Raw genomic sequence first — 1,153,433 nt, 5'->3', positions numbered from 1 at the left:
TTACTCTGGAAGCTCCACTAAAACTTGTTCAGCATCGTAGCAACACGCAAGCCTCCAATGACGGATGGGTGGTGTCTGAAGGTGAGGTTCATTGGCCAGGAATCAAACCTGGTCTCCCACATGGAAGGCGGGAATTCTACCACTGAACCACTACTTCCCCTTTTCGATCACACTAAAAGCACTTTGTTTTCAATGAAACTACCTTTTTTCAGGGCCATTAAATATTTCATAAAACATTATGTAATTGATAAATATTTTTTATTTAACGCAAGTTATCACGTCCCAGTTTTTGAATACTCTCCTGAGTCTCAAAATGAGACAAAGCCACTCTGGCAATGTGACTGTCTGGTAATGTTCAAGTGGCTAAGGTCGAGTGAATGAACACATGTTTCTGTGATTGGCACTGACCAAAGCAGTGCAGGGAGGGGTGCCCAAACAAGAAGAAAACAGTGGCACACTTTTGAGGTTCGTGAAGCTGAGGAGACCTTAATGGAAACGCCAGAGATTAGAAGAGATTGACTAAGAAATGCACCAGAATTCTCATGATGTTTTGATTCTTGGAGTGCCTGCTTTAGCCACTTTGAACTGTTTATTAAGCTTTTTTTGGTTTCCTTTAAGCTTTTACTCAGTATTTCATCATGAATCTGAAAGCTAAGAACGTGTCACACTTTTTAATACACAAATTTCTTAAAATTGTCTTTCATTATGAGGGTATTAATGATATGAGCATTTAATAAAACTAAATATGTTTTCTGTTTGGGATTTTTTTATTTTAATTTTATTATCATAAAGCATACACAACAACAAGTTTGCCATTGCAACCATTTTTACGTGTACAATTCAGTGACATTTACTGCTTTCACCATGCTCTGCTACCATCACCACTCTCCATTTCCAAAAGCTTTACCTCGCGCAAACAGAAACTCAGTGCCCCTTCAGCAATAACTTCCATCGCCACCCACCCCATTCCCTGGTAACCACTAATAAACTTTTGTCTCTCTGCATTTGCCTATTCTAGATATTTCATGCAAGTGGGATCATACAATATTTGTCCTTTTGTGTCTGACTTATTTCACTCAGCATATTTTCAAGGTTTATGTATGTCCTACCATATATCAGGATTTCATTTCTCTTTGTAATTGATTAATATTCCATTGTATGGGTATACCACATTTTGTTTATTCATTCATGTGTTGACGAACCCTTAGATTATTTCCACCTTTTGGCTATTTTGAATAACTTGTTTTTATGCAAATAGTGTTTTCCTTCTAAGTTTGTTTGCCAACCATGCCCTCCCCTGGTGAGGTATTTTCATAAGCATGCTGTGCTAATTTTTTTTTGTTTGGGATTGTATAGTAGTTTTATTTCTTGCTTTTTTTTTAAAAATTTTTATTGAGTTTCAAGTGAACGTTTACAAATCAAGTCAGTCTGTCACATATAAGTTTATATACACCTTACTCCATTTTATTCCCACTTGCTCTCCCCCAATGAGTCAGCCCTTCCAGTCTCTCCTTTCGTGACAATTTTGCCAGCTTCCAACCCTCTCTACCCTCCCATCCCCCCTCCAGACAGGAGATGCCAACACAGTCTCAAGTGTCCACCTGATACAAATAGCTCACTCTTCATCAGCATCTCTCTCCTACCCACTGTCCAGTCCCTTCCATGTCTGATGAGTTGTCTTCGGGAATGGTTCCTGTCCTGGGCCAACAGAAGGTTTGGGGACCATGACCGCTGGGATTCCTCTAGTCTTAGTCAGACCATTAAGTCTGGTCTTTTTATGAGAATTTGGGGTCTGCATCCCACTGATCTCCTGCTCCCTCAGGGGTTCTCTGTTGTGCTCCCTGTCAGGGGAGTCATCGATTGTGGCCGGGCACCATCTAGTGCTTCTGGTCTCAGAATGATGTAAGTCTCTGGTTCATGTGGCCCTTTCTGTTTCTTGGGCTCATAGTTATCATGTGACCGTGGTGTTCTTCATTCTCCTTTGATCCAGGTGGGTTGAGACCAATTGATGCATTTCAGATGGCTGCTTGTTAGCATTTAAGACTCCAGACGCCACATTTCAAAGAGGGATGCAGAATGTTTTCATAAGAGAATTATTTTGCCAATTGACTTAGAAGTCCCCTTAAACCATGGTCCCCAAACCCCCGCCCTTGCTCTGCTGACCTTTGAAGCATTCAGTTTATCCCATAAACTTCTTTGCTTTTGGTCCAGTCCAGTTGAGCTGACCTTCCATGTATTGAGTATTGTCCTTCGCTTCACCTAAAGTAGTTCTTATCTACTAACTAATCAGTAAAAAACCCTCTCTCACCCTCCCTCCCCCCCCTCGTAACCACAAAAATATGTGTTCTTCTCAGTTTATACTATTTCTCAAGATCTCATAATAGTGGTTTTATACAACATTTGTCCTTTTGCTTCTAATTTCGCTCAGCATAATGCCTTCCAGGTACCTCCATGTTATGAAATGTTTCACAGATTCGTCACTGTTCTTTATCGATGCGTAGTATTCCATTGTGTGAATATACCACAATTTATTTAACCATTCATCTATTGACGGACACCTTGGTTGTTCTGGGTTGTATGGTAGTTCTATTTCTAACTGTTTAAGATAACGCCAGATAGATTTCCAAAGTGGTTGTACCATTTTACATTCCCACCAGCAGTGTATAAGAGTTCCAGTCTCTCCGCAGCCTCTCCAACATTTATCATTTTGTGTGTTTTGGATTCATGTCAGCCTTGTTGGAGTGAGATGGAATCTTATCGTAGTTTTAATTTGCATTTCTCTAATGGCTAATGATCGAGAGCATTTTCTCATGTATCTGTTAGCTGCCTGAATATCTTCTTTAGGGAAGTGTGTGTTCATATCCTTTGCCCACTTCTTGATTGGGTTGTTTGTCTTTTTGTGGTTGAGTTTTGACAGAATCATATAGATTTTAGAGATCAAGTGCTGGTTGGAGATGTCATAGCTGAAAATTCCTTCCCAGTCTGTAGGTGGTCTTTTTACTCTTTTGGAGAAGTCTTTAGATGAGCATAGGTGTTTGATTTTTAGGAGCTCCCAGTTATCTGGTTTCTCTTTGACATTTTTGGTAATGTTTTGTAATCTGTTTATGCCTTGTATTAGGGCTCCTAACATTGTCCCTATTTTTTTTTCCATGATCTTTTTCATTTTAGTCTTTATGTTTAGGTCTTTGATCCACTTGGAGTTAGTTTTTGTGCATGGTGAGAGGTATGGGTCCTGTTTCATTTTTTTGCAAATGGATATCCAGTTATGCCAGCACCGTTTGTTAAAAAGACTATCTTTTCCCCAATTAACTAACACTGGGCTTTTGTCAAATATCAGCTGCTCATATGTGGATGGATTTATATCTGGGTTCTCAATTCTGTTCCATTTGTCTATGTGCCTGTTGTTGTACCAGTACCAGGCTGTTTTGACTACTGTGGCTGTATAATAGGTTCTGAAATCAGGTAGAGTGAGGCCTCCCACTTTCTTCTTCTTTTTCAGTAATGCTTTACTTATCCGAGGCTTCTTTCCCTTCCATATGAAGTTGGTGATTTGTTTCTCCATGACATTTAAAAATGACATTGGAATTTGGATCGAAAGTGCATTGTATGTATAGATGGCTTTTGGTAGAATAGACATTTTTACTATGTTAAGTCTTCCTATGCATGAGCAGGGTATGTTTTTCCACTTAAGTATGTCCTTTTTAGTTTCTTGTAGTAATACTTTGTAGTTTTCTTTGTATAGGTCTTTTACATCTTTGGTAAGATTTATTCCTAAGTATTTTATCTTCTTGGGGGCTACTGTGAATGGTATTGATCTGGTGATTCCCTCTTCGATGTTTTTTTTGTTGATATTGAGTTATCCAAGTGATTTTTGTATGTTTATCTTATAACCTGAGACTCTGCCAAACTCTTCAATTAGTCTCAGTAGTTTTCTGGAGGATTCCTTAGGGTTTTCTGTGTATAAGATCATGTCTTCTGCAAATAGAGATAATTTTACTTCCTCCTTGCCAATCCAGATGCCCTTTGTTTCCTTGTGTAGCCTAATTGCTCTGGCTAGGACCTCTAGCACAATGTTGAATAAGAGCGATGATAAAGGGCATCCTTGTCTGGTTCCCATTCTCAAGGGAAATGCTTTCAGGCTCTCTCCCTTTGGAGTGATGTTGGCTGTTGGGTTTGTGTAGATGCCCTTTATTATGTTGAGTAATTTTCCTTCAATTCCTATTTTGGTGAGAGTTTTTATCATGAATGGGTGTTGGAGTTTGTCACATGCCTTTTCTGCATCAATTGATAAGATCATGTGGTTTTTGTCTTTTGTTTTATTTATGTCGTGGAGTACATTAACGGTTTTTCTAATATGAAACCAGCCTTGCATACCTGGTATAAATCCCACTTGGTCATGGTGGATTATTTTTTTGGTATGTTGTTGAATTCTTTTGGCTAGAATTTTGTTGAGGATTTTTGCATCTATGTTCCTGAGGGATATAGGTCTGTAATTTTCTTTTTTTGTGATGTCTTTACCTGGTTTTGGTATCAGGGAAATGGTGGCTTCATAGAATGAGTTAGGTAGTATTCTGTCATTTTCCATGCTTTGAAATACCTTCAGTAGTAGTGGAGTTAACTCTTCTCTGAAAGTTTGGTAGAACTCTGCAGTAAAGCCATCCGGGCCAGGGCTTTTTTTTGTTGGGAGTTTTTTGATTACCGTTTCAATCTCTTTTTTTGTTATGGGTCTATTTAGTTGTTCTAGTTCCGATTGTGTTAGTTTAGGTAGGTAGTGTTTTTCCAGGAATTCATCCATTTCTTCTAGGTTTGCAAATTTGTTAGAGTACAATTTTTCGTAATAATCTGATATGATTCTTTTAATTTCAGTTGGGTCTGTTGTGATGTGGCCCATCTCGTTTCTTATTCGGGTTATTTGTTTCCTTTCCTGTATTTTTTTAGTCAGTCTGGCCAATGGTTTATCAATTTTGTTAATTTTTTCAAAGAACCAGCTTTTGGCTTTGTTAATTCTTTCAATTGTTTTTGTGTTCTCTAATTCATTTAGTTCAGCTCTAATTTTTATTATTTGTTTTCTTCTGGTGCCTGATGGATTCTTTCGTTGCTCACTTTCTATTTGTTCAAGTTGTAGGGACAGTTCTCTGATTTTGGCTCTTTCTTCTTTTTGTATGTGGCATTTATCGATATAAAATTGGCTTCTGAGCACTGCTTTTGCTGTGTCCCAGAGGTTCTGATAGGAAGTATTTTCATTCTTATTGCATTCTGTGAATTTCTTTATCCCTCCTTAATGTCTTCTATAACCCAGTGTTTTTTCAGTAGGGTATTGTTCAGTTTCCAAGTATTTGATTTCTTTTCCCTAAATTTTCTGTTATTGATTTCCATTTTTATGGCCTTGTGGTCTGAGAAGATGCTTTGTAATATTTCGATGTTTTGGATTCTGCAAAGGTTTGTTTTATGACCTAATATGTGGTCTATTCTAGAGAATATTCCATGTGCGCTAGACAAAAAAGTATACATTGCAGCTGTTGGGTGGAGGGTTCTGTATAAGTCAATGAGGTCAAGTTGGTTGATTGTAGTAATTAGGTTTTCTGTGTCTCTATTGAGGTTCTTACTGGATGTCCTGTCCTTCTCCGAAAGTGGTGTGTTGAATTCTCCTAGTATAATTGTGGAGGTATCTATCTCAGTTTTCAGTTCTCTTAAAATTTGTTTTATGTATCTTGCGGCCCTGTCATCTGGTGCATAAATATTTAATATGGTTTTATCTTGCTGTTCAATTGTCCCTTTAATCATTATGTAGTGTCCTTCTTTATCCTTTGTGGTGGATTTAACTTTAAAGTCTATTTTTTCAGAAATTAATATTGCTACTCCTGCTCTTTTTTGCTTATTGTTTGCTTGATATATTTTTGTCCATCCTTTGAGTTTTAGTTTGTGTCTCTAAGTCTAAGGTGTGTCTCTTGTAGACATCATATAGACCGATTGTGTTTCTTTATCCAGTCGGAGACTCTCTGTCTCTTTATTGGTGCGTTTAGTCCATTTACATTCAGTGTAATTATAGATAAGTATGTGTTTAGTGCTGTCATTTTGATGCCTTTTTGTGTGTGTTGTTGACAATTTCATTTTTCCACTTATTTTTTTGTGCTGAGACGTTTTTCTTTGTAAATTGTGTGTTCCTCATTTTCATACTATTTAACTTTATGTTTGCTGAGTTGTTACGTTTTTGTTGGTTTTTATTTTGAGTTATGGAGTTGTTATACCTCTTTGTGGTTACCTTAATATTTACCCCTATTTTTCTAAGTAAAAACCTAGCTCGTATTGTCCTATATCGCCTTGTATCCCTCTCCATACGGCAGTTCTGTGCCACGTGTATTTAGTCCCTCTTTTTGATTATTGTGATCTTTTACATATTGACTTCAATGATTCCCTGTTTTGAGCATTTTTTTTGAATTAATCTTAGTTCGTTTTTGTGATTTCCCTATTTGAGTTGATATCAGGATGTTGTGTTCTGTGACCTTGTGTTGTGCTGGTATCTGATATTATTGGTTTTCTGACCAAACAATTTCCTTTAGTATTTCTTGTAGCTTTGGTTTGGTTTTTGCAAATTCTCTAAGCTTTTGTTTATCTGTAAATATCTTAATTTCGCCTTCATATTTGAGAGAGAGTTTTGCTGGATATATGATCCTTGGCTGGTAGTTTTTCTCCTTCAGTGCTCTGTATATGTCATCCCATTGCCTTCTTGCCTGCATGGTTTCTGCTGAGTAGTCTGAACTTACTCTTATTGATTCTTCTTTGTAGGAGACCTTTCTTTTCTCCCTGGCTGCTTTTAAAATTTTCTGTTTATCTTTGGTTTTAGCAAATTTGATGATAATATGTCTTGGTGTTTTTCGTTTTGGATCAATCTTAAATGGGGTTCGATGAGCATCTTGGATAGATATCCTTTCGTCTTTCATGATGTCAGGGAAGTTTTCTGCCAGCAGATCTTCAACTATTCCCTCTGTGTTTTCTGTTATCCTTTCTTGTTCTGGGACTCCAATCACACGCAAGTTATCCTTCCTGATAGAGTCCTACATGATTCTTAGGGTTTGTTGATTTTTTTTTGATTGTTTTATCTGATTTTTTTTCAGCTATATTGGTGTTAATACCCTGGTCCTCCAGATTTCCCACTCTGCATTCTAATTGGTTGAGTCTCCTCCTCTGTCTTCCTATTGCATTGTCTAATTCTGTAATTTTATTTTTAATCTTTTGGATTTCTGAATGCTGTCTCTCTATGGATTCTTGAAACTTATTAATTTTTCTACTATGTTCTTGAATAATCATTTTGAGTTCTTCAGCTGCTTTATCAGTGTGTTCCTTGGCTTTTTCTGTTATTTCATTTCTGAGGTCATCCCTGATGTCTTGAAGCATTCTGTAAATTAGGTTTTTATGTTCTGTGTCTGGAATTCCAGGATTGTATCTTCATTTGGGAAAGATTTTGATTTTTTAATTTGGGGAGTTGCAGAAGAAGTCATGGTCTGCCTCTTTATGTGACTTGGTATCGACTGCTGTCTCTGAGCCATCACTAAGATATTATAGTGATTTATTCTATATTTGCTTGCTGAGTCTTGTTTTGTTTTCTTTCAGTATACATAGATGGGCTACTAGATTGTGCTGTCTTGATTGTTGTAGCCGTTGACTCACTTATGACCTATTACCAGCTGGTTTGTGCTGTTACCAGATATATATGCCTGAGTCCATTCACTATTCTTGAGTAGAATCTGATTTTGGGTCATCAAGTGTGTGATGCACACTGTCACCTATCCACCTTGAGAAGTAGTGGTGATAGTTGTGTGCACCAGATTCTAGTAGCAGCTGGGGTTCACACTCCAGGGGGAGCAGGATGCTGACAGGCTTCCCCCAAGTATCAGTGAGGTAGGTGTGTCTCTATTCCTAAAGCACCTTGGTGGGTGGGCTCTGCAGCTGTACCTTAGGCACCCAATGCAAGTACCTCTACAGATTGGTAGGTGTCACCCTCCTTAGACCCCTACGGCAGGAGCCTAGGTGGTCCTGGGGGAGCTTCAGCCCTCAGTTCCCTGTTGTGGGCCAGTGAGGTGTCTGTTGAATATGCAGAGATGTCAGTCCTGGGAAACTTGTCTTTCCAGTAAATCATCTAAAACAAATGCAGTCAGATCCCTATCAGAAATGCTTTTGCATTACAATAGCCACCTTGTTCACTGTAGGGATGAAAGCCCGAGACTGTGGATCACATATGCCTGGCTGGCGCTGGTTCTGTGTTGTTAGTCCAATTAGGGAAGGATTTTTGGTCCCTGGGTTTTTTGTGGTTGCTTCTCTCAGGCCAGAAGAATGGGTTAGGAGAAGACAAAAAAAAAAAAAAAAAGGAAAAGGAAAACAGCAGAGCAGTTCTCCCTCAGGCTCAGGAAATTCCAATGTTCATGAAGCTGCCTTGGAAGGAGAGGGGAGGGTTCAGAAAAACAGGAGAGAGTAGCACCCCGGAATATAGACAAAGTTACTTATCTTGGTTCGGATGACTGTTTTATCTGAGATTCCCGAGTGGCACATCGCCAGTGTGCACTGGCTGGGTAGAGATTGTCCCCGAGGGTCAGGCCCATGTCCCGTGCTTGTGCTGTCTCAGAAGCCGCGGTCAGTTCCTCCGCTGCCAGTCCAAAGCCCAGTATCAAGGTTCCCCAGCTGGGATGCTGCACTCCTGGCTCCAAAAACAGTTGCTGCCTCCCGGTGACTTCTCCTTCTTCCAGCCGCCTCGCCAGCTGCCTGCGGGGACCGGCTCGCCCCCAGCCCCGGTCAGTTCAGGGGGCTGGGGCTGCGCCCTGTGTTTGCACTGTCACAGGATGTCGTGCTCAGCTCCCCTTCGCTCAGTCCAAAGCCCCGCGCCAAGGTTCCCCGGCTGGGACGCTGCAGTCCCGGCTCCAAAGCCAGTCGCTGCCTCCCGGCGACTTCTCCCGCCGGCCACGTCGCTGTGCCACCCGCACTTACCATCTGGGCCCCCTCCCGAGGTCAGTTCAGCTGGTTAGGGCTGCGCCCCGTGTTTGCATCATCACAGGATGCTGTGCTCAGCTCCCGTGCACCCAGTCCAAAGCCTGGCGCCAAGGTTTCCTGACTGGGACGCTGGCTCCAGGCTCCGAAAACAGTCACTGCTTCCCTGTGGTTGTTCGTTTTCGGTCTCTGTCACTCAGATCAACTCTTTAAATCTGTGTTTGTTGGTCAGGGTTCGTAGATTGTCATGTATGTGATCGATTCACTTGGTTTTCCAAGTCTTTGTTGGAAGAGGGATCCGAGGTAGCGTCTACCTAGTCAGCCATCTTGGCCCCCTCCTCTATTTCCTGTGCTAATTTTTGATACTGATGTTATTCTGTTGAGAAGACAGGATTAATTAAAACCTGTTGAAGTACATCGTTAAAAGCAGGTCAAAAGCAACTAATCACTTTTTCATAACTTTGCATTTTGTAGATTAAAAAAAAAATACTACTCTTTTTTTAGTGAAACTAAGCTTTATGCCATAGGAAGAAAAGGTCGCTTTGTGACCAGCTGAAAAAATGGCATCCTCAGACTTACCAGACTAACGTGAATGGAGGCCCTTCAGCAATGACTTGTTTGGGTCTTCTCTCTCTGCCAGAGCTGACTGTAACTTAAGCATATCTAGTTTATGGAATCAATCCATTTCCCTGGCATTTCCTAGAAAAACATGTAACTAGGTTTTAATTTTCATTCTGTATTTACAGCGTTGACATTAGAGCATTGACAAAAAAAAAATAATTAAGGGGTACTCAGGAAACCCTGGTGGTGTAGTGGTTAAGTGCTACGGCTGCTAACCAAAGGGTTGGCAGTTCAAATCCACCAGGCACTCGTTGGAAACTCTATGGGGCAGTTCTCTGTCCTATAGGGTCGCTATGAGTTAGAATCGACTTGACGGCACTGGGTTTGGTGTTTTGGTTTCAGGACTGTTAATTTTCTTGAATATTAAGTAGAAAAATCAGTTGTTAAAATATGTTGCTGTTCATTAAATCTGAGGACATTATTAAAGACTCTTTCGTATGAGAAGTCTCATTTTTATACTTATGACCATAATCAAAAATAAAAAAATAAATCTTTGCTCTCAAGTCCATTCCGACTTATAGCTATCCTATAGGACAGAGTAGAACTGCCCCACTGGGTTTCCAATGCTGTAAATTTTTACAGAAGTAGACTGCCATGTCTTTCCCCTTAGACCAGCTGGTGGGTTCACACTGCCAACCTTTCAGTTGGCAGCCTGAGCTTTTAACCACTATGCCATCAGGGCTCATAAAGTGACATAATAAGGCAACTTCATTATAGTTTTCATCTCTATTTTCCATTCTATGTCCAATGAGAGCACTCACTCTTGCTCCTGTAACCAAATTGGAATTTCTTAAAGATCCCATTTCTTTGGTTATTTCTGATGTCAAGCATCATGGCTTGAATTATGTCCCCCAAAAATGTGTGTATCAATTTGCCTGGGCCATGATTTCCAATATTGTGTGGTTGTCCTCCATTTTGTGATTGTAATTTTATGTTAAAGAGGATTAGAGTGAGATTATAACACCCTTACCAGGTCACATTACTGATCCAATGGAAAGGGAGTTTCCCTGGGATATGGCCTTGCACCACCTTTTATCTCTCAAGAGATAAAAAGGAAAGGGAAGTGAGCAGAGATTTGGGGACCTTATGCCACGAAGAAAGCAGCACCAGGAGCAGAGCGCGTCCTTTGGACCTGGGGTCCCTGTGCCTGAGAAGCTCTTCGACCAGGGGAAGACTGATGACAAGGAATCTTCCTCCAGCTTTCCCCTGGAGCTGATGCCCTCAATTTGGACTTTTAGCCTACTTTACTGTGAGAAATAAACTTGTCTTTGTTGAAGCCATCCACTTGTGGTTTTTCTTTTATAGCAGCACTATATGACTAAGACAGAATATGGTACCAGGAGTGGGGTTCTGCTCTAACAGATACCTAAAATGTGGAAGTGGTTTTGAAACTGTGAATGGATAGAAGACTCAGAAGGAAGTGGGGGGAACTGTTAACACTGGAGAAAGCGCACATGGTGAGAAACAGCAGCAGAGGACCAGCAGCAGCAGCAGTGGCCAACCAGCAGCAGCAGAATCAAGACACCAGTGTCAAGACAGTGCTGGAGATGACCAGTGGAGCGTGAGAGCTGAGTGCCTGTGTGTAGGAGGCTTCCTGGTAGAGTGGGGTGCCTCTGGGCATTTATCAGTGGAGCTACTGAGCTTTGGAACACTTGCCACAGCAGGGCAGATGCTAGCTTGAGGCCGAAGGGCCAGGAGGCCAAGAAGCCAAGAAACCGGGAAGCAGAAGCTGAAGAGACAAGAAAGGCAGGAAACCGAGCAGCCTCAGTCTCAAAACACATGGCCTTGACCTCTGGGGTTTCAAAGGGTGGAGCCATGGCCTCCGGTATTTCTAAGGGTGGAGTTGCCACTCAGATGGACTAGGCGAATGGTGTACCTAAAGCTGAGGGAGCAGAGTTGCTGTCCCAGTGGGCCTAGAAGGCGGAGCTGAAGCCCAGGGCTGAGGAGCCTCCACTCAGAATCTGGAAAGTGGGGCCAATACCTAGATTCGGGATGGCAGGGGCATTGTGTAAATTGTCTCAGAGAACAGAGGATTATTTTCAAAGCCTTGAGGGCTAATGTACTATGTTCTGCTGACTTGCTTGGTTCCTGTTATCCTTTCTTTTTCTCCAGTTTCTCCCATTTGTGATGGAAGTGTCTAGCTTGTGCCTATTCAGCTCTTGTAGCTTTGAAAGCAGATAACTTGTATTCTCGATTTCATAGATGAAGGAGAATTTTTGGATTTTGGATTTGGAGTTTAAACTTCTGCTATGGATTGGGTGAATATGCTTTGCATCTTGAGAGGATGTGATTTTTGGGGGGCCAAAGGGTGGAATGTCATGGATTGAATTATGTCCCCCCCAAAAATGTGTTTATCAGTTTGGCTGGGCCATGATTTCCGGTATTGTGTGGCTGTCCTCCATTTTGTGACTGTAATTTTATGTTAAAGAGGATTGTGGCAGGATTGTAACAGCCTTACCAAGGTCACATTCCTGATCCAATGGAAAGGGAGTTTCCCTGGTATGTGGCTGGTACCACCTTTTATCTCTCAAGAGATAAAAAGAAAAGGGAAGCAAGCAAAGAGTTGGGAAACTCATAGCACCAAGAAAGCAGCACCGGGAGCAGATCGCGTCCTTTGGATCTGGGGTCCCTGTGCCTGAGAAACTCCTCGACCTGGGGAAAATTGAAGGAATCTTCTTTCAGAGCTGACAGAGAGAGAATGCCCTCCGCTGGAGCTGACATCCCGAATTTGGACTTTTATCCCACTTTACTGTGAGGAAATAAATTTCTTTGTTAAAGTCATCCACTTGTGGTATTTTTAGCACTAGATGACTAAGACATCAAGCTTTCAGCATCGCTTTCTTTTCTGATGCTGGAATACAGAAATTAAAAAACATAAACATAGGGGAAAAAAACCTAAATAAGGATGTACAAATGGTTCGTTGCAGTAAATCTTAACATAAGACTATTTAAGAAGTCCTAAAAAGTAATTTACCACCAACAGAAGAGTAAAACCTAGAGATACTTACAAATGTATTAAAAAAAAAAAGAGTTTCTATTGAGTCAACCCTTACTCATGCAGACCCTATCTGTATCGGAATAGGACTGTGCTCCATAGGGTTTTTAATGGCTGATTTTTCAGAAGCACATCACCAGGCCTTTCTTCCCAGGTGCTTCTGGGTGGACTGAAACCTCTAACCTTCTGATTAACAACCAAGTGCGTTAACCATTTGCACCACCCAGTTACTCATCAAAATGTACAGACCTGGATTTTTACAAAGGTCTTAGAAAATGTGAAGTGTCTGGCTAGATTTAAGACACATTGAGCCAGAGTAGACAAATTCCTAGATTTGGGACATATAGTTGGAGAAATCATTACTTCTTTAAAGGGCAAAGGAAGTTTTATTGACTTGACTAAGAAAAGTCACTGTTCAAAACTTTTACTTTTAATTATAAATTAAATATTGAAGCAGGCATTGAAATTCTACTGTATGCCCATTTTTGAAATTATTTACTTGTAAGCATTATGTACAATGTACATCATTTGTCAGTGTAACAGCACTAAGCCCCCATTACTAGAAGGATCCTCTAGTCACTGGGGTGGTTAATCCCGTCACTTCCTAGCAAGTTCTGAAGCTGACAAATGAGAATTCAGATGACAAAGCAAATGAAAGACACTTGTGAACATGCAAAGAAATAGAAAGTTATTGCACACAGACCTTTCTGAAAGAATTCCTTCAGGATGCTCTTTAGAACAAGGCAACAACTGAATTAAAAAAAAGAAGGAAATGTGAGACATGGAAAAGTGGCAACATAACTAATAACTTATGATTAAGTGTAAAATATTGTCAATAAATCATAACAATCTTGACCTAAAGCCCCAGATGATAGCAACATTATGACTTGGGTGGAACTATCAGAGTTCTTGATTAAATGCAGGTAGAAGGCAATTAGAACACTCCAACAACCATGTGATCTTCGTGACAGTAGTAATACTCAGTGACTGTTCTATATGAAAACCAACTTCTAGAAAATAAGCAAGCTTTTTCCTCACCTTAGAAAAGATCTGCTAAATAGAGATTGAATACACAATTTAGAAAATTTTTATTGCCAGAATGAAAACTTACAGCATCTGTGTCTTTAGCATAGGAGGAAAGAGCAGAGAGATTGTCGTACAACTGAACTTTGTGTATTTGGAAAATACATTTCTTTGAATTTGATCTACTGAGTTTTTTCAGGGCTGAATTATGGTGCTTTTATATTACATGTAATTATATATATAAAAAAAAATTATTGTGGGACTTGTTGAAACTAAGACAACATCTCAAGTATATGTGATACATGATATGACAGGCTTTTAGGAGAAAAAATACTTTCTAGTATGGAATTTTCAGTATGTTAATAGTCAAAGAAGCAAACTGGGTTCCAATGCTTTGAACAAATCCTTAGGGGATTGAAAAGGAAATAACTGATGGTCCCAAAACTATGATGAACCTAATTAATATTACTGAATTGTTCATGTGAAAAATGTTGCAATGCAAATGTATAGTTATATATGTGCATATATATTGTTATGTTATATATGTACAAATATAGGGTTATATATGTACATTTATGTACCATATATATACATTTATATGTACCATTCAGTAACATTAATTATAATATACATATATCTTTGTACCACAATCAAATAACAAAAGAGCTTAGACAAGACAAACAGAAACCAAGATATGTACGGGAAAGAACCATCAATCCTGTTGCTGTCAAGCCAATTCTAAAGTATAACCACAGCAGAGCGAAAATAGCACAGGCATTGAGGTTATTTAGTCCTGGGATCACCATTGCATCTGTCAGTTAGTCCTACTGAACTAGCTTGCTTGTTGCTGTGATGCTGGAAGCTATGCCACCGGTATTGCAGATATCAGTAGAGTCACCCATAGTGGACAGTTTCAGCGGAGCTTCCAGACTAAGACCAGGAAGAGGGACCTGGAGATCTGCTTCTAAAAGAATTGGCCAGTGAAAACATTATGAAAAGCAGCAGAATATTGTCTTGTATAGTGCTGAAAGATGAGTCCCTCAGGTTGGAAGGCACTCAAAATACCACTGGGGAAAAGCCGCCTCCTCAAAGTGTTCTTGTTAGGTGCCATTGAGTTGGTTCCGACTCACAGTGACCCTATGCACAACAGAATGAAACACTGCCTGGTCCTGCACCATCCTTACAATCGTCATTATGCTTGAGCTCATTGTTGCAGCCACTGTGTCAATCCACCTCATTGAGGGTCTTCCTGTTTTCCAAGCATGATGTCCTTCTCCAGGGACTGATCCCTCCTGACAACATGTCCAAAGTATGTAAGACGCAGTCTCGCCATCCTTGCTTCCAAGGAGCATTCTGGTTGTACTTCTTCTAAGACAGATTTCTTCGTTCTTTTGGCAGTCCATGGTATATTCAATATTCTTCACCAACACCACAATTCAAAGGCATTAATTCTTCTTCGGTCTTCCTTATTCATTATCCAGCTTTCACATGCATATGATGCGATTGAAAATACCATGGCTTGGGTCAGGCACACCTTAGTCTTCAGGGTGACATCTTTGCTCTTGAACACTTTGAAGAGGTCCTTTGCAGCAGATTTACCCAATGCAATGCGTCTTTTGATTTCTTGTTGGCAGCTTCCATAGCTGTTGGTTGTGGATCCAAGAAAAATGAAAATCTTGACAACTTCAACCTTTTCTTCATTTATGATGATGTTGCTCATTGATCCAGTTGTGAGGATTTTTGTGCTCTTTGTGTTGAGGTGCAGTCCATACTGAAGGCTGTGGTCTTTGATCTTCATTAGTAAGTGCTTCAGATCCTCTTCACTTTCAGCAAGCAAGGTTGTGTCATCTGCATAATACAGGATGTTAATGAGTCTTCCTCCAATCCTGATGCCCTGTTCTTCATATAGTCCAGCTTCTCGTATTATTTGTTCAGCATACAGATTTAATAGGTATGGTGAAAGAATACAACCCTGATGCACACCTTTCCTGACTTTAAACCAATCAGTATCCCCTTGTTCTATCCGAACAACTGGCTCTTGATCCATGTAAAGTTCCTCATGAGCACAATTAAGTGTTCTGGAATTCCCGTTCTTCACAATGTTATCCATAATGTGTTATGATCCACACAGTCAAATGGCTTTGCATAGTCAGTAAAACACAGATAAACATCCTTCTGGTATTCTCTGCTTTCAGCCAGGATCCATCTGACATCAGCAATGATATCCCTGGTTCCACGTCCTCTTCTGAAACCTGCCTGAATTTCTGGCAGTTCCCTGTCGATGTACTGCTGTAGCCATTTTTGAATGATCTTCAGCAAAATTTTGCTTGTGTGTGATATTAATGATATTGTTCTATAATTTCCACATTCGGTTGGATCACTTTTCTTGGGACTAGGCATAAATATGGTTCTTTTCCAGTCAGTTGGCCAGGAAGCTGTCTTCCATATTTCTTGGCATAGGCGAGTGAGCACCTCCAGCACTGCATCTGTTTGTTGAAACATCTCAATTGATATTCCATCAGTTCCTGGAGCCTTGTTTTTCACCAATGTCTTCAGAGCAGCTTGGACTTCTTCCTTCAGTACCATCGGTTCCTGATCATATGCCACCTCTTGAAATGGTTGAACATCAACTAATCTTTTTGGTATAATGACTCTGTGTATTCCTTCCATCTTCTTTTGATGCTTCCTGCGTCGTTTAATATTTTCCCCATAGAATCTTTCACTATTGCAACTCGAGGCTTGAATTTTTTCTTCAGTTCTTTCAGCTTGAGAAACGCTGAGCATGTTCTTCCCTTTGGGTTTTCCATCTCTAGCTCTTTGCACATGTCATTATAATACTTGACTTTGTCTTCTTGAGCCGCCTTTTGAAATCTTCTTTTCAGTTCTTTTACTTCATCAATTCTTCCTTTTGCTTTAGCTGCTTGACACTCAAGAGCAAGTTTCAGAGTCCTTAGACATCCATCTTGGTCTTTTCTTTCTTACCTGTCTTTTCAATGACTTCTTGCTTTCTTCATGTATGATGTGCTTTATGTCATTCCACAACTTGTCTGGTCTTCAGTCACTAGTGTTCAGTGTGTCAAATCTGTTCTTCAGATGGTCTCTAAATTCAGGTGGGATATACTCAATGTCATATTTTGGCTCTCATGGACTTGGTCTGATTTTCTTCAGTTTCAGCTTGAAGTTGCATATGAGCAATTGATGGTCAGTTCCACAGTTGGCCCCTAGCCTTGTTCTGACTGATGATATTGAGCTTTTCCATCGTCTCTTTCCACAGATGTAGTCAATTTGATTTCTGTGTGTTCCATCTGGTGAGGTCTTTGTGTATAGTCACCATTTATGTTGGTGAAAGACGGTATTTGCAATGAAGAAGTCGTTGGTCTTACAAAATTCTGTCATTCAATCTCTGGCATTGTTTCTATCACCAAGGCCAGAGTTTCCAACTACTGATCCTTCTTTGTTTCCAACTTTCACATAAGGACATAGAGGACTTAAATAATACCATTAGCTAACTAGACCAACTAGACCAATTAGACTAATGGACATATATAGAACACCCCGCCCATCTTCACAGAAAACACATTTTTATCCTGTGTGCCTGGATCATTTTCCAGAATAGACCATATGCTAGACCATAAAACAAGTTTCAACAAATTTTGAAAGACTGAAATTATACAAAGTATCTTCTCTGACCACAAAGGAATAATATTAGAAATTAACAGAAGCAAAACTAGAAAACACAAAAATTTGTGGAAATTAAACAACATACCATTAAATAACTCTTGAGTCAAGGGAAGAAATCAAGAGTGAAATTAAAATACCTGGATATAAATGAAAATATAAACAGATCATACCAAAGCTTATGGGATGCAGTGAAGACAGTCCTCAGAAGAAAATTTATAGCAATAAACACCTACATTAAAAAAAGAAGATATCAAATAGTATACCTCTACTGCTTGAGACATTAGAAAAAGAAGAGCAAACTAAGCAAAAAGCAACTAGAAGCAAATAAATAATAAAGATCAGAGCAGAAATAAATGAAATAGAGAACAGGAAAACAGTAGAGAGAATGAACAAATTCAGAAGATGGTTCTTTGAAAAGATCAATAAAATTAACAAATACTTGCTGGGGTGACAACAAAACAAAGAGAAGAAGCAAACAACCAAAATAAGAAAGGTGAAAGTGGAGGCATTACAACTGATTCAACAGAAGTGAAAAGGATTATAACAGAACACTATGAACAACTGTACTCCAACAAAATTGATAACTTTGATGCAATGAGCAAATTCCTAGAAGCACATGACCTAGCTAAACTGACTCAAAAGAAAGCAGTTACTCTCAGCAAACCCATAACGAGCGAAGAAACTGACTCAGTAATTCAAAGCTTCCCAACTGGCTTCACTGGGGAATTCTTTTTTTTAACATTAAAACACCTTATTTATTTATTTTTATTGTACTTTAGATGAAGGTTTGCAGGACAAAGTAGTTTCTAATTCAACAGTACACGCATTGTTTTATGACATTGGTTAACAACCCTATGACATGTCAACACTCTACCTTCTTGATCTTGGGTTCCCTATTACCAGCTTTCTTGTTCCCCCTCCCCCCGACTTCTACTCCTTGCCGCTGGGCTGATGTGCCCCTTTAGTCTCATTTTGTTTTATGGGCCTGCCTAATCTTTGGCTGAAGGGTGAACCTCGGGAGTGCTTTCATTACTGAGCTAAAAGGGTGTCCGAGGGCCATACTCTCAGGGTTTCTCCAGTCTCTGTCAGGCCAGTAATTCTGGTCTTCTTTTGTGAGTTAGAATTTTGTTCTACATTTTCCTCCGGGTCTTTCCAGGACCCTTTACTGTGATCCCTGTCAGAACAGTCAATGGTGGTAGCTGGGAACCATCTAGCTGTACTGAACTCAGTCTGGTGGAGGCTGTGGTCGATGTGGTCCATTAGTCCTTTGGACTAATCTTTCCCTCGTATCTTTAGTTTTCTTCATTCTTCCTTGCTCCTGAAGGGGTGAAACCAGTGGAGTATCTTAGATGGCTGTTCACAGGCTTTTAAGACCCGAGATGCTACTCACCAAAGTAGAATGTAGAACATTTTCTTTATAAACTATGTTACGCCAACTGAGCTAGATGTTCCCCAAGACCATGGTCCCCATAGCCCTCAGCCCAGCAATTTGGTCCCTCAGGGAGTTTGAGTGTGTCTATGGAGCTTCCACGACTTTGCCTTGTACAGTTTTGCTAGCTTCTTCATGGGGGAATTCTACCAAACATTTAGAGAACTGGCACCAATCCCATTCAAACTCCACCAAAAAGTGGAGGAAGAAGGAATACTTCCTAACTCTTTGTATAAGCCAGCATACTCTGGTACCAATGTCAGACAAAGAAACCACAAGAAAACTACAGACCAACATCCCTTATGAATATAGATGCCAAAATCCTCAACAAAATACTAGCATACAGAATCCAACAGCATATTAAAAGAATTATACATCATGATCTAATGGGATTTATTCCAGGAATGTAAGGTTTGCTCAACGTTAGAAAATCACTCAATGTTATAATACAGCACATTAATAGAACAAAGGAAAAGAACCACATGATCAGCTCTATCAACAGAGAAGGTATTCCATAAAATACAGCACCATTTTATGATAAAAAATCTTAATAAGATTGAAATAAAGTGGAAGTTCCTCTACATGATTAAAGGCATTTGTGAAAACAAACAGCCAACATTATAATCAATGGAGAAAGATTGAGAATTTCCCCTTAAAAACGAGAACTAGACAAGGATGCCTACTCTCACCACTCCTATTCAGTATTGTACTGGAAGCTCTAGCCAGAGCAGTAAGGCAAAAAAAGAAATAAAATGTGTCCAAATTGGAAAGGAAAAGTAAAACTATCTGTATTCACAGATAACATGGTCCTATATAGAGAAAATCCCAAATAATCTACTAAAAAGCTTCTAGAACTAACAGAGGAATATAGCAAAGTTACAGGATACAAGGTTAACACACAAAAATCAATTGGGTTTCTATATACCAGCAAAGAGAAACCTGAAAAGGAGATTAAGTAAACAACTCCATTTACAATAGCATATAAGAAAATGAAATATCTAGGAATAAATTTACCCAGCAATGTGAAAAACTTATACAATGAAAATTATAAAACACTGCTGAAAGGGAAAAAATCAAACCCATTGCCATTGAGTTGATTCATACTCATAGTGACCCTAAAGGACAGAATACAACTGCCCCATAGGGTTTCCAAGGAGCGCCTGGTAGATTCAAACTACGGACCTTTTTGGTTAGCAGCTGTAGCTCTTAACCGCTACGCCACCAGGGTTTCTGAAAGAGACTACAGAAGACCTAAACAGATGGAAAGGTGTTCCATGCTAAATACTATCCAAAGTGATTTACAGATAAATTGAGGATTAGTTTTTCTATTTCTATAAAGAATGTTGTTAGAATTTTTATTGGAATTGGGTTGTATCTGTAGATTACTTTGGGCAGTACAGACATCTTGACCATATTGAGTCTTCCAGTCAGCACGGAACATCTTCTTCTGTGATCTTGTATGCCTTATAATTTTTTTTTTAATGTGGGCCATTTTAATATTTTACAATGATAATCTAGAATTCAGAATTTTTTTGTATTTCCAAGAATTATTTTCAGGATTTCATTTTACCTGGATCCACAATCAATGCCCATGGAAGCAGCAGTCAAGAAATATGATGACATATTGCATTAGGCAAATCTGCTGGAAAAGAGCTCTTTAAAGTGTTGAAAAGCAAGGATGTCACTTTGAGGACTAAGGTGTGCCTGATGCAAGCCATGATATTTTCAGTTGCCTCATATGCATGCAAAAGCTAGACAATGAATAAGGAAGATGAAAGAAGAATTGATGCCTTTGAATTACGGTGTTGGCGAAGAATACTGAATATACATACTGTGGAAGAATGAACAAATCCGTCTTGGAAGAAGCATAGCCAGAATGCTCCTTGGAAGCAAGGATGGCTAGACTTCATCTCATATACTTTGGACATGTTATCAGGAGGGACCAATCCCAGGAGAAAGACATCATGCTTGGTAAAGTGGAGGGTCAGTGAATAAGGAAGACACTCAATGAGATGGATCAACACAGTGGCTGCAACAATGGGCTCAAGCATAGCAGACCCTGAGGATGACCCAGGACTGGGCAGTGTTTTGTTCTGTTGTATGGAGGGCCACTATGAGTTGGAACTGACTGGAGAGCACACAGCAATAACATTTTTATACTTTAATTCTACTTTCTTCCCCTAAGTTCCATTAGGGACACTCTGGCCCTTCTAGCACTGATTCAGCCTTTCTGTGGTGGGGTCTGAGGTTTCTTTTGTTGTTGTTATTAATACAGGCTCTCCAGGTTTTAGGTGTTTTGTAAAATTCTCAGTTTCTGGATGAAGACGCTGGGTGGTTTTCCCCAAGGTAGCTGATGTTACTGTGAAGTTTCCCTCTGAGGTCTATAGGTGGGGCATATCCATCTGAAGGAGACTGCAACACTGGGAAAAGCATTTCCTCACATCTATCTGTCTGTGGGGCTGGGGCATGGATTTCCCTATGTAGCTGGATGCACAGGTGCAGCACTTTTCCACTGGCTAAGGGTGGAAGGGGTGGGACATGGCTTTCCTGAAGTGGGGAGGCGGTGGGGTTAGTGCTTTAATGCTTTGGGTCCTTTCTGCTTGGGCAATTCTGAGCAGGCTCTCCCTCTGTGCCTGGTTGTTAGGTTGTTAGGTAGGAATCCAATTGGTTCCTGCTGGTTTGCCTGTTTGATGTGCTTTTCTTGTCCTGGCAGGTGGATGGGTCCCATGGCTCTTCTGTGGGTCCTGGGTCTCAGTGCCCTTCCACCTCTGATCTCAGTGAGACTCAATAGCACTCACCCACAGCATTTCAACTTCCCTGTGAGATTCCCAACTGTTGCACTTGTGCTTCCTTGCTCCCGCCTTTTGAGTTCCCACAGCCAATCTGCACCACTCTAATGGGACTGCACTTTCCTTAGTTTCTCAGATTTCAGATCCACGTTGTACTGATACGCTACTAACTCTCAGTTCTACTCCAACAGAGAAGGTACCCCAACCCTATTGCTGGACCTTTCCAAGGCTATTTACTTTGTATCTCTGAGCCAGTCAGTGTCCTCAGTGTAGATCGTGTCCTGGGTTCTTTGTTCAAAGGTGTTGCCTGTCCATGTCCAAATTGGCTGCAGTGAGCTGAACTGGCAGGTAGGGTAGGCAAATCTCAGCCTTTCTGCTGTTCCTGCTCTTTCTCTGTCTTGATTTGAGACTGCCTTGGTTCTCTAACACTTCAACTGCTATCTAGAGCTCTGAAATCTCTGTGCTAATTTTTACTTGTTGTTCACTGGCTTAGTTGTAGGGGGATGTAGGGGGGTGACTGCTTATGCTGCCATCTTCCCCCTCCCTTCCATACTCATACCTTTTAATTCAGTAAATTCTACTCATAGATTTCTGTGAAAGAGGAGTAGATTCATTTATGTCCCAAAGACATGTACAAAAATGTTCATAGCACTGCTGCTCATAATACCTCCAACCTGGAAATGACCCAAATACCCAGAATTCAATTCACACAATACAGTAGTGTACAGCAATGAGAATAAACAAACTATAACTAGGTGTACAACAGTATGGATGAATCTCACAAATACCATGTGAAGAGAGATCAGACATGAAAGACTGCCAATTGTAAATTCTATTTATAGAAATTCAGAATCTAATCAAATCTGGTAAAAATGAAGGCAGTGGTTTTCCTTGGGCATTAGGGACAGGAAGTAGACACGAGGGTGGCTTCTGGGCTGGTGGTAAGGCAGTATGTGAAAATTCACCTACACAGTTATGAATTACATACTCTTGTATTTATGTTATCTTTCAATACAAAGTTTTAAAATATACAACAAAAATAGATACGGTTTGAGGGTCCTGCCAGCTGATGCTCTAATGCTTGGAAGGGCTTGGAAAACAGCTTGTGTGGGGAAAACTACTGAGGGATGGAGTCTTGGGAAGACAAACAGAGCAATCCCAGGAAGTCCCAGTTTCTTCTACAAGGAACAGAGGCAACATAAGCTTCTCCTGGGGAAACTGAGGGCCTGATAACAGGCAGAGGAAGAAAAGTGATCTCACTCACTGAACAAATGGCCTTTCCTGTCGAGAAGTCCCCAGCACACAACATCTCTTCATGCACAGAGTAGATCTTGCTTCCAGCAGTCCTTTGTGCGTATAAAAGATTAGAGAACTTGTTCTCAGTGAGGTCCACCTTGCCATCCTGGAGATGGAAAGGTAGAACCAGCTGCACTGTGAGGATGACGTAGAGATCAGTGAAGTGGAATGTAGCCTAGCAAAGGAATCCCGGCTATTCTGAACCCCCACTCTGCCTTCCTGCTCACTAGTCTCCTCCTAGTACGTCCTCCCAAACCTGGGGTTTTCTCAGCACAGCTCACATTTCAACACTGCTTACCATGTCTTCTACTCATTCTGATAAGCGCCTTTCCTGTTACCCAAACTTTTCCACAGACTTATTGTAATCCCTTCATCTCTCTGATAGCAATAGCCCACACCTTCACTATTCCACACACACACACACACACACAAAGAGACAAGTCCCACCAACACACAATCCATTCACTGGGGCCTAGCAACCATTCACCAGTCCACCTTCCGTTTCATGAACTGTACAATCCATTATCTATTCATCTATCACTAACCATTCTCCCATTCCTCTATCTCTCATCCACGCTTACCTCTTCCTCCATCTATCTACTCACTTCCCTCACAACCCTATTCATTCACTCATTCTTCCATTTGCCCTTTCACCCTTTCATTCATGTCTCCATCCATTCCTTTATCATCCATCCATCCCACTTCCCCTCCATCTATTATTAACACATCCACCAACTTCATCTGCCTTCCCACCATCTATCCACCCACCCATCCATCCACTCACCTATCCTTCTATCCACACACTCATCAATATCCACCCATCCTCTAACATCCACCCGCTCATTCACTCACTCATCTATTCATCTATCCTCTTTTACGTATCTTCTAGACAATAGTGATATAGTGGGAAACATTTTTAGTTGGCAGAAACAGTAAATGAAAAATAAAATTATTTTAAATCTAGTAAGTGGCACGAGGGAAATAAAACAGGGAGATATAGTTGGGGTTGCATATTTTAGCTCACATAATCAAGTAAAACTTCTCAGAGGAGCTATCTAAGCTACGTTGTGTCAAGAAGAACTAGTCAGGCAACTATTCAGGGAGAAAGCTTGCTAGGCAGGAAGAGCAGAAGTAAAGTCCCTAAGGCAGGAATAGCCTTAGCATATTCAAGGAACAGGAAGGAAATGCTTGTGGCTAGGATGGAGTATATAAGGGATGCAGTAGGAGAAGGCAGAGAGGAAGAAGTAAGCCAATATGCAGGGCTGTATGGCTAAAGTAGGGAGTTTGGATTTTACACTAAGCACAAATAAGAAGAACCTGGAGGGTACTGAATAGAGAAGTGGCATGGCTCGTATTTTAAAATTAACGCTCTGACAACTGTGTGAAGACTAAAGTGGAGGCGCACAACGGTGGAAGCTGGGAAACTAGTTAGGAGGCTACATGCAAGAAATGATAATCTATAGAACAGGGAGGTAGAAGTGGAGTATCTACAAGGGGCCAGGCCCTGTGGTGGAGGTTGGGATATTAAAACAACTAAGACACGGTCCATGCCCTCAAGGAGTAACCAGTCTCTGTATGTGTCTGTGTATTCATGTGGGCAAACAAATACTCAAAAAGAGAGCCAAAATGAGAAGTAAGGGTACATGGAACAGATGGGTGGCTGTTTCTCTTCCCAACTCTGAGCCTTGATATATATATATATATGTGTATATATATATATGTGTGTGTGTGTATATATATATATACTTTTCCTTCCTGCTTCCTTCCTCAGTGCGCACTAGAGTGTCCTCCTTACTCAGTGAGGAGCAGTGCCTTCGTGGAGGCATGTTTGGAAATGCTGGGATGCTGGTTGTCATAATGACTAGGGAGTGTCCCTGGCATCTAGTGGGCAAAGGCCAAGGATGCTAACAGTTCCACCCGATAAAGACACGTTATGGCCAAAATGCTGGTAGCACATCTGTTGAGAAATACTGTAGCAAATTGTGACTCTACAAATAATTCCAAACATATATATTTTTCCTTAATATTATACCTTAAGCATTTCCTCAAACTATAAACATACCTTTTTTTAAATAAAACATCTTATGCGTAAGCCTTTGTGTACATTTCCTATCTTTAAATTAAAAAATTGTACTTTCTCAACTGTTATTCTGTTGACCATAGTAAGTCTATGAAGTATACAGTTGACCTGGGCTAAGAGAAGAGCAAAAAAAGTTTTAGAGAGGTAAACACTATTAAGTCATAGTCATTCTATCTTGACCATGAAAAGGCTTTATAGCCAAGGTAGGGAGTTTGGAGTCAGAAGCCATAAATGCGTTTTCTTTCTACACCTCTCAAGCACCTTCTATGACAGTGAAAAGTTAAGATGTTTGGTGGTGGCCTAGAATGGGCCAGGTCCCAAGCTTGACTTTTAGAGTTGAATCAAGTGATCTCAGATTCACGGCTGATTAAAATCTTAAAATAAAGAACCATGAAGACTCAACCCCAAATTCTTCATTCCAAAAGCAAAATATTCCCAGACATTTAGAATCTTGGGCTCCAGTTCTATTTTTAGAACTAGAAGGGCCCCAATGTGGTCTTCTCAGTTTACAAGTTATGGAAATGATGCACAGCCCTGGGCCTCTTTGCCTGAGGACCTCTCAGGCCGAGCCATACCTTCCTTTTCCCCTCGTCTGTCTTTCTTCCCTCATCCTCCCTCTTCTGTCCCCTTCTCCCCCATGCGCCCTCACTGTTCTCGGTGAGCATTCCCCAGCCACTTGTCTAACAGGGTGTGCAACTGGGAAGCAGCATATCAGGGCTTGGGAGGCAGGCAGGGATGACGTGTGAAGTGAAGTTCACAGGCAGGTACAATTGCAACATGACAGTGTCACTCCTGAAGGGGTGAAACTTCTCAAAGTCTGGGTGGGTGATAATCCTAGTCACAGGAATCTTCCAGGTTTGTTGAGTTTCTTCATACAGTTGTGTATTTCCCAAAAGAACCTGGTAGTCCTCCGGGGCATGGGATTTGCTGGAGGAGAAAGGGCCCATTATTATCCATCATCTCTGAGTAGGGGACAAGCACTCTCTCCTTGCATCCTCATTTAACTGTCCACACCCCTCTGGGTCCCCCCACCCCACCATGATTACAGGCAGCTTTTGTCCCCCCCCTTTCTAATAGTCAGTAGCCCTTCTCCCTTGAAACTGATTGATAGTCTGCTCACAACTTCAGGACATATGGCTTCCCCATCATGTCCTAGAATCTGAAGAGCAGAGAATCTAGTGCTGTGCTTGGTGGGGTCACCAAATTAAGCCCTTTTATTTTACACAGGAGAAGATGTGGCTCAATGCTAACTCTAACTGAACCTTCTGAAGGTTCCACATGACCCACCTCCTGGCCTGACCACCTTTCCTGCCTTTCTCCTTTTTTTACACATCCTACTTCCCAAGAGTTGCTTCTCCAAATGGTTGCAAGCACTTGTTAAATAAACAAATGAATGCATGAAACCAAACATTTTCTTGTTCCATGAACATGCATGATGAATCTTCCAAATTTCATGCCTTTGTTCACATGGCTTATCAAACTGAAGGCCTTCCCCAACTCCACATGTCTAAATCCTTCCCTTCTGACAAGTCCCTCCAGCTCCAAACCCTCTTCTGGAAGCTCCCTTCAGCCCCCAGACGGAAGCATAGCATCTTCTGACTTCTCTCCCCTGGGGCATTCACCTTCTTCCAAGGAGTGGGATTACTGGATTGTATGGTAGTTCTATTTCTAGTTTTTTAAGGAAAGGCCAAATCAATTTCCAAAGTGATTGTACTATTTTACATTTCCAGAGCAGTGTAGAAGTGTTCCAGTCTCTCCACAATCTCTCCAACATTTATTATTATGTGTTTTTTTGGATTAATGCCAGCCTTGTTGGAGCGAGACGGAATCTCATTGTAGTTTTGATTTGCATTTCTCTTAATGGCTAATGATCCTAAACATTTCCTCATGTGTCTGTTAGCAGCCTGAATGTCTCCTTTAGTGAAGTGCCTGTTTATATCCTTTGCCCATTTTTAATTGGGTTTTTGTCTTTTTGTTGTTAAGTTTTTGCAGAATCATGTAGATTTTAGGGATCTGGCGCTGATTGCAAATGTCATAGCTAAAAACCTTTTCCCAGTCTGTAGGTAGTCTTTTTACTCTTTTGGTGAAGTCTTTGGATGAGCATAGGTGTTTGATTTTTAGGAGCTCCCGGTTATCTAGTTTGTGTTCTGCATTCTTAATAATGTTTTGTATACTGTTTATGCCATGTATTAGCACTCCTAATGTTGTCCTTTTTTTTTCTTCCATGATCTTTATCGTTTTAGGTTTTATGTTTATGTCTTTGATGCATTTTGAGTCAGTTTTTTGTGCATGGTGTGAGGTATGGGTCTTGTTTCATTTTTTGCAGATGGATATCCAGTAATGCCAGCACCATTTGTTAAAAGACTGTCCTTTCCCCAGTTAACTGACTTTGGGCCTTTGTCAAATATCAGCTGCTCATGTGTGGATGGATTTATGCCTGGATTCTCAATTCTGTTCCTTTGGTCTATTTATCTGTTGTTGTCCCAGTACAAGGCTCTTTTAACTACTGTGGAGGTATAATGGGTTCTAAAATCAGGTAGAGAGAGGCCTCCCTTTGTTCTTCTTTTTCAGTAATGCTTTACTTATCCGGGGTCTCTTGCCCTCTTCTGTATGAAGTAGGTGATTTGTTTCTCCATCTCATTAAAAAATGTCGTTTGAATTTGGATCAGAATTGCATTGTATCTATAGGTGCTTTTGGTAGAATAGACATTTTTATAATGTTAAGTCTTCCTATCCATGAGCAAGCTATGTTCTTCCACTTACATACGCCTCTTTTGGTTTCTTGCAGTAGTGGCTTATAATTTCCTTTGTAAAGGTCTTTTACATCTCTGATAAGATTTATTCCTAAGTATTTTATCTTCTTGGGGGCTACTGTAAATGGTATTGATTTGGTGATTTCCTCTTCTAGGTTCTTTTTGTTGGTGTAGAGGAATCCAGCTGATTTTTGTATGTTTATCTTGTATCCCGATACTCTGCTGAACTCTTAGTTTCAGTAGTTTTCTGGAGGATTCCTTAGGGTTTTTTGTGTATAAGATCATGTCATCTGCAAATAGAGATACTTTTACTTCTTCCTTACCAATCTGGATGCCCTTTATTTTTCTATCTTGCCTAATTGCTCTGGCTGGGACCTCCAGCATAATGTTGAGTAAGAGCAGTGATAAAGGGCATCCTTGTCTGGTTCCCGTTCTCAAGGGAAATGCTTTCAGACTCTGTCCATTTAGGATGATGTTGGCTGTTAGCTTTGTATAAATGCCCTTTATTATGCTGAGGAATTTTCCTTCAATTCCTATTTTGATGAGAGTTTTTATCATGAATGGGTGTTGGACTTTGTCAAATGCCTTTTCTGCATCAATTTTTAAAATCATGTGGTTCTTGTCTTTTGTTTTATTTATGTGGTGGATTACATTAATTGTTTTCCTAATGTTGAACCATCCCTGCATACCTGGTATGAATCCCACTTGGTCATGGTGAATTATTTTCTTTGATATGTTGTTGAATTCTATTGGCTAGAATTTTGTTGAGGATTTTTGCATCTATGTTCATGAGGGATATAGGTCTATAATTTTCTTTTTTGTGGTGTCTTTACCTGGTTTTGGTATCAGAGATATGGTGGCTTCATAGAATGAGTTTGGGAGTATTCTGCCCTTTTCTGTGCTCTGAAATACCTTTAGTAGTAGTGGTGTTAACTCTTCTCTGAAAGTTTGGTAGAACTCTCTTTGCCCGTTTTTTAATTGAGTTATTTGTCTTGTTGTTAAAGTGTTGCAGTGTTTTGTAGATTTTAGAAATTAGTCCCTTATCTGATATGTTGTAGCCAAAATTTTTTTCCTACTCTGTAGGTTCTCTTTTCATTCTTTTGATGAACATAAGTGCTTGAGCTTAAGTGTTAGGAGCTCCTAGTTATCTAGTTTCTCTTCTGGTATTTGTGCATTGTTTGTTATAGTTTCTATAGTATTTATGCAATGTATTAGTGTTTCCATTGTTGTCCCTATTTTTTCTTCCATGATCTTTATTATTTTAGATAAAATCTGATCCACTTTGAGTTAGTTTTTTTACATGGTGTGAGGTATGGGCCTTGTTTCACTTTTTTGCAGATGGCTATCCAGTTATGCCAGCACCATTTGTTAAAGAGACTGTCTTTTCCTCATTTCATGGACTTTGTACTCTGCTTGTCGAATATCAGCTGCTCATGGGTGGATGAATTCATGTTGGGGTTCTCAATTCTGTTCCTTCTGTGTATCTGCTGTTGTACGCATACCAGTCTGTTTTGAGTACATAGTACAGTGGCAGTATAATAGGTTCTAAAATCAGGTAGTGCGAGGTCTTCCACTTTGTTGTTCTTCTTCAGTAATGATTTACTTTTCTGGGGCCTCTTTCCCTTCCATATCAACCTGGTGATTTGTTTCTCCATCTTATTAAAAAAATGCCTTTGGAATTTAGATCAGGATTGCGTTGTGTTTTTAGACCGCTTTGGGTAGAGCTGACATTTTCACAGTGTTGAGTCTTCCTAGACATGCGCATGGTATGTTTTTCCCCTTAGGTAGGTCTCTTTTGGTTTCTTGCAGTAGTGTCTTGTACTTTTCTTTGTATAGGTCTTTTTTTGTCTCTGGTTAGGTTTATTCCTAAGTATTTTATCTTCTTGGGGGTTATTGTAAGTGGTACTGATTTGGTGATTTCCTTTCCAAAGTACTCTTTCTTGGTGCAGAGGAATCCAGCTGATTTTTGTGTTTATCTTGTATCCTGATACTTTGCTGAAATCTTCTGTTAGTTCCACTAATTTTCTTGTGCATTCTTTGGGTTTTCTGTGTATAAGATCATATCATCTGCGAATGGGGCTATTTATACATCTTCCTTACCAATCTGGATGCCCTTTATTTCTTTTTCTTGCCTTGTTGTATTGGCTGGGACCTCCAGCGCAATGTTGAATAATAGTGGTTAAGGGCATACTTGTCTGGTTCCCACTCTCAAGGGGCATGCTTTCAGACTGTCTCCATTTAGAATGATGTTGGCTGATGGCTTTGTATAAATGCCCATTATTATATCCAGAGATTTCCCTTATATTCTTATTTTGCAGAGAGTGTTTATCAGGAATGTGTGTTGGACTTGGTCAAATGCCTTTTCTGCATGAATTGATAATATGGTGTCATTCTTATCTTTTGTTTTATTTATGTGATGGATTACATTGATTGTTTTTCTAATGTTGAGCCATTTTGCATCTATGTCCATGAGGAATACTGGTCTGTAAGTTCCTTTTTTTGTGGCATCTTTACCTGGCTTTGGTATCAGGGTTATGCTGGATTTATAGAATGAGATCAGGAGCATTCTTTCCTTTTCTATGCTCTGAAATACCTTTAGTTGTATTGGTATTAACTCTTCTCTGAAAGTTTGGTAGAATTCTCCAGTGAAGCCGTCCCAGCCAGGTCTTTTTTTTGTTGGGAGTTTTTTTTTTTTTTGGCGGGGGGGGAGGGGTGTCTGTTTGTTTATTTTTATTTGTTGTTTATTTTTTAATAATTTTTATTGCGCTTTAAGTGAAAGTTTACAAATCAAGTCAGCCTCTCACATATTAACTTATATACACCTTACTACGTACTCCCATTTACTCTCTCCCTAATGAGTCAGCCCGCTCCCTCCTTCCAGTCTCTCCTTTTGTGACCATTTTGCCAGTTTCTAACCCCCTCTACCCTCCCATCTCCCCTCCAGACAGGAGACACCAACATAGTCTCAAGTGTCCACCTGGTGCAAGTAGCTCACCCCTCACCAGCATCTCTCTCCAACCCATTGTCCAGTCGAATCCATGTCTAACGAGTTGGCTTTGGGAATGGTTCCTGTCCTGGGCCAACAGAAGGTTTGGGGACCATGATCACTGGGGTCCTTCTAGTCTCAGTCAGACCATTAAGTCTGGTCTTTTTATGAGAATTTGGGGTCTGCATCCCACTGTTCTTCTGCTCCCTTGTCGGGAGTTTCTTGTTACCTCTTCAATCACTTTTTTTGTTATGGGTTTATTTAGTTTTTTTTTTTTTTTAACCTCAGTTTGTGTTAGTTTAGGTAGATAGTGTGCTTCTAGAAATTTTTCGATTTCCTCTAGGTTTTCAAATTTATTGGAGTAGAGTTTTTCATAGTATTTTGTTATGATCCTTTATATTTCAGTTGAGTCTGTTGTGATATTACCCATCTCATTTCTTGTTTGGGTTATTTGCTTCCTCTCCTATTTTTCTTTTGTCTGGCCAATGGTTTGTCGATTTTGTTGATTTCAAAGAATCAACTTTTGGTCTTGTTGACTCTTTCAGTTGTTTTTCTATTCTCTATTTCTGTTCTAATTTTTATTATTTCCTTTCTCTGGGGCCCAAGGGCTCTTTTTGCTGCCCTCTTTCTATTTCTTCAAGTTGTAGGGTTAATATTTTTATTTGGCCCTTTCTTATTTTTTGGATGTGTGCATTTATTGCTATAAATTGACCTCTAAGCACTGCTTTTGCTGTGTCCTAAAGCTTCTGGTAAGAGGTGTATTCATTCTTATTTGAGTCTATAAACTTTTTTATTCCGTCCTTGATTTCTTCTATAACCCAGTAGGTTTTGAGCAAAGTGTGGTTCAGTTTCCATGTATTTCTTTCTTTTCTTTTTTTTTTTTCTTTTCCCCTTGCTGTTTCTGCTATTGACTTCTACTTTTATGGCTTTATGGTCAGAAAAGATCCCTTGAAATATTTTGATGTTTTGAATTCTGTTAAGGCTTGCTTTATGGCCTAAAATGTGGTCTATTCCATGTGCACTAGAAAAGAAATGTATACTTGGCTGCTGTTGGGTGGAGTGTTCTGTATATGTCTAAGAGGTCAAGTTGGTTGATTTTGGCATTTAGATCTTCCACATTTTACTGAATTTCTTTCTAGGTCTTCTGTCCTTCACTGAAAGTGGTGTGTTGAAGTCTCCTGCTATTGTAGTGGAGCTGTCTATTTCTCTTTTCAGTGCTGTTAGGTTTGGTTTTATGTATTCTGGAGCCCTGTCATTGGGTGTGAATATATTTATTATGGTTACATCCTCCTGGTGAATTGATCCTTTAATCATTATATAGTGTCCTTCCTTATCCTTTGTGATAGATTTTGCTTTAAAGTCTATTTTGTCAGAGATTAGTATTACCATTGCTGCCCTATTTTGGTTTTTGTTTGCTTAATATATTTTTTTCCATCCTTTTAATTTTATGTTGTTTGTGTCTTTGAGTCTCAGGTGTGTCTCTTGTAGGCAGCATATAGACAGATCCTGTTTTTTTATCCGTTCTGCCACTCTCTGTCTCTTTATTGGTGCATTTAGTCCATTTACATTCAGTGTAATTATTGATAGGTATGAGTTTAGTGCTGTCATTTTGAAGTTTTCATTAGTTTGTTTTGTGTGATGTTGATAGTTTCTTTGTTCCACTTAATTCTCTGTGCTGAGTCATTTTTCTTTTATGTGTTTTCTTTTAATCTTTTTCATTATTGTTGATTTTGTGTTTGCTGAGTCTATATGTTTTTCTTCTTTTTTATTTTGTTGGGCAGATTTGTAGCTTCCTTTGTGGTTACCTTAAAATTTACCTTCATCTTTCTAAGTTTAAACCAATCTTTTATTTCTTGATATCACCTTAACACCCTCTTCTTGACTACACTATTTATTCACTCTTTTTTGTTTTAATGTTGTCATCATTTACATATTGACATCTCTGTTTCCCTATTTCAGTCTTTTAGCCTTGACTTATTTTTGTGACTTCCCTATCTAGGTTGGTATCTGGATGTTCTCTCCTTTATTCTACTGTTGAGTTGTTGACTGAGATTGTTGGTTCTGTAACCACAGGACTCCATTTAATATTTCTTGTAATTTTGGTTTGGTTTTTAAAATTCCATTAACTTCTCTTTATCTGAGAATGCCCTAATTTTACCATCATTCTTGAGAGATAGTTTTGCTGGATATATAATTCTTGGTGGGCAATTTTTTTCCTTTAAGGCTTCATATATTTCACCCCATTGCCTTCTTGCCTGCATGGTTCCTGCTGAGTAGTCAGAATTTAGTCTTACTGATTCTCCTGTGTAGGTGGCTTTTTGTTTATTTTTAGCTGCTCTCAAGATTCTATCTTTATCCTTGGTTTTGGCAAGTTTGATCATAATATGTCTTTATAACTTTTGGGGGGGTCTACCCTGTGTGGGATTCATTGAGCTTCTTCAGTAGACATCTTCTAGTCTTTCAGGATATCAGGGAAGTTTTCTGAGAGCAAATCTTCAACAGTTCTTTCTGTATTTTCTGTTATCCCTGCCCCCCCGCCACCTGTTCTGGTGCTCCAATCACTAATAGGTTTTTCCTCTTAATAGTGTCCCACATAATTCTTACAGTTTCTTCATTTAAATTTTTTTTTTTTTTAACAGATTTTTCCTCAAATAAATTGGTGTCAAAGGATTTATCTTCGGTCTCACTAATTCTGATTTTCATTGCCTCAGTGCTGCTCCTGACTTTCTACTAAGTTGTCTAATCTTGACATTTTATTGTTAATCTTTTGGGTTTCTAGTTACCGTCTCTCTATGGCTTTTAGCAGCCTGTTAAATTTCTTGTTCTGTTCTTGTATTGTTTTCCTGAATTCCTCAACTGCTTTGTCTGTGTGTTCCTTGGCTTAGTCTGAGTTTTGCCTGATCTCCTTCCTGATCTCTTGAAGAGCTCTGTATATTAATCTTTTAAATTCTAACTCTGGTAATTCCAAGACCTTATCTTCCTCCGGAAAATTTCCTGGTTCTTTATTTTGGTCACTTTCTGGAGCCATTTTGACCTACTTCATTATCTGATTAGATGTTTACTGTTGTCTCCAAGCCACCAATAAGTTCTTATATTATTTATTGTATGTTTGTTTACTGCATCCTAGCTTTTTGGTTTGTTTTGTTAGATATGCCCAAGTAGGCTGGGTGTGTGAGCTACTTCGGTTATTGGTGTCTTTGAAGCTCTCATGTCCTGTCTCCAGGTCGTTAGAGTAGCTACTAGGTGTGTGAGTCCAGGAATCTGTTCACTTGTGCAGATGCAGCTCAGGTATCCAGGCCATCAGTCACCCAGTGTGTGGTGAAGACTCTCACCTACAATCCTAGATGGGCATGGCTGTGCAGGAGTGTTTGGAGCAGGCACAGGTATCTGGCTGCAGCAGGGCACTATGTGCTGAGCAAAGCAGGGGGCCGACAGCTGCTCCCGAGTGCCTGTGTGAAGGGCGTGTCCCTGTCCCCTAAAGTGCATAGGGGAGTGGGGTTTGCACCCAGTCCTTGTGTACCCAGTACTGTTGACTGTAGGGACTGGGAGACACCACACATTCTCAGAGCCCTGTCACAGGTGCCTAGATGAAGTGGTGATACCACCAGACCTAAGGCTCCTGATATGGGTGGGTGAGGTCCCTGCTTAATGGGCAGGGTGTTGTCAGATGTCACAGATCTGCAGCTCCGCCTCAGCGGCTGCACCTAAAAATAAGCTTCAGGTGTATGCCCTGTTGTTTTACGCTAATGAGGGCATGCGGTGCTGAATCAGCCCACAGAGGTATAGGCAGGAGTGAAGGGCACTACAAGTCCATGGAAACCTTATGCCAGAGCCCAGACAAAGGGGCAGTGCCTGCCCTGATTTCCCACATTAGGGAGTGTGGCTATTTTTCAAGGCCAAGAGAGTGGATTGGGTGCAGATAGCCCTGAGTTCTGGCTTAGTGGGTGTGGCAGTTGTTGACTACTACAGGACTGGTGTCAGAGCAGAGCAGGGTGCGGGGTAGGTGAGAGGAAAGAGGCATGTGTCCGCTGTGAAAGTCTCAGAAGGGGAGGGGTTATTTTGACCCCTCACAGTAGGTTAGATGCTTGCACTTAACTTTTCCAGATCCAGTACCGTTTCCACCCTGCTCTAGAGGCTCGGGCAGACTCTTCACCACCCAGCCTCTACCGACGTGGTGAAACCTGTCCTGAATGCTACTGCTTGCCTCAGCCTGCATGCACCAGGCAACGTAGCCAACAGGGTGCTGGCAACCTCACAACTGGCACTTCTTTGCTGCTTCTGAACTGTCTCCCCTTCATCCTGCCACTCAGTTCAACTCCTCAGCTTTGTCTTTGATGATCAGGGCTCCTAGATTGTCATATATAATCAATTCACTTGTGTTTTCTGGTCTTTGTTGTTAAGAGGGACTACAGGAAACATCTGATTATTCTACCATCTTGGCCCCACCTCCTCCTTTTTTCTCTTTATACAGTTAAGGTGTGTTCTAATATATTTTTTCCATTAAAATAATAAATTAAAATAATGTAAATCCTTCCCCCCTCCGTGATCAATGATCCTATTTGTATTTCTTTAATATAGATTCTACAGTGAGAACTTTAACATACTCCTAAACTTCAAAGTCACCCCAAGAATAGGCTTGCCAGGTTTAGCAAATAAAGTACAGGACTCCAAGGATTCCTCATGTAATAATGGGGACACATTTACAGTAATATTAGTCCTTGTTTATCAGAAATTGAAGTTAACGAGCGGCTTGTATTTTATCTGGCAAAACTACCAAGAGATATAAAACATTAAATAGTTATGACTTACCCTCTTAACAACAGAATTGAATTTGCAGTCGAAAGGCCTGAATTCGAATCTTGGTTCCATACACATAAAACACAGCACCCAAACCAAACCAACACGCCAATTTCATAAAACTATTGCAGGTCATTTTGATTATCTGAAATATTGAATAGCCATCAAACACTCTTAAGCACCTAGGCTCAGTGGGCATGGAGGCAGATGTAAGGGCAAGGAAGGCAGAAAATCTTTTTCTCTGATGGAAAGGGCTTAATATGCTACAGTCCTAGGCTCTTCAGGTGTTAGATAGGGCTCCAGTGGCCCTGAAATGGGTTGGTATCTTGAGACCAAGGCAGGATTCTACTCACGAAAGTCAAATCCCCATCCATACGTGCTTGCTCCCATCTAACTCCTAGCTGGCCATTCTGAGCCGTGAAGCCCTACTTCTCAGTTTCAGCGTCACCTGTCTCCATCACACACCCTTGCTCTTTTAAATTCAGGTCCATCAAGGTATATGCTCCTATCTTTGTGGGAATCATGGTAGTATCCTCTTTAAAGAAAGTATATTTGACTTCTTTTTCATCATGGTCATAATTCTCAATGTATTAAGGTCAAAATGAGTTGAAAGAGCATTCATTTTGTTGTTATCTCAAGAAGAGAGGCCTGGTAGAAAAATCGTTCATGGGAGATGAAGGTGCTGACCCCAAGTGGTTGCAATAAGAAAAGTAATGTGAAACCAACTTTAACCCTGCTCTCACAGCAAAAAAAAATTTTTTTTTTTTTTTTTTTCTCACAGCAGTAGCGGTTTTTGGATGAGAGAGTGTAGGGAAAAGAGAGAGAGGGTCAGGAGGAGTGTTCCACACTGACAGCCTTCATTCAGAAAATGTCCCTGCTGGCACTAAAAACCCCGGCGGTGTAGTGGTTAAGAGCTCAAGTGGTTAAAAGGTTGGCAGTTTGAATCCAACAGGAGCTCTTTGGAAACCCTATGGGGCAGTTCTGCTCTGTCCTGTAGGGTCGCTATGAGTCAGAATTGCCTTGACAGCAATGGGTTTTGACGCTAACATAGTTTCTTGCCACTGCAGGAAGATATTTTGCCTCAAGAGAGTAATGTTATAGAAAAATGCAACAGCAGTCATATTGTAGTGGAAAAGCAGAGAATTCGTCCAGAGGAGGCAAGGATTCTTCTCCCATGTTTGCTGCAATTATGTACAAAATCATTTCATAATGTGGCCCTCATGAATTGCCTCATGATTTCTGAGTTTTATCTGAACGATAAACCTGATAGAACCCAGTGAATATTTCTATTTACAGCATCCACAGTGTTTGCTCGACCTCTGTGAAAACAGCGCCGCTATGCAGCTTCTGCTCTGGAAATTGCCCACCCCTTAATTCTTTGCCACCAGAAAGTAGCTTCTTGCATGCGCCTTTCTTGGTATTCTCTCTGGCAGGTACAATGTACAACAACTCTACTCACATATCAGCTTAGATGATGAAGTTAGTCTAGAGATTCAAGGAAATCACCCTAATATTTTTTAAATCTACTAGTTGTGATTGATAAAAGCAAAATCTTGGCAGCTTTTCTTAGGATTTGATCTTCTGTCATGAGACAACCTTAAATGGTTTCCAATCCAGACCTTCTTCTTATGTGAATGGTGAGGAAAATCACTGCATCTATGCACTCAAGAAAAGCAGGCTTACTCCTTGATTCTTCTGCTTGTCAGTTAGTCCATCGATTTTTTTCCCACGATATACACTAAGGATTGGGTTTGAATGAGTGAGCTCAGGGCCCATGATTTAAACATTGCATTGTGGAGAAACAGTTGTGTCCAAATTCTGCAATATCTTTTTCTACTGCATGAAAATCTTCGACCCTGGAAGCATATGTGTTTGAATTAGGCTTACTAAGATTGGCCATGAAAGGGTGAGGCCAAAAGTCCTTTGAACCCAGCTTTCCGACCATCCCTGTGGAGAAGTCTAAGGCATGTGTTGTTCAACTGTAAAAATCGTCTCTGTTCTTGGGTCACAGGATGCAGAAGACAGATGATCTTGTAAGCAATCTCAGAGCGTTGGAGGAAATGACAGGGTATGAGGATTGAGCCTTATTCAGCTACCCTGCTTTCTCAGCCTGTTCACTTGGAGGCTCTGTGTATTGGCTCTGCAGGGTTTTACAGAGTCATCCAAGGGAGAGAGAAATAATGCAAATTTTGCAATTTTCAGAAAAAGAGTATGTGATTATTGAAATTTTTGAAAAAATAAACAACAACAAAAAATTAAGAACCAGTACAGTGATGCAATACTGGTACTGATTATTTCAGGGCTGACTGAAATTATGAATCCAGATTACAAAATAAAAAAGAAATAATTTTGTTCCCACAGTACCTGCTATGTAGGCAGGAAGTAACACTGGCTGAGATGTATTCCTAATCACAACGCAGGAGAAAAAGTAAACTGAAGCACAAGTATTGAGGACTTTTCCTTAAGAGATCTCTTAGCATGAATTCCTAGAAGATTTGTAGAGCCAGGGGACAGTGAGAGTATGATGTAGTACATGTAAAAATGCAAAAACAACGTAGGAAGTGCAGAGGCAGGTGATGTGAAAATCAAGTGTTTCTTATTGCAAGGCAGCCTGGGAGGTTTGAATGAGCAGCAGGGCTGCTTGAGGCAAAAATGACCCTTGGGTGATGGAGTTCTTGCTTTCTAAGACAGCACCGCTGTGTGCCTTGTCTAGTAGGAAAGCCAGGAGGTTGAACTGGAATCCCTGGCTTTAAAAAGAGCAAGCTTCACAGGGTTCACATTTCAATTGAGTTTATTTCTCATTTTGTTAACTGACTCTTCTTGAGCAATAATCTTTGGATTTTGGACTAAGTATGGATTTCTTAAAGTAAATGTATTTGCTTAGGTGTTATATATCAGCAAGTATAACAAATTCCAGAGTTTTATTTGATTCCGTATTTTTTTATTTTCTTTTTATTGTGGTAAATATGTAACAAGAGTTGTCATTTCCACCTTCTTCACATGTACAGTTCAGTGACATTGTGTTCATCACATTGTGCAAGCTCCATCACTATCTGTTTCTAAGCATATTTCTTTTGTAAAAATCATATTTTATTGTGTTTTAGGTTCCCATTCAACAATTTCTGCACAAACTGTTCAGTGACATTGTTTTTCTTCACAATGCGTGAACATTCTCGGTATTTCCATGTTGGCTGTGATGTTTTCAATAACCTAGTTTCCCTGACTCATACATTCTCATCTTTGTTTTCAGGTAATTGTTAACCACTTGGTCTCATATAGGTGATTTTTAAAGGAGCACAGCACTTATGGGTGATAGTCGTTAATTTGGAAGCCAATCTGTTATTTAGCTACAAGGTAACCTTGGGTTAGTTTTAGTTAAAAAATTGAAGAATATTTCAGGACAGTGCTTCTGGGGAGTCCTTAAGTCTGAACCCGTCCAGCAAGCCTGGTTTTTTTTTTTTTTTTTTTTTCTATGAATTTGAGATTCTGCTCCACATTTTTCTCCCATTCTCTCTGAATCCAGCTATTGTGGCCCTGATCACAAGGGATGGTATTGGTAGCTGGGCACCATCTCATTCTTCTGGTCTCAGGGCAGATGAGGCCGTGGTTTATGTAGACCATTTATCTTGTAAACAAGTTTCTTCTCTGAGTCTTTGGTTTCCTACATTCTCTTTGGCTGCAGATGAGTAGAGACCAATACTTGCATCTTAGAAGGCCACTATAAAGCTTTTAAAACCCCGGACACTACTCAGCAAACTAGGGTGTAAAATAAAACTTTATGAACTATATTATGCCAGTAGACCTAGATGTTTCACCAGACTCTGGTCCTAATACTTCAAATCCAGAAAACCAATCCTGTGAGATGTTTGTTTATGTCTAAGAAATATTCATAACTACTCCTTCTATGTGATTTATTATATATATTAATGTGCATACAGTTCCATAGATGTATATACTTATACACTTACATGTACATGTATATATACTCATATAAACATACTTTTTTTTTATATACATATATGCCTACATGTAACACCTGCATATGTATTTTGGGGGATTTTTTTGCTCATGTTTCAAAATTATGTATTACATGCTACTACCAACAAGTTCTTTTTCCTTGTGTACATTTTGCTGACACGGTTTGCCTTCATCAAGCTGTGTATACTTCACTCTCATTCGGTGCTACCTCCCATTGCCAAAAACAACAAGTGTCAACTATCTAGAGAGTGAATTCCTGTTTCCTCCCACCCCATCTTTGGTAAACACTAATGAACATTATTTTCTGTATATTTTTATTTGTTCATGTGATTTCATAAATGTGATAACATACAATATTTGTTTTTTTGTGACTGACTTAATTCACTCAAGGTAATGTCCTCTAGGTTCTTCCATGTTCCAGGGTGTTTAGGGAACTCATTTTTCTTTGTTGCTGAGTAGTAGTCTGTTGTACGTACGTACCGTATTTTACTTTTCCATTCATCCCTTGATGGGCACTAGTTTGCTTCTATCTTTTTGCTATTTCTAATAGTGCTGTGATGAAAATAAGTGTGCATATGTCTATTCGTGTCACTTCTCTCAGATCTCTAGGGTATATTCCTGGAGTGGAATTGCTGGGTCACGTGGCAGCTCTACCTCCAGTTTTGTGAGGAACCACCACACTGTTTTGCAAAATGGCTGTATCATTCTGCATTTTCACCAGCAATGAATGCAGGTTCCAGTTTTTCCATATTCCCTCCAACGCTTATTTTCCCTTTTTTTTCCTTAACCATCATACCAAAAAAAAAAAGAAACCAAACTTGTTGTTGAGTTGATTCTGAGTCATAGTGACTCTATAAGACAGAGTAGAACTGCTCCACATGGGTTTCCAAGGAACGCCTGATGGATTCCAACTGTCGACCTGTTGGCTAGCAGCCGAACTCTTAACCACTGTGCAACCAGGGCCATCATAGTGGGAGTGAAATTGTATCTCATTACGGTTTTGATTTGCATTTCCCTGATGCCTAATGATATTGAGCATCTTTTCATATGTCTGTTGGCTGTTTGAATATTCTGTCTGGCGAAATGTCTGTTCGTGTTCTTTGCCCTGTTTTTGATAAGGTTATTTGCTTTTGGTTATTAAGTTGTAGAAGTTTGCTATATATTTTAGATATTAGACTCTAATCACTTATATCATTCCCAGAGAATTTTTCTCTGTCTGTAGGCTGTCCTCCCCTATTTTTATTGAATCTTTTGATGAGCATAAGTATTTAATTTTTATGAGTTCACAGTTATCTATTTTGTTTTCTGATGCCTGTGCATTCATTATTATGTTTAATAATCTATTATTCAAAACCAATTAGGTCCAAAAGGTTTGCGCCTATATGTTCTTCCAAGAGCTGTATGGTTTTAGACTTAAATTTAGATCCTTAATCCACATTGATTTTGTTTTTGTGTATGGTGTGAGGTATGGATCTTTTTTCATTTTTCTGTTTGTGGAATCCAGTATAGCCAGCACTATTTTTTGAAAAGACTATTCTTTCCCCATTGAATGGATTTGACTCCCTTGTTGAAAATCAATTGACCATAGAGGTTTGCATTTATTTCCAGATTTTCAATTCTGTTTCATTGGTCTGTGTGTCTGTCATTAAGCCAGTACTGTAGCTGTTTTGATTTACTGTAGCTGTGTAATGTTTCGAAGTGAGGAGGTGTGAGGCTTGCTACTTTGTTCTTGTTTTTCAAAATTGCTTTGGCTATTCAGGGTGTCTTGTTTTCCCATAGAAAAATGAGGATTATTTTTCCGTTTCTGTAAAGAATGCTGTAGGAATTTTGATTAGGATTGTGTTCTATCTGTATATCACTTGTGTAGTATTGACATCTTGACTATATTAAGTCTTCCAATCCATGACCATATAATGTCTTCCCATCTATTTAGGTCTTCTTTAATATCTTTCAGCAGCGTTTTATAATTTTCATTGTATAAGCCTTTTACATCATTGGGTACTTTTATTCCTGTATGTTTTATTTTCTTCAATGCTGTTGTTAATGGAGTTGTTTTCATTCCATAAACACTTATTTTGGAATAAATTTTTATTTAATTTCATAAATCCTAAGAATGCAGCTTAAGCCATTCTGCTTGTGAGGAGCAAGGACCCAGGGAAAGCCAGGAGCTACTTTCTGGGACTGGCCTCTCAACTGTCTTGTCAAGGTAACAAGTGAGTTTCAGACAAAACATTGGTGCCTCAACATTTGTTGTGAAATGTCTATGTAATAAATAAATGCACCAAGAAAAATACTGTATGGCAGTAAATATAGTAGGAAGAACCTTCGGAATGGCATCAGGAGAAAATATGTCTTACGTTTCCCAGGTCTAGAATTCTCTGGCCGGCAGTTCTGTATTGGAAATTCCAAAGTGAATAGGAAAAAGGAACAGTATTTTTTGAAAGTCCATTCAGAAGAAGAAATGAATGTGGTCCAAAGTGTATCTAAATGTGGAAGAGCATTCTTCCCAATTCCAGGATACTGTATTTCAAGTGGAGCCCTGGTTTCGAAGTGGTTAAGAGCCTGGCTGCTAACCAAAAGGTGGCAGTTCAAATCCACTATCCACTTCTTGGAAACCCTATGGGTCAATTCTGCTCAGTCCTGTAGGGTCACTGTGAGTCCAGATCCACTCCAGAGCAAAGAGTATGCTTTAGGTAAGGAGCCCTGATGGTGCAGGGTTAAGCGCTGGGCTGCTAACCAAATACCCGGCAACTGAGGGTCTGGCTCCAGAGGAAAAAAAACAGAGAATCTGCTCCCATAAAGATTAAAAAAAAAAAACCAAAAAACCCAAACCTGTGCCCTCGAGTCAATTTTGACTCATAGCGACCCTATAGGACAGAGTAGAACTGCCCCATAGAGTGTCCAAGGAGCACCCGGTGGATTTAAACTGCCAGCCCTTTGGTTAGCAGCCTTAGCACTTAACCACTACACCATCAGGGTTTCCCCATAAAGATTACAGCCTAGGAAACCCTATGGGGCAGTTCTACTCTGTCATATAGTGTCTCTAAGAGGGGGGATCGACTCCATGGCACAAAAGAACAATGATCACAGTTTTTTACAAATCATGAGCGGTGGCTTCAGACACGCTCCTTTGGCAGAAGAGTTGATGTGGAGGTTCTGGGTGAGGAGGTGCCGCCTGCTTTCCCAGAAGCCTCAGAATTCACCCCAGATGCTTTGTTTTCTGCTCCTGCAGTGCTCTTCATAAACCCGTTGTTGTCTAATCGTTTCCATCTCATAGCGACCCTGTAGAGTAGAACTGCCCCATAGGGTTTCCAAGAGCGCATGGTAGATTCGAACTACCAGCCTTTTGGTTAACAGCCAGTAGCTCTTAACCACGGTACCACCAGACTCAGGGGACCCCATTCCCGCCCTGCTTTAGAAGCTCACGCATGCGCACGCCCTCCTGTGACAGGGCTCTGGGGCGCGCGAACTGTCGCCCTCTAACGGCCTCAGGCGTCAGTTGCAGAAGGTCCCCTTCAGAGAGGCGCGCGGCAGGAGCAGGGAAGGCAGGGTCCCTGAGGGTAGGTCTCACGGCTGGGCTGGGCTGTGCCAGGGGAAGCCTCAGACCCTGCACACAGGAGCGCACCGCTCTTCCGCTGTCTCTTAGGTCAGTTCTATTACAAGGGAAGGTAAGGGGCACGCAAACATCCTTAGTAATGTTGCTGCTATGCTTTACCCTCCTGTAGGCTCTTGGGTTATTTGCAGGCGTGGGGTTTGTATTGGGCGATCCCCTTTCCTGGTGTAGAATTCAGTGCCCTCAGGTTGCTAGCTTGTCCTGTGCTGGCAGTATTTATACCATGGGAAATGGCAAAGGCTGCATCTCCGGACTGCAGTGATTGTTTTCCTAATTGGTGGACAGACAATGAGGGGGGAAATTTCAAGAATGCCAGTTTAAACTGACAAGTGTGTCAAGTCATTTTCTGTTACATACTGAAGAATACCTAATTTTGAACAGTCTTTAAGGATTTGAAAAGCACTCTCTGTTTAAGCACAGAAAGCGCTCGTGTCAAGTTCCAGCCTAGGACCTCATGTCTCTTAGGTCTTCCTTGTTAACATAAGAAACCTATCAACCAATATTCATGTTCAAATGACACTGATTTGCTCAGGAAGTGAGTGACTTTGCTGAATTGACTAAAAACCAAGCATTTATTTATACTGTCGTGCATGGAATCATGATTGACTTGCAAGCATGGTGGGTAAAGGATGCAAGAGGTTTGCCAAGATCTACAACAGCCTCCTGCTAATGATGTGTGTATAAAAGATTTCCAGTCACGAGTACTGCATGTTGGATTGAAATCAGTAAATTATGTGCCACTCCTCCATGTATATCCGGAACATTTTGTAGGTGTGTATAATTCTGCAGAAAGCCATTGTGGGTGTGTAATCCTTTGCCAGCACACAGCTGTGTGTGCATTTGAGGCTGTAGGGTGCTGTTTTTGTGTTTCTATCCTGGAGCAGTGGAGGGAGTGTCTGTGGAGAAGCTGTCGGGGGTCAGTGTGTGTACTTGAGGAGATGAGAAAGTTTTGTGTTTGATTTTTGAGGGTAAAGTGCTTGTGTAGTGTTGTGTATTCTGGAAGTAGGGCGGAGATATAGTCGCAGGCCTCATATGGATTGTGGGAACTGAGGGGTGTGAGTGCTTTTGTCCCTACTATTTGGGAGTCTGTTGGAAATGTGTTTCTATGAATTCACAGTTTGGGGGTTGTGTATGTGTTGAATGGGTTCTTGGGAAGTTGATATTTGTATTGTATTCGGTGGTGTCTGCATGAATATGTGTGGTTCAGTACGAGTGTGTTTTTGTAGGGTTTGGAATGTGTTTCCCTGCTTTACAATTGGCATCTGAGGGAGTGTGCCAGTGTGTATTAGTTTGGGTGTAGGGCCTGTTCTTTATGTTTATTTGGGGAACGAGGGATGATTACTGGTGTGTATTCAGGGCATGCTGTGTGAATGTGTTGCTTTGGGTGCTTTTCTGGAGTTGCACATGCATTCTTCCATGTTTGGTCTGGGTTGGCATGATAATGTATCATGGAAAATTGGGGATTGTTTTCTGTTGGAGTATTTTGGATTGTTGGACTATGTGTAGGCAGGCAGTGTGAGGTTATATTGGTATTGGAACCTGTAGTGTTGCCGGGTGAAAAACCCAGGTTTTGCTCAGCATGACTTGTTACAGCCAATAAACAAGAGGCTGAGGTGGGAGATCAGGAAGATGCCTTAATTTCCCTGTAAACAGAAAGGAACAATCCGGAGTGTTGCCTCCAAGACTGCTCACAGGCAGCTTGGGGAGGTAAGCTTTTACAGAGAGGAGACAAGGAAATGCAAATTCCTCATGAATATTCAGGACTGACCTTCAGGCAGGAGCTCAGAGCTTGGTGACGACTATGCCTTTTCTTTAGACAAGGGTTCCATCCCCAGGATGGCAGAAGAGGTTGATTCTCTTTCATTAGGATGTTAAGTCTCTACCCAGAGGCAGGTGGAGGCCATCTATGGCCCTTTCTGTAGTCACCTTGTCGAGGACAAGTTTAAAAGAGTGTGCAGCTTATTCTGCTCAGTGTGGGAGGATAAGCCAAAGCAGGTGTCTCTCAGAAGGGTTAGGCTCTGAGGCTGCCTGCCTCAATAGGGCCATATTTTTGCCAACTTTTAGTATCCTGGACAGTTTAGGTTATGTTTGGCGTATGAGGACAGTTGGATGTGTAATGAGTTTGTGTGTTTCATGAAGGGGCATGGCTGTTTGGATGAATGTTATCTAGAGCTAGGTGTAATATTTTTCAGTAGGGAGTATGGTATGTAATGGGAAATGAGGAGGAGTGTATCTGATGAAAAGATGGGGCTGTGTATTTGCACAGGTAGTGGGAGAATTGTATTTATATGTACTAGAGGCATGTTGATATCGTTACGTGTGAGATATTGAGAATGTGGCAGTTTTGGGACGTGAGATACGGACCTGGAATGGGGTTCCAGTGTATTTATTCAGGATGTGCAAGAGATATTTCATTGTGAGTGGGGAGTGTATACTGGTGTGTGTAAGTCATGAGTGGGTGGGTGAATTATTCTTGGAGTATTCTACACGTGTTTCTTTGGAGAATATTAGGGTGTTTCTAGGTGTGTTTGGGCATGTTCGGAGGTTGGGGAAGTGAGGGTGTATTCTAGAGACATGTGATAATCTATAGTGTTTTGGGTGATGTATACTTTGAGGAACTGGGGATATTTGTGTGTGTCTGTGTGTGCTTTGTCTGGCATGTGTGAACACATGGGTGCATAAGGGTATGGGTTGCGTGTTATGTTAGCTAGAGTGCAAGGATTGTTGATGTTTTGAAGTTTTACCTGCATCTCTGAATGTGTGAGGTGTATACCCGTGGTTGGGTTTTGAGTGAGTGTGTGGAGCGTTTGTATCTGTATGAAAGCAGTTAGGGTTCTTCTTTGTGCCAATTCTGGTCTAATTCTTGCAGAATTTGGTGGTATAGCTCATATGTACGTTTTCAGTGTTCATGGGATGTACTTATATGTTAATACAGTTTGTATGTGGTTATGTGTGTATTTGGTGTCATTGGTTTTCTGGGGTGTTTATTCTGGAAGATGTGGGAGGTTCAGGATGTACATTGGGAAACTGAGAGGGTTTATATAAATTGTGCATGCATTTGGGAATTGTGTGTTATGTATGTTTTAGAGATGTAGAATTTCGTGTGGGTCTGTTTTAGAATGAGGTGAGATTTTGAACTTGGTGGTGTTAGAGAGCTTGATTATATGTACAATATTCAGTGAGTATATCAGGGTCCTCTTGGTTGTACATGTGTGTGTTCAGGCACATGTGGAGAGTATATACATAGTTGTAGGAATGGCTGAGAGTATTCACAGTCCATAGGGTTTTTGTCGTAAGACTGTAGGCAGTGTGAGGTGGTATGTTTGTGTATTTAGGGTGTGGGTAGTAGTTGTATGTGTGTGTTCAAGAGTTGTGAGGAGCTGTGTCTCCTAGAAATACACAGTCATACTTGGTTTACATATTAGGGATGGGAGTTAAGGGTCCTTCTCATTGTGCAGGTGGAATGTATGTATGTACTAATAGGAAAGTGGATCAGTTATGCTGGAATCAGCTCCTGTTAACTTGGAATAGTAGACGGTACTTATCTCTGCCCAAGTGTGGGTCAGTGACATCAGGCTGGTACCTTCAGATTGGCCATGGGGGGATGATTTCTATCAGGAAAATTGTCAATCTCTACAAATCAAGATTTACCACACTCCCCCCTGCAGAGTGGATTGATAAGTTTTTACCAACACGACACTGGTCAGTGCATGTCTGTTGTATGTGTGTGTGTAAGTGTGTATAAGTGTGTGTGTCTGTGCATGTCCCTGTGTGTCATTAAAACGTGCTAAGTAAGAACATTTAGGCATCATTGGGGTACTCTACTGGAGGTTGTGAGTGGAGCATCTGGGGGACTTGGGCCCTTCTGTGTGTCCATGGAAAAGGGATGTGGCAATATTGTATTCTTTCATTTCCCTTTTTCAAGCTCTATGCTTAATAAACAATCTGAGAAGCTGGACTATATGAAAAAGAATGGGGCATGAGGTCTGGAGGAAAGTCATTGACAATCTGGGATATGCAGCTGACACACCTTGCATGCTGAAAATGAAGACTTGAAGCACTCCCTGATAAAGGTCAAAGACTATAGCCTTCAGTGTGGATTATACCGAACATAAAGAAAATGTAGACAAATCTGAAGTTGTCAAGGATTTCATGCTCCTTGAATCAACAATGAAGACCCATGGAAGCAGCAGTCAGGACGCCAAAGGACGTTTTGTGTTGTCAAATCTGCTGCAAAAGACTCCCTTAAATTTCTAAAAACAAAAGGTGTCACTTTGACATTTTGTATTGGGCAAATCTGCTGCAAAAGACACCCTTAAATTTCTAAAAATGAAAGCATACCTGATCCAAAACTGGCTGCCTTTCTATATAGTCAAACAGCACTGGTAACCAGGAGGTAGGGAAAACACATCTGGGCCTGGGAAGAGAAGGCCCCAAGAACCCTAAGTTGACGGGACCTCAGTTGGCTGAGTAACAGCCAGATACAAGGTTAAACAGCCAGAATCCCTCCAACCTTGGCTGTGGGTAGGGTGAACCTTCTGATGTGCCCCTGTGCTGAGATGTGTGAGATACAGGTAAAGGTCTCAGTCACACCTGAGCAGATATATGGGGCCGGGCCTAGATCTGGTGAGTCAGAGCAGCTGACAGGTGAGGGGGTTGAGGAACTGGGTCTGTGTTTCTTAAACAATCTGGAAGAAGATAACAGATGCCCTATTTATAGTAGTGCTTCCCAACCACACCCCTTGGCTTTTCTGTCACAGGAGTCCTCAGGAACCCAAGAGAGAATGGATTGGATTTCCCCTGGTTTGTCTCATCTCTTAGTTCTGATCCCTACCTTCCCAGGCAGGGTTGGTGCCAGTTCCTTGGAAGTGGGAGAAGCAGGGTAGGGGTTGGGGTGGGATAAGGACAGGGGAGGGCATGGGGAAGCCATGTCCCTGAGGGAGGACAGGGAAGTTGGATCTAGAGAGCTTGGGGAGGCCCACCTGTGAATAGACATGGCTCTTAACTTCCCTGAGTCCTTTGTTTTCTGAAGCCTCAGGGTGCTGCTAGCACTGGGAGTCTCATCGCAGCATCCTGTTTTTCTGATAGGGTGACCTGACCTTCTTTATTTTCCCCATATCATGTTTAGCTTCAAACACAACAGAGGGTGTCAAGTGACCATGGTGGACCCCAGTTGACTCCACACATGCCTCCTACCTCACTTGGACCCATCCAAGGACTTTTGTACCTTATGGTGAGTCTCCTTCATTGTGGTAGATTCTACTGCCCCAAAGTGTACCGACACCTCCTTCTGGAATAATCCAGTAACTGCTTCTTTGTAGTACCAATGGATTACTTGCAGCTTGCCCAGCCTGCTTCATATGCTATTCCCAACATGATGACCTACTTTGTAGTAGTTATATACTCTTGTTGGCAGAATGGTGATTGGCCTGGTTTTATATTGTAAAATATCACGTATTTTTAAATACAGTATTTAATCAATTCCACATGGTAGGATTTCATAGGTTTCTTTTCATTTGGTTTTGAATATTCTTTTTGTCATTGCTTGGTTTTTAGCAATCACTCCTCATGCTCTCTGCCTCCATCCCTCCTAGCCATTAATCTGCTCTATATCTTTGCATATTGTAGATTTTCAGGTAAAGCGGGATCCTTCTTGGGATTTCAGTTACTTCACTCAGAACAGTGTTTTCAGGGTCCATGCATCTATTGAATGTTTCAGAACTTCATTGCTTTTTGTGGTTGAATAATATTGTATGTAACTATTTTTTTATAGGTCACATTTCGCGTTTCCAATCATTGTTTTTTTTTTTTTCGCACAGCAGGGGAACACATTTACTTTTCAGTTCATGGCTTCATCCCCCAACCCCATGTTGCTTTATACGGTGAAGATGATGGTGGTGCCCGTGGTGCCTCACTCCTGGGGTGGGCGGGGAGAGGGACATTTAGGAGGACAGGGCTTGGTACAGGGCTTCGGGGGGTATGGAGGGGAGCATAGCGGGGGGTACAGAGGGGCACTTTGGGGTGCACGGTGATGGACACTTGTCACTAGGCACTTGTCAGAGCACAGTTGAAACAGCTTCCTTGAACAGCTGGGCTGACATTTGGACTCACACTCTTGTTCACACTTGGGCTCACAGTGTTGTTCACCCTTGGACTCAGTCTTTTGTTCACTAGATTTACTTTTATCATCACTCGACATTGCTTCTTGATTTTTTTGCCCCCCCGCCCCGCCCACTGCCCCCCCGCCCGCCACCCCCCCCCCGCCTACCGCCCCCGTCTTGGTAGAGAACTTGACAAGTAGTCGAGGGAAGTGGATGTTATGGCTATGCTCAGGAAGGTGGGCTTTCCCTCTGGTTCCTCTATCCAGCTCTGAAGAATCCAGGGAAGGGGGGAGGGGGACCCCTCATCTGTGAGATCATGCCCGGCATCATCAAGGAGGTATCGTTGTGTGGCTGCAGAGCTCCAGCTCAACACCAGAGCTTGTTGTGAGAATAGACCTATGAGTAATCACCCTCTTTGCTGTCCCAACTCTTCCCTCAGAATTCATGCTGGTGAAACCAGACTGCAGTGAAGGCTACTGAGCTCTAAGTGTAGTCAGGCTCACTGCTACCAGGAACAGAAAAGCTTCTCACTAGGGCTACCCATGGTCTCTGTTGTCTCCCCCAGCCTCTCCAAACACTGTTATTTTGTGTGGTGTTGAGTCGATTCTGACTCATGGTGACGCTATAGAACAGAGTAGAAATTCCCCATAGGGTTTCCAAGGCTGCAAGTTTTTTTTTTTATTGTGCTTTAAGTGAAAGTTTACAAACCAAGTCAGTCTCTCATATAAAAACTTATATACACCTGGCTACATCGCCCTAGTTGCTCTTCCTCTAATGAGACAGCACACTCCTTCCCTCCACTCTCTAATTTCATGTCCATTTGGCCACCTTCTGACCCCCTCTGCCCTCTCCTCTCCAGGTAGGGGCTGCCCACATAGTCTCATGTGTCTACTTGATCCAAGAAGCTCACTATTCAGCAGTATCATTTTCTATCCCATAGCCCAGTCCAATCCCTGTCTGAAAAGTTGGCTTTGGGAATGATTCCTTTCTAGGGCTAATCAGAGGTCTGGGGACCATGACCTCTGGGGTCCTTCTAGACTCAGTCAGACCATTAAGTCTGGTCTTTTTAGGAGAATTTGAGGTCTGCATCCCACTGCTCTCCTGCTCCCTCAGGGGTTCTCTGTTATGTTCTTGTCAGGGGCAGTCATAGGTTGTAGCTGGGCACCATCTATTTCTTCTGGTCTCAGGCCAATGTGGTCTCTGGTTTATGTGGCCCTTTCTGTCTCTTGGGCTCATAATTATCTTGTCTCCTTGGTGTTCTTCATCCTCCTTTGTTGCAGGTGGGTTGAGACCAATTGATGCATCTTAGATGGCCACTTGCTAGCATTTAAGACCCCAAACACCACTCTCCAAAGTGGGATGCAGAATGTTTTCTTAGGAGATTTTATTATGCCAATTGACTTAGAAGTCCCCTGAAACCATGGTCCCCAAATCTCCGCCCCTCGTACACTGGCCTTCGAAGCATTCAGTTTATTCAGGAGACTTCTTTGCTTTTGGTTTAGTCCCATTGTGCCGACCTCTCCTGTATTGTGTGTTGTGTTTCCCTTCACCTAAAATAATTCTTATATACTCTCTAATTAGTGAAAACCCCTCTCCTTCCTCCCTCCCCACTCTCCTAGCAATTAAAGAATATTTTCTTCTCTGTTTAAACTATTTTTCGAGTTCTTATAATAGTGGGCTCATACAGTATTTGTCCGTTTGCAACTAATTTCACTTAGCATAATGCCTTCCAGATTCGTCTATGTTGTGAAGTATTTCACAGATTCATCATTGTTCTTTATCAATGCGTACTATTCCATTGTGTGAATATACCATAATTTATTTCTGCATTCATCTGTTCATGGGTACCTCAATTGCTTCCAGCTTTTTCCTATTCTAAACAGTGCTGCAGTAAACATGGGTGTGCATGTATCTGTCCGTGTCAAGGCTCTTATTTCTCTAGGATACATTCCAAGGAGTGGGATTGCTGGATCGTGTGGGAATTCTATTTCTAGCTTTTAAAAAGCCAAATCGATTCCCAAAGTGATTGTACCATTTTACATTCCCACTAGCAGTGTATAAGTGTTCCAGTCTCTTCACAACCTCTCCAACATTTAATATTTTGTGTTTTTTGGATTCATGCCAGCTTTGTTGAAGTGAGATGGAATCTCATTGTAGTTTTCATTTGTGTTTCTCTAATGGGTAATGATCGGGAGCATTTCCTCATGTATCTCTTAGCTACCTGAATGTATTCTTTAGAGAAGTCTCTGTTCATATCCTTTGCCCATTTTTTACTTGGCTCATTTGTCTTTTTGTAGTTGACTTTTTGCAGTATCATGTAGATTTTAGTGATCAGATGCTGATCATAAATGTCACAGCTAAAAAAACTTTTTCCCAGTCTTTGGATGAGCATAGGTGTTTGATTTTTAGGAGCTCCCAGTTATCTAGTTTTTCTCCTGCATTCTTTTTTTTTTTTTTAAACTTTTATTGTGCTTTAAGTGAAAGTTTACAAATCAAGTCAGTCTCTCACACAAAAACTTATATATACCTTGCTACATACTCCCAATTGCTCTCCCCCTAATGAGACAGCCTGTTCCCTCCCTCCGCTTTCTCTTTTCGTGTCCATTTCACCAGCTTCTAACCTCCTCTACCCTCTCATCTCCCCTCCAGGGAGGAGATGCCAACGTAGTCTCAAGTGTCCACCTGATCCAAGAAGCTTACTCCTCACCAGCATCCCTCTCCAACCCACTGTCCAGTCCAATCCCTGTCTGAAGAGTTGGCTTTGGGAATGGTTCCTGTCCTGGGCCAACAGAAGGTCTGGGGGCCATGACCACTGGGGTCCTAGTTTCAGTCAGACCATTAAGTCTGGTCTTTTTATAAGAATTTGGAGTCTGCATCCCACCGCTCTCCTGATCCCTCAGCGGTTCTCTGTTGTGTTCCCTATCAAAGCAGTCATCGGTTATAGCCAGGCACCATCTATCTCTTCTGGTCTGAGGCTGATGTAGTCTCTGGTTTATGTGGCCCTTTCTGTCTCTTGGGCTCGTAATTACCTAGGGTCCTTGGTGTTCTTCATTCTCCTTTGATCCAGGTGGGTTGAGACCAATTGATGCATCTTAGATGGCCACTTGCTAGCGTTTAAGACCCCAGATGCCTCTCTCCAAGGTGGGATTCAGAATGTTTTCTTAATAGATTTTATTATGTGAATTGACTTAGATGTCCCCTGAAACCATGGTCCCCAAACCCCTGCCCCTGCTTCGCTGGCCTTCGAAGCATTCAGTTTATTTGGGAAACTTCTTTGCTTTTGGTTTAGTCCAGTTGTGCTGACCTCTCCTGTATTGTGTGTTGTCTTTCCTGTCACGTAAAGTAGTTCTTATCTACTGTATAGTTAGTAAATACTCTTCCCTCCCTCCCCTCTCTCATAACCATCAAAGAATATTTTCTTCTCTTTTTAAACTATTTCTTGAGTTCTTATAATGGTGGTGTCATATAATATTTGTCCTTTTGCAGCTGACTAAATTTCACTCAGCATGATGCCTTCCAGATTCTTCCATGTTATGAAATGTTTCATGGATTCATCATTGTTCTTCATCGATGAGTAGTATTCCATTGTATGAATGTACCATAATTTATCCATTCATCCGCTGATGGGCACTTTCGTTGCTTCCATCTTTTTGCTGTCGTAAACAGTGCTGCAGTGAACATGGGTGTGCATATATCTGTTCGTGTAAAGGCTCTTATATCTCTAGGATATATTCCAGGGAGTGGGATTGCTGGATCGTATGGTAGTTCTATTTCTAGCTTTTTAAGGAAGTGCCAAATCGAGTTCCAAAATGGTTGTACCGTATTACATTCCCACCAGCAGTGTGTGTTGCAGTCTCTCCGCAACCTCTCCAACATTAATTGTTTTGTGTTTTTTGGATTAATGCCAGCCTTGTTGGAGTGAGATGGAATCTCATTGTAGTTTTGATCTGCGTTTCTCTAATGGCTGATGATCATGAGCATTTCCTCATGTATCTGTTAGCTACCTGAATGTCTTCTTTGGTGAAGTGTCTGTTCATATCTTTTGCCTGGTTTTTAATTGGGTTATTTGTCTTTTTGCAGTTGAATTTTTGCAGTATCATGTAGATTTTAGAGATCAGGTGCTGATGGGAAATGTCATAGCTAAAAACTTTTTCCCAGTCTGTTGGTAATCTTTTTACTCTTTTGGTGAAGTCTTTGGATGAGCATAGGTGTTTGATTTTTAGGAGCTCCCAGTTACCTAGTTTTCCTTCTGTGTTGTTAGTAATGTTTTGTATACTGTTCATGCCATGTATTAGGGCTCCTAATGTTATCCCTATTTTTTCTTCCATTATCTTTATCGTTTTAGATTTTATATTTAGGTCTTTGATCCATTTTGAGCTCGTTTTGGTGCATGTAGTGAGGTTTGGGTCTTGTTTCTTTTTTTTTTTTTTTTTTTAATTTTATTGAGCTTCAAGTGAACGTTTACAAATCAAGTCAGTCTGTCACATATAAGTTTACATACATCATACTCCGTACTCCCACTTCCTCTCCCCCTAATGAGTCAGCCCTTCCAGTCTCTCCTTTCGTGACAATTTTGCCAGCTTCCCACTCTCTCTATCCTCCCATCCCCCCTCCAGACAGGAGATGCCAACACAGTCTCAAGTGTCCACCTGATATAATTAGCTCACTCTTCATCAGCATCTCTCTCCCACCCACTGTCCAGTCCCTTTCATGTCTGATGAGTTGTCTTCGGGCATGGTTCCTGTCCTGTGCCAAGAGAAGGTCTGAGGTCCATGGCCGCCGGGATTCCTCTAGTCTCAGTCAGACCATTAAGTATGGTCTTTTTATGAGAATTTGGGGTCTGCATCCCACTGATGTCCTGCTCCCTCAGGGGCTCTCTGTTGTGCTCCCTGTCAGGGCAGTCATCGATTGTGGCCGGGCACCAACTAGTTCTTCTGGTCTCAGGATGATGGAAGTCTCTAGTTCATGTGGCCCTTTCTGTCTCTTGGGCTCTTAGTTGTCGTGTGACCTTGGTGTTCCTCACTCTCCTTTGATCCAGGTGAGTTGAGACCAATTGATGCATCTTAGATGGCCGCTTGTTAGCATTTAAGACCCCAGATGCCACATATCAAAGTGGGATGCAGAATGTTTTCATAATAGAATTATTTTGCCAATTGACTTAGAAGTCCCCTTAAACCATGGTCCCCAAACCCCCGCCCTTGCTCTGCTGACCTTTGAAGCATTCAGTTTATCCCATAAACTTCTTTGCTTTTGGTCCAGTCCAATTGAGCTGACCTTCCATGTATTGAGTGTTGTCTTTCCCTTCACCTAAAGCAGTTCTTATCTAGTAATTCATCAATAAAAAACCCTCTCCCTCCCTCCCTCCCCTCCTCGTAACCACAAAAGTATGTGTTCTTCTCAGTTTATACTATTTCTCAAGATCTTATAATAGTGGTCTTATACAATATTTGTCCTTTTGCCTCTGACTCATTTCGCTCACCATAATGCCTTCCAGGTTCCTCCATGTTATGAAATGTTTCAGAGATTCGTCACTGTTCTTTATCGATGCGTAGTATTCCATTGTGTGAATATACCACAATTTATTTACCCATTCATCCGTTGATGGACACGTTGGTTGCTTCCAGCTTTTTGCTGTTGTAAACAGAGCTGCAATAAACATGGGTGTGCATATATCTGTTTGTGTGAAGGCTCTTGTTTCTCTAGGGTATATTCCGAGGAGTGGGATTTCTGGGTTGTATGGTAGTTCTATTTCTAACTGTTTAAGATAACACCAGATAGATTTCCAAAGTGGTTGTACCATTTTCCATTCCCACCAGCAGTGTATAAGAGTTCCAGTCTATCCGCAGCCTCTCTAACATTTATTGTTGTGTTTTTTTGGATTAATGCCAGCCTTGTTGGAGTGAGATGGAATCTCATTGTTGTTTTAATTTGCATTTCTCTAATGGCTAATGATCGAGAGCATTTTCTCATGTATGTGTTAGCTGCCTGAATATCTTCTTTAGTGAAATGTGTGTTCATATCCTTTGCCCACTTCTTGATTGGGTTGTTTGTCTTTTTGTGGCTGAGTTTTGACAGAATCATATAGATTTTAGAGATCAGGTGCTGGTCGGAGATGTCATAGCTGAAAATTCTTTCCCAGTCTGTAGGTGGTCTTTTTACTCCTTTGGTGAAGTCTTTAGATGAGCATAGGTGTTTGATTTTTAGGAGCTCCCAGTTATCGGGTTTCTCTTTGTCATTTTTGGTAATGTTTTGTATTCTGTTTATGCCTTGTATTAGGGCTCCTAGAGTTGTCCCTATTTTTTCTTCCATGATCTTTATCGTTTTAGTCTTTACGTTTAGGTCTTTGATCCACTTGGAGTTAGTTTTTGTGCATGGTGAGAGGTATGGGTCCTGTTTCATTTTTTTGCAGATGGATATCCAGTTATGCCAGCACCGTTTGTTAAAAAGACTATCTTTTCCCCAATTAACTGACACTGGTCCTTTGTCAAATATCAGCTGCTCATACATGGATGGATTTATATCTGGGTTCTCAATTCTGTTCCATTGGTCTATGTGCCTGTTGTTGTACCAGTACCAGGCTGTTTTGACTACTATGGCTGTATAGTAGCTTCTGAAATCAGGTAGAGTGAGGCCTCCCACTTTCTTCTTCTTTTTCAGTAATGCTTTGCTTATCCGAGGCTTCTTTCCCTTCCATATGAAACTGGTGATTTGTTTCTCTATCACCTTAAAAAATGACATTGGAATTTGGATCGGAAGTGCGTTATATGTATAGATGGCTTTTGGAAGAATAGACATTTTTACTATGTTAAGTCTTCCTATCCATTAGCAAGGTATGTTTTTCCACTTAAGTATGTCCTTTTTAATTTCTTGTTGTAGAGCTTTGTAGTTTTCTTTGTATAGGTCTTTTACATCCTTGGTAAGATTTATTCCTAAGTATTTTATCTTCTTGGTGGCTACTGTGAATGGTATTGATTTGGTTATTTCCTCTTCGGTGTTCTTTTTGTTGATGTAGGGGAATCCAAGTGATTTTTGTATGTTTATTTTATAACCTGAGACTCTGCCAAACTCTTCTATTAGTTTCAGTAGTTTTCTGGAGGATTCCTTAGGGTTTTCTGAGTATAAGATCATGCCATCTGCAAATAGAGATAATTTTACTTCCTCCTTGCCAATCCGGATGCCTTTTATTTCTTTGTCTAGCCTAATTGCCCTGGCTAGGACTTCTAGCACGATGTTGAATAAGAGCGGTGATAAAGGGCTTCCTTGTCTAGTTCCATTCTCAAGGGAAATGCTTTCAGGTTCTCTCCATTTAGAGTGATATTGGCTGTTGGCTTTGCATAGATGCCCTTTATTATGTTGAGGAATTTTCCTTCAATTCTTATTTTGGTGAGAGTTTTTATCATAAATGGGTGTTGGACTTTGTCAAATGCCTTTTCTGCATCAATTGATAAGATCATGTGGTTTTTGTCTTTTGTTTTATTTATGTGATGGATTACATTAATGGTTTTTCTGATATTAAACTCACCTTGCATACCTGGTATAAATCCCACTTGATTGTGGTGAATTATTTTTTTGATATGTTGTTGTATTCTATTGGCTAGAATTTTGTTGAGGATTTTTGCATCTATGTTCATGAGGGATATAGGTGTGTAATTTTCTTTTTTTGTAATGTCTTTACCTGGTTTTGGTATCAGGGAGATGGTGGCTTCATAGAATGAGTTGGGTAGTATTCCGTCATTTTCTATGCTTGGAAATACCTTCAGTAGTAGTGGTGTTAACTCTTCTCTGAAAGTTTGGTAGAATTCTGCAGTGAAGCCGTCCGGGCCAGGGCTTTTTTTTGTTGGGAGTTTTTTGATTACCGTTTCAATCTCTTTTTTTGTTATGGGTCTATTTAGTTGTTCTACTTCTGAATGTGTTAGTTTAGGTAGTGTTTTTCCAAGAATTCATCCATTTCTTCTAGGTTTGCAAATTTGTTAGAGTAGAATTTTTCGTAATAATATGATTCTTTTAATTTCATTTGGTTCTGTTGTGATGTGGTCCTTCTCGTTTCTTATTCGGGTTATTTGTTTCCTGTCCTGTTTTTCTTTAGTCAGTCTAGCCAATGGTTTATCAATTTTGTTAATTTTTTCAAAGAACCAGCTTTTGGCTTTGGTAATTCTTTCAATTGTTTTTCTGTTCTCTAATTCATTTAGTTCAGCTCTAATTTTTATTATTTGTTTTCTTCTGGTGCCTGATGGATTCTTTTGTTGCTCACTTTCTATTTGTTCAAGGTGTAGGGACAGTTCTCTGATTTTGGCTCTTTCTTCTTTTTGTATGTGTGCATTTATCGATATAAATTGGCCTCTGAGCACTGCTTTTGCTGTGTCCCAGAGGTTTTGATAGGAAGCATTTTCATTCTCCTTGCATTCTATCAATTTCCTTATTCTCTCCTTGATGTCTTCTATCCTGCATTCTTAATAATGTTTTGTATACTGTTTATGCCATGTATTAGGGCTCCTAGCATTGTCCCTATTTTTTCTTTCATGATCTTTATCATTTTAGATTTTATATTTAGGCCCTTGATCCATTTTGAGTTATTTTTTATGCATGGCGTGAGTTATGGGTCTTGTTTCATTTTTTTGCAGATGGATATCCAGTTATGCCAGCACCATTTGTTAAAGAAACTGTCTTTTCCCCATTTAACTGACTTTGAGCCTTTATCAAATATCAGCTGCTCATATGTGGATGGATTTATGCCTGGATTGTCAATTCTGTTCCATTGGTCTACGTATCTGTTGTTATACCAGTAGCAGGCTGTTTTGACTACTATGGAGCTATAATAGGTTCTAAAATCATGGATAGTGAGACCTCCCACACTGTTCTTCTTTTTCTGTAATGCTTTACTTATCCGGGGACTCTTTCCCTTGCATATGAAGTTGGTGATTTCTTTCTCCATCTCATTAAAAAATGTCGTTGGAATTTGGATCAGAATCGCATTGTATCTATAGATGGCTTTTGGTAGAATAGGCATTTTTACAATGTTAAGTCTTTCTATCTGTGAGCAAGGTATGTTTTTCCACTTACGCGGGTTTCTTTTGCTTTCCTGCGGCAGTGTCTCGTAGTTTTCTTTCTATAGGTCTTTTACATCTCTGGTAAGATTTATTCCTAAGTATTTTATCTTCTTTGGGGCTACTTTAAATGGTATTGATTTGGTGTTTTCTCTTGAACGTTCTTTCTGTTGGTGTGGAGGAATCCAACTGATATTTGTATGTTTATCTTGTATGCTGATGCTGTGCTGAACTCTTCTATTAGTTTCAGTAGTTTTCCTGAGAATTCTTTAGGGTTTTCTGTGTATAAGATTATGTTATCTGCAAATAGAGATACTTTGACTTCTTCCTTACCAATCTGGATGCTTTGATTTCTTTATCTAGCCTAATTGCTCTGGTTAGGACCTCCAGCAGAATGTTGAATAAGAATGGTGATAAAGGGCATCCTTGTCTGGTTCCTGATCTCAAGGGGAATGCTTTCAGACTCTTTCCATTTAGGATCATGTTGGCTGTTGGCTATGTTTAAATGCCCGTTATTATGCTGAGGAAATTTCCTTTTATTCCTATTTTGCTGAGAGTTTTTATCATGAATCGGTGTTGAACTTTGTCAAATGCCTTTTCTGTATCAATTGATAAGATCATGTGGTTCTTGTCTTTTGTTTTATTTATATGATGGGTTACATTAATTGTTATTCTAATGTTGAACCATCCCTGCATACCTGGTATGACTCCCACTTAGTCATGGTGAATTATTTTTTTGATAGGATGATGAATTCTATTGTCTAGAACTTTGTTAAGGATTTTTGCATCTATGTTTATGAGGGATATAGGTCTATAATTTTCTTTTCTTGTGGTGTCTTTACCTGGTTTTGGTATCAGAGATATGCTGGCTTCACAGAATGAGTTTGGAAGTATTCCATCCTTTTCTATGCTCCGAAATACCTTTAGTAGTGGTGTTAACTCTTCTCTGAAAGTTCCGTAGAAGTCTGCAGTGAATTGGTCCACGCCAGGCCTTTTTTTTTTGGGAGTTTTTTTTATTACCTTTTGAATCTCTTCTTTTGTTGTGGGTTCATTTAGTTGTTCTACCTGTGTTTGGGAAACCCTGGTGGCATAGTGGTTAAGTGCTACGGCTGCTAACCAAAAGGTCAGCAGTTCGAATCCACCAGGTGCTCCTTGGAAACTCAAGGGGCAGTTCTACTCTGTCCTATAGGGTCTCTATGTGTCAAAATCGACTCGACAGCAGTGGGTTTGTTTTTTTTTTTGGTTTACCTCTGTTTGTGTTAGTTCAGGTAGGTAGTGTGTTTCTGGAAATTCATCCATTTCTTCTACGTTTTCAAATTCGTTAGAGTACAATTTTTCATAATAACCTGATATGTCTCTTTTAATTTCAGTTGGGTCTCTTGTGATATTGCCCATCTCATTTCTTATTCAGGTTATTTGCTTCCTTTCCTGTTTTTCTTTTGTTAGTTTGGCCATTGGTTTATCAATTTTGTTATTTTTTTCAAAGAAGCAGCTTTTAGTCTTGTTAACTCTTTCAGTTGTTTTTCTGTTGTCTATTTCATTTAATTCTGCTGTGACTTTTATTTTTGCTTTCTTCTGGTGCCTGAGGTTTTCCTTTGTTGCTCTCTTACTATTTGTTCAAGTTGTAGGGATAATTCTTTGATTTTGGCCCTTTCTTCTTTTTGTAGGTGTGCATTTATTGACATAAATCGAAGTCTGAGCACTGTTTTCACTGTGTCCCAAGGGTTCTGATAGGAAGTGTTTTCATTCTCATTGAATTTTATGAATTTCTTTATTGTAACCTTGATGTCTTCTTTAACTCAGTCATTTTTTAGCTGGGTATTGCTTAGTTTCCAAGTGTTTGATTTCTTTTCCCTGATTTACTATTATTGACTTCTACTTTTATGTCCTTATGGACAGAGAATATGTTTTGTAATATTTCAATGTTTTGGATTCAGCTAAGGCTTGCTTCATGACCTAATATGTGGTCTGTTCTAAGAAATGTTACATGTGCATTGGAAAAAAAAGTATACTTCACTGCTGTGGGGTGGAGTGTTCTGTATATGTGTATAAGGTTGAGTTGGTTGATTGTGGCATTTAAATCTTCCGTGTCTTTATTGAGCTTCTTTTTGGATGTTCTGTCCTTCACCGAAAGAGGTGTGTTGAAGTCTTCTACTATTATTGTGAAGCTGTCTATCTCACTGTTCAATGCTGTTAGAGTTTGTTTCAGGTATCTTGCAGCCCTGTCATTGGGTGCATAAATATTTAATATTTTTTTATCCTTCTGGTATATTGTCCCTTTATTCATTACATAGTGTCCTTCCTTATCCTTTGTGGTGGATTTAACTTTAAAGTCTCTTTAGTCAGAAATTAATATTGCCACTCCTGCCCTTTATTGATTTTTTCTTAGCTTGATTTATTTTTTTCCATCCTTTGAGTTTTAGTTTGTTTGTGTCTCTAAGTCTAAGGTGTGTCTCTTGTAGGCAGCATATAGACGGATCGTGTTTTTCATGCATTCTGTCACTCTGTGTCTCTTATTGGTGCATTTAGTCCATTTACTTTCAGCGTGATGAAGGATAGGTGCGAGTTCAGTGCTGTCATTTTGATGCCTTTTTGTGTGTGTTATTGACAGTTTCTTTTTCCCACTTAATTTTTTGTGCTGAGTAGTTTATGTTTTTATATTTCCTTTCCTCTTATTGGTTATAGTTGATTTTGTTTCTGCTGAGTCTCTATTTTTTCTTGTATTTTATTTTGATGAGTAGGATTGTTAGTCTCCTTTGTGGTTACCTTAATATTTACCCCCATTTTTCTAAGTTTAAACCTAACTTTTATTTTTTTATATCGACTTGTCTTCCTCTCCATATGAAAGATCTATGACTACATTTCTTAGTCCATCTTAATTGTTTTAATGTTGTCTTCTTTTACATTATGACATCACTGTTTCCCTGTTTGGAGGTTTTTTTTATCTTGATTTATTTTTATGATTTCCCTATTTGGGTTGACATCTGATTTCTCTGCCCAGTGTTCGAGTCTTGGGTTGACATCTGATATTATTGATCTTCTAACCAGAGAGCTCCCTTTAGTATTTTTTGTATTTTTGGTTCGGTTTATGTGAATTCCCTGAATTTTATTGGGAAACGTCCTAATTTTGCCTTTATATTTGAGAGACAGTTTTGTTGGATATACGATTCTTGGCTGGAAATTTTTTTTTCCTTCACTGCTTTATATAAGTCATCCCACTGCCTTCTTACCTGCATGGTTGCTGCTGAGTAGTCGGAGCTTATTCTTATTGACTGTCTTTTGTAGGTGACTTTTCGTTTATCCCTAGCTGCTCTTAAAATTCTCTCTTTATCTTTGGTTTTGGCAAGTTTGATTGTAATATGTCTCGGTGACTTTCTTTTAAGATCTACCTCATGTGGAGTTCAATAAGCACCTTGGGTAGATATCTTCTCATCTTTCATGATATCAGGGAAGTTTTCTGCTAACAAATCATCAACAATTCTCTCTGTATTTTCTGTTATCCCTTTCTGTTCTTGTACTCCAATCACGTTATTTCTCTTGATAGAGTTCCACATGATTCTTAGGGTTTCTTCATTTTTTAAATTCTTTTATCTGATTTTTCTTCAAATATATTGGTGTCAAGTGCTTTATCTTCAATCTCACCAATTCTGCCTTCCCCTTGCTCAATTCTGTTTCTCTGATTTTCTATTGAGTTGTCTAATTCTGTACTTTTATTGTTAATCTTCTGAATTTCTGATTGTTGTCTCTCTATGGATTCTTGCAGCTTATTAAATTTTTCATTATGTTCTTAAATAACCTTTTTAATTCCTTCAACTGTTTTATCTGTGTGTTCCTTGGGTTGTTCTGCATATTGCCTGATCTCCTTCCTGATCTCGTTCCTGATGTCTTGAAGAGTTCTGTATTTTAATCTTTTGTATTCTGCATCCGGTAATTCCAGAAAGGCAGGAAGATCCCTTGATTCTTTTTGTTCATAGCTTGTTGAAGTGATCATGGTCTCCTTCTTTAAGTGATTTGATATTGACTGTTGTGTCCAAGCCATCTATATGTTATTATATTTGTTTCATTTATGTTTGCTTAGTATATCCTAGCTTCTTGCTTTGTTTTGTTTTGATATGTCCAAGTAGGTTGCTTGATTGAGCTATCTTGATTATTTTACCTTTGAAGCTCTAATGTCCTGTCGCCAGATTGCTAGAGCTGTTACCAGGTGTATGATCCTAGGAGTCCATTCACTTTTCTTGTATGGATTCAGCTCAGGTGTCCAGGTAGTTGGTCATCATGTGTGTGGTACAGGCTCTGTCCTACAGTCTTAGAGGGGCAGGGGTTATTGGTGTAGGTACCAGTGTCTGGTCGCAGCAGGGGGCCATGCTCTAACAAGGCAGGGGGCTGACAACTATCTCCTAAGTGTCTGTGAGGAAAATATGTCCCTGTTCCCTGGAGCACATTGGTGGGTGGGTCCTGCAGACAGACCTTGGGCACCCACTGCTTTTGGTTGTAAGGACTGGCAGGTACCAGTTAACCTTGCATCTCTGTGGTGGGTGGCTGGGTGACCCGATTGGAGTCCCCAGTCCTTAGGCCCCTGATGTCTGTGAGGACCCTTTTTATTAGGCAAAGCAGTGTCAAACATCAAAAACCCACCTCTCCACTGCACAGCTGAAACAGTTGTGGTCTGCCAACAAGGGCCTATTCTCCTGGAATAGGTCCACACAGGTCCATGCAGGGTGGAAAATGTATTCAAAGTCTATGGATCATTTATGCTTAGACAGGAGCCTCTTCTGTATTGAGCTCCCTAGGTTAGTGGAGCTAGCAGATTGTCTTTTCCCCAGTTGTGAATTTATTCCTTCTCCAAGGCCAGGAGAATGGCTGAGGACACACAGCAGGACCTATCTCAGGCCCAGGGAAATCAACAGCCACTGAAGCTGGCTTGGGGCCTGGGGGCACGATATAATACATGCAAGTACTAAGCTTTTGCCGAGAGCACTGTTCTTCTCTGTTTCTGGAGGTGTGAGTAGGCTGTGTGGCTGGCTATTTCTCCCTGAGGAAACTGTAGCTGAACACTACCACCAGCCCGCTGCAGCCTGAGGGTTCCCAGCAATTCAAGTCCAGGAACTCCTCTCCACTTCTGAACTGTCTCTACCTCCCCCTGATGCTCAGTCCATTTTCTAACTTTGCCTTTGATGTTCAGAGCTTCTACATTGTCATAAATGTAATTGTTTCACTTGTTTTTTGGGTTTTTGTTGTAAGAGGGTTCACCGGAAGCGTCTGACTTCTCTGCCATCTCGGTCCCGCTCTCCATTCATCTTTTGATGGACACTTGCGTTTTTTCCACACTTTTGATTCAGTGACTAATTCTGCAGTGAATGTCAGTGCCTAATTATCTGTTTCCTTACTTTCAATTCTTTAGTGTTTGTGCCTAGGAGAGGAATTACAGATTCATATGGTAATTCTATGCCAAATTATTTGAGGAATCACCAAATTGTTTTCTGCCGTGGCTGTAGCATTTCATATTCCCAGCACCAATGCATAACGGTCCGAATTTCTTGACATCCTCACCAGGTCCTTATTTGTTTTGTTTTATTGTTTTTTTCTGGTAACAGCCATTGGTGTGGTGTGGAGTGACATCTCATCATGATTTTGATTTGCATTTCCCTAATGACTGATGATATTGAGCATCTTTTCACTTGCTTACTGACCATTTGTACATTTTCTTTGGAATAATGTCTATTTATGTCTTTTGTCCATTTTTTAAGTTGGGTCATTTGTATTTTTATGTTTAGTTCCAGGCACTCTTTATATTTCTGGATATGAAACCCTTAAGCACTGTAGAGATTCCAAGTATGTCTTCACTTTCTTGATAGTGCTCATTGATGCAGAAAAGATTTCAATTTTCACCAAGAGAAGTTTATCTGTTTCTCTTTTTTTCTTGTGTCATATCTGTGAAGTTGTGGGGGGGAAATCCTGAAACATAAACCTGATGTTTACTTCTAAGGGTTTTATGGTTTCAGCTCCCCTGTTTAGGTCATCAATCCATTTAATTTTTGTGTATGGTATGGAGTATATGTCCAGCTTCATGCTTTTTCATATGGAGATCCAGAAGCCCCAGGATCCGTTGTTGAAGAGACTGTTCTTTCCTGTATTGAATGGATCTGGCATCATTGTTGAAACAAATTGGACAAAGATATATGAATTTATTTCTGGATTCTCAATTCTATACCTTTGTATCTATGTCTGTCCTTATGCTAGTACCATACTGTTTACTGTATGTTTGTAGTGCTATTTTAAATCTTGAACTGTGAGTCACATACTTTGTTCTTCTTTTCCAAGATCATTTTGTATGTTCAGAGCCCTTTGTGATTGTAATATATAAATTATGCATACATGGGCGATTTTCTTGTGTGTTTGATTTTGTCTGCTTTATTTAATTTGTAAGTGGTAAGACATGGATCCTGAGATTTAGGAGAGAGTAATAGGAGAGTCTCAGCACCTTGACCCAGGAATGAAAATCCCACACCAAGACTGCATGAAGGAAATTGCTAGAAGGGCTGATGATGAACAGAGCTGGGAGATCTAGGGCCAGTTTTTTTTCAGGTGTATGTCATGGGATGGAGAGAGAATTTACCCTGAGGGATCAAGTCCTCTTGTGATGAAGAAAAGTGAAGCAGACTTGACTGTGCCCTGGCTGCCATTAAGGGCACAAGGAAAGTCAAGGAAGCAGAGTCCAGAGCATCACAGTTTTGGGAGTCAGGCAAGGCAGTTGTGTTCTTTGGATGAAGCCACTTTTCCCAGCATCACAGTGCTCATCGATAGTATGTAGATTTCTTTTTATAATGAGCACCTCACACACACTTTTAATGAGATCGTGGGTACAGAGGTCTCACCACAGAGACAGATGCTGGTCCCCTTCTTGTTCACAAATAAAAGAAGTCCTCAGGGGCTTCTCACCGGCTCTACCCTGTGGGACTGCCAAAATCAGCAGAGTCTGAATCTGTTCCTGACTAAATACCTGAAAGACAGCCATGGGGTGATGGAGGATCTGAATCTATGGTCTAGGTGTTGATTGAGATGGTGGTTACACCACAGTATTTAAAATTGCCGAAACTCATTAAAGTCACGAAACTATAAATTGAAGTGGGTGAGTTTCATTGCATGGAAATTGTACTTCAGGGAAACTAAGTTGCAGAGGAAATAGTTCTCTTTTTTTTTTTTTTTTTTGTTAACCGTATCTGTGCGTGATTTGTAACAGTGGAAGATTGTAGGATTTAAAGCCATGTGGAGTCCCTGGGTTGCACAAAGTTTTAATGAGCTGGCTGCTAACTGAAAAAGTGGTGGTTTGAGTCCATCTAGTAGATCCTGAGAACAAACACCTGGTGATCTTCTTTAGAAATTCACCAAATACCCTATGCAGCACGGCCCTACTGTGAAACAGTATCACCATGTGTTGGAACTGACACCGGCAACTGATCTCGTTTTCGTTTTGGAACCATCCTGGCTTCCTCTTACTGACTGTGTGAACTTGCAATAATTGTGCCCATGTGTAAAATGGGAATGACTTCTAAATCATTAGACGGCTCTGACTTTGAACTATATCTGTGACAAGCACTGAACAAAATCTCACATGAAACATATTCAGCGAATGACAGTGGATATGAATATTACTATTGTTTTATGTTAATGTCCTAGTCCAAAGGAAGACAAGGACACTCATCCTGCCTTTAGAAAAGCACGGTCTCCAGGGGTTAAGAACACTAAACAGTGACATGCAGTGCATGGTGAGGGGGCTGTGACAAGGCAAAGAGAAAATGAAGCCAGGCACAGTCTCAGGAACAGAAATAAATAACCCCAGGTACCTTGACTCTCTACTCATCCAGGCCTGAGCCTAGTGCAACATCCTTACAGAACCTCCACCAGACCACTCCAGCCTTCCCCTGTTAACACTCTCACAGAAGAAATAGCATAAACCTTCATTTAGGCCATTTTCATTTAGGCCATATTCCATACACTATCTCTTCTCTTGCAAGAGCTATCCAAATGAAATGTGATTATGCATATTTTACTGATAAGACAGCTGAGGCTCAGACAATGTAGGTCCTACAGCCAGCAAGTGACGGAGCTGAGATTAAAACTCGGCTCTGGCTGACCCTAAATCTAACCTTTCTGAGGCCACTTTCCTTTCTTCCTCCCAGCACATTGTTCAGTTGCACCTTGTGAGGACAAAATTCACTTTCAGGTGTGTGGAAGGGAAGGCTTTCTGCAAGTGGTGAAGGAGTGTTAAGAGGTGAAGAGGAATTCAGAGAAAGTTGATGCAAGGCCACACCAACCACGCGAAAGGAACTGGACCGTTAGCCTAGGGTCCACGATGTGTCCCGACGGGCCATCCTGAAGGCCTGCTTAGTCATTGCCACCAACTTTGGAACCAAGCTCCATTGACTCACACCCTACATTCTTTCTTGGTACCAGAAAAGTGACCACTTCTCTTTTCCCAGTGCCCACATAACATGGCATCAACACAAATTGTGAACAAGAGACAGCAGAGGTCTATTGATGGCCAGGGGGAAAGATCCTTAGAACAGCCTCCAAGCCTGGCATACATCTCAATCCATCTTTGTACCTCTTGAGCTTTCTTACTGTATAAGGTGGTATTATCTTTATGAGAAACTATTTTCCATGTAAATATAAACGTAAATCTACAGTTGTGAAATCCAAAAATTTCAGTCATTGGTTGGGAAGGAAAGAGGATAATGCTTGTGTGATGCTCCTTGGAAGACCCCTAAGGCTCCTGAGATAGACCCCTTGGTAATGGCAGGGTGGACCTCATCAATCCAGTTGGACAAGGCTCTTTCCTGCCCAGATACACGGCAAAGAGATTTCATATCCTCCCCACCTAATGTCATATCTCACGTACACATGAGCTAAAGACCTCCTCTCAAACATTAGTTCAGCCCATTCCCTTTTATTTTGTGCTCACTTTGTTTTTTTTTTTTTTTTTAGGGTTATAAAGTGGGTTAGGATTATAAAGTAGTCGACTATCATATCCCATATTTAATACTCCCAGTGAGGACTTTTGGTGCCATCTTCTTGTTTTCCTAATGTCAATCTAACATCAACCCTTCCTCACCAGGTGAGCAGGAAGATTATGTGAGTTACTAGGGGAGGTAAACCACCTGGAACAGCATAGAGCACAGATTAAGTATCTGAAATTCCGTGATTTCTAGAGTAACGACATTTCCTGCGTTACACTGTCAATTTTCATGTATTCTCTTTTGGTGTTTTGAACAATTTATAATTCATATATTAAATTAAATGTTGTTGCATAATTAATTGTTCTATGTCTGAGGTGTTTTGGCACCAGAGAAATTTTGATATATTTTTTCCCTACATTGGCCCTACGCTTCTCCTTTCCTGAGACGTACACAAATCCTCTGCAAGTAAATTTACAGCTCACTGAATAGCATCCTCCTCTGGTTTGTTGCTATGTCAACTGCTGTCAGAGATGGCAAGGCAAAGGATATTGAAAGCCAAAAAAGAAAAATAGTTCTTCAAAGAGGTGAACGTAAACCATTGCCCACTGAGCCCTGAGAACAAAGCTCTTTGGATTTAAGTATAAACTTCAGGGAGACAACATGAGCATTCACTGAAGTATGTGTGTATGCCTATGTGTGTGTGTTAGAGAGGGAAAGACAGAGATTGCAAACCCCTATCAAAATCATTTCAGGGAAAAGAAGTCTCCAGCTACAAAAACTTCCTCTGTTGCAGCCATCTTTGGGGAACACTCAACTCTTCAAATCGTAAATCCAAATCTTGTTGCTTTCCCAGAAAAGAGCTCTGAAAACTGACCAAGAGGAAGTTCCTCCTTGGAGAGCACATATTTGTGACAGAACACATCAAACCCAAAGCAGCTTAGCACTTTTGGTGTCATAGACATATGGTTGCTAGGTTCCTATGAGGAATAATGTTTGCAAGTAGGTGGACCTTCAGTCAGATCCTACTGTGCACGCTGATGGGTACATTTTAGGATTCCACAGATTATCCCCATGGGACAGCACCAGGTTCTTTCTGTTTCTGGGAAGATGCCAATGGCAAATAACAGGCAGGTGATGAAGATATGAGAGGTAACACCTGAACCTCCAAACTGTAGATGTGATTATTCCCTTCGTTGACTGCGGGTCCAGTGCATGGTAGGAGCTGGAGCAAATTCCATTCAAGCATGACTCATTTAATATGCCAAACACCCTGAGAGGTGGACAGTGTTATGGCTATTTTCCCAATGAAGACCCTGAAATATGGAGGAGTTGAGGGACTTCGCTAAAGTCAGACACCAGTGAATGGAGGAGCCAGGGATCTGTCCTTCACTCACCACGTTGCCTTTTGATATTTGATGTGTACACTCCCCTAAACATGAGGGATACACCCAGATTGGGGGTTATGCTAAGGAGGACACTCTATGAGGTGCCTGCATGGTGTTGGCCAGGAACCTTCTGGGACACTACATTGCTGAAAACTGACAGGCACTTGGGATAAAATAAAAACTTGGAATGTGGAGAAGAAAGCATTGGGCTGTCAGGGGACAGTGATGAGTTCCAGGGAGTTTCCAAGTTGGGAATCAGAACTACTGAAAGGAATAGGGTAGAGAGGTCAGGCCACAGACACCTGGATTTGAGGAGTTAAGCAGATTTTAGAAACTATTATACAACCATGGTAGTCAAACAGCCTGGTACTGGTACAACAAGAGATACATAGACCGATGGAACAGAATTGAGAAACCAGACGTCAATCCATCCACCTGTGAGCCGTTGATATTTGACAAAGGCCCAAAGTGTGTTTAGTGGAGGAAAGATAGTTTCTTTAACAAATGGTGCTGGCATAACTGGATATTCATCTGCAAAAAAAAAAAAAAATGAGACAGGACTCATTCTTAACACCATACACAAAAGCTAAGTCAAAATGGATCAAAGACCTAAATATAAAATCTAAAACGATAAAGATTGCAGAAGAAAAAATAGGGATAATGCTAGGAGCCCTAAAACATAGCATAAATAGTACACAAAGCTTAACTAAAAATGCACAAATACCAGAACAGAAACTAAATAACTGGGAGCTCCAAAAAAACAAACACTTATGTTCATCTGAGGACTTCACCAAAACAGTAAAAAGAGAACGTACAGAATGGGAAAAAAATTTTGGCTATGACATATCTGATAATGGTCTAATCTTTAAAATCTATGAGACACTACAACACCTCAACAACAAGAAAACAAATAATCCATTTAAAAAATTGGCCAAGGACATGAATAGACACTTCACCAAAGAAGACATTCAGGCATCAAACAGACACATGAGGAAATACACACAATCATTAGCCATTAATGAGATGCAAATCAAAACTACAATGAAATACCATCTCACCCTAACAGGGATGGCGCTAATTCAAAAAATACAAAATAATGAATATTGGAGAGGTTGTGGAGAGATTGGAAATCTTACACAATGCTGGTGGGAATGTAAAATGTTACAAACACTTTGGAAAATGATTTGTTGTTTCCTTAAAATGCTAGGAATAGAAATACCATACAATCCAGCAATTCCATTCCTAGGAATCCTAGAGAAGAGCCATCACACGAATAGACATGCACACGCATGTTCATTGCAGCATTATTTACAATAGCAAAAAAGATGGAAACAACCTAGTACCCATCAGCGGACAAATGGACAAAAAAATTATGGTACATAACACACAATGGAATACTAGGCCACAAAAGAACAATGATGAATTCTTGAAAAATCTCACGACATGGACAGGTCTGGAGGGCATTGTGTTGAGTAAAACTAGTCAGTCACAAAAGGACAAATATTAGATGAGACCATTATTTTAAGAACTCAAGAAAAGATTTATACACAGAAAGAAAGCATTTTTTGATGGTTATGAGGGTGGGGAGGGAGAAGGAGGCAATTTCACTAACTGGATACTAGACAAAAATCAAATTCGGTGAAGGCAAGGACAGCACACAATACTGGGGAAGTCAGCACAACTGGACCAAAGCAAAAGCTAAGGAGTTTCCCGGACACCTCGAAACACTTTGAAGGAAAGAGTAGCTGGGGCTGGGCCCTGGGGACCATAGTTTCAGGGGACATCTAGATCAATTGGCATAACAAAATTTATTAAGAAAACTATTCTTTCGAGTGGCATCTGGGGTCTTAAAAGCTTGCAAGCGGCCATCTAGTATGTATCAATTAGTCCCAACCCACTTGGAATGAAGGAGAATGAAAAAAACCAAAGACATAGGAAAGTATCAGCCCAAGAGACTAAAGGACCACATGAACCAGACTCTACCAGCCTGAGACCAGAAGAACTACAAAGCCCACTCTTCAGGTATAGATTGGACAGGACTATAACACAAAAAAATAATATATGTGAGGAGTGTGCTTCTTTATTCAGTCACATACATGAAACCAAATGGGTGGCTTCTGCCCGGAGGCAGAATGAGAAGGCAGGAAGGCACAGGAACTGGTTGAATGGTCACAGGGAAGCTGTGGTGGAGAGGGGCATTGTGCTATCATATCGTGGGGCTTGCAACTAATGTCACAAAACAATATGTGTATAAATTTTTGTATGAGAAATTAAAAAAAAAAAGTAGAATCTCAAGTTAGACTCCACATGTACAGAATGAAAGTCTGCATTTTAACAAGATCCCCCCGCATAGTAAAGGTTGACAAGCACAGGTTAACCCCATAGTTTTTTGAAATACACTGTAAACGTTTCCTCATATCATTAAATCTTCTACAACATGATTTCTAATTATATATATTTCCGGCGCTAATGAAAAAAAAAAAGAGAGAGATGATGATAGGATACTCACAGGAAGCTCCCCAAAACCCAGCCAGGGTTTGTGAAAAATGGATGATGAAAATGATCACTGGGGATTTAATAGTTTGTGAGAGGCCAAAGCCAGACTGTCCCCAAAAGCATTTTGAGAACATGACTTAAAGCTGGAGGAAAAAACTAGGTCAGTCACATGTGGACCTAGAAAATGGGGGACACCTGTATCTTTTCCTTTTCACAGCACCACAATCCATCCAACAGCAGAGGAGAACCAGAAGACAGAAGCAATGAGAGTTTTTTCCAACATAAGTGTCTTTAATCCCATTTTACAGAGGACTACATTTCCAACCATGGAAGTACATGTGCACCCTGCCCAGTTTTGGGCCTCCCTCTTTGCTCTCACTGTATCTATACAACAGCCCAGAAACAGCACTGCGATAGCGGAGGAGCATTAGCCTGAGAGTGGGGGAGCTGAAAAATCAACATCTATTTTGGGGTTCCCAATTTAAGGGCCTGACACATGGAAGAGGAGAGATTGCCACTGGCTAACATTTTCCTTTTCCGATGTGTGGAAGAGTCACTCTTTTTAGAGGCATTGAGGGTTGGACCTCACCCATAGGGAAGGATTGCCTCCCAGAGACTCCAAGGTCAGCCCCTGAGTAGGGCCTCTTGGCAGCAAGTGATGGGGCTCTAACTTGAGCTGGGATCTTAGACTTGGCTGTGTCCAGGATGGCTGACTCACTGTCTCAGGAGATAGGCACTGAGATGCTCTCCAGGAGCCCTGAACTCCATAGCGTAGAATACCAGAGGCAGGCAGAGGACTCTTAGAAAGACCCCAGGGCAGTAGGCTTTGTTGAGATGGCAAAAGGAAGGCAAGGCTGGGGAGTTCCTCCTCTTCCTCCTCCTCTTCACTGGACCCTTCCTGGGTGTTTCACTAATAGGAGAGGTTTCTATGAACATTAAGGCTTCTCTGGCCCCCAATCTAGGTGAAAAGCGACTAGCACCCTGGTGAGAAGAGGTTGAATGTTCAGACTTAAGTTTCTGTAACTTTTGACTCCATGTAAAGAGAGCAAGTTCTTTTGACTTAGGCAGGTTACTCTTTCCTCTGCTATCTTTTGGCAGGTCATCTGCATTCAACTTTTTTGTGCCAATTCCTCGCTGATTCCCAGGTGGAGGCTGTGGTTACCTGTGCTCTCTGCATCTTCACTGGCCTCAGGCTCTGGAAAAAAAGTGAATCCATAGGGGGAAAACCGTAAGTTGGGGTTGCCTACACACCCTTCCCTGCTTCCAACTCTAGCAGTTTCTTCTCTACCAGCTGCAAGGAAGGAAAATGGACAGTTAATTGCTCTGTACAGGTTGTGAGAAGATGTGGCTGAGCAGGTGGTGGAGACCATGGTATTGGAAGGAAAAAGGGAAGTCAGTCACATGACTCTGGTTCAGTAACCAGTACTGTAGCTCTAGCTGCTCATTTTCTTGTGCAGTATTCCCAGTCTTTCATTCCTTACGATGCCTCCTCTCTGCCTCTCCACTGTATCCTACTTCCTTGTTCTGCACCTGCTCCCACACTAGGAGCTGTCCTTGCCCAGAAGCCATGGCAGCCAAGGCACTGTAAGGTTAGATGAAATCCTTTGGGTTTGATATTATGATTCTCCCTTTTTCCTCTGGTTTACCTGAGTGGGAGTAGGTCCTTCCTGTTTCTCCAGCTCCTAAATTAAGGACTAGGGATCCCCCTGTGATTCTGGCAATAGCAACATTTCAGGAATTGAGGGTGAATAATTGCTTCCATCTGATAACGGAAGGAGGTGGTGTGTGAACATACTTTACAAGGAGTAATCAGTGATTTGGAGGATCTAGAAGATGATCTATAATCCTCCTTTAGAGTTTGCATCCGGTGTTGGATTAAAACATCACACCCCACCTTGCACATACACAGACACACACACACACATTGATCAGGTTGTAAGGAATCGAGGCTAATTACAATATCCTGGGGCCAAATGCCAGATATTTGTTTGCTGGAATGACAAAACTGTGGAACGTACAGACACCAAACCTCCACTCCAGCCCACCTTCGTAATAAATGCTTCCTGTAACACAGCTTGTCAGTGTAGCTCAGGAGTCCCAGATCTGGGTATATCCCAATCTCTTCCTGCCGTTGCTCATTTTCTTCTTCTTCATGTTTTCCATCTGGCTCCACAGTGGCTGAATGGGCAGGTCCAAACAGGCTTTCCATGATTTCAACATGCTCTTTCATGACTTTGGGAGGGATCTCATTGAGTCACATGGGCTCCCAAGGGTGGTGGGGTTTGTGTTGATGCTGGTTGGGGGGCTGCTCCTTGGGACCTCCCTTTGTTAGAATGAACAGTGTAGGAGTGGTTGGAAAGGAGGAGGTAAGTGTCACAGCAAATTCCATCTCTTCCCAGCTGTTACGAATTGACTTGTGTCCCACCCAAAATGTGTATCAACTTGGCTAGGCCATGATTCCCAGTATTGTGTGGTTGTTCACCATTTTGTGATCTGATGTGATTATCCTATGTGTTGTAAATCCTAACCTCTATGATGTTAATGAGGCAGATTTAGAGGCAGTTATTTTAATGAGGCAGGACTCAATCTACAGGATCAGGTTGTATCTTGAGTCAGTCTCTTTTGAGATATAAAAGAGAAAAGCCAGCAGGGAGGAGTGGAACTTCATGCTACCAAGAAAAAAGCTCCCAGAGCTCAGTGTGTCCCTTGGACCTGGGGTCCTTGTGCTGAGAAACTCCTAGACCAGGGGAAGATTGATGACAAGGACCTTCCCCCAGAATCAGCAGAGAGAAAAAGTCTTCCCTGGGAGCTGGTACCCTGAATTCAGACTTCTAGCATCCTAGACTGTGAGAGAATAAACTTCTGTTTGTTCAACCCATCCACTTGTGGTACTTCTATTATACCAACACTAGATAACTAAGGGAAATCCTGTTGGTGTAGTGGTTAAGTGCTACAGCTGCTAAACAAAACGTGAGCAGTTCGAATCTACCAGACACTCCTCGAAACTCTATGAGGCAGTTCTACTCTGTCCTATTGGGTCGCTATAAGTCGGAATCGACTTGATGGCAGTGGATTGACGGAGATAACTAAGACACCACCCAACCACAAGTTGTAAGGGCAAAATTTTGGAGACACTGGAATGGTTCCTGGTGGGGCAGGCACACCTGAAGCCACAAGAACTGTGAGAGGAGAAGATATAAAAGGTCGAAGGTCCAAAAGAGTTATCCTGTGAGGAAGCTTGGCGCTATTGCTTTTCCAAGAAGTCCTGTTATTGAGACCCGTGTTTTAGGCTGATTAGATATTTGATTCCACTATTGATAATTCATGTGAGACAGTCGTTATGAAACTTGATGAACTCACTACCTAGTGTGTAATAAAGTATAGCTGAAACCCTAGGCTTCTGTAGGCTTTGCTGATAGAAATAGTCATTGCCACCTCTTGGACGGAAAGTACCACATGTAAAGACAATGGGCATCTCTAAACATAGCCAGTCTCTACATACCTTCTTTGACTCCTGGCCCTCAGCTCCTGTGGAACTTGGATAGCCATACCTGTGCACTGGCTAACCACAGTGGATGAAGGCCTGTGAGGATCAAGCTTGTCCAGAGCTAGAGGAGGCAGGCATGCAGACCCATTCCTCTGCTGCAACTTCTGAATCTGCAACTTTTCCTCTGCCTCAGACTCCGTGAACCTAACAAGGGTGAGGGAGGCACAGGCCATGCTGAGAAGAAGGCAGGGAACATCAGGAGTTCCAGCACCAGGCTGCAGTGGATTGTGGGAAAGTAGAGAAAGATGTGCCTTCGATGAGGTGCCAAGGTCCTGAATAAGTCCATTTTCTAGGAGGGAGTTGCTCTCTGTGGCACGAACAAGGTTTGGGGGTCCCTTACACGTTCACCACATCATCCCTTCAGTGCAGCACAAGTTATGATAACTTAGGTAGGTTGTAAAAGAAATGAGCCATGCCTTCTTGGAAGCTCCTCCTGGCAGAGCCACAGTGCTCACTTCCTTTCCATACCATTAGCGCCTGATGGCACACCACAGCACTGACACTGGCTTCTTTGATTTCAATCAAATCTACGTGACACACAGCAGGACCCCACTCATGGACACCCTATTCCAGGTCTGTCTGTCCTGCCTCAGCCTGAAAACGCATACAGTAGAGCTGACAGACTGAAGCTGGGAGATGGGATGAAGTTGATTGGAGATAACACCAAGGACCAGTTCCTAGATCCCTGGTCCTAGTCTCAGTGTTTGAGCCCTTGAGCTATAAACCAGGGAGATAATTGGGTCAAAAGGATGCTGGGAAGAAGGTAGAAAGTAACATTTCAGGAATGTTTCAGATTCCTCTGATGATTTTTTTTAAGCCAAGGGAGGAAAAACAATAAGGGTCAGAGACACGCCCACAGGGTGATTGAGATGCTGCCTTCCCCTGAGCAAAGCTTTTCAGACTTGGCTATTCTTGGATGGTTTTAGAACAGTTTTGTGCCAGTTGTCATGTGGAGGAGTGGTCCCAAATTTCCTGTCAGCTGTACGGACACTGAGGAAAGGTGGAACCCAGCTGTTACAGCATGTCCCCTCATGGCGAGTGCCAACAGCTTGGAGTTTATCTCAATGGGATCCACATTGTTTATCCCCAACCCCATCTTAACATCCTCAATTTCGAGGCATCCACAAATCCAAAATGCAGAAGGGGTGAATTTCTTAAGGAATGTGCAACAGAGAAATTCAAGCAGTGAATGCTGTGGTAGAAATTGTCTGAGGTTGCAGAGGGATCATCAGGGAACTAGGAGCCCTATCCAAGTGCACACCTCCTCCTCACAACATCCCCTCTGATTTATACCGACACAGCCAGACAGCAGCCACTCTCACCCAACCCTCTTCATGCCTCATCACTGAGCCCCAACAGGGTCAGGATGCCATGAACTCACTTTCCTGCCGTCTGGTAGAAGATCATCTGGCCAGAGTTGCTTTTGGACTATCATACCTGCAGGGATTACCACAGTCTCTCCTCCAGGGCCATGGTGGGCTTCAGTCCAGCCAGGCATTGGAGGAGTTGGCTAAAACCCCATGCATGTCTGTGATTTTCTACAAGTAAATGTTCCACTCCCATCTTGTCCCCACCCCTATACACCTCCCTTACCTATCATCACATCCATGTTGATATTTGTCCATGTCAAGTGTTTATTCTTGGGTTTCCAGTGCTTTTTCTTCCTGGATACCAGTCACAGAGCCTCAGAACTATACTAAGACACATTCCTGGGAGGGACAGCCAAAGGAAGAGGAGGTACTTTTGAGTCCTCAATCTGATTGTGGACTGAATGACCTGCCAGAGAACATTAAAATATAGATTTTAAAATGAATGAACATTTTCACCAGCTTCTCATATGACTCTGGAGTGGGGAGTGCGGGGCTACACTTTGGTGAACACAGCCCTAGAGTGCCACAGTGTGGAGAGCAAGAGTTCTGCCCAGAAGCAAAAGTGAAGGAACCCATGCTGAGAGACCCCTGTGGTGTCTCAACATTCGAAAATCATGCTGCCCAACTGATTTGAGACCACAGTAGAACAGGGAATACGGAGCTATTCAAGAATCATGGAATCTCTAAGATTGCTTGAAAGTAGGATTTGGCAGACTTCCTTTATTCTTGGGAATGGATGGAAGACAGATTCCTTCAGTCATTTAGCCATTTGGTGAGCAACATGTATACAGAAAAAATCCTGTAGAATGTGATAACTATCTGATACTGGTTCACCATAATTACCAAGGGGCAGTGCAGGGTTGAGAGAGATGTAGGGTCTGCTGTGAAAAGACAAAGCTTCCCACAAGATTGATCTCTCTGCCTTCCATTCACAGAAGCCCATAACCCTGGACTTCATGGCCAAATTCTACTCACACATACTGTAGCTAGGACCTATTGGCTTTTGTGAGTACTTTTCTTGTACTATGTTGCCTTTCCTTCATAACAGTGACTTATAATAATGGACGTCTTTTAAGGAGGCTCAACATGTGTCAGTCACTCCGTGAGCACTTCATACATTAGCTCATGTCATCTTAGCTGTTGTGCTAGGCTAGGTCCTCTAGAGGAGCAAACCTGGTGATATATATATATATATATATCTTTAGAGAGATTTAACTCAAGGAAATGGCTCGTGTGGTTGTGGAGGCTGCCAAGTCCTAAATCAGTGGGCCTTTCCTTCATAACAGGGACAATAATGGACATCTTTTAATGAGGCTCAACATGTGTCAGTCACTCTGTGAGCACTTCATACATTAGCTCATGTCATCTTAGCTGTTGTGTTAGGCTAGGTCCTCTAGAGGAACAAACCTGGTGATACATATATATATATATATATCTTTAGAGAGATTTAACTCAAGGAAATGGCTCATGCAGTTGTGGAGGCTGCCAAGTCCTAAATCAGTGGGTCAGGCTGGAGGCTTCTTCTAACTCCTGTGTCTGTAGGGCATGACAAATCCAAAATCAGCAGGTTAGATGGCAGGCTGCTGGTTCATGGGGCTGCTAGAGGTGGCGAATCCCAAAATCTGCAGGTCAGGCGGTGGGTTGCTGGCTCATGTCCCAAGACCTGAAGGTCAGATGATGGCGAGTGGGATATAGGATCCGGACTGAGAGAGAGCGTTGCTGGAACCTCTATTTATGTATGGGAGGCAGGCCACCACTGCCAAGGAAACTCACCTTTCAACTGATTGACTACTTATAACAGATTTCATCTTGGAGATGATTACATCATATTAGATTTCATCATGGGGTGAGTATATTATATCACATTTCATCATGGAGGCAACTACATTATACTATATTATGGTAGAGAAATCAGTTCAATGTCTGTCAAACCACAGAGAATCATAGCCTACCCAAAATGAGAAATAACAAGCATCACAGCAATCTTCTGAATTAATTATAATTGTTCTGTTATTTGATGAGATATTCGAGGGTGAAGATGTACAATGTCCTGCTCAGGATTACAGATTGAGTAAGGGCAGAGCCCAAGCCCTTCACCACTATGCATACTCTACTACCTCCGTGTTCTAACAGAAATTCTAAAGAGGAATGAGGGTGAGAGTATACTTAAAATGATTGTCCTAGGCCCTACCCTAAGAAGAAGAACCTGGCAGTCTACTTCTGAAAAGAATTAGCCATTGAAAACCTTATGAATAGAAGCAGAACATTGTCTGACATAGTGCTGGAAGATGAGCCCATCGGGTTGGAAGGCACTCAAAAGACAACTGGGGAAGAGCAGCACTAGATGACTAAAACAAGCTGCTGCCTCTAAGTAGAGTAGACCTTAATGATGTGGATGGAATGAAGCTTTTAGGACTTTCATTTGCTGATACGGTGTGACTCAAAATGAGAAGAAACAACTCCAAATGTTCATTAATAATCAGAACGTGTAATGTCCGAAGTACGATCCTAGGAAATTGGAAATAGTCAAAAATGAAATGGAACACAGAAACATCAATATCCTTGGCCTTGAAATTCTGAAATGGACTAGTATTGGCCATTTTGAATGGAAAAATCATAAGGTCTGCTATGCCAGCAATGACAACTTGAAAAGGAATGGTTCCTTTTTTTTTTTTCATGAAAAAGAACATTTCAAGATCTATCCTGAAGTACAGTGCTGTCAATGGTAGGATAATATCCATACGCGTACAAGGAAGACCAGTTAGTATGAATATTATTCTAATTTACACACCAACCACTAAGGCCAAAGATGAAAAAATTGAAGATTTTTATCAACTTCTGCAGTCTGAAATTGATCAAACATGCATCAGTATGCACTGATAATTATTGGTGATTGGAATGCAAAAGTTGTAAACAAAGAAGAAAGATAGGTGGTTGGAAAATATGGCCTTGGTGATAGAAATGATGTTGAAAGTCAAACGATAGAATTTTGCAAGACCAATGATTTCTTCATTGAAAATGCCTTTTTTCAACAAAAGAAATGATGGCTATATTCGTGGACCTCCCCAGGCAGAATACACAGGAGTCAGATTGACTGTATCTGTGGAAAACCATGGAAAAGCTCCATATCATCAGCCAGAACAAGGCCAGGGGTGACTGTGGAACAGACCATCAGTTGCTCATATACAAGTTGAAGTTGAAGGTGAAATAAATTTGAACAAGTCCACGAGAGCCAAAATTCAACCTTGAGCGTATACCACCCAAATTTAGAGATCATCTCAAGAATAGATTTGACTCATTGAATGCTAATGGCTGAACACCAGACACGTTGTGTAACGACATCAAAGCCATCATGCATGAAGAAAGCAAGAGGTCATTAAAAAGACAAGAAAGAAAAAAAAGGGGAAAATGCATGTCAGAAGAGACTCTGAAACTTGCTCTTGAATGTTGAATACCTAAAGCGAAAGGAAGAAATGATGAAGTAAAAGAGCTGAACAGAAGATTTCAAAGGGTGGCTCCAGAAGACAAAGGAAAGTATTATCATGACATGTGCAAAGACCTGGCGTTAGAAAACCAAAAGGGAGGAACACGCTCAGCATTTCTCAAGCTGAAAGAACTAAAGAAAAAATTCAAGACCGAGTTGCAATAGAGAAAGAGTCTATGGGCAAAATACTGAACAACACAGGAAGCATCAAAAGAAGGTGGAAGGAATATGCAGAGTCACTATACCAAAAAGAATTCATCGACATTCAACCATTTCAGGAGGCAGCCTATGATCAGGAACCGATAGTACTGAAGGAAGAAGTACAAGCTGCGCTGAAGGCGTTGGCAAAACACAAAGCCCCAAGAATTGTCAGAATACCAATTGAGATGTTTCAACAAGTGGATGTAGCGTTGTAAGTGCTCATTCGTCTATGACAAGAAATTTGGAACACAGCTACCTGGCCAACCAACAGGAAGAGATCTATATTTATGCCTATTCCAAAGAAAGGTGATCCAACAGAATATGGAAATTATCTATCAGTATCGTTAATATATCACACAAGTAAAATTTTGCAGAAGATAGTTCAAAAGTGGTTGCAGCAGTACATTGACAGGGAACTGCCAGAAATTCAAGCCGGATTCAGAAGAGGATGTGGAACTAGGGGTATCATTGCTGATGTCAAATGAATCCTGGCTAAGAGCAGAGAATACCAGAAAGATGTTTACCTGTGTTTTATTGACTATGTGAAAGTATTAGACTGTGTGGATCATAACAAATTATGGATAACATTGCAAAGAATAGGAATTCCAGAACACGTAACTGTACTCATGAGGAACCTGTACGTAGATCAAGAGGCAGTCATTAGACTAGAACAAGGGGATACTGTGTGGTTTAAACCCAGGATAGATGTGGGCCAGGCTTGTATTCTTTCACCATACTTACTCAGTCTGTATGCTTAGCAAATAATCTGAGAAGCTGGACTATATGAAGAACAGGGCATCAGGATTGGAGGAAGACTCATTAACAAGCTGCCTTATGCAGATGACACAACCTTGCTTGCTGAAAGTGAAGGGCACTTGAAGCATTCACTGGCTATCAAAGACTACAGCCTTCAGTATGGATTATACCTCAACATAAAAAAAAAAAAAGAAAACAAAAATCCTCACAACTGGACCAATAAGGAACATCATGATAAATTGAAAAAAGATTGAAGTTTCAAGGATTTCATTTTACTAGGATCCACAATCGACACCTATGGAAGCAGCACTCAAGAAATCAAATGACGCATTGTATTGGGCGAATTTTCTACAAAAGAGCTCTTTAACGTTTTAAAAAGCAAAGATGTCACCTTGAAGACTAAGGTGCACCTGACCCAAGCCATGGTGTTTTAATCGCCTCATATGCATGCTAAAGCTGGACAATGAACAAGGAAGATCGAAGAAGAGTTGATTCCTTTCAATTATGGTGTTGGCAAAGAATATTGAATATACCATGGACTGTCAAAAGAACGAACAAGTCTGTCTTGGAGAAAGTACAGCCAGAATGCTCCTTAGAAGCAAGGACGGTGAGACTATGTCTCACATGTCTTGGACATGGTATCAGAAGGAAGCAGTCCCTGGAGAAGGACATCATACTTGGCAAAAAAGAGGAAGACCCCCAACAAGATGAAGTGACACAGTGGCTGCAACAGTGAGCTCAAGCATAGTAAGGATTGTGAGGATCGCGTAGGACCTGGCAGTGTTTCATTCTGTTGTACATAGGGTTGCTATGAGTCAGAACTGACTCGACAGCATCTAACAACAACAACGACAGGTCCTGCCCATCTCTGCCTCCTCTGGATTTGATACGGCAATGACCAACATATGCTGAAATCCTATGTTGCAAAGTAGAGAACAATTGGAGGAGCATAGTGTTTGTAGTCTGAAACCTAAATTCGCATCATGGCTCCTCATTTTACAGTGTGAATCCTCTCTGGTCTTTAAAAAAAGAAATGTTGGCCTCGAGTTGATTACGACTCAAGCGCCCAGGGAGTAGCTGCTGGATTCCAACTGCCAGCCTTTTGGTTAGCAGCCAAGCTCTTAACCTCCGTGCCTGGTTTCAGATATAAGAGTGGCTTCATGTACAAGGTGGTGAGGATCAATTGAGATAAGGTACCTGAAAGTGTGTTATACACAGGGAGATGTGGTTCGTATTACTGGGAATGTACCTTCTCATAAAATGTCCCAGCCTTCATGACCTTCCTTTAAGTGTATCTAAAAAGCCTAACCTCCATCGTGCCTTCCCAAGATCTCTTTGTCTGAAAGCTGCAGGATAATCTCAGGTGTCCCTGATGACTAGGTCACTCACATGAGAAAGCAGGAAAGAACCTCTGTATCAGATCTTCAGGGATGGTGCCTCCAGGCCAGGGACCTGAAGCACTGCCAACGTTGGTAGTCCTCATAAACACTCTTGGGCTTACAGGAGGAGCCATCCAGCGAAGGCCTGGATTGTGTGGTGGCCAGGCTTTCCTCCCCAGAAGAAGCATGTTGGCCAGGCCAAGCCTTCACTTGGGGGAGAATGGAGGCCAGCTGGGCAGCTGATGGTAGAGCTTGAAGAGAAAGAGCTGGGGACCAACCTCCCCTACAAGCCTGAGTACCCACAAAAGAAGTGTCAGGGATCATTTGCTACAGCTCAGAGGCTGCCTCAAATGGGGGTGGAGCATGTGCAACAGCCCCACGGGGAACCCCCGGGCACTCCAGTTGGGTCCTGCACCAAGACAAAGGTCTGAGTTTCAGGGAGCTCTGCTGATCTCCCTTCTGTCCTGACTTGGACAATAACCTTGCCAGGCCCAGCCCCACGGGGGCCAGAATCCCCAACACATGGCACCAGCAGTGTCCTAGGGAAAGCAGAGAGCCCCAGAGGAGTGCCAGGAGGGCGTGATGAAGTCATGAGGGGCAGCGGGTGCCGCTCCCAATGTGTTTGGTGTGGGTGTCCGGGATTGGGTAGGGGAAAGGGCAGTGCAGTGGAAGGAGACATGGAGGCCCCAGGATTCATGGTCCCAGCACTGGAGTTACTGTTGAGACAAAGAAAAAGGGTAAATGGAGGAGAAGGAAAGGCAACTAGGTGTTAAAAAAAAAAAATTTTTTTTTTTTTTTTGGTGTTAGGTCATCCAAATTCCCTCCATGGTCACTGGGAATCAGTGCAATGAATCTCAACTGAATGAGCAGCTATATGGAACAGGGAACTGGTGAAGGTGGCAAAAGTCCCTGGAGTGAATTAGATGTTCCTTCCTTCCAGTTGAGAAGTCTCCCTCTAGAGAACTTGAATGCTGCAGTAACTGCTTCTCTGTAGTACAAATGGATTCTTTGTGGCCCTCACCGCCCCTTCATATTTTATCCCAAACACAGTAACATGTTGTACTAAGTATATATTGTTTTGTTGGCAAAATGGTACTCTACCTGCTTTTATGTTTAAAAGATTCTTGAGTTTGTGTGCTTCGCTTTGTTTTGTTTTTAAATGATAAGGCTTGGATACTGAGATTTCGGGGAGAGGAACAGGAATGTCTCAGCATCTAGACCCAGGACTGAAAATTCCCCACCCAGGTTTCATGAAGGAAATTGTTGGAGGGGCTGATGTTGGACTGAGGCGGTTGTTCTAGGGCCAATATTTCATGACATGTATGTCATGGGATGGGAAGAGAATGTCCCTGGAGAATTGAGTTCTCCTGATACGGAGCCAAGTGAAGCATGCCCAGTTGTGCCCTGGATCATCCAGGGAGGTGGGTCAAGGAGGCAGAGTCCAGAGCACCACAGCATAGTGAGTCTAGCAGAGCATGTGTGTTCTCTGGGCGAGGCCACTGTTGTCAGCATCTAACTGCCCACCAGTAGTGGCTAACTTTCTTTTTATAGTGAGAAGCCCCCCCCGCTCCGATTTAATGTGAGCAGAGAGAAGGCAGCCCTCCAAAGGGCAGAAGCCAGTCCTCTTCAAAATGACGGATAAAAGAAATTCTCCCAGGCTTCTCACCAGCTGTGCCCTCAGGTGCCAGAATGGGGACTGTCAAAATCAGTGGGTTCTGAAGCTGTTCATGATTCAGGAACTGAAAGACAGCAGTGGAAAAATAGAGATATGAACGCACAACCCAGAGAGATGAATCATATCATTCATTTCAGTACAATTTACTGAGTTTCAGTTAAGTCCAAAGAAGAACAATAATATATATATGGAAACCCTGGTGGCGTAGTGGTTAAGTGCTACAGCTGCTAACCAAAGGGTTGGCAGTTCTTATCCACTAGGCGCTCCTTGGTAACTTTATGGGGCAGTTCTACTCTGTCCTGTAGGGTCGCTATAAGTTGGAATTAACTCAACAACAATGGGTTTTCTTAATGGGTATATATATAAAACACATGTATACATATAAAATACGTGCATATATATATATATGACAGCATACTTGTAGTCAAAATATATTTTTACAACTCAGTGATAAGAAGATAAGTACAAAAAATGGTCAAAACATTTGTATGCACACTTAACCAAAAAAAAGAAATATAAATGAATAATAGGCAGCTAGAAATATACTTAATCTCACTAATTATCAGGAGCATACAAATTGAAAGTAAATCAACATACCAGTAGAAATCTGATACAGTGGTTAAAATAAAAAAGACAGACAATACGAAATGTTGGGTAGGATGTGAAGCAACTGGAGTGTCTGTACATTTCTTGGAGAATCATGAAAGGGTTCAGATTCTTTGGAAAATGGTTTCACTGTGTCATAAATTTAAACATACACTTACCATACACCCAACAGTCCCACTTCTAGATATTTCATTAAGAGAAATGATAAAGGATATTAATAGCAACCTATTCATGGTACTCAAAACAGGTAAACAACCAAATTTCCATCAGCTGGTAGACCAATAAGCAAATCGTGGTGTCCCCATATGTCATGGATTGAATTGTGTCCTCCCAAAATATGTGTGTCCATTTGGCTGGGTCATGATTCCCAGTATTGTATGATTGTCCATTTTGTCATCTGATGTGATTTTCCCATGTGTTGTAAATCTACCTCTGTGATGTTAATGAGGAAGGATAGGCAGCAGTTATGTTAATGAGGCAGAACTCAATCTACAAGATTGGATTGCATCTTGAGCTAATCTCTTCTAAGATATAAAAGAGACAAGTGAGCAGAGAGACGGGAGGACCTCATACCACCAAGAAAGCCGTGCTGGGAGCAGAGCGAGTCCTTTGATTCCAGGGTTCCTGTGCAGAGAAGCTCCTAATCCAGGGGAAGATTGATGACAAGGACCTTCCTCCAGAGCCAACAGAGAGTGAAAGCCTTCCTCTGGAGCTGGCTCCCTGAATTTTACAACTCCGTCTAGCCTACTGACTGTGACAGAATAAACTTCTGTTGGTTAAAGCCATCCACTTGTGGTATTTCTGTTACATCAGCACTAGATGACTAAGACACCATACAATGGAATACTACTGAGCAATTAAAGAGACAAACTATTAATTCAAGGAAAAACCTGGAAGAATCTCAAATATGTTATGCTCATGGAAAGAAGCCATAGGCAAAAGGACACATACTGTAAAATTTGATTTATATTATCTTCTGTAACTGGCAAGACTATATTTATAGAAAGCTGATGGGGATTGACTCAGGTCAGGGGAGATTAACTACAAAAGGGCATGAAGGAACTTTGGGTTGTTGGAAATGCTTATTTCTTGATTGTGGTGATGCTGCTTCGGCTGTTTTAGGCCGGGTTCTCTAGAGAAGCAAAACCAGCGAAGCATATAAATATATATACAGAGAGATTTATATCAAGGAAATGGCTCCTGCAGTTTTCAGAGGCTGTAACATCCCAAGTCCTCGGGGCGGGAAAGAGGCTTCTCCTGACCCAAGTAGCCATAGGGGTTGATGAACCCAAAATCAGCAGACCAGAGAGCAGGGTTTTGCTTACAGGCTGTGAAGATCAATGAATCTCAATATTGGCAGCAAGACCGCAGGTAAGCTGCTAGCTCAAGTCCCAAGAACCAGGGTTCAGACAAACAGGAGCCGGCTGCAGGATCCAGAACAGGCAAAAAGCCCTGGCAAGGAGAGCAGGAAGGACTAGGCAGGGGAGGGCAGAGAGATAAAGGCTGAGGGGGTGCCACAGGCCCTGCCCCACCAGTACCACTAACAGCAAAATCCCATCGTGGGGGTGATCAGGTATCAAACCTCAACAGAGAAGTGATTACAACATTGTATGACTGCCAAAACACTGAGAATCATGGCCCCGCCAAGTTGCCATACAATCTTAACCATCACAAGCTGTATACAATTATCCAAACTGATCAAAGTGTGTACTTAAAATGGGTGCCATTTTATTATATGTGAATTATACATCAATAAATCTGGGGTGATAAAGCCAGAAATTTATCTTTATTGTGCTGCAGAGACAACTTGTCAAAGAGTGAGAGAACACAGGATTTGTAATTATGTAGATCTTTTTTATTGTACTTTAAGTGAAAGTTTATAGTTCACATCAGTTTCTTATACAAAAACTTACGCACACATGGTTATGTGGCCCTAGTTGCACTCTCTATAATGTGACAGCACAGCCCTCCTCTCGACCTTGTATTTCCGGTGTCTATTATTCAACCAGCTTCTGTCCCCTCTGCCTTCTCACCTCGCCTCTGGACAGGAACTGCCCACTTAGTCTCATATGTCTACTTGAGCTAAAAAGCACTGTCCTCACCAGTATCATTTTATGTTTTGTAGTCCAGACTGATCTTTGTGTGAAGAGTTGGCTTCAGGAATGGTTTCAGTTTAGGGCTAACAGAGAGTCCAGGGGCCATATCCTCAGGGGTCCCTTCAGTCTCAGACTATTAAATCTGGCCTTTTTACTAGAATTTGAGTTCTGTGCCCCACTTTTCTCCTGCTCCATCAGGGACTCTCTGTTGTGTTCCCTGTCGGGGTGTTCATTGGTGGTACCTGGGCACCATCTAGTTCTGGTCTCATGCTGATGGAGTCCCTGGTTTATGTGGTCCTTTCTGTCTGTTGGTCTCATATTTTCCTTGTGTCCTTAGTGTTCTTCCTTCTCCTTTGTTCCAGGTGGGTTGAGACCAATTGATGCATCTTAGATGGCTGCTTGCTAGCTTTTAAGACCCCAGACGCCACTCACCAAAGTGAAATGCAGAATGTTTTCTTATTATACTCTGTTACGCCAAGTGACCTAAATGTACCCTGAAACCATGGTCCCCAGACACCTGTCCCTGCTACACTGTCTCTTGAAATGTCTTGTTGTGTTCAGGGAACTTCTTAGCTTTTGGATTAGTCCAGTTGTGCGACTTCCCCTGTATTGTGTGTTGTCCTTCCCTTCACCTAAAATTCTTGTCTACTATCTAATATTTTTTAACTATCTAATTACTGAATACCCCTCCCCACTCTCGTAACCATCAAATAATGTTTTTTTCTGTGTTTAACCTTTTCTTGAGTTCTTATAATAGTGGTTCTTTTTTACAAAAATTGTCCTTTTGGGCCTGACTTATTTCACTGAGCATAATGCCTCCCAGATTCCTCCATGTTATGAGATGTTTCATGGATTCATTGTCGTTCTTTACCTTTGTGTAGTATTCCACTGTGTGAGCATACCATAATTTGTTTATCCATTCATCCGTTGTTAGGCACCTTGGTTTTTTCCATGTTTTTGCTATTGTGAAGTGTGCTGCAGTGAACATGGGTATGCATATATCTATTTGTGTGAAGGCTCTTATTTCTCTAGGATATATTCCAAGGAGTGGGATTGCTGGATCATATGGCAGTTCTATTTCCAACTTTTTAAGAAAGCACCAAATCAATTTCCAAAGTGGTTGTAGCATTTTACATTCCCACCAGCAATGTGTAAGTGTTCCAGTCTCTCCACAACTTCTTGAACATTGATTATTTTGCGCTTTTTGGATTAAAGCCACCCTTCTTGGAGTGAGATGGAATCTCATTGCAGTTTTGATTTGCATTTCTCTAATGATCGTGAGCATTTCTTCATGCATCTGTTAGCTGCCTGAATGTCTTCTTTGGTGAAGTGCCTGTTCATATCCTTTGCCCCTTTTTTAATTGGGTTATTTGTCTTTTTGTTGTTGAGGTTTTGCAGTATCTTGTAAATTTTTAGAGATTAGAGGCTGATTGGATTAGTCATACCTAATATTTTTCCTAGTCTGCAGGGTTTGTCATAGCCTAAATTTTTTTCCTAGTCTTTTTACTCTTTTGGTGAAGTCTTTGGACGGGCATAGGTGTTTGATTTTTAGGAGCTCCCAGTTATCTAGTTTCTCTTTTGGTGTTTATGCATTGTTAGTAATGTTTTGTATTTTATTTATGCCATGTATTAGGGCTCCTAGCCTTGTCCCTATTTTTTCTCCCATGATCTTTATCGTTTTAGATTTTATGTTTAGGTGTTTGATCCATTTTAAGTTATTTTTTATGCATGCTGTGAGGTATGGGTCTTGTTTCCTTTTTTTGCAGGTGGATATCCAGTTAGGCCAGTACCATTTGTTAAAGAGACTGTCTTTTCCCCATTTAATGGACTTTGGGCCTTTGTGAATTTTCAGCTGCATGTGTGTGGATTTATGTCTGGGTTCTCAATTCTGTTCCACTGGTCTATGTATCTGTTCTTGTACCAGTACCAGGCTGTTTGACTACTGTGGTGGTATAATGTGTTCTAAAATCGGGTAGTATAAGGCCTCCCACTTTGTTCTTTTTCAGTAATGCTTTACTTATCAGGGCCTCTTCCGTTTCCATATGAAGTTGGTGTTTTTTTCCTCCATCTCTTTAAAAAATGACATTGAAATTTGCATTTGGCTTGCATTGTATCTATAGATCACTTTGGGTACAATAGACATTTTCACAATGTTGAGTCTTCCTATCCATGAGCAAGGTATGATTTTCTACTTATGTAGGTCTCTTTTGGTTTACTGCAGTAGTGCCTTGTAGTTTTCTTTGTATAGGTCTTTTACATCTCTACTTAGATTTATGCCTAAATATTTCATCTTCTTGGGGACTACTTTAAATGGTATTGATTTGGTGACTTCCTCTTCGAAGTTCTCTTTGATGGTGTAGAGGAATCCAACTGAATTTTGTATGTTTATCTTGTATCCTGATGCTTTTCTGAACTCTTCTATTAGCTCCGGTAGTTTTCTTGTGGATTCTTCAGGGTTTTCTGTGTATAAGATCATATCATCTGCAAATAGAGATACTTTTACTTCTTCCTTACCAATTTGGATGCCCTTTATTTCTTTTTATAGTCTAATTGCTCTGGCTAGGACCTCTAGCACAATGCTGAATAAGAGTGGTGATAAAGGGCATCCTTGTCTGGTTCCGGTTCTGAAGGGGAATGCCCTTTATCATGTTGAGGAATATCCCTTCTATTCCTATTTTGCTGAGAGTTTTCATCATGAATGTGTGTTGGACTTCCTCTGATGCCTTTTCTGCATAAGATCATGTGGTTCTTGTCTTTTTTTTTTAATTATGGGGTTGGATTACACTGATTGTTTTTCTAAAGTCAAGCCATCCCTGCATACCTGGTATGAATCCCACTTGGTTATGGTGAATTATTTTTTTGATATGTTGTTGTATTCTATTGGCTAGAATTTTGTTGACAATTTTTGCATCTGTGATCATGAGGGGTATTGGTCTGTAATTTTCTTTTTTTGTGGTGTCTTTACCTGGTTTTAGTATCAGGGTTATGCAGGCTTCATAGAATGATTTTGACAGTATTCCATCCTTTTCTGTGCTCCGAAATACCTTTAACAGTATTGGTGTTAACTCTTCTCTGAAAGTTTGGTAGAATTCTCCAGTGAAGCTGTCAGCCCCAGGGCATTTTTGTAGTTGGAGTTTTTAAATTACCTTTTCTGTCTCTTCTTTTTTTATAGGTTTATATAATCGTTCTATGTCTGTTTGTGTTAGTTTAGGTAGGTAGCGTGTTTCTAGAAATTTGTCTACTTCCTCTAGCTTTTCAAATTTCTTAGACTGCAATTTTTCATAGTATTCTGTTCTGGTTCTTTTCATTTTAGTTGGGTCTGTTGCAATATCGCCCATCTCATTTCTTATTCGTCTTATTTGCTTCCTCACCTGTTTTTCTTTTGTTAGTTGGGCCAATGGTTTATTGGCTTTATTGATCTTTTCAAAGAACCAGGTTTTGGTTTTGTTAACTCTTTCAATTGCTTTTCTATTCTCTATTTCATTTAGCTCTGTGCTAATTTTAATTATTTGCTTTTTTCTGCGGCCTGAGGACTTGTTTTACTGTTCTCTTTCTATTTGGTCTAGTTTCAGGGTTAATTCTTTAAGTTTGGTCCTTTCTTCTGTTTGGATATGTGCATTTATTGCTATGAAATGACCTCTGAGCACTGCTTTTGCTGTGTCCCAAAGGTTCTGGTAGGATGTTTTCATTCTCATTTGCGTCTATGAATTTCTTTATTCCATCCTTAATTTCTTGTATAACCCAGTGGTTGTTTTAGCAAGGTGTTGTTCAGTCTCCATGTGTTTGATTTTTTTTTCCTCTCTTTTTCTTGTGTTGATTTCTACTTTTATGGCTTTATGGTCAGAAAAGGTGCTTTATTATATTTTAATGCTTTGGAATCTGTTAAGTCTTGCTTTATGGCCTAATATGTGGTCTATTCTGGAAGATGTTCCATGTGCATTGGAAAAGAAAGTATACTTGGCTGCTGTTGGGTGCAATGTGCTGTATATCTCTACGAGGTCAAGTTGGTTGATTGTGTCCTTTAGGTCTTCCATTTCTTTATTGAGTTTCTTTCTGGATATTCTGTCCTTCACTAAAAGTGGTGTGTTGAAGTCTCCTACTATTATTGCGGAGCTGTCTATCTCTTTTTTCAATGCTGTTAGATTTGTCTTATGTATTTTGGAGCCCAGTCGTTGGGTACATAAATATTTATTATGATCATGTCCTCCTGGTGTATTAACCTTTTAATCATTATATGGTGTCCTTCCTTATCCTTTGTGGTGGATTTCAATTTAAAGTCTATTTTGTCAAAGATTAATATTGCCACTTCTGCTCTTTTTTTATTGTCATTTGCATGATATGTTTTTTTCTATCCTCTGAGTTTTAATTTGTTTTTAACTTTAAGTCTAAGGTGTGTCTCTTGTAGACAGCACATAGACATATAGTGTTTTTTTTATCCATTCTGCAACTCTCTGTGTCTTTATTGGTGCATTTCGTCCATTACATTCAGCGTAATTGTTGATAGGTATGAGTTTGGTCCTGTCATTTTGATGTCTTTTTGTGTGTGTTGTTGACAGTTTCTTTACTTAATTTTCTGTGGTCGTTTTTCTTTATATATTTTCTTTTCTTTTTCATTGTTGATTTCGTATATGCTGAGTTTTTATGTTTTCTTGTTTCTTATTTTTATATGTAGGATTGTTAGTTTTCTTTGTGGTTACCTTAATATTTACCCCTGTATTTCTAAGTTTAAACCAAACTTATTTCTTTATACACCTTAACCTCCTCTCCTTATGAAAGATCTATGACTACATTTTTTAGTCCCTCTTTTTTTGTTTTAATGTTGTCATCTTTTACATAATTACATCTCTGTTTCCCTGTTTTGACTATTTTAGCTTTGATTTATTTTTGTGATTTCTCTATCTGGGTTGTTATCTGGTTGCTGTGTCCTGTGTTCTAGTTTTGGGTTGTTATGTGATATTATTGATTTCCTAACTGGAGGACTCCCTTTAGTATTTCTTGTCATTTTGATTTGGCTTTTGTAAATTCCCTGAACTTCTCTTTGTCTGGGAATGTCCTAATTTTGCCATCATATATAACTATGTAGATTGTGAAGCCAACCCTGAGACATCCTGTTACTGTCTTACTGGATATGTGACCCCAGATGAGTTGCGCCTTCTGTATACAGTGGGGATGACCCCTACGTCATGGGGTGGTTATAACATTTATTTATATATATCTGTAACATACCTTGCAGAAGGACTCTGGGTAAAGAGATTAAACAAATAGTTATTAACATTCCTATTATTGTTATTATTTATGTTATTTCCCTAGCCCCAGTGAAAACTAGGATGCTGTTCCTGCCCTATGAAATGCACAGCCCAGAGGGGAAACAGACACAGAAACCCTGTAGAACAGAGTGACATGGTTGGGACAGGATAAAGAAAAAATGAAGCTGGACGTGACCTCAGAAATAGTGATGGTCAGCCCTAGGAACCTTCTTGAGACCCAGGAACACGTTGCTGGGGAAGCCTCTTTCTCAGCCCAGTCTACATTCCCACAGAACCTTGTCCCAAACACTCCAGCCTTCCCTGGGTTCTCTTCTTAACACTTTCACAGGTAAAATAACGGACATCCCTTGGTGAGGCCCTATTCTGGGTTGTATTTTCCATACACAGTCTCTGCCACTTGAAAGAGCTATCCAAATAAAATATGATTATTTTCATCTTACTGATAAGAAAGCTCAGGCTCAGACACTGTAGTTCACAAAGGCAGCAAATAACAGAGCTTAGACTGAAATTCCGCTATGGCTAACCCTGAATCTAGACTTCTGCTGCATCTTTCTTCTTCCATACTCTACATGATACACTTGCACCTCCTGGGGCCAGCACTCACTCCCAGGTGTGTGGATGGGAAGGCATTCTGCAGAAGACAGAGAGTTAGATGTTAACAGGAATTCAGAGAAGCTTGGTGCAAAAGCCACATCTACCACACAAATGGAAGTGGACAATCATCTTAGGGACCAGCTGTATAGGAATCTGTTCTTGCAAGTGGTCAGGGCACCCTTGTTTCTTGTTCTCCCTAAATGTGGCCAACTATGGATCCTAGACTCATTGACGCTCACTCTAGATTGTTTCTATGTTTCCTGGATGCTGATCCCACTCTCCTCTTCCCAGTCCATGGCACCAACAGAAGATGTCAGCGAGTCACAGAGAATGTCTCTTGATGATGTGGAAAGGCTGGAGAGTGGTCTCAGGGCTGCAGACTACACACTGGGATTACTTTTCCTGAGGTCAGATGCATTGATCGAGGGCTGGGCAGGGAGGATTGCCTAGAATTTGTTGGCAATACTACCATCTCTCAATGGAAAAAAAAGTAATCCTTAGCTCTGTACTTAGGGCCCCTCTGGTCAGGCCTTTAGGAGCCACTAACTGGTCTGCCCCACAAGAATCGATGGGGAAAAAAAAGTTTCGTGCCCTGATCAGTTCCTACTATGGTTTGGGGCCACAAAGGCCCTACAGTGACACAGTGGCATGGTCTGAGGAAACCCAGAAGGCCACTGTGCCAGCACTGAGGAATAATTCATACAAAAGAAAGCTGTTCTGATGTCTGCTGTAGAAGCCTGGGATGGAAGGGAATGGTGGTTATATTCAGAGGGCCACTCCCCGTCTCCGTTGCTCAGACTTACCTCCTGTGACTGCTTTTGGATGTAGCAGGACACACTAAGAGAATGTCAGTACAGAGTCAGTAGTCTATGTCCTTCCTGCAGTCCGCAGTCTCTACTTACCCATTTTTTGAGCAACAAATATGTCTATGGTGGACCCAGATTAGAATTTGTGTGTTAAAGGAAGCCCAAGGACCCTTTTATGGAAATCCAGGAGCCAGAAAACCCCAGAAACCTACTAAGAATGCTTGATAGTTGTAGCTGGAGTCTGGCCCGGGGATAGATAAGCCAGGGTCAACATGGGAAGCAGGCAGTGGGAGAAGTGGTTGTCCTCCATGGGAGGAAAGTGCTGCTCATGCTGAGAGTAGACAGCTTAAGAATGGGACTTATTGGGATGATCCTCCTCCTTGGAGGCCCACCAGTGTTGGGGAAGCTTCATTCCCAGAAGTAACTGAGGTGATAGTCTGGGACATTTGTGACTCTGAGCAAGTGATCGAACTTCTCTGAGTCTCATTTTACTTACCTGTAAAATGGAATAATAATGCTATTAATAGGTTATGAAAATTAGAGTTAATACATGCTTGAAGAAGTGAGTGTCATAAGCACCCATAAACATTATTCCTAGTATTATTACATGTAGAACATGCCTGTCTATTTCTCTAATACATCTCCCCGTCCACACACACATACAGCCATGGTCAAGGTAGCAACACCCCTCTTGGTCCAGGGTGAGTCATGAGCTCTCTGCTCTTGCTCCCTAAAAGCACAGCCTCAGCCTGTGTTTTATATCAGTATTAGTTGTGTAACCCTCTGTCTCCCTGTAGTATTTAGACCTCAAGGCCAGGAACCACACCTAATCATCTTCAAATTCTCCGCAGCATCCATCACAGTGCCTACACCAAGAAGGCCATGAAGAAACATTTGCCACATGAAGGAACAGATATAGTGAGAACGGGTTTTTAACTTTCCTCAGTATAAAAATGAAATAACCTGCTATTGGATAAAATTCTCCCCTCAATGTTTACACCTAGTTGAGAGGAGAAGACATAACTACTTGTGGCAGATTGCAAAGTGACCCCGATTCTTCACCCTCATTATATCCCTGCTTTTCTCCAACTGACTCAGAGCTTTCCATGTCACACTCATTCTGGGATCAGCCATAGGACTTGCTTGCAGTCCTTCTTCTTGCACCTCAGCCATCGAGAAGAGGAAAAGCTCAGGCTAGCCTGCTGCAAGATGAGAGATGTGGAACAGAGCTGAGTCTTCCCAGTCATCCCTGACATGTGAGTGAGCCCCGACTAGAGCAGAAGAGCTGTCTGGCAGAGTCATGCCTAAATTGCTGACCCTTGAATGCCTGACGTAAATGCTAATTATTTTAATCCATTGAATTTTGCAGTAGTTTGTTTATCTGCACTATTTTGGCAATAGATAACTGATACACCTGAAAACAAACATACCCTTCAGTGCCAAGATCACAAATATCCCATGAGGAGGAAATCACAAAAATAGAAATAATTTTATGTGAGGGAATTTATTCTCTATGGAACTTTTTCTGAAATCTGAATTTGCAGCCCCTCACTTCACTCTGTAGGGCCCTAGTCCCATAATCTAATTGGTGAATGTTCATCTCAGAAACGGTGTGTGTGTGTGCATGTGTATCCATAATTTATTTTTTGTTTCCTCCAGTGGAATGTAACCTCCATGGGGCGGGGGGTGGTAAGAATTATGTCCACTGGTGATTGATAAATTGCTGTTTAAATAAAGAAAAAATGAAGGTTGTCACAGGTTGGGTTACACTGAATTCGAACTCTGAGACAGTTTAATGAACATGGTGTTTCCTTTGAAAAGAAAAGTGAAAACATACACCGTTATCAAGTGGGATTTATTCCAGGAATGCAGGGATGCTTTAACATAAGAAAACCAATCAATGTAATACACTATATCAATACAACAAAGGAAAAGAACCACATAATCATCTCTGTAGATGCAGAAAGAGCATTTGATAAAATCCAACACCCTTTCCTGATGAAAACCCTAAAGAAGACTGGAATAGAAGGGAAATTGCTCAGTGTGATTCAGGGCATATATAAAAAGCCAACAGCCAACATTATACTTAATGGAGAAAGACTGAGAGCTGTCACCTTGAAATCAGGAACAAGACAAGAGTGCCCACTCTCACCACCTCTATTCCATATGTATTTGAAGTCCCAGCCAGGGCAATAAGACAAGAGAAAGTAAATAAATAAAAGGTATCCAGGTTGTGAAAGCAAGTAAAATTATCTCTATTCAAAGATGATATGAAGGTATATATAGAAAATCTCAAAGAGTCTGCAAGAAAACTTTTAGAGCTAATAATCCATGCCTTACACCATACACAAAAACAAATTCAAAATGGATTAAGGACCTAAATGTGCAAACTAAAACCATGAAATTCTTAGAAGAACAAGCAGGAGCAATGCTGTCAGGCCTAGCTTTCAACAATGGATTATCTAATAACAAAAGCACAAACAGCAAAAGACAAAAGAAATAAATGGGACCTCATAAAAATTAAAAACTTTGTTCATCGAAAGACTACCAAAAAAGTGAGAAGCTAAGCTACCAACTGGGAAGAATACCTGCAGAAACCATATATTTGAAAAGAATCTAATAACCAAAATATATATGAAACCTCAACAACTTAACAACAAAAAGATAAATAACCCAATCATAAAAATGGGCAAAGGATATGAATAAACATTTCACCAAAGAGGACATTGAAATGGCCACCAAAGACATGAAAAGATGCTCAGTGTCATTAGCCGGCCATGGTATGCAAATGAAAACCACAATGAGATGGCCTTTCACTTCCACTGGGATGGCTAAGATTAAACAGAAAATATCTGTTGGCGAGAATGTGGGGAAAATGGAACCCTTATCCATTGCTAGTGGGAATGCAAAATGGTACAGCTGTTGTGGAAAACAGTGTGGTGATTTCTCAAAAAACTAAAAATAGAATTCCCACAAACCAAAACAAACACCCATTGTTGTCAATTGGATTCCAACTCATAGCGACCCTATTGGACAGAGTAGATCTGTCCCATAGCATTTCCAAGGAGCACCTGGTATATTCGAACTGAAGACCTTTTGGTTAGCAGCCATAGCTCTTAACCACTATGCCACCAGGGTCTCCAGAATTACCCAGCAATTCCACTCCTAGGTGTATACCCAAAAGACTTAAAAGCAGAGATTCAGAGACTTGTATACCAATGTTCATTGCAGCACTATTCACAATAGCCAAAACGTGGAGACAACCTAAATTCCCATCAACAGATAAATGAATGAACAAAATGTGGTACATACATACAATGTAATACCACTCAGCCAGTAAGAGAAATGAAGTCTTGGTTTATGCTACACTATGGAGCATACAGTATGACCATGTTGTTTTCCCTTTGGCCAAGACTCCAGCCAGTTCTATTTCCACCAGACAATGGGATTGAAATGAGGCCAAAAAGATCTTGGACCCTTCTTGTCTTAACGATATTTAAAGCATTGTTTTCAATTTGATTTCCCTGATTTAAATGTAATCTGTATAACATCTGGAATATCTCTGTCCTTTGAGAACTAGAAAATACTGAATTGAACACCCAGATACATGCCCTGTGGAAATCCAAAGCCATCCTCAAATGTTTTTTTAAAATAATTTTTATTGTGCTTTAAGTGAAAGTTTACAAGGCAAGTCAGTCTGTCACATATAAACTTATGTGCACCTTACGTCATACTCCCACTTACTCTCCCCCTAATGAGTCAGCCCGCCCCCTCCTTCCAGTCTCTCCTTTCGTGACCGTTTTGCCAGTTTCTAACCCTCTCTACCCTCCCATCTCCCCTCCAGACAGGAGACGCCAACACAGTCTCAAGTGTCCACCTTGAAGTAGCTCTCTCTTCATCAGCATCTCTCTCCAACCCATTGTCCACTCCCTTCCATGTCTGATGAGTTGTCTTCAGGAATGGTTCCTGTCCTGGGCCAACAGAAGGTTTGGGGAACATGACCACCAGGATTCTTCTAGTCTCAGTCAGACCATTAAGTCTGGTCTTTTTATGAGAATTTGGGGTCTGCATCCCACTGTTCTCCTGCTCCCTCGGGGGTTCTCTGTTGTGCTCCCTGTCGGAGGAGTCATCGGTTGTGGCTGGGCACCATCTAGTTCTTCTGGTCTCAGGATGATGGAAGTCTCTGGTTCATGTGGCCCTTTCTGTCTCTTGGGCTCAAAGTTATCATGTGACCTTGGTGTTCTTCATTTTCCTTTGATCCAGGTAGGTTGAGACCAAATGATGCATCTTAGATGGCTACTTGTTAGCATTTAAGACCCCAGACGCCACACTTCAAAGTGGGATGCAGAATGTTTTCTTAATAGAATTATTTTGCCAATTGACTTAGAAGTCCCCTTAAGCCACAGTCCCCAAACCCCCGCTGACCTTTGAAGCATTCAGTTTATCCCATAAACTTCTTTTCTTTTGGTCCAGCCCGGTTGAGCTGACCTTCCATGTATTGAGTATTATCCTTCCCTTCACCAAAAGTAGTTCTTATCTACTAACTAATCACTAAATAACCCTCTCCCACCCTCAATCCCCCCCCCCCTCGTAACCACAAAAGAATGTGTTCTTCTCAGTTTATAGTATTTCTCAAGATGTTATAATAGTGGTCTTATACAATATTTGTCCTTTTGCATCTGACTAATTTCACTCAGCATAATGCCTTCCAGGTTCCTCCATGTTATGAAATGTTTCACAGATTCGTCCCTGTTCTTTATCAATGCGTAGTATTCCATTGTGTGAATGTTCCATAATTTATTTAACCATTCATCCGTTGATGGACACCTTGGTTGCTTCCAGCTTTTTGCTATTGTAAACAGAGCTGCAATAAACATGGGTGTGCATATATCTGTTCGTCTAAAGGCTCTTATTTCTCTAGGGTATATTTCGAGGAGTGGGATTTCTGGGTTGTATGGTAGTTCTATTTCTAACTTTTTAAGAAAACGCCAGATAGGTTTCCAAAGTGGTTGTACCATTAACATTCCCACCAGCAGTGTATAAGAGTTCCAGTCCCTCCCAAGCCGCTTGAACGTTTATTGTTTTGTGTTTTTTGGATTAATGCCAGCCTTGTTGGAGTGAGATGGAATCTCATCGTAGTTTTGATTTGCATTTCTCTAATGGCTAATGATCAAGAGCATTTTCTCATGTATATGTTAGCTGCCTGAATATCTTCTTTAGTGAAGTGTGTGTTCATATCCTTTGCCCACTTCTTGATTGGGTTGTTTGTCTGTTTGTGGTTGAGGTTTAACAGAATCATAGATTTTAGAGATCAGGCGCTGGTTGGAGATGTCATAGCAGAAAATTTTTCCCCAATCTGTACGTGGTCCTGTTACTCTTTTGGTGAAGTCTTTAGATGAGCATAGGTGTTTGATTTTTAGGAGCTCCCAGTTATCTAGTTTCTCTTTTGGTGTTTATGCATTGTTAGTAATGTTTTGTATTTTATTTATGCCATGTATTAGGGCTCCTAGCCTTGTCCCTATTTTTTCTCCCATGATCTTTATCGTTTTAGATTTTATGTTTAGGTGTTTGATCCATTTTAAGTTATTTTTTATGCATGCTGTGAGGTATGGGTCTTGTTTCCTTTTTTTGCAGGTGGATATCCAGTTAGGCCAGTACCATTTGTTAAAGAGACTGTCTTTTCCCCATTTAATGGACTTTGGGCCTTTGTGAATTTTCAGCTGCATGTGTGTGGATTTATGTCTGGGTTCTCAATTCTGTTCCACTGGTCTATGTATCTGTTCTTGTACCAGTACCAGGCTGTTTGACTACTGTGGTGGTATAATGTGTTCTAAAATCGGGTAGTATAAGGCCTCCCACTTTGTTCTTTTTCAGTAATGCTTTACTTATCAGGGCCTCTTCCGTTTCCATATGAAGTTGGTGTTTTTTTCCTCCATCTCTTTAAAAAATGACATTGAAATTTGCATTTGGCTTGCATTGTATCTATAGATCACTTTGGGTACAATAGACATTTTCACAATGTTGAGTCTTCCTATCCATGAGCAAGGTATGATTTTCTACTTATGTAGGTCTCTTTTGGTTTACTGCAGTAGTGCCTTGTAGTTTTCTTTGTATAGGTCTTTTACATCTCTACTTAGATTTATGCCTAAATATTTCATCTTCTTGGGGACTACTTTAAATGGTATTGATTTGGTGACTTCCTCTTCGAAGTTCTCTTTGATGGTGTAGAGGAATCCAACTGAATTTTGTATGTTTATCTTGTATCCTGATGCTTTTCTGAACTCTTCTATTAGCTCCGGTAGTTTTCTTGTGGATTCTTCAGGGTTTTCTGTGTATAAGATCATATCATCTGCAAATAGAGATACTTTTACTTCTTCCTTACCAATTTGGATGCCCTTTATTTCTTTTTATAGTCTAATTGCTCTGGCTAGGACCTCTAGCACAATGCTGAATAAGAGTGGTGATAAAGGGCATCCTTGTCTGGTTCCGGTTCTGAAGGGGAATGCCCTTTATCATGTTGAGGAATATCCCTTCTATTCCTATTTTGCTGAGAGTTTTCATCATGAATGTGTGTTGGACTTCCTCTGATGCCTTTTCTGCATAAGATCATGTGGTTCTTGTCTTTTTTTTTTAATTATGGGGTTGGATTACACTGATTGTTTTTCTAAAGTCAAGCCATCCCTGCATACCTGGTATGAATCCCACTTGGTTATGGTGAATTATTTTTTTGATATGTTGTTGTATTCTATTGGCTAGAATTTTGTTGACAATTTTTGCATCTGTGATCATGAGGGGTATTGGTCTGTAATTTTCTTTTTTTGTGGTGTCTTTACCTGGTTTTAGTATCAGGGTTATGCAGGCTTCATAGAATGATTTTGACAGTATTCCATCCTTTTCTGTGCTCCGAAATACCTTTAACAGTATTGGTGTTAACTCTTCTCTGAAAGTTTGGTAGAATTCTCCAGTGAAGCTGTCAGCCCCAGGGCATTTTTGTAGTTGGAGTTTTTAAATTACCTTTTCTGTCTCTTCTTTTTTTATAGGTTTATATAATCGTTCTATGTCTGTTTGTGTTAGTTTAGGTAGGTAGCGTGTTTCTAGAAATTTGTCTACTTCCTCTAGCTTTTCAAATTTCTTAGACTGCAATTTTTCATAGTATTCTGTTCTGGTTCTTTTCATTTTAGTTGGGTCTGTTGCAATATCGCCCATCTCATTTCTTATTCGTCTTATTTGCTTCCTCACCTGTTTTTCTTTTGTTAGTTGGGCCAATGGTTTATTGGCTTTATTGATCTTTTCAAAGAACCAGGTTTTGGTTTTGTTAACTCTTTCAATTGCTTTTCTATTCTCTATTTCATTTAGCTCTGTGCTAATTTTAATTATTTGCTTTTTTCTGCGGCCTGAGGACTTGTTTTACTGTTCTCTTTCTATTTGGTCTAGTTTCAGGGTTAATTCTTTAAGTTTGGTCCTTTCTTCTGTTTGGATATGTGCATTTATTGCTATGAAATGACCTCTGAGCACTGCTTTTGCTGTGTCCCAAAGGTTCTGGTAGGATGTTTTCATTCTCATTTGCGTCTATGAATTTCTTTATTCCATCCTTAATTTCTTGTATAACCCAGTGGTTGTTTTAGCAAGGTGTTGTTCAGTCTCCATGTGTTTGATTTTTTTTTCCTCTCTTTTTCTTGTGTTGATTTCTACTTTTATGGCTTTATGGTCAGAAAAGGTGCTTTATTATATTTTAATGCTTTGGAATCTGTTAAGTCTTGCTTTATGGCCTAATATGTGGTCTATTCTGGAAGATGTTCCATGTGCATTGGAAAAGAAAGTATACTTGGCTGCTGTTGGGTGCAATGTGCTGTATATCTCTACGAGGTCAAGTTGGTTGATTGTGTCCTTTAGGTCTTCCATTTCTTTATTGAGTTTCTTTCTGGATATTCTGTCCTTCACTAAAAGTGGTGTGTTGAAGTCTCCTACTATTATTGCGGAGCTGTCTATCTCTTTTTTCAATGCTGTTAGATTTGTCTTATGTATTTTGGAGCCCAGTCGTTGGGTACATAAATATTTATTATGATCATGTCCTCCTGGTGTATTAACCTTTTAATCATTATATGGTGTCCTTCCTTATCCTTTGTGGTGGATTTCAATTTAAAGTCTATTTTGTCAAAGATTAATATTGCCACTTCTGCTCTTTTTTTATTGTCATTTGCATGATATGTTTTTTTCTATCCTCTGAGTTTTAATTTGTTTTTAACTTTAAGTCTAAGGTGTGTCTCTTGTAGACAGCACATAGACATATAGTGTTTTTTTTATCCATTCTGCAACTCTCTGTGTCTTTATTGGTGCATTTCGTCCATTACATTCAGCGTAATTGTTGATAGGTATGAGTTTGGTCCTGTCATTTTGATGTCTTTTTGTGTGTGTTGTTGACAGTTTCTTTACTTAATTTTCTGTGGTCGTTTTTCTTTATATATTTTCTTTTCTTTTTCATTGTTGATTTCGTATATGCTGAGTTTTTATGTTTTCTTGTTTCTTATTTTTATATGTAGGATTGTTAGTTTTCTTTGTGGTTACCTTAATATTTACCCCTGTATTTCTAAGTTTAAACCAAACTTATTTCTTTATACACCTTAACCTCCTCTCCTTATGAAAGATCTATGACTACATTTTTTAGTCCCTCTTTTTTTGTTTTAATGTTGTCATCTTTTACATAATTACATCTCTGTTTCCCTGTTTTGACTATTTTAGCTTTGATTTATTTTTGTGATTTCTCTATCTGGGTTGTTATCTGGTTGCTGTGTCCTGTGTTCTAGTTTTGGGTTGTTATGTGATATTATTGATTTCCTAACTGGAGGACTCCCTTTAGTATTTCTTGTCATTTTGATTTGGCTTTTGTAAATTCCCTGAACTTCTCTTTGTCTGGGAATGTCCTAATTTTGCCATCATATATAACTATGTAGATTGTGAAGCCAACCCTGAGACATCCTGTTACTGTCTTACTGGATATGTGACCCCAGATGAGTTGCGCCTTCTGTATACAGTGGGGATGACCCCTACGTCATGGGGTGGTTATAACATTTATTTATATATATCTGTAACATACCTTGCAGAAGGACTCTGGGTAAAGAGATTAAACAAATAGTTATTAACATTCCTATTATTGTTATTATTTATGTTATTTCCCTAGCCCCAGTGAAAACTAGGATGCTGTTCCTGCCCTATGAAATGCACAGCCCAGAGGGGAAACAGACACAGAAACCCTGTAGAACAGAGTGACATGGTTGGGACAGGATAAAGAAAAAATGAAGCTGGACGTGACCTCAGAAATAGTGATGGTCAGCCCTAGGAACCTTCTTGAGACCCAGGAACACGTTGCTGGGGAAGCCTCTTTCTCAGCCCAGTCTACATTCCCACAGAACCTTGTCCCAAACACTCCAGCCTTCCCTGGGTTCTCTTCTTAACACTTTCACAGGTAAAATAACGGACATCCCTTGGTGAGGCCCTATTCTGGGTTGTATTTTCCATACACAGTCTCTGCCACTTGAAAGAGCTATCCAAATAAAATATGATTATTTTCATCTTACTGATAAGAAAGCTCAGGCTCAGACACTGTAGTTCACAAAGGCAGCAAATAACAGAGCTTAGACTGAAATTCCGCTATGGCTAACCCTGAATCTAGACTTCTGCTGCATCTTTCTTCTTCCATACTCTACATGATACACTTGCACCTCCTGGGGCCAGCACTCACTCCCAGGTGTGTGGATGGGAAGGCATTCTGCAGAAGACAGAGAGTTAGATGTTAACAGGAATTCAGAGAAGCTTGGTGCAAAAGCCACATCTACCACACAAATGGAAGTGGACAATCATCTTAGGGACCAGCTGTATAGGAATCTGTTCTTGCAAGTGGTCAGGGCACCCTTGTTTCTTGTTCTCCCTAAATGTGGCCAACTATGGATCCTAGACTCATTGACGCTCACTCTAGATTGTTTCTATGTTTCCTGGATGCTGATCCCACTCTCCTCTTCCCAGTCCATGGCACCAACAGAAGATGTCAGCGAGTCACAGAGAATGTCTCTTGATGATGTGGAAAGGCTGGAGAGTGGTCTCAGGGCTGCAGACTACACACTGGGATTACTTTTCCTGAGGTCAGATGCATTGATCGAGGGCTGGGCAGGGAGGATTGCCTAGAATTTGTTGGCAATACTACCATCTCTCAATGGAAAAAAAAGTAATCCTTAGCTCTGTACTTAGGGCCCCTCTGGTCAGGCCTTTAGGAGCCACTAACTGGTCTGCCCCACAAGAATCGATGGGGAAAAAAAAGTTTCGTGCCCTGATCAGTTCCTACTATGGTTTGGGGCCACAAAGGCCCTACAGTGACACAGTGGCATGGTCTGAGGAAACCCAGAAGGCCACTGTGCCAGCACTGAGGAATAATTCATACAAAAGAAAGCTGTTCTGATGTCTGCTGTAGAAGCCTGGGATGGAAGGGAATGGTGGTTATATTCAGAGGGCCACTCCCCGTCTCCGTTGCTCAGACTTACCTCCTGTGACTGCTTTTGGATGTAGCAGGACACACTAAGAGAATGTCAGTACAGAGTCAGTAGTCTATGTCCTTCCTGCAGTCCGCAGTCTCTACTTACCCATTTTTTGAGCAACAAATATGTCTATGGTGGACCCAGATTAGAATTTGTGTGTTAAAGGAAGCCCAAGGACCCTTTTATGGAAATCCAGGAGCCAGAAAACCCCAGAAACCTACTAAGAATGCTTGATAGTTGTAGCTGGAGTCTGGCCCGGGGATAGATAAGCCAGGGTCAACATGGGAAGCAGGCAGTGGGAGAAGTGGTTGTCCTCCATGGGAGGAAAGTGCTGCTCATGCTGAGAGTAGACAGCTTAAGAATGGGACTTATTGGGATGATCCTCCTCCTTGGAGGCCCACCAGTGTTGGGGAAGCTTCATTCCCAGAAGTAACTGAGGTGATAGTCTGGGACATTTGTGACTCTGAGCAAGTGATCGAACTTCTCTGAGTCTCATTTTACTTACCTGTAAAATGGAATAATAATGCTATTAATAGGTTATGAAAATTAGAGTTAATACATGCTTGAAGAAGTGAGTGTCATAAGCACCCATAAACATTATTCCTAGTATTATTACATGTAGAACATGCCTGTCTATTTCTCTAATACATCTCCCCGTCCACACACACATACAGCCATGGTCAAGGTAGCAACACCCCTCTTGGTCCAGGGTGAGTCATGAGCTCTCTGCTCTTGCTCCCTAAAAGCACAGCCTCAGCCTGTGTTTTATATCAGTATTAGTTGTGTAACCCTCTGTCTCCCTGTAGTATTTAGACCTCAAGGCCAGGAACCACACCTAATCATCTTCAAATTCTCCGCAGCATCCATCACAGTGCCTACACCAAGAAGGCCATGAAGAAACATTTGCCACATGAAGGAACAGATATAGTGAGAACGGGTTTTTAACTTTCCTCAGTATAAAAATGAAATAACCTGCTATTGGATAAAATTCTCCCCTCAATGTTTACACCTAGTTGAGAGGAGAAGACATAACTACTTGTGGCAGATTGCAAAGTGACCCCGATTCTTCACCCTCATTATATCCCTGCTTTTCTCCAACTGACTCAGAGCTTTCCATGTCACACTCATTCTGGGATCAGCCATAGGACTTGCTTGCAGTCCTTCTTCTTGCACCTCAGCCATCGAGAAGAGGAAAAGCTCAGGCTAGCCTGCTGCAAGATGAGAGATGTGGAACAGAGCTGAGTCTTCCCAGTCATCCCTGACATGTGAGTGAGCCCCGACTAGAGCAGAAGAGCTGTCTGGCAGAGTCATGCCTAAATTGCTGACCCTTGAATGCCTGACGTAAATGCTAATTATTTTAATCCATTGAATTTTGCAGTAGTTTGTTTATCTGCACTATTTTGGCAATAGATAACTGATACACCTGAAAACAAACATACCCTTCAGTGCCAAGATCACAAATATCCCATGAGGAGGAAATCACAAAAATAGAAATAATTTTATGTGAGGGAATTTATTCTCTATGGAACTTTTTCTGAAATCTGAATTTGCAGCCCCTCACTTCACTCTGTAGGGCCCTAGTCCCATAATCTAATTGGTGAATGTTCATCTCAGAAACGGTGTGTGTGTGTGCATGTGTATCCATAATTTATTTTTTGTTTCCTCCAGTGGAATGTAACCTCCATGGGGCGGGGGGTGGTAAGAATTATGTCCACTGGTGATTGATAAATTGCTGTTTAAATAAAGAAAAAATGAAGGTTGTCACAGGTTGGGTTACACTGAATTCGAACTCTGAGACAGTTTAATGAACATGGTGTTTCCTTTGAAAAGAAAAGTGAAAACATACACCGTTATCAAGTGGGATTTATTCCAGGAATGCAGGGATGCTTTAACATAAGAAAACCAATCAATGTAATACACTATATCAATACAACAAAGGAAAAGAACCACATAATCATCTCTGTAGATGCAGAAAGAGCATTTGATAAAATCCAACACCCTTTCCTGATGAAAACCCTAAAGAAGACTGGAATAGAAGGGAAATTGCTCAGTGTGATTCAGGGCATATATAAAAAGCCAACAGCCAACATTATACTTAATGGAGAAAGACTGAGAGCTGTCACCTTGAAATCAGGAACAAGACAAGAGTGCCCACTCTCACCACCTCTATTCCATATGTATTTGAAGTCCCAGCCAGGGCAATAAGACAAGAGAAAGTAAATAAATAAAAGGTATCCAGGTTGTGAAAGCAAGTAAAATTATCTCTATTCAAAGATGATATGAAGGTATATATAGAAAATCTCAAAGAGTCTGCAAGAAAACTTTTAGAGCTAATAATCCATGCCTTACACCATACACAAAAACAAATTCAAAATGGATTAAGGACCTAAATGTGCAAACTAAAACCATGAAATTCTTAGAAGAACAAGCAGGAGCAATGCTGTCAGGCCTAGCTTTCAACAATGGATTATCTAATAACAAAAGCACAAACAGCAAAAGACAAAAGAAATAAATGGGACCTCATAAAAATTAAAAACTTTGTTCATCGAAAGACTACCAAAAAAGTGAGAAGCTAAGCTACCAACTGGGAAGAATACCTGCAGAAACCATATATTTGAAAAGAATCTAATAACCAAAATATATATGAAACCTCAACAACTTAACAACAAAAAGATAAATAACCCAATCATAAAAATGGGCAAAGGATATGAATAAACATTTCACCAAAGAGGACATTGAAATGGCCACCAAAGACATGAAAAGATGCTCAGTGTCATTAGCCGGCCATGGTATGCAAATGAAAACCACAATGAGATGGCCTTTCACTTCCACTGGGATGGCTAAGATTAAACAGAAAATATCTGTTGGCGAGAATGTGGGGAAAATGGAACCCTTATCCATTGCTAGTGGGAATGCAAAATGGTACAGCTGTTGTGGAAAACAGTGTGGTGATTTCTCAAAAAACTAAAAATAGAATTCCCACAAACCAAAACAAACACCCATTGTTGTCAATTGGATTCCAACTCATAGCGACCCTATTGGACAGAGTAGATCTGTCCCATAGCATTTCCAAGGAGCACCTGGTATATTCGAACTGAAGACCTTTTGGTTAGCAGCCATAGCTCTTAACCACTATGCCACCAGGGTCTCCAGAATTACCCAGCAATTCCACTCCTAGGTGTATACCCAAAAGACTTAAAAGCAGAGATTCAGAGACTTGTATACCAATGTCATTGCAGCACTATTCACAATAGCCAAAACGTGGAGACAACCTAAATTCCCATCAACAGATAAATGAATGAACAAAATGTGGTACATACATACAATGTAATACCACTCAGCCAGTAAGAGAAATGAAGTCTTGGTTTATGCTACACTATGGAGCATACAGTATGACCATGTTGTTTTCCCTTTGGCCAAGACTCCAGCCAGTTCTATTTCCACCAGACAATGGGATTGAAATGAGGCCAAAAAGATCTTGGACCCTTCTTGTCTTAACGATATTTAAAGCATTGTTTTCAATTTGATTTCCCTGATTTAAATGTAATCTGTATAACATCTGGAATATCTCTGTCCTTTGAGAACTAGAAAATACTGAATTGAACACCCAGATACATGCCCTGTGGAAATCCAAAGCCATCCTCAAATGTTTTTTTAAAATAATTTTTATTGTGCTTTAAGTGAAAGTTTACAAGGCAAGTCAGTCTGTCACATATAAACTTATGTGCACCTTACGTCATACTCCCACTTACTCTCCCCCTAATGAGTCAGCCCGCCCCCTCCTTCCAGTCTCTCCTTTCGTGACCGTTTTGCCAGTTTCTAACCCTCTCTACCCTCCCATCTCCCCTCCAGACAGGAGACGCCAACACAGTCTCAAGTGTCCACCTTGAAGTAGCTCTCTCTTCATCAGCATCTCTCTCCAACCCATTGTCCACTCCCTTCCATGTCTGATGAGTTGTCTTCAGGAATGGTTCCTGTCCTGGGCCAACAGAAGGTTTGGGGAACATGACCACCAGGATTCTTCTAGTCTCAGTCAGACCATTAAGTCTGGTCTTTTTATGAGAATTTGGGGTCTGCATCCCACTGTTCTCCTGCTCCCTCGGGGGTTCTCTGTTGTGCTCCCTGTCGGAGGAGTCATCGGTTGTGGCTGGGCACCATCTAGTTCTTCTGGTCTCAGGATGATGGAAGTCTCTGGTTCATGTGGCCCTTTCTGTCTCTTGGGCTCAAAGTTATCATGTGACCTTGGTGTTCTTCATTTTCCTTTGATCCAGGTAGGTTGAGACCAAATGATGCATCTTAGATGGCTACTTGTTAGCATTTAAGACCCCAGACGCCACACTTCAAAGTGGGATGCAGAATGTTTTCTTAATAGAATTATTTTGCCAATTGACTTAGAAGTCCCCTTAAGCCACAGTCCCCAAACCCCCGCTGACCTTTGAAGCATTCAGTTTATCCCATAAACTTCTTTTCTTTTGGTCCAGCCCGGTTGAGCTGACCTTCCATGTATTGAGTATTATCCTTCCCTTCACCAAAAGTAGTTCTTATCTACTAACTAATCACTAAATAACCCTCTCCCACCCTCAATCCCCCCCCCCTCGTAACCACAAAAGAATGTGTTCTTCTCAGTTTATAGTATTTCTCAAGATGTTATAATAGTGGTCTTATACAATATTTGTCCTTTTGCATCTGACTAATTTCACTCAGCATAATGCCTTCCAGGTTCCTCCATGTTATGAAATGTTTCACAGATTCGTCCCTGTTCTTTATCAATGCGTAGTATTCCATTGTGTGAATGTTCCATAATTTATTTAACCATTCATCCGTTGATGGACACCTTGGTTGCTTCCAGCTTTTTGCTATTGTAAACAGAGCTGCAATAAACATGGGTGTGCATATATCTGTTCGTCTAAAGGCTCTTATTTCTCTAGGGTATATTTCGAGGAGTGGGATTTCTGGGTTGTATGGTAGTTCTATTTCTAACTTTTTAAGAAAACGCCAGATAGGTTTCCAAAGTGGTTGTACCATTAACATTCCCACCAGCAGTGTATGAGAGTTCCAGTCCCTCCCAAGCCGCTTGAACGTTTATTGTTTTGTGTTTTTTGGATTAATGCCAGCCTTGTTGGAGTGAGATGGAATCTCATCGTAGTTTTGATTTGCATTTCTCTAATGGCTAATGATCAAGAGCATTTTCTCATGTATATGTTAGCTGCCTGAATATCTTCTTTAGTGAAGTGTGTGTTCATATCCTTTGCCCACTTCTTGATTGGGTTGTTTGTCTGTTTGTGGTTGAGGTTTAACAGAATCATAGATTTTAGAGATCAGGCGCTGGTTGGAGATGTCATAGCAGAAAATTTTTCCCCAATCTGTACGTGGTCCTGTTACTCTTTTGGTGAAGTCTTTAGATGAGCATAGGTGTTTGATTTTTAGGAGCTCCCAGTTATCTAGTTTCTCTTTTGGTGTTTATGCATTGTTAGTAATGTTTTGTATTTTATTTATGCCATGTATTAGGGCTCCTAGCCTTGTCCCTATTTTTTCTCCCATGATCTTTATCGTTTTAGATTTTATGTTTAGGTGTTTGATCCATTTTAAGTTATTTTTTATGCATGCTGTGAGGTATGGGTCTTGTTTCCTTTTTTTGCAGGTGGATATCCAGTTAGGCCAGTACCATTTGTTAAAGAGACTGTCTTTTCCCCATTTAATGGACTTTGGGCCTTTGTGAATTTTCAGCTGCATGTGTGTGGATTTATGTCTGGGTTCTCAATTCTGTTCCACTGGTCTATGTATCTGTTCTTGTACCAGTACCAGGCTGTTTGACTACTGTGGTGGTATAATGTGTTCTAAAATCGGGTAGTATAAGGCCTCCCACTTTGTTCTTTTTCAGTAATGCTTTACTTATCAGGGCCTCTTCCGTTTCCATATGAAGTTGGTGTTTTTTTCCTCCATCTCTTTAAAAAATGACATTGAAATTTGCATTTGGCTTGCATTGTATCTACAGATCACTTTGGGTACAATAGACATTTTCACAATGTTGAGTCTTCCTATCCATGAGCAAGGTATGATTTTCTACTTATGTAGGTCTCTTTTGGTTTACTGCAGTAGTGCCTTGTAGTTTTCTTTGTATAGGTCTTTTACATCTCTACTTAGATTTATGCCTAAATATTTCATCTTCTTGGGGACTACTTTAAATGGTATTGATTTGGTGACTTCCTCTTCGAAGTTCTCTTTGATGGTGTAGAGGAATCCAACTGAATTTTGTATGTTTATCTTGTATCCTGATGCTTTTCTGAACTCTTCTATTAGCTCCGGTAGTTTTCTTGTGGATTCTTCAGGGTTTTCTGTGTATAAGATCATATCATCTGCAAATAGAGATACTTTTACTTCTTCCTTACCAATTTGGATGCCCTTTATTTCTTTTTATAGTCTAATTGCTCTGGCTAGGACCTCTAGCACAATGCTGAATAAGAGTGGTGATAAAGGGCATCCTTGTCTGGTTCCGGTTCTGAAGGGGAATGCCCTTTATCATGTTGAGGAATATCCCTTCTATTCCTATTTTGCTGAGAGTTTTCATCATGAATGTGTGTTGGACTTCCTCTGATGCCTTTTCTGCATAAGATCATGTGGTTCTTGTCTTTTTTTTTTAATTATGGGGTTGGATTACACTGATTGTTTTTCTAAAGTCAAGCCATCCCTGCATACCTGGTATGAATCCCACTTGGTTATGGTGAATTATTTTTTTGATATGTTGTTGTATTCTATTGGCTAGAATTTTGTTGACAATTTTTGCATCTGTGATCATGAGGGGTATTGGTCTGTAATTTTCTTTTTTTGTGGTGTCTTTACCTGGTTTTAGTATCAGGGTTATGCAGGCTTCATAGAATGATTTTGACAGTATTCCATCCTTTTCTGTGCTCCGAAATACCTTTAACAGTATTGGTGTTAACTCTTCTCTGAAAGTTTGGTAGAATTCTCCAGTGAAGCTGTCAGCCCCAGGGCATTTTTGTAGTTGGAGTTTTTAAATTACCTTTTCTGTCTCTTCTTTTTTTATAGGTTTATATAATCGTTCTATGTCTGTTTGTGTTAGTTTAGGTAGGTAGCGTGTTTCTAGAAATTTGTCTACTTCCTCTAGCTTTTCAAATTTCTTAGACTGCAATTTTTCATAGTATTCTGTTCTGGTTCTTTTCATTTTAGTTGGGTCTGTTGCAATATCGCCCATCTCATTTCTTATTCGTCTTATTTGCTTCCTCACCTGTTTTTCTTTTGTTAGTTGGGCCAATGGTTTATTGGCTTTATTGATCTTTTCAAAGAACCAGGTTTTGGTTTTGTTAACTCTTTCAATTGCTTTTCTATTCTCTATTTCATTTAGCTCTGTGCTAATTTTAATTATTTGCTTTTTTTCTGCGGCCTGAGGACTTGTTTTACTGTTCTCTTTCTATTTGGTCTAGTTTCAGGGTTAATTCTTTAAGTTTGGTCCTTTCTTCTGTTTGGATATGTGCATTTATTGCTATGAAATGACCTCTGAGCACTGCTTTTGCTGTGTCCCAAAGGTTCTGGTAGGATGTTTTCATTCTCATTTGCGTCTATGAATTTCTTTATTCCATCCTTAATTTCTTGTATAACCCAGTGGTTGTTTTAGCAAGGTGTTGTTCAGTCTCCATGTGTTTGATTTTTTTTTCCTCTCTTTTTCTTGTGTTGATTTCTACTTTTATGGCTTTATGGTCAGAAAAGGTGCTTTATTATATTTTAATGCTTTGGAATCTGTTAAGTCTTGCTTTATGGCCTAATATGTGGTCTATTCTGGAAGATGTTCCATGTGCATTGGAAAAGAAAGTATACTTGGCTGCTGTTGGGTGCAATGTGCTGTATATCTCTACGAGGTCAAGTTGGTTGATTGTGTCCTTTAGGTCTTCCATTTCTTTATTGAGTTTCTTTCTGGATATTCTGTCCTTCACTAAAAGTGGTGTGTTGAAGTCTCCTACTATTATTGCGGAGCTGTCTATCTCTTTTTTCAATGCTGTTAGATTTGTCTTATGTATTTTGGAGCCCAGTCGTTGGGTACATAAATATTTATTATGATCATGTCCTCCTGGTGTATTAACCTTTTAATCATTATATGGTGTCCTTCCTTATCCTTTGTGGTGGATTTCAATTTAAAGTCTATTTTGTCAAAGATTAATATTGCCACTTCTGCTCTTTTTTTATTGTCATTTGCATGATATGTTTTTTTCTATCCTCTGAGTTTTAATTTGTTTTTAACTTTAAGTCTAAGGTGTGTCTCTTGTAGACAGCACATAGACATATAGTGTTTTTTTTATCCATTCTGCAACTCTCTGTGTCTTTATTGGTGCATTTCGTCCATTACATTCAGCGTAATTGTTGATAGGTATGAGTTTGGTCCTGTCATTTTGATGTCTTTTTGTGTGTGTTGTTGACAGTTTCTTTACTTAATTTTCTGTGGTCGTTTTTCTTTATATATTTTCTTTTCTTTTTCATTGTTGATTTCGTATATGCTGAGTTTTTATGTTTTCTTGTTTCTTATTTTTATATGTAGGATTGTTAGTTTTCTTTGTGGTTACCTTAATATTTACCCCTGTATTTCTAAGTTTAAACCAAACTTATTTCTTTATACACCTTAACCTCCTCTCCTTATGAAAGATCTATGACTACATTTTTTAGTCCCTCTTTTTTTGTTTTAATGTTGTCATCTTTTACATAATTACATCTCTGTTTCCCTGTTTTGACTATTTTAGCTTTGATTTATTTTTGTGATTTCTCTATCTGGGTTGTTATCTGGTTGCTGTGTCCTGTGTTCTAGTTTTGGGTTGTTATGTGATATTATTGATTTCCTAACTGGAGGACTCCCTTTAGTATTTCTTGTCATTTTGATTTGGCTTTTGTAAATTCCCTGAACTTCTCTTTGTCTGGGAATGTCCTAATTTTGCCATCATATATAACTATGTAGATTGTGAAGCCAACCCTGAGACATCCTGTTACTGTCTTACTGGATATGTGACCCCAGATGAGTTGCGCCTTCTGTATACAGTGGGGATGACCCCTACGTCATGGGGTGGTTATAACATTTATTTATATATATCTGTAACATACCTTGCAGAAGGACTCTGGGTAAAGAGATTAAACAAATAGTTATTAACATTCCTATTATTGTTATTATTTATGTTATTTCCCTAGCCCCAGTGAAAACTAGGATGCTGTTCCTGCCCTATGAAATGCACAGCCCAGAGGGGAAACAGACACAGAAACCCTGTAGAACAGAGTGACATGGTTGGGACAGGATAAAGAAAAAATGAAGCTGGACGTGACCTCAGAAATAGTGATGGTCAGCCCTAGGAACCTTCTTGAGACCCAGGAACACGTTGCTGGGGAAGCCTCTTTCTCAGCCCAGTCTACATTCCCACAGAACCTTGTCCCAAACACTCCAGCCTTCCCTGGGTTCTCTTCTTAACACTTTCACAGGTAAAATAACGGACATCCCTTGGTGAGGCCCTATTCTGGGTTGTATTTTCCATACACAGTCTCTGCCACTTGAAAGAGCTATCCAAATAAAATATGATTATTTTCATCTTACTGATAAGAAAGCTCAGGCTCAGACACTGTAGTTCACAAAGGCAGCAAATAACAGAGCTTAGACTGAAATTCCGCTATGGCTAACCCTGAATCTAGACTTCTGCTGCATCTTTCTTCTTCCATACTCTACATGATACACTTGCACCTCCTGGGGCCAGCACTCACTCCCAGGTGTGTGGATGGGAAGGCATTCTGCAGAAGACAGAGAGTTAGATGTTAACAGGAATTCAGAGAAGCTTGGTGCAAAAGCCACATCTACCACACAAATGGAAGTGGACAATCATCTTAGGGACCAGCTGTATAGGAATCTGTTCTTGCAAGTGGTCAGGGCACCCTTGTTTCTTGTTCTCCCTAAATGTGGCCAACTATGGATCCTAGACTCATTGACGCTCACTCTAGATTGTTTCTATGTTTCCTGGATGCTGATCCCACTCTCCTCTTCCCAGTCCATGGCACCAACAGAAGATGTCAGCGAGTCACAGAGAATGTCTCTTGATGATGTGGAAAGGCTGGAGAGTGGTCTCAGGGCTGCAGACTACACACTGGGATTACTTTTCCTGAGGTCAGATGCATTGATCGAGGGCTGGGCAGGGAGGATTGCCTAGAATTTGTTGGCAATACTACCATCTCTCAATGGAAAAAAAAGTAATCCTTAGCTCTGTACTTAGGGCCCCTCTGGTCAGGCCTTTAGGAGCCACTAACTGGTCTGCCCCACAAGAATCGATGGGGAAAAAAAAGTTTCGTGCCCTGATCAGTTCCTACTATGGTTTGGGGCCACAAAGGCCCTACAGTGACACAGTGGCATGGTCTGAGGAAACCCAGAAGGCCACTGTGCCAGCACTGAGGAATAATTCATACAAAAGAAAGCTGTTCTGATGTCTGCTGTAGAAGCCTGGGATGGAAGGGAATGGTGGTTATATTCAGAGGGCCACTCCCCGTCTCCGTTGCTCAGACTTACCTCCTGTGACTGCTTTTGGATGTAGCAGGACACACTAAGAGAATGTCAGTACAGAGTCAGTAGTCTATGTCCTTCCTGCAGTCCGCAGTCTCTACTTACCCATTTTTTGAGCAACAAATATGTCTATGGTGGACCCAGATTAGAATTTGTGTGTTAAAGGAAGCCCAAGGACCCTTTTATGGAAATCCAGGAGCCAGAAAACCCCAGAAACCTACTAAGAATGCTTGATAGTTGTAGCTGGAGTCTGGCCCGGGGATAGATAAGCCAGGGTCAACATGGGAAGCAGGCAGTGGGAGAAGTGGTTGTCCTCCATGGGAGGAAAGTGCTGCTCATGCTGAGAGTAGACAGCTTAAGAATGGGACTTATTGGGATGATCCTCCTCCTTGGAGGCCCACCAGTGTTGGGGAAGCTTCATTCCCAGAAGTAACTGAGGTGATAGTCTGGGACATTTGTGACTCTGAGCAAGTGATCGAACTTCTCTGAGTCTCATTTTACTTACCTGTAAAATGGAATAATAATGCTATTAATAGGTTATGAAAATTAGAGTTAATACATGCTTGAAGAAGTGAGTGTCATAAGCACCCATAAACATTATTCCTAGTATTATTACATGTAGAACATGCCTGTCTATTTCTCTAATACATCTCCCCGTCCACACACACATACAGCCATGGTCAAGGTAGCAACACCCCTCTTGGTCCAGGGTGAGTCATGAGCTCTCTGCTCTTGCTCCCTAAAAGCACAGCCTCAGCCTGTGTTTTATATCAGTATTAGTTGTGTAACCCTCTGTCTCCCTGTAGTATTTAGACCTCAAGGCCAGGAACCACACCTAATCATCTTCAAATTCTCCGCAGCATCCATCACAGTGCCTACACCAAGAAGGCCATGAAGAAACATTTGCCACATGAAGGAACAGATATAGTGAGAACGGGTTTTTAACTTTCCTCAGTATAAAAATGAAATAACCTGCTATTGGATAAAATTCTCCCCTCAATGTTTACACCTAGTTGAGAGGAGAAGACATAACTACTTGTGGCAGATTGCAAAGTGACCCCGATTCTTCACCCTCATTATATCCCTGCTTTTCTCCAACTGACTCAGAGCTTTCCATGTCACACTCATTCTGGGATCAGCCATAGGACTTGCTTGCAGTCCTTCTTCTTGCACCTCAGCCATCGAGAAGAGGAAAAGCTCAGGCTAGCCTGCTGCAAGATGAGAGATGTGGAACAGAGCTGAGTCTTCCCAGTCATCCCTGACATGTGAGTGAGCCCCGACTAGAGCAGAAGAGCTGTCTGGCAGAGTCATGCCTAAATTGCTGACCCTTGAATGCCTGACGTAAATGCTAATTATTTTAATCCATTGAATTTTGCAGTAGTTTGTTTATCTGCACTATTTTGGCAATAGATAACTGATACACCTGAAAACAAACATACCCTTCAGTGCCAAGATCACAAATATCCCATGAGGAGGAAATCACAAAAATAGAAATAATTTTATGTGAGGGAATTTATTCTCTATGGAACTTTTTCTGAAATCTGAATTTGCAGCCCCTCACTTCACTCTGTAGGGCCCTAGTCCCATAATCTAATTGGTGAATGTTCATCTCAGAAACGGTGTGTGTGTGTGCATGTGTATCCATAATTTATTTTTTGTTTCCTCCAGTGGAATGTAACCTCCATGGGGCGGGGGGTGGTAAGAATTATGTCCACTGGTGATTGATAAATTGCTGTTTAAATAAAGAAAAAATGAAGGTTGTCACAGGTTGGGTTACACTGAATTCGAACTCTGAGACAGTTTAATGAACATGGTGTTTCCTTTGAAAAGAAAAGTGAAAACATACACCGTTATCAAGTGGGATTTATTCCAGGAATGCAGGGATGCTTTAACATAAGAAAACCAATCAATGTAATACACTATATCAATACAACAAAGGAAAAGAACCACATAATCATCTCTGTAGATGCAGAAAGAGCATTTGATAAAATCCAACACCCTTTCCTGATGAAAACCCTAAAGAAGACTGGAATAGAAGGGAAATTGCTCAGTGTGATTCAGGGCATATATAAAAAGCCAACAGCCAACATTATACTTAATGGAGAAAGACTGAGAGCTGTCACCTTGAAATCAGGAACAAGACAAGAGTGCCCACTCTCACCACCTCTATTCCATATGTATTTGAAGTCCCAGCCAGGGCAATAAGACAAGAGAAAGTAAATAAATAAAAGGTATCCAGGTTGTGAAAGCAAGTAAAATTATCTCTATTCAAAGATGATATGAAGGTATATATAGAAAATCTCAAAGAGTCTGCAAGAAAACTTTTAGAGCTAATAATCCATGCCTTACACCATACACAAAAACAAATTCAAAATGGATTAAGGACCTAAATGTGCAAACTAAAACCATGAAATTCTTAGAAGAACAAGCAGGAGCAATGCTGTCAGGCCTAGCTTTCAACAATGGATTATCTAATAACAAAAGCACAAACAGCAAAAGACAAAAGAAATAAATGGGACCTCATAAAAATTAAAAACTTTGTTCATCGAAAGACTACCAAAAAAGTGAGAAGCTAAGCTACCAACTGGGAAGAATACCTGCAGAAACCATATATTTGAAAAGAATCTAATAACCAAAATATATATGAAACCTCAACAACTTAACAACAAAAAGATAAATAACCCAATCATAAAAATGGGCAAAGGATATGAATAAACATTTCACCAAAGAGGACATTGAAATGGCCACCAAAGACATGAAAAGATGCTCAGTGTCATTAGCCGGCCATGGTATGCAAATGAAAACCACAATGAGATGGCCTTTCACTTCCACTGGGATGGCTAAGATTAAACAGAAAATATCTGTTGGCGAGAATGTGGGGAAAATGGAACCCTTATCCATTGCTAGTGGGAATGCAAAATGGTACAGCTGTTGTGGAAAACAGTGTGGTGATTTCTCAAAAAACTAAAAATAGAATTCCCACAAACCAAAACAAACACCCATTGTTGTCAATTGGATTCCAACTCATAGCGACCCTATTGGACAGAGTAGATCTGTCCCATAGCATTTCCAAGGAGCACCTGGTATATTCGAACTGAAGACCTTTTGGTTAGCAGCCATAGCTCTTAACCACTATGCCACCAGGGTCTCCAGAATTACCCAGCAATTCCACTCCTAGGTGTATACCCAAAAGACTTAAAAGCAGAGATTCAGAGACTTGTATACCAATGTTCATTGCAGCACTATTCACAATAGCCAAAACGTGGAGACAACCTAAATTCCCATCAACAGATAAATGAATGAACAAAATGTGGTACATACATACAATGTAATACCACTCAGCCAGTAAGAGAAATGAAGTCTTGGTTTATGCTACACTATGGAGCATACAGTATGACCATGTTGTTTTCCCTTTGGCCAAGACTCCAGCCAGTTCTATTTCCACCAGACAATGGGATTGAAATGAGGCCAAAAAGATCTTGGACCCTTCTTGTCTTAACGATATTTAAAGCATTGTTTTCAATTTGATTTCCCTGATTTAAATGTAATCTGTATAACATCTGGAATATCTCTGTCCTTTGAGAACTAGAAAATACTGAATTGAACACCCAGATACATGCCCTGTGGAAATCCAAAGCCATCCTCAAATGTTTTTTTAAAATAATTTTTATTGTGCTTTAAGTGAAAGTTTACAAGGCAAGTCAGTCTGTCACATATAAACTTATGTGCACCTTACGTCATACTCCCACTTACTCTCCCCCTAATGAGTCAGCCCGCCCCCTCCTTCCAGTCTCTCCTTTCGTGACCGTTTTGCCAGTTTCTAACCCTCTCTACCCTCCCATCTCCCCTCCAGACAGGAGACGCCAACACAGTCTCAAGTGTCCACCTTGAAGTAGCTCTCTCTTCATCAGCATCTCTCTCCAACCCATTGTCCACTCCCTTCCATGTCTGATGAGTTGTCTTCAGGAATGGTTCCTGTCCTGGGCCAACAGAAGGTTTGGGGAACATGACCACCAGGATTCTTCTAGTCTCAGTCAGACCATTAAGTCTGGTCTTTTTATGAGAATTTGGGGTCTGCATCCCACTGTTCTCCTGCTCCCTCGGGGGTTCTCTGTTGTGCTCCCTGTCGGAGGAGTCATCGGTTGTGGCTGGGCACCATCTAGTTCTTCTGGTCTCAGGATGATGGAAGTCTCTGGTTCATGTGGCCCTTTCTGTCTCTTGGGCTCAAAGTTATCATGTGACCTTGGTGTTCTTCATTTTCCTTTGATCCAGGTAGGTTGAGACCAAATGATGCATCTTAGATGGCTACTTGTTAGCATTTAAGACCCCAGACGCCACACTTCAAAGTGGGATGCAGAATGTTTTCTTAATAGAATTATTTTGCCAATTGACTTAGAAGTCCCCTTAAGCCACAGTCCCCAAACCCCCGCTGACCTTTGAAGCATTCAGTTTATCCCATAAACTTCTTTTCTTTTGGTCCAGCCCGGTTGAGCTGACCTTCCATGTATTGAGTATTATCCTTCCCTTCACCAAAAGTAGTTCTTATCTACTAACTAATCACTAAATAACCCTCTCCCACCCTCAATCCCCCCCCCTCGTAACCACAAAAGAATGTGTTCTTCTCAGTTTATAGTATTTCTCAAGATGTTATAATAGTGGTCTTATACAATATTTGTCCTTTTGCATCTGACTAATTTCACTCAGCATAATGCCTTCCAGGTTCCTCCATGTTATGAAATGTTTCACAGATTCGTCCCTGTTCTTTATCAATGCGTAGTATTCCATTGTGTGAATGTTCCATAATTTATTTAACCATTCATCCGTTGATGGACACCTTGGTTGCTTCCAGCTTTTTGCTATTGTAAACAGAGCTGCAATAAACATGGGTGTGCATATATCTGTTCGTCTAAAGGCTCTTATTTCTCTAGGGTATATTTCGAGGAGTGGGATTTCTGGGTTGTATGGTAGTTCTATTTCTAACTTTTTAAGAAAACGCCAGATAGGTTTCCAAAGTGGTTGTACCATTAACATTCCCACCAGCAGTGTATAAGAGTTCCAGTCCCTCCCAAGCCGCTTGAACGTTTATTGTTTTGTGTTTTTTGGATTAATGCCAGCCTTGTTGGAGTGAGATGGAATCTCATCGTAGTTTTGATTTGCATTTCTCTAATGGCTAATGATCAAGAGCATTTTCTCATGTATATGTTAGCTGCCTGAATATCTTCTTTAGTGAAGTGTGTGTTCATATCCTTTGCCCACTTCTTGATTGGGTTGTTTGTCTGTTTGTGGTTGAGGTTTAACAGAATCATAGATTTTAGAGATCAGGCGCTGGTTGGAGATGTCATAGCAGAAAATTTTTCCCCAATCTGTACGTGGTCCTGTTACTCTTTTGGTGAAGTCTTTAGATGAGCATAGGTGTTTGATTTTTAGGAGCTCCCAGTTATCTGGTCTCTCTTCGTCAATTTTGGTAATGTTTTGTATTCTGTTTCTGCCTTGTATTAGGGCTCCTAACGTTGTCCCTATTTTTTCTTCCATGATCTTTATCGTTTTATTCTTTATGTGTAGGTCTTTGATCCACTTGGAGTTAGTTTTTGTGCATGGTGTGAGGTATGGGTCCTGTTTCATTTTTTTGCAAATGGATATCCAGTTATGCCAGCACCGTTTGTTAAGAAGACTATCTTTTCCCCAATTAACTGGCACCTGGCCTTTGTCAAATATCAGCTGCTCATATGTGGATGGATGTACATCTGGGTTCTCAATTCTCTTCCGTTGGTCTATGTGCCTGTTGTTGTACCAGTACCAGGCTATTTTGACTACTGTGGCTGTATAATACGTTTTAAAATCAGGTAGAGTGAGGCCTCCCACTTTCTTCTTCTTTTTCAGTAATGCTTTACTTATCCGGGGCTTCTTTCCCTTCCATATGAAGTTGGTGATTTGTTTCTCCATCACATTAAAAAATGTCATTGGAATTTGGCTCCAAAGTGCATTGTATGTATAGATGGCTTTTGGTAGAATAGACATTTTTACCATGTTAAGTCTTTCTATCCATGAGCAAGGTATGTTTTTCCACTTATGCAGGTCCTTTTTAGTTTCTTGCACTAGTACTTTGTAGTTTTCTTTGTATAGGTCTTTTACATCCTTGGTAAGATTTATTCCTAAGTATTTTTTCTTCTTGGGAGCTACTGTTCATGGTATTGATTTGGTGATTTCCTCTTTGATGTTCTTTTTGTTGATGTAGAGGAATCCAAGTGATTTTTGTATGTTTATCTTATAACCTGAGACTCTGCCAAACTCTTCTATTAATTTCAGTAGTTTTCTGGAGGATTCCTTAGGGTTTTCTGTGTATAAGATCTTGTCATCTGCAAATAGAGATAATTTTACTTCTTCCTTGCCAATCTGGATGCCCTTTATTTCTTTGTCTAGCCTAATTGCTCTGGCTAGGACCTCGAGCACAATGTTGAATAAGAGCAGTGATAAAGGGCATCCTTGTCTGGTCCCCATTCTCAAGGGAAATGCTTTCAGGCTCTCTCCATTTAGAGTGATGTCAGCTGTTGACTTTGTATAAAAAAAAAAAAAATTTTTTTTCTTGTATAGATGCACTTTATTATGTTGAAGAATTTTCCTTCAATTCCTATTTTGTTTAGAGTTTTTATCATGAATGGGTGTTGGACTTTGTCAAATGCCTTTTCTGCATCTATTGATAAGATCATATGTTTTTTGACTTATTTATATGGTGTATTACATTAATGGTTTTTCTAATATTAAACCAGCTTTGCAAACCTGGTATAAATCCCACTTGGTTGTGGTGGATTATTTTTTTGATATGTTGTTGAATTCTATTGGCTAGAATTTTGTTGAGGATTTTTGCATCTATGTTCATGAGGGATATAGGTCTATAATTTTTTTTTGTGGTGTCTTTACCTGGTTTTGGTTTGAGGGATATGGTGGCTTCATAGAATGAGTTAGGTAGTATTCCGTCATTTTCTATTCTTTGAAATAGCTTTAATACTAGTGGTGTTCACTCTTCTCTGAAAGTTTGGTAGAACTCTGCAGTGAAGCCGTCCAGGCCAGGGCTTTTTTTCATTGGGAGTTTTTTGATCACCTTTTCAATCTCTTTTTTTGTTATGGGTCTATTTAGTTGTTCTAGTTCCGATTGTGTTAGTTTAGGTAGGTGGTGTTTTTCTAGGAATTCATCCATTTCTTCTAGGTTTGCAAATTTGTTAGAGTACAATTTTTTGTAATAATCTGATATGATTCTTTTAATTTCAGTTGGGTTTGTTGTGATAAGGCCCATCTTGTTTCTTATTCGGGTTATTTGTTTCCTTTCTTGTATTTCTTTAGTCAGTCTGGCCAATGGTTTATCAATTTTGTTAATTTTTTCAAAGAACCAGCTTTTGGCTTTGTTAATTCTTTCAATTGTTTTTCTGTTCTCTAATTCATTTTACTTCATTTAGTTCAGCTCTAATTTTTATTATTTGTTTTCTTCTGGTGCCTGATGGATTCTTTTGTTGCTCACTTTCTGTTTGTTCAAGTTGTCGGGACAGTTCTCTGATTTTGGCTCTTTCTTCTTTTTGTATGTGTGCATTTATCGATATAAATTGGCCTCTGAGCACTGCTTTTGCTGTGTCCCAGAGGTTTGGATAGGAAGTCTTTTCATTCTTGTTGCCTTGTATGAATTTCTTTATTCCCTCCTTAATGTCTTCTATACCCCAGTCTTTTTTGAGCAGGGTATTGTTCAGTTTCGAAGTATTTGATTTCTTTTCCCTAATTTTTGTGTTATTGATTTCCACTTTTATGGCCTTGTGGTCTGAGAAGATGCTTTGTAATATTTCGATGTTTTGGATTCTGCAGAGGTTTGTTTTATGACCTAATATGTGGTCTAGTAGAGAATGTTCCATGTGAGCTAGAAAAAAAAATTACAGTTTGCAGCTGTTGGGTGGAGTGTTCTGTATAAGTCAATGAGGTCCAGTTGGTTGATTGTGGCAGTTAGGTCTTCGTGTCTCTATTGAGCTTCTTACTGGATGTCCTGTCCTTCTCCGAAAGTGGTGTATTGAAGTCTCCTACTATAATTGTGGAGGTGTCTATCTCACTTTTCAGTTTTGTTAAAGTTTGTTTTATGTATCTTGCTGCCCTGTCATTGGGTGCATAAATATTTAATATGGATATATCTTCCTGGTGAATTATCCCTTTAATCATTGTGTAGTGTTCTTCTTTATACTTTGTGGTGGATTTAATTTTAAGTCTATTTTGTCAGAAATTAATATTGCTACTCCTGTTCTTTTTTGCTTGTTGGTTGCTTGATATATTTTTTTCCATCCTTTGAGTTTTAGTTTGTGTCTCTAAGTCTAAGGTGTGTCTCTTGTAGGCAGCATATAGACGGATTGTGTTTCTTTATCCAGTCTGAGACTCTCAATATCTTTATTGATGCATTTAGTCCATTTACATTCAGTGTAATTATAGATATGTGTTTAGTGGTGTCATTTTGATGCCTTTTTGTTTGTGTTGTTGACAATTTCATTTTTCCGGTTACTTTTTTGTGCTGAGACTTTTTCTTTGTATATTGTGTGTTCCTCATTTTCACAGTAGTCGAATTTATGTTTGCTGAGTCGTTGTGTTTTTCTTGGTTTTTATTTTGAGTTATGGAATTGTTAGGCCTCTTTGTGGTTACCTTAATTTTTACCCCTGTTTTTCTAAGTAAAAACCTAAGTTGTATTGTCCTGTGTTGCCTTGTTTTCCTGTCCATATGGCAGTTCTATGCCTCCTGTATTTAGTCCCTGTTTTTGATTATTGTGATTTTTTACATAATGACTTCAATGATTCCCTGTTCTGAGCATTTTTTTCACTTTCAAATTAATCTTAACTTGTTGTTGTGATTTCCTTATTTGAGATATCAGGATTTTCTGTTCTGTGACTTTGTGTTGTATTGTTATCTGATGTTATTGATTTTCTGACCAAACAATTTCCTTTTGTATTTCCTATAGCTTTGGTTTGGTTTTTGCAAATTCTCTAAGCTTGTGCTTATCTGTAAATGTTTTAATTTCGCCTTCATATATGAGAGAGGGTTTTGCTGGATATATGATCCTTGGCTGGCAGTTTTTCTCCTTCAGTGCTCTGTGTATGTCATCCCATTGCCTTCTTGACTGCATGGTTTCTGCTGAGTAGTCTGAACTTATTCTTATTGATTCTCCTTTGTAGGAGACCTTTGTTTTATCCCTGGCTGCTTTTAAAATTTTCTCTTTATCTTTGGTTTTGGCAAGTTTGATGATAATATGTCTTGGTGATTTTCTTTTTGGATCAATCTTATATGGGGTTGGATGAGCATCTTGGATAGATATCCTTTCATCTTTCATGATGTCAGGGAAGTTTTCTGTCAACAGATCTTCAACTATTCTCTCTGTATTTTTTCTTATCTCTCCTTGTTCTGGAACTCCAATCACATGCAAGTTATTCTTCTTGATAGAGTCCCACATGATTCTTAGGTTTCTTCATTTTTTTAAATTCTTTTATGTGATTTTTGTTCTACTCTATTGGTGTCAATTGCCTTATCCACCAACTCCCCCACTCTGCATTCCAATTGCTCAATTCTGCTCCTCTGACTTCCTATTGAGTTGTATAATTCCATAATTTTGCTGTTAATCTTTTGGATTTCTGAATGCTGTCTCTCTATGGATTCTTGCAGCTTATTAATTTTTCCACTATGTTCTTCAATAATCTTTTTGATTTCTTCAACTACTTTATCAGTGTGTTCCTTGGCTTTTTCTGTAGATTGCCTTATTTCATTTTTGAGGTCATCCCTGATGTCTTGAAGCATTCTGTAAATTAGATTTTTATATTCTGCATCTGGCAATTCCAGGATTGTATCTTCATTTTGAAAAGATTTTGATTCTTTAATTTGGGGAGTTGTAGAAGCATTCATGGTCTGCTTCTTTACGTGGTTTGATATCGACTGCTGTCTCTGAGCCATCTATAAGATATTGTAATGATTTATTTTATATTTGCTCACTGAGTCTTATCTTGTTTTGTTTTCTTTCAATATACTTAGATGGGCTACTAGATTGTGCTGTCTTGATTGTTGTAGCTTTTGAATCACTTATGTGCTATTACCAGTTGGTTTGGGCTGTCACCAGATGTATAAGCCTAAGAGTCCATTCACTATTCTGGAGTAGATTCTGATTTTGGGTCACCAAGTGCGTGGGGTAGACTGTCATCTATTCGCTTAGAGGAGTAGTGGTGATAGTTGTGTGTACCAGATTCTAGTAGCAGTAGGGGGTCACATTCCAGGGGGGCAGGATGTTGACAGGCTTCCCCCAAGTGCCAGTGAGGTAAGTGTGTCTCCATTCCTAAAGCACTTTGGTGGGTGGGCTCTGTAGCTGTACCTTAGGCATGTGCCTCTACAGATTGGTAGGTATCACTATCCTCAGACCCATATGGCAGGAGGTTAGGTGGTTAGGGTCGAGCTTCAGCCCTCAGTTCCCTTTTTGGGTCAGTGAGGGCTCTGTTTAATAGGTAGAGATGTCAGACCTGGGAAACTTGCCTTTTCAGTAATCCGCTAAAATAATTACAGTCAGATCCCTATCAGAATTCCCTTCGCATTATAATAGCCACCTTGTTCCCTGTAGGGATGAAAGCCCAAGACTGTGGATCTCATATGCTTGGCTGGAGCTGGTTCTGCATTTTTAGTCCAATTTTGGGAAGTCAGGGAACGATTCTTGGTCCCTGGGCTTTTTGTAGCTGCTTCTCTCAGGCCAGAAGAATGGGTTAGGAAAAGACATAACAGACAAAAAAACAAACAAACAAAAAACGCAGAGCACTTCATTCTCTGGCCCAGGAAATTCCAGTGTTAATGAAGCTCCCTGGGAGGGGGAGGGGAGGGATCAGATAGATAGGAGAGAGTAGCACCCAGGAATGTAGACAAAGTTACTTTTCTTACTTGGTGAGGACTATTTTATCTGAGATTCCTGAGGGGTGTGTAGCTTGTGTGCATTGGCTGGGTCAAGACTGCCACCGAGGGTCAGGCCTGCATCCAGCTCATGTGCTGTCTCAGAAGCCGTGGTCAGTTCTTCTGCTCCCAGTCCAAAGCCCAGCCCCAAGGTTCCCCGGCTGGGACGCAGCACTCCAGGCTCCAAAAGCAGTCGCTGCCTCCTGGTGACTTCTCCTCCTGTCAGCTGCGTCCCTGAGCTGCCTGCATGCACTGTCGGGGCTCCCCCCGAGGTCGCTTCTGGGTGCTAGTGCTGCATTCCATGTTTGTGCCCTCTTTGGATGCCGTGCTCAGCTCCCCTGCATCTACTTCAAAGCCCAGCACCAAGGTTTTCTGACTGGGACACTGGCTTCAGGCTCCAAAAACAGTCGCTGCTTCCCCATGGTTGCTCATTCTCTCGTTAGCCGTGTCAGTGTGCAGCCTGCTTGCGCTGGCTGAGTGTCTATGGAGGTTACCCCAGGAGGCTAGGGATTAGGGCTGTGTCCCGTGCCTACCCTGCCTCAGCAAGCTGCTATCAGCCCCGCCACTTCGCACCAGGGAATCGCAAGGGCTCAAGGCTATAGAGTGGGTCGTGGGTTCCAGAAGCAGTCGCTGGCTCTGGGCACAGCTTTTCGCTCACCTGTCACTCAGGTCAACTCTTTCGATCTGTGTTTGATGGTCAGGGTTTGTAGATTGTCATGTATGTGATTGATTCACTTGTTTTTCCGAGTCTTTGTTGCAAGAGGGATCCGAGGCAGCGTCTACCTAGTTAGCCATCTTCCTGCTAAATCTTTTGATGGCTTCCAAAGTCCACAGTTTAAAGTTGAAAATTATTAAAATTTTCCTGTAGAAAGGAAAATGTGCTTTCCTAAATATTAGGAACGTTTCACATTGCTCAGGCTTTCTGCTTCTGGTTTAAGAAGCCTGGAAGGATCAGATACGTGGGTGTCGTCGTGATTGCTTTGACCAGTTACCAGTTGCTGAATAGTCGACTCTGAGTCATGGTGACCCCGTGTGTGTCAGGGTGGAACTGTGCTCCACAGAGTTTTCAGTGGCTGAGTTTTCAAAAGTAGATGGCCAGGTCTTTTTTCTGAGGCATCTCTGGGTGGACTTTAACCTCCAGCTTTTCAGTGGGCAGCTCAGCGCATTTACCATTCACACCACCCAGGGACCCTGTGATGACTTTAAAGAGGAATAAAGTAATGGAATCAAGTCTTTGAAAATCAGAGCTTAAACCCAAAAAGGGTGATATGAAACCTGTCTTCTCAGAAAGACAGTTTTTGATACCAGGAATAAAGGGACCTCAAACCTTGTTAGGGAGAGCCACAAAGTCCCAAGTCTTTAATGGATCTTTGAAGATGAGAGTTTCTAGTGGACCATTCTTCACAAGAATTCATGCTGATTCACATAACCATGAATTAATATTGGTATCTCCAAATCCAATCCAGCACCACAGGGTATATTACAGCCTTCTTCTTTTCCTTATCTATAGCATCCTTCTCCAACAAAAGAACCCTGGGTTTCGTTATTCAGAATGTATTTGCTTACTGCCATAATACACACAAAGTAGTTTGGGCTACTGCCCTTCAATCCTTGTTGATTATTTTTTGAGCACATGAAACTTTAACATATTTCTAAATGTAAGAACACTCGAAGGAGTACTACTCTTCCCACACCTTTTATCTTTTCCGCATCTTTTCATTTCCATTTCCCCATCTTTTCTACTTTGTCCTTTCCCATCTCTATAATCTCATTAGTTTTTAGCTTATCTTACCCATATATTTTTTACAAGTAAGTAGATACATGTATTTTTTCTGTTTCCCCTTCTTGTGTGAAAATAGCTATTTGTGAATACAGATATTTCATGAAGAAGTTTTTATCTTTAAGTACAACGACACAATCTCAGTTATATAGCAGCTTCAAAGGATTACACAGGGGAATGAGGAACGGCTTCTAAAACTAAACCGTAATATTGAATCATCTGTCTATTTTTTCTGTATCCATAAACACTCTGATCCTGACTGTGAACACCTAAAGGCACTTAACCATTCAACATAAGTATAAGCACAAAATGTAAGCAGATATTCTGATTGCTATTTTTGTCTATCAGTACACTGCTCTATATTTCTAAACTGAGAATATCTTCAAGCTTAGAGCTCCTTCTGATCATTAAATTTAAGGTTTGTACTAAATAGATTTCCGGTGCCACTCAGCTCTAAGATTCTGTTTGCTCTGTTCCCATGGTGCTATTGTTCTAATATCCCAAACCCCAGGAGAATCATTCGCTGAGGCACTTAAAGGCAGCTTCACTCTCCTGTCTTGAACTTCCTCTACTGAAGTGTGAACATGGCAGGAAAGAGCTACACAGTATATAAGAACATCACCTTAAAAGCAGCAGACTCCACAAAACTGCGGAGGGCCCATGTGAACAACCTGGCAGAGGAAAAGAAGACCAAGATGCATATTCTCAAACTCCAGAAGGCTTTAAATACCCGGTGCAGGGAGATTGATAAGGAAAAAGAGGCCCTGAAGACATTTATGAGAAAGCTTCACCAGACAACTGGTTATTTTCCTCGAGCGCCCTTCTGGTGAGCAATGGTACTATGGATAAGGCAGTTCATCTAACAGTTTGAATATGGAAACATCTGGAGTCTCCTGTTAACTGTATGTGATCCATGAAAGCAGTGTAAGAAACCACTGATACAAGTCAAAAAAAAAAAAAAGACTATAGAATTGAAGACACAAATGGAACCCCTACAAAAGAATCAACAGATATATCCTACAAAAGGGATACTAAGGCATTGTTATTTTCCAGAAGATTCTATTTTATTTAGAACAGGAAGCGGAAATAAGCACTGCATGCATTATTACTCTTTCAAACTTCCCTTGAGACAAAAATAAACCTTATCTATTTTATAGAGATCTTCCTGGTTTTGATCATGGAATGCATATTTACCTTAATTCTGTTTTTTTCTCACTGATACCATTTTTAGTTATTATCTATAGTTTTAACAGCATGGATAAATATAAATTTATGCTAAAATTAAGATGAAAGTATACTAGTAAGAAAAACATTGACTCTTGGGTCTACGAGAGAATCTGATTCAAATTTAGGTTTTTTCATGTGTTACCTGTGTTATCCTGGACTTAGAAACTCTTCATCAAGGGATAATGGTACCTATATCAAAGGTCGTTTTAAGGATTAAGTAAGATAACATACACACAGGGCACATTGCAGACATCTCCACAATGGTAAGAGCTATCATTGCAATCGCTGTTGCTTTTAACTTCATTTTTATTACTGTGTAATATGTAATAGAACTCAGGTAGTTTGAGTTCTGTTCCCATATCTCCCACTGACATTCAACGGTATCTGGGAAAGTTACTTTCCATTCATAAGCCTTAATTTTTGCGACGCTATAGAATGTGAGAATTGAACTAGATAATCTCCACAGGCCCTTCTGCCTTTAAGTTCTTTGCTATTAACACTGCATTGTTCTACTCTGAAATGTGTTTGTGGCATCCTAGAGAAAGGATTCAGCAATCAGAATGCACGCAAAGGTGACTTGGTTGTTATTGTTGTTAGGTGCCTGCCATGGAGTCTGTTCCGACTCACAGTGACCGCATGTACAACAGAATGAAACACTGCCGGGTCCTGGGCCATCCTCACAAATTGTTATGCTTGAGTTCGTTGTTGCAGCCACTGTGTCAGTCTATCTTGTTGAGGGTCTTCCTCTTTTTCGCTGACCCTCTACTTTACCAAGCATGATGTCCTTCTCCAGGGACTGGTCCCTCCTGATAACATATGCATAGTATGTGAAATGACTTAGATATCTATTCCTATTTAGCCATGACTTACCTACCAACTTCATGTTTAAAGATACGAATTATTCATATATTGTATATTATATAATGATCTTATATCCCGCAACTGGGCTGAACTTGTTTATTAACCCTAATGGTTTTGTTTTTGCTTTTACTTTGCTTTTGGGGATTCGTTAGGGCCTGTTATATACAAGATCATGTTATCTGCAAACAGAGATAGTTGTACTTCTTCCTTTTTAATCTGGATGCCTTGTATTTCTTTTACCCCCCTTGTTTCCCTGGATAGAACTTCCAGTGACATGACGTGGCTCTCTTTTTCCAAGAGAGCTCTGTCACTATGCTTAGACTAGACTGTAAGAAGGCAAAGGGAATAGCATGGAGACTGTTAAGAAGCTGTTGCAGTAATACAGAATATTCTAAGTTTAAGGATCTTTTTACCTTCCTGGGTTATTTCAATACCTTCTAGCTACTTTCTCTACTTCCATCCTTTTCCCTAGCACCTATGCACCTTGCTGCCTCCTAACCTTGCAATAATAGAATTACGACCATTCATCTCCCCCATACGCTGTGTGGTGGCCAGGCCAGAGCAGCCCAGCCAGCTAGACACACACACACACACACACACACACACACACACACCCCAAAACCAGGTAATGCCTTCACACTTGGGGCCACACCCTCTGGGGAAGTCCCAAATGAGCCAACTTATTTATTAGGTATAGCAGGCACAGTGCCAAAGACCCCCCATGCTTTTAAGGGCCCAAGAAAACGTTTTACATTCTTTTACCATAAGAAGAAATAGGGTGGACTTTTAGGTAGAACAAAATGTTTTAATATGTAATATAAATATAGTCATCTTTATGCCAACGCAGTAATAAAAGTATGAGTTTAATATGCTTTTTGGAAGAAGGGGCCCGCCCATGAAAGCAAAAGTACCTAGGGCCCACAAATCTCATAAGGTGGCCCTGTGGTCTAGCTCTTTTACAGATTACCTTCCATTAGCTGGCCTGCTTGGGCCAAGCCCCTGACTCAAATTCTTTGTAACCTGCTACAAGTTTTCCTTTTTCCTTTTCTTTAAAATAAAACTAACTTTTCCTTTGTTGGTTTAGTTGATTCTCACATAAAACACAGTAATTGCTCCAATGTAGAAAATCATGGGGGAAAAAGCATAGATAAAAATCATAAAATACAAGTAATCCCTCCTACCTTGGAATAGAGAGATGGATGGGTGGGTGGGTGGGTGGACGGATGGACGGATGGAGTTGAATTGAGTTGAGTTGACGCTGAGTCTTGGCGACCTTATGTGCAACATAACAAAACATTTCCTGGTCCGGCCTCATCCTCACAATCTCCTGCATATTCAAGTCCATTGCTATGGCTCTTGTGCCAGTCCATCTCACCCCTCACTGGCCCTCTACTTCACCAAACACAATGTTCTCCTCTAGAATTGATCCCTCCTGATCATGTGTCCAAAGCAAGTGAGTCAGAAAATGCTCTATTGTGATCCAAAAGGTTTTCATTGGCTAATTTTCAGAAGTAGACCTCCAGGCCTTTTTCCTTGCCTTAGTTTGGAAGCTGTGCTGAAACTTGTGCACCGTGGATGACCCTGCTGGTATTTGAAATACTGGTGGCATAGAGTCCAGCACTACAGCAACACGTAAGCCATTATAGCACAACAAACCAGTAGAAGGGTGGTGGACCTTGGGATAAACACTGTTAATAAAAGGTATAAATCCTTTTTATACTTAAAAAATACGGACATTTGTATATAATCTTGTCGGAAAATTAAGAAATAAGTCTGCTGACTCAGAAAATCACCTCCATGAATGTAGAAAAGAAAGGAATTAGTTTTTTATGGAATAGGAATTAAACTAGGCTGTGATGCATACCACACCACAAAACGGATTGCAAAAAAGAAAGAAATTTCACCATTTGATGTAGCCAGGAAGATACAATCCATTACTTACATGTTCTCGAGATAAACGATCACAGATTTTCATGTGAGAGGACTCTTTGCCATACATTCCTTATCCTAAGTTCACTTGGTAATTGGAGTGCCACCGTGTTTGTTAAGTGCCTTTATTTAAAGGAGAAATAAAACTTCATGTACCTATTTGACAAGCAAGTGTGACAGCTTAGAACAGGCTGCCTGGACTAAATTCCCATGCTGACAGGGAAAGTAGGGGCTCTATCTCCCTTGATGATTACCTTCCTAAGGGATAGCTCTCAGCCCCGGAAAAACAGCTGGTTAATTTTTACCAGTATGGTAATTTTACTGGTGTTATAGAGGGAACACTTGTTTAATTTCCCTCCATAATTCCAATAACATTGTGATACTCAGAGAATTTAACAATGTTATGATACTGTGATCTAAAATACAGTCCACCAATCTTTAGGACAGTTTTTCCTCTATCTTCCTCACTCTGTTTCTCTTCAGAGTCCAATCAAGGACCACACATTATATTTACTTGTCATGCACTTGATCAGCTTCTAAAGTTCAGTTTATGTCTGTTACATCTCCAGTTACTCCATCAGGATATATAAAAAAGATAAACTCTAAGCTTTTAAATCTCTTTCTTTAAAAAGTGATTCAAGCCTTGTCCTGTTAAATTTTTCTAAGGTGATAAGAATTTGAGCCACTGTAATCTTTGGCTTCCTTTTCAGAGTTGCCTGCCGCTCTGGGTCCTCCGAAGAATGAGACCCATAGTCTGTACTCAGGCCCTCCCTCACAGGAGGATTGCCACACTTGGCTTAAAAAAAGAATAAAACTATATATTTTTAGTATAAATATGCCCCAAAAACCACATGGACATACTCAAGCTAAAAATTATTCATGTTCATTCAAATTCACATCTAACTGGCATTTTGAATTTTATCCCAGAAACTGCTGAGCAGGACACTTCAGGTTATATGATAGAACGAGCAGGGCTGAGCAAGGTGTTGCTGGGCTGAGAGGAGCAGCAAAGGGTCTTATGTTAGAAACAGATGATATGCCCCTCACACAAACAACCCCAGCTCCTTCTGTGAGTCCACCTCTTCAGGTTGTCATGATAAATTCAGAACTGTTTGTTTTTTTGTCATGTGGGTTCACATCAGGGGTGGGTTAATCAGCAAGGTACACAAGGGCTTAATTGTATTTACTTGCTAATCTGTGGTGAACAATTTCACATGGGTTTAGCCACATCGTTGACGTGGTGAAATTGTGCACTGCAAATTGGTGGGAAGGCACAATTGAGCCCATGTACACCTTGCTTATTGGGTAATCCGGCCCTGGTTCACATTCTTTGAGTCTTAGATTCTTTTCCCTTCAGGTATGAACATCGACTCCCTCAGGAAAAATAAACTTAAGTGTCTGCTAGCCTTTGTAGACATATCGTGAGAGACGTGACTGACCCACAGCTGTATAATGTGCAGTCTTTCCAAGGTTTAAGTTAAGGAGAGCCAGCGTGAGCCCTTTGTCACACAAGGTCGCTGTCAGTATGTGGACACAGTATTGATGCTGTTCAGGAGGATGGCAGCAAGTCCACTTGTGTCCTGTATCAGTGTTCATAATCAAAACCTGCTACACCTGCAACTCACTATCAACAAGGCTTTCCAGAAAGATTCTGACTTAGCGGGGGCCCCAGAAATCTGCAGTTTCCATAAACAACTCCAAGCACTTCCTATGATCAGCCAAGTATGGTGAAAATTGCCCTGCTAGGGTCAGGTGCAGTTTTTCTTTAATGTCAGCACTTGGCGGGTCAAAGGACCCCTAACTCTAAGCGCAGCAGTGATTCAAGATATCTTCCTGATTGTTCTAGTGAAAACTCTTGACCCCTCTCGATGGTTTGAAAGATAACTTGCTCTCCAGTGGAACTTTTTATCTGTTCCTGCCATCTTTTGAAAATGTGAACTTGCCTTGTTCATTGGTATAGCAAGTGCAGCTGCGACATTTGCACCAGCAGCCCACAGGGTATGCATTTTCCCTGTTGCTCTAGTAGCTTTAACAAGGTTTGATGAGCTTATTCAATTTTAACTGAGAGAAAATCTGAATATGATTTCAGGCTTCAATCAACTTCCCAGCCAGCAGCACCTTCCCTGGGATCATTTTCTCAAGCAGCAGTTGCCATCAAAATGTTTTGAATTGTGGTGAATAAGTATGAAACCTATAGACGAACACAAGGTAAATTTATCCATAGTCAACATTTCCACTTTAGTTCTTTCTTGAAGAACCATGAAACATATATGTAATTAGGAGTACAGGTTCTTGAGAAACAAAAACATTAAATCATAAGCAATGTGTTCTTTTCTCCAGTATAAATTTCTGATAGGCCATGGAAGTCAGAGGAGTTTACTGCATCTCAAAACAAATGGATCTTTTCCATTCTTTATAACAGAATAGTGTCAGAAACCCCCATGTACACATCATGCGTGTATCAGTTGTCAACAGTTACCAATGTATACCTAATCTTGTTTCATATATCTACTCGGGATATCCTAGACATTCTATCATTTCATGGCCTGTGATGGTCACTCCTGAATTCTTATCTCCAGCTCCAGTCTCCCCCTTGAGCTCCAGGCTGCCCACTTGTCATCTCTCCTTTGTCTAAAAGACATCTCAAAACAGCATGGTGAAACCAATCTTCTCCTGCTTTCTCTATCCACCCATGTCTGCCTCACCCAAAAACTTCTACATACATTAAATGGAAACTCCATCCTTCCAGTTGTAAAGGCCAAGAACACTGAAATCTTCACTTCTTTAGGATCCAGTAGGTTCTGGGTGAGGCTGGAATCTGAAGTTTGACCCCATGCAGTTGGGTCATTGACTGCATTTTGAAAACACTTCATTAGGCCATAAGTTCCCACATGATCTAGAGTCAGTGCCTCTTCTATTTAGCTTTTCCTCCACCCACCTCCCCACCCTCCCACCCACATCAACATGCCCTTGCCCCACCTTCCAAGCTTTAAGGCACCTTGTTACCTCTGAGCCATTCAGGTCCCCAGGGCCCAATCTGCATAGTCAAGGCCTTTGCTCAATGTCACATCTCTTAAAGTGTCCCCTTTCCCTCATCTCTGACCCTTCAATGCTAAGCTCATTGTGAAGGCCTTCTGTGTATCATGTTCATTGAGAGCATAGACTCTGAAAACAAACCACCTAAATTCAAATACCTCCTTCCCCCTCTTAGTTGTCTTGTACTGCTGTAACAGAAACACCACACGTGGGTGGCTTTAACAAACAAATTTATTTTCTCACAGTTTAGGATGCTAGAATTCCAACTTGAGGGTGCTAGCTCTAGGGGAAGGCTTTCTTTCTGTTGGTTCTGGAGGAAGGTCCTTATCTCTTTTAGCTTCTGTTCCTGGGCAATCAAGTTTTTGGCATCTCTCTCCCCGTGTCTGCTTCTCTCACTTGCTTGTTTAATCTCTTTTATATCTCAAAAGATTCTGACTCAAGATACAGTCTACACTCATCCAGCCTCATTACCATAACAAAGATAACCCATTCCCAAATGGTCTTATAACTACAGGCAGAGAGGTTAGGATTTATGACACATATTTTGGGGGTCCACAATTCAATCCATAACACTCCCTTCCTAGCTTTGCGTCCCTGGTCAAGTTACTTGGCTTTTCTGTGCTAATTTCCTTGTGCAAATGTGGGGATAATAATACTGATTTCATGGGGTGGTTACGAGGATGGAATAAAATGTACTCAGGACTTTGCCCAGTACATTGGTGCCTAACTGGCCTCAGTCACTGTTACCACTGTATATCAGAGAACAGCAGGTATCAAAACAGAGGGAGTGCAGAGCTCTGGACATATTGATCTGACAGTCAGCTGAGTCATTTGTCCAACTTCTAAACACCATATGTATTATTTATTTTTGTGTAAGTGCTTAAAACATAAAATTTGACATCTTAACCATTTTAAGTGTACAACCCAGTACCATTCCTTACATTCACAATGTTGTGCTACCACCAAAACATTTTATCACCCTAAACAGAAATTCTGTACCCCAAAACTCCCTACTCTCCCCTCCCCCAGCCCAGTAACCTCTAGTCTACTGTCTGTCTCTGTGAATTTGCCTATTCTAGGCATTTCATGTAAGTGAAATCATATAATATTTCTCCTTTTGTCTCTGACTTATTTCACTTAGCAAGTTTTCAAAATTCATCTGTGTCATAGCACATAATTTCATTTCTTTATGGCAGAGTAATATTCCATGGTACTTTACAACCACACTTTATTTACCCATTCATTTTTTGGTGGACACCAGGGCTGTTTCCACCGTTTGGCTATTGTGAATGATGCAGTGAACACTGGTGTACACCTATCTGTTATGTCTCTGCTTTCAGTTCTTTTGGGTATATACCTAGGAGTGGCGTTGCTGGGTCAGATGGTAACTCTGTGTTTAACTTTTTGAGGAACCACAAAACTCTTTTCCAGAGGGGCTTCTCAAATCCTCAACAATGCATGAGGGTTCCAATTTTTCTACATCCTCACCAACACTTCCTATTTTCCTTTTGTTTGCTAATAGCCACCCTAGTGTGTGTGTGAAGTAGTACATTATGGTTTGGTTTTGGTTTTTTTTTTTTTTTTTGCTCATATCTAAGGTTCTTTTTTTTTTTAAAATTGTACTTTAGGTGAGTGTTTACGCCTGAAATTAATCTCTCACACAAAATTTTATATACATATTGTAATGTGACACTAGATCCAATCCTACAATCTGACAGCACACTCCCCCTTCCTAGCCCAGGTTTTCCATGTGCATCCAACCAGCTCCTGTCCCTTCCTGCCCTCTCATTCTGCCTGCAGACAGGAGCCCCCATTTGGTCTCATGTATCTGCTTAAATTAAGAAGCACACTCTTCACAAGTATTTTATGTTTTATAGTTTAGTCTAATCTTTGTCTGAAGAGTGGTGTTTGGGAATGGTTTTAGTTCTGGGTTAAGAGTGTGTCTGGGGATAATCGTTTCGGGGTTCCTCCAGTTTCAGTGAGACCATTACCTCTGGTTTTTTACGTGAATTTGAGTACTGTTCCACACTTGGCTCCTGCTCCGTTAGGGACTCTCTCTTGTGTTCCCTGTCAGGTGGTCATTGGTTGTAGCAGGCACCATCCCATTCCTCAGTCTCAGGCTGATGGAGTCTCTGGTTTATGTGGCCCTTTTGTCTCTTGGGCTAGTATTTTCCTTGTATCTCTGTTGTTCGTCATTCTCCTTTGCTCAGAGGAGATGGCTGCTCGTAAACTTTTAAGACCACGGATGCCACTGACCAAAATGAGATGCAGAACATTTTCTTAATCATCTTTGTTATGCCAGTACCTAGATGTTCCCTGAAACCGCAGTGCCCAGACCCCAGCCCCAGCTGCTCTGTCTCTCAGACTGGTTGTGTTCAAGAAATGTCTTAGCTTTTGGTTTAGTCCAGTTGTGCTGACTTCCCCTGTATTGTGTGTTGTCCTTCCCTTTACACAAGACGATTCTTACCTACCATCTTGTTAGTGAAGTCCCCTCTCCCTCCCTCCCTCCCCTTGGAACCATCAAAGAATGCTTTCCTCTGTGTTTAAACCTTTTCTTGAGTTCTAATAATAGTGGTCTCGTACAATATTTGTCCTTTTGCAACTCATTTCACTCAGTATCATGCCCTCCAGATTCATCCATATTGTGAGATGTTTCCCTGATTCTTCATTGTTCTTTATCATTGTATAGTATTCCATTGTGTGTATGGACCATTGTTTTTTTATCCATTCATCAGCTGACGGGCACCTAGGTTGTTTCCATCTCTTTGCTATTGTGAACAATGCTGCAGTGAACATAGGTGTACATACACCTACTCTTGTGACAGCTTTTATTTCTCCAGGATATATTCCAAGGAGTGGGATTACTGGATCTTATGGCACTTCTATTTCTAGCTTTTTAAGGAAACGCCAAACTGATTTCCAAAGCAGTTGTACCATTTGACATTCCCACCAGCAGTGCATAAGTGTTCCAGTCTCTCCACAACCTCTCCAACATTGATTATTTTGTGTGTTTTGGATTAGTGCCAGTTTTGTTGGGGGGAGATGGTATCTCATTGTGGTTTTGATTTACATTTCTCTGATGGCAAATGATCCTGAGCATTTTCACATGTGTCTGTTAGCCACCTGAATGTCTTCTTTGGCAAAGTGTCTATTCATATCCTTTGCCCATTTTTTAATTAGGGTTATTTTGTCTTTTTGTTTTTGAGGTCTTGCAGTATCTTGTACATTTTATAGATTAGACCCTTATCAAATATGTCATCGGCAAAATTTTTTTTCCCAATCTTTAGGTTGTCTTTTTACTCTTTTGGTGAAGTCTTTTGATGAGCTTAAGTATTTGATTTTTAGAAGCTTCCAGTCATCTAGTTTCTCTTCTGGTGTCTGTGCATTGTTAGTTATGGTTTGTATTCTGTTTCTGCTGTATATTAGAGCTCCTAGCATTGTCCCTATTTTTTTCTCCCATGATCTTTATTGCTTTAGATTTTATATTTTGGTCATTGATCCATTTTGAGTTAGTTTTTGTACATGATGTGAGGTATGGTTCTTTTTTCATTTTTTTGCAGATGGATATCCAGTTATACCAGCACCATTTGGTAAAGAGACTATCTTTTCCCAATTTAACAGTGTAGAGTAATGCTATTCAGCTGTATGCATCCCCTCCTAACGGAATCAGCTTTGCTCTTCCCTGAAGCATGCTGGAGATGAATTTGGGATGGACTCGGGCTAAGGTACAAGGCCGAGAGTGGCATGACTGGGTCAGTGGCCAAGGCCGAGGAATTCGTTAGCAACAGGAAGGAAAACATCTGGGCCTGGACATGAAGTCCCTGGGAACACTGCCTGCCCAAGGACGTGGGAGAAAAACAATGAACACTGGTCCAAGCCGTAATGGTGTATAAGCATGTGTGCCTTGGTAGGTGGTTGCGGAGCCCTAAACTGGTCCAGCCGCCACCCTGGGCCACGGTCCTGTAAGTAAGCTTCCCAAATAAACCATACATGTGTCATGATCGCTGGTTCTGGAGTCTTTCTTCTGTCTCTTGGAGATGCGGCTGACCTTGGGTTCAGGTGCCGCTGCGTTGTTACCGAACAAACAGACTTTGGGCCTTTGTCAAAAACCAGCTGCTCATAGGTGGATGAATTTACATCTGAATTCTTAATTCTGTTCTGTTGGTCTTGTGTATCTGTTGTATCAGTACCAGGCTGTTCTGACTTCCTTCTTCTTCAGTAATGCTTTACTTACTCTGGGCCTCTTCTCTTTCTGTGTGAAGTTGGTGATTTGTTTCTCCATCTTGATAAAAAATGTCATTGGAATTTGGGTTGGGATTGCACTGTATCTATAGAACGCTTTGGGTGGAACTGACACTTTCACAATGTTGAGTCTTCTGATCTATGAACGTGGTATGTTCTCCCACTTATGTAAGTCTCTATTGGTCTCTTGCAGTAGTGTTTTGTAGGCTTTCTTTATATAGGTCTTTTACATCTCTGCTTAGATTTATTCCTAAGTATTTTATCTTCTTGGGGGCTATTCTAACTGGTATTGATATGGTGGTTTCCTTTTTGAAATTCTCTTTGTTGGTGTAGTGGAATCCACCTGATTTTTGTATGTTTGTCTTGTATCCTGATGCTTTGCTGAAATCTTCTATTAGTTCCAGTAGTTTTTCCTTAGGGTTTTCTGTGTATACGATCGTACCATCTGCAAAGGGATACTTTTACTTCTTTCTTACCATTTTGGATGACTTTATTTCTTTTTCATGTCTCAGTGCTCTGGCTCAGACCTCCAGGACAATGTTGAATAAGCATGGTGATAAAGGGCATCCTTGTCTGCTTTCTGATCTCAAGGGGAATGCTTTCAGTCTCTCTCTCTTTAGAATGATGTTGGCTGTTGGCTTTGCATAAATGCCCTTTATTTTTGAGGAACTTCCCTTCTATTCCTATTTTGCTGAGTGTTTTTATCAGTAACAGTTGTTGGACTTTGTCAAATGAGTTTTCTGAATTGATTGATAAGAACACATGGTTCTTATCCTTTGTTTTATTTGTGTGGTGGATTACATTGATTGTTTTTCTAATGTTGAACCATCCCTGCATTCCTGGTATGAATCCCGCTTGATCATGATGAATTCTATGTTTGATGTACTGTTGATTTCCATTAGCTAAAATTTTGTTAAGGATTTTTGCATCTATGTTCATGAGGTATATTGGTCTGTAATATTTTGTAGTGCCTTTACCTGGTTTCGGCATCAGGGTTATGCTGGCTTCATAGAATGAGTTTGGCAGTATTCCATCCTTTTCTATGCTCTGAAATACCTTTAGTAGTACTGGTGTTAACTCTTCTCTGAAAGTGTGGTAGAATTCACCAGTGAAGCTGTCAGGGCCAGGACTTTATTTTTTTGGTTTTTTTTTTTAATTACCTCTACAATCTTTTTGTTGTTGTTGTTGTTATGGGTTTATTTAGTTTTTCTACCTCAGTTTGTGTTAGTTTACATAGGTTGTATTTTTCTAGAAATTTGTCCATTTCCTCTAGGTTTTCAAATTTGCTGGAGTACAATTTTTTATAACATTCTGTTATGATTCTTTTAATTTCAGTTGGGTCTGTTGTGATATGGCCTGTCTCATTTCTTATTTGAGTTATTTGCTTCCTCTTGTGTTTTTCTTTTGTCATTCTGGCCAATGGTTTATTGATTTTGTCGATCTTTTCAGAGAACCAGCTTTTGGTCTTGTTGACCCTTCAAATCGTTTGTTTGTTCTCTATTTCTGCTCTAATTTTTATTTCCTTTCCAAGGGCTTCTTTTGCTGCTTGCTTTCTTTCTATTTTTTCAAGTTATAGGGTTAATGTTTTGATTTTTTTCCCTTTCTTCTTTTTTGGATGTGTGCATTTAGTGTTATAAATTGACCTCTGAGCACTGTTTTTGCTGTGTTCCAAAGGTTCCAGTAGAATATGTTTTCATTTTCATTCGACTCTATGAATTTCTTTATTCTGTCTTTGACTTCTTCTATAACTCAGCAGTTTTTGAGCAAGGCGTTGTTTAGTTTTCATGTACGTGATTTTTTTTTGTCCTAGCCTTTTCTGTTATTGATTTCTACTTCTATGGCATTATGGTCAGAAAAGATGCTTTGTAATATTTCTATGCTTTGGATTCTGTTAAGGCTTGCTTTGCCTAGTATGTGGTCAATTCTGGAGAATGTTCCATGTGTGTTGGAAAACAAAGTATACTTGGCTGCTGTTGGGTGGAGTGCTGTGTATATGTCTATGAGATCAAGTTGGTTGATTGTGGCATTTAGATCTTCCATGTCTTTACTGAACTTCTTTCTAAATGTTCTGTCCTTTAACTGAAAGTGGTCTGTTGAAGTCTCCTGCTTGTGGAGCTGTCTGTATCTCTTTTCAATGCTGGTAAAGTTTGCTTTATGTATTTTAGAGCTCTGTCATTGGGTACGTAAATATTTAGTATGGTTATGTCGTCCCGGGGTATTGACCATTTAATCATTACACAGCGATCTTTCTTATCCTTTGTGGTGGATTTTGCTTTAAAGTCTAATGTGTCAGAGCTGAATATTGCCATCCTGCTCTTACCAACAAGTTCTTTTTCCTTGTGTACATTTTACTGACATGGTTTGCCTTCGTCAAGCTGTGTGCACTTCACTCTCATTTGGCGTTACCTTTGCCGTCACCAAAAGTAACCAGTGTCTACTCTCTAGAAAGTGAATTTCTGTTTCACTCCACCCTGAGTTTGGTAAACACATTATTTTCTTCATATTTTTATTAGTTCATATCATTTCATCAATGTGATAACATAGAATATTTATTTTATTGTGACAGACTTATTTCGCTCGAGATAATGTCCTCCAGGTTCTTCCATTTCCAAGGAGTTTAGGGAACTCATTTCTGTATTGCTAAGTAGTATTTCATTGTATGTATGTACCACATTTTACTTATCCATTCATCGGTTGATGGGCAGTTAGGTTGTTCCCATGTTTTTGCTCTTGTGAATTGTGCTGCGATGAAAATAGGTGTGCATATGTCAGTTCCTGTCACTTGTATCAGATCCCTAGGGCAAATACCTGGAGTGGAATTCCTGGGGTATATGGCAGCTCTACCAGCAGTTTTTTGAGGAACTGGTAGAGTGTTTTGAAAATGGCTATATCATTTTGAGTTTTCACCAGCAGCGGATGAGGCTTCCAATTTATCCAAATCCTCCCCAGTGCTTCTTACTTTCCCTTTTTTTAGTTTTTGATTTTTTTATTGTAGCCATCACAGTGGGAGTGAAATTGTTTATCACGTTGGTATTGATTTGCATTTCCCTGGTGCATAATGACGTTGAGCAACTCTTCACGTGTCTGTTGGCCGTGTGAATGTGCTCATTGGTGAAATGTCTGTTTATGTTCTTTGCCCACTTCTTGATATGATTGTTTTTTGGTTATTAAGCTGTAGAAGATTTATAGATTTTAGATATTAGACTCTAATCACTTATATAATTGCCAAAGGATTTTTCCCAGTCTGTAGGCTGTCTCTTCCCTATTTTTACTAAGTATTTAAATCTTATAAGGTCTGAGTTCTCTATTTTGCTTTCTGATGCTTGTGCATTCATTATTGTGTTTGATAATCTATCATTTGAAAACCAGTTAGGTCCAAAAGGTTTGCTCCTCTATTTTTTTCATAGAACTGCATGATTCTAAATTTAAATTTAGCTCCTTGATCCATATTGATTTAGTTTTTGTGTATGGTGTGAGGTAGGGATCTTGTCTCATCTTTCTGTTCGTGGAAATCCAATTTAGCCTGCACCATTTGTTGAAGAGATTGTTCTTTTGCCAATGAATGGATTTGGCTCTCTTATCAAAAACCAATTGACCATAGATGTTTGGGTTTATTGCTGGATTTTCAATTCTGTTCCATTGGCCTGTGTGTCTATGTTTAAACAAGTACTAGGTTGTTTTGATTTACTGTAGCTGTGTAATCTGTTTTGAAGTGAGGAACTATGAGGCCTGCTACTTTGTTATTTTTCAAATTCCTTAGACTACTTCAGGCGTCTCTTCTTCCCATAGAAAAAGGAGGATTCTTTTTCCATTTTTGTAATGAATACTATAGGAATTTTGATTAGGACTGTGTTCTATCTGTAGGTTACTTTGTGTATTATTGACATCTTGACTATATTAAGTCTTCCAATCCATGAGCACAAAATTTCTTTCCATCTATCTAGATCTTCTTTAAGATCCTTTAGGAGTGTTTTATACTTTTCATTGTATAAGGATTTCGTATCAATGGGTACATTTATTCCTATATGTTTTATTTTCTTAAACGGTATTGTAAAAGGACTTGTTTTCCTTCCATAAATATTAATTTTGGAATAAAAATTTCATAAATTTTTATTCCATTTCATAAATTCTAAGGGTGCTGCTTAAGGCATTCCGCCTGTGTGGAGCAAGAACCTAGGGAAAGCAAGGAGCTACTTTCTGTGACCTGGTTCTCAACTGTCCTGTTCAAGGGAACAAGTAAATTTCAGACAAAACATTGGTGCCTCAACATTTCTTGTGAAATGTCTATATATTAAATAAATGCATCAAGAATAACTGTATGACAGTAAATATAGTAGGTAAAACTTTTGGAATGGCATCAGGAGAAAGTATGTCTTGTAGCACTTCCACATCTAAAATTCTTCAGTTGTGCAGTTCTGTAATGGAACGTTCAAAGCGAATAGGAAAAAGAAACAGTATTTTTTGAAAGCCTATTCATAAGAAGAAATGAATGTGGTCCACAGTGTATATAAATGTGGAAGAGCACTCTTCCCAATTCCAGGATACCGTGTTTTAAGTGGAGCCATGGTTGCAAAGTGTTTAAGAGCCTCGCTGCCAACTAAAAGGTGGCAGTTCAAATCCACCATCTACTCCTTGGAAACCCTGTGGGTAAGTTCTACTGTGACTGATAGGGTCGCTGTGAGTCAGAATCCACTCATTAGCAAAGGGTAAGCTTAGAGAAGGAGCCCTGACTGTGTGAGGTTAAGCGCTGGGTTGCTAAGCAAATACCCAGAGAATAAGGCTCTGGCTGCAGAGGAGAAACAGCAGGGAATCTGCCACCACAAAGAGTACAGCCTAGGAAAAGCTATGAGGCAGTTCTCCTGTGTCATATAGAGTCTCCATGAGGGGAGATTGACTCCATGGTACAAAAGAACAATGACCACAATTTTTACAAATCATGAGTGGTGGCTTCAGACACACTCTTTTGGCAGAAGGGCTGATGTGGAGGTTCTGGGTGAGGAGGTGTCACCTGCTTTCCAAGAAGCTTCAGAATTCACCCCAGATGCTTTGTTCTCTGCTCCTGCAGTGCTCTTCATAAACCCATTACAGTAGAGTAAATTCTGACCCCTAATGATCCTGTAGGACAGAGTAGAACTGCCCCATAGGACTTGCAAGGAGCACATGGTAGATTCAAACAACTGGCCTTTTGCTTAGCAGTTAGTAGCTCTTAACCACTCTGCAACCATGGCTCAGAGAACCCCATTTCCACCCTGCTTTAGGAGCTCACGAATGTGCACAACCTCCTGGGACAGGGCTCTGGGGCGCACAAACTGAGGTCATCCAATGGCTTCAGGAGTCAGTTGCGGAAGGTCCCTTCAGGCAGGCGCGGGAAGGAGCAGGGAAGGCAGGGTCCCTAAGGGTAAGTCTCATGGCTGGGCTGGGCTGGGCTGTGCCAGGGCGAGGCCTCAGACCCTGAGGACAGAGAGCAGTGCTTTTCTTTCTCATAGATCAGTTCTATTACAAAGGAAGGTAATGGACACGGAAACTCATTCTTAGTAATGTTGCTGCTATGCTTTACCCTCCTATAGGCTCTTGGGTTATTTGCAGGCGTGGATTTTGTTTTGGGAGATCCCCTTTCATGGTGTAGAATTTAGTGCCCTCTTGTTGCTAGTTTGTCCTGTGCTGACAGTATGTATACCACGGGAAATGGCAAACGCTGCATGGCAGGACTGCATTGATTGTTTTCCTAATTGGTGGACTTAAAATGAGGGGGGAATTTTCAATAATGCCACCTTAAACTGACAAGTGTGACAAGTCATTATCTGTTACATCCTGAATAATACCTAATTTTGAGCAATTCTTCAGGATTTGAAAAGCACTTTCTGTTTAAGCACCGAAAGATCTCCTGTGAAGGAAAATTCAGTCAAGTTCCATCCTCCGAGCTCGCATCTCTTAGGTCTTCCTTGTTAACGTAAGAAATATGTCAACCAACATTCATGTTTCAATGGCACTCATTAGTCCAGGAAGTGAGTGACTTTGCTGAATTGACTAAAAACCAACCGTTTATTTGTAGTGTCGTGTCATGAAATCATGACTGACTTGCAAGCATAATAGGTTGAGGATGCAAGAGATTTGCCAAGATCAACAAAACCATCCTGCTAATGATGTGTGTATATACAATTTCCAATCACGAGTATTACATGTTTGAACGAGATCATTAACTTGTGTGCCACTCCTCCAGTTGTATCTGGGACATTTTACATGTGTTTCTAATTCTGCAGAAAGCCAGTGTGGGTGTGTAATCCCTTGCCAGCACACAACTGCGTGTGCATTTGAGGCTGAAGGTGCCGTATGTGTGTTTCCATCCTGGAAGAATGGAGGGAGTGTCAGTGCGTGCATTTGGAATGTGAGGTACATGTGTATATTAATACGCCATTGGGGTCAGTGTGTGTACTTGAGGAAATGAGAAAATTTTGTTTTTTTAACTATGACTTAAAACATATTTTATTATGACTTAAAACATATTTTATTACAAAATAACCCTTCAGAATATATTTGTTCCCATGCAGATATAAACATGTAGGCACTCTGTTTATTCCAGAGCATGCGAAACATCATTCTATAACCAATTTTCTGGATTAACAACAGACACTGCCAATCTTTTCCATGTCAGCAAATGCAAGTGTACTCACATAGGTTTTCAGCGCAATTTCTTTTTGGCTTAAATCAACAAAAACTTACTTTGCTTTTTATTTGAAAAAAGAATTAGTGTGGTTTAAGTGAATGTTTACAGTTCAAGTCAGTTTCCCGTACAAAAACTTACACACATTGCTGTGCTACCCTAGTTGACCTCCCTATAATGTGGCAGCACACTTCTCCTCTCCACCGTGTTTTTCCCGTGTTCATTCAACCACCTCCTGTCCCTCTCTGCCCTCTCATCTCACCTCCAAACAGGAGCCAGCCAGTTAGTCTCAAGTATCTACTTGAGCTAAGAAGCACACTCCTCACCAGTACCATCTTATGTCTTATACAGCAGTCTAACCTTTGGCTGAAGAGTTGGCTTAGGGAATGGTTTTAGTTTTAGGCTAACAGAGTGTCTGGGGGCCATGTCTTCTGGGGTCCCTCCAGTCTCAATCAGACCATTAAGTCTGATCTATTTACTAGAATTTGAGTTCTACACCCCACTTTTCTACTACTCCATTAGGGACTTCTGTTATGTTCCCTGTCAGGGTGGTCATTGGTGGTAACCTGGCACCTTTTAATTCTTCTGGTCTCAGGCTGATGAAGTCTCTGGTTTATGTGGCCCTTTCTGTCTCTTCGGCTCATACTTTCCTTGTACTTTAGTGTTCTTCATTCTTCTTTGCTCCAAGTGGGTTGGGACCAATTGATGCGTATTAGGTGGCCTATTGCTAGCTTTAAGGACTCCAGACGGTATTCACCAAAGTGGAATGAAGAACATTTTCTTAATAAATTTATTATGCCAAATGACTTAGATGTCCCCTGAAACCATTGTTCCCAGACCCCTGCTTCTGATTCTCTGTCCCTCGAAGTGTTTGGCTGTATTCAGGAAACTTCTTAGTTTTTGGTTTAGTCCAGTTGTGTTGACTTCCCCTGTATTGTGTGTTGTCTTTCCCTTCGCCTAAAATAATTCTTACTATCTAGTTAGTAAATACCCCTCTTCCTCCCTCTGCCCTCATAACCAGCAAAGAATGGTTTCTTTTGTGTGTAAACCTTTACTTCAGTTCTTATAATAGTAGTCTCATAGAATATTTGTCCTTTTGTTACTAATTTCACTCAGCATAATGCCTTCCAGATTCATCCATGTTATGAGATGTTTCAGGGATTTATTGTTGTTCTTCATTATTGTGTACTATTCTATTGTGTGAATATAACATAATTCATTTATTCATTCATCCGTTGATGGACACCTAGGTTGTTGCCATCTTCTTTTTCTTTTCTTAACAGATTTTATTATGCCAATTGACTTAGATATCCCCTGAAACCATGATACCCCAACCCTCGCCCCTGCTATGCTGGCCTTCAAAACGTTCTGTTTTTTCAGGAAACTTCTTTGCTTTTGGTTTAGTCCAGTTGTGCTGACCTCTGCTGTATTGTCTGTTGTCCTTCCCTTCACCTAAAATAGTGCTTATCTACTATCTAATTATTGAAAACCTCTCTCCCTCCTTCCCCCATCTAGTAGCCATCAAAGAATATTCTCTTCTCTATTTAAATTATTTCTCCAGTTCTAATAATACTGGTCTTATATAATAATTGTCATTTTGCAGCTGACTAATTTCACTCAGCATAAATCCTTTCAGATTCCTCCATGTTATGAAATGTTTCACAGATTCATCATTGTTCTTTATTCATGTGTAATATTCCATCGTGTAACTATACCATAATATATTTATCCATTCATCCATTGATGGACACTTTGGTTGCTTCCAACTTTTTGCTATTGTAAACAGTGTTGCAGTGAACATGGGTATGCATATATCTGTTCGTGTAAAGGCTCTTATTTCTCTAGGATATATTCCAAGGAGTGGGATTGCTGGATCGTATGGTAATTCTATTTCTAGTTTTTTATGGAAGCACCAAATAAATTTCCAAAGTGGTTGTGCCATTTTACATTCCCACCAGCAGTGTAGAAGTGTTTTTCAGTCTCTCCACAACCTCTCCAACATTTATTCTTTTGTGTTTTTTGGATTAATGCCAGCCTTGTTGGAGTGAGATGGAATCTCATCATAGATTTGATTTCCATTTCTCTAATGGCTAATGATGGTGAGCATTTCCTCATGCATCTGTTAGCCACCTGAATGTCTTCTTTAGTGAAGTGTCTGTTCATTTTTTAATTGGGCTATTGGTCTTTTTGTAGTTGAGTTTTTGCAGTATCATAAAGATTTTAGAGTTCTGGTGCTCATGTGAAATGTCATAGCTAAAAACTTTTTCCCAGTCTGTAGGTAATCTTTTTACTCTCTTGGCGAAGTCTTTGGATGAGCGTAGGTGTTTGATTTTTAGGAGCCCCCAGTTATCTAGTTTCTCTTCTGCATTTTTTGTAATTTTTTTTTGTACTGTTTATGGCATGTATTATGGCTCCTAGCACTGTCCCTATTTTTATTTCCATGATCTTTATCATTTAGATTTTATATTTAGGTTGTCTTTGATGCACTTTGAGTTACTTTTGTGCATGGTGTGAGGTATGGGTTTTGTTTAATTTTTTTACAAGTGGATATCCAGCATCATTTGTTAAAAAGACTGCCTTTTCCCCATTTAACTGACTTTGGGCCTTTGTCAAATATCAGCTCCTCATATGTGGATGGAGTTATGCCTAGACTCTCAGTTCTGTTCCATTGGTCTATGTATGTGTTGTTGTACCAGTATCAGGCTGTCTTACCTACTGTGGCGGTATAAAAGGTTCTAAAATCAGTAGAGTGAGGCCCCCCACTTTGTTCTTTTTTTTCAGTAATGCTTTACTTATCCAGGGACTCTTTCCCTCCATATGAAGTTGGTGATTTGTTTCTTCATCTCATCAAAAAATGTCAATGGAATTTCGATGGGTATTGCATTGAATCTATAGATGGCTTTTGGTAGAATAGTGTTTTTTCCAATGTTAAGCCTTCCTATCCATGAGCAAGGTATGTTTTTCCACCTATGTAGGTCTCTTTTGGTTTCTTGAGGTAGTGGCTTGCAGTTTTTCTTGTATAAGTCTTTTACATCTCCGGTAAGATTTACTCCTAAGTATTTTATCTTCTTGGAGGCTACTGCAAATGGTATTGATTTGGTGATTTCTTCTTGATGTTCCTTTTGTTGGTGTAAAGGAATCCAGCTGATTTTTGTATGTTTATCTTGTATCCTGATCCTCTGCTGAACTCTTCTATTAGTTTCAGTAGTTTTCTTGAGGATTCTTTAGGTTTTTCTGGGTATAAGATCATGTCATTTGCAAATAGAGATACTTTTACTTCTTCCTTATCAATCTGGATGCCATTTATTTCCTTATCTAGCCTAATTGCTCTGGCTAGGACCTCCAGCAGAATGTTGAATAAGAGTGGTGATAAAGGGTATCCTTGTCAGGTTCCCAATCTCAAGGGGAATGCTTTCATACTCTCTCCATTTGGGATGATGTTGCTGTTGGCTTTGCATAAATGCCCTTTATTATGTTGAGGGATTTTTCCTTGTATTCCTATTTTGCTGAGAGTTTTTTTTATCATGAATGGGTGTTGAGCTTTGTCAAATGCCTTTTCTGCATCAATTGATAAAATCATGTGGTTCTTTTCTCTTGTTTTAGTTATTTGTTGGATTACATTGATCCTTTTTCTGATGTTGAACCATCCTGCATATCTGGTATGAATCCCACTTGCTGATGGTGAATTATTTGTTTGATATGTTGTTGAATTGTATTGGCTAGAATTTTGCTGAGGATTTTGGCGTCTAAGTTCATGAGGGATATAGGTCTGTAATTTTCTTTCTTTTTTTTTTTGGAGTGTCTTCACCGAGTTTTGGCATCAGGGATATGTTGGCTTCATAAAATGAGTTTAGGAATTTTTCATCCTTTTCTGTGCTCTGAAATACCTTAAGTGGTAGTGGTGTAAATTCTTCTCTGAAAGTTTTTTAGAGCTCTGCAGTAAAGCCATCGGAGCCAGGGTTTTTTTTTGTTGTTGTTATTGTTGGGAGTTTTTTGAATACCTTTTCAGTCTCTTCTTTTCTTATGGGTCTATTTAGTTGTTCTACCTCTGTTTGCGTTAGTTTAGGTAAGTAGTGTGTTTCTAGGAATTCATCCATTTCTTCTAGGTTTTCAAATTTGTTGGAATACAATTTTTCATAGTAATCGGATAAGATTCTTTTAGTATCAGTTGGGTCTGTTGTAATATGGCCCATGTCATTTCTTATTTGGGTTATTTACTTCCTCTCCTGTTTTTCCTTTGTTAGTTTGGCCAATGGCTTATCAATTTTGTCAGTGAACCAGATTTTGGTCTTGTTAATTCTTTCAATTGTTTTTCTGTTTTCTGTTTTATTTAGTTCTACTCTAATTTGTATTATTTCCTTTCTTCTATTGCGTGGAGGTTTCTTTTGTTGCTCTCTTTCTATTTGTTCAAGTTTTAGGGATAATTCTTTGAACTTGGCCTTTTCTTCTTTTTGAATGTGTGCATTTATTGATATCAGTTGATGTCTGAGCACTGCTTTCGCTGTATTCCAAAGAATCTGATAGGAAGCATTTTCATTTTCATTGTATTCTATGAATTTCTTTATTCCATCCTTAATTTCTTCTTCTATAATCCAGTCTTTTTTGAGCAGATTATTGTTCCGTTTCCAAGTGTTTGATTTCTTTTGCCTTCTTTTTCTGTTGTTGATTTCTGCTTTTATGGCCTTATGATCAGAAAATATGCTTTGTAAAATTTTGATGTTTTGCATTCTGCTAAGGCTTGCTTTATGACCTAGTATGTGGTCTATTCTAGAGAATATTCCATGTGCACTAGAAAAGAAAGTATACTTGGCTGCTGTTGGGTAAAGTGTTCTGTATACGTCTACAAGGTCGAGTTGGTTGATTGTGGCATTTAGATCTTCTGTGTCTTTATTGAGCTTCTTTCTGGATGTTCTGTCCTTCACCGAAAGTGGCGTGTTGAAATTTCTTACTATAATTGTGGAGGTGTCTGTCTCATTTTTCACTGCTTTTAGAGTTTATTTCATGTATCTTGCAGCCCTGTCATTGGGTGCATAAATATTTAACATGGTTCTATCTTCCTGGTATATTTTTTATCCTCCTGGTATATTGCCCCTTTAATCACTGTGTAGTGCCTTTCCTTATCCTTTGTGCTATATTTAACTTCGAAGCCTATTTTGTCAAAAATTACTATTGCCACTCCCACTCTTTTTTGATTGTTGTTTGCTTGATGTATTTTTGTTCCGTCCTTTGAGTTTTAGTTTGTTTCTGTCTCTAAGTCTAAGTTGTGTCTCTTGTCAGCAGCATATAGATGAATTGTGTTTTTTTTTTTAATCCATTCTGCCACTGTTTGTCTCTTTATTGGTATATTTAGTCCATTAACATTCAGCATAATTATGGATAGGTATGAGTGTAGTGCTGTCATTTTGATGTCTTTTCTCGTGTGTTGTTGACAGTTTCTTTTTCCTACTTAATTTTTTGTGCTGAGAAGTTTATCTTTATATATTCTCTTTTCTTCTTATTCGTTGTTGTTGATTTTGTTTCTGCTGAGTCTCTATTTTTTTCTTGTATTTAGTTTGATGAGTAGGATAGTTAGTCTCCTTGTGGTTGCCTTAATATTTACCCCTATTTTTCAAACTTTAAACATATCTTTTATTTCTTTATATCGCCTTGTCGTCCTCTTCCTTTGAAAGAGCCGTGACTACATTTCTTTGTCCCTCTTTATTATTTTAATGTTGTCTTCTTTTACATAATGACATCCCTGTTTCCCCATTTTGAGCGTTTTTTTATCTTGATTTATTTTTGTGATTTCCCTGTCTGGGTTAACATCTGATTGCTCTGTCCAGTGTTCTAGGCTTGGGTGGATCCCCAATAGTATTGATTTTCTAACCAAAGATCTCCGTTTAGTGTTTCTTGTAATTTTATTTTTCTGTTTATCTGGAAATGTCCTAATTTCCCCTTCATATCTGAGAGACAGTTTTGCTGGATGTATGATTCTTGGCTGGCCATTTTTTTTCTTCCAAACTTTATATAAGTCACCTCATTGCCTTCTTGCCTGCATGCTTTCTGTAGAGTAGTCCAAGCTTATTCTCATTGACTCTCCTTTGTACGTGACTTTTCGTTTATCCTTAGCTGCTCTTAAAATTCTCTTTTTATGTTTGGTTCTGGCGAGTGTGATTATAATATGTCTTGGTGACTTTCTTTTAAAATCTGCCATGTGGAGTTTGATGAGCATCTTGGATTGATATCTTCTCATCTGTCATGATATCAGGGAAGTTTTCTGCCCACAAATCTTCAACAATTCTCTCTGTAATTTCTGTTATCCCTCCCTGTTCTGGTACTCTGACCACTCATAGGTTATTTCTCCTGATAAAGTCCCACATGATTCTTAAAGTTTCTTCATTTTGTAAAATTCTTTTATCTGATTTTTCTTCAAATGTATTGGTGCCAAGTGCTTTATTTTCAAGGTCCCCAATTCTGCCTTCCACTTGCTTGATTCTACCCCCTGACTTTCTATTGTATTATCTAACCTTGTAATTTTATTTGTAATCTTCTGAATTTCTGATTGTCGTCTCTCTGTGGATTAATGCAGCTTATTAAATTTTTCATTATGTTCTTGAAGAACCTTTTCAGTTTCTTCACCTGTTTTATCTGTGTGTTCCTTGGCTTGTTCTGTGTATTGCCTGATCTCCTTCTTATGTCTTGAAGAGTTCTGTGTATAAATCTTTTGAATTCTGCATCCGGTAATTTCAGGAAGGCACTTTCATCCAGAAGATCCTTTGATTCTTTGTTTTTAGAGCTTGTTGAGGTTATGATGGTCTGTTTCTTTATGTGGTTTGATATTGACTGTTTTCTCTAAGCCGTCTCTATGTTATTATATTAGTTTGTTTTATGTTTGCTTACCATATCCTAGTTTCTGGCTTTGTTTTGTTTTGATATGCCCAAATGGGTTGTTTGAGTGAGCTAGCTTGATTATTTTCACCTTTGGGTCTCTGACGTCCTGTCACCAGATGGGTAGAGCTGTTATGATGTATATGAATTTATGAGTCCATTCATTTTTCTTGTGTTGTTTTCTCAGGTGTCTAGGTAGTTGATCATCAAGTGTGTCATACAGGCTCTGTCCTACAGTCTTAGAGGGGCAGGGGTGTTTGGTGTAGGTACCAGTATCTGGTTGCAGCAAGGGGTCACAGTTTGAACAAGGCAGGGGCTGAGAATCATCCCCTAAGTGTATCTGAGGAAAGTGTGACCCTCTTCCCTAGACCGTGCACATGGGTGGGTTCTGCGGATGGACCATGGGCTCCGAATGCTTTCGATTGTAAGGACTGGGAGGTACCAGTTATCCTTGGACCCCTGTTGCAAGGGTTATGTGTCCTGAGAGGAGCCACCAGTCCCTAGGCCCATGATGTGGGTAGGTGAGGACTCTGTTTAATAGGCAAAAACAAAAAAAAAACGCAAACCCCTGCCGTCGAGTCAATTTTGATTCATAGCGACCCACAGGACAGAGTAGAACTGCCCCATAGAGTTTCCAAGGAGCGCCTGGCAGATTCGAACTGCTGACCCTTTGGTTAGCAGCCATAGCACTTAAGCACTACCACCAGGGTTTCTTTAACAGGCAAAGCTGTGTCAAATATCAAACACCCACCCCTCCACTGCACAGTTTAAACAGTCACACTCTGCCAACAAGGGCCTATTCTTCTGGACTAGGCTGAGACTGGTCCATGCAGCGGGGAAAGGTATTCAAAGTCTACAGACTGTGTATGCTCGGACAGGAGCTGCTTCTGTTCTGAGCTCCCCACGTTAGTGGAGCTGGCAAATATCATTTCCCCCTGTTGTGAATTTATACCTTCTCCAAGTCCAGGAGTATGGCTCAGAGCACTCAAATTGGCTTATCTCAGGCACAGGGAAATCAACAGCCCCTGAAGCCAGGTTGAGGGTGGAGGGCGAGGTAAAACATATGCAAGTATTTAGCCTTTGCTGAGAGCGCTGTTCTTCTCTGGTTCTGGAGGTGTGAGTAGTCTGCGTGGCTGGCTGCTTCTCCCTGAGAAAACTGCGGCCAGACGCTACCACCAGCCCACTGCAGCTGCTTCAGGAAATGCTGCCTGAGGGGTCTCAGCAATTCAGGTCCCACAACTCCTCTCCACTTCTAAACAGTCTCACTCTCCCCATGCCACTTAGTCCATTTTCTAAGTTTGCCTTTGATGTTCAGGGCACCTCGCTTGTCATCAATATACTCATTATCACTTGATTTTTTGGGTCTTTGTTGTAAGAGGGATCACCAGAAGAATCTGGGTATTTTGCCATCTTGACCCCGCCTCTGTGCTATTTCCATCTTTTTGCTGTTGTGAACAGTGCTGCAGTGAACATGGGTGTGCATGTATCTATTTGTGTGAGAGCTCTTCTTTCTCTAGGATATATTCCAAAGAGTGGAATTGGTGGATCATGTGGCAGTTCTATTTCTACCTTTTTTTTTTTTAATTAACTTTTTTTTTTATTGAGCTTCAAGTGAATGTTTACAAATCAAGTCAGTCTGTCACATATAAGTTTATATACACCTTACTCCGTACTCCCACTTGCTCTCCCCCTAATGAGTCAGCCCTTCCAGTCTCTCGTGACAATTTCACCAGTTTCCAACTCTCTCTATCCTCCCATCCCCCCTCCAGACAGGAGATGCCAACACAGTCTCAAGTGTCCACCTGATATAATTAGCTCACTCTTCATCAGCATCTCTCTCCTACCCACTGTCCAGTCCCTTCCATGTCTGATGAGTTGTCTTCGGGGATGGTTCCTGTCCTGTGCCAACAGAAGGTTTCGGGACCATGACCGCCGGGATTCCTCTAGTCTCAGTCAGACCATTAAGTATGGTCTTTTTATGAGAATTTGGGGTCTGCATCCCACTGATCTCCTGCTCCCTCAGGAGTTCTCTGTTGTGCTCCCTGTCAGGGCAGGCATCGGTTGTGGCTGGGCACCAACTAGTTCTTCTGGTCTCAGGATGATGTAGGTCTCTGGTTCATGTGGCCCTTTCTGTTTCTTGGGTTCTTAGTTATCGTGTGACCTTGGTGTTCTTCATTCTCCTTTGATCCAGGTGGGTTGAGACCAATTGATGCATCTTAGATGGCCGCTTATTAGCATTTAAGAGCCCAGATGCCACATTTCAAAGTGGGATGCAGAATGTTTTCATAATAGAATTATTTTGCCAATTCACTTAGAAGTCCCCTTAAACCATGGTCCCCAAACCCCCATCCTTGCTCTACTGACCTTTGAAGCATTCATTTTATCCCGGAAACTTCTTTGCTTTTGGTCCAGTCCAGTTGAGCTGACCTTCCATGTATTGAGTATTGTCCTTCCCTTCACCTAAAGCAGTTCTTATCTACTAACTAATCAGTAAAAAAACCTCTCCCACCTTTCCTCCCTCCCCGCCTCGTAACCACAAAAGTATGTGTTCTTCTCAGTTTATACTGTTTCTCAAGATCTTATAATAGTGGTCTTATACAATATTTGTCCTTTTGCCTCTGACTCATTTCGCTCAGCATAATGCCTTCCAGGTTCCTCCATGTTATGAAATGTTTCACAGATTCGTCACTGTTCTTTATCAATGTGTAGTATTCCATTGTGTGACTATACCACAATTTATTTAACCATTCATCCGTTGATGGACACCTTGGTTGCTTCCAGCTTTTTGCTATTGTAAACAGAGCTGCAATAAACATGGGTGTGCATATATCTGTTTGTGTAAATGTTCTTATTTCTCTAGGGTATATTCCGAGGAGTGGGATTTCTAGGTTGTATGGTAGTTCTATTTCTAACTGTTTAAGATAACGCCAGATAGATTTCCAAAGTGGTTGTACCATTTTACATTCCCACCAGCAGTGTATAAGAGTTCCAATCTCTCCGCAGCGTCTCCAACATTTATTATTTTGTGTTTTTTGGATTAATGCCAGCCTTGTTGGAGTGAGATGAAATCTCATCATAGTTTTAATTTACATTTTTGTAATGCTATTTCTACTTTTGAAGGAAGTTCCAAATCGATATTCGAACTGTTTGTACCATTTTACATTCCCACCAGCAGTGTATAAGTATTCCACTCTCTCCACAACCTCTCATATATTTATTGTTTTGTGTTGTTTGGATAACTGCTATCCTTTTTGGGGTGAGGTGGTATCTAATTGTTGTTTGATTTTCATTTTTCTAAAGGCTAATGATTGTGAGCATTTCCTCAGGTATCTATTAACTTCCTGAATGTCTTCTTTAGTGAAGTGACTGTTCATGTCCCTTGCCCACTTTTTAATTGGGTTGTTTGTCTTTTTGTTGTTAAGGTTATGCAGTATCTTGCAGATTTTAGAGATGAGGTGCTGATCAGATTTCTTGTAGCCAAAATTATTTTTTCCACTCTGTAGGTAGTCTTATTACTGTTTTGGTGAAGTGTTTGGATGAGCATAAGTGTTTGACTTTTAGGAGCGCTGAGTTATCTAGTTTCTCTTCTGGTGTTTGTGTGTTGTTAGTAATTTTTTGTATACTGTTTATGCCACGTATTAGGGCTCCTAGTGTTTTCTCTATTTTCTCTTCCATTATCTTTGTCGTTTTAGGTTTTATATTTAGGTCTTTGATCCATTTTGAGTTAGTTTTTGTGCATGGTGTGAAGTATGGTTCTTGCTTCATTTTTTTGCAGATGAGTACCCAGTTATGCCACCACCATTTATTAAAGAGACTGTCTTTTCCCTAATGAATGGACTTTGGGTCTTTGTCAAATACCAGCTGCTCATATGTGTATAGATTTATTTCTGGATTCTCAGTTCTGTTCCATTGGTCTATGTATCTGTTGTCATACCAGTACCAGGGTGTTTTGACTACAATGGTGGTACAATAGATTCTAAAACCAGGTGATATGAGGTCTCCCACTTTGTTCTTTTTCTTCAGTAATGCTTTACCTATCCGAGGCCTCTGCCCTTTCCATGTGAAATTAGTGATTTGTTTCTCCGTCTCATTAAAAAATGCCATTGAAATTGGGATCATGAATCCCTGTATCTATAGATCACTTTGGTAGAATAGACAGGTTCACAATGTTGAGTCTTCCTATTCCTGAGTAAGGTATGTTTTTCCACTTATATAGGTCTCTTTTGGTTTCTAGTAGTAGTGTCTTGTAGTTTTCTTTGTATAGATCTTTTACGTCTCTGGTTCATTTATTCCTACATAGTTTATCTTCTTGGGGGCTATAGTGAATGGTATTGATTTGGTGATTTCCTCTTCGATGTTCTCTTTTTTCGTGTAGAATACAACTGATTTTCCTATGTTTATCTTGTATCCTGATACTTTGCTGAGCTATAAGTTCCAGTAGTTTTCTCGTTTATTCTTTAGGGTTTTCTGTGTATAAGATCATATTATCTGCAAATAGAGATACTTTTACTTCTTCCTTATGAATTTGAATGCCCTTTATTTCTTTTTCTAGGGTTTTTTTTTTTTTTTTTTCTTTTTCTAGCCTAATTGCTCTGGCTAGGACTTCCAGCACAAAGTTGAATGAGAGTGGTGATAAAGGGCATCCTTTTCTGGTTCCAGTTTTCAAGGGGAATGCTTTCAGACTGTCTCCATTTAGGATGATGTTGGCTGTTGGGTTTGTATAAATGCCCTTTATTATGTTGAGGAATTTACCTTCTATTCCTATACTGCTGAGTGTTTTTATCATGAATGGGTGTTGGAGTTTGTCAAATGCCTTTTCTGCAAGAAGTGATAAAATTATGTGTTTTTTTTTGTTTGTTTGTTTTATTTATGTGATTGATTACATTGGTTTTTTTTTTGTTTGTCTGTGTGTTTTTAATGTAGAATCACCCGAACGTACCTGATGTGAATCCCACTGGGCATGGTGAAATTTTTTTAATATATTTTTAATTTTTTTTTTGGTTAGAATTTTGTTGAGGATTATTGCATCTAATTTCATGACTTCTATTGGTCTATCCTTTTCTTTTTTGTGGTGTTTTTACCTGGTTTTGGTGTCAGGGTTATGGTGGCTTCAAAGAATAAGTTTGGCAGTGTTCCATTCTTTTCTATGCTCTGAAATACCTTTAGTAGTCTATGGCCTGAAATACCTTTAGTAGTAGTGGTGTTAACTCTTCTCTGAAGGTTGGTAGATTTCTCCAGTGAAGCCATCAGGGCCAGGATTTTTGTTGTTGTTGTTGGGTATTTTTAAATTACGTTTTTAATCTCTTCTTTTGTTATGGCTTATTTGGTTGTTCTACTCTGTTTGTGTTATTTCAGATAGGTAGTGCGTTTCTGGAAATTTTTGCATTTCCTCTAGGTTTTCAAATTTGTTAGAGTACAATTTTTCATAATACTATGCTATGATTATTTAATTTCCGTTGGGGCTGTTGTCATATTGCCCATCAGATTTCTAATTCGCATTTTTTGCTTCCTCTCCTGTTTGTCTGATTAGGAAGTGGTTTATTGATTCTGTTAGTCTTTTCAAAGAAGCAGCTTTTGTTCTCCTTAGCTCTTTCAATTGTTTTTCTATTGTCTGTTTCATTTAATCCTGCTCTGATTTCTATTATTTGCTTTCTTCTGGTGTCTAAGGGCTTCTTTTGCTCCTCTCTTTCTATTTGTTCAAGTTGTAGGGTTAGTGCTTTGATTTTTGGCCCTTTTTTTCCTTTTGGATTTGTGCATTTTTTGCTATAAATTGACCTCTGAGCACTGCTTCTCCTGTGTCCCAAAAGTTCTGGGAGGTTTTTTCATTTTCTTTTGATTCTGTGAATTTCTTTCTTCTGTCCTTAATTTCTCCTATAACCCAGTAGCTTTTGAGCAAGATGTTTCCATATGTTTGATTTTTTTCTTTACTTTTTCTGTTATTGGTTTCTTCTTTTATGGCTTTATGGTCAAAAAAGTGGTTTGAAATATTTCAATGCTCCGGATTCAATTAAGGCTTGCTTTATGGCCTACTGTGTGGTCTATTCTGGACAATGTTCCAGGTGGATTGGAAAAGAAATTATACCTGGCTGCTTTTGGGTTCAGTGTTCTGTATATGTCCATGAGGTCAAGTTGATTGATTGTGGCATTTAGATCTTCTATTTCTTTATTGAGCTTCTTTCTGGATGTTCTGTCCTTCACTGAAAGTGGTTTGTTGAAGTCTCCTACTGTTATTGTGGAGTTGTCTCTCTCTCTTTTCAATGCTGTTAGAGTTTGTTTTATATATTTTGGAGCCCTATCATTGGGCGAGTACTATTTATTATGGTTACGTCCTCCTGGTGTATTGACCCATTAATCATTATACAGTGTCATTCCTTATCCTTTGTGATAGATTTTACTTTAAAGTTGATTTTGTCAGAAATTAACATTTGCACTCCTGCTCTGGTTTGATTGTTGTTTGCTTGAGACATATATGTATATATATATTTCCATCCTTTAACTTTTAATTTGTTCATGTCTTTGAGTCTAATGCATGTCCCGTGTAGGCAGCAAAGAGATGGATCATGTTTTTTTTTATCCATTCTGCCTCTGTCTGTCTCTTTATTGGCACATTTACTCCATTTACATTCAGTGTAATTACTCTTTTATGAGTTTTTTTTTTTTTTTTTTAATAAGCTTAGTGTGCCATTCTTATGTCTTTTTTTTGTGCGTTGTTGACAGTTTCTTTATTCTACTTAATTTTCTGTGCTGGGTGGTTTTTTTTTTAATATATTTTCATCTTTTGCATTGTTGTTGATTTTGTGATTGTGGAGCCTTTGTGTTTTTCTTGTTTTTTATTTTGATATGTAGGATTGTTAGTTTTCTTTTTGGTTACCTTACTCTTTACGCCAATTTTTCTACATTTAAAACAATCTTTTATTTCTTTCTATCTCCTTGACTTCCTCTCCATATGAAAGATCTATGGCTACATTATTTAGTCCCTCTTTTTTGTTTTAATGTTGTCATCTTTTAACTAATGATGACACGTTTCCCGTATTTTGAACATTTTAGCTCTGATTTATTTTTGTGATTGCCTTATCTGGGTTGATATCTGGTTGCTCTATCTTGTGTTCCAGTCTTGGGTTATTGTCCTGAAGTCACCCTTTAGTATTTCTTGTAATTTTGGCTCGGGTTTTTGCAAATTCCTTAAACTTTTTTTTTTTTTATTGGAAATGTCCTAACTTCGTCATCATATTCGTGAGACAGTTTTGTTGGATATATAAATATTGGCTGGAGTTTTGACCTTCAAGACTTTATATAAAGCCCATTGTCTTCTTGCCTGCCTGGTTTCTGCTCAGTAGTATGAGCTTAGTCTTATTGACTCTCATTTGTAGGTAACTTTTCGTTTATCCCTACCCACTCTTAAAATTTTTTCTTTATCTTTGGTTTTGGCAAGTTAGATTATGATATGCCATGGTGACTTTCTTTTTGCATCTACCTTGTATGAGGCTCAATGAGCATCTTTGGAGGATGTCTTCTCATTTTTCATGGAATTAGGGAATTTTTTTTCAAAAAAATATTCAACCATTCTCTGTATTTTGATCCCTCCCCCGCCATCTGAATTATGAGCACCCAGTTCTATTGGTTGTAAGGAGTGGTAGCCAACATTTATTCTTCGAGCCCTGTCATGGGTGGCTAGGTGGCATGGGTAGAGACACCAGTCCTCAGGCCCCTGATGTGGGTAGGTGACGATCCTGCTTAATAGACAGAGTTGTGTCAAATGTCATGAACCTTCCTCTCCACCATATAGTTGAAAGAGTTGAAGTGAGGGTTCAGGTATGTAACCTGTTATACTGTGCTAATGAGGGCCTACACTGTTGAAATGGGCCCATACAGGTCTATGGAGAGGTGAAAGACGTTCAAAGTCTGTAGACCTCTAATGCATGTGCCTAGGCAAAGGAGCTGTTCCTGCCCTGAGTTCTTGCTTTAAAGGATCCAGCGTATAATTTTTCCCCGTTTTTGAAATCGTTCCCTCTCCAATGCTGGGAAAATGGATCAGCGAGCCTGGTGGATCTTTTTTTCAGCTCAGGGGATGTGGCAGTCTGTGAAACCGGCTTGAACCCAGTGTAGAGCAGGAAGGAGGCAGGTAAATGGGAGAGAGATTTTTCCCAAAGGGGTGTTTTTTGATCTGTGGGGTAGGTTAGACGCATGTACATATCTTTTGCCAATTGAGCACCACTTTTCAATGATTCTGGACTTGGGAGTGGAATCTCCATCTCTCGGTCTCTCCTGATTTGGAAAACATGTCCCAAATGCCATTGCTTGCCTCACCGCCGGCACCACCCGATCCTGGCCTGCAGGGTGATGGTTCCCGCTGTGTCAGGTCTGGCAACTCCTTCCTGCTTCTTAACTGTCTCTCCCTCCGCCTGCCACTCAGTCCAGTTCCTCACCTTTGCCTTAGATGTTCAGGGCTCCTAAATTGTCATATATATTCGATTCACATATTCTTTCAGGTCTTTTTAATAAAAGGGACCACAGGAAGCATCTGACTACTCCAGCACCTTGGCCCCACCACCTCTGTGTTTGATTTCTGAGGGTGGAGTACTTGTGAGGTGTTGCTTATATCTGGAAATAGTATGGAGATTCAGTTGTGAGCCTTGTACGGATTGGGAGAATTGAGAGGTGTGGGTGCTTTTGTGCCTGTTATTTGGGACTGTGTTGGAAATGTGTTTACGTGAATTCACAGTGTGGGCATTGTGTATGTGTTGAATTGTTTCCTGGAAGTTGATATGTGTATTGAAATGTGTGCGTTCGTGGTGTTTCCATGAACCTTAACAATTCAATATAAGTGAGTTTTTGTGGGAGTGTACAGGTAGGCATGTACACTCAAGGACTTGGATGTGAGCTGTATGCAATGTGTGCCTCAGAGGAATACTTTGGGTGTGGGTCTTCTGCCATGAATTTTGGGTCTTCCTGTGTATTAATGGCAGGTTTGGATTGAGTTTCTCTGCTTGACATTTGGGCATATGAGGGAGTGTGCCTGTGTGGATTAGCTTGCATGTAAGGCCTTTTGGTTTTGTACATTTTGGGAATGAGGAAGGATCGATCACTGGTATGTACTCAGGGCATGTTGTATGGTTGCGTTGCCTGGATGCTTTCCTGGAGTTGCACATGCATTCTTCCATGTTTGGTCTGGGGTTTGTATGATTCTGCGTTCAAGAAAATTCGGGATGGATTTCTGTTTGAGTATTATGGATTGTTTGATTATATATAGGCAGGCATTGTGAGTTATATTAGTATTTGAAGATATAGGGTCATATTTTGCATATCTTTAGTGTCCTGAATTATTTCGGTTGTATACAGGGTACGAGGGGCAGTTGTATTCGTAATGAGTTTGTTTCATGAAGGGGCATGGCAGTTTGGATGAATATTTTCTAGGGTTATGTGTAATAAGTTTCAGTAGGGAGTATGGTATATTCTGGGAAATGAAGAGGTGGGTATCTGATGAAAAAATGAGATTGTGCATTTGCACAGGAAATGGGAGAAATGAATTTGTGTATGTACTGGAAGCATGTTGATATGTTTATGTATGAGATTTTGAGAATGTGGCAGTTTTGGGATGTAGAATAGAGGGCCTGAAACAGGGTTTCCATGTATTTATATAGGATGTGCAAGAGATATTTCATTGACTTCTGAGAGGATATACTGGTGTGTGTAATCGTGAGTCATTGGTTGAATTATTCTTGGAGTGTTCTACATGTGTTTCTTTGGAGAACGATAGGATATTTGTAATTGTCTCTGGGCATGTTTGGAGGTTGGGGAAGGGAGGCCAATTTCTAGAGCTATGTGACAACCTATGGTGTTCTGGGTGCTGTATACATTAAGTAAGTGGGAATCTGTGTGTGTGTGTGTGTGTTGTGCCTGGCATGTGTGGGCAAGTAGGGGGGTCCTGTGTGTGTGTCTATTAGCTAGAGTTCTAGAAATGTTGATGTTTTGGAGTTTTAGCTACATCCCTGAGTATGTGGTGGTTGGTATGACTCGGAATCAAATCGACAGCAGCGAGTCTGATTTTGTTTTTTTGTATCCATGGTCGTGTTTTGGGTGAGTGTATAGGGTGTTTGTGTCTGTATGAAAACAGTCAGGGATCCACTTTGTGCCTATTCTGGTCTAATTCTTGGAGAATTTGGTGGGCTAGTTATATGTGCGTTTTCAGTGTTCATTTGGTGTACTTACATATATTAATAATACAGGTTGTATATGGTTGTGTGTGTATTTGGTTTCACTGGCTCTCTGGGGTGTTTATTCTGGAGGATGTTGGGGGTTCAGTATGTATATTTGGAAACTGAGGTCTTCTATAAATCATGCATTCATTTGGGAATTGTATATTGTATGTGTTCTAGAGATGTGTGATTTCTCATGGGCCTGTCTTAGGGTGGCGTTTCAGGTTAGATTTTGAACTTGGTGGTGTTAGAGGGCTTGGTTTTTTGTACGGTGTTCAGTGAGTATATGTGGGTACTATTGGCTGTCCATGTATGTCTTCAGGCACGTGTTGAGAGTATACATAGTTGTAGGAAATACTGTGCGTATTTGCGGTCCGTAGAGTTTTGTTATAACAGTATAGGCAGTTAGAGGTGGTATGTTTGTGTATTTAGAGTGTGGGTAGTAGTTGTATGTGTGTGTTCAAGAGTTGTGTTTTCTGGTAATGTACAGTGATGTTTGGTTTATATATTGGGGTGAGAGTTAAGGGTCCTTCTCGTGGTACAGTTGGAATGTGTGTACATACTCATAGGAAAGAGGATCAGTTATGCTTGGATCAGCTCCAGTTAATAAGGGATAGTAGATGGTGCATATCTCTGCCCAAATGTGGGTCAATGACATCAGGTTGGTAGCTTGAAATTAGCAATGGCAGGATTATGTATATCAGGTAAATTGTCAATGTTTGCAAATCAAGGCTTGCAACGCTTGCAATGGAAAGTGAATTGATGACATTGGTTAAGTGTGTGTGTGTGTGCGTGCATATCTGTCTGTGTATGTGCCTGTGTGCCATTAGAATGTGCTAAGCAGGAACATTTAGGCATCACTTGGGTACTTATTGGATAGTGTGAGTTGGGCATTTGGGGTCTTATGCCCTTCTATCTCTCTATGGAAAAGACGTGTGACAATATGGTATCCTTTCATCTCACTTTTCAATGTCTGTGCTTAACAAATAATCTGAGAAGCCAGAATATATGAAGAAGAATGGGCATCAGCATTGGAGGAATGTCACTGACAACCTGGGATATGCACATGACAACCTTCCATGCTGCCACTGAAGGAAACTTGAAGAAATACCTGATGAAGGCCAAAGACCACAGTCTTCACCATGGATTACACCTGAACATAAAGAAAATGAAATCCTCACACTGGACAACCAAAGTAAATAGAGACATATTTGAAGTTGTCAAGGATTTCATGCCTCTTTAATCAACAATCAAAAACAATGGAAGCAGCAGTCAGGACTTCAAAGGATGTTTTGCTATGGGAAAATCTGCTACAGAAGACTCCCTTAAAGTTATAAAAATGGAAGATGTCATTTTGATTAAAAAAAAAAAAGTTGCACCTGTCCCAAGCCTGGCATGGCAGTCCCACCAAAAGGCTGCCCCTCAGAGCTGGGTAGCCCTTTAGACTCAAAGACCACCAGTCACCAGGAAATAGAGAAAACACAGTCTTAGCACCTGGGCCTGGGAAGAGAGAGTCCCAAGAACCCTGAGTTGATGGGACCTCCGTTAGCTGGAAAACTGCCAGATACAGGCTTGCACAGCTGGAATCTCTCCAACCTTGGCTGTGGGTATGCTGAACCTTCTGATGTGTCCCTGTGTTGAGATGTGTAAGGATGCAGGTGAAGGTCTCGCTCAATCCCGAGCAAGTGTGTGGGGCTTTTGAGTTGATTCTTACTCATAGTGACCCTATAGGACAGAGTAGAGATGCCCCATAAGGTTTCTAAGGATGCCCGGTTGATTTAAATGGCCAAGCTCTTTATTAGCAGCCATAGCTCTTAACCACTACACCACTAGCATTATTAGTACCAGTAGGGACTTTTTTTTATGTGAAGGGTGTCGGTGTGCAATACTTCTCCTCTGCCTCTCTCTCCTTCCCCTACACGCTCCCATCCAAAAACCACTGCTGCTGTGAGAGCAGGATTAAAGTTTTCTCACATGACTGTTCTTGTTGCAATGACTTGGGGTCAGCACCCACATCTCACATGACCAATTTTTCTACCAAGCCTCTGGAAACAACAACAAAATGAATGCTTTTTCAAATCATTTTCACTATAATACCCTGAAAATTGTGTTCGTGATGAATAAGAAGACAAACATTCTTTCTTGAAAGATGATAATACCACGGTTCCCCCAAGGATTGAGGACGTAAATTGATGAGCCCAGATGCCAGAAAAGCAAGGGTGTGTGATGGAGACAGGTGAAGCTGAAGCTGAGAAGTAGAGCTTCATGAACCAGAATGCCCAGCTAGGAGATACATGGGAGCAAGTGTGTGTGTGGATGGGGATTTGACTTGCGTGAGTAGAATCTTGCATTGGTCTCACGATACCCACCCATTTCAGGGCCATGGGGATCCTAGGCCTGTAGCATTGTAAGCACTTTTCCTTCAGAGAAAAGGATTTTCTGCCTTCCTCACCCTTACGTCTGCTCTCTGCCCAGTAAACCTAGGTGCTCAAGAGTGTTTGATGACTATTCGATATCCCAGATAATAAATATGACCTGCAGAGATTTTGTGAAATTGGTGTGCTGGTTTGGTTTGGGTGCTGTGTTTTATGTGTATGGAACCAAGATTGAAACTCAGGCCTTTTGACTGCAAATTCAGTTCTGTTCTTCTGAGGGTAAGTCATAACAGCTTAATGTTTTCTGCCTCTTGGTAGTTTTTCCAGATAACATACAAGCCACTTATTGACTTCAAATTTCTGTTAAGCAATGACTAATATTGTTGTAAATGTATCCCCAGTATTACGTGAGGAATCCTTGGAGGCCTGTATTTTCTTTGCTAAACCCGGCAAGTCTATTCTTGGGGCGACTTTGAAGTTTAAGGGAATGTTAAAGTTATCATTGTAGACTCTAGACTAAAGACATACAAATAGGATCGCTGATGCTGGGCGTAGAACATTGACTTTATTGTAATGGAACTATTGACTTTATTCTAATGGATCAAATATATATATATTGGACTACACCTCAATTTTGTAAGGAAGAAGGAGGAGCCAGGGCCAAGATGGCAAAGTAATCAGATACTTCCTGTTGTTCTTCTTACATCCAAGACATGAAAAAGAAGTGGATCGATTCTATATGACAGTGTAGAGGCCCAGATCATCAAAGACAAAGCTGAAGAGTTGGACTACCAGCAGGATGCAGGAGAGACAGTTCAAAAGCAGCAAAGAAGTGCCAGTTGTGAGGTTGCCAGCACCCTGCTGGCTGGGTCAGCTGGTGCATGGCAGGCTGAGGAGAGCAGTAGCATTCAGGACAGGTTTCACCATGTCAGGAGAGGCTGGGCAGCGGAAAGTCTGCAGATGCCTCCAGGTCAGGATGGAAATAGTACTGGACCTGTGAAAGTTAAGTGTGAGTTTCTAACCTACTGCCTACCGTGTGGGAATCAAAATAAGCCCTCCCCATCCAAGACTCTAACAGGGGAGAAGAGCCTGTTTTCCCTCTCCGCACCTGCCCCCCGCTCCCTGCGGTCCACTCTGACACCAGTCAGGCAGTATGCAAGAACTGCCAGTCCTCTAACCCAGAGATCAGGGCTTTCTGCACACAAACTAGTCCTTTGGCTCTAAAAATTCACCAAGCCCCCTCAGCTAGGAAGTCAGGCCAAGGCTGCTGCTTTGCCTGGACACTGGCATAAAGGGTCTGAAGACATGTAGCAGCATTAATGCCTTCCTGTACCTGTATGGGCCATTTCAACACCAAGAGGGCATATACTTCAAGCCTATTTTCAACTGCAACAGCCAAGGGGCTGTTGCAGATTCGTGACATTTGATGTCGCCCTGCCCATTAAACAGGCACCTCATCCACACACATCAGGGACCTGAGGGCTGGAGGTATCACCCAACTCCATCTAGCCACACAAGACGGGTAGGAGAATATACAGTGCCTCCGAGTCCCTACAGACAACAGCACGGGGTGCCAAGGACCAGCTGTATCACTCCTTTAATATCCCAAACACCCTGAGAGGTGTACAGCGTTATGCTATTTTCCCAGTGAAGATCCTGAAATGTAGAGGACTTAACGGGAATTTTCTAAAGTCAAACAGTGGGGAATGGAGGAGCCAGGGCTCTGTCCTTCACTTACCACATTGTCTTTCAATGTTGGATGTGTTACACCCCCGTAAATACCTGGGATACACCAGGATTGTTGGTTATGCTGAGGAGGACACTCTATGAGGTGCCTGCGTGTTGTTGGTCGGGAAGCTTCTAGGACATGGCATTCCTGAAAATTCACAGGCACTTGGAATAAAATTAGAATTTGGAACTTGGAGAAAAAAAAGCATGAGGCTGGAAGGAAGCTTTGGTAAATTCCAGGGAGCTTCCAGGTTGAGAAATAGAGCTACTGAGGAGAATGTGCTGATGAAGTCAGGACATGGACACCTGGATTTGAGGAGTTAAGTGCAGATTGGAGGGCAAGGACTTGACAATTCTGAGGAAAGACCAGAGGTGTCCTCTCCCCTCATTCTCGTCTCTTCGTCTTGATTTTTTTCCCCAACAGAACCTTACTTGCGGAGGTCTCCATCCAGATCCCAATTAGGAACCTCCCAACACAGGAAGCAGCTCACAGGCGCCAAATGCCACACCACTAGAACACCCACTGCTCTGAACATGGGGTCTATGCAGATGCCCAGGCAGTCGGACAACTGATTCCTCAGCACTCCTCAGCCCTTCCTACCATCCCTGCTGACATCTAGCCTTGCACACTCCAGGCATCCAGGTCTGCCATGAACCTCATGACATCTCTGATTCTCCTGGACTTTATCATTATTGTGTAAGGTAAGTTTCCTCTTGTTTGTAAGGAACTATTTTAGATGTAAGTATAAGACCAAATCGACATCAATTTAACCCTAGAATTTCAGTCATCGTTTGGGAAAGAAAGGGAAGAGTGCTTATAGGATGTTCCTTGGAAGATTCCAAAGGCACCTGAGGTCAGTCCCCTTGAGCACAGCAGGATGGACCTTCCCAATTCGGTTGAATGAGATTCTTTCCTGTCCACAAATAAGGTAAAGGGACTTCCTAACTTCCCTGTCTACTTTCATAGTTCATATGCACACTATCAAAAGAAGGCTTCATAAATGTATTTCTAACAGATTCCATCTCGTTCTCTCCTCACTGAAAGTAGCATACTACCATTGCTTATTTAGAGGTCCTCTTGAGAATTCATGATAGCATTTCTTAGAGTAAATGCAGAGAAACAGAAAGCCATGACCCCAAGAAGCCAAGTGTTGATCCTGTCAAGTCAAATAAACCACACAGGAAAATCCCTGGGTATGCTGAGGATTGTTTTAGATCTGTTGTCTGGCATCTTTCTAGGAAAAACAAAAAAAGCCCCTTCAAGAAAAGTGCAGCCTCAAGGCTCAATTATAGAGACATCAGTTAATGACCAAGAAGGCTGAAAGGTTGAAATGCAAGTTCCATTAATAGATTGTTAAGAGACAGTATACCCACAGAAAGCTCCCCAAACCAAGCCACAGCTAGTGAAAAATGGATGATGACAGTGATCACTGGCGATTTATCAGTGAGCCGTGAGCGGCCAAAGCCAGACTGTCCCCAGGAGCATCCTGAGGACATCAGTTAAAGCTGGAGGAGAGAACTAGGTCAGTCACATGTGGATCAGGAACACGAGGGACACCTATATCTTTTCCTTTTCACAGCACCACAGTCCATCCAGCATCAGAGGAAGGCCAGAAGAAAGAGTCAATGAGAATTTCTTCCAACAAAACTATCTTTAATCCCAATTTACAGAGGACTATTCTTTAAAGGAAATCTACTGTTCTTCATCTGCCACTGTGGAAGTAGATGTGCACCCTACCCAGGCTTTGGCCTCCCTCTCTGCCATCATCGTATCTGTAAAATAGCCAAAAGTACCACTGGGATAGGGGAGGAGCATTAGCCTAATAAGTATGGGGGAGGAGCTGACAACCCTAACCTATCTAAGGGACCCTAACTTGATGGTCTGACATATAGGAGAGCTCACTAATGGCTAAGAAGATGCTTCTTCCTTTTTCCATGAGTGGAAGGGTCACATCTTCTTTTTAGAGGCAGCAAGGGTTGGATCTCACCCACAGTCAAGGGTTGCCTCCCAGAGACTCCAAGGTCAGCCCCTGAGTGGGGCCACTTTGCGGCAAGTGATGGAGCTCTGACTTGAGCTGGGATCTTCCACTTCACAGCTGTATGTCCAGGACGGCTAAGACTCACTGTCTCCGGAGATCGGGGCTGGGATTCTCCCCAGGTACCCCGAACTCCATGGTGCAGAATGCTGGAGGCAGGCAGAGAACTCTTGGAAAGACTCCAGGGCAGTAGGCTTTCTCGAGATGCCAAGAGGAAGTCAAGGCTGGGGAGTTCCTCCTCTTCCTCTTCTTCACCGGACCCTTCTCCTTTCCCAGGTGTTTCACTAATAGGAGAGGCTTGTAAGGACGTTAAGGTTTCTCTGTTTCCCAATCTAGTGGAGGTGCAACCCGGACCCCGTTGAGGAGAAGTTGATTCTTCAGACTTAAGTTCTGTGACAGGGGACGCCACATAAATGGAGCAAGTTCTTTTGACCTAGACAAATTACTGTAGCTGCTGCCATCTTTTGGCAGGTCATCTGCATCCAACTTTTTTGTGCTCATTTTCTCGCTCAACTGTAGTTGGATGTTGTGGTTATCTGTGCTCCCTGCATCTTGACTGGTCTCAGACTCTGTACAAGGTGACTCCATGGTTGGCACACCATAAGTTGGGGATGTCTCCACACCCACTTTTCCTTTCAATTCTAGCAGTCGCTTCTCCACCACCTGCAAGGAAGGAAAATGGATAATTACTGATTCTGTACAGACTGTGAGAACAAGTGGCTGAGCGGGTGGTGGAGACCATAGTGTTGGGGCAGGATTTAGGGAAGTCAGTCACATGAGTGTCCTTCATAACTAGTATTGCATCTCTGCCTGTCTATCCTCTTGTGTGGTTTTCCCAACCGCAATGCCTTACCACTCCACTGCTCTTCTTGGCCGCTCCATTATCTCTTACCTCCTCATTCTGCATCTGCTCCCACTCCTGGAGCTGGCCTTCCGCAGAAGCCATGACAGCCAAGGCACTGTCGGGTTAGATGAAATCCTGTGGGTTTCATGTTATGATTCTCCCTTCCTCCTCTGGTTTACCTGAGTGAGAGTGAGTCCTTCCTCTTCCTCCAGCTCCTGCCTTAATGACATGGGATCTACCTGAGAATCTGGTGATAGTAACATTTCCAGGAATTGAGGGTGAATAACTGCTTCCACCTGAAAACGGAAGGAGGGAGCATGTGAACATCCTTGACAAGGAGTAACCAGTGATTTAGAGGTTCTAGAAGAGAATCAATAATCTCCCTCTTGAACTTGCATCCAGTATTGTATTAAAATAATCACCACCCCAACCTACACCTACGCAGACACTCACACACACACATATAAAAAAAAAATACACACAATTAAAGGACATACACATCGATTATGGAGGAAGGAACTGAGCTTAATTACAATGTCTCGGGTAAAACTCCAGGTGTTTGGTGGATGGAGCACCAAAGTACAGAACCCACACACACTAGTCCTCAGGTCCCGGCCCACCTTGGTGATAAATGCTTCCTGTGCACACAGCTTGTCAATGTAGCTCAGGAGTCCTGGGTCTGGGTACAGCTCATTCTCTTCCTGTTGTTCCTCATTTGCTTCTTCTTCATGTTTCCCATCTGCCTCCACAGTGGCTGAATGGGCAGTTCCAAGGAGATCTTCCATGATTTCAACATAATCTTTGACGGGTTCAGGAGGGATTTCATGGGACCACTTGGGCTCCCAAGGGTGCTGGGGTCTGTGTTGATATTGCTTAGGGGGCTGTGCCATGGAACCTCCCTTCTTTGGAATGAACATGATAGAAGGGTTGGAAAGGGGATGTTTATGTGGCAGCAAATTCTGGCCGTTTCCACCTGTTACTGATTGAATTGTGTCCCCAAAATGTGTGTCAACTTGGCTAGTCCATGACTCCCAGTATTGTGTGGTTGTGCACCATTTTGGGATCTGATGTGATTATCCTATGTGTTGTAAATCCTAACCTCTATGATGTTAATGAAGCAGGATTATAGGCAGTGGTGTTAATGAGGGTGGCCTCACTCTACAGGATTCGATTGTATCTTAAGTCAATCTCTTTTGAAATGGAAAAGAGAGAAACAAGCAGAGAGGAGAGGAACTTCATGCCACCAAGAATGAAGTTCCCAGAGTGAAGCCCGTCCTCTGGACTCGAGGTCCCTGTGCTGAGAAGCTCCTTGACCAGGGGAAGATTGATCACAAGGACCTTCCCCCAGAACCAACAGAGAGTAAAACCATTCCCTGAGAACTGGTACCCTTAATTCAGACTTTTAGCCTCCTAGACTGTGAGAGAATAAATTTCTGTTTGGTAAATCCATCCACTTCTGGTATGTCTGTTATAGCAACACTAGATAACTAAGTCGCCACCCAACCCCATGTTGTAAAGGCAGAATTATGGAGACACTGACATGGTTCCTGATAGGGCTGGCACACCTGAAGCCACAAACAGTGTGAGAGGAGAAGATGTAAGAGGCAGTTGGTCCAAGAGAGTCAACTTATGGGGAAACTTGAAACTACTTCTTTTTCAAGAAGTCTCACTGAGACCCACATTTAAAGCTGATCAGATATTGGAGCCCACATTTGATAATCCATGTGAGACAATAGTTAAAAAACTTGACCACCTCACTACTAGTGTGTAAAAAAGAGCAACGGAGACCCCAGGCATCTGGCAGTCTCTGCTGACAGAAATAGCCATTGTCCCCTCTTGAAAGAAAAGTACCACATGTGAAGACAATGCCTTCTCCCAACATAAATAGTCCCTAAATACCTCCTTCGACCCCTGGCCCGTGGCTCCTGTTGAACTTGCTTAGCCATACCTGGATGCTGGCCAACCACAGTGGATGAAGGCCCATGAGGATCAAGATTGCCTGGAGCTGGAGGAAGCAGGCAGACAGACGGATTCCTCTGCTGCAACATCTGAATCTCTAACTCCTCCTCTACCTCAAACTCCATGAACCTGACAAGGGTGAGGGAGGCACAGGGTGTGCTGAGGAGAAGGCAAGATGTACCAGGAGCCCCAGGACCAGGCAAGAGCCAATTATGGGGCAGTGGAGAAAGATGTGCCTTCAATGACCTGTCCAGGTGCCCAGTAAGTCCATTTCCCAGGAGGCACAAACAAGGTTTGGGTCCTTTACATGTTCACCACATCATCCCTTCACCTGCAGCACAACTCATCATAACATAGGAAGGTTGTGAAGGAAATGAGCCATGCCTTCTTGGAAGCTCCTCCTGACAGAGCCATAGTGCTCACTACCTTTCCATACCCTTAGCACCTGATGGCACACCACAACGCTGACACTGGTTGGTTGAATTGAATCAGACCTACATGAAACATAGCAGGACCCAGTCATGCACACCGTTCTCCAAGCCTCTCCTGCCCTTGCCTAAAACACACACAGTAGAGGTGACAGCCTTAACCTGGAATGGGATGAAGTTGATTGCAGATAACACCAAGGAGTAGTTCCTAGTGTCCCAGTCCTAGTCTCAAGCTTTGTGGCCTTGGGATATAAACCGGGTGGGCAAGTGGTCCAAGAGACATTTGGAAAAAAGGTGGAATATGAGGTTTCACAAAAGCCTCAGGCTCCTCTCATGATTTTTTTTTTTTTAAACCAAGGGAGGAAAGGCAATGAGGGACAGAAGCTCGTCCAACAGGGTGACTGAGATGCTGTCTTCTCATGAATACAGCTTTCCAGCCTGGACCATTCTTGGACGGTTGTAGAACAATTTTGTAAGAGTTGTCATGAGGAAGAGTGGCCCCAAATTCCCTGTTAGCTATATGGACATTGAGACAAGCAGGAACTTGGCTGGTACAGCATATCGCCTCATTTCAGAGTGTCTAGAGCTTGGACTATATCTCCTTGGGTAGCCACAGTGTTTCTCCCCATTCTGTCTTAACACTCCAGTATGGGGGCATCTACAAATCCAGCATGTAGAAGGGGTGAATTTCTTGATGAATGCAGAACAGAAAACTCCAAGCAGTGAATGTGGTGGTAGAAGTTGTCTGAGGGTAGAGCGGGATCATCAGGGAACCAGGAGCCCTCTCCAAGTGCACACCTCACACAGCCCCTCTGATTTGTACCAGCCCTCCTACTACATTCACACCTCATTGCTCAGTCCCAACAAGGCCAGGATGCCATGGACTCACTTTTGTGCCATCTCATAGAAGATCATCCGGTCAAAATTGCTCTTGAGCTGCCATTCCTGTACAGACCGCCAGAATCCCTCCTCCAGGGTCATGGTGGGCTTCAGTCTAGCCAGGGATCGCAGGACTGGGCTAAATACCCATGCATGTCAGTAACTTTTGACAAATACATATTCCATCCCCATCTTAACACCACCCCTACACACATCCTCTGCCCATCATCACATCTATCTTGCTATTTGTCCGTGTCAATCCCTCTTCCAGTGTTTTAGATTTCAAGTGCTTTTGCCTCCAGGATTCCACTTGCTGTTTTGGAACCCGGGAATCCCTAAGACTGCTTGAAATTTGGATTTAGTGGACTGTGTCTTTATTGCTGGGCGAGTGGTGGGCAGTGGGAGAGGGAGGAAGATGCCTTCAGTCTTTCAGCCAATGAGAGCAACGTGTATGTGGAAAAACATCCTGTGGAATGTGATAAGAGTTCCATATTGATTGACCTGTTGGGAAGCTCAGGGTTGAGAGAGATGTAGGGTCTGCTCTGAAAAGATAAAGCTTCCCACGTGACTAATCACTCTGCCTTTCATTCACAGAAGTTCGTGACCATGCACTTCATCGCCAATTTCCACTCACACATACTGTAGCTTGGAAAATTTCGCTCTCGTACATGCTTTTTTGGACTACACTTCATATATTAGGTCATATCATATTCTCAGCTATCCTCTTAACTGTAGTTGTCTCCTTTTTTGATGAGATACTCTAGGGTGAAGATGTATAATGCCCTGTTCAGGATTACAAATCTAAGGAGGACAGAGCCCAAACCCTTCACAACTATGCGTACTCTACCACCTCCCTGTTGTAACTGAAATTCTCTAGAGGAATGAGGGTGGGAGTAAACTTCAAGTGGTTGTCCTAGGCCTTGCCCATTTCCTCTCTCCTCTGGACATGATATGGCACTGGCCAACATATGATCAACTCCTATTTGGAAAGTAAAGACCAGTGGAGGAACGTAGTGTTTGCGGTCTAAGACCAAAATTCATATCATGGGTCCTCACTTTACCACAGAGTTTAAAAAAAACAGAACCAAAGCCTTTGCCATTGAGTTGATTCCTACTCATAGCGACACTATAGAACAGAGTAGAACTGCCCTATTGAGTTTCCGAAGAGGGCTTGTGGATTCGAACTGCTGACCTTTTGGTTAGCAGCCATAAAACTTAACCAGTATGGTACCAGGTTTTCCACCATACTGTTTTGTTTAGTCTCTTGTAAATAATTATTAGGATAATGATTCCAATATAAAGACTGGCTTCATGTACAAGGTGGTCAGCATCAGTTGAGATAAGCCATCTGAATGTGTTGTTCACAGGGAGGTACGGTTAATATGATCAGGAATGTATCTTCTCATAACATATCCCATCGCCCTCATGACCTTTACTCAAGTGTTCGTAAAGAGCCTAACCTCCATTGTGTCTCCCCAAGACCTCTTTATTTGAAAGCTGCACAATAATCTCAGCTGTCCCCACTGATTAGGGCACTCACATGAGAAAGCAGGAAAGAGCTTCTGTATCAGGGCTTTGGGGATGGTGCCTCCGGACCAGCGTCTTGAAGCATTGCCAACGTCGGTAGTTCTGGTAAACACTCTGGGGATTACAGGAGGAGTCATCCAGCGAAGGCCTGGATTGTGTGGCGGCCAGGCTTCCCTCCCCAGAAGAAGCGTGTTGGCCTGAGCAAGCTTTCACTTGGGGGAAAATGGAGGCCAGCTGGACAGCTGGTGGTGGAGCTTGAAGAGAAAGAGTTGGGGTCCAATCTCCCCTATAAGCCTGAGTACCCACAACAGAAGTGTCAGGGATCACAGCAGAGGCTTCCCCAAAAGGGGGTGGAGCATACTCAAGTGCCCCACTGGGAGCCCCTGGGGCACTCCAATTAAGTGGGATCTTCACCATGGCAAAGGTCTGAATTCCAGGCAGCTCTGCTGATGTCCCTTCTGTCCTCACTTGAACAATGACCTTGCCAGCTCTGGCCCCACCGTGGCCAGAATCCCCAATGCTTGGCACCAGAAGTGTCCTGGGGAGAGCAGTGAGCCCCAGAGGGGTGCCTGCAGGGCATGATGAAGTCATGGGGGGAAGTGGGTGCTGCTCCCTGGGTTCTCGGTGTGGGTGTCTGGGAGTGTGTGGGGGGAAGGGCAGTGCAGGAAAAGGAGACATGGAGGCACCAGGATTCATGGTCATATCCGGACCCAGCACTGGAGTTGCTGTTGAGACAAAGGAAAAGGGTAAATGGAGGAGTAGGAAAGGCAACCAGGTGTTAGGTCATCTGAATTCCCTGCCTGGTTACTAGGAATCGGCACAATGAATCTCAGCTTATGGGCGTCAGTATGGAAGGGCAAACTTGTGAAGACTGCAAGAAGTCCCAAGAGTGAATTAGATGTTCTTTGCCTGTAGTTGAGAAATTTTCCAGTAGAGAACTTGTGAGCACTTCAACTAGACTCCCAGGCCTCTGTCTACCAAGAAGTAAGAGGCCCAAGCTATCAATGACTCACAGAACCTCTCTCAGGAATCCCAGGCAGACAGGCTGCCACCCTCATAAGCTGTTTCCAACCCATGGAACAGGGTTGACATCCACTCTGTCTGAAATGCCCCCAACAGGCTCACTAGCAGGGAAGGGTCTTTCTAAAGTAGAAAGTATACTCCAGACTTTCTTGAAGGAGTGAGTCTTCAAAAGAGTGGTTTCCCCATCTCCTCCTGAGCGTTTCTTTTCATGATGCGCACTATAAAACCCCTTTCTCTTTCCCCAACCTCCTGTCTCATTTTTCCAATCTTCCTCTTCAGGCTCCCTAGGTGGGATATTCCAGGTGCTGCTAAGGGTCCACTGTTACTCCTGCTCAGACAACTTGTCCCCAGGGAAAGTGTCAAATTTGAATTCCCAAGGGTTGGAGGGGTGGCAGGGATCTGATAACACACCCCCTCCCCTCCAGGCCTACCTCCTTCTGAAGAGATCTCCACAGGCTTGGGCACTGACCACAGCTCTCTGGCAGCCTTCAGCACGTGAAATCGCCACGTCCTGGACTCAGAGCATTATCTGGCTCCAACAGATGCTCATGGATCCAAGAAAAGGAGGGAAAAGTTTGAATCTAAACAGGAGTAGAATGTAGGACTGCAGACATTCTACAGTGGGGGAGGGGTGGAGGGCAGGTGGGGATGAGGAGACATTCCATGAAAGGGATCTGAGGGGTAGGCAAAAGCTACTTGTTTCCTTCAAATTATGGTTGACAACACAAATCATGTGGACCTCTTAGGGCCATTTGTGGGTTCTTTCTCAGATCCACAGCACAAAGGCTCTACTCTAGACTTCAGTTTTTATCGACATACCTAGTTTTTTGCCTCTACACCCACCCTGTTCCTCAACTCTAGGTGGCAGATTCTTGAATTATTACAAGGTCACCAGTACTTCATGAACAAAATTCAGGACACCTTGTCTAATGGAAGGTGGGGTACATATGGAGACAAGGAATCTGAGTGTTTGAAATCAGGGTTTTCAGAGAAGTTCCGTTGTGTTTGGTGTGTGTGCATACAGTATTGTATACATTATTGTTTAGGAGGCAGTCCTTGTGTCCCTGAACTCCCGTTCATTACTTAAAACTCTGGGGGCTGCAGCATGGCCAGCCTTACTTATGATCCTTTCTCCTGGAAAGCCCCAGTGTATTAAAGGAAGGGCGACAGCCTCTAATTCCATGACCAGAAGTAGATTCCTGTTGTTTCCCAGATTGTTATATTGTACATTCATATTTAAGTATCTTATTACTAACAATGACTGTAATTCAGTAGTTAAAGAAAGATACCTCTGTATAGTTGAAAAGTCCAATAGTTCAGATAGATTGTACAGTGACAACTCCTCCCCGCACCCCCACACCTTTTCTTGGCAACCAAATTCTCCGTCTCAGTGGAAATCGATGATATTTTCTATTTCTTTTTCCTCTTTCCAAAAATATTGTATGTGACTGGGGCTAACTAACACAAGCTGTGCTCATTTGTCAGGAGTGCTTTCAGTTTCCTTGTTTTCATTTTACAAGTATGGTGTGTTCCTATATATATATATATATATATATTTTTTCCTTTAAAATTAATGCTATCTTGTATGTCTATATTTCTTTTTTCCCCTTTCTGGATCAATGATCCTATTTGTATTCTTACATATACCCTAGATTCTACAATGAGAACTGCAACATTTTCGTAAACATCAAATTAGCCCAAGAATAGGCTTGCTGGATTTAGCAAGTAAAATACAGGACTCCAAGGAATCCCTGTGTAATATGAAGACATAGTTTCAAGAACACCGCACCAATAGGATTCCACAAAAACATTAGTTGTTCTTTCTGAAAAATTTGAAGTTGACAAGTGGCCTGTATTTTATGTGGCAAACCTACCAGAGGGAAAATAAAAAAAACCTTAGCTATTATGACTTACTCACCCTCATAAGAGCAGAACTGAATTTGCAGTCAGAAGGTCAGAGTTGGAATCTCAGTTCCATAAACATAAAACACAGTGCCCAAACCAAACCAGCACACCAATTATACATAATCTTACAGGTCATTTTGATCATCTGGGATACTGAATGGTTATCAAACCCTCTGGAGCTCTTGAGCTTAGTGGGCATGGGAGCAGCTATAAGGATGAGGGAGAAGAAAATCTATTTCTCTGAAACTAAACTAAATGAGCTTAGGAATCAAATCGAAGGCAATGGGTAATAAGTGTTTTTTTTTTTTTTTTTTTTTCCAACAGCCCTGGGTTCTTCAGGTGCTAGATAGAGCCCCATGGCCGTAAAATGGGTGGGTATCTTGAGACCAAAACAGGATTCTACTCACCAACGTCAAGTCACACACACTTGCTCCCATCTAACCCCTACCTGGCCATTCTGAGCCATGAAGTCCTACACACACCCTCGCTCTTTGGAATCCAGGCTCATCAAAGTATGTGCTCATATCTTTGTGTGAGTAATGGTAGAATGTTCACTAAGTAAAATATGTTTGACTTTTTTTCATCATGAGCATAATTTTCAGTGTATTAAAATGAGTTGAAAGAGCACTTATTTTGTTGTTTCAGGAAGAGACACTTCATGCAAAATTAGTCATGGGTGATGAAGGGTGCTGACCCCTAGTAGTTGCAATGAGAAAAGTAATGTGAGACCAACTTTAATCCTGCTCTCACAGCAGTAAGGCCCTTTAGATGGGAGGGTGTAAGGGAAGGAGAGAGGCATGAAGGAGTGTTCCACACTGATAGCTTTCACTGAGAAAATTTCCCTGCTGGCACTAACTTAGATTCTTGTCACTGGGGAAGATATTTTGACTTGAGAGTAATGTGGAAAAAGGCAACAGCAGCCATATTGTAGTGGAGAACAGAGAATTGGAAGCTCAGAGGAGACAAGGGTTCTTCTCCCCTCTTTACTACAGTTATGTGACAAAGCCATTTCATAATGTGGTCCTCATGAATTGCCTCGTGGTGTCTGAGTTTTACCTGGAATATAAACCTGATAAGACCCAATGAATCTTTCTATCTTCAGCATCCACAGCGTTTGCCCAACCACTGTGAAAAGAGCGCCTCCACGCAGCTTCTGACTTTCTGGAAATTGCCCACCCCTTTTTTAATTCTCTGCAACCAGGAAGTAGCTTCTTGCGTGCATCTATCTTTGTATTTTCTCTGGCACCTACACTGAAGAACTCTACTCACGTCTTAGCTTAGATGGTGAAGTTAGATTCAAGAAAATCCGCCCTGATATTTTTAAAAGCTAGTCATGGTGATCGATAAAAGTAAAACCTTGGTGACTTTTCTTAGGACTTGAGCTTCTACCGTGGAGCAACCTTAAAATGCTTTTCAATCTAGGCCAGTGGTGGGGCATATCAGTGCATCTAGGCCTTCAAGAAAAGCAGACTTCTTCTTTGATTCTTGTGCTTGCCAGTTAGTCCATGAATTTTTTCCCATTGTACATACTTATTTAGATTTAGGACCATTGGATTTGAACGAGTAAGCCCAGAGCCAATGATTTAAACATTGCATTGTGGAGGAACATTAATGTCCACATTCTGCAATTTCTGTTTCTACTGCCTGAAAATATTCAGCCATGGAAGCATATGTGATTAAATTAGCCCCTATGAAATTTACTACTATTGGCTGTGAAAGCACAAAGCCAAAAGTCCTTTGGAACTGGCTCTCTGACCATCCGTGTAGAAAAACTCTAAGGCCTGCACTGACCACTGAAAAAAATCATCTCTGTTCTTGGGTCATAGAACACAGACGACAGATGATCTTCCGCCCAACCTCAGAGCATTAGAGGAAATGATAAAATGTGATGACTGAGACTTATTCAGCTGCTATGATTTCTCTCTCAGCCTGTGCACTTGGAGGCTCCATGTGTTGGCTCTGTACGGTCATGCAGAGAGTCATCCAAGGAGTGAAAAATGATACAAATCTTGCAATTTCCAGAAAAAGGCTGTCAGATTATTGAAATTTTTCTTAAAAAAAAAAAAAAAAAAACCTTAAAAGCAATACAATGATGCAATTCTGGTGCGTATTTTTTTAAAGGCTAACAGGAATAATTAATCTATATTATGAAAAAAAGGAATAATTTTTTTTTTTTCCCCACAATACCTGCTATGTGGATAGGAAGAAAGTAACACTGGCTGAGATCTTTTCCTACTCACTAAACAGGAGAAAAGTAAACTGAGGTACACATATTGAGGACTTTTCCCTTAAGAGATCTCTTAGCATGCATTCCTCAATTTGTAGAGCCAGGGATAGTGAGAGTATGGTATAACCAAAAACCAAACCCAGTGCCATCGAGTCGATCCCGACTCATAGCGACCATCAGGACAGAGTAGAACTGCCCCACAGAGTTTCCAAGGAGCGCCTAGACGGATTCGAACTGCCGACCCTTTGGTTAGCAGCTGTAGCACTTAACCACTACGCCACCAGGGTTTCCGAGAGAGTATGGTATGAAAGAGTGCATGTAAAAACGCAAATACAACTTAGTAGGATCTGTAGAGGTAGGGGATGTGAAAATCAAGCATTTCTTATTGCAAGGCAGTCTGGGAGGTTTGAATTATCAGCAGGGCTGCCTGAGGAAAAATGGCCCTTAGATGATAGAGTTCTGTCTTATGGGGTCCCTGTGAGTCAGAATGCACTCACAACAAAGGGTATGCTTTAGGTACGAAGCCTTTAGGGTGCAAGGCTAAGCCCGCCCTGCATTAGGAGCTCACGCAGGCGCACAACCTCCTGGGACAAGGCTCTGGGGCGCCCGAACTGCCACCTCTAACGGCCTCAGGCGTCAGTTGCAGAAGGTCCCCTTCAGGGAGGCGCGGGGCAGGAGCAGGGAAGGCAGGGTCCCTAAGGGTAGGGCTCGCGGCTGGGCTGGGCTGTGCCAGGGCGAGGCCTCAGACCCTGCACACAGGAGAGCACGGCTCTTCCGCTTTCTCTTAGGTAAGTTCTATTACACAGGAAGGTAAGGGACAGGAAAACATCCTTAGTAATGTTGCTGCTATGCTTTATTTACCCTCCAATAGGCTCTTGGGTTATTTGCAGGTGGGCTTTACATTGGGAGACCCCCTTTCACTGTGTAGAATTTAGTGCCCTCAGGTTGCCAGCTTGTCCTGTGCCGGCAGTATTTATACCACGGGAAATGGCAAAGGCTGCACGTCAGGACTGCAGTGATTGTTTTCCTAACCTGTGGACTGAAAATGAGGGGGGAACTTTCAATAATGACTCTTTAAACTGACAAGTGTGTCATTATCTGTTGCATTCTGAATAGTACCTAATTTTGAAAAACCTTTAAGGATTTGAAAAGCACTCTCTGTTTAAGCACAGGAAGAGCTCGTGTCAAGGAAAATTCTGTCACGTTCCAGCCTGGGACCTCATGTCTCTTAGGTCTTCCTTGTTAACATAAGAAACATATCAACCAACATTCACGTTCAAATGACACTGATTTGCTGAGGAAGTGAGTGACTTTGCTGAATTGACTAAAAACCAAGCATTTATTTGTAGTGTCGCGCATGGAATCATGATTGACTTGCAAGCATGGTGGGTTAAGGATGCAAGAGGTTTGCCAAGATCTATAAAAGCCTCCTGCTAATGATGTGTGTATAAAAGATTTCCAGTCATGAGTACTGCATGTTTGATTGAAATCAGTAAATTCTGTGTCACTCCTCCATGTGTATCTGGGAGATTTTATATGTATGATTCTGCAGAAAGCCAGTGTGAGTGTGTAATCCTTTGCCAGCACACAACTGTGTGTGCATTTGAGGCTGTAAGTTGCTGCATTTGTGTTTCTATCCTGGAGTGAGTGTCTGTGGGTGTATTTGGAATGTGAGGCACGTGTGTATATTAGGCTGTCGGGGGTCAGTGTTTGTACTTGAGGAGATGCGAAAGTTTTGCGTTTGTTTTTTGAGGGTGGATACTTGCGTGGTGTTGTCTATAATTTGAAATAGGACAGAGATGTAGTTGTGAGCTTCGTAGGGATTGTGAGAATTGAGGAGTGTGGGTACTTCTGTGCCCGTTATTTGGGACTCTGTTGGCCATGTGTTTCTGTGAATTCACACTTTGGGGGTTGTGTATGTGTGAATGGGTTCGTGGGATGTTGGTATTTGTATGTGTGGGTTGGCGGTGGCTGTATGAATATTTGTGGTTCAGTATGAGTGTGTTTTGTGGGAATGTGCAGGGCATGAGATACAGGCGTGTGCACTCAAAGACTGGAAGGTGAGCTCTTCACAATTTGTGGCTCGAGGGAATACTTAGGGCGTGGCTCTCCTGCCATAGATTTTGGGTCATCTTGTTTACCTAATAGCAGGTTTGGAATGGGTTTCTCAGCTTTACATTTGGGCATCTGGGGGAGTGTGCCTGTGTGTATTAGTTTGGGTGTAGGGCCTGTTCTTTTTTATTTTTGGGGACTGAGAAAGGATCACTGGTGTGTAGTCAGGGCATGTTGTACATTTGTGTTGCTTTGGGTGCTTTTCTGGAGTTGCACATGAATTCTTCCATGTTCGGTCTGGGATTTGTGTGAATTCTGTACAGTAGAAAATTTGAAGTTGATTTCTGTTTGAGTATTTTGGATTGTTGGATTATGTGTAGGCAGGCATTGTGGGGGTCTATTGGCATTGGAAGATACAGGGTCATTGTTGCATACTTTCAGTTCCCTGGATAATTTAGGTTAGATTTAGGGTATAAGGCCAGTTGTATGGGTAAAGAACTTGTGTGTTTCATGAAGGGGCATGGCCGTTTGGATGACTATTTTCCAGGGCTGTGTGTAATATTTTTCAGTAGAGAGTATGGTATATTCTGGAAAATGAGGAGGTGTGTATCTGATGAAAATATGGGCTGTGTATTTGCACAGGGTGTGGGAGAATTGTTTTTACATGTAGTAGGGGCATGTTGATATGGTTATGTGTGAGATATTGAGAATGTGGCTGTTTCGGAACGTGAGATATGGACCTGGAACGGGGTTCCAGTGTATTTATTCCGGATGTGCAAGAGATATCTCATTGTAAGCGGGGAGTGTATACTGGTGTGTGTAAGTCACAAGTGGGTGGGTGAATTATTCTTGGACTATTCTACAAGTGTTTCTTTGGAGAATGTTAGGGCGTTTCTAGATGTGTGTGTTTGGGCATGTTCGGAGGTTGGGAAGTGAGGCTGTATTCTAGAGACGTGTGATAATCTATAGTGTTTTGGGTGATGTATACTTTGAGAAGTTGAGGCTGTTTACATGTGTGTATATGTCTGTGTTCTGTCTGGCATGTGTGAACACGTAGCCACTTAGGGGTGTGGGTTGTGTGTGTATATTAGCTAGAGTGCAAGGATTGTTGGTGTTTTGGAGTTTTATCTGCATCTATACATGTGTGGGGTATATATACATGGTTTGGCTATGGGTGAGTGTGTGGGGGGTTTTTGTCTCTATGAAAGCACCCGGCATTTCTCTTTGTGCCTATTCTGGTCTAATTCTTGCAGAATTTGGTGATATAGCTTGTATGTACATTTTCAATGTTCATGTGATGTACTTACATATATTAATACTAAGGGTTGTTTGTGGTTGTGTGTTTATTTGGTTTCACTAGTTTTCAGAGGGGTTTGTTCTGGAGGATGTGGGAGATTCAGGATGTATATTTGGAAACTGAGAGGGTTTATGTAAATTGTGCATGCATTTTGGAATTGTGTATTATAAGTGTTTTAGAGATGTGGGTTTTAGTGTGTGTCTGTATTAGCGTGGCTTATGAAGTGAGATTTTGAACATGGTGGTGTCAGAGAGCTAGAGTGTGTGTAGTGTTTGTTGTACATGTGTGTGTTCAGGCACGTGTGGAGAGTATATACATCGTTGTAGTAACGACTGTGAGTGTTCACGGCCCTTAGGGTTTTTGTCGTAAAACTATTAGCAGTAAGATGTGGTATGTTTGTATATTCAGGTTGTGGGTCGAGGTTGTATGTATGTGTTCGGGAGTTGTGAGCTGTGTGTTCTGGAGATGTATAGTGAGATTTGGTTTACATATTATGGGTGGGAGTTAAAGGTCCTTCTCATGGTGCAGGTGGAATGTGTGTACATGTTAATTGGAAAGTGGATCAGGTATGCTGGCATCGGCTCCTATTAACTTGGGATAGTAGGTGGTGCTTATCTCTGCCCACTGGGGGTCAGTGACATCAGGCTGGTGCCTTGAAATTAGCTGTGGCAGGATTACTTCTATCAGGTGAGTTGTCAGTCTTTACAAAGCAGACCTGCAGCACTCCCAATGGAGAGTGAATTGATAAAAATTTACCAACACATCATTGGTCAGTGTGTGTGTGTGTGTCTTTTTGTCTCTGTATGTGCCTGTGTGTCAATCGAATGTGTTAAGCAAGAACATATAGATCGTTGGTGGACTCTGTTGGAGATTGCAAGTGGAGCATTTGGGGGACTTAGGCCCTTCTATGTGTCCATGGCAAAGAGGTGTGGCAATATTGTATCCTTTAATCTCACTTTTTCAATCTCTATGGGGTTTTGGATGCCTAAGAAATAACCTGAGAAGCCAGGATATATGAAGAAGAATGGGGCATCAGCATTGGAGGAATGTCATTGACAACCTGGGATACGCAGATGACACTTGCATGCTGAAAATGAAGAACTACTTGATGAAGTTCAGAGACCACAGCCTTCAGTGTGGATTACACTTCACCATAATGAAAATGAAAATCTTCACACTGGACAGTCAAAGTAAGTAGAGATATATTTGAAGTTGTCAAGGATTGCATGCCCCTTGAATGAACAGTCAACAACCATGAAAACAGTAGTGAGGACATAAAAGGACTTTTGTCTTGATCAAATCTGCTGCAAAAGATGTCCTTACAGTTGTAAAAATGCAAGATGTCACTTTGATAAGAAAGGTTCACCTGATGAAGCCTGGCTTGCCAGTCCCACCAAAAGTCTGCCCCTCAGAGCTTAGGAGCCTTTCTAGAGTCAAAGAGCACCAGTAACCAGGAGGGCGGGAAAACATAGTGTTAGCACCTGGGCCTGGGAAGAGAGGACTGCAAGAACCCTGAGATGACAGGACCTCAGTTAGCTGAAAAACAGCCAGCTAGAGACTTGCACAGGCAGAATCCCTCGAGCCTTGGTTGTGGGTAGGGTGAACCTTCTGATGTGACCCTGTGCTGAGAGGCGTGAGATGCAGGTGAAGGTCTCAGTCACACCTGTGCAGGTGTGTGTGGCCTATTCTAGCTTTGTTGGCTCAGGCGAGCTGACAGGTAAGGGAGATGAGGAACTGGGTCTGTGTTCCTTGAACAATCTGGAGGAAGATGACAGTTCAACTCTTATAGTAGGGCTTCCCAGCCACACCCCTTGTCTCTTCTGTCACAGGTGGCCTCAGGATCCAAAAGATAGAATGAAATGGTTTCCTCTGGTGTGTCTGATCAGTTGGTTCAGATCCCCACCTTCCCAGGAAGGCGTGGTGCCAGTTCAGTGGTAGTGGCAGAAGCAACGCAGGGGTTTGGGTCAGGGAAGTGACAGGGGAGGCCGTGGGGAAGCCCTGTCCCTGAGGGAGGGTGGGGAGGGTGGATCTAGAGAGCATGGGGAAGCCCACCTGGGAGTAGACATGGCTCTTACTTCCGAGTCCTTTCTTTTCTGAAGCCTCAGGTTGCTGCTAGCACTGGGAGCCTCATCTCAGCGTCCTATTTTTCTAATAGGGTGACCTGACCTTCTTTATTTTCCCCCATGTCATGTGTAGCTTCAGACACACCACATGATGTCAAATGACCATGGCGGTCCCAAGGTGACTGCACACACGCCTCCTACCACACTTGGACCCAGCAAAGGACTTCTGCACCTTCTGATGAGTGTCCTTCATGATGGTGGATTCTCCTGCCCAAAAGTATACTGATACCTCCTTGTGGAATGATCCAGTAACTGCTTCTCTGTAGTACAAATGGATTCCCTGCAGCCTGGCCAGCCTGCTTCATAGGTTATTCCCAACATGATGACCATAGTTGGTTCTTTATGTACTCTTTTGTTGGCAGAATGGTGGTTGGCCTTCTTTTATATTGTAAAACATCACATATTTTAAATATACTATTTGATCAGTAATACATGCTAGGATTTCATAGGTTACTTTTCATTTGATTTTGAATATTCTTTTTGTTGACTTTGTTCCTTTGTTTTTAGAAATCACCCCCGTGCTTTCTGCCTCCAGCCCTCCCAGCCATTAAACTGCTCTATGTCTTTGCATGTTGTAGACTTTCATGTAAGTGGGATCATGCGATAATTGTTCTTGGGATTTCAGTTATTTCATTCAGAACAGTGTTTTCAAGGTTCATCCACTTATTGAAAATAACAGAATCTTCTTGCTCTTTATGGCTGCATAATATTGCATGTATCTATATGTCACGTTCTGTGTATCCAATCATCTTTAATGGACACTGGGGTTGTTTCCACCATTTTGGTTCAGTAAATAATGTTGCAGTAAATGTCAGTGTCCATGTATGTGTTTTCGTACTTTCAGTTCTTTTGTGTATAGGCCTAGGAGTGCAATGACAGGGTCGTATGGCAATTCTTTGTTAGATTATTTGAGGAACCACCAAACTGTGTAATACAGTGGCTGCTGTACCTCAGATGCGCAGTAGCAATGCACATGGCCCTGTTTCTTCCATTCTCACTAACTTTCTTCTGTTTGTGTTTTTTTTTTTTTTCTGGCAAAAGCCATCAGTGGGATGTGGAGTGATACCTCATTGTGATTTTCATTTGCATTTCCCTAATGACTGCTGATGCCTCTTTTCATGTGCATACTGGCCATTTGTATTTTCTTTGGAATAATGCCTATTTATGCCTTTTGCCACTTTTTTAAATTGGGTAGCTTGTGTTTCTGTATTTAGTTCTAGGCACTCCTTATATTTCTGAATATGAAACCCTTAGGGAATGTGGAGATTCCAAGTATGATCTCGCAACCTGTAGTGGTCTTCACTTTCTTGATAGTGCTCACTGATACACAAAAGATTTAAATTGCACCAAGAGAAATTTGTCTGTTTGTTTGTTATGTCCTATCTGCGAAAGTGAGGGGGAAAAAAACATGAAATATAACTCTGATGCTTACTTTTAAGGGTTTTATGGTTTTAGTTCTCATATTTAGGTCATCTATCCATTTAGAGTAAACTTTTGTATATGGTGTGGAGTACGTGTCCACCTTCATGCTTTTCTGTGTGGAAATCCAGTTGTCCCAGCGTCATATGTTAAAGAGACCATTATTTGCACATTGAATGGACATAGCATCATTGTTGAAACAAATTGAGCAAAGACGTACAAATTCATTTCTGAACCCCCAATTCTATTCCTTTGGTCTCTATGTCTATTCTTATGCCATAACCGGAATGTTTAGTGCACTGCATGTGCGTAGTGGTATTTTAAATCTTGAAGTGTGTGTCCTACAGCTTCTTCTTTTTTCAAGATGGTTTTGCATATTAAGAACACTTTGGGGATTGCAATATATAAATTATAAATAGGTGGTATATTTTCTTGGTTTTTGTGTGGTTTATTTTCTCTGCTTTATTTAATTTGTAAGTGGTTTTTTTTTTTTTTTTTTTAAGACACAGATACTGAGATTTAGGAGAGAAGAATAGGAGAGTCTTAGCATCTTGACCCAGGAATGAAAATCCCACACAAAGACTGCATGAAGGAAATTGCAGCAAGGGCTGATGATGTACAGAGCTAGGAGATATGAGATGATTTTTATCAGTGGACAATGCCTGCTTTAGACCTTTCCACAAGAATGGTCAGGGAGCCGGGTCAAAGAACTTTTGGCTTCTCCTATCATGGCCAATCTTGCTAAGCTTCGTATGGGCTAATTTAATCACATACGCTTCCAGAGTTGAAGATTTCCAATTTAGAAAAAGAAATTGCAGAATTGGACGTGATTGTTTCTCCAGAATGCAATGTTTGAATCACTGGCCTTGAGTTCACTCATTCAGATCCAGTGGCCCTAAATCCCTGCGTGTGTATCATGGAAAAAAATCAATGGACTAACTGACAAGCAGAAGAATCACGGAGCAAGCCTGCTTTTCTTGAGTGCCTAGATACAATAATTTGGCTGACCATTCCTGTAATAGGAAAGTCTGGGTTGAATGTCCTTTAAGGTTGCCCTATGATAGAAGTTCAAATGCCAAGAAAAGTCACCAAGACTTATCAATCAGAATGAGTGGCTTTAAAAAATATTAGGATGATTTTCTTGACTCTCTCTAACTGTATCATCTAAGCTGTGTGTAGAGTTGTCCCTTGTAGCTGCCAGAGAGAATACAAAGAAAGTACTTCCTGCCTGCAGAGTAATATCCAGAGAGGCAGAAGCTGCATGGAGGTGCTCTTTTCACAGTGGTTGGGCAAACACTGTGGATACTGTAGATAGAAATACTCATTGGGTCCTATCAGTTTTATTATCATTCAGATAACACTCAGAAATCATGATGCAATTCGTGAGGAACACGTTATAAAATGACTTTCTCACGTAATTGTAGCAAAGAGGAAAGAAGAACCCTTGTCTCCTCTGGATGAATTCTCTGCTTTTCCACTACGATATTACTGCTGTTGCATTTTTCTACAACATTCCCTCCTGAGTCAAAATAGCTTTCTACAGGGATAAGAAACTATGTTAGTGCCCAAACCTGTTGCATTCAAGTCGAATCTGACTCAAAGTGAACCCACAGAACAGAGTAGAACAGCTCGTTAGGATTTCCAACGAACACCTGCAGGATTCATACTGCCAACTTTTTGGTTAGCAGCAATAGCACTTAACCACTACACCACCAGTGTTGTTCATGCCAGTAAGGACATCTTTTGAGTGAAGGCCGTCAGTGTGGAACTCTCCTCCTCAGCCTCTCTTTGCTTCCTCTACACCTGCCCATCCAGAAACCACTAGTGCTCTGACAGCTGGATTAAAGTTGGTCTCGCATTTATTAATTTTTCAGACTGCAACAGCTAATACAAATCTATTTCTTCATCTTTGGCTTTAGTGGTTGGTGCGTAAATTTGAATAATAGTCACGTTAACTAGTCTTCCTCGTAAGGGTGTGGATATTATCCTATCAGTGACAGCGTTGTACTTCAGGAAAGATCTTGAAATGTTCATTTTGATGATGAATGCAACACCATTCCTCTTCAAGTTGTCATTCCCAGCATAGTAGACTATATGATCATCAGATTCAAAATGGTCAATACCAGTCCATTTCAGCTCACTAATGCCTAGGATATTGATGTTTATGTGTTCTATTTCATTTTTGATTATTTCCAATTTTCCTAGATTTATATTTTGTACATTCCAGGTTCCTATTATTAATGGATGTTTGCAGCTGTTTCTTCTCATTTTGAGCTGTGCCACATCAGCAAATGAAGGTCTCCAAAGCTTGACTCCATCCACATCACTAAGGTTGACTCTGTTTTTAGGAGGCAGCTCTTCCCCAGTTGTCTTTTGAGTGCCTTCCAACCTGAGTTGCTCATCTTCCAGCACTATATCAGACAATGTTGTGGTGCTATTCGTAAGGTTTTCACTGGCTAATGCTTTTCAGAAGTAGACTGCCGGGTCCTTCTTCCTAGTCTGTCTTAGTCTGGAAGCTCAGCTGAAATCTGTCCTCCGTGGGTGACCCTGCTTGTATATGAATACCGGAGGCATAGCTTTCAGCATCACAGCAGCTCGCACAAGCCCCCACAGTATGGAAAACTGACAGAAACGTGGGGGCTTGCAATGAATATGCATCGATAATTACTGGTGATTGGAATGCGAAAGTTGGAAACAATGAAGAAGAATTGGGAGTTGAAAAATATGGTCTTGGTAATAGAAACAATGCTGGACATCGAATGATAGAATTTTAGAAGACCAACGAATTCTTCATTGAAAATACCTTCTTTCACCAACATAAACGGAGGCTATACACAAGGACCTCACCAGATGGAACACACAGGAATCAAATTGACTACATCTGTGGAAAGAGACGATGGAAAAGCTCAATATCATCAATCAGAACAAGGCCAGGGGCTGACTGTGGAACAGACCATAAATTGCTTATATGCAAGTTCAGCTTAAAACTGAAGAAAACCAGAGCAAGTCCACGAGAGAAAACATATGACCTTGACTATATCCCAAGTGTATTTTGAGACCATCTAAAGAATAGATTTGACACACTGAACACTAGTGACCAAAGACCAGATGAGTTGTGGAAGGACATCAAGGACATCATCCATGAAGAAAGCAAGAGGTCATTGAAAAGACAGGAAAGAAAGAGAAGAACAAGATGGATGTCAGAGGAGACTCTGAAACTTGCTCATGAATGTCGAGCAGCTAAAGCAAAAGGAAGAAATGATGAAGTAAAAGAACTGAACAAAAGATTTCAAAAGGCAGCTCGAGAAGACAAAGTAAAGAATTTTAATGACATATGCAAAGAGCTGGAGATAAAAAACCAAGAGCAAAGAACACACTCGGCATTTCTGAAGCTAAAAAAACTGATGAAAAAAATCAAGCCTTGAGTTGCAATAGTGAAGGATTCTATGGGGAAAATATTAAATGACACAGGAAGCATCAAAAGAAGATGGAAGGAATACACCGAATCAAAAAGAATTAGTCTACGTTCAACCATTTCAAGAGGTAGCATATGATCAGGAACCAATGGCACTAAAGGAAGAAGTCTAAGCTACACTGAAGGCACTGGCAAAAAACAAGTCTCTAGGAATTGACGGCATATCAATTGAGATGTGTCCATAGATAGATGCAGCAATGGAGATGCACACTCGTCTATGCCAAGAAATATGGAAGACAACTTCCTGGCCAATTGACTAGGAGAGATCCATGTTTATGTCCATTCCCAGGAAAGGTGACCGAAATGAATGCGGATACTATCAAACAATATTAATATCGCATGCATGCAAAATTTTGCTAAAGGTCATTCAAAAACAGATGCAGCAGTATATGGACACAGAACTGCCAGAAATTGAGGCTGGTTTCAGAAGAGGACGTGGAACCAGGGATATCACTGCTGATGTCAGATGGATTATGGATGAAACAGTGAATACCAGAAGGATGTTTACCTGTGCTTTATTGACTATGCAACGGCTGTGTGGATCATAACAAATTATGGATAACATTGCAAAGAATAGGAATTCCCGAACACTTAATTGTCTTCGTGAGGAACTTTTACATAGATCAAGAGGCATTTGTTCAGACAGAACAAGAGAATACTGACTGTTTTAAAGTCAGGAAGGGTGTGCTTTAGGGTTGTATCCTTTCACCATACCTATTCAATCTGTATGCTGAGTAAATAATAAGAGAAGCTGGACTGTATGAAGACAAACGAGGCACCTAGAATGGAGGAAGACTCATTAACAACCTGCATTATGCAGATGACACAACCTTGCTTGCTGTAGGTGAAGACGACTTAAAGCATTTACTAATGAAGATCAGAGGCCACATCCTTCACTATGGACTGCACCTCAACATAAAGAAAACAAAAATCCTCACAACTGGACCAATAAGCAACATCCTGATAAATGGAGAAGAGATTGAAGCTGTAAACGATTTCATTTTACTTGGATCCACGATCAACAGCCATGGAAGCAAGAATCAAGAAACCAAAAGACGTGTTGCACGGGGTTAATCTGTTGCAAAGGAGCTCATTAAAGTGTTGAAAAGCGAAGATGTCACCTTGAAGACTAAGGTGAGCCTGACTGAAGTCATGGTATTTTCAGCCGCATCATATGCATGGGAAAGCTGGACAATGAATAAGGAAGACCAAAGAAGAATTGATGCCTTTGAATTGCAGTGTTGGGGAAGAATATTGAATATACCATGGACTGCCAAAAGAAGGAACAACTCTGTCCTGGAAGAAATGAAACCAGAATACTCCTTAGAAGCAAGGATGGCGAGACTGCCTCTTACATACTCTGGACATGTTGTCAGGAGGGATCAGTCCCTGGAGAAGGACTTTATGCTTAGCAAAGTGCAAGGTCAGTGGAAAAGAGGAAGACCCTCGATGAGGTGGATTGACACAGTGGCTGCAAGAATGAGCTCAAGGATAACAATGATTGTAAGGATGGTCAGGACCAGGCAATCTTTCATTCCATTCTACATAGTTGCGGTATGAGTCGGAACCGACTCGACCACACCTAAAAGCAATAACAACAACACATTTCTTTTCTTATTGCAGCCAACTGGGGTCAACAACCTCATCTCCCATGACCAGTTTTTCTACCAAGCCTGTCTTCTTCAAACAACAACAAAATGAAAGCTCTTTCAAGCCATTTTGACTTTAATACACTGAAAATTATGTTCATGATGAAAAATAAGTCAAAAATATTTTCATTTAAAGCTGATAATACCACAGTTCCCCCAAAGATATGGGCAAATACCTTGATGAGCCTGGATTCCAAAGACCAAGGGTGTGTGATGGAGACAGGTGAAGCTGAAGCTGAGGAGCAGGACTTCATGGCTCAGAATTGCCAGCTAGAATTTAGATGGGAGCAAGTGTGTGTGGATGGGGATTTGACTTTGGTGAGTAGAATCATGCCTTGGTCTCAAGATATCCCTTCATTTCAGGGCCATGGGGTCCCTGTTTAACACCTGAAGAGCCTAGGGCTGTAGCATAGTAAGCCCTTTTCCTTCAGAGTAAACGATTTTGTGCCTTCCTTGTCCTTACATCTTCTCCCAAGCCCACTAAGCCTAGGTGCTCAAGAGTGTTTGAGGAGTATTTATTATCCCAGATAATCAAAATGACCGCTAATGATTTTGTGAAATTGGTGTGCTGGCTTGGTTTGGGTGCTGCGTTTTATGTTTATGGGATGAAGATTCAATCTCACGCCTTATGAGTACAAATTCAGTTCTGTTCTTCTGAGGATGAGTAAGTCATAACAGCTTAATGTTTTATACCTTTTGGTAGTTTTGCCAGATAAAATAGAAGCCACTTGTTGACTTCAAATTTCTGTTAAACAAGCACTAATATTACTGTAAATGTATCCCCAGTATTCCATGGAAATCCCTGGAGTCCTGAATTTTGTATGCTAAACCTGACAAACCTATTCTTAGGGGGACTTTGATGTTTAGGAGAATGTTAAAGTTCTCCTTGTAGAAAGAGACTAAAGAAATACAAATAGGATTGCTGATCCCAAAGTGAGGTGGGGAAACACTGACATTATTTTAATTCTTTATTTTAATGGAAAATATGTATATTTTGGAACAGACCTTAATTGTGTAAAGAGAAAACAGGAGGAGGCATGGCCAAGATGATGGAATAATCAGATGCTTCCTCTCATTTCCTGTCATTTCTCTTACAACAAAGATCCAAAAATCAAGCAAATTGATCATATCTAAGAGTCTAGGAGTCCTGATCATCAAAGAAAAAGCTTAGGAGTTGGACTGAGTGGAAAGGTGAAGGAGAGACTGTTCAGAAGCAGTGAAGAAATGCCAGTTGTGAGGATGCCAGCACCCTGCTGGCTGGGTCAGATGGTGTATGCAGGCTGAGGCAAGTAGTAGTGTTCGAGACATGTATCACCAGATCGGAAGAGGCCAGGCAGCGGAGAGTCTATACAAGCCTCCAGATTGGAATAAAAATGGTACTGGAACTGCGGAAGGTAAGTGTAAATGTCTCACCTACTGTTAAGGGTCAAAATAACCTGTCCCGCTCTAGGAATTTCACAGAGGACACTTGCCTCTTTGTCCTCACCCATCCACCACCCAGCTCTGTTGCAACACCAGTCCTGCAGTGTTCAACAACTGACATGCCCACTAAGCCAAAACTCAGGGCTATCCATGTCCAATCCAGTCTCGCAGTTTTCAGAAATCACCATGCCCCCTAAACTGAGAATTCAGGCCAGGCACTGTCCCTTTGCCTGGGTACTGGCCTAAGGGGACCAAGGGCATGCAGCACCCTTCTCCCCTGACTATATCTGTGTGGGCCAGTTCAGCAACACATGCTGTCATTAGCATAAAACAGCAGGGCCTACATCTGAAGCCTATTTTCAACTGCAGAGCCAAGGGGGAGTTGCAGATTTGTGACAATTGACAATGTCCTGCCCATTAAGCAGGGACTTCACCCACTCACATCAGGGGCCTGAGGGTTACTGGTATCACTTATTCCATCTCACCAGTCATGTCAGCGATCTGAGAATATACAATACCTCCCAGTACCTACAGCCAACAGCAATGGGCGCCCAAGCACTGGCTGCAAAACCCACCATGCTACACACTCTAGGAGACAGGGACACACTCTCCACCCAGGCACTTGGGGGCAGCCGTCAGCCCCCTGCATTGCCCAGCACATATAGCCCCCTTCTACAGCCAGATACCTGTGCCTGATCCCAACACCCTTACACAGCCTTGCCTGTCGAGGACTGTAGGTGAGAATCTGTACCATGCACTCAGTGACCAACAACCTGGACACCTGAGTTGCATTTGCACAAGAAAAGTGAACATATTCCTGAGCTTACACACCTACTAGCTACTCTAACCACCTGGAGATAGGATGTGAGGGCTTCAAAGATGTCAGTATCCAAAGCAACTCACACACCCAAACTCTTGGGCATATCTAAAGAAAACAAAACAAAAAGCTAGGACACAGTAAATGAACATACAATGAATAATATAATAACTTATTGATGGGTGGGAGAAAAGAGTAAATATCAAATCAGATAAGAAAGCAGTTCAAAATGGCTCCAGCAAGCAACCAAAATAAAGAACCAGGAAACCATTCAGAGTAAGTTAAGGTCTTGGAATTACTGGAGTTAGAATTCAAAAGATTAATATACAGAGCCCTTCAAGATATCAGGAAGGACACCAGGCAAACTCAGACCAAGCAAAGGAACATGCAGAAAAAGCAATAGACGAATTCAGGAAAACAATGCAAGAACACATTGACAAATTTAACACGTTGCCAGAAATCATAGACAGCAACTAGAAATCTAATGATTAACACTAAAATTTCAGGCTCTTATTTCTCTAGGATATATTCCAAGGAGTGGGATTTCTCGATTTTATGGTAGTTCTATTGCTAGCTTTTTAAGGAAGCATCAAATCGATTACCAAAGTTGTTGTACCATTTTACATTCCCACCAGCAGTGTAGAAGTGTTCCATTCTGTCCAGAACCTTTCCAACATTTATTATTTTGTGTTTTTTGGATTAATGCCAGCCTTGTTGGAGTGAGATGGAATCTCATTGTAGTTTTCATTTACATTTCTCTAATGGCTAATGATGGTGAGCATTTCCTCATGCATCTGTTAGCTACCTGAATGTCTTCTTTAGTGAAGTGTCTGTTCATATCTTTTGCCCATTCTTTAATTGCGTTGTCTTTTTGCAGTTGAGTTTTTGCAGTATCATGGAGATTTTAGAGATGGGGCGCTAATCGGAAATGTCATACCTAAAAACGTATTCCCAGTCTGTAGGCAATCTTTTTACTCTTTTGGTGAAGTCTTTGGATGACCATAGGTATTTGATTTTTAGGAGCTCCCAGTTATCTACTTTTTCTTCTGCATTGTTAGTAATGTTTCGTATAGTGTTTATACCATGTATTAGGGCTCCTAATGTTGTCCCTATTTTTCTTCCATGATCTTTATCATTTAGATTTTGTGTTTGGAGTTTGATCCATTTTGAGCTTATTTTTGTGCATGGTGTGAGGTACAGGTCTGGTTCCTTTTTTGTGGATGCATATCCAGTTATGCCAGCACCATTTGTTAAAAAGACTGTCTTTTCCCAGTTTAAATGCTTTGGGGACTTTGTCAAATATCAGCTGCTCGTATGTGGATGGATTTATGTCTGGATTCTCAATTCTGTTCCATTGGTCTGTGTGTCTGTTGTTGTACCAGTACCAGGCTATTTTGACTACTGTAGCAGTATAATGGGTTCTAATATCAGTTAGAGTGAGGCCTCCCACTTTGTTCTTCTTTTTCAGTAATGCTTTACTTATCTGGGGCCTGTTTCTCTTCTTATCAAGTTGGTGATTTGTTTCTCCATCTCATTAAAAAATGTTGTTGGAATTTGAATCAGAATTGCATTAAATCTATAGATCGTTTTTGGTAGAATAGAGATATTTATAATTAAGTCTTCCTATCCATGAACAAGGTATGTTTTTCCACTTATGTGGTTCTCTTTATGTTTCTAGTGGAAGTGTTTTTTAGTTTTCTTTGTATAAGTCTTTTACATCTCTGGTAAGATTTATTCCTAAGTACTTTATCGTCTTAGGGGCTACTGTAAATGGTCTTGATTTGGTGATTTCCACTTTGATGTACTTTTTGATGGTGTAGATGTATCCAACTGATTTTTGTATGTTTACCTTGTATCCTGTTACTCTGCTGAACTCTTCTATTTGTTTCAGTAGTTGTCTTGAGGAGTCATAAGGGTTTTCTGTGTATAAGATCATGTCATCTTCAAATACTTTGACTTCTTCTTTCCCAATCTGGATGCCCTTTATTTCTTTATCTAGCCTAATTGCTCTGGTTAGGACCTCCAGCACAATGTTGAATCAGAGCAGTGATAAAGGGCATACTTCTCAGGTTCCCAGTCTTAAGGGGAGTGCTTTCAGGCTCTCTCCATTTAGGATGATATTGGCTATTGCTTTGTATAAATGCCCTTTATTATGCTGAGGGATTTTTCCTTCTATTCCTGTTTTCCTGAGAATTTTTATCATGAATGGGTGTTGAACTTTGTCAAATGCCTTTTCTGCATCAATTGATAAAATCATGTGGTTCTTGTCCTTTGTTTTATTTATATCATGTATTACATTAATTGTTTTTCTAATGTTGCACCATCCCTGCATACCTGGTATGAATCCCACTTGGTCAGGATGAATTACCTTTTTGATATCTTGTTGAATTCCATTGGCTAGAATTTTGTTGAGGATTTTTGATTCTAAGTTCATGAGGGATGTTGTTGTTTTTAGGTGCTGTCGAGTTGATTCCGACTCATGGCGACCCTATGCACAACAGAACGAAACACTGCCCGGTCCTGAACTATCCTTATAATCATTGTTATGGTTGAGCTCATTTTTGCTGCTACTGTGTCAATCCATCTTACTGAGGATCTTCCTCTTGTCTGCTGACCCTTTATTCGGCCAAGCATGATGTCCTTCTCCAGGGACTGATTCCTAATGACAATATGTCCTTACATTTTCTTTGTATATTGTGTGTTCCTCATTTTCATAGTAGTTGAATTTATTTTTGCTGAGTCGTTATGTTTTTCTTGGTTTTTATTTTGAAATATGGAATGGTTAGACTTCTTTGTGCTTATCTTAATATTTACCCCTATTTTTCTAAGTAAGAACCTAACTTGTATCATCCTATATCACCTTGTTTTCCTCTCCATATGGAAGATCTATGCCTCCTGTATTTACCCCTCTTTTGTGATTATTGTAATTTTTTACATAATGATTTCAATTGATTCCCTGTTTTGAGCATTTTTTTCTTTTTTAAATTAATCTTATTTTGTTTTGTGATTTCCCTATTTGAGTTGATATCAGGATGTTCTGTTCTGTGACCTTGTGTTGTGTTGGTATCTGATATTATTAATTTTCTGACCAAAGAATTTCCTTTAGTAATTCTTGTATTTTTTTAAAAGGAATTTTCCATCTGACTTTATTTTCAAATACACTTTCTTTTTTAAAAAACCAATACACTTTCTGCAGAGATGACAAATATCAGTATTAGGAAATCCAATTATACAAAAAATACTACATCTAGTCTGGGGTAGATATATTTATTTTTGGTAACATACGTTAAAAAAATATACGTCAAGTGGCACTAATTACATAGTAACTGTAAGGTAACTAACATGAAACCACGGAACTGTAACTTTGCCACAGCTGCGTGGACTTTGGCCTTTCCGGCTGAGCACATTTTCAAAAAACTAGACGCCCACTTCAGAGCAATGCCAGTGAGACCCATTTAGGAGGTGTGTCCTGAAGTGGAGACTCACCAGAATATCTTGCAGCTGACAGGTAATAGGAAGGACATGTTAGGTATAAAGTAGTTACAGCCTAATTCACAAAAGTTACCAACTTTTTCTCTTTCTAGAATGAAGCAAAGAAGTTAAGAAATTCCTTGAATTAGCACCTGGTGTGTCAGGTGGGAGTGCAGAGGAGGGCTGTTAGAGCAGTGTCAGAGGGGCCCTGGTGGGCCAGAGGGGCTGGACATCATTAATAATCGTGGTTGGCTTCTAAATACTGGTAGCAAGATGACTTCTGATTTGTAACCTTAGGTAAATAATAGGTAAATGAAAAAGGCCAGTAGTCATACACTAAGAGTAATAAACAGCACTTCAAAATTAACCACATGAGGGCTGTGCTTACAGCGAGGTTTCACAAGATAAGGCACCCAGATTTTTTCTTTCCACGTCTGGCTTGCGTAGCCGCTCTCGTGACTGTTTCAAAAACCTCCCTCACTCCCTCTTTGGTCTTTGCTGAACACTCCATGTACCCAAAAGCACCAATCCTGTTTGCCATATCCCTGTCTTGTTCAGGTTTTACCAGCTCCTGCTTCATCTTGGCTAGCTCCCGCCTTGTGTGCTCATCATTCCAAAGATCCTTCTTATTCCCAACCAGGATGATGGGCACACTGGGACAGAAATGCTTGACTTCTGGGGTCCATTTTTCTGGGATGTTTTCTAAACTATCAGGGCTGTTGATGGAGAAACATATCAGTATGACATCAGTGTCCGGGTAGGAGAGGGGCCTCAGACGATCATAGTCTTCTTGCCCAGCTGTGTCCCACAAAGCCAACTCTACCTGCTTTCCTTCCACTTCAATATCTGCCACATAGTTCTCAAACACTGTGGGCACATACACCTCGGGGAACTGATCAGTGCTGAAGACTATGAGCAAGCAGGTGTTGCCACAAGCTCCATCACCAACAATCACCAGATTCTTCCTGTTGGCAGCCATCACTTACAAATGTGCTGCGAGATGTCCGGCCTGTGTGGCAGAAGTTCTACAAAGTACCTTGAACTTCTCAAATGAAAGGCACTTTGGCGGTGACTCCGAGTCCGGCCTTTCCGTGGAGAGGACACCGCTCCACAAGTCATGAGCTCGGAGGCGCTGGCTGGTCGCTGAGGAGGCGGCAGCTGACTAACGAGAGACCCGAGGAAGGATGGCAGGTGGTGGGCGGGAGCTCTAGCGAGCGAGGGCAGGCGGTGGCAGGAGGGTAGGGAGCGACGTCTCCTTTAGTAATTCTTGTAGCTTTGGTTTGGTTTTTGCAAATTCTCTAAGCTTGTGTTTGTCTGTAAATGTTTTAATTTCACCTTCATATTTGAGAGAAAGTTTTGCTGGATATATGATTCTTGGCTGACAGTTTTTCTCCTTCAGTGCTCTAGATATGTCATCCCATTGCCTTCTTGCCTGCATGGTTTCTGCTGAGTAGTCTGAACTTACTGATTCTCCTTTGTAGGTGACTTTTCTTTTATCCCTGTCTGCTTTTAAAATTTTCTCTTTATCTTTGGTTTTGGCAAGTTTGATGATAATATGCCTTGGTGATTTTCTTTTTGGATCAATCTTGTATGCGGTTAGATGAGCATCTTGGATAGATATCCTTTCGACTTTCATAATGCCAGGGAAGTTTTCTGCCAACAGATCTTCAACTATTTTCTCTGTATTTTCTGTTATCCCTCCCTGTTCTGGAACCCCAATCACATGCAAGTTATTCTTCTTGATAGAGTCCCACATGATTCTTAGGGTTTCTTCATTTTTTTCATTTCTTTTATGTGATTTTCTTCAACTATTTTGGTGTCAATTGCCTTACCCTCCACCTCCCCCACTCTGCATTCCAATTCCTTGATTCTGCTCCTCTGACTTCCTATTGAGTTGTCTAATTCTGTAATTTTACTGTTAATCTTTTGGATTTCTGAATGCTGTCTCTCTATGGATTCTTGCAACTTACTAATTTTTCCACTATGTTCTTGAATAATCTTTTTGAGTTCTTCAACTGCTTTGTCAGTGTGTTCATTGGCTTTTTGTGTAGATTGCCTTATTTCATTTTTGAGGTCATCCCTGATGTCTTGAAGCATTCTGTAAATTAGTTTTTTGTATTCTGGATGTGGCAATTCCAGAATTGTATCTTCATTTGGGAAAGGTTTTGATTCTTTAATATGGGGATTTGTAGAAACAATCATGGTCTGCTTCTTCATGTGATTTGATATCGACTGCTGTCTCCAAGCCATGTAGAAGATATTGTAATGATTTATTTTATATTGCTCACTGAGTCTTATCTTCTTGTTTTGTTTTGTTTCAGTATACCCAGATGGGGTACTACGTTGCACTGTCTTGATTGTTGTAGCCTTTGAATCATTTATGTCCTATTACCAGCTGGTTTAAGCTGTTACCAGATATATAAGCCTAAGAGTCCATTCACTATTCTTGAATAGAATCAGCTTAAGTGTTCTGATTTTGGGTCACCAAGTGTGTGGTGTAGACTGTAACCTATTAACTTAGAGAAGTAGTGGTGATAGTTGTGTGCACCAGATTCTCATAGCGGCAGGGGGCACACTCCAAGGAGGGCAGGATGCTGACAGCATTCCTCCACGTGCCAGTGAGGTAAGAGTGTCTCTAATCCTAGAGCATATTGGTGGGTGGGCTCTGCAGCTGTACCTTAGGCACCCAATGCTTGTAACTCTAAAGATTGGTAGGCGTCACTATCCTAAGACCCCATTAGCAGGTGGCTAGCTGGTTTGGGTGGAGCTTCAGCCCTCAGTTCCCCTGTGTGGGTCAGTGAGGGCTCTGTTTAATAGGTAGAAAGGCATCAGACCTTGAAAACTTGTCTTTCCACTTCTTTGCTACAACAATTACAGTCAGATCTCTATCAGAATTGCCTTTACATTATAACAGGCACCTTGTTCCCTGCAGGGATGAAAGCCAAGGACTGTGGATCTTATATGCTTGGCTGGACCTGGTTCTGTATTTTTATTCCAGTTTAGGGAAATCGGAAGAATTTTTTCCCCGTGGTTGTTAGTTGCTGCTTCTCTCAGGCCAAGAGAAAGGGTTAGTGGAAAGAAAAAAAACACCTCAGAGTACTTCACTCCCTGGCCTAGGCAATTCCAATGTTAATGAAGCTAGCTGGGGCAGGGAGGGGGGGATCAGATAGATAGGAGAGAGTAGCCACGGGAAATATAGACAAAGTTACTTATCTTGCTTGGTGATGACTGTTTTATCTGAGATTCCAAAGGGGCCTGTAGCCTGTGTGCGCTGGCTTGGTTGAGATTGCCCCCCCAGGGTCAGGCCTGTGTCCCGTGCTTACACCATCTCAGAAAGCTGTGCTCAGCTCCTCTGTGCTTAGTCCAAAGCCCAGCATGAAGGTTTTCTGACTGGGACTGTGGCTCCAGGCTCCGAAAACAATCGCTGCTTCTCCGTGGTTGCTAGTTCTCTTGTCAGCGTGCAGCCTGCTTGCTCTGGCTGATCATTTACCAAGGTTACTCCAGCGGTTTATGGGTTAGGGCTGTGTCCTGTGCTTGCCCCATCTGAGTAAGCCGCAATCAGCCCCACCACTCTGGTACCGGGGAACCACGAGGGCTCAAGGCTGCGGGCTCAGGACGCCGGTTGCAGAAGCGGCTGCTGCTTCAGGGCGCGTTTTTTGCTCCCGTCACTGAGGTCAACTCTTTAGTTCAGTGTTTGATGTTCGGGGTTCGTAGATTGTCATGTATATGAGCAATTCACTTGCTTTTCAAAGTCTTTTTTGCAAGAGGGATCCACAGTAGTTCTACCAAGTCAGCCATCTTGGCCCCGCCTCCTCCTTTTCTAATTTTTTAATTTGGTTTCTTCTAGTGGCTGAGGGTTTCTTTTGTTGCTCTCTTTCAATTTGTTCAAGTTGTAGGGATAATTTTTTGATTTTGGCCCTTTCTTCTTCTTGGATGTGTGCATTTATTGATATCAATAAATGAGCACTGCTTTCGCTGTGTCCCAAAGATTCTGATAAGAAGTGTTTTCATTCTCATTGTATTCTATGAATTTCTTTATTCCATCTTTAATGTCTTGTATAACCCAGTCCTTTTTGAGCAGGGTATTGTTCAGTTTCCAAGTGTTTGATTTCTTTTCCCTGCTTTTTCTGTTATCGATTTCTATTTTTATGGCCTTATGGTTAGAGAAGATGCTTTGTAATATTTCAGTGTTTTGGATTTTTCTAAGGCTTGCTTTATGACCTAATATGTGGTCTATTCTAGAGAATGTTCCATGTGCACTAGAAATAATGTATAAATGGCTGTCGTTGGGTGGTGCATTCTGCATATATCTATGATGTCATGTTGGTTTGTTGTGGCATTTCGATATTCCGTGTCTTCATTGAGCTTCTTTCTGGATGTCCTGTCCTTCACCGAAAGTGGTGTGTCATAGTCTCCGACTATTACTGTGGAGCTGTCTGTCTCACAGTTCAATGCTGTTAGAATTTGTTTTCTGTCTCTTGCAGCCCTGTCATTGGGTGCATAAATGTTTAATATGGTTATATCTTCTTTGTATATTGTCTCTTTAATGATTATATAGTGTCCTTCCCTATCTTTAATGATGGATTTAACTTTATAGTCTCTTTTGTCAGAAATTAATATTGCCACTCTCGCTCTTCTTTCATTGTTGTTTGCTTCATATATTTTTTTCTATCCTTTGCGTTTAAGTTTGTGTCTCTAAGTCTAAGGTGTGTCTCTTGTAGGCAGCATATAGACGGATCATGTTTTTTACTCCATTCTGCCACTCTCTGTCTCTTTATTGGTGCATTTAGCCCATTTACATTCAGCGTAATTACAGATAGGTAAGAATTTCGTTTTGATGTTTTTTTGTGTGTATTGTTGACAGTTTGTTTTTCCCAGTTAATTTTATGTGCTGAGTAGATTATCCTTATATATTCTCCTTTCCTCATATTTTTGTTGTTCATTTTGTTTCTGCTGGGTCTCTATTTTTTCTTGCATTTTATTTTGATGTGTAGGATAATTTGTCTACTTTGTGCTTACCTTATTATTTACCCCTATTTTTCTAAATTTTAACTTAACTTTTATTTCTTGTATCACCTTATCTTCCGTTCCATATGGAAGATATATGACTACATTTCTTTGTCCCTCTTTATTGTTTTAATGTAGTCTTCTTTTACATAATACCATTGGTGTTTCCCTGTTTTGAGTGTTTTTATAATCTTGATTTATTTCTGGGGTTTCCCTGTCTGGGTCGACTTCCGTTTGCTCTGCCCAGTGTTCTAGTGTTGGATTGATACCTGATATTGTTCCTTTTCTAACCAAAGAACTCCCTGTAGTATTTCTTGTAGTTTTGGTTGGGTATTTATGAAATCCCAAAACTTCTGTTTATCTGGAAATGTCCTAGTTTCACCTTCATGTTTGAGAGACAGTTTGGTGGATATATGATTATTGGCTGGCAATTTTTTTCCTTCTTTTTTTTATATAAGTCATCCCACTGCCTTCTTGCCTGCATGGTTTCTGCCGAGTAGTCAGAGTTTATTCTTACTGACTCTCCTTTGTAGGTGACTTTGCGTTTATCCCTAGCTGCTCTTAAAATTCTCTCTTTATCTTTGGTTTTTGCAAGTTACATTATAAAATGCCTTGGTGACTTTCTTTTAAAATCTACCTTATGTGGAGTTTGGTGAGCATCTTGGATAGATATCTTCTTATCTTTCACGATATCAGGGAAGTTTTCTGCCCACAAATCTTCAACAGTTCTCTCTGTATTTTCTGTTATCCCTCCCTGTCCTGGTACTCCAATCACTTCTAGGTTATCCCTCTTGATAGTGTCCCACATGATTCTTAAGGTTTCTTTGTTTTTTAAAATTCTTTTATCTGATTTTTCTTCAAATATGTTGGTGCCAAGTGCTTTATCTTCAAGTTCAGAAATTCTGCCTTCCGCTTGCTCAATTCTGCTCCTCTGACTTTGTATCGAGTTGTCTACTTGTGTAATTTTATTGTTAATCTTCTGAATTTCTGATTGCTGTCTACGTATTTTTCCAGCTTATTAAATTTTTCATTATGTTCCTGAATCATTTTTTTAATTTCTTTAACTACTTCCTCTGTGTGTTCCTTGGCTTGTCCTGCATATTGCCTGATTTCCTTCCTGATGTCTTGAAGGGTTCTGTATATTAATCTTTTGGGTTCTGCCTCTGTTAATTCCAGGAAGGCACTTTCTTCTAAAAGATCCCTTGATTCTTTGTTTTGAGAGCCTGTTGAGGTGCCCATGGTCTGTTTTCTTTATGTGACTTGATATTGACTGTTGTCTCTGAGCCATCTGTAAGTTATTGTATTAGTTTATTTTATGTTTGTTTATTGTGTCATGGCTTCTTGCTTTGTTTTGTTTTGATATGCCCAAATGGGTTGCTTGAGTGAGCTAGCTTGACTCTTTTTGTCTTTGGAACTCTGATGTCCTGTCCCCAGATGGCTAGAGCTGTTATCAGGTATATCAGTCTAGGAGTCCATTCACTTTTATTGTATGAATGCAACTCAGGTGTCCAGGTAGATGATCATCAAGTGCGTGGTACAGACGCAGTTCTACAGTCTTTGAGGGGCGGGGTGATGGGTGTCGGTACCGGTATCTGGTTGCAGCAGGACTTCACACTCGGAACGAGGCAGGGGGCTGAGAATTATCCCCCAAGTGTGTCTGAGGAAAGCATGTCCCTGTTCCCTATAGCATACAGGTAGGTGAGTTCTGCAGATGGACAATGGGCACCCAATGTTTTTGGTTATAATAACTGAGAGGTACGAGTTGTCCTTGGACCCTTTTCGTGGGTGGCTGGGTGATGTGAGTGGAGCCACCAGTCTTAGACCCCTGATGTGGGTAGGTGAGGACCTTGTTTGATAGGCAAAGCAATGTCAAACATCAATTACCCCCCCTTTCCACCACACATCTGAAACAGTTGTAGTCTGCCAAGAAGAGCCTATTCTCCTGAAATAGGCCCATATAGGTCCATTCATAGGGGAAAGGTACTCAAAGTCCATGGACTGTTTATGCCTGGAGAGGAGCCGCTTCTGTCCTGAGTTCACCCGGTTAGTGGAACTGGTAAATTATCTTTCCCCCAGTTCCAAATTTATTCCTTTTCCAAGGCCAGGAAAATGGCTCTAGGTGCTGAACAAGGCTTATCTCAGGCCCGGGGAAATTAGCCACTGAAGCCAGGTTGGTGGGCGTGGATGGTAAAGCATACACAAGTACTTTGCTTTTGCTGAGAGTGGTGTTCTTCTCTGGTTCCGGAGGTGTGTGTAGGCCGTGTGGCTGGCTGCTTCTCCATGGGGAAACTGCAGCTGAAAGCTTGTAGCAGCCCATGGAAGCCACTCCCAGGAATGTTGCCTGAGGGCTCCTGGCGATTCAGGTCCAGTAACTCCTCTCCGCTTCTGAACTGTCTCTTCCTCCACCTGCCCCTCAGTTCATTTTCTAACCTTGACTTTGATGTTCGGGCTGCTAGCTTGTCATAAATATACTCATTTCACTTTTTGGGGGGATCTTTGTTGTAAGAGCGTTCGCCAGAACCGCCAGAATCATCTATTCTACAATCTTGACCTTACCCCCCAAGTTTCTTTTTTGTGTCTTTCATTTCCTCCATTCTGTTTGGCTGTAGATAAGTAGAGACCAATAGTTGTATCTTAGAAAGCCAGTATCAAGCTTTTAAAACCCCAGACACTACTCAGCAAACTCGGACGTGAAGTATAACTTTAGGAACTCTGTTACGCCCGTGTACCCAGATGTTCCGCTAGACTCTATTCCTAATACTTCAAATCCAGAAAACTAATCCCATGAGGTGTTTGGTTATGTATAAGAAATATTAATAAGTCTGCCCTCTATTTGATTTATTATATATGTAACTATGTGTGCATACATTCCCATAGATGTATATGCATAAACATATTCACGTATATATACACTTATGTGTACTTATACACATAAATGCCTACCTGAATACATATATAATATCTGTTATATAAAACCAGTTCCGTCAAGTCGATTCCGACTCATGGCGACCCTATAGGACAGAGTAGAACTGCCCCATAGGGTTTCCAAGGAGCGCCTGGCAGATTCGAACCGCCTACGCTTTGGTTAGTAGCCGTAGCGCTTAAGCACTACACCACCAGGGTTTCCAATCTATTATATATATTTATATATATACCCACATATATATTTTTGGTCATTTCTGCTTATGTTTGAAAATTATACGTTATGTGCTATTACCAACAAATTATTTTTTTTGTGCACATTTTACTCACATGGATTGCCGTCGTCCAGCTGTGTGCACTTCACTCTCATTCGGTGTTACCTTTCCCATCACCAAGAGTAACCAGTGTGTACTCTCTAGAGAGTGAATTTCCACTTCATTCCACCCCAACTCTGGTAAACACATTATTTTCTGCATATTTTTATTAGTTCATCTCATTTCATAAATGTGATAACCTAGAATATTTCTTTTATTATGAGACTTATTTCACTCAAGATAATGTCCTCCAGGTTCTTCCATGTTCCAAGGAGCTTAGGGAACTCATATTTCTCTATTGCTGAGTAGTATTTCATTGTATGTATGTACCACATTTTACTTATCCATTCATCCATTGGTGGGCAGTTAGGTTGTTTCCATCTTTTTGCTCTTGTGAATAGTGCTGCGGTGAAAATAGGTGTGCATATGTCTGTTCCTGTCACTTCTATCAGATCCCTAGGGCAAATAGCTGGAGTGGAATTGCTGGATTATATGGCAGCTCTGCCAGGAGTTTTTTGAGGAACCACCAGACTGTTTTGAAATTGGCTATATCATTTTGAGTTTTCACCAGCAACAGATGAGAGTTCCAATTTATCCAAATCCTCTCCAACACTTGTTATTTTCCCATTTTTTAGTTTTTGATTTTATTATTGTAGCCATCACAGTGGGAGTGAAATGGCATCTCATTTTGATATTGATTTGCATTTCCCTGATGCCTAATGCCATTGAGCACCTCTTCTCGTGTCTGTTGGTCATCGAATATTCTCATTGGTGAAATGTCTGCTCATGTTCTTTGCCCACTTCTTGATATGATTGTCTTTTGGTTATGAAGTTGTAAAAGTGTTATATATTTTAGATATTAGACTCTAATCACTTATATAATTCCCAAAGAATTTTTCCCAGTCCGTAGGCTGTCTCTTCCCTATTTTTATTGAGTCTTTTGATGAGCACAAGCATTTAACTCTTATGAGGTCCAAGTTATCTATTATGTTTTCTGATGCTTGTGCATTCAGTATTGTGTTTGATAATCTATCATTTGAAAACCAATTATGTCCAAAAGGTTTGCCCCTCCATTTTTTTCATAGAACTGCATGATTCTAAATTTAAATTTAGCTCCTTGATCCATATTGATTTAGTTTTTGTGTATGTTGTGGGGTATGGATCTTGTTTCATTTTTCTGTTTGTGGAAATCCAATTTAGCCTGCACCATTTATTGAAGAGACTATTCTTTTGCCAATGAATGGATTTGGCTTGAAAACCAATTGACCATAGATGTTTGGATTTATTGCTGGATTTTCAGTTCTGTTCCATTGGCCTGTGTGTCTATGTTTAAACAAGTACTAGGCTGTTTTGATTTACTGTAGCTGTGTAATCTGTTTTGAAGTGAGAAACTATGAGGCCTGCTGCTTTGTTATTTTTCAAATTGCTTTGACTATTTCAGGTCTCTCATCTTCCCATAGAAAAAGGAGGATTCTTTTTCCATTTTTGAAAAGAAAACTATAGGAATTTTGATTAGGATCATGTTCTATCCATAGGTCACTTTGTGTGTTATTGACATCTTGACTATATTAAGTCTTCCAATCCATGAGCACAGAATTTCTTTCCATCTATCTAGGTCTTCTTTAAGATCTTTCAGTAGTGTTTTATACTTTTCGTTGTATAAGGCTTTCGTATCAATGGGTACATTTATTCCTATGTTTTATTTTCTTAAACGGTATTGTAAAACGACTTGTTTTCCTTCCATAAATATTTATTTTGTAATAAAAATGTTATAAATTTTTATTCGATTTCATAAATTCTAAGGGTGCAGCTTATGCCATTCCACCTGTGTGGAGCAAGAACCTAGGGAAAGCAAGGAGCTCCTTTCTGTGACCTGGTTCTCAACTGTCCTGGTCAAGGAAACAAGTAAATTTCAGACAAAACATTGGTGCCTCAACATTTCTTGTGAAATGTCTGTATATTAAGCAAATGCAGCAAGAAAAACTGTATGACAGTAAATATAGTAGGTAAAACTTTTGGAATGGCATCAGGAGAAAGTATGTCTTACAGCATTTCCAGGTCTAAAATTCTTAGGTTGTCCAGTTCTGTAATGGAACTTTCCAAGTGAATAGGAAAAAGAAACAGTATTTTTTGAAAGCTTATTCAGAGGAAGAAATGATTGTGGTCCAAAGTGTATCTAAATGTGGAAGAGCACTCTTCCCAATTCCGGGATACTGTATTTTAAGTGGAGCCCTGGTTGCTAAGTGGCTAAGAGCCCCGCTGCTAACCAAAAGGTGGCAGTTCAAATCCACCATCCACTCCTTGGAAACCCTGTGGATAAGTTCCACTCTGACTGGTAGGGTTGCTGTGAGTCAAAATCCACTTGATAGCAAAGGGTAAGCTTAGGGAAGGAGCCCTGACTGTGCGAGGTTAAGCGCTGGGTTGCTAAGCAAATACCCAGCAAATAAGGCTCTGGCTGCAGAGGAAAAACAGCAGGGAATCTGCCCCCATAAAGATTACAGCCTAGGAAACGCTATGGGGCAGTTCTACTGTGTCATATAGGGTCTCCATGAGGGGAGATTGACTCCATGGCACAAAAACAATGACGAGAATTTTTACAAATTGTGAGTGGTGGCTTCAGACACACTCTTTTGGCAGAAGGGTTGATGTGGAGGTTCTGGGTGAGGAGGTGTCGCCTGCTTTCCAAGAAGCCTCAGAATTCACCCCAGATGCTTTGTTCTCTGCTCCTACAGTGCTCTTCATAAACCCATTACCGTAGAGTCGATTCTGACCCCTAATGATCCTGTAGGACAGAGTAGAACTGCTCCATAGGACTTCCAAGGAACGCTTGGTAGATTCGAACAACTGGCCTTTTGGTTAGGAAGCAGCAGCTCTTAACCACTCTGCAACCATGGTTCAGGGAACCCCATTCCCACCCTGCTTTAGGAGCTCACGCATGTGCACAACCTCCTGGAACAGGGCTCTGGGGCGCACGACTGCCTCCCTCTAAGGGCTTCAGGCTTTAGTGGTGGAAAGTCCCCTTCAGGGAGGCGCAAGGCAGGAGCAGGGAAGGCAGGGCCCCTAAGGGTAGGTCTCACAGCTGTGCTGAGCTGGGCTGTGCCAGGGCAAGGCCTCAAACCCTGAGCACAGAGCGCACCGCTTTTCCGCTTCCTCATAGTTCAGTTCTATTACAAAGGAAGGTAATGGACACGCAAACTCACCCTTAGTAATGTTGCTGGTATACTTTCCCCTCCTATATGGTCTTGGGTTATTTGCAGGCGTTGGTTTTGTATTGGGAGATCCCCTTTCATGGTGTAGAATTCAGTGCCCTCGGGTGGATAGCTTCTCCTGTGCTGGCAGTATTTATACCACGGGTAATGGCAAACGCTGCATCTCAGGACTGCAGTGATTGTTTTCCTAATTGGTGGACTAAAAATGAGGGGAGAAATTTCAATAATGCCTCTTTAAACTGACAAGTGTGTCAAGTCATTATCTATTACATTCTGAATAAAGCTAATTTTGAACAGTTCTTCAGGATTTGAAAAGCACTCTCGTTTAAGCTCGGAAAAATCTGTCAAGGAAAATTCAGTCAAGTTCCAACCTCCGAGCTCGCTTCTCTTAGGTCCTCCTTGTTAACATAAGAAACATGTCAACCAACATTCATGTTGAAATGGCACTCATTAGGCCAGGAAGTGAGTGATTTTGCTGAATTGACTAAAATCCAACCGTTTATTTGTAGTGTCCTGTCATGAAATCATGATTGACTTGCAAGCATGATAGGTTGAGGATGCAAGAGATTGGCCAAGATCAGCAAAACCATCCTTCTAATGATCTGTGTGTATATACAATTTCCAGTCACGAGTATTACATGTTTGATTGAGATCATTAACTTGTGTGCCACTTCTCCATTTGTATCTGGGACAATTTACATTTATTGCTAACTCTGCAGAAAGCCAGTGTGGGTGTGTAATCCTTTGCCAGCACACAACTGCGTGTGCATTTGAGGCTGTAAGGTGCTGTATGTGTGCTTCCATCCTGAAGGAGTGGAGGGAGTGTCAGTGGGTGTATTTGGAATGTGCGGTACGTGTGTATATTAACAGGCTGTCGGGGTCAGTGTGTGTACTTGAGGAGTTGAGAAAGTTCTGTATTTTTTATTATGACTTAAAACATATTTTATTACAAAATAACCCTTCAGAATATTTTTGTTCCCTGGCAGATATAAACATGTCGGCACTCTGTTTATTCCAGAGCATGGGAAACATCGTTCTATAACCAGTTTTCTGGATTAAGAACAAACACTGCCAATCTTTTCCATGTCAGTAAATGCAGGTCTATTCACATAGGTTTTCAGTGCACTTTCTTTTTGGCTTAAATCAGCAAAAACTTATTTTGCTTTTTATTTGAAAAACAAATTAGTGTGCTTTAAGTGAAAGTTCACAATCAAGTCAGTTTCCATACAAAAACTTATGCACTTCGCTTTGTTACCCAAGCTGCCCTTCCTATAATGTGGCAGCACACTCCTCCCCTCCACCGTGCTTTTCCTGTGTCCATTCAACCAGCTCCTGTCCCTCTCTGCCCTCGCATCTCACCTCGGAACACGAGCCAGCCACTTAATCTCAAGTATGTACTTGAGCTAAGAAGCACACTCCTCACCAGTACCATCTTATGTCTCATACAGCAGTCTAACCTTTGGCTGAAGAGTTGGCTTAGGGAATGGTTTTAGTTTTAGGCTAACAGAGTGTCTGGGGGCCATGTCTTCTGGGGTCCCTCCAGTCTCAGTCAGACCATTAAGTCTGATCTATTTACTAGAATTTGACTTCTACACCCCACTTTTCTACTGCTCCATTAGGGACTTCTGTTCCCTGTTAGGGTGGTCATTGGTGGTAGCCAGGTACCATTTAGTTCTTCTGGTCTCAGACTGATGAAGTGTCTGGTTTATGTGGCCCTTTCTGTGTTTTGGACTCATATTTTCCTTGTGCTTTGGTGTTCTTCATTCTTCTTTGTTCCAAGTTGGTTGGGACCAATTGATGCATATTAGGTGGCCTATTGCTAGCTTTAAAGACCCCAGAGGCTACTCACCAAAGTGGGATGCAGAACATTTTTTTAATAAACTTCATTATGCCAAATGACTTAGATGTCCCCTGAAACCATGGTTCCCAGACTCCTCCTCCTGATTCTTTGTCCCTTGAAGTGTTTGGTTGTATTCAGGAAACTTCTTAGTTTTTGGTTTAGTCCAGTTGTGCTGACTTCTCCCGTATTGTGTGTTGCCCTTCCCTTCACCTAAAATAATTCTTGTCTACCATCTAGTTAGTGAATACCCCTCTTCCTCCCTCTGCCCTCCTAACCAGCAAAGAATGTTTTCTTCTGTGTGTAAACCTTTTCTTCAGTTCTTATAATAGTGGTCTCATACAACATTTGTCCTTTTGTGACTGACTAATTTCACTCAGCATAATGCCTTCCAGATTCCTCCATGTTACGAAATGTTTCATGGATTCATCAGTGTTCTTTATTGATGCGTAATGTTACATTGTGTACATATACCATAATCTATTTATCCATTCAACTGTTGATGGACACTTTGGTTGCTTTCAACTTTTTGCTGTTGTAAATAGTGCTGCAGTGAACATGGGTGTGCTTATATGTGTTTGTGTAAAGTCTCTTATTTCTCTAGGATATATTCCAAGTAGTGGGATTGCTGAATCATGTGATCGTTCTATTTCTAGTTTTTTAAGAAAGAGCCAAATAAATTTCCAAAGTGGTTAAACAATTTCACATTCCCACCAGCAGTGTATAAGTGTTCCAGTCTCTCCACAACCTCACCAACATTTATTATTTTGGGATTTTTGGATTTATGCCAGCCTTGTTGCAGTGAGATTGAATCTGATGGTAGTTTTCATTTCCATTTCTCTAATGGCTAATGATGGTGAGCATTTCCTCATGCATCTGTTCGCCACCAGAATGTCTTCTTTAGTGAAGTGTCTGTTCATATCCTTTGCCCATTTTTTAATTGGGTTATTTGTCTCTTTGCAGTTGAGTTTTTGCAATATCGTGGATTTTAGAGATCAGGAGCTGATCAGAAGTGTCATAGCTAAAATCTTTTTCCCAGTCTGTATGTAGGTAGTCTTTTTATTCTTTTGGTGAAGTCTTTGGATAGGCATAGGTGTTTGATTTTTAGGAGCTCCCAGTTATCTAGTTTCTCTTCTGCATTGTTTGTAATGTTTTTTATACTGTTTATGCCATGGATAAGGGCTCCTAGCGCTGTCCCTATTTTCTCTTCCATGATCTTTATCGTTTAGATTTTATATTTAGGTAGTCTTTGATCCACTTTCAGTTAGTTTTGTGCATGGTGTGAGATATGGCCCTTGTTTAATTTTTTTGCAAATGGATATCCAGTCATGCCAGCACCACTTGTTAAAATGACTATCTTTCCCCCATTTAACTGACTTTGAGCCTTTTTCAAATATCAGCTGCTCGTATGTGGATAGGTTTATGTCTGGATTCTTAATTCTGTTCCATTTGTCTATGTATCTGTTTTTGTACCAGTATCAGGCTGTTTTCCCTACTGTGGCAGTATAATGGTTTCTAAAGTCAGGTAGAGTGAGGCTTCCCGCTTTTTTCTTTTTTCTCAGTAATGCTTTACTTATCCTGGGATACTTTCGCTCCGTATGAAGTTGGTGATTTGTTTCTCTATCTCATCAAAAAGTGTCAATGGAATTTGGATGGGTATTTCATTGAATCTATAGATGGCTTTTGGCAGAATAGACATTTTTACAATGTTGCGCCTTCCTATCCTTGAGCAAGGTATCTTTTTCCACTTATGTAGGTCTCTTTTGGTTTCGTGTGGTTGTGTCTTGTAGTTTTTCTTGTATAAGTCTTTTACATCTCTGATAAGATTTATTCCTAAGTATTTTATCTTCTTGGGGGCTAATGTAAATTGTATTGATTTGGTGATTTCCTCTTCGATGTTCTTTTTGTTGGTATAGAGGAATCCAACTGATTTTTGTATGTTTATCTTGTATCCTGATACTCTGCTGAACTATTAGTTTCCGTAGTTTTCTTGAGAATTCTTTAGGGTTTTCTGTGTATATGATCATGTCATTGGCAAATAGAGATACTTTTACTTCTTACTTATCAATCTGGATGCCCTTTATTTCTTTAAGTAGCCGAATTGCTCTGGCTAGGACCTCCAGCAGAATGTTGAATGAGAGTGGTAATAAAGGGCATCCTTGCCTGGTTCCCAATTTCAAGGGGAATGCTTTCAGACTCTTTCAGTTTAGGATGATGTTATTGTTGGCTTTGTTTAAATGGCCTTTATTATGCTGAGGAATTTTCCTTCTATTCCTATTTTCCTGAGAGTTTTTTTTTTTTTTATTGTGAATGGGCGTTGAACTTTGTCAAATGCCTTTTCTGCATCGATTGATAAAATCATGTGGTTCTTGTCTTTTGTTTTAGTTATATGATGGATTACATTGATTCTTGTTCTAATGTTGAACCATCCCTGCATACCTGGTTTGAATTTCACTTGGTCATGGTGAATTTTTTTTTTTTTTTTTTTTGGTATGTTGTTGAGTTCTATTGGCTAGAATTTTGTTGAGGATTTTTGGATCTAAGTTCATGAGGGATATAGGTCTGTAATTTTTTTTTTTCGTGTCTTTACCTGGTTTTGGTATCAGGGAAATGCTGGCTTCATAAAATGAGTTTGGGGGTATTCCGTCCTTTTCTGTGCTCTGAAATACCTTTAGTAGTAGTGGTGTAATTCTCCGAAAGTTTGGTAGAGCACTGCAGTGAAGCCATCCAGGCCAGGGTTTTTTTTGTTGTTGTTGTTGGGAGTTTTTTGATTACCTTTTCAGTCTCTTCATTTGTTATGGGTCTATTTAGTTGTTTTTTACCTCTGTTTGCTAATTTAGATAGGTAGTGTTTTTCTAGGAATTCATCCATTTCTTCTAGGTTTTTGAAATTTGTTAGAATACAATTTCTCGTAGTAATCTCATATGACTCTTTTAATTTCAGTCTGGTTGGTTGTAATATGGCCGATCTCATTTCTTATTCAGGTTATTTGCTTCCTCTCCTGATTTTCTTTTGTCAGTTTGACAATGGTTTATCAGTTTTGGTAATTTTTTCAAAGAACCAGCTTTTGGTATTGTTAATTCTTTCAATTGTTTTTCTGTTTTCTCTTTCCTTTACTTCTGCTTTAATTTTTATTGTTTCCTTTCTTCTAGTACTTGAAGGTTTCTTTTGTTGCCCTCTTTCTACTTGTTCAAGTTGTAGGGATAATTCTTTGATTTTGGCCCTTTCTTCCTTTTGTATGTGTGCATTTTTTGACATCAATTGACCTCTGACCACTGCTTTCGCTGTGTTCCAAAGGTTCTGATAGGAAGTGTTTTCATTCTCAATGTGTTCTATGAATTTCTTTATTCCATCTGTAATTTCTTCTATAAACCCAATCTTTCTTGAGCAGGGTATTGTTCAATTTCCAAGTGTTTGATTTCTTTTCCCTGCTTTTTCTGTTATCGATTTCTACTTTTATGGCCTTATGGTCAGAGAAGATGCTTTGTAATATTTCAGTGTTTTGGATTCTGCTAAGGCTTGCTTTATGACCTAATGTGTGGTCTATTCTAAAGAATGTTCCATGTGCACTAGAAAAGAAAGTATACTGTTGGGTGGAGTGTTCTATATATGTCCGTAACGTCGAGTTGGTTGATTGCGGCATTTTGATCTTCCATGTCTTTATTGAGCTTCTTTCTGGATGTCCTGTCCTTCACAGGACAGTCAGCTGTGTTGAAGTTTCCTACTTTAATTGTGGACCTGTATGTCTCAGTTTACAGTGCTATTAGAGTTTGTTTCATGTATCTTGCAGCCCTGTTGTTGGGTGCATAAATATTTAATATGGTTATATCCTCCTGGTATATTGTCCCTTTAATCACTATATACTGTCTTTCCTTATCTTTTGTGGTAGATTTAACTTTGAAGACTATTTTTTTAATTGTATTATATATCCAATTTATACATTTTTTGTTTTTTATAATTTTTATTGTGCTTTAAGTGAAAGTTTACAAATCAAGTCAGTCTCTCACACAAAAACCCATATACACCTTGCTACACACTCCCAATTACTCTCCCCCTAATGAGACAGCCTGCTCTCTCCCTCCACTCTCTCTTTTCATGTCCATTTCACCAGCTTCTAACCCCCTCCAGCCTGTCATCTCCCCTCCAGGCAGGAGATGCCAACATAGTCTCAAGTGTCCACCTGATCCAAGAAGCTCACTCCTCACCAGCATCCCTCTCCAACCCTTGTCCAGTCCAATCCATGTCTGAAGAGTTGACTTCAGGAACAGTTCCTGTCGTGTGCCAACAGAAGTTCTGGGGGCCGTGAACAGCGAGGTCCTTCTAGTCTCAGTCAGACCATTAAGTCTGGTCTTATGAGAATTTGGGGTCTGTATCCCACTGCTCTCCTGCTCCCTCAGGGGTCCTCTGTTGTGTTCCCTGTCAAAGCAGTCATCGGTTGTAGCTGGACACCAACTAGTTCTTCAGGATGATGTAGTCTCTGGTTCATGTGACCCTTTCTGTCTCTTAGGCTCGTAATCGCTTTGTGTCCTTGGTGTTCTTCATTCTGCTTTGATCCAGGTGGATTGAGACCAATTGATGCATCTTAGATGGCTCCTTGCTAGTGTTTAAGACCCCAGACTCCACTCTTCAGAGTGGGATGCAGAATGTTTTCTTTAGAGATTTCATTATGCCAGTTGACTTAGATGTCCCTTGAAACCATGGTCCCCAGACCCCTGCCCCTGCTACGCTGGCCTTCGAAGGATTCAGTTTATTCAGGAAACTTCTTTGGTTTTGGTTTAGTCCAATTGTGCTGACCACCCCCCCCGCCGCCCGCATATTGTGTGCTGTCTTTCCCTTCACCTAAAGTAGTGCCTATCTGCTATCTAATTAGTGAATGCCCCCTCCCTCTCCCCCACCCCCCACTTCTCGTAACCGCAAAAGAATGTTTTCTTCTCAGTTTAAACTCTTTCTGAAGTTCTTATAATAGTGGTCTTATACAATATTTGTCCTTTTGCAGCTGACTAATTTCACTCAGCAGAATGTCTTCCAGGTTCCTCCATGTTATAAAATGTTTCACAGATTCCTCACTGTGAATATACCATAATTTATTTATTCATTCATCCATTGCTGGGCACCTTGGTTGCTTCCATATTTTTGCTATTGTAAACAGTGCTGCAGTAAACATGGGTGTGCATATGTCTGTTCGTGTAAAGGCTCTTATTTCTCTAGGATATATTGCAAGGAGTGGGATTGCTGGATCAGATGGTAGTTCTATTTCTAGCTTTTTAAGGCTGTGCAAATTGATTTTCAAAGGGTTGTACCATTTTACATTCCCACCAGCAGTGTAGAAGTATTCCAGTCTCTCCACAGCCTCTCCAACTTTTATTCTTTTGTGTTTTTTGGATTAATTCCATCCTTGTTGAAGTGAGATGAAATCTCATTGTAGTTTTGATCTGCATTTCTTTAAAGGCTAATGATCGTGAACATTTCCTCATGTATCTGTTAGCTACCTGAATGTCTTCTTTAGTGAAGCGTCCATTCATATCTTTCCTTCCCATTTTTTAATTGGGTTATTTGTCTTTTTGTCTTATTCCTTGTTGTTGATTTTGTTTCTGCTGGGTCTCTATTTTTGTTTCTTGTATTTTATTTTGTTGAGTAGAATAGTTAGTCTCGTTTGTGGTTACCTTAATATTTACCCCTGATATTCTAAGTTTAAGCCTAACTTTTATTTCTTTGTATCGCCTTAGTCTTCCTCTTCATATGGAAGGGGCATGCCTACATTTCTTTGTCCCTCTTTAGTATTTTAATGTTGTCTTCTATTATATAATGACATCACTGTTTCCTCATTGTGAGCGTTTTTTTATCTTGATTTATTTTTGTGATTTCCCTGTCTGGGTTAATATCTGATTGCACTTTCCAGTGTTCTAGTCTTGGGCTGATACCTGATATTATTCATTTTCTAACCAAAGAGCTCCCTTTAGTATTTCTTGTAGTTTTGGTTTGGTTTTTACCAAATCCCTAAACTTCTGTTTATCTGGAAATGTCCTAATTTCACATTCATGTTTGAGAGACAGTTTTGCTGGATATATGATTCTTGGCTGGCAATTTTTTTTTCTTCCAGACTTTATATAAGTCATCCCATTGCTTTCTTGCCTGCATGGTTTCTGCCAAGTAGTCCGATCTCATTCTCATTGAGTCTCCTTTGTATGTGACTTTTCGTTTATCCTTAGCTGCTCTTAAAATTCTCTCTTTATCTTTGGTTTTGGCAAGTTTGATTCTAATATGTCTTGGTGACTTTCTTTTAAAATCTACCTGATGTGGAGTTCGATGAGCATCTTGGATTGATATCTTCTCATCTGTCATGATATCAGGGAAGTTTCTTGCCCACAAATCTTCAACAATGCTCTCTGTATTTTCCGTTATCCCTCCCTGTTCTGGTACTCCGATCACTCGTAGGTTATTTGTCCTGATAGAGTCCCACATGATTCTTAAGGTTTCTTCCCTTTTTTTTTATTTCTTTTATCTGATTTTTTTTTCAAATATATTGATGCTAAGTTCTTTATCTTTAAGATCCTCAATTGTGCCTTGCACTTGCTCAATTCTGCTCCTCTGAGTTTTTATTGAGTTTTCTAATTCTGTAATTCTATTGTTAATCTTCTGAATTTCTGATTGATGTCTCTGTATGGATTCTTGCAGCTTATTAAATTTTTCATTATATTCTTGAAGAACCTTTTTAATTTCTTCACCTGTTTTATCTGTGTGTTCCTTGGCTTGTTTTACGTATTGCCTGATCTCCTTCCTTATGTCTTGAAGTGTTCTGCATATTAATCTTTTGAATTCTGCATCCGGTAATTTCAGGAAGGCAGTCTTATCCAGAAGATCTTTTCATTCTTTGTTTTGGGAGCTTGCTGAAATGATCATGGTCTGTTTCATTATGTGGTTCGATATTGACTGTTGTCTCCGAGGCATCTCTAAGTTATTGTATTAGTTTATTGTATGTTTGCTTACTGTATCCTAGTTTCTGGCTTTGCTTTTTTTTTTTTTGATATGCCCAAATGGGTTACTTGAGTGAGCTAGCTTGATTATTTTCATCTTTGGGGCTCTAACATCCTGTCACCAGATGGCTAGAGCTGTTATGATGTATATGAGCTTATAGTCCATTCATTGTTCTTGTGTAGATTCAGCTCAGGTGTCCAGGTAGCTGGTCATCAAGTGTGTGATACAGGCTCTGTCCTACAGTCTTAGAGTGGCAGGGGTGTTCAGTGTAGGTACCAGTATCTTTTTGCAGCAGGTGGTCACGGTGTAAATAAGGCAGGGGCCTGAGAACCATCCCCTGAGTGTATCTGAGGAAAGCGTGACCCCCTTCCCTAGATCATGCAGGTAGGTGGGTTCTGCAGACAGACCATGGGCACCCAATGCTTTCGGTTGTAAGGACTGGGAGGTACCAGTTATCCTTGGACCCCTGTTGCGGGAGCTGTGTGTCCTGAGAGGAGCCACCAGTCCTTAGGCCCCTTGTGTGGGTAGGTGAGGACTCTGTTTAGTAGGCAAAGCTGTGTCAAATATCAAACACCCACCTCTCCACTGCACAGCTTAAACAGTCACTGTCTGCCAACAAGGGCCTTTTCTTCTGGAAAAGGCCCAGACTGGTCCATGCAGGTGGGAAAGTTATTCAAAGTCCACGGACTGTTTATGCCTGGACAGGAGCTGCTTCTGTCCTGAGCTCCCCAGGTAGTGGATCTGGTAAATTATCTTTTACCCCTGTTGTGAATTTATACCTTCTCCAAATCTGGGAGTATGGGTCAGAATTCTCAAATGGGCCTATCTCAGGCCCGGGGAAATCAACAGCCACTGAAGGCAGTTTCGGGGTGGAGGGCACAGTAGAATATATTCAAGTACTTAGCCTTTGGCAAGAGCGCCGTTCTTCTCTGGTTCCGGATGTGTGAGTAGGCTGTGTGGCTGGCTGCTTCTGCCTGAGAAACCTGCAGCCAAATGCTACCACCAGCCCACTGCAGCCGCTTCAGGATATGGTGCTTGAGGGATTTCAGTGATTCAAGTCCTGCAACTCCTCTCTGTTTCTGAATGGTCTCTCTCCCCCCATGCCACTTAGTCCATTTTCTAACTTTGCCTTTGATGTTTAGGGCTCCTAGCTTGTCGTAAATATACTCATTTCACTTGATTTTTCAGGTCTTTGTTTTAAGAGGGATCGCCAGAAGCATCTGGCTATTTTGACATCTCGGCCCTGACTATGTGCCCATTCCATCTTTTTGGTGTTGTGAACAGTGCTGCAGTGAACATGGGTGTGCATGTATCTGTTTCTGTGAGAGCTCTTATGTCTCTAGGATATATTTCAAGGAGCTGAATTTGTGGATCATAGGGCAGTTCTATTTCTACCTTTTAAGGAAGTTCCAAATCAATTTTAAAAGTGGTTTTACCATTTCACATTCCCACCAGCAGTGTATAAGTGTTCCAGTCTCTCCACAACCTCTCCTACATTGATTATTTTGTGTTTTTTGGATTACTGCTGTCCTTGTTGGGGTAAGATGGTATCTCATTGTAGTTTGATTTGCACTTTTCTGAAGGCTAATGATCATGAGCATTTCCTCAAGTATATCTTAACTTCCTGAATGTCTTCTTTGGTAAAGTGACTGTTGATGTGCCTTGCCCACTTTTTAATTGGATTATATGTCTTTTTGTTGTTCAGGTTGTCAAGTATCTTGCAGATTTTGGAGCTGAGATGCTGATCAGATTTCTTGTAGCCAAAATTTTTTTCCCACTCTGTACATTGTCTTATTACTGTTTGGTGAAGTGTTTGGACGGGCATTAAAAAAAGTTATCTAGTTTCTCTTCTGGTGTTTGTGTGTTGTTAATAATGTTTTGTGTACTGTTTATGCCATGTATTAGGTCTCCTAGTGTTGTCCCTATTTTTTATTCCATGATCTTTATCATTTTAGATTTTATATTTAGGTCTTTGGTCCATTTTTGAGTTACTTTTTGTGCATGGTGTGAAGTATGGTTCTTGTTTCATTTCTTTGCAGATGAACACCCAGTAATGCCAGCACCATTTGTTAAAGAGGCTGTCCTTTCTCTAATTAATGGACATTCGGCCTTTTTCAAATATCAGCTGCTCATATGTGTATGGATTTATTTCTGGATTCTCAGTTCTGTTCCATTGGTCTATGTATCTGGTGTCGTACCAGTACCAGGGTGTTTTAACTACAATGGTGGTATAAAGATTCTAAAATCAGGTAGTATGAGGTCTCCTGCTTTGTTCTTTTTCTTCAGTAATCCTTTACCTATCTGGGGCCTCTGCCCTTTCCATGTGAAATTAGTGATTTGTTTCTCCATCTCATTAAAAATTGCCATTGAAATAGGGGTCATGAATTCTTGTACCCATAGATCACTTTGGGTAGAATAGACATTTTCAAAATGTTGAGTCTTGCTATTCATGGGTAAGGTATATTTTTCCACTTATGTAGGTCTGTCTTGGTTTCTAGCAGTAATGTCTTGTAGTTTTCTTTGTATATATCTTTTATGTCTCCGGTTAGATTTATTCCTACATATTTTATCTTCTGGGGGGCTATAGTGAATGGTATGGATTTGGTGATTTCCTCTTCGACATTTTCTTTTTTGGTGTAGAGGAATACAACTGATTTTCCTATGTTTATCTTGTATCCTGATACTTTACTGAACACTTCTATTAGTTCTGGTAGTTTTCTTGTTTATTCTTTAGGGTTTTCTGTGTATAAGATCATATTATCTGCACATAGAGATACTTGTACATCTTCCTTATCTATTTGGATGCCCTTTATTTCTTTTTCTAGCCTAATTGCTCTGGATAAGACTTCCAGCACAAAGTTGAATAAGAGTGGTGATAAAGGGCATCCTTTTCTGGTTCCAGTTTTCAAGGGGAATGCTTTCAGACTGTCTCTATTTAGGATGATGTTGGCTGTTGGGTTTGTATAAATGCCCTTTATTAGGTTGAATAATTTACCTTCTATTCCTGTATTGCTGAGTGTTTTTATCATGAGCGGGTGTTGGACTTTGTTAAATGCCTTTTCTGCAGGAATTGATAAGATCGCGGTTTTTTTGTTTGTTTGTTTGTTTTATATATGTGATTGATTACGTTGATTTTTTTTTTTTTAAATGTTGAACCATCCCTGCATACCTGGTATGAATCCCACTGGGCATGTTGAGTTTTTTTTTAATATACGTTGTTGAATTTTATTGGTTAGAATTTTGTTGAGGATTATTGCGTCTAATTTCATGAGGTCCACTGGTCTGTAGTTTTCTTTTATTGTGGTGTTTTTACCTGGTTTTGGTATTAGGGTTATACTGGCTTCATTATGTTTCTCTTGTTTTTTACATTGATGTGTTGGATTGTTAGTTTCCTTTCTGGTTACCTTACTCTTTACCCCAAGTTTTCTACATTTAAGGCAATCTTTTCATTTCTTTATATCTCTTTGACTTCCTCTCCATGTGAAAGATCTATAACTACATGATTTAGTCTCTCTTTTTTGTTTTAATGTTGTCATCTTTAACTAATGATGTCACTGTTTTCCTGTTTTGAGCATTTTAGCTTTGATTTATTTTTGTGATTTCCCTGTCTGGGTTGATATCTGGTTGCTCTGTCCTGTGTTTCAGTCTTGGATTATTGTCTGATGTTATAGATTTTCTAACCTGAAGTCTCCCTTTAGTATTTCTTATAATTTTGGCTTGGGTTTTTGCAAATTGTCTAAACTTTTTTTTATTGGAAATGTCCTAACTTCACCATCATTTTTGTGAGACAGTTTTGGGTATATAATTCTTGGCTGGCAGTTTTGACCTTCAAGACTTTATATAAAGCCCATTGCCTTCTTGCCTGCATGGTTTCTGCTGAGTAGTATGAGCTTAGTCTTGTTGACTCTCATTTGTAGGTGACTTTTCATTTATGCTTAGCCACTCTTAAAATTCTTTCTTTATCTTTGGTTTGGGCAGGTTTGATTATGATATATCATGGTGACATTCTCTTGGGATCTACCTTGTATGAGGTTCAATGAGCATCTTGAGTGGATATCTTCTCATCTTTCACGATATCAGGGAAGTTTTCTTCCAACAAATCTTGCACAATTCTCTTTGTGTTCATCCCTCCCCCACCTCCAGCCAGATTATGGGCACCCAGTGCTATTGGCTTTAAGGAGTAGGAGCCAGCACTTATTCTTCAACTACTGTCATGGTTGCTAGGTAGCATGGGTGGAGACACCAGTCCTCAGGGCCCTGATGTGGGTAGGTGACGATCCTGCTTAATAGACAGAGACATGTCAAATGTCATGAACTTTCCTCTCCACCATATAGTTGAAAGAGCTGAAGTGAGGGTTCAGGTATATACCCTGTTGTACTGTGCTAATGAGGGCCTACACTGTTGAAATGGGCCCGCACACATCTATGCAGAGGTGAAAAACATTCAACGTCTGTGGACCTCTTATGCATGTGCCTAGGCAAAGGAGCTGTTTCTGCACGGAGTTCTCGACTTAAAAGATCCAGCAGATCATTTTTCCCAGTTTTTGAAATCGTCCTCTCCAATGCTGGGAGAATGGCTCAGCGAGCATGATGGATCTTTCTTTCAGCCCAGAGGATGTGGCAGTCTCTGAAGCCGGCTTGAACCGAATGTGGAGCAGGAAGGGAGTAGGTAGATGGGAGAAAGGTTTTTCCCAAAGGGGTGTTTTTTGATCTGTGGGGTAGGTTAGACGCATGTACATATCTTTTGCCAATTGAGTACCACTTTTCACTGATTCTGGAGGTGGGAGTGGACTCTCCATCCCTCGGTCTCTCCTGGTTTGAAAAACATGTCCCAAACGCCATTGCTTGCCTCACCGCTGACACCACCCGATCCTGGCCTGCAGGGTGATGGTTCCCACTGGGTCAGGTCTGGAAACTCCTCAGTGCTTCTTAACTGTCTCTCCTTCTGCCTGCCACTCAGTCCAATTCCTCACCTATGCCTTAGATGTTCAGGGCTCCTAGGTTGTCATATATAATCAATTCACATATTTTTTTCAGGTCTTTGTTGTAAGAGGGACCACGGGAAGCATCTGACTACTCTACCATCTTGGCCCCACCACCTCTGTCTTTCTTTTCTGTGGGTGGAGTACTTGTAGGGTGTTGCTTATACCTGAAAATAGTATGGAGATTTAGTTGCGAACCTTGTAGAGACTCGGAGAATTGAGAGGTGTGGGTGCTTTTGTGCCTGTTATTTGGGACTTTGTTGGAAATGTGTTTATGTGAATTCATAGTGTGAGGATTGTGTATCTGTTGAATGGCTTCCTGGAAGTTCATGTTTGTATTTAAATGTGTGAGTTGGTGGTGTTTACATGAACCTTAGCAATTCAGTATCAGTGAGTTTTTTCTGGGAGTGTGCACGTCATGAGATATAGGCATGTACACTCAAGGACTTGGAAGTGAGCGGCATGCAATTTGTGGCTCAGGACAATACTTTGGGTGTGGGTCTTCTGCCATGAATTTTGGGTCTTCCTGTGTATCTAATGGCAGGTTTGGAATGAGTTTCTCTGCTTGACATTTGGGCATGTGAGGGAGTGTGCCTGTGTGTATTAGCTTGTATGTAAGGCCTTTTGGTTTTGTTTATTTGGGGAATGAGGAAGGCTCACTGGTATGTACTCAAGGTATGTTGTATGGTTGTGTTGCCTGGCTGCTTTTCTGGAGTTGCACATGCATTCTTCCATGTTTGGTCTGGGGTTTGTATGATACTGCATTCAAGAAAATTGGGGATTCTTTTCTGTTTGAGTATTATGGACTGTTTGATTATGTACAGGCAGGCATTGTGAGTTATATTAGTATTTGAAGCTGCAGGGTCATATTTTGTATATCTTTAGTGTCATGAATAATCAAGTTATATTCAGGGTATGAGGACAATTGTATGCTTAATGAGTTTGTATGTTTCATGAAGGGTCATAGCAGTTTGGATGAATATTTTATAGGGTTATATGTAATATGTTTCAGTAGAGAGTATGGTATATTCTGGGAAATGAGGTGGGTATCTGATGAAAAAATGAGATGGTGCATTTACACAGGGAGTGGGAGAAATGAATTTGTGTATGTACTGGAAGCATGTTGACATGGTTATGTATGAGATTTTGGTAATGTGGCAGTTTGGGGATGTAGGATAGAGGGCTTGAAACAGGGTTTCCATGTGTTTATATAGGATGTGCAAGAGATATTTCATTGACTGAGAGGACATACAGGTGTGTGTAATATGAGTCAGTGGGTGAATTAGTCTTGGAGTGTTCTACATGTGTTTCTTTGGAGAATGATAGGGTGTTTGCAATTTTGTCTGGGCATGTTTGGAGGTTGGGGAAGTGAGGCCAATTTTAGAGATATGTGACAATCTATGGTGTTCTGGGTGCTCAAAGTGATTGGGAATCTGTGTGTGTGTGTGTCTGGTATGTGTGGGCAAGTAGGGGAGTCCTTTATGTGTGTCTATTAGCTAGAGTGCTAGAAGTGTTGATGTTTTGGAGTTTCATTTGCATCCGTGAATATATAGGGGTTGCTATGATTTGGAATCGAATCGACGGCAGCAAGTCTGGTTTTGTTTTTTTGTACCCATGGTTGTGTTTTGGGTGAGTGTATAGGGTGATTGTGTCTGCATGAAAGCAGTCAGGTATCCCCTTTGTGCCTCTTCTGGTCTAATTCTTGGAGAATTTGGTGGCATAGCTTGTATGTGCATTTTCAGTGTTCATTTGGTATATTTATATATATTAGCAATACAGGTTGTATTTTTTATGGTTGTGTGTGTGTTTGGTTTCATTGGCTTTCTGAGGTGTTTATTCTGGAGGATGTTGGGGGTTCTGTATGTATATTTGGAAACTGAGAGGTTTTCTATAAATGGTACATTCATTTGGGAATTGTATATTGTATGTATTCTAGAGATGTGTGATTTCTTGTGGGCGTGTATTAGGGTGGCCTTTGAGGTTGGATTTTGAACTTGATGGTGTTAGAGAGCTTGATTGTGTGTACAGTGTTCAGGGAGTATATATGGGTACTATTGGTTGTCCATGTACATCTTCAGGCACATGTTGAGAGTATATATAGTTGCAGGAATTACTGTGTGTATTCATGGCCTGTAGGGCTTTCTCATAAAACTATAGGCAGTAAGAGATGTTAAGTTTGTGTTTTTAGAGTGTGGGTAGCAGTTTATATATGTGTTCAGGAGTTGTGAGTTCTGGAAACATGTAGCGATGTTTGGTTTATATATTAGCGGTGGGAGTTAAGGGTTCTTCTCATGGTGCAGACGCAGTGTGTGTACATACTCATAGGAACGTGGATCAGTTATGCTGGAATCAGCTCCAGTTATTTTGGGATAGTAGATGGTGCATATTTCTGCCTAAACATGGGTCAGTGACATCAGGGTGGTAGCTTGGAATTAGCAATGGCAGGATTATTTATATCAGGTAAATTGTCAGTGTTTACAAATCAAGGCTTGCAACGCTCACAATGGAGAGTGAATTGATAACATTGGTCACTGTGTGTGTGTGTGTTTGTGCGTGTGCATGTCTGCCTGTGTATGTGCCTGCGTGTCTTTAGAATGTGCTAAGCAAGAACATTTAGGCATCACTTGGGTACTTATTGGATAGTGTGAGTTGGACATCTGGAGGACTTATGCTCTTCTATCTCTCCATGGAAAAGACGTGTGACAATATTGTATCCTTTCATCTCACTTTTCAATCTCTGTGCTTAACAAATAATCTGAGAAGCCAGAATATATGAAGAAGAATGGGCATCAGCATCGGAGGAATGTCACTGACAACCTGGGATATGTAGATGACAACCTTCCATGCTGCAAATGAAGAAAACTTGAAGAAATACCTCATGAAGGCCAAAGACCACAGTCTTCAGCATGGATTCCACCTGAGCATAAAGAAAATGAAATCCTCACACTGGACAACCAAAGTAAATAGAGACATATGTGAAGTTGTCAAGAATTTCATGCCCCTTTAATCAACAATCAAAAACAATGGAAACCGCAGTCAGAACTTCAAAGGATGTTTTGCCATGGGCAAATCTGCTACAAAAACTCTCTTAAAGTTATAAAAGTGGAAGATGTCATTTTGATAAAAAAAAAGTTGCACCTGTCCCAGGCCTGGCATGGCAGTCGTACCAAAAGACCGCCCCTCATTGCTGGGTAACCTTTCTAGACTGAAAGAGCACCAGTCACCAGGAAATAGAGAAAACACAGTCTTAGCACCTGGGCCTGGGAAGAGAGAATCCCAAGAACCCTTAGTTGATGGGACCTCAGGTAGCTGAAAAACTGGCAGATAGAGGCTTGCACCACAGGAATCCCTCCAACCTTGGCTGTGGGTACACTGAACCTTCTGATGTGTCCCTGTGTTGAGATGTGTAAGAATGGAGGTGAAGGTCTTGGTCACACCCGAGCAAGTATGTGGGGCCTAGCCTAGCTCTGTTGGCTCAGAGGGGCTGACAGGTAAGGGAGATTAGATACTGGGTCTGTGTTCCTTGAACAATCTGGAAGAAGATGACAGATCCCCTCTTATTGTAGTGCTTCCCAGCCACAGCCCTCAATTCTCCTGTCACAGGAGGCTTCAGGACCCCAAAGAGAGAATGGATTGTTGTGTCTCATCATTTGGTTCTCCCCAGGCAGGCTTGATGCCAGTTAAGTGGGAGTGGGATAAGCAAGGCAGGGGTTGGAGTCAGATAAGTGACAAAGCAGGGCATGGGAAAGCCCTGTCCTAGAGGAAGGACTAGGAGGATGGATCTAGAGAGTACAAAGAAAGCTTCCTGTGAATAGACATGACTCCTCCTTTCCTGAGTCCTTTCTTTTTGAAGCCTCACCATGCTGCTAGCACTGGGAGTCTCATCCCAGCGTCCTGTTTTTCTGATAGGGTGACCTGACCTTCTTTATTATCCCCTATGACATGTGCAGCTTCAGACACATCAAATGGTATCCAGTGACCATGATGGACCCCAGTTGCCCCCACACACAACTTCTACCTCACTTGGACCCACCCAAGGACTTCTGCGCCTTCGTGATGTCCGGTTCAACATGATATCCGTACTTTGTAGTAATTATGTTGTATTTTGTTGGCAGATATTATAATACAATATTTGATCGATAATATATGGGAGGATTTTGAGGATCTTCTCATTTGGTTTTGAATATTCTTTTCGTTGTTGTTGCTTTGGGTTTAGCAATCACTCCTCATGTTTGCCACCTCCAGCCCTCCTAGCCCTTAATTTGCTCTATGTGTGCATATTGTAGATTTTCATGTAAGTGGGATCATGCAAGAATTGTTCTTGAGATTTCAGTTATTTCACTGAGGCTAATGGTTTCAAGGTTCATCCATTTATTGCAAGTAAGAGAATTTCTTTGCTCTTTATGACTGCATAATATTACATGTATCTTATGGCACATTTTGTGTATCCAGTCATCTTTTCATGGACACTGGGCTTGTTTCCACCTTTTTGATTCCATGAATAATTCTGCAATAAACGTCAGTGTCCAAGTATCTGCTTTCTTGCTTTCAATTCTTTTCTTTATGTGCCTGGGAGTGTCTATGGTAATTCTTTGTGAAAGTATTTGAGGTGCCATCAAACAGTTTTCAATGGACATGACAGCCAGTTTCTCCTATGTTTGTTTGCCTGTTTGCTTTTGTTTTTTTCTGTCAGTAGCCATCGGTGTGGTGTGGAGTGATACCTCTTTGTGATTTTGATTTGCATTTCCCTAATGACTGATGAAGTTGAGCATCTTCTCCCTTGCATACTGGCCATTTATATATTTTCTTTGGAATAATGTCAATAATGTCTTCTGCCCCTTTTTTGAGTTGGGCCGTTGTTTTGTGTATGTGTTCAGTTTTAGACATTCTTTATATCTTTGTATATGAAACCTTTAAGCAAGTACAGATTCCAAGTATATTGTCACAATCAGTAGTTGTCTTCAGTTTCTGGACAGTGCTCGTTGATGCAGAAAAGATTTAAATTTTCACCAAGAGAAATTTATCTGTTTCTTTTGTTTCTTCTGTCATATGTATGAAGATGTGGGGGAAAAAATTCTGAAAATATAACTCTGATATTTACTTTTAAGAGTTTTATGATTTTAGCTCTCATATTTAGATCATCGATGCACTTAGAGTTAATTTTTTTATATGGTGTAATGTACCCAGCTGAATCCTTTTCCATGTGGAGACCATGTTGTCTCAGCATCATTTGTTGAAGAACTATTCTTTGCACATTGAATGAGCTGAGCTTCAATGTTGAAACAAATTGGGCAAAGATGTACGAATTCATATCTCAATACTATACCGTTGGCGTCTACGTCTGTTCTTATGCCAGAACCAGACTGTTTTCTTTATTACATGTGTATAGTGCTATTTTGTATCTTTAAGTGTGCGTCCCACACTTTGTTCTTCTTTTCCAAGATGCTTTTGTATATTTAGAGCCTTTGTGTTTGCAATATATAAATTGTTTGTGTTCTTGTGTATTTGATTTTCTCTCCTTTATATGATTTGTAAGTGGTAAGACATGAATCCTGAGATTTAGGAGAGAGGTTTAGGAGAGTCTCAGCATCTTGCCCCAGGAATGAAAATCCCACACCAGGATTGCATGAAGGAAATTGCCGGAAGGGCTGCTGATATACACAGCTGGGAGATATGGGACCAATTTTTTTTTTTTTTTTTTGTGGTATACGTCATGAGATGAAGAGAGAGTATACCCTGAAGAAGAAAAGTGAAGCTTGCTGGGCTGTGCCCTGGCTGCCATCAAGGGCATAAGGAGGTTCAAGGAGGCAGAGTCCTGATCATCATAGTTTTGGGAGATGGGCAGGGCAGGTCTGTTCTCTAGATGAAGCTTCTTTTCCCCACATCACAGTATGTAGATATGTTTTATCACCAGTAGTATATGCATTTCTTTTTATAGTGAGAACTCTTCACACACCCGTTTAATGAGACCATAGGCAAAGAGGTCTCACCATAAAGGCAGATGGCAGTCTTCTTCCTGTTCCCAAATGAAAGAAGTTCTCAGGGCTGCACACCACCTCTACCCTGTGGCCTCCGAATGGTGACTGCCGAAATACCAGAGTCTGAAGCTATTCACAATAAGTGTCTGTAAGACAATCGTGGGGTGATGGAGAATCTAAATCTATGGTCTCAATGTTGACTGAGACGATGGTTATACCACGGTATTTCAAATTTCTGAAGCTCACAAAACTATAAATTAAATGGGGGAGTTTCATTGCATGGAAATTATATAACTCTGAGAGCTGAGTTTAAGAGAAAGATATATTTTTTTTTCCTAACTGTATTGGTGCCTCATTTGTAGCAGTAAAAGTTTGGAAGATTTAAGGCCATTTGAAGTTCCTGGCAGAAAGGCTTGAGGAGCTGACTGGTGATGGAAAGGTTGGTCGTTCATGTCCACGAAGAGGCTCCTAGGAACAAATGCCTGGTGATCTCCTTTGGAAATTCAACCAGAGAATACTCTATGGAACATAGTTCTGTTGTGAAACGAGTTGGGTTACCATGAGTTAGAATTGACCCAACAGCACTGGTCTGGTTTTTCTTTTGGAACCAACCTGGCTGCCTCTTACTAATTCTGTGACCTTGGATGAATTGTGTCCCATATGTACAGGGGGAATGGCCTCTAAATCATGAGATAGCTTTGACTTTTATCTATATCTGTAACAAGCACTGAGCAATATCTCACATGAAACATATTCAGCAAATAATAGCATATACGACTATTACTATTGTTTTATGTTAATGACCTAGTTCAAGTGAAGACAAGGACACTGTTCCTGCCTTTAGAAAAGCACAGTCGACAGGGAATAGGAACACGGGAACAGTGATATGCAGTGCATGGTGAGGGGGCTGTGACAGGGTAAAGCGAAAGTGAAGCTGGGATAAGCCCAGGGACTTCCTTGACCTCTGTACTCATCCAGACGTGAGTCTACTCCAATATCCTTATAGAATCTTCTCTAGACCACTCCAGCCTTCCCCACTTGGACACTCTCATAGAAGAAATAGCAGAAAGCTTCATTTAGGCCCTATTCTGAGAAAGCATATTCCATACACTCTCTCTCTCCTTACAAGAGCGATCCAAATAAAATGTGATTATGCATGTCTTACTGATAAGAAAGCTGCTGCTCAGACACTGGAGGTCACAGAGCCAGCAAGTGACAGAGCTGAGATTGAATCTCTGCTCTGGCTGACCCCAAATCCAGACTTTCTATGGCCTTTTTCCTCTTTCTTCTTGTGGGCACATTGTTCAACTTGGCTGATGCTCACTCTCGGGTGTGGGGAAGGGAGGGAATTCTTCAAGTGATGATGAAGTGTTAAGAGGTGAGGAGAAATTCAGGGAAAATTGTTGTGCAAAGCCACACCAAACACAGAAAAAGACCTGGACCATCAGTCTAGGCTCCATTCTGTGTTCCTTTGGACGACCCTGAAGGCCTGGTTACTCGTTGCCACCAACTGTGACTCACTATGCAACGAAGTTCCATTGAATCTCACCCTATATTCTTTCTTGGAACCAGGAGAGTGATATCTTCTCCTTCCCATGCCCACATAGCATGGCACCAATACAAATTGTGCACAAGGGATAAGAGAGGTGCATTAATGGACAGGGGATGGACTGTCAGAGCAGTCCCCAAGCCTGGCATACATCTCAATCCATCTTTACTATGCTTGAGACATTTCACCAGAGAGAATATTCAAGTGGCCAACAGACCTATGAAAGGATGCTCAATGTCATTAGGCATCAGAGAAATGCAAACCGAAACCACAATGAGATACCGTTTCACAGCCAGTACGATGGGCAAGATAAAAATACAAAAAGGAAAAAATGACAAGTGTTGGAGGGGATGTGAAGAAATTGGAAACTTCATCCTTTGCTTGTGAAAATGCAAAATGATATAGGTATTTTGGAAACACTCTGGCAATTTCTCAAAAACCTGGAGATATACCTGCCGTGTGACCCAGGAATTCCACTCCAGGTGTATGCCCTTGGGATCTAAAAGAAGTGATATGAACAGACATATGCACACCTATGTTCACTATAGCACTATTCACAATAGCAAAAACAGAAACAACCTAAGTGCCCAACAACGGACGAATGGATAAGTAAAATATGCTGTATACATACAGTGGAATACTACTCAGCAGTAAAGAAAAATGAGTTCCCCAAACACCTTGGAACATGGAAGAACCTCGAGGACATTAACAAGTGGAATGCATCAGTCACAAAAAAACAGATATTGTATGTTATCACAGTTATGAAATGACATGACAAACAAAAATATACAGAAAATAATGTTCAGTAGTGTTTACCAGAGATGGGGTAGGGGGAAAGGGGAATTTCCTCTCTAGTTAGTAGATACTTGTTATTTTTCATGATGGAGAGGTAACACTCAATGAGAGTGAATTGTACAAAGCCTGATGAAGGCAAACCACATCAGTAAAATATACGCAAGGAAAAAAAAAATATATATGTAGGCATATATGTGTGTAGGCATGTTTACATGAGTATATATGTGTGTGTATACAGGTGCATGTGTAGGAATACGTATATGCATCTATGTGACTGTATGCACACATGTTAATACATATAATAAAGCACATAGAGGGAAGAGTTGTGAATATTTCTGAGACATACCCAAATACCCTGATGGATTAGTTTTCTGGATTTGAAATATTAGAACTAGAGTCTTGTGGAACATCTTGGTCAGTTGGGCTGATATGGTTCATAAAGTTATGTTTTACGTCCTAGTTTGCTGAGAAGTGTTTGTGGTTTTAAAAGCTTGTGAGCGGCCTACTAAAATGCAACTATTGGTCTCTACTCATCAGGACCAAAAAAGAATGTAGGAAACCAAAGGCTAAGAGAAGAAACTTGAACTGCGCACGTGAAGAATGTTCAAATGACAAGTCTTTTGTTACATATATATGTACCACAATAAAAAAAATAAAAAATATTGTGGAATCGAATAAAACTCCAGGATTCATTATACTTTCTGTTGTATAAGACCTAAGCAAATACACTCGCTTTAAGAAACACACTCTGTCCAAAATCCAAACATTACTGCTTAAGAGGCAGTTAATAAAATGAGAAATAAACATATTTGAAATGTGAACACTCTCAAGCTTGCTGTTCAAAGCCTCTAATTCAGGACTCCGCCTCCCAGCTTTCCTACTGGACAAGGCACACAGCAGTGCTGCCCGTAGAAAGCAAGGAATTCATCACCCAAAGGTTAGTTTTGCCTCAGGCAGCCCTGCTGGTCATCCAAACCTCTTGGACTGCCTTGCAATGAGAAACACTTGATTTTCACCTCACCTGCCTCTGCACTTATTATATTGTGTTTGCATTTTTCCATGCACTGCATCATTCTCTCACTGTCCTCTGGGTCTCCACATCTTCCAGGAATGCATGTTAAGAGATCTCTTAAGGAAAAGTCCTCAGTATGTGTCCTTCAGTTTACTTTTTCTCCTGTGTTGTGATTAGGAATACATCTCAGCCAGTGTTACTTCCTTCCTGTCTACACAGCAGTTACTGTGGGAACAAATTATTTCTTTTTTAGTTTGTAAACTAAATTCGTAATTTCAGTCAGCCCTTAAATAATCAGTGCTAGAATTGTCATTATATATGTATTTTTTTTAATTTCAATAATCCAATACTCTTTTTCTCGAAATTGCAAGATTTATCTTATTTCTCATTTCCTTGGATGATGACTCTTTAAGACCCTACAGAGCCAACACGTGGAGCCGGCAAGTGCAGAATTTGGACCCAATTGTTTCTCCACAATGCAATGTTTAAATCATGGGCCCTGAGCTCACTTAATCACTTAATCCAATGGCCCTAAATCCATTGTGTGTATCAAGGGAAAAAATCGATGGACTAACTGACAAGCAGAAGAATCAAGAAGCAAACCTGCTTTTTCTGAGTGCCTAGATACCATGATTTGCTTCACCATTCCCATAATAGGAAGGTCTGGATTGAAAATCATGTAAGGTTGCCCTATGATAAAAGCTGAAATGCTAAGAAAAGTTGCCAAAATTTTGCTTTTATCTGTCACAGTAAGTAGCTTTAAAAAAAGTTAAGGTGGTTTTCTTGAATCTCTCTAACTTCACCATCTAAGCTGAGATGTGAGTAGAGTTGTACACTGTAGCTGCCGGAGAGAATACCAAGAAAGGCACATCAAGAAGCTGTTTCCTGGCTGCAGAGAATTAAGGGGTGGGCAGTTTCCAGAGAGGCAGAAACTGCCTGGAGGTGCTCTTTTCACAGTGACTGGGAAAACACTGTAGATGCTGTAAATAGAAATATTCTTCGGGTCTTATCAGGTTTATAGTTCAGCTAAAACTCAGAAATCATGAGGCAATTCAAGAGAACCACATTATGAAATGACTTTCTCACATAATTGCAGCAAAGGGGGGAGAAGAACCCTTGTCTTCTCTGGAGGAATTCTCTGCTTTTCCACTACAACATGACTCCTGTTGCATTTTTCTGCAACGTTTCCTTCTTGAGTCAAAATGTCTTCCTACAGGGACAAGATACTATGTTAGTCCCAAAACCCGTTGCCTTTGAGTGGATTCCTACTCATAGTGACCCTACAGGACAGAGTAGAACTACCTCATAAGGTTTCTAAGGAGTACCTGGTGGATTCAAACTGCCAAGCTTTTGATTAGCAGCCATAGCTCTTAACCACTACACCACCAGGGTTGTTAGTGCCAGTAGGGACATTTTTTGTGTGAAGGCTGTCGGTGTGGAACACTCCTCCTCTGCCTCTCTCCTTCCCCTATACCCTCCCATCCAAAAACGACTGCTGCTGTGAGAGCAGGATTAAAGTTGTTCTCAGGTGACTTTTCTTATTGCAACCACTTGGGGTCAGCACCCTCATCTCACATGACCAGTTTTTCTACCAAGCCTCTCCAGACAACAAAATGAATACTTTTTCAAATCGTTTTCACCATAATACACTGAAAATTGTGTTCATGATGGGTAAAAAGACAAACGTTCTTTCTTTAAAGATGATAACAGCATGGTTCCTAGAACGATTTAGGACATACATTGATGAGCCTAGATTCCAAAAAGCAAGAGTGTGTGATGGAGACAGGTGAAGCTGAAGCTGAGAAGTAGTGCTTCATGACCCAGAACGGCCAGCTAGGAGATAGATGGGAGCTAGTGCATGTGTGGATGGGGATTTGATCAGAGTGAGTAGAATCTTGCATTGGTCTCATGATACCCACCCATTTCAGAGCCATGGGGCCCTAACAACTGAAGATCCTAGGGCTGTAGCATTGTATGCACTTTTTCTTCAGGGAAGATATTTTCTGCCTTCCTCACCCTTATGTCTGCTCTCTGCCCACTAAACCTAGGTGCTCAAGAGTATCTGATGACTATTCAATATCCCAGATAATCAAAATGACCTGCAGAGATTTTGTGAAATTGGTATGCTGGTTTGGTTTGGGTGCTGTGTTTTATGTGTATGGAACCAAGATTTAAACTCAGGCCTTTTGACTGCAAATTCAGTTCTGTTCTTCTGAGGGTAAGTCATAACAGCTTAACGTTTCCTCCTCTTGGTAGTTTTTCCAGATAAAATACAAGCCGCTTACTGACTTCAAATTTCTGTTAAACAACGACTAATATTGTTGTAAATATATCCCCAATATTACGTGAGGAATCCTTGGTGCGTGTATTTTCTTTGCTAAACCTGACAACTCTGTTCCTGGGGTGACTTTGAAGTTTAAGGGAATGTCAAAGTTATCATTGTAGATTCTAGACAAAAAAAATACAAATAGGATCGTTGATCCCAGACATGGAACACTGACTTTATTTCCATGGAACAAGTGACTTTATTCTAATGCAACAAATACATACATACATATATATATATATATATATGGATACGCCTTAATTGTATAAAGAAAAAAAAAGGAGGAGGCAGGGCCAAGATGGCAAAGTAATCAGATGCTTCCTGTAGTTCTTCTTACATCCAAGACATAAAAAAGAAGTGAATCGATTCTATATGACAGTGTAGGAGCCCAGATCATCAAAGACAAAGCTGAGGAGTTGGACTGAGCAGCAGGATGCAGGAGACACAGTTCAGAAGCAGCAAAGAAGTGCCAGTTGTGAGGTTGCCAGCACCCTGCTGGCTGGGTCAGCTGGTGCATGGCAGGCTGAGGAGAGCAGTAGCATTCAGGACAGGTTTCACCATGTCAGGAGAGGCTGGGCGGTGGGGAGTCTGTAGAAGCCTCCGAATCAGGATGGAAATGGTACTGGACCTGTGAAAGTTAAGTGCAAGCTTCTAACCTACTGTCTACTGTGTGAGAGTCAAAATAAGCCCTCCCCCTCCATGCCTCCCAGCCCCTACAGCCAACAGCACTGGGAGCCAAGGACCGACTACATCACTCCTTTAATATCCCAAACATCCTGAGAGGTGTACAGCATTATGCTGTTTTCCCAGTGAAGATCCTGAAATGTAGAGGACTTATGGGAGTTTTCTAAAGTCACTACATTGTCTTTTGATGTTTGATGTGCACACTCCCCTAAATACCTGGGATATACCGGGATTGCGTGTTAATGCTGAGGAGGACACTCTATGAGGTGCGTGTGTGGTGTTGCCTGGGAACCTTCTTAGACATGGCATTCCTGAAAATTCACAGGCACTTGGAATAAAATTGGAATTTAGAACATGGAGAAAATAGAATTAGGCTGGAAGGAAACTTTGGTGAATTCCAGGTAGCTTCCAAGTTGAGAATCACAGCTACTGAAGGGAATGGGCTGGAGAAGTGAGGCCATGGACACCTGGATTTGAGGAGTTCAGTGCAGATTGGAGGGCAAGGACTTGACAATTCTGAGGAAAGACCAGAGATGTCCTCTTCCCTCATTCTCATCTCTTCGTCTTGATTTTTTGCCCAACAGAATCTTACTTGTGGAGGTCTCCATCCAGATCCCAATTAGGAACTTCCCAATACATGAAGCAGCTCACAGGCACCAAATGCCAAACAACCGGAACACCCACTGCTGTGAACATGGGGTCTATGCAAATGCCCGGGCAGTCGGACGACTGATGCCTCAGCGCTTCTCATCCCTTCCTACCAATCCTGCTCACATTTAGCCTTCCACACTACAGGCATTCAGGTCCGCCATAAACCTCAACATGTCTCTGCTTCTCCTGGACTTTATTGTTGTTGTGTAAGGTAAGTTTCCTCTTGTTTGTAAAGAACTATTATAAATGAAAGTATAAGAGCAAATCTACATCCATTTAACCCTAGAATTTCAGTCATCATTTGGGAAAGAAAGGGAAGAGTGCTTATAGGATGCTCCTTGGTAAATTCCAAAGGCACCTGAGGTCAGTTCCCTTGAACACAGCAGGATGGACTTTCCCAATCCGGTTGAATGAGATTCTTTCCTGTCCAGAAATAAGGCAAAGGGACTTCCTAACTTCTCTGTCTGCTTTCATAGCTCATATACACACTATCAAAAGAAATCTGCATAAATATATTTCCAACACATTCCGTCTGGTTCTGTCCTCAGCGGAAATAACATACTACCATTGCTTATTTAGAAGTCCTCCTGAGAATTCATGATACCACTTCTTAGAGTAAATGCAGAGAAACAGAGAATGATGCCCCTAAGAAGCCAAGCCTTGATCCTGTCAAGTCAAATAAACCACACAGGAAAATCCCTGGGTGTGCTGAGGATCATTTAAGATCCGTTGTATGGCATCGTTCTAGCAAACAGAGAAAAAGCACCTTAAAGAAAAGTGCAGCCTCCAGGCTCAAATATAGAAACATTAGTTAATGACCAAGAAGGCTGAAAGGTTGAAATGCAAATTCCATTAATAGATCGTTAAGAGAGATATTGATAGGATACCCACAGAAAGCTCCCCAAACCAAGCCACAGCTTGTGAAAAATGGATGATGACAGTGATCACTGGCGATTTATCAGTCAACCGTGAGCGGCCAAAGCCAGATTGTCCCCAGGAGCATCCTGAGGACATCAGGTAAAGCTGGAGGAGAGAAGTGGGTAAGTCACATGTGGATCAGGAACACGGGGGACACCTGTATCTTTTCCTTTTCACAGCACCACAATCCGTCCAGCAGCAGAGGAGGACAAGAAGAAAGAGTCAATGAGAATTTCTTCCAACAAAACTATCTTTAATCCCAATTTACAGAGGACTGTTCTTTAAATAAAGCTACTGTGCTTCATCTCCCACCATGGAAGTACATGTGCACCCTGCCCAGGCTCTGGCCTCCTTCTCTGCCCTCATCGTGTCTGTACAACAGCCAAGAAGTACCACTGCGAAAGAGGAGAAGCATTAGCCTAATAAGTATGGGGGAGGATTTTACAACCCCAATCTATTTACGGGACCCCAACTGCAGGGTCTGACATACAGAAGAGGAGAGCTCACAACTGGCTAAGGAGATGTTTCTTCCTTTTTCCATGAGTGGAAGGGTCACACTTTCTTTTTAGAGGCAGTGAGAGTTGGACCTCACCCACAGTCAAGGGTTGCCTCCCAGAGACTCCAAGGTCAGCCCCTGAGTAGGGCCACTTTGCAGCAAGTGATGGAGCTTTGACTTGAGCTGGGATCTTACACTTGGCAGCTGTATGTCCAGGTTGGCTAAGACTCACTGTCTCCGGAGATCGGGGCTGGGATGCTCCCCAGGTACCCCGAACTCCATGGTGCAGAATGCTGGAGGCAGGCAGAGGACTCTTGGAAAGACTCCAGGGCAGTAGGCTTTCTTGAGATGCCAAGAGGAAGTCAAGGCTGGGGAGTTCCTCCTCTTCCTCTTCTCCACCAGACCTTTCTCCTTTCCCAGGTGTTTCACTATTAGGAGAGGCTTGTAAGGACATTAAGGTTTCTCTGTTTCCCAGTCTAGGGGAGGTGCAACCAGGACCCTGTTGAGTAGAAGTTGATTGTTCAGACTTAAGTTCCTGTGACATGGGACTCCACATAAAGGGAGCAAGTTCTTTTGACTTAGACAGGTAACTGTAGCCGCTGCCATCTTTTGGCAGGTCATCTGCATCCACCTTTTTTGTGCTCATTTTCTCACTCATCTGTAGTTGGATGTTGTGGTTATCTGTGCTCCCTGCATCTTGACTGGTCTCAGACTCTGTACAAGGTGACTCCATGGGTGGCACACCATAAGTTGGGGATGCCTCCACACCCGCTTTTCCTTTCAATTCTAGCAGTCGCTTCTCCACCAGCTGCAAGGAAGGAAAATGGATAATTACTGATTCTGTCCAGATTGTGAGAACACGAGGCTAAGTGTGTGGTGGAGACCATAGTATTGGGGCAGGATTTACGGAAGTCAGTCACATGAGTTTCCTTCAATAACTAGTACTGCAGCTCTGCCTGTCCATCCTCTTGTGTGGTTTTCCCAACCGCAATGCCTTACCACTCTACTGCTCTTCTTGGCCACTCCATTATCTCTTACCTCCTCATTCTGTACCTGCTCCCACACCTGGAGCTGGCCTTCCGCAGAAGCCATGACAGCCAAGGCACTGTCGGGTTAGATGAAATCCTGTGGGTTTCATGTTATGATTCTCCCTTCCTTCTCTGGTTTACCTGAGTGAGAGTGAGTCCTTCCTCTTCCTCCAGCTCCTGCCTTAAGGACATGGGATCTACCTGAGAATCTGGGGATAGTAACATTTCCAGGAATTGAGGGTGAATAACTGCTTCTACCTGAGAACGGAAGGAGGAGGCGTGTGAACATCCTTGACAAGGAGTAACCTGTGATTTAGAGGTTCTAGAAGAGAATCAATAATCTCCCTCTTGAATTTGCATTCAGTATTGTATTAAAATAATCACCACCCCAACCTACACGTATGCAGACACTCATACACACACACACATACATACAAGAAAAGGACACACACATTGATCATGGAGGAAGGAACTGAGCTTAATTACAATGTCTGGGGTAAAACTCCAGATGTTTGGTGGATGGAATTCCAAAAGTACTGAACCCCCAGACACCAAACCTCAGGTCCCGGCCCACCTCGGTGATAAATGCTTCCTGTGCACACAGCTTGTCAATGTAGCTCAGGAGTCCTGGGTCTGGGTACAGCTCATTCTCTTCCTGTTTTTCCTCATTTTCTTCTTCTTCATATTTTCCATCTGGCTCCACAGTGGCTGAATGGGCAGTTCCAAGGACATCTTCCATGATTTCAACATACTCTTTGACGGCTTCAGGAGGGATTTCCTGGGACCGCTTGGGCTTCCAAGGGTGCTGGGGTCTGTGTTGATGTTGCTTAGGGGGCTGTGCCATGGAACCTCCCTTCTTTGGAATGAACACTGTAGGAGGGGTTGGAAAGAGGATGTTTATATGGCAGCAAATTCTGGCTCTTTCTGCCTGTTACGGATTGAATTGTATCCCCAAAATGTGTGTCAACTTTGCTAGTCCATGACTCCCAGTATTGTGTGGTTGTCCACAATTTTGGGACCTGATATGATTATCCTATGTATTGTAAATCCTAACCTCTGTGATGGTAATGAAGGAGGATTATGGGCAGTTGTGTTAATGCGGCTGGCCTCAGTCTACAGGAGTGTACAGTCTACAGTCTACAGGATTCGATTATATCTTGAGTCAATCTCTTTTTAAATGGAAAAGAGGGGAAACAAGCAGAGAGGAGAGGAACTTCATGCCACCAACAAAGAAGTGCCCAGAGTGAAGCCCATCCTCTGGACATGAGTTCCCGGTGCTGAGAAGCTCCTACACCAGGGGAAGATTCATGATAAGGACCTTTTTCAGAACCAACAGAGAGTAAAAGCATCCCCCGAGAGCTGGTACCCTGAATTCAGACTTCTAGCCTCCTAGACTTTGAGAGAATAAATTTCTGTTTGGTAAATCCATCCACTTGTGATATTTCTGTTATAGCAACACTAGATAACTAAGTCACCACCCAACCCCATGTTGTAAAGGCAGAATATGGAGACACTGACATGGTTCCTGATAGGGCAGGCACACCTGAAGCCACAAACCTGTGAGAGGAGAAGATGTAAGAGGCAGATGGTCTAAGACAGTCAACTTGTGGGGAAACTTGAGACTTGAAACTTGAAACTACTTTTTTTACAAGAAGTCTCATTGAGACCCACATTTAAAGCTGATTGGATATTGGAGCCCACCTTTGATAATCTGTGTGAGACAGTAGTTATAAAACATGACCACCTCACTACTAGTGTATAATGAAGTGTAGCGGAGACCCCAGGCATCTGGCAGTCTCTGCTGGTAGAAATAGTCATTGCACCCTCTTAAAAGAAAAGCACCACATGTGAAGACAATGCCTTCTCCCAGCACAACCAGTCCCTACATACCTCCTTTGATCCCTGGCCCATAGCTCCTGTTGAACTTGCTTAGCCATACCTGGATGCTGGCCAACCACAGTAGACGAAGGCCCGTGAGGATCAAGATTGCGTGGAGCTGGAGGAAGCAGGCAGATAGATGGATTCCTCTGCTGCAACATCTGAATCTCTAACTCCTCCTCTGCCTCAAACTCCATGAACCTGACAAGGGTGAGGGAGGCACAGGGTGTGCTGAGGAGAAGGCAAGATGTACCAGGAGCCCCAGGACCAGGCAAGAGCCAATTATGGGGCAGTGGAGAAAGATGTGCCTTCAATGACCTGTCCAGGTGCCCAGTAAGTCCATTTCCCGGGAGGCACAAACAAGGTTTGGGTCCTTTACATGTTCACCACATCATCCCTTCACCTGCAGCACAACTCATCATAACATAGGAAGGTTGTGAAGGAAATGAGCCCTGCCTTCTTGGAAGCTCCTCCTGACAGTGCCATAGTGCTCACTACCTTTCCATACCTTTAGCACCTGATGGCACACCACAACGCTGACACTGGTTGGTTGAATTGAATCAGACCCACATGACACACAGCAGAACCCACTCATGCACACCGTTCTCCAAGCCTCTCCTGCCCTTGCCTAAAACACACACGGTAGAGGTGACAGCCTGAACCTGGAATGGGATGTTGATTGCAGATAACACCAAGGAGTAGTTCCTAGAGTCCCCGTCCTGGTCTCAAGCTTTCAGGCCTTGGGATATAAACCAGGTGGGCAAGTGGTCAAAGAGACATTTGGAAAAAGGTGGAATGTGAGGTTTCAGAAAAGCCTCGGGCTCCTCTGATGATTTTTTTTTTAAACCAAGGGAGGAAAGGCAATGAGGGACAGAAACACGTCCAACGGGGTGACTGAGATGCCGTCTTCCCCTGAACACACGTTTCCAGCCTGGGTCATTCTTGGATGGTTGTAGAACACTTTTTTACCAGTTTTCATGAGGAAGAGTGGCCCCAAATTGCCTGTTATCTATATGGACACTGAGGCAAGCAGGAACTTGTCTGGTACAGCATATCCCCTCACTGCAGAGTGTCTACAGCTTGGAGTATATCTTCATGGGTAACCACAGTGTTTATTCCCATTCTGTCTTAACACTCCAGTATGGGGGCATCCACAAATCCAACATGCAGAAGGGGTGAATTTCTTAAAGAATGTAGAACAAAAAACTCCAAGCAGTGAATGTGGTGGTAGCAGTTGTCTGAGGGTAGAGCGAGATCATCAGGGAACCAGGAGCACTCTCCACGTGCACACCTCCTCCTCACACAGACCCTGTGATTTGTACTAACCCTCCCTCTTCATTCACACCTCATCACTCAGTCCCAGCAGGGCCAGGATGCCATGAACTCACTTTTCTGCCATCTCATAGAAGATCATCCGGTCAAAATTGCTTTTGTGCTGCCATTCCTGTACAGACCGCCAGAGTCCCTCCTCCAGGGTCATGGTGGGCTTCAGTCCAGCCAGGGATAGCAGGACTGGGCTAAATACCCATGCATGACAGTAAGTTTTGGCAAATACATATTCCATCCCCATCTTGACTCCACGCCTACACACATCCTCTGCACTTCTTCACATCTATCTTGCTATTTGTCTGTGTCAATCCCTCTTCCACTGCCTTAGATTTCAAGTGCTTTTGCTCCCAGGATACCACTGGCTGTTTTGGAATCCAGGGAATCGCTAACACTGCTTGAAATTTGGGTTTAGTGGACTGTGTCTTTATTCCTGGGTAATTGGTGGGGAGTGGGGGAGGGAAGAAGATGCCTTCAGTCTTTCAGCCAATGAGAGCAACATGTATGTGTAAAAACATCCTGTGGAATGTGATCAGAGTTCCATATTGATTGACCTGTTGGGAAGCTCAGGTTTGAGAGAGATGTAGGGTCTGCTCTGAAAAGATAAAGCGTCCCACATGACTAATCACTCTGCCTTTCATTCACAGAAGCCCATGACCCCGCACGTCATTGCCAATTTCCACTCACACACACTGTAGCTAGGAAAGTTTTGCTCTTGTGGGTACTTTTTTTGGACTATACTTCATATATTAGGTCATATCATCTTCTTAGCTCTCCTCTTATTAACTGTAATTGTGTCCTTATTTGATGAGATACTCTAGGGTGAGGATGTACAATGCCCTGCTCAAGATTACAAATCTAAGGAGGACAGAGCCCAAGCCTTTCACCACTGTGCCTTCTCTACCACCTCCCTGTTGTAACTGGAATTCTCCAGAGGGATGAGGGTGGGAGTAAACTTAAAGTGGTTGTCCTAGGCCTTGCCCATTTCATGTCTCCCATGGCAATGGCCAAAATATGCTCAGCTCCTATGTTGGAAGGTAAAGAGCAGTGGAAGAACATAGAGTTTGTGATCTGAGACCAAAATTCACATCATGGCTCCTGACTTTACCACGGTGTTTAAAAAAAACAAAACCAAACCCTTTGCCCTTGGGTTGATCCCGACTCATAGTGACACTACAGGACAGAGTAGAACTGCCCCATAGTGTTTCCGCTGAGGGGTGGTAGATTTGAACTGCTGACCTTTTGGTTAGCAGCCATAGAACTTAACCACTGTGCTACCAGGGTTTCTACCACAGTGTTTAGTCTCCTGTAATTAATACTTAAGGTAACGATTCAAATATATAGATTGACTTCATGTACAAAGTGGTCAGCATCAATCGAGATAAGGCACCTGAAAGTGTTCTACACAGGGAGGTGCAGTTAATATTGTCAGGAATATATCTTCTCATAGCACATCCCATCACCCTCATGACCTTCTCTCAAGTGTTCCTAACGAGCCTAACCTCCATCGTGTCTCCCCAAGATCTCTTTATTTGAAAGCCGCAGGATAATCTCAGCTGATTAGGGGACTCACATGAGAAAGCAGGAAAGAGCTTCTGTATCAGGGCTTTGGGGATGGTGCCTCGGGGCCAGAGACTTGAAGCATTGCCAACATCGGTAGTTCTGGTAAACACTCTGGGGATTACAGGAGGAGTGATCCAGCGAAGGCCTGGATCGTGTGGTAGCCAGGCTTTCCTCCCCAGAAGAAGCATGTTGGCCTGAGCAAGGCTTCACTTGGGGGAAAATGGAGGCCAACTGGGCAGCTGGTGGTGGAGCTTGAAGAGAAAGAGTTGGGCACCAAACTCCCCTATAAGCCTGAGTACCCACAACAGAAGTGTCAGGGATCACAGCAGAGGCTTCCCCTAAAGGGGGTGGAGCATGCTTAAGTGCCCCACTGGGAGCCCCTGCGGCACTCCAATGAAGTGGGGTCTGTGCCATGACAAAGGTCTGAATTCCAGGGAGCTCTGCTGATGTCCCTTCTGTCCTCACTTGAACAATGACCTTGCCAGGCCTGACCCCATTGGGGCCAGAATCCCCAACGCTTGGCACCAGAAGTGTCCTGGGGAAAACAGAGAGCCCCAGAGGGGTGCCTGGAGGGCATGAGGAAGTCATGAGGGGCAGCGGGTGCCGCTCGCAGGGTGTTCGGTGTGGGGGTCCGGAAGTGTGTCGCGGAAAGGGTCTTGCAGCAAAAGGAGACATGGAGGCGCCAGGATTCATGGTCATATCTGGTCCCAGCATTGGACTTGCTGTTGACACAAAGGAAAAGGGTAAATGGAGGAGGAGGAAAGGCAGCCAGGTGTTAGGCCATCCGAATTCCCTGCCTGGTCACTGGGAATCAGCAAATGAATCTCAACTGATTGATAGCAGTATGGAAGGGGGAACTGGTGAAGACTGCAATAAATCCCTGGAGTGATTTAGGTGTTTCTTCCTTCCAGTTGAGAAGTTTTCTGCTAGAGAAGTTGTAAGCAGTTCAACCAGACCCCCAGGCCTCTGTCTACCAAGAAGTAAGAGGCCCAAGCTATCACTGACTCACAGAACCTGTATCAGGAATCGCAGGCAGACAGGCTGCCACCCTCATAAGCTGTTTCCAAACCATGGAACTGGGTTGACATCCGCTCTGAAATGCCCTCAGCAGGCTCACTAGCGGGGAAGGGGCTTTCTGAAGTAGAAAGTGTCCTCCAGACCTTCTTGAAGGAGTGAGTCTTCAGAAGAGTGGTTTCCCTATCTCTTCCTGAGTGTTTCTTTTCATGATGCACACTATAAAACATCCTGTGTGTATTTTCCAATCTTCCTCTTCAGGCTCCCTAGGTGGGATATTCCAGTTGGTGTTAAGGGCCCACTCCTCACTCCTGCTCAGACAGCTTGTCCCCAGGGGAAGTGTCAAATTTGAATTCCCAAGGGTTGGAGGGGTGGTAGGAATCTGATAACGCACCCCGTCCCCTCCAGGCCTACCTCCTTCTGAAGACATCTCCACAGGCTTGGGCACTGACCACAGCTCTCTGGCAGCCTTCAGGATGTGAAATCACCTTGTCCTGGACTCAGAGCGTGATCTGGCTCCAACAGATGCTCATGGATCCAAGAAAAGGAGGGAAAAGTTTGAATCTAAACAGGAGTAGAATGTAGGACTCCAGACATTCTACAGTGGGGGAGGGGTGGAGGGCAGGTGGGGATGAGGAGACATTCCATGAAAGGGATCTGACGGGTAGGCAAAAGGTACATGTTTCCTTCAAATTATGGTTGACAACACAAATCGTGTGAACCTCTTAGGGCCATTTGTGGGTTCTTTCTCAGATCCACAGCACAAAGGCTCTACTCAAGACTTCAGTTCTTATCAACATACCTAGTTTTGAGCCCCTACACCCACCCTGTTCCCCAACTCTAGGTGGTAGGTTCTTGAATTATTGTAAGAGCACCAGTACTTCATGAACAAAATCCAGGACACTTTGTCTAATGGAAGGTGGGGTACTTACAGAGATGAGGAATCTGAGCGTTTGAAATTAGGGTTTTCTGAGAGGTTCCATTGTGTTTGGTGTGTGTGTGCATACAGTATTGTATGCATTATTGTTTAGGAACAGTCCTTGTGTTTCTGAACTCCTGTTCATTACCAAAAACTCTGGGGGCTGCAGCACGGCCAGGCTTACTCATGATCCTTTTTCTGGGAAAGCCCCACATTATTAAGGAAGGCCGACAGCGTCTAATTCCGTGACCAGAAGTAGATTCCTATTGTTTCTCAGATTATTATATTGTACATTCATATTTAAGTATCTTATTCCTAACCATGACTGTAATTCAGTAATTAAAGAAAGATACCTCTGCATAGCTGAAAAGTAAAACAGTTCAGATAGATTGTTCAGTGGCAACTCCTCCCCTGCCCCCCATACATTTTCTTGGCAACCAAATTCTCCATCTGAGTGGACATCGATGATATATTGTATTTCCTTTTCCTCTTTCCAATAATATTGTATGTGACTGGGGGTAACTAACACAAGCTATGCTCATTTATCAAAAGTGCTTTCAGTTCCCTTTTTTTCATTACACAATGAAGGTGTGTTTATATATATATATATATATATATATATATATATATAATTCCCTTAAAATTAATGCAATCTTGTATGTTTATACTTTTTTTTTTTTCCTTTCTGGGTCAATGATCCTATTTGTATTCTTACATATACCCTAGATTCTACAATGAGAACTGCAATATTATCGTAAGCTTCAAATTACCCCAAAATAGGCTTCCTGGATTTAGCAAGTAAAATACAGGACTCCAAGGAATCCCTGTGTAATATGGGGACATGCTTTCAAAAACACCGCACCAACAGGACTCCACAAGAACATTATTCGTTGTTTCTCAAAAATTTGAAATTGACAAGTGGCCTGTATTTTATTTGACAGTACTACCAGAGGAAAACAAAAATAAAAAAACCTTAGCTATTATGACTTACCCTTATAAGAGCAGAACTGAATTTGCAGTCAGAAGGTCAGAGTTGGAATCTTGGTTCCATAAACATAAAACACAGCACCCAAACCAAACCAGCACACCAATTATATATAATCTTTCAGGTCGTTTTGATCATCTGGGATATTGAATGGTCATCAAACGCCCTGGAGCTCTTGGGCTTAGTGGGCATGGGAGCAGATATAAGGACAAGGGAGCAGAAAATCTTTCTCTGAAACTAAATGAGCTTAGGAATCAACTTGAGGAATCAACAGCCCTGGGTTCTTCAGGTGTTAGAGCCTCAGGGCCCTAAAATGGGTGGGTATCTTGAGGCCAAAACAGGATTCTCCTCACCAAAGTCAAATCACACACACTTGCTCCCATCTAACCCCTACCTGGCCATTCTGAGCCTTGAAGCCCTACACACACCCTTGCTCTTTGTAATCCAGGCTCATCAAGGTATATGCTCATATCTTTGTGGGAGTCATGGTAGAACGTTCATTAAATAAAATATGTTTGACTTTTGCTTTATCATGAGCATAATTTTCAGTGTATTAAAATGAGTTGAAAGACCATTCATTTTGTTGTTTCAAGAAGAGACACTTCATGCAAAATTTTTCATGGGAGATAAAGGGTGCTGACCCCTAGTGGTTGCAGTGAGAAAAGTAATGTGAGACCAACTTTAATCCTGCTCTCACAGCAGTTGTGAACTTCAGATGGGAGGGTGTAAGGGAAGGAGAGAGACATGAAGGAGTGTTCCACACTGATAGCCTTCAATCAGAAAATTTCTCTGCTGGCACTAACTTAGATTCTTGTCACTGGGGAAGATATTTTGACTTAAGAGGGTAATGTAGAAAAAGGCAATAGCAGTCGTATTGTAGCAGAGAAGCAGAGACTTGGAAGCTCAGAGGAGATAAGGGTTCTTCTGCCCTCTTTGCTACAATTATGTGATGAAGCCATTTCATAATGTGGTCCTCAGCATTGCCTCGTGGTGTCTGAGTTTTACCTGAAATATAAACCTGATAAGACCCGATGAATCTTTCTATCTTCAGCATCCACAGCGTTTGCCCAACCACTGTGAAAACAGCGCCTCCACGCAGCTTCTGCCTCTCTGGAAATTGCCCACCCCGTAATTCTCTGCAACCAGGAAGTAGCTTCTTGCGTGCATCTATCTTTGTATTTTCTCTGGCACCTACAATGAACAACTCTATTCATGTCTAAGCTTAGATGATGAAGTCAGATTCAAGAAAAACCGCCCTGATATTTTTAAAAGCTAGTCATGGTGATCGATAAAAGTAAAACCTTGGTGACTTTTCTTAGGACTTGAGCTTCTACCGTGGAGCAACCTTAAATGCTTTTCAATCTAGGCCGATGGTGGGGCAAATCAGTGCATTTAGGCCTTCAAGAAAAACAGACTTGTTCTTTCATTCTTCTGCTTGCCAGTGAGTCCATGAATTTTTTCCCATTGTACATACTTACCTAGATTTAGGACCACTGGATTCGAATGAGTGAGCCCAGAGCCAATGATTTAAACATTGCATTGTGGAGGAACATTAATGTCCACATTCTGCAATTTCTGTTTCTACTGCCTGAAAATATTCAGCCATGGAAGCATGTGTGATTAAATTAGCCCCTATGAAATTTACTGCTATTGGCTGTGAAAGCACAAAGCCAAAAGTCCTTTGGAACTGGCTCTCTGACCATCCCTGCAGAAAAACTCTAAGGCCTGCACTGACCACTGAAAAAAAATCATCTCTCTTCTTAGGTCATAGAACACAGACGACAGATGATCTTCCACCCAACCTCAGAGCATTGGAGGAAACGATAAAATGTGATGACTGAGACTTATTCAGCTGCTATGATTTCTCTCTCAGCCTGTGCACTTGGAGGCTCCATGTGTTGGCTCTGTAGGGCCATGCAGAGAGTCATCCAAGGAGTGAGAAATAATACAAATCTTGCAATTTCCAGAAAAAGGCTGTCGGATTATTGAAATTTTTCTTAAAAAAAAAAAAACCCTTAAAAAGCAATACAATGATGCAATTCTGGTGTGTATTTTTTTAAGGGCTAACAGGAATAATTAATTTATATTATGAAAAAAATGTATTTTTTTTTTTTTCCCACAGTACCTGCTATGTGGACAGGAAGAAAGTTAACACTGGCTGAGATGTTTTCCTACTCACTAAACAGGAGAAAAGTAAACTGAAGGACACATATTGAGGACTTTTCCCTTAAGAGATCTCTTAGCATGCATTCCTTGATTTGTAGAGCCAGGGACTGTGAGAGTACGGTATAACCAAAAACCAAACCCAGTGCCATCGAGTCGATCCCGACTCATAGCGACCCTCAGGACAGAGTAGAACTGCCCCACAGAGTTTCCAAGGAGCGCCTAGACGGATTCGAACTGCCGACCCTTTGGTTAGCAGCTGTAGCACTTAACCACTACGCCACCAGGGTTTCCGAGAGAGTATGGTATATGTGCATGTAAAAACGCAAATACAACTTAGTAGGATCTGCAGAGGTAAAAAAAAAAAAATGATGTGAAAATCAAGCATTTTTTATTGCAAGGCAGTCTGGGAGGTTTGAATTATCAGCAGGGCTGCCTGAGGAAAAATGGCCCTTGGATGATAGAGTTCTGTCTTATGGGGTCGCTGTGAGTCAGAATGCACTCACAACAAAGGGTATGCTTTAGGTACGAAGCCTTTAGGGTGCAAGGCTAAGCCCGCCCTGCATTAGGAGCTCACGCATGCGCACAGCCTCCTGCGACAAGGCTCTGGGGCGCGCGAACTGCCGCCCTCTAACGGCCTCAGGCGTCAGTTGCAGAAGGTCCCCTTCACTGAGGCGCGCGGCAGGAGCAGGGAAGGCAGGGTCCCTGAGGGTGGGTCTCGCGGCGGGGCTGGGCTGTGCCAGGGGAGGCCTCAGACCCTGCACACAGGAGCGCACCGCTCTTCCGCTTTCTCATCGGTCAGTTCTATTACAAAGGAAGGTAAGGGACACGCAAACACCCTTAGTAATGTTGCTGCTATGCTTACCCTCCTGTGGGCTCTTGGGTTATTTGCAGGTGGGCTTTGCATTGGGAGACCCCCTTTCATGGTGTAGAATTCAGCGCTCTCAGGTTGCTAGCGTGCCCTGTGCCGGCAGTATTTATACCACGGGAAATGACAAAGGCTGCACCCCAGGACTGCAGTGATTGTTTTCCTAACTGGTGGACTGAAAATGAGGGGGGGACTTTCAATAATGACCCTTTTAACTGACAAGTGTGTCATTATCTGTTGCATTCTGAATAATACCTAATTTTGAAAAATAAGGAATTGAAAAACACTTTCTGTTTAAGCACAGGAAGAGCTCGTGTCAAGGAAAATTCTGTCAAGTTCCAGCCTAGGACCTCATGTCTCTTAGGTCTTCCTTGTTAACATAAGAAACATATCAACCAACATTCATGTTCAAATGACACTGCTTTGCTGAGGAAGTGAGTGACTTTGCTGAATTGACTAAAAACCAAGCATTTATTTGTAGTGTCGTGCATGGAATCATGATTGACTTGCAAGCATGGTGGGTTAAGGATGCAGCAGATTTTCCAAGATCTACAAAAGCACCCTGCTAATGATGTGTGTATAAAAGATTTCCAGTCACGAGTACTGCATGTTTGACTGAAATCAGTAAATTCTGTGTCACTCCTCCATGTGTATCTGGGAGATTTTATATGTATGATTCTGCAGAAAGCCAGTGTGAGTGTGTAATCCTTTGCCAGCACACAACTGTGTGTGCATTTGAGGCTGTAAGTTGCTGCATTTGTGTTTCTATCCTGGAGTGAGTGTCTGTGGGTGCATTTGGAATGTGAGGCACGTGTGTATATTAGGCTATCGGGGGTCAGTGTTTGTACTTGAGGAGATGCGAAAGTTTTGCGTTTGTTTTTTGAGGGTGGATACTTGTGTGGTGGTGTGTATAACTTGAAATAGGACAGAGATGTAGTTGTGAGCTTCGTAGGGATTGTGAGAATTGAGGGGTGTGGGTACTTCTGTGCCCGTTATTTGGGACTCTGTTGGCCATGCGTTTCTGTGAATTCACAGTTTGGGGGTTGTGTATGTGTGAATGGGTTCGTGGGAAGTTGGTATTTGTATGTGTGGGTTGGTGGTGGCTGTAGGAATATTTGTGGTTCAGTATGAGTGTGTTTTGTGGGAATGTGCAGGGCATGAGATACAGGTGTGTGCACTCAAAGACTGGAAGGTGAGCTCTTTACAATTTGTGGCTGGAGGGAATACTTAGGGCATGGCTCTCCTGCCATGGATTTTGAGTCATTCTGTGTACCTAATAGCAAGTTTGGAATGGGTTTCTCAGCTTTACGTTTGGGCATCTGAGGGAGTGTGCCTGTGTGTATTAGTTTGGGTGTACGGCCTGTTCTTTTTTGTATTTGGGGACTGAGAGAGGATCACTGGTGTGTAGTCAGGGCATGTTGTACATTTGTGTTGCTTTGGGTGCTTTTCTGGAGTTGCACATGAATTCTTCCATGTTCGGTCTGGGGTTTGTGTGATTCTGTACACTAGAAAATTTGAAACTGATTTCTGTTTGAGTATTTTGGATTGTTGGATTATGTGTAGACAGGCATTATGAGGGTCTATTGGCTTTGGAAGATACAGGGTCATTGTTGCATACTTTCAGTTCCCTGGATAATTTAGGTTAGATTTAGGGTATAAGGCCAGTTGTATGCGTAAAGAACTTGTGTGTTTCATGAAGGGGCATGGCTGTTTGGATGACTATTTTCCAGGGCTGTGTGTAATATTTTTCAGTAGAGAGTATGGTGTATTCTGGAAAATGAAGAGGTGTGTGTCTGATGAAAATATGGGGCCGTGTATTTGCACAGGGTGTGGGAGAATTGTTTTCACATGTAGTAGAGGCACGTTGATATGGTTATGTGTGAGATATTGAGAATGTGGCTGTTTTGGAACGTGAGATATGGACCTGGAACAGGGTTCCAGTGTATTTATTCAGGATGTGCAAGAGATATCTCATTGTAAGTGGGGAGTATATACTGGTGTGTGTAAGTCACGACTGGGTGGGTGAATTATTCTTGGAGTATTCTACAAGTGTTTCTTTGGAGAATGTTAGGGCGTTTCTAGATGTGTGTGTTTGGGCATGTTCGGAGGTTGGGAAGTGAGGCTGTATTCTAGAGACGTGTGATAATCTATAGTGTTTTGGGTGATGTATACTTTGAGAAATTGAGGCTGCTTACATGTGTGTATGTGTGTGTGTGTGTTGTGTCTGGCATGTGTGAACACGTGGCCACTTAGGGGTGTGGTTTGTGTGTGTATATTAGCTAGAGTGCAAGGATTGTTGGTGTTTTGGAGTTTTTTCTGCATCTATACATGTGTGGGGTATATATACATGGTTGGGTTATGGGTGAGTGTGTGGGGGGTTTGTGTCTGTATGAAAGCACCCGGCATTTCTCTTTGTGCCTATTCTGGTCTAATTCTTGCAGAATTTGGTGGTATAGCTTGTATGTACATTTTCAATGTTCATATGATGTACTTACATATATTAATACTAAGGGTCGTATCTGGTTGTGTGTTTATTTGGTTTCACTAGTTTTCAGAGGTGTTTATTCTGGAGGATGTGGGAGATTCAGTATATACATTTGGAAACTGAGAGGGTTTATATAAATTGTGCATGCATTTTGGAATTGTGTATTATAAGTGTTTTAGAAATGTGGGTTTTAGTGTGTGTCTGTAGTAGTGTGGCTTATGAAGTGAGATTTTGAACATGGTGGTGTCAGACAGCTAGACTGTGAATAGTGTTGTACATGTGTGTGTTCAGGCACGTGTGGAGAGTATATACATCGTTGTAGTAACGACTGTGAGTGTTCACGGCCCTTAGGGTTTTTGTCGTAAAACTATTAGCAGTAAGATGTGGTATGTTTGTATATTCAGGTTGTGGGTCGAGGTTGTATGTGTGTGTTCAGGAGTTGTAAGCTGTGTGTTCTGGAGATGTACATATAGTGAGATTTGGTTTACATATTATGTATGGGTCAGAGTTAAAGGTCCTTCTCATGGTGCAGGTGGAATGTGTGTACATGTTAATAGGAAAGTGGATCAGGTATGCTGGCATCGGCTCCTGTTAACTTGGGATAGTAGATGGTGCTTATCTCTGCCCACTGGGGGTCAGTGACATCAGGCTGGTACCTTGAAATTAGCCGTGGCAGGATTACTTCTATCAGGTGAGTTGTCAGTCTTTACAAAGCAGACTTGCAGCACTCCCACTGGAGAGTGAATGGATAAATATCTACCAACACATCATTGGTCAGTGTGTGTGTGTGTGTGTGTGTGTGTGTCTTTCTGTCTCTGTATGTGCCTGTGTGTCAATTGAATGTGTTAAGCAAGAACATATAGACATCATTGGTGTACTCTATTGGAGATTGCGAGTGGAGCATTTGGGGGACTTAGGCCCTTCTATGTGTCCATGGCAAAGAGGTGTGGCAATATTGTATCCTTTCATCTCACTTTTTCAATCTCTATGGGGTTTTGGATGCCTAACAAATAATCTGAGAAGCCAGAATATATGAGGAAGAATGGGGCATCAGCATTGGAGGAATGTCATTGACAACCTGGGATACGCAGATGACACTTGCATCCTGAAAATGAAGAAAACTTGAATTACTACTTGATAAAGTTCAGAGACCACAGCCTTCAGTGTGGATTACACTTCAACATAATGAAAATGAAAATCTTCACACTGGACAATCAAAGTAAGTAGAGGTATATTTGAAGTTGTCAAGGATTGCATGCCCCTTGAATCAATAGTCAACAACCATGAAAACAGTAGTCAGGACATAAAAGGACTTTTGCCTTGATTAAATCTGCTGCAAAAGATGTCCTTACAGTTGTAAAAATGCAAGATGTCACTTTGATAAGAAAGGTTCACCTGACGAAGCCTGGCTCGCCAGTCCCACCAAAAGTCTGTCCCTCAGAGCTTAGGAGCCTTTCTAGAGTCAAAGAGCACCAGTAACCAGGAGGGCGGGAAAACATAGTGTTAGCACCTGGGCCTGGGAAGAGAGGACTGCAAGAACCCTGAGATGACAGGACCTCAGTTAGCTGAAAAACAGCCAGCTAGAGACTTGCACAGGCAGAATCCCTCGAGCCTTGGTTGTGGGTAGGGTGAACCTTCTGATGTGACCCTGTGCTGAGAGGAGTGAGATGCAGGTGAAGGTCTCAGTCACACCTGTGCAGGTGTGTGTGGACTATTCTAGCTTTGTTGGCTCAGGCGAGCTGACAGGTAAGGGAGATGAGGAACTGGGTCTGTGTTCCTTGAACAACCTGGAGGAAGATGACAGTTCCACTCTTATAGTAGGGCTTCCCAGCCACACCCCTTGTCTCTTCTGTCACAGGTGGCCTCAGGATCCAAAAGATAGAATGAAATGGTTTCCTCTGGTGTGTCTGATCAGTTGGTTCAGATCCCCACCTTCCCAGGAAGGCGTGGTGCCAGTTCAGTGGTAGTGGCAGAAGCAACGCAGGGGTTTGGGTCAGGGAAGTGACAGGGGAGGCCGTGGGGAAGCCCTGTCCCTGAGGGAGGGTGGGGAGGGTGGATCTAGAGAGCATGGGGAAGCCCACCTGGGAGTAGACATGGCTCTTACTTCCGAGTCCTTTCTTTTCTGAAGCCTCAGGTTGCTGCTAGCACTGGGAGCCTCATCTCAGCGTCCTATTTTTCTGATAGGGTGACCTGACCTTCTTTATTTTCCCCCATGTCATGTGTAGCTTCAGACACACCACGTGATGTCAAATGACCATGGCGGTCCCAAGGTGACTGCACACACGCCTCCTACCACACTTGGACCCAGCAAAGGACTTCTGCACCTTCTGATGAGTGTCCTTCATGATGGTGGATTCTCCTGCTCAGAAGTGTACTGATACCTCCTTGTGGAATGATCCAGTAACTGCTTCTCTGTAGTACAAATGGATTCCCTGTAGCCTGGCCAGCCGGCTTCATACATTATTCCCAACATGATGACCATAGTTGGTTCTTTATGTACTCTTTTGTTGGCAGAATGGTGGTTGGCCTTCTTTTATATTGTAAAACATCACATATTTTAAATATAATATTTGATCAATAACACATGCTAGGATTTCATAGGTTTCTTTTCATTTGGTTTTGAATATTCTTTTTGTTGACTTTGTTCCTTTGTTTTTAGAAATCACCCCCGTGCTTTCTGCCTCCAGCCCTCCCAGCCATTAAACTGCTCTATGTCTTTGCATATTGTAGACTTTAAGTGGGATCACGCAATAATTGTTCTTGGGATTTCAGTTATTTCATTCAGAACAGTGTTTTCAAGGTTCATCCACTTATTGAAAATAACAGAATCTTCTTGCTCTTTATGGCTGCATAATATTGCATGTATCTATATGTCACGTTCTGTGTATCCAATCATCTTTAATGGACACTGGGGTTGTTTCCACCTTTTTGGTTCAGTGACTAATGTTGCAGTAAATGTCAGTGTCCATGTATGTGTTTTCGTACTTTCAATTCTTTTGTGTATATGCCTAGGAGTGGAATGACAGGGTTATAGGGCAATTCTTTGTTAGATTATTTGAGGAACCACCAAACTGTGTAGTACAGTGGCTGCAGCACCTCAGATGCCCACTAGCAATGCACATGGCTCCGTTTCTTCCATTCTCACTAACTTTCTTCTGTTTGTTTTTGTTTTTTTCTGGCAATAGCCATCAGTGGGATGTGGAGTGATACCTTATTGTGATTTTCATTTGCATTTCCCTAATGTGCATACTGGCCATTTGTATTTTCTTTGGAATAATGCCTATTTATGCCTTTTGCCACTTTTTTAATTTGGGTAGCTTGTGTTTCTGTATTTAGTTCTAGGCACTCCTTATATTTATGAATATGAAACCCTTAAGGAATGTGGAGATTCCAAGTATGCTCTCGCAACCTGTAGTGGTCTTCACTTTCTTGATAGTGCTCACTGATACACAAAAGATTTAAATTGCACCAAGAGAAATTTATCTATTTGTTTGTTATGTCATATCTATGAAAGTGTGGGGGAAAAAACATGAAATATAACTCTGATGCTTACTTTTAAGGGTTTTATGGTTTTAGTTCTCATATTTAGGTCATCTCTCCATTTAGAGTAAACTTTTGTATATGGTGTGGAGTACGTGTCCACCTTCATGCTTTTCTGTGTGGAAATCCAGTTGTCCCAGCATCATATGTTAAAGAGACCATTATTTGCACATTGAATGAACATAGCATCATTGTTGAAACAAATTGAGCAAAGACGTACAAATTCATTTCTGAACCCCCAATTCTATTCCTTTGCTCTCTATGTCTATTCTTATGCCAGAACCAGAATGTTTAATGTACTGCATGTGCGTAGTTGTATTTTAAATCTTGAAGTGTGTGTCCTACAGCTTCTTTTTTTCAAGATGGTTTTGCATATTAAGAACACTTTGGGGATTGCAATATATAAGTTATAAATAGGTGGTATATTTTCTTGGTTCTTGTGTGCTTGATTTTCTCTGCTTCATTTAATTTGTAAGTGGTAAGACATGGATACTGAGATTTAGGAGAGAAGAATATGAGAGTCTCAGCATCTTGACCCAGGAATGAAAATCCCACACGAAGACTGCATGAAGGAAATTGCTGCAAGGGCTGATGATGTACAGAGCTAGGAGATATGAGATGATTTTTATCAGTGGACAATGCCTGCTTTAGACCTTTCCACAAGAATGGTCAGGGAGCCGGGTCAAAGGACTTTTGACTTCGCCCTATCATGGCCAATCTTTTTAAGTTTCGTATGGGCTAATTTAATCACATATGCTTCCAGAGTCAAAGATTTCCAGTTTAGAAAAAGAAATTGCAGAATTGGACATGATTGTTTCTCCAGAATGCAATGTTTGAATCACTGGCCTTGAGTTCACTCATTCAAATCCAATGGCCCTAAATCCTTGCGTGTATATCATGGAAAAAAAATCAGTGGACTAACTGACAAGCAGAAGAATCACGGAGCAAGCCTGCTTTTCTTGAGTGCCTAGATACAATAATTTGGCTGACCATTCCCGTAATAGGAAAGTCTGGGTTGAACGTCCTTTAAGGTTGCCCTATGATAGAAGTTCAAATCCCAAGAAAAGTTGCCATGACTTATCAATCAGAATGAGTAGCTTTAAAAAATATTAGGATGATTTTCTTGACTCTCTCTAACTGTATCATCTAAGCTGTGAGTAGAGTTGTCCATTGTAGCTGCCAGAGAAAATACAAAGAAAGTACTTCCTGCCTGCAGAGTAATATCCAGAGAGGCAGAAGCTGCATGGAGGTGCTCTTTTCACAGTGGTTGGGCAAACACTGTGGATACTGTAGATAGAAATACTCATTGGGTCCCATCATTTTTATTATCATTCAGATAACACTCAGAAATCATGACGCAATTTGTGAGGACCACGTTATAAAATGACTTTCTCACATAATTGTAGCAAACAGGAAAGAAGAACCCTTGTCTCCTCCAGATGAATTCTCTGCTTTTCCACTACGATATTACTGCTGTTGCATTTTTCTACAACATTTCTTCCTGAGTCAAAATATCTTTCTACAGGGGTAAGAAACTATGTTAGTGCCCAAACCTGTTGCATTCAAGTCGAATCTGACTCAAAGTGAACCCACAGAACAGAGTAGAACAGCTCGTTAGGATTTCCAACGAACACCTGCAGGATTCATACTGCCAACTTTTTGGTTAGCAGCAATAGCACTTAACCACTACACCACCAGTGTTGTTAATGCCAGTAAGGACATCTTTTGAGTGAAGGCCGTCAGTGTGGAACTCTCCTCCTCAGCCTCTCTCTGCTTCCCCTACACCTGCCCATCCAGAAACCACTAGTGCTCTGACAGCTGGATTAAAGTTGGTCTCGCATTTATTAATTTTTCAGACTGCAACAGCTAATACAAATCTATTTCTTCATCTTTGGCTTTAGTGGTTGGTGCATAAATTTGAATAATAGTCACGTTAACTAGTCTTCCTCGTAAGTGTGTGGATATTATCCTATCAGTGACAGCGCTGTACTTCAGGAAAGATCTTGAAATGTTCATTTTGATGATGAATGCAACACCATTCCTCTTCAAGTTGTCATTCCCAGCATAGTAGACTATATGATCATCAGATTCAAAATGGTCAATACCAGTCCATTTCAGCTCACTAATGCCTAGGATATTGATGTTTATGTGTTCCATTTCATTTTTGATTATTTCCAATTTTCCTAGATTTATATTTTGTACATTCCAGGTTCCTATTATTAATGGATGTTTGTAGCAGTTTCTTCTCATTTTGAGCTGAGCCACATCAGCAAATGAAGGTCTCCAAAGCTTGACTCCATCCACATCATTACGGTTGACTCTGTTTTTAGGAGGCAGCTCTTCCGCAGTTGTCTTTTGAGTTCCTTCCAAATTGGGTTGCTCATCTTCCAGCACTATACCAGACAATGTTGTGGTGCTATTCGTAAGGTTTTCACTGGCTAATGCTTTTCAGAAGTAGACTGCCGGGTCCTTCTTCCTAGTCTGTCTTAGTCTGGAAGCTCAGCTGAAATCTGTCCTCCGTGGGTGACCCTGCTTGTATCTGAATACCGAAGGCATAGCTTTCAGCATCACAGCAGCTCGCACAAGCTCCCACAGTACGGAAAATTAACAGAAACGTGGGGGCTTGCAATGAAGATGCATAGGCAGTTACTGGTGATTGGAATGCGAAAGTTGGAAACAATGAAGAAGAATCGGGAGTTGAAAAATATGGCCTTGGTGATAGAAACAATGCTGGACATCGAATGATAGAATTTTAGAAGACCAACGAATTCTACACTGAAAATACCTTCTTTCACCAACATAAACGGAGACTATACACAAGGGCCTCACCAGATGGAACACACAGGAATCAAATTGACTACATCTGTGGAAAGAGACGATGGAAAAGCTCAATATCATCAATGAGAACAAGGCCGGGGCGGACTATGGAACAGACCATAAATTGCTTATATGCAAGTTCAGCTTAAAACTGAAGAAAACCAGAACAAGTCCACAAGACAAAAAATATGACCTTGAGTATATCCCACCTGTATTTGGAGACCATCTAAAGAATAGATTTGACACACTGAACACTAGTGACCAAAGACCAGATGAGTTGTGGAATGACATCAAGGACATCATCCATGAAGAAAGCAAGAGGTCATTGAAAAGACAGGAAAGAAAGAGAAGAACAAGATGGATGTCAGAGGAGACTCTGAAACTTGCTCATGAATGTCGAGCAGCTAAAGCAAAAGGAAGAAATGATGAAATAAAAGAACTGAACAAAAGATTTCAAAAGGCAGCTCGAGAAGACAAAGTAAAGAATTATAATGACACATGCAAAGAGCTGGAGATAAAAAACCAAAAGGAAAGAACACACTCGGCATTTCTGAAGCTGAAAAAACTGATGAAAAAAATCAAGCCTTGAGTTGCAATAGTGAAGGATTCTATGGGGAAAATATTAAATGACACAGGAAGCATCAAAAGAAGATCGAAGGAATACACAGAATCAAAAAGAATTAGTCTACATTCAACCATTTCAAGAGGTAGCATATGATCAGGAACCAATGGCACTAAAGGAAGAAGTCTAAGCTGCACTGAAGGCATTGGCAAAAAACAAGTCTCTAGGAATTGATGGCATATCAATTGAGATGTGTCCACAGACAGATGCAGTGCTGGAGATGCACACTCGTCTATGCCAAGAAATATGGAAGACAACTTCCTGGCCAATTGACTAGAGGAGATCCATGTTTATGTCTATTCCCAAGAAAGGTGATCCAAACGAATGCAGATACTATCAAACAATATTGATATCGCATGCATGCAAAATTTTGCTAACGGTCATTCAAAAACGGAGGCAGCAGTATATGGACACAGAACTGCCAGAAATTGAGGCTGGTTTCAGAAGAGGACGTGGAACCAGGGATATCACTGCTGATGTCAGATGGATCATGGATGAAACAGCGAATACCAGAAGGATGTTTACCTGTGCTTTATTGACTATGCAAAGGCTGTGTGTATCATAGGAAATTATGGGTAACATTGCAAAGAACAGGAATTTCAGAACACTTAATTGTCTTCGTGAGGAACTTTTACATAGATCCAGAGGCAGTTGTTCAGACAGAACAAGAGAATACTGACTGTTTTAAAGTCAGGAAAGGTGTGCTTTAGGGTTGTATCCTTTCACCATACCGATTCAATCTGTATGCTGAGTAAATAATAAGAGAAGCTGGACTGTATGAAGACAAACGAGGCACCATGACTGGAGGAAGACTCATTAACAACCTGCATTATGCAGATGACACAACCTTGCTTGCTGTAGGTGAAGACAACTTAAAGCATTTACTAATGAAGATCAGAGGCCACATCCTTCACTATGGACTGCACCTCAACAGCCAGATACCCGTGCCTGCTGCCAACACCCTTACACAGCCTTGCCTGTTGAGGACTGTAGGTGAGAGTCTGTACCACACACTCAGTGACCAACAACCTGGACACCTGAGCTGCATCTGCACAAGAAAAGTGAACATATTCCTGGGCTTACACACCTACTAGCTACTCTACCACCTGGAGATAGGATGTGAGCACTTCAAAGATGTCAGTATCCAAAGCAACTCACACACCCAAACTCTTGGGCATATCTAAAGAAGACAAAATAAAAAGCTAGGACACAGTAAACGAACATACAATGAATAATATAATAACTTATTGATTGGTCGGTGAAAAGAGTAAATATCAAATCACATAAGAAAGCAGTTCAAAATGTCTCCAGCAAGCAACCAAACTAAAGAATCAGGAAACCTTTCAGAGGAAGTTAAGGTATTGGAATTACTGGAGTTAGAATTCACAAGATTAATATACAGAGCCCTTTTCAAGATATCAGGAAGGAGACCAGGCAAGCTCAGACCAAGCAAAGGAACATACAGAAAAAGCAATAGACGAATTCAGGAAAACAATGCAGGAACAGACTGACAAATTTAACAGGTTGCCAGAAATCACAGACAGCAACTAGAAATCCAATGATTAACACTAAAATTTCAGAATTAGAGAACTTGGTAAAAGGTCATAGGAGCAGGAGTGATACAATGGAAGTCAGGATTAGTGAGATAGAAGATAAATTATTTGACACCAATATATATGAGTAAAAAGAATAAAAAAATATAAGAATTATGCGGGACACTAGCAAGAGGAAAAAACTCTCAGCGTTTGGAGTACCAGAACAGGGGGGATAACAGAAAATAGAGAGAGAATTGTTAAAGGTTTGGAGGCAGAAAACTTTGCTGGTGTCCTGAGAGATGAGAAAATTTCTACCCAAGAAGCTCAACGAACCCCATACGTGGTAGATTCCCTCCCCCCAAAAAAGTTGCCAGCACATATTATATTCAAACTTGCCAAAACCAAAGCTAGACTCTTGGGAGTGGCTAGGGATAAATGAATAGCCACCTACAAGGGAGAATCAATAAGACTAAGCTCTGACTACTCAGCAGAAACTCTAAAGGCAAGAAGGCAACGGGGTGACACATATGAAGCCTTGAAAGAAAAAAAATTCCTTGCCGAGAATGATATATCCAGCAAAACTGTCCCTCAAGTATCATGGCAAAATTAGGGCATTTTCAGATAAACCGAAGTTAAGGGAACTTGTAAAAACCAAAGCAAAATTACAAGAAATATTAAAGGGAGTACTCAGGTTAGAGAACCAACAATATCAGACAACAACCTGAGAGTAGACCACAGGACAGAACAACCAGATATTAACCTAGATTGGGAATTCTCAAAAATAAGTCAAAGCTAAAAGATTGAAATAGGGAAACATAGATGTCAATATGTAAATGACAACATTAAAACAAGAAGAGGGAATAGTGTAGTCATAGAACTTCACATGAAGAGGAAGGTGATATCAAGAAATAAAAGATTGCTTTAAACTTAGAAAATAAAGGTAAATCTGAAGGAAACCACAAAGGAAGCGAATAAATCTCCCCAACAAAATTAAAAAAAAAGAAAAACATAGACTCAGGAAACACAAAATCAACGATAATGACAAATATTAAAAGACAATCCATAAAGAAAAATGACTCAGCACAGAGAATTAAGTGGAACAAAGAAACTGTCAACACAACAACATAAAAAATTCAAAATGACAGCACTAAACTCTAACTATCAATAACTACACTGAATATAAATGGACTAAATGCACCAGTAAAGAGACAGAGTGGCGGAATGGTTTAAAAAACAAAAAACAACATCCATCAATATTCTACCTACAAGAGACAGAGACTCAAAGCTACAAATGAACCAAAGTTCAAAGGATGGAAGAAAAATATATCAAGCAAAGAACAACCAAAAAAGAGGAGGAGTGACAATATTAATCTCTGACAAAATAGGATTTAAAGCAAAATCCACCACAAAGGATAAGGAAGGATTACGCAAGGAGGACATACCATAAGAAATGTATACACACCCAATGACAGAGCTCCAAAATATGTAAAACAAACTCTAACAACACTGAAGAGAGAAATAGACAGCAGCACAATAATAGTAGGAGACTTCAACACACCATTTTCATTGAAGGACAAAACATCTAGAAAGAAAATAAAGACACAGATCTAAATGCCAAAGTCAACCAACTTGACCTCATAGACATATATAAAGAACACTCCACCCAATAGCAGCCAATTATACATTCTTTTTCAGTGCACAAGGAACATTCTCCAGAATAGACCACATTTAGAGACAATGCTGGAAACCCTAATGGATTGCATAAATACTATACGAACCATAACTAACAATGCGCAAATGCCAGGAGAGAAACTAGATAACTGGGAGCTCCTCACACTTATGCTCATCCAAAGACTTCACCAAAAGACTGAAAAGAGAACCTGCAGAGTGGGAAAAAAATTTGACTACATCATATCCGATAAGGGTCTAATCTCTAATATCTACAAGATGCTGCAGCACCTCAGCAACAAAAAGACAAATAACCGATTTAAAAAATGGGCAGAGGATACGAACAGACACTTCATCACAGAAGACGTTCAGGTGCCTAACAGACACATGAGGAAATGCTCACGATTATTAGCTATTAGAGAAATGCAAATTAAAACAAGGATGAGAAACCATCTCTCCCCAGCAAGGCTAATCCAAAAGACATGAAATAATAAGTGTTGGAGAGGTTATGGAGAGACTGGAACACTTACACACTGCTGGTGGGAATGTAAAATGGTACACCCACTTTGGAAATAGATTTGGTACTTCCTTAAAAAGCTAGAAATAGAAGAACGATATGATCCAGCAATCCCACTCCTTGGAATATATCCTAGAGAAATAAGAAGTGTCACACAAATAGACTTGCACACCCATGTTCATTGCATCCTTGTTCACAATAGCAAAAAGATGGAAACAACCTAGGTGCCCATCAACAGAATGGGTAAACCAATTATGGTACATACACACACTGGAATACTATGCAACAATAAAGAACAATGATGAATCCTCGAGACATCTTACAACATAGATGACTCTGGAGGGCATTATGCTGAGTGAAACTAATCAGTCACAAAAGGACAAATATTGTATGAAACCACTATTGTAAGAACTGAAGCAAACATTTAAACACAAAAGAAAGCTTTCTTTGATAGTTAGGAGTGTCGGGAGGGAGGGATAGGGGAATTCACTAACCAGTTCGTAGACAGGGATCATCTTTGGTGAAGGCAAGGACAACACAGAATACAGGATAAGTCAGCATAACAGGACCAAAGCAAAAGCTAAGAAGTTTCCTGAACATATCCAAACACTTTGAGGGACAGAGTAGCTGGGGCTGGGACCTGGAGAGCATAGTTTCGGGGGACATCTAGGTCAATTGGCATAACAAAGTTTACTAGGAAAATGTTCTGCATCCTACTTTGGTGAGTGGCCTGTGGAGTCTTAAAAGCTTGTGAGTGGCCATCTAAGATGCATCAATTGGTCCCAAGACACTTGGAGCAAAGGAGAATGAAGAACATCAAAGACACAAGGAGAATAATAGCCCAAGAGACTAAAGGTCCACATAAACCAGAGACTCCACCAGCCTGAGTCCACAAGAACTAGATCGTGCCTGGCTACCACTAATGACCAGCCTGATAGCGAACACAACAGAGTCCAAGATGCAGCGGGAGGAAGTGCAAGCAGAACTCAATTTTACCTAAAAAGACCAGACTTAATGGTCAGACAGAGACTAGAGAAACCCCAGAGGACATGGCCCCAGACTCTCTGTTAACACACAACTAAAACCATTCCTGAAGGCAACACTTCAGACAAGATTGGACTGGAATACAAAATATGAAATAATACTTGTCAAGAGTGTACTTCTTAATTGAAGTGGATACACGAGACTAAATGGGCAAATCCTGTCCAGACACTGGTTGAACGGACATGGGAAATGTGGGGTGGAAATAGGGACTGTGCTGTTACATTCTAGAGATTGCAAGTAGGTCATTTTGATTATCTGGTTATTGGATAATCATCAAAGTCTCTTCTGCACGTACACTTAGTGGGCATGGGAGCAGATATAAGAGCGAGGAAGAAGAAAATTTTATTTCTCTGAAGCTATTGGGCTTAATGTACTACAGCCCTGCTCAGATTAGGTGTTAGATAGAGCCCTGTGGCCCTGAAATGGGTGGGTATCTCCAGACCAAAACAGGACTCTACTCACGGATGTCAAATCACACACACACTTGCTCCCATCTAACTCCTAGCTGGCCAATCTGAGCCATGAAGCCCTACACACACCCTTGCTCGTTGGAATCCAGGCTAATCAAGGTACATGCTCATATATTTGTGGGAGTCAAGGTAGAATGTTCATTAAGTACAATATGTTTGACTTTTTTTTTCATCATGAGCATAATTTTCAGTGTATTAATATGGAAATGAGTTGAAAGATCACTCATGTTGTTTCAAGAAGAGAGGCTGGGTAGGTAAATTGGTCATTGGAGATGAAGGGTGCCAACCCCAAGTGGTTGCAATAAGAAAAGAAATATGAGACCAACTTTAATCCTGCTCTCACAGCAGAGGTGACCTTCTGATGGGAGGGTGTAAGGGAAGGAGTGAGACACTGAGGAGGAGTGTTCGATACTGACAGACTTCACTCAGAACGTTTCCCTGCTGGCACTGACATAGTTTCTTGTCACTGGGGAAGATATTTTGACTCAAGAGGGTAATGTAGAAAAAGGCAATAGCAGTTGTAGTGGAGAAGCAGAGAATTGCAAGCCTAGAAGAGACAAGGGTTCTTCTCCCCTCTTTGCTACAATTATGTGACAAAGTCATTTCATAATGTTGCCCTCATGAATTGCCTTGTGATTTCTGATTTTTATCTGAACTATAAACTTGATAGGATCCAATGAATATTTTTATCTTCAGCATCCACACTATTTGCCCATCAGTGAAAAGAATGCTTCTGCCTCCCTGGACATTGCCCACGCCTTAATTCTCTGCAACCAGGAAGTACCTTATTGCATGCGCCTATCTTTGTATTTTCTCTGGCAGCTACAATGTACAACTCTACTCACATCTTAGCTTAGATAATGAAGTTAGAGAGGTTCAAGAAAAATCGTCCTGATATTTTTTAAAGGTACTCATCATGGTGACTGATAAAAGCAAAATCTTGGTGACTTTTCTTAGGGCTTGAACTTCTATCATGGATCAACCTTAAATAATTTTTAATCCAGATAGATGGTGGGTCAAATTATTGCATATAGGCACTCAAGAAAAGCAGGCTTGCTCCCTGATTCTTCTGCTTGTCAGTTAGTCCATCATTTTTTTCCCATGATGCATCCATATGGACTTAGGCCATTGGATTTGAATGAGTGAGTTCAGGGCCAGTAATTTAAACATTGCATTGTGGAGTGACAATCATGTCCCGATTGTGCAATTCCTTTTTCTACTGCATGGAAATCTTCAACCCTGGAAGCATATGTGATTAAATTAGCCCATATGCAATTTACTAAGATTGGCCATGAAGAGGCATGGCCAAAAGTACTTTGAACTCGGCTGTCTGGCCGTCCCTTTGGAAAAGGTCTAGGGTGGGCGTTGACTACTGATAAAAGTCATTTCTGTTCTTGGGTCACAGTACACAGAAGACAAACGATCTTCCACTCAATCTCAGAGCATTGGAGGAAATGACAAGATGTGACGACTGAGTCTTATTCAGCTACTGTGATTTCTCTCTCAGCGTGTGCACTTGGAGGCTCCACGTGTTGGCTCTGTAGGGTCACCCAAGGGAGTCATCTAAGGGAGTTAGAAATAATGCAAATCTTGCAATTTCTAGAAAAAGAGTATCTGATCATTGAAAGTTTTCCAAAAAACACTTAATACAGTGATGCAATTCTGACACTGATGTTTTAGGGACCAACTGAAGATATAAATTTATATTACAAAAAAAAAAGAATAATTTTGTTTCCACAGTACCTGCTATGTAAACAGGGAGGAAGCAACACTGGCTGAGATGTATTCCTAATCACAACACAGGAGGAAACGTAAACTGAATTACACGTACTGAGGACCTTTTCCTTAAGAGATCTCCCAACATGCATTCCTAGAAGATGTGTGGAGCCAGGGGACAGGGAGAGTACGATGCGGTGCATGCAAGAATGCAATACAATGTAGTAGGAAATGCAGGGGCAGGTGATGTGAAAATCAAGCATTTCTTATTGCAAGGCAGTCTAGGTGGTTTGAATGACCAGCAGGGTGATGGATTTCTTGCTTTCTAAGAGCAGCACCACTGTGTGACTTGTCTCCTAGGAAAGCTGGGAGGTTGAATCTGGAATCACTGGCTTTAAAAGACCAAGTTTAAGAGGGTTCACGTTTCAATTGAGTTTATTTCTCATTTTGTTAACTGACTCTTGTTAAGCAGCAATATTTGGAATTTGAACCAAAGGAGCACAGTACTTACTGATGATATTCATTATTTTGGGAGCCAATCTGTTATTTAGGTATAAGGTGACCTCAGGGGCTAGTTTCAGTTCAAGATTTGAGGAGTATTTCACGGCAATGCTTCTAAGGGTGTACTCAAGTCTGAAGCAGTCCAATAAGCCTGTTTTTTTTTTTTTTAATTTTTATTAAGCTTCAAGTGAACATTTACCATTCCAATCAGTCTGTCACATGTAGGTTTACATACATCTTACTCCCTTCTCCCACTTGCTCTCCCCCTATTGAGTGAGCCCTTACAGTCTCTCGTTTCGTGCCAATTTTGCCATCTTCCCTCTCTCTCTATCTTCCCATCCCCCCTCCAGTCAAGAGTTGCCAACACATTCTCCCGTGTCCACCTGATTTAATTAGCTCACTCTTCATCAGCATCTCTCTCCCCCCTACTGACCAGTCCTTTTCTTGCCTGATGATTTGTCTTCGGGGATGGTTCCTGTCCTGTGCCATCAGAAGTTCTGGGGAGCACTGTCTCTGGGATTCCTCTAGTCGCAATCATACCATTAGGTGTGGTCTTTTAATGAGAATTTGGGGTCTGTATCCCATTGGTCTCCTGCTCCCTCAGGAGTTGTCTGTTGTGCTCCCTGACAGGACAGACATCAATTGTGGCCGGGCACCAACTAGTTCTTCTGGTCTCAGGATAATGTAGGTCTCTGGTTCATGTGGCCCTTTCTGTCTCTTGGGTTCTTAGTTGTCGTGTGACCTTGGTGTTCTTCCTTTGCCTTTGCTCCAGGTGGGTTGAGACCAATTAATGTATTTTAGATGGCCGCTTGTTGGCATTTAGGACCCCAGGCACCACAATTCAAAGTGGGATGCAGAGTGTTTTCATAATAGAATTGTTTTGCCCATTGACTTAGAAGTCCCCTCAAACCAAGTTCCCCAGACCCCAGCCCCTGCTTCGCTGACCTTTGAAGCTTTCATTTTATCCCGGAAACCTCTTTACTTTTAATCCTGTCCAATTAGGCTGACCTTCCTTGTATTGAGTGTTGTCTTTCCCTTCACCCAAAGCAGTTCTTATCTACAGATTGATCAATAAAAAGCCCTTCCCCTCCCTCCCTCCCCGCTTTGTAACCACATAAGTCTGTGTTCTTCTCCGTTTTTTCTATTTCTCAAGATCTTATAATAGTGGTCTTATACAATATTTGTCCTTTTGCAACTGACTCATTTCGCTCAGCATAATGCCTTCCAGATTCCTCCATGTTATGAAATGTTTCAGAGATTCGTCACTGTTCTTCATCGATGCGTAGTATTCCATTGTGTGAATATACCACAATTTATTTACCCATTCGTCCGTTGATGGACATCTTGGTTGCTTCCAGCTTTTTGCTATTGTAAACAGAGCTGCAATAAACATGGGTGTGCATATATCTGTTTGTGTGAAGGCTCTTGTATCTTTAGGGTATATTCCGAGGAGTGGGATTTCTGGGTTGTATGGTAGTTCTAACTGTTTAAGATAACGCCAGATGGATTTCCAAAGTGGTTGTACCATTTTACACTCCCACCAGCAGTGTATGAGAGTTCCAATCTCTCCGCAGCCTCTCCAACATTTATTATTTTGTGTTTTTTGAATTAATGCCAGTCTAGTTGGTGTGAGATGGAATCTCTTCGTAGTTTTAATTTGCATTTCTCTAATGGCTAATGATCGAGAGCATTTTCTCATGTATCTGTTGGCTGCCTGAATATCTTCCTTAGTGAAATGTGTGTTCATATCCTTTGCCCACTTCTTGATTGGGTTGTTTGTCTTTTTGTGGTTGAGTTTTGACAGAATCATGTAGATTTTAGAGATCAGGCGCTGGTCTGAGATGTCATAGCTGAATATTCTTTCCCAGTCTGTAGGTGGTCTTTGTACTCTTTTGGTGAAGTCTTTAGATGAGCATAGGTGTTTGATTTTTAGGAGCTCCCAGTTATCTGGTTTCTCTTCATCATTTTTGGTAATGTTTTGTATTCTGTTTATGCCCTGTATTAGGGCTCCTAGGGTAGATCCTATTTTTTCTTCCATGATTTTTATCGTTTTAGTCTTTATGTTTAGGTCTTTGATCCACTTGGAGTTAGTTTTTGTGCATGGTGTGAGGTATGGGTCCTGTTTCATTCTTTTGCAAATGGATATCCAGGTATGCCAGCACCATTTGTTAAAAAGACTATCTTTTCCCCAATTAATTGACACTGGTCCTTTGTCAAATATCAGCTGTTCATACGTGGATGGATTTATATCTGTGTTCTCAATTCTGTTCCATTGGTCTATGTGCCTGTTGTTGTACCAGTACCAGGCTGTTTTGACTACTGTAGCTATATAATAGGTTCTGAAATCAGGTAGGGTGAGGCCTCCCACTTTCTTCTTCTTTTTCAGTATTGTTTTGCTTATCCGGGTGTTCTTTCCTTTCCATATGAAATTAGTGATTTGTTTCTCTATCCCCTTAAAGTATGACATTGGTATTTGGATTGGAAGTGCATTATATGTATAAATGGCTTTTGGTAGAATAGACATTTTTACTATGTTAAGTCTTCCTATCCATGAGCAGGGTATGTTTTTCCACTTAAGTATGTCCTTTTGAATTTCTTGTAGCACAGTTTTATAGTTTCCTTTGTATAGGTCTTTTACAACCTTGGTAAGATTTATTCCTAAGTATTTTATCTTCTTGGGGGCTACTGTGAATGGTATTGATTTGGTTATTTCCTCTTCGGTGTTCTTTTTGTTGATGTAGACGAATCCAAGTGATTTTTGTATGTTTATTTTATATCCTGAGACTCTTCCAAACTCTTCTATTAGTTTCAGTAGTTTTCTGGAGGATTCCTTAGGGTTTTCCATGTATACGATCATGTCATCTGCAAATAGTGAGAGCTTTATTTCCTCCTTACCAATCTGGATATCCTTTATTTCTTTGTCTAGCCTAATTGCCCTGGCTAGGACTTCAAGTACGATGTTGAATAAGAGTGGTGATAAAGGGCATCCTTGTCTGGTTCCCGTTCTCAAGGGAAATGCTTTCAGGTTCTCTCCATTTAGAGTGATATTGGCCGTTGGTTTTGCATATATGCCCTTTATTATGTTGAGGAATTTTCCTTCAATTCCTATTTTGGTGAGAGTTTTTATCATAAATGGGTGTTGAACTTTGTCAAATGCCTTTTCTGCATCTATTGATAAGATCATGTGGTTTTTATCTTTTGTTTTATTTATGTGATGGATTACATTAATGGTTTTTCTGATATTAAACCAGCCTTGCATACCTGGTATAAATCCCACTTGATCAGGGTGAATTATTTTTTTGATGTGTTGTTGGATTCTATTGGCTAGAATTTTGTTGAGGATTTTTGCATCTATGTTCATGAGGGATATAGGTCTAAAATTTTCTTTTTTTGTAATGTCTTTACCTGGTTTTGGTATCAGGGAGATGGTAGCTTCATAGAATGAGTTGGGTAGTATTCCGTCTCTTTCTATACTTTGAAATACCTTCAATAGTAATGGTGTTAAGTCTTCTCTGAAGGTTTGGTAGAACTCTGCAGTGAAGCCATCTGGGCCAGGACTTTTTTTTGTTGGAAGTTTTTTGATCACCGTTTCAATCTCTTTTTTTGTTATGGGTCTATTTAGTTGTTCTACTTCTGAATGTGTTAGTTTAGGTAGGTAGTATTGTTCCAAGAATTTATCCATTTCTTCTAGGTTTTCAAATTTGTTAGAGTACAATTTTATGTAGTAATCTGATATGATTCTTTTGATTTCATTTGGTTCTGTTGTGATGTGGTCCTTCTCGTTTCTTATTCAGGTTATTTGTTTCCTTTCCTGTGTTTCTTTAGTCAGTCTAGCCAATGGTTTATCAATTTTGTTAATTTTTTCAAAGAACCAGCTTTTGGCTTTGTTAATTCTTTCAATTGTTTTTCTGTTCTCTAATTCATTTAGTTCAGCTCTAATTTTTATTATTTGTTTTCTTCTGGTGGCTGATGGGTTCTTTTGTTGCTCACTTTCTATTTGTTCAAGTTGTCGGGACAGTTCTCTGATTTTGGCTTTTTCTTCTTTTTGTATGTGTGCGTTTATCGATATAAATTGGCCTCTGAGCACTGCTTTTGCTGTGTCCCAGAGGTTTTGATAGGAAGTATTTTCATTCTCGTTGCTTTCTAAGAATTTCCTTATTCCCTCCTTGATGTCTTCTATAACCCAGTCTTTTTTCAGGAGGGTATTGTTCATTTTCCAAGTATTTGATTTCTTTTCCCTAGTTTTTCTGTTATTGATTTCTAGCTTCATTGCCTTGTGGTCTAAGAAGATGCTTTGTAATATTTCGATATTTTGGATTCTGGAAAGATTTGTTTTATGCCCTAATATGTGGTCTATTCTAGAGAATGTTCCATGTGCGCTAGAAAAAAAAGTATATTTTGCAGCAGTTGGGTGGAGAGTTCTGTATAAGTCAATGAGGTCAAGTTGGTTGATTGTTGTAAGTAGGTCTTTCGTGTCTCTATTGAGCTTCTTACTGGATGTCCTGTCCTTCTCCGAAAGTGGTGTGTTGAAGTCTCCTACTATATATGTGGAGGTGTCTATCTCACTTTTCAATTCTGTTAAAATTTGATTTATGTATCTTGCAGCCCTGTCATTAGGTGCGTAAATATTTAATATGGTTATGTCTTCCTGATCAATTGTCCCTTTTATCATTATATAGTGTCCTTCTTTATCCTTTGTGGCGGATTTAAGTCTAAAGTCTATTTTGTCAGAAATTAATATTGCTACTCCTCTTCTTTTTTGCTTATTGTTTGCTTGATATATTTTTTTCCATCCTTTGAGTTTTAGTTTGTTTGTGTCTCTAAGTCTGAGGTGTGTCTCTTGTAGGCAGCATATAGATGGATCGTGTTTTTTTATCCAGTCCGTGACTCTCTGTCTCTTTATTGGTGCATTTAGTCCATTTACATTCAGCGTAATTATAGATAAGTAAGTTTTTAGTGCTGTCATTTTGATGCCTTTTCATGTGTGTTGTTGGCCATTTCATTTTTCCACATGCTTTTTTGTGCTGAGACGTTTTTCTTAGTAGCTTGTGAGATCCTCATTTTCATAATGTTTAACTTTGTGTTTATTGAGTCGTTACGTTTTTCTTGGCTTTTTTCTTGAGTTATGGAATTGATATTCCTTTTTGTGGTTACCTTTTTATTTACCCCTATTTTTCTAAGTAAAAACCTAACTTGTATCCTTCTATATCGCCTTGTATCACTCTCCATCTGGCAGTTCAATGCCTCCTATATTTAGTCCCTCTTTTTGATTATTGTGAGCGTTTATCTATTGATTTCCATGATTTCCTGTTGTGTGTATTATTTTGTTTATTTATTTATTTATTTTTTAGAATTAGTCTTAATTTGTTTGTTTTTGTGCTTTCCCTATTTGAGTTGTGTTGATATCAGGACGTTCTGTTTTGTGACCTTGTATTGTGCTGGTACCTGATATTATTGGTCATCCGGCCAAACAATCTCCTTTAGCATTTCTTGCAGTCTTGGTTTAGTTTTTGCAAATTCTCTAAACTTGTGTTTATCTGTAAATATCTTAATTTCTCCTTCATATTTCAGAGAGAGTTTTGCTGGATATATGATCCTTGGCTGGCAGTTTTTCTCCTTCAGTGCTCTGTATACGTCGTCCCATTCCCTTCTTGCCTGCATGGTTTCTGCTGAGTAGTCTGAACTTATTCTTATTAATTCTCCTTTGAAGGAAACCTTTCTTTTCTCCCTGGCTGCTTTTAAAATTTTCTGTTTGTGTTTGGTTTTGGCAAGTTTGATGATAATATGTCTTGGTGTTTTTCTTTTTGGATCAATCTTAAATGGGGTTTGATGAGCATCTTGGATAGATATCCTTCTGTCTTTCATGATGTCAGGGAATTTTTGTGTCAGGATTTCTTCAACTATTTTCTCTGTGTTTTCTGTCCCCCCTCCCTGTTCTGGGACTCCAATCACTCGCAAGTTATCCTTCTTGATAGAGTCCCACATGATTCTTAGGGTTTCTTCATTTTTTTAAATTCTTTTATCTGATTTTTTTTCAGCTATGTTGGTGTTGTTTCCCTGGTCCTCCAGAAGTCCCAGTCTACATTCTAGTTGCTCGAGTCTGCTTCTCTGACTTTCTATTGCGTTGTCAAATTCTGTAATTTTATTGTTAATCTTTTGGATTTCTACATGCTGTCTCTCTATGAATTCTTGCAACTTGTTAATTTTTCCACTATGTTCTTGAATAATCTTTTTGAGTTCTTCAACAGTTTTATCAGTGTGTTCCTGGGCTTTTTCTGCAGTTATCGTAATTTCATTTGTGATTTCTTTAAGCATTCTGTAAATTAGTTTTTTATATTCTGTATCTGATAATTCCAGGATTGTATCTTCATTTGGGAAAGATTTCGATTCTTTTGTTTGGGGTGTTGGAGAAGCTGTCATGGTCTGTTTCTTTATGTGGTTTGATATGGACTGCTGTCTCCGAGCCATCACTGGGAAACTAGATTTTCCAGGTAGTCGGCTAAAAGAAAATGCAGTCAGATCCCTATCTGAATTCTCCCTCTGGCTCCGGGTATTCGGATGTTAATGGGGCCGCCTGGGGAGGGTGGGGGAGGGACCAGAGAGCTAGGAGTGTAGCACCACAGAATATAGAGCTGAACACCGCGTTCACGCTCTGCCCCCATTCGCCAAAATCCGGGCGTGACGGGTCCCCGGCTAGGACGCTGCTTTCTTTGCTTGGAGACCAGTCACTTCCTGCCGGGGACTTCTCCCTCTGGTGCGCGGCACCGCTCACGTGCACTGGGTGGGCGTTTCCCGCACGAACGGGTGGGCCCGCCCCCAGGGTCTATTCAGGCGATTATAATTGGGCCCCGCGGTCACGCCCCACCCGTGCGTGCGCCCAAATCCCAGCGGGACGACTTCCAGGTTGGGACGCTGCTTTCCCCATTCCGGAACCAGTGACTTCCTCCTGGGGACTTCTCCTTCCAGTGCACCACACCTCTCGCGCGAACTGGGTGGGCGTCACCCGCACGGCCAGGTGGGCCCGCCCCCTGGGTCAATTCCGGGGAATAAAAATGGACCCCGCGCTCACGCCCCGCCCACGCATGCGCCCAAATCCCAGCAGGACGGCACCCCGTCTGGGACTCTGCTTTCCCCGCTCCAGGAGCAATCCCTTCCTCCCGGGGACTTCTCCTTCCGGTGCGCCACACCTCTCGCGCGAACTGGGTAGGCATCACTCACACGACCAGGTGGGCCCGCCCCCTGGGTCAATTCAGGGTAATAAAAATGGACCCCGCGCTCACACCCCGCCCGCGCACGCGCGCCCAGATCCCAGCGGAATGGCTCCCCGTCTGGGATGCTGCCTTCCCCGCCTCGAGACCAGTCACCTCTGGGGATTTCTCCCTCCAGTGTGCCGTGCCACACGTGCGGACTGGGTGTGCGTCCTCCCGCACGAACGTGTGGGCCCCGCCCCGGGGTCACTTTAGGGAAATATAGTTGACCCCCCCGCTCGTGCCCCGTCCGCCTCTCGCCTAACTCCCGGCGGGACAGCACCCCAGCTGGGACGCTGTTCTCCCCACTCCCAGATCGGTCACTGCCTCCCGGGTGCTTCTCCCTCCGGCTGCGCCTCTACACCGCCCGTGCCAACCAGCTAGACTTCCTCCCGGGATGCGTTCAGGGGGGAAGGGGTGGGCCCCCTTTCTGTGCTGTCTGCACCCCTGGGCTCTGCCCCAGATCGGGCTCCAAAGGTCACCTGCCTGGTACGCTGGTCCTGGTTCTGAAAACGGTCGCTGTCTGCCCGTATTTGTTCATTTTCCGTCGTTTTTTTTTTTTTAAGTCTGTGCTTGTTGTTCAGAGTTCGTAGATTGTTATGTATGTGATCGATTCCCTTGTTTTTCCAAGTCTTTGTTGCAAGAGGGATCCGCGGTAGCGTCCACCTAGTCCACCATCTTGGCGCCCAAGTCCAATAAGCCTGTTTTGTTTTTTTTCTTTCTCTGCCAACAGATCTTCAACTATTCTTTCTGTATTTTCTGTTATCCCTCCCTGTTCTGGAACTCCAATCACATGCAAGTTACTCTTCTTGATAGAGTCCCACATGATTCTTAGGGTTTCTTCATTTTTTTCATTTGTTTTATGTGATTTTCTTCAACTATTTTGGCGTCAATTGCCTTACCCTCCAACTCCCCCACTCTGCATTCCAATTCCTTGATTCTGCTTCTCTGACTTCCTATTGAGTTGTCTAATTCTGTAATTTTACTGTTAATCTTTTGGATTTCTGAATGCTGTCTCTCTATGGATTCTTGAAGCTTATAAATTTTTCCACGATGTTCTTGAATAATGTTTTTGAGTTCTTCAACTGCTTTGTCAGTGTGTTCATTGGCTTTTTGTGTAGATTGCCTTATTTCATTTTTGAGGTCATCCCTGATGTCTTGAAGCATTCTGTGTATTAGTTTTTTATATTCTGCATCTGGCAATTCCAGGATAGTATCTTCATTTGGAAAAGATTTTGATTCTGTATTTTGGGGATTTGTAGAAGCAATCATGGTCTGCATCTTCATATGATTTGATATCAACTGCTCTCTCCAAGCCATCTAGAAGATATTGTAATGATTTATTTTATATTGCTCACTGAGTCTTATCTTCTTGTTTTGTTTTGTTTCAGTATACCCAGATGGGATACTAGATTGTGCTGTCTTGATTGTTGTAGCCTTTGAATCATTTATGTCCTATTACCAGCTGGTTTGAGCTGTTACCAGATATATAAGCCTAAGAGTCCATTCACTATTCTTGAATAGAATCAGCTTAAGTGTTCTGATTTTGGGTCATCAAGTGTGTGGTGTAGACTGTCACCTATTAACTTAGAGGAGTAGTGGTGATAGTTGTGTGCACCAGATTCTAGTAGCGGCAGGGGGCACACTCCAAGGAGGGCAGGATGCTGACAGCATTCCTCCACGTGCCAGTGAGGTAAGAGTGTCTCTATTTCTCGAGCATATTGGTGGGTGGGCTCTGCAGCTGTACCTTAGGTACCCAATGCTTGTAACTCTAAAGATTGGTAGGCGTCATTATCCTAAGACCCCATTAGCAGGTGGCTAGGTGGTTTGGGTGGAGCTTCAGCCCTCAGTTCCCCTGTGTGGGTCAGTGAGGGCTCTGTTTAATAGGTAGAAAGGCATCAGACCTTGAAAACTTGTCTTTCCACTTCTCTGCTGCAACAATTACAGTCAGATCTCTATCAGAATTGTCTTTGCATTATAACAGGCACCTTGTTCCCTGCAGGGATGAAAGCCAAGGACTGTGGATCTCAGATGCTTGGCTGGACCTGGTTCTGTATTTTTATTCCAGTTTAGGGAAATCAGGGAAGAATTTTTTCCCCCTGGTTGTTAGTTGCTGCTTCTCTCAGGCCAGGAGAAAGGGTTAGTGGAAAGAAAAAAAAAAAACCTCAGAGTACTTCACTCCCTGGCCTAGGAAATTCCAATGTTAATGAAGCCAGCTGGGCAGGGAGGGGAGGGATCAGATAGATAGGAGAGAGTAGCCACGGGAAATATAGACAAAGTTACTTATCTTGCTTGGTGATGACTGTTTTATCTGAGATTCCAAAGGGGCCTGTAGCTTGTGTGGGCTGGCTTGGTTGAGATTGCCCCCCAAGGGTCAGGCCTGTGTCCCGTGCTTACACCATCTCAGAAAGCTGTGCTCAGCTCCTCTGTGCTTAGTCCAAAGCCCAGCATCAAGGTTTTCTGACTAGACTGTGGCTCCAGGCTCTGAAAACAATCGCTGCTTCTCTGTGGTTGCTAGTTCTCTTGTCAGCGGCGTCAGCGTGCAGCCTGCTTGCACTGGCTGAGCCTCTACCAAGGTTACTCCAGCAGTTCATGGGTTAGGGCTGTGTCCTGTGCTTGCCCCGTCTCAGTAAGCCGCAATCAGCCCCACCACTCTGGTACCGGGGAACCACGAGGGCTCAAGGCTGTGGCGCAAGACGCCAGTTCCAGAAGCTACTGCTGTTTCAGGGCGCAGTTTTCGCTCCCCTGTCACTCAGGTCAACTCTTTAGTTCTGTGTTTGATGTTCGGGGTTCGTAGATTGTCATGTATATGATCAATTCACTTGTTTTTCCAAGTCTTTGTTGCAAGAGGGATCCACAGTAGTTCTACCAAGTCAGCCATCTTGGCCCCGCCTCCTCCTTTTCTAATATTTTTATTTGCTTTCTTCTGGTGGTTGAGGGTTTCTTTTGTTGTTCTCTTTCTATTTGTTCAAGTTGTAGGGATAATTCTTTGATTTTGGCCCTTTCTTCTTTTTGGATATGTGCATTTATTGATATGAATAAATGAGCACTGCTTTCGCTGTGTCCCAAAGATTCTGATAAGAAGTGTTTTCATTCTCATTGTATTCTATGAATTTCTTTATTCCATCCTTAATGTCTTGTATAACCCAGTCCTTTTTGAGCAGGGTATTGTTCAGTTTCCAAGTGTTTGATTTCTTTTCCCTGCTTTTTCTGTTATCGATTTCTATTTTTATGGCCTTATGGTTAGAGAAGGTGCTTTGTAATATTTCAGTATTTTGGATTCTTCTAAGGCTTGCTTTATGACCTAATATGTGGTCTATTCTAGAGAATGTTCCATGTGCACTAGAAATAAAGTATAAATGGCTGCTGTTGGGTGGTGCATTCTGCATATATCTATGAGGTCCTGTTGGTTTGTTGTGGCATTTTGATCTTCTGTGTCTTTATTGAGCTTCTTTCTGGAGGTCCTGTCCTTCACCAAAAGTGGTGTGTCAAAGTCTCCGACTATTACTGTGGAGCTGTCTGTCTCACAGTTCAATGCTGTTAGAATTTGTTTTCTGTCTCTTGCAGCCCTGTCATTGGGTGCATAAATATTTAATATGGTTATATTTTCTTTGTATATTGTCCCTTTAATGATTATATAGTATCCTTTGTATATTGTCCCTTTAATGATTATATAGTATTTAACTCTTATGAGGTCCAAGTTATCTATTTTGTTTTCTGATGCTTGTGCATTCATTATTGTGTTTGATTATCTATCATTTGAAAACCAGTCATGTCCAAAAGGTTTGCTTCTCTATTTTTTTCATAGAACTGCATGATTCTAAATTTAAATTTAGCTCCTTGATCTGTATTGATTCAGTTTTTGTGTATGGTGTGGGGTATGGATCTTGTTTCATTTTTCTGTTTGTGAAAATCCAATTTAGCCTGCACCATTTATTGAAGAGACTATTCTTTTGCCAATGAATGGATTTGGCTCCCTTATTGAAAACCAATTGACCATAGATGTTTGGATTTATTGCTGGATTTTCAATTCTGTTCCATTGGCCTGTGTGTCTATGTTTAAACAAGTACTAGGCTATTTTGATTTACTGTAGCTGTGTAATCTGTTTTGAAGTGAGGAACTATGAGGCCTGCTACTTTGTTATTTTTCAAATTGCTTTGACTATTTCAAGTCTCTCGTCTTCCCATAGAAAAAGGAGGATTCTTTTTCCGTTTTTGTAAGGAAAACTATAGGAATTTTGATTAGGATTGTGTTCTATCCATAGGTCACTTTGTGTATTATTGACATCTTGACTATATTAAGTCTTCCAATCCATGAGCACAGAATTTCTTTCCATCTATCTAGGTCTTCTTTAAGATCTTACAGTAGTGTTTTCTACTTTTCATTGTATAAGGCTTTCGTATCAATGGGTACATTTATTCCTATATGTTTTATTTTCTTAAACGGTATTGTAAAACAACTTGTTTTCCTTCCATAAATATTTATTTTGTAATAAAAATGTTATAAATTTTCATTTGATTTCATAAATTCTAAGGGTGCAGCTTATGCCATTCCACCTGTGTGGAGCAAGAACCTAGGGAAAGCAAGGAGCTCCTTTCTGTGACCTGGTTCTCAACTGTCCTGGTCAAGGGAACAAGTAAATTTCAGACAAAACATTGGTGCCTCAACATTTCCTGTGAACTGTCTATATATTAAATAAATGCAACAAGAAAAACTGTATGGCAGTAAATATAGTAGGGAAGACTTTTGGAATGGCATCAGGAGAAAGTATGTCTTACAGCATTTCCAGGTCTAAAATTCTTCGGTTGTGCAGTTCTGTAATGGAACTTTCAAAGTGAATAGGAAAAAGAAATAGTATTTTTTGAAAGCCGATTCATAAGAAGAAATGAATGTGGTCCAAAGTGTATCTAAATGTGGAAGAGCAGTCTTCCCAATTCCGGGATACTGTATTTTAAGTGGAGCCCTGCTTGCAAAGTGGCTAAGAGCCCCGCTGCTAACCAAAAGGTGGCAGTTCAAATCCACCATCCACTCCTTGGAAACCCTGTGAATAAGTTCCACTCTGACTGGTAGGGTTGCTGTGAGTCAAAATCCACTTGATAGCCAAGGGTAAGCTTAGGGAAGGAGCCCTGACTGTGCGAGGTTAAGCGCTGGGTTGCTAAGCAAATACCCAGCAAATAAGGCTCTGGCTGCAGAGGAAAAACAGCAGGGAATCTGCCACCACAAAGAGTACAGCCTAGGAAAAGCTATGAGGCAGTTCTACTGTGTCATATAGGGTCTCCATGAGGGGAGATTGACTCCATGGCACAAAAACAATGACGAGAATTTTTACAAATGATGAGTGGTGGTTTCAGACACATGCTTTTGGCAGAAGGGTTGATGTGGAGGTTCTGGGTGAGGAGATGTCGTCTGCTTTCCAAGAAGCCTCAGAATTCACCCCAGGTGCTTTGTTCTCTGCTCCTACAGTGCTCTTCATAAACCCATTACCGTAGAGTCGATTCTGACCCCTAATGATCCTGTAGGACAGAGTAGAACTGCCCCATAGGACTTCCAAGGAACGCTTGGTAGATTCGAACAACTGGCCTTTTGGTTAGGAGGCAGTAGCTCTTAACCACTCTGCAACCATGGCTCAGGGAACCCCATTCCTACCCTGCTTTAGGAGCTCACACATGTGCACAACCTCCTGGAACAGGGCTCTGGGGTGCATGAACTGCCGCCCTCTAAGGGCTTCAGGCTTTAGTGGTGGAAGGTCCCCTTCAGGGAGGCGCAAGGCAGGAGCAGGGAAGGCAGGGCCCCTAAGGGTAGGTTTCGCAGCTGTGCTGGGCTGGGCTGGGCTGTGCCAGGGCGAGGCCTCAAACCCTGAGCACAGAGCGCACCGCTTTTCTGCTTTCTCATAGTTCAGTTCTATTACAAAGGAAGGTAATGGACACGCAAACTCACCCTTAGTAATGTTGCTGCTATACTTTACCCTCCTATATGTGCAGGCGTTGGTTTTGTATTGGGAGATCCCCTTTCATGGTGTAGAATTCAGTGCCCTCAGGTGGATAGCTTGTCCTGTGCTGGCAGTATTTATATGACGGGAGATGGCAAACGCTGCATCTCAGGACTGCAGTGATTGTTTTCGTAATTGGTGGACTGAAAATGAGGGGAGAAATTTCAATAATGCCTCTTTAAACTGACAAGTGTGTCAAGTCATTATCTATTACATTCTGAATAAAGTAATTTTAAACAGTTCTTCAGGATTTGAAAAGCACTCTCGTTTAAGCTCGGAAAAATCTGTCAAGGAAAATTCAGTCAAGTTCCAACCTCTGAGCTCGCTTCTCTTAGGTCCTCCTTGTTAACATAAGAAACATGTCAACCAGCATTCATGTTGAAATGGCACTCATAAGTCCAGAAAGTGAGTGATTTTGCTGAATTGACTAAAAACCAACTGTTTATTTGTAGTGTCCTGTCATGAAATCATGATTGACTTGCAGGCATGATAGGTTGAGGATGCAAGAGATTGGCCAAGATTAGCAAAACCATCCTTCTAATGATCCGTGTGTGTATAAAATCTCCAGTCACGAGTATTACATGTTTGATTGAGATCATTAACTTGTGTGCCACTTCTCCATTTGTATCTGGAACAATTTACATGTATTTCTAACTCTGCAGAAAGCCAGTGTGGGTGTGTAATCCTTTGCCAGCACACAACTGCATGTGCATTTGAGGATGTAAGGTGCTGTATGTGTGTTTCCATCCTGAAGGAGTGGAGGGAGTGTCAGTGGGTGCATTTGGAATGTGAGGTACGTGTGTATATTAACAGGCTGTCGGAGTCAGTGTGTGTACTTGAGGAGATGAGAAAGTTTTGTGTTTGTTTTTTTTATTATGACTTAAAACATATTTTATTAGAAAATAACCCTTCAGAATATTTTTGTTCCCTTGCAGATATAAAAATGTCGGCACTCTGTTTATTCCTGAGCATGGGAAACATCGTTCTATAACCAGTTTTCTGGATTAAGAACAAACACTGCCAATCTTTTCCATGTCAGTAAATGCAGGTCTATTCACATAGGTTTTCAGTGCACTTTCTTTTTAGCTTAAATCAGCAAAACCTTATTTTGCTTTTTATTTGAAAAACAAATTAGTGTGCTTTAAGTGAAAGTTCACAATCAAGTCAGTTTCCATAGAAAAACTTATACACTTTGCTTTGTTACCCAAGCTGCCCTTCCTATAATGTGGCAGCACACTCCTCCCCTCCACCGTGCTTTTCCTGTGTCCATTCAACCAGTTCCTGTCCCTCCCTGCCCTCTCATCTCACCTCGGAACACGAGCCAGCCACTTAATCTCAAGTGTCTACTTGAGCTAAGAAGCACACTCCTCACCAGTACCATCTTATGTCTCATACAGCAGTCTAACCTTTGGCTGAAGAGTTGGCTTAGGGAATGGTTTTAGTTTTAGGCTAACAGAGTGTCTGGGGGCCATGTCTTCTGGGGTCCCTCCAGTCTCAGTCAGACCATTAAGTCTGATCTATTTTGTAGAATTTGACTTCTACACCCCACTTTTCTACTGCTCCATTAGGGACTTCTGTTCCCTGTTAGGGTGGTCATTGGTGGTAGCCAGGCACCATTTAGTTCTCCTGTCTCAGACTGATGAAGTCTCTGGTTTATGTGGCCCTTTCTGTGTTTTGGACTCATATTTTCCTTGTGCTTTGGTGTTCTTCATTCTCCTTTGTTCCAAGTTGATTGGGAGCAATTGATGCGTATTAGGTGGCCTATTGCTAGCTTTAAAGACCCCAGAGGCTACTCACCAAAGTGGGATGCAGAACATTTTTTTAATAAACTTCATTATGCCAAACGACTTAGATGTCCCCTGAAACCATGGTTCCCAGACCCCTGCTTCTGATTCTTTGTCCCTTGAAGTGTTTGGTTGTATTCAGGAAACTTCTTAGTTTTTGGTTTAGTCCAGTTGTGCTGACTTCCCCTGTATTGTGTGTTGCCCTTCCCTTCGCCTAAAATAATTCTTGTCTACCATCTAGTTAGTGAATACCCCTCTTCCTCCCTCTGCCCTCATAACCAGCAAAGAATGTTTTCTTCTGTGTGTAAACCTTTCCTTCAGTTCTTATAATAGTGGTCTCATACAACATTTGTCCTTTTGTGACTGACTAATTTCACTCGGCATAATGCCTTCCAGATTCCTCCATGTTACGAAATGTTTCACGGATTCATCAGTGTTCTTTTTTGATGCGTAATATTACATTGTGTACATATACCATAATCTATTTATCCATTCAACTGTTGATGGACACTTTGGTTGCTTTCAACTTTTTGCTATTGTAAATAGTGCTGCAATGAACATGGGTGTGCTTATATGTGTTTGTGTAAAGTCTCTTATTTCTCCAGGATATATTCCAAGTAGTGGGATTGCTGAATCATGTGATAGTTCTATTTCTAGTTTTTTAAGGAAGAGCCAAATAAATTTCCAAAGTGGTTAAACAATATTACATGCCCACCAGCAGTGTATAAGTGTTCCAGTCTCTCCACAACCTCACCAACATTTATTATTTTGGGTTTTTTGGATTTATGCCAGCCTTGTTGCAGTGAGATTGAATCTGATGGTAGTTTTCATTTCCATTTCTCTAATGGCTAATGATGGTGAGCATTTCCTCATGCATCTGTTAGCCACCAGAATGTCTTCTTTAGTGAAGTGTCTGTTCATATCCTTTGCCCATTTTTTAATTGGGTTATTTGTCTCTTTGCAGTTGAGTTTTTGCAATATCGTGGATTTTAGAGATCAGGAGCTGATCAGAAGTGTCATAGCTAAAATCTTTTTCCCAGTCTGTATGTAGGTAGTCTTTTTATTCTTTTGGTGAAGTCTTTGGATAGGCATAGGTGTTTGATTTTTAGGAGCTCCCAGTTATCTAGTTTCTCTTCTGCATTGTTTGTAATGTTTTTTATACTGTTTATGCCATGGATAAGGGCTCCTAGCGCTGTCCCTATTTTCTCTTCCATGATCTTTATCGTTTAGATTTTATATTTAGGTAGTCTTTGATCCACTTTCAGTTAGTTTTGTGCATGGTGTGAGATATGGCTCTTGTTTAATTTTTTTGCAAATGGATATCCAGTTATGCCAGCACCACTTGTTAAAAAGACTATCTTTCCCCCATTTAACTGACTTTGGGCCTTTTTAAAATATCAGCTGCTCGTATGTGGATAGATTTATGTCTGGATTCTCAATTCTGTTCCATTTGTCTATGTATCTGTTGTTGTACCAGTATCGGGCTGTTTTCCCTACTGTGGCAGTATAATGGTTTCTAAAGTCAGGTAGAGTGAGGCCTCCCACTTTTTTCTTTTTTCTCAGTAATGCTTTACTTATCCTGGGATACTTTCCCTCCGTATGAAGTTGGTGATTTGTTTCTCTATCTCATCAAAAAGTGTCGATGGAATTTGGATGGGTATTGCTTTGAATCTATAGATGGCTTTTGGCAGAATAGACATTTTTACAATGTTGCGCCTTCCTATCCATGAGCAAGGTATCTTTTTCCACTTATGCAGGTCTCTTTTGGTTTCACGTGGTTGTGTCTTGTAGTTTTTCTTGTATAAGTCTTTTACATCTCTGATAAGATTTATTCCTAAGTATTTTATCTTCTTGGGGGCTAATGTCAATTGTATTGATTTGGTGATTTCCTCTTCGATGTTCTTTTTGTTGGTCTAAGGAATCCAACTGATTTTTGTATGTTTATCTTGTATCCTGATACTCTGCTGAACTATTAGTTTCCGTAGTTTTCTTGAGAATTCTTTAGGGTTTTCTGTGTATATGATCATGTCATTGGCAAATAGAGATACTTTTACTTCTTTCTTATCAATCTGGATGCCCTTTACTTCTTTAAGTAGCCGAATTGCTCTGGCTAGGACCTCCAGCAGAATGTTGAATGAGAGTGGTGATAAAGGGCATCCTTGCCTGGTTCCCAATTTCAAGGGGAATGCTTCCAGACTCTTTCAGTTTAGGATGATGTTGTTGTTGGCTTTGTTTAAATGGCCTTTATTATGTTGAGGAATTTTCCTTCTATTCCTATTTTCCTGAGAGTTTTTTTTTTTTATTGTGAATGGGCGTTGAACTTTGTCAAATGCCTTTTCTGCATCGATTGATAAAATCATGTGGTTCTTGTCTTTTGTTTTAGTTATATGATGGATTACATTGATTCTTGTTCTAATGTTGAACCATCCCTGCATACCTGGTTTGAATTTCACTTGGTCATGGTGAATTTTTTTTTTTTTTTTTTTGATATGTTGTTGAATTTTATTGGCTAGAATTTTGTTGAGGATTTTAGGATCCAAGTTTATGAGGGATATAGGTCTGTAATTTTTTTTTTTTTTTTTTCTCGTGTCTTTACCTGGTTTTGGTATCAGGGAAATGCTGGCTTCATAAAATGAGTTTGGGGGTATTCCATCCTTTTCTGTGCTCTGAAATACCTTTAGTAGTGGTGTAATTCTCTGAAAGTTTGGTAGAGCACTGCAGTGAAGCCATCCAGGCCAGGGTTTCTTTTGTTGTTGTTGTTGGGAGTTTTTTGATTACCTTTTCCGTCTCTTCTTTTGTTACGGGTCTATTTAGTTGTTTTTTACCTGTGTTTGCGTTAGTTTAGATAGGTAGTGTTTTTCTAGGAATTCATCCATTTCTTCTAGGTTTTTGAAATTTGTTAGAATACAATTCCTCGTAGTAATCTCATATGACTCTTTTAATTTCAGTTTGGTTGGTTGTAATATGGCCGATCTCATTTCTTATTCAGGTTATTTGCTTCCTCTCCTGATTTTCTTTTGTCAGTTTGACAATGGTTTATCAGTTTTGGTAATTTTTTCAAAGAACCAGCTTTTGGTATTGTTAATTCTTTCAATTGTTTTTCTGTTTTCTATTTCTTTTACTTCTGCTTTCCCTTTTATTATTTCCTTTCTTCTAGTAATTGAAGATTTCTTTTGTTGCCCTCTTTCTATTAGTTCAAGTTGTAGGGATAATTCTTTGATTTTGGCCCTTTCTTCCTTTTGTATTGTGCATTTTTTGATATCAATTGACCTCTGACCACTGCTTTCGCTGTGTTCCAAAGGTTCTGATAGGAAGTGTTTTCATTCTCATTGTATTCTATGAATTCTTTATTCCATCTGTAATTTCTTCTATAAACCCAATCTTTCTTGAGCAGGGTATTGTTCAGTTTCCAAGTGTTTGATTTCTTTTCCCTGCTTTTTCTGTTATCGATTTCTACTTTTATGGCCTTATGGTCAGAGAAGATGCTTTGTAATATTTCAGTGTTTTGGATTCTGCTAAGGCTTGCTTTATGACCTAATGTGCGGTCTATTCTAAAGAATGTTCCATGTTCACTAGAAAAGAGAGTATATGTGGCTGCTGTTGGGTGGAGTGTTCTGTATATGTCCGTAATGTCCAGGTGGTTGATTGCGGCATTTTGATCTTCCATGTCTTTATTCAGCTTCTTTCTGGATGTCCTGTCCTTCACAGGACAGTCAGCTGTGTTGAAGTTTCCTACTTTAATTGTGGACCTGTGTGTCTCAGTTTTCAATGTTATTAGAGTTTGTTTCATGTATCTTGTAGCCCTGTCGTTGGGTGCATAAATATTTAATATGGTTATATCCTCCTGGTATATTGTCCCTTTAATCACTTTATACTGTCCTTCCTTGTCTTTTGTGGTGGATTTAACTTTGAAGGCTATTTTTTTAATTGTATTATAGATCCAATTTATAGATTTTTTCTTTTTTATAATTTTTATTGTGCCTTAAGTGCAAGTTTACAAATCCAGTCAGTCTCTCACACAAAAACCCATATACACCTTGCTACACACTCCCAATTACTCTCCCCCTAATGAGACAGCCCACTCTCTCCCTTCACTCTCTCTTTTCATGTCCATTTCACCAGCTTCTAACCCCCTCCACCCTCTCATCTCCCTTCCAGGCAGGAGATGCCGACATAGTCTCAAGTGTCCACCTGATCCAAGAAGCTCACTCCTCACCAGCATCCCTCTCCAACCCTTGTCCAGTCCAATCCATATCTGAAGAGTTGACTTCAGGAACGGTTCCTGTCGTGTGCCAACAGAAGGTCTGGGGGCCGTGAACAGCGAGGTCCTTCTAGTCTCAGTCAGACCATTAAGTCTGGTCTTATGAGAATTTGGGGTCTGTATCCCACTGCTCTCCTGCTCCCTCAGGGGTCCTCTGTTGTGTTCCCTGTCAAAGCAGTCATCAGTTGTAGCTGGACACCAACTAGTTCTTCTGGTCTCAGGATGATGTAGTCTCTGGTTCATGTGACTCTTTCTGTCTCTTAGGCTCGTAATCGCTTTGTGTCCTTGGTGTTCTTCATTCTGCTTTGATCCAGGTGGACTGAGACCAATTGATACATCTTAGATGGCTCCTTGCTAGTGTTTAAGACCCCAGACGCCACTCTTCAAAGTGGGATGCAGAATGTTTTCTTAAAAGATTTCATTATGCCAATTGACTTAGATGTCCCTTGAAACCATGGTCCCCAGACCCCTGCCCCTGCTACGCTGGCCTTCGAAGGATTCAGTTTATTCAGGAAACTTCTTTGGTTTTGGTTTAGCCCAATTGTGCTGACCCCTCCCCCCAGCCCCCATATTGTGTGCTCTCTTTCCCTTCACCTAAAGTAGTGCCTATCTGCTATCGAATTAGTGAATGCACCCTCCCACCGCCCCCCCACTTCTCGTAACCGCAAAAGAATGTTTTCTTCTCAGTTTAAACTCTTTCTGAAGTTCTTATAATAGTGGTCTTATACAATATTTGTCCTTTTGCAGCTGACTAATTTCACTCAGCAGAATGCCTTCCAGGTTCCTCCATGTTATGAAATATTTCACAGATTCCTCACTGTGAATGTACCATAATTTATTCATTCATTCATCCATTGCTGGGCACCTTGGTTGCTTCCATATTTTTGCTATTGTAAACAGTGCTGCAGTAAACATGGGTGTGCATATGTCTGTTCGTGTAAAGGCTCTTATTTCTCTAGGATATATTGCAAGGAGTGGGATTGCTGGATCAGATGGTAGTTCTATTTCTAGATTTTTAAGGCTGTGCAAATTGATTTTCAAAGTGGTTGTACCATTTTACATTCCCACCAGCAGTGTAGAAGTATTCCAGTCTCTTCACAGCCTCTCCAACTTTTATTCTTTTGTGTTTTTTGGATTAATTCCATCCTTGTTGAAGTGAGATGAAATCTCATTGTAGTTTTGATCTGCATTTCTTTAAAGGCTAATGATCATGAACATTTCCTTATGTATCTGTTAGCTACCTGAATGTCTTCTTTAGTGAAGTGTCTATTCATATCTTTTCTTCCCATTTTTTAATTGGGTTATTTGTCTTTTTGCAGTTGAGTTTTTGCAGTATCATGTAGATTTTAGAGATCAGGCGCTGATCAGAAATGTCATAGCTAAAATCTTTTTCCCAGTCCCTAAGTAGTCTTTTTACACTTTTGGTGAAGTCTTTGGGTGAGCATAGGTGTTTGATTTTTAGGAGTTCCCAGTTATCTAGTTTTTCTTCTGCATTCTTAATAATGTTCTGTATTTTTTTATGCCATGTCTTAGGGCTTCTAACGTTTTCCCTATTTTTTCTTCCATGGTCTTTATCGTTTTGAATTTTATATTTAGGTCTTTGATCCATTTTCATTTCTTTATATCTCCTTGACTTCCTCTCCATATGAAAGATCTATGACTACATGATTTAGTCTCTCTTTTTTGTTTTAATGTTGTCATCTTTAACTAATGATGTCACCGTTTTCCTGTTTTGAGCATTTTAGCTTTGATTTATTTTTGTGATTTCCCTATCTGGGTTGATATCTGGTTGCTCTGTCCTGTGTTTCAGTCTTGGATTATTGTCTGATGTTATAGATTTTCTAACCTGAAGTCTCCCTTTAGTATTTCTCATAATTTTGGCTTGGGTTTTTGCAAATTTTCTAAACTTTTTTTATTGGAAATGTCCTAACTTCGCCATCATTTTTGTGAGACAGTTTTGTTGGGTATATAATTCTTGGCTGGCAGTTTTGACCTTCAAGACTTTATATAAAGCCCATTGCCTTCTTGCCTGCATGGTTTCTGCTGAGTAGTATGAGCTTAGTCTTGTTGACTCTCATTTGTAGGTGACTTTTCATTTATGCTTAGCCACTCTTAAAATTCTTTATCCTCGGTTTGTGCAGGTTTGATTATGATATATCATGGTGACATTCTCTTGGGATCTACCTTGTATGAGGTTCAATGAGCATCTTGAGTGGATATCTTCTCGTCTTTCACGATATCAGGGAAGTTTTCTTCCAACAAATCTTGCACAATTCTCTTTGTGTTCATCCCTGCCCCACCTCCAGCCAGATTATGGGCACCCAGTGCTATTGGCTTTAAGGAGTAGGAGCCAGCACTTATTCTTCAACTCCTGTCATGGTTGCTAGGTGGCATGAGTGGAGACACCCGTCCTCAGGGCCCTGATGTGGGTAGGTGATGATCCTGCTTAATAGAGACATGTCAAATGTCATGAACCTTCCTCTCCACCATATAGTTGAAAGAGTTGAAGTGAGGGTTCAGGTATATACCCTGTTGTACTGTGCTAATGAGGGCCTATACTGTTGAAATGGGCCCACACACATCTATGCAGAGGTGAAAAACATTCAACGTCTGTGGACCTCTTATGCATGTGCCTAGGCAAAGGAGCTGTTTCTGCCCTGAGTTCTTGACTTAAAAGATCCAGCAGATCATTTTTCCCAGTTTTTGAAATTGTTCCCTCTCCAATGCTGGGAGAATGGCTCAGCGAACATGATGGATCTTTCTTTGAGCCCAGGGGATGTGGCAGTCTTTGAAGCTGGCTTGGACCGAATGTGGAGCAGGAAGGGAGTAGGTAGATGGGAGAGAGGTTTTTCCCAAAGGGGCGTTTTTTGATCTGTGGGGTAGGTTCGACACATGTACATATCTTTTGCCAATTGAGTACCACTTTTCACTGATTCTGGAGGTGGGAGTGGACTCTCCATCCCTCGGTCTCTCCCAATTTGGAAAACATGTCCTAAACGCCATTGCTTGCCTCACTGCTGACACCACCCGATCGTGGCCTGCAGGGTGATGGTTCCTGCTGGGTCAGGTGTGGAAACTCCTCACTGCTTCTTAACTGTCTCTCCTTCTGCCTGCCAGTCAGTCCAATTCCTCACCTATGCCTTAGATGTTCAGGGCTCCTAGGTTGTCATATATAATAGATTCACATGTTTTTTTCAAGTCTTTGTTGTAAGAGGGACCACGGGAAGCATCTGACTACTCTACCGTCTTGGCCCCACCACCTCTGCATTTGTTTTCTGTGGGTGGAGTACTTGTAGGGTGTTGCTTATACCTGGAAATAGTGTGGAGATTTAGTTGCGAACCTTGTAGGGACTCGGAGAATTGAGAGGTGTGGGTGCTTTTGTGCCTGTTATTTGGGACTTTGTTGGAAATGTGTTTATGTGAATTCATAGTGTGGGGATTGTGTATCTGTTGAATGGCTTCCTGGAAGTTCATGTTTGTATTTAAATGTGTGAGTTGGTGGTGTTTACATGAACCTTAGCAATTCAGTATCAGTGAGTTTTTTCTGGGAGTGTGCACGTCATGAGATATAGGCATGTACACTCAAGGACTTGGAAGTGAGCGGCATGCAATTTGTGGCTCAGGACAATACTTTGGGCGTGGGTCTTCTGCCATGAATTTTGGGTCTTCCTGTGTAACTAATGGCAGGTTTGGAATGAGTTTCTCTGCTTGACATTTGGGCATGTGAGGGAGTGTGCCTGTGTGTATTAGCTTGCATGTAAGGCCTTTTGGTTTGGTATATTTTGGGAATGAGGAAGGCTCACTGGTATGTACTCAAGGTATGTTGTATGGTTGTGTTGCCTGGCTGCTTTCCTGGAGTTGCACATGCATCTTCCATGTTTGGTCTGGGGTTTGTATGATACTGCATTCAAGAAAATTGGGGATTGATTTCTGTTTGAGTATTATGGATTGTTTGATTATGTATAGGCAGGCATTGTGAGTTATATTAGTATTTGAAGCTACAGGGTCATATTTTGTATATCTTTAGTGTCATGAATAATCTTTAGTGTCATGAATAATCAAGTTATATTCAGGGTATGAGGACAATTGTATGCGTAATGAGTTTGTATGTTTCATGAAGGGTCATAGCAGTTTGGATGAATAGTTTCTAGGGTTATGTGCAATATGTTTCAGTAGAGAGTATGGTATATTCTGGGAAATGAGGAGGTGGGTATCTGATGAAAAAATGAGATGGTGCATTTGCACAGGGAGTGGGAGAAATGAATTTGTGTATATACTGGAAGCATGTTGTTATGGTTATGTATGACATTTTGGTAATGTGGCAGTTTTGGGACGTAGGATAGAGGGCTTGATATGGGGTTTCCATGTATTTATATAGGATGTGCAAGAGATATTTCATTGACTGAGAGGATATACTGGCGTGTGTAATATGAGTCAGTGGGTGAATTATTCTTGGAGTGTTCTGCATGTGTTTCTTTGGAGAATGATAGGGTGTTTGTAATTTTGTCTGGGCATGTTTGGAGGTTGGGGAAGCGAGGCCAGTTTCTAGAGATATGTGACAATGTATGGTTTTCTGGGTGCTTGAAGTGATTGGAAATCTGTGTGTGTGTCTGTGTGTCTGTGTGTGTCTGGTATGTGTGGGCAAGTAGGGGAGTCCTTTATGTGTGTCTATTAGCTAGAGTGCTAGAAGTGTTGATGTTTTGGAGTTTTATTTGCATCCGTGAATATATGGGGGTTGCTATGATTTGGAATCGAATCGACGGCAGCAAGTCTGGTTTTGTTTTTTTGTACCCATGGTTGTGTTTTGGGTGAGTGTATAGGGTGATTGTGTCTGCTTGAAAGCAGTCAGGGATCCCCTTTGTGCCTCTTCTGGTCTAATTCCTGGAGAATTTGGTGGCATAGGTTGTATGTGCATTTTCAGTGTTCATTTGGTATATTTATCTATATTAGCAGTACAGGTTGTATATGGGTGTGTGTGTGTTTGGTTTCATTGGCTTTCTGGGGTGTTTATTCTGGAGGATGTTGGGGCTTCAGTATGTATATTTGGAAACTGAGAGGTCTTCTATAAATTGTGCATTCATTTGGGAATTGTATATTGTATGTATTCTAGAGATGTGTGATTTATTGTGGGCGTGTATTAGGGTGGCCTTTGAGGTTGGATTTTGAACTTGGTGGTGTTAGAGAGCTTGATTGTGTGTACAGTGTTCAGTGAGTATATATGGGTACTATTGGTTGTCCATGTACATCTTCAGGCACTTGTTGAGAGTATATATAGTTGCAGGAATTACTGTGTGTATTCATGGCCTGTAGGGCTTTCTCATAAAACTATAGGCAGTAAGAGATGTTATGTTTGTGTTTTTAGAGTGTGGGTAGTAGTTTATATATGTGTCCAGGAGTTGTGAGGAGTTCTGTGTTCTGGAAACATGTAGCAATGTTTGGTTTATATATTCGGGGTGGGAGTTGAGGGTTCTTCTCATGGTGCAGACGCAGCGTGTGTACATACTCATAGGAAAGTGGATCAATTATGCTGGAATCAGCTCCAGTTAATTTGGGATAGTACATGGTGCATATCTCTGCCCAAATATGGGTCAGTGACATCAGGCTGGTACCTTGAAATTAGGAATGGCAGTGTTATTTATATCAGGTAAATTGTCAATGTTTACAAATCAAGGCTTGCAACGCTCACAATAGAGAGTGAATTGATAACATTGGTCACTGTGTGTGTGTTTGTGTGTGTGTGCGTGTCTGTCTTTGTATGTGCCTGTGTGTCATTAGAATGTGCTAAGCAAGAACATTTAGGCATCACTTGGGTACTTATTGGGTAGTGTGAGTTGGGCATTTGGAGGACTTATGCCCTTCTATCTCTCCATGGAAAAGACGTGTGCCAATATTGTATCCTTCCATCTCACTTTTCAATCTCTGCACTTAACAAATAATCGAGAAGCCAGAATATCTGAAGAAGAATGGGCATCAGCATTGGAGGAATGTCACTGACAACCTGGGATATGCACATGACAACCTTCCATGCTGCAAATGAAGAAAACTTGAAGAAATACCTCATGAAGACCACAGTCTTCAGCATGGATTCCACCTGAGCATAAAGAAAATGAAATCCTCACACTGGACAACCAAAGTAAATAGAGACATATGTGAAGTTGTCAAGTATTTCGTGCCCCTTTAATCAACAATCAAAAACAATGGAAGCAGCAGTCAGAACTTCAAAGGATGTTTTGCCATGGGCAAATCTGCCACAAAAACTCTCTTAAATTTATAAAAATGGAAGATGTCATTTTGATAAAAAAAGTTGCACCTGTCCCAAGCCTGGCATGGCAGTCCCACCAAAAGGCTGCCCCTCAGAGCTGGGTAACCTTTCTAGACTCAAAGAGCACCAGTCACCAGGAAATAGAGAAAACACAGTCTTAGCACCTGGGCCTGGGAAGAGAGAGTCCCAAGAATCCTGAGTTGATGGAACCTCAGGTAGCTGAAAAAGTGCCAGATACAGGCTTGCACAGCAGGAATCCCTCCAACCTTGGCTGTGGGTATGCTGAACCTTCTGATATGTCCCTGTGTTGAGATGTGTAAGAATGGAGGTGAAGGTCTTGGTCACACCCGAGTAAGTATGTGGGGCCTGGCCTAGCTCTGTTGGCTCAGAGGGGCTGACAGGTAAGGGAGATTAGATACTGGGTCTGTGTTCCTTGAACACTCTGGAAGAAGATGGCAGATCCCCTCTTGTAATAGAGCCTCTCAGCCACAGCAGCCCTCAACTCTCCTGTCACAGGAGGCTTCAGGACCCCAAAGAGAGAATGGATTGGTGTGTCTCATCACTTGGTTCTCCCCAGGCAGGCTTGATGCCAGTTAAATGCGAGTGGGAGAAGCAAGGCAGGGGTTGGAGTCAGATAAGTGACAGGGGAGGGCATGGGAAAGCCCTGTCCTAGAGGAAGGACTAGGAGGATGGATCTAGAGAGCACAAAGAAAGCTTCCTGTGAATAGACATGACTCCTTCTTTCCTGAGTCCTTTCTTTTTGAAGCCTCACCATGCTGCTAGCACTGGAAGTCTCATCTCAGCATCCTGTTTTTCTGATAGAGTGACCTGACCTTCTTTATTATCCCCCATGACATGTGCAGCTTCAGACACATCAGATGGTGTCCAGTGACCATGATGGACCCCAGTTGCCTCCACACATGCCTCCTACCTCACTTGGACCCACCTTAGGACTTCTGCGCCTTCATGACGTCCGGTTCAACATGATGTCCGTACTTTGTAGTAATTATGTTGTATTTTGTTGGCAGATATTTTAAATACAATATTTGATCGATAATACATGGGAGGATTTTATAGGATCTTTTCATTTGGTTTTGAATGTTCTTTTCATTGTTGTTGCTTTGGGTTTAGCAATCACTCCTCATGTTCTCCACCTCCAGCCCTCCTAGCCATTAATCTGCTCTATGTCTGCATATTGTAGATTTTCATGTAAGTGGGATCATGCAATAATTGTTCTTGAGATTTGAATTATTTCACTGAGGCCACTGGTTTCAAGGTTCATCCATTTATTGCAAGTAACAGAATTTCTTTGCTCTTTATGACTGTATAATATTACATGTATCTGTATGGCAAGTTTTGTGTATCTAGTCATCTTTTCATGGACACTGGGCTTGTTTCCACCTTTTTGATTCAATGAATAATTCTACAATAAATGTCAGTGTCCAAGTATCTGCTTTCTTGCTTTCAATTCTTTTCTTTATGTGCCTGGGAATGTCTATGGTAATTCTTTGTGAAAGTATTTGAGGTGCCATCAAACTGTGTTCTACAGTTTTCAAAGAACATGACAGCCAGTTTCTTCTATGTTTGCTTGCCTGTTTGTTTTTGTTTTTTTTCTGTCAATAGCCATTGGTGTGGTGTGGAGTGATACTTCTTTGTGATTTTGATTTGCATTTCCCTAATGACTGATGAAGTTGAGCATCTTCTCCGTTGCATACTGGCCATTTGTATATTTTCTTTGGAATAATGTCGATTATGTCTTCTGCCCCTTTTTTGAGTTGGGCCGTCTTTTGGTGTATGTGTTCAGTTTTAGGCACTCTTTATATCTTTGTATATTAAACCCTTAAGCAAGTACAGATTCCAAGTATATTGTCACAATCAGTAGTTGTCTTCAGTTTCTTGACAGTGCTCATTGATGCAGAAAAGATTTAAATTTTCACCAAGACAAATTTATTTGTTTCTTCTGTCCTATGTATAGAGATGTGGGGAAAAAAATTTTGAAAACTTAACCCTGATGTTTACTTTTAAGAGTTTTATGATTTTAGCTCTCATATTTAGATCATCGATGCACTTAGAGTTATTTTTTTTATATGGTGTAATGTATCCAGGTGAATCCTTTTCCACGTGGAGATCATATTGTCTCAGCATCATTTGTTGAAGAACTATTCTTCGCACATTGAATGAGCTTAGCTTCAATGTTGACACAAATTGGGCAAAGATGTACGAATTCATATCTCAATACTATGCCGTTGGCCTCTACGTCTGATCTTATGCCAGAACCAGACCGTTTTCTTTATTACATGTGTATAGTGCTATTTTATATCTTTAAGTGTGCGTCCCGTACTTTGTTCTTCTTTTCCAAGATGCTTTTGTATATTTAGAGTGTTTGTGTTTGCAATGTATAAATTGTTTGTGTTCTTGTGTATTTGATTTTCTCTCCCTTATATAATTTGTAAGTGGTAAGACATGAATCCTGAGATTTAGGAGAGAGGAATAGGAGAGTCTCAGCATCTTTCCCCAGGAAAGAAAATCCCACGCCAGGGTTTCATGAAGGAAATTGCTGCAAGGGCTGATGACGTACACAGCTGGGAGATACGGGGCCAATTTTTTTTTTTTTTTTTTTTTTTTGAGGTATAAGTCATGAGATGAAGAGAGAGTTTACCCTGAAGAAGAAAAGTGAAGCTTGCTGGGCTGTGCCCTCTTTGCCATCTGGGCATAAGGAGATTCAAGGAGGCAGAGTCCTGATCATCATAGTTTTGGGAGACGGGCAAGGCAGATCTGTTCTCTGGATGAAGCCTCTTTTCCCAACATCACAGTATGTAGATATTTTTTATCACCAGTAGTTTATACGTTTCTTTTTATATACATTTCTTTTTATAGTGAGAACTCTCCACACACACGTTTAATGAGACCATAGGCAAAGAGGTCTCACCTTAAAGGCAGATGCCAGTCTTCTTCCTGTTCCCAAATGAAAGAAGTTCTCAGGGCTTCACACCACCTCTACCCTGTGGCCTCCGAATGGTGACTGCCGAAATACCGGAGTCTGAAGCTATTCATAATAAGTATCTGTAAGACAATCGTGGGGTGATGGAGAATCTAAATCTATGGTCTCGATGTTGATTGAGACGATGGTTACACCACAGTATTTCAAATTGCTGAAGCTCACAAAACTATAAAGTAAATGGGGGAGTTTCATTGCATGGAAATTATGTAACTCTGAGAGCTGAGTTTAACAGAAAGATATTTTTTTTCCCTAACTGTATTGGTTCCTGATTTGTAACAGTAAAAGTTTGGAAGATTTAAGGCCATTTGAAGTTCCTGGCAGAAAGGCTTAAGGAGCTGACTGGTGATGGAAAGGTTGGTCGTTCGTGTCCACGAAGAGGCTCCTAGGAACAAATGCCTGGTGATCTCCTTTGGAAATTCAACCAGAGAAAACTCTATGGAACACAGTTCTGTTGTGAAACGAGTTGGGTTGCCATGAGTTAGAATTGACCCACAGCACTGGTTTGGTTTTTCTTTTGGAACCAACCTGGCTGCCTCTTACTGATTCTGTGACCTTGGATGAACTGTGTCCAATATGTACAGTGGGAATGGCCTCTAAATCATGAGATAGCTTTGACTTTTATCTATATCTGTAACAAGCACTGAGCAATATCTTACATGAAACGTATTCAGCAAATAATAGCAGATACGACCATTACTATTGTTTTACGTTAATGACCTAGTTCAAGTGAAGACAAGGACACTGTTCCTGCCTTTAGGAAAGCACAGTCGACGGGGAATAAGAGCACTGAAACAGTGGTATGCAGTGCATGGTCAGGGGGCTGTGACAGGGCAAAGCGAAAGTGAAGCTGGGATAAGCCCAGGGACTTCCTTGACCTCTGTACTCATCCAGACCTGAGTCTACTCCAATATCCTCATAGAATCTTCTCTAGACCACTCCAGCCTTCCCCACTTGGACACTCTCATAGAAGAAATAGCAGAAAGCTTCATTTAGGCCCTATTCTGGGAAAGCATATTCTATACACTCTCTCTCTCCTTGCAAGAGCGATCCAAATAAAATGTGATTATGCATGTCTTACTGATAAGAAAGCTGCTGCTCAGACACTGGAGGTCACACAGCCAGCAAGTGACAGAGCTGAGATTGAAACTCTCCTCTGGCTGACCCCAAATCCAGACTTTCTATGGCCTTTTTCCTCTTTCTTCTTGTGGGCACATTGTTCAACTTGGCTGACGCTTACTCTCGGGTGTGGGGAAGGAAGGGAATTCTTCAAGTGATGATGAAGTGTTAAGAGGTGAGGAGAAATTCAGGGGAAATTGTTGTGCAAGGCCACGCCAAACACAGAAAAAGACCTGGACCATCAGTCTAGGCTCCATTCTGTGTTCCTTTGGACGACCCTGAAGGCCTGGTTACTCGTTGCCACCAACTGTGACTCACTATGCAACGAAGTTCCATTGAATCTCACCCTATATTCTTTCTTGGAACCAGGAGAGTGATATCTTCTCCTTCCCATGCCCACATAGCATGGCACCAATACAAATTGTGCACAAGGGACAAGAGAGGTGCATTAATGGACAGGGGATGGACTACTGGAGCAGTCCCCAAGCCTGGCATACATCTCAATCCATCTTTACTACACTTGAGACAGTTCACCAAAGAGAATATTCAGGTGGCCAACAGACACTTGAAAGGATGCTCAATGTCATTAGGCATCAGAGAAATGCAAATTGAAACCACAATGAGATACCATTTCACAGCCAGTACGATGGGCAAGATAAAAATACAAAAAGGAAAAAATGACAAGTATTGGAGGGGATGTGGAGAAATTGGAAACTTCATCTGTTGCTTATGAAAATGCAAAATGATATAGGTATTTTGGTAACACTCTGGCAATTTCTCAAAAACCTGGAGATATACCTGCCGTGTGACCCAGGAATTCCACTCCAGGTGTATGCCCTTGGGATCTAAAAGAAATGATATGAACAGACATATGTACACCTATGTTCACCACAGCACTATTCATAATAGCAAAAAGATAGAAACAACCTAAGTGCCCAACAACGGACGAATGGATAAGTAAAATATGCTGTATACATACAGTGGAATACTACTAAGCAGTAAAGAAAAATGAGTAAAGTAAAATGCGTCAGTCACAAAAAAACAGATATTGTATGTAATCACATTTATGAAATGATATGAAAAATAAAAATATACAGAAAAAATGTTCAGTAGTGTTTACCAGAGATGGGGTAGAGGGAAATTTCCTCTCTAGTTAGTAGATACTTGTTATTTTTCATCATGGAGAGGTAACACTCAATGCGAGTGAATTGTTCAAAGCATAATGAAGGCAAACCACATCAGTAAAATATACACAGGGAAAAAAAAAATATATATAGGCATATATGTGTATAGGCATGTTTACATGAGTGTATATGTGTGTGTATACAGGTGTATGTGTAGGAATACGTATATGCATCTATGTGACTGTATGCACACATGTTAATACATATAATAAAGCACATAGAGGGAAGAGTTGTGAATATTTCTGAGACATAACCAAATACCCTGATGGATTAGTTTTCTGGATTTGAAATATTAGAACTAGAGTCTTGTGGAACATCTTGGTCAGTTGGGCTGATATGGTTCATAAAGTTATGTTTTATGTCCTAGTTTGCTGAGTAGTGTTTGTGGTTTTAAAAGCTTGTGAGCGGCCTACTAAAATGCAACTATTGGTCTCTACTCATCAGGACCAAAAGGGAATGTAGGAAACCAAGGCTAAGAGAAAAAACTTGAATTGCGCACATGAAGAATGTTCAAATGACAAGTCTTTTGTTACGTATATATTTACCACAATAAAAAGAAAATAAAAAATATTTTGGAATCGAATAAAACTCCAGGATTCATTATACTTTCTGTTCTATAAGACCTAAGCAAATACACTCCCTTTAAGAAACGCACTCAGGCCAAAATCGAAACATTACTTCTTAAGAGGCAGTTAATAAAATGAGAAATAAACTCATTTGAAATGTGAACACTCTCAAGCTTGCTCTTCAAAGCCTCTAATTCAGGACTCGGCCTCCCAGCTTTCCTACTGGACAAGGCACACAGCAGTGCTGCCCTTAGAAAGCAAGGAATTCATCACCCAAAGGTAGTTTTGCCTCAGGCAGCCCTGCTGGTCATTCAAACCTCTTGGACTGCCTTGCAATGAGAAACACTTGATTTTTACCTCACCTACCTCTGCACTTCCTACTACATCGTATTTGCATTTTTCCATGCACTGCATCATTCTCTCACTGTCCTCTGGGTCTCCGCATCTTCCAAGAATGCAGGATAAGAGATCTCTTAAGGAAAAGTCCTCAATATGTGTCCTTCAGTTTACTTTTTCTCCTGTGTTGTGATTAGGAATACATCTCAGCCAGTGTTACTTCCTTCCTGTCTAAACAGCAGTTGCTGTGGGAACAAATTATTTCTTTTTTAGTTTGTAAACTAAATTCATAATTCCAGTCAGCCCCTAAATAATCAGTGCTAGAATTGTCATTATATATATTTTTTAATTTCAATAATCCAATACTCTTTTTCTCGAAATTGCAAGATTTACCTTATTTCTCACTTCCTTGGATGATGACTCTTTAAGACCCTACAGAGCCAACACGTGGAGCCTACAAGTGCACAGGCTCAGAGAGAAGGCAGGGTAGCTGAATAAGGCTCAATCATCACATCTTGTCATTTCCTCTAACGCTCTGAGATTGGGTGGAAGATCACCTGTCTTCTGCGTCCTGTCACCCAAGAATGGAGATGATTTTTTCAGTGGACAAGGCCTTCCTTACACTTTCCCACAGCGATGGACAGAGAACTGGGTCCAAGGGACTTTTGGCCTTGCCCTTTCATGGACAATCTTGGTAAAGTTTGTATGCACTAATTTAATCACATATGCTTCCAGGGTCAAAGATTTTCATGTAGTAGAAAAAAAGATTGCAGAATTTGGACCTGATTGTTCCTGCACAATGCAATGTTTAAATCGTGGGTCCTGAGCTCACTCAGTCAAATCTAATGGCCCTAAATCCATTATGTGCATCAGGGGAAAAAAATCGATGGACTCACTGACAAGCAGAAGAATCAAGCAGCAAGCCTGCTTTTCCCGAGTGCCTAGATACTATGATTTGCTTCACCATTCCAGTAATAGGAAGGTCTGGATTGAAAATCATGTAAGGTTGCCCTATGATACAAGCTGAAATGCTAAGAAAAGTTGCCAAGATTTTGCTTTTATCAGTCACAGTAAGTAGCTTTAAAAAAAGATAAGGTGGTTTTCTTGAATCTCTCTAACTTCATCATCTAAGCTGAGATGTGAGTAGAGTTGTACACTGTAGCTGCCGGAGAGAATACCAAGAAAGGCACATCAAGAAGCTGTTTCCTGGCTGCAGAGAATTAAGGGGTGGGCAGTTTCCAGAGAGGCAGAAACTGCCTGGAGGTGCTCTTTTCACAGTGACTGGGAAAACACTGTCGATGCTGTAAATAGAAATATTCTTCGGGTCTTATCAGGTTTATAGTTCAGCTAAAACTCAGAAATCATGAGGCAATTCAAGAGGACCACATTATGAAATGACTTTCTCACATAATTGCAGCAAAGGGGGGAGAAGAACCCTTGTCTTCTCTGGAGGAATTCTCTGCTTTTCCACTACAACATGACTCCTGTTGCATTTTTCTGCAACATTTCCTTCTTGAGTCGAAATGTCTTCCTACAGGGACAAGATACTATGTTAGTCCCAAAACCCATTGCCTTTGAGTGGATTCCTACTCATAGTGACCCTACAGGACAGAGTAGAACTGCCTCATAAGGTTTCTAAGGAGTACCTGGTGGATTCAAACTGCCAAGCTTTTGATTAGCAGCCATAGCTCTTAACCACTACACCACCAGGGTTGTTAGTGCCAGTAGGGGCATTTTTTGTGGGAAGGCTGTCCCTGTGGAACACTTCTCCTCTGCCCCTCTCCTTCCCCTATATCCTCCCATCCAAAAACCACTGCTGCTGTGAGAGCAGGATTAAAGTTGTTCTCAGGTGACTTTTCTTATTGCAACCACTTGGGGTCAGCACCCTCATCTCCCAAGACCAGTTTTTCTACCGAGCCTCTCTAGACAACAAAATGAATACTTTTTCAAATCGTTTTCACCATAATACACTGAAAATTGTGTTCATGATGAGTAAAAAGACAAACGTTCTTTCTTTAAAGATGATGACACCACGGTTCCTACAACTATTTAGGACATACATTGATGAGCCTGGATTCCAAAAAGCAAGAGTGTGTGATGGAGACAGGTGAAGCTGAAGCTGAGAAGTAGTGCTTCATGACCCAGAACGGCCAGCTAGGAGATAGATGGGAGCTAGTGTGTGTGTGGATGGGGATTTGATCAGAGTGAGTAGAATCTTGCATTGGTCTCATGATACCCACCCATTTCAGGGCCATGGGGCCCTAACTAACAACTGAAGATCCTAGGGCTAGAGCATTGTATGCACTTTTTCTTCAGAGAAAAAGATTTTCTGCCTTCCTCACCCTTATGTCTGCTCTCTGCCCACTAAACCTAGGTGCTCAAGAGTATTTGATGACTATTCAATATCCCAGATAATCAAAATGACCTGCAGAGATTTTGTGAAATTGGTATGCTGGTTTGGTTTGGGTGCTGTGTTTTATGTGTATGGAACCAAGATTTAAACTCAGGCCTTTTGACTGCAAATTCAGTTCTGTTCTTCTGAGGGTAAGTCATAACAGCTTAACGTTTTCTGCCTCTTGGTAGTTTTTCCAGATAAAATACAAGCCACTTATTGATTTCAAATTTCTGTTAAACAATGACTAATATTGTTGTAAATATATCCCCTACCCCAGTATTACGTGAAGTATCCTTGGTGCGTGTGTTTTCTTTGCTAAAGCCGGCAAGTCTATTCTTGGGGTGACTTTGAAGTTTAAGGGAATTTTAAAGTTATCATTGTAGACTCCAGACTAAAGACATACAAATAGGATCGTTGATCCTGGGCGTAGAACATTGACTTTATTTCAATGGAACAATTGACTTTATTCTAATGGAACAAATATATATATATATAGGAATACACCTTAGTTGTATAAAGAAAAAAAAGGAGGAGGCAGGGCGAAGATGGCAAAATAATCAGATGCTTCCTGTTGTTCTTCTTACATCCAAGACATGAAAAAGAAGTGGATCCATTCTATATGACAGTGTAGGAGCCCAGATCATCGAAGACAAAGCTGAGGAGTTGGACTGAGTGGCAGGATGCAGGAGAGACAGTTAAAAAGCAGCAAAGAAGTCCCAGTTGTGAGGTTGCCAGCACCCTGCTGGCTGGGTCAGCTGGTGCATGGCAGGCTGAGGAGAGCAGTAGCATTCAGGACAGGTTTCACCATGTCAGGAGAGGCTGGGCAGCGGAGAGTTTGCAGAAGCATCTGGATCAGGATGGAAATGGTACTGGACCTGTGAAAGTTAAGTGCAAACTTCTAACCTACTGCCTACTGTGTGGGAGTCAAAATAAGCCCTCCCCATCCAAGACTCTAACAGGGTAGAAGAGCCTGTTTTCCCTCCCTGCACCTGACTCCCCTCCCCACCACTGTCCACTGTGACACCAGTTAGGCACTATTCAACAACTGCCAGGCCTCTATCCCAGAGTTCAGGGCTGTCCGCACCCAAACTAGACTCTTGGCTATAAAAATTCACCATGCTCCCTCAGCTGGGAAGCCAGGCCAGGAGCTGCCCCTTTGCCTGGACACTGGCATAAAGGGTCTGAGGACATGTAGCACCGTTCACCCCTGCCTGTACCTGTGGGGGCCAATTCAACATCATGAGGGCATACACTTGAAGCCTATTTTCAACTGCAACTGTCAAGGGGGAGTTGCAGATTTGTGACATTTGATGTCACCCTGCCCATTAAACAGGGACCTCATCTGGACACATCAGGGACCTGAGGGCTGGAGGTATCATCCAACTCCATCTAGCCACCCAAGACAGGGGTGTGAGAATATGCAGTGCCTCCCGGCCCCTACAGCCAACAGCACTGGGTGCCAAGGACCGGCTGCATCACTCCTTTAATATCCCAAACATCCTGAGAGGTGTACAGCGTTATGCTATTTTCCCAGTGAAGATCCTGAAATGTAGAGGACTTATGGGAGTTTTGTAAAGTCAAATACCAGGAAAGGGAGGAGCCAGCGGTCTGTCCTTCACTCACCACATTGTCTTTTGATGTTTGATGCGTACACTCCCCTAAATACCTGGGATACACCAGGATTGCCGGTTATGCTGAGGAGGACAATCTATGAGGTTCGTGCATGGTGTTGCCCGGGAACTTTCTGGGACATTGCGTTCCTGAAAATTCACAGGCACTTGGAATAAAATTAAAATTTAGAACATGGAGAAAACAGCATTAGGCTGGGAGAAAACTGTGGTGAATTCCAGGGAGCTTCCAAGTTGAGAATCAGCTACTAAAGGGAATGGGCTGGAGATGTGAGGCCATGGACACCTGGATTTGAGGAGTTCAGTGCAGATTGGAGGGCAAGGACTTGACAATTCTGAGGAAAGACCAGAGGTGTCCTCTCCCCTTATTCTCATCTCTTCGTCTTGATTTTTTTGCCCAACAGAATCTTACTTGCGGAGGTCTCCGTCCAGATCCCAGTTAGGAAATTCTCAACACATGAAGGAGCTCACAGGCACCAAATGCCAAATGACTGGAACACCCACTGCTCTGAACATGGGGTCTATGCAAATGCCTGGACAGTCAAACAACTGATGCCTCAGTGCTTCTCAGCCCTTCGTACCAATACTGCTCACATCTTGCCTTCCACACTCCAGGCATCCAGGTCCGCCATGAACCTCAACATGTCTCTGCTTCTCCTGGACTTTATTGTTGTTGTGTAAGGTAAGTTTCCTCTTGTTTGTAAGGAACTATTTTCAATGAAAGTAGAAGACCAAATCTACATCAATTTAACCCTAGAATTTCAGTCATCATTTGGGAAAGAGAGGGAAGAGTGCTTATAGGATGCTCCTTGGAAGATTCCAAAGGCACCTGAGGTCAGTTCCCTTGAACACAGCAGGATGGACCTTCCCAATCCGGTTGAATGAGATTCTTTCCTGTCCAGAAATAAGGCAAAGGGACTTCCTAACTTCTCTGTCTACTTTCGTACCTCATATACACACTATCAGAAGAAATCCTCATAAATATATTTCCAACACATTCCGTCTCGTTCTGTCCTCACCAGAAATAGCATACTACCACTGCTTATTTAGAAGTCCTCTTGAGAATTCATGATAGCATTTCTTAGAGTAAATTCAGAGAAACAGAGAACCACGCCCCTAAGAAGCCAAGCCTTGATCCTGTCAAGTCAAATAAACCACACAGGAAAATCCCTGGGTGTGCTGAGGATCATTTAAGATCTGTTGCCTGGCATTTTTCTAGCAAACAGAAAAAAAGAACCTTCAAGAAAAGTGCAGCCTCCAGGCTCAATTATAGAGACATTAGTTAATGACCAGGAAGGCTGAAAGGTTGAAATGCAAATGCCATTAATAGATGATTAAGAGACAGAGATATTGATAGGATACCCACAGAAAGCACTCAAAACCAAGCCACAACTTATGAAAAATGGATGATGGAAGTGACCAGTGGCGATTTATCAGTGATCCCTGAGTGGCCAAAGCCAGACTGTCCCCAGGAGTATCCTGAGGACATCAGGTAAAGCTGGAGGAAAGAGCTGGGTAAGTCACATGTGGATCAGGAACACAAGGGACACCTGTATCTTTTCCTTTTCACAGCACCACAGTCCGTCCAGCAGCAGAGGAGGACAAGAAGAAAGAGTCAATGAGAATTTCTTCCAACAAAATTATCTTTAATCCCAATTTACAGAGGACTATTCTTTAAATAAAGCTACTGTGCTTCATCTCCCACCATGGAAGTACATGTGCACCCTGCCCAGGCTCTGGCATCCTTCTCTGCCCTCACCACGTCTGTACAACAGCGAAGAAGTACCACTGTGATAGAGGAGGAGCATTAGCCTAATAAGTATGGGGGAGGATTTTACAACCCCAATCTATTTACGGGACCCCAACTTGAGGGTCTGACATACAGAAGAGGAGAGCTCACTACTGGCTAACAAGATGCTTCTTCCTTTTTCCATGAGTGGAAGGGTCACACTTTCTTTTTAGAGGCAGTGAGAGTTGGACCTCACCCACAGTCAAGGGTTGCCTCCCAGAGACTCCAAGGTCAGCCCCTGAGTAGGGCCGCTTTGCCGCAAGGAATGGAGCTCCAACTTGAGCTGGGATCTTACACTTGGCAGCTGTATGTCCAGGTTGGCTAAGACTCACTGTCTTCGGAGTTCGGGGCTGGGATTCTCCCCAGGTACCCCAAGCTCCACGGTGCAGAATGCTGGAGGCAGGCAGAGGACTCTTGGACAGACTCCAGGGCAGTAGGCTTTCTTGAGATGCCAAGAGGAAGTCAAGGCTGGGGAGTTCCTCCTCTTCCTTTTCTTCTTCACTGGACCATTCTCCTTTCCCAGGTGTTTCACTAAGAGGAGAAGCTTGTAAGGACATTAAGGTTTCTCTGTTTCCCAATCTAAAGGAGGTGCAACCAGGACCCCGTTGAGGAGAAGCTGATTGTTCAGACTTAAGTTCCTGTGACATGGGACTCCACGTAAAGAGAGCAAGTTCTTTTGACTTAGACAGAGAACTATAGCCACTGCCATCTTTTGGTAGATCATCTGCATCCCACTTTTTGTGCTCATTTTCTTGCTCATCTGTAGTTGGATGTTGTGGTTGTCTGCGCTGCCTGTGTCTTGACTGGTCCCAGAGTCTGTACAAGGTGACTCCATGGTTGGCACACCATAAGTTGGGGGTGCCTCCACACCCACTTTTCCTTTCAATTCCAGCAGTCGCTTCTCTACCAGCTGCAAGGAAGGAGAATGGATAATTACTGATCCTGTACAGATAATGAGAACACATAGCTGAGTGGGTGATGGAGACCATAGTATTGGGGCAGCATTTAGGGAAGTCAGTCACATGAGTGTCCTTCAATAACTAGTACTGCAGCTCTGCCTGTCCATCCTCTTGTGTGGTTTTCCCAACCGCAATGCCTTACCACTCCACTGCTCTTCTTGGCCACTCCATTATCTCTTACCTCCTCATTCTGTACCGCTCCCACACCTGGAGCTGGCCTTCCGCAGAAGCCATGACAGCCAAGGCACTGTCGGGTTAGATGAAATCCTGTGGGTTTCATGTTATGATTTTCCCTTCCTCCTCTGGTTTACCTGAGTGAGAGTGAGTCCTTCCTCTTCCTCCAGCTCCTGCCTTAAGGACATGGGATCTACCTGAAAATCTGGTGATAGTAACATTTCCAGGAATTGAGGGTGAATAACTGCTTCTACCTGAGAACGGAAGGAGGAGACGTGTGAACATCCTTGACAAAGAGTAACCAGTGATTTAGAGGTTCTAGAAGAGAATCAATAATCTCCCTCTCGAATTTGCATCCAGTATTGTATTAAAATATCACCACCCCAACCTATACATAGGCAGACATTCATACACACACACATATATACACCAGAAAACGACACACACATTGATCATGGAGGACGGAACTGAGCTTAATTACAATGTCTGGGGTAAAACTCCAGATGTTTGGTGGCTGGAATGCCAAAAGTACAGAACCCACAGACACCAATCCTCAGGACCCGGCCCACCTTGGTGATAAATGCTTCCTGTGCACACAGCTTGTCAATGTAGCTCAGGAGTCCCAAGTCTGGGTACAGCTCATTCTCTTCCTCTTGTTCCTCATTGCTTCTTCTTCATATTTCCTATCTAGCTCCACAGTGGCTGAATGGGCAGGTCCCAGGAGATCTTCCATGTTTCAACATACTCTTTGACGGCTACAGGAGGGATTTCATGGGACCGCTTGGGCTCCCAAGGGTGGTGGGGTCTGTGTTGATGTTGCTTAGGGGGCTGTGCCATGGAACCTCCCTTCTTTGGGATGAACACTATAGGAGGGGTTGGAAAGAGGATGTTTATGTGGCATCAAATTTTGGCTATTTCTACCTGTGATGGATTGAATCATGCCCCCAAAATGTGTGTCAACTTTGCTAGTCCATGACTCCCAGTATTGTGTGGTTGTCCACCATTTTGGGACCTGATGTGATTATCCTATGTATTGTAAATCCTAACCTCTGTAATGTTAATGAAGGAGGATTATAGGCAGTTGTGTTAATGAGGCTGGCCTCAGTCTACAGGAGTCTGCAGTCTACAGGATTCGATTGTATCTTGAGTCAATATCTTTTGAAATGGAAAAGAGAGAAACAAGCAGAGAGGAGAGGAACTTCATGCCACCAACAAAGAAGTGCCCAGAGTGAGGCCCATCCTCTGGACCTGAGGTCCCAGTGCTGAGAGGCTCCCATACCAGGGGAAGATTGATGACAAGAAAGTTCCTCAGCACCAACAGAGAGTAAAAGCATTCCCCGAGAGCTGGTACCCTGAATTCGGACTTCTAGCCTCTTAGACTATGAGAGAATAAATTTCTGTTCGTAAATCCATCCACTTGTGGTATTTCTGTCATACCAACACTATATAACTAAGTCACTACCAAACCCCATGTTGTAAAGGCAGAATTATGGAGACACTGACATGGTTCCTGGTAGGGCAGGCACACCTGAAGCCACAAACACTGTGAGAGGAGAAGATGTAAGAGGCAGACGGTCCAAGAGAGTCAACTTATGGGGAAACTTGAAACTACTTCTTTTTCAAGATGTCTCATTGAGACACACATTTCAAGCTGATTAGATATTGGAGGCCACCTTTGATAATCCATGTGAGACAGTAGGTATAAAACGTGACCACCTCACTACTGGTGTGTAATGAAGTGTAGCAGAGACCCCAGGCATCTGGCAGTCTCTGCTGATAGAAATAGCCATTGCCCCCTCTTGAAAGAAAAGTACCACATGTGAAGACCATGCATTCTCCCAACATAACCAGTCCCTACATACCTCCTTTGACCCCTGGCCCGTAGCTCCTGTTGAACTTGCTTAGCCATACCTGAATGCTGGCCAACCATAGTGGATGAAGGCCCGTGAGGATCAAGATTGCGTGGAGCTGGAGGAAGCAGGCAGACAGACGCATTCCTCTGCTGCAACATCTGAATCTCTAACTCCTCCTCTGCCTCAAACTCCATGAACCTGACAAGGGTGAGGGAGGCACAGGGTGTGCTGAGGAGAAGGCAAGATGTACCAGGAGCCCCAGGACCAGGCAAGAGCCAATTATGGGGCAGTGGAGAAAGATGTGCCTTCAATGACCTGTCCAGGTGCCCAGTAAGTCCATTTCCCAGGAGGTACAAACAAGGTTTGGGGTCCCTTACATGTTTACCACATCATCCCTTCACCTGCAGCACAACTCATCATAACATAGGAAGGATGTGAAGGAAATGAGCCCTGCCTTCTTGGAAGCTCCTCCTGACACAGCCATAGTGCTCACTACCTTTCCATACCCTTAGCACCTGATGGCACACCACAACGCTGACACTGGTTGGTTGAATTGAATCAGACCTACATGACACACAGCAGGACCCACTCATGCACACCGTTCTCCAAACCTCTCCTGCTCTTGCCTAAAACACACAGTAGAGGTGACAGCCTGAACCTGGAATGGGATGCAGGTGATTGCTGATAACACCAAGGACTAGTTCTAGAGTCCCGGTCCTAGTCTCAAGCTTTGAGGCCTTGGGATATAAACCAGGTGGGCAAGTGGTCCAAGAGACATTTGGAAAAAGGTGGAATGTGAGGTTTCCCAAAAGCCTCAGGCTCCTCTGATGATTTTTTTTTTAAACCAAGGAAGGAAAGGCAATGAGGGACAGAAACACGTCCAACGGGGTGACTGAGATGCTGCCTTCAACCTGAACACACTTTTCCAGCTTGGGCCATTCTTGGATGGTTGTAGAACACTTTTTTACCAGTTTTCATGAGGACGAGTGGCCCCAAATTCCCTGCTACCTATATGGACACTGAGGCAAGCAGGAACTTGTCTGGTACAGCACATCCCCCCACTGCAGAGTATCTACAGCTTGGACTATATCTCCATGGGTAGCCACAGTGTTTATTCCCATTCTGTCTTAACACTACAGTATTGGGGCATCCACAAATCCAACATGTAGAAGGGGTGAATTTCTTAAAGAATGTAGAAGAGAAAACTACAAGCAGTGAATGTGGTGGTAGAAGTTGTCTGAGGGTAGAGCGGGATCATCAGGGAACCAGGAGCCTTCTGCACGTGCACACCTCCTCCTCACACACACCCTCTGATTTGTACCAACACTCCCTCTTCATTCACACCTCATCACTCAGTCCTAGCAGGGCCAGGATGCCATGGACTCACTTTTCTGCCATCTTATAGAAGATCATCCGGTCAAAATTGCTTTTGCGCTGCCATTCCTGTACAGACCGCCAGAGTCCCTCCTCCAGGGTCATGGTGGGCTTCAGTCCAGCCAGGGATCGCAGGACTGGGCTAAATACCCATGCGTGTCAGTAAGTTTTGACAAATACATATTCCATCCCCATCTTGACCCCACGCCTACACACATCCTCTGCCCATCATCACATCTGTCTTGCTATTTGTCCGTGTCCATCCCTCTTCCAGTGTCTTAGATTTCAAGTGCTTTTGCTCCTAGGATACCACTGGCTGTTTTGGAATCCAGGGAATCCTTAAGACTGCTTGAAATTTGGGTTTAGTGGACTGTGTCTTTATTCCTGGGCGAGTGTTCGGGAGTGGGGGAGGGAAGAAGATGCCTTCAGTCTTTCAGCCATTGAGAGCAACATGTATGTGTAAAAACATCCTGTGGAATGTGATTAGAGTTCCATATTGATTGACCTGTTGGGAAGCTCAGGTTTGAGAGAGATGTAGGGTCTGCTCTGAAAAGATAAAGCTTCCCACATGACTAATCACTCTGCCTTTCATTCACAGAAGCCCATGACCCCGCACGTCATTGCCAATTTCCACTCACACACACTGTAGCTAGGAAAATTTCGCTTTTGTGGGTACTTTTTTTGGACTACACTTCATATATTAGGTCATATCATCTTCTTAGCTCTCCCCTTAATTAACCGTAATTGTCTCCTTATTTGATGAGATACTCTAGGGTGAGGTTGTACAATGCCCTGCTCAGGATTACAAATCTAAGGAGGACAGAGCCCAAGCCTTTCACCACTGTGCATACTCTACCACTTCCCTGTCGTAACTGGAATTCTCCAGAGGAATGAAGGTGGGAGTAAACGTAAAGTGGTTGTCCTAGGCCTTGCCCATTTCTCGTCTCCTGTGGCAATGGCCAAAATATGCTCAGCTCCTATGTCTGAAGGTAAAGAGCAGTGGAAGAACGTAGTGTTTGTGATCTGAGACCAAAATTCACATCATGGCTCCTGACTTTACCACGGTGTTTAAAAAAAACAAAACCAACCCCTTTGCCATTGGGTTGATCCCGACTCATAGTGACACTACAGGACAGAGTAGAGGGGCCCCATAGTGTTTCTGCAGAAGGGTGGTGGATTCGAACTGCTGACCTTTTGGTTAGCAGCCATAGAACTTAACCACTGCACTACCAGGGTTTCTACCACAGTGTTTATAGTCTTCTGTAAATAATACTTAAGGTAACGATTCAAATATATAGATTGACTTCATGTACAAAGTGGTCAGCATTAATCGAGATAAGGCACCTGCAAGTGTTCTACACAGGGAGGTGCGGTTCATATTATCAGGAATATATCTTCTCATAACATATCCCATCACCCTCATGACCTTCTCTCAAGTGTTCCTAAAGAGCCTAACCTCCATTGTGTCTCCCCAAGATCTCTTTATTTGAAAGCTTCAGGATAATCTCAGCTGATTAGGGCACTCACATGAGAAAGCAGGAAAGAGCTTCTGTATCAGGGCTTTGGGGATGGTGCCTTGGGGCCAGAGACTTGAAGCATTGCCAGCATCCGTAGTTCTGGTAAACACTCTGGGGGTTACAGGAGGAGTCATCCAGCGAGTGTCTGGATTGTGTGGCAGCCGGGCTTTCCTTCCCAGAGGAAGCATGTTGGCCTGAGCAAGCCTTCACTTGGGGGAAAATGGAGGCCAGCTGGGCAGCTGTTGGTGGAGCTTGAAGAGAAAGAGTTGGGGACCAAACTCCCCTATAAGCCTGAGTACCCACAACAGAAGTGTCAGGGATCACAGCAGAGGCTTCCCCAAAAGGGGGTGGAGCATACTCAAGTGCCCCACTGGGAGCCCCTGGGGCACTCCAATTAAGTGGGGTCTGCACCATGACAAAGGTCTGAATTCCAGGCAGCTCTGCTGATGTCCCTTCTGTCCTCACTTGAACAATGACCTTGCCAGACCTGGCTCCACTGGGGCCTGAATCCCCAATGCTTCACACCAGAAGTGTCCTGGGGAAAGCAGAGAGCCCCAGAGGGATGCCTGGAGGGCATGGTGAAGTCATGAGGGGCAGCGGGTGCCGCTCCCAGGGTGTTCGGTGCGGGACTCTGGGAGTGTGTGGCAGAAAGGGAAGTGCAGCAAAAGGAGACATGGAGGCACCAGGATTCGTGGTCATATCTGGTCCCAGCACTGGAGTTGCTGTTGAGACAAAGGAAAAGGGTAAATGGAGGAGGAGGACAGGCAACCAGGTGTTAGGTCATCCGAATTCCCTGCCTAGTCACTGGGAATCAGCAAATGAATCTCAACAGATTGGTAGCAGTATGGAAGGGGGAACTGGTGAAGACTGCAAAAAATCCCTGGAGTGATTTAGGTGTTTCTTCCTTCCAGTCGAGAAGATCTCTGCTAGAGAAGTTGTAAGCAGTTCAACCAGACCCCCAGGCCTCTGTCTACCAAGAAGTAAGAGGCCCAGGCTATCACTGACAAAAAGAACCTGTAGCAGGAATCCCAGGCAGACAGGCTGCCACTCTCATAAGCTGTTTCCAACCCGTGGAACAGGGTTGATATCCACTCCGAAATGCCCTCAGTAGGCTCACTAGCAGGGAAGGGACTTTCTGAAGTCGAAAGTGTCCTCCGAACTTTCTTGAAGGAGTGAGTCTTCAAAAGAGTGGTTTCCCCATCTCCTCCTGAGCGTTTCTTTTCATGATGCACACTATAAAACCCCTTTCCTCTTTCCCTAACCTTCTGTCTCATTTTTCCAATCTTCCTCTTCAGGCTCCCCAGGTGGGATATTCTGGGTGGTGTTAAGGGTCCACTCCTCACTCCTGCTCAGACAGCTTGTCCCCAGGGGAAGTGTCAAATTTGAATTCCCAAGGGTTGGAGGGGTGGTAGGAATCTGATAACACACCCCTTCCCCTCCAGGCTTACCTCCTTCTGAAGACATCTCCACAGGCTTGGGTACCGACCACAGCTCTCTGGCAGGCTTCAGCAAGTGAAATCACCTTGTCCTGGACTCAGAGCGTGATCTGGCTCCAACAGATGCTCATGGATCCAAGAATAGGAGGGAAAAATTTGAATCTAAACAGGAGTAGAATGTAGGACTCCAGACATTCTACAGTGGGGGAGGGGTGGAGGGCAGGTGGGGATGAGGAGACATTCCATGAAAGGGATCTGACAGGTAGACAAAAGCTACATGTTTCCTTCAAATTATGGCTGACAACACAAATAGTGTGAACCTCTTAGGGCCATTTGTGCATTCTTTCTCAGATCCACAGCACAAAGGCTCTACTCTAGACTTCAATTCTTATCAACATACCTAGTCTTGAGTCCCTACACCCACCCTGTTCCCCAAGTCTAGGTGGTAGGTTATTGAATTATTGTAAGAGCACCAGTACTTCATGAACTAAGTTCAGAACACTTTGTCTAATGGAAGGTGGGTTACATATAGAGACAAGGAATCCGAGTGTTTGAAATTAGGGTTTTCTGAGAAGTTCCATTGTGTTTGGTGTGTGTGTGCATACAGTATTGTATGCATTATGGTTTAGGAAGCAGTCCTTGTGTCCCCGAACTCCCGTTCATTACTGAAAACTGGGGGCTGCAGCACGGCCAGCCTTACTCATGATCCTTTTTCCGGGAAAGCCCCACAGTATTAAAGGAAGGCCGACAGCCTCTAATTCCATGACCAGAAGTAGATTCCTGTTTTTTTTTCTCAGATTATCATATTGTACATTCATATTTAAGTGTCTTATTCCTAATCATGACTGTAATTCTGTCTTTAAAGAAAGATACCTCTTCATAGTTGAAAAGTCAAACAGTTTTTATAGATTGTGCAGTGACAACTCCCCCCCCACCCCCACACCTTTTCTAGGCAACCAAATTCTCCATCTCAGTGGAAATCGATGATATTTTCTATTTCTTTTTCCTCTTCCCAATAATATTGTATGCGACTGAGGGTAACTAACACAAGCTATGCTCAATTATCAAAAGTTCTTTCAGTTTCCTTTTTTTCATTATACAATGGTGTGTTCCAATATATATATATATATATATATTCCCTTAAAATTAATGCAATCCTGTATGTTTATACTTTTTTTTTTCCCTTTCTGGATCAATGATCCTATTTGTATTCTTACATATACCCTAGATTCTACAATGAGAACTTCAACATTTTCATGAGCTTCAAATTATCCCCAAAATAGGCTTGCAGGACTTAGCAAGTAAAATACAGGACTCCAAGGAATCCCTGTGTAATATGGGGACATGCTTTTGAGAACACTGCACCAACAGGATTCCACAAAAACATTATTCGTTGTTTCTCAAAAATTTGAAGTTGACAAGTGGCCTGTATTTTATCTGGCAAACCTACCAGAGGAAAAAACAAAAATAAAAAAAAGTTAGCATTTATGACTTACTCACCCTCATAAGAGCAGAACTGAATTTGCAGTCAGAAGGTCAGAGGTGGAATCTTGGTTCCATAAACATAAAACACAGCGCCCAAACCAAACCAGCACACCAATTATACATAATCTTTCAGGTCATTTTGATCATCTGGGATATTGAATGGTCATCAAACACCCTGGAGCTCTTGGGCTTAGTGGGTATGGGAGCAGATAAAATCCATTTCTCTGAAACTGAATGAGCTTAGGAATCAACTCGAGGCATCAACAGCCCTGGGTTCTTCAGGTGTTAGATAGAGCCCCATGTCCCTAAAATGGGTGGGTATCTTGAGGCCAAAACAGGATTCTACTCACAAAAGTCAAATCAGACACACACTTGCTCTCATCTAACCCCTACCTGGCCATTCTGAGCCATGAAGCCCTACACACACCCTTGCTCTTTGTAATCCAGGCTCATCAAGGTATGTGCTCGTATCTTTGTGGGAGTCATGGTAGAATGTTGATTAAATATGTTTGGCTTTTTTTTTTATCATGATCGTATTTTTCATTGTATTAAAATGAGTTGAAAGAGCACTCATTTTGTTGTTTCAAGAAGAGACACTTGATGCAAAATTCTTCATGGGAGATGAAGGGTGCTGACCCCTAGTGGTTGCAATGAGAAAAGTAATGTGAGACCAACTTTAATCCTGCTCTCACAGCAGTAGTGCCCTTTCAGATGGGAGGGTGTAAGGGAAGGAGAGAGGTATGAAGGAGTGTTCCACACTGATAGCCTTCACTGAGAAAATTCTAACTTAGATTCTTGTCACTGGAGAAGATATCTAACTTAGATTCTTGTCACTGGAGAAGATATTTTGACTCAAGAGGGTAATGTAGAAAAAGGCTATAGGAGTGGTATTGTAGCAGAGAAGCAGAGAATTGGAAGCTCAGAGGAGATAAGGGTTCTTCTCCCCTCTTTGCTACAATTATGTGACAAAGTCATTTCATAATGTGGTCCTCATGAATTGCCTCGTGGTGTCTGAGTTTTACCTGGAATATAAACCTGATAAGACCCAGTGAATATTTCTACCTTCAGCATCTACAGTGTTTGCCCAACCACTGTGAAAAGAGCGCCTCCACGCAGCTTCTGCCTCTCTGGAAATTGCCCACCCCTTAATTCTCTGCAACCAGGAAGTAGCTTCTTGCGTGCATCTATCTTTGTATTTTCTCTGACACCTACAATGAACAACTCTACTCATGTCTTAGCTTAGAATGATGCAGTTAGATTCAAGAAAAACCGCCCTGATATTTTTAAAGCTAGTCATGGTGCTCGATAAAAGTAAAACCTTGGTGACTTTTCTTAGGACTTGAGCTTCTACCATGGAGCAACCTTAAATGCTTTTCAATCTAGGCCGATGGTGGGGCAAATCAGTGCATCTAGGCCTTCAAGAAAAGCAGACTTGTTCTTTGATTCTTCTGCTTGCCAGTGAGTCCATGAATTTTTTCCCATTGTACATACTTACCTAGATTTAGCACCAGTGGATTCGAATGAGTGAGCCCAGAGCCAATGATTTAAACCTTGCATTGTGGAGGAACATTGATGTCCACATTCTGCAATTTCTCTGTCTACTGCCTGAAAATATTCAACATGGAAGCATATGTGATTAAATTAGCCCATATGAAATTTATGAATATTAGCCCTGAAAGAGCTAAGCCAAAAGTCCTTTTGAACTGGCTCTCTGACCATCCCTGTAGAAAAACTCTATGACCTGCACTGACCACTGAAAAAAATCATCTCTGTTTTTGAGTCGTAGAACACAGACGACAGACGATCTTCCACCCAACGTCAGAGCATTGGAGGAAATGACAAAATGTGATGACTGAGTCTTAGTCAACTACTGTGATTTCTCTCTCAGCCTGTGCACTTGGAGGCTCCATGTGTTGGCTCTGTAGGGTCATGCAGAGAGTCATCCAAGGGAGTGAGAAAAAATACAAATATTGCAATATCCAGAAAAAGGGTATCTGATTATTGAAATTTTTCTTGAAAAAAAAAAAAAGCCTTAAAAGGAATACAATGATGCAATTCTGGTGCGGATATTTTAAGGGCTAACAGGAATAATTAATTTATATTATTAAAAAAAAGGATTTTTTTTTTTTTTTCCCACAGTACCTGCTATGCAGACAGGAAGGAAGTAACACTGGCTGAGACGTATTCCTAATCACAAAACAGGAGAAAACTAAACTGAAGTACACGTATCAAGGACCTTTCCCTTAAGAGATCTGTTAGCATGCATTCCTAGAAGATTTGTAGAGCCACGGACAGTGATAGGGTATAGTGCATGTAAAAACGGAAATACAATGTAGTCGGAAGTGTAGAGAATGGGAATTCCAGAACACTTAATTGTGCTCATGAGGAACCTTTACATAGAAGAAGAGGCAGTTGTTCGGACAGAACAAGGGGATACTGACTGATTTAAAGTCAGGAAAGGTGTGCGTCAGGGTTGTATTGTTTCACCTATTTAATCTGTATGCTGAGCAAATAATACGAGAAGCTGGACTATATGAAGAAGAACGGGGCATCAAGATTGGAGGAACACTCATTAACAACCTGGGTTATGCAGATGACACAACCTTACTTGCTGAAAGTGAAGAGGACTTGAAGCACTTACTAATGAAGATCAAAGACCACAGCCTTCAGTATGGATTACACCTCCACATAAAGAAAACAAAAATCCTCACAACTGGACCAATGAGCAAAATCATGATAAACGGAGAAAAGATTGTAGTTGTCAGAAATTTCATTTTACTTGGATCCACAATAAACAGCCATGGAAGCAGCAGTCAAGAAATCAAAAGACGCACTGCATTAGGCAAATCTGCTGCAAAGGAGCTCTTCAAAGTGTTGAAGAGCAAAGATATCACCCTGAAGACTAAGGTGCCTGACCCAAACCATGGTATTTTCAATTCCATCATATGCATGTGAAAGCTGGACAATGAATAAGGAAGACTGAAGCAGAATTTACACCTTTAAATTGTGGTGTTGGCGAAGAGTGTTGAATATACCATGGACTGCCAAAAGAACAAACAAATCTGTCTTAGAAGAAGTACAACCAGAATGCTCCTTAGAAGCAAGGATGCCGAGACTGCATCTTACATACTTTGGACATGTTGTCAGGAGGGATCAGTCCCTGGAGCAGGACATCATCCTTGGCAGAGCACAGGGTCAGCAGAAAAGAGGAAGACCCTCAAGGAGGTGGATTGACACAGTGGCTGCAACAATGAGCTCAAGCATAACAACGATTTTAAGGATGGCACAGGACCGGGCAGTGTTTGTTTCTGTTGTGGATAGGGTCAATATGAGTCGGAACTGACTGGATGGCACCTAACAACAACAACAACAAGAAGGAAGTTCAGAGGCAGGTGATGTGAAAATCAAGCATTTCTTATTGCAAGGCAGTCTGGGAGGTTTCAATTATCAGCAGGGCTGCCTGAGGCAAAAATAGCCCTCGGATGTTGGAGTTCTGTCCTATGGGGTCGCTGTGAGTCAGAATGCACTCACAACAAAGGTATGCTTCAGGGCGCAAGGCTAAGCCCTCCCTGCTTGAGGAGCTCACGCATGCGCACAGCCTCCTGGGACAAGGCTCTGGGGCGCGCGAACTGCCGCCCTCTAAGGGCCTCGGGCGTCAGTTGCAGAAGGTCCCCTTCAGGGAGGCACGCGGCAGTAGCAGGGAAGGCAGGGTCCCTAAGGGTAGGGCTCACGGCTGGGCTGCGCTGTGCCAGGGCGAGGCTTCAGACCCTGCACACAGGAGCGCACCACTCTTCCGCTTTCTCATAGGTCAGTTCTATTACAAAGGAAGGTAAGAGGCACGCAAACATCCTTGGTAATGTTGCTGCTATGCTTTACCCTTCTGTAGGCTCTTGGGTTATTTGCAGGCGTGGGTTTTGTACAGGGAGACCCCCTTTCATGGTGTAGAATTCAGTGCCCTCAGGTTGCTAGCGTGCCCTGTGCCGGCAGTATTTATACCACGGGAAATGGCAAAGGCTGCATCTCAGGACTGCAGTGATTGTTTTCCTAATTGGTGGACAGAAAATGAGGGGGGAAATTTCAAGAATGCCAGTTTAAACTGACAAGTGTGTCAAGTCATTATCTGTTACATTCTGAAGAATACCTAATTTTGAACAACCTTTAAGGAGTTGAAAGGCACTCTCCGTTTAAGCACAGAAAGAGCTCCTGTCAAGGAAAATCTGTCACGTTCCAGCCTAGGACCTCATGTCTCTTAGGTCTTGCTTGTTAACATAAGAAACATATCAACCAGTATTCATGTTCAGATGACACTGATTTGCTCAGGAAGTGAGTGACTTTGCTGAATTGACTAAAAACCAAGCATTTATTTGTAGTGTCGCGCATGGAATCATGACTGACTTGCAAGCATGGTGGGTTAAGGATGCAGCAGGTTTGCCAAGATCTACAAAAGCCTCCTGCTAATGATGTGTGTATAAAAGATTTCCAGTCATGAGTACTGCATGTTCGATTGAAATCAGTGAATTATGTGCCACTCCTCCATTTGTATCTGGGACATTTTGTAGGTGTGTATAATTCTGCAGAAAGCCGTTGTGGGTGTGTAATCCTTTGCCAGCACACAACTGTGTGTGCATTTGAGGCTGTAAGGTGCTGTTTTTGTGTTTCTATACCGGAGCAGTGGAGGGAGTGTCTGTGGAGAAGCTGTCGGGGGTCAGTGTTTGTACCTGAGGAGATAAGAAAGTTTTGTGTTTGATTTTTGAGGGTAAAGTACTTGTGCAGTGTTGTGTATTCTGGAAATAGGGCGGAGATATAGTCGCAGGCCTCATATGGATTGTGGGAACTGAGGGGTGTGAGTGCTTTTCTCCCTACTATTTGGGAGTCTGTTGGAAATGTGTTTCTATGAATTCACAGTTTGGGGGTTGTGTGTGTGTTGAATGGGTTCTTGGGAAGTTGATATTTGTATTGTATTTGGTGGTGTCTGCATGAATATGTGTGGTTCAGTACGAGTGTGTTTTTGTAGGGTTTGGAATGTGTTTCCCTGCTTTACAATTGGCATCTGAGGGAGTGTGCCTGTGTGTATTAGTTTGGGTGTAGGGCCTATTCTTTATGTTTATTTGGGGAATGAGGGAAGATCACTGGTGTGTACACAGGGCATGCTGTGTGAATGTGTTGCTTTGGGTGCTTTTCTGGAGTTGCACAGGCATTCTTCCATGTTTGGTCTGGGTTGGCATGATAATGTATCGTGGAATATTGGGGATTGGTTTCTGTTGGAGTATTTTGGATTGTTGGACTATGTGTAGGCAGGCAGTGTGAGGTTATATTGGTATTGGAACCTGTAGTGTTGCCGGGTGAAAAACCCAGGTTTTGCTCAGCATGACTCGTTATAGCCAATAAACAAGAGGCTGAGGTGGGAGATCAGGAAGATGCCTTAATTTCCCTGTACACAGAAAGGAACAATCCGGAGTGTTGCCTCCAAGACTGCTCACAGGCACCTTGGGGAGGTAAGCTTTTACAGAGAAGAGACAAGGAAATGCAAATTCCTCATGAATATTCAGGACTGACCTTCAGGCAGGAGCTCAGAGCTTGGTGATGACTATGCCTTTTCTTTAGACAAGGGTTCCATCCCCAGGATGGCAGAAGAGGTTGATTCTCTTTCATTAGGATGTTAAGTCTCTACCCAGAGGCAAGTGGAGGCCATCTATGGCCCTTTCTGTAGTCACCTTGTCGAGGACAAGTTTAAAAGAATGTGCAGCTTATTCTGCTCAGTGTGGGAGGATAAGCCAGAGCAGGTGTCTCTCAGAAGGGTTAGGCTCTGAGGCTGCCTGCCTCAATAGAGCCATATTTTTGCCAACTTTTAGTATCCTGTATAATTTAGGTTATGTTTGGGGTATGAGGACAGTTGTATGTGTAATGAGTTTGTGTGTTTCATGAAGGGGCATGGCCGTTTGGATGAATATTATCTAGAGCTAGGTGTAATATTTTTCAGTAGGGAGTATGGTATGTAATGTGAAATGAGGAGGCGTGTATCTGATGAAAAGATGGGGCTGTGTATTTGCACAGGGAGTGGGAGAATTGTTTTTACATGTAGTAGATGCAGGTTGACATGGTTATGTGTGAGATACTGAGAATGTGGCTGTTTCGGAACATGAGGTAATGGACCCGGAACGGGGTTCCAGTGTATTTATTCAGGATGTGCAAGAGATATTTCATTGTAAGTGGGGAGTATATACTGGTGTGTGTAAGTCAGGAGTGGGTGGGTGAATTATTCTTGGAGTATTCTACACGTGTTTCTTTGGAGAATATTAGGGTGTTTCTAGGTGTGTTTGGGCATGTTCGGATGTTGAGGAAGTGAGGCTGTATTCTAGAGACGTGTGATAATCTATAGTGTTTTGGGTGATGTACACTTTGAGGAATTGGGGGTATTGGTGTGTGTCTGTGTATGCTGTCTCTGGCATGTGTGAGCACATGGGTGCATAAGGGTATGGGTTGTGTATGTATGTTAGCTAGAGTGCAAGGATTGTTGATGTTTTGAAGTTTTACCTGCATCTCTGAATGTGTGAGGTGTATACCCATGGTTGGGTTTTGAGCGAGTGTATGGACGGCTTGTATCTGTATGAAGGCAGTTAGGGTTCTTCTCTGTGCCAATTCTGGTCTAATTCTTGCAGAATTTGGTGGTATAGCTCGTATGTACGTTTTCAGTGTTCATGGGATGTACTTATATGTTAATAATACAGTTTGTATGTGGTTGTGTGTATATTTGGTTTCATTGGTTTTCTGGGGTGTTTATTCTGGAAGATGTGGGAGGTTCAGGATGTACATTTGGAAACTGAGAGGGTTTATATAAATTGTGCATGTATTTGGGAATTGTGTGTTATGTATGTTTTAGAGATGTAGAATTTCGTGTGGGTCTGTTTTAGGGTGGCCTATGAGGTGAGATTTTGAACTTGGTGGTGTTAGAGAGCTTGACTGTGTGTACGGTATTCAGTGACTATACCTGGGTCCTCTTGGTTGTACATGTGTGTGTTCAGGCACGTGTGGAGAGTATATACATAGCTGTAGGAATGGCTGTGAGTATTCACAGTCCATAGGGTTTTTGTCTTAAGACTATAGGCAGTATGAGGTGGTATGTTTGTGTATTCAGGGTGTGGGTAGTAGTTATATGTGTGTGTTCAAGAGTTGTGAGGAGCTGTGTCTCCTGGAAATGTACAGTGATACTTGGTTTACATATTAGGGATGGGAGTTAAGGGTCCTTCTCTTTGTGCAGGTGGAATGTGTGTACGTACTAATAGGAAAGTGGATCAGGTATGCTGGAATCAGCTCCTGTTAACTTGGAATAGTAGATGGTGCTTATCTCTGCCCGAGTGTGGGTCAGTGACATCAGGCTGGTAGCTTCAGATGGGCCATGGCGGGATTATTTATATCAGGGAAATTGTCAATCTCTACAAATCAAGATTTACCACACTCCCCCCTGCAGAGTGGATTGATAAGTTTTTACCGACACGACACTGGTCAGTGCATGTCTGTTGTGTGTGTGTGTTTAAGTGTGTGTGTCTGTGCATGTCCCTGTGTGTCATTAAAATGTGCTAAGCAAGAACATTTAGGCATCATTGGGGTACTCTACTGGAGGTTGTGAGTGGAGCATCTGGGGGACTTGGGCCCTTCTGTGTGTCCATGGAAAAGGGATGTGGCAACATTGTATTCTTTCATCTCCCTTTTTCAAGCTCTATGCTTAATAAACAATCTGAGAAGCTGGACTATATGAAAAAGAATGGGGCATGAGGTCTGGAGGAAAGTCATTGACAATCTGGGATATGCAGCTGACACACCTTGCATGCTGAAAATGAAGACTTGAAGCACTCCCTGATAAAGGTCAAAGACTATAGCCTTCTGTGTGGATTATACTGAACATAAAGAAAATGTAGACAAATTTGAAGTTGTCAAGGGTTTCATGCTCCTTGAATCCACAATGAAGACCCATGGAAGCAGCAGTCAGGACACCAAAGGACATTTTGCATTGTCAAATCTGCTGCAAAAAAAAAAAAAAAAAAAAAAAATTTTTTTTTTTTTTAAAGACCCCCTTAAATTTCTAAAAACGAAAGGTGTCACTTTGACATTTTGTATTGGGCAAATCTGCTGCAAAAGACCCCCTTAAATTTCTAAAAATGAAAGCATACCTGACCCAAAACTGGCTGCCTTTCTATATAGTCAAAGAGCACTGGTAACCAGGAGGTAGGGAAAACACACCTGGGCCTGGGAAGAGAAGGCCCCAAGAACCCTAAGTTGACGGGACCTCAGTTGGCTGAGAAACAGTCAGATACAAGGTTAAACAGCCAGAATCCCTTCAACCTTGGCTGTGGGTAGGGTGAACCTTCTGATGTGCCCCTGTGCTGAGATGTGTGAGATACAGGTAAAGGTCTCAGTCACACCTGAGCAGATGTATGGGGCCGAGCCTAGATCTGGTGAGTCAGAGCAGCTGACAGGTGAGGGGATTGAGGAACTGGGTCTGTGTTCCTTGAACAATCTGGAAGAAGATGACAGATGCCCTATTTATAGTAGTGCTTCCTAGCCACACCCCTTGGCTTTTCTGTCACAGGAGGCCTCGGGAACCCAAGAGAGAATGGATTGGATTTCCCCTGGTTTGTCTCATCTCTTAGTTCTGATCCCTACCTTCCCAGGCAGGGCTGGTGCCAGTTCCTTGGAAGTGGGAGAAGCAGGGCAGGGGTTGGGGTGGGATAAGGACAGGGGAGGGCATGGGGAAGCCCTGTGCCTGAGGGAGGGCAGGGAAGTTGGATCTAGAGAGCTTGGGGAGGCCCACCTGTGAATAGACATGGCTCTTAACTTCCCTGAGTCCTTTGTTTTCTGAAGCCTCAGGATGCTGCTAGCACTGGGAGTCTCACCTCAGCATCCTGTTTTTCTGATAGGGTGACCTGACCTTCTTTATTTTCCCCCATATCATGTTTAGCTTCAAACACAACAGAGGGTGTCAAGTGACCACAGTGGACCCCAGTTGACTCCACACATGCCTCCTACCTCACTTGGACCCACCAAGGACTTCTGAGCCTTATGGTGAGTCTCCATTATGGTAGATTCTACTGCCCCGAAGTGTACCGACACGTCCTTCTGGAATAATCCAGTTACTGCTTCTTTGTAGTACCAATGGATTACTTGCAGCTTGCCCAGCCTGCTTCATATGCTATTCCCAACATGATGACCTACTTTGTAGTAGTTATGTACTCTTGTTGACAGAATGGTGATTGGCCTGGTTTTATATTGTAAAATATCACGTATTTTTAAATATGGTATTTAATCAGTAATACATGGTAGGATTTCATAGGTTTCTTTTCATTTGGTTTTGAAGATTCTTTTTGTCATTGCTTGGTTTTTAGCAATCGCTCCTCATGCTTTCTGCCTCCATCCCTCCTAGTCATTAATCTGCTCTATATCTTTGCATATCGTAGATTTTCAGATAAAGCGGGATCCTTCTTGGGATTTCAGTTATTTCACTCAGAACAGTGTTTTCAGAGTCCATGCATTTATTGCATGTTTCAGAACTTCATTGCTTTTTATGGTTGAATAATATTGTGTGTAACTATAGGTCGCATTTTGCGTTTCCATTCATCTATTTTTTTTTTTTTTTTTTGCACAGCAGAAGAACACATTTACTTTTCAGTTCATGGCTTCAGCCCCCAACCCCATGTTGCTGGATATGGTGAAGATGATGGTGGTGCCCGTGGTGCCTCACTCCTGGAGTGGGCGGGGAGAGGGACATTTAGGAGGACAGGGCTTGGCACAGGGCTTGGGGGGGTATGGAGGGGAGCATGACGGGGGTACAGACGGGCACTTTGGTGCGCATGGTGATGGACACTTGTTGCGTGGGCACTTGTCAGAGCACAGTTCCAACAGCTTCCTTAAACAGCTGGGCTGACATTTGGACTCACACTCTTGTTCACTCTTGGGCTCTCACTTTTGTTCACCCTTGGGCTCAGTCTTTTGTTCACTAGATTTACTTTTATCGTCACTTGACATTGTTTCTTGATTTTCTGGCCCTTACCCCCACCCCCCCCGCCTACTGCCCCCGTCTTGGTAGAGAACTTGACAAGTAGTCGAGGGCAGTGGATGTTATGGCTATGCTCAGGAAGGTGGGCTTTCCCTCTGGTTCCTCCATCCAGCTCTGAAGAATCCAGGGAAGGGGGGAGGGGGACCCCTCATCTGTGAGATCATGCCCGGCATCATCAAGGAGGTATCGTTGTGTGGCTGCAGAGCTCCAGCTCAACACCAGAGCTTGTTGTGAGAATAGACCTATGAGTAATCACCCTCTTTGCTGTCCCAACTCTTCCCTCAAAATTCATGCTGGTGAAACCAGACTGCAGTGAAGGCTACTGAGCTCTAAGTGTAGTCAGGCACACTGCTGCCAGGAACAGAAAAGCTTCTCACTAGGGCTACCCATGGTCTCTGTTGTCTCCCCCAGCCTCTCCAAACACTGTTATTTTGTGTGGTGTTGAGTCGATTCTGACTCATGGTGACGCTATAGAACAGAGTAGAAATTCCCCATAGGGTTTCCAAGCTGCAACTTTTTTTTTTTTATTGTGCTTTAAGTGAAAGTTTACAAACCAAGTCAGTCTCTCATATAAAAACTTATATACACCTGGCTACATCGCCCTAGTTGCTCTTCCTCTAATGAGACAGCACACTCCTTCCCTCCACTCTCTAATTTATGTCCATTTGTCCACCTTCTGACCCCCTCTGCCCTCTCCTCTCCAGATAGGGGCTGCCCACATAGTCTCATGTGTCTACTTGATCCAAGAAGCTCACTATTCAGCAGTATCATTTTCTATCCCATAGTCCAGTCCAATCCCTGTCTGAAGAGTTGGCTTTGGGAATGATTCCTCTCTTGGGCTAATCAAAGGTCTGGGGACCATGACCTCTGGGGTCCTTCTAGACTCAGTCAGACCATTAAGTCTGGTCTTTTTAGGAGAATTTGAGGTCTGCATCCCACTGCTCTCCTGCTCCCTCAGGGGTTCTCTGTTATGTTCCCTGTCAGGGGCAGTCATAGGTTGTAGCTGGGCACCATCTATTTCTTCTGGTCTCAGGCCGATGTGGTCTCTGGTTTATGTGGCCCTTTCTGTCTCTTGGGCTCATAATTATCTTGTGTTCTTGGTGTTCTTCATCCTCCTTTGGTCCAGGTGGGTTGAGACCAATTGAAGCATCTTAGATGGCCACTTGCTAGCATTTAAGACCCCAAACACCACTCTCCAAAGTGGGATTCAGAATGTTTTCCTAGGAGATTTTATTATGCCAATTGACTTAGAAGTCCCCTGAAACCATGGTCCCCAAATCCCCGCCCCTCCTACACTGGCCTTCGAAGTGTTCAGTTTATTCAGGAGACTTCTTTGCTTTTGGTTTAGTCCCATTGTGCTGACCTCTCCTGTATTGTGTGTTGTCTTTCCCTTCACCTAAAATAATTCTTATATACTATCTAATGAGTGAAAACCCCTCTCCCTCCTCCCTCCCTACTCTCCTAGCAATTAAAGAATATTTTCTTCTCTGTTTAAACTATTTTTCGAGTTCTTATAATAGTGGGCTCATACAATATTTGTCCTTTTGCAACTAATTTCACTAAGCATAATGCCTTCTAGATTCGTCTATATTATGAACTATTTCACACATTCATCATTGCTCTTTATCGATGCGTAGTATTCTATTGTGTGACTGTTCATGGGTACCTCGATTGCTTCTATCTTTTTCTTATTCTAAACGATGCTGCAGTAAACGTGGGTGTGCATGTATCTGATCGTGTCAAGACTCTTATTTCTCTAGGATACATTCCAAGGAGTGGGATTGCTGGATTGTGTGGTGGTTCTATTTCTAGCATTTTAAGGAAGGGCCAAATCGATTTCCAAAGTGATTGTACCATTTTACATTCCCAGCAGCAGTGTATAAGTGTTCCAGTCTCTTCACAACCTCTCCAACATTTATTATTTTGTGTTTTTTGGATTCATGCCAGCCTTGTTGAAGTGAGATGGAATCTCATTGTAGTTTTCATTTGCGTTTCTCTAATGGCTAATGATCATAAGCACTTCCTCATGTATCTGTTAGCTACCTGAATGTATTCTTTAGAGAAGTCTCTGTTCATATCCTTTGCCCATTTTTTACTTGGCTCATTTGTCTTTTTGTAGTTGACTTTTTGCAGTATCATGTAGATTTTAGTGATCAGATGCTGATCATAAGTGTCATAGCTAAAAAAACTTTTTCCCAGTCTTTAGATGAGCATAGGTGTTTGATTTTTAGGAGCTCCCAGTTATCTAGTTTCTCTTCTGCATCGTTAGTAATGTTTTGTATACTGTTTATGCCATGTATTAGGGCTCCTAGCATTGTCCCTGTTTTTTCTTCCATGATCTTTATCGTTTTAGATTTTGTATTTGGGCCATTGATCCATTTTGAGTTATTTTTTATGCATGGCATGAGTTATGGGTCTTGTTTCATTTTTTTGCAGATGGATATCCAGTTATGCCAGCACCATTTGTTAAAGAAACTGTCTTTTACCCGTTTAACTGACTTTGAGCTTTTATCAAATATCAGTTGCTCATATGTGGATGGATTTATGTCTGGATTCTCAATTCTGTTCCATTGGTCTATGTATCTGTTGTTGTACCAGTACCAGGCTGGTTTGACTACTTTGGAGGCATAATAGGTTCTAAAATCAGGTATAGGGAGGCCTCCCACATTGTTCTTCTTTTTCCGTAAGGCTTTACTTATCCGGGGCCTCTTTCCCTTCCATATGAAGTTGGTGATTTCTTTCTCCATCTCATTAAAAAAAGTCGTTGGAATTTGGATCGGAATCGCATTGTATCTATAGATGGCTTTTGGTAGAATAGGCATTTTTACAATGTTAAGTCTTCCTATCTGTGAGCAAGGTATGTTTTTCCACTTATGCGGGTCTCTTTTGCTTTCCTGCGGCAGTGTTTCGTAGTTTTCTTTCTATAGGTCTTTTACATCTCTGGTAAGATTTATTCCTAAGTATTTTATCATCTTGGGGGCTACTTTAAATAGTATTGATTTCGCGTTTTCCTCTTGAATGTTCTTTTTGTTAGTGTAGAGGAATCCACCTGATTTTTGTATGTTTATCTTGTATCCCGATGCTGTGCTGAACTCTTCTATTAGTTTCAGTAGTTTTCCTGAGAATTCTTTAGGGTTTTCTGTGTATAAGATTATGTCATCTGCAAATAGAGATACTTTGACTTCTTCCTTACCAATCTGGATGCTTTGATTTCTTTATCTAGCCTAATTGCTCTGGTTAGGACCTCCAGCAGAATGTTGAATAAGAATAGTGATAAAGGTCATCCTTGTCTGGTTCCTGATCTCAAGGGGAATGCTTTCAGACTCTTTCCATTTGGGATCATGTTGGCTGTTGGCTTTGTTTAAATGCCCGTTATTATGCTGAGGAATTTTCCTTCTTTTGCTATTTTGCTGAGAGTTTTTATCATGAATCGGTGTTGAACTTTGTCAAATGCCTTTTCTGCATCAATTGATAAGATCATGTGGTTCTTGTCTTTTGTTTTATTTATATGATGGGTTACATTAATTGTTATTGTAATGTTGAACCATCCCTGCATACCTGGTATGACTCCCACTTAGTCATGGTGAATTAGTTTTTTGATATGATGTTGAATTCTATTGTCTAGAACTTTGTTAAGGATTTTTTCATCTATGTTCATGAAGGATATAGGTCTATAATTTTCTTTTCTTGTAGTGTCTTTACCTGGTTTTGGTATCAGAGATATGCTGGCTGCACAGAATGAGTTTGAAAGTATTCCATCCTTTTCTATGCTCCGAAATACCTTTAGTAGTGGTGTTAACTCTTCTCTGAAAGTTCGGTAGAACTCTCCAGTGAATTGGTCCTCGCCAGGCCTTTTTTTTGTTGGGAGTTTTTTGATTACCTTTCAATCTCTTCTTTTCTTATGGGTTCGTTTAGTTGTTCTACCTGTGTTTGGGAAACCCTGGTGGCATAGTGTTTAAGTGCTACGGCTGCTAACCAAAAGGTCAGCAGTTCGAATCCGCCATGCGCTCCTTGGAAACTCTATGGGGCAATTCTACTTTGTCCTATAGGGTCGCTGTGTGTCGGAATTGACTCGACAGCAGTGGGTTTGGTTTTTTTGGTTTACCTCTGTTTGTGCTAGTTCAGGCAGGCAGTGTGTTTCTAGAAATTCATCCATTTCTTCGAGGTTTTCAAATTTGTTAGAGTACAATTTTTCATAATAACCGGATATGATTCTTTTAATTTCAGTTGGGTCTCTTGTGATATTGCCCATCCCATTTCTCATTTGGGTTATTTGCTTCCTTTCCTGTTTTTCTTCTGTTAGTTTGGTCATTGGTTTATCAATTTTGTTAATTTTTTCAAAGAAGCAGCTTTTGGTCTTGTTAACTCTGTTGTTTTTCTGTTGTCTATTTCATTTAATTCTGCTCTGATTTTTATTTTTGCTTTCTTCTGGTGCCTGAGGTTTTCCTTTGTTGCTCTCTTACTATTTGTTCAAGTTGTAGGGATAATTCTTTGATTTTGGCCCTTTCTTCTTTTTGCAGGTGTGCATTTATTGACATAAATCGAAGTCTGAGCACTGCTTTCACTGTGTCCCAAGGGTTCTGATAGGAAGTGTTTTCATTCTCATTGAGTTTTATGAATTTCTTTATTGTAACCTTGATGTCTTCTTTAACCCAGTCATTTTTTAGCTGGGTATTGCTTAGTTTCCAAGTGTTTGATTCCTTTTCCCTGATTTACTGTTATTGATTTCTACGTTTATGACCTTATGGACAGAGAAGATGCTTTGTAATATTTCAATGTTTTGGCTTCAGCTAAGGCTTGCTTTATGACCTAATATGTGGTCTATTCTAAGAAATGTTACATGTGCATTGGAAAAGAAAGTATACTTCGTTGCTGCTGGGTGGAGTGTTCTGTATATGTCTATAAGGTCGAGTTGGTTGATTGTGGCATTTAGATCGTCCGTGTCTTTAATGAGCTTCTTTCTGGATGTTCTGTCCTTCACCGAAAGAGGTGTGTTGAAGTCTTCTACTATTATTGTGAAGCTGTCTATCTCACTTTTCAATGCTGTTAGAGTTTGTTTTATGTATCTTGCAGCCCTGTCATTGGGTGCATAAATATTTAATATTTTTTTATCCTCCTGGTATATTGTCCCTTTATTCATTACATAGTGTCCTTCCTTATCCTTTGTGGTGGATTTAACTTTAAAGTCTCTTTAGTCAGAAATTAATATTGCCACTCCTGCCCTTTATTGATTTTTTCTTTGCTTGATTTATTTTTTCCATCCTTTGAGTTTGTTTGTTTGTGTCTCTAAATCTAATGTGTGTCTCTCATAGGCAACATATAGACAGATCATGTTTTTCATCCATTCTGCCACTCTCTGTCTCTTTATTGGTGCATTTAGTCCATTTACATTCGGCGTAATGATGGATAGGTGTGAGTTCAGTGCTGTCATTTTGATGTCTTTTTTGTGTGTGTTATTGACAGTTTCTTTTTCCCACTGAATTTTTTGTGCTGAGTAGTTTATGTTTATATATCGTCCTTTCCTCTTATTCGTTGTAGTTGATTTTGTTTCTGCTGAGTCTCTATTTTTTTCTTGTACTTTATTTTGATGAGTAGGATTGTTAGTCTCCTTTGTGGTTACCTTAATATTTACCCCCATTTTTCTAAGTTTAAACCTAACTTTTTTTTTATATATCGACTTGCCTTCCTCTCCATATGAAAGATCATTTCTTAGTCCATCTTTATTGTTTTAATGTTGTGTTCTTTTACATTATGACATCGCTGTTACCCTGTTTTGAGGTTTTTTTTGATTTATTTTTATGATTTCCCTGTCTGGGTTGACATCTGATTTCTCTGCCCAGTGTCTTGGGTTGATATCTGATATTATTGATCTTCTAACCAGAGAACTCCCTTTAGTATTTTTTGTAATTTTGATTTGGTTTATATGAATTTCCTGAATTTTATTGAGAAATGTCCTAATTTTGCCTTTATATTTGAGAGACAGTTTTGTTGGATATACGATTCTTGGCTGGAAATTTTTTTCCTTCACTGCTTTATATAAGTCATCCCACTGCCTTCTTACCTGCATGGTTGCTGCTGAGTAGTCCGAACTTATTCTTATTGACTCTCTTTTGTAGGTGACTTTTCGTTTATCCCTAGCTGCTCTTAAAATTCTCTCTTTATCTTTGGTTTTGGCAAGTTTGATTGTAATATGTCTTGGTGATTTTCTTTTAAGATCTACCTTATGTGGAGTTCAATAAGCACCTTGGGTAGCTATCTTCTCAACTTTCATGATATCAGGGAAGTTTTCTGCTAACAAATCATCAACAATTCTCTCTGTATTTTCTGTTATCCCTTTCTGTTCTTGTACTCCAATCACGTTATTTCTCTTGATAGAGTTCCACATGATTCTTAGGGTTTCTTCATTTTTTAAATTCTTTTATGTGATTTTTCTTCAAATATATTGGTGTCAAGTGCTTTATCTTCAATCTCACCAATTCTGCCTTCCCCTTGCTCAATTCTGCTCCTCTGATTTTCTATTGAGTTGTCTAATTCTGTACTTTTATTGTTAATCTTCTGAATTTCTGATTGTTGTCTCTCTATGGATTCTTACAGCTTATTAAATTTTTCTTTATGTTCTTAAATAACCTTTTTAATTTCTTCAACAGCTTTATCTGTGTTCCTTGGGTTGTTCTGCGTATTGCCTGATCTCCTTCCTATCTCGTTCCTGAAGTCTTGAAGAGTTCTGTATATTAATCTTTTGTATTCTGCATCCGGTAATTCCAGAAAGGCAGGAAGATCCCTTGATTCTTTTTGTTCAGAGCTTGTTGAAGTGATCATGGTCTGCTTCTTTATGTGATTTGATATTGACTGTTGTCTCTGAGCCATCCATAAGTTATTATATTTCTTTCATTTATGTTTGCTTAGTATATCCTAGCTTCTTGCTTTGTTTTGTTTTGATATGTCTAAGTAGGTTGCTTGATTGAGCTATCTTGATTATTTTACCTTTGAAGCTCTAATATCCTGTCACCAGATTGCTAGAGCTGTTACCGGGTGTATGATCCTAGGAGTCCATTCACTTTTCTTGTATGGATTCAGCTCAGGGGTCCAGGTAGTTGGTCATCATGTGTGTGGTACAGGCTCTGTCCTACAGTCTTAGAGGGGCCAGGGTTATTGATGTAGGTACCAGTGTCTGGTTGCAGCAGGGGGCCATGCTCTGAAAAAGGCGCGGGGCTGACAACTATCTCCTAAGTGTCTGTGAGGAAAGTATGTCCCTGTTCCCTAGAGTGCATAGGTGGGTGGGTTCTGCAGACGGACCTTGGGCACCCACTGCTTTTGGTTGTAAGGACTGGCAGGTACCAGTTAAACTTGCATCTCTGTGGTGGGTGGCTGGGTGACCCGATTGGAGTCGCCAGTCCTTAGGCCCCTAATGTCTGTGAGGACCCTTTTTAATAGGCAAAGCGGTGTCAAACATCAAAAACCCACCTCTCCACCACACAGCTGAAACAGTTGTGGTCTGCCAACAAGGGCCTATTCTCCTGGAATAGGCCCACACAGGTCCATGCAGGGTGGAAAATGTTTTCAAAGTCCACGGACCATTTATGCTTGGACAGGAGCCGCTTCTGTATTGAGCTCCCTAGGTTAGTGGAGCTAGCAGATTACCTTTTCCCCAGTTGTGAATTTATTCCTTCTCCAAGGCCAGGAGAATGGCTCAGGAAATGCAGCAGAGCCTGTCTCAGGCCCAGGGAAATCAACAGCCACTGAAGCCGGCTTGGAGGCTGGGGGCGCAGTAAAATACACACAAGTACTTAGCTTTTGCCGAAAGCACTGTTCTTTTCTGTTTTCGGAGGTGTGAGTAGGCTGTGTGGCAGGCTGTTTCTCCCTGAGGAAAATGCAGCTGAACACTACCACCAGCCCGCTGCAGCCTGAGGGTTCCCAGCAATTCAAGTTCAGGAACTCCTCTCCACTTCTGAACTGTCTCTACCTCCCCCTGATGCTCAGTCCGTTTTCTAACTTTGCTTTTGTTGTTCAGGGCTTCTAGCTTGTCATAAATGTAATTGTTTCACTTGTTTTTCGGGTTTTTGTTGTAAGAGGGTTCACTGGAAGCGTCTGACTTCTCCGCCATCTCGGCCCCGCTCTCCATTCATCTTTTGTTGGACACTTGCGTTGTTTCCACCTTTTTGATTCAGTGACTAATGCTGCCGTGAATGTCAGTGCCTGATTATCTGTTTCCTTGCTGTCAATTCTTTAGTGTTTGTGCCTAGGAGAGGAATTACAGAGTCATATGGTAATTCTATGCTAAATTATTTGAGGAACCACCAAATTGTTTTCTACCGTGGTCGTAGCATTTCATATTCCCAGCACCAATGGATAAGCGTCCGAATTTCTCCACATCCTCACCAGGTCCTTATTTGTTTTGTTTTATTGTTTTTTTCTGGTAACAGCCATTGGTGTGGTGTGGAGTGACATCTCATCATGATTTTGGTTTGCATTTCCCTAATGACTGATGATATTGAGCATCTTTTCACTTGCTTACTGGCCATTTGTATATTTTCTTTGGAATAATGTCTATTTATGTCTTTTGTCCATTTTTTAAGTTGGGTCATTTGTATTTTTATGTTTAGTTCCAGGCACTCTTTATAATTCTGGATATGAAACCCTTAAGCACTGTAGAGATTCCAAGTATGTCTTCACTTTCTTGATAGTGCTCATTGATGCAGAAAAGATTTCAATTTTCACCAAGAGAAATTTATCTGTTTCTTTTTTTTTCTTGGGTCGTATCTATGAATTTGTGGGGGGGAAATCCTGAAACATAAACCTGATGTTTACTTCTAAGGGTTTTTTGGTTTTAGCTCACCTGTTTAGGTCATCAATCCATTTAGTTTTTGTGTATGGTATGGAGTATGTGTCCAGCTTCATGCATTTTCATATGGAGATCCAGAAGCCCCAGCATCCCTTGTTGAAGAGACTGTTCTTTCCTGTATTGAATGGATTTGGCATCATTGTTGAAATAAATTGGACAAAGGTATATGAATTTATTTCTGGATGTTCAATTCTATACCTTTGTATCTATGTCTGTCCTTATGCTAGTACCAAACTGTTTTGTTTACTGTATGTTTGTAGTGCTATTTTAAATCTTGAAGTGTGAGTCACATACTTTGTTCTTCTTTTCCAAGATCATTTTGTATATTCAGAGCCCTTTGTGATTGTAATATATAAATGATACATACGTGGGTGATTTTCTTGTGTGTTTGATTTTGTCTGCTTTATTTAGTTTGTAAGTGGTAAGACATGGATCCTGAGATTTAGGAGAGAGGAATAGGAGAGTCTCAGTGCCTTGACCCAGGAATGAAAATCCCACACCAAGACTGCATGAAGGAAATTGCTAGAAGGGCTGATGATGAACAGAGCTGGGAGATCCAGGGCCAGTTTTTTTCAGGTGTATGTCATGGGATGGAGAGAGAGTTTACTCTGAGGAATCAAGTCCTCTTGTGATGAAGAAAAGTGAAGCAGACTCGACTGTGCCCTGGCTGCCATTAAGGGTACAAGGAAAGTCAAGGAAGCAGAGTCCAGAGCATCACAGTTTTGGGAGTCAGGCAAGGCAGTTGTGTTCTTTGGATGAAGCCACTTTTCCCAGCATCACAATGCTCATCGATAGTATGTAGATTTCTTTTTATAATGAGCACTCCAGACACACACATTTAATGAGATCGTGGGTAAAGAGGTCTCACCACAGAGGCAGATGCCAGTCCCCTTCTTGTTCACAAATAAAAGAAGTCCTCAGGGGCTTCTCACCGGCTCTACCCTGTGGCCTCTGAATGGTGACTGTCAAAATCAGCAGAGTCTGAACTGTTCCTGACTATTTACCTGAAAGACAACCATGCAGTGATGGAGAATCTGAATCTATGGTCTAGGTGTTGATTGAGATGGTGGTTACACCACAGTATTTTAAATTGCCGAAGTTTGCTGAAGTCACTAAACTATAAATTGAAATGGGTGAGTTTCATTGCATGGAAATTATACTTCAGGGAAACTAAGTTGTAGAGGAAATAGTTCTTTTTTTTTTTGTTGTTGTTCGTTACCCATATCTGTGCCTGATTTGTAACAGTGGAAGATTGTAGGATTTAAAGCCATGTGGAGTCCCTGGGTTGCACAAAGCTTTAATGAGTTGGCTGCTAACTGAAAAGGTGGTGGTTTGAGCCCATCTAGTAGATCCTGAGAACAAACACCTGGTGATGTCCTTTAGAAATTCACCGAATACCCTATGCAGCACAGCCCTACTGTGAAACAGTATCACCATGAGTTGGAACTGACACCGGCAACTGATCTCGTTTTCATTTTGGAACCATCCTGGCTTCCTCTTACTGACTGTGTGAACTTGCAATAATTGTGCCCATGTGTAAAATGGGAATGACTTCTAAGTCATTAGATAGCTCTGACTTTGAACTATATGTTTCAAGCACTGAGCCAACTCTCACATGAAACATATTCAGCAAATGACAGTGGATATGAATATTACTATTATTTTATGTTAATGTCCTAGTCCAAGGGAAGACAAAGACACTCATCCTGCCTTTAGAAAAGCACGGTCTCCAGGGGCTAAGAACACTAAACAGTGACATGCAGTGCATGGTGAGGGGGCTGTGACAAGGCAAAGAGAAAATGAAGCCAGGCACAGTCTCAGGAACAGAAATAAATAACCCCAGGTACTTCTTGACTCTGTACTCATCCAGGCCTGAGCCTAGTGCAACATCCTTACAGAACCTCCACCAGACCACTCCAGCCTTCCCCTGTTAACACTCTCACAGAAGAAATAGCATAAACCTTCATTTAGGCCATTTTCATTTAGGCCATATTCCATACACTATCTCTTCTCTTGCAGGAGCTATCCAAATGAAATGTGATTATGCATATTTTACTGATAAGAAAGCTGAGGCTCAGACAATGTAGGTCCTACAGCCAGCAAGTGACAGAGCTGAGATTAAAACTCGGCTCTGGCTGACCCTAAATCTAACCTTTCTAAGGCCACTTTCCTTTCTTCCTCCCAGCACATTGTTCACTTGCACCCTCTGAGGACAACATTCGCTTTTAGGTGTGTGAAAGGGAAGGCTTTCTGCGAGTGATGAAGGAGTGTTAAGAGGTGAAGAGAAATTCAGAGAAAGTTGATGCAAGGCCACACCAACCATGCGAAAGGAACTGGACCGTCAGCCTAGGGTCCACGATGTGTCCCGACGGGCCATCCTGAAGGTCTGCTTAGTCATTGCCACCAACTTTGGAACCAAGCTCCATTGACTCACACCCTACATTCTTTCTTGGTACCAGAAAAGTGACCACTTCTCTTTTCCCAGTGCCCACATAACATGGCATCAACACAAATTGTGAACAAGAGACAGCAGAGGTCTATTGATGGCCAGGGGGAAAGATCCTTAGAACAACCCCCAAGCCTGGCATACATCTCAATCCGTCTTTGTACCTCTTGAGCTTTCTTACTGTATAAGGTGGTATTATCTTTATGAGAAACTATTTTCCATGTAAATGTAAACCTAAATCTACAATTGTGAAATCCAAGAATTTCAGCCATTGGTTGGGAAGGAAAGAGGATAATGCTTGTGTGATGCTCCTTGGAAGACCCCTAAGGCTCCTGAGATAGACCTCTTGGCAATGGCAGGGTGGACCTCATTAATTCAGTTGGACAAGGCTCTTTCCTGCCCAGAAACATGGCAAAGAGATTTCATATCCTCCCCACCTAATGTCATATCTCACGTACACATGAGCTAAAGACCTCCTCTCAAACATTAGTTCAGCCCATTCCCTTTTATTTTTTGCTCACTAGGGTTATAAAGTGGGTTAGGATTATAAAGTAGTCGACTATCATATCCCATATTTAATACTCCCAGTGAGGACTTTTGGTGCCATCTTCTTGTTTTCCTAATGTCAATCTAACATCAACCGTTCCTCACCAGGTGAGCAGGAAGATTATGTGAGTTACTAGGGGAGGTAAACCACCTGGAACAGCATAGAGCACAGATTAAGTATCTGAAATTCTGTGATTTCTAGAGTAATGACATTTCATGCATTACACTGTCAATTTTCATATATTGTCTTTTGGTGTTTTGAACAATTTATAATTCATATATTAAATGTTGTTGCATAATTAATTGTTCTATGTCTGAGGTGTGTTGGCACCAGAGAAATTTTTCTTTTAACTTTTATTAAGCTTCAAGTGAACGTTTACAAATCAAGTCAGTCTGTCACATGTAAGTTTACATACATCTTACTCCGTACTCCCCCTTGCTCTCCCCCTAATGAGTCAGCCCTTCCAGTCTCTCCTTTCGTGACAATTTTGCCAGCTTCCCACTCTCTCTATCCTCCCATCCCCCCTCCAGACATGAGATGCCAACACAATCTCAAGTGTCCACCTGATATAATTAGCTCACTCTTCATCAGCATCTCTCTCCAACCCACTGTCCAGTTCCTTTCATGTCTGATGACTTGTCTTCGGGGATGGTTCCTGTCCTGTGCCAACAGAAGGTCTGGGGACCATGGCCACCAGGATTTCTCTAGTCTTAGTCAGACCATTAAGTCCGGTCTTTTTATGAGAATTTGGGGTCTGCATCCCACTGATCTCCTGCTCCCTCAGGGGTTCTCTGTTGTGCTCCCTGTCAGGGCAGTCATCGGTTGTGGCCGGGCACCAACTAGTTCTTCTGGTCTCAGGATGATGTAGGTCTCTAGTTCATGTGGCCCTTTCTGTCTCTTGGGCTCTTAGTTGTCGTGTGACCTGGGTGTTCTTCATTCTCCTTTGCTCCAGGTGGGTTGAGACCAGTTGATGCATCTTAGATGGCCGCTTGTTAGCATTTAAGACCCCAGACGCCACATTTCAAAGTGGGATGCAGAATGCTTTCATAATAGAGTTATTTTGCCAATTGACTTAGAAGTCACCTTAAACCATGGTCCCCAAACCCCCGCCCTTGCTCCGCTGACCTTTGAAGCATTCAGTTTATCCCGGAAACTTCTTTGGTTTTAATCCAGTCCAATTGAGCTGACCTTCCATGTATTGAGTGTTGTCTTTCCCTTCACCTAAAGCAGTTCTTATCTACTAATTAATCGATAAAAAACCCTCTCCCTCCCTCCCTCCCTCCCCGCTTCGTAACTACAAAAGTATGTGTTCTTCTCAGTTTTTACTGTTTCTCAAGATCTTATAATAGTGGTCTTATACAATATTTGTCCTTTTGCCTCTGACTAATTTCGCTCAGCATAATGCCTTCCAGGTTCCTCCATGTTATAAAATGTTTCACAGATTCGTCACTGTTCTTTATCGATGCGTAGTGTTCCATTGTGTGAATATACCACAATTTATTTACCCATTCATCCGTTGATGGACACCTTGGTTGCTTCCAGCTTTTTGCTATTGTAAACAGAGCTGCAATAAACATGGGTGTGCATATATCTGTTTGTGTGAAGGCTCTTGTTTCTCTAGGGTATATTCCGAGAAGTGGGATTTCTGGGTTGTATGGTAGTTCTATTTCTAACTGTTTAAGATAACGCCAGATAGATTTTCAAAGTGGTTGTACCATTTTACATTCCCACCAGCAGTGTATAAGAGTTCCAATCTCTCCGTAGCCTCTCCAACATTTATTGTTTTGTGTTTTCTGGATTAATGCCAGCCTTGTTGGAGTGAGATGGAATCTCATCGTAGTTTTAATTTGCATTTCTCTAATGGCTAATGATCGAGAGCATTTTCTCATGTATCTGTTAGCTGCCTGAATATCTTCTTTAGTGAAGTGTGTGTTCATATCCTTTGCCCACTTCTTGATTGGGTTTTTTGTCTTTTTGTGGTGGAGTTTTGACAGAATCATGTAGATTTTAGAGATCAGGCGCTGGTCAGAGATGTCATAGCTGAGAATTCTTTCCCAGTCTGTCGGTGGTCTTTTTACTCTTTTGGTGAAGTCTTTAGATGAGCGTAGGTGTTTGATTTTTAGGAGCTCCCAGTTATCGGGTTTCTCTTCGTCATTTTTGGTAATGTTTTGTATTCTGTTTATGCCTTGTATTAGGGCTCCTAGAGTTGTCCCTATTTTCTCTTCCATGATCTTTATCGTTTTAGTCTTTATGTTTAGGTCTTTGATCCACTTGGAGTTAGTTTTTGTGCATGGTGTGAGGTATGGGTCCTGTTCCATTCTTTTGCAAATGGATATCCAGTTATGCCAGCACCATTTGTTAAAAAGACTATCTTTTCCCCAATTAACTGACACTGGTCCTTTGTCAAATATCAGCTGCTCATACGTGGATGGATTTATATCTGGGTTCTCAATGCTGTTCCATTGGTCTATGTGCCTGTTGTTGTACCAGTACCAGGCTGTTTTGACTACTGTGGCTCTATAATAGCTTCTGAAATCAGGTAGAGTGATGCCTCCCACTTTCTTCTTCTTTTTCGGTAATGCTTTGCTTATCCGAGGCTTCTTTCCCTTTCATATGAAATTGGTGATTTGTTTCTCTATCACCTTAAAAAATGACATTGGAATTTGGATCGGAAGTGCATTGTATGTATAAATGGCTTTTGGTAGAATAGACATTTTTACTATGTTAAGTCTTCCTATCCATGAGCAAGGTATGTTTTTCCACTTAAGTAGGTCCTTTTTAATTTCTTGTAGTAGAGCTTTGTAGTTTTCTTTGTATAAGTCTTTTACATCCTTGGTAAGATTTATTCCTTGGGGGCTACTGTGAATGGCATTGTTTGGTTATTTCCACTTCGGTGTTCTTTTTGTTGATGTAGAGGAATCCAAGTGATTTTTGTATGTTTATTTTATAACCTGAGACTCTGCCAAACTCTTCTATTAGTTTCAGTAGTTTTCTGGAGGATTCCTTAGGGTTTTCTGTGTATAAGATCATGTCAGCTGTAAATACAGATAATTTTACTTCCTCCTTGCCAATCCGGATGCCTTTTATTTCTTTGTCTAGCCTAATTGCCCTGGCTGGGACTTCCAGCACGATGTTGAATAAGAGCGATGATAAAGGGCATCCTTGTCTGGTTCCCGTTCTCAAGGGAAATGCTTTCAGGTTCTCTCCATTTAGAGTGATATTGGCTATTGGCTTTGCATAGATGCCCTTTATTATGTTGAGGAATTTTCCTTCAGTTCCTATTTTGGTGAGAGTTTTTATCATAAATGGGTGTTGGACTTTGTCAAATGCCTTTTCTGCATCAATAGATAAGATCATGTGGTTTTTGTCTTTTGTTTTATTTATGTGATGGATTACATTAATGGTTTTTCTGATATTAAACCAGCCTTGCATACCTGGTAGAAATCCCACTTGATCAGGGTGAATTATTTTTTTGATATGTTGTTGTATTCTATTTGCTAGAATTTTGTTCAGGATTTTTGCATCTATGTTCATGAGGGATATAGGTCTGTAATTTTCTTTTTTTGTAATGTCTTTACCTGGTTTTGGTATCAGGGAGATGGTGGCTTCATAGAATGAGTTGGGTAGTATTCCGTCATTTTCTATGCTTTGGAATACCTTCAGTAGTAGTGGGGTTAACTCTTCTCTGAAAGTTTGGTAGAACTCTGCAGTGAAGCCGTCCAGGCCAGGGCTTTTTTTTGTTGGGAGTTTTTTGATTACCGTTTCAATCTCTTTTTTTGTTATGGGTCTATTTAGTTGTTCTACTTCTGAATGTGTTAGTTTAGGTAGGTAGTGTTTTTCCAGGAATTCATCCATTTCTTCTAGGTTTTCAAATTTGTTAGAGTACAATTTTTCATAATAATCTGAAATGATTCTTTTAATTTCAGTTGGTTCTGTTGTGATGTGGTCCTTTTCGTTTCTTATTTGGGTTATTTGCTTCCTTTCCTGTATTTCTTTAGTCAGTCTAGCCAATGGTTTATCAATTTTGTTAATTTTTTGAAAGAAGCAGCTTTTGGCTTTGTTAATTCTTTCAATTGTTTTTCTGTTCTCTAATTCATTTAGTTCAGCTCTAATTTTTATTATTTGTTTTCTTCTGCTGCCTGATGGGTTCTTTTGTTGCTCAGTTTCTATTTGTTCAAGTTGTCGGGCCAGTTCTCTGATTTTGGCTCTTTCTTCTTTTTGTATGTGTGCATTTATCGATATAAATTGGCCTCTGAGCACTGCTTTTGCTGTGTCCCAGAGGTTTTGATAGGAAGTATTTTCATTCTCATTGCATTCTATGAATTTCCTAATTCCCTCCTTGATGTCTTCTATAACCCAGTCTTTTTTCAGGAGGGTATTGTTCATTTTCCAAGTATTTGATTTCTTTTCCCTAGTTTTTCTGTTATTGATTTCTAGTTTTATTGCCTTGTGGTCTGAGAAGATGCTTTGTAATATTTCAATGTTTTGGACTCTACAAAGGTTTGTTTTATGACCTAATATGTGGTCTATTCTAGAGAATGTTCCATGTGCGCTAGAAAAAAAAGTATACTTTGCAGCAGTTGGGTGGAGAGTTCTGTATAAGTCAATGAGGTCAAGTTGGTTGATTGTTGTAAGTAGGTCTTCCATGTCTCCATTGAGCTTCTTACTGGATGTCCTGTCCTTCTCCGAAAGTGGTGTGTTGAAGTCTCCTACTATAATTGTGGAGGTGTCTATCTCACTTTTCAATTCTGTTAAAATTTGATTTATGTATCTTGCAGCCCTGTCATTGGGTGCATAAATATTTAATATGGTTATGTCTTCCTGATCAATTGTCCCTTTTATCATTATATAGTGTCCTTCTTTATCCTTTGTGGTGGATTTAAGTCTAAAGTCTATTTTGTCAGAAATTAATATTGCTACTCCTCTTCTTTTTTGCTTATTGTTTGCTTGATATATTTTTTTCCATCCTTTGAGTTTTAGTTTGTTTGTGTCTCTGAGTCTAAGGTGTGTCTCTTCTAGGCAGCATATAGACAGATCGTGTTACTTTATCCAGTCCGAGACTCTCTGTCTCTTAATTGGTGCATTTAGTCCATTTACATTCAGCGTAATTATACATAAATAAGTATTTAGTGTTGTCATTTTGATGCCTTTTTATGTGTGTTGTTGACAATTTCATTTTTCCACGTACTTTTTTGTGCTGAGACGTTTTTCTTATTAAATTGTGAGATCCTCATTTTCATAGTGTTTGACTTCATGTTTGTTGAGTCGTTACATTTTTCTTGGCTTTTATCTTGAGTTATGGAGTTGTTATACCTTTTTGTGGTTACCTTATTATTTACCCCTATTTTTCTAAGTAAAAATCTAACTTGTATTGTTCTATATCGCCTTGTATCACTCTCCATATGGCAGTTCTATGCCTCCTGTATTTAGTCCCTCTTTTTGATTATTGTGATCTTTTACATATTGACTTTCGTGATTCCCTGTTATGAGTATTTTTTTTTTCAATTAATCTTAATTTGTTTTTGTGATTTCCCTATTTGAGTTCATATCAGGATGTTCTGTTTTATGACCTTCTGTTGTGCTGGTATCTGATATTATTGGTTTTCTCACCAAACAATATCCTTTAGTATTTCTTGTAGCTTTGGTTTGGTTTTTGCAAATTCTCTAAACTTGTGTTTATCTGTAAATATCTTAATTTCGCCTTCATATTTCAGAGAGAGTTTTGCTGGATATATGATCCTTGGCTGGCAGTTTTTCTCCTTCAGTGCTCTGTATATGTCGTCCCATTCCCTTCTTGCCTGCATGGTTTCTGCTGAGTAGTCTGAACTTATTCTTATTGATTCTCCCTTGAAGGAAACTTTTCTTTTCTCCCTGGCTGCTTTTAAAATTTTCTGTTTATCTTTGGTTTTGGCGAGTTTGATGATAATATGTCTTGGTGTTTTTCTTTTTGGATCAATCTTAAATGGGGTTTGATGAGCATCTTGGATAGATATCCTTTCGTCTTTCATGATGTCAGGGAAGTTTTCTGTCAGGAGTTCTTCAACTATTTTCTCTGTGTTTTCTGTCCTCCCTCCCTGTTCTGGGACTCCAATCACACGCAGGTTATCCTTCTTGATAGAGTCCCACATGATTCTTAGGGTTTCTTCATTTTTTTTAATTCTTTCATCTGATTTTTTTTCAGCTATGTTGGTGTTAATTCCCTGGTCCTCCAGATGTCCCAGTCTGCATTCTAATTGCTCAAGTCTGCTCCTCTGACTTCCTATTGCGTTGTCTAATTCTGTAATTTTATTGTTAATCTTTTGGATTTCTACATGCTGTCTCTCTATGGATTCTTGCAACTTATTAATTTTTCCACTATGTTCTTGAATAATCTTTTTGAGTTCTTCAACAGTTTTATCAGTGTGTTCCTTGGCTTTTTCTGCAGTTTGCCTTATTTCGTTTGTGATGTCTTGAAGCATTCTGTAAATTAGTTTTTTATATTCTGTATCTGATAATTCCAGGATTGTATCTTCATTTGGGAAAGATTTTGATTCTTTTGTTTGGGGGGTTGGAGAAGCTGTCATGGACTGCTGTCTCCGAGCCATCACTGGGAAACTAGTTTTTCCAGAAAATCTGCTAAAAAAAAAATGCAGTCAGATCCCTATCAGAATTGCCTTTGGGTATAACCGCCACCTTGTTCCCTGTAATGATGAAAGTCTGAAATTTGGATTATATATGCTTGCTGTAGCTGGTTCTGTGTTTTTAGTCCAGTTAGGGGTGGATTTTTGGTCCCTGGGTTTTTTTTGTTGTTGTTGTTGTTCCTTCTCTCAGGCCGAAAGAGTGGGTTAGGAAAAGACCAAAAGAAAAAAATAGAGGGGGAAAGCAAAGCTGCTGCAGAACCGGAACCGGAGCCGTTCTCCCTCTGGCTCAGGCAATTGCAATGTTAATGAAGCCACCTGGGAAGGGTGAGGGAGGGATCAGAGAGATAGGAGAGTAGCACCTCAGAATATAGCCAGAGTTGCTTGTCTTGCTTGGAATGACTATTATGTCTGAGATTCCCACAGGGCGTGTCACCTATGTGTGCTGGCTGTATGGAGATTGCCCCCCGGGGATCTGGCCCACTGAAGCCGCGGTCAGATCCTCCGCTGCCAGTTCCACGCCCAGCGTAAAGGTTCCCCTGCTAGGATGGTGCACTCTCGACTCCAAAATCAGTCACTGCCTCCCGGGGACTTCTCATCCCGCCAGCCATCGCCACGCCGCCCCCACAGACAGGCTGGACCCCCTCCCGGGGTTAGTTCAGGGGAGTGGAGCAGCTCTCCATGCTTGCGCTGTGCCAGCACCCAGGCAAAATCCCAGCGGGACGGTTCCCCGGCTGGGACGCTGCTCTCCCAGCTCCAAGACCAGTCACTGTCTCCCGGGGACTTCTCCCCCCGGCTGCATCGCCACGCCACCGCGTGAACTGGCTGGGCCCCCTCCCGGGGTGAGTTCAGGGGGGCAGGGATGGGCCCCTTGTTTGCGCCATCAGCTCCCCTGGACTGTGCCCTAAATCAGGCGCCAAAGGTTACCTGACTGGGACGCTGGCTCCAGGCTCCGAAAACAATTGCTGCTTCCCGTATTTGTTCGTTTTCCGTCTCTAAATCTGTGTTTGTTGTTCAGGGTTCGTAGATTGTTATGTACTTGATCGATTCACTTGTTTTTCCGAGTCTTTGTTGCAAGAGGGATCCGGGGTAGCATCTCCCTAGTCCGCCATCTTTACAAGAGAAATTTTGAAATATTTTTTCCCCTACATTGGCCCTACGCCTCTCCTTTCCTGTGACGTACACAAATCCTCTGCAAGTAAATTTACAGCTCACTGAATAGCATCCTCCTCTGGTTTTTTGCTATGTCAACTGCTGTCAGAGATGGCAAAGCAAAGGATATTGAAAGCCAAAAAAGAAAAAAATAAAAACAATTCTTCAAAGAGGTGATTTTTGGCAGTAAACCATTGCCCACTGAACCCTGAGAACAAAGCTCTTTGGATTGAAGTATGAAATCTGGGGAGACAACATGAGCATTCACTGAAGTATGTGTGTATGCCTATGTGTGTGTGTTAGAGAGGGAAAGACAGAGATTGCAAACCCCTATCAAAATCATTTCAGGGAAAAGAAGTCTCCATCTACAAAAACTTCCTCTGTTGCAGCCATCTTTGGGGAGCACTCAACTCTTCAAGTTGTAAATCCAAATCTTGTTGCTTTCCCAGAAAAGAGCTCTGAAAACTGACCAAGAGGAAGTTCCTCCTTGGAGAGCACATATTTGTGACAGAACACATCAAACCCAGAGCAGCTTAGCACTTTTCATGTCATAGACATATGGTTGCTAGGTTCCTATGAGGAATAATGTTTGCGAGTAGGTGGACCTTCAGTCAGATCCCACTGTGCAGGCTGATGGGTACATTTTAGGATTCCACACATTATTGACATGGGACAGCACCAGGTTCTTTCTATTTCTGGGAAGTGGTCGACCAAACACAGGTGCCGATGGCAGATAACAGGCAGGTGATGAAGATATGAGAGGTAACACCTGAACTTCCAAACTGTAGATGTGATTATTCCCTTCGTTGACTGAGGGCCCAGTGCATGGTAGGATCGGGAGCAAATTCCTTTCAAGCATGACTCATTTAATATGCCAAACACCCTGAGAGGTGGACAGTGTTATGGCTATTTTCCCAATGAAGACCCTGAAATATGGAGGAGTTGAGGGACTTCACTAAAGTCAGACACCAGTGAATGGAGGAGCCAGGGCTCTGTCCTTCTCTCACCACATTGCCTTTTGATGTTTGATGTGTACATCCCCCTAAACACGAGGGATACACCCAGATTGGGGTTTATGCTAAGGAGGACACTCTATGAGGTGCCTGCATGGTGTTGGCCAGGAACCTTCTGGGACACTACATTGCTGAAAACTGACAGGCACTTGGGATAAAATCAGAACTTGGAATGTGGAGAAGAAAGCATTGGGCTGTCAGGGAGCATTGATGAGATCCAGGGAGTTTCCAAGTTGGGAATCAGAACTACTGAGAGGAATGGGGTGGAGAGGTCAGGCCACAGACACCTGGATTTGAGGAGTTAAGCAGATTTTAGAAACTATTATACCACCATGGTAGTCAAACAGCCTGGCACTGGTACAACAAGAGATACATAGACCGATGGAACAGAATTGAGAAACCAGACGTCAATCCATCCACCTGGGAGCAGTTGATATTTGACAAAGGCCCAAAGTGTGTTTAGTGGAGGAAAGATAGTTTCTTTAACAAATGGTGCTGGCATAACTGGATATCCATCTGCAAAAAAAATAAGACAGGACTCATACTTAACACCACACACACACAAAAAAAGGTAAGTCAAAATGGATCAAAGACCTAAATATAAAATCTAAAACGATAAAGATTGCAGAAGAAAAAATAGGGATAATGCTAGGAGTCCTAAAACATACCATAAATAGTACACAAAGCATAACTAACAATGCACAAATACCAGAACAGAAACTAAACTGGGAGCTCCAAAAAAAGAAACACTTATGTTCATCTAAGGACTTCACCAAAACAGTAAAAAGAGAACCTACAGACTGGAAAAAAAATTTTGGCTGTGACATATCTGATAATGGTCTAATCTTTAAAATCTATAAGACACTACAACACCTCAACAACAAAAAAACAAATAATCCATTTAAAAAATGGGCAAAGGATATAAATAGACACTTCACCAAAGAAGACATTCAGGCAGCAAACAGACACAGGAGGAAATGCACACGATCATTAGCCATTAATGAAATGCAAATCAAAACTACAATGAAATAGCATCTCACCCTGACAGGGATGGCGCTAATCCAAAAAATACAAAATAATGAATATTGGACAGGTTGTGAAGAGATTGGAAAACTTACACAATGCTGCTGGGAATGTGAAATGTTACTAACACTTTGGAAAATGATTTGGTGCTTCCTTAAAAAGCTAGGAATAGAAATACCATACAATCCAGCAATTCCATTCCTAGGTATCCTAGAGAAGAGCCATCACACGAATAGACATATGTACATGCATGTTCACTGCAGCATTATTTGCAATAGCAAAAAAGATGGAAACAACCTAGTACCCATCAGCAGACAAATGGACAAAAAAATTATAGTACATAACACACAGTGGAATACTAGGCCACAAAAGAACAATGAGGAATACTTGAAACATCTCACAACATGGACAGGTCTGGAGGGCACTGTGCTGAGTAAAACTAGTCAGTCACAAAAGGACAAATATTAGATGAGACCATTATTTTAAGAACTCAAGAAAAGATTTATACACAGAAAGAAAGCATTTTTTGATGGTTATGAGGGTGGGGAGGGAGAAGGAGGCAATTTCACTAACTAGATACTAGACAAGGATCAAATTCGGTGAAGGCAAGGACAGCACACAATACTGGGGAAGTCAGCACAACTGGACCAAAGCAAAAGCTAAGGAGTTTCCTGGACACATCGAAACACTTTGAAGGAAAGAGTAGCTGGGGCTGGGGCCTGGGGACCATAGTTTCAGGGGACATCTAGATCAATCGGCATAACAAAATTGATTAAGAAAACTATTCTTTCGAGTGGCACCTGGGGTCTTAAAAGCTTGCAAGCGGTCATCTAGTATGTATCAATTAGTCCCAACCCACTTGGAATGAAGGAGAATGAAAAAAACCAAGGACATAGGAAAGTATTAGCCCAAGAGACTAAAGGACCACATGAACCAGACTCCACCAGCCTGAGACCAGAAGAACTACAAAGCCCATTCTTCAGGTAAAGATTGGACAGGACTATAACACAGGAAAATAATATACGTGAGGAGTGTGCTTCTTAATTCAGTCACATACATGAAACCAAATGGGTGGCTTCTGCCCAGAGGCAGAATGAGAAGGCAGGAAGGGACAGGAACTGGTTGAATGGACACAGGGAACCTGTGGTGGAAAGGGGAGGTGTGCTGTCATATCGTGGGGATTGCAACTAATGTCACAAAACAATATGTGTATAAATTTTTGCAGGAGAAATTAAAAAAAAAAGTATAATCTCAAGTTAGACTCCACTTCACATTTACAGAATCAAAATCTGCATTTTAACAAGATCCCCCAGCATAGTAAAGGTTGACAAGCACAGGTTAACCCCATAGTTTTTTGAAATACACTGTAAACGTTTCCTCATATCATTAAAACTTCTACAACATGACTTCTAATTATATATATTTCCGGCGCTAATGAAAAAAAAAAGAGAGAGAGATGATAGGATACTCACAGAAAGCTCCCCAAAACCCAGCCAGGGTTTGTGAAAAATGAATGATGAAACTGATCACCGGGGATTTAATAGTGACCTGTGAGAGGCCAAAGCCAGACTGTCCCCAGAAGCATTCTGAGAACATGACTTAAAGCTGGAGGAAAAAACTAGGTCAGTCACACATGGATGTAGAAAATGGGGGACGCCTGTATTTTTTCCTTTTTACAGCACCACAATCCTTCCAACAGCAGAGGAGAACCAGAACAGAAGCAATGAGAGTTTTTTCCAACATAACTATCTTTAATCCCATTTTACAGAGGACTCTTCTGTAAAGTAAAGCTACTGTTCTTCATTTCCAACCATGGAAGTACATGTGCACCCTGCCCAGTTTTGGGTCTCCCTCTCTGCCCTCACTGTATCTATACAACAGCCCAGAAACACCACTGCGATAGGGGAGAAGCATTAGCCTAAGAGTGGGGGAGCTGAAAATCAACAACTATTTTGGGGTGTCCAATTTAGGGGTCTGACACATGCAAGAGGAGAGATTGCCACTGGCTAAGATGAAGCTTTTTCCTTTTCCGATGTGTGGAAGGGTCACTATTTTTAGAGGCATTGAGGGTTGGACCTCACCCGCAGGGAGGTGTTTCACTAACAGGAGAGGTTTCTATGAACATTAAGGCTTCTCTGGCCCCTGATCTAGGTGAAGAGCGACTAGCACCCTGGTGAGAAGAGGATGAATGTTCAGACTTAAGTTTCTGTAACTTTTGACTCCATGTAAAGAGAGCAAGTTCTTTTGACTTAGACAGGTTACTGTCTCCTCTGCTATGTTTTGGCAGGTCATCTGCATTCAACTTTTTTGTGCCAATTTCTCACTGATTCCTAGGTGGCGGCTGTGGTTACCTGTGCTCTCTGCATCTTCACTGGCCTCAGGCTCTGGAAAAAAAGTGAATCCATGGGGGGAACACCATAAGTTGGGGTTGCCTCCACACCCTCCCCCCCTTTCAACTCTAGCAGTTGCTTCTCTACCAGCTGCAAGGAAGGAAAATGGACAGTTAATTGCTCTGTACAGGTTGTGAGAACATGTGGCTGAGCAGGTGGTGGAGACCATGGTATTGGAAGGAAAAAGGGAAGTCAGTCACATGACTCTGGTTCAGTTACCAGTACAGTGGCTCTACGTGCCCATTCTCTTGTGCAGTATTCCCAGTCTTTGATTCCTTACGATGCCTCCTCTCTGCCTCTCCACTGTATCCTACTTCCTTGTTCTGCACCTGCTCCCACACTAGGAGCTGTCCTTGCCCAGAAGCCATGGCAGCCAAGGCACTGTAGGGTTAGATGAAATCCTGTGGTTTTCATGTTCTGATTCTCCCTTCTTCCTCTGGTTTACCTGAGTGGGAGTGGGTCCTTCCTCTTTCTCCAGCTCCTAAATTAAGGACTGGGGATCCACCTGTGATTCTGGCAATAACAACATTTCAGGAATTGAGGGTGAATAATTGCTTCCATCTGATAACGGAAGGAGGTGGTGTGTGAACATACTTTACAAGGAGTTATCAGTGATTTGGAGGTTCTAGAAGATGATCTATAATCCACCTCTAGAGTTTGCATCCAGTGTTGGATTAAAACATCACACCCCACCGTGCACATACGCAGACACACACACACATTGATCAGGTTGTAAGGAATCGAGGCTAATTACAATACCCTGGGGCCAAATGCCAGATTTTTGTTTGCTGGAATGACAAAACTATGGAACGTACAGACACCAAACCTCCACTCCAGCCCACCTTCGTAATAAATGCTTCCTGTAAACACAGCTTATCAGTGTAGCTCAGGAGTCCCAGGTCTGGGTATATCCCAATCTCTTCCTGCTGTTGCTCATTTTCTTCTTCTTCATGTTTTCCATCTGGCTCCAAAGTGGCTGAATGGGCAGGTCCAAGCAGACCTTCCATGATTTCTACATGCTCTTTCAAGACTTTGGGAGGGATCTCATTGGGTCACATGGGCTCCCAAGGGTGCTGAGGTTTGTGTTGATGCTGGTTGGGGGGCTGCTCCTTGGGACCTCCCTTTGTTAGAATGAACACTGTAGGAGGGGTTGGAAAGGAGGAGGCAAGTGTTGCAGCAAATTCCATCTCTTCCCACCTGTTATGAATTGACTTGTGTCCTTCCCCCGCCCCCAAATGTGTATCAACTTGGCTAGGCCATGATTCCCAGTGTTGTGTGGTTGTTCACCATTTTTTGATCTGATGTGATTATCCTATGTGTTGTAAATCCTAACCTCTATGATGTTAATGAGGCAGAATTAGAGGCAGTTATTTTAATGAGGCAGGACTCAATCTACAGGATCAGGTTGTATCTTGAGTCGGTCTCTTTTGAGATATAAAAGAGAAAAGCCAGCAGGGAGGAGTGGAACTTCATGCTACCAAGAAAAAAACTCCCAGAGCTCAGTGTACCCCTTGGACCTGGGGTCCTTGTGCTGAGAAACTCCTAGACCAGGGGGGGATTGATGACAAGGACCTTCCTCCAGAATCAGCAGAGAGAAAAAGTCTTCTCTGGGAGCTGGTACCCTGAATTCAGACTTCTAGCATCCTAGACTGTGAGAGAATAAATTTCTGTTTGTTCAACCCATCCACTTGTGGTACTTCTATTATACCAACACTAGATAACTAAGGGAAATCCTGTTGTGCTACAGCTCCTAGACAAAAGGTCAGCAGTTCGAATCTACCAGACACTCCTCGAAACTCTAAGAGGCAGTTCTACTCTGTCCTATTGGGTTGCTATAAGTCGGAATCGACTCGAGGGCAGTAGATTGATGGAGATAACTAAGACACCACCCAACCACAAGTTGTAAGGGCAGAATTTTGGAGACACTGGAATGTGTCTCCTGGTGGGGCAGGCACACCTGAAGCTGCAAGAACTGTGACAGGAGAAGATATAAAAGGTAGAAGGTCCAAAAGAGTTATCCTGTGAGGAAGCTTGGAGCTGTTGCTTTTCCAAGAAGTCCTCTTATTGAGGCCCATGTTTTAGGCTGATTAGATATTGGATTCCACTATTGGTACTTCATGTGAGACAGTAGCTATGAAACTTGATGAGCTCACTACCTAGTGTGTAATGAAATGTAGCTGAAACCCTAGGCTTCTGCAGGCTTTGCTGATAGAAATAGCCATTGCCACCTCTTGAACAGAAAGTACCACATGTAAAGACAATGGCCATCTCTAAACATAGCCAGTCTCTACATACCTTCTTTAACTCCTGGCCCTCAGCTCCTGTTGAACTTGGATAGCCATACCTGTGCACTGGCTAACCACAGTGGATGAAGGCCTGTGAGGATCAAGCTTGTCCAGAGCTAGAGGAGGCAGGCATGCAGACCCATTCCTCTGCTGCAACTTCTGAATCTGCAACTTTTCCTCTGCCTCAGACTCCATGAACCTAACAAGGGTGAGGGAGGCACAGGGCATGCTGAGAAGAAGGCAGGGAACATCCGGAGTTCCAGCACCAGGCTGCAGTGGATTGTGGGAAAGTAGAGAAAGATGTGCCTTTAATGAGCTGCCAAGGTCCTGAATAAGTCCATTTTCTAGGTGGGAGTTGCTCTCTGTGGCACAAACAAGGTTTGGGGGCCCCCCTTTTTTTTTTTTACATGTTCACCGCATCATCCCTTCAGTGCAGCACAAGTTATCATAACTTAGGTTGTAAAAGAAATGAGCCATGCCTTCTTGGAAGCTCCTCCTGGCAGAGCCACAGTGCTCACTTCCTTTCCATACCATTAGTGCCTGATGGCACACCACAACACGGACATTGGCTTCTTTGATTTCAATCAAATCTATGTGACACACAGCAGCACCCAACTCATGGACACTCTATTCCAGATCTGTCCTGCCTCAGCCTGAAAACACATACAGTAGAGCTGACAGACTGAAGCTGGGAGATGGGATGAAGTTGATTGCAGATAACACCAAGGACCAGTTCCTAGATCCCTGCTCCTTGTCTCAGTGTCTGAGCCCTTGAGCTATAAACCAGGGAGATAATTGGGTCAAAGGGATGCTGGGAAGAAGGTAGAATGTAACATTTCAGGAATGTTTCAGATTCCTCTGCTGATTTTTTTTAAACCAGGGGAAGAAAGACAATAAGGGTCAGAGACACGCCCACAGGGTGATTGAGATGCTGCCTTCCCCTGAGCAAAGCTTTTCAGACTTGGCTATTCTTGGATGGTTTTAGAACAGTTTTGTGCCAGTTGTCATGAGGAGGAGTGGTCCCAAATTTCCTGTCAGCTATACAGACACTGAGGAAAGGTGGAACCCAGCTGTTACAGCATGTCCCCTCATGGCGAGTGCCAACAGCTTGGAGTTTATCTCCATGGGAGCCGCATTGTTTATCCCCAACCCCATCTTAACACCCTCAATATCGAGGCATCCACAAATCCAAAATGCAGAAGGGGTGAATTTCTTAAAGAATGTACCACAGAGAAATTCAAGCAGTGAATGCTGTGGTAGAAATTGTCTGAGGTTGCAGAGGGACCATCAGGGAACTAGAAGCCCTATCCAAGTGCACACCTCCTCCTTACAACATCCCTTCTGATTTATACCAACACAGCCAGACAGCAGCCAGTCTCACCCAACCCTCTTCATGCCTCATCACTCAGTCCCAACAGGGTCAGGATGCCATGAACTCACTTTCCTGCCGTCTGGTAGAAGATCATCTGGCCAAAGTTGCTTTTGGACTATCACACCTGCAAGGATTACCACAGTCCCTCCTTCAGGGTCATGGCGGGCTTCAGTCCAGCCAGGCATTGCAGGAGTGAGCTAAAACCCCATGCATGTCTGTAATTTTCTACAAGTAAATGTTCCATCCCCATCTTGACCCCACCCCTATACACCTCCCTTACCTATCATCACATCCATGTTGCTGTTTGTCCATGTCAAGTGTTTATTCTTAGGTTTGCAGTGCTTTTTCTTCCTGGATACCAGTCACAGAGCCTCAGAACTATACTAAGACACATTCCTGGGAGGGACAGCCAAAGGAAGAGGAGGTACTTTTGAGTCCTTGATCTGATTGTGGACTAAATGACCTGCCAGGGGACATTAAAATATAGATTCTAAAATGAATGAACATTTTCACCAGCTTCCCATATGACTCTGGAGAGGGGAGTGGGGTGCTGTACTTTGGTGAACACAGCCCTAGAGTGCCACGGTGTGGAGAGCAAGAGTTCTGCCCAGAAGCAAAGGTGAAGGAACCCATGCTGAGAGACCCCTGTGCTGTCTCAACATTCGAAAATCGTGCTGCCCAACCGATTTGAGACCACAATAGAACAGGGAGTACAGAACTATTCAAGAATCAGGGAATCCCTAAGATTGGTATAAAGTAGGATTTGGCAGACTTCCTTTATTCTTGGGAATGGATGGAAGGCAGATTCCTTCAGTCATTTAGCCATTGAGTGAGCAACATGTCTACAGAAAAAATCCTGTAGAATGTGATAACTATCTGATACTGGTTCACCCATAATTACCAAGGGGCAGTGCGGGGTTGAGAGAGATGTAGGGTCTGCTGTGAAAAGACCAAGCTTCCCACAAGATTAATCTCTCTGCCTTCCGTTCACAGAAGCCTATAACCCTGGACTTCATGACCAAATTCTACTCACACATACTGTAGCTAGGACCTATTGGCTTTTGTGAGTACTTTTCTTGTACTATGTTGCCTTTCCTTCATAACAGTGACAATAATGGACATCTTTTAATGAGGCTCAACATGTGTCAGACACTCTGCTGAGCACTTCATACATTAGCTCATGTCATCTTCGCTGTTGTGTTAGCTGGGTCCTCTAGAGGAGCAAAGCTGATGACATATATGTATATATATATATATGTATCTTTAGAGAGATTTAACTCAAGGAAATGGCTCATGCAGTTGTGGAGGCTGCCAAGTCCTAAGTCAGTGGGTCAGGCTGGAAGCTTCTTCAAATTCCTGTGGCTGTAGGGGCTGACAAACCCAAAATCAGCAGGTTAGATGACAGGCTGCTGGTTCATGGGGCTGCTAGAGGTGGCGAATCCCAAAATCTGCAGGTCAGGTGGCCGGTTGCTGCCTCATGTCCCAAAAGCTGGAGGTCAGATGATGACCAGTGGGATATAGGATCCAGATTGAGAGTGAACCTTGCTGGAACCTCTATTTATATATGGGAGGCAGGCTACCACTGCCAGGGAAACTTGCCTTTCAACTGATTGACTGCTTATAACAGATTTCATCTTGGAGATGATTACATCATATCAGATTTCATCATGGGGTGAATACATTATATCACATTTCATCATGGAGGCAACTACATTATACTATATTATGGAAGAGAAATCAGTTCAATGTCTGTCAAACCACAGAGAATCATAGCCTGCCCAAGATGACAAATAACAACCATCAGAGCAACCTTCTGAATTAATTATAATTGTTCTCTTATTTGATGAGATACTCGAGGGTGAAGATGTACAATGCCCTGCTTAGGATTACAGATTGAGTAAGGGCAGAGCCCAAGCCCTTCACCACTATGCATACTCTACTAGCTCCGTGTTCTCACAGGAATTCTAAAGAGGAATGAGGGTCAGCGTATACTTAAAATGGTTGTCCTAGGCCCTACCCTAGGAAGAAGGACCTGGCAGTCTACTTCTGAAAAGAATTAGCCACTGAAAACCTTATGAATAGAAGCAGAACATTGTCTGATATAGTGCTGGAAGATGAGCCCCTCGGGTTGGAAGGCACTCTAAAGACAACTGGGGAAGAGCAGCACTAGATGACTAAAACAAGCTGCTGCCTCGAAGTAGAGTAGACCTTAATGATGTGGATGGAATCAAGCTTTTAGGACCTTCATTTGCTGATACAGGACGACTCAAAATGAGATGAAACGACTGCAATGTTCATTAATAATCAGAACGTGGAATGTCCGAAGTATGAACCTAGGAAAATTGGAAATAGTCAAAAATAAAACGGAACACAGAAACATCAATATCCTTGGCCTTGAAATGCTGAAATGGACTGGTATTGGCCTTTTTGAATGGGAAAATCATAAGGTCTGCTATGACAACTTGAAGAGGAATCGTTCTTTTTTTTTTTATCAGAAAGATCATTTCAAGATCTATCCTGAAGTACAAAGCTGTCAATGGTAGGATAATATCCATACGCAAGAAAACCGATTAATATGAATATTATTCAAATTTATGCAGCAACCACGAAGGCCAAAGATGAAGAAGTTGAAGATTTTTACCAACTTCTGCAGTCTGAAATTGATCAAACATGCATCAGTGTGCACTGATAATTACTGGTGATTGGGATGCAAAAGTTGGAAACAAAGAAGAAAGATCGGTAGTTGGAAAACATGGCCTTGGTGATAGAAACGATGTTGGAGGTCAAATGATAGAATTTGCAAGACCAATGATTTCTTCATTGCAAATGCCTTTTTTCAACAAAATAAATGATGGCTATACTCATGGACCTCGCCAGGTGGAATACACAGGAGTCAGATTGACTACATCTGTGGAAAAGAACAATGGAAAAGCTCAATATCATCAGCCAGAACAAGGCCAGGGGTAGACTGTGGAACAGACCATCAGTTGCTCATGTGCAAGTTGAAGTTGAAGAAAATAAGAACAAGTCCAGGAGAGCCAAAATACAACCTTGAGCATATACCACCCGAATTTAGAGACCATCTCAAGAATAGATTTGACTCATTGAACGCTAATGGCCGAAGACCAGACACGTTGTGCAATGACCTCAAATCCATCATGCCTGAAGAAAGCAAGAGGTCATTAAAAAGACAGGAAAGAAAAGACCAAAATGCATGTCAGAAGAGACTCTGAAACATGCTCTTGAATGCCGAGTACCTAAAGTGAAAGGAAGAAATGATGAAGTAAAAGAGCTAAACAGAAGATTTCAAAGGGTGGTTCTAGAAGACAAAGGAAAGTATTATCATGACATGTACAAAGACCTGGAGTTAGAAAACCAAAAGGGAGGAACACACTCAGCATTTGTCAAGCTAAAAGAACTAAAGAAAATATTCAAGCCTCAAGCTGCAATAGAGAAAGAGTCTATGGGCAAAATACTGAACAACACAGGAAGCATCAAAAGAAGGTGGAAGGAATATGCAGAGTCACTATACCAAAAAGAATTCGTTGACATGCAACCATTTCAGGAGGCAACATATGATCAGGAACCGATAGTACTGAAGGAAGAAGTCCAAGCTGCGCTGCAGGTGTTGGCAAAACACTGAGCCCCAAGAATTGTCAGAATACCAATTGAGATGTTTCAACAAGTGGATATAGCGCTGTAAGTGCTCATTCGTCTATGCCAAGAAATTTGGAACACAGCTACCTGGCCAACCAACTGGAAGAGATCCATATTTATGCCTATTCCAAAGAAAGGTGATCCAACAGAATATGGAAATTATCTATCTATATCATTAATATATCACACAAGTAAAATTTTGCAGAAGATCATTCAAAAGTGGTTGCAGCAGTACATTGACAGGGAACTGCCAGAAATTCAAGCCGGATTCAGAAGAGGATGTGGAACCAGGGGTATCATTGCTGATGTCAGATGAATCCTGGCTGAGAGCAGAGAATACCAGAAAGATGGTTACCTGTGTTTTATTGACTATGTGAAGATATTAGACTGTGTGGATCATAACAAATTATGGATAACATTGCAAAGAATAGGAATTCCAGAACACTTAACTGTGCTCATGAGGAACTTGTACATAGATCAAGAGGCAGCCGTTAGAACAGAACAAGGGGATACTGTGTGGCCTAAAGCCAGGATAGATGTGGGTCAGGGTTGTATTCTTTCACCGTACTTATTCAGTCTGTATGCTGAGCAAATAATCTGAGAAGCTGGACTATATGAAGAAGAACAGGGCATCAGGATTGGAGGAAGACTCATTAACAAGCTGCCTTATGCAGATGACACAACCTTGCTTGCTGAAAGTGAAGAGCACTTGAAGCATTCATTGGCTACCAAAGACTACAGCCTTCAGTATGGATTATACCTCAACATAAAGGAAACAAAATTCCTCACAACTGGACCAAAAAGCAGTATCATGATAAACTGAGAAAAGATTGAAGTTTCAAGGATTTCAATTTACTAAGATCCACAATCAACACCTGGGAAGCAGCAGTCAAGACATCAAATGACTCATTGTATTGGGCAAATCTTCTACAAAAGACCTCTTTAAAGTTTTAAAAAGCAAGGATGTCACCTTGAAGACTAAGGTGCGCCTGACCCAAGCCATGGTGTTTTAATCGCCTCATATGCATGCTAAAGCTGGACAATGAATAAGGAAGATCGAAGAAGAGTTGATGCCTTTCAATTATGGTGTTGGCAAAGAATATTGAATATACCATGGACTGTCAAAAGAACGAACAAGTCTGTCTTGGAAAAAGTACAGCCAGAATGCTCCTTAGGAGCAAGGATGGTGAGATATACTTTGGACATGTTATCAGAAGGAAGCAGTCCCTGGAGAAGGACATCATGCTTGGTAAAGCAGAGGCTCAGCAAAAAAGAGGAAGACCCCCAACGAAATGAACTGACACAGTGGCTGCAACAGTGAGCTCAAGCATAGTAAGGATTGTGAGGATGGCGTAGGACCGGGCAGTGTTTCATTCTGTTGTACATAGTGTTGCTGTGAGTCAGAACTGACTCGACAGCATCTAACAACAACAGCAACAACAACAACAGGTTCTGCCCATCTCTGCCTCCTCTGGATTTGCTATGGCACTGGCCAACATATGCTCAAATCCTGTGTTGCAAGGCAGAGACCAATTGGAGAAGCATAGTGTTTGTAGTCTTGAGACCTAAATTCACATCATGGGTCCTCATTTTATAATGGGAATCCTCTCTGGTGTTTAAAAATCTTAAAAAAAAAAAAAAAATGTTGCCATCGAGTTGATTACGACTCAAGCGCCCAGGGAGTAGCTGGTGAATTCCAACTGCCAACTTATTGGTTAGCAGCCAGACTCTTAACCACTGTGCCAGGTTTCAGATATAAGAGTGGCTTCATGTACAAGGTGGTGAGGATCAATTGAGATAAGGCACCTGAAAGTGTGTTATACACAGGGAGATGTGGTTAGTATTACTGGGAATGTATCTTCTCATAAAATGTCCCAGCTTTCATGACCTTCCTTTAAGTGTTCCCAAAGAGCCTAACCTCCGTCGTGCCTTTCCAAGATCGCCTTGTCTGAAAGCTGCAGGATAATCTCAGCTGTCCGTGACGACTAGGGCACTCACATGAGAAAGCAGGAAAGAACCTCTGTATCAGATCTTCAGGGATGGTGCCTCTAGGCCAGGGACTTGAAGCACTGCCAACGTTGGTAGACCTCGTAAACACTCTTGGGCTTACAGGAGGAGTCATCCAGCGAAGGCCTGGATTGTGTGGTGGTCAGGCTTTCCTCCCCAGAAGAAGCATGTTGGCCTGGCCGAGCCTTCACTTGGGGGAAAATGGAGGCCAGCTGGGCAGCTGATGGTGGAGCTTGAAGAGAAAGAGCTGGGGGCCAATCTCCCCTCCAAGCCTGAGTACCCACAAAAGAAGTGTCAGGGATCATTTGCTGCAGCTCAGAGGCTGCCTCAAATGGGGGTGGAGCATGTGCAACAGCCCCACGGGGAGCCCCCGGGCACTCCAGTTGGGACCTGCACCATGACAAAGCTCCGAGTTTCACGGAGCTCTGCTGATCTCCCTTCTGTCCTGACTGGGACAATAACCTTGCCAGGCCCAGCCCCACGGGGGCCAGAATCCTCAACACTTGGCACCAGCAGTGTCCTGGGGAAAGCAGAGAGCCCCAGAGGAGTGCCAGGAGGGCGTGATGAAGTCATGAGGGGCAGCGGGTGCCGCTCCCCATGTGTTCGGTGTGGGGGTCCCGGATTGGGTAGGGGAAAGGGCAGTGCAGTGGAAGGAGACATGGAAGCCCCAGGATTCATGGTCCCAGCACTGGAGTTACTGTTGAGACAAAGAAAAAGGGTAAATGGAGGAGAAGGAAAGGCAACTAGGTGTTAAAATTAAAAAAAAAAAAAAAATTTTTTTTTTTTTTTGGTGTTAGGTCATCCAAATTCCCTCCATGGTCACTGGGAATCAGTGCAATGAATCTCAACTGAATGAGCAGCTATATGGAACAGGGAACTGGTGAAGGTGGCAAAAGTCCCTGGAGTGAATTAGATGTTCCTTCCTTCCAGTTGAGAAGTTTCCCTCTAGAGAACTTGTGAGAATTTCAGCCATACTCTCAGGCCTCTGCTAAGAAGGAACATGCCCAAGCTACCACTGACTCTGAGAGCCTTTCCCAGGAAATATCTGGCAGACTCCCTGCAAGCCTCATAAACTGTCTCTAAGACACAGAACAGTGTTGGCACCCACTCTTTAGATAAACACCCTCAGCACGCTCACTAGCAGGGGAAGGACTATCTTTAGGCTTAGTTCTCGGCACCTATACGTCTTTTATAAAGAGAGAGTTTCAAAAGGTTATTCACTGCATCTTCATCTTCAGTCTACTTACTTATGCTCACTAATACTCTCTCTTCCTTTCCTACTTAATGTAACCAAACAAGAAACACTTAAGAAAAATTTCATGAAGACAATCCCATAAAACATCATGCCAAGCATAGGACTGCATCTCCTAGCAGCAACCCCTGCAAACACTTATTATGGTGGCAGATTTTGGCCACTCTTTCCCCCTGCACATAGTAGTCCCTTCCACTATTCAGGAAGCTCTGTTCACAGGAGATGGGTCTGTGAAGTAGATGAGTTCCCCATAGTTTTGTACTATCACAGCCAGCATTGATTACAAAGGACTTGATAAGGGCTATGAAATGGATGGGGGTGCCCGGAAGGATTTAAGTCATTGCTGGTCATGTTAAAATCTGGCATGGGAGACACTTAACATCCTATGTTCTTCTACTTTGAGCTCCCAGAAATAGAAACTACAGACCCACTGAGAACAAGGCACTGAGGCAGGTGCCTGGTGGGGCACTGTTATATCTGGAATACATCTTTGTGTGCAACAACCTCATGAAGACTCTGGTCAAGAAGAATGGACACACAATGTGACTCCAATTCATCAGAATACCTGTCCCAGGACTTTTAATAATAATAGTGAGAGAACACCTGCCTAATTTTATCCTATACTTTTTTGCACTCTTTATTTTTTATTTTTGGCTTCAACAAACAGAAATTTATTTTCTCACAGATTAGGAGGTTAGAAGTCTGAATTCAGGGTGCTGGCTCCAGGGGAAGGCTTTCTCTCTCTGTTGGCTCAGTTGGGGTATGGGAGAGAGGTCCTTGTTGTTTTCCATTTTTGCTTCTTGGTTCCTTAGTGATCCTCGGAGCCCTGGTGGCATAGTGGTTAAGAGCTCAGCAGTTAACCAAAAGGTGGGAAGTTCGAATCTCCCAGTTGCTCCTTGGAAACCCTATGGGGCAGTTCTACTTTGTCCTAGAGGGTCGCAATGAGTCAGAATTTTTTGGTGAACTTCAAGTGTGGTTTGGCATCCATCTTCCTCTGTGCTTGCTTAATCTGCCTTTTACATCTCAAAAGAGATTGACTCGGGACACACCCTACACTAACATGCCTCATTAACATAACAAGGAAAATCCCTTTCTAAATGAGATTACAACCACAGGTATAAAAGCCAAACCAAACCTCAGAGACCCTATACCAAAAACCCATTGCTTTCCTGGCGGAGTCGACTCCTACAGCAACCGTACCTATATGGTGGAATTGCCCCATAGAGTTTCCCAGGAGTGCCTGGTGGATTTGAAGTGCCGACTTTTTTTCTTTTTTTAAATTTTTGTTGAGCTTCAAGTGAACGTTTACAAATCAAGTCAGTCTGTCACGTATAAGTTTATATACACCTTACTCCATACTCCCACTGGCTCTCCCCCTAATGAGTCAGCCCTTCCAGTCTCTCCTTTCGTGACAATTTTGCCAGCTTCCAACCATCTCTACCCTCCCATTCCTCCTCCAGACAGGAGATGCCAACACAGTCTCAAGTGTCCACCGGATACAAATAGCTCACTCTTCATCAGCATCTCTCTCCTACCCACTGTCCAGTCCCTTCCATGTCTGATGAGTTGTCTTTGAGAATGGTTCCTGCCCTGGGCCAACAGAAGGTTTGGGGACCATGACCGCCGGGATTCCTCTAGTCTCAGTCAGACCATTAAGTATGGTCTTTTTGTGAGAATTTGGCATCTGCATCCCACTGATCTCCTGCTCCCTCAGGGGTTCCCTATTGTGCTCCCTGTCAGGGCAGTCATGGGTTGTTGCTGGGCACCAACTAGTTCTTCTGGTCTCAGGATTATGTAAGTCTCTGGTTCATGTGGCCCTTTCTGTCTCTTGGGCTCATAGTTATCGTGTGACCTTGGTGCTCTTCATTCTCCCTTGATCCAGGTGGGTTGAGACCAATTGATGCATCTTAGATGGCCGCTTGTTAGCATTTAAGACCCCAGACGCCACATTGCAAAGAGGGATGCAGAATGTTTTCATAATAGAATTATTTTGCCAATTGACTTAGAAGTCCCCTTAAACCATGGTCCCCAAACCCCTGCCCTTGCTCCGCTGACCTTTGAAGCATTCAGTTTATCCCGGAAACTTCTTTGCTTTTGGTCCAGTCCAGTTGAGCTGACCTTCCGTGTATTGAGTATTGTCCTTCCCTTCACCTAAACTAGTTCTTATCTACTAACTAATCAGTAAAAAACCCTCTCCCACCCTCAATCCCCCCGTCGTAACCACAAAAGTATGTGTTCTTCTCAGTTTATACTATTTCTCAAGATCTTATAATAGTGGTCTTATACAATATTTGTCCTTTTGCATCTGACTAATTTCGCTCAGCATAATGCCTTCCAGGTTCCTCCATGTTATGAAATGTTTCACAGATTCCTCACTGTTCCATATCAATGCGTAGTATTCCATTGTGTGAATATACCACAATTTATTTACCCATTCATCCGTTGATGGACACCTTGGTTCCTTCCAGCTTTTTGCTATTGTAAACAGAGCTGCAATAAACATGGGTGTGCATATATCTGTTTGTGTGAAGGCTCTTATTTCTCTAGGGTATATTCCGAGGAGTGGGATTTCTGGGTTGTATGGTAGTTCTATTTCTAACTGTTTAAGAAAACACCGGATAGATTTCCAAAGTGGTTGTACCATTTAACATTCCCACCAGCTACCAGCAGTGTATAAGAGTTCCAATCTCTCCGTAGCCTCTCCAACATTTATTATTTTGTGTTTTCTGGATTAATGCCAGCTTTGTTGGAGTGAGATGGAATCTCATCATAGTTTTAATTTGCATTTCTCTAATGCTATTTCTACCTTTGAAGGAAGTTCCAAATCGATATTCAAAGTGGTTGTACCATTTTACATTCCCACCAGCAGTGTATAAGTATTCCACTCTCTCCACAACCTCTCCTACATTTATTGTTTTGTGTTGTTTGGATTACTGCTATCCTTGTTAAGGTGAGGTGGTATCTAATTGTTGTTTGATTTCCTTTTTTTAAAAGGTTAATGATTGTGAGCATTTCCTCAGGTATCTATTAACTTCCTGAATGTCTTCTTTGGTGAAGTGACTGTTCATGTCCCTTGCTCACTTTTTAATTGGGTTTATTTGTCTTTTTGTTTTTGAAGTTATGCAGTATCTTGCAGATTTTGGAGATGAGACGCTGATAAGATTTGTTGTAGCCAAAATTTTTTTCCCCACTCTGTAGGTTGTCTTATGACTGTTTTGGTGAAGTGTTTGGATGAGCATAAGTGTTTGATTTTTAGGAGCGCCGAGTTATCTACTTTCTCTTCTGCTGTTCGTGTGTTGTTAGTAGTGTTTCGTATACTGTTTATGCCATGTATTTGGGCTCCTAGTGTTGTCCCTATTTTTTCTTCCATGATCTTTGTCGCTTTAGGTTTTATATTTAGGTCTTTGATCTGTTTTGAGTTAGTTTTTGTGCATGGTGTGAAGTATGGTTCTTGTTTCATTTTTTTGCAGATGAGTACCCAATTATGCCACCACCATTTGTTAAAGAGACTGTCTTTTCCCTAATGAATGGACTTTGGGCCTTTGTCAAATACCAGCTGCTCATATGTGTATAGATTTATTTCTGGATTCTCAGTTCTATTCCATTGGTCTCTGTATCTGTTGTCATACCAGTACCAGGGTGTTTTGACTACAATGGTGGTATAATAGATTCTCAAACCAGGTGATATGAGGTCTCCCACTTTGTTCTTTTTCTTCAGTAATGCTTTACCTATCTGAGGCCTCTGCCCTTTCCATGTGAAATTAGTGATTTGTTTCTCCATCTCATTAAAAAATGCCATTGAAATTGGGATCATGAATCCCTGTATCTATAGATCACTTTGGTAGAATAGACATTTTCACAATGTTGAGTCTTCCTATTCCTGAGTAAGGTATGTTTTTCCACTTATATAGGTCTCTTTTGGTTTCTAGTAGTAGTGTCTTGTAGTTTTCTTTGTATAGATCTTTTACGTCTCTGGTTAGATTTATTCCTACGTAGTTTATCTTCTGGGGGGCTATAGTGAATGGTATTGATTTGGTGATTTCCTCTTCGATGTTCTCTTTTTTCCTGTCGAATACAACTGATTTTCCTATGTTTATCTTGTATCCTGATGCTTTGCTGAACTATAAGTTCCAGTAGTTTTCTTGTTTATTCTTTAGGGTTTTCTGTGTATAAGATCATATTATCTGCAAATAGAGATGCTTTTACGTCTTCCTTATCAATTTGAATGCCCTGTATTTCTTTTTCTAGCCTAATTGCTCTGGCTAGGACTTCCAGCACAAGTTGAATAAGAGTGGTGATAAAGGCATCCTTTTCTGGTTCCAGTTTTCAAGGGGAATGCTTTCAGACTGTCTCCATTTAGGATGATGTTGGCTGTTGGGTTTGTATAAATGCCCTTTATTATGTTGAGGAATTTACCTTCTATTCCTATACTGCTGAGTGTTTTTATCCTGAATGGGTGTTGGAGTTTGTCAAATGCCTTTTCTGCAAGAAGTGATAAAATTATGTGTTTTTTTGTTTGTTTTATTCATGTGATTGATTACATTGTTTTTTTTGTTTGTCTGTTTTTAATGTAGAATCATCCGAGCGTACCTGGTGTGAATCCCACTGGGCATGGTGAAATTTTTTTAATATATTTAAAAAATTTTTTTTGGTTAGAATTTTTTTGAGGATTATTGCATCTAATTTTATGAGTTCCCTTGGTCTATTCTTTTTTGTGGTGCTTTTACCTGGCTTTGGTGTCAGGGTTACGGTGGCTTCAAAGAATAAGTTTGGCAGTGTTCCGTTCTTTTCTATGCTCTGAAATACCTTTAGTAGTCTATGGCCTGAAATACCTTTAGTAGTAGTGGTGTTAACTCTTCTCTGAAAGTTGGTAGATTTCTCCAGTGAAGCTATCAGGGCCAGGATTTTTGTTGTTGTTGTTGTTGGGTGTTTTTAAATTACATTTTTAATCTCTTCTTTTGTTATGGCTTATTTGGTTGTTCTACTCTGTTTGTGTTATTTGAGATAGGTAGTGCGTTTCTAGAAATTTTTCCATTTCGTCTAGGTTTTCAAATTTGTTAGAGTACAATTTTTCATAATACTATGCTATGATTATTTAATTTCCATTGGGGCTGTTGTGATATTGCCCATCAGATTTCTAATTTGCATTTTTTGCTTCCTCTCCTGTTTTTCTTTGTCTGATTAGGAAGTGGTTTATTGATTCTGTTAGTCTTTTCAAAGAACCAGCTTTTGTTCTCCTTAGCTCTTTCAATTGTTTTTCTATTGTCTGTTTCATTTAATCCTGCTCTGATTTTTATTATTTGCTTTCTTCTGGTGTCTAAGGGCTTCTTTTGCCGCTCTCTTTCTATTTGTTCAAGTGGTAGGGTTAGTGCTTTGATTTTTGGTCCTTTTTTTCCTTTTGGATGTGTGCATTTATTGCTATGAATTGACCTCTGAGCACCGCTTCTGCTGTGTCCCAAAAGTTCTGGGAGGTTTTTTCATTTTCGTTTGATTCTGTGAATTTCTTCTGTCCTTAATTTCTTCTATAACCGAGTAGCTTTTGAGCAAGATGTTTCCATATGTTTGATTTTTTTCTTTGCTTTTTCTGTTATTGGTTTCTTCTTTTATGGCTTTATGGTCAGAAAAGTGCTTTGAAATATTTCAGTGCTCCGGATTTCAGTTAAGGCTTGCTTTATGGCCTACTGTGTGTTCTATTCTGGACAATGTTCCAGGTGGATTGGAAAAGAAATTATACCTGGCTGCTTTTGGGTTCAGTGTTCTGTATATGTCCATGAGGTCAAGTTGTTTGATTGTGGCATTTAGATCTTCTATTTCTTTATTGAGCTTCTTTCTGGATGTTCTGTCCTTCACTGAAAGTGGTTTGTTGAAGTCTCCTACTGTTATTGTGGAGTTGTCTCTCTCTCTTTTCAATGCTGTTAGAGTTTGTTTTATGTATTTTGGAGCCCTATCATTGGGCAGGTACTATTTATTATGGTTACGTCCTCCTGGTGTATTGACCCATTAATCATTATATAGTGTTCTTCCTTATCCTTTGTGGTAGATTTTACTTTAAAGTTGATTTTGTCAGAAATTAGTATTTGCACTCCTGCTCTGTTTTGTTTGTTGTTTGCTTGAGACATATATGTATATATATATTTCCATCCTTTAACTTTTAGTTTGTTCGTGTCTTTGAGTCTAACGCATGTCCCATGTAGGCAGCAAAGAGATGGATCATGTTTTTTTTTTTTTTTTTAATCCTTTCTGCCTCTGTCTGTCTCTTTATTGGCACATTTACTCCATTTACATTCAGTGTAATTACTCTTAAGTTTGACCTTTTTTTTTTTTTTATAAGCTTAGTGTGCCATTCTTATGTCTTTTTTTGTGCGTTGTTGACAGTTTCTTTATTCTACTTAATTTTCTGTGCTGGGTGGTTTTTTAAATGTATTTTCATCTTTTTCATTGTTGTTGATTTTGTGTTTGTGGAGCCTTTATGTTTTTCTTGTTCTTTATTTTGATGTGTAGGATTGTTAGTTTCCTTTGTGGTTACCTTACTCTTTACCCCCATTTTTCTACATTTAAAACAATCTTTTATTTCTTTCTAGCTCCTTGACTTCCTCTCCATTTGAAAGATCTATGGCTACATTATTTAGTCCCTCTTTTTCGTTTTAATGTTGTCATCTTTTAACTAATGGTGACACGTTTCCCTATTTTGAACATTTTAGCTCTGATTTATTTTTGTGATTGCCTTATCTGGGTTGATATCTGGTTGCTGTATCTTGTGTTCCAGTCTTGGGTTATTGTCCTGAAGTCACCCTTTAGTATTTCTTGTAATTTTGGCTTGGGTTTTTGCAAATTCCTTAAACTTTTTTTTTTTTTTTATTGGAAATGTCCTAACTTCGCCATCATATTCGTGAGACAGTTCTGTTGGATATATAAATATTGGCTGGAGTTTTGACCTTCAAGACTTTATATAAAGCCCATTGTCTTCTTGCCTGCCTGGTTTCTGCTCAGTAGTATGAGCTTAGTCTTATTGACTCTCATTTGTAGGTAACTTTTCGTTTATCCCTAGCCACTCTTAAAATTTTTTGTTTATCTTTGCTTTTGGCAAGTCAGATTATATGTCATGGTGACTTTCTTTTAGCATCTACCTTGTATGAGGTTCAATGAGCATCTTTAGAGGACGTCTTCTCATTTTTCATGGAATGAGGGAATTTTTTTTCAAAAAAATCTTCAACAATTTTCTGTATTTTCATCCCTCCCCCCCATGTGAATTATGGGCACCCAGTTCTATTGGTTGTAAGGAGTGGTAACCACCACTTATTCTTCGACCCCTGATGTGGGTAGGTGACGATCCTGCTTAATAGACAGAGTCGTGTCAAATGTCATGAACATTTCTCTCCACCATATAGTTGAAAGAGTTGAAGTGAGGGTTCAGGTATGTAACCTGTTGTACTGTGCTAATGAGGGCCTACACTGTTGAAATGGGCCCACACAGGTCTATGCAGAGGTGAAAGATGTTCAGAGTCTGTGGACCTCTAATGCATGTGCCTAGGCAAAGGAGCTGTTCCTGCCCTGAGTTCTTGGTTTAAAGGATCCAGCATATAATTTTCCCCTGTTTGTGAAATTGTTCCCTCTCCAATGCTGGGAAAATGGCTCAGCGAACCTGGTGGATCTTTTTATCAGCTCAGGGGATGTGGCAGTCTGTGAAAGCGGCTTGAACCCAGTGTAGAGCAGGAAGGGGGCAGGTAAATGGGAGAGAGATTTTTCCCAAAGGGGCGTTTTTTGATCTGTGGGGTAGGTTAGACGCATGTACATATCTTTTGCCAATTGAGCACCACTTTTCAATGATTTTGGAGGTGGGAGTGGAATCTGCATCTCTCGGTCTCTCCCAATTTGGAAAACATGTCCCAAATGCCATTGCTTGCCTCACCACCCGATCCTGGCCTACAGGGTGATGTTTGCTGCTGGGTCAGGTCTGGCAACTCCTTCCTGCTTCTAAACTGTCTCTCCCTCCACCTGCCACTCAGTCCAGTTCCTCACCTTTGCCTTAGATGTTCAGGGCTCCTAAATTGTCATATATATTCGATTCACATATTCTTTCAGGTCTTTTTAATAAGAGGGACCACAGGAAGCGTCTGACTACTCCAGCATCTTGGCCCCACCACCTCTGTGTTTGATTTCTGAGGGTGGAGTACTTGTGAGGTGTTGCTTATATCTGGAAATAGAATGGAGATTCAGTTGCGAGCCTTGTAGGGATTGGGAGAATTGAGAGGTGTGGGTGCTTTTGTGCCTGTTATTTGGGACTCTGTTGGAAATGTGTTTACGTGAATTCACAGTGTGGGCATTGTGTATGTGTTGAATTGGTTCCTGGAAGTTGATATTTGTATTGAAATGTGTGCGTTGGTGGTGTTTCCATGAACCTTAGTGATTCAATATAAGTGAGCTTTTGTGGGAGTGTGCACGTCATGAGATATAGGCATGTACACTCAAGGACTTGGATGTGAGAGGTATGCAATTTGTGCCTCAGGGGAATACTTTGGGTGTGGCTCTTCTGCCATGAATTTTGGGTCTTCCTGTGTATTAATGGCAGGTTTGGATTGAGTTTCTCTGCTTGACATTTGGGCATATGAGGGAGTGTGCCTGTGTGGATTAGCTTGCATGTAAGGCTTTTTGGTTTTGTACATTTTGGGAATGAGGAAGGATCGATCACTGGTATGTACTCGGGGCATGTTGTATGCTTGTGTTGCCTGGATGCTTTCCTGGAGTTGCACATGCATTCTTCCATATTTGGTCTGGGGTTTGTGTGCTTCTGCCTTCAATAAAATTGGGGATGGATTTCTGTTTGAGTATTATGGATTGTTTGATTGTATATAGGCAGACATTGTGAGTTATATTAGTATTTGAAGATATAGGGTCATATTTTGCATATCTTTAGTGTCCTGAATTATTTTGGTTATATACAGGTTACGAGGGACAGTTGTATTCGTAATGAGTTTGTTTCATGAAGGGGCATAGCAGTTTGGATGAATATTTTCTAGGGTTATGTGTAATAAGTTTCAGTAGGGAGTATGGTATATTCTGGGAAATGAGGAGGTGGGTATCTGATAAAAAAATGAGTGTGCATTTACACAGGAAGCGGGAGAAATGAATTTGTGTATGTACTGGAAGCATGTTGATATGGTTATGTATGAGATTTTGAGAATGTGGCAGTTTTGGGACGTAGAATAGAGGGCCTGAAACAGTTTCTGTGTATTTATATAGGATGTGCAAGAGATATTTCACTGACTGAGAGGATATAGTGGTGTGTGTAATCGTGAGTCAGTTGGTGAATTCTTCTTGGAGTGTTCTACATGTGTTTCTTTGGAGAACGATAGGGTATTTGTAATTGTCTCTGGGCATGTTTGGAGGTTGGGGAAGCGAGGCCTATTTCTAGAGCTATGTGACAATCTATGGTTTTCTGGGTGCTGTATACATTAAGTAAGTGGGAATCTGTGTGTGTGTGTGTGTTGTGCCTGGCATGTGTGGGCAATTAGGGGGGTCCTGCGTGTGTGTATATTAGCTAGAGCTCTAGAAATGTTGATGTTTTGGAGTTTTAGCTGCATCCCTGAGTATGTGGTGGTTGCTGTGACTCGGAATCAAAGCGACAGCAGCGAGTCTGGTTTTGTTTTTTTGAATCCATGGTCGTGTTTTGGGTGAGTGTATAGGGTGTTTGTGTCTGTATGAAAGCAGTCAGGGATCCACTTTGTGCCTATTCTGGTCTAATTCTTGGAGAATTTGGTGGGCTAGTTGTATGTGCATTTTCAGTGTTCATTTGGTGTACTTGTATTAATAATACAGGTTGTATGTGGTTGTGTGTGTATTTGGTTTCACTGGCTCTCTGGGGTGTTTATTCTGGAGGATGTTGGGGGTTCAGTATGTATATTTGGAAACTGAGAGGTCTTCTAGAAATCGTGCATTCATTTGGGAATTGTATATTGTATGTGTTCTAGAGATGTGTGATTTCTCGTGGGCCTGTGTTAGGGTAGCCTTTGAGGTTCAATTTTGAACTTGGTGGTGTTAGACTGCTTGGTTTTGTGTATGGTGTTCAGTGAGTATATATGGGTACTATTGGCTGTCCATGTATGTCTTCAGGCACATGTTGAGACTATACATAGTTGTAGGAAATACTGTGCGTATTCGCGGTCCATAGGGTTTTGTTATAACATTATAGGCAGTTAGAGGTGGTATGTTTGTGTATTTAGAGTGTGGGTAGTAGTTGTATGTGTGTGTTCAGGAGTTGTGTTTTCTGGTAATGCATAGTGATGTTTGGTTTATATATTGGGGTGGGAGTTAAGGGTCCTTCTCGTGGTACAGTTGGAATGTGTGTACATACTCATAGGAAAGTGGATCAGTTATGCTTGGATCAGCTCCAGTTAATAAGGCATAGTAGATGGTGCATATCTCTGCCCAAATATGGGTCAATGACATCAGGCTGGTAGCTTGAAATTAGCAATGGCAGGATTATGTATATCAGGTAAATTGTCAATGTTTCCAAATCGAGGCTTGCAACACTTGCAATGGAGAGTGAGTTGATAACATTGGTCACGTGTGTGTGTGCACGCGCATCTCTGTGTATGTGCCTGTGTGCCATTAGAATGTGCTGCCGAGAACATTTAGACATCACTTGGGTACTTACTGGATAGTGTGAGTTGGGCATTTGGGGCCTTATGCCCTTCTATCTCTCTATGGAAAAGACGTGTGACAATATGGTATCCTTTCATCTCACTTTTCAATGTCTGTGCTTAACAAATAATCTGAGAAGCCAGAATATATGAAGAAGAATGGGCATCAGCATTGGAGGAATGTCACTGACAACCTGGGATATGCACATGACAACCTTCCATGCTGCCACTGCAGGAAAATGGAAGAAATTCCTGATGAAGGCCAAAGACCACAGTCTTCACCATGGATTACACCTGAACATAAAGAAAATAAAATCCTCACACTGGACAACCAAAGTAAATAAAGACATATTTGAAGTTGTCAAGGATTTCATGCCTCTTTAATCAACAATCAAAAACAATGGAAGCAGCAGTCAGGACTTCAAAGGATGTTTCGCCATGGGAAAATCTGCTACAAAAGACTCCCTTAAAGTTATAAAAATGGAAGATGTCATTTTGATTAAAAAAAAAAGGTGCACCCGTCCCAAGCCTGGCATGGCAGTCCCACCAAAAGGCTGCCCCTCAGAGCTGGGTAGCCCTTCTAGACTCAAAGACCACCAGTCACCAGGAAATAGAGAAAACACAGTCTTAGCACCTGGGCCTAGGAAGAGAGAGTGCCAAGAACCCTGAGCTGATGGGACCTCCGTTAGCTAAAAAACTGCCAGATACAGCCTTGCACAGCTGGAATGTCTCCAACCTTGGCTGTGGGTATGCTGAACCTTCTGATGTGTCCCTTTGTTGAGATGTGTAAGGATGCAGGTGAAGGTCTCGCTCAATCCCAAGCAAGTGTGTGGGGCCTTTGAGTTGATTCTTACTCATAGTGACCCCACAGGACAGAGTAGAGATGCCTCATAAGGTTTCTAAGGATGCCCGATTGATTTAAACTGCCAAGCTCTTGATTAGCAGCCATAGCTCTTAACCACTACACCACTAGGGTTGTTAGTGCCAGTAGGGACTTTTTTTTTTTTAATTTTTATTAAGCTTCAGGTGAACATTTACCATTCCAATCAGTCTGTCACATGTAGGTTTACATACATCTTACTCCCTTCTCCCACTTGCTCTCCCCCTATTGAGTCAGCCCTTACAGTCTCTTGTTTCGTGCCAATTTTGCCATCTTCCCTCTCTCTCTATCTTCCCATCCCCCCTCCAGTCAAGAGTTGCCAACACACTCTCCAGTGTCCACCTGATTTAATTAGCTCACTCTTCTTCAGCATCTCTCTCCCCCCCACTGACCAGTCCTTTTCATGCCTGATGATTTGTCTTCGGGGATGGTTCCTGTCCTGTGCCATCAGCAGTTCTGGGGAGCATTGTCTCTGGGATTCCTCTAGTTGCAATCATACCATTAGGTATGGTCTTTTCATGAGAATTTGGGGTCTGTATCCCATTGGTCTCCTGCTCCCTCAGGAGCTGTCTGTTGTGCTCCCTGACAGGGCAGACATCGATTGTGGCCGGGCACCAACTAGCTCTTCTGGTCTCAGGTTAATGTAGGTCTCTGGTTCATGTGGCCCTTTCTGTCTCTTGGGTTCTTAGCTGTCGTGTGACCTTGGTGTTCTTCCTTTGCCTTTGCTCCAGGTGGGTTGAGACCAATTGATGTATCTTAGATGGCCGCTTGTTGGCATTTAGGACCCCAGGTACCACAATTCAAAGTGGGATGCAGAGTGTTTTCATAATAGAATTATTTTGCCCATTGAGTTAGAAGTCCTCTCAAACCAAGTTCCCCAGACGCCAGCCCCTGCTCCGCTGACCTTTGGAGCTTTCATTTTATCCCGGAAACGTCTTTGCTTTTAATCCAGTCCAATTAGGTTGACCTTCCTTGTATTGAGTGTTGTCTTTCCCTTCACCCAAAGCAGTTCTTATCTACAGATTGATCAATAAAAAGCCCTCTCCCTCCCTCCCTCCCTCCCCCCTTTGTAACCACATAAGTATGTGTTCTTCTCCGTTTTTTCTATTTCTCAAGATCTTATAATAGTGGTCTTATACAATATTTGTCCTTTTACCTCTGACTCATTTCGCTCAGCATAATGCCTTCCAGATTCCTCCATGTTATGAAATGTTTCAGAGATTCGTCACTGTTCTTTATCGATGCGTAGTATTCCATTGTGTGAATATACCACAATTTATTTACCCATTCATCCGTTGGCGGACATCTTGGTTGCTTCCAGCTTTTTGCTATTGTAAACAGAGCTGCTATAAATATGGGTGTGCATATATCTGTTTGTGTGAAGGCTCTTGTATCTCTAGGGTATATTCCGAGGAGTGGAATTTCTGGGTTGTATGGTAGTTCTATTTCTAAACTGTTTAAGATAACGCCAGATGGATTTCCAAAGTAGTTGTACCATTTTACATTCCCACCAGCAGTGTATGAGAGTTCCAATCTCTCCACAGCCTCTCCAGCATTTATTATTTTGTGTTTTTTGGATTAATGACAGTCTAGTTGGTGTGAGATGGAATCTCATCGTAGTTTTAATTTGCATTTCTCTAATGGCTAATGATCGGGAGCATTTTCTCATGTATCTGTTGGCTGCCTGAATATCTTCTTTAGTGAAATGTGTGTTCATATCCTTTGCCCACTTCTTGATTGGGTTGTTTGTCTTTTTGTGGTTGAGTTTTGACAGAATCATGTAAATTTTAGAGATCAGGTGCTGGTCTGAGATGTCATAGCTGAATATTCTTTCCCAGTCTGTAGGTGGTCTTTTTACTCTTTTGGTGAAGTCCTTAGATGAGCATAGGTGTTTGATTTTTAGGAGCTCCCAGTTATCTGGTTTCTCTTCATCATTTTTGGTAATGTTTTGTATTCTGTTTATGCCCTGTATTAGGGCTCCTAGGGTTGATCCTATTTTTTCTTCCATGACCTTTATCGTTTTAGTCTTTATGTTTAGGTCTTTGATCCACTTGGAGTTAGTTTTTGTGCATGGTGTGAGGTATGGGTCCTGTTCCATTCTTTTGCAAATGGATATCCAGTTATGCCAGCACCATTTGTTAAAAAGGCTATCTTTTCCCCAGTTAATTGACACTGGTCCTTTGTCAAATATCAGCTGCTCATACGTGGATGGATCTACGTCTGGGTTCTCAATTCTGTTCCATTGGTCTATGTGCCTGTTGTTGTACCAGTGCCAGGCTGTTTTGACTACTGTAGCTATATAATAGGTTCTGAAATCAGGTAGGGTGAGGCCTCCCACTTTCTTCTTCTTTTTCAGTAATGTTTTGCTTATCCGGGGGTTCTTTCCCTTCCATATGAAATTAGTGATTTGTTTCTCTATCCCCTTAAAGTATGACATTGGTATTTGGATTGGAAGTGCGTTATATGTATAAATGGCTTTTGGTAGAATAGACATTTTTACTATGTTAAGTCTTCCTATCCATGAGCAGGGTATGTTCTTCCACTTAAGTATGTCCTTTTGAATTTCTTGTAGCAGAGTTTTATAGTTTTCTTTGTATAGGTCTTTTACATCCTTTGTAAGATTTATTCCTAAGTGTTTTATCTTCTTGGGGGTACTGTGAATGGTATTGCTTTGGTTATTTCCTCTTCGGTGTTCTTTTTGTTGATGTAGAGGAATCCATGTGATTTTTGTATGTTTATTTTATAACCTGAGACTCTTCCAAACTCTTCTATTAGTTTCAGTAGTTTTCTGGAGAATTCCTTAGGGTTTTCCATGTATACGATCATGTCATCTGCAAATAGTGATAACTTTACTTCCTCCTTGCCAATCTGGATACCCTTTATTTCTTTGTCTAGCCTAATTGCCCTGGCTAGGACTTGAAGTACGATGTTGAATAAGAGTGGTGATAAAGGGCATCCTTGTCTGGTTCCCGTTCTCAGGGGAAATGCTTTCAGGTTCCCTCCATTTAGAGTGATATTAGGTGTTGGCTTTGCATAGATGCCCTTTATTATGTTGAGGAATTTTCCTTCAATTCCTATTTTGGTAAGAGTTTTTATCATAAATGGGTGTTGAACTTTGTCAAATGCCTTTTCTGCATCTATTGATAAGATCATGTGGTTTTTATGTTTTGTTTTATTTATGTGATGGATTACATTAATGGTTTTTCTGATATTAAACCAGCCTTGCATACCTGGTAGAAATCCCACTTGATCAGGGTGAATTATTTTTTTGATGTGTTGTTGGATTCTATTGGCTAGAATTTTGTTGAGGATTTTTGCATCTATGTTCATGAGGGATATAGGTCTAAAATTTTCTTTTTTTGTAATGTCTTTACCTGGTTTTGGTATCAGGGAGATGGTAGCTTCATAGAATGAGTTGGGTAGTATTCCGTCTTTTTCTATGCTTTGAAATACCTTCAATAGTAATGGTGTTAAGTCTTCTCTAAAGGTCTGGTAGAACTCTGCAGTGAAGCCATCTGGGGCAGGACTTTTTTTTGTTGGAAGTTTTTTGATTACCGTTTCAATCTCTTTTTTTGTTATGGGTCTATTTAGTTGTTCCACTTCTGAATGTGTTAGTTTAGGTAGGTAGTATTGTTCCAAGAATTTATCCATTTCTTCTAGGTTTTCAAATTTGTTAGAGTACAATTTTATGTAGTAATCTGAAATGATTCTTTTAATTTCATTTGATTCTGTTGTGATGTGGTCCTTCTCGTTTCTTATTCGGGTTATTTGTTTCCTTTCCTGTTTTTCTTTAGTCAGTCTAGCCAATGGTTTATCAATTTTGTTAATTTTTTCAAAGAAGCAGCTTTTGGCTTTGTTAATTCTTTCAATTGTTTTTCTGTTCTCTAATTCATTTAGTTCAGCTCTAATTTTTATTATTTGTTTTCTTCTGGTGACTGATGGGTTCTTTTGTTGCTCACTTTCTATTTGTTCAAGTTGTCGGGACAGTTCTCTGATTTTGGCTCTTTCTTCTTTTTGTATGTGTGCATTTATCGATATAAATTGGCCTCTGAGCACTGCTTTTGCTGTGTCCCAGAGGTTTTGATAGGAAGTATTTTCATTCTCGTTGCTTTCTAAGAATTTCCTTATTCCCTCCTTGATGTCTTCTATAACCCAGTCTTTTTTCAGGAGGGTATTGTTCATTTTCCAAGTATTTGATTTCTTTTCCCTAGTTTTTCTGTTATTGATTTCTAGCTTCATTGCCTTGTGGTCTGAGAAGATGGTTTGTAATATTTTGATGTTTTAGATTCTGCAAAGATTTGTTTTATGACCTAATACGTGGTCTATTCTAGAGAATGTTCCATGTGCACTAGAAAAAAAAGTATACTTTGCAGCAGTTGGATGGAGAATTCTGTATAAGTCAATGAGGTCAAGTTGGTTGATTGTTGTAAGTAGGTCTTCCGTGTCTCTATTGAGCTTCTTACTGGATGTCCTGTCCTTCTCCAAAAGTGGTGTGTTGAAGTCTCCTACTATAAATGTGGAGGTGTCTATCTCACTTTTCAATTCTGTTAAAATTTGATTTATGTATCTTGCAGCACTGTCATTAGGTGCGTAAATATTTAATATGGTTATGTCTTCCTGATCAATTGTCCCTTTTATCATTATATAGTGTCCTTCTTTATCCTTTGTGGCGGATTTAAGTCTAAAGTCTATTTTGTCAGAAATTAATATTGCTACTCCTCTTATTTTTTGCTTATCGTTTGCTTGATATATTTTTTTCCATCCTTTGAGTTTTAGTTTGTTTGTGTCTCTAAGTCTAAGGTGTGTCTCTTGTAGGCAGCATATAGATGGATTGTGTTTCTATATCCAGTCTGTGACTCTCTGTGTCTTTATTGGTGCCTTTAGTCCATTTACATTCAGCGTAATTATAGATAAATAAGTTTTTAGTGCTGTCATTTTGATGCCTTTTCATGTGTGTTGTTGGCCATTTCATTTTTCCACATGCTTTTTTGTGCTGAGACATTTTTCTTAGTAGCTTGTGAGATCCTCATTTTCATAATGTTTAACTTTGTGTTTGTTGAGTCGTTACGTTTTTCTTGGCTTTTTTCTTGAGTTATGGAATTGATATTCCTTTTTGTGGTTACCTTATTATTTATCCCTATTTTTCTAAGTAAAAACCTAACTTGTATCCTTCTATATCGCCTTGTATCACTCTCCATCTGGCAGTTCAAAGTCACTCTTTTTGATTATTGTGATCGTTTATCTATTGATTTCCATGATTTCCTGTTATGTTTATTATTTTGTTTATTTATTTATTTTTTAGAATTAATCTTACTTTGTTTTTGTGCTTTCCCTATTTGAGTTGCGTTGATATCAGGACGTTCTGTTTTGTGACCTTGTATTGAGCTGGTACCTGATGTTATTGGTCATCAGGCCAAACAATCTCCTTTAGCATTTCTTGCAGTCTTGGTTTAGTTTTTGCAAATTCTCTAAACTTGTGTTTATCTGTAGATATCTTAATTTCGCCTTCATATTTCAGAGAGAGTTTTGCTGGATATATGATCCTTGGTTGGCAGTTTTTCTCGTTCAGTGCTTGTATACGTCGTCCCATTCCCTTCTTGCCTGCATGGTTTCTGCTGAGTAATCTGAACTTATTCTTATTGATTCTCCCTTGAAGGAAACCTTTCTTTTCTCTCTGGCTGCTTTTAAAATTTTCTGTTTGTCTTTGGTTTTGGCAAGTTTGATGATAATATGTCTTGGTGTTTTTCTTTTTGGATCAATCTTAAATGGGGTTCGATGAGCATCTTGGATAGATATCCTTTCGTCTTTCATGATGTCAGGGAAGTTTTGTGTCAGGAGTTCTTCAACTATTTTCTCTGTGTTTTCTGTCCCCCCTCCCTGTTCTGGGACTCCAATCACTCGCAAGTTATCCTTGATAGAGTCCCACATGATTCTTAGGGTTTCTTCATTTTTTGTAATTCTTTTATCTGATTTTTTTTCAGCTATGTTGGTGTTGATTCCGTGGTCCTCCAGAAGTCCCAGTCTACATTCTAAGTGCTTGAGTCTGCTCCTCTGACTTTCTATTGCATTGTCAAATTCTGTAATTTTATTGTTAATCTTTTGGATTTCTACATGCTGTCTCTCTATGGATTCTTGCAACTTATTAATTTTTCCACTATGTTCTTGAATAATCTTTTTGAGTTCTTCAACAGTTTTCTCAGTGTGTTCCTTGGCTTTTTCTGCATTTATCCTAATTTCATTTGTGATATCTTTAAGCATTCTGTAAATTAGTTTTTTATATTCTGTATCTGATAATTCCAGGATTGTATCTTCATTTGGGAAAGATTTTGATTCTTTTGTTTGGGGGGTTGGAGAAGCTGTCATGGTCTGTTTCTTTATGTGGCTTGATATGGACTGCTGTCTCCGAGCCATCACTGGGAAACTAGATTTTCCAGGTAATCAGCTAAAAAAAAATGCAGTCAGATCCCTATCTGAATTCTCCCTCTGGCTCCGGGTGTTCGCATGTTAATGGGGCCGCCTGGGGATGGTGGGGGAGGGATCAGAGAGCTAGGAGTGTAGCACCACCGAATATGGAGCTGAACACCGCGTTCACGCTCCGCCCCCGTCCGCCAAAATCCGGGTGGGACGGATCCCGAGCTGGGACACTGCTTTCCCTGCTCCGAGACCAGTCACTTCCTCCCGGGTACTTCTCCCTCCGGTGCACTGCACCACACGCACAGACTGGGTGTGCGTCTCCCCGCATGAATGTGTGGGCCCCTCCCCGGGGTCGCTTTAGGGAAATATAGGTGACCCCCCCCACCCCCGCTCGCGCTCCACCCGCTTCCCGCCAAACTCCCGGTTTGGATGCTGTTCTCCCCACTCCCAGATCAGTCACTGCCTCCCGGGTGCTTCTCCCTCCGGCTGCGCCGCTACGATGCCCGCGCCAACCAGCTAGACTTCCTCCCCGGATGGGTTCGGGGGGAAGGCTTGGGCCCCCCTTCTGTGCCGTCTGCCCCCCTGGGCTCTGCCCCAGATAGGGCTCCGAAGGTCACCTGCCTGGTACGCTGTCTCCTAGTTCTGAAAACGGTCGCTGTCTGCCTGTATTTGTTCGTTTTCCGTCTCTAAGTCTGTGCTTATTGTTCAGAGTTTGTAGATTGTTATGTATGTGATCAATTCCCTTGTTTTCTGAGTCTTTGTTGCAAGAGGGATCCGCGGTAGTGTCCACCTAGTCCGCCATCTTGCCCCGCCCTCTCGGGACTTTTTTTTATGTGAGGGGTGTCGGTGTGGAATACTTCTCTTCTGCCTCTCCTTCCCCTACACGCTCCCATCCAAAAACCACTGCTGCTCTGAGAGCAGGATTAAAGTTTTCTCACATGACTGTTCTTGTTGCAATGACTTGGAGTCAGCACCCTCGTCTCGCATGACCAGTTTTTCTACCAAGCCTCTCAAAACAATAACAAAATGAATGCTTTTTCAAATAATTTTCACTATAATACCCTGAAAATTGTGTCTGTGATGAATAAGAAGACAAACATTCTTTCTTGAAAGATGACAAAACCACGGTTTCCCCAAGGATTGAGGACGTAAATTGATGAGCCCAGATGCCAAAAAAGCAAGGGTGTGTGATGGAGACAGGTGAGGCTGAAGCTGAGAAGTAGTGCTTCATGAACCAGAATGGCCAGCTAGGAGATACATGGGAGCAAGTGTGTCTGTGGATGGGGATTTGACTTGCGTGAGTAGAATCTTCATTGGTCTCATGATACCCACCCACTTCAGGGCCATGGAGCCCTAACTAACAACTGAAGATCCTAGGGCTGTAGCATTGTAAGCACTTTTCCTCCAGAGAAAAGGGTTTTCTACCTTCCTCACCCTTACGTCTGCTCTCTGTCCAATAAACCTAGGTGCTCAAGAGTGTTTGATGACTATTCGATATCCCAGATAATCAATATGACCTGCAGAGATTTTGTGAAATTGGTATGCTGGTTTGGTTTGGGTGCTGTGTTTTATGTGTATGGAACCAAGATTGAAACTCAGGCCTTTTGACTGCAAATTCAGTTCTGTTCTTCTGAGGGTAAGTCATAACAGCTTAATGTTTTCTGCCTCTTGGTAGTTTTTCCAGATAAAATACAAGCCACTTACTGACTTCAAATTTCTGTTAAGCAATGACTAATATTGTTGTAAATATATCCCCAATATTACGTGAGGAATCCTTGGAGGCCTGTATTTTCTCTGCTAAAACCAGCAAGTCTATTCTTGGGGTGACTTTGAAGTTTAAGGGAATGTTAAAGTTATCATTGTAGACTCTAGGCTAAAGACATACAAATAGGGTCGTTGATGCTGGGCATAGAACATTGACTTTATTTTAATGGAACAATTGACTTTATTCTAATGGAACAAATATATATATATATTGCAATACACCTCAATTTTGTAAGGAAGAAGGAGGAGCCAGGGCCAAGATGGCAAAATAATCAGATGCTTCCTGTTGTTCTTCTTACATCCAAGACATGAAAAAGAAGTGAATCGATTCTATATAAGTGTAGGGGCCCAGATCATCAAAGACAAAGCTGAGGAGTTGGACTGAGAGGCAGGATGCAGGAGAGACAGTTCAAAAGCAGCAAAGAAGTGCCAGTTGTGAGGTTGCCGGCACCCTGCTGGCTGGGTCAGCTATTGGATGGCAGGCTGAGGAGAGCAGTAGCATTCAGGATATGTTTCACCATGTCAGGAGAGGCTGGGCAGCGGAGAGTGTGCAGATGCTTCCAGATCAGGATGGAAATGGTACTGGACCTGTGAAAGTTAAGTGCAAGCTTCTAACCTACTGCCTACTGTGTGGGAGTCAAAATAAGCCCTCCCCATCCAAGAATCTAACAGGGGAGAAGAGGCTGTTTTCCCACTCCGCACCTGCCCCCCGCTCCCTGCGGTCCACTCTGACACCAGTCAGACAGTATGCAAGAACTGCCAGTCCTCTAACCCAGAGCTCAGGGCTCTCTGCACACAAACTAGTCCTTTGGCTGTAAAAATTCACCATGCCCCCTCAGCTGGGAAGTCAGGCCAGGGCTGTCTCTTTGCCTGGACACTGGCATAAAGGGTCTGAGGACATGTAGCACCGTTCACCCCTGCCTGTACCTGTGTGGGCCATTTCAACACCAAGAGGGCATACACTTGAAGCCTATTTTCAACTGCAACAGCCAAGGGGCAGTTGCACATTTGTGACATTTGATGTTACCCTGCCCATTAAACAGGCACCTCATCCACACACATCAGGGACCTGAGGGCTGGAGGTATCACCCAACTCCATCTAGCCACGCAAGACAGGGGTGTGAGAATATACAGTGCCTCCGAGTCCCTACAGCCAACACCACTGAGTGCCAAGGACTGGCTGTATCACTCCTTTAATATCCCAAACACCCTGGGAGGTGTACAGCGTTATGTTATTTTCCCAGTGAAGATCCTGAAATGTAGAGGACTTAACAGGAATTTTCTAAAGTCAAGCAGCAGGCAGTGGAGGAGCCAGCGCTCTGTCCTTCACTTACCACATTGTCTTTCAATGTTGGATGTATACACCCCCGTAAATACCTGGGATACACCAGGATTGTTGGTTATGCTGAGGAGGACACTCTATGAGGTGCCTGCATGTTGTTGGCCAGGAACCTTATGGGACATGGCATTCCTGAAAATTCACAGGCGCTTGGAATAAAATTACAACTTGGAACTTGGAGAAAAAAAGCATGAGGCTGGAAGGAAGCTTTGGTAAATTCCAGGGAGCTTCCAGGTTGAGAAATAGAGCTACTGAGGAGAAGGCACTGATGAAGTCAGGACATGGACACCTGGATTTGAGGAGTTAAGTGCAGATTGGAGGGCAAGGACCTGACAATTCTGAGGAAAGACCAGAGGTGTCCTCTCCCCTCATTCTCATCTCTTCATCTTGATTTTTTCCCCAGCAGAATCTTACTTGCAGAGGTCTCCATCCAGATCCCAATTAGGAACCTCCCAACACAGGAAGCAGCTCACAGACACCAAATGCCACACCACTAGAAGACCCACTGGTCTGAAAATGGGGTCTATGCAAGGGCTCGAGCAGTTGGACAACTGATTCCTTAGCACTCCTCAGCCCTTCCTACCATCCCTGCTCACATCTAGCCTTGCACACTCCAGGCATCCAGGTCTGCCATGAACCTCATGACATCTCTGATTCTCCTGGACTTTATCATTGTTGTGTAAGGTAAGTTTCCTCTTGTTTGTAAGGAACTATTTTAGATGTAAGTATAAGACCAAATCGACATCAATTTAACCCTAGAATTTCAGTCATCGTTTGGGAAAGAAAGGGAAGAGTGCTTATAGGATGTTCCTTGGAGGATTCCAAAGGCACCTGAGGTCAGTCCCCTTGAGCACAGCAGGATGGACGTTCCCAATTCAGTTGAATGAGATTCTTTCCTGTCCACAAATAAGGTAAAGGGACTTTCTAACTTCCCTGTCTACTTTCATAGTTCATATGCACACTATCAAAAGAAGGGTTCATAAATGTGTTTCTAACAGATTCCATCTCGTTCTCTTCTCACCGAAGGTAGCATACTACCATTGTTTATTTAGAAGTCCTCTTGAGAATTCATGATAGCATTTCTTAGAGTAAATGCAGAGAAACAGAAAGCCATGTCCCCAAGAAGCCAAGTGTTGATCCTGTCAAGTCAAATAAACCACACAGGAAAATCCCTGGGTATGCTGAGGATCATTTTAGATCTGTTGTCTGGCATCTTTCTAGGAAAAAGAAAAAAAGCATCTTCAAGAAAAGTGCAGCCTCAAGGCTCAATTATAGAAACATTAGTTAATGACCAAGAAGGCTGAAAGATTGAAATGCAAGTTCCATTAATAGATTGTTAAGAGACAGAGATATGCATAGTATACCCACAGAAAGCTCCCCAAACCAAGCCACAGCTACTGAAAAATGGATGATAAAAGTGATCACTGGCGATTTATCAGTGAGCCTTGAGCGGCCAAAGCCAGACTGTCCCCAGGAGCATCCTGAGGACATCATTTAAAGCTGGAGGAGAGAACTAGGTCAGTCACATGTGGGTCAGGAACACGGGGGACACCTATATCTTTTCCTTTTCATAGCACCACAGTTCATCCAGCATCAGAGGAAGGCCAGAAGAAAGAATCAATGAGAATTTCTTCCAACAAAACTATCTTTAATCCCAATTTACAGAGGACTATTCTTTAAAGTAAATCTACTGTTCTTCATCTGCCACTATGGAAGTAGATGTGCACCCTACCCAGGCTTTGGCCTCCCTCTCTGCCATCATCGTATCTGTACAATAGCCAAAAGTACCACTGGGATAGGGGAGGAGCATTAGCCTAATAAGTATGGGGGAGGAGCTGACAACCCTAACCTATCTAAGGGACCCTAACTTGATGGTCTGACATATAGGAGAGCTCACTAATGGCTAAGAAGATGCTTCTTCCTTTTTCCATGAGTGGAAGGGTCACGTCTTCTTTTTAGAGGCAGCGAGGGTTGCACCTCACCCACAGTCAAGGGTTGCCTCCCAGAGACTCCAAGGTCAGCCCCTGAGTAGGGCCGCTTTGCAGCAAGTGATGGAGCTCTGACTTGAGGTGGGATCTTCCACTTCACAGCTGTATGTCCAGGACGGCTAAGACTCACTGTCTCCGGAGATCGGGGCTGGGATTCTCCCCAGGTACCCCGAACTCCATGGTGCAGAATGCTGGAGGCAGGCAGAGGACTCTTGGAAAGACTCCAGGGCAGTAGGCTTTCTCGAGATGCCAAGAGGAAGTCAAGGCTGGGGAGTTCCTCCTCTTCCTCTTCTTCACTGGACCTTTCTCCTTTCCCAGGTGTTCCACTAATAGGAGAGGCTTGTAAGGACATTAAGGTTTCTCTGTTTCCCAATCTAGGGGAGGTGCAACCAGGACCCCGTTGAGGAGAAGTTGATTGTTCAGACTTAAGTTCCTGTGACATGGGACTCCACATAAAGGGAGCAAGTTCTTTTGACTTAGACAAATTACTGTAGCTGCTGCCATCTTTTGGCAGATCATCTGTATCCAACTCTTTTGTGCTCATTTTCTCGCTCATCTGTAGTTGGATGCTGTGGTTATCTGTGCTCCCTGCGTCTTGACTGGTCCTAGACTCTGTACAAGGTGACTCCCTGGTTGGCACACCATAAGTTGGGGGTGCCTCCACACCCACTTTTCCTTTCAATTCCAGCAGTCGCTTCTCCACCAGCTGCAAGGAAGGAAAATGGATAATTACTGATTCTGTACAGACTGTGAGAACACGTGGCTGAGTGTGTGGTGGAGACCATAGTATTGGGGCAGGATTTAGGGAAGTCAGTCAGATGAGTGTCCTTCAATAACTAGCACTGCAGCTCTGCCTGTCCATCCTCTTGTGTGGTTTTCCCAACCACAATGCCTTACCACTCCACTCCTCTTCTTGGCCACTCCATTATCTCTTACCTCCTCATTCTGCACCTGCTCCCACACCTGGAGCTGGCCTTCCGCAGAAGCCATGACAGCCAAGGCACTGTCGGGTTAGATGAAATCCTGTGGGTTTCATGTTATGATTCTCCCTTCCTCCTCTGGTTTACCTGAGTGAGAGTGAGTCCTTCCTCTTCCTCCAGCTCCTGCCTTAAGGACATGGGATCTACCTGAGAATCTGGGGATAGTAACATTTCCAGGAATTGAGGGTGAATAACTGCTTCAACCTGAGAATGGAAGGAGGCGGCATGTGAACATCCTTGACAAGGAGTAACCAGTGATTTAGAGGTTCTAGAAGACAACCAATAATCTCCCTCTCGAATTTGCATCCAGTATTGTATTAAAATATCACCACCCCAACCTACACCTACGCAGACACTCACACACACACATGTACACACAAGAAAAGGACACACACATCGATTATGGAGGAAGAAACTGAGCTAAATTACAATATCTGGGGTAAAACTCTAGATGTCTGGTGGATGGAGCACCAAAGTACAGAACCCACACACACCAATCCTCAGGTCCCGGCCCACCTTGGTGATAAATGCTTCCTGTGCACACAGCTTGTCAATGTAGCTCAGGAGTCCTGGATCTGGGTACAGCTCATTCTCTTCCTCTTGTTCCTCATTTGCTTCTTCTTCACATTTCCCATCTGGCTCCACAGTGGCTGAATGGGCAGTTCCAAGGAGATCTTCCATGATTTCAACATAATCTTTGACGGCTTCAGGAGGGATTTCATGGGACCGCTTGGGCTCCCAAGGGTGCTGGGGTCTGTGTTGATGTTGCTTAGGGGGCTGTGCCATGGAACCTCCCTTCTTTGGAATGAACACTATAGAAGGGTTGGAAAGAGGATGTTTATGTGGCAGCAAATTCTGGCTCTTCCCACCTGTTACGGATTGAATAGTGCCCCCAAAATGTGTGTCAACTTGGCTAGTCCATGACTCCCAGTATTGTGTGGTTGTGCACCAACTTGGGATATGATGTGATTATCGTATGTGTTATAAATCCTAACCTCTATGATATTAATGAAGCAGGATTATAGGCAGTGGTGTTAATGAGGGAGGCCTCAGTCTACAGATTCAATTGTATATTAAGTCAATCTCTTTTGAAATGGAAAAGAGGGAAACAAGCAGAGAGGAGAGGAACTGCATGCCACCAAGAATGAAGTTTCCAGAGTGAAGCCCGTCCTCTGGACTCGAGGTCCCTGTGCTGAGAAGCTGCTAGACCAGGGGAAGATTGATCACAAGGACCTTCCCCGAGAACCAACAGAGAGTAAAACCATTCCCCGAGAACTGGTACCCTGAATTCAAACTTCTAGCCTTCTAGACTGTGAGAGAATAAATTTCTGTTTGGTAAATCCATTCACTTGTGGTATTTCTGTTATAGCAACACTAGATAACTAAGTCACCACCCAACCCCATGTTGTAAAGGCAGAATTATGGAGACACTGACATGGTTTCTGGTAGGGCAGACACACCTGAAGCCACAAACACTGTGAGAGGAGATGATGTAAGAGGCAGACGGTCCAAGAGAGTCAACTTATGGGGAAACTTGAAACTGCTTCTTTTTCAAGAAGTCTCATTGAGACCCACATTTAAAGCTGATTAGGTATTGGAGCCCACATTTGATAATCCATGTGAGACAATAGTTATAAAACTTGACCACCTCACTACTAGTGTGTAAAGAAGAGCAGCGGAGACCCCAGGCATCTGGCAGTTTCTGCTGATAGAAATAGCCATTGTCCCCTCTTGAAAGAAAAGCACCACAGGTGAAGACAATGCATTCTCCCAACAAAACCAGTCCCTAAATACCTCCTTTGACCCCTGGCCCATAGCTCCTGCTGAACTTGCTTAGCCATACCTGAATGCTGGCCAACCACAGTGGATGAAGGCCCGTGAGGATCAAGATTGCGTGGAGCTGGAGGAAGCAGGCAGACAGACGCATTCCTCTGCTGCAACATCTGAATCTCTGACTTCTCCTCTGCCTCAAACTCCATAAACCTGACAAGGGTGAGGGAGGCACAGGGTGTGCTGAGGACAAGGCAAGATGCACCAGGAGCCCCAGGACCAAGCAACAGCCAATTATGGGGCAGTGGAGAAAGATGTGCCTTCAATGACCTGTCCAGGTGCCCAGTAAGTCCATTTCCCAGGAGACACAAACAAGGTTTGGGTCCTTTACATGTTCACCACATCATCCCTTCACCTGCAGCACAACTCATCATAACATAGGAAGGTTGTGAAGGAAATGAGCCCTGCCTACTTGGAAGCTCCTCCTGACACAGCCATAGTGCTCACTACCTTTCCATACCCTTAGCACCTGATGGCACACCACAACGCTGACACTGGTTGGTTGAATTGAATCAGACCTACATGACACACAGGAGGACCCAGTCATGCACACTGTTCTCCAAGCCTCTCCTGCCCTTGCCTAAAACACACACAGTAGAGGTGACAGCCTGAACCTGAAATGGGATGAATTTGATTGCAGATAACACCAAGGAGTAGTTCCTAGTGTCCCAGTCCTAGTCTCAAGCTTTGTGGCCTTGGGATATAAACCAGGTGGGCAAGTAGTCCAAGAGACATTTGGAAAAAAGGTGGAATATGAGGTTTCACAAAAGCCTCAGGCTCCTCTCATGATTTTTTTTTTTTAAACCAAGGGAGGAAAGGCAATGAAGGACAGAAGCTCGACCAACAGGGTGACTGAGATGCTGTCTTCTCATGAATACAACTTTCCAGCCTGGACCATTCTTGGACGGTTGTAGAACAATTTTGTACCAGTTGTCATGAGGAGGAAAAAAAAGGAGTGGCCCCAAATTCCGTGTTAGCTATATGGACGTTGAGGCAAGCAGGAACTTGGCTGGTACAGCATATCGCCTCATTTCAGAGTGTCTAGAGCTTGGACTATGTCTCCATGGGTATCCACAGTGTTTCTCCCCATTGTGTCTTAACACTCAAGTATGGGGGCATCTACAAATCCAACATGTAGAAGGGGTGAATTTCTTGATGAATGCAGAACAGAAAACTCCAAGCAGTGAATGTGGTGGTAGAAGTTGTCTGAGGGTAGAGTGGGATCATCAGGGAACCAGGAGCCCTCTCCAAGTGCACACCTCCTCCTCACACAGCCGCTCTGATTTGTACCAGCCCTCCTACTTCATTCACACCTCATTGCTCAGTCCCAACAAGGCCAACATGCCATGGACTCACTTTTGTGCCATCTCATAGAAGATCATCCGGTCAAAATTGCTCTTGAGCTGCCATTCCTGTACAGACCGCCAGAGTCCCTCCTCCAGGGTCATGGTGGGCTTCAGTCTAGCCAGGGATCGCAGGACTGGGCTAAATATCCATGCATGTCAGTAACTTTCGACAAATACATATCTCATCCCCATCTTAACACCACCCCTACACACATCCTCTGCCCATCATCACATCTATCTTGCTATTTGTCCGTGTCAATCCCTCTTCCAGTGTTTTAGATTTCAAGTGCTTTTGCCTCCAGGATACCACTTGCTGTTTTGGAATCCAGGGAATCCCTAAGACTGCTTGAAATTTGGATTTAGTGGACTGTGTCTTTATTCCTGGGTGAGTGGTGGGCAGTGGGAGAGGGAAGAAGATGCCTTCAGTCTTTCAGCCAATGAGAGCAACGTGTATGTGGAAAAACATCCTGTGGAATGTGATAAGAGTTCGATATTGATTGACCTGTTGGGAAGCTCAGGGTTGAGAGAGATGTAGGGTCTGCTCTGAAAAGATAAAGCTTCCCACGTGACTAATCACTCTGCCTTTCATTCACAGAAGTCCGTGACCCTGCACTTCATTGCCAATTTCCACTCACACATACTGTAGCTAGGAAAATTTCACTCTTGTAGATACTTTTTTTGGACTACACTTCATATATTAGGTCATATCATCTTCTTAGCTATCCTCTTAACTGTAGTTGTCTCCTTATTTGATGAGATACTCTAGGGTGAAGATGTATAATGCCCTGTTCAGGATTACAAACCTAAGGAGGACAGAGCCCAAACCCTTCACAACTATACATACTCTACCACCTCCCTGTTGTAACTGGAATTCTCTAGAGGAACGAGGGTGGGAGTAAACTTAAAGTGGTTGTCCTAGGCCTTGCCCATTTCCTCTCTCCTCTGGACATGATACGGCACTGGCCAACATACGCTCAACTCCTATTTTGGAAAGTAAAGACCAGAGGAGGAACGTAGTGTTCGTGGTCTGAGACCAAAATTCATATCATGGGTCCTCACTTTACCACAGTGTTTAAAAAAAACAGAACCAAAGCCTTTGCCATTGAGTTGATCCCTACTCATAGCAACACTATAGAACAGATTGGAACTGCCCCATAGAGTTTGCGAGGAGAGCTGGTGGATTCGAGCTGCTGACCTTTTGGTTAGCAGCCATAGAACTTAACAACTATGCTACCAGGTTTTCCACCATACTGTTTAGTCTCTTGTAAATAATTATTAGGATAATGATTCCAATATAAAGACTGGCTTCATGTACAAGGTGGTCAGCATCAATTGAGATAAGGCATCTGAATGTGTTGTTCACAGGGAGGTGCGGTTAATATGATCAGGAAAATATCTTCTCATAACATATCCCATCGCCCTCATGACCTTTACTCAAGTGTTCGTAAAGAGCGTATCCTCCACTGTGTCTCCCCAAGACCTCTTTATTTGAAAGCTGCACGATAATCTCAGCTGTCCCCACTGATTAGGGCACTCACATGAGAAAGCAGGAAAGAGCTTCTGTATCAGGACTTTGGGGATGGTGCCTCCGGGCCAGAGACTTGAAGCATTGCCAACGTCGGTAGTTCTGGTAAACACTCTGGGGATTACAGGAGGAGTCATCCAGCGAAGGCCTGGATTGTGTGGCGGCCAGGCTTCCCTCCCCAGAAGAAGCGTGTTGGCCTGAGCAAGCCTTCGCTTGGGGGAAAATGGAGGCCAGCTGGGCAGCTGGTGGTGGAGCTTGAAGAGAAAGAGTTGGGGACCAAACTCCCCTATAAGCCTGAGTACCCACAACAGAAGTGGCAGGGATCACAGCAGAAGCTTCCCCAAAAGGGGGTGGAGCACACTCAAGTGCCCCACTGGGAGCCCCTGGGGCACTCCAATTAAGTGGGGTCTGCACCATGGCAAAGGTCTGAATTCCAGGCAGCTCTGCTGATCTCCCTTCTGTCCTCACTTGAACAATGACCTTGCCAGCTCTGGCCCCACCGTGGCCAGAATCCCCAACGATAGGCACCAGAAGTGTCCTGGGGAGAGCAGAGAGACCCAGAGGGGTGCCTGGAGGGCATGAAGAAGTCATGAGGGGGAGTGGGTGCTGCTCCCTGGGTTCTCGGTGTGGGTGTCTGGGAGTGTGTGGGGGGAAGGGCAGTGCAGTGAAAGGAGACATGGAGGCACCAGGATTCATGGTCATATCCGGACCCAGCACTGGAGTTGCTGTTGAGACAAAGGAAAAGGGTAAATGGAGGAGTAGGAAAGGCAACCAGGTGTTAGGTCATCTGAATTCCCTGCCTGGTCACTGGGAATCGGCACAATGAATCTCAGCTGATGGGCATCAGTATGGAAGGGCAAAGCGGTGAAGACTGCAAGAAGTCCCAAGAGTGAATTAGATATTCTTTCCCTCTAGTTGAGAAATTTTCCACTAGAGAACTTGTGAGCACTTCAACTAGACTCTCAGGCCTCTGTCTACCAAGAAGTAAGAGGCCCAAGCTATCAATGACTCACAGAACCTCTCTCAGGAATCCCAGGCAGACAGGCTGCCACCCTCATAAGCTCTTTCCAACCCATGGAACAGGGTTGACATCCACTCTGTCTGAAATGCCCCCAGCAGTCTCACTAGCAGGGAAGGGACTTTCTGAAGTAGAAAGTGTCCTCCAGACTTTCTTGAAAGAGTGAGTCTTCGAAAGAGTGGTTTCCCTATCTCCTCCTGAGCGTTTCTTTTCATGATGCATACTATAAAACCCCTTTCTTCCTTCCCCATCCTCCTGTCTCATTTTTCCAATCTTCCTCTTCAGGCTCCCTAGGTGGGATATTCCAGGTGGTGTTAAGGGTCCACTCCTCACTCCTGCTCAGACAGCTTGTCCCCAGGGGAAGTGTCAAATTTGAATTCCCAAGGGTTGGAGGGGTGGTAGGGATCTGATAACACACCCCCTCCCCTCCAGGCCTACCTCCTTCTGAAGACATCTCCACAGGCTTGGGCACTGACCACAGCTGTCTGGCAGCCTTCAGCACCTGAAATCGCCACGTCCTGGACTCGGAGCGTGATCTGGCTCCAACAGATGCTCATGGATCCAAGAAAAGGAGGGGAAAGTTTGAATCTAAACAGGAGTAGAATGTAGGACTCCAGACATTCTACAGTGGGGGAGGGGTGGGGGGCAGGTGGGGATGAGAAGACATTCCATGAAAGGGATCTGACGGGTAGGCAAAAGCTACCTGTTTCCTTCAAATTATGGTTGACAACACAAATAGTGTTAACCTCTTAGGGCCATTTGTGGGTTCTTTCTCAGATCCACAGCACAAAGGCTCTACTCTAGACTTCAATTCTCATCGACATACCTAGTTTTGAGCCCCTACACCCACCCTGTTCCCCAACTCTAGGTGGCAGGTTCTTGAATTATTACAAGGTCACCAGCACTTCATAAACAAAATTCAGGACACCTTGTCTAATGGAAGGTGGGGTACATATAGAGACAAGGAATCCAAGTGTTTGAAATTAGGGTTTTCAGAGAAGTTCCGTTGTGTTTGGTGTGTGTGCATACAGTATTGTATACATTATTGTTTAGGAGGCAGTCCTTGTGTCCCTGAACTCCCATTCATTACTTAAAACTCTGGGGGCTGCAGCATGGCCAGCCTTACTTATGATCCTTTCTCCTGGAAAGCCCCAGTGTATTAAAAGAAGGGCGACAGCCTCTAATTCCATGACCAGAAGTAGATTCCTGTTGTTTCCCAGATTGTTATATTGTACATTCATTTTTAAGTATCTTATTACTAACAATGACTGTAATTCAGTAGTTAAAGAAAGATACCTCTGTATAGTTGAAAAGTACAATAGTTCAGATAGATTGTACGGTGACAACTCCCCCCCCGCCCCACACCTTTTCTTGGCAACCAAATTCTCCATCTCGTTGGAAATCGATGATGTTTTCTATTTCTGTTTCCTCTTTCTAGAAATATTGTATGTGACTGGGGGTAACTAACACAAGCTATGCTCATTTCTCAAAAGTGATTTCAGTTTCCTTGTTTTCATTATACAAGTATGGTGTGTTCCCATATATATATGTATATATTTATTCTTTCCTTTAAAATTAATGCTATCTTGTATGTCTATATTTTTTCTTTCCCTTTCTGGATCAATGATCCTATTTGTATCCTTACGTATACCCTAGATTCTACAATGAGAACTGCAACACTTTCGTAAACATCAAATTAGCCCAAGAATAGGCTTGCTGGATTTAGCATGTAAAATACAGGACTCCAAGGAATCCCTGTGTAATATGAAGACATAGTTTCAAGAACACCGATAGGATTCCACAAAAACATTAGTTGTTCTTTCTCAAAAATTTGAAGTTGACAAGTGGCCTGTATTTTATGTGGCAAACCTACCAGAGGGAAAATAAAAAAAACCTTAGCTATTATGACTTACTCACCCTCATAAGAGCAGAACTGAATTTGCAGTCAGAAGGTCAGAGCTGGAATCTTGGTTCCATAAACATAAAACACAGCGCCCAAACCAAACCAGCACACCAATTATACATAATCTTTCAGGTCATTTTGATCATCTGGGATACTGAATGGTTATCAAACCCTCTGGAGCTCTTGAGCTTAGTGGGCATGGGAGCAGCTATAAGGATGAGGGAGAAGAAAATCTATTTCTCTGAAACTAAACTAAATGAGCTTAGGAATCAACTCGAAGGCAATGGATAATGAGTGTTTTGGTTTTTTTTTTTCAACAGCCCTGGGTTCTTCAGGTGCTAGATGGAGCCCCATGGCCGTAAAATGGGTGGGTATCTTGAGACCAAAACAGGATTCTACTCACCAAAGTCGAGTCACACACACACTTGCTCCCATCTCACCCCTACCTGGCCATTCTGAGCCATGAAGTCCTACATACACCCTCGCTCTTTGGAATCCAGGCTCATCAAGGTATGTGCTTATATCTTTGTGAGAGTAATGGTAGAATGTTCATTAAATAAAATATGTTTGACTTTTTTTCATCATGAGCATAATTTTCAGTGTATTAAAATGAGTTGAAAGAGCACTTATTTTGTTGTTTCAGGAAGAGACACTTGATGGAAAATTAGTCATGGGTGATGAAGGGTGCTGACCCCTAGTGGTTGCAATGAGAAAAGTAATGTGAGACCAACTTTAATCCTGCTCTCACAGCAGTAGTGCCCTTTCAGATGGGAGGGTGTAAGGGAAGGAGAGAGGCATGAAGGAGTGTTCCACACTGATAGCCTTCACTGAGAAAATTTCCCTGCTGGCACTAACTTAGATTCTTGTCAATGGGGAAGATATTTTGACTTGAGGGTAATGTGGAAAAAGGCAATAGCAGCCATATTGTAGAGGAGAACAGAGAATTGGAAGCTCAGAGGAGACAAGGGTTCTTCTCCCCTCTTTACTACAATTATGTGACAAAGCCATTTCATAATGTGGTCCTCATGAATTGCCTCATGCTGTCTGAGTTTTACCTGAAATATAAACCTGATAAGACCCGATGAATCTATCTTCAGCATCCACAGCGTTTGCCCAACCACTGTGAAAAGAGCGCCTCCACGCAGCTTCTGCCTTTCTGGAAATTGCCCACCCCTTAATTCTCTGCAACCAGGAAGCAGCTTCTTGCGTGCATCTATCTTTGTATTTTCTCTGGCACCTACACTGAACAACTCCACTCATGTCTTAGCTTAGATGGTGAAGTTAGATTCAAGAAAAACCACCCTGATATTTTTAAAAGCTAGTCATGGTGATAGATAAAAGTAAAACCTTGGTGACTTTTCTTAGGACTTGAGCTTCTACCGTGGAGCAACCTTAAATGCTTTTCAATCTAGGCCGATGGTGGGGCAAATCAGTGCATCTAGGCCTTCAAGAAAAGCAGACTTGTTCTTTCATTCTTCTGCTTGCCAGTGAGTCCATGAATTTTTTCCCATTTTACACACTAACTTAGATTTAGGACCATTGGATTTGAATGAGTGAGCCCAGAGCCAATGATTTAAACATTGCATTGTGGAGGAACATTAATGTCCACATTCTGCAATTTCTGTTTCTACTGCCTGAAAATATTCAACCATGGAAGCATATGTGATTAAATTAGGCCCTATGAAATTTACTACTATTGGCTGTGAAAGCACAAAGCCAAAAGTCCTTTGGAACTGGCTCTCTGACCATCCGTGTAGAAAAACTCTAAGGCCTGCACTGACCACTGAAAAAAAATCATCTCTCTTCTTAGGTCATAGAACACAGACGACAGATGATCTTCCACCCAACCTCAGAGCATTGGAGGAAATGATAAAATGTGATGACTGAGACTTATTCAGCTGCTGTGATTTCTCTCTCAGCCTGTGCACTTGGAGGCTCCATGTGTTGGCTCTGTAGGGCCATGCAGAGAGTCATCCAAGGAGTGAGAAATAATACAAATCTTGCAATTTCCAGAAAAAGGCTGTCGGATTATTGAAATTTTTCTTTAAAAAAAAAAAAAAAAAAACCCTTAAAAGCAATGCAATGATGCAATTCTGGTGCGTATTTTTTTAAGGGCTAACAGGAATAATTAATTTATATTATGAAAAAAAGGAATAATTTTTTTTTTTTTTCCCCACAGTACCTGCTATGTGGACAGGAAGAAAGTAACACTGGCTGAGATGTTTTCCTACTCACTAAACAGGAGAAAAGTAAACTGAAGGACACATATTGAGGACTTTTCCCTTAAGAGATCTCTTAGCATGCATTCCTCAATTTGTAGAGCCAGGGATAGTGAGAGTACGGTATAACCAAAAACCAAACCCAGTACCATGGAGTCGATCCCGACTCATAGCGACCCTCAGGACAGAGTAGAACTGCCCCACAGAGTTTCCAAGGAGCGCTTAGACGGATTTGAACTGCCGACCCTTTGGTTAGCAGCCGTAGCACTTAACCACTACGCGACCAGGGTTTCCGAGAGAGTATGGTGTATGTGCATGTAAAAACGCAAATACAACTTAGTAGGATCTGCAGAGGTAGGGGATGTGAAAATCAAGCATTTCTTATTGCAAGGCAGTCTTGGAGGTTTGAATTATCAGCAGGGCTGCCTGAGGAAAAATGGCCCTTGGATGATAGAGTTCTGTCTTTTGGGGTCCCTGTGACTCAGAATGCACTCACAACAAAGGGTATGCTTTAGGTACGAAGCCTTTAGGGTGCAAGGCTAAGTCCGCCCTGCAATTGGAGCTCACGCATGCGCACAGCCTCCTGAGACAAGGCTCTGGGGCGCGCGAACTGCCGCCCTCTAACGGCCTCAGGCGTCAGTTGAAGAAGGTCCCCTTCAGGGAGGCGCGCGGCAGGAGCAGGGAAGGCAGGGTCCCTAAGGGTAGGTCTCGCGGCTCTGCTGGGCTGTGCCAGGGGAGGCCTCAGACCCTGCACACAGGAGCGCACCGCTCTTCCGCTTTCTCTTAGGTAAGTTCTATTACAAAGGAAGGGAAGGGACACGCAAACATCCTTGGTAATGTTGCTGCTATGCTTTACCCTCCTGTAGGCTCTTGGGTTATTTGCAGGTGGGCTTTGCATTGGGAGACCCCCTTTCACTGTGTAGAATTCAGCGCGCTCAAGTTGCTAGCTTGTCCTGTGCCGGCAGTATTTATACCACGGGAAATGGCAAAGGCTGCACCTCAGGACTGCAGTGATTGTTTTCCTAACTGGTGGACTGAAAATGAGGGGGGGACTTTCAATAATGACTCTTTAAACCGACAAGTGTGTCATTATCTGTTGCATTTTGAATAATACCTAATTTTGAAAAAATAAGGATTTGAAAAGCACTCTCTGTTTAAGCACGGAAAGAGCTCGTGTCAAGGAAAATTCTGTCAAGTTCCAGCCTAGGACCTCATGTCTCTTAGGTCTTCCTTGTTAACATAAGAAACATATCAACCAACATTCATGTTCAAATGACACTGCTTTGCTGAGGAAGTGAGTGACTTTGCTGAATTGACTAAAAACCAAGCATTTATTTGTAGTGTCGTGCATGGAATCATGATTGACTTGCAAGCATGGTGGGTTAAGGATGCAGCAGATTTTCCAAGATCTACAAAAGCACCCTGCTAATGATGTGTGTATAAAAGATTTCCAGTCACGAGTACTGCATGTTTGACTGAAATCAGTAAATTCTGTGTCACTCCTCCGTGTGTATCTGGGAGATTTTATATGTATGATTCTGCAGAAAGCCAGTGTGAGTGTGTAATCCTTTGCCAGCACACAACTGTGTGTGCATCTGAGGCTGTAAGTTGCTGTATTTGTGTTTCTATCCTGGAATGAGTGTCTGTGGGTGTATTTGGAATGTGAGGCACATGTGTATATTAATAGGCTATCGGGGGTCAGTGTTTGTACTTGATGAGATGCGAAAGTTTTGCGTTTGTTTTTTGAGGGTGGATACTTGTGTGGTGGTGTGTATAACTTGAAATAGGAGAGAAATGTAGTTGTGAGCTTCTTAAGGATTGTGAGAATTGAGAGGTGTGGGTACTTCTGTGCCCGTTATTTGGGACTCTGTTGGCCATGTGTTTCTGTGAATTCACAGTTTGGGGGTTGTGTATGTGTGAATGGGTTCGCGGGAAGTTGGTATTTGTATGTGTGGGTTGGCGGTGTTTGTATGAATATCTGTGGTTCAGTATGAGTATGTTTTGTGGGAATGTGCAGGGCATGAGATACAGGCGTGTGCACTCAAAGACTGGAAGGTGAGCTCTTTACAATTTGTGGCTGGAGGGAATACTTAGGGCATGGCTCTCCTGCCATGGATTTTGAGTCATTCTGTGTACCTAATAGCAAGTTTGGAATGGGTTTCTCAGCTTTACGTTTGGGCATCTGAGGGAGTGTGCCTGTGTGTATTAGTCTGGGTGTAGGGCCTGTTCATTTTATATTTGGGGACTGAGAGAGGATCAATGGTGTGTAGGCAGGGCATGTTGTACATTTGTGTTGCTTTGAGTGCTTTTCTGGAGTTGCACATGAATTCTTCCATGTTCGGTCTGGGGTTTGTGTGATTCTGTACACTAGAAAATTTGAAACTGATTTCTGTTTGAGTATTTTGGATTGTTGGATTATGTGTAGACAGGCATTATGAGGGTTTATTGGCTTTGGAAGATACAGGGTCATTGTTGCATACTTTCAGTTCCCTGGATAATTTAGGTTAGATTTAGGGTATAAGGCCAGTTGTATGGGTAAAGAACTTGTGTGTTTCATGAAGGGGCATGGCTGTTTGGATGACTATTTTCCAGGGCTGGGTGTAATATTTTTCAGTAGAGAGTATGGTGTATTCTGGAAAATGAGGAGGTGTGTATCTGATGAAAATATGGGGCTGTGTATTTGCACAGGGTGTGGGAGAATTGTTTTTACATGTAGTAGAGGCACGTTGATATGGTTATGTGTGAGATATTGAGAATGTGGCTGTTTCGGAACACGAGATATGGACCTGGAATGGGGTTCCAGTGTATTTATTCAGGATGTGCAAGAGATATCTCATTGTAAGTGGGGAGTATATACTGGTGTGTGTAAGTCACGAGTGGGAGGGTGAATTATTCTTGGAGTATTCTACAAGTGTTTCTTTGGAGAATGTTAGGGTGTTTCTAGATGTGTGTGTTTGGGCATGTTCGGAGGTTGGGAAGTGAGGCTATATTCTAGAGACGTGTGATAATCTATAGTGTTTTGGGTGATGTATACTTTGAGAAATTGAGGCTGTTTTTGTGTGTGTATGTGTCTCTGTGTGTTATGTCTGGCATGTGTGAACACGTGGCCGCTTAGGGGCATGGGTTGTGTGTGTATATTAGCTAGAGTGCAAGGACTGTTGGTGTTTTGGAGTTTTTTCTGCATCTATACATGTGTGGGGTATATATACATGGTTGGGTTATGGGTGAGTATGTGGGGGGTTTGTGTCTGTATGAAAGCACCCGGCATTTCTCTTTGTGCCTATTCTGGTCTAATTCTTGCAGAATTTGGTGGTATAGCTTGTATGTACATTTTCAATGTTCATGTGATGTACTTACATATATTAATACTAAGGGTCGTATGTGGTTGTGTGTTTATTTGGTTTCACTAGTTTTCAGAGGTGTTTGTTCTGGAGGATGTGGGAGATTCAGGATGTACATTTGGAAACTGAGAAGATTTATATAAATTGTGCATGCATTTTGGAATTTGTGTATTATAAGTGTTTTAGAGATGTGGGTTTTAGTGTATGTCTGTATTAGCGTGGCTTATGAAGTGAGATTTTGAACATGGTGGTGTCAGAGAGCTAGATTGTGTGTAGTGTTTGTTGTACATGTGTGTGTTCAGGGACGTGTGGAAAGTATATACATTGTTGTAGTAACGACTGTGAGTGTTCATGGTCCGTAGGGTTTTTGTTGTAAAACTATTAGCAGTAAGATGTGGTATGTTTGTATATTCAGGTTGTGGGTCGAGGTTGTATGTGTGTGTTCAGGCGTTGTGAGCTGTGTGTTCTGGAGATGTATAGTGAGATTTGGTTTACATATTATGGGTGGGGGTTAAAGGTCCTTCTCATGGTGCAGGTGGAGTGTGTGTACATGTTAATAGGAAAGTGGATCAGGTATGCTGGCATCGGCTCCTATGGGATAGTAGGTGGTGCTTATCTCTGCCCATTGGGGGTCAGTGACATCAGGCTGGTACCTTGAAATTAGCCGTGGCAGGATTACTTCTATCAGGTGAGTTGTCAGTCTTTACAAAGCAGACTTGCAGCACTCCCAATGGAGAGTGAATTGATAAATATCTACCAACACATCATTGGTCAGTGTGTGTGTGTGTGTGTCTTTCTGTCTGTGTGTGTATGTGCCTGTGTGTCAATCGAATGTGTTAATCAAGAACATATAGACATGATTGGTGTACTCTATTGGAGATTGTGAGTGGAGCATTTGGGGGACTTAGGCCCTTCTACGTGTCCCTGGAAAAGAGGTGTGGCAATATTGTATCCTTTCATCTCACTTTTTCAATCTCTATGGGGTTTTGGATGCCTAACAAATAATCTGAGAAGCCAGAATATATGAGGAAGAATGGGGCATCAGCATTGGAGGAATGTCATTGACAACCTGGGATATGCAGATGACACTTGCATGCTGAAAATGAAGAAAACTTGAATAACTACTTGATGAAGTTCAGAGACCACAGCCTTCAGTGTGGATTACACTTCAACATAATGAAAATGAAAATCTTCACACTGGACAATCAAAGTAAGTAGCCGTATATTTGAAGTTGTCAAGGATTGCATGCCCCTTGAATCAATAGTCAACAACCATCAAAACAGTAGTCAGGACATCAAAGGACTTTTGCCTTGATCGAATCTGCTGCAAAAGTTGTCCTTACAGTTGTAAAAATGCAAGATGTCACTTTGATAAGAAAGGTTCACCTGACGAAGCCTGGCTTGCCAGTCCCACCAAAAGTCTGCCCCTCAGAGCTTAGGAGCCTTTCTAGAGTCAAAGAGCACCAGTAACCAGGAGGGAGGGAAACATAGTGTTATCACCTGGGCCTGGGAAGAGAGGACTGCAAGAACCCTGAGATGACAGGACCTCAGTTAGCTGAAAAACAGCCAGCTACAGACTTGCACAGGCAGAATCCCTCCAGCCTTGGTTGTGGGTAGGGTGAACCTTCTGATGTGACCCTGTGCTGAAAGGTGTGAGATGCAGGTGAAGGTCTCAGTCACACCTGTGCAGGTGTGTGTGGACTATTCTAGCTATGTTGGCTCAGGTGAGCTGACAGGTAAGGGAAATGAGGAACTGGGTCTGTGTTCCTTGAACAACCTGGAGGAAGATGACAGTTCCACTCTTATAGTAGGGCTTCCCAGCCACACCCCTTGTCTCTTCTGTCACAGGTGGCCTCAGGATCCAAAAGACAGAATGAAATGGTTTCCTCTGGTGTGTCTGATCAGTTGGTTCAGATCCCCACCTTCCCAGGCAGGTGTGGTGCCAGTTCAGTGGGAGTGGCAGAAGCAACGCAGGGGTTTGGGTCAGGTAAGTGACAGGGGAGGCCATGGGGAAGCCCTGTCCCTGAGGGAGGGTGGGGAGGGTGGATCTAGAGAGCATGGGGAAGCCCACCTGTGAATAGACATGGCTCTTATTTCCGAGTCCTTTCTTTTCTGAAGCCTCAGGTTGCTGCTAGCACTGGGAGCCTCATCTCAGCGTCCTATTTTTCTGATAGGGTGACCTGACCTTCTTTATTTTCCCTCATGTCATGTGTAGCTTCAGACACACCACGTGATGTCAGATGACCATGGCGGTCCCAAGGTGACTGCACACACGCCTCCTACCACACTTGGACCCAGCAAAGGACTTCTGCACCTTCTGGTGAGTGTCCTTCATGATGGTGGATTCTCCTGCCCAGAAGTGGACTGATACCTCCTTGTGGAATGATCCAGTAACTGCTTCTCTGTAGTACAAATGGATTCCCTGTAGCCTGGCCAGCCTGCTTCATAGGTTATTCCCAACATGATGACCATAGTTGGTTCTTTATGTACTCTTTTGTTGGCAGAATGGTGGTTGGCCTTCTTTTATACTGTAAAATATCACATATTTTAAATATAATATTTGATCAATAATACATGCTAGGATTTCATAGGTTTCTTTTCATTTGGTTTTGAATATTCTTTTTGTTGACTTTGTTCCTTTGTTTTTAGAAATCACCCCCGTGCTTTCTGCCTCCAGCCCTCCCAGCCATTAAACTGCTCTGTGTCTTTGCATATTGTAGACTTTCATGTAAGTGGGATCATACAATAATTGTTCTTGGGATTTCAGTTATTTCATTCAGAAGAGTGTTTTCAAGGTTCATCCACTTATTGAAAATAACAGAATCTTCTTGCTCTTTATGGCTGCATAATATTGCATGTATCTATATGTCACGTTCTGTGTATCCAATCATCTTTAATGGACACAGGGGTTGTTTACACCTTTTTGGTTCAGTGAATAATGTTGCAGTAAATGTCAGTGTCCATGTATGTGTTTTCGTACTTTCAATTCTTTTGTGTATATGCCTAGGGGTGGAATGACAGGGTCATATGGCAATTCTTTGTTAGATTATTTGAGGAGCCACCAAACTGTGTACTACAGTGGCTGTAGCACCTCAGATGCGCAGTAGCAATGCACATGGCTCCGTTTCTTCCATTCTCACTAAGTTTCTTCTTTTTGTTTTTGATTTTTTCTGGCAATAGCCATCAGTGGTGTGTGGAGTGATGCCTCATTGTGATTTTGATTTGCATTTCCCTAATGACTGCTGATGCCTCTTTTCATGTGCATACTGGCCATTTGTATTTTCTTTTGGAATAATGCCTATTTATGCCTTTTGCCCCTTTTTTAAATTGGGTAGTTTGTGTTTCTGTATTTAGTTCTAGGCACTCCTTATATTTCTGAATATGAAACCCTTAAGGAATGTGGAGATTCGAAGTATGCTCTCGCAACCTGTAGTTGTCTTCACTTTCTTGGTAGTGCTCACTGATACACAAAAGATTTAAATTGCACCAAGAGAAATTTATCTATTTGTTTGTTATGGCATATCTATGAAAGTGTGGGGGAAAAAAAACATGAAATATAACTCTGATGCTTACTTTTAAGGGTTTTATGGTTTTAGTTCTCATATTTAGGTCATCTATCCATTTTTTTTATCCATTTAGAGTAAATTTTGTATATGGTGTGGAGTACGTGTCCACATTCATGCTTTTCTGTGTGGAAATCCAGTTGTCCCAGCATCATATGTTAAAGAGACCATTATTTGCACATTCAATGGACATAACATCACTCTTGAAACAAATTGAGCAAAGACGTACAAATTCATTTCTGAACCCCCAATTCTATTCCTTTGGTCTCTATGTCTATTCTTATGCCAGAACCAGAATGTTTAGTGTACTGCATGTGCGTAGTTGTATTTTAAATCTTGAATTGTGTGTCCTACAGCTTCTTCTTTTTTCAAGATGGTTTTGCATATTAAGAACACTTTGGGGATTGGGTGGTATATTTTCTTGGTTCTTGTTTGGTTTATTTTCTCTGCTTTATTTAATTTGTAAGTGGTAGGACATGGATACTGAGATTTAGGAGAGAAGAATAGGAGAGTCTCAGCATCTTGAGCCAGGAATGAAAATCCCACACGAAGACTGCAGGAAGGAAATTGCAGCAAGGCCTGATAATGTACAGAGCTGGGAGATATGAGATGATTTTTATCAGTGGGCAATGCCTACCTTTAGACCTTTCCACAAGAATGGTCAGGGAGCCAGGTCAAAGGACTTTTGGCTTCGCCCTATCATGGCCAATCTTGGTAAGTTTCCTATGGGCTAATTTAATCACATACGCTTCCAGAGTCAAAGATTTCCAATTTCGAAAAAGAAATTGCAGAATTGGACATGATTGTTTCTCCAGAATGCAATGTTTGAATCACTGGCCTTGAGTTCACTCATTCAAATCCAATGGCCCTAAATCCTTGTGTGTATATCATGGAAAAAAAATCAATGGACTAACTGACAAGCAGAAGAATCACAGAGCAAGCCTGCTTTTCTTGAGTGCCTAGATACAATAATTTGGCTGACCATTCCCGTAATAGGAAAGTCTGGGTTGAACGTCCTTTAAGGTTGCCCTATGATAGAAGTTCAAATCCCAAGAAGAGTCTCTAAGACTTATCAATCAGAACGAGTAACTTTAAAAAATATTAGGATGATTTTCTTGACTCTCTCTAACTGTATCATCTAAGCTGTGTGTAGAGTTGTCCATTGCAGCTGCCAGAGAGAATACAAAGAAAGTACTTCCTGCCTGCAGGGTAATATCCAGAGAGGCAGAAGCTGCATGGAGGTGCCCTTTTCACAGTGGTTGGGCAAACACTGTGGATACTGTAGATAGAAATACTCATTGGGTCCCATCAGTTTTATTATAATTCAGATAACACTCAGAAATCATGACACAATTCGTGAGGACCACGTTATAAAATGACTTTCTCACATAATTGTAGCAAAGAGGAAAGAAGAACCCTTGTCTCCTCCGGATGAATTCTCTGCTTTTCCACTACAATATTACTGCTGTTGCATTTTTCTACAACATTTCTTCCTGAGTCAAAATATCTTTAAACAGGGATAAGAAACTATGTTAGTGCCCAAACCTGTTGCATTCGAGTCAAATCTGACTAACAGTGAACCCACAGAACAGAGTAGAACAGCTTGTTCGGATTTCCAACGAGCGCCTGCAGGATTCATACTGCCAACCTTTTGGTTAGCAGCAATAGCACTTAACCACTACACCACCAGTGTTGTTAATGCCAGTAAGGACATCTTTTGAGTGAAGGCCGTCAGTGTGGAACTCTTCTCCTCAGCCTCTCTCTGCTTCCCCTACACCTGCCCATCCAGAAACCACTAGTGCTCTGACAGCTGGATTAAAGTTGGTCTTGCATTTATTAATTTTTGAGACTGCAACAGCTGATACAAATCTATTTCTTCATCTTTGGCTTTAGTGGTTGGTGCATAAATTTGAATGATAGTCACGTTAACTAGTCTTCCTCGTAAATGTGTGGATATTATCCTATCAGTGACAGCGTTGTACTTCAGGAAAGATCTTGAAATGTTCATTTTGATGATGAATGCAACACCATTCCTCTTCAAGTTGTCATTCCCAGCATAGTAGACTATATGATCATCAGATTGAAAATGGTCAATACCAGTCCATTTCAGCTCACTAATGCCTAGGATATTGATGTTTGTGTGTTCCATTTCATTTTTGATTATTTCCAATTTTCCTAGATTTATATTTTGTACATTCCAGGTTCCTATTATTAATGGATGTTTGTAGCAGTTTCTTCTCATTTTGAGCTGAGCCACATCAGCAAATGAAGGTCTCCAAAGCTTGACTCCATCCACATCATTACAGTTGACTCCGTTTTTAGGAGGCAGCTCTTCCCCAGTTGTCTTTTGAGTGCCTTCCAACCTGGGTTGCTCATCTTCCAGCACTATATGAGACAATATTGTGGTGCTATTCGTAAGGTTTTCACTGGCTAATGCTTTTCAGAAGTAGACTGCCGGGTCCTTCTTCCTAGTCTGTCTTAGTCTGGAAGCTCAGCTGAAATCTGTCCTCCGTGGGTGACCCTGCTTGTATCTGAATACTGGAGGCATAGCTTTCAGCATCACAGCAGCTCACACAAGCCCCCACAGTATGGAAAACTGACAGAAACGTGGGGGCTTGCAATGAAGATGCATAGGTAATTACTGGTGATTGGAATGCAAAAGTTGGAAACAGTGAAGAAGGATCGGGAGTTGAAAAATATGGCCTTGGTGATAGAAACAACACTGGACATCGAATGATAGAATTTTAGAAGACCAACGAATTCTACATTGAAAATACCTTCTCTCACCAACATAAACGGAGACTATACACAAGGACCTCACCAGATGGAACACACAGGAATCAAATTGACTACATCTGTGGAAAGAGATGATGGAAAAGCTCAATATCATCAATGAGAACAAGGCCTGGGGCCGACTGTGCAACAGACCATAAATTGCAAGTTCAGCTTAAAACTGAAGAAAACCAAAGCATGTCCACAAGACAAAAAATATGACCTTGAGTATATCTCACCTGTATTTGGAGACCATCTAAAGAATAGATTTGACACACTGAACACTAGTGACCAAAGACCAGACGAGTTGTGGAATGACATCAAGGACATCATCCATGAAGAAAGCAAGAGGTCATTGAAAAGACAGGAAAGAAAGAGAAGGACAAGATGGATGTCAGAGGAGACTCTGAAACTTGCTCATGAATGTCGAGCAGCTAAAGCAAAAGGAAGAAATGATGAAGTAAAAGAACTGAACAAAAGATTTCAAAAGGCAGCTCAAGAAGACAAAGTAAAGAATTATAATGACATATGCAAAGAGCTGGAGATAAAAAACCAAAAGGAAAGAACACACTCGGCATTTCTGAAGCTGAAAAAACTGATGGAAAAAATCAAGCCTTGAGTTGCAATGGTGAAAGATTCTATGGGGAAAATATTAAATGACACAGGAAGCATCAAAAGAAGATGGAAGGAATACACAGAATCAAAAAGAATTAGTCTACGTTCAACCATTTCAAGAGGTAGCATATGATCAGGAACCAATGGCACTAAAGGAAGAAGTCTAAGCTGCACTGAAGGCATTGGCAAAAAACAAGTCTCTAGGAATTGACGGCCTATCAATTGAGATGTGTCCACAGACAGATGCAGTGCTGGAGATGCACACTCCTCTATGCCAAGAAATATGGAAGACAACTTCCTGGCCAATTAACTAGAGGAGATCCATGTTTATGTCTATTCCCAAGAACGGTGATCCAAACGAATGCGGATACTATCAAACAATATTAATATCGCATGCATGCAAAATTTTGCTAAAGGTCATTGAAAAATGGATGCAGCAGTATATGGACACAGAACTGCCAGAAATTGAGGTTGGTTTCAGAAGAGGACGTGGAACCAGGGATATCACTGCTGATGTCAGATGGATCATGGATGAAACAGCGAATACCAGAAGGATGTTTACCTGTGCTTTATTGACTATGCAAAGGCTGTGTGGATCATAACAAATTATGGATAACATTGCAAAGAATAGGAATTCCCGAACACTTAATTGTCTTTGTGAGGAACTTTTACATAGATCAACAGGCAGTTGTTCAAACAGAACAAGAGAATCCTGACTGGTTTAAAGTCAGGAAAGGTGTGCTTTAGGGTTGTATCCTTTCACCATACCTATTCAATCTGTATGCTGAGTAAATAATAAGAGAAACTGGACTGTATGAAGACAAACGAGGCACCATGACTGGAGGAAGACTCATTAACAACCTGCGTTATGCAGATGACACAACCTTGCTTGCTGTAAGTGAAGACGACTTGCAGCATTTCCTAATGAAGATCAGAGGCCACAGCCTTCACTATGAACTGCACCTCAACATAAAGAAAACAAAAATCCTCACAACTGGACCAATAAGCAACATCCTGATAAATGGAGAAGAGATTGAAGCTGTAAAGGATTTCATTTTACTTGGATCCACGATCAACAGCCATGGAAGCAAGAATCAAGAAACCAAAAGACGCGTTGCACTGGGTAAATCTATTGCAAAAGAGCTCATTAAAGTGTTGAAAAGCAAAGATGTCACCTTGAAGACTAAGGTGAGCCTGACCGAAGCTATGGTATTTTCAGCCGCATCATATGCATGTGAAAGCTGGACAATGAATAAGGAAGACCAAAGAAGAATTGATGCCTTTGAATTGCAGTGTTGGTGAAGAATATTGAATATACCATGGACTGCCAAAAGAACGAACAAATCTGTCTTGGAAGAAATGGAATCAGAATACTCCTTAGAAGCAAGGATGGCGAGACTGCCTCTTACATTCTTTGGACATGTTGTCAGGAGGGATCAGTCCCTGGAGAAGGGCTTTATGCTTAGCAAAGTACAAGGTCAGTGGAAAAGAGGAAGACCCTCGATGAGGTGGATTGACACAGTGGCTGCAAGAATGACCTCAAGGATAGCAATGATTGTAAGGATGGTCAGGAGCAGGCAAGCTTTCATTCCGTTCTACATAGTTTCGGTATGAGTCGGAACCGACTCGACCACACCTAAAAGCAATAACAACACATTTCTTTTTGCAGCCGGTTGGGGTCAAAAACCTCATCTCCCGTGACCAGTTTTTCTACCAAGCCTCTCTTCTTCAAACAACAACAAAATGAGCGGTCTTTCAACCCATTTTGACTTTAATACACTGAAAATTATGTTCATGATGAAAAATAAGTCAAAAATATTTTCATTTAAAGCTGATAATACCAAAATTCCCCCCAAAGATATGGGCAAATACCTTGATGAGCCTGGATTCTAAAGACCAAGGGTGTGTGGTGGAGACAGGTAAAGCTGAAGCTGAGAAGCAGGACTTCATGGCTCAGAATTGCGAGCTAGAATTTAAATGGGAGCAAGTGTGTGTGGATGGGGATTTGACTTTGGTGAGTAGAATCATGCCTTGGTCTCAAGATATCCCCTCATTTCAGGGCCATGGGGCCCTGTCTAACACCTGAAGAGCCTAGGGCTGTAGCATACGAAGCCTTTTTCCTTCAGAGTAAAAGATTTTGTGCCTTCCTTTTCCTTACATCTTCTCCCAAGCCCACTAAGCCTAGGTGCCCAAGAGTGTTTGATGAGTATTTATTATTCCAGACAATCAAAATGACCACTAATGATTTTGTGAAATTGGTGTGCTGGCTTGCTTTGGGTGCTGCGTTTTATGTTTATGGAATGAAGATTCAATCTCACGCCTTATGAGTACAAATTCAGTTCTGTTCTTCTGAGGGTGAGTAAGTCATAACAGCTTAATGTTTTATACCTCTTGGTAGTTTTGCCAGATAAAATGAAGCCACTTGTTGACTTCAAATTTCTGTTAAACAAGGACTAATATTATTGTAAATGTATCCCCAGTATTCCATGGAAATCCCTGGAGTCCTGAATTTTGTATGCTAAACCTGGCAAGCGTATTCTTAGGGGGACTTTGATGTTTAGTAGAATGTTAATGTTCTCATTGTAGAAACAGACTAAAGAAATACAAATAGGATTGCTGATCCTGAAGTGAGGTGGGGAAACATTGACATTATTTTAATTCTTTATTTTAATGGAAAATATGTATATTTTGGAACAGACCTTAATTGTGTAAAGAGAAAACAGGAGGAGGCATGGCCAAGATGATGGAATAATCAGATGCTTCCTGTCATTGCTCTTACAACAAAGATCCAAAAATCAAGTGAATCGGTCATATCTAAGAGCCTAGGAGTCCTGATTATCAAAGAAAAAGCTTAGGAGTTGGACTGAGTGGAAAGGTGAAGGAGAGACTGTTCAGAAGCAGTGAAGAAATGCCAGTTGTGTGGATGCCAGCACCCTGCTGGCTGGGTCAGATGGTGTATGCAGGCTGAGGCATGTAGTAGTGTTCGAGACATGTATCACCAGATCTGGAGACGCCAGGCAGCAGTGAGCCTACACAAGCCTCCGGATTGGAATAAAAATGGTACTGGAACTGCAGAAGCTAAGTGTAAATGTCTCACCTACTGTTAAGGGTCAAAATAACCTGTCCGCCTCTAGGAATTTCACAGAGGACACTTGCCTCTTTGTCCTCACCCATCCCCCACCCAGCTCTGTTCCAACACCAGTCCTGCAGTGTTCAACAACTGACATGCCCACTAAGCCAAAACTCAGGGCTATCCATGCCCAATCCAGTCTCGCAGTTTTCAAAAACCACCATGCCCCCTAAACTGAGAATTCAGGCCAGGCACTGTCCCTTTGCCTGGGCACTGGCCTTAGGGGACCAAGGGCATGCAGCACCCTTCTCCCCTGACTCTATCTGTGTGGACCAGTTCAGCAACACATGCTGTCATTAGCATAAAACAGCAGGGCCTACACCTGAAGCCTATTTTCAACTGCAGAGCCAAGGGGGAGTTGCAGATTCGTGACAATTGACAATGTCCTGCCCATTAAGCAGAGACTTCACCCACTCACATCAGGGGCCTGAGGGTTACTGGTATCACTCATGCCATCTCACCAGTCATGTCAGCGATTTGAGAATATACAATACCTCCCAGTACCTACAGCCAACAGCAATGGGCGCCCAAGCACTGGCTGCAAAACCCACCATGCTACGCACTCTAGCAGACAGGGACACACCGTCCACCCAGGCACTTGGGGGCAGCCGTCAGCCCCCTGCGTTGCCCAGCACATATAGCCCCCTTCTATAGCCAGACACCTGTGCCTGCTGCCAACACCTTTACACAGCCTTGCCTGTCGAGGACTGCAGGTGAGAGTCCGTACCACGCACTCAGTGACCAACAACCTGGACACCTGAGCTGCATCTGCACAAGAAAAGTGAACATATTCCTGAGCTTACACACCTACTAGATACTCTAACCACCTGGAGATAGGATGTGAGTGCTTCAAAGATTTCAGTATCCAAAGCAACTCACACACCCAAACTCTTGGGCATATCTAAAGAAAATAAAACAAAAAGCTAGGACACAGTAAACGAACATACGATGAATAATATAATAATTTATTGATGGGTTGGAGAAAAGAGTAAATATCAAATCACATAAGAAAGCAGTTCAAAATGTCTCCAGCAAGCAACCAAAATAAAGAATCAGGGAACCTTTCAGAGGAAGTTAAGGTCTTGGAATTACTGGAGTTAGAATTCACAAGATTAATATACAGAGCCCTTCAAGATATCCGGAAGGAGACCAGGCAAACTCAGACCAAGCAAAGGAACATACAGAAAAAGCAATAGACGAATTCAGGAAAACAATGCAGGAACAGATTGACAAATTTAACAGGTTGCCAGAAATCATAGACAGCAACTAGAAATCCAGTGATTAACACTAAAATTTCAGAATTAGAGAACTTGGTAAAAGGTCATAGGAGCATGACTGATACAATGGAAGTCAGGATTAGTGAGATAGAAGATAAATTATTTGACACCAATTTATTTGAGTAAAAAGAATAAAAATATATATATAAGAATTATGTGGGACACTATCAAGAGGAAAAAACTCTCAGTGATTGGAGTACCAGGACAGGGGGGATAACAGAAAATACAGAGAGAATTGTTAAAGGTTTGGAGGCAGAAAACTTTGCTGGTGTCCTGAGAGATGAGAAAATTTCTACCCAAGAAGCTCAACGAACCCCATACGTGGTAGATTCCCTCCCCCCAAAAAAGTTGCCAGCACATATTATAATCGAACTTGCCAAAACCAAAGCTAGACTCTTGGGAGTGGCTAGGGATAAATGAATAGCCACCTACAAGGGAGAATCAATAAGACTAAGCTCTGACTACTCAGCAGAAACTCTAAAGGCAAGAAGGCAACGGGGTGACACATATGAAGCCTTGAAGGAAAAAAAAATTGCTTGCCGAGAGTGATATATCCAGCAAAACTGTCCCTCAAGTATCATGGCAAAATTAGGGCATTTTCAGATAAACCAAAGTTAAGGGAACTTGTAAAACCAAAGCAAAATTATAAGAAATATTAAAGGGAGTACTCAGGTTAGAGAACCAACAATATCAGACAACAACCCGAGAGTAGACCACAGGACAGAACAACCAGATATTAACCTAGATTGGGAATTCTCAAAAATAAGTCAAAGCTAAAAGATTGAAATAGGGAAACATAGATGTCAATATGTAAATGACAACATTAAAACAAGAAGAGGGAATAGTGTAGTCATAGAACTTCACATGAAGAGGAAGTCAAGGTGATGTCAAGAAATAAAAGATTGCTTTAAACTTAGAAAATAAGGGTAAATCTGAAGGTAACCACAAAGGAAGTGAATAAATCTCCCCAACAAAATTAAAAAAAAGAAAAACATAGACTCAGGAAACACAAAATCAACGATAATGACAAATATTAAAAGACAATCCATAAAGAAAAATGACTCAGCACAGAGAATTAAGTGGAACAAAGAAACTGTCAACACAACAACATAAAAAATTCAAAATGACAGCACTAAACTCTAACTATCAATAACTACACTGAATATAAATGGACTAAATGCACCAGTAAAGGGACAGAGTGGCAGAATGGTTTAAAAAACAAAAAACAACATCCATCAATATTCTACCTACAAGAGACATACCTTAGACTCAAAGCTACAAATGAACCAAAGTTCAAAGGATGGAAGAAAAATATATCAAGCAAAGAACAACAAAAAAAGAGCAGGAGTGGCAATATTAATCTCTGACAAAATAGGATTTAAAGCAAAATCCACCACAAAGGATAAGGAAGGATTACGCAAGGAGGACATACCATAAGAAATGTATACACACCCAATGACAGAGCTCCAAAATATGTAAAACAAACTCTAACAACACTGAAAAGAGAAATAGACAGCAGCACAATAATAGTAGGAGACTTCAACACACCATTTTCATTGAAGGACAAAACATCTAGAAAGAAAATAAAGACACAGATCTAAATGCCAAAGTCAACCCACTTGACCTCATAGACATATATACAGAACACTCCACCCAATAGCAGCCAATTATACATTCTTTTTCAGTGCACAAGGAACATTCTCCAGAATAGACCACATTTAGAGACAATGCTGGAAACCCTAATGGATTGCATAAATACTATACGAACCATAACTAACAACGCGCAAATGCCAGGAGAGAAACTAGATAACTGGGAGCTCCTCGCACTTATGCTCATCCAAAGACTTCACCAAAAGACTAAAAAGAGAACCTGCAGAGTGGGAAAAAAATTTGACTACATCATATCTGATAAGGGTCTAATCTCTAATATCTACAAGATGCTGCAGCACCTCAGCAACAAAAAGATTTAAAAAATGGGCAGAGGATACGAACAGACACTTCATCACAGAAGACGTTCAGGTGCCTAACAAACACATGAGGAAATGCTCACTATTATTAGCCAATAGAGAAATGCAAATTAAAACAAGGATGAGAAACCATCTCTCCCCAGCAAGGCTAATCCAAAAGACATGAAATAATAAGTGTTGGAGAGGTTATGGAGAGACTTGAACACTTACACACCGCTGTAAAATGGTACAACCACTTTGGAAATAGATTGGGTACTTCCTTAAAAAGCTAGAAATAGAAGTACAACATGATCCAGCAATCCCACTCCTTGGAATATATCCTAGAGAAATAAGAGGTGTCACACAAATAGACATGCACACCCATGTTCATTGCATCCTTGTTCACAATAGCAAATAGATGGAAACAACCTAGGTACCCATCAACAGAATGGATACAAATTATGGTACATACACACAATGGAATACTATGCAACAGTAAAGAACAATGATGAATCCTCGAGACATCTTACAACATGGATGACTCTGGAGGGCATTATGCTGAGTGAAACTAATCAGTCACAAAAGGACAAATATTGTATGAAACCACTATTATAAGAACTGAAGCAAACATTTAAACACAAAAGAAATCTTTCTTTGATGGTTAGGAGTGTCGGGAGGGAGGGATAGGGGAATTCACTAACCAGTTCGTAGACAGGGATCATCTTTGGTGAAGGGAAGGAGAACACAGAATACAGGATAAGTCAGCATAACAGGACCAAAGCAAAAGCTAAGAAGTTTCCTGAACATATCCAAACACTTTGAGGGACAGAGTAGCTGGGGCTGGGACCTGGAGAGCATAGTTTCGGGGGACATCTAGGTCAACTGGCATAACAAAGTTTACTAGGAAAATGTTCTGCATCCTACTTTGGTGAGTGGCCTGTGGCGTCTTAAAAGCTCATGAGTGGCCATCTAAGATGCATCAGTTGGTCCCGAGACACTTGGAGCGAAGGAGAATGAAGAACATCAAAGACACAAGGAGAATAATAGCCCAAGAGACTAAAGGTCCACATAAACCAGAGACTCCACCAGCCTGAGTCCACAAGAACTAGATCGTGCCTGGCTACCACTAATGACCAGCCTGATAGCGAACACAACAGAGTCCAAGATGCAGTGGGAGGAAGTGCAAGCAGAACTCAATTTTACCTAAAAAGACCAGACTTAATGGTCAGACAGAGACTAGAGAAACCCCAGAGGACATGGCCCCAGACTCTCTGTTAACACACAACTAAAACCATTCCTGAAGGCAACACTTCAGACAAGATTAGACTGGAATACAAAATATGAAATAATGCTTGTCAAGAGTGTACTTCTTAATTGAAGTGGATACACGAGACTAAATGGGCAAATCCTGTCCAGACGCTGGTTGAACGGACACAGGAAATGTGGGGAGGAAATGGGGACTGTGCTATTACATTCTAGAGATTGCAAGTAGGTCAGTTTGATTATCTAATTATTGGATACTCATCAAAGTCTCTTGTGCACGTACACTTAGTGGGCATGGGAGCAGATATAAGAGCGAGGAAGAAGAAAATTTTATTTCTCTGAAGCTATTGGGCTTAATGTACTACAGCCCTGCTCAGATTAGGTGTTAGATAGAGCCCTGTGGCCCTGAAATGGGTGGGGATCTCGAGACCAAAACAGGACTCTACTCACGGATGTCAAATCACACACACACTTGCTCCCATTTAACTCCTAGCTGGCCAATCTGAGCCATGAAGCCCTACACACACCCTTGCTCTTTGGAATCCAGGCCAATCAAGGTACGTGCTCATATATTTGTGGGAGTCAAGGTAGAATGTTCATTAAGTACAATACGTTTGACTTTTTTTTTCATCATGAGCATAACTTTCAGTGTATCAATATGGAAATGAGTTGAAAGATCACTCATGTTGTTTCAAGAAGAGAGGCTGGGTAGGTAAATTGGTCATTGGAGATGAAGGGTGCCAACCCCAAGTGGTTGCAATAAGAAAAGAAATATGAGACCAACTTTAATCCTGCTCTCACAGCAGAGGTGACCTTCAGATGGGAGGGTGTAAGGGAAGGAGAGAGACACTGAGGAGGAGTGTTCCACACTGACAGACTTCACTCAGAACGTTTCCCTGCTGGCACTAACATAGTTTCTTGTCACTGGGGAAGATATTTTGACTCAAGAGAGTAATGTAGAAAAAGGCAGTAGCAGTTGTAGCGGAGAAGCAGAGAATTGCAAGCCTAGAAGAGACAAGGGTTCTTCTCCCCTCTTTGTTACAATTATGTGACAAAGTCATTTCATAATGTTTCCCTCATGAATTGCCTTGTGATTTCTGATTTTTATCTGAACTATAAACTTGATAGGATCCAATGAATATTTTTATCTTCAGCATCCACACTGTTTGCCCATCAGTGAAAAGAATGCTTCTGCCTCAGCGGACATTTCCCACGCCTTAATTCTCTGCAACCAGGAAGTACCTTATTGCATGCGCCTATCTTTGTATTTTCTCTGGCAGCTACAATGTACAACTCTACTCACATCTTAGCTTAGATAATGAAGTTAGAGAGGTTCAAGAAAAATCGTCCTGATATTTTTTAAAGGTACTCATCATGGTGATTGATAAAAGCAAAATCTTGGTGACTTTTCTTAGGGCTTGAGCTTCTATCATGGAGCAACCTTAAATAATTTTTAATCCAGATAGATGGTGGGTCAAATTATTGCATCTAGGCACTCAAGAAAGTAGGCTTGCTCCCTGATTCTTCTGCTTGTCAGTTAGTCCATCATTTTTTTCCCATGATGCATCCATATGGACTTAGGCCATTGGATTTGAATGAGTGAGCTCAGGGCCAATAATTTAAACAATGCATTGTGGAGTGACAATCATGTCCAGATTCTGCAATTCCTTTTTCTACTGCATGGAAATCTTCGACCCTGGAAGCATATGTGATTAAATTAGCCCATATGCAATTTACTAAGATTGGCCATGAAGAGGCATGGCCAAAAGTACTTTGAACTCAGCTTTGGAAAAGGTCTAGGGTGGGCATTGACTACTGATAAAAGTCATTTCTGTTCTTGGGTCACAGTACACAGAAGACAGACGATCTTCCACTCAATCTCAGAGCATTGGAGGAAATGACAAGATGTGATGACTGAGTCTGATTCAGCTACTGTGATTTCTCTCTCAGCGTGGGCACTTGGAGGCTCCACGTGTTGGCTCTGTAGGGTCATCCAAGGGAGTCATCTAAGGGAGTGAGAAATAATGCAAATCTTGCAATTTCTAGAAAAAGAGTATCTGATCATTGAAAGTTTTCCAAAAAACACTTAATACAGTGATGCAATTCTGACACTGATGTTTTAGGGACCAACTGAAGATATAAATTTATATTACAAAGAAAAAAAAAGAATAATTTTGTTCCCACAGTACCTGCTATGTAAACAGGGAGGAAGCAACACTGGCTGAGATGTATTCCTAATCACAACACGGGAGGAAACGTAAACTGAATTACACGTACTGAGGACCTTTTCCTTAAGAGACCTCCCAACATGCATTCCTAGAAGATGTGTGGAGCCAGGGGACAGTGAGAATACGATGCGGTGCACGCAAGAATGCAAATACAATGTAGTAGGAAATGCAGAGGCAGGTGATGTGAAAATCAAGCATTTCTGATTGCAAGGCAGTCTGGGCGGTTTGAATGAGCAGCAGGGTGATGGATTTCTTGCTTTCTAAGAGCAGCACCACTGTGTGCCTTGTCTTGTAGGAAAGCTGGGAGGTTGAATCTGGAATCACTGGCTTTAAAAGAGCAAGTTTAAGAGGGTTCACATTTCAATTGAGTTTATTTCTCATTTTGTTAACTGACTCTTGTTAAGCAGCAATGTTTGGAATTTGAACCCAAGGAGCACAGTACTTACTGGTGATATTCATTCTTTTCGGAGACAATCTGTTATTTAGGTATAAGGTGACCTCAGGGGCTAGTTTCAGTTCAAGATTTGAGGAGTATTTCCGGGCAATGCTTCTAAGGGTGGACTCAAGTCTGAACCAGTCCAATAAGCCTGTTTTGTTTTTTTTTCTTTGAAATGAATTTCAAGCTCTGTTGCACATTTTGTCCCATTCTCTCAGAATCCATCTATTGTGACTCTGATCACAAGGGATGGTAGTGGTAGCTGGGTGTCATCTAGCTCTTCTGGTCTCAGGGCAGATGAGGCCATGGTTTACGTAGACTATTCGTCTTGTAGACAAGTTTCTTTTCCTTTTTTTTTTTTATAGTTAGCAATGACCTTTATTAAAGATTTCAGGGAAATCAGTGGGTAGCAAGATACTAGAAAAAACGAGAGAAGTTTGGGGTATATTCCAAGGCTTTGGGAAAACACCCGGAAAAACAATCGTGTTCTCTCAAAAGCATCCCGTGACAGGGTTCCACTGGGCCCACCCAGCGTGCAGCTCCTCTACCTCCTTGTGTTTAGTCTGTGTTCATGGTCTCTTCTGTAGTTTATCTGTGTTACACGTGTGAACCAGGCTTGAATACAATTCTTTTTATGATGCTTTTAAATATGAACAATGATCAGCTTATGAAGTAACTCTGAACATTTACAGTAAGTGAACTAATACCCACTCATAAGTATACACATGAACAAATAAATGCAAATATGCCTGTTATTCCTTCTGCTCAGGCTTCACGTTTCACCTTCCTGTTACACGTGTAATACAGTCGTTCCTGACTCTCCCCACAACCCACTGCTTTTTGCCTGTTACTTTCACGCGGAATGAGTGTTCTGACTTGAATTACAGTCTAAACTTGGATATTTGATTCTAAACTCACTGAGAGCAGGAAGTATTCTCCAGATTAAGTGGCATTTCTTTGCTCCTAGTAAAGGTCTACTGAGTAAATGTCTATTGCGCATGTATGGTGATTGTCCACGTGTAGACTAATACCAGATGGACTGCATCTTATTCCTGAGCCCGAGCCCTGATGGCCTACTGCTTAAGGGCTTAGCTGCAAACCAAACGATCAGCAGTTCAAATTCACTAGCTGCTCCTTGGAAACCCTGTGGAGCGATTCCACTCTGTCCCGCAGGGCCACTATGAGTCAGAATTGAAGCGGCGGCAATGGGTTTTGGATCAGTTGGTTTATATTGGCAAACTCTTTTAGCTTTTGCTGTGAAATGTGGCCTTCATATATACTGCATTCCAAAGATAAGGATTTTGTTAGAATTACCGGTGATTTCTCCTTATTCCCATTAGTTTTGCCTTGAAATTACCAGCCTGAATTAACTGTTTTAGTGAAAATTTCATCAGTTGGTGTATTTAGCTTGGAAAACTTTCAACTAAAACTTTTGATCTTATCCTTGCTGGTCAATGACACTTTGTTGTTTTTAATCAGTTGCCATGATTTTAATTAAATAATTCTTTCTCTTCAGCCCTACAAGATTCTGTCTGCTCTCCTGATGGACAGAGCACAAACAAATGGAGCTTTGACTCCATAGCGTTGCCATTTGCAGGGAAATCCAATTCATGTAAGAAAAAATTGTAGTCCCTGGTTGATGCAAATGCTTACATGCTTGGCTACTAATCAGAAGGCTGGAGGTTCAAGTCCATCGAGAAGTGTCTCAGAAGAAAGGCCTGCCAATCTACTTCTGAAAGACCACCAAATCCCGTAACCAAACCTGTTGCTGTCGAGTCGATTCAGACTCACAGCGACCCTATGGTTCAGAGTAGAACTGTCCCATAGAGTTTCCAAGGAGCGTCCGGTGGATTTGAACTGCCGACATTTTAAAAAAATTTTTACCGTACCTCAAGTGAAAGTTTACAAATCAAGTCAGTTTCTCACACAAAAACTTACATACACTTTGTTACATACTCTCAATTGCTCTCCCCGTAATGAGACGGTGCTCTCTCTCCCTCCACTCTCTCTTTTCATGTCCATTCCATCGGCTTCTAACCCCCTCTACCCTCTCATCTCCTCCCCAGGCAGGAGATGCTAACACAGTCTCAAGTGCCCACCTGATCCAAGAAGCTCACTCCTCACCAGCATCCCTCTCCATCCTATTATCCAGTCAAATCCATGACTGAAGAGTTGGCTTTGGGAATGGTTCCTGTCCTGGGCCAACAGAAGGCCTGGGGGCCATGACCACTGGGGTCCTTCTAGTCTCAGACCATTAAGTCTGCACTTTTTACGAGAATTTGGGGACTGCCCACTGATCTCCTGTTCCCTCAGGGGCTCTCTGTTGTGTTCCCTGTCAGGGCAGTCATCAGTTGTAGCTGGGCACCATCTAGTTCTTCTGGTCTCAGGCTGTTGTAGTCTCCAGGTTATGTGGCCCTTTCTGTCTCTTGGGCTAGTAATTACCTTGTGTCCTTGGTGTTCTTCAATCTCCTTTGATTCAGGTGGGTTGAGACCAATGGATGCAACTTAGATGGCTGCTTGCTAGCTTTTAAGACCAGAGACGTCACTCTCCAAAGTGGGATGCAGAATGCTTTCTTAAAAGATTTGATTATGCCAATTGAATTAGATGTCCCCTGACACCGTGGTCCGCAAACCCCCACCCCTGCTATGCTGCCCTTCTAAGGATTCAGTTTATTCAGAAAACTTCTTTGCTTTTGGTTTAGTCCAGTTGTGCTGACCTCACCTGTATTGTGTTGTTTCCCAATACCTAAAAAAGTTCTTATCTACTGTCTAATTAGTGAATGCCTCTCTCCCTTCATCCTTCCCTCCCCCCCACCCCTCGCAACTATCAAAGAATATTTTCTTCTCTCTTTAAACTATTTCTTGAGTTCTTATAATAGTGGTCTTATACAATATTTGTCCTTTTGCAACTGACTAATTTCACTCAGCATAATACCTTCCATATTCCTCCATGTTATGAAATGCTTCACAGATTCATCACTGTTCTTAGTCAGTGGGTAGTATTCCAATGTGAGACTATACCATAATTTATTTATTCATTCATCTGTTGATGGACAATTGGTTGCTTCGATTTTTTGCTATTGGAAACAGAGCTGCAATGAACATGGGTGTGCATATATCTGGTCGTGTAAAGACTCTTATTTCTCAAGGATACACAGTGGGTGGATATTCCAAGGAGTGGGATTTCTCAATCTTATGGTAGTTCTATTGTTATCTTTTTAAGGAAGCATCAAATCAATTACCAAAGTTGTTGTACCATTTTACATTCCCACCAGCAGTGTAGAAGTGTTCCAGTCTCTCCACAACCTCTCCAACATTTATTATTTTGTGTTTTTTGGATTAATGCCAGTCTTGTTGGAGTGAGATGGAATCTTATTATAGTTTTCATTTACATTTCTGTAATGGCTAATGATCGCGAGCATTTCCTCATGCATCTGTTAGCCGCCTGAATGTCTTCTTTAGTGAAGTGTCTGTTCATATCTTTTGCCCATTCTTTAATTGTGTTGTCTTTTTGCAGTTGAGTTTTTGCAGTATCATGCAGACTTTAGAGACGAGGCGCTAGTCGGAAATGTCATACCTAAAAACGTTTTCCCAGTCTGTAGGCAATCTTTTTACTCTTTTGGTGAAGTCTTTGGATGAGCATAGGTATTTGATATTTAGGAGCTCCCAGTTATCTACTTTTTCTTCTGCATTTTTAGTCATGTTTTGTATACTGTTTATACCATGTATTAGGGCTCCTAATGTTGTCCCTATTTTTCTTCCATGATCTTTATCATTTAGATTTTATATTTTGGAGTTTGATCCATTTTGAGCTTATTTTTGTGCATGGTGTGAGGTACAGGTCTTGTTCCTTTTTTGTGGATGGATATCCAGATATGCCAGCACCATTTGTTAAAAAGCCTGTCTTTTCCCAATTTAACTGCTTTGGGGCCTTTGTCAAATATCAGCTGCTCATATGTGGATGGATTTATGTCTGGTTTCTCAATTCTGTTCCATTGGTCTATGTATAATAGGTTCTAATATCAGTTAGAGTGAGGCCTCCCACTTTGTTCTTCTTTTTCAGTAATGCTTTACTTATCTGGGGCCTGTTTCTCTTCCTTATCAAGTTGGTGATTTGTTTCTCCATCTCATTAAAAAATGTTGTTGGAATTTGAATCAGAATTGCATTAAATCTATAGATCGCTTTTGGTAGAATAGAGATATTTATAATTAAGTCTTCCTATCCATGAACAAGGTATGTTTTTCCATTTATGTGCGTCTCTTTATGTTTCTAGTGGAAGTGTTTTTTAGTTTTCTTTGTATAAGTCTTTTACATCTCTGGTAAGATTTATTCCTAAGTACTTTATCGTCTTGGGGGCTACTGTAAATTGTCTTGATTTGGTGATTTCCACTTTGATGTACTTTTTGACGGTGTCGAGGAATCCAACTGATTTTTGTATGTTTACCTTGTATCCTGTTACTCTGCTGAACTCTTCTATTTGTTTCAGTAGTTGTCTTGAGAAGTCATAAGGGTTTTCTGTGTATAAGATCATGTCATCTTCAAATACTTTGACTTCTTCTTTCCCAATCTGAATGCCCTTTATTTCTTTATCTAGCCTAATTGCTCTGTTTAGGACCTCCAGCACAATGTTGAATAAGAGCAGTGATAAAGGGCATACTTCTGAGGTTCCCAATCGTAAGGGGAGTGCTTTGAGGCTCTCTCCATTTAGGGTGATATTGGCTATTCCTTTGTATAAATGCCCTTTATTATGCTGAGGGATTTTTCCTTCTATTCCTGTTCCTCTGAGAATTTTTATCATGAATGGGTGTTGAACTTTGTCAAATGCCTTTTCTGCATCAATTGATAAAATCATGTGGTTCTTGTCCTTTGGTTTATTTATATGATGTATTACCTTAATTGTTTTTCTAATGTTGAACCATCCCTGCATACCTGCTATGAATCCCACTTGGTCAGGATGAATTACCTTTTTGATATCTTGTTGAATTCCATTGGCTAGAATTTTGTTGAGGATTTTTGATTCTAAGTTCATGAGGGATGTTGTTGTTGTTAGGTGCTGTCAAGTTGGTTCCGACTCATGGTGACCCTATGCACAACAGAACGAAACACTGCCCGGTCCTGAACTATCCTTACAATCGTTGTTATGGTTGAGCTCATTGTTGCTGCTACTGTGTCAATCCATCTTATTGAGGATGTTCCTCTTGTCCGCTGACCCTGTATTCTGCCAAGCATGATGTCCTTCTCCAGGGACTGATCCCTAATGACAACATGTCCATACGTTTTCTTCGTATATTGTGTGTTCCTGATTTTCATAGTAGTTGAATTTATTTTTGCTGAGTCATTATGTTTTTCTTGGTTTTTATTTTGAAATATGGAATGGTTAGACTTCTTTGTGGCTATCTTAATATTTACCCCTATTTTTCTAAATAAGAACCTAACTTGTATCGTCCTATATCACCTTGTTTTCCTCTCCATGTGAAAGATCTATGCCTCCTGTATTTAGTCCCTCTTTTGTGATTATTGTAATCTTTTACATAATGACTTCAATGATTCCCTGTTTTGAGCATTTTTTTCTTTTTTAAATTAATCTTATTTTGGTTTTGTGTTTTCCCTATTTGAGTTGATATCAGGATGTTCTGTTCTGTGACCTTGTGTTGTGTTGGTATCTGATATTATTGATTTTCTGACCAAAGAATTTCCTTTAGTAATTCTTTTTTTTTTTAAAAGGAATTTTCCATCTGAGTTTATTTTCAAATACACTTTCTTTTTTAAAAACCAATACACTTTCTGCAGAGATGACAAATATCAGTATCAGGAAATCCAATTATACAAAAAATAGTACATCTAGTCTGGGGTAGATATATTTATTTTTGGTAAAATACGTGAAGTGGCACTAATTACACAGTAACTATAAGGTAACTAACATGACCACAGAAGTGTAACTTTGCCACAGCTGCGTGGACTTGGGCCTTTCCGACTGAGCACATTTTCAAAAAACTGGATGCCCACTTCAGAGCTATGCTAGTGAGACCCATTTAGGAGGAGTGTCCTGAAGTGGAGACTCACCAGAATATCTTGCAGCTGACAGGTAATAGGCAGGACATGTTAGTTATAAAGTAGTTAGAGCCTAATTCACAAAAGTTACCAACTTTTTTTCTTTCTAGAAAGAAGCAAGAAGTTAAGAAATTCCTTGAATTAGTGCCTGGTGTGTCAGGTGGGAGTGCAGAGGAGGGCTGTTAGAGCAGTGTCAGAGGGGCCCTGGTGGGCCAGAGGGTTTGGACATCATTAGTAATCATGGTTGGCTTCTAAATACGGGTAGCAAGATGACTTCTGATTTGTAACCTTAGGTAAATTATAGATAAATGAAAAGGGCCAGTAATCATACACTAAGATTAATAAACTGCACTTCAAAATTAACTGCATGAGGGCTGTGCTTGCAGCGAGGTTTCACAAGACAAGGCACCCAGATTTTTTCTTCCCACGCCTGGCTTGCATAGCCGCTCTCGTGGCCATTTCAAAAACCTCCCTCACTCCCTCTTTGGTATTTGCTGAACACTCCATGTACACAAAAGCACCAATCCTGTTTGCCATATCCCTGCCTTCTTCAGGTTATACTGGCTCCTGATTCATCTTGGCTAGCTCCCACCTTGTGTGCTCATCATTCCGCAGGTCCTTCTTGTTCCCAACCAGGAGGATGGGCACATTGGGACAGAAATGCTTGACTTCTGGGGTTCATTTTTCTGGTATGTTTTCTAAACTATCAGGGCTGTTGATGGAGAAACACATCAATATAACATCAGTGTCCAGGTAGGAGAGGGGCCTCAGACGCTCATAGTCTTCTTGCCCAGCTGTGTCCCACAAAGCCAACTCTACCTGCTTTCCATCCACTTCAATATCTGCCACATAGTTCTCAAACACTGTGGGCACATACACCTCGGGGAACTGATCCTTGCTGAAGACTGTGAGCAAGTAGGTCTTGCCACAAGCTCCATCACCAACAATCACCAATTTCTTCACGATGGCAGCCATCACTTACAAATGTGCTGCGACATGCCCAGCGTGTGTGGCAGAAGTTCTACAAAGTACCTTGAACTTCTCAGATGAAAGGCATTTTGGTGGTGACTCCGAGTCCAGCCTCTTCGTGACGAGGACTCGAGGACTCCGCTCCGTGAGTCACGAGCTCAGAGGCACTGGCTGGTCGCTGAGGAGGCGGCGGCTGACTAACGAGAGAGCTGAGGAAGGACGGCAGGTGGCGGGCGGGGAGCTCGAGCAAGCGAGGGCGGGCAGTGGTGGGAGGGCAGGGAGCGATGCCTCCTTTAGTAATTCTTGTAGCTTTGGTTTGGTTTTCGTAAATTCAATAAGCTTGTGTTTATCTGTAAATGTTTTAATTTCACCTTCATATTTGAGAGAAAGTTTTGCTGGATATATGATTCTTAGCTGGCAGTTTTTCTCCTTTAGTGCTCTATATATGTCATCCCATTGCCTTCTTGCCTGCATGGTTTCTGCTGAGTAGTCTGAACTTCTTGATTCTCCTTGGTAGGTGACTTTTCTTTTATCCCTGTCTGCTTTTAAAAATTTCTCTTTATTTTTGGTTTTGGCAAGTCCGATGATAATATGCCTTGGTGATTTTCTTTTTGGATCAACTTTGTATGGGGTTCGATGAGCATCTTGGATAGATATCCTTTTGTCTTTCACGATGCCAGGGAAGTTGTCTGCCAACAGATCTTCAACTGTTCTTTCTGTATTTTCTGTTATCCCTCCCTGTTGTGGAACTCCAGTCACATGCAAGTTACTCTTCTTGATAGAGTCCCACATGATTCTTAGGGTTTCTTCATTTTTTTCATTTCTTTTATGTGATTTTCTTCAACTATATTGGTGTCAATTGCCTTATCTTCCATCTCCCCCACTCTGCATTCCGATTCCTCGCTTCTGCTTCTCTGACTTCCTATTGAGTTGTCTCATTCTGTAATTTTGCTGTTAATCTTTTGGACATCTGATGCTTTATCTCTATGGATTCTTGTAGCGTATTAGCTTTTCCACTATGTTCTTGAATAATCGTTTTGATTTCTTCAACTGCTTTATCAATGTGTTCCTTGGCTTTTTCTATAGATTGCCTTATTTCATTTCCGAGGTCATCTCTGATGTCTTGAAGCATTCTGTATATTAGTTTTTTATATTCTGCATCTGGCAATTCCAGGATTGTATCTTCATTTGGGGAAGATTTTGATTCTTTAATTTGGGGATTTGTAGAAGCAATCATGGTCTGCTTCTTTATGTGGTTTGATATCGACTGCTGTCTCCAAGCCATCTAGAAGATATTGTAACAATTTATTTTATATTTGCTCACTGAGTCTTATCTTCTTGTTTTGTTTTGTTTCAATATACCCAGATTGTGCTGTCTTGATCGTTGTAGCCTTTGAATCATTTATGTCCTATTACCAGCTGGTTTGAGCTGTTACCAGATATATAAGCCTAAGAGTCCATTCACTATTCTTGAATAGAATCAGCTTAAGTGTTCTGATTTTGGGTCACCAAATGTGTGGTGTAGACTGTCACCTATTAACTTAGAGAAGTAGTGATGATAGTTGTGTGCACCACATTCTAGTAGCGGCAGGGGGCACACTCCAAGGAGGGCAGGATGCTGACAGCATTCCGCCATGTGCCAGTGAGGTAGGAGTGTCTCTATTCCTAGAGCATTTTGGTGGGTGGGCTCTGCAGCTGTACCTTAGGTACCCAATGCTTGTAACTCTAAAGATTGGTAAGGCTTCACTATTCTTAGACCCCTTTAGGAGGTGGCTAGGTGGTTTGGGTGGAGCTTCAGCCCTCAGTTCCCCACTGTGGATCAGTGAGGGCTCTGTTTAATAGTTAGAGAGGCATCAGACCTTGGAAATTTGTCTTTCCACTTCTCTGCTGCAACAATTACAGTCAGATCTCTATCAGAATTGCCTTTGCATTATAATAGCCACCTTGTTCCCTGTAGGGATGAAAGCCAAGGACTGTGGATCTCATATTCTTGGCTGGACCTGGTTCTGTATTTTTATTCCAGTTTAGGGAAATCAGGGAAGAATTTTTTCCCCCTGGTTGTTAGTTGCTGCTTCTCTCAGGCCAGGAGAAAGGGTTAGGGAAAAGAAAAAAAAAAACTTCAGAGCACTTCACTCTCTGGCCCAGGAAATTCCAATGTTAATGAAGCCAACTGGGGCAGGGAGGGGAGGAATCAGATAGATAGGAGAGAGTAGCCATGGGAAATATAGACAAAGTTACTTATCTTGCTTGGTGATGACTGTTTTATCTGAGATTCCAGAGGGGCCTGTAGCGTGTGTGCGCTGGCTGGGTCGAGTTTGCCCCCCGAGGGTCAGGCCTGTGTCCCGTGCTTGCACCATCTCAGGAAGCTGTGCTCAGCTCCTCTGCGCTTAGTCCAAAGCCCAGCGTCAAGGTTTTCTGACTGGGACAGTGGCTCCAGGCTCCAAAAACAATCGCTGCTTCTCCGTGGTTGCTAGCTCTCTTGTCAGCAGCGTCCGTGAGCAGCCTGCGCTGGGTGAGCCTCTACCAAGTTTACTCCAGAGGTTTAGGGGTTAGGGCTGTGTCCCATGCTTGCCCCATCTCAGTAAGCTGCAATCATCCCCACCACTCTGGTACCAAGGAACCATGAGGGCTCAAGGCTATGGCGGAGGACGCCGGTTCCAGAAACGGCCGCTGCTTCAGGGCACAGTTTTCGCTTCCCTGTCACTCAGGTCAACTCTTTAGTTCTGTGTTTGATGGTCCGGCTTTGTACATTGTCATGTATATGATCAATTCACTTGTTTTTCCAAGTCTTTGTTGCAAGAGGGATGCACGGTAGTTCTACCAAGTCAGCCATCTTGGCCCTGCCTTCTCCTTCTCTAATATTTTTTATTTGCTTTCTTCTGGTGGCTGAGGATTTCTTTTGTTGCTCTCTTTCTATTTGTTCAAGTTGTAGGGATAATTCTTTGATTTTGGCCCTTTCTTCTTTTGGGATATATGCATTTATTGACATGAATAAATGAGTACTGCTTTTGCTGTGTCCCAAAGATTCTGATAAGAAGTATTTTCATTCTCATTGTATTCTATGAATTTCTTTATTCCATCCTTAATGTCTTGTATAACCCAGTCCTTTTTGAGCAGAGTATTGTTCAGTTTCCAAGTGTTTGATTTCTTTTCCCTGCTTTTTCTGTTATCGATTTCTATTTTTATGGCCTTATGGTTAGAGAAGATGCTTTGTAATATTTCAGTGTTTTGGATTCTTCTAAGGCTTGCTTTATGCCCTAATATGTGGTCTATTCTAGAGAATGTTCCATGTGCACTAGAAATAAAGTATAAATGGCTGCTGTTGGGTGGCATTTTGATCTTCCATGTCTTTATTAAGCTTCTTTCTGGATGTCCTGTCCTTCACCGAAACTGGTGTGTCGAAGTCTCCGACTATTACCGTGGAGCTGTCTGTCTCACAGTTCAATGCTGTTAGAATTTGTTTTATGTATCTTGCAGCCATGTCTTTGGGTGCATAAATATTTAATATGGTTATATCTTCTTTGTATATTGTCCCTTTAATGATTATATAGTGTCCTTCCCTTTCTTGGATGATGGATTTAACTTTATAGTCTCTTTCGTCAGAAATTAATATTGCCACTCTCGCTCTTCTTTGACTGTTGTTTGCTTGATATATTTTTTTCTATACTTTGCGTTTCAGTTTGTGTCTCTAAGTCTAAGGTGTGTCTCTTGTAGGCAGCATATAAACGGATCATGTTTTTTAATCCATTCTGCCGCTCTTTATTGGTGCATTTAGCCCATTTACATTCAGCGTAATTATGGATAGGTAAAAATTTAGTGGTATCGTGTTGATGTGTTTTTTTGTGTATTGTTGACACTTTGTTTTCCCCACTTAATTTTATGTGCTGAGTAGATTATCTTTATATATTCTGCTTTCCTCATATTTGTTGTTGTTCATTTTGTTTCTGCTGGGGTTTTTTTGTTGTTGTTGCATTTTATTTTGATGTGTAGGATAATTTGTCTACTTTGTGAGGACCTTGTTTGATAGGCAAAGCAATGTCAAACATCAATTACCCCCCTCCCCGCCACTGCACAGCTGAAATCGTTGTAGTCTGCCAAGAAGAGCCTATTCTCCTGAAATAGGCCCATATAGGTCCATTCACAGGGGAAAGGTACTCAACGTCCATGGACTGTTTATGCCTGGAGAGGAGCTGCTTCTGTCCTGAGTTAACCCGGTTAGTGGAGCTGGTAAATTATCTTTCCCCCGGTTGCAAATTTATTCCTTTTCCAAGGCCAGGAAATTGGCTCTAGGTACTGAACAGGGCTTATCTCAGGCCCAGGGAAATCAGCCACTGAAGCCAGCTTGGTGGGTGTGGATGGTAAAACATATGCAAGTACTTTGCTTTTGCTGAGAGTGCTGTTCTCTGGTTCCGGAGGTGTGTGTAGGCCGTGTGGCTGGCTGCTTCTCCATGGGGAAACTGCAGCTGAAAGCTTATACCAGCCCATGGCAGCCACTCCCAGGAATGGTGCCTGAGGGGTCCTGGTAATTCAGGTTTAGTAACTCCTGTGTGCTTCTGAACCGTCTCTTCCTCCACCTACCCCTCAGTTCATTTTCTAACCTTGACTTTGATGTTCGGGCTGCTAGCTTGTCATAAATATACTCATTTCACTTTTTGGGGGGATCTTTGTTGTAAGAGGGTTCGCCAGAACTGCCACAACCATCTGTCTATTCTACCATCTTGACCTTGCCCCCCCAAGTTTCTTTTTTGTGTCTGTCATTTCCTACATTCTCTTTGGCTGTAGCTAAGTAGAGACCAATAGTTGTATCTTAGAAAGCCGTTATCAAGTTTTTAAAACCCCAGACACTACTCAGCAAACTCAGACGTGAAGTATAACTTTAGGAACTCTGTTACGCCCGTGTACCCAGATGTTCTACTAGACTCTGGTCCTAATACTTCAAATCCGGAAAACCAATCCCATGAGGTGTTTGGTTATGTATAAGAAATGTTCATAAGACTGCCCTGTATATGATTTATTATATATATATGACTATTTTTTTATGCGTGCATACGTTCCTGTAGATGTATATGCATAAACATATTCACGTATATATACACTTATGTGTACTTATACATATAAATGCCTACCTGAATACATATATAATATCGGTTATATAAACCCAGTGCCGTCAAGTCGATTCCGACTCATAGCAACCCTATAGGACAGAGCAGAACTGCCCAATAGGGTTTCCAAGGAGTGCCTGTCAGATTTGAACCACCGACCCTTTGGTTAGCACCCATTGCACTTAACCACTACACCACCAGGGTTTCCAATCTATTATATATATATATATACCCGCATATATATTTTTGGTTGTTTTTGCTTGTGTTTTAAAATTACACGTTACCTGCTATTACCAACAAATTCTTTTTCCTTGTGTACATTTTACTCACATGGTTTGCCATCGTCAAGCTGTGTGCACTTCACTCTCATTTGGTGTTACCTTTCCCATCACCAAGAGTAACTGGTGTGTAATCTCTAGAGAGTGAATTTCTGTTTCACTCCACTCCAACTCTGGTAAACACATTATTTTCTGCATATTTTTATTAGTTCATACCATTTCATAAATGTGATAACATAGAATATTTCTTTTATTGTGACAGACTTATTTCGCTCAAGATAATGTCCTCCAGGTTCTTCCATGTTCCAAGGAGTTTAGGGAACTCATATTTCTGTATTGCTGAGGAGTATTTCATTGTATGTATGTACCACATTTTACTTATCCATTCATCCATTGATGGCAGTTAAGTTGTTTCCATCTTTTTGCTATTGTGAATAATGCTGCGGTGAAAATAGGTGTGCATATGTCTGTTCCCATCACTTCTATCAGATCCATATGGCAAATACCTGGAATGGAATTTCTGGGTTATATGGCAGCTCTGCCAGCAGTTTTTTGAGGAACCACCAGACTGTTTTGAAAATGGCTATATCATTTTGAATTTTCACCAGCAGCGGGTGAGGGTTCCAATTTTTCCAAATCCTCTCCAACACTTGTTATTTTCCCGGTTTTTTGTTTTTGACTTTTTTCTTGTAGCCATCACAGTGGGAGTGAAATGGTATCTCATGTTGGTCTTGGTTTGCATTTCCCTGATGCCTAATGACGCTGAGCATCTCTTCACGTGTCTGTTGGCCATGTGAATATTCTCATTGGTAAAATGTCTGTTCATGTTCTTTGCCACTTCTTAATATGATTGTCTTTTGGTTATGAAGTTGTAGAAGTTTTATATATTTTAGATATTAGACTCTAATCACTTATATAATTGCCAAAGAATTTTTCCCAGTCCGTAGGCTGTGTCTTCCCTATTTTTATTGAGTGTTTTGATGAGCATAAGTATTTAACTCTTATGAGGTCCAAGTTATCTATTTTGTTTTCTGATGCTTGTGCATTCATTATTGTGTTTGATTATCTATCATTTGAAAACCAATCATGTCCAAAAGGTTTGCTTCTCTATTTTTTTCATAGAACTGCATGATTCTAAATTTAAATTTAGCTCCTTGATCCGTATTGATTCAGTTTTTGTGTATGGTGTGGGGTATGGATCTTGTTTCATTTTTCTGTTTGTGAAAATCCAACTTAGCCTGCACCATTTATTGAAGAGACTATTCTTTTGCCAATGAATGGATTTGGCCCTCTTATTGAAAACCAATTGACCATAGATGTTTGGATTTATTGCTGGATTTTCAGTTCTGTTCCATTGGCCTGTGTGTCTATGTTTAAACAAGTACTAGGCTGTTTTGATTTACTGTAGCTGTGTGATCTGTTTTGAAGTATGAGGCCTGCTAATTTGTTATTTTTCAAATTGCTTTGACTATTTCAGTTCTCTCATCTTCCCATAGAAAAAGGAGGATTCTTTTTCCATTTTTGTAATGAATACTGTAGGAATTTTGATTAGGATTGTGTTCTATCTGTAGGTCACTTTGTGTATTATTGACATCTTGACTATATTAAGTCTTCCAATCCATGAGCACAGAATTTCTTTCCATCTATTTAGGTCTTCTTTAAGATCTTTCAGCAGTGTTTTATACTTTTCATTGTATAAGTAAGGCTTTTGTATCAATGGGTACATTTATTCCTATATGTTTTATTTTCTTAAACAGTATTGTAAAACAACTTGTTTTCCTTCCATAAATATTTATTTTGGAATAAAAATTTCTTAAATTTTTATTCGATTTCATAAATTCTAAGGGTGCAGCTTAAGCCATTCCACCTGGGTGGAGCAAGAACCTAGGGAAAGCAAGAAGCTCCTTTCTGTGACCTGGTTCTCAACTGTCCTGTTCAAGGGAACAAGTAAATTTCAGACAAAACATTGGTGCCTCAACATTTGTTGTGAAATGTCTATATATTAAATAAATGCATCAAGAAAAACTGTATGACAGTAAATATAGTAGGGAAAACTTTTGGAATGGCATCAGGAGAAAGTATGTCTTACAGCATTTCCACATCTAAAATTCTTTGGTTGTGCAGTTCTGTAATGGAACTTTCAAAGTGAATAGCAAAAAGAAACAGTATTTTTTGAAAGCCTATTGAGAAGAAGAAATGAATGTGGTCCAAAGTTTATCTAAATGTGGAAGAGCACTCTTCTCAGTTCCAGGATACTGTGTTTTAAGTGGAGCCCTGGTTTCAAAGTGGTTAAGAGCCCCGCTGCTAACCGAAAGGTGGCAGTTTAAATCCACCAACCACTCCTTGGAAACCCTGTGGGTATGTTCTACTCTGACTGATAGGGTCGCTGTGAGTCACAATCCACTCAATATCAAAGGGTAAGCTTAGGGAAGGTGCCCTGACCGTGCGAGGTTAAGCGCTGGGTTGCTAAGCAAATACCCAGCAAATAAGGCTCTGGCTGCAGAGGAGAAACAGCAGGGAATCTGCCACCATAAAGATTATAGCCTAGGAAACACTATGGGGCAGTTCTACTGTATCATATAGGGTCTCCATGAGGGGACATTGACTCCATGGCACAAAAAGAATAACCACAATTTTTAGAAATTATGAGTGGTGGCTTCAGACACGCTCTTTTGGCAGAAGGGTTGATGTGGAGGTTCTGGGTGAGGAGGTGTCGCCTGCTTTCCCAGAAGCCTCAGAATTCACCCCAGATGCTTTGTTTTCTTCTCCTGCAGTGCTCTTCATAAACCCATTACCGTAGAGTCGATTCTGACCCCTAATGATCCTGTAGGACAGAGTAGAACTGCCCCATAGGACTTGCAAGGAGCGCGTGGTAGATTCGAACAACTGGCCTTTTAGTTAGCAGGCAGCAGCTCTTAACCACTCTGCAACGATGGCCCAGGGGACCCCATTCCCGCCCTGCTTTAGGAGCTCACACATGTGTACAACCTCCTGGAACAGGGCCCTGGGACGCACGAACCGCCGCCCTCTAAGGGCTTCAGGCTTTAGTGGCGGAAGGTCCCCTTCAGGGAGGCGCACAGCAGGAGCAGGGAAGGCAGGGCCCCTAAGGGTAGGTCTCGCAACTGGGCAGGGCTGGGCTGTGCCAGGGCGAGGCCTCAGACCCTGTGCACAGAGCGCACCGCTTTTCCGCTTTCTCATAGTTCAGTTCCATTACTAAGGAAGGTAATGGACACGCAAACTCACCCTTAGTAATGTTGCTGCTATACTTTACCCTCCTATATGCTCTTGGGTTATTTGCAGGCGTTGGTTTTGTATTGGGAGATCCCCTTTCATGGTGTAGAATTCAGTGCCCTCGGGTGGATAGCTTGTCCTGTGCTGGCAGTATTTATACCAGGGGAAATGGCAAAGGCTGCATCTCAGGACTGCAGTGATTGTTTTCCTAATTGGTGGACTGAAAATGAGGGGAGAAATTTCAATAACGCCTCTTTATACTGACAAGAGTGTCAAGTCATTATCTATTACATTCTGAATAAAGGTAATTTTGAACAGGTCTTCAGGATTTGAAAAGCACTCTCGTTTAAGCACAGAAAAATCTGTCAAGGAAAATTCAGTCAAGTTCCAACCTCCGAGCTCGCTTCTCTTAGGTCTTCCTTGTTAACATAAGAAACAGGTCAACCAACCTTCATGTTGAAATGGCACTCATTAGTCCAGGAAGTGAGTGATTTTGCTGAATTGACTAAAAACCAACCGTTTATTTGTAGTGTCCTGTCATGAAATCATGATTGATTTGCAAGCATGATAGGTTGAGGATGCAAGAGATTGGCCAAGATCAGCAAAACCATCCTTCTATTGATCTGTGTGTATATAAAATCTCCAGTCACGAGTATTACATGTTTGATTGAGATCATTAACTTGTGTGCCACTTCTCCATTTGTATCTGGGACAATGTACATGTATTTCTAACTCTGCAGAAAGCCAGTGTGGGTGTGTAATCCTTTGCCAGCACACAACTGCATGTGCATTTGAGGATGTAAGGCGCTGTATGTGTGTTTCCATTCTGAAGGAGTGGAGGGAGTGTCAGTGGGTGCTTTAGGAATGTGAGGTACGTGTGTATATTAATAGGCCGTGGTGGGGGTCAGTGTGTGTACTTGAGAAAGTTTTGTATTTTTATTATGACTTAAAACATATTTTATTACAAAATAACCCTTCAGAATATTTTTGTTCCCTTGCAGATATAAACATGTCAGCACTCTGTTTATTCCAGAGCATGAGAAACATCATTCTATAACCAGTTTTCTGGATTAAGAACAAACACTGCCAATCTTTTCCATGTCAGTAAATGCAGGTCTATTCACACAGGTTTGCAGTGCAATTTCTTTTTGGCTTAAATCACCAAAAACTTATTTTGCTTTTTATTTGAAAAACAAATTAGTGTGCTTTAAGTGAAAGTTCACAATCAAGTCAGTTTCCATACAAAAACTTATAAACTTTGCTTTGTTACCCAAGTTACCCTCCCTATAATGTGGCAGCACACTCCTCCCCTCCACTGTGCTTTTCCCGTGTCCATTGATCCAGCTCCTGTCCCTCTCTGCCCTCTCATCTCACCTCCAAACACGAGCCAGCCACTTAGTCTCAAGTATCTACTTGAGCTAAGAAGCACACTCCTCACCAGTACCATCTTATGTCTTATACAGCAGTCTAACCTTTGGCTGAAGAGTTGGCTTAGGGAATGGTTTTAGTTCTAGGCTAACAAGAGTGTCTGGGGGCCATGTCTTCTGGGGTTCCTCCAGTCTCAGACCATTAAGTCTGATCTATTTACTAGAATTTGAGTTCTACACCCCACTTTTCTACTGCTCCATTAGGGACTTATGTTCCTTGTTAGGGTGGTCATTGGTGGCAGCCAGACACCATTTAGTTCTCCTGGTCTCAGACTGATGAAGTCTCTGGTTTATGTGGCCCTTTCTGTGTCTTGGACTTATATTTTCCTTGTGCTTTAGTGTTCTTTATTCTCCTTTGTTCTAAGTTGGTTGACACCAATTGATGCATATTAGGTGGCCTATTCTTAGCTTTAAAGACCCCAGAGGCTACTCACCAAAGTGGGATGCAGAACATTTTTTTAATAAACTTCATTATGCCAAATGACTTAGATGTCCCCTGAATCCATGGTTCCCAGACCCCTCCTCCTGATTCTTTGTCCCTTGAAGTGTTTGGTTGTATTCAGGAAACTTCTTAGTTTTTGGTTTAGTCCAGGTGTGCTGACTTCCCCTGTATTGTGTGTTGCCCTTCCCTTTGCCTAAAATAATTCTTGTCTACCATCTAGTTAGTGAATACCCCTCTTCCTCCCTCTGCCCTCATAACCAGCAAAGAATGTTTTCTTCTGTGTGTAAACCTTTTCTTCAGTTCTTATAATAGTGGTCTCATACAACATTTGTCCTTTTGTGACTGACTAATTTCACTCAGCATAATGCCTTCCAGATTCCTCCATGTTACGAAATGTTTCACGGATTCATCAGTGTTCTTTATTGATGAGTAATATTACATTGTGTACATATACCATAATCTACTTATCCATTCAACTGTTGATGGACACTTTGGTTGCTTTCAACTTTTTGCTATTGTAAATAGTGCTGCAATGAACATGGGTGTGCTTATATGTGTTTATGTAAAGTCTCTTTTTTCTCTAGGATATATTCCAAGTAGCGAGATTGCTGAATCATGTGGTAGTTCTATTTCTAGTTTTTTAAGGAAGAGCCAAATAAATTTCCAAAGTGGTTAAACAATTTTACATTCCCACCAGCAGTGTATAAGTGTTCCAGTCTCTCCATAACCTCACCAACATTTATTATTTTGTGTTTTTTGTATTAACGCCAGCCTTGTTGCAGTGAGATCGAACGAATCTGATGGTAGTTTTCATTTCCATTTCTCTAATGGCTAATGATGGTGAGCATTTCCTCATGCCTCTGTTAGCCACCAGAATGTCTTCTTTAGTGAAGTGTCTGTTCATATCCTTTGCCCATTTTTTAATTGGGTTATTTCTCTTTTTGCAGTTGAGTTTTTGCAATATCGTGAATTTTAGAGATCAGGAGCTGATCAGAAATGTCATAGCTAAAATCTTTTTCCCAGTCTGTGTAGGTAGTCTTTTTACTCTTTTGGTGAAATCTTTGGATAGGCATAGGTGTTTGATTTTTAGGAGCTCCCAGTTATCTAGTTTCTCTTCCGCATTGTTTGTAATGATTTTTATACTGTTTGTGCCATGTATGAGAGTTCCTAGCGCTGTCCCTATTTTCTCTTCCGTGATCTTTATCGTTTAGATTTTATATTTAGGTAGTCTTTGATCCACTTGCAGTTAGTTTTGTGCATGGTGTGAGATATGGCTCTTGTTTATTTTTTTTGCAAATGGATATCCAGATATGCCAGCACCACTTGTTAAAAAGACTATCTTTCCCCCATTTAACTGACTTTGGGTCTTTTTCCAATATCAGCTGCTCGTATGTAGATAGATTTATGTCTGGATTCTCAATTCTGTTCCATTTCTTTATGTATCTGTTGTTGTACCAGTATCAGGCTGTTTTACCTACTGTGGCAGCATAATGGTTTCTAAAGTCAGATAGAGTGAGGCCTCCAGCTTTTTTGTTTTTTTTCTCAGTAATGCTTTACTTATCCTGGGATTATTTCCCTCCATATGAAGTTGATGATTTGTTTCTCTATCTCATCAAAAAGTGTCAATGTAATTTGGATGGGTATTTCATTGAATTATAGATGGCTTTTTTTTTTTTTTTTGGTAGAATAGACATTTTTACAATGTTGCACCTTCCTATCCATGAGCAAGGTATCTTTTTCCACTTATGTAGGTCTCTTGGTTTCATGCAGTTGTGTCTTGTAGTTTTTCTTGTATAAGTCTTTTACATCTCTGGTAAGATTTATTCCTAAGTATTTTATCTTCTTGGGGGCTAATGTAAATTGCATTGATTTGCTGATTTCCTCTTTGATTTTCTTTTTATTGGTGTAGAGGAATCCAACTGATTTTTGTATGTTTATCTTGTATCCTGAAACTCTGCTGAACTATTAGTTTCAGTAGTTTTCTTGAGAATTCTTTAGGGTTTTTTGTGTTTATGATCATGTCATTTGCAAATAGAGATACTTTTACTTCTTTCTTATCAATCTGGATGTCCTTTATTTCTTTATGTAGCCGAATTGCTCTGGCTAGGACCTCCAGCAGAATGTTGAATGAGAGTGGCAATAAAGGGCATCCTTGCCTGGTTCCCAATCTCAGGGGGAATGCTTTCAGACTCTCTCGGTTTAGGATGATGTTGTTGTTGGCTTTGTTTAAATGGCCTTTATTATGTTGGGGAATTTTCCTTCTATTGCTATTTTCCTGAGAGTTTTTTTTATCGTGAATGGGTGTTGAACTTTGTCAAATGCCTTTTCTTCATCGATTGATAAGGTCATGTGGTTCTTGTCTTTTGTTTTAGTTATATGATGCATTACATTGATTCTTTTTCTAATGTTGAACCATCCCTGCATACCTGGTTTGAATTCCACTTGGTCATGGTGAATTTTTTTTTTTTTTTTTGATACGTTGTTGAATTCTATTGGCTAGAATTTTGTTGAGGATTTTTGGATCTAAGTTCATGAGGGATATAGGTCTGTAATTTTGGTTTTTTTTTTAGTGTCTTTACCTGGTTTTGGTATCAGGGAAATGCTGGCTTCATAAAATGAGTTTGGGGGTATTCCGTCCTTTTCTGTGCTCTGAAATACCTTTAGTAATGGTGTAATTCTCTGAAAGTTTGGTAGAGCACTGCAGTGAAGCCATCCAGGCCAGGTTTTTTTGTTGTTGTTGTTGTCAGGAGTTTTTTGATTACCTTTTCAGTCTCTTCGTTTGTTTGGATCTATTTAGTTGTTCTACCTCTGTTTGTGTTAGTTTAGATAGGTAGTGTTTTTCTAGGAATTCATCCATTTCTTCTAGGTTTTTGAAATTTGTTAGAATAAAATTTCTCATAGTAATCTCATATGACTCTCTTAATTTCAGTTTGGTCTGTTGTAATATGGCCGATCTCATTTGTTATTTGGGTTATTTGCTTCCTCTCCTGTTTTTCTTTTATCAGTTTGACACTGGTTTATCAATTTTGGTAATTTTTTCAAAGAGCCAGCTTTTGGTCTTGTTACTTCTTTCAATTGTTTTTCTGTTTTCTATTTCCTTTAGTTCTGCTCTAATTTTTATTATTTCCTTTCTTCTAGCGCTTGAAGGTTTCTTTTGTTGCCCTCTTTCTATTTGTTCAAGTTGTAGGGATAATTCTTTGATTTTGGCCCTTTCTTCCTTTTGTATGTGTGCATTTATTGATATCAATTGACCTCTGACCACTGCTTTCGCTGTGTTCCAAAGGTTCTGATAGGAAGCGTTTTCATTCTCATTGTATTCTATGAATTTCTTTATTCCATCCGTAATTTCTTCTATAATCCCAATCTTTCTTGAGCAGGGTATTGTTCAGTTTCCAAGTGTTTGATTTCTTTTCCCTGCTTTTTCTGTTATCGATTTCTACTTTTATGGCCTTATGTTCGGAGAAGATGCTTTGTAATATTTTGATGTTTTGGATTCTTCTAAGGCTTGCTTTATGACCTAATGTGTGGTCTATTCTAAAGGATGTTCCATGTGCACTAGAAAAGAAAGTATACTTGGCTGCTGTTGGGTGGAGTGTTCTATATATGTCCGTAAGGTCGAGTTGGTTGCTTGCAGCATTTAGATCTTCCATGTCTTTATTGAGCTTCTTTGCGGATATCCTGTCCTTCAGTGAAGGTGGTGTGTTGAAGTTTCCTACTTTAATTGTGGAGCTGTGTGTCTCAGTTTTCAATGCTATTAGAGTTTGTTTCATGTATCTTGCAGCCCTGTCGTTGGGTGCATAAATATTTAATATGGTTATATCCTCCTGGTATATTGTCCCTTTAATCACTATATACTGTCCTTCCTTATCTTTTGTGGTGGATTTAACTTCGAAGTCTTTTTTTTTTTTATTGTATTATATATCCAATTTATATAAGTTATTTTTTCTTATTTTTTTAATAATTTTTATTGTGCTTTAAGTGAAAGTTTACAAATCAAGTCAGTCTCTCACACAAAAACCCATATACACCTTGCTACACACTCCCAATTACTCTCCCCCTAATGAGACAGCCTGCTGTCTCCCTCCACTCTCTCTTTTCATGTCCATTTCGCCAGCTTCTAACCCCCTCCACCCTTTCATGTCCCCTCCAGGCAGGAGATGCCAACATAGTCTCAAGTGTCCACCTGATCCAAGAAGCTCACTCCTCACCAGCATCCCTCTCCAACCCATTGTCCAGTCCAATCCATGTCTGAAGAGTTGGCTTCAGGAATGGTTCCTGTCGTGTGCCAACAGAAGGTCTGGGGACCGTGAACACCGGGGTCCTTCTAGTCTCAGTCACACCATTAAGTCTGGTCGTATGAGAATTTGGGATTTGCATCCCACCGCTCTTCTGTTTTGCGTGTTGCCTGATCTCCTTCCTTATGTCTTGAAGAGCTCTGTATGTTAATCTTTTGAATTCTGTATCCGGTAATTTCAGGAAGGCATTCTTATCCAGAAGATCTTTTAATTCTCCGTTTTGACACCTTGCTGAAGTGATCATGGTCCGTATCATTATGTGGTTCGATATTGACTGTTCTCTCCGAGGCATCTCTAAGTTATTGTATTAGTTTATTTTATGTTTGCTTACTGTATCCTAGTTTCTGGCTTTGCTTTTTTTTTTTATATGCCCAAATGGGTTGCTTGAGTGAGTTAGCTTGATTACTTCACCTTTGGGGCTCTAACATCCTGTCACCAGATGGCTAGAGCTGTTATCATGTATATGAGTTTATGAGTACATTCATTGTTCTTGTGTGGATTCAGCTCAGGTGTCCAGGTAGCTGGTCATCAAGTGTGTGATACAGGCTCTGTCCTACAGTCTTAGAGGGGCAGGGGTGTTTAGCGTAAGTAGCAATATCTGGTTGCAGCAGGGGGTCAGGGTGTGAACAAGGCAGGGACCTGAGAACCGTCCCCTGAGTGTATCTGAGGAAAGCGTGACCCTCTTCCCTATTGCATGCAGGTGGGTGGGTTCTGCAGACAGACCATGGGCACCCAGTGCTTTCGGTTGTAAGGACTGGGAGGTACCAGTTATCCTTGGACCCCTGTTGCAGGAGCTGTGTGTCCTAAGAGGGGCCACCAGTCCTTAGGCCCGTGCTGTGGGTAGGTGAGGACTCTGTTTAGTAGGCAAAGCTGTGTCAAATATCAAACATCCACCTCTCCACTGTACAGCTTAAACAGTCACTGTCTGCCAAGAAGGGCCTTTTCTTCTGGAAAAAGCCCAGACTGGTCCATGCAGGGGGGAAAGTTATTCAAAGTCCACGGACTGTTTATGCCTGGACAGGAGCTGCTTCTGTCCTGAGCTGCCCAGGTTAGTGGAGCGGGCAAATTATCTTTTACCCCTGTTGTGAATTTATACCTTCTCCAAATCTGGGAGTATGGGTCAGAGTTCTCAAATGGGCCTATCTCAGGCCCAGGGAAATCAACAGCCACTGAAGGCAGTTTCGGGGCGGAGGGCGCAGTAAAATATACGCAAGTACTTAGCGCTTGGCAAGAGCGCCGTTCTTCTCTGGTTCCTGAGATGTGAGTAGGCTGTGTGGCTGGCTGCTTCTCCGGGAGAAACCTGCGGCCAAACGCTACCACCAGCCCACTACAGCCGGTTCAGGATATGGTGCTTGAGGGATTTCAGCGATTCAAGTCCTGCAACTCCTCTCTGTTTCTGAACGGTCTCTCTCCCTCCATGCCACTTAGTCCACTTTCTAACTTTGCCTTTGATGTTCAGGACTCCTAGCTTGTCGCAAATATACTCATTTCACTTGATTTTTCAGGTCTTTGTTTTAAGAGGGATCTCCAGAAGCATCTGGCTATTTTGCCATCTTGACCCTGACTCTGTGCCGTTTTCATCTTTTTGCTGTTGTGAACAGTGCTGCAATGAACATGGGTGTGCATGTATCTATTTGTGTAAGAGCTCTTATGTCTCTAGGTTATATTTCAAGGAGCTGAATTTGTGGATCATATGACAGTTCTATTTCTATCTTTTAAGGAAGTTCCAAAACGATTTTCAAAGTGGTTTTACCATTTCACATTCCCACCGGCAGTGTATAAGTGTTCCAGTCACTCCACAACCTCTCCTACATTGATTATTTTGTGTTTTTTAGATTACTGCTGTCCTTGTTGGGGTAAGATGGATCTCATTGTACTTTGATCTGCATTTTTCTGAAGGCTAATGATCATGAGCATTTCCTCAGGTATGTCTTAACTTCCTGAATGTCTTCTTTGGTGAAGTGACTGTTCATGTTCCTTGCCCACTTTTTAATTGGGTTATATGTCTTTTTGTTGTTCAGGTTTTCAAGTATCTTGCAGATTTTGGAGCTGAGATGCTGATCAGATTTCTTGTAGCCAAAATTTTTTTCCCACTCTGTACATTGTCTTATTACTGTTTTGGTGAAGTGTTTGGGCAGGCATAAGTGTTTGATTTTTAGGAGTGCCAAGTTATCTAGTTTCTCTTCTGGTGTTTGTGTGATGTTAATAATGATTTGTGTACTGTTTATGCCATGTATTAGGTCTCCTAGTGTTGTCCCTGTTTTTTATTCCATGATCTTTATCGTTTTAGATTTTATATTTAGGCCTTTGATCCATTTTGAGTTACTTTTTGTGCATGTTTCGAATTATGGTTCTTGTTTCATTTTTTTGCAGATGGACACCCAGTTATGCCAGCACCATTTGTTAAAGAGGCTGTCCTTTCTCTAATGGACATTGGGCCTTTCTCAAATATCAGCTGCTCATATGTGTATGGATTTATTTCTAGATTCTCAGTTCTTTTCCATTGGTCTATGTATCTGTTGCCGTACCAGTACCAGGGTGTTTTGACTACAATGGTGGTATAAAGATTCTAAAATTAGGTAGTATGAGGTCTCCTGCTTTGTTCTTTTTCTTCAGTAATGCTTTACCTATCTGGGGCTTATGCTCTTTCCGTGTGAAATTAGTGATTTGTTTCTCCCTCTCGTTAAAAAATACCATTGAAACAGGGGTCATGAATCCTTGTATCTATAGATCACTTTGGGTAGAATAGACATTTTCACAATGTTGAGTCTTCCTATTCATGAGTAAGGTATGTTTTTCCACTTCTGTAGGGTCTGTCTTGGTTTCTAGCAGTAGTATCTTGTTGTTTCCTTTGTATAGATCTTTTACGTCTCTGGTTAGATTTATTCCTACATATTTTATCTTCTGAGGAGGGGGCTATAGTGAATGGTATAGATTTGGTGATTTCCTCTTCGACATTCTCTTTTTTGGTGTAGAGGAATACAACTGATTATCCTATATTTATCTTGTACCCTGATACTTTGCTGAACACTTCTATTACTTCTGGTAGTTTTCTTGTTTATTCTTTAGGGTATTCTGTGTATAAGATCATATTATCTGCAAATAGAGATAGTTTTACGTCTTCCTTATCAATTTGGATGCCCTGTATTTCTTTTTCTAGCCTAATTGCTCTGGATAAGACTTCCAGCCCAATGTTGAATAAGAGCGGTGACAAAGGGCATCCTTTTCTGGTTCCAGTTCTGAAACGGAATGCTTTCAGACTGTCTCCGTTTAGGATGATGGTGGCTGTTGGGTTTGTATAAATGCCCTTTATCAGGCTTAATAATTTACCTTCTATTCCTATATTGCTGAGTGTTTTTATCATGACCGGATGTTGGACTTTGTCAAATGCCTCTTCTGCAGGAATTGATAAGATCGCGTTTTTTTTTGTTTGTTTGTTTTATTTATGTGATTGATTACATTGTTTTTTTTTTTTGTTTTTTTTTTTTTAATGTTGAACCATCCCTGGATACCTGGTATGAATCCCTCCGGGCATGGTGAGTTTTTTTTCAATATATATTGTTGAATTTTATTGAGGATTATTGCATCTAATTTCATGAGGTCCACTGGTCTATAGTTTTCTTTTTTGTGGTGTTTTTACCTGGTTTTGGTATCAGGGTTATGCTGGCTTCATAGAATGAGTTTGACAGTGTTCCCTCCTTTTTTATGCTCTGAAATACCTTTACTAGTAGTGGTGTTATGTCTTGTCTAAAAGTTGGTAGAATTCTCCAGTGAGGCTGTCAGTCTCCCTTTAGTGTTTCTTATAATTTTGGCTTGGGTTTTTGCAAATTCCCTAAACTTTTTTTTATTGGAAATGTCCTAACTTCGCCATCATTTTTGTGCGACAGTTTTGTTGGGCATATATTCTTGGCTGGCAGTTTTGACCTTCAAGACTTTATATAAAGCCCATTACCTTCTTGCCTGCACGGTTTCTGCTGAGTAGTATGAGCTTAGTCTTGTTGACTCTCATTTGTAGGTGACTTTTCATTTATGCTTAGCCACTCTTAAAATTCTTTCTTTATCTTTGGTTTGGGCAGGTTTGATTATGATATATCATGGTGACATTCTCTTGGGATGTACCTTGTATGAGGTTCAATGAGCATCTTGAGTGGATATCTTCTCATCTTTCACGATATCAGGGAAATTTCCTTCCAACAAATCTTGCACAATTCTCTTTGTGTTCATCCCTCCCCCACCTCCAGCCAGATTATGGGCACCCAGTGGTATTGGCTTTAAGGAGTAGGAGCCAGCACTTATTCTTCAACCCCTGTCATGGGTGACTAGGTGGCATGAGTGGAGACACCAGTCCTCAGGTCCCTGATGTGGGTAGGTGATAATCCTGCTTAATAGACAGAGACATGTCAAATGTCATGAACTTTCCTCTCCACCATATAGTTGAAAGAGTTGAAGTGAGGGTTCAGGTATATACCCTGTTGTACTGTGCTAATGAGGGCCTACACTGTTGAAATGGGCCCACACACATCTATGCAGAGGTGAAAAACATTCAACGTCTGTGGACCTCTTACGCATGTGCCTAGGCAAAGGAGCTGTTTCTGCCCTGAGTTCTCGACTTAAAAGATCCAGCAGATCATTTTTCCCAGTTTTTGAAATCATTCCCTCTCCAATGCTGGGAGAATTGCTCAGCGAGCATGATGGATCTTTCTTTCAGCCCAGAGGATGTGGCAGTCTCTGAAGCTGGCTTGGACAGAATATGGAGCAGGAAGGGGGTAGGTAGATGGGAGAGAGGTTTTTCCCAAAGGGGTGCTTTTTGATCTGTGGGGTAGGTTAGATGCATGTACATATCTTTTGCCAATTGAGTACCACTATTCACTGATTCTGGAGGTGGGAGTGGACTCTCCATCCCTCGGTCTCTCCCGATTTGGAAAACATGTCCCAAATGCCATTGCTTGCCTCACCGCTGACACCACCCGATCCTGGCCTGCAGGGTGATGGTTCCCACTGGGTCAGGTCTGGAAACTCCTCACTGCTTCTTTTTTTTTTTTTTTTTTTAATTAATTTTTATTAAGCTTCAAGTGAACATTTACCATTCCAATCAGTCTGTCACATGTAGGTTTACATACATCTTACTCCCTTCTCCCACTTGCTCTCCCCCTATTGGGTCAGCCCTTTCAGTCTCTCGTTTCGTGCCAATTTTGCCATCTTCCCTCTCTCTCTATCTTCCCATCCCTCCTCCAGTCAAGAGTTGCCAACACACTCTCCAGTGTCCACCTAATTTAATTGGCTCACTCTTCATCAGCATCTCTCTCCCCCGCCGCTGACCAGTCCTTTTCATGCCTGATGAGTTGTCTTCGGGGATGGTTCCTGTCCTGTGCCATCAGAAGTTCTGGGGAGCATTGTCTCTGGGATTCCTCTAGTCGCATTCATATAATTAGGTATGGTCTTTTTATGAGAATTTGGGGTCTGTATCCCATTGGCCTCCTGCTCCCTCAGGAGTTGTCTGTTGTGCTCCCTAGCAGGGCAGACATCGATTGTGGCCGGGCACCAACTAGTTCTTCTGGTCTCAGGATAATGGAGGTCTCTGGTTCATGTGGCCCTTTCTGTCTCTTGGGTTCTTAGTTGTCGTGTGGCCTTGGTGTTCTTCCTTTGCCTTTGCTCCAGGTGGGTTGAGACCAACTGATGTATCTAGAAGGCCGCTTGTTGGCATTTAGGACCCCAGGCACCACAATTCAAAGTGAGATGCAGAATGTTTTCATAATAGAATTATTTTGCCCGTTGACTTAGAAGTCTCCTCAAACCATGTTCCCCAGACCCCAGCCCCTGCTCTGCTGACCTTTGAAGCTTTCATTTTATCCTGGAAACCTCTTTGCTTTTAGTCCAGTCCAATTAGGCTGACCTTCCTTGTATTGTGTGTTGTCTTTCCCTTCACCCAAAGCAGTTCTTATCTACTGATTGATCAATAAAAAACCCTCTCATTCCCTCCCTCCCTTCCCCCTTTGTAACCACAAAAGTATGTGTTCTTCTCAGTTTTTTCTATTTCTCAAGATCTTATAATAGTGGTCTTATACAATATTTATCCTTTTGCCTCTGACTCATTTCGCTCAGCATAATGCCTTCCAGATTCCTCCATGTTATGAAATGTTTCGGAGATTCGTCACTGTTCTTTATCGATGCGTAGTATTCCATTGTGTGAATATACCACAATTTATTTACCCATTCATCCGTTGACGGACATCTTGGTTGCTTCCAGCTTTTTGCTATTGTAAACAGAGCTGCAATAAACATGGGTGTGCATATGTCTGTTTGTGTGAAGGCTCTTGTATCTCTAGGGTATATTCCGAGGAGTGGGATTTCTGGGTTGTATGGTAGTTCTATTTCTAACTGTTTAAGATAACACCAGATGGATTTCCAAAGTGGTTGTACCATTTTACAATCCCACCAGCAGTGTATGAGAGTTCCAATCTCTCCGCAGCCTCTCCAACATTTATTATTTTGTGTTTTTTGGATTAATGCCAGTCTAGTTGGTGTGAGATGGAATCTCATCGTAGTTTTAATTTGCATTTCTCTAATGGGTAATGATCGAGAGCATTTTCTCATGTATCTGTTGGCTGCCTGAATATCTTTTTTAGTGAAATGTGTGTTCATATCCTTTGCCCACTTCTTGATTGGGTTGGTTGTCTTTTTGTGGTTGAGGTTTGACAGAATCATGTAGATTTTAGAGATCAGGCGCTGGTCTGAGATGTCATAGCTGAATATTCTTTCCCAGTCTGTAGGTGGTCTTTTTACTCTTTTGGTGAAGTCTTTAGATGAGCATAGGTGTTTGATTTTTAGGAGCTCCCAGTTATCTGGTTTCTCTTCATTATTTTTGGTAATGTTTTGTATTCTGTTTATGCCTGTATTAGGGCTCCTAGGGTTGTCCCTATTTTTTCTTCCATGATCTTTATCGTTTTAGTCTTTATGTTTAGGTCTTTGATCCACTTGGAGTTAGTTTTTGTGCATGGTGTGAGGTATGGGTCCTGTTTCATTCTGTTGCAAATGGATATCCAGTTATGCCAGCACCATTTGTTAAAAAGACTATCATTTCTCCAATTGGCTGACACTGGTCCTTTGTCAAATATCAGCTGCTCATACATGGATGGATTTATATCTGGGTTCTCAATTCTGTTCCATTGGTCTATGTGCCTGTTGTTGTACCAGTACCAGGCTGTTTTGACTACTGTAGCTGTATAATAGGTTCTGAAATCAGGTAGAGTGATGCCTCCCACTTTCTTCTTCTTTATCAGTAAAGCTTTGCTTATCCGGGGGTTCTTTCCCTTCCATATGAAATTAATGATTTGTTTCTCTATCCCCTTAAAATATGACATTGGTATTTGGATTGGAAGTGCATTATATGTATAGATGGCTTTTGGTAGAATAGACATTTTTACTATGTTAAGTCTTCCTATCCATGAGCAGGTTATGTTCTTCCACTTAAGTATGTCCTTTTGAATTTCTTGTAGCAGAGTTTTATAGTTTTCTTTGTATAGGTCTTTTACATCCTTGGTAAGATTTATTCCGAAGTATTTTATCTTCTTGGGGGTACTGTGAATGGTATTGATTTGGTTATTTCCTCTTCGGTGTTCTTTTTGTTGATGTAGAGGAATCCATGTGATTTTTGTATGTTTATTTTATAACCTGAGACTCTTCCAAACTCTTCTATTAGTTTCAGTAGTTTTCTGGAGAATTCCTTAGGGTTTTCCATGTATACGATCATGTCATCTGCAAATAGTGATAACTTTACTTCCTCCTTGCCAATCTGGATACCCTTTATTTCTTTGTCTACCCTAATTGCCCTGGCTAGGACTTGAAGTACGATGTTGAATAAGAGTGGTGATAAAGGGCATCCTTGTCTGGTTCCCGTTCTCAGGGGAAATGCTTTCAGGTTCTCTCCATTTAGAGTGATATTAGGTGTTGGCTTTGCATAGATGCCCTTTATTATGTTGAGGAATTTTCCTTCAATTCCTATTTTGGTAAGAGTTTTTATCATAAATGGGTGTTGAACTTTGTCAAATGCCTTTTCTGCATCTATTGATAAGATCATGTGGTTTTTATCTTTTGTTTTATTTATGTGATGGATTACATTAATGGTTTTTCTGATATTAAACCAGCCTTGCATACCTGGTAGAAATCCCACTTGATCAGGGTGAATTATTTTTTTGATGTGTTGTTGGATTCTATTGGCTAGAATTTTGTTGAGGATTTTTGCATCTATGTTCATGAGGGATATAGGTCTAAAATTTTCTTTTTTTGTAATGTCTTTACCTGGTTTTGGTATCAGGGAGATGGTAGCTTCATAGAATGAGTTGGGTAGTACTCCGTCTTGTTCTATGCTTTGAAATACCTTCAGTAGTAGTGGTGTTAAGTCTTCTCTGAAGGTTTGGTAGAACTCTGCAGTGAAGCCGTCTGGGCCAGGACTTTTTTTTGTTGGAAGATTTTTGATTACCGTTTCAATCTCTTTTTTTGTTATGGGTCTATTTAGTTGTTCTACTTCTGAATGTGTTAGTTTAGGTAGGTAGTATTGTTCCAAGAATTTATCCATTTCTTCTAGGTTCGCAAATTTGTTAGAGTACAATTTTACGTAGTAATCTGAAATGATTCTTTTAATTTCATTTGGTTCTGTTGTGATGTGGTCCTTCTCGTTTCTTATTCGGGTTATTTGTTTCCTTTCCTGTTTTTCTTTAGTCAGTCTAGCCAATGGTTTATCAATTTTGTTAATTTTTTCAAAAAACCAGCTTTTGGCTTTGTTAATTTTTTCAATACTTTTTCTGTTCTCTAATTCATTTAGTTCAGCTCTAATTTTTATTATTTGTTTTCTTCCGGTGCCTGATGGGTTCTTTTGTTGCTCACTTTCTATTTGTTCAATTTGTCGGGACAGTTCTCTGATTTTGTCTCTTTCTTCTTTTTGTATGTGTGCATTTATCAATATAAATTGGCCTCTGAGCACTGCTTTTGCTGTGTCCCAGAGGTTTTGATAGGAAGTATTTTCATTCTCGTTGCTTTCTAAGAATTTCCTTATTCCTTCCTTGATGTCTTCTATAACCCAGTCTTTTTTCAGGAGGGTATTGTTCATTTTCCAAGTATTTGATTTCTTTTCCCTAGTTTTTCTGTTATTGATTTCTAGCTTCATTGCCTTGTGGTCTGAGAAGATGGTTTGTAATATTTCGATGTTTTGGATTCTACCAAGATTTGTTTTGTGACCTAATGTGTGGTCTATTCTAGAGAATGTTCCATGTGCACTAGAAAAAAAAGTATATTTTGCAGCCGTTGGGTGGAGAGTTCTGTATAAGTCAATGAGGTCAAGTTGGTTGATTGTTGTAAGTAGGTCTTCCGTGTCTCTATTGAGCTTCTTACTGGATGCCCTCTCCTTCTCCGAAAGTGGTGTGTTGAAGTCTCCTACTATAATTGTGGAGGTGTCTATCTCTCTTTTCAATTCTGTTAAAATTTGATTTATGTATCTTGCAGCCCTGTCGTTGGGTGCGTAAATATTTAATATGGTTATATCTTCCTGATCAATTGTCCCTTTTATCATTATATAGTGTCCTTCTTTATCCTTTGTGGCGGATTTAAGTCTAAAGTCTATTTTGTCAGAAATTAATATTGCTACTCCTCTTCTTTTTTGCTTATTATTTTCTTGATATATTTTTCCCATCCTTTGAGTTTTAGTTTGTTTGTGTCTCTAAGTCTAAGGTGTGTCTCTTGTAGGCAGCATGTAGATGGATCGTGTTTCTTTATCCAGTCCGTGACTCTCTGTCTCTTTATTGGTGCATTTAGTCCATTTACATTCAGCGTAATTATAAATAAGTTTTTAGTGCTGTCATTTTGATGCCTTTTCATGTGTGTTGTTGGCCTTTTCATTTTTCCACATACTTTTTTGTGCTGAGACATTTTTCTTAGTAGATTGTGAGATCCTCATTTTCATAATGTTTAACTTTGTGTTTGTTGAGTCGTTACGTTTTTCTTGAGTTATGGAATTGATATTCCTTTTTGTGGTTACCTTATTATTTACCCCTATTTTTCTAAGTAAAAACCTAACTTGTATCGTTCTATACCACCTTGTATCACTCTCCATCTGGCAGTTCAATGCCTCCTATATTTAGTCCCTCTTTTTGATTATTGTGATCGTTTATCTATTGATTTCCATGATTTCCTGTTATGTGTATTATTTTGCTTATTTATTTATTTTTTAGAATGAATCTTACTTTGTTTTTGTGCTTTCCCTATTTGAGTTGCGTTGATATCAGGACGTTCTGTTTTGTGACCTTGTATTGTGCTGGTACCTGATATTATTGGTCATCGGGGCAAACAATCTCCTTAAGCATTTCTTGCAGTCTTGGTTTAGTTTTTGCAAATTCTCTAAACTTGTGTTTATCTGTAAATATCTTAATTTCTCCTTCATATTTCAGAGAGAGTTTTGCTGGATATATGATCCTTGGTTGGCAGTTTTTCTCCTTCAGTGCTCTGTATACGTCGTCCCATTCCCTTCTTGCTTGCATGGTTTCTGCTGAGTAGTCTGAACTTATTCTTATTGATTCTCCCTTGAAGGTAACCTTTCTTTTCTCCCTGGCTGCTTTTAAAATTTTCTGTTTGTCTTTGGTTTTGGCAAGTTTGATGATAATATGTCTTGGTGTTTTTCTTTTTGGATCAATCTTAAATGGGGTTCGATGAGCATCTTGGATAGATATCCTTTCGTCTTTCATGATGTCAGGGAAGTTTTGTGTCAGGAGTTCTTCAACTATTTTCTCTGTGTTTTCTGTCCCCCCTCCCTGTTCTGGGACTCCAAACACTCGCAAGTTATCCTTCTTGATAGAGTCCCACATGATTCTTAGGGTTTCTTCCTTTTTTTAAATTCTTTTATCTGATTTTTTTTCAGCTATGTTGGAGTTGATTCCGTGGTCCTCCAGAAGTCCCAGTCTGCATTCTAATTGCTCAAGTCTGCCCCTCTGACTTTCTATTGCGTTGTCTAATTCTGTAATTTTATTGTTAATCTTTTGGATTTCTACATGCTGTCTCTCTATGGATTCTTGCAACTTATTAATTTTTCCACTATGTTCTTGAATAACCTTTTTGAGTTCTTCAACAGTTTTATCAGTGTGTTCCTTAGCTTTTTCTGCATATATCCTAATTTCATTTGTGATATCTTTAAGCATTCTGTAAATTAGTTTTTTATATTCTGTATCTGATAATTCCAGGATTATATCTTCATTTGGGAAAGATTTTGATTCTTTTGTTTGGGGGGTTGGAGAAGCTGTCATGGTCTGTTTCTTTATGTGGCTTGATATGGACTGCTGTCTCCGAGCCATCACTGGGAAACTAGATTTTCCAGGTAATCAGCTAAAAAAAAATGCAGTCAGATCCCTATCTGAATTCTCCTTCTGGCTCAGGGTATTCGGATGTTAATGGAGCCGCCTGGGGAGGGTGGGGGAGAGATCAGAGAGCTAGGCGTGTAGCACCACAGAATATAGAGCTGATCCCCGCGTTCACGCTCCGCTCCCGTCCGCCAGAATCCCGGCAGGACGGCTCTCCGGATGGGACGCTACTCTCCCCGCTCCAAGATCTGTCACTTCCTCCCGGGGATTTCTCCCTCCGGTGCGCCGCACCCCTCACGCGAACTGAGTGGGCGTGGCCCTCACGAACAGCTGGGCCTGCCCTGGGGTCTATTCAGGGGAATGCGCTCACACCCCGCCTGCTCTGGCCAAGGTCCCAGCAGGACGGCTCCCCGGCTGGGACCCTGCTCTCCCCGCTCCAAGACCAGTCACTTCCTCCCCGGGATTTCTCCCTCCCTCCGGTGCACTGCACCGCTCACGTGAACTGGGTGGGCGTGGCCCTCACGAACAGCTGGGCCCGCCCCCGGGGTCTATTCAGGGAAATGCGCTCACACCCTGCCCGCTCTCGCCAAGATCCCAGCGGGACGGCTGCCCAGCTGGGACGCTGCTCTCCCCACTCCGAGACCAGTCACCTCCTCCCGGGGATTTCTCCCTCTGGTGTGCCGCACCCGTTCGCGCGAACTGGGTGGGCGGGGCCCTCACGAACAGCTGGGCTCGCCCCCGGGGTCTGTTCACGGGAATGCGCTCATACCCTGCCCACTCTCACCAAGATCCCAGTGGGACGGCTCCCCGGCTTGAACGCTGCTCTCTCCGCTCCAAGACCTGTCACTTCCTCCTGGGGATTTCTCCCTCCGGTGCGCGCACCGCTTGCGCGAACTGGGTGGGCGTGGCCCTCACGAACGTCTGCCCCCCCCCCGCCGGTTAGCTTTAGGGAAATATAGTTGATCCCCACGCTCGCGCCTTGCCTGCCTCCCGCCAAACTCCCGGCGGGACGGCTCCCCGGCTGGAACGCTGCTATCCCCACTCCAAGATCAGTCACTGCCTCCCGGGTGTTTCTCCCACCGGCTGCACCGCTACGCCACCCGCACCAACCAGCTAGACTCCTTCCCGGGATGGGTTCCGGGGGGTAGGGCTGGGCCTCTTGTCTGTGCCGTCTGCCCCCCTGGGCTCTGCCCCAGCCCGGGCTCCGAAGGTCACCTGCCTGGTACGCTGGCTCTTAGTTCTGAAAACGATCGCTGTCTGCCCATATTTGTTCGTTCTCCATCTCTAAGTCTGTGTTTGTTGTTCAGAGTTCGTAGATTGTTATGTATGTGATCTATTCACTTGTTTTTCCGAGTCTTTGTTGCAAGAGGGATCCACGGTAGCGTCCACCTAGTCCGCCATCTTGGCCCCGCCTCTCCTCACTGCTTCTTAAGTGTCTCTCATTCTGCCTGCCACTCAGTCCAATTCCTCACCTATGCCTTAGATGTTCTGGGCTCCTACTTGTCGTATATAATCGATTCACATATTTTTTCAGATGTTTGTTGTAAGAAGGACCATGGGAAGCAACTGACTACTCCACCATCTTGGCCCCACCACCATTGCGTTTGTTTTCTGTGGGTGGAGTACTTGTGGGGTGTTGCTTATATCTGGAAAGAGTATGGAGATTTAGTTGCGAGCCTTGTAGGGATTGGGAGAATTGAGAGTTGTGGGTGCTTTGTGCCTGTTATTTAGGACTTTGTTGGAAATGTGTTTATGTGAATTCATAGTGTGGGGATTGTGTATCTGTTGAATGGGTTCCTGGAAGTTCATATTTGTATTTAAATGTGCGAGTTGGTGGTGTTTACATGAACCTTAGCATTTCAGTATGAGTGAGTTTTTTCTGGGAGTGTGCACGTCATGAGATATAGGCATGTACACTCAAGGACTTGGAAGTGAGCAGCATGCAATTTGTGGCTCAGGGCAATACTTTGGGTGTGGCTGTTCTGCCATGAATTTTGGGTCTTCCTGTGTATCTAATAGCAGGTTTGGATTGAGTTTCTCTGCTTGACATTTGGGCATATGAGGGAGTGTGCCTGTGTGTATTAGCTTGCATGTAAGGCCTTTTGGTTTTGTATATTTGGGGAATGAGAAAGGCTCACTGGTATGTACTCAAGGTATGTTGTATGGTTGTGTTCCCTGGCTGCTTTCCTGGAGTTGCACATGCATTCTTCTATGTTTGGTCTGGGGTTCGTATGATACTGCATTCAAGAAAATTGGGGATTGATTTCGGTTTGAGTATTATGGATTGTTTGATTATGTAACGGCAGGCATTGTGAGTTATATTAGTATTTGAAGATGTAGGGTCATATTTTGTATATCTTCAGTGCCATGAATAATCTAGGTTATATTCAGGGTATGAGGACAATTGTATGCGTAATGAGTTTGTATGTTTCATGAAGGGGCATGGCAGTTTGCATGAATATTTGCTAGGGTTATGTGTAATATCTTTCAGTAGGGAGTATGGTATATTCTGGGAAATGAGGAGGTGGGTATCTGATGAAAAAATGAGATTGTGCATTTGCACAGGGAGTGGGAGAAATGAATTTGTGTATGTACTGGAATCATGTTGATATGGTTATGTATGAAATTTTGAGAATGTGGCAGTTTTGGAACGTAGGATAGAGGGCCTGAAATGGGGTTTCCGTGTATTTGTATAGGATGTGCAAGAGATATTTCATTGACTGAGAGGATATACTGGTGTGTGTAATATGAGTCAGTGGGTGAATTATTCTTGGAGTGTTCTACATGTGTTTCTTTGGAGAATGATAGGGTGTTTGTAATTTTGTCTGGGCATGTTTGGAGGTTGGGGAAGCGAGGCCAATTTCTAGATATATGTGACAATCTATGGTGTTCTGGGTGCTCGAAGTGATTGGGAGTCTCTGTGTGTGTGTGTGTGTGTGTGTCTGGTATGTGTGGGCAAGTAGGGGAGTCCTTTATGTGTGTCTATTAGCTAGAGTGCTGGAAGTGTTGATGTTTTGGAGTTTTATTTGCATCCCTGAACATGTGGGGGTTGCTATGATTTGGAATCGAATCGACGGCAGCAAGTCTGGTTTTGTTTTTTTGTACCCATGGTTGTGTTTTGGGTGAGTGTATAGGGTGATTGTGTCTGCATAAAAGCAGTCAGGTATCCCCTTTGTGCCCCTTCTGGTCTAATTCTTGGAAAATTTGGTAGCATAGCTTGTATGTGCGTTTTCAGTGTTCATTTGGTATATTTATATATATCAGCAATACAGGTTGTACGTGGTTGTGTGTGTGTTTGGTTTCATTGGCTTTCTGGGGTGTTTATTCTGGAGGATGTTGGGGGTTCAGTATGTAAATTTGGAAACTGAGAGGTCTTCTATAAATTGTGCATTCATTTGGGAATTGTATGTATTCTAGAGATGTGTGATTTCTTGTGGGTTTGTATTAGGGTGGCCTTTGAGGTTAGATTTTGAACTTGGTGGTGTTAGAGAGCTTGATTGTGTGTACAGTGTTCAGTGAGTATATATGGGTACTATTGGTTGTCCATGTATATCTTCAGGTACATGTTGAGAGTATATATAGTGGTAGGAATTACTGTGTGTATTCATGATCTGTAGGGTTTTCTCATAAAACTATAGGCAGTAAGAAATGTTATGTTTGTGTATTTAGAGTATGGGTAGTAGTTTATGTATGTGTTCAGGAGTCGTGAGGAGGTGTGTGTTCTGGAAACCTATAGTGATGTTTGGTTTATATATTAGGGGTGGGAGTTAAGGGTTCTTCTCATGGTGCAGATGCAGTGTGTGTACATACTCATAGGAAAGTGGATCAATTGTGCTGCAATCAGCTCCAGTTAATTTGGGATAGTACATGGTGCATATCTCTACCCAAATATGGGTCAGTTACATCAGGCTGGTACCTTGAAATTAGCAATGGCAGGATTATTTATATCAGGTATATTCTCAATGTTTAGAAATCAAGGTTTGCAACACTCACAGTGAAGAGTGAATTGATAACATTGGTCACTGTGTGTGTGTTTGTGTGTGTGTGCGTGTCTGTCTGTGTATGTGCCTGTGTGTTATTAGAATGTGCTAAGCAAGAACATTTAGGCATCACTTGGGTACTTATTGGATAGTGTGAGTTGGGCATTTGGAGGACTTATGCTCTTCTATCTCTCCATGGAAAAGACGTGTGACAATATTGTATCCTTTCATCTCACTTTTCAATCTCTGTGCTTAACAAATAATCTGAGAAGCCAGAATATATGAAGAAGAATGGGCATCAGCATTGGAGGAATGTCACTGACAACCTGGGATATGCACATGACAACCTTCCATGCTGCAAATGAAGAAAACTTGAAGAAATACCTCATGAAGGCCAAAGACCACAATCTTCAGCATGGATTCCACCTGAGCATAAAGAAAATGAAATCCTCACACTGGACAACCAAAGTAAATAGAGACATATGTGAAGTTGTCAAGGATTTCATGCCCCTTTAATCAACAATCAAAAACAATGGAAGCAGCAGTCAGGACTTCAAAGGATGTTTTGCCATGGGCAAATCTGCTACAAAAACTCTCTTGAAGTTATAAAAACTGGAAGATGTCATTTTGATAAAAAAAAAGTTGCACCTGTCCCAAGCCTGGCTCGGCAGTCCCACCAAAAGGCCGCCCCTCAGAGCTGGGTAACCTTTCTAGACTCAAAGAGCACTAGTCACCAGGAAATAGAGAAAATACAGTCGTAGCACCTGGGCCTGGGAAGAGAGAATCCTAAGAACCCTGAGTTGATGGGACCTCAGGTAGCTGAAAAACTGCCAGATACAGGCTTGCACAGCAGGAATCCCTCCAACCTTGGCTGTGGGTATGCTGAACCTTCTGATATGTCCCTGTGTTGAGATGTGTAAGAATGCAGGTGAAGGTCTTGGTCACACCCGAGTAAGTATGTGGGGCCTGGCCTAGCTCTGTTGGCTCAGAGGGGCTGACAGGTAAGGGAGATTAGATACTGGGTCTGTGTTCCTTGAACACTCTGGAAGAAGATGACAGATCCCCTCTTATAATAGTGCTTCTCAGCCACAGCAGCCCTCAACTCTCCTGTCACAGGAGGCTTCAGGACCCCAAAGAGAGAATGGATTGGTGTGTCTCATCACTTGGTTCTCCCCAGGCAGGCTTGATGCCAGTTAAATTCGAGTGGGAGAAGCAAGGCAGGTGTTGGAGTCAGATAAGTGACAGGGGAGGGCATGGGAAAGCCCTGTCCTAGCGGAAGGACTAGGAGGATGGATCTAGAGAGCACAAAGAAAGCTTCCTGTGAATAGACATGACTCCTTCTTTCCTGAGTCCTCTCTTTTTGAAGCCTCACCATGCTGCTAGCACTGGAAGTCTCATCTCAGCATCCTGTTTTTCTGATAGAGTGACCTGACCTTCTTTATTATCCCCCATGACATGTGCAGCTTCAGACACATCAGATGGTATCCAGTGACCATGATGGACCCCAGTTGCCTCCACACACGCCTCCTACCTCACTCGGACCCACCTTAGGACTTCTGTGTCTTCGTGATGTCCGGTTCAACATGATGTCCGTACTTTGTAGTAATTATGTTGTATTTTGTTGGCAGATATTTTAAATACAATATTTGATCCATAATACATGGGAGGATTTTGTAGGATCTTTTCATTTGGTTTTGAATATTCTTTTCATTGTTGTTGCTTTGGGTTTAGCAATCACTCCTCATGTTCTCCACCTCCAGCCCTCCTAGCCCTTAATCTGCTCTATGTCTGCATATTGTAGATTTTCATGTAAGTGGGATCATGCAATAATTGTTCTTGAGATTTCAGTTATTTCACTGAGGCCAATGGTTTCAAGGTTCATCCATTTATTGCAAGTAACAGACTTTCTTTGCTCTTTATGACTGTATAATATTACATGTATCTGGCACGTTTTGTGTATCCAGTCATCTTTTCATGGACACTGGGCTTGTTTCCACCTTTTTGATTCAATGAATAATTCTACAATAAATGTCAGTGTCCAAGTATTTGCTTTCTTGCTTTCAGTTCTTTTCTTTATGTGCCTGGGAGTATCTATGGTAATTCTTTGTGAAAGTATTTGAGGCGCCATCAAACTGTGTTCTACGGTTTTCAAAGGACATGACAGCCAGTTTCTTCTATGTTTGCTTGCCTGTTTGTTTTTGTTTTTTTTCTGTCAATAGCCATTGGTGTGGTGTGGAGTGGTACTTCTTTGTGATTTTGATTTGCATTTCCCTAATGACTGATGAAGTTGAGCATCTTCTCCCTTGCATACTGGCCATTTGTATATTTTCTTTGGAATAATGTCGATTATGTCTTCTGCCCCTTTTTTGAGTTGGGCCATTTTTTGGTGTGTGTGTTCAGTTTTAGGCACTCTTTATATCTTTGTATATGAAACCCTTAAGCAAGTACAGATTCCAAGTATATTGTCACAATCAGTAGTTGTCTTCAGTTTCTTGATAGTGCTCATTGATGCAGAAATGATTTAAATTTTCACCAAGACAAATTTATTTGTTTCTTTTGTTTCTTCTGTCATATGTATGAAGATGTGGGGAAAAAAAAATTCTGAAAACTTAACCCTGATGTTTACTTTTAAGAGTTTTATGATTTTAGCTCTCATATTTAGATCATCGATGCACTTAGAGTTAATTTTTTTATATGCTGTAATGTATCCAGGTGAATCCTTTTCCACGTGGAGATCATGTTATCTCAGCATCATTTGTTGAAGAACTATTCTTTGCTCATTGAATGAGCTTAGGTTCAATGTTGACACAAATTGGGCAAAGATGTACGAATTCATATCTCAATACTATGCCGTTGGCATCTACGTCTGTTCTTATGCCAGAACCAGACCGTTTTCTTTATTACATGTGTATAGTGCTATTTTATATCTTTTAGTTTGTGTCCCGTGCTTTGTTCTTCTTTTCCAAGATGCTTTTGTATATTTAGAGTGTTTGTGTTTGCAATGTATCAATTGTTTGTGTTCTTGTGTATTTGATTTTCTCTCCTTTATATAATTTGTAAGTGGTAAGACATGGATCCTGAGATTTAAGAGAGAGGAATAGGAGAGTCTCAGCATCTTTCCCCAGGAAAGAAAATCCCACGCCAGGATTTCATGAAGGAAATTGCTGCAAGGGCTGATGATGTACAGAGCTGGGAGATATGGGGCCAATTTTTTTTTTTTTTTTTTTGAGATATACGTCATGAGATGAAGAGAGAGTTTACCCTGAAGAAGAAAAGTGAAGCTTGCTGGACTGTGCCCTGGCTGCCATCTGGGCATAAGGAGGTTCAAGGAGGCAGAGTCCTCATCATCATAGTTTTGGGAGACGGGCAAGGCAGATCTGTTCTCTGGATGAAGCTTCTTTTCCCAACATCACAGTATGTAGATATGTTTTATCACCAGTAGTTTATACGTTTCTTTTTATATACATTTCTTTTTATAGTGAGAACTCTCCACACACCCGTTTAATGAGACCATAGGCAAAGAGGTCTCACCATAAAGGCAGATGGCAGTCTTCTTCCTGTTCCCAAATGAAAGAAGTTCTCAGGGCTTCACACCACCTCTACCCTGTGGCCTCCAAATGGTGGCTGCCGAAATACCAGAGTCTGAAGCTATTCATTATAAGTATCTGTAAGACAATCTTGGGGTGATGGAGAATCTAAATCTATGGTCTCGATGTTGATTGAGACCATGGTTACACCACAGTATTTCAAATTCCTGAAGCTCACAAAACTATAAAGTAAATGGGGGAGTTTCATTGCATGGAAATTATGTAACTCTGAGAGCTGAGTTTAACAGAAAGATATTTTTTTTTCCTAACTGTATTGGTTCCTGATTTGTAACAGTAAAAGTTTGGAAGATTTAAGGCCATTTGAAGTTCCTGGCAGAAAGGATTAAGGAGCTGACTGGTGATGGAAAGGTTGGTCTTTCACATCCACGAAGAGGCTCCTAGGAACAAATGCCTGGTGATCTCCTTTGGAAATTCAACCAGAGAAAACTCAATGGAACACAGTTCTGTTGTGAAACGAGTTGGGTTGCCATGAGTTAGAATTGACCCACAGCACTGGTTTGGTTTTTCTTTTGGAACCAACCTGGCTGCCTCTTACTGATTCTGTGACCTTGGATGAACTGTGTCCAATATGTACAGTGGGAATGGCCTGTAAATCATGAGATGGCTTTGACTTTTATCTATATCTGTAACAAGCACTGAGCAATATCTCACATGAAACATATTCAGCAAATAATAGCAGATACGACCATTACTATTGTTTTATGTTAATGACCTAGTTCAAGTGAAGAGAAGGACACTCTTCCTGCCTTTAGAAAAGCACAGTCGATGGGGAATAAGAGCACTGAAACAGTGATATGCAGTGCATGGTGAGGGGGCTGTGACAGGGTAAAGCGAAAGTGAAGCTGGGATAAGCCCAGGGACTTCCTTGACCTCTCTACTCATCCGGACCTGAGTCTACTCCAATATCCTTATAGAATCTCCTCTAGACCACTCCAGCCTTCCCCACTTGGACACTCTCATAGAGGAAATAGCAGAAAGCTTCATTTAGGCCCTATTCTGAGAAAGGATATTCCATACACTCTCTCTCTCCTTGCAAGAGCGATCCAAATAAAATGTGATTATGTATGTCTTACTGATAAGAAAGCTGCTGCTCAGACTGGAGGTCACACAGCCAGCAAGTGACAGAGCTGAGATTGAAACTCTCCTCTGGCTGACCCCAAATCCAGCCTTTCTATGGCCTTTTTCCTCTTTCTTCTTGTGGGCACATTGTTCAACGTGGCTGACGCTTACTCTCGGGTGTGGGGAAGGAAGGGAATTCTTCAAGTGATGATGAAGTGTTAAGAGGTGAGGAGAAATTCAGGGAAAATTGTTGTGCAAGGCCATACCAAACACAGCAAAAGAGCTGGACCATCAGTCTAGGCTCCATTCTATGTTCCTTTGGATGACCCTGAAGGCCTGGTTACTCGTTGCCACCAACTGTGACTCACTATGCAACCAAGTTCCATTGAATCTCACCCTATATTCTTTCTTGGAACCAGGGGAGTGATATCTTCTCCTTCCCATGCCCACATAGCATGGCACCAATACAAATTGTGCACAAGGGACAAGAAAGGTGCATTAATGGACAGGGGATGGACTATCGGAGCAGTCCCCAAGCCTGGCATACATCTCAATCCATCTTTACTACGCTTGAGACATTTCACCAAAGAGAATATTCAGGTGGCCAACAGACACATGAAAGGATGCTCAATGTCATTAGGCTCCAGAGAATTGCGAATCGAAACCACAATGAGATACCATTTCACAGCCAGTACGATGGGCAAGATAAAAATACAAAAAGGAAAAAATGACAAGTGTTGGAGGGGATGTGGAGAAATTGGAAACTTCATCTGTTGCTTGTGAAAATGCAAAAAGATATAGGTATTTTGGAAACACTCTGGCAATTTCTCAAAAACCTGGAGATATACCTGCCGTGGGACCCAGGAATTCCACTCCAGCTGTATGCCCTTGGGATCTAAAAGAAATGATATGAACAGACATATGTACACCTATGTTCACCACAGCACTGTTCACAATAGCAAAAAGATAGAAGCAACCTAAGTGCCCAACAACGGACGAATGGATAAGTAAAATATGCTGTATACCTACTGTGGAATACTACTCAGCAATAAAGAAAAATGAGTTCCCCAAACACCTTGGAACATGGAGGATCCTGGACGACATTAACAAGTAAAATGCGTCAGTCACAAAGAAACAGATATTGTATGTAATCACATTTATGAAATGACATGACAAATAAAAATATACAGAAAAAATGTTCAGTAGTGTTTACCAGAGATGGGGTAGGGGAAATTTCCTCTCTAGTTAGTAGATACTTTTTATTTTTCGTGATGGAGAGGTAACACTCAATGAGAGTGAATTGTTCAAAGCATAATGAAGGCAAACCACAATAGTAAAATACACACAAGGAAAAAATATATATATAGGCATATATGTGTATAGGCATGTTTACATGAGTGTGTATGTGTGTGTATACAGGTGTATGTGTAGGAATACGTATATGCATCTATGTGACTGTATGCACGCATGTTAATACATATAATAAAGCACATAGAGGGAAGAGTTGTGAGTATTTCTAAAACATAACCAAATACCCTGATGGATTAGTTTTCTGGATTTGAAATATTAGAACTAGAGTCTTCTGGAACATCTTGGTCAGTTGGGCCGATGTGGTTCATAAAGTTATGTTTTACATCCTAGTTTGCTGAGTAGTGTTTGTGGTTTTAAAAGCTTGTGAGCGGCCTACTAAAATGCAACTATTGGTCTCTACTCATCAGGACCAAAAGGGAATGTAGGAAACCAAGGCTAAGAGAAAACACTTGAATTGCGCACAGGAAGAATGTTCAAGTGACGAGTCTTTTGTTACATATATATTTACCACAATAAAAAGAAAATAAAAAATATTGTGGAATCGAATAAAACTCCAGGATTCATTATACTTTCTGTTCTATAAGACCTAAGCAAATATACTCCCTTTAAGAAACGCACTCAGGCCAAAATCCAAACATTACTTCTTAAGAGACAGTTAATAAAATGAGAAATATACTCATTTGAAATGTGAACACTCAAGCTTGCTGTTCAAAGCCTCTAATTCAGGACTCTGCCTCCCAGCTTTCCTACTGGACAAGGCACACAGCAGTGCTGCCCTTAGAAAGCAAGGAATTCATCACCCAAAGGTAGTTTTGCCTCAGGCAGCCCTGCTGGTCATTCAAACCTCTTGGACTGCCTTGAAATGAGAAACACTTGATTTTTACCTCACCTGCCTCTGCACTTCCTACTACATCGTATTTGCATTTTTACAGGCACTGCATCATTCTCTCACTGTCCTCTGGGTCTCCGCATCTTCCAGGAATGCATGTTAAGAGATCTCTTAAGGAAAAGTCCTCAATATGTGTCCTTCAGTTTACTTTTTCTCCTGTGTTGTGATTAGGAATACATCTCAGCCAGTGTTACTTCCTTCCTGTCTAAACAGCAGTTGCTGTGGGAACAAATTATTTCTTTTTTAGTTTGTAAACTAAATTCATAATTCCAGTCAGCCCTTAAATAATCAGTGCTAGAATTGTCATTATACATATTTTTTAATTTCAATAATCCAATACTCTTTTTCTCGAAACTGCAAGATTTCTTATTTCTCACTTCCTTGGATGATGACTCTTTAAGACCCTACAGAGCCAACACATGGAGCCTACAAGTGCACAGGCTCAGAGAGAAAGCAGGGTAGCTGAATAAGGCTCAATCATCACATCTTGTTATTTCCTCTAATGCTCTGAGATTGGGTGGAAGATCACCTGTCTTCTGCGTCCTGTCACCCAAGAATGGAGATGATTTTTATCAGTGGACAAGGCCTTCCTTACACTTTCCCACAGCGATGGTCAGAGAACTGGGTCCAAGGGACTTTTGGCCTTGCCCTTTCATGGCCAATCTTGGTAAAGTTCGTATGCACTAATTTAATCACATATGCTTCCAGGGTCAAAGATTTTCATGTAGTAGAAAAAAAGATTGCAGAATTTGGACCTGATTGTTCCTGCACAATGCAATGTTTAAATCGTGGGTCCTGAGCTCACTCAGTCAAATCCAATGGCCCTAAATCCATTGTGTGCATCAGGGGAAAATAATCAATGGACTCACTGACAAGCAGAAGAATCAAGCAGCAAGCCTGCTTTTCCCGAGTGCCTAGATACCATGATTTGCTTCACCATTCCCGTAATAGGAAGGTCTGGATTGAAAATCATGTAAGGTTGCCCTATGATACAAGCTGAAATGCTGAGAAAAGTTGCCAAGATTTTGCTTTTATCCGTCACAGTAAGTAGCTTTAAAAAAAGATAAGGTGGTTTTCTTGAATCTCTCTAACTTCATCATCTAAGCTGAGATGTGAGTAGAGTTGTACACCGTAGCTGCCGGAGAGAATACCAAGAAAGGCACATCAAGAAGCTGTTTCCTGGCTGCAGAGAATTAAGGGGTGGGCAGTTTCCAGAGAGGCAGAAACTGCCTGGAGGTGCTCTTTTCAGAGTAACTGGGAAAACACTGTCGATGCTGTAAATAGAAATATTCTTCAGGTCTTATCAGGTTTATAATTCAGCTAAAACTCAGAAATCATGAGGCAATTCAAGAGGACCACATTATGAAATGACTTTCTCACAGAATTGTAGCAAAGCGGGGAGAAGAACCCTTGTCTTCTCTGGAGGAATTCTCTGCTTTTCCACTACAACATGACTCCTGTTGCATTTTTCTGCAACATTTCCTTCTTGAGTCAAAATGTCTTCCTACCGGGACAAGATATGTTAGTCCCAAAACCCGTTGCCTTTGAGTGGATTCCTACTCATAGTGACCCTACAGGACAGGGTAGAACTACCTCATAAGGTTTCTAAGGAGTACCTGGTGGGTTCAAACTGCCAAGCTTTTGATTAGCAGCCATAGCTCTTAACCACTACACCACCAGGGTTGTTAGTGCCAGTAGGGGCATTTTTTGTGGGAAGGCTGTCCGTGTGGAACACTTCTCCTCTGCCTCTCTCCTTCCCCTATATCCTCCCATCCAAAAACCACTGCTGCTGTGAGAGCAGGATTAAAGTTGTTCTCACGTGACTTTTCTTATTGCAACCACTTGGGGTCAGCACCCTCATCTCCCAAGACCAGTTTTTCTACCAAGCGTCTCCAGGCAACGAAATGAATACTTTTTCAAATCGTTTTCACCATAATACACTGAAAATTGTGTTCATGATGGGTAAAAAGACAAACGTTCCTTCTTTAAAGATGATGGCACCACGGTTCCTACAACGATTTAGGACATACATTGATGAGACTGGATTCCAAAAAGCAAGAGTGTGTGATGGAGACAGGTGAAGCTGAAGCTGAGAATTAGGGCTTCATGACCCAGAATGGCCAGCTAGGAGATAGATGGGAGCTAGTGTGTGTGTGGATGGGGATTTGATCTGAGTGAGTAGAACCTTGCATTGGTCTCATGATACCCACCCATTTCAGAGCTATGGGGCCCTAACAACTAAAGATCCAGGGCTAGAGCATTGTATGCACTTTTTCTTCAGAGAAAAAGATTTTCTGCCTTCCTCACCTTTGGGTCTGCTCTCTGCCCGCTAAACCTAGGTGCTCAAGAGTGTTTGATGACTATTCAATATCCCAGATAATCAAAATGACCTGCAGAGATTTTGTGAAATTGGTATGCTGGTTTGGTTTGGGTGCTGTGTTTTATGTGTATGGAACCAAGATTGAAACTCAGGCCTTTTGACTGCAAATTCAGTTCTGTTCTTCTGAGGGTAAGTCATAACAGCTTAATGTTTTCTGCCTCTTGGTAGTTTTTCCAGATAAGATACAAGGCACTTACTGATTTCAAATTTCTGTTAAACAACGACTAATATTGTCGTAAATATATCCCCTATCCCCAATATTACGTGAAGTGTCCTTGGTGCGTGTATTTTCTTTGCTAAACCCGGCAAGTCTATTCTTGGGGTGACTTTGAAGTTTGAGGGAATGTCAAAGTTATCATTGTAGATTCTAGACTAAAAAAATACAGATCGGATTGTTGATCCTGGACGTGGAACACTGACTTTATTTCAATGGAACAATTGACTTTATTCTAATGGAACAAATATATATATATATGTAGGAATACACCTTAGTTGTATAAAGAAAAAAAAGGAGGAGGCAGGGCCAAGATGGCAAAATAATCAGACGCTTCCTGTTGTTCTTCTTACATCCAAGACATGAAAAAGAAGTAGATCAATTCTATATGACAGTGTAGGAGCCCAGATCATCAAAGACAAAGCTGAGGAGTTGGACTGAGCGGCAGGATGCAGGAGAGACAGTTCAGAAGCAGCAAAGAAGTGCCAGTTGTGAGGTTGCCAGCACCCTGCTGGCTGGGTCAGCTGGTGCATGGCAGGCTGAGGAGAGCAGTAGCATTCAGGACAGGTTTCACCATGTCAGGAGAGGCTGGGCAGTGGAGAGTTTGCAGAAGCCTCTGGATCAGGATGGAAATGGTACTAAACCTGCGAAAGTTAAGTGCAAGCTTCTAACCTCCTGCCTACTGTGTGGGAGTCAAAATAAGCCCTCCCCATCCAAGACTCTAACAGGGGAGAAGAGCCTGTTTTCCCTCCCTGCACCTGACCCCCCTCCCCCCCGCTGTCCACTCTGACACCAGTTAGGCACTATTCAACAACTGCCAGGCCTCTATCCCAGAGCTCAGGGCTGTCCGCACCCAAACTAGACTCTTGGCTATAAAAATTCACCATGCTCCCTCAGCTGGGAAGTCAGGCCAGGAGCTGCCCCTTTGCCTGGACACTGGCATAAGGGTCTGAGGACATGTAGCACCATCCACCCCTGCCTGTACCTGTGTGGGCCGATTCAACATCATGAGGGCATACACTTGAAGCCTATTTTCAACTGCAACTGTCAAGGGGGAGTTGCAGATTCGTGACATTTGATGTCACCCTGCCCACTAAACAGGAACCTCATCCGCACACATCAGGGACCTGAGGGCTGGAGGTATCACCCAACTCCATCTAGCCACCCAAGACAGGGGTGTGAGAATATGCAGTGCCTCCCGGCCCCTATAGCCAACAGCACTGGGTGCCAAGGACCAGCTGCATCACTCCTTTAATATCCCAAACATCCTGAGAGGTGTACAGCGTTATGCTATTTTCCCAGTGAAGATCCTGAAATGTAGAGGACTTACGGGAGTTTTCTAAAGTCAAATACCAGGAAATGGAGGAGCCAGGGGTCTGTCCTTCACTCACCACATTGTTTTTTGATGTTTGATGCGTACACTCCCCTAAATACCTGGGATACACCAGCATTGCAGGTTATGCTGAGGAGGACACTCTATGAGGTGCCTGCATGGTGTTGCCCGGGAACTTTCTGGCACATTGCGTTCCTGAAAACTCACAGGCACTTGGAATAAAATTAGAATTTAGAACATGGAGAAAACAGCATTAGGCTGGGAGAAAACTTTGGTGAATTCCAGGGAGCTTCCAAGTTGAGAATCAGCTACTGAAGAGAATGGGCTGGAGATGTGAGGCCATGGACACCTGGATTTGAGGAGTTAAGTGCAGATTGGAGGGCAAGGACTTGACAATTCTGAGGAAAGACCAGAGGTGTCCTCTCCCCTCATTCTCATCTCTTCGTCTTGATTTTTTTGCCCAACAGAATCTTACTTGCGGAGGTCTCCGTTCAGATCCCAGTTAGGAACTTCCCAACACATGAAGGAGCTCACAGGCACCAAATGCCAAACGGCTGGAACACCCACTGCTCTGAACATGGGGTCTATGCAAATGCCCGGACAGTCAGACAACGGATGCCTCAGTGCTTCTCAGCCCTTCCTACCAATCCTGCTCACATCTAGCCTTCCACACTCCAGGCATCCAGGTCCGCCATGAACCTCAACATGTCTCTGCTTCTCCTGGACTTTATTGTTGTTGTGTAAGGTAAGTTTCCTCTTGTTTGTAAGGAACTATTTTAAATGAAAGTATAAGACCAAATCTACATCAATTTAACCCTAGAATTTCAGTCATCATTTGGGAAAGAAAGGGAAGAATGCTTATAGGATGCTCCTTGGAAGATTCCAAAGGCACCTGAGGTCAGTTCCCTTGAACACAGCAGGATAGACCTTCCCAATCCGGTTGAATGAGATTCTTTCCTGTCCATAAATAAGGCAAAGGGACTTCCTAACTTCTCTGTCTACTTTCATACCTCATATACACACTATCAAAAGAAATCCTCATAAATATATTTCCAACACATTCCATCTCGTTCTGTCCTCACCAGAAATAGCATACTACCACTGCTTATTTAGAAGTCCTCTTGAGAATTCATGATAGCATTTCTTAGAGTAAATGCAGAGAAATAGAGAACCACGCCTCTAAGAAGCCAAGCCTTGATCCTGTCAAGTCAAATAAACCACACAGGAAAATCCCTGGGTGTGCTGAGGATCATTTAAGATCTGTTGCCTGGCATTTTTCTAGCAAACAGAAAAAAAGAACCTTCAAGAAAAGTGCAGCCTCCAGGCTCAATTATAGAGACATTAGTTAATGACCAGGAAGGCTGAAAGGTTGAAATGCAAATGCCATTAATAGATCATTAAGAGACAGAGATATTGATAGGATACCCACAGAAAGCACCCGAAACCAAGCCACAACTTATGAAAAATGGATGATGGAAGTGACCACTGGCAATTTATCAGTGAGCCCTGAGTGGCCAAAGCCAGACTGTCCCCAGGAGTATCCTGAGGACATGAGGTAAACCTGGAGGAAAGAGCTGGGTAAGTCACATCACATGTGGATCAGGAACACAAGGGACTCCTGTATCTTTTCCTTTTCACAGCACCACAATCCGTCCAGCAGCAGAGGAGGACAAGAAGAAAGAGTCAATGAGAATTTCTTCCAAGAAAATTATCTTTAATCCCAGTTTACAGAGGACTATTCCTTAAATAAAGCTACTGTGCTTCATCTCCCACCATGGAAGTAGATGTGCACCCTGCCCAGGGTCCGGCCTCCTTCTCTGCCCTCATCGCGTCTGTACAACAGCCAAGAAGTACCACTGTGATAGAGGAGGAGCATTAGCCTAATAAGTATGGGGGAGGAGTTGACAACCCCAATCTATTTACGGGACCCCAACTTGAGGGTCTGACATACAGAAGAGGAAAGCTCACTACTGGCTAAGAAGATGCTTCCTCCTTTTTCCATGAGTGGAAGGGTCACACTTTCTTTTTAGAGGCAGTGAGAGTTGGACCTCACCCACAGTCAAGGGTTGCCTCCCAGAGACTCCAAGGTCAGCCCCTGAGTAGGGCCGCTTTGCAGCAAGGAATGGAGCTCCGACTTGAGCTGGGTCTTACACTTGGCAGCTGTATGTCCAGGTTGGCTAAGACTGACTGTCTTCGGAGTTCGGGGCTGGGATTCTCCCCAGGTACCCCAAACTCCACGGTATAGAATGCTGGAGGCAGGCAGAGGACTCTTGGAAAGACTCCAGGGCAGTAGGCTTTCTTGAGATGCCAAGAGGAAGTCAAGGCTGGGGAGATCCTCCTCTTCCTTTTCTTCTTCACTGGACCCTTGTCCTTTCCCAGGTGTTTCACTAATAGGAGAGGCTTGTAAGGACATTAAGGTTTCTCTGTTTCCCAGTCTAAGGGAGGTGCAACCAGGACCCCGTTGAGGAGAAGCTGATTGTTCAGACTTAAGTTCCTGTGACATGGGACTCCACGTAAAGGGAGCAAGTTCTTTTGACTTAGACAGAGGACTATAGCCACTGCCATCTTTTGGTAGATCATCTGCATCCAACTTTTTTGTGCTCATTTTCTCGCTCATCTGTAGTTGGGTCCTGTGGTTATCTGTGCTCCCTGTGTCTTGACTGGTCCCAGACTCTGTACAAGGTGACTCCATGGTTGGCACACCATAAGTTGGGGGTGCCTCCACACCCACTTTTCCTTTCAATTCCAGCAGTCGCTTCTCCACCAGCTGCAAGGAAGGAAAATGGATAATTACTGATTCTGTACAGACTGTGAGAACACATAGCTGAGTGGGTGGTGGAGACCATAATATTGGGGCAGGATTTAGGGAAGTCAGTCACATGAGTGTCCTTCAATAACTAGCACTGCAGCTCTGCCTGTCCATCCTCTTGTGTGGTTTTCCCAACCACAATGCCTTACCACTCCACTCCTCTTCTTGGCCACTCCGTTATCTCTTACCTCCTCATTCTGCACCTGCTCCCACTCCTGGAGCTGGCCTTCCACAGAAGCCATGACAGCCAAGGCACTGTCGGGTTAGATGAAATCCTGTGGGTTTCATGTTATGATTCTCCCTTCCTCCTCTGGTTTACCTGAGTGAGAGTGAGTCCTTCCTCTTCCTCCAGCTCCTGCCTTAAGGACATGGGATCTACCTGAGAATCTGGTGATAGTAACATTTCCAGGAATTGAGGGTGAATAACTGCTTCTACCTGAGAATGGAAGGAGGAGGCATGCGAACATCCTTGACAAGGAGTAACCAGTGATTTAGAAGTTCTAGAAGAGAATCAATAATCTCCCTCTCGAATTTGCATCCAGTATTGTATTAAAATATCACCGCCCCAACCTACACATATGCAGACACTCATACACGCACACATATATACACCAGAAAATGGCACACACATTGATCATGGAGGAAGGAACTGAGCTTAATTACAATGTCTGGGGTAAAACTCCAGATGTTTGGTGGGTGGAATGCCAAAAGTACAGAACCCACAGACACCAAACCTCAGGTCCCAGCCCACCTTGGTGATAAATGCTTCCTGTGCACACAGCTTTTCAATGTAGCTCAGGAGTCTTGGGTCTGGGTACAGCTCATTCTCTTCCTCTTGTTCCTCATTTGCTTCTTCTTCACATTTCCTATCTGGCTCCACAGTGGCTGAATGGGCAGTTCCCAGTAGATCTTCCATGATTTCAACATACTCTTTGACAGCTTCAGGAGGGATTTCATGGGACCGCTTGGGCTCCCAAGGGTGGTGGGGTCTGTGTCGATGTTGCTTAGGTGGCTGTGCCATGGAACCTCCCTTCTTTGGAATGAACACTATAGGAGGGGTTGGAAAGAGGATGTTTATGTGGCAGCAAATTTTGGCTCTTTCTACCTGTGACAGATTGAATTGTGCCCCCAAAATGTGTGTCAACTTGGCTAGTCCATGACTCCCAGTATTGTGTGGTTGTCCACCATTTGGGACCTGATGTGATTATCCTATGTATTGTAAATCCTAACCTCTGTGATGTTAATGAAGGAGGATTATAGGCAGTTGTGTTAATGAGGCTGGCCTCAGTCTACAGGAGTCCACAGTCTACAGGATTCGATTGTATCTTGAGTCAATATCTTTTGAAATGGAAAAGAGAGAAACAAGCAGAGAGGAGAGGAACTTCATGCCACCAACAAAGAAGTGCCCAGAGTGAAGCCCGTCCTCTGGACCTGAGGTCCCAGTGCTGAGAAGCTCCTATACCAGGGGAAGATTGATGACAAGAAACTTCCTCAGAGCCAACAGAGAGTAAAAGCATTCCCCGAGAGCTGGTACCCTGAATTCGGACTTCTAGCCTCCTAGACTGTGAGAATAAATTTCCGTTTGTAAATCCATCCACTTGTGGTATTTCTGTCATACCCACACTATATAACTAAGTCACTACCAAACCCCGTGTTGTAAAGGCAGAATTATGGAGACACTGACATGTTTCCTGGTAGGGCAGGCACACCTGAAGCCACAAACACTGTGAGAGGAGAAAATGTAAGAGGCAGATGGTCTAAGACAGTCAACTTGTGGGGAAACCTGAAACTTGAAACTATTTTTTTACAGGAAGTCTCATTGAGACCCACATTTAAAGCTGATTAGATATTGGAGCCCACCTTTGATAATCCATGTGAGACAGTAGGTGTAAAACGTGACGACCTCACTACTAGTGTGTAATGAAGTGTAGCAGAGACCCCAGGCATCTGGCAGTCTCTGCTAATAGAAAAAGCCATTGCCCCCTCTTGAAAGAAAAGTACCACATGTGAAGACAATGCATTCTCCCAACTTAACCAGTCCCTACATACCTCCTTTGACCCCTGGCCCGTAGCTCCTGTTGAACTTGCTTAGCCATACCTGGATGCTGGCCAACCATAGTGGATGAAGGCCCTTGAGGATCAAGATTGCGTGGAGCTGGAGGAAGGAGGCAGACAGACGCATTCCTCTGCTGTGACATCTGAATCTCTAACTCCTCCTCTGCCTCAAACTCCATGAACCTGACAAGGGTGAGGGAGGCACAGGCTGTGCTGAGGAGAAGGCACGATGCACCAGGAGCCCCAGGACCAGGCAACAGCCAATTATGGGGCAGTGGAGAAAGATGTGCCTTCAATGACCTGTCCAGGTGCCCAGTAAGTCCATTTCCCAGGAGGCACAAACAAGGTTTGGGTCCTTTACATGTTCACCACATCATCCCTTCACCTGCAGCACAACTCATTATAACATAAGGAAGGATGTGAAGGAAATGAGCCCGGCCTTCTTGGAAGCTCCTCCTGACACAGCCCATAGTGCTCACTACCTTTCCATACCCTTAGCACCTGATGGCACACCACAACGCTGACACTGGTTGGTTGAATTGAATCAGACCTATATGACACACAGCAGGACCCACTCATGCACACCACTCTCCAAGCCTCTCCTGCTCTTGCCTAAAACACACAGTAGAGGTGACAGCCTGAACTTGGAATGGGATGAAGGTGATTGCAGATAACACCAAGGACTAGTTCTAGAGTCCCGGTCCTAGTCTCAAGCTTTGAGGCCTTGGGATATAAACCAGATGGGCAAGTGGTCCAAGAGACATTTGGAAAAAGGTGGAATGTGAGGTTTCACAAAAGCCTCAGGCTCCTCTGATGATTTTTTTAATTTACCAAGGAAGGAAAGGCAATGAGGGACAGAAACATGTCCAACAGAGTGACTGAGATGCTGCCTTCCCCTGAACACACCTTTCCAGCTTGGGCCATTCTTGGATGGTTGTAGAACACTTTTTTACCAGTTGTCATGAGGAAGAGTGGCCCTATATTCCCTGTTACCTATACGGACACTGAGGCAAGCAGGAACTTGTCTGGTACAGCACATCCTCTCACTGCAGAGTATCTACAGCTTGGACTATATCTCCATGGGTAGCCACAGTGTTTATTCCCATTCTGTCTTAACACTGCAGTATTGGGGCATCCACAAATCCAACATGTAGAAGGGGTGAATTATTAAAGAATGTAGAACAGAAAACTCGAAGCAGTGAATGTGGTGGTAGAAGTTGTCTGCGGGTAGAGCGGGATCATCAGGGAACCAGAAGCCCTCTCCACGTGCACACCTCCTCCTCACACACACCCTCTGATTTGTACCAACCCTCCCTCTTCATTCACACCTCATCACTCAGTCCCAACAGGGCCAGGATGCCATGGACTCACTTTTGTGCCATTTCATAGAAGATCATCCGGTCAAAATTGCTTTTGCGCTGCCATTCCTGTACAGACTGCCAGAGTCCCTCCTCCAGGGTCATGGTGGGCTTCAGTCTAGCCAAGGATCGCAGGACTGGGCTAAATACCCATGTGTGTTAGTAAGTTTTGACAAATACATATTCCATCCCCATCTTGACCCCACGCCTACACACGTCTTCTGCCCATCATCACATCTATCTTGCTATTTGTCTGTGTCCATCCCTCTTCCAGTGTCTTAGATTTCAAGTGCTTTTGCTCCTAGGATACCACTGGCTGTTTTGGAACCCAGGGAATCCCTAAGACTGCTTGAAATTTGGGTTTAGTCGACTGTGTTTTTATTCCTGGGCGAGTGTTCGGGAGTGGGGGAGGGAGGAAGATGCCTTCAGTCTTTCAGCCATTGAGAGCAACATGTATGTGTAAAAACATCCTGTGGAATGTGATCAGAGTTCCATATTGATTGACCTGTTGGGAAGCTCAGGTTTGAGAGAGATGTAGGGTCTGCTCTGAAAAGATAAAGCGTCCCACATGACCAATCACTCTGCCTTTCATTCACAGAAGCCCATGACCCCGCACTTCATTGCCAATTTCCACTCACACACGCTGTAGCTAGGAAAATTTCGCTCTTGTGGGTACTTTTTTTTGGACTACACTTCATATTAGGTCATATCATCTTCTTAGCTCTCCCCTTAATTAACCATAATTGTCTCCTTATTTGATGAGATACTCTAGGGTGAGGTTGTACAATGCCCTGCTCAGGATTACAAATCTAAGGAGGACAGAGCCCAAGCCTTTCACGACTGTGCATACTCTACCACTTCCCTGTTGTAACTGGAATTCTCCAGAGGATTGAGGGTGGGAGTAAATGTAAAGTGGTTGTCCTAGGCCTTGCCCATTTCTCGTCTCCTGTGGCAATGGCCAAAATATGCTCAGCTCCTATGTTTGAAGGTAAAGAGCAGTGGAAGAACATAGTGTTTGTGATCTGAGACCAAAATTCACATCATGGCTCCTGACTTTACCACGGTGTTTAAAAAAACCAAAACCAACCCCTTTGCCATTGGGTTGATCCCGACTCATAGTGACACTACAGGACAGAGTAGAACGGCCCCATAGTGTTTCTGCAGAAGGGTGGTGGATTCGAACTGCTGACCTTTTGGTTAGCAGCCATAGAACTTAACCACTGTGCTACCAGGGCTTCTACCACAGTGTTTATAGTCTTCTGTAAATAATACTTAAGGTAACGATTCACATATATATAGATTGACTTCATGTACAAAGTGGTCAGCATTAATCGAGATAAGGCACCTGCAAGTGTTCTACACAGGGAGGTGCGGTTAATATTATCAGGAATTTATCTTCTCATAACATATCCCATCACCCTCATGACCTTCTCTCAAGTGTTCCTAAAGAGCCTAACCTCCATTGTGTCTCCCCAAGATCTCTTTATTTGAAAGCTTCAGGATAATCTCAGCTGATTAGGGCACTCACATGAGAAAGCAGGAAAGAGCTTCTGTATCAGGGCTTTGGGGATGGTGCCTCCCAGCCAGAGACTTGAAGCATTGCCAACGTCGGTAGTTCTGGTAAACACTCTGGGAGTTACAGGAGGCGTCATCCAGTGAAGGCCTGGATTGTGTGGCAGCCAGGCTTTCCTTCCCAGAGGAAGCATGTTGGCCTGAGCAAGCCTTCACTTGGGGGAAAATGGAGGCCAGCTGGGCAGCTGGTGGTGGAGCTTGAAGAGAAAGAGTTGGGGACCAAACTCCCCTATAAGCCTGAGTACCCACAACAGAAGTGGCAGGGATCACAGCAGAGGCTTCCCCAAAAGGGGGTGGAGCATGCTCAAGTGCCCCACTGGCAGCCCCTGGGGTACTCCAATTAAGTGGGTTCTGCACCATGACAAAGGTCTGAATTCCAGGCAGCTCTGCTGATCTCCCTTCTGTCCTCACTTGAACAATGACCTTGCCAGACCTGGCCCCACTGGGGCCTGAATCCCCAACGCTTGGAACCAGAAGTGTCCTGGGGAAAGCAGAGAGCCCCAGAGGGATGCCTGGAGGGCATGGTGAAGTCATGAGGGGCAGCGGGTGCCGCTCCCAGGGTGTTCGGTGCGGGACTCTGGGAGTGTGTCGCGGAAAGGGTAGTGCAACAAAAGGAGACATGGAGGCACCAGGATTCATGGTCATATCTGGTCCCAGCATTGGAGTTGCTGTTGAGACAAAGGAAAAGGGTAAATAGAGGAGGAGGAAAGGCAACCAGGTGTTAGGTCATCCGAATTCCCTGCCTGGTCACTGGGAATCAGCAAATGAATCTCAACTGATTGGTAGCAGTATGGAAGGGGGAACTGGTGAAGACTGCAAAAAATCCCTGGAGTGATTTAGGTGTTTCTTCCTTCCAGTCGAGAAGATCTCTGCTAGAGAAGTTGTAAGCAGTTCAACCAGACTCCCAGGCCTCTGTCTACCAAGAAGTAAGAGGCCCAAGCTATCACTGACAAACAGAACCTGTATCAGGAATCCCAGGCAGACAGGCTGCCACTCTCATAAGCTGTTTCCAACCCGTGGAACAGGGTTGACATCCACTCCGAAATGCCCTCAGTAGGCTCACTAGCAGGGAAGGGACTTTCTGAAGTAGAAAGTGTCCTCCAGACTTTCTTGAAGGAGTCTTCAAAAGAGTGGTTTCCCCATCTCCTCCTGAGCGTTTCTTTTCACGATGCACACTATAAAACCCCTTTCCTCTTTCCCTAACCTTCTGTCTCATTTTTCCAATCTTCCTCTTCAGGCTCCCTAGGTGGGATATTCAGGATGGTGTTAAGGGTCCACTCCTCACTCCTGCTCAGACAGCTTGTCCCCAGGGGAAGTGTCAAATTTGAATTCCCAAGGGTTGGAGGTGTGGCAGGAATCTGATAACACACCCCCTCCCCTCCAGGCCTACCTCCTTCTGAAGACATCTCACAGGCTTGGGTACCGAACACAGCTCTCTGGCAGGCTTCAGCAAGTGAAATCACCGTGTCCTGGACTCAGAGCGTGTTCTGGCTCCAACAGATGCTCATGGATCCAAGAAAAGGAGGGAAAATTTGAATCTAAACAGGAGTAGAATGTAGGACTCCAGACATTCTACAGTGGGGGAGGGGTGGAGGGCAGGTGGGGATGAGGAGACATTCCATGAAAGGGATCTGACAGGTAGGCAGAAGCTACCTGTTTCCTTCAAATTATGGTTGACAACACAAATTGTGTGAACCTCTTAGGGCCATTTGTGGGTTCTTTCTCAGATCCACAGCACAAAGGCTCTACTCTAGACTTCAATTCTTATCAACATAGCTAGTTTTGAGCCCCTACACCCACCCTGTTCCCCAAATCTAGGTGGCAGGTTCTTGAATTATTGTAAGAGCACCAGTACTTCATGAACAAAGTTCAGAACACGTTGTCTAATGGAAGGTGGGTTACATATAGAGACAAGGAATCCGAGTGTTTGAAATTAGGGTTTTCTGAGAAGTTCCATTGTGTTTGGTGTGTGTGTGCATACAGTATTGTATGCATTATTGTTTAGGAAGCAGTCCTTGTGTCCCTGAACTCCCCTACATTACTGAAAACTGGGGGCTGCAGCATGGCCAGCCTTACTCATGATCCTTTTTCCAGGAAAGCTCCACAGTATTAAAGGAAGGCCGACAGCCTCTAATTCCATGAGCAGAAGTAGATTCCTGTTGTTTCTCAGATTATCATATTGTACATTCATATTTAAGTATCTTATTCCTCACCATGACTGTAATTCTGTCTTTAAAGAAAGATACCTCTTCATAGTTGAAAAGTCAAACAGTTCGGATAGATTGTACAGTGACAACTCCTCCCCCCACCCCCCACACCTTTTCTAGGCAACCAAATTCTCCATCTCAGTGGAAATCGATGATATTTTCTATTTCTTTATCCTCTTTCCAATAATATTGTATGTGACTGAGGGTAACTAACACAAGCTATGCTCATTTATCAAAAGTTCTTTCAGTTCCCTTTTTTTCATTATACAATGAAGGTATGTTCCTATATGTATATATATTCCCTTAAAATTAATGCAATCCTGTATGTTTATACTTTTTTTTTTCCTTTCTGGATCAATGATCCTATTTGTATTCTTACATATACCCTAGATTCTACAATGAGAACTGCAACATTTTCGTGAGCTTCAAATTACCCCCAAAACAGGCTTGCAGGACTTAGCAAGTAAAATACAGGACTCCAAGGAATCCCTGTGTAACATGGGGACATGCTTTTGAGAACACCGCAACAATAGGATTCCACAAAAACATTATTCATTGTTTCTCAAAAATTTGAAGTTGACAAGTGGCCTGTATTTTATCTGGCAAACCTACCAGAGGAAAAAAAAAAAAATAAAAAAGCCTTAGCATTTATGACTTACTCACCCTCATAAGAGCAGAACTGAATTTGCAGTCAGAAGGTCAGAGTTGGAATCTTGGTTCCATAAACATAAAACACAGCGCCCAAACTAAACCAGCACACCAATTATACATAATCTTTCAAGTCATTTTGATCATCTGGGATATTGAATGGTCATCAAACGCCCTGGAGCTCTTGGGCTTAGTGGGTATGGGAGTAGATATAAGGACAAGGGAGCAGAAAATCTATTTCTCTGAAACTAAATGAGCTTAGGAATCAACTTGAGGAATCAACAGCCCTGGGTTCTTCAGGTGTTAGATGGAGCCCCATGTCCCTAAGATGGGTGGGTATCTTGAGGCCAAAACAGGATTCTACTCACCAAAGTCAAATCAGACACGCACTTGCTCTCATCTAACCCCTACCTGGCCATTCTGAGCCATGAAGCCCTACACACTTCCTTGCTCTTTGTAATCCAGGCTCATCAAGGTATGTGCTGGTATCTTTGTGGGAGTCATGGTAGAATGTTGATTAAATATGTTTGGCTTTTTTTTTTTTTTTTATCATGATCGTATTTTTCATTGTATTAAAATGAGTTGAAAGAGCACTCATCTTGTTGTTGTTTCAGGAAGAGACACTTGATGCAAAATTCTTCATGGGAGATGAAGGGTTCTGACCCCTAGTGGTTGCAGTGAGAAAAGTAATGTGAGACCAACTTTAATCCTGCTCTCATAGCAGTAGTGAACTTCAGATGCGAGGGTGTAAGGGAAGGAGAGAGGTATGAAGGAGTGTTCCACACTGATAGCCTTCACTGAGAAAATTTCCCTGCTGGCACTAACTTAGATTCTTGTCACTGGAGAAGATATTTTGACTCAAGAGGGTAATGTAGAAAAAGGCTCTAGCAGTGGTATTGTAGCAGAGAAGCAGAGAATTGGAAGCTCAGAGGAGATAAGGGTTCTTCTCCCCTCTTTGCTACAATTATGTGACAAAGTCATTTCATAATGTGGTCCTCATGAATTGCCTCGTGGTGTCTGAGTTTTACCTGGAATATAAACCTGATAAGACCCAGTGAATATTTCTACCTTCAGCATCCACAGTGTTTGCCCAACCACTGTGAAAAGACCGCCTCCACGCAGCTTCTGCCTCTCTGGAAATTGCCTACCCCTTAATTCTCTGCAACCAGGAAGTAGCTTCTTGCGTGCATCTATCTTTGTATTTTCTCTGACACCTATAATGAACAACTCTACTCATGTCTTAGCTTAGAATGATGCAGTTAGATTCAAGAAAAACCGCCCTGATATTTTTAAAAGCTAGTCATGGTGCTCGATAAAAGTAAAACCTTGGTGACTTTTCTTAGGACTTGAGCTTCTACCATGGAGCAACCTTAAATGCTTTTCAATCTAGGCTGATGGTGGGGCAAATCAGTGCATCTAGGCCTTCAAGAAAAGCAGACTTGTTCTTTGATTCTTCTGCTTGCCAGTGAGTTCATGAATTTTTTCCCATTGTACATACTTACCTAGATTTAGGACCACTGGATTCAAATGAGTGAGCCCAGAGCCAATGATTTAAACATTGCATTGTGGAGGAACATTAATGTCCACATTCTGCAATTTCTGTTTCTACTGCCTGAAAATATTCAACATGGAAGCATATGTGATTGAATTAGCCCGTATGAAATTTATGAATATTGGCCCTGAAAGAGCAAAGCCAAAAGTCCTTTGGAACTGGCTCTCTGACCATCCCTGTAGAAAAAGTCTATGACCTGCACTGACCACTGAAAAAAATCATCTCTATTTTTGGGTCGTAGAACACAGACGACAGACGATCTTCCACCCAACGTTAGAGCATTGGAGGAAATGACCAAATGTGATGACTGAGTCTTAGTCAACTACTATGATTTCTCTCTCAGCCTGTGCACTTGGAGGCTCCATGTGTTGGCTCTGTAGGGTCATGCAGGGAGTCATCCAAGGGAGTGAGAAAAAATAGAAATATTGCAATATCCAGAAAAAGGGTATCTGATTATTGAAATTTTTCTTCAAAAAAAAAAAAAAAAAAAAAGCCTTAAAAGGAATACAATGATGCAATTCTGGTGCGGATATTTTAAGGGCTAACAGCAATAATTATATTATTAAAAAAAAGGATTTTTTTTTTTTTCCCACAGTACCTGCTATGCAGAAAGGAAGGAAGTAACACTGGCTGAGACGTATTCCTCATCACAAAACAGGAGAAAAGTAAACTGAAGTACACATATCAAGGACCTTTCCCTCAAGAGATCTGTTAGCATGCGTTCCTAGAAGATTTGTAGAGCCAGGGACAGTGATAGGGTATAGTGCATGTAAAAACGGAAATGAAATGTAGAAGGAAGTGTAGAGAATGGGAATTCCAGAACACTTAATTGTGCTCATGAGGAACCTTTACATAGATGAAGAGGTAGTTGTTCGGACAGAAGAAGGGGATACTGACTGATGTAAAGTCAGGAAAGGTGTGCGTCAGGGTTGTATTGTTTCACCTATTTAATCTGCATGCTGAACAAATAATACGAGAAGCTGGACTATATGAAGAAGAACGGGGCATCAAGATTGGAGGAACACTAATTAACAACTTGGGTTATGCAGATGACACAACCTTACTTGCTGAAAGTGAAGAGGACTTGAAGCACTTACTAATGAAGATCAAAGACCACAGCCTTCAGTATGGATTACACCTCCACATAAAGAAAACAAAAATCCTCACAACTGGACCAATGAGCAACATCATAATAAATGGAGAAAAGATTGTAGTTGTCAGAAATTTCATTTTACTTGGATCTACAATCAACAGCCATGGAAGCAGCAGTCAAGAAATCAAAAGACGCACTGCATTGGGCAAATCTGCTGCAAAGGACCTCTTCAAAGTGTTGAAGAGCAAAGATATCACCCTGAAGACTAAGGTGCCTGACCCAAGCCATGGTATTTTCAATTCCATCATATGCATGTGAAAGCTGGACAATGAATAAGGAAGACTGAAGAAGAATTTACGCCTTTAAATTGTGGTGTTGGCGAAGAGTGTTGAATATACCATGGAGTGCCAAAAGAACAAACAAATCTGTCTTAGAAGAAGTACAACCAGAATGCTCCTTAGAAGCAAGGATGGCGAGACTATGTCTTACATACTTTGGACATGTTGTCAGGAGGGATCAGTCCCTGGAGCAGGACATCATCCTTGGCAGAGCACAGGGTCAGCGGAAAAGAGGAAGACCCTCAACAAGGTGGATTGACACAGTGGCTGCAACAATGAGCTCAAGCATAACAACGATTTTAAGGATGGCACAGGACCGGACAGTGTTTGTTTCTGCTGTGGATAGGGTCACTATGAGTCGGAACTGACTGGATGGCACCTAACAACAACAGCAAGAAGGAAGTTCACAGGCAAAACTGACTGGATGGCACCTAACAACTACAGCAAGAAGGAAGTTCACAGGCAGGTGATGTGAAAATCAAGCATTTCTTATTGCAAGGCAGTCTGGGAGGTTTCAATTATCAGCAGGGCTGCCTGAGGCAAAAATAGCCCTCGGATGATGGAGTTTTGTCCTATGGGGTCGCTGTGAGTCAGAATGCACTCACAACAAAGGTATGCTTTAGGTAAGAAGCCCTCAGGGTGCAAGGCTAAGCCCTCCCTGCTTGAGGAGCTCACGCATGCGCACAGCCTCCTGGGACAAGGCTCTGGGGCGCGCGAACTGCCGCCCTCTAACGGCCTCAGGCGTCAGTTGCAGAAGGTCCCCTTCAGAGAGGCGCGCGGCAGGAGCAGGGAAGGCAGGGTCCCTAAGGGTAGGTCTCGCGGCTGGGCGGGGCTGTGCCAGGGGAGGCCTCAGACCCTGCACACAGGAGCGCACCGCTCTTACCGCTTTCTCATAGGTCAGTTCTATTACAAAGGAAGGTAAGGGACACGCAAACATCCTTGGTAATGTTGCTGCTATGCTTTACCCTCCTGTAGGCTCTTGGGTTATTTGCAGGCGTGGGTTTTGTACAGGGAGATCCCCTTTCATGGTGTAGAATTCAGTGCCCTCAGGTTGCTAGCTTGTCCTGTGCTGGCAGTATTTATACCACGGGAAATGGCAAAGGCTGCATCTCAGGACTGCAGTGATTGTTTTCCTAATTGGTGGACAGAAAATGAGGGGGGAATTTTCCAGAATGCCAGTTTCAAATGACAAGTGTGTCAAGTCATTATCTGTTACATTCTGAAGAATACCTAATTTTGAACAGCCTTTAAGGATTTGAAAGGCACTCTCCATTTAAGCACAGAAAGAGCTCCTGTCAAGGAAAATCTGTCACGTTCCAGCCTAGGACCTCATGTCTCTTAGGTCTTCCTTGTTAACATAAGAAAACTATCAACCAACATTCATGTTCAAATGACACTGATTTGCTCAGGAAGTCAGTGACTTTGCTGAATTGACTAAAAATCAAACATTTATTTGTAGTGTCCTGCATGGAATCATGATTGACTTCCAAGCATGGTGGGTAAAGGATGCAAGAGGTTTGCCAAGATCTACAAAAGCCTCCTGCTAATGACGTGTGTATAAACGATTTCCAGTCACGAGTACTGTATGTTCGATTGAAATCAGTGAATTATGTGCCACTCCTCCATGTATATCCGGGACATTTTGTAGGTGTGTATAACTCTGCAGAATGCCGGTGTGGGTGTGTAATCCTTTGCCAGCACACAACTGTGTGTGCATTTGAGGCTGTAAGGTGCTGTTTTTGTGTTTCTATACCGGAGCAGTGGAGTGAGTGTCTGTGGAGAAGCTGTCGGGGGTCAGTGTTTGTACCTGAGGAGATAAGAAAGTTTTGTGTTTGATTTTTGAGGGTAAAGTACTTGTGCAGTGTTGTGTATTGTGGAAATAGGGCGGAGATATAGTCGCAGGCCTCATATGGTGTGTGGGAACTGAGGGGTGTGAGTGCTTTTGTCCCTACTATTTGGGAGTCTGTTGGAAATGTGTTTCTATGAATTCACAGTTTGGGGGTTGTGTGTGTGTTGAATGGGTTCTTGGGAAGTTGATATTTGTATTGTATTTGGTGGTGTCTGCATGAAAATGTGTGGTTCAGTACGAGTGTGTTTTTGTAGGGTTTGGAATGTGTTTCCCTGCTTTACAATTGGCATCTGAGGGAGTGTGCCTGTGTGTATTAGCTTGGGTGTAGGGCCTGTTCTTTATGTTTATTTGGGGAACGAGGGAAGATCACTGGTGTGTGCACAGGACATGCTGTGTGAATGTGTTGCTTTGGGTGCTTTTCTGGAGTTGCACATGCATTCTTCCACGTTTGGTCTGGGTTGGCATGATAATGTATCGTGGAAAATTGGGGATTGATTTCTGTTGGAGTATTTTGGATTGTTGAACTATGTGTAGGCAGGCAGTGTGAGGTTATATTGATATTGGAACCTGTAGTGTTGCCAGGTGAAAAACCCAGGTTTTGCTCAGCATGACTTGTTGTAGCCAATAAACAAGAGGCTGAGGTGGGAGATCAGGAAGATGCCTTAATTTCCCTGTACACAGAAAGGAACAATCCGGACTGTTGCCTCCAAGACTGCTCACAGGCACCTTGGGGAGGTAAGCTTTTACAGAGAAGAGACAAGGAAATGCAAATTCCTCATGAATATTCAGGATTGACCTTCAGGCAGGAGCTCAGAGCTTGGTGATGACTATACCTTTTCTTTAGACAAGGATTCTATCCCCAGGATGGCAAAAGAGGTTGATTCTCTTTCATTAGGATGTTAAGTCTCTACCCAGAGGCAGGTGGAGGCCATCTATGGCCCTTTCTGTAGTCACCTTGTCGAGGACAAGTTTAAAAGAATGTGCAGCTTATTCTGCTCAGTGTGGGAGGATAAGCCAGAGCAGGTGTCTCTCAGAAGGATTAGGCTCTGAGGCTGCCTGCCTCAATAGGGCCATATTTTTGCCAACTTTTAGTATGCTGTATAATTTAGGTTATGTTTGGGGTATGAGGACAGTTGTATGTGTAATGAGTTTGTGTGTTTCATGAAGGGGCATGGCCGTTTGGATGAATATTATCTAGAGCTAGGTGTAATATTTTTCAGTAGGGAGTATGGTATGTAATGTGAAATGAGGAGGCGTGTATCTAATGAAAAGATGGGGCTGTGTATTTGCACAGGGAGTGGGAGAATTGTTTTTACATGTGGTACATGCAGGTTGACATGGTTATGTGTGAGATACTGAGAATGTGGCTGTTTCGGAACATGAGATAATGGACCCGGAACGGGGTTCCAGTGTATTTATTCAGGATGTGCAAGAGATATTTCATTGTAAGTGGGGAGTATATACTGGTGTGTGTAAGTCAGGAGTGGGTGGGTGAATTATTCTTGGAGTATTCTACACGTGTTTCTTTGGAGAATATTAGGGTGTTTCAAGGTGTGTTTGGGCATGTTCGGATGTTGAGGAAGTGAGGCTGTATTCTAGAGACGTGTGATAATCTATAGTGTTTTGGGTGATGTACACTTTGAGGAATTGGGGGTATTTGTGTGTGTCTGTGTATGCTGTCTCTGGCATGTGTGAGCGCATGGGTGCATAATGGTATGGGTTGTGTATGTATGTTAGCTAGAGTGCAAGGATTGTTGATGTTTTGAAGTTTTACCTGCATCTCTGAATGTGTGAGGTGTATACCCATGGTTGGGTTTTGAGTGAGTGTATGGAGGGCTTGTATCTGTATGAAGGCAGTTAGGGTTCTTCTTTGTGCCAATTCTGGTCTAATTCTTGCAGAATTTGGTGGTATAGCTCGTATGTACGTTTTCAGTGTTCATGGGATGTACTTATATGTTAATAATACAGTTTGTATGTGGTTGTGTATGTATTTGGTTTCATTGGTTTTCTGGGGTGTTTATTCTGGAAGATGTGGAGGTTCAGGATGTACATTTGGAAACTGAGAGGGTTTATATAAATTGTGCATGCATTTGGGAATTGTGTGTTATGTATGTTTTAGAGATGTAGAATTTCGTGTGGGTCTGTTTTTTTTTTATGAGGTGAGATTTTGAACTTGGTGGTGTTAGAGAGCTTGATTGTATGTATTCAGTGAGTATATCTGGGTCCTCTTGGTTGTACATGTGTGTGTTCAGGCACGTGTGGAGAGTATATACATAGCTGCAGGAATGGCTGTGAGTATTCACAGTCCATAGGGTTTTTGTCTTAAGACTATAGGCAGTATGAGGTGGTATGTTTGTATATTCAGGGTGTGGGTAGTAGTTGTATGTGTGTGTTCAAGAGTTGTGAGGAGCTGTGTCTCCTGGAAATGTACAGTGATACTTGGTTTACATATTAGGGATGGGAGTTAAGGGTCCTTCTCATTGTGCAGGTGGAATGTGTGTACGTACTAATAGGAAAGTGGATCAGGTATGCTGGAATCAGCTCCTGTTAACTTGGAATAGTAGATGGTGCTTATCTCTGCCCGAGTGTGAGTCAGTGACATCAGGCTGGTAGGTTCAGATGGGCCATGGCGGGATTATTTATATCAGGGAAATTGTCAATCTCTACAAATCAAGATTTACCACACTCCCCCCCGCAGAGAGGATTGATAAGTTTTTACCGACACGACACTGATCAGTGCATGTCTGTGTGTGTGTGTGTGTTTAAGTGCGTTTAAGTGTGTGTGTCTGTGCATGTCCCTGTGTGTCATTAAAATGTGCTAAGCAAGAACATTTAGGCATCATTGGGGTACTCTACTGGAGGTTGTGAGTGGAGCATCTGGGGGACTTGGGCCCTTCTGTGTGTCCATGGAAAAGGGATGTGGCAATATTGTATTCTTTCATCTCCCTTTTTCAAGCTCTATGCTTAATAAACAATCTGAGAAGCTGGACTATATGAAAAAGAATGGGGCATGAGATCCGGAGGAAAGTCATTGACAATCTGGGATATGCAGCTGACACACCTTGCATGCTGAAAATGAAGACTTGAAGCACTCCCTGATAAAGGTCAAAGACTATAGCCTTCAGTGTGGATTATACCGAACATAAAGAAAATGTAGACGAATTTGAGGTTGTCAAGGGTTTCATGCTCCTTGAATCAACAATGAAGACCCATGGAAGCAGCAGTCAGGACACCAAAGGACATTTTGCATTGTCAAATCTGCTGCCACAGACCCCCTGAAATTTCTAAAAATGAAAGGTGTCACATTGACATTTTGTATTGGGCAAATCTGCTGCAAAAGACCCCCTTAAATTTCTAAAAATGACGGCATACCTGACCCAAAACTGGCTGCCTTTCTGTACCGTCAAAGAGCACTGGTAACCAGGAGGTAGGGAAAATACACCTGGGCCTGGGAAGAGAAGGCCCCAAGAACCCTAAGTTGACGGGACCTCAGTTGGCTGAGAAACAGCCAGATACAAGGTTAAACAGCCAGAATCCCTCCAACCTTGGCTGTGGGTAGGGTGAATCTTCTGATGTGCCCCTGTGCTGAGATGTGTGAGATACAGGCAAAGGTCTCAGTCACACCTGAGCAGATATGTGGGGCCAAGCCTAGATCTGGTGAGTCAGAGCAGCTGACAGGTGAGGCGATTGAGGAACTGGGTCTGTGTTCCTTGAACAATCTGGAAGAAGATGACAGATGCCCTATTTATAGTAGTGCTTCCCAGCCACACCCCTTGTCTTTTCTGTCACAGGAGGCCTCAGGAACCCAAGAGAGAATGGATTGGGTTTCCCCTGGTTTGTCTTATCTCTTAGTTCTGATCCCTACCTACCCAGGCAGGGTTGGTGCCAGTTCCTTGGACGTGGGAGAAGCAGGGCAGGGCTTGGGGTGGGATAAGGACAGGGGAGGGCATGGGGAAGCCCTGTGCCTGAGGGAGGGCAGGGAAGTTGGATCTAGAGAGCTTGGGGAGGCCCACCTGTGAATAGACATAGCTCTTAACTTCCCTGAGTCCTTTCTTTTCTGAAGCCTCAGGATGCTGCTAGCGCTGGGAGTCTCATCTCAGCCTTTCCTGTTTTTCTGATAGGGTAACCTGACCTTCTTTATTTTCCCCCATATCATGTTTAGCTTCAAACACAACAGAGGGTGTCAAATGACCATGGTGGACCCCAGTTGACTCCACACGTGGCTCCTACCTCACTTTGACCCACCAAGGACTTCTGAGCCTTATGGTGAGTCTCCTTCATTGTGGTAGATTCTACTGCCCCAAAGTATACCGACACCTCCTTCTGGAATAATCCAGTAACTGCTTCTTTGTAGTACCAATGGATTACTTGCAGCTTGCCCAGCCTGCTTCATATGCTATTCCCAACATGATGACCTACTTTGTAGTAGTTATGTACACTTGTTGGCAGAATGGTGATTGGCCTGCTTTTATACTGTAAAATATCACGTATTTTTAAATACAGTATGTAATCAGTAATACATGGTAGGATTTCATAGGTTTCTTTTCATTTGGTTTTGAAAATTCTTTTTGTCACTGCTTGGTTTTTAGCAATCACTCCTCATGCTTTCTGCCTCCATCCCTCCTAGCCATTAATCTGCTCTATATCTTTGCATATTGTAGATTTTCAGGTAAAGCGGGATCCTTCTTGGGATTTCATTTATTTCACTCAGAACAGTGTTTTCAGGGTCCATGCATTTATTGCATGTTTCAGAACTTCATTGCTTTTTATGGTTGAATAATATTGTGTGTAACTATAGGTCGCATTTTGCGTTTCCATTCATCTATTTTTTTTTTGCACAGCAGGGGAACACATTTACTTTTCAGTTCCTGGTTTCAGTTCATGGCTTCAGCCCCCAACCCCATGTTGCTTTATATGGTGAAGATGATGGTGGTGCCCGTGGTGCCTCACTCCTGGGGTGGGCGGGGAGAGGGACATTTAGGAGGACAGGGCTTGGCACAGGGCTTGGGGGGGTATGGAGGGGAGCATGGCGGGGGGTACAGAGGGGCACTTTGGTGCGCATGGTGATGGGCACTTGTCGCTAGGCACTTGTCAGAGCACAGTTGCAACAGCTCCTTAAACGGCTGGGCTGACATTTGGACTCACACTCTTGTTCACACTTGGGCTCACACTTTTGTTCACCCTTGGACTCAGTCTTTTGTTCACTAGATCTACTTTTATCATCACTCGACATTGCTTCTTGATTTTCTGCCCCCCCTCCCCCGCCCCCCGCCTACCGCCCCCGTCTTGGTAGAGAACTTGACAAGTAGTCGAGGGAAGTGGATGTTATGGCTATGCTCAGGAAGGTGGGCTTTCCCTCTGGTTCCTCCATCCAGCTCTGAAGAATCCAGGGAAGGGGGGAGGGGGACCCCTCATCTGTGAGATCATGCCCGGCATCATCAAGGAGGTATCGTTGTGTGGCTGCAGAGCTCCAGCTCAACACCAGAACTTGTTGTGAGAATAGACCTATGAATAATCACCCTCTTTGCTGTCCCAACTCTTCCCTCAAAATTCATGCTGGTGAAACCAGACTGCACTGAAGGCTACTGAGCTCTAAGTGTAGTCAGACTCATTGCTGCCAGGAACAGAAAAGCTTCTCACTAGGGCTACCCATGGTCTCTGTTTTCTCCCCCAGCCTCTCCAAACACGGTTATTTTGTGTGGTGTTGAGTCGATTCTGACTCATGGTGACGCTATAGAACAGAGTAGAAATTCCCCATAGGGTTTCCAAGCTGCAACTTTTTTTTTTTATTCTGCTTTAAGTGAAAGTTTACAAACCAAGTCAGTCTCTCAAATAAAAACTTATATACACCTGGCTACATCGCCCTAGTTGCTCTTCCTCTAATGAGACAGCACACTCCTTCCCTCCACTCTCTAATTTATGTCCATTTGGCCACCTTCTGACCCCCTCTGCCCTCTCCTCTCCAGATAGGGGCTGCCCACATAGTCTCATGTGTCTACTTGATCCAAGAAGCTCACTATTTAGCAGTATCATTTTCTATCCCATAGTCCAGTCCAATCCCTGTCTGAAGAGTTGGCTTTGGGAATGATTCCTCTCTTGGGCTAATCAAAGGTCTGGGGACCATGACCTCTGGGGTCCTTCTAGACTCAGTCAGATCATTGAGTCTGGTCTTTTTAGGAGAATTTGAGGTCTGCATCCCACTGCTCTCCTGCTCCCTCAGGGGTTCTCTGTTATGTTCCCTGTCAGGGGCAGTCATAGGTTGTAGCCGGGCACCATCTATTTCTTCTGGTCTCAGGCCGATGTGGTCTCTGGTATATGTGGTCCTTTCTGTCTCTCGGGCTCATAATTATCTTGTGTTCTTGGTATTCGTCATCCTCTTTTGGTCCAGGTGGGTTGAGACCAATTGAAGCATCTTAGATGGCCACTTGCTAGCATTTAAGACCCCAAACACCACTCTCCAAAGTGGGATGCAGAATGTTTTTTCAGGAGATTTTATTATGCCAATTGACTTAGAAGTCCCCTGAAACCATGGTCCCCAAATCCCCGCCCCGCCTACACTGGCCTTCGAAGCATTCAGTTTATTCAGGAAACTGCTTTTGGTTTAGTCCCATTGTGCTGACCTCTCCTGTATTGTGTGTTGTCTTTCCCTTCACCTAAAATAATTCTTATATACTATCTAATTAGTGAAAAACCCCTCCTTCCTCCCTCCCCACTCTCCTAGCAATTAAAGAATATTTTCTTCTCTGTTTAAACTATTTTTCGAGTTCTTGTAATAGTGGGCTCATACAATATTTGTCCTTTTGCAACTAATTTCACTCAGCATAATGCCTTCCAGATTCGTCTATATTATGAACTATTTCACAGATTCATCATTGTTCTTTATCGATGCGTAGTATTCCATTGTGTGAATATACCATAATTTATTTCTCCATTCATCTGTTCATGGGTACCTCGATTGCTTCTATCTTTTTCCTATTCTAAACGATGCTGCAGTAAACATGGGTGTGGATGTATCTGATCGTGTCAAGACTCTTATTTCTCTAGGATACATTCCAAGGAGTGGGATTGCTGGATCCTGTGGTAGTTCTATTTCTAGCTTTTTAAGGAAGGGCCAAATCGATTTCCAAAGTGATTGTACCATTTTACATTCCCACAAGCAGTGTATAAGTGTTCCAATCTCTTCACAACCTCTCCAACATTTATTATTTTGTGTTTTTTGGATTCACGCCAGCCTTGTTGAAGTGAGATGGAATCTCATTGTAGTTTTCATTTGCGTTTCTTTAATGGCTGATGATCGGGAGCACTTCCTCATGTATCTGTTAGCTACCTGAATGTATTCTTTAGAGAAGTCTCTGTTCATATCCTTTGCCCATTTTTTACTTGGCTCATTTGTCTTTTTGTAGTTGACTTTTTGCAGTATCATGTAGATTTTAGTGATCAGATGCTGATCATAAGTGTCATAGCTAAAAAAACTTTTTCCCAGTCTTTGGATGAGCATAGGTGTTTGATTTTTAGGAGCTCCCAGTTATCTAGTTTCTCTTCTGCATTGTTAGTAATGTTTTGTATACTGTTTATGCCATGTATTAGGGCTCCTAGCATTGTCCCTATTTTTTCTTCCATGATCTTTATCGTTTTAGATTTTATGTTTAGGCCATTGATCCATTTTGAGTTATTTTTTATGCATGGCGTGAGGTATGGGTCTTGTTTCATTTTTTTGCAGATGGATATCCCGTTAAGCCAGCACCATTTTTTAAAGAAACTGTCCTTTACCCATTTAACTGACTTTGAGCCTTTATCAAATATCAGCTGCTCATATGTGGATGGATTTATGTCTGGATTCTCAATTCTGTTCCATTGGTCTATGTATTGTTGTTGTACCAGTACCAGGCTGTTTTGACTACTTTGGAGGTATAATAGATTCTAAAATCAGGTATAGGGAGGCCTCCCACATTGTTCTTCTTTTTCCGTAATGCTTTACTTATCCGGGGCCTCTTTCCCTTCCATATGAAGTTGGTGATTTCTTTCTCCATCTGGTTAAAAAATGTTGTTGGAATTTGGATCGGAATCACATTGTATCTATAGATGACTTTTGGTAGAATAGGCATTTTTACAATGTTAAGTCTTCCTATCTGTGAGCAAGGTATGTTTTTCCACTTATGCGGGTCTCTTTTGCTTTCCTGCAGCAGTGTCTCGTAGTTTTCTTTCTATAGGTCTTTTACATCTCTGGTAAGATTTATTCCTAAGTATTTTATCTTCTTGGGGGCTACTTTAAAATGGTATTGATTTGGCATTTTCCTCTTAAGTGTTCTTTTTGTTAGTGTAGAGGAATCCAACTGATTTTTGTATGTTTATCTCGTATCCTGATGCTGTGCTGAACTCTTCTATTAGTTTCAGGAGTTTTCCTGAGAATTCTTTAGGGTTTTCTGTGTATAAGATTATGTCATCTGCAAATAGAGATACTTTGACTTCTTCCTTACCAATCTGGATGCTTTGATTTCTTTATCTAGCCTAATTGCTCTGGTTAGGACCTCCAGCAGAATGTTGAATAAGAATGGTGATAAAGGTCATCCTTGTCTGGTTCCTGATCTCAAGGGGAATGCTTTCAGACTCTTTCCATTTGGGATCATGTTGGCTGTTGGCTTTGTTTAAATGCCTGTTATTATGCTGAGGAATTTTCCTTCTATTCATGTTTTGCTGAGAGTTTTTATCATGAATTGGTGTTGAACTTTGTCAAATGCCTTTTCTGTATCAATTGATAAGATCATGTGGTTCTTCTCTTTTGTTTTATTTATATGATGGGTTACATTAATTGTTATTCTAATGACTCCCACTTAGTCATGGTGAATTATTTTTTTGATATGATGTTGAATTCTATTGTCTAGAACTTTGTTAAGCATTTTTTCATCTATGTTCATGAAGGATATAGGTCTATAATTTTCTTTTCTTGTGGTGTCTTTACCTGGTTTTGGTATCAGAGATATACTGGCTTCACAGAATGAGTTTGGAAGTATTCCATCCTTTTCTATGCTCCGAAAGACCTTTAGTAGTGGTGTTAACTCTTCTCTGAAAGTTTGGTAGAACTCTGCAGTGAATTGGTCCGTGCCAGGCCTTTTTTTTGTTGGGAGTTTTTTGATTACCTTTTGAATCTCTTCTTTTGTTGTGGGGTCGTTTAGTTGTTCTATCCCTGTTTGGGAAACCCTGGTGGCATAGTGGTTAAGTGCTACGGCTGCTAACCAAAAGGTCAGCAGTTCGAATCCGCCAGGCGCTCCTTGGAAACTCTATGGGGCAATTCTACTCTGTCCTATAGGGTCGCTATGTGTTGGAATCGACTCGACAGCATTGGGTTTGGTTTTTTTGGTTTACCTCTGCTTGTGTTAGTTCAGGCAGGCAGTGTGTTTCTAGAAATTCATCGATTTCTTCTAGGTTTTCAAATTTGTTAGAGTACAATTTTTCATAATAACTGGATATGATTCTTTTAATTTCAGTTGGGTCTCTTGTGATATCGCCCATCTCATTTCTCATTTGGGTTATTTGCTTCCTTTCCTGTTTTTCTTTTGTTAGTTTGGTCATTGGTTTATCAATTTTGTTAATTTTTTCAAAGAAGCAGCTTTTGGTCTTGTTAACTCTGTTGTTTTTCTGTTGTCTATCTCATTTAATTCTGCTCTGATTTTTATTTTTGCTTTCTTCTGGTGCCTGAGGTTTTCCTTTGTTGCTCTCTTACTATTTGTTCAAGTTGTAGGGATAATTCTTTGATTTTGGCCCTTTCTTCTTTTTGCAGGTGTGCATTTATTGACATAAATCGAACTCTGAGCACTGCTTTCACTGTGTCCCAAGGGTTCTGATAGGAAGTGTTTTCATTCTCGCTGGATTTTATGAATTTCTTTATTCTAACCTTGATGTCTTCTTTAACCCAGTCATTTTTTAGCAGGTATTGCTTAGTTTCCAAGTGTTTGATTTCTTTTCCCTGATTTACTGTTATTGATTTCTACTTTTATGACCTTATGGACAGAGAAGATGCTTTGTAATATTTCAAAGTTTTGGCTTCAGCTAAGGCTTGCTTTATGACCTAATATGTGGTCTATTCTAAGAAATGTTACATGTGCATTGGAAAAGAAAGTATACTTCGTTGCTGCCGGGTGGAGTGTTCTGTATATGTCTATAAGGTTGAGTTGGTTGATTGTGGCATTTAGATCTTCCGTGTCTTTATTGAGCTTCTTTCTGGATGTTCTGTCCTTCACCGAAAGAGGTGTGTTGAAGTCTTCTACTATTTTTGTGAAGCTGTCTATCTCACTTTTCAATGCTGTTAGAGTTTGTTTTATGTATCTTGCAGCCCTGTCATTGGGTGCATAAATATTTAATATTTTTATATCCTCCTGGTATATTGTCCCTTTATTCATTACATAGTGTCCTTCCTTATCCTTTGTGGTGGATTTAACTTTAAAGTCTCTTTAGTCAGAAATTAATATTGCCACTCCTGCCCTTTATTGATTTTTTCTTTGCTTGATTTATTTTTTTCCATCCTTTGAGTTTGTTTGTTTGTGTCTCTAAGTCTAAGGTGTGTCTCTCATAGGCAGCATATAGACAGATCATGTTTTTCATCGATTCTGCCACTCTCTGTCTCTTTATTGGTGCATTTAGTCCATTTACATTCAGCGTAATGATGGATAGGTGTGAGTTCAGTGCTGTCATTTTGATGTCTTTTTTGTGTGTGTTATTGACAGTTTCTTTTTCCCACTGAATTTTTTGTGTTGGGTAGTTTATGTTTATATATTGTCCTTTCCTCTTATTCGTTGTAGTTGATTTTGTTTCTGCTGAGTCTCTATTTTTTTCTTGTACTTTATTTTGATGAATAGGATTGTTAGTCTCCTTTGTGGTTACCTTAATATTTACCCCCATTTTTCTAAGTTTAAACCTAACTTTTGTTTTTTATATCAACTTGCCTTCCTCTCCATATGAAAGATCATTTCATAGTCCATCTTTATTGTTTTAATGTTCTGTTCTTTTACATTACGACATCACTGTTACCCTGTTTTGAGGTTTTTTTTATCTTGATTTATTTTTATGATTTCCCTATCTGGGTTGACATCTGATTTCTCTGCCCAGTGTTCGAGTCTTGGGTTGATACCTGATATTATTGATCTTCTAACTAGAGAACTCCCTTTAGTATTTTTTGTAGTTTTGATTTGGTTTATATGAATTCCCTGAATTTTATTGAGAAAAGTCCTAATTTTGCCTTTATATTTGAGAGACAGTTTTGTTGGATATACAATTCTTGGCTGGAAATTTTTTTTCCCTTCACTGCTTTATATAAGTCATCCCACTGCCTTCTTACCTGCATGGTTGCTGCTGAGTAGTCTGAGCTTATTCTTATTGACTCTCTTTTGTAGGTGATTTTTCGTTTATCCCTAGCTGCTCTTAAAATTCTCTCTTTATCTTTGGTTTTGGCAAGTTTGATTGTAATGTGTCTTGGTGACTTTCTTTTAAGATCTACCCTATGTGGAGTTCAATAAGCACCTTGGGTAGATATCTTCTCATCTTTCATGATATCAGGGAAGTTTTCTGCTAACAAATTATCAACAATTCTCTCTGTATTTTCTGTTATCCCTTCCTGTTCTTGTAGTCCAATCACATTATTTCTCTTGATAGAGTTCCACATGATACTTAGGGTTTCTTCATTTTTTAAATTCTTTTATCTGATTTTTCTTCAAATATATTGGTGTCAAGTGCTTTATCTTCAATCTCACCAATTCTGCCTTCCACTTGCTCAATTCTGCTCCTCTGATTTTCTATTGAGTTGTCTAATTCTGTATTTTATTGTTAATCTTCTGAATTTCTGATTGTTGTCTCTCTATGGATTCTTGCAGCTTATTAAATTTTTCATTATGTTCTTGAATAACCTTTTTAATTTCTTCAACTGCTCATCTGTGTTCCTTGGGTTGTTCTGCGTATTGCCTGATCTCCTTCCTGATCTCCTTCCTGAAGTCTTGAAGAGTTCTGTATATTAATCTTTTGTATTCTGCATCCGGTAATTCCAGAAAGGCAGGAAGATCCCTTGATTCTTTTTGTTCAGAGCTTGTTGAAGTGATCATGGTCTGCATCTCTGTGATTTAATATTGACTGTTGTCTCTGAGCCATCCATAAGTTATTATATTTCTTTCATTTATGTTTGCTTAGTATATCCTAGCTTCATGCTTTGTTTTGTTTTGATATGTCTAAGTAGGTTGCTTGATTGAGCTATCTTGATTATTTTACCTTTGAAGCTCTAATATCCTGTCACCAGATTGCTAGAACTGTTACCAGGTATATGATCCTAGGAGTCCATTCACTTTTCTTGTATGGATTCAGCTCAGGGGTCCAGGTATTTCGTCATCATGTGTGTGGTACGGGCTCTGTCCTACAGTCTTAGAGGGGCCGGGGTTATTGGTGTAGGTACCAGTGTCTGGTTGCAGCAGGGGGCCATGCTCTGAAAAAGGCGCAGGGCTGACAACTATCTCCTAAGTGTCTGTGAGGAAAGTATGTCCCTGTTCCCTAGAGTGCATAGGTGGGTGGGTTCTGCAGACGGACCTTGGGCACCCACTGCTTTTGGTCGTAAGGACTGGCAGGTACCAGTTAACCTTACATCTCTGTGGTGGGTGGCTGGGTGACCCGATTGGAGTCACCAGTCCTTAGGCCCCTGATGTCTGTGAGGACCCTTTTTAATAGGCAAAGTGGTGTCAAACATCAAAAACCCACCTCTCCACCACACAGCTGAAACAGTTGTGGTCTGCCAACAAGGGCCTATTCTCCTGGAATAGGTCCACACAGGTCCATGCAGGGTGGAAAATGTTTTCAAAGTCCACGGACCATTTATGCTTGGACAGGAGCTGCTTCTGTATTGAGCTCCCTAGGTTAGTGGAGCTAGCAGATTACCTTTTCCCCAGTTGTGAATTTATTCCTTCTCCAAGGCCAGGAGAATGGCTCAGAAAATGCAGCAGGACCTGTCTCAGGCCCAGGGAAATCAACAGCCACTGAAGCCGGCTTGGAGGCTGGGGGCGCAGTAAAATACACACAAGTACTTAGCTTTTGCCCAGAGCACCGTTCTCTGTTTTCGGAGGTGTGAGTAGGCTGTGTGGCAGGCTGTTTCTCCCTGAGGAAAATGCAGCTGAACACTACCACCAGCCCGCTGCAGCCTGAGGGTTCCCAGCAAATTCAAGTTCAGGAACTCCTCTCCACTTCTGAACTGTCTCTACCTCCCCCTGATGCTCAGTCCGTTTTCTAACTTTGCTTTTGTTGTTCAGGGCTTCTAGCTTGTCATAAATGTAATTGTTTCACTTGTTTTTCGGGTTTTTGTTGTAAGAGGGTTCTCCGGAAGCGTCTGACTTCTCCGCCATCTCGGTCCCGCTCTCCATTCATCTTTTGATGGACACTTGCGTTGTTTCCACCTTTTTGATTCAGTGACTAATGCTGCAGTGAATGTCAGTGCCTAATTATCTGTTTCCTTACTTTCAATTCTTTAGTGTTTGTGCCTAGGAGAGGAATTACAGAGTCATATGGTAATTCTATGCTGAATTATTTGAGGAACCACCAAATTGTTTTCTACCGTGGCCGTAGCATTTCATATTCCCAGCACCAATGCATAAGGGTTCAAATTTCTCCACATCCTCACCAGGTCCTTATTTGTTTTGTTTTATTGTTTTTTTCTGGTAACAGCCATTGGTGTGGTGTGGAGTGACATCTCATCATGATTTTGATTTGCATTTCCCTAATGACTGATGATATTGAACATCTTTTCACTTGCTTACTGGCCATTTGTATATTTTCTTTGGAATAATATCTATTTGTGTCTTTTGTCCATTTTTTAAATTGGGTCATTTGTATTTTTATGTTTAGTTCCAGGCACTCTTTATAATTCTGGATATGAAACCCTTAAGCACTGTAGAGATTCCAAGTATGTCTTCACTTTCTTGATAGTGCTCATTGATGCAGAAAAGATTTCAGTTTTCACCAAGAGAAATTTATCTGTTTCTTTTTTTTTCTTGTGTCGTATCTATGAAGTTGTGGGGGGGAAATCCTGAAACATAAACCTGATGTTTACTTCTAAGGGTTTTTTGGTTTTAGCTCCCTTTTTTTTTTTTTTTTTTCCCCTGTTTAGGTCATCAATCCATTTAATTTTTGTGTATGGTATGGAGTATGTGTCCAGCTTCATGCATTTTCATATGGAGATCCAGAAGCCCCAGCATCCCTTGTTGAAGAGACTGTTCTTTCCTGTATTGAATGGATTTGGCATCATTGTTGAAACAAAGTGGACAAAGGTATATGAATTTATTTCTGGATGTTCAATTCTATACCTTTGTATCTATGTCTGTCCTTATGCTAGTACCAAACTGCTTTGTTTACTGTATCTTTGTAGTGCTATTTTAAATCTTGAAGTGTGAGTCACATACTTTGTTCTTCTTTTCCAAGATCATTTTGTATATTCAGAGCCCTTTGTGATTGTAGTATATAAATGATACATACGTGGGTGATTTTCTTGTGTGTTTGATTTTGTCTGCTTTATTTAATTTGTAAGTGGTAAGACATGGATCCTGAGATTTAGGAGAGAGGAATAGGAGAGTCTCAGTGCCTTGACCCAGGAATGAAAATCCCACACCAAGACTGCATGAAGGAAATTGCTAGAAGGGGTGATGATGAACAGAGCTGGGAGATCCAGGGCCAGTTTTTTTCAGGTGTATGTCATGGGATGGAGAGAGAGTTTACTCTGAGGAATCAAGTCCTCTTGTGATGAAGAAAAGTGAAGAAGACTCGACTGTGCCCTGGCTGCCATTAAGGATACAAGAAAAGTCAAGGAAGCAGAGTCCAGAGCATCACAGTTTTGGGAGTCAGGCCAGGCAGTTGTGTTCTTTGGATGAAGCCACTTTTCCCAGCATCACAATGCTCATCGATAGTATGTAGATTTCTTTTTATAATGAGCACTCCACACACACACACATTTAATGAGATCGTGGGTAAAGAGGTCTCACCACAGAGGTAGATGCCGGTCCCCTTCTTGTCCACAAATAAAAGAAGTCCTCAGGGTCTTCTCACCAGCTTTACCCTGTGGCCTCTGAATGGTGACTGTCAAAATCAGCAGAGTCTGAACTGTTCCTGACTAAGTACCTGAAAGACAACCATGGGGTGATGGAGAATCTGAATCTATGGTCTAGGTGTTGATTGAGATGGTGGTTACACCACAGTATTTTAAATTGCCGAAGTTTGCTGAAGTCACTAAACTATAAATTGAAATGGGTGAGTTTCATTGCATGGAAATTGTACTTCAGGGAAACTAAGTTGTAGAGGAAATAGTTCTTTTTTTTGTTGTTGTTAACCGTATCTGTGCCTGATTTGTAACAGTGGAAGATTGTAGGATTTAAAGCCATGTGGAGCCCCTGGGTTGCACAAAGCTTTAATAAGCTGGCTGCTAACTGAAAAGGTGGTGGTTTGAGCCCATCTAGTAGATCCTGAGAACAAACACATGGTGATGTCCTTTAGAAATTCACCGAATACCCTATGCAGCACAGCCCTACTGTGAAACAGTATCACCATGAGTTGGAACTGACACCGGCAACTGATCTCGTTTTCGTTTGGGAACCATCCTGGCTTCCTCTTACTGACTGTGTGAACTTGCAATAATTGTGCCCATGTGTAAAATGGGAATGACTTCTAAGTCATTAGATAGCTCTGACTTTGAACTATATCTGTGACAAGCACTGAGCCAACTCTCACATGAAACATATTCAGCAAATGACAGTGGATATGAATATTACTATTATTTTATGTTAATGTCCTAGTCCAAGGGAAGACAAGGACACTCATCCTGCCTTTAGAAAAGCACAGTCTCCAGGGGCTAAGAACACTAAACAGTGACATGCAGTGCATGGTGAGGGGGCTGTGACAAGGCAAAGAGAAAATGAAGCCAGGCACAGTCTCAGGAACAGAAATAAAAAACCCCAGATACCTTGACTCTCTACTCATCCAGGCCTGAGCCTAGTGCAACATCCTTACAGAACCTCCACCAGACCACTCCAGCCTTCCCCTGTTGAATACTCTCACAGAAGAAATAGCATAAACCTTCATTTAGGCCATTTTCATTTAGGCCATATTCCATACACTATCACTTCTCTTGGAAGAGCTATCCAAATGAAATGTGATTATGCATATTTTACTGATAAGAAAGCTGAGGCTCAGACAATGTAGGTCCTACAGCCAGCAAGTGACAGAGCTGAGATTAAAATTCGGCTCTGGCTGACCCTAAATCTAACCTTTCTAAGGCCACTTTCCTTTCTTCCTCCCAGCACATTGTTCACTTGCACCTTGTGAGGACAACATTCACTTTCAGGTGCGCGGAAGGGAAGGCTTTCTGCAAGTGATGAAGGAGTGTTAAGAGGTGAAGAGGAATTCAGAGAAAGTTGACGCAAGGCCACACTAACCACGCGAAAGGAACTGGACCGTCAGCCTAGGGTCCACGATGTGTCCCGACGGGCCATCCTGAAGGCCTGCTTAGTCATTGCCACCAACTTTGGAACCAAGCTCCATTGACTCACACCCTACATTCTTTCTTGGTACCAGAAAAGTGACCACTTCTCTTTTCCCAGTGCCCACATAACATGGCATCAACACAAATTGTGAACAAGAGACAGCACAGGTCTATTGATGGCCGGGGGAAAGATCCTTAGAACAACCCCAAGCCTGGCATACATCTCAATCCGTCTTTGTACCTCTTGAGCTTTCTTACTGTATAAGGTGGTATTATCTTTATGAGAAACTATTTTCCATGTAAATGTAAACCTAAATCTACAATTGTGAAATCCAAGAATTTCAGCCATTGGTTGGGAAGGAAACAGGATGATGCTTGTGTGATGCTCCTTGGAAGACCCCTAAGGCTCCTGAGATAGACCCCTTGGCAACGGCAGGGTGGACCTCATTAATTCAGTTGGACAAGGCTCTTTCCTGCCCAGAAACATGGCAAAGAGATTTCATATTCTCCTCACCTAATGTCATATCTCACGTACACATGAGCTAAAGACCTCCTCTCAAACATTAGTTCAGCCCATTCCCTTTTATTTTTTGCTCACTAGGGTTATAAAGTGGGTTAGGATCGTAAAGTAGTTGACTATCATATCCCATATTTAATACTCCCAGTGAGGACTTTTGGTGCCATCTTCTTGTTTTCCTAATGTCAATCTAACATCAACCGTTCCTCACCAGGTGATCAGGAAGATGATGTGAGTTACTAGGGGAGGTAAACCACCTGGAACAGCATAGAGCACAGATTAAGTATCTGAAATTCTATGATTTCTAGAGTAATGACATTTCATGCATTACACTGTCAATTTTCATATATTCTCTTTTGGTGTTTTGAACAATTTATAATTGATATATTAAATGTTGTTGCATAATTAATTGTTCTATGTCTGAGGTGTGTTGGCACCAGAGAAATTTTTTTTTTAACTTTTATTGAGCTTCAAGTGAACGTTTACAAATCAAGTCAGTCTGTCACATATAAGTTTACATACATCTTACTCCGTACTCCCCCTTGCTCTCCCCCTAATGAGTCAGCCCTTCCAGTCTCTCCTTTCGTGACAATTTTGCCAGCTTCCCACTCTCTCTATCCTCCCATCCCCCCTCCAGACATGAGATGCCAACACAATCTCAAGTGTCCACCTGATATAATTAGCTCACTCTTCATCAGCATCTCTCTCCAACCCACTGTCCAGTTCCTTTCATGTCTGATGACTTGTCTTTGAGGATGGATCCTGTCCTGTGCCAACAGAAGGTCTGGGGACCCTGGCCACCAGGATTTCTCTAGTCCCAGTCAGACCATTAAGTCCGGTCTTTTTATGAGAATTTGGGGTCTGCATCCCACTGATCTCCTGCTCCCTCAGGGGTTCTCTGTTGTGCTCCCTGTGAGGGCAGTCATTGGTTGTGGCCGGGCACCAACTAGTTCTTCTGGTCTCAGGATGATGTAGGTCTCTAGTTCATGTGGCCCTTTCTGTCTCTTGGGCTCTTAGTTGTCGTGTGACCTGGGTGTTCTTCATTCTCCTTTGCTCCAGGTGGGTTGAGACCAACTGATGCATCTTAGATGGCCGCTTGTTAGCCTTTAAGACCCCAGAAGCCACATTTCAAAGTGGGATGCAGAATGCTTTCATAATAGAATTATTTTGCCAATTGACTTAGAAGTCCCCTTAAACCGTGGTCCCCAAACCCCCGCCCTTGCTCCGCTGACCTTTGAAGCATTCAGTTTATCCCGGAAACTTCTTTGCTTTTGGTCCAGTCCAATTGAGCTGACCTTCCATGTATTGAGTGTTGTCCTTCCCTTCACCTAAAGCAGTTCTTATCTACTAATTAATCGATAAAAAACCCTCTCCCTCCCTTCCTCCCTCCCCCCTTCGTAACCACAAAAGTATGTGTTCTTCTCAGCTTTTACTGTTTCTCAAGATCTTATAATAGTGGTCTTATACAATATTTCTCCTTTTGCCTCTGACTAATTTCGCTCAGCATAATGCCTTCCAGTTTCCTCCATGTTATGAAATATTTCACAGATTCGTCACTGTTCTTTATCGATGCGTAGTATTCCATTGTGTGAATATACCACAATTTATTTACCCATTCATCCGTTGATGGACACCTTGGTTGCTTCCAGCTTTTTGCTATTGTAAACAGAGCTGCAATAAACATGGGTGTGCATATATCTGTTTGTGTGAAGGCTCTTGTTTCTCTAGGGTATATTCCGAGGAGTGGGATTTCTGGGTTGTATGGTAGTTCTATTTCTAACTGTTTAAGATAACGCCAGATAGATTTCCAAAGTGGTTGTACCATTTTACATTCCCACCAGCAGTGCATAAGAGTTCCAATCTCTCCTCAGCCTCTCCAACATTTATTATTTTGTGTTTTCTGGATTAATGCCAGCCTTGTTGGAGTGAGATGGAATCTCATCGTAGTTTTAATTTGCATTTCTCTAATGGCTAATGATTGAGAGCATTTTCTCATGTATCTGTTAGCTGCCTGAATATCTTCTTTAGTGAAGTGTGTGTTCATATCCTTTGCCCACTTCTTGATTGGGTTGTTTGTCTTTTTGTGGTTGAGGTTTGACAGAATCATGTAGATTTTAGAGATCAGGCGCTGGTCAGAGATGTCATAGCTGAAAATTCTTTCCCAGTCTGTCGATGGTCTTTTTACTCTTTTGGTGAAGTCTTTAGATGAGCGTAGGTGTTTGATTTTTAAGAGCTCCCAGTTATCGGGTTTCTCTTCGTCATTTTTGGTAATGTTTTGTATTCTGTTTATGCCTTGTATTAGGGCTCCTAGAGTTGTCCCTATTTTCTCTTCCATGATCTTTATCGTTTTAGTCTTTATGTTTAGGTCTTTGATCCACTTGGAGTTAGTTTTTGTGCATGGTGTGAGGTATGGGTCCTGTTTCATTTTTTTGCAAATGGATATCCAGTTATGCCAGCACCATTTGTTAAAAAGACTATCTTTTCCCCAATTAACTGACACTGGTCCTTTGTAAAATATCAGCTGCTCATACGTGGATGGATTTATATCTGGGTTCTCAATTCTGTTCCATTGGTCTATGTGCCTGTTGTTGTACCATACCAGGCTGTTTTGACTACTGTGGCTCTATAATAGCTTCTGAAATCAGGTAGAGTGATGCCTCCCACTTTCTTCTTCTTTTTCAGTAATGCTTTGCTTATCCGAGGCATCTTTCCCTTCCATATGAAATTGGTGATTTGTTCCTCTATCACCTTAAAAAATGACATTGGAATTTGGATCGGAAGTGCATTGTGTGTATAGATGGCTTTTGGTAGAATAGACATTTTTACTGTGTTAAGTCTTCCTATCCATGAGCAAGGTATGTTTTTCCACTTAAGTAGGTCCTTTTTAATTTCTTGTAGTAGAGCTTTGTAGTTTTCTTTGTATAGGTCTTTTACATCCTTGGTAAGATTTATTCCTAAGTATTTTATCTTCTTGGGGGCTACTGTGAATGGTATTGTTTTGGTTATTTCCACTTCGGTGTTCTTTTTGTTGATGTAGAGGAATCCAAGTGATATTTGTATGTTTATTTCATAACCTGAGACTCTGCCAAACTCTTCTATTATTTTCAGTAGTTTTCTGGAGGATTCCTTAGGGTTTTCTGTGTATAAGATCATGTCAGCTGCAAATACAGATAATTTTACTTCCTCCTTGCCAATCCAGATGCCTTTTATTTCTTTGTCTAGCCTAATTGCCCCGGCTAGGACTTCTAGCACGATGTTGAATAAGAGCGGTGATAAAGGGCATCCTTGTCTGGTTCCCGTTCTCAAGGGAAATGCTTTCAGGTTCTCTCCATTTAGAGTGATATTTGCTGTTGGCTTTGCATAGATGCCCTTTATTATGTTGAGGAATTTTCCTTCAGTTCCTATTTTGGTGAGAGTTTTTACCATAAATGGGTGTTGGACTTTGTCAAATGCCTTTTCTGCATCAATTGATAAGATCATGTGGTTTTTGTCTTTTTTTTTTATTTATATGATGGATTACATTAATGGTTTTTCTGATATTAAACCAGCCTTGCATACCTGGTATAAATCCCACTTGATCAGGGTGAATTATTTTTTTGATATGTTGTTGTATTCTATTGGCTAGAATTTTGTTGAGGATTTTTGCATCTATGTTCATGAGGGATATAGGTCTGTAATTTTCTTTTTTTGTAATGTCTTTACCTGGTTTTGGTATCAGGGTGATGGTGGCTTCATAGAATGAGTTGGGTAGTATTCCATCATTTTCTATGCTTTGAAATACCTTCAGTAGTAGTGGGGTTAACTCTTCTCTGAAAGTTTGGTAGAGCTCTGCAGTGAAGCTGTCCGGGCCAGGGCTTTTTTTTTCGGGAGTTTTTTGATTACCGTTTCAATCTCTTTTTTTGTTATGAGTCTATTTAGTTGTTCTACTTCTGAATGTGTTAGTTTAGGTAGGTAGTGTTTTTCCAGGAATTCATCGATTTCTTCTAGGTTTTCAAATTTGTTAGAGTACAATTTTTTGTAATAATCTGATATGATTCTTTTAATTTCAGTTGGTCCTTCTCGTTTCTTATTTGGGTAATTTGTTTCCTTTCCTGTATTTCTTTAGTCAGTCTAGCCAATGGTTTATCAATTTTGTTAATTTTTTCAAAGAACCAGCTTTTGGCTTTGTTAATTCTTTCAATTGTTTTTCTGTTCTCTAATTCATTTAGTTCAGCTCTAATTTTTATTATTTGTTTTCTTCTGCTGCCTGATGGGTTCTTTTGTTGCTCACTTTCTATTTGTTCAAGTTGTAGGGACAGTTCTCTGATTTTGGCTCTTTCTTCTTTTTGTATGTGTGCATTTATCAATATAAATTGGCCTCTGAGCACTGCTTTTGCTGTGTCCCAGAGGTTTTGATAGGAAGTATTTTCATTCTCATTGCATTCAATGAATTTCCTAATTCCCTCCTTGATGTCTTCTATAACCCAGTCTTTTTTCAGGAGGGTATTGTTCATTTTCCAAGTATTTGATTTCTTTTCCCTAGTTTTTCTGTTATTGATTTCTAGTTTTATTGCCTTGTGGTCTGAGAAGATGCTTTGTAATATTTCGATGTTTTGGACTCTGCAAAGGTTTGTTTTATGACCTAATGTGTGGTCTATTCTAGAGAATGTTCCATGTGCGCTAGAAAAAAAAGTATACTTTGCAGCCGTTGGGTGGAGAGTTCTGTATAAGTCAATGAGGTCAAGTTGGTTGATTGTTGTAATTAGGTCTTCCGTGTCTCTATTGAGCTTCTTACTGGATGTCCTGTCCTTCTCTGAAAGTGGCGTATTGAAGTCTCCTACTGTAATTGTGGAGGTGTCTATCTCACTTTTCAATTCTGTTAAAATTTGATTTATGTATCTTGCAGCCCTGTCATTGGGTGCATAAATATTTAATATGGTTATGTCTTCCTGATCAATTGTCCCTTTTATCATTATATAGTGTCCTTCTTTATCCTTTGTGGTGGATTTAAGTCTAAAGTCTGTTTTGTCAGAAATTAATATTGCTACTCCTCTTCTTTTTTGCTTACTGTTTGCTTGATATATTTTTTTCCATCCTTTGAGTTTTAGTTTGTTTGTGTCTCTAAGTCTAAGGTGTGTCTCTTCTAGGCAGCATATAGACGGATCGTGTTACTTTATCCAGTCCATGACTCTCTGTCTCTTAATTGGTGCATTTAGTCCATTTACATTCAGCGTAATTATACTTAAATAAGTGTTTAGTGTTGTCATTTTGATGCCTTTTTATGTGTGTTGTTGACAATTTCATTTTTCCACCTACTTTTTTGTGCTGAGATGTTTTTCTTATTAAATTGTGAGATCCTCATTTTCGTAGTGTTTGACTTTATGTTTGTTGAGTCGTTACATTTTTCTTGGCTTTTATCTTGAGTTATGGAGTTGTTATACCTTTTTGTGGTTACCTTATTATTTACCCCTATTTTTCTAAGTAAAAATCTAACTTGTATTGTTCTATATCGCCTTGTATCACTCTCCATATGGCAGTTCTATGCCTCCTGTATTTAGTCCCTCTTTTTGATTATTGTGATCTTTTACATATTGACTTCCGTGATTCCCTGTTATGAGTATTTTTTTTTCAATTAATCTTAATTTGTTTTTGTGATTTCCCTATTTGAGTTGATATCAGGATGTTCTGTTTTGTGACCTTGTGTTGTGCTGGTATCTGATATTATTGGTTTTCTGACCAAACAATATCCTTTAGTATTTCTTGTAGCTTTGGTTTGGTTTTTGCAAATTCTCTAAATTTCTGTTTATCTGTAAATATCTTAATTTCGCCTTCATATTTCAGAGAGAGTTTTGCTGGATATATGATCCTTGGCTGGCAGTTTTTCTCCTTCAGTGCTCTGTATATGTCGTCCCATTCCCTTCTTGCCTGCATGGTTTCTGCTGAGTAGTCTGAACTTATTCTTATTGATTCTCCCTTGAAGGAAACCTTTCTTTTCTCCCTGGCTGCTTTTAAAATTTTCTGTTTATCTTTGGTTTTGGCGAGTTTGATGATAATATGTCTTGGTGTTTTTCTTTTTGGATCAATCTTAAATGGGGTTCGATGAGCATCTTGGATAGATATCCTTTCGTCTTCCATGATGTCAGGGAAGTTTTGTGTCAGGAGTTCTTCAACTATTTTCTCTGTGTTTTCTGTCCTCCCTCCCTGTTCTGGGACTCCAATCACTCGCAAGTTATCCTTCTTGATAGAGTCCCACATGATTCTTAGGGTTTCTTCATTTTTTTTAATTCTTTCATCTGATTTTTTTTCAGCTATGTTGGTGTTAATTCCCTGGTCCTCCAGATGTCCCAGTCTGCATTCTAATTGCTCGAGTCTGCTCCTCTGACTTCCTATTGTGTTGTCTAATTCTGTAATTTTACTGTTAATCTTTTGGATTTCTACATGCTGTCTCTCTATGGATTCTTGCAACTTATTAATTTTTCCACTATGTTCTTGAATAATCTTTTTGAGTTCTTCAACAGTTTTATCAGTGTGTTCCTTGGCTTTTTCTGCAGTTTGCCTTATTTCGTTTGTGATGTCTTGAAGCATTCTGTAAATTAGTTTTTTATATTCTGTATCTGATAATTCCAGGATTGTATCTTCATTTGGGAAAGATTTTGATTCTTTTGTTTGGGGGGTTGTAGAAGCTGTCATGGTCTGCTTCTTTATGTGGTTTGATATGGACTGCTGTCTCTGAGCCATCACTGGGAAACTAGTTTTTCCAGAAAATCCGCTAAAAAAAAATGCAGTCAGATCCCTATCAGAATTGCCTTTGGGTTATAACCGCCACCTTGTTCCCTGTAATGATGAAAGTCTGAGATTTGGATTATATATGCTTGGCTGTAGCTGGTTCTGTGTTTTTAATCCCGTTAGGGGTGGATTTTTGGTCCCTGGGTTTTTTTTTTGTTGTTGTTGTTCCTTCTCTCAGGCCGAAAGAGTGGGTTAGCAAAAGACCAAAAGAAAAAAAAGGGGGGGGAAAGCAAAGCTGCTGCAGAACCGGAACTGGAGCCGTTCTCCCTCTGGCTCAGGCAATTGCAATGTTAATGAAGCCGCCTGGGAAGGGTGGGGGAGGGATCAGAGAGATAGGAGAGTAGCACCTCAGAATATAGCCAGAGTTGCTTGTCTTGCTTGGAATGACTATTATATCTGAGATTCCCGCGGGGCGTGTCGCCTATGTGTGCTGGCTGTGTGGAGATTGCCCCCCGGGGATCTGGCCCACTGAAGCCGCGGTCAGATCCTCCGCTGCCAGTTCCACGCCCAGCGTAAAGGTTCCCCTGCTAGGACGGTTCACTCTCGACTCCAAAATCAGTCGCTGCCTCCCGGGGACTTCTCATCCCGCCAGCCGTCGCCGTGCCGCCCCCACAGACAGGCTGGACCCCCTCCCGGGGTTAGTTCAGAGGAGTGGAGCAGCTCTCCGTGCTTGCGCTGTGCCAGCGCCCAGTCAAAATCCCGGCGGAACAGTTCCCCGGCTGGGACGCTGCTCTCCCAGCTCCAAGACCAGTCACTGTCTCCCGGGGACTTCTCCCCCCCGGCTGCGTCGCCACTCCGCCCGCGCGAACTGGCTGGGCCCCCTCCCGGGGTGAGTTCAGGGGGACAGGGCTGGGCCCCTTGTTTGCGCCGTCAGCTCCCCTGGGCTCTGCCCTAAATCGGGCGCCAAAGGTTACCTGACTGGGACGCTGGTTCCAGGCTCCGAAAAGAATCGCTGCTTCCCCGTATTTGTTAGTTTTCCATCTCTAAATCTGTGTTTGTTGTTCAGGGTTCGTAGATTGCTATGTACTTGATCGATTCACTTGTTTTTCCGAGTCTTTGTTGCAAGAGGGATCCGGGGTAGCATCTCCCTAGTCCGCCATCTTCACAAGAGAAATTTTGAAATATTTTTTCCCCTACATTGGCCCTATGCTTCTCCTTTCCGGTGATGTACACAAATCCTCTGCAAGTAAATTTACAGCTCACTGAATAGCATCCTCCTCTGGTTTGTTGCTATGTCAACTGCTGTCAGAGATGGCAAGGCAAAAGATATTGAAAGCCAAAAAAGAAAAAAATAAAAACAATTCTTCAAAGAGGTGATTTTTGGCAGTAAACCATTGCCCACTGAACCCTGAGAAAAAATCTCTTTGGATTTAAGTATGAAATCTGGGGAGACAACATGAGCATTCACTGAAGTATGTGTGCATGCCTATTTGTGTGTTTTAGAGAGAGAAAGACAGAGATTGCAAACCCCTATCAAAATCATTTCAGGGAAAAGAAGTCTCCAGCTACAAAAACTTCCTCTGTTGCAGCCATCTTTGGGGAGCACTCAACTCTTCAAATTGTAAATCCAAATCTTGTTGCTTTCCCAGAAAAGAGCTCTGAAAACTGACCAAGAGAAAGTCCCTCCTTGGAGAGCACATATTTGTGACAGAACACATCAAACCCAAACAGCTTAGCACTTTTCGTGTCATAGACATATGGTTGCTAGGTTCCTATGAGGAATAATGTTTGCGAGTAGGTGGACCTTCAGTCAGATCCCACTGTGCAGGCTGATGGGTACATTTTAGAATTCCACACATTATTCACATGGGACAGCACCAGGTTCTTTCTATTTCTGGGAAGTGGTCGACCAAACACAGGTGCCGATGGCAGATAACAGGCAGGTGATGAAGATATGAGAGGTAACACCTGAACTTCCAAACTGTAGATGTGATTATTCCCTTCGTTGACTGAGGGCCCAGTGCATGGTAGGATCGGGAGCAAATTCGTTTCAAGCATGACTCATTTAATATGCCAAACACCCTGAGAGGTGGACAGTGTTATGGCTATTTTCCCAATGAAGACCCTGAAATATGGAGGAGTTGAGGGACTTTGCTAAAGTCAGACACCAGTGAATGGAGGAGCCAGGGCTCTGTCCTTCTCTCACCACATTGCCTTTTGATGTTTGATGTGTACACTCCCCTAAACACGAGGGATACACCCGGATTGGGGGTTATGCTAAGGAGGACACTCTATGAGGTGCCTGCGTGGTGTTGGCCAGGAACCTTCTGGGACACTACATTGCTGAAAACTGACAGGCCCTTGGGATAAAATCAAAACTTGGAATGTGGAGAAGAAAGCATTGGGCTGTCAGGGAGCATTGATGAGATCCAGGGAGTTTCCAAGTTGGGAATCAGAACTACTGAGAGGAATGGGGTGGAGAGGTCAGGCCACAGACACCTGGATTTGAGGAGTTAAGCAGATTTTAGAAACTATTATTCCACCATGGTAGTCAAACAGCCTGGTACTGGTACAACAACAGATACATAGACCAATGGAACAGAATTGAGAAACCAGACGTCAATCCATCCACCTGTGAGCAGTTGATATTTGACAAAGGCCCAAAGTGTGTTTAGTGGAGGAAAGATAGTTTCTTTAACAATTGGTGCTGGCATAACTGGATATCCATCTGCAAAAAAAATGAGACAGGACTCATACTTAACACCATACACAAAAGCTAAGTCAAAATGGATCAAAGACCTAAATATAAAATCTAAAACGATAAAGATTGCAGAAGAAAAAATAGGGATAATGCTAGGAGTCCTAACACATAGCATAAATAGTACACAAAGCATAACTAACAATACACAAATACCAGAACAGAAACTAAACTGGGAGCTCCAAAAAAAGAAACACTTATGTTCATCTAAGGACTTCACCAAAACAGTAAAAAGAGAACCCACAGACTGGGGAAAAAATTTGGCTGTGACATATCTGATAATGGTCTAATCTTTAAAATCTATAAGACGCTACAACACCTCAACAACAAAAAAACAAATAATCCATTTTAAAAATGGGCAAAGGATATGAATAGACACTTCACCAAAGAAGACATTCAGGCAGCAAACAGACACACACTCATTAGCCATTAATGAAATGCAAATCAAAACTACAATGAAATACCATCTCACCCTAACAGGGATGGCGCTAATCAAAAAAATACAAAATAAAATGAATATTGGAGAGGTTGTGAAGAGATTGGAAAATTTACACAATGCTGCTGGGAATGTGAAATGTTACTAACACTTTGGAAAATGATTTGGTGCTTCCTTAAAAAGCTAGGAATAGGAAATACCATACAATCCAGCAATTCCATTCCTAGGTATCCTACGGAAGAGCCATCATACGAATAGACATATGTACATGCATGTTCACTGCAGCATTATTTGCAATAGCAAAAAAGATGGAAACAACCTAGTACCCATCAGCGGACAAATGGACAAAAAATTATGGTACATAACACACAATGGAATACTAGGCCACAAAAGAACAATGAGGAATACTTGAAACATCTCACAACATGGACAGGTCTGGAGGGCATTGTGCTGAGTAAAATTAGTCAGTCACAAAAGGACAAATATTAAATGAGACCATTATTATAAGAACTCAAGGTTTATACACAGAAAAACTTTTTTTGATGCTTATGAGGGTGGGGAGGGAGAAGGAGGCAATTTCACTAACTAGATACTAGACAAGGATCAAATTCAGTGAAGGGAAGGACAGCACACAATACTGGGGAAGTCAGCACAACTGGACCAAAGCAAAAGCTAAGGAGTTTCCTGGACACATCGAAACACTTTGAAGGAAAGAGTAGCTGGGGCTGGGGCCTGGGGACCATAGTTTCAGGGGACATCTAGATCAATCGGCATAACAAAATTTATTAAGAAAACTATTCTTTAGAGTGGCATCTGGGGTCTTAAAGGCTTGCAAGCGGCCATCTAGTATGTATCAATTAGTCCCAACCCACTTGGAATGAAGGAGAATGAAAAAAACCAAGGACATAGGAAAGTATTAGCCCAAGAGACTAAAGGACCACATGAACCAGACTCCACCAGCCTGAGACCAGAAGAACTACAAAGCCCACTCTTCAGGTAAAGATTGAACAGGACTATAACACAGGAAAATAATATACGTGAGGAGTGTGCTTCTTAATTCAGTCACATACATGAAACCAAATGGGTGGCTTCTGCCCAGAGGCAGAATGAGAAGGCAGGAAGGGACAGGAACTGGTTGAATGGACACAGGGAACCTGTGGTGGAAAGGGGAGGTGTGCTGTCATATCGTGGGGATTGCAACTAATGTCACAAAACAATATGTGTATAAATTTTTGCAGGAGAAATTAAAAAAAAAAAAGTATAATCTCAAGTTAGACTCCACTTCACATTTACAGAATCAAAATCTGCATTTTAACAAGATCCCCCAGCATAGTAAAGGTTGACAAGCACAGGTTAACCCCATAGTTTTTTGAAATACACTGTAAACGTTTCCTCATATCATTAAAACTTCTACAACATGACTTCTAATTATATATATTTCCGGCGCTAATGAAAAAAAAAAGAGAGAGAGATGATAGGATACTCACAGAAAGCTCCCCAAAACCCAGCCAGGGTTTGTGAAAAATGAATGATGAAACTGATCACCGGGGATTTAATAGTGACCTGTGAGAGGCCAAAGCCAGACTGTCCCCAGAAGCATTCTGAGAACATGACTTAAAGCTGGAGGAAAAAACTAGGTCAGTCACATATGGATGTAGAAAATGGGGGACACCTGTATCTTTTCCTTTTCACAGCACCACAATCCATCCAACAGCAGAGGAGAACCAGAACAGAAGCAATGAGAGTTTTTTCCAACATAACTATCTTTAATCCCATTTTACAGAGGACTCTTCTGTAAAGTAAAGCTACTGTTCTTCATTTCCAACCATGGAAGTACATGTGCACCCTGCCCAGTTTTGGGCCTCCCTCTCTGCCCTCACTGTATCTATACAACAGCCCAGAAACACCACTGCAATAGGGGAGGAACATTAGCCTAAGAGTGGGGGAGCTGAAAATTAACATCTATTTTGGGGTTCCCAATTTAAGGGTCTGACACATGCAAGAGGAGAGACTGCCACTGGCTAAGATGAAGCTTTTTCCTTTTCCGATGTGTGGAAGGGTCACTCTTTTTAGAGGCATTGAGGGTTGGACCTCACCCACAGGGGAGGATTGCCTCCCAGAGACTCCAAGGTCAGCCCCTGAGGAGGGCCTCTTGGCAGCAAGAGATGGGGCTCTAACTTGGGCTGGGATCTTAGACTTGGCAGTGTCCAGGATGGCTGACTCACTGTCTCAGGAAATAGGCACTGAGATGCTCTCCAGGAGCCCTGAACTCCATGGCGTAGAATACCAGAGGTAGGCAGAGGACTCTTAGAAAGACCCCAGGGCAGCAGGCTTTGTTGAGATGGCAAAAGGAAGGCAAGGCTGGGGAGTTCCTCCTCTTCATCCTCCTCTTCACTGGACCTTTCCTAGGTGTTTCACTAACAGGAGAGGTTTCTATGAACATTAAGGCTTCTCTGGCCCCCAATCTAGGTGAAGAGCGACTAGCACCCTGGTGAGAAGAGGATGAATGTTCAGACTTAAGTTTCTGTAACTTTTGACTCCATGTAAAGAGAGCAAGTTCTTTTGACTTAGACAGGTTACTGTCTCCTCTGCTATGTTTTGGCAGGTCATCTGCATTCAACTTTTTTGTGCCAATTTCTCACTGATTCCTAGGTGGCGGCTGTGGTTACCTGTGCTCTCTGCATCTTCACTGGCCTCAGGCTCTGGAAAAAAAGTGAATCCATGGGGGGAACACCATAAGTTGGGGTTGCCTCCACACCCTCCCCCCCTTTCAACTCTAGCAGTTGCTTCTCTACCAGCTGCAAGGAAGGAAAATGGACAGTTAATTGCTCTGTACAGGTTGTGAGAACATGTGGCTGAGCAGGTGGTGGAGACCATGGTATTGGAAGGAAAAAGGGAAGTCAGTCACATGACTCTGGTTCAATTACCAGTACTGTGGCTCTACGTGCCCATTCTCTTGTGCAGTATTCCCAGTCTTTGATTCCTTACGATGCCTCCTCTTTGCCTCTCCACTGTATCCCACTTCCTTGTTCTGCACCTGCTCCCACACTAGGAGCTGTCCTTGCCCAGAAGCCACGGCAGCCAAGGCACTGTAGGGTTAGATGAAATCCTGTGGGTTTCATGTTATGATTCTCCCTTCTTCCTCTGGCTTACCTGAGCGGGAGTGGGTCCTTCCTCTTTCTCCAGCTCCTAAATTAAGGACTAGGGATCCACCTGTGATTCTGGCAATAACAACATTTCAGGAATTTAGGGTGAATAATTGCTTCCATCTGATAACGGAAGGAGGTGGTGTGTGAACATACTTTACAAGGAGTTATCAGTGATTTGGAGGATCTAGAAGATGATCTATAATCCACCTCTAGAGTTTGCATCCAGTGTTGGATTAAAACATCACACCCCACCTTGCACATACACAGACACACACACACATTGATCAGGTTGTAAGGAATCGAGGCTAATTACAATATCCTGGGGCCAAATGCCAGATTTTTGTTTGCTGGAATGACAAAACTATGGAACGTACAGACACCAAACCTCCACTCCAGCCCACCTTGGTAATAAATGCTTCCTGTAACACAGCTTGTCAGTGTAGCTCAGGAGTCCCACGTCTGGGTATATCCCAATCTCTTCCTGCCTTTGCTCATTTTCTTCTTCTTCATGTTTTCCATCTGGTTCCAAAGTGGCTGAATGGGCAGGTCCAAGCAGACCTTCCATGATTTCAACATGCTCTTACACGACTTTGGGAGGGATCTCATTGGGTCACGTGGCCTCCCAAGGGTGCTGGGGTTTGTGTTGATGCTGGTTGGGGGGCTGCTCCTTGGGACCTCCCTTTGTTAGAATGAACAGTGTTGGAGGGGTTGGAAAGGAGGAGGTAAGTGTCACAGCAAATTCCAACTCTTCCCAGCTGTTACGAATTGACTTGTGTCCCGCCCAAAATGTGTATCAACTTGGCTAGGCCATGATTCCCAGTATTGTGTGCTTGTTCACCATTTTGTGTTGTAAATCCTAACCTCTATGATGTTAATGAGGCAGAATTAGAGGCAGGTATTTTAATGAGGCAGGACTCAATCTACAGGATCAGGTTGTATCTTGAGTCAGTCTCTTTTGAGATATAAAAGAGAAAAGTCAGCAGGGAGGAGTCGAACTTCATGCTACCAAGAAAAAAGCTCCTGGAGCTCAGTGTGTCCCTTGGACCTGGGGTTCTTGTGCTGAGAAACTCCTAGACCAGGGAAGGATTGATGACAAGGACATTGCCCCAGAATCAGCAGAGAGAAAAAGTCTTCTCTGGGAGCTGGTACCCTGAATTCAGACTTCTAGCATCCTAGACTGTGAGAGAATAAATTTCTCCTCGAAACTCCAAGAGGCAGTTCTACTCTGTCCTATTGGGTCGCTATAAGTCGGAATCGACTCGAGGGCAGTAGATTGATGGAGATAACTAAGATGCCACCCAACCACAAGTTGCAAGGGCAGAATTTTGGAGACACTGGAATGTGTCTCCTGGTGGGGCAGGCACACCTGAAGCCGCAAGAACTCTGAGAGGAGAAGATATAAAAGGTAGAAGGTCCAAAAGAGTTAGCCTGTGAGGAAGCTTGGAGCTGTTGCTTTTCCAAGAAGTCCTCTTATTGAGGCCCATATTTTAGGCTGATTAGATATTGGATTCCACTATTGGTAATTCATGTGAGACAGTAGCTGTGAAACTTGATGAGCTCACTACCTAGTGTGTAGTGAAGTGTAGCTGAAACCCTAGGCTTCTGCAGGCTTTGCTGATAGAAATAGCCATTGCAACCTCTTGAACAGAAAGTACCACATGTAAAGACAATGGCCATCTCTAAACATAGCCAGTCTCTACATACCTTCTTTGACTCCTGGCCCTCAGCTCCTGTTGAACTTGGATAGCCATACCTGTGCACTGGCTAACCACAGTGGATGAAGGCCTGTGAGCATCAAGCTTATCCAGAGCTAGAGGAGGCAGGCGTGCAGACCCATTCCTCTGCTGCAACTTCTGAATCTGCAACTTTTCCTCTGCCTCAGACTTCATGAACCTAACAAGGGTGAGGGAGGCAAAGGCCATGCTGAGAAGGCAGGGAACATCGGGAGTTCCAGCGCCAGGCTGCAGTGGATTGTGGGAAAGTAGAGAAAGATGTGCCTTCAATGAGCTGCCAAGGTCCTGAATAAGTCCATTTTCTAGGAGGGAGTTGCTCTCTGTGGCACAAACAAGGTTTGGGGGTCCCTTTTTTTTATATATGTTCACCACATCATCCCTTCAGTGCAGCACAAGTTATCATAACTTAGGTAGGTTGTAAAAGAAATGAGCCATGCCTTCTTGGAAGCTCCTCCTGGCAGAGCCACAGTGCTCACTTCCTTTCCATACCATTAGTGCCTGATGGCACACCACAACACGGACATTGGCTTCTTTGATTTCAATCAAATCTATGTGACACACAGCAGCACCCCACTCATGGACACTCTATTCCAGGTCTGTCCTGCCTCAGCCTGAAAACGCATACAATAGAGCTGACAGACTGAACCTGGGAAATGGGATGAAGTTGATTGCAGATAACACCAAGGACCAGTTCCTAGATCCCTGGTCCTAGTCTCAGTGTCTGAGCCCTTGAGCTATAAACCAGGGAGATAATTGGGTCAAAGGGATGCTGGGAAGAAGGTAGAATGTAACATTTCAGGAATGTTTCAGATTCCTCTGCTGATTTTTTTTAAACCAGGGGAGGAAAGACAATAAGGGTCAGAGACACGCCCACAGGGTGATTGAGATGCTGCCTTCCCCTGAGCAAAGCTTTTCAGACTTGGCTGTTCTTGGATGGTTTTAGAACAGTTTTGTGCCAGTTGTCATGAGGAGGAGTGGTCCCAAATTTCCTGTCAGCTATACGGACACTGAGGAAAGGTGGAACCCAGCTGTTACAGCATGTCCCCTCATGGCGAGTGCCAACAGCTTGGAGTTTATCTCCATGGGAGCCGCATTGTTTATCCCCAACCCCATCTTAACACCCTCAATATCGAGGCATCCACAAATCCAAAATGCAGAAGGGGTGAATTTCTTAAAGAATGTACCACAGAGAAATTCAAGCAGTGAATGCTGTGGTAGAAATTGTCTGAGGTTGCAGAGGGATCATCAGGGAACCAGGAGCCCTATCCAAGTGCACACCTCCTCCTCACAACATCCCTTTTGATTTATACTAACACAGCCAGACAGCAGCCAGTCTTACCCAACCCTCTTCATGCCTCATCACTCAGTCCCAACAGGGTCAGGATGCCATGAACTCACTTTCCTGCCATCTGGTAGAAGATCATGTGGCCAAAGTTGCTTTTGAACTATCACACCTGCAAGGATTAACACAGTCCCTCCTTCAGGGTCATGGCGGGCTTCAGTCCAGCCAGGCATTGCAGGAGTGAGCTAAAACCCCATGCATGTCTGTAATTTTCTACAAGTAAATGTTCCATCCCCATCTTGACCCCACCCCTATACACCTCCCTTACCTATCATCACATCCATGTTGCTGTTTGTCCAAGTCAAGTGTTTATCCTTAGGTTTCCAGTGCTTTTTCTTCCCGGATACCACTCGCAGAGCCTCAGAACTATACTAAGACACATTCCTGGGAGGGACAGCCAAAGGAAGAGGAGGTACTTTTGAGTCCTCAATCTGATTGTGGACTGAATGACCTGCCAGAGCACATTAAAATATAGATTCTAAAATGAATGAACATTTTCACCAGCTTCCCATATGACTCTGGAGAGGGGAGTGGGGTAGTGCACTTTGGTGAACACAGACCTAGAGTGCCACGGTGTGGAGAGCAAGAGTTCTGCCCAGAAGCAAAGGTGAAGGAATCCATGCTGAGAGACCCTTATGCTGTCTCAACATTCGAAAATCGTGCTGCCCAACCGATTTGAGACCACAATAGAACAGAGAGTACAGAACTCTTCAAGAATCAGGGAATCCCTAAGATTGGTATAAGGTAGGATTTGGCAGACTTCCTTTATTCTTGGGAATGGATGGAAGGCAGATTCCTTCAGTCATTTAGCCATTGAGTGAGCAACATGTCTACAGAAAAAATCCTGTAGAATGTGATAACTATCTGATACTGGTTCACCCATAATTACCAAGGGGCAGTGCGGGGTTGAGAGAGATGTAGGGTCTGCTGTGAAAAGACAAAGCTTCCCACAAGATTAATCTCTCTGCCTTCCGTTCACAGAAGCCTATAACCCTGGACTTCATGGCCAAATTCTACTCACACATACTGTAGCTAGGACCTATTGGCTTTTGTGAGTACTTTTCTTGTACTATGTTGCCTTTCCTTTATAACAGTGACAATAATGGACATCTTTTAATGAGGCTCAACATGTGTCAGGCACTCTGCTGAGCACTTCATACATTAGCTCATGTCATCTTAGCTGTTGTGTTAGCTGGGTCCTCTAGAAGAGCAAAGCTGATGATATATATATATACATATATATATATATATTTAGAGAGATTTAACTCAAGGAAATGGCTCATGCAGTTGTGGAGGCTACCAAGTCCTAAGTCAGTTAGTCAGGCTGGAAGCTTCTTCTGATTCCTGTGGCTGTAGGGGCTGACAAACCCAAAATCAGCAGGTTAGATGACAGGCTGCTGGTTCATGGGGCTGCTAGAGGTGGCGAATCCCAAAATCTGCAGGTCAGGTGGCGGGTTGCTGTCTCATGTCCCAAAAGCTGGGGGTCAGATGATGACCAGTGGGATATAGGATCCAGATTGAGAGTGAACCTTGCTGGAACCTCTATTTATATATGGGAGGCAGGCTACCACTGCCAAGGAAACTTGCCTTTCAACTGATTGACTGCTTATAACAGATTTCATCTTGGAGATGATTACATCATATCAGATTTCATCACGGGGTGAATACATTATATCACATTTCATCGTGGAGGAAACTGCATTATACTATATTATGGAAGAGAAATCAGTTCAATGTCTGTTCAAACCACAGAGAATCATAGCCTGCCCAAGATGACAAATAACCATCAGAACAACCTTCTGAATTAATTATAATTGTTCTGTTATTTGATGAGATACTCGAGGGTGAAGATGTACAATGCCCTGCTTAGGATTACAGATTGAGTAAGGGCAGAGCCCAAGCCCTTCACCACTATGCATACTCTACTAGCTCCGTGTTCTCACAGGAATTCTAAAGAGGAATGAGGGTGAGCGTATACTTAAAATGGTTGTCCTAGGCCCTACCCTAGGAAGAAGGACCTGGCAGTCTACTTCTGAAAAGAATTAGCCACTGAAAACCTTATGAATAGAAGCAGAACATTGTCTGATATAGTGCTGGAAGATGAGCCCCTCGGGTTGGAAGGCACTCTAAAGACAACTGGGGAAGAGCAGCACTAGATGACTAAAACAAGCTGCTGCCTCGAAGTAGAGTAGACCTTAATGATGTGGATGGAATCAAGCTTTTAGGACCTTCATTTGCTGATACGGCACGACTCAAAATGAGATGAAACAACTGCAATGTTCATGAATAATCAGAAAGTGAAATGTCCGAAGTATGAATCTAGGAAAATTGGAAATAGTCAAAAATAAAACGGAACACAGAAACATCAATATCCTTGGCCTTGAAATGCTGAAATGGACTGGTATTGGCCTTTTTGAATGGGAAAATCATAAGGTCTGCTATGACAACTTGAAGAGGAATCGTTCTTTTTTTTTTTTTTATCAGAAAGATCATTTCAAGATCTATCCTGAAGTACAAAGCTGTCAATGGTAGGATAATATCCATACGCAAGAAAACCGATTAATATGAATATTATTCAAATTTATGCAGCAACCACAAAGGCCAAAGATGAAGAAGTTGAAGATTTTTACCAACTTCTGCAGTCTGAAATTGATCAAACATGCATCAGTGTGCACTGATAATTACTGGTGATTGGGATGCAAAAGTTGGAAACAAAGAAGAAAGATTGGTAGTTGGAAAACATGGCCTTGGTGATAGAAACGATGTTGGAGGTCAAATGACAGAATTTGCAAGACCTATGATTTCTTCATTGCAAATGCCTTTTTTCAACAAAATAAATGATGGCTATACTCATGGACCTCGCCAGGCGGAATACACAGGAGTCAGATTGACTATATCTGTGGAAAAGAACAATGGAAAAGCTCAATATCATCAGCCAGAACAATGCCAGGGGTAGACTGTGGAACAGACCATCAGTTGCTCATGTGCAAGTTGAAGTTGAAGTTGAAGAAAATAAGAACAAGTCCAGGAGAGCCAAAATACAACCTTGAGCATATACCACCCGAATTTAGAAACCATCTCAAGAATAGATTTGACTCATTGAACGCTAATGGCCGAAGACCAGACACGTTGTGCAATGACATCAAAGCCACCATGCATGAAGAAAGCAAGAGGTCATTAAAAAGACAGGAAAGAAAAGACCAAAATGCATGTCAGAAGAGACTCTGAAACATGCTCTTGAACGCCGAGTACCTAAAGTGAAAGGAAGAAATGATGAAGTAAAAGAGCTAAACAGAAGATTTCAAAGGGTGGTTCTAGAAGACAAAGGAAAGTATTATCATGACATGTGCAAAGACCTGGAGTTAGAAAACCAAAAGAGAAGAACACACTCAGCATTTCTCAAGCTAAAAGAACTAAAGAAAAAATTCAAGCCTGAAGTTGCAATAGAGAGTCTATGGGCAAAATACTGAACAACACAAGAAGCATCAAAAGAAGGTGGAAGGAATATGCAGAGTCACTATACCAAAAAGAATTTGTTGACATTCAACCATTTCAGGAGGCAACATATGATCAGGAGCCGATAGTACTGAAGGAAGAAGTCCAAGCTGCGCTGCAGGTGTTGGCAAAACACAGAGCCCCAAGAATTGTCAGAATACTAATTGAGATGTTTCAACAAGTGGATATAGCGCTGTAAGTGCTCATTCGTCTATGCCAAGAAATTTGGAACACAGCTACCTGGCCAACCAACTGGAAGAGATCCATATTTATGCCTATTCCAAAGAAAGGTGATCCAACAGAATATGGAAATTATCTATCTATATCATTAATATATCACACAAGTAAAATTTTGCAGAAGATCATTCAAAAGTGGTTGCAGCAGTACATTGACAGGGAATTGCCAGAAATTCAAGCCAGATTCAGAAGAGGATGTGGAACTAGGGGTATCATTGCTGATGTCAGATGAATCCTGGCTGAGAGCAGAGAATACCAGAAGGATGTTTACCTGTGTTTTATTGACTATGTGAAGATATTAGACTGTGTGGATCATAACAAATCATGGATAACATTGCAAAGAATAGGAATTCCAGAACACTTAACTGTGCTCATGAGGAACTTGTACATAGATCAAGAGGCAGCCGTTAGAACAGAACAAGGGGATACTGTGTGGTCTAAAGCCAGGATAGATGTGGGTCAGGGTTGTATTCTTTCACCGTACTTATTCAGTCTGTATGCTGAGCAAATAATCTGAGAAGCTGGACTATATGAAGAAGAACAGGGCATCAGGATTGGAGGAAGACTCATTAACAACCTGCCTTATGCAGATGACACAACCTTGCTTGCTGAAAGTGAAGAGCACTTGAAGCATTCACTGGCTACCAAAGACTACAGCCTTCAGTATGGATTATACCTCAACATAAAGGAAACAAAATTCCTCACAACTGGACCAAAAGGCAGTATCATGATAAATTGAGAAAAGATTGAAGTTTCAAGGATTTCAGTTTACTAAGATCCACAATCAACACCTGTGGAAGCAGCAGTCAAGACATGAAATGACTCATTGTATTGGGCAAATCTTCTACAAAAGACCTCTTTAAAGTTTTAAAAAGCAAGGATGTCGCCTTGAAGACTCAGGTGTGCCTGACCCAAGCCATGGTGTTTTAATCGCCTCATATGCATGCTAAAGCTGGACAATGAATAAGGAAGATTGAAGAAGAGTTGATGCCTTTCAATTATGGTGTTGGCAAAGAATATTGAATATACCATGGACTGTCAAAAGAACGAACAAGTCTGTCTTGGAAAAAGTACAGCCAGAATGCTCCTTAGGAACAAGGATGGTGAGATATACTTTGGACATGTTATCAGAAGGAAGCAGTCCCTGGAGAAGGACATCATGCTTGGTAAAGCAGAGGCTCAGCAAAAAAGAGGAAGACCCCCAACGAAATGAACTGACACAGTGGCTGCAACAGTGAGCTCAAGCATAGTAAGGATTGTGAGGATGGTGTAGGACCGGGCAGTGTTGCATTCTGTTGTACATAGTGTTGCTGTGAGTCAGAACTGACTCGACAGCATCTAACAACAACAGCAACAACAACAACAACAGGTCCTGCCCATCTCTGCCTCCTCTGGATTTGCTATGGCACTGGCCAACATATGCTCAAATCCTATGTTGGAAGGCAGAGACCAATTGGAGAAGCATAGTGTTTGTAGTCTTGAGACCTAAATTCACATGATGGGTTCTCATTTTATAATGGGAATCCTCTCTGTTGTTTAAAAATCTTAAAAAAAAAAAAAATGTTGCCATCGAGTTGATTACGACTCAAGTGCCCAGGGAGTAGCTGGTGAATTCCAACTGCCAACTTATTGGTTAGCAGCCAGACTCTTAACCACTGTGCCAGGTTTCAGATATAAGAATGGCTTCATGTACAAGGTGGTGAGGATCAGTTGAGATAAGGCACCTGAAAGTGTGTTATACACAGGGAGATGTGGTTAGTATTACTGGGAATGTATCTTCTCATAAAATGTCCCAGCCTTCATGACCTTCCTTTAAGTGTTCCCAAAGAGCCTAACCTCTGTCGTGCCTTTCCAAGATCGCCTTGTCTGAAAGCTGCAGGATAATCTCAGGTGTCCGTGACGACTAGGGCACTCACATGAGAAAGCAGGAAAGAACCTCTGTATCAGATCTTCAGGGATGGTGCCTCTAGGCCAGGGACTTGAAGCACTGCCAACGTTGGTAGACCTCGTAAACACTCTTGGGCTTACAGGAGGAGTCATCCAGCGAAGGCCTGGATTGTGTGGTGGTCAGGCTATCCTCCCCAGAGGAAGCATGTTGGCCTGGCCGAGCCTTCACTTGGGGGAAAATGGAGGCCAGCTGGGCAGCTGATGGTGGAGCTTGAAGAGAAAGAGCTGGGGGCCAATCTCCCCTACAAGCCTGAGTACCCACAAAAGAAGTGTCAGGGATCATTTGCTGCAGCTCAGAGGCTGCCTCAAATGGGGGTGGAGCATGTGCAACAGCCCCACGGGGAGCCCCCGGGTTACTCCAGTTGGGACCTGCACCATGACAAAGCTCCGAGTTTCATGGAGCTCTGCTGATCTCCCTTCTGTCCTGACTCGGACAATAACCTTGCCAGGCCCAGCCCCACGGGGGCCAGAATCCCCAATACTTGGCACCAGCAGTGTCCTGGGGAAAGCAGAGAGCCCCAGAGCGGGGCCAGGATGGCGTGATGAAGTCATGAGGGGCAGCGGGTGCCGCTCCCAATGTGTTCGGTGTGGGGGTCCGGGATTGGGTAGGGGAAAGGGCAGTGCAGTGGAAGGAGACATGGAAGCCCCAGGATTCACGGTCCCAGCACTGGAGTTTACTGTTGAGACAAAGAAAAAGGGTAAATGGAGGAGAAGGAAAGGCAACTAGGTGTTAAAAAAAAAAAAAAATTTTTTTTTTTTTGGTGTTAGGTCATCCAAATTCCCTACATGGTCACTGGGAATCAGTGCAATGAATTTCAACTGATGAGCAGCTATATGGAACAGGGAACTGCTGAAGGTGGCAAAAGTCCCTGGAGTGAATTAGATGTTCCTTCCTTCCAGGTGAGAAGTTTCCCTCTAGAGAACTTGTGAGAATTTCAGCCTTACTCTCAGGCCTCTGCTAAGAAGGAACATGCCCAAGCTACCACTGACTCTGAGAGCCTTTCCCAGGAAATATCTGGCAGACTCCCTGCAAGCCTCATAAACTGTCTCTAAGACACAGAACAGTGTTGGCACCCACTCTTTAGATAAACACCCTCAGCACGCTCACTAGCAGGGGAAGGACTATCTTTAGGCTTAGTTCTCGGCACCTATAGGTCTTTTATAAAGAGAGAGTTTCAAAAGGGTATTCACTGCATCTTCATCTTCAGTCTACTTACTTACACTCACTAATACTCTCTCTTCCTTTCCTACTTAATGTAACCAAACAAGAAACACTTAAGAAAAATTTCATGAAGATAATCCCATAAAACATCATGCCAAGCATAGGACTGCTTCTCCTAGCAGCAACCCCTGCAAACACTTATTATGGTGGCAGATTTTGGCCACTCTTTCCCCCTGCACATAGTAGTCCCTTCCTCTATTCAGGAAGCTCCTTTCACAGGAGATGGGTCTGTGAAGTAGATGAGTTCCCCATAGTTTTGTACTATCACAGCAGCATTGATTACAAAGGACTTGATAAGGGCTATGAAATGGATGGGGGTGCCCGGAAGGATTTAAGTCACTGCTGGTCATGTTAAAATCTGGCATGGGAGACACTTAACATCCTATGTTCTTCTACTTTGCGGTCCCAGAAATAGAAACTACAGACCCACTGAGAACAAGGCACTGAGCCAGGTGCCTGGTGGGGCAGTGTTATATCTGGAATACATCTTTGTGCACAACAACCTCATGAAGACTCTGGTCAAGAAGAATGGACACACAGTGTGACTCCAATTCATCAGAATACCTGTCCCAGGACTTTTAATAATAATAGTGAGAGAACACCTGCCTAATTTTATCCTATACTTTTTTCCACTCTTTATTTTTTATTTTTGGCTTCAACAAACAGAAATTTATTTTCTCACAGATTAGGAGGTTAGAAGTCTGAATTCAGGGTGCTGGCTCCAGGGGAAGGCTTTCTCTCTCTGTTGGCTCAGTTGGGGTATGGGAGAGAGGTCCTTGTTGTTTTCAATTTTTGCTTCTTGGTTCCTTAGTGATCCTCGGAGCCCTGGTGGCATAGTGGTTAAGAGCTCAGCAGTTAACCAAAAGGTGGGAAGTTCGAATCTCCCAGTTGCTCCTTGGAAACCCTATGGGACAGTTCTACTTTGTCCTATAGGGTCGCAATGAGTCAGAATTTTTTGGTGAACTTCAAGTGTGGTTTGGCATCCATCTTCCTCTGTGCTTGCTTAATCTGCCTTTTACATCTCAAAAGAGATTGACTCAGGACACACCCTACACTAACACGCCTCATTAACATAACAAGGAAAATCCCTTCCTAAATGAGATTACAACCACAGGTATAAAAGCCAAACCAAACCTCAGAGACCCTATACCAAAAACCCATTGCTTTCCTGGCGGAGTCGACTCCTACAGCAACCGTACCTATATGGTGGAATTGCCCCATAGAGTTTCCCAGGAGTGCCTGGTGGATTTGAAGTGCTGACTTTTTTTTTTTTTTTTTTAATTTTTGTTGAGCTTCAAGTGAACGTTTACAAATCAAGTCAGTCTGTCACGTATAAGTTTATATACACCTTACTCCATACTCCCACTGGCTCTCCCCCTAATGAGTCAGCCCTTCCAGTCTCTCCTTTCGTGACAATTTTGCCAGCTTCCAACCATCTCTACCCTCCCATTCCTCCTCCAGACAGGAGATGCCAACACAGTCTCAAGTGTCCACCGGATACAAATAGCTCACTCTTCATCAGCATCTCTCTCCTACCCACTGTCCAGTCCCTTCCATGTCTGATGAGTTGTCTTTGGGAATGGTTCCTGTCCTGGGCCAACAGAAGGTTTGGGGACCATGACCGCCGGGATTCCTCTAGTCTCAGTCAGACCATTAAGTATGGTCTTTTTGTGAGAATTTGGCCTCTGTATCCCGCTGATCTCCTGCTCCCTCAGGGGTTCCCTGTTGTGCTCCCTGTCAGGGCAGTCATCCGTTGTGGCTGGGCACCAACTAGTTCTTCTGGTCTCAGGATGATGTAAGTCTCTGGTTCATGTAGCCCTTTCTGTCTCTTGGGCTCATAGTTATCGTGTGACCTTGGTGTTCTTCATTCTCCTTTGATCCAGGTGGGTTGAGACCAATTGATGCATCTTAGATGGCCGCTTGTTAGCATTTAAGACCCCAGACACCACATTTCAAAGAGGGATGCAGAATGTTTTCATAATAGAATTATTTTGCCAATTGACTTAGAAGTCCCCTTAAACCATGGTCCCCAAACCCCCGCCCTTGCTCCGCTGACCTTTGAAGCATTCAGTTTATGCCGGAAACTTCTTTGCTTTTAGTCCAGTCCAGTTGAGCTGACCTTCCGTGTATTGAGTATTGTCCTTCCCTTCACCTAAACTAGTTCTTATCTACTAACTAATCAGTGAAAAAACCCTCTCCCACCCTCAATCCCCCCCTCGTAACCACAAAAGTATGTGTTCTTCTCAGTTTATACTATTTCTCAAGATCTTATAATAGTGGTCTTATACAATATTTGTCCTTTTGCATCTGACTAATTTCGCTCAGCGTAATGCCTTCCAGGTTCCTCCATGTTATGAAATGTTTCACAGATTCGTCACTGTTCCATATCAATGCGTAGTATTCCATTGTGTGAATATATCATAATTTATTTAACCATTCATCCGTTGATGGATACCTTGGTTGCTTCCAGCTTTTTGCTATTGTAAACAGAGCTACAATAAACATGGGTGTGCATTTATCTGTTTGTGTGAAGGCTCTTATTTCTCTAGGGTATATTCCGAGGAGTGGGATTTCTGGGTTGTATGGTAGTTCTATTTCTAGCTGTTTAAGAAAACGCCGGATAGATTTCCAACGTGATTGTCTCATTTAACATTCCCACCAGCTACCAGCAGTGTATAAGAGTTCCAATCTCTCCGCAGCCTCTCCAACATTTATTATTTTGTGTTTTCTGGATTAATGCCAGCCTTGTTGGAGTGAGATGGAATCTCATCATAGTTTTAATTTGCATTTCTCTAATGCTATTTCTACCTTTGAAGGAAGTTCCAAATCGATATTCAAAGTGGTTGTACCATTTTACATTCCCACCAGCAGTGTATAAGTATTCCACTCTCTCCACAACCTCTCCTACATTTATTGTTTTGTGTTGTTTGGATTACTGCTATCCTTGTTAGGGTGAGGTGGTATCTAATTGTTGTTTGATTTCCTTTTTTTAAAAGGTTAATGATCGTGAGCATTTCCTCAGGTGTCTATTAACTTCCTGAATGTCTTCTTTGGTGAAGTGACTGTTCATGTCCCTTGCTCACTTTTTAATTGGGTTATTTGTCTTTTTGTTTTTGAAGTTATGCAGTATCTTGCAGATTTTGGAGATGAGACGCTGATAAGATTTGTTGTAGCCGAAATTTTTTTCCCCACTCTGTAGGTTGTCTTATGACTGTTTTGGTGAAGTGTTTGGATGAGCATAAGTGTTTGATTTTTAGGAGCGCCGAGTTATCTACTTTCTCTTCTGCTGTTTGTGTGTTGTTAGTAATGTTTCGTATACTGTTTATGCCATGTATTAGGGCTCCTAGTGTTGTCCCTATTTTTTCTTCCATGATCTTTGTCGTTTTAGGTTTTATATTTAGGTCTTTGATCTGTTTTGAGTTAGTTTTTGTGCATGGTGTGAAGTATGGTTCTTGTTTCATTTTTTTGCAGATGAGTACCCAATTATGCCACCACCATTTGTTAAAGAGACTGTCTTTTCCCTAATGAATGGACTTTGAGCCTTTGTCAAATACCAGCTGCTCATATGTGTATAGATTTATTTCTGGATTCTCAGTTCTATTCCATTGGTCTATGTATCTGTTGTCATACCAGTACCAGGTGTTTTGACTACATTGGTGGTATAATAGATTCTCAAACCAGGTGATATGAGGTCTCCCACTTTGTTCTTTTTCTTCAGTAATGCTTTACCTATCTGAGGCCTCTGCCCTTTCCATGTGAAATTAGTGATTTGTTTCTCCATCTCCTTAAAAAATGCCATTGAAATTGGGATCATGAATCCCTGTATCTATAGATCACTTTGGTAGAATAGACATTTTCACAATGTTGAGTCTTCCTATTCCGGAGTAAGGTATGTTTTTCCACTTATATGGGTCTCTTTTGGTTTCTAGTAGTAGTGTCTTGTAGTTTTCTTTGTATAGATCTTTTACGTCTCTGGTTAGATTTATTCCTACGTAGTTTATCTTCTGGGGGGCTATAGTGAATGGTATTGATTTGGTGATTTCCTCTTCGATGTTCTCTTTTATCGTGTAGAATACAACTGATTTTCCTATGTTTATCTTGTATCCTGATACTTTGCTGAATTATAAGTTCCAGTAGTTTTCTTGTTTATTCTTTAGGGTTTTCTGTGTATAAGATCATATTATCTGCAAATAGAGATACTTTTACGTCTTCCTTATCAATTTGAATGCCCTGTATTTCTTTTTCTAGCCTAATTGCTCTGGCCAGGACTTCCAGCACAAGTTGGATAAGAGTGGTGATAAAGGGCATCCTTTTCTGGTTCCAATTTTCAAGGGGAATGCTTTCAGACTGTCTCCATTTAGGATGATGTTGGCTGTTGGGTTTGTATAAATTCCCTTTATTATGTTGAGGAATTTACCTTCTATTCCTATACTGCTGAGTGTTTTTATCCTGAATGGGTGTTGGAGTTTGTCAAATGCCTTTTCTACAAGAAGTGATAAAATTATGTGTTTTTTTGTTTGTTTTATTCATGTGATTGATTACATTGTTTTTTTTTTTTGTTTGTTTGTCTGTTTGTTTGTTTTTAATGTAGAATCATCCGAGCGTACCTGGTGTGAATCCCACTGGGCATGGTGAAATTTTTTTAATATATTTAAAAAATTTTTTTTGGTTAGAATTTTTTTGAGGATTATTGCATCTAATTTTATGAGTTCCATTGGTCTATTCTTTTTTGTGGTGCTTTTACCTGGCTTTGGTGTCAGGGTTACGGTGGCTTCAAAGAATAAGTTTGGCAGTGTTCCATTCTTTTCTATGCTCTGAAATACCTTTAGTAGTCTATGGCCTGAAATACGTTTAGTAGTAGTGGTGTTAACTCTTCTCTGAAAGTTGGTAGATTTCTCCAGTGAAGCCATCAGGGCCAGGATTTTTGTTGTTGTTGTTGTTGGGTGTTTTTAAATTACATTTTTAATCTCTTCTTTTGTTATGGCTTATTTGGTTGTTCTACCTCTGTTTGTGGTATTTGAGATAGGTAGTGCGTTTCTAGAAATTTTTCCATTTCCTCTAGGTTTTCAAATTTGTTAGAGTACAATTTTTCATAATACTATGCTATGATTATTTAATTTCCATTGGGGCTGTTGTGATATTGCCCATCAGATTTCTAATTTGAATTTTTTGCTTCCTCTCCTGTTTTTCTTTGTCTGATTAGGAAGTGGTTTATTGATTCTGTTAGTCTTTTCAAAGAACCAGCTTTTGTTCTCCTTAGCTCTTTCAATTGTTTTTCTATTGTCTGTTTCATTTAATCCTGCTCTGATTTTTATTATTTGCTTTCTTCTGGTGTCTAAGGGCTTCTTTTGCTGCTCTCTTTCTATTTGTTTGAGTTGTAGGGTTAGTGCTTTGATTTTTGGCCCTTTTTTTCCTTTTGGATGTGTGCATTTATTGCTATAAATTGAGCTCCGAGCACTGCTTCTGCTGTGTCCCAAAAGTTCTGGGAGGTTTTTTCATTTTCGTTTGATTCTGTGAATTTCTTTCTTCTGTCCTTAATTTCTTCTATAACCGAGTAGCTTTTGAGCAAGATGTTTCCATATGTTTGATTTTTTTCTTTGCTTTTTCTGTTATTGGTTTCTTCTTTTACGGCTTTATGGTCAGAAAAGTGCTTTGAAATATTTCAATGCTCCGGATTTCAGTTAAGGCTTGCTTTATGGCCTACTGTGTGGTCTATTCTGGACAATTTTCCAGGTGGATTGGAAAAGAAATTATACCTGGCTGCTTTTGGGTTCAGTGTTCTGTATATGTCCATGAGGTCAAGTTGGTTGATTGTGGCATTTAGATCTTCTATTTCTTTATTGAGCTTCTTTCTGGATGTTCTGTCCTTCACTGAAAGTGGTTTGTTGAAGTCTCCTACTCTTATTGTGGAGTTGTCTCTCTCTTTTCAATGCTGTTAGAGTTTGTTTTATGTATTTTGGAGCCCTATCATTGGGTGGGTACTATTTATTATGGTTACGTCCTCCTGGTGTATTGACCCATCAATCATTACATAGTGTCCTTCCTTATCCTTTGTGGTAGATTTTACTTTAAAGTTGATTTTGTCAGAAATTAGTATTTGCACTCCTGCTCTGTTTTGTTTGTTGTTTGCTTGAGACATATATGTATATATATATTTCCATTCTTTAACTTTTAGTTTGTTCATGTCTTTGAGTCTAACGCATGTCCCGTGTAGGCAGCAAAGAGATGGATCATGTTTTTTTTTTTTTTTTTATCCATTCTGCCTCTGTCTGTCTCTTTATTGGCACATTTACTCCGTTTACATTCCGTGTAATTACTCTTAAGTTTGAGCTTTTTTTTTTTTTTTATAAGCTTAGTGTGCCATTCTTATGTCTTTTTTTGTGCGTTGTTGACAGTTTCTTTATTCTACTTAATTTTCTGTGCTGGGTGGTTTTTTAAATGTATTTTCATCTTTTTCATTGTTGTTGACTTAGTGTTTGTGGAGCCTTTATGTTTTTCTTGTTCTTTATTTTGATGTGTAGGATTGTTAGTTTCCTTTGTGGTTACCTTACTCTTTACCCCAATTTTTCTACATTTAAAACAATCTTTTATTTCTTTCTAGCTCCTTGACTTCCTCTCCATATGAAACATCTATGGCTTCATTATTTAGTCCCTCTTTTTTGTTTTAATGTTGTCATCTTTTAACTAATGATGACACGTTTCCCTATTTTGAACATTTTTGCTCTGATTTATTTTTGTGATTGCCTTATCTGGGTTGATATCTGGTTGCTCTGTCTTGTGTTCCAGTCTTGGGTTATTGTCCTGAAGTCAGTCTTTTGTATTTCTTGTAATTTTGGCTCGGGTTTTTGCAAATTCATTAAACTTTTTTTTTTTTTTTTATTGGAAATGTCCTAACTTCGCCATCATATTCGTGAGACAGTTCTGTTGGATATACAAATATTGGCTGGAGTTTTGACCTTCAAGACTTTATATAAAGCCCATTGTCTTCTTGCCTGCCTGGTTTCTGCTCAGTAGTATGAGCTTAGTCTTATTGACTCTCATTTGTAGGTAACTTTTCGTTTATCCCTAGCCACTCTTAAAATTTTTTGTTTATCTTTGGTTTTGGCAAGTTAGATTATATGTCATGGTGACTTTCTTTTAGCATCTACCTTGTATGAGGTTCAATGAGCATCTTTAGAGAACGTCCTCTCATTTTTCATGGAATTACGGAATTTTTTTTCAAAAAAATCTTCAACAATTTTCTGTATTTTCATCCCTCCCCCCCCCCATGTGAATTATGGGCACCCAGTTCTATTGGTTGTAAGGAGTGGTAGCCACCACTTATTCTTCGACCCCTGATGTGGGTAGGTGACGATCCTGCTTAATAGACAGAGTCGTGTCAAATGTCATGAACATTTCTCTCCACCATATAGTTGAAAGAGTTGAAGTGAGGGTTCAGGTATGTAACCTGTTGTACTGTGCTAATGAGGGCCTACACTGTTGAAATGGGCCCACACAGGTCTATGCAGAGGTGAAAGACCTTCAAAGTCTGTGGACCTCTAATGCATGTGCCTAGGCAAAGGAGCTGTTCCTGCCCTGAGTTCTTGGTTTAAAGGATCCAGCATATAATTTTCCCCTGTTTGTGAAAGTGTTCCCTCTCCAATGCTGGGAAAATGGCTCAGTAAACCTGGTGGATCTTTTTATCAGCTCAGGGGATGTGGCAGTCTGTGAAACTGGCTTGAACCCAGTGTAGAGCAGGAAGGGGGCAGGTAAACGGGAGAGAGATTTTTCCCAAAGGGGCGTTTTTTGATCTGTGGGGTAGGTTAGACGCATGTACATATCTTTTGCCAATTGAGCACCACTTTTCAATGATTCTGGACGTGGGAGTGGAATCTCCATCTCTCGGTCTCTCCTGATTTGGAAAACATGTCCCAAATGCCATTGCTTGCCTCACCGCTGGCACCACCCGATCCTGGCCTGCAGGGTGATGGTTCCCGCTGGGTCAGGTCTGGCAACTCCTTCCTGCTTCTTAACTGTCTCTCCCTCCACCTGCCACTCAGTCCAGTTCCTCACTTTTGCCTTAGATGTTCAGGGCTCCTAAATTGTCATATATATTCGATTCACATATTGTTTCAGGTCTTTTTAATAAGAGGGACCACAGGAAGCATCTGACTACTCCAGCATCTTGGCCCCACCACCTCTGTGTTTGATTTCTGAGGGTGGAGTACTTGTGAGGTGTTGCTTATATCTGGAAATAGTACGGAGATTCAGTTGCGAGCCTTGTAGGGATTGGGAGAATTGAGAGGTGTGGGTGCTTTTGTGCCTGTTATTTGGGACTCTGTTGGAAATGTGTTTACGTGAATTCACGGTGTGGGCATTGTATATGTGTTGAATGGGTTCCTGGAAGTTGATATTTGTATTGAAATGTGTGCGTTGGTGGTGTTTCCATGAACCTTAGTGATTCAATATAAGTGAGCTTTTGTGGGAGTGTGCACGTCATGAGATATAGGCATGTACACTCAAGGACTTGGATGTGAGAGGTATGCAATTTGTGCCTCAGGGGAATACTTTGGGTGTGGCTCTTCTGCCATGAATTTTGGGTCTTCCTGTATATTAATGGCAGGTTTGGATTGAGTTTCTCTGCTTGACATTTGGGCATATGAGGGAGTGTGCCTGTGTGGATTAGCTTGCATGTAAGGCCTTTTGGTTTTGTATATTTTGGGAATGAGGAAAGATCGATCACTGGTATGTACTCAGGGCATGTTGTATGGTTGTGTTGCCTGGATGCTTTCCTGGAGTTGCACATGCATTCTTCCATATTTGGTCTGGGGTTTGTGTGATTCTGCATTCAGTACAATTGGGGATGGATTTCTGTTTGAGTATTACTGATTGTTTGATTATATATAGGCAGGCATTGTGAGTTATATTAGTATTTGAAGATATAGGGTCATATTTTTTTTTAGTGTCCTGAATTATTAAGGTTATATACAGGATACGAGGACAGTTGTATTTGTAATGAGTTTGTTTCATGAAGGGGCATAGCAGTTTGGATGAATATTTTCTAGGGTTATGTGTAATAAGTTTCAGTAGGGAGTAAGGTATATTCTGGGAAATGAAGAGGTGGGTATCTGATGAAAAAGTGAGATTGTACCTTTGCAAAGGAAGTGGGAGAAATGAATTTGTGTATGTACTGGAAGCATGTTGATATGGTTATATATGAGATTTTGAGAATGTGGCAATTTTGGGACGTAGAATAGAGGGCCTGAAACAGGGTTTCTGTGTATTTATATAGGATGTCCAAGAGATATTTCATTGACTGAGAGGATATACTGGTGTGTGAAATTGTGAGTCAGTTGGTGAATTATTCTTGGAGTGTTCTACATGTATTTCTTTGGAGAACGATAGGGTATTTGTAATTGTCTCTGGGCATGTTTGGAGGTTGGGGAAGCGAGGCCAATTTCTAGACCTGTGTGACAATCTATGGTGTTCTGGGTGCTGTATACATTAAGTAAGTGGTAATCTGTGTGTGTGTGTGTGTGTGTTGTGCCTGGCATGTGTGGGCAATTAGGGGGGTCCCGTGTGTGTGTCTATTAGCTAGAGTTCTAGAAATGTTGATGTTTTGGAGTTTTAGCTGCATCCCTGAGTATGTGGTGGTTGCTATGACTCGGAATCAAAGCGACAGCAGCGAGTCTGGTTTTGTTTTTTGTATCCATGGTCGTGTTTTGGGTGAGTGTATAGGGTGTTTGTGTCTGTATGAAAGCAGTCAGGGATCCACTTTGTGCCTATTCTGGTCTAATTCTTGGAGAATTTGGTGGGCTAGTTGTATGTGCATTTTCAGTGTTCATTTGGTGTACTTACATATATTAATAATACAGGTTGTATGTGGTTGTGTGTATATTTAGTTTCACTGACTCTCTGGGGTATTTATTCTGGAGGATGTTGGGGGTTCAGTATGTATATTTGGAAACTGAGAGGTCTTCTAGAAATCGTGCATTCATTTGGGAATTGTATATTGTATGTGTTCTAGAGATGTGTGATTTCTCGTGGGCCTGTGTTCGGGTAGCCTTTGAGGTTCAATTTTGAACTTGGTGGTGTTAGACTGCTTGGTTTTGTGTATGGTGTTCAGTGAGTATATATGGGTACTATTGGCTGTCCATGTATGTCTTCAGGCACATGTTGAGACTATACATAGTTGTAGGAAATACTGTGCGTATTCGCGGTCCATAGGGTTTTGTTATAACAGTATAGGCAGTTAGAGGTGGTATGTTTGTGTATTTAGAGTGTGGGTAGTAGTTGTATGTGTGTGTTCAGGAGTTGTGTTTTCTGGTAATATATAGTGATGTTTGGTTTATATATTGGGGTGGGAGTTAAGGGTCCTTCTCGTGGTACAGTTGGAATGTGTGTACATACTCATAGGAAAGTGGATCAGTTATGCTTGGATCAGCTCCAGTTAATAAGGCATAGTAGATGGTGCATATCTCTGCCCAAATATGGGTAAATGACATCAGGCTGGTAGCTTGAAATTAGCAATGGCAGGATTATGTATATCAGGTAAATTGTCAATGTTTCCAAATCGAGGCTTGCAACACTTGCAACGGAGAGTGAATTGATAACATTGGTCACGTGTGTGTGCACGCGCATCTCTGTCTGTGTATGTGCCTGTGTGCCATTAAAATGTGCTGCCGAGAACATTTAGGCATCACTTGGGTACTTATTGGATAGTGTGAATTGGGCATTTGGGGTCTTATGCCCTTCTATCTCTCTATGGAAAAGACATGTGACAATATGGTATCCTTTCATCTCACTTTTCAATGTCTGTACTTAACAAATAATCTAAGAAGCCAGAATATATGAAGAAGAATGGGCATCAGCATTGGAGGAATGTCATGACAACCTGGGATATGCACATGACAACCTTCCATGCTGCCACTGCAGGAAACTGGAAGAAATTCCTGATGAAGGCCAAAGACCACAGTCTTCACCATGGATTACACCTGAACATAAAGAAAATAAAATCCTCACACTGGACAACCAAAGTAAATAGAGACATATTTGAAGTTATCAAGGATTTCATGCCTCTATAATCAACAATCAAAAACAATGGAAGCAGCAGTCAGGACTTCAAAGGATGTTTTGCCATGGGAATATCTGCTACAAAAGACTCCCTTAAAGTTATAAAAATGGAAGATGTCATTTTGATTAAAAAAAAAAAGGTGCACCTGTCCCAAGCCTGGCGTGGCAGTCCCACCAAAAGGCTGCCCCTCAGAGCTGGGTAGCCCTTCTAGACTCAAAGACCACCAGTCACCAGGAAATAGAGAAAACACAGTCTTAGCACCTGGGCCTAGGAAGAGAGAGTGCCAAGAACCCTGAGCTGATGGGACCTCCGTTAGCTAAAAAACTGCCAGATACAGCCTTGCACAGCTGGAATGTCTCCAACCTTGGCTGTGGGTATGCTGATGTGTCCCTTTGTTGAGATGTGTAAGGATGCAGGTGAAGGTCTCGCTCAATCCCAAGCAAGTGTGTGGGGCCTTTGAGTTGATTCTTACTCATAGTGACCCTACAGGACAGAGTAGAAATGCCTCATAAGGTTTCTAAGGATGCCCGGTTGATTTAAACTGCCAAGCTCTTGATTAGCAGCCATAGCTCTTAACCACGACACCACTACAGTTGTTAGTGCCAGTAGGGACTTTTTTTTATGTGAGGGGTGTCGGTGTGGAATACTTCTCTTCTGCCTCTCTCTCCTTCCCCTACACGCTCCCATCCAAAAACCACTGCTGCTCTGAGAGCAAGATTAAAGTTTTCTCACATGACTGTTCTTGTTGCAATGACTTGGAGTCAGCACCCTCATCTCGCATGACCAGTTTTTCTACCAAGCCTCTCGAAACGATAACAAAATGAATGCTTTTTCAAATAATTTTCACTATAATACCCTGAAAATTGTGTCTGTGATGAATAAGAAGACAAACATTCTTTCTTGAAAGATGACAACACCACGGTTTCCCCAAGGATTGAGGACGTAAATTGATGAACCCAGATGCCAAAAAAGCAAGGGTGTGTGATGGAGACAGGTGAAGCTGAAGCTGAGAAGTAGTGCTTCATGACCCAGAATGGCCAGCTAGGAGATACATGGGAGCAAGTGTGTCTGTGGATGGGGATTTGACTTGCGTGAGTAGAATCTTCATTGGTCTCACGATACCCACCCATTTCAGGGCCATGGGGCCCTAACTAACAACTGAAGATCCTAGAGCTGTAGCATTGTAAGCACTTTTCCTTCAGAGAAAAAGATTTTCTGCCTTCCTCACCCTTACGTCTGCTCTCTGTCCAATAAACCTAGGTGCTCAAGAGTGTTTGATGACTATTCGATATCCCAGATAATCAATATGACCTGCAGAGATTTTGTGAAATTGGTATGCTGGTTTGGTTTGGGTGCTGTGTTTTATGTGTATGGAACCAAGATTGAAACTCAGGCCTTTTGACTGCAAATTCAGTTTTGTTCTTCTGAGGGTAAGTCATAACAGCTTAACGTTTTCTGCCTCTTGGTAGTTTTTCCAGATAAAATAAAAGCCACTTATTGACTTCAAATTTCTGTTAAGCAATGACTAATATTGTTGTAAATATATGCCCAATATTACGTGAGGAATCCTTGGAGGCCTATATTTTCTTTGCTAAACCCAGCAAGTCTATTCTTGGGGTGACTTTGAAGTTTAAGGGAATGTTAAAGTTATCATTGTAGAGTCTAGACTAAAGACATACAAATAGGATCATTGATGCTGGGCATAGAACATTGACTTTATTTTAATGGAATAATTGACTTTATTCTAATGGAGCAAATATATATATATATTGGAATACACCTCAATTTTGTAAGGAAGAAGGAGGAGACAGGGCCAAGATGGCAAAATAATCAGATGCTTCCTGTTGTTCTTCTTACATCCAAGACATGAAAAAGAAGTGAATCGATTCTATATGAGTGTAGGGGCCCAGATCATCAAAGACAAAGCTGAGGAGTTGGACTGAGTGGCAGGATGCAGGAGAGACAGTTCAAAAGCAGCAAAGAAGTGCCAGTTGTGAGGTTGCCAGCACCCCGCTGGCTGGGTCAGCTGTTGCATGGCAGGCTGAGGAGAGCAGTAGCATTCAGGATATGTTTCACCATGTCAGGAGAGGCTGGGCAGCGGAGAGTGTGCAGATGCTTCCAGATCAGGATGGAAATGGTACTGGACCTGCAAAAGTTAAGTGCAAGCTTCTAACCTACTGCCTACTGTGTGGGAGTCAAAATAAGCCCTCCCCATCCAAGAATCTAACAGGGGAGAAGAGGCTGTTTTCCCACTCCGCACCTGCCCCCCGCTCCCTGCGGTCCACTCTGACACCAGTCAGACAGTATGCAAGAACTGCCAGTCCTCTAACCCAGAGCTCAGGGCTCTCTGCACACGAACTACTCCTTTGGCTGTAAAAATTCACCATGCCCCCTCAGCTGGGAAGTCAGGCCAGGGCTGTCTCTTTGCCTGGACACTGGCATAAAGGCTCTGAGGACATGTAGCACCGTTCACCCCTGCCTGTACCTGTGTGGGCCATTTCAACACCAAGAGAGCATACACTTGAAGCCTATTTTCAACTGCAACAGCCAAGGGGCAGTTGCAGATTTGTGACATTTGATGTCGCCCTGCCCATTGAACAGGCACCTCATCCACACACATCAGGGACCTGAACGCTGGAGGTATCACCCAACTCCATCTAACCACGCAAGACAGGGGTGTGAGAATATACAGTGCCTCCGAGTCCCTACAGCCAACACCCCTGAGTGCCAAGGACTGGCTGTGTCACTCCTTTAAGATCCCAAACACCCTGAGAGGTGTACAGTGTTATGTTATTTTCCCAGTGAAGATCCTGAAATGTAGAGGACTTAACAGGAATTTTCTAAAGTCAAACAGCAGGCAATGGAGGAGCCAGCGCTCTGTCCTTCACTTACCACATTGTCTTTCAATGTTGGATGTATAAAAAAAAAAAAAAAAAAACACCCCCGTAAATACCTGCGATACACCAGGATTGTTGGTTATGCTAAGGAGGACATTCTATGAGGTGCCTGCATGTTGTTGGCCAGGAACCTTATGGGACATGGCATTCCTGAAAATTCACAGGCACTTGGAAGAAAATTAGAATTTGGAACTTGGAGAAAAAAAGCATGAGGCTGGAAGGAAGCTTTGGTAAATTCCAGGGAGCTTCCAGGTTGAGAAATAGAGCTACTGAGAAGAATGCAATGATGAAGTAAGGACATGGACACCTGGATTTGAGGAGTTAAGTGCAGATTGAAGGGCAAGGACTTGACAATTCTGAGGAAAGACCAGAGGTGTCCTCTCCCCTCATTCTCATCTCTTCGTCTTGATTTTTTCCCCAGCAGAATCTTACTTGCGGAGGTCTCCATCCAGATCCCAATTAGGAACCTCCCAGCACAGGAAGCAGCTCACAGACACCAAATGCCACACCACTAGAAGACCCACTAGTCTGAAAATGGGGTCTATGCAAGTGCTCAAGCAGTCGGTCAACTGATTCCTTAGCACTTCTCAGCCCTTCCTACCATCCCTGCTCACATCTAGCCTTGCACACTCCAGGCATCCAGGTCTGCCATGAACCTCATGACATCTCTGCTTCTCCTGGACTTTATCATTGTTGTGTAAGGTAAGTTTCCTCTTGTTTGTAAGGAACTATTTTAGATGTAAGTATAAGACCAAATCTACATCAATTTAACCCTAGAATTTCAGTCATCGTTTGGGAAAGAAAGGGAAGAGTGCTTATAGGATGTTCCTTGGAAGATTCCAAAGGCACCTGAGGTCAGTCCCCTTGAGCACAGCAGGATGGACCTTCCCAATTCAGTTGAATGAGATTCTTTCCTGTCCACAAATAAGGTAAAGGGACTTCCTAACTTCCCTGTCTACTTTCATAGTTCATATGCACACTATCAAAAGAAGGCTTCGTAAATGCATTTCTAACAGATTCCATCTCGTTCTCTCCTCACCGAAGGTAGCATACTACCATTGTTTATTTAGAAGTCCTCTTGAGAATTCATGATAGCATTTCTTAGAGTAAATGCAGAGAAACAGAAAGCCATGTCCCCAAGAAGCCAAGTGTTGATCCTGTCAAGTCAAATAAACCACACAGGAAAATCCCTGGGTATGCTGAGGATCATTTTAGATCTGTTGTCTGGCATCTTTCTAGGAGAAAGAAAAAAAGCCCCTTCAAGAAAAGTGCAGCCTCAAGGCTCAATTATAGAAACATTAGTTAATGACCAGGAAGGCTGAAAGGTTGAAATGCAGGTTCCATTAATAGATTGTTAATTGTCTTCGTGAGGAACTTTTACATAGATCAAGAGGCAGTTGTTCAGACAGAACAAGAGAATACTGACTGGTTTAAAGTCAGGAAGGGTGTGCTTTAGGGTTGTATCCTTTCACCATACCTATTCAATCTGTATGCTGAGTAAATAATAAGAGAAGCTGGACTGTATGGAGACAAACGAGGCACCATGACTGGAGGAAGACTCATTAACAACCTGCATTATGCAGATGACACAACCTTGCTTGCTGTAAGTGAAGACGACTTGCAGCATTTACTAATGAAGATCAGAGGCCGCAGCCTTCACTATGGACTGCACCTCAACATGAAGAAAACAAAAATCCTCACAACTGGACCAATAAGCAACATCCTGATAAAAGGAGAAGAGATTGAAGCTGTAAAGGATTTCATTTTACTTGGATCCACAATCAACAGCCATGGAAGCAAGAATCAAGAAACCAAAAGACGCGTTGCACTGGGTAAATCTGTTGCAAAGGAGCTCATTAAAGCGTTGAAAACCAAAGATGTCACCTTGAAGACTAAGGTGAGCCTGACCGAAGCTATGGTATTTTCAGCCTCATCATATGAATGTGAAAGCTGGACAATGAATAAGGAAGAGCAAAGAAGAATGGATGCCTTTGAATTGCAGTGTTGGTGAAGAATATTGAATATACCATGGACTGCCAAAAGAACGAACAAATCTGTCCTGGAAGAAATGGAATCAGAATACTCCTTAGAAGCAAGGATGGCGAGACTGCCTCTTACATACTTTGGACATGTTGTCAGGAGGGATCAGTCCCTGGAGAAGGACTTTATGCTTAGCAAAGTACAAGGTCAGTGGAAAAGAGGAAGACCCTCGATGAGGTAGATTGACGCAGTGGCTGCAAGAATGAGCTCAAGGATAGCAATGATTTTAAGGATGGTCAGGACCAGGCAATCTTTCATTCCGTTCTACATAGTTTCGGTATGAGTCGGAACCGACTCAACCACACCTAAAAGTAATAACAACAACACATTTCTTTTCTTATTGCAGCCAAGTAGGGTCAACAACCTCATCTCCCGTGACCAGTTTTTCTACCAAGCCTCTCTTCTTCAAACAACAACAAAATGAATGCTCTTTCAACCCATTTTGACTTTAATACACTGAAAATTATGTTCATGATGAAAAATAAGTCAAAAATATTTTCATTTAAAGCTGATAATACCAAAATTCCCCCAAAGATATGGGCAAATACCTTCATGAGCCTGAATTCCAAAGACCAAGGGTGTGTGATGGAGACAGGTGAAGCTGAAGCTGAGAAGCAGGACTTCATGGCTCAGAATGGCCAGCTAGAATTTAAATGGGAGCAAGTGTGTGTGGATGGGGATTTGACTTTGGTGAGTAGAATCATGCCTTGGTCTCAAGATATCCCCTCATTTCAGGGCCATGGGGCCCTGTCTAACACCTGAAGAGCCTAGGGCTGTAGCATACGAGGCCCTTTTCCTTCAGAGTAAAAGATTTTGTGCCTTCCTTTTCCTTACATCTTCTCCCAAGCCCACTAAGCCTAGGTGCTCAAGAGTGTTTGATGAGTATTTATTATCCCAGATAATCAAAATGACCACTAATGATTTTGTGAAGTTGGTGTGCTGGCTTGCTTTGAGTGCTGCGTTTTATGTTCATGGAATGAAGATTCGATCTCACGCCTTATGAGTACAAATTCAGTTCTGTTCTTCGGAGGGTGAGTAAATCATAACAGCTTAATGTTTTATACCTCTTGGTAGTTTTGCCAGATAAAATGAAGCCACTTGTTGACTTCAAATTTCTGTTAAACAAGGACTAATATCATTGTAAATGTATCCCCAGTATTCCATGGGAAATCCCTGGAGTCCTGAATTTTGTATGCTTAACCTGGCAAGCCTATTCTTAGGAGGACTTTGATGTTTAGGAGAATGTTAAAGTTCTCATTGTAGAAACAGACTAAAGAAATACAAATAGGATTGCTGATCCCGAAGTGAGGTGGGGAAACATTGACATTATTTTAATTCTTTATTTTAATGGAAAATACGTATATTTTGGAACAGACCTTAATTGTGTAAAGAGAAAACAGGAGGAGGCATGGCCAAGATGATGGAATAATCAGATGCTTCCTGTCATTGCTCTTACAACAAAGATCCAAAAATCAAGTGAATCGATCATATCTAAGAGTCTACGAGTCCTGATTATCAAAGAAAAAGCTTAGGAGTTGGACTGAGTGGAAAGGTGAAGGAGAGACTGTTCAGAAGCAGTGAAGAAATGCCAGTTGTGAGGATGCCAGCACCCTGCTGGCTGGGTCAGATGGTGTATGCAGGCTGAGGCAAGTAGTAGTGTTCCAGACATGTATCACCAGATCTGGAGAGACCAGGCAGCGGAGAGCCTACACAAGCCTCCGGATTGGAATAAAAATGGTACTGGAACTGCGGAAGCTAAGTGTAAATGTCTCACCTACTGTTAAGGGTCAAATTTCACAGAGGACACTTGCCTCTTTGTCCTCACCCATCCCCCACCCAGCTCTGTTCCAACACCAGTCCTGCAGTGTTCAACAACTGACATGCCCACTAAGCCAGAACTCAGGGCTATCCATGCCCAATCCAGTCTCGCAGTTTTCAAAAATCACCATGTCCCCTAAACTGAGAATTCAGGCCAGGCACTGTCCCTTTGCCTGGGCACTGGCCTAAGGGGACCAAGGGCATGCAGCACCCTTCTCCCCTGACTATATCTCTGTGGACCAGTTCAGCAACACATGCTGTCATTAGCATAAAACAGCAGGGCCTGCACCTGAAGCCTATTTTCAACTGCAGAGCCAAGGGGGAGTTGCAGATTCGTGACAATTGACAATGTCCTGCCCATTAAGCAGAGACTTCACCCACTCACATCAGGGGCCTGAGGGTTACTGGTATCACTCATTCCATCTCACCAGTCATGTCAGCGATCTGAAAATATACAATACCTCCCAGTACCTACAGCCAACAGCAATGGCCGCCCAAGCACTGGCTGCAAAACCCACCATGCTACGCGCTCTAGGAGACAGGGACACACTGTCCACCCAGGCACTTGGGGGCAGCCGTCAGCCCCCTGCATTGCCCAGCACATATAGCCCCCTTCTACAGCCAGATACCTGTGCCTGCTGCAAAACAACCTTACACAGCCTTGCCTGTCGAGGACTGTAGGTGAGAGTCTGTACCACGCACTCAGTGACCAACAACCTGGACACCTGAGCTGCATCTGCACAAGAAAAGTGAACATATTCTTGAGCTTGCACACCTACTAGCTACTCTAACCACCTGGAGATAGGATATGAGTGCCTCAAAGATGTCAGTATCCAAAGCAACTCACACACCCAAACTCTTGGGCATATCGAAAGAAAACAAAACAAAAAGCTAGGACACAGTAAACGAACATATGATGAATAATATAATAACTTTGATGGGTCGGAGAAAAGAGTAAATATCAAATCACATAAGAAAGCAGTTCAAAATGGCTCGAGCAAGCGACCAAACTAAAGAATCAGGGAACCTTTCAGAGGAAGTTAAGGTCTTGGAATTACTGGAGTTAGAATTCACAAGATTAATATACAGAGCTCTTCAAGATATCAGGAAGGAGACCAGGCAAACTCAGACCAAGCAAAGGAACATACAGAAAAAGCAACAGACGAATTCAGAAAAACAATGCAGGAACAGATTGACAAATTTAACAGGTTGCCAGAACTCATAGACAGCAACTAGAAATCCAACGATTAACACTATAATTTCAGAATTAGAGAACTTGGTAAAAGGTCATAGGAGCATGACTGATACAATGGAAGTCAGGATTAGTGAGAAGGAAGATAAATTATTTGACACCAATTTATTTGAGTAAAAAGAATAAATATATATATATATATAAGAATTATGTGGGACACTATCAAGAGGAAAAAACTCTCAGTGATTGGAGTACCAGAACAGGGGGGATAACAGAAAATACAGAGAGAATTGTTAAAGGTTTGGAGGCAGAAAACTTTGCTGGTGTCCTGAGAGATGAGAAAATTTCTACCCAAGAAGCTCAACGAACCCCATACGTGGTAGTTTCCCCCCCTCAAAAAAAAGTTGCCAGCACATATTATAATCGAACTTGCCAAAACCAAAGCTAGACTCTTGGGAGTGGCTAGGGATAAATGAATAGCCACCTACAAGGGAGAATCAATAAGACTAAGCTCTGACTACTCAGCAGAAACTCTAAAGGCAAGAAGGCAACGGGGTGAAACATATGAAGCCTTAAAGGAAAAAAAATTCCTTGCCGAGAATGATATATCCAGCAAAACTGTCCCTCAAGTATCATGGCAAAATTAGGGCATTTTCAGATAAACCGAAGTTAAGGGAACTTGTAAAAACCAAACCAAAATTACAGGAAATATTAAAGGGAGTACTCAGGTTAGACAAGCAACAATATCAGACCCAAGAGTAGACCACAGGACAGAACAACCAGATATTAACCTAGATTGGGAATTCTCAAAAATAAGTCAAAGCTAAAGGATTGAAATAGGGAAACAAAGATGTCAATATGTAAATGACAACAGTAAAACAAGAAGAGGGAATAGTGTAGTCATAGAACTTCACATGAAGAGGAAGTCAAGGTGATGTCAAGAAATAAAAGATTGCTTTAAACTTAGAAAATAAAGGTAAATCTGAAGGTAACCACAAAGGAAGCGAATAAATCTCCCCAACAAAATTAAAAAAAAAGAAAAGCATAGAGACTCAGGAAACACAAAATCAACAATAATGACAAATATTAAAAGACAATCCATAAAGAAAAATGACTCAGCACAGAGAATTAAGTGGAACAAAGAAACTGTCAACACAACAACAACATAAAAAATTCAAAATGACAGCACTAAACTCTAACTATCAATAACTACACTGAATATAAATGGACTAAATGCACCAGTAAAGAGACAGAGTGGCGGAATGGTTTAAAAAACAAAAAACAACATCCATCAATATGCTGCCTACAAGAGACACACCTTAGACTCAAAGATACAAATGAACTAAAGTTCAAAGGATGGAAGAAAAATATATCAAGCAAAGAACAACCAAAAAAGAGCAGGAGTGGCACTATTAATCTCTGACAAAATAGGATTTAAAGCAAAATCCACCACAAAGGATAAGGAAGGATACTATATAATGATTAAAGAGTCAATACACGAGGAGGACATACCACAAGAAATATATACACACCCAATGACAGAGCTCCAAAATATGTAAAACAAACTCTAACAACACTGAAAAGAGAAATAGACAGCAGCACAATAATAGTAGGAGACTTCAACACACCATTTTCAGTGAAGGACAAAACATCTAGAAAGAAAATAAAGACACAGATCTAAATGCCAAAGTCAACCCACTTGACCTCATAGACATATATACAGAACACTCCACCCAATAGCAGCCAATTATACATTCTTTTTCAGTGCACAAGGAACATTCTCCAGAATAGACCACATTTAGAGACAATGCTGGAAACCCTAATGGATTGCATAAATACTATACGAACCATAACTAGCAATGCGCAAATGCCAGGAGAGAAACTAGAAAACTGGGAGCTCCTCACACTTATGCTCATCCAAAGACTTCACCAAAAGACTAAAAAGAGAACCTGCAGAGTGGGAAAAAAATTTGACTACATCATATCCAATAAGGGTCTAATCTCTAATATCCACAAGATGCTGCAGCACCTCAGCAACAAAAAGACAAATAACCGATTTAAAAAATGGGCAGAGGATACGAACAGACACTTCATCACAGAAGACGTTCAGGTGCCTAACAGACACATGAGGAGATGCTCACGATTATTAGCCACTAGAGAAATGCAAATTAAAACAAGGATGAGAAACCATCTCTCCCCAGCAAGGCTAATCCAAAATACATGAAATAATAAGTGTTGGAGAGGTTATGGAGAGACTGGAACACTTACACACTGCTGGTGGGAATGTAAAATGGTACAACCACTTTGGAAATAGATTTGGTACTTCCTTAAAAAGCTAGAAATAGAAGTACAATATGATCCAGCAATCCCACTCCTTGGAATATATCCTACAGAAATAAGAGGTATCACACAAATAGACATGCACACCCATGTTCATTGCATCCTTGTTCACAATAGCAAAAAGATAGAAACAACCTAGGTGCCCATCAACAGAATGGATAAACCACTTATGGTACATACACACAATGGAATACTATGCAACAATAAAGAACAATGATGAATCCTCGAGACATCTTACAACATGGATGACTCTGGAGGGCATTATGCTGAGTAAAACTAATCAGTCACAAAAGGACAAATATTGTATGAAACCACTATTGTAAGAGCTGAAGCAAACATTTAAACACAAAAGAAAGCTTTCTTTGATGGTTAGGAGTGTCGGGAGGGAGGGATAGGGGAATTCACTAACCAGTTCGTAGACAGGAATCATCTTTGGTGAAGGGAAGGACAACACAGAATACAGGATAAGTCAGCATAACAGGACCAAAGCAAAAGCTAAGAAGTTTCCTGAACATATTCAAACACTTTGAGGGACAGAGTAGCTGGGGCTGGGACCTGGAGAGCATAGTTTTGGGGGACATCTAGGTCAATTGGCATAACAAAGTTTACTAGGAAAATGTTCTGCATCCTACTTTGGTGAGTGGCCTGTGGAGTCTTAAAAGCTTGTGAGTGGCCATCTAAGATGCATCACTTGGTCCCAAGACACTTGGAGCGAAGGATAATGAAGAACATCAAAGACACAAGGAGAATAATAGCCCAAGAGACTAAAGGTCCACATAAACCAGAGACTCCACCAGCCTGAGTCCACAAGAACTAGATCGTGCCTGGCTACCACTAATGACCAGCCTAATAGCAAACACAACAGAGTCCAAGATGCAGCGGGAGGAAGTGCAAGCAGAACTCAATTTTACCTAAAAAGACCAGACTTAATGGTCAGACAGAGACTAGAGAAACCCCAGAGGACATGGCCCCAGACTCTCTGTTAACACACAACTAAAACCATTCCTGAAGGCAACACTTCAGACAAGATTAGACTGGAATACAAAATATGAAATAATACTTGTCAAGAGTGTACTTCTTAGTTGAAGTGGATACACGAGACTTAATGGGCAAATCCTGTCCAGACGCTGGTTGAACGGACATGGGAAATGTGGGGTGGAAATGGGGACTGTGCTGTTACATTCTAGAGATTGCAAGTAGGTCATTTTGATTATCTGGTTATTGAATAGTCATCAAACTCTCTCGTGCATGTACACTTAGTGGGCATGGGAGCAGATGTAAGAGCGAGGAAGAAGAAAATTTTATTTCTCTGAAGCTATTGGGCTTAATGTACTACAGCCCTGCTCAGATTAGGTGTTAGATAGAGCCCCGTGGCCCTGAAATGGGTGGGTATCTCGAGACCAAAACAGGACTCTACTCACGGATGTCAAATCACACACACACTTGCTCCCATCTAACTCCTAGCTGGCCATTTTGAGCCATGAAGCCCTACACACACCCTTGCTCTTTGGAATCCAGGCTAATCAAGGTACGTGCTCATATCTTTGTGGGAGTCAAGGTAGAATGTTCATTAAGTACAGTATGTTTGACTTTTTTTTTTTCATCATGAGCATAATTTTCAGTGTATCAATATTGAAATGAGTTGAAAGATCACTCATGTTGTTTCAAGAAGAGAGGCTTGGTAGGAAAATTGGTCATTGGAGATGAAGGGTGCCAACCCCAAGTGGTTGCAATAAGAAAAGAAATATGAGACCAACTTTAATCCTGCTCTCACAGCAGAGGTGACCTTCAGATGGGAGGGTGTAAGGGAAGGAGAGAGACACTGAGGAGGAGTGTTCCACACTGACAGACTTCACTCAGAACGTTTCCCTGCTGGCACTAACATAGTTTCTTGTCACTGGGGAAGATATTTTGACTCAAGAGGGTAATGTAGAAAAAGGCAATAGCAGTTGTATTGTAGTAGAGAAGCAGAGAATTGCAAGCCTAGAAGAGACAAGGGTTCTTCTCCCCTCTTTGCTACAATTATGTGACAAAGTCATTTCATAATGTTTCCCTCGTGAATTGCCTTGTGATTTCTGATTTTAATCTGAACTATAAACTTGATAGGATCCGATGAATATTTTTATCTTCAGCATCCACAGTGTTTGCCCATGCACTGTGAAGAGAATGCTTCTGCCTCAGTGGGCATTTCCCACGCCTTAATTCTCTGCAACCAGGAAGTACCTTATTGCATGTGCCTATCTTTGTTTTTGTTTTTTTTTTTATCTTTGTATTTTCTCTGGCAGCTACAATGTACAACTCTACTCACATCTTAGCTTAGATGATGAAGTTAGAGAGGTTCAAGAAAAATCGTCCTGATATTTTTTAAAGGTACTCATCATGGTGATTGATAAAAGCAAAATCTTGGTGACTTTTCTTAGGGCTTGAGCTTCTATCATGGAGCAACCTTAAATAATTTTTATTCCAGATAGATGGTGGGTCAAATTATTGCATGTAGGCACTCAACAAAAGCAGGCTTGCTCCCTGATTCTTCTGCTTGTCAGTTAGTCCATCATTTTTTTCCCATGATGCATCCATATGGACTTAGGCCATTGGATTTGAATGAGTGAGCTCAGGGCCAATAATTTAAACAATGCATTGTGGAGTGACAATCATGTCCAGATTCTGCAATTCCTTTTTCTACTGCATGGAAATCTTCGACCCTGGAAGCATATGTGATTAAATTAGCCCATATGCAATTTACTAAGATTGGCCATGAAGAGGCATGGCCAAAAGTACTTTGAACTCAGCTTTGGAAAAGGTCTAGGGTGGGCATTGACTACTGATAAAAGTCATTTCTGTTCTTGGGTCACAGTACACAGAAGACAGACGATCTTCCACTCAATCTCAGAGCATTGGAGGAAATGACAAGATGTGATGACTGAGTCTGATTCAGCTACTGTGATTTCTCTCTCAGCGTGGGCACTTGGAGGCTCCACGTGTTGGCTCTGTAGGGTCATCCACGGGAGTCATCTAAGGGAGTGAGAAATAATGCAAATCTTGCAATTTCCAGAAAAAGAGTATCTGATCATTGAAAGTTTTCCAAAAAACACTTAATACAGTGATGCAATTCTGACACTGATGTTTTAGGGACCAACTGAAGATATAAATTTATATTACAAAAAAAAAAAAAGAATAATTTTGTTCCCACAGTACCTGCTATGTAAACAGGGAGGAAGCAACACTGGCTGAGATGTATTCCTAATCACGACACAGGAGGAAACGTAAACTGAATTACACGTACTGAGGACCTTTTCCTTAAGAAACCTCCCAACATGCATTCCTAGAAGATGTGTGGAGCCAGGGGACAGGGAGAGTACGATGCGGTGCATGCAAGAACGCAAATACAATGTAGTAGGAAATGCAGAGGCAGGTGATGTGAAAATCAAGCATTTCTTATTGCAAGGCAGTCTGGGCGGTTTGAATGAGCAGCAGGGTGATGGATTTCTTGCTTTCTAAGAGCAGCACCACTGTGTGCCTTGTCTTGTAGGAAAGCTGGGAGGTTGAATCTGGAATCACTGGCTTTAAAAGAGCAAGTTTAAGAGGGTTCACATTTCAATTGAGTTTATTTCTCAGTTTGTTAACTGACTTTTGTTAAGCAGCCATCTTTGGAATTTGAACCAAAGGAGCACAGTACTTACTGGTGATATTCATTATTTTGGGAGCCAATCTGTTATTTAGGCATAAGGTGACCTCAGGGGCTAGTTTCAGTTCAAGATTTGAGGAGTATTTCAGGGCAATGCTTCTAAGGGTGTACTCAAGTCTGAACCAGTCCAATAAGCCTGTTTTGTTTTTTTTCTTTGAAATGAATTTCAAGCTCTGTTCCACATTTTGTCCCATTCTGTCAGAATCCATCTATTGTGACCCTGATCACAAGGGATGGTAGTGGTAGCTGGGTGTCATCTAGCTCTTCTGGTCTCAGGGCAGATGAGGCCATGGTTTACGTAGACTATTCATCTTGTAGACAAGTTTCTTTTCCTTTTTTTTTTTTATAGTTAGTAATGACCTTTATTAAAGATTTCAGGGAAATCAGTGGGTAGCAAGATACTAGAAAAAATGAGAGAAGTTTGGGGTGTATTCCAAGGCTTTGGGAAAACACCCAGAAAAACAATCGTGTTCTCTCAAAAGCATCCCGTGATAGGGTTCCACTGGGCCAACCCAGCGTGCAGCTCCTTTACCTCCTTGTGTTTAGACTGTGTTCATGGTCTCTTCTGTAGTTTATCTGTGTTACACGTGTGAACCATGCTTGAATACAATTCTTTTTATGATGCTTTTAAATATGAGCAATGATCAGCTTATGAAGTAACTCTGAACATTTACAGTAAGTGAACTAATACCCGCTCATAAGTATACACATGAACAAATAAATGCAAATATGCCTGTTATTCCTTCTGCTCAGGCTTCACATTTCACCTTCCTGTTACACGTGTAATAAAGTCGTTCCTGACTCCCCCCACAACCCACTGCTTTTTGCCTGTTACTTTCACGCGGAATGGGTGTTCTGACTTGAATTACAGTCTAAACTTGGATATTTGATTCTAAACTCACTGAGGGCAGGAAGTATTCTCCAGATTAAGTGGCATTTCTTTGCTCCTAGTAAAGGTCTACTGAGTAAATGTCTACTGCGCATGTATTGTGATTGTCCACTTGTAGACTAATACCAGATGGACTGCATCTTATCCCTGAGCCCGAGCCCTGATGGCGTACTGGTTAAGGGCTTAGCTGCAAACCAAAACATCAACAGTTCAGATTCACTAGCTGCTTCTTGGAAACCCTGTGGAGCGATTCCACTCTGTCCCGCAGGGCCACTATGAGTCAGAATTGAAGCGGCGGCAGTGGGTTTTGGATCAGTTGGTTTATATTGGCAAACTCTTTTTAGCATTTGCTGTGAAATACTGCCTTCGTATATACTGCATTCCAAAGATAAGGATTTTGTTAGAATTACCAGTGATTTCTCCTTATTCCCATTAGTTTTGCCTTGAAATTATCAGCCTGAATTAACTGTTTTAGTGAAAATTTTGTCAGTTGGTGTATTTAGCTTAGAAAACTTTCAACTAAAACTTTTGATCTTATCTTTGCCGGTCAATGACACTTTGTTGTTTTTAATCAGTTGCCATGATTTTAATTAGATAGTTCTTTCTCTTCAGCCCTACAAGATTCTGTTTGCTCTCCTGATGGACAGAGCACAAACAAATGGAGCTTTGACTCCATAGCGTTGCCATTTGCAGGGAAATCCAGTTCCTGTAAGAAAAAATTGGAGTCCCTGGTTGATGCAAATGCTTACATGCTTGGCTACTAATCAGAAGTCTGGAGGTTCAAGTCCATTGAGAAGTGTCTCAGAAGAAAGGCCTGGCAATCTACTTCTGAAAGACCACCAAAACCCGTAACCAAACCCGTTGCTGTCGAGTCGATTCTGACTCATAGCGACCCTATGGTTCAGAGTAGAACTGTCCCGTAGAGTTTCCAAGGAGCGTCTGGTGGATTTGAACTGCCGACATTTTTAAAAAATTTTTACTGTACCTCAAGTGAAAGTTTACAAATCAAGTCAGTTTCTCACATAAAAACTTACATACACTTTGTTACATACTCTCAACTGCTCTCCCCCTAATGAGACGGCGCCTTCTCTCCCTCCACTCTCTCTTTTCATGTCCATTCCGCCGGCTTCTAACCCCCTCTACCCTCTCATCTCCTCTCCAGGCAGAAGATGCTAACACAGTCTCAAGTGCCCACCTGATGCAAGAAGCTCACTCCTCACTATCATCCCTCTCCATCCTATTATCCAGTCCAATCTATGACTGAAGAGTTGGCTTTGGGAATGGTTCCTGTCCTGGGCCAACAGAAGGCCTGGGGGCCATGACCACTGGGGTCCTTCTAGTCTCAGACCATTAAGTCTGCACTTTTTACGAGAATTTGGGGACTGCCCCACTAATCTCCTGTTCCCTCAGGGGCTCTCTGTTGTGTTCCCTGTCAGGGCAGTCATCAGTTGTAGCTGGGCACCATCTAGTTCTTCTGGTCTCAGGCTGTTGTAGTCTCCAGGTTATGTGGCCCTTTCTGTCTCTTGGGCTAGTAATTACCTTGTGTCCTTGGTGTTCTTCAATCTCCTTTGATTCAGGTGGGTTGAGACCAATGGATGCAACTTAGATGGCTGCTTGCTAGCTTTTAAGACCAGAGACGTCACTCTCCAAAGTGGGATGCAGAATGCTTTCTTAAAAGATTTGATTATGCCAATTGAATTAGATGTCCCCTGACACCGTGGTCCGCAAACCCCCACCCCTGCTATGCTGCCCTTCTAAGGATTCAGTTTATTCAGAAAACTTCTTTGCTCTTGGTTTAGTCCAGTTGTGCTGACCTCACCTGTATTGTGTTGTTTCCCAATACCTAAAAAAGTTCTTATCTACTGTCTAATTAGTGAATGCCTCTCTCCCTTCATCCTTCCCTCCCCCCACCCCTCGCAACTATCAAAGAATATTTTCTTCTCTCTTTAAACTATTTCTTGAGTTCTTATAATAGTGGTCTTATACAATATTTGTCCTTTTGCAACTGACTAATTTCACTCAGCATAATGCCTTCCATATTCCTCCATGTTATGAAATGCTTCACAGATTCATCACTGTTCTTAATCAGTGGGTAGTATTCCAATGTGAGACTATACCAAAATTTATTTATTCATTCATCTGTTGATGGACACTTGGTTGCTTCGATTTTTTGCTCTTGTAAACAGAGCTGCAATGAACATGGGTGTGCATATATCTGGTCGCGTAAAAGTTCTTATTTCTCAAGGATACACAGTGAGTGGATATTCCAAGGAGTGGGATTTCTCGATCTTATGGTAGTTCTATTGCTAGCTTTTTAATGAAGCATGAAACGATTACCAAAGTTGTACCATTTTACATTCCCACCAGCAGTGTAGAAGTGTTCCAGTCTCTCCACAACCTCTCCAACATTTATTATTTTGTGTTTTTTGGATTAATGCCAGCCTTGTTGGAGTGAGGTGGAATCTTATTGTAGTTTTCATTTACATTTCTGTAATGCCTAATGATCGCGAGCGCATCCTCATGCATCTGTTAGCCGCCTGAATGTCTTCTTTAGTGAAGTGTCTGTTCGTATCTTTTGCCCATTCTTTAATTGCGTTGTCTTTTTGCAGTTGAGTTTTTGCAGTATCATGTAGATTTTAGAGACGAGGCACTAGTTGGAAATGTCATACCTAAAAACGTTTTTCCAGTCTGTAGGCAATCTTTTTACTCTTTTGGTGAAGTCTTTGGATGAGCATAGGTATTTGATATTTAGGAGCTCCCACTTATCTACTTTTTCTTCTGCATTGTTACTAATATTTTGTATACTGTTTATACCATGTATTAGGGCTCCTAATGTTGTCCCTATTTTTCTTCCATGATCTTTATCATTTAGATTTTATATTTTGGAGTTTGATCCATTTTGAGCTTATTTTTGTGCATGGTGTGAGGTAAAGGTCTTGTTCCTTTTTTGTGGATGGATATCCAGTTATGCCAGCACTATTTGTTAAAAAGCCTGTCTTTTCCCAATTTAACTGCTTTGGGGCCTTTGTCAAATATCAGCTGCTCGTATGTGGCTGGATTTATGTCTGGGTTTTCAATTCTGTTCCATTGGTCTATGTATAATAGGTTCTAATATCAGTTAGAGTGAGGCCTCCCACTTTGTTCTTCTTTTTCAGTAATGCTTTACTTATCTGGGGCCTGTTTCTCTTCCTTATCAAGTTGGTGATTTGTTTCTCCATCTCATTAAAAAATGTTGTTGGAATTTGAATCAGAATTGCATTAAATCTATAGATCGCTTTTGGTAGAATAGAGATATTTATAATTAAGTCTTCCTATCCATGAACAAGGTATGTTTTTCCACTTATGTGGGTCTCTTTATGTTTCTAGTGGAAGTGTTTTGTAGTTTTCTTTGTATAAGTCTTTTACATCTCTGGTAAGATTTATTCCTAAGTACTTTATCGTCTTGGGGGCTACTGTAAATGGTATTGATTTGGTGATTTCCACTTTGATGTACTTTTTGATGGTGTAGAGGAATCCAACTGATTTTTGTATGTTTACCTTGTATCCTGTTACTCTGCTGAACTCTTCTATTTCAGTAGTTGTCTTGAGGAGTCATAAGGGTTTTCTATGTATAAGATCCTGTCATCTTCAAATACTTTGACTTCTTCTTTCCCAATCTAGATGCCCTTTATTTCTTTATCTAGCATAATTGCTCTGGTGAGGACCTCCAGCACAATGTTGAGTAAGAGCGGTGATAAAGGGCATACTTCTCAGGTTCCCAGTAGTAAGGGGAGTGCTTTCAGGCTCTCTCCATTTAGGATGATATTGGCTATTGCTTTGTATAAATGCCCTTTATTATGCTGAGGGATTTTTACTTCTGTTCCTGTTTTCCTGAGAATTTTTATCATGAATGGGTGTTGAATTTTGTCAAATGCCTTTTCTGCATCAATTCATAAAATCATGTGGTTCTTGTCCTTTGTTTTATTTATATGATATATTACCTTAATTCTTTTTCTAAGGTTGCACCATCCCTGCATAAAGAAAAAAAAAAAAAAAAATCATGTGGTTCTTGTCCTTTGTTTTATTTATATGATATATTACCTTAATTCTTTTTCTAAGGTTGCACCATCCCTGCATACCTGCTATGAATCCCACTTGGTCAGGATGAATTACCTTTTTGATATCTTGTTGAGTTCCATTGGCTAGAATTTTGTTGAGGATTTTTGATTCTAAGTTCACGAGGGCTGTTGTTGTTGTTAGGTGCCGTCGAGTTGATTCTGACTCATGGCAACCCTATGCACAACAGAACGAAACACTGCCCGGTCCTGAACTATCCTTAAAATCGTTGTTATGGTTGAGCTCATTTTTGCTGCTACTGTGTCAATCCATCTCACTGAGGATCTTCCTCTTGTCCACTGACCCTTTATTCTGCCAAGCATGATGTCCTTCTCCAGGGACTGATCCCTAATGAGAACATGTGCTTACATTTTCTTTGTATATTGTGTGTTCCTCATTTTCATAGTAGTTGAATTTATTTTTGCTGAGTCGTTGTGTTTTTCTTGCTTTTTATTTTGAAATATGGAATGGTTAGACTTCTTTGTGGTTATCTTAATATTTACCGCTGTTTTTGTAAGTAAGAACCTAACTTATATCGTCCTATATCACCTTGTTTTCCTCTCCATATGGAAGATCTATGCCTCCTGTATTTAGTCCCTCTTTTGTGATTATTGTAATCTTTTACATAATGACTTTAATGATTCCCTGTTCTGAGTATTTTTTTCTTTTTTAAATTAATCTTATTTTGTTTTTGTGATTTCCCTATTTGAGTTGATATCAGGATGTTCTGTTCTGTGACCTTGTGTTGTGTTGGTATCTGATATTATTAATTTTCTGACCAAAGAATTTCCTTTAGTAATTCTTTTATTTTTTTAAAAGGAATTTTCCATCTGACTTTATTTTCAAATACACTTTCTTTTTTAAAAAACCAATACACTTTCTGCAGAGATGACAAATATCAGTATTAGGAAATCCAATTATACAAAAAATAGTTCATCTAGTCTGGGGTAGATATATTTATTTTTGGTAACATACATTAAGTGGCACTAATTACCCAGTAACTATAAGGTAACTAACATGAAACCATGGAACTGTAACTTTGCCACAGCTGCGTGGATTTTGGCCTTCCCGGCTGAGCACATTTTCAAAAAACTGGACGCCCACTTCAGAGCTATGCCAGTGAGACCCATTTAGGAGGAGTGTCCTGAAGTGGAGACTTGCCAGAATATCTTGCAGCTGACAGGTAATAGGAAGGACAGGTTAGGTATAAAGTAGTTAGAGCCTAATTCACAAAAGTTACCAACTTTTTCTCTTTCTAGAATGAAGCAAAGAAGTTAAGAAATTCCTTGAATTAGCACCTGGTGTGTCAGGTGGGAGTGCAGAGGAGGGCTGTTAGAGCAGTGTCAGAGGGGCCCTGGTGGGCCAGAGGGGCTGGACATCATTAATATTCATGGTTGGCTTCTAAATACTGGTAGCAAGATGACTTCTGATTTGTAACCTTAGGTAAATAATAGATAAATGAAAAGGCAAGTAATCATACACTAAGATTAATAAACAGCACTTCAAAATTAACTATATGAGGGCTGTGCTTATAGCGAGGTTTCACAAGATAAGGCACCCAGATTTTTTCTTCCCACGTCTGGCTTGCATAGCCGCTCTCGTGGCCATTTCAAAAACCTCCCTCACTCCCTCTTTGGTCTTTGCTGAACACTCCATGTACCCAAAAGCACCAATCTTGTTTGCCATATTCCTGCCTTCTTCAGGTTTTACCAGCTCCTCGTTCATCTTGTAGCTCCCGCCTTGTGTGCTCATCATTCCAGAGATCCTTCTTATTCCCAACCAGGATGATGGGCACATTGGAACAGAAATGCTTGACTTCTGGGGTCCATTTTTCTGGGAGGTTTTCTAAACTATCAGGGCTGTCAATGGAGAAACACATCAGTATGACATCAGTGTCCAGGTAGGAGAGTGGCCTCAGACGCTCATAGTCTTCTTGCCCAGCTGTGTCCCACAAAGCCAACTCTATCTGCTTTCCTTCCACTTCAATATCTGCCACATAGTTCTCAAACACTGTGGGCACATACACCTCAGGGAACTGATCCTTGCTGAAGAGTATGATCAAGCAGGTCTTGCCACAAGCTCCATCACCAACAATCACCAGTTTCTTCCTGATGGCAGCCATCACTTACAAATGTGCTGCGAGATGCCTGGCCTGTGTGGCAGAAGTTCTACAAAGTACCTTGAACTTCTCAAATGAAAGGCACTTTGGCGGTGACTCCGAGTCCAACCTTTCGTGGAGAGGACGCCGCTCCACGAGTCGCGAGCTCGGAGACGCTGGCTGGTCGCTGAGGAGGCGGCTGCTGACTAACAAGAGAACCGAGGAAGGATGGCGCGTGGCAGGCGGGAGCTCGAGTGAGTGAGGGCAGGCGGTGGTGGGACGGCAGTAAGCGACGTCTCCTTTAGTAATTCTTGTAGCTTTGGTTTGGTTTTTGCAAATTCTCTAAGCTTGTGTTTATCTGTAAATGTTTTAATTTCACCTTCATATTTGAGAGAAAGTTTTGCTGGATATATGATTCTTGGCTGACAGTTGTTCTCCATCAGTGCTCTATATATGTCATCCCATTGCCTTCTTGCCTGCATGGTTTCTGCTGCATAGTCTGAACTTCTTGATTCTCCTTGGTAGGTGACTTTTCTTTTATCCCTGTCTGCTTTTAAAATTTTCTCTTTATCTTTGGTTTTGGCAAGTCTGATGATAATATGCCTTGGTGATTTTCTTTTTGGATCAATCTTGTATGCGGTTCGATGAGCATCTTGGATAGATATCCTTTCGTCTTTCACGATGCCAGGGAAGTTTTCTGCCAACAGATCTTCAACTATTCTTTCTGTATTTTCTCTTATCCCTCCCTGTTCTGGAACCCCAATCACAAGCAAGTTATTCTTCTTGATAGAGTCCCACATGATTCTTAGGGTTTCTTCATTTTTTTCATTTCTTTTATGTGATTTTCTTCAACTATTTTGGTGTCAATTGCCTTACCCTCCACCTCCCCCACTCTGCATTCCAATTCCTTGATTCTGCTTCTCTGACTTCCTCTTGAGTTGCCTAATTCTGTAATTTTACTGTTAATCTTTTGGATTTCTGAATGCTATCTCTCTATGGATTCTTGAAGCTTATAAATTTTTCTACTATGTTCTTGAATAATCTTTTTGAGTTCTTCAACTGCTTTATCAGTGTGTTCATTGGCTTTTTCTGTAGATTGCCTTATTTCATTTTTGAGGTCATCCCTGATGTCTTGAAGCATTCTGTGTATTAGTTTTTTATATTCTGCATCTGGCAATTCCAGCATAGTATCTTCATTTGGAAAAGATTTTGATTCTTTAATTTGGGGATTTGTAGAAGCAATCATGGTCTGCTTCTTCATGTAATTTGATATCGACTGCTGTCTCCAAGCCATCTAGAAGATATTGTAATGATTTATTTTATATTGCTCACTGAGTCTTATCTTCTTGTTTTGTTTTGTGTCAATATACCCAGATGGGCTACTAGATTGTGCTGTCTTGATTGTTGTAGCCTTTGAATCGTTTATGTCCTATTACCAGCTGGTTTGAGCTGTTACCAGATATATAAGCTGAAGAGTCCATTCGCTATTCTTGAATAGAATCAGCTTAAGTGTTCTGATTTCGGGTCACCAAGTGTGTGGCGTAGACTGTCACCTATTAACTTAGAGGAGTAGTGGTGATAGTTGTGTGCACCAGATTCTAGTAGCGGCAGGGGGCACACTCCAAGGAGGGCAGGATGCTGACAGCATTCCTCCACGTGCCAGTGAGGTAAGAGTGTCTCTATTTCTAGAGCATTTTGGTGGGTGGGCTCTGCAGCTGTACCTTAGGCACCCAATCCTTGTAACTCTAAAGATTGGTAGGCGTCACTATCCTAAGACCCCATTAGCAGGTGGCTAGGTGGTTTGGGTGGAGCTTCAGACCTCAGTTCCCCTGTGTGGATCAGTGAGGGCTCTGTTTAATAGGTAGAAAGGCATCAGACCTTGAAAACTTCTCTTTCCACTTGTCTGCTACAAGAATTACTGTCAGATCTCTATCAGAATTGCCTTTGCATTATAACAGCCACCTTGTTCCCTGTAGGGATGAAAGCCAAGGACTGTGGATCTCAAATGCTTGGCTGGAACTGATTCTGTATTTTTATTCCAGTTTAGGGAAATCAGGGAAGAATTTTTCCCCCCTGGTTGTTAGTTGCTGCTTCTCTCAGGCCAGGAGAAAGGGTTAGGGGAAAGAAAAAAAAAACCTCAGAGTACTTCACTCCCTGGCCTAGGAAATTCCAATGTTAATGAAGCCAGCTGGGGCAGGGAGGGGAGGGGTCAGATAGATAGGAGAGAGTAGCCACGGGAAATATAGACAAAGTTACTTATCTTGCTTGGTGATGACTGTTTTATCTGAGATTCCAAAGGGGCCTGTAGCTTGTGTGGGCTGGCTTGGTTGAGATTGCCCCCCGAGGGTCAGGCCTGTGTCCCGTGCTTACACCATCTCAGAAAGCTGTCCTCAGCTCCTCTGCGCTTAGTCCAAAGCCCAGCATCAAGGTTTTCTGACTGGGACTGTGGCTCCAGGCTCTGAAAACAATCTCTGCTTCTCCGTGTTTGCTAGCTCTCTTGTCAGCGGCGTCAGCGTGCAGCCTGCTTGCACTGGCTGAGCCTCTACCAAGGTTACTCCAGCGGTTTATGGGTTAGGGCTGTGTCCTGTGCTTGCCCCGTCTCAGTAAGCCGCAATCAGCCCCACCACTCTGGTATCGGGGAACCACGAGGGCTCAAGGCTGCGGGCTCAGGACGCCGGTTCCAGAAGCGGCTGCTGCTTCAGGGCGCGGTTTTCTCTCCTCTGTCACTCAGGTCAACTCTTTAGTTCTGTGTTTGATGTTCGGGGTTCGTAGATTGTCATGTATATGATCAATTCACTTGTTTTTCCAAGTCTTTTTTGCAAGAGGGATCCACAGTAGTTCTACCAAGTCAGCCATCTTGGCCCCGCCTCCTCCTTTTCTAATTTTTTTATTTGCTTTCTTCTGGTGGCTGAGGGTTTCTTTTGTTGCTCTCTTTCTATTTGTTCAAGTTGTAGGGATAATTCTTTGATTTTGGCCCTTTCTTCTTTTTGGATATGTGCATTTATTGATATGAATAAATGAGCACTGCTTTTGCTGTGTCCCAAAGATTCTGATAAGAAGTGTTTTCATTCTCATTGTATTCTATGAATTTCTTTATTCCATCCTTAATGTCTTGTATAACCCAGTCCTTTTTGAGCAGGGTATTGTTCAGTTTCCAAGTGTTTGATTTCTTTTCCCTGCTTTTTCTGTTATCGATTTCTATTTTGATGGCCTTATGGTTAGAGAAGATGCTTTGTAATATTTCAGTGTTTTGGATTCTTCTAAGGCTTGCTTTATGACCTAATATGTGGTCTATTCTAGAGAATGTTCCATGTGCACTAGAAATAAAGTATAAATGGCTGCTGTTGGGTGGTGCATTCTGCATGTATCTATGAGGTCATGTTGGTTTGTTGTGGCATTTTGATCTTCCGTGTCTTTATTGAGCTTCTTTCTGGATGTCCTGTCATTCACCGAAAGTGGTGTGTCAAAGTCTCCGACTGTTACTGTGGAGCTGTCTGTCTCACAGTTCAATGCTGTTAGAATTTGTTTTATGCCTCTTGCAGCCCTGTCATTGGGTGCATAAATATTTCATATGGTTATATTTTCTTTGTATATTGTCCCTTTAATGATTATATAGTGTCCTTCCCTATCTTTAATGATGGATTTAACTTTATAGTCTATTTTGTCAGAAATTAATATTGCCACTCTCACTCTTCTTTGATTGTTGTTTGCTTGATATATTTTTTTCTATCCTTTGCGTTTTAGTTTGTGTCTCTAAGTCTAAGGTGTGTCTCTTGTAGGCAGCATATAGACGGACCATGTTTTTTAATCCATTCTGCCACTCTCTGTCTCTTTATTGGTGCATTTAGCCCATTTACATTCAGTGTAATTACAGATAGGTAAGAATTTAGTGGTATCGTTTTGATGTGTTTTTTTGTGTATTGTTGACAGTTTGTTTTCCCCACTTAATTTTATGTGCTGAGTAGATTATCTTTATATATTCTCCTTTCCTCATATTTGTTGTTGTTCATTTTGTTTCTGCTGGGTCTCTATTTTTTCTTGCATTATATTTTGATGTGTAGGATAATTTCTCTACTTTGTGCTTACCTTATTATTTACCCCTATTTTTCTAAATTTTAACTTAACTTTTATTTCTTGTATCGCCCTGTCTTCCATTCCATATGGAAGATATATGACTACATTTCTTTGTCCCTCTTTATTGTTTTGATGTAGTCTTCTTTTACATAATACCATTGGTGTTTCCCTGTTTTGAGTGTTTTTATAATCTTGATTTATTTTTGGGGTTTCCCTGTCTGGGTCGACTTCTGATTGCTCTGCCCAGTGTTCTAGTCTTGGATTAATACCTGATATTGTTCCTTTTCTAACCAAAGAACTCCCTGTAGGATTTCTTATAGTTTTGGTTGGGTATTTATGAAATCCCAAAACTTCTGTTTATCTGGAAATGTCCTAGTTTCACCTTCATGTTTGAGAGACAGTTTCGTGGATATATGATTATTGGCTGGCAATTTTTTTCCTTCGTTTTTTTATATAAGTCATCCCACTGCCTTCTTGCCTGCATGGTTTCTGCCGAGTAGTCAGAGTTTATTCTTATTGACTCTCCTTTGTAGGTGACTTTGCGTTTATCCCTAGCTGCTCTTAAAATTCTCTCTTTATCTGTGGTTTTTGCAAGTTACATTATAAAATGTCTTGGTGACTTTCTTTTAAAATCTACCATATGTGGAGTTCAATGAGCATCTTGGATGGGTTTCTTCTTATCTTTCACGATATCAGGGAAGTTTTCTGCCCACAAGTCTTCAACAATTCTCTCTGTATTTTCTGTTATCCCTCCCTGTCCTGGCACTCCAATCACTTCTAGGTTATCCCTCTTGATAGTGTCCCACATGATTCTTAAGATTTCTTTGTTTTTTAAAATTCTTTTATCTGATTTTTCTTCAAATATGTTGGTGCCAAGTGCTTTATCTTCAAGTTCAGAAATTCTGCCTTCCGCTTGCTCAATTCTGCTCCTCTGACTTTGTATCGAGTTGTCTACTTGTGTAATTTTATTGTTAATCTTCTGAATTTCTGATTGCTGTCTATGTATTTTTCCAGATTATTAAATTTTTCATTATGTTCCTGAATCATCTTTTTAATTTCTTTAACTACTTCTTCTGTGTGTTCCTTGGCTTGTCCTGCATATTGCCTGATTTCCTTCCTGATGTCTTGAAGAGTTCTGTATATTAATCTTTTGCATTCTGCCTCTGTTAATTCCAGGAAGGCACTTTCTTCTAAAAGATCCTTTGATTCTTTGTTTTGAGAGCCTGTTGAGGTGCCCATGGTCTGTTTTGTTTATGTGACTTGATATTGACTGTTGTCTCTGAGCCATCTCTAAGTTATTGTATTAGTTTATTTTATGTTTGTTTATTGTGTCATAGCTTCTTCCTTTGTTTTGTTTTGATATGCCCAAATGGGTTGCTTGAGTGAGCTAGCTTGACTGTTTTTGTCTTTGGAACTCTGATGTCCTGCCCCCAGATGGCTAGAGCTGTTATCAGGTATATCAGCCTAGGAGTCCATTCACTTTTATTGTATGAATGCAACTCAGGTGTCCAGGTAGATGATCATCAAGTGCGTGGTACAGACGCAGTTCTACAGTCTTTGAGGGGCAGGCGAGATGGGTGTCGGTACCGGTATCTGGTTACAGCAGGTGTTCACGCTCTGAACAAGGCAGGGAGCTGAGAATTTTCCCCCAAGTGTGTCGGAGGAAAGCGTGTCCCTGTTCCCTATAGCATACAGGTAGGTGAGTTCTGCAGATGGACAATGGGCACCCAATGTTTTTGGTTATAATAACTGAGAGGTACGACTTAACCTTGGACCCTTTTCGTGGGTGGCTGGGTGATGTGAGTGGAGCCACCAGTCTTAGACCCCTGATGTGGGTAGGTGAGGACCTTTTTTGATAGGCAAACCAATGTCAAACATCAATTCCCCACCCCACCCCACCCCGCTCCACCGCACAGCTGCAACAGTTGTAGTCTGCCAAGAAGAGCCTATTCTCCTGAAATAGGCCCATCCAGGTCCATTCACAGGGGAAAGGTACTCAAAGTCCACGGACTGTTTATGCCTGGAAAGGAGCCGCTTCTGTCCTGAGTTCACCCGGTTAGTGGAACTGGTAAATTATCTTTCCCCCAGTTGCAAATTTATTCCTTTTCCATGGCCAGGAAAATGGCTATAGGTGCTGAACAGGGCTTATCTCAGGCCCAGGGAAATCAGCCACCAAAGCCAGCTTGGGGGGCGTGGATGGTAAAACATACGCAAGTACTTTGCTTTTGCTGAGAGTGGTGTTCTTCTCTGGTTCCGGAGGTGTGTGTAGGCCGTGTGGCTGGCTGCTTCTCCATGGGGAAACTGCAGCTGAAAGCTTGTAGCAGCCCATGGCAGCCACTCCCAGGAATGGTGCCTGAGGGCTCCTGGCGGTCCTCTCCGCTTCTGAACTGTCTCTTCCTCCACCTGCCCCTCAGTTCATTTTCTAACCTTGACTTTGATGTTCGGGCTGCTAGCTTGTCATAAATATACTCATTTCACTTTTTGTGGGGGATCTTTGTTCTAAGAGCGTTTGCCAGAACTGCCACAACCATCTGTCTATTCTGCCATCTTGACCTTGCCCCCCAAGTTCCTTTTTTGTGTCTTTCATTTCCTACATTCTCTTTGGCTGTAGATAAGTAGAGACCAATAGTTGTATCTTAGAAAGCCAGTATCAAGCTTTTAAAACCCCAGACACTACTCAGCAAACTCGGATGTAAAGTATAACTTTAGGAACTCTGTTATGCCCGTGTACCCAGATGTTCCGCTAGACTCTATTCCTAATACTTCAAATCCGGAAAACCAATCCCATGAGGTGTTTGGTTATGTATAAGAAATATTCATAAGTCTGCCCTCTATATGATTTATTATATATATAACTATCAGTGCATACATTTCCATAGATGTATATGCATAAACATATTCACGTATATATACACTTATGTGTATTTATACACATAAATGCCTACCTGAGTACATATATAATATCTGTTATATAAACCCAGTTCCGTCAAGTCAATTCCGACTCATGCCAACCCTATAGGACAGAGTAGAACTGCCCCGTAGGGTTTCCAAGGAGCACCTGGCAGATTCGAACCGCCTACCCTTTGGTTTTTTTTTTTTTTTTACCCTTTGCTTAGCAGCCGTAGCGCTTAAGCACTACACCACCAGGGTTTCCAATCTATTATATATATTTATATATATACCCGCATATATATTTTTGGTCATTTTTGCTTATGTTTGAAAATTATACATTACATGCTATTACCAACAAATTATTTTTCCTTGTGTACATTTTACTCACATGGATTGCCATCGTCAAGCTGTGTGCACTTCACTCTCATTCGGTGTTACCTTTCCCATCACCAAGAGTAACCAGTGTGTACTCTCTTGAGAGTGAATTTCTGCTTTATTCTACCCCAACTCTGGTAAACACATTATTTTCTGCATATTTTTATTAGTTCATATCATTTCATAAATGTGATAACATAGAATATTTCTTTTATTGTGGGACTTATTTTGCTCAAGATAATGTCCTCCCGGTTCTTCCATGTTCCAAGGAGTTTAGGTAACTCATACTTCTGTATTACTGAGTAGTATTTCATTGTATGTATGTACCACATTTTACTTATCCATTCATCCATTGATGGGCACTTAGGTTGTTTCCATCTTTTTGCTCTTGTGAATAATGCTGCGGTGAAAATAGGTGTGCATATGTCTGTTCCTGTCACTTCTATCAGATCCCTAGGGCAAATAGCTGGAGTGGAATTGCTGGGTTATATGGCAGCTCTGCCAGGAGTTTTTTGAGGAACCACCAGACTGTTTTGAAAATGGCTATATCATTTTGAGTTTTCACCAGCAATGGATGAGGGTTCCAATTTATCCAAATCCTCTCCAACACTTGTTATTTTCCCGTTTTTTAGTTTTTGATTTTGTTATTGTAGCCATCTCAGTGGGAGTGAAATAGTGTCTCATATTGGTATTGATTTGCATTTCCCTGATGCCTAATGCCATTGAGCACCTCTTCTCGTATCTGTTGGTCACCGAATATTCTCATTGGTGAAATGTCTGTTCATGTTCTTTGCCCACTTCTTGATATGATTGTCTTTTGGTTATGAAGTTGTAAAAGTTTTATATATTTTAGATATTAGACTCTAATCACTTATATACTTGCCAAAGAATTTTTCCCAGTCCGTAGGCTGTCTCTTCCCTATTTTTATTGAGTCTTTTGATGAGCACAAGCATTTAACTCTTATGATTTCCAAGTTATCTATTTTGTTTTCTGATGCTTGTGCATTCAATATTGTGTTTGATAATCTATCATTTGAAAACCAATTATGTCCAAAAGGTTTGCTCCTCTATTTTTTTCTTAGAACTGCATAATTCTAAATTTAAATTTAGCTCCTTGATCCATATTGATTTAGTTTTTGTGTATGGTGTGGGGTATGGATCTTGTTTCATTTTTCTGTTTGGGGAAATCCAATTTAGCCTGCACCATTTATTGAAGAGACTATTCTTTTGCCAATGAATGAATTTGGCTCCCTTACTGAAAACTAATTGACCATAGATGTTTGGATTTATTGCTGGATTTTCAATTCTGTTCCATTGGCCTGTGTGTCTATGTTTAAACAAGTACTAGGCTGTTTTGATTTACTGTAGCTGTGTAATCTGTTTTGAAGTGAGGAACTATGGGGCCTGCTACTTTGTTATTTTTCAAATTCCTTTCACTATTTCAGGTCTCTCGTCTTCCCATAGAAAACGGAGGATTCTTTTTCCATTTTTGTAAGGAAAACTATAGGAATTTTGATTAGGATTGTGTTCTATCTGTAGGTCACTTTGTGTATTATTGACATCTTGACTATATTAAGTCTTCCAATCCGTGAGCACAGAATTTCTTTCCATCTATCTAGGTCTTCTTTAAGATCTTTCAGTAGTGTTTTATACTTTTCGTTGTATAAGGCTTTCTTATCAATGGGTACATGTATTGCTATATGTTTTATTTTCTTAAACGGTATTGTAAAAGGACATGTTTTCCTTCCATAAATATTTATTTTGTAATAAAAATATTATAAATTTTTATTCAATTTCATAAATTGTAAGGGTGCAGCTTATGCCATTCTACCTGTGTGGAGCAAGAACCTAGGGAAAGCAAGGAGCTACTTTCTGTGACCTGATTCTCAACTGTCTTGGTCAAGGGAACAAGTAAATTTCAGACAAAACATTGGTGCCTCAACATTTCTTGTGAACTGTCTATATATTAAATAAATGCAACAAGAAAAACTGTATGGCAGTAAATATAGTAGGGAAGACTTTTGGAATGGCATCAGGAGAAAGTATGTCTTACAGCATTTCCACATCTAAAATTCTTTGGTTGTGCAGTTCTGTAATGGAACTTTCAAAGTGAATAGGAAAAAGAAACAGTATTTTTTGAAAGCCTATTCAGAGGAAGAAATGATTGTGGTCCAAAGTGTATCTAAATGTGGAAGAGCAGTCTTCCCAACTCCAGGATACTGTATTTTAAGTGGAGCCGTGGTTGCAAAGTGGTTAAGAGCCCCGCTGCTAACCAAAAGGTGGCAGTTCAAATCCACCATCCACTCCTTGGAAACCCTGTGGATAAGTTCCACTCTGACTGGTAGGGTTGCTGTGAGTCAGAATCCACTTGATAGCCAAGGGTAAGCTTAGGGAAGGAGCCCGGACTGTGCGAGGTTAAGCGCTGGATTGCTAAGCAAATACCCAGGGAATAAGGCTCTGGCTGCAGAGGATAAACAGCAGGGAATCTGCCCCCATAAAGAGTACAGCCTAGGAAACGCTATGGGGAAGTTCTACTGTGTCATATAGGGTCTCCATGAGGGGAGATTGACTCCATGGCACAAAAACAATGACGAGAATTTTTACAAATTGTGAGTGGTGGCTTCAGACACGCTCTTTTGGCAGAAGGGTTGATGTGGAGGTTCTGGGTGAGGAGGTGTCGCCTGCTTTCCAAGAAGCCTCAGAATTCACCCCAGATGGTTTGTTCTCTGCTCCTGCAGTGCTTCTCATAAACCCATTACAGTAGAGTCGATTCTCACCCCTAATGATCCTGTAGGACAGAGTAGAAGTGCCCCATAGGACTTCCAAGGAACGCTTGGTAGATTCAAACAACTGGCCTTTTGGTTAGGAGGCAGTAGCTCTTAACCACTCTGCAACCATGGCTCAGGGAACCCCATTCCCACCCTGCTTTAGGAGCTCACGCGTGCGCACAACCTCCTGGAACAGGGCTCTGGGGCGCGTGATCTGCCCCTCTCTAAGGGCTTCAGGCTTTAGTGGTGGAACGTCCCCTGCAGGGAGGTGCACGGCAGGAGCAGGGAAGGCAGGGCCCCTAAGGGTAGGTCTCGCAGCTGTGCTGAGCTGGGCTGTGCCAGGGCGAGGCCTCAAACCCTGTGCATAGAGCGCACCGCTTTTCCGCTTTCTCATAGTTCAGTTCTATTACAAAGGAAGGTAATGGACACGCAAACTCACCCTTAGTAATGTTGCTGCTATACTTTACCCTCCTATATGTGCAGGCGTTGGTTTTGTTTTGGGAGATCCCGTTTCATGGTGTAGAATTCAGTGCCCTCAGGTGGATAGCTTGTCCTGTGCTGGCAGTATTTATACCACGGGAAATGGCAAACGCTGCATCTCAGGACTGCAGTGATTGTTTTCCTAATTGGTGGACTGAAAATGAGGGGAGAAATTTCAATAATGCCTCTTTAAACTGACAAGTTGTCAAGTCATTATCTATTACATTCTGAATAAAGTTAATTTTGAACAGTTCTTCAGGATTTGAAAAGCACTCTCGTTTAAGCACGGAAAAAACTGTCACGGAAAATTCAGTCAAGTTCCAATCTCCGAGCTCGCTTCTCTTAGGTCCTCCTTGTTAACATAAGAAACATGTCAACCAACATTCATGTTGAAATGGCACTCATTAGTCCAGGAAGTGAGTGATTTTGCTGAATTGACTAAAATCCAACCATTTATTTGTAGTGTCCTTTCACGAAATCATGATTGACTTGCAAACATGATAGGTTGAGGATGCAAGAGATTGGCCAAGATCAGCAAAACCATCCTTCTAATGATCTGTGTGTATCTACTTGAGCTAAGAAGCACACTCCTCACCAGTACCATCTTATGTCTCATACAGCAGTCTAACCTTTGGCTGAAGAGTTGGCTTAGGGAATGGTTTTAGTTTTAGGCTAACAGAGTGTCTGGGGGCCATGTCTTCTGGGGTCCCTCCAGTCTCAATCAGACCATTAAGTCTGATCTATTTACTAGAATTTGACTTCTACACCCCACTTTTCTACTGCTCCATTAGGGACTTATGTTCCCTGTTAGGGTGGTGATTGGTGGTAGCCAGGCACCATTTAGTTCTCCTGTCTCAGACTGATGGAGTCTCTGGTTTATGTGGCCCTTTTTCTGTTTGGACTCATGTTTCCTTGTGCTTTGGTGTTCTTCATTCTCTTTTGTTCCAAGTTGGTTGGGACCAATTGATGCATATTAGGTGGCCTATTGCTAGCTTTAAAGACCCCAGAGGCTACTCACCAAAGTGGGATGCAGAACATTTTTTTAATAAACTTCATTATGCCAAATGACTTCGATGTCCCCTGAAACCATGGTTCCCAGACCCCTCTTCCTGATTCTTTGTCCCTTGAAGTGTTTGGTTGTATTCAGGAAACTTCTTAGTTTTTGGTTTAGTCCAGGTGTGCTGACTTCCCCTGTATTGTGTGTTGCCCTTCCCTTCGCCTAAAATAATTCTTGTCTACCATCTAGTTAGTGAATACCCCTCTTCCTCCCTCTGCCCTCATAACCAGCAAAGAATGTTTTCTTCTGTGTGTAAACCTTTTCTTCAGTTCTTATAATAGTGGTCTCATACAACATTTGTCCTTTTGTGACTGACTAATTTCACTCAGCATAATGCCTTCCAGATTCCTCCATGTTACGAAATGTTTCACGGATTCATCAGTGTTCTTTATTGATGCGTAATATTACATTGTGTACATATACCATAATCTATTTATCCATTCAACTGTTGATGGACACTTTGGTTGCTTTCAACTTTTTGCTATTGTAGATAGTGCTGCAGTGAACATGGGTGTGCTTATATGTGTTTGTGTAAAGTCTCTTATTTCTCTAGGATGTATTCCAAGTAGTGGGATTGCTGAATCATATGATAGTTCTATTTCTAGTTTTTTAAGGAAGAGCCAAATAAATTTCCGAAGTGGTTAAACAATATTACATGCCCACCAGCAGTGTATAAGTGTTCCAGTCTCTCCACAACCTCACCAACATTTATTATTTTGGGTTTTTTGGATTAATGCCAGCCTTGTTGCAGTGAGATCGAATCTCATGGAAGTTTCAATTCCATTTCTCTAATGGCTAATGATGGTGAGCATTTCCTTATGCATGTGTTAGCCACCAGAATGTCTTCTTTAGTGAAGTGTCTGTTCATATCCTTTGCCCATTTTTTAACTGGGTTATTTGTCTCTTTGCAGTTGAGTTTTTGCAATATCGTGGATTTTAGAGATCAGGAGCTGATCAGAAATGTCATAGCTAATATCTTTTTCCCAGTCTGTGTAGGCAGACTTTTTACTCTTTTGATGAAGTATTTGGATAGGCATAGGTGTTTGATTTTTAGGAGCTCCCAGTTATCTAGTTTCTCTTCTGCATTGTTTGTAATGTTTTTTATACTGTTTATGCCATGGATAAGGGCTCCTAGCACTGTCCCTATTTTTGTCTTCCATGATCTTTATCGTTTAGATTTTATATTTAGGTAGTCTTTGATCCCCTTTCAGTTAGTTTTGTGCATGGCATCAGATATGGCTCTTTAATTTTTTTGCAAATGGATATCCAGTTATGCCAGCACCACTTGTTAAAAAGACTATCTTTCCCCCATTTAACTGACTTTGGGCCTTTTTCAAATATCAGCTGCTCGTATGTGGATAGATTTATGTCTAGATTCTCAATTCTGTTCCATTTGTCTATGTATCTGTTGTTGTACCAGTATCAGGCTGTTTTCCCTACTGTGGCAGTATAATGGTTTCTAAAGTCAAGTAGAGTGAGGCCTCCTGCTTTTTTCTTTTTTCTCAGTAATGGTTTACTTATCCTGGGATACTTTCCCTCCATATGAAGTTGGTGATTTGTTTCTCTATCTCATCAAAAAGTGTCAAAGGAATTTGGATGGGTATTTCATTGAATCTATAGATGGCTTTTGGCAGAATAGACATTTTTACAATGTTGCGCCTTCCTATCCATGAGCAAGGTATGTTTTTCCACTTATGTAGGTCTCTTTTGGTTTCGTGTGGTTGTGTCTTGTAGTTTTTCTTGTATAAGACTTTTACATCTCTGATAAGATTTATTCCTAAGTATTTTATCTTCTTGGGGGCTAATGTAAATTGTATTGATTTGGTGATTTCCTCTTCGATGTTCTTTTTGTTGGTCTAAGGAATCCAACTGATTTTTGTATGTTTATCCTGTATCCTGATACTCTGCTGAACTATTAGTTTCCGTAGTTTTCTTGAGAATTCTTTAGGGTTTTCTGTGTATATGATCATGTCATTTGCAAATAGAGATACTTTTACTTCTTACTTATCAATCTGGATGCGCTTTATTTCTTTAAGTAGCCGAATTGCTCTGGCTAGGACCTCCAGCAGAATGTTGAATGAGAGTGGTGTAATAAAGGGCATCCTTGCCTGGTTCCCAGTTTCAAGGGGAATGCTTCCAGACTCTTTCAGTTTAGGATGATGTTGTTGTTGGCTTTGTTTAAATGGCCTTTATTATGCTGAGGAATTTTCCTTCTATTCCTATTTTCCTGAGAGTTTTTTTTTTTTATTGTGAATGGGCGTTGAACTTTGTCAAATGCCTTTTCTGCATCGATTGGTAAAATCATGTGGTTCTTGTCTTTTGTTTTAGTTATATGATGGATTACATTGATTTTTGTTCTAATGTTGAACCATCCCTGCATACCTGGTTTGAATTTCACTTGGTCATGGTGAATTTTTTTTTTTTTTTTTTGGATATGTTGTTGAATTCTATTGGCTAGAATTTTGTTGAGGATTTTTGGATCTAAGTTCATGAGGGATATAGGTCTGTAATTTTTTTTTTTTTTTTTTCGTGTCTTTACCTGGTTTTGGTATCAGGGAAATGCTGGCTTCATAAAATGAGTTTGGGTGTTTTCCGTCCTTTTCTGTGCTCTGAAATACCTTTAGTAGTAGTGGTGTAATTCTCTGAAAGTTTGGTAGAGCACTGCAGTGAAGCCATCCAGGCCAGGGTTTTTTTTTGTTGTTGTTGTTGGGAGTTTTTTGATTACCTTTTCAGTCTCTTCTTTTGTTATGGGTTTATTTAGTTCTTTTTTTTAACTCTGTTTGTGTTACTTTAGATAGGTAGTGTTTTTCTAGGAATTCATCCATTTCTTCTAGGTTTTTGAAATTTGTTAGAATACAATTTCTCATAGTAATCTCATATGACTCTTTTAATTTCAGTTTGGTTGGTTGTACTATGGCCGATCTCATTTCTTATTCTGGTTATTTGCTTCCTCTCCTGATTTTCTTTTGTCAGTTTGACAATGGTTTATCAGTTTTGGTAATTTTTTCAAAAAACCAGCTTTTGGTATTGTTAATTCTTTCAATTGTTTTTCTGTTTTCTATTTCCTTTACTTCTGCTTTAATTTTTATTATTTCCTTTCTTCTAGTACTTGAAGGTTTCTTTTGTTGCCCTGTTTCTATTTGTTCAAGTTGTAGGGATAATTCTTTGATTTTGGCCCTTTCTTCCTTTTGTACGTGTGCATTTTTTGGTATCCATTGACCTCTGACCACTGCTTTCACTGTGTTCCAAAGGTTCTGATAGGAAGCGTTTTCATTCTCATTGTATTCTATGAATTTCTTTATTCTATCCATAATTTCTTCTATAAACCCAATCTTTCTTGAGCAGGGTATTGTTCAGTTTCCAAGTGTTTGATTTGTTTTCCTTGCTTTTTCTGTTATCGATTTCTACTTTTATGGCCTTATGGTCAGAGAAGATGCTTTGTAATATTTTGATGTTTTAGATTCTTCTAAGGCTTGCTTTATGACCTAATGTGTGGTCTATTCTAAAGAATGTTCCATGTGCACTAGAAAAGAAAGTATATGTGGCTGCTGTTGGGTGGAGTGTTCTATATATGTCCATAAGGTCGAGTTGGTTGACTGCGGCATTTAGATCTTCCATGTCTTTATTGAGCTTCTTTCTGGATGTCCTGTCCTTCACAGGACAGTCAGCTGTGTTGAAGTTTCCTACTTTAATTGTGGAGCTGTGTGTCTCAGTTTTCAATGCTATTAGAGTTTGTTTCATGTATCTTGCAGCCCTGTCATTGGGTGCCTAAATATTTAATATGGTTATATCCTCCTGGTATAAAATATTGTCCCTTTAATCACTATATACTGTTCTTCCTTGTCTTTTGTGGTGGATTTAACTTTGAAGTCTATTTTTTTTATTGTGTTATGTATCCAATTTATAGATTTTTTGTTTTTTATGATTTTTATTGCGCTTTAAGTGAAAGTTTACAAATGAAGTCAGTCTCTCACACAAAAACCGATATACGCCTTGCTACACACTCCCAATTACTCTCCCTTTAATGAGACAGCCCGCTCTCTCCCTCCACTCTCTCTTTTCATGTCCATTTCACCAGCTTCTAACCCCCTCCACCCTCTCATCTCCCCTCCAGGCAGGAGATGCCGACATAGTCTCAAGTGTCCACCTGATCCAAGAAGCTCACTCCTCACCAGCATCCCTCTTCAACCCATTGTCCAGTCCAATCCATGTCTGAAGAGTTGACTTCAGGAACGGTCCCTGTCGTGTGCCAACAGAAGGTCTGGGGGCCGTGAACACCGGGGTCCTTCTAGTCTCAGTCAGACCATTAAGTCTGGTCTTATGAGAATTTGGGGTCTGTATCCCACTGCTCTCCTGCTCCCTCAGGGGTCCTCTGTTGTGTTCCCTGTCAAAGCAGTCATCGGTTGTAGCCGGACACCAACTAGTTCTTCAGGTCTCAGGATGATGTAGTCTCTGGTTCATGTAACCCTTTCTGTCTCTTAGGCTCATAATCGCTTTGTGTCCTTGGTGTTCTTCATTCTGCTTTGATCCAGGTGGATTGAGACCAATTGATGCATCTTAGATGGCTCCTTGCTAGTGTTTAAGACCCCAGATGCCACTCTTCAAAGTGGGATGCAGAGTGTTTTCTTAGAAGATTTCATTATGCCAATTGACTTAGATGTCCCTTGAAACCATGGTCCCCAGACCCCTGCCCCTGCTACGCTGGCCTTCGAAGGATTCAGTTTATTCAGGAAACTTCTTTGGTTTTGGTTTAGCCCAATTGTGCTGACCCCTCCCCCCAGCCCCCATATTGTGTGCTGTCTTTCCCTTCACCTAAAGTAGTTCCTATCTGCTATCTAATTAGTGAATGCCGCCTCCCACCCCCCTCCCTCCCACTTCTCGTAACCGCAAAAGAATGTTTTCTTCTCATTTTAAACTATTTCTGAAGTTCTTATAACAGTGGTCTTATACAATATTTGTCCTTTTGCAGCTGACTAATTTCACTCAGCAGAATGCCTTCCAGGTTCCTCCATGTTATGAAATGTTTCACACATTCCTCACTGTGAATATACCATAATTTATTTATTCATTCATCCATTGCTGGGCACCTTGGTTGCTTCCATATTTTTGCTATTGTAAACAGTGCTGCAGTAAACATGGGTGTGCATATGTCTGTTCGTGTAAAGGCTCTTATTTCTCTAGGATATATTGCAAGGAGTGGGATTGCTGGATCAGATGGTAGTTCTATTTCTAGCTTTTTAAGGCCGTGCAAATTGATTTTCAAAGTGGTTGTACCATTTTACATTCCCAGCAGCAGTGTAGAAGTATTGCAATCTCTCCACAGCCTCTCCAACATTTATTCTTTTGTGTTTTTTTGATTAATGCCAGCCTTGTTGAAGTGAGATGAAATCTCATTGTAGTTTTGATCTGCATTTCTTTAAAGGCTAATGATCGTGAACATTTCCTCATGTATCTGTTAGCTACCTGAATGTCTTCTTTAGTGAAGCGTCTATTCATATCTTTTCTTCCCATTTTTTAATTGGGTTATTTGTCTCTTTGCAGTTGAGTTTTTGCAGTATCATGTAGATTTTAGAGATCAGGAGCTGATCAGAAATGTCATAGCTAAAATCTTTTTCCCAGTCCCTAAGTAGTCTTTTTACTCTTTTGGTGAAGTCTTTGGGTGAGCATAGGTGTTTGATTTTTAGGAGTTCCCAGTTATCTAGTTTTTCTTCTGCATTCTTAATAATGTTCTGTATTTTTTTATGCCATGTATTAGGGCTTCTAACGTTTTCCATATTTTTTTTTCCATGATCTTTATCGTTTTAAATTTTATATTTAGGTCTTTGATCCACTTTGAGTTAGTTTTTGTGCATGGAGTGATGTATTGGCCTGTTTCATTTTTTTTTGCAGATGGATATCCAGTTATGCCAGCGCCATTTGTGAAAAAGACTGTCTTTTCCCCGTTTAACTGTTTTGGGGGCTTTGTCAAATATCAATTTGTCATATGTGGATGGACTTATGTCTGGATTCTCAATTCTGTTCCATTGGCCCATGTATCTGTTGTTTTACCAGTACCAGGCTCTTTTGACTACTGTGGGAGTATAATATGTTCTAAAATCGGGTAAAGCAAGGCCTCCCAGTTTGTTCTTCTTTTCCAGTAATGCCTTATTTATCCGGGGCCACGTTCCCCTCCATATGAAGTCAGTGATTTTTTTTCTCAGGTTTATGATTTGTTCCTTTGAACTCTATATTTTCAGAAATTAATATTGCCACTCCCACTCTTTTTTGTTTATTGTTTGCTTGATATATTTTTTTCCAACCTTTGAGTTTTAGTTTATTTGTGTCTCTCCATCTAAGGTGTGTCTCTTGTAGGCAGCATATAGACAAATGGTGCTTTCTAACCATTCTGCCACTCTCCGTCTCTTTATCGGTGCATTTAGTCCATTCATATTCAGCGTAATTTTGGATAGGTATGAGTGTAGTGCTGTCACTTTGATATCTTTTTTTGTGTGTTGTTGACAGCTTCTTTTTCCTACTGAATTTTTTGTGGTGAGTAATTTATCTTTATATATTGTGTTTTCCTCTTATTCCTTGTTGATTTTGTTTCTGCTGAGTCTCTATTTTTTTTTCTTGTATTTTATTTTGTTGAGTAAAATAGTCTCATTTGTGGTTACCTTAATATTTACCCCTGATATTCTAAGTTTAAGCCTAACTTTTATTTCTTTGTATCGCCTAGTCTTCCTCTTCATATGGAAGGGGTATGCCTACATTTCTTTGTCCCTCTTTAGTATTTTAATGTTGTCTTCTATTATATAATGACATCACTGTTTCCTCATTGTGAGCGTTTTTTTATCTTGATTTATTTTTGTGATTTCCCTGTCTGGGTTAACATCTGATTGCACTTTCCAGTGTTCTAGTCTTGGGCTGATACCTGATATTATTGATTTTCTAACCAAAGAGCTCCCTTTAGTATTTCTTGTAGTTTTGGTTTGGTTTTTACAAAATCCCTAAACTTCTGTTTATCTGGAAATGTCCTAATTTCACCTTCATGTTTGAGAGACAGTTTTGCTGGATATATAATTCTTGGCTGGCAATTTTTTTTCTTCCAAACTTTATATAAGTCATCCCATTGCTTTCTTGCCTGCATGGTTTAGGCCAAGTAGTCCAATCTCATTCTCATTGAGTCTCCTTTGTACGTGACTTTTCGTTTATCCTTAGCTGCTCTTAAAATTCTCTCTTTATCTTTGGTTTTGGCAAGTTTGATTCTAATATGTCTTGGTGACTTTCTTTTAAAATCTACCTTATGTGGAGTTCGATGAGCATCTTGGATTGATATCTTCTCATCTGTCATGATATCAGGGAAGTTTTTTGCCCAGAAATCTTCAACAATGCTCTCTGTATTTTCCGTTATCCCTCGCTGTTCTGGTACGCCAATCACTCGTAGGTTGTTTGTCCTGATAGAGTCCAACATGATTCTTAAGGTTTCTTCCTTTGTTTAAAATTCTTTTATCTGATTTTTTTTTCAAATGTATTGATGCTAAGTGCTTTATCTTTAAGATCCTCAATTGTGCCTTGCACTTGCTCAATTCTGCTCCTCTGAGTTTTTACTGAGTTTTCTAATTCTGTAATTTTATTGTTAATCTTCTGAATTTCTGATTGGTGTCTCTGTATGGATTCTTGCAGCTTATTAAATTTTTCATTATATCCTTGAAGAACCTCTTTAATTTCTTCACCTGTTTTATCTGTGTGTTCCTTGGCTTGTTTTACGTATTGCCTGATCTCCTTCCTGATGTCTTGAAGTGTTCTGCATATTAATCTTTTGAATTCTGCATCCGGTAATTTCAGGAAGGCACTCTTATCCAGAAGATCTTCTCATTCTTTGTTTTGGGAGCTTGCTGAAATGATCATGGTCTGTTTCATTATGTGGTTTGATATTCACTGTTGTCTCCGAGGCATCTCTAAGTTATTGTATTAGTTTATTTTATGTTTGCTTACTGTATCCTAGTTTCTGGCTTTTTTTTTTTTTTTTGATATGCCCAAATGGGTTACTTGAGTGAGCTAGCTTGATTATTTTCACCTTTGGGGCTCTAACATCCTGTCACCAGATGGCTAAAGCTGTTATCATGTATATGAGCTTATAGGCCATTCATTGGTCTTGTGTGGATTCAGCTCAGGTGTCCAGGTAGCTGGTCATCAAGTGTGTGATACAGGCTCTGTCCTACAGTCTTAGAGTGGCAGGGGTGTTTAGTGTAGGTACCAGTATCTTTTTGCAGCAGGGGGTCACAGTGTGAGTAAGGCAGGGGCCTGAGAACCGTCCCCTGAGTGTATCTGAGGAAAGCGTGACCCCCTTCCCTAGATCATGCAGGTGGATGGGTTCTGCAGACAGACCATGGGCACCCAGTGCTTTCGGTTGTAAGAACTGGGAGGTACCAGTTATCCTTGGACCCCTGTTGCGGGAGCTGTGCGTCCTGAGAGGAGCCACCAGTCCTTAGGCCCCTGGTGTGGGTAGGTGAGGACTCTGTTTAGTAGGCAAAGCTGTGTCAAATATCAAACGCCCACCTCTCCACTGCACAGCTTAAACAGTCACTGTCTGGCAACAAGGGCCTTTTCTTGTGGAAAAGGCCCAGACTGGTCCATGCAGGTGGGAAATTTATTCGAAGTCCACAGACTGTTTATGCCTGGACAAGAGCTGCTTCTGTCCTGAGCTCCTCAGGTTAGTGGATCTAGCAAATTATCTTTTACTCCTGTTGTGAATTTATACCTTCTCCAAATTCGGGATTATGGGTCATACTTCTCAAATGGGCCTAACTCAGGCCCTGGGAAATCAACAGCAACTGAAGGCAGTTTCGGGGCGGAGGGCACAGTAGAATATATTCAGGCAAGAGCACGGTTCTTCTCTGGTTCCGGATATGTGAGTAGGCTGTGTGGCTGGCTGCTTCTGCCTGAGAAACCTGCAGCCAAATGCTACCACCAGCCCACTGCAGCCGCTTCAGGATATGGTGCTTGAGGGATTTCAGCGATTCAAGTCCTGCAACTCCTCTCTGTTTCTGAATGGTCTCTCTCCCCCCATGCCACTTAGTCCATTTTCTAACTTTGCCTTTGATGTTTAGGGCTCCTAGCTTGTCATAAATATACTCATTTCACTTGATTTTTCAGGTCTTTGTTTTAAGAGGGACCGCCAGAAGCATCTGGCTATTTTGCCATCTTGGCCCCAACTCTGTGCCCATTCCATCTTTTTGCTGTTGTGAACAGTGCTGCATGGGTGTGCATGTGTCTATTTGTGTGAGAGCTCTTATGTCTCTAGGATATATTTCAAGGAGCTGAATTTGTGGATCATAGGGCAGTTCTATTTCTACCTTTTAAGGAAGTTCCAAATCAATTTTCAAAGTGGTTTTACCATTTCACATTCCCACCAGCAGTGTATAAGTGTTCCAGTCTCTCCACAACCTCTCCTGCATTGATTATTTTGTGTTTTTTAGATTACTGCTGTCCTTGTTGTGGTAAGATGGTATCTCATTGTACTTTGATTTGCATTTTTCTGAAGGCTAATGATCATGAGCATTTCCTCAAGAATGTCTTAACTTCCTGAATGTCTTCTTTGGTAAAGTGACTGTTCATGTTCCTTGCCCACATTTTAATTGGGTTATATGTCTTTTTGTTGTTCAGGTTTTCAAGTATCTTGCAGATTTTGGAGATGAGATACTGATCAGATTTCTTGTAGCCAAATTTTTTTTCCCCACTCTGTACATTGTCTTATTACTGTTTTGGTGAAGTGTTTGGACGGGCATTAAAAAAAGTTATCTAGTTTCTCTTCTGGTGTTTGTGTGTTGTTAATAAGGTTTTGGGTACTGTTTATGCTGTGTATTAGGTCTCCTAGTGTTGTCCTTATTTTTTATTCCATGATCTTTATCGTTTTAGATTTTATATTTAGGTCTTTGGTCCATTTTGAGTTACTTTTTGTGCATGGTGTGAAGTATGGTTCTTGTTTCATTTTTTTGCAGAGGAACACCCAGTTATGCCAGCACCATTTGTTAAAGAGGCTGTCCTTTCTCTAATTAATGGACATTGGGCCTTTTTCAAATATCAGCTGCTCATATGTGTATGGATTTATTTCTGGATTCTCAGTTCTGTTCCATTGGTCTATGTATCTGTTGTCGTACCAGTACCAGGGTGTTTTGACTACAATGGTGGTATAAAGATTCTAAAATCAGGTAGTATGAGATCTCCTGCTTTGTTCTTTTTCTTCAGTAATCCTTTACCTATCCGCGGCCTCTGCCCTTTCCATGTGAAATTAGTGAGTTTTTTCTCCATCTCATTAAAAAATGCCATTGAAATAGGGGTCATGAATCCTTGTATCTATAGATCACTTTGGGTAGAATAGACATTTTCAAAATGTTGAGTCTTGCTATTCATGAGTAAGGTATGTTTTACCCCTTATGTAGGTCTGTCTTGGTTTCTAGCAGTAGTGTCTTGTAGTTTTCTTTGTATATATCTTTTATGTCTCTGGTTAGATTTATTCCTACGTATTTTATCTTCTGGGGGGTATTGGTATTGATTTGGTGATTTCCTCTTCAACATTTTCTTTTTTGGTGTAGAGGAATACAACTGATTTTCCTATGTTTATCTTGTATCCTGATACTTTGCTGAACACTTCTATTAGTTCTGGTAGTTTTCTTGTTTATTCTTTAGGGTTTTCTGTGTGTAAGATCATATTATCTGCACATAGAGATACGTTCATGTCTTCCTTATCAATTTGGATGCCCTTTATTTCTTTTTCTAGCCCAGTTTCTCTGGCTAGGACTTCTAGCACAAAGTTGCATAAGAGTGGTGATAAAGGGCATCCTTTTCTGGTTCCAGTTTTCAAGGGGAATGCTTTCAGACTGTCTCTATTTAGGATGATGTTGGCTGTTGGGTTTGTATAAATGCCCTTTATTAGGTTGAATAATTTACCTTCTATTCCTGTATTGCTGAGTGTTTTTATCATGAGCGGGTGTTGGACTTTGTCAAATGCCTTTTCTGCAGGTATTGATAAGATCGCTTTTTTTTTTGTTTGTTTGTTTTATATATTTGATTGATTACGTTGATTTTTTTTTTTTTCAAATGTTGAACCATCCCTGCATACCTGGTATGAATCCCACTGGGCATGTTGAGTTTTTTTTTAATATACGTTCTTGAATTTTATTGGTTAGAATTTTGTTGAGGATTATTGCGTCTAATTACATGAGGTCCACTGGTCTGTAGCTTTCTTTTATTGTGGTGTTTTTACCTGGTTTTGGTATTAGGGTTATGCTGGCTTCATTATGTTTCTCTTGTTTTTTACATGGCTGTGTAGGATTGTTAGTTTCCTTTCTGGTTACCTTACTCTTTACCCCAATTTTTCTACATTTAAGGCAATCTTTTCCTTTCTTTATATCTCCTTGATTTCCTCTCCATGTGAAAGATCTATGACTACATGATTTAGTCTCTCTTTTTTGTTTTAATGTTGTCATCTTTAACTAATGATGTCACTGTTTTCCTGTTTTGAGCATTATAGCTTTGATTTATTTTTGTGATTTCCCTATCTGGGTTGATATCTGGTTGCTCTGTCCTGTGTTTCAGTCTTGGATTATTGTCTCATGTTATAGATTTTCTAACCTGAAGTCTCCCTTTAGTATTTCTTATAATTTTGGCTTGGGTTTTTGCAAATTGTCTAAACTTTTTTTTATTGGAAATGTCCTAACTTCACCATCATTTTTATGAGACAGTTTTGTTGGGTATATAATTCTTGGCTGGCAGTTTTGACCTTCCAGACTTTATATAAAGCCCATTGCCTTCTTGCCTGCATGGTTTCTGCTGAGTAGTATGAGCTTAGTCTTGTTGACTCTCATTTGTAGGTGACTTTCATTTATGCTTAGCCAATCTTAAAATTCTTTCTTTATCTTTGGTTTGGGCAGGTTTGATTATGATATATCATGGTGACATTCTCTTGGGATCTACCTTGTATGAGGTTCAATGAGCATCTTGAATGGATATCTTCTCATCTTTCACGATATCAGGGAAGTTTTCTTCCAACAAATCTTGCACAATTCTCTTTGTGTTCATCCCTCCCCCACCTCCAGCCAGATTATGGGCACCCAGTGCTATTGGCTTTAAGGAGTAGGAATCCAGCACTTATTCTTCAACTCCTGTCATGGTTGCTAGGTGGCATGGTTGGAGACACCAGTCCTCAGGGCCCTGATGTGGGTAGGTGACGATCCTGCTTAATAGACAGAGACATGTCAAGTGTCATGAACTTTTCTCTCCACCATATAGATGAAAGGGTTGAAGTGAGGGTTCAGGTATATACCCTGTTGTACTGTGCTAATGAGGGCCTATACTGGTGCAATGGGCCCACACACATCTATGCAGAGGTGAAAAACATTCAACGTCTGTGGACCTCTTATGCATGTGCCTAGGCAAAGGAGCTGTTTCTACCCTGAGTTCTTGACTTAAAAGATCCAGCAGATCATTTTTCCCAGTTTTTGAAATCGTTTCCTCTCCAATGTTGGGAGAATGGCTCAGCGAGCATGATGGATCTTTCTTTCAGCCCAGAGGATGTGGCAGTCTCTGAAGCTGGCTTGGACAGAATATGGAGCAGGAAGGGGGTAGGTAGATGGGAGAGAGGTTTTTCCCAAAGGGGTGCTTTTTGATCTGTGGGGTGTGTTACACACATGTACATATCTTTTGCCAATTTAGTACCACTTTTCACTGATTGTGGAGGTGGAAGTGGACTCTCCATCCCTCGGTCTCTCCTGATTTGGAAAACATGTCCCAAATGCCATTGCTTGCCTCACCGCTGACACCACCCGATCCTGGCCTACAGGGTGATGGCTCCCGCTGGGTCAGGTCTGGAAATTCCTCACTGCTTCTTAACTGTCTCTTCTTCTGCCTGCCACTCGATCCAGTTCCTCACCTATGCCTTAGATGTTCAGGGCTCCTACGTTGTCATATATAATCGATTCACATATTTTTTCAGGTCTTTGTTGTAAGAGGGACCACGGGAAGCATCTGACTACTCTACCATCTTGGCCCCACCACCTCTGCGTTTGTTTTCTGTGAGTGGAGTACTTGTGGGGTGTTTCTTATACCTGGCAATAGTATGGAGATTTAGTTGCAAGCCTTGTAGGGATTGGGAGAATTGAGAGGTGTGGGTGCTTTTGTGCCTGTTATTTGGGACTTTGTTGGAAATATGTTCATGTGAATTCATAGTGTGAGGATTGTGTATCTGTTGAATGGGTTCCTGGAAGTTCATATTTGTGTTTAAATGTGTGAGTTGGTGGTGTATACATGAACCTTAGCAATTCAGTATAAGTGAGTTTTTTCTGGGAGTGTGCACGTCATGAGATATAGGCATGTACACTCAAGGACTTGGAAGTGAGCGGCATGCAATTTGTGGCTCAGGACAATGCTTTGGGTGTGGGTCTTCTGCCATGGATTTTGGGTCTTCCTGTGTATCTAATGGCAGGTTTGGAATGAGTTTCTCTGCTTCACATTTGGGCATGTGAGGGTGTGTGCCTGTGTGTATTAGCTTGCATGTAACACCTTTTGGTTTTGTATATTTGGGGAATGAGGAAGGCTCACTGGTATGTACTCAAGGTATGTTGTATGGTTGTGTTGCCTGGCTGCTTTCCTGGAGTTGCACATGCATTCTTCCATGTTTGGTCTGGGGTTTGTATGATACTGCATTCAAGAAAATTGGGGATTGATTTCTGTTTGAGTATTATGGATTGTTTGATTATGTATAGGCAGGCATTGTGAGTTATATTAGTATTTGAAGCTACAGGGTCATATTTTGTATACTTTTAGTGTCATGAATAATCAAGTTATATTCAGGGTATGAGGACAGTTGCATGCGTAATGAGTTCGTATGTTTCATGAAGGGTCATAGCAGTTTGGATGAATATTTTCTAGGGTTATGTGTAATATGTTTCAGTAGGGAGTATGGTATATTCTGGGAAATGAGGTGGGTATCTGATGAAAAAATGAAATTGTGCATTTGCACACGGAGTGGAAGAAATGAATTTGTGTATATACTGGAAGCATGTTGATATGGTTATGTATGAGATTTTGGTAATGTGGCAGTTTTGGGACGTACGATAGAGGGCTTGAAACGGAGTTTCCATGTATTTATGTAGGATGTGCAAGAGATATTTCATTGACTGAGAGGATATACTGGTGTGTGCAATATGAGTCAGTGGGTGAATTATTCTTGGAGTGTTCTGCATGTGTTTCTTTGGAGAATGATAGGGTGTTTGTAATTTTGTCTGGGCATGTTTGGAGGTTGGGGAAGCGAGGCCAATTTTAGAGATATGTGACAATCTATGGTGTTCTGGGTGCTTGAAGTGATTGGGAATCTGTGTGTGTGTGTGCCTGGTATGTGTGGGCAAGTAGGGGAGTCCTTTATGTGTGTCTATTAACTAGAGTGCTAGAAGTGTTGATGTTTTGGAGTTTTATTTGCATCCGTGAATATGTGGGGGTTGCTATGATTTGGAATCGAATCGACGGCAGCAAGTCTGGTTTTGTTTTTTTGCACCCATGGTTGTGTTTTGGGTGAGTGTATAGGGTGATTGTGTCTGCATGAAAGCAGTCAGGGATCCCCTTTGTGCCTCTTCTGGTCTAATTCTTGGAGAATTTGGTGGCATAGCTTGTATGTGCATTTTCAGTGTTCATTATTAGCAGTACAGGTTGTATATGGTTGTGTGTGTGTTTGGTTTCATTGGCTTTCTGGGGTGTTTATTCTGGAGGATGTTGGGGGTTCAGTATATATATTTGGAAACTGAGATGTCTTCTATAAATTGTGCATTCATTTGGGAATTGTATATTGTATGTATTCTAGACATGTGTGATTTCTTGTGGGCATGTATTAGGGTAGCCTTTGAGGTTGGATTTTGAACTTGGTGGTTTTAGAGAGCTTGGTTGTGTGTACAGTGTTCAGTGAGTATATATGGGTACTATTGGTTGTCCATGTACATCTTCAGGCACATGTTGAGAGTATATATAGTTGCAGGAATTACTGTGTGTATTCATGGCCTGTAGGGCTTTCTCATAAAACTATAGGCAGTAAGAGACGTTATGTTTGTGTTTTTAGAGTGTGGGTAATAGTTTATGTATGTTTTCAGGAGTTGTGTGTTCTGGAAACATGTAGCGATGTTTGGTTTATATATTAGGGGTGGGAGTTAAGGGTTCTTCTCATGGTGCAGACACAGTGTGTGCACATACTCATAGGAAAGTGGATCAGTTATGCTGGAATCAGCTCCAATTAATTTGGGATAGTAGATGGTGCATATCTCTGCCCAAACATGGGTCAGTGACATCAGGTGGTACCTTGAAATTAGCAATGGCAGGATTATTTGTATCAGGTAAATTGTCAATGTTTACAAGTGAAGGCTTGCAACACTCGCAATGGAGAGTGAATTGATAACATTGGTCACTCTCTGTGTGTGTGTGTGCATGTCTGCCTGTGTATGTGCCTGCGTGTCATTAGAATGTGCTAAGCAAGAACATTTAGGCATCACTTGGGTACGTATTGGATAGTGTGAGTTGGACATTTGGAGGACTTATGCCCTTCTATATCTCCACGGAAAAGACGTGTGACAATATTGTATCCTTTCATCTCAATTTTCAATCTCCGTGCATTACAAATAATCTGAGAAGCCAGAATATATGAAGAAGAATGGTCATCAGCATTGGAGGAATGTCACTGACAACCTGGGATATGTAGATGACAACCTTCCATGCTGCAAATGAAGAAAACTTGAAGAAATACTCCATGAAGGCCAAAGACCACAGTCTTCAGCATGGATTCCACCTGAGCATAAAGAAAATGAAATCCTCACACTGGACAACCAAAGTAAATAGAGACATATGTGAAGTTGTCAAGGATTTCATGCCCCTTTAATCAACAATCAAAAACAATGGAAGCAGCAGTCAGGACTTCAAAGGATGTTTTGCCATGGGCAAATCTGCTACAAAAACTCTCTTAAAGTTATAAAAATGGAAGATGTCATTTTGATAAAAAAAAAAGTTGCACCTGTCCCAAGCCTGGCATTACAGTCCCACCAAAAGACCGTCCCTCAGAGCTGGGTAACCTTTCTAGACTCAAAAGGCACCAGTCACCAGAATAGAGAAAACACAGTCTTAGCACCTGGGCCTGGAAAGAGAGAGTCCCAAGAACCCTGAGTTGATGGGACCTCAGGTAGCTGAAAAACTGCCAGATACAGGCTTGCACAGCAGGAATTCCTCCAACCTTGGCTGTGGGTACACTGAACCTTCTGATGTGTCCCTGTGTTGAGATGTGTAAGAATGCAGGTGAAGGTCTTGGTCACACCCGAGCAAGTATGTGGGGCCTGGCCTAGCTCTGTTGGCTCAGAGGGGCTGACAGGTAAGGGAGATTAGATACTGGGTCTGTGTCCCATGAACAATCTGGAAGAAGATGACAGATCCCCTCTTACAGTAGTGCTTCCCAGCCACAGCCCTCAACTCTCCTGTCACAGGAGGCTTCAGGACCCCAAAGAGAGAATGGATTGGTGTGTCTCATCACTTGGTTGTCCCCAAGCAGGCTTGATGCCAGTTAAGTGGGGGTGGGAGAAGCAAGGCAGGGGTTGGAGTCGGATACGTGACAAGGGAGGGCATGGGAAAGCCCTGTCCTAGAGGAAGGACTAGGAGGATGGATCTAGAGAGCACAAAGAAAGCTTCCTGTGAATAGACATGACTCCTTCTTTCCTGAGTCCTTTCCTTTTGAAGCCTCACCATGCTGCTACCACTGGAAGTCACATCTCAGCATCCTGTTTTTCTGATAGGGAGACCTGACCTTCTTTATTATCTTTTTTTTTATGACATGTGCAGCTTCAGACACATCAGATGGTATCCAGTGACCATGATGGACCCCAGTTGCCTCCACACACACCTCCTACCTCACTTGGAACCACCCAAGGACTTCTGCGCCTTCATGATGTCCGGTTGAACATGATGTCCGTACTTTGTAGTAATTATGTTGTATTTTGTTGGCAGATATTATAATACAATATTTGATCGATAATACATGGGAGGATTTTGAGGATCTTCTCATTTGGTTTTGAATATTCTTTTCGTTGTTGTTGCTTTGGGTTTAGCAATCATTCCTCATGTTTTCCACCTCCAGCCCTCCTAGCCCTTAATCTGCTCTATGTCTGCATATTGTAGATTTTCATGTAAGTGGGATCATGCAATAATGGTTCTTGAGAATTCAGTTATTTCACTGAGGCTAATGGTTTCAAGGTTCATCCATTTATTGCAAGTAAGAGAAATTCTTTGCTCTTTATGCCTGCATAATATTACATGTATCTGGCACATTTTGTGTATCCAGTCATCTTTTCATGGACACTGGGCTTGTTTCCACCTTTTTGATTACATGAATAATTCTGCAATAAACGTCAGTATCCAAGTATCTGCTTTCTTGCTTTCAGTTCTTTTCTTTATGTGCCTGGGAGTGTCTATGGTAATTCTTTGTGAAAGTATTTGAGGCGCCATCAAACTGTGTTCTACAGTTTTCAATGGACATGACAGCCAGTTTCTCCTATGCTTGTTTGCCTGTTTGCTTTTGTTTTTTTCTGTCAATAGCCATCGGTGTGGTGTGGAGTGATACCTCTTTGTGATTTTGATTTGCATTTCCCTAATGACTGATGAAGTTGAGCATCTCCCTTGCATACTGGCCATTTGTATATTTTCTTTGGAATGATGTCGATTACGTCTTCTGCCCCTTTTTTGAGTTGGGCCGTTTTTTTGTGTATGTGTTCAGTTTTAGGCATTCTTTATATCTTTGTATATGAAACCCTTAAGCAAGTACAGATTCGAAGTATATTGTCACAATCAGTAGTTGTCTTCAGTTTCTTGATAGTGCTCGTTGATGCAGAAAAGATTTAAATTTTCACCAAGACAAATTTATTTGTTTCTTTTATTTCTTCTGTCATATGTATGAAGATGTGGGGGGAAAAAATTCTGAAAACATAACCCTGATGTTTACTTTTAAGAGTTTTATGATTTTAGCTCTCATATTTAGATCATCAATGCACTTAGAGTTAATTTTTTTATATGGTGTAATGTACCCAGCTGAATCCTTTTCCATGTGGAGATCATGTTGTCTCAGCATCATTTGATGAAGAACTATTCTTTGCACATTGAATGAGCTGAGCTTCAGTGTTGAAACAAATTGGGCAAAGATGTACGACTTCATATCTCAATACCGTACCATTGGCCTCTAGGTCTGTTCTTATGCCAGAACCAGACGATTTTCTTTATTACATGTGTATAGTGCTATTTTATATCTTTAAGTGTGCGTCCCGCACTTTGTTCTTCTTTTCCAAGATGGTATTTAGAGCCTTTGTGATTGCAATATATAAATTGTTTGTGTTCTTGTGTATTTGATTTTCTGTCCTTTATATAATTTGTAAGTGGTAAGACATGGATCATGAGATTTAGGAAAGAGGAATAGGAGAGTCTCAGCATCTTGCCCCAGGAATGAAAATCCCACGCCAAAATTGCATGAAGAAAATTGCCAGAAGGGCTGATGATGTACAGAGCTGAGAGATATGGGGCCATTTTTTTTTTTTTTTTTGAGGTATACGTCATGAGATGAAGAGAGAGTTTACCCTGAAGAAGAAAAGTGAAGTTTGCTGGGCTGTGTCCTGGCTGCCATCAAGGGCATCAGGAGGTTCAAGGAGGCAGAGTCCTGATCATCATAGTTTTGGGAGACGGGCAGGGCAGGTCTGTTCTCTGGATGAAGCTTCTTTTCCCAACATCACAGTATGTAGATATGTTTCATCACCAGTAGTTTATACGTTTCTTTTTATATACATTTCTTTTTATAGTGGGAACTCTCCACAAACCCGTTTAATGAGACCATCGGCAAAGAGGTCTCACCTTAAAGGCAGATGCCAGTCTTCTTCCTGTTCCCAAATGAAAGAAGTTCTCAGGGCTGCACACCAGCTCTACCCTGTTACCTCCGAATGCTGACTGCCGAAATACCAGAGTCTGAAGCTATTCATAATAAGTGTCTGTAAGACAATCGTGGGGTGATGGAGAATCTAAATCTATGGTCTCGATGTTGATTGAGACGATGGTTACGCCACGGTATTTCAAATTGCTGAAGCTCACGAAACTATAAATTAAATGGGGGAGTTTCATTGCATGAAAATTATATAACTCTGAGAGCTCAGTTTAACAGAAAGATATTTTTTTCCCCTAAGTGTATTGGTTCCTGATTTGTAACAGTAAAAGTTTGGAAGATTTAAGGCCATTTGAAGTTCCTGGCAGAAGGGATTAAGGAGCTGGCTGGTGATGGAAAGGTTGGTCTTTCACGTCCATGAAGAGGCTCCTAGGAACAAATGCCTGGTGATCTCCTTTGGAAATTCAACCAGAGAAAACTCTATGGAACACAGTTCTGTTGTGAAACGAGTTGTGTTGCCATGAGTTAGAATTGACCCAACAGCACTGGTTTGGTTTTTCTTTTGGAACCAACCTGGCTGCCTCTTACTGATTCTGTGACCTTGGATGAATTGTGTCCAATATGTACAGTGGGAATGGCCTCTAAATCATGAGATGGCTTTGACTTTTATCTATATCTGTAACAAGCACTGAGCAATATCTCACATGAAACATATTCAGCAAATAATAGCAGATACGACCATTACTATTGTTTTATGTTAATGACCTAGTTCAAGTGAAGACAAGGACACTCTTCCTGCTTTTAGAAAAGTGCAGTCAACAGGGAATAAGAACATGGGAACAGTGATATGCAGTGCATGGTGAGGGGGCTGTGACAGAGTAAAGTGAAAGTGAAGCTGGGATAAGCCCAGGGACTTCCTTGACCTCTCTACTCATCCAGACCTGAGTCTACTCCAATATCCTTATAGAATCTTCTCTAGACCACTCCAGCCTTCCCCATTTGGACACTCTCACAGAAGAAATAGCAGAAACCTTCATCTAGGCCCTATTCTGAAAAGCATATTCCATACACTCTCTCTCTCCTTGCAAGAGCGATCCAAATAAAATGTGATTGTGCATGTCTTACTGATAAGAAAGCTGCTGCTCAGACACTGGAGGTCACACAGCCAGCAAGTGACAGAGCTGAGATTGAAAGTGTGCTCTGGCTGACCCCAAATCCAGACTTTCTGTGTCCTTTTTCCTCTTTCTTCTTGTGGACACATTGTTCAACTTGGCTGACGCTTACTCTCAGGTGTGGGGAAGGGAGGGAATTCTTCAAGTGATGATGAAGTGTTAAGAGGTGAGGAGAAATTCAGGGGAAATTGTTGTACAAGGCCACACCAAACACAAAAAAAGACCTGGACCATCAGTCTAGGCTCCATTCTATGTTCCTTTGGACGACCCTGAAGGCCTGGTTACTCGTTGCCACCAACTGTGACTCACTATGCAACCAAGTTCCATTGAATCTCACCCTATATTCTTTCTTGGAACCAGGAGAGTGATATCTTCTCCTTCCCATGCCCACATAGCATGGCACCAATACAAATTGTGCACAAGGGACAAGAGAGGTGCATTAATGGACAGGGGATGGACTATCGGAGCAGCCCCCAAGCCTTGCATACATCTCAATCCATCTTTACTACGCTTGAGACATTTCACCAAAGAGAATGTTCAGGTGGCCAACAGACACATGAAAGGATGCTCAATGTCATTAGGCATCAGAGAAATGCAAATCGAAACCACAATGAGATACCATTTCACAGCCAGTACGATGGGCAAGATAAAAATACAAAAAGGAAAAAATGACAAGTATTGGAGGGGATGTGGAGAAATTGGAAACTTCATCCGTTGCTTGTGAAAATGCAAAATGATATAGCCATTTTGGAAACACTCTGGCAACTTCTCAAAAACCTGGAGATATACCTGCCATGTGACCCAGGAATACCACTCCAGGTGTATGCCCTTGGGATCTAAAAGAAGTGATATGAACAGATGTATGCACACCTATGTTTACTACAGCACTATTCACAATAGCAAAAAGATAGAAACAACCTAAGTGCCCAACAACGGATGAATGGATGAGTAAAATATGCTGTATACATACAGTGGAATACTACTCAGCAATAAAGAAAAATGAGTTCCCCAAACACCTTGGAACATTGAGGAACCTGGAGGACATTAACAAGTAAAATGCATTAGTCACAAAAAAACGGATATTGTATGTTATCACAGTTATGAAATGACATGACAAACAAAAGTATACAGAAAATAATGTTCAGTAGTGTTTACCAGAGATGGGGTAGGGGGAAAGGGGAATTTCCTCTCTAGTTAGTAAATACTTGTTATTTTTCATGATGGAGAGGTAACACTCAATGAGAGTGAATTGTACAGAACCTGATGAAGGCAAACCAGATCAGTAAAATATACACAAGGAAAAAAAAAATATATATGTAGGCATATATGTGTGTAGGCATGTTTACATGAGTGTATATGTGTGTGTATACAGGTGCATGTGTAGGAATACGTATATGCATCTATGTGACTGTATGCACACATGTTAATACATATAATAAAGCACATAGAGAGAAGAGTTGTGAATATTTCTGAGACATACCCAAATACCCTGATGGATTAGTTTTCTGGATTTGAAATATTAGAACTAGAGTCTTGTGGAACATCTTGGTCAGTTGGGCTGATATGGTTCATAAAGTTATGTTTTACGTCCTAGTCTGCTGAATAGTGTTCGTGGTTTTAAAAGCTTGTAAGCGGCCTACTAAAATGCAACTATTGGTCTCTACTCATCAGGACCAAAAGGGAATGTAGGAAACCAAAGGCTAAGAGAAGAAACTTGAACTGCGCACGTGAAGAACGTTCAAATGACAAGTCTTCTGTTACTTATATATGTACCACAATAAAAAGAAAATAAAAAATATTGTGGAATCGAATAAAACTCCAGGATTCATTATACTTTCTCTTCTATAAGACCTAAGCAAATACACTCCCTTTAAGAAACACACTCAGTCCAAAATCCAAACATTGCTGCTTAAGAGGCAGTTAATAAAATGAGAAATAAACTCATTTGAAATGTGAACACTCTCAAGCTTGCTCCTCAAAGCCTCTAATTCAAGACACCAACTCCCAGCTTTCCTACTGGACAAGGCACACAGCAGTGCTGCCCTTAGAAAGCAAGGAATTCATCACCCAAAGGTTAGTTTTGCCTCAGGCAGCCCTGCTGGTCATCCAAACCTCCTGGACTGCCTTGCAATGAGAAACACTTGATTTTCACCTCACCTGCCTCTGCACTTCCTACTACATCGTATTTGTATTTTTACGTGCACTTCCTCATTCTCTCACTGTCCTCTGGGTCTCCACATCTTCCAGGAATGCATGTCAAGAGATCTCTTAAGGAAAAGTCCTCAATATGTGTACCTCACTTTACTTTTTCTCCTGTGTTGTGATTAGGAATACATCTCAGCCAGTGTTACTTCCTTCCTGTCTAAACAGCAGTTACTGTGGGAACAAATTTTTTGTTTTTTAGTTTGTAAACTAAATTCATAATTTCAGTCAGCCCTTAAATAATCAGTGCTAGAATTGTCATTATATATATATTTTTTAATTTTAGTAATCCGATACTCTTTTTTCTCGAAATTGCAAGATTTACTTTATTTCTCACTTCCTTGGATGATGACTCTTTAAGACCCTACAGAGCCGACACGTGGAGGCTGCAAGTGCACAGGCTGAGAGAGAAAGCAGAGTAGCTGAATACGGCTCAATCAGCACACCTCGTCGTTTCCTCTAATGCTCTGAGATTCGGTGGCAGATCACCTGTCTCCTGCGTCCTGTCATCCAAGAATGGAGATGATTTTTATCAGTGGACGAGGCCTTCCTTACACTTTCCCACAGCGATGGTCAGAGAACTGGGTCCAAGGGAATTTTGGCCTCACCCTTTCATGGGCAATTTGGGTAAAGTTCATATGCGCTAATTTAATCACATATGCTTCCAGGGTCAAAGATTTTCATGTAGTAGAAAAAAAGATTGCAGAATTTGGACCCGATTGTTCCTGCACAATGCAGAATTTAAATCATGGTTCCTGAGCTCACTCAGTCAAATCCAATGGCCCAAAAGCCAGTGTGTGCATCAGGGGAAAAAATCGATGGACTCACTGACAAGCAGAAGAATCAAGGAGCAAGCCTGCTTTTCGTGAGTGCCTAGATACCATTATTTGCTTCACCATTCCCGTAATAGGAAGGTCTGGATTGAAAATCATGTAAGGTTGCCCTATGATACAAGCTGAAATGCTAAGAAAAGTTGCCAAGATTTTGCTTTTATCAGTCACAGTAAGTAGCTTTAAAAAAAGTTAAGGTGGTTTTCTTGAATCTCTCTAACTTCATCATCTAAGCTGAGATGTGAGTAGAGTTGTACACTGTAGCTGCCGGAGAGAATACTAAGAAAGGCACATCAAGAAGCTGTTTCCTGGCTGCAGAGAATTAAGCGGGGGGGGGGGGGGGGGGGGGGGCGGGGGGCAGTTTCCAGAGAGGCAGAAACTGCCTGGAGGTGCTCTTTTCACAGTAACTGGGAAAACACTGTCGATGCTGTAAATAGAAATATTCTTCGAGTCTTATCAGGTTTATAGTTCAGCTAAAACTCAGAAATCATGAGGCAATTCAAAAGGGACACATTATGAAATGACTTTCTCACATAATTGTAGTGAAGTGGGGAGAAGAGTCCTTGTCCTCTCTGGAGGAATTCTCTGCTTTTCCACAACAACATGACTCCTGTTGCATTTTTCTGCAACATTTCCTTCTTGAGTCAAAATGTCTTCGTACCGGGACAAGATACTATGTTAGTGTCAAAACCCATTGCCTTTGAGGGGATTCCTACTCATAGTGACCCTACAGGACAGAGTAGAACTACCTCATAAGGTTTCTAAGGAGTACTTGGTGGATTCAAACTGCCAAGCTTTTGATTAGCAGCCATAGCCCTTAACCACTACACCACCAGGGTTGTTAGTGCCAGTAGGGACATTTATTGTGTGAAGGCTGTCGGTGTGGAACACTTCTCCTCTGCCTCTCTCCTTCCCCTATATCCTCCCATCCAAAAACCACTGCTGCTGTGAGAGCAGGATTAAAGCTGTTCTCACGTGACTTTTCTTATTGCAACCACTTGGGGTCAGCACCCTCATCTCACATGACCAGTTTTTCTACCAAGCCTCTCGAAACAACAAAATGAATACTTTTTCAAATCATTTTCACTATAATACACTGAAAATTGTGTTCATGATGAGTAAAAAGACAAACTTTCTTTCTTTAAGGATGATAACACCACGGTTCCTGCAACGATTTAGGACATACATTGATGAGCCTGGATTCCAAAAAGCAAGAGTGTGTGATGGAGACAGGTGAAGCTGAAGCTGAGAATTAGGGCTTCATGACCCGGAACGGCCAGCTAGGAGATAGATGGGAGCTAGTGCGTGTGTGGATGGGGATTTGATCTGAGTGAGTAGAATCTTGCATTGGTCTCAGGATACCCACCCATTTCAGGGCCATGGGGCCCTATCTAACAACTGAAGATCCTCGGGCTAGAGCACTGTATGCACTTTTTCTTCAGAGAAAAAGATTTTCTGCCTTCCTCACCCTTATGTCTGCTCTCTGCCCACTAAACCTAGGTGCTCAAGAGTGTTTGATGACTATTCAATATCCCAGATAATCAAAATGACCTGCAGAGATTTTGTGAAATTGGTATGCTGGTTTGGTTTGGGTGCTGTGTTTCATGTGTATGGAACCAAGATTTAAACTGAGGCCTTTTGACTGCAAATTCAGGTCTGTTCTTCTGAGGGTAAGTCATAACAGCTTAATGTTTTCTGCCTCTTGGTAGTTTTTCCAGATAACATACAAGCCACTTATTGACTTCAAATTTCTGTTAAACAATGACTTATATTGTTGTAAATATGTTCCCAATATCACGTGAGGGATCCTTGGTGCGTGTATTTTCTTTGCTAAACCCGACAAGTCTATTCTTGGGGTGACTTTGAAGTTTAAGGGAATGTCAAAATTATCATTGTAGATTCTAGACTAAAAAAATACAAATAGGATCGTTGATGCTGGGCGTGGAACACTGAATTTATTTCAATGGAACAATTGACTTTATTCTAATGGAACAAATATATATATATATAGGAATACGCCTTAATTGTATAAAGAAAAAAAAGGAGGAGGCAGGGCCAAGATTTCAAAATAATCAGATGCTTCCTGTTGTTCTTCTTACATCTAAGACATGAAAAAGAAGTGGATCAATTCTGTATGACCGTGTAGGAGCCCAGATCATCAAAGACAAAGCTGAGGAGTTGGACTGAGCAGCAGGATGCAGGAGAGACAGTTCAGAAGCAGCAAAGAAGTGCCAGTTGTGAGGTTGCCAGCACCCTGCTGGCTGGGTCAGCTGGTGCATGGCAGGCTGAGGAGAGCAGTAGCATTCAGGACAGGTTTCACCATGTCAGGAGAGGCTGGGCGGTGGGGAGTCTGCAGAAGCCTCCAAATCAGGATGGAAATGGTACTGGACCTGCGAAAGTTAAGTGCAAGCTTCTAACCTACTGTCTACTGTGTGGGAGTCAAAATAAGCCCTCCCCCTCCAAGACTCTAACAGGGGAGAAGAGCCTGTTTTCCCTCCCCATACCCGCACCCCCCCTCCACTGTCCACTCTGACACCAGTTAGGCACTATTCAACAACTGCCAGGCCTCTATCCCAGAGCTCAGGGCTGTCCGCACCCAAACTAGTCTCTTGGCTATAAAAATTCACCATGCCCCCTCAGCTGGGAAGTCAGGCCAGAAGCTGCCCCTTTGCCTGGACACTGGCATAAAGGGTCTGAGGACATGTAGCACCATTCACCCCTGCCTGTACCTGTGTGGGCCAATTCAACACCATGAGGGCATACACTTGAAGCCTGTTTTCAACTGCAACAGTCTAGGGGGAGTTGCAGATTCGTGACATTTGATGTCACCCTGCCCATTAAACAGGGACCTCATCCACACACATCAGGGACCCGAGGGCTGGAGGTATCACCCAACTCCATCTAGCCACCCAAGAGAGGGTTGTGAGAATATGCAGTGCCTCCTAGCCCCTACAGCCAACAGCACTGGGTGCCAAGGACTGGCTGCATCACTCCTTTAATATCCCAAACATTCTGAGAGGTGTACAGCGTTATGCTATTTTCCCTGTGAAGATTCTGAAACGTAGAGGACTTATGGAAGTTTTCTAAAGTCAAACAGCAGGGAATGGAGGAGCCAGGGGTCTGTCCTTCACTCACCACATTGTCTTTTGATGTTTGGTGTGTACACTCAAATACCTGCGATACACCAGGATTGCCGGTTATGCTGAATAGGAGACTCTATGAGGTGCCTGCATGGTGTTGGCCAGGAACCTTCTGGGACATGGCATTCCTGAAAATTCACAGGCACTTGGAATAAAATTAGAGTTTAGAACATGGAGAAAACAGCATTAGGCTGGGAGAAAACTTTGGTGAATTCCAGGGAGCTTCCAAGTTGAGAATCAGCTACTGAAGGGAATGGGCTGGAGATGTGAGGCCATGGACACCTGGATTTGAGGAGTTAAGTGCAGATTGGAGGGCAAGGACTTGACAATTCTGAGGAAAGGCCAGAGGTGTCCTCTCCCCTCATTCTCATCTCTTCGTCTTGATTTTTTTGCCCAACAGAATCTTACTTGCAGAGGTCTCCTTCCAGATACCAGTTAGGAACTTCCCAACACATGAAGCAGCTCACAGGCACCAAATGCCAAACCACTGGAACACCCACTGCTCTGAAGATGGGGTCTATGTAAATGCCCGGGCAGTCGGACAACCGATGCCTCAGCGCTTCTCAGCCCTTCCTACCAACCCTGCTCACATCTAGCCTTCCACACTCCAGACGTTCAGGTCCGCCATGAACCTCAGCATGTCTCTGCTTCTCCTGAACTTTATTGTTCTTTTGTAAGGTAAGTTTCCTCCTGTTTGTAAGGAACTATTTTAAATGAAAGTATAAGACCAAATCTACATCAATCTAACCCTAGAATTTCAGTCATCATTTGGGGAAGAAAGGGAAGAGTGCTTATAGGATGCTCCTTGGTAGATTCCAAAGGCACCTGAGGTCAGTTCCCTTGAACACAGCAGGTTGGAACTTCCCAATCCAGTTGAATGAGATTCTTTCCTGTCCAGAAATAAGGCAAAGGGACTTCCTAACTTCTCTGTCTGCTTTCATAGCTCGTATACACACTATCAAAAGAAATCCACATAAATATATTTCCAACACATTCCATCTCATTCTGTCCTCACCAGAAATAGCATACTACCATTGCTTATTTAGAAGTCCTCTTGAGAATTCATGATAGCATTTCTTAGAGTAAATGCAGAGAAACAGAGAATGATGCCCTTAAGAAGCCAAGCCTTGATCCTGTCAAGTCAAATAAACCACACAGGAAAATCCCTGGGTGTGCTAAGGATCGTTTAAGATCCGTTGTCCGGCATCTTTCTAGCAGACAGAGAAAAAGCATCTTAAAGAAAAGTGCAGCCTCCAGGCTCAATTATAGAAACATTAGTTAATGACCAAGAAGGATGAAACGTTGAAATGCAAATTCCATCAATAGATCTTAAGAGACAGAGATATCCATAGGATACCCACAGAAAGCTCCCCAAACCAAGCCATAGCTTGTGAAAAATGGATGATGGAAGTGATCACTGGCTATTTATCAGTCAGCCGTGAGCGGTCAAACCCAGACTGTCCCCAGGAGCATCCTGAGGACATCAGGTAAAGCTGGAGGAGAGAACTGGGTCAGTCACACGTGGATCAGGAACACGGGGGACACGTGTATGTTTTCCTTTTCACATCACCGCAATCCATCCAGCAGCAGAGGAGGACAAGAAGAAAGAGGCAATGAGAATTTCTTCCAACAAAACTATCTTTAATCCCAATTTACAGAGGACTATTTTTATTCCTTAAATAAAGCCACTGTGCTTCATCTCCCACCATGGAAGTACATGTGCACCCTGCCCAGGCTTTGGCCTCCTTCTCTGCGCTCATCGTGTCTGTACAACAGCCAGGAAGTACCACTGCGATAGAGGAGAAGCATTAGCCTAATAAGTATGGAGGAGGAGTTGACAACCCTAATCTATTTACGGGACCCCAACTTGAGGGTCTGACATACAGAAGAGGAGAGCTCACTACTGGCTAAGGAGATGCTTCTTCCTTTTTCCATGAGTGGAAGGGTCATCCCTTCTTTTTACAGGCCGTGAGAGTTGGACCTCGCCCACAGTCAAGGGTTGCCTCCCGGAGACTCCAAGGTCAGCCCCTGAGTAGGGCCGCTTTGCAGCAAGTGATGGAGCTCTGACTTGAGCTGGGACCTTACACTTCACAGCTGTATGTCCAGGTTGGCTAAGGTTCACTGTCTCCGGAGATCGGGGCTGGGATGCTCCCCAGGTACCCCGAACTCCACGGTGCAGAATGCTGGAGGCAGGCAGAGGACTCGTGGAAAGACTCCAGGGCAGCAGGCTTTCTTGAGATGCCAAGAGGAAGTCAAGGCTGGGGAGATCCTCCTCTTCCTTTTCTTCTTCACTGGACCCTTCTCCTTTCCCAGGTGTTTCACTAATAGGAGAGGCTTGTAAGAACATTAAGGTTTCTCTGTTTTCCAATCTAGGGGTGGTGCAACCAGACCCCCGTTGAGGAGAAGTTGATTGTTCAGACTTAAGTTCCTGTGACATGGGACTCCACGTAAAGAGAGCAAGTTCTTTTGACTTAGACAGATGACTGTAGCCGCTGCCATCTTTTGGCAGGTCATCTGCATCCAACTTTTTTGTGCTCATTTTCTCACTCATCTGTAGTTGGATGCTGTGGTTATCTGTGCTCCCTGCGTCTTGACCGGTCCCAGACTCTGTACAAGGTGACTCCATGGTTGGCACACCATAAGTTGGGGGTGCCTCCACACCCACTTTTCCTTTCAATTCCAGCAGTCGCTTCTCCACCAGCTGCAAGGAAGGAAAATGGATAATTACTGATTCTGTACAGACTGTGAGAACACGTGGCTGAGTGGGTGATGGAGACCATAGTATTGGGGCAGGATTTAGGGAAGTCAGTCACATGAGTGTCCTTCAATAACTAGTACTGCAGCTCTGCCTGTCCATCCTCTTGTGTGGTTTTCCCAAGCACAATGCCTTACCACTCCACTGCTCTGCTTGGCCACCCCATTATCTCTTACCTCCTCATTCTGCACCTGCTCCCACACCTGGAGCTGGCCTTCCCCAGAAGCCATGACAGCCAAGGCACTGTTGGGTTAGATGAAATCCTGTGGGTTTCATGTTATGATTCTCCCTTCCTCCTCTGGTTTACCTGAGTGAGAGTGAGTCCTTCCTCTTCCTCCAGCTCCTGCCTTAAGGACATGGGATCTACCTGAGAATCTGGTGATAGTAACATTTCCAGGAATTGAGGGCGAATAACTGCTTCTACCTGAGAACGGAAGGAGGCGGCGTGTGAACATCCTTGACAAGGAGTAACCAGTGATTTAGAGGTTCTAGAAGACAATCAATAATCTCCCTCTCGAATTTGTATCCAGTATTGTATTAAAATATCACTACCCCAACCTACACCTACACAGACACTCATACACACACACATATACACACAAGAAAAGGACACATACATCGATCATGGAAGAAGGAACTGAACTTAATTACAATGTCTGGGGTAAAACTCCAGATGTTTGGTGGCTGGAACGCCAAAGTACAGAACCCACACACACCAATCCTCAGGTCCTGGCCCACCTTGGTGATAAATGCTTCCTGTGCACACAGCTTGTCAATGTAGCTCAGGAGTCCTGGGTCTGGGTACAGCTCATTCTCTTCCTCTTGTTCCTCATTTGCTTCTTCTTCACATTTCCCATCTGGCTCCACAGTGGCTGAATGGGCAGTTCCAAGGAGATCTTCCATGATTTCAACATACTCTTTGACAGCTTCAGGAGGGATTTCATGGGACCGCTTGGGCTCCCCAGGGTGGTGGGGTCTGTGTTGATGTTGCTTAGGGGGCTGTGCCATGGAACCTCCCTTCTTTGGAATGAACACTATAGGAGGGGTTGGAAAGAGGATGTTTATATGGCAGCAAATTCTGGCTCTTTCTAACTGTTACAGATTGAATTGTATCCCCAAAATGTGTGTCAACTTTGCTAGTCCATGACTCCCAGTATTGTGTGGTCGTGCACCATTTTGGGATCTGATGTGATTGTCCTATGTGTTGTAAATCCTAACCTCTATGGTGTTAATGAAGGAGGATTATAGACAGTTGTGTTAATGAGGCTGGCCTCAGTCTACAGGAGTGTACAGTCTACAGGATTCGATTGTATCTTAAGTCAATGTCTTTTCAAATGGAAAAGAGAGAAACAAGCAGAGAGGAGAGAAACTTCATGCCACCAATAAAGAAGTGCCCAGAGTGAAGCCCATCCTCTGGACATGAGGTCCCGGTGCTGAGAAGCTCCAACACCAGGGGAAGATTGATGACAAGGACCTTCCTCAGAACCAACAGAGAGTAAAAGCATTCCTTGAGAAGTGGTACCCTGAATTTGGACTTCTACCGTCCTAGACTGTGAGAGAATAAATTTCTGTTTGGTAAATCCATCCACTTGTGGTATTTCTTTTATAGCAACACTAGATAACTAAGTCACCACCCAACACCGTGTTGTAAAGGCAGAATTATGGAGACACTGACATGGTTCCTGGTAGGGCAGGCACACCTGAAGCCACAAACACTGTGAGAGGAGAAGATGTAAGAGGCAGATGGTCTAAGATAGTCAACTTGTGAGGAAACTTGAGACTTGAAACTTGAAACTATTCTTTTACAAGAAGTCTCATTGAGACCCGCATTTAAAGCTGATTAGCTATTGGAGCCCACCTTTGATAATGCATATGAAACAGTAGTTATAAAATGTGACCACCTCACTACTAGTGTGTAATGAAGTGTAGCGGAGACCCCAGGCATCTGGCAGTCTCTGCTGATAGAAATAGCCATTGCCCCTTCTTGAAAGGAAAGCACCACATGGGAAGACAATGCCTCTCCCAACATAACCAGTCCCTACATACCTCCTTTGACCCCTGGCCTGTAGCTCCTGTTGAACTTGCTTAGCCATACCTGGACGCTGGCCAGCTACAGTGGATGATGAAGGCCCGTGAGGATCAAGATTGCGTGGAGCTGGAGGAAGCAGGCAGACAGACGCATTCCTCTGCTGTGACATCTGAATCTCTAACTCCTCCTCTGCCTCAAACTCCATGAACCTGACAAGGGTGAGGGAGGCACAGGCTATGCTGAGGAGAAGGCAAGATGCACCAGGAGCCCCAGGACCAGGCAACAGCCAATTATGGGGCAGTGCAGAAAGATGTGCCTTTAATGACCTGTCCAGGTGCCCAGTAAGTCCATTTCCCAGGAGGCATAAACAAGGTTTGGGTCCCTTACATGTTCACCACATCATCCCTTCACCTGCAGCACAACTCATCATAGAATAGGAAATGAGCCATGCCTTCTTGGAAGCTCCTCCTAACACAGCCATAGTGCCCTTATCACCTGATGGCACACCACAACGTTGACACTGGTTGGTTGAATTGAATCAGACCCACATGACACACAGCAGGACCCACTCACGCACACTGTTCTCCAAGCCTCTCCTGCCCTTGCCTAAAACACACACAGTAGAGGTGAGAGCCTGAACCTGGAATGGGATGAAGTTGATTGCGGATAACACCAAGGACTAGTTCCTAGAGTCCCGGTCCTGGTCTCAAGCTTGGAGGCCTTGGGATATAAACCAGGTGGGCAAGTGGTCCAAGAGACATTTGGAAAAAGATGGAATGTGAGGTTTCACAAAAGCCTCAGGCTCCTCTGATTTTTTTTTTTTTTTTAAACCAAGGGAGGAAAGGCAATGAGGGACTGAAGCATGTCCAACGGGGTGACTGAGATGCTGTCTTCCCATGAGCACAGCTTTCCAGCCTGGACCATTCTTGGATGGTTGTAGAACAATTTTGTACCTGTTGTCATGAGGAAGAGTGGCCCCAAATTCCCTGTTACTTATATGGACACTGAGGCAAGCAGCACATCCCCTCACTGCAGAGTATCTACAGCTTGGACTGTATCTCCATGGGTAGCCTCAGTGTTTATTCTCATTCTGTCTTAACACTCCAGTATCAGGGCATCCACAAATCCAACATGTAGAAGGGGTGAATTCATCAAGGAATGTAGAACAGAAAACTCCAGGCAGTGAATGTGGTGGTAGCAGTTGTCTGAGGGTAGTGCGGGATCATCAGGGAACCAGGAGCCCTCTCCAAGTGCACACCTCCTCCTCACACAGCCCCTCTGATTTGTACCTACACTCCCTCTTCATTTATAACTCATCACTCAGTCCCAACAGGGCCAGGATGCCATGGACTCACTTTTCTGCCCTCTCATAGAAGATCATCCGGTCAAAATTGCTTTTGCGCTGCCATTCCTGTACAGACTGCCAGAGTCCCTCCTCCAGGGTCATGGTGGGCTTCAGTCTAGCCAGGGATCGCAGGACTGGGCTAAATACCCATGCGTGTCAGTAAGTTTTGAGAAATACATATTCCATCCCCATCTTGACCCCACGCCTACACACATCCTCTGCCCATCTTCACATCTATCTTGCTATTTGTCTGTGTCCATCCCTCTTTCAGTGTCTTAGATTTCAAGTGCTTTTGCTCCTAGGATACCACTGGCTGTTTTGGAATCCAGGGAATCCCTAAGACTGCTTGAAATTTGGGTTTAGTGGACTGTGTCTTTATTCCTGGGCGAGTGGAGGGGAGTAGGGGTGGAAGAAGATGTCTTCAGTCTTTCAGCCAGTGAGAGCAACATGTATGTGTAAAAACATCCTGTTGAATGTGATCAGAGTTCCATATTGATTGACCTGTTAGGAAGCTCAGGGTTGAGAGAGATGTAGGGTCTGCTCTGAAAAGATAATGCTTCCCACATGACTAATCACTCTGCCTTTCATTCACAGAAGCCCATGACCCCGCACTTCATTGCCAATTTCCACTCACACACACTGTAGCTAGGAAAGTTTTGCTCTTGTGGGTACTTTTTTTGGACTACACTTCATATATTAGGTCATATCATCTTCTTAGCTCTCCTCTTAATTAACTGTAATTGTGTCCTTATTTGATGAGATACTCTAGGGTGAGGATGTACAATGCCCTGCTCAGGATTACCATTCTAAGGAGGACAGAGCCCAAGCCTTTCACCACTGTGCATACTCTACCACCTCCCTGTTGTAACTGGAATTCTCCAGAGGAATGAGGGTGGGAGTAAACTTCAAGTGGTTGTCCTAGGCCTTGCCCATTTCGGGTCTCCTGTGGAAAAGGCCAAAATATGCTCAGCTCCTCTGTTGCAAGGTAAAGAGCAGTGGAAGAACGTAGTGTTTGTGATCTGAGACTAATATTCACATCATGGCTCCTGACTTTGCCACGGTGTTTAAAAAAACCAAAACCAAACCCTTGGCCATTGGGTTAATCCCGACTCATAGTGACACTACAGGACAAAGTAGAACTGCCCCATGGTGTTTCCGCGGAAGGGTGGTGGATTCGAACTGCTGACCTTTTGTTTAGCAGCCATAGAACTTAACCACCATGCTACTAGGGTTTCTACCACAGTGTTTAGTCTCCTGTAAATAATACTTAAGGTAACGATTAAAATGTACAGATTGACTTCATGTACAAAGTGGTCAGCATCAGTCGAGATAAGGCACCTGAAAGTGTTCTACACAGGGAGGTGCGGTTAATATTATCAGGAATATATCATCTCATAACACATCCCATCACCCTCATGACCTTCTCTCAAGTGTTTCTAAAGAGCCTAACCTCCATTGTGCCTCCCCAAGATCTCTTTATTTGAAAGCTTCAGGATAATCTCAGCTGATTAGGGCACTCACATGAGAAAGCAGGAAAGAGCTTCTGTATCAGGGCTTTGGGGATGGTGCCTCCCAACCAGAGTCTTGAAGCATTGCCAACGTCGGTAGTTCTGGTAAACACTCTGGGGATTACAGGAGGCGTCATCCAGTGAAAGGCTGGATTGTGTGGCGGCCAGGCTTTCCTCCCCAGAAGAAGCATGTTGGCCTGAGCAAGCCTTCACTTGGGGGAAAATGGAGGCCAGCTGGGCAGCTGGTGGTGGAGCTTGAAGAGAAAGAGTTGGGGACCAAACTCCCCTATAAGCCTGAGTACCCACAACAGAAGTGGCAGGGATCACAGCAGAGGCTTCCCCAAAAGGGGGTGGAGCATGCTCAAGTGCCCCACTGGCAGCCCCTGGGGCACTCCAATGAAGTGGGGTCTGTGCCATGACAAAGGTCTGAATTCCAGGGAGCTCTGCTGATCTCCCTTCTGTCCTCACTTGAACAATGACCTTGCCAGGCCTGACCCCACTGGGGCCACAATCCCCAACGCTTGGCACCAGAAGTGTCCTAGAGAAATCAGAGAGCTGCAGAGGGGTGCCTGGAGGGCATGGTGAAGTCATGAGGGGCAACAGGTGCCGCTCCCAGGGAGTTCGGTGTGGGGGTCCGGGAGTGTGTGGCAGAAAGGGTAGTGCAGCAAAAGGAGACATGGAGGCACCAGGATTCATGGTCATATCTGGTCCCAGCATTGGAGTTGCTGTTGAGACAAAGGAAAAGGGTAAATGGAGGAGGAGGAAAGGCAACCAGGTGTTAGGTCATCCGAATTCCCTGCCTGGTCACTGGGAATCAGCAAATGAATCTCAACTGATTGGTAGCAGTATGGAAGGGGGAACTGGTGAAGACTGCAAAAAATCCCTGGAGTGATTTAGGTGTTCCTTCCTTCCAGTTGAGAAGTTTTCTGCTAGAGAAGTTGTAAGCAGTTCAACCAGACCCCCAGGCCTCTGTCTACCAAGAAGTAAGAGGCCCAAGCTATCATTGACTCACAGAACCTGTATCAGGAATCCCAGGCAGACAGGCTGCCAATCTCATAAGCTGTTTCCAACCCATGGAGCAGGGTTGACATCCACTCTGAAATGCCCTCAGGAGGCTCACTAGCAGGGAAGAGACTTTCTGAAGTAGAAAGTGTCCTCCAGACTTTCTTGAAGGAGTGAGTCTTCAAAAGAGTGGTTTCCTCATCTCCTCCTGAGTGTTTCTTTTCGTGGTGCACACTATAAAACCCCTTTCCTCTTTCCCCAACATCCTGTGTCTATTTTCCAATCTTCCTCTTCAGGCTCCCTGGGTGGGATATTCCGGGTGATGTTAAGGGTCCACTCCTCACTCCTGCTCAGACAGCTTGTCCCCAGGGGAAGTGTCAAATTTGAATTCCCAAGGGTAGGAGGGGTGGCAGGAATCGGATAACACACCTCCTCCTCTCCAGGCCTACCTCCTTCTGAAGACATCTCCACAGGCTTGGGGACTGACCACAGCTCTCTGGCAGCCTTCAGCACGTGAAATCGCCACGTCCTGGACTCAGAGCATGATCTGGCTCCAACAGATGCTCATGGATCCAAGAAAAGGAGGGAAAAGTTTGAATCTAAACAGGAGTAGAATGTAGGACTCCAGACATTCTACAGTGGGGGAGGGGTGGAGGGCAGGTTGGGATGAGGAGACATTCCATGAAAGGGATCTGACAGGTAGGAAAAAGCTAAATGTTTCTTTCAAATTATGGTTGAGAACACAAATCATGTAAACCTCTTAGGGCCATTTGTGGGTTCTTTCTGAGATCCACAGTGCAAAGGCTCTACTCTAGACCTCAATTCTTAACAACATACCTAGTTTTCAGCCCCTACACCCACCCTGTTCCCCAACTCTAGGTGGTAGGTTCTTGAATTATTGTAAGAGCACCAGGACTTCATGAACAAAATTCAGGACACGTTGTGTAATGGAAGGTGGGGTACATATAGAAACAAGGAATCTGAGTGTTTGAAATTAGGGTTTTCGCAGAAGTTCCATTGTGTTTGGTGTGTGTATGCATACAGTATTTTATGCATTATTGTTTAGGAAGCAGTCCTTGTGTTCCTGAACTCCCGTTCATTACTAAAAACTCTGGGGGCTGCAGCATGGCCAGCCTTACTCATGATCCTTTTTCCGGGAAAGCCCCACAGTGTTAAAGGAAGGCCGACAGCCTCTAATTCCATGAGCAGAAGTAGATTCCTGTTGTTTCCCAGATTATTATATTGTACATTTATATTTAAGTATCTTATTCCTAACCATGACTGTAATTCAGTAATTAAAGAAAGATACCTCTACAGAGTTGAAAAGTCAAACAGTTCGGATAGATTGTACAGTGACAACTCCTCCCCCCGCCCCCACACCTTTTCTTGGCAACCAAATTCTCCATCTGAGTAGAAATCGATGATATTTTCTATTTCTTTATCCTCTTTCCAATAATATTGTATGTGACTGAGGGTAACTAACACAAGCTATGCTCATTTATCAAAAGTTCTTTCAGTTCCCTTTTTTTCATTATACAATGAAGGTGTGTTCCTATATGTATATATATTCCCTTAAAATTAATGCAATCTCTTACGTTTATACTTTTTTTTTCCTTTCTGGGTCAATGATCCTGTTTGTATTCCTACATATGCCCTAGATTCTACAATGAGAACTGCAATATTTTTGTAAGCTTCAAATTACCCCAAAATAGGCTTGCTAGATTTAGCAAGTAAAATACAGGACTCCAAGGAATCCCTGTGTAATATGGGGACATGCTTTCAAGAACACTGCACCAACAGGACTTCACAAAAACGTTATTCATTGTTTCTGAAAAATTTGAAGTTGACAAGTGGCCTGTATTTTATCTGGCAAACTTTTCAGAGGAAAAAAAATCAAAATAAAAAAAAAACCTTGACTATTATGACTTACTTACCCTCATAAGAACAGAACTGAATTTGCAGTCAGAAGGTCAGAGTTGGAATCTTGGTTCCATAAAGATAAAACACGGCTCCCAAAGCAAACCAGCACACCAATTATACATAATCTTCCAGGTCATTTTGATCATCTGGGATATTCAATGGTCATCAAACACCCTGGAGCTCTTGGGCTTAGTGGGTATGGGAGTAGATATAAGGACAAGGGAGCAGAAAATCTATTTCTCTGAAACTAAATGAGCTTAGGAATCAACTTGAGGAATCAACAGCCCTGGGTTCTTCAGGTGTTAGATAGAGCCCCATGTCCCTAAGATGGGTGGGTATCTTGAGGCCAAAACAGGATTCTACTCACCAAAGTCAAATCACACACACGCTTGCTCCCATCTAACCCCTACCTGGCCATTCTGAGCCATGAAGCCCTACACACACCCTTGCTCTCTGTAATCCAGGCTCATCAAGGTATGTGCTCATATCTTTGTGGGAGTCGTGGTAGAATGTTGATTAAATATGTTTGGCTTTTTTTTTTTTTATCATGAGAATAATTTTCAGTGTATTAAAATGAGTTGAAAGAGCACTCATTTTGTTGTTGTTTCAAGAAGAGACACTTGATGCAAAATTCTTCATGGGAGATGAAGGGTGCTGACCCCTAGTGGTTGCAATGAGAAAAGTAATGTGAGACCGACTTTAATCCTGCTCTCACAGCAGTTGTGAACTTCAGATGGGAGGGTGTAAGGGAAGGAGAGAGACATGAAGGAGTGTTCCACACTGATAGCCTTCACTGAGAAAATTTCCCTGCTGGCACTAACTTAGATTCTTATCACTGTGGAAGATATTTTGACTTGAGGGTAATGTGGAAAAAGCAATAGCAGCCATATTGTAGTGAAGAACAGAGAATTGGAAGCTCAGAGGAGACAAGGGTTCTTCTCCTGTCTTTACTACAATTATGTGACAAAGCCATTTCATAATGTGGTCCTCATGAATTGCCTCGTGGTATCTGAGTTTTACCTGGAATAGAAAGGTGATAAGACCCAATGAATATTTCTACCTTCAGCATCCACAGTGTTTGCCCAACCACTGTGAAAAGACCGCCTCCACGCAGCTTCTGCCTCTCTGGAAATTGCCCACCCCTTAATTCTCTGCAACCAGGTAGTAGCTTCTTGCATGCATCTACCTTTGTATTTTCTCTGGCACCTACAATGAACAACTTTATTCATGTCTTAGCTTAGATGATGAAGTAAGATTCAAGAAAAACCACCCTGATATTTTTAAAAGCTAGTCATGGTGCTCGATAAAAGTAAAACCTTGGTGACTTTTCTTAGGACTTGAGCTTCTACCATGGAGCAACCTTAAATGCTTTTCAATCTAGGCCGATGGTGGGGCAAATCAGTGCATCTAGGCCTTCAAGAAAAGCAGACTTGTTCTTTGATTCTTCTGCTTGCCAGTTACTCCATGAATTTTTTCCCATTTTACATACTTACCTAGATTTAGGACCACTGGATTCGAATGAGTGAGCCCAGAGCCAATGATTTAAACATTGCATTGTGGAGGAACATTAATGTCCACATTCTGCAATTTCTGTGTCTACTGCCTGAAAATATTCAACATGGAAGCATATGTGATTAAATTAGCCCATATGAAATTTATGAACACTGGCCCTGAAAGAGCAAACCCAAAATCCTTTGGAACTGGCTCTCTGACCATCCGTATATAAAAACTCCATGCCCTGTACTGACCACTGAAAAAAATCATCTCTGTTTTTGGATCATAGAACACAGACGACAGTCGATCTTCCACGCAATGTCAGAGCACTGGAGGAAATGATAAAATGTGATGACTGAGTCTTAGTCAACAACTGTGATTTCTCTCTCAGCCTGTGCACTTGGAGGCTCCATGTGTTGGCTCTGTAGGGTCATGCAGGGAGTCATCCAAGGGAGTGAGAAAAAATACAAATCTTGCAATATCCAGAAAAAGGGTATCTGATCATTGAAATTTTTGTTGAAAAAAGAAAAAAAAAAAAAAAAGCCTTAAAAGGAATACAATGATGCAATTCTGGTGCGGATATTTTAAGGGCTAACAGCAATAATTAATTTATATTATTAAAAAAAAGGAATTTTTTTTTTTGCCACAGTACCTGCTATGCAGACAGGAAGGAAGTAACACTGGCTGAAACGTATTCCTAATCACAAAACAGGAGAAAAGTAAACTGAAGTACACATATCGAGGACCTTTCCCTTAAGAGATCTGTTAGCATGCATTCCTAGAAGATTTGTAGAGCCAGGGATAGTGATAGGGTATAGTGCATGTAAAAATGGAAATACAATGTAGTAGGAAGTGCAGAGAATGGCAATTCCAGAACACTTCATTGTGCTCATAAAGAACCTTTACATAGATGAAGAGGCAGTTCTTCGGACAGAACAAGGGGATACTGACTGATTTAAAGTCAGGAAAGGTGTGCGTCAGCGTTGTATTCTTTCACCATACCTATTTAATCTGTATGCTGAACAAATAATACGAGAAGCTGGACTATATGAAGAAGAATGGGGCATCAAGATTGGAGGAACACTCATTAACAACCTGCGTTATGCAGATGACACAACCTTACTTGCTGAAAGTGAAGAGGACTTGAAGCACTTACTAATGAAGATCAAAGACCACAGCCTTCAGTGTAGATTACACCTCCACATAAAGAAAACAAAAATCCTCACAACTGGACCAATGAGCAACATCATGATAAATTGAGAAACGATTGAAGTTGTCAAGGATTTCATTTTACTTGGATCCGCAATCAACAGCCATGGAAGCAGCAGTCAAGAAATCAAAAGACGCATTGCATTGGGCAAAACTGCTGCAAAGGACTTCTTCAAAGTGTTGAAGAGCAAAGATGTCACCCTGAAGACTAAGGTGCGCCTGACCTAAGCCATGGTATTTTCAATTCCATCATATGCATGTGAAAGCTGGACAATGAATAAGGAAGACGGAAGAAGAGTTGATGCCTTTCAATTGTGGTGTTGGCGAAGAATACATGGACTGCCAAATATACCACGGACTGCCAAAAGAACGAACGGATCTGTCTTAGAAGAAGTACAACCAGAATGCTCCAAGGATGGTGAAACTGCGTCTTACATACTTTGGACATGTTGTCAGGAGGGATCAGTCCCTGGAGAAGGATATCATGCTTGGCAGAGTACAGGGTCAGCGGAAAAGAGGAAGACCCTGAACGAGGTGGATTGACGCAGTGGCTGCAACAAGAGCTCAAGCATAACAACGATTTTAAGGATGACAGAGGACGGGCAGTGTTTGTTTCTGTTGTGGATAGGGTCACTATGAGTCGGAACTGACTCGATGGCACCTAACAACAACATCAACAAGGAAGTACAGAGGCAGGTGATGTGAAAATCAAACATTTCTTTTTGCAAGGCAGTCTGGGAGGTTTCAATTATCGGCAGGGCTGCCTGAGGCAAAAATAGCCCTTGGATGTTGGAGTTCTATCCTATGGGGTCGCTGTGAGTCAGAATGCACTCACAACAAAGGGTATGCTTCAGGTAGGAAGCCTTTAGGGTGCAAGGCTAAGCCCGCCCTGCTTTAGGAGCTCACGCATGCGCACAACCTCCTGGGACAAGGCTCTGGGGCGCGCGAACTGCCGCCCTCTAACGGCCTCAGGCGTCAGGTGCAGAAGGTCCCCTTCAGGGAGGCGCGCGGCAGGAGCAGGGAAGGCAGGGTCCCTAAGGGTAGGTCTCGCGGCTCTGCTGGGCTGTGCCAGGGCGAGGCCTCAGACCCTGCACACAGGAGCTTACCGCTCTTCCGCTTTCTCCTCGGTCAGTTCTATTACAAAGGAAGGTAAGGGACACACAAACATCCTTGGTAATGTTGCTGCTATGTTTTACCCTCCAATAGGCTCTTGGATTATTTGCAGGCATGGGTTTTGTATTGGGAGATCCCCTTTCCTGGTTTAGAATTCAGTGCCCTCAGGTTGCCAGCTTGTCCTGTGCTGGCAGTATTCATACCACTGGAAATGGCAAAGGCTGCACCTTAGGACTGCAGTGATTGTTTTCCTAATTGGTGGACAGAAGATGAGGGGGGAAATTTCCAGAATGCCAGTTTAAACTGACAAGTGTGTCAAGTCATTATCTGTTACATTCTAAGAATACCTAATTTTGAACAGCCTTTAAGGATTTGAAAAGCACTCTCCGTTTAAGCATAGAAAGAGCTCCTGTCAAGTTCCAGCCTATTACCTCACTTCTCTTAGGTCTTCCTTGTTAACATAAGAAACATATCAACCAGCATTCATGTTCAAATGACACTAATTTGCTCAGAAAGTGAGTGACTGAATTGACTAAAAGTCAAGCATTTGTAGTGTCCTGCATGGAATCATGATTGACTTGCAAGCATGGTGGGTAAAGGATGCAAGAGGTTTGCCAAGATCTAAAAAAGCCTCCTGCTAATGATGTGTGTATAAAAGATTTCCAGTCAGAAATATTGCATGTTTGATTGAGACCAGTAAATTGTGTGTCACTCCTCCATTTGTATCTGGGACATTTTGTACGTGGGTATAATTCTGCAGAAAGCCGGTGTGGGTGTGTAATCCTTTGCCAGCACACAACTGTGTGTGCATTTGAGGCTGTAAGGTGCTGTTTTTGTGTTTCTATCCTGGAGGAGTGGAGTGAGTGTCTGTGGAGAAGCTCTCGGGGGTCAGTGTTTGTACTTCAGGAGATGAGAAAGTTTCAAGTTTGATTTTTGAGGGTGAAGTGCTGTGTAGTGTTGTGTATTCTGGAAATAGGGCGGAGATATAGTCGCAGGCCTTACATGGATTGTGGGAACTGAGGGGTGTGAGTGCTTTTGTCCCTACTATTTGGGACTCTGTTGTGCTGGGAGCCAGGCTGCAAGGGCGGCCCCTCTGCACCCACTGCCCCCAGCATAAACATTGAAGAATTCCTGAAAAGTCAGGAAGAGCCAGGCTGCAAGGGCGGCCCCTCTGCACCCACTGCCCCCAGCATAAACATCGAAGAATTCCTGAAAAGTCAGGAAGAGCCAGGCTGCAAGGGCGGCCCCTCTGCACCCACTGCCCCTAGCATAAACATCGAAGAATTCCTGAAAAGTCAGGAATATCTCTGTCATCTGTGTTATGTTTCTGTTTCATTTTCAGCCTGTGTATAGCAGAATGTATAAGCATAAAATTCCATTATAGATTTAGGGACCTTTGGAGGGGGGCGTCCTACTCATAATCCCCTGGTGAAATCCCGGGTAGGGACAGCCCGTGTATTACTTGGGGATCAACATGAAGTTGTCTTAGGGGAAAAACAAATAGCTCGACTATGGAAAACAAAAACAGGATGGTGGAATCCTGGTATTTACCGAGGCCCTTTTGTGATTAAACCACCACCCACACATGATCCCATAAAAGTGGAAAAACAAAAGGCAGTGAGTTCTCTCAGCCAATTTCTCAGCCAATTACAGGTCAACCTTCTCGTCTACCCCGCTCACTGCTGCGCTTGACTGGTCTTTGGGTATAGAGATTGGGCTAATTGTCCTTGGCATAATCGTGGACAATATGACGTAACCCAAAGTGGCTGCACTTCAAAAATTTGGCCACCCTGGACAAAATGGACAAAGCCTATGTGACAATGGTTTTTGCAAAAAGATTAATTATTATAAAAACTGTGGAAGGAATTGCAAGATTAAGCATAAAGTGTAAAGCAGTATGAAGTCAATTGTTACTTTGTGTAAAAATAAATCAACAAAATATTCTCTTCAATTAAACAAAAACTCATTGTACTTGTGTGTGTATGCGGAACTGTACTATGTGTCACTTGGAAAATTATGTCTCTGGGAAATGATGTTTCATACTGCCCCTTTATTGATCATGCGATGTTATGCTTTTGTAAGCTTATGATATAAAAGACCATGTAAAAAATAAAGAAAAGGCTTTCTTTTTCTGCAGTATGAAAATATAAGACATACTACCTCTCATTCTTTTTCGCCGAACTCTACCCCTCCTCTGGTAACCCTGTTCATTGCTGAGGCTGGCCCCCGGCACTGTTGGAAATGTGTTTCTATGAATTCACAGTTTGGGAGTTGTGTATGTTTTGAATGTGTTCTTGGGAAGTTGATATTTGCATTGCATTTGGTGGTGTCTGCATGAATATTTGTGGTTCAGTAGGAGTGTGTTTTGTAGGGTTTGGAATGTGTTTCCCGGCTTTACAATGGGCATCTGAGGGAGTGTGCCTGTGTGTATTAGCTTGGGTGTAGGGCCTGTTCTTTTTGTTTATTTGGGGAATGAGGGAGGATCACTGGTGTGTACTCAGGGCATGCTGTGTGAATGTGTTGCTTTGGGTGCTTTTCTGGAGTTGCACACGCATTCTTCCATGTTTGGTCTGGGTTGGCATGATAACGTATTGTGGAAAATTGGGGATTGTTTTCTGTTGGAGTATTTTGGATTGTTGGACTATGTGTAGGCAGGCAGTGTGAGATTATATTGATATTGGAACCTGTAGTGTTGCCAGGTGAAAAACCCAGGTTTTGCTCAGCATGACTCGTTATAGCCAATAAACAAGAGGCTGAGGTGGGAGATCAGAAAGACGCCTTTATTTCCCTGTACACAGAAAGGAGCAATCCAGACTGTTGCCTCCAAGACTGCTCACAGGCAGCTTGGGGAGGTAAGCTTTTACAGAGAGGTAACAAGGAAATGCAAATTCCTCATGAATATTCAGGATTGACCTTCAGGCAGGAGCTCAGAGCTTGGTGATGACTATGCCTTTTCTTTAGACAAGGGTTCCATCCCCAGGATGGCAGAAGAGGTTCATTCTTTTTCATTAGGATGTTAAGTCTCTACCCAGAGGCAGGTGGAGGCCATCTATGGCCCTTTCTGTAGTCATCTTGTCGAGGACAATTTTAAAAGAATGTGCACCTTATTCTGCTCAGTGTGGGAGGATAAGCCAGAGCAGGTGTCTCTCAGAAGGGTTAGGCTCTGAGGCTGCCTGCCTCAATAGGGCCATATTTTTGCCAACTTTTAGTATCCTGGATAATTTAGGTTATGTTTGGGGTATGAGGACAGTTGTATGTGTAATGAGTTTGTGTGTTTCATGAAGGGGCGTGACCGTTTGGATGAATATTATCTAGAGCTAGGTGTAATATTTTTCAGTAGGGAGTATGGTATGTAATGGGAAATGAGGAGGTGTGTATCTGATGAAAAGATGGGGCTGTGTGATTGCACAGAAAAAAAAAAACGGAGTGGGAGAATTGTTTTTACATGTACTAGAGGCACGTTGATATGGTTACGTGTAAGATATTGAGAGTGGCAGTTTCGGAAGGTGAAATAATGGACCTGGAACGGGGTTCCAGTGCATTTATTCAGGATGTGCAAGAGATATTTCATTGTAAGTAGGGAGTATATACTGGTGTTTGGGCATGTTTGGAGGTTGAGGAAGTGAGGCTGTATTCTAGAGACGTGTGATAATCTATAGTGTTTTGGGTGATGTACACTTTGAGGAATCGGGGGTATTTGTGTGTGTCTGTGTATGCTGTCTCTGGCATGTGTGAGCACATGGGTGCATAATGGTTGTGTATGTATGTTAGCTAGAGTGCAAGGATTGTTGATGTTTTGAAGTTTTACCTGCATCTCTGAATGTGTGAGGTGTATACCCATGGTTGGGTTTTGAGTGAGTGTATGGAGGGCTTGTATCTGTATGAAGGCAGTTAGGGTTCTTCTTTGTGCCAATTCTGGTCTAATTCTTGCAGAATTTGGTGGGATAGCTCGTATGTACGTTTTCCATGTTCATGGGATGTACTTATATGTTAATAATACAGTCTGTATGTGGTTGTGTGTGTATTTGGTTTCATTGGTTTTCTGGGGCGTTAATTCTGGAGGATGTGGGAGGTTCAGCATGTACATTGGGAAACTGAGAGGGTTTATATAAATTGTGCATGCATTTGGGAATTGTGTGTTACGTATGTTTTAGAGATGTAGAATTTCATGTGGGTCTGTTTTAGGGTGGCCTATTTTTTTTTTTTTATGAGGTGAGATTTTGAACTTGGTGGTGTTAGAGAGCTTGATTGTATGTATGGTATTCAGTGAGTATATCTGGGTCCTCTTGGTTGTACATGTGTGTGTTCAGGCACATGTGGAGAGTATATACATAGTTGTAGGAATGGCTGTGAGTATTCACAGTCCATAGGGTTTTTGTCGTAAGACTATAGGCAGTATGAGGTGGTATGTTTGTGTATTCAGGGTTTGGGTAGTAGTTGTATGTGTGTGTTCAAGAGTTGTGAGGAACTGTGTCTCCTGGAAATACCCAGTCATACTTGGTTTACATATTAGGGATGGGAGTTAAGGGTCCTTCTCATTTTGCAGGTGGAATGTGTGTACGTACTAATAGGAAAGTGGATCAGGTATGCTGGAATCAGCTCCTGTTAACTTGGAATAGTAGATGGTGCTTATCTCTGCCCAAATGTGGGTCAGTGACATCAGGCTGGTAGCTTCAGATTGGCCATGGTGGGATTATTTCTATCAGGAAAATTGTCAATCTCTACAAATCAAGATTTACCACACCCCCCCCCCCACAGAGTGGATTGATAAGTTTTTACCGACACAACACTGGTCAGTGCATGTCTGTGTGTGTCATTAAAATGTGCTAAGCAAGAACATTTAGGCATCATTGGGGTACTCTACTGGAGGTTGTGAGTGGAGCATATGGGGAACTTGGGCCCTTCTGTGTGTCCATGGAAAAGCAATGTGGCAATATTGTGTTCTTTCATCTCCCTTTTTCAAGCTCTATGCTTAATAAACAATCTGAGAAGCTGGAGTATATGAAAAAGAATGGGGCATGAGGTCTGGAGGAAAGTCATTGACAATCTGGGATATGCAGCTGACACACCTTGCATGCTGAAAATGAAGACTTGAAGCACTCCCTGATAAAGGTCAAAGACTATAGCCTTCAGTGTGGATTATACCGAACATAAGGAAAATGTAGACAAATCTGAAGTTGTCAAGGATTTCATGCTCCTTGAATCAACAATGAAGACCCATGGAAGCAGCAGTCAGGACACCAAAGGACATTTTGCATTGCCAAATCTGCTGCAAAAGACCCCCTTAAATTTCTAAAAATGAAAGGTGTCACTTTGACATTTTATATTGGGCAAATCTGCTGCAAAAGACCCCCTTAAATTTCTAAAAATGAAAGCATACCTGACCCAAAACTAGCTGCCTTTCTATATAGTCAAAGTGCACTGGTAACCAGGAGGTAGGGAAAACACACCTGGGCCTGGGAAGAGAGGGCCCAAAGAACCCTGAGTTGACGGGACCTCAGTTGGCTGAGAAACAGCCAGATACAAGGTTAAACAGCCAGAATCCCTCCAACCTTGGCTGTGGGTAGGGTGAACCTTCTGATGTGCCCCTGTGCTGAGATGTGTGAGATACAGGTAAAGGTCTCAGTCACACCTGAGCAGATATGTGGGGCCGAGCCTAGATCTGGTGAGTCAGAGCAGCTGACAGGTGAGGGGGTTGAGGAACTGGGTCTGTGTTCTTTGAACAATCTGGAAGAAGATGACAGATGCCCTATTTATAGTAGGGTTTCCCAGCCACACCCCTTGTCTTTTCTGTCACAGGAGTCCTCAGGAACCCAAGAGAGAATGGTTTGGGCTTCCCCTGGTTTGTCTCATCTCTTAGTTCTGATCCCTACCTTCCCAGGCAGGTTTGGTGCCAATTCCTTGGAAGTGGGAGAAGCAGGGCAGGGGTTGGGGTGGGGAAAGGACAGGGGAGGGCATGGGGAAGCTCTGTGCCTGAGGGAGGGCAGGGAAGTTGGATCTAGAGAGCTTGGGGAGGCCCACCTGTGAATAGACATGGCTCTTAACTTCCCTGAGTCCTTTCTTTTCCAAAGCCTCAGGATGCTGCTAGCACTGGGAGTTTCGTCTCAGCCTTTCCTGTTTTTCTGATGGGGTGAACTGACCTTCTTTATTTTCCCCCATATCATGTTTAGCTTCAAACACAACAGCCGGTGTCAATGACCATGGTGGACCCCAGTTGACTCCACATATACCTCCTACCTCACTTGGACCCACCCAAGGACTTTTGCACCTTATGGTGAGTCTCCTTCATTATGGTAGATTCTATTGCCCCAAAGTGTACCGACACCTCCTTCTGGAATAATCCAGTAACTGCTTCTTTGTAGTACCAATGGATTACTTGCAGCTTGCCCAGCCTGCTTCATATGCTATTCCCAACATGATGACCTACTTTGTAGTAGTTATGTACTCTTTTGTTGGCAGAATGGTGATTGGCCTGCTTTTATAGTGTAAAATATCACGTATTTTTAAACACAGTATTTAATCAATAATAAATGGTGGGATTTCATAGGTTTCTTTTCATTTGGTTTTGAAGATTCTTTTTGTCATTGCTTGGTTTTTAGCAATCACTCCTCATGCTTTCTACCTCCATCTCTCCTAGCCATTAATGTACTCTATATCTTTGCATATTGTAGATTTTCATGTAAGCAGGATCCTTCTTGGGATTTCATTTATTTCACTCAGAACAGTGTTTTCAGGGTCCATGCATTTATTGCATGTATCAGAACTTCATTGCTTTTTATGGTTGAACAATATTGTGTGTAACTATGGGTCGCATTTCACGTTTCCATTCGTCTTTTTTTTTTTTTTGCACAGCAGAGGAACACATTTACTTGTCAGTTCATGGTTTCAGTTCATGGTTTCAGCCCCCAACCCCATGTTGCTGGACAAGATGAAGATGATGGTGGTGCCCATGGTGCCTCACTCCTTGGGTGGGCAGGGAGAGGGACATTTAGGAGGACAGGGCTTGGCACAGGGCTTGTGGGGGGTATGGAGGGGAGCATGGAGCGGGGTACAGAGGGGGCACCTTGGTGCGCATGGTGATGGACACTTGTCGCGTGGGCACTTGTCAAAGCACAGTTGCAATAGCTTCCTTAAACAGCTGGGCTGACATTTGGACTCACACTCTTGTTCACATTTGGACTTACACTCTTGTTCACATTTGGGCTCACACTTTTGTTCACTAGATTTACTTTTATCCTCACTCAACATTGCTTCTTGATTTTCTGCCCCCTCCCCCCAACCCTTGGTAGAGAACTTGACAAGTAGTGGAGTGAAGTGGATGTTATGGCTATGCTCAGGAAGGTGGGCTTTCCCTCTGGTTCCTCCATCCAGCTCTGAAGAATCCAGGGAAGGGGAGAGGGGGACCCCTCATCTGTGAGATCATGCCCGGCATCATCAAGGAGGTATCGTTGTGTGGCTGCAGAGCTCTAGCTCAACACCAGAGCTTGTTGTGAGAATAGACCTGTGAGTAATCACCCTCTTCGCTGTCCCAACACTTCCCTCAAAATTCATGCTGGTAAAACCAGACTGCAGTGAAGGCTGCTGAGCTCTAAGAATCAGGCTTATTGCTGCCAGGAACAGAAAAGCTTCTCACTAGGGTTACCCATGGTCTCTGTTTTCTCCCCCAGCCTGTCCAAACATTGTTATTTTGTGTGCTGTTGAGTCGGTTCTGACTCATGGTGACCCTGCAGGGCAGAGTAGAGATAAATGCCCCATAGGATTTCCAAGGCTGCAATTTTTAAAAAAAAATTTTATTGTGCTAAGTGAAAGTTTACAAACCAAGTCACTCTCTCATATAAAAACTTATATACACCTGGCTACATCCCCGGCAGTGTACCTCTGAAAAGCATTAGCCAGTGAAAACCTTATGAATAGCATCGGAACATTGTCTGATATAGTGCTGGAGGATGAGCCCGCCAGCTTGGAAGGCACTCAAAAGATGACTGGGGAAGAGCTGTCTCCTCAAAGTAGAGTAGATCTTAATGACATGGATGGAGTAAAGCTTTCGGGACCTTCATTTGCTGATGTGGCACGACTCAAAATGAGAAGAAACAGCTGTAAACATCCATTAATAATTGGAACCTGGAATGTACGAAGTATGAATCTAGGAAAATTGGAAATTGTCAAAAATGAAATGGAACACATAAACACTGATATCCTAGGCATTAGTGAGCTTAAATGGACTGCTATTGGCCATTTTGAATCAGACAATCATATAGTCTACTACACTGGGAATGACAACTGGAAGAGGAATGGTGTTGCATTCATCGTCAAAAAGAACGTTTCAAGATCTATCCTGAAGTACAACACTGTAAGTGATAGGATAATATCCATACACCTACAAGGAAGACCAGTTAATACGACTATTATTCAAATTTATGCACCAACCACTAGGGCCAAAGATGAAGAAATAGAAGATTTTTATCAGCTGCTGCAGTCTGAAATTGATCGAACATGCAATCAAGATGCATTGATAATCACTGGTGATTGGAATGCGAAAGTTGGAAACAAAGAAGAAGGATCAGTAGTTGGAAAATATGGCCTTGGTGACAGAAACAATGCCGGAGATCGAATGATGGAATTTTGTAAGACCAACTTCTTCATTGCAAATACCTTCTTTCACCAACATAAACGGCTACTGTACACATGGACCTCACCAGATGGAACACACAGAAATCAAATTGACTACATCTGTGGAAAGAGACGATGGAAAAGCTCAATATCCTCAGTCAGAACAAGGCCAGGGGCTGGCTGTGGAACAGACCATCAATTGCTCATATGCAAGTTCAAGCTGAAACTGAAGAAAATCAGACCAAGTCCATGAGAGCCAAAATATGACCTTGAGTATATCCCACCTGAATTCAGAGACCATCTCAAGGATAGATTTGACGCATTGTACACTAGTGACCGAAGACCAGACGAGTTGTGGAATGACATCAAGGACATCATCCATGAAGAAAGCAAGAGGTCACTGAAAAGACAGGAAGGAAAGAAAGAAAAGAACAAGGTGGATGTCAGAGGAGACTCTGACACTTGCTCATGAGCATCGAGCAGCTAAAACAAAAGGAAGAATTGATGAAGTAAAAGAACTGAACAGAAGATTTCAAAGGGCCTCTCGAGAAGACAAAATAAAGTATTATAATGACATGTGCAAAGAGCTGGAGATGGAAAACCAAAAGGGAAGAACACCCTCGGCGTTTCTGAAGCTGAAAGAACTGAAGAAAAAATTCAAGCCTCGAGTTGCAATAGTGAAGGATTCCATGGGGAAAATATTAAATGATGCAGGACACATCAAAAGAAGATGGAAGGAATACACAGAGTCATTACACCAAAAAGAATTAGTCAATATTCAACCATTTGAAGAGGCGGCATATGATCAGGAACCAATGGTACTGAAGGAAGAAGTCCAAGCTGCTCTGAAGGCATTGACGAAAAACAAGGTCCAGGAATAGACGGAATATCAACTGAGATGTTTCAACAAACAGATGCAGCGCTGGAGGTGTTCAGTCGTCTATGCCAAGAAATATGGAAGACAGCTTCCTGGCCAACTGACTGGAAGAGATCCATATTTATGCCTATTCCCAAGAAAGGTGATCCAACCGAATGCAGAAATTATAGAACAGTATTGTTAATATCACAAGCAAGCAAAATTTTGCTGAAGATCATTCAGAAACGGCTGCAGCATTCTATTGACGGGGAACTGCCAGAAATTCAGGCCAGTTTCAGAAGAGGACGTGGAACCAGGGATATCATTGCTGATGTTAGATGGATCCTGGCTGAAAGCACAAAATACCAAAAGGATGTTTACCTGTGTTTTATTGATTATGCAAAGGCATTCGACTGTGTGGATCATAACAAACTATGGATAACACTATGAAGAAAGGGAATTCCAGAACACTTAATTGTGCTCATGAGGAACCTTTAGATAGATCAAGAGGCAGTTGTTCAGACAGAACAAGGGGATACTGACTGATTTAAAGTCAGGAAAGGTGTGCGTCAGGGTTGTATTCTTTCACCATACCTATTTAATCTGTATGCTAAATGAATAATACGAGAAGCTGGACTATATGAAGAAGAACGGGGCATCAAGATTGGAGGAACACTCATTAACAACCTGCGTTATGCAGATGACACAACCTTACTTGCTGAAAGTGAAGAGGACTTGAAGCACTTACTAATGAAGATCAAAGACCACAGCCTTCAGTGTGGATTACACCTCCACATAAAGAAAACAAAAATCCTCACAACTGGACCAATGAGCAACATCATGATAAATGGAGAAAAGATTGAAGTTGTCAAGGATTTCATTTTACTTGGATCCACAATCAACAGCCATGGAAGCAGCAGTCAAGAAACCAAAAGACACATCGCATTGGGTAAATCTGCTGCAAAGTACCTCTTCAATGTGTTGAAGAGCAAAGAGGCCACCCTGAAGACTAAGGTGCGCCTGACCCAAGCCATGGTATTTTCAGTCGCATCATATGCATGTGAAAGCCAGACAATGAAAACAGAAGACCAAAGAAGAATTGACGCCTTTCGATTGTGGTGTTGGCAAAGAATATTGAGTATACCATGGACTGCCAAAAGAACAAACAAATCTGTCTCAGAAGAAGTGCAACCAGAATGCTCCTTAGAAGCAAGGGTGGCATGACTCCATCTTGCATACTTTGGACATGTTGTCAGGAGGGATCAGTCCCTGGAGAAGGACATCATGCTTGGCAGAGTACAAGGTCAGCGGAAAAGAGGAAGACCCTCAACGAGGTGGATTGACACAGTGGCTGCAACAATGAGCTCAAGCATAACAACGATTGTAAGAATGGCTCAGGACCAGGCAGTGTTTCGTTCTGTTGTGCATAGGGTCTCTATGAGTCGGAACCGATTCGGCGGCACCTAACAACAACCACAACAACATCCCCCTAGTTGCTCTCCCTCTAATGAGATAATACACCCCTTCCCTTCACTCTCTAATTTCATGTCCATTTGGCCAGCTTCTGACCCCCTCTACCCTCTCCTCTCCAGATAGGTGCTGCCCACGTAGTCTCATGTGTCTACTTGATCCAAGAAGCTCACTATTTAGCAGTATCATTTTCTATCCCATAGTCCAGTCCAATCCCTGTCTGAAGAGTTGGCCTTGGTAATGGTTCCTCTCTTGGGCTAATCAAAGGTCTGGGGACCATGACCTCTGGGGTCCTTCTAGACTCAGTCAGACTATTAAGTCCGGTCTTTTTAGGAGAATTTGAGGTCTGCATCCCACTGCTCTCCTGCTCCTTCAGGGGTTCTCTGTTATGTTCCGTCAGGGGCAGTCATAGGTTGTAGCCGGGCACCATCTAGTTCTGGTCTCAGGCTGATGTGATCTCTGGTTTATGTGACCCTTTCTGTCTCTTGGGCTCATAATTATCTTGTCTCCTTGGTGTTCTTCATCCTCCTTTGGTCCAGGTGGGTTGAGACCAATTGATGCATCTTAGATGGCCACTTGCTAGCATTGAAGACCTCAAACACCACTCTCCAAGGTGGGATGCAGAATGTTTTTTTAGGAGATTTTATTATGCCAATTGACTTAGAAGTCCCCTGAAATCATGGTCCCCAGATCCCCGCCCCTCCTACACTGGCCTTTGAAGCATTCAGTTTCTTCAGGAGACTTCTTTACTTTTGGTTTAGTCCCATTGTGCTGACCTCTCCTGTACTGTGTGTTGTCTTTCCCTTCACCTAAAATAATTCTTATGTACTATCTAATTAGTGAAAACTCCTCTCCCTCCTCCCTTCCCACTCTCCCAGCAATTAAAGAATATTTTCTTCTCTGTTTAAACTATTTTTCATGTTCATATAATAGTGGGCTCATACAATATTTGTCCTTTTGCAACTAATTTCACTCAGCATAATTCCTTCCGCATTCGTCTATATTATGAACTGTTTCACAGATTCATCATTGTTCTTTATCGATGCGTAGTATTCCATTGTGTGAATATACCGTAATTTATTTCTCCATTCATCTGTTCATGGGTACCTCGGTTGCTTCCATCTTTTTCCTATTCTAAACAATGCTGCAGTAAACATGGGTGTGCATGCATCTGTTCGTGTCAAGGCTCTTATTTCTCTAGGATACATTCCAAGGAGTGGGATTGTGGATCATGTGGTTCTATTTCTAGCTTCTTAAGGAAGTGCCAAATCGATTTCCAAAGTGATGGTACCATTTTACATTCCCAGCAGCAGTGTGTAAGTATTCCTGTCTCTTCACAACCTCTCCAACATTTGTTATTTTGTGTTTTTTGGATTCACGCCAGCCTTGTTGAAGTGAGATGGAATCTCATTGTAGTTTTCATTTGCGTTTCTCTAATGGCTAATGATCATAAGCACTTCCTCATGTATCTGTTAGCTACCTGAATGTATTCTTTAGAGAAGTCTCTGTTCGTATCCTTTGCCCATATTTTAATTGACTAATTTGCCTTTTTGTAGTTGACTTTTTGCAGCATCATGTATATTTTAGAGATCAGATGCTGATCAGAAATGTCATAGCTAAAAAACCTTTTTCCCAGCCTTTGGATGAGCATAGGTGTTTGATTTTTAGGAGCTCCCAGTTATCTAGTTTTTCTTCTGCATTGTTAGTAATGTTTTGTATACTGTTTATGCCATGTATTAGGGCTCCTAACGTTGTCCCTATTTTTTCTTCCACGATCTTTATCATTTTAGATTTTATATTTAGGCCCTTGATTCATTTTGAGTTATTTTTTATGCATGGTATGAGGTATGGGTCTTGTTTCATTTTTTTGCAGATGGATATCCAGTTATGCCAGCACCATTTGTTAAAAAGACTATCTTTTCCCCATTTAACTGACTTCAGGCCTTTCTCAAATATCAGCTGCTCACATGTAGATGGATTTATGTCTGGATTCTCAATTCTGTTCCATTGGTCTATGTATCTGTTGTTGTACCAGTACCAGGCTGTTTTGACTACTGTGGCAGTATAATAGGTTCTAAAATCAGGTAGAGCGAGGCCTCCCACATTGTTCTTCTTTTTCCATAATGCTTTACTTATCCGGGGCCTCTTTCCCTTCCATATGAAGTTGGTGATTTCGTTCTGCATCTCATTAAAAAATGTCGTTGGAATTTGGATCAGAATCGCATTGTATCTATAGATGGCTTTTGGTAGAATAGACATTTTTACAATGTTAAGTCTACCTATCTGTGAGCAAGGTATGTTTTTCCTCTTATGCAGGTCTCTTTTGCTTTCTTGTGGTAATGTCTTGTAGTTTTCCTTCTATAGGTCTTTTACATCTCTGGTAAGATTTATTCCTAAGTATTTTATCTTCTTGGGGGCTACTTTAAATGATATTGATTTGTTAATTTCCTCTTGAATGTTCTTTTTGTTGATGTAGAGGAATCCAACTGATTTTTATATGTTTATCTCGTATCCTGATGCTATGCTGAACTCTTCGATTAGTTTCAGTAGTTTTCCTGAGACTCCTTTAGGGTTTTCTGTGTATAAGATTATGTCAACTGTAAATAGAGATACTTTAACTTCTTCCTTACCAATCTGGAATCCTTGATTTCTTTATCTAGCCTAATTGCTCCGGTTAGGACCTCCAGTAGAATGTTGCATAAGAATGGTGATAAAGTGCATCCTTGTCTGGTTTCCGATCTCAACGGGAATGATTTCAGACTCTCTCCATTTAGGATCATGTTGGTTGTTGGCTTTGTTTACATGCCCTTTATTATGTTGAGGAAATTTCCTTCTATTCCTGTTTTGCTGAGAGTTTTTTTCATGAATCAGTGTTGAACTTTGTCAAATGCCTTTTCTGCATCAATTGATAAGATCATGTGGTTCTTGTCTTTTGTTTTATTTATATGATGGGTTACATTAATTATTATTCTAATGTTGAACCATCCCTGCATACCTGGTATGACTCCCACTTAGTCATGGTGAATTATTTTTTTGATATGATGTTGAATTCTATTGTCTAGAACTTTGTTAAGGATTTTTGCATCTATGTTTATGAGGGATATAGGTCGATAATTTTCTCTTCTTGTGGCGTCTTTACCTGGTTTTGGTATCAGAGATATGCTGGATTCACAGAATGAGTTTGGAAGTATTCTATCCTTTTCTATGCTCTGAAATACCTTTAGCAGTGGTATTAATTCTTCTCTGAAAGGTTGGTAGAACTCTCCAGTATTCGGTCCGGGCCAGGGCTTTTTTTTGTTGGGAGTTTTTTGATTACCTTTTCAATCTCTTCTTTTGTTGTGGGTTTATTTAGTTGTTCTAGCTCTGTTTGGGAAACCCTGGTGGCATAATGGTTAAGTGCTACGCCTGCTAACAAAAAGGTTGGCAGTTTGAATCTGCCAGATGCTCCTTGGAAACTCTCTCTATGGGGCAGTTCTACTCTGTCCTATACGGTCGCTATGTGTCAGAATCGACTCGAGAGCAGTGGGTTTGGTTTTTTTGGTTTATCTCTGTTTGTTTTAGTTCAGGTGGGTAGTGTGTTTTTAGAAATTCATCCATTTCTTCTAGGTTTTCAAATTTGTTAGAGTACAATTTTTCATAATAACCTGATATGATTCTTTTAATTTCAGTTGGGTCTCTTGTGATATCGCTCATCTCATTTCTTATTCAGGTTATTTGCTTCATTTCCTGTTTTTCTTTTATTAGTTTGGCCATTGGTTTATCAATTTTGTTAATTTTTTCAGAGAAGCAGCTTTTGGTCTCATTAACTCTTTCAGTTGTTTTTCTGTTTTCTATTTCATTTAATTCTGCTCTGATTTTTATTTTTGCTTTCTTCTGGTGCCTGAGGTTTTCCTTTGTTGCTCTCTTACTGTTTGTTCAAGTTGTAGGGATAATTCTTTGATTTTGGCCCTTTCTTCTTTTTGTAGGTGTGCATTTATTGACATAAATCGAAGTCTGAGCACTGCTTTCACTGTGTCCCAAGGGTTCTGATAGGAAGTGTTTTCATTCTCGTTGGATTTTATGAATTTCTTTATTCTAACCTTGATGTCTTCTTTAACCCAGTCATTTTTTAGCTGGTATTGCTTAGTTTCCAAGTGTTGGATTTCTTTTCCCTGATTTATTGTTATTGATTTCTACTTTTATGACCTTATGGTCAGAGAAGATGCTTTGTAATATTTCGATGTTTTGGCTTCAGCTAAGGCTTGCTTTATGACCTAATATGTGGTCTATTCTAGAGAATGTTCTATGTGCACTTGACAAGAAAGTATACTTGGCTGCTGTTGGGTGGGGTGTTCTGTATATGTCTATAAGATCGAGTTGGTTGATTGTGGCATTTAGATCTTATGTGTCTTTATTGAGCTTCTTTCTGGATGTTCTGTTCTACTATTATTGTGGCACTGTCTGTCTCACTTATCAATGTTGTTAGCATTTGTTTTATGTATCATGCAGCCCTGTCATTGAGTGCATAAATATTTAATGTTTTTTTATCCTCCTGGTATATTGTCCCTTTAATCATTACATAGTGTCCTTCCTTATCCTTTGTGGTGGATTTAACTTTAAAGTCTCTTTAGTCAGAAATTAATATTGCCACTCCTGCCTTTTTTGATTGTTCTTTGCTTGATTTATTTTTTTCCATCCTTTGAGTTTTAGTTTGTTTGTGTCTCTAAGTCTCAGGTGTGTCTCTTGTAGGCAGCATATAGACGGATCGTGTTTTTCATGCATTCTGCCACTCTGTGTCTCTTTCTTGGTGCATTTAGTCCATTTATAGTCAGCATAATGAAGGATAGGTGTGAGTTCAGTGCTGTCATTTTGATGTCTTTTTTGTGTGTGTTGTTGACAGTTTCTTTTTCCCACTTAATTTTTTGTGCTGAGTATGTTTATATATTGTCCTTTCCTCTTATTCGTTGTAGTTGATTTTGTTTCTGCTGAGTCTCTATTTTTTTCTCGTATTTTATTTTGATGAGTAGGATTCTTAGTCTCCTTTGTGGTTACCTTAATATTTACTCCCATTTTTCTAAGTTTAAACCTTTTGTTTTGTTATATTGACTTGTCTTCCTCTCCATATGAAGGATCTATGACTACATTTCTCAGTCCATCTTTATTGATTTAATGTCTTCTTTTACAATTTTTTTTTTTTTTACTGTACATTATGACATCACTGTTTCCCTGTTTTGAGGTTTTTTTATCTTGATTTATTTTTATGATTTCCCTATCTGGGTTGACATTTGATTTCTCTGCCCAGTGTTCGAGTCTTGGATTGATATCTGATATTATTGATCTACTAACCAGAGAACTCCCTTTAGTATGTTTTGTAGTTTTGGTTTGGTTTTATGAGTTCCCTAAATTTTATTGGGAAATGTCCTAATTTTTCCTTTATATTTGAGAGACAGTTTTGTTGGATATACGATTCTTGGCTGGAAATGTTTTTTTCCGTCAGTGCTTTATATAAGTCATCCCACTGCCTTCTTGCCTGCATGGTTCCTGCTGAGTAGTTCGAGCTTATTCTTATTGACTCTCTTTTGTAGGTGACTTTTCGTTTATCCCTAGCTACTCTTAAAATTCTCTCTTTATCTTTGATTTTGGAAAGTTTGATTTTAATATGTCTTGGTGACTTTCTTTTAAGATCTACCTTATGTGGAGTTCAATAGCACCTTGGATAGGTATCTTCTCATCTTTCACGATATCAGGGAAGTTTTCTGCTAACGTATCATCAACAATTCTCTCTGTATTTTCTGTTATCCCCTCCTGTTCTTGTACTCCAATAACGTTATTTCTCTTGATAGAGTTCCACATGATTCTTAGGGTTTCTTCATTTTTGAAATTCTTTTATCTGATTTTTCTTCAAATATATTGGTGTCAAGTGCTTTATCTGCAATCTCACCAATTCTGCCTTCCACTTGCTCAATTCCGCTCCTCTAATTTTCTATTGAGTTGTCTAATTCTGTAATTTTATTGTTAATCTTCTGAATTTTTGATTGTTGTCTCTCTATGGATTCTTGCAGCTTATTGAATTTTTCATTGTGTTCTTGAATAACCTTTTTAATTTCTTCAACTGCTTTATCTGTATGTTCCTTGGCTTGTTCTGTGTGTTGCCGGATCTCCTTCCTGATCTTGTTCCTGAAGTCTTGAAGAGTTCTGTATATTAATCTTTTGTATTCTGCATCTGGTAATTCCAGAAAGGCAGGAAGATCCCTTGATTCTTTTTGTTCAGAGCTTGTTGAAGTGATCATGGTCTGCTTTTTAAGGTGATTTGATATTGACTGTTGTCTCCGAGCCATCTATAAGTTATTATATTTTTTTCATTAATGTTTGCTTAGTATATCCTAGCTTCTTGCTTTATTTTGTTTTGCTATGTCCAAGTAGGTTGCTTGATTGAGCTGTCTTGATTATTTTACCTTTGAAGCTCTAATGTCCTGTCACCAGATTGCTAGAGCTGTTACCAGGTGTATGACCTAGGAGTCCATTCACTTTTCTTGTATGGATTCAGCTCAGGTGTCCAGGTAGTTGGTCATCATGTGTGTGGTACAGGCTCTGTCCTACAGTCTTAGAGGCGCCGGGCTGATTGGTGTAGGTACCAGTGTCTGGTTGCAGCAGGGGGCCATGCTCTGAACAAGGTGGGGGGCTGACAACTATCTCCTAAGTGTCTGTGAGGAAAATATGTCCCTGTTCCCTATAGCAGGTAGGTGGGTGGGTTCTGCAGATGGACCTTGGGCACCCACTTCTTTTGGTTGTAAGGACTGACAGGTACCAGTTATCCTTGCACCTCTGTGGTGGATGGCTGGGTGACCTGATTGGAGCCAACAGTCCTTAGGCCCCTGATGTGGGTGAGGACCCTGTTTAATAGGCAAAACAGTGTCAAACATCAAAAACCCACCTCTCCACCGCACAGCTGAAACAGTGGTGGTCTGTCAACAAGGGCCTATTCTCCTGGAATAGGCCCACACAGGTCCATGCAGGGTGGAAAATGTATTCAGTCTGCGGACCATTTATGTTTGGACAGGAGCCACTTCTGTACTCAGCTCCCTAGGTTAGTGGAGCTAGCAGATTGTCTTTTCCCCAGTCGTGAATTTATTCCTTCACCAAGGCCAGGAGAATGGCTCAGAGCACGCAGCAGGGCCTATCTCAGGCCCAGGGAAATCAACAGCCACTGAAGCCGGCTTGGGGGCTGGGGGCACAGTAAAATATATGCAAGCACTTAGCTTTTGCCGAAAGCACTGTTCTTCTCTGTTTCCGGAGGTGTGAGTAAGCTGTGTGGCTGGCTGTTTCTCCCTGAGGAAATTGCAGCTGAACACTACCACCAGCCCGCTGCAGCCTGAGGGTTCCCAGCAATTTAAGTCCAGTAACTCCTCTCCACTTCTGAACTGTCTCTACCTCCCTTGATGCTCAGTCCATTTTCTAACTTTGCCTTTGATGTTCAGGGCTTCTAGCTTGTCATAAATGTAATTGTTTCACTTGTTTTTTGGGTTTTTGTTGTAAGAGGGTTCACTGGAAGCGTCCGACTTCTCCACCATCTCGGTCCCGCTCTCCATTCATCTTTTGATGGACACTTGGGTTGTTTCCACATTTTAGATTCAGTGACTAATGCTGCAGTGAATGTCAGTGCCTAATTATCTGTTTCCTTACTTTCAATTCTTTAGTGTTTGTGCCTAGCAGAGAAATTACGGAGTCATATGGTAATTCTACGCTAAATTATTTGAGGAACCACGAAATTGTTTTCTACTGTGGTCGTAGCATTTCATATTCCCAGCACCAATGGATAAGGGTCCGAATTTCTCCACATCCTCACCAGGTCCTTATTTGTTTTGTTTTATTGTTTTTCTCTGGTAACAGCCATTGGTGTGGTGTGGAGTGATATCTCATCATGATTTTGATTTGCATTTCCCTAATGACTGATGATATTGAGCATCTTTTCACTTGCTTGCTGGCCATTTGTATATTTTCTTTGGAATAATGTCTATTTATGTCTTTTGTCCATTTTTTAAATTGGGTCATTTGTATTTTTATGTTTAGTTCCAGGCACTCTTTATATTTCTGGATATGAAACCCTTAAGCACTGTAGAGATTCCAAGTATGTCTTCACTTTCTTCATAGTGCTCATTGATGCAGAAAAGGTTTAAATTTTCACCAAGAGATATTTATCTGTTTCTTTTTTTTTTCTTGTGTCATATCTATGAAGTTGTGGGGGGAAAATCCTGAAACGTAAACCTAATGTTTACTTCTAAGGGTTTTATGGTTTTAGCTCTCCTGTTTAGGTCATCAATCCATTTAATTTTTGTGTGTGGTATGAAGTTTGTGTCCAGCTTCATGCTTTTTCATGTAGAGATCCAGAAGCCCCAGCATCCCTTGTTGAAGAGACTATTCTTTCCTGTATTGAATGGATTTGGCATCATTGTTGAAACAAATTGGACAAAGATATATGAATTTATTTCTGGATCCTCAATTCTATACCTTTGTATCTATGTCTATCCTTATGCTAGTACCAGGCTGGTCTGTTTACTGTATGTTTGTAGTGCTATTTTAAATCTTGAAGTGTGAGTCACATACTTTGTTCTTCTTTTCCAAGATCATTTTGTATATTCAGAGCCCTTTGTGATTGTAATATATAAATTATACATACGTGGGTGATTTTCTTGTGTTCTTGTGTGTTTGATTTTGTCTGCTTTATTTAATTTGTAAGTGGTAAGACATAGATCCTGAGATTTAGGACGGAGGAATAGGACAGTCTCAGCACCTTGACCCAGGAATGAAAATCCCACACCAAGACTGCATGAAGGAAATTGCTAGAAGGGCTGATGATGAACAGAGCTGGGAGATCTAGGGCCGGTTTTTTTTTTCAGGTGTATGTCATGGGATGGAGAGAGAATTTACCCTGAGAAATCAACTCCCCTTGTGATGAGGAAAAGCGAAGCAGACTAGGCTGTGCCCTGGCTGCCATTAAGGGCACGAGGAAAGTCAAGGAAGCACAGTCCAGAGCATCACAGTTTTGGGAGTCGGGCAGGGCAGGTGTGTCCTTTGGATGAAGCCACTTTTCCCAGCATCACAATGCTCATCGATAGTATGTAGATTTCTTTTTATAATGAGCACTCCACACACACACACATTTAATGAGATCGTGGGTAAAGAGGTCTCACCACAGAGACAGATGCTGGTCCCCTTCTTGTTCACAAATAAAAGAAGTCCTCAGGGGCTTCTCACCAGCTTTACCCTGTGGCCTCTGAATGGTGACTACCAAAATCAGCAGAGTCTGAACTGTTCCTGACTAAGTACCTGAAAGACAACCACGGGTGATGGAGAATCTGAGTCTATGGTCTAGGTGTTGATTCAGGTGGTGGTAACACCACAATATTTAAAATTAACGAAGCTCACTAAAGTCACTAAAGTATAAATTGAAGTGGGTGAGTTTCATTGCATGGAAATTATACTTCAGGGAAACTAAGTTGTAGAGGAAATAGTTCTTTTTTTTGTTGTTGTTAACCGTATCTGTGCCTGATTTGTAACAGTGGAAGATTGTAGGATTTAAAACCGTGTGGAGTCCCTGGGTTGTACAAAGCTTTAATGAACTGGCTGCTAAGTGAAAAGTTGGTGTTTTTAGTTCACCTAGTAGTTCCTGAAAACAAACACCTGGTGATGTCCTTTAGAAATTCACCAAATACCCTATGCAGCACAGCCCTACTGTGAAACAGTATCACCATGAGTTGGAACTGACACTGGCAACTGATCTCGTTTTCGTTTTGGAACCATCCTGGCTTCCTCTTACTGACTGTGTGAACTTGCAATAATTGTGCCCATGTGTAAAATGGGAATGACTTCTAAGTCATTAGATAGCTCTGACTTTGAACTATATCTGTGACAAGCACTGAGCCAACTCTCACATGAAACATATTCAGCAAATGACAGTGGATATGAATATTACTATTATTTTATGTTAATGTCCTAGTCCAAGGGAAGACAAGGACACTCATCCTGCCTTTCGAAAAGCACGGTCTCCAGGGGTTAAGAACACTAAACAGTGACATGCAGTGCATGGTGAGGGGGCTGTGACAAGGCAAAGAGAAAATGAAGCCAGGCACAGTCTCAGGAACAGAAATAAATAACCCAAGATACTTCTTGACTCTCTACTCATCCAGGTCTGAGCCTAGTGCAACATCCTTACAGAACCTCCACCAGACCAGCCTTCTCCTGTTGAACACTCTCACAGAAGAAATAGCATAAACCTTCATTTAGTAGAAATAGCATAAACCTTCATTTAGGCCGTATTCATTTAGGCCATATTCCATACACTATCTCTCGTCTTGCAAGAGCTATCCAAGTGAAGTGTGATTATGCATATTTTACTGATAAGAAAGCTGAGGCTCAGATAATGTAGGTCCTACAGCCAACAAGTGACGGAGCTGAGATTAAAGCTCAGCTCTGGCTGACCCTAAATCTAACCTTTCTAAGGCCACTTTTCTTTCTTCCTCCCAGCACATTGTTCACTTGCACTCTCTGAGGACAACGTTCGCTTTCAGGTGTGTGAAAGGGAAGGCTTTCTGCAAGCAATGAAGGAGTGTTAATAGGTGAAGAGGAATTCAGAGAAAGTTGGTGCAAGGCCACACCAACCACGGAAAAGGAACTGGACCATCAGCCTAGGGTCCATGATGTGTCCTGCTGGGCCATCCTGAAGGCCTGCTTAGTCATTGCCACCAACTCTGACCCATTTTGGAACCAAGCCCCATTGACTCACACCCTACATTCTTTCTTGGTACCAGAAAAGTGACCACTTCTCTTTTCCCAGTGCCCACATAACATGGCATCAACACAAATTGTGAACAAGAGACAGCAGAGGTCTATTGATGGCCAAGGCAAAGACCCTTAGAACAGCCCCCAAGCCTGGCATACATCTCAACCCATCTTTGTACCTCTTGAGCTTTCTTATTGTATAAGGTGGTATTATCTTTATGAGAAACTATTTCCCATGTAAATATAAACCTAAATCTACAATTGTGAAATCCAAGAATTTCAGCCATTGGTTGGGAAGGAAAGAGGATAGCGCTTACGTGATGCTCCTTGGAAGACCCCTAAGGCTTCTGAGATATTCCCCTTGCCACAGCAGGGTGGACCTTATCAATCCAGCTGGACAAGGGTCTTTCCTGCACAGCAACATGGCAAAGAGATATCATATCTTCCCCACCTAATGTCATATCTCACGTACACATGAGCTAAAGACCTCCTCTCAAACATTAGTTCAACCCATTCCCTTTTATTTTGTGCTCCCTAGGATTATAAAGTAGTCAACTATCATATCCCATATTTAATACTCCCAGTCAGGACTTTTGGTGCCATCTTCTTGTTTTCCTAATGTCAATCTAACATCAAACCTTCCTCACCAGGTGAGCAGGAAGATTATGTGAGTTACTAGGGGAGGTAAACCACCTGGAACAGCATAGAGCACAGATTAAGTATCTGAAATTCCATGATTTCTAGAGTAATGAGTTCTCACGCATTACACTGTCAATTTTCATATATTTTCTTTTGGTGTTTTGAACACTTTAAAATTCATATATTAAATGTTGTTGCATAATTAATTGTTCTATGTCTGAGGTGTGTTGGCACCAGAGAAATTTTGAAACATTTTTTTTTTCCCTACATTGGACCTACACTTCTGCTTTCCTGTGATGGACACAAATCCTCTGCAAGTAAATTTACAGCTCACTGAATAGCATCCTCCTCTGGTTTGTTGCTATGTCAACTGCTGTCAGAGATGGCAAGGCAAAGGATATTGAAAGCCAAAAAAGAAAAATAGTTCTTCAAAGAGGTGAAGGTAAACCATTGCCCACTGAGCCCTGAAAACAAAGCTCTTTGGATTTAAGTATGAACTTCAGGGAGACAACATGAGCATTCACTGAAGTATGTGTGTATGCCTATGTGTGTGTGTTAGAGAGGGAAAGACAGAGATTGCAAACCCCTATCAAAATCATTTCAGGGAAAAGAAGTCTCCAGCTACAAAAACTTCCTCTGTTGCAGCCATCTTTGGGGAACACTCAACTCTTCAAATCGTAAATCCAAATCTTGTTGCTTTCCCAGAAAAGAGCTCAGAAAACTGACCAAGAGGAAGTTCCTCCTTGGAGAGCACATATTTGTGACAGAACACATCAAACCCAAAGCAGCTTAGCACTTTTGGTGTCACAGACATGTGGTTGCTAGGTGCCTATGAGGAAGAATGTGAGTGGCTTGACCTTCAGTCAGATCCCACTGTGCAGGCTGATGGGTACATTTTAGGATTCCACACATTATTCACATGGGACAGCACCAGGTTCTTTCTATTTCTGGGAAGTGGTCGACCAAACACAGGTGCCGATGGCAGATAACAGGCAGGTGATGAAGATATGAGAGTTAACACCTGAACTTCCAAACTGTAGATGTGATTATTCCCTTCGTTGACAGAGGGCCCAGTGCTTGGTAGGATTGGGAGCAAATTCCTTTCAAGCATGACTCATTTAATATGCCAAACACCCTGAGAGGTGGACAGTGTTATGGCTATTTTCCCAATGAAGACCCCGAAAGAGGAGTTGTGGGACTTTCCTAAAGTCAAACACCAGTGAATGGAGGAGCCAGGGCTCTGTCCTTCACTCACCGCATTGCCTTTCGATGTTTGATGTGTACACTCCCCTAGACACGAGGGATAGACCCAGATTGGGGGTTATGCTAAGGAAGACACTCTATAAGGTGCCTGTATGGTGTCGGACAGGAACCTTCTGCTGAAAACTGACAGGCATTTGGATAAAATCAGAACTTGGAATGTGGAGAAGAAAGCATTGGGCTGTCAGGGAGCATTGATGAGTTCCAGGGAGTTTCCAAGAACCAGAACTACTGAAAGGAATGGGGTGGAGAGGTCAGGCCACAGACACCTGGATTTGAGGAGTTAAGCAGATTTTAGAAACTATTATACCACCATGGTAGTCAAACTGGTACAACAACAGATACATAGACCGATGGAACAGAATTGAGAAACCAGACGTCAATCCATCCACCTGGGAGCGGTTGATATTTGACAAAGGCCCAAAGCGTGTTTAGTGGAGGAAGGATAGTTTCTTTAACAAATGGTGCTGGCATAACTGGATATCCATCTGCAAAAAAAATGAGACAGGACTCATACTTAACACCATACACAAAAGCTAAGTCAAAATGGATCAAAGACCTAAATATAAAATCTAAAACGATAAAGACTGCAGAAGAAAAAATAGGGATAATGCTAGGAGCCCTAACACATCGCATAAATAGTACACAAAGCATAACTAACAATGCACAAATACCAGAACAGAAACTAAATAACTGGGAGCTCCAAAAAACAAACACTTATGTTCATCTAAGGACTTCACCAAAACAGTAAAAAGAGAACCTACAGACTGGGAAAAAAATTTTGGCTATGACATATCCGGTAATGGTCTAATCTTTAAAATCTATAAGACACTACAACACCTCAACAACAAAAAACAAATAATCCCTTTAAAAAATGGTCAAAGGATATAAATAGACACTTCACCAAAGAAGACATTCAGGCAGCAAACAGACACATGAGGAAATGTACACGATCATTAGCCATTAATGAGATGCAAATCAAAACTACAATGAAATACCATCTCACCCTAACAGGGATGGCGCTAATCAAAAAAATAGAAAATAATGAATATTGGAGAGGTTGTGGAGAGATTGGAAAACTTACGCAATGCTGGTGGGAATGTAAAATGTTACAAACACTTTGGAAAACGATTTGATGCTTCCTTAAAAAGCTAGGAGTAGAAATACCATACAATCCAGCAATTCCAGTCCTAGGAATCCTAGAGAAGAGCCATCACACGAATGGACATATGCACACGCATGTTCATTGCAGCATTATTCACAATAGCAAAAAAGATAGAAACAACCTAGTACCCATCAGCAGACAAATGGACAAAAAAATTATGGTACATAACACACAATGGAATACTAGGCCACAAAAGAACAATGTTGAATTCTTGAAACATCTCACGACATGGACAGGTCTGGAGGGCATTGTGCTGAGTAAAACTAGTCAGTCACAAAAGGACAAATATTAGATGAGACCATTATTTTAAGAACTCAAGAAAAGATTTATACACAGAAAGAAAGCGTTTTTTTGATGGTTATGAGGGTGGGGAGGGAGAAGGAGGCAATTTCACTAACTAGATACTAGACAAGGATCAAATTCGGTGAAGGCAAGGACAGCACACAATACTGGGGAAGTCAGCACAACTGGACCAAAGCAAAAGCTAAGGACTTTCCTGGACACCTCTAAACACTTTGAAGGAAAGAGTAGCTGGGGCTGGGGCCTGGGGACCATAGTTTCAGGGGACATCTAGATCAATTGGCATAACAAAGTTTATTAAGAAAATTATTCTTTCGAGTGGCATCTGGGGTCTTAAAAGCTTGCAAGCGGCCATCTAGTATGTATCAATTAGTCCCAACCCACTTGGAATGAAGGGGAATGAACAAAAACCAAAGACATAGGAAAGTGTTAGCCCAAGAGACTAAAGGACCACATGAACCAGACTCCACCAGCCTGAGACCAGAAGAACTACAAAGCCCACTCTTCAGGTAAAGATTGGACAGGACTATAAAATAAAAAAATAATATATGTGAGGGATGTGCTTCTTAGTTTAGTCACATCCATGAAACCAAATGGATGGCTTCTGCCCAGACGCAGAATGAGAAGGCAGGAAGGGACAGGAACTGGTTGAATGGACACAGGGAACCGGTGGTGGAAAGGGGCAGTGTGCTGTCATATTGTGGGGATTGCAACTAATGTCACAAAACAATATGTGTATAAATTTTTGCATGAGAAATTAAAAAAAAAAGAAATGTAGAATCTCAAGTTAGGCTCCACTTCACATTTACAGAATCAAAATCTGCATTTCAACAAGATCCCCCCGCATAGTAAGGGTTGACAAGCACAGGTTAACCCCATAGTTTTTTGAAATACACTGTAAACATTTCCTCATATCATTAAAACTTCTACAACATGATTTCTAATTATATATATTTCTGGCGCTAATGAAAAAAAAAGAGAGAGAGAGATGATAGGATACTCACAGAAAGCTCCCCAAAACCCAGCCAGGGTTTGTGAAAAATGGATGACGAAAATGATCACTGGAGATTTAATAGTGACCTGTGAGAGGCCAAAGCCAGACTGTCCCCAAAAGCATTCTGAGAACATGACTTAAAGCTGGAGGAAAAAACTAGGTCAGTCACATATGGATGTAGAAAATGGGGAACACCTGTATCTTTTCCTTTTCACAGCACCACAATCCATCCAACAGCAGAGGGGAACCAGAATAGAAGCAATGAGAGTTTTTTCCAACATAACTATCTTTAATCCCATTTTACAGAGGACTCTTCTGTAAAGTAAAGCCACTGTTCTTCATTTCCAACCATGGAAGTACATGTGCACCCTGCCCAGTTTTGGGCCTCCCTCTCTGCGCTCACTGTATCTATACAATAGCCCAGAAACACCATTGTGATAGGGGAGGCGCATTAGCCGAAGAGTGGGGGAGCTGAAAATCAACATCTATTTTGGGGTTCCCAATTTAAGGGTCTGACACATGGAAGAGGAGAGATTGCCACTGGCTAAGATGATGCTTTTTGCTTTTCCAATGTGTGGAAGGGTCACTCTTTTTAGAGGCATTGAGGGTTAGACCTCACCCACAGGGAAGGATTGCCTCCCAGAGACTCCAAGGTCAGCCCCTGAGGAGGGCCTCTTGGCAGCAAGTGATGGGGCTCTAACTTGAGATGGGATCTTAGACTTGGCTGTGTCCAGGATGGCTGACTCACTGTCTCAGGAGATAGGCACTGAGATGCTCTCCAGGAGCCCTGAACTTCATGGCGTAGAATGCCAGAGGCAGGCAAAGGACTCTTAGAAAGTCCCCAGGGCGGTAGACTTTGTTCAGATGCCAAAAGGAAGGCAAGGCTGGGGAGTTCCTCCTCTTCCTCCTCCTCTTCCCTGGACCTTTCCTAGGTGTTTCACTAATAGGAGAGGTTTCTGTGAACATTAAGGCTTCTCTGGCCCCCAATCTAGGTGAAGAGCAACTAGCACCCTGGTGAGAAGAGGTTGAATGTTTGGACAAGTTTCTGTGACTTTTGACTCCATGTAAAGAGAGCAAGCTCTTTTGACTTAGACTGGTTACTGTCTCCTCTGCCATCTTTTGGCAGGTCATCTGCATTCAACTTTTTTGTGCCAATTCCTCGCTGATTCCCAGGTGGAGGCTGTGGTTACCTGTGCTCCCTGCATCTTCACTGGCCTCAGGCTCTGGAAAAAAAGTGAATCCATAGGGGGAAAACCATAAGTTGGGGTTGCCTCCACACCTTCCCCCCCTTTCAACTCTAGCAGTTGCTTCTCTACCAGCTGTAAGGAAGGAAAATGGACAGTTAATTGCTCTGTACAGGTTGTGAGAACATGTGGCTGGGCAGGTGGTGGAGACCATGGTATTGGAAGGAAAAAGGGAAGTCAGTCACATGACTCTGGTTCAATTACCAGTACTGTGGCTCTAGCTGCCCATTCTCTTGTGCAGTATTCCCAGTCTTTGATTCCATACGATGCCTCCTCTCTGCCTCTCCACTGTATCCTACTTCCTTGTTCTGCACCTGCTCCCACATTAGGAGCTGTCCTTGCCCAGAAGCCATGGCAGCCAAGGCACTGTAGGATTAGATGAAATCCTGTGGGTTTCATATGATGAGTCTCCCTTCTTCCTCTGGTTTAACTGAGCAAGAATGAGTCCTTCCTCTTTCTCCAGCTCCTGAATTAAGGACTAGGGATCCACCTGTGATTCTGGCGATGCTAAAATTTAGGAACTGAGGGTGAATAATTGCTTCCATCTGATAATGGAAGGAGGTGGTGTGTGAACATACTTTACAAGGAGTAATCAGTGATTTGGAGGATCTAGAAGACGGACTATAATCCACCTCTAGAGTTTGTATCCAGTGTTGCATTAAAACATCACACCCTGGGAGGCGGAGCCAAGATGGCGGACTAGGCAGACGCTACCTCGGATCCCTCTTACAACAAAGACACGGAAAAACAAGTGAATCGAACACATACATAACAATCTATGAACCCTGAACAACAAACACAGATTTAGAGACGGAGAACGAACTAATACGGGGAAGCAGCGATTGTTTTCAGAGCCTGGAGCCAGCGCACCAGTCAAGTACGGCACAAGCAGAGAGAGCTGCTCCACCCCCCTGAACTAACCCCGGAAGGGGGACCAGCCGGTTCTGCGGGCGGCATGGGACGCAGCCGGTAGGAGAAGTCCCCGGGAGGCAGTGACTGGTCTTGGAACGGGGAGAGCAGCATCCCAGCCGGGGAACCGTCCCGCCGGGATTTGGACTGGACGCAGGCGGCTTCATTAATATCCGAATAGCCTGAGCCAGAGGGAGAACTCTGATAGGGATCTGACTGCATTTTTTTTTTAGCGGATTTTCTGGAAAAACTAGTTTCCCAGTGATGGCTCGGAGACAACAATCCATATCAAACCACATAAGGAAGCAGCCCATGACAGCTTCTCCAACCCTCCAAACAAAAGAATCAAAATCTTTCCCTAATGAAGATACACTCCTGGAATTATCAGACACAGAATATAAAAAACTAATTTACAGATTTTTTTTTTAAAGATATCACAAATTAAATTAGGATAACTGCAGAAAAAGCCAAGGAACACACCAATAAAACTGTTGAAGAACTCAAAAAGATTATTCAAGAACATAGTGGAAAAATTAATAAGTTGCAAGAATCCATAGAGAGACAGCATGTAGAAATCCAAAAGATTAACAATAAAATCACAGAATTAGACAATGCAATAGGAAGTCAGAGGAGCAGACTCAAGCAATTAGAATGCAGACTGGGACATCTGGAGGACCAGGGAATCAACACCAACATAGCTGAAAAAAAATCACATAAAAGAATTAAAAAAAATGAAGAAACCCTAAGAATCATGTGGGACTCTATCAAGAAGGATAACTTGCGAGTGATTGGAGTCCCAGAACAAGGAGGTGGGACAGAAAACACAGAGAAAATAGTTGAAGAACTCCTGACACAAAACTTCCCTGACATCATGAAAGACAAAAGGATATCTATCCAAGATGCTCATCAAACCCCATTTAAGATTGATCCAAAAAGAAAAACACCAAGACATATTATCATCAAACTCACCAAAACCAAAGATAAACAGAAAATTTTAAAAGCAGCCAGGGAGAAAAGAAAGGTTTCCTTCAAGGGAGAATCTATAAGAATAAGTTCAGACTATCAGCAGAAACCATGCAGGCAAGAAGGGAATGGGACGACATACACAGAACACTGAAGGAGAAAAACTGCCAGCCAAGGATCATATATCCAGCAAAACTCTCTCTGAAATATGAAGGCGAAATTAAGATATTTACACATAAACACAAGTTTAGAGAATTTGCAAAAACCAAACCAAAGCTACAAGAAATACTAAAGGATATTGTTTGGTCAGAAAACCAATAATATCAGATATCAGCACAACACAAGGTCACAAAACAGAACGTCCTGATATCAACTCAAATAGGGAAATCACAAAAACAAACAAATTAAGATTAATTAAAAAAAATACACATAACAGGGAATCATGGAAGTCAGTAGGTAAAAGATCACAATAATCAAAAAGAGGGACTAAATACAGGAGGCATTGAACTGCCATATGGAGAGTGATAGAAGGCGATACAGAACAATACAAGTTAGGTTTTTACTTAGAAAAATAGGGGTAAATAATAAGGTAACCACAAAAAGGTATAACAACTCTATAAATCAAGATAAAAGCCAAGAAAAACGTAACGACTCAACTAACATAAAGTCAAACACTATGAAAATGAGGATCTCACAATTTACTAAGAAAAACGCCTCAGCACAAAAAAGTATGTGGAAAAATGAAATTGTCAACAACACACATAAAAAGGCATCAAAATGACAGCACTAAAAACTTATTTATCTATAATTACGCTGAATGTAAAAGGACTAAATGCACCAATAAAGAGACAGAGAGTCACAGACTGGATAAAGAAACACGATCCATCTATATGCTGCCTACAAGAGACACACCTCAGACTTAGAGACACAAACAAACTAAAACTCAAAGGATGGAAAAAAATATATCAAGCAAACAATAAGCAAAAAAGAAGAGGAGTAGCAATATTAATTTCTGACAAAATAGACTTTAGACTTAAATCCACCACAAAGGATAAAGAAGGACACTATATAATGCTATATAATGATAAAAGGGATAATTGATCAGGAAGACATAACCATATTAAATATTTATGCACCCAATGACAGGGCTGCAAGATACATAAATCAAATTTTAACAGAATTGAAAAGTGAGATAGATACCTCCACAATTATAGCAGGCGACTTCAACACACCACTTTCAGAGAAGGACAGGACATCCAGTAAGAAGCTCAATAGAGACACGGAAGATCTAATTACAACAATCAACCAACTTGACCTCATTGACTTATACAGAACTCTCCACCCAACTGCTGCAAAATATACTTTTTTTTCTAGCGCACATGGAACATTCTCTAGAATAGACCACATATTAGGTCATAAAACAAACCTTTGCAGAGTCCAAAACATCGAAATATTACAAAGCATCTTCTCAGACCACAAGGCAATAAAACTACAGATCAATAACAGAAAAACTAGGGAAAAGGAATCAAATACTTGGAAAATGAACAATACCCTCCTGAAAAAAGACTGGGTTATAGAAGACATCAAGGAGGGAATAAGGAAATTCATAGAAAGCAACGAGAATGAAAATACTTCCTATCAAAACCTCTGGGACACAGCAAAAGCAGTGCTCAGGGGCCAATTTATATCGATAAATGCACACATACAAAAAGAAGAATGAGCCAAAATCAGAGAACTGTCCCTACAACTTGAACAAATAGAAAGTGAGCAACAAAAGAATCCATCAGGCACCAGAAGAAAACAAATAATAAAAATTAGAGCTGAACTAAATGAATTAGAGAACAGAAAAACAATTGAAAGAATTAACAAAGCCAAAAGCTGGTTCTTTGAAAAAATTAACAAAATTGATAAACCATTGGCTAGACTGACTAAAGAAATACAGGAAAGGAAACAAATAACCCGAATAAGAAACGAGAAGGACCACATCACAACAGAACCAAATGAAATTAAAAGAATCATTTTAGATTAATATGAAAAATTGTACTCTAACAAATTTGGGGAAAACCTAGAAGAAATGGATGAATTCCTGGAAAAATACTACCTATCTAAACTAACACATTCAGAAGTAGAACAACTAAATAGACCCATAACAAAAAAAGAGATTGAAACGGTAATCAAAAAACTCCCAACAAAAAAAAGCCCTGGCCCGGACACCTTCACTGCAGAGTTCTACCAAACTTTCAGAGAAGAGTTAAAACCACTACTTCTGAAGGTATTCCAAAGCATAGAAAATGACGGAATACTACCCAACTCATTCTATGAAGCCACCATCTCCCTGATACCAAAACCAGGTAAAGACATTACAAAAAAAGAAAATTATAGACCTATATCCCTCATGAACATAGATGCAAAAATCCTCAACAAAATTCTAGCCAATAGAATCCAACAACACATCAAAAAAATAATTTACCCTGATCAAGTGGGATTTATACCAGGTATGCAAGGCTGGTTTAATATCAGAAAAACCATTAATGTAATCCATCACATAAATAAAACAAAAGACAAAAACCACATGATCTTATCAATTGATGCAGAAAAGGCATTTGACAAAGTCCAACACCCATTCATGATAAAAACTCTTACCAAAATAGGAATTGAAGGAAAATTCCTCAACATAATAAAGGGCATCTATGCAAAGCCAACAGCCAATATCACTCTAAATGGAGAGAACCTGAAAGCATTTCCCTTGAGAACGGGAACCAGACAAGGATGCCCTTTATCACCGCTCTTATTCAACATCGTGCTGGAAGTCCTAGCCAGGGCAATTAGGCTAGACAAAGAAATAAAAGGTATCCGGATTGGCAAGGAAGAAGTAAAGTTATCACTATTTGCAGATGACATGATTATATACACAGAAAACCCTAAGGAATCCTCCAGAAAACTACTGAAACTAATAGAAGAGTTTGGCAGAGTCTCAGGTTATAAAATAAACATACAAAAATCACTTGGATTCCTCTACATCAACAAAAAGAACACCGAAGAGGAAATAACCAAATCAATACCATTCACAGTAGCCCCCAAGAAGATGAGATACTTAGGAATAAATCTTACCAAGGATGTAAAAGACCTACACAAAGAAAACTACAAAGCTCTACTACAAGAAATTCAAAAGGACATACTTAAGTGGAAAAACATACCTTGCTCATGGATAGGAAGACTTAACATAGTAAAAATGTCTATTCTACCAAAAGCCATCTATACATTTAAAGCAGTTCCGATCCAAATTCCAATGTCATATTTTAAGGGGATAGAGAAACAAATCACCAATTTCATATGGAAGGGAAAGAAGCCCCGGATAAGCAAAGCACTACTGAACAAGAAGAAGAAAGTGGAAGGCCTCACTTTACCTGATTTCAGAACGTATTATACAGCCACAGTAGTCAAAACAGCCTGGTACTGGTACAACAACAGGCACATAGACCAATGGAACAGAATTGAGAACCCAGACATAGATCCATCCACGTATGAGCAGCTGATATTTGACAAAGGACCAGTGTCAATTAATTGGGGAAAAGATAGTCTTTTCAACAAATGGTGCTGGCATAACTGGATATCCATTTGCAGAAAAATGAAACAGGACCCATACCTTACACCATGCACAAAAACTAACTCCAAGTGGATCAAAGACCTAGACATAAAGACTAAAACGATAAAGATCATGGAAGAAAAAATTGGGACAACCCTAGGAGCCCTAATACAAGGCATAAACAGAATACAAAACATTACCAAAAATGATGAAGAGAAACCCGATAACTGGGAGCTCCTAAAAATCAAACACCTATGCTCATCTAAAGACTTCACCAAAAGAGTAAAAAGACCACCTACAGACTGGGAAAGAATTTTCAGCTATGACATGTCCGACCAGCGCCTGATCTCTAAAATCTACATGATTCTGTCAAAACTGAACCACAAAAAGACAAACAACCCAATCAAAAAGTGGGCAAAGGATATGAACACACATTTCACTAAAGAAGATATTCAGGCAGCCAACAGATACATGAGAAAATGCTCTCGATCATTAGCCATTAGAGAAATACAAATTAAAACTACGATGAGATTCCATCTCACACCAGCAAGGCTGGCTTTAATCCAAAAGACACAAAATAATAAACGTTGGAGAGGCTGGGGAGAGATTGGAACTCTTATACACTGCTGCTGGGAATGTAAAATGGTACAACCACTTTGGAAATCTATCTGGCATTATCTTAAACAGTTAGAAATAGAACTACCATACAACCCAGAAATCCCACTCCTAGGAATATACCCTAGAGATACAAGAGCCTTCATACAAACAGATATATGCACACCCATGTTTATTGCTCTGTTTACAGTAGCAAAAAGCTGGAAGCAACCAAGGTGTCCATCAACAGATGAATGGGTAAATAAATTGTGGTATATTCACACAATGGAATACTACGCATCGATAAAGAGCAGTGACGAATCTCTGAAACATTTCATAACATGGAGGAACCTGGAAGGCATTATGCTGAGCGAAATTAGTCAGAGGCAAAAGGACATATATTGTATAAGACCACTATTACAAGATCTTGAGAAATAGTAAACCTGAGAAGAACACATACTTTTGTGGTTACGAGGGGGGTAGGGAGGGAGGGTGGGAGAGGGTTTTTTATTGATTAATCAGTAGATAAGAACTGCTTTAGGTGAAGGGAAAGACAACACTCAATACATGGAAGGTCAGCTTAATTGGACTGGACCAAAAGCAAAGAAGTTTCCGGAATAAAATGAATGCTTCAAAGGTCAGCAGAGCAACGGCGGGGGTCTGGGGAACATGGTTTGAGGGGTCTTCTAAGTCAATTGGCAATATAATTCTATTATGAAATCATTCTGCATCCCACTTTGAAATGTGGCGTCTGGGGTCTTAAATGCTAACAAGCGGCCATCTGAGATGCATCAATTGGTCTCAACCCACCTGGAGCAAAGGAAAATGAAGAACACCAAGGCCACACGACAACTAAGAGCCCAAGAGACAGAAGGGGCCACATGAACCAGAGACCTACATCATCCTGAGACCAGAAGAACTAGTTGGTGCCCGGCCACAATCGATGACTGCCCTGACAGGGAGCACAGCAGAGGACCCCTGAGGGAGCAGGAGATCAGTGGGATACAGACGCCAAATTCTCATAAAAAGACCAAACTTAATGGTCTGACTGAGACTAGAGGAATCCCGGCGGCCATGGTCCCCAGACCTTCTGTTGGCACAGGACAGGAACCATCCCCGAAGACAACTCTTCAGACATGAACGGGACTGGTCAGCGGGTGGGAGAGAGACGCTGATGAAGAGTGAGCTAATTATATCAGGGGGACACTTGAGATTGTGTTGGCAACTCTTGTCTGGAGGGGGGATGGGAGGATAGAGAGAGAGGGAAGCTGGCAAAATTGTCACGAAAGGAGAGACTGAAAGGGCTGACTCAAGAGGGGGAGAGCAAGTGGGAGCAGGGAGTGAGATGTATGTAAACTTGTATGTGACAGACTGATTGGATTTGTAAACGTTCACTTGAAGCTTAATAAAAGTTAATAAAAAAAAAAATCACACCCCACCTTGCACATACACAGACACACACACACACATTGATCAGGTTGTAAGGAATCGAGGCTAGTTACAATACCTTGGGGCCAAATGCCAGATATTTGTTTGCTGGAATGATAAAACTATGGAAACTGCAGACTTCAAACCTCCACTCTGGCCCACCTTGGTAATAAATGCTTCCTGTGAACACAGCTTGTCAGTGTAGCTCAGGAGTCCTAGGTCTGGGTGTATCCCAATCTCTTCCTGTTGTTGCTCATTTTCTTCTTCTTCATGTTTTCCCTCTGGCTCCACAGTGGCTGAATGGGCCAGTCCAAGCAGACCTTCCATGATTTCAACATGCTCTTTCACGACTTTGGGAGGAATCTCATTGGGTCACATGGGCTCCCAAGGGTGCTGGGGTCTATGTTGATGCTGGTTGGGGCCTGCTCCTTGGGACCTCCCTTTGTTAGAATGAACAGTGTAGGAGGGGTTGGAAAGGAGGAGGTAAGTGTCGCAGCACATTCCATCTCTTCCCAGCTGTTACGAATTGACTTGTGTCCCTCCCAAAATGTGTATCAACTTGGCAAGGCCATGATTCCCAGTATTGTGTGGTTGTTCACCATTTTGTGATCTGATATGATTATCCTATGTGTTGTAAATCCTAACCTCTCTGATGTTAATGAGGCAGAATTAGAGGCAGTTATTTTAAAGAGGAAGGACTCAATCTACAGGATCAGATTGTGTCTTGAGTCAGTCTCTTTTGAGATATAAAAGAGAAAAGCCAGCAGGGAGGAGTGGAACTTCATGCTACCAAGAAGAAAGTTCCCGGAGCTCAGTGTGTCCCTTGGACCTGGGGTTCTTGTGCTGAGAAACTCCTAGACCAGGGGAGGATTGATGACAAGGACCTTCCCCTAGAATCTGCAGTGAGAAAAAGTCTTCCTTGGAAGCTGGTACTCTGAATTTGGACTTCTAGCATCCTAGACTGTGAGAGAATAAATTTCTGTTTGTTCAACCCATCCACTTGTGGTACTTCTGTTATACCAACACTAGATAACTAAGGGAAATCCTGTTGGTGTAGTGATTAAGGGCTACAGCTGCTAAACAAAAGGTCAACAGTTCGAATCTACCAGGCACTCCTCGAAACTCTAAGAGGCAGTTCTACTCTGTCCTATTGGGTCGCTGTAAGTCGGAATCAACTTGATGGCAGTGGATTGATGGAGATAACTAAGACACCACCCAACCACAAGTTGTAAGGGCAGAATTTCGGAGACACTGAAATGGTTCCTGGTGGGGCAGGCACACCTGAAGCCAGAAGAACTGTGAGAGGAGAAGATATAAGAGGTCGAAGGTCCAAAAGAGTTATCCTGTGATGAAGCTTGGCGCTATTGCTTTTCCAAGAAGTCCTCTTATTGAGACCCGTGTTTTAGGCTGATTAGATATTGGATTCCACTATTGATAATCCATGTGAGACAATAATTTTGAAACTTGATGAGCTCACTACCTAGTGTGTAGTGAAGTGTAGCTGAAACCCTAGGCTTCTGCAGGCTTTGCTGATAGAAATAGCCATTGCCACCTCTTGAACGGAAAGTACCACATGTAAAGACAATGGCCATCTCTAAACATAGCCAGTCTCTACATACCTTCTTTGACTCCTGGCCCTCAGCTCCTGTTGGACTTGGATAGCCATACCTGTGCACTGGCTAACCACAGTGGATGAAGGCCTGTGAGGATCAAGCTTGTCCAGAACTAGAAGAGGCAGACATGCAGATGCATTCCTCTACTGGAAATTCTGAATCTGCAACTTTTCCTCTGCCTCAGACTCCATGAACCTAACAAGGGTGAGGGAGGCACAGGCCATGCTGAGAAGAAGGCAGGGAATATCAGGAGTTCCAGAACCAGGCTACAGTGGATTGTGGGAAATTAGAGAAAGATGTGCCTTCAATGAGCTGCCAAGGTCCTGAATAAGTCCATTTTCTAGGAGGGAGTTGCTCTCTGTGGCACAAACAAGGTTTGGGGGTCCCTTACATGTTCACCACATCATCCCTTCAGTGCAACACAAGTTATCATAACTTAGGTAGGTTGTAAAAGAAATGAGCCATGCCTTCTTGGAAGCTCCTCCTGGCAGAGCCACAGTACTCACTTCCTTTCCATACCATTAGCGCCTGATGGCACACCACAACACTGACATTGGCGTCTTTGATTTCAATCAAATCTACGTGACACACAGCAGGACCCCACTCATGGACACCCTATTCCAGGTCTGTCCTGCCTCAGCCTGAAAACGCATACAGTAGAGCTGACAGACTGAAGCTGGGAGATGGGATGAAGTTGATTGCGGATAACACCAAGGACCAATTCCTAGATCCCCGGTCCTAGTCTCAGTGTTTGAGCCCTTGAGCTATAAACCAGGGAGATAATTGGGTCAAAGGGATGCTGGAAAGAAAGTAGAATGTAACATTTCAGGAATGTTTCAGATTCCTCTGGTGATTTTTTTTAAACCAAGGAAGGAAAGACAATAAGGGTCAGAGACACGCCCACAGGTGATTGAGATGCTGCCATCCCCTGAGCAAAGCTTTTCAGACTTGGCTATTCTTGGATGGTTATAGAACAGTTTTGTGCCAGTTGTCATGAGGAAGAGTGGTCCCCAAATTCTTGTCAGCTATATGGACACTGAGGAAAGGTGGAACCTACCTGGCACAGCATGTCCCCTCATGGCGAGTGCCGACAGCTTGGAGTTTATCTCCCTGGGAGCCGCATTGTTCATCCCCAACCCCATCTTAACACCCTCAATATCGAGGCATCCACAAACTCAAAATGCAGAAGGGGTGAATTTTTTAAAGAATGTAGAACAGAAAAATCCAAGCAGTGAATGTTGTGGTAGAAATTGTCTGAGGTTGCAGAGGGATCATCAGGAACTAGGAGCCCTATCCAAGTGCACACCTCCTCCTCACAACATCCCCTCTGATTTATACCAACACAGCCAGACAGCAGCCACTCTCACCCAACCCTGTTCATGCCTCATCACTCAGTCCCAACAGGGTCAGGATGCCATGAACTCACTTTCCTGCCATCTGGTAGAAGATCATCTGGTCAAAGTTGCTTTTGGACTATCACACCTGCAGGGATTACCACAGTCCCTCCTCCAGGGCCATGGTGGGCTTCAGTCCAGCCAGGCATTGCAGGAGTTGGCTAAAACCCCATGCATGTCTGTAATTTTCTACAAGTAAATGTTCCATCCCCATCTTGACCCCACCCCTATACACCTCCCTTACCTATCATCACATCCATGTTGCTATTTGTCCAAGTCAAGTGTTTATTCTTAGGTTTCCAGTGCTTTTTCTTCCCGGATACCACTCGCAGAGCCTCAGAACTATACTAAGACACATTCCTGGGAGGGACAGCCAAAGGAAGAAGAGGTATTTTTGAGTCCTCAATCTGATTGTGGACTGAATGACCTGCCAGAGAACATTAAAATATAGATTCTAAAATGAATGAACATTTCCACCAGTTTCCCATATGACTCTGGAGAGGGGAGTGGGGGGCTACACTTTGGTGAACACAGCTCTAGAGTGCCACAGTGTGGAGAGCAAGAGTTCTGCCCAGAAGCAAATGTGAAGGAACCCATGCTGAGAGACCCCTGTGCTGTCCCAACATTCGAAAATCATGTTGCCCAGCTGATTTGAGACCACAATAGAACAGGGAATACAGAGCTATTCAAAAATCAGGGAATCCCTAAGATCGCTTGAAAGTAGGATTTGGCAGATTTTCTTTATTCTTGGGAATGGGTGGAAGGCAAATTCCTTCAGTCATTTAGCCATTGAGTAAGCAACATGTATACAGAAGAAATCCTGTGGAATGTGATAACTATCTGATACTGGTTCACCCGTAATTACCAAGGGGCAGTGCAAGGTTGAGAGAGATGTAGGGTCTGCTGTGAAAAGACAAAGCTTCCCACAAGATTGATCTCTCTGCCTTCCATTCACAGAAGCCCATAACCCTGGACTTCATGGACAAATTCTACTCACACATACTGTAGCTAGGACCTATTGGCATTTGTGAGTACTTTTCTTGTACTACGTTGCCTTTCCTTCATAACAGTGACAATAATGGACATCTTTTAATGAGGCTCAACATGTGTCAGTCACTCTACTGAGCACTTCATACACTAGCTCATGTCATCTTAGCTGTTGTGTTAGGCTGGGTCCTCTAGAGGAGCAAGGCTGGTGATATATATATATATCTTTAGAGAGATTTATCTCAAGGAAATGGCTCATGCAGTTGTGGAGGCTGCCAAGTCCTAAATCAGTGGGTCAGGCTGGAGGCTTCTTCTAGCTCCTGTGGCTGTAGGGGCTGACAAACCCAAAATCAGCAGGTTAGATGACAGGCTGCTGGTTCATGGGGCTGCTAGAGGGGGTGAATCCCAAAATCTGCAGATCAGGTGACGGGTTGCTGTCTCATGTCCCAAGAGGTGGAGGTCAGATGATGACCAGTGGGATATAGGATCCAGATTGAGAGTGAGCCTTGCTGGAACCTCTATTTACATATGGGAGGCAGGCTACCACTGCCAAGGAAACTTGCCTTTGAACTGATTGACTGCTCATAAGAGATTTCATCTTGGAGATGATTATATCATATCAGATTTCATCATGGGGTGAATACATTATATCACATTTCATTGTGGAGGCAACTACATTATACTATATTATGGAAGAGAAATCAGTTCAATGTCTGCAAACCACAGAGAATCATAAAATAAGACACAGAGAATCATAGCCTACCCAAAATGACAAATAACAACCATCACAGCAACCTTCTGAATTAATTATAATTGTTCTGTAATTTGATGAGATACTCGAGAGTGAAGGTGTACAATGCCCTGCTCAGGATTACAGATTGAGTAAGGGTAGAGCCTAAGCCCTTCACCACTATGCATACTCTACTACCTCCATATTCTAACAGAAATTCTAAAGAGGAATGAGGGTGAGTGTATACTTAAAATTGTTTTCCTAGGCCCTACCCTAAGAAGAAGGACCTGGCAGTCTACTTCTGAAAAGAATTAGCCACTGAAAACCTTATGAATAGAAGCAGAACATTGTTTGATATAGTGCTGGAAGATGAGCCCCTCGGGTTGGAAGGCACTCAAAAGACAACTGGGGAAGAGCAGCACTAGATGACTAAAACAAGCTGCTGTCTTGAAGTAGAGTAGACCTTAATGATGTGGATGGAATGAAGCTTTTAGGACCTTCATTTGCTGATATGGCATGACTCAAAATGAGAAGAAACTACTGCAAATGTTCATTAATAATCAGAACATGGAATGTCCAAAGTATGATCCTAGGAAAATTGGAAATAGTCAAAAATGTAATGGAACAGGGAAACATCAATATCCTTGGCCTTGAAATGCTGAAATGGACTGGTATTGGCCATTTTGAATGGGAAAATCATAAGGTCTGCTATGCCAGGAATGAGAACTTGAAGAGGAATGGTTCTTTTTTTTTTTTTTTAGTGAAAAAGAACATTTCAAGATCTATCCTGAAGTACAATGCTGTCAATGATAGGATAATATCCATACGCCTACAAGGAAGAATAGTTAATATGAATATTTCTCTAATTTACACACCAACCACTAAGGCCAAAGATGAAGAAATTGAAGATTTTTACCAACTTCTGCAGTCTGAAATTGATCAAACATGCATCAGTATGCACTGATAATTACTGGTGATTGGAATGCAAAAGTTGGAAACGAAGAAAGATAGGTAGTTGGAAAATACGGCCTTGGTGATAGAAACGATGTTGAAAGTCACATGATAGAATTTTGCAAGACCAATGATTTCTTCATTGCAAATGCCCTTTTTCAACAAAATAAATGATGGCTATATTCATGGACCTCGCCAGGCGGAATACACAGGAGTCAGATTGACTACATCTGTGGAAAAGAACAATGGAAAAGCTCCATATCATCAGCCAGAACAAGGCCGGGGTGGACTGTGGAACAGACCATCAGTTGCTCATATGCAAGTTTAAGTTGAAGCTGAAGAAAATTAGAACAAGTCCATGAGAGCCAAAATACAACCTTGAGCATATACCACCAGAATTTGGAGATCATCTCAAGAACAGATTTGACTCATTGAATGCTAATGGCCGAAGACCAGACACGTTGTGCAATGACATCAAAGCCACCATGCATGAAGAAAGCAAGAGGTCATTCAAAAGACAGAAAAGATAAAAAAGACCAAAATGCATGTCAGAAGAGACTCTGAAACATGCTCTTGAATGTCGAGTACCTAAAGCGAAAAGAGGAAATGATGAAGTAAAAGAGCTGAACAGAAGATTTCAAAGGGTGGCTCCAGAAGACATAGGAAAGTATTGTAATGACATGTGCAAAGACCTGGAGTTAGAAAACCAGAAGGGAAGAACACACTCAGCATTTCTCAAGCTGAAAGAACTAAAGAAAAAATTCAAGACCGAGTTGCAGTAGAGAAAGAGTCTATGGGCAAAATACTGATCAACACAGGAAGCATCAAAAGAAGGTGGAAGGAACATGCAGAGTCACTATACCAAAAAGAATTCATTCAACCATTTCAGGAGGCAACATATGACCAGGAACCGATAGTACTGAAGGAAGAAGTCCAAGCTGTGCTGCAGGTGTTGGCAAAACACAAAGCCCCAAGAATTGTCAGAATACCAATTGAGATGTTTCAACAAGTGGATGTAGCGCTGTAAGTGCTCATTCGTCTATGACAAGAAATTTGGAACACAGCTACCTGGCCAACCAACAGGAAGAGATCTATATTTATGCCTATTCCAAAGAAAGGTGATCCAACAGAATATGGAAATTATCTATCAATATTGTTAATATATCACACAAGTAAAATTTCGCAGAAGATCATTCAAAAGTGGTTGCAGCAGTACATTGACAGGGAACTGCCAGAAATTCAAGCCAGATTCAGAAGAGGATGTGGAGCTAGGGATATCATTGCTGATGTCAGATGAATCCTGGCTGAGAGCAGAGAATACCAGAAAGAAGTTTACCTGTGTTTTATTGACTGTGTGAAGGTATTAGCCTGTGTGGATCATAACAAATTATGGATAACATTGCAAAGAATAGGAATTCCAGAACACTTAACTGTGCTCATGAGGAACATGTACATAGATCAAGAGGCAGTCGTTAGACTAGAACAAGGGGATACTGTGTGGCTTAAAGCCAGGATAGATGTGGGCCAGACTTGTATTCTTTCACCATACTTCTTCAGTCTGTATGCTTAGCAAATAATCTGAGAGGCTGGACTGTATGAAGAAGAACAGGGCATCAGGATTGGAGGAAGACTCATTAACAAGCTGCCTTATGCAGATAACACAACCTTGCTTGCTGAAAGTGAAGAGCACTTGAAGCACTTGCTGACTACCAGACTACAGCCTTCAATATGGATTATACCTCAACATAAAGAAAAAAATCCTCACAACTGGACCAATAAGCAACATCATGATAAATTGAGAAAAGATTGAAGTTTCAAGGATTTCATTTTACTAGGATCCACAATCGACACCTATGGAAACAGCACTCAAGAAATCAAATGACGCATTGTATTGGGCGAATCTTCTACAAAAGACCTCTTTAAAGTTTTAAAAAGCAAAGATGTCACCTTGAAGACTAAGGTGCACCTGACCCAAGCCATGGTGTTTTAATTGCCTCATATGCATGCTAAAGCTGGACAATGAATAAGGAAGATCGAAGAAGAGTTGATGCCTTTCAATTATGGTGTTGGCAAAGAATATTGAATATACCATGGACTGCCAAAAGAACGAACAAGTCTGTCTTGGAAAAAGTACAGCCAGAATGCTCATTAGAAGCAAGGACGGTGAGACTATGTCTCACATGCCTTGGACATGTTATCAGAAGGAAGCAGTCCCTGGAGAAGGACATCATGCTTGGCAAAAAAGAGGAAGACCCCCAACAAGATGAAGTGACACAGTGGCTGCAACAGTGAGCTCAAGCATAGTAAGGATTGTGAGGATGGTGTAGGACCGGGCAGTGTTTCATTCTGTTGTACATAGGGTTGCTGTGAGTCAGAACTGACTCAACAGCATCTAACAACAACAACAACAGGTCCTGCCCATTTCTGTCTCCTCTGGATTTGATATGGCAATGACCAACATATGCTGAAATCCTATGTTGCAAGGTAGAGACCAATTGGAGGAACATAGTGTTTGTAGTCTGAGACCTAAATTCGCATCATGGCTCCTCATTTTACAATGGGAATCCTCTCTGGTGTTTAAAAATCTTAAAAAAAAAAAAAAAATGTTGGCATGGAGTTGATTACGACTCAAGCGCCCAAGGAGTAGCTGCTGGATTCCAACTGCCAACCTTTTGGTTAGCAGCCAAGCTCTTAACCACTGTGCCTGGTTTCAGATATAAGAGTGGCTTCATGTACAAGGTGGTGAGAATCAATTGAGATAAGACACCCGAAAGTGTGTTATACACAGGGAGATGTGGTTAGTATTACTGGGAATGTACCTTCTCATAAAATGTCCCAGCCTTCATGACCTTCCTTTAAGTGTTCCTAAAAAGCCTAACCTCCATCGTGCCTTCCCAAGATCTCTTTGTCTGAAAGCTGCAGGATAATCTCAGGTGTCCCTGACGACTAGGGCACTCACATGAGAAAGCAGGAAAGAACCTCTGTATCAGATCTTCAGGGTTGGTGCCTCTAGGCCAGGGACCTGAAGCACTGCCAACGTTGGCAGTCCTCATAAACACTCTTGGGCTTACAGGAGGAGTCATCCAGCGAAGGCCTGGATTGTGTGGTGGTCAGGCTATCCTCCCCAGAAGAAGCATGTTGGCCAGGCCAAGCCTTCACTTGGGGGAAAATGGAGGCCAACTGGGCAGCTGATGGTAGAGCTTGAAGAGAAAGAACTGGGGGCCAATCTCCCCTCCAAGCCTGAGTACCCACAAAAGAAGTGTCAGGGATCATTTGCTGCAGCTCAGAGGCTGCCTCAAATGGGGGTGGAGCATGTGCAACAGCCCCACGGGGAGCCCCCGGGGCACTCCAGTTGGGATCTGCACCATGACAAAGGTCTGAGTTTCACGGAGCTCTGCTGATCTCCCTTCTGTCCTGACTTGGATAATAACCTTGCCAGGCCCAGCCCCACGGGGGCCAGAATCCCCAACACTTGGCACCAGCAGTGTCCTGGGGAAAGCAGAGAGCCCCAGAGAGGTGCCAGGAGGGCGCGATGAAGTCATGAGGGGTAGCGGGTGCCGCTCCCAATGTGTTCGGTGTGGGCGTCCGGGATTGGGTAGGGGAAAGGGCAGTGCAGTGGAAGGAGACATGGAGGCCCCAGGATTCATGGTCCCAGCACTGGAGTTACTGTTGAGACAAAGAAAAAGGGTAAATGGAAGAGAAAGAAAGGCAACTAGGTGTTAAAAAAAATTTTTTTTTTTTTTTTAGGTCATCCAAATTCCCTCCATGGCCACTGGGAATCAGTGCAATGAATCTCAACTGATGAGCAGTGGTATGGAACGGGGAACTGGTGAAGGTGGCAAAAGTCCCTGGAGTGAATTAGATGTTCCTTCCTTCCAGTTGAGAAGTTTCCCTCTAGAGAACTTGTGAGAATTTCAGCCATACTCTCAGGCCTCTGCTAAGAAGGAACATGCCCAAGCTACCACTGACTCTGAGAGCCTTTCCCAGGAAATATCTGGCAGACTCCCTGCAAGCCTCATAAACTGTCTCCAAGACACAGAACAGTGTTGGCACCCACTCTTTAGATAAACACCCTCAGCACACTCACTAGCAGGGGAAGGACTATCTTTAGGCTTAGTTCTCGGCACCTATAGGTCTTTTATAAAGAGAGAGTTTCAAAAGGGTATTCAATGCATCTTCAGTCTACTTACTTACACTCAATAATACTCGCTCTTCCTTTCCTACCTAATGTAACAAAACAAGAAACACTTAAGAAAAATTTCATGAAGATAATCCCATAAAACATCATGCCAAGCATAGGACTGCATCTCCTAGCAGCAACCCCTGCAAACACTTATTATGGTGGCAGATTTTGGCCACTCTTTCCCCCTGCACATAGTAGTCCCTTCCACTATTCAGGAAGCTCTGTTCACAGGAGATGGGATGGTGAAGTAAATGAGTTCCCCATATTTTTGTACTGTCACAGCCAACATTGATTACAAAGGACTTGATAAGGGCTATGAAATGGATGAGGTGCCCAGAAGGATTTAAGTCACTGCTGGTCATGTTAAAATCTGGCATGGGAGACACTTAACATCCTATGTTCTTCTACTTTGCGGTCCCAGAAATAGAAACTACAGACCCACTGAGAACAAGGCACTGAGCCAGGTGCCTGGTGGGGCAGTGTTATATCTGGAATACATCTTTGTGCGCAACAACCTCACAAAGACTCTGGTCAAGAAGAAGAATGGACACACAATGTGACTCCAATTCATCAGGATACCTATCCCAGGACTTTTAATAATAACAGTAGGAGAACACCTGCCTAATTTTATCCTATACTTTTTTCCACTCTTTAAAAAGCAGTCATCTTTCACTCCAGCAATCCACTGAAGACCAACCACACTCAGGTTCAGTTCCCTGACCATAAATGCATAGTGAATGTGACCATCTGAACAGTAAAACAAAGGCCTGAGGGTAGGTATTAGACAACATGAAGTTGTCTGAAGACCTGAGTTTCCACAAAAGGGAGAACAATCCAGAACAACTCAGGGAAACTCATGCTCTAATCTGAGTTGAAGTTACCCATCTGTTCAGCCCCTGTTGAATCACAGCAAACAGCTACCTGGACTGAAAGAGAAGGCATGTCTGTACTGGAAGGAGTCCAGAAGCTCTGGGTAGGGCAGTTGGAGTGACTTCCAGCCTAGCCCTTGGAGAAGTCCTTTCATTGTAGATTTTGCACAGATAATCCCACTTAACAGTTTTCCGGTTGAAATCATTTCTCCTCTACTGCCCCCATAAGATCTACTATAGTCTATTTCAAGTCCTTCGGAACAAAATCATAAGCAATCTCCAGGTGCCTGAAGAAAATGACACAGGGCTTTGACTTTACCCCTCTACTCCCCCTGTCCCAATACTATGATATAATCCCACTGCTCTGTAAAACACATGTACAAGTGGCTTGTCTCCCTTGTAGATCAAGAATCAATATACTTGTTCTCATCCTTTCTCTATACCCGGTATATTTCCTCTGAGGTGTGTTGATAATACATCAAAGGAGCCACTCTTCCTGATTTTTAAGATTTATCCCAAGCCTAAACCTGATAGGATTCAGCAGTTATTTCTATCCAAAGCTTCCACGCTGTTTGAACAACCACTGTAAATAGAGCGCCTCTACGCACACTTTCTGCTTCTCTAGAATTTGCCCATGTCTTAATTTTCTGCAGCCAGGAACTAGCTCTTTACATGCACCTGCTCTCTGCAGCTACTATGCACAAGTCTACCTACACCTTAGGTTAGAAAATGAAGTAAGAGAAATTCAAGCACAATTAGAGAAAACTTTTTTTTTTTTTTAAATTGTTGTCGGGGATTGACAAAAACTTAGAGACACTTCTTAGGACCTGAGCTTCTATCATGGAACAACCTGAAATAATTTTCAATTCAGACCTTTCTATTACAGGAACGATGAGTCAAATACTGTATCCAGGCACTCAAGAAAGGCAGGCTTCCTTGTTGCTTCCTCGCCTTATCAGGTAAGTCAACCAATTATTTCCCACGATTCTTACAAATGATTTTTGATGTTTAATTTGAATAAATTAGCATGTGACCACTGATTTCAAAATTGCTTTGTGAATAAAGTACCCCGTCTCAATCCTGCAATCTTTTTTGAGTACATCGAAATCCTACACAAATCCTAGACACCAGAAGCAGATATAATTAAATTATCTGAAATACAATTGATAAAGGCTGGCCGTTGCAGGAGGTAGCTAAAAGTCCTTTGGATCCCGTACTCTGACTATCCCTGTGGAAAAGTCCAGGGCTGCAGAGGAAAATCATCTCTCTACTTGCATTACTGGATTCAGAAGACGGATGATCTTCTACCCAATCACGCGGAAGTAGCAGAATGGCAGAATGGATCGTGTCCTCTTCATTGTGCTTTCATTTTCAGCCTGTGCACTTGGAGGCTCTTGGAGTTGGGTGTGAGGGGTCTAAAACAGTCATTCTATGGTGTGAGAAATGACAGTAATCCTGCAAATGATTGTAAAAAGAGGATCTAATGATTAGAGTATCTTCCAAGAACTATTCAAAGCCCATGTCAGTGAGTTAATTCTACTATCAGCCATAGCAATTCTGCATGTATCTTACAAAAGAAAGGAGAGGATAAAATTGCTCCCATAATGCCCCCATATCAACTGAAATGGACTCAGATTGTCCGGTGTCTTGATGAAATCTATAAGAAAAACTTTTAAAAGAAACATTCATGAGCGAGTCAACATTTATTGAAAAACTTCTATGTATTAAATAAATGCAGTAAGAAAAATAGTTCAGTGAATAAATGTACTAGGAAATACAACAGAAATGGAGTCAGGAAAAGCTATGTCTTAGTGTTTCCCAGGTTTACAGTTTTTGCCAGAGCTGCTAGTCAATGAAACATTTCAAATGAAAAGGAAAATAGCATTTTTTGAAAGGCCATTAATAAGAACAAAATGAATGTGGTCAAAGTGTATATAAGCAAACCAATTTGAGGATGCTATGCTTAGGTTGAGCTCTCTAAAAAATGTTTTACTGAGGGTCATATCTAAGTGCATGGAATTGTTAATTTTAGAAGTCATAAGTGGTCGTTTTGGGCACATTTTTACAGATGGATGGGTAAGAATCCTATCTCCATGGATCACACTCAAAAAGCAAAGAATAAATGTAGATTATTTCACTCTGAATGTTTAGACAAAAAATTTGCTTGGACCAAGTATACTTAGGAGGCTCCTGATCCGTTTTTTTTTAGAAGATGCCATCTAGAGGCTTGTGGGGACCAGGGGCCTACGTCTGCACCAGGGATCGGAAGATGTTGGACTGAACTCGGCAGTCCCATGAAAGGGCCGCCCCTCAGAACTGGAGTTCTTTCTAGAGTCAAAGAGCACCAGTGACCAGTAGGTAGGGAAAACACAGTGTTAGCACTTTGGGCTGGGAAGAAAGGGCCCCAAGAACCCTGAGTTGATGGGACCTCAGTTGGCTGAAGAAAAGCCAGGTGCAGCCTTAAACAGCAGGAATCCCTCCACTGTGGCTGTAGGTAGGGTGAACCTTCTGATGTGACCCTGTGCTGAGAGGGGTGAAATGTAGGTGAAAGTCTTGGTCATATCTGAGCAGGTATATGGGGCTGGGCCTAGCTCTGGTGGGTCAGAGGAGCTGACAGGTAAGGGAGATGAGGAGCTGGGTCTGTGTTCCTTGAACAATCTAGAGAAAATGACAGATCCCTCTTTTTAGTAGGGCTTCCCAGCCACACCCCTTGTCTCTTCTGTCAGAGGAGGCTTCAGGACCCCAAAGAAAGAATGGCTTGGGTTTCCAGTGGTGCTTCTCATCTCTTGGTTCTGATCCCCACCTTCCCAGGCAGGCTTGGTGGGAGAAACGTGGCAGGGGCTGGGGTCAGTTAAGTGACAGAGGACGGCATGGGGAAGCCCTGTCACTGAGGGAGGGTGAGGAGGGTGGATCTAGAGCCCATGGGGAAGCACACCTGTAAAGAGACATGACTGTTACTTTCCTGAGCCCTTAGATATGTTCTCTTTTCTTTTCTGAAGCCTCACGATCCTGCTAGCACTGGGAATCTCATCTCAGCTTCATGTTTTTCTGATAGGATGACCTGGTCTTCTTTATTTTCCCTATGTCATGTTCAGCTTCAGATCCACTGGAGGATGTCAAGTGATCATGGTGGTTTCCAGTTGACTCCACACATGCCTCTTACCTCCCTTGGACCCACCCTAGGACTCCTGTGTCTTAATGGTGAGTTTCTTTATGCCTCTTCTTATGTTGAATTCTATTTCCAAAAAGTGTGCTGACATCACGTTCTTGAATGCTGCAGTAACTGCTTCTCTGTAGTACAAATGGATTCTTTGTGGCCCTCACCTCCCCTTCATATTTTATCACAAACACAATAACATGTTGCACTAAGTATATATTGTTTTGTTGGCAAAATGGTACTCTACCTGCTTTTATGTTTAAAAGATTCTTGAGTTTGTGTGCTTTGCTTTGTTTTGTTTTTAAATGATAAGGCTTGGATCCTGAGATTTAGGGGAGAGGAACAGGAATGTCTCAGCATCTAGACCTGGGACGGAAAATTCCCCACCCAGGTTTCACGAAGAAAATTGTTGTAAGGGCTGATGTTGGACTGAGGCGGTTGTTCTAGGGCCAATATTTCATGACATGTATGTCATGGGATGGGAAGAGAATGTACCTGGAGAATTGAGTTCTCCTGTTACGGAGCCAAGTGAAGCATTCCCAGTTGTGCCCTGGATCATCCAGGGAGGTGGGTCAAGGAGGCAGAGTCCAGAGGACCACAGCATAGTGAGTCAAGAAAAGCATGTGTGTTTTCTGGGCGAGGCCACTGTTGTCAGCATCTAACTGCCCATCAGTAGTGGCTAACTTTCTTTTTATAGTGAGAAGCCCCCCCACCCCCGATTTAATGTGAGCAGAGAGAAGGCAGCCCTCCAAAGGGCAGAAGGCAGTCCTCTTCAAAATGACGGATAAAAGAAATTCTCCCAAGCTTCTCACCAACTATGCCCTCAGGTCCCAGAATGGGGACTGTCAAAGTCAGTGGGTTCTGAAGCTGTTCCTAATTCAAGAACTGAAAGACAACAGTGGAAAAATAGAGATATGAACGCACAACCCAGAGAGACGAATCAAATCATTCATTTCTGTACAATTTACTGAGTTTCAGTTAAGTGCAAAGAAGAACAATAATATATATATGGAAACCCTGGTGGCGTGGTGGTTAAGTGCTGCTGCTAACCAAAGGGTTGGCAGTTCTTATCCATAAGGCGCTCCTTGGAAACTTTATGGGGCAGTTCTACTCTGTCCTCTAGGGTCGCTATGAGTTGGAATTAACTCAACAACAATGGGTTTTCTTAATGGGTATATATATAAAATACATGCATACATATAAAATACATGCATATATGTATATGACAGCATACTTGTAGTCAAAATATATTTTTACAACTCAATGATAAGGAAAAGAAGATAAGTATAAAAAATGGTCAAAACATTTGTATGCACACTTAACCAAAAAAAGATATATAAATGAATAATAGGCAGCTAGAAATACACTTAATCTCACTAATTATCAGGAGCATACAACTTGAAGGTAAATCAACACACCAGCAGAAATCTGATACAGTGGTTAAAATAAAAAAGACAGACAATACGAAATGTTGGGGAGGATGTGAAGCAACTGGAATGTCTCTAGATTTCTTGGAGAATCATGAAAGGGTCCAGATTCTTTGGAAAACAGTTTCACTGTGTCATAAATTTAAACATACACTTACCATACACCCAACAGTCCCACTTCTAGATATTTCGTTAAGAGAAATGATAAAGGATATTGATAGCAACCTATTCATGGTACTCAAAACAGGTAAACAATCAAATTTCTATCAGCAGGTAGACCAATAAGCAAATCGTGGTGTCCTCATATGTCATGGATTGAATTGTGTCCTCCCAAAATATGTGTGTCCATTTGGCTGGGTCATGATTCCCAGTATTGTATGATTGTCCATTTTGTCATCTGATGTGATTTTCCCGTGTGTTGTAAATCTACCTCTGTGATGTTAATGAGGAAGGATAGACAGCAGTTATGTTAATGCGGCAGAACTCAATCTACAAGATTGGATTGTGTCTTGAGCTAATCTCTTCTAAGATGTAAAAGAGACAAGTGAGCAGAGAGACAGGAGGACCTCATACCACCAAGAAAGCAGTGCTGGGAGCAGAGCAAGTCCTTTGATTCCGGGGTTCCCGTGCAGAGAAGCTCCTAGTCCAGGGGAAGACTGATGACAAAGACCTTCCTCCAGAGCCGACAGAGAGCGAAAGCCTTCCTCTGGAGCTGGCTCCCTGAATTTTACAACTCCGTCTAGCCTACTAGACTGTGACAGAATAAACTTCTGTTGGTTAAAGCCATCCACTTGTGGTATTTCTGTTACATCAGCACTAAATGACTAAGACACCATACAATGGAATACTACTGAGCAATTAAAGAGACAAACTATTAATTGAAGCAAAAACCTGGAAGAATCTCAAATAAGTTATGCTCATGGAAAGAAGCCATAGGCAAAAGGACACATACTATATAATTTGATTTATATTATCTTCTGTAACTGGCAAGACTATATTTATAGAAAGCTGATGGGGATTGACTCAGGTCAGGGGAGATTAACTGCAAAAGGGCGTGAAGCAACTTTGGGTTGTTGGAAATGCTTATTTCTTGATTGTGGTGATGCTGCTTCAGCTGTCTTAGGCCGGGTTCTCTAGAGAAGCAAAACCAGTGAAGCATATAAATATATATGCAGAGAGATTTATATCAAGGAAATGGCTCCTGCAGTTTTCAGAGGCAGTAACATCCCAAGTCCTCGGGGCGGGAAAGAGGCTTCTCCTGACCCAAGTAGCCCTAGGGGTTGATGAACCCCAAATCAGCAGACCAGAGAGCAGGGTTGTTGCTTACAGGCTGTGAAGATCAATGAATCTCAATATTGGCAGCAAGACCGCAGGTAAGCTGCTAGCTCAAGTCCCAAGAACCAGGGTTCAGACAAACAGGAGCCAGCTGCAGGATCCAGAACAGGCAAAAGGCCCTGGCAAGGAGAGCAGGAAGGACTAGGCAGGGGAGGGCAGAGACATAAAGGCTGAGGGGATGCCACAGGCCCTGCCCCACCAGTACCACTAACAGCAAGATCCCATCGTGGGGGTGATCACGTGTCAAAGCTCAACAGAGAAGTGATTACAACATTATATGACTGCCAAATCACGGCCCCGCCAAGTTGCCATACAATCTTAACCATCACAAGCTGTATACAATTATCCAAACTGATCAAAGTGTGCACTTAAAATGGGTGCCATTTTATTATATGTGAATTATACATCAATAAATCTGGGGTGATAAAGTCATAAATTTATCTTTATTGTGCTGCAGAGACAACTTGTGAAAGAGTGAGAGAACACAGGATTTGTAATTATGTAGATCTTTTTTATTATACTTTAAGTGAAAGTTTACAGTTCACATCAGTTTCTTATACGAAAACTTACGCACACAAGGTTATGTGGCCGTAGTTGCACTCTCTATAATGTGACAGCACAGCCCTCCTCTCGACCTTGTATTTCCGGTGTCTATTCAACCAGCTTCTGTCCCCCTCTGCCTTCTCACCTCGCCTCTGGACAGGAACTGCCCACTTAGTCTCATATGTCTACTTGAGCTAAAAAGCACTGTCCTCACCAGTATCATTTTATGTTTTGTGGTCCAGACTGATCTTTGTGTGAAGAGTTGGCTTCAGGAATGGTTTTAGTTTTGGTCTAACAGAGAGTCCAGGGGCCATATCCTCAGGGGTCCCTTCAGTCTCAGAGCATTAAATTTGGTCTTTTTACTAGAATTTGAGTTCTGTGCCCCACTTTTCTCCTGGTCCATCAGGGACTCTCTGTTGTGTTCCCTATCGGGGTACTCATTGGTGGTAGCTGGGCACCATCTAGTTCTGGTCTCAGGCTGATGGAGTCTCTGGTTTATGTGGTCCTTTCTGTCTGTTGGTCTCATATTTTCCTTGTGTCCTTAGTGTTCTTCCTTCTCCTTTGTTCCAGGTGGGTTGAGACCAATTGATGCATCTTAGATGGCTGCTTGCTAGCTTTTAAGACCCCAGATGCCACTCACCAAAGTGAAATGCCGAATGTTTTCTTATACTCTGTTACGCCAAGTGACCTAAATGTACCCTGAAACCATGGTCCCCAGACACCTGTCCCTGCTACACTGTCTCTTGAAATGTCTTGTTGTGTTCAGGGAACTTCTTAGCTTTTGGATTAGTCCAGTTGTGCGACTTCCCCTGCATTGTGTGTTGTTCTTCCCTTCACCTAAAATTCTTGTCTACTATCTAATTTTTTTTAACTAATTACTGAATACCCCTCTCCCTCCCTCCCCACTCTCGTAACCATCAAATAATGTTTTTTCTGTGTTTAACCTTTTCTTGAATTTTTATAATAGTGATTCTTTTTTACAAAATTTGTCCTTTTGAGACTGACTTATTTCACTCAGCATAATGCCTTCCAGATTCCTCCATGTTATGAGATGTTTCACAGATTCATTGTCGTTCTTTACCTTTGCATAGTATTCCACTGTGTGAGCATGCCATAATTTGTTTATCCATTCATCTGTTGATGGGCACCTTGGTTTTTTCCATGTTTTTGCTATTGTGAAGTGTGCTGCAGTGCACGTGGGTATGTATGTATCTATTTGTGTGAAGGCTGTTATTTCTCTAGGATATATTCCAAGGAGTGGGATTGGTGGATCATATGGCAGTTCTATTTCCAACTTCTTAAGAAAGCACCAAATCAATTTCCAAAGTGGTTACAGCATTTTACATTCCCACCAGCAATGTGTAAGTGTTCCAGTCTCTCCACAACCTCTTGAACATTGATTATTTTGCGCTTTTTGGATTAAAGCCACCCTTGTTGGAGTGAGATGGAATCTCATTGTAGTTTTGATTTGCATTTCTCTAATGCCTAATGATCGTGAGCATTTCTTCATGTATCTGTTAGCTGCCTGAATGTCTTCTTTGGTGAAGTGCCTGTTCATATCTTTTGCCCATTTTTTAATTGGGTTATTTGTCTTTTTGTTGTTGAGGTTTTGCAGTATCTTGTAAATTTTTAGAGATTAGAGGCTGATTGGATTAATCATAGCCTAAAATTTTTCCTAGTCTGCAGGGTTTGTCATCGCCTAATTTTTTTTCCTAGTCTTTTTACTCTTTTGGTAAGTCTTTGGACGGGCATAGGTGTTTGATATTTAGGAGCTCCCAGTTATCTAGTTTCTCTTCTGGTGTTTATGCATTGTTAGTAATGTTTTGTATTCTATTTATGCCATGTATTAGGGCTCCTAGCCTTGTCCCTATTTTTTTCTCCCATGATCTTTATCGTTTTAGATTTTATGTTTAGGTCTTTGATCCATTTTAAGTTATTTTTTATGCATGCTGTGAGGTATGAGTCTTGTTTCCTTTTTTTGCAGGTGGATATCCAGTTAGGCCAGTACCATTTGTTAAAGAGACTGTCTTTTCCCCATTTAATGGACTTTTGGCTTTTGTCAAATATCAGCTGCTTATATGTGTGTGGATTTATGTCTGGGTTCTCAATTCTGTTCCACTGGTCTATGTATCTGTTCTTGTACCAGTACCAGGCTGTTTGACTACTGTGGTGGTATAATGTGTTCTAAAATCAGGTAGTATAAGGCCTCCCACTTTGTTCTTTTTCAGTAGTGCTTCACTTATCAGGGCCTCTTCCCTTTCCATATGAAGTTGGTGTTTTTTTTCTCCATCTCTTTAAAAAATGGCATTGAAATTTGCATTTGGCTTGCATTGTATCTATAGATCACTTTGGGTACAATAGACATTTTCACAATGTTGAGTCTTCCTATCCATGAGCAAGGTATGTTTTTCCACTTATGTAGGTCTCTTTTGGTTTACTGCAGTAGTGCCTTGTGGTTTTCTTTGTATAGGTCTTTTACATCTCTACTTAGATTTATGCCTAAATGTTTCATCTTCTTGGGGACTACTTTAAATGGTATTGATTTGGTGACTTCCTCTTCGAAGTTCTCTTTGATGGTGTAGAGGAATCCAACTGATTTTTGTATGTTTATCTTGTATCCTGATGCTTTTCTGAACTCTTCTATTAGCTCCAGTAGTTTTCTTGTGGATTCTTCAGGGTTTTCTGTGTATAAGATCATATCCTCTGCAAATTGAGATACTTTTACTTCTTCCTTACCAATTTGGATGCCCTTTATTTCTTTTTATAGTCTAATTGCTCTGGCTAGGACCTCTAGCACAATGCTGAATAAGAGTGGTGATAAAGGGCATCCTTGTCTGGTTCCGGTTCTCAAGGGGAACGCTTTGTATGAATGCCCTTTATCATGTTGAGGAATATTCCTTCTATTCCTATTTTGCTGAGAGTTTTCATCATGAATCTGTGTTGGACTTCCTCTGATGCCCTTTCTGCATAAGATCATGTGGTTCTTGTTTTTTGTTTTATTTATGCGGTGGATTACATTGATTGTTTTTCTAAAGTCAAGCCATCCCTGCATACCTGGTATGAATCCCACTTGGTTATGGTGAATTATTTTTTTGATATGTTGTTGTATTCTATTGGCTAGAATTTTGTTGCCAATTTTTGCATCTGTGTTCATGAGGGGTATTGGTCTGTAATTTTCTTTTTTTGTGGTGTCTTTACCTGCTTTTAGTATCAGGGTTATGCAGGCTTCATAGAATGATTTTGACAGTATTCCATCCTTTTCTGTGCTCTGAAGTACCTTTAATAGTACTGGTGTTAACTCTTCTCTGAAAGTTTGGTAGAATTCTCCAGTGATGCTGTCAGCCCTAGGGCATTTTTTTTAGTTGGGAGTTTTTAAATTACCTTTTCTGTCTCTTCTTTTTTTATAGGTTTATATAATCATTCTATCTCTGTTTGTGTTAGTTTAGGTAGGTAGTGTGTTTCTAGAAATTTGTCCACTTCCTCTAGCTTTTCAAATTTGTTAGACCGCAATTTTTCATAGTATTCTGTTCTGGTTCTTTGAATTTCAGTTGGGTCTGTTGCAGTATCGCCCATCTCATTTCTTATTCATCTTATTTGCTTCCTCACCTGTTTTTCTTTTGTTAGTTTGGCCAATGGTTTATTGGCTTTATTGATCTTTTCAAAGAACCAGGTTTTGGTTTTGTTAACTCTTTCAATTGTTTTTCTATTCTCTATTTCATTTAGCTCTGTGCTAAATTTAATTATTTGCTTTTTTCTGCTGCCCGAGGACTTCTTTTGCTGCTCTCTTTCTATTTGGTCTAGTTTCAGGGTTAATTCTTTAAGATTGGTCCTTTCTTCTGTTTGGATATGTGCATTTATTGCTATGAAATGACCTCTGAGCACTGCTTTTGCTGTGTCCCAGAGGTTCTGGTAGGATGTTTTCATTCTCATTTGGGTCTATGAATTTCTTTATTCCATCCTTAATTTCTTGTATAACCCAATGGTTTTTTTAGCAAGGTGTTCAGTCTCCGTGTGTTTGATTTTTTTTCCTCTCTTTTTCTTGTATTGATTTCTACTTTTATGGCTTTATGGTCAGAAAAGATGCTTTATTATATTTTGATGCTTTGGAATCTGTTAAGTCTTGCTTTATGGCCTAATATGTGGTCTATTCTGGAAGATGTTCCATGTGCATTGGAAAAGAAAGTATAGTTGGCTGCTGTTGGGTGCAATGTGCTGTATATCTCTACGAGGTCAAGTTGGTTGATTGTGTCATTTAGATCGTCCATGTCTTTATTGACTTTCTTTCTGGATGTTCTGTCCTTCACTGAAAGTGGTGTGTTGAAGTCTCCTACTATTATTGTGGAGCTGTCTATGTCTTTTTTCAATGCTGTTAGATTTGTCTTATGTATTTTGGAGCCCTGTCGTTGGGTACATAAATATTTATTATGATCATGTCCTCCTGGTGTATTAACCTTTTAATCATTATATAGTGTCCTTCCTTATCCTTTGTGGTGGATTTCAATTTAAAGTCTATTTTGTCAAAGATTAATATTGCCACTTCTGCTCTTTTTTTATTGTCATTTGCCTGATATGTTTTTTTCTATCCTCTGAGTTTTAATTTGTTTGTGTCTTTAAGTCTAAGGTGTGTCTCTCGTAGACAGCGTATAGACGGATAGTGTTTTTTTAATCCATTCTGCAACTCTCTGTGTCTTTATTGGTGCATTTCGTCCATTACATTCAGCGTAATTGTTGATAGGTATGAGTTTGGTGCTGTCATTTTGATGTCTTTTTTTGTGTGTTGTTGACAGTTTCTTTACTCTACTTAATTTTCTGTGGTCGTTTTTCTTTATATATTTTCTTTTCTTTTTCATTATTGATTTCGTATATGCTCAGTTTTTATGTTTTCTTGTTTTTTATTTTTATATGTAGGATAGTTAGTTTTCTTTGTGGTTACCTTAATATTTACCCCTGTATTTCTAAGTTTAAACCAAACTTATTTCTTTATACACCTTAACTTCCTCTCCTTATGAAAGATCTATGACTACATTTTTTAGTCCCTCTTTTTTTGTTTTAATGTTGTCATCTTTTACATAATTACATCTCTGTTTCCCTGTTTTGACTATTTTAGCTTTGATTTATTTTTGTGATTTCTCTATCTGGGTTGTTATCTGGTTGCTCTGTCCTGTGTTCTAGTTTTGGGTTGTTATGTGATATCATTGATTTCCAAACTGGAGGACTCCCTTTAGTATTTCTTGTCATTTTGATTTGGCTTTTGTAAATTCCCTAAACTTCTCTTTGTCTGGGAATGTCCTAATTTTGCCATCATATGTAACTATGTAAATTGTGAAGCCAACCCTGAGACATCCTGTTACTGTCTTACTGGATATGTGACCCCGGATGAGTTGTGCCTTCTGTGTACAGTGGGGATGACCCCTACGTCATGGGGTGGTTATAACATTTATTTATATAAGTCTGTAACATACCTTGCAGAAGGACTCTGGGTAAAGACATTAAACAAATAGTTATTAATATTCCTATTATTGTTATTATTTATGTTATTTCCCTAGCCCCAGTGAAAACTAGGAGGCTGTTCATGCCCTAAGAAATGCACAGCCCAGAGGGGAAACAGACACAGAAACCCTGTAGAACATAGTGACATGGCTGGGACAGGATAAAGAAAAAATGCAGCTGGACACAACCTCAGAAATAGTGATGGTCAGCCCTGGGAACCTCCTTGAGACTCAGGAACATATTGCTGGGAAAGCCTCTTTCTCAGCCCCGCTACATTCCCAGAGAACCTTGTCCCGAACACTCCAGCCTTCTCTGGGTTCTCTTCTTAACACTTTCACAGGTGAAATAACGGACATCCCTTGGTGAGACCCTATTCTGGGTTGTATTTTCCATACACAGTCTCTGCCACTTGAAAGAGCTATCCAAATAAAATATGATTATTTTCATCTTACTGATAAGAAAGCTCAGGCTCAGATACTGTAGTTCACATAGGCAGCAAATAACAGAGCTGAGACTATAATTCTGCTATGGCTAACCCTGAATCTAGACTTCTGCTGCATCTTTCTTCTTCCATACTCTACGTGATACACTTGCACCTCCTGGGGCCAGCACTCACTCCCAGGTGTGTGGATGCAGAAGACAGGGAGTTAGATGTTAACAGGAATTCAGAGAAGCTTGGTGCAAAAGGCACATCAACCACACAAATGGAAGTGGACAATCATCTTAGGGACCAGCTGTATAGGAATCTGTTCTTGCAAGTGGTCAGGGCACCCTTTTTTCTTGTTCCCCCTAAGTGTGGCCAACTATGGATCCTAGACTCATTGACCCTCACTCTAGATTCTTTCTATGTTTCCTGGATGCTGACCCCACTCTCCTCTTCCCAGTCCATGGCACCAACAGAAAATGTCAGCGAGTCACAGAGAATGTCTCTTGATGGTCTGGAAAGGCTGGAGAGTGGTCTCAGGGCTGCAGACTACACACTGGGATTACCTTTCCTGAGGTCAGATGCATTGATTGAGGGCTGGGAAGGGGGGATTGCCTAGAATTTGTTGACAATACTACCATCTCTCAATGGAAAAAAAAGTAATCCTTAGCTCTGTACTTAGGGCCCCTCTGATCAGGCCTTTAGGAGCCACTAACTGGACTGCCCCACAAGAATCGATGGGAAAAAAAAAAAAAGATTCGTGCCCTGATCAGTTCCAACTAGGGTTTGGGGCCACAAAGGCCCTACAGTGACACAGTGGCATGGTCTGAGGAAACCCAGAAGGCCACTCTGCCAGCACTGAGGAATAACTCATACAAAAGAAAGCTGTTCTGATGTCTGCTGTAGAAGCCTGGGATGGAAGGGAATGGTAGTTATATTCAGAGGGCCACTCCCCCTCCCAGTTGCTCAGACTTACCTCCTGTGACTGCTTTTGGATGTAGCAGGACGCACTAAGAGAATGTCAGTACAGAGGCAGTAGTCTCTGTCCTTCCTACAGTCCGCAGTCTCTACTTACCCATTTTTTGAGCAACAAATACATCTATGGTGGACCCAGATTAGAATTTGTGTGTTAAAGGAAGGCCAAGGACTCTTTTATGGAAACCTGGGAGCCAGAGAACCCCAGAAACCTACTAAGAATGATTGATAGTTGTAGCTGGAGTCTGGCCCGGGGATAGATAAGCCAGGGTCAACATGGGAAGCAGGCAGTGGGAGAAGTGGTTGTCCTCCATGGGAGGAAAGTGCTGCTCATGCTGAGAGTGGACAATCTAAAAATGGGACTTATTGGGATGATCCTCCTCCTCGGAGGCCCACCAGTGTTGGGGAAGCTTCATTCCCAGAAGTAACTGAGGTGATAGTCTGGGACGTTTGTGACTCTGAGCAAGTGATTGAACTTCTCTGAGTCTCATTTTACTTACCTGTAAAATGGAATAATAGTGCTATTATTAGGTTATGAAAATTAGAGTTAATACATGCTTGGAGACGTGAGTGTCATAAGCACCCATAAACATTATTCCTAGTATTATTACATGTAGAACATGCCTGTCTATTTCTCTAATACACCTCCCCGTCCACACACACACACAGCCATGGTCAAGGTAGCAACACCCCTCTTGGCCCAGGGTGAGTCATGAGCTCTCTGCTCTTGCTCCCTAAAAGCACAGCCTCAGCCTGTGTTTTACATCAGTATTAGTTGTGTAACCCTCTGTCTCCCTGTAGTATTTAGACCTCAAGGCCAGGAACCACACCTAGTCATCTTCAAATTCTCCGCAGCATCCATCACAGTGTCTACACCAAGAAGGCCGTGAAGAAACATTTGCCACATGAAGGAACAGATATAGTGAGAATGGGTTTTTAACTTTCCTCAATATAAAAATGAAATAACCTGCTATTGGATAAAATTCTCCCCTCAATGTTTACACCTAGTTGAGAGGAGAAGACATAACTACTTGTGGCAGATTGCAAAGTGACCCCGATTCTTCACCCTCATTATATCCCTGCTTTTCTCCAACTGACTCAGAGCTTTCCATGTCACACTGATTCTGGGATCAGCCATAGGACTTGCTTTCAGTCCTTCTTCTTGCACCTCAGCCATCGAGAAGAGGAAAAGCTCAGGCTAGCCTGCTGCAAGATGAGAGACGTGGAACAGAGCTGAGTCTTCCCAGTCATCCCGGACATGTGAGTGAGCCCCGACTAGAGCAGAAGATCTGTCTGGCAGAGTCATGTCTAAATTGCTGACCCTTGAATGCCTGACGTAAATGCTAATTATTTTAATCTATTGAATTTTGCAGTAGTTTGTTTATCTGCACTATTTTGGCAATAGATAACCGATACACCTGAAAACAAACATACACTTCAGTGCCAAGATCACAGATATCCCATGAGGATGAAATCACAAAAATAGAAATAATTTTATGTGAGGGAATTTATTCTCTATGGAACTTTTTCTCAAATCTGAATTTGCAGCCCCTTACTTCACTCTGTAGGGCCCTAGTCCCATAATCTAATTGGTGAATGTTCATCTCAGAAACAGTGTGTGTGTGTGCATGTGTATCCATAATTTATTTTTTGTTTCCTCCAGTGGAATGTAACCTCCATGGGGGGGGGGTGGTAAGAGTTATGTCCACTGGTGATTGATAAATTGCTGTTTAAATAAAGAAAAAATGAATGTTGTCACAGGTTGGGTTACACTGAATTCGAACTCTGAGACAGTTTAATGAACATGGTGTTCCCTTTAAAAAGAAAAGTGAAAACATACACCGTTATCAAGTGGGATTTATTCCAGGGATGCAGGGATGCTTTAACATAAGAAAACCAATCAATGTAATATACTGTATCAATACAACAAAGGAAAAGAACCACATGATCATCTCTGTAGATGCAGAAAGAGCATTTGATAAAATCCAACACCGTTTCCTGATGAAAACCCTAAAGAAGACTGGAATAGAAGGGAAATTGCTCAGTGTGATTCAGGGCATATATAAAAAGCCAACAGCCAACATTATACTTAATGGAGAAAGACTGAGAGCTGTCACCTTGAAATCAGGAACAAGACAAGGGTGCCCACTCTCATCACCTCTATTCCATATGTATTTGAAGTCCCAGCCAGGGCAATAAGACAAGAGAAAATAAATATATAAAAGGTATCCAGGTTGTGAAAGCAAGTAAAATTATCTCTATTCATGGATGATATGAAGCTATATATAGAAAATCTCAAAGAGTCCGCAAGAAAACTTTTAGAGCTAATAATCCATGCCTTACACCATACACAAAAACAAATTCCAAATGGATTAAGGACCTAAATGTGCAAAGTAAAACCATGAAATTCTTAGAAGAACAAGCAGGAGCAATGCTGTCAGGCCTAGCTTTCAACAATGGATTATCTAATAACAAAAGCACAAAGAGCAAAAGACAAAAGAAATAAATGGGACCTCATAAAAATTAAAAACTTTGTTCATCGAAAGACTACCAAAAAAGTGAGAAGCCAAGCTACCAACTGGGAAGAATTCCTGCAGAAACCATATATTTGAAAAGAATCTAATAACCAAAATATATATGAAACCTCAACAACTTAACAACAAAAAGATAAATAAGCCAATCATAAAAATGGGCAAAGGATATGAATAAACATTTCACCAAAGAGGACATTCAGATGGCCACCAAAGACATGAAAAGATGCTCAGTGTCATTAGCCGTCCATGGTATGCAAATGAAAACCACAATGAGATGGCCTTTCACTTCCACTAGGATGGCTAAGATTAAACAGAAAATATCTGTTGGCGAGGATATGGGGAAAATGGAACCCTTATCCATTGCTAGTGGGAATGCAAAATGGTACAGCTGTTGTGGAAAACAGTGTGGTGATTTCTCAAAAACTAAAAATAGAATTCCCACAAACCAAAACAAACAACCATTGCTGTCAAGTGGATTCCAACTCATAGTGACCCTGTTGAACAGAGTAGAACTGTCCCATAGCATTTCCAAGGAGCACCTGGTATATTCGAACTGCAGACCTTTTGGTTAGCAGCCATAGCTCTTAACCACTATGCCACCAGGGTCTCCAGAATTACCCAGCAATTCCACTCCTAGGTGTATACCCAAAAGACTTAAAAGCAGAGATTCAGAGACTTGTATACCAATGTTCATTGCAGCACAATTCACAATAGACAAAACGTGGAGACAACCTAAATTCCCATCAACAGATAAATGAATAAACAAAATGTGGTACATACGTACAATGTAATACCACTCAGCCAGTAAGAGAAATGAAGTCTTGGTGTATGCTACAGTATGGAGCATACAGTATGACCATGTTGTTTTCCCTTTGGCCAAGACTCCAGCTGTTCTATTTCCACCAGACAATGGGATTAAAATGAGGCCAAAAAGATCTTGGACCCTTCTTGTGTTATGATATTTAAAGCATTATTTTCAAGTTGATTTCCCTGATTTAAATGTAATCTATAGATCATCTGGAATATCTCTGTTCTTTGAGAACTAGAAAATATTGAATTGAACACCCAGATACATGCCCTGTGGAAGTCCAAAGCCATCCTCAAATGTTTTTTTTTTTTTTAATAACTTTTATTAAGCTTCAAGTGAACATTTACAAATCCAATCAGTCTGTCACATATAAGTTTACATACATCTCACTCCCTACTCCCACTTACTCTCCCCGTCTTGAGTCAGCCCTTTCAGTCTCTCCTTTCTTGACAATTTTGCCGGCTTCCCTCTCTCTCTATCCTCCCATCCCCCCTCCAGACAAGAGTTGCCAACACAATCTCAAGTGTCCACCTGATATAATTAGCTCACTCTTCATCAGCGTCTCTCTCCCACCCGCTGACCAGTCCCTTTCATGTCTGATGAGTTGTCTTCGGGGATGGTTCCTGTCCTGTGTCAACAGAAGGTCTGGAGAGCATGGCCGCCGGGATTCCTCCAGTCTCAGTCAGACCATTAAGTTTGGTCTTTTTATGAGAATTTGGGGTCTGCATCCCACTGATCTCCTGCTCCCTCAGGGGTCCTCTGCTGTGCTCCCTGTCAGGGCAGTCATCGATTGTGGCCGGGCACCAACTAGTTCTTCTGGTCTCAGGATGATGTAGGTCTCTGGTTCATGTGGCCCTTTCTGTCTCTTGGGCTCTTAGTTGCCGTGTGGGCTTGGTGTTCTTCATTTTCCTTTGCTCCAGGTGGGTTGAGACCAATTGCTGCATCTTAGATGGCCGCTTGTTAGCATTTCAGACCCCAGACACCACATTTCAAAGTGGGATGCAGAATGATTTCATAATAGAATTATTTTGCCAATTGACTTAGAAGTCCCCGCAAACCATGTTCCCCAGACCCCCGCGCTTGCTCCGCTGAGCTTTGAAGCATTCATTTTATCCCGGAAACTTCTTTGCTTTTAGTCCAGTCCAATTAGGCTGACCTTCCTTGTATTGTGTGTTGTCTTTCCCTTCACCCAAAGCAGTTCTTATCTACTGATTGATCAATAAAAAACCCTCTCCTTCCCTCCCTCCCTCCCCCCCTCGTAACCACAAAAGTATGTGTTCTTCTCAGGTTTACTATTTCTCAAGATCTTATAATAGTGGTCTTATACAATATTTGTCCTTTTGCCTCTGACTAATTTCGCTCAGCATAATGCCTTCCAGGTTCCTCCATGTTATGAAATGTTTCAGAGATTCGTCACTGTTCTTTATCGATGCGTAGTATTCCATTGTGTGAATATACCACAATTTATTTACCCATTCATCCGTTGATGGACACCTTGGTTGCTTCCAACTTTTTGCTATTGTAAACAGAGCTGCAATAAACATGGGTGTGCATATATCTGTTTGTATGAAGGCTCTTGTATCTCTAGGGTATATTCCGAGGAGTGGGATTTCTGGGTTGTATGTTAGTTCTATTTCTAACTGTTTAAGATAACGCCAGATAGATTTCCAAAGTGGTTGTACCATTTTACATTCCCACCAGCAGTGTATGAGAGTTCCAATCTCTCCGCAGCCTCTCCAACATTTATTATTTTGTGTTTTTTGGATTAATGCCAGCCTTGCTGGTGTGAGATGGAATCTCATCATAGTTTAAATTTGCATTTCTCTAATGGCTAATGATCGAGAGCATTTTCTCATGTATCTGTTGGCTGCCTGAATATCTTCTTTAGAGAAATGTGTGTTCATATCCTTTGCCCACTTCTTGATTGGGTTGTTTGTCTTTTTGTGGTTGAGTTTTGATAGAATCATGTACATTTTAGAGATCAGGCGCTGGTCGGAGATGTCATAGCTGAAAATTCTTTCCCAATCTGTAGGTGGTCTTTTTACTCTTTTGGTGAAGTCTTTAGATGAGCATAGGTGTTTGATTTTTAGGAGCTCCCAGTTATCTGGTTTCTCTTCATCATTTTTGGTAATGTTTTGTATTCTGTTTATACCTTGTATTAGGGCTCCTAGGGTTGTCCCAATTTTTTCTTCCAAGATCTTTATCGTTTTAGTCTTTATGTTTAGGTCTTTGATCCACTTGGAGTTAGTTTTTGTGCATGGTGTGAGGTATGGGTCCTGTTTCATTTTTTTGCAAATGGATATCCAGTTATGCCAGCACCATTTGTTAAAAAGGCTATCTTTTCCCCAGTTAATTGACACTGGTCCTTTGTCAAATATCAGCTGCTCATACGTGGATGGATCTATGTCTGGGTTCTCAATTCTGTTCCATTGGTCTATGTGTCTGTTGTTGTACCAGTACCAGGCTGTTTTGACTACTGTGGCTGTATAATAGGTTCTGAAGTCAGGTAAGGTGAGGCCTCCCACTTTCTTCTTCTTTTTCAGTAGTGCTTTGCTTATCCGGGGCTTCTTTCCCTTCCATATGAAATTGGTGATTTGTTTCTCTATCCCCTTAAAATATGACATTGGAATTTGGATCGGAACTGCTTTAAATGTATAGATGGCTTTTGGTAGAATAGACATTTTTACTATGTTAAGTCTTCCTATCCATGAGCAAGGTATGTTTTTCCACTTAAGTATGTCCTTTTGAATTTCTTGTAGTAGAGCTTTGTAGTTTTCTTTGTGTAGGTCTTTTACATCCTTGGTAAGATTTATTCCTAAGTATCTTATCTTCTTGGGGGCTACTGTGAAGGGTATTGATTTGGTTATTTCCTCTTCGGTGTTCTTTTTGTTGATGTAGAGGAATCCAAGCGATTTTTGTATGTTTATTTTATAACCTGATACTCTGCCAAACTCTTCTATTAGTTTCAGTAGTTTTCTGGAGGATTCCTTAGGGTTTTCTGTGTATATAATCATGTCATCTGCAAATAGTGATAACTTTACTTCTTCCTTGCCAATCCGGGTACCTTTTATTTCTTTGTCTAGCCTAATTGCCCTGGCTAAGACTTCCAACACGGTGGTGAATAAGAGCGGTGATAAAGGGCATCCTTGTCTGGTTCCCGTTCTCAAGGGAAATGCTTTCAGGTTCTCTCCATTTAGAGTGATATTGGCTGTTGGCTTTGCATAGATGCCCTTTATTATGTTGAGGAATTTTCCTTCAATTCCTATTTTGGTAAGAGTTTTTATCATGAATGGGTGTTGAACTTTGTCAAATGCCTTTTCTGCATCAATTGATAAGATCATGTGGTTTTTGTCTTTTGTTTTATTTATGTGATGGATTACATTAATGGTTTTTCTGATATTAAACCAGCCTTGCATACCTGGTATAAATCCCACTTGATCAGGGTGAATTATTTTTTTGATGTGTTGTTGGATTCTATTGGCTAGAATTTTGTTGAGGATTTTTGCATCAATGTTCATGAGGGATATAAGTCTATAATTTTCTTTTTTTGTAATGTCTTTACCTGGTTTTGGTATCAGGGAGATGGTGGCTTCATGGAATGAGCTGGGTAGTATTCCATCATTTTCTATGCTTTGGAATACCTTTAGTAGTAGTGGTGTTAACTCTTCTCTAAAAGTTTGGTAGAACTCTGCAGTGAAGCCGTCCGGGCCAGGGCTTTTTTTTGTTGGGAGTTTTTTGATTACCGTTTCAATCTCTTTTTTTGTTATGAGTCTATTTAGTTGTTCTACTTCTGAATGTGTTAGTTTAGGTAGGTAGTGTTTTTCCAGGAATTCATCCATTTCTTCTAGGTTTTCAAATTTGTTAGAGTACAATTTTTCATAATAATCTGAAATGATTCTTTTAATTTCATTTGGTTCTGTTGTGATGTGGTCCTTCTCGTTTCTTATTCGGGTTATTTGTTTCCTTTCCTGTATTTCTTTAGTCAGTCTAGCCAATGGTTTATCAATTTTGTTAATTTTTTCAAAGAACCAGCTTTTGGCTTTGTTAATTCTTTCGATTGTTTTTCTGTTCTCTAATTCATTTAGTTCAGCTCTAATTTTTATTATTTGTTTTCTTCTGGTGCCTGATGGATTCTTTTGTTGCTCACTTTCTATTTGTTCAAGTTGTAGGGACAGTTCTCTGATTTTGGCTCTTCTTTTTGTATGTGTGCATTTATTGATATAAATTGGCCTCTGAGCACTGCTTTTGCTGTGTCCCAGAGGTTTTGATAGGAAGTATTTTCATTCTCGTTGCTTTCTATGAATTTCCTTATTCCCTCCTTGATGTCTTCTATAACCCAGTCTTTTTTCAGGAGGGTATTGTTCATTTTCCAAGTATTTGATTTCTTTTCCCTCGTTTTTCTGTTATTGATCTCTAGTTTTATTGCCTTGTGGTCTGAGAAGATGCTTTGTAATATTTCGATGTTTTGGACTCTGCAGAGGTTTGTTTTATGACCTAATATGTGGTCTATTCCAGAGAATGTTCCATAAAAAAAAAAAAAAAATGTTCCATGTGCGCTAGAAAAAAAAGTATATTTTGCAGCAGTTGGGTGGAGAGTTCTGTATAAGTCAATGAGGTCAAGTTGGTTGATTGTTGTAATTAGATCTTCCGTGTCTCTGTTGAGCTTCTTACTGGATGTCCTGTCCTTCTCCGAAAGTGGTGTGTTGAAGTCTCCTACTATAATTGTGGAGGTATCTATCTCGCTTTTCAATTCTGTTAAAATTTGATTTATGTATCTTGCAGCCCTGTCATTGGGTGCGTAAATATTTAATATGGTTATGTCTTCCTGATCAATTGTCCCTTTTATCATTATATAGTGTCCTTCTTTATCCTTTGTGGTGGATTTAAGTCTAAAGTCTATTTTGTCAGAAATTAATATTGCTACTCCTCTTCTTTTTTGCTTATTGTTTGCTTGATATACTTTTTTCCATCCTTTGAGTTTTAGTTTGTTTGTGTCTCTAAGTCTAAGGTGTGTCTCTTGTAGGCAGCATATAGATGGATCGTGTTTCTTTATCCAGTCTGTGACTCTCTGTCTCTTTATTGGTGCATTTAGTCCATTTACATTCAGGGTAATTATAGATAAATAAGTTTTTAGTGCTGTCATTTTGATGCCTTTTTATGTGTGTTGTTAACAATTTCATTTTTCCACATACTTTTTTGTGCTGAGGCGTTTTTCTTAGTAAATTGTGAGATCCTCATTTTCATAGTGCTTGACTTTATGTTAGTTGAGTCGTTACATTTTTCTTGGTTTTTATCTTGAGTTATAGAGTTGTTATACCTTTTTGTGGTTACCTTATTATTTACCCCTATTTTTCTAAGTAAAAACCTAACTTGTATTGTTCTATATCGCCTTGTATCACTCTCCATATGGCAGTTCAATGCCTCCTGTATTTAGTCCCTCTTTTTGATTATTGTGATCTTTTACCTATTGACTTCCATGATTCCCTGTTATGTGTATTTTTTTTTAATTAATCTTAATTTGTTTGTTTTTGTGATTTCCCTATTTGAGTTGATATCAGGACGTTCTGTTTTGTGACCTTGTGTTGTGCTGATATCTGATATTATTGGTTCTCTGACCAAACAATATCCTTTAGTATTTCTTGTAGCTTTGGTTTGGTTTTTGCAAATTCTCTAAACTTGTGTTTGTCTGTAAATATCTTAATTTCTCCTTCATATTTCAGAGAGAGTTTTGCTGGATATATGATCCTTGGCTGGCAGTTTTTCTCCTTCAGTGTTCTGTGTATGTCGTCCCATTCCCTTCTTGCCTGCATGGTTTCTGCTGAGTAGTCAGAACATATTCTTATTGATTCTCCCTTGAAGGAAACCTTTCTTTTCTCCCTGGCTGCTTTTAAAATTTTCTGTTTATCTTTGGTTTTGGTGAGTTTGATGATAATATGTCTTGGTGTTTTTCTTTTTGGATCAATCTTAAATGGGGTTCGATGAGCATCTTGGATAGCTATCCTTTCGTCTTTCATGATGTCAGGGAAGTTTTCTGTCAGGAGTTCTTCAACTATTTTCTCTGTGTTTTCTGTCCGCCCTCCCTGTTCTGGGACTCCAATCACCCGCAGGTTATCCTTCTTGATAGAGTCCCACATAATTCTTAGGGTTTCTTCATTTTCTTTAATTCTTTTATCTGATTTTTTTTCAGCTATGTTGGTGTTGATTCCCTGGTCCTCCAGATGTCCCAGTCTGCATTCTAATTGCTCGAGTCTGCTCCTCTGACTTCCTAGTGTGTTGTCTAATTCTGTTATTTTATTGTTAATCTTTTGGATTTCTACATGTTGTCTCTCTATGGATTCTTGCAACTTATTAATTTTTCCAGTATGTTCTTGAATAATCTTTTTGAGTTCTTCAACAGTTTTATCAGTGTGTTCCTTGGCTTTTTCTGCAGTTATCCTAATTTCATTTGTGATATCATTAAGCATTCTGTAAATTAGTTTTTTATATTCTGTATCTGATAATTCCAAGATTGTATCTTCATTTGGGAAAGATTTTGATTCTTTTGTTTGGAGGGTTGGAGAAGCTGTCACGGTCTGCTTCTTTAAGTGGTTTGATATGGATTGTTGTCTCCGAGCCATCACTGGGAAACTAGTTTTTCCAGAAAATCCACTAAAAAAAAACTGCAGTCAGATCCCTATCAGAGTTCTCCCTCTGGCTCAGGCTATTCAGATGTTAATGAAGCCGCCTGGGGAGGGTGGGGTAGGGAACAGAGAGATAGGAGAGTAGCACCTCAGAATATAGCCAGAGTTGCTTGTCTTGCTTGGAATGACTATTATATCTGAGATTCCCGCGGGCGCGTCGCCTATGTGTGCTGGCTGTGTGGAGATTGCCCCCGGGGGGTCTGGCCCGCTGGAGTCACGGTCAGATCCTCCGCTTCCAGCCCCACGCCCAGCGTCAAGGCTCCCCTACTGGGACGGTGCACTCTCGACTCCAAAATCAGTCGCTGCCTCCCGGGGACTTCTCGTCCCTCCAGCCACGTGGCCGTGCCGCCCCCGAGTCCAGTTGGGTCTCCTCCCGGGGTTAGTTCAGATGGGTGGAGTAGCTCCCCGTGCTTGTGCCGTGACTGAGTGTCCCGGCTGGGACGCTGTTCTCCCCTCTCCAATACCAGTCGCTGCCTCCCGGGGACTTCTCCTACCGGCTGCGTCCCACGCCGCCCGCGTGACCCGGCTGTTCCCCTTCCCGGGGTTAATTCAGGGGGGTGGAGCAACTCTCCGTGTTTATGGCGTACCTGCGTCCAGTCCAAATCCCTGCGGGACGGTTCCCCGGCTCGGATGCTGCTCTTTCTGCTCCAAGATCAGTCACTGCCTCCCGGGGACTTCTCCTACTGGCTGCGTCCCACGCCGCCCGTGGAACCGGCTGGTCCCCGTCCCGGGGTTAGTTCAGGGGGGTGGAGCAGGTCTCTGTGCTTGTGCCGTACCTGACTGGTACGCTAGCTTCAGGCTCTGGAAACAATCGCTGCTTCCCCGTATTAGTTCGTTCTCCATCTCTAAATCTGTGTTTGTTGTTCAGGGTTCGTAGATTGTTATGTATGTGATCGATTCACTTGTTTTTCCGTGTCTTTGTTGTAAGAGGGATCCGAGGTAGCGTCTGCCTAGTCCGCCATCTTGGCTCCGCCCGTCCTCAAATGTTTTTTTAAAATAATTTTTATTGTGCTTTAAGTGAAAGTTTACAAGGCAAGTCAGTCTGTCACATATAAACTTATGTGCACCTTACTCCATACTCCGCCTTACTCTCGCCCTAATGAGTCAGCCTGCTCCCTCCTTCCAGTCTCTCCTTTCATAACTGTTTTGCCAGTTTCTAACCCTCTCTACCCTCCCACCTCCCCTCCAGACAGGAGACGCCAACACAGTCTCAAGTGTCCACCTGATACAAGTAGCTCACTCTTCATCAGCATCTCTCTCCAACCCATTGTCCAGTCCCTTCCATGTCTGATGAGTTGTCTTCAGGAATGGTTCCTGTCCTGGGCCAACATAAGGTTTGGGGAACATGACCACCAGGATTCTTCTAGTCTCAGTCAGACCATTAAGTCTGGTCTTTTTATGAGAATTTGGGGACTGCATCCCACTGTTCTCCTGCTCCCTCAGGGGTTCTCTGTTGTGCTCCCTGTCAGGGGACTCATCGGTTGTGGCCGGGCACCATCTAGTTCTTCTGGTCTCAGGATGATGGAAGTCTCTGGTTCATGTGGCCCTTTCTGTCTCTTGGGCTCATAGTTATCGGGTGACCTTGGTGTTCTTCATTCTCCTTTGATCCAGGTGGGTTGAGACCAAATGATGCATCTTAGATGGCCGCTTGTTAGCATTTAAGACCCCAGACGCCACACTTCAAAGTGGGATGCAGAATGTTTTCATAATAGAATTATTTTACCAATTGACTTAGAAGTCCCCTTAAGCCACAGTTCCCAACCCCCCACTGACCTTTGAAGCATTCAGTTTATCCCAGAAACTTCTTTGCTTTTGGTCCAGTCCAGTTGAGCTGACCTTCCGTGTATTGAGTATTGTCCTTCCCTTCACCTAAAGTAGTTCTTACCTACTAACTAATCAGTAAATAACCCTCTCCCACCCTCAATCCCCCCCTCGTAACCACAAAAGAATGTGTTCTTCTCAGTTTATAGTATTTCTCAAGATGTTATAATAGTGGTCTTATACAATATTTGTCCTTTTGCATCTGACTAATTTCACTCAGCATAATAATTTCACTCAGATTCGTCACTGTTCTTTATCAATGCGTATTATTCCATTGTGTGAATGTACCATAATTTATTTAACCATTCATCCGTTGATGGACACCTTGATTGCTTCCAGCTTTTTGCTATTGTAAACAGTGCTGCCATAAACATGGGTGTGCATATATCTGTTCATGTAAAGGCTCTTATCTCCCTAGGGTATATTCCAAGGAGTGGGATTTCTGGGTTGTATGATAGTTCTATTTCTAACTTTTTAAGAAAACGCCAGATAGATTTCCAAAGTGGTTGTACCATTTAACATTCCCACCAGCAGTGTATAAGAGTTCCAGTCTCTCCGCAGCCTCTCCAACATTTATTATTTTGTGTTTTTTGGATTAATGCCAGCTTTGTTGGAGTGAGATGGAATCTCATTGTAGTTTTAATTTGCATTTCTCTAATGGCTGATGATCGAGAGCATTTTCTCATGTATCTGCTAGCTGCCTGAATATCTTCTTTAGTGAAGTGTGTGTTCGTATCCTTTGCCCACTTCTTGATTGGGTTGTTTGTCTGTTTGTGGTTGAGGTTTAACAGAATCATAGATTTTAGAGATCAGGCGCTGGTTGGAGATGTCATAGCAGAAAATTTTTTCCCAATCTATATGTGGTCCTTTTACTCTTTTGGTGAAGTCTTTAGATGAGCATAGATGTTTGATTTTTAGGAGCTCCCAGTTATCTGGTTTCTCTTCGTCAATTTTGGTAATGTTTTGTATTCTGTTTATGCCTTGTATTAGGGCTCCTAACGTTGTCCCTATTTTTTCTTCCATGATCTTTATCGTTTTAGTCTTAATTTGTAGGTCTTTGATCCACTTGGAGTTAGTTTTTGTGTATGGTGTGAGGTATGGGTCCTGTTTCATTTTTTTGCAAATGGATATCCAGTTATGCCAGCACCGTTTGTTAAAAAAAAATCTTATCCTCAATTAAGTGACACTGGTCCTTTGTCAAATATCAGCTGCTCATATGTGGATGGATTTATATCTGGGTTCTCAATTCTGTTCCGTTGCTCTATGTGCCTGTTTTTGTACCAGTACCAGGCTGTTTTGACTACTGTGGCTGTATAATATGTTTTAATATCAGGTAGAGTGAAGCCTCCCACTTTCTTCTTCTTTTTCAGTAATGCTTTACTTAACCGGGGCTTGTTTCCCTTCCATATGAAGTTGGTGATTTGTTTCTCCATCACATTAAAAAATGTCATTGGAATTTGGATCGGAAATGCATTGTATGTATAGATGGCTTTTGGTAGAATAGACATTTTTACCATGTTAAGTATTCCTATCCATGAGCAAGGTATGTTTTTCCACTTAAGTAGGTCCTTTTTAGTTTCTTGTAGTAGTACTTTGCAGTTTTCTTTGTATAGGTCTTTTACATCTATGGTAAGATTTATTTCTAAGTATTTTTTCTTCTTGGGGGCTACTGTCCATGGTATTGATTTGGTGATTTCCTCTTCGGTGTTCTTTTTGTTGATGTAGAGGAATCCAAGTGATTTTTGTATGTTTATCTTATAACCTGAGACTCTGCCAAACTCTTCTATTAATTTCACTAGTTTTCTGGAGGATTCCTTGGGGTTTTCTGTGTATAAGATCATGTCATCTGCAAATAGAGTTAATTTTACTTCTTCCTTGCCAATCTGGATGCCCTTTATTTCTTTGTCTAGCCTAATTGCTCTGGCTAGGACCTCTAGCACAATGTTGAATAAGAGCGGTGATAAAGGGCATCCTTGTCTGGTTCCCATTCTCAAGGGAAATGCTTTCAGGCTCTCTCCATTTAGAGTGATGTCGGCTGTTGACTTTGTATAGATGCCCTTTCTTTTGTTGAAGAATTTTCCTTCAGTTCCTATTTTGGTGAGAGTTTTTATCATGAATGGGTGTTGGACTTTGTCAAATGCCTTTTCTGCATCTATTGATAAGATCATGTGGTTTTTGTCTTATTTACGTGGTGTATTACATTAATGGTTTTTCTAATATTAAACCAGCCTTGCAAACCTGGTATAAATTCCACTAGGTTGTGGTGGATTATTTTTTTGGTATGTTGTTGAATTCTATTGGCTAGAATTTTGTTGAGGATTTTTGCATCTATGTTCATGAGGGATATAGGTCTATAATTTTCTTTTTTTGTGGTGTCTTTACCTGGTTTTGGTATGAGGGATATGGTGGCTTCGTAGAATGAGTTAGGTAGTATTCCGTCATTTTCTATTCTTTGAAATAGCTTTAGTAGTAGTGGTGTTAACTCTTCTCTGAAAGTTTGGTAGAACTCTGCAGTGAAGCCGTCCAGGCCAAGGCTTTTTTTCGTTGGGAGTTTTTTGATCACCTTTTCAATCTCTTTTTTTTGTTATGGGTCTATTTAGTTGTTCTAGTTCCGATTGTGTTTGTTTAGGTAGGTAGTGTTTTTCTAGGAATTCATCCATTTCTTCCAGGTTTGCAAATTTGTTAGAGTACAAGTTTTTGTAATAATCTGATATGATTCTTTTAATTTCAGTTGGGTTTGTTGTGATAAGGCCCATCTTGTTTCTTATTCGGGTTATTTGTTTCCTTTCCTGTATTTCTTTAGTCAGTCTGGCCAATGGGTTATCAATTTTGTTAATTTTTTCAAAGAACCAGCTTTTGGCTTTGTTAATTCTTTCAATTGTTTTTCTGTTCTCTAATTCATTTTACTTCAGCTCTAATTTTTATTATTTGTTTTCTTCTGGTGCCTGATGGATTCTTTTGTTGCTCACTTTCTATTTGTTCAAGTTGTAGGGACAGTTCTCTGATTTTGGCTCTTTCTTCTTTTTGTATGTGTGCATTTATCGATATAAATTGGCCTCTGAGCACTGCTTTTACTGTGTCCCAGAGGTTTTGATAGGAACTCTTTTCATTCTCGTTGCATTCTATGAATTTCTTTATTCCCTCCTTAATGTCTTCTATACCCCAGTCTTTTTTCAGGAGGGTATTGTTCAGTTTCGAAGTATTTGATTTCTGTTCCCTAATTTTTGTGTTATTGATTTCCACTTTTATGGCCTTGTGGTCTGAGAAGATGCTTTGTAATATTTCGATGTTTTGGATTCTGCAAAGGTTTGTTTTATGACCTAATATGTGGCCTCTTCTAGAGAATGTTCCATGTGCACTAGAAAAAATATTACAGTTTGCAGCTGTTGGGTGGAATGTTCTGTATAAGTCAATGAGGTCAAGTTGGTTGATTGTAGCAATTAGGTCTTCGTGTCTCTATTGAGCTTCTTACTGGATGTCCTGTCCTTCTCCGAAAGTGGTGTGTTGAAGTCTCCTACTGTAATTGTGGAGGTGTCTATCTCACTTTTCAGTTTTGTTAAAGTTTGTTTTATGTATCTTGCAGCCCTGTCATTGGGTGCATAAATATTTAATATGGATATATCTTCCTGGTGGATTATCCCTTTAATCATTGTGTAGTGTCCTTCTTTATCCTTTGTGGTAGATTTAATTTTAAGTCTATTTTGTCAGAAATTAATATTGCTACTCCTGCTCTTTTTTGCTTGTTGGTTGCTTGATGTAATTTTTCCATCCTTTGAGTTTTAGTTTGTTTGTGTCTCTAAGTCTAAGGTGTGTCTCTTGTAGGCAGCATATAGATGGATTGTGTTTCTTTATCCAGTTTGAGACTCTCAATCTCTTTATTGATGCATTTAGTCCATTTACATTCAGTGTAATTATAGATATGTGTTTAGTGCTGTCATTTTGATGCCTTTTTGTGTGTGTTGTTGACAATTTCATTTTTCCAGTTACTTTTTTGTGCTGAGACGTTTTTGTTTGTATATTGTGTGTTCTTCATTTTCACAGTAGTCGAATTTATATTTGCTGAGTCGTTATGTTTTTCTTGGTTTTTATTTTGAGTTATGGAATTGTTAGACCTCTTTGTGGTTACCTTAATTTTTACCCCTATTTTTCTAAGTAAAAACCTAAGTTGTATTGTCCTATGTCGCCTTGTTTTCCTCTCCATATGGCAGTTCTATGCCTCCTGTATTTAGTCCCTCTTTTTGATTATTGTGATCTTTTACATAATGACTTCAATGATTCCCTGTTCTGAGCATTTTTTTCTCTTTAAAATTAATCTTGATTTGTTTTTGTGATTTCCTTATTTGAGATATCAGGATTTTCTGTTCTGTGACCTTGTGTTGTGTTGTTATCTGATGTTATTGATTTTCTGACCAAACAATTTCCTTTTGTATTTCTTATAGCTTTGATTTGGTTTTTGCAGATTCTCTAAGCTTGTGCTTATCTGTAAATGTTTTAATTTCGCCTTCATATTTCAGAGAGAGTTTTGCTGCTGGATATATGATCCTTGGCTGGCAGTTTTTCTCCTTCAGTGCTCTATGTATGTCATCCCATTGCCTTCTTGACTGCATGGTTTCTGCTGAGTAGTCTGCACTTATTCTTATTGATTCTCCTTTGTAGGAGACCTTTGTTTTATCCCTGGCTGCTTTTAAAATTTTCTCTTTATCTTTGGTTTTGGCAAGTTTGATGATAATATGTCTTGGTGATTTTCTTTTTGGATCAATCTTAAATGGGGTTTGATGAGCATCTTGGATAGATATGCTTTCATCTTTCATGATGTCAGGGAAGTTTTCTGCCAACCTATCTTCAACTATTCTCTCTGTATTTTTTCTTATCTCTCCTTGTTCTGGAACTCCAATCACATGCAAGTTATTCTTCTTGATAGAGTCCCACATGATTCTTAGGGTTTCTTCATTTTTTTAAATTCTTTTATGTGATTTTTGTTCTACTCTATTGGTGTCAATTGCCTTATCCACCACCTCCCCCACTCTGCATTCCAATTGCTCAATTCTGCTCCTCTGACTTCCTATTGAGTTGTATAATTCCATAATTTTGCTGTTAATCTTTTGGATTTCTGAATGCTGTCTCTCTATGGATTCTTGCAGCTTATTAATTTTTCCACTATGTTCTTGAATAATCTTTTTGAGTTCTTCAACTGCTTTATCAGTGTGTTCCTTGGCTTTTTGTGTAGATTGCCTTATTTCATTTTTGAGGTCATCCCTGATGTCTTGTAGCATTCTGTAAATTAGATTTTTATATTCTGCATCTGGCAATTCCAGGATTATATCTTCATTTTGAAAAGATTTTGATTCTTTAATTTGGGGAGTTGTAGAAGCAATCATGGTCTGCTTCTTTACGTGGTTTGATATCGACTGCTGTCTCCGAGCCATCTATAAGATATTGTAATGATTTATTTTATATTTGCTCACTCAGTCTTATCTTGTTTTGTTTTCTTTCAATATACATAGATGGGCTACTAGATTGTGCTGTCTTGATTGTTGTAGCTTTTGAATCACTTATATGCTATTACCAGCTGGTTTGGGCTGTTACCAGAAATATAAGCCTAAGAGTCCATTCACTATTCTTGAGTCGAATCTGATTTTGGGTCACCAAGTGTGTGGAGTAGATTGTCATCTATTCGCTTAGAGGAGTAGTGGTGAGAGTTGTGTGCACCAGGTTCTAGTAGCAGCAGGGGGTCACATTCCGGGGGGGCAGGATGTTGACAGGCTTCCCCCACGTGCTAGTGAGGTAAGTGTGTCTCTATTCCTAAAGCACTTTGGTGGGTGGGCTCTGCAGCTGTACCTTAGGCACCCAATGCATGTACCTCTACAGATTGGTAGATATCACTATCCTCAGACCTGTATGGCAGGAGGTTAGGTGGTTAGGGTCGAGCTTCCGCCCTCAGTTCCCTTTTTGGGTCAGCGAGGGCTCTGTTTAATAGGTAGAGATGTCAGACCTGGGAAACTTGCCTTTCCAGTAATCCGCTAAAATAATTATAGTCAGATCCCTGTCAGAATTCCCTTCGCATTATAATAGCCACCTTGTTCCCTGTAGGGATGAAAGCCCAAGACTGTGGATCTCATATGCTTGGCTAGAGCTGGTTCTGTATTTTTAGTCGAATTTGGGGAAGTCAGGGAAGGATCCTTGGTCCCTGGGTTTTTTGTAGCTGCTTCTCTCAGGCCAGGAGAATGGGTTAGGAAAAGACAAAACAGACAAAAAAAAAAAAAAAAACCGCCAAGCACTTCATTCTCTGGCCCAGGAAATTCCAATGTTAATGAAGCCGCCTGGGAAGGGGAGGGGAGGGATCAGATAGATAGGAAAGAGTAGCACCCAGGAATATAGACAAAGTTACTTATCTTGCTTGCTGAGGACTATTTTATCTGAGATTCCCGAGGGGTGTGTAGCTTGTGTGCATTGGCTGGATCGAGATGGCCACCGAGGGTCAGGCCCGCGTCCAGCTCATGTGCTGTCTCAGAAGCTGTGGTCAGTTCTTCTGCTCCCAGTCCAAAGCCCAGCCCCAAGGTTCCCCGGTTGGGACGCAGCACTCCAGCCTCCAAAAGCAGTCACTGCCTCCTGGTGACTTCTCCTCCTGTCAGCTGCATCGCTGAGCTGCCTGCGTGCACTGTCTGGGCTCCCCCCGAGGTCACTTCTGTGGGCTAGGGCTGCGTTCCGTGTTTGTGCCCTTTTAGGATGCCGTGCTCAGCTCCCCTGCATCCAATCCAAAGCCCAGCACCAAGGTTTTCTTACTGGGACACTGGCTTCAGGCTCCGAAAACAGTCGCTGCTTCCCCATGGTTGCTCATTCTCTCGTTAGCCGTGTCAGTGTGCAGCCTGCTTGCGCTGGCTGAGTCTCTATGGAGGTTACCCCAGGAGGCTAGGGATTAGGGCTGTGTCCCCTGCCTACCCTGCCTCAGGAAGCTGCTATCAGTCCTGCCACTTCGCACCAGGGAATCGCAAGGGCTCAAGGCTATAGAGTGGGTCGCGGGTTCCAGAAGCAGTTGCTGGTTCAGGGCACAGCTTTTCACTTACCTGTCACTCAGGTCAACTCTTTAGATCTGTGTTTGATGGTCAGGGTTTGTAGATTGTCATGTATGTGATTGATTCACTTGTTTTTCCGAGTCTTTGTTGCAAGAGGCATCCGAGGCAGCGTCTACCTAGTCAGCCATCTTGTTGCTAAATCTTTTGATGGCTTCCAAAGTCCACAGTTTAAAGTTGAAAATTATTAAAATTTTCCTGTAGAAAGGAAAATGTGCTTTCCTAAATATTAGGAACATTTCACATTGCTCAGGCTTTCTGCTCCTGGTTTAAGAAGCCTGGAAGGATCAGATACATGGGTCTCCTCGTGATTACTTTTACCGCTTACCAGTTGCTGAATAGTCAACTCTGAGTCATGGTGACCCCATGTGTGTCAGAGTGGAACTGTGCTCTGTAGAGTTTTCAGTGGCTGAGTTTTCAAAAGTAGATGGCCAGAACTTTTTTCTGAGGCATCTCTGGGTGGACTTTAACCTCCAACTGTTCAGTTGGCAGCTCAGCGCATTTACCATTCACACCACCCAGGGACCCTGTGATGACTTTAAAGAGGAATAAAGTAATGGAATCAAGTCTTCTTTGAAAGTCAGAGCTTAAACCCAAAAAGGGTGATATGAAACCTGTCTTCTCTCCATTCCAGAAAGTTTTTGATACCAGGAATAAAGGGACCTCAAACCTTGTTAGGGAGAGCCACAAACTCCCAAGTCTTTAATGGATCTTTGAAGATCAGAGTTTCTAGTGGAGCATTCTTCACAAGAATTCATGCTGATTCACATAACCATGAATTAATATTGGTATCTCCAAATCCAATCCAGCACCACAGGGTATATTACAGCCTTCTTCTTTTCCTTATCTATAGCATCCTTCTCCAACAAAAGAACCCTGGATTTCGTTATTCAGAATATATTTGCTTACTGCCATAATACACACAAAGTAGTTTGGGGTACTGCCCTTCAATCCTTGTGGATAATTTTTTGAGCTCATGAAACTTTAACATATTTCTAAATGTAAGAACACTCGAAGGAGTACTACTCTTCCTACACCTTTTATCATTTCTGCATCTTTTCATTTCCATTTCCCCATCTTTTCTACTTTGTCCTTTCCCATCTCTATAATCTCATTAGTTTTTAGCTTATCTTACCCATATATTTTTTACAAGTAAGTAGATACGTGTATTTTTTCTGTTTCCCCTTCTTATGTGAAAATAGCTATTTGTGAATACAGATATTTCATGAAGAAGTTTTTATCTTTAAGTACAACCCTAAACCTAGACCAATGACACAATCTCAGTTATATAGCAGCTTCAAAGGATTACACAGGGGAATGAGGAACAGCTTCTAAAACTAAACCATAATATTGAATCATCTGTCTATTTTTCTCTATCCATAAACACTCTCATCCTGATTGTGAACACCTAAAGGTACTTAACCATTCAACATAAGTATAAGCACAAAATGGCAGCAGATATTCTGATTGCTATTTTTGTCTGTCACTACACTGCTCTATATTTCTAAACTGAGAATATCTTCAACCTTAGAGCTCCTTCTGATCATTAAATTTAAAGTTTGTACTAAATAGATTTCTGGTGCCACTCAGCTCTAAGATTCTGTTTGCTCTGTTCCCATGGTGCTATTGTTCTAATATCCCAAACCCCAGGAGAATCATTTGCTGAGGTACTTACAGGCAGCTTCACTCTCCTGTCTTGAACTTCCTCTACTGAAGTGTGAACATGGCAGGAAAGAGCTACACAGTAAATAAGAACATCACCTTAAAAGCAGCAGACTCCACAAAACTGCGGAGGGCCCATGTGAACAACCTGGCAGAGGAAAAGAAGACCAAGATGCATATTCTCAAACTCCAGAAGGCTTTAAATACCCGGTGCAGGGAGATTGATAAGGAAAAAGAGGCCCTGAAGACATTTATGAGAAAGCTTCACCAGACAACTGGTTATTTTCCTCGAGGGCCCTTCTGGTGAACAATGGTACTATGGATAAGGCAGTTCATCTAAAAGTTTGAATATGGAAACATCTGGAGTCTCCTGTTAACTATAGGTGACCAACGAAAGCAGTGTAAGAAACCACTGAGACAAGTCAAAAAAAAGACTATACAACTGAAGACACAAATGGAACCCCTACAAGAGAATCAACAGATATATCCTACAAAAGGGATACTAAGGCATTGTTATTTTCCAGATGATCCTATTTTATTTACAACAGGAAGTGGAAATAAGCACTGCATGCATTATTACTCTTTCAAACTTTCCTTGAGACAAAAATAAACCTTATCCATTTTATAGAGATCTTCCTGGTTTTGGTCATGGAATGCATATTTACCTTAATTCTGTTTTTTTCTCACTGATACCATTTTTAGTTATTATCTATAGTTTTAAGAGCGTGAATAAATATAAGTTTATGCTAAAATTAAGATGAAAATATAGTAGTAAGAAAAACATTGACTCTTGGGTCTACGAGAGAATCTGATTCAAATTTAGGTTTTTTCATGTGTTACTTGTGTTATCCTGGACTTAGAAAGTCTTCATCAAGGGATAATGATACCTATATCAAAGGTCTTTTTAAGGATTAAGTAAGATAACATACACACAGGGTACATTGCAGACATCTCCACAATGGTAAGAGCTATCATTGTAATCGCTGTTGCTTTTAACTTTATTTTTATTACTGTGTAATAGAACTCAGGTAGTTTGAGTTCTGTTCCCATATCTCCCACTAACATTCAACGGTCTCTGGGAAAGTTACTTTCCATTCATAAGCCTTAATTTTTGCAACACTATAGAATGTGAGAATTTAACTAGATAATCTCCACAGGGCCTTCTGCCTTTAAGTTCTTTGCTATTAACACTGCATGGTTCTACTCTGAAATGTGTTTGTGGCATCCTAGAGAAAGGATTCAGCAATCAGAATGCACGCAAAGGTGACTTGGTTGTTATTGTTGTTAGGGGCCTGCCATGGAGTCTGTTCCGACTCATAGTGACCCCATGTACAACAGAATGAAACACTGCCCGGTCCTGGGCCATCCTCACAAATTGTTATGCTTGAGTTCATTTTTGCAGCCGCTGTGTCAGTTCATCTTGTTGAGGTTCTTCCTCCTTTTCGCTGACCCTCTTCTTTACCAAGCATCATGTCCTTTTCCAGGGGCTGGTCCCTCCTGATAACATATCCACAGTATTTGAAATGACTTGGATATGTGTTCCAATTTAGCCATGACTTTTGTTACCTACCAACTTCATGTTTAAAGATATGAATTATTCATATATTGTATATTATATAATGATCTTATATCCTGCAACTGTGCTGAACTTGTTTATTAACCCTAATGGTTTTGTTTTTACTTTGCTTTTGAGGATTCGTTAGGGCCTATTATATACAAGATCATGTTATCTGCAAACAGAGATAGTTCTACTTCTTCCTTTTTAATCTGGATGCCTTGTATTTCTTTTACCTCCCTCGTTTCCCTGGATAGAACTTCCAGTGACATGATGTGGCTCTCTTTTTCCAAGAGAGCTCTGTCACTGTGCTTAGACTAGACAGTAAGAAGGCAAAGGGAATAGCACGGAGACTGTTAAAAAGCTATTGCAGTAATACAGAATATTCTAAGTTTGAGGATCTTTTTACCTTCCTGTGTTATTTCAATACCTTCTAGCTACTTTCTCTGCTTCCATCCTTTTCCCTAGCACCTATGCACCTCGCTGCCTCCTAACCTTGCAATAATAGAATTACGACCATTCATCTCCCCCACACGCTGTGTGGTGGCCAGGCCAGAGCAGCCCAGCCAGCTAGACACACACACACACACACACACACACACACACACACAGCAAAACCAGGCAATGCCCTCACACCTGGGGCCACACCCTCTGGGGAAGTCCCAAATGAGCCAACTTATTTATTAGGTATAGCAGGCACAGTGCCAAAGACCCCCCATACTTTTAAGGGCCCAAGAAAACGTTTTACATTCTTTTATCATAAGAAGAAATAAGATGGACTTTTAGGTAGAACAAAATGTTTTAATATGTAATATTAATATATTCATCTTTATGCCAACACAGTAATAAAAATATGAGTTTAATATGCTTTTTGGAAGAAAGGGCCCGCCCATGAAAGCAAAAGTACCTAGGGCCCACAAATCTCATAAGGTGGCCCTGTGGTCCAGCTTTCACAGCTTACCTTCCATTAGCTGGCCTGCTTGGGCCAAGCCCCTGACTCAAATTCTTTGTAACCTGCTACAAGTTTTCCTTTTTCCTTTTCTTTAAAATAAAACTAACTTTTCCTTTGTTGGTTTAGTTGATTCTCACATAAAACACAGTAATTGCTCCAATGTAGAAAATCATGGGGGAAAAAGCATAGATAAAAATCATAAAATACAAGTAATCCCTACTACCTTGGAATAGGAGAGATGGATGGGTGGTTGGGAGGGTGGACGGATGGACAAATGGATGGCTGGACGGATGGACGGATGGAGTTGAGTTGAGTTGACGCTGAGTCTTGGCGACCTTATGTACAAGATAACAAAACATTTCCTGATCCGGCCTCATCCTCACAATCTCCTGCATATTCGAGTCCATCAGTATGGCTCTTGTGCCAGTACTTCTCACCCCTCACTGGCCCTCTACTTCACCAAACACAATGTTCTCCTCTAGAATTGATCCCTCCTGATCATGTGTCCAAAGCAAGTGAGTCAGAAAATGTTCTATTGTGATCCAAAAGGTTTTCATTGGCTAATTTTCAGAAGTAGACCTCCAGGCCTTTTTCCTTGTCTTAGTTTGGAAGCTGTGCTGAAACTTGTCCACCGTGGATGACCGTGCTGGTATTTGAAATACTGGTGGCATAGAGTCCAGCACTACAGCAACACGTAAGCCATTATACTATAGCAAACAGGTAGAAGGGTGGTGGACTTTGGGATAAACACTGTTAATAAAAAAAAAAAAAAAAAAAAAAAACTGTTAATACTTAGGTATAAATCCTTTTTATACTTAAAAAATACGGACATTTGCATATATTATTGGGGGAAAATTAAGAATTAAGTCTGCTGACTCAGAAAATCACCTCCATGAATGTAGAAAAGAAAGGAATTAGTTTTTTATGGAATAGGAATTAAACTAGGCTGTGATGCATACCACACCACAAAAGGGATTGCAAAAAAGAAAGAAATTTCACCATTTCATGTAGCCAGGAAGATACAATCCATTACTTACATGTTCTCGAGATAAACGATCACACATTTTCATGTGAGAGGACTCTTTGCCATACATTCCTTATCCTAAGTTCACTTGGTAATTGGAGTGCCACCGTGTTCGTGTTCGTTAAGTGCCTTTATTTAAAGGAGAAATAAAACTTCATGTATCTATTTGACAAGCAAGTGTGACAGCTTAGAACAGGCTGCCTGGGGTAAATTCCCATGATGACAGGGAAAGTAGGGGCTGTATCTCCCTTGATGATTACCTTCCTAAGGGATGGCTCTCAGCCCTGGAAAAACAGCTGGTTAATTTTTACCAGTATGGTAATTTTATTGGTGTTATAGAGGGAACACTTGTTTAATTTCCCTCCATAATTCCAATAACATTGTGATACTCAGAGAATTTAACAATGTTATAATACTGTGATCTAAAATACAGTCCACCAATCTTTAGGACAGTTTTTCCTCTATCTTCCTCACTCTGTTTCTCTTCAGAGTCCAATCAAGGACCACACATTATATTTACTTGTCATGCACTTGATCAACTTCTAAAGTTCAGTTTATGTCTGTTACATCTCCAGTTACTCCATCAGGATATATAAAAAAGATAAACTCTAAGCTTTTAAATCTCTTTCTTTAAAAAGTGATTCAAGCCTTCTCCTGTTAAATTTTTCTAAGGTGACGTGAATTTGAGCCACTGTAATCTTTAGCTTCCTTTTCAGACTTGCCTGCCGCTCTGGGTCCTCCGAAGAATGAGACCCATAGTCTGTACTCAGGCCCTCCCTCACAGGAGGATTGCCACACTTGGCTTAAAAAAAGAATAAAACTATATATTTTTAGTATAAATATGCCCCAAATACCACATGGACATACTCAAGCTAAAAATTATTCATGTTCATTCAAATTGACATTTAACTGGCATTTTAAATTTTATCTGGCAACCCTACCTCCCAGAAACTGCTGAGCAGGACACTTCAGGTTATATGATAGAACGAGCAGGGCTGAGCAAGGTGTTGCTGGGCTGAGAGGAGCAGCAAAGGGTCTTATGTTAGAAACAGATGATATGCCCCTCACACAAACAACCCCAGCTCCTTCTGCGAATCCACCTCTTCATGTTGTCATGATAAATTCAGAACTGTTTGTTTTTTTGTCATGTGGGTTCACATCAGGGGTGGGTTAATCAGCAAGGTACACAAGGGCTTAATTGTATTTACTTGCTAATCTGTGGTGAACAATTTCACATGGGTTTAAGCACATCGTTGAAGTGGTAAAATTGTGCACTGCAAATTGGTGGGAAGGCACAATTGAGCCCATGTGCACCTTGCTTATTGGGTAATCCGGCCCTGGTTCACATTCTTTGAGTCTTAGATTCTTTTCCCTTCAGGTATGAACATTGACTCCCTCAGGAAAAATAAACTTAAGTGTCTGCTAGCCTTTGCAGACATATCATGAGAGACGTGACTGACCCACAGCTGTATAATGTGCAGTCTTTCTAAGATTTAAGATAAGGAGAGCCAGCGTGAGCCCTTTGTCACACAAGGTCGCTGTCAGTATGTGGACACAGTATTGATGCTGTTCAGGAGGATGGCAGCAAGTCCACTTGTGTCCTGTATCAGTGTTCATAATCAAAACCTGCTACACCTGCAACTTACTATCAACAAGGCTTTCCAGAAAGATTCTGACTTAGCGGGGGCCCCAGAAATCTGCAGTTTCCATAAACAACTCCAAGCACTTCCTATGATCAGCCAAGTATGATGAAAATTGCCCTGCTAGGATCAGGTGCAGTTTTTCTTTAATGTCAGCACTTGGCGGGTCAAAGGACCCCTAACTCTAAGCGCAGCAGTGATTCAAGATATCTTCCTGATTGTTCTAGTGAAAACTCTTGACCCCTCTCGATGGTTTGAAAGATAACTTGCTCTCCAGTGGAACTTTTTATCTGTTCCTGCCATCTTTTGAAAATGTGAACTTGCCTTGTTCATTGGTGTAGCAAGTGCAGCTGCGACGTTTGCACCAGCAGCCCACAGGTTATGCATTTTCCCTGTTGCTCTAGTAGCTTTAACAAGGTTTGATGAGCTTATTCAATTTTAACTGAGAGAAAATCTGAATATGATTTTCAGGCTTCAATCAACTTCCCAGCCAGCAGCACCTTCCCTGGGATCATTTTCTCAAGCAGCAGTTGCCATCAAAATGTTTTGAATTGTGGTGAATATAAGTATGAAACCTATAGACGAACACAAGGTAAATTTATTCATAGTCAACATTTCCACTTTAGTTCTTTCTTGAAGAACCATGAAACATATATGTAATTAGGAGTACAGGTTCTTGAGAAACAAAAACATTAAATCATAAGCAATGTGTTCTTTTCTCCAGTATAAATTTCTGATAGGCCGTGGAAGTCAGAGGAGTTTACTGCATCTCAAAACAAATGGATCTTTTCCATTCTTTATAACAGAATAGTGTCAGAAACCCCCAAGTACCCATCATGCGTGTATCAGTTGTCAACAGTTACCAATGTATACCTAATCTTGTTTCATACATCTACTCAGGATATCCTAGACATTCTATCATTTCATGGCCTGTGATGCTCACTCCTGAATTCTTATCTCCAGCTCCAGTCTCCCCCTTGAGCTCCAGGCTGCCCACTTGTCATCTCTCCTTTGTCTAAAAGACATCTCAAAATAGCATGTTCAAACCAATCTTCTCCTGCTTTGTCTATCCACCCATGTCTGCCTCACCCAAAAACTTCTACATACATTAAATGGGAACTCCATCCTTCCAGTTGTAAAGGCCAAGAACACTGAAATCTTCACTGCTTTAGGATCCAGTAGGTTCTGGGTGAGGCTGGAATCTGAAGTTTGACTGCATGCAGTTGGGTCATTGACTGCATTTTGAAAACACTTCATTAGGCCATAAGTTCCCACATGATCTAGAGTCAGTGCCTCTTCTATTTAGCTTTTCCTCCACCCACCTCCCCACCCTCCCACCCACATCAACATGCCCTTGCCCCACCTTCCAAGCTTTAAGGCACCTTGTTTCCTCTGAGCCATTCAGGTCCCCAGGGACCAATCTGCGTAGTCAAGGCCTTTGCCCAATGTCATATCTCCTAAAGTGTCCCCTTTCCCTCATCTCTGACCCTTCAGTGCTAAGTTCATTGTGAAGGCCTTCTGTGTATCATGTTCATTGAGAGCATAGACTCTGAAAACAAACCACCTAAATTCAAATACCTCCTTCCCCCTCTTAGTTATCTTGTACTGCTGTAACAGAAACACCACACGTGGGTGGCTTTAACAAACAGAAATTTATTTTCTCACAGTTTAGGATGCTAGAATTCCAACTTGAGGGTGCTAGCTCTAGGGGAAGGCTTTCTTTCTGTTGGTTCTGGAGGAAGGTCCTTATCTGTTTTAGCTTCTGTTCCTGGGTAATCAAGTGTTTGGCATCTCTCTCCCCATGTCTGCTTCTCTCACTTGCTTGTTTAATCTCTTTTATATCTCAAAAGAGTCTGACTCAAGATACAGTCTTACACTCATCCAGCCTCATTACCATAACAAAGATAACCCATTCCCAAATGGTCTTATAACTACAGGCAGAGAGGTTAGGATTTACGACACATATTTTGGGGGGCCACAATTCAATCCATAACACTCCCTTCCTAGCTTTGCGTCCCTGGTCAAGTTACTTGGCTTTTCTGTGCTAATTTCCTTGTGCAAATGTGGGGATAATAATACTGATTTCATGGGGTGGTTGTGAGGATGGAAGAAAATGTACTGAGGACTTTGCCCAGTACATAGGTGCCTAACTGGCCTCAGTCACTGTTACCACTGTACATCAGAGAACAGCAGGTATCAAAACAGGGGGAGTGCAGAGCTCTGGACATATTGATCTGACAGTCAGCTGAGTCGTTTGTCCAACTTCTAAACACCGTATGTGTAATTTATTTATTTTTGTGTGTGTGCTTAAAACATAAAATTTGCCATCTTAACCATTTTAAGTGTACAACCCAGTGCCATTCCTTACATTCACAATGTTGTGCTACCACCAAAACATTTTATCACCCTAAACAGAAATTCTGTACCCCAAAACTCCCTACTCTCCCCTCCCCCAGCCCAGTAACCTCTAATCTACTGTCTCTGTGAATTTGCCTATTCTAGGCATTTCATGTAAGTGAAATCATATAGTATTTCTCCTTTTGTCTCTGACTTATTTCATTTAGCAAGTTTTCAAAATTCGTCTATGTCATAGCACATATCATAATTTCATTTCTTTATGGCAGAGTAATATTCCATGGTACTTTACAACCACATTTTATTTATCCATTCATTTGTTGGTGGACACTAGGGCTGTTTCCACCGTTTGGCTATTGTGAATGATGCAGTGAACATTGGCGTACACCTATCTGTTTATGTCTCTGCTTTCAGTTCTTTTGGGTATATACCTAGGAGTGGAGTTGCTGGGTCAGATGGTAACTCTGTGTTTAACTTTTTGAGGAACCACAAAACTCTTTTCCACAGTGGCTGCTCAAATCCTCAACAATGCATGAGGGTTTCAATTTTTCCACATCCTCACCAACACTTCCTATTTTCCTTTTGTTTGCTAATAGCCACCCTAGTGTGTGTGTGAAGTAGTACATTATGGTTTGGTTTTTTTTTTGCTCATATCTAAGATTCTTTTTTTTTTTTTTTAATTGTACTTTAGGTGAGTGTTTACACCTGAAATTAATCTCTCACACAAAATTTTATATGCATATTGTAATGTGACACTAGATCCAATCCTACAATCTGACAGCACACTCCCCCTTCCTAGCCCAGGTTTTCCATGTGCATCCAACCAGCTCCTGTCCCTTCCTGCCCTCTCATCCTGCCTGCAGACAGGAGCCCCCATTTGGTCTCATGTATCTGCTTAAATTAAGAAGCACACTCTTCACAAGTATTTTATGTTTTCTAGTTCAGTCTAATCTTTGTCTGAAGAGTGGTCTTTGGGAATGGTTTTAGTTCTGGGTTAAGAGAGCGTCTGGGGACAGTTGTTTCGGGGTTCCTCCAGTTTCAGTGAGACCATTACCTCTGGTTTTTTTACGTGAATTTGAGTACTGTTCCAGAGTTGGCTCCTGCTCCGTTACGGACTCTCTCTTGTGTTCCCTGTCAGGGTGGTCATTGGTGGTAGCCAGGCACCATCCCATTCCTCGGTCTCAGGCTGATGGAGTCTCTGGTTTATGTGGCCCTTTTGTCTCTTGGGCTAGTATTTTCCTTGTGTCTCTGTTGTTCGTCATTTTCTTTTGCTCAGAGGAGATAGCTGCTCGTAAGCTTTTAAGACCATGGATGCCACTGACCAAAGTGGGATGCAGAACATTTTCTTAATAGTCTTTGTTATGCCAGTACCTAGATGTCGCCTGAAACCGCGGTGCCCAGACCCCAGCCCCAGCTGCTCTGTCCCTCAAACTGTTTGGTTGTGTTCAGGAAACGTCTTAGCTTTTGGTTTAGTCCAGCTGTGCTGACTTCCCTTGTATTGTGTGTTGTCCTTCCCTTTACACAAGATGATTCTTACCTACCATCTTGTTAGTGAAGTCCCCTCTCCCTCCCTCCCTTCCCTTGGAACCATCAAAGAATGCTTTCTTCTGTGTTTAAAACTTTTCTTGAGTTCTTATAATAGTGGTCTTATGCAGTATTTATCCTTTTGCAACTCATTTCACTCAGTATCATTGTGAGATGTTTCCCTGATTCTTCGTTGTTCTTTATCATTGTATAGTATTCCATTGTGTATATGGACCATTGTTTGTTTATCCATTCATCTGTTGATGGGCACCTAGGTTGTTTCCATCTTTTTCCTATTGTGAACAATGCTGCAATGAACATAGGTATACATATACCTATTCTTGTGACAGCTTTTATTTCTCCAGGATATATTCTAAGGAGTGGAATTACTGGGTCTTATGGCACTTCTATTTCTAGCTTTTTAAAGGAAGCGCCAAACTGATTTCCAAAGTAGTTGTACCATTCGACATTCCCACCAGCAGTGCATAAGTGTCCCAGTCTCTCCACAACCTCTCCAACATTGATTATTTTGTGTTTTTTGGATTAGTGCCAGCTTTGTTGGGGGAGACGGTATCTCATTGTGGTTTTGATTTACATTTCCCTGATGGCAAATGATCCTGAGCATTTTCACACGTGTCTGTTAGCTACCTGAATGTCTCCTTTGGCAAAGTGTCTATTGATATCCTTTGCCCATTTTTTAATTAGGGTTATTTTGTCTTTTAGTTTTTGAGGTGTTGCAGTATCTTGTAGACTTTAGAGATTAGACTCTTATCAAATATGTTGTCAGCAAAATTTTTTTTCACAATCTTTAGGTTGTCTTTTTACTCTTTTGGTGAAGTCTTTTGATGAGCTTAAGTATTTGATTTTTAGAAGCTTCCAGTCATCTAGTTTCTCTTCTGGTGTCTGTGCATTGTTAGTTATGGTTTGTGTTCTGTTTATACTGTATGTTAGAGCTCCTAGCATTGTCCCTATTTTTTTCTCCCATGATCTTTATTGCTTTAGATTTTATATTTTGGTCATTGATCCATTTTGAGTTAGTTTTTGTACTTGGTGTGAGGTATGGGTCTTTTTTCATTTTTTTGCAGATGGATATCCAGTTATACCAGCACGATTTGGTAAAGAAACTATCTTTTCCCAATTTAACAGTGTAGGGTAATGCTATTCAGCTGTATGCACCCCCTCCTAATGGAATCAGCTTTGCTCTTCCCTGAAGCATGCTGGGGATGAATTTGGGATGGACTCGGGCTAAGGTACAAGGCCGAGAGTGGCGTGACTGGGTCAGTGGCCAAGGCTGAGGAATTCGTTAGCAACAGGAAGGAAAACATCTGGGCCTGGACATAAAGTCCCTGGGAATACTGCCTGCCCAAGGACGTAGGAGAAAAACAATGAACATTGGTCCAAGCCGTAATGGTATATAAGCATGTGTGCCTTGGTAGGTGGTTGCGGAGCCCTAAACTGGTCCAGCCGCCACCCTGGGCCACGGTCCTGTAAGTAAGCTTCCCAAATAAACCATACATGTGTCATGATCACTGGTTCTGGAGTCTTTCTTCGGTCTCTTGGAGATGCGGCTGACCTTGGGTTCAGGTGCCGCTGCGTTGTTACCAAACAGACAGACTTGGGGCCTTTGTCAAAAACCAGCTGCTCATAGGTGGATGAATTTGCATCTGAATTCTCAATTCTGTTCTGTTGGTCTGTGTATCTGTTGTTGTATCAGTACCAGGCTGTTCTGACTTCCTTCTTCAGTAATGCTTTACTTACTCTGGGCCTCTTCCCTTTCCGTGTGAAGATGATGATTTGTTTCTCCATCTTGTTAAAAAATGTCGTTGGAATTTGAGTTGGGATTGCACTGTATCTATAGATTGCTTTGGGTGGAACTGACATTTTCACAACGTTGAGTCTTCTGATCTATGAACGTGGTATGTTTTTCCACTTATGTAAGTCTCTATTGGTCTCTTGCAGTAGTGTTTTGTAGGCTTTCTTTATATAGGTCTTTTACATCTCTGCTTAGATTTATTCCTAAGTATTTTATCTTCTTGGGGGCTATTCTAACTGGTATTGATCTGGTGATTTCCTTTTTGAAATTTTCTTTGTTGGTGTAGTGGAATCCACCTGGTTTTTGTATGTTTGTCTTGTATCCTGATGCTTTGCTGAAATCTTCTATTAGTTCCAGTAGTTTTTCCTTAGGGTTTTCTGTGTATAAGATCGTACCATCTGCAAAGGGATACTTTTACTTCTTTCATACCAATTTGGATGCCTTTATTTCTTTTTCTTGTCTCAGTGCTCTGGCTCGGACCTCCAGGACAATGTTGAATAATCATGATAATAAAGGGCATCCTTGTCTGCTTTCTGATCTCAAGGGGAATGCTTTCAGTCTCTCTCTCTTTAGAATGATGTTGGCTGTTGGCTTTGCATAAATGCCCTTTATTTTTGAGGAACCTCCCTTCTATTCCTATTTTGCTGCGAGTTTTTATCAGTAACAGGTGTTGGACTTTGTCAAGTGAGTTTTCTGAATGGATTGATAAGAACACATGGTTCTGATCCTTTGTTTTATTTATGTGGTGGATTACGTTCATTGTTTTTCTAATGTTGAACCATCCCTGCATTCCTGGTATGAATCCCACTTGATCATGATGAATTCTATGTTTGATGTACTGTTGATTTCCATTAGCTAAAATTTTGTTAAGGATTTTTGCATCTAATTTCATGAAGGATATAGGTCTGTAATTTTCCTTTTTTGTGGTGTCTTTACCTGGTTTTGGTATCAGGGATATGCTGGCTTCATAGAATGAGTTTGGCAGTATTCCATCCTTCTCTATGCTCTGAAATACCTTTAGTAGTACTGGTGTTAACTCTTCTCTGAAAGTATGGTAGAATTCTCCAGTGAAGCTGTCAGGTCCAGAACTATTTTGTTGGGAGTTTTTTTTTTTTTTAATTACCTCTACAATCTTTTTGTTGTTGTTATAGGTTTATTTAGTTTTTCTACCTCAGTTTGTGTTAGTTTACATGGGTTGTATGTTTCTAGAAATTTGTCCATTCCTCTAGGTTTTCAAATTTGTTGGAGTATAATTTTTTATAACATTCTGTTATGATTCTTTTAATTTCAGTTGGGTCTGTTGTGGTATTGCCTGTCTCATTTCTTATTTGAGTTATTTGTTTCCTCTCGTGTTTTTCTTCTGTCATTCTGGGCAATGGTTTATTGATTTTGTCGATCTTTTCGGAGAACCAGCTTTTGGTCTCATTGACTCTTGAAATTGTTTGTTTGTTCTCTATTTCTGCTCTAATTTTTATTTCCTTTCCAAGGGCTTCTTTTGCTGCTTGCTTTCTTTCTATTTTTTCAAGTTGTAGGGTTAATGTTTTGATTTTTCTCCCTTTCTTCTTTTTTGGATGTCTGCATTTATTGCTATAAATTGACCTCTGAGCACTGTTTTTGCTGTGCTCCAAAGGTTCCAGTAGAATATGTTTTCATTTTCATTTGACTCTATGAATTTCTTTATTCTGTCTTTGACTTCTTCTATAACTCAGCAGTTTTTGAGCAAGGCGTTGTTTAGTTTTCATGTACGTGATTTTTTTTTTCCTAGCCTTTTCTGTTATTGATTTCTACTTTTATGGCATTATGGTCAGAAAAGATGTTTTGTAATATTTCTATGCTTTGGATTCTGTTAAGGCTTGCTTTGCCTAGTATGTGGTCAATTCTGGAGAATGTTCCATCTGTGTTGGAAAACAAAGTATACTTGGCTGCTGTTGGGTGGAGTGCTGTGTATATGTCTATGAGATCAAGTTGGTTGATTGTGGCATTTAGATCTTCCATGTCTTTACTGAAGTTCTTTCTAAATGTTCTGTCCTTTAACCAAAAGTGGTCTGTTGAAGTCTCCTTCTACTTGTGGAGCTGTCTATATCTCTTTTCAATGCTGGTAAAGTTTGCTTTATGTATTTTAGAGCTCTGTCATTGGGTATGTAAATATTTATTATGGTTATGTCGTCCCGGGGTATTGACTGTTTAATCATTACACAGTGATCTTTCTTATCCTTTGTGGTGGATTTTGCTTTAAAGTCTAACGTGTCAGAGATGAACATTGCCATCCGGCTCTTACCAACAAGTTCTTTTTCCTTGTGTACATTTTACTGACATGGTTTGCCTTGGTCAAGCTGTGTGCACTTCACTCTCATGTGGCGTTACCTGTGCCGTCACCAAAAGTAACCAGTGTCTACTCTCTAGAAAGTGAATTTCTGTTTCACTCTACCCCGACACTGCTAAACCCATTATTTTCTGCATATTTTTATTAGTTCATATCATTTCATAACTGTGATAACATAGAGTATTTCTTTTATTGTGACAGACTTATTTCGCGCTCGAGATAATGTCCTCCAGGTTCTTCCATTTCCAAGGAGTTTAGGGAACTCATTTTTGTATTGCTAAGTAGTATTTCATTGTATGTATGTACCACATTTTACTTATCCATTCATCGTTTGATGGGCAGTTAGGTTGTTCCTATGTTTTTGGTCTTGTGAATAGTGCTGTGATGAAAATAGGTGTGCATATGTCAGTTCCTGTCACTTCTATCAGATCCCTAGGGCAAATACCTGGAGTGGAATTGCTGGGGTATATAGCAGCTCTACCAGCAGTTTTTTGAGGTACCGTCAGAGTGTTTTGAAAATCTCTATATGATTTTGAGTTTTCACCAGCAGCAGATGAGGCTTTCAATTTATCCAAATCCTCCCCAATGCTTGTTACTTTCCCTTTTTTTGGTTTTTGATTTTTTTATTGTAGCCATCACAGTGGGAGTGAAATTGTTTATCACGTTGGTATTGATTTGCATTTTCCTGGTGCCTAATGACGTTGAGCATCTCTTCAAATGTCTGTTGGCGGTGTGAATATGCTCATTGCTGAAATGTCTGTTTATGTTCTTTGCCCACTTCTTGATATGATTGTTTTTTGGTTATTAAGCTGTAGAAGTTTTATAGATTTTAGATATTAGACTCTAATCACTTATATAATTGCCAAAGGATTTTTCCCGGTCTGTAGGCTGTCTCTTCCCTATTTTTATGAAGTATTTAAATCTTATGAGTTTCGAGTTATCTATTTTGCTTTCGGATGCTTTTGCATTCATTATTGTGTTTGATAATCTATCATTTGAAAACCAGTTAAGTCGAAAAGGTTTGCTCCTCTATTTTTTTCATAGAACTGCATGATTCTAAATTTAAATTTAGCTCCTTGATCCATATGGATTTAGTTTTTGTGTATGGTGTGAGGTATGGGTCTTGTTTCAACTTTCTGTTTGTGGAAATCCGATTTAGCCTGCACCATTTGTTGAAGGGATTGTTCTCTTGCCAATGAATGGATTTGGCTCTCATATCGAAAACCAATTGACCATAGATGTTTGGATTTATTGCTGGATTTTCAATTCTGTTCCATTGGCCTGTGTGTCTATGTTTAAACAAGTACTAGGTTGTTTTGATTTACTGTAGCTGTGTAATCTGTTTTGAAGTGAGGAACTATGAGGCCTGCTACTTTGTTAGTTTTCAAATTCCTTTGACTATTTCAGGCCTCTCGTTTTCACATAGAAAAAGGAGGATTCTTTTTCCATTTTTGTAATGAATACTATAGAAATTTTGATTAGGATTGTGTTCTATCTGTAGGTTACTTCGTGTATTATTGACATCTTGACTATATTAAGTCTTCCAATCCATGAGCACAGAATTTCTTTCCATCTATCTAGGTCTTCTTTAAGATCTTTCAGTAGGGTTTTATACTTTTTGTTGTATAAGGCTTTCGTATCAATGGGTACATTTATTCCTATATGTTTTATTTTCTTAAACTGTATTGTAAAAGGACTTGTTTTCCTTCCATAAATATTTATTTTCGAATAAAAATGTTATTAATTTTTATTCGATTTCATAAATTGTAAGGGTGCAGCTTATGCCATTCCACCTGTGTGGAGCAAGAACCTAGGGAAAGCAAGGAGCTACTTTCTGTGACCTGGTTCTCAAGTGTCCTGCTCAAGGGAACAAGTAAATTTCAGACAAAACATTTATTGTGAACTGTCTATATATTAAATAAATGCAGCAAGAAAAACTGTATGGCAGTAAATATAAAAAAAAAAAATAGTAGGTAAAAATTTTGGAATGGCATTAGGAGAAATTATGTCTTACAGCATTTCCACATCTAAAACTCTTTGGTTGTGCAGTTCTGTAATGGGACTTTCAAAGTGAATAGGAAAAAGAAACAGTATTTTTTGAAAGCCTATTCAGAAGAAGCAATGAATGTGGTCCAAAGTGTATCTAAATGTGGAAGAGCACTCTTCCCAATTCCAGGATACTGTATTTTAAGTGGAGCCCTGGTTGCAAAGTGGTTAAGAGCCCCACTGCCAACCAAAAGGTGGCGGTTCAAATCCACCATCTACTCCTTGGAAACCCTGTGGGTAAGTTCTACTCTGACTGGTAGGTTCGCTGTGAGTCAGAATCCACTCAATAGCAGAGGGTAAGCTTAGAGAAGGAGCCCTGACTGTGTGAGGTTAAGCGCTGGGTTGCTAAGCAAATACCCAGCAAATAAGGCTCTGGCTGCAGAAGAGAAACAGCAGAGAATCTGCCCCCATAAAGATTACAGCCTAGGAAAAGCTATGGGGCAGTTCTCCTGTGTCATATAGAGTCTCCATGACGGGAGATTGACTCCATGACACAAAGGACAATGACCACAATTTTTACAAATCATGAGCGGTGGCTTCAGACACACTCTTTTGGCAGAAGGGCTGATGTGGAGGTTCTGGGTGAGGAGGTGTCACCGGCTTTCCAAGAAGCTTCAGAATTCACCCCAGATGCTTTGTTTTCTGCTCCTGCAGTGCTCTTCATAAACCCATTACAGTAGAGTAAATTCTGACCTCTAATGATCCTGTAGGACAGAGTAGAACTGCCCCATAGGACTTGCAAAGAGCACATGGTAGATTCAAACAACTGACCTTTTGGTTAGGAGGCAGTAGCTCTTAACCACTCTGCAACCATGGCTCAGGGAACCCCATTCCCACCCTGCTTTAGGAGCTCACGAATGTGTACAACCTCCTGGGACAGGGCTCTGGGGCGCACGAACTGATGTCATCTAATGGCTTCAGGAGTCAGTTGCGGAAGGCCCCCTTCAGGTAGGCGCGGGGGAAGGAGTGGGGAAGGCAGGGTCCCTAAGGGTAAGTCTCGTGGCTGGGCTGGGCTGGGCTGTGCCAGGGCGAGGCCTCAGACCCTGAGCACAGAGAGCAGTGCTTTTCTTTCTCATAGATCAGGTCTATTACAAAGGAAGGTAATGGACGTGCAAACTCATCCTTAGTAATGTTGCTGCTGCTATGCTTTACCCTCCTATAGGCTCTTGGGTTATTTGCAGGGGTGTATTTTGTTTTGGGAGATCCCCTTTCATGGTGTAGAATTTAGTGCTCTCTTGTTGCTAAAAAAAAAAAAAAACACCAAAAAAAGCTTGCTGCGTTTTTATTTTGTTGCTAGTTTGTCCTGTGCTGGCAGTATTTATACCATGGGAAATGGCAAACGCTGCATGGCAGGACTGCATTGATTGTTTTCCTAATTGGTGGACTTAAATGAGGGGGGAATTTTCAATAATGCCACCTTAAACTGACAAGTGTGTCAAGTCATTATCTGTTACATCCTGTATAATACCTAATTTTGAGCAATTCTTCAGGATTTGAAAAGCACTTTCTGTTTAAGCTCCGAAAGATCTCCTGTCAAGGAAAATTCAGTCAAGTTCCAACCTCCGAGCTCGCTTCTCTTAGGTCTTCCTTGTTAACATAAGAAACATGTCAACCAAGATTCATGTTGCGGTGGCACTCATTAGTCCAGGAAGTGAGTGACTTTGCTGAATTGGGTAAAAACCAACGGTTTATTTGTAGTGTCGTGTCATGAAATCATGACTGACTTGCAAGCATAATAGGTTGAGGATGCAAGAGATTTGCCAAGATCAACAAAACCATCCTGCTAATGATGTGTGTATATACAATTTCCAATCACGAGTATTACATGTTTGAACGAGATCATTAACTTGTGTGCCACTCCTCCAGTTGTATCTGGGACATTTTACATGTATTACTAATTCTGCAGAAAGCCAGTGTGGGTGTGTAATCCCTTGTCAACACACAACTGCGTGTGCATTTGAGGCTGAAGGTGCTGTATGTGTGTTTCCATCCTGGAGGAGTGGAGGGAGTGTCAGTATGTGCATTTGGAATGTGAGGTACGTGTGTATATTAGTAGGCCGTTAAGGTCAGTGTGTGTACTTGAGGAGATGAGAAAGTTTTGTGTTTTTTTTACTATGACTTAAAACATATTTTATTATGACTTAAAACATATTTTATTACAAAATAACCCTTCAGAATATATTTGTTCCCATGCCGATATAAACATGTAGGCACTCTGTTTATTCCAGAGCATGAGAAACATCGTTCTATAACCAGTTTTCTGGGTTAAGAAGAGACACTGCCAATCTTTACCATGCAGGTCTATTCACATAGGTTTTCAGTGCAATTTCTTTTTGGCTTAAATCAACAAAAACTTATTTTGCTTTTTATTTGAAAAAAAAAAAATTAGTGTGGTTTAAGTGAATGTTTACAATTCAAGTCAGTTTCCCGTACAAAAACTTACACACGTTGCTGTGCTACCCTTGTTGACCTCTGTATAATGTGGCAGCACACTTCTCCTCGCCACTGTGTTTTCCCGTGTCCATTCAACCACCTCCTGTCCCTCTCTGCCCTCTCATCTCACCTCCAAACACGAGCCAGCCACTTAGTCTCAAGTATCGACTTGAGCTAAGAAGCACACTCCTCACCAGTACCACCTTATGTCTTATACAGCAGTCTAACCTTTGGCTGAAGAGTTGGCTTAGGGTTTGGTTTTAGTTTTAGGCTAACAGAGTATCTGGGGGCCATGTCTTCTGGGGTCCCTCCAGTCTCAGTCAGACCATTAAGTCTGATCTATTTACTAGAATTTGAGTTCTACACCCCACTTTTCTACTGCTCCATTAGGGACTTCTGTTGTGTTCCCTGTCAGGGTGGTCATTGGTGGTAACCAGGCACCTTTTAATTCTTCTGGTCTCAGGCTGATGAAGTCTCTGGTTTACGTGGCCCTTTCCTCTCTTCGGCTCATACTTTCCTTGTACTTTGGTGTTCTTCATTCTCTTTTGCTCCAAGTGGGTCGGGACCAATTGATGCATATTAGGTGGCCTATTGCTAGCTTTAAAGACTCTAGAGGGTACTCACCAAAGTGGAATGCAGAACATTTTGTTAATAAACTTCATTATGCCAAATGACTTGGATGTCCCCTGAAACCGTGGTTCCCAGACCCCTTCTTCTGATTCTCTGTCCCTCGGAGTGTTTGGCTGTATTCAGGAAACTTCTTAGTTTTTGGTTTAGTCCAGTTGTGTTAACTTCCCCTGTATTGTGTGTTGTCCTTCCCCTCACCTAAAATAATTCTTACCTACTATCTAGTTTTTTTTTTTTTACTATCTAGTTAGTGAATACCCCTCTTCCTCCCTCTGCCCTCATAACCAGCAAAGAAAGTTTTCTTCTGTGCGTAAACCTTTTCTTCAGTTCTTATAATAGTAGTTTCATAGAATATTTGTCCTTTTGTTACTAATTTCGCTCAGCATAATGCCTTCCAGATTCATCCATGTTATGAGATGTTTCAGGGATTTATTGTTGTTCTTCATTATTGTGCACTATTCCATCATGTGAATATAACATAATTCGTTTATTCATTCATCCGTTGATGGACACCTAGGTTGTTGCCATCTTCTTTTTCTTTTCTTAATAGATTTTATTACGCCAATTGACTTAGGTGTCCCCTGAAACCATGATACCCAAACCCTCACCCCTGCTATGCTGGCCTTCAAAACGTTCTGTTTTTTCAGGAAACTTCTTTGCTTTTGGTTTAGTCCAGTTGTGCTGACCTCTGCTGTATTGTCTGTTGTCCTTCCCTTCACCTAAAATAGTGCTTATCTACTATCTAATTACTGAAAACATCTCTCCCTCCCTCCCTCCCTCCCTCCCTCCCTCCCTTTCCCTCTAGTAGCCATCAAAGAATATTCTCTTCTCTATTTAAATTATTTCTCCAGTTCTTATAATACTGGTCTTATACAATAATTGTCATTTTGCAGCTGACTGATTTCACTCAGCATAAATCCTTTCAGATTCCTCCATGTTATGAAATGTTTCACAGATTCATCATTGTTCTTTATTTATGTGTAATATTGCATTGTGTGACTATACCATAATATATTTATCCATTCATCCATTGATGGACACTTTGGTTGCTTCAGACTTTTTGCTATTGTAAACAGTGTTGCAGTGAACATGGGTATGCATATATCTGTTCATGTAAAGGCTCTTATTTCTCTAGGATATATTCCAAGGAGTGGGATTGCTGGATCGTGTGGTAATTCTATTTCTAGTTTTTTACGGAAGCACCAAATAAATTTCCAAAGTGGTTGTGCCATTTTACATTCCCACCAGCAGTGTAGAAATGTTTTTCAGTCTCTCCACAACCTCTCCAACATTTATTCTTTTGGGTTTTTTGGATTAATGCCAGCCTTGTTGGAGTGAGATGGAATCTCATCATAGATTTGATTTCCATTTCTTTAATGGCTAATGATGGTGAGCATTTCCTCATGCATCTGTTAGCCACCTGAATGTCTTCTTTAGTGAAGTGTCTGTTCATTTTTTAATTTGGCTATTGGTCTTTTTGTAGTTGAGTTTTTGCAGTATCATATAGATTTTAGAGTTCAGGTGCTCATCTGAAATGTCATAGCTAAAAACTTTTTCCCAGTCTGTAGGTAATCTTTTTACTCTTTCGGCGAAGTCTTTGGATGAGCATAGGTGTTTGATTTTTAGGAGCCCCCAGTTATCTAGTTTCTCTTCTGCATTGTTTGTAATGTTTTTTATACTGTTTATGGCATGTATTATGGCTCCTAGCGCTGTCTCTACTTTTTCTTCCATGGTCTTTATCCTTTAGATTTTATATTTGGGTTGTCTTTGATCCACTTTGAGTTACTTTTGTGCATGGTGTGAGGTATGGGTTTGTTTAATTTTTTTACAAGCGGATATCCAGCATCATTTGTTAAAAAGACTGCCTTTTCCCCATTTAACTGACTTTGGGCCTTTGTCAAATATCAGCTGCTTATATGTGGATGGAGTTATGCCTGGACTCTCAATTCTGTTCCATTGGTCTGTGTATGTGTTGTTGCACCAGTATCAGGCTGTTTTACCTACTGTGGCAGTATAAAAGGTTCTAAAATCAGGTAGAGTGAGGCCTCCCATTTTGTTCTTTTTTTTCAGTAATGCTTTACTTATCCAGGGACTCTTTCCCTCCATATGAAGTTGGTGATTTGTTTCTTCATCTCGTCAAAAAATGTCGATGGAATTTGGATGGGTATTGCATTGAATGTATAGATGGCTTTTGTAGAATAGACTTTTTTCCAATGTTAAGCCTTCCTATCCATGAGCAAGGTATGTTTTTCCACTTATGTAGGTCTCTTTTGGTTTCTTGAGGTAGTGGCTTGTAGTTTTTCTTTCTTTTTTTTTTTTAATTAACTTTTATTGACGTTCAAGTGAACGTTTACAAATCAAGTCAAACTGTCACATATAAGTTTATATACACCTTACTCCATACTCCCACTTGCTCTCCCCCTAATGAGTCAACCCTTCCAGTCTCTCCTTTCATGACAATTTTGCCAGCTTCCAACTCTCTCTATCCTCCCATCCCCCCATCCAGACAGGAGATGCCAACACAGTCTCAAATGTCCACCTGATACAAATAGCTCACTCTTCATCAGCATTTCTCTCCTACCCAATGTCCAGTCCCTTCCATGTCTGATGAGTTGCCTTTGGGAATGGTTCCTGTCCTGGGCCAACAGAAGGTTTGGGAACCGTGACCGCCGGGATTCCTCTAGCCTCAGTCAGACCATTAAGCATGGTCTTTTTGTGAGAATTTGGGGACTGCATCCCACTGATCTCCTGCTCCCTCAGGGGTTCTCTGTTGTGCTCCCTGTCAGGGCAGTCATCGGTTGTGGCCGGGCACCAACTAGTTCTTCTGGTGTCAGGATGGTGTAGGTCTCTAGTTCATGTGGCCCTTTCTGTCTCTTGGGCTCCTAGTTATTGTGTAGCCTTGGTGTTCTTCATTCTCCTTTGATCCAGGTGGTTTGAGACCAAATGATGCATCTTAGATGGCCGCTTGTTAGCATTTAAGACCCCAGAAGCAGAATGTTTTCATAATCGAATTATATTGCTAATTGACTTAGAAGTCACCTTAAACCATGGTCCCCAAACCCCTGCCCTTGCTCCGCTGACCATTGAAGCATTCAGTTTATCCCAGAAACTTCTTTGCTTTTGGTCCAGTCCAGTTGAGCTGACCTTCCATGTATTGAGTATTGTCCTTCCCTTCACCTAAAGCAGTTCTTATCTACTAACTAATCAGTAAAAAACCCTTTCCCACCCTCCCTCCCTCCCCCCCTTGTAACCACAAATGTATGTGTTCTTCTCAGTTTATACTATTTCTCAAGATCTTATAATAGTGGTCTTATACAATGTTTGTCCTTTTGCCTCTGACTAATTTCGCTCACCATAATGCCTTCCAGGTGCCTCCATGTTATGAAATGTTTCACAGATTCGTCACTGTTCTTTATCGATGCGTAGTATTCCATTGTGTGAATATACCACAATTTATTTACCCATTCATCCGTTGATGGACACCTTGGTTGCTTCCAGCTTTTTGCTATTGTAAACAGAGCTGCCATAAACATGGGTGTGCATATATCTGTTTGTGTGAAGGCTCTTGTATCTCTAGGGTATATTCCGAGGAGTGGGATTTCTGGGTTGTATGGTAGTTCTATTTCTAACTGTTTAAGATAACGCCAAATAGATTTCCAAAGTGGTTGTACCATTTTACATTCCCAGCAGCAGTGTATAAGAGTTCCAATCTCTCCGCAGCCTCTCCAACATTTATTATTTTGTGTTTTTTGGATTCATGCTAGCCTTGCTGGAGTGAGATGGAATCTCATCGTAGTTTTAATTTGCATTTCTCTAATGCCTAATGATCGAGAGCATTTTCTCATGTATCTGTTAGCTGCCTGAATATCTTCTTTAGTGAAGTGCGTGTTCATATCCTTTGCCCACTTCTTGATTGGGTTGTTTGTCTTTTTGTGGTTGAGTTTTGACAGAATCATATAGATTTTAGAGATCAGGCACTGGTCGGAGATGGCATAGCTGAAAATTCTTTCCCAGGTGGTCTTTTTACTCTTTTGGTGAAGTCTTTAGATGAGCATAGGTGTTTGATTTTCAGGAGCTCCCAGTTATCTGGTTTCTCTTCATCATTTTTGGTAATGTTTTGTATTCTGTTTATGCTTTGTATTAGAGCTCCTAACGTTGTCCCTATTTTTTCTTCCATGATCTTTATCGTTTTAGTCTTAATTTGTAGGTCTTTGATCCACTTGGAGTTAGTTTTTGTGCATGGTGTGAGGTATGGGTCCTGTTTCATTTTTTTGCAAATGGATATCCAGTTATGCCAGCACCATTTGTTAAAAAGACTGTCTTTCCCCAATTAATCGACACTGGGCTTTTGTCAAATATCAGCTGCTCATTTGTGGATGGATTTATATCTGGGTTCTCAATTCTGTTCCATTGGTCTATGTGCCTGTTGTTGTACCAGTACCAGGCTGTTTTGACTGCTGTGGCTGTATAATAGGTTCTGAAATTAGGTAGAGTGAGGCCTCCCACTTTCTTCTTCCTTTTCGGTAATGCTTTACTTATCTGAGGCTTCTTTCCCTTCCATATGAAGTTGGTGATTTGTTTCTCCATCACATTAAAAAATGTCATTGGAATTTGGATCGGAAGTGCATTGTATGTATAGATGGCTTTTGGTAGAATAGACATTTTTACTATGTTAAGTCTTCCTATCCATGAGCAAGGTATGTTTTTCCACTTAAGTAGGTCCTTTTTAGTTTCTTGTAGTAGTACTTTGCAGTTTTCTTTGTATAGGTCTTTTACATCTTTGGTAAGATTTATTCCTGAGTATTTTATCTTCTTGGAGGCTACCGTGAATGGTAATGATTTGGTGATTTCCTCTTCGATGTTCTTTTTGTTGATGTAGAGGAATCCAAGTGATTTTTTTATGTTTATCTTATAACCTGAGACTCTGCCAAATTCTTCTATTAGTTTCAGTAGTTTCTGGAGGATTCCTTGGGGTTTTCTGTGTATAAGATCATGTCATCTGCAAATAGAGATAATTTTACTTCCTCCTTGCCAATCTGGATGCCCTTTATTTCTTTGTCTAGCCTAATTGCTCTGGCTAGGACCTCTAGCACAATGTTGAATAAGAGCGATGATAAAGGGCATCCTTGTCTGGTTCCCATTCTCAAGGGAAATGCTTTCAGGCTCTCTCCATTTAGAGTGATGTTGGCTGTTGGCTTTGTATGGATGCTCTTTATTATGTTGAGGAATTTTCCTTCAATTCCTATTTTGGTGAGAGTTTTTATCATGAATGGGTGTTGGACTTCGTCAAATGCCTTTTCTGCATCAATTGATAAGATCATGTGGTTTTTGTCTTTTATTTATATGCTGGATTACATTAATGGTTTTTCTAATATTAAACCAGCCTTGCATAAAAAACCAGCCTTGCATACCTGGTATAAATCCCACTTGGTCATGGTGGATTATTTTTTTGATATGTTGTTGAATTCTATTGGCTAGAATTTTGTTGAGGATTTTTGCATCTGTGTTCATGAGGGATATAGGTCCGTAATTTTCTTTTTTTGTGATGTCTTTACCTGGTTTTGGTATCAGGGAAATGGTGGCTTCATACAATGAGTTAAGTAGTATTCCATCATTTTCTATGCTTTGAAATAGCTTTAGTAGTAGTGGGGTTAACTCTTCTCTGAAAGTTTGGTAGAACTATGCAGTTAAGCCATCCGGGCCAGGGCTTTTTTTTTGTTGGGAGTTTTTTGATTACCGTTTCAATCTCTTTTTTTGTTATGGGTCTATGTAGTTGTTCTACTTCTGATTGTGTTAGTTTAGGTAGGTAGTGTTTTTCCAGGAATTCATCCATTTCTTCTAGGTTTGCAAATTTGTTAGAGTACAATTTTTCGTAATAATCTGATGTGATTCTTGTAATTTCAGTTGGGTCTATTGTGATGTGGCCCATCTCGTTTCTTAATTGGGTTATTTGTTTCCTTTCCTGTATTTCTTTAGTCAGTCTGGCCAATGGTTTATCAAGTTTGATAACTTTTTCAAAGAACCAGCTTTTGGCTTTGTTAATTCTTTCAATTTTTTTTCTGTTCTCTAATTCATTTTTTTTTTTTTTAATTCATTTAGTTCAGCTCTAATTTTTATTATTTGTTTTCTTCTGGTGCCTGATGGATTCTTTTGTTGCTCAGTTTCTATTTGTTCAAGTTGTAGGGACAGTTCTCTGATTTTGGCTCTTTCTTCTTTTTGTATGTGCGCATTTATCGATATAAATTGGCCTCTGAACACTGCTTTTGCTGTGTCCCAGAGGTTTTGATAGGAAGTATTTTCATTCTCGTTGCATTCTATGAATTTCCTTATTCCCTCCTTAATGTCTTCTATAATCCAGTCTTTTTTCAGGAGGGTATTGTTCAGTTTCCAAGTATTTGATTTCTTTTCCCTAATTTTTCTGTTATTGATTTCCACTTTTATGGCCTTGTGGTCTGAGAAGATGCTTTGTAATATTTCGATGTTTTGGATTCTGCAAAGGTTTGTTTTATGACCTAATATGTGGTCTATTCTAGAGAATGTTCCATGTGTGCTAGAAAAAAAAAGTATACTTTGCAGCAGTTGGGTGGAGAGTTCTGTATAAGTCAATGAGGTCAAGTTGGTTGATTGTTGTAATTAGGTCTTCTGTGTCTCTATTGAGCTTCTTACTTGATGTCCTGTCCCTCTCCGAAAGTGGGGTGTTGAAGTCTCCTACTATAATTGTGGAGGTGTCTATGTCATTTTTCAGTTCTGTTAAAATTTGATTTATGTATCTTGCAGCCCTGTCTTTGGGTGCACGAATATTTAATATGGTTATATCTTCCTGGTCAATTGTCCCTTTTATCGTTATGTAGTGTCCTTCTTTATCCTTTGTGGTGGATTTAAGTTTAAAGTCTATTTTGTCAGAAATTAATATAGCTACTCCTACTCTTTTTTGCTTATTGTTTGCTTGATATATTTTTTTCCATCCTTTGAGTTTTAGTTTGTTTGTGTCTCTAAGTCTAAGGTGTGTCTTTTGTAGGCAGCATATAGATGGATTGTGTTTCTTTATCCAGTCTGAGACTCTCTGTCTCTTTATTGGTGCATTTAATCCATTTACATTCAGCGTAATTATAGATAAGTATGTGTTTAGTGTTGTCATTTTGATGCCTTTTTATGTGTGTTGTTGACAATTTCATTTTTCCACTTACTTTTTTGTGCTGACACATTTTTCTTTGTAAATTGTGTGTTCCTCATTTTCATAGTATTTGACTTTATATTTGCTGAGTCGTTAGGCTTTTCTTGGTTTTTATTTTGAGTTATGGAGTTGTTATACCTCTTTGTGGTTACCTTAAGTTTTACCCCTCTTTTTCTAAGTAAAAACCTAACTTGTATTGTCCTATATTGCCTTGTATCCCTCTCCATATGGCAGTTCTGTGCCTCCTGTATTTAGTCCCTCTTTTTGATTATTGTGATCTTTTACATATTGACTTCAATGTTTCCCTGTTTTGAGCTTTTTTTTTTTAAATTAATCTTAATTTGTTTTTGTGATTTCCCTGTTTGAGTTGATATCAGGATGTTCTGTTCTGTGACCTTGTGTTGTGCTGGTATCTGATATTATTGGTTTTCTGACCAATTTCCTTTAGTATTTCTTGTAGCTTTGGTTTGGTTTTTGCAAATTCTCTAAGCTTGTGTTTATCTGTAAATATCTTAATTTCGCCTTCATATTTGAGAGAGAGTTTTGCTGGATATATGATCCTTGGCTGGCAGTTTTTCTCCTTCAGTGCTCTGTATATGTCATCCCATTGCCTCCTTGCCTGCATGGTTTCTGCTGAGTAGTCTGAACTTATTCCTATTCGTTCTCTCTTGCAGGATACCTTTCTGTTATCCCTGACTGCTTTTAAAATTTTCTCTTTATCTTTGGTTTTGGCAAGTTGGATGATAATATGTCTTGGTGATTTTCTTTTTGGATCCATCTTAAATGGTGTTCAATGAGCATGTTGGATAGATATCCTTTCGTCTTTCATGATGTCAGGGAAGTTTTCTGTCAGCAGATCTTCAACTATTCTCTGTGTGTTTTCTGTCATCCCTCCCTGTTCTGGGACTCCAATCACACACAAGTTATCCTTCTTGATAGAGTCCCACATGATTCTTAGGGTTTCTACATGTTTTTTAATTCTTTTATCTGATTTTTTTTTCAGCTATGTTGGTGTTAATTCCCTGGTCCTCCAGATATCCCAGTCTGCATTCTAATTGCTCGAGTCTGCTCCTCTGACTTCCTATTGCATTGTCTAATTCTGTAATTTTATTGTTAATCTTTTGAATTTCTGAATGCTGTCTGTCTATGGATTCTTGCAACTTATTGATTTTTCCACTATGTTCTTGAATAATCTTTTTGAGTTCTTCAACAGTTTTATCAGTGTGTTCCCTGGCTTTTTCTGCAGTTTGCCTTATTTCATTTCTGAAGTCATCCCTGATGTCTCGAAGCATTCTGTAAATTAGTTTTTATATTCTGTATCTGATAATTCCAGGATTGTATCTTCATTTGGGAAAGATTTTGATTCTTTTGTTTGGGGGGTTGTAGAAGCAGTCATGATCTGCTTCTTTATGTGGTTTGATATCGACTGCTGTCTCCGAGCCATCACTAAGATATTGTAGTGATTTATTCTATATTTGCTCACTGAGTCTTATCTTGTTTTGCTTTCTTTCAATATATGTGGATGGGCTACTAGATTGTGCTGTCTTGATTGTTGTAGCCCTTGACTTACTTATGACCTGTTACCAGCTGGTTTGGGCTGTTACCAGATATATATGCCTGAGTCTATTCACTATTCTTGAGTAGAATCTGATTTTGGGTCATCAAGTGTGTGGTGCAGGCTGTCACCTATCCACCTAGAGAAGTAGTGGTGATAGTTGTGTGCACCAGGTTCTAGTTGCAGCAGGGGTTCACACTCTGGGGGGGGCAGAATGCTGACAGGCTTCCCCCAAGTGTCAGTGAGGTAGGTGTGTCTCTATTCCTAAAGCACCTTGGTGGGTGGGCTCTGCAGCTGTACCTTAGGCCCCCAATGCAAGTACCTCTACAGATTGGTAGGTGTCACCCTCCTTAGACCCCTAAGGCAGGAGGCTAGGTGGTCTGGGGGGAGCTTCAGCCCTCAGTTCCCTGTTGTGGGTCAGTGAGGGCTCTGTTGAATACGCAGAGATATCAGACCTGGGAAACTTGTCCTTCCAGTAAATCCGCTAAAAAAAAATGCAGTCAGATCCCTATCAAAAATGCCTTTGCATTATAATAGCCACCTTGCTCCCTATAGGGATGAAAGCCAGAGACTGTGGATCACATATGCTTGGTTGGAGCTGATTCTGTGTTTTTAGTCCAATTAGGGAAGGATTTTTGGTCCCTGGGTTTTTTGTGGTTGCTTCTCTCAGGCCAGAAGAATGGGTTAGGAAAAGACCAAAAAAAAAAGAAAAGAAAAAGTGTGGAGCAGTTCTCCCTCAGGCTCAGGAATTTCCAATGTTAGTGAAGCTGCCTGGGAAGGGGGGTGGTCAGAAAAACAGGAGAGAGTAGCACCCCGGAATATAGACAAAGTTACTTATCTTGCTTGGGATGACTGTTTTATCTGAGATTCCCAAGGGGCACGTTGCCCGTGTGCGCTGGCTGGGTAGAGATTGCCCCCGAGGGTCAGACCCGTGTCCTGTGCTTCAGCTGTCTCAGAAGCCGCAGTCAGTTCCTCCGCTGCCAGTCCAAAGCCCCACACCAAGGTTCCCCTGCTGGGATGCTGCACTCCGGGCTCCAAAACCAGTCGCTGCCTCCTGATGACTTCTCCTCCCACCAGCCGCGTGGCCGCGCCGCCAGAGCTGACTGGCTGGGCCCCCCCCAGGTTAGTTCAAGGGGCTGGTGTTGCGCCCCGTGTTTGCACCGTCACAGGATGTGGTGCTCAAGTCTCTCCTGTGCCCAGTCCAAAGCCCTGCGCCAAGATTCCCCACCCAGGACACTGCACTCCCAGCTCCAAAACCAGTCGCTGCCTCCTGGGGACTTCTCCTCCCACCAGCCGCGTTTCCACGCCGCCCGCGCTGACTGGCTGGGCCCCCTCCCGGGTTCAGGTCAGGGGGGTAGGGCTGTGCCCCGTGTTTGTGCCATCACAGGATGTTGTGCTCAGCTTCCCTGCGCCTAGTCCAAAGCCCGGCGCCAAGGTTACCTGACTGGGACGCTGGCTCCAGGCTCCGAAAACATTCGCTGCTTCCCCGTAGTTGTTCGTTCACGGTCTCTGTCACTCAGGTCAACTCTTTAAATCTGTGTTTGTTGGTCAGGGTTCGTAGATTGTCATGTATGTGATCGATTCACTTGTTTTTCCGAGTCTTTGTTGCAAGAAGGATCCAAGATAGTGTCTACCTAGTCAGCCACCTTGGCCCCCTCCTCTGTAGTTTTTCTTGTATAAGTCTTTTATATCTCTGGTAAGATTTATTCCTAAGTATTTTATCTTCTTGGAGGCTACTGCAAATGGTATTGATTTGGTGATTTCTTGTTCAATGTTCCTTTTGTCGGTGTAGAGGAATCCAGCTGATTTTTGTATGTTTATCTTGTATGCTGATCCTCTGCTGAACTCTTCTATTAGTTTCAGTAGTTTTCTTGAGAATTCTTTAGGTTTTTCTGTGTATAAGATCATGTCACTTGCAAATAGAGATACTTTTACTTCTTCCTTATCAATCTGGATGCCATTTATTTCCTTATCTAGCGTAATTGCTCTGGCTAGGACCTCCAGCAGAATGTTGAATAAGAGTGGTGATAAAGCGTATCCTTGTCAGGTTCCCAATCTCAAGGGGAATGCTTTCAGACTCTCTCCATTTGGGATGATGTTGCTGTTGGCTTTGTGTAAATGCCCTTTATTATGTTGAGGGATTTTTCCTTCTATTCCTATTTTGCTGAGAGTTTTTTTATCATGAATGGGTGTTGAGCTTTGTCAAATGCCTTTTCTGCATCAATTGATAAAATCATGTGGTTCTTGTCATTGTTTTAGTTATTTGTTGGATTACATTGATCCTTTTTCTGATGTTGAACCATCCCTGCATGCCTGGTATGAATACCACTTGCTGATGGTGAATTATTTGTTTGATATATTATTGAATTGTATTGGCTAGAATTTTGCTGAGGATTTTTGCATCTAAGTTCTTAAGGGATATAGGTCTGTATTTTCTTTTTTTGTAGTGTCTTTACCTAGCTTTGGTATCAGGGATATGTTGGCTTCATAAAATGAGTTTAGGAATTTTTCATCCTTTTCTGTGCTCTGAAATACCTTAAGTGGTAGTGGTGTAAACTCTTCTCTGAATGTTTTTTAGAGCTCTGCAGTAAATCCATCCGAGCCAGGGTTTTTTGTTGTTGTTGTTATTTTTGGGAGCTTTTTTAATACCTTTTCAGTCTATTCTTTTGTTATGGGTCTATTTAGTTGTTCTACCTCGGTTTGTGTTAGTTTAGGTAAGTAGTGTGTTTCTAGGAATTCATCCATTTCTTCTAGGTTTTCAAATTTCTTAGAGTACAATTTTTCATAGTAATCAGATAAGATTCTTTTAGTATCAGTTGGGTCTGTCGTAGTATGGCCCATGTCATTTCTTATTCGGGTTATTTACTTCCTCTCCTGTTTTTCCTTTGTTAGTTTGGCCAATGGCTTATCAATTTTTCACTGAACCAGCTTTTGGTCTTGTTAATTCTTTCATTGTTTTTCTGTTTTCTGTTTTATTTAGTTCTACTCTAATTTGTATTATTTCCTTTCTTCTATTGCGTGGAGGTTTCTTTTGTTGCTCTCTTTCTATTTGTTCAAGTTTTAGGGATAATGCTTTGGACTTGGCCCTTTCTTCTTTTTGAATGTGTGCATTTATTGATATCAGTTGATCTCTGAGCACTGCTTTTGCTGTGTTCCAAAGAATCTGATAGGAAGCATTTTCATTCTCATTGTATTCTACGAATTTCTTTATTCCATCCTTAATTTCTTCTATAACCCAGTCTTTTTTGAGCAGATTATTGTTCCGTTTCCAAGTGTTTGATTTCTTTTGCCTTCTTTTTCTGTTGTTGATTTCTGCTTTTATGGCCTTATGATCAGAAAATATGCTTTGTAAAATTTTGATGGTTTGCATTCTGCTAAGGCTTGCTTTATGACCTAGTATGTGGTCTATTCTAGAGAATATTCCATGTGCACTAGAAAAGAAAGTATACTTGGCTGCTGTTGGGTAAAGTGTTCTGTATATGTCTACAAGGTCGAGTTGGTTGATTGTGCCATTTAGATCTTCTGTGTCTTTATTGAGCTTCTTTCTGGATGTTCTGTCCTTCACCGAAAGTGGTGTGTTGAAGTTTCCTACTATAATTGTGGAGGTGTCTGTCTCAGTTTTCACTGCTTTTAGAGTTTGTTTCATGTATCTTGCAGCCCTGTCATTGGGTGCATAAATATTTAACATGGTTTTTTTATCCTCATTGCCCCTTTAATCACTGGTAGTGCATTTCATTATCCTTTGTGCTTTATTTAACTTCGAAGTCTATTTTGTCAAAAGTTAATATTGCCACTCCCACTCTTTTTTGATTGTTGTTTTCTTGATATATTTTTTGTTCCGTCCTTTGAGTTTTAGTTTGTTTTTGTCTCTAAGTCTAAGGTGTGTCTCTTGTAAGCAGCATATAGATGAAATTGTTTTTTTTTTTTTTTTTTTATCCATTCTGCCACTGTTTGTCTCTTTATTTTTGGTATATTTAGTCCATTAACATTCAGCATAATTATGGATAGGTATTTTTTTTTTTATGAGTGTAGTGCTGTCATTTTGATGTCTTTTCTCGTGTGTTGTTGACAGTTTCTTTTTCCTACTTAATTTTTTGTGCTGAGAAGTTTATCTTTATATATTCTCTTTTCTTCTTATTTGTTGTTGTTGATTTTGTTTCTGCTGAGTCTCTATTTTTTTCTTTTATTTAGTTTGATGAGTAGGATAGTTAGTCTCCTTGTGGTCGCCTTAATATTTACCCCTATTTTTCTAACTTTAAACATATCTTTTATTTCTTTATATCGCCTTGTCTTCCTCTTCCTTTGAAAGAGCCATGACTACATTTCTTTGTCCCTCTTTATTATTTTAATGTTGTCTTCTTTTACATAATGACATCCTGTTTCCCCATTTTGAGCGTTTTTTTATCTTGATTTATTTTTGTGATTTCCCTGTCTGGGTTAACATCCGATTGCTCTGTCCAGTGTTCTAGGCTTGGGTGGATCCCCGATAGTATTCATTTTCTAACCAAAGAACTCCGTTTAGTGTTTCTTGTAATTTTAGTTTGGCTTTTACAAAATCCCTAAACTTCTGTTTATCTGGAAATGTCCTAATTTCCCCTTCATATATGAGAGACAGTTTTGCTGGATATATGATTCTTGGCTGGCCATTTTTTTTCTTCCAAACTTTATATAAGTCACCCCATTGCCTTCTTGCCTGCATGCTTTCTGTAGAGTAGTCCGAGCTTATTCTCATTGACTGTCCTTTGTACTTGACTTTTCGTTTATCCTTGCCTGCTCTTAAAATTCTCTCTTTATGTTTGGTTCTGGCAAGTGTGATTATAATATGTCTTGGTGACTTTCTTTTAAAATCTGCCTTTTGTGGAGTATGGTGACCACCTTGGATTGATATCTTCTCATCTGTCATGATATCAGGGAAGTTTTCTGCCCACAAATCTTCAACAATTCTCTCTGTAATTTCTGTTATCCCTCCCTGTTCTGGTACTCTGACCACTCATAGGTTATTTCTCCTGATAAAGTCCCACATGATTCTTAAGGTTTCTTCATTTTGTAAAATTCTTTTATCTGATTTTTCTTCAAATGTATTGGTGCCAAGTGCTTTATCTTCAAGGTCCCCAGTTCTGCCTTCCACTTGCTCGATTCTGCCCTCTGACTTTCTATTGTATTATCTAACCTTGTAATTTTATTTTTAATCTTCTGAATTTCTGATTGTTGTCTCTCTGTGGATTAATGCAGCTTATTAAATTTTTCATTATGTTCTTGAAGAACCTTCTCAGTTTCTTCACCTGTTTTATCTGTGTGTCCCTTGGCTTGTTCTGCATATTGCCTGATCTCCTTCCTTATGTCTTGAAGAGTTCTGTATATAAATCTTTTGAATTCTGCATCTGGTCATTTTAGGAAGGCACTTTCATCCAGAAAATCCTTTGATTCTTAGTTTTGAGAGCTTGTTGAGGTGATCATGGTCTGTTTCTTTTTGTGGTTTGATATTGAGTGTTTTCTCCACACCATCTCTATGTTATTATATTAGTTTGTTTTATGTTTGCTTACCATATCCTAGTTTCTGGCTTTGTTTTGTTTTGATATGCCCAAATGGGTTGTTTGAGTGAGCTAGCTTGATTATTTTCACCTTTGGGTCTCTTACGTCCTGTCACCAGATGGCTAGAGCTGTTATGATGTATATGAGCTTATGAGTCCATTCATTTTTCTGGGCCTGGACATGAAGTCCCTGGGAACACTGCCTGCCCAAGGACGTGGGAGAAAAACAATGAACATTGGTCCCAGCCAGAATGGTATATAAGCTTGTGTCTCTTGCTAGGTGGTTGCGGAGCACTAAACTGGTCCAGCTGCCACTCTGGGCCACGGTCTTGTAAGTAAGCTTCCCAAATAAACCATACATGTGTCATGATCGCTGGTTCTGGAGTCTTTCTTTGGCCTCTTGGAGTTGCGGCTGACCTTGGGTTCAGGTGCCGCTGGGTTGTTACCCAGCAAACAGACTTTGGGCCTTTATCAAAGACCAGCTGCTCATAGGTGGATGAATTTACATCTGAATTCTCAATTCTGTTCCTTTGGTCTGTGTATCTGTTGTTGTATCAGTACCAGGCTGTTCTGACTTCCTTCTTCTTCAGTAATGCTTTAGTTACTCTGGGCCTCTTCCCTTTCCATGTGAAGTTGATGATTTGTTTCTCCATCTTGATAAAAAATGTCGTTGGAATTTGGGTTGGGATTGCACTGTATCTATAGAACGCTTTGGGTGGAACTGACATTTTCACAATGTTCAGTCTTCTGATCTATGAATGTGGTATGTTCCCCCACTTATGTAAGTCTTTATTGGTCTCTTGCAGTAGTGTTTTGTAGGCTTTCTTCATATACGTCTTTTACATCTCTGCTTAGATTTATTCCTAAGTATTTTATCTTCTTGGGGGCTATTCTAACTGGTATTGATCTGGTGATTTCCTTTTTGAAATTTTCTTTGTTGGTGTAGTGGAATCCACCTGGTTTTTGTATGTTTGTCTTGTATCCTGATGCTTTGCTGAAATCTTCTATTAGTTCCAGTAGTTTTTCCTTAGGGTTTTCTGTGTATAAGATCGTACCATCTGCAAAGGGATACTTTTAGTTCTTTCTTACCATTTGGATGCCTTTATTTCTTTTTCTTGTCTCAGTGCTCTGGCTCGGACCTCCAGGACAATGTTGAATAAACATGGTGATAAAGGGCATCCTTGTCTGCTTTCTGATCTCAAGAGGAATGCTTTCAGTCTCTCTCTCTTTAGAATGATGTTGGCTGTTGGCTTTGCATAAATGCCCTTTATTTTTGAGGAACCTCCCTTCTATTCCTATTTTGCTGCGAGTTTTTATCAGTAACAGGTGTTGGACTTTGTCAAATGAGTTTTCTGAATTGATAAGAACACATGGTTCTTATCCTTTGTTTTGTTTGTGTGGTGGATTACATTGATTGTTTTTCTAATGTTGAACCATCTCTGCATTCCTGGTATGAATCCCGCTCGATCACGATGAATTCTATGTTTGATGTACTGTTGATTTCCATTAGCTAAGATTTTGTTGAGGATTTTCGCATCGATGTTCATGAGGTATATTGGTCTGTAATTTTTTTTGTACTGCCTTTACCTGGTTTTGGCATCAGGGTTATGCTGGCTTCATAGAATGAGTTTGGCAGTATTCCATCCTTTTCCATGCTCTGAAATACCTTTAGTAGTACTGGTGTTAACTCTTCTCTGAAAGTATGGTAGAATTCTCCAGTGAAGCTGTCAGGGCCAGGACTTTATTTTGATGGGAGTTTTTTTAATTACCTCTACAATCTTTTTGTTGTTGTCGTAATAGGTTTATTTAGTTTTTCTACCTCAGTTTGTGTTAGTTTACGTAGGTTGTGTGTTTCTAGACATTTGTCCATTTCCTCTAGGTTTTCAAATTTGTTGGAGTACAATTTTTGATAACATTCTTTTAGTTTCAGTTGGGTCTGTTGTGATATTGCCTGTCTCATTTCTTATTTGAGTTATTTGCTTCCTCTCGTGTTTTTCTTTTGTCAGTCTGGCCAATGGTTTATTGATTTTGTTGATCTTTTCAGAGAACCAGCTTTTGATCTCATTGACTCTTTAAATTGTTTTTCTGTTCTCTATTTCTGCTCTATTTTTTTTTTAAATATTTTTGTTGTGCTTTAAGTGAAAGTTTACAAATCAAGTCAGTCTGTCACGTATAAACTTATATATACCTTACTACATACTCCCATTTACTCTCCCGCTGATGAGTCAGCCCGCTCCCTCCTTCCAGTCTCTCCTTTCATGACCGTTTTGACAGTTTCTAACCCTCTCTACCCTCCCATCTCCCCTCTAGACAGGAGATGCCAAGACAGTCTCAAGTGTGCACCTGATACAAGTAGCTCACTCTTCATCAGCATCTCTCTCCGACCCATTGTCCAGTCCCTTCCATGTCTGATGAGTTGACTTCGGGAATAGTTCCTGTCCTGGCCCAATGGAAGGTGTGGGGACCATGACCGCCAGAATTCTTCTAGTCTCAGTCAGACCATTAAGTCTGGTCTTTTTATGAGAATTTGGGTCTGCATCCCACTGTTCTCCTGCTCCCTCAGGGGTTCTTTGTTGTGCTCCCTGTCAGGGCAGTCATTAGTTGTGGCCAGGCACCATCTAGTTCTTCTGGTCTCAGGATGATGTAAGTCTCTAGTTCATGTGGCCCTTTCTGTCTCTTGGGCTCATAATTATTGTGAAATGTCTATATATTAAATAAATGCAGCAAGAAACACTGTATGACAGTAAATATAGTAGGGAAAACTTTTGGAATGGCATCAGGAGAAAGTATGTCTTACAGCATTTCCAGGTCTAAAATTCTTTGGTTGTGCAGTTCTGTCATGGAACTTTCAAAGTGAATAGAAAAAAGAAAGTATTTTTTGAAAGCTTATTCATAAGAAGAAATGAATGTGGTCCAAAGTGTATCTAAATGTGGAAAAGCACTCTTCCCCATTCCAGGATACTGTATTTTAAGTGGAGCCCGGGTTGCAAAGTGGTTAAGAGCCTTGCTGCTAACCAAAAGGTGGCAGTTTAAATCCACCAATCACTCCTTGGAAGCCCTGCGGGTAAGTTCTACTCTGACTGGTAGGGTCGCTGTGAGTCAGAATCCACTCTATAGCAAAAGGTAAGCTTAGGGAAGGAGCCCTGACCGTGCGAGGTTAAGCGCTGGGCCCAGCGACTAAGGCTCTGGCTGCAGAGGAAAAACAGCAGGGAATCGTCACCATAAAGATTACAGCCTAGGAAACGCTATGGGGCAGCTCTCCTGTGTCATATAGGGTCTCCATGAGGGGAGATTGACTCCATGGCACAAAAGAACAATGACCACAATTTTTGCAAATCATGAGTGGTGGCTTCAGACCACTCTTTTGGCAGAAGGGCTGATGTGGAGGTTCTGGGTGAGAAGGTGTCACCTGCTTTCCAAGAAGCCTCAGAATTCACCCCAGATGGTTTGTTTTCTGCTCCTGCAGTGCTCTTCTTAAACCCATTACAGTAGAGTAAATTCTGACCCCTAATGATCCTGTAGGACAGAGTAGAACTGCCCCATAGGACTTGCAAGGAGCGCATGGTAGATTCGAACAACTGGCCTTTTGGTTTGCAGGCAGCAACTCTTAACCACTCTGCAGCCATGGCCCAGGGAACCCTATTCCCACCCTGCTTTAGGATCTCACGCATGCGCCCAACCTCCCGGGAAAGGGCTCTCAGGCGCGCGAACTGACGCCCTCTAACGGCTTCAGGCATCAGTTGTGGAAGTTCCCCTTCAGGCAGGCGCGCGGGCAGGAGCAGGGAAGCCGGGGTCCCTAAGGGTAGGTCTCGCGGCTGGGCTGGGCTGTGCCAGGGCGAGGCCTCAGACCCTGAGCACAGAGAGCAGCGCTTTTCTTTCTCATAGATCAGGTCTATTACAAAGGAAGGTAATGGACGCGCAAACTCATCCTTAGTAATGTTGCTGCTATGCTTTACCCTCCTATAGGCTGTTGGGTTATTTGCAGGCGTGGGTTTTGTTTTGGGAGATCCCCTTTCATGATGTAGAATTCAGTGCCCTCAGGTCGCTAGCCTGTCCTGTGCTGGCAGTATTTATACCACGGGAAATGGCAAAGGCTGCATGGCAGGACTGCGTTGATTGTTTTCCTGACTGGTGGACCTAAAATGAGGGGGGTAATTTCAATAATGCCATCTTAAACTGACAAGTGTGTCAAATCATTATCTGTTACATTCTGAATAATACCTAATTTTGAATGATTCTTCAGGTTTTGAAAAGCACTCTCCGTTTAAGCACAGAAAGATCTCCTATCAAGGAAAATTCAGTCAAGTTCCAACCTTCGAGCTTGCTTCTCTTAGGTCTTCCTTGTTAACGTAAGAAACATGTCAACCAACATTCATGTTCAAATGACACTGATTTGCTCAGGAAGTAAGTGACTTTGCTGAATTGACTAAAAACCAACCGTTTATTTGTAGTGTCCTGTCATGAAATCATGATGATTTGCAAGCGTGATAGGTTGAGGATGCAAGAGATTTGCCAAGATCTACAAAACCATCCTGCTAATGATCTGTGTGTACATACAATTTCCAGTCATGAGTATTACGTGTTTAAACGAGATCATTAACTTGTGTGCCACTCCCCCATTTGTATCTGGGACATTTTACATGTATTTCTAATTCTGCAGAAAGCCAGTGTGGGTGTGTAATCCTTTGCCAGCACACAACTGCGTGTGCATTTGAGGCTGAAGGTGCTGAATGTGTGTTTCCATCCTGGAGGAGTGGAGGGAGTGTCAGTGGGTGCATTTGGAATGTGAGGTACGTGTGTATATTAACAGGCCGTCGGGGTCAGTGTGTGTACTTGAGGAGATGAGAAAGTTTTGTGTTTGTTTTTATTATTATAACTTAAAACATATTTTATTACAAAATAACCCTTCAGAATATTTTTGTTCCCTTGCAGATATAAACATGTAAAGGCCCTCTGTTTATTCCAGAGCATGAGAAACATCGTTCTATAACCAGTTTTCTGGATTAAGAACAGAAACTGCCAATCTTTTCCATGTCAGTAAATGCAGGTCTATTCACATAGGTTTTCAGTGCAATTTCTTTTTGGCTTAAATCAACAAAAACTTATTTTGCATTTTATTTGAAAAAAAAGTTACTGTGTTTAAAGTAAAAGTTTACAGTCCAAGTCAGTTTCCCATGCAAAAACTTACACACTTTGCTTTGTTACCCAAGCAGCCCTCCCTATAATGTGGCAGCACACTCCTCCTCTCCACCGTGTTTTTCCCGTGTCCATTCAACCAGCTCCTGTCCCTCTCTGCCCTCTCATTTCACCTTGGGACAGGAGCCAGCCACTTAATCTCAAGTATCTACTTGAGCTAAGAAGCACACCCCTCACCAGTACCATCTTATGTCTTATACAGCAGTTTAACCTTTGGCTGAAGAGTTGGCTTAGGGAATGGTTTTAGTTTTAGGCTAACAGAGTGTCTGGGGGCCATGTCCTCTGGCGTCCCTCCAGTCTCCGTCAGACCATTAAGTCTGATCTATTTACTAGAATTTGAGTTCTACACCCCACTTTTCTACTACTCCACTAGGGACTTCTGTTACGTTCCCTGTCAGGGTGGTCATTGGTGTTGCCAGGCACCGTTTGATTCTTCTGGTCTCAGGCTGATGAAGTCTCTGGTTTATGTGGCCCTTTCTGTCTCCTGGACTTGTATTTTCCTTGTGCTTTGGTGTTCTTCATTCTCCTTTGCTCCAAGTGGGTTGGGACCAATTGATGCATATTAGGTGGCCTATTGCTAGCTTTAAAGACCCCAGAGGCTACTCAGCAAAGTGGGAGGGAGAACATTTTCTTAATAAACTTCCTTATGCCAAATGACTTAGATGTCCCCTGAAACCATGCTTCCCAGACCCCTGCTCCTGATTCTCTGTCCCTCGAAGTGTTTGGTTGTATTCAGGAAACTTCTTAGTTTTTGGTTTAGTCCAGTTGTGCTGACTTCCCCTGTATCGTGTGTTGTCCTTCCCTTTGCCTAAAATAATTCTTACTATCTAGTTAGTGAATAACCCCTTCCTCCCTCTGCCTTCATAACCAGCAAAGAACGTTCTCTTCTGTGTGTAAACCTTTTCTTCACTTCTTAGAATAGTGTTCTCATAGAATATTTGTCCTTTTGTGACTAACTTTACTCAGCATAATGCCTTCTAGATTATGCTTTTCCACATTTAGATACACTTTGGACCACATTCATTTCTTCTTATGAATAGGCTTTCAAAAAATACTGTTTCTTTTTTCTATTCACTTTGAAAGTTCCATGACAGAACTGCACAACCAAAGAATTTTAGTCCTGGAAATGCTGTGTTATGAGATATTTCACGGAACTATCATTGTTCTTTATTATTGTATACTTTTCCATCGTGTGAATATACCATGATTTGTTTATTCATTCATCCTTTGATGGGCACCTAGGTTGTTGCCATCTTTTTTTTTCTTAATAGATTTGATTATGCCAATTGACTTAGATGTCCCCTGAAACCATGGTCCCCAAACCCCCGCCCCTGCTACACTGGCCTTCAAAGCATTCTGTTTATTCAGGAAACTTCTTTGCTTTTGGCTGAGTACAGTTGTGCTGACCTCTCCTGTATTGTGTCTTGTCTTTCCCTTCGCCTAAAATAGTGCTTATCTACTATGTAATTAGTGAAAACCTCCCTCCCTCCCCACTCTTGTAACCATCAAAGAATATTCTGTTCTCTGTTTAAACTATTTCTCGAGTTCTCATAGTACTGGTCTTATACTATAATTGTCCTTTTGCAGCTGAGTAATTTCACTCAGCATAAAGCCTTCCATATTCCTCTATGTTATGAAATGTTTCATGGATTCATCATTGTTCATTATCGATGGTAATATTCCATCCTGGGAATATACCATAATATATTTTACATTCATCCGTTGGTGGAAACTTTGGTTCCTTCCAACTTTTTGATATTGTGAACACTACTGCAATGAACATGTGTGTGCATATGTCTGTTCATGTAAAGGCTCTTCTTTCTCTAGGATATATTCCAAGGAGAGGGATTGCTGGGTCATATGGTAGTTCTATTTCTAGTTTTTTAAGAAAGTGCCAAATCCATTTCCAAAGTGGTTGTACCAGTTTACATTCCCACCAGCAGTGTAGAAGTGTTCCAATCTCTCCACAACCTCTCCAACATTGATTATTTTGGGATTTTTGGATTAATGCCAGCCTTGTTGGAGTCAGATGGAATCTCATGGTAGTTTTGATTTCCATTTGTCTAATGGCTAATGATCATGAGCATTTCCTCATGCATCTTTTAGCTACCTGAATGTCTTCTTTAGTGAAGTGTCTGTTCATATCCTTTCCCCATTTTTTAATTGGGTTGTCTTTTTGTAGTTGAGTTTTTGTAGTATCACGTAGATTTTAGAGATCAGGTGCTGATCTGAAATGTCAAAGCTAAAAGCTTTTTCCCAGTGGGTAGGGTAGCCTTTTTGCTCTTTTGGTGAAGTCTTTGGATGAGCATAGGTGTTTGATTTTTAGGAACTCGCAGTTATCTAGTTTCTTTTCTGCATTGTTAGTGATGTTTTGTATACTGTTTCTGCCATGTATTAGGGTTCCTAGCACTGTCCCTATTTTTTCTTCCATGATCTTTATCCTTTAGATTTTATATTTAGGTAGTCTTTGATCCACTTTGAGTTAGTTTTGTGCATGGTGTGAGGTATGGGTCTTGTTTAATTTTTTTACAAATGGATATCCAGTTATGCCAGCACCATTTGTTAAAAAGACTGCCTTTTCCGCATTTAACTGACTTCGGGCCTTTGTCAAATATCAGCTGCTCATATGTGGATGGATTTATGTCTGGATTTTCTATTCTGTTCCATTGGTCTATGTGTCCTTTGTTGTATCAGTATCAGGCTGTTTTACCTACTGTGTTGGTATAATAGGTTCTAAAATCAGATGGGGTGAGGGCTCCGAGACTTTGTCCTTCTTTTTCAGTAAAGGTTTACTTATCCGGGAGTTCTTTCCCTCCATATGAAGTGATGATTTCTTTCTCCATCTCATCAAAAAATGTCATTGGAATTTGGATGGGTATTGCATTGAATGTATAGATGGCTTTTGGTAGAACAGACATTTTTACAATGTTAAGTCTTCCTATGCATGAGCAGGAATTCTTGGTGGCATAGTTGTTAAGTGCTACGGCTGATAACCAAAGGGTTGGCAGTTCGAATCCACCAGGTGCTCCTTGGAAACTCTATGGGGCAGTTCTACGTTGTGCTATAGGGTAGCTATGAGTCAGAATCAACTCGACGGCACTGGGTTTCTGGGTATCCATGATAGAGGTATGTTTTTCCAGTTACGTAGGCCTGTTTTGGTTTTTTATGGTAGTCTCTTGTAGTTTTTGTTGTATAACTCTTTTACATCTCTGGTAAGATTTATTCCTAATTATTTTATGTTCTTGGGGGCTACTGTAAATGGTATTGATTTGGTGATTTCCTCTTCGATGTTGTTTTTGTTTGTGTGGAGGAATCCAACTGATTTCCTGATCCTCTGCTGAACTCTTCTACTAGTTTCAGTAGTTTTCTTGAGGATTCTTTTGGGTGTTCTGTGTACAAGATCATGTCATTTGCAAGTACAGATACTTTTACTTTGTCCTTATCAATCTGGATGCCCTTTAATGTTCATCTAGCCTAATTGCTCTGGCTAGGACCTCCAGCAGAATGTTGACTAAAAGTGGCGATGAAGGGTGTCCTTGTCTGGTTCCTGATCTCAAAGGGAATGCTTTCAGACTCTGTCAGTTTAGGATGATGTTGCTGTTGGCTTTGCGTAAATGCCCTTTATTATGTTGAGGGATTTTTCCTTCTTTCCTATTTTGCTGAGAGTTTTTTTTTTTTTTTTTTATCATGAATAGGTGTTGAACTTTGTCAAATGCCTTTTCTCCATCGATTGATAAAATTATGTGGTTTTTGTCTTCTGTTTTAGTTATATGATGGATTACATTAATGCTTTTTCTAGTGTTGAACCATCCCTGCATACCTGGTATGAATCCCACTTGCTCATGGTGAATTATTTTTTGATATGTTGTTGAATTCTATTGGCTAGAATTTTGGTGAGGATCTTTGCATCTAAGTTCATGAGGGATATAGGTCTTTAATTTTCTTTTTTTGTAGTGGCTTTACCTGGTTTTGGTATCAGGGATATTCTGGCTTCATAAAATGAGTCTGGGAGTATTCCGTCCTTTTCTGTGCTCTGAAATGCCTTTAGTAGTAGTGGTGTCAATGCTTCTCTGAAAGTTTTTAGACCTCTGTGGTAAAGCCGTCCCGGCTTGGGTTTTTTTTTTTTTTTGTACTGGGAGTTTTTTGAATACCTTTTCAGTCTCTTCTTTTTTTATGGGTCTATTTAGTTGTTCTACCTCTGTTTGTGTTAGTTTAGGTAGGTAGTGTGTTTCTAGGAATTCATCCATTTTTTCTAGGTTTTCAAGTTTGTTAGAGTACAATTTTTCATGGCAATAGGATATGATTCTTTTAATTTCAGTTGGGTTTGTTGTAATATGGCCCATCTCATTTCTTATTCGGGTTATTTGCTTCCTCTCCTGTTTTTCTTTTGTTGGTTTGGGCAATGGCCAATCAATTTTGTTAATTTTTTCAAAGAATCAGCTTTTGGTCTTGTTAATTCTTTCAATTGTTTTTCTGTTTTCTATTTAATTTAGTTCTGCTCTAATTTTTATTATTTCCTTTCTTCTAGAGCTTGAAGGTTTCTTTTGTTGCTCTCTTTGTTTGTTCAAGTTGTAGGGATAATTCTTTGATTTTGGCCCTTTCTTCTTTTTGGATGTGTGCATTTATTGTTATCAGTTGACCTTTGAGCACTGCTTTTGCTTTGTTCGAAAGGTTCTAATAGGAAGCGTTTTCATTCTTATTGTATTCTATGAATTTCTTTATTCCATCCTTAATTTCTTCTATAACCCAGTCCTTTTTGAGCAGGTTCTTGTTCCGTTTGCAAGTGTTTCTTTCTTTTCCCTCCTTTTTCTGTTGTTGATTTCTGCTTTCATGGCCTTATGGTCAGAGAAGATGCTTTGTAATATTTCGATGTTTTGGATTCTGCTAAGACTTGCTTTATGACCTCGTATGTGGCCTATTCTAGAGAATGTTCCATGTGCACTAGAAAAGAAAGTATAATTGGCTGCTGTTGGGTAGAGTGTTCTGTATATGTGTATAAGGTCGAGTTGGTTGATTGTGACATTTAGATGTTCCCTGTCTTTATTGAGCTTCTTTCTGGATGTCCTGTCCTTCACCGAAAGTGGTGTGTTGCAGTTTCCTATTATAATTGTGGAGCTGTCTGTCTCAGTTTTCAATGCTTTTAGAGTTTGTTTCATGTATCTTGCAGCCCTGTTATTGGGTGCATCAATATTTAATATATTTATGTCCTCCTGGTACATTTTCCCTTTAATCAGTAGATAGTGTCCTTCCTTATCCTTTGTGGTGGATTTAACTTTGAAGTCTATTTTGTCAGAAATTAATATTGCCAGTCCACTCTTTTTTGATTATTTTTTGCTTGACTTTTTTTTTCATTTTTTGAGTTTTAGTTTATTTGTGTCTCTAAGTGTAAGGTGTGTCTCTTGTAGGCAGCATATAGACGAATCGTGTTTTTTTTAACCATTCTGCCACTCTGTCTTTTTATACGTATGTTTAGTCCATTAACATTCAGCGTAATTATGGATAGGTATGAGCGTAGTGCTGTCACTTTGATGTATTTTTTTGGTGTGTTGTTGACAGTTTCTTTTTCCTACTTAATTTTTTGTGCTGAGCAGTTGATCTTTGTATAATGTCTTTTCCTCTTATTTGTTGTTGTTGATTTTCTTTCTACTGAGTCTCTATTTTTTTCTTGTATTTTATTTTTATGAGAAGGATAGTTAGTCTCCTTTGTCATTACCCTAATATTTACCACTGTTTTTCTAAGTTTAAACCTAACTTTTATTTCTTTTTATCGCCTTTTCTTCCTCTTCATATGAAAGAGCTATGACAACATTTCCTTGTCCCTCTTTATTATTTTAATGTTGTCTTCTTTTACATAATGCCATTGCTGTTTCCCCATTGTGAGCATTTTTTATCTTGATTTATTTTTGTGATTTCTCTGTCTGGGTTAATATCTGACTGCTCTGTCCAGTGTTCTAGTCTTGGGTTGATACCTGATATTATTGGTTTTCTAACCAAAGAACTCCCTTTAGTGTTTCTTGTAGTTTTGGTTTGGTTTTTACGAAATCCCTAAACTTCTGTTTATCTGGAAATGTCCTAATTTCACCTTCATATTTGAGAGACAGTTTTGCTGGCTATATTCTTGGCTGGCAATTTTTTTTCTTCCAAACTTTATATAAGTCATCCCATTGCCTTCTTGCCTGCATGGTTTCTGCCAAGTAGTCCGAGCTTATTCTCATTGACTCTTCTTTGTATGTGACGTTTCATTTATCCTTAAAAAAAAAAAACTAAATTTCTCTCTTTATCTTTGGTTTTGGCAAGTTGGATTATAATATGTCTTGGTGACTTTCTTTTAAAATCTATCTTATTTGGAGTTCGGTGAGCAACTTGGATTGATATCTTCTCATCTTTCATGATATCAGGGAAGTTTTCTGCCAACAAATCTTCAACAATTCTCTCTGTATTTTCTATTATCCCTCCCTGTTCTGGTACGCCAATCACTTGTAGGTTATTTCTCCTGATAAAGTCCCACATGATTCTTCAGTTTCCTTCATTGTTTTTTAATTCTTTTATCTGATTTTTCTTCAAATGTGGTGGTGCCAAGTGCCTTGTCGTCATGGTCCCCAGTTCTGCCTTCCGCTTGCTCGATTCTGCTCCTCTGACTTTCTATTGAGTTGTCTAATTCTGTAATTTTATTGTTAATCTTCTGAATTCCTGATTGGTGTCTCTCTATGGATCCTCACAGCGTATTAAATTTTTCATTATGTTCCTGAAGAACCTTTTTTATTTCTTCAAGTGTTTTACCTGTGTGTTCCTTGGCTTGTTCTGCATATTGCCTGATCTCCTTCCTTATGTCTTGAAGAATTCTGTATATTAATCTTTTGAATTCTGCATCTGGTAATTTCAGGAATACACTTTCATCCAGAGGATCCTTTGATTCTTTGTGTTGAGAGCTTGTTGAGATAGTCATGGTCTGTTTCTTTATGTGGTTTGATATTGACTGTTTTCTCCTAGCCATCTCTTAAGTTACTGTGTTAGTTTATTTTATGTTTGCTTACCATATCCTAGTTTCTGGCTTTGTTTTGTTTTGATATGCCCAAATGGGTTGTTTGAGTGAGCTAGCTTGATTATTTTTGCCTTTGGTCCTCTGACATCCTGTCACCAGATGGCTAGAGCTATTGTCATGTATATGAGCTTATGAGTCCACTCATTTTTCTTGTGTGGATTCAGCTCAGGAGTCCAGGACATCAAGTGTGTGGTACAGGTTCTGTGCTGTAGTCTGAGAAGGGCAGGGGTGTTTGGTGTAGGTGCCAGTATCTGGTTGCAGCAGGGGGTCACTCTGTGAATAAGGCAGAGAGTTGAGAACCATCCTCCAAGCGTATCTGAGGAAAGCGTGACCCTGTTCCCTAGAGCATGCAGGTGGGTGGGTTCTGCAGGTAGACCATGAGCACCCAATGCTTTCAGTTGTAAGGACTGGAAGGTATCAGTTATCCTTGGACCCCTGTTTTGGGGGCTGTGTGTCCTGAGAGGAGCCACCAGTGCTTAGGTCTCTAATGTGGGTACATGCGGACTCTGTTTAATGTGCAAAGCTGTGTCAAATATCAAACAACCACTTTTCTACTATACAGCTTAAACAGCCGCTGTCTGCCAACAAGGGCATATTCTTCTGGAATAGGCCCAGACTGGCCCATGCAGGGGGGAAAGGTATTCAAAGTCCACGGGCTATATATTCCTGGACAGGAGCTGCTTCTGTCCTGAGCTCCCCAGGTTAGTAGAGCTAGCAAATTATCTTTTCCCCCTGTTGTGAATTTATACCTTCTCCAAAACTGGGAATATAGCTCAGAGTGCTCAAATGGGCCTATATCAAGCCCAGGGAAATTTACACCCACTGAAGCCGGCTTGGGGTCAGAGGCCGTGGTAAAATATACGCAAGTATTTAGCCTTTGCCGAGAGTGCCGTTCTTCTCTGATTACAGAGGTGTGAGCAAGTTTTGTGGCTGGCTGCTTCTCCCTAAGAAAACCGTGGCCAAACACTACCACCAGCCCGCTGCAGCCACTTCCAGAAGTTGTGCCTGAGGAATCTCAGCGATTCAAGTCTGCAAACTTCTCTCTTTTTCTGAATGGTCTCACTCTACCCGTGCCACTTAGTCCATTTTCTAACTTTGCCTTTGAAGTTCAGGGCTCCTAGCTTGTGATGAATATAGTCATTTCACTTGATTTTTCAGGTCTTTGTTGTAAGAGGGATCACCAGAAGCATCTGGCCATTTCGCCATCTTGGCCCTGCCTCTGTGCCATTTCCATCTTTTTGCTGCAGTGAACATGAGTGTGCATGTGTCTCTGTGTGAGAGCTCTTATTTCTCTAGGACATATTCCAAGGAGTGGAATTGGTGGGTCACATGGCAGTTCTATTTCTACCTTTTAAGGAAGCTCCAAATCGATTTTCAAAGTGGTTGTACCTTTTTGCATTCGCACCAGCAGCAGTGTATGAGTATTCCAGTCTCTACAACCTCTCCTACATTGATTATTTTGTGTGTTTTGGACTACTGCTATCCTTGTTGGGGTGAGATGGTATCTCATTGTAGTTTGATTTGCATTTTTCTAAAGGTAATGATCGTGAGCACTTCCTCAGGTATCTGTTAGCTTCCTGAATGTCTTCTTTGGTGAAGTGACTGTTCATGTTCCTTGCCCACTTTTTAATTGGGTTATTTGTCTTTTTGTTGTTGAGATTTTGCAGTATCTTGTAGATTTTGGAGATGAAATGCTGATCAGATTTGTTGTAGCCAAAACTTTTTCCTGCTCTGTAGGTTGTCTTATTAGTGTTTTGGTGAAGTGTTTGGATGAGCATAAGTGTTTGATTTTTAGGAGGGCCGAGTTATCTAGTTTCTCTTCTAGTGTTTGTGTGTTGCTGGTGATGTTTTGTATACTGTTTATGCTGTGTATTAATGCTCCTAGTGTTGTCCCTATTTTTTTTTCCATGATGTTTATTGTTTCAGATTTTACATTTAGGTCTTTGGCCCATTTTGAGTTAGTTTTTTGCATGGTGTGAAGTGTGATTCTTGTTTCATTTTTTAGCAGGTGAATACCCAGTTATGTCAGCACCATTTCTTAAAGAGACTGTCTTTTCCCTAATTAATGGGCTTTGGGCCTTTGTCAAATATCAGCTGCTCATGTGTATGGATTTATTTCTGGATTCTCAGTTCTGTTCCATTAACCTATGTATCTGTTGTCGCATCAGTACCACGGTGTTTTGACTACAATGATGATATAATAGATTCTAAAATCAGGTAGTTTGAGGTCTCCCACTTTGTTCTTTTTCTTCAGTAATGCTTTACTTATCCAGGACCTCTGCCCTTTCCATGTGAAATTGGTGATTTGTTTCTCCATCTCATTACAAAATGCCATTGAAATTGGGATCATGAATCCTTGTATCTATAGATCGCTTTGTGTAGAATAGATATTTTTCACAATGTTGAGTCTTCCTGTTCATGAGTAAGGTATGTTTTTTGACTTATGTAGGTCTCTTTTGGTTTCTAGCAGTGGTGTCTTGTAGTTTTCTTTGTATAGATCTTTTACATTTCTGGTTAGATTTATTTCTACGTTTTTTATCTTCTTGGGGGCTATAGTGAATGGTATTGATTCGGTGATTTCCTCTTCGATGTTCTCCTTTTTGGTGTAGAAGAATACAACTGATTTTCCTATGTGTATCTTGCATCCTGGAACTTTGCTGAACTCTTCTATTAATTCCAGTAGTTTTCTTGTTTATTCCTTAGGGTTTTCTGTGTATAAGACCATATTATCTGCAAATAGACACATTTTGCTTCTTCCTTATCAATTTAAAAAAGATGCCCTTTATTTCTTTTCCTAGCCTATTTGCTCTGGCTAGGACCTCCAGCACAGTGTTGAATAAGAGTGGTGATAAAGGGCATCCTTTTCTGGTTGCAATTCTCAAGCAGAATGCTTCCAGACTCACTCCATTTAGGATGATGATGGCTGTTCGGTTTGTATAAATACCCTTTATTATGCTGAGAAATGTTACTTCTATTCCTATATTGCTGAGTGTTTTCGTCCTGAATGGGTATTGGACTTTGTCAAATGCCTTTTCTGCAGGAATTGATAAGATCATGTGGTTTTTTTTGTTTTATTTATGTGATTGATTACATTGTTTTGTTTTTTTTTTTCTTTTTTAATATTGGACCATCCCTGCATACCTGGTATGAATCCCACTGGGCATGGTGAATTTTTTTTTTAATATATACTGTTGAATTTTATTAGTTAGAATTTTGTTGAGGATTATTACGTCTAATATCATGAGGTCCATTGGTCTATAGTTTTCTTTTTTGTGGTGTTTTGACCTGGCTTTGGTATCAGGGTTATGCTAGCTTCATAGAATGAGTTTGGCAGTGTTCCATCCTTTTTTATGCTTCAAAATACATTTAGTAGCAGTGATGTTAACTCTTCTCTGAAAGTTGGTATAATTCTCCAGTGAAGCCGTCAGGGCCAGTGTTTTTATTATTGTTGTTGTTGGGTGTTTTGAAATTAAGTTTTTTAATCTCTTCTTTTGTCATGGTTTATTTAGTTGTTCTATCTCTGTGTTAGTTTAGATAGCTAGAGTGTTTCTAGAAATTTTTCCATTTCCTCTAGGTTTTCGAATTTGTTAGAGTACAGTTTTTCATAATATTGTATTATGATTATTTAATTTCAGTTGGGTCGTTGTGATATCGCCCATCACATTTCTAATTTGCATTATTTGCTTCCTCTCCTGTTTTCCTTTGTCTGTTTGGCAAGTGGTTTATCGATTCTGTTAGTCTTTTCGAAGAACCAGCTTTTGTTTTCTTTAGCTCTTTCAATTGTTTTTCTATTCTCTATTTCATTTAATTCTGCTCTGATTTTTATTATTTGCTCTCTTCTGGTGTGTGAGGGCTTCTTTTGCTCCTCTCTTTCTATTTGTTCGAGTTGTAGTGTTAGCGCTTTCATTTTTGGCGCTTTGTTTTTTTGTTTTGGATGTGTGCATTTATTGCTATAAATTGACCTCTGAGACCTGCTTCTGCTGTGTCCCAAAAGTTCTGGTAGGTTTTTTCATGTTCATTTGATTCTGTGAATTTCTTTATTCTGTCCTTAATTTCTTCTATAACCCGGCAGTTTTTGAGCAAGATATTTCCATATGTTTGATTTTTTTCTTTGCTTTTTCTGTTATTGATTTCTTTTAAGTCTTTATGGTCAAAAAAGGTGCTTTGAAATACTTCAGTGCTCCAGATTCAGTTAAGGCTTGCTTTATGGCCTACTGTGTGGTCTATTCTGGACAATGTTCCAGGTGCATTGGAAAAGAAATTATACTTGGCTGCTTTTGGTGCAGTGTTCTGTATATGTCCATGAGGTCAAGTTGGTTGATTGTGGCATTTAGGTCTTTTATTTCTTTATTGAGCTTCTTTCTGGATATACTATCCTTCACTGAAAGCCGTGTTTTGAAGTCTCCTTCTATTATCGTGGAGTTATCTCTCTGTCTTTTCAATGGTGTTAAAGTTTGTTTTATGTATTTTGGAGCTCTGTCATTTCGTGGGTACTATTTATTATGGTTACGTCCTCCCAGTGTATTGACCCATTAATCATTATAGAATGTCCTTCCTTCTCCTTTGTGGTAGATTTTACTTTAAAGTCTCTTTTGTCAGAAATCAATACTTGCACTCCTGCTCTGTTTTGATTGCTGTTTGCTTGAGAGATGTACATATATATTTCCATCCTTTGCATTTTAGTTTGTGTCTGTGAGTCTAATTCACATGTCTTGTAGGCAGCAAAGAGATAGATCATGTTTTTTTAATCCATTCTGCCTCTGTAGGTCTCTTAATTGTAGCATTTACTCTGTTTACAATCAGTGTAATTACTGTTAAGTATGTTTTTTTTTTTTTTTTATGAGCTTAGTGTGCCATTCTTGTCTTTTTTTGTGCATTGTTAACAGTTTCTTTATTCCACTTAATTTTCTGTGCTGGGTGGTTTTTTAAATGTATTTTCATCTTTTTCATTGTTGTGGATTTTGTATTTGTGGAGCCTTTATGTTTTTCTTGTTTTTTATTTTGATGTGTAGGATTGTTAGTTTCCTTTGTGGTTACCTTACTCTTTACCCCAGTTTTTCTACATTTAAAGCAATCTTTTATTTATCTCCTTGTCTTCCTCTCCATATGAAAGATGTATGACTACATTATTTAGTCCCTCTTTTTTGTTTTAATGTTGTCATCTTTTACCTAATGATGTCACGTTTCCCCATTTTGAGTGTTTTAGCTTTGATATGTTTTTGTGATTTCCCTATCTGGGTTGATATCTAGCTGCTCTGTTCTGTGTTTCAGTCTTGGCATATTGTCTTATGTTATTAATTTTCAAACATAAAGTCTCCCTTTAGTGTTTCTTGTAATTTTGGCTTGGGTTTTTGCAAATTCCCTAAGCTTTTTTTTTTTTTTTTATACAAATGTCCTAACTTCGCCAACCTTTTTTTCAGATAGTTTTGTTGGATATGTAATTCTTGGCTGGCAGTTTTGACATTCAAGACTTTATATAAAGCCCATTGCCTTGTTGCCTACATGGTTTCTGCTGAGTAGTATGAGCTTAGTCTTATTGACTCTCATTTGTAGGTGACTTTTCATTTATATCTAGCCACTCTTAAAATTCTCTCTTTACCTTTGGTTTTGGCAAGTTTGATTATGATATGTGATGGTGACTTTCTTTTGGGATCTACTTTGTATGAGGTTCAATGAGCATCTTCGGGGGATATCTTCTCATCTTTCACGATATCAGGGGAGTTTCCTTTCAACAAATCTTCCACAATTCTCTCTGTATATTCATCCCTCCCCGCCATTCAAATTATGGGCCCCCAGTGCTATTGGCTGTAAGGAGTGGGAACCACCACTTATTCTTCAATCCCTGTCATGGGTGGCTAGGTGGCATGGGTGGAGACACCAATCCTCAGGCCCGTGATGTGGGTATGTGACGACGCTGCTTAATAGACAGAGTCGTGTCAAATATCATGAACCTTCTTCTCCACCATATAGTTGAAAGAGTTAAGTGAGGGTTCAGGTATATACCCTGTTGTACTGTGCTAATGAGGGCCTACACTGTTGTAATGGGCCCACACAGGTCTCTGCAGGGCTGAAAGACATTGAAAGTCTGTGGACCTCTTATGCCTGTGCCTAGGCAAAGAGCTGTTTCTGCCCTCAGTTCTTGGTTTAAAGGATTCAGGAGATAATTTTTCCCTGTTTGTGAAATTGTTCCCTCTCCAATGTCAGGAGAATGGCTCAGGGACCATTACGGATCTTTCTTTCAGCCCAGGGGATGTGGCAGTCTCTGAAGCCGGCTTGGACCGAGTGTAGAGCAGGAAGGGGGCAGGTAAATGGGAGAGAGGTTTTTCCCAAAGGGGCGTTTTTTGATCTGCTGGGTAGGTTAGACGCATGCACATAGCTTTTGCCAATGGAGCACCAGTTTTCACTGATTCTGGAGGTGGGAGTGGAATCTCCATCCCTCGGTCTCTCCTGATTTGGAAAATATGTCCCAAACTCCATTGCTTGCCTCACCACTGGCACCACCCAATCCTGGCCTGCAGGGTGATGGTTCCCGCTGGGTCAGGTCTGGCAACACTTCACTGCTTAACTGTCTCTCCCTCCACCTGCCACTCAGTCAGATCCCCACCTATTCTTTAGATGTTCTGGGCTCGTAGATTGTCACATATAATCAATTCCTTTATTTTTTCAGATATCTATTGTAAGAGGGACCACAGGAAGCATCTGACTACTCCATCGTCTTGGCCCTACTACCTCTGTGCTTGATTTCTGAGGGTGGAGTACTTGTGGGGTGTTGCTTATATCTGGAAATAGTATGGAGATTTAGTTGTGAGCTTTGCAGGGATTGGGAGAATTGAGAGGTGTGGGTGCTTTTGTGCCTGTTATTTGGGACTTTGTTGCAAATGTGTTCATGTGAATTCACAGTGTGGGGATTGTGCATGTGTTGAATGGGTTCTTGGAATTTGATATTTGTATTGAAGTGTGTGGGTTGGTGGTGTTTACATGAACCTTTGTGATTCAATATAAGTGAGTTTTTGTGGGGGTGTGCAGGTCATGAGGTATAGGTGTGTACCCTCAAGGACTTGGAAGTGAGCTGTGTGCAGTTTGTGGCTCAGGGTAATACTTTGGGTGTGGCTCTTCTGCCATGAATTTTGGGTCTTCCTCTGTATCTAATGGCAGGTTTGGAATGAGTTTCTCTGCTTGACGTTTGGGCATATGAGGGAGTGTGCCTGTGTGCATTAGCTTGCGTGCAAGGCCTTTTGGTTTTGTATATTTTGGGAATGAGGAAGGATCACTGGTATATACTCAGAGCATGTTGTATGACTGTGTTGCCTCAGTGCTTTCCTGGAGTTGCACATGCATCTTCCATGTTTGGTCTGGGGTTTGTATGATTTTGTATTCAAGAAAATTGGGGATAGATTTCTGTTTGCGTATTGTGGATTCTTTGATTATGTATATGCAGGCATTGTGAGTTATATTAGTATTTGAAGATATGAGGTTATATTTTGCATATCTTTAGTGTCCTGAATATTTTAGGTTTTATTCAGGTTATGAGGACATTTGTATGCATAATGAGTTTGTATGTTTCATGAAGGGCATGGCAGTTTGGATGAATATTTTCTGGGGTCACGTGTAATATGTTTCAGTAGGGAGAAGGATATGTTCTGGGAAATGAGGAGGTGGGCATCTGATGAAAAAACGAGGTTGTGCATTTGCACAGGTTGTGGGAGAATTGAATTTGTGTATGTACTGGAAGCATGTTCATATGTTTATGTATGAGATTTTGAGAATGTGGCAGTTTTGGAACATAGGAGAGAAGGCCTGAAATGGGGTTTCCGTGTATTTATATAGGATGTGCAAGAGACATTTCTTTTTTTTTAATTTTTATTGTGCTTTAATTGAAACTTTACAAATCAAGTCAGCCTCTCACACAAAAACTTATATACACCTTGCTACATACTCCCAATTACTCTCTCCCTAATGAGAGAGCCCGCCCTCTCCCTCCACTCTCTCTTTTCGTGTCCATTTTGCCAGCTTCTAACCACCCCCCCCACCCTCTCATCTCCCCTCCAGGCAGGAGATGCCAGCATAGTCTCAAGTTTCCACCTGATCCAAGACTCTCACTCCTTGCCAGCATCCCCCTCCATCTCATTATCCAGTCCAATCCCTGTCTGAAGAGTTGGCTTTGGGAATGCTTCCCATTCTGGGCCAACAGAAGGTCTGAGGGGGCATGACCACCAGGTTCCTTCCAGTCTCAGTCAGACCATTAAGTCTGATGTTTTTATGAGAATTTGGGGTCTGCATCCCACTGCTTTCCTGCTGCCTCAGGGGTTCTCTGTTGTGTTCCCTGTCAGGGCAGTCATCGGTAGTAGCTGGGCACCATCTAGTTCTTCTGGTCTCGGGAGGATGTAGACTCTGGTTCACGTGGCCCTTTGTGTCTCATAATTACCTTGTGTCCTTGGTGTTCTTCATTCTCCTTTGATCAGGTGAGTTGAAACCCATTGATGCATCTTAGATGGCTGCTTGCTAGCATTTAAGACCCCAGATGCCACCCTTCAAAGTGGGATGCAGAATATTTTCTTAATACATTTTATTATGTCAATTGACTTAGATGTCCTCTGAAACTATGGTCCCCAAACCCCTGCCTCTGCTACACTGGCCTTCGAAGCATTCAGTTTATTCAGAAAACTTTTTTGCTTTTGGTTTAGTCCAGTTATGTGTTGTCTTTCCCTTCACCTAAAATAGTTCTCATGTACTATCTAAATAATGAATACCCTGAGTTCTTGGGTATTCACTATTCATGCTCCCTCCCTCCACCCTCTCATAACCACAAAAGAATGTTTTCTTCTCAGTTTAAACTGTTTCTCAAGTTCTTATAATATTGGTCTTATACAATATTTGTCCTTTTGCAACTGACTAATTTCTCTCAGCATAGTGCCTTCCAGGTTCCTCCATGTTATGAAATGTTTCACAGATTCCTGGCTGTTCTTTATCGATGGGAAGTATTCCATTGTGTGAATATACCATAATTTAATTATGCATTCATCCATTGATGGGCACCTTGGTTGGTTCCATCTTTTTGCTTTTGTAAACAGTGCTGCAGTGAACATGGGTGTGCATATTATCTGTTCGTGTAAAGGCTCTTATTTCTCTAGGATATATTCCGAGGAGTGGGCTTGCTGGATTGTATGTTAGTTCTATTTCTAGCTTTTTAAGGAACCGTCAAATCGATTTCCAAGTTGTTGTACCATTTGACATTCCCACCAGCAGTGTATAAGTGTTCCAATCTCTCCACAGCCTCTCCAACATTTATTATTTTGTGTTTTTTGGATTAATGCTAGCCCTGTTGGCGTGAGATGAAATCTCATTGTAGTTTTGTTCTGCGTTTCTCTAATGGCTAATGATTGTGAACATTTCCTCATGTATCTGTTAGCTGCCTGAATGTCTTATTTAATGAAGTGTCTATTCATATCTTTGCCCATTTTTTAATTGGGTTATTTGTCTTTTTGGGGTTGAGTTTTTGCAGTATCATGTAGATTTTAGAGATCAGGCGCTGACCGGAAATGTCATAGCTAAAAACTTTTTCCCTGTCTGTAGGTAGTCTTTTTACTCTTTTGGTGAAGTCTTTGGATGAGCGCAGGTTTTTGATTATCAGGAGCTCCCAGTTATCTAGTTTTTCTTCTGCATTCATAATAATGTTCTGTATACTGTTTATGCCATGTGTTAGAGCTCCTAACATTGTCCCTATTTTTTCTTCCAAGATCTTCATGGTTTTAGATTTTATAATTAGGTCTTTGATCCATTTTGATCTTGTTTTTATCCGTGAAGTGAGGTGTGGGTCTTGATTCATTTTTTCGGAGATGGATATCCAGTCATGCCAGCACCATTTGTTAAAAAGGTGGTCTTTTCCCCATTTAACTGTTTTGGGGCCTTTGTCAAATATCAGCTGCTCATATGTGGATGGATTTATGTCTGGATTCTGAATTCTGCTCCGTTGGTCTATGTATCTGTTGTTATACCAGTGTTAGCCTGTTTTGACTACTGTGACTGTATAATAGATTCTAAAATCAGGTGAAGTAAGGCCTCCCACTTTGTTCTTCTTTTTCAGTAATGCCTCATTTATCCGGGGCCTCTTTCCCTTCCCTGTGAAGTTGGTGATTTGTTTCTCCATCTCATTAAAGAATGTTGTTGTGATTTGGATTGGAATTGCATTAAATGTATAGATCGCTTTTGGTAGAATAGACATTTTCATAATGTTAAGTCTTCCTATCCATGAGCAAGGTATGCTTTTCCACTTATGTAAGTCTCTTTTGGTTTCTTGCAGAAGTGTACTGTAGTTTTCTTTGTATAAGTCTTTTACACGTCTGGTAAGATTTCTTCCTAAGTATTTTATCTTCTTGGGGGCTACTATAAATGGCATTGATTTGGTGATTTCTTGTTTGATGTTCTTTTTGTTGGTGTGGAGGAATCCAACTGATTTTTGTATGTTTATCTTGTATCCCAATACTCTGCTGAACTCTTCTGTTAGTTTCAGTAGTTTCTTGAGGATTCCTTAGGGTTCTCTGTGTATAAGATCATGTCATCTGCAAATAGAGATACTTTTCCTTCTTCCTTGCCAATCTGGATGCCCTTTATTTCTTTATCTAGCCTAATTGTTCTGGCTAGGACCTCCAACACAATGTTGAATAAGAGCAGTGATAAACGTCATCCTTGTCTGGTTCCCAATCTCAGTGGGAATGCTTTCAGGCTCTCTCCATTTAGCAGTATGTTGGCTGTTGGCTTTGTATAAATGCCCTTTATTGTGTTGAGGAATTTTCCTTCTATTCCAATTCTGCTGAGAGGTTTTATCATGAATGGGTGTTGAACTTTGTCAAATGCCTTTTCTGTATCAATTGATAAAATCATGTGATTCTTGTCTTTTGTTTTATTTATGTGGTGGATTACATTAATTGTTTTTCTAATGTTGAATCATCCCTGCATACCTGGTATGAATCCCACTTGGTCATGGTGGATAATTTTTTTGATATATTGTTAAATTCTATTGGCTAGAATTTTGTTGAGGATTTTTGCATCTATGTTCATAAGGGATATAGGTCTATAATTTTGTTTTCTTGTGATGTGGTTACCTGGTTTTGGTATCAGGGATATGGTGACTTCACAGAATGAGTTTGGGAGTATCCCGTCCTTTTCTATGCTCTGAAATACCTTTAGTAGTAGTGGTATTAACTCTTCTCTGAAAGTTTGGTAGAACTCTGCAGTGAATCTGTCTGGACCAGGGCTTTTTTTTGTTGGGAGTTTTTTGATTACCTTTTCAATCTCTTCTTTTGTGATGGGTCTATTTATTTGTTCTACCTCTGTGTTAGTTCAGGTAGGTAGTGTGTTTCTAGGAATTCATGCATTTCTTCTAGGCTTTCAAATTTGTTCGAGTACAATTTTTCATAGTAATCTGATAAGTGGAGAAAAAAATTGTTTTTTTTTTTATTCTTTTAATTTAAGTTGGGTCTGTTATACTGTCACCCATCTCATTTCTTATTTGGGTTGTTTGCTTCCTCTCCTGTTTTTCTTTTGTCAGTTTGGCCAGTGATTTATCAATTTTGTTGATTTTTTCAAAGAACAAGCTTTTGGTCTTGTTAATTCTTTCAATTGTTTTCTGTTTCATTTAATTCTGCTCTAATTTTGATTATTTGTTTTCTTTTGGTGGCTGTGGGTATCTTTTCTTGCTCTCTTTTTGTATTTGTTCAAGTTGTAGGGATAATTCTTTGATTTTGGCCCTTTCTTCTTTTTTTATGTGTGTATTTATTGATATAAATTGGCCTCTGAGCACCACTTTTGGTGTGTACCAAAGGTTCTCATCGGAAGTCTTTTCATTCTCGTTGGATTCATTGAATTTCTTTATTCCATCCTTAGTATCTTCTATACTCCAGTCTTTTTGGAACAAGGCATTGTTCAGTTTCCAAGAGTTTTCTTTTCCCTGTTTTTCCTGTTATTGATTTCCACTTTTATGGCCGTATGGTCAGAGAAGAGGGTTTGTAATATTTCAGTGTTTTGCATTCTGGCAAGTCTTGCTTTATGACCTAATATGTGGTCTATTCTAGAGAATGTCCCAGGTGCACTAGAAAAGAAAGTATACTCGGTTGCTGTTGGGTGGAGTGTTCTGTATATGTCTATGAGGTCAAGCTGGTTGATTGTAGCATTTAGATCTTCCGTGTCTTTCTTGAGCTTCTTTCTGGATGTCCTGTCCTTCACAGAAAGTGGTGTGTTGAAGTCTCCTACATTATGGTGGAGCTGTCTGTCTCACTTTTCAATGCTGATAGAGTTTTTTTTTTTTAAATGTATGTAGAAGCCCTGACATTGGGTGCGTAAATACTTAATATGGTTTTATCTTCTTGGTGTATCGCCCCTTTAATCATTATATAGTGTCCTTCCTTATCCTTTACGATGGATTTAACTTTAAAGTCTATTTTGTCAGAAATTAATATAGCCACTCCTGCTCTTTTTTGATATATGTTTTTCCATCGTTTGAGTTTTAGTTTCTTTGTGTCTCTAAGTCTAAGGTGTGTCTCTTGTAGACAGCATGTAGATGGTTATTTTTTTTTTCATGCATACACTCATACAGTTTATTGCAAGGTAGTCAGGGCAAGGCATGCAAGTAGGACCTCAAGACATTCATTTGGCATTGGAGAGCCAGAATTGACAACTACAAAGTTAGTTTAAATGTTAAAGTGGTCTCTGGAGTAGATCTGACTAGCCCTCCAACTCAGAGGAGGTCCCTTGTAGCTAGGATCTGAGGTCGGTTGTAGTGAGCAGTGTCTCAGCAGGCTTCTCGGTCTTCAGACAGCGACTCAGAGAGATCTTTTGCTTCTGTCTTCTCTGAATAAGAGCAGAAATCCATGGGTTTATATACCTTGTGTGCTGTCATGTTCTATTATAATTGGAATGTTTTATTGTCAGTTAAGGACAGTATAGTATGACATATGAATATTTTGCAAATTTCCAGATTTTTGAATTATTGCCAATTAGGGGATGACATATTTGTGTTCTTTACTACACAAAGTTTCAAGGCCAAGATGGTTACTTAAAAATTATGGTAATTGTTTGGTGACATATTTATGTTTTCTTAATTTATAGAGATTTTATTAATGTTATGTTCCATTATCACAGAGGGCAGGTGCAAAGCCCAATTTAAGGAAGTTATTTACAACCTACTTCACATATTTCTACTGTATTTTCAACATTACAGCCACTTTTTAATGACTTACAATTAATGGATAAGGAACACTATAGAAATATATGTTTTTATTTCTAAGTTCAGAAATTCTCTATTTCTAACATCATATCATAAATAATTTCTATATATGGCGTAACACCATTCGTGGTAGTGACTTACACGTGTTTTTTTGTTGTTGTTTTAATAATTTTTATTGTGTTTTAAGTGAAAGTTTACAAATCAAGTCAGTCTCTCACATATAAGCTTATATACACCTTACTACATACTCCCATTTACTCTCCCCCTAATGAGTCAGCCCGCTCCCTCCTTCCAGTCTCTCCTTTCCTGATCGTTTTGCCAGTTTCTAACCCCCTCTACCCTCCTATCTCCGCTCCAGACAGGAGATGCCAACACAGTCTCAAGTGTCCGCCTGATACAAGTAACTCACTCCTCATCAGCATCTCTCTCCAACCCATTGTCCAGACCATTCCATGTCCGATGAGTTCTCTTCGGGAATGGCTCCTGTCCTGGGCCAACAGAAGGTTTGGGGACCATGACCGCTGGGATTCTTCTAGTCTCAGTCAGACCATTAAGTCTGTTCTTTTTATGAGAATTTGGGGTCTACATCCCACTGCTCTCCTGCTCCCTTATGGCTTCTCTGTTGTGCTCCCTGTCAGGGCAGTCATCGGTTGTGGCCGGGCACCATCTAGTTCTTCTGGTCTCAGGATGTTGTAAGTCTCTAGTTCATGTGGCCCTTTCTGTCTCTTGGGCTCATAATTACCTTGTGGCCTTGGTGTTCCTCATTCTCCTTTGATCCGGGTGGGTTGAGACCAATTGATGCAGCTTAGATGGCTGCTTGTTAGCATATGAGACCCCAGACGCCACATTTCAAAGTGGGATGCAGAATGTTTTCTTAATAGAATTTATTTTGCCAATTGACTTAGATGTCCCATAAAGCCATAGTCCCCCAACCCCCGCCCTTGTTCTGCTGACCTTCAAAGCATTTAGTTTATCCCGGAAACTTCTTTGCTTTTGGTCCAGTCCAGTTGAGCTGACCTTCCGTGTATTGAGTATTGTACTTCCCTTCACCTAAAGTAGTTCTTATCTACTATCTAATCAGTAAATAACCCTCTCCCACCCTCCCTCGCCCCCCCACCTCGTAACCACAAAAGAATGTGTTCTTCTCAGTTTAAACTATTTCTCAAGATCTTATAATAGTGGTCTTATACAATATTTGTCCTTTTGCCTCTGACTGATTTCGCTCAGCATAATGCCTTCCAGGTTCCTCCATGTTATGAAATGTTTCACAGATTCATCACTGTTCTTTATCGATGTGTAGTATTCCATTGTGTCAATATACCATAATTTATTTATCCATTCATCCGTTGTTGGACACCTTGGTTGCTTCCAGCTTTTTGCTGTTGTAAACAGTGCTGCAATAAACATGGGTGTGCATGTATCTGTTCATTTAAAGGCTCTTATTTCTCTAGGGTATATTCTGAGCAGTGGGATTTCTGGGGTGTATGGTATTTCTATTTCTAACTTTTTAAAGAAACACCAGATAGATTTCCGAAGTGGTTTTACCATTTTACATTCCCACCAGCAGTGTATAAGAGTTCGAATCTCTCCTCAGCCTCTCCAACATTTATTATTTTGTGTTTTCTGGATCAGCGCCAGCCTTGTTGGGGTGAGATGGAATCTCATCGTAGTTTTAATTTGCATTTCTCTAATGGCTAATGATTGAGAGCATTTTCTTATGTATCTTTTAGCTGCCTGAATATCTTCTTTAGTGAAGTGTGTGTTCATATCCTTTGCCCACTTTTTGATTGGGTTGTTTGTCTTTTTGTGGTTAAGTTTTAACAGAATCATATAGATTTTAGAGATCAGGCGCTGGTCGGAGATGTCATAGCTGAAAATATTTTCCCAATCTGTAGGTGGTCTTTTTACTCTTTTGGTGAAGTCTTTAGATGAGCATAGGTGTTTGATTTTTAAGGAGCTCCCAGTTATCTGGTTTCTCTTCATCATTTTTAGAAATGTTTTGTGTTCTATTTATGCCTTGTTTTAGGGCTCCTAACGTTGTCCCTATTTTTTCTTCCATGATCTTTATCGTTTTAGTCTTTATGTTTAGGTCTTTGATCCACTTGCAGTAAGTTTTTGTGCATGGTGTGAGGTATGGGTCCTGTTTCATTTTTTTGCAAATAGATATCTAGTTATGCCAGCACCATTTGTTAAAAAGACTATCTTTTCCCCAATTAACTGACACTGGGCCTTTGTCAAATATCAGCTGCTCATATGTGGATGGATTTATATCTGGGTTCTCAGTTCTGTTGCATTGGTCTATGTGCCTGTTGTTGTACCAGTACCAGGGTGTTTTGACTACTGTGGCTATATAATAGGTTCTAAAATCAGGTAGAGTGAGGCCTTCCACTTTCTTCTTCTTTTTCAGTAATGCTTTACTTAATCAGGGCTTCTTTCCCTTCCATATGAAGTTCATGATTTGTGTCTCCATCGCATTAAAAATGTCGTTGGGATTTGGATCGGAACTCCATTGTACATATAGATGGCTTTTGGTAGAATAGACATTTTTACTATCTTAAGTCTTCCTATCCATGAGCAGGTATGTTTTTCCACTTATGTAGTTCCTTTTTAGTTTCTTGCACTAGTACTTTGTAATTTTCTTTGTATAGGTCTTTTACATCTTTGGTAAGATTTATTCCTAAGTATTTTACCTTCCTGGGGGCTACTGTAAATGGTATTGATTTGGTGATTTCCTCTTTGATGTTCTTTTTGTTGGTGTAGAGGAATCTAACTGATTTTTGTACGTTTATCTTGTATTTGGACACTGCTGAACTCTTAGTTTTAGTAGTTTTCTGGAGGATTCCTTAGGGTTTTCTGTGTGTAAGATCATGTCATCATCTGCAAACACTTTGACTTTTTCCTTGCCAATCCGGATGCCCTTTATTTCTTTGTCTAGCCTATTTGCTCTGGCTAGGACCTCTAGCACAATGTTGAATAAGAGGGGTGGTAAACGGCATCCTTGTCTGGTTCCTGTTCTCAAGGGAAATGCTTTCAGGCTCTTTCCATTTAGAGATGTTGATAGATGCCCTTTATTATGTTGAGGAATTTTCCTTCAATTCCTATTTTGCTGAGAGTTTATCATGAATGGGTGTTGGGCTTTGTCAAATGCCTTTTCTGCATCAATTGTTAAGATCATGTGGTTTTCGACTTTTGTTTTATTTATATGGTGGATTACATTAACGGTTTTTCTAATATTGAACCAACCTTGCATACCTGGTATAAATCCCACGTGGTCGTGGTGGATTATTTTTTTGATATGTTGTTGAATTCTATTGGCTAGAATTTTGTTGAGGATTTTTGCATCTAAGTTCATGAGGGATATAGGTCTGTAATTTTTTTTTTTTTTTTTTGTGGTGTCTTTACCTGTGTTTTGGTGTCAGGGATATGCTGGCTTCATAGAATTAGTTAGGTAGTATTCCATCATTTTCTATGCTTTGAAATACCTTTAGTAGTAGTGGTGTTAACTCTTCTCTGAAACTTTGGTAAACTCTGCAGTGAAGCTGTCCAGGCCAGGGCTTTTTTTTGTTGGGATTTTTTTTTATTACCTTTTCAAACTCTTCTTTTGTTATGTGTCTATTTAGTTGTTTTACTTCTGATTGTGTTAGTTCAGGTAGGTAGTGTTTTTCTAGGAATTCATCCATTAATTCCAGGTTTTCAAATTTGTCAGAGTACAATTTTTCATAGTAATCTGATATGATTCTTTTAATTTCAGTTGGGTCTGTTGTGATATGGCCCATCTCATTTCTTAGTCGGGTTATTTGTTTCCTTTCCTGTATTTCTTTAGTCGGTCTGGCCAATGGTTTATCAATTTTGTTAATTTTTTCAAAGAACCAGCTTTTGGCTTTGTTAATTCTTTCAATTGTTTTTCTGTTCTCTATTTCATTTAGTTCAGCCCTAATTCTTATTATTTGTTTTCTTCTGGTGCCTGATGGATTCTTTTGTTGCTCACTTTCTATTTGTTCAAGTTGTAGGGACAGTTTTCTGATTTTGACTCTTTCTTCTTTATGTATGTGTGCATTTATCGATATAAATTGACCTCTGAGCACTGCTTTTGTTGTGTCCCAGAGGTTTTGATAGGAAGTGTTTTCGTTCTTGTTGCATTCTATGAATTTCTTTATTCCCTCCTTAATGTCTTCTATAACCCAGTCTTTTTTGAGGTGGGTATTGTTCAGTTTCCAAGTGTTTGATTTCTTTTCCCTGATTTATCTTTTATTGATTTCTACTTTTATGGCCTTGTTGTCTGAGAAGATGCTTTGTAATACTTCAATGTTTTGTATTCTGCAAAGATTTGTTTTATGACCTAATATATGATGTATTCTAGAGAATGTTCCATGTGCACTAGAACAAAAAGTATACTTTGCAGCTGTTGGGTGGAGTGTTCTGTATAAGTCTATGAGGTCAAGTTGGTTAATTGTAGCAATTAGATCTTCTATGTCTCTGTTGAGCTTCTTCCTGGAAGTCTTGCCCTTCTCCGAAACTGGTGTGTTGAAGTCTCCTACTATAATTGTGGAAGTGCCTGTCTCACTTTTCAGTTCTGTTAAAGTTGGTTTATGTATTTGCAGCCCTGTCACTGGGTGCATAGATATTTAATATGGTTATATCTTCCTGGTCAATTGTCCCTTTAATCATTATGTAGTGTCCTTCTTTTTTCCTTTGTGGTGGATTTAACTTTAAAGTCTATTTTGTCAGAAATTAATATTGCCACTATTGCTTTTTTTGATTGTTGTTTGCTTGATGTATTTTTTCCATCCTTTGGGTTTTAGTTTGTTTGTATCTCTAAGTCTAAGGTGTGTCTCTTGTAGGCAGCATATAGACAGATCGTGTTTCTTTATCCAGTCTGAGACTCTCTGTCTCTTTATTGGTGTATTTAGTCCATTTACATTCAGCGTAATTATAGATAAGTATGAAATTAGTGCTGTCATTTTGATGCCTTTTTGTGTGTGTTGTTGACAATTGCATTATCCACTTACTTTTTTGTGCTGAGAAGCTTTTCTTTGTAAATAGTGTGTTCCTCATTTTCATAGTAATTGAATTATGTTTGCGGAGTCGTTATGTTTCCTTGGTTTTTATTTTGAATTATGGAATTGTTAGACCTCTTTTGTAGTTACCTTAATATTTACGCCTATGTTTCTAAGTAAAAACCTAACTTGTATCGACTCATATCACCTCTTTTCCTCTCCATATGGAAGATCTATGCCTCCTGTATTTAGTCCCTCTTTTTGATTATTGTAATCTTTTACGTAATGACTTCAATGATTTTTTTCTTGTTTAAATTAATCTTATTTTGTTTTTGTGATTTCCCTATTTGAGTTGATATCAGGATGTTCTGTTTTATGACCTTGTATTGTGTTAGTATCTGATGTTATTGATTTTCTGACCAATTTCCTTTAGTAATTCTTGTAGCTTTGTTTTGGTTTTGGAAATTCTCTAAGCTTGTGTTTATCTGTAAATGTTTTAATTTCACCTTCATATTTGAAAGAGAGTTTTGCTGGATATATGATTCTTGGCTGGCAGTTTTTCTCCTTCAGTGCTCCATATATGTCATCCCATTGCCTTCTTGCCTGCATGGTTTCTGGTGAGTAGTCTGAATTTATTCTTATTGATTCTCCTTTGTAGGTGACTTTTCTTTTATCCCTGGCTGCTTTTCAAATTTTCTCTTTATCTTTGGTTTTGGCAAGTTTGATGATACTATGTCTTGGTGATTTTCTTTTTGGATCACTCTTATATGGGGTTCGATGAGCATCTTTGATACATATCCTTTCATCTTTCATGATGCCAGGTAAGTTTTCTGCCAACAGATCTTCAACTGTTCTCTCTGTATTTTCTCTTATCCCTCCCTGTTCTGGAACTCCAATCACATGCAAGTTATTCTTCTTGATAGAATCCCACATGATTCTTAGGGTTTCTTCATTTTTTTTAATTCTTTTCTCTAATTTTTTTTCAACTATATTGGTGTCAATTGCCTTGTTCTCCAACTCCCCCACTCTGCTATCTAATTCCTTGATTCTGCTCCTCTGCCTTCCTACTGAGTTGTCTAATTCTGTAATTTTACTGTTAATCTTTTGGATTTCTGAATGCTGTCTCTCTATGGATTCTTGTAGCTTATTAATTTTTCCACTATGTTCTTAAATAATCTTTTTGAGTTCTTCAACTGCTTTATCAGTGTGTTCCTTGGCTTTTTCTGTAGATTGCCTTATTTCATTTCTGATGTCATTCCTGATGTCTTGAAGCATTCTGTGTATTAGTTTTTTATATTCTGCATCTGGCAATTCCAGGGTTGTATCTTCATTTGGGAAAGATTTTGATTCTTTAATTTGGGGATTTGTAGAAGCAATCATGGTCAGCTTTTTTATGTAGTTTGATATCGACTGATATCTCTGAGCCATGTATAAGATATTGTAATGATTTATTTTATATTTGCTCACTGAGTCTTATCTTGTTTTGTTTCAATATACGCAATATAGTACTAGATTGCACTCTCTTGATTGTTGTAGCCTTTGAATCACTTAGTCCTCTTACCAGCTGGTTTGGGCTATTACCAGATATATAAGCCTAAGAGCCTATTCACTATTCTTGAATAGAATCAGCTTAGGTGTTCTGATTTTGGTTCACCAAGTGTGTGGTGTAGACTGTCACCTATTTACTTAGAGGAGTGGTGGTGATAGTTGTGTGCACCAGATTCTGGTAGTGGCAGGGGGTCACACCTGAAGGAGGGCCAGATGCTGACAGCCATCCCCCATGTGCCCGTGAGTTAGGTGTGTCCCTTTTCTAAAACACTTTGGTGAGTGGGCTCTGCACCTGTACCTTAGGCACCCAATGCTACAAAAGACTCCCTTAAAGTTATAAAAATTGAAAATGTCATTTTGATAAAAAAAAAAAAGGTGCACCTGTCCCAAGCCTGGCATGGCAGTCCCACCAAAAGGCTGCCCCTCAGAGCTTTCTAGACTTAAAGAGTACCAAAAAGAGAGGAGTAACCAGGAAATAGGGAAAACACAATCTTAGCACTTGGGCCTGGGAAGAGAGAGTCCCAAGAACCCTGAGTTGATGGGACTTCGGTTAGCTGAAAAACTGCCAGGTACAGGCTTGCACAGCTGGAATCCCTCCAACCTTGGCTGTGGGTATGCTAAACCTTCTGATGTGTCCCTGTGTTGAGATATGTAAGGATGCAGGTGAAGGTCTCGGTCACAGCCGAGCAAGTATGTAGGGCCTGGCCTAGCTCTGTTGGCTCAGAGGGGCTGACAGGTAAGGGAGATTAGATACTGGGTCTGTGTTCCTTGAACAATCTGGAAGAAGATGACACATCCCCTCTTATAGTAGGGCTTCCCAGCCATACCCCTCGTCTTTTCTGTCACAGGAGGCTTCAGAACCCCAAAGAGAGAATGGATTGGATTTTGTCTGGTGTGTCTCATCACTTGGTTCTCCCCAGGCAGGCTTGATGCCAGTTCAGTGGGAGTGGGATTAGCAAGGCAGGGGTCGGAGTCAGATAAGTGACAGGAGAGGGTGTGGGGAAGCCCTGTCCTAGAGGGAGGAATGGGAGGATGAATCCAGAGAGCAGGAAGAAGGCTTCCTGTGAATAGACATGACTCTTTCTTTCCTGAGTCCTTTGTTTTCTGAAGCCTCATAATGCTGCTAGCACTGGGAGTCTCTTCTCAGCATGCTGTTTTTCTGATAGGGTGACCTGACCTTCTTTATTTTCCCCCATGACATGTGCAGCTTCAGACACATCAGATGGTGGACCCCAGTTGCCTCCACACACGCCTCCTACCTCACTTGGACAAACCCAAGGACTTCCGCACCTTCGCGATGTCCAGTTCAACATGAGGTCCGTACTTTGTAGTAATTAAGTTGTATTTTGTTGGCAGATATTTTAAATACAATATTTGATCGATAATACATGAGAGGATTTTGTAGGATCTTTTCATTTGGTTTTGAATATTCTTTTCTTTGTTGTTGCTTTGGGTTTAGCAGTCAATCCTCGCGTTTTCCTCCTCCAGCCCTCCTAGCCATTAATCTGCTCTATGTCTGCATATTGTAGATTTTCATGTAAGTGGGATCATGCAATAAATGTTCTTGAGATTTCAGTTATTTCAGTGAGACCAGTGGTTTCAAGGTTCATCCGTTTATTGCAAGTAACAGAATTTCTTTGCTCTTTAAAACCACTGCCGTCGAGTCGGTTCCAACTCATAGCGACCCTATAGGACAGAGTAGAACTGCCCCATAGAATTTCCAAGGAGTGCCTGGTGGATTTGAACTGCCAACCTTTTGGTTAGCAGCTGTATTGCATAATATTGCATGTGTCTATATGGCATGTTTTGTGTATCCAATCATCATTTCAAGGACACTGGAGTTGTTTCCACCTTTTTGATTTAATGAATAATTCTGCAATAAACATCGATGTCCAAATATCTGCTTTCTTGCTTTCAATTCTTTTGTTTATGTGCCTAGTAGTGCCTATGGTAATTCTTTGTGAAATTATTTGAGACACCACCAAACGGTATTCTACACTTTGCAATGGACATGGCACCCATTTTCTCCTATGTTTGTTTGCCTGTTTTTTTTTTTTTTTTCCTGTCAATAGCCATCGGTGTGGTGTAGAGTGATACCTCTTTGTGATTTTGATTTGCATTTCCCTAATGACTAATGATGCTCAGCATCTCCCTTGCTTACTGGCCATTTGTATATTTTCTGTGGAATAATGTCGATTTATGTCTTCTGCCCTTTTTTTGAGATCGGCCATTTTTTGTGTATGTGTTCACTCTTAGGCACTCTTTATATCTTTGGATATGAAACCCTTAAGCAAGTACAGATTCCAAGTATATTATCACAATCAGGAGTTGTCTTCACTTTCTTGATAGTGCTCATTGATGCAGAAAATATTGAAATTTTCACCAAGACAAATTTTTCTGTTTCTTTTGTTTCTTCTGTCATATGTATGAAGAAATGGGGGAAAAAATGGGAAAACATAGCCCTGATGTTTACTTTTAAGAGTTTTATGATTTTAGCTCTAGTATTTAGATCTTCGATGCATCTAGAGTTAATTTTTCTATATGGGGTAGAGTATGTGTCCAGCTTTGTCCTTTTCCATGTGGGAATCAAGTTGTCTCAGCAGCATTTGTTGATGAACCATTCTTTGCACACTGAATGAACTTAGCATCAATGTTGAAACAAATTGGGCAAAGACATATGAATTCATATCTTAATTCTATACCATTGGTCTCTACGTCTATTCAATGCCTGAACTAGACTGTTTTCTTTATTACGTGTGTGTAGTGCTGTTTTATATCTTGAAGTGTACGTCTCGTACGTTGTTCTTCTTTTCCAAGGTTCTTTTGTATATTCAGAGCACTTTGTATTTGCGATATATAAATTTTCTTGTGTTCTTGTGTATTTGATTTTCTCTGCTTTATTTCACTTGTAAGTGGTAAGGCATGGATCCTGAGATTTAGGAGAGAGGAACAGGAGAGACTCAGCATCTTGCCCCGGGAATGAAAATCCCACACCAAGATTGCATGAAGGAAATTGCTGGAAGGGCTGATGAGGTACAGAGCTGGGAGATGTGGGGCCATTTTTTTTTGAGGTATATGTCATGGGATGAAGAGAGAATTTACCCTGAAGAAGAAAAGCGAAGCTTGCTGGGCTGTGCCCTGGCTGCCATCAAGGACATAAGGAGGTTCAAGGAGGCAGAGTCCTGCACATCATAGATTTGGAAGACGGGCAGGGCAGGCCTATTCTCTGGATGAAGCTTCTTTTCCCAACATCACAGTAGGTAGATATGTTCTATCACCAGTAGTATGTGGATTCCTTTTTATAATGAGAACTCTGCACCCACCCATTTAATGAGATCATCGGTAAAGAGGTCTGACACAAAGGCAGATGCCAGTCTTATTCCTGTTCCCAAATGAAAGAAGTCCTCAAGGCTTCACACCAGCTCTACCCTGTGCCTCCGAATGGTGACTACCAAAATACCAGAGTCTGAAGCTATTCATAATAAGTATCTGTAAGATAATCATGGGGCATTGGAGAATCTGAATCTATGGTCTAGATGTTGATTGAGGGGATGGTTACACCACGGCATTTCAAATTGCTGAGGTAAATTCAATGGATAAGTTTCATTGCATGGAAATTATGTAACTCTGAGAGCTGAGTTTGACAAAAAAAAATCTTTTTTTTCCTAACTATATTGGTGCCTGATTTGTAGCAGTAAAAGTTTGCAAGATTTAAAGCTTTTTGAAGTCCCTGGCACAAAGGATTAAGGAGCTGGCTGGTGATGGAAAGGTTGGTCATTCACCTTCATGAAGAGGCTCCTAGTAACAAATGCCTAGTGATCTCCTTTGGAAATTCAACCAGAGAATACTCTATGGAACACAGTTCTGTTGTGAAACGAGTGGGATCGCCATGAGTTAGAACCGACCCAACAGCACTGGTTTGGTTTTTCTTTTGGAACCAACCTGGCTGCCTCTTACTGATTCTGTGATCTTGGATGAATTGTGTCTAGTATGTACAGTGGGAATGGCCTATAAATCATGAGATGGCTTTGACTTTTATCTATATCTGTAACAAGCACTGAGCAATATCTCACATGAAATATATTCAGCAAATAATACCAGATACAAACATTACTATTGTTTTGTGTTAATGTCTTAGTTCAAGTGAAGACAAGGACACTCTTCCTGCCTTTAGAAAAGCGCAGTCGACAGGGTGTAAGAACACGGGAACAGCAACATGCAGTGCATGGTGAGGGGGCTGTGACAGGGTAAAGTGAAAGTGAAGCTGGGCACAATCTCAGGAATAGAAATGGGTAAGCCCAGGACTTCCTTGACCTCTCTACTCATCCAGACCTGAGTCTACTCCAATATCCTTACAGAATCTTCTCTAGACCACTCCAGCCTTCCCCACTTGAACACTCTCTTCGAAGAAATAGCAGAAAGCTTCATGTAGGCCCTATTCTGGGAAAGCATATTCCATACACTCTCTCTATCCTTGCAAGAGCTAGCCAAATAAAATGTGATTATGCATGTCTTACTGGTCAGAAAGCTGCTGCTCAGACACTGGAGGTCACACAGCCAGCAAGAGACAGAGCTGAGATTGAAACTCTGCTGTGGCTGACCCCAAATCCAGCCTTTCTATAGCCTTTTTCCTCTTTATTCCTCTGGGCACTTTGTTCAACTTGCACCTTCTGTGGCCAACACTCACTCTCCGGTGTGGGGAAGGGAGGAAATTCTTCAAGTGATGCTGAAGTGTTAAGAGGTGAGGAGAAATTCAGCGAAAGTTGGTTCTAGGCCACACCAAACACAGAAAAAGACCTGGACCATCATTCTAGGATCCATTCTGTGTTCCTTTGGGCGATCCTGAAGGCCTAGTTACACATTGCCACCAACTCTGACCCACTATGGAACCAAGTTCCATTGATTCTCACCCTATATACTTTCTTGGAACCAGGAGAGTGATATCTTCTCCTTCCCATGTGCACATACCATGGCACCAGTACACATTGTGCACAAGGGAAAAGAGAAGACCATTAATGGACAAGGCATGGACTGTCAGAGCAGCCCTCAAGCCTGGCATACATCTCAATTCACCTTTCTACAGTTGAGATATTTCACCAAAGGGAATATTCGAATGGGCAACAGACACATGAAAGGATGCTCAGTGTCATTAGGCATCAGAGAAATGCAAATAGAAACCACAATGAGATACCGTTTCACAGCCACTACGATGGCCAAGAGAAAAATAAAAAACGGGAAAAATGACAAGTGTTGGAGAGGATGTGGAGAAATTGGAAACCTCACCCATTGCTTGTGAAAATGCAAAATGATATAGCTGCTTTGAAAACATTCTGGCAATTTCTCAAAAATCTGGAGATATACCTGCCGTATGACCCAGGAATTGCACTCCAGGTGTATGCCCTTGGGATCTAAAAGAAGTGATCTGAACAGGCATATGCACACCTATGTTCACCACAGCACTATTCACAATAGCAAAAAGATAGAAACAACCTAAGTGCCCATCAACGGACGAATGGGTAGGTAAAATATGCTGTATACATACCGTGGAATACTACTTAGCGATAAAGCAAAATGAGTTCCCTAAACACCTTGGAACACGGAAGAACCTGGAGGACATGAACAAGTAAAATGAGTCAGTCACAAAAAACAGATATTGTATGTTATCACATTTATGAAATGATATGAAAAATAAAAATATACAGAAAATAATGTTCAGTAGCGTTTACCAGACATGGGGAGGAGGAAAGGGGAATTTCCTCTCTAGGCAGTAGGTATTTGTTATTTTTCATGAAGGAGAGGTAACAATGAGAGTTAATTGTACAAAGCCTGATGAAGGCAAACCACATCAGTAAAATATACACAAGGAAAAAAAAATATATAGGCATATATGTGTATAGGCATGTTTACATGAGTGTGTATGTGTGTGTATACAGGTGTATGTGTAGGAATACGTATATGCATCTATGTGGCTGTATGCACACATGTTAATACCTATAATAGAACACATAGAGGGAAGAGTTGTGAATATTTCTGAGACATAACCAAATACCCTGATGGATTAGTTTTCTGGATTTGAAATTTTAGAATTAGAGTCTCGTGGAACATTTGGTCAGTTGGCCTGATATAGTCATAAAGCTATGTTTTCCGTCCTAGTCTGCTGAGAAGTAAGTGTTTGTGGTTTAAAGCTTGTGAGCGGCCTACTAAAATGCAACTATTGGTCTCTACTCATCAGGACCAGAAGGGAACGTAGGAAACCAAAGGCTGAGAGAAAAAACTTGAATGGTGCACGTGAAGAATGTTCAAATGACAAGTCTTTTGTTACACATATATTTACCACAATAAAAAGAAAATAAAAAATATTTGTGAAATCGAATAAAACTCCAGAATTCATTATACGTTCTGTTCTATAAGACTTAAGCAAATTCACTCCTTTTAAGAAATGGACACTCAGTCCAAAATCCAAACACTGCTGCTGAAGAGGCAGTTAATAAAATGAGAAATAAACTCATTTGAAATGCGAGACTCTCAAGCTTGCTCTTCAAAACCTCTAATTCAGGACTCCACCTCCCAGCTTTCCTACTGGACAAGGCACACAGCAGTGCTACCCTTAGAAAGCAAGGAATTCATCACCTAAATGTTGTATTTGCCTCAGGCAGCCCTGCTGGTCATCCAAACCTCCTGGACTGCCTTGCAATGAGAAACACTTGGTTTTCACATCACCTGCCTCTGCACTTCCTGCTACATCGTATTTGCATTTTTCCATGCACTGCATCATTCTCTCACTGTCCTCTGGGTCTCCACATCTTCTAGGAATGCAGGTTAAGAGATCTCTTAAGGAAATGTCCTCAATATGTGTTCTTCAGTTTACTTTTTCTCCCTTGTTGTGATTAGGAAACCATCTCAGGCGGTGTTTCTTCCTTCCTGTCTACACAACAGTTACTGTGGGAACAAATTATTTCCTTTTTAGTATGTAAACAAAATCCATAATTTCAGTCAGCCCTTAAATAATCAGTGCTAGAATGGTGTCACTGTATATTTTTTTTTTTTGAAAATTTCAATAATCCGATACTCTTTCTGGAAATTGCAAGATTTACCTTATTTCTCACTTCCTTGGATGATGACTCTTTAAGACCCTACAGAGCCAACACGTGGAGCCGGCAAGTGCACAGGCTGAGAGAGAAAGCAGGGTAGCGGAATAAGGCGCAATCATCACACCTTGTCATTTCTTCTAATGCTCTGAGATTGAATGGCAGATCCCCTGTCTTCTGCGTCCTGTCACCCAAGAACAGAGATGATTTTTATCAGTGGACAAGGCCTTCCTTACACTTTCCCACAGCGATGGTCGGAGAACTGGGTCCAAGGGACTTTTAGCCTCACCCTTTCATGGCCAATCTTGGTAAACTTCATATGGGCTAATTTAATCACATAGGATTCCATGGTTGAAGATTTTCATGCAGTAGAAAAAGAGATTGCAGAATTTGGACCCGATCGTTTCTCCACAATGCAATGTTTAAACCATGGGCCCTGAGCTCACTTAATCAAATCCAGTGGCCCTAAATCCATTGTGTGTATCAAGGGAAAAAATCGATGGACTAACTGACAAGCAGAAGAATCAAGGAGCAAGCTTGCTTTTCCTGAGTGCCTAGATGCTGTGATTTGCTTCACCATTCCCATAATACGAGGTCTGGATTGAAAATCAAGTAAGGTTGCCCTATGATAGAAGCTCAAACGCTAAGGAATATCGCCAAGATTTTGCTTTTATCAGTCACAACAAGTAGCTTTAAAAAAGTTCAGGTGATTTTCTTGAATCTCTCCAACTTCATCATCTAAGCTGAGATGTGAGTAGAGTTGTACACTCTAGCTGCCAGAGAGAATAGCAAGAAAGGCACAAAAAGAAGCCATTTCCTGGCTGCAGAGAATTAAGGGGTGGGCAGCTTCCAGTGAGGCAGAAACTGCCTGCAGGTGCTCTTTTCACGGCAACTGGGAAAACACTGTCGATGCTGTAAATGGAAATATTCTTTGGGTCTTATCAGGTTTATATGTAAATGGAAATATTCTTTGGGTCTTATCAGGTTTATAGTTCAGCTAAAACTCAGAAATCATGAGGCAATTCAAGAAGACCACATTATGGAATGACTTTCTCACATAATTGTGAGAACCCTTGACTTCTCTGGAGGAAGTCTCTGCTTTTCCACTACGACATGACTCCTGTTGCATTTTTCTGCAGCATTTCCCTCTTGAGTTGAAATGTCTTCCTACATGGACAAGATACTATATTAGTCCCCAAATCCGTTGCCTTTGTGTGGATTCTGAGACATAGTGACCCTACAGGACAGAGTAGAACTGCCCCATAAGGTTTCTAAGGAGTGCCTGGTGGATTCAAACTGCCAAGCTTTTGATTAGTAGCCATTGGTCTTAACCACTACACCACCAGGGTTGTTAGTGCCAGTAGGGACATTTTTTTGTGTGAGGGCTGTCGGTGTGGAACACTCCTCCTCTGCCTCATTCCTTCCCCTTTACCCTCCCATCCAAAAACCACTGCTGCTGTGAGAGCAGGATTAAAGTTGGTCTCACATGACTTTTCTTATTGCAACCACTTCCGGTCAGCACCCTCATCTCACATGACCAGTTTTTCTACCAAGCTTCTGGAAATAACAACAAAATGAATGTTTTTTCCAATCATTTTCACTATAATACACTGAAAATTGTATTCATGATGAATAAGAACACAAACATTCTTTGTTTAAAGATAGATAACACCATGGTTCCCACAACGATTGAGGACATACATTGATGAACCTGGATTCCAAAAAGCAAGGTTGTGTGATGGAGACAGGTGAGTCTGAAGCTGAGAAGTAGGGCTTCATGGCCCAGAATGGCCAGCTAGGAGATAGATGGGAGCGAGTGGGTGTGTGGATGAGGATTTGACTTGAGTGACTAGAATCTTGCATTGGTCTCACGATACCCACCCATTTCAGGGCCATGGGGCCCTAACTAACAACTGAAGATCCTAGGGCTGTAGCATTGTAAGCACTATTTCTTCAGAGAAGAAGATTTTCTGCCTTCCTCACCCTTACCTCTGCTCTCTGCGCACTAAGCTTAGGTGCTCAAGAGTGTTTGATGACTATTCAGTATCCCAGATAATCAATATGACCTGCAGAGATTTTGTGAAATTGGTATGCTGGTTTGGTTTGGGTGCTGTGTTTCATGTGTATGGAACCAAGATTTAAACTCAGGCCTTTTGATTGCAAATTCAGTTCTGTTCTTCTGAGGGTAAGTCATAACAGCTTAATGTTTTCTGCCTCTTGGTAGTTTTCCCAGATAAAATACAAGCCTCTTATTGACTTCAAATTTCTGTTAAACAAGGAGTAATATTGTTGTAAATATATCCCCATTATTATGTGAGGAATCCTTGGAGGCCTTTATTTTCTTTGCTAAACCCGTCAAGCCTTTTCTTGGGGTGACTTTGAAGTTGAAGGGAATGTGAAAGTTATCATTATAGATTCTAGACTAAAGAAATACAAATAGGATCATTGATCCCGTGTGGGGGACATTGACTTTATTTCAATTTATTATTCTAACGGAACAAATATATATATATGTATGTATTGGAATACAACTTAATTTTATAAAGAGAAAAAAGGAGGAGGCAGGGCCAAGATGGCAAAATAGTCAGATGCTTCCTGTTGTTCCTTTTACATCCAAGAGATTAAAAACAAGTGAATGGATTCTATAAGACAGTGTAGGAGCCCAGATCATTAAAGAGAAAGGTGAGGAGCTGGACTGAGCAGCAGGATGCAGAAGAGACCTTTCAGAAGCAACAAAGAAGTGCCAGTTGTGAGGTTGCCAGCACCCTGCTGGCTGGGTCAGCTGGTACATGGCAGGCTGAGGAGAGCAGTAGCATTCAGGACAGGTTTCACCATGTCAGGAGAGGCTGGGCAGCAGAGAGCCTGCAGAAGCCTCCAGATCAGGATGGAAATGGTACTGGACCTGCGAAAGTTAAGTGCAAGCTTCTAACCTACTGCCTAGTGTGTGGGAGTCAAAGTAAGCCCTCCCCATCCAAGATGCTAACAGGGGAGAAGAGCCAGTTTTCCCTCCCTGCACCCACTCCCCCCGCCCCCACCGCGGTCCCCTCTGACACCAGTCAGGCAGTATTCAAGAACTGCCAGGCCTCTAATCCAGAGCTCAGGGCTGTCTGCACCCAAACTAGTCTCTTGGCTATAAAAATTCACCATGCCCCCTAAGCTGGGAAGTCAGGCCAGGAGCTGCCCCTTTGCCTGGGCACTGGCATAAAGGGTCTGAGGACATGTAGTACACTTCACCCCTGCCTGTACCTGTGTGGTCCAATTCAACACCATGAAGCCATACACTTGAACCCTGTTTTCACCTGCAAAAAGCAAGGGGTAGTTGCAGAATCACGACATTTGATGTCGCCCTGCCCATTAAACAGGGACCTCACCCACACACATCAGGGGCCTGAGGGCTGGTGTTATCACCCAACTCCATCCAGCCACCCAAGACAGGGGTCAGAGAATATACAGTGCCTCCCAGTCCCTACAGCCAGCAGCACTGGGTGCCAAGGACCGGCTGCATCGCTTCTTTAATATCCCAAACATCCTAAGAGCTGTACAACATTATGCTATTTTCCCAGTGAAGATCCTGAAATGTAGAGGACTTACAGGAGTTCTCTAAAGTCAAACACCAGGGAATGGAGGAGCCAGGGCTCTGTCCTTCACTCACCACATTGTCTTTTGATGTTTGATATGTACACTCCCCTAAATACCTGGGATACACCAGGATTGCCGGTTATACTGAGGAGAACACTCTATGAGGTGCCCTCATGGTGTTGGCCAGGAACAATGTGGGACATGGGATTCCTGAAAATTCACAGGCACTTGGAATAAAATCAGAATTTGGGACTTGGAGTCAAAAGCATTAGGCTGGGAGGAAACATTGTTGAGTTCCAGGGAGCTTCCAAGTTGAGAATCAGAGCTACTGATGGGAATGGGCTGGAGAATGAGGCCATGGACACCTGGATTTGATGAGTTGAGTGCAGATTGGAGGGCAAGGACTTGAGAATTCTGAGAAAAGACCAGAGGTGTCCTCTCCCCTCACTCTCATTTCTTTGTCTTGATTTTTTTCCCCAACAGAATCTTATTTGCGGAGGTCTCCATCCAGATCCCAATTAGGAACTTCCCAACAAATGAAGCAGCTCACAGGCACCAAATGCCAAAACACTGGAACACCCACCCACTGCTCTGAACATGGGGTCTATGCAAGTGCCCGAACAGTCAGACGATTAATACCTCAGTGCTTCTCAGCCCTTCCTGCTTACATCTAGCCTTGCACACTCCAGGCATCCAGATCTGCCATAAACATCATCACATCTCCGCTTTTCCTGTGCTGTATTGTTTTGTAAGGTAGGATTCCTCTTGTTTGTAAGGAGCTATTTTCAATGTAAGTGTAAGACTAAATCTACATCAATTTAACCCTAGAATTTCATTCATCATTTGGGAAAGAAAGGGAAGAGTACTTATAGGATGCTCCCTGGAAGATTCCAAAGTTACCTGACGTCAGTCCCCTTGACCACAGCAGGATGGACCTTCCCAATTGAGTTAAATGAGATTCTTTCCCATCCAGAAATAAGGCAAAGGGACTTCCTAACTTCTCTGTCTACCTTCATAGCCCATATTCACACTATCAAAAGAAATCCTCATAAATATATTTCTAACACATTTCTGTCTCGCTCTGTCCTCACCAGAAATAGCATACTACCATTGCTTATTTAGAAGTCCTCTTGAGAATTCCTGATACCACTTCTTAGAGTAAATGCAGAGAACAGAAAGCCATGCCCCCAAGAAGCCAAGTCTTAATCCTGTCAAGTCAAATAGACCACACAGGAAAATCCCTGGGTGTGCTGAGGATCATTTAAGAAATGTTTTCTGGCATGTTTCTAGGAAACGTTAAAGAAGCACCTTAAAGAAAAGTGAAACGTTAAAGAAGCACCTTAAAGAAAAGTGCAACCTCCAGGCTCAATTACAGAAACAGTAGTTAATGGCCAAGAAGGCTGAAAGGTTGAAATGCAAATTCCATTAATAGATGGTTAAGAGACAGAGATATTGACAGGATACCCACAGAAAGCTCCCCAAACCAAGCCACAGCTTGTGAGAAATGGATGATGAAAGTGATCACTGGAGATTTATCAGTGAGCCATGAGTGGCCAAAGCCAGACTGTCCCCAGGAGCATTCTGAGGACATCAGGTAAAGCTGGAGGAGAGAACTGGTCAGTCACATATGGATATGGAAAACGGTGGACATTTGTATCTTTTTCTTTTCACAGTACCACACTCCATCCAGCAGCAGAGAAGGACCATAAGAAAACAGTCAGTGAGAATTTCTTCCAACAAAACTGTCTTTAATCCCAATTTACAGAGGATTGTTCTTTAAAGTAAATCTACCGTTCTTCATCTCCCACCATGGAAGTACATGTGTACCCTGCCCAAGCTCACAACAACCAAGAGGCACCACTGCGACAGGAGAGGAGCATTAGCCTAATAAGTATGGGCGAGGAGTTGACAACCCTGATCTATTTAGGGGACCCCAACTTGAGGGTCTGACATATAGAAGAGGAGAGCTCACTACTGGCTAAGAAGATGCTTCTTCCTTTTTCCATGAGTGGAAGGGTCACACTTTCTTTTTAGAGGCAGTGAGGGTTGGACCTCTCCCACAGGGAAGGGTTGCCTCCCAGAGATTCCAAGGTCAGCCCCTGAGTAGGGCCAGTTTGCAGCAAGTGATGGAGCTCTGACTTTGCTGGGATCTTACACTTGGAAGCTGTATGTCCAGGTTGGCTAAGACTCAGTGTCTCTGGAGATCAGAGCTGGGATGCTGCCCAGGTGACCCGAACTCCATGGTGCAGAGTGTTGGAGGCAGGCAGAGGACTCTTGGAAAGACTCCAGGGCAGTAGGCTTTCTTGAGATGCCAAGAGGAAGTCAAGGCTGGGGAGTTCCTCCTCTTCCTCTTCTTCTTCGCTGGACCTTTCTCCTTTCCCAGGTGTTTCACTAATACAAGAGGTTTCTAAGGACATTAATGTTTCTCTGTTTCCCGATATAGGGGAGGTGCGACTAGCACCCCGTTGAGGAGAAGCTGATTGTTTAGACTTAAGTTCCTGTGACATTGGACTCCACGTAAAGAGAGCAAATTCTTTTGACTTGGACAGATTACTGTATCCGCTGCCATTTTTGGCAGGTCATCTGCATGCAACTTTTTCGAACTCATTTTCTCGCTCATCTGTAGTTGGATGTTGTGGTTATCTGTGCTCCCTGGGTCTTGACTGGTCCCAGACTCTGTACAAGGTGACTCCATGGTTGGCACACCATAAGTTGGGGGTTCCTCCACACCTGCTTTTCCTTTCAATTCCAGCAGTCGCTTCTCTACCAGCTGCAAGGAAGGAAAATGGATAATTACTGATTCTGTACAGGTTGTGAGAACACATGGCTGAGTGGGTGGTGGAGACCATAGTATTGTGACAGGATTTAGGGAAGTCAGTCACATGAGTGTCCTTCAATAACTAGTACTGCAGCTCTGCCTCTCCGTCCTCTTCTGTGGTTTTCCCAAACGCAATGCCTTACCACTCCACTCCTCTTCTTGGCCACTCCATTATCTCTTACCTCCTCGTTCTGTACCTGATCCCACACCTGGAGCTGGCCTTCCCCAGAAGCCATGACAGCCAAGGCACTGTCAGGTTAGATGAAATCCTGTGGGTTTCATGTTATGATTCTCCCTTCCTCCTCTGGTTTACCTGAGTGAGAGTGAGTCCTTCGTCTTCCTCCAGCTCCTGCCTTAAGGACATGGGATCTACCTGTGATTCTGTGATAGTAACATTTCCAGGAATTGAGGGTGAATAACTGCTTCAACCTGATAATGGAAGGAGGAGGCCTGTGAACATCCTTGATAAGGAGTAACCACTGATTTAGAGGTTCTAGAAGACAATAACCTCCCTCTCGAATTTGCATCCAGTATTGTATTAAATTATCACCACCCCAACCTACACATACGCAGACACTCATACACACTCACACATACACACAAGAAAAGGACACACAAATTGATCATGGAGGAAGGAACTGAGCTTAGTTACGATGTCTGGGGTAAAACCCCAGATGTTTGGTGGCTGGAATGCCAAAAGTACAGAACCCACAGACACCAAATCTCAGGTCCTGGCCCACCTTGGTGATAAATGCTTCCTGTGCACACAGCTTGTCAATGTAGCTCAGGAGTCCCGGGTCTGGGTAGAGCTCATTCTCTTCGTGGTGTTGCTCATTTTCTTCTTCTTCATATTTTCCATCTGGCTCCACAGTGGCTGAATGGGCAGTTCCGAGAACATCTTCCATGATTTCAATATACTCTTTGACGGCTTCAGGAGGGATCTCATTGGGCCGCTTGGGCTCCCAAGGGTGCTGGGGTCTGTGTTGATGTTGGCTGGGGTGCTGTGCCATGGAACCTCCCTTCTTTGGAATGAACACTATAGGAGGGGGTTGGAAAGAGGATGTTTATGTTGCAGCAAATTCGGGCTCTTTCCACCTGTTATGGATTGAATTGTGTCCCCACAAAATGCGTGTCAACTTGGCTAGTCCATGACGCCCAGTATTGTGTGGTTGTCTATCATTTTGGGATCTGATGTGATTATCCTATGTGTTATAAATCCTAACCTCTCTGGTGTTAAGGAAGCAGGATTATAGGAAGTTGTATTAATGAGGCAGGCCTCAGTCTACAGGATTTGATTGTACCTGAGTCAATATCTTTTGAGATAGAAAAGAGAGAAACCAGCAAAGAGGAGAGGAACTTCATGCCACCAAGAAAGAAGTGTGCAGACTGAAGCCCGTCCTCTGGACTCGAGGTCCCTGTGCTGAGAAGTTCCTAGACCTGGGGAAGATTGATGACAAGGACCTTCCCCCAGAACCAACACAGAGTAAAAGCATTCCCTGAGAGCTGATACCCTGAATTTAGACTTCTAGCCTTCCAGACTGTGAGAGAATAAATTTTTGTTTGGCATGTCCATCCACTTGTGGTATTTCTGTTATAGCAACACTAGATAACTAAGTCACCACCCAACCCCATGTTGTAAAGGCAGAATTATGGAGACACCGAAGAGGTTCCTGTTAGGGTAGGCACACCTGAAGCCACAAACACTGTGGGAGATGTAAGAGGCAAACGGTCCAAGAGAGTCATCTTGTGGGGAAACTTGAAACTACTTCTTTTTCAAAAAGTCTTCTCAGTGAGACTCACATTTAAAGGTGATTAGATATTGGAGCCCACCTTTGATAATCCATGTGAGACAGTAGTTATAAAACTTGACCACCTCACTACTAGTGTGTAATGAAGTGTAGCGGAGACCCCAGGCATCTGGCAGTCTCTGCTGATAGAAATAGCCATTGCCCCCTCTTGAAAGAAAAGTACCACAGGTGAAGACAATGCCTGCTCCCAACATAACCAGTCCCTACATACCTCCTTTGACCCCTGACCTGTAGCTCTGTTGAACTTGCTTAGCCATACCTAGACGCTGGCCAACCACAGTGGATGAAGGCCCGTGAGGATCAAGATTGCGTGGAGCTAGAGGAGGCAGGCAGACAGACGCATTCCTCTGCTGCAACATCTGAATCTCTAACTCCTCCTCTGCCTCAAACTCCATGAACCTGACAATGGTGAGGGAGGCACAGGCTGTGCTGAGGAGAAGGCAAGATGCACCAGGAGCCCCAGGACCAGGCAACAGCCAATTATGGGGCAGTGGAGAAAGATGTGCCTTCAATGAGCTGTCCAGGTGCCCAGTAAGTCCATTTCCCAGGAGGCACAAACAAGGTTTGGGTCCTTTACATGTTTACCACATCATCCCTTCACCTGCAGCACAACTCATCAAAGCATAGGAAGGTTGTGAAGGAAAAGAGCCATGCCCTCTTGGAAGCTCCTCCTGACACAGCCATAGTGCTCACTACCTTTCCATACCCTTAGCACCTGATGGCACACCACAACGCTGACACTGATTGGTTGAATTGAATCAGACCTACATGACACACAGCAGGACCCACTCATGCACACCGTTCTCCAAGCCTCTCCTGCCCTTGCCTAAAAGGCCCATGGTAGAGGTGAGAGCCTGAATCTGGAATGGGATGAAGGTGATTGCAGATAACACCAAGGAGTAGTTCCTAGAGTCCCGGTCCTAGTCTCAAGCTTTGAGGCCTTGGGAAATAAACCAGGTGGGCAAGTGGTCCAAGAGTCATTTGGAAAAAGGTGGAATGTGAGGTTTCCCAAAAGCCTCAGGCTCCTCTGATGATTTTTTTAATTTACCAAGGAAGGAAAGGCAATGAGGGACAGAAACACGTCCAACGAGGTGACTGAGAAGCTGCCTTCCCCTGAACACACCTTTTCCAGCCTGGGCCATTCTGGAATGGTTGTAGAACACTTTTGTACCAGTTGTCATGAGGAAGAGTGGCCTCAAATTCCCTGTTATCTATATGGACACTGAGGCAAGCAGGAACTTGTCTGGTATAGCATATCCCCTCACTGCAGAGTGTCTGCACCTTGTACTATATCCTCATGGGTAGCCACAGTGTTCATCCCCATTCTGTCTTAACACTGCAGTATCGGGGCATCCACAAATGCAACATGTAGAAGGTGTGAATTTCTTAAAGAATGTAGAACAGAAAACTCGAAGCAGTGAATGTGGTGGTAGAAGCTGTCTGAGGGTAGAGCGGGATCATCAGGGAACCAGGAGCCCTCTCCAAGTGCACACCTCCTCCTCACACAGCCCCTCTGATTTGTACCAGCCCTCCTACTTCATTCACACCTCATTGCTCAGTCCCAACAGGGCCAGGATGCCATGGACTCACTTTTCTGCCATCTCATAGAAGATCATCCGGTCAAAATTGCTTTTGCGCTGCCATTCCTGTACAGAACTCCGGAGTCCCTCCTCCAGGGTCATGGTGGGCTTCATTGTAGCCAGGGATTGCAGGACTGGGGTAAATAGCCATGCATGTCAGTAACTTTCGACAAATACATATTCCATCCGCATCTTAACCCCACCCCTACACACATCCCCTGCCCATCATCACATCTATCTTGCTATTTGTCCGTGACAGTCCCTCTTCCAGTGTTTTAGATTTCAAGTGCTTTTGCCTCCAGATACCACTCGCTATTTCGGAATCCAGGGAATCCCTAAGACTGCTTGAAATTTGGGTTTAGTGGACTGCCTGTTTATTCCTGGGTGTGAGGTGGGGAGTGGGGGAGGGAAGAAGATGCCTTCAGTCTTTCAGCCAATGAGAGCAAAGTGTATGTTGAAAAACATCCCGTGGAATGTGATAAGAGTTGGATATTGATTGACCTGTTGGGAAGCTCAGGGTCAAGAGAGATGTAGGGTCTGCTCTGAAAAGACAAAGCTTCCCACAAGAGTAATCACTCTGCCTTTCATTCACAGAAGCCCATGTCCCTGCACTTCATTGCCAGCTTCCACTCACACACACTGTAGCTAGGACAATTTCACTCTTGTGGGTACTTTTCTGGACTACACTTCATATATTAGCTCATATCATCTTCTAAGCTATACTATTAATTAACTGTAATTGTCTCCTTATTTGATGAGATACTCTAGGATGAAGATGTACAATGCCCTGCTCAGGATTACAAATCTGAGGAGGACAGAGCCCAAGCCCTTCATCACTATGCATACACTACCACCTCCCTGTAGTAACTGGAATTCTCCCAAGGAATGAGGGTGGGAGTAAACTTAAAGTGGTTGTCCTAGGCCTTGCCTGTTTCCTCTCTCCTCTGGATGTGATACGGCACTGGCCAACATATGCTCAACTCCTATTTAGGAAAGTAAAGACCAGGGAAGGAACGTAGTGTTCGTGGTCTGAGACCAAAATCACATGTCTCCTTACTATAGCACAGTGTGTAAAAAACCGAAACCAAACCCTTTGCCATTGAGTTGATCCCGACTCTTAGCGACACTATAGGACAGGGTAGAACTGCCCCGTAGAGTTTCCAAGGAGGGTTGGTGGATTCGAACTGCTGACCTTTTGGATAGCAACTACCATGGTGTTTAGTCTCCTGTAAATAATTATTAGGGAAATGATTCCAGTATAAAGATTGGCTTCATGTACAAGGTGGTCAGCATCAATTGAGACAAAGCACCTGAATGTGTTGTACACAGGGAGGTGTGGTTAATATTATCAGGAATATATCTTCTCAGAACATATCTCATCACCCTCATGACCTTCACTCAAGTGTTCCTAAAGAGCCTAACCTCCACTGTGTCTCCCCAAGATCTCTTTATTTGAAAGCTGCAAGATAATCTCAGTTGCCCCCACTGATTGGGCACTCACATGAGAAAGCAGGAAAGAGCTTCTGTATCAGGGCTTTGGGGACGGTCCCTCCCATCCAGAGACTTGAAGCATTGCCAGCGTCGTTAGTTCTGGGGATTACAGGAAAAGTCATCCAGCGAAGGCCTAGATTGTGTGGCGGCCAGGCTTCCCTCCCCAGAAGAAGCATGTTGGCCTGAGCAAGCCTTCACTTGGGGGAAAATGGAGGCCAGCTGGGCAGCTGGTGGTGGAGCTTGAAGAGAAAGAGCTGGGGTGCAACCTCTCCTGCAAGCCGGAGTACCCACAACAGAAGTGGAAGGGATCACAGCAGAGGCTTCCCCAAAAGGGGGTAGAGCATGCTCAACTGCCCCACTGGGAGCCCCTGGGGCACTCCAATTAAGTGGGTTCTGTGCCATGACAAAGGTCTGCATTTCAGGGAGCTCTGCTGATCTCCCTTCTGTCCTCACTTGAAAAGTGACCTTGCCAGGCCTGGCCCAAATCCGTCCAGAATCCCCAACACTTGGCACCAGAAGTGTCATGGGGAAAGTAGAGAGCCCCAGAGGTGTGCGTGGAGGGCTTGATGAAGTCATGAGTGGCAGCGGGTGCTGCTCCCAGGGTGTTCGGTGTGGGGGTCCATAAGTGTGTGGGGGAAAGGGCAGTGCAGTGAAAGGAGACATGGAGGCACCAGGATTCATGGTCGTATCCGGTCCCAGCACTGGAGCTGCTATTGACACAAAGGAAAAGTGTAAACGGAGGTGGAGGAAAGGCAACCAAGTGTTAGGTCATCTGAATTCCCTGCCTGGTCATTGGAAATCAGCAAAATGAATCTCAACTGATGGGTAGCAGTATGGAAGGGAGAACTGGAGAAGACTGCGAAAAGTCCCTGGAGTGATTTAGGTGTTCCTTCCTTCCAGTTGAGAAGTTTCCTGCTAGAGAAGTTGTAAGCAGTTCAACCAGACCCCCAGGCCTCTGTCTACCAAGAAGTAAGAGGCCCAAGCTATCAATGACTCTCATAAGCTGTTTCCAACCCATGGAACAGGGTTGACATCTACTCTGTCCGATATGCCCCCAGCAGGCTCACTAGCAGGGAAGTTTCTTTCTGAAGTAGAAAGTGTCCTCCGGACTTCCTTGAAGGAGTGAGTCTTCAAAAGAGTGGTTTCCCCATCTCCTCCTGAGTGTTTCTTTTCATGATGGACACTACAAAACCCCTTTCCTCTTTCCCCAACACCCTGTGTCTGTTTTCCAATCTTCCTCTTCAGGCTCCCTAGGTGGGATATGCTGGGTGGTGTTGAGGGTCCACTCCTTACTCCTGCTCAGACAGCTTGTCCCCAGGGGAAGTTTCAAATTTGAACTCCCAAGGGTTGGAGGGGTGGCAGGAATCTGATAACACACCCACTCCCCTCCAGTCCTACGTCCTTCTGAAGACATCTCCACAGGCTTGGGCCCTGACCACAGCTGTCTGGCAGCCTTCAGCACGTGAAATCGCCACGGCCTGGACTCAGAGTGTGATTTGACTCCAACAGATGCTCATGGATCCAAGAAAAGGAGGGAAAAGTTTGAATCTAAACAGGAGTAGAATGTAGGACTCCAGACATTTTACAGTGGGGGAGGGGGTAGGGCAGGTTGGGATGAGGAGACATTCCATGAAAGGGATCTGACAGGTAGGCAAAAGCTACATTTCCTTCAAATTATGGTTGACAGCACAAATCGTGTGAACCTCTTAGGGCCATTTGTGGGTTCTTTCTCAGATCCACAGCACAAAGGCTCTACTCTAGACTTCAATTCTTATCAACTTACCTACTTTTGTGCCCCTACAGCCACCTGTTCCCTAACTCTAAGTGGTAGGTCCTTGAATTACTACAAGGGCACCGCAAAATTCAGGACACTTTGTCTAGTGGAAGATGGGGTACTTATAGAGACAAGGCATCTGAGTGTTTGAAATTAGGGTTTTCTGAGAAGTTCCATTGTGTTTGGTGTGTGTGCATATAGTATTGTATGCATTATTGTTTAGGAAGCAGTCCTTGTGTCCCTGAACTCCCATTCATTCCTGAAAACTCTGGGGGCTGCAGCATGGCCAGCCTTACTCATGATCCTTTTTCCTGGAAAGTCCCTCTGTATCAAAGGAAAGCCAACAGTCTCTAATTCCATGACCAGAAGTAGATTTCTGTTATTTCTTAGATTATTATGTTGTACATTCATATTTAAGTATCTTATTCCTAACTATGACTGTAATTCAGTAATTAAAGAAAGATACCTCTGCATAGTTGAAAAGTCAAACAGTTCAGACAGATTGTACAGTGACAACTCATCCCTCCACACCTTTTCTTAGCAACCAGATTCTCCATCTGAGTGGAAATCGATGATATTTTCTATTTCTTTTTCCTCTTTCCAAAAATATTGTATGTGACTGAGGGTAACTAATACAAGCTATGCTCTTTTATCAAAAGTGCTTTCAATTTCCTTTTTTCTCATTATACAATTAAGTTGTGTTCCTATATACTTATATATAATATGTATTTTCCCTTAAAATTAATGCAATCTTGAGCATTTATGCTTTTTTTTCTTTGTGAATCAATGATCTTATTTATATTCTTATATATACCCTAGATTCTACAATGAGAACTTTAACACTCTCGTAAACTTCAAAGTTACCCCAAGAATAGGCTTGCCGGATTTAGCAAGTAAAATACAGGACTCCAAAGAATCCCTGTGTAATATGGGGACATGCTTTGAAGAATACTGCACCACGAGGACTGCACAAAAACATTAGTTCTTGTTTTTCAGAAATTTGAAGTTGACAAGGGGCTTGTATTTTATCTGGCAAACCTACCGGAGTTTAAAAAAAAAAAAACAAAAAACCTTAGCTATTATGAGTTGGAATCGACTCGACGGCACTGGTTTTTTTTTTTTTTTTTTATGACTTACTAACCCTCATAAGAACAGAACTGAATTTGTAGTCAGAAGGTCAGAGTTGGAATCTTGGTTCCACAAACACAAAACACAGCACCCACACCAAACCAATGCAACAATTATACAGAGTCTTACAGGTCATTTTGATCATCTGGGATATTGAATGGTCATCAAACGCTCTGGAGCCTGCAGGCTTAGTGGGCATGGGAGCAGATACAAGGACGATGGAGAAGAAAATCTATTTCTCTGAAACTAAATGAGCTTAGGAATCGACTCGAGGGTAAGGAGTTTTTTTTTTTTTTTCCCCCAACAGCCCTTGGTTCTTCAGGTGTTAGATAGAGCCCCATGGACCTAAAATGGCTGGGTATCTTGAGACCAAAACAAGATTCTACTTACCAAAGTCAAATCACACACACACTTGCTCCCATCTGACTCTTACCTAGCCATTCTGGGCCATGAAGCCCTACACACACCCTTCCTCTTCAGAAACCAGGCTCCTCAAGGTATGTGCTCATATTGTTGTGGGAGTCATGGCAGAATGTTCATTAAATAAAGTATCTTTGACTTTTTTTTCCATCATGAGCATAATTTTCAGTGTATTAAAATGAGTTGAAGAGCACTCATTTTGTTTCAGGAAGAGATGCTTGATGCAAAATTGGTCATGGGAGGTGAAGGGTGCTGAACCCACGTGGTTGCAGTGAGAAATGTAACATGAGACCAACTTTAATCCTGCTCTCACAGCAGTAGTGGCCTTGAGATGGGAGGCTGTAAAGGATGGCGAGAGACATTGAGGAGGAGTATTCCACAATGACAGCCTTCACTCAGAAAATTTCCCTGCTGCCACTAACTTAGATTCTTGTCACTGGGGAAGATATTTTGACTCGAGGGTAATGTAGAAAAAGACAATAGTAGTTGTATTGTAGTGGAGAAGCAGAGAATTGGAAGCCCAGAGGAGACAAGGGTTCTTTTCCCCTCTTTGCTACAATTATTTGACAAAGTCATTTCATAAGATGGTCCTCATGAATTGCCTTGTGATGTCTGAGTTTTATCTGAAATATAAACCTGATAAGATCCAATGAATATTTCTATCTTTAGCATCCACAGTGCTTGCCCAACCACTGTGAAAAAAGCGACTACACGCAGCTTCTGCCTCTCTGGAAATTGCTCGGGCTTAATTCCCTGCAAGCAGGGAGTAGCTTCTTGCGTGCATCTATCTTTGTATTTTCTCTGTCACCTACAATGAACAACTCTCCTCATGTCTTAGCTTATATGATGAAGTTAGAGAGATTCAAGAAAAACCGCCCTGATATTTTTAAAAGCTAGTCATGGTGCTCGAGAAAATTAAAATCTTGGCGACTTTTCTTAGGACTTGAGCTTCTATCATGGAGCAACCTTAAATGATTTTCAGGCTAGGCTGATGGTGGGGCAAATCAGTGCATCTAGCCATTCAAGAAAAGCAGACTTGCTCTTTGATACTTCCGCTTGCCAGTTAGTCCATCAGTTTTTCCCACTGTAAATACTTACTTAGATTTAGGACCATTGGATTTGAATGAGTGAGCCCAGAGCCAATGATTTAAACATTGCATTGTGGAGGAACATTAACGTCCACATTCTGCAATTTCCTTTTCTACTGCCTGAAAATATTTGACCATGGAAGCATATGTGATTAAATTAGCCCACATGAAATTTACTAATATTGGCCATGAAATCACAAACCCAAAAGTCCTTTGGAACTGGCTCTCTGACCATCCCTGCAGAAAAACTCTAAGGCCTGCAGTGACCACTGATAAAAATCATCTCTGTTCTTGGGTCGTAGAGCACAGACAACAGACGATCTTCCACCCAACTTCAGAGCACTGGAGGAAATGACAAAATGTGATGACTGAGTCTTATTCAGCTACTGTGATTTCTCTCTCAGCCTGTGCACTTGGAGGCTCCATGTGTTGGCTCTGTAGGGTCATGCAGGGAGTCATCCAAGGGAGTGAGAAATAATACAAATCTTGCAATATCCAGAAAAAGGGTATCTGATTATTGAAATTTTTCTTAAAAACAAAAAACCTTGAAAAGGAATACAATGATGCAATTCTGGTGAGGATTTTTTAAAGGGCTAACAGGAATAATTATATTATGAAAAAAATGATTTTTTTTTTTTCCACCACATTACCTGCTATGTAGACAGGAAGGAAGTAACACTGGCTGAGACGAATTCCTAATCACAAAACAGGAGAAAAGTAAACTGAAGTACACATCTTGAGGAACTTTCCCATAATAGTTCTGTTAGCATGCATTCCTAGAAGATTTGTAGAGCCAGGGACAGTGAGAGTACGCTTTAGTGCATGTAAAAATGCAAATACAATGTAGCTGGAAGCGCAGAAGCAGGTGATGTGAAAATCAAGCATTTCTTATTGCAAGGCAGTCTGGGAGGTTTGAATTATCAGCAGGGCTGCCTGAGGCAAAACTGGCCTTAGATGATGGAGTTCTGTCCTACGAGGTCGCTGTGAGTTAGAATGCACTCACAACAAACGGTTTGCTTTGGGTAAGAAACCCTCAAGGTGCAAGGCTAAGCCCGCCCTGCTTTAGGAGCTCACGCATGCGCACAACCTCAGGGACAGGGCTCTGGGGCGCGCGAACTGCCGCCCTCTAACGGCCTCAGGCGTCAGTTGCAGAAGGTCACCTTCAGGGAGGCGCGCGGCAGGAGCAGGGAAGGCAGGGTCCCTAAGGGTAGGTCTCGCGGCTGGGCGGGGCTGTGCCAGGGCGAGGCCTCAGACCCTGCGCACAGGAGCGCACCGCTCTTCCGCTTTCTCTTAGGTCAGTTCTATTACAAAGGAAGGGAAGGGACACGCAAACATCCTTGGTAATGTTGCTGCTATGCTTTACCCTCCTGTAGGCTCTTGGGTTATTCGCAGGCGTGGGTTTTGTCTTGGGAGACCCCCTTTCATGGTGTAGAATTCAGCGCCCTCAGGTTGCCAGCTTGTCCTGTGCTGGCAGTATTTATACCACGGGAAATGACAGAGGCTGCACCTCAGGACTGCAGTGATTGTTTTCCTAATTGGCGGACTTAAAATGAGGGGGGGAAATTTCAATAATGCCTCTTTAAACTGACAAGTGTGTCAAGTTACATTGTGAGCAATACCTAATTTTGAACAATTTTTCAGGATTTGAAAAGCACTCTCTGTTTAAGCAAAGAAAGATCTCCTGTTAAAGAAAATTCAGTCAAGTTCCAGCCTACCACCTCGCTTCTCTTAGGTTTTCCTTGTTAACGCAAGAAACATGTCAACCAACCTTCATGTTCAAATGACACTGATTTGCTCAGGAAGTGAGTGACTTTGCTTAGTTGACTAAAAATCAGGCATTTATTTGTAGTGTCGTGCGTGGAGTCATGATTGACTTGCAAGCGTGGTGGATTAAGGATGCAACAGGTTTGCCAAGATCCACAAAAGCATCCTGCTAATGACGTGTGTATAAAAGATTTCCACTCAGAAGTATTGCATGTTTGATTGAGACCAGTAAATTGTGTGTCACTCCTCCATTTGTATCTGGGACATTTTGTGTGTGTGTATAATTCTGCAGAAAGCCGGTGCGGGTGTGTAATCCTTTGCCAGCACACAACTGTGTGTGCATTTGAGGCTGTAAGTTACTGTATTTGTGTTTCTATCCTGGAGGAGTGGAGTGAGTGTCAGTGGGTGCATTTGGAATGTGAGGCCCGTGTGTATATTAAGAGGCTGTCGGGGGTCAGTGTTTGTACTTGAGGAGATGAGAGAGTTTTGTGTTTGATTTCTGAGGGTGGATACTTGTGTGGTGTTGTGTATATCTTGATATTGGACAGAGATGTAGTTGTGAGCTTCCTAGGGATTGTGAGAATTGAGGGGTGTGGGTGCTTCTGTGCCTGTTATTTGGGGCTCTGTTGGCCATGTGTTTCCGTGAATTCACAGTTTGGGGGTTGTGTATGTGTGAATGGGTTCTTGCAAAACTGATATTTGTATGTGTGGGTTGGCGGTGTCTGTATGAATATTCGTGGTTCAGTATGAGTGTGTTTTGTGGGAATGTGCAGGGCATGAATACAGGCATGTGCACTCAGAGACTTGGAGGTGAGCTCTTTACAATTTGTGGCTTGAGGGAATACTTACGGTATGGCCCTCTTGCCATGAATTTTGGGTCATCCTGTGTACCTAACAGCAGGTTTGGAATGGGTTTCTCTGCTGTACATTTGGGCATCTGAGGGAGTGTGCCTGTGTGTATTAGTTTGGGTGTAGGGCCTGCTCTTTTTGTATATTTGGGGAGTGAGCGAGGATCGCTGGTATGTAGTCAGGGTATGTTGTACAGTTGTGTTGCTTTGGGTGCTTTTCTGGAGTTGCACATGCATTTTTGTATGTTCGGTCTGGGGTTTGTGCGATTCTGTACACTAGAAAATTTGAAATTGATTTCTGTTTGAGTATTTTGGATTGTTGGATTATGTGTGGGCGCACATCATGAGGTTATATTGGTGTTGGAAGATACAGGGTTGTTTTTGCATACTTTCAGTACCCTGGATAATTTAGGTTAGATTTAGGGTATGAGGCCAGTTGTATGGGTAAAGAACTTGTGTGTTTCATGAAAGGGGCATGGCAGTTTGGATGAATATTTTCCAGGGCTATGTGTACTCTTTTTCAGTAGAGAGTATGGTGTATTCTGGAAAATGAGGACAGTGTGTCTGATGAGAATATGGGGCTGTGTGTTTGTATAGGGTGTGGGAGAATTGTGTTTACATGTAGTAGAGGGATGTTGATATGGTTATGTGTGAGATACTGAGAATGTGGCAGCTTTGGAACGTGAGATACGGACCTGGAACGGGGTTCCGGTGTATTTATTCAGGATGTGCAAGAGATATTTCATTGTGAGTGGGGAGTATATACTGGCGTGTGTAAGTCATGAGTGGGTGGGTGAATTATTCTTGGAGTATTCTACAAGTGTTTCTTTGGAGAATATTAGGGTGTTTCTAGATGTGTGTGTTTGGGCACGTTCGGAGGTTGGGGAAGTGAGGCTGTATTCTAGAGATGTGTGATAATCTACAGTGTTTTGGGTGATGTATACTTTGAGAAATTGAGGCTATATGTGTGTGCGTATGTGTCTGTGTGTGTTGTGTCTGGCATGTATGAACACGTGGCCACTTAGGGGCATGGGTTGTGTGTGCATACTAGCTAGAGTGCAAGGATTGTTGGTATTTTGGAGTTTTATCTGCATCCTTGAATGTGTGGGCTGTATACACATGGTTGGGTTTTAGGTGAGTGTGTGGGGGATTTGTGTCTGTATGAAAGCAGACAGCATTCCTCTTTGTGCCTATTCTGGTCTAATTCTTGCAGAATTTTGTGGTATAGCTTGAACGTGCATTTTCAGTGTTCATGTGGTATACTTAAATATGTTAATACTAAAGGTCATATGTGGTTGGGTGTTTATTTGGTTTCACTAGTTTTCAGGGGTGTTTGTTCTGGAAGATGTGGGAGATTCAGGATGTACCGCTGGAAACTGAGAGGGTTTATATAAATGGTGCCTGCATTTTGGAATTGTGTATTATTAGTGTTTAGAGATGTGGGTTTTGGTGTGTGTCTGTATTAGCGTGGCTTATGAAGTGAGATTTTGAACTTGGTGGTGTTAGAGAGCTAGATTGTGTGTACGGTGTTCAATGAGTATATATGTGTACTGTTTATTGTACATGTGTGTGTTCAGGCACGTGTGGAGAGTATATACATCGTCGTAGTAATGACTGTGAGTGTTCGTGGTCCTTAGGGTTTTTGTTGTAAAACTATAAGCAGTAAGGTGTGGTATGTTCGTATATTCAGGTTGTGGGTCCTAGGTATATGTGTGTGTTCAGGAGTTGTGAGCTGTGTGTCCTGGAGATATATAGTGACGTTTGGTTTACGTATTATGGGTGGGAGTTAAAGGTCCTTTTCATGGCACAGGTGGAATGTGTGTACATGTTAATAGGAAAGTGGATCAGGTATGCTGGCATTGGCTCCTATTAACTTGGGATAGTAGGTGGTGCTTATCTCTGCCCACTAGGGGTCAGTGACATCAGGCTGGTACCTTGAAATCAGCCCTGGCAGGATTACTTCTATCAGGTGAGTTGTCAGTCTTTACAAAGCAGACTTGCAACACTCGCAATGGAGAGTGAATTGATAAATATTTACCAACACATCATTGGTCAGTGTGTGTGTGTGTGCGCACATGTGTGTGTCTTTCTGTCTGTGTGTCTGCCTGTGTATCGTTAGAATGTGTTAAGGAAGAACATATAGACATCATAGGGGTACTCTATTAGAGATTGTGAGTGGAGCATTTGGGGGACTTAGGCCCTTCTATATGTCCATGGGAAAGAGGCGTGGCAATATTGTATCCTTTCATCTCATTTTTCAAACTCTATCCCTAACAAATAACCTGAGAAACCAGAATATATGAAGAAGAATGGGGCATCAGCATTGGAGGAATGTCATTGACAACCTAGTATAAGCAGATGACACTTGCATGCTGACAATGAAGAAACCTTGAAGAACTACCTGATGAAGGTCAGAGACCACAGCCTTCAGTGTGGATTACACTTGAACATAACGGAAATGAAAATCTTCACACTGGAAAAACAAAGTAAATAGAGACATATTTGAAGTTGTCAAGGATTTCATGCCCCTTGAATCAACAGTCCACAACCATGAAAACAGTAGTCAGGACATCAAAGGACTTTTGCCTTGAGCAAATCTGCTGCAAAAGATGTCCTTACAGTTGTAAAAGTGCAAGATGTCACTTTGATAAGAAAGGTGCACCTGACCAATCCTGGCTTCCAGTCCCACCAAAAGTCTGCCCCTCAGAGCTTCGGAGCCTTTCTAAAGTCAAAGAGCACCAGTAAGCAGAAGGTAGGGAAAACACAGTGTTAGCACCTGGGCTGGGAAAAGAGGACTGCAAGAACTCTGAGATGACAGGACCCCAGTTAGCTGAAAAACAGCCAGATACAGATTTGCACAGCCAGAATCCCTCCAGCCTTGGTTGTGGGTAGGGTGAACCTTCTGATGTGCCCCTGTGCTGAGAAGCGTGAGATGCAGGTGAAGGCCTCAGTCACACCTGTGCAGGTATGTGTGGCCTGGTCTAGCTTTGTTGGCTCAGGGGAGCTGACAGGTAAGGGAGATGAGGAACTGGTCTGTGTTCCTTGAACAATCTGGAGGAAGATGACAGTTCTACTCTTACAGTAGGGCTTCCCAACCACACCCCTTGTCTCTTCTGTCACAGGTGGCCTCAGAATCCAAAAGATAGAATGGAATGGTTTCCTCCAGTGTGTCTGATCACTTGGTTTGGATCCCCACCTTCCCAGGCAGGCGTGGTGCCAGTTCAGTGGGAGTGGCAGAAGCAATGCAGTGGTTTAGGTCAGGTAGGTGACAGGGGAGGCCGTGGGGAAGCCCTGTCCCTGAGGGAGGGTAGATATAGAGAGCTTGGGGAAGCCCACCTGTGAATACACATGGCTCTTACTTCCCTCAGTTCTTTCTTTTCTGAAGCCTCAGGATGTTGCTAGCACTGGGAGCCTCATCTCAGCATCCTGTTTTTCTGACAGGGTGTCCTGACCTTCTTTATTTTCCCCCATGTCATGTGCAGCTTCAAACATACCACATGATGTCAAATGACCATGGCGGACCCCAGGTGACTGCACACACACCTCCTACCTCACTTGGACCCACCCAAGGACTTCTGTACCTTATGGAGAGTGTCCTTCATGATGGTGTATTCTGCTGCCCAGAAGTGTACTGATACCTCTTTGTGGAATGATGCAGTAACTGCTTCTCTGTAGTACAAATGGATTCCCTGCAGCCTGGCCAGCCAGCTTCATATGTTATTCCCAACATGATGACTGTAGTTGGTACTATATTTACTCTTTTGTTGACAGAATGGTGGTTGGCCTTCTTTTATATTGTAAAACATCACATATTTTAAATATAATATTTGATCAATAATACATGCTAGGATTTCGTAGGTTTCTTTGCATTTGGTTTTGAATATTCTTTTTGTTGCTTTTGTTCTTTTGTTTTTAGAAATCACCCCCCATGCTTTCTGCCTCCAGCCCTCCTAGCCATTAAACTGCTCTATGTCTTTGCATACTGTAGACTTTCATGTAAGTGGGATCTTGCAATAATTGTTCTTGGGATTTCAGTTATTTCATTGAGAAGAGTGTTTTCAAGGTTCATCCGCTTCTTGCAAAGTACAATCTTCTTGCTCTTCATGACTACATAATATTGCATGTATCTATCTGTCACATTTTGTGTATTCAGTCTTCTTTTGATGGACACTGGGCTTATTTCCACCTTTTTGATTCAGTGAATAATGGTGCAGTAAATGTCAGTGCCCAAGTATGTGTTTTCGTACTTTCAATTCTTCTGTGTATATGCCTAGAGTGGAATGACAGGGTCATATGGCAGTTCTTTGTTAGATTATTTGAGGAGCCACCAAACTGTGTACTACAGTGGTTGCAGCACCTCAGATGCCCACTAGCAATGCACGTGGCTCCCAGCTTCTTCCATTCTCACTAAAGCTCTTCTGCTTGTTTTTTTTTTTCTGGCAATAGTCATCAGTGGGACAAGGAGTGATACCTCATTGTGGTTTTCATTTGCATTTCCCTAATGACTGATGATGCCTCTTTTCATGTGCATACTGGTCATTTGTATTTTCTTTGGAATAATGCCTGTTTATGCCTTTCGCCATTTTTTTTAAATTCGGTAGTTTGTGTTTCTGCGTTTAGTTCTAGGCACTCCTTATATTTCTGAATAAGAAACCCTTAAGGAATGTGGAGATTCCAAGTATGCTCTCACAATCTGTAGCTGTCTTCACTTTCTTAATAGTGCTCACTGATGCACAAAAGATTTAAATTGCACCAAGAGAAATTTATCTATTTGTTTCTTATGTCATATCTACGAAAGTGTGGGGAAAAAAACATGAAATATAACTCTGATGCTTACTTTTAAGGGTTTTGTGATTTTGGTTCTCATATTTAGGTCATCTATCCATTTAGAGTAAATTTTTGTATATGGTGTGGAGTACGTGTTCACCGTCATGCTTTTCTGTGTAGAGATCCAGTTGTCTGAACATCATTTGTTAAAGAGACCGTTCTTTACACACTGAATGGACGTAGCATCATTGTTGAAACAAATTGAGCAAAGATATAAAAATTCATTTCTGGAACCTCAATACTATTTCTTTAGTCTCTATGTCTATTCTTATGGCAGAACCAGAATGGGTAGTGTACTGCATGTGCGTAGTGCTATTTTAAGTCTTGAAGTGTATGTCCTATAGTTTGTTCTTCTTTTTCAAGATTGTTTTGTATATTGAGAACACTTTGTGGACTGTAATATATAAATTTTACGTAGGTGGTATATTTTCTTGGTTCTGTGTGCTTGATTTTCTCTGCTCTATTTAACTTGTAAGTGGTAAGACATGGATACTGAGATTTAGGAGAGAGGAATAGGAGAGTCTCAGCATCTTGACCCAGGAATGAAAATCCCACAGCAAGACTGCATGAAGGAAATTGCTGCAAGGGCTGATGATGTACAGAGCTGGGAGATATGAGATGATTTTTATCAGTGGGCAATGTCTGCTTTAGACCTTTCCACAAGAATGGTCAGGGAGCCGGGTCCAAAGGACTTTTGGCTTCGCCCTATCATGGCCAATCTTGGTAAGTTTGATATGGGCTAATTTAATCACGTATGCTTCCAGGTTCAGAGATTTTCAATTTTGAAAAAGAAATTGCAGAATTGGACATGATTGTTTCTCCAGAATGCAATGTTTGAATCATTGGCCTTGAGTTGACTCATTGAAATCCAATGGCCCTAAATCCTTGAGCGTATATCATGGGAAAAAATCGATTCACTAACTGACAAGCAGAAGAATCACAGAGCAATCCTGCTTTTCTTGAGTACCTAGATACAATGATTTGCCTGGCCATTCACGTAATGGGAAAGTCTGGATTGAACATCCTTTAAGGTTGCCCTATGATAGAAGTTCACATCCCAAGAAAAGTCACCAATATTTATCAATCAGAATGAGTAGCTTTAAAAAATATTAGGATGATTTTCTTGACTCTAACAGCATCATCTAAGCTGTGAGTAGAGTTGTCCATTGTAGCTGCCAGAGAATACAAAGAAAGTACTTCCTGGCTGCAGAGTAATATCCAGAGAGACAGAATCTGCATGGAGGCGCTTTTTCACAGTGGTTGGGCAAACACTATGGATGCTGTAGATAGAAATATTCACTGGGTCCCATCAGTTTTGTTATAATTCAGATAGCACTCAGAAATCATCAGGCAATTCATGAGGACCACGTTATAAAATGACTTTCTCACAGAATTGTAGCAAAGAGGAAAGAAGAACCCTTGTCTCCTCTGGATGAATTCTCTGCTTTCCCACTAAATATCACTGCTGTTGCATTTTTCTACAACATTTCCTCTTGAGTCAAAATATCTTTCTACAGGGATAAGAAACTATGTTAGTGCCAAAACCCATTGCATTCAAGTCGAATCTGACTCACAGTGAACCCACAGGACAGAGTAGAACACCTCGTTAGGCTTTCCAACGAGCACCTGCAGGATTCATACTGCCAACCTTTTGATTAGCAGCAATAGCACTTAACCACTACACCACCAGTGTTGTTAATGCCAGTAAGGACATTTTTTGAGTGGAGGCCATCATTGTGGAACTCTCCTCCTCAGCCTCTCTCTGCTTCCCCTACACCTGCCCACCCAGAAACCACTACTGCTCTGACAGCTGGATTAAAGTTGGTCTCACATTTCTTAATTTTTCAGACTGCAACAGCGGATAAAAATCTTCTATTTCTTCATCTTTGGCTTTAGTGCTTGGCACGTAGATTTGAACGATAGTCATATTAAATAGCCTTCCTTGTAGGTGTGTGGATATTATCCTATCACTGACAGCGTTGTACTTCAGGAAAAGTCTTGAAATGTTCATTTTGATGATGAATGCAGCAGCATTCCTCTTCAAGTTATCATTCCCAGCATAGTAGACTATATGATCATCAGATTCAAAATGGTCAATACCAGTCCGTTTCAGCTCACTAATGCCTAGGATATTGATGTTTATGTGTTCCATTTCATTTTTTATTATTTCCAATTTTCCTAGATTTATGCTTTGTACATTCCAGGTTCCTATTATTAATGGATGTTTGCAGCTGTTTCTTCTCATTTTGAGCCGTGCCACATGAGCAAATGAAGGTCCCGAAAGCTAGACTCCATCCACATCATTAAGGTTGACTCTTTTTTTTTCTTTTTAGGAGGCAGCTCTTCCCCCGTCGTCTTTTGAGTGCCTTCCAACCTGGGTGGCTCATCTTCCAGCAGACAATGTTGTGCTGTTATTCATAAGGTTTCACTGTCTAATGCTTTTCAGAAGTAGACTGCTGGGTCCTTCTTCCTAGTCCATCTTAGTCAGGAAGCTCAGCTGAAATCTGTCCTCCATGGGTGACCCTACTTGTATGTGAATACTGGAGGATAGCTTCCAGCATCACAGCAACTCGTGCAAGCCCCCACAGTATGAAAAACTGACAGACACATGGGGGCTTGCAATGAAGATGCATCGATAATTACTGGTGATTGGAATGCAAAAGTTGGAAACAAAGAAGAAGGATCAGTAGTTGAAAAATATGGCCTTGGTGATAGAAACAATGCTGGACATCGAGTGATAGAATTTTGCAAGACCAGCGACTTCTTCATTGAAAATACCTTCTTTCACCATCATAAACGGAGACTATTTATACACATGGACCTCACCAGATGGAACACACAGGAATCAAATTGACTACATCTGCAGAAAGTGACAATGGAAAAGGCCACTATCATCAATCAGAACAAGGCCAGGGGCTGACTGTGGAACAGACCGTCAATTGCTCATATGCAAATTCAAGCTGAAACTGAGGAAAATCAGAGAAAGTCCACGAGAGCCAAAATATAACCTTGAGTATATCCCACCTGAATCTGGAGACCATCTAAAGAATAGATTTGACACACTGAACACTAGTGACCAAAGACCAGACGAGTTGTGGAATGACATCAAGGACATCATCCATGAAGAAAGCAAGAGGTCATTGAAAAGACAGGAAAGAAAGACAAGACAAAGATGGATGTCAGAGGAGACTCTGAAACTTGCTGATGAATGTTGAGCAGCGAAAGGAAGAAATGATAAAGCAAAAGAAGTGTATAAAAGATTTGAAAAGGCAGCTCGATAAGACAAAGTATTATAATGACATATGCAAAGAGCTGGAGATAGAAAACCAAAAGGAAAGAACACACTCAGCATTTCTGAAGCTGAAAAAACTGATGAAAAAAATCAAGCCTTCAGTTGCAATAGTGAAGGATTCTATGGGGAAAATATTAAATGACACAGGAAGCATCAAGAACATGGAAGGAATACACAGAATCAAAAAGAATTAGTCTATGTTCAACCATTTCAAGAGGTAGCATATGATCAGGAACCAATGGCACTAAAGGAAGAAGTCTAAGCTCGACTGAAAAAGGCACTGGCAAAAAACAAGCCTCCAGGGATTGACGGCATATCAATTGAGATGTGTTCACAGACAGAAGCAGCGCTGGAGATGCACACTCACTCGTCTATGTCAAGATATATGGAAGACAACTTCCTGGCCAATTGACTATTTATGTCTATTCCCAAGAAAGGTGATCCAACTGAATGCAGATATTATCGAACTATATCATTAATATCACATGCAAGCAAAATTTTGCTAAAGATCATTCAAAAATGGCTGCAGCAGTATATGGACACAGAACTGCCAGAAGTTGAGGCTGGTTTCAGAAGAGGACGTGGAACCAGGGATATCATTGCTGATGTCAGATGCATCATGGATGAAAGCAGTGAATACTAGAAGGGTGTTTACCTGTGTTTTATTGACTATGCAAAGGCATTTGACCGTGTGGATCATAACAAATTATGGATAACATTGAGAAGAATAGGAATTCCTGAACACTTAATTGTGTTCATGAGGAACTTTTACATAGATCAAGAGGCAGTTGTTCAGACAGAACAAGAGGATACTCACTGGTTTAAAGTCAGGAAAGGTGTGCTTTAGGGTTGTATCCTTTCACCATACCTATTCAATCTGTATGCTGAGCAAATAATCAGAGAAGCTGGACTGTATGAAGACAAAACGAGGCATCAGGATTGGGGGAAGACTCTTTAACAACCTGCATTATGCAGATGACGCAACCATGCTTGCTGAAAGTGAAGAGGACTTGAAGCATTTACTAATGAAGATCAGAGGCCACAGCCTTCAGTATCGATTGCACCTCAACATAAAGAAAACAAAAATCCTCACAACTGGACCAATAAGCAACATCATGATAAATGGAGAAGAGATTGAAGTTGTCAAGGATTTCATTTTACTTGGATCCACGATCTACAGCTATGGAAGCAGCAATCAAGAAATCAAAAGACGCATTGCACTGGGTAAATATGCTACAAAGGACCCCATTAACGTGTTGAAAAGCAAAGATGTCACCTTGAAGACTAAGGTGAGCCTGAGCCAAGCCATGGCATTTTCCGCAGCATCACATGCATGTGAAAGGTGGACAATGAATAAAGAAGACCAAAGAAGAATTGACGCTTTTGAATTGCAGTGTTGGTGAAGAATATTGAATATACCATGGACTGCCAAAAGAACGAACAAATCTGTCTTGGAAGAAGTGGAACCAGAATGCTCCTTAGAAGCAAGGACGGTGAGACTGCCTCTTACATACTTTGGACATGTTGTCAGGAGGGATCAGTCTCTGGAGAAGGAGTTCATGCTTAGCAAGGTACAAGGTCAGTGGAAAAAAGGAAGACCGTCGATGAGGTGGCTTGACACAGTGGCTGAAAGAATGAGCTCAAGCATATCAATGATTGTAAGGATGGCCCAGGACCAGGCGGTCTTTCATTCTGTTCTGCATAGTTTTGCTATGAGTGGGAACCGATTCGACCCCACCTAAAAGCAATAACGGCAACACATTTCTTTTCTTACTGCAGCCACTTGGGGTCAGCAACCTTATCTTCCATGACCAATTTTTCTACCAAGCCTCTCTTGTTGAAACAACAACAAAATGAATGCTCTTTCAACTCATTTTGACTTTAATACAGTGAAAATTATGTTCGTGATGAAAAATAAGTCAAAAATACTTTCATTTAAAGATGATAATACCACAATTCCCACAAAGATATGGGCACATACCTAGATGAGCCTGGATTCCAAGACCAAGGGTTTGTGATGGAAACATGTGAAGCTGAAGCTGAGAAGTAGGACTTCATGGCTCTGAATGGCCAGCTAGAATTTAGATGGGAGCAAGTGTGTGTGGATGGGGATTTGACTTTGGTGAGTAGAATCCTGCCTTGGTCTCAAGATATCCCCTCATTTCAGGGCCATGGGACCCTGTCTAACACCTGGAGAGCCTAGGGCTGTAGCATAGTAGGCCCTTTTCCTTCAGAGTAAAAGATTTTGTGCCTTCCTTGTCCTTACATCTTCTCCCAAGCCCATTAAGCCTAGGTGCTCAAGAGTGTTTGATGAGTATTTATTATCCCAGATAATCAAAATGACCTCTAATGATGTTGTGAAATTGGTGTGCTGGTTTGGTTTGGATGCTGCGCTTTATGTTTATGGAATGAAGATTCAATCTCAGGCCTTATGACTGCAAATTCAGTTCTGTTTTTCTGAAGGTGAGTAAGTCATAACAGCTTAATGTTTTATACCTCTTGGTAGTTTTACCAGATAAAATACAAGCCACTTGTTGACTTCAAATTTCTGTTAAACAAGGACTAATACTATTGTAAATATATCCACAGTATTCCATGGGAAATCCCTGGAGTCCTGAATTTTGTTTGCTAAACCTGGCAAGCCTGTTCTTAGGGGGACTTTGATGTTGAGGAGAATGTTAAAGTTCTCATTGTAGAAACAGACTAAAGAAACACAAATAGGATTGCTGATCCCAGAGTGAGGTGGGGAAACATTGACATTATTTTAGTGGAAAATATATATATTTTGGAACACACCTTAATTGTGTAAAGAGAAAACAGGAGGAGGCATGGCCAAGATGATGGAATAATCAGATGCTTCCTGTTATTGCTCTTACAACAAAGATCGAAAAATCAAGCGAATCCATTATATCTGATAGTCTAGGAGTCCTGAACATCAAAGAAAAAGCGTAGGAATTGGACTGAGTGGAAAGGTGAAGGAGAGATTGTTCAGAAGCAGTGAAGATGTGCCAGTTGTGAGGTTGCCAGCACCGTGCTGGCTGGGTCAGATGGTGTATGCAGGCTGAGGCAAGTAGTAGTGTTCAGGACATGTATCACCACATCAGGAGAGGCCAGGCAGCGAAGAGTCTACACAAGCCTCTGGATTGGGATGAAAACGGTACTGGAACTGCGGAAGCAAAGTGTAAGTGTCTCATCTACTGTTAAGGGTCAAAATAACCTGTCCCCCTCTAGGAATTTCGCAGAGGACACTTGCCTCTTTATCCTCACCCATCCCCTGCCCAGCTCTGTTCCAACACCAGTCCTGCAGTATTCAACAACTGCCATGCCCACTAAGCCAGAACTCAGGGCTATCCATGCCCAATCCAGTCTCACAGTATTAAAAACTCACCATGTCCCCTAAACTGAGAACTCAGGCCAGGCACTGTCTCTTTGCCTGGGCACTGGCCTAAGGGGACCAAGGGCATGTAGCTCCCTTCTCCCCTGACTATATCTGTGTGGGCCAGTTCAGCAACACATGCTGTCATTAGCATAAAACAAGAGGGCCTACACCTGAAGCTTGTTTTCAACTGCAGAGTCAAGGGGGAGTTGCAGATTTGTGACAATTGACAACGTCCTGCCCATTAAGCAGGGACTTCACCCACTCACATCAGGGGCCTGAGGGTTGGTGGTATCACTTATTCCATCCATCCAGTCATGTCAGCAATCTGAGAATATACAATACCTCCCAGTACCTACAGCCAACAGCATTGGGCGCCCAAGCACTGGCTGCAAAACCCACCATGGTACGCACTCTAGGAGACAGGGACACACCGTCCACCCAGGCACTTGGGGTCAGCCATCAGCCACTGCATTGCCCAGCACAGATAGACCCCTACTACAGCCAGATACCTGTGCCTGCTCCCAACACCCTTAAACAGCCTTGCCTGTCAAGGACTGTAGGTGAGAGTCTGTACCACACACTCAGTGACCAACAACCTGGGCACCTGAGCTGCATCTGCACAAAGAGCGAACATATTCCTGAGCTTACACACCTAGTAGCTACTCTAACCACCTGGACATAGGATGTGAGGGCTTCAAAGATGCTAATATCCAAAGCAACTCACACACCCAGCCTCTTGGGCATATAGAGAGAAAAGAAAACAAAAAGCTAGGACACAGTAAACAAACATACAATGAATAATATAATAACTTATTGATGGGTCGGAGAAAAGAGTAAATGTCAAATCACATAAGAAAGCAGTTCAAAATGGCTTGAGCAAGCAACCAAAATAAAGAATCAGGAAACCTTTCAGAGGAAGTTAAGGTCTTGGAATTACTGGAGTTAGAATTCAAAAGATTAATATACAGAGCTCTTCAAGATATCAGGAAAGAGACCAGGCAAACTCAGACCAAGCAAAGGAACATACAGAAAAAGCACTGGATGAATTCAGGAAAACAATGTAAGAACAGACTGACAAATTTAACAGGTTGCCAGAAATCATAGACAGTAACTAGAAATCCAATGATTAACAATAAAATTTTGGATTTAGAGAACTTAGTAAAAGCTGATAGGAGCAGGACTGATGCAATGGAAGTCAGAATTAGTGAGATAGAAGATAAATTATTTGACACTAATTTATTTGAGTAAACATCAGTAAAAAGAATAAAAAATACATATATGAGAATTATGCGGGACACTATCAAGAGGAAAAAGCTATCAGTGATTGGAGTACCAGAAGCGGGGGTGGGGGGATAACAGGAAATACAGAGAGAATTGTTAAAGATTTCGTGGCAGAAAACTTTGCTGGTGTCCTGAAAGATGAGAAGATGTCTGCCCAAGAAGCTCAACGAACCCCACACACGGTAGATCCCCCCCAGAAAAGTCGCCCGCATATTATAATCGAACTTGCCAAAACCAACGCTGAAGATGGAATCTTGAGACTGGCTAGGGATAAATGAATAGCCACCTAAAAGGGAGAATCCATAAGACTAAGCTCTGACTACTCAGCAGAAACTCTAAAGGTAAGAAGGCAATGGAGTGACATATATGAAGCCTTGAAGGAAAAAAAAAATGCCTGCTGAGAATTATATATCCATCAAAACTGTCCCTCAAGTATCATAGCAAAATTAGGGCATTTTCAGATAAACAGAAGTTAAGGGAACTTGTAAAAACCAAACCAAAATTACAAGAAATATTAAAGGGAGTACCAGGTTAGAGAACAAACAGTATCAGACAACAACCCAAGAGTAGACCACAGGACAGAACAACCAGATATTAACCTAGATTGGGAAGTATCAAAAATAAGTCAAAGCTAAAAGATTGAAATAGGGAAACAGAGCTGTCAATATGTAAATGACAACATTAAAATAAAAAAGAGGGAATAGTGTAATCATAGAACTTCCATAGGAAGAGGAAGTCAAGGCGATGTCAAGAAATAAAAGGTTGCTTTCAACTTAGAAAATAAAGGTAAATCTGAAGGTAACCACAAAGGAAGCTAATAAATCTACCTGGCAAAATTTAAAAAAAAGAAAAATATATAGATTCAGGAAACACAAAATCAACAATAATAAAAACATTAAAAGACAATACATAAAGAAAAATGACTCAGCACAGAGAATTAAGTGGAACGAAGAAACTGTCAACACAACAACAACAACAAAAATTCAAAATGACAACACTAAACTCTATCAATAATTACACTGAATATAAATGGACTAAATGCACCAGTAAAGAGACAGAGTGGCAGAATGGTTTAAAAAACAAAAAAAAAAACAACATCCATCAATATGCTGCCTACAAGAGACACACCTTAGACTCAAAGACACAAATGAACTAAAGTTCAAAGGATGCAAGAAAAATATGTCAAGCGAAGAACAACCAAAAAAGAGCAGAAGTGGCAATATTAATCTCTGACAAAATAGGATTTAAAGCAAAATCCACCACAAAGGATAAGGAAGGATACTATATAATGATTAAAGGGTCAATACACGAGGAGGGCATATCATAAGAAATACATACACACCCAATGACAGAGCTCCAAAATATGTAAAACAAACTCTAACAACACAGAAGAGAGAAATAGACAGCACCACAATAATAGTAGGAGACTTCAACACACTACTTTCAGTGAAGGACAAAAAATCTAGAAAGAAAATAAAGACACGGATCTAAATGCCAAAATCAACCCACTTGACCTCATAGACATGTATACAGAACACTCCACCCAATAGCAGCCAATTATACATTCTTTTTCAGTGCACAAGGAACATTCTCCAGAATAGACCACATTTTAGGGACAATGCTGGAAACCCTAATACATTGCATAAATATAATATGAACCATAACTAACAATGCACAAATGCCAGGAGAGAAACCAGATAACTGGTAGCTCTTCACACTTATGCTCAAACACTTATACTCATCCAAAGACTTCACCAAAGGCTCAAAAGAGAACCTACAGGCTGGGGAAAAAATTTGACTACGTCCTATCCGATAAGGGTCTAATCTCTAAAATCTACAAACTGCTGCAACACCTCAACAACAAAAAGACAAATAACCCATTTAAAAAATAGGCAGAGGATATGAACAGACACTTCATCACAGAAGAGATTCAGGTGCCTAACAGACACATAAGGAAATGCTCACGATTATTAGCCGTTAGAGAAATGCAAATTAAAACTAGGATGAGAAACCCTCTCTCCCCAGCAAGGCTAATCCAAAAGACATGAAATAATAAGTGTTGGAGAGGTTATGGAGAGACTTGAACACTTATACACTGCTGGTGGGAATGTAAAATGGTACAACCACTTTGGAAATAGATTTGGCACTTCCTTAAAAAGCTAGAAATAGAATTACGATATGCTCCAGCAATCCCACTCCTTGGAATATATCCTAGAGAAATAAGAGGTGTCACACAAATAGACATGCACACACATGTTCATTGCATCATTTTTCACAATAGCAAAAAATGGAAACAACCTAGGTGCCCATCAACAGAACAGATAAACAAATTATGGTACATACACACAATGGAATACTATGCAACAATAAAGAACAATGATGAATCCTCGAGACATCTTACAACATGGATGACTGTGGAGGGCATTATGCTGAGTGAAACTCATCAGTCACAAAAGGAAAAATATTGTATGAGACCACTATTATAAGAATTCAGGCAAAGGTTTAAACACAAAAGAAAGCATTCTTTGATGGTTAGGAGTGTTGGGAGGGAGGGATAGGGGAATTCACTAACCAGTTCATAGACAAGGATCATCTTTGGTGAAAGGAAGGACAACACAGAATACAGGATAAGTCAGCATAACAGGACCAAAGCAAAAGCTAAAAAGTTTCCTGAACATACCCAAACACTTTGACAGACAGAGTAGCTGGGGCTGGGACCTGGAGAGCACAGTTTTTGGGGACATCTAGGTCAATTGGCATAACAAAGTTTATTAGGAAAATGTTCTGCATCCCACTTTGGTGAGTGGCCTGTGGAGTCTTAAAAGCTTGTGAGTGGCCATCTAAGATGCATCAATTGGTCCCAACACACGCGGAATAAAGGAGAATGAAGAACACCAAAGACACAGGCAGAATAATAGCCCGAGAGACTAAAGGTCCGCATAAACCAGGGACTCTACCAGCCTGAGTCCAGAAGAACTAGATGGTGCCTGGCTACCACTAAAGACCAGCTTGATAGGGAACACAACAGAGGGTCCAAGATGAAGCGGGAGGAAGCGTAGAGCAGAACTCAAATTCTCCTAAAAAGACCAGACTTAATGGTCAGACAGAGACTAGAGAAACTCCAGAGGACATGGCCCCAGACTCTCTGTTAACCCATAACTAAAACCATTCCTGAAGGCAACACTTCAGACAAGATTAGAGTGGAATATGAAATAATACTCATCAAGAGTATACTTCTTAGTTGAAGTAGATGCATGAGACTAAACGGGCAAATCCTGTCCAGAGGCTGGTTGAATGGACACGGGAAATCTGGGATGGAAATGGGGACTGTGCTGCCACATTACAGAGCTTGAAAGTCGGTCATTTTGATTACCTGGATATTGAATAGTCATCAGACTCTCTTGTGCACGTACACTTAGTGGGCATGGGAGCAGATATAAGGGCGAGGAAGAAGAAAATACTATTTTTCTGAAGCTATTGGGCTTAATGTGCTACAGCCCTGGTCTCTTTAGGTGTTAGATAGAGCCCCATGGCCCTGAAATGGGTGGGTATCTTGAGACCAAAACAGGACTCTGCTCACGGAAGTCAAATCACACACACACTTGCTCCCATCTAACTCCTAGCTGGCCATTCTGAACCATGAAGCCCTACACACACCCTTGCTCTTTGGAATCCAGTCTCATCAAGGCACGTGCTCATATCTTTGTGGGAGTCAAGGTAGAATGTTCATTAAGTACAGTATGTTTGACTTTTTTTTCCATCATGAGCATAATTTTCAATGTATTAATATGAAAATGAGTTGAATGAGCACTCATGGTGTTGTTGTTTCAAGAAGAGAGGCTTGATAGGAAAATTGGTCATTGGAGATGAAGGGTACTGACCCCAAGTGGTTGCAATAAGAAAAGAAATGTGAGACCAACTTTAATCCTGCTCTCACAGCAGTAGTGATCTTCAGATGGGAGGGTGTAAGGGAAGGAGACAGACATTGAGGAGGAGTGTTCCACACTGAGAGACTTCACTCAGAACATTTCCCTGCTGGCACTAACATAGTTTCTTGTCACTGGGGAAGATATTTTGACTCAAGAGTGTAATGTAGACAAAGGCAATAGCAGTCGTATTGTGGTGGAGAAGCAGAGAATTGCAAGCCTAGAAGAGGCAAGGGGTCTTCTCTCCTCTTTGCTACAATTATGTGACAAAGTCATTTCATAATGTTGCCCTCATGAATTGCCTTGTGATTTCTGATTTTTATCTGAACTATAAACTTGATAGGATCCGATGAATATTTCTATCTTCAGCATCCACAGTGTTTGCCCATCCAGTGAAAAGAATGCTTCTGCCTCCCTGGACATTGCCCACGCCTTAATTCTCTGCAACCAGGAAGTACCTTATTGCATGCGCCTATCTTTGTGTTTTCTCTGGCAGCTACAATGTACAACTCTACTCACATCTTAGCTTAGGTAATGAAGTTAGAGAGGTTCAAGAAAAATCATCCCGATATTTTTTAAAGCTACTCATCGTGGTGATTGATTAAAGCAAAATCTTTGCAGCTTTTCGTAGGGCTTGAGCTTCTATCATGGAGCAACCTTAAATAGTTTTAATCCAGATGGATGGTAAGGTCAAATTATTGCATCTAGCACTCAAGAAAAGCAGGCTTGCTCCTCGATTCTTCTGCTTGTCAGTCCATCCATTTTTTCCCAGAATGCATACTTATGGATTTAGGCCATTGGATTTGAATGAGTGAGCTCAGGGCCAGTAATTGCATTATGGAGTGACAATCATGTTCAAATTCTGCAATTCCTTTTTCTACTGCATGAAAACCTTCGACCCTGGAAGCATATGTGATTAAATTAGCCCATATGCAATTTACTAAGATTGGCCATGAAAAGGAGAGGCCAAAAGTACTTTGAACTCGGCTCTCTGGCCATCCCTTTGGAAAAGCTCTAGGGCGGGCATTGACTACTGATAGACGTCATATCTGTTCTTGGTCACAGTACACAGAAAACAGACGATCTTCCACTCAATCTCAGAGCATTGGAGGAAATGACAAGATGTGATGACTGAGGGTTATTCAGCTACTGTGGTTTCTCTCTCAGCGTGTGTACTTGGAGGCTCCATGTGTTGCTTCTGTAGGATCATCCAAGGGAGTCAACCAAGGGAGTGAGAAATAATACAAATCTTGCAATTTCCAGAAACAGAGTATCTGATTACTGAAAGTTTTCCAAAAAACACTTAAAAACAATACAGCGATGCAATTCTGATACTGATGTTTTAAAGACCGACTGAAAATAAATAAAGTTACATTACAAAAAGAAAAAGGAATAGTTTTGTTCCCACAGTACCTGCTATGTAAACAGGGAGGAAGCAACACTGGCTGAGATGTATTCCTAATCACAACACGGGAGGAAACGTAAACTGAATTACACGTACTGAGGACCTTTTCCTTAAGAGATCTCCTAACATGCACTCCTAGAAGATGTGTGGAGCCAGGGGACAGTGAGAGTACGATGCGGTGCATGCAAAAACTCAAATACAATGTAGTAGGAAATGCAGAGGCAGGTGATGTGAAAATCAAGCATTTCTTATTGCAAGGCAGTCTGGGAGGTTTGAATGACCAGCATGGTGATGGATTTCTTGCTTTCTAAGAGCAGCACCACTGTGTGACTTGTCTCCTAGGAAAGCTGGGAGGTTGAATCTGGAATTACTGGCTTTAAAAGAGCAAGTTTAAGAGGGTTCACATTTCAATTGAGTTTATTTTTCGTTTTGTTAACTGACTCTTGTTAAGCAGCCATCTTTGGAATTTGAACCCAAGGAGCACAGTACTTAGTGGTGATATTCATTATTTTGGGAGCCAATCTGTTATTTAGATAAGGTGACCTCAGGGGCTAGTTTCAGTTCAAGATTTGAGGAGTATTTCAGAGCAGTGCTTCTAAGGGTGTACTCAAGTCTGAACCAGTTCAATAAGCCCGTTTTTTTTTTTTTTCTTTGAAATGAATTCGAGGCTCTGTTCCACATTTTTGTCCCATTCTCTCAGAATCCATCTATTGTGACCCTAATCACAAGGGATGGTAGTGGTAGCTGGGCGTCATCTAGTTCTTCCGGTCTCAGGGCAGATGAGGTCATGGTTTATGTAGACTATTTGTCTTCTAGACAAGTTTATTTATTTTTTTATAGTTAGCAATGACCTTTATTAAAGATTTCAGGGAAATCAGTGAGTAGCAAGGTACTAGAGAAAACGAGAGAAGATTGGGGTATATTCCAAGGCTTTGGGAAAACACCCGGAAAAACAATCGTGTTCTCTCAAAAGCATCCCCTGACAGGGTTCCACTGGGCCAACCCAGCGTGCAGCTCCTTTACCTCCTTGTGTTTAGACTGTGTTCATGGTCTCTTCTGTAGTTTATCTGTGTTACACGTGTGAACCAGGCTTGAATACAGTTCTTTTTATGATGATTTTAAATATGAGCAATGATCAGCTTATGAAGTAACTCTGAACATTTACAGTAAGTGAACTAATACCCACTCATAAGTATACACATGAACAAATAAATGCAAATATGCCAGTTATTCCTTCTGCCCAGGCTTCATGTTTCACCTTCCTCTTACACGTGTAATAAAGTCGTTCCTGACTCCCCCCACAATCCACTGCTTTTTGCCTGCTACTTTCATGCGGAATTGGTGTTCTGACTTGAATGACAGTCTAAACTTGGATATTTGATTCTAAACTCACTGAGAGCAGGAAGTATTTCAGATGCATCTCAATATGCCTAACCTTGTCTTCTCCAGATTAAGGGGCATTGCTTTGCTCCTAGTAAAGGTCTACTGAGTAAATGTCTATTGCGCATGTATTGTGATTATCCACTTGTAAACAAATACCATGTGGACTGCATCTTATTCCTGAGCCCGAGCCCTGATGGCCTACTGGTTAAGGGCTGGTTAAGGGCTTAGCTGCAAACCAAAACACCAGCAGTTCAGATTCACTAGCTGCTCCTTGGAAACCCTGTGGGGCAGTTCCACTCTGTCCTGCGGGGCCACTATGCGTCAGAATTGAAGCGGCAGCAGTGGGTTTTGGATCAGTTGGTTTAATTGGCAAACTCGTTTAGCATTTGCTGTGAAATGTTGCCTTCGTATATACTGCATTCCAAAGATAAGTATTTTCTTAGAATTACCAGTGATTTGTCCTATTCCCATTAGTTTTGCCTTGAAATTATCAGCCTGAATTAACTGTTTCAGTGAAAATTTCATCAGTTGGTGTGTTTAGCTTGGAAAACTTTCAACTAAAACTTTTGAGCTTATCATTGCTAGTCAATGACACTTTGTTGTTTTTAATCAGTTGCCATGATTTTAATTAAATAATTCTTTCTCATCAGTCCTACAAGATTCTGTCTCTGCTCTCCTGATGGACAGAGCACAGACAAATGGAGCTTTGACTCCATAGCATTGCCATTTGCAGGGAAATTCAGTTCCTGTAAGAAAAAATTGGAGTCCCAGGGAGATGGAAATGCTTACATGTTTGGCTACTAATCAGAAGGCTGGAGGTTCAAGTCCATCGAGAAGTGTCTCAGAAGAAAGGCCTGGCAATCTACTTCTGAAAGACCACCAAAATCCGTAACCAAACCCATTGATGTCAAGTCCATTCTGACTCATAGCGACCCTGTGGTTCAGAGTAGAACTGCCCCATAGTGTTTCCAAGGAGCGCCTAGTGGATTTGAACTGCTGACCTTTTTTTTTTTAATTTTTCCTGTACCTTAAGTGAAAGTTTACAAATCAAGTCAGTTTCTCACATATAAACTTATACACACTTTGTTATGTACTCTCAATTGCTCTCCCCCTACCGAGATGGCACTCTCTCTCTCTCCACTCTCTCTTTTTGTGTCCATTCCTCCAGCTTCTAAACCCCTCTACCCTCTCATCTCCTCTAGTCTCAAATGCCCACCTGATCCAAGAAGTTCACTCCTCACCAGCATCCCTCTTCATCCCATTATCCAGTCCAATCCATGTCTGATGAGTTGGCTTTGGGAATGTTTCCTGTCCTGGGCCAACAGAAGGTTTGGGGACCATGACCGCCAGGATTTTTCTTGTCTTAGTCAGACCATTAAGTCTGGTCTTTTTATGAGAATTCGGGGTCTGCATCCCACTGTTCTCCTGGTCCCTCAGGGCTTCTCTCTTGTGCTCCGTGTCAGGGCAGTCATTGGTTGTGGCGAGGCACCATCTAGTTCTTCTGGTCTCAGGATGATGTAGTCTCTAGCTCATTTGGCCCTTTCTGTCTCTTGGGCTCATAATTACCTTGTGACCTTGGTAAGCGTCAAATCGATTACCAAAGTGATTGTACCATTTTACATTCCCACCAGCAGTGTAGAAGTGTTCCAGTCTCTCCACAACCTCTCCAAAATTTATTATTTTGGATTTTTCAGATTAATGCCAGCCTTGTTGGAGTGAGATGGAATCTCATTGTAGTTTTCATTTACATTTCTCTAATGGTGAATGATTGTGAGCATTTCCTCATGTATCTGTTAGCCACCTGAATGTCTTCTTTAGTGAAGTGTCTGTTCATATCTTTTGCCCGTGCTTTAATTGCATTGTCTTTTTGCGGTTGAGTTTTTGCAGTATCATGTAGATTTTAGAGATGAGGCACTAATCAGAAATGTCATACCTAAAAACGTTTTCGCAGTCTGTAGGTAATCTTTTTACTCTTTTGGTGAAGTCTTTGGATGAGCATCAATATTTGATTTTTAGGAGCTCCCAATTATCTACTTTTTCTTCTGCATTGTTAGGAATGTTTGTATACTGTTGATACCATGTATTAGGGCTCCTAATGTTGTTCCTATTTTTCTTCCATGATCTTTATTGTTCAGATTTTATATTTTGCAGTTTGATCCATTTTGAGCTTATTTTTGTGCGTGCTGTGAGATATAGGCCATCTTCCTTTTTTTGCAGATGGATATCCAGTTGTGCCAGTGTCATTTGTTAAAAAGACTGTCTTTTCCCAGTTTAAATGCTTTGGGGCGTTTGTCAAATATCAGCTGCTCATATGTGGATGGATTTATGTCTGGATTCTCAATTCTGTTCCATTAGTCTATGTATCTGTTGTTGTACCAGAACCAGGCTGTTTTGACTACTGTAGTGGTATAATAGGTTCTAATATCAGGTAGAGTGAGGCCTCCCACTTTGTTCTTTTTCAGTAATGCTTTACTTATCTGGGGCCTTTTTCTCTTCCTCATTAAGTTGGTGATTTGTTTCTCCATCTCATTAAAAAATGTCATTGGAATTTGAATCAGAATTGCATTAAATCTATAGATCACTTTTGGTAGAATAGAGATTTGTATAATTAAGCCTTCCTATCCATGAACAAGTTATGCTTTTCCACTTATGTGGGTCTCTTTTGGTTTCTAGCAGAAGTGTTTTGTAGTTTTCTTTGTATAAGTCTTTTACATCTCTGGTAAGATTTATTCCTAAGTACTTTATCATCTTGGGGGCTACTGTAAATAGTATTGATTTGGTGATTTCCACTTTGATGTTCTTTTTGTTGGTGTAGAGGAATCCAACTGATTTTTTTTATGTTTATCTTGTATCCTGATACTCTGCTGAACTGTTCTATTTGTTTCAGTAGTTGTCTTGAGGATTCCTTATTGTTTTCTGTGTATAAGATCATGTCATCTGCAAATACTTTGACTTCTTCTTTACCAATCTGGATGCCCTTTATTTCTTTATCTAGCCTAATTGCTCTGGTTAGGACCTCCAGCACAATGTTGAATAAGAGCAGTGATAAAGGGCACCCTACTTCTGAAAACCATTAGCCAGTGAAAACTTTATGAATAGCAGCAGAACATTGTCATGAGGGATATAGGTCTATAATTTTCTTTCTTTTTTTTTTTTTTGTGGTTTCTGTAAGTGATTTTGGCATCAGGGATATGCTGGTTTCATAGAATGAGTTTGGAAGTATTCCGTCCTTTTCTGTGCTCTGAAATACCTTTAGTAGTAGTGCTGTTAACTCTTCTCTGAAAGTTTGGTAGAATTCTCCAGCGAAGCCATCTGGGCCAGGACTTTTTTGTTGTTGTTGTTGTTGGTAATTTTTTGATTACCTTTTCAATCTCTTCTTTTGTTATGGGTCTATTTTTCTACCTCTGTTTATGTTAGTTTAGGTAGGTAGTGTGTTTCTAGGAATTCGTACATTTCTTCTAGGTTTTCAAGTTTGTTAGAGTACAATTTTTTCATAGTAGTCTGATATGATTCTTTTAATTTCAGTTAGGTCTGTTGTAATATCACCCATCTCATTTCTTGTTCAGGTTATTTTCTTCCTGTCCTGTTTTTCTTTTGTCAGTTTGGCCAGTGGTTTAACAATTTTGTTAATTTTTTCAGAGAACCAGCTTTTGGTCTGTTAATTCATACAATTGTTTTTCTGTTTTCTATTTCATTTAGTTCTCTAATTTTTTTTAGTAATTTTATTGTGCCTTAAGTGGAAGTTTACAAATAAAGTCAGTCTCTCACATATAAACTTATATACACCTTACTACATACTCCCACTTACTGTCCACCTAATGAGTCAGCCCGCTCCCTCCTTCCAGTCTCTCCTTTCGTGACCGTTTTGCCAGTTACTAACTCCCTTTACCCTCCCATCTCCCCTCCAGACAGGAGATGCGAACATTGTCTGAAGTGTCCACCTGATGCAAGTAGCTCACTCCTCATCAGCATCTCTCTCCAACCCATTGTTCAGTCCAATCCATGTCTAATGAGTTGTCTTTGGGAATGGTTCCTGTCCTGGGCCAACAGAACGTTTGAGGACCATGACTGCCGGGATTCTTCTTGTCTTAGTCAGAACATCAAGTTTGGTCTTTTCATGAGAATTTGGGGACTGCATCTCACTGTTCTTCGGCTCCCTCAGGGGTTCTCTGTTGTGCTCCCTGTTAGGGTAGTCATCGGTTGTGGCCGGGAACCATCTAGTTCTTCTGGTCTCAGGATGATGTAGTCTCTATTTCATGTGGCCCTTTCTGTTTCTTGGGCTCATAATTACCTTGTGACCTTGGTGTTCTTCCTTCTCCTTTGATCCAGGTGGGTTGAGACCAATTGCTGCATCTTCGATGGCTGCTTGTTAGCATTTAAGACCCCAGACTCCACATTTCAAAGTGGGGTGCAGAATGTTTTCTTAATAGAATTTATTTTGCCAATTGACTTAGAAGTCCCCTTAAACCATGGTCCCCAAATCCCTGCCCTTGCTCCGCTGACCTTCAAAGCATTCAGTTTATTCAGAAAACTTCTTTGCTTTTGGTCCAGTCCAGTCATACTGACCTCCCCTGTATTGAGTGTTGTCCTTCCCTTCACCTAAAGTAGTTCTTATCTACTGTCAGTAAATAACCCTCTCCCACCCTCCTTCCCTTCCCCCTCTCGTAACCACAAAAGAATGTATTCTTCTCAGTTTAAACTATTTCTCAAGATCTTATAATAGTGGTCTTATACAATATTTGTCCTTTTGGATCTGACTAATTTCACTCAGCATAATGCCTTCCAGGTGCCTCCATGTTATGAAATATTTCAGATTCATCCTTGTTCTTTATCGATGCGTAGTATTCCATTGTGTGAATATACCATAATCTATCCATTCCTCCATTGATGGACACCTTGGTTGGTTCCATCTTTTTGCTATTGTAAACAGTGCTGCAATAAACATGGCTCTGAATATATCTGTTCATGTAAAGGCTCTTATTTCTCTAGGTTATATTCCAAGGAGTGGGATTTCTGGGTCGTATGGTAGTTCTATTTCTACGTTTTTAAGGAAATGCCAGATCGATTTCCAAAGTGGATGTACCATTTTGCAGTCCCACAAGCAGTGTATAAGTGTTCCAGTCTCTCCACAGCCTCTCCAACATTTATTATTTTGTGTTTTTTGGGTTAATGCTAGCCTTGTTGGAGTGAGATGGAATCTCATCGTAGTTTTAATTTGCATTTCTCTAATGGCTAAAGATTGAGACCATTTCCTTGTGTATCTGTTAGCCACCTGAATATCTTCTTTAGTGAAGTGCGTGTTCATATCCTTTGCCCAATTTTTAAATGGGTTGTTTGTCTTTTTGTGGTTGAGTTTTAACAGACTCATATAGATTTCAGAGATCAGGCGCTGGTTGGAGATGTCATAGCTGAAAATTCTTTCCCAGTCTGTAGGTGGTCTTTTTACTCTTTTGGTGAAGTCTTTAGATGAGCATAGGTGTTTGATTTTTAGGAGCTCCCAGTTATTTGGTTTCTCTTTGTCATTTTTGGTAATGTTTTGTATTCTGTTTATGCCTAGTATTAGGGCTCCTAACGTTGTCCCTATTTTTTCTTCCTTGATCTTTATCGTTTTAGTCTTTGTGTTTAGGTCTTTGATCCATTTGGAGTTAGTTTTTGTGCATGGTGTGAGGTATGGGTCCTATTTCATCTTTGCAAATGGATATCCAGTTATGCCAGGACCATTTGTTAAAGAGACTGTCTTTTCCCAGTTTAACTGCTTTGGTGCCTTTGTCAAATATCAGCTGCTCATATGTGGGTGGGTTTCTATCTGGTTCCTCAATTCTGTTCCATTGGTCTGTGTGCCTGTTGTTGTACCAGTACCAGGCTTTTTTGATACCATAGCGGTATAATATGTTCTAAAATCAGGTAGAGTGAGGCTTCTCACTTAGTTCTTCTTTTTCAGTAATGCTTTACTTATCAGGGCCTTCTTTCCCTTCCCTGTGAAGTTGGTGATTTGTTTCTCCATCACATTAAAAAATGTCCTTGGAATTTGGATCGGAAATGCATTGTATATATAGATGGCTTTTGGTAGAATAGACATTTTTACTATGTTAAGTCTTCCTATCCCTGAGTGAGGTATGTTTTTCCACTTATGTAGGTCCCTTTTAGTTTCTTGCAGTAGTACTTTGCAGTTTTCTTTGTATAAGTCTTTTACATCTTTGGTAAGATTTATTCCTAAGTATTTTATCTTCCTGGGGGCTACTGTGAATGGTATTGATTTGGTGATTTCCTCTTTGATGTTCTTTTTGTTGATGTAGAGGAATCCAAGTGATTTTTGTATGTTTATCTTGTAACCTGAAACTCTGCTGAACTCTTCTATTAGTTTCAGTAGTTTTCTGGAGGACTCCTTAGGGTTTTCTGCGTATAAAATCATGTCATCTGTAAATAGAGGTAATTTTACTTCTTCCTTGCAAATCCATATGCCCTTTATTTCTTGGTCTAGCCTAATTGCTCCGGCTAGGACCTCCAGCACAATGTTGAATAAGAGCGGTGATAAAGGGCATCCTTGTCTGGATCCCATTCTCAAGGGAAATGCTTTCAGGCTCTCTCCCTTTAGAATGATGTTGGCTGTTTGCTTTGTATAGATGCCCTTTATTATGTTGAGGAATTTTCCTTCAATTCTTATTTTGCTGAGAGTTTTTATCATGAATGGGTGTTGGACTTTTTCAAATGACTGTTCTGCATCAATTGATAAGATCATGTGGTTTTTGTCTTTTGTTTTATTTACATGGTGGATTACGTTCATTGTTTTTCTGATATTCAGCCAACCTTGCATAACACAGCATACCTGGTATAAATCCCACTTAGTCGTGGTGGATTATTTTTTGGATATGTTGTTGAATTCTATTGGCTAGAATTTTTTTGAGGATTTTTGCATCTATGTTCATGAGAGATATAGGTCTGTAATTTTCTTTTTTTGTGGTGTCTTTACCTGGTTTTGGTATCAGAGATATGCTGGATTCATAGAATGAGTTGGGTAGTATTCCATCCTTTTCTATGCTTTGAAATACCTTTAGTAGTAGTGGTGTTAACTCTTCTCTGAAAGTTTGGTAGAACTCCGCAGTGAAGCTGTCCAGGCCAGGGCTTTTTTTTTGTTGTTGTTGTTGGGAATTTTTTAAATTACCTTTTTAATCTCTCTCTCTCTTTTTTTTTTTTGTTATGTGTCTATTTAGTTGTTCTACTTCTGATTGTGTTATTTTAGGTAGGTAGTGTTTTTTAGTGTGTTTCTAGGAATTCATCCATTTCCTCTAGGCTTTCAAATTTGTTAGAGTACAATTTTTCGTAGTAATCTGATATGATTCTTTTAATTTCAGTTGGGTCTGTTGTGATACGGCCCATCTCATTTCTGATTCATGTTATTTGTTTCCTTTCTGTATTTCTTTAGTCAGTCTGGCCAATGGTTTATCAATTTTTTCAAAGAAGCAATTTTGGCTTTATTAATTCTTTCAATTGTTTTTCTGTTCTCTAATTCATTTAATACTGCTCTAATTCTTATTATTTGTTTTCTTCTGGTGCCTCATGGCTTCTTTTGTTGCTCGCTTTCTGCTTGTTCAAGTTGTAGGAACAGTTTTCTGATTTTGACTCTTTCTTCTTTATGTATGTGTGCATTTATCAATATAAATTGGCCTCTGAGCACTGCTTTTGTTTTGTCCCAGAGGTTTTGATAGGAAGTGTTTTCATTCTCGTTGCATTCTAAGAATTTCTTTATTTCCTCCTTAATGTCTTCTATAACCCAGTCTTTTTCGAGCAGGGTATTGTTCAGTTTCCAAGGATTCGATTTCTCTTCCCTGATTTTTTGTTATTGAGTTCTGCTTTTATCGCCTTACGGTCTGAGAAAATGCTTTGTAATATTTCAGTGTTTTGAATCTGCAAAGGTTTGTTTTATGACCTAATACGTGATCTATTCTAGAGAATCTTCTTCCATGTGCACTAAAAAAAAAGTATACTTTGCAGCTGTTGGGTGGAGAGTTCTGTATAAGTCTATGAGGTCAAGTTCATTGATTGTAGCAATTAGATCTTCCGTGTCTCTAGTGAGCTTCTTCCTGGAAGTCCTATCCTTCTCCAAAAGTGGTGTGTTGAAGTCTCCTACTGTTATTGTGGAGGTGTTTTTCTCACTTTTCAATTCTGTTGAAGTTTGTTTTATGTATCTTTCAGCCCTGTCATTGGATGCATAAATATTTAATATGGTTATATCTTCCTGGTCAATTGTCCCTTTAATCATTTTGTAGTGTCCTTCTTTATCCTTTGTGGTGGATTTAACTTTAAAGTCTATTTTGTCAGAAATTAATATTGCCACTCCTGCTCTTTTTTGATTGTTTTTGCTTGATCTATTTTTTCCATCCATTGAGTTTTAGTTTGTTTGTGTCTCTAAGTCTAAGGTGTGTCTCTTGTAGGCAGCATATAGACGGACCGTGTTTTCTTATCCAGTCTGAGACTCTCTGTCTCTTTATTGGTGCATTTAGTCCATTTACATTCAGTGTAATTATAGATTAATGTGAGTTTAGTGTTGTCATTTTGATGCCTTTTTGTGTGTGTTGTGGACAATTTCATTTTTCCACTTACTTCTTTGTGCTGGGAAGTTTTTCTTTGTAAATTGTGTGTTCCTTATTTTCATAAGTTCTATTTATTTTTATGAGTCATTATGTTTTTCTTGGTTTTTATTTTGAATTATGGAATTGTTAGACTTCTTTGTGGTTACCTTAATATATACCCCTATTTTTCTAAGCAAAAACCTGACTTGTATCATCCTATATCACCTTGTTTTCCTCTCGATATGGAAGACCTACGCCTCCTCTATTTAGTCTCTCTTTTTTGATTATTGTAATCTTTTACATAATGACTTCAATGATTCCCTGTTTTGAGCATTTTTTCTTTTTAAAATTGATCTTATATTGTTTTTGTGATTTTCCTATTTGAGTTGATATCAGGATGTTCTGTTCTGTGACCTTGTGTTGTGTTGGTACCTGATATTATTGATTTTCTGACCAAAGAATTTCCTTTAGTAATTCTTGTAGCTTTGGTTTGGTTTTTACAAATTCTCTAAGCTTGTGCTTATCTGTAAGTGTTTTAATTTCGCCTTCATATTTGAGAGAGAGTTTTGCTGGATATATGATCCTTGGCTGGCAGTTTTTGTCCTTCAGTGCTCTCTGTATATGTCATCCCATTGCCTTCTTGCCTGCATTGTTTCTGCTGAGTAGTCTGAACTTATTGATTCTCGTTTGTAGGTGACTTCTTTTATCCCTGGCTGCTTTTAAAAATTCTCTTTATCTTTGGTTTTGGCAAGTTTGATTATAATATGCCTTGGTGACTTTCTTTTTGGATCAATCTTGTATGGGGTTCAATGAGCACCTTTGATAGATATTCTTTCGTCTTTCGTGATGCCAGGGAAGTTTTCTGCCAACAGGGATTCAACTATTGTCTCTGTATTTTCTGTTATCTCTCCCTGTTCTGGAACTCCAATCACATGCAAGTTATTCTTCTTGATAGAGTCTCACATGATTCTTAGGGTTTCTTCATTTTTTTTTCATTTCTTTTATGTGATTTTCTTCAACTATATAGGTGTCAATTGCCTTATCTGCCAACTCCCCCACTCTGTATTTCAATCCCTTGATTCTGCTCCTCTGACTTCATATTGAGTTGTCTCATTCTGTAATTTTACTGTTAATCTTTTGGATTTCTGAATGCTGTCTCTCTATGGATTCTTGTAGCTTATTAATTTTTCCACTATGTTCTTGAATAATCTTTTTGGTTTCTTCAACTGCTTTATCAATGTGTTCCTTGGCTTTTTCTGCAGATTTCCTTATTTTATTTCCAAGGTCATCCCTGATGTCTTCAAGCACACCGTATATTAGTTTTTTATATTCTGCATCTGGCAATTCCAGGATTGTATCTTCATTTGGGAAAGATTTTGATTCTTTAATATGGGGATTTGTAGAAGCAATCATGGTCTGCTTCTTTATGTGATTTGATATCAACTGCTGTCTCCAAACAATCTGTAAGATATTGTAATGATTTATTTTATATTTGCTCACTGAGTCTTATCTTGTTTTGTTTTGTTTCATTATACCCAATATACTACTAGATTGAGCTTTCTTGATTGTTGTAGCCTTTCAATCACTTATGTCCTATTACGATTTGGGCTGTTACCAGATATATAATCCTAAGAGCCCATTCACTATTCTTGAATAGAATCAGCTAAAGTCTTCTGATTTTGGGTTACCAAGTGTGTAGTTTAGATTATCACCTATTAACTTAGAGGAGTAGTGGTGATAGTTGTGTGCACCAGATTCTAGTAGCGGCAAGGGGTCACACTCCAAGGAGGGCAGGATGCTGACAGCATTCCCCCACGTGCCAGTGAGGTAGGAGTGTCTCTATTCCTAGAGCACTTTGATGGGTGGGCTCTGCAGCTGTACCTTAGGCACCCAATGCTTGTACCTCTAAAGTTTGGTAGGCGTCACTATCCTCAGACCCCTTTAGCAGGTGGCTAGGTGGTTTGGGTGGAGCTTTAGCCCTCAGTTCCCTGCTGTGGATCAGTGAGGGTTCTGTTTAATAGGTAGAGAGGCATCAGACCTTGAAAACTTGTCTTTCCACTGCTCTGCTACAACAATTACAGTCAGATCTCTATCTGAATTGCCTTTGCAGTATAATAGCCACCTTGTTCCCTGAAGGAATGAAAGCCAAGGACTGTGGATTTCATATGCTTGGCTGGAGCTGGTTCTGTCTTTTTATTCCAATTTAGGGAAATCAGGGAAGGAGTTTTTCCCCCTGGGTTGTTAGTTGCTGCTTCTCTCAGACCAGGAGAATGGGTTAGGAAAAAAAAAACCCTCAGAGCACTTCACTCCCTGGCCCAGGAAATTCCAAAGTTAATGAAGCCACCTGGGGCAGAGAGGAGAGGGATCAGATAGATAGGAGACAGTAGCGCAGGGCAATATAGACAAAGTTTACTTATCTTGCTTGGTGATGACTGTTTTATCTGAGATTCCAGAGGAGCATGTAGCCTGTGTGCGCTGGCTGGGTCGAGATTGCCCCCAGGGTCAGGCCTGCGTCCTGTCCCGTGCTTGCACCATCTCAGGAAGCCATGCTCAGCTCCTCTGCGCTTAGTCCAAAGCCCAGCTGCAAGGTTTTCTGACTGGGATGCTGGCTCCAGGCTCCAAAAACAGTCAGTTCTTCCCCGTGGTTGCTCATTCTCTTGTCAGCGGCATCGGTGTGCAGCCTGCTTGCGCTGGCTGAGTGTCTACCAAGGTTACTCCAAGGGGTTAGGGGTTAGGGGTTATGGCTGTGTCCCGTGCTTGCCCCATCTCAGTAAGCCACAATCAGCCCCACCACTCTGGCACCAGGGAACCACGAGAGCTCAAGGCTGTGGCGCAGGACACCGGTTCCAGAAGTGGTCGCTGCTTCAGGATGTGGTTTTCACTCCTCTGTCACTCAGGTCAACTCTTTAGTTCTGTGCTTGATGGTTGGAGTTTGTAGGTTGTCATGTATATGATTGATTCACTTGTTTTTCCAAGTCTTTGTTGCAAGACGGATCCGCGGTAGCTTCTACCTAGTCAGCCATCTTGGCCCCCCTCCTCTTCTAAGTTTTATTATTTGCTTTCTTCTGGTGCCTGAGGGTTTCTTTTGTTGCTCTCTTTCAATTTGTTCAAGTTGTAGGGGTAATACTTTGATTTTGGCCCTTTCTTCTTTTTGGATGTGTGCATTTATTGATATCAATTGACCTCTGAGCACTGCTTTCGCTGTGTCCCAAAGGTTCTGATAAGAAGTGTTTTCATTCACATTGTATTCTATGAATTTCTTTATTCCATCCTTAATGTCTTCTATAATCCAGTCTTTTTTGAGCAGGGTATTGTTCAGTTTCCAAGTGTTTGATTTCTTTTCTCTGCTTTTTCTGTTATCGGTTTCTACTTTTATGGCCTTAAGGTCAGAGAAGATGCTTTGTAATATTTCAATGTTTTGGATTCTGCTAAGGCTTGCTTTATAACCTAATATGTGGTCTATTCTAGAGAATATTCCATGTGCACCAGAAATAAAGTATAACTAGCTGCTGTTGGGTGGAGCATTCTGTATATGTCTATGAGGTCAAGTTGGTTTCTTGTGGCATTTCGATATTCCTTGTCTTTATTGAGCTTCTTTCTGGATGTCCTGTCCTTCACCGAAAGTGGTGAGTTGAACTCTCCAACTATTACTGTGGAGCTGTCTGTCTCACAGTTCAATGCTGTTAGAATTTGTTTTATGTATCTTGCAGCCCTGTCATTGAGTGCATAAGTATTTAATATGGTTATATCTTCTTTGTATATTGCCCTTTTAATGATTATATAGTGTCCTTCCCTATCTTTGATGATGGATTTAACTTTATAGTCTTTTTGTCAGAAATTAATATTGCCACTCTTGCTCTTCTTTGGTTGTTGTTTGCTTGATATATATTTTTTTCTATCCTTTGCGTTTTACTTTGTGTCTCTGAGTCTAAGGTGTGTCTCTTGTAGGCAGCATATAGACGGATTGTGTTTTTTAATCCATTCTGCCACTCTGTGTCTCTGTATTGGTGCATTAAGTCCATTTACATTCAGCATAATTACAGATAGGTATAAATTTAGTGGTATCATTTTGATGTGTTTTTTAGTGTATTTTGACAGTTTCTTTTTCCCACTTAATTTTATGTGCTGAGTAGATTATCTGTATATATTCTCCGTTCCTCATATCTGTTGTTGCTCATTTTGTTTCTGCTGAGTCTCTATTTTTTCTTGCATTTTATTTTGATGTGTAGGATAATTTGTCTACTTTGTGCTTACCTTATTATTTACCCCTATTTTTCTGAATTTTAACTTAACTTTTATTGCTTGTACCACCTTGCCTTGCTCTCCATATGGGAGATACATGACTACATTTCTTTGTCCCTCTTTATTGATTTAATGTTGTCTTCTTTTACATAATACATTGGTGTTTCCCTGTTTTGATTTTTAATCTTGATTTATTTTTGTGGTTTCCCTGTCTGGGTTGACTTCCGATTGCTCTGCCCAGTGTTCTAGTCTTGGGTTGATACCTGATATTATTGCTTTTCTAACCAAAGAACTCCCTGTAGTATCTCTTCTAGTTTTGGTTTGGTTTTTATGAAATCCGAAAACTTCTGCTTATCTGGAAATGTCCTGGTTTCACCTTCATGTTTGAGAGACAGTTTGGTAGATATATGATTATTGGCTGGCCTTTTTTTTCCTTCTTTTTTTTTATATAAGTCATCCCACTGCCTTCTTGCCCACATGGTTTCTGCCGGGTGGTCAGAGCTTATTCTTGTTGACCCTCCTTTTTAGGTGACTTTTCGTTTATCCCTAGCTGCTCTTAAAATTCTCTCTCTATCTTTGGTTTTTGCAAGTTACATTATAATTGTCTTGGTGACTTTCTTTTAAAATCTACCTTATGTGGAGTTCAATGAGCATCTTGGATAGATATCTTCTCATCTGTCATGATATCAGGGAAGTTTTCTGCCCACAAATCTTCAACAATTCTCTCTGTATTTTCTGTTATCCCTGCCTGTCCTGGTTCTCCAATCACTTGTAGGTTATCCCTCTTGATAGGGTCCCACATGATTCTTAAGGTTTCTTCATTTTTTTTTAATTCTTTTATCTGATTTTTCTTCAAATATGTTGGTGCCAAGTGCTTTATCTTCAAGTTCACAAATTCTGCCTTCTGCTTTCTCAATTCTTCTCCTCTGACTTTGTATCGAGTTGTCTACTTCTGTGATCTTATTGGTAATCTTCTGAATTTCTGATTGCTGTCTGTCTATGGATTTTTTCAGTTTATTAAATTTTTCATTATGTTCCCGAATAATCTTTTTAATTTCTTCAGTTTCTTTATCTGTGTGTTCCTTGGCTTGTTCTGCATATTGCCTGATTTCCTTCCTGATGTCTTGAAGGATTCTGTATATTAATCTTTTGTATTCTGCCTCTGTTAATTCCAGGAAGGCACTTTCTTCTAAAAGATCCCTTGATTCTTTGTTTCGAGAGCCTGTTGAGGCAACCGTGCTCTGTGTCTTTATGTCAATTGATATTGACTGTTGTCTCTGAGCCATCTCTAAGTTATTGTATTAGTTTATGTTTGTTTACTGTGTCATAGCTCCTGGCTTTGTTTTGTTTTAATATGCCCAAATGGGTTGCTTGAGTGAGCTAGCTTGACTATTTTTGTCTTTGGAACTCTGACGTCCTGTCCCCAGATGGCTAGAGCTGTTATCAGTTATATTAGTCTAGGAGTCCATTCACTTTTATTGTATGAATGCAACTCAGGTGTCCAGGTAGATGATCATCAAGTGCGTGGTACAGACTCAGTTCTACAGTTTAGAGGGGCAGGGATGATTGGTGTCGGTACCGGTATCTGGCTGCAGGAGGGTTCATGCTCTGAACAAGGCAGGGGGCTGAGAATTGTCCCCCAAATGTCTCTGAGGAAAGCGTGTCCCTGTTCCCTATAGCATACAGGTAGGTGAGTTCTGCAGATGGACAATGGGCACCCAATGTTTTTGGTTGTAGTAAGTGAGAGGTACGAGTTATCCTTGGAGCCTTGTCGTGGGTGGCTGGGTGACATGAATGGAGCCACCAGTCCTTTGGCCCCTGATGTGGGTAGGTGAGGACCCTGTTTGACAGACAAAGCAATGTCAAACATCAGTTACCCCCCTCTCCACTGCACAGCTGAAACAGTTGTAGTCTGTCAAGAAGAGCCTATTCTCCTGAAGTAGGCCCATATAGGTCCATTCACAGGGGAAAGGTACTCAAAGTCCACGGGCTGTTTATTCCTGGACAGGACCTGCTTCTGTCCTGAGTTCACCCAGTTAGTGGAGCTGGTAAATTTTCTTTCCCCCAATTGCAAATTTATTCCTTTTCCAAGGCCAGGAAAATGGCTCTAGGTGCTGAACAGGGCTTATCTCAGGCCGAGGGAAATCAGCCACTGAAGCCAGCTTGGGGGGCGGGGATGGTAAAACATACGTAAGTACTTAGCTTTTGCTGAGAGCACCATTCTTTTCTGATTCCGGAGGTGTGCGTAAGCTGTGTCGCTGGCTGCTTCTCCATGGGGAAACTAAACTGCAGCTGAATGCTTGTACCAGCCCATGGCGCCACTCCCAGGAATGGTGCCTGAGGGCTCCTGGACATTCAGGTCTGGTAACTCGTCTCTGCTTCTGAACCGTCTCTTCCTCCACCTGCCCCTGAGTTCATTTTCTAACCTTGACCTTGATGTTCAGACTGCTAGCTTGTTATAAATATACTGGTTTCACTTTTTTTGGGAGGTCTTTGTTGTAAGAGGGTTTACCAGAACCATCTGTCTATTCTGCCGTCTTGACCTTGCCCCCCAAGTTTCTTTTTTGTGTCTTTCATTTCCTACGTTCTCTTTGGCTGTAGACAAACAGAGAGCAATAGTTGTATCTTAGAAGGCCACTATCAAGCTTTTAAAATCCCAGGCACTACTCGGCAAACTAGGACGTCAAGTATAACTTTAGGAAAGGACCTCTTCAAAGTGTTGAAGAGCAAAGATGTCACCCTGAAGACTAAGGTGCACCTGACCCAAGCCATGGGATTTTCAATCGCATCATATGCATGTGAAAGCTGGACAGTGAGTAAGGAAGACCAAAGAAGAGTTGACACCTTTGAATTGTGGTGTTGGCAAAGACTATTCAATATACCATGGACTGCCAAAAGAACAAACAAATCTGCCTTAGAAGAAGTGCAACCGGAATGCTCCTTAGAAGCAAGGATGGAGAGACTGCGTCTTACATACTTTGGACATGTTGTCAGGAGGGATCAGTCCCTGAAGAAGGACATAATGCTTGGCAGAGTACAGGGTCAGTACAAAAGAGGAAGACCCTCAACGAGGTGGATTGACACAGTGGCTGCAACAATGAACTCAAACATAACAATGATTGTAAGGATGGCTCAGGCCCGGGCAGTGTTTCGTTTTGTTGTGCATAGGGTCGCTATGAGTCAGAACCGACTCGATGGCACCTAACAACAACAACATTGTGCCCGTGTACCCAGATGTTCCACTAGACTCTGGTCCTAATACTTCAAATCCGGAAAACCAATCCCACGAGGTGTTTGGTTATGTATAAGAAATATTCACAAATCTGCCCTCTATATGATTTATTATATATATGACTATGTGTGCATAAACTCCCATACATGTATATGCATAAACATACTCACGTATATATACACTTATGTGTACTTATACATGTAAATGCCTACCTGAATACATATATATATATGTGTAACATATATATATATATATGTATATATATATACCCGCATATATATTTTTGGTCGTTTTTGCTTATGTTTGAAAATTATACGTTACATGCTATTACCAACAAATTCTTTTTCCTTGTGTACCTTTTACTCATATGGTTTGCCTTTGTCATGCTGTGTGTACTTTACTCTCATTTGGTGTTACCTTTCCCATTACCAAAAGTAACCAGTGTGTGCTCTCTAGAGAGTGAATTTCTGTTTCACTCCACCCCGTCTCTGGTAAACACATTTTCTGCATATTTTTATTAGTGCATATCATTTCATAAATGTGATAACATAGAATATTTCTTTTATTGTGACAGAAATTTTCACTTGAGATAATGTTCTCCAGGTTCTTCCATGTTCCAAGGAGTTTAGGGAACTCATATTTCTGTCTTGCTGAGTAGTATTTCATTGTATGTATGTACCACATTTTAGTTATCCATTCATCGGTTGATGGGCAGTTAGGTTCTTTCCATGTTTTTGCTATTGTGAATAGTGCTGCGATGAAAATAGGTGTGCATATGTCTGTTCCTGTCACTTCTGTCAGATCCCTAGGGCAAATAGCTGGAGTGGAATTGCTGGGTTATATGGCAGCTCTGCCAGCAGTTTTTTGAGGAACCGCAAGACTGTTTTGAAAATGGCTGTATCATTTTGAATTTTCACCAGCAACGGATGAGGGTTCCAATTCATCCAAATCCTCTCCAACACTTGTTATTTTCCCTTTTTTTAGTTTTTGATTTTTTTATTCTAGCCATTCACAGTGGGAGTGAAATGTTATCCCATGTTGGTATTGATTTGCATTTCCCTGGTGCCTAATGATGTTGAGCAGCTCTTCACGTGTCTGTTGGCCATGTGAATATTCTCATTGGTGAAATGTCTGTTCATGTTCTTTGCCTATTTCTTGATATGATTGTCTTTTGCTTATTAAGTTGTAGAAGTTTTACATATTTTAGATATTAGACTCTAATCACTTATATAATTGCCAAAGAATTTTTCCCAGTCTGTAGGCTGTCTCTTCCCTGTTTTTATTAAGTCTTTTGATGAGCGTAAGTATTTAACTCTTAGGATGTCCGAGTTATCTATTTTGTTTTCTGATGCTTGTGCATTCATTATTATGTTTGATAATCTATCATTTGAAAACTAAGTAGGTCCAAAAGGTTTGTTCCTATATTCTTTTTGTAGAACTGTATGGTTCTAAATTTAAATTTAGCTCCTTGATCTATATTGATTTAGTTTTTCTGCATGGCGTGAGGTATGGATCTTGTTTCATTTTTCTGTTTGTGGAAATCCAATTTCACCTGCACCATTTGTTGAAGAGACTATTCTTTTGCCAATGAAAGGATTTGGCCCCCTTGTCGAAAACCAATTGACCATAGATGTTTGGATTTATTGCTCGATTTTCAATTCTGTTCCATTGGCCTTTGTGTCTATGTTTAAACAAGTACTAGGCTGCTTTGATTTACTGTAGCTGTGTAATCTGTTTTGAAGTGAGGAACTATGAGGCCTGCTACTTTTTTATTTTTCAAATGTGTGACTATTTCAGTTCTCTCGTCTTCCATAGAAAAAGGAGGATTCTTTTTCCATTTTTGTGAAGAAAACTGTAGGAATTTTGATTAGGATTGTGTTCTATCTGTAGGTCACTTTGTGTATTATTGACATGTGCACTATATTAAGTCTTCCAATCCATGAGCACAGAATTTCTTTCCATCTATCTAGGTCTTCTTTAAGATCGTTCAGCAGTGTTTTGTAATTTTCATTGCATAAGGCTTTTGTATCAATGGGTACATTTATTCCTATATGTTTTATTTTCTTAAATGGTATTGTAAAAGGACTTGTTTTCATTCCATAAATATTTATTTTGGAATAAAAATTTCATACATTTTTATTCAATTTCATAAACCCTAAGGGTGCAGCTTAAGCCATTCCACCTGTGTGGAGCAAGAACCTAGGGAAAGCAAGGAGCTACTTTCTGTGACCTGGTTCTCAACTGTCCCGGTCAAGGAAACAAGTAAATTTCAGACAAAACATTGGTGCCTCCACATTTATTGTGAAATGTCTACATATTAAATAAATGCAGCAAGAAACACTGTATGACAGTAAATATAGTAGGGAAAACGTTTGGAATGGCATCAGGAGAAAGTATGTCTTACAGCATTTCCAGGTCTAAAATTCTGTGGCTGTGCAGTTCTGTAATGGAACTTTCAAAGAGAATAGGAAAAAGAAATAGAATTTTTTGAAAACCTATTCAGAAGAAGAAATGAACGTGGTCCAAAGTGCATCTAAATGTGGAAGAGCACTCTTCCCCATTCCAGAATACTGTATTTTAAGTGGAGCCCTGGTTGCAAAGTGGTTAAGAGCCCCGCTGCTAACCAAAAGGTGGCAGTTTAAATCCACCAACCACTCCTTGGAAACCCTGTGGGTAAGTTCTACTCTGACTGGTAGGGTCGCTGTGAGTCAGAATCCACTCAATAGCAAAAGGTAAGCTTAGGGAAGGAGCCCTGACTGTGTGAGGTTAAGCGCTGGGTTGCTAAGCAAATACCCAGGGAATAAGGCCCTGGCTGCAGAGGAGAAACACCAGGGAATCTGCCACCATAAAGATTACAGCCTAGGAAACGCTATGGGACAGTTCTACTGTGTCATATAGGGTGTCCATGAGGGGAGATTGACTCCATGGCACAAAAACAATGACCACAATTTTTACAAATCATGAGTGGTGGCTTCAGACACGCTCTTTTGGCAGAAGGGTTGATGTGGAGGTTCTGGGTGAGAAGGTGTCACTTGCTTTCCAAGAAGCCTCAGAATTCACCCCAGATGCTTTGTTTTCTGCTCCTGCAGTGCTCTTCATAAACCCATTACAGTAGAGTCGATTCTGACCCCTAATGATCCTGTAGGACACAGTAGAACTGCCCCATAGGACTTCCAAGGAATGGATGGGAGATTTGAACTACCAGCCTTTTGGTTAGCAGGCAGTAGCTCTTAACCACTCTGCAACCATGGCTCAGGGAACCCCATTCCCGCCCTGCTTTAGGAGCTGACGCGTGCGCACGCCCTCCTGGGACAGGGCTCTGGGGCGCGCGAACTGCCGCCCTCTAAAGGCCTCAGGCGTCAGTTGCAGAAGGTCACCTTCACTGAGGCGCGCGGCAGGAGCAGGGAAGGCAGGGTCCCTGAGGGCAGGTCTCGCGGCTGTGCTGGGCTGGGCTGTGCCAGGGGAGGCCTCAGACCCTGAGCCCAGAGAGCAGCGCCTTTCTTTCTCATAGATCAGTTATTACAAAGGAAGGTAATGGACACGCAAACTCACCCTTAGTAATGTTGCTGCTATACTTTACCCTCCTGTAGGCTCTTGGGTTATTTGCAGGCGTGGGTTTTGTATTGGGTGATCCCCTTTCATGGTGTAGAATTCAGTGCCCTGGGGTTGCTAGCTTGTCCTGAGCTGGCAGTGTTTATACCATGGGAAATGGCAAACGCTGCATCTCAGGACTGCATTGATTGTTTTCCTAATTGGTGGACTGAAAATTAGGGGGGAAATTTCTATAATGCCTCTTTAAACTGACAAGTGTGTCAAGTCATTATCTGTTACATTCTGAATAATACCTAATTTTGAACAATTCTTCAGGATTTGAAAATCACTTTCTGTTTAAGCACAGAAAGATCTCCTGTCAAGGAAAATTCAGTCAAGTTCCAACCTCTGAGCTTGCTTCTCTTAGGTCTTCCTTGTTAACAAACATGCCAACCAACATTCATGTTGTGATGGCACTCATTAGTCCAGGAATTGAGTGACTTTGCTGAATTGACTAAAAACCAACCGTTTATTTGTAGTGTCCTGTCATGAAATCATGATTGACTTGCAAGCATGATAGGTTGAGGATGCAAGAGATTTGCCAAGATCAGCAAAAGCATCCTTCTACTGATCTGTGTGTATAAAAATTCCAGTCACGAGTATTACATGTTTGATTGAGATCGTTAACTTGTGTGCCACCCCTCCATTTGTATCTGGGAAAATTTACAGGTATTTCTAATTCTGCAGAAAGCCAGTGTGGGTATGTAATCCTTTGCCAGCACACAACTGTGTGTGCATTTGAGACTGTAAGGTGGTGTATGTGTGTTTCCATCCCGGAGGAGTGGAGGGAGTGTCAGTGGGTGCATTTGGAATGTGAGGTACGTGTGTATATTAACAGGCCGTCGGGGTCACTGTGTGTACTTGAGGAAATGAGAATGTTTTGTGTTTGTTTTTATTATTATAACTTAAAACATATTTTATTACAAAATAACCCTTCAGAATATTTTTGTTCACTTGCACATATAAACATGTAGGCACTCTTGTTTATTCCAGAGCATGAGAAACATTGTTCTATAACCAGTTTTCTGGATTAGGAACAAACACTGCCAACCTTTTGCATGTCAGTAAATGCAGGTCTATTCACATAGGTTTTCGATGCAATTTCTTTTTGGCTTAAATCAACAAAAACTTATTTTGCTTTTTATTTGAAAAAAAAAATTAGTGTGCTTTAAGTGAAAGTTACAGTTAAAGTCAGTTTCCCATACAAAAACTTACACACTTTGCTTTGTTACCCAAGCTGCCCTCCGTATAATGTGGCAGCACACTCCTCCCCTCCACCGTGTTTTTCCCGTGTCCATTGAAACAGCTCCTATTCCCCTCTGCCCTCTCACCTCACCTCCGAACACAAGCCAGCCACTTAGTCTCAAGCATGTACTTGAGCTAAGAAGCACACTCCTTACCAGTACCGACTTATGTCTTATACAGCAGTCTAACGTTTGGCTGAAGACTTGGCTTAGGGAATGGTTTTAGTTTTAGGCTAACAGAGTGTCTGGGGGCCATGTCTTCTGGGGTCCCTCCAGTCTCAGTCAGACCATTAAGTCTGTTCTATTTACTAGAATCTGAGTTCTACACCCCACTTTTCTACTGCTCCATTAGGGACTTCTGTTATGTTCCCTGTCAGGGTTGTCATTGGTGGTAGCCAGGCACCGTTTAGTTCTCCTGATGAAGTATCTGGTTTATGTGGCCCTTTCTGTCTCCTGGACTCATATTTTCCTTGTGCTTTGGTGTTCTTCATTCTCCTTTGTTCCAAGTGGGTTGGGACCAATTGATGCATATTAGGTGGCCTATTGCTAGCTTTAAAGACCCCAGAGGCTACTTACCAAAGTGGGATGCAGAACATTTTTTTAATAAACTTCATTATGCCAAATGACTTAGATTTCCCCTGAAACCGTGGTTTCCAGGTCCCTCCTCCTGATTCTCTGTCCCTCGAAGTGTTTGGTCGTATTCAGGAAACTTCTTAGTTTTTGGTTTAGTCCAGTTGCGCTGACTTCCCCTGTATTGTGTGTTGCCCTTCCCTTCACCTAAAATAATTCTTGTCTACCATCTAGTTAGTGAATACCCCTCTTCCTCCTTCTGCCCTCATAACCAGCAAAGAATGTTTTCTTCTGTGTGTAAACCTTTTCTTCAGTTCTTATAATAGTGGTCTCATACAACATTTGTCCTTTTGTGACTGACTAATTTCACTCAGCATAATGCCTTCCAGATTCATCAATGCTATGAGGTGTTTCACAGATTTATCATTGTTCTTTATTATTGTGTACTATTCCATTGTGTGAATATACCATAATTTGTTTATTCATTCATCCATTGATGGGCACCTAGGTTGTTCCCATCGCTTTTTTTTTTCTTAATAGATTTTATTATGCCAATTGACTTAGATGTCCCCTGAAACCATGGTCCCCAAACCTCTGCCCCTGCTATGCTGTCCTTCAAAGCATTCAGTTTATTCAGGAAACTTCTTTGCTTTTGGTTTAGTCCAGTTGTGCTGACCTCTCCTGTATTGTGTGCTGTCTTTCCCTTCACCTAAAATACTGCTTATCTACTATCAAATTATTGAAAACCTGTCTGCCTCCCTCCCTCCCTTTCCCCTCTAGTAACCATCAAAGAATATTCTCTTATGTGTTTAAACTATTTCTTGAGTTCTTATAATAGTGGTCTCATACAATATTTGTCCTTTTGCAGCTGACTAATTTCACCCAGCATAATGCCTTCCAGATTCCTCCATGTTACGAAATATTTCACGGATTCGTCAGTGTCCTTTTGTGTACATATACCATAATCTATTTATCCATTCATCTGTTGATGGACACTTTGGTTGCTTTCAACTTTTTGCTATTGTAAATAGTGCTGCAGTGAACATGGTTGTGCTTATATGTGTTTGTGTAAAGTTTCTTATTTCTCTAGGATATATTCCAAGTAGTGGGATTGCTGAATCATGTGGTAGTTCTATATTTAGTTTTTTCAGGAAGAGCCAAATAAATTTTCAAAGTGGTTGTACCATTTTACATTCCCACCAGCAGTGTAGAAGTGTTCCAGTCTCTCCACAACCTCACCAACATTTATTATTTTGGGTTTTTTGGATTAATGCCAGTCTTGTTGCAGTGAGATGGAATCTCATCATAGTTTTGATTTCCATTTCTCTAATGGCTAATGATTGTGAGCATTTCCTCATGCATCTGTTAGCCAACAGAATGTCTTCTTTAGTGAAGTGTCTGTTCATATTTTGCCCATTTTTTAATTGGGTTATTTGTCTTTTTGCAGTATCTTGGATTTTAGAGATCAGAAGCTAATCGGAAATGTCATAGCTAAAAACTTTTTCCCAGTCTGTGTAGGTAGTTTTTTACTCTTTTGGTGAAGTCTTTGGATAGGCATAGTTGTTTGATTTTTAGGAGCTCCCAGTTATCTAGTTTCTCTTCTGCATTGTTTGTAATGTTTTTTATACTGTTTATGCCATGTATAAGGGCTCCTAGCGCTGCTCCTATTTTCTCTTCCATGATCTTTATCATTTAGATTTTATGTTTAGGTAGTCTTTGATCCACTTTGAGTTCGTTTTGTGCATGGTGTGAGGTATGGGTCTTATTTAATTTTTTTTGCAAATGGATATCCAGTTATGCCAGCATCACTTGTTAAAAAGATTGTCTTTTCCCCATTTAACTGATTTTGGGCCTTTTTCAAGTATCACCTGCTTGTATGTGGATAGATTTATGCCTGGATTCTCAATTCTGTTCCATTGGTTTATGTATCTGTTGTTGTACCAGTATCACACAGTTTTACCTACTGTGGCAGTATAATGGTTTCTAAAGTCAGGTAGAGGGAGGCCTCCCACTTTTTTCTTTTTTTTTTTCTGTAATGCTTTACTTCTCCTGGGATTCTTTCCCTCCATAGGAAGTTGGTGATTTGTTTCTCTATCTCATGAAAGAGCATCAATGGAATTTGGATGGGTATTGCATTGAATCTATAGATGGCTTTTGGTAGAATAGACATTTTTACAATGTTGCACTTTCCTATCCGTGACCAAGGTATCTTTTTCCAATTATGTAGGTCTCTTTTGGTTTCTTGCGGTTGTGTCTTGTAGTTTTTCTTGTATAAGTCTTTTACATCTCTGGTAAGATTTATTCCTAAGTATTTTATCTTCTTGGGGACTAATGTAAATTGTATTGATTTGGTGATTTCTTCTTTGATGTTCTTTTTGTTGGTGTGGAGGAATCCAACTGATTTTTGTATGTTTATCTTGTATCCTGAAACTCTGCTGAACTATTAGCTTCAGTATTTTTCTTGAGAATTCTTTAGGGTTTTCTGTGTATATGATCATGTCATTTGCAAATAAAGATACTTTTAGTTCTTCCTTATCAATCTGGATGCCCTTTATTTCTTTATCTAGCCTAATTGCTCTGGCTAGGACCTCCAGCAGAATGTTGAATGAGAGTGGTAATAAAGGGCATCCTTGTCTGGTTCCCGATCTCAAGGGGAATGCTTTCAGACTGTCTCCATTTAGGATGATGTTCCTGTTGGCTTTGTTTAAATGCCCTTTATTAGGATGAGGAATTTTCCTTCTATTCCTATTTTGCTGAGAGTTTTTTTTTTTTTTTTTATCATGAACAGGTGTTGAACTTTGTCAAATAAATGCCTTTTCTGCATCGATTGATAAAATCATGTGGTTCCTGTCTTTTGTTTTAGTTATATGATGGATTACATTGATTCTTTTTCTAATGTTGAACCATCCCTGCATACCTGGTATGAATCCCGCTTGGTCATGGTGGATTATTTTTTTGATATGTTGTTGAATTTTATTGGCTAAAATTTTGTTGAGGATTTTTGGATCTAAGTTCATGAGGGATATAGGTCTGTAATTTTGTTTTTTTTTAGTGTCTTTACCTGGTTTGGGTATCAGGGAAATGCTGGCCTCATAAAATGATTTTGGGGGTATTCCGTCCTTTTCTGTGCTCTACCTTTAGTAGTAGTGGTGTAATTCTTCTCTGAAAGTTTGATAGCGCGCTGCAGTGAAGCCATCCAGGCCAGGGCTTTTTGTTGTTGTTGTTGTTGGGAGTTTTTTGATTACCTTTTCATTCTCTTCTTTTGTTATGGGTCTATTTAGTTGTTCTACCTCTGTTTGCGTTAGTTTAGGTAGGTCGTGTTTTTCTAGGAATTCATCCATTTCTTCTAGGTTTTCAAATTTGTTAGAACACAATTTTTCAGAATAATCTGATAGGGCTGTTTTAAATTCAGTTTGGTCTGTTGTAATATTGGAAACCCTGGTGGCGTAGTGGTTAAGTACTACAGCTGCTAACCAAAGGTCAGGAGTTCGAATCCAGCAGGCGCTCCTTGGGAACTCTATGGGGCAGTTCTACTCTGTCTTAAAGGATCGCTATGGGTCGGAATCGACTCGACGGCCCTGGGTTTGGTTTTTTTTGTTTGTTTGTTGTAATATGGCCAATCTCATTTCTTATTCGGGTTATTTGCTTCCTCTCCTGTTTTTCTTTTGTCAGTTTGACCAATGGTGTATCAATTTTGCTAATTTTTTCAAAGAACCAGCTTTTGGTCTTGTTAATTCTTTGAATTGTTTTTCTGTTTTCTATTTCCTTTAGTTCTGCTCTAATTTTTATTATTTCCTTTCTTCTAGTGCTTGAAGGTTTCTTGTGTTGCCCTCTTGCTATTTGTTCAAGTTGTAGGGATAATTCTTTGGTTTTGGCCCTTTCTTCTTTTTGTATGTGTGCATTTATTGATATCAATTGACCTCTGAGCACTGCTTTCGCTGTGTCCCAAAGGTTCTGACAGTAAGCATTTTCATTCTCATTGTATTCTATGAATTTCTTTATTCCATCCGTAATTTCTTCTATAAACCCAATCTTTTTTGAGCAGGGTATTGTTCAGTTTGCAAGTGTTTGATTTCTTTTCCCTGCTTTTTCTGTTATTGATTTCTACTTTTATGGCCTTATGGTCAGAGAAGATGTTTTGGATTCTGCTAAGGCTTGCTTTATGACCTAATGTGTAGTCTATTCTAAAGAATGATCCATTTGCACTAGAAAAGAAAGTATACTTGACTGCTGTTGGATGGAATGTTCTGTATATGTCTGTAAGGTCGAGTTCGTTGATTGCGGCATTTAGATCCTCCACGTCTTTATTGAGCTTCTTTTTGGATGTCCTGTCCTTCACGGAGAGTGGTGTGTTGAAGTTTCCTACTTTAATTGTGGAGCTGTGTATCTCAGTTTTCAATGCTATTAGACTTTGTTTCATGTATGTTGCAGCCCTGTCATTGGGTGCAAAAATATTTAATATGGTTCTTTCCTTACCTTTTGTGGTAGATTTAACTTTGAAGTCTAATTTTTTTATTGTATTATATATCCAATTTATTTAAGTTATTTTTTCTTGTTTTTTTAATAAGTTTTATTGTGCTTTAAGTGAAAGTTTACAAAGCAAATTAGTCTCTCACACAAAAACCCATATACACCTTGCTACACACTCCCAATTACTCTTCCCCTAATGAGACAGCCCACTCTCTCCCTTCACTCTCTCTTTTTGTGTCCATTTCACCAGCTTCCAACCCCCTCCACCCTCTCATCTCCCCTCCAGGCAGAAGATGCCAACAGAGTCTCAAGTGTCCACCTGATCCAAGAAGCTCACTCCTCACCAGCATCCCTCTCCAAGCCATTGTCCAGTCCAATCCATGTCTGAAGAGTTGGCTTCAGGAATTGTTACTGTCCTGGGGCAACAGAAGGTCTGGGGGCCATGGCCACAGGGGTCCTTCTAGTCTCAGTCAGACCGTTAAATCTGGTCTTATGAGAATTTGGGGTCTGCATCCCACTGCCCTCCTGCTCCCTCATGAGTTCTCTGTTGTCTGTCAAGGCAGTCATCAGTTGTAGCTGGACACCAACTAGTTCTTCTGGTCTCAGGATGATGTAGTCCCTGGTTCATGTGGCCCTTTCTGTCTCTTGGGCTCCTAATCACCTTGTGTCCTTGGTGTTCTTCATTCTCCTTTGATCCAGGTGGGTTGACACCAATTGATGCATCTTAGATGGCTGCTTGCTAGCATTTAAGTCCCCAGACTCCACTCTTCAAAGTGGGATGCAGAATGTTTTCTTAATAGATTTTATTATGCCCATTGATTTAGATGTCCCCTGAAACCATGGTCCCCAAACCCCTGCCCCTGCTATGCTGGCCTTCAAAGCATTCAGTTTATTCAGGAAACTTCTTTGCTTTTGGTTTAGTCCAATTGTGCTGACCCCCTCCCCTGTTTTGTGTGTTGTCTTTCCCTTCACCTAAAGTAGTTCCTATCTACTATGTAATTAGTGAATGCCCCTCTCCCAACCTCCCTCCCTCCCACTTCTCGTAACCACGAAAGAATGTTTTCTTCTCAGTTTAAGCTATTTCTCAAGTTCTTATAATGGTGGTCTTCTACAATATTTGTCCTTTTTCAGCTAATTTCACTCAGCAGAATGCCTTCCAGGTTCCTCCATGTTATGAAATGTTTCACAGATTCCTCACTGTCAATATACCATAAATTATTTATCCGTTCATCCACTGATGGGCACCTGGGTTGCTTCCATGTGTTTGCTGTTGTAAACAGTGCCGCAGTAAACATGGGTGTGCATATGTCTGTTCAGGTAAAGGCTCTTATTTCTTTAGGATATATTCCAAGGAGTGGGATTGCTGGATCATACGGTAGTTCTATTTCTAGCTTTTTAAGGAAGCGCCAAATCAATTTCCAAACTAGTTGTACCATTTGACATTCCCACAAGCAGTGTATAAGTGTTCCAATATCTCCACAACCTCTCCAACATTTATTGTTTTGAGTTTTTTGGATTAATGCCAGCCTTGTTGGAGTGAGATGAAATCGCGTTCTATTTTTGACCTGCGTTTCTCTAATGGCTAATGATCGTGAACATTTCCTCATATATCTGTTAGCTACCTGAATATCTTCTTTAGTGAAGTGTCTGTTCATATCTTTTGCCCATATTTTAATTGGGTTATTTGTGTTTTTGTAATTGAGTTTTTGCAGTATCGTGTAGATTTTAGAGATCAGGCGCTGATCAGAAATGTCATAGCTAAAAACTTTTTCCCAATCTGTAGGTAGTCGTTTTACTCTTTTGGTGAAGTCTTTGGATGAGCATAGGTGTTTGATTTTTAGGAGCTCCCAGTTATCTAGTTTTTCTTCTGTATTCTTAATAATGTTTTGTATATTGTTTATGCCATGTATTAGGGCTCCTAACGTTGTCCCCATTTTTTTTCCATGATCTTTATCGTTTTAGGTTTTATATTTAGGTCTTTGATCCATTTTGAGTTAGTTTTTGTGCATGGAGTGAGGTATGGGTCTTGTTTCATTTTTTTTTGCAGATGGATATCCAGTTATGCCAGCACCATTTGTTAAAAAGACTGTCTTTTCCCCCATTTAACTGTTTTGGGGCCTTTGTCAAATATCAACTGCTCATATGTGGATGGATTTAAGACTGGATTCTCAATTCTGTTCCATTGGCCCATGTGTCTGTTGTTGTACCAGGACCAGGCTGTTTTGACTACTGTGGCGGTATAATAGGTTCTAAAATCAGGTAAAGTAAGGCCTCCCAGTTTGTTCTTCTTTTTCAGTAATGCCTTATTTATCCAGGGCCACTTTCCCTTCCATATGAAGTTGGTGATTTTTTTCTCAAGTTGGTGATTTGTTCCTTTGAAGTCTATTTTTTCAGGAATATTGCCCCTCCTGCTCTTTTTTGATTGTTGTTTGCTTGATATATTTTTTCCGTCCTTTGAGTTTTAGTTTATTTGTGTCTCTGCGTCTAAGGTGTGTCTCTTGTAGGCAGCACATAGACGGATCATGTTCTTTAACCATTCTGCCACTCTCTGTCTCTGTACCGGTGCATTTAGTGCTTTAACATTCAGCGTCATGATGGATAGGTGTGAGTGTAGTGCTGTCACTTTGATGTCTTGTTTTGTGTGTTGTTCACAGCTTCTTTTTCCTACTTAATTTTTTGTGGTGAGTAGTTTATCTTTATACATTGTCTTTTCCTCTTATTCCTTGTTGTTGATTTTGTTTCTGCTGAGTCTCTATTTTTTTTCATGTATTTTATTTTGTTGAGTAGAATAGTTAGTCTCGTTTGTGGTTACCTTAATATTTACCCCTGATTTTCTGAGTTTAAACCTAACTTTTATTTGTTTATATTGCCTTGTCTTCCTGTGCGTATGGAACAGCTATGACGACATTTGTTTGTTCCTCTTTATTATTTAATGTTGTGTTCTTTTACATAATGACATCGCTGTTTCCCCATTGTGAGCGTTTTTTTATGTTGAATGATTTTTGTGATTTCCCTGTCTGAGTTAACATCTCATTGCACTTTCCACTGTTCTAGTCTTGGGCTGATACCTGATATTATTGATTTTCTAACCAAAGAGCTCCCTTTAGTATTTCTTGTAGTTTTGGTTTGGTTTTTACGAAATCCCTAAACTTCTGTTTATCTGGAAATGTCCTAATTTCACCTTCATGTTTGAGTGACAGTTTTGCTGGATATATGATTCTTGGCTGGCAATTTTTTTTCTTCCGAGCATTGCCTTCTTGCCTGCATGGCTTCTGCCAAGTAGTCTGATATAATTCTCATTGAGTCTCCTTTGTACATGACTTTTCATTTATCCTTACCCAACCCAGTGCCATCGAGTCGAGCTTCTCTTAAAATTCTCTCTTTATATTTGGTTTTGGCAAGTTGGATTATAATATGTCTTGGTGACTTTCTTTTAAAATCTACCTTATGTGGAGTTTGATGAGCATCTGGATTGATATCTTCTCAACTTTCATGATATCAGGGAAGTTTTCTGCCCACAAATCTTCAACAATTCTCTCTGTATTTTCTGTTATCCCTCCCTGTTCTGGTACTCTGATGACTCATAGGTTATCTGTCCTGATAGAGTCCCACATGATTCTTAAGGTTTCTTTATTTTTTTTTTAATTCTTTTATCTGATTATTCTTCAAATGTATTGGTGCTAAGTGCTTTATCTTTAAGATCCTCAATTCTGCCTTCCAGTTGCTTGATTCTGCTCCTCTGACTTTTTATTGAGTTTTCGAATTTTGTAATTCTATTGTTAATCTTCTGAATTTCTGATTGGTGTCTCTGTATGGATTTTCCCAGCATATTAAATTTTTCATTATATTCTTGAAGAATGTTTTTAATTTCTTCACCTGTTTTATCTGTGTGTTCCTTGGCTTGTTCTGCGTATTGCCTGATCTCCTTCCTTACATCTTGAAGAGTTCTGTATATTAATCTTTTGAATTCTGGATCCACTAATTTCAGGAAGGCACTCTTATCCAGAAGATCTTTTAATTCTCTGTTTTGGGAGCTTGTTGAAGTGACCATGGTCCGTTTCATTATGTGGTTTGATATTGACTGCTGTCTCCTAGCCATCTCTGAGTTATCGTATTAGTTTATTTTATGTTTGCTTATCATATCCTAGTTTCTGGCTTTGTTTTGTTTTGATAGGCCCAAATAGGTTGCTTGAGTGAGCTAGCTTGATTATTTTCAGTTTTGGGGCTCTAACATCCTGTCACCAGATGGCTAGAGCTGTTGTCATGTGTATGAGCTTATGAGTCCATTCATTTTTCTTGTGTGGATTCAATTCAGGTGTCCAGGTAGCTGGTCATCAAGTGTGTGATACAGTCTGCCAACAAGGACGTATTCTTCTGGAATAGGCCCAGACTGGTCCATGCAGAGGGGAAAGTTATTCAAAGTCCACGGACTGTTTACGCCAGGACAGGAGCTGCTTCTGTCCTGAGCTCCCCAGGTTAGTGGAGCTGGCAAATTATCTTTTCCCCCTGTTATGCATTTATACCTTCTCGAAATCTGGAAGCATGGGTCTGAGTCCTCAAATGGGCCTATCTCAGGCCCAGGGAAATCAACAGCCACCGAAGCCAGTTTCGGGGCGGAAGGTGCAGTAAAATATACGCAAGTACTTAGCTTTTGTCAAGAGCGCCATTCTTCTCTGTTTCCAGAGGTGTGAGTAGGCTGTGTGGCTGGCTGCTTCTCCCTGAGAAAGCTGCAGCCAAACGCTACCACCAATCCACTGCAGCCACTTCAGGAAATGGTGCTTGAGGGATCTCAGCAATTCAGGTCCTGCAACTTCTCTCTGTTTCTGAACGATCTCTCTCTCCCCATGCCACTTAGTCCATTTTCTAACTTTGCCTTTCATGTTCAGGGTGCCTAGCTTGTTGTAAATATACTCATTTCACTTGATTTTTCAGGTCTTTGTTTTAAGAGGGATCACCAGAAGCATCTGGCTATTTTGCCATCTTGGCCCCGCCTCTGTGCCGTTTCCATCTTTTTGCTGTTGTGAAAACTGCTGCAGTGAACATGGGTATGCACGTATCTATTTGTGTGAGAGCTCTTATGTCTCCAAGATATATTTCAAGGAGCTGAATTTGTGGATCATATGACAGTTCTATTTCTACATTTTAAGGAGGTCCCAAATCAATTTTCAAAGTGGTTTTACCATTTCACATTCCCACCAGCAGTGTATAAGTGTTCCAGTCTCTCCACAACCTCTCCTACATTGATTATTTTGTGTTTTTTGGATTACTGCTGTCCTGGTTAGGGTGAGATGGTATCTCATTGTAGTTTGATTTGCATTTTTCTGAAGGCTAATGATCATGAGCTTTTCCTCAGGTATGTAACTTCCTGAAGGCCTTTGGTGAAGTGACTGTTCATGTAACTTGCCCACTTTTTAATTGGGTTATTTGTTTTTTTGTTGTTGAGGTTTTGCAGTATCCTGCAGATTTTGAAGATGAGATGCTTATCAGATTTCTTGAAGCCAAAATTTTTTCCACTCTGTAGGTTGTCTTATTACTGTTTTGGTGAAGTGTTTGGATGAGCATAAGTGTTTGATTTTTAGGAGCACCGAGTTATCTAGTTTCTCTTCTGGCGTTTGTGTGTAAGTAATGTTTTGTGTACTGTTTATGCTGTGTATTAGGGCTCCTAGTGTTGTCCCTATTTTTTATTCCATGATCTTTATTGTTTTAGATTTTATATTTAGTTCTTTGATCCATTTTGAGTTACTTTTTGTGCATGGTGTGAAATATGGTTCTTGTTTCTTTATTTTTTTTGCAGGTGAACACCCAGTTATGCCAGCACCATTTGTTAAAGAGGCTGTCTTTTCTCTAATTAATGGACATTGGGCCTTTGTCAAATATCAGCTACTCATACGTATATGGATTTATTTCTGGATTCTCAGTTCTGTTCCATTGGTCTTTGTATCTGTTGTTGTACCAGTACTAGGGTGTTTTGACTATAATGGTGGTATAAAGATTCTAAAATCAGGAAGTATGAGGTCTCCCACTTTGTTCTTTTTTTTCAGTAAGGCTTTACCTATCAGGGGCCTCTGCCCTTTCCATGTGAAATTAGTGATTTGTTCTCCATCTCATTAAAAAATGCCATTGAAATAGGTGTCATGAATCCTTGCATCTATATAGATCACTTTGGGTAGAATAGACATTTTCACAATGTTGAGTCTTCCTATTCATGAGTAAGATATGTTTTTCCACTTATGTAGGTCTCTTTTGGTTTCTAGCCATAGTGTCTTGTAGTTTTCTTTGTATAGCTCTTTTACGTCTCTGGTTAGATTTGTTCCTACGTATTTTATCTTCTTGGGGGCTATAGTGAATGGTATTGATTGGTGATTTCCTCTTCGATGTTCTTTTTTTTTTTGGTGTACAGGAATACAGCTGGTTTTCCTATGTTTATCTTGTATCCTGATACTTTGCTGAACTCTTCTATTAGTTCTTGTAGTTTTCTTGTCTATTCTTTACAGTTTTCTGTGTATAAGATCATATTATCTGAAAATAGAGATACTTTTATGTCTTCCTTATCAATTTGGATGCCCTGTATTTCTTTTTCTAGCCTAATTGCTCTGACTAAGACTTCCAGCACAATGTTGAATAAGAGTGGTGATAAAGGGCATCCTTTCTGGTTCCAGTTCTCAAACAGAATGCTTTCAGACTGTCTCTGTTTAGGATGAGATTGGCTGTTGGGTTTGTATAAATGTGCTTTATTATGTTGAGTAATTTACCTTCTATTCCTATATTGCTGAGTGATTTTATCATGAGTGGGTGTTGGACTTTGTCAAATGCCTTTTCTGCAGAAATTGATAAGATTGCATTTTTTTTTTGTTTTGTTTTATTTATGTGGTTGATTACATTGTTTTGTTTTGTTTTGTTTTTTTTAATGTTGAACCATCCCTGCATACCTGGTATGAATACCACTGGGCATGGTGAGTTTTTTTTTTTTTTTTAATATATATTCTTGAATATTATTGGTTAGAATTTTGTTGAGGATTATTGCGTCTAATTTCGTGAGGTCCACTGGTCTGTAGTTTTCTTTTTTGTGGTGTTTTTACCTGGTTTTGGTATCAGGGTTATGCTGGCTTCATAGAATGAGTTTGACAGTGTTCCATCCTTTTTTATGCTCTGAAATACCTTTAGTAGTAGTGGTGTTAACTCTTCTCTGAAAGTTGGTAGAATTCTCAACTGAGGCCGTCAGGGCCAGGGATTTTTGTTGTTGTTGTTGGGTGTTTTTAAATTACGTTTTCAATCTCTTCTTTTGTTATCATGTATTGAGTTGTTCTACCTCTGTTTGTGTTAGTTTAGATAGGTAGTGTATTTCTAGAAATTTTTCCATTTCCTCTAGATTTTCAAATTAGTTAGAGTACAATTTTTCATAATATTGTGTTATGATTATTTAATTTCAGTTGGGTCTGTTACGATACTGCTCATCATGTTTCTAATTTGCATTATTTGCTTCCTCTCCTGTTTTTCTTTGTCTGTTTGGCAAGCGGTTTATCAATTCTGTTAGTCTTTTTGAAGAAACAGCTTTTGTTCTCCTTAGCTCTTTCAATTGTTTTTCAATTCTCTTCTTCATTTAATTCTGCTCTGATTTTTATTATTTGCTTTCTTCTGGTGTGTGAGGGCTTCTTTTGCTGCTCTCTATTTGTTCAAGCTGTAGGGTTAATGCTTTGATTTTTGGTGCATTGACCCTTTAATCATTATATAGTGTCCTTCCTTATCCTTTGTGGTAGATTTTGCTTTAAAGTCTCTTTTGTTAGAAATTAATATTTGCACTCCTGCTCTGTTTTGATATTTGTTTTCTTGAGATGTATATCTATATAGATATATATACATATTTCCATCCTTTGAGTTTTTGTTTGTTTCTTTGAGTCTAATCCGTACCTCTTGTAGGCAGCAAAGAGATAGATTATGTCTTTTTATCCATTCTGCCACTGTCTGTCTCTTTTGGCACGTTTACTCCATTTAGGTTCAGTGTACTTGCTCTTAGGTATGAGCTTAGTGCAGCCATTCCAATGTGTTTTTTTGTGGGCTGTTGACAGTTTCTTCATTCCACGTAATTTTCTGTGCTGGGTCTTTTTTGTGTGTGTATTTTCACCTTTTTCATTGTTGTCGATTTTGTATTTGTGGAGCCTTTATGTTTCTCTTGTTTTTTACTTTGATGTGTAGGATTGTTAGTTTGCTTTTTGGTTAACTTACTCTTTACTCCAATTTTTCTACATTTAAAGCAATCTTTTATTTCTTTATATCTCCTTGACTTCCTCTCCATGTGAAAGATCTATGACTACATTATTTAGTCTCTCTTTTTTGTTTTAATATTGTTGTCTTTAACTAATGATGTCACTGTTTTCCTGTTTTGAGCAATTTAGCTTTGATTTAGTTTTGATATTTCCCTATCTGGGTTGATATCTGGTTGCTCTGTCCAGTGTTCCAGTCTTGGGTTATTTTCTGATGTTATAGATTTTCTAACCTGAAGTCTCCCTTTCATATTTCTTATAATTTTGGCTTGGGTTTTTGCAAATTCCCTAAACTTTTTTTTATAGAAATGTCCTAACTTTGCCATCATTTTTGTGAGACAGTTTTGTTGGATATATATTCTTGGCTGGCAGTTTTGACCTTCAAGGCTTTATATAAAGCCCATTGCCTTCTTGCATGCATGGTTTCTGCTGAGTAGTATGAGCTTAGTCTTGTTGACTCGCATTTGTAGGTGGCGTTTCATTTATCCCTAGCCACTCTTAAAATTCTTTCTTTATCTTTGTTTTGGACAGGTTTGATTATGATATATCATGGTGACATTCTTTTGGGATCTACCTTGTATGAGGTTCAATGAGCATCTTGAATGGATATCTTCTCATCTTTCACAATATCAGGGAAGTTTCCTTCCAACAAATCTTCCACAATTCTCCCTGCGTTCATCCCTCCCCCACCCCCAGCCAGATTATGGGCACCCAGTGCTATTGGCTATAAGGAGTAGGAGCCACTTATTCTTCAACCCCTGGCATGGGTGGCTAGGTGTCATGGGTGGAGACACCAGTCCTCAGGCCCCTTATGTGGGTAGGTGACGATCCTGCTTGATAGACAGAGTCATGTCAAATGTCATGAACCTTCTTCTCCACCATATAGTTGAAAGAGTTGAAGTGAGGGTTCATGTGTGTAACCTGTTGTACTGTGCTAATGAGGGCGTACACTGTTGAAATGGGCCCACACACATCTATGCAGAGGTGAAAGACATCAAAGTCTGTGCACCTTTTATGCCTGTGCCTAGGCAAAGGAGCTGTTTCTGCCCTGAGTTCTTGACTTAAAAGATCCAGCAGATCATTTTTCCCAGTTTGTGAAATCGTTGCCTCTCCAATGCTGGGAGAATGGCTCAGAGAGCATGACGGATCTTTCTTTCAGCCCAGGGGATGTGGCAGTCTCTGAAGCTGGCTTGGACTGAGTGTAGAGCAGGAAGGGGCAGGTAGATGGGAGAGAGGTTTTTCCCAAAGGGGCAGTTTTTGATCTGCGGGATACATTAGACGCATGTACGTATCTTTTGCCAATGGAGTACCACTTTCACTGATTCTGGAGGTGGGAGTGAAATCTCCATCCCTCCGTCTCTCCCGATTTGGAAAACATGTCCCAAACGCCATTGCTTGCCTCACCGCTGACACCACCTGATCCTGGCCTGCAGGGTGATGGTTCCCAATGGGTCAGGTCTGGCAACTCCTCACTGCTTCTTAATTGTCTCTCCTTCTGCCTGCCACTCAGTCCAATTCCTCACCTATGGCTTAGAGGTCCAGGGGTCCTAGATTGTCATATATAATCGATTCACATATTTTTTCACGTGTTTGTTGTAAGAGGGACCACAGGAAGCATCTGACTACTCCACCATCTTGGCCCCACCACCTCTGTGTTTGATTTCTGAGAGTGGAGTACTTGTGAAGTGTTGCTTATATCTGGACATAGTATGGAGATTTAGTTGCAAGCCTTGTAGGGATTGGGAGAATTGAGAGGTGTGGGTGCTTTTGTGCTGTTATTTGGGACTTTGTTGGAAATGTGTTTATGTGAATTCATAGTGTGGGGATTGTGTATGTGTTGAATGGGTTCCTGGAAGTTCATATTTGTATTGAAATGTGTGAGTTGGTGGTGTTTCCATGAACCTTAGCAATTCAATATAAGTGAGTTTTTGTGGGAGTGTGCACGTCATGACATATAGGCATGTACACTCAAGCACTTGGAGGTGAGCGGTATGCAATTTGTGGCTCAGGGGAATACTTTGGGTGTGGCTGTTCTGCCATGAATTTTGGGTCTTCCTGTGTATCTAATTGCAGGTTTGAAATGAGTTTCTTTGGGCATGTGAGGGAGTGTGCCTGTGTGTATTAGCTTGCATGTAAGGCCTTTTGGTTTTGTATATTTTGGGAATGAGGAAGGATCACTGGTATGTACTCAGGGTATGTTGTATGGTTGTGTTGCCTGGATGCTTTCCTGGAGTTGCACGTGCATCTTCCATGTTTGGTCTGGGGTTTGTATGATTCTGCATTCAAGAAAATTGGGGATTGATTTCTGTTTGAGTATTGTGGATTGTTTGATTATGTATAGGCAGGCATTGTGAGTTATATTAGTATTTGAAGATATAGGGTCATATTTTGTATATCTTTGCTGTTACGAATAATTTAGGTTATATTCAGGGTATGAGAACAGTTGTATTCGTAATGAGTTTGTTTCATGAAGGGGCATGGCAGTTTGGATGAATATTTTCTAGGGTTATGTGCAATATGTTTCAGTAGGGAGTATGGTATATTCCGGGAAATGAGGAGGTGGGTATCTGATGAAAAAATGAGATTGTGCATTTGCACAGGTTGTGGGAGAATTGAATTTGTGTATGTACTGGAAGCATGTTGATATGGTTATGTATGAGATTTTGAGAATATGGCAGTTTCAGAACATAGGTTAGAGGGCCTGAAATGGGGTTTCCTTGTATTTATATAGGATGTGCAAGAGATATTTCATTGACTGAGAGGATATACTGGTATGTGTAATCATGAGTCAGTGGGTGAATTTTCCTTGGAGTATTCTGCATGTGTTTCTTTGGAGAATGATAGGGTGTTTGTAATTTTGTCTGGGCATGTTTGGAGGTAGGGGAATCAAGACCGATTTCTAGAGATATGTGACAATCTATGGTGTTCTGGGTGCTGTATACTTGAAGTGATTGGGAATCTGTGTGTGTGTGTGTGTCTGGTATGTGTGGGCAAGTAGGGTGGTCCTGTGTGTGTGTCTATTAGCTAGAGTGCTGGAAGTGTTGATGTTTTGGAGTTTTATTTGCATCCCTGAATATGTGGGGGTTGCTATGATTTGGAATCGAATCGACGGCAGCGAGTCTGGTTTTGTTTTTTGGTACTCATGGTTGTGTTTTGGGTTAGCATGTAGGGTGTTTGTGTCTGTATGAAAGCAGTCAGGGATTCTCTTTGTGCCTATTCTTGTCTAATTCTTGGAGAATTTGGTGGCTTAGCTTATATGTGCATTTTCGGTGTTCATTGGCTCTACTTATATATATATTAGTAATACAGGTTGTATGTGGTTGTGTGTGTGTTTGGCTTCATTGGCTTTCTGGAGTGTTTATTCTGGAGGATTGGGGGGTTCAGTATGTATATTTGGAAACTGAGAGGCCTTGTATAAATTGTGCAAACATTTGGGAATTGTATATTGTATGTGTTCTAGAGATGTATGATTTCTTGTGGACGTGTATTAGGGTGGCCTTTGAGGTTAAATTTTGAACTTGGTGGTGTTAGAGAGCTTGATTGCGTGTACAGTGTTCAGTGAGTATATATGGGTACTATTGGTTGTCCATGTACATCTTCAGGCACATGTTGAGAGTATATATAGTTGTAGGAATTACTGTGTGTATTCATGGTCTAGGGTTTTCTCATAAAACTACATGCAGTACGAGGTGTTATGTTTGTGTATTTAGAGTGTGGGTAGTAGTTTATGTGTGTGTTCAGGAGTTGGGAGGAATTGTGTGTTCTGAAAAAATATAGTGATGTTTGGTTTATATATTAGGGTTGGGAGTTAAGGGTTCTTCTCATGGTGCAGACGCAGTGTGTGTACATACTCACAGGAAAGTGGATCAGTTATGCTGGAATCAGCTCCAGTTAATTTGGGATAGTAGATGGTGCATATCTCTGCCCAAACCTGGGTCAGTGACATCAGGTGGTACCTTGAAATTAGCAATGGCAGGATTATTTATATCAGGTAAATTGTCAGTGTTTACAAATCAAGGCTTGCAACGCTCGCAATGGAGAGTGAATTGATAACATTGTTTATTGTGTGTGTGTGTGTGTCATTAGAATGTGCTAATTTAGGCATCACTTGGGTACATATCGGATAGTGTGAGTGGGTCATTTGGAGGACTTATGCCCTTCTAAGTCTCCACGGAAAAGACGGTATTGTATCCTTTCATCTCACTGTTCAATCTCTGTGCTTAACAAATAATCTGAGAAGTCAAGATATGTGAAGAAGAATGGGCATCAGCATTGGAGGAATGTCACTGACAACCTGGGCTATGCACATGACAACCTTCCATGCTGCAAATGAAGGAAACTTGAAGAAATACCTGATGAAGACCAAAGACCACAGTCTTCAGCATGGATTACACCTGAACATAAAGAAAATGAAATCCTCACACTGGACAAGCAAAGTAAAAGTAGACATATGTGAAGTTGTCAAGGATTTCATGCCCCTTTAATCAACAATCAAAGACAATTGAAGCTGCAGTCAGGACTTCAAAGGATGGTTTGCTATGGGCAAATCTGCTACAAAAGGCTCCCTTAAAGTTATAAAAATGGAAGATGTCATTTTGATTAAAAAAGGTGCACCTGTCCCAAGCCTGGCATGGCAGTCCCACCAAAAGGCTGCCCCTCAGAGCTGGGTAACCTTTCTAGACTCAAAAAGCACCAGTAACCAGGAAACAGGGAAAACATGTCTTAGCACCTGGGCCTGGGAAGAGAGAGTCCCAAGAACCCTGAGTTGATGGGACCTCAGTTAGCTGAAAAACTGCCAGATACAGGCTTGCACAGCTGGAATCCCTCCAACATATCCAGCCTAATCCTTTTCCATGTGGAGATCATGTTGTCTCAGCATCATTTGTTGAAGAGGTATTCTTTGCACACAGAATAAGCTTAGCTTCAATGTTGAAACAAATTGAGCAAAGATGTACGAATTCATGTCTCAATACTATACCGTTGGCCTCTACGTCAGTTCTTATGCCAGAACCAGACTGTTTCCTTTATTACATGTGTGTAGTGCTATTTTATATCTTCAAGTTTGCATGCTGTACTTTGTTCTTCTTTTCCAAGATGGTTTTGTATATTTAGAGCCTTTGTGTTTGCAGTATATAAATTGTTTGTGTTCTTCTATATTTGACTTTTTCTCCGTTATATAATTTGGGTGTGGGTACGCTGAACCTTCTGTGTGTCCCTTTGTTGAGATGTGTAAGGATGCAGGTAAAAGTCTCGGTGACACCCGAGCAAATATGTGGGGCCTGGCCTAGCTCTGTTGGCTCAGAGGGGCTGACAGGTAAAGGAGATTAGATACTGGGTCTGTGTTCCTTGAACAATCTGGAAGAAGATGACAGATCCCCTCTTATAATAGGGCTTCCCAGCCACAGCCCTCGACTCTCCTGTCACGGGAGGCTTCAGGACCCTAAAGAGAGAATGGATTGTGTTTTCTCTGGTGTGTCTTATCACTTGGTTCTTCCCAGGCAGGCTTGATGCAGTTCAGTGGGAGTGGGATTAGCAAGGCAGGGGTTGGAGTCAGATTAGTGACAGGGGAGGGCGTGGGAAAACCCTGTCCTAGAGGAAGGACTAGGAGGATGGATCTAGAGAGCACAAAGAAGGCTTCCTGTGAATAGACATGACTGTTTCTTTCCTGAGTCCTTTCTTTTCTGAAGCCTCACCATGCTGCTAGCACTGGGAGTCTCTTCTCAGCGTCCTGTTTTTCTGATAGGGTGACCTGACCTTCTTTATTTTCCCCCATGACAAGTGCAACTTCAGACACATCAGATGGTGTCCAGTGACCACGATGGACCCCAGTTGCCTCCACACATGCCTCCTACCTCTCTTGGACCTACCCAAGGACTTCTGCGCCTTCGTGATGTCCGGTTGAACATGATGTCCATACTTTGTAGTAATTATGTTGTATTTTGTTGGCAGATATTTTAAATACAATATTTGATCGATAATACATGGGAGGATTTTGTAGAATCTTATCATTTGGTTTTGAATATTCTTTTCGTTGTTGTTGCCTTGGGTTTAGCAATCACTCCTCATGTTTTTCACCTACAGCCCTCCTAGCCATCAATCTGCTCTATGTCTGCATATTGTAGATTTTCATGTAAGTGGAATCATGCAATAATTGTTCTTGAGATTTCAGTTATTTCACTGAGGCCAGTGGTGTCAAGGTTCATCCATTTATTGCAAGTAAGAGAATTTCTTTGCTCTTTATGGCTGCATAATATTGCATGTATCTGTACGGCACATTTTGTGTATCCCGTCATCTTTTCATGGACACTGGGTTGTTTCCACCTTTTTGATTCAATGAATAATTGTGCAGTAAACGTCAGTGTCCAAGTATCTGCTTTCTTGCTTTCAATTCTTTAGTTTATGTGGCTACGAGTGTCTATGGTAATTCTTTGTGAAAGCATTTGAGGCGCCATCAAACTGTATTCTACAGTTTTCAATGGACATGGTGCCCGGTTTCTATGTTTGTTTGCCTGTTTTTTTTTTTTTTTTTTCCCTGTCAATAGCCATTGGTGTGGTGTGGAGTGATACCTCTTTGTGATTTTGATTTGCATTTCCCTAATGACTGATGATATTAAGCACCTTCTCCCTTGCATACTGCCCATTTGTATATTTTTTGTGGAATAATGTTGATTTATGTCTTCTGCCCTTTTTTTGAGTTGGGCATTTTTTTTGTGTATGTGTTTAGTTTTAGGCACTCTTTATATCTTTGTATATGAAACCCTTAAGCAAGTACAGATTCCAAGTATATTGTCACAATCAGTAGTTGTCTTCATTTTCTTGATAGTGCTAGTTGATGCAGAAAAGATTTAAATTTTCACCAAGACAAATTTATCTGTTTCTTTTGTTTCTTCTGTCATATGTATGAGGATGTGGGGGAAAAAATTCTGAAAACATAACCCTGATGTTTACTTTTAAGAGTTTTATGATTTTATCTCTCATATTTAGGTCATCGATGCACTTAGAGTTAATTTTTTTATATGGTGTAACATATCCAGCCTAATCCTTTTCCATGTGGAGATCATGTTGTCTCAGCATCATTTGTTGAAGAGGTATTCTTTGCACACAGAATAAGCTTAGCTTCAATGTTGAAACAAATTGAGCAAAGATGTACGAATTCATGTCTCAATACTATACCGTTGGCCTCTACGTCAGTTCTTATGCCAGAACCAGACTGTTTCCTTTATTACATGTGTGTAGTGCTATTTTATATCTTCAAGTTTGCATGCTGTACTTTGTTCTTCTTTTCCAAGATGGTTTTGTATATTTAGAGCCTTTGTGTTTGCAGTATATAAATTGTTTGTGTTCTTCTATATTTGACTTTTTCTCCGTTATATAATTTGTAAGTGGTAAGACATGGATCCTGAGGTTTAGGAGAGAGGAATAGGAGAGCCTCAGCATCTTGCCCAGGAATGAAAATCCCACACCAAGATTGCATGAAGGAAATTTCCAGAAGGGCTGATGATATACAGAGCTGGGAGATATGGGGCCAATTTTTTTTTTTTGAGGTATATGTCATGAGATGAAGAGAGAGTTTACCCTGAAGAAGAAAAGTGAAGCTTGCTGGGCTGTGCCCTGGCTGCCATCAAGGGCATAAGGAGGTTCAAGGAGGCAGAGTCCTGATCATCATAGTTTTGGGAGACGGGCAGGGCAGGTCTGTTCTCTGGATGAAGCTTCTTTTCCCAACATCACAGTATGTAGATATGTTTTATCACCAGTAGTATATGCATTTCTTTTTATAGTGAGAACTCTCCACACACCCGTTTAATGAAACCATAGGCAAAGAGGTCTCACCATAAAGGCAGATGCCAGTCTTCTTCCTGTTCCCAGATGAAAGAAGTTCTCAGGGCTTCACACCAGCTCTACCCTGTGGCCTCCAAATGGTGACTGCCAAAATACCAGAGTCTCAAGGTATTCATGATAAGCATCCGTAAGACAATTGTGGGGTGATGAAGAATCTAAATCTATGGTCTCGATGTTGATTGAGACGATGGTTACACCACGGTATTTCAAATTGCTGAAGCTCACAAAACTATAAATTAAATCGGGGAGTTTGATTGCATGGAAATTATATAACTCTGAGAGCTGAGTTTAACAGAAAGGTATTTTTTTTTTTTCCTAACTGTAATGGTGCCTGATTTGTAACAGTAAAAGTTTGGAAGATTTAAGGCCGTTTGAAGCTCCTGGCAGAAAGGATTAAGGAGCTGGCTGGTGATGGAAAGGTTGGTCATTCACGTCCACGAAGAGACTCCTAGGAACAAATGTCAGGTGATCTCCTTTGGAAATTCAACCAGAGAATACTCTATGGAACACAGTTCTGTTGTGAAACGAGTTAGGTCGCCATGAGTTAGAACTGACCCAACAGCACTGGTTTGGTTTTTCTTTTGGAACCAACCTGGCTGCCTCTCACTGATTCTGTGATCTTGGATGAATTGTGTCTAGTATGTACAGTGGGAATGGCCTATAAATCATGAGATGGCTTTGACTTTTATGTGTATCTGTCACAAGCACTGAGCAATATCTCACATGAAACATATTCAGCAAATAATAGCAGATACGACCATTACTATTGTTTTATGTTAATGTCCTAGTTCAAGTGAAGACAAGGACAAGCTTCCTGCCTTTAGAAAAGCACAGTCGACAGGGAGTAAGAACACGGGAACAGTGACATGTGGTGCATGGTGAGGGGGCTGTGACAGGGTAAAGTGAAAGTGAAGCTGGGCACAATCTCAGGAATAGAAATGGATAAGCCCAGGGACTTCCTTGACCTCTCTACTCATCCAGACTTGAGTCTACTCCAATATCCTTATGGAATCTTCTCTAGACCACTCCAGCCTTCCCCACTTGGACACTCTCATCGAAGAAATGGCAGAAAGCTTCATTTAGGCCCTATTCTGGGAAAGCATATTCCATACACTCTCTCTGTCCTTGCAAGTGTGATCCGAATATGATGTGATTATGCATGTCTTACTGGTCAGAAAGCTGCTGCTCAGACACTGGAGGTCACACAGCCAGCAAGTGACAGAGCTGAGATTGAAACTCTGCTCTGGCTGACCCCAAATCCAGCCTTTCTATGGCCTTTTTCCTCTTTCTTCTTCTGGGCACATTGTTCAGCTTGGCTGACACTCACTTTCAGTTGTGGGGAAGGGAGGGAATTCTTCAAGTGATGATGAAGTGTTAAGAAGTGAGGAGAAATTCAGGGAAAACTGGTGTGCAAGACCACACCAAACACAGAAAAAGACCTGGACCATCAGTCTAGGCTCTATTCTATGTTCCTTTGGACGACACTGAAGGCCTGGTTACTCGTTGTCAGCAGCTGTGACTCACTATGCAACCACGTTCCATTGAATCTCACCCTATATTCTTTCTCGGAACCAGGAGAGTGATATCTGCTCCTTCCCATGCCCACATAGCATGGGAGAAATACAAATTGTGCACAAGGGAAAGAGAGGTGCATTTATGGACAGGGAATGGACTGTCAGAGCTGCGGCCAAGCCTGGCATACATCTCAATCCATCCTTACTACACTTGAGACATTTCACCAAAGAGAATATTCAAATGGCCAACAGACACATGAAAAGATGCTCACTGTCATTAGGCATCAGAGAAATGCAAATAGAAACCACGATGAGATACCATTTCACAGCCACTACAATGGGTAAGATAAAAATAAAAAAAGGGAAAAATGACAAGTGTTAGAGGGGATGTGGGGAAATTGGAAATTTCATCCGTTGCTTGTGAAAATGCAAAATGATATAGCTATTTTGGAAACACTCTGGCAATTTCTCAAAAACCTGGAGATATACCTGCCGTATGACCCAGGAATTCCACTCCAGGTGTATGCCCTTGGGGTCTAAAAGAAGTGATATGAACTGACATATGCAAACCTATGTTCACCACAGCACTATTCACAATAGCAAAAAGATAGAAACAACCTAACCGCCCAACAACGGATGAATGGATAACTAAAATATGCTGTATACATACAGTGGAATACTACTAAGCAATAAAGAAAAATGAGTTCCCCAAACACCTTGGAACATGGAAGAACCTGTAGGACATTAACAAGTAAAATGCATCAGTCACAAAAAAACAGATATTGTATGTTATCACAGTTATGAAATGACATGAAAAATAAAAATATGCAGAAAATAATGTTCAGTAGTGTTTACCAGAGATGGGGTAGGGGGTAATCCTCTCTAGTTAGTAGATACTTGTTATTTTTCAGGATGGAGAGGTAACACTCAATGAGAGTGAATTGTACAAAGCCTGATGAAGGTAAACCACATCAGTAAAATATACACAAGGAAAAAATATATATATGTAGGCATATATGTGTATAGACATGTTTCCATGAGTGTGTATGTGTGTGTATACAGGTGTATGTGTAGGAATACGTGTATACATCTATGTGACTGTATGCACACATGTTAATACATATAATAAAGCACATAGAGGGAAGAGTTGTGAATATTTCTGAGACATACCCAAATACCCTGATGGATTAGTTTTCTGGATTTGAAATATTAGAACTAGAGTCTTGTGGAACATCTTGGTCAGTTGGGCTGATATGGTTCATAAGTTATGTTTTATGTCCTAGTTTGCTGAGTAGTGTTTGTGGTTTTAAAAGCTTGTGAGCAGCCTACTAAAATGCAACTATTGGTCTCTACTCATCAGGACCAAAAGGGAATGTAGGAAACCAAAGGCTAAGAGAAGAAACTTGAATTGTGCATGTGAAGAATGTTGAAATGACAAGTCTTTTGTTACATATATACTTACCACAATAAAAAGGAAATAAAAAACATTGTGGAATCGAATAAAACTCCAGGATTCATTATACTTTCTGTTCTATAAGACCCAAGCAAATTCACTTCCTTTAAAAAATGCGCACTCAGTCCAAAATCCTGACATTGCTGCTTAAGAGGCAGTTAATAAAATGAGAAATAAACTTATTTCAAATGTGAACACTCTAAAGCTTGCTCTTCAAAGCCTCTAATTCAGGACTCCACCTCCCAGCTTTCCTACTGGACAAGGCACACAACAGTGCTGCCCTTAGAAAGCAAAGAATTCATCACCCAAATGTTGGTTTTGCCTCAGGCAGCCCTGCTGGTCATTCAAACCTCCTGGACTGCCTTGCAATGAGAAATACTTGATTTTCACCTCACCTGCCTCTGCACTTCCCACTACATTGTATTTGCATTTTTACATGCGCTGTATCATTCTGTCACTGTCCTCTGGGTCTCCACATCTAGGAATGCAGGATAAGAGATCTCTTAAGGAAAAGTCCTCAATATGTGTCCTTCGGTTTACTTTTTCTCCTGTGTTGTGATTAGGAAACCATCTCAGCCAGTGTTACTTCCTTCCTGTCTACACAGCAGTTACTGTGGGAATAAATTATTTCTTTTTTAGTGTGTAAACAGGCGCTCTTTGGAAACTCTACGGGGCAGTTCTACTCTGTCCTATATGGTCGCTATGAGTCGGAATCGCACTGGGTGGGTTAAACTAAATTCATAATTTCAGTTAGCCCTTAAATAATCCGTTCTAGAATTGTGTCACTGTATTTCTTTTTCTTTTTTATAATTTCAATAATCTGATACTCTTTTTCTGGAAATTGCGAGATTGGCATTATTTCTCACTTCCTTGGATGATGACTCTTTAAGACCCTACAGAGCCAACACGTGGAGCCCACAAGTGCACAGGCTGAGAGAGAAAGCAAGGTAGCTGAATAAGGCTCAATCATCACACCTTGTCATTTCCTCTAATGCTCTGAGATTGGGTGGAAGATCACCTGTCTTCTGCGTTCTGTCACCCAAGAACAGAGATGATTTTTATCAGTGGACAAGGCCTTCCTTACACTTTCCCACAGCGATGGTCAGAGAACTGGGTCCAAGGGACTTTTGGCCTCACGCTTTCATGGCCAGTCTTGGTAAACTTCATATGCGCTAATTTAATCACATTTGCTTCCAGGGTCAAAGATTTTCATGTAGTAGAAAAAAAGATTGTAGAATTTGGACCCGATTGTTCCTGCACAATGCAATGTTTAAATCATGGGCCCTGAGCTCACTCAGTCAAATCCAATGGCCCTAAATCCATTGTGTGCATCAGGGGAAAAAATCGATGGACTCACTGACAAGCAGAAGAATCAAGCAGCAAGCCTGCTTTTCCTGAGTGCCTAGATACTATGATTTGCTTCACCATTGCCATAATAGGAAGGACTGGATTGAAAATCATGTAAGGTTGCCCTATGATACAAGCTGAAATGCTAAGGAAAGTTGACAAGATTTTGCTTTTATCAGTCACAGTAAGTAGCTTTAAAAAAAGTTCAGGTGATTTTCTTGAATCTCTCTAACTTCATCATCTAAGCTGAGATGTGAGTAGAGTTGTACACTGTAGCTGCCGGAGAGAATACCAAGAAAGGCACATCAAGAAGCTGTTTCCTGGCTGCAGAGAATTAAGGGGTGGGCAGTTTGCAGAGAGGCAGAAGCTGCATGGAGGTGCTCTTTTCACAGTGACTGGGAAAACACTGTCGATGCTGTAAATAGAAATATTCTTTGGGTCTTATCAGGTTTATAGTTCAGCTAAAGCTCAGAAATCATGAGGCAATTCAAGAGGACCACATTATGAAATGACTTTCTCACATAATTGTAGCGAAGAGCGGAGAAGAGACCTTGTCTTCTCTGGAGGAAGTCTCTGCTTTTCCACTACAACATGACTGCTGTTGCATTTTCCTGCAGCATTTCCTTCTTGAGTCAAAATGTCTTCCTACAGGGACAAGATACTATGTTAGTCCCAAACCCCTTGCCTTTGAGTGGATTCCTACTCATAGTGACCCTATAGGGCAAAGCAGAACTGCCTCATAAGGTTTCTAAGGAGTGCCTGGTGCATTCAAACTGCCAAGCTTTTGATTAGCAGCCATAGCTCTTATCCACTACACCACCAGGGTTGTTAGTGCCAGTAGGGATATTTTTTTGTGTGAAGGCTGTCGGTGTGGAACACTCCTCCTCTGCCTCTCTCCTTCCGCCATACCCTCCCATCCAAAAACCACTGCTGCTGTGAGAGCAGGATTAAAGTTGTTCTCACGTGACTTTTCTTTTTGCAACTGCTTGGGGTCAGCGCCCTCATCTCACAAGACCAGTTTTTCTACCAAGCCTCTGGAAACAACTAAATGAATACTTTTTCAAATCATTTTCACTATAATACACTGAAAATTGTGTTCACGGTGAGTAAAAAGACAAACGTTCTTTCTTTAAAGATGATAACACCATGGTTCCTACAACGATTTAGGACATTCATTGATGAGCCTGGATTCCAAAAAGCAAGAGTGTGTGATGGAGACATGTAAAGCTGAAGCTGAGAAGTAGTGCTTCATGACCCAGAAAGGCCAGCTAGGAGAAAGATGGGAGCTAGTGTGTGTGTGCATGGGGATTTGACTTGCGTGAGTAGAATCTTGCACTGGTCTCACGATACCCACCCATTTCAGGGCCATGGGACCTTAACAACTGAAGATCCTGGGGCTGTAGCATTGTAAGCACTTTTTCTTCAGAGAAAAAGATTTTCAGCCTTCCTCACGCTTACATCTGCTCTCTGCCCACTAAGCCTAGGTGCTCAAGAGTGTTTAGTGACTATTCAATATGCCAGATAATCAAAATGTCCTGCAGAGATTTTGTGAAATTGGTATGCTGGTTTGGTTTTGGTGCTGTGTCCTGTGTTTGGAACCAAGATTTAAGCTCAGGCCTTTTGACTGCAAATTCAGGTCTGTTCTTCCGAGGGTAAGTCATAAGAGCTTATTGTTTTCTGCCTCTTGGTAGTTTTTCTAGATAAAATACAAGCCACTTGTTGACTTCAAATGTATGTTAAACAAGGAGTAATATTGTTGTAAATATATCCCCATTATTATGTGAGGAATCCTTGGAGGCCTTTATTTTCTTTGCTAAAACTGGCAAACCTATTCTTGGGGGGACTTTGAAGTTGAAGGGAATGTTAAAGTTAACATTGTAGACTCTAGACTAAAGAAAAACAAATGGGGTCGTTGAACCCAGGCTGGGGACATTGACTTTATTTCAATTTATTATTCTAATGGAACAAATATATGTATATATTGGAATACAACTTAATTTTATAAAGAGAAAAAAGGAGGAGGCAGGGCCAAGATGGGAAAATAATCAGATGCTTCCTGTTGTTCCTCTTACATCCAAGACATGAAAAAGAAGTGAATGGATTTTATATGACAATGTAGGAGCCCAGATCATCAAAGACAAAGCTGAGGAGTTGGACTGAGCGGCAGGATGCAGGAGAGACAGTTCAGAAGCAGCAAAGAAGTGCCAGTTGTGAGGTTGCCAGCACCCTGCTGGCTGGGTAAGCTGGTGCATGGCAGGCTGAGGAGAGCAGTAGCATTCAGGACAGGTTTCACCATGTCAGGAGAGGCTGGGCAGCGGAGAATCTGCAGAAGCCTCCGGATCGGGATGGAAATGCTACTGGACCTGAGAAAGTTAAGTGCAAGCTTCTAACCTCCTGCCTACTGTGTGGGAGTCAAAATAAGCCCTCCCCCTCCAAGATGCTAACAGGGGGAAGTGCCTGTTTTCCCTCCCCGCACCCACCTCCCGCTCCCCGCTGTCCACTCTGACACCAGTCAGGCAGTATTCAACAACTGCCAGACCTCTCACCCAGATCTCAGGGCTGTCTGCACCCAAACTAGTCTCTTGGCTATAAAAATTCACCATGCCCCCTCAGCTGGGAAGTCAGGCCAGGAGCTACCGCTTTGCCTGGGCACTGGTATAAAGGGTCTGAGGACATGTAGCTCCCTTCACCCCTGCCTGTACCTGTGTGGGCCAATTCAACACCATGAGGCCATACACTTGAAGCCTGTTTTCAACTGTAACAGCCAAGGGGTAGTTGCAGAATCGTGACATTTGATGTCGCCCTGCCCATTAAACAGGGACCTCATCCACACACATCAGGGGCCTGAGGGCTGGTGGTATCACCCAACTCCATCTAGCCACCCAAGACAGGGGTCAGAGAATATACAGTGCCTCCCAGTCCCTACAGCCAGCAGCACTGGGTGCCAAGGACCGGCTGCATCGCTTCTTTAATATCCCAAACATCCTAAGAGTTGTACAACATTATGCTATTTTCCCAGTGAAGATCCTGAAATGTAGAGGACTTACAGGAGTTCTCTAAAGTCAAACACCAGGGAATGGAGGAGCCAGGGCTCTGTCCTTCACTCACCACATTGTCTTTTGATGTTTGATATGTACACTCCCCTAAATACCTGGGATACACCAGGATTGCAGGTTATGCTGAGGAGGACACTCTATGAGGTCCCTTCATGGTGTTGGCCGGGAAACTTCTGGGACATGGCATTCCTGAAAATTCACAGGTACTTGGCGATAAAATTAGAATTTGGAACTTGGAGAAAAAAGCAATGGGCTGAGAGGAAACTTTGTTGAGTTCCAGGGAGCTTCCAAGTTGAGAATCAGAGCTACTGAGGGGAATGGGCTGGAGAAGTGAGGCCATGGACACTTGCATTTGAGGACATTAGTGCAGATTGGAGGGATAGGACTTGATAATTCTGAGGAAAGACCAGAGGCGTCCTCTCCCCTCTTTCTCATCTCTTCGTCTTGATTTTTTCCCCAACAGAATCTTACTTGCGGAGGTCTCCATTCAGATCCCAATTAGGAACTTCCCAACAAATGCAGCAGCTCACAGGCACCAAATGCCAAACCACTGGAACACCCGCTGCTCTGAACATGGGGTCTATGCAACTGCCCGAAGAATCAGACTACTAATACCTCAGTGCTTCTCAGCTGTTCGTACCAACCCTGCTCACATCTAGCCTTGCATACTCCAGGCATCCAGGTCTGCCATAAACATCATCACGTCTCCGCTTTTCCTGGGCTGTATTGTTGTTCTGTAAGGTAGGTTTCCTCTTGTTTGTAAGGAACTATTTCCAATGTAAGTGTAAGACTAAATCTACATCAATTTAACCCAGAATTTCAGTCATCGTTTGGAAAAGAAAGGGAAGAGTACCTATAGGATGCTCCTTGGAAGATTACCAGGTTACCTGAGGTCAGTCTCCTTGACCACAGCAGGATGGACCTTCCCAATTCGGTTGAATGAAATTCCTTCCTTTCCAGAAATAAGGCAAAGGGACCTCCTAACTTCTCTATTTTCATAGCTCATATACACAGTATCAAAAGAAATCTTCACAAGTATATTTCCAACACATTCTGTCTCGTTATTGTCCTCACCAGAAATAGCATACTACCATTGCTTATTTAGAAGTCCTCTTGAGAATTCATGATACCACTTCTTAGAGTACATGCAGAGAAACAGAAAGCCATGTCCCCAAGAAGCCAAGTCTTGATCCTGTCAAGTCAAATAAACCACACAGGAAGATCCCTGGGTGTGCTGAGGATCATTTTAGATGTATTGTCCGACATCTTCCTAGCAAACAGAAAAAAAGCACCTTAAAGAAAAGTGCAGCCTCCAGGCTCAATTATAGAAACATTAGTTAATGGCCAAAAAGGCTGAAAGGTTGAAATGCAAATTCCATTAATAGATGGTTAAGAGACAGAGATATTGTTAAGATACCCACAGAAAGCTCCCAAACCAAGCCACAGCTTGTGAAAAATGGGTGATGACAGTGATCACTGGCTATTTATCAATGAGCTGTGAGAGGCCGGAGCCAGACTGTCCCCAGGAGCATTCTGAGGACATCAGGTAAAGCTGGAGGAAAGAGCTAAGTCAGTCACATATGGATGTGGAAAACGGGGGACACCTGTATCTTTTTCTTTTCACAGCACCACAGTCTATCCAGCAGTAGAGGAGGAACGGAAGAAAGAGTCAATGAGAATTTCTGCCAACAAAACTATCTTTAATCTCAATTTACAGAGGACTATTCTTCAAAGTAAAAGTAAAGCTACTGTGCTTCATCTCCCACCATGGAAATACATGTGCACCCTGCCCAGGCTTTGGCCTCCCTCTCTGCCCTCATCCTATCTGTATAACAGCCAAGAAGTACCACTACGTTAGGGGAGGAGCATTAGCCTAATAAGTATGGGGGAGGAGTTGACAACTCTAATCTATTTAGGGGATCCCAACTTGAGGGTCTGACATATAGAAGAGGAGAGCTCACTACTGGCTAAGAAGATGCTTCTTCCTTTTTCCATGTGTGGAAGGATCACACTTTCTTTTTAGAGGCAGTGAGGGTTGGACCTCTCCCACAGTCAAGGGTTGCCTCCCAGAGACTCCAAGGTCAGCCCCTGAGTAGGGCCGCTTTGCAGCAAGTGATGGAGTTCTGACTTGAGCTGGGATCTTACACTTGGCAGCTGTATGTCCAGGTTGGCTAAGACTCACTGTCTCCGGAGATCGGAGCTGGGATGCTCTCCAGGTACCCCGAACTCCATGGTGCAGAATGCTGGAGGCAGGCAGAGGACTCTTGCAAAGACTCCAGGGCAGTAGGCTTTCTTGAGATGCCAAGAGGAAGTCAAGGCTGGGGAGTTCCTCCTCTTCCTTTTCTTCTTCACTGGGCCCTTCTCCTTTCCCAGGTGTTTCACTAATAGGAGAGGCTTGTAAGGACATTAAGGTTCCTCTGTTTCCCAATCTAGGGTAGGTGCAACTAGGACGCCATTGAGGAGAAGTTGATTGTTCAGACTTAAGTTCCTGTGACATGGGACTCCATTTAAAGAGAGCAAGTTCTTTTGACATAGACAGATGACTGTGTCCGCTGCCATCTTTTGGCAGGTCTTCTTCATCCAACTTTTTTGTGCTCATTTTCTTGCTCGTCTGTAGTTGGCTGTTGTGGTTATCTGTGCTCCCTGCATCTTGACTGGTCCCAGACTCTGTACAAGGTGACTCCCTGGTTGGCACACCATAAGTTGGGGATGCCTCCACACCCACGTTTCCTTTCAATTCCAGCAGTCGCTTCTCTACCAGCTGCAAGGAAAGAAAATGGATAATTACTGATTCTGTACAGACTGTGAGAACACGGGGCTGAGTGGGTGGTGGAGACCATAGTATTGGGACAAGATTTAGGGAAGTCAGTCACTCAAGTGTCCTTCAATAAGTAGTACTGCAGCTCTGCCTCTCCATCCTCTTCTGTGGTTTTCCCAAACGCAATGCCTTACCATTCCACTCCTCTTCTCTGCCATTCCATTATCTCTTACCTCCTCATTCTGCACTTGCTCCCGCACCTGGAGCTGGCCTTCCCCAGAAGCCGTGACAGCCAAGGCACTGTCAGGTTAGATGAAATCCTGTGGGTTTCATGTTATGATTCTCCCTTCCTCCTCTGGTTTACCTGAGTGAGAGTGAGTCCTTCCTCTTCCTCCAGCTCGTGCCTTAAGGACAGGGGATCTACCTGTGATTCTGGTGATAGTAACATTTCCAGGAACTGAGGGTAAATAACTGCTTCCACCTGTTAACGGGACGAGGAGGCTTGTGAACATCTTTGAGAAGGAGTAAACACTGATTTAGAGGTTCTAGAAGACAAGGAATAATCTCCCCCTCGAATTTGCATCCGGTATTGTATTAAAATGTCACCACCCCAACCTACACATACTCAGACACTCATACACACACACATATGCACACAAGAAAGGGACACACACATTGATCATGGAGGAAGGAACTGAGCTTAATTACAATGTCTGGGGTAAAACTCCAGATGTTTGGTGGCTGGAACGCCAAAACTACAGAGCCCAGAGACACCAAACCTCAGGTCCCGGCCCACCTTGGTGATAAATCCTTCCTGTGCACACAGCTTGTCAATGTAGCTCAGGAGTCCCGGATCTGGATACAGCTCATCCTCTTCCTGTTGTTGCTCATTTTCTTCTTCTTCATATTTTCCATCTGGCTCCACAGTGGCTGAATGGGCAGTTCCAAGGAGATCTTCCATGATCTCAACATCCTCTTTGATAGCTTCGGGAGGGATTTCATGGGACCGCTTGGGCTCCCAAGGGTGCTGGGTTCTGTGTCGATGTTGCTTAGGGGGCTGTGCCATGGAAACTCCCTTCTTTGGAATGAACACTATAGGTGGGGTTGGAAAGAGGATGTTTATGCGGCAGCAAATTCTGGCTCTTACACCTGTTACAGATTGAATTGTGCCCCCAAAATGTGTGTCAACTTCGCTAGTCCATGACTCCCAGTATTGTGTGGTTGTCCACCATTTGGGGACCTGATGTGATTATCCTATGTGTTGTAAATCCTAACATCTATGATGTTAATGAAGGAGGATTATAGGCAGTTGTGTTAATGAGGCAGGCCTCAGTCTACAGGATTCGATTATATCTTGAGTCAATCTCTTTTGAAATGGAAAAAGAGAGAAACAAGCAGAGAGCAGAGGAACTTCATGCCAGCAGGAAAGAAGTGCCCAGAGTGAATCCAGTCCTCTGGACTCGAGGTCCCTGTGCTGAGGAGCTCCTAGACCTGGGGAAGATTGATGACAAGGACCTTCCCCCAGAACCAACACAGAGTAAAAGCATTCCCCAAGAGCTGGCACCCTGAATTCAGACTTCTAGCCTCCTAGACTGTGAGAGAATAAATTTCTGTTTGGCAAGTCCATGCACTGTGGTATTTCTGTTCTAGCAACACTAGATAACTAAGTCACCACCCAACCCCATGCTGTAAAGGCAGAATTATGCAGACACTGTCATGGTTCCTGGTAAGGCAGGCACACCTGAAGCCACAAACACTGTGAGGGGAGAAGATGTAAGAGGCAGACAGTAAGACAGTCAGCTTGTGGGGAAACTCGAAACTACTTCTTTTACAAGAAGTCTCATTGAGACCCACATTTAAAGCTGATTAGATATTGGAGCCCACTTTTGATAATCCATGTGAGACAATAGTTATAAAATATAACCACCTCACTACTAGGGTGTAGTGAAGTGTAGCAGAGACCCCAGGCATCTGGCAGTCTCTGCTGATAGAAACAGCCATTGTGCCCTCTTGAAAGAAAAGTACCACATGTGAAGACAATGCCTTCTCCCAACATACCCAGCCCTACATACCTCCTTTGACCCCAGGCCCGTAGCTCCTGTTGACCTTGCTTAGCCATACCTGGATGCTGGGCAGCCACAGTGGATGAAGGCCCGTGAGGATCAAGATTGCGTGGAGCCGGAGGAAGCAGGCAGACAGACACATTCCTCTGCTGCAACATCTGAATCTCTAACTCCTCTGCCTCAAACTCCATGAACCTGACAAGGGTGAGGGAGGCACAGGCTGTGCTGAGGAGAAGGCAAGATGCACCAGGAGCCCCAGGACCAGGCAACAGCCAATTATGGGGCAGTGGAGAAAGATGTGCCTTCAATGACCTGTCCAGGTACCCAGTAAGTCCATTTCCCAGGAGGCACAAACAAGGTTTGGGTCTCTTACATGTTCACAACATCATCCCTTCACCTGCAGCACAACTTATCATAACATAGGAAGGTTGCGAAGGAAATGAGCCATGCCCTCTTGGAAGCTCCTCCTGACACAGCCATAGTGCTCACTACCTTTCCATACCCTTAGCACCTGATGGCACACCACAACACTGACACTGGTTGGTTGAATTGTATCAGACCTACATGACACACAGGAGGAACCACTCATGCGCACCGTTCTCCAAGCCTCTCCTGCCCTTGCCTAAAACGCACATGGTAGAGGTGAGAGCCTGAACCTGGAATGGGATGAAGTTGATTGCAGATAACACCAAGGACTAGTTCCTAGAGTCCGGATCCTAGTCTGAAGCTCTGAGGCCTTGAGATATAAACAGGTGGTCAAGAGGTCCAAGAGAGATTTGGAAAAAGGTGGAATGTGAGGTTTCCCAAAAGCCTCAGGCTCCTTTGATGATTTTTTTTTAAACCGAGGGAGGAAAGGCAATGAGGGACAGAAACACGTCCAGCAGGGTGACTGAGATGCTGCCTTACCCTGAACACACCTTTCCAGCCTGGGCCATACTTGGATGGTTGTAGAATACTTTTGTACCAGTTGTCATAGGAAGAGTGGCTCCAAATTCCGTGTTATCTATACGGACATTGAGGCAAGCAGGAACTTGTCTGGTACAGCATATCCCCTCACTGCAGAGTGTCCACAGCTTGGACTGTATCTCCATGGGTATCCACAGTGTTTATCCCATTCTGTCTTAACACTCCCGTTTCAGGCCATCCACAAATCCAACATGTAGAAGGGGTGAATTTCTTAAAGAATGTAGAACAGAAAACTCCAAGCAGTGAATGTGGTGGTAGCAGTTGTCTGAGGGTAGAGCGGGATCATCAGGGAACCAGGAGCCCTGTCCAAGTGCACACCTCCTCCTCACACAGACCCTGTGATTTGTACCAACCCTTCTTCTTCATTCACACCTCATCACTCAGTCCCAACAGGGCCAGGATGCCACGGACTCACTTTTTTGCCATCTCATAGAAGATCATCCGGTCAAAATTGCTTTTGCGCTGCCATTCCTGTACAGACCGCCAGAGTCCCTCCTCCAGGGTCATGGTGGGCTTCAGTCTAGCCAGGGATCGCAGGACTGGGCTAAATACCCATGCATGTCAGTAACTTTCGACAAATACATATTCCATCCCCATCTTGACCCCACCCCTACACACATCCCCTGCCCATCATCACATCTATCTTGCTATTTGTCCGTGACAGTCCCTCTTCCAGTGTTTTAGATTTCAAGTGCTTTTGCCTCCAGGATACCATTAGCTGTTTCGGAATCCAGGGAATCCCTAAGACTGCTGGAAATTTGGGTTTAGTGGACTGTGTCTTTATTCTTGGGTGAGTGCTGGGGAGTGGGGAAAGGAAGAAGATGCCTTCAGTCTTTCAGCCAATGAGAGCAACATGTATATGGAAAAACATCCTGTGGAATGTGATCAGAGTTCCATATTGATTGACTTGTTGGGAAGCTCAGGGTTGAGAGAGATGGAGGCTCTGCTCTGAAAAGATAAAGCTTCCCACATGACTAATCAGTCTGCCTTTCATTCACAGAAGCCCATGACCCTGCACTTCATTGCCAGTTTCCACTCACACACACTGTAGCTAGGACAGTTTTGCTCTTGCGGGTACTTTTTATGGACTACACTTCATATATTAGGTCATATCGTCTTCTTAGCTCTCCTCTTAATCAACTGAAATTGTCTCCTTATTTGATGAGATACTCTAGGGTGAAGATGTACAATGCCTTGCTCAGGATTACAAATCTAAGGAGGACAGAGCCCAAGCCTTTCACCACTATGCGTACTCTACTACCTCCCTGTTGTAACTGATATTCTCCAGAGGAATGAGGGTGGGACTAAACTTAAAGTGGTTGTCCTAGGCCTTGCCCATTTCACGTCTCCTGAGGCAATGGCCAAAATATGCTCAGCTCTTTCGTTGGAAGGTAAAGACCAGTGGAAGAACGTAGTTCGTGATCTGAGACCAAAATTCACATCATGCCTCCTCACTTTACCACAGCGTTTAAAAAAAACAAAACCAAACCCTTTGGCATTGGGTTGATCCCAACTCATAGTGACACTACAGGACAGAGTAGAACTGCCCCATAGATTTTCCGGGGAGGGGTGGTGGATTCGAACTGCTGACGTTTTGGTTAGCAGCCACAGAGCTTAACCACTATGCTACCAGGGTTTCTCCACAGTGTTTAGTCTCTTGAAAATAATTGTTAAGGTAACGATTCCAATATAAAGATTGACTTCACGTACAAGGTGGTCAGCATCAGTTCAGACAAGATACCTGAATATGTTGTACACAGGGAGGTGTGTATAATATTATCGGGAATATACCTTCTCATAACATATCCCATCACCCTCATGACCTTCTCTCAAGTGTTCCTAAAGAGCCTAACCTCCATTGTGTCTCCCCAAGATCTCTTTGTTTGAAAGCTTCAGGATAATCTCAGCTGTCCCCACTGATTAGGGCACTCACATGAGAAAGCAGGAAAGAGCTTCTGTATCAGGGCTTTGGGGATGGTGCCTCCGGGCCAGAGACTTGAAGCATTGCCAACATCGGTAGTTCTGGTAAACACTCTGGGGATTACAGGAGGAGTCATCCAGCGAAGGCCTGGATTGTGTGACGGCCAGGCTTTTCTCCCCAGAAGAAGCGTGTTGGCCTGAGCAAGCCTTCACTTGGGGGAAAATGGAGGCCAGCTGGGCAGCTGGTGGTGGAGCTTGAAGAGAAAGAGCTGGGGACCAAATTCCCCTACAAGCCTGAGTAACCACAACAGAAGTGTCAGGGATCACAGCAGAGGCTTCCCCAAAAGGGGGTGGGGCATGCTCAACTACCCCACTGGGAGCCCCTGGGGCACTCCAATTAAGTGGGGTCTGCCGCATGACGAAGGTCTGAATTCCAGGGAGCTCTGCTGAACTCCCTTCTGTCCTCACTTGAACAATGACCTTTGCAGGCCTGGCCCCACTGGGGCCAGAATCCCCAGTGCTGGGCACAAGAAGTGTCCTGGGGAAAGCAGAGAGCCCAAGAGGGGTGCCTGGAAGGCATGATGAAGTCATGAGGGGCAGTGGGTGCTGCATCCAGGGTGTTTGCTGTGGAGGTCCAGGAGTGTGTGGGGGAAAGGGCAGTGCAGTGAAAGGAGACATGGAGGCACCAGGATTCATGGTCATATCTGGTCCCAGCACTGGAGTTGCTGTTGAAACAAAGGAAAAAGGTAAATGGAGGTGGAGGAAAGGCAACCAAGTGTTAGGTCATCCGAATTCCCTGCCTGGGCACTGGGAATCAGCACAATGAATCTCAACTGATGGGCAGCAGTATGGAAGGGGGAACTGGTGAAGACTGCAAAAAATCCTGAGATTGAATTAGATGTTCCTTCCTTCCAGTTTACTGGTAGAGAACTTGTGAGGAGTTCAACCAGACTCCCAGGCCCCTGTCTACCAAGAAGTAAGAGGCCCAAGCTATGACTCACTCACAGAACCTGTATCAGGAATCCCAGGCAGACAGGCTGCCACTCTCATAAGCTTTTTCCAACACATGGAAAAGGGTTGACATCCAGTCTGTCCGAAATGCCCCCAGCAGGCTCACTAGCAGGGAAGGGACTTTCTGAAGTAGAAAGTGTCCTCTAGATTTTCTTGAAGGAGTGAGTCTTTAAGTGAGAGTTTTCCCCATCTCCTCCTGAGTGTTTCTTTTAATGATGTCCACTACAAAACCTCTTTCCTTCTTTCTCCAACACCCTGTCTCATTTTTCTAATCTGCCTCTTCAAGCCTTCCTAGGTGGGATATTCCAGGTGGTGTTAAGAGTCCACTCCTTATTCCTGCTCAGAGAGCTTGTCCCCAGGGGAAGTGTCAAACTTAAATTCCCAAGGGTCGGACAGGTGGCAGGAATCGGATAACACACCCCCTCTCCTCCTGGCCTACCTCCTTCTGAAGACATCTCCACAGGCTGGGGCACTGACCACAGCTCTCTGGCAGCCTTAAGCATGTGAAATCGCCACGTCCTGGACTTAGAGCGTGATCTGACTCCAACAGATGCTCATGGATCCAAGAAAAGGAGGGAAAAGTTTGAATCTAAACAGGTGTAGAATGTAGAACTCCAGACATTCTACAGTGGGGGAGGGGTGGAGGGCAGGTTGGGTGAGGAGACATTCCATGAAAGGGATCTGACAGGTAGGCAAAAGCTACCTGTTTCCTTCAAATTATGGTTGACAACACAAATCATGTGAACCTCTTAGGGCCATTTGTGCGTTCTTTCTTAGATCCAGAACACAAAGGCTCTACTCTAGACTTCAATTCTTATCAACATACCTAGTTTTGTGCCCCTACACCCACCCTGTTCCCCAACTCTACGTGGTAGGTTCTTGAATTATTACAAGGGCACCAGTACTTCATGAACAAAATTCAGGACACTTTGTCTAATGGAAGGTGGGGTCCTTATAGAGACAAGGAATCTGAGTGTTTGAAATTAGCGTTTTCTGAGAAGTTCCATTGTGTTTGGTGTGTGTGCATACAGTATTGTATCCATTATTGTTTAGAGAGCAGTCCTTGTGTCCCTGAACTCCCATTCATTACTGAAAACTCTGGGGGCTGCAGCATGGCCAGCCTTACCCATGATCCTTTTTCCTGGAAAGCCCCACTGTATTAAAGGAAGGCCAACAGCCTCTAATTCCATGACCAGAAGTAGATTCCTGTTGTTTCTCAGGTTATTATATTGTACATTCATATTCAAGTATCTTATCCCTAGCAATGACTGTAATTAAGTAATTAGAGAAAGATACCTCTGAAAAGTCAAACAGTTCCCGATAGATTGTACAGTGGCAACGCCTCCCCCCGCCCCCACACCTTTTCTTGACAATCAGATTCTCCATCTGAGTGGAAATCAATGATATTTTCTCTTTCTTTTTCCTCTTTCCAAAAATATTGTATGTGACTGAGGGTAACTAACAGAAGCTATGCTCATTTATCCGGAGTGCTTTCAGTTTCCTTGTTTTCATTATACAATTAAGCTGTGTTCCTGTATAGATACACCCCGTGCCGTATATATATATTTTCCATTCAAATTAATGCAAGCTTGTGTGTTTATAGTTTTTTTTCTTTTCTGGATCAATAATCCTATTTGTATCCTTACATACACCCTAGATTGTACAGTGAGAACTTTAACATTTTCGTAAGCTTCAAATTACCGCGAAATAGTCTTGCTGGATTTAGCAAGTAAAATACAGGACTCCAAGGAATCCCTGTGTAAGATGGGGACATGCTTCCAAGAACACTGCACCAGCAGGACTCCACAAAAACATTAGTCGTTGTTTCTCAAAACTTTGAAGTTGAGAAGTGGCCTGTATTTTATCTGGCAAACCTACAGAGGTAAAAAAAAAAAAAAAAAAAGAACCTTAGCTACTATGACTTACTCACCCTGTAAGAACAAAACTGAATTTGCAGTCAGAAGGTCAGAGTTGGAATCTTGGTTTCATAAACATAGAAACACAGCGCCGAAACCAAACCAGCATGCCAATTATTCAGAATCTTGCAGGCCATTTTGATCATCTGGGTTATTGAATGGTCCTCAAACGCCGTGGAGCTCTTGGGCTTAGTGGGCATGGGAGCAGATATAAGGACAAGGGAGAAGAAAATCTATTTCTCTGAAACTAAATGAGCTTAGGAGGCAACTCGATGGCAATGAGTGTTTTTTTTTTTTTTTTTTTTCCTAACAGCCCTGGGTTTTTCAGGTGTTAGATAGAGCCCCATGGCCCTAAAATGGGTGGGTATGTTGAGGCCAAAACAGGATTCTACTCACCAAAGTCAAATCACACACACACTTGCTCCCATCTAACCCCTACCTGGCCATTCTGAGCCGTGAAGCCCTACACACACCCTTGCACTTTGGAATCCAGGCTCATCAAGCTATGTGCTCATATCTTTGTGGGAGCCATGGTAGACTGTTCATTCAATAAAATATGTTTGAATTTTTTTAAATCATGAACATAATTTTCAGTGTATTAAAATGAGTTGAAGAGCACTCATTTTGTTGTCATTTCAGGAAGAGACACTTGAAGCAAAATTAGTCACGGGTGATGAAGGGTGCTGACCCCTAGTAGTTGCAATGAGAAAAGTAATGTGAGACCAACTTTAATCCTGCTCTCACAGCAGTAGTGGCCTTCAGATGGCAGGGTGTAAGGGAAGGAGAGAGGCATGAAGGAGGAGTGTTCCACACTGATAGCCTTCACTCAGAAAACTTCTCTGCTGGCACTAACTTAGATTCTTGTCCCTGGGGAAGATATTTTGACTCAAGAGGGTAATGTAGACAAAGGCAATAGCAGTCGTATTGTAGTGGAGAAGCAGAGAATTGGAAGCTCAGAAGAGACAAGGGTTCTTCTCCCCTCTTTGCTACAATTATGTGACAAAGTCATTTCAGAATGTGACCTCATGAATTGCCTCGTGTTGTCTGAATTTTACTTGAAATATAAACCTGATAAGACCCGATGAATATTTCCATCTTCACCATCGACATTGTTTGCCCAACCACTGTGAAAAGAGCACCTCCAAGCAGCTTCTGCCTCTCTGGAAATTGCCAACACCTTAATTCTCTGCAACCAGGTCGTAGCTTCTTGCGTGCATCTATCTTTGTATTTTCTCTGGCACCTACAATGAACAGCTCTACTCATGCCTTAGCTTAGATGATGAAGTTAGATTCAATAAAACTGCCCTGATATTTTTAAAAGCTAGTCATGGGGATCGAGAAAAGTAAAATCTTGGCGACTTTTCTTAGGACTTGAGCTTCTACCGTGGAGCAACCTTAACTGCTTTTCAATCCAGGCTGATGGTGGGGCAAATCAGTGCATCTAGGCCTTCAAGAAAAGCAGACTTGCTCTTTGATACTTCCGCTTGCCAGTTAGTCCACCAATTTTTTTCCCATTGTACATACTTATTTGGATTTAGGACCATTGGATTTGAATGAGTGAGCCCAGAGCCAATGATTTAAACATTGCATTGTGGAGGAACATTAATGTCCACATTCTGCAATTTTTGTTTCTACCTTCTGAAAATGTTCAACCATGGAAACGTGTGATTAAATTAGCCCATAGGAAATTTGCTACTACTGGCAGTGAAAGCGCAAAGCCAAAAGTCCTTTGGAACTGGCTCTCTGACCATCCCTGTAGAAAAACTCTAAGGCCTGCACTGACCACTGAAAAAATTATCTCTGTTCTTGGGTCAGGGAACACAGATGATAGATGATCTTCCACCCAACTTCAGAGCATTGGAGGAAATGATAAAATGTGATGACTGAGTCTTATTCAGCTAACTGATTTCTCTCTCAGCCGGTGCACTTGGAGGCTCCATGTGTTGACTCTGTAGGGTCATGCAGAGAGTCATCCAAGGAGTGAGAAATCATAAAAATCTTGCAATTTCCAGAGAAAGGCTATCTGATTATTGAGCTTTTACTTAAAAAAAAAAAAAAAAAAAACCTTAAAAGCAATACAATGAATCAATTCTGGTGCGGATATTTTAAGGGCTAAGAGGAATAATTAATTTATATTATATATAAAAAAAGGAATAATTTCTTTTTTTCCCACAGTGCCTGGTACGTAGATAGGAAGTAACACTGGCTGTGAAGTATTCCTAATCACAAAACCATAGAAAAGTAAACTGAAGTACACATATTGAGGACTTTTCCCTTAAGAGATCTCTTAGCATGCATTCCTAGAAGATTTGTAGAGCCAGGGACAGTGAGAGTACAGTATAGTGCATGCAAAAACGCAAATACAATGTAGTAGGAAGTGCAGAGGCAGGTGATGTGAAAATCAAGCATTTCTTATTGCAAGGCAGTCTGGGAGGCTTGAATTATCAGCAGGGCTGCCTGAAGCTAAAACGGCTCTTGGATGATAGAGTTCTGTCCTATGGGGTCGCTGTGAGTCAGAATGCACTCACAGCAAAGGGTTTGCCTTAGGTAAGGAGCCCTCAGGGTGCAAAGCTAAGCCCGGCCTGCATTAGGAGCTCACGCATGCGCACAACCTCAGGGACAGGGCTCTGGGGCGCGCGAACTGCCGCCCTCTAACGGCCTCAGGCGTCAGTTGCAGAAGGTCCCCTTCAGGGAGGCGCGCGGCAGGAGCAGGGAAGGCAGGGTCCCTAAGGGTAGGTCTCGCGGCTGGGCTGGGCTGTGCCAGGGCGAGGCCTCAGACCCTGCACACAGGAGAGCACCGATCTTCCGCTTTCTCTTAGGTCAGTTCTATTACAAAGGAAGGGAAGGGACACGCAAACATCCTTAGTAATGTTGCTGCTATGCTTTACCCTCCTGTAGGCTGTTGGGTTATTTGCAGGCGTGGGTTTTGCATTGGGAGACCCCCTCTCATGGTGTAGAATTCAGCGCCTTCAGGTTGCCAGCTTGTCCTGTGCGGGCAGTATTTATACCAGGGGAAATGGCAAAGGCTGCACCCCAGGACTGCAGTGATTGTTTTCCTAATGGGTGGACAGAAAATGAGGGGGGAAATTTCAATAATGACTCTTTAAACTGGCAAGTATATCAAGTCATTATCTGTTACATTGTGAATAATACCTAATTTTGAACCATTCTTTAGGATTTGAAAAGCACTCTCTGTTTAAGCAAAGAAATATCTCCTGTCAAAGAAAATTCAGCCAAGTTCCAGCCTATGACCTCACTTCTCTTAGGTTTTCCTTGTTAACATAAGAAACATATGAACCAACATTCATGCTCAAATGACACTGATTTGCTGACGAAGTGAGTGACTTTGCTGAACTGACTAAAAACCAAGCATTTATTAGCAGTGTCCTGCATGGAGTCATGATTGACTTGCAAGCATGGTGGGTTAAGGATGCAAGAGGTTTGCCAAGAACTACAAAAGCCTCCTGCTGATGATGTGTGTGTAAAAGATTTCCGGTCACGAGTACTGCATGTTCGATTGAAATCAGTAAATTCTGTGCCACTCCTCCATGTGTATCTGGGACAATTTGTAGGTGTGTATAATTCTGCAGAAGGGTGGTGCGGGTGTGTAATCCTTTGCCAGCACACAACTCAGTGTGCATTTGAGGCTGTAAGTTACCGTATGTGTGTTTCCATCCTGGAGGAGTGGAGGGAGTGTCAGTGGGTGCATTTGGAATGTGAGGCACCTGTGTATATTAAGAGGCTGTCGGTGGTCCGGGTGTGTACTTGAGGAGATGAGAGAGTTTTGTGTTTGCTTTTTGAGGGTAGGTACTTGCGTGGTGTTGTATATATCTTGAAATAGGACAGAGATATAGTTGTGAGCTTTGTAGGGATTGTGAGAATTGAGGGGTGTGGGTACTTTTGTGCCTGTTATTTGGGACTCTGTTGGCCATGTGTTTCTGTGAATTCACAGTTCGGGGGTTCTGTATGTGTGAATGGGTTCTTAGGAAAGCGATATTTGTATGTGTGGGTTGACGGTGTCTGTATGAATATTTGTGGTTCAGTATGAGTGTGTTTTGTGGGAATGTGCAGGGCATGAGATACAGGCTTGTGCACTCAGAGACTCGGAGGTGAGCTCTTTACAATTTGTGGCTCGAGGGAATACTTAGGGCGTGGCTCTCCTGCCGTGAATTTTTGGTCATCCTGTGTACCTAATAGCAGGTTTGGAATGGGTTTCTCTGCTGTACATTTGGGCATCTGAGGGAGTGTGCCTGTGTGTATTAGTTTGGATGTACGGTCTGCTCTTCCTCGATATTTGGGAGTGAGGGAGGATCACTGGAGTGTAGTCAGGGCATGTTGTACATTTGTGTTGCTTTGGGTGCTTTTCTGGAGTTGCACATGCATTCTTCCATGTTCGGTCTGGGGTTTGTGTGATTCTGTACACTAGAAAAATTGAACTTGATTTCTGTTTGAGTATTTTGGATTGTTGGATTATGTGTGGGCAGGCATTGTGAGGTTATATTGGTGTTGGAAGATACAGGGTCGTTGTTGAATACTTTCAGTACCCTGGATAATTTAGGTTAGATTTAGGGTATGAGGCCAGTTGTGTGGGTAAAGAACTTGTGTATTTCATGAAGGGTCATGGCAGTTTGGATGAATATTTTCCAGGGCTGTGTGTACTCTTTTTCAGTAGAGAGTATGGTGTATTCTGGAAAATAAGGACAGTGTATCTGATGAGAATATGGGGCTGTGTGTTCGCACAGGATGTGGGAGAACTGTGTTTATATGTAATGCAGGCATGTTGATATGGTTATGTGTGAGATACTGAGAATGTGGCAGCTTTGGAACGTGAGTTATGGACCTAGAACGGGGTTCCGGTGTATTTATTCAGGATGTGAAAGAGATACATCCCTGTGAGTGGGGAGTATATATTGGCGTGTATAAGTCACGAGTGGGTGGGTGAATTATTCTTGGAGTATTCTACAAGTGTTTCTTTGGAGAATGTTAGGGTGTTTCTAGGTGTGTTTGGGCACGTTCGGAGGTTGGGGAAGTGAGGCTGTATTCTAGAGACGTGCGATAATCTATAGTGTTTTGGGTGATGTATACTTTGAGAAATTGAGGCTATGTGTGTGTGTGTATGTGTCTGTGTGTGTTGTGTCTGGCATGTGTGAACACGTGGCCGCTTAGGGGCATGGGTTGTGTGTGTATACTAGCTAGAGTGCAAGGATTGTTGGTGTTTTGGAGTTTTATCTGCATCCATGAATGTGTGGGCTGTATACACAAGGTTGGGTTTTGGGTGTGTGTATACGGGCTTCGTGTCTGTATGAAAGCAGCCGGCATTCCTCTTTGTGCCTATTCTGGTCTAATTCTTGCAGAATTTGGTGGTATAGCTTGTATGTGTATTTTCAGTGTCCATGTGGTGTACTTAAATATGTTAATACTAAAGGTCGTATGCAGTTGTGTGTTTATTTGGTTTCACTAGTTTTCAGGGGTGTTTGTTCTGGAGGATGTGGGAGATTCAGGATGTACCTTTGGAAACTGAGAGGGTTTATATAAATTGTGCCTGCATTTTGGAATTGTGTATTATTAGTGTTTAGAGATGTGGGCTTTGGTGTGTGTCTGTATTAGCATGGCCTGTGAAGTGAGATTTTGTGCTCGATGGTGTTAGAGAGCTAGACTGTGTGTACGTTGTTCAGTGAGTATATATATGTACTGTTTGTTGTACATGTGTGTGTTCAGGCACATGTGGGGAGTATATACATCGTCGTAGTAATGACTGTGAGTATTCATGGTCCGTAGGGTTTTTCTTGTAAAACTATGAGCAGTAGAATGTGGTATGTTTGTATATTCAGGTTGTGGGTCCTAGTTATATGTGTGTGTTCAGGAGTTGTGAGCTGTGTGTTCTGGAGATATATAGTGAGATTTGGTTCACATATTATGGGTGGGAGTTAAAGGTCCTTCTCGTGGTGCAGGTGGAATGTGTATACATGCTAATAGGAAAGTGGATCAGGTATGCTGGCATCGAATCCTATTAATTTGGGATAGTAGGTGGTGCTTATCTCTACCCACTGGGGGTCAGTGACATCGGGCTGGTACCTTGGAATTAGCCATGGCAGGATTGCTTCTATAGGTAGGTTGTCAGTCTTTACAAAGCAGACTTGCAGCACTTGCAATGGACAGTGAATTGATAAATATTTACCAACACGTCATTGGTCAGTGTGTGTGTGTGTGTGTGTGTATCTCTTTCTGTCTGTGTATGTGCCTATGTGTCATTAGAATGTGTTAAGCAAGAACATAAAGACATCCTTGGGGTGCTGTATTGGAGATTGTGAGTGGAGCATTTGGGGGACTTAGGCCCTTCTATATGTCCATGGGAAAGAGGCGTGGCAATATTGTATCCTTTCATCTCACTTTGTCAATCTCTATGCCTAACAAATACTGTGAGAAGCCAGAATATATGAAGAAGAATGGGGCGTCAGCATTGGAGGAATGTCATTGACAGCCTGGGATACGCAGATGACACTTGCATGGTGACAATGAACAAAACTTGAAGAACTACATGACGAAGGTCAGAGACCACAGCCTTCAGTGTGGATTACACTTCAACATAATGAAAATGAAAATCTTCACACTGAACAATGAAAGTAAGTAGAGACATATTTGAAGTTGTCAAGGATTTCATGCCCCTTGAATGAACAGTCAACAACCATGAAAACAGTAGTCAGGACATCAAAGGACTTTTGCCTTGAGCAAATCTGCTGCAAAAGATGTCCTTACAGTTCTAAAAGTGCAAGATGTCACTTTGATAAGAAAGGTGCACCTGACCAAGCCGGGCTTGCCAGTCCCACCAAAAGTCTGCCCCTCAGAGCTAGGGAGCCTTTCTAAAGTCAAAGAGCACCAGTAACCTGGAGGTAGGGAAAAGACAGTGTTCGCACCTGGGCCTGGGAAAAGAGGACTGCAAGAACCCTGATATGACAGGACCTCAGTTAGCTGAAAAACAGCCAGATACAGACTTGCACAGCCAGAATCCCTCCAGCCTTGGTTGTGGGTAGGGTGAACCTTCTGATGTGACCCTGTGCTGACAGGCGTGAGATGCAGGTGAAGGCCTCAGTCACACCTGTGCAGGTATGTGTGGCCTGGTCTAGCTTTGTTGGCTCAGGGGAGCTGACAGGTAAGGGATATCAGGAACTCGGTCTGTGTTCCTTGAACGATCTGGAGGAAGACGACAGTTCCACTCTTATAGTAGGGCTTCCCAGCCACACCCCTTGTCTCTTCTGTCACAGGTGGCCTCAGGATCCAAAAGATAGAATGGAATGGTTTCCTGTGGTGTGTCTGATGAATTGATTGGGATCCCCTCCTTCCCAGGCAGGCGTGGTGCCAGTTCAGTGGGAGTGGCAGAAGCAACACATGGGTTTGGTTCAGGTAAGTGACAGGGGAGGCCATGGGGAAGCCCTGTCCCTGGGAGGGGGAGGGGGGAAGGTAGATCTAGAGAGCATGGGGAGGCCCACCTGTGAATAGACACCTGAGTCCTTACTTTTCTGAAGCCTCAAAATGCTGCTAGCATGGGGAGTCTCATCTCAGAGTCCTGTTTTTCTGATAGGGTGACCTGTCCTTTATTTCCCCCATGTCACGAGCAGTTTCAAACACACCACACGATGTCAAATGACCATGGTGGACCCCAGGTGACTGCATACATGCCTCCTACCTCACTAGGACCACCCAAGGACTTCTGCACCTTAAGGTGAATCTCCTTCATGATGGTGGATTCTACTGCCCAGAAGTGTACTGATACTTCTTTGTGGAATGATCCAGTAACTGCTTCTTTGTAGTACAAATGGATTCCCTTGTAGCCTGGCCAGCCTGCTTCATATGTTATTCCGGACATGATGACTGTAGTTGGTACTATATGTACTCTTTTGTTGGTAGAATGGTGTTTGGCCTTCTTTTATATTGTATATTGCAGAATATCACATATTTTAAATACAATATTTGATCAATAATACATGCTAGGATTTCGTAGGTTTCTTTTTATTTGGTTTTGAATATTCTTTTTGTTGATTTTGTTCCTTTGTTTTTCAAAATCACCCCCCATGCTTTCTGCCTCCAGCCCTCCTAGCCATTAAACTGCTGTATGTCTTTGCACATTGTAGATTTGCATGTAAGTGGGATCGTGCAATAATTGTTCTTGGGATTTCAGTTATTTCACTCAGAACAGTGTTTTCAAGGTTCATCCGCTTATTGAAAATAACCGAATCATATTGCTCTGTATGGCTGCATAATATTGCATGTATCTATGTGTCACGTTTCGTGTATCCAGTCATCTTCTGATGGACACTGGGGTTGTTTCCACCTTTTTGATTCAGCGAATAATGTTGCAGTAAATGTCAGTGTCCAAGTATGCGTTTTCTTACTTTCAGTTCTTTTGTGTATATGCCTAGGCGTGGAATGTCAGGGTCATATGGTAATTCTTTGTTAAATTACTTGAGGAGCCACCAAACTGTATACTACAGTGGCTGCAGCACCTCAGATGCACACTAGCAAAGCACATGGCTCCCAGCTTCTTCCATTCTCACTAATGCTCTTCTGTTTGTCTTTTTCTGGCAATAGCCATCAGTGTGAAGTGGAGTGATACCTCATTGTGATTTTGATTTGCTTTTCCCTAATTACTGATTATGTTGAGCCTCTTTTCATGTGCATACTGGCAATTTGTATTTTCTTTGGAATAATGCCTACTTATATAAGCCTTTTGACAATTTTTTAAGTTTAGTTCTAGGCACTCCTTATATTTCTGAATATGAAACCCTTAAGGAGTGTGGAGATTCCAAGTATGCTCTTGCAACCTGTAGTTGTCTTCACTTTCTTGATAGTGCTCACTGATGCACAAAAGATTTAAATTTCACCAAGAGAAATTTATCTATTATTTGTTTCTTATGTCATATCTACGAAAGTGTGGGGGGAAAAACATGAAATATAACTGTTATTTACTTTTAAGGGTTTTATGGTTTTAGTTTTCATATTTAGGTCATCGATTCATTTCATTTAGAGTAAATATTTGTATATGTTGTGGAGTATGTGTCCGCCTTCATGCTTTTCTCTGTGGAGATCCAATTGTCCCAGCATCATTTGTTAAAGAGACCATTCTTTGCACATTGAGTGGACGTAGCATCATTGTTGAAACAAATTGAGCAAAGACGTACAAATTCAGTTCTGGACTCTCAATTCTATTTCTTTGGTCTCTATGTCTCTTCTTACGCCAGAACCACAAGGTTTAGTGTACTGCATGTATGTAGTGCTATTTTAAATCCTGAAGTTAGTGTCCTATAGTTTGTTCTTCTTTCCCAAGATTGTTTTGTATATTGAGAACACTTTGGGGGTTGCAGTATTTACATTATACATAAAAAAAAATTTTTTTTTTTTTTTACATAGGTGGTAGATTTTCTCAGTTCTTGTGTGCTTGATTTTCTCTGCTTTATTTAATTTGTAAGTGGTAAGACATGGGTACTGAGATTTAGGAGAGTAGAAAAGGAGAGTCTCAGCATCCTGACCCAGGAATGAAAATCTCACACCAAGACTGCATGAAGGAAATTGCTGCAAAGGTTGATGATGTACAGAGCTGGGAGATAGGAGATGAATTTTATCAGTGAACAGTGCCTGCTTTAGACCTTTCCACAAGAATGGTCAGGGAGCCGGGTCCAAACGACTTTTGGCTTTGCCCTTTCATGGCCAACCTTGGTAAGTTTCATATGGGCTAATTTAATCACATATATTTCCAGGGTCAAAGATTTTCCATTTAGAAAAAGAAATTGCACAATTGGACATGATTGTTTCTCTACAATGCAATGTTTGAATCAGTGGCCTTGAGTTCACTCATTCAAATCCAGTGGCCCCAAAACTTTGAGTGTATATCATAGGAAAAAAATCGATGGACTGACAAGCAGAAGAATCAAGGAGCAAGCCTGCTTTTCTTGAGTGCCTACAAACAATGACTTGCCTGACCATTCCCATAATAGGAAAGTCTGGATTGAACATCCTTTAAGGTTGCTCTATGGTAGAAGTTCAAATCCCTAGAAAAGTCACCAAGATTTTACTTTTATAAATTTCAAGTAGCTTTAAAAAATATTAGGATGATTTTCTTGACCCTCTCTAACTGCATCATCTAAGCTGTGATTATAGTTGTCCATTGTAGCTGCCAGAGATAATACAAAGAAAGGCACAAGCAAGAAAGTGCTTCCTGACTGCAGAGTAATTTCCAGAGGGGCAGAAGGTGCATGGAGGCTCTCTTTTCACAGAGGTTGGACAAACACTGTGGATGCTGTGGATAGAAATATTGATTGGGTCCCATCAGTTTTCTCATTCAGATAACACTCAGAAATCATGAGGCAACTCGTGAGGACTGCATTATGAAATGACTTTCTCACATAATTGTAGCAAAGAGCAGAAAAAAACCCTCGTCTCCTCTGGATGAATTCTCTGCTTTTCCACTACAATATTACTGCTGTTGCATTTTTCTCAGCTCACTAATGCCTGGGATATTGATGTTTATGTGTTCCATTTCATTTTTGATTGTTTCCAATTTTCCTAGATTTATACATTGTACATTCCAGGTTCCTATTATTAATGGATGTTTGCAGCTGTTTCTTCTAATTTTGAGCCGTGCCACATCAGCAAATGAAGGTCCCAAAAGCTTGACTCCATTCACATCATTAAGGTTGACTCTGCTTTGAAGAGGCAGCTCTTCCCCAGTCGTCTTTTGAGTGCCTTCCAACCGGGGTGACTTTCTTCCAGCACTATATCAGACAATGTTGTGCTGCTATTCATAAGGTTTTCACTGGCTAATGCTTTTCAGAAGTAGACTGCTGGGTCCTTCTTCCTAGTCTGTCTTAGTCTGGAAGCTCAGCTGAAATCTGTCCTCCATGGGTGACCCTGCTGATATCTGAATACCAGTGGCATAGCTTCCAGCAACTTGCACAAGACCCCACATACGAAAAAGTGACAAAGACGTGGGGGCTTTCAATCAAGATGCATCAATAATTACTGGTGATTGGAATGCAAAAGCTGGAAACAAAGAAGAAGAATCGGTAGTTGGAAAATATGGCCGTGGTGATAGAAACAATGCTAGACATCGAATGATAGAATTTTTCAAGACCAATGACTTCTTCATTGCAAATACCTTCTTCTACCAACATAAAGGGAGACTCTACACATGGACCTCACCAGATGGAACACAAAGGAATGAAATTGACTACATCTGCGGAAAGTGACGGTGGAAAAGCTCGATATCATCAATCAGAGCAAGGCCAGGGGCCGACCGTGGAACAGACCGTCAATTGCGTGTACGCAAGTTCAAGCTGAAACTGAAGAAAACCAGAGCAAGTCCACAAGAGAAAAAATATGACCTTGAGTATATCCCACCTCAATTTGGAGACCCTCTCAAGAATAGATTTGACACACTGAACACTAGTGACCAAAGACCAGAGGAGGTGTGGAATGACTTCAAGGACATCATATGTGAAAAAAGCAAGAGGTCATTGAAAAGACAGGAAAGAAAGAAAAGACCAAGATGGATGTCAGAGGAGACTCTGAAGTTTGCTCACGAAAGTCGAGCAGCTAAAGCAAAAGGAAGAAATGATGAAGTAAAAGAATTGAACAAAAGATTTCAAAGGGCCTCTTGAGAAGACAAAGTAAAGTATTATAATGAGATATGCAAACACCTTGAGATAGAAAACGAAAAGGGAAGAACACACTCAGCATTTCTGAAGCTGAAAGGACTGATGGAAAAAATCAAGCCTTGAGTTGCAATAGTGAACAATTCTATGGGGAAAATATTAAATGACACTGGAAGCATCAAAAGAAGATGGAAGGAATACACGGAATCAAAAAGTATTAGTCGATGTTCAGCCCTTTCAAGAGGTAGCATATGATCAGGAACCGGTTGCACTAAAGGAAGAAGCCTCAGCTGCACTGAAGGCATTAGCAAAAAACAAGGCTCCAGGAATTGACGGCATATCAATTGAGATGATTCCACGAACCGATGCAGTGCTGGAGGTGCTCTTAGTGTATGCCAAGAAATATGGAAGACAGCTTCCTGGCCAACCGACTGAAAGAGATCCTTATTTATCCCTATTCCCAAGAAAGGTGATCCAACCGAATGTGGAAATTTTCAGTCAATATCATTAATATCACATTCAAGCAAAATTTTGCTGAAAATCATTCAAAAATGGCTGCAGCAGTATATCAAGAGGGAACTGCCATAAATTCAGGCTAGTTTTGGAAGAGGACATGGAACCAGGGATATCACTGCTGATGTCAGCTGGACCCTGGCTGGAAGCAGAGAATACCAGACGGATGTTTACCTGTGTTTTATTGACTATGCAAATGCATTCAACTGTGTGAATCATAAGAAATTATGGATAACATTGTGAAGAATAAGAATTACAGAACACTTAATTGCGTTCATCAGGAACCTTTACATAGATCAAGAGGCAGTTGTTCAGAGAGAACAAGAGGACACTGATTGTTTTAAAGTCAGCAAAGGTGTGCTTTAGGTTGTATCCTTTCACCATACCTATTTAATCTGTATGTTAAACAAATAATATGAGAAGCTGGACTGTATGAAGAAGAACGAGGCATCAGGATTGGAAGAAGACTCAACAACCTGAGTTATGCAGGTGACACAACCTTGCTTGCTAAAAGTGAAGAGGACTTGAAGCACTTACTACTGAAGATCAGAGACCACAGCCTTCAGTATGGATTGCACCTCAACGTAAAGAAAACAAAAATCCTTACAACTGGACCAATGATAAATGGAGAAAAGACTGAAGTTGTCAAGGATTTCATTTTACTTATATCCACAATCAACAGCCATAGAAGCAGCAGTCAAGAAATCAAATGGCGCAATGCATTGGGTAAATCTGCTGCAAAGAACTCCATTAAAGTGTTGAAAAGCAAAGATGTCACTTTGAAGACTAAAGTGTGCCTGACCCAAGCCATGGTATTTTCAGTTGCATCATATGTATGTGAAAGCTGGACAATGAACAAGGAAGTCCGAAGAAGAATTGATGCCTTTGAATTGTGGTGTTGGTGAAGAATATTGAATATACCATGGACTGCCAAAGGAACGAACAAACCTGTCTTGGACGAAGTGCAATGAGAATGCTCCTTAGAAACAAAGATGGCGAGACTGCGTCTTACATACTTTGGACATGTTGTCAGGAGGGATCAGTCCCTGGAGAAGAAGTTCAAGCTTAGCAAAGTACAAGGTCAGTGGAAAAGAGGAAGACCCTAAAAGAGGTGGATTGACACAGTGGCTGCAAGAATGAGCTGAAGCATACCAACAATTGTAAGGATCGTGCAGGACCAAGCAGTCTTTCATTCCGTTCTACATAGGGTCGCTATGAGTCGGAAGCGACTCATCTGCACCTAAAAACAATAACGTTGACATATTTGTTTTCTTATTGCAGCCACTTGGGGTCAGCAACCTCATCTCCCATAACCAATTTTTCTACCAAGCCACTCTCCTGGAAACAACAACAAAATGAATGCTATTCCAACTCATTTTGACTTTAATACACTGAAATTATGTTCATAATGAAAAAGAAGTCAAATATACTTTCATTTAAAGAGGATAATACCAAGATTCCCATAAAGATATGGGCACATACCTTGATGAGCCTGGATTCCAAAGAACAAGGGTGTGTGATGGAGACGGGTGAAGCTGAAGGTGAGAAGTAGGGCTTCATGGCTCAGAATGCCCAGCTAAAAGTTAGATGGGAGCAAGTGTGTGTGTGATTGGGGATTTGATTTTGGTGAGGAGAATCATGCCTTGGTCTAAAGATATCCCCTTATTTCAGGGCCATGGGGCACTGTCTAACACCTGAAGATCCTAGGGCTGTAGAATAGCAGACCCTTTTCCTTCAGAGTAAAAGATTTTCTGCCTTCCTTGTCCTTACATCTTCTCCCAAGCCCACCAAACCTAGGTGCTCAAGAGTGTTTGATGAGTATTTATTATCCCAGATAATCAAAATGACCTGTAATGATTTTGTAAAATTGGTGTACTGGTTTGGTTTGGGCACTGTGTTTTATGTTTATGGAACAGAGATTAAAACTCCGGCCTTATGACTCCAAATTCAGTTCTGTTCTTCTGAGGGTGAGTAAGTCATAACAGCTTAATGTTTTATACCTCTTGGTAGTTTTGCCAGATAAAATACAAGCCACTAGTTGAATTCAAATTTCTGTTAAACAAGGACTAATATTATTGTAAATATATCCACAGTATTCCATGGGAAATCCCTGAAGTCCTGAATTGTATTTGCTAAACCTGGCTAGCCTATTCTTAGGGTGACTTTGATGTTTAGGAGAATATTAAAGTTCTCAGTGTAGAAGCAGACTAAAGAAATGCAAATAAGATTGCTGATCCCAGAGTGAGGTGGGGAAACACTGACATTATTTTAATGGAAAATATATATATTTTGGAACACACCTTAATTGTGTAAAGAGAAAAAAAGAGGAGGCATGGCCAAGACAGTGGAATAATCAGATGCTTCTGGTCATTCCTCTTACAACAAAGACCCAAAAAACACAAGCAAGTGCTGACCATCACAGACAAAGCTGAGGAGTCGGACTGAGCGGAAAGGTGAAGGAGAGACTATTCAGAAGCAGTGAAGAAGTGCTAGTTGTGAGGTTGTCAGCATGCTGCTGGCTAGGTCAGATGGTGTATGCAGGCTGAGGCAAGTAGTCGTGGACGGGACATATATCGCCACGTCGGGAGAGGCTGGGCAGCGGAGAGTCTACACAAGCGTCCAGATTGGGATGAAAACCATACTGGTACTGCGGCAGCTAAGTGTAAATGTCTCACCTACTCTTAAGGGTCAAAATAACCTGTCCCCCTCTAGGAATTTCACAGAGGATACTTGCCTCTTTCTCCTCACCCACCCCCGAACAGCTCTGCTCCAACACCAGTCCTGCAGTATTCAACAACTGCCATGCCCACTAAGCCAGAACTCAGGGCTCTCCATGCCCAATCCTGTCTCACAGTATTCAAAAATCACCATGCTCCCTAAACTGAGAACTCAGGCCAGGAACTGTCCCTTTGCCTGGGCACTGGCCTAAGGGGACCGAGGGCATGTAGCACCCTTCATCCTTGACTATATCTGTGTGGGTCATTTCAACAGCATATGCTGTCATTAACATAAAACAATAGGGCCTACACCTGAAGTCTATTTTCAACTGCAGAGCCAAGGGGGAGTTGCAGATTCATGACAATTGACAACGTCCTGCCCATTAAGCAGGGACTTCATCCACCCACATCAGTGGCCTGAGAGTTGGGAGTATCACTTACTCCATCTATCCAGTCATGTCAGCATTCTGAGAATATAGGAAACCTCCCAGTACCTGCAACCAAAAGCATTGGGTGCCCAAGGACTGGCTGGAAAACCTACCGTGCTATGCACTCTAGGAGACAGGGATACAATGTCCACCCAGGCACTTGGGGTCAGCCATCAGCCCCCTGCATTGCCCAACACATATAGCCCCCTACTACAGCCAGATACCTGTGCCTGCTCCTAACACCCTTACACAGCTTTGTCTGTCAAGGACTGTAGGTAAGAATCTGTGCCATACACTCAGTCACCAACAACCTGGACACCTGAGCTGCATCTGCACAAAGAGCGAACATATTCCTGAGCTTACACACCTAGTAGCTACTCTAACCACCTGGACATAGGATGTGAGGGCTTCAAAGATGCTAATATCCAAAGCAACTCACACACCCAGCCTCTTGGGCATATATAGAGAAAAGAAAACAAAAAGCTAGGACACAGTAAACAAACATACAATGAATAATATAATAACTTCTTGATGGCTCAGAGAAAAGAGTAAATATCAAATCACATAAGAAAGCAGTTCAAAATGGCTCGAGCAAGCAACCAAAATAAAGAACCAGGAAACCATTCAGAGGAAGTTAAGGTCTTGGAATTACTGGAGTTAGAATTCAAAAGATTAATATACAGAGCTCTTCAAGAGATCAGGAAGGAGACCAGGCAAACTGAGACCAAGCAAAGGAACATACAGAAAAAACAATAGACGAATTGAGGAAAACAATGCAAGGACAGATTGGCAAATTTAACAGGTTGCCAGAAATCGTAGACAGCAACTAGAAATCCAATGATTAACAATAAAATTTCAGAATTAGACAACTTCATAAAAGGTCATAGGAACAGGACTGATGCAATGGAAGTCAGAATTAGTGAGCTAGAAGGTAAATTATTTGACACCAATTTATTTGAGTAAAAATCTAAAACGGATTTAAAAAAAACTATAAGAATTATGTGGGACACTATCAAGAGGAAAAATCTATCAGTGATTGGTGTATGAAGGCTTGAAGGAAAAAAAATTGCCTGCCGAGAATTATATATCCAGCAAAACTGTCCCTCAAGTATCATGGCAAAATTAGGGCATTTTCAGATAAGCGGAAGTTAAGGGAACTTGTAAAAACCAAACCAAAATTACGAGAAATATTAAAGGGAATCCTCAGGTTAGAGAACCAACAATATCAGATAAGTACCCAAGACTAGACCACAGGACAGAACAACTAGGTATTAACCTAGATAGGGAAGCCTCAAAAATAAGTCAAAGCTAAAAGATTGAAATAGGGAAACAGAGATCTCAATATGTAAATGACAACATTAAAACAAAGAAGAGGGACTGGTGGAATCACAGAATTTCCATATGAAGAGGAAGTCAAGGCAATGTCAAGAAATAAAAGATTGCTTTAATCTTAGAAAATAAAGGTAAATCTGAATTTAACCATAAAGGAAGCTAATAAATCTACCCAACAAAATTAAAAAGAAGAAAAGCATATAGACTCAGGAAACACAAAATCAACAACAATGAAAAAGATTAAAAGATAATAAGTAAGGGAAAATGACTCAGCACAGAGAATTACGTGGAACGAAGAAACTCTTAACACAACAACAACAACAAAAATTCAAATTAACAGCACTAAAGTCATAAAAAACTATCAATAATTACACTGAATATAAATGGACTAAATGCCCCAGTAAAGAGACAGAGTGGCAGAATGGTTTAGAAAACAAAAAACAATGTCCTTCAATATGCTGCCTACAAGAGACACACCTTAGACTGAAAGACACAAAAGAACTAAATTTCAAAGAATGGAAGAAAAATATATCAAGCAAACAGCAACGAAAAAAGAGGAGGAGTGGCAATGTTAATCTCTGACAAAACAGGCTTTAAAGAAAAATCCACCACAAAGGATAAGGAAGGATACTATATAATGATTAAAGTGTCAAGACACAAGGAGGACATACCATAATAAATATATACACACCCAATGACAGAGCTCCAAAATACATTAAAAAAAAAAAAAAACTCTACACTGAAAAGAGCAATAGCACCACAATAATAGTAGGAGACTTCAACACAGCACTTTCAGTGAAGGACAAAACGACTAGAAAGAAAATAAAGACACAGATCTAAATGCCAAAATCAACCAACTTGAACTCCTGGACATATCCACAGAACACTCCACCCAGTAGCAGCCAATTATACATTCTTTTTCAGTGCACATGGAACATTCTCCAGAATAGACCACATTTTAGGCCACAAAAGAAGCCTTAAGAGAATCCGAAACATCAAAATATTTCAAAGCATCTTCTCTGACCATAAAGCCATAAAAGTAGAAATCTGAAATAGAAACAGGAAGAAAAAAAAAGAAAGAAATACATGGAAACTGAACCACACTTTGCTCAAAAACTACTGGGTTATAGAAGAAATCAAGGACAGAATAAAGAAATTCATAGAATCAAATGAGAGTACACATCTTACCAGAACCTTTGGAACATAGCATAAACAGTGCTTTGAGGTCAATTTACAGCAATGAACGCACACACCAGAAAAAAAGAAAATCCAAAATAAAAATATTAACCCTACAACTGGAGCAAATAGAAAGAGAGCAGCAAAAGTAGCCCTCAGGCATCAGAAGAAAGGAAATAATAGAAATTAGAGCAGAAATAAATAGAGAATAGAAAAAGAGTTCAGAGAGTCAATGAGACAAAATGTTGATTCTTTGCGAAGATCAACAAAATTGACAAACCATTGGCCAAACTGGCAAAAGAAAAACAGGAGAAGAAGCAAGTAAACTGAATAAGAGATGAGATGGGTGAAGTCACAACAGACCCAACTGAAATAAAGAGGATCATAATAGAATACTATGAAAACTTATACTCCAATTAATTTGAAAACCTAGAGGAAATGGACAAATTTCTAGAAACACACTACCTATGTAAACTGACACAAACTGAGGTAGAAAAGCTAAATAAACCCATAACAAAAAATGAGATTGAAGAGGTAATTAAAAAAAAACTCTTAACAAAAACAAGCCTTGATTCAAATGCCTTCACTAGAGAATTCTACCAAACTTTCAGTAGAGAGGTAACACCGGTAGAAATAAAGGTATTTCAGAGCATAGAAAAGGAAGGAGTACTCCTGAACTCATTCTATGAAGCCAGCCTAACCCTGTTACCAAAGCCAGGTAAAGACACCACAAAAAGAAAATGACAGACCAATAACCCTCATGGACATAGATGCAAAAGTCCTCAACAAAATTCTAGCCAATAGAATTCAACAACCTATCAAAAAAATCATTCATCATGACCCAATAGGATTCATAGCAGGCATGTAGGAATGGTTCAACATTAAAAAAAAAAAAGTAATCCATTGCATAAATAAAACAAAAGAACCACATGATAATATCAATTGCTGCAGAAAAGGCATTTGACAAAGTCCAACACACATTCCTGATAAATACTTTCTGCCAAATAGGAATAGAAGAGAAATTCCTCAACATAATAAAGGGCATTTATACTAAGCCAACAGCCCACATCGTTCTCATGTAGAGTCTGAACCCAGTCCCCTTGAGAACGGGAACCAGACAAGGATGTCCTTTATCACCACTCTTATTCAACATTTTGTTGGAGGTCCTAGACTGAACAGTAAGGCAAGAAAAAGAAATAAAGGGCATCCAGATTGGTAAGGAAGAAGTATAAATATCCCTATTTACAGACAATATGATCTCATACACAGAACACCCTAAAGAATGCACGAGAAAACTACTGGAACCAATAGAAGATTTCAGCAAAGTATCAGGATACAAGATAAATATGTAAAAACCAGTTGGATTCCTCTACACCAACAAAGAGAACTCTAAAAAGGAAATCAATAGCACTTATGTTAGCCCCCAAGAAGATAAAATATTTAGGAATAAACTTAACCACAGACAAGAAAGTCCTATACAAAGGAAACGACAGGACGCTACTGCGAGAACCCAGAAGACACCTCCGTAAGTGGAAAAACATACCATGCTCAAAGATAGGAAGGCTCAACATTGTGAAAATGTTAATTTTACCCAAAGCTTTCTACAAATACAGGGCAATCCTGATCCCAATTCCAAAGGCATTTCTTTAATGAGATGGGGAAATAAATTACCAACATCATATGGAAAGGGAAGAGGCCCCAGATAAGTAAAGCATTACTGAAGAAAAAGAACAAAGTGGGAGACCTCACATTACCTGATTTGAGAACCTAGTATACCAACACTGTAGTCAAAACAGCCTGCTACTGGTACAACAGATACATAGACCAGTGGAAGAGAAGTGAGAACCCAAACATAAATTCATTCACGTCTGAGCAGCTGATATTTGCCAAGGCCCCAAGTCCGTTAAATGGGGAAAAGACAGTCTTTTTAACAAATGGTGCTGATATAACTGGATATTCATCTGAAAAAAAATGAAAGAAGACATACCTCACACCATGTACAAAAGAAAAAACTAACTCAAAATGGATCAAACACCCAAATATAAAATCTAAAACAATAAATATCATGGAAGAGAAAATAGGGACAATGCTGGAAACTCTAATGCATTGCGTAAATACTATATGCACCATAACTAACAAGGCACAAATGCCAGGAGAGAAACCAGATAACTGGGAGCTCCTCACACTTACGCTGAAACACTTATGGTCATCCAAAGGCTTCACCAAAAGACTAAAGAGAGAACCTACACGCTGGGAAAAAAATTTGACTACGTCATATCCAATAAGGGTCTAATCTCTAAAATCTACAAGATGCTTCCACATGTCAACAGAAATAAAGACAAATAACTTATTTAAAAAATGAGCAGAGGATACGAACAGACACTTCATCAAAGAAAACATTCCCATGCCTAAGAGACACATGAGGAAATGCTCATGATTATTAGCCATTAAAGAAATGCAGATTAAAACTAGGATGAGAAACCCTCTCTCCCCAGCAAGGCTAATCCAACAGATGTGAAATAATAAATGTTGGAGAGGATATGGAGAGACTCGAACACTTATACACTGCTGGCGGGAATGTAAAATGGTACAACCACTTTGGAAATAGATTTGGCACTTCCTTAAAAAGCTAGAAAGAGAAGTAGGATATGATCCAGCAATCCCACTCCTTGGAATATATCCTAGAGAAATAAGAGGTGTCACACAAATGGACATGCACACACATGTTCATTGCATCATTTTTCACAATAGCAAAAAGATGGAAGCAACCTAGGTGCCCATCAACAGAATGGATAAACAAATTATGGTACATACACACAATGGAATACTATGCAACAATAAAGAACAATGATGAATCCTCGAGACATCTTACAACATGGATGACTCTGGAGGGCATTCTGCTGAGTGAAACTAATCAGTCACAAAAGGACAAATATTGTATGAAACCACTATTATAAGAACTCAGGCAAAGGTTTAAACACAAAAGAAAGCATTCTTTGATGGTTAGGAGTGTCGGGAGGGAGGGATAGGGGAACTCACTAACCAGTTCGTAGACAAGGATCATCTTTGGTGAAGGGCAGGACAACACAGAATACAGGAAAAGTCAGCATAACAGGACGAAAGCAAAAGCTAAGAAGTTTCCTGAACATATCGAAACACTTTGAGGGACAGAGTAGCCGGGGCTGGGACCTGGAGAGCACAGTTTTTGGGGACATCTAGGTCAATTGGCATAACAAAGTTTACTAGGAAAATGTTCTGCATCCCACTTTGGTGAGTGGCCTGTGGGGTCTTAAAAGATTGTGAGTGGCATCTAAGATGCATCAATTGGTCCCAACACACTTGGATTGAAGGAGAATGAAGCACACCAAAGACACAGGCAGAATAATAGCCCAAGAGACTAAAGGTCCACATAAACCAGAGACTCCACCAGAAGAACTAGATGGTGCCTGGGTGCCACTAATGACCAACCTGATAGGGAACACAACAGAGAGTCCAAGATGCAGCGGGAGGAAGTGCAGAGCAGAACTCCAATTCACGGAAAAAGACCAGGCTTAATGGTCAGACAGAGACTAGAGGAACCCCAGAGGACATGGCCCCCAGACTCTCTGTTAACCCATAACTAAAACCATTCCTGAAGGCAAAACTTCAGACAAGGTTAGACTGGAATACAAAATATGAAATAATACTTGTCAAGAGTATACTTCTTAGTTGAAGTAGATAAAAAGTTTTTTTTAAAAACTATTTTTTAATTTTTTAAATTTTTTAGTTGAAGTAGATACACGAGACTAAATGGGCAATTCCTGCCCGGAGGCGGGATGAGAAGGCAGAAAGGGATAGGAGCTCGTTGAATGTACATGGGAAATCTGGGGTGAAAATGGAGGCTATGCTGTCACATTATAGAGATTGCAAGTGGGTCATTTTGATTATCTAGATATTGAATAGTCATCAAACTCTCTTGTGCGTATACACTTAGTGGGCATGGGAGCAGATATAAGAGCGAGGAAGAAGAAAAAAATTTTTTTTCTCTGAAGCTAATGGGCTTAATGTGCTACAACCCTGGTCTCTTCAGGTGTTAGATAGAGAGAGCCCCATGGCCCTGAAATGGGTGGGTATCTCGAGACCAAAACAGGACTCTGCTCACGGAAGTCAAACCACACACACACCCTTGCTCCCATCTAACTCCTAGCTGGCCATTCTGAGCCATGAAGCCCTACACACACCCTTGCTCTTTGGAATCCAGACTCATCAAGGTACGTGCTCATATCTTTGTGGGAGTCAAGGCAGAATATTCATTTAATACAGTATGTTTGGCTTTTTTTCATCATGACCATAATTTCCAGTGTATTAATATCAAAATGAGTTGAAAGAGCACTCATTGTGTTGTGTTACAAGAAGGGAGGCTTGGTAGGAAAATTGGTCATTGGAGAAGAAGGGTACCCACCCCAAGTGGTTGCAATGAGAAAAGAAATGTGAGACCAACTTTAATCCTGCTCTCACAGCAGTAGTGACCTTCAGATGGGAGGGTGTAAGGGAAGGAGAGAGACACTGAGGAGGAGTGTTCCACACTGACAGGCCTCACTTAGAACATTTCCCTGCTGGCACTGACATAGTTTCTTTTCACTGGGGAAGATAGTTTGACTCAAGAGGGTAATGTAGAAAAAGGCAATAGCAGTTGTATTGTAGTGAAGAAGCAGAGAATTGGAAGCCTAGAAGAGACAAGGGTTCTTCTCGCCTCTTTGCTACAATTATGTGACAAAGTCATTTCATTATATGGCCCTCATGAATTGCCTTGCAATTTCTGATTTTAATCTGAACTATTAACTTGATAGGATCTGATGAATATTTCTATCTTCAGCATCCACAGTGTTTGCCCATCCACTGTGAAAAGGATGCTTCTGCCTCGGTGGACATTGCCCACACCTTAATTTTCTGAACCAGGAAGTACCTTGTTGCATGTGCCTATCTTTGTGTTTTCTCTGGTAGCTACAATGTACAACTCTATTCACGTCTTAGCTTAAATAATGAAGTTAGAGAGGTTCAAGAAAAATCGTCCTGATGTTTTTAAAAGCTACTCATGGTGGTTGATAAAAGCAAAATCTTGGCGACTTTTCTTGGGACATCAGCTTCTATCATGGAGCAACCTTAAAGAATTTTTAATCCAGATGGATGGTAGGTCAAATTATTGCATCTAGGCACTCAAGAAAAGCAGGCTTGCTCCTTGATTTTTCTGCTTGTCAGTTAGTCCATCCATTTTTTCCCATGATGCATACTTATGGATTTAGGCCATTGGATTTGAATGAGTGAGCTCAGGGCCAGTAATTTAAAATTGCGTTAGGGAGTGACAGTCATGTCCAGATTCTGCAATTCCTTTTTCTACTGCAGGGAAATCTTCTACCCTGGAAGCATATGTGATTAAATTAGCCCATATGCAATTTACTAAGATTGGCCAGGAAAAGGCGAGGCCAAAAGTACCTTGAACTTGGGTCTCTGACCATCCCTTTGGAACAGGTCTAGGGCGGGCATTGACTATTGATAAAAGTCATTTCTTGTCTTGGGTCACAGTACACAGATGACAGACGCTCTTCCACTCGATCTCAGAGCATTGGAGGAAATGACAAGATGTGGTGACTGAGTGTTATTCAGCTACTGTGATTTCTCTCTCAGGTGTGAACTTGGAGCCTCCATGTGTTGGCTCTGTAGGGTCATCCAAGGGACTTATCTAAGGGAGTGAGAAATAATGCATATCTTGCAATTTCTAGAAAAAGACTGATTATTGAAAGTTTTCAAAAAAAAACAATACAGCGATGCAATTCTGATACTGATTTCTTAAGGATCGACTGAAAATATAAATTTATATTACAAAAGAAAAAAAGAATAATTTTGTTCCCACAGTACCCGCTATGTAAACACGGAGGAAGCAACAGTGGCCGAGATGTATTCCTAATCACAACACAGGAGGAAACGTAAACTGAATTACACGTACTGAGGACATTTTCCTGAAGAGATCTCCTAACATGCATTCCTAGAAGATGTGTGGAGCCAGGGGACAGTGAGAGTACGATGCAGTGCGTGCAAAAACGCAAATACAATGTAGTAGGAAATGCAGAGGCAGGAGATGTGAAAATCAAGCATTTCTTATTGCAAGGCAGTCTGGGAGGTTTGAATGACCAGCAGGGTGATGGATTTCTTGCTTTCTAAGAGCAGCACCACTGTGTGCCTTGTCTTGTAGGAAAGCTGGGAGGTTGAATCTGGAATTACTGGCTTTAAAAGAGCAAGTTTAAGAGGGTTCACATTTCAATTGAGTTTATTTCTCATTTTGTTAATTCTTGTTAAGCAGCCATCTTTGGAATTTGAACCAAAGGAGCACAGTACTTACTGGCGACATTCATTATTTTGGGAGCCAATCTGTTATTTAGGCATAAGGTGACCTCAGGGGCTAGTTTCAGTTCAAGATTTGAGGAGTATTTCAGGGCAGTGCCTCTAAGGGTGTACTCAAGTCTGAACCAGTCCAATAAGCCCTTTTTTTTTTTTTTTTTTAGTGAATTTGAGACTCTGTTCCACATTTTTGTCCCATTCTCTCAGAATCCATCTATTGTGACCCTGATCACAAGGGATGGTAGTGGTAGCTGGGTGTCATCCAATTCTTCTGGTCTCAGGGCAGATGAGGTAGTCTATTTTTTTTTTATTTGTCTTGTAGACAAGTTTCTTTTCTTTTCTTTTTTTAGTTAGCAGTGACCTCTATTAAAGATTTCAGGGAAATCAGTAAGTAGCAAGATATTAGAGAAAACGAGAGAAGACTGGGATATATTCCAAGGCTTTGGGAAAACACCAGGAAAAACAATCGTGTTCTCTCAAAAGCATCCCGTGACAGTGTTCCACTGGGCCAACCCAGCGTGGGTATTAGTTCACTTACTGTAAATGTTCAGAGTTACTTCATAAGCTGATCATTGCTCATATTTAAAAGCATCATAAAAAGAACTGTATTCAAGCCTGGTTCACACGTGTATCTGTGTTACACGTGTGAACCAGGCTTGAATACAGTTCTTTTTATGATGCTTTTAAATATGAGCAATGATCAGCTTATGAAGTAACTCTGAACATTTACAGTAAGTGAACTAATACCCACTCATAAGTATACATATGAACAAATAAATGCAAATATGCCCAGGCTTCACCTTTCACCTTCCTGTTACACGTGTAATACAGTCGCTCCTGACTCCCCCCACAATCCACTGCTTTTTGCCTGTTACTTTTCGTGCAGCATTGGTGTTCTGACTTGAATTACAGTCTAAACTTGGATATTTGATTCTAAACTCACTGAGAGCAGGAAGCATTTCAGATGCATCTCAATATGCCTACCCTTGTCTTCTCCAGATTAAGTGGCATTGCTTTGCTCCTAGTAAACGTCTACTGAGTAAATGTATATTGCGCATGTGTTGTGATTGTCCACTTGTAGACTAACACCAGATGGACTGCATCTTATTCCTGAGCCCAAGCCCTGATGGCCTACTGGTTAAGAGCTTAGCTGCAAACCAAAACATCAGCAGTTCAAATTCACTAGCTGCTCCTTGGAAACCCTGTGGGGCAGTTCCACTCTGTCCCACAGGGCCACTATGAGTCAGAATTGACTCAGTGGTAACGGGTTTTGGATCAGGTGGTTTAATCGGCAAACTCATTTAGCATTTGCTGTGAAATGTTGCCTTCGTATATATTGCATTCGAAAGATAAATATTTTGTTGGAATTACCAGTGATTTGTCCTATTGCCATTAGTTTTGCCTTGAAATTATCAGCCAGAATTAGCTGTTTTAGTGAAAATTTTATCAGTTGGCATGTTTAGCTTGGAAAACTTTCAACTAAACCTTTTGATCGTATCCTTGCTGGTCAATGACACTTTGTTATTTTTAATCAGTTGCCAGGATTTTAACTAAATAGTTCTTTCTTGTCAACCCACAAGATTCTGTCTGCTCTCCTGATGGACAGAGCACAAACAAATGGAGCTTTGACTCCATAGCGTTGCCATTTGCAGAGAAATCCAGTTCTTGTCCTTGGGAGATGCAGATACTTACATGCTTGGCTACTGATCAGAAGGTTGGACGTTCGAGTCCACCAAGAAGTGCTTCAGAAGAAAGGTCTGGCAATCTCCTTCTGAAAGATCACCAAAGTCCGTAACCAATCCGTTGCCGTTGAGTTGATTCCGACTCATAGCAACCCTATGGTTCAGAGTAGAACTGCCCCATAGGGTTTCCAAGGGCGCCTGGTGGATTTGAGCTACCGACCCCTTTTTTTTTTTTTAATTTTTACTGTGGCTGAAGTGAAAGTTTACAGATCAAGTCAGTCTCTCACACAAAAACTTATATACACCTCGCTACATACTCCCAATTGCTATCCCCCTGATGAGACAGCTCACCCCCTCCCTCCATCCTGTCATTTCGTGTCCATCTCGCCAGCTTCTAACCCCCTCTACCATCTCCTCTCCTCTCCAGGCAGGAGGTGCCAACATAGTCTCAAGTGTCCACCTGATCCAAGAAGCTCACTCCTCACCAGCATCCCTCTCCATCCCATTATCCAGTCCAATCCCTGTCTGAAGAGTTGGCTTTGGGAATGGCTCCTGTCCTGGGCCAACAGAAGGCCTGGGGGCCGTGACCACCGGGGTCCTTCTAGTCTCAGTCAGACCAGTAAGTCTGGTCTTTTTACGAGAATTTGGGGACTGGCCCACTGCTGGCTTTTTCCCTCAGGGGTTCTCTGTTGTGTTCTCTGTCGGGGCAGTCATCGGTTGTAGCCGGGCACCATCTAGCTCTTCTGGTCTCAGGCTGATGTAGTCTCTGGTTTATGTGGGTGGCCCTTTCTGTCCTTTGGGCTCCTAATTACCTTGTGTCCTTGATGTTCTTCAATGTCTATTGATCCAGGTGAGTTAAGACCAATTGATGCATCTTAGATGGCTGCTTGCTATCATTGAAGACCCCAGATGCCACTCTTCAAAGTGGGATGCAGAATGTTTTCTTAATAGATTTGATCATGCCAATTGAATTAGATATTCCCTGAAACCATGGTCCCCAAACCCCTGTCCCTGCTACACTGCCCTTCGAAGGATTCAGTTTATTCAGGAAACTGCTTTGCTTTTGGTTTAGTCCAGTTGTGCTGACCTCACCTGGATTGTATGTTGTCTTTCCCTTCACCTAAAATAGTTCTCATGTACTATCTAAATAGTGAATACCCATCTCCCACGCTCCCTCCCTCCTCCCTCTCATTACCACAAAAGAATGCTTTCTTCTCAGTTTAAACTGTTTCTCAAGTTCTTATAATATTAGTCTTATACAATATTTGTCCTTTTGCAACTGACTAATTTCACTCAGCATAATGCCTTCCAGGTTCCTCCATGTTATGAAATGTTTCACAGATTCATCACTGTTCTTTATCAGTGGGTAGTATTCCATTGTGTGAATATACCATAATTTATTTATCCATTCATCCATTGATGGGCACACGGATGCTTCCATTTTTTGCTGTTGTAAACATGTTCAGCTGCAGTGAACATGGGTGTGCATATATCTGTTCGTGTAAAGGCTCTTATTTCTCTAGGATATTTTCCAAGGAATGGGATTGCTGGATCATATGGTAGTTACATTTCTAGCTTTTTAAGGAAGCACCAAATCAATTTCCAAAGTGGTTGTACCATTTTGGTTTCCCACCAGCAGTGTAGAAGTGTTCCAGTCTCTCCACAACATCTCCAACGTTTATTCTTTTGGGTTTTTTGGATTAATGCCAGCCTTGTTGAACTCAGATGGAATCTCATTGTAGTTTTGATTTGCATTTCTCTAACGGCTAATGATCGTGAGCATTTCCTCTCGAATGTTAGCCACTTGAATGTCTTCTTTAGGTAAGTGTCTGTTCATATCTTTTGCCCATTCTTTAATTGGGTTGTCTTTTTGTAGCTGAGTTTTTGCAGTATCATGTAGATTTTAAAGATGAGGCACTAATTGGAAATGTCATAGTTAAAAACTTTTTCCCGGCCTGTAGGTAATCTTTTTACTCTTTTGATGAAGTCTTTGGATGAGCATAGGTGTTTGATTTTTAGGAGCTCCCAGCTATCTAGTTTCTTTTCTGCATTGTTAGTAATGTTTTGTATACTCTTTATGCCCTGTATTAGGGCTCCTAATGTAGTCCCTATTTTTTCTTCCATGATCTTTATCGTTTTAGATTTTATATGTAGATCTTTGATCCATTTTGAGCTTATTTTTGTGCATGGTGTGAAGTATAGGTCTTGTTTCATTTTTCTGCAGATGGATATCCAGGTATGCCAGCACCATTTGTTAAACTGCTTTGGGACCTTTGTCAAATATCAGCTGCTCATATGTGGATGGATTTATGTCTGGATTCTCAATTCTCTTCCTTTGGTCTATGTGTCTGTTGTACCAGCAGCAGGCTGTTTTGACTACTGTGGCGGTATAATAGGTTCTAAAATCGGATAGAGTGAGGCTTCCCACTTTGTTATTCTTTTTTCAGTAACACTTTACTTATCTGGGGCCTCTTTCCTTTCCATATGAAGTTGGTGATTTGTTTCTCCATCTCATTAAAAAATGTCTTTGGAATTTGGATTGTAATTGTATTAAATCCATGGATCATTTTTTGTAGAACGCACATTTTTAGGATTAAGTCTTTTTTTTTTTATCCATGAGCAAGGTGTGTTTTTCCACTTATGTACGTCTCTTTTGGTTTCTTGCAGAAGTGTACTATAGTTTTCTTTGTATAAGTCTTTTACATCTCTAGTAAGATTTATTCCTAAGTATTTTACCTTCATGGGGGCTGCTGTAAATGGTATTGATTTGGTGATTTCCTCTTTGATGTTCTTTTTGTCGGCGTAGAGGAATCTAACTGATTTTTGTACATTTATCTTGTATCCGGATACTCTGCCGAACTCTTCTATTAGTTTCAGTAGTTTTCTGGAGGATTCCTTAGGGTTTTCTGTGTATAAGATCATGACATCTGCAAATAGAGATACTTTTACTTCTTCCTTGCCCATCTGGATGCCCTTTATTTCTTTATCTAGCGTAATTGCTCTGGCTAGGACGTCCAGCACAATCAGGTTCTCGATCTCAAGGGGAATGCTTTCAGGCTCTCTCCATTTAGAATGATGTTGGCTATTGGCTTTGTATAAATGCCCTTTATTATGCTGAGGAATTTTCCTTCTATTCCTATTTTGCTGAGAATTTTTATCATGATTGGGTGTTGAACTTTGTCAAATGCCTTTTCTGCATCAATCGATAAAATCTTGTGGTTCTTGTCCTTTGTTTTATTTATATAATGAATTACATTAATTGTTTTTCTAATGTTGAACAATCCCTGCATACCTGGTATGAATCCCACCTGGTCGTGGCGAATTATTTTTTTGATAAAAAAAAAAAAGTCGTTGAATTCTATTGGCTGGAATTTTGTTAAGCATTTTGATTGTAACTTCATGAGGGATGTTGTTGTTTTTGTTAGGTGCTGCCAAGTCGGTTCCGACTCATAGCAACCCTATGCACAACAGAACGAAACACTGCCAGGTCCTGAGCCATCCTTAGAATCGTTGTTATGCTTCACCTCATTGTTGTAGCCACTGTGTCAATCCACCTCGTTGACGGTCTTCCTCTTTTCCGCTGACCGTAAATTCTGCCAAGCATGATGTCTTTCTCCAGGGACTGATCCCTACTGACAGCATATCCAAAGTATGTAAGACGCAGTCTCGCCATCCTTGCTTCTAAGGAGCATTCTGGTTGTACTTCTTCTAAGACAGATTTGCGCATTCTTTTGGCAGTCCGTGTTATATTCAATATTCATCGCCAATACCACAATTCAAAGGCGTCAAATCGTCTTCAGTCTTCTTTATTCATTGTCCAGCTTTCACATGCATATGATGCACCTGAAAATACCATGGCTTGGGTCAGGCGTACCTTAGTCTTCAAGGTGACATCTTTGCTCTTCAACACTTCAGAGAGGTTCTTTGCAGTAGATTTACCCAATGCAATGTGCCTTTTGATTTCTTGGCTGCTGCTTCCATGGCTGTTGATTGTGGATCCAAGTAAAATGAAATCCTTGACAACTTCAATCTTTTCTCCATTTATTATGATGTTGCTCATTGGTCCAGTTGTGAGGATTTCTTTTTTCTTTATGTTGACGTGCAATCCATACTGAAGGCTGATCTTCATTAGTAAGTGCTTCACGTCCTCTTCACTTTCAGCAAGCAAGGTTGTGTCATCTGCATAACGCAGGTTGTTAATGAGTCTTCCTCCAATCCTGATGCCCCGTTCTTCTTCATCTAGTCCAGCTTCTCGGATTATTTGCTCAGCATACAGATTGAATAGGTATGGTGAAAGAATACAACCCTGACGCACACCTTTCCTAACTTTAAACCAATCAGTATCCTCTCGTTCTGTCCAAACAACTGCCTCTTGATCTATGTAAAGGTTCCTCACAATCACAATTAAGTGTTCTGAAATTTCCATTCTTCGCAATGTTATCCGTAATTTGTTAGGATCCACACAGTTGAATGCCTTTGCGTAGTCAATAAAACACAGATAAACATCCTTCTGGTATTCTCCGCTTTGAGCCAGAATCCATCTGACATCAGCAATGATATCCCTGGCTCCACGTCCTCTCCTGAAACTGGATTGAATTTCTTGCCTTTCCCTGTCAATATACTGTTGCAATCGTTTTTGAATGATCTTCAGCAAAATTTTGCTTGTATGTGATATTAATGATATTGTTCTACAATTTCCACATTCGGTTGGATCACCTGTCTTGGGAATAGGCATAAATATGGATCTCTTCCAGTCAGTTCGCCAGGAAGCTGTCTTCCATATTTCTGTGACGCTGGAAGCTATGCCACCGGTATTCAGATAGCAGCAGGGTCACCCATGGAGGGCAGGTTTCAGCTGAGATTCCAGAGTAAGACAGACTAGGAAGAAGGACTTGGCAGTCTACTTCTGAAAAGCATTTGTCAGTGAAAACCTTATGAATAGCAGCGGGACATTGTCATGAGGGATATTGTTCTACAATTTTCTTTTTTTTTTTTTTTGTGGTGTGTGTAGCTGGTTTTGGCAACAGGAATATGCTGGCTTCCTAGAATGAGTTTGGAAGTATTCTGTCCTCGTCAATGCTCTGAAATACCTTTAGTACTAGTGGTGGTAACTCTTCTCTGAAAGTTTGGTAGAACTCTGCCGTGAACCAGTCTGGGCCAGGGTTTTTTTTTTTTTTTTTTTTTTTGGCGGGGCGGGGGGGAGATTTTTGTTTACCTTTTCAATCTCTTCTTTTGTTATGTGCCTGTTTAGTTGTTCTGCCTCTGCTTATGTTAGATTAGGTAGGTAGTGTGTTTCTAGGAATTCATCCATTTCTTCTAGGTTTTCAAATTTGTTAGGGTACAATTTTTCATAGTAATCTGATAGGATTCGTTTAATTTCAGTTGGTCTGTTGTAATATGGCCCACCTCATTTCTTATTGGGGTTATTTGCTTCCTCTCCTGTTTTTCTTTTGTAGTTTGGCCAATGGTTTATCAATTTTGTTGATTTTTTGAAAGAACCACCTTTTGGTCTTGTTGATTCTTTCAATTGTTTTTCTGTTTTCTATTTCATTTAGTCCTGCTCTAATTTTTCTTATTTGTTTTCTTCTGGTGCCTGAGGGTTTCTTTTGTTGTTGTCTTTCTATTTGTTCAAGTTGTAGGATTAATTCTTTGATTTTGGCTCTTTCTTTTTTTTGAACATATGCATTTATTGATATAAACTGAACTCAAAGACTGCTTCCTCTGTGTCCCAAAGGTTCTGATAAGAAGTGTTTTCATTCTCATTGTATTCTATGAATTTCTTTATTCCATCCTTAATGCCTTCTATAACCCAGTCTTTTTTGAGCAGGGCATTGTTCAGTTTCCAAGTGTTTGATTTCTTTTCCCTCCTTTTTCTGTTATTGATGCTTTGTAATATTTCAACCTTTTGGATTCTTCTAAGGCTTCCTTTATGACTTAATATATGGTCTATTCTAGGGAATGTTCCATGTGCACTAGAAAACAGTATACTTGGCTCCTGTTGGGTGGAATGTTCTGTATATGTCTATGCAGTCAAGTTGGTTAAAAATTGTGGCATTTACATCTTCCATGTCTTTATTGAGCTCCTTTCTGGTGTCCTATCTTCACAGAAAGTGGTGAGTTGAAGTCTCCTACTGTTATTGTGGAGCTGTGTGTCTCACAGTTTATTAATGGTAGATTTTGTTTTATGTATCTTGCAGCTCTGTCATTTGGTGCATAAATATTTAATATGTATAAGAAATATTCATAACTGTTCCCTCAATGTGATTTATTATTATATTTATGACTATGTGTGCATACATTCCCATAGATGTATGTGCATATACATATTCACCTATATATACACCTATGTATACTTATACACATAAATGCCTACCTGAATACTTCCATATATATATATATATACGTATGTCTGTATATAAAAGGGTCAGCAGTTCGAATCTGCCAGGCGCTTCTTGGAAACTCTATGGGGCTGTCCTACTCTGTCCTATAGGGTCGCTATGAGTCAGAATCGACTCAATGGCACTGGGGTTTTTTTTGGGGGGGTTATATATATATATATGTATGTATGTATGTATATTCCTGCATATATATTTTTGGTCATTTTTGCTTGTGTTTGAAAATCATACGTTACGTGCTATTACCAACAAGTTCTTTTTCCTCGTGTACATTTTACTCACATGGTTTGCCTTTGTCAAGCTGTGTGCACTTCACTGTCATTCGGTGTTAACTTTTCCCATCACCAAAAGCAACCAGTGTTTACTCTCTAGAGAGTGAATTTCTGTTTTACTCCACCCCATCTCTGGTAAACACATTATTTTCTGCATATTTCATTTCATAAATGTAATAACATAGAATATTTCTTTTATTGTGGCAGACTTATTTCACTCGAGGTAACGTCCTCCAGGTTCTTCCATGTTCCAAGGTGTATAGGGAACTCATACTTCTGTATTGCTGAGTATTATTTCATTATATGTATGTACCACATTTTACTTATCCATTCATCCATTGATGAGCAATTAGGTTGTTTCCATCTTTTTGCTATTGTGAATAGTGCTGCGATGAAAATACGTGTGCATGTGTCTGTTCCCGTCATTTCTATCAGATCCCTAGGGCAAATACCTGGAGTGGAATTACTGGGTTATATGGCAGCTCTACCACCAGTTTTTTGAGGAACTGCCAGACTATTTTGAAAATGGCTATATCAGTTTGAATTTTCACCAGCAGCGGATGAGGGTTCTGATTTATCCAAAACCTCTTTAACACTTGTTATTTTCCCATTTTTTAGTTTTTCATTTTTTTATCGTAGCCATCACAGTGGGAGTGAAATGGTATCTCATGTTGGTATTGATTTGCATTTCCCTGATGCCTAATGATGTTGAGCACCTCTTCACGTGTCTGTTGGCCATGTGAATATTCTCATTGGTGAAATGTCTGTTCATGTTCTTTGCCTACTTCTTGATATGATTGTCTTTTGCTTATTAAGTTGTAGAAGTTTTACATATTTTAGATATTAGACTCTAATCACTTATGTAATTGCCAAAGAATTTTTCCCAGTCTGCAGGCTGTCTCTTCCCTATTTTTATTAAGTCTTTTGATGAGCATAAGTATTTAACTCTTAGGAGGTCCAAGTTATCTATTTTGTTTTCCGATGCTTGTGCATTCATTATTATGTTTGATAATCTATCATTTGAAAACTAAGTAGGTCCAAAAGGTTTGTTCCTATATGCTTTTTGTAGAGCTGTATGGTTCTAAATTTAAATTTAGCTCCTTGATCTATATTGATTTAGTTTTTCTGCATGGTGTGAGATATGGATCTTGTTTCATTTTTCTGTTTGTGGAAATCCAATTTCACAGGCACCATTTGTTGAAGAGACTATCCTTTTGGCAATGAATGGATTTGGCTCCATTATCGAAAACCAGTTGACCGTAGATATTTGGATTTATTGCCGGATTTTCAATTCTGTTCCATTGGCCTGTGTGTCTATGTTTAAACAAGTATTAGGCTGTTTTGATTTACTGTAGCTATGTAATCTGTTTTGAAGTGAAGATCTGTTTTGAAGTGAGGAAGTATGAGGCCTGCTACTTTGTTATTTTTCAAATTGCTTTGACTATTTCAGGTCTGTTGTCTTTCCATAGAAAAAGGAGGATTCTTTTTCCATTCCTGTGAAGATTACTGTAGGAATTTTGATTAGGATTGTGTTCTATCTGTAGGTCACTTTGTGTATTATTGACATCTTGACTATATTAAGTCTTCCAATCCATGAGCACAGAATTTTTTACCATCTATTTAGGTCTGCTTTAATATCTTTCAGCAGTGTTTTATAATTTTCATTATATAAGCCGTTCAGATCAGTGCATGCATTTATTCCTATATGTTTTATTTTCTTAAATGGTATTGTAAAAGGACTTGTTTTCATTCCATAAATATTTATTTTGCAATAAGAATTTCACAAATTTTTATTTGATTTCATAAATTCTAAGGGTGGAGCTTAAGCCATTCCACCTGTGTGGAGCAAGAACCTAGGGAAAGCATGGAGCTACTTTCTGTGACCTGGTTCTCAACTGTCCTGGTCAAGGGAACAAGTAAATTTCAGACAAAACATTGGTGCCTCAACATTTATTGTGAAATGTCTATATATTAAATAAATGCATCAAGAAAATCTGTATGACAGTAAATATAGTGGGGAAAACTTTTGGAATGGCATCAGGAGAAAGTATGTCTTACAGCATTTCCAGGTCTAAAATTCTCTGGCTGTGCAGTTCTGTATGGAACTTTCAAAGTGAATAGGAAAAAAAACAGTATTTTTGAAAGCCTGTTCAGAAGAAGAAATTGATGTGGTCCAAAGTGTATCTAAATGTGGAAGGGCACTCTTCCCGAATCCAGGATACTGTATTTTAAGTGGAGCCCTGGTTGCAAACTGGTTAAGAGCCCTGCTGCTAAACAAAAGGTGGCAGTTTAAATCCACCAGCCACTCCTTGGAAACCCTGTGGGTATGTTCTACTCTGACTGGTAGGGTCGCTGTGAGTCAGAATCCACTCCATAGCAAAGGGTAAGCTTAGAGAAGGAGCCCTGACTGTGTGAGGTTAAGCGCTGGGTTGCTAAGCAAATACCCAGGGAATAAGGCTCTGGCTGCAGAGGAGAAACAGCAGGGAATCTGCCACCATAAAGATTACAGCCTAGAAAACGCTATGGGACAGTTCTACTCTGTCATATAGGATCTACACGAGGGGACATTGACTCCATGGCACAAAACAACAAAGACCACGATTTTTACAAATCATGAGTGGTGGATTCAGACACGCTCTTTTGGCAGAAGGGTTGATGTGGAAGTTCTGGGTGAGGAGGTGTCGCCTGCTTTCCAAGAAGCCTCAGAATTCACCCCAGATGTTTAGTTTTCTGCTCCTGCAGTGCTCTTTATAAACCGGTGACAGTTGAGTCGTTTCTGACTCGTAACGATCCTGTAGGACGGAGTAGAATTAACTCATAGGACTTCCAAGGAGTGCATGGTAGATCCGAACTACCGGCCTTTTGGTTAGCAGGCAGTAGCTCTTAACCACTCAGCACCCATGGCTCAGGGAACCCCATTCCCGCCCTGCTTTAGAAGCTCACGCATGCGCACAACCTCCTGGGACAGGGCTCTGGGGTGCGCGAACTGCCGCCCTCTAACGGCCTCAGGCGTCAGTTGCAGAAGGTCACCTTCAGGGAGGCGCGGGGCAGGAGCAGGGAAGGCAGGGTCCCTAAGGGTAGGTCTCGCGGCTGGGCTGGGCTGGGCTGTGCCAGGGCGAGGCCTCAGACCCTGCACACAGGAGCGCACCGCTCTTCCGCTTTCTCATAGGTCAATTCTATTACAAAGGAAGGTAAGGGACACGCAAACATCCTTAGTAATGTTGCTGCTATGCTTTACCCTCCTATAGGCTGTTGGGTTATTTGCAGGCGTGGGTTTTGTATTGGGCGAGCCCTTTTCATGGTGTAGAATTCAGTGCCCTCGGGTGGATAGCTTGTCCTGTGCTGGCAGTATTTATACCACGGGAAATGGCAAACGCTGCACCCCAGGACTGCAGGGATTGTTTTCCTAATTGGTGGACTGAAAATGAGGGGGGAAATTTCAATAATGCCTCTTTAAACTGACAAGCGTGTCAAATCATTATCTGTTACATTCTGAATAATAACCTACTTTTGAACAGTTCTTCAGGATTTGAAAAGCACTTTCCGTTTAAGCACAGAAAGATCTCCTGTCAAGGAAAATTCAGTCAAGTTCCTACCTCAGAGCTTGTTTCTCTTAGCTCTTCTTTGTTAACACAAGAAAGATGTCAACTTGCAATGGCACTCATTAGTCCAGGAACTGAGTGACTTTGCTGAATTGACTGAAACCCAACCGTTTATTTGTAGTGTCCTGTTATGAAATCATGATTGACTTGCAAGCATGATAGGCTGAGGATGCAAGAGATTTGCCAAGATCAGCAAAAGCATCCTGCTAATGATGTGTGTATGTACAATTTCCAGTCAGGAGTATTACGTGTTTGAACGAGATCATTAACTTGTGTGCCACTCCCCCATTTGTATCTGGGACATTTTACATGTGTTTCTAATTCTGCAGAAAGCCAGTGTGGGTGTGTAATCCTTTGCCAGCACACAACTGCGTGTGCATTTGAGACTGTAAGGTGGTGTATGTGTGTTTCCATCCTGGAGGAGTGGAGGGAGTGTCAGTGGGTGCATTTGGAATGTGAGGCCCGTGTGTATATTAAGAGGCTGTCGGTGGTCCGGGTGTGTACTTGAGGAGATGAGAAAGTTTTGTGTTTGTTTTTATTATTATAACTTAAAACATATTTTATTACAAAATAAGCCTTCAGAATATTTTGGTTCCCTTGCAGATATAAACATGTAGGCACTCTGTTTATTCCAGAGCATGAGAAACATCATTCTATAATGAGTTCTCTGGATTAAGAACAGCCACTGCCAATCTTTTCCATGTGAGAAAATGCAGGTTTATTCACATAGGTTTTCAGTGCAATTTTTTTGGCTTAAATCAACAAAAACTTATTTTGCATTTTATTTGAAAAAAAAACTACTGTGTTTTAAGTAGAAGTTTACAGTCCAAGTCAGTTTCCCATACAAAAAATTACACACTTTGCTTTGTTACCCAAGCTGCCCTCCGTATAATATGGCAGCACACTCCTCCTCTCCACTGTGTTTTTCCCGTGTCCATTCAACCAGCTCCTATTCCCCTCTGCCCTCTCATCTCACCTCCGAACACAAGCCATCCACTTAGTCTCAAGTATGTACTTGAGCTAAGAAGCACACTCCTCACCAGTACTAACTTATGTCTTATACAGCAGTCTAACGTTTGGCTGAAGAGTTGGCTTAGGGAATGGTTTTAGTTTTAGGCTAACAGTATCTGGGGGCCATGTCTTCTGGGGTCCCTCCAGTCTCTGTCAGACCATTAAGTCTGATGTATTTACTAGAATTTGAGTTCTACACCCCACTTTTCTACTACTCCATTAGGGTCTTCTGTTATGTTCCCTGTCAGGATGGTCATTGGTGGTAACTAGGCACCCTTTAATTCTTCTGGTCTCAGGCTGATGAAGTCTCTGTTTTATGTGGCCCTTTCTGTCTCTTGGACTGGTATTTTCCTTGTACTTTGGTGTTCTTCATTCTCCTTTGCTCCAAGTGGGTTGGAACCAATTGATGCATATTAGGTGGCCTATTGCTAGCTTTAAAGACCCCAGAGGCCGGTGGGAGAAATCCCCGGGAGGCAGTGACTGGTCTTGGAGCGAGGAGAGCAGAGTCCCAGCCGGGGAGCCGTCCTGTCGGGATTTTGGCCGGCTTTTGGGTGTGGCGTGAGCGCAGGAAGCAGCTCCATCCCCCTGAATTGACCCTGGAGGGGTCCCAGCTGGTTAGTGGGGGAGGCAGGCAACGCGGCTAGCGGGACGGGGAGGCCCCGGGAGGCAGTGACTGATTTTGGCATCGGGAGTGCACCGTGCCAGTGGGGGAGCCTTAACCTAGGGGGTGGGGCTGACAGCGGAGGATCTGACCATGACTCAAGCGGGCCAGACCCCTCGGGGGCAATCTCCACATAGCCAGTACACATAGGCGATGCGCCCCGCGGAAATCTCAGATATAATAGTCATTCCAAGCAAGACAAGCAACTTTGGCTATATTCTGTGGTGCTACTCTCCTAGCTCTCTGATCCCTCCCCCACCCTCCCCAAGCGGCTCCATTAACATCCGAATAGCCTGAGCCAGAGGGAGAACTCTGATACGGATCTGACTGCATTTTATTTTTTAGCGGATTTTCTGGAAAAACTAGTTTCCCAGTGATGGCTTGGAGACAGCAGTCCATATCAAACCACATAAAGAAGCAGACCATGACAGCTTCTCCAACCCCCCAAACAAAAGAATCAAAATCTTTCCCAAATGAAGATACAATCCTGGAATTATCAGATACAGAATATGAAAAACTAATTTGCAGAATGCTTCAAGACATCACAAATGAAATTAGGCTAACTGCAGAAAAAGCCCAGGAACACACTGATAAAACTGTTGAAGAACTCAAAAAGATTATTCAAGAACATAGTGGAAAAATTAATAAGTTGCAAGAATCCATAGAGAGACAGCATGTAGAAATCCAAAAGATTAACAATAAAATTACAGAATTAGACAACGCAATAGGAAGTCAGAGGAGCAGACTCGAGCAATTAGAATGCAGACTGGGACATCTGGAGGACCAGGGAATCAACACCAACATAGCTGAAAAAAATCAGATAAGAGAATTTAAAAAAATGAAGAAACCCTAAGAATCATGTGGGACTCTATCAAGAAGGATAACTTGCGTGTGATTGGAGTCCCAGAACACTAAGGGGGGACAGAAAACACAGAGAAAATATTTGAAGAACTCCTGACAGAAAACTTCCCTGACATCATGAAAGACGAAAGGATATCTGTCCAAGATGCTCATCGAACTCCATTTAAGATTAATCCAAAAAGAAAAACACCAAGACATATTATCATCAAACTCACCAAAACCAAAGATAAACAGAAAATTTTAAAAGCAGCCAGGGAGAAAAGAAAGGTTTCCTTCAAGGGAGAATCAATAAGAATAAGTTCAGACTACTCAGCAGAAACCATGCAGGCAAGAAGGGAATGGGACGACATATACAGAACACTGAAGGAGAAAAACTGCCAGCCAAGGATCATATATCCAGCAAAACTCTCTCTGAAATATGAAGGCGAAATTAAGATATTTTCAGATAAACACAAGTTTAGAGAATTTGCAAAAACCAAACCAAAGCTACAAGAAATACTAAAGGATATTGTTTGGTCATAGAACCAATAATATCAGATATCAGCACAACACAAGGTCACAGAACAGAACATCCTGATATCAACTCAAAAACAAACAAATTAAGATTAATTAAAAAAAAAATACACATAACAGGGAATCATGGAAGTCAAAGGTAAAAGATCACAATAATCAAAAAGAGGGACTAAATACAGGAGGCATTGAACTGCCATATGGAGAGTGATACAAGGCGATATAGAACAATACAAGTTAGGTTTTTACTTAGAAAAATAGGGGTAAAACTTAAGGTAACCACAAAGAGGTATAACAACTCCATAACTCAAAATAAAAACCAAGAAAAACGTAACAACTCAACTAACATAAAGTCAAACACTATGAAAATGAGGATCTCACAATTTACTAAGAAAAACGCCTCAGCATAAAAAAGTATGCGGAAAAATGAAATTGTCAACAACACACATAAAAAGGCATCAAAATGACAACACTAAAAACTTATTTATCTATAATTACGCTGAATGTAAATGGACTAAATGCACCAATAAAGAGACAGAGAGTCACAGACTGGATAAAGAAACACGATCCATCTACACGCTGCCTACAAGAGACACACCTTCGACTTAGAGACGCAAACAAACTAAAACTCAAAGAATGGAAAAAAATATATCAAGCAAACAATAAGCAAAAAAGAAGAGGAGTAGCAATATTAATTTCTGACAAAATAGACTTTAGACTTAAATCCACCAAAAAGGATAAGGAAGGACACTATATAATGATAAAAGGGACAATTGATCAGGAAGACATAACCATATTAAATATTTATGCACCCAATGACAGGGCTGCAAGATACATAAATCAAATTTTAACAGAATTGAAAAGTGAGATAGATACCTCCACAATTATAGTAGGAGACTTCAACACACCACTTTCGGAGAAGGACAGGACATCCAGTAAGAAGCTCAATAGAGACACGGAAGATCTAATTACAACAATCAACCAACTTGACCTCATTGACTTATACAGAACTCTCCACCCAACTGCTGCAAAATATACTTTTTTTTCTAGCGCACATGGAACATTCTCTAGAATAGACCACATATTAGGTCATAAAACAAACCTTTGCAGAGTCCAAAACATCAAAATATTACAAAGCATCTTCTCAGACCACAAGGCAAAAAAACTAGAGATCAATAACAGAAAAACTAGGGAAAACAAATCAAATACTTGGAAAATGAACAATACCCTCCTGAAAAAAGACTGGGTTATAGAAGACATCAAGGAGGGAATAAGGAAATTCGTAGAAAGCAACGAGAATGAAAATACTTCCTATCAAAACCACTGGGACACAGCAAAAGCAGTGCTCAGAGGCCAATTTATATCGATAAATGCACACATACAAAAAGAAGAAAGAGCCAAAATCAGAGAACTGTCCCTACAACTTGAACAAACAGAAACTGAGCAACAAAAGAATCCATCAGGCACCAGAAGAAAACAAGTAATAAAAATTAGAGCTGAACTAAATGAATTAGAGAACAGAAAAACAATTGAAAGAATTAACAAAGCCAAAAGCTGGTTCTTTGAAAAAATTAACAAAATTGATAAACCATTGGCTAGACTGACTAAAGAAAAACAGAAAAGGAAACAAATAACCCGAATAAGAAACGAGAAGGACCACTTCACAACAGAGCCAAATGAAATTAAAAGAATCATTTCAGATTACTACGAAAAATTATACTCTAACAAATTTGAAAACCTAGAAGAAATGGATGAATTCTTTGAAAAACACTACCTACCTAAACTAACACATTCAGAAGTAGAACAACTAAATAGACCCATAACAAAAAAAGAGATTGAAACGGTAATCAAAAAACTTCCAACAAAAAAAAGCTCTGGCCCGGATGGCTTCACTGCAGAGTTCTACCAAACTTTCAGAGAAGACTTAACACCACTACTACTGAAGGTATTTCAAAGCATAGAAAATGACAGAATACTACCCAACTCTTTCTATGAAGCTACCATCTCCCTGATACCAAAACCAGGTAAAGACATTACAAAAAAAGAAAATTATAGACCTATATCCCTCATGAACATAGATGCAAAAATCCTCAACAAAATTCTAGCCAATAGAATCCAACAACACATCAAAAAAATAATTCACCCTGATCAAGTGGGATTTATACCAGGTATGCAAGGCTGGTTTAATATCAGAAAAACCATTAATGTAATCCGTCACATAAATAAAAGAAAAGATAAAAACCACATGATCTTATCAATTGATGCAGAAAAGGCATTTGACAAAGTTCAACACCCATTTATGATAAAAACTCTTACCAAAATAGGAATTGAAGGAAAATTCTTCAACATAATAAAGGGCATCTATACAAAGCCAACAGCCAATATCACTCTAAATGGAGAGAACCTGAAAGCATTTCCCTTGAGAACGGGAACCAGACTAGGATGCCCTTTATCACCGCTCTTATTCAACATCGTACTTGAAGTCCTAGCCAGGGCAATTAGGCTAGACGAAGAAATAAAGGGTATCCGGATTGGCAAGGAGGAAGTAAAGTTATCACTATTTGCAGATGACATGATTATATACACAGAAAACCCTAAGGAATCCTCCAGAAAACTACTGAAACTAATAGAAGAGTTTGGCAGAGTCTCAGGTTATAAAATAAACATACAAAAATCACTTGGATTCCTCTACATCAACAAAAAGAACACCGAAGAGGGAATAACCAAATCAATACCATTCACAGTAGCCCCCAAGAAGATAAAATACTTAGGAATAAATCTTACCCAGGATGTAGAAGACCTATACAAAGAAAACTACAAAGCTCTACTACAAGAAATTCAAAAGGACATACTTAAGTGGAAAAACATACCTTGCTCATGGATAGGAAGACTTAACATAGTAAAAATGTCTATTCTACCAAAAGCCATCTATACATATAACGCACTTCCGATCCAAATTCCAATGTCATATTTTAAGGGGATAGAGAAACAAATCACCAATTTCATATGGAAGGGAAAGAAGCCCCGGATAAGCAAAGCACTACTGAAAAAGAAGAAGAAAGTGGGAGGCCTCACTCTACCTGATTTCAGAACCTATTATACAGCCACAGTAGTCAAAACAGCCTGGTACTGGTACAATAACAGGCACATAGACCAATGGAACAGAATTGTGAACCCAGATATAAATCCATCCACATATGAGCAGCTGATATTTGACAAAGGACCAGTGTCAGTTAATTGGGGAAAAGATAGTCTTTTTAACAAATGGTGCTGGCATAACTGGATATCCATTTGCAAAAAAATGAAACCGGACCCATACCCTACACCATGCACAAAAACTAACTCCAAGTGGATCAAAGACCTAAACATAAAGACTAAAATGATAAAGATCATGGAAGAAAAAATTGGGACAACCCTAGGAGCCCTAATACAAGGCATAAACAGAATACAAAACATTACCAAAAATGATGAAGAGAAACCCGATAACTGGGAGCTCCTAAAAATCAAACACCTATGCTCATCTAAAGACTTCCCCAAAAGAGTAAAAAGACCACCTACAGACTGGGAAAGAATTTTCAGCTACGACATCTCCGACCAGCGCCTGATCTCTAAAATCTACATGATTCTGTCAAAACTCAACCACAAAAAGACAAACAACCCAATCAAGAAGTGAGCAAAGGATATGAACACACATTTCACTAAAGAAGATATTCAGGCAGCCAACAGATACATGAGAAAATGCTCTCGATCATTAGCCATTAGAGAAATGCAAATTAAAACTACGATGAGATTCCATCTCACACCAGCAAGGCTGGCATTAATCCAAAAAACACAAAATAATAAATGTTGGAGAGGCTGCGGAGAGATTGGAACTCTTATACACTGCTGGTGGGAATGTAAAATGGTACAACCACTTTGGAAATCTATCTGGCGTTATCTTAAACAGTTAGAACTACCATACAACCCAGAAATCCCACTCCTGGGAATATACCCTAGAGATACAAGAGCCTTCACACAAACAGATATATGCACACCCATGTTTATTGCAGCTCTGTTTACAATAGCAAAAAGCTGGAAGCAACCAAGGTGTCCATCAACGGATGAATGGGTAAATAAATTGTGGTATATTCATACAATGGAATACTACACATCGATAAAGAACAGTGACGAATCTGTGAAACATTTCATAACATGGAGGAACCTGGAAGGCATTATGCTGAGCGAAATGAGTCAGAGGCAAAAGGACAAATATTGTATAAGACCACTATTATAAGATCTTGAGAAATAGTAAAAACTGAGAAGAACACATACTTTTGTGGTTACGAAGCGGGGAGGGAGGGAGGGAGAGGGTTTTTTATTGATTAATCGGTAGATAAGAACTGCTTTGGGTGAAGGGAAAGACAACACTCAATACATGGAAGGTCAGCTCAATTGGACTGGACTAAAAGCAAAGAAGTTTCCGGGATAAAATAAATACTTCAAAGGTCAGCAGAGCAGGGGCGGGGGTCTGGGGAACATGGTTTGAGGGTACTTCTAAGTCAATTGGCAAAATAATTCTGTTATGAAAACATTCTGCATCCCACTTTGAAATGTGGCGTCTGGGGTCTTAAATGCTAACAAGCGGCCATCTAAGATGCATCAGTTGGTCTCAACCCACCTGGAGCAAAGGAAAATGAAGAACACCAAGGCCACACGACAACTAAGAGCCCAAGAGACAGAAAGGGCCACATGAACCAGAGACCTACATCATCCTGAGACCAGAAGAACTAGTTGGTGCCTGGCCACAATCGATGACTGCCCTGTCAGGGAGCACAACAGAGAACTCCTGAGGGAGCAGGAGATCAGTGGGATGCAGACCCCAAATTCTCATAAAAAGACCATACTTAAGGGTCTGACTGCGACTGGAGGAATCCCGGCGGCAATGCTCCCCAGACCTTCTGTTGGCACAGGACAGGAACCATTCCCGAAGACAACTCATCAGACATGAAAGGGACTGGTCAGCGGGTGGGAGAGAGATGCTGATGAAGAGTGAGCTAATTATATCAGGTGGACACTTGAGAGTGTGTTGGCAACTCTTGACTGGAGGGGGGATGGGAAGATAGAGAGAGAGGGAAGCTGGCAAAATTGTCACGAAATGAGAGACTGAAAGAGCTGACTCAATAGGGGGAGAGCAAGTGGGAGAAGGGAGTAAGATGTATGTAAACTTACGTGTGACAGACTGATTGGATTTGTAAATGTTCACTTGAAGCTTAATAAAAATTAATTAAAAAAAAAAAAGACCCCAGAGGCTACTCAGCAAAGTGGGATGCAGAACATTTTCTTAATAAACTTCCTTATGCCAAATGACTTAGATGTCCCCTGAAACCATGCTTCCCAGACCCCTGCTCCTGATTCTCTGTCCCTCGAAGTGTTTGGCTGTATTCAGGAAACTTCTTAGTTTTTGGTTTAGTCCAGTTGTGCTGACTTCCCCTGTATCGTGTGTTGTCCTTCCCTTTGCCTAAAATAATTCTTACCTACTATCTTTTTTTTTTATCTAGTTAATCTAGTTAGTGAATACCCCCTTCCTCCCTCTGCCCTCATAACCAGAAAAGAATGTTTTCTTCTGTGTCTAAACCTTTTCTTCACTTCTTATAATAGTGTTCTCATAGAATATTTGTCCTTTTGTGACTAACTTCACTCAGCATAATGCCTTCCAGATTCATCCATATTATGAGATGTTTCACGGATCTATCATTGTTCTTTATTATTGTGTACTTTTCCATTGTGTGAATATACCATAATTTGTTTATTCATTCATCTGTTGATGGGCACCTAGGTTGTTGCCATCTTTTTTTTTTTTCTTAATAGATTTGATTATGCCAATTGACTTAGATGTCCCCTCAAACCATGGTCCCTAAACCCCTGCCCCTGCTACGCTGGCCTTCTGTTTATTCAGGAAACTTCTTTGCTTTTGGCTGAGTACAGTTGTGCTGACCTCTCCTGTATTGTGTGTTGTCTTTTCCTTCACCTAAAATAGTGCTTATCTACTATCTAATTAGTGAAAACCTCTCTCCCTCCCTCCCCTCCTTGTAACCATCAAAGAATATTCTCTTCTCTGTTTAAACTATTTCTGGAGTTTTCATAATACTGGTCTTATACTATAATTGTCCTTTTGCAGCTGAGTAATTTCACTCAGCATAAAGCCTTCCATATTCCTCCATGTTATGAAATGTTTCACGGATTCATCATTGTTCATTATCGATGGTAATATTCCATTGTGGGACTATACCATAATGTATTTATACATTCATCCGTTGGTGGACACTTCAGTTCCTTCCAACTTTTTGTTGTTTTAAACACTACTTTTTTTTTTTTTTTACTGCAGTGAACATGGGTGTGCACATGTCTGTTCGTGTAAAAGGCTCTTCTTTCTCTCGGATATATTCCAAGGAGGGGGATTGCTGGATCATATGGTAGTTCTATTTCTAGTTTTTTAAGAAAGTGCCAAATCAATTTCCAAAGTGGTCGTACTATTTTACATTCCCACCAGCAGTGTAGAAGTGTTCCAATCTCTCCACAACCTCTCCAACATTGATTATTTTGGGTTTTTTTGATTAATGCCAGCCTTGTTGGAGTCAGATGGAATCTCATGGTAGTTTTGATTTCCATTTGTCTAATGGCTAATGATCATGAGCATTTCCTCATGCATCTTTTAGCTACCTGAATGTCTTCTTTAGTGAAGTGTCTGTTCATATCCTTTCCCCATTTTTTAATTGGGTTATTTGTCTTTTTGTAGTTGAGTTTTTGTAGTATCACCTAGATTTTAGAGATCAGATGCTGATGCGAAATGTCAAAGCTAAAAACTTTTTCACAGTGGGTAGTCTTTTTACTCTTTTGGTGAAGTCTTTGGATGAGCATAGGTGTTTCATTTTTAGGAACTCCCAGTTATCTAGTTTCTTTTCTGCATTGTTAGTGATGCTTTGTGTACTGTTTCTGCCATGTATTAGGGTTCCTAGCACTGTCCCTATTTTTTTTTCCATCATCTTTATCCTTTAGATTTTATATTTATGTGGTCTTTGATCCACTTTGAGTTAGTTTTGTGCATGGTGTGAGGTATGGGTCTTGTTTAATTTTTTTACAAATGGATATCCAGTTATGCCAGCACCATTTGTTAAAAAGACTGCCTTTTCCGCATTTAACTGACTTCGGCCCTTTGTCAAATATCAGCTGCTTTATGTCTGGATTTTCAATTCTGTTCCATTGGTCTGTGTATCCTTTGTTTTATCAGTATCAGGCTGTTTTACCTACTGTGGCAGTATAATAGGTTCTAAAATCAGATGGGGCGAGGGCTCCCACTTTGTCCTTCTTTTTCAGTAATGGTTTACTTATCTGGCAGTTCTTTCCCTCCATATGAAGTTGGTGATTTTTTTCTCCATCTCATCAAAAGATGTCATTGGAATTTAGATGGGTATTGCATTGAATGTATAGATGGCTTTTGGTAGAACAGACATTTTTACAATGTTAAGTCTTCCTGTCCATGAGCAGGAAACCCTGGTGGCATAGTGGTTAAGTGCTACAGCCACTAACCAAAGGGCTGGTAGTTCGAATCCACCAGGTGCTCCTTGGGATCTCTATGGGGCAGTTCTACTTTGTGCTATAGGGTCGCTATGAGTCAGAATCAACTCGACGGCACTGGGTTTCTGGGTATCCATGATAGAAGTATGTTTTTCCCCTTATGCAGGTCTCTTTTGGTTTTTTATGGTAGTGTCTTGTAGTTTTTGTTGTATAACTCTTTTACATCTCTGGTAAGATTTATTCCTAAGTATTTTATGTTCTTGGGGGCTACTGTGTATGGTATTGATTTGGTGATTTCCTCTTCTATGTTGTTTTTGTTGGTGTAGAGGAATCCAACTGATTTTTGTATGTTTTTCTTGTATCCTGATCCTCTGCTGAACTCTTCTACTAGTTTCAGTAGTTTTCTTGAGGATTCTTCAGGGTGTTCTGTGTACAAGATCATGTCATTTGCAAATACAGATACTTTTACTTCTTCCTTATCAATCTGGATTCCCTTTAATCTTCATCTAGCCTAATTGCTCTGGCTAGGACCTCCAGCAGAATGTTGAATAAAAGTGGTGATAAAGGGCGTCCTTGTCTGGTTCCTGATTTCAAGGGGAATGCTTTCAGACTCTCTCATTTTAGGATGATGTTGCTGTTAGCTTTGCGTAAATGCCCTTTATTATGTTGAGGGATTTTTCCTTCTTTCCTATTTTGCTGAGAGTTTTTTTTTTTTTTATCATGAATAGGTGTTGAACTTTGTCAAATGCCTTTTCTCCATCGATTGATAAAATTATGTGGTTCTTGTCTTCTGTTTTAGTTATATGATGAATTACATTAATGCTTTTTCTAGTGTTGAACCATCCCTGCATGCCTGCCGTGAATCCCTCTTGCTCATGGTGAATTATTTTTGATATGTTGTTGAATTCTATTGGCTAGAATTTTGGTAAGGATCTTTGCATCTAAGTTCATGAGGTATATAGGCCTTTAATTTTCTTTTTTTGTAGTGGCTTTACCTGGTTTTGGTATCAGGGATATGCTGCCTTCATAAAATGAGTGTGGGTGTATTCCGTCCTTTTCTGTGCTCTGAAACACCTTTAGTAGTAGTGGTGTTAATGCTTCGCTGAAAGTTTTTAGACCTCTGCAGTAAAGCCATCCCGGCCTGGGTTTTTTTTTTTTTTTTTTTTTTTGTATTGGGAGCTTTTTGAATACCTTTTCAGTCTCTTCTTTTGTTGTGGGTCTATTTAGTTGTTCTACCTCTGTTTGTGTTAGTTTAGGTAGGTAGTGTGTTTCTTGGAATTCATCCATTTCTTCTAGGTTTTCAAGTTTGTTAGAGTACAATTTTTCATGGCAATAGGATATGATTCTTTTAATTTCAGTTGGGTTGGTTGTAATATGGCCCATCTCATTTCTTATTCGGGTTATTTGCTTCCCCTCCTGTTTTTCTTTTGTTGGTTTGGGCAATGGTCAATAAATTTTGTTAATTTTTTCAAAGAATCAGCTTTTGGTCTTGTTAATTCTTTCAATTGTTTTTCTGTTCTCTGTTTCATTGAGTTCTGCTCTAATTTTTATTTTTTCCTTTCTTCTAGAGCTTGAAGGTTTCTTTTGTTGCTCTCTTTGTTTGTTCAAGTCATAGGGATAATTCTTTGATTTGGGCCCTTTCTTCTTTTTGGATGCATGCATTTCTTGTTATCAGTTGACCTCTGAGCAATGCTTTCGTTGTGTTCGAAAGGTTCTAATAGGAAGCATTTTCATTTTCATTGTATTCTATGAATTTCTTTATTCCATCCTTAATTTATTCTATAACCCAGTCCTTTTTGAGCAGGTTATTGTTCAGCTTGCAAGTGTTTCATTTCTTTTCCCTCCTTTTTCTGTTGTTGATTTCTGCTTTTATGGCCTTATGGTCAGAGAAGATGCTTTGTAGTATTTCCATGTTTTGGATTCTGCTAAGACTTGCTTTATGACCTCATATGTGGTCTATTCTAGAGAATGTTCCATGTGCACTAGAAAAGAAAGTATACTTGGCTGCTGTTGGGTGGAGTGTTCTGTATATGTCTATAAGGTAGAGTTGGTTGATTGTGACACATAGATGTTCCCTGTCTTTATTGAGCTTCTTTCTGGATGTCATGTCCTTCACCCAAGGTGGTGTGTTGGAGTTTCCTATTGTAATTGTGGAGGTGTCTGTGTCAGTTTTCAACGCTTTTAGAGTTTGTTTCATGTATCTTGCAGCCCTGTCATTGGGTGCATCAATATTTAATATATTTATGTCCTCCTGGTATATTGTCCCTTTAATCAGTAGATAGTGTCCTTCCTTATCCTTTGTGGTGGATTTAACTTTGAAGTCTATTTTGTCAGAAATTAATATTGCCACTCCCGCTCTTTTTTGATTGTTTTTTGCTTGATATGTTTTTTTCCATTTTTTGAGTTTTAGTTTATTTGTGTCTCTAAGTGTAAGGTGTGTCTCTTGTAGGCAGCATATAGATGAAACGTATTTTTTTTAACCATTCCTCCACTCTGTCTCTTTATGAGTATGTTTAGTCCATTAACATTCAGCGTAATTATGAATAGGTATGAGCGTAGTGCTGTCACTTTGATGTATTTTTTTGTGTGTTGTTGACAGTTTCTTTTTCCTACTTCATATTTTGTGCTGAGCAGTTGATCTTTATATAATGTCTTTTCCTCTTATTTGTTGTTGTTGATTTTGTTTCTACTGAGTCTCTATTTTTTTCTTGTATTTTATTTTTATGAGAAGTATAGTTACTCTCCTTTGTGGTTACCTTAATATTTACCACTATTTTTCTAAGTTTGAACCTAACTTTTATTTCTTTGTATCACCTTTTCTTCCTCTTCATATGAAAGAGCTATGACAACATTTCCTTGTCCCTCTTTATTATTTCAATGTTGTCTTCTTTTACATAATGACATTGCAGTTTCCCCATTGTGAGCATTTTTTTATCTTGATTTATTTTTGTGATTTCCCTGCCTGAGTTAATATCTGATTGCTCTGTCCAGTGTTCTAGTCTTAGGTTGATACCTGATATTATTGGTTTTCTAACCAAAGCACTCCCTTTAGTGTTTCTTGTAGTTTTGGTTTGGTTTTTACAAAATCCTTAAACTTCTGTTTATCTGGAAATGTCCTAATTTCACCTTCATATTTGAGAGACAGTTTTGCTGGCTATATTCTTGGCTGGCAATTTTTTTTCTTCCAAACTTTATATAAGTCATCCCATTGCCTTCTTGCCTGCATGGTTTCTGCCAAGTAGTCTGAGCATATTCTCACTGAGTCTTCTTTGTACTTGACGTTTCGTTTATCCCTAAAAAAGCTGCTCTAAATTTCTATCTTTATCTTTGGTTTTGGCAAGTTGGATTATAATATGTCTTGGTGACTTCCTTTTAAAATCTACCTTACATGGAGTTTGACGAGCATCTTGAATTGATATCTTCTCATCTTTCACGACATCAGGGAAGTTGTCTGCCCACAAATCTTCAACAATTCTCTCTGTATTTTCTGTTATCCCTCCCTGTTCTGGTACGCTGATCACTTGTAGGTTATTTCTCCTGATAAAGTCCCACATGATTCTTAAGGTTCCTTCAATTTTTTAAATTCTTTCATCTGATTTTTCTTCAAATGTAGTGGTGCCAAGTGCCTTGTCGTCATGGTCCCCAGTTCTGCCTTCCACTTGCTCGATTCTGCTCCTCTGACTTTCTACTGAGTTGTCTAATTCTGTAATTTTATTGTTAATCTTCTGAATTCCTGATTGGTGTCTTTCTATGGATCCTCACAGCTTATTAAATTTTTCATTATGTTCCTGAAGAACCTTTTTAATTTCTTCAAGTGTTTTACCTGTGTGTTCCTTGGCTTGTTCTGCATATTGCCTGATCTCCTTCCTTATGCCTTGAAGAGTTCTGTATATTAATCTTTTGAATCCTGCATCCAGTAATTTCAGGAAGGCACTTTCATCCAGAAGATCCTTTGATTCTTTGTGTTAAGAGCTTCTTGAAATGGTCATGTCTGTTTCTTTATGTGGTTTGATATTGACTGTTGTCTCCAAGACATCTCTAAGTTACTGTGTTAGTTTATTTTATGTTTGCTTACCATATCGTAGTTTCTGGCTTTGTTTTGTTTTAATATGCCCAAATGGGTTGCTTGGGTGAGCTAGCTTGATTATTTTTGCCTTTGGTCCTCTGACGTCCTGTCACCAGATGGCTAGAGCTGTTGTCATGTATATGAGCTTATGAGTCCATTCATTTTTCTTGTGTGGATTCAGCTCAGGTGTCCAGGACATCAAGTGTGTGATACAGGTTCTGTGCTATAGTCTGAGAAGGGCAGGGTGTTTGGTGTAGGTACCAGTATCTGGTTGCAGCAGGGGGTCACTCTGTGGATAAGGCAGGGGGTTGAGAACTGTCCCCCACGTGTATCTGAGGAAAGCGTGACCCTGTTCCCTAGAGCATGCAGGTGGGTGGGTTCTGCAGATGGACCATGGGCACCCAATGCTTTCAGTTATAAGGACTGGAAGGTACCAGTTATCCTTGGACCCCTGTTTCGGGGGCTGTGTGTCCTGAGAGGAACCACCAGTGCTTAGGTCCCTAATGTGGGTACGTGAGGACTCATATTTTTTCTGGAATAGGCCCAGACTGGCCCATGCAGGGGGGAAAGGTATTCAAAGTCCATGGACTGTTTATCCCTGGACAGGAGCTGCTTCTGTCCTGAGCTCCCCAGGTTAGTAGAGCTGGCAAATTATCTTTCCCCCTGTTGTGAATTTATACCTTCTCCAAAACCAGGAATATATCTTAGAGTGCTCAGATGGGCCTATCTCAGGCCCAGGGAAATCTACAGCCACTGAAGCCTGCTTGGGGTCAGAGGCCGTGGTAAAATATACGCAAGTATTTAGCCTTTGCCGAGAGTGCCGTTCTTCTCTGATTTCAGAGGTGTGAGTAGGTTTTGTGGCTGGCTGCTTCTCCCTAAGAAAACCGTGGCCAAACGCTGCCACCAGCCCGCTGCAGCCACTTCCAGGAATTGTGCCTGAGGAATCTCAGCGATTCAAGTCCTGCAACTTCTCTCTTTTTCTGAATGGTCTCACTCTTCCCGTGCCACTTAGTCCATTTTCTAACTTTGCCTTTGAAGTTCAGGGCTCCTAGCTTGTGATAAATATACTCATTTCACTTGATTTTCCAGGTCTTTGTTGTAAGAGTGATTCGCAGAAGTATCTGGCTTTTTAGCTATCTTGGCCCTGCCTCTGTGTCATTTCCATGTTTTTGCTGCCATGAACATGAGTGTGCATGTGTCTCTGTGTGAGAGCTATTATTTCTCTAGGACATATTCCAAGGAGTGGAATTGGTGGGTCACATGGCAGTTCTATTTCTTCCTTTTAAGGAAGCTCCAAATCGATTTTCAAAGTGGTTGTACCATTTTACATTCCCACCAGCAGCGTATGAGTATTCCAGTCTCCACAACCTCTCCTACATTGATTATTTTGTGTGTTTTGGACTACTGCTGTCCTTGTTGGGGTGAGATGGTATCCCATTGTAGTTTGATTTGCATTTTTCTAAAGGTAATGATCATGAGCACTTCCTCAGGTATCTGTTAGCTTCCTGAATGTCTTCTTTGGTGAAGTGACTGTTCATGTTCCTTGCCCACTTTTTAATTGGGTTATTTGTCTTTTTGTTGTTGAGGTTTTGCAGTATCTTGTAGATTTTGGAGATGAAATGCTGATCAGATTTGTTGTAGCCGAGACTTTTTTCCCGCTCCGTAGGTTGTCTTATTACTGTTTTGGTGAAGTATTTGGCTGAGCATAAGTGTTTGATTTTTAGGAGGGCCGAGTTATCTAGTTTCTCTTCTGGTGTGTGTTGTTGGTGATGTGTTGTATACTGTTTATGCTGTGTATTAAGGCTTCTAGTGTTGTCCCTATTTTTTTTTTTCCATGATCTTTATTGTTTTAGATTTTACATTGAGGTCTTTGGTCCATTTTGAGTTAGTTTTTGTGCATGGTGTGAAGTATGTTCTTGTTTCATTTTTTAGCAGGTGAATAGCCAGTTATGCCAGCACCGTTTGTTAAAGAGACTGTCTTTTCCCTAATTAATGGGCTTTGGGCCTTTGTCAAATATCAGCTGCTCATGTGTATGGATTTATTTCTGGATTCTCAGTTCTGTTCCATTGACCTATGTATCTGTTATCGTATCAGTACCACGGTGTTTTGACTACAATGATGGTATAATAGATTCTAAAATCAGGTAGTTTGAGGTCTCCCACTTTGTTCTTTTCCTTCAGTAATGCTTTACTTATCCGGGGCCTCTACCCTTTCCATGTGAAATTGATGATTTGTTTCTCCATCTCATTACAAAATGCCATTGAAGTTGGGATCATGAATCCTTGTATCTATAGATCGCTTTGTGTAGAATAGTTATTTTTCACAACGTGAGTCTTGCTGTTCATGAGTAAGGTATGTTTTTCGACTTATGTAGGTCTCTTTTGGTTTCTAGCAGTGGTGTCTTGCAGTTTTCTTTGTATAGATCTTTTACATCTCTGGTTAGATTTATTTCTATGTTTTTTATCTTCTTGGGGGCTATAGTGAATGGTATTGATTTGGTGATTTCCTCTTTGATGTTCTCCTTTTTGGTGTAGAAGAATACAACTGGTTTTCCTATGTGTATCTTGCATCCTGGAACTTTGCTGAACTCTTCTATTAATTCCAGTAGTTTTCTTGTTTATTCCTTAGGGTTTTCTGTGTATAAGACCATATTATCTGCAAATAGACACATTTTACTTCTTCCTTATCAATTTAAATAGATGCCCTTTATTTCTTTCCCTAGCCTAATTGCTCTGGCTAGGACCTCCAGCACAGTGTTGAATAAGAGTGGTGATAAAGGGCATCCTTTTCTGGTTCCAGTTCTCAGGTGGAATGCTTTCAGACGGTCTTCATTTAGGATGATAATGGCTTTTGGGTTTGTATAAATGACCTTTATTATGCTGAGAAATGTACCTTCTATTCCATTATTGCTGAGTGTTTTCATCATGAATGGGTGTTGGACTTTGTCAAATGCCTTTTCTGCAGGAATTGATAAGATCATGTGGTGTTTTTGTTTTATTTATGTGATTGATTACACTTTTTTTTTTAATGTTGAACCATCCCTGCATACCTGGTATGAATCCCACTCGGCATGGTGAATTTTTTTTTAATATATATTGTTGAATTTTATTGGTTAGGATTTTGTTGAGGATTATTGCGTCTAATATCATGAGGTCCAATTGTCTATGGTTTTCTTTTTTGTGGAGTTTTGACTTGGTTTTGGTATCAGGGTTATGCTGGCTTCATAGAATGAGTTTGGCAGTGTTACATCCTTTTTTATGCTCCAAAATACATTTAGTAGCAGTGATGTTAACTCTTCTCTAAAAGTTGGCATAATTCTCCAGTGAAGCCATCAGGGTCAGGGTTTTTTATTGTTGTTGTTGTTGGGTGTTTTGAAATTAAGTTTTTTAATCTCTTCTTTTGTCATGGTTTATTTAGTTGTTCTATCTCTGTGTTAGTTTAGATAGGTAGTGTGTTTCTAGAAATTTTTCCATTTCCTCTAGGTTTTCAAATTTGTTAGAGTACAGTTTTTCATAATATTGTGTTATGATTATTTAATTTCAGTTGGGTCATTGTGATATCGCCCATCACATTTCTAATTTGCGTTATTTGCTTCCTCTCCTGTTTTCCTTTGTCTGTTTGGCAAGTGGTTTATCGATTCTGTTAGTCTTTTCTAGGAACCAACTTTTGTCTTCCTTAGCTCTTTCAATTGTTTTTCTATTCTCTATTTCATTTAATTCTGCTCAGATTTTTATTATTTGCTCTCTTCTGGTGTGTGAGGGCTTCTTTTGCTCCTCTCTTTCTATTTGTTGGAGTTGTAGCGTTAGCGCTTTCATTTTTGGCACTTTGTTTTTTTGTTTTGGATGTGTGCATTTATTGCTATAAATTGACCTCTGAGACCTGCTTCTGCTGTGTCCCAAAAGTTCTGGTAGGTTTTTTCATGTTCATTTGATTCTGTGAATTTCTTTATTCTGTCCTTAATTTCTTCTATAACCCAGTAGTTTTTGAGCAAGACATTTCCATATGTTTGATTTTTTTCTTTGCTTTTTCTGTTAATGATTTCTTTTATGGCTTTATGGTCAGAAAAGGTGCTTTGAAATACTTCAGTGCTCCGGATTCAGTTAAGGCTTGCTTTATGGCCTACTGTGTGGTCTATTCTGGACAATGTTCCAGGTGCATTGGAAAAGAAATTATACTTGGCTGCTTTTGGTGCAGTGTTCTGTATATGTCCATGAGGTCAAGTTGGTTGATTGTGGCATTTAGATCTTCTATTTCTTTATTGAGCTTCTTTCTGGATATTCTGTCCTTCACTGAAAGTGGTGTTTTGAAGTCTCCTACTATTATCATGGAGTTGTCTCTCTGCCTTTTCAATGGTGTTAAAGTTTGTTTTATGTATTTTGGAGCTCTGTCATTTTGTGGGTACTATTTATTATGGTTACATCCTCCTGGTGTCTTGACCCATTAATCATTATAGAATGTCCTTCCTTCTTCTTTGTGGTAGATTTTACTTTAAAGTCTCTTTTGTCAGAAATCAATATTTGCACTCCTGCTCTGTTTAGATTGTTGTTTGCTTGAGATATGTATATATATATTTCCATCCTTTGCGTTTTAGGTTGTTTGTGTCTGTGAGTCTGTTTCATGTCTCTTGTAGGCACAAAGTGATAGATCATGTTTTTTTATCCATTCTGCCTTTGTGTGTCTCTTAATTGGAGCATTTACTCTGTTTACAATCAGTGTAATTACTGTTAAGTATGAGCTTAGTGTGCCATTCTTGTCTTTTTTTGTGCATTGTTAACAGTTTCTTTATTCCACTTAATTTTCTGTGCTGGGTGGTTTTTTAAATGTATTTTCATCTTTTTCATTGTTGTTGATTTTGTATTCGTGGAGCCTTTACATTTTTCTTGTTTTTTATTTTGATGTGTAGGATTGTTAGTTTCCTTTGTGGTTACCTTACTCTTTTCCCCAATTTTTGTACATATAAAAAAAAAACATATAAACCAACCTTTTATTTCTTTATATCTCCTTGACTTCCTCTCCATATGAAAGATGTATGACTACATTATTTAGTCCCTCTTTTTTGTTTTAATGTTGTCATCTTTTACCTAATGATGTCATGTTTCCCTATTTTGAGTGTTTTAAAAAAAAAAAAAACTTTAGCTTTGGTTTATTTTTGTGATTTCCCTATCTCGGTTGATATCTAGTTGCTCTGTCCTGTGTTTCAGTCTTGGTTTATTGTCTTATGTTATTGATTTTCTAAACTGAAGTCTCCCTTTAGTGTTTCTTGTAATTTTGGCTTGGGTTTTTGCAAATTCCCTAAACTTTTTTTTTTACACAAATGTCCTAACTTCGCCAACCGTTTTTTGAGACAGTTTTGTTGGATATGTAATTCTTGGCTGGCAGTTTTGATGTTCAAGACTTTATGTAAAGCCCATCGCCTTCTTGCCTACGTGGTTTCTACTGAATAGTGTGAGCTTAGTCTTATTGACTCTCATTCATAGGTGACTTTTCATTTATATCTAAAAAAATCTAGCCACTCTTAAAATTCTCTCTTTACTTTTGGTTTTGGCAAGTTTGATTATGATATGTCATGGTGACATTCTTTTGGGATCTACCTTGTATGAGGTTCAATGAGCATCTTTGGTGGATATCTTCTCATCTTTCACGATATCCGGGAAGTTTCCTTCCAACAAATTTTCCACAATTCTCTCTGTATATTCGTCCCTCCCCGCCATCCAAATTATGGGGGCTGTAGGGAGTGGGAACCACCACTTCTTCTTCGATCCCTGTCATGGGTGGCTAGGTGGCATGGGTGGAGACACCAGTCCACAGGCCCATGATGTGGGTATGTGTTGACCCTGCTTAATAGACAGAGTCGTGTCAAATGTCATGAACCTTCTTCTCCACCATATAGTTGAAAGAGTTAAGTGAGGGTTCAGGTATATACCCTGTTGTACTGTGCTGATGAGGGCCTACACTGTTGAAATGGGCCCACACAGGTCTAGCAGGGCTGAAAGACATTGAAAGTCTGTGGACCTCTTATGCCTATGCCTAGGCAGAGAGTGTTTCTGCCCCGAGTTCTTGGTTTAAAGGATTCAGGAGATAGTTTTTCCCTCTTTGTGAAATTGTTCCCTCTCCAATGCCAGGAGAATGGCTCAGGGAGCATGATGGATCTTTCTTTCAGCCCAGGAGATGTGGCAGTCTCTGAAGCTGGCTTGAACCGAGTGTAGAGCAGGCAGGGGGCAGGTAAATGGGAGAGAGGTTTTTCCCAAAGGGGCGTTTTTTGATCTGCAGGGTAGTTTAGACGCATGTACATATGTTTTACCAGTTGAGCACCACTTTTCACTGGTTCTGGAGGTGGGAGTGGAATCTCCATCCCTCGGTCTCTCCTGATTTGGAAAACATGTCCCAAACTCCATTGCTTGCCTCACCGCTGGCACCACCCAATCCTGGCCTGCAGGGTGATGATTCCCGCTGGGTTAGGTCTGGCAACTCTTCACTGCTTGTTAACTGTCTTTCCCTCCACCTGCCACTCAGTCCGATTCCTCACCTTTGCTTTAGATGTTCAGGGCTCATAGATTGTCATATATAATCAATTCCTGTATTTTTTCAGATGTCTATTGTAAGAGGGACCACGGGAAGCATCTGACTACTCCACGATCTTGGCCCCACTACCTCTGTGTTTGATTTCTGAGGGTGGAGTACTTGTGGGGCGTTACTTATATCTGGAAATAGTATGGAGATTTAGTTGTGAGCCTTGCAGGGATTGGGAGAATTGAGAGGTGTGGGTGCTTTTGTGCCCGTTATTTGGGACTCTGTTGGAAATGTGTTTATGTGAATTCACGGTGTGGGGATTGTGTATGTGTTGAATTCGCTCTTGGAAGTTGATATTTGTATTGAAATGTGGGTTGGTGGTGTTTACATGAACCTTTGTGATTCAATATAAGTGAGTTTTTGTGGAAGTGTGCAGGTCATGAGGTATAGGCATGTACACTCAAGGACTTGGAAGTGAGCTGTATGCAAATTTTGGCTCACGGTAATACTTTGGGTGTGGCTGTTCTGCCATGAATTTTGGGTCTTCCTGTATATCTAATGGTAGGTTTGGAATGAGTTTCTCTGCTTGATGTTTGGGCATATGAGGGAGTGTGCCTGTGTGTATTAGCTTGCGTGTAAGGCCTTTTGGTTTTGTATATTTTGGGAATGAGGAAGGATCACTGGTATATACTCAGGGCATGTTGTATGACTGTGTTACCTCAGTGCTTTCCTGGAGTTGCACATGCATCTTCCATGTTTGGTCTGGGGTTTGTATGATTTTCTATTCAAGAAAATTGGGGATTGATTTCTGTTTGGGTATTGTGGATTGTTTGATTATGTATAGGCAGGCATTGTGAGTTATATTAGTATTTGAAGATACAGGGTCATATTTTGCATATCTTTAGTGTCCTGAATATTTTAGGTTATATTCAGGTTATGAGGACAGTTGTATGCGTAATGAGTTTGTATGTTTCATGAAGGGCATGGCAGTTTGGATGAATATTTTCTGGGGTCACGTGTAATATGTTTCAGTAGGGAGAAGGGTATATTCTGGGAAATGAGGAGGTGGCATCTGATGAAAAAATGAGGTTGTGCATTTGCACAGGTTGTGGGAGAATTGAATTTGTGTATGTACTGGAAGCATGTTCATATGTTTATGTATGAGATTTTGAGAATGTGACAGTTTTGGAACATAGGATAGAGGGCCTGAAATGGGGTTTCCGTGTATTTATATAGGATGTGCAAGAGATATTTCTTTTTTTTAAATTTTTACTGTGCTTTAATTGAAACTTTACAAATCAAGTCAGCCTCTCACACAAAAACTTATATACACCTTGGTACATACTCCCAATTACTGTCTCCCTAATGAGACAGCCCGCTGTCTCCCTCCACTCTCTCTTTTCGTGTCCATTTCAGCAGCTTCTAGCCCCCTCCCCCACCCTCTCATCTCCCCTCCAGGCAGGAGATGCCAGCATAGTCTCAAGTGTCCACCTGATCCAAGAAGCTCACTCCTCACTAGCATCCCTCTCCATCTCATTATCCAGTCCAATCCCTGTCTGAAGAGTTGGCTTTGGGAATGCTTCCCATCCTGGGCCAACAGAAGGTCTGGGAGGGGCATGACCACCAGATTCCTTCCAGTCTCAGTCAGACCATTAAGTCTGTTCTTTTTATGAGAATTTGAGGTCTGCATCCCACTATCTCCTGCTGCCTCAGGGGTTCTCTGTTGTGTTCCCTGTCAGGGCAGTCATCGGTAGTAGCTGGGCACCATCTAGTTCTTCTGGTCTCAGGAGGATGTAGACTCTGGTTCACGTGGCCCTTTGTGTCTCGTAATTACCTTGTGTCCTTGGTGTTCTTCATTCTCCTTTGATCAGGTGAGTTGCAACCCATTGATGCATCTTAGATGGCTGCTTGCTAGCATTTAAGACCCCAGATGCCAACCTTCAAAGTGGGATGCAGAATATTTTCTTAATACATTTTATTATGTCAGTTGACTTAGATGTCCTCTGAAACTATGGTCCCCAAACCCCTGCCTCTGCTACACTGGCCTTCGAAGCATTCAGTTTATTCAGAAAACTTTTTTGCTTTTGGTTTAGTCCAGTTATGTGTTGTCTTTCCCTTCACCTAAAATAGTTCTCATGTACTATCTAAATAATGAATACCCTGAGTTCTTGGGTATTCACTATTCATGCTCCCTCCCTCCACCCTCTCATAACCACAAAAGAATGTTTTCTTCTCAGTTTAAACTGTTTCTCAAGTTCTTATAATATTGGTCTTATACAATATTTGTCTTTTTGCAACTGACTAATTTCACACAGCATAATGCCTTCCAGGTTCCTCCATGTTATGAAATGTTTCACAGATTCCTCACTGTTCTTTATCGATGGGAAGTATTCCATTGTGTGAATATACCATAATTTAATTATCCATTCATCCATTGATGGACACCTTGGTTGGTTCCATCTTTTTGCTTTTATGAACAGTGCTGCACTGAACATGGGTGTGCATATACCTGTTCGTGTAAAGGCTCTTATTTCTCTAGGATATATTCCGAGGAGTGGGATTGCTGGATTGTATGTTAGTTCTATTTCTAGCTTTTTAAGGAATGATCAAATCGATTACCAAGTGGTTGTACCATTTGACATTCCCACCAGCAGTGTATAAGTGTTCCAGTCTCTCCACAGCCTCTCCAACATTTATTATTTTGTCTTTTTTGGATTAATGCTAGCCTTGTTGGAGTGAGATGAAATCTCATTGTAATTTCGATCTGCGTTTCTCTAATGGCTAATGATTGTGAACATTTCCTCATGTATCTGTTAGCTACCTGAATGTCTTATTTAATGAAGTGTCTATTCATATCTTTTGCCCATTTTTTAATTGGGTTATTTGTCTTTTTGGAGTTGAGTTTTTGCAGTATCATGTAGATTTTAGAGATCAGGTGCTGACCGGAAATGTCATAGCTAAAAACTTTTTCCCAGTCTGTAGGTAGTGTTTTTACTCTTTTGGTGAAGTCTTCGAATGAGCACAGGTTTTTGATTATTAGGAGCTCCCAGTTATCTAGTTTTTCTTCTGCATTCTTAATAATGCTTTGTATACAGTTTATGCTAATGGGGCTCCTAACGTTGTCTCTATTTTTCCTTCCATGATCTTCATGGTTTTCGATTTTATACTTAGGTCTTCGATCCATTTTGATCTTGTTTTTATCCATGAAGTGAGGTATGGGTCTTGTTTCATTTTTTTGCGGATGTATATCCAGTCATGGCAGCACCATTTGTTAAAAAGGTGGTCTTTTCCCCATTTAACTGTTTTGGGGCCTTTGTCAAATATCAGCTGCTCATATGTGGATGGATTTATGTCTGTATTCTGATGTCTGCTCCGTTGGTCTATGTATCTGTTGTTGTACCAGTACTAGCCTGCTTTGACTACTGTGGCTGTATAATAGGTTCTAAAATCAGGTAAAGTAAGGCCTCCCACCTTGTTCTTCTTTTTCAGTAATGCCTCATTTATCCGGGGCCTCTTTCCTTTCCATATGAAGTAGGTGATTTTTTTCTCCATCTCATTAAAGAATGTCCTTGGGATTTGGATCGGACTTACATTAAATGTAGAGATTGCTTTTGGTAGAATAGACATTTTCATAATGTTAAGTCTTCCTATCCATGAGCAAGGTACGTTTTTCCACTCATGTAAGTCTCTTTTGGTTTCTTGCAGAAGTGTATTGTAGTTTTCTTTGTATAAGTCTTTTACATCTCTGGTAAGATTTCTTCCTAAGTATTTTATCTTCTTGGGGGCTACTGTAAATGGTATTGATTTGGTGATTTCTTCTTCGATGTTCTTTTTGTTGGTGTGGAGGAATCCAACTGATTTTCGAATGTTTATCTTGTATCCCAATACTCTGCTGAACTCTTCTATTAGTTTCAGTAGTTTCTTGAGGATTCCTTAGGGTTTTCTGTGTATAAGATCATGTCATCTGCACATAGAGATACATTTACTTCTTCCTTGCCAATCTGGATGCTCTTTATTTCTGTATTTAGCCTAATTGCCCTGGCTAGGACCTCCAACACAATGTTGAATAAGAGCAGTGATAAACGTCATCCTTGTCTAGTTCCCAATCTCAGTGGGAATGCTTTCAGGCTCTCTCCATTTAGCGTGATTTTGGCTGTTGGCTTTGTATGAATGCCCTTTATTATGCTGAGGAATTTTCCTTCTATTCCTATTTTGCTGAGAGTTTTTAGCATGAATGGGTGTTGGACTTTGTCAAATGCCTTTTCTGCATCAATTGGTAAAATCATGTGATTCTTGTCTTTTGTTTTATTTGTGTGGTGGATCACATTAATTGTTTTTCTAATGTTGAATCATCCTTGCATACCTGGTATAAGTCCCACTTGGTCATGGTGAATAACTGCTTTAAGATATTGTTAAATTCTATTGGCTAGAATTTTATTGAGGATTTTTGCATCTCCGTTCATGAGGGATATAGGTCTATAATTTTGTTTTCTTGTGATGTGCTTACCTGGTTTTGGTATCAGGGATATGGTGACTTCTTAGAATGAGTTTGGGAGTGTCCCGTCCTTTTCTATGCTCTGAAATACCTTTAGTAGTAGTGGTGTTAACTCTTCTCTGAAAATTTGGTAGAACTCTGCAGTGAATCTGTCTGGACCAGGGTTTTTTTTTGTTGTTGGGAGTTTTTTGATTACCTTTTCAATCTCTTCTTTTGTGATGGGTCTATTGTTCTACCTCTGTTTGTGTTAGTTTAGGTAGGTAGTGTGTTTCTAGGAATTCATCCATTTCTTCTAGGTTTTCGAATTTGTTAGAGTACAATTTTTCATAGTAATCTGATAGGATTCTTTTAATTTCAGTTGGGTCTGTTATAATATCGCCCATCTCATTTCTTATTTGGGTTATTTGCTTCCTCTCCTGTTTTTCTTTTGTCAGTTTGACCAGTGGTTTATCAATTTTGTTGATTTTTTCAAAGAACAAGCTTTTGGTCTTGTTAATTCTTTCAATTCTTTTTCTGTTTTCTATTTCATTTAGTTCTGCTCTAATTTTGATTATTTGTTTTCTTCTGGTGCATGTGGGTTTCTTTTCTTGCTCTCTTTTTGTATTTGTTCAAGTTGTATGGATAATTCTTTCATTTTGGCCCTTTCTTCTTTTTGTATGTGTGCATTTATTGATATAAATTGGCCTCTGAGCACCACTTTTGGTGTGTCTCAAAGGTTCTGATAGGAAGTGTTTTCATTCTCATTGGATTCTATGAATTTCTTTATTCCATCCTTAGTATCTTCTATACTCCAGTCTTTTTGGAATAAGGCATTGTTCAGTTTCCAAGAGTTTGATTTCTTTTCCCTGTTATTGATTTCCACTTTTATGGCCGTATAGTCAAGAGAAGAGGGTTTGTAATATTTCAGTGTTTTGGATTCTGCTAAGACTTGCTTTATGACCTAATATGTGGTCTATTCTAGAGAATGTCCCAGGTGCACTAGAAAAGAAAGTATACTCGGTTGCTGTTGGGCGGGGTGTTCTATATATGTCTATGAGGTCAAGTCGGTTGATTGTGGCATTTAGATCTTCCGTGTCTTTATTGAGCTTCTTTCTGGATGTCCTTCCTTCACAGAAAGTGGTGTGTTGAAGTCTCCTACTATTATGGTGGAGCTGTCTCTCACTTTTCAATGCTGATAGAGTTTGTTTTATGTATGTAGCAGCCCTGTCATTGGGTGTGTAAATATTTAATATGGTTTTATCTTCTTGGTGTATTGTCCCTTTAATCATTATATAATGTCCTTCCTTATCCTTTATGATGGATTTAACTTTAAAGTCTATTTTGTCAAAAATTAATACAGCCAATCCTGCTCTTTTTTGATATATGTTTTTCCATCCTTTGAGTTTTAGTTTCTTTGTGTCTCTAAGTCTAAGGTGTGTCTCTTGTAGACAGTGTGTAGATGGGCATTTTTTTTTTCATGCGTACACTCATGCAGTTTATTGCAAGGTAGTCAGGGTAAGGCATGCAAGTGAGACCTTAAGACATTTATTTGGCATTGGAGAGCCAGAATTGACAACTACAAAGTTAGTTTAAATGTTAAAGTGGTCTCTGGAGGCGATCTGACCAGCCCTCCAACTCAGAGGAGGTCCTTTGTAGCTAGGATCTGAGGTCGGTTGTGGTGAGCAGTGTCTCAGCAGGCTTTCTCAGTCTTCAGACAGCGACTCAGAGAGATCTTTTGCTTCTGTCTTCTCTGAATATGAGCAGAAATCCATGGGTTTATATACCTTGTGTGCTGTCATGTTCAATTATAATTGGTATGTTTTATTGTCAGTTAAGGGCGGTATAGTACGACATATGAATATTTTGCTAATTTATAAATTTTTGAATTATTGCCAGTTAGGGGATGACATATTTGTGTTCTTTACTACACCAAGTTTCAAGGCCAAGATGGTTACTTAAAAATTATGGTAATTGGTGACATATTTATGTTTTCTTAGTTTATACAGATTTTATTAATGTTATGTTCCATTACCACAGAGTGCAGGCGCAAAGGCCAATTTAAGAAAGTTATTTACAACCTACTTCACATATTTGTACTGTATTTTCAACATTACAGCAACTTTTTAATGACTTACAATTAATGGATAAGGAACACTATAGAAATATATGTTTTTATTTCTAAGTTCAGAAATTCTCTATTTCTAACATCATATCATAAATAATTTCTATATATGGTGTAATACCATTCATGGTAGTGACTTACACATAAGTGTTTTTTTTTTGTTTTAATAATTTTTATTGTGCTTTAAGTGAAAGTTTACAAATCAAGTCAGTCTCTCACATATAAACTTATATACACCTTACTACATACTCCCATTTACTCTCCCCCTAATGAGTCAGCCTGCTCCCTCCTTCCAGGCTCTCCTTTTGTGACAATTTTGCCAGTTTCTAACCCCCTCTACCCTCCTATCTCTGCTCCAGACAGGAGATGCCAACACAGTCTCAAGTGTCCACCTGATAGAAGTAGCTCACTCCTCATCAGCATTTCTCTCCAACCCATTGTCCAGACCATTCCATGTCTGATGAGTTCTCTTCGGGAATGGTTCCTATCCTGGGCCAACAGAAGGTTTGGGGACCATGACCACTGGGATTCCTCTAGTCTCCATCAGACCATTAAGTCTGGTCTTTTTATGAGAATTTGGGGTCTACATCCCACTGTTCTCCTGCTCCCTCAGGGCTTCTCTGTTGTGCTCCCTGTCAGGGCAGTCATCAGTTGTGGCCGGGCACCATCTAGTTCTTCTGGTCTCAGGATGTTGTAAGTCTCTAGTTCATATGGCCCTTTCTGTCTCTTGGGCTCATAATTACCTTGTGACCTTGGTGTTCTCCATTCTCCTTTGATCCAGGTGTGTTGAGACCAATTGATGCATCTTAGATGTCCACTTGTTAGCATATAAGACGCCAGATGCCACACTTGTAAGTGGGATGCAGAATGTTTTCTTAATAGAATTTATTTTGCCAGTTGACTGAGATGTCCCATAAAGCCATAGTCCCCCAACCCCCGTCCATTGCTCTGCTGGCCTTCGAAGCATTCAGTTTATCCAGGAAACTTCTTGGCTTTGTTCCAGTCCAGTTGAGCTGACCTTCTGTGTATTGAGTATTGTCCTTCCCTTCACCTAAAGTAGTTCTTATCTACTATCTAATCAGTAAATAACCCTCTCCTACCCTCCCTTCCTCCCCCCCTTGTAACCTCAAAAGAATCTGTTCTTCTCAGTTTGAACTATTTCTCAAGGTCTTATACAATATTGTCATTTTGGATCTGACTAATTTCACTCAGCATAATGCCTTCCAGGTTCCTCCATGTTATGAAATGTTTCACAGATTCATCACTGTTCTTTATCGATGCGTAGTATTCCATTGTGTGAATATACCATAATTTGTTTATCCGTTCATCCATTGATGGACACCTTGGTTGCTTCCTGCTTTTTGCTGTTGTAAACAGAGCTGCAATAAACATGGGTGTGCATATATCTGTTCCTGTAGAGGCTCTTATTTCTCTAGGATATATTCTGAGTCCTGGGATTTCTGGGTTCTATGGTAGTTCTATTTCTGACTTTTTAAGGAAACGCCAGATAGATTTCCAAAGTGGTTGTACCATTTTACATTCCTACCAGCAGTGTGTAAGAGTTCCAATCTCTCCGCAGCCTCTCCAACATTTATTATTTAGTATTTTTTGGGTTAACGCCAGCCTTGTGGGAGTGAGATGGAATCTCATCATAGTCTTAATTTGCATTTCTCTAATGGCTAATGATCCAGAGCATTTTCTCATGTATCTGTTAGCTGCCTGAATGTCTTCTTTAGTGAAGTTCGTGTTCATATCCTTTGCCCACTTTTTGATTGGGCTGTGTTTGTCTTTTTGTGAACAGAATCACATAGATTTTAGATATCAGGCGCTGGTTGGGGATGGCATAGCTGAAAATTCTTTCCCAATCTGTAGGTGGTCTTTTTACTCTTTTGGTGAAGTCTTAGATGAGCATAGGTGTTTGATTTTTAGGAGCTCCTAGTTATCTGGTTTCTCTTTGTCATTTTTAGTAATGTTTTGTGTTCTATTTGTGCCTTGTATTAGGGCTCCTAACGTTGTCCCTGTTTTTTCTTCCATGATCTTTATCGTTTTAGTCTTTATGTTTAGGTCTTTGATCCACTTGGAGTTAGTTTTTGTGCATGGTGTGAGGTATGGGTCCTGTTTCATTATTTGCAAATGGATATCCAGTTATGCTAGCACCATTTGTTAAAAAGACTATCTTTTCCCCAATTAACTGACACTGGGCCTTTGTCAAATATCAGCTGCTCATATGTGCATGGATTTATATCTGGGTTCTCAGTTCAGTTCCATTGGTCTATGTGCATGTTGTTGTACCAGTACCAGGCTGTTGTGACTACTGTGGCTGTATAATATGCTCTAAAATCAGGTAGAGCGAGGCCTCCCACTTTCTTCTTCATTTTCAGTAATGCTTTACTTATCCCGGGCTTCTTTCCCTTCCATATGAAGTTCATGATTTTTTTTCTCCATCACATTAAAAAATGTCATTGGAATTTGGATCGGAAGTGCATTGTATGTATAGATGGCTTTTGGTAGAATAAACATTTTTGCTATGTTAAGTCTTCCTATCCATGAGCAAGGTATGTTTTTCCACTTATGTAGGTCCCTTTTAGTTTCTTGCACTAGTGCTTTGTAGTTTTCATTGCATAGGTCTTTTACATCTTTGGTAAGATTTATTCCTAAGTATTTTACCTTCATGGGGGCTACTGTAAATGGTATTGATTTGGTGATTTCCTTTTTGATGTTCTTTTTGTTGGTGTAGAGGAATCTAACTGATGTTTGTACGTTTGTCTTGTAACCTGAGATTCTGCCAAACTCTTCTATTAGTTTCAGTAGTTTTCTGGAGGATTCCTTAGGGTTTTCTGTGTATAAGATCATGTCATCTGCAAATAGAGATAATCTTACTTCTTCCTTGCCAATCCGGATGCCCTTTATTTCTTTGTGTAGCCTAATTGCTCTGGCTAGGATCTCTAGCACAATGTTGAATAAGAGCGGTGATAAAGGCCATCCTTGTCTGGTTCCCGTTCTCAAGGGAAATGCTTTCAGGCTCTCTCCATTTAGAGTGATGTTGACTGTTGGCTTTGTATAAAAAAAATAAAATAAATTTTTTTATTTTATCTTGGGGACTTTTCCTTCAATTCCTATTTGCTGAGAGTTTTTATCATGAATGGGTGTTGGACTTTGTCAAATGCCTTTTCTGCATCAATGGATAAGATCATGTGGTTTTTGTCTTTTGTTTTATTTATATGGTGGATTACATTAATGGTTTTTCTAATATTGAATCAACCTTGCATACCTGGTATAAGTCCCACTTGGTCGTGGTGGATTATTTTTTTTGATATGTTGTTGAATTCTTTTGGCTAGAATTTTGTTGAGGATTTTTGCATCTAAGTTCATGAGGGATATAGGTCTGTAATTTTCTTTTTTTGTGGTGTCTTTATCTGGTTTTGGTATCAGGGATATGCTGGCTTCATAGAATGAGTTAGGTGGTATTCCATCATTTTCTATACTTTGAAATACCTTTAGTAGTAGTGGTGTTAACTCTTCTCTGAAAGTTCGGTAGAACTGTGCAGTGAAGCCGTCTGGGCCAGGGCTTTTTTTTGTTGGGAGTTTTTTGATTACCTTTTCAATCTCTTCTTTAGTTATAAGTATATTTAGTTGTTCTACTTCTGATTGTGTTAGTTTAGGTACTAGTGTTTTTCTAGGAATTCATCCATTTCTTCCAGGTTTTCAAATTTGTCAGAGTACAATTTTTCATAGTAATCTGATATGATTCTTTTAATGTCAGTTGGGTCTGTTGTGATATGGCAATCTCATTTCTTATTTGGGTTATTTGTTTCCTTTCCTGTATTTCTTTAGTCAGTCTGGCCAATGGTTTATCAATTTTGTTAATTTTTTCAAAGAACCGGCTTTTGGCTTTGTTAATTCTTTCAATTGTTTTTCTGTTCTCTAATTCATTTAATTCTGCTCTAATTCTTATTATTTGTTTTCTTCTGGTGCCTGACGGATCCTTTTGTTGCTTGCTTTCTATTTGTTCAATTTGTGGGGACAGTTCTCTGATTTTGTCTCTTTCTTCTTTATGTATGTGTGCATTTATCGATATAAATTGACGTCTGAACACTGCTTTTGCTGTGTTCCAGAGGTTTTGATAGGAAGTGTTTTCATTCGCGTTGCATTCTATGAATTTCTTTATTCCCTCCTTAATGTCTTCTATAACCCAGTCTTTTCTGAGGTTTTTGATTTCTTTTCCCTGATTTTTCTGTTATTGATTTCCACTTTTATGGCCTTGTGGTCTGAGAAGATGCTTTGTAATATTTCGATGTTTTGGATTCTGCAAAGGTTTATTTTCTAACCTAACCTGTCATCTATTCTACAGAATGTTCCATGTGTGCTAGAAAAAAAAGTATTCTTTGCAGATGTTGGGTGGAGTGTTCTGTATAAGTCAATGAGCTCAAGTTAGCTGATTGTAGCAATTAGATCTTCCATGTCTCTGTTGAGCTTCTTACTGGAAGTCCTACCCTTCTCCGGAAGTGGTGTGTTGAAGTCTTCTACTATAATAGTGGAGGTGTCTATCTCACTTTTCAATTCTGTTAAAGTTTGTTTTATGTATCTTGCAGCCCTGTCATTGGGTGCATAAATATTTAATATGGTTATATCTTCCTGGTCAATTGTCTCTTTAATCATTATGTAGTGTCCTTCTATATCCTTTGTGGTGGATTTAACTTTGAAGTCTATTTTGTCAGAAATTAATATTGCTACTCCTGCTCTTTTTTGCTTGTTGTTAGCTTGATATATTTTTTTCCATCCTTTGAGTTTTAGTTTGTTTGTGTCTCTAAGTCTAAGGTGTGTCTCTTGTAGGCAGCATATAGACGGATTGTGTTTCTTTATCCAGTCTGAGACTCTCTCTTTATAGGTGCCTTTAGTCCATTTATTCAGCGTAATTATAGATAAGTATGTGTTTAGTGCTGTCATTTTGATGCCTTTTTGTGTGTGTTATTGACAATTGCATTTTTCCGCTTACTTTTTTGTACTGAGAAGCTTTTCTTTGTAAATAATGTGTTCCTCATTTTCATAGTAGTTGAATTTAGGTTTGCTGAGTTGTACTGTTTTTCTTGGTTTTTGTTTTGAATTATGGAATTGTTAGACCTCTCTGTGGTTACCTTAATATTTGCGCCTATGTTTCTAAGTAAAAACCTAACTTGTATCATCTTATATCGCCTCTTTGTCCTCTCTGTATGGAAGATCTATGTCTCCTGTATTTATTTCCTCTTTTTGATTATTGTAATCTTTTACATAATGACTTCAATGATTCCCTGTTTTAAGCATTTTTTTCCTTGTTTAAATTAATCTTATTTTGTTTTTGTGTTTTCCCTATTTGAGTTGATATCAGGATGTTCTGTTTTGTGACCTTGTGTCGTGTTGGTATCTGATATTATTGATTTTCTGACCAATTTCCTTTAGTAATTCTTCTAGCTTTGTTTTGGTTTTGCAAATTCTCTAAGCTTGTGTTTATCTATAAAAGTTTTAATTTCACCTTCATATTTGAAAGAGAGTTTTGCTGGATATATGATTGGTGGCTGGCAGTTTTTCTCCTTCAGTGCACTATATATGTCATCCCATTGCCTTCTTGTCTCCATGGTTTCTGGTGTGTAGTCTGAATTTTTTTTTTAATAATTTTTATTGAGTTTTAAGTGAACGTTTACAAATCAAGTCAGTCTGTCACATATAAGCTTATATACACCTTACTCTGTACTCGCACTTACTCTCCCCCTAATGAGTCAGCCCGGTCCCTCCTTCCAGGCTCTCCTTTTGTGACAATTTTGCCAGTTTCTAACCCTCTTTACCCTCCTATCTCCCCTCCAGACAGGAGATGCCAACACATTCTTAAGTGTCCACCTGATACAAGTAGCTCACTCTTTGTCAGCATCTCTCTCCAACCCATTGTCCAGTCTTTTCCATGTCTGATGAGTTGTCTTCGGGAATGGTTCCTATCCTGGGCCAAAAGAAGGTTTGGGGACCATGACTGCCGGGATTCCTCTAGTCTCCATCAGACCATTAAGTTTGGTCTTTTTATGAGAATTTGGGGTCTGTATCCCACTGATCTCCTGCTCCCTCAGGGGTTCTCTGTTGTGCTCCCTGTCAGGGCAGTCATCGGTTTTGGCCAGGCATCATCTAGTTCTTCTGGTCTCAGGATGATGTAAGTCTCTGATTCCTGTGGCCCTTTCTGTCTCTTGGGCTCATAGTTATCGTGTGACCTTGGTGTTCTTCATTCTCCTTTGATCCAGGTGGGTTGAGACCAATTGATGCATCTTAGATGGCCGCTTATTAGCATGTAAGACCCCAGGCGCCACGTTTCAAAGTGGAATGCAGAATGTTTTCATAATAGAATTATTTTGCCAATTGACTTAGAAGTCCCTTGAGCCATAGTCCCCAAACCCCCACCCTTGCTCCCCTGACCTTTGAAACATTCAGTTTATCCCGGAAACTTCTTTGCTTTTGGTCCAGTCCAGTTGAGCTGACCTTCTGTGTATTGAGTATTGTCCTTCCCTTCACCTAAAGTAGTTCTTATCTACCAACTAATCAGTAAATAACCCTCTCTCACCCTGTCTCCCTCCCCCACCTCGTAACCACAAAAGTATGTGTTCTTGTCAGTTTATACTATTTCTCAAGATCTTATAATAGTGGTCTTATACAATATTTGTCCTTTTGCCTCTGACTAATTTCACTCAGCATAATGCCTTCCAGGTTCCTCCATGTTATGAAATGTTTCACAGATTCATCACTGTTCTTTATCGATGCGTAGTATTCCATTGTGTGAATATACCACAATTTATTTACCCATTCATCCGTTGATGGGCACCTTGGTTGCTTCCAGCTTTTTGCTATTGTAAACAGAGCTGCAATAAACATGGGAGTGCATATATCTGTTTGTGTGAAGGCTCTTGTATCTCTAGGGTATATTCCGAGGAGTGGGATTTCTGGGTTGTATGGTAGTTCTATTTCTAGCTGTTTAAGATAACACCAGATAGATTTCCGAAGTGGTTATACCATTTTCCATTCCCACCAGCAGTGTATAAGAGTTCCAATCTCTCCGCAGCCTCTCCAACATTTATTACTTTGTGTTTTTTGGATTCGTGCCAGCTTTGTTGGAGTGAGATGGAATCTCATCGTAGTTTTAATTTGCATTTCTCTAATGGCTAATGATCGAGAGCATTTTCTCATGAATCTGTTAGCTGCCTGAATATCTTCTTTAGTGAAGTGTGTGTTCATATCCTTTGCTCACTTCTTGATTGGGTTGTTTGTCTTTTTGTGGTTGAGTTTTGACACAATCATATAGATTTTAGAGATCAGGTGCTGGTCAGAGATGTCTAAACTGTCCCAGTCTGTAGGTGGTCTTTTTACTCTTTTGGTGAAGTCTTTAGATGAGCATAGGTGTTTGATTTTTAGGAGCTCCCAGTTATCTGGTTTCTCTTCGTCCTTTTTGGTAATGTTTTGTATTCTGTTTATGCCTTGTGTTAGGGCTCCTAGAGTTGTCCCTAATTTATCTTCCATGATCTTTATCATTTTAGCCTTTATGTTTATGTCTTTGATCCACTTGGAGTTAGTTTTTGTGCATGGTTTGAGGTATGGGCCCTGTTTCATTTTTTTGCAAATGAGTACCCTGTTATGCCAGCACCATTTGTTAAAAAAGACTATCTTTTCCCCAATTAACTGACACTGGGCCTTTGTCAAATATCAGCTGCTCATATGTGGATGGATTTATATCTGGGTTCTCAAATCAGTTCCATTGGTCTATGTTCTGTTGTTGTACCAGTACCAGGCTGTTTTGACTACTGTGGCTGTATAATAGGTTCTGAAATCAGGTAGAGTGAGGCCTCCCACTTTCTTCTTCTTTTTCAGTAATGCTTTACTTATCCGAGGTTAGTTGGTGATTTGTTTCTGTATCACTTTAAAAAATGACATTGGAATATTGATCGGAAGTGCATTGTATGTATAGATGGCTTTTGGTAGAATAGACATTTTTACTATGTTAAGTCTTCCTATCCATGAGCAAGGTATGTTTTTCCACTTAAATAGGTCCTTTTTTTTTTTTTTTTTAGTTTCTTGTAGTAGTACTTCGTGGTTTTCTTTGTATAGGTCTTTTACATCTTTGGTAAGATTTATTCCTAAGTATTTTATCTTCTTGGGGGCTACTGTGAATGGTATTGATTTGGTTCTTTCCTCTTCGATGTTCTTTTTGTTGATGTAGAGGAATCCAAGTGATTTTTGTATGTTTATCTTGTAACCTGAGACTGTGTCAAACTCTTCTATTAGTTTCAGTAGTTTTCTGGAGGATTCCTTAGGGTTTTTTGTGTATAACATCATGTCATCTGCAAATAGAGATAATTTTACTTCCTCCTTGACAATCCGGATGCCCTTTATCTCTTTGTGTAGCCTAATCGCTCTGGCTAGGGCCTCTAGCACTATGTTGAATAAGAGCGGTGATAAAGGCCATCCTTGTCTGGTTCCCATTCTCAAGGGAAATGCTTTCAGGCTCTCTCCATTTAGAGTGATGTTGGCTGTTGGCTTTGTATAGATGCCCTTTATTATGTTGAGGAATTTTCCTTCAATTCCTATTTTGCTGAGAGTTTTTATCATGAATGGGTGTTGGACTTTGTCCAATGCCTTTTCTGCATCTATTGATAAGATCATGTGGTTTTTGTCTTTTGTTTTATTTATATGGTGGATTACATTAATGGTTTTTCTAATATTTAACCAGCCTTGCATACCTGGTATAAATCCCACTTGGTCGTGGTGGATTATTTTTTTGATATGTTGTTGAATTCTATTGGCTAGAATTTTTTTGAGGATTTTTGCATCTAAGTTCTTGAGGGATATAGGTCTGTAATTTACTTTTTTTGTGGTATCTTTACCTGGTTTTGGTATCAGGGATATGCTGGCTTCACAGAATGTGTTAGGTAGTATTCTGTCATTTTGTATGCTTTGAAATACCTTCAGTAGTAGTGGTGTTGACTCTTCTCTGAATGTTTGGTAGAACTCTGCTGTAAAGCCGTCCAGACCAGGGCTTTTTTTTGTTGGGAATTTTTTGATTACCTTTTCAATCTCTTTTTTTGTTATGGGTCATTTTAGTTGTTCTACTTCTGATTGTGTTAGTTTAGGTAGGTAGTGTCATCCTAGGAATTCATCCATTTCTTCTATGTTTTCAAATTTGTTAGAGTACAATTTTTCATAATAATCTCATAAGATTCTTTTAATGTCAGTTGGGTCTGTTGTGATGTGGCCCATCTTGTTTCTTATTTAGGGTATTTGTTTCCTTTCAGGTATTGCTTTACTCACTCTGGCCAATGGTTTCTCAATTTTGTTAATTTTTTCAAAGAATCAGCTTTTGGCTTTGTTAATTCTTTCAATTATTTTTCTGTTCTCTAATTCATTTAGTTCAGCTCTAATTTTTATTATTTGTTTTCTTCTGGTGCCTGATGGATTCTTTTGTTGCTCACTTTCTATTTGTTCAAGTTGTAGGGACAGTTCTCTGATTTTGGCTCTTTCTTCGTTGTATATGTGTGCATTTATGGATATAAATTGACCTCTGAGCACTGCTTTTGCTGTGTCCCAGAAGTTTTGATAGGAAGTGTTTTCATTCTCATTGCATTCTATGAATTTTTTTATTCCCTCCTTAACGTATTCTATAACCCAGTCTTTTTTGAGCAGGGTATTGTTCAGTTTCCAAGTATTTGATTTCTGTTCCCTAATTTTTCTGGTATTCATTTCCACTTTTATGTCTTTGGGGTCTGAGAAGATGCTATGTAAGATTTCGATGTTTTCGATTCTGCAAAGTTTTGTTTTCTGACCTAATATGTGGTTATTCTAGAGAAAGTTCCGTGTGCTCTAGAAAAAAAAGTATACTTTGTAGCTGTTGGGTGGAGTGTTGTGTATAACTCTATGAGGTCAAGTTGGTTGATTGTAGCAATTAGGTCTTCCATGTCTCTATTGAGCTTCTTACTGGAAGTGCTATCCTTCTCCGAAAGTGGGGTGTTGAAGTCTCCTGCTATTATTGTGGAGGTGTTTATCTCACTTTTCAGTTCTGTTAAAGTTTGTTTTATGTATCTTGCGGCCCTGTCATTGGATGCATAAATATTTAATATGGTTATATCTTCCTGGACAATTGTCCCTTTAATCACTATGTAGTGTCCTTCTTTATCCTTTGTGGTGGATTTAACTTTAAAGTCTCTTTTGTCAGAAATTAATATTGCTACTCCTGCTCTTTTTTGCTTGTTGTTTGCTTGATATATTTTTTTCCTTACTTTGAGTTTTAGTTTGTTTGTGTCTCTAAGTCTAAGGTGTGTCTCTTGTAGGCAGCATATAGACGGGTTCTGTTTCTTTATCCAGTCTGAGACTCTCTGTCTCTTTATTGGTGCATTTAGGCCATTTACATTCAGCGTAATTATAGATAAGTGTGTGTTTTTTTGTGTGTGTTTAGTGCCTTTTTGCTTATAATGTTGACAATTTCATTTTTCCACTTACTTTTTTGTGCTGAGACATTTTTCTTTGTAAATTGTGTGTTCCTCATTTTCATAGTAGTTGACTTTATGTTTGCTGAGCTGTTATATTTTTCTTGGTTTTTATTTTGAATTATGGAATTGTTAGACTTCTCTGTGGTTACCTTAATATGTGCCCCTATTTTTCTAAGCAAAAACCTGGCTTGTATCATACTATATCACCTTGTTTTCCTCTCCATATGGAAGATCTATGCCTCCTGTATTTAGTCCCTCGTTTTTGATTATTGTAATCTTTTACATGATGACTTCAATGATTCCCTGTTTTGAGCATTTTTTCTTTTTAAAATTAGTCTTATATTGTTTTTGTGATTTCCCTATTTGAGTTGATATCAGGATGTTCTGTTCTGTGACCTTGTGTTATGTTGGTATCTGATATTACTGGTTTTCTGACTGAACAATTTCCTTAGTATTCCTTGTAGCTTTGGTTTGGTTTTTGCAAATTCTCTAAGCTTGTGTTTACCTGTAAATGTTTTAATTTCACCTTCATATTTGAGAGAGAGTTTTGCTGGATATATGATCCTTGGCTGGCAGGTTTTCTCCTTCAGTGCTCTATATATGTCATCCCATTGCCTTCTTGGCTGCATGGTTTCTGCTGAGTAGTCTGAACTTATTCTTATTGATTCTCCTTTGTAGGAGACCTTTCTTTTATCCCTGGCTGCTTTTAAAATTTTCTCTTTACCTTTGGTTTTGGCAAGATTGATGATAATATGTCTTGATGATTTTCTTTTTGGATCAATCTTAAATGGTTCGATGAGCATCTTAGATATCCTTCATCTTTCATGATGTCAGGTAAGTTTTCTGCCAACAGATCTTCAACTGTTTTCTCTATTTTCTGTTATCCCTCTGTATTCTGGGACTGCAGTCACACGCAAGTTATTCATCTTGATAGAGCCCCGCATGATTCTTAGGGTTTCTTCATTTTTTTTAATTCTTTTATCTGATTTTTTTGAGCTATATTGGTGTCAATTCCCTGGTCCTCCAGATCCCCCACCCTGCATTCCAATTGCTCGAGTCTACCCCTCTGATTCCCTGTTGTGTTGTCTAATTCTGTAATTTTATTGTTAATATTTTGGATTTCTGAATGCTGTCTCTCTATGGATTCTCGCAGCTTATTAATTTTTCCACTATGTTCTTGAATAATGTTTTTGAGTTGTTCAACTGCTTTATTAGTGTGTTCCTTGGCTTTTTCTGTAGATTTCCTTATTTCATTTCTGAGATCATCCCTGATGTCTTGAAGCATTCTGTGAATTAGTTTTTTATATTCTGCATCTGGCAATTCTAGGATTGTATCTTCATTTGGGAAAGATTTTGATTCTTTAGTTTCGGGAGTTGTAGAAGCAATCATGGTCTGCTTCTTTATGTGGTTTGATATCAACTGCTGTCTCTGAGCCATCTCTAAGATATTGTAGTGATTTACTCGATGTTTGCTCACTGAGCCTTATCTTCTTTTGTTTTCTTTCAATATACGTAGATGGGCTACTAGGGTGTGCTGTCTTGATTGTTGTAGCCCTTGAATCACTTATGTCCTATTACCAGCTCGTTTGGGCTGTTGCCAGATATATAAGCCTAGGAGTCCTTTCACTATTCTTGAGTGGAATCTGATTTGGGGTCATCAAGTGTGTGGTGCAGACTGTCACCTATCCACCTAGAGAAGTAGTGGTGATAGTTGTGTGCATCAGATTCTAGTAGCAGCAGGGTTTCACACTCCGGGGTGGGGGGCAGGATGCTGACAGGCTTCCCCCAAGTGTCAGTGAGGTAGGTGTGTTTCTATTCCTAAAGCACTTTGGTGGGTGGGCTCTGCAGCTGTACCTTAGGCCCCCAATGCAAGTACCTCTACAGATTGGTAGGTGTCACCCTCCTTAGACCCCTAAGGCAGGAGGCTAGGTGGTCTGGGGGGAGCTTCAGCCCTCAGTTCCCTGTTGTGGGTCAGTGAGGGCTCTGTTGAATATGCAGAGATATCAGACCTGGGAAACTTGTCTTTCCAGTGCTCCGCTAAAACAATTAGAGTCAGATCCCTATCAGAAATGCCTTTGCATTATAATAGCCACCTTGTTCCCTGTAGGGATGAAAGCCCAAGACTGTGGATCACATATGTTTGGCTGGAGCTGGTTCTGTTTTTAGTCCAATTAGGGAGGGATTTTTGGTCCCTGGGTTTTTTGTAGCTTCTAGTCTCAGGCCAGGAGAATGGGTTAGGAAAAGATCAAAAAAAAAAAAAAAAAGGAAAGGAAAGGAAAACCGCAGCGCACTTCTCTCTCTGGCTTAGGAAATTCCAATGTTAATGAAGCCACCTGGGAAGGGGAGGGGAGGGGAGGGTTCAGATAAATAGGAGAGAGTAGCACCCGGGAATATAGACAAAGTTACTTATCTTGCTTGGGATGACTGTTTTATCTGAGATTCCTGAGGGACACGTTGACTGTGTGCACTGGCTGGGTAGAGATTGCCCCCGAGGGTCAGGCCTGCGTCCCATGCTTGTGCTGTCTCAGAAGCCGTGGTCAGTTCCTCCGCTCCGAGTCCAAAGCACTGCGCCAAGGTTCCCCATCTGGGACGTCGCACTCCAGGCTCCAAAACCAGTCGCTCCCTCCCTGTGACTTCTCCTGTCACCCACGTTGCTGCGCTGTCTGCGTGCACTGGCTGGGCTTCCGCCGAGGGCAGTCTCTGGGGCTAGGGCTGCATCCCATGTTTGCGCCATCTCAGGATGCCATGCTCAGCTTCCCTGCGCCCAATCCGAAGCCCGGCGCCAAGGTTTCCTGACTGGGACACTGGCTCCAGGCACCGAAAACAGTTGCTGCTTCCCCGTGGCTGTTTGTTCTCAGTCTCTGTCACTCAGGTCAATTCTTTAGGTCTGTGTTTGATGGTCAGGGTTCGTAGATTGTCATATATGTCATCGATTCACTTGTTTTTCTGAGTCTTTATTGCAAGAGGGATCCGAGGTAGCTTCTACCTAGTCAGCCATCTTGGCCCCGCCCTGAATTCATTCTTATTGATTTTTCTTTGTAGGTGACTTTTCTTTTATTCCTGACTGCTTTTAAAATTTTCTCTTTGTCTTTGGTTTTGGCAAGTTTGATGATAATATGCCTTGGTGATTTTCTTTTTGGATCAAACTTATATGGGGTTTGATGAGCATCTTGGAAAGATATCCTTTCATCTTTCATGATGCCAGGGAAGTTTTTTGCCAACAGATTTTCAACTGTTCTCTCTGTATTTTCTCTTAACCCTCCCTGTTCTAGAACTCCTATCACACGCAAGTTATTCTTCTTGATAGAGTCCCACATGATTCTTAGGGTTTCTTCATTTTTTTAAATTCTTTTATCTGATTTTTTTCAGCGATATTGGTGTCAATTGCCTTGTTCTCCATCTCCCCCACTCTGCATTCCAATTCCTTGATTCTCCTCCTCTGACTTCCTATTGAGTTATCTATCTAATTCTGTAATTTTACTGTTAATCTGTTGGATTTCTGAATGCTGTCTCTCTATGGATTCTTGCAGCTTATTAATTTTTCCACTATGTTCTTGAATAATGATTTTGAGTTCTTCAACTGCTTTATCGGTGTGTTACTTGGCTTTTTCTGTAGATTGCCTTATTTCATTTCCGAGGTCATCCCTGATGTCTTGAAGCATTCTGTATATTAGTTTTTTTATATTCTGCATCTGGCAATTCCAGGATTGTATCTTCATTTGGCAAAGATTTTGATTCTTTAATTTGGGGATTTGTAGAGGCAATCATGGTCTGCTTCTTTATGTGATTTGATATCGACTGATGTCTCTGAGCCATCTATAAGATATTGTAATGATTAATTTTATATTTGCTCACTGAGTCTTATCTTGTTTTGTTTTGTTTCAACATACCCAATATACTACTAGATTGTGCTGTCTTGATTGTTGTAGCCTTTCAATCACTTATGTCCTATTACCAGCTGGTTTCGGCTGTTACCAGATATATAAGCCTAAGAGCCCATTCAGTGTTCTTGAATAGAATCAGCTTAGGTGTTCTGATTTTGGTTTGCCAAATGTGTGGTGTAGACTGCCACCTATTTACTTAGAGGAGTAGCGGTGATAGTTGTGTGCACCAGATTCTAGTAGTGGCAGGGGGTCACACTTGAAGGAGGGCCAGATGCTGACAGCCTTCCCCCACATACAAGTGAGGTAGGTGCATCCCTTTCCTAAAGCACTTTGGTGGGTGGGCTCTGCAGCTGTACCTTAGGCACCCAATGCTTGTACCTGTAAAGATTGGTAGGCATCAGTATCGTCAGACCCCTTTGGCAGGTGGCGAGGTGGTTTTTGTGGAGCTTCACTCCTCAGTTCCCCTGTGTGAATCAGTGAGGGCTCTGTTTAATAGGTAGAGATATCAGACCTTGGAAACTTGTCTTTCCAGTGCTCCACTAGTGAAAACAATTACAGTCAGATCTCTGTCATAATTGCCTTTGCATTATAATAGCCACCTTGTTCCCTGTAGGGATGAAAGCCAAAGAATGTAGATCTCGTATGCCTGGCTGGAGCCGGTTCTGAATTTTTACTCCAGTTTAGGGAAGTCAGAGAAGGATTTTTCATCCCTGAGTTGTTAGTAGCTGCTTCTCTCAGGCCATGAGAATGGATTAGGGAAAAAAGAAAAAAAACTAAAGATCACTTCACTCCCTGGCCCAGAAAATCCCAATGTTAATGAAGTTGCCTGGGGCAGGGAGGGGAGGGTCCAGATAGGTAGGAGAGAGTAGCACCCAGCAATATAGACAAAGTTACTTATCTTGCTTGGTGATGACTGTTGCGTGTAGCCTGTGTGCACTGGCTGCATCAGGGTTGCTCCTGAGGGTCATGCCTGTGTCCCATGCTTGTGCCGTCTCAGAAGCCATGGTCAGCTTCTCCACTCCCCGTCCAAAGCCCAGAGCCAAGGTTTCCCGGCTGGGACGCTGCACGCCAGGCTCCAAAGCCAATCGCTGCTTCCCAGTGATTTCTCCTCCTGTTAGTCGCATCGTTGTGCAGCCTGAATGTGCTGACTTGGTTTCTCCCAAGGTCACTTCAGGGGGCTAGGGCTGCGTCCGTGCTTGCACCGTCTCAGGAAGCCGTTCTTAGCTCCTCTGTGCTTAGTCCAAAGCCCGGCGCCAAGGTTTCCTGAATGGGACACTGGCTCCAGGCTCCAAAAACAGTCACTACTTCCCGGTGGTTGTCCGTTCTCTTATCAGCCGCGTCAGTGTGCAGCCTGCTTGTGCTGGCTGTGTCTCTACAGAGTTTACCCCAGGGGGTAAAGGGTTAAGGCTGTGTCCCGTGCTTGTCCCGTCTCAGTAAGCCGCAGTCAGCCCCACCACTCGGCACCAGGGAACTGCGAGGGCTCAAGGCTGTAGCACAGGATGCCAGTTCCAGAAGTGGTCGCTGCTTCATGGCATGGCTTTTTGCTCCCCTATCACTGAGGTCAACTTTTTAGTTCTGTGTTTGATGGTGAGGGTTCACAGATTGTCAAGTATGTGATCGACTCACTTGTTTTCTGAGCCCTTGTTGCAAGAGGGATCCGGGGTACCTTCTACCTAGTAAGCCGTCTTGGCCCCACCTGTTGTTGTCTTTTATATAATAACATCGCTGTTACCCTGTTCTGAGTTTTTTTTTTATAATCTTGCTTTGTTTTTTTGGATTTCCCTGTCTGGGTTGACTTCTGGTTGTTCTGCCCAGTGTTCTAGTTTTGGGTTGATACCTGATATTACTGATTTTCTAACCAAAGAACTCCTTTTAGTATTTCTTGTAGTTTTGGTTTGGTTTTTACAAATTCCCTAAACTTTTGTTTATCTGGAAATGTCTTAATTTCACCTTCATATTTAAGAGACAGTTTTGCTGGATATATGATTCTTGGCAGGGAATTTTTTTCCTTCAGTTTTTTAAATATGTCATCCCATTGCCTTCTTACCTGCATGGTTTCTGCCGAGTAGTCCGAGTTTATTCTTATTGGCTCTCCTTTGTAGGTGACTTTTCGTTTATCCCTCGCTGCGCTTATAATTCTCTCTTCATTTTTGGCTTTGGCAAGATGGATTATAATATGTCTTGGTGACTTTCTTTTAAGATCTACCTTATGTGGAGTTCAATGAGCATCTTGGATAGATATCTTCTCATCTTTCAAGATATCAGGGAAGTTTTCTGTCAACAAATCTTCAACAATTCTCTCTGTATTTTCTGTTATCCCTCCCTCTTCTGGTACTGCAATCACTTGTAGGTTATTTCTCTTAATAGAGTCGCACATGATTCTTAAGTTTTCTTCATTTTTAAAAAATTCTTTTATCTGATTTTTCTTCAAATATATTAGTGCCAAGTGATTTATCTTTGGGTTTATATATTAGGGGTGGAACTTAAGGGTTCTTCTCATGGTGCAGGTGAAAAGTGGATCAGTTATGCTGGAATCAGCGCCACTTACTGTGGGGCAGTAGATGGTGCATATTTCTGCCCAATTGTGGGTCAGTGACATCAGGCTGGTACCTTAAAATTAGAAATGGCGGGATTATTTATATCAGGTAAAAAGTCAATATTTACAAATCAAGGCTTGCAACGCTCACAATGGAGAGTGAGTTGATAACATTGGTCACGTGTGTTTGCATGTGTGCATGTCTGTCTGTGTATGTGCCTGTGTGTCATTAGTATGTGCTAAACAAGAATAAGTATCACTTGGGCATTGTCTTGGGTAGTGCGAATGGGGCATTTGGGGGATTTATGCCCCTCTGTGTCTCCATAAAGGGGTGCTTAACAAGTAATCTGAGAAGCCAGAATATATGAAGAATGGGCATCAGCACTGGAGGAATGTCACTGACAACCTGGGATATGCAGATGACAACTTTCCATGCTGCAAATGAAGAAAACTTGAAGAACTACCTAATGAAGGCCAAAGACCACAGTCTTCAGCATGGATTACATCTGAACATAAAGAAAATGAAATGCTCACACTGGACAACCAACGTAAATTGAGACATATTTGAAGTTGTCAAGGATTTCATGCCTCTTTAATCAAAAATCAAAAACAATGGAAGCAGCAGTCAGGGCTTCAAAGGACATTTTGCCATGGGCAAATCTACTACAAAAGACTCCCTTAAAGTTATAAAAATGGAAGATGTCATTTTGATAAAAAAGGTGCACCTGTCCCAAGCCTGGCATGGCAGTCCCACCAAAAGGCTGCCCCTCAGAGCTTTCTAGACTTAAGGAGTACCAGTAACCAGGAAATAGGGAAAACATGTCTTAGCACCTGGGCCTGGGAGGAGAGTGTCCCAAGAACCTTGAGTTGATGGGACCTTGGTTAGCTGAAAAACTGCCAGATACAGGCTTGCACAGCTGGAATCCCTCCAACCTTGGCTGTGGGTATGCTAAACCTTCTGATGTGTCCCTGTGTTGAGATATGTAAGGATGCAGGTGAAGGTCTCGGTCACAGCCGAGCAAGTATGTAGGGCCTGGCCTAGCTCTGTTGGCTCAGAGGGGCTGACAGGTAAGGGAGATTAGATACTGGATCTGTGTTGCTTGAACAATCTGGAAGAAGATGACAGATCCCCTCTTATAGTAGTGCTTCCCAGCCACAGCCCTCAACTCTCCTGTCACAGGAGGCTTCAGGACCCCAAAGAGAGAATGGATTGGTGTGTCTCATCACTTGGTTCTCCCCAGGCAGGCTTGATGCCAGTTCAGTGGGAGTGGGATTAGCAAGGCAGGGGTTGGAGTCAGATAAGTGACAGGAGAGGGTGTGGGGAAGCCCTGTCCTAGAGGGAGGAATGGGAGGATGAATCCAGAGAGCAGGAAGAAGGCTTCCTGTGAATAGACATGACTCTTTCTTTTCTGAGTCCTTTGTTTTCTGAAGCCTCATAATGCTGCTAGCACTGGGAGTCTCTTCTCAGCATGCTGTTTTTCTGATAGGGTGACATGACCTTCTTTATTTTCCCCCATGACATGTGCAGCTTCAGACACATCAGATGGTGGACCCCAGTTTTCTCCACACACGCCTCCTACCTCACTTGGACAAACCCAAGGACTTCCGCACCTTCGCAATGTCCAGTTCAACATGATGTCCGTACTTTGTAGTAATTAAGTTGTATTTTGTTGGCAGATATTTTAAATACAATATTTGATCGATAATACATGAGAGGATTTTGTAGGATCTTTTCATTTGGTTTTGAATATTCTTTTCTTTGTTGTTGCTTTGGGTTTCACAGTGAATCCTCACATTTTCCTCCTCCAGCCCTCCTAGCCATTAATCTGCTCTGTGTCTGCATATTGTAGATTTTCATGTAAGTGGGATCATGGAATAATTGTTCTTGAGTTTTCAGTTATTTCACTGAGACCAATGTTTTCAAGGTTCATCAGTTTATTGCAAGTAACAGAATTTCTTTGCTCTTTGTGGGTGCATACTATTGCATGTATCTATATGGCATGTTTTGTGTATCCAATCATCATTTCAAGGACACTGGAGTTGTTTCCACCTTTTTGATTTAATGAATTATTCTGCAATAAACATCAATGTTCAAGTAGCTGCTTTCTTGCTTTCAATTCTTTTGTTTATGTGCCTAGGAGTGCCTGTGGTAATTCTTTTTGAAATTATTTGAGACACCACCAAACTGTATTCTACACTTTGCAGTGGACATGGCACCCATTTTCTCCTATGTTTTTGCCTGTTTTTTTTTTTTTTCCTGTCAATAGCCATCGGTGTGGTGTAGAGTGATACCTCTTTGTGATTTTGATTTGCATTTCCCTAATGACTGATGATGCTGAGCATCTTCTCCCTTGCTTACTGGCCATTTGTATATTTTCTGTGGAATAATGTCGATTTATGTCTTCTGCCCTTTTTTTCATTTGGGCCGTTTTTTGTGTATGTGTTCACTTTTAGGCACTCTTTATATCTTCGGATATGAAACCCTTAAGGAAGTACAGATTCCAAGTATATTCTCACAATCAGTAGGTGTCTTCACTTTCTTGATAGTGCTCGTTGATGCAGAAAAGATTTAAATTTTCAGGAACACAGATTTATCTGTTTCTTTTGTTTCTTCTGTCATATGTATGAAGAACTGGGGAAAGAAATTCAGAAAACATAACCCTGATGTATACTTTTAAGAGTTTTATGATTTTAGCTCTAGTATTTAGATCTTCGATTCATTTAGAGTTAATTTTTCTACATGGTGTAGAGTATGTGTGCAGTTTTGTCCTTTTCCATGTGGGGATCAAGTTGTCTCAGCAGGATTTGTTGACAAACCATTCTTTGCACACTGAATGAACTTAGCATCAATGTTGAAAAAACTGGACAAAGACATACGAATTCGTATCTTAATTCTACACCGTTGGTCTCTATGTCTATTCTTACGCCAGAACCAGACTGTTTTCTTTATTACGTGTATGTAGTGCTATTTTATATCTTGAAGTGTGCGTCTCGTACATTGTTCTTCTTTTCCAAGATTATTTTGTATATTCAGATCCCTTTGTGTTTGCAATATATAAATTTTCTTATATTCTTGTGTATTTGATTTTCTCTGCTTTATTTCACTTGGAAGTGGTAAGGCATGGATCCTGAGATTTAGGAGAGAAGAATAGGAGAGACTCAGCATCTTGCCCCGGGAATGAAAATCCCACACCAAGACTGCATGAAGGAAATTGCTGGAAGGGCTGATGAGGTACAGAGCTGGGAGATGTGGGGCCAATTTTTTTTGAGGTATATGTCATGGGATGAAGAGAGAATTTACCCTGAAGAAGAAAAGCGAAGGTTGCTGGGCTGTGCCCTGGCTGCCATCAAGTTCATAAGGAGGGTCAAGGAGGCAGAGTCTTGCATGTCATGGTTTTGGGAGACGGGCAGGGCATGCCTGTTCTCTGGATGAAGCTTCTTTTCCCAACATCACAGTAGGTAGATATGTTCTATCACCAGTGGTATGTAGATGCCTTTTTATAATGAGAACTCTCCACACACCCATTTAATGAGATCATGGGTAAGGAGGTAACACAAAGGCAGATGCCAGTCTTCTTCCTGTTCCCAAATGAAAGAAGTCCTCAGGGCTTCACACCAGCTCTACCCTGTGGCCTCCAAATGGTGACTGCTGAAATACCAGTCTGAAGCTATTCATAATAAGTATCTGTAAGATAATCATGGGGCATTGGAGAATCTGAATCTATGGTCTAGATGTTGATTGAAGGGATGGTTACAACACGGTATTTCAAATTGCTGAAGTAAACTAAATGGATGAGTTTCATTGCACGGCAATTATATAACTCTGAAAGCTGAGTTTAACAGAAAGATTTTTTTTTTTCCGAACTGTATTGGTGCCTGATATATAACAGTAAAAGTTTGCAAGATTTAAAGCTTTTTGAAGTCCCTGGCATAAAGGATTAAGGAGCTGGCTGGTGATGGAAAGGTTGGTCACTCACCTTCATGAAGAGGCTCCTAGTAACAAATGCCTAGTGATCTCCTTTGGAAATTCAACCAGAGAATACTCTATGGAACACAGTTATGTTGTGAAAGGAGTGGGATCGCCATGAGTTAGAACTGACCCAACAGCACTGGTTTGTTTTTTCTTTTGGAACCAACCTGGCTGCCTCTTACTGATTCTGTGATCTTGGATGAATTGTGTCCAGTATGTACAATGGGAATGGCCTATAAATCATGAGATGGCTTTGACTTTTATCTCTATCTGTAAGAAGCACTGAGCAATATCTCACATGAAACAAATTCAGCAAATAATAGCAGATACGACAATTACTATTGTTTTATGTTAATGTCCTAGTTCAAGTGAAGACAAAGACACTCTTCCTGCCTTTAGAAAATCACAGTCGACAGGGAGTAACAACACGGGAACAGCAACATGCAGTGCATGGTGAGGGGGCTGTGACAGGGTAAAGTGAAAGTGAAGCTGGGCACAATCTCAGGAATAGAAATGGATAAGCCCAGGACTTCCTTGACCTCTCCACTCATCCAGACCTGGGTCTACTCCAATATCCTTATAGAATCTTCTCTAGACCACTCCAGCCTTCCCCACTTGAACACTCTCATCGAAGAAATGGCAGAAAGCTTCATTTAGGCCCTATTCTTGGAAAGCATATTCCATACACTCTCTCTATCCTTGCAAGAGCTATCCAAATAAAATGTGATTATGCATGTCTTACTGGTCAGAAAGCTGCTGCTCAGACACTGGAGGTCACACAGCCAGCAAGAGACAGAGCTGAGATTGAAAGTCTGCTGTGGCAGACCCCAAATCCAGCCTTTCTATGGCCTTTTTCCTCTTTATTCCTCTGGGCACTTTGTTCAGCTTGCACCTTCTGTGGCCAACGCTCACTCTCAGGTGTGGGGAAGGGAGGAAATTCTTCAAGTGATGATGAAGTGTGAAGAGGTGAGGAGAAATTCAGCGAAAGTTGGTTCTAGGCCACACCAAACACAGAAAAAGACCTGGTCCATCATTCTAGGATCTATTCTGTGTTCCTTTGGGCGATCCTGAAAGCCTGGTTACACATTGCCACCAACTGTGACCCACTATGGAACCAAGTTCCGTTGATTCTCACCCTATATACTTTCTTGGAACCAGGAGTGTGATATCTTCTCCTTCCCATGTGCACATACCATGGCACCAATACAAATTGTGCACAAGGGAAAAGAGAAGTCCATTAATGGACAAGGCATGGACTGTCAGAGCAGCCCTCAAGCTTGGCATACATCTCACTCCGCCTTTCTACACTTGAGATATTTCACCAAAGAGAATATTCGAATGGGCAACAGACACATGAAAGGATGCTCAGTGTCATTAGGCATCAGAGAATTGCAAATAGAAACCACAATGAGATACCATTTCACAGCCATTATGATGGGTAAGATAAAACTAAAAAAAGGAAAAATGACAAGTGTTGGAGGGGATGTGGAGAAATTGGAAACCTCAGCCATTGCTTGTGAAAATGCAAAATGATATAGCCACTTTGAAAACATTCTGGCAATTTCTCAAAAACCTGGAGATATATACCTGCCGTATGACCAGGGAATTCCATTCCAGGTGTATGCGCTTGGGATCTAAAAGAAGTGATATGAACAGACATATGTACACCTATGTTCACCACAGCACTATTCACAATAGCAAAAAGATAGAAACAACCTAAGTGCCCATCAATGGATGAATGGATAAGTAAAATATGCTGTATACATACAGTGGAATACTACTCAGCAATAAGGAAAAGTGAGTTCCCCAAACACCTTGGAACGTGGAAGAACCTGGAGGACATTAAAAAGTAAAATGAGTCAGTCGCAAAAAAACAGATATTGTATGTTATCACATTTATGAAATGATATGAAGAATAAAAATGTACAGAAAATAATGTTCAGTAGCGTTTACCAGACATGGGGAGGAGGAAAGGGGAATTCATTCTCTGGTCAGTAGATATTTGTTATTTTTCATGATGGAGAGGTAACACTCAATGAGAGTTGATTGTACAAAGCCTGATGAAGGCAAACTACGTCAGTAAAATATACACAAGGAAAAAAAAATACAGGAGGAGGGAGCCAAGATGGCTGACTAGGCAGACAGTACCTCGGATCCCTCTTGCAACAAAGACTCAGAAAAACACATGAATCGATCACATACATGACAATCTACAAACCCTGACCATCAAACACAGATCTAAAGAGTTGATCTGAGTGACAGGTGAGCGAAAAGCTGCCCCCTGAACCAGTGACCGCTTCTGGAACCCGCGACCCACCCCACAGCCTTGAGCCCCCGCGGTTCCCTGGTGCTGAGTGGCGGTGCTGATTGCAGCTTGCTGAGGTGGGGCAGCCACGGAACACAGCCCTAACCCCTAGCCCCCTGGGGTAACCTCCTTAGAGACTCAGCCAGCACAAGCAGGCTGCACACTGACGGGGCTAACGAGAGAATGAACAACCACAGGGAAGCAGCGACTGTTTTTGGAGCCTGGAGCCAATGTCCCAGTCAGAAAATCTTGGCGCTGCCCTTTGGACTGGGCTCAGGAGAGCTGAGCCTGGCATCCTGAGACAGTGCAAACACGGGGCACGGCCCTAGGCCCCTGAAGTGACCTCAGGGGAAGCCCACCCAGTGCACGCAGGCAGTGCAGCGAAGTGGCTGACAGGAGAAGTCACCGGGAGGCAGCAACTGGTTTTGGAGCCTGGAGTGCGGCATCCCAGCTGGGGAACCTTGGTGCTGTGCTTTGGACTGGGAGCGGAGGAACTGACCACGGCTTCTGAGACAGCACAACCATAGGACCTGACCCTCGGGGGCAATCTCTACCCAGCCAGCGCACACAGTTGACACGCCCCTCAGGAATCTCAGATAAAATAGTCATCCCAAGCAAGATAAGTAATTTTGTCTATATTCCTGGGTGCTACTCTCTCCTATCTATCTGATCCCTCCCCTCCCCTTCCCAGGTGGCTTCATTAACACTGGAATTTCCTGGGCCAGAGAGTGAAGTGCTCTGCGTTTTTTTTTTTTCTTTCTTTCTTTGTTTTCTCTTTTCCTAACCAATTCTCCTGGCCTGACAGAAGCAGCTACAAAAAACCCAGGGACCAAGAATCCTTCCCTGACTTCCCGAAATTTGACTAAAAATACAGAGCCAGCTCCAGCCAAGCATTTGTGATCCATAGTCTTGGGCTTTCATCCCTACAGGGAACAAGGTGGCTATTATGATGCAAAGGCATTTCTGATAGGGATCTGACTCTAATTGTTTTAGCGGAGCACTGGAAAGACAAGTTTCCCGGGTCTGATATCTCTACCTATTAAACAGAGCCCTCACTGACCCACAACAGGGAACTGAGGGCTAAACCTCCACCCAAACCACCTAACCTCCTGCCATAGGGGTCTGAGGATAGTGACATCTACCAATCTGTAAAAGTACATGCATTGAATGCCTAAGGTAGAGCTCCAGAGCCCACCCACCAAAGTGCTTTAGGAATAGAGACACACCTACCTCACTGGCACTTGGGGGAAGCCTGCCAGCATCCTGCCCCCTGGAATGTGACCCCCTGCTACTACTAGAATCTGGTACACACAACTATCACCACTACTCCTCTAAGCAAATAGGTGATAGTCTACCCCACACACTTGAGAGAAAACAAAACAAGATAAGATTCAGTGAGCAAATATAAAATAAATCATTACAAAATCTTATAGATGGCTCGGAGACAACAGTCGATATCAAACCACATAAAGAAGCAGACCGTGATTGCTTCTACAACTCCCCAAATTAATTAATCTATATCTTTCCCAAATGAAGATACAATCATGGAATCGCCAGATGCAAAATATAAAAAACTAATTTACGGAAAGCTTCAAGACATCGCGGATGACCTTCAAAATGAAATAAGCAACCTACACAAAAAGCCAGGGGACACATTGATAAAGTAGTTGAAGAAATCAAAAGATTATTCAAGAACATAGTGGAAAAATTAATAAGCTATAAGAGTCCATAGAGAGACAGCATACAGAAATCCAAAAGATTAACAGTAAAATTACAGAATTAGACTACTCAATAGGCAGTCAGATGAACAGAATCGAGGAATTGGAATGCAGAGTGGGGGAGTTGGAGGATAAAGCAATTGACACCAATCTAGCTGAAGAAAAATCAGATAAAAGAAATTAAAAAAATGAAGAAACCCTAAGAATCACGTGGGACTCTATCAAGAATAACTTGTGTGTGATTGGAGTACCAGAACAAGGAGGGATAACAGAAAATACAGAGAGAATAGTCGAAGATCTGTCGGTGGAAAACTTCCCTGACATCATGAAGGACGAAAGGATATCTATCCAAGATGCTCCTCGAACCCCATTTAAGATTGATCCAAAAAGAAAACCACCAAGACATATTATCATCAAACTTGCCAAAACCAAAGGTAAAGAGAAAATTTTTAAAGGAGCCAGGGATAAAACAAAGGTGTCCTACAAAGGGGAATCAATAAGAATCTGTTCAGACGACTCAGCAGAAACCATGCAGTCAAGAAGGCAATGGGATGACATATATAGAGCACTGAAGGAGAAAAACTGCCAGCCAAGGATCATTTTTCCAGCAAAACTCTCTCTCAAATATGAAGGCAAAATTAAAACATTTACAGATAAACACAAGCTTAGAGAATTTGCAAAAACCAAACCAAAGCTACAAGAAATACTAAAGGAAATTGGTCTGAAAATCAATAACATCAGATAACAACACAACACAAGGTCAGAGAACAGAACATCCTGATATCAACTCAAATAAGGAAATCAGAAAAACAAATTTAGATTAATTTTAAAAAGAAAAAAATGCTCAAAACAGGGAATCATTGAAGTCATTATGTAAAAGATCACAATAATCAAAAAGAGGTACTCAATACAGGAGGCACAGAACTGCTGTATGGAGAGGAAAACAAGGCGATATAGGATGATACAAGTTAGGTTTTTACTTAGAAAAATAGGGGCAAATATTAAGCTAACCACAAAGAGGTCTAACAATTCCATAATTCAAAATAAAAACCAAGAAAAACATAATGACTCAGGAAACATAAATTCGACTACTATGAAAATGGGGAACACACAATTTACAAAGAAAAAAACATCTTAGCACAAAAAAGCAAGTGGAAAAATGAAATTGTCAACAACACACACACAAAGACATCAAAATGACAGAACTAAACACATTCCTATGTATAATTACACTGAATGTAAATGTACTAAATGAACCAATAAAGAGACAGAGAGTCTCAGACTGGTTAAAGAAACACATTCCGTCTATATGCTACCTACAAGAGACACACTTTACACTTAGAGACACAAACAAACTAAAACTGAAAGTAAGGAAAAAAATATATCAAGCAAACAACAAGCAAAAAAGAGCAGGAGGCTGGTCCCATAAAACCAAACGAAGCGGGGCCAAGATGGCGGACTAGGTGGACGCTACCGCGGATCCCTCTTGCAACAAAGACTCAGAAAAACAAGTAAATCGATCAAGTACATAACAATCTACGAACTCTGAACAACAAACACAGACTTAGAGACGGAGAACGAACAAATACGGGCAGACAGCGATCGTTTTCAGAACTAGGAGCCAGCGTACCAGGCAGCTCCATTAACATCTGAATAGCCTGAGCCAGAGGGAGAATTCAGATAGGGATCTGACTGCATTTTGTTTTAGCTGATTACCTGGAAAATTTAGTTTCCCAGTGATGGCTCGGAGACAGCAGTCCATATCAAACCACATAAAGAAACAGACCATCACAGCTTCTCCAACCCCCCAAACAAAAGAATCAAAATCTTTCCCAAATGAAGATACAATCCTGGAATTATCAGATACAGAATATAAAAAACTAATTTACAGAATTAATGAAATTAGGATAACTGCAGAAAAAGCCAAGGAACACACTGATAAAACTGTTGAAGAACTCAAAAAGATTATTCAAGAACATAGTGGAAAAATTAATAAGTTGCAAGAATCCATAGAGAGACAGCATGTAGAAATCCAAAAGATTAACAATAAAATTACAGAATTAGACAACGCAATAGAAAGTCAGAGGAGCAGACTTGAGCAATTAGAATGTAGACTGGGACTTCTGCAGGACCAGGGAATCAACACCAACATAGCTGAAAAAAAATCAGATAAAAGAATTTAAAAAAATGAAGAAACCCTAAGAATCATGTGGGACTCTATCAAGAAGGATAACTTGCGAGTGATTGGAGTCCCAGAACAGGGAAGGGAGACAGAAAACACAGAGAAAATATTTGAAGAACTCCTGACAGAAAACTTCCCTGACATCATGAAAGACGAAAGGATATCTATCTATCCAAGATGCTCATCGAACCCCATTTAAGATTGATCCAAAAAGAAAAACACCAAGACATATTATCATCAAACTTGCCAAAACCAAAGACAAACAGAAAATTTTAAAAGCAGCCAGGGAGAAAAGAAAGGTTTCCTTCAAGGGAGAATCAATAAGAATAAGTTCAGACTACTCAGCAGAAACCATGTAGGCAAGAAGGGAATGGGACGACGTATACAGAGCACTGAAGGAGAAAAACTGCCAACCAAGGATCATATATCCAGCAAAACTCTCTCTGAAATATGAAGGAGAAATTAAGATATTTACAGATAAACACAAGTTTAGAGAATTTGCAAAAACTAAACCAAGACCGCAAGAAATGCTAAAGGAGATCGTTTGGCCTGGTGACCAATAATATCAGGTACCAGCACAATACAAGGTCACAAAACAGAACATCCTGATATCAACGCAACTCAAATAGGGAAAGCACAAAAACAAACAAATTAAGATTAATTCTAAAAAATAAATAAATAAACAAAATAATACACACAACAGGAAATCATGGAAATCAATAGATAAACGATCACAATAATCAAAAAGAGGGACTAAATATAGGAGGCATTGAACTGCCAGATGGAGAGTGATAAAGGCGATATAGAACGATACAAGTTAGGTTTTTACTTAGAAAAATAGGGGTAAATAATAAGGTAACCACAAAAAGGAATATCAACTCCATAACTCAAGAAAAAAGCCAAGAAAAATGTAACGACTCAACAAACATAAAGTTAAACATTACGAAAATGAGGATCTCACAAGCTGCTAAGAAAAATGTCTCAGCACAAAAAAGCATGTGGAAAAATGAAATGGCCAACAACACACATTAAAAGGCATCAAAATGACAGCACTAAAAACTTATTTATCTATAATTACGCTAAATAAGTGGACTAAATGCACCAATAAAGAGACAGAGAGTCTCGGACTGGTTAAAGAAACACATTCCGTCTATATGCTACCTACAAGAGACACACCTTACACTTAGAGATACAAACAAACTAAAACTGAAAGTAAGAAAAAAAATATATCAAGCAAACAACAAGCAAAAAAGAGCAGGAGGCTCATCCCATAAAACCAAACGAAGCGGGGCCAAGATGGCGGACTAGGTGGACGCTACCGCGGATCCCTCTTGCAACAAAGACTCGGAAAAACAAGTGAATCGATCACATACATAACAATCTACGAACTCTGAACAACAAACACAGACTTAGAGACGGAGAACGAACAAATATGGGTAGACAGCGATCGTTTTCAGAACTAGGAGCCAGCGTACCAGGCGGCTCCATTAACATCCGAATAGCCTGAGCCAGAGGGAGAATTCAGATAGGGATCTGACTGCGTTTTTTTTTAGCTGATTACCTGGAAAATTTAGTTTCCCAGTGATGGCTCGGAGACAGCAGTCCATATCAAACCACATAAAGAAACAGACCGTGACAGCTTCTCCAACCCCCCAAACAAAAGAATCAAAATCTTTCCCAAATGAAGATACAATCCTGGAATTATCAGATACAGAATATAAAAAACTAATTTACAGAATGCTTAAAGAAATCACAAATGAAATTAGGATAACTGCAGAAAAAGCCAAGGAACACACTGATAAAACTGTTGAAGAACTCAAAAAGATTATTCAAGAACATAGTGGAAAAATTAATAAGTTGCAAGAATCCATAGAGAGACAGCATGTAGAAATCCAAAAGATTAACAATAAAATTACAGAATTAGACAACGCAATAGAAGGTCAGAGGAGCAGACTCGAGCAATTAGAATGTACACTGGGACTTCTGGAGGACGAGGGAATCAACACCAACATAGCTGAAAAAAAATCAGATAAAAGAATTAAAAAAAATGAAGAAACCCTAAGAATCATGTGGGACTCTATCAAGAAGGATAACTTGAGAGTGATTGGAGTCCCAGAACAGGGAGGGGGGACAGAAAACACAGAGAAAATAGTTGAAGAACTCCTGACACAAAACTTCCCTGACATCATGAAAGACGAAAGGATATCTATCCAAGATGCTCATCGAACCCCATTTAAGATTGATCCAAAAAGAAAAACACCAAGACATATTATCATCAAACTTGCCAAAACCAAAGACAAACAGAAAATTTTAAAAGCAGCCAGAGAGAAAAGAAAGGTTTCCTTCAAGGGAGAATCAATAAGTTCAGACTACTCAGCAGAAACCATGCAGGCAAGAAGGGAATGGGACAACGTATACAGAGCACTGAAGGAGAAAAACTGCCAACCAAGGGTCATATATCCAGCAAAACTCTCTCTGAAATATGAAGGCGAAATTAAGATATTTTCAGATAAACACAAGCTTAGAGAATTTGCAAAAACTAAACCAAGACTGCAAGAAATGCTAAAGGAGATTGTTTGGCCTGGTGACCAATAATATCAGGTACCAGCACCATACAAGGTCACAAAACAGAACGTCCTGATATCAACGCAACTCAAATAGGGAAAGCACAAAAACAAACAAATTAAGATTAATTCTAAAAAATAAATAAATAAACAAAATAATACACACAACAGGAAATCATGGAAATCAATAGATAAATGATCACAATAATCAAAAAGAGGGACTAAATATAGGAGGCATTGAACTGCCAGATGGAGAGTGATACAAGGCGGTATAGAACGATACAAGTTAGGTTTTTACTTAGAAAAATAGGGGTAAATAATAAGGTAACCACAAAAAGGAATATCAACTCCATAACTCAAGAAAAAAGCCAAGAAAAATGTAACGACTCAACAAACATAAAGTTAAACATTATGAAAATGAGGATCTTACAAGCTGCTAAGAAAAAGTCTCAGCACAAAAAAGCATGTGGAAAAATGAAAAGGCCAACAACACACATGAAAAGGCATCAAAATGACAGCACTAAAAACTTATTTATCTATAATTACGCTGAATGTAAATGGACTAAATGCACCAATAAAGAGACAGAGAGTCACGGACTGGATAAAGAAACACGATCCATCTATATGCTGCCTACAAGAGACACACCTCAGACTTAGAGACACAAACAAACTAAAACTCAAAGGATGGAAAAAAATATATCAAGCAAATAAGAGAGGCGGAGCCAAGATGGCGGACTAGGCAGACGCTACCTCGGATCCCTCTTACAACAAAGACACGGAAAAACAAGTGAATCGATCACATACATAACAATCTACGAACCCTGAACAACAAACACAGATTTAGAGACGGAGAACGAACTAATACGGGGAAGCAGCGATTGTTTCCAGAGCCTGGAGCCAGCATACCAGTCAGGTACGGCACAAGCACAGAGACCTGCTCCACCCCCCTGAACTAACCCCGGGAGGGGGACTAGCCGGTTCCACGGGCGGCGTGGGACGCAGCCGTTAGGAGAAGTCCCCGGGAGGCAGTGACTGATCTTGGAGCAGAAAGAGCAGCACCCGAGCCGGGGAACCGTCCCACAGGGATTTGGACTGCACGCAGTGGATTTTCTGGAAAAACTAGTTTCCCAGTGATGGCTCGGAGACAACAATCCATATCAAACCACTTAAAGAAGCAGACCGTGACAGCTTCTCCAACTCCCCAAACAAAAGAATCAAAATCTTTCCCAAATGAAGATACAATTTTGGAATTATCAGATACAGAATATAAAAAACTAATTTACAGAATGCTTAATGATATCACAAATGAAATTAGGATATCTGCAGAAAAAGCCAAGGAACACACTGATAAAACTGTTGAAGAACTCAAAAAGATTATTCAAGAACATACTGGAAAAATTAATAAGTTGCAAGAATCCATAGAGAGACAACATGTAGAAATCCAAAAGATTAACAATAAAATAACAGAATTAGACAACACACTAGGAAGTCAGAGGAGCAGACTCGAGCAATTAGAATGCAGACTGGGACATCTGGAGGACCAGGGAATCAACACCAACATAACTGAAAAAAAATCAGATAAAAGAATTAAAAAAAATGAAGAAACCCTAAGAATTATGTGGGACTCTATCAAGAAGGATAACCTGCGGGTGATTGGAGTCCCAGAACAGGGAGGGGGGACAGAAAACACAGAGAAAATAGTTGAAGAACTTCTGACAGAAAACTTCCCTGACATCATGAAAGACGAAAGGATATCTATCCAAGATGCTCATCGAACCCCACTTAAGATTGATCCAAAAAGAAAAACACCAAGACATATTATCATCAAACTCACCAAAACCAAAGATAAACAGAAAATTTTAAAAGCAGCCAGGGAGAAAAGAAAGGTTTCCTTCAAGGGAGAATCAATAAGAATATGTTCTGACTACTCAGCAGAAACCATGCAGGCAAGAAGGGAATGGGACGACATATACAGAACACTGAAGGAGAAGAACTGCCAACCAAGGATCATATATCCAGCAAAACTCTCTCTGAAATATGAAGGCGAAATTAAGATATTTACAGACAAACACAAGTTTAGAGAATTTGCAAAAACCAAACCAAAGCTACAAGAAATACTAAAGGATATTGTTTGGTCAGAGAACCAATAATATCAGATATCAGCACAACACAAGGTCACAAAACAGAACGTCCTGATATCAACTCAAATAGGGAAATCACAAAAACAAACAAATTAAGATTAATTAAAAAAAAATACACATAACAGGGAATCATGGAAGTCAATAGGTAAAAGATCACAATAATCAAAAAGAGGGACTAAATACAGGAGGCATTGAACTGCCATATGGAGAGTGATACAAGGCGATATAGAACAATACAAGTTAGGTTTTTACTTAGAAAAATAGGGGTATATAATGAGGTAACCACAAAAAGGTATAACAACTCTATAACTCAAGACAAAAACCAAGAAAAACGTAACGACTCAACTAACATAAAGTCAAACACTATGAAAGTGAGGATCTCACAATTTACTAAGAAAAACGCCTCAGCACAAAAAAGTATGTGGAAAAATGAAATTGTCAACAACACACATAAAAAGGCATCAAAATGACAGCACTAAAAACTTATTTATCTATAATTACCCTGAATGTAAATGGACTAAATGCACCAATAAAGAGACAGAGAGTCACAGACTGGATAAAGAAACACGATCCATCTATATGCTGCCTACAAGAGACACACCTTAGACTTAGAGACACAAACAAACTAAAACTCAAAGGATGGAAAAAAGTATATCAAGCAAACAATAAGCAAAAAAGAAGAGGAGTAGCAATATTAATTTCTGACAAAATAGACTTTAGACTTAAATCCACCACAAAGGATAAAGAAGGACACTATATAATGATAAAAGGGACAATTGATCAGGAAGACATAACCATATTAAATATTTACGCACCCAATGACAGGGCTGCAAGATATATAAATCAAATTTTAACAGAACTGAAAAGCGAGATAGATACCTCCACAATTATAGTAGGAGACTTCAACACACCCCTTTCGGAGAAGGACAGGACATCCAGTAAGAAGCTCAACAGAGACACGGAAGATCTAATTACAACAATCAACCAACTTGACCTCATTGACTTATACAGAACTCTCCACCCAACTGCTGCAAAATATACTTTTTTTTCTAGCGCACATGGAACATTCTCTAGAATAGACCACATATTAGGTCATAAAACAAACCTTTGCAGAGTCCAAAACATCAAAATATTACAAAGCATCTTCTCAGACCACAAGGCAATAAAACTAGAGATCAATAACAGAAGAACGAGGGAAAAGAAATCAAATACTTGGAAAATGAACAATACCCTCCTGAAAAAAGACTGGGTTATAGAAGACATCAAGGAGGGAATAAGGAAATTCATAGACAGCAACGAGAATGAAAATACTTCCTATCAAAACCTCTGGGACACAGCAAAAGCAGTGCTCAGAGGTCAATTTATATCAATAAATGCACACATACAAAAAGAAGAAAGAGCCAAAATCAGAGAACTGTCCCTACAACTTGAACAAATAGAAAGTGAGCAACAAAAGAATCCATCAGGCACCAGAAGAAAACAAATAATAAAAATTAGAGCTGAACTAAATGAATTAGAGAACAGAAAAACAATTGAAAGAATTAACAAAGCCAAAAGCTGGTTCTTTGAAAAAATTAACAAAATTGATAAACCATTGGCTAGACTGACTAAAGAAATACAGGAAAGGAAACAAATAACCCGAATAAGAAATGAGAAGGACCACATCACAACAGAACCAAATGAAATTAAAAGAATCATTTCAGATTATTATGAAAAATTGTACTCTAACAAATTTGAAAACCTAGAAGAAATGGATGAATTCCTTGAAAAACACTACCTACCTAAACTAACACATTCAGAAGCAGAACAACTAAATAGACCCATAACAAAAAAAGAGATTGAAACGGTAATCAAAAAACTCCCAACAAAAAAAAGTCCTGGCCCGGACGGCTTCACTGCAGAGTTCTACCAAATTTTCAGAGAAGAGTTAACACCACTACTACTAAAGGTATTCCAAAGCATAGAAAATGACGGAATACTACCCAACTCATTCTATGAAGCCACCATCTCCCTGATACCAAAACCAGGTAAAGACATTACAAAAAAAGAAAATTATAGACCTATATCCCTCATGAACATTGATGCAAAAATCCTCAACAAAATTCTAGCCAATAGAATCCAACAACACATCAAAAAAATAATTCACCCTGATCAAGTGGGATTTATACCAGGTATGCAAGGCTGGTTTAATATCAGAAAAACCATTAATGTAATCCATCACATAAATAAAACAAAAGACAAAAACCACATGATCTTATCAATTGACGCAGAAAAGGCATTTGACAAAGTCCAACACCCATTTATGATAAAAACTCTTACCAAAATAGGAATTGAAGGAAAATTCCTCAACATAATAAAGGGCATCTATGCAAAGCCAACAGCCAATATCACTCTAAATGGAGAGAACCTGAAAGCATTTCCCTTGAGAACGGGAACCAGACAAGGATGCCCTTTATCACCGCTCTTATTCAACATCGTGTTGGAAGTCTTAGCCAGGGCAATCAGGCTAGACAAAGAAATAAAAGGTATCCGGATTGGCAAGGAAGAAGTAAAGTTATCACTATTTGCAGATGACATGATTATATACACAGAAAACCCTAAGGAATCCTCCAGAAAACTACTGAAACTAATAGAAGAGTTTGGCAGAGTCTCAGGTTATAAAATAAACATACAAAAATCACTTGGATTCCTCTACATCAACAAAAAGAACACCGAAGAGGAAATAACCAAATCAATACCATTCACGGTAGCCCCCAAGAAGATAAGATACTTAGGAATAAATCTTACCAAGGATGTAAAAGACCTATACAAAGAAAACTACAAAGCTCTACTACAAGAAATTCAAAAGGACATACTTAAGTGGAAAAACATACCTTGCTCATGGATAGGAAGACTTAACATAGTAAAAATGTCTATTCTACCAAAAGCCATCTATACATTTAACGCACTTCCGATCCAAATTCCAATGTCATATTTTAAGGGGATAGAGAAACAAATCACCAATTTCATATGGAAGGGAAAAAAGCCCCGGATAAGCAAAGCAGTACTGAAAAAGAAGAAGAAAGTGGGAGGCCTCACCTTACCTGACTTCAGAACCTATTATACAGCCACAGTAGTCAAAACAGCCTGGTATTGGTACAACAACAGACACATAGACCAATGGAACAGAATTGAGAACCCAGACATAGATCCATCCACGTATGAGCAGCTGATATTTGACAAAGGACCAGTGTCAATTAACTGGGGAAAAGACAGCCTTTTTAACAAATGGTGCTGGCATAACTGGATATCCATTTGCAAAAAAATGAAACAGGACCCATACCTCACACCATGCACAAAAACTAACTCCAAGTGGATCAAAGACCTAAACATAAAGACTAAAACGATAAAGATCATGGAAGAAAAAATTGGGACAACCCTAGGAGCCCTAATACAAGGTATAAACAGAATACAAAACATTACCAAAAATGATGAAGAGAAACCCGATAACTGGGAGCTCCTAAAAATCAAACACCTATGCTCATCTAAAGACTTCACCAAAAGAGTAAAAAGACCACCTACAGATTGGGAAAGAATTTTCAGCTATGACATCTCCGACCAGCGCCTGATCTCTAAAATCTACATGATTCTGTCAAAACTCAACCACAAAAAGACAAACAACCCAATCAAGAAGTGGGCAAAGGATATGAACACACATTTCTCTAAAGAAGATATTCAGGCAGCCAACAGATACATGAGAAAATGCTCTCGATCATTAGCCATTAGAGAAATGCAAATTAAAACTACGATGAGATTCCATCTCACACCAGCAAGGCTGGCATTAATCCAAAAAACACAAAATAATAAATGTTGGAGAGGCTGCGGAGAGATTGGAACTCTCATACACTGCTGGTGGGAATGTAAAATGGTACAACCACTTTGGAAATCTATCTGGCGTTATCTTAAACAGTTAGAAATAGAACTACCATACAACCCAGAAATCCCACTCCTCGGAATATACCCTAGAGATACAAGAGCCTTCATACAAACAGATATATGCACACCCATGTTTATTGCAGCTCTGTTTACAATAGCAAAAAGTTGGAAGCAACCAAGGTGTCCATCAACGGATGAATGGGTAAATAAATTGTGGTATATTCACACAATGGAATACTACGCATCGATAAAGAACAGTGACGAATCTCTGAAACATTTCATAACATGGAGGAACCTGGAAGGCATTATGCTGAGCGAAATGAGTCAGAGGCAAAAGGACAAATACTGTATAAGACCACTATTATAAGATCTTGAGAAATAGTAAACCTGAGAAGAACACATACTTTTGTGGTTACGAGGGGGGGAGGGAGGGAGGGTGGGAGAGGGTTTTTTTATTGATTAATCAGTAGATAAGAACTGCTTTAGGTGAAGGGAAAGACAACACTCAATACATGGAAGGTCAGCTCAATTGGACTGGACCAAAAGCAAAGAAGTTTCCGGGATAAAATGAATGCTTCAAAGCTCAGCGGAGCAAGCGCGGGGGTCTGGGGAACATGGTTTGCGGGGACTTCTAAGTCAATTGGCAAAATAATTCTATTATGAAATCATTCTGCATCCCACTTTGAAATGTGGCGTCTGGGGTCTTAAATGCTAACAAGCAGCCATCTAAGATGCAGCAATTGGTCTCAACCCACCTGGAGCAAAGGAAAATGAAGAACACCAAGCCCACATGACAACTAAGAGCCCAAGAGACAGAAAGGGCCACATGAACCAGAGACCTACATCATCCTGAGACCAGAAGAACTAGTTGGTGCCCGGCCACAATCGATGACTGCCCTGACAGGGAGCTCAGCAGAGGACCCCTGAGGGAGCAGGAGAGCAGTGGGATGCAGACCCCAAATTCTCATAAGAAGACCAAACTTAATGGTCTGACTGAGACTGGAGGAATCCCGGCGGTCATGCTCTCCAGACCTTCTGTTGACACAGGACAGGAACCATCCCTGAAGACAACTCATCAGACATGAAAGGGACTGGTCAGCGGGTGGGAGAGAGACGCTGATGAAGAGTGAGCTAATTATATCAGGTGTACACTTGAGATTGTGTTGGCAACTCTTGTCTGGAGGGGGGATGGGAGGATAGAGAGAGAGGGAAGCCGGCAAAATTGTCAAGAAAGGAGAGACTGAAAGGGCTGACTCAAGACGGGGAGAGTAAGTGGGAGTAGGGAGTGAGATGTATGTAAACTTATATGTGACAGACTGATTGGATTTGTAAACGTTCACTTGAAGCTTAATAAAAGTTATTATAAAAAAAAAAAAAAAAAAAAAGAACATCGAAGAGGAAATCACCAAATCAATACCATTCACAAAAAAAAAAAAAAAAAAAAAAAAAAAAACTCACCCAAAACTGAACTTCTGATCTTCTCCCTGGAACCTGTTCCATTTCCTTACCTATAGTAGTTGATGGTCACTATGTCCTCCATTTGCTCAGGCCTAGCACCTTGGTGTCACCTAGCCTCCTCACTTTCTTTCACACTTTGCATCCAATACTTGAGAACATGTCATTCCACCTACATTCAATACACCTCCAGAATTCAACCATTCCTAATAACTTCACTGCTGCCATCCTGGCCCAAGCCACTATAGTCTTTTATCTCACTTACTGCAATAGCCTCCTTACAAGTCTCTCTACTTCTATTTAGGTGCCCCATGTAGTGTGTTCTCAAAAGAAAAGGCAATGCGGCCTGTAAGAAGAAAAAAAAAAAAAAAAAAAAAAATATATCAAGCAAATAATAAGCAAAAAAGGAGAGGAGTAGCAATATTAATTTCTGACAAAATAGACTTTAGACTTAAATCCGCCACAAAGGATAAAGAAGGACACTATATAATGATAAAAGGGACAATTGATCAGGAAGACATAACCATATTAAATATTTACGCACCTAATGACAGGGCTGCAAGATACATAAATCAAATTTTAACAAAATTGAAAAGTGAGATAGACACCTCCACATTTATAGTAGGAGACTTCAACACACCACTTTCGGAGAAGGACAGGACATCCAGTAAGAAGCTCAACAGAGACACGGAAGACCTACTTACAACAATCAACCAACTTGACCTCATTGACTTATACAGAACTCTCCACCCAACTGCTGCAAAATATACTTTCTTTTCTAGTACACATGGAACATTCTCTAGAATAGACCACATATTAGGTCAGAAAACAAACCTTTGCAGAATCCAAAACATCGAAATATTACAAAGCATCTTCTCAGACCACAAGGCAATGAATCTAGAAATCAATAACAGAAAAACTAGGGAAAAGAAATCAAATACTTGGAAAATGAACAATACCCTCCTGAAAAAAGACTGGGTTATAGAAGACATCAAGGAGGGAATAAGGAAATTCTTAGAAAGCAATGAGAATGAAAATACTTCCTATCAAAACCTCTGGGACACAGCAAAAGCAGTGCTCAGAGGCCAATTTATATTGATAAATGCACACATACAAAAAGAAGAAAGAGCCAAAATCAGAGAACTGTCCCGACAACTTGAACAAATAGAAAGTGAGCAACAAAAGAACCCATCAGGCTCCAGAAAAAAAACAAATAATAAAAGTTAGAGCTGAACTACATGAATTAGAGAACAGAAAGACAATTGAAAGAATTAACAAAGCCAAAAGCTGGTTCTTTGAAAAAATTAACAAAATTGATAAACCATTGGGTAGACTGACTAAAGAAAAACAGGAAAGGAAACAAATAACCTGAATAAGAAACGAGAAGGACCACATCACAACAGAGCCAAATGAAATTAAAAGAATCATTTCAGATTACTACGTAAAATTGTACTCTAACAAATTTGAAAACCTAGAAGAAATGGATAAATTCTTGGAAAATTACTACCTACCTAAACTAACACATTCAGAAGTAGAACAACTAAATAGACCCATAACAAAAAAAGAGATTGAAACGGTAATCAAAAAACTTCCAACAAAAAAAAAGCCCTGGCCCAGACGGCTTCACTGCAGAGTTCTACCAAACCTTCAGAGAAGACCTAACACCACTACTACTGAAGGTATTTCAAAGCATAGAAAAAGACGGAATACTACCCAACTCATTCTATGAAGCTACCATCTCCCTGAAACCAAAACCAGGTAAAGACATTACAAAAAAAGAAAATTATAGACCTATATCCCTCATGAACATAGATGCAAAAATCCTCAACAAAATTCTAGCCAATAGAATCCAACAACACATCAAAAAAATAATTCACCCTGATCAAGTGGGATTTATACGAGGTATGCAAGGCTGGTTTAATATCAGAAAAACCATTAATGTAATCCATCACATAAATAAAACAAAAGATAAAAACCACATGATCTTATCAATAGATGCAGAAAAGGCATTTGACAAAGTTCAACACCCATTTATGATAAAAACTCTTACCAAAATAGGAATTGAAGGAAAATTCCTCAACATAATAAAGGGCATCTATGCAAAGCCAACAGCCAATATCACTCTAAATGGAGAGAACCTGAAAGCATTTCCCTTGAGATGGGAACCAGACAAGGATGCCCTTTATCACCGCTCTTATTCAACATCGTGCTTGAAGTCCTAGCCAGGGCAATTAGGCTAGACAAAGAAATAAAGGACATCTGGACTGGCAAGGAGGAAGTAAAATAACCTCTATTTGCAGATGACATGATCTTATACACAGAAAACCCTAAGGAATCCTCCAGAAAAACTACTGAAACTAGTAGAAGAGGTTGGCAGAGTCTCAGGTTACAAGATAAACATACAAAAATCACTTGGATTCCTCTACATCAACAAAAAGAACATTGAAGAGGAAATCACCAAATCTATACCATTCACAGTAGCCCTCAAGAAGATAAAATACTTAGGAATAAATCTTACCAAAGATGTAAAAGACGTATACAAAGAAAACTACCAAGTACTAGTGCAGGAAACTAAAAGGGAGGTACATAAGTGGAAAAACATACCCTGCTCATGGATAGAAAGACGTAGCATAGTAAAAATGTCTATTCTACCAAAAGCCATATATACATACAATGCACTTCTAACCCAAATTCCAATGACATTTTTTAAAGTGATGGAGAAACAAATCACCAACTTCATATGGAAGGGAAAGAACCCCTGGATAAATAAAGCATTACTGAAAAAGAAGAAGAAAGTGGGAAGCCTCACTCTACCTGATTTTAGAACCTATTATACAGCCACAGTAGTCAAAACGGCCTGGTATTCGTACAACAACAGGCACATAGACCAATGGAACATCATTGAGAACCCAAATGTAAATCCATCCAGATATGAGCAGCTGATATTTGACAAAGGCCCAGTGTCAGTTAATTGGGGAAAAGGTAGTCTTTTTAACAAACGGTGCTGGCATAACTGGATATTCATTTCCAAAAAAATGAAACAGGACCCATACCTCACACCATGCACAAAAACTAACTCCAAGTGGATCAAAGACCTAAACATAAAGACTAAAACGATAAAGATCATGGAAGAAAAAAATAGGGACAACGTTAGAAGCCCTAATACAAGGCATAAACAGAATAGAAAACATTGCTAAAAATGACGAAGAGAAACCAGATAACTGGGAGCTCCTAAAAATCAAACACCTATGGTCATCTAAAGACTTCACCAAAAGAGTAAAAAGACCACCTATAGATTGGAAAAATATTTTCAGCTATGACATCTCGGACCAGCACCTGATCTCTAAAATCTATATGATTCTGTTAAAACTCAACCACAAAAAGACAAACAACCCAATCAAAAAGTGGGTAAAGGATATGAACACGCACTTCACTAAAGAAGATATTCAGGCAGCTAACAGATACATGAGAAAATGCTCTTGATCATTAGGCATTAGAGAAATGCAAATTAAAACTACGATGAGACCATCTCACTCCAACAAGGCTGGCATGAATCCAAAAAACACAAAATAATAAATGTTGGAGAGGCTGCGGAGAGATTGGAACTCTTATACACTGCTGGTGGAAATGGAAAATGGTACAACCACTTTGGAAATGTATCTGGCGTTATCTTAAACAGAAATAGAACTACCATACAACCCAGAAATCCCACTCCTTGGAATATACCCTAGAGAAATAAGAGCCTTTACACGAACAGATATATGCACACCCATGTTTATTGCAGCAAAAAGCTGGAAGGAACCAAGGTGTCCATCAATAGATAAATGGTTAAATAAATTATGGTACATTCACACAATGGAATAGTACGCATCGATAAAGAACAGCGACGAATCTGTGAAACATTTCATAACATGGAGGAACCTGGAAGGCATTATGCTGAGTGAAATTAGTCAGATGCAAAAGGACAAATACTGTGTAAGACCAGTATTATAAGTTCTTGAGAAATAGTATAAACTGAGAAGAACACATTCTTTTGTGGTTACGAGAGGGGGGAGGGAGGGAGGTAGGAGAGGATTATTTACTGATTAGTTAGTAGATGATAACTACTTTAGGTGAAGGGAAGGACAATACTCAATACGGGGAAGGTCAGCTCAACTGGACTGGACCAAAAGCAAAGACGTTTCCTAGATAAAGTGAATGCTTCGAAGGTCAGTGGAGCAAGGGCGGGAGTTTGGGGACTATGGCTTAAGGGGACTTCTATGTGAATTGGGATAATAAACTCTATTATGAAAACATTCTCCATCCCTCTTTGAAGTGTGGTGTCTGGGGTCTTAAATGCTAAGAAGCGGCCTTCTAAGATGCATCAATTGGTCTCAACCCATCTGCATCAAAGGAGAATGAAGAACACCAAGGTCACATGATAACTATGAGCCCAAGACAGAAAGGGCCACATGAACTAGAGACTTACATCATCCTGAGACCAGAAGAACTAGATGGTTCCCGGCCACAACCGATGACTGCCCTGACAGGGAACAGAACAGAGAACTCCTGAGGGAGCAGGAGAACAGTGGGATGCAGACCCCAAATTCTCATAAAAAGACCAGACTTAATGGTCTGACGGAGACTGGAAGAATTCCGGTGGTCATGGTCCCCAAACCTTCTGTTGGCCCAGGACAGGAACCATTCCGGAAGACTGCATCAAACATGGAAGGGACTGGAAAATGGGCTGGAGAGAGATGCTGATGAAGAGTGAGCTACTTGTATCAGGTGGACAATTGAGACTGTATTGGCATCTCCTGTCTGGAGGAGAGATGGGAGGGTAGAGAGGGTTAGAAACTGGCAAAAGGGTCACGATAGGAGAGACTAGAGGAAGGGAGCGGGCTGACTCATTAGGCGGAGAGTGAATGGGAGTGTGTAGGAAGGTGTATATAAGCTTATATGTGACAGAGTGACTTGATTTGTAAACTTTCACTTAAAGCAAAATAAAAATTATTTAAAAATAAGTATATATGTAGGCATATATGTGTATAGGCATGTTTACATGGTTGTGTATGTGTGTGTATACAGATGTGTGTGTAGGAATACGTATATGCATCTATGTGACTGTATGCACACATGTTAATACATATAATAAAGCACATAGAGGGAAGAGTTCTGAATATTTCTGAGACATACCCAAATACCCCGATGGATTAGTTTTCTGGATTTGAAATATTAGAACTAGAGTCTTGTGGAACATCTTGGTCAGTTGGCCTGATATAGTCATAAAGCTTTGTTTTACGTCCTAGTTTGCTGAGTAGTGTTTGTGGTTTTAAAGCTTGTGAGCGGCCTACTAAAATGCAACTATTGGTCTCTACTCATGAGGACCAAAAGGGAACGTAGGAAACCAAAGGCTGAGAGAAAAAACTTGAATGGTGCACGTGAAGAATGTTCAAATGACAAGTCTTTAGTTACACATATATTTACCACAATAAAAAGAAAATAAAAAATATTTGTGAAATCGAATAAAACTCCAGAATTCATTATACGTTCTGTTCTATAAGACTTAAGCAAATTCACTCCTTTTGAGAAATGGACACTCAGTCCAAAATCCAAACATTGCTGCTTAAGAGGCAGTTAATAAAATGAGAAATAAACTCATTTGAAATGCGAGACTCTCAAGCTTGCTCTTCAAAACCTCTAATTCAGGACTCCACCTCCCAGCTTTCCTACTAGACAAGGCACAGAGCAGTGCAGTCCTTAGAAAGCAAGGAATTCATCACCTAAATGTTGTTTTTGCCTCAGGCAGGCCTGCTGGTCATCTAAAACTCCTGGACTGCCTTGCAATGAGAAACACTTGGTTTTCACAGCCCCTGGCTCTGCACTTCCCACTACATTGTATTTGCATTTTTACATGCACTGCATCACTCTCTCACTGTCCTCTGGGTGTCCACATCTTCTAGGAATGGAGGTTAAGAGATCTCTTAAGGAAAAGTCCTCAGTATGTATCCTTCAGTTTACTTTTTCTCCTTCATTGTGATTAGGAAACCATCTCAGGCAGTGTTACTTCCTTCCTGTGTACACAACAGTTACTGTGGGAACAAATTATTTCTTTTTTAGTATGTAAACGAAATTCATAATTTTAGTCAGCCCTTAAATAATCAGTGCTAGAATGGTGTCACTGTATATTTTTTTTGAAAATTTCAATAATCCGATACTCTTTTTATGGAAATTGCAAGATTTGCTTTATTTCTCACCTCCTTGGATGAGGACTCTTTAAGTCCGTACAGAGCCAACATATGGAGCTGGCAAGTGCACAGGCTGAGAGAGAAAGCAGGGTAGCTGAATAAGGCACAATCATCACACCTTGTCCTTTCATATAATGTTCTGAGATTGGGTGGCAGATCACTTGTCTTCTGCGTCCTGTCACCCAAGAATGGAGATGATTTTCATTAGTGGACAAGGCCTTCCTTACACTTTCCCACAGCGATGGTCAGAGAACTGGGTCCAAGGGACTTTTGGCCTCACCCTTTCATGGCCAATCTTGGTAAACTTCATATGGGCTAATTTAATCACATATGATTCCAGGGTTGAAGATTTTCATGCAGTAGAAAAAGAAATTGCAGAATTTGGACCCGATTGTTTCTCCACAATGCAATGTTTAAATCATGGGCCCTGAGCTCACTTAATCAAATCCAATGACCCTAAATCCATTGTGTGCATCAGGGGAAAAAATCGATGGACTAACTGACAAGCTGAAGAATCAAGGAGCAAGCCTGGTTTTCCTGAGTGCCTAGATACTATGATTTGCTTCACCATTGCCATAATAGGAGGTCTGGATTGAAAATCATGTAAGGTTGCCCTGTGATAGAAGCTCAAACGCTGAGGAATGTTGCCAAGATTTTGCTTTTATCAGTCACAACAAGTAGCTTTAAAAAAGTTCAGGTGATTTTCTTGAATCTCTCTAACTTCATCATCTAAGCTGAGATGTGAGTAGAGTTGTACACTGTAGCTGCCAGAGAGAATACCAAGAAAGGCACATCAAGAAGCTATTTCCTGGCTGCAGAGAATTAAGGGTGGGCAGTTTCCAGAGAGGCAGAAGCTGCATGGAGGTGCTCTTTTCACAGTGACTGGGAAAACACTGTAGATGGTGCACATAGAAATATTCTTTGGGTCTTATCAGGTTTATAGTTCAACGAAAACTCAGAAATCATGAGGCAATTCAAGATGACCACATTCTGAAATGACGTTCTCACATAATTGTAGCAAAGTGAGGAGAAGAACGCTTGTCCTCTCTGCAGGAAATCTCTGCTTTTCCACTACAGTATGACTCCTGTTGATTTTTTCTGCAACATTTCCTTCTGGAATTGAAATGGCTTCCTACAGGGACAAGATACTCTGTTAGTCCCAAAATCCGTTGCCTTTGTGTGGATTCTGAGTCATAGTGACCCTATAGGACAGAGTAGAAGTGCCCCATAAGGTTTCTAAGGAGTGCCTGGTGGATTCAAACTGCCGAGCTTTTGATTAGCAGCCATAGCTCTTAACCACTACACCACCAGGGTTGTTAGTGCCAGTAGGGACAATTTTTTGTGTGAGGGCTGTCGGTGTGAAATACTCCTCCTCTGCCTCTCTCCTTGCCCTATACCCTCCCATCCAAAAACCACTGCTGCTGTGAGAGCAGGATTAAAGTTGGTCTCACATGACTTTTCTTATTGCAATGACTGGGGGTCAGCACCCTCATCTCACGTGACCAGTTTTTCTACCAAGCCTCTGGAAACAACAACAACATGAATGCTTTTTCCAATCATTTTCAGTGTAATACACTGAAAATTGTATTCATGATGAATAAGAAGACAAACATTCTTTGTTTAAAGATGATAACACCACGATTCCCACAATGATTGAGGACATACATTGATGAACCTGGATTCCAAAAAGCAAGGTTGTGTGATGGGGACAGGTGAGACTGAAGCTGAGAAGTAGGGCTTCATGTCCCAGAACGGCCAGCTAGGAGATAGATGGGAGCGAGTGTGTGTGTGCATGGGGATTTGACTTGAGTGAGTAGAATCTTGCATTTGTCTCACGATACCCACCCATTTCAGGGCCATGGGGCCCTAACTAACAACTGAAGATCCTAGGGCTGTAGCATTGTAAGCACTTTTTCTTCAGAGAAGAAGATTTTCTGCCTTCCTCACCCTTACCTCTGCTCTCTGTGCACTAAGCTTGGGTGCTCAAGAGTGTTTAGTGACTATTCAATATCCCAGATAATCAAAATGTCCTGCAGAGATTTTGTGAAATTGGTATGCTGGTTTGGTTTGGGTGCTGTGTTTCATGTGTATGGAACCAAGATTTAAACTCAGGCCTTTTGACTGAAAATTCAGCTCTGTTCTTCTGAGGGTAAGTCATAAAAGCTTAATGTTTTCTGCCTCTTTGTAGTTTTTCCAGATAAACTACAAGCCACTCGTTGACTTCAAATTTCTGTTAAACAAGGACTAATATTGTTGTAAATATATCCCCTTTATTATGTGAGGAATCCTTGGAGGCCTTTATTTTCTTTGCTAAACCCGGCAAGTCTATTCTTGGGGTGACTTTGAAGTTGAAGGGAATGTGAAAGTTATCATTATAGACTCTAGACTAAAGAAATACAAATTGGATCATTGATCCCGTATGGGGGACGTTGACTTTATTTCAATTTATTGTTCTAATGGAAATATATATATGTATTGGAATGCATCTTAATTTTATAAAGAGAAAAAAGGAGGAGGCAGGGCCAAGATGACAAAATAGTCAGATGCTTCCTGTTGTTCCTTTTACATCCAAGAGATTAAAAACAAGTGAATGGATTCTATATAACAGTGTAGGAGCCCAGATCATCAAAGCCAAAGGTGAGGAGCTGGACTGAGCGGCAGGATGCAGGAGAGACAGTTCAGAAGCAGCAAAGAAGTGCCAGTTGTGAGGTTGCCAGCACCCTGCTGGCTGGGTCAGCTGGTGCATGGCAGGCTGAGGAGAGCAGTAGCATTCAGGACAGGTTTCACCATGTCAGGAGAGGCTGGGCGGTGGGGAGTCTGCAGAAGCCTCCGGATCAGGATGGAAATAGTACTGGACCTGCGAAAGTTAAGCGCAAGCTTCTAACCTACTGCCTAGTGTGTGGGAGTCAATATAAGCCCTCCCCCTCCAAGATGCTAATGGGGGAAGAGCCTGTTTTCCCTCCCCACACCCGCCCCTCACTCTCCGCTGTCCACTCTGACAACAGTCAGGCAGTATTCAACAACTGCCAGGCCTCTAACCCAGATCTCAGGGCTGTCTGGACCCAAACTAGTCTCTTGGCTATAAAAATTCACCATGCCCCCTTGCTGGGAAGTCAGGCTGGGAGCTGCCCCTTTGCCTGGGCACTGGCATAAAGGGTCTGAGGACATGTAGCTCCCTTCACCCCTGCCTGTACCTGTGTGGTCCAATTCAACACCATGAGGCCATACACTTGAAGCCTGTTTTCAACTGCAAGAGCCAAGGGGTAGTTGCAGAATCGTGACATTGGATGTCGCCCTGCCCATTAAACAGGGACCTCATCCACACATCAGGGGCCTGAAGGCTGGTTGTATCACCCAACTCCATCTAGCCACCCAAGACAGGGGTCAGAGAATATACAGTGACTCCCAGTCCCTAGAGCCAACAGCATTGGGTGCCAAGGACCGGTTGTATGACTCCTTTAATATCCCAAACATCCTAAGAGCTGTACAGGATTATGCTACTTTCCCAATGAAGATCCTGAAATGTAGAGGACTTAATGGGAGTTTTGTAAAGTCAAACACCAGGGAATGGAGGAGCCAGGGCTCTGTCCTTCACTTACCACATTATCTTTCGATGTTTGATATGTACACTCCCCTAAATACCTGGGATACACCAGGATTGCCGGTTATGCTGAGGAGGACACTCTATGAGTTGCCTGCATGGTGTTGGCCAGGAACAATGTGGGACAAGGGATTCCTGAAAATTCACAGGCACTTGGAATAAAATTAGAATTTGGAACTTGGAGGAAAAAAAAAGCATTCAGCTGGGAGGAAACTTTGTTGAGTTCCAAGGAGCTTCCAAGTTGATAATCAGAGCTACTGATGGGAATGGGCTGGAGAATGAGGCCATGGACACCTGGATTTGATGAGCTAAGTGCAGATTGGAGGGCAAGGACTTGAGAATTCTGAGGAAAGACCAGAGGTGTCCTCTCCCCTCATTCTCATTTCTTTGTCTTGATTTTTTTCCCCAACAGAATCTTATTTGCGGAGGTCTCCATCCAGATCCCAGTTAGGAACTTCCCAACTCATGAAGCAGCTCACAGGCACCAAATGCCAAAACACTGGAACACCCACTGCTCTGAACATGAGGTCTGTGCAAGTGCCTGAACAGTCAGACGACTAATACCTCAATGCTTCTCAGCCCTTCCTACCATCCCTGCTCACATCTAGCCTTGCATACTCCAGGCATCCATGTCGGCCATAAACATCATCACATCTCCACTTTTCCTGGGCTGTATTGTTGTTCTGTAAGGTAGGTTTCCTCTTGTTTGTAAGGAACTATTTTCAGTGTAAGTGTAAGACTAAATCTACGTCAATTTAACCCTAGAATTTCAATCATCATTTGGGAAAGAAAGGGAAGAGTACTTATAGGATGCTCCCTGGAAGATTCCAAAGTTACCTGAGGTCAGTCCCCTTGACCACAGCAGGATGGACCTTCCCAAGTGAGTTAAATGAGATTCTTTCCCGTCCAGAAATAAGGCAAAGGGACTTCCTAACTTCTCTGTCTACCTTCATAGCCCATGTACACACTATCAAAAGAAATCCTCATAAATATATTTCCAACACATTCTGTCTCACCCTGACCTCACCAGAAACAGCATACTACCATTGCTTATTTAGAAGTCCTCTTGAGAATTCATGATACCACTTCTTAGAGTAAATGCAGAGAAACAGAAAGCCATGTCCCCAAGAAGCCAAGTCTTGATCCTGTCAAGTCAAATAAACCACACAGGAAAATCCCTGGGTGTGCTGAGGATCATTTGAGAAGTGTTTTCCGGCATCTTTCTAGGAAACATTAAAAAAGCATCTTAAAGAAAAGTGCAGCCTCCAGGCTCAATTACAGAAACAATAGTTAATGGCCAAGAACGCTGAGAGGTTGAAATGCAAATTCCATTAATAGATCGTTAAGACACTGCAAATTCCATTAACAGATCATTAAGACACAGAATGTTGATAGGGTACCCACAGAAAGCTCCCCAAACCAAGCCACAGCTTGTGAAAAATGGATGATGAAAGTGATCACTGGCGATTTGTCAGTGAGCCGTGAGTGGCCAAATCCAGACTGTTCCCAGGAGCATCCTGAGGACATCAGGTAAAGCTGGAGGAGAGAACTGGTCAGTCACATATGGATGTGGAAAACGGGGGACACCTGTATCTTTTTCTTTTCACAGCACCACAATCCTTCTAGCAGCAGAGGAGGACCAGAAGAAAACAGAGTCAGTGAGAATTTCTTCCCAAAAAACTGTCTTTAATCACAATTTACAGAGGATTGTTCTTTAAAGTTAATCTACCGTTCTTCATCTCCCACCATGGAAGTACATGTGCACCCTGCCCAAGCTTACAACAGCCAAGAGGTACCACTGAGACAGGAGAGGAGCATTAGCCTAATAAGTATGGGCGAGGAGTTGACAACCCTAATCTATTTAGGGGACCCCAACTTGAGGGTCTGACATATAGAAGAGGAGAGCTCACTACTGGCTAAGAAGATGCTTCTTGCTTTTTCCATGAGTGGGAAGGTCACACTTTCTTTTTAGAGGCAGTGAGGGTTGGACCTCACCCACAGTCAAGGGTTGCCTCCCAGAGACTCCAAGGTCAGCCCCTGAGTAGGGCCACTTTGCAGCAAGTGATGGAGCTCTAACTTGAGCTGGGATCTTACACTTGGAAGCTGTATGTCCAGGTTGGCTAAGACTCACTGTCTCCAGAGATCGAAGCTGGGATGCTCCCCAGGTGACCCGAACTCCATGGTGCAGAGTGCTGGAGGCAGGCAGAGGACTCTTGGAAAGATTCCAGGGCAGTAGGCTTTCTTGAGATGCCAAGAGGAAGTCAAGGCTGGGGAGTTCCTCCTCTTCCTTTTCTTCTTCACTGGACCCTTGTCCTTTCCCAGGTGTTTCACTAATAGGAGAGGCTTCTAAGGACATTAAGATTCCTCTGTTTCCCAATGTAGGGGAGGTGTGACTAGCACCCCGTTGAGGAGAAGCTGATTGTTTAGACTTAAGTTCCTGTGACATTGGACTCCACGTAAAGAGAGCAAGTTCTTTTGACTTAGACAGATGACTGTACCCGCTGCCATCTTTTGGCAGGTCATCTGCATCCACCTTTTTTGTGCTCATTTTCTCGCTCATCTGTAATTGGATGTTGTAGTTATCTGTACTTCCTAGGTCTTGACTGGTCCCAGACTCTGTACAAGGCGACTCCCTGGTTGGCACACCGTAAGTTGGGGATGCCTCCACACCCACTTTTCCTTTCAATTCCAGGGGTTGCTTCTCCACCAGCTGCAAGGAAGGAAAATGGATAATTACTGATTCTGTGCAGATTGTGAGAACACATGGCTAAGTGGGTGGTGGAGACGATAATATTGGGACAGGGTTTAGGGAAGTCAGTCACATGAGTGTCCTTCAATAACTAGTACTGCAGCTCTGCCTGTCCATCCTCTTGTGTGGTTTTCCCAAGTGCAATGCCTTACCACTCCACTCCTCTTGGCCACTCCATTATCTCTTACCTCTTCATTCTGTACCTGCTCCCACACCTGGAGCTGGCCTTCCCCAGAAGCCATGACAGCCAAGGCACTGTCGGGGTAGGTGAAATCCTGTGGGTTTCATGTTATGATTCTACCTTCCTCCTGTGGTTTACCTGAGTGAGAGTGAGTCCTTCCTCTTCCTCCAGCTCCAGCCTTAAGGACAGGGGATCTACCTGTGATTCTGTGATAGTAACATTTCCGGGAATAGAGGGTGAATAACTGCTTCCACCTGATAATGGAAGGAGGAGGCGTGTGAACATCCTTGACAAGGAGTAACCAGGGACTTAGAGTTTCTAGAAGACAATCAATAATCTCCTTCTCGAATTTGCATCCAGTATGTATTCAAATATCACTGCCCCAACCTTACATATATGCAGACACTCATACACACACACATATACACACAAGAAAAGGACACACAAATTGATCATGGAGGAAGGAACTGAGCTTAGTTACGATGTCTGGGGTAAAACTCCAGATACTTCGTGGCTGGAATGCCAAAAGTACAGAATCCACAGACACCAAATCTCAGGTCCTGGCCCACCTTGATGATAAATGCTTCCTGTGCACACAGCTTGTCCATGTAGCTCAGGAGTCCCGGGTCTGGGTAGAGCTCATTCTCTTCGTGGTGTTGCTCATTTTCTTCTTCATATTTTCCATCTGCCTCCACAGTGGCTGAATGGGCAGTTCCAAGGAGATCTTCCATGATTTCAACATACTCTTTGATGGCTTCAGGAGGGATTTCATGGGACCCCAAGGGTGCTGGGGTCTGTGCTGATGTTGCTTAGGGGGCTGTGCCATGGAAACTCCCTTCTTTGGAATGAACAGTATAGAGGGGTTAGAAAGAGGATGTTTATGTGGCAGCAAATTCTGGCTCTTTCCACCTGTTATGGATTGAATTGTGTCCCCAAAATGTGTGTCAACTTGGCTAGTCCATGACTCCCAGTATTGTGTGGATGTCCACCATTTTGGGACATGATGTGATCATCCTATGTGTTGTAAATCCTAACTCTATGATGTTAATGAAGCAGGATTATAGGCAGTGGTGTTAATGAGGGAGGCCTCAGTCTACAGGATTCGATTGTATCTTCAGTCAATCTCTTTTGAAATGGAAAAGAGAGAAATAAGCAGAGAGGAGAGGAACTTCGTGCCACCAAGAAAGAAGTGCACAGACTGAAGCCCGTCCTCTGGACTCGAGGTCCCTGTGCTGAGAAGCTCCTATACCTGGGGAAGATTGATGACAAGGACCTTCCCCCAGAACCTTCAGAGAGTAAAAGCATTCCCCAAGAACTGGTACCCTGAATTCAGAGTTCTAGCCTCCCAGAGTGCGGGAGAATAAATTTCTGTTTCGCATGTCCATCCACTTGTGGTATTTCTGTTATAGCAACACTAGATAACTAAGTCACCAACCAACCCATGTTGTAAAGGCAGAATTATGGAGCACTGAAGTGGTTCCTCTTATGGCAGGCACACCTGAAGCCACAAACACTGTGAGAGAAGATGTGAGAGGCAGATGGTCTAAGAGAGTCATTTGTGGGAAACTTGAAACTACTTCTTTTTCAAAAAGACTTCTCATTGAGACCCACATTTAAAGCTAATTAGATATTGGAGCCCACCTTTGATAATCCATGTGAGACGGTAGTTATAAAACGTGACCACCTCACTACTAGTGTGTAATGAAGAGTAGTGAAGACCCCAGGCATCTGTCAGTCTCTGCTGATAGAAATAGCCATTGCCCCCTCTTGAAAGAAAAGTACCACGTGTGAAGACAATGCCTTCTCCCAACATAACCAGTCCCTACATACCTCCTTTGACCCCTGGCCTGTAGCTCCTGTTTAACTTGCTTAGCCATACCTGGATGCTGTCCAACCACAGTAGACAAAGGCCCGTGAGGATCAAGATTGCGTGGAGCTGGAGGAGGCAGGCAGACAGGCGCATTCCTCTGCTGCAACATCTGAATTTCTAACTCCTCCTCTGCCTCAACCTCCATGAACCAAACAAGGGTAGGGAGGCACAGGCTGTGCTGAGGAGAAGGCAAGATGCACCAGGAGCCCCAGGACCAGGCAACAGCCAATTACGAGGCAGTGGAGAATGATGTGCCTTCAGTGACCTGGCCAGGTCCCCAATAAGTCCATTTCCCAGGAGGTACAAACAAGGTTTGGGGTCCTAACATGTTCACCACATCATCCCTTCACCTGCAGCACAACTCATCATAACATAGGAAGGTTGTGAAGGAAATGAGCCATGCCTTCTTGGAAGCTCCTCCTGACACAGCCATAGTGCTCACTACCTTTCCATACCCTTAGCACCTGATGGCACACCACAACGCTGACACTGGCTTGGTTGAATTGAATCAGACCTACATGACACACAGAAGGACCCACTCATGCACACCATTCGCCAAGCCTCTCCTGTCCTTGCCTAAGACACATACAGTAGAGGTGACAGCCTGAACCTGGAATGGGATGAAGGTGATTGCAATAACACCAAGGACTAGTTCCTAGAGTCCCAGTCCTAGTCTCAAGCTTTGAGTCCTTGAGATATAAACCAGGTGGGCAAGTGGTCCAAGAGTCATTTGGAAAAAGGTGGAATGTTAGGTTTCACAAAAGCCTCAGGCTCCTCTGGTGATTTTTTTCTAAACCAAGGGAGGAAAGGCAATGAGGGACAGAAACACGTCCAACTCGTGACTGAGCTGCTGCCATCCCCTGAACACACCTTTCCAGCCTGGGCCATTCTTGGATGGTTGTAGAACACTTTTGTACCAGTTGTCATGAGGAAGAGTGGCCCCAAATTCCCTGTTATCTCTATGGACACTGATACAAGCAGGAACTTGTCTGGTACAGCATATCCCGTCACTGCAGAGCATTTGCACCTTGTACTATATCTCCATGGGTATACACAGTGTTTATCCCCATTCTGTCTTAACACTCCAGTATCGGGGCATCCACAAATGCAACAATGTAGAAGGGGTGAATTTCTTAAAGAATGTAAAACAGAAAACTCCAAGCAGTGAATGTGGTGATAGAACTTGTCTGAGGGTAGAGCGGGATCCTCAGGGAACCAGAAGCCGTGTCCAAGTGCACACCTCCTCCTCACACAGCCCCTGTGATTTGTACCAACCCTCCCTCTTCATTCACACCTCATCACTGAGTCCCAACAGGGCCAGGATGCCATGGACTCACTTTTCTGCCATCTCGTAGAAGATCATTTGGTCAAAATTGCTTTTGCGCTGCCATTCCTGTACAGACCGCCAGAGTCCCTCCTCCAGGGTCATGGTGGGCTTCAGTCTAGCCAGAGATTGCAGGACTGGGCTAAATACTCATGCATGTCAGTAACTTTCGACAAATACATATTCCATCCCCATCTTGACCCCACCCCTACACACACCCCTTGCCCGTCATCACATCTATCTTGCTATTTGTCCGTGACAGTCCCTCTTCCAGTGTTTTAGATAGCAAGTGCTTTTGCCTCCAGGATACCATTGGCTGTTTCGGAATCCAGGGAATCCCTAAGACTGATGGAAATTTGGGTTTAGTGGACTGCCTCTTTATTCCTGGGTGAATGGTGGGGAGTGGGGGAGGGAAGAAGATGCCTTCAGACTTTCAGCCAATGAGAGCAACGTGTATGTGGAAAAACATCCTGTGGAATGTGGTAAGAGTTCGATATTGATTGACCTGTTGGGAAGGTCAGGGTTGAGAGAGATGTAGGGTCTGCTCTGAAAAGACAAAGCTTCCCGCATGACTAATCACTCTGACCTTCATTCACAGAAGCCCATGACCCTGCACTTCATTGTGAATACACACTGTAGCTAGGACAATTTCACTCTTGTGGGTACTTTTTTTGGACTACACTTCATATATTAGCTCATATCATCTTCTTAGCTATGCTATTATGCATACTCTACCACCTCCCTGTTGTAACTGGAATTGTCCAGAGGAATGAGGGTGGGAGGAAACTTAAAGTGGCGGTCCCAGGCCTTGTCCGTATCCTCTCTCCTCTGGATGTGATGCGGCACTGGCCAACATATGCTCAACTCCTAAGCTGGAAGGTAAAGACCAGTGGAGGAATGTAGCGTTTGTGGCGTGAAACCAAAATTCACATCATGGCCCCTCACTTTACCACAGTGTTTAAAAAAAACAAACCCAAACCCTTTGCCACTGAGTTGATTCCAACTCTTAGTGACACTATCGGACAGAGTAGAACTTCCCCATAGAGTTTCCGAGGAGGGCTGGTGGATTTGAACTGCTGACCTATTGGTTAGCAGCCATAGAACTTAACCATTATTCTACCAGGGTTTAACACCATGCTGTTTAGTCTCTAGTAAATAATATTAGGATAATGATTCCAATATAAAGATTAACTTCACGTACAAGGTGGTCAGCATCAATTGAGACAAAGCACCTGAATGTGTTGTACACAGAGAGGTGTGGTCAATATTATCAGGAATATATCTTCTCATAACGTATCCCATCACCCTCACGACCTTCACTCAAGTGTTCCTAAAGACCCTAACCTCCATTGTGTCTCCCCAAGATCTCTTTATCTGAAAGCTGCAGGATAATCTCAGCTGCCCCCACTGATTGGAAACTCACATGAGAAAGCAGGAAAGAGCTTCTGTATCAGGGCTTTGGGGATGGTGCCTCTGGGCCAGAGACTTGAAGCATTGCCAACGTCCATAGCTCTGGTAAACACCCTGGGGATTACAGGAGGAGTCATCCAGCGAAGGCCTGGATTGCGTGACGGCCAGGCTTTCCTCCCCAGAAGAAGCATGTTGGCCTGAGCAAGCCTTCACTTGGGGGAAAATGGAGGCCAGCTGGGCAGCTGGTGGTGGAGCTTGAAGCAAAAGAGCTGGGAACCAAATTCCCCTACAAGCCTGAGTAGCCACAACAGAAGTGGCAGGGATCACAGCAGAGGCTTCCCTATAAGGGGGTGGAGCATGCTCAACTGCCCCACTTGGAGCCCCTGGGGCACTCCAATTAAGTTGGGTCTGCTCCATGACAAAGGTCTGAATTCCAGGGAGCTCTGCTGATCTCCCTTCTGTCCTCACTTGAACAATGACCTTTGCAGGCCTGGCCCCACTGGGGCCAGAATCCCCAACACTTGGCACTGGAAGTGTCCTGGGGAAAGCAGAGGGTCCCAGAGGTGTGCGTGGAGGGCTTGATGAAGTCATGAGTGGCAGCGGGTGCTGCTCCCAGGGTGTTTGGTGTGAGGGTCCGGGAGTGTGTGCGGGAAAGGGCAGTGCAGTGAAAGGAGACATAGAGGTACCAGGATTTATCGTCCTATCTGGTCCCAGCACTGGAGTTACCGTTGAGAAAAAGAAAAGTGTAAATGGAGGAGGAGGAAAGGCAACCAGGTTGTAGGTCATCCGAATTCCCTGCCTGGTCACTGGGAATCAGCAAATGAATCTCAACTAATTGGTAGCAGTATGGAAAGGGGAACTGGTGAAGACTGCAAAAAATCTCTGGAGTGATTTAGGTGTTCCTTCCTTCCAGTTGAGACATTTTCTGCTAGAGAACTTATAAGCAGTTCAACCAGACTCCCAGGCCTCTGTCTACCAAGAAGTAAGAGGCCCAAGCTATCAATGACTCACAGAACCTGTATAGGAATCCCAGGCAGACAGGCTGCCACTCTCATAAGCTGTTTCCAACCCATGGAATAGAGTTGACATCCACTCTGTCCGAAATGCCCCCAGCAGGCTCACTAGCAGGGAAGGGACTTTCTGAAGTAGAAAGTGTCCTCTGGACTTTCTTGAAGGAGTGAGTCTTCAAAAGAGTGGTTTCCCCATCTCCTCCTGAGTGTTTCTTTTCATGATGCACACTATAAAACCCCATTCCTCTTACCCCGACATCCTGTGTCTATTTTCCAACCTTCCTGTTCAGGCTCCCTGGGTGGGATATTCTGGGTAGTGTTAAGGGTCCACTCCTTTTTCCTGCTCAGACAGCTTGTCCCCAGGGGAAGTCAATTCCCAAGGATTGGAGGGGTGGCAGGAACCTGATAACATACCCCCTCCCCTCCAGGACTACTTCCTTCTGAAGACATCTCCACAGGCTTGGGCACTGACCACAGCTGTCTGGCAGCCTTCAGCATGTGAAATCGCCATGTCCTGGACTCAGAGTGTGATCTGTCTCCAACAGATGCTCATGGATCCAAGAAAAGGAGGGAAAAGTTTGAAGCTAAACAGGAGTAGAATGTAGGACTCCAGACATTCTACAGTGGGGGAGGGGTGGAGGGCAGGTGGGGATGAGGAGACATTCCATGAAAGGGATCTGACAGGTAGGCAAAAGCTACATGTTTCCTTCAAATTACAGTTGACAGCACAAATCGTGTGAACCTCTTAGGGCCATTTGTGGGTTCTTTCTCAGATCCTCAGCACAGAGGCTCTACTCTAGACTTCAATTCTTATCTACATACCTGCTTTTGTGCTCCTACAGCCACCTTTTCCCCAACTCTGGGAGGTAGGTTCTTGAATTATTACACGGGCACCAGTACTTCATGAACAAAATTCAGGACACTTTGTCTAATGGAAGGTGGGGTACATATAGAGACAAGGAATCTGAGTGTTTGAAATTAGGGTTTTCTGAGAAGTTCCATTGTGTTTGGTGTGTGTGCATACAGTATTGTATGCATTATTGTTTAGGAAGCAGTCCTTATGTCCCTGAACTCCCGTTCGTTACTGAAAACTCTGGGGGCTGCAGTATGGCCAGCCTTACTCATGATCCTTTTTCCTGGAAAGTCCCTCTGTATCAAAGGAAGGCCGACAGCCTCTAATTCCATGACCAGAAGTAGATTCCTGTTGTTTCTCAGTTTATTATGTTGTACATTCATATTTAAGTATCTTATTCCGAACCATGACTGTAATTCAGTAATTAAACAAACATACCTCTGCATGATTAAAAAGTCAAAGAATTCCAGATGGATTGTACAGTGGCAACTCCTCCCCAACCCCCACACCTTTTCTTGGCGACCAAATTCTCCATCTGAGTGGAAGTCAATGATATTTTCTATTTCTTTTTCCTCTTCCCAAAAATATTGTATGTGACTTAGAGTAACTAACAGAAGCTATGCTCATTTACCAAAAGTGCTTTCAGTTTCCTTTTTTCTCATACAATTAAGGTGTGTTCCTATATACGTATATATGTATTTTCCCTTAAAATTAATGCAATCTTGTGCATTTATGCTTTTTTTTTTCCTTTCTGAATCAATGATCCTATTTGTATTCTTACATATATCCTAGATTCTACAATAAGAACTTTAACATCCTCGTTAACTTCAAAGTTACCCCAAGAATAGGCTTGCTGGATTTAGGAAGTAAAATACAGGACTCCAAAGAATCCCTGTGTAATATGGGGACATGCTTTCAAGAACACTGCACCACGAGGTCTCCAAAAAAACATTAGTCCTTGTTCCTCAGAAATTTGAAGTTGACAAGTAGCCTGTATTTTATCTGGAAAACCCACTGGAGTTAAAAAAAAAAAACAAAAAAAAAAACTTAGCTATTATGACTTACTCACCCTCATAAGAACAGAACTGAATTTGTAGTCAGAAGGTCAGAGTTGGAATCTTGGTTCCATAAGCAAAACACAGCACTCAAACCAAACAGCACACCAATTATACAGAATCTTACAGGTCATTTTGATCATCTGGGATATTAAATGGTCATCAAACGCTCTGGAGCCTGTAGGCTTAGTGGGCATGGGAGCAGATACAAGGACCATGGAGAAGAAAATATATTTCTCTGAAACTAAATGAGCTTAGGAATCAACTTGAGGGCAATGAGTTTTTGTTTTTTGTTTTTTTCCCAACAGCTCTGGGTTCTTCAGGTGTTAGACAGAGCCCCATGTCCCTAAAATGGGTGAGTATCTTGAGGCCAAAACAGGATTCTACTCACCAAAGTCAAATCACACACACACTTGCTCCTATCAAACCCCTACCTGGCCATTCTGAGCCATGAAGTCCTACACACACCCCTGCTCTTTGGAATCCAAGCTTATCAAGGTATGTGCTCATATCTTTGTGGGAGTCATGGTAGAATGTTCACTAAATAAAGTATGTTTGACTATTTTTTTATCATCAGCATAATTTTCAGTGTACTAAAATGAGTTGAAAGAGCGCTCATTTTGTTGTTTCAGGAAGAGACGCTTGATGCAAAATTGGTTCAGGAAGATGAAGGGTGCTGAACCTACGTGATTGCAATGAGAAAAGTAACGTGAGACCAACTTTAATCCTGCTCTCACAGCAGTAGTGGCCTTCCGATGGGAGGCTGTAAAGGAAGGAGAGAGACATTGAGGAGGAGTGTTCCACAACGACAGGCTTCACTCAGAAAATTTCCTTGCTGGCACTAACTTAGATTCTTGTCACTGGGGAAGAAATTTTGACTCAAGAGGGTAATGTGGAAAAAGACAATAGTAGTCGTATTATAGTGGAGAAGCAGAGCATTGGAAGCCCCTCTTTGCTACAATTATGTGACAGGGTCATTTCATAAGATGGTCCTCATGAATTGCCTTGTGATGTCTGAGTTTTATCTGAAATATAAACCTGATAAGACCCAATGAATATTTCTATCTTCAGCATCCACAGTGTTTGCCCAACCTGTGTGAAAAGAGCGCCTGCATGCAGCTTCTGCCTCTCTAGAAATTGCTTGGGCTTAATTCCCTGCAACCAGGGAGTAGCTTCTTGCATGCATCTATCTTTGTATTTTCTCTGGCACCTACAATGAACAACTCTACTTATGTCTTAGCTTAGATGATGAAGTTAGAGAGATTCAAGAAAAACGGCCCTGATATTTTTAAAAGCTACTCATGGTGATCGATAAAAGTAAAATCTTGGCGTCTTTTCTTAGGACTTGAGCTTCTATCATGTAGCAACCTTAAATGATTTTCAATCCAGGCTGATGGTGGGGCAAATCAGTGCATCTAGTCCTTCAAGAAACGCAGACTTGCTCTTTGATATTTCCGCTTGCCAGTTAGTCCATCAATTTTTTCCCATTGTACATACTTATTTGGATTTAGGACCATTGGATTTGAATGAGTGAGCCCAGAGCCAATGATTTAAACATAGCATTGTGGAGGAACATTAATGTCCACATTCTGCAATTTCCTTTTCTACTGCCTGAAAATATTCGACCATTGAAGCGTATGTGACTAAGTTAGCCCTTAGGAAATTTACTAATATTTGTCGTGAAAGTGCAAAGCCAAAAGTCCTTTGGAACTGGTTCTCAGACCATCACTATAGAAAAACTCTAAGGCCTGCACTGACCACTGAAAAAAATCATCTCTGTTCTTGGGTCATAGAACACAGATGACAGACGATCTTCCACCCAATGTCAGAGCATTGGAGGAAATGACAAGATGTGATGACTGAGTCTTATTCAACTACTGTGATTTCTCTCTGAGCCTGTGCACTTGGAGGCTCCATGTGTTGGCTCTGTAGGGTCATGCAGGGAGTCATCCAAGGGAGTGAGAAGTAATACGAATCTTGTAATTTCCAGAAAAAGCTATCTGATTATTGAAATTTTTCTTAAAAAAAAAAAAACCTTAAAAGCAATACAATGATGCAATTCTGGTACAGATTTTTTCAGGGCTAACAGGAATAATGAATTTATATTAATAAAAAAAAAGGAATGTAGACAGGAAGGAAGGAACACTGGCTGAGACGTATTCCTAATCACTAAACAGGAGAAAAGTAAACTGAAGTACACATATTGAGGACTTTTCCCTTAAGAGATCTCTTAGCATGCATTCCTAGAAGATTTGCAGAGCCAGGGACAGTGAGATTACGGTATAATGCACGTAAAAACGCAAATACAATGTAGTAGGAAGTGCAGAGGCAGGCGATGTGAAAATCAAGCATTTCTTATTGCAAGGCAGTCTGGGAGGTTTGAATTATCAGCAGGGATGCCTGAGGCAAAATTTTGCCCTTGGGTGATGGAGTTCTTGCCTTCTAAGAGCAGCATTGCTGTGTGCCTTGTCTAGTAGGAAAACTGGGAGGTCATATCTGGAATTAGGGGCTTTAAAAAGAGCAAGCTTGATACCGTCCACATTTCAATTGAGTTTATTTCTCACTTTGTTAACTAATTCTTCTTAAGCAGCAATCTTTGAAATTTGGACTAAAGGAGCACCGTAGTTATTGGTGATATTCATTGATTTTGGAGCGAATCTGTTACTTAGGTATAAAGTGACTTCAGGGGTTAGTTGCAGTTCAAGAATTGATGGGTATTTTGGCGCAGTGTTTCCGGGGAGTACTCAAGTCTGAACTAGTTCAGTAAGCCTGTTTTTTTGTTCTTTTTTTAATGAATTTGGGATTCTGTGCCACATTTTTCTCCCATTCTCTCTGAATCCATCTGTTATGGCCCTGATCCCAAGGGATGGTAGTGGTAGCTGGGAATCATCTAGTCTTCTGGTCTCAGGGCAGATGAGGCTGTGGTTTATGTAGACTATTTGTCTTGTAGACAAGTTTCTTTTTGAGTCTTTGGTTTCCTACATTCTCTTTTGCTGCAGATGAGTAGAGACCAAGAGTTGTATCTGAGAAGGCCACTATCAAGCTTTTAAAAGCCCAGACACTACTCAGCAAACTAGGACATAATATATAACTTTATGAACTGTATTATGCCAATGGACCCAGATGTTTCACCAGACTCTAGTCTTAATACTTCAAATCCAGAAGACCAATTCCGTGAGGTGTTTGCTTATGCCTAAGAAATATTCATAATTGTTCCCTCTATGTGATTTATTATATATATTAATAAGTGTGCACACAGGCCCACAGATGTATACACATATACAGATGCACCTATATTTACATGTATGTACTCTCTTACATACACACTTATACACATACATACTTACCTGCATGTATATATACCTGCATATATATCTTTTGGTTGTTTTCCCTTATGTTTCAAAATTACTTATTACATGCTATTACTAACAAGTTCTTTTTGCTTGTGTACATTTTACTGACATGGTCTATGTTCATCAAGCTGTGTACACTTCACCCTCATTTGGTGTTACCTTTCGCATCACCGAAAATAACCAGTGTCTACTCTCTAGGAAGTGAATTTCCATTTTCCCCCACGCCGTCTCTGGTAAACACTAGTGAACATCATTTTCTGCATATTTTTATTTGTTCATGTCGTTTCATAAATGTCATAACAGAAAATATTTGTTTTATTTTATGACTGACTTATTTCACTGGAAGTAATGCCCTCCAGTTTCTTCCATGTTCCAAGGTGTTTATGGAACTCATTTTTATTTATTGCTGAGTAGTATTCCATGGTGTGTACGCATCATATCTTACTTTTCCATTCAACTATTGACAGGAACTTAGGTTGTTTCCATCTTTTTGCTATTGTGAATAGTGCTGCAATGAAAATAGGTGTGCATACGTTTGTTCATGGCACTTCTATAGATCCCTAGGGTATACACCTGCAGTGGGATTGCTGGGTTATATGGCAGCTCTACCTTCAGTTGTTTTAGGAACCACCAGACTATTTTGCAAAATAGCTACATCATTTTGCATTTTCACCAGCAATGGATGAGGGTTCCAGTATCTCCACATCCCCTCCAAGGCTTGTTGTTTTCCCTTTTTTTGTTTTTGATTATTTTATCTTAGCCATCGTAGTTGGAGTGAAATGGTATGTCATTGTGGCTTTGGTTTGCGTTTCCCTGATGCTAATGATGCTGAGCATCTTCTCATGTGTCTGTTGGCCATTTGAATATTCTCTTTGGTGAAATGTCTGTTCATGTTCTTTGCCCATTTTTTTGGTATGGTTATTTGTCTTTTGATTAAGTTGTGGAAGTTTGCTCTATATTTTAGATACTAGACTCTGATCACTTATATCATTCCCAAAGAATTTTTCCCAGTGTGTAGACTGTCTTTTCCCTATTTTTATGAAGTCCTTTGATGAACATCAGTATTTAACTTTTATGCGGTCCCAGTTATCTATTTTGTTTTCTAATGCTTGTGCATTCACTATTGAGTCTGATAAACTGTTTGAAAACCATATATGTCCAAAAGGTTTACTCCTAAATTTTCTTCCAAGAACTGTATGGTCCTAAACGTAAATTTAGGTCCTTGAACCGTACTGATTTAGTTTTTGTGTATGGTGTCAGGTATAGATCTTGTTTCATTTTTCTGCTTGTGGAAATCCAGTTTAGCCAGCACCATTTGTTGAAGAGACTCTTCTTTCCCCTTTGAACAGATTTGACTCCTTTGTTGAAAATCGATTGATCACAGAGGCTTGGATTTATTTCTGGATTTTCAATTCTGTATCATTAGTCTGTTTGTCTACCATTGAACCAGTACCAGAATGTTTTGATTTACTATAGGTGTGGAATATGTTTTGAAGTCAGGAAGTGTGAGGCCTGTGACTTTGTTCTTCCTTTATGAAATTGCTTTGGCTATTTGGGGCCTCTTGTCTTCTCACAGAAAAATGAGGATTATTTTCCATTTATCTAAAGAAAACTATAGTAATTTTGATTAGGTTTGCATTCCATCTGTAGATCACTTTGTGTAGTATTGACACCTTGACCATTTTAAGTCATCCAATCCATGAGCACGGAATGTCTTCCCATCTATTTAAGTCTTCTTTAATATCTTTCAGCAGCGTTTTATAATTTTCATTGTATAAGCCTTTCACATCACTGGGTACATTTATTCCTATATGTTTTATTTTCTTAAATGCTATTGTAAATGGACTTCTTTTCATTCCATAAATATTTATTTTGGAATAAAAATTCCATAAATTTTTATTCAATTTCAGAAATGCTAAGGATGTGGCTTAAGCCATTCTGCTTACAAGGAACAAGGACCTAAGGAAAGCCAGGAGCTACTACTTTCTGGGAGCTGCCTCTCAACTCTCTTGGTCAATCAAGGTAACAAGTAAGTTTCAGACAAAACATTGGTGCCTCAACATTTATTGTGAAAATGTCTATGTATTAAATAAATGCAGCAGGAAATATACCGTATGACAGTAAATGTAGTGGGAAAAACCTTAGGAATGGCGTCGGGAGAAACTATGTCTTACATTTCCCAGGTCTGAAATTCTTTGGTTGTGCAGTTCTGTACTGGAATTTTCAAAGTGAATAGGAAAAACAAACAGTATTTTTTGAAAGTCCATTCTGCAGAAGGAATGAATGTGGTCCAGAGTGTATCTAAATGTGGAAGAGCACTCTTCCCAATTCCAGGATACTGTATTTTAAGTGGAGGCCTGGTTGCAAAGCAGTTAAAAGCCCAGCTGCTAACAAAAAGTTGGCAGTTGAAATCCACCATCCACTCCTTGCAAACTCTATGGGTCAGTTTTACCTTGTCCTATATTTTATGGGGTGGCTGTGAGTCAGAATCCACTCACAGCAAAGGGTACGCTTTAGGTAAGGAGGCACGACGGTGCGACGCTAAGCCCGCCCTGGTTTAGGAGCTCACGCATGCGTACAACCTCCTGGGACAGGGCTCGGGACGCGCGAACTGATGCCCTCTAAGGGCCTCAGGCGTCAGTTGCGGAAGGTCCCCTTCTGGGAGGCGCGCTGGCAGGAGCAGGGAGGGCAGGGTCCCTAAGGGTAGGTCTCGCGGCTGGGTTGGGCTGTGCCAGGGGAGGCCTCAGACCCTGCACACAGGAGCGCACCGCTCTTCCGCTTTCTCATAGGTCAGTTCTATTACAAAGGAAGGTAAGGGACACGCAAACATCCTTGGTAATGTTGCTGCTATGCTTTACCCTCCTGTAGGCTCTTGGGTTATTTGCAGGCGTGGGTTTTGTACAGGGAGATCCCCTTTCCTGGTGTAGAATTCAGTGCCCTCAGGTTGCCAGTTTGTCCTGTGCTGGCAGTATTTATACCACGGGAAATGGCAAAGGCTGCATCTCAGGACTGCAGTGATAGTTTTCCTACTTGGTGGACTGAAGATGGGGGAGGAAATTTCAATAATGCCAGTTTAAACTGACAAGTGTGTCAAGTCATTATCTGTTGCGTTCTGAAGAATACCTAATTTTGAACAATCTTTAAGGATTTGAAAAGCACTCTCTGTTTAAGCACAGAAAGAGCTCGTGTCAAGGAAAATTCAGTCAAGTTCCAGCCTACGACCTCACTTATCTTAGGTCTTCCTTGTTAACGTAAGAAACACATCAACCAATATTCATGTTCAAATGACACTAATTTGCTCAGGAAGTGAGTGACTTTGCTGAATTGACTAAAAACCAAGCGTTTATATGTACTGTCGTGCATGGAATCATGATCGACTTGCAAGCATGGTGGATTAAGGATGCAAGAGGTTTGCAAAGATCTACAAAAGCCTCCTGCTAATGATGTGTGTATAAAAGATTTCCAGTCACGAGTACTGCATGTTCGATTGAGATCAGTAAAGTGTGTGCCACTCCTCCATGTGTATCTGGGACATTTTGTACGTGTGTATAATTCTGCAGAAAGCCAGTGTGGGTGTGTAATCCTTTGTCAGCACACAACTGTGTGTGCATTTGAGGCTTTAAGGTGCTGTATTTGTATTTCTCTCCTGGAGCAGTGGAGTGAGTCTCTGTGGGTGCATTTGGAATGTGAGGCACGTGTGTATATTAAGAGGCTGTCGGTGGTCCGTGTGTGTACTTGAGGAGATGAGAAAGTTTTGTGTTTGATTTTTGAGGGTGAAGTACTTGTGCAGTGTTGTGTATTCTGGAAATAGGGCAGAGATATAGTTGCAGGCCTCGTATGTTGAGAGGTGTGAGTGCTCCTGTCCCTATTATTTGGGACTCTGTTGGAAATGTGTTTCTATGAATTCACAATTTGGGGGTTGTGTATGTGTTGAATGGGTTCTTGGGAAGTTGATATTTGTATTGAAATGTGTGGGTTGGTGGTGTCTGCATGAATATTTGTGGTTCAGTATGAGTGTGTTCTTGTAGGGTTTGGAATGTGTTTCTCTGCTTTACAATGGGCATCTGAGGGAGTGTGCCTGTGTGTATTAGTTTGGGTGTAGGGCCTGTTCTTTTTGTTTGTTTGGGGAATGAGGGAGGATCACTGGTGTGTACTCAGGGCATGCATGCTGTGTGAATGTGTTGCTTTGGGTGCTTTTCTGGAGTTGCACAAGCATTCTTCCATGTTTGGTCTGGGTTGGAAACGTACTGTGGAAAATTGGGAATTGATTTCTGTTGGAGTATTTTGGATTGTTGGACTATGTGTAGGCAGGCAGTGTGAGGTTATATTGATATTGGAACATGTAGTGTTGCCAGGTGAAAAACCCAGGTTTTGCTTGGCATGACTTGCTATAGCCAATAAAGAAGAGGGTGAGGTGGGAGATCAGAAAGACGCCTTTATCTCCCTGTACACAGAAGGGAGCAATCGGGACTGTTCCCTCCAAGACTGCTCACAGGCAGCTTGGAGAGGTAAGCTTTTAGGACAGCAGACAAGGAAATGCAAATTCCTCATGAATATTCAGGATTGACCTTCAGGCCGGAGCTCAGAGCTTGGTGATGACTATGCCTTTTCTTTAGACAAGGGTTCCATCCCCAGGATGGCAGAAGAGGTTGATTCTCTTTCATTAGGATGTTAAGTCTCTACCCAGAGGCAGGTGGAGGCCATCTATGGCCCTTTCTGTAGTCACCTTGTCGAGGACAAGTTTAAAAGAATGTGCAGCTTATTCTGCTCAGTGTGGGAGGATAAGCCAGAGCAGGTGTCTCTCAGAAGGGTTAGGCTCTGAGGCTGCCTGCCTCAATAGGGCCATATTTTTGCCAACTTTTAGTATCCTGTATAATTTAGGTTATGTTTGGGGTATGAGGACAGTTGTATGTGTAATGAGTTTGTGTGTTTCATGAAGGGTCATGGCCGTTTGGATGAATATTATCTAGAGCTAGGTGTAATATTTTTCAGTAGGGAGTATGGTATGTAATGTGAAATGAGGAGGCATGTGTCTGATGAAAAGATGGGGCTGTGTATTTGCACAGGGAGTGGGAGAATTGTTTTTACATGTAGTAGATGCAGGTTGACATGGTTATGTGTGAGATATTGAGAATGTGGCTGTTTCGGAACATGAGATAATGGACCCGGAACGGGGTTCCAGTGTATTTATTCAGGATGTGCAAGAGATACTTCATTGTAAGTGGGGAGTATATACTGGTGTGTGTAAGTCACGAGTGGGTGGGTGAATTATTCTTGGAGTATTCTACACGTGTTTCTTTGGAGAATATTAGGGTGTTTCAAGGTGTATTTGGGCATGTTCGGATGTTGAGGAAGTGAGGCTGTATTCTAGAGACGTGTGATAATCTATAGTGTTTTGGGTGATGTACACTTTGAGGAATTGGGGGTATTCGTGTGTGTCTGTGTATGCTGTCTCTGGCATGTGTGAGCGCATGGGTGCATAATGGTGTGGGTTGTGTATGTATGTTAGCTAGAGTGCAAGGATTGTTGATGTTTTGAAGTTTTACCTGCATCTCTGAATGTGTGAGGTGTATACCCGTGGTTGGGTTTTGAGTGAGTGTATGGAGGGCTTGTATCTGTATGAAGGCAGTTAGGGTTCTTCTTTGTGCCAATTCTGGTCTAATTCTTGCAGAATTTGGTGGTATAGCTCGTATGTACGTTTTCAGTGTTCATGGGATGTACTTATATGTTAATAATACAGTTTGTATGTGGTTGTGTGTGTATTTGGTTTCATTGGTTTTCTGGGGTGTTTATTCTGGAAGATGTGGGAGGTTCAGGATGTACATTTGGAAACTGAGAGGGTTTATATAAATTGTGCATGCATTTGGGAATTGTGTGTTATGTATGTTTTAGAGATGTAGAATTTCGTGTGGGTCTGTTTTAGGGTGGCCTATTTTTTTATGAGGTGAGATTTTGAACTTGGTGGTGTTAGAGAGCTTGATTGTGTGTATGGTATTCAGTGAGTATATCTGGGTCCTCTTGGTTGTACATGTGTGTGTTCAGGCACGTGTGGAGAGTATATACATAGCTGTAGGAATGGCTGTGAGTATTCACAGTCCATAGGGTTTTTGTCTTAAGACTATAGGCAGTATGAGGTGGTATGTTTGTGTATTCAGGGTGTGGGTAGTAGTTATATGTGTGTGTTCAAGAGTTGTGAGGAGCTGTGTCTCCTGGAAATGTACAGTGATACTTGGTTTACATATTAGGGATGGGAGTTAAGGGTCCTTCTCTTTGTGCAGGTGGAATGTGTGTACGTACTAATAGGAAAGTGGATCAGGTATGCTGGAATCAGCTCCTGTTAACTTGGAATAGTAGATGGTGCTTATCTCTGCCCGAGTGTGGGTCAGTGACATCAGGCTGGTAGCTTCAGATGGGCCATGGTGGGATTATTTATATCAGGGAAATTGTCAATCTCTACAAATCAAGATTTACCACACTCCCCCCCACAGAGAGGATTGATAAGTTTTTACCGACATGGCACTGGTCAGTGCATGTCTGTTGTGTGTGTGTGTGTTTAAGTGCGTTTAAGTGTGTGTGTCTGTGCATGTCCCTGTGTGTCATTAAAATGTGCTAAGCAAGAACATTTAGGCATCATTGGGGTACTCTACTGGAGGTTGTGAGTGGAGCATCTGGGGGACTTGGGCCCTTCTGTGTGTCCATGGAAAAGGGATGTGGCAATATTGTATTCTTTCATCTCCCTTTTTCAAGCTCTATGCTTAATAAGCAATCTGAGAAGCTGGACTATATGAAAAAGACTGGGGCATGAGGTCTGGAGGAAAGTCATTGACAATCTGGGATATGCAGCTGACACACCTTGCATGCTGAAAATGAAGGCTTGAAGCACTCCCTGATAAAGGTCAAAGACTATAGCCTTCAGTGCGGATTATACTGAACATAAAGAAAATGTAGACAAATTTGAAGTTGTCAAGGGTTTCATGCGCCTTGAATCCACAATGAAGACCCATGGAAGCAGCAGTCAGGACACCAAAGGACATTTTGCATTGTCAAATCTGCTGCAAAAGACCCCCTTAAATTTCTAAAAACGAAAGGTGTCACTTTGACATTTTGTATTGGGCAAATCTGCTGCAAAAGACCCCCTGAAATTTCTAAAAATGAAAGCACACCTGACCCAAAACTGGCTGCCTTTCTATATAGTCAAAGAGCACTGGTAACCAGGAGGTAGGGAAAACACACCTGGGCCTGGGAAAAAAAGGCCCCAAGAACCCTAAGTTGACGGGACTTCAGTTGGCTGAGAAACAGCCAGATACAAGGTTAAACAGCCAGAATCCCTCCAACCTTGGCTGTGGGTAGGGTGAACCTTCTGATGTGCCCCTGTGCTGAGATATGTGAGATACAGGTAAAGGTCTCAGTCACACCTGAGCAGATGTATGGGGCCGAGCCTAGATCTGGTGAGTCAGAGCAGCTGACAGGTGAGGGGATTCAGGAACTGGGTCTGTGTTCCTTGAACAATCTGGAAGAAGATGACAGATGCCCTATTTATAGTAGTGCTTCCCAGCCACACCCCTTGGCTTTTCTGTCACAGGAGTCCTCAGGAACCCAAGAGAGAATGGACTGGATTTCCCCTGGTTTGTCTCATCTCTTAGTTCTGATCCCTACCTTCCCAGGCAGGGTTGGTGCCAGTTCCTTGGAAGTGGGAGAAGCAGGGCAGGGCTTGGGGTGGGATAAGGACAGGGGAGGGCATGGAGAAGCCCTGTGTCTGAGGGAGGGCAGGGAAGTTGGATCTAGAGAGCTTGGGGAGGCCCACCTGTGAATAGACATGGCTCTTAACTTCCCTGAGTCCTTTCTTTTCTGAAGCCTCAGGATGCTGCTAGCACTGGAAGTCTCATCTCAGCATCCTGTTTTTCTGATAGGGTGACCTGACCTTCTTTATTTTCCCCCATATTATGTTTAGCTTCAAACACAACACAGGGTGTCAAATGACCATGGTGGACCCCAGTTGACTCCACACATGCCTCCTACCTCACTTTGACCCACCAAGGACTTCTGAGCCTTATGGTGAGTCTCCATTATGGTAGATTCTACTGCCCCAAAGTGTACCGACACCTCCTTCTGGAATAATCCAGTAACTGCTTCTTTGTAGTACCAATGGATTACTTGCAGCTTGCCCAGCCTGCTTCATATGCCATTCCCAACATGATGACCTACTTTGTAGTAGTTATGTACTCTTGTTGGCAGAATGGGGATTGGCCTGGTTTTATATTGTAAAATATCATGTATTTTTAAATACGGTATTTAATCTGTAATACATGGTAGGATTTCATAGGTTTCTTTTCATTTGGTTTTGAAGATTCTTTTTGTCATTGCTTGGTTTTTAGCAATCGCTCCTCATGCTTTCTGCCTCCATCCCTCCTAGCCATTAATCTGCTCTATATCTTTGCATATTGTAGATTTTCAGGTAAAACGGGATCCTTCTTGGGATTTCAGTTATTTCACTCAGAACAGTGTTTTCAGGGTCCATGCATTTATTGCATGTTTCAGAACTTCATTGCTTTTTATGGTTGAATAATATTGTGTGTAACTATAGGTCGCATTTTGCGTTTCCATTCATCTATTTTTTTTTTTTTTTTTGCACAGCAGGGGAACACATTTACTTTTCAGTTCCTGGTTTCAGCCCCCAACCCCATGTTGCTGGATATGGTGAAGATGATGGTGGTGCCCGTGGTGCCTCACTCCTGGGGTGGGCGGGGAGAGGGACATTTAGGAGGACAGGGCTTGGCACAGGGCTTGGGGGGTATGGAGGGGAGCATGGCAGGGGGTACAGAGGGGCACTTTGGTGCACATGGTGATGGACACTTGTTGCGTGGGCACTTGTCAGAGCACAGTTGCAACAGCTTCCTTAAACAGCTGGGCTGACATTTGGACTCACACTCTTGTTCACACTTGGGCTCGCACTTTTGTTCACCCTTGGACTCAGTCTTTTGTTCACTAGATTTACTTTTATCATCACTCGACATTGTTTCTTGATTTTCTGGCCCTTCCCCCCCCCCCCCCCGCCTACCGCCCCCATCTTGGTAGAGAACTTGACAAGTAGTCTAGGGAAGTGGATGTTATGGCTATGCTCAGGAAGGTGGGCTTTCCCTCTGGTTCCTCCATCCAGCTCTGAAGAATCCAGGGAAGGGGGGAGGGGGACCCCGCATCTGTGAGATCATGCCCGGCATCATCAAGGAGGTATCGTTGTGTGGCTGCAGAGCTCCAGCTCAACACCAGAGCTTGTTGTGCGAATAGACCTATGAGTAATCACCCTCTTTGCTGTCCCAACTCTTCCCTCAAAATTCATGCTGGTGAAACCAGACTGCAGTGAAGGCTACTGAGCTCTAAGTGTAGTCAGGCACACTGCTGCCAGGAACAGAAAAGCTTCTCACTAGGGCTACCCATAGTCTCTGTTTTCTCCCCTAGCCTCTCCAAACACTGCTATTTTGTGTGGTGTTGAGTCGATTCTGACTCATGGTGACGCTATAGAACAGAGTAGAAATTCCCCATAGGGTTTCCAAGGCTGCAACTTTTTTTTTTTATTGTGCTTTAAGTGAAAGTTTACAAACCAAGTCACTCTCTCATATAAAAACTTATATACACCTGGCTACATCGCCCTAGTTGCTCTTCCTCTAATGAGACAGCACACTCCTTCCCTCCACTCTCTAATTTATGTCCATTTGGCCACCTTCGGACCCCCTCTGCCCTCTCCTCTCCAGATAGGGGCTGCCCACATAGTCTCATGAGTCTACTTGATCCAAGAAGCTCACTATTCAGCAGTATCATTTTCTATCCCATAGTCCAGTCCAATCCCTGTCTGAAGAGTTGGCTTTGGGAATGATTCCTCTCTTGGGCTAATCAAAGGTCTGGGGACCATGACCTCTGGGGTCCTTCTAGACTCAGTCAGATCATTGAGTCTGGTCTTTTTAGGAGAATTTGAGGTCTGCATCCCACTGCTCTCCTGCTCCCTCAGGGGTTCTCTGTTATGTTCCCTGTCAGGGGCAGTCATAGGTTGTAGCCGGGCACCATCTATTTCTTCTGGTCTCAGGCCGATGTGGTCTCTGGTTTATGTGGTCCTTTCTGTCTTTCGGGCTCATAATTATCTTGTGTTCTTGGTGTTCTTCATCCTCCTTTGGTCCAGGTGGGTTGAGACCAATTGAAGCATCTTAGATGGCCACTTGCTAGCATTTAAGACCCCAAACACCACTCTCCAAAGTGGGATGCAGAACATTTTTTCAGGAGATTTTATTATGCCAATTGACTTAGAAGTCCCCTGAAACCATGGTCCCCAAATCCCCGCCCCTCCTACACTGGCCTTAGAAGCGTTCAGTTTATTCAGGAGACTTCTTTGCTTTTGGTTTAGTCCCATTGTGCTGACCTCTCCTGTATTGTGTGTTGTCTTTCCCTTCACCTAAAATAATTCTTATATACTATCTAATTAGTGAAAACCCCTCTCCCTCCTCCCTCCCCACTCTCCTAGCAATTAAAGAATATTTTCTTCTCTGTTTAAACTATTTTTCGAGTTCTTATAATAGTGGGCTCATACAATATTTGTCCTTTTGCAACTAATTTCACTAAGCATAATGCCTTCCAGATTCGTCTATATGATGAACTATTTCACAGATTCATGATTGCTCTTTATCGATGCTTAGTATTCCATTGTGTGACTGTTCATGGGTACCTCGATTGCTTCTATCTTTTTCCTAGTCTAAAAGATGCTGCAGTAAACATGGGTGTGCATGTATCTGATCGTGTCAAGACTCTTATTTCTCTAGGATACATTCCAAGGAGTGGGATTGCTGGATTGTGTGGTGGTTCTATTTCTAGCATTTTAAGGAGGGGCCAAATCGATTTCCAAACTGATTGTACCATTTTACATTCCCACCAGCAGTGTATAAGTGTTCCAGTCTCTTCACAACCTCTCCAACATTCATTATTTTGTGTTTTTTGGATTCATGCCAGCCTTGTTGAAGTGAGATGGAATTTCATTGTAGTTTTCATTTGCGTTTCTCTAATGGCTAATGATCATAAGCACTTCCTCATGTATCTGTTAGCTACCTGAATGTATTCTTTAGACAAGTCTCTGTTCATATCCTTTGCCCATTTTTTACTTGGCTCATTTGTCTTTTTGTAGTTGACTTTTTGCAGTATCATGTAGATTTTAGTGATCAGATGCTGATCATAAATGTCATAGCTAAAAAAACTTTTTCCCAGTCTTTGGATGAGCATAGGTGTTTGATTTTTAGGAGCTCCCAGTTATCTAGTTTCTCTTCTGCATCGTTAGTAATGTTTTGTATACTGTTTATGCCATGTATTAGGGCTCCTAGCATTGTCCCTATTTTTTCTTCCATGATCTTTATCGTTTTAGATTTTATATTTAGGCCATTGATCCATTTTGAATTATTTTTTATGCATGGCGTGAGGTATGGGTCTTGTTTCATTTTTTTGCAGATGGATATCCAGTTATGCCAGCACCATTTGTTAAAGAAACTGTCTTTTACCTGTTTAACTGACTTCGAGCTTTTATCAAATATCAGTTGCTCATATGTGGATGGATTTATGTCTGGATTCTCAATTCTGTTCCATTGGTCTATGTATCTGTTGTTGTACCAGTACCAGGCTGGTTTGACTGCTTTGGAGGTATAATAGGTTCTAAAATCAGGTATAGGGAGGCCTCCCACATTGTTCTTCTTTTTCCGTAATGCTTTACTTATCCGGGGCCTCTTTCCCTTCCATATGAAGTTGGTGATTTCTTTCTCCATCTCATTAAAAAAAGTCGTTGGAATTTGGATCGGAATCGCATTGTATCTATAGATGGCTTTTGGTAGAAAAGGCATTTTTACAATGTTAAGTCTTCCTATCTGTGAGCAAGGTATGTTTTTCCACTTATGCGGGTCTCTTTTGCTTTCCTGCGGCAGCGTCTCGTAGTTTTCTTTCTATAGGTCTTTTACATCTCTGGTAAGATTTATTCCTAAGTATTTTATCATCTTGGGGGCTACTTTAAATGGTATTGATTTCGCGTTTTCCTCTTGAATGTTCTTTTTGTTAGTGTAGAGGAATCCACCTGATTTTTGTATGTTTATCTTGTATCCTGATGCTGTGCTGAACTCTTCTATTAGTTTCAGTAGTTTTCCTGAGAATTCTTTAGGGTTTTCTGTGTATAAGATTATGTCATCTGCAAATAGAGATACTTTGACTTCTTCCTTACCGATCTGGATGCTTTGATTTTTTTATCTAGCCTAATTGCTCTGGTTAGGACCTCCAGCAGAATGTTGAATAAGAATGGTGATAAAGGGCATCCTTGTCTGGTTCCTGATCTCAAGGGGAATGCTTTCAGACTCTTTCCATTTGGGATCATGTTGGCTGTTGGCTTTGTTTAAATGCCCGTTATTATGCTGAGGAATTTTCCTTCTATTCATATTTTGCTGAGAGTTTTTATCATGAATCGGTGTTGAACTTTGTCAAATACCTTTTCTGCATCAATTGATAAGATGATGTGGTTCTTCTCTTTTGTTTTATTTACATGATGGGTTACATTGTTATTCTAATGTTGAACCATCCCTGCATACCTGGTATGACTCCCACTTAGTCATGGTGAATTATTTTTTTGATATGATGTTGAATTCTATTGTCTAGAACTTTGTTAAGCATTTTTTCATCTATGTTCATGAAGGATATAGGTCTATAATTTTCTTTTCTTGTGGTGTCTTTACCTGGTTTTGGTATCAGAGATATGCTGGCTGCACAGAATGAGTTTGAAAGTATTCCATCCTTTTCTATGCTCCGAAATACCTTTAGTAGTGGTGTTAACTCTTCTCCGAAAGTTCGGTAGAACTCTCCAGTGAATTGGTCCTCGCCAGGCCTTTTTTTTTGTTGGGAGTTTTTTGATTACCTTTTGAATCTCTTCTTTTGTTGTGGGTTCGTTTAGTTGTTCTACCTGTGTTTGGGAAACCCTGGTGGCATAGTGGTTAAGTGCTATGGCTGCTAACCAAAAGGTCAGCAGTTCGAATCCGCCAGGCGCTCCTTGGAAACTCTATGGGGCAATTCTATTTTGTCCTGTAGGGTCGCTGTGTGTCGGAATCGACTCGACAGCATTGGGTTTGGTTTTTTTGGTTTACCTCTGCTTGTGTTAGTTCAGGTAGGCAGTGTGTTTCTAGAAATTCATCCATTTCTTCTAGGTTTTCAAATTTGTTAGAGTACAATTTTTCATAATAACCAGATATGATTCTTTTAATTTCAGTTGGGTCTCTTGTGATATCGCCCATCTCATTTCTCATTTGGGTTATTTGCTTCCTTTACCTGTTTTTCTTCTGTTAGTTTGGTCATTGGTTTATCAATTTTGTTAATTTTTTCAAAGAAGCCGCTTTTGGTCTTGTTAACTCTGTTGTTTTTCTGTTATCTATTTCATTTAATTCTGCTCTGATTTTTATTTTTGCTTTCTTCTGGTGCCTGAGGTTTTCCTTTGTTGCTCTCTTACTATTTGTTCAAGTTGTAGGGATAATTCTTTGATTTTGGCCCTTTCTTCTTTTTGCAGGTGTGCATTTATTGACATAAATCGAAGCCTGAGCACTGCTTTCACTGTGTCCCAAGGGTTCTGATATGAAGTGTTTTCATTCTCACTGAATTTTGTGAATTTCTTTATTGTAACCTTAATGTCTTCTTTAACCCAGTCATTTTTTAGCTGGGTATTGCTTAGTTTCCAAGTGTTGGATTTCTTTTCCCTGATTTACTGTTATTGATTTCTACTTTTATGACCTTATGGACAGAGAAGATGCTTTGTAATATTTCAATGTTTTGGCTTCAGCTAAGGCTTGCTTTATGACCTAATATGTGGTCTATTCTAAGAAATGTTACATGTGCATTGGAAAAGAAAGTATACTTCGTTGCTGCTGGGTGGAGTGTTCTGTATATGTCTATAAGGTCGAGTTGGTTGATTGTGGCATTTAGATCTTCCGTGTCTTTAATGAGCTTCTTTCTGGATGTTCTGTCCTTCACCGAAAGAGGTGTGTTGAAGTCTTCTACTATTATTGTGAAGCTGTCTATCTCACTTTTCAATGCTGTTAGAGTTTGTTTTATGTATCTTGCAGCCCTGTCATTGGGTGCATAAATATTTAATATTTTTTTATCCTCCTGGTATAGTGTCCCTTTATTCATTACATAGTGTCCTTCCTTATCCTTTGTGGTGGATTTAACTTTAAAGTCTCTTTAGTCAGAAATTAATATTGCCACTCCTGCCCTTTACTGATTTTTTCTTTGCTTGATTTATTTTTTTCCATCCTTTGAGTTTGTTTATTTGTATCTCTAAATCTAATGTGTGTCTCTCATAGGCAGCATATAGACAGATTATGTTTTTCATCCATTCTGCCACTCTCTGTCTCTTTATTGGTGCATTTAGTCCATTTACATTCAGCGTAATGATGGATAGGTGTGAGTTCATTGCTGTCATTTTGATGTCTTTTTTGTGTGTGTTATTGACAGTTTCTTTTTCCCAGTTAATTTTTTGTGCTGAGTAGTTTATGTTTATATATTGTCCTTTATTCTTATTCGTTGTAGTTGATTTTGTTTCTGCTGAGTCTCTATTTTTTTCTTGTACTTTATTTTGATGAATAGGATTGTTAGTCTCCTTTGTGGTTACCTTAATATTTACCCCCATTTTTCTAAGTTTAAACCTAACTTTTTTTTTTATATATCAACTTGCCTTCCTCTCCATATGAAAGATCATTTCTTAGTCCATCTTTATTGTTTTAATGTTGTGTTCTTTTACATTACGACATCGCTGTTACCCTGTTTTGAGGGTTTTTTTCTCTTGATTTATTTTTATGATTTCCCTATCTGGGTTGACATCTGATTTCTCTGCCCAGTGTTCGAGTCTTGGGTTGATATCTGATATTATTGATCTTCTAAGCAGAGAACTCCCTTTAGTATTTTTTGTAGTTTTGATTTGGTTTATATGAATTCCCTGAATTTTATTGAGAAATGTCCTAATTTTGCCTTTATATTTGAGAGACAGTTTTGTTGGATATACGATTCTTGGCTGGAATTTTTTTTTTCCTTCACTGCTTTATATAAGTCATCCCGCTGCCTTCTTACCTGCATGGTTGCTGCTGAGTAGTCGGAGCTTATTCTTATTGACTCTCTTTTGTACGTGACTTTTCGTTTATCCCTAGCTGCTCTTAAAATTCTCTCTTTATCTTTGGTTTTGGCAAGTTTGATTGTAATATGTCTTGGTGATTTTCTTTTAAGATCTACCTTATGTGGAGTTCAATAAGCACCTTGGGTAGATATCTTCTCAACTTTCACGGTGTCAGGGAAGTTTTCTGCTAACAAATCATCAACAATTCTCTCTGTATTTTCTGTTATCCCTTTCTGTTCTTGTACTCCAATCACATTATTTCTCTTGATAGAGTTCCACATGATTCTTAGGGTTTCTTCATTTTTTAAATTCTTTTATCTGATTTTTCTTCAAATATATTGGTGTCAAGTGCTCTATCTTCAATCTCACCAATTCTGCCTTCCCCTTGCTCAATTCTGCTCCTCTGATTTTCTATTGAGTTGTCTAATTCTGTACTTTTATTGTTAATCTTCTGAATTTCTGATTGTTGTCTCTCTATGGATTCTTACAGCTTATTAAATTTTTCATTATGTTCTTAAATAACCTTTTTAATTTCTTCAACGGCTTTATCTGTGTTCCTTGGGTTGTTCCGCGTATTGCCTGGTCTCCTTCCTATCTCGTTCCTGAAGTCTTGAAGAGTTCTGTATATTAATCTTTTGTATTCTGCATCTGGTAATTCCAGAAAGGCAGGAAGATCCCTTGATTCTTTTTGTTCAGAGCTTGTTGAAGTGATCATGGTCTGCTTCTTTATGTGATTTGATATTGACTGTTGTCTCCGAGCCATCCATAAGTTATTATATTTCTTTCATTTATGTTTGCTTAGTATATCCTAGCCTCCTGCTTTGTTTTGTTTTGATATGTCTAAGTAGGTTGCTTGATTGAGCTATCTTGATTATTTTACCTTTGAAGCTCTAATATCCTGTCACCAGATTGCTAGAGCTGTTACCAGGTGTATAAGCCTAGGAGTCCATTCACTTTTCTTGTATGGATTCAGCTCAGGTGTCCAGGTAGTTGGTCATCATGTGTGTGGTACAGGCTCTGTCCTACAGTCTTAGAGGGGCCGGGGTTATTGGTGTAGGTACCAGTGTCTGGTTGCAGCAGGGGGCCATGCTCTGAAAAAGGCGGGGAGCTGACAACTCTCTCCTAAGTGTCTGTGAGGAAAGTATGTCCCTGTTCCCTAGAGTGCATAGGTGGGTGGGTTCTGCAGACGGACCTTGGGCACCCACTGCTTTTGGTCGTAAGGACTGGCAGGTACCCGTTAAACTTGCATCTCTGTGGTGGGTGGCTGGGTGACCCGATTGGAGTCACCAGTCCTTAGGCCCCTGATGTCTGTGAGGACCCTTTTTAATAGGCAAAGCAGTGTCAAACATCAAAAACCCACCTCTCCACCACATAGCTGAAACAGTTGTGGTCTGCCAACAAGGGCCTATTCTCCTGGAATAGGCCCACACAGGTCCATGCAGGGTGGAAAATGTATTCAAAGTCCACGGACCATTTATGCTTGGACAGGAGCTGCTTCTGTATTGAGCTCCCTAGGTTAGTGGAGCTAGCAGATTGCCTTTTCCCCAGTTGTGAATTTATTCCTTCTCCAAGGCCAGGAGAATGGCTCAGGGCACGCAGTAGGGCCTGTCTCAGGCCCAGGGAAATCAACAGCCACTGAAGCCGGCTTGGAGGCTGGGGGCGCAGTAAAATACACGCAAGTACTTAGGTTTCGCTGAAAGCACTGTTCTTTTCTGTTTTCGGAGGTGTGAGTAGGCTGTGTGGCAGGCTGTTTCTCCCTGAGGAAAATGCAGCTGAACACTACCACCAGCCCGCTGCAGCCTGAGGGTTCCTAGCAATTCAAGTTCAGGAACTCCTCTCCACTTCTGAACTGTCTCTACCTCCCCCTGATGCTCAGTCCGTTTTCTAACTTTGCTTTTGCTGTTCAGGGCTTCTAAAAGGCTTCTAGCTTGTCATAAATGTAATTGTTTCACTTGTTTTTCGGGTTTTTGTTGTAAGAGGGTTCACCGGAAGCGTCTGACTTCTCCGCCATCTCGGCCCCGCTCTCCATTCATCTTTTGATGGACACTTGCGTTGTTTCCACCTTTTTGATTCAGTGACTAATGCTGCAGTGAATGTCAGTGCCTAATTATCTGTTTCCTTACTTTCAATTCTTTAGTGTTTGTGCCTAGGAGAGGAATTACAGAGTCATATGGTAATTCTTTGCTAAATTATTTGAGGAACCACCAAATTGTTTTCTACCGTGGTCGTAGCATTTCATATTCCCAGCACCGATGGATAAGGGTCCGAATTTCTCCACATCCTCACCAGGTCCTTATTTGTTTTGTTTTATTTTTTTTTTCTGGTAACAGCCATTGGTGTGGTGTGGAGTGACATCTCATCATGATTTTGGTTTGCATTTCCCTAATGACTGATGATATTGAGCATCTTTTCACTTGCTTACTGGCCATTTGTATATTTTCTTTGGAATAATGTCTATTTATGTCTTTTGTCCATTTTTTAAGTTGGGTCATTTGTATTTTTATGTTTAGTTCCAGGCACTCTTTATAATTCTGGATATGAAACCCTTAAGCACTGTACAGATTCCAAGTATGTCTTCACTTTCTTGATAGTGCTCATTGATGCAGAAAAGATTTCAGTTTTCACCAAGAGATGTTTATCTGTTTCTTTTTTTTTCTTGTGTCATATCTGTGAAGTTGTGGGGGGAAAATCCTGAAACATAAACCTGATGTTTACTTCTCAGTGTTTTATGGTTTTAGCTCACCTGTTTAGGTCAACAATCCATTTAATTTTTCTGTATGGTATGGAGTATGTGTCCAGCTTCATGCATTTTCATATGGAGATCCAGAAGCCCCAGCATCCCTTGTTGAAGAGACTATTCTTTCCTGTATTGAATGGATTTGGCATCATTGTTGAAACAAATTGGACAAAGATATATGAATTTATTTCTAGATCCTCAGTTCTATACCTTTGTATCTATGTCTGTCCTTATGCTAGTACCAAACTGTTTTGTTTACTGTATGTTTGTAGTGGTATTTTAAACCTTGAAGTGTGAGTCACATACTTTGTTCTTCTTTTCCAAGATCATTTTGTATATTCAGAGCCCTTTGTGATTGTAATATATAAATGATACATACGTGGGTGATTTTCTTGTGTGTTTGATTTTGTCTGCTTTATTTAACTTGTAAGTGCTACGAAATGGATCCTGAGATTTATGAGAGAGGAATAGGAGAGTCTCAGCGCCTTGACCCAGGAATGAAAATCCCACACCAAGACTGCATGAAGGAAATTGCTAGAAGGGCTGATGATGAACAGAGCTGGGAGATCTAGGGCCAGTTTTTTTCAGGTGTATGTCATGGGATGAAGAGAGAGTTTACTCTGAGGAATCAAGTCCTCTTGTGATGAAGAAAGGTGAAGCAGACTCGACTGTGCCCTGGCTGCCATTAAGGGTACGAGGAAAGTCAAGGAAGCAGAGTCCAGAGCATCACAGTTTTGGGAGTCAGGCCAGGCAGTTGTGTTCTTTGGATGAAGCCACTTTTCCCAGCATCACAATGCTCATCGATAGTATGTAGATTTCTTTTTATAATGAGCACTCCACACACACACACATTTAATGAGATTGTGGGTAAAGAGGTCTCACCACAGAGGCAGATGCCGGTCCCCTTCTTGTTCACAAATAAAAGAAGTCCTCAGGGGCTTCTCACCGGCTCTACCCTGTGGCCTCTGAATGGTGACTGTCAAAATCAGCAGAGTCTGAACTGTTCCTGACTATTTACCTGAAAGACAACCATGCAGTGATGGAGAATCTGAATCTATGGTCTAGGTGTTGATTGAGATGGTGGTTACACCACAGTATTTTAAATTGCTGAAGTCACTAAACTATAAATTGAAATGGGTGAGTTTCATTGCATGGAAATTATACTTCAGGGAAACTAAGTTGTAGAGGAAATAGTTCTTTTTTTGTTGTTGTTACCCGTATCTGTGCCTGATTTGTAACAGTGGAAGATTGTAGGATTTAAAGCCATGTGGAGCCCCTGGGTTGCACAAAGCTTTAATAAGCTGGCTGCTAACTGAAAAGGTGGTGGTTTGAGCCCATCTAGTAGATCCTGAGAACAAACACCTGGTGATGTCCTTTAGAAATTCACCGAATACCCTATGCAGCACAGCCCTACTGTGAAACAGTATCACCATGAGTTGAAACTGACACCGGCAACTGATCTCGTTTTCGTTTTGGAACCATCCTGGCTTCCTCTTACTGACTGTGTGAACTTGCAATAATTGTGCCCATGTGTAAAATGGGAATGACTTCTAAGTCATTAGATAGCTCTGACTTTGAACTATATCTGTAACAAGCACTGAGCAAACTCTCACATGAAACATATTCAGCAAATGACAGTGGATATGAATATTACTATTATTTTATATTAATGTCCTAGTCCAAGGGAAGACAAGGACACTCATCCTGCCTTTAGAAAAGCACGGTCTCCAGAGGTTAAGAACACTAAACAGTGACATGCAGTGCATGGTGAGGGGGCTGTGACAAGGCAAAGAGAAAATGAAGCCAGGCACAGTCTCAGGAACAGAAATAAATAACCCCAGGTACTTCTTGACTCTCTACTCATCCAGGCCTGAGCCTAGTGCAACATCCTTACAGAACCTCCACCAGACCACTCCAGCCTTCCCCTGTTAACACTCTCACAGAAGAAATAGCATAAACCTTCATTTAGGCCATTTTCATTTAGGCCATATTCCATACACTATCACTTCTCTTGGAAGAGCTATCCAAATGAAATGTGATTATGCATATTTTACTGATAAGAAAGCTGAGGCTCAGACAATGTAGGTCCTACAGCCAGCAAGTGATGGAGCTGAGATTAAAACTCGGCTCTGGCTGACCCTAAATCGAACCTTTCTAAGGCCACTTTCCTTTCTTCCTCCCAGCACATTGTTCACTTGCACCCTCTGAGGACAACATTCGCTTTCAGGTGTGTGAAAGGGAAGGCTTTCTGCAAGTGATGAAGGAGTGTTAAGAGGTGAAGAGGAATTCAGAGAAAGTTGATGCAAGGCCACACCAACCATGCGAAAGGAACTGGACCGTCAGCCTAGGGTCCACGATGTGTCCCGACGGGCCATCCTGAAGGTCTGCTTAGTCATTGCCACCAACTTTGGAACCAAGCTCCATTGACTCACACCCTGCATTCTTTCTTGGTACCAGAAAAGTGACCACTTCTCTTTTCCCAGTGCCCACATAACATGGCATCAACACAAATTGTGAACAAGAGACAGCAGAGGTCTATTGATGGCCAGGGGGAAAGATCCTTTGAACAACCCCCAAGCCTGGCATACATCTCAATCTGTCTTTGTACCTCCTGAGCTTTCTTACTGTATAAGGTGGTATTATCTTTATGAGAAACTATTTTCCATGTAAATGTAAACCTAAATCTACAATTGTGAAATCCAAGAATTTCAGCCATTGGTTGGGAAGGAAAGAGGGTAATGCTTGTGTGATGCTCCTTGGAAGAACCCTAAGGCTCCTGAGATAGACCTCTTGGCAATGGCAGGGTGGACCTCATTAATTCAGTTGGACAAGGCTCTTTCCTGCCCAGAAACATGGCAAAGAGATTTCATATCCTCCTCACCTAATGTCATATCTCACGTACACATGAGCTAAAGACCTCCTCTCAAACATTAGTTCAGCCCATTCCCTTTTATTTTGTGCTCACTAGGGTTATAAAGTGGGTTAGGATTATAAAGTAGTCGACTATCATATCCCATATTTAATACTCCCAGTGAGGACTTTTGGTGCCATCTTCTTGTTTTCCTAATGTCAATCTAACATCAACCGTTCCTCACCAGGTGAGCAGGAAGATTATGTGAGTTACTAGGGGAGGTAAACCACCTGGAACAGATTAGAGCACAGATTAAGTATCTGAAATTCTGTGATTTCTAGAGTAATGACATTTCATGCATTACACTGTCAGTTTTCATATATTCTCTTTTGGTGTTTTGAACAATTTATAATTCATATATTAAATGTCATTACATAATTAATTGTTCTATGTCTGAGGTGTGTTGGCACCAGAGAAATTTTGAAATATTTTTTCCCCTACATTGGCCCTACGCTTTTCCTTTCCTGTGATGTACACAAATCCTCTGCAAGTAAATTTACAGCTCACTGAATAGCATCCTCCTCCGGTTTGTTGCTATGTCAACTGCTGTCAGAGATGGCAAGGCAAAAGATATTGAAAGCCAAAAAAGAAAAAAATAAAAACAATTCTTCAAAGAGGTGATTTTTGGCAGTAAACCATTGCCCACTGAACCCTGAGAAAAAAGCTCTTTGGATTTAAGTATGAACTTCGGGGAGACAACATGAGCATTCACTGAAGTATGTGTGTATGCCTATGTGTGTGTGTTAGAGAGGGAAAGACAGAGATTGCAAACCCCTATCAAAATCATTTCAGGGAAAAGAAGTCTCCAGCTACAAAAACTTCCTCTGTTGCAGCCATCTTTGGGGAGCACTCAACTCTTCAAGTCGTAAATCCAAATCTTGTTGCTTTCCCAGAAAATAGCTCAGAAAACTGACCAAGAGGAAGTTCCTCCTTGGAGAGCACATATTTGTGACAGAACACATCAAACCCAAAGCAGCTTAGCACTTTTGGTGTCATAGACATATGGCTGCTAGGTTCCTATGAGGAATAATGTTTGCGAGTAGGTGGACCTTCAGTCAGATCCCACTGTGCAGGCTGATGGTTACATTTTAGGATTCCACACATTATTCACATGGGACAGCACCAGGTTCTTTCTATTTCTAGGAAGTGGTCAACCAAACACAGGTGCCGATGGCAGATAACAGGCAGGTGACGAAGATATGAGAACTTCCAAACTGTAGATGTGATTATTCCCTTCATTGACTGAGGGCCCAGTGCATGGTAGGACTGGGAGCAAATTCCTTTCAAGCATGACTCATTTAATATGCCAAACACCCTGAGAGGTGGACAGTGTTATGGCTATTTTCCCAATGAAGACCCTGAAATATGGAGGAGTTGAGGGACTTTGCTAAAGTCAGACACCAGTGAATGGAGGAGCCAGGGATCTGTCCTTCACTCACACATTGCCTTTTGATGTTTGATGTGTACACTCCCCTAAACACGAGGGATACACCCGGATTGGGGGTTATGCTAAGGAGGACACTCTATGAGGTGCCTGCATGGTGTTGGTCAGGAACCTTCTGGGACACTACATTGCTGAAAACTGACAGGCACTTGGGATAAAATCAGAACTTGGAATGTGGAGAAGAAAGCATTGGGCTGTCAGGGAGCATTGATGAGTTCCAGGGAGTTTCCAAGTTGGGAATCAGAACTACTGAGAGGAATGGGGTGGAGAGGACAGGCCACAGACACCTGGATTTGAGGAGTTAAGCAGATTTTAGAAACTATTATACCATCATGGTAGTCAAACAGCCTGGTACTGGTACAACAAGAGATACATAGACCGATGGAACAGAATTGAGAAACCAGACGTCAATCCATCCACCTGTGAGCAGTTGATATTTGATAAAGGCCCAAAGTGTGTTTAGTGGAGGAAAGATAGTTTCTTTAACAAATGGTGCTGGCATAACTGGATATCCATCTGCAAAAAAAAATGAGACAGGACTCATACTTAACACCATACACAAAAGCTAAGTCAAAATGGATCAAAGACCTAAATATAAAATCTAAAACGATAAAGATTGCAGAAGAAAAAATAGGGATAATGCTAGGAGTCCTAAAACATAGCATAAATAGTACACAAAGCATAACTAACAATACACAAATACCAGAACAGAAACTAAACTGGGAGCTCCAAAAAAAGAAACACTTATGTTCATCTAAGGACTTCACCAAAACAGTAAAAAGGGAACCCACAGACTGGGGAAAAAAATTTGGCTGTGACATATCTGATAATGGTCTAATCTTTAAAATCTATAAGACGCTACAATACCTCAACAACAAAAAAACAAATAATCCATTTTAAAAATGGGCAAAGGATATGAATAGACACTTCACCAAAGAAGACATTCAGGCAGCAAACAGACACACAATCATTAGCCATTAATGAAATGCAAATCAAAACTACAATGAAATACCATCTCACCCTAACAGGGATGGCGCTAATCCAAAAAATACAAAATAATGAATATTGGAGAGGTTGTGAAGAGATTGGAAAATTTACACAATGCTGCTGGGAATGTGAAATGTTACTAACACTTTGGAAAATGATTTGGTGCTTCCTTAAAAAGCTAGGAATAGGAAATACCATACAATCCAGCAATTCCATTCCTAGGTATCCTACAGAAGAGCCATCACACGAATAGACATATGTACATGCATGTTCACTGCAGCATTATTTGCAATAGCAAAAAAGATGGAAACAACCTAGTACCCATCAGCGGACAAATGGACAAAAAAATTGTGGTACATAACATACAGTGGAATACTAGGCCACAAAAGAACGATGAGGAATACTTGAAACATCTCACAACATGGACAGGTCTGGAGGGCATTGTGCTGAGTAAAACTAGTCAGTCACAAAAGGACAAATATTAAATGAGACCATTAGTATAAGAACTCAAGAAAAGGTTTATACACAGAAAAACTTTTTTTGATGCTTATGAGGGTGGGGAGGGAGAAGGAGGCAATTTCACTAACTAGATACTAGACAAGGATCAAATTCGGTGAAGGGAAGGACAGCACACAATACTGGGGAAGTCAGCACAACTGGACCAAAGCAAAAGCTAAGGAGTTTCCTGGACACATCGAAACACTTCGAAGGAAAGAGTAGCTGGGGCTGGGGCCTGGGGACCATAGTTTCAGGGGACATCTAGATCAATCGGCATAACAAAATTTATTCTGAAAACTATTCTTTAGAGTGGCATCTGGGGTCTTAAAAGCTTGCAAGCGGTCATCTAGTATGTATCAATTTGTCCCAACCCACTTGGAATGAAGGAGAATGATAAAAACCAAGGACATAGGAAAGTATTAGCCCAAGAGACTAAAGGACCAAATGAACCAGACTCCACCAGCCTGAGACCAGAAGAACTACAAAGCCCACTCTTCAGGTAAAGATTGGACAGGACTATAACACAGGAAAATAATATACGTGAGGAGTGTGCTTCTTAATTCAGTCACATACATGAAACCAAATGGGTGGCTTCTGCCCAGAGGCAGAATGAGAAGGCAGGAAGGGACAGGAACTGGTTGAATGGACACAGGGAACCTGTGGTGGAAAGGGGAGGTGTGCTGTCATATTGTGGGGATTGCAACTAATGTCACAAAACAATATGTGTATAAATTTTTGCAGGAGAAATTTAAAAAAAAAGTATAATCTCAAGTTAGGCTCCACTTCACATTTACAGAATCAAAATCTGCATTTTAACAAGATCCCCCAGCATAGTAAAGGTTGACAAGCACAGGTTAACCCCATAGTTTCTTGAAATACACTGTAAACGTTTCCTCATATCATTAAAACTTCTACAACATGACTTCTAATTATATATATTTCCGGCGCTAATGAAAAAAAAAAGAGAGAGAGATGATAGGATACTCACAGAAAGCTCCCCAAAACCCAGCCAGGGTTTGTGAAAAATGGATGATGAAAATGATCACCGGGGATTTAATAGTGACCTGTGAGAAGCCAAAGCCAGACTGTCCCCAAAAGCATTCTGAGAACATGACTTAAAGCTGGAGGAAAAAAGTAGGTCAGTCACACATGGATGTAGAAAATGGGGGACACCTGTATTTTTTCCTTTTCACAGCACCACAATCCTTCCAACAGCAGAGCAGAACCAGAACAGAAGCAATGAGAGTTTTTTCCAACATAACTATCTTTAATCCCATTTACAGAGGACTCTTCTGTAAAGTAAAGCTACTGTTCTTCATTTCCGACCATGGAAGTACATGTGCACCCTGCCCAGTTTTGGGCCTCCCTCTCTGCCCTCACTGTATCTATACAACAGCCCAGAAACACCACTGCGATAGGGGAGAAGCATTAGCCTAAGAGTGGGGGAGCTGAAAATCAACATCTATTTTGGGGTTCCCAATTTAAGGGTCTGACACATGGACGAGGAGAGATTGCCACTGGCTAAGATGAAGCTTTTTCCTTTTCCGATGTGTGGAAGGGTCACTCTTTTTAGAGGCATTGAGGGTTGGACCTCACCCACAGGGAAGGATTGCCTCCCAGAGACTCCAAGGTCAGCCCCTGAGTAGGTCCTCTTGGCAGCAAGAGATGGGTCTCTAACTTGAGCTGGGATCTTAGACTTGGCCGTGTCTAGGATGGCTGACTCACTGTCTCAGGAAATAGGCACTGAGATGCTCTCCAGGAGCCCTGAGCTCCATGGCGTAGAATACCAGAGGCAGGCAGAGGACTCTTAGAAAGACCCCAGGGCAGCAGGCTTTGTTGAGATGGCAAAAGGAAGGCAAGGCTGGGGAGTTCCTCCTCTTCCTCTTCCTCTTCACTGGACCCTTCCTAGGTGTTTCACTAACAGGAGAGGTTTCTATGAACATTAAGGCTTCTCTGGCCCCCAATCTAGGTGAAGAGCGACTAGCACCCTGGTGAGAAGAGGATGAATGTTCAGACTTAAGTTTCTGTAACTTTTGACTCCATGTAAAGAGAGCAAGTTCTTTTGACTTAGACAGGTTACTGTCTCCTCTGCTATCTTTTGGCAGGTCATCTGCATTCAACTTTTTTGTGCCAATTTCTCACTGATTCCTAGGTGGCGGCTGTGGTTACCTGTGCTCTCTGCATCTTCACTGGCCTCAGGCTCTGGAAAAAAAGTGAATCCATGGGGGGAACACCATAAGTTGGGGTTGCCTCCACACCCTCCCCCCCCCCTTTCAACTCTAGCACTTGCTTCTCTACCAGCTGCAAGGAAGGAAAATGGACAGTTAATTGCTCTGTACAGGTTGTGAGAACATGTGGCTGAGCAGGTGGTGGAGACCATGGTATTGGAAGGAAAAAGGGAAGTCAGTCACATGACTCTGGTTCAATTACCAGTACTGTGGCTCTACGTGCCCATTCTCTTGTGCAGTATTCCCAGTCTTTGATTCCTTACGATGCCTCCTCTCTGCCTCTCCACTGTATCCTACTTCCTTGTTCTGCACCTGCTCCCACACTAGGAGCTGTCCTTGCCCAGAAGCCATGGCAGCCAAGGCACTGTAGGGTTAGATGAAATCCTGTGGTTTTCATGTTCTGATTCTCCCTTCTTCCTCTGGTTTACCTGAGCGGGAGTGGGTCCTTCCTCTTTCCCCAGCTCCTAAATTAAGGACTAGGGATCCACCTGTGATTCTGGCAATAGCAACATTTCAGGAATTGAGGGTGAATAATTGCTTCCATCTGATAACGGAAGGAGGTGGTGTGTGAACATACTTTACAAGGAGTTATCAGTGATTTGGAGGATCTAGAAGATGATCTATAATCCACCTCTAGAGTTTGCATCCAGTGTTGGATTAAAGCATCACACCCCACCTTGCACATACACAGACACACACACACATTGATCAGGTTGTAAGGAATCGAGGCTAATTACAATATCCTGGGGCCAAATGCCAGAGTTTTGTTTGCTGGAATGATAAAACTATGGAACGTACAGACACCAAACCTCCACTCCAGCCCACCTTGGTAATAAATGCTTCCTGTAACACAGCTTGTCAGTGTAGCTCAGGAGTCCCACGTCTGGGTATATCCCAATCTCTTCCTGCCGTTGCTCATTTTCTTCTTCTTCATGTTTTCCATCTGGCTCCAAAGTGGCTGAATGGGCAGGTCCAAGCAGACCTTCCATGATTTCAACATGCTCTTTCAAGACTTTGGGAGGGATCTCATTGGGTCACATGTGCTCCCAAGGGTGCTGGGGTTTGTGTTGATGCTGGTTGGGGGGCTGCTCCTTGGGACCTCCCTTTGTTAGAATGAACAGTTTAGGAGGGGTTGGAAACGAGGAGGCAAGTGTCGCAGCAAATTCCATCTCTTCCCACCTGTTATGAATTGACTTCTGTCCCTCCCGCCACCAAATGTGTATCAACTTGGCTAGGCCATGATTCCCAGTGCTGTGTGGTTGTTCACCATTTTGTGATCTGATATTATTATCCTATGTGTTGTAAATCCTAACCTCTATGATGTTAATGAGGCAGAATTAGAGGCAGTTATTTTAATGAGGCAGGACTCAATCTACAGGATCAGGTTGTATCTTGAGTCGGTCTCTTTTGAGATATAAAAGAGAAAAGCCAGCAGGGAGGAGTCGAACTTCATGCTACCAAGAAAAAAGCTCCCAGAGCTCAGTGTGTCCCTTGGACCTGGGGTCCTTGTGCTGAGAAACTCCTAGACCAGGGGAGGATTGATGACAAGGACCTTCCTCCAGAATCAGCAGAGAGAAAAAGTCTTCTCTGGGAGCTGGTACCCTGAATTCAGACTTCTATCATCCTAGACTGTGAGAGAATAAATTTCTGTTTGTTCAACCCATCCACTTGTGGTACTTCTATTATACCAACACTAGATAGCTAAGGGAAATCCTGTTGTGCTACAGCTCCTAGACAAAAGGTCAGCAGTTCGAATCTACCAGGCACTCCTCGAAACTCTAAGAGGCAGTTCTACTCTGTCCTATTGGGTCGCTATAAGTCGGAATCGACTCGAGGGCAGTAGATTGATGGAGATAACTAAGACACCACCCAACCACAAGTTGTAAGGGCAGAATTTTGGAGACACTGGAATGTGTCTCCTGGTGGGGCAGGCACACCTGAGGCTGCAAGAACTGTGAGAGGAGAAGATATAAAAGGTAGAAGGTCCAAAAGAGTTAGCCTGTGAGGAAGCTTGGAGCTGTTGCTTTTCCAAGAAGTCCTCTTATTGAGGCCCATGTTTTAGGCTGATTAGATATTGGATTCCACTATTGGTACTTCATGTGAGACAGTAGCTATGAAACTTGATGAGCTCACTACCTAGTGTGTAATGAAATGTAGCTGAAACCCTAGGCTTCTGCAGGCTTTGCTGATAGAAATAGGCATTGCCACCTCTTGAACAGAAAGTACCACATGTAAAGACAATGGCCATCTCTAAACATAGCCAGTCTCTGCATACCTTCTTTGACTCCTGGCCCTCAGCTCCTGTGGAACTTGGATAGCCATACCTGTGCACTGGCTAACCACAGTGGATGAAGGCCTGTGAGGATCAAGCTTGTCCAGAGCTAGAGGAGGCAGGCATGCAGACCCATTCCTCTGCTGCAACTTCTGAATCTGCAACTTTTCCTCTGCCTCAGACTCCATGAACCTAACAAGGGTGAGGGAGGCACAGGCCATGCTGAGAAGAAGGCAGGGAACATCGGGAGTTCCAGCACCAGGCTGCAGTGGATTGTGGGAAATTAGAGAAAGATGTGCCTTCAATGAGCTGCCAAGGTCCTGAATAAGTCCATTTTCTAGGAGGGAGTTGCTCTCTGTGGCACAAACAACGTTTGGGGGTCCCCCCCTTTTTTTTTTTTTACATGTTCACCGCATCATCCCTTCAGTGCAGCACAAGTTATCATAACTTAGGTTGTAAAAGAAATGAGCCATGCCTTCTTGGAAGCTCCTCCTGGCAGAGCCACAGTGCTCACTTCCTTTCCATACCATTAGTGCCTGATGGCACACCACAACACAGACATTGGCTTCTTTGATTTCAATCAAATCTATGTGACACACAGCAGCACCCAACTCATGGACACTCTATTCCAGGTCTGTCCTGCCTCAGCCTGAAAAAACATACAGTAGAGCTGACAGACTGAAGCTGGGAGATGGGATGAAGTTGATTGCAGATAACACCAAGGACCAGTTCCTAGATCCCTGCTCCTTGTCTCAGTGTCTGAGCCCTTGAGCTATAAACCGGGGAGATAATTGGGTCAGAGGGATGCTGGGAAGAAGGTAGAATGTAACATTTCAGGAATGTTTCAGATTCCTCTGCTGATTTTTTTTAAACCAGGGGAGGAAAGACAATAAGGGTCAGAGACACGCCCACAGGGTGATTGAGATGCTGCCTTCCCCTGAGCAAAGCTTTTCACACTTGGCTATTCTTGGATGGTTTTAGAACAGTTTTGTGCCAGTTGTCATGAGGAGGAGTGGTCCCAAATTTCCTGTCAGCTATACGGACACTGAGGAAAGGTGGAACCCAGCTGTTACAGCATGTCCCCTGATGGCGAGTGCCAACAGCTTGGAGTTTATCTCCATGGGAGCCGCATTGTTTATCCCCAACCCCATCTTAACACCCTCAATATCGAGGCATCCACAAATCCAAAATGCAGAAGGGGTGAATTTCTTAAAGAATGTACAACAGAGAAATTCAAGCAGTGAATGCTGTGGTAGAAATTGTCTGAGGTTGCAGAGGGATCATCAGGGAACTAGGAGCCCTATCCAAGTGCACACCTCCTCCTCACAACATCCCTTCTGATTTATACCAACACAGCCAGACAGCAGCCAGTCTCACCCAACCCTCTTCATGCCTCATCACTCAGTCCCGACAGGGTCAGGATGCCATGAACTCACTTTCCTGCCGTCTGGTAGAAGATCATCTAGCCAAAGTTGCTTTTGGACTATCACACGTGCAGGGATTACCACAGTCCCTCCTTCAGGGTCATGGCGGGCTTCAGTCCAGCCAGGCATTGCAGGAGTGAGCTAAAACCCCATGCATGTCTGTAATTTTCTACAAGTAAATGTTCCATCCCCATCTTCACCCCACCCTATACACCTCCCTTACCTATCATCACATCCATGTTGCTATTTGTCCAAGTCAAGTGTTTATTCTTAGGTTTGCAGTGCTTTTTCTTCCTGGATACCAGTCACAGAGCCTCAGAACTATACTAAGACACATTCCTGGGAGGGACAGCCAAAGGAAGAGGAGGTACTTTTGAGTCCTCAATCTGATTGTGGACTGAATGACCTGCCAGAGGACATTAAAATATAGATTCCAAAATGAATGAACATTTTCACCTGCTTCCCATATGACTCTGGAGAGGGGAGTGGGGTGCTGTACTTTGGTGAACACAGCCCTAGAGTGCCACGGTGTGGAGAGCAAGAGTTCTGCCCAGAAGCAAAGGTGAAGGAACCCATGCTGAGAGACCCCTGTGCTGTCTCAACATTTGAAAATCGTGCTGCCCAATAATAGAACAGGGAGTACAGAACTATACCCTAAGATTGGTATAAAGTAGGATTTGGCAGACTTCCTTTATTCTTGGGAATGGATGGAAGGCAGATTCCTTCAGTCATTTAGCCATTGAGTGAGCAACATGTCTACAGAAAAAATCCTGTAGAATGTGATAACTATCTGATACTGGTTCACCCATAATTACCAAGGGGCAGTGCGGGGTTGAGAGAGATGTAAGGTCTGCTGTGAAAAGACAAAGCTTCCCACAAGATTAATCTCTCTGCCTTCCGTTCACAGAAGCCTATAACCCTGGACTTCATGGCCAAATTCTACTCACACATACTGTAGCTAGGACCTATTGGCTTTTGTGAGTACTTTTCTTGTACTATGTTGCGTTTCCTTCATAACAGTGACAATAATGGACATCTTTTAATGAGGCTCAACATGTGTCAGGCACTCTGCTGAGCACTTCATATATTAGCTCATGTCATCTTCGCTGTTGTGTTAGCTGGGTCCTCTAGAGGCGCAAAGCTGATGACATATATATATATATATATATATGTATCTTTAGAGAGATTTAACTCAAGGAAATGGCTCATGCAGTTGTGGAGGCTGCCAAGTCCTAAGTCAGTGGGTCAGGCTGGAAGCTTCTTCAAATTCCTGTGGCTGTAGAGGCTGACAAACCCAAAATCAGCAGGTTAGATGACAGGCTGCTGGTTCATGGGGCTGCTAGAGGTGGCGAGTCCCAAAATCTGCAGGTCAGGTGGCGGGTTGCTGTCTCATGTCCCACGAGCTGGAGGTCAGATGATGACCAGTGGGATATAGGATCCAGATTGAGAGTGAGCCTTGCTGGAACCTCTATTTATATATGGGAGGCAGGCTACCACTGCCAAGGAAACTTGCCTTTCAACTGATTGACTGCTTATAAGAGATTTCATCTTGGAGATGATTATATCATATCAGATTTCATCATGGGGTGAATACATTATAACACATTTCATCGTGGAGGCAACTACATTATACTATATTATGGAAGAGAAATCAGTTCAATGTCTGTCAAACCACAGAGAATCATAGCCTGCCCAAGATGAGAAATAACAACCATCAGAGCAACCTTCTGAATTAATTATAATTGTTCTCTTATTTGATGAGATACTCCAGGGTGAAGATGTACAATGCCCTGCTTAGGATTATAGATTGAGTAAGGGCAGAGCCCAAGCCCTTCACCACTATGCATACTCTACTAGCTCCGTGTTCTCACAGGAATTCTAAAGAGGAATGAGGGTGAGCGTATACTTAAAATGGTTGTCCTAGGCCGTACCCTAGGAAGAAGGACCTGGCAGTCTACTTCTGAAAAGAATTAGCCACTGAAAACCTTATGAATAGAAGCAGAACATTGTCTGATATAGTGCTGGAAGATGAGCCCCTCGGGTTGGAAGGCACTCAAAAGACAACTGGGGAAGAGCAGCACTAGATGACTAAAAGAAGCTGCTGCCTCGAAGTAGAGTAGACCTTAATGATGTGGATGGAATCAAGCTTTTAGGACCTTCATTTGCTGATACGGCACGACTCAAAATGAGATGAAACAACTGCAATGTTCATTAATAATCAGAACGTGGAATGTCCGAAATATGAACCTAGGAAAATTGGAAATAGTCAAAAATAAAACGGAACACAGAAACATCAATATCCTTGGCCTTGAAATGCTGAAATGGACTGGTATTGGCCATTTTGAATGGGAAAATCATAAGGTCTGCTATGACAACTTGAAGAGGAATCATTCTTTTTTTTTTTTATCAAAAAGATCATTTCAAGATCTATCCTGAAGTACAATGCTGTCAATGGTAGAATAATATCCATACACCTACAAGGAAGACCAATTAATATGAATATTATTCAAATTTACGCAGCAACCACTAAGGCCAAAGATGAAGAAGTTGAAGATTTTTACCAACTTCTGCAGTCTGAAATTGATCAAACATGCATCGGTGTGCACTGATAATTACTGGTGATTGGGATGCAAAAGTTGGAAACAAAGAAGAAGGATCGGTAGTTGGAAAACATGGCCTTGGTGATAGAAACGATGTTGGAGGTCAAATGATAGAATTTGCAAGACCAAGGATTTCTTCATTGCAAATGCCTTTTTTCAATAAAATAAATGATGGCTATACTCATGGACCTCGCCAGGCGGAATACACAGGAGTCAGATTGACTATATCTGTGGAAAAGAACAATGGAAAAGCTCAATATCATCAGCCAGAACAAGGCCAGGGTGGACTGTGGAACAGACCATCAGTTGCTCATATGCAAGTTTAAGTTGAAGCTGAAGAAAATTAGAACAAATCCACGAGAGCCAAAATACAACCTTGAGCATATACCACCCGAATTTAGAGACCATCTCAAGAATAGATTTGACTCATTGAATGCTAATGGCCGAAGACCAGACACGTTGTGCAATGACATCAAAGCCACCATGCATGAAGAAAGCAAGAGGTCATTAAAAAGACAGGAAAGAAAAGACCAAAATGCATGTCAGAAGAGACTCTGAAACATGCTCTTGAACGCCGAGTACCTAAAGTGAAAGGAAGAAATGATGAAGTAAAAGAGCTGAACAGAAGATTTCAAAGGGTGGTTCTAGAAGACAAAGGAAAGTATCATCATGACATGTGCAAAGACCTGGAGTTAGAAAACCAAAAGGGAAGAACACACTCAGCATTTCTCAAGCTAAAAGAACTAAAGAAAAAATTCAAGCCTCAAGTTGCAATAGAGAAAGAGTCTATGGGCAAAATACTGAACAATACAAGAAGCATCAAAAGAAGGTGGAAGGAATATGCAGAGTCATTATACCAAAAAGAATTCGTTGACATTCAACCATTTCAGGAGGCAACATATGATCAGGAACCGATAGTACTGAAGGAACAAGTCCAAGCTGCGCTGCAGGTGTTGGCAAAACACAGAGCCCCAAGAATTGTCAGAATACCAATTGAGATGTTTCAACAAGTGGATATAGCGCTGTAAGTGCTCATTCGTCTATGCCAAGAAATTTGGAACACAGCTACCTGGCCAACCAACTGGAAGAGATCCATATTTATGCCTATCCCAAAGAAAGGTGATCCAACAGAATATGGAAATTATCTATCTATATCATTAATATATCACACAAGTAAAATTTTGCAGAAGATCATTCAAAAGTGGTTGCAGCAGTACATTGACAGGGAACTGCCAGAAATTCAAGCCGGATTCAGAAGAGGATGTGGAACTAGGGGTATCATTGCTGATGTCAGATGAATCCTGGCTGAGAGCAGAGAATACCAGAAAGATGTTTACCTGTGTTTTATTGACTATGTGAAGGTATTAGACTGTGTGGATCATAACAAATTATGGATAACATTGCAAAGAATAGGAATTCCAGAACACTTAACTGTGCTCATGAGGAACTTGTACATAGATCAAGAGGCAGCCGTTAGAACAGAACAAGGGGATACTGTGTGGTCTAAAGCCAGGATAGATGTGGGTCAGGGTTGTATTCTTTCACCGTACTTATTCAGTCTGTATGCTGAGCAAATAATCTGAGAAGCTGGACTATATGAAGAAGAACAGGGCATCAGGATTGGAGGAAGACTCATTAACAAGCTGCCTTATGCAGATGACACAACCTTGCTTGCTGAAAGTGAAGAGCACTTGAAGCATTCACTGGCTACCAAAGACTACAGCCTTCAGTATGGATTATACCTCAACATAAAAGAAACAAAATTCCTCACAACTGGACCAAAAAGCAGTATCATGATAAATTGAGAAAAGATTGAAGTTTCAAGGATTTCCATTTACTAAGATCCACAATCAACACCTGTGGAAGCGGCAGTCAAGAAATCAAATGACTCATTGTATTGGGCAAATCTTCTACAAAAGACCTCTTTAAAGTTTTAAAAAGCAAAGATGTCACCTTGAAGACTCAGGTGTGCCTGACCCAAGCCATGGTGTTTTAATCGCCTCGTATGCATGCTAAACCTGGACAATGAATAAGGAAGATCGAAGAAGAGTTGATGCCTTTCAATTATGGTGTTGGCAAAGAATATTGAATATACCATGGAGTGCCAAAAGAACGAACAAGTCTGTCTTGGAGAAAGTACAGCCAGAATGCTCCTTAGGAGCAAGGATGGTGAGATATACTTTGGACATGTTATCAGAAGGAAGCAGTCCCTGGAGAAGGACATCATGCTTGGTAAAGCAGAGGCTCAGCAAAAAAGAGGAAGACCCCCAACGAAATGAACTGACATAGTGGCTGCAACAGTGAGCTCAAGCATAGTAAGGATTGTGAGGATGGCGTAGGACCGGGCAGTGTTTCATTGTGTTGTACATAGTGTTGCTGTGAGTCAGAACTGACTTGACAGCATCTAACAACAACAGCAACAACAACAACAACAGGTCCTGCCCATCTCTGCCTCCTCTGGATTTGCTATGGCACTGGCCAACATATGCTCAAATCCTATGTTGCAAGGCAGAGACCAATTGGAGAAGCATAGTGTTTGTAGTCTTGAGACCTAAATTCACATCATGGGTCCTCATTTTACAATGGGAATCCTCTCTGGTGTTTAAAAATCCTAAAAAAAAAAAAAAATGTTGCCATCGAGTTGATTACGACTCAAGCGCCCAGGGAGTAGCTGGTGAATTCCAACTGCCAACTTATTGGTTAGCAGCCAGACTCTTAACCACTGTGCCAGGTTTCAGATATAAGAGTGGCTTCATGTACAAGGTGGTGAGGATCAATTGAGATAAGGCACCTGAAAGTGTGTTATACACAGGGAGATGTGGTTAGTATTACTGGGAATGTATCTTCTCATAAAATGTCCCAGCCTTCATGACCTTCCTTTAAGTGTTCCCAAAGAGCCTAACCTCCGTCGTGCCTTTCCAAGATCTCCTTGTCTGAAAGCTGCAGGATAATCTCAGGTGTCCGTGACGACTAGGGCACTCACATGAGAAAGCAGGAAAGAACCTCTGTATCAGATCTTCAGGGATGGTGCCTCTAGGCCAGGGACTTGAAGCACTGCCAACGTTGGTAGACCTCGTAAACACTCTTGGGCTTACAGGAGGAGTCATCCAGCAAAGGCCTGGATTGTGTGGTGGTCAGGCTTTCCTCCCCAGAAGAAGCATGTTGGCCTGGCCGAGCCTTCACTTGGGGGAAAATGGAGTCCAGCTGGGCAGCTGATGGTGGAGCTTGAAGAGAAAGAGCTGGGGGCCAATCTCCCCTCCAAGCCTGAGTACCCACAAAAGAAGTGTCAGGGATCATTTGCTGCAGCTCAGAGGCTGCCTCAAATGGGGGTGGAGCATGTGCAACAGCCCCACGGGGAGCCCCCGGGGCACTCCAGTTGGGACCTGCACCATGACAAAGCTCCGAGTTTCACGGAGCTCTGCTGATCTCCCTTCTGTCCTGACTCGGACAATAACCTTGCCAGGCCCAGCCCCACGGGGGCCAGAATCCCCAACACTTGGCACCAGCAGTGTCCTGAGGAAAGCAGAGAGCCCCAGAGGGGTGCCGGGAGGGCGTGATGAAGTCATGAGGGGCAGCGGGTGCCGCTCCCAATGTGTTCGGTGTGGGGGTCCGGGATTGGGTAGGGGAAAGGGCAGTGCAGTGGAAGGAGACATGGAGGCCCCAGGATTCATGGTCCCAGCACTGGAGTTACTGATGAGACAAAGAAAAAGGGTAAATGGAGGAGAAGGAAAGGCAACTAGGTGTTAAAAAAAAAAATTCCCTCCATGGTCACTGGGAATCAGCGCAATGAATCTCAACTGATGAGCAGCTGTATGGAACAGGGAACTGGTGAAGGTGGCAAAAGTCCCTGGAGTGAATTAGATGTTCCTTCCTTCCAGTTGAGAAGTCTCCCTCTAGAGAACTTGTGAGAATTTCAGCCATCTCAGGGCTCTGCTAAGAAGGAACATGCCCAAGCAACCACTGACTCTGAGAGCCTTTCCCAGGAAATATCTGGCAGACTCCCTACAAGCCTCATAAACTGTCTCCAAGACACAGAACAGTGTTGGCACCCACTCTTTAGATAAACACCCTCAGCACGCTCACTAGCAGGGGAAGGACTATCTTTAGGCTTAGTTCTCGGCACCTATAGGTCTTTTATAAAGAGAGAGTTTCAAAAGGGTATTCACTGCATCTTCATCTTCAGTCTACTTACTTACGCTCACTAATACTCTCTCTTCCTTTCCTACTTAATGTAACAAAACAAGAAACACTTAAGAAAAATTTCATGAAGATAATCCCATAAAACATCATGCCAAGCATAGGACTGCATCTCCTAGCAGCAACCCCTGGAAACACTTATTATGGTGGCAGATTTTGGCCACTCTTTCCCCCTGCACATAGTAGTCCCTTCCACTATTCAGGAAGCCCTGTTCACAGGAGATGGGTCTGTGAAGTAGATGAGTTCCCCATAGTTTTGTACTATCACAGCAGCATTGATTACAAAGGACTTGATAAGGGCTATGAAATGGATGGGGGTGCCTGGAAGGATTTAAGTCACTGCTGGTCATATTAAAATCTGGCATGGGAGACACTTAACATCCTATGTTCTTCTACTTTGCGGTTCCAGAAATAGAAACTACAGACCCACTGAGAACAAGGCACTGAGCCAGGTGCCTGGTGGGGCAGTGTTATATCTGGAATACATCTTTGTGCGCAACAACCTCATGAAGACTCTGGTCAAGAAGAATGGACACATGATGTGACTCTAATTCATCAGAATACCCGTCCCAGGACTTTTAATTAATAATAGTGAGAGAACACCTGCCTAATTTTATCCTATACTTTTTTCCACTCTTTATTTTTTATTTTTGGCTTCAACAAAGAGAAATTTATTTTCTCACAGATTAGGAGGTTAGAAGTCTGAATTCAGGGTGCTGGCTCCAGGGGAAGGCTTTCTCTCTCTGTTGGCTCAGTTGGGGTATGGGAGAGAGGTCCTTGTTGTTTTCAATTTTTGCTTCTTGGTTCCTTAGTGATCCTTGGAGCCCTGGTGGCATCGTGGTTAAGAGCTCAGCAGTTAACCAAAAGGTAGGAAGTTCGAATCTACCAGCTGCTCCTTGGAAACCCTATGGAGCAGTTCTACTTTGTCCTACAGGGTCGCAATGAGTCAGAATTTCTTGGTGAACTTCAAGTGTGCTTTGGCATCCATCTTCCTCTGTGCTTGCTTAGTCTGCCTTTTACATCTCAAAAGAGATTGACTCAGGACACACCCTACACTAACACGCCTCATTAACATAACAAGGAAAATCCCTTCCTAAACTAGATTACTACCACAGGTATAAAAGCCAAACCAAACCTCAGAGACCCTGTACCAAAAACCCGTTACCTTCCTGTCCGAGTCAACTCCTACAGCAACCGTACCTATATGGTGGAATTGCCCCATAGAGTTTCCCAGGAGTGCCTGGTGGATTTGAAGTGCTGACTTTTTTTTTAATTTTTGTTGAGCTTCAAGTGAACGTTTACAAATCAAGTCAGTCTGTCACATATAAGTTTATATACACCTTACTCCATACTCCCACTGGCTCTCCCCCTAATGAGACAGCCCTTCCAGTCTCTCCTTTCGTGACAATTTTGCCAGCTTCCAACCATCTCTACCCTCCCATCCCTCCTCCGGACAGGAGATGCCAGCACAGTCTCAAGTGTCCACCTGATACAAATAGCTCACTCTTCATCAGCATCTCTCTCCTACCCACTGTCCAGTCCCTTCCATGTCTGATGAGTTGTCTTTGGGAATGGTTCCTGTCCTGGGCCAACAGAAGGTTTGGGGACCATGACCGTCAGGATTCCTCTAGTCTCAGTCAGCCCATTAAGTATGGTCTTTTTGTGAGAATTTGGCCTCTGTATCCCGCTGATCTCCTGCTCCCTCAGGGGTTCCCTATTGTGCTCCCTGTCAGGGCAGTCATTGGTTGTGGCCAGGCACCAACTAGTTCTTCTGGTCACAGGATGATGTAAGTCTCTGATTCCTGTGGCCCTTTCTGTCTCTTGGGCTCATAGTTATCGTGTGACCTTGGTGTTCTTCATTCTCCTTTGATCCAGGTGGGTTGAGACCAATTGATGCATCTTAGATGACTGCTTGTTAGCATTTAAGACCCCAGACGCCACATTTCAAAGAGGGATGCAGAATGTTTTCATAATAGAATTATTTTGCCAATTGACTTAGAAGTCCCCTTAAACCATGGTCCCCAAACCCCTGCCCTTGCTCCGATGACCTTTGAAGCATTCAGTTTATCCCAGAAACTTCTTTGCTTTTGCTCCAGTCCAGTTGAGCTGACCTTCCATGTATTGAGTATTGTCCTTCCCTTCACCTAAAGTAGTTCTTATCTACTAACTAATCAATAAAAAGCCCTCTCCCACCTTCCCTCCCCCCCACCTCGTAACCACAAAAGTATGTGTTCTTCTCAGTTTATAGTATTTCTCAAGATCTTATAATAGTGGTCTTACACAATATTTGTCCTTTTCCCTCTGACTAATTTCGCTCAGCATAATGCCTTCCAGGTTCCTCCATGTTATGAAATGTTTCACAGATTCATCACTGTTCTTTATCAATGGGTAGTATTCCATTCTTTGAATATACCACAATTTATTTAACCATTCATCCATTGATGGACACCTTTGTTGCCTCCAGCTTTTTGCTATTGTAAACAGTGCTGCAATAAACATGGATGTGCATATATCTGTTTGTGTGAAGGCTCTTATTTCTCTAGGGTATATTCCGAGGAGTGGGATTTCTGGGTTGTATGGTAGTTCTATTTCTAACTGTTTAAGAAAACGCCGGATAGATTTCCAACGTGGTTGTACCATTTAACACTCCCGCCAGCAGCGTATAAGAGTTCCAATCTCTCCGCAGCCTCTCCAACATTTATTATTTTGTGTTTTTTGGATTCATGCCAGCCTTGTTGGAGTGAGATGGAATCTCATCGTAGTTTTAATTTGCATTTCTCTAATGGCTAATGATTGAGAGCATTTTCTCATATATCTGTTAGCTGCCTGAATATCTTCTTTAGTGAAGTGCGTGTTCATATCCTTTGCCCACTTCTTGATTGGGTTGTTTGTCTTTTTGTGGTTGAGATTTGACAGAATCACATAAATTTTAGAGATCCGGCTCTAGTCGGAGATGTCATAGCTGAAAATTCTTTCCCAGTCTGTAGGTGGTCTTTTTACTCTTTTGGTGAAGTCTTTAGATGAGCATAGGTGTTTGATTTTTAGGAGCTCCCAGTTATCTGGTTTCTCTTCATCATTTTTGGTAATGTTTTGTATTCTGTTTATGCCTTGAATTAGGGCTCCTAACGTTGTCCCTATTTTTTCTTCTTGATCTTTATCCTTTTAGTCTTTATGCTTAGGTCTTTGATCCACTTGGAGTTAATTTTTATGCATGGTGTGAGGTATGGGTCCTGTTTCATGTTTTTGCAAATGGATATCCAGTTATGCCAGCACCGTCTGTTAAAAAGACTATCTTTTCCCCAATTAACTGACACTGGTCCTTTGTCAAATATCAGCTGCTCATATGTGGATGGATTTATATCTGGGTTCTCAATTCTGTTCCATTGATCTATGTGCCTGTTGTTGTACCAGTACCAGGCTGTTTTGACTGCTGTGGCTGTATCATAGGTTCTGAAATCAGGTAGAGTGAGGTCTCCCACTTTCTTGTTCTTTTTCGGTAATGCTTTACTTATCCGAGGCTTCTTTCCCTTCCATATGAAGTTGGTGATTTGTTTCTCCATCACATTAAAAAATGTCATTGGAATTTGGATCGGAAGTACATTGTATGTATAGATGGCTTTTGGTAGAATAGACATTTTTACTATGTTAAGTCTTCCTATCCATGACCAAGGTATGTTTTTCCACTTAAGTAGGTCCTTTTTAGTTTCTTGTAGTAGTACTTTGTAGTTTTCTTTATGTAGGTCTTTTACATCTTTCACTCCGGCATTCCACTGGAGAAGCAACCATACTCAGGTTCAGCTCCCTGACCATAAATACATAGTGAATGTGACCATCTGAACAGTAAAACGATGGCCTGAGTGTAGGTATCATACAACATGAAGTTGTCTGAAGACCTGAGTTTCCACAAAAGGGAGAACAATCCAGAACAACTCAGGGAAACTCATGCTCTAATCTGAGTTGAAGTTACCCATCTGTTCAGCCCGTGTTGAATCACAGCAAACAGCTACCTGGACTGAAAGAGAAGGCATGTCTGGACTGGAAGGAGTCCAGAAGCTCTGGGTAGGGCAGTTGGAGTGACTTCCAGCCTAGCCCTTGGAGAGGTCCTTTCATTGTAAATTTTGCACAGATAACCCCACTTAACAGTTTTCCGGTTGAAATCATTTCTCCTCTACTGCCCCCATAAGATCTACTATAGTCTATTTCAAATCCTTCGGAATAAAATCATAAGCAATCTCCAGGTGCCTGAAGAAAATGACACAGGGCTTTGACTTTACCCCTCTACTCCCCCTGTCCCAATACCATGATATAATCCCACTGCTCTGTAAAACACATGTACAAGTGGCTTGTCTCCCTTCTAGATCAAGAATCAATACACTTGCTCTCATCCTTTCTCTATACCCAGTGTATTTCCTCTGAGGTGTCTTGATAATACATCAAACGAGCCACTCTTTCTAATTTTTAAGATTTATCCCAAGCCTAAACCTGATAGGATTCAGCAGTTATTTCTATCCAAAGCTTCCACGGTGTTTGAACAACCACTGTAAATAGAGCACCTCCATGCACACTTTCTGCTTCTCTAGAATCTGGCCATGTCTTAATTTTCTGCAGCCAGGAACTAGCTCTTTACATGCACGTGCTCTCTGCAGCTACTATGCAGAACTCTACCTACACCTTAGCTTAGAAGATGGAGTAAGAAAAATTGAAGCAAAATTACAGAAAACTTTTTTTTTTTTAAATTATTGTTGGGTATTGACAAAAATTTGGAGACACTTCTTAAGACCTGAGCTTCTATCATGGAACAACCTGAAATAATTTTCAATTCAGACCTTTCTATTACAGGATCGATGAGTCAAATACTGTATCCAGGCACTCAAGAAAGGCAGGCTTCCTTGTTGCTTCCTCCCCTTATCAGGTAAGACAACCAATTATTTCCCACGATTCTTACAAATGATTTTTGATGTTGAATTTGAATGAATTAGCACGTGACCACTGATTTCAAAATTGCTTTGTGAATAAAGTACCCTGTCTCAATCCTGCATTCTTTTTTGAGTACATCGAAATCCTAGGCAAATCCTAGACACCAGAAGCAGATATAATTAAATTATCTGAAATACAATTGATAAAGGCTGGCCATTGCAGGAGGTAGCTAAAAGGCTTTTGGATCCTATGCTCTGACTATCCCTGTGGAAAAGTCCAGGGCTGCAGAGGAAAATCGTCTTTGTACTTGCATCACTGGATGATCTTCTACCCAATCACACAGAAGTAGCAGAATGGCAGAATGGATTGTGTCCTGTTCATTGTGCTTTCATTTTCAGCCTGTGCACTTGGAGGCTCTTGGAGTTGGGTGTGAGGGGTCTTCAACAGTCATCCTATGGTGTGAGAAATGACACTAGTCCTGCAAATGATTGTAAAAAGAGGATCTAATGATTGAAGTATCTTCCAAAAACTATTCAAAGCCCATGTCAGTGAGTTAATTCTACTCTCAGCCATAGCAATTCTGCATGTATCTTACAAAAGAAAGGAGAGGATAAAATTGCTCCCATGATGCCCCCATGTCAACTGAAATCAACTCAGATTGTCCAGTATCTTGATGAAATCTCTAAGAAAAACTTTTAAAAGAAACATTCATGAGTGAGTGAACATTTATTGAAAAACTTCTATGTATTAAAAAAATGCACTAAGAAAAATAGTTCAGTGAATAAATGTACTAGGAAATACAATAGATATGGAGTCAGGAAAAGCTAAGTTTTAGTGTTTCCCAGGTCTACAGTTTTTGCCAGAGCTGCTATTCAATGAAACATTTCAAATGAAAAGGAAAATACCATTTTTTGAAAGGCCATTAATAAGAACAAAATGAATGTGGTCAAAGTGTATATAAGCAATCCAATTTGAGGATGCTAATTTTTTTTTTTTTTTTATGCTTAGGTTGAGCTCTCTAAATGTTTTACTGAGGGTCATATCTAAGTGCATGGAATTGTTAGTTTTAGAAGTCATAAGTGGTCGTTTCAGGCACATTTTTACAGATGGATGGGTAAGAATCCTATCTCCATGGATCACACTCAAAAAGCAAAGAAGAAAGGTACATTATTTCACTCTGAATGTTTAGACAAAAAATTATACTTGGACCAAGTAGACTTAGGAGGCTCCTGATCTGTTTTTTTTTTTTTTTTTTTTTTTAGAAGATGCCATCTAGAGGCTTGTGGGGACCAGGGGCCTAAGTCTGCACCAGGGATCGGAAGATGTTGGACTGAACTCGGCAGTCCCATGAAAGGGCCGCCCCTCAGAACTGGAGTTCTTTCTAGAGTCAAAGAGCACCAGTGACCAGTAGGTAGGGAAAACACAGTGTTAGCACACTGGGCTGGGAAGAAAGGGCCCCAAGAACCCTGAGTTAATGGGACCTCAGTTGGCTGAAGAAAAGCCAGATGCAGCCTTAAACAGCCAGAATCCCTCCAGTGTGGTTGTGGGTGGGATGGACCTTCTGATGTGACCCTGTGCTGAGAGGGGTGAAATGTAGGTGAAGATCTTGGTCATACCTGAGCAGGTATATGGGGCTGGGCCTAGCTCTGGTGGGTCAGAGGAGCTGACAGGTAAGGGAGATGAGGAACTGGGTCTGTGTTCCTTGAACAATCTAGAGAAAGATGACAGATCCCTCTTTTTAGTAGGGCTTCCCAGCCACACCCCTTGTCTCTTCTGTCAGAGGAGGCTTCAGGACCCCAAAGAAAGAATGGCTTGGGTTTCCAGTGGTGCTTCTCATCTCTTGGTTCTGATCCCCACCTTCCCAGGCAGGCTTGGTGCCAGTTCTGTGGAAGTGGGAGAAACGTGGCAGGGGCTGGGGTCAGTTAAGTGACAGAGGACGGCATGGGGAAGCCCTGTCACTGAGGGAGGGTGAGGAGGGTGGATCTAGAGACCATGGGGAAGCACACCTGTAAAGAGACATGACTGTTACTTTCCTGAGCCCTTAGATATGTTCTCTTTTCTTTTCCAAAGCCTCACGATGCTGCTAGCACTGGGAATCCCATCTCAGCTTCATGTTTATCTGATAGGATGACCTGCCTGATCTTCTTTATTTTCCCTATGTCATGTTCAGCTTCAGACCCACTGGAGGATGTCAAGTGATCATGGTGGTTTCCAGTTGACTCCACACATGCCTCTTACTTCCCTTGGACCCACCCTAGGACTCCTGTGTTTTAATGGTGAGTTTCTTTATGCCTCTTCTTATGTTGAATTCTATTTCCAAAAAGTGTGCTGACATCACTTTCTTGAATGCTGCAGTAACTGCTTCTCTGTAGTACAAATGGATTCTTTGTGGCCCTCACTGCCCCTTCATATTTTATCCCAAACACAATAACATGTTGTACTAAGTATACATTGTTTTGTTGGCAAAATGGTACTCTACCTGCTTTTATGTTTAAAAGATTCTTGAGTTTGTGTGCTTTGTTTTGTTTTTAAATGATAAGGCTTGGATACTGAGATTTAGGGGAGAGGAACAGGAATGTCTCAGCATCTAGACCCAGGACTGAAAATTCCCCAGCCAGGTTTCATGAAGGAAATTGTTGGAGGGGCTGATGTTGGACTGAGGCAGTTGTTCTCGGGCCAATATTTCATGATATGTATGTCATGGGATGGGAAGAGAATGTACCTGGAGAATTGAGTTCTCCTGATACGGAGCCAAGTGAAGCATGCCCAGTTGTGCCCTGGATCCTGGATCATCCAGGGAGGTGGGTCAAGGAGGCAGAGCCCAGAGCACCACAGCATAGGGAGTCAAACAGAGCATGTGTGTTCCCTGGGCGAAGCCACTGTTGTCAGCATCTAACTGCCCATCAGTAGTGGCTAACTTTCTTTTTATAGTGAGAAGCCCCCTCCCCTGATTTAATGTGAGCAGAGAGAAGGCAGCCCTCCAAAGGGCAGAAGGCAGTCCTCTTCAAAATGATGGGTAAAAGAAATTCTCCCAGGCTTCTCACCAACTGTGCCCTCAGGTCCCAGAATGGGGACTGCCAAAGTCAGTGGGTTCTGAAGCTGTTCCTGATACAGGAACGGAAAGACAACAGTGGAAAAATAGAGATATGAACCCACAACCCAGAGAGACGAATCAAATCATTCATTTCAGTACAATTTACTGAGTTTCAGTTAAGTCCAAAGAAGAACAATAATATATATATGGAAACCCTGGTGGTGTAGTGGTTAAGTGCTACAGCTGCTAAGCAAAGGGTTGGCAGTTCTTATCCACTAGGCGCTCCTTGGAAACTTTATGGGGCAGTTCTAGTCTGTCCTGTAGGATCGCTATAAGTCAGAATTAACTCAACAGCAACGGGTTTTCTTCATGGGTATATACATAAAATACATGCATATATGTAAAACACATTCATATATATATATGGCAGCATACTCGTAGTCAACATATATTTTTACAACTCAATGATAAGAAGATAAGTACAAAAAATGGGCAAAACATTTGTATGCACACTTAACCAAAAAAAGATATATAAATGAATAATAGGCAGCTAGAAATATACTTAATCTCACTAATTATCAGGAGCATACAAATTGAAAGTAAATCAACATACCACTAGAAATCTGATATAATGGTTAAAATAAAAAAGACAGACAATACAAAATGTTGGGGAGGATGTGAAGCAACTGGAACGTCTGTACATTTCTTGGAGAATCATGAAAGGGTCCAGATTCTTTGGAAAATGGTTTCACTGTGTCATAAATTTAAACATACACTTACCATACACCCAACAGTCCCACTTCTAGATATTTCATTAAGAGAAATGATAAAGAATATTCATAGCAACCTATTCATGGTACTCAAAACAGGTAAACAACCAAATTTCCATCAGCTGGTAGACCAATAAGCAAATTGTGGTGTCCTCATATGCCATGGATTGAATTGTGTCCTCCCAAAATATGTGTGTCCATTTGGCTGAGTCATGATTCCCAGTATTGTATGATTGTCCATTTTGTCATCTGATGTGATTTTCCCATGTGTTGTAAATCTACCTCTGTGATGTTAATGAGGAAGGATAGGCAGCAGTTATGTTAATGAGGCAGAACTCAATCTACAAGATTGGATTGCGTCTTGAGCTAATCTCTTCTAAGATATAAAAGAGATAAGTGAGCAGAGAGATAGGAGGACCTCATACCACCAAGAAAGCAGTGCTGGGAGCAGAGCGAGTCCTTTGATTCCGGGGTTCCTGTACAGAGAAGCTCCTAGTCCAGGGGAAGATTGATGACAAGGACCTTCCTCCAGAGCCGACAGAGAGCAAGAGCCTTCCTCTGGAGCTGGCTCCCTGAATTTTACAACTCCGTCTAGCCTACTGACTGTGAAAGAATAAACTTCTGTTGGTTAAAGCCATCCACTTGTGGTATTTCTGTTACATCAGCACTAGATGATTAAGACACCATACAATGGAATACTACTGAGCAATTAAAGAGACAAACTATTAATTGAAGCAAAAACCTGGAAGAATCTCAAGTATGTTATGCTCATGGAAAGAAGCCCATAGGCAAAAGGCTATATAATTTGATTTATATTATCTTCTGTAACTGGCAAGACTATATTTATAGAAAGCTGATGGGGATTGACTCAGGTCAGGGGAAATTAACTGCAAAAGGGCATGAAGGAACTTTTGGTTGTTGGAAATGCTTATTTCTTGATTGTGGTGGTGCTGCTTCAGCTGTCTTAGGCTGGGTTCTCTAGAGAAGCAAAACCAGTGAAGCATATAAATATATATGCAGAGAGATTTATATCAAGGAAATGGCTCCTGCAGTTTTCAGAGGCAGTAACATCCCAAGTCCTCGGGACGGGAAAGAGGCTTCTCCTGACCCAAGTAGCCCTAGGGGTTGATGAACCCCAAATCAGCAGACCAGAGAGCAGGGTTGTTGCTTACAGGCTGTGAAGATCAATGAATCTCAATATTGGCAGCAAGACCGCAGGTAAGCTGCTAGCTCAAGTCCCAAGAACCAGGGTTCAGACAAACAGGAGCCAGCTGCAGGATCCAGAACAGGCAAAAAGCCCTGGCAAGGAGAGCAGGAAGGACTAGGCAGGGGAGGGCAGAGAGATAAAGGCTGAGGGGATGCCACAGGCCCTGCCCCACCAGTACCACTAACAGCAAAATCCCATCGTGGGGGTGATCAGGTATCAAACCTCAACAGAGAAGTGATTACAACATTGTATGGACTGCCAAAACACTGAGAATCATGGCCCCGCCAAGTTGCCATATGATCTTAACCATCACAAACTGTATACAATTATCCAAACTGATCAAAGTGTGTACTTAAAATGGGTGCCATTTTATTATATGTGAATTATACATCAATAAATCTGGGGTGAAAAAGCCAGAAATTTATCTTTATTGTGCTGCAGAGACAACTTGTCAAAGAGTGAGAGAACACAGGATTTGTAATTATGTAGATCTTTTTTATTGTACTTTAAGTGAAAGTTTATAGTTCACATCAGTTTCTTATACAAAAACTTACGCACACATGGTTATGTGGCCCTAGTTGCACTCTCTATAATGTGACAGCACAGCCCTCCTCTCGACCTTGTATTTCCAGTGTCTATTATTCAACCAGCTTCTGTCCCCCTCTGCCTTCTCACCTCGCCTCTGGACAGGAACTGCCCACTTAGTCTCATATGTCTACTTGAGCTAAAAAGCACTGTCCTCACCAGTATCATTTTATGTTTTGTAGTCCAGACTGATCTTTGTGTGAAGAGTTGGCTTCAGGAATGGTTTCAGTTTTGGGCTAACAGAGAGTCCAGGGGCCATATCCTCAGGGGTCCCTTCAGTCTCAGGCTATTAAATCTGGTCTTTTTACTAGAATTTGAGTTCTGTGCCCCACTTTTCTCCTGCTCCATTAGAGACTCTCCGTTGTGTTCCCTGTCGGGGTGCTCATTGGTGGTAGCTGGGCACCATCTAGTTCTGGTCTCAGGCTGATGGAGTCTCTGGTTTATGTGGTCCTTTCTGTCTGTTGGTCTCATATTTTCCTTGTGTCCTTAGTGTTCTTCCTTCTCCTTTGTTCCAGGTGGGTTGAGACCAATTGATGCATCTTAGATGGCTGCTTGCTAGCTTTTAAGACCCCAGACGCCACTCGCCAAAGTGAAATGCAGAATGTTTTCTTATTATACTCTGTTATGCCAAGTGACCTAAATGTACCCTGAAACCATGGTCCCCAGACACCTGTCCCTGCTACACTGTCTCTTGAAATGTCTTGTTGTGTTCAGGGAACTTCTTAGCTTTTGGATTAGTCCAGTTGTGCGACTTCCCCTGCATTGTGTGTTGTCCTTCCCTTCCCCTAAAATTCTTGTCTACTAATTTTTTTTAACTATCTAATTACTGAATACCCCTCTCCCTCCCTCCCCACTCTCGTAACCATCGAATAATGTTTTTTCTGTGTTTAACTTTTCTTTGAGTTCTTACAATAGTGGTCTCATACAAAATTTGTCCTTTTGGGACTGACTTATTTCACTCAGCATAATCCCTTCCAGATTCCTCCATGTTATGAGATGTTTCACGTATTCACTGTTGTTCTTTACCTTTGTGTAGTATTCCACTGTGTGAAAGCATACCATAATTTGTTTATCCATTCATCCGTTGTTAGGCACCTTGGTTTTTTCCATGTTTTTGCTATTGTGAAGTGTGCTGCAGTGAACATGGGTATGCATATATCTATTTGTATGAAGGCTCTTATCTCTCTAGGATATATTCCAAGGAGTGGGATTGCTGGATCATATGGCAGTTCTATTTCCAACTTTTTAAGAAAGCACCAAATAAATTTCCAAAGCGGTTGTAGCATTTTACATTCCTACCAGCAATGTGTAAGTGTTCCAGTCTCTCCACAAGCTCTTGAACATTGATTATTTTGCAACTTTTGGATTAAAGCCACCCTTGTTGGAGTGAGATGGAATCTCATTGTAGTTTTGATTTGCATTTCTCTAATGCCTAATGATCGTGAGCATTTCTTCATGTATCTGTTAGCTGCCTGAATGTCTTCTTTGGTGAAGTGCCTGTTCATATTCTTTGCCCATTTTTTAATTGGGTTATTTGTCTTTTTGTTATCGAGGTTTTGCAGTACCTTGTAAATTTTAGAGATTAGAGGCTGACTGGATTAGTCATAAGCTAAAATTTTTCCTAGTCTACAGGGTTTGTCATCTCCTAAATTTTTTTCCTAGTTTTTTTACTCTTTTGGTGAAGTCTTTGGACGGGCATAGGTGTTTGATTTTTAAGAGCTCCCAGTTGTCTAGTTTCTCTTCTGGTGTTTATGCATTGTTAGCAATGTTTTGTGTTTTATTTATGCCATGTATTAGGGCTCCTAGCCTTGTCCCTGTTTTTTCTCCCATGATCTTTATTGCTTTAGGTTTTACGTTTTGGTCTTTGATCCATTTTAAGTTATTTTTTATGCATGCTGTGAGGTATGGGTCTTGTTTCCTTTTTTTGCAGATGGATATCCAGTTAGGCCAGTACCATTTGTTAAAGAGACTGTCTTTTCCCCCATTTAATGGACTTTGGGCCTTTGTCAAATATCAGCTGCTTATATGTGCGTGGATTTATGTCTGGATTCTCAGTTCTGTTCCATTGGTCTATGTATCTGTTCTTGTACCAGTACCAGGCTGTTTGACTACTGTGGTGGTATAATGTGTTCTAAAATCAGGTAGTGTATGTCCTCCCACTTTATTCTTTTTCAGTAATGCTTTACTTATCAGGGCCTCTTCCGTTTCCATATGAAGTTGGTGTTTTTTTTCTCCATCTCTTTAAAAAATGCCATTGGAATTTGCATTTGGCTTACATTGTATCTATAGATCACTTTGGGTACAATAGATATTTTCACAATGTTGAGTCTTCCTATCCATGAGCAAAGTATGTTTTTCTACTTATGTAGGTTTCTTTTGGTTTATTGCAGTAGTGCCTTGTAGTTTTCTTTGTATAGGTCTTTTACATCTCTACTTAGATTTATGCCTAAATATTTTATCTTCTTGGGGACTACTTTAAATGGTATTGATTTGGTGACTTCCTCTTCGAAATTCTCTTTGATGGTGTAGAGGAATCCAACTGAGTGTTGTATGTTTATCTTGTATCCTGATGCTTTTCTGAACTCTTCTATTAGCTCCAGTAGTTTTCTTGTGGATTCTTCAGGGTTTTCTGTGTATAAGATCATATCATCTGCAAATAGAGATACTTTTACTTCTTCCTTACCAATTTGGATGCCCTTTATTTCTTTTTATAGTCTAATTGCTCTGGCTAGGACCTCTAGCACAATGCTGAATAAGAGTGGTGATAAAGGGCATCCTTGTCTGGTTCCGGTTCTCAAGGGGAACGCTTTGTATGAATGCCCTTTATCATGTTGAGGAATTTCCCTTCTATTCCTATTTTGCTGAGAGTTTTCATCATGAATGTGTGTTGGACTTCCTCTGATGCTCTTTCTGCATAAGATCATGTGGTTCTTGTCTTTTGTTTTATTCATGCAGTGGATTACATTGATTGTTTTTCTAAAGTCAAGCCATCCCTGCATACCTGGTATGAATCCCACTTGGTTATGGTGAATTATTTTTTTGATATGTTGTTGTATTCTATTGGCTAGAATTTTGTTGACATTTTTGCATCTGTGTTCATGAGGGGTATTGGTCTGTAATTTTCTTTTTTTGTGGTGTCTTTACCTGCTTTTAGTATCAGGGTTATGCAGGCTTCATAGAACGATTTTGACAGTATTCCATCCTTTTCTATGCTCTGAAATACCTTTAATAGTACTGGTGTTAACTCTTCTCTGAAAGTTTGGTAGAATTCTCCAATGATGCTGTCAGGCCTAGGGCATTTTTTTTTTAGTTGGGAGTTTTAAAATTACCTTTTCTATCTCTTCTTTTTTTTTAGGTTTGTCGTTCTACCTCTGTTTGTGTTAGTTGAGGTAGGTAGTGTGTTTCTAGAAATTTGTCCACTTCCTCTAGGTTTTCAAATTTGTTAGACTGCAATTTTTCATAGTATTCTGTTCTGGTTCTTTTAATTTCAGTTGGGTCTGTTGCAATATCGCCCATCTTATTTCTTATTCATCTTATTTGCTTCCTCACCTGTTTTTCTTTTGTTAGTTTGGCCAATGGTTTATTGGCTTTATTGATCTTTTCAAAGAACCAGGTTTTGGTTTTGTTAACTCTTTCAATTGTTTTTCTATTCTCTATTTCATTTAGCTCTGTGCTAATTTTAATTATTTGCTTTATTCTGCTGCCTGAGGACTTGTTTTGCTGTTCTCTTTCTATTTGGTCTAGTTTCAGGGTTAATTCTTTAAGTTTGGTCCTTTCTTCTTTTTGGATATGTGATTTATTGCTATAAAATGACCTCTGAGCACTGGTTTTGCTGTGTCCCAAAGGTTCTGGTAGGATGTTTTCATTCTCATTTGCGTCTATGAATTTCTTTTTTCCATCCTTAATTTTTTGTATAACCCAATGGTTTTTTTTAGCAAGGTGTTGTTCAGTCTCCATGTGTTTGATTTTTTTTCCTCTCTTTTTCTTGTATTGATTTCTACCTTTATGGTTTATGGTCAGGAAAGATGCTTTATTATATCTTGATGCTTTGGAATCTGTTAAGTCTTGATTTATGGCCTAATATGTGGTCTATTTTGGAAGATGTTCCATGTGCATTGGAAAAGAAAGCATACTTGGCTGCTGTTGGGTGCAATGTGCTGTATATCTCTATGAGGTCAAGTTGGTTGATTGTGTCATTTAGATCTTCCATGCCTTTATTGAGTTTCTTTCTGGATGTTCTGTCCTTCACTAAAAGTGGTGTGTTGAAGTCTCCTACTATTATTGCGGAGCTATCTCTTTTTTCAGTGCTGTTAGATTTGCCTTATGTATTTTGGAGCCCAGTCGTTGGGTACATAAATATTTATTATGATCATGTCCTCCTGGTGTATTAACCTTTTAATCATTATATAGTGTCCTTCCTTATCCTTTGTGGTGGATTTCAATTTAAAGTCTATTTTGTCAAAGATTAATATTGCCACTTCTGCTCTTTTTTTATTGTCATTTGCATGATATATTTTTTTCCATCCTTTGAGTTTTAATTTGTTTGTGTATTTAAGTCTAAGGTGTGTCTCTTGTAGACAGCATATAGACGGATAGTGTTTTTTTTTTTTATCCATTCCACCACTCTCTGTGTCTTTATTGGTGCATTTCATCCATTACATTCAGGGTAATTGTTGATAGGGACGAGTTTGGTGCTGTCATTTTGATGTCTTTTTTTGTGTGTTGTTGACAGTTTCTTTACTTAATTTTCTGTGGTCGTTTTTCTTTATATATTTTCTTTTCTTTTTCATTGCTAATTTTGTATATGCTGAGTTTTTATGTTTTCTCGTTTTTTATTTTTATATGTCGGATTGTTAGTTTTCTTTGTGGTTACCTTAATATTTACCCCTGTATTTCTAAGTTTAAACCAAAGTTATTTCTTTATACACCTTATCTTCCTCTCCTTATGAAAGATCTATGACTACATTTTTTAGTCCCTCTTTTTTTGTTTTAGCGTTGTCATCTTTTGCATAATTATGTCTCTGTTTCCCTGTTTTGACCATTTTAGCTTTGATTTATTTTTGTAATTTCTCTATCTGGGTTGTTATCTGGTTGCTCTGTCCTGTGTTCTAGTTTTGGGCTGTTATGTGATATTATTGATTTCCTAACTGGAGGACTCCCTTTAGTATTTCTTGTCATTTTGATTTGGCTTTTGTAAATTCCCTAAACTTCTCTTTGTCTGGGAATGTCCTAATTTTGCCATCATATATAACTATGTGGATTTTGAAGCCAACCCTGAGACATCCTCTTACTGTCTTACTGGATATGTGACCCCAGATGAGTTGTGCCTTCTGTGTACAGTGGGGATGACCCCTACGTCATGGGGTGGTTATAACATTTATTTATATAAATCTGTAACATACCTTGCAGAAGGACTCTGGGTAAAGAGATTAAACAAATAGTTATTAATATTCCTATTATTGTTATTATTTATGTTATTTCCCTAGCCCCAGTGAAAACTAGGATGCTGTTCCTGCCCTATGAAATGCACAGCCCAGAGGGGAAACAGACACAGAAACCCTGTAGAACAGAGTGACATGGCTGGGACAGGATAAAGAAAAAATGAAGCTGGACGTGACCTCAGAAATACTGATGGTCAGCCCTAGGAACCTCCTTGAGACCCAGGAACACGTTGCTGGGGAAGCCTCTTTCTCTGCCCGGTCTACATTCCCACAGAATCTTGTCCCAAACACTCCAGCCTTCCCTGGGTTCTCTTCTTAACACTTTCACAGGTAAAATAACGGACATCCCTTGGTGAGGCCCTATTCTGGGTTGTATTTTCCACACACAGTCTCTGCCACTTGAAAGAGCTATCCAAATAAAATATGATTATTTTCATGTTACTGATAAGAAAGCTCAGGCTCAGACACTGTAGTTCACAAAGGCAGCAAATAACAGAGCTTAGACTGAAATTCCGCTATGGCTAACCCTGAATCTAGACTTCTGCTGCATCTTTCTTCTTCCATACTCTACGTGATACGCTTGCACCTCCTGGGGCCAGCACTCACTCCCAGGTGTGTGGATGGGAAGGCATTCTGCAGAAGACAGGGAGTTAGATGTTAACAGGAATTCAGAGAAGCTTGGTTCAAAAGCCACATCCACCACACAAATGGAAGTGGAGAATCATCTTAGGGACCAGCTGTATAGGAATCTGTTCTTGCAAGTGGTCAGGGCACCCTTGTTTCTTGTTCCCCCTAAGTGTGGCCAACTATGGATCCTAGACTCATTGACCCTCACTCTAGATTCTTTCTATGTTCCCTGGATGCTGACCCCACTCTCCTCTTCCCAGTCCATGGCACCAACAGAAAATGTCAGCAAGTCACAGAGAATGTCTCTTGATGGTCTGGAAAGGCTGGAGAGTGGTCTCAGAGCTGCAGACTACACACTGGGATTACTTTTCCTGAGGTCAGATGCATTGATTGAGGGCTGGGCAGGGAGGATTGCCTAGAATTTGTTGGCAATACTACCATCTCTCAACGGAAAAAAAAAATAATCCTTAGCTCTGTACTTAGGGCCCCTCTGGTCAGGCCTTTAGGAGCCACTAACTGGTCTGCCGCACAAGAATCGATGGGAAAAAAAAGTTTCGTGCCCTGATCAGTTCCAACTAGGGTTTGGGGCCACAAAGGCCCTACAGTGACACAGTGGCATGGTCTGAGGAAACCCAGAAGGCCACTGTGCCAGCACTGAGGAATAACTCATACAAAAGAAAGCTGTTCTGATGTCTGCTGTAGGAGCCTGGGATGGAAGGGAATGGTAGTTATATTCAGAGGGCCACTCCCCCTCTCCGTTGCTCAGACTTACCTCCTGTGACTGCTTTTGGATGTAGCAGGACACACTAAGAGAATGTCAGTACAGAGTCAGTAGTCTATGTCCTTCCTGCAGTCCACAGTCTCTACTTACCGATTTTTTGGGCAACAAATACATCTATGGTGGACCCAGATTAGAATTTGTGTGTTAAAGGAAGCCCAAGGACTCTTTTATGGAAACCTGGGAGCCAGAAAACCCCAGAAACCTACTAAGAATGATTGATAGTTGTAGCTGGAGTCTGGCCCGGGGATAGATAAGCCAGGGTCAACATGGGAAGCAGGCAGTGGGAGAAGTGGTTGTCTTCCATGGGAGGAAAGTGCTGCTCATGCTGAGAGTGGACAATCTAAAAATGGGACTTAGTGGGATGATCCTCCTCCTCGGAGACCCACCAGTGTTGGGGAAGCTTCATTCCCAGAAGTAACTGAGGTAATAGTCTGGGACATTTGTGAGTTTGAGCAAGTGATCGAACTTTTCTGAGTCTGATTTTACTTACCTGTAAAATGGAATAATAGTGCTATTATTAGGTTATGAAAATTGGACTTAATACATGCATGGAGAAGTGAGCATCATAAGCACCCATAAACATTATTCTTAGTATTATTACATATAGAACAAGCCTGTCTATTTCTCTAATACACCTCCCCCTCCACACACACACTCACACACACATGGTCAAGGTAGCAACACCCCTGTTGGCCCAGGGTGAGTCATGAGCTCTCTGCTCTTACTTCCTAAAAGCACAGCCTCAGCCTGTGTTTTACATCAGTATTAGTTATGTAATCCTCTGTCTCCCTGTAGTGTTTAGACCTCAAGGCCAGGAACCACACCTAATCATCTTCAAATTCTCCGCAGCATCCATCACAGTGTCTACACCAAGAAGGCAATAAAGAAACATTTGCCACATGAAGGAACAGATATAGTGAGAATGGGTTTTTAACTTTCCCCAATATAAAAATGAAATAACCTGCTATTGGATAAAATTCTCCCCTCAATGTTTACACCTAGCTGAGAGGAGAAGACATAACTACTTGTGGCAGACTGCAAAGCGACCCGGATTCTTCACCCTCATTATATCCCTGCTTTTCTCCAACTGACTCAATAGAGCTTTCCATGCCACACTGATTCTGGGTTCAGCCATAGGACTTGCTTTCAGTCCTTCTTCTTGCACCTCAGCCATCGACAAGAGGAAATGCTCGGGCTAGCCTGCTGGAGGATGAGAGACGTGGAACAGAGCTGAGTCTTCCCAGTCATCCCTGACATGTGAGTGAGCCCCGACTAGAGCAGAAGAGCTGTCCAGCAGAGTCATGCCTAAATTGCTGACCTTTGAAGGCCTGACATAAATGCTAATTATTTTAATCTATTGAATTTTGCAGTAGTTTGTTTATCTGCACTATTTTGGCAATAGATAACTGATACACCTGAAAACAAACATACACTTCAGTGCCAAGATCACAAATATCCCATGAGGATGAAATCACAAAAATAGAAATAATTTTATGTGAGGGAATTTATTCTCTATGGAACTTTTTCTCAAATCTGAATTTGCAGCCCCTCACTTCATTCTGTAGGGCCCTAGTCCCATAATCTAATTGCTGAATGTTCATCCCCAAAACAGTGTGTGTGTGTGTGCATGTGTATCCATAATTCATTTTTTATTTCCTCCAGTGGAATGTAACCTCCATGGGGGGGGGGCAACAGTTATGTCCATTAAAAAAAAAAAAAAAATGTCCATTAGTGAGTGATAAATCGCTGTTGAAATAAAGAAAAAATGAATGTTGTCACAGGTTGGGTTACACTGAATTCAAACTCTGAGACAGTTTAAAGAACATGGTGTTTCCTTTAAAAAGGAAAGTGAAAACATACACCGTTATCAAGTGGGATTTATTCCAGGAATGCAAGGATGCTTTAACATAAGAAAACCAATCAATCTAATACACTGTATCAGTACAAGAAAGGAAAAGAACCGCATGATCGTCTCTGTAGATTCAGAAAAAGCATTTGATAAAATCCAACACCCTTTCCTGATGAACACCCTAAGAAGACTGGAATAGAAAGGAAATTGCTCAGTGTGATTCAGGGCATATATAAAAAGCCAACAGCCAACATTATACTTAATGGAGAAAGACTGAGAGCTGTCACCTTGAAATCAGGAACAAGACAAGGGCGCCCACTCTCACCACCTCTATTCCATATGTATTTGAAGTCCCAGCCAGGGCAATAGGACAAGAGAAAATAAATAAATAAAAGGTATCCAGGTTGTGAAAGCAAGTAAAATTATCTCTATTCAAACATGATATGAAGCTATATATAGAAAATCTCAAAGAGTCCGCAAGAAAACTTTTAGAGCTAATAATCCATGCCTTACACCATACACAAAAACAAATTCCAAATGGATTAAGGACCTAAATGTGCAAACTAAAACCATGAAATTCTTAGAAGAACAAGCAGGAGCAATGCTGTCAGGCCTAGCTTTCAACAACGAATTATCTAATAACAAAAGCACAAACAGCAAAAGACAAAAGAAATAAATGGGACCTCATAAAAATTAAAAACTTTGTTCATCAAAAGACTACCAAAAAAGTGAGAAGCCAAGCTACCAACTGGGAAGAATACCTTCAGAAACCAAATATTTGAAAAGAATCTAATACCCAAAATATATATAAAACCTCAACAACTTAACGGCAAAAAGATAAATAACCCAATCATAAAAATGGGCAAAGGATTTGAATAAACATTTCACCAAAGAAGACATTGAAATGGCCACCAAAGACATGAAAAGATGCTCAGTGTCATTAGCCGTCCATGGTATGCAAATGAAAACCACAATGAGATGGCCTTTCACTTCCACTAGGATGGTTAACATTAAACAGAAAATACCTGTTGGCGAGAATGTGGGGAAAATGGAACCCTTATTCATTGCTGGTGGGAATGCAAAATGGTACAGCTGTTGTGGAAAACAGTGTAGTGATTTCTCAAAAAACTAAAAATAGAATTACCACAAACCAGAAAAAAACAACCATTGCTGTCAAGTGGCTTCCAGCTCATAGCGACCCTATTGAACAGAGTAGAACTGTCCCATAGCATTTCCAAGGAGCACCTGGTATATTCGAACTGCAGATCTTTTGGTTAGCAGCCATAGCTCTCAACCACTATGCCACCAGGGTCTCCAGAATTACCCAACAATTCCACTCCTAGGTGTATACCCAAAAGACTTGAAAGCAGAGATTCAGAGGCTTGTATACCAATGTTCATTGCAGCACTATTCACAATAGCCAAAAAGTGGAGACAACCTAAATTCCCATCAACAGATAAATGGATAAACAAAATGTGGTACATAGATACAATGCAATACCACTCAGCCAGTAAGAGAAATGAAGTTCTTGGTGTATGCTACAGTATGGAGCATACACTATGACCATGTTGTTTTCTCTTTGGCCAAGGCTCCATCCAGTTCTATTTCCACCAGACAAAGACAATGGGATTAAAATGAGGCCAAAAAGATCTTAGACCCTTCTTATGTTACAATGGTTAAAGCATTATTTTTAATATGATTTCCCTGATTTAAATGTAATCTATACATCATCTGGAATATCTCTGTCCTTTGAGAACTAGAAAATATTGAATTGAACACCCAGATACATGCCCTGTGGAAATCCAAAGCCATCCTCAAATTTTTTTTTAATAATTTTCATTGTGCTTTAAGTGGAAGTTTACAAGTCATGTCAGTCTGTCACATATAAGCTTATGTACACCTTACTCCATACTCCCACTTACTCTCCCCCTAATGAGTCAGCCCGCCCCCTCCTTCCAGTCTCTCCTTTCCTGACCGTTTTGTCAGTTTCTAACCCTCTCTACCCTCCCATCTCCCCTCCAGACAGGAGACGCCAACACAGTCTCAAGTGTCCACCTGATACAAGTAGCTCACTCTTCATCAGCATCTGTCTCCAACCCGTTGTCCAGTCCCTTCCATGTCTGATGAGTTGTCTTCAGGAATGGTTCCTGTCCTGGGCCAACAGAAGGTTTGGGGACCATGACCGCCGGGGTTCTTCTAGTCTCATTCAGACCATTAAGTCTGGTCTTTTCATGAGAATTTGGGGTCTGCATCCCACTGTTCTCCTGCTCCCTCAGGGGTTCTCTTTTGTGCTCCCTAACAGGGCAGTCATCGGTTGTAGCCGGGCACCATCTTGTTCTTCTGGTCTCAGGATGATGTAAGTCTCTGATTCCTGTGGCCCTTTCTGTCTCTTGGGCTCATAGTTATCGTGTGACCTTGGTGTTCTTCATTCTCCTTTGATCCAGGTGGGTTGAGACCAATTGATGCATCTTAGATGGCCGCGTGTCAGCATTTAAGACCCCAGACGCCACACTTCAAAGTAGGATGCAGAATGTTTTCTTAATAGAATTATTTTGCCAATTGACTTAGAAGTCCCCTTAAGCCACAGTCCCCAAACCCCCGCTGCCCTTTGAAGCATTCGGTTTATCCCGGAAACTTCTTTGCTTTTGGTCCAGTCCAGTTGGGCTGACCTTTCGTGTATTGAGTATTGTCCTTCCCTTCACCTAAAGTAGTTCATATCTACTGACTAATCAGTAAATAACCCTCTCCCACCCTCAATCCCCCCCTCGTAACCACAAAAGTATGTGTTCTTCTCAGTTTATAGTATTTCTCAAGATCTTGTAATGGTGATCTTAAACAATATTTTTCCTTTTGCATCTGACTAATTTCACTCAGCATAATGCCTTCCAGGTTCCTCCATGTTATGAAATGTTTCACAGATTCGTCACTGTTCTTTATCAATGCGTAGTATTCCATTGTGTGAATGTACCATAGTTTATTTAACCATTCATCCATTGATGGACATCTTGGTTGCTTCCAGCTTTTTGCTATTGTAAACAGTGCTGCAATAAACATGGGTGTGCATATATCTCTTTGTGTGAAGGCTCTTTTTTCTCTAGGGTATATTCCGAGGAGTGGGATTTCTCGGTTGTATGGTAGTTCTATTTCTAACTGTTTAAGAAAATGCCAGATATATTTCCAAAGTGGTTGTACCATTTAACATTCCCACCAGCAATGTGTAAGAGTTCCAATCTCTCCGCAGCCTCTCCAACATTTATTATTTTGTGTTTTCTGGATTAATGCCAGCCTTGTTGGAGTGAGATGGAATCTCATTGTAGTTTTAATTTGCATTTCTCTAATGCTATTTCTACCTTTGAAGGAAGTTCCAAATCGATATTCAAAGTGGTTGTACCATTTTACATTCCAACCAGCAGTGTTTAAGTATTCCACTCTCTCCACAACCTCTCCTACATTTATTGTTTTGTGTTGTTTGGATTACTGCTATCCTTGTTGGGGTGAGATGGTATCTAATTGTTGTTTGGTTTGCATTTTTCTAAAGGCTAATGATTGTGAGCATTTCCTCAGGTATCTATTAACTTCCTGAATGTCTTCTTTGGTGAAGTGACTGTTCATGTCCCTTGCCCACTTTTTCATTGGGTTATTTGTCTTTTTGTTGTTGAAGTTATGCAGTATCTTGCAGATTTTGGAGATGAGACGCTGATAAGATTTGTTGTAGCCAAAATTTTTTCCCCACTCTGTAGGTTGTCTTATGACTGTTTTGGTGAAGTGTTTGGATGAGCATAAGTGTTTGATTTTTAGGAGCGCCGAGTTATCTACTTTCTCTTCTGCTGTTTGTGTGTTGTTAGTAATGTTTCGTATACTGTTTATGCCGTGTATTAGGGCTCCTAGTGTTGTCCCTATTTTCTCTTCCATGATCTTTGTCGTTTTAGGTTTTATATTTACGTCTTTGATCTGTTTTGAGTTAGTTTTTGTGCATGGTGTGAAGTATGGTTCTTGTTTCATTTTTTTGCAGATGAGTACCCAATTATGCCACCACCATTTATTAAAGAGACTGTCTTTTCCCTAATGAATGGACTTTGGGCCTTTATCAAATACCAGCTGCTCATATGTGTATAGATTTATTTCTGGATTCTCAGTTCTATTCCATTGGTCTCTGTATCTGTTGTCATACCAGTACCAGGGTGTTTTGACTACAATGGTGGTATAATAGATTCTCAAACCAGGTGATATGAGGTCTCCCACTTTGTTCTTTTTCTTCAGTAATGCTTTACCTATCCGAGGCCTCTGCCCTTTCCATGTGAAATTAGTGATTTGTTTCTCTATCTCATTAAAAAATGCCATTGAAATTGGGATCATGAATCCCTGTATCTATAGATCACTTTGGGTAGAATAGACATTTTCACAATGTTGAGTCTTCCTATTCCTGAGTATGGTATGTTTTTCCACTTATATAGGTCTCTTTTGGTTTCTAGTAGTAGTGTCTTGTAGTTTTCTTTGTATAGATCTTTTACGTCTCTGGTTAGATTTATTTCTACATCGTTTATCTTCTTGGGGGCTATAGTGAATGGTATTGATTTGGTGATTTCCTCTTCGATGTTCTCTTTTATCGTGTAGAATACAACTGATTTTCCTGTGTTTACCTTGTATCCTGATACTTTGCTGAACTATAAATTCCAGTAGTTTTCTTGTTTATTCTTTAGGGTTTTCTGTGTATAAGATCATATTATCTGCAAATAGAGATACTTTTACGTCTTCCTTATCAATTTGAATGCCCTGTATTTCTTTTTCTAGCCTAATTGCTCTGGCTAGGACTTCCAGCACAAGTTGAATAAGAGTGGTGATAAAGGGCATCCTTTTCTGGTTCCAGGTTTCAAGGGGAATGCTTTCAGACTGTCTCCATTTAGGATGATGTTGGCTGTTGGGTTTGTATAAATGCCCTTTATTATGTTGAGGAATTTACCTTCTATTCCTATACTGCTGAGTGTTTTTATCATGAATGGGTGTTGGAGTTTGTCAAATGCCTTTTCTGCAAGAAGTGATAAAATTATGTGTTTTTTTGTTTATTTTATTTACGTGATTGATTACATTGTTTTTTTTTGTTTGTTTGTTTTTAATGTAGAATCATCCGAGCGTACCTGGTGTGAATCCCACTGGGCATGGTGAAATTTTTTTAATATATTTTTAATTTTTTTTTTGTTAGAATTTTTTTGAGGATTATTGCATCTAATTTCATGCGTTCCATTGGTCTATACTTTTCTTTTTTGTGGTGTTTTTACCTGGTTTTGGTGTCAGGGTTATGGTGGCTTCAAAGAATAAGTTTGGCAGTGTTCCATTCTTTTCTATGCTCTGAAATACCTTTAGTAGTCTATGGCCTGAAATACCTTTAGTAGTAGTGGTGTTAACTCTTCTCTGAAAGTTGGTAGATTTCTCCAGTGAAGCCATCAGGGCCAGGATTTTTGTTGTTGTTGTTGTCGTTGGGTGTTTTTAAATTACATTTTTAATCTCTTCTTTTGTTATGGCTTATTTGGTTGTTCTACTCTGTTTGTGTTATTTGAGATAGGTAGTGCGTTTCTAGAAATTTTTCCATTTCCTCTAGGTTTTCAAATTTGTTAGAGTACAGTTTTTCATAATACTATGTTATGATTATTTAATTTCTGTTGAAGCTGTTGTAATATTGCCCATCAGATTTCTAATTTGCATTTTTTGCTTCCTCTCCTGTTTTTCTTTGTCTGATTAGGAAGTGGTTTATTGATTCTGTTAGTCTTTTCAAAGAACCAGCTTTTGTTCTCCTTAGCTCTTTCAATTGTTTTTCTATTGTCTGTTTCATTTAATCCTGCTCTGATTTTTATTATTTGCTTTCTTCTGGTGTCTAAGGGCTTCTTTTGCTGCTCTCTTTCTATTTGTTCAAGTTGTAGGGTTAGTGCTTGGATTTTTGACCCTTTTTTTCATTTTGGATGTGTGCATTTATTGCTATAAATTGAGCTCCGAGCACTGCTTCTGCTGTGTCTCAAAAGTTTTGGGAGGTTTTTTTCATTTTCTTTTGATTCTGTGAATTTCTTTCTTCTGTCCTTAATTCCTTATATAACCCAGTAGCTTTTGAGCAAGATGTTTCCATATGTTTGATTTTTTTCTTTGCTTTTTCTGTTATTGGTTTCTTCTTTTATGGCTTTATGGTCAGAAAAGTGCTTTGAAATATTTCAGTGCTCTGGATTCAGTTAAGGCTTGCTTTATGGCCTACTGTGTGGTCTATTCTGGACAATGTTCCGGGTGGATTGGAAAAGAAATTATACCTGGCTGCTTTTGGGTTCAGTGTTCTGTATATGTCCATGAGGTCAAGTTGTTTGATTGTGGCATTTAGATCTTCTATTTCTTTATTGAGCTTCTTTCTGGATGTTCTGTCCTTCACTGAAAGTGGTTTGTTGAAGTCTCCTACTCTTATTGTGGAGTTGTCTCTCTCCTTTCAATGCTGTTAGAGTTTGTTTTAGGTATTTTGGAGCCCTATCATTGTGCGGGTACTATTTATTATGGTTACGTCCTCCTGGTGTATTGACCCATTAATCATTACATAGTGTCCTTCCTTATCCTTTGTGGTAGATTTTACTTTAAAGTTGATTTTGTCAGAAATTAATATTTGCACTCCTGCTCTGTTTTGATTGTTGTTTGCTTGAGACATATATGTATATATATATTTCCATCCTTTAACTTTTAGTTAGTTCGTGTCTTTGAGTCTAATGCATGTACCGTGTAGGCAGCAAAGAGATGGATCATGTTTTTTTTTTTTTTTTTTATCCATTCTGCCTCTGTCTGTCTCTTTATTGGCACATTTACTCCATTTACATTCAGTGTAATTACTCTCAGGTTTGATCTTTTTTTTTTTTTTTTTATAAGCTTAGTGTGCCATTCTTATGTCTTTTTCTGTGCTGGGTGGTTTTTTAAATGTATTTTCATCTTTTTCATTGTTGTTGACTTAGTGTTTGTGGAGCCTTTATGTTTTTCTTGTTCTTTCTTTTGATGTGTAGGATTGTTAGTTTCCTTTGTGGTTACCTTACTCTTTACCCCAATTTTTCTACATTTAAAACAATCTTTTATTTCTTTCTATCTCCTTGACTTCCTCTCCATATGAAACATCTATGGCTACATTATTTAGTCCCTCTTTTTTGTTTTAATGTTGTCATTTTTTAACTAATGATGACACGTTTCCCTATTTTGAACATTTTAGCTCTGATTTATTTTTGTGATTGCCTTATCTGGGTTGATATCTGGTTGTTCTATCTTGTGTTCCAGTCTTGGGTTATTGTCCTGAAGTCACCCTTTAGTATGTCTTGTAATTTTGGCTTGGGTTTTTGCAAATTCCTTAAACTTTTTTTTTTTTATTGGAAATGTCCTAACTTCGCCATCATATTCGTGAGACAGTTCTGTTGGATATATACATATTGGCTGGAGTTTTGACCTTCAAGACTTTATATAAAGCCCATTGTCTTCTTGCCTGCCTGGTTTCTGCTCAGTAGTATGAGCTTAGTCTTATTGACTCTCATTTGTAGGTAACTTTTCGTTAATCCCTAGCCACTCTTAAAATTTTTTCTTTATCTTTGGTTTTGGCAAGTTAGATTATGATATGTCATGGTGACTTTCTTTTAGCATCTACCTTGTATGAGGTTCAATGAGCATCTTTAGAGGACGTCTTCTCATTTTTCATGGAATGAGGGAATTTTTTTTCAAAAAAATCTTCAACAGTTTTCTGTATTTTCGTTCCTCCCCCTCCCCCCCATCTGAACTATGAGCACCCAGTTCTATTGGTTGTAAGGAGTGGTAGCCACCACTTATTCTTCGGGCCCTGTCATGGGTGGCTAGGTTCCATGGGTGGAGACACCAGTCCTCAGGCCCCTGATGTGGGTAGGTGACGATCCTGCTTAATAGACAGAGTCGTGTCAAATGTCATGAACATTCCTCTCCACCATATAGTTGAAAGAGTTGAAGTGAGGGTCCAGGTATGTAACCTGTTGTACTGTGCTAATGAGGGCCTACACTGTTGAAATGGGCCCACACAGGTCTATGCAGAGGTGAAAGACGTTCAAAGTCTGAGGACCTCTAATGCATGTGCCTAGGCAAAGGAGCTGTTCCTGCCCTGAGTTCTTGGTTTAAAGGATCCAGCATATAATTTTCCCCTGTTTGTGAAATTGTTCCCTCTCCAATGCTGGGAAATGTCTCAGCGAACCTGGTGGATCTTTTTTTCAGCTCAGGGGATGTGGCAGTCTGTGAAAGCGGCTTGAACCCAGTGTAGAGCAGGAAGGGGGCAGGTAAATGGGAGAGAGATTTTTCCCAAAGGGGCGTTTTTTGATCTGTGGGGTAGGTTAGACGCATGTACATATCTTTTGCCTATTGAGCACCACTTTTCAATGATTTTGGAGGTGGGAGTGGAATCTCCATCTCTCGGTCTCTCCCAATTTGGAAAACATGTCCCAAATGCCATTGGTTGCCTCACCGCTGGCACCACCCGATCCTGGCCTGCAGGGTGATGGTTCCCGCTGGGTCAGGTCTGGCAACTCCTTCCTGCTTCTTAACTGTCTCTCCCTCCGCCTGCCACTCAGTCCAGTTCCTCACCTTTGCCTTAGATGTTCAGGGCTCCTAAATTGTCATATATATTCGATTCACATATTCTTTCAGGCCTTTTTAATAAGAGGGACCACAGGAAGCATCTGACTACTCCAGCATCTTGGCCCCACCACCTCTGTGTCTGATTTCTGAGGGTGGAGCACTTGTGAGGTGTTGCTTATATCTGGAAATAGTATGGAGATTCAGTTGCGAGCCTTGTAGGGATTGGGAGAATTGAGAGGTGTGGATGCTTTTGTGCCTGTTATTTGGGACTCTGTTGGAAATGTGTTTACGTGAATTCACAGTGTGGGGATTGTGTATGTGTTGAATTGGTTCCTGGAAGTTGATATTTGTATTGAAATGTGTGCGTTGGTGGTGTTTCCATGAACCTTAGTGATTCAATATAAGTGAGCTTTTGTGGGAGTGTGCACGTCATGAGATATGGGCGTGTACACTCAAGGACTTGGATGTGAGCTGTATGGAATTTGTGGCTCAGGGGAATACTTTGGGTGTGGCTGTTCTGCCATGAATTTTGGGTCTTCCTGTGTATCTAATGGCAGGTTTGGATTGAGTTTCTCTGCTTGACATTTGGGCATATGAGGGAGTGTGCCTGTGTGGATTAGCTTGCATGTAAGGCCTTTTGGTTTTGTATATTTTGGGAATGAGGAAGGATCGATCACTGGTATGTACTCAGGGCATGTTGTATGGTTGTGTTGCCTGGATGCTTTCCTGGAATTGCACATGCATTCTTCCATGTTTGGTCTGGGGTTTGTATGATTCTGCATTCAAGAAAATTGGGGATGGATTTCTGTTTGAGTATTACAGATTGTTTGATTGTATATAGGCAGGCATTGTGAGTTATATTAGTATTTGAAGATATAGGGTCATATTTTGCATATCTTTAGTGTCCTGAATTATTTAGGTTATATACAGGATACAAGGACAGTTGTATTCGTAATGAGTTTGTTTCATGAAGGGGCACAGCAGTTTGGATGAATATTTTCAAGGGTTATGTGTAATAAGTTTCAGTAGGGAGTATGGTATATTCTGGGAAATGAGGAGGTGGGTATCTGATGAAAAAGTGAGATTGTGCCTTTGCACAGGAAGTGGAAGAAATGAATTTGTGTATGTACTGGAAGCCTGTTGATATGGTTATGTATGAGATTTTGAGAATGTGGCAGTTTTGGGACAGAGTTTCCATGTATTTATATAGGATGTGCAAGAGATATTTCATTGACTTCTGAGAGGATATACTGCTGTGTGTAATCGTGAGTCATTGGGTGAGTTATTCTTGGAGTGTTCTACATGTGTTTCTTTGGAGAACAATAGGGCATTTGTAATTGTCTCTGGGCATGTTTGGAGGTTGGGGAAGCGAGGCCAATTTCTAGAGCTATGTGACAATCTATGGTGTTCTGGGTGCTGTATACATTAAGTAAGTGGGAATCTGTGTGTGTGTGTGTGTGTGTTGTGCCTGGCATGTGTGGGCAATTAGGGAGGTCCTGTGTGTGTGTCTATTAGCTAGAGTTCTAGAAATGTTGACGTTTTGGAGTTTTAGCTGCGTCCCTGAGTATGTGGTGGTTGCTATGACTTGGAATCAAATCGACAGCAGCGAATCTGGTTTTGTTTTTTTGTATCCATGGTCGTGTTTTGGGTGAGTGTATAGGGTGTTTGTGTCTGTATGAAAGCAGTCAGGGATCCACTTTGTGCCTATTCTGGTCTAATTCTTGGAGAATTTGGTGGGCTAGTTGTATGTGCATTTTCAGTGTTCATTTGGTGTACTTACATATATTAATAAAACAGGTTGTACGTGGTTGTGTGTGTATTTGGTTTCACTGGCTCTCTGGGGTGTTTATTCTGGAGGATGTTGAGGGTTCAGTATGTATATTTGGAAACTGAGATGTCTTCTAGAAATCGTGCATTCATTTGGGAATTGTATATTGTATGTGTTCTAGAGATGTGTGATTTCTCGTGGGCCTGTGTTAGGGTATCCTTTGCGGTTCGATTTTGAACTTGGTGGTGTTAGAGTGCTTGGTTTTGTGTACAGTGTTCAGTGAGTATATATGGGTACTATTGGCTGTCCGTGTATGTCTTCAGACACATGTGGAGAGTATACATAGTTGTAGGAAATACTGTGCGTATTCGCGGTCCATACGGCTTTGTTATAACAGTATAGGCAGTTAGAGGTGGTATGTTTGTGTATTTAGAGTGAGGGTAGTAGTTGTATGTGTGTGTTCAGGAGTTGTGTTTTCTGGTAATGTATAGTGAAGTTTGGTTTATATATTGGGGTGGGAGTTAAGGGTCCTTCTCATGGTACAGTTGGAATGTGTGTACATACTCATAGGAAAGAGGATCAGTTATGCTTGGATCAGCTCCAGTTAATAAGGGATAGTAGATGGTGCATATCTCTGCCCAAATATGGGTCAATGACATCAGGCTGGTAGCTTGAAATTAGCAATGGCAGGATTATGTATATCAGGTAAATTGTCAATGTTTCCAAATCGAGGCTTGCAGCACTTGCAACGGAGAGTGAATTGATAACATTGGTTACGTGTGTGTGCGCGCGCATGTCTGTCTGTGTATGTGCCTGTATGCCATTAGAATGTGCTGCTGAGAACATTTAGGCATCACTTGGGTACTTATTGGAAAGTGTGAGTTGGGCATTTGGGGCCTTATGCCCTTCTATCTCTCTATGGAAAAGACGTGTGACAATATGGTATCCTTTCATCTCACTCTTCAATCCCTGTACTTAACAAATAATCTGAGAAGCCAGAATATATGAAGAAGAATGGGCATCAGCATTGGAGGAATGTCACTGACAACCTGGGATATGCACATGACAACCTTCCAGGCTGCCACTGAAGGAAACTTGAAGAAATACCTGATGAAGGCCAAAGACCACAGTCTTCAGCATGGATTACACCTGAACATAAAGAAAATGAAATCCTCACACTGGGCAACCAAAGTAAATAGAGACATATTTGAAGTTTTCAAGGATTTCATGCCTCTTTAATCAACAATCAAAAACAATGGAAGCAGCAGTCAGGACTTCAAAGGATGTTTTGCCTTGGGAAAATCTGCTACAGAAGACTCCCTTAAAGTTATAAAAATGGAAGATGTCATTTTGATTAAAAAAAAAAAAAGGTGCACCTGTCCCAAGCCTGGCATGGCAGTCCCACCAAAAGGCTTCCCCTCAGAGCTGGGTAGCCCTTCTAGACTCAAAGACCACCAGTCACCAGGAAATAGAGAAAACACAGTCTTAGCACCTGGGCCTGGGAAGAGAGAGTCCCAAGAACCCTGAGCTGATGGGACCTCAGTTAGCTAAAAAACTGCCAGATACAGCCTTGCACAGCTGGAATGTCTCCAACCTTGGCTGTGGGTATGCTGAACCTTCTGATGTGTCCCTTTGTTGAGATGTGTAAGGATGCAGGTGAAGGTCTCGCTCAATCCCAAGCAAGTGTGTGGGGCCTTTGAGTTGATTCTTACTCATAGTGACCCTACAGGACAGAGTAGAAATGCCTCATAAGGTTTCTAAGGATGCCCGGTTGATTTAAACTGCCAAGCTCTTGATTAGCAGCCATAGCTCTTAACCACGACACCACTACAGTTGTTAGTGCCAGTAGGGACTTTTTTTTATGTGAGGGGTGTCGGTGTGGAATACTTCTCCTCTGCTTCTCTCTCCTTCCCCTACATGCTCCCATCCAAAAACCACTGCTGCTGTGAGAGCAGGATGAAAGTTTTCTCACATGACTGTTCTTGTTGCAATGACTTGGGGTCAGCACCCTCATCTCGCATGACCAGTTTTTCTACCAAGCCTCTGGAAACAACAACAAAATGAATGGTTTTTCAAATCATTTTCACTGTAATACCCTGAAAATTGTGTTCGTGATGAATAAGAAGACAAACATTCTTTCCTGAAAGATGATAATACCACGGTTCCCCCAAGGATCGCGGACATAAATTGACGAGCCCAGATGCCAAAAAAGCAAGGGTGTGTGATGGGGACAGGTGATGCTGAAGCTGAGAAGTGTTGCTTCATGACCCAGAATGCCCAGCTAGGAGATACATGGGAGCAAGTGTGTGTGTGGATGGGGATTTGACTTGCGTGAGTAGAATCTTGCATTGGTCTCACAATACTCACCCATTTCAGGGCCATGGGGCCCTAACTTACAACTCAAGATCCTAGGCCTGTAGCATTGTATGCACTTTTCCTTCAGAGAAAAGGATTTTCTGCCTTCCTCACCCTTACGTCTGCTCTCTGCCCAATAAACCTAGGTGCTCAAGAGTGTTTGATGACTATTCGATATCCCAGATAATCAATATGACCTGCAGAGATTTTGTGAAATTGGTATGCTGGTTTGGTTTGGGTGCTGTGTTTCATGTGTATGGAACCAAGATTTAAACTCAGGCCTTTTGACTGCAAATTCAGTTCTGTTCTTCCGAGGGTAAGTCATAACAGCTTAATGTTTTCTGCCTCTTGGTAGTTTTTCCAGGTAAAATACAAGCCTCTTATTGACTTCAAATTTCTGTTAAGCAATGACTAATATTGTTGTAAATATATCCCCAATATTACGTGAGGAATCCTTGGAGGCCTATATTTTCTTTGCTAAACCCAGCAAGTCTATTCTTGGGGTGACTTTGAAGTTTAAGGGAATGTTGAAGTTATCATTGTAGACTCTAGACTAAAGACATACAAATAGGATCAATGATGCTGGGCGTAGAACATTGACTTTATTTTAATGGAACAATTGACTTTATTCTAATGGAACAAATATATATATAGATTGGAATACACTTCAATTTTGTAAGGAAGAAGGAGGAGCCAGGGCCAAGATGGCAAAATAATCAGATGCTTCCTGTTGTTCTTCTTACATCCAAGACGTGAAAAAGAAGTGAATCAATTCTATATGACAGTGTACGGGCCCAGATCATCGAAGACAAAGCTGAAGAGTTGGACTGAGCGGCAGGATGCAGGAGAGACAGTTCAAAAGCAGCAAAGAAGTGCCAGTTGTGAGGTTGTCAGCGCCCTGCTGGCTGGGTCAGCTGCTGCATGGCAGGCTGAGGAGAGCAGTAGCATTCAGGACAGGTTTCACCATGTCAGGAGAGGCTGGGCAGTGGAAAGTCTGCAGCTGCCTCCAGATCAGGATGGAAATGGTACTGGACCTGTGAAAGTTAAGTGCAAGCTTCTAACCTACCCTCCCCATCCAAGACTCTAACAGGGGAGAAGAGCCTGTTTTCCCTCTCCACACCTGGCTCCCGCTCCCTGCGGTCCACTCTGACACCAGTCAGACAGTATGCAAGAACTGCCAGTCCTCTAACCCAGAGCTCAGGGCTCTCTGCACACAAACTAGTCCTTTGGCTGTAACAATTCACCATGCCACCTCAGCTGGGAAGTCAGGCCAGGGCTGTCTCTTTGCCTGGACACTGGCATAAAGGATCTGAGGACATGTAGCACCGTTCACCCCTGCCTGTACCTGTGTGGGCCATTTCAACACCAAGAGGGCATACACTTGAAGCCTATTTTCAACTGCAACAGCCAAGGGGCAGTTGCAGATTCGTGACATTTGATGTCACCCTGCCCATTAAACAGGCTCCTCATCCACACACATCAGGGACCTGAGGGCTGGAGGTATCACCCAACTCCATCTAGCCATGCAAGACAGGGGTGTGAGAATATAAAGTGCCTCCGAATCCCTACAGCCAACACCACTGGGTGCCAAGGACCGGCTGTATCACTCCTTTAATATCCCAGACACCCTGAGAGGTGTACAGCGTTATGCTATTTTCCCAGTGAAGATCCTGAAATGTAGAGGACTTAACGGGAATTTTCTAAAGTCAAACAGCGGGGAATGGAGGAGCCAGGGCTCTGTCCTTCACTTACCACATTGTCTTTCAATGTTGGATGTGTACACCCCCGTAAATACCTGGGATACACCAGGATTGTTGGTTATGCTGAGGAGGACACTCTATGAGGTGCCTGCATGTTGTTGGCTGGGAACCTTCTGGGACATGGCGTTCCTGAAAATTCACAGGCACTTGGAATAAAATTAGAATTTGGAACTTGGAGAAAAAAAGCATGAGACTGGAAGGAAGCTTTGGTAAATTCCAGGAAGCTTCCAGGTTGAGAAATAGAGCTACTGAGGAGAATGCGCTGATGAAGTCAGGACATGGACACGTGGATTTGAGGAGTTATGTGCAGATTGGAGGGCAAGGACTTGACAATTCTGAGGAAAGACCAGAGGTGTCCTCTCCCCTCATTCTCGTCTCTTCATCTTGATTTTTTCCCCAGCAGAATCTTACTTGCAGAGGTCTCCATCCAGATCCCCATTAGGAACCTCCCAACTCAGGAAGCAGCTCACAGGCACTAAATGCCACAACACTAGAACACCCCTGGTCTGAACATGGGGTCTATGCAAGTGCCCGAACAGTCAGACAACTGATTCCTTAGCACTCCTCAGCCCTTCCTACCATCCCTGCTCACATCTAGCCTTGCACACTCCGGGCATCCAGGTCTGCTATGAACCTCATGACATCTCTGCTTCTCCTGGACTTTATCATTGTTGTGTAAGTTAAGTTTCCTGTTGTTTGTAAGGAACTATTTTAGATGTAAGTATAAGACCAAATCGACATCAATTTAACCCTAGAATTTCAGTCATCGTTTGGGAAAGAAAGGGAAGAGTGCTTATAGGATGTTCCTTGGAAGATTCCAAAGGCACCTGAGGTCAGTCCCCTTGAGCACAGCAGGATGGACCTTCCCAATTCGGTTGAATGAGATTCTTTCCTGTCCACAAATAAGGTAAAGGGACTTCCTAACTTCCCTGTCTACTTTCATAGTTCATATGCACACTATCAAAAGAAGGCTTCATAAATGTATTTCTAACAGATTCCATCTCGTTCCCTCCTCACCGAAGGTAGCATACTACCATTGCTTATTTAGAAGTCCTCTTGAGAATTCATGATACCATTTCTTAGAGTAAATGCAGAGAAACAGAAAGCCATGACCCCAAGAAGCCAAGTGTTGATCCTGTCAAGTCAAATAAACCACACAGGAAAATCCCTGGGTATGCTGAGGATCCTTTTAGATCCGTTGTCTGGCATCTTTCTAGGAAAAAGAAAAAAAGCCCCTTCAAGAAAAGTGCAGCCTCAAGGCTCAATTATAGAAACATTAGTTAATGACCAGGAAGGCTGAAAGGTTGAAATGCAAGTTCCATTAATAGATTGTTAAGAGACAGAGATACGCATAGTATACCTACAGAAAGCTCCCCAAACCAAGCCACAGCTAGTGAAAAATGGATGATAAAAGTGATCACTGGCGATTTCTCAGTGAGCCGTGAGAGGCCAAAGCCAGACTGTCCCCAGGAGCATCCTGAGGACATCAGTTAAAGCTGGAGGAGAGAACTAGGTCAGTCACATGTGGATCAGGAACACGAGGGACACCTATATCTTTTCCTTTTCACAGCACCACAATCCATCCAGCATCAGAGGAGGGCCAGAAGAAAGAATCAATGAGAATTTCTTCCAACAAAACTATCTTTAATCCCAATTTACAGAGGACTATTCTTTAAAGTAAATCTACTGTTCTTCATCTGCCACTATGGAAGTAGATGTGCACCCTACCCAGGCTTTGGACTCCCTCTCTGCCATCATCGTATCTGTACAATAGCCAAAAGTACCACTGGGATAGGGGAGGAGCATTAGCCTAATAAGTATGGGGGAGGAGCTGACAACCCTAACCTATCTAAGGGACCCTAACTTGATGGTCTGACATATAGAAGAGCTCACTAATGGCTAAGAAGATGCTTCTTCCTTTTTCCATGAGTGGAAGGGTCACATCTTCTTTTTAGAGGCAGCGAGGGTTGCACCTCACCCACAGTCAAGGGTTGCCTCCCAGAGACTCCAAGGTCAGCCCCTGAGTAGGGCCGCTTTGCAGCAAGTGATGGAGCTCTGACTTGAGGTGGGATCTTCCACTTCACAGCTGTATGTCCAGGACGGCTAAGACTCACTGTCTCCGGAGATCGGGGCTGGGATTCTCCCCAGGTACCCTGAACTCCATGGTGCAGAATGCTGGAGGCAGGCAGAGGACTCTTGGAAAGACTCCAGGGCAGTAGGCTTTCTCGAGATGCCAAGAGGAAGTCAAGGCTGGGGAGTTCCTCCTCTTCCTCTTCTTCACCGGACCTTTCTCCTTTCCCAGGTGTTCCACTAAAAATACGAGAGGCTTGTAAGGACATTAAGGTTTCCCTGTTTCCCAGTCTAGGGGAGGTGCAACCAGGACCCCGTTGAGGAGAAGTTGATTGTTCAGACTTAAGTTCCTGTGACATGGGACTCCACATAAAGGGAGCAAGGTCTTTTAACTTAGACAAATTACTGTAGCTGCTGCCATCTTTTGGCAAGTCATCTGTATCCAACTCTTTTGTGCTAATTTTCTCGCTCATCTGTGGTTGGATGCTGTGGTTATCTGTGCTCCCTGCGTCTTGACTGGTCCTAGACTCTGTACAAGGTGACTCCGTGGTTGGCACACCATAAGTTGGGGGTGCCTCCACACCCACTTTTCCTTTCAATTCCAGCAGTCGCTTCTCCACCAGCTGCAAGGAAGGAAAATGGATAATTACTGATTCTGTACAGACTGTGAGAACACGTGGCTGAGTGGGTGGTGGAGGCCATAGTATTGGGGCAGGATTTAGGGAAGTCAGTCACATGAGCGTCCTTCAATAACTAGTACTGCAGCTCTGCCTGTCCATCCTCTTGTGTGGTTTTCCCAACCGCAATGCCTAACCACTCCACTCCTCTTCTTGGCCACTCCGTTATCTCTTACCTCCTCATTCTGCACCTGCTCCCACACCTGGAGCTGGCCTTCCCCAGAAGCCATGACAGCCAAGGCACTGTCGGGTTAGATGAAATCCTGTGGGCTTCATGTTATGATTCTCCCTTCCTCCTCTGGTTTACCTGAGTGAGAGTGAGTCCTTCCTCTTCCTCCAGCTCCTGCCTTAAGGACATAGGATCTACCTGAGAATCTGGGGATAGTAACATTTCCAGGAATTGAGGGTGAATAACTGCTTCAACCTGAGAATGGAAGGAGGCGGCATGTGAAGATCCTTGACAAGGAGTAACCAGTGATTTAGAGGTTCTAGAAGAGAATCAATAATCTCCCTCTCGAATTTGCATCCAGTATTATATTAAAATATCACCACCCCAACCTACACCTACGGAGACACTTACACACACACATGTACACACAAGAAAAGGACACACACATCGATTATGGAGGAAGGAACTGAGCTAAATTACAATGTCTGGGGTAAAACTCTAGATGTTTGGTGGATGGAGCACCAAAGTACAGAACCCACACACACCAATCCTCAGGTCCTGGCCCACCTTGGTAATAAATGCTTCCTGTGCACACAGCTTGTCAATGTAGCTCAGGAGTCCTGGGTCTGGGTACAGCTCATTCTCTTCCTCTTGTTCCTCATTTGCTTCTTCTTCACATTTCCCATCTGCCTCCACAGTGGCTGAATGGGCAGTTCCAAGGAGATCTTCCATGATTTCGACATAATCTTTGATGGCTTCAGGAGGGATTTCATGGGACCGCTTGGGCTCCCGAGGGTGCTGGGGTCTGTGTTGATGTTGCTTAGGGGGCTGTGCCATGGAACCTCCCTTCTTTGGAATGAACACTATAGAAGGGTTGGAAAGAGGATGTTTATGTGGCAGCAAATTCAGGCTCTTTCCACCTGTTACGGATTGAATAGTGTCCCCAAAATGTGTGTCAACTTGGCTAGTCCATGACTCCCAGTATTGTGTGGTTGTGCACCAATTTGGGATATGATGTGATTATTGTATGTGTTATAAATCCTAACCTCTATGATATTAGTGAAGCAGGATTATAGGCAGTGGTGTTAATGAGGGAGGCCTCAGTCTACAGATTCGATTGTATCTTAAGTCAATCTCTTTTGAAATGGAAAAGAGAGAAACAAGCAGAGAGGAGAGGAACTTCATGCCACCAAGAATGAAGTTCCCAGAGTGAAGCCCGTCCTCTGGACTCGAGGTCCCTGTGCTGAGAAGCTCCTAGACCAGGGGAAGATGGATCACAACGACCTTCCCCGAGAACCATCAGAGAGTAAAACCATTCCCCGAGAACTGGTACCCTGAATTCAGACTTCTAGCCTTCTAGACTGTGAGAGAATAAATTTCTGTTTGGTAAATCCATTCACTTGTGGTATTTCTGTTATAGCAACACTAGATAACTAAGTCACCACCCAACCCCATGTTGTAAAGGCAGAATTATGGAGACACTGACATGGTTCCTGGTAGGGCAGGCACACCTGAAGCCACAAACACTGTGAGAGGAGAAGAGGTAAGAGGCAGACGGTCCAAGAGAGTCAACTTATGGGGAAACTTGAAACTGCTTCTTTTTCAAGAAGTCTCATTGAGACCCACATTTAAAGCTGATTAGGTATTGGAGCCCACATTTGATAATCCATGTGAGACAATAGTTATAAAACTTGACCACCTCACTACTAGTGTGTAAAGAAGAACAGCGGAGACCCCAGGCATCTGGCAGTCTCTGCTGATAGAAATAGCCATTGTCCCCTCTTGAAAGAAAAGTACCACAGGTGAAGACAATGCCTTCTCCCAACAAAACCAGTCCCTAAATACCTCCTTTGACCCCTGGCCCATAGCTCCTGTTGAACTTGCTTAGCCATACCTGGATGCTGGCCAACCACAGTGGATGAAGGCCCGTGAGGATCAAGATTGCGTGGAGCTGGAGGAAGCAGGCAGACAGACGCATTCCTCTGCTGCAACATCTGAATCTCTGACTTCTCCTCTGCCTCAAACTCCATGAACCTGACAAGGGTGAGGGAGGCACAGGCTGTGCTGAGGAGAAGGCAAGATGTACCAGGAGCCCCAGGGCCAGACAACAGCCAATTATGGGGCAGTGGAGAAAGATGTGCCTTCAATGACCTGACCAGGTGCCCAGTAAGTCCATTTCCCAGGAGGCACAAACAAGGTTTGGGTCCTTTACATGTTCACCACATCATCCCTTCACCTGCAGCACAACTCATCATAACATAGGAAGGTTGTGAAGGAAATGAGCCCTGCCTTCTTGGAAGCTCCTCCTGACACAGCCATAGTGCTCACTACCTTTCCATACCCTTAGCACCTGATGGCACACCACAACACTGACACTGGTTGGTTGAATTGAATCACACCTACATGACACACAGCAGGACCCACTCATGCACACCGTTCTCCAAGCCTCTCCTGCCCTTGCCTAAAACACACACAGTAGAGGTGACAGCCTGAACCTGGAATGGGATGAAGTTGATTGCAGGTGACACCAAGGAGTAGTTCCTAGTGTCCCAGTCCTAGTCTCAACCTTTGAGGCCTTGGGATATAAACCAGATGGGCAAATGGTCCAAGAGACATTTGCAAAAAAGGTGGAATATGAGGTTTCACAAAAGCCTCAGGCTCCTCTCATGATTTTTTTTTTTTAAACCAAGGGAGGAAAGGCAATGAAGGACAGAAGCTCGTCCAACAGGGTGACTGAGATGCTGTCTTCTCATGAATACAGCTTTCCAGCCTGGACCATTCTTGGACGGTTGTAGAACAATTTTGTACCAGTTGTCATGAGGAGGAGTGGCCCCAAATTCCCTGTTAGCTATATGGACATTGAGGCAAGCAGGAACTTGGCTGGTACAGCATATCCCCTCATTTCAGAGTGTCTAGAGCTTGGACTATATCTCCATGGGTAGCCACAGTGTTTCTCCCCACTCTGTCTTAACACTCAAGTATGGGGGCATCTACAAATCCAACATGTAGAAGGGGTGAATTTCTTGATGAATGCAGAACAGAAAACTCCAAGCAGTGAGTGTGGTGGTAGAAGTTGTCTGAGGGTAGAGCGGGATCATCAGGGAACCAGGAACCCTCTTCAAGTGCACACCTCCTCCTCACACAGCCCCTCTGATTTGTACCAGCCCTCCTACTTCATTCACATCTCATTGCTCAGTCCCAACAAGGCCAAGATGCCATGGACTCACTTTTCTGCCATCTCATAGAAGATCATCCGGTCAAAATTGCTCTTGAGCTGCCATTCCTGTACAGACCGCCAGAATCCCTCCTCCAGGGTCATGGTGGGCTTCAGTCTAGCCAGGGATCGCAGGACTGGGCTAAATATCCATGCATGTCAGTAACTTTCGACAAATACATATCTCATCCCCATCTTAACACCACCCCTACACACATCCTCTGCCCATTATCACATCTATCTTCCTATTTGTCCGTGTCCATCCCTCTTCCAGTGTTTTAGATTTCAAGTGCTTTTGCCTCCAGGATACCACTTGCTGTTTTGGAATCCAAGGAATCCCTAAGACTGCTGGAAATTTGGATTTAGTGGACTGTGTCTTTATTCCTGGGCGAGTGGTGGGCAGTGGGAGAGGGAAGAAGATGCCTTCAGTCTTTCAGCCAATGAGAGCAACGTGTATGTGGAAAAACACCATGTGGAATGTGATAAGAGTTCGATATTGATTGACCTGTTGGGAAGCTCAGGGTTGAGAGAGATGTAGGGTCTGCTCTGAAAAGATAAAGCTTCCCACGTGACTAATCACTCTGCCTTTCATTCACAGAAGTCCGTGACCCTGCACTTCATTGCCAATTTCCACTCACACATACTGTAGCTAGGAAAATTTCACTCTTGTAGATACTTTTTTTGGACTACACTTCATATATTAGGTCATATCATCTTCTTAGCTATCCTCTTAACCGTAGTTGTCTCCTTATTTGATGAGATACTCTAGGGTGAAGATGTATAATGGCCTGTTCAGGATTACAAATCTAAGGAGGACAGAGCCCAAACCCTTCACAACTATGCATACTCTACCACCTCCCTGTTGTAACTGGAATTCTCTAGAGGAATGAGGGTGGGAGTAAACTTAAAGTGGTTGTCCTAGGCCTTGCCCGTTTCCTCTCTCCTCTGGACATGATACGGCACTGGCCAACATATGATCAACTCCTATTTTGGAAAGTAAAGACCAGTGGAGGAATGTCGTGTTCGCGGTCTGAGACCAAAATTCATATCATGGGTCCTCACTTTACCACAGTGTTTAAAAAAAACAGAACCAAAGCCTTTGCCATTGAGTTGATCCCTACTCATAGCAACAATATAGAACAGATTGGAAGTGCCCCACAGAGTTTGCGAGGAGGGCTGGTGGATTCGAACTGCTGACCTTTTGGTTAGCAGCCATAGAACTTAACAACTATGCTACCAGGTTTTCCACCATACTGTTTAGTCTCCTGTAAATAATTATTAGGATAATGATTCCAATATAAAGACTGGCTTCATGTACAAGGTGGTCAGCATCAATTGAAATAAGGCATCTGAATGTGTTGTTCACAGGGAGGTACGGTTAATATGATCAGGAAGATATCTTCTCATAACATATCCCATCGCCCTCATGACCTTTACTCAAGTGTTCGTAAAGAGCGTAACCTCCATTGTGTCTCCCCAAGACCTCTTTATTTGAAAGCTGCACGATAATCTCAGCTGTCCCCACTGATTAGGGCACTCACATAAGAAAGCAGGAAAGAGCTTCTGTATCAGGACTTTGGGGATGGTGCCTCCGGGCCAGAGACTTGAAGCATTGCCAACGTCGGTAGTTCTGGTAAACACTCTGGGGATTACAGGAGGAGTCATCCAGTGAAGGCCTGGATTGTGTGGCGGCCAGGCTTCCCTCCCCAGAAGAAGCGTGTTGGCCTGAGCAAGCCTTCTCTTGGGGGAAAATGGAGGCCAGCTGGGCAGCTGGTGGTGGAGCTTGAAGAGAAAGAGTTGGGGACCAAACTCCCCTACAAGCCTGAGTACCCACAACAGACATGGCAGGGATCACAGAAGAGGCTTCCCTAAAAGGGGGTGGAGCATACTCAAGTGCCCCACTGGGAGCCCCTGGGGCACTCCAATTAAGTGGGGTCTGCACCATGGCAAAGGTCTGAATTCCAGGCAGCTCTGCTGATCTCCCTTCTGTCCTCACTTGAACAATGACCTTGCCAGCTCTGGCCCCACCGTGGCCAGAATCCCCAACGATAGGCACCAGAAGTGTCCTGGGGAGAGCAGAGAGCCCCAGAGGGGTGCCTGCAGGGCATGAGGAAGTCATGAGGGGGAGTGGGTGCTGCTCCCTGGGTTCTTGATGTGGGTGTCTGGGAGTGTGTGGGGGGAAGGGCAGTGCAGCAAAAGGAGACATGGAGGCACCAGGATTCATGGTCATATCCGGACCGAGCACTGGAGTTGCTGTTGAGACAAAGGAAAAGGGTAAATGGAGGAGTAGGAAAGGCAACCAGGTGTTAGGTCATCTGAATTCCCTGCCTGGTCACTGGGAATCGGCACAATGAATCTCAGCTGATGGGCATCAGTATGGAAGGGCAAAGTGGTGAAGACTGCAAGAAGTCCCAAGAGTGAATTAGATTTTCTTTCCCTCTAGTTGAGAAATTTTCCACTAGAGAACTTGTGAGCACTTCAACTAGATTCTCAGGCCTCTGTCTACCGAAAAGTAAGAGGCCCAAGCTATCAATGACTCACAGAACCTCTCTCAGGAATCCCAGGCAGACAGGCTGCCACCCTCATAAGCTGTTTCCAACCCATGGAACAGGGTTGACATCCACTCTGTCTGAAATGCCCCCAGCAGGCTCACTAGCAGGGAAGGGACATTCTGAAGTAGAAAGTGTCCTCCAGACTTTCTTGAAAGAGTGAGTCTTCAAAAGAGTGGTTTCCCTATCTCCTCCTGAGCGTTTCTTTTCATGATGCATACTATAAAACCCCTTTCCTCCTTCCCCAACCTCCTGTCTCATTTTTCCAATCTTCCTCTTCAGGCTCCCTAGGTTGGATATTCCAGGTGGTGTTAAGGGTCCACTCCTCACTCCTGCTCAGACAGCTTGTCCCCAGGGGAAGTGTCAAATTTGAATTCCCAAGGGTTGGAGGGGTGGTAGGGATCTGATAACACACCCCCTCCCCTCCAGGCCTACCTCTTTCTGAAGACATCTCCACAGGCTTGGGCACTGACCACAGCTGTCTGGCAGCCTTCAGCACCTGAAATCGCCACGTCCTGGACTTGGAGCGTGATCTGGCTCCAACAGATGCTCATGGATCCAAGAAAAGGAGGGAAAATTTGAATCTAAACAGGAGTAGAATGTAGGACTCCAGACATTCTACAGTGGGGGAGGGGTGGAGGGCAGGTGGGGATGAGGAGACATTCCATGAAAGGGATCTGACAGATAGGCAAAAGCTACCTGTTTCCTTCAAATTATGGTTGACAACACAAATAGTGTTAACCTCTTAGGGCCATTTGTGGGTTCTTTCTCAGATCCACAGCACAAAGGCTCTACTCTAGACTTCAATTCTCATCAACATACCTAGTTTTGAGCCCCTACACCCACCCTGTTCCCCAACTCTAGGTGGCAGGTTCTTGAATTATTACAAGGTCACCAGCACTTCATAAACAAAATTCAGGACACCTTGTCTAATGGAAGGTGGGGTACATATAGAGACAAGGAATCCAAGTGTTTGAAATTAGGGTTTTCAGAGAAGTTCCATTGTGTTTGGTGTGTGTGCATACAGTATTGTATACATTATTGTTTAGGAGGCAGTCCTTGTGTCCCTGAACTCCCATTCATTACTTAAAACTCTGGGGGCTGCAGCATGGCCGGCCTTACTTATGATCCTTTCTCCTGGAAAGCCCCAGTGTATTAAAGGAAGGGCGACAGCCTCTAATTCCATGACCAGAAGTAGATTCCTGTTGTTTCCCAGATTATTATATTGTACATTCATATTTAAGTATCTTATTACTAACAATGACTGTAATTCAGTAGTTAAAGAAAGATACCTCTGTATAGTTGAAAAGTCCAATAGTTCAGATAGATTGTACAGTGACAACTCCTCCCCCCACCCCCCACACCTTTTCTTGGCAACCAAATTCTCCATCTCATTGGAAATCGATGATGTTTTCTATTTCTTTTTCCTCTTTCTAGAAATATTGTATGTGACTGGGGGTAACTAACACAAGCTATGCTCATTTCTCAAAAGTGATTTCAGTTTCCCTGTTTTCATTATACAAGTATGGTGTGTTCCTATATATATATGTATATATTTATTCTTTCCTTTAAAATTAATGCTATCCTGTATGTCTATATTTTTTCTTTCCCTTTCTGGATCAATGATTCTGTTTGTATTCTTACATATACCCTAGATTCTACAATGAGAACTGCAACATTTTCGTAAACATCAAATTAGCCCAAGAATAGGCTTGCTGGATTTAGCAAGTAAAATACAGGACTCCAAGGAATCCCTGTGTAATATGAAGACATAGTTTCAAGAACACCGCACCAATAGGATTCCACAAAAACGTTAGTTGTTCTTTCTCAAAAATTTGAAGTTGACAAGTGGCCTGTATTTTATCTGGCAAACCTACCAGAGGGAAAATAAAAAAAACCTTAGCTATTATGACTTACTCACCCTCATAAGAGCAGAACTAAATTTGCACTCAGAAGGTCAGAGTTGGAATCTTGGTTCCATAAACATAAAACACAGCGCCCAAACCAAACCAGCACACCAATTATACATAATCTTACCGGTCATTTTGATCATCTGGGATACTGAATGGTTATCAAACCCTCTGGAGCTCTTGAGCTTAGTGGGCATGGGAGCAGCTATAAGGATGAGGGAGAAGAAAATCTATTTCTCTGAAACTAAACTAAATGAGCTTCGGAATCAACTCGAAGGCAATGGATAATGAGTGTTTTTGTTTTTGTTTTTTCCAACAGCCCTGGGTTCTTCAGGTGCTAGATGGAGCCCCATGGCCGTAAAATGGGTGGGTATCTTGAGACCAAAACAGGATTCTACTCACCAAAGTCAAGTCACACACACACTTGCTCCCATCTAACCCCTACCTGGCCATTCTGAGCCATGAAGTCCTACACACACCCTCGCTCTTTGGAATCCAGGCTCATCAAGGTATGTGCTCAAATCTTTGTGTGAGTAATGGTAGAATGTTCATTAAATAAAATATGTTTGACTTTTTTTCATCATGAGCATAATTTTCAGTGTATTAAAATGAGTTGAAAGAGCACTTATTTTGTTGTTTCAGGAAGAGACACTTGATGCAAAATTAGTCATGGGTGATGAAGGGTGCTGACCCCTAGTGGTTGCAATGAGAAAAGTAATGTGAGACCAACTTTAATCCTGCTCTCACAGCAGTAGTGCCCTTTCAGATGGCAGGGTGTAAGGGAAGGAGAGAGGCATGAAGGAGTGTTCCACACTGATAGCCTTCACTGAGAAAATTTCCCTGCTGGCACTAACTTAGATTCTTGTCACTGGGGAAGATATTTTGACTTGAGGGTAATGTGGAAAAAGGCAATAGCAGCCATATTGTAGAGGAGAACAGAGAATTGGAAGCTCGGAGGAGACAAGGGTTCTTCTCCCCTCTTTGCGACAATTATGTTACAAAGCCATTTCATAATGTGGTCCTCATGAATTGCCTCATGCTGTCTGAGTTTTACCTGAAATATAAACCTGATAAGACCCGATGAATCTATCTTCAGCATCCACAGCGTTTGCCCAACCACTGTGAAAAGAGCGCCTCCACGCAGCTTCTGCCTTTCTGGAAATTGCCCACCCCTTAATTCTCTGCAACCAGGAAGCAGCTTCTTGCGTGCATCTATCTTTGTATTTTCTCTGGCACCTACACTGAACAACTCCACTCATGTCTTAGCTTAGATGGTGAAGTTAGATTCAAGAAAAACCGCCCTGATATTTTTAAAAGCTAGTCATGGTGATTGATAAAAGTAAAACCTTGGTGACTTTTCTTAGGACTTGAGCTTCTCCCGTGGAGCAACCTTAAATGCTTTTCAATCTAGGCCAATGGTGGGGCAAATCAGTGCATCTAGGCCTTCAAGAAAAGCAGACTTGTTCTTTCATTCTTCTGCTTGCCAGTGAGTCCATGAATTTTTTCCCATTGTACATATTAACTTGGATTTAGGACCATTGGATTTGAATGAGTGAGCCCAGAGCCAATGATTTAAACATTGCATTGTGGAGGAACATTAATGTCCACATTCTGCAATTTCTGTTTCTACTGCCTGAAAATATTCAGCCATGGAAGCATGTGTGATTAAATTAGCCCCTATGAAATTTACTACTATTGGCTGTGAAAGCACAAAGCCAAAAGTCCTTTGGAACTGGCTCTCTGACCATCCGTGTAGAAAAACTCTAAGGCCTGCACCGACCACTGAAAAAAAATCATCTCTCTTCTTAGGTCATAGAACACAGACGACAGATGATCTCCCACCCAACCTCAGAGCACTGGAGGAAATGATAAAATGTGATGACTGAGACTTATTCAGCTGCTGTGATTTCTCTCTCAGCCTGTGCACTTGGAGGCTCCATGTGTTGGCTCTGTAGGGCCATGCAGAGAGTCATCCAAGGAGTGAGAAATAATACAAATCTTGCAATTTCCAGAAAAAGGCTGTCGGATTATTGAAATTAAAAAAAAAAAAAAACCCTTAAAAGCAATACAATGATGCAATTCTGGTGCGTATTTTTTTAAGGGCTAACAGGAATAATTAATTTATATTATGAAAAAAAGGAATAATTTTTTTTTTCCCACAGTACCTGCTATGTGGACAGGAAGAAAGTAACACTGGCTGAGATGTTTTCCTACTCACTAAACAGGAGAAAAGTAAACTGAAGGACACATATTGAGGACTTTTCCCTTAAGAGATCTCTTAGCATGCATTCCTTGATTTGTAGAGCCAGGGATAGTGAGAGTACAGCATAACCAAAAACCAAACCCAGTGCCATCGAGTCGATCCCGACTCATAGCGACCCTCAGGACAGAGTAGAACTGCCCCACAGAGTTTCCAAGGAGCGCCTAGACGGATTCTAACTGCCGACCCTTTGGTTAGCAGCTGTAGCACTTAACCACTACGCGACCAGGGTTTCCGAGAGAGAATAGTATAGTCCATGTAAAAAAGCAAATACAACTTAGTAGGATCTGCAGAGGTAGGGGATGTGAAAATCAAGCATATCTTATTGCAAGGCAGTCTGGGAGGTTTGAATTATCAGCAGGGCTGCCTGAGGAAAAATAGCCCTTGGATGATAGAGTTCTGTCTTATGGGGTCGCTGTGAGTCAGAATGCACTCACAACAAAGGGTACGCTTTAGGTACGAAGCCTTTAGGGTGCAAGGCTAAGCCCGCCCTGCTTTAGGAGCTCACGCATGCGCACAGCCTCCTGGGACAAGGCTCTGGGGCATGCGAACTGCCACCTCTAACGGCCTCAGGCGTCAGTTGCAGAAGGTCCCCTTCACTGAGGCGCGAGGCAGGAGCAGGGAAGGCAGGGTCCCTAAGGGTAGGTCTCGCGCTGGGCTGGGCTGTGCCAGGGGAGGCCTCAGACCCTGCACACAGGAGCGCACCGCTCTTCCGCTTTCTCCTCGGTCAGTTCTATTACACAGGAAGGTAAGGGACACACAAACATCCTTGGTAATGTTGCTGCTATGCTTTACCCTCCAATAGGCTCTTGGGTTATTTGCAGGTGGCCGGTTTGCATTGGGAGACCCCCTTTCCTGGTGTAGAATTCAGCGCTCTCAGGTTGCTAGCGTGCCCTGTGCTGGCAGTATTCATACCACGGGAAATGGCAAAGGCTGCACCTCAGGACTGCAGTGATTGTTTTCCTAACTGGTGGACTGAAAATGAGGGGGGGGACTTTCAATAATGACTCTCTAAACTGACAAGTGTGTCATTATCTGTTGCATTTTGAATAATACCTAATTTTGAAAAATAAGGATTTGAAAAGCACTCTGTTTAAGCACAGAAAGAGCTCGTGTCAAGGAAAATTCTGTCAAGTTCCAGCCTAGGACCTCATGTCTCTTAGGTCTTCCTTGTTAACATAAGAAACATATCAACCAACATTCATGTTCAAATGACACTGCTGTGCTGAGGAAGTGAGTGACTTGCTGAATTGACTAAAAACCAAGCATTTATTTGTAGTGTCGTGCATGGAATCATGACTGACTTGCAAGCATGGTGGGTTAAGGATGCAGCAGATTTTCCAAGATCTACAAAAGCACCCTGCTAATGATGTGTGTATAAAAGATTTCCAGTCACGAGTACTGCATGTTTGACTGAAATCAGTAAATTCTGTGTCACTCCTCCATGTGTATCTGGGAGATTTTATATGTATGATTCTGCAGAAAGCCAGTGTGAGTGTGTAATCCTTTGCCAGCACACAACTGTGTGTGCATTTGAGGCTGTAAGTTGCTGCATTTGTGTTTCTATCCTGGAGTGAGTGTCTGTGGGTGTATTTGGAATGTGAGGCACGTGTGTATATTAATAGGCTGTCGGGGGTCAGTGTTTGTACTTGAGGAGATGCAAAAGTTTTGCATTTGTTTTTTGAGGGTGGATACTTGTGTGGTGGTGTGTATAACTTGAAATAGGACAGAGATGTAGTTGTGAGCTTCGTAGGGATTGTGAGAATTGAGGGGTGTGGGTACTTCTGTGCCCGTTATTTGGGACTCTGTTGGCCATGTGTTTCTGTGAATTCACAGTTTGGGGGTTGTGTATGTGTGAATGGGTTCGCGGGAAGTTGGTATTTGTATGTGTGGGTTGGCGGTGTCTGTATGAATATTTGTGGTTCAGTATGAGTGTGTTTTGTGGGAGTGTGCAGGGCATGAGATACAGGCATGTGCACTCAAAGACTCGAAGGTAAGCTCTTTACAATTTGTGGCTGGAGGGAATACTTAGGGCGTGGCTCTCCTGCCATGGATTTTGGGTCATTCTGTGTACCTAATAGCAGGTTTGGAATGGGTTTCTCAGCTTTACGTTTGGGCATCTGAGGGAGTGTGCCTGTGTGTATTAGTTTGGGTGTAGGACCTGTTCTTTTTTATATTTGAGGACTGAGAGAGGATCACCGGTGTGTAGTCAGGGCATGTTGTACATTTGTGTTGCTTTGGGTGCTTTTCCGGAGTTGCACATGAATTCTTCCATGTTCGGTCTGGGGTTTGTGTGATTCTGTACACTAGAAAATTTGAAATTGATTTCTGTTTGAGTATTTTGGATTGTTGGATTATGTGTAGACAGGCATTATGAGGGTTTATTGGCGTTGGAAGATACAGGGTCATTGTTGCATACTTTCAGTTCCCTGGATAATTTAGGTTAGATTTAGGGTATAAGGCCAGTTGTATGGGTAAAGAACTTGTGTGTTTCATGAAGGGGCATGGCTGTTTGGATGACTATTTTCCAGGGCTGTGTGTAATATTTTTCAGTAGAGAGTATGGTGTATTCTGGAAAATGAGGAGGTGTGTATCTGATGAAAATATGGGGCTGTGTATTTGCACAGGGTGTAGGAGAATTGTTTTTACATGTAGTAGAGGCACGTTGATATGGTTATGTGTGAGATATTGAGAATGTGGCTGTCTCGGAACGTGAGATATGGACCTGGAACGGGGTTCCAGTGTATTTATTCAGGATGTGCAAGAGATATCTCATTGTGAGTGGGGAGTATATACTGGTGTGTGTAAGTCATGAGTGGGAGGGTGAATTATTCTTGGAGTATTCTACAAGTGTTTCTTTGGAGAATGTTAGGGTGTTTCTAAATGTGTGTGTTTGGGCATGTTCGGAGGTTGGGAAATGAGGCTATATTCTAGAGACATGTGATAATCTATAGTGTCTTGGGTGATGTATACTTTGAGAAATTGAGGCTGTTTACATGTGTGTATGTGCCTGTGTGTGTTGTGTCTGGCATGTGTGAACACGTGGCCACTTAGGGGCGTGGGTTGTGTGTGTATATTAGCTAGAGTGCAAGGATTGTTGGTGTTTTGGAGTTTTATCTGCATCTATACATGTGTGGGGTATATATACATGGTTGGGTTATGGGTGAGTGTGTGGGGGGGTTGTGTCTGTATGAAAGCAGCCAGCATTTCTCTTTGTGCCTATTCTGGTCTAATTCTTGCAGAATTTGGTGGTATAGCTTGTATGTACATTTTCAATGTTCATGTGATGTACTTACATATATTAATACTAAGGGTCCTATGTGGTTGTGTGTTTATTTGGTTTCACTAGTTTTCAGAGGTGTTTGTTCTGGAGGATGTGGGAGATTCAGGATGTACCTTTGGAAACTGAGAAGATTTATATAAATTGTGCATGCATTTTGGAATTTGTGTATTATAAGTGTTTTAGAGATGTGGGTTTTAGTGTGTGTCTGTATTAGCGTGGCTTATGAAGTGAGATTTTGAACATGGTGGTGTCAGAGAGCTAGATAGTGTGTAGTGTTTGTTGTACGTGTGTGTTCAGGCACGTGTGGAGAGTATACACATCGTTGTAGTCACGACTGTGAGTGTTCACGGTCCGTAGGGTTTTTGTTGTAAAACTATTAGCAGTAAGATGTGGTATGTTTGTATATTCAGGTTGTGGGTCGAGGTTGTATGTGTGTGTTCAGGCGTTGTGAGCTGTGTGTTCTGGAGATGTATAGTGAGATTTGGTTTACATATTATGGGTGGGAGTTAAAGGTCCTTCTCATGGTGCAGGTGGAATGTGTGTACATGTTAATAGGAAAGTGGATCATGTATGTTGGCATCGGCTCCTATTAACTTGGGATAGTAGGTGGTGCTTATCTCTGCCCATTGGGGGTCAGTGACATCAGGCTGGTACCTTGAAATTAGCCGTGGCAGGATTACTTCTATCAGGTGAGTTGTCAGTCTTTACAAAGCAGACTTGCAGCACTCCCAGTGGAGAGTGAATTGATAAATATCTACCAACACATCATTGGTCAGTGTGTGTGTGTGTGTGTCTTTCTGTCTGTGTATGTGCCTGTGTGTCAATCGAATGTGTTAAACAAGAACATATAGACATGATTGGTGTACTCTATTGGAGATTGTGAGTGGAGCATTTGGGGGACTTAGGCCCTTCTATGTGTCCCTGGAAAAGAGGTGTGGCAATATTGTATCCTTTCATCTCACTTTTTCAATCTCTGTGGGGTTTTGGATGCCTAACAAATAATCTGAGAAGCCAGAATATATGAGGAAGAATGGGGCATCAGCATTGGAGGAATGTCATTGACAACCTGGGATACGCAGATGACACTTGCATGCTGAAAATGAAGAAAACTTGAATAACTACTTGATGAAGTTCAGAGACCACAGCCTTCAGTGTGGATTACACTTCAACATAATGAAAATGAAAATCTTCACTCTGGACAACCAAAGTAAGTAGCAGTATATTTGAAGTTGTCAAGGATTGCATGCCCCTTGAATCAATAGTCAACAACCATGAAAACAGTAGTCAGGACATAAAAGGACTTTTGCCTTGATTAAATCTGCTGCAAAAGATGTCCTTACAATTGTAAAAATGCAAGATGTCACTTTGATAAGAAAGGTTCACCTGACAAAGCCTGGCTTGCCAGTCCCACCAAATGTCTGCCCCTCAGAGCTTAGGAGCCTTTCTAGAGTCAAAGAGCATCAGTAACCAGGAGGGAGGGAAAACATAGTGTTATCACCTGGGCCTGGGAGGAGAGGACTGCAAGAACCCTGAGATGACAGGACCTCAGTTAGCTGAAAAACAGCCAGCTAGAGACTTGCACAGGCAGAATCCCTCGAGCCTTGGTTGTGGGTAGGGTGAACCTTCTGATGTGACCCTGTGCTGAGAGGCGTGAGATGCAGGTGAAGGTCTCAGTCACACCTGTGCAGGTGTGTGTGGACTATTCTAGCTTTGTTGGCTCAGGTGAGCTGACAGGTAAGGGAGATGAGGAACTGGGTCTGTGGTCCTTGAACAACCTGGAGGAAGATGACAGTTCAACTCTTATAGTAGGCCTTCCCAGCCACACCCCTTGTCTCTTCTGTCACAGGTGGCCTCAGGATCCAAAAGATAGAATGAAATGGGTTTCCTCTGGTGTGTCTGATCAGTTGGTTCAGATCCCCACCTTCCCAGGCAGTTCAGTGGGAGTGGCAGAAGCAACGCAGGGGTTTGGGTCAGGTAAGTGACAGGGGAGGCTGTGGGGAAGCCCTGTCCCTGAGGGAAGGTGGGGAGGGTGGATCTAGAGAGCATGGGGAAGCCCACCTGTGAATAGACATGGCTCTTACTTCCAAGTCCTTTCTTTTCTGAAGCCTCAGGTTGCTGCTAGCACTGGGAGCCTCATCTCAGCGTCCTATTTTTCTGATAGGGTGACGTGACCTTCTTTATTTTCCCCCATGTCATGTGCAGCTTCGGACACACCACGTGATGTCAAATGACCATGGCGGTCCCAAGGTGACTGCACACACGCCTCCTACCACACTTGGACCCACCAAAGGACTTCTGCACCTTCTGGTGAGTGTCCTTCATGATGGTGGATTCTCCTGCCCAGAAGTGTACTGATACCTCCTTGTGGAATGATCCAGTAACTGCTTCTCTGTAGTACAAATGGATTCCCTGTAGCCTGGCCAGCCTGCTTCATAGGTTATTCCCAACATGATGACCATAGTTGGTTCTTCATGTACTCTTTTGTTGGCAGAATGGTGGTTGGCCTTCTTTTATATTGTAAAACATCACATATTTTAAATATAATATCTGATTAATAATACATGCTAGTATTTCATAGGTTTCTTTTCATTTGGTTTTGAATATTCTTTTTGTTGACTTTGTTCCTTTGTTTTTAGAAATCACCCCCGTGCTTTCTGCCTCCAGCCCTCCCAGCCATTAAACTGCTCTATGTCTTTGCATATTGTAGACTTTCGTGTAAGTGGGATCATACAATAATTGTTCTTGGGATTTCAGTTATTTCATTCAGAATAGTGTTTTCAAGGTTCATCCACTTATTGAAAATAACAGAATCTTCTTGTTCTTTATGGCTGCATAATATTGCATGTATCTATATGTCACGTTCTGTGTATCCAATCATCTTTAATGGACACTGGGGTTGTTTCCACCTTTTTGGTTCAGTGAATAATGTTGCAGTAAATGTCAGTGTCCATGTATGTGTTTTCGTACTTTCAATTCTTTTGTGTATATGCCTAGGGGTGGAATGACAGGGTCATATGGCAATTCTTTGTTAGATTATTTGAGGAGCCACCAAACTGTGTACTACAGTGGCTGTAGCACCTCAGATGCGCAGTAGCAATGCACATGGCTCCGTTTCTTCCATTCTCACTAACTTTGTTCTGTTTGTTTTTTTCTGGCAATACCCATCAGTGGGATGTGGAGTGATACCTCATTGTGATTTTGATTTTTTTTTTTAATGACTGCTGATGCCTCTTTTCATGTGCATACTGGCCATTTGTATTTTCTTTGGAATAATGCCTATTTATGCCTTTTGCCACTTTTTTAAATTGGGTAGCTTGTGTTTCTGTATTTAGCTCTAGGCACTCCTTATATTTCTGAATATGAAACCCTTAAGGAATGTGGAGATTCCAAGTATGCTCTCGCAACCTGTAGTTGTCTTCACTTTCTTGATAGTGCTCACTGATACACAAAAGATTTAAATTGCACCAAGAGAAATTTATCTATTTGTTTGTTATCTCATATCTATGAAAGTGTGGGGGGAAAAACATGAAATATAACTCTGATGCTTACTTTTAAGGGTTTTATGGTTTTAGTTCTCATATTTAGGTCATCTATCCATTTAGAGTAAATTTTGTATATGGTGTGGAGTACGTGTCCACATTCATGCTTTTCTGTGTGGAAATCCAGTTCTCCCAGCATCATATGTTAAAGAGACCATTATTTGCACATTCAATGGACATAGCATCACTCTTGAAACAAATTGAGCAAAGATGTACAAATTCATTTCTGAACCCCCAATTCTATTCCTTTGGTCTCTATGTCTATTCTTATGCCAGAACCAGAATGTTTAGTGTACTGCATGTGCGTAGTTGTATTTTAAATCTTGAATTGTGTGTCCTACAGCTTCTTCTTTTTTCAAGATGGTTTTGCATATTAAGAACACTTTGGGGATTACAATATATAAATTATAAATAGGTGGTATATTTTCTTGGTTCTTGTGTGGTTTATTTTCTCTGCTTTATTTAATTTGTAAGTGGTAAGACATGGATACTGAGATTTAGGAGAGAAGAATAGGAGAGTCTCAGCATCTTGACCCAGGAAGGAGAATCCCACACGAAGACTGCAGGAAGGAAATCGCAGCAAGGCCTGATGATGTACAGAGCTGGGAGATATGAGATGATTTTTATCAGTGGGCAATGCCTGTTTAGACCTTTCCACAAGAATGGTCAGGGAGCCGGGTCAAAGGACTTTTGGCTTCGCCCTATCATGGCCACTCTTGGTAAGTTTCGTATGGGCTAATTTAATCACATACACTTCCAGAGTTGAAGATTTCCAATTTCGAAAAAGAAATTGCAGAATTGGACATGATTGTTTCTCCAGAATGCAATGTTTGAATCACTAGCCTTGAGTTCACTCATTCAAATCCAATGGCCCTAAATCCTTGTGTGTATATCATGGAAAAAAAAATCAGTGGACTAACTGACAAGCAGAAGAATCACGGAGCAAGCCTGCTTTTCTTGAGTGCCTAGATACAATAATTTGGCTGACCATTCCCATAATAGGAAAGTCTGGGTTGAACATCCTTTAAGGTTGCCCTATGATAGAAGTTCAAATCCCAAGAAGAGTCTCCAAGACTTATCAATCAGAACGAGTAACTTTAAAAAATATTAGGATGATTTTCTTGACTCTCTCTAACTGCATCATCTAAGCTGTGTGTAGAGTTGTTCATTGTAGCTGCCAGAGAGAATACAAAGAAAGTACTTCCTGCCTGCAGAGTAATATCCAGAGAGGCAGAAGCTGCATGGAGGTGCTCTTTTCACAGTGGTTGGGCAAACACTGTGGATACTGTAGATAGGAATACTCATTGGGTCCCATCGGTTTTATTATAATTCAGATAACACTCAGAAATCATGAGGCAATTCGTGAGGACCACGTTATAAAATGACTTTCTCACATAATTGTAGCAAAGAGGAAAGAAGAACCCTTGTCTCCTCCGGATGAATTCTCTGCTTCTCCACTACAATATTACTGCTGTTGCATTTTTCTACAACATTTCTTCCTGAGTCAAAATATCTTTAAACAGGGATAAGAAAGTATGTTAGTGCCCAAACCTGTTGCATCCGAGTCAAATCTGACTCACAGTGAACCCACAGAACAGAGTAGAACATCTCATTAGGATTTCCAACGAGCGCCTGCAGGATTCATACTGCCAACCGTTTGGTTAGCAGCAATAGCACTTAACCACTACACCACCAGTGTTGTTAATGCCAGTAAGGACATCTTTTGAGTGAAGGCCGTCAGTGTGGAACTCTCCTCCTCAGCCTCTCTCTGCTTCCCCTACACCTGCCCATCCAGAAACCACTACTGCTCTGACAGCTGGATTAAAGTTGGTCTTGCATTTATTAATTTTTGAGACTGCAGCAGCTGATACAAATCTATTTCTTCATTTTGGCTTTAGTGGTTGGTGCATAAATTTGAATAATAGTCACGTTAACTAGTCTTCCTCTTAAGTGTGTGGATATTATCCTATCAGTGACAGCGTTGTACTTCAGGAAAGATCTTGAAATGTTCATTTTGATGATGAATGCAACACCATTCCTCTTCAAGTTGTCATTCCCAGCATAGTAGAGTATATGATCATCAGATTCAAAATGGTCAATACCAGTCCATTTCAGCTCACTAATGCCTAGGATATTGATGTTTGTGTGTTCCATTTCATTTTTGATTATTTCCAATTTTCCTAGATTTATATTTTGTACATTCCAGGTTCCTATTATTAATGGATGTTTGTAGCAGTTTCTTCTCATTTTGAGCTGAGCCACATCAGCAAATGAAGGTCTCCAAAGCTTGACTCCATCCACATCATTACGGTTGAATCTGTTTTTAGGAGGCAGCTTTTCCCCAGTTGTCTTTTGAGTGCCTTCCAACCTGGGTTGCTCATCTTCCAGCACTATATGAGACAATGTTGTGCTGCTTTTCGTAAGGTTTTCACTGGCTAATCCTTTTCAGAAGTAGACTGCCGGGTCCTTCTTCCTAGTCTGTCTTAGTCTGGAAGCTCAGCTGAAATCTGTCCTCCATGGGTGACCCTGCTTGTATCTGAATACCGGAGGCATAGCTTTCAGCATCACAACAGCTCACACAAGCCCCCACAGTACGGAAAACTGACAGAAACGTGGGGGCTTGCAATGAAGATGCATAGGTAATTACTGGTGATTGGAATGCGAAAGTTGGAAATAATGAAGAAGGATCAGGAGTTGAAAAATATGGCCTTGGTGATAGAAACAAAGCTGGACATCGAATGATAGAATTTTAGAAGACCAACGAATTCTACATTGAAAATACCTTCTTTCACCAACATAAACGGAGACTATACACAAGGACCTCACCAGATGGACCACACAGGAATCAAATTGACTACATCTGTGGAAAGAGATGATGGAAAAGCTCAATATCATCAATCAGAACAAGGCCAGGGGCCGACTGTGGAACAGACCATAAATTGCTTATATGCAAGTTCAGCTTAAAACTGAAGAAAACCAGAGCAAGTCCACAAGACAAAAAATATGACCTTGAGTATATCCCACCTGTATTTGGAGACCATCTAAAGAATAGATTTGACACACTGAACACTAGTGACCAAAGACCAAATGAGTTGTGGAATGACATCAAGGACATCATCCATGAAGAAAGCAAGAGGTCATTGAAAAGACAGGAAAGAAAGAGAAGAACAAGATGGATGTCAGAGGAGACTCTGAAACTTGCTCATGAATGTTGAGCGGCTAAAGCAAAAGGAAGAAATGATGAAGTAAAAGAACTGAACAAAAGATTTCAAAAGGCAGCTCAAGAAGACAAAGTAAAGAATTATAATGACATATGCAAAGAGCTGGAGATAAAAAACCAAAAGCAAAGAACACACTTGGCATTTCTGAAGCTGAAAAAACTGATGAAAAAAATCAAGCCTTGAGTTGCAATAGTGAAGGATTCTATGGGGAAAATATTAAATGACACAGGAAGCATCAAAAGAAGATGGAAGGAACACACAGAATCAAAAAGAATTAGTCTACGTTCAACCATTTCAAGAGGTAGCATATGATCAGGAACCAATGGCACTAAAGGAAGAAGTCTAAGCTGCACTGAAGGCATTGGCAAAAAACAAGTCTCTAGGAATTGACGGCATATCAATTGAGATGTGTCCACAGACAGATGCAGTGCTGGAGATGCACACTCCTCTATGCCAAGAAATATGGAAGACAACTTCCTGGCCAATTAACTAGAGGAGATCCATGTTTATGTCTATTCCCAAGAAAGGTGATCCAAACAAATGCGGATACTATCAAACAACATTAATATCGCATGCATGCAAAATTTTGCTAAAGGTCATTCAAAAACTGATGCAGCACTATATGGACACAGAACTGCCAGAAATTGAGTTTGGTTTCAGAAGAGGACGTGGAACCAGGGATATCACTGCTGATGTCGGATGGATCATGAATGAAACAATGAATACCAGAAGGGTATTTACCTGTGCTTTATTGACTATGCAAAGGCTGTGTGGATCATAACAAATTATGGATAACATTGCAAAGAATAGGAATTTCAGAACACTTAATTGTCTTCGTGAGGAACTTTTACATAGATCAAGAGGCAGTTGTTCAGACAGAACAAGAGAATACTGACTGGTTTAAAGTCAGGAAGGGTGTGCTTTAGGGTTGTATCCTTTCACCATACCTATTCAATCTGTGTGCTGAGTAAATAATAAGAGAAGCTGGACTGTATGAAGACAAACGAGGCACCATGACTGGAGGAAGACTCATTAACAACCTGCATTATGCGGATGACACAACCTTGCTTGCTGTAAGTGAAGACGACTTGCAGCATTTACTAATGAAGATCAGAGGCCACAGCCTTCACTATGGACTGCACCTCAACATGAAGAAAACAAAAATCCTCACAACTGGACCAATAAGCAACATCCTGATAAATAGAGAAGAGATTGAAGCTGTAAAGGATTTCATTTTACTTGGATCCATGATCAACAGCCATGGAAGCAGGAATCAAGAAACCAAAAGACGCATTGCACTGGGTAAATCTATTGCAAAGGAGCTCATTAAAGTGTTGAAAAGCAAAGATGTCACCTTGAAGACTAAGGTGAGCCTGACTGAAGCTATGGTATTTTCAGCCGCATCATATGCATGTGAAAGCTGGACAATGAATAAGGAAGACCAAAGAAGAATGGATGCCTTTGAATTGCAGTGTTGGTGAAGAATATTGAATATACCATGGACTGCCAAAAGAACGAGCAAATCTGTCCTGGAAGAAATGGAATCAGAATACTCCTTAGAAGCAAGGATGGCGAGACTGCCTCTTACATTCTTTGGACATGTTGTCAGGATGGATCAGTCCCTGGAGAAGGACTTTATGCTTAGCAAAGTACAAGGTCAGTGGAAAAGAGGAAGACCCTCGATGAGGTGGATTGACGCAGTGGCGGCAAGAATGAGCTCAAGGATAGCAATGATTGTAAGGATGGTCAGGAGCAGGCAAGCTTTCATTCCATTCTACATAGTTTCGGTATGAGTCGGAACCGACTCGACCACACCTAAAAGCAATAACAACAACACATTTATTTTCTTTTTGCAGCCAATTGGGGTCAACAACCTCATCTCCCGTGACCAGTTTTTCTACCAAGCCTCTCTTCTTCAAACAACAACAAAATGAATGGTCTTTCAACCCATTTTGACTTTAATACACTGAAAATTATGTTCATGATGAAAAATAAGTCAAAAATATTTTCATTTAAAGCTGATGATACCACAATTCCCCCAAAGATATGGGCAAATACCTTCATGAGCCTGGATTCCAAAGACCAAGGGTGTGTGATGGAGACAGGTGAAGCTGAAGCTGAGAAGCAGGACTTCATGGCTCAGAATGGCCAGCTAGAATTTAAATGGGAGCAAGTGTGTGTGGATGGGGATTTGACTTTGGTGAGTAGAATCATGCCTTGGTCTCAAGATATCCCCTCATTTCAGGGCCATGGGGCCCTGTCTAACACCTGAAGAGCCTAGGGCTGTAGCATACGAGGCCCTTTTCCTTCAGAGTAAAAGATTTTGTGCCTTCCTTGTCCTTACATCTTCTCCCAAGCCCACTAAGCCTAGGTGCTCAAGAGTGTTTGATGAGTATTTATTATTCCAGATAATCAAAATGACCACTAATGATTTTGTGAAATTGGTGTGCTGGCTTGCTTTGGGTGCTGCGTTTTATGTTTATGGAATGAAGATTCAATCTCATGCCTTATGAGTACAAATTCAGTTCTGTTCTTCTGAGGGTGAGTAAGTCATAACAGCTTAATGTTTTATACCTCTTGGTAGTTTTGCCAGATAAAATACAAGCCACTTGTTGACTTCAAATTTCTGTTAAACAAGGACTAATATCATTGTAAATGTATCCCCAGTATTCCATGGAAATCCCTGGAGTCCTGAATTTTGTGTGCTAAACCTGGCAAGCCTATTTTTAGGGGGACTTTGATGTTTAGGAGAATGTTAAAGTTCTCATTGTAGAAAGAGACTAAAGAAATACAAATAGGATTGCTGATCCCGAAGTGAGGTGGGGAAACATTTACATTATTTTAATGGAAAATACGTATATTTTGGAATAGACCTTAATTGTGTAAAGAGAAAACAGGAGGAGGCATGGCCAAGATGATGGAATAATCAGATGCTTCCTGTCATTGCTCTTACAACAAAGGTCCAAAAATCAAGTGAATCGATCATATCTAAGAGTCTAGGCATCCTGATTATCAAAGAAAAAGCTTAGGAGTTGGATTGAGTGGAAAGGTGAAGGAGAGACTGTTCAGAAGCAGTGAAGAAATGCCAGTTGTGAGGATGCCAGCACCCTGCTGGCTGGGTCAGATGGTGTATGCAGGCTGAGGCAAGTAGTAGTGTTCGAGACATGTATCACCAGGTCTGGAGAGGCCAGGCAGCGGAGAGCCTACACAAGCCTCTGGATTGGAATAAAAATGGTACTGGAACTGCGGAAGCTAAGTGTCAATGTCTCACCTACTGTTAAGGGTCAAATTTCACAGAAGACACTTTGCTCTAGGAATTTCACAGAGGACACTTGCCTCTTTGTCCTCACCCATCCCCCACCCAGCTCTGTTCCAACACCAGTCCTGCAGTGTTCAACAACTGACATGCCCACTAAGCCAGAACTCAGGGCTATCCATGCCCAATCCAGTCTCGCAGTTTTGAAAAATCACCATGCCCCCTAAACTGAGAATTCAGGCCAGGCACTGTCCCTTTGCCTGGGCACTGGCCTAAGGGGACCAAGGGCATGCAGCACCCTTCTCCCCTGACTCTATCTGTGTGGACCAGTTCATCAACACATGCTGTCATTAGCATAAAACAGCAGGTCCTACACCTGAAGCCTATTTTCAACTGCAGAGCCAAGGGGGAGTTGCAGATTCATGACAATTGACAATGTCCTGCCCATTAAGCAGGGACTTCACCCACTCACATCAGGGGCCTGAGGGTTACTGGTATCACTCATTCCATCTCACCAGTCGTGTCAGTGATCTGAGAATATACAATACCTCCCAGCACCTACAGCCAACAGCAATGGGCGCCCAAGCACTGGCTGCAAAACCCACCATGCTACGCACTCTAGGAGACAGGGGCACACCGTCCACCCAGGCACTTGGGGGCAGCCGTCAGCCCCCTGCATTGCCCAGCACATATAGCCACCTTCTACAGCCAGATACCTGTGCCTGCTGCCAACACCCTTACACAGCCTTGCATGTCGCGGACTGTAGGTGAGAGTCTGTACCACGCACTCAGTGACCAACAACTTGGACACCTGAGCTGCATCTGCACAAGAAAAGTGAACATATTCCTGAGCTTACACACCTACTAGCTACTCTAACCACCTGGAGATAGGATGTGAGTGCTTCAAAGATGTCAGTATCCAAAGCAACTCACACACCCAAGCTCTTGGGCATATCTAAAGAAAACAAAACAAAAAGCTAGGACACAGTAAACGAACATACAATGAATAATATAATAATTTATTGATGGTTCGGTGAAAAGAGTAAATATCAAATCACATAAGAAAGCAGTTCAAAATGTCTCCAGCAAGCAACCAAACTAAAGAATCAGGGAACCTTTCAGAGGAAGTTAAGGTCTTGGAATTACTGGAGTTAGAATTCACAAGATTAATATACAGAGCCCTTCAAGATATCAGGAAGGAGACCAGGCAAACTCAGACCAAGCAAAGGAACATACAGAAAAAGCCATAGACAAATTCAGGAAAACAATGCAGGAACAGATTGACAAATTTAACAGGTTGCCAGAAATCATAGACAGCAACTAGAAATCCAATGATTAACACTAAAATTTCAGAATTAGAGAACTTGGTAAAAGGTCATAGGAGCATGACTGATACAATGGAAGTCAGGATTAGTGAGATAGAAGAGAAATTATTTGACACCAATTTATCTGAGTAAAAAGAATAAAAATATATATATAAGAATTACGCAGCACACTATCAAGAGGAAAAAACTCTGTGATTGGAGTACCAGAACAGGGGGGATAACAGAAAATACAGAGAGAATTGTTAAAGGTTTGGAGGCAGAAAACTTTGCTGGTGTCCTGAGAGATGAGAAAATTTCTACCCAAGAAGCTCAACGAACCCCATATGTGGTAGATTCCCTCCCCCCAAAAAAGTTGCCAGCACATATTATAATCGAACTTGCCAAAACCAAAGCTAGACTCTTGGGAGTGGCTAGGGATAAATGAATAGCCACCTACAAGGGAGAATCAATAAGACTAAGCTCTGACTACTCAGCAGAAACTCTAAAGGCAAGAAGGCAACGGGGTGACACATATGAAGCCTCGAAGGAAAAAAAATTCCTTGCCGAGAATGATATATCCAGCAAAACTGTCCCTCAAATATCATGGCAAAATTAGGGCATTTTCAGATAAAGTGAAGTCAAGGGAACTTGTAAAAACCAAACCAAAATTACAAGAAATATTAAAGGGAATCCTCAGGTTAGAGAACCAACAATATCAGACAACAACCCGAGAGTAGACCACAGGCCAGAACAACCAGATATTAACCTAGATTGGGAATCTCAAAAATAAGTCAAAGCTAAAAGATTGAAATAGGGAAACATAGATGTCAATATGTAAATGACAACATTAAAACAAGAAGAGGGAATAGTGTAGTCATAGAACTTCACATGAAGAGGAAGTCAAGGTGATGTCAAGAAATAAAAGATTGCTTTAAACTTAGAAAATAAGGGTAAATCTGAAGGTAACCGCAAAGGAAGCGAATAAATCTCCCCAACAAAATTAAAAAAAAAAGAAAAACATAGACTCAGGAAACACAAAATCAACAATAATGACAAATATTAAAAGGCAATCCATAAAGAAAAATGACTCAGCACAGAGAATTAAGTGGAACAAAGAAACTGTCAACACAACAACAACATAAAAAATTCAAAATGACAGCACTAAACTCTAACTATCAATAACTACACTGACTATAAATGGACTGAATGCACCAGTAAAGAGACAGAGTGGCAGAATGGTTTAAAAAACAAACAAAAAAAACAACATCCATCAATATGCTGCCTACAAGAGACACACATTAGACTCAAAGATACAAATGAACTAAAGTTCAAAGGATGGAAGAAAAATATATCAAGCAAAGAACAACCAAAAAAGAGCAGGAGTGGCAATATTAATCTCTGACAAAATAGGATTGAAAGCAAAATCCACCACAAAGGATAAGGAAGGATACTATCAAATGATTAAAGGGTCAATACGCGAGGAGGACATACCACAAGAAATATATACACACCCAATGACAGAGCTCCAAAATATGTAAAACAAACTCTAACAACACTGAAAAGAGAAATAGACAGCAGCACAATAATAGTAGGAGACTTCAACACACCATTTTCAGTGAAGGACAAAACATCTAGAAAGAAAATAAAGACACAGATCTAAATGCCAAAGTCAACCAACTTGACCTCATAGACATATATACAGAACACTCCACCCAATAATAGCAGCCAATTATACATTCTTTTTCAGTGCACAAGGAACATTCTCCAGAATAGACCACATTTAGAGACAATGCTGGAAACCCTAATGGATTGCATAAATACTATACGAACCATAACTAACAATGCGCAAATGCCAAGAGAGAAACTAGATAATTGGGAGCTCCTCACACTTATGCTGATCCAAAGACTTCACCAAAAGACTAAAAAGAGAACCTGCAGAGTGGGAAAAAAATTTGACTACATCATATCCGATAAGGGTCTAATCTCTAATATCTACAAGATGCTGCAGCACCTCAGCAACAAAAAGACAAATAACCGATTTAAAAAATGGGCAGAGGATACGAACAGACACTTCATCACAGAAGACGTTGTGATGCCTAACAGACACATGAGGAAATGCTCACGATTATTAGCCATTAGAGAAATGCAAATTAAAACAAGGATGAGAAACCATCTCTTCCCAGCAAGGCTAATCCAAAAGACATGAAATAATAAGTGTTGGAGAGGTTATGGAGAGACTGGAACACTTACACACTGCTGTAAAATGGTAGAACCACTTTGGAAATAGATTGGGTACTTCCTTAAAAAGCTAGAAATACAAGTACAATATGATCCAGCAATCCCACTCCTTAGAATATATCCTAGAGAAATAAGAGGTGTCACACAAATAGACATGCACACCCATGTTCATTGCATCCTTGTTCACAATAGCAAATAGATGGAAACAACCTAGGTGCCCATCAACAGAATGGATACAAATTATGGTACATACACACAATGGAATACTATGCAACAGTAAAGAACAATGATGAATCCTCGAGACATCTTACAACATGGATGACTCTGGAGGGCATTATGCTGAGTGAAACTAATCAGTCACAAAAGGACAAATATTGTATGAAACCACTATTATAAGAACTGAGGCAAACATTTAAACACAAAGGAAAGCTTTCTTTGATGGTTAGGAGTGTCGGGAGGGAGGGATAGGGGAATTCACTAACCAGTTTGTAGACAGGGATCATCTTTGGTGAAAGGAAGGACAACACAGAATACAGGATAAGTCAGCATAACAGGACCAAAGCAAAAGCTAAGAAGTTTCCTGAACATATCCAAACACTTTGAGGGACAGAGTAGCTGGGGCTGGGACCTGGAGAGCATAGTTTCGGGGGACATCTAGGTCAATTGGCATAACAAAGTTTACTAGGAAAATGTTCTGCATCCTACTTTGGTGAGTGGCCTGTGGCGTCTTAAAAGCTTGTGAGTGGCCATCTAAGATGCATCAGTTGGTCCCAAGACACTTGGAGCAGAGGAGAATGAAGAACATCAAAGTCACAAGGAGAATAATAGCCCAAGAGACTAAAGGTCCACATAAACCAGAGACTCCACCGGCCTGAGTCCACAAGAACTAGATGGTGCCTGGCTACCACTAATGACCAGCCTGATAGCGAACACAACAGAGTCCAAGATGCAGTGGGAGGAAGTGCAAGCAGAACTCAATTTTACCTAAAAAGACCAGACTTAATGGTCAGACAGAGACTAGAGAAACCCCAGAGGACATGGCCCCAGACTCTCTGTTAACACACAACTAAAACCATTCCTGAAGGCAACACTTCAGACAAGATTAGACTGGAATACAAAATATGAAATAATACTTGTCAAGAGTGTACTTCTTAATTGAACTGGATACAGGAGACTAAATGGGCAAATCCTGTCCAGACGCTGGTTGAACAGACACGGGAAATGTGGGGAGGAAATGGGGACTGTGCTGTTACATTCTAGAGACTGCAAGTAGGTCAGTTTGATTATCTAATTATTGGATACTCATCAAAGTCTCTTGTGCATGTACACTTAGTGGGCATGGGAGCAGATATAAGAGCGAGGAAGAAGAAAATTTTATTTCTCTGAAGCTATTGGGCTTAATGTACTACAGCCCTGCTCAGATTAGGTGTTAGATAGAGCCCCGTGGCCCTGAAATGGGTGGGTATCTCGAGACCAAAACAGGACTCTACTCACGGATGTCAAGTCACACACACACTTGCTCCCATTTAACTCCTAGCTGGCCAATCTGAGCCATGAAGCCCTACACACACCCTTGGTCTTTGGAATCCAGGCCAATCAAGGTACGTGCTCATATCTTTGTGGGAGTCAAGGTAGAATCTTCATTAAGTACAGTATGTTTGACTTTTTTTTTCATCATGAGCATAACTTTCAGTGTATCAATATGGAAATGAGTTGAAAGATCACTCGTGTTGTTTCAAGAAGAGAGGCTTGGTAGGAAAACTGGTCATTGGAGATGAAGGGTGCCAACCCCAAGTGGTTGCAATAAGAAAAGAAATATGAGACCAACTTTAATCCTGCTCTCACAGCAGAGGTGACCTTCAGATGGGAGGGTGTAAGGGAAGGAGAGAGACACTGAGGAGGAGTGTTCCACACTGACAGACTTCACTCAGAACGTTTCCCTGTTGGCACTAACATAGTTTCTTGTCACTGGGGAAGATATTTTGACTCAAGAGGGTAATGTAGAAAAAGGCAATAGCAGTTGTATTGTAGTGGAGAAGCAGAGAATTGCAAGCCTAGAAGAGACAAGGGTGCTTCTCCCCTCTTTGCTACAATTATGTGACAAAGTCATTTCATAATGTTTCCCTCATGAATTGCCTTGTGATTTCTGATTTTTATCTGAACTATAAACTTGATAGGATCCGATGAATATTTTTATCTTCAGCATCCACACTGTTTGCCCATCAGTGAAAAGAATGCTTCTGCCTCCCTGGACATTGCCCACGCCTTAATTCTCTGCAACCAGGAGGTACCTTATTGCATGCGCCTATCTTTGTATTTTCTCTGGCAGCTACAATGTACAACTCTACTCACATCTTAGCTTAGATAATGAAGTTAGAGAGGTTCAAGAAAAATCGTCCTGATATTTTTTAAAGGTACTCATCATGGTGATTGATAAAAGCAAAATCTTGGTGACTTTTCTTAGGGCTTGAGCTTCTATCATGGAGCAACCTTAAATAATTTTTATTCCAGATAGATGGTGGGTCAAATTATTGCATCTAGGCACTCAAGAAAAGCAGGCTTGCTCCCTGATTCTTCTGCTTGTCAGTTAGTCCATCATTTTTTTCCCATGATGCATCCATATGGACTTAGGCCATTGGATTTGAATGAGTGAGCTCAGGGCCAATAATTTAAACAATGCATTGTGGAGTGACAATCATGTCCAGATTCTGCAATTCCTTTTTCTACTGCATGGAAATCTTCGACCCTGGAAGCATATGTGATTAAATTAGCCCATATGCAATTTACTAAGATTGGCCATGAAGAGGCATGGCCAAAAGTACTTTGAACTCAGCTTTGGAAAAGGTCTAGGGTGGGCATTGACTACTGGTAAAAGTCATTTCTGTTCTTGGGTCACAGTACACAGAAGACAGACGATCTTCCACTCAATCTCAGAGCATTGGAGGAAATGACAAGATGTGATGACTGAGTCTGATTCAGCTACTGTGATTTCTCTCTCAGCGTGGGCACTTGGAGGCTCCACGTGTTGGCTCTGTAGGGTCATCCAAGGGAGTCATCTAAGGGAGTGAGAAATAATGCAAATCTTGCAATTTCTAGAAAAAGAGTATCTGATCACTGAAAGTTTTCCAAAAAACACTTAATACAGTGATGCAATTCTGACACTGATGTTTTAGGGACCAACTGAAGATATAAATTTATATTACCAAAAAAAAAAAAAGAATAATTTTGTTCCCACAGTACCTGCTATGTAAACAGGGAGGAAGCAACACTGGCTGAGATGTATTCCTAATCACAACACAGGAGGAAACGTAAACTGAATTACACGTACTGAGGACCTTTTCCTTAAGAGATCTCCCAACATGCATTCCTAGAAGATGTGTGGAGCCAGGGGACAGTGAGAGTACGATGCGGTGCATGCAAGAACGCAAATACAATGTAGTAGGAAATGCAGAGGCAGGTGATGTGAAAATCAAGCATTTCTTATTGCAAGGCAGTCTGGGCGGTTTGAATGACCAGCAGGGTGATGGATTTCTTGCTTTCTAAGAGCAGCACCACTGTGTGCCTTGTCTCCTAGGAAAGCTGGGAGGTTGAATCTGGAATCACTGGCTTTAAAAGAGCAAGTTTAAGAGGGTTCACATTTCAGTTGAGTTTATTTCTCATTTTGTTAACTGACTCTTGTTAAGCAGCCATCTTTGGAATTTGAACCAAAGGAGCACAGTACTTACTGGTGATATTCATTCTTTTCGGAGCCAATCTGTTATTTAGGTATAAGGTGACCTCAGGGGCTAGTTTCAGTTCAAGATTTGAGGAGTATTTCAGGGCAATGCTTCTAAGGGTGTACTCAAGTCTGAACCAGTCCAATAAGCCTGTTTTGTTTTTTTTCTTTGAAATGAATTTGAAGCTCTGTTCCTCATTTTGTCCCATTCTCTCAGAATCCATCTATTGTGACTCTGATCACAAGGGATGGTAGTGGTAGCTGGGTGTCATCTAGTTCTTCTGGTCTCAGGGCAGATGAGGCCATGGTTTACGTAGACTATTCGTCTTGTAGACAAGTTTCTTTTCCTTTTTTTTTTTTTTATAGTTAGCAATGACCTTTATTAAAGATTTCAGGGAAATCAGTGGGTAGCAAGATACTAGAAAAAACGAGAGAAGTTTGGGGTATATTCCAAGGCTTTGGGAAAACACCCAGAGAAACAATCGTGTTCTCTCAAAAGCATCCCGTGACAGGGTTCCACTGGGCCAACCCAGCGTGCAGCTCCTTTACCTCCTTGTGTTTAGACTGTGTTCATGGCCTCTTCTGTAGTTTATCTGTGTTACACGTGTGAACCAGGCTTGAATACATTCTTTTTATGATGCTTTTAAATATGAGCAATGATCAGCTTATGAAGTAACTCTGAACATTTACAGTAAGTAAACTAATACCCGCTCATAAGTATACACATGAACAAATAAATGCAAATATGCCTGTTATTCCTTCTGCTCAGGCTTCATGTTTCACCTTCCTGTTACACGTGTAATAAAGTCGTTCCTGACTCCCCCCACAACCCACTGCTTTTTGCCTGTTACTTTCACGCGGAATGGGTGTTCTGACTTGAATTACAGTCTAAACTTGGATATTTGATTCTAAACTCACTGAGAGCAGGAAGTATTCGTCAGATTAAGTGGCATTTCTTTGCTCCTAGTAACTACTGAGTAAATGTCTATTGCGCATGTATTGTGATTGTCCACTTGTAGACTAATACCAGATGGACTGCATCTTATTCCTGAGCCCGAGCCCTGATGGCCTACTGCTTAAGGGCTTAGCTGCAAACCAAACGATCACCAGTTCAAATTCACTAGCTGCTCCTTTGAAACTCTGTGGAGCGATTCCACTCTGTCCCACAGGGCCACTATGAGTCAGAATTGAAGTGGCGGCAATGGGTTTTGGATCAGTTGGTTTATATTGGCAAACTCTTTTAGCATTTGCTGTGCAATGTTGCCTTCGTATATACTGCATTCCCAAGATAAGGATTTTGTTAGAATTACCGGTGATTTCTCCTTATTCCCATTAGTTTTGCCTTGAAATTACCAGTCTGAATTAACTGTTTTAGTGAAAATTTCATCAGTTGGTGTATTTAGCTTGGAAAACTTTCAACTAAAACTTTTGATCTTATCCTTGCTGGTCAATGACACTTTGTTGTTTTTAATCAGTTGCCATGATTTTAATTAAATAATTCTTTCTCTTCAGCCCTACAAGATTCTGTCTGCTCTCCTGAGGGACAGAGCACAAACAAGTGGAGCTTTGACTCCATAGCATTGCCATTTGCAGGGAAATCCAGTTCTTGTAAGAAAAAATTGGAGTCCCTGGTTGATGCAAATGCTTACATGCTTGCCCACTAATCAGAAGGCTGGAGGTTCAAGTCCATCGAGAAGTGTCTCAGAAGAAAGGCCTGGCAATCTACTTCTGAAAGACCACCAAAACCCGTAACCAAACCCGTTGCTGTCGAGTCGATTCTGACTCATAGCGACCCTATGTTTCAGAGTAGAACTGTTCCATAGAGTTTCCAAGGAGCGTCTGGTGGATTTGAACTGCCGACATTTTTTAAAAATTTTTACCGTACCTCAAGTGAAAGTTTACAAAGCAAGTCAGTTTCTCACACAAAAACTTACATACACTTCGTTACATACTCTCAACTGCTCTCCCCCTAATGAGACGGCGCTCTCTCTCCCTCCACTCCCTCTTTTCATGTCCATTCCGCCGGCTTCTAACCCCCTCCACCCTCTCATCTCCTCTCCAGACAGGAGATGCTAACACAGTCTCAAGCGCCCACCTGATCCAAGAAGCTCACTCCTCACCAGCATCCCTCTCATCCTATTATCCAGTCCAATCCATGACTGAAGAGTTGGCTTTGGGAATGGTTCCTGTCCTGGGCCAACAGAAGGCCTGGGGGCCATGACCACTGGGGTCCTTCTAGTCTCAGACCATTAAGTCTGCACTTTTTATGAGAATTTGGGGACTGCCCCACTGATCTCCTGTTCCCTCAGGGGCTCTCTGTTGTGTTCCCTGTCAGGGCAGTCATCAGTTGTAGCTGGGCACCATCTAGTTCTTCTGGTCTCAGGCTGTTGTAGTCTCCAGGTTATGTGGCCCTTTCTGTCTCTTGGGCTAGTAATTACCTTGTGTCCTTGGTGTTCTTCAATCTCCTTTGATTCAGGTGGGTTGAGACCAATGGATGCAACTTAGATGGCTGCTTGCTAGCTTTTAAGACCAGAGACGTCACTCTCCAAAGTGGGATGCAGAATGCTTTCTTAAAAGATTTGATTATGCCAATTGAATTAGATGTCCCCTGACACCATGGTCCGCAAACCCCCGCCCCTGCTATGCTGCCCTTCTAAGGATTCAGTTTATTCAGAAAACTTCTTTGCTCTTGGTTTAGTCCAGTTGTGCTGACCTCATCTGTATTGTGTTGTTTCCCAACACCTAAAGAAGTTCTTATCTACTATCTAATTAGTGAATGCCTCTCTCCCTTCATCCTTCCCTCCCCCCAACCCCTCGCAACTATCAAAGAATATTTTCTTCTCTCTTTAAACTATTTCTTGAGTTCTTATAATAGTGGTCTTATACAATATTTGTCCTTTTGCAACTGACTAATTTCACTCAGCATAATGCCTTCCATATTCCTCCATGTTATGAAATGCTTCACAGATTCATCACTGTTCTTAATCAGTGGGTAGTATTCCAATGTGAGACTATACGATAATTTATTTATTCATTCATCTGTTGATGGACACTTGGTTGCTTTGATTTTTTGCTCTTGGAAACAGAGCTGCAATGAACATGGGTGTGCATATATCTGGTCATGTAAAGACTCTTGTTTCTCAAGGATACACAGTGGGTGGATATTCCAAGGAGTGGGATTTCTCAATCTTATGGTAGTTCTATTGCTATCTTTTTAAGGAAGCATCAAATCAATTACCAAAGTTGTTGTACCATTTTACATTCCCACCAGCAGTGTAGAAGTGTTCCAGTCTCTCCACAACCTCTCCAACATTTATTATTTTGTGTTTTTTGGATTAATGCCAGCCTTGTTGGAGTGAGATGGAATCTTATTGTAGTTTTCATTTACATTTCTGTAATGGCTAATGATCGCGAGCATTTCCTCATGCATCTGTTAGCCGCCTGAATGTCTTCTTTAGTGAAGTGTCTGTTCATATCTTTTGCCCATTCTTTAATTGTGTTGTCTTTTTGCAGTTGAGTTTTTGCAGTATCATGTAGATTTTAGAGACGAGGCGCCAGTCGGAAATGTCATACCTGAAAATGTTTTCCCAGTCTGTAGGCAATCTTTTTACTCTTTTGGTGAAGTCTTTGGATGAGCATAGGTATTTGATATTTAGGAGCTCCCAGTTATCTACTTTTTCTTCTGCATTGTAAGTAATGTTTTGTATACTGTTTATACCACGTATTAGGGCTCCTAATGTTGTCCCTATTTTTCTTCCATGATCTTTATCATTTAGATTTTATATTTTGGAGTTTGATCCATTTTGAGCTTATTTTTGTGCATGGTGTGAGGTACAGGTCTTGTTCCTTTTTTGTGGATGGATATCAGATATGCCAGCACCATTTGTTAAAAAGCCTGTCTTTTCCCAATTTAACTGCTTTGGGGCCTTTGTCAAATATCAGCTGCTCATATGTGGATGGATTTATGTCTGGGTTCTCAATTCTGTTCCATTGGTCTATGTATAATAGGTTCTAATATCAGTTAGAGTGAGGCCTCCCACTTTGTTCTTCTTTTTCAGTAATGCTTTACTTATCTGGGGCCTGTTTCTCTTCCTTATCAAGTTGGTGATTTGTTTCTCCATCTCGTTAAAAAATGTTGTTGGAATTTGAATCAGAATTGCATTAAATGTATAGATCGCTTTTGGTAGAATAGAGATATTTATAATTAAGTCTTCCTATCCATGAACAAGGTATGTTTTTCCACTTATGTGGGTCTCTTTATGTTTCTAGTGGAAGTGTTTTTTAGTTTTCTTTGTATAAGTCTTTTACATCTCTGGTAAGATTTATTCCTAAGTACTTTATCATCTTGGGGGCTACTGTAAATGGTCTTGATTTGGTGATTTCCACGTTGATGTACTTTTTGACGATGTCGAGGAATCCAACTGATTTTTGTATGTTTACCTTGTATCCTGTTACTCTGCTGAACTCTTCTATTTGTTTCAGTAGGCAACACAACACAACACAAGGTCACAGAACAGAACATCCTGATATGAACTCAAATAGGGAAAACACAAAACCAAATAAGATTAATGGGTGTTGAAGATGACATGATCTTATGACTCTTGAGGAGTCATAAGGGTTTTCTGTGTATAAGATCATGTCATCTTCAAATACTTTGACTTCTTCTTTCCCAATCTGAATGCCTTTATTTCTTTATCTAGCCTAATTGCTCTGGTTAGGACCTCCAGCACAATGTTGAATAAGAGCAGTGATAAAGGGCATACTTCTCAGGTTCCCAATAGTAAGGGGAGTGCTTTCAGGCTCTCTCCATTTAGGGTGATATTGGCTATTCCTTTGTATAAATGCCCTTTATTATGCTGAGGGATTTTTCCTTCTATTCCTGTTCCCCTGAGAATTTTTATCATGAATGGGTGTTGAACTTTGTCAAATGCCTTTTCTGCATCAGTTGATAAAATCATGTGGTTCTTGTCCTTTGTTTTATTTATATGATGTCTTACCTTAATTGTTTTCCTAATGTTGCACCATCCCTGCATACCTGCTATGAATCCCACTTGGTCAGGATGAATTACCTTTTTGATATCTTGTTGAATTCCATTGGCTAGAATTTTGGTGAGGATTTTTGATTCTAAGTTCATGAGGGATGTTGTTGTTGTTAGGTGCCGTCAAGTTGGTTCTGACTTATGGTGACCCTATGCACAACAGAACGAAACACTGCCCGGTCCTGAACTATCCTTACAATCGTTGTCATGGTTGAGCTCATTGTTGCTGCTACCGTGTCAATCCATCTTATTGAGATCTTCCTCTTGTCCGCTGACCCTGTATTCTGCCAAGCATGATGTCCTTCTCCAGGGACTGATCCCTAATGACATGTCCATACGTTTTCTTCGTATATTGTGTGTTCCTCATTTTCATAGTAGTTGAATTTATTTCTGCTGAGTCGTTATGTTTTTCTTGGTTTTTATTTTGAAATATGGAATGGTTAGACTTCTTTGTGGTTATCTTAATATTTACCCCTATTTTTCTAAGTAAGAACCTAACTTATATCGTCCTATATCACCTTGTTTTCCTCTCCATATGGAAGATCTATGCCTCCTGTATTTAGTCCCTCTTTTGTGATTTTTGTAATCTTTTACATAATGACTTCAATGATTCCCTGTTTTGAGCATTTTTTTCTTTTTTAAATTAATCTTATTTGGTTTTGTGTTTTCCCTATTTAAGTTGATATCAGGATGTTCTGTTCTGTGACCTTGTGTTGTGTTGGTATCTGATATTATTGATTTTCTGACCAAAGAATTTCCTTTAGTAATTCTTTTTTTTTTTAAAGGAATTTTCCATCTGACTTTATTTTCAAATACACTTTCTTTTTTAAAAAACCAATACACTTTCTGCAGAGATGACAAATATCAGTATTAGGAAATCCAATTATACAAAAAATAGTACCTCTAGTCTGGGGTAGATATATTTATTTTTGGTAACATACGTTAAGTGGCACTAATTACACAGTAACTATAAGGTAACTAACATGACCACAGAAGTGTAACTTTGCCACAGCTGCGTGGACTTGGGCCTTTCCGACTGAGCACATTTTCAAAAAACTGGATGCCCACTTCAGAGCTATGCTAGTGAGACCCATTTAGGAGGAGTGTCCTGAAGTGGAGACTCACCAGAATATCTTGCAGCTGACAGGTAATAGGCAGGACATGTTAGTTATAAAGTAGTTAGAGCCTAATTCACAAAAGTTACCAACTTTTTTTCTTTCTAGAAAGAAGCAAGAAGTTAAGAAATTCCTTGAATTAGCACCTGGTATGTCAGGTGGGAGTGCAGAGGAGGGCTGTTAGAGCAGTGTCAGAGGGGCCCTGGTGGGCCAGAGGGGTTGGACATCATTAATAATCATGGTTGGCTTCTAAATACGGGTAGCAAGATGACTTCTGATTTGTAATCTTAGGTAAAGTATAGATAAATGAAAAAGACCAGTAATCATACACTAAGATTAATAAACTGCACTTCAAAATTAACCGCATGAGGGCTGTGCTTGCAGCGAGGTTTCACAAGACAAGGCACCCAGATTTTTTCTTCCCACGTCTGGCTTGCATAGCCGCTCTCGTGGCCATTTCAAAAACCTCCCTCACTCCCTCTTTGGTATTTGCTGAACACTCCATGTACACAAAAGCACCAATCCTGTTTGCCATATCCCTGCCTTCTTCAGGTTATACTGGCTCCTGATTCATCTTGGCTAGCTCCCACCTTGTGTGCTCATCATTCCGCAGATCCTTCTTGTTCCCAACCAGGAGGATGGGCACACTGGGACAGAAATGCTTGACTTCTGGGGTCCATTTTTCTGGGATGTTTTCTAAACTGTCAGGGCTGTTGATGGAGAAACACATCGATATAACATCAGTGTCCAGGTAGGAGAGGGGCCTCAGACGCTCATAGTCTTCTTGCCCAGCTGTGTCCCACAAAGCCAACTCTACCTGCTTTCCATCCACTTCAATATCTGCCACATAGTTCTCAAACACTGTGGGCACATACACCTCGGGGAACTGATCCTTGCTGAAGACTATGAGCAAGTAGGTCTTGCCACAAGCTCCATCACCAACAATCACCAATTTCTTCACGATGGCAGCCATCACTTACAAATGTGCTGCGAGATGCCCAGCGAGTGTGGCAGAAGTTCTACAAAGTACCTTGAACTTCTCAGATGAAAGGCACTTTGGTGGCGACTCCGAGTCCGGCCTCTTCGTGAGGAGGACTCTGCTCCGTGAGTCACGAGCTCAGAGGCACTGGCTGGTCGCTGAGGAGGCGGTGGCTGACTAACGAGAGAGCTGAGGAAGGACGGCAGGTGGCGGGCGGGGAGCTCGAGCGAGCGAGGGCGGGCAGTGGTGGGAGGTCAGGAAGCGATGCCTCCTTTAGTAATTCTTGTAGCTTTGGTTTGGTTTTCGTATATTCTCTAAGCTTGTGTTTATCTGTAAATGTTTTAATTTCACCTTCATATTTGAGAGAAAGTTTTGCTGGATATATGATTCTTGGCTGGCAGTTTTTCTCCTTTAGTGCTCTCTATATGTCCTCCCATTGCCTTCTTGCCTGCATGGTTTCTGCTGAGTAGTCTGAACTTCTTGATTCTCCTTGGTAGGTGACTTTTCTTTTATCCCTGTCTGCTTTTAAAAATTTCTCTTTATTTTTGGTTTTGGCAAGTCCGATGATAATATGCCTTGGTGATTTTCTTTTTGGATCAACTTTGTATGGGGTTCGATGCGCATCTTGGATAGATACCCTTTTGTCTTTCACGATGCCAGGGAAGTTTTCTGCCAACAGATCTTCAACTGTTCTTTCTGTATTTTCTGTTATCCCTCCCTGTTGTGGAACTCCAGTCACATGCAAGTTATTCTTCTTGATAGAGTCCCACATGATTCTTAGGGTTTCTTCATTTTTTTCATTTCTTTTATGTGATTTTCTTCGACTATATTGGTGTCAATTGCCTTATCTTCCATCTCCCCCACTCTGCATTCCAATTCCTCGCTTCTGCTTCTCTGACTTCCTATTGAGTTGTCTAATTCTGTAATTTTACTGTTAATCTTTTGGATTTCTGATGCTGTATCTCTATGGATTCTTGTAGCTTATTAGCTTTTCCACTATGTTCTTGAATAATCGTTTTGATTTCTTCAACTGCTTTATCAATGTGTTCCTTGGCTTTTTCTATAGATTGCCTTATTTCATTTCTGAGGTCATCTCTGATGTCTTGAAGCATTCTGTATATTAGTTTTTTATATTCTGCATCTGGCAATTCCAGGATTGTATCTTCATTTGGGGAAGATTTTGATTCTTTAATCTGGGGATTTGTAGAAGCAATCATGGTCTGCTTCTTTATGTGATTTGATATTGACTGCTGTCTCCAAGCCATCTAGAAGATATTGTAACAATTTATTTTATATTTGCTCACTGAGTCTTATCTTCTTGTTTTGTTTCAATATACCCAGATTGCGCTGTCTTGATCGTTGTAGCCTTTGAATCATTTATGTCCTGTTACCAGCTGGTTTGAGCTGTTACCAGATATATAAGCCTAAGAGTCCATTCACTATTCTTGAATAGAATCAGCTTAAGTGTTCTGATTTTGGGTCACCAAGTGTGTGGTGTAGACTGTCACCTATTAACTTAGAGGAATAGTGGTGATAGTTGTGTGCACCAGATTCTAGTAGCAGCAGGGGGTACACTCCAAGGAGGGCAGGATGCTGACAGCATTCCCCCATGTGCCAGTGAGGTAGGAGTGTCTCTATTCCTAGAGCATTTTGGCAGCTGTACCTTAGGTACCCAATGCTTGTAACTCTAAAGATTGGCAGGCGTCACTATTCTCAGACCCCTTTAGGAGGTGGCTAGGTGGTTTGGGTGGAGCTTCAGCCCTCAGTTCCCCACTGTGGATCAGTGAGGGCTCTGTTTAATAGTTAGAGAGGCATTAGACCTTGAAAATTTGTCTTTCCACTTCTCTGCTGCAACAATTACAGTCAGATTTCTATCAGAATTGCCTTTGCATTGTAATAGCCACCTTGTTCCCTGTAGGGATGAAAGCCAAGGACTGTGGATCTCATATTCTTGGCTGGACCTGGTTCTGTATTTTTATTCCAGTTTAGGGAAATCAGGGAAGAATTTTTTCCCCCTGGTTGTCAGTTGCTGCTTCTCTCAGGCCAGGGGAAAGGCTTAGGGAAAAGAAAAAAAAAACCCTCAGAGCACTTCACTCTCTGGCCCAGGAAATTCCAATGTTAATGAAGCCAGCGGGGGCAGGGAGGGGAGGGATCAGATAGATAGGAGAGAGTAGCCATGGGAAATATAGACAAAGTTACTTATCTTGCTTGGTGATGACTGTTTTATCTGAGATTCCAGAGGGGCCTGTAGCGTGTGTGCGCTGGCTGGGTTGAGTTTGCCCCCTGAGGGTCAGGCCTGTGTCCCGTGCTTGCACCATCTCATGAAGCTGTGCTCAGCTCCTCTGCGCTTAGTCCAAAGCCCAGCGTCAAGGTTTTCTGACTGGGACAGTGGCTCCAGGCTCCACAAACAATCGCTGCTTCTCCGTGGTTGCTAGTTCTCTTGTCAGCAGCGTCCGTGTGCAGCCTGCACTGGCTGAGCCTCTACCAAGGTTACTCCAGAGGTTTAGGGATTAGGGCTGTGTCCCATGCTTGCCCCATCTCAGTAAGCTGCAATCATCCCCACCACTCTGGTCCCAGGGAACCATGAGGGCTCAAGGCTATGGCGCAGGACGCCGGTTCCAGAAACGGCCGCTGCTTCAGGGCACGGTTTTCGCTTCCCTGTCACTCAGGTCAACTCTTTAGTTCTGTGTTTGATGGTCCGGCTTTGTACATTGTCATGTATATGATCAATTCACTTGTTTTTCCAAGTCTTTGTTGCAAGAGGGATGCACGGTAGTTCTACCAAGTCAGCCATCTTGGCCCCGCCTTCTCCTTTTCTAATATTTTTTATTTGCTTTCTTCTGGTGGCTGAGGATTTCTTTTGTTGCTCTCTTTCTATTTGTTCAAGTTGTAGGGATAATTCTTTGATTTTGGCCCTTTCTTCTTTTCAGACGTGTGCATTTATTGATATGAATAAATGAGCACTGCTTTCGCTGTGTCCCAAAGATTCTGATAAGAAGTGTTTTCATTCTCATTGTATTCTATGAATTTCTTTATTCCATCCTTAATGTCTTGTATAACCCAGTCCTTTTTGAGCAGAGTATTGTCGGTTTCCAAGTGTTTGATTTCATTTCCCTGCTTTTTCTGTTATTGATTTCTATTTTTATGGCCTTATGGTTAGAGAAGATGCTTTGTAATATTTCAGTGTTTTGGATTCTTCTAAGGCTTGCTTTATGACCTAATATGTGGTCTATTCTAGAGAATGTTCCATGTGCACTAGAAATAAAGTATAAATGGCTGCTGTTGGGTGGCATTTTGATCTTCCATGTCTTTATTAAGCTTCTTTCTGGATGTCCTGTCCTTCACCGAAACTGGTGTGTCGAAGTCTCCGACTATTACCGTGGAGCTGTCTGTCTCACAGTTCAATGCTGTTAGAATTTGTTTTATGTATCTTGCAGCCCTGTCTTTGAGTGCATAAATATTTAATATGGTTATATCTTCTTTGTATATTGTCCCTTTAATGCTTATATAGTGTCCTTCCCTTTCTTTGATGATGGATTTAACTTTATAGTCTCTTTCGTCAGAAATTAATATTGCCACTCTCGCTCTTCTTTGACTGTTGTTTGCTTGATATATTTTTTTCTATACTTTGCGTTTTAGTTTGTGTCTCTAAGTCTAAGGTGTGTCTCTTGTAGGCAGCATATAGACGGATCATGTTTTTTAATCCATTCTGCTGCTCTTTATTGGTGCATTTAGCCCATTTACATTCAGCGTAATTATGGAATTTTTTAAGAATTGAGTGGTATCATTTTGATGTGTTTTTTTGTGTATTGTTGACAGTTTGTTTTTCCCACTTAATTTTATGTGCTGAGTAGATTATCTTTATATATTCTCCCTTCCTCATATTTGTTGTTGTTCATTTTGTTTCTGCTGGGTCTCTATTTTTTTCTTGCATTTTATTTTGATGTGTAGGATAATTTGTCTACTTTGTGCTTGCCTTACTATTTACTCCTATTTTTCTAAATGTTAAAAAAAAAATGTTAACTTACCTTTTATTTCTTGTATCACCTTGTCTTCCATTCCATATGGAGGATATATGACTACATTTCTTTGTCCCTCTTTATTGTTTTAATGTAGTCTTCTTTTACATAATAACATTGGTGTTTCCCTGTTTTGAGTGTTTTTATAATCTTGATTTATTTTTGTGGTTTCCCTGTCTGGGTCGACTTCTGATTGCTCTGCCCAGTGTTCTAGTCTTGGGTTGATACCTGATATTATTCCTTTTCTAATCAAAGAACTCCCTGTAGTATTTCTTGTAGTTTTGATTGGGTTTTTATGAAATCCCAAAACTTCTGTTTATCTGGAACTGTCCTAGTTTCATCTTCATGTTTGAGAGACAGTTTGGTGGATATATGATTATTGGCTGGCAATTTTTTTCCTTCATTTTTTTATATAAGTCATCCCACTGCCTTCTTGCCTGCATGGTTTCTGCCGAGTAGTCAGAGTTTATTCTTATTGGCTCTCCTTTGTAGGTAACTTTGCGTTTATCCCTAGCTGCTCTTAAAATTCTCTCTCTATCTTTGGTTTTTGCAAGTTACATTATACAATGTCTTGGTGACTTTTCTTTTAAAATCTACCTTATGTGGAGTTCAATCAGCATCTTGGATAGATACCTTCTTATCCTTCACGCTATCAGGGAAGTTTTCTGCCCACAAATCTTCAACAATTCTTTCTGTATTTTCTGTTAGCCCTCCCTGTCCTGGCACTCCAATCACTTCTAGGTTATCGCTCTTGATAGGGTCCCACATGATTCTTAAAGTTTCTTCATTTTTTTAAAAATTCTTTTATCTGATTTTTCTTCAAATATGTTGGTGCCAAGTGCTTTATCTTCAAGTTCACAAATTCTGCCTTCTGCTTGCTCAATTCTGCTCCTCTGACTTTGTATTGAGTTGTCTACTTGTGTAGTTTTATTGTTAATCTTCTGAATTTCTGATTGCTGTCTGTCTATGTATTTTTCCAGCTTATTAAATTTTTCATTATGTTCCTGAATCATCTTTTTAATTTCTTTAACTGCTTCCTCTGTGTGTCCCTTGGCTTGTTCTGCATACTGCCTGGTTTCCTTCCTGATGTCTTGTAGGGTTCTATATATTAATCTTTTGCATTCTGCCTCTGGTAATTCCAGGAAGGCACTTTCTTCTAAAAGATCCCTTGATTCTTTGTTTTGAGAGCCTGTTGAGGTGCCCATGGTCTGTTTCTTTATGTGACTTGATATTGACTGTTGTCTCTGAGCCATCTGTAAGTTATTGTATTAGTTTATTTTATGTTTGTCTATTGTGTCATTGCGTCTTGCTTTGTTTTGTTTTGATATGCCCAAATGGGTTGCTTGAGTGAGCTAGCTTGACTGTTTTTGTCTTTGGAACTCTGATGTCCTGCCCCCAGATGGCTAGAGCTGTTATCAGGTATATCAGCCTAGGAGTCCATTCACTTTTATTGTATGAATGCAACTCAGGTGTCCAGGTAGATGATCATCAAGTGCATGGTACAGACACAGTTCTACAGTCTTTGAGGGGCAGGGGTGATGGGTGTCGGCATCGGTATCTGGTTACAGCAGGAGTTCATGCTCTGAACAAAGCAGGGGGCTGAGAATTATCCCCCAAGTGTGTCTGAGGAAAGCGTGTCCCTGTTCCCTATAGCATACAGGTAGGTGAGTTCTGCAGATGGACAATGGGCACCCAATGTTTTTGGTTGTAATAACGGAGAGGTATGAGTTATCCTTGGACCCTTGTCGTGGGTGGCTGGGTGACGTGAGTGGAGCCACCAGTCCTTAAGCCCCTGATGTGGGTAGGTGAGGACCTTGTTTGATAGGCAAAGCAATGTCAAACATCAATTACCGCCCCTCCCCCCCGCCACTGCACAGCTGAAATCGTTGTAGTCTGCCAAGAAGAGCCTATTCTCCTGAAATAGGCCCATATAGGTCCATTCACAGGGGAAAGGTACTCAAAGTCCGTGGACTGTTTATGCTTGGAGAGGAGCCGCTTCTGTCCTGAGTTAACCCGGTTAGTGGAGCTGGTAAATTATCTTTCCCCCAGTTGCAAATTTATTCCTTTTCCAAGGCCAGGAAATTGGCTGTAGGTGCTGAACGGGGCTTGTCTCAGGCCCAGGGAAATCAGCCACTGAAGCCAGCTTGGTGGGTGTGGATGGTAAAACATATGCAAGTACTTTGCTTTTGCTGAGAGTGCTGTTCTCTGGTTCCGGAGGTGTGTGTAGGCCATGTGGCTGGCTGCTTCTCCATGGGGAAACTGCAGCTGAAAGCTTGTAGCAGCCCATGGCAGCCACTCCCAGGAATGGTGCCTGAGGGCTCCTGGTAATTCAGGTTTAGTAACTCCTGTGTGCTTCTGAACCGTCTCTTCCTCCACCTACCCCTCAGTTCATTTTCTAACATTGACTTTGATGGTCAGGCTGCTAGCTTGTCATAAATATACTCATTTCACTTTTTGGGGGGGATCTTTGTTGTAAGAGGGTTCGCCAGAACTGCCACAACCATCTGTCTATTCTACCATCTTGACCTTGCCCCCCCAAGTTTCTTTTTTGTGTCTGTCATTTCCTACATTCTCTTTGGCTGTAGCTAAGTAGAGACCAATAGTTGTATCTTAGAAAGCCATTATCAAGTTTTTAAAACCCCAGATACTACTCAGCAAACTCTGACGTGAAGTATAACTTTAGGAACTCTGTTATGCCCGTGTACCCAGATGTTCTACTAGACTCTGGTCCTAATACTTCAAATCCGGAAAACCAATCCCATGAGGTGTTTGATTATGTATAAGAAATGTTCATAAGACTGCCCTGTATATGATTTATTATATATATATGACTATGTGTGCATACATTCCCGTAGATGTATATGCATAAATATATTCACGTATGTATACACTTATGTGTACTTATACATATAAATGCCTACCTGAATACATATATAATATCTGTTATATAAACCCAGTGCCGTCAAGTCGATTCCGACTCATAGCAACCCTATAGGACAGAGCAGAACTGCCCGGTCAATACCAACATGCAAATCAATACCAACATGAGATACCATTTCACTCCCACTGTGATGGCTACAAGAAAAAAGTCAAAAACAAAAAAACCGGGAAAATAACAAGTGTTGGAGAGGATTTGGAAAAATTGGATCCCTCACCCGCTGCTGGTGAAAATTCAAAATGATATAGCCATTTTCAAAACAGTCTGGTGGTTCCTCAAAAAACTGCTGGCAGAGCTGCCATATAACCCAGAAATTCTATTCCAGGTATTTGCCATAGGGATCTGATAGAAGTGACGGGAACAGACATATGCACACCTATTTTGACCGCAGCATTATTCACGTAGCAAAAAGATGGAAACAACTTAACTGCCCATCAATGGATGAATGGATAAGTAAAATGTGGTACATACATACAATGAAATACTCCTCAGCAATACAGAAATATGAGTTTCCTAAACTCCTTGGAACATGGTAGACCTGGAGGACATTATCTTGAGCGAAATAAGTCTGTCACAATAAAAGAAATATTCTATGTTATCACATTTATGAAGTGTTATGAACTAATAAAAATATGCAGAAAATAATGTGTTTACCAGAGTTGGGGTGGAGTGAAACAGAAATTCACTCTCTAGAGATTACACACCGGTTACTCTTGGTGATGGGAAAGGTAACACCAAATGAGAGTGAAGTACACACAGCCTGACATTGGCAAACCATGTGAGTAAAATGTACACAAGGAAAAAGAATTTGTTGGTAATAGCATGTAACGTATAATTTTAAAACACAAGCAAAAACGACCAAAAATATATATGCGGGTATATATATATAATAGATTGGAAACCCTGGTGGTGTAGTGCTTAAGTGCAATGGGTGCTAACCAAAGGGTCGCCTAATAACGTTGAGCATCTCTTCACGTGTCTGTTGGCCATGTGAATATTCTCATTGGTAAAATGTATGTTCATGTTCTTTGCCACTTCTTAATATGATTGTCTTTTGGTTATGAAGTTGTGGAAGTTTTATATATTTTAGATATTAGACTCTAATCACTTATGTAATTGCCAAAGAATTTTTCCCAGTCTGTAGGCTGTGTCTTCCCTATTTTTATTGAGTGTTTTGATGAGCATAAGTATTTAACTCTTATGAGGTCCGAGTTATCTATTTTGTTTTCTGATGCTTGTGCATTCATTATTGTGTTTGATTATCTATCATTTGAAAACCAATCATGTCCAAAAGGTTTGCTTCTCTATTTTTTTCATAGAACTGCGTGATTCTAAATTTAAATTTAGCTCCTTGATCCGTATTGATTCAGTTTTTGTGTATGGTGTGGGGTATGGATCTTGTTTCATTTTTCTGTTTGTGGAAATCCAATTTAGCCTGCACCATTTATTGAAGAGACTATTCTTTTGCCAATGAATGGATTTGGCTCCCTTATTGAAAACCAATTGACTATAGATGTTTGGATTTATTGCTGGATTTTCAATTCTGTTCCTTTGGCCTGTGTGGCTATGTTTAAACAAGTACTAGGCTGTTTTGATTTACTGTAGCTGTGTAATCTGTTTTGAAGTATGAGGCCTGCTAATTTGTTATTTTTCAAATTGCTTTGACTATTTCAGTTCTCTTATCTTCCCATAGAAAAAGGAGGATTCTTTTTCCATTTTTGTAATGAATACTATAGGAATTTTGATTAGGATTGTGTTCTATCTGTAGGTCACTTTGTGTATTATTGACATCTTGACTATATTAAGTCTTCCAATCCATGAGCACAGAATTTCTTTCCATCTATTTAGGTCTTCTTTAAGATCTTTCAGCAGTGTTTTATACTTTTCATTGTATAAATAAGACTTTTGTATCAATGGGTACATTTATTCCTATATGTTTTATTTTCTTAAATGGTATTGTAAAACAACTTGTTTTCCTTCCATAAATATTTATTTTGGAATAAAAATTTCTTAAATTTTTATTCAATTTCATAAATTCTAAGGGTGCAGCTTAAGCCATTCCACCTGGGTGGAGCAAGAACCTAGGGAAAGCAAGAAGCTCCTTTCTGTGACCTGGTTCTCAACTGTCCTGTTCAAGGGAACAAGTAAATTTCGGGCAAAACATTGGTGCCTCAACATTTCTTGTGAAATGTCTATATATTAAATAAATGCATCAAGAAAAACTGTATGACAGTAAATATAGCAGGGAAAACTTTTGGAATGGCATCAGGAGAAAGTATGTCTTACAGCATTTCCACATCTAAAATTCTTTGGTTGTGCAGTTCTGTAATGGAACTTTCAAAGTGAATAGGAAAAAGAAACAGTATTTTTTGAAAGCCTATTCAGAAGAAGAAATGCATGTGGTCCAAAGTTTATCTAAATGTGGAAGAGCACTCTTCTCAGTTCCAGGATACTGTATTTTAAATGGAGCCCTGGTCTCAAAGTGGTTAAGAGCCCCGCTGCTAACCGAAAGGTGGCAGTTTAAATCCACCAACCACTCCTTGGAAACCCTGTGGGTATGTTCTACTCTGACTGATAGGGTCGCTGTGAGTCAGAATCCACTCAATATCAAAGGGTAAGCTTAGGGAAGGTGCCCTGACCGTGCGAGGTTAAGCACTGGGTTGCTAAGCAAATACCCAGCAAATAAGGCTCTGGCTGCAGAGCAGAAACAGCAGGGAATCTGCCACCATAAAGATTATAGCCTAGGAAACACTATGGGGCAGTTCTACTGTATCATATAGGGTCTCCATGAGGGGACATTGACTCCATGGCACAAAAAGAATAACCACAATTTTTAGAAATTATGAGTGGTGGCTTCAGACACGCTCTTTTGGCAGAAGGGTTGATGTGGAGGTTCTGGGTGAGGAGGTGTCGCCTGCTTTCCCAGAAGCCTCAGAATTCACCCCAGATACTTTGTTTTCTTCTCCTGCAGTGCTCTTCATAAACCCATTAGAGTCGATTCTGACCCCTAATGATCCTGTAGGACAGAGTAGAACTGCCCCATAGGACTTGCAAGGAGCGTGTGGTAGATTCGAACAACTGGCCTTTTGGTTAGCAGGCAGCAGCTCTTAACCACTCTGCAACGATGGCCCAGGGGACCCCATTCCGCCCTGCTTCAGGAGCTCACACATGTGTACAACCTCCTGGAACAGGGCCCTGGGACACACGAACCGCCGCCCTCTAAGGGCTTCAGGCTTTAGTGGCGGAAGGTCCCCTTCAGGGAGGCGCACAGCAGGAGCAGGGAAGGCAGGGCCCCTAAGGGTAGGTCTCGCAGCTGGGCTGGGCTGGGCTGGGCTGTGCCAGGGCGAGGCCTCAGACCCTGTGCACAGAGTGCACCGCTTTTCCGCTTTCTCATAGTTCAGTTCCATTACTAAGGAAGGTAATGGACACGCAAACTCACCCTTAGTAATGTTGCTGCTATACTTCACCCTCCTATATGCTCTTGGGTTATTTGCAGGCGTTGGTTTTGTATTGGGAGATCCCCTTTCATGGTGTAGAATTCAGTGCCCTCGGGTGGATAGCTTGTCCTGTGCTTGCAGTATTTATACCAGGGGAAATGGCAAACGCTGCATCTCAGGACTGCAGTGATTGTTTTCCTAATTGGTGGACTGAAAATGAGGGGAGAAATTTCAATAACGCCTCTTTATACTGACAAGTGTGTCAAGTCATTATCTATTACATTCTGAATAAAGGTAATTTTGAACAGGTCTTCAGGATTTGAAAAGCACTCTCGTTTAAGCACAGAAAAATCTGTCAAGGAAAATTCGGTCAAGTTCCAACCTCGGAGCTCGCTTCTCTTAGGTCTTCCTTGTTAACATAAGAAACATGTCAACCAACCTTCATGTTGAAATGGCACTCATTAGTCCAGGAAGTGAGTGATTTTGCTGAATTGACTAAAAACCAACCGTTTATTTGTAGTGTCCTGTCATGAAATCATGATTGACTTGCAAGCATGATAGGTTGAGGATGCAAGAGATTGGCCAAGATCAGCAAAACCATCCTTCTAATGATCTGTGTGTATATAAAATTTCCAGTCACGAGTATTACATGTTTGATTGAGATCGTTAACTTGTGTGCCACTTCTCCATTTGTATCTGGGACAATTTACATTATTTCTAATTCTGCAGAAAGCTAGTGTGGGTGTATAATCCTTTACTAGTGCACATCTGCGTGTGCATTTGAGGCTGTAAGGTGCTGTATGTGTGTTTCCTTCCTGGAGGAGAGGAGGGAGTGTCAGTGGGTGCTTTAGGAATGTGAGGTACGTGTGTATATTAATAGGCCGTGGTGGGGGTCAGTGTGTGTACTTGAGGAGATGAGAAAGTTTTGTATTTTTATTATGACTTAAAACATATTTTATTACAAAATAACCCTTCAGAATATTTTTGTTCCCTTGCGGATATAAACATGTAGGCACTCTGTTTATTCCAGAGCATGGGAAACATCGTTCTATAACCAGTTTTCTGGATTAAGAACAAACACTGCCAATCTTTTCCATGTCAGTAAATGCAGGTCTATTCACATAGGTTTTCAGTGCACTTTCTTTTTCGCTTAAATCAGCAAAAACTTATTTTGCTTTTTATTTGAAAAACAAATTAGTGAGCTTTAAGTGAAAGTTCACAATCAAGTCAGTTTCCATACAAAAACTTATACCCTTTGCTTTGTTACCCAAGTTACCCTCCCTATAATGTGGCAGCACACTCCTCCCCTCCACTGTGCTTTTTCCGTGTCCATTGATCCAGCTCCTGTCCCTCTCTGCCCTCTCATCTCACCTCCGAACACGAGCCAGCCACTTAGTCTCAAGTATCTACTTGAGCTAAGATGCACACTCCTCACCAGTACCATCTTATGTCTTATACAGCAGTCTAACCTTTGGCTGAAGAGTTGGCTTAGGGAATGGTTTTAGTTTTAGGCTAACAGAGTGTCTGGGGGCCATGTCTTCTGGGCTTCCTCCAGTCTCAGACCATTAAGTCTGATCTATTTACTAGAATTTGAGTTCTACACCGCACTTTTCTACTGCTCCATTAGGGACTTATGTTCCTTGTTAGGGTGGTCATTGGTGGTAGCTAGGCACCATTTAGTTCTCCTGGTCTCAGACTGATGAAGTCTCTGGTTTATGTGGCCCTTTCTGTGTCTTGGACTTATATTTTCCTTGTGCTTTAGTGTTCTTTATTCTCCTTTGTTCTAAGTTGGTTGGGACCAATTGATGCATATTAGGTGGCCTATTTTTTTTATTGCTAGCTTTAAAGACCCCAGAGGCTACTCACCAAAGTGGGATGCAGAACATTTTTTTAATAAACTTCATTATGCCAAATGACTTGGATGTCCCCTGAAACCATGGTTCCCAGACCCCTCCTCCTGATTCTTTATCCCTTGAAGTGTTTGGTTGTATTCAGGAAACTTCTTAGTTTTTGGTTTAGTCCAGTTGTGCTGACTTCCCCTGTATTGTGTGTTGCCCTTCCCTTCGCCTAAAATAATTCTTGTCTACCATCTAGTTAGTGAATACCCCTCTTCCTCCTTCTGCCCTCATAACCAGCAAAGAATGTTTTCTTCTGTGTGTAAACCTTTTCTTCAGTTATTAGAATAGTGGTCTCATACAACATTTGTCCTTTTGTGACTGACTAATTTCACTCAGCATAATGCCTTCCAGATTCCTCCATGTTACGAAATGTTTCACGGATTCATCAGTGTTCTTTATGGATGAGTAATATTACATTGTGTACATATACCATAATCTATTTATCCATTCAGCTGTTGATGGACACTTTGGTTGCTTTCAACTTTTTGCTATTGTAAATAGTGCTGCAATGAACATGGGTGTGCTTATATGTGTTTGTGTAAAGTCTCTTTTTTCTCTAGGATATATTCCAAGTAGCGAGATTGCTGAATCATGTGGTAGTTCTATTTCTAGTTTTTTAAGGAAGAGCCAAATAAATTTCCAAAGTGGTTAAACAATTTTACATTCCCACCAGCAGTGTATAAGTGTTCCAGTCTCTCCATAACCTCACCAACATTTATTATTTTGTGTTTTTTGTATTAACGCCAGCCTTGTTGCAGTGAGATCGAATCTCATGGTAGTTTTCATTTCCATTTCTCTAATGGCTAATGATGGTGAGCATTTCCTCATGCCTCTGTTAGCCACCAGAATGTCTTCTTCAGTGAAGTGTCTGTTCATATCCTTTGCCCATTTTTTAATTGGGTTATTTCTCTTTTTGCAGTTGAGTTTTTGCAATATCGTGAATTTTAGAGATCAGGAGCTGATCAGAAATGTCATAGCTAAAATCTTTTTCCCAGTCTGTGTAGGTAGTCTTTTTACTCTTTTGGTGAAATCTTTGGATAGGCATAGGTGTTTGATTTTTAGGAGCTCCTAGTTATCTAGTTTCTCTTCTGCATTGTTTGTAATGTTTTTTATACTGTTTGTGCCATGTATGCGAGTTCCTAGCGCTGTCCCTATTTTCTCTTCCATGGTCTTTATCGTTTAGATTTTATATTTAGGTAGTCTTTGATCCACTTTCAGTTAGTTTTGTGCATGGTGTGAGATATGGCTCTTGTTTATTTTTTTTGCAAATGGATATCCAGATATGCCAGCACCACTTGTTAAAAAGACTATCTTTCCCCCATTTAACTGACTTTGGGTCTTTTTCAAATATCAGCTGCCCGTATGTAGATAGATTTATGTCTGGATTCTCAATTCTGTTCCATTTCTTTATGTATCTGTTGTTGTACCAGTATCAGGCTGTTTTACCTACTGTGGCAGCATAATGGTTTCTAAAGTCAGATAGAGTGAGGCCTCCAGCTTTTTTGTTTTTTTTCTCAGTAATGCTTTACTTATCCTGAGATTATTTCCCTCCATATGAAGTTGATGATTTGTTTCTCTATCTCATCAAAAAGTGTCAATGGAATTTGGATGGGTATTTCATTGAATTATAGATGGCTTTTTTTTTATTATTATTATTTTTGGTAAAATAGACATTTTTACAATGTTGCACCTTCCTATCCATGAGGAAGGTATCTTTTTCCACTTATGTAGGTCTCTTTTGGTTTCATGCGGTTGTGTCTTGTAGTTTTTTTGTATAAGTCTTTTACATCTCTGGTAAGATTTATTCCTAAGTATTTTATCTTCTTGGGGGCTAATGTAAATTGTATTGATTTGCTGATTTCCTCTTTGATGTTCTTTTTGTTGGTGTAGAGGAATCCAACTGATTTTTCTATGTTTATCTTGTATCCTGAAACTCTGCTGAACTATTAGTTTCAGTAGTTTTTTTGAGAATTCTTTAGGGTTTTTTGTGTATATGATCACGTCATTTGCAAATAGAGATATTTTACTTCTTCCTTATCAATCTGGATGTCCTTTATTTCTTTATGTAGCCGAATTGCTCTGGCTAGGACCTCCAGCAGAATGTTGAATGAGAGTGGTAATAAAGGGCATCCTTGCCTGGTTCCCAGTCTCAAGGGGAATGCTTTCAGACTCTCTCGGTTTAGGATGATGTTGTTGTTGGCTTTGTTTAAATGGCCTTTATTATGTTGGGGAATTTTCCTTCTATTGCTATTTTCCTGAGAGTTTTTTTTATCATGAATGGGTGTTGAACTTTGTCAAATGCCTTTTCTTCATCGATTGATAAGGTCATGTGGTTCTTGTCTTTTGTTTTAGTTATATGATGGATTACATTGATTCTTATTCTAATGTTGAACCAGCCCTGCATACCTGGTTTGAATTCCACTTGGTCGTGGTGAATTTTTTTTTTGATATGTTGTTGAATTATATTGGCTAGAATTTTGTTGAGGATTTTTGGATCTAAGTTCATGAGGAATATAGGTCTGTAATTTTGTTTTTTTTTTTTTCGTGTCTTTACCTGGTTTTGGTATCAGGGAAATGCTGGCTTCATAAAATGAGTTTGGGGGTATTCCGTCCTTTTCTGTGCTCTGAAATACCTTTAGTAGTGGTGTAATTCTCTGAACGTTTGGTAGAGCACTGCAGTGAAGCCATCCAGGCCAGGTTTTTTTGTTGTTGTTGTTGTCAGGAGTTTTTTGATTACCTTTTCAGTCTCTTTGTTTGTTATGGATCTATTTAGTTGTTCTACCTCTGTTTGTGTTAGTTTAGATAGGTAGTGTTTTTCTAGGAATTCATCCATTTCTTCTAGGTTTTTGAAATTTGTTAGAATACAATTTCTCATAGTAATCTCATATGACTCTCTTAATTTCAGTTTGGTCTGTTGTAATATGGCCGATCTCATTTGTTATGTGGGTTATTTGCTTCCTCTCCTGTTTTTCTTTTGTCAGTTTGACAATGGTTTATCAATTTTGGTAATTTTTTCAAAGAACCAGCTTTTGGTCTTGTTACTTCTTTCAATTGTTTTTCTGTTTTCTATTTCCTTTAGTTCCGCTCTAATTTTTATTATTTCCTTTCTTCTAGGACTTGAAGGTTTCTTTTGTTGCCCTCTTTCTATTTGTTCAAGTTGTAGGGATAATTCTTTGATTTTGGCCCTTTCTTCCTTTTGTATGTGTGCATTTATTGATATCAATTGACCTCTGACCACTGCTTTCGCTGTGTTCCAAAGGTTCTGATAGGAAGCGTTTTCATTCTCATTGTATTCTATGAATTTCTTTATTCTTCCGTAATTTCTTCTATAATCCCAATCTTTCTTGAGCAGGGTATTGTTCGGTTTCCTAGTGTTTGATTTATTTTCCCTGCTTTTTCTGTTATCGATTTCTACTTTTATGGCCTTATGTTCAGAGAAGATGCTTTGTAATATTTTGATGTTTTGGATTCTGCTAAGGCTTGCTTTATGACCTAATGTGTGGTCTATTCTAAAGGATGTTCCATGTGCACTAGAAAAGAAAGTATACTTGGCTGCTTTTGGGTGGAGTGTTCTATATATGTCCGTAAGGTCGAGTTGGTTGATTGCGGCATTTAGATCTTCCATGTCTTTATTGAGCTTCTTTGTGGATATCCTGTCCTTCAGTGAAGGTGGTGTGTTGAAGTTTCCTACTTTAATTGTGGAGCTGTGTGTCTCAGTTTTCAGTGCTATTAGAGTTTGTTTCACGTATCTTGCAGCCCTCTCATTGGGTGCATAAATATTTAATATGGTTATATCCTCCTGGTATATTGTCCCTTTAATCACTATATGCTGTCCTTCCTTATCTTTTGTGGTGGATTTAACTTCGAAGTCTTTTTTTTTTATTGTATTATATATCCAATTTATATAAGTTACTTTTTCTTATTTTTTTTATAATTTTTATTGTGCTTTAAGTGAAAGTTTACAAATCAAGTCAGTCTCTCACACAAAAACCCATATATACCTTGCTACACACTCCCAATTACTCTCCCCCTAATGAGACAGCCCACTGTCTCCCTCCACTCTCTCTTTTCATGTCCATTTCGCCAGCTTCTAACCCCCTCCACCCTTTCATGTCCCCTCCAGGCAGGAGATGCCAACATAGTCTCAAGTGTCCACCTGATCCAAGAAGCTCACTCCTCACCAGCATCCCTCTCCAACCCATTGTCCAGTCCAATCCATGTCTGAAGAGTTGGCTTCAGGAACGGTTCCTGTCGTGTGCCAACAGAAGGTCTGGGGGCCGTGAACACCGGGGTCCTTCTAGTCTCAGTCAGACCATTAAGTCTGGTCGTATGAGAATTTGGGATCTGCATCCCACCGCTCTTCTGTTTTGCGTATTGCCTGATCTCCTTCCTTATGTCTTGAAGAGTTCTGTATATTAATCTTTTGAATTCTGTGTCCGGTAATTTCAGGAAGGCATTCTTATCCAGAAGATCTTTTAATTCTCTGTTTTGGCACCTTGCTGAAGTGATCATGGTCCGTTTCATTATGTGGTTCGATATTGACTGTTGTCTCTGAGGCATCTCTAAGTTATTGTATTAGTTTATTTTATGTTTGCTTACTGTATCCTAGTTTCTGGCTTTGCTATTTTTTTGATATGCCCAAATGGGTTGCTTGAGTGAGTTAGCTTGATTATTTCACCTTTGGGGCTCTAACATCCTGTCACCAGATGGCTAGAGCTGTTATCATGTATATGAGTTTATGAGTCCATTCATTGTTCTTGTGTGGATTCAGCTCAGGTGTCCAGGTAGCTGGTCATCAAGTGTGTGATACAGGCTCTGTCCTACAGTCTTGGAGGGGCAGGGGTGTTTAGTGTAGGTAGCAATATCTGGTTGCAGCAGGGGGTCAGGGTGTGAACAAGGCAGGGACCTGAGAACCGTCCCCTGAGTGTATCTGAGGAAAGCGTGACCCTCTTCCCTATTGCATGCAGGTGGGTGGGTTCTGCAGACAGACCATGGGCACCCAGTGCTTTCGGTTGTAAGGACTGGGAGGTACCAGTTATCCTTGGATCCCTGTTGCAGGAGCTGTGTGTCCTAAGAGGGGCCACCAGTCCTTAGGCCCCTGGTGTGGGTAGGTGAGGATTCTGTTTAGTAGGCAAAGCTGTGACAAATATCAAACACCCACCTCTCCACTGCATAGCTTAAACAGTCACCGTCTGCCAAGAAGGGCCTTTTCTTCTGGAAAAAGCCCAGACTGGGGGGAAAGTTATTCAAAGTCCACAGACTGTTTATGCCTGGACAGGAGCTGCTTCTGTCCTGAGCTGCCCAGGTTAGTGGAGCGGGCAAATTATCTTTTACCCCTGTTGTGAATTTATACCTTCTCCAAATCTGGGAGTATGGGTCAGAGTTCTCAAATGGGCCTATCTCAGGCCCAGGGAAATCAACAGCCACTGAAGGCAGTTTTGGGGCGGAGGGCGCAGTAAAATATACGCAAGTACTTAGCGTTTGGCAAGAGCGCCGTTCTTCTCTGGTTCCTGAGATGTGAGTAGGCTGTGTGGCTGGCTGCTTCTCCCGGAGAAACCTGTGGCCAAAGGCTACCACCAGCCCACTGCAGCCGCTTCAGGATATGGTGCTTGAGGGATTTCAGCAATTCAAGTCCTGCAACTCCTCTCTGTTTCTGAACGGTCTCTCTCCCCCCATGCCACTTAGTCCATTTTCTAACTTTGCCTTTGATGTTCAGGACTCCTAGCTTGTCGCAAATATACTCATTTCACTTGATTTTTCAGGTCTTTGTTTTAAGAGAGATCTCCAGAAGCATCTGGCTATTTTGCCATCTTGGCCCTGACTCTGTGCCGTTTTCATCTTTTTGCTGTTGTGAACAGTGCTGCAATGAACATGGGTGTGCATGTATCTATTTGTGTAAGAGCTCTTATGTCTCTAGGTTATATTTCAAGGAGCTGAATTTGTGGATCATATGACAGTTCTATTTCTATCTTTTAAGGAAGTTCCAAAATGATTTTCAAAGTGGTTTTACCATTTCACATTCCCACCAGCAGTGTATAAGTGTTCCAGTCTCTCCACAACTTCTCCTACATTGATTATTTTGTGTTTTTTAGATTACTGCTGTCCTTGTTGGGGTAAGGATGGATCTCATTGTACTTTGATCTGCATTTTTCTGAAGGCTGATGATCATGAGCATTTCCTCAGGTATGTCTTAACTTCCTAAATGTCTTCTTTGGTGAAGTGACTGTTCATGTTCCTTGCCGACTTTTTAATTGGGTTGTATGTCTTTTTGTTGTTCAGGTTTTCAAGTATCTTGCAGATTTTGGAGATGAGATGCTGATCAGATTTCTTGTAGCCAAAATTTTTTTCCCACTCTGTACATTGTCTTATTACTGTTTTGGTGAAGTGTTTGGATGGGCATAAGTGTTTGATTTTTAGGAGCGCCAAATTATCTAGTTTCTCTTCTGGTGTTTGTGTGATGTTAATAATGATTTGTGTACTGTTTATGCCGTGTATTAGGTCTCCTAGTGTTGTCCCTGTTTTTTATTCCATGATCTTTATCGTTTTAGATTTTATATTTAGGCCTTTGATCCATTTTGAGTTACTTTTTGTGCATGGTGTGAAGTATGGTTCTTGTTTCATTTTTTTGCAGATGAACACCCAGTTATGCCAGCACCATTTGTTCAAGAGGCTGTCCTTTCTCTAGTGGACATTGGACCTTTGTCAAATATCAGGTGCTCATATGTGTAGGGATTTATTTCTAGATTCTCAGTTCTGTTCCATTGGTCTATGTATCTGTTGTCGTACCAGTACCAGGGTGTTTTGACTACAATGGTGGTATAAAGATTCTAAAATTAGGTAGTATGAGGTCTCCCACTTTGTTCTTTTTCTTCAGTAATGCTTTACCTATCTGAGGCTTCTGCTCTTTCCGTGTGAAATTAGTGATTTGTTTCTCCCTCTCATTAAAAAATGCCATTGAAACAGGGGTCATGAATCCTTGTATCTATAGATCACTTTGGGTAGAATAGACATTTTCACAATGTTGAGTCTTCCTATTCATGAGTAAGGTATGTTTTTCCACTTATGTAGAGTCTTTCTTGGTTTCTAGCAGTAGTGTCTTGTTGTTTCCTTTGTATAGATCTTTTACGTCTCTGGTTAGATTTATTCCTACGTATTTGATCTTCTGGGGGGGGGCTATAGTGAATGGTATTGATTTGGTGATTTCCTCTTCGACATTCTCTTTTTTGGTGTAGAGGAATACAACTGATTATCCTATATTTGTCTTATATCCTGATACTTTGCTGAACACTTCTATTACTTCTGGTAGTTTTCTTGTTTATTCTTTAGGGTTTTCTGTGTATAAGATCATATTATCTGCAAATAGAGATAGTTTTACGTCTTCCTTATCAATTTGGATGCCCTGTATTTCTTTTTCTAGGCTAATTGCTCTGGATAAGACTTCCAGCACAATGTTGAATAAGAGCGGTGACAAAGGGCATCCTTTTCTGGTTCCAGTTCTGAAATGGAATGCTTTCAGACTGTCTCCGTTTAGGATGATGGTGGCTGTTGGGTTTGTATAAATGCCCTTTATTAGGCTGAATAATTTACCTTCTATTCCTATATTGCTGAGTGTTTTTATCATGAGCGGATGTTGGACTTTGTCAAATGCCTTTTCTGCAGGAATTGATAAGATCGCGTTTTTTTTTGTTTGTTTTATTTATGTGATTGATTACATTGATTTTTTTTTTTTTTTTAATGTTGAACCATCCCTGCATACCTGGTATGATTCCCCCCGGGCATGGTGAGTTTTTTTTTCAATATATATTGTTGAATTTTATTGAGGATTATTGCATCTAATTTCATGAGGTCCACTGGTCTATAGTTTTCTTTTTTGTGGTGTTTTTACCTGGTTTTGGTATCAGGGTTATGCTGGCTTCATAGAATGAGTTTGACAGTGTTCCCTCCTTTTTTATGCTCTGAAATACCTTTACTAGTAGTGGTGTTATGTCTTGTCTAAAAGTTGGTAGAATTCTCCAGTGAGGCTGTCAGTCTCCCTTTAGTGTTTCTGATAATTTTGGCTTGGGTTTTTGCAAATTCCGTAAACTTTTTTTTATTGGAAATGTCCTAACTTCGCCATCATTTTTGTGAGACAGTTTTGTTGGGCATATATTCTTGGCTGGCAGTTTTGACCTTCAAGACTTTATATAAAGCCCCATTACCTTCTTGCCTGCATGGTTTCTGCTGAGTAGTATGAGCTTAGTCTTGTTGACTCTGATTTGTAGGTGACTTTTCATTTATGCTTAGCCACTCTTTAAATTCTTTCTTTGTCTTTGGTTTGGGCAGCTTTGATTATGATATATCATGGTGACATTCTCTTGGGATGTACCTTGTATGAGGTTCAATGAGCATCTTGAGTGGATATCTTCTCATCTTTCACAATATCAGGGAAATTTCCTTCCAACAAATCTTGCACAATTCTCTTTGTGTTCATCCCTCCCCTACCTCCAGCCAGATTATGGGCACCCAGTGCTATTGGCTTTAAGGAGTAGGAGCCAGCACTTATTCTTCAACCCCTGTCATGGGTGACTAGGTGGCATGAGTGGAGACACCAGTCCTCAGGTCCCTGATGTGGGTAGGTGACAATACTGCTTAATAGACAGAGACATGTCAAATGTCATGAACTTTCCTCTCCACCATATAGTTGAAAGAGTTGAAGTGAGGGTTCAGGTATATACCCTGTTGTAGTGTGCTAATGAGGGCCTACACTGTTGAAATGGGCCCACACACATCTATGCAGAGGTGAAAAACATTCAATGTCTGTGGACCTCTTATGCATGTGCCTAAGCAAAGGAGCTGTTTCTGCCCTGAGTTCTTGACTTAAAAGATCCAGCAGATCATTTTTCCCAGTTTTTGAAATCATTCCCTCTCCAATGCTGGGAGAATGGCTCAGCGAGCATGATGGATCTTTCTTTCAGCCCAGAGGATGTGGCAGTCTCTGAAGCTGGCTTGGACAGAATATGGAGCAGGAAGGGGGTAGGTAGATGGGAGAGAGGTTTTTTCCAAAGGGGTGCTTTTTGATCTGTGGGGTGTGTTACACGCATGTACATATCTTTTGCCAATTGAGTACCACTTTTCACTGATTCTGGAGGTGGGAGTGGACTCTCCATCCCTCGGTCTCTCCCGATTTGGAAAACATGTCCCAAACGCCATTGCTTGCCTCACCGCTGACACCACCCGATCCTGGCCTGCAGGGTGATGGTTCCCACTTGGTCAGGTCTGGAAACTCCTTACTGCTTCTTAAGTGTCTCTCATTCTGCCTGCCACTCAGTCCAATTCCTCACCTATGCCTTAGATGTTCTGGGCTCCTAGTGGTCGTATGTAATCGATTCACATATTTTTTCAGGTGTTTGTTGTAAGAGGGACCACGGGAAGCATCTGACTACTCCACCATCTTGGCCCCACCACCTCTGCGTTTGTTTTCTGTGGGTGGAGTACTTGTGGGGTGTTGCTTATATCTGGAAAGAGTATGGAGATTTAGTTGCGAGCCTTGTAGGGATTGGGAGAATTGAGAGTTGTGGGTGCTTTGTGCCTGTTATTTGGGACTTTGTTGGAAATGTGTTTATGTGAATTCATAGTGTGGGGATTGTGTATCTGTTGAATGGGTTCCTGGAAGTTCATGTTTGTATTTAAATGTGCGAGTTGGTGCTGTTTACATGAACCTTAGCATTTCAGTATAAGTGAGTTTTTTCTGGGAGTGTGCACGTCATGAGATATAGGCATGTACACTCAAGGACTTGGAAGTGAGCGGCATGCAATTTGTGGCTCAGGGCAATACTTTAGGTGTGGCTCTTCTGCCATGAATTTTGGGTCTTCCTGTGTATCTAATGGCAGGTTTGGAATGAGTTTCTCTGCTTGACATTTGGGCATATGAGGGAGTGTGCCTGTGTGTATTAGCTTGCATGTAAGGCCTTTTGGTTTTGTATATTTGGGGAATGAGGAAGGCTCACTGGTATGTACTCAAGGTATGTTGTATGGTTGTGTTGCCTGGCTGCTTTCCTGGAGCTGCACATGCATTCTTCTATGTTTGGTCTGGGGCTTGTATGATACTGCATTCAAGAAAATTGGGGATGGATTTCTGTTTGAGTATTATGGATTGTTTGATTATGTAAAGGCAGGCATTGTGAGCTATATTAGTATTTGAAGATGTAGGGTCATATTTTGTATATCTTCAGTGTCATGAATAATCTAGGTTATATTCAGGGTATGAGGACAATTGTATGCGTAATGAGTTTGTATGTTTCATGAAGGGGCATGGCAGTTTGCATGAATATTTGCTAGGGTTATGTGTAATATCTTTCAGTAGGGAGTATGGTATATTCTGGGAAATGAGGAGGTGGGTATCTGATGAAAAAATGAGATTGTGCATTTGCACAGGGAGTGGGAGAAATGAATTTGTGTATGTACTGGAATCATGTTGATATGGTTATGTATGAAATTTTGAGAATGTGGCAGTTTTGGAACGTAGGATAGAGGGACTGAAATGGGGTTTCCGTGTATTTGTATAGGATGTGCAAGAGATATTTCATTGACTGAGAGGATATACTGGTGTGTGTAATATGAGTCAGTGGGTGAATTATTCTTGGAGTGTTCTACATGTGTTTCTTTGGAGAACGATAGGGTGTTTGTAATTTTGTCTGGGCATGTTTGGAGGTTGGGGAAGCGAGGCCAATTTCTAGATATATGTGACAATCTATGGTGTTCTGGGTGCTTGAAGTGATTGGGAGTCTCTGTGTGTGTGTGTGTGTCTGGTATGTGTGGGCAAGTAGGGGAGTCCTTTATGTGTGTCTATTAGCTAGAGTGCTGGAAGTGTTGATGTTTTGGAGTTTTATTTGCATCCCTGAACATGTGGGGGGTGCTATGATTTGGAATCAAATCGACGGCAGCAAGTCTGGTTTTGTTTTTTTGTACCCATGGTTGTGTTTTGGGTGAGTGTATAGGGTGATTGTGTCTGCATGAAAGCAGTCAGGTATCCCCTCTGTGCCTCTTCTGGTCTAATTCTTGGAGAATTTGGTAGCATAGCTTGTATGTGCATTTTCAGTGTTCATTTGGTATATTTATATATATTAGCAGTACAGGTTGTACGTGGTTGTGTGTGTGTTTGGTTTCATTGGCTTTCTGGGGTGTTTATTCTGGAGGATGTTGGGGGTTCAGTATGTATATTTGGAAACTGAGAGGTCTTCTATAAATTGTGCATTCATTTGGGAATTGTATGTATTCTAGAGATGTGTGATTTCTTGTGGGTCTGTATTAGGGTGGCCTTTGAGGTTAGATTTTGAACTTGGTGGTGTTAGAGAGCTTGATTGTGTGTACAGTGTTCAGTGAGTATATATGGGTACTATTGGTTGTCCATGTATATCTTCAGGCACATGTTGAGAGTATATATAGTTGTAGGAATTACTGTGTGTATTCATGGTCTGTAGGGTTTTCTCATAAAACTATAGGCAGTAAGAGATGTTATGTTTGTGTATTTAGAGTATGGTTAGTAGTTTATGTATGTGTTCAGGAGTCGTGAGGAGGTGTGTGTTCTGGAAACATATAGTGATATTTGGTTTATATATTAGGGGTGGGAGTTAAGGGTTCTTCTCATGGTGCAGATGCAGTGTGTGTACATACTCATAGGAAAGTGGATCAATTATGCTGGAATCAGCTCCAGTTAATTTGGGATAGTACATGGTGCATATCTCTGCCCAAATATGGGTCAGTGACATCAGGCTGGTACCTTGAAATTAGCAATGGCAGGATTATTTATATCAGGTATATTCTCAATGTTTAAAAATCAAGGCTTGCAACACTCACAGTGAAGAGTGAATTGATAACATTGGTCACTGTGTGTGTGTTTGTGTGTGTGTGCGTGTCTGTCTGTGTATGTGCCTGTGTGTCATTAGAATGTGCTAAGCAAGAACATTTAGGCATCACTTGGGTACTTATTGGGTAGTGTGAGTTGGGCCTTTGGAGGACTTATGCTCTTCTATCTCTCCATGGAAAAGACGTGTGACAATATTGTATCCTTTCATCTCACTTTTCAATCTCTGTGCTTAACAAATAATCTGAGAAGCCAGAATATACGAAGAAGAATGGGCATCAGCATTGGAGGAATGTCACTGACAACCTGGGATATGCACATGACAACCTTCCATGCTGCAAATGAAGAAAACTTGAAGAAATACCTCATGAAGGCCAAAGACCACAGTCTTCAGCATGGATTCCACCTGAGCATAAAGAAAATGAAATCCTCACACTGGACAACCAAAGTAAATAGAGACATATGTGAAGTTGTCAAGAATTTCATGCCCCTTTAATCAACAATCAAAAACAATGGAAACAGCAGTCAGGACTTCAAAGGATGTTTTGCCATGGGCAAATTGGCTGCAAAAACTCTCTTAAAGTTATAAAAACTGGAAGAGGTCATTTTGATAAAAAAAAGTTGCACCTGTCCCAAGCCTGGCACGGCAGTCCCACCAAAAGGCCGCCCCTCAGAGCTGGGTAACCTTTCTAGACTCAAAGAGCACTAGTCACCAGGAAATAGAGAAAACACAGTCTTAGGCCTGGGCCTGGGAAGACAGAGTGCCAAGAACCCTGAGCTGATGGAACCTCAGTTAGCTGAAAAACTGCCAGATACAGGCTTGCACAGCAGGAATCCCTCCAACCTTGGCTGTGGGTATGCTGAACCTTCTGATATGTCCCTGTGTTGAGATGTGTAAGAATGCAGGTGAAGATCTTGGTCACACCCGAGTAAGTATGTGGGACTTAGCCTAGCTCTGTTGGCTCAGAGGGGCTGACAGGTAAGGGAGATTAGATACTGGGTCTGTGTTCCTTGAACACTCTGGAAGAAGATGACAGATCCCCTCTTATAATAGTGCTTCTCAGCCACAGCAGCCCTCAACTTTCCTGTCAGAGGAGGCTTCAGGACTCCAAAGAGAGAATGGATTGGTGTGTCTCATCACTTGGTTCTCCCCAGGCAGGCTTGATGCCAGTGAAGTGGGAGTGGGAGAAGCAAGGCAGGGGTTGGAGTCAGATAAGTGACAGAGGAGGGCATGGGAAAGCCCTGTCCTAGAGGAAGGACTAGGAGGATGAATCTAGAGAGCACAAAGAAAGCTTCCTGTGAATAGACATGACTCCTTCTTTCCTGAGTCCTTTCTTTTTGAAGTCTCACCATGCTGCTAGCACTGGAAGTCTCATCTCAGCATCCTGTTTTTCTGATAGAGTGACCTGACCTTCTTTATTATCCCCCATGACATGTGCAGCTTCAGACACATCAGATGGTGTCCAGTGACCATGATGGACCCCAGTTGCCTCCACACACGCCTCCTACCTCACTTGGACCCACCTAAGGACTTCTGCACCTTCGTGATGTCTGGTTGAACATGATGTCCGTACTTTGTAGTAATTATGTTGTATTTTTTTGGCAGATATTTTAAATACAATATTTGATCGATAATACATGGGAGGATTTTGTAGGATCTTTTCATTTGGTTTTGAATATTCTTTTCATTGTTGTTGCTTTGGGTTTAGCAATCATTCCTCATGTTTTCCACCTCCAGCCCTCCTAGCCATTAATCTGCTGTATGTCTGCATATTGTAGATTTTCATGTAAGTGGGATCATGCAATAATTGTTCTTGAGATTTCAGTTATTTCACTGAGGCCAATGGTTTCAAGGTTCATCCATTTATTGCAAGTAACAGACTTTCTTTGCTCTTTATGACTGTATAATATTACATGTATCTGGCACGTTTTGTGTATCCAGTCATCTTTTCATGGACACTGGGCTTGTTTCCACCTTTTTGATTCAATGAATAATTCTACAATAAATGTCAGTGTCCAAGTATCTGCTTTCTTGCTTTCAGTTCTTTTCTTTATGTGCCTGGGAGTGTTTACAGTAATTCTTTGTGAAAGTATTTGAGGCGCCATCAGACTGTGTTCTACAGTTTTCAAAGGACATGACAGCCAGTTTCTTCTATGTTTGCTTGCCTGTTTGTTTTTGGTTTTTTTCTGTCAATAGCCATTGGTGTGGTGTGGAGTGATATTTCTTTGTGATTTTGATTTACATTTCCCTAATGACTGATGAAGTTGAGCATCTTCTCCCTTGCATACTGGCCATTTGTATATTTTCTTTAGAATAATGTCGATTATGTCTTCTGCCCCTTTTTTGAGTTGGGCCATTTTTTGGTGTATGTGTTCAGTTTTAGGCACTCTTTATATCTTTGTATATTAAACCCTTAAGCAAGTACAGATTCCAAGTATATTGTCAGAATCAGTAGTTGTCTTCAGTTTCTTGATAGTGCTCATTGATGCAGAAAAGATTTAAATTTTCACCAAGACAAATTTATTTGTTTCTTTTGTTTCTTCTGTCATATGTATGAAGATGTGGGGGAAAAAAAATCTGAAAACTTAACCCTGATGTTTACTTTTAAGAGTTTTATGATTTTAGCTCTCATATTTAGATCATCGATGCACTTAGAGTTAATTTTTTTATATGGTGTAATGTATCCAGGTGAATCCTTTTCCACGTGGAGATCATGTTGTCTCAGCATCATTTGTTGAAGAGGTGTTCTTCGCACATTGAATGAGCTTAGCTTCAATGTTGACACAAATTGGGCAAAGATGTACGAATTCATATCTCAATACTATGCCGTTGGCCTCTACGTCTGTTCTTATGCCAGAACCAGACCGTTTTCTTTATTACATGTGTATAGTGCTATTTTATATCTTTAAGTGTGCGTCCCGTACTTTGTTCTTCTTTTCCAAGATGCTTTTGTATATTTAGAGTGTTTGTGTTTGCAATGTAGAAATTGTGTTCTTGTGTATTTGATTTTCTCTCTTTTATATAATTTGTAAGTGGTAAGACATGGATCCTGAGATTTAAGAGAGAGGAATAGGAGAGTCTCAGCATCTTTCCCCAGGAAAGACAATCCCATGCCAGGATTTCATGAAGGAAATTGCTGCAAGGGCTGATGATGTACAGAGCTGGGAGATATGGGGCCAATTTTTTTTTTTTTTTTTTTGAGGTATACGTCATGAAATGAAGAGAGAGTTTACCCTGAAGAAGAAAAGTGAAGCTTGCTGGGCTGTGCCCTGGCTGCCATCAAGGGCATAAGGAAGTTCAAGGAGGCAGAGTCCTGATCATCATAGTTTTGGGAGACGGGCAAGGCAGATCTGTTCTCTGGATGAAGCTTCTTTTCCCAACATCACAGTATGTAGATACGTTTTATCACCAGTAGTTTATACGTTTCTTTTTATATACATTTCTTTTTATAGTGAGAACTCTCCACACACCCGTTTAATGAGACCATAGGCAAAGAGGTCTCACCATAAAGGCAGATGCCAGTCTTCTTCCTGTTCCCAAATGAAAGAAGTTCTCAGGGCTTCACACCACCTCTACCCTGTGGCCTCCAAATGGTGACTGCCGAAATACCAGAGTCTGAAGCTATTCATAATAAGTATCTGTAAGACAATCGTGGGGTGATAGAGAATCTAAATCTATGGTCTCGATGTTGATTGAGACGATGGTTACACCACAGTATTTCAAATTCCTGAAGCTCACAAAACTGTAAAGTAAATGGGGGAGTTTCATTGCATAGAAATTATGTAACTCTGAGAGCTGAGTTTAACAGAAAGATTTTTTTTTTTCCTAACGGTATTGGTTCCTGATTTGTAACAGTAAAAGTTTGGAAGATTTAAGGCCATTTGAAGTTTCTGGCAGAAAGGCTTAAGGAGCTGACTGGTGATGGAAAGGTTGGTCGTTCATGTCCACGAAGAGGCTCCTAGGAACAAATGCCTGGTGATCTCCTTTGGAAATTCAACCAGAGAAAACTCTATGGAACACAGTTCTGTTGTGAAACGAGTTGGGTTGCCATGAGTTAGAATTGACCAACAGCACTGGTTTGGTTTTTCTTTTGGAACCAACCTGGCTGCCTCTTACTGATTCTGTGACCTTGGATGAACTGTGTCCAATATGTACAGTGGGAATGGCCTGTAAATCATGAGACGGCTTTGACTTTTATCTATATCTGTAACAAGCACTGAGCAATATCTCACATGAAACATATTCAGCAAATAATAGCAGATACGACCATTACTATTGTTTTATGTTAATGACCTAGTTCAAGTGAAGACAAGGACACTGTTCCTGCCTTTAGGAAAGCACAGTCGACGGGGAATAAGAGCACTGAAACAGTGATATGCAGTGCATGGTGAGGGGGCTGTGACAGGGTAAAGTGAAAGTGAAGCTGGGATAAGCCCAGGGACTTCCTTGACCTCTCTACTCATCCAGACCTGAGTCTACTCCAATATCCTTATAGAATCTTCTCTAGACCACTCCAGCCTTCCCCACTTGGACACTCTCATAGGGGAAATAGCAGAAAGCTTCATTTAGGCACTATTCTGGGAAAGCATATTCCATACACTCTCTCTCTCCTTGCAAGAGCGATCCAAATAAAATGTGATTATGTATGTCTTACTGATAAGAAAGCTGCTGCTCAGACACTGGAGGTCACACAGCCAGCAAGTGACAGAGCTGAGATTGAAACTCTGCTCTGGCTGACCTCAAATCCAGCCTTTCTATGGCCTTTTTCCTCTTTCTTCTTGTGGGCACATTGTTCAACTTGGCTGACGCTCACTCTCAGGTGTGAGGACGGAAGGGAATTCTTCAAGTGATGATGAAATGTTAAGAGGTGAGGAGAAATTCAGGGAAAATTGTTGTGCAAGGCCACACCAAACACAGCAAAAGAGCGGGACCATCAGTCTAGGCTCCATTCTATGTTCCTTTGGATGACCCTGAAGGCCTGGTTACTCTTTGCCACCAACTGTGACTCACTATAAAACCAAGTTCCATTGAATCTCACCCTATATTCTTTCTTGGAACCAGGAGACTGATATCTTCTCCTTCCCATGGCCACATAGCATGGCACCAATACAAATTGTGCACAAGGGACAAGAGAGGTGCATTAATGGACAGGGGATGGACTATCGGAGCAGTCCCCAAGCCTGGCATACATCTCAATCCATCTTTACTACGCTTGAGACATTTCACCAAAGAGAATATTCAGGTGGCCAACAAACACATGAAAGGATGCTCAATGTCATTAGGCACCAGAGAATTGCAAATCGAAACCACAATGAGATACCATTTCACAGCCAGTACGATGGGCAAGATAAAAATACAAAAAGGAAAAAATGACAGGTGTTGGAGGGGATGTGGAGAAATTGGAAACTTCATCTGTTGCTTATGAAAATGCAAAATGATATAGGTATTTTGGAAACACTCTGGCAATTTCTCAAAAACCTGGAGATATACCTGCCGTGGGACCCAGGAATTCCACTCCAGCTGTATGCCCTTGGGATCTAAAAGAAATGATATGAACAGACATATGTACACCTATGTTCACCACAGCACTATTCACAATAGCAAAAAGATAGAAACAACCTAAGTGCCCAACAACGGACGAATGGATAAGTAAAATATGCTGTATACCTACTGTGGAATACTACTCAGCAATAAAGAAAAATGAGTTCCCCAAACACCTTGGAACATGGAGGAACCTGGAGGACATTAACAAGTAAAATGCGTCAGTCACAAAAAAACAGATATTGTATGTAATCACATTTATGAAATGACATGACAAATAAAAATATACAGAAAAAATGTTCAGTAGTGTTTACCAGAGATGGGGTAGGGGGAAATTTCCTCTCTAGTTAGTAGATACTTGTTATTTTTCATGATGGAGAGGTAACACTCAATGAGAGTGAATTGTTCAAAGCATAATGAAGGCAAACCACAATAGTAAAATACACACAAGGAAAAAAATATATATATAGGCATATATGTGTATAGGCATGTTTTCATGAGTGTGTATGTGTGTGTATACAGGTGTATGTGTAGGAATACGTATATGCATCTGTGACTGTATGCACACGTTAATACATATACTAAAGCATATAGAGGGAAGAGTTGTGAGTATTTCTAAAACATAACCAAATATCCTGATGGATTAGTTTTCTGGATTTGAAATATTAGAACTAGAGTCTTCTGGAACATCTTGGTCAGTTGGGCCGATGTGGTTCATAAAGTTATGTTTTACATCCTAGTTTGCTGAGTAGTGTTTGTGGTTTTAAAAGCTTGTGAGCGGCCTACTAAAATGCAACTATTGGTCTCTACTCATCAGGACCAAAAGGGAATGTAGGAAACCAAGGCTAAGAGAAAACACTTGAATTGCGCACAGGAAGAATGTTCAAATGACAAGTCTTTTGTTACATATATATTTACCACAATAAAAAGAAAATAAAAAATATTGTGGAATCGAATAAAACTCCAGGATTCATTATACTTTCTGTTCTATAAGACCTAAGCAAATACACTCCCTTTAAGAAACGCACTCAGGCCAAAATCCAAACATTACTTCTTAAGAGGCAGTTAATAAAATGAGAAATATACTCATTTGAAATGTGAACACTCTCAAGCTTCCTCTTCAAAGCCTCTAATTCAGGACTCCTCCTCCCAGCTTTCCTACTGGACAAGGCACACAGCAGTGCTGCCCTTAGAAAGCAAGGAATTCATCACCCAAAGGTTAGTTTTGCCTCAGGCAGCCCTGCTGGTCATTCAAACCTCTTGGACTGCCTTGAAATGAGAAACACTTGATTTTTACCTCACCTGCCTCTGCACTGCCTACTACATCGTATTTGCATTTTTACAGGCACTGCATCATTCTGTTACTGTCCTCTGGGTCTCCACATCTTCCAGGAATGCATGTTAAGAGATCTCTTAAGGAAGAGTCCTCAATATGTGTCCTTCAGTTTACTTTTTCTCCTGTGTTGTGGTTAGGAATACATCTCAGCCAGTGTTACTTCCTTCCTGTCTAAACAGCATTTGCTGTGGGAACAAATTATTTCTTTTTTAGTTTGTAAACTAAATTCATAATTCCAGTCAGCCCTTAAATAATCAGTGCTAGAATTGTCATTATACATATTTTTTAATTTCAATAATCCAGTACTCTTTTTCTCGAAATTGCAAGATTTACCTTATTTCTCACTTCCTTGGATGATGACTCTTTAAGACCCTACAGAGCCAACACATGGAGCCTACAAGTGCACAGGCTCAGAGAGAAAGCAGGGTAGCTGAATAAGGCTCAATCATCACATCTTGTCATTTCCTCTGACGCTCTGAGATTGGGTGGAAGATCACCTGTCTTCTGCGTCCTGTCACCCCAGAATGGAGATGATTTTTATCAGTGGACAAGGCCTTCCTTACACTTTCCCACAGCGATGGTCAGAGAACTGGGTCCAAGGGACTTTTGGCCTTGCCCTTTCATGGCCAATCTTGGTAAAGTTCGTATTCACTAATTTAATCACATATGCTTCCAGGGTCAAAGATTTCCATGTAGTAGAAAAAAAGATTGCAGAATTTGGACGTGATTGTTCCTGCACAATGCAATGTTTAAATTGTGGGTCCTGAGCTCACTCAGTCAAATCCAATGGCCCTAAATCCATTGTGTGCATCAGGGGAAAAAAATCAGTGGACTCACTGACAAGCAGAAGAATCAAGCAGCAAGCCTGCTTTTCCTGAGTGCCTAGATACCATGATTTGCTTCACCATTCCGGTAATAGGAAGGTCTGGATTGAAAATCATGTAAGGTTGCCCTATGATACAAGCTGAAATGCTAAGAAAAGTTGCCAAGATTTTGCTTTTATCAGTCACAGTAAGTAGCTTTAAAAAAAGATAAGGTGGTTTTCTTGAATCTCTCTAACTTCATCATCTAAGCTGAGATGTGAGTAGAGTTGTACACTGTAGCTGCTGGAGAGAAAACCAAGAAAGGCACATCAAGAAGCTGTTTCCTGGCTGCAGAGAATTAAGGGGTGGGCAGTTTTCAGAGAGGCAGAAGCTGCATGGAGGTGCTCTTTTCAGAGTAACTGGGCAAACACTGTCGATGCTGTAAATAGAAATATTCTTCGGGTCTTATCAGGTTTATAGTTCAGCTAAAACTCAGAAATCATGAGGCAATTCAAGAGGACCACATTATGAAATGACTTTCTCACAGAATTGTAGCAAAGAGGGGAGAAGAACCCTTGTCTTCTCTGGAGGAAGTCTCTGCTTTTCCACTACAACATGACTCCCATTGCATTTTTCTGCAACATTTCCTTCTTGAGTCAAAATGTCTTCCTACTGGGACAAGATACTATGTTAGTCCCAAAACCCGTTGCCTTTGAGTGGATTCCTACTCATAGTGACCCTACAGGACAGAGTAGAACTACCTCATAAGGTTTCTAAGGAGTGCCTGGTGGATTCAAACTGCCAAGCTTTTGATTAGCAGCCATAGCTCTTAACCACTACACCACCAGGGTTGTTAGTGCCAGTAGGGGCATTTTTTGTGGGAAGGCTGTCCGTGTGCAACACTTCTCCTCTGCCTCTCTCCTTCCCCTATACCCTCCCATCCAAAAACCACTGCTGCTGTGAGAGCAGGATTAAAGTTGTTCTCACGTGACTTTTCTTATTGCAACCACTTGGGGTCAGCACCCTCATCTCCCAAGACCAGTTTTTCTACCAAGCCTCACCAGACAACAAAATGAATACTTTTTCAAATCGTTTTCACCATAATACACTGAAAATTGTGTTCATGATGGGTAAAAAGACAAACATTCCTTCTTTAAAGATGATGGCACCACGGTTCCTACAACGATTTAGGACATACATTGATGAGCCTGGATTCCAAAAAGCAAGAGTGTGTGATGGAGACAGGTGAAGCTGAAGCTGAGAATTAGGGCTTCATGACCCAGAACGGCCAGCTAGGAGATAGATGGGAGCTAGTGCGTGTGTGGATGGGGATTTGATCTGAGTGAGTAGAACCTTGCATTGGTCTCATGATACCCACCCATTTCAGAGCCATGGGGCCCTAACAACTGAAGATCCAGGGGTAGAGCATTGTATGCACTTTTTCTTCAGAGAAAAAGATTTTCTGCCTTCCTCACCTTTGGGTCTGCTCTCTGCACACTAAACCTAGGTGCTCAAGAGTGTTTGATGACTATTCAATATCCCAGATAATCAAAATGACCTGCAGAGATTTTGTGAAATTGGTATGCTGGTTTGGTTTGGGTCCTGTGTTTTATGTGTATGGAACCAAGATTGAAACTCAGGCCTTTTGACTGCAAATTCAGTTCTGTTCTTCGGAGGGTAAGTCATAACAGCTTAATGTTTTCTGCCTCTTGGTAGTTTTTCCAGATAAGATACAAGGCACTTATTGATTTCAAATTTCTGTTAAACAACGACTAATATTGTTGTAAATATATCCCCTATCCCCAGTATTACGTGAAGTGTCCTTTGTGCGTGTATTTTCTTTGCTAAACCCGGCAAGTCTATTCTTAGGGTGACTTTGAAATTTGAGGGAATGTCAAAGTTATCATCGTAGATTCTAGACTAAAAAAATACAAATAGGATCGTTGATCCTGGGCATGGAACACTGACTTTATTTCAATGGAACAATTGACTTTATTCTAATGGAACAAATATATATATATATATATATAGGAATACACCTTAGTTGTATAAAGAAAAAAAAGGAGGATGCAGGGCCAAGATGGCAAAATAATCAGACGCTTCCTGTTGTTCTTCTTACATCCAAGACATGAAAAAGAAGTAGATCAATTCTATATGACAGTGTAGGAGCCCAGATCATCAAAGACAAAGCTGAGGAGTTGGACTGAGTGGCAGGATGCAGGAGAGACAGTTCAGAAGCAGCAAAGAAGTCCCAGTTGTGAGGTTGCCAGCACCCTGCTGGCTGGGTCAGCTGGTGCATGGCAGGCTGAGGAGAGCAGTAGCATGCAGGACAGGTTTCACCACGTCAGGTAAGGCTGGGAAGTGGAGAGTTTGCAGAAGCCTCTGGATCAGGATGGAAATGGTACTGGACCTGCGAAAGTTAAGTGCAAGCTTCTAACCTCCTGCCTACTGTGTGGGAGTCAAAATAAGACCTCCCCATCCAAGACTCTAACAGCAGAGAAGAGCCTGTTTTCCCTCCCTGCACCTGACCCCCCTCCCCCCCACTGTCCACTCTGACACCAGTTAGGCACTATTGAACAACTGCCAGGCCTCTATCCCAGAGCTCAGGGCTGTCTGCACCCAAACTAGACTCTTGGCTATAAAAATTCACCATGCTCCCTCAGCTGGGAAGTCAGGCCAGGAGCTGCCCCTTTGCCTGGACACTGGCATAAAGGATCTGAGGACATGTAGCACCGTTCATCCCTGCCTGTACCTGTGTGGGCCAATTCAGCATCATGAGGGCATACACTTGAAGCCTATTTTCAACTGCAACTGTCAAGGGGGAGTTGCAGATTTGTGACATTTGATGTCACCCTGCCCATTAAACAGGGACCTCATCCGCACACATCAGGGACCTGAGGGCTGGAGGTATCACCCAACTCCATCTAGCCACCCAAGATGGGTGTGAGAATATGCAGTGCCTCCCGGCCCCTATAGCCAACAGCACTGGGTGCCAAGGACCAGCTGCATCACTCCTTTAATATCACAAACATCCTGAGAGGTGTACAGCGTTATGCTATTTTCCCAGTGAAGATCCTGAAATGTAGAGGACTTACGGGAGTTTTCTAAAGTCAAATACCAGGAAATGGAGGAGCCGGGGGTCTGTCCTTCACTCACCGCATTGTCTTTTGATGTTTGAGGCGTACACTCCCCTAAATACCTGGGTACACCAGGATTGACGGTTATGCTGAGGAGGACACTCTATGAGGTGCCTGCATGGTGTTGCCCGGGAACTTTCTGGGACATTGCGTTCCTGAAAATTCACAGGCACTTGGAATAAAATTAGAATTTAGAACATGGAGAAAACAGCATTAGGCTGGGAGAAAACTTTGGTGAATTCCAGGGAGCTTCCAAGTTGAGAATCAGCTACTGAAGGGAATGGGCTGGGGATGTGAGGCCATGGACACCTGGATTTGAGGAGTTAAGTGCAGATTGGAGGGCAAGGACTTGACAATTCTGAGGAAAGACCAGAGGTGTTCTCTCCCCTCATTCTCATCTCTTCGTCTTGATTTTTTTGCCCAACAGAATCTTACTTGCGGAGGTCTCCATCCAGATCCCGGTTAGGAACTTCTCAGCACATGAAGGAGCTCACAGGCACCAAATGCCAAACGACTGGAACACCCACTGCTCTGAACATGGGGTCTATGCAAATGCCCAGACAGTCAGACAACTGATGCCTCAGGGCTTCTCAGCCCTTCATACCAATCCTGCTCACATCTTGCCTTCCACACTCCAGGCATCCAGGTCCGCCATGAACCTCAACATGTCTCTGCTTCTCCTGGACTTTATTGTTGTTGTGTAAGGTAAGTTTCCTCTAGTTTGTAAGGAACTATTTTCAATGAAAGTATAAGACCAAATCTACATCAATTTAACCCTAGAATTTCAGTCATCATTTGAGAAAGAAAGGGAAGAGTGCTTATAGGATGCTCCTTGGAAGATTCCAAAGGCACCTGAGGTTAGTTCCCTTGAACACAGCAGGATCGACCTTCCCAATCTGGTTGAATGAGATTCTTTCCTGTCCATAAATAAGGCAAAGGGACTTCCTAACTTCTCTGTCTACTTTCATACCTCATATACACACTATCAGAAGAAATCCTCATAAATATATTTCCAACACATTCCGTCTCATTCTGTCCTGACCAGAAATAGCCTACTACCACTGCTTATTTAGAAATCCTCTTGAGAATTCATGATAGCATTTCTTAGAGTAAATGCAGAGAAATAGAGAACTACGCCTCTAAGAAGCCAAGCCTTGATCCTGTCAAGTCAAATAAACCACACAGGAAAATCCCTGGGTGTGCTGAGGATCATTTAAGATCTGTTGCCTGGCATTTTTCTAGCAAACAGAAAAAAAGAACCTTCAAGAAAAGTGCAGCCTCCAGGCTCAATTATAGAGACATTAGTTAATGACCAGGAAGGCTGAAAGGTTGAAATGCAAATGCCATTAATAGATGATTAAGAGACAGAGATATTGATAGGATACCCACAGAAAGCACCCGAAACCAAGCCACAACTTATGAAAAATGGATGATGGAAGTGACCCCTGGCGATTTATCAGTGATCCCTGAGTGGCCAAAGCCAGACTGTCCCCAGGAGTATCCTGAGGACATCAGGTAAAGCTGGAGGAAAGAGCTGGGTAAGTCACATGTGGATCAGGAACACAAGGGACACCTGTATCTTTTCCTTTTCACAGCACCACAATCCATCCAGCAGCAGAGGAGGACAAGAAGAAAGAGTCAATGAGAATTTCTTCCAACAAAATTATCTTTAATCCCAGTTTACAGAGGACTATTCCTTAAATAAAGCTACTGTGCTTCATCTCCCACCATGGAAGTAGATGTGCACCCTGCCCAGGCTCTGGCCTCCTTCTCTGCCCTCATCGCGTCTGTACAACAGCCAAGAAGTACCACTGTGATAGAGGAGGAGCATTAGCCTAATAAGTATGGGGGAGGAGTTTACAACCCCAATCTATTTACGGGACCCCAACTTGAGGGTCTGACATACAGAGGAGGAAAGCTCACTACTGGCTAAGAAGATGCTTCCTCCTTTTTCCATGAGTGGAAGGGTCACACTTTCTTTTCAGAGGCAGTGAGAGTTGGACCTCACCCACAGTCAAGGGTTGCCTCCCAGAGACTCCAAGGTCAGCCCCTGAGTAGGGCCGCTTTGCAGCAAGTAATGGAGCTCCGACTTGAGCTGGGATCTTACACTTGGCAGCTGTATGTCCAGGTTGGCTAAGACTCACTGTCTTCAGAGTTCGGGGCTGAGATTCTCCCCAGGTACCCCAAACTCCACGGTGCAAAATGCTGGAGGCAGGCAGAGGACTCTTGGAAAGACTCCAGGGCAGTAGGCTTTCTTGAGATGCCAAGAGGAAGTCAAGGCTGGGGAGATCCTCCTCTTCCTTTTCTTCTTCACTGGACCCTTCTCCTTTCCCAGGTGTTTCACTAATAGGAGAGGCTTCTAAGGACATTAAGGTTTCTCTGTTTCCCAATCTAAGGGAGGTGCAACCAGGACCCCGTTGAGGAGAAGCTGATTGTTCAGACTTAAGTTCCTGTGACATGGGACTCCACGTAAAGAGAGCAAGTTCTTTTGACTTAGACAGAGGACTATAGCCACTGCCATCTTTTGGTAGATCATCTGCATCCACCTTTTTTGTGCTCATTTTCTCGCTCAACTGTAGTTGGATCCTGTGGTTATCTGTGCTCCCTGGGTCTTGACTGGTCCCAGACTCTGTACAAGGTGACTCCATGGTTGGCACACCATAAGTTGGGGGTGCCTCCACACCCACTTTTCCTTTCAATTCCAGCAGTCGCTTCTCCACCAGCTGCAAGGAGGGAAAATGGATAATTACTGATTCTGTACAGACTGTGAGAACACATAGCTGAGTGGGTGGTGGAGACCATAGTATTGGGGCAGGATTTAGGGAAGTCAGTCACATGAGTGTCCTTCAATAAGTAGTACTGCAGCTCTGCCTGTCCATCCTCTTGTGTGGTTTTCCCAACCGCAATGCCTTACCACTCCACTCCTCTTCTTGGCCACTCCATTATCTCTTACCTCCTCATTCTGCACCTGCTCCCACTCCTGGAGCTGGCCTTCCGCAGAAGCCATGACAGCCAAGGCACTGTCGGGTTAGATGAAATCCTGTGGGTTTCATGTTATGATTCTCCCTTCCTCCTCTGGTTTACCTGAGTGAGAGTGAGTCCTTCCTCTTCCTCCAGCTCCTGCCTTAAGGACATGGGATCTACCTGAGAATCTGTTGATAGTAACATTTCCAGGAATTGAGGGTGAATAACTGCTTCTACCTGAGAATGGAAGGAGGAGGCATGCGAACATCTTGACAAGGAGTAACCAGTGATTTAGAGGTTCTAGAAGAGAATCAATAATCTCCCTCTCGAATTTGCATCCAGTATTGTATTAAAATATCACCACCCCAACCTACACATATGCAGACACTCATACACGCACACATATATACACCAGAAAACGGCACACACATTGATCATGGAGGAAGGAACAGCTTAATTACAATGTCTGGGGTAAAACTCCAGATGTTTGGTGGGTGGAATGCCAAAAGTACAGAACCCACAGACACCAAACCTCAGGTCCCAGCCCACCTTGGTGATAAATGCTTCCTGTGCACACAGGTTATCAATGTAGCTCAGGAGTCCTGGGTCTGGGTGCAGCTCATTCTCTTCCTCTTGTTCCTCATTTGCTTCTTCTTCACATTTCCTATCTGGCTCCACAGTGGCTGAATGGGCAGTTCCAAGGAGATCTTCCATGATTTCAACATACTCTTTGACAGCTTCAGGAGGGATTTCATGGGACCGCTTGGGCTCCCTAGGGTGCTGGGGTCTGTGTTGATGTTGCTTAGGGGGCTGTGCCATGGAACCTCCCTTCTTTGGAATGAACACTATAGGAGGGGTTGGAAAGAGGATGTTCATGTGGCAGCAAATTTTGGCTCTTTCTCCCTGTGACAGATTGAATTGTGCCCCCAAAATGTGTGTCAACTTGGCTAGTCCATGACTCCCAGTATTGTGTGGTTGTCCACCATTTTGGGACCTGATGTGATTATCCTATGTATTGTAAATCCTAACCTGTATGATGTTAATGAAGGAGGATTATAGGCAGTTGTGTTAATGAGGCTGGCCTCAGTCTACAGGAGTCTACAGTCTACAGGATTCGATTGTATCTTAAGTCAATCTCTTTTGAAACGGAAAAGAGAGAAACAAGCAGAGAGGAGAGGAACTTCATGCCACCAACAAAGAAGTGCCCAGAGTGAAGCCCATCCTCTGGACCTGAGGTCCCAGTGCTGAGAAGCTCCTATACCAGGGGAAGATTGATGACAAGAAACTTCCTCAAAACCAACAGAGAGTAAAAGCATTCCCCGAGAGCTGGTACCCTGAATTCGGACTTCTAGCCTCCTAGACTGTGAGAGAATAAATTTCTGTTTGTAAATCCATCCACTTGTGCTATTTCTGTCATACCAACACTATATAACTAAGTCACTACCAAACCTCATGTTGTAAAGGCAGAATTATGGAGACACTGACATGGTTCCTGGTAGGGCAGGCACACCTGAAGCCACAAACACTGTGAGAGGAGAAAATGTAAGAGGCAGATGGTCTAAGACAGTCAACTTGTGGGGAAACCTGAAACTTGAAACTATTTTTTTACAAGAAGTCTCATTGAGACCCACATTTAAAGCTGATTAGATATTGGAGCCCACTTTTGATAATGCATATGAGACGGTAGTTATAAAACGTGACCACCTCACTACTAGTGTGTAATGAAGTGTAGCAGAGACCCCAGGCATCTGGCAGTCTCTGCTGATAGAAATAGCCATTGCCGCCTCTTGAAAGAAAAGTACCACATGTGAAGACAATGCCTTCTCCCAACATAACCAGTCCCTACATACCTCCTTTGACCCCTGGCCCATAGCTCCTGTTGAACTTGCTTAGCCATACCTGGATGCTGGCCAACCATAGTGGATGAAGGCCCGTGAGGATCAAGATTGCGTGGAGCTGGAGGAAGCAGGCAGACAGACGCATTCCTCTGCTGCAACATCTGAATCTCTAACTCCTCCTCTGCCTCAAACTCCATGAACCTGACAAGGGTGAGGGAGGCACAGGCTGTGCTGAGGAGAAGGCAAGATGCACCAGGAGCCCCAGGACCAGGCAACAGCCAATTATGGGGCAGTGCAGAAAGATGTGCCTTCAATGACCTGTCCAGGTGCCCAGTAAGTCCATTTCCCAGGAGGCACAAACAAGGTTTGGGTCCTTTACATGTTCACCACATCATCCCTTCACCTGCAGCACAACTCATTATAACATAGGAAGGATGTGAAGGAAATGAGCCCTGCCTTCTTGGAAGCTCCTCCTGACACAGCCCATAGTGCTCACTACCTTTCCATACCCTTAGCACCTGATGGCACACCACAACGCTGACACTGGTTGGTTGAATTGAATCACACCTATATGACACACAGCAGGACCCACTCATGCACACCGCTCTCCAAGCCTCTCCTGCTCTTGCCTAAAACACACAGTAGAGGTGACAACCTGAACCTGGAATGGGATGAAGGTGATTGCAGATAACACCAAGGACTAGTTCTAGAGTCCCGGTCCTAGTGTCAAGCTTTGAGGCCTTGGGATATAAACCAGGTGGGCAAGTGGTCCAAGAGACATTTGGAAAAAGGTGGAATGTGAGGTTTCACAAAAGCCTCAGGCTCCTCTGATGATTTTTTTTTTAAACCAAGGAAGGAAAGGCAATGAGGGACAGAAACACGTCCAACAGGGTGACTGAGATGCTGCCTTCCCCTGAACACACCTTTCCAGCTTGGGCCATTCTTGGATGGTTGTAGAACGCTTTTTTACCAGTTGTCATGAGGAAGAGTGGCCCCAAATTCCCTGTTACCTATATGGACACTGAGGCAAGCAGGAACTTGTCTGGTACAGCACATCCCCTCACTGCAGAGTATCTACAGCTTGGACTATATCTCCATGGGTAGCCACAGTGTTTATTCCCATTCTGTCTTAACACTCCAGTATTGGGGCATCCACAAATCCAACATGTAGAAGGGGTGAATTTCTTAAAGAATGTAGAACAGAAAACTCGAAGCAGTGAATGTGGTGGTAGAAGTTGTCTGCGGGTAGAGCGGGATCATCAGGGAACCAGGAGCCCTCTGTACGTGCACACCTCCTCCTCACACACACTCTCTGATTTGTACCAACACTCCCTCTTCGTTCACACCTCATCACTCAGTGCCAACAAGGCCAGGATGCCATGGACTCACTTTTGTGCCATCTCATAGAAGATCATCCGGTCAAAATTGCTTTTGCGCTGCCATTCCTGTACAGACTGCCAGAGTCCCTCCTCCAGGGTCATGGTGGGCTTCAGTCTAGCCAGGGATCGCAGGACTGGGCTAAATACCCATGTGTGTTAGTAAGTTTTGACAAATACATATTCCATCCCCATCTTGACCCCACGCCTACACACGTCTTCTGCCCATCATCACATCTATCTTGCTATTTGTCTGTGTCCATCCCTCTTCCAGTGTCTTAGATTTCAAGTGCTTTTGCTCCTAGGATACCACTGGCTGTTTTGGAACCCAGGAAATCCCTAAGACTGCTTGAAATTTGGGTTTAGTGGACTGTGTCTGTATTCCTGGGCGAGTGTTCGGGAGTGGGGGAGGGAGGAAGATGCCTTCAGTCTTTCAGCCATTGAGAGCAACATGTATGTGTAAAAACATCCTGTGGAATGTGATCAGAGTTCCATATTGATTGACCTGTTGGGAAGCTCAGGTTTGAGAGAGATGTAGGGTCTGCTCTGAAAAGATAAAGCATCCCACATGACTAATCACTCTGCCTTTCATTCACAGAATCCCATGACCCCGCACTTCATTGCCAATTTCCACTCACACACACTGTAGCTAGGAAAATTTCGCTCTTGTGGGTACTTTTTTTTGGACTACACTTCATATATTAGGTCATATCATCTTCTTAGCTTTCCCCTTAATTAACCGATTTTGTCTCCTTATTTGATGAGATACTCTAGGGTGAGGTTGTACAATGCCCTGCTCAGGATTACAAATCTAAGGAGGACAGAGCCCAAGCCTTTCACCACTATGCATACTCTACCACTTCCCTGTTGTAACTGGAATTCTCCAGAGGAATGAGGGTGGGAGTAAATGTAAAGTGGTTGTCCTAGGCCTTGCCCATTTCTCGTCTCCTGTGGCAATGGCCAAAATATGCTCAGCTCCTATGTTTGAAGGTAAAGAGCAGTGGAAGAACGTAGTGTTTGTGATCTGAGACCAAAATTCACATCATGGCTCCTGACTTTACCACGGTGTTTAAAAAAACCAAAACCAACCCCTTTGCCATTGGGTTGATCCCGACTCATAGTGACACTACAGGACAGAGTAGAACGGCCCCATAGTGTTTCTGCAGAAGGGTGGTGGATTCGAACTGCTGACCTTTTGGTTAGCAGCCATAGAACTTAACCACTGTGCTACCAGGGCTTCTACCACAGTGTTTATAGTCTTCTGTAAATAATACTTAAGGTAACAATTCAAATATATAGATTGACTTCATGTACAAAGTGGTCAGCATTAATCGAGATAAGGCACCTGCAAGTGTTCTACACAGGGAGGTGCGGTTAATATTATCAGGAATATATCTTCTCATAACATATCCCATCACCCTCATGACCTTCTCTTAAGTGTTCCTAAAGAGCCTAACCTCCATTGTGTCTCCCCAAGATCTCTTTATTTGAAAGCTGCAGGATAATCTCAGCTGATTAGGGCACTCACATGAGAAAGCAGGAAAGAGCTTCTGTATCAGGGCTTTGGGAATGGTGCCTCCGGGCCAGAGACTTGAAGCATTGCCAACGTCGGTAGTTCTGGTAAACACTCTGGGGGTTACAGGAGGCGTCATCCAGTGAAGGTCTGGATTGTGTGGCAGCCAGGCTTTCCTTCCCAGAGGAAGCATGTTGGCCTGAGCAAGCCTTCGCTTGGGGGAAAATGGAGGCCAGCTGGGCAGCTGGTGGTGGAGCTTGAAGAGAAAGAGTTGGGGACCAAACTCCCCTATAAGCCTGAGTACCCACAACAGAAGTGTCAGGGATCACAGCAGAGGCTTCCCCCAAAGGGGGTGGAGCATGCTCAAGTGCCCCACTGGCAGCCCCTGGGGTACTCCAATTAAGTGGGTTCTGCACCATGACAAAGGTCTGAATTCCAGGCAGCTCTGCTGATCTCCCTTCTGTCCTCACTTGAACAATGACCTTGCCAGACCTGGCCCCACTGGGGCCTGAATCCCCAACGCTTGGCACCAGAAGTGTCCTGGGGAAAGCAGAGAGCCCCAGAGGGATGCCTGGAGGGCATGGTGAAGTCATGAGGGGCAGCGGGTGCCGCTCCCAGGGTGTTCGGTGCGGGACTCTGGGAGTGTATCGCGGAAAGGGTAGTGCAGCAAAAGGAAACATGGAGGCACCAGGATTCATGGTCATATCTGGTCCCAGCATTGGAGTTGCTGTTGAGACAGAAGAAAAGGGTAAATGGAGGAGGAGGAAAGGCAACCAGGTGTTAGGTCATCCGAATTCCCTGCCTGGTCACTGGGAATCAGCAAATGAATCTCAACTGATTGGTAGCAGTATGGAAGGGGGAACTGGTGAAGACTGCAAAAAATCCCTGGAGTGATTTAGGTGTTTCTTCCTTCCAGTCGAGAAGATCTCTGCTAGAGAAGTTGTAAGCAGTTCAACCAGACCCCCAGGCCTCTGTCTACCAAGAAGTGAGAGACCCAAGCTATCACTGACTCACAGAACCTGTATCAGGAATCCCAGGCAGACAGACTGCCACTCTCATAAGCTGTTTCCAACCCGTGGAACAGGGTTGACATCCACTCCGAAATGCCCCCAGCAGGCTCACTAGCAGGGAAGGGACTTTCTGAAGTAGAAAGTGTCCTCCGAACTTTCTTGAAGGAGTGAGTCTTCAAAAGAGTGGTTTCCCCATCTCCTCCTGAGCGTTTCTTTTCATGATGCACACTATAAAACCCCTTTCCTCTTTCCCTAACCTTCTGTGTCATTTTTCCAATATTCCTCTTCAGGCTCCCTAGGTGGGATATTCAGGATGGTGTTAAGGGTCCACTCCTCACTCCTGCTCGGACAGCTTATCCCCAGGGGAAGTGTCAAATTTGAATTCCCAAGGGTTGGAGGTGTGGCAGGAATCTGATAACACACCCCCTCCCCTCCAGGCCTACCTCCTTCTGAAGACATCTCCACAGGCTTGGGTACCGAACACAGCTCCCTAGCAGGCTTCAGCAAGTGAAATCACGGTGTCCTGGACTCAGAGCGTGATCTGGCTCCAACAGATGCTCATGGATCCAAGAAAAGGAGGGAAAATTTGAATCTAAACAGGAGTAGAATGTAGGACTCCAGACATTCTACAGTGGGGGAGGGGTGGAGGGCAGGTGGGGATGAGGAGACATTCCATGAAAGGGATCTGACAGGTAGGCAAAAGCTACCTGTTTCCTTCAAATTATGGTTGACAACACAAATTGTGTGAACCTCTTAGGGCCATTTGTGGGTTCTTTCTCAGATCCACAGCACAAAGGCTCTACTCTAGACTTCAATTCTCATCAACATACCTAGTTTTGAGCCCCTACACCCACCCTGTTCCCCAAATCTAGGTGGTAGGTTCTTGAATTATTGTAAGAGCACCAGGACTTCATGAACAAAGTTCAGAACACTTTGTCTAATGGAAGGTGGGGTACATATAGAGACAAGGAATCCGAGTGTTTGAAATTACGGTTTTCTGAGAAGTTCCATTGTGTTTGGTGTGTTTGTGAATACAGTATTTTATGCATTATGGTTTAGGAAGCAGTCCTTGTGTCCCTGAACTCCCGTTCATTACTGAAAACTGGGGGCTGCAGCATGGCCAGCCTTACTCATGATCCTTTTTCCGGGAAAGCCCCACAGTATTAAAGGAAGGCCGACAGTCTCTAATTCCATGAGCAGAAGTAGATTCCTGTTGTTTCTCAGATTATCATATTGTACATTCATATTTAAGTGTCTTATTCCTCACCATGACTGTAATTCTGTCTTTAAAGAAAGATACCTCTTCATAGTTGAAAAGTCAAACAGTTTTTAAAGATTGTACAGTGACAACTCCTCCCCCCACCCCCACACCTTCTCTAGGCAACCAAATTCTCCATCTCAGTGGAAATCGATGATATTTTCTATTTCTTTTTCCTCTTTCCAATAATATTGTATGCAACTGAGGGTAACTAACACAAGCTATGCTCATTTATCAAAAGTTCTTTCAGTTCCCTTTTCTTCATTATACGATGAAGGTGTGTTCCAATACATACATACATATATATATATATATATTCCCTTAAAATTAATGCAATCCTGTATGTTTATACTTTTTTTTTTTTCCTTTCTGGATCAATGATCCTATTTGTATTCTTACATATACCCTAGATTCTACAATGAGAACTTCAACATTTTCATGAGTTTCAAATTACCCCCAAAATATGCTTGCAGGACTTAGCAAGTAAAATACAGGACTGCAAGGAATCCCTGTGTAACATGGGGACATGCTTTTGAGAACACCGCACCAACAGGATTCCACAAAATTCGTTGTTTCTCAAAAATTTGAAGTTGACAAGTGGCCTGTATTTTATCTGGCAAACCTACCAGAGGAAAAAAATAAAAAAACCTTAGCATTTATGACTTACTCACCCTCATAAGAGCAGAACTGAATTTGCAGTCAGAAGGTCAGAGTTGGAATCTTGGTTCCATAAACATAAAACACAGTGCCTAAACTAAACCAGCACACTAATTATACATAATCTTTCAGGTCATTTTGATCATCTGGGATATTGAATGGTCATCAAACACCCTGGAGCTCTTGGGCTTAGTGGGTATGGGAGTAGACATAAGGACAAGGGAGCAGAAAATCTATTTCTCTGAAACTAAATGAGCTTAGGAATCAACTTGAGGAATCAACAGCCCTGGGTTCTTCAGGTGTTAGATAGAGCCCCATGTCCCTAAAATGGGTGGGTATCTTGAGGCCAAAACAGGATTCTACTCACGAAAGTCAAATCAGACACACACTTGCTCTCATCTAACCCCTACCTGGCCATTCTGAGCCATGAAGCCCTACACACATCCTTGCTCTTTGTAATCCAGGCTCATCAAGGTATGTGCTCGTATCTTTGTGGGAGTCATGGTAGAATGTTGATTAAATGTTTGGCTTTTTTTTTTTTTTATCATGATCGTATTTTTCATTGTATTAAAATGAGTTGAAAGAGCACGCATTTTGTTGTTGTTTCAGGAAGAGACACTTGATGCAAAATTCTTCATGGGAGATGAAGGGTTCTGACCCCTAGTGGTTGCAGTGAGAAAAGTAATGTGAGACCAACTTTAATCCTGCTCTCACAGCAGTTGAGGACTTCAGATGGGAGGGTGTAAGGGAAGGAGAAAGGTATGAAGGAGTGTTCCACACTGATAGCCTTCACTGAGAAAATTTCTCTGCTGGCACTAACTTAGATTCTTGTCACTGGAGAAGATATTTTGACTCAAGAGGGTAATGTAGAAAAAGGCTCTAGCAGTGGTATTGTAGCAGAGAAGCAGAGAATTGGAAGCTCAGAAGAGATAAGGGTTCTTCTCCCCTCTTTGCTACAATTATGTGACAAAGTCATTTCATAATGTGGTCCTCATGAATTGCCTCGTGGTGTCTGAGTTTTACCGGGAATATAAACCTGATAAGACCCAGTGAATATTTCTACCTTCAGCATCCACAGTGTTTGCCCAACCACTGTGAAAAGACCGCCTCTACGCAGCTTCTGCCTCTCTGGAAATTGCCCACCCCTTAATTCTCTGCAACCAGGAAGTAGCTTCTTGCGTGCATCTGTCTTTGTATTTTCTCTGACACCTACAATGAACAACTCTACTCATGTCTTAGCTTAGAATGATGCAGTTAGATTCAAGAAAAACCGCCCTGATATTTTTAAAAGCTAGTCATGGTGATTGATAAAAGTAAAACCTTGGTGACTTTTCTTAGGTCTTGAGCTTCTACCGTGGAGCAACCTTAAATGCTTTTCAATCTAGGCCGATGGTGGGGCAAATCAGTGCATCTAGGCCTTCAAGAAAAGCAGACTTGTTCTTTGATTCTTCTGCCTGCCAGTGAGTCCATGAATTTTTTCCCATTGTGCATACTTACTTACCTAGATTTAGGACCACTGGATTTGAATGAGTGAGCCCAGAGCCAATGATTTAAACATTGCATTGTGGAGGAACATTAATGTCCACATTCTGCAATCTGTGTCTACTGCCTGAAAATATTCAACGTGGAAGCATATGTGATTAAATTAGCCCATATGAAATTTATGAATATTGGCCCTGAAAGAGCAAAGCCAAAAGTCCTTTGGAACTGGCTCTCTGACCATCCCTGTAGAAAAAGTCTATGACCTGCACTGACCACTGAAAAAAATCATCTCTATTTTTGGGTCGTAGAACACAGACAACAGACGATCTTCCACCCAACCTCAGAGCATTGAAGGAAATGACAAAATGTGATGACTGAGTCTTAGTCAACAACTGTGATTTCTCTCTCAGCCTCTGCACTTGGAGGCTCCATGTGTTGGCTCTGTAGGGTCAAGCAGGGAGTCATCCAAGGGAAAGTGAGAAAAAAATGCAAATCTTGCAATATCCAGAAAAAGGGTATCTGATTATTGAAATTTTTCTTCAAAAAAAAAAAAAAAAAGCCTTAAAAGGAATACAATGATGCAATTCTGGTGCGGATATTTTAAGGGCTAACAGCAATAATTATATTATTAAAAAAAAGGATTTTTTTTTTTTTTCCCACAGTACCTGCTATGCAGACAGGAAGGAAGTAACACTGGCTGAGACGTATTCCTCATCACAAAACAGGAGAAAAGTAAACTGAAGTACGCGTATCAAGGACCTTTCCCTCAAGAGATCTGTTAGCATGCATTCCTAGAAGATTTGTAGAGCCAGGGACAGTGATAGGGTATAGTGCATGTAAAAATGGAAATACAATGTAGTAGGAAGTGCAGAGAATGGGAATTCCAGAACACTTAATTGTGCTCATGAAGAACCTTTACATAGATGAAGAGGTAGTTGTTCGGACAGAACAAGGGGATACTGACTGATTTAAAGTCAGGAAAGGTGTGCGTCAGGGTTGTATTGTTTCACCTATTTTATCTGCATGCTGAACAAATAATACGAGAAGCTGGACTATATGAAGAAGAACGGGGCATCAAGATTGGAGGAACACTCATTAACAACCTGGGTTATGCAGATGACACAACCTTACTTGCTGAAAGTGAAGAGGACTTGAAGCACTTACTAATGAAGATCAAAGACCACAGCCTTCAGTATGGATTACACCTCCACATAAAGAAAACAAAAATCCTCACAACTGGACCAATGAGCAAAATCATGATAAACGGAGAAAAAATTGTAGTTGTCAAGGATTTCATTTTACTTGGATCCACAATCAACAGCCACGGAAGCAGCAGTCAAGAAATCAAAAGACGCACTGCATTGGGCAAATCTGCTGCAAAGGACCTCTTCAAAGTGTTGAAGAGCAAAGATATCACCCTGAAGACTAAGGTGCCTGACCCAAACCATGGTATTTTCAATTCCATCATATGCATGTGAAATCTGGACAATGAATAAGGAAGACTGAAGAAGAATTTACGCCTTTAAATTGTGGTGTTGGCGAAGAGTGCTGGACTGGCAAAAGAACAAACAAATCTGTCTTAGAAGTACAACCAGAATGCTCCTTAGAAGCAAGGATGGTGAGACTGCGTCTTACATACTTTGGACATGTTGTCAGGAGGGATCAGTCCCTGGAGCAGGACATCATCCTTGGCAGAGCACAGGGTCAGCGGAAAAGAGGAAGACCCTCAACAAGGTGGATTGACACAGTGGCTGCAACAATGAGCTCAAGCATAACAACGATTTTAAGGATGGCACAGGACCAGGCAGTGTTTGTTTCTGCTGTGGATAGGGTCACTATGAGTCGGAACTGACTGGATGGCACCTAACAACAACATCAACAAGGAAGTTCACAGGCAGGTGATGTGAAAATCAAGCATTTCTTATTGCAAGGCAGTCTGGGAGGTTTCAATTATCAGCAGGGCTGCCTGAGGCAAAAATAGCCCTCGGATGATGGAGTTTTGTCCTATGGGGTCGCTGTGAGTCAGAATGCACTCAAAACAAAGGTATGCTTTAGGTAAGAAGCCCTCAGGGTGCAAGGCTAAGCCCTCCCTGCTTGAGGAGCTCACGCATGCGCACAGCCTCCTGGGACAAGGCTCTGGGGCGCGCGAACTGCCGCCCTCTAACGGCCTCAGGCGTCAGTTGCAGAGGGTCACCTTCACTGAGGCGCGCGGCAGGAGCAGGGAAGGCAGGGTCCCTAAGGGTAGGCCTCGCGGCTGGGCGGGGCTGTGCCAGGGGAGGCCTCAGACCCAGCACACAGGAGCGCACCGCTCTTCCGCTTTCTCCTCAGTCAGTTCTATTACAAAGGAAGGTAAGGGACACGCAAACATCCTTGGTAATGTTGCTGCTATGCTTTACCCTCCTGTAGGCTCTTGGGTTATTTGCAGGCGTGGGTTTTGTACAGGGAGATCCCCTTTCATGGTGTAGAATTCAGTGCCCTCAGGTTGCTAGCGTGCCCTGTGCTGGCAGTATTTATACCATGGGAAATGGCAAAGGCTGCATCTCAGGACTGCAGTGATTGTTTTCCTAATTGGTGGACAGAAAATGAGGGGGGAATTTTCCAGAATGCCAGTTTCAAATGACAAGTGTGTCAAGTCATTATCTGTTACATTCTGAAGAATACCTAATTTTGAACAGCCTTTAAGGATTTGAAAGGCACTCTCCATTTAAGCACAGAAAGAGCTCCTGTCAAGGAAAATCTGTCACGTTCCAGCCTAGGACCTCATGTCTCTTAGGTCTTCCTTGTTAACATAAGAAAACTATCAACCAACATTCATGTTCAAATGACACTGATTTGCTCAGGAAGTCAGTGACTTTGCTGAATTGACTAAAAATCAAGCATTTATTTGTAGTGTCCTGCATGGAATCATGATTGACTTGCAAGCATGGTGGGTAAAGGATGCAAGAGGTTTGCCAAGATCTACAAAAGCCTCCTGCTAATGACGTGTGTATAAACGATTTCCAGTCACGAGTACTGCATGTTCGATTGAAATCAGTGAATTATGTGCCACTCTTCCATGTATATCCGGGACATTTTGTAGGTGTGTATAACTCTGCAGAAAGCCGGTGTGGGTGTGTAATCCTTTGCCAGCACACAACTGTGTGTGCATTTGAGGCTGTAAGGTGCTGTTTTTGTGTTTCTATACCGGAGCAGTGGAGTGAGTGTCTGTGGAGAAGCTGTCGGGGGTCAGTGTTTGTACCTGAGGAGATAAGAAAGTTTTGTGTTTGATTTTTGAGGGTAAAGTACTTGTGCAGTGTTGTGTATTCTGGAAATAGGGTGGAGATATAGTCGCAGGCCTCATATGGCGTGTGGGAACTGAGGGGTGTGAGTGCTCTTGTCCCTACTATTTGGGAGTCTGTTGGAAATGTGTTTCTATGAATTCACAGTTTGGGGTAGTGTGTGTGTTGAATGGGTTCTTGGGAAGTTGATATTTGTGTTGTATTTGGTGGTGTCTGCATGAATATGTGTGGTTCAGTACGAGTGTGTTTTTGTAGGGTTTGGAATGTGTTTCCCTGCTTTACAATTGGCATCTGAGGGAGTGTGCCTGTGTGTATTAGCTTGGGTGTAGGGCCTGTTCTTTATGTTTATTTGGGGAACGAGGGAAGATCACTGGTGTGTGCACAGGGCATGCTGTGTGAATGTGTTGCTTTGGGTGCTTTTCTGGAGTTGCACATGCATTCCTCCATGTTTGGTCTGGGTTGGCATGATAATGTATCGTGGAAAATTGGGGATTGATTTCTGTTGGAGTATTTTGGATTGTTGAACTATGTGTAGGCAGGCAGTGTGAGGTTATATTGATACTGGAACCCGTAGTGTTGCCAGGTGAAAAACCCAGGTTTTGCTCAGCATGACTTGTTATAGCCAATAAACAAGAGGCAGAGGTGGGAGATCAGGAAGATGCCTTAATTTCCCTGTACACAGAAAGGAGCAATCCAGACTGTTCCCTCCAAGACTGCTCACAGGCACCTTGGGGAGGTAAGCTTTTACAGAGAAGAGACAAGGAGATGCAAATTCCTCATGAATATTCAGGATTGACCTTCAGGCAGGAGCTCAGAGCTTGGTGATGACTATACCTTTTCTTTACACAAGGGTTCTATCGCCAGGATGGCAAAAGAGGTTGATTCTCTTTCATTAGGATGTTAAGTCTCTACCCAGAGGCAGGTGGAGGCCATCTATGGCCCTTTCTGTAGTCACCTTGTCGAGGACAAGTTTAAAAGAATGTGCAGCTTATTCTGCTCAGTGTGGGAGGATAAGCCAGAGCAGGTGTCTCTCAGAAGGGTTAGGCTCTGAGGCTGCCTGCCTCAATAGGGCCATATTTTTGCCAACTTTTAGTATCCTGTATAATTTAGGTTATGTTTGGGGTATGAGGACAGTTGTATGTGTAATGAGTTTGTGTGTTTCATGAAGGGTCATGGCCGTTTGGATGAATATTATCTAGAGCTAGGTGTAATATTTTTCAGTAGGGAGTATGGTATGTAATGTGAAATGAGGAGGCATGTATCTGATGAAAAGATGGGGCTGTGTATTTGCACAGGGAGTGGGAGAATTGTTTTTACATGTAGTAGATGCAGGTTGACATGGTTATGTGTGAGATATTGAGAATGTGGCTGTTTCGGAACATGAGATAATGGACCCGGAACGGGGTTCCAGTGTATTTATTCAGGGTGTGCAAGAGATATTTCATTGTAAGTGGGGAGTATATACTGGTGTGTGTAAGTCACGAGTGGGTGGGTGGATTATTCTTGGAGTATTCTACACGTGTTTCTTTGGAGAATATTAGGGTGTTTCAAGGTGTGTTTGGGCATGTTCGGATGTTGAGGAAGTGAGGCTGTATTCTAGAGACGTGTGATAATCTATAGTGTTTTGGGTGATGTACACTTTGAGGAATTGGGGGTATTTGTGTGTGTCTGTGTATGCTGTCTCTGGCATGTGTGAGCGCATGGGTGCATAATGGTGTGGGTTGTGTATGTATGTTAGCTAGAGTGCAAGGATTGTTGATGTTTTGAAGTTTTACCTGCATCTCTGAATGTGTGAGGTGTATACCCAAGGTTAGGTTTTGAGTGAGTGTATGGAGGGTTTGTATCTGTACGAAAACACTTCGGGCTCTTCTTTGTCCAATTCTGGTCTAATTCTTGCAGAATTTGGTGGTACATCTCGTATGTACATTCTCCGTGTTCATGGGATGTACTTATATGTTAATAATACAGTTTGTATGTGGTTGTGTATGTATTTGGTTTCATTGGTTTTCTGGAGTGTTTATTCTGGAGGATGTGGGAGGTTCAGGATGTACATTTGGAAACTGAGAGGGTTTATATAAATTGTGCATGCATTTGGGAATTGTGTGTTATGTATGTTTTAGAGATGTAGAATTTCGTGTGGGTCTGTTTTAGGGTGGCCTATGAGGTGAGATTTTGAACTTGGTGGTGTTAGAGAGCTTGATTGTATGTATTCAGTGAGTATATCTGGGTCCTCTTGGTTGTACATGTGTGTGTTCAGGCACGTGTGGAGAGTATATACATAGCTGCAGGAATGGCTGTGAGTATTCACAGTCCATAGGGTTTTTGTCTTAAGACTATAGGCAGTATGAGGTGGTATGTTTGTATATTCAGAGTGTGGGTAGTAGTTGTATGTGTGTGTTCAAGAGTTGTGAGGAGCTGTGTCTCCTGGAAATGTACAGTGATACTTGGTTTACATATTAGGGATGGGAATTAAGGGTCCTTCTCATTGTGCAGGTGGAATGTGTGTATGTACTAATAGGAAAGTGGATCAGGTATGCTGGAATCGGCTCCTGTTAACTTGGAATAGTAGATGGTGCTTATCTCTGCCCGAGTGTGGGTCAGTGACATCAGGCTGGTAGCTTCAGATGGGCCATGGCGGGATTATTTATATCAGGGAAATTGTCAATCTCTACAAATCAAGATTTACCACACTCCCCCCCGCAGAGAGGATTGATAAGTTCTTACCGACACGACACTGGTCAGTGCATGTCTGTTGTGTGTGTGTGTGTTTAAGTGCGTTTAAGTGTGTGTGTCTGTGCATGTCCCTGTGTGTCATTAAAATGTGCTAAGCAAGAACATTTAGGCATCATTGGGGTACTCTACTGGAGGTTGTGAGTGGAGCATCTGGGGGACTTGGGCCCTTCTGTGTGTCCATGGAAAAGGGATGTGGCAATATTGTATTCTTTCATCTCCCTTTTGCAAGCTCTATGCTTAATAAACAATCTGAGAAGCTGGACTATATGAAAAAGAATGGGGCATGAGGTCCGGAGGAAAGTCATTGACAATCTGGGATATGCAGCTGACACACCTTGCATGCTGAAAATGAAGACTTGAAGCACTCCCTGATAAAGGTCAAAGACTATAGATAGCCTTCAGTGTGGATTATACCGAACATAAAGAAAATGTAGACAAATTTGAGGTTGTCAAGGGTTTCATGCTCCTTGAATCAACAATGAAGACCCATGGAAGCAGCAGTCAGGACACCAAAGGACATTTTGCATTGTCAAATCTGCTGCCACAGACCCCCTTAAATTTCTAAAAATGAAAGGTGTCACATTGACATTTTGTGTTGGGCAAATCTGCTGCAAAAGACCCCCTTAAATTTCTAAAAATGACGGCATACCTGACCCAAAACTGGCTGCCTTTCTGTACCGTCAAAGAGCACTGGTAACCAGGAGGTAGGGAAAATACACCTGAGCCTGGGAAGAGAAGGCCCCAAGAACCCTAAGTTGACGGGACCTCAGTTGGCTGAGAAACAGCCAGATACAAGGTTAAACAGCCAGAATCCCTCCAACCTTGGCTGTGGGTAGGGTGAATCTTCTGATGTGCCCCTGTGCTGAGATGTGTGAGATACAGGCAAAGGTCTCAGTCACACCTGAGCAGATATGTGGGGCCAGGCCTAGATCTGGTGAGTCAGAGCAGCTGACAGGTGAGGGGATTGAGGAACTGGGTCTGTGTTCCTTGAACAATCTGGAAGAAGATGACAGATGCCCTATTTATAGTAGTGCTTCCCAGCCACACCCCTTGTCTTTTCTGTCACAGGAGGCCTCAGGAACCCAAGAGAGAATGGACTGGGTTTCCCCTGGTTTGTCTTATCTCTTAGTTCTGATCCCTACCTTCCCAGGCAGGGTTGGTGCCAGTTCCTTGGAAGTGGGAGAAGCAGGGCAGGGCTTGGGGTGGGATAAGGACAGGGGAGGGCATGGGGAAGCCCTGTGCCTGAGGGAGGGCAGGGAAGTTGGATCTAGAGAGCTTGGGGAGGCCCACCTGTGAATAGACATAGCTCTTAACTTCCCTGAGTCCTTTCTTTTCTGAAGCCTCAGGATGCTGCTAGCACTGGGAGTCTCATCTCAGCCTTTCCTGTTTTTCTGATAGGGTGACCTGAGCTTCTTTATTTTCCCCCATATCATGTTTAGCTTCAAACACAACAGAGGGTGTCAAATGACCATGGTGGACCCCAGTTGACTCCACACGTGGCTCCTACCTCACTTTGACCCACCGAGGACTTCTGAGCCTTATGGTGAGTCTCCTTCATTGTGGTAGATTCTACTGCCCCAAAGTATACCGACACCTCCTTCTGGAATAATCCAGTAACTGCTTCTTTGTAGTACCAATGGATTACTTGCAGCTTGCCCAGCCTGCTTCATATGCTATTCCCAACATGATGACCTACTTTGTAGTAGTTATGTACACTTGTTGGCAGAATGGTGATTGGCCTGCTTTTATACTGTAAAATATCACGTATTTTTAAATACAGTATGTAATCAGTAATACATGGTAGGATTTCATAGGTTTCTTTTCATTTGGTTTTGAAAATTCTTTTTGTCACTGCTTGGTTTTTAGCAATCACTCCTCATGCTTTCTGCCTCCATCCCTCCTAGCCATTAATCTGCTCTATATCTTTGCATATTGTAGATTTTCAGGTAAAGCGGGATCCTTCTTGGGATTTCATTTATTTCACTCAGAACAGTGTTTTCAGGGTCCATGCATTTATTGCATGTTTCAGAACTTCATTGCTTTTTATGGTTGAATAATATTGTGTGTAACTATAGGTCGCATTTTGCGTTTCCATTCATCTATTTTTTTTTTTTTTTTGCACAGCGGGGGAACACATTTACTTTTCAGTTCCTGGTTTCAGTTCATGGCTTCAGCCCCCAACCCCATGTTGCTTTATATGGTGAAGATGATGGTGGTGCCCGTGGTGCCTCACTCCTGGGGTGGGCGGGGAGAGGGACATTTAGGAGGACAGGGCTTGGCACAGGGCTTGGGGGGGTATGGAGGGGAGCATGGCGGGGGGTACAGAGGGGCACTTTGGTGCGCATGGTGATGGACACTTGTCGCTAGGCACTTGTCAGAGCACAGTTGCAACAGCTTCCTTAAACGGCTGGGCTGACATTTGGACTCACACTCTTGTTCACACTTGGGCTCACACTTTTGTTCACCCTTGGACTCAGTCTTTTGTTCACTAGATTTACTTTTATCATCACTCCACATTGCTTCTTGATTTTCTGCTCCCCCCGCCCCCCGCCTACCGCCCCCATCTTGGTAGAGAACTTGACAAGTAGTCGAGGGAAGTGGATGTTATGGCTATGCTCAGGAAGGTGGGCTTTCCCTCTGGTTCCTCCATCCAGCTCTGAAGAATCCAGGGAAGGGGGGAGGTGGACCCCTCATCTGTGAGATCATGCCTGGCATCATCAAGGAGGTATCATTGTGTGGCTGCAGAGCTCCAGCTCAACACCAGAGCTTGTTGTGCGAATAGACCTATGAGTAATCACCCTCTTTGCTGTGCCAACTCTTCCCTCAAAATTCATGCTGGTGAAACCAGACTGCACTGAAGGCTACTGAGCTCTAAGTGTAGTCAGGCTCATTGCTGCCAGGAACAGAAAAGCTTCTCACTAGGGCTACCCATGGTCTCTGTTTTCTCCCCCAGCCTCTCCAAACACTGTTATTTTGTGTGGTGTTGAGTCGATTCTGACTCATGGTGACGCTATAGAACAGAGTAGAAATTCCCCATAGGGTTTCCAAGGCTGCAACTTTTTTTTTATTGTGCTTTAAGTGAAAGTTTACAAACCAAGTCAGTCTCTCATATAAAAACTTATATACACCTGGCTACATCGCCCTAGTTGCTCTTCCTCTAATGAGACAGCACACTCCTTCCCTTCACTGTCTAATTTATGTCCATTTGGCCACCTTCTGACCCCCTCTGCCCTCTCCTCTCCAGATAGGGGCTGCCCACATAGTCTCATGTGTCTACTTGATCCAAGAAGCTCACTATTTAACAGTATCATTTTCTATCCCATAGTCCAGTCCAATCCCTGTCTGAAGAGTTGGCTTTGGGAATGATTCCTCTCTTGGGCTAATCAAAGGTCTGGGGACCATGACCTCTGGGGTCCTTCTAGACTCAGTCAGATCAATGAGTCTGGTCTTTTTAGGAGAATTTGAGGTCTGCATCCCACTGCTCTCCTGCTCCCTCAGGGGTTCTCTGTTATGTTCCCTGTCAGGGGCAGTCATAGGTTGTAGCCGGGCACCATCTATTTCTTCTGGTCTCAGGCCGATGTGGTCTCTGGTTTATGTGGTCCTTTCTGTCTCTCGGGCTCATAATTATCTTGTGTTCTTGGTGTTCTTCATCCTCCTTTGGTCCAGGTGGGTTGAGACCAATTGAAGCATCTTACATGGCCACTTGCTAGCATTGAAGACCCCAAACACCACTCTCCAAAGTGGGATGCAGAATGTTTTTTCAGGAGATTTTATTATGCCAATTGACTTAGAAGTCCCCTGAAACCATGGTCCCCAAATCCCCGCCCCGCCTACACTGGCCTTCGAAGCATTCAGTTTATTCAGGAAACTGCTTTTGGTTTAGTCCCATTGTGCTGACCTCTCCTGTATTGTGTGTTGTCTTTCCCTTCACCTAAAATAATTCTTATATACTATCTAATTAGTGAAAAACCCCTCCTTCCTCCCTCCCCACTCTCCTAGCAATTAAAGAATATTTTCTTCTCTGTTTAAACTATTTTTCGAGTTCTTGTAATAGTGGGCTCATACAATATTTGTCCTTTTGCAACTAATTTCACTCAGCATAATGCCTTCCAGATTCGTCTATATTATGAACTATTTCACAGATTCATCATTGTTCTTTATCGATGCGTAGTATTCCATTGTGTGAATATACCATAATTTATTTCTCCATTCATCTGTTCATGGGTACCTCGATTGCTTCTATCTTTTTCCTATTCTAAACGATGCTGCAGTAAACATGGGTGTGGATGTATCTGATCGTGTCAAGACTCTTATTTCTCTAGGATACATTCCAAGGAGTGGGATTGCTGGATCCTGTGGTAGTTCTATTTCTAGCTTTTTAAGGAAGGGCCAAATCGATTTCCAAAGTGATTGTACCATTTTACATTCCCACCAGCAGTGTATAAGTGTTCCAGTCTCTTCACAACCTCTCCAATATTTATTATTTTGTGTTTTTTGGATTCACGCCAGCCTTGTTGAAGTGAGATGGAATCTCATTGTAGTTTTCATTTCCGTTTCTTTAATGGCTGATGATCGGGAGCACTTCCTCATGTATCTGTTAGCTACCTGAATGTATTCTTTAGAGAAGTCTCTGTTCATATCCTTTGCCCATTTTTTACTTGGCTCATTTGTCTTTTTGTAGTTGACTTTTTGCAGTATCGTGTAGATTTTAGTGATCAGATGCTGATCATAAGTGTCATAGCTAAAAAAACTTTTTCCCAGTCTTTGGATGAGCATAGGTGCTTGATTTTAAGGAGCTCCCGGTTATCTAGTTTCTCTTCTGCATCGTTAGTAATGTTTTGTATACTGTTTATGCCATGTATTAGGGCTCCTAGGATTGTCCCTATTTTTTCTTCCATGATCTTTATCGTTTTAGATTTTATATTTAGGCCATTGATCCATTTTGAGTTATTTTTTATGCATGGCGTGAGGTATGGGTCTTGTTTCATTTTTTTGCAGATGGATATCCCGTTAAGCCAGCACCATTTGTTAAAGAAACTGTCTTTTACCCATTTAACTGACTTTGAGCCTTTTATCAAATATCAGCTGCTCATATGTGGATGGATTTATGTCTGGATTCTCAATTCTGTTCCATTGGTCTATGTATTGTTGTTGTACCAGTACCAGGCTGTTTTGACTACTTTGGAGGTATAATAGATTCTAAAATCAGGTATAGGGAGGCCTCCCACATTGTTCTTCTTTTTCCGTAATGCTTTACTTATCCGGAGCCTCTTTCCCTTCCATATGAAGTTGGTGATTTCTTTCTCCATCTCGTTAAAAAATGTCGTTGGAATTTGGATCGGAATCGCATTGTATCTATAGATGACTTTTGGTAGAATAGGCATTTTTACAATGTTAAGTCTTCCTATCTGTGAGCAAGGTATGTTTTTCCACTTATGCGGGTCTCTTTTGCTTTCCTGCGGCAGCGTCTCGTAGTTTTCTTTCTATAGGTCTTTTACATCTCTGGTAAGATTTATTCCTAAGTATTTTATCTTCTTGGGGGCTACTTTAAAATGGTATTGATTTGGCATTTTCCTCTTGAATGTTCTTTTTGTTAGTGTAGAGGAATCCAACTGATTTTTGTATGTTTATCTTGTATCCTGATGCTGTGCTGAACTCTTCTATTAGTTTCAGTAGTTTTCCTGAGAATTCTTTAGGGTTTTCTGTGTATAAGATTATGTCATCTGCAAATAGAGATACTTTGACTTCTTCCTTACCAATCTGGATGCTTTGATTTCTTTGTCTAGCCTAATTGCTCTGGTTAGGACCTCCAGCAGAATGTTGAATAAGAATGGTGATAAAGGGCATCCTTGTCTGGTTCCTGATCTCAAGGGGAATGCTTTCAGACTCTTTCCATTTAGGATCGTGTTGGCTGTTGGCTTTGTTTAAATGCCCATTATTATGCTGAGGAATTTTCCTTCTATTCGTATTTTGCTGAGAGTTTTTATCATGAATCGGTGTTGAACTTTGTCAAATGCCTTTTCTGTATCAATTGATAAGATCATGTGGTTCTTGTCTTTTGTTTTATTTATATGATGGGTTACATTAATTGTTATTCTAATGACTCCCACTTAGTCATGGTGAATTATTTTTTTGATATGATGTTGAATTCTATTGTCTAGAACTTTGTTAAGCATTTTTTCATCTATGTTCATGAAGGATATAGGTCTATAATTTTCTTTTCTTGTGGTGTCTTTACCTGGTTTTGGTATCAGAGATATGCTGCCTTCACAGAATGAGTTTGGAAGTATTCCATCCTTTTCTGTGCTCCGAAATACCTTTAGTAGTGGTGTTAACTCTTCTCTGAAAGTTTGGTAGAACTCTGCAGTGAATTGGTCCATGCCAGGCCTTTTTTTTGTTGGGAGTGTTTTGATTACCTTTTGAATCTCTTCTTTTGTTGTGGGGTCGTTTAGTTGTTCTACCTCTGTTTGGGAAACCCTGGTGGCATAGTGGTTAAGTGCTACGGCTGCTAACCAAAAGGTCAGCAGTTCGAATCCGCCAGGCGCTCCTTGGAAACTCTATGGGGCAATTCTACTCTGTCCTATAGGGTCGCTATGTGTTGGAATCGACTCGACAGCATTGGGTTTGGTTTTTTTGGTTTACCTCTGCTTGTGTTAGTTCAGGCAGGCAGTGTGTTTCTAGAAATTCATCCATTTCTTCTAGGTTTTCAAATTTGTTAGAGTACAATTTTTCATAATAACCAGATATGATTCTTTTAATTTCAGTTGGGTCTCTTGTGATATCGCCCATCTCATTTCTCATTTGGGTTATTTGCTTCCTTTCCTGTTTTTATTTTGCTAGTTTGGTCATTGGTTTATCAATTTTGTTAATTTTTTCAAAGAAGCCGCTTTTGGTCTTGTTAACTCTGTTGTTTTTCTGTTATCTATTTCATTTAATTCTGCTCTGATTTTTATTTTTGCTTTCTTCTGGTGCCTGAGGTTTTCCTTTATTGCTCTCTTACTATTTGTTCAAGTTGTAGGGATAATTCTTTGATTTTGGCCCTTTCTTCTTTTTGTAGGTGTGCATTTATTGACATAAATCGAAGTCTGAGCACTGCTTTCACTGTGTCCCAAGGGTTCTGATAGGAAGTGTTTTCATTCTCGTTGGATTTTATGAATTTCTTTATTCTAACCTTGATGTCTTCTTTAACCCAGTCATTTTTTAGCTGGGTATTGCTTAGTTTCCAAGTGTTGGATTTCTTTTCCCTGATTTACTGTTATTGATTTCTACTTTTATGACCTTATGGACAGAGAAGATGCTTTGTAATATTTCAAAGTTTTGGCTTCAGCTAAGGCTTGCTTTATGACCTAATATGTGGTCTATTCTAAGAAATGTTACATGTGCATTGGAAAAGAAAGTATACTTCGTTGCTGCCGGGTGGAGTGCTCTGTATATGTCTATAAGGTTGAGTTGGTTGATTGTGGCATTTAGATCTTCCGTGTCTTTATTGAGCTTCTTTCTGGATGTTCTGTCCTTCACCGAAAGAGGTGTGTTGAAGTCTTCTACTATTATTGTGAAGCTGTCTATCTCACTTTTCAATGCTGTTAGAGTTTGTTTTATGTATCTTGCAGCCCTGTCATTGGGTGCATAAATATTTAATATTTTTATATCCTCCTGGTATATTGTCCCTTTATTCATTACATAGTGTCCTTCCTTATCCTTTGTGGTGGATTTAACTTTAAAGTCTCTTTAGTCAGAAATTAATATTGCCACTCCTGCCCTTTATTGATTTTTTCTTTGCTTGATTTTTTTTTTCCATCCTTTGAGTTTGTTTGTTTGTGTCTCTAAGTCTAAGGTGTGTCTCTCATAGGCAGCATATAGACAGATCATGTTTTTCATCCATTCTGCCACTCTCTGTCTCTTTATTGGTGCATTTAGTCCATTTACATTCAGCGTAATGATGGATAGGTGTGAGTTCAGTGCTGTCATTTTGATGTCTTTTTTGTGTGTGTTATTGACAGTTTCTTTTTCCCACTGAATGTTTTGTGTTGAGTAGTTTATGTTTATATATTGTCTTTTCCTCTTATTCGTTGTAGTTGATTTTGTTTCTGCTGAGTCTCTATTTTTTTCTTGTATTTTATTTTGATGAGTAGGATTGTTAGTCTCATTTGTGGTTACCTTAATATTTACCCCCATTTTTCTAAGTTTAAACCTAACTTTTGTTTTTTATATGGACTTGCCTTCCTCTCCATATGAAAGATCATTCATAGTCCATCTTTATTGTTTTAATGTTGTGTTCTTTTACATTACGACATCGCTGTTACCCTGTTTTGAGGGTTTTTTTATCTTGATTTATTTTTATGATTTCCCTATCTGGGTTGACATCTGATTTCTCTGCCCAGTGTTCGAGTCTTGGGTTGATATCTGATATTATTGGTCTTCTAACCAGAGAACTCCCTTTAGTATTTTTTGTAGTTTTGATTTGGTTTATATGAATTCCCTGAATTTTATTGAGAAAAGTCCTAATTTTGCCTTTATATTTGAGAGACAGTTTTGTTGGATATACGATTCTTGGCTGGAAATTTTTTTTTCCTTCACTGCTTTATATAAGTCATCCCACTGCCTTCTTACCTGCATGGTTGCTGCTGAGTAGTCTGAGCTTATTCTTATTGACTCTCTTTTGTAGGTGATTTTTCGTTTATCCCTACCTGCTCCTAAAATTCTCTCTTTATCTTTGGTTTTGGCAAGTTTGATTGTAATATGTCTTGGTGACTTTCTTTTAAGATCTACCTTATGTGGAGTTCAATAAGCACCTTGGGTAGATATCTTCTCATCTTTCATGATATCAGGGAAGTTTTCTGCTAACAAATCATCAACAATTCTCTCTGTATTTTCTGTTATCCCTTCCTGTTCTTGTACTCCAATCACATTATTTCTCTTGAGAGAGTTCCACATGATACTTAGGGTTTCTTCATTTTTTAAATTCTTTTATCTGATTTTTCTTCAAATATATTGGTGTCAAGTGCTTTATCTCCAATCTCACCAATTCTGCCTTCCACTTGCTCAATTCTGTTTCTCTGATTTTCTATTGAGTTGTCTAATTCTGTACTTTTATTGTTAATCTTCTGAATTTCTGATTGTTGTCTCTCTATGGATCTTGCAGCTTATTGAATTTTTCATTATGTTCTTGAATAACCTTTTTAATTTCTTCAACTGCTCATCTGTGTTCCTTGGGTTGTTCTGCGTATTGCCTGATCTCCTTCCTGATCTCGTTCCTGAAGTCTTGAAGAGTTCTGTATATTAATCTTTTGTATTCTGCATCTGGTAATTCCAGAAAGGCAGGAAGATCCCTTGATTCTTTTTGTTCAGAGCTTGTTGAAGTGATCATGGTCTGCATCTCTGTGATTTAATATTGACTGTTGTCTCTGAGCCATCCATAAGTTATTATATTTCTTTCATTTATGTTTGCTTAGTATATCCTAGATTCTTGCTTTGTTTTGTTTTGATATGTCTAAGTAGGTTGCTTGATTGAGCTATCTTGATTATTTTACCTTTGAAGCTCTAATATCCTGTCACCAGATTGCTAGAGCGGTTACCAGGTGTATAAGCCTAGGAGTCCATTCACTTTTCTTGTATGGATTCAGCTCAGGGGTCCAGGTACTTGGTCATCATGTGTGTGGTACAGGCTCTGTCCTACAGTCTTAGAGGGGCCAGGGTTATTGGTGTAGGTACCAGTGTCTGGTTGCAGCAGGGGGCCATGCTCTGAAAAAGGCACGGGGCTGACAACTATCTCCTAAGTGTCTGTGAGGAAAGTATGTCCCTGTTCCCTAGAGCGCATAGGTGGGTGGGTTCTGCAGACGGACCTTGGGCACCCACTGCTTTTGGTTGTAAGGACTGGCAGGTACCCGTTAAACTTGCATCTCTGTGGTGGGTGGCTGGGTGACCCGATTGGAGTCACCAGTCCTTAGGCCCCTAATGTCTGTGAGGACCCTTTTTAATAGGGAAAGCAGTGTCAAACATCGAAAACCCACCTCTCCACCGCATAGCTGAAACAGTTGTGGTCTGCCAACAAGGGCCTATTCTCCTGGAATAGGTCCACACAGGTCCATGCAGGGTGGAAAATGTTTTCAAAGTCCATGGACCATTTATGCTTGGACAGGAGCCGCTTCTGTATTGAGCTCCCTAGGTTAGTGGAGCTAGCAGATTACCTTTTCCCCAGTTGTGAATTTATTCCTTCTCCAGGGCCAGGAGAATGGCTCAGGAAATGCAGCAGGGCCTGTCTCAGGCCCAGGGAAATCAACAGCCACTGAAGCCGGCTTGGAGGCTGGGGGCGCAGTAAAATACACACAAGTACTTAGCTTTTGCCCAGAGCACCGTTCTCTGTTTTCGGAGGTGTGAGTAGGCTGTGTGGCAGGCTGTTTCTCCCTGAGGAAAATGCAGCTGAACACTACCACCAGCCCGCTGCAGCCTGAGGGTTCCCAGCAATTCAAGTCCAGTAACTCCTCTCCACTTCTGAACTGTCTCTACCTCCCCCTGATGCTCAGTCCGTTTTCTAACTTTGCTTTTGTTGTTCAGGGCTTCTAAAAGGCTTCTAGCTTGTCATAAATGTAATTGTTTCACTTGTTTTTCAGGTTTTTGTTGTAAGAGGGTTCACCGGAAGCGTCTGACTTCTCCGCCATCTCGGCCCCGCTCTCCATTCATCTTTTGATGGACACTTGCATTGTTTCCACCTTTTTGATTCAGTGACTAATGCTGCAGTGAATGTCAGTGCCTAATTATCTGTTTCCTTACTTTCAATTCTTTAGTGTTTGTGCCTAGGAGAGGAATTACAGAGTCATATGGTAATTCTATGCTAAATTATTTGAGGAACCACCAAATTGTTTTCTACCGTGTCCGTAGCATTTCATATTCCCAGCACCAATGTATAAGGGTTCGAATTTCTCCACATCCTCACCAGGTCCTTATTTGTTTTGTTTTATTGTTTTTTTTTCTGGTAACAGCCATTGGTGTGGTGTGGAGTGACATCTCATCATGATTTTGATTTGCATTTCCCTACTGACTGATGATATTGAACATCTTTTGCTTACTGGCCATTTGTATATTTTCTTTGGAATAATATCTATTTATGTGTTTTGTCCGTTTTTTAAATTGGGTCATTTGTATTTTTATGTTTAGTTCCAGGCACTCTTTATAATTCTGGATATGAAACCCTTAAGCACTGTACAGATTCCAAGTATGTCTTCACTTTCTTGATAGTGCTCATTGATGCAGAAAAGGTTTAAATTTTCACCAAGAGAAATTTATCTGTTTCTTTTTTTTCTTGTGTCGTATCTATGAAGTTGTGGGGGGGAAATCCTGAAACATAAACCTGATGTTTACTTCTAAGGGTTTTTTGGTTTTAGCTCCCCTGTTTAGGTCAACAATCCATTTAATTTTTGTGTATGGTATGGAGTATGTGTCCAGCTCCATGAGTTTTCATATGGAGATCCAGAAGCCCCAGCATCCCTTGTTGAAGAGACTGTTGTTTCCTGTATTGAATGGATTTGGCATCATTGTTGAAACAAATTGGACAAAGATATATGAATTTATTTCTGGATGTTCAATTCTATACCTTTGTATCTATGTCTGTCCTTATGCTAGTACCAAACTGTTTTGTTTACTGTATGTTTGTAGTGCTATTTTAAATCTTGAAGTGTGAGTCACATACTTTGTTCTTCTTTTCCAAGATCATTTTGTATATTCAGAGCCCTTTGTGATTGTAATATATAAATTATACATACGTGGGTGATTTTCTTGTGTGTTTGATTTTGTCTGCTTTATTTAATTTGTAAGTGGTAAGACATGGATCCTGAGATTTAGGAGAGAGGAATAGGAGAGTCTCAGTGCCTTGACCCAGGAATGAAAATCCCACACCAAGACTGCATGAAGGAAATTGCTAGAAGGGCTGATGATGAACAGAGCTGGGAGATCCAGGCCCAGTTTTTTTCAGGTGTATGTCATGGGATGAAGAGAGAGTTTACTCTGAGGAATCAAGTCCTCTTGTGATGAAGAAAAGTGAAGCAGACTCGACTGTGCCCTGGCTGCCATTAAGGATACAAGAAAAGTCAAGGAAGCAGAGTCCAGAGCATCACAGTTTTGGGAGTCAGGCCAGGCAGTTGTGTTCTTTGGATGAAGCCACTTTTCCCAGCATCACAATGGTCATCGATAGTATGTAGATTTCTTTTTATAATGAGCACTCCACACACACACACATTTAATGAGATCGTGGGTAAAGAGGTCTCACCACAGAGGTAGATGCCGGTCCCCTTCTTGTCCACAAATAAAAGAAGTCCTCAGGGGCTTCTCACCAGCTCTACCCTGTGGCCTCTGAATGGTGACTGTCAAAATCAGCAGAGTCTGAACTGTTCCTGACTAAGTACCTGAAAGACAACCATGGGGTGATGGAGAATCTGAATCTATGGTCTAGGTGTTGATTGAGATGGTGGTTACACCACAGTATTTTAAATTGCCGAAGTTTGCTGAAGTCACTAAACTATAAATTGAAATGGGTGAGTTTCATTGCATGGAAATTATACTTCAGGGAAACTAAGTTGTAGAGGAAATAGTTCTTTTTTTGTTGTTGTTACCCGTATCTGTGCCTGATTTGTAACAGTGGAAGATTGTAGGATTTAAAGCCATGTGGAGCCCCTGGGTTGCACAAAGCTTTAATAAGCTGGCTGCTAACTGAAAAGGTGGTGGTTTGAGCCCATCTAGTAGATCCTGAGAACAAACACCTGGTGATGTCCTTTAGAAATTCACCGAATACCCTATGCAGCACAGCCCTACTGTGAAACAGTATCACCATGAGTTGAAACTGACACCGGCAACTGATCTCGTTTTCGTTTTGGAACCATCCTGGCTTCCTCTTACTGACTGTGTGAACTTGCAATAATTGTGCCCATGTGTAAAATGGGAATGACTTCTAAGTCATTAGATAGCTCTGACTTTGAACTATATCTGTGACAAGCACTGAGCAAACTCTCCCATGAAACATATTCAGCAAATGACAGTGGATATGAATATTACTATTATTTATGTTAATGTCCTAGTCCAAGGGAAGACAAGGACACTCATCCTGCCTTTAGAAAAGCACGGTCTCCAGGGGCTAAGAACACTAAACAGTGACATGCAGTGCATGGTGAGGGGGCTGTGACAAGGCAAAGAGAAAATGAAGCCAGGCACAGTCTCAGGAACAGAAATAAAAAAACCCAGGTACCTTGACTCTCTACTCATCCAGGCCTGAGCCTAGTGCAATATCCTTACAGAACCTCCACCAGACCACTCCAGCCTTCCCCTGTTAATACTCTCACAGAAGAAATAGCATAAACCTTCATTTAGGCCGTTTTCATTTAGGCCATATTCCATACACTATCACTTCTCTTGGAAGAGCTATCCAAATGAAATGTGATTATGCATATTTTACTGATAAGAAAGCTGAGGCTCAGACAATGTAGGTCCTACAGCCAGCAAGTGACGGAGCTGAGATTAAAACTTGGCTCTGGCTGACCCTAAATCTAACCTTTCTAAGGCCATTTTCCTTTCTTCCTCCCAGCACATTGTTCACTTGCACCCTCTGAGGACAACATTCGCTTTCAGGTGCGTGGAAGGGAAGGCTTTCTGCAAGTGATGAAGGAGTGTTAAGAGGTGAAGAGGAATTCAGAGAAAGTTGATGCAAGGCCACACTAACCACGCGAAAGGAACTGGACCGTCAGCCTAGGGTCCACGATGTGTTCCGACGGGCCATCCTGAAGGCCTGCTTAGTCATTGCCACCAACTTTGGAACCAAGCTCCATTGACTCACACCCTACATTCTTTCTTGGTACCAGAAAAGTGACCACTTCTCTTTTCCCAGTGCCCACATAACATGGCATCAACACAAATTGTGAACAAGAGACAGCAGAGGTCTATTGATGGCCAGGGGGAAAGATCCTTAGAACAACCCCAAGCCTGGCATACATCTCAACCCATCTTTGTACCTCTTGAGCTTTCTTACTGTATAAGGTGGTATTATCTTTATGAGAAACTATTTTCCATGTAAATGTAAACCTAAATCTACAATTGTGAAATCCAAGAATTTCAGCCATTGATTGGGAAGGAAAGAGGATAATGCTTGTGTGATGCTCCTTGGAAGACCCCTAAGGCTCCTGAGATAGACCTCTTGGCAACGGCAGGGTGGACCTCATTAATTCAGTAGGACAAGGCTCTTTCCTGCCCAGAAACATGGCAAAGAGATTTCATATCCTCCCCACCTAATGTCATATCTCACATACACATGAGCTAAAGACCTCCTCTCAAACATTAGTTCAGCCCATTCCCTTTTATTTTGTGCTCACTAGGGTTATAAAGTGGGTTAGGATTGTAAAGTAGTTGACTATCATATCCCATATTTAATACTCCCAGTGAGGACTTTTGGTGCCATCTTCTTGTTTTCCTAATGTCAATCTAACATCAACCGTTCCTCACCAGGTGATCAGGAAGATTATGTGAGTTACTGGGGGAGGTAAACCACCTGGAATAGCATAGAGCACAGATTAAGTATCTGAAATTCTATGATTTCTAGAGTAATGACATTTCATGCATTACACTGTCAATTTTCATATATTCTCTTTTGGTGTTTTGAACAATTTATAATTCATATATTAAATGTTGTTGCATAATTAATTGTTCTATGTCTGAGGTGTGTTGGCACCAGAGAAATTTTTTTTTTAACTTTTATTGAGCTTCAAGTGAACGTTTACAAATCAAGTCAGTCTGTCACATATAAGTTTACATACATCTTACTCCGTACTCCCCCTTGCTCTCCCCCTAATGAGTCAGCCCTTCCAGTCTCTCCTTTCGTGACAATTTTGCCAGCTTCCCACTCTCTCTATCCTCCCATCCCCCCTCCAGACATGAGATGCCAACACAATCTCAAGTGTCCACCTGATATAATTAGCTCACTCTTCATCAGCATCTCTCTCCAACCCACTGTCCAGTTCCTTTCATGTCTGATGACTTGTCTTCAGGGATGGATCCTGTCCTGTGCCAACAGAAGGTCTGGGGACCCTGGCCACCAGGATTTCTCTAGTCTCAGTCAGACCATTAAGTCCGGTCTTTTATGAGAATTTGGGGTCTGCATCCCCCTGATCTCCTGCTCCCTGAAGGGTTCTCTGTTGTGCTCCCTGTCAGGGCAGTCATCGGTTGTGGCCGGGCACCAACTAGTTCTTCTGGACTCAGGATGATGTAGGTCTCTAGTTCATGTGGCCCTTTCTGTCTCTTGGGCTCTTAGTTGTCGTGTGACCTGGGTGTTCTTCATTCTCCTTTGCTCCAGGTGGGTTGAGACCAACTGATGCATCTTAGATGGCCGCTTGTTAGCATTTAAGACCCCAGATGCCACATTTCAAAGTGGGATGCAGAATGCTTTCATAATAGAATTATTTTGCCAATTGACTTAGAAGTCCCCTTAAACCATGGTCCCCAAACCCCCGCCCTTGCTCCGCTGACCTTTGAAGCATTCAGTTTATCCCGGAAACTTCTTTGCTTTTAGTCCAGTCCAATTGAGCTGACCTTCCATGTATTGAGTGTTGTCTTTCCCTTCACCTAAAGCAGTTCTTATCTACTAATTAATCGATAAAAAACCCTCTCCCTCCCTTCCTCCCTCCCCTCTTCGTAACCACAAAAGTATGTGTTCTTCTCAGCTTTTACTGTTTCTCAAGATCTTATAATAGTGGTCTTATACAATATTTCTCCTTTTGCCTCTGACTAATTTCGCTCAGCATAATGCCTTCCAGGTTCCTCCATGTTATGAAATGTTTCACAGATTCGTCACTGTTCTTTATCGATGCGTAGTATTCCATTGTGTGAATATACCACAATTTATTTACCCATTCATCCATTGATGGACACCTTGGTTGCTTCCAGCTTTTTGCTATTGTAAACAGAGCTGCAATAAACATGGGTGTGCATATATCTGTTTGTGTGAAGGCTCTTGTTTCTCTAGGGTATATTCCGAGGAGTGGGATTTCTGGGTTGTATGGTAGTTCTATTTCTAACTGTTTAAGATAACGCCAGATAGATTTCCAACGTGGTTGTACCATTTTACATTCCCACCAGCAGTGCATAAGAGTTCCAATCTCTCCGCAGCCTCTCCAACATTTATTGTTTTGTGTTTTCTGGATTAATGCCAGCCTTGTTGGAGTGAGATGGAATCTCATCGTAGTTTTAATTTGCATTTCTCTAATGGCTAATGGTTGAGAGCATTTTCTCATGTATCTGTTAGCTGCCTGAATATCTTCTTTAGTGAAGTGTGTGTTCATATCCTTTGCCCACTTCTTGATTGGGTTGTTTGTGTTTTTGTGGTTGAGTTTTGACAGAATCATATAGATTTTAGAGATCAGGCGCTGGTCAGAGATGTCATAGCTGAAAATTCTTTCCCAGTCTGTCGGTGGTCTTTTTACTCTTTTGGTGAAGTCTTTAGATGAGCGTAGGTGTTTGATTTTTAGGAGCTCCCACTTATCAGGCTTCTCTTCGTCATTTTTGGTAATGTTTTGTATTCTGTTTATGCCTTGTATTAGGGCTCCTAGAGTTGTCCCTATTTTCTCTTCCATGATCTTTATCGTTTTAGTCTTTATGTTTAGGTCTTTGATCCACTTGGAGTTAGTTTTTGTGCATGGTGTGAGGTATGGGTCCTGTTTCATTTTTTTGCAAATGGATATCCAGTTATGCCAGCACCATTTGTTAAAAAGACTATCTTTTCCCCAATTAACTGACACTGGTCCTTTGTCAAATATCAGCTGCTTATACGTGGATGGATTTATATCTGGGTTCTCAATTCTGTTCCATTGGTCTATGTGCCTGTTGTTGTACCAGTACCAGGCTGTTTTGACTACTGTGGCTCTATAATAGCTTCTGAAATCAGGTAGAGTGATGCCTCCCACTTTCTTCTTCTTCTTCAGTAATGCTTTGCTTATCCGAGGCTTCTTTCCCTTCCATATGAAATTGGTGATTTGTTTCTCTATCACCTTAAAAAATGACATTGGAATTTGGATCGAAAGTGCATTGTGTGTGTAGATGGCTTTTGGTAGAATAGACATTTTTACTATGTTAAGTCTTCCTATCCATGAGCAAGGTATGTTTTTCCACTTAAGTACGTCCTTTTTAATTTCTTGTAGTAGTGCTTTGTAGTTTTCTTTGTATAGGTCTTTTACATCCTTGGTAAGATTTATTCCTAAGTATTTTATCTTCTTGGGGGCTACTGTGAATGGTATTGATTTGGTTATTTCCACTTCGGTGTTCTTTTTGTTGATGTAGAGGAATCCAAGTGATATTTGTATGTTTATTTCATAACCTGAGACTCTGCCAAACTCTTCTATTAGTTTCAGTAGTTTTCTGGAGGATTCCTTAGGGTTTTCTGTGTATAAGATCATGTCAGCTGCAAATACAGATAATGTTACTTCCTCCTTGCCAATCCAGATGCCTTTTATTTCTTTGTCTAGCCTAATTGCCCCGGCTAGGACTTCTAGCACGATGTTGAATAAGAGTGGTGATAAAGGGCATCCTTGTCTGGTTCCCGTTCTCAAGGGAAATGCTTTTAGGTTCTCTCCATTTAGAGTGATACTGGCTGTTGGCTTTGCATAGATGCCCTTTATTATGTTGAGGAATTTTCCTTCAATTCCTATTTTGGTGAGAGTTTTTATCATAAATGGGTGTTGGACTTTGTCAAATGCCTTTTATGCATCAATTGATAAGATCATGTGGTTTTTATCTTTTGTTTTATTTATGTGATGGATTACATTAATGGTTTTTCTGATATTAAACCAGCCTTGCATACCTGGTATAAATCCCACTTGATCGTGGTGAATTATTTTTTTGATATGTTGTTGTATTCTATTTGCTAGAATTTTGTTGAGGATTTTTGCATCTATGTTCATGAGGGATATACGTCTGTAATTTTCTTTTTTTGTAATGTCTTTACCTGGTTTTGGTATCAGGGTGATGGTGGCTTCATAGAATGAGTTGGGTAGTATTCCGTCATTTTCTATGCTTTGAAATACCTTCAGTAGTAGTGGGGTTAACTCTTCTCTGAAAGTTTGGTAGAACTCTGCAGTGAAGCCGTCCGGGCCAGGGCTTTTTTTTGTTGGGAGTTTTTTGATTACCGTTTCAATCTCTTTTTTTGTTATGAGTCTATTTAGTTGTTCTACTTCTGAACGTGTTAGTTTAGGTAGGTAGTGTTTTTCCAGGAATTCATCCATTTCTTCTAGGTTTTCAAATTTGTTAGAGTACAATTTTTCGTAATAATCTGATATGA

General features: G+C 41.4%; 5 protein-coding genes, 2 long non-coding RNA genes and 1 pseudogene across 13 annotated transcripts; 2 read left to right on the top strand and 6 right to left on the bottom strand.

The window, feature by feature from the left end:
• Positions 1-196,632: 196,632 nt before the first annotated feature.
• On the bottom strand, positions 196,633-1,082,083 carry LOC126083166 (transforming protein RhoA-like). Of its 2 annotated transcripts, none has more exons than XM_049896578.1 (2): positions 1,081,907-1,082,083; positions 196,633-197,058 (listed from the first exon to the last, which is right to left on the bottom strand). In XM_049896578.1, the coding sequence occupies exons 1-2, from the start codon at positions 1,082,060-1,082,062 to the stop codon at positions 196,633-196,635; spliced, it is 582 nt and encodes a 193-aa protein (XP_049752535.1). In that variant the 5' UTR covers positions 1,082,063-1,082,083. The 2 variants fall into 2 exon arrangements, with proteins under 2 accessions (XP_049752535.1, XP_049752534.1); XM_049896577.1 differs by lacking the exon at positions 1,081,907-1,082,083 and adding an exon at positions 416,849-417,004.
• Positions 250,964-458,733, top strand: LOC126083172 (uncharacterized). 5 transcript variants are annotated; one of them, XR_007518732.1, is made up of 8 exons: positions 389,948-390,193; positions 393,762-393,957; positions 394,596-394,734; positions 394,963-395,067; positions 433,609-433,698; positions 450,326-450,509; positions 456,302-456,471; positions 458,357-458,733. It is a non-coding gene; the product is annotated as an uncharacterized LOC126083172 (long non-coding RNA). The 5 variants fall into 5 exon arrangements; XR_007518733.1 differs by lacking the exon at positions 394,596-394,734; XR_007518734.1 differs by lacking the exon at positions 433,609-433,698.
• Positions 459,978-472,458, bottom strand: LOC126083091 (NUT family member 2G-like). Its single transcript, XM_049896433.1, has 8 exons — positions 472,197-472,458; positions 465,640-466,351; positions 464,125-464,253; positions 462,797-462,936; positions 461,450-461,745; positions 461,018-461,134; positions 460,593-460,656; positions 459,978-460,138 (listed from the first exon to the last, which is right to left on the bottom strand). The coding sequence occupies exons 1-8, from the start codon at positions 472,456-472,458 to the stop codon at positions 459,978-459,980; spliced, it is 1,881 nt and encodes a 626-aa protein (XP_049752390.1).
• LOC126083167 (transforming protein RhoA-like) lies at positions 544,955-545,631 on the bottom strand (annotated as a pseudogene).
• LOC126083090 (NUT family member 2G-like) lies at positions 585,538-635,325 on the bottom strand. Its single transcript, XM_049896432.1, has 8 exons — positions 635,241-635,325; positions 591,070-591,781; positions 589,559-589,687; positions 588,270-588,412; positions 586,913-587,208; positions 586,482-586,598; positions 585,967-586,120; positions 585,538-585,602 (listed from the first exon to the last, which is right to left on the bottom strand). The coding sequence occupies exons 1-8, from the start codon at positions 635,323-635,325 to the stop codon at positions 585,538-585,540; spliced, it is 1,701 nt and encodes a 566-aa protein (XP_049752389.1).
• On the bottom strand, positions 838,228-845,222 carry LOC126083089 (NUT family member 1-like). The gene is made up of 8 exons (XM_049896431.1): positions 845,207-845,222; positions 843,770-844,481; positions 842,252-842,380; positions 840,929-841,065; positions 839,604-839,899; positions 839,172-839,288; positions 838,747-838,810; positions 838,228-838,292 (listed from the first exon to the last, which is right to left on the bottom strand). The coding sequence occupies exons 1-8, from the start codon at positions 845,220-845,222 to the stop codon at positions 838,228-838,230; spliced, it is 1,536 nt and encodes a 511-aa protein (XP_049752388.1).
• On the top strand, positions 979,356-1,015,018 carry LOC126083174 (uncharacterized). 2 transcript variants are annotated; one of them, XR_007518737.1, is made up of 4 exons: positions 979,356-979,435; positions 1,012,681-1,012,753; positions 1,014,021-1,014,169; positions 1,014,929-1,015,018. It is a non-coding gene; the product is annotated as an uncharacterized LOC126083174 (long non-coding RNA). The 2 variants fall into 2 exon arrangements; XR_007518738.1 differs by having other exon boundaries at positions 1,014,021-1,014,165; positions 1,014,929-1,014,943.
• On the bottom strand, positions 1,039,329-1,052,316 carry LOC126083087 (NUT family member 1-like). Its single transcript, XM_049896430.1, has 10 exons — positions 1,052,247-1,052,316; positions 1,050,645-1,050,758; positions 1,049,202-1,049,913; positions 1,047,674-1,047,802; positions 1,046,341-1,046,480; positions 1,045,014-1,045,309; positions 1,044,585-1,044,701; positions 1,044,007-1,044,223; positions 1,043,645-1,043,705; positions 1,039,329-1,039,458 (listed from the first exon to the last, which is right to left on the bottom strand). The coding sequence occupies exons 1-10, from the start codon at positions 1,052,314-1,052,316 to the stop codon at positions 1,039,329-1,039,331; spliced, it is 1,986 nt and encodes a 661-aa protein (XP_049752387.1).
• Positions 1,082,084-1,153,433: the final 71,350 nt, after the last annotated feature.

This window comes from Elephas maximus, chromosome 9 (genome assembly GCF_024166365.1).
Source record: "Elephas maximus indicus isolate mEleMax1 chromosome 9, mEleMax1 primary haplotype, whole genome shotgun sequence".
NCBI lineage: Eukaryota > Metazoa > Chordata > Mammalia > Proboscidea > Elephantidae > Elephas > Elephas maximus.
This window is presented reverse-complemented; position numbering and strand designations above follow the sequence as displayed.

Excerpts from the sequence above, each read along its gene's own strand:
- LOC126083166 (XM_049896578.1), bottom strand. The coding sequence starts at position 1,082,062 with ATGGCTGCCATCGTGAAGAAATTGGTGATTGTTGGTGATGGAGCTTGT. Across the intron at positions 197,059-1,081,906 it reads TTGAAGTGGATGGAAAGCAG|GTAGAGTTGGCTTTGTGGGA; the intron begins GTAGAGTTGGCT and ends GAAGGAAAGCAG.
- LOC126083090 (XM_049896432.1), bottom strand. The coding sequence starts at position 635,325 with ATGGGGTTGGGGATGAACAATGCGGCTCCCAGGGAGATAAACTCCAAG. Across the intron at positions 588,413-589,558 it reads TTCTATGAGAGGGCAGAAAA|GTTCATGGAGTTTGAGGCAG; the intron begins GTGAGTCCATGG and ends CACCCTTGTCAG. Across the intron at positions 587,209-588,269 it reads TGTAGCTGGCCAGCGTCCAG|TGTTCATTCCAAAGAAGGGA; the intron begins GTATGGCTAAGC and ends CCCCTCCTATAG.
- LOC126083089 (XM_049896431.1), bottom strand. Across the intron at positions 842,381-843,769 it reads GCTCTTTCCTGCTTTCTCAT|CCCAGTCCTGCGATCCCTGG; the intron begins GTGAGTGCCCTA and ends ATGGGTATTTAG. Across the intron at positions 841,066-842,251 it reads TTCTATGAGATGGCAAAAAA|GTTCATGGAGTTTGAGGCAG; the intron begins GTGAGTCCGTGG and ends CACCCTTGTCAG.
- LOC126083091 (XM_049896433.1), bottom strand. The coding sequence starts at position 472,458 with ATGTTTGCGTGTCCCTTACCTTCCTTTGTAATAGAACTGACCTATGAG. Across the intron at positions 466,352-472,196 it reads CCAGGAGGCTGTGCGCATGC|CAACTCCAATGCTGGGACCA; the intron begins GTGAGCTCCTCA and ends TTGTCTCAACAG. Across the intron at positions 462,937-464,124 it reads TTCTATGAAATGGCACAAAA|GTTCATGGAGTTTGAGGCAG; the intron begins GTGAGTCCATGG and ends CACCCTTGTCAG.
- LOC126083087 (XM_049896430.1), bottom strand. The coding sequence starts at position 1,052,316 with ATGCCCACTAAGCTCAAGAGCTCCAGAGGGTTTGATAACCATTCAGTA. Across the intron at positions 1,046,481-1,047,673 it reads TTCTATGAGATGGCAGAAAA|GTTCATGGAGTTTGAGGCAG; the intron begins GTGAGTCCATGG and ends CACCCTTGTCAG. Across the intron at positions 1,044,702-1,045,013 it reads AGGAAGCATTTATTACCAAG|GTTGAAGCAGTTATTCACCC; the intron begins GTGGGCCAGGAC and ends TTCCATTCTCAG.